Here is a 985,802-nt window from a genome sequence, read left to right as displayed (position 1 = left end):
TTATAAATTATGCTGCTATAAAGACACATGCACACGTATGTTTATTGCGGCACTATTCACAATAGCAAAGACTTGGAATCAACCCAAATGTCCATCAGTGACGGACTGGATTAAGAAAATGTGGCACATATACACCATGGAATACTATGCAGCCATAAAAAAGGATGAGTTTGTGTCCTTTGTAGGGACATGGATGCAGCTGGAAACCATCATTCTTAGCAAACTATCACAAGAACAGAAAACCAAACACCGCATGTTCTCACTCATAGGTGGGAACTGAACAATGAGATCACTTGGACTCGGGAAGGGAAACATCACACACTGGGGCCTATCATGGGGAGAGGGGACGGGGGAGGGATTGCATTGGGAGTTATACCTGATGTAAATGACGAGTTGATGGGTGCTGACGAGTTGATGGGTGCAGCACAGCAACATGGCACAAGTATACATATGTAACAAACCTGCACGTTATGCACATGTACCCTAGAACTTAAAGTATAATAATAATAAATAAATTTTTTAAAAAAAGAGCTCATGAAACTTCTGTAAGATATTTTGCTGTGAATTATTTCTACAAACATCATATAGCATCTTGCCATGCTCCAAGGAAGTTTGCCTGTCTGGACAGGGGTGAGGTGTACATGGGACTCTCCAGTGAACTTAAAATGAGTGTCTCAGTTCAAGGGAGAGCAAACCTGACTGTAAGAAGGAAAGGGGAGAAGGAAGCTCTGAATTCAATCAGTTGCAGGTGCAGAAGGAGGAAAACACTACAGGGCTAAACCAAGAGAAACTTCTTGATTCCACTTACTGCTTACTTACCTCTTCTGTCTCGTCTCCCCTTGTCTACCCTTTGGTTCAAATGCCTTTTCTCCCCAGGGATTCTTTCATGATTAACCCATCTCTTCCCCTCACCTACATGTCCAATTCTTGGGCTCATACATCACACTGTGATTTTATCATATTACATCATTGTTAGAATGCATGTTTTAAAAAGAATCTCTGCATCAAACTAAAATTTATCAAGACAGTTTTTCATCTCTATATCCCCACCACTAAGCACAGTATGGTATATAGAAGGTGCTCAGTATATGTCAAGAAATGAATAAAAGATCCGTCACCTATTACAGTAACATCATCGGAGCATCATGTTAGTAACCTTACCTATAATCCCAAACCTTAAATGACATGGTTATATTCCACTCATTTTGATCATTTTCTGATATCACAAACAAAAATACACCCAAAAACCTCCGATTAAACTTTTTCAAAATGATTTAAAAGAAGAAAAATTAATAGATCATTATATGAAACCACACGACCATCATAAATCCACAAACTTTTTAAAATGTCTATCAAGTTTTTTTTTCCTTTCTCTTTTATTCATGGTAGCTCTATCAAGTTTTTTTGTTGTTGTTTCTCTTTTATTCATGGTAGCTGTTTCTATCAGACCTTCTTCTCCATGATTCACATGGGTGGATAACTTTCCTGCCCAGTAGGTTTACTGTTTTGAAAGACAACTGTGCTTGCACATTAAGATGCAAGTGTTTTTTTCTAGAGCCTAGAAACAGTCTCTAGAAATGTTCCACTGGCATTAAGACAAAGGACAGTGCCATTACTATATTTGGATAGTAATTGGATAGAGGCTATTACTGACCCTCTTCTAGGACAGCCTGAACTCCCACCCAGAGTCTTTAAGAACCAACTGAACAGCAATGAATAGTGCCCTTTGTGCATTTTCTATTTTATATTTCTGATGCTCAAAAATATATTTCATTTAAATAATATTTCTCAGAGTCTCAATGACATCCATAGCAATATACACATATTTTTTCTTATTCAGATTACTTTGCTCTCTTTCTCTTCTCAATTTCATTTCACCTATGAACTGAAAACTCTTTTTTCTTTTCCCAATTTGGATACCTTCTAAGTTTTATTCGACAATTTCCAGAATGTAAAGACAAAAACACAGGTTTAAAAAACCAACTACTGAGGTTGGGGTGTGTGTGTGTGTGTGTGTGTGTGTGTGTGTGTGTATCTCCCCAGCATGTAAAGCCTACTTCAGCACAAGAATCACCCTGAGGCATTCTCAGCTGTGCCATCAATTAGGCCCTGAAAATACGTCAAATGTTGTTGTAACCTCTTATCTTGTTGTGCAGTCTGTACAACCTAGCATTTGAAGTATACTGCCAGAATGACTAGCTCAATACCTCAGAGTTTTCAAGAGAGTGTAGATTGGCATCCCCTCCTAAGCCTCTTGCTCCCCATAAACAAACATCTCTTTCTTTATATAGAACAGTATGGGGCCACATCATCCTGAATGGTTCTTAGAATAAAATAGTCATTGCTTCAGTCCCGATGTCCTGTGTGTGTGTTTGCCTTACTATGTAATGGAGAACTAAAAATCTCATGATTAACATAATGTAGAGAAAAGACTCTAGGAATTTCATTTCCCTATTTATCAAACATTCATTGTGCACTGAATACAAAACAATTGATCCTACTCACTTCAGTCCCATTTTTAAGTAGTTGGAAAATGGGAACATCGGCTCTCAAGAAGGTAGAATTTTTATGTACTTGCTGATAGTTTGTATGTTTTTTCAAGTTTCAACATTTGATCTCAACCACTGATTGATTTTAATGAGTTGTATTGACTTAATACAACTCATTAAAATCAAGATTCCAATTGTTATTTCAGGTTGGTGGTGGAGCAAGGGTGAGGTCAATGATATCTTGTTCCTTCATACCTCACAGCCCAGGAAGCAGAGAAGCCTAGGACTCCCTTCCCTGTTATTTTTCTTCCCAAATTGCCTTGATGTTTGGGGGTGTTTTTCTACTTTTCTTAAGGTCAAAATAAAGTTGAAAATAGTTGGTTTAATAAGTAAGGAGTTCTACATATGTATCTGTCAGGATCCAGTCAGGAGACAAACCACAAGTTACTTTAACAGAGAGATTTTAATATAAAAATTGTGAATTATTGTTAAATAATTTAAAAGGTAACAATGAAATAATAAGGTGTCCTGAGGATGACAAGTGCAGGAAGCAGCTTCCACCCTTAAAGCTGGAAGCACTAAGAGTAGATGTTGGAATAATTAAAATGCAGAAACTTGGAAATGCAGTTCCATATAGCTGGGACTCAAACCTTCTAGAAAAGGTGCTTCTTTGCTGGTGGTGGAGATTCTGGGCCTGCAGTGCTACAGAGCTGTGACTCAGGCTCCTGAGCCAATCATGTGGCTGGCTAGTGTCAATGCCTCTGAGGAGCATAATAAGATGGCCTGTGAGTGTTAGAAACTGCTAGAATCAACTGCTTCTAATGGAACGGAAAGAAAGCAAACAGGAAGAAGCAAGTCCCTTCTTTTTCCCCCACCCAATAGTCTCCATTTACATTCTTTATTGGTAAACCATAATAGAGACCAAGCTGGCAAAGAAGAAATGTGACTTGCAGAGTCTCAGTCTGATATCACCAAAGCAGAGGAGAAAAGGGTGTGTTTGAAGCTGTGAGAAAATAGCTTAATATATGGGAAAATATTATAAATCACCACTATATAAATTTGCTGTCTCTCTTTCTTACTTTCTAAGTTTTTCTTGTTTTTATAAAAACCTATAAACCTTCTTCCCCATCCTAGGCACTTCACTTCACATATGCACACCCACCACTCTTGCATTTTCCTTTCTCTACAAAGTTTGTAAAGTGATTGACTGTGAAAATAAAGTTTGCTTTATTCTTCTGGGTACAGAAAATAAAAGAAACAAAAGTTAGGGTGCCTGTATCACTCGGTGGTGTGCCAAGTGACCAGTTATCTTATAGAAATCCAGCCTTAATTTTTAGAAGTTCATAGCCTTCTTGTTCCTTCCATATTCGCCAGGTGCCAGTATACACTCTGCATTTTACTGTACCTGGACAGGGCTGCCATTAGCAATTGTGTAAGTGTGTCCAGCCAAGAGAATAAGGGGAGTGCTAGACATCACCAAGCCAAACACCCTTATGAAGAACTATAGCTACAGAGGAGAGGAACTTTTCAGTTATTCACATAGAAATGTCATGTTGGCTAGCAGCAGCCCTTCACATTCTTCCCATATCCACTTATTTAAAACCTCAGGCCAGTGTACATATGCCACCTCTTCCATGAAGCCTCTTTATCACTCAAACTGAAAGAAATTACTGTTTCCCTTCTTACAGATGCCAAAACATTTTAGTTTTGCCTCTTTTGTTATTTATAAGACTTTTTCCTTCACTTAAAGCTACTTGTATACTTTGACTTCTCAATAAGACATAACATTTCATTATTCACATTTGAAACTTTTCCTATATGTGTAATCATTTTCCTATATGTATCTCATACTGTTTTACATGTTATTAATAGAAGTTTAATACATATTGTTTCAAAAATAAATAAATGACTGAATAATAGTATGCTACTGGTGATGATTATATAATCTCTAATTTTGAGATAACAAACCGTTTTTGCAATTGCCACTGCATAAATGATGGTCTCAAAAAATTAGTTATTGAATCATGGAATAAAAGTTTTTTAACCAACTTTAAAACAAGCTAAAAATTGGACTATATCCAAATTTTTAAAGTGTTATTATAAATGATTCAAAAAAGTGAAAAGATAACACACAAAATAGGAGAACTTATTCATAAATCATATATCTGATAAGGGACATATCAAAAATAGGTATGGTATACAAAACCTCTCATAAGTCAATTACAAAAAGATAAGTGACCACTTGGAGAATGAACAAAGAATTTCGATAAACATTTCTCCAAAGAAGACATACAGATGGCTAATAGCTACAGGAAAAGATGCTTGGAATTATTAATCATTAGGTAATGCAAATCAAAACCATAATGAGATACATCTTCTTATACCTGGAATATCTACAACAAAATGGCAGAGAGTAACAAGATAGGATAAGGTGAAATTGCAACTTTCATATATTGCTGGTGGGAATGTAAAATCCTACAATTGCTTTGGAAAACAGAAACATTTCTGCATTAGTCCATTCTTACATGCTATAAAGACATGCCTGAGACTGGGAAATGTATAAAGAAAAGAGATTTAATTGGCTCACAGTTCTGCAGGCTGTAGAGGCTTCTGCTTCTAGAGAGGCCTCAGGGAACTTACAATCATGGCAAAAGGTGAAGGGGAAGCAGGTATATCTTCACATGGCTGGCGAGAGAGAGAGAGAGAGAGAGAGAGCAAAGGGTGGTGCTACATACTTTCAAATAATCAGACCTTATGAGAACTCTAACACAAGACAAAACTAGGGTATGGTGCTAAACCATGATCCAATCACCTCTCACCAGGCCCCATCTCCAACATTGGGTGTTACAATTCAAATGAGATTTAGGTAGGGACACACAGCCAAACCATGTCATTCCACCTTGACCCCTCCCAAATCTCATATCCTTCTTACACTTCAAAACACAACCTTGCCTTTCCAATAGTCCTTGAAAGTCTTAACTCATTCTAGTATTAACTCAGAAGTCCAAATCCAGAGCCTCATCTGAGACAAGTCTAGTCCTTTCTGCCTATGAGCCTGTAAAATCAAATTAGTTACTTCCAAGTATAAACAAATTAGTTACTTCCAAGGTACAATGGGGATAAAGGCATTAAGTAAATGCTCCCATTCCAAAAGGGAGAAATTGGTCAAAAAAGGGGACACAGACCTCATGAAAATCCAAACCCAGCAGGGCAGTCATTAAATCTCAAAGCTGCAAAATAATCTCTTTTGACTCCATGTCTCACATCCAGGTTACACTGATAAAAGGGGTGGGCTCTCAAGGCCTTGGGAGGCTCTGCCCCTGTGGCTTTGCAGGACTCAGCTCCCATTGCTGTTTTCAAGGGCTGGCACCGAGTGCATGTGGCTTTTCCAGGCACAGGGTGCAAGCTGGTCTATGCAGCCTCAGGACATGGCACCTATTGGTGGGTCTACCATTCTACAGTCTGGAGGTTGGTGACCCTCTTCTCACATCTCCACTAGGTAGTGCCCCAGTGGGAACACTATGTGGGGGCTCCAACCACACATTTCTCCTCTGCATTGCCCTAGTGTAGGTTCTCCATGAGGACTCCACCCTGCAGCAGACTTCTGCCTGGACATCCAGGTATTTCCATACATACTCTGAATTCCAGGTGGAAGCTCTCAAGCCTTAACTCTTGCACTCTGCACATCTGAAGGCTTAATACCATGTGGAAGCCACCAAGGTTTGGGGGTTGCACCCTCTAAAGCAATGGCCCAAGTTGTACCTTGGCCCTTTTTAGCCATGGCTGGAGCTGGACTGGCTGTGATGCAGGACACTATGTCCTGAGGCTGCACAGAGGAGCAGGGCCCTGGGACTGGCCCATGAAACCATTTTTCCCTCCTAAGCCTCCAGGCCTGAATGGGAGGGGCTGCTGTGAAGGTTTCTGAAATGCCTTGGAGGCATTTTCCCCATTGTCTTTGCTATTAACATTCAGCTCCTCTTTACTTATGTAAATTTACCACAGCCTGCTTGAGTTTCTCCCCACTAAATGGGCTTTTTTCTACCACATGGCTGGGCTGCAAATTTTTCAAACTTTTATGTTATGCTTCCCTTTCAAATATAAGTTACAGTTTCAGTTCTTTACTTTGTCTGTGAAAATGAGCATAGGCTTTTAAAAGCAACGAGACCACATCTTGAAAGCTTTGTTGCTTAGAACTTTCTTCCACCAGATACCCTAAACCATCTCTCTCAAATTCAAAGTTCCACAGATCCTTAAAACAGGGGCACAATCCTGCCAGTCCCTTTGGTAAAGCAAATCAGGAGTGACCTTTACTCCAGTTCTCAATAAGTTCCTCTTTGCCATCTGAGACCTCCTCAGTCTGGACTTCACTGTTCATATCACTATCAGCATTTTGGTAAGAATCATTCAACAAATCTCTATAAAGTTCCAGACTTTCCCTCATCTTCCTGTCTTCCTCTGAACCCCCAAACTGTTCCAACCTCTCATCATTACCCAGTTCCAAAGTTGCTGCCACATTTTCGGGTATCTTTATCGCAATGGCCCACTCCCAGTACCAATTTTCTGTATTAGTCTGTTCTCACACTGCTATAAAGAAATACCTGAGACTGAGTAATTTGTAAAGAAAAGAGGTTTAGTTGACTCATGATTTTGCAGGCTACCCAGGAGGCATGACTGGGGAGGTCCCAGGAAACTTACAATTATGGGGAAAGGAAAAGGGGAAGCAGACATATCTTTACATGGCTGGCAAGAGTGAGAGAGTGAAAGAGGAGGTGCTACACGCTTTTAAACAACCAGATCCTGTGAGAATTCTATCATGAGACAGCACTAGGGGGATGGTGCTAAACCATTTGAAACCACCCCCATGATCCAGTCTCCCCCCACCAGACTCCACCTCTAACACTGAGAATTACAATTCAACATGAGATTTGGGTAGGGACATAGAACCAAACCATATCAGCAATTCCTCAAAATGTTAAACACAGAATTACTGTATGACCCAGCAATTCTAGATATATTCTGAATATAAATTAAAATATATGTGCATGCAATATTTGTCCACAAATATTTATAGTTACATTATTTATAATAGCAAAAAAGTGGAAACAACCAAAATATTCATCAACTGATGAATGGATAAAAAAAATGTGATACATACATACAATGGAACACAAGAAAACAATTAAAAAATGAAGTACTAATACAAGCTAACATGTCAATTAACCTTGAAAACATTATGGTAAATGAAAGAAGCCAGTCACAAAATATTACATACTATTAAATTGTGTTTTTTGCCATGTAAAATAAGGGTAAAAACTGCAATTACTTTTACACCAATCTAATATATGCTATTATTCATATCAAATGTCCAGAATGGGATAATATGTAGAGACAGAAGATTAGTGGTTGCTTAGAGTTTGGGGTAGAGGTGGTCACAACACTGTTAATATGCCAAAAAACTTAGAATTGTCAAATTCAAATGAATGAAGTGTAACACATGTGAATTGTATCTCAATAAAGCTGTTAAAAATAAGCAAACCAACTCTGATTACTAAAATGAAATTCAGGAAAATTTTACTCCCATAATCCTTAACTTGTGGGAAATTAGTAATGGGTTTGTTTGTTCTCTTAATTTTTCTAATAAATACAAGTTGATTCAAATTTTCAATCTCTCAAATATGAGTTCATAAATTTAAAAAATGTGTAACTTATATTCATTTCAACTGTTTTAAATTCTCAATTCCATTTGGTCTTCCATTCACTTACTTTACAAATATTTATTGAGTGCTTATTATGCCCCCCACATGGGAAGACTCTGGAGTCACCATAATGAAACAGATAAGCCCGCTCTCTGCCTTTCATAGAATACAAATCCAAAAAGGCATAAATCTAGTTTAGCATAAATCTGCAGTTAAAAGTATAATTTCAAATGGGAGAAAAGGTTAAAAGAAGTCTGGGAATGAAGTTAGAAGTCTATTGTAGTAAGCCAGGCAACAGATGATGATGGTTTGGCCAAAGTGTGTGAAGATGGAGAGAAGTGGATAAATATGACAGATATTTATGATAAGATATTTGTGCACTTGGGAATAGATTTGGTGGAAGATAATGGAAAAGGAGGCACCACACATGAATTTGATGTAGTTCAGGTTTTCAGAACCAGGTTGATGGTGATACAATTTACTAAAATACGCAATGCTGGAAAAGAGTATGAATTTGAAGGGCCTTTGAGACATCTAACTAAAGGATTCAAGCAGACATTTACATTTTGATATGTGAGAAAAGGTCATAGCTGAGATATAAATGTAAGAGTCAGCTGCATATAGTTGCTATTTAAAACTGTTGGTATGGATGAGGTAACCTAAGGAGAGAATACAAAATGAGAAGTAAAGCAAGACTGGGACTTGAAGAGCTTCAATGTTGAATTAAGAAGTCTAAGCCTATAAAGGAGACCAAAATGAAGCAGTCTGAAACATATGAGTAAAACCAGCAAAGCATCATTTTACGAAGGCCAAAGGAAAAATATTATTTGAAGATTTTCCTGAAGGACAATGATTGAGCTGCTTTTGTGCTACCACAGAGAGCTAAGACATTGAAACAGATATTTTTTAAGCCAGGGAGACATGAGAAGAATTAGGAAAAGTTCCCAAAGGTAGTCTAAAGAGCAACTCCATTAAGACCTAGGCATGTTCAACAAATTCACTGTAAAGGATGAAGATTTTCTTATACAGGGCCTAGCAAGAAAGCCTATCAAGGACAAAGTGTTTAGAGCTAAACACTTTCAGAAGATCGACGGTGATGTGCATTACACAGACCAATGACAGAGCTTAAACATCTTTTAAACATTTTATTTTTTGTGTGGAAAGAACACTGAGCATGAAATGTACCTTCTTAACACATTTTTTTTTTTCAATTTCAACTTTTAGATTCAGGGCGTGCATGTGCAGGTTTGTTACATGGGCATATTTCATGATGCTGAAGTGTGGGATAAGAATGATCCTATCACTCAGGTAGTAAGCATAATACACAATGGGTAGTTTTTCAACCCATGCTCCTCTCCCCACCTCTGCCCTCTAGTAGTCCCCAATGTCTACTGTTTTCATCTTTATGTCCATGTATACCCAATGTTTAGCTCCCACTTAGGACATGTGGCATTTGGTTTTCTGTTTCTGTGCTAACTAGATTAGGATAATGGCCTCCAGCTACATCCATGTTGTTGCAAAGGACAAGATTTTTTTTCCTTTTTTCATGGTTGTGTAGTATTCTATGGTGTACACATACCACACTTTCTTTATCCAGTCCATCACTGATGGGCACCTAGGTTGTGAAACTGGGCCCCCTACTTATCACCAAAAACCAAAATTAACTCAAGATGGATTACTAAATGTGAAACCTCAAACTCTAAAAATGCTAGGAAAAAAACTGGGAAATACCCTTCAGGACATCAGACTGCAAAGAATTTATGCTAAGTCCTCAAAAGCAATTGCAAGAAAGACAAAAATTCACAAGTGGGATCTAATTAAACCAAAAAGTTTCTGCACAGCAAAGGAAACTATCCACAGAGAAAACAGACAACCTACAGAACAAGAGAAAAATTCTGCAAACTATGCATCTGACAAAGGGCTAACATCAAACATCTATGAGGAATTTAAACATGTCAACCTGCCAAAAACAAATAACTCCTTTAAAAAGTGGCCAAAGGAAATGTACAGGCACTTCTCAAAAGAAAACAGATAAATGCCCAACAAACATAGGAAAAATGTTCAATATCACTAATAACCAGAGAAATGCAAATCAAAACCACAAAGAGATACCATCTCACACTGGTGAAAAGTCAGAATGACTTTTATTAAAAAGTCAAAAAATAATAGATGCTGGTGAGGTTATGGAGAAAAGGGAATGCTTACACTCTTGGTGGGAATTTAAATTAGTTCAGCCACTATGGAAAGCAATTTGGAGATTCCTCAAAGAACTAAAAACAGAACTACCATTCAACCCAGCAATCCCATTGCTGTGTACATACCCAAAGGAAAATAAATCATTCTACCAAAAAGACATATATGTACTCATGTGTTCACTGCTGCATTATTAACAATAACAAAGCCATGGAATCTTAACGCATTTTAAGTGTACAATACATTGTTGACTATAGGTACGAGGTGCAGCAGATCTCTAGAACTTATCTTGCTTAGTGAGACTTTATGCTTATCGATTAGCAAGTCTTCATTATACCCTATAAGTAGAATCATGCAAAATTTGTCTTTCTGCAACTGCTCATTTCACGTAACGTAATGTCCTCAAAGTTTATCCATGTTTTCACATATTGCCAAATGTTCTTTTTTAAGATCAAATAGTATTCCATTGTAAGCATAGACCTCATTTTCTTTTTTCTTTTTTTTAATATACTTTAAGTCCTAGGGTACATGTGCACAATGTGCAGGTTTGTTACATAGGTATACATGTGCCATGTTGGTTTGCTTTACCCATTAACTCGTCATTCACATTGGGTATTTCTCCTAATGCCATCCCTCCCCCATTCCACCACCCCATGGTAGGCCCTGGTGTGTAATGTTCCCCTCCCTGTGTCCAAGTGTTCTCGTTGTTCAATTCCTGCCTGTGAGTGAGAACATACGGTGTTTGGTTTTCTGTCCTTGTGATAGTTTGCTCAGAATGATAGTTTCAGCTTCATCCATGTCCCTGCAAAGGACATGAACTCATCCTTTTTATAGCTGCATAGTAATCCATGGTGTAAATGTGCCACATTTTCTTAATCCATTCTATCACTGATTAACATCTGGGTTGGTTCCAAGTCTTTGCTATTGTGAATAGTGCACAATAGACATACGTGTGCATGTGTCTTTATAGTAGCATGATTTATAATCCTCTGGGCATATACCCAGTAATGGGATCACTCAGTCAAATGATATTTCTAGTTCTAGATCTTTGAGGAATCGCCACACTGTCTTCCACAATGGTTGAACTGATGTACACTCCTACCAACAATGAAAAAGCATTTCTATTTCTCCATATCCTCTCCAGCATCTGTTGTTTCCTGACCTTTTAATGATCACCTTTCTGACTGGTGTGAGATGGTATCTCATTGTGGTTTTGATTTGCATTTCTCTGATGACCAGTGATGAGCATTTTTTTATGTGTTTGTTGGCTGCATAAATGTCTCCTTTTGAGAAGTGTCTGTTCGTATACATTGCCCAATTTTTGATGGGGTTGTTTGAATTTTCTTGTAAATTTATTTGAGTTCTTTGTAGATTATGGATATTAGCCCTCTGTCAGATGGGTAGATTGCAAAACTTTTCTCCCATTCTGTAGGTTGCCTCTTCACTCTTATGGTAGTTTCTTTTGCTGCACAGAAGCTCTTTAGTTTAATGAGATCCCATTTGTCTATTTTGACTTTTGTTGCCAATGCTTTTGGTGTCTTAGTTATGAAGTTCTTACCCATGACTATGTACTGAATGGTACTTCTTAGGTTTTCTTCTAGGGTTTTTATGGTTTCAGGTCTAACATTTAAGTCTTTAATCCATCTTGAATTAATTTTTGTAGAAGGTGTAAGGAAGGGATCCAGTATCAGCTTTCTACATATGGCTAGCCAATTTTCCCAGCACCATTTATTAAATAGGGAATCCTTTCCCGATTGCTTGCTTGAAGATTTGTCAAAGATCAGGTGATTGTGGCTGTGTGGTGTTATTTCTGAGGCCTCTGTTCTGTTCCTTTGGTCTATATCTCTGTTTTGGTACCAGTATCATACTGTTTTGGTTATTGTAGCCTCATAGTATAGTTTGAAGTCAGATAGCATGATGCCTCCAACTTTGTTCTTTTGCTTAGGATTGTCTTGGCAATGAGGGCTTTTTTTTTTTTTTTTGGTTCCATATGAACTTCAAAGTAGTTTTTTCCAATTCTGTGAAGAAAGTCATTGGTAGCTTGACGGGGATGGCATTGAATCTATAAATTACCTTGAGCAGTATGGCCATTTTTATGATATTGATTCTTCCTATCCATGAGCATGGAATGTTCTTCCATTTGTTTGTGTCCTCTTTTAATTCATTGAGCAGTGGTTTGTAGTTCTCCTTGAAGAGGTCCTTCACATCCCTTGTAAGTTGGATTCCTAGGTATTTTATTCTCTTTGGAGCAATTGTGAATGGGAATTCACCCATGATTTGGCTCTCTGTTTGTCTGTTATTGGTGTATAGGAATGCTTGTGAGTTTTGCACAAGGATTTTGTATCCTGAGACTTTGCTGCAGTTGCTTATCAACTTAAGGAGATTTTGGGCTGAGACGATGGGTTTTTGTAAATGTACAATTATGTCATTTGCAAACAGGGACAATTTGACTTCCTCTTTTCCTAACTGAATACCCCTTATTTCTTTCTCTTGCCTGATTGTCCTGGCCAGAACCTCCAACATTATGTTGAATAGGAGTGGTGAGAGAGGGCATCCCTGTCTTGTGTCAGTTTTTAAAGGGAATGCTTCTAGTTTTTACCCATTCAGTATGATATTGGCTATGGGTTTGTTATAAATAGCTCTTATTAGTTTGAGATGCATTCCATCAATACCTAGTTTATTAAGAGTTTTTAGCATGAAGGCTGTTGAATTTTGTTGAAGGCCTTTTCTGCATCTATTGAGATAATCATGCGGTTTTTGTCATTGGTTCTGTTTATGTGATGGATTACGTTTATTGATTTGCATATCTTGAACCAGCCTTGCATCCTAGCGATGAAGCCGACTTGATCATGGTAGATAAGCTTTTTGATGTGCTGCTGGATTTGGCTTGCCAGCATTTGATTGAGGATTTTTGCATCGATGTTTATCAGGGATATTGGCCTAAAATTCTTTTTTTGATGTTGTGTTTCTGCCAGGCTTTGATATCAGGATGATGCTGGCCTCATAAAATGAGTTAGGGAGGATTCTCTCTTTTTCTGTTGATTGGAATAGTTTCAGAAGGAATGGTACCAGCTCCTCTTTGTACCTCTGGTAGAATTCGTCTGTGAATCCATCTGGTTCTGGACTTTTTTTAGTTGGTAGGATGTTAATTAATGTCTCAATTTTGGAGCCTGTTATTGGTCTATTCAGAGATTCAACTTCCTCTTGGTTTAGTCAAGGAAGGGTGTATGTGTCCAGGAAGTTATCCATTTCTTCTAGATTTTCTAGTTTACTTGCGTAGAGATGTTTATAGTATTCTCTGATGGTAGTTTGTATTTCTGTGGGGTTGGTGGTGATATCCCCTTTATCAATTATTATTGTGTCTATTTGATTTTTCTCTCTTTTCTTCTTTATTAGTCTTGCTAGTGGTCTATCAATTTTGTTGATCTCTGTCATGAAATATATGTATTGCCCATTCCTATGTCCAGAATGATATTGCCTAGCTTGTCTTCCAGAGTTTTTATAGTTTTGGTTTTACATTTATGTCTTTAATCTATCTTGAGTTGATTTTTATATATGGTGGAAGGAAAGGATCCAGTTTCAATCTTCTGGCACCACTGAATAGGGCGTCCTTTTCCTATTACTTGTTTTTGTGAATTTTGTCTATGATCAGATGGTTGTAAGTGTGTGGCATAATTTCTAGACTCTCCATTCTTTTCCCCTGGTCTATGTGTCTGTTTTGTACCAGTACCATGCTGTTTTGGTTACAGTGGCCCTGTAGTATAGTTTGAAGTCAGGTAGTGTGATTCTTCCTGCTTTGTTCTTTTTGCTTAGAATCACTTTGGCTATTTGGGGTCTTTTTGGTTCCATATAAATTTTATAATAGTTTTTTCTAGTTATGTGAAGAATGTTATTAGTAGTTTGATAGGAATTACATTGAATCTATAGATTGCTTTGGGTGGTATGTCCATTTTAATGATATTGATTCTTTCTATCATGACCATGGATGTTTTTCCATTTGTTTGTGTCATCTTTCATTTCTTTGAGCAGTTTTGTGTAATTCTCATTATAGAGATCTTTTGTCTCTCTGTTTAGCTGTATTCCTGGGTATTTTATTCTTTTTGTGGCAATTGTGAATGGGATTGTGTTCCTAATTTAGCTCTCAGCTTGGCTTTTTCCAGTGCATAGGAATGCTAGTGGTTTTTGTGTGTTCATTTTATATCCTGAAACTTTTCTGGTATCTACAAATTCAACACAATCCCCATCAAAATACCACCATCATTCTTCACAGAATTAGAAAAAATAATTCTAAAATTCATGTGGAATCAAAACAGAGCCCACATAGCTAAAGCAAGACTAAGCAAAAAGAACAAACCTGGAGACATCACACTACCTGATTTTAAACTATACTATAAGGCCATAGTCACCAAAACAACATGGTACTGGTTAAAAAAAAAAAATAGGCGCATAGACCAATGGAACAGAACAGAGAACCCAGAAATAAACCCAAATACATACAGCCAACTGGTCTTTGACAAAGTAAGCGAAGAACATAAAGTGGGGAAAGGACACCTTTTCCAATAAATGGTGCTGGGATAATTGACTAGCCACATGTAGGAGAATGAAACTGGATCCTCATCTCTCACCTTATATAAAAATCAACTCAAGATGGATTAAAGACTTAAACCTAAGACCTGAAACTATAAAAATTCTAGAAGATAATATCAGAAAAACCCTTCTAGACATTGGCTTAGGCAAGGATTTCATGACCAAGAATCCAAAAGCAAATGCAATAAAAACAAAGATAAATAGCTAGGACTTAATTACACTAAAGAGCTTTTGCATGGCAAAAGGAACAGTCAGCAGAGTAAATAGACAACCCACAGAATGGGAGAAAATCTTCACAATCTATACATCTGATAAAGGACTTATATCTAGAATCTACAACGAACTCATATCAGTAAGAAAACAAACAGTCCCATCAAAAAGAGGGCTAAGGACAGGAATAGACAATTATCAAAAGAAGATATACAGATGGCCAATAACATATGAAAAAATGCTCAACATAACTAATGGTCAGGGAAACGCAAATCAAAACTACAATGTGATACCATCTTACTCCTGCAAGAATGGCCATAATCCAAAAACAATAGATGTTGGCATTGATGTGGTGAACAGGTAACACTTCTACACTGCTGGCAGGAATGTAAACTCATACAGCCCCTATGGAAAACAGTGTGGAGATTTCTTAACGCATTAAAAGTAGAACTACAATTTGATTCAGCAATCCCACTACTGGGTATCTACCCAGAGAAAAAGAAGTCATTATTTGAAAAAGACACTTGCACACGCATGTTTATAGCACTACAATTCACAATTGCAAAATTGTGGAAAAAACTCAAATGCCCATCAATCAATGAGTGGATAAAGAAACTGTGGTATATATGTATAATGGAATACTACACAACAATAAAAAGCAATGAATTAATAGCATTCACAGTGACCTGGATGAGATTGGAGACTATTATTCTAAGTGAAGTAATTCAGGAATTGAAAACCAAACATCATATGTTCTCACTGATATGTGGGAGCTAAGCTATGGATATTCAAAGGCATAAGAATGATACAATGGACTTTGGGGACTTGTTGGGGAAGAGTGGGGAGTGAGTAAGGGATAAAAACTATAAATATTGTGTGGTGTATACTGTTTCAGTAATAGGTGCACCAAGATCTCACAAATCACCACTAAAGAACTTACTCATGTAACCAAATACCACCCGTAACCTAATAACTTATGGAAAAATAAATTTAAAAAGGAAACATTTCTGAAGTTGCTTAGGGAACTCTGGGGCCAAGGCTACTGGGTTTCCTAGATATGGAATCATGTCGTTTGCTGACAGGGATGGTTTGACTTCCTCTCTTCTTATTTGGACCCTTTATTTTTTTCTCTTGCCTGATTAGTCTGGCCAGGACTTCCAGTATATGTTGAATAGAGGTAGTAATAGAAGGCATTCTTGTCTTCTCCTGGTTTTCAAGGGAAATACCTGCAGATTTTGCCAATTTGGTATAATGTTGGCTGTGGGTTTGTCATAGATGGCTCTTATTATTTTGAGGTATACTCCTCTGACGGCTAGTTTGATGAGGATTTTTAACAGGAAGTGATGTTGGATTTTACTTAAAGTCTTTTCTGTATCTATTGAGATGATCAGGTGGTTTTGGTCTTTAGTTCTGTTTATTTGACATGATTATTGATTTGAGTATGTTGAACCATACTTGCATTCCAGGGATGAAGCCTACTTGATCATGGTGGATTAGCTTTTTGATGTGCTGCTGTATTCCATTTGCTAGTATTTTTTTGAGGATTTTTGTATCAATGTTCATGAAGGATATTGACCTACAGTTTTATTTTTTTGTTGTGTCTCTGTCAGGTTTTGGTATCATGATGATGCTGGCCTCATAGAATGAGTTAGAGAGGAATTCCTCCTCCTCAGTTTTTTCAAATAATTTCAGTAGGACTGGTACCAGTTCTTTTTTGTACATCTGGTAGAATTTGGATGTAAATCCATCTGTTCCTGGGCTTTTTTTGGTTGGTAGGCTATATATTACTGATTTAATTTTGGAACTCATTATTGGTCTGTTCAGGAAAACAATTTCTTCCTGGTTCAGTCTTAGGAGAGTGTTTGTGCCCAGGAATTTATCCATTTCTTCTGGATTTTCTAGTTTGTGTGCATAGAGGTGTTCATACTACTTTCTGATGTTATCTGTATTTCTATGGGGTCAGCGATAATATCCCCTTTGTTGTCTCTAACTGTGTTTATTTGAATTGTCTCTCTTTTCTGCTTTATTAGTCTAGCTAGTGGTCTATCTCATTAATTTAAAAAAGAAAAACAGTGCCTGGATTCATTGATCTTTAGAATGGTTTTTTGTGTCTCAATATCCTTCAGATCAGCTCTTATTTCTGTTAATGTCTTCTATTAGCTTTGGGGTTTTCTCTTGTGTCTCTAGTTCTTTTAGTTGTAATGTTAGGTAGTTAATTTGAAGTATTTCTAACTTTTTGATGTGGTGTTCAGTGCTATAAATTTTCAACTTAACGCTGCTTTACTGTTTCACAGAGATTCTGGTATGTTATATCTTTGTTCTCATTAGTTTCAAAGAACTTCTTCATTTCTGCCTAAATGTCATTATTTATTTCCAAATCATTTAGGAGCATGTCGTATAATTTCCATGTATTTGTATGGTTTTGAGCAATTTTCTTAGTTTTATTTTTATCATACTGTGGTCTGAGAGAAGGGTTGGTAAAATTTTGGTTCTTTTGCATTTGCTGAGGAAGGGTTTATGTCGGATTATGTGGTCGATTTTAGAGTCTGTGGCATGTGGCAATAAAAATAATGTATACTCTGATATTTTTAGTTGGGCAGTTCTGTAGATGGCTATTAGGTCCATTTGGTCCAGTGTTGAGTCCAGATCCTGATTATCTTTGTTAATTTTTTGCCTTGACAATCTGTCTAATACTGTCAGTGTGGTGTTGAAGTCTGCCACTATTATTGCATAGGAGTCTAAGTCTCATTGAAGATCTTTAAAAACTTGCTTTATGAATCTGAGTACTCCTGTGTTGAGTGAATATATATTTAGGATAGTTTGGTCCTTTTGTTGAATTAAGCTCTTTACCATTATGTAATGGCCTTCTTTGTCTTTTTTGATCTTTGTTGGTTTAGTCTGTTTTATCTGATAGTCTGTTTTATCTGAAATTATAACAGCAACCCTGGCTAGTGCATGTTTTGTTTTCTGTTTGCTTTGTAGATTTTTTTTCCTATTTACCCTGTAGACTTTTCTCCATCCCTTTCATTTGAGCCTATGGGTGTCATTGCATGTGAGATGGGTCTCTTAGAGACAGCATATCATTGACTCTTGCTTCTTTAACCAGCTTGCCATTTTGTGCCTTTTAATTGGGGCATTTTCTCATTTACATTCAAGGTTAGTATTGATATGTATTGATTTGGTCTTGTCATCATGTGGTTAGCTGTTCATTATGCCAACTAGTTTGCGTGACTGCCTTATGGTGTCACTGGTCTGTGAATTTAAGTGTGTTTTGTAAAGGCTTTCCTTTCCGTATGTAGTGCTTCTTTCAGGAGCTCTCATAAAGCAGGCCTAGTGGAAAAAAATTCCTTCCACATTTGCTTGTCTGAAGAAGATTTTATTTCTTATTGGTATATGAAGCTTAGTTTGACTGGATATAAAATTCTTGATTGGATTTTCTTTTTTTAAAGAGTTTTGAAAGAAGGAAGGAAGGAAGAAAGAAGAGGGATGGGAGGGGAGGGGAGGGGGGAAGGGGAGGAGAGGGAAGGGAGAGGAGGGGAGGGGAAAGGAAGGGAGAGATTGGGCCCCCAATCTCTTCTGGCTTGTAGAGTTTCTGTTGAAAAGTTTGCTGTTAGTCTGTTGGGCTTCTCTTTGTAGGTGGCCTGTCCTTTCCCTCTACTATCTTTAACATTTTTTCTTTCATTTTGACTTTGGAGAATCTGATGATTATATTTTTTGCTGATAAAATTCTTTTAATGTGTTTGTGAGGGTTCTCTGCATTTCCTGAATTTGAATGTTGTCCTGTTCCCTGAATTTAAATGTTGGTGTCTCTAGCTAGGTTGGAGAAATTCTCATAGATAATATCATGAAACATGTTTTCCAAGTTGCTTTCATTATCTCCATCTCTTTCAGGGACGCCAGTGAGACATAGATTCAGTCTCTTTACATAATCCCATATTTCTTGAACATTTTGTTCATTCCTTTTCATGCTTTTGTTGTTGTTGTTACTGTTTTCTGACTGTTTTATTTGAGAAAGCCAGTCTTCAAGCTCTGAGATTATTTCCTCAGCTTGGGCTATTCTACTGTTAATACCTGTGACTGAATTATGAAATTCTTGTAGTGTGTTTTTCATTTCTATCAGGTCAGTTACATTATTTTCTATTCTGGATATTTTGGTATTTTCTCTGTCAGATCCTGTATTATTTTATCATGATTCTTAATTTCCTTAGATGGGGTTTTGCCATTCTCTTGAATCTCGGTGATCTTCCTTCCTATCCATATTTGGAATTCTATTTCTGTCATTTCAGACATCTCAGCTCAATTAAGAACCCTTGCTGGAGAACTTGTTTGGTCTTTAGGAGGGAAAAAGATACTATGACTTTTTGAATTGTCAGAGTTACTGATCTGGTTCTTTCTCATCTCTGTGGGTTGATATTCCTTTAATCATTGAAGTTGTTGTCCTTTAGATGAATATTTTTTTCCTTTTATCCTCTTTGATGACTTTGTGGGTTTGACTTGGTACAAGTGGTTTAGGCTGATTGGTTTTGTTTCTGGTAGACTACAGGGGCCTAAGGCTCAGCTCAGGATTCCTGGACTGTGTGCTTTAACTCTGGAGGACTGGTACCAAGCCCCAGCTTTGTTCTCTGGCTCCAAGTAGTTAGAAACTAGCTGTGCTGGAGGAGCTGAGGCCCTCATGGACCACTGGTCACATTCCAATAAGTGGTGCCAGCCAAAGCACTTCACAGGGTGGTGGCACTATAATTCATCCTTGTTCATATGTGCCAGCAGCCATGGGGTGCATGCTTGTCAAGTGGGGTATGAGTGTTCACAGCAGTGGCAGTGACAGCATAGCTTGGGAAGGAGTGGCAACTGTATGTGTTCATACTGGTAGTGGTATTAGCATGGGGGCAGGACGCTGGTGGATGCAGGACTGTGCACACCCTCTGTGCATGTTTACATGGGCAGCTGTGGCTGCTTAGGACTGGTACAAGTCCACTGTTCTCCATGCCTAGCTTTGTGCAGGTGACAGTGTTAGTGCAGGGACATGGTGCTTGAAGGGGGAGGGCTGCCAGCTCCATGCTCACCAATACTCCAATGACAGTAGTGGTGTGGCCAGAAGACAGGGGGGTGGAGTGCACTCATACTGGCAGCAGTGACATGGCAGGATGCACTTGCACACATATGCTGATGGATAAGGGAAGGCAAAGTCTGTCTGCATACACACATGCCAGCAAAGCCATGTAGGTTGTGGGCATGGGTGAGCATACAGGCAAAGCAGCACAGAGGAGGCTGCCATCAGGGGAGGGCACAAGCAGGCTGGTGCTTGTCCGTGGGGGCTGCTTTGCTGGAGCATTCTGCCAGTCAGGGGTAGTCCAGGGCAGGAGCTATGATATACTGGGCAGGCCAGGTTGGGGCCTCAGGAGAGGCCAGCTGATAAAGGGGTGCTCAGGTCAGATCAGCCTTGCTTCTTGCACAAGACCACTCTGCATAGCTCAGGTCCAATAGTTCCCCTAGGGCTAAAGTATCCTATGGGAACAAGTCAAGCCTAGGGGGATGGGTGTCCATGGTCATGCTGCATTATAGATGCTCTCACACCAAACGCTCTGGGCTCCCCACCAGCTGGAGTTCTGCCCCTACCACTTCGCTAAGTAGCTCTCCCTGCCAACTGAAGTGTGTGTGATGGTCAAGGGGTCTCCTCCTGCCAGCATTCCAGAGGCCCATGGCAAGAGTGGGTTGCTCTTTGCTTGTTCAACTCATCCCTTTCACAGGAGTCATTGGGGGCCAGGATTGAGTCCCGGTGCATGGTAGCCCCATGCAGGTTCCCAGCTTCCTCCCGCTTCGGCCCAGCATCTGTGTCTTCCAGGTTTTTATATCAAGGTTATACTGGTGTCATAGAATTTGTTGGAAAATGTTTCTTTCCTTTTTTTTTTTTTTTTTTCTATTTTCCTGAAGAATTCACGTAAAGTAGATGTTATTTTCTCCTCAACTGTTTCATAGAATTCACTGGGAAAGCCATCTGGAAGTTGTTTTACTTGTGGGAAGGTTTTCTTTAATATGTAGAGGGTTATTCATATATTCTTTTCACTCTTGTGCTGATTTAGTGTGCTGTGTTTTTATCTGAATTTATACATTTCATCTATATTTTCATATGCATTGGCAAAAATACTACATGGTATGTCTTTAATGCTTGTGTGGTCTGTAGTGATGTTGCCTATTTCATTCTTAATATTAATGATGTGAATACCTCTTTTCCCTTCATTAGTCTAGCCAGAGGTTTTTCCATTTTATTTGTCTTTACAAAGGAACAGTTTTGGCATTTTAAAGTCTTTCTGTAGTTTGTTTTCTATTTTATTAATTTCTGCTCTTATATTTGTTATTGCCTTCCTTCTGTTTATTTCTATTCACTTTGTTGCTCTTTTTCTAACTTTTTGAGGGAGGTGCTTACATCATTGATTTTTAGCTTTTCTTATTTTCTAATATACTACATTAACAGTATAACTTTCATTTTAAACATGACTTTTGCTAACTTGTACATTTGATTTAATATATCATATTTTAATTACCATTAAATTAAAATAGATCTTTTTATTTCCTTTGTTTTTCTTCTGTGACCCACGGATTAATTTAAAATGTATTGCATAATTTTCAGCTCTATGGTCATATTCTTATCTTTTGTTATTGATTCAGAGGTTAATTACTCTGTAGTCAGAGAATATATTTTGTACTATTTTCATCATTTGAAATGTGTTGAGAATTGTTTCATGATATAACAAATAAAGAATTTTTATAAAAGTTACTTTTGCTCTAGAAAAGCAAAATGCAAAATACTACATGTGTATTTTGCAGATATTGTGTGAAGCATTCAGTGTATGTCAATTAGCTCCAATTGGTTAATATTGTTTTTCCAGTCTTTTATATTCTTATGGATATTTTGCTATTTATTCTTAGATATATTAAACCTTGATACTATGTGGATTTTTCGATTTCTCCTTTTTATTTCTGTCCATTTTGTTGCTTGTATTTTAAAGCTTTTATTAACCACATACAAATTTAAAATTTTTGTGTTTTCTTTATTATACTTTTGTCATTGTAAAATTTCCTTCATTATCTCTAATAATATGTTATTTCTTAAACAGCTACTTTGATTTTAATATATTAATATTGCATTATCAACTTTCTTCATTTTAGGATTAACATATCTTTTCATGCTTTGACTTGTATTGTAAAAAGCTATAGCTTTTAATTTTTAAATTACGTTTGGCAGTTATTATTTTTAATTAGCATAACTATTAATCTACCTGTATTTTAATTATTTTTTTTTAAATTTTGGCATCCCATCTTTATTGTATTACTTATTTTCTATTTGTTTTACAGAATTTGTGTCTTTTTGTCTTTTCAATAATTTTTTTTAATTTGTAGTTTTACTCTGAAATTCTCCACCTTGTCACTTAATTCTCTGAATATCTCAATCATAATTATATTAAAGTCAAAGATGACTGCATAGATTCCTAAGCAGGTAGAAGGGATAAACGCCAAAGCACAGTTGGAGGAGCTGGCCCTAGAAAGGGAGGAAGGCCCCTCTAGTTCAGTGGCTTTTTTCCTGTCTAAACACAATACACAATACACAATAAAAAATACTGTTTCAATTTCTTGTCACAACCCGGGAAAATCATACGTTTATATGTTTAAAAAATGAGTTTAGGTCATTTATCTTTCTGCTGTTCTTTTTCAATTTGTATAAAATTATAAATATATTTGAGTTTGTTAAAACTTGCCTATAAAATCATCTGGGTTTATAACTTTTTCTTAGGAAGACTTTTAACTACCAGTTCAATTTATATATTGATAAGAGGACTATTCAGGTTTTCTTAATCATTTTTTATAAATTACTATTCCTAGGCTTTCCATTTTTGTCTATGTTTTTAAATCTAATCATTCAAAATCATTTATAGTATTCTTTACTGTGTCTGTTATTATGATCTTTTTTCATTCTTATTTGTATGTATGCTCTCTTATTTGTACATGAGAGATCTCAATAGAGGTCTACTTAGTAGTCTTTTACCAAAAAAACAATATTTGGCTTTAACGTTCTATCACTTTTATGTTTATTTCTCTTTCATTCGTTTTTGCTTTACCTTTATTATACTTCTATGCATGCTTTGGGTTTATCTACATATTTTATATGGCTTAAAATTTTTAGTTTCAGCTAATTTTTTTCAGACTTACTTTTTTATATTATAAAATATATGTAATAAAAACTAACAACCTTTTATTTGAGGTCATCAATTTTTCTCTGCTTACTGCATCCCACAAATTTTATAAGGCTTTCATTCAGACATATGTATCTATTTTTATTATAATTTTTTTCTTTGACCCATGAATTATTTAGCAGTGAGTTTTAAAATTCTCTCTATATGGTTATTTATTTATTTATATTTTTGTAATTAAGTTTTAGTTTCAATGTATTTTATTCAGAAAATGTGATCTAATTACATTTTCCTGGAATTTTTTTTGAAAATTGTTTTTTATGACTTATTTTTCTAAATGTTTCAATGTTTTCAATTGTTAGGTGCATACTTCTATATGTAGTGAAAAAAATTCAAACTTGTTTTGTTTATATTTCTTGGATTTTCCATAATCTTTTTTGATTTACCTGCTAGTAATTGAGAATTAGATGTAGAATTATCATTTTTACCTTAAGGTCCATAAAATCTTATGAAAATACTACATTTTAAAATTCTTTTATTGAGCACGTATAAGCATAGAATTGTTTTAAGCTTCTTGGTTATTGAACCTTTTATTGTTATATCATTATATAATAAATCTTAAATGTATATGATATTAAGCTTCTCTAGTGTTCTGTTGGCAGATTTTTCTCTTCCTTTTACTTTCAGTCTTTTCATGTACTTATGTTTTATGGATATCTCTCAAAAATAACTTGTAGCTGAACTGTCCTTAAAATGTATAGTTTCTTTTAACTGTATGTTTTTAGTCTAAATTTATGAATTTTGGTTAACTTGAGCTTCTTTCCACCTTTTTATTTGGTGTTTTCTATTTGTTCCAGTTTTTTAACTTGCTTTTTCTTCTTGCATTTTAAATTGCATTTCTCTTTTTGTTTGATTCCATTTGTTTTATTTTGCTAAACTAAAAGTTCTGCCCTCCATTTCTAATTTTTCAGTTATTATTTAAATTGTACAATGCATAAAGTCTTAAAATTAAATTTTTTATCTTCATTGTGAAAAATGCAGTTCTCTTCCAACTCACATGCCAGTATTTTTCAACATTTTATGTTTTTTTAATCCCCATAATGACATATTATCATTATTATTATATAAACAGTACTAGTCTACATTTACCTGCATATTATCTGACCTCTTTGCTCATTATTCCTTCTTTTATTGTAGACTTTCTTACTGGAATTATCTCTCTGATTCCTGAAGTGCATACTTTTGAGGTTCCTTTAAAGAACATATATGGATAGTAACCTTGCCAGTCCCAGCTACTCAGACTATGAAACAACTTTAGTCCCTTTGTATCCTGGCTTACAATTGGAATCTCAGGCTCAACTCTTTTCCCTTGTTGGTCTAAGATTTAGCTTTCTTTCTGCAGTGTCCTGCACTCAGGTCTCATTACAAGGCTGATATTTGAAGTTTCTTTTAAGATGAAGTCACTTTTTTGTACTTGCTCTTGAAAAAGTTCCTACTAGCTCTTTTTCATCTCACTGTTTTTTGTCACTTAGTTCTTATTTTGTCCTAGCAATTCATTGAAAATTCTACTTTACCCAAATCTAGTTGTTTACAATGGAGGGACCTTCAGAATATTTAATCTACATTACTGCCTGGGGGTGACAGCTGTTGATTGATGGTCCTCTTACGTATACTTTCATGCTATAAATGACATTATTTTTGAGGATGAAACAATTGGTGTATCTCTGCCATCTGGCTGTTTCTGATGAAGCATGACTATAACATGAAGTATCTGTGGTTAAAAAAAAAAAAAGGCAGTGATTTCTATTTATCGTGTTGTACTAACACAAACTCAGACTTCAAGGATTCATTAACCTTCGCTATTCTCTATTTCTCCTGAGTCTTACCTTTATCTGGTAGGCCATGAAGTGTTGTAGTAATTATAATATTTTATGTCTGTAAAACATGTTAGAAATTGAGTAACTCTATAGCTCTTCCTTTGTTTTTGGAGTACTCATATCTTACATTTCTGTGATGAATGTCAGAAGCAGTAATGAAAGAATGTGACACTTTGTGTTCCTATTTGACATTTCTTTTCCTTTCCCAGCCCATGAGCTTCTTCCTCCTTCCTAAGAGCTAATTCACTGCCAGCACCACCTTATTTACTTACAGGGCTCTGGAAGCCATTTTCAAACTACATGAGCTTGGCTGCAAATGTTTGGATTAGGGGTGATATCCTGATCAAATCTGAGCCAATCAAGTTCTTTTTAGGGGAATTGGAATTGGAAGCCAATAGAATTAGAGACTGAAAGGTCAATAAAGTTAAAGGAAGAGATACAGAAACAAAATCTGCAAAATGCTACTACTATAGTCTAAAGTTGCACAGGTTCCTAACCTCTGGAAGACTTGATTATTTTATTTTTTCATGGATCACATAAGATAATGTGGGGAACATGAAGCTGTGCTACCTAGATCCCTCTTTTTTAATTTTTCTTTTTCTTTGTTTAAGACTGGGACTTGCTGTTTCACCCAGGCTAAAGTGCAGTGGTGAGATCCCAGCTCACTGCAACTTTAAACTCCTAGGCTCAAATGATCAGCCCGCCTCAGCCTTCTGAGTAGCTAGGACTCCAGATGTGTGCCATCATGCCTGGCTAATTTTTTATTTTTATTTTTTTGTAGAGATAGGGTCTCACTGTGTTGCCAAGGTTGATCCGTCTTCAAAAAAGTCCTGTTGCCCTAACTACCAAGAATGGTCTCAGCTCAGCCAGAGTTAGCTTGGGCTGCAGGGCTGCCTTACCTCAAAGCTTGCCCTTTTCAGGATGGCCCATATCCATTTCTGATCATAGTCTGGAGTTTAAAAAGTTAGGAAAATTTAGATAAGCTTTATATACTCCACAGTTCCTCATGAGTTTAACCAAAAGTTTGCCAGATCTGTATCACAATTCAGATTCCTCTAATGTTTCCACCTTCTTATTTCCACAGGCATTGACGTCTAAGAAATTTCTTTACACACCAAATTGCATCTCACCATCGGCTTCTGGGGAACCCGACTTGCAACACTCAGTATATGTCCAATAATTTGCTCTTATAGTTTTAATCTACATTGAGTTGTTTCTGTCACTTGCAACCGAGAGTATTAAGACTTTCTAGTATTTACGTAGTGAGTAGCATAGGTGATCAGCAGGGGATGTTTAGCAGCTTTGAGAATATCCTGATTGGATGTTGAAAATATTTAAATGTTTCCCTTAGGACAGGGGGTAACATTTAGAATTACTTGAATCACTCCAATTCATATGAAATTGTATTAGCTCTTATATATAAAATGTTTTACTCTTTGGAGAACACTTTCAAAAATCATGTATATTCTGTTTATCTTTATAAACCTACAATCCAGCACAGTTACCAGAACAAGCTTGAGTATTTATTATTTCTGTGTGTTGAGAACTTTTCAAGTTCTTTTAGCTATATAATTTTTTTTGTATATTTCAATATTTTGATATATTCAATACATTATTGTTAACTGTAGTCACCCTACTCTTCCATCAAACATTAAAATTTATTCCTTCTAACTGTACATTTGGACATATTAACCAGATTTTCTTCATGCCTCCCTCTCCCTGTACACACAACAATCTCAGCCTCTGATATCTATCATTCTATTCTCTACCTTCATGAAATCAACTTTTTGGCTGTCAAACAAGTAAGAACATTTGATACTTATCTTTTTGTGCCTGGTGTATTTCATGTAACATAATGACCTCCAGTTCCAACCATGTTGCTGCAAATGACATGATTTCATACTTTCTCATGGTTGAATAGTATTGCATTGTGTATGTAGACCACATTCTCTTTATCCATTTGTCTGTTGATGGACACTTTAGGTTAATCCCATATCTTCGCTATTGTGAATAAGTAATAAACATGAAGGTGCAGGTAGCCCTTTGATATACTGATCTTTTTTTCGATAGGTAAATACCCAGTATTGGGATTGCCAGATCATATGGTTGTTCTGCTTTTAGCTTTTTTTGAGAAATCTCCATACTGTTTTCCATAGTAGCTGTATTAATTTACATTTCTACTAACAGTATATAAAAGTTCTCTTTGCTCTGCATTCTCACCAGCATCTGTTATTTTTTGTCTTTTTAATATAGCCATTTTTACTGGGGTGAGCTGATATCTCATTGTGGGTTTGATTTGCATTTCCCTGACAATGATTTTGAGCATTTTTATATACTTGACCATTTGTATGTCTTCTTTTGAAAAATGTTTATTCCTGTCCTTTGCTCTCTTTTTAATGGGAATATTTATTGTTTTTACTGTTGAAATGATTGAGTCCTTTGTGTATTCTGGATATTTATCTATCCTTTGATAGACAAATAGCTTGCAAATATTTTCTGCCATTCAACAGGTTGCCTCTTCACTGTGTTAATGGTTTCCTTTGTTGTACAGAGCTTTTTCATTGAATATAGTCCCATTTGGTTTTGTTGCCCATGTTTTCGAGGTCTTAGCCATAAAATCTTTGCCTAAACCAAAGTCCTGAAGTGTTTCCCCTATGTTTTCTTCTAGTTGTTTTATAGTTTCAGGTCTTACGTTCTACTCCATCTTGAGTTAATTTTTCTGTATATTGAGAGATAGGGGTCCAGTTTCATTTTTCTGCATATGGATATCTTACTTTCCCAGCACCATTTGTAGAAAATGGTTCCTTTCCAAAATGTGTATTCTTGGCACCTTAGTGAAAAATCAGTGGGCTGTAAGGATGTGGATTTATTTCTGGGTCCTTTATTCTATTCTATTGGTCTCATGTGTCTGTTTTTATACCAATGCCATACTGATCTGGTTACTATATTCTTGTAATATATTTTGAAGTCAGGAAGTGTGATGCCTCCAGCTTTATTCTTTTTGCTCAGGATTGTTTGGGCTATTTGGGTTCTATTTTGATTAGGTATAAACTTTAGAAGTTTTTTTTTTCTATTTTTGCAAAAAATGCCATTGGTATTTTCATAGGCATTGCATTGAATATATAAATTCCTTTGAGTAGTATAGTCATTTTAACAATATTAATTCTTCCAATCCATGAGCATGAGATGTCTTGCCATTTGTATGTGTGCTCTTCAATTTATTTCTTCAGTGTTTTTAGTTTTCCTTGTGGAGCTCTTTAACCTGTATGGTTAAATGTATTTCTCTTTTTTTGTTTTTGTTTTTATTTTTGTAGCTACTGCAAATGAGATTGCCTTTTTGATTTCTTTTTCAGCTATTTCATTATTTGTCTATAGAAACATTACTGATTTTTTAATGTTGATTGTGGAATTTGTATCTTACAACTTTACTGAATTTATTCATCCAAACTATGGGGTTTGGGGAGCAGTCTTTATGGTGCTCTAGATGTAAGATCATTTTTTCAGTAAAAAGTGACAATGTGACTCCTTCTTTTCCAATTTGGATGACTTTTATTTCTTTCTCTTGCCTGATTGCTCTGGTTAGAACTTCTAGTCCTGTGCTGAATAGGAGTGTTGAACATGAGCATCTTCATCTTGTTCCAGTTCCTAGAAGAAAGGCTTTCAGCTTTTCCCCATTCACTATGAGGCTAGCTGTGGGTTTGTCATGTACTGCCTTTATTATATTAAATGTTTTTCTTCTATGCCTAGTTTATAGAAAGTTTTTCTCCTGAAGGGATGTTAAATTGTATCAAATGCCTTTTCTGCATGTGTTGACACTGTCGTGGATTTTTGTCTTTTATTCTCTTGATGTGATGTATCATGTTTATTGATTTGTGTATGTTGAATTATCCTTTTATCCATAGGATAAATCTCATTTGTTATAATGCATTATCTTTTTAATGTGCTCTTGGATTCAGTTTGCTAGTATTTTGATGAGGATATTTATGTCTATGTTCATCAAAAATATTGGCCTGTAGTTTTCTTTTTTGTTGCATCTTTTACTGGTTGTGGTATTAGGGTAATCCTGAGCTTGTAGAATGAGTTAGGGAGAATTCTTCATCATCCTAAACTTTTTTTTGTTGGGAGACTTTTCAGCACTGATTCAATTTCGCTATTCATTGTTCGTCTGTTCAGGTTTTCAATATATTTCTGATTCAATCTTGGTAGTTTGTATTTATGCAGGAACTTACTTACTTCCTCTAGGTTTTCTAGTTTGTTGGCATGTAGTTGCTCTTAATAGTCTGTGATGATCTTTTCTATTTCTGTAGTATCAGTCATATTGTTTACTTTTTTTATTTCTGATTTTATCTGGGTCCTCTCTCTCTTTTCTTGGTTAGTTAGTGGTTTATCATTTTTGTTTATCTTTTCAAATAACCAATGTATTATTTCGTTGATCCTTTTTTAGTCTCATTTTGTTTAATTCTCCTCTAATCTTTATTATTTGTTTGTTTGTTTCTAATTTGTGGCTTGATTTGTTCTTTCTTTTCCAGATTCTTAAGAACCATCATTAGATTATTTATGTGAAATCTTTGTTTTGTTGATGTAGGTACTTGTTGCTATGAACTTCCCTCTTAGCACTGCTTTTGCTGTATCCCACAGGTTTTGGTATATTGTGTTTCCATTACATTTGTTTTAGAGTATTTTTGATTTCCATCTTAATTTCTTCAGTAACTTAATTCAGGAGCATGTTATTTAATTTCATCTGTTTGTATAGTTTCCAAAATTCCTTTTAGTATTTGTTTCTAGTTTTATTCCTTTGTGGTCTGAGAAGATAACTTGAAATGATTTTGATTTTCCTTTTTTTACTTTTTGAGAGTTGTTTTATGTTAAACATATGGTCAATCCTGGAGAATGTTTTATGTACTGATTAGAAGAATGTGTATTCTGTACCTGTTGGGTGAAATGTTCTGTAAATGTCTTTTTAGGTCCATTTGGTCTAATGTGCAGTTTAAATCCTATGTTTCCTTATTATATTTCTGACTTGATGATCAGTCTAACGCTGAGAGTGGAGCATTGAAGTTTGCAACTATTATTGTTTTGGAGTCTATGAAGTCCCTGAGATCTAATAATATTTGTTTTATTCATCTGGGTGCTCCAGTGTTGGGTGCATATATGTTTAGAATTGTCATATCCTCTTGCTGAATTGATCCCTTTATCATTATATAGCCACATTTTTTTTTAACTGTTTGTTACTTTAAGTCTGTTTTATTTGTTCTAAGTATAGCTACTCTGTTTACATGGAGTATATTTTTCCATCCCTTTATTCAGTCTCTATGTGTCACTACATGTAATATGAGTTTCTTTTAGGTAGGATAAAGTTGGATCCTGTTTCTTAATCCATTCAGCCAGTCTATATATCTTAAGTGGACAATTTAATCCATTTGCTTTCGAGTTTATTAGTGATAATATGAGAGCTTATTTCCATCATTTTATTTATTGACTTCTAGTTGTTTTGTATATCCTTTTTTTTTTCTTTCTTTCTCTCTCATTATCATTGTGGTTTAGTGGTATTCTACAGTGATAATATTTGAAGCTTTCTTTTTCTTGTTTGTGTATTTATTCTACCACTGGTTTCTATATTACCATGTGTTTTCATGATGATAGTTATTGTTCTTTTGCCTCCAGGTGTAGGACTTCCTTAAGCATTTCTTGTAGGACTAGTCCCTCAACTTTTCCTTTTCTGGAAAGATTTTATTTCTTCTTCATTTATGGAGAATAATTTTGCTGGATATTGTATTCTTGGGTGGTAGTTTTTTGTTTGTTTGTTTGTTTTTTCCAGCACTTTGAATACATCATCTCATTCTCTCCTGGTCTATAAAGTTTCTGCTGAGAAATCACTGTTAGTCTGCTGGAGTTTCCTTTATAGCTGAGTGTGCCTGTCTGATGGAGTTTCCTTTATAACTGAGTGTGCCTTTGTGCCCCAGAACAGCATATACTGGCACCAGGGTTAGCAGGTCCAGGTGGGCCCATTCTTGGCCCTGTAAGTGACTTCCTTGGGTGCCAGTAGTGGTAGCAGTAAGCCAGGCAGATAATCAGATCCTCAGGCCCTTGGGCAGCAATGCAAGGTATGGGTGATGGCAATAGCAATGGTGTGACAACCTTCTGGTTCCCAAGCATTCCACACTGGTGTTGATGGTGGCTACAACAGGCTCTGCAGGACAGTCCCCAGGCCTACAGGTGTCATGTGTGGGGGAGTGCCACCTTTGGTGTCAGCTGCAGGTTGGGTCTGCGTGTCCTCAGACTCCCAGAGGAGTGTTTTCAGGTGCCAATGGTAGTGAGTGAGGCAGGGCATCTAACAATGCCTCTTCTCTGAAGCAATGTCATTGCCCAGGCAGCTCCCTGTGTTCGTCTTAGGACCTGTGAAGGTTGAGAAGTTTTCTTGTAGTTAGTTCATGCTACATGACCCTGTCCTCAGACACTCAGTGGTGTGTATGGGTACTGATTGTGGTGGGCAGGGATAGGGTGATCCCAGCCCCTCAGCAGAGTGCTTGGGTTGGGGCAGCAGTAGTTGTACCATAGCCCTGTTTCCAGGTAGGGCATGGTTGCTTTTTGTGGCAGCAGCTGTAAGCACGCAGCTGGGGAGGGCACATTTCAGCCCTAGATGGTGGCAGTAGGCAGGGTAATCTGTCCTTAGGGCACTCATAAATTTGTGGTGGCCCCAATGTTGGGGGCAGCAGGGTTGCTACCAGTGGTTGGCACATCAACCCTGGTGCTGGCAGCCAGAAGTGGCGAAGGCTGTAAGTAGGCAAGCTTGTCCTTGGGGTGCTTGGGAATGTGTGGTGGCTCCACTGCTGGGGAGGCAGGTTTGCTGCCAATGACTCATGCTTCAGCCTTAGTAGCATAGCCAGCAGCATCAGTGGCTGTGGATGGAGGATGTAAACCAAGTTCCACGGATGTGGAATTGTAGGGACTGTTGGCTGCCAGGACAAAATGTAGTCTGGTGGGGGCTGGACTCTCAAAATGGTGCTGTGCTGTAGCTGCTTAAGACTCACAGGGGTAGTGGTGTATGAGACCCAGCATGAACTTCCTCTCAGGAGCAGTGTCATTGCCCAGGCAGCTCCCTGTGTTAGTCTCAGGGCCTGCGAAGGTGGAGAGGTTTTCTTGTAGTTAGGATTGCAGAAGTTCTTGTTGGAAAAGTGGACCACTAGAAGTCTTTCACTTACCCTTTCCCCACATTGGAGAGCCCGCCAGGCTCCCAGGAAATCTTGACCAAGCAGGCTGCCTTGCTCCTGCCTCCTTACTTGCGTTAGGTGTTTCTTGTCACTTCTCTGTTGAATTCTAATGCTCTCTCTTAGATGATCTGTTCAAAGTTTGATTATCTACTCGCCATTTTGGTTCTTCTCTGTGGAGGAAACCAGTACCTAAAGCCTCCAGTTAGCCACTTGGAAGTCTCTCCCTCCCCTTCCTTTTCGCTCTGCACTTTGCCTCTGACCCACATGTTCACTCTTTCTCTCCTATCTTATCTTTTTCCTAACCCTCCACCCCACCACCAGAATCTTGCATGGTAAACATATCTTCCATATCCTCAGTCTTCTTTCTTAGTATTTCCTTGCCTTCACTCTCCCCTGAGTTTACCACTGCTCCTTGCAGCTTTCTCCCTGACTATCAAAAAGAATAAACTGCAATTTTCAGCAAATATATTCATGTGGATTGGTATCATGTAGCAATTATTAATCACAACAAGAGGTGTTACATCATGCTCAGAGTGACCAAGGCAAGAGAGTTAGAAAGAGTCTAGTATTTCTAATTCTAGCTTTGTATCCAAGAGAGTGCACAGCCGTGGATGAGGTATATATCAAAACTGCAAGGACAAGAGATCCGTTCTGATAAATCAATGATGATTCCAACAATGATATTATGTCAGGGGAGTTTGATAAGGAAATAGAAGTAACTCTACGTATTCCAAGTTTGAACGGTTTTGACAAAGGAAATTAAGCTTATCAATAATTGGAAAGCACAGAGGAATTAAGGTCAACGAGTACCAAAGTACCCTCTGATACTTAACCTTGAAGTAAAAGATTCTCAATAGCTCACCTGGAAGCCACTGCAAACCTTAGGAATCTCTAGGAAATTTGAACCAGCTAACCTGCTTGTCTACATGAGTAAAATGGGTGACTTGAAAGGATTCGTTAGATATCTGCTGTGTTCCCACACATTCGCCTGTGGAATATTTGACTTCCTTTTCTAATGTCTTCCAACTCTTATTTACTTGTCTCCTATTGGCCAACTCTCACCTGTAAACAATAAAGGGAAGGAAGGAAATTCTGGGAAATGTAGCTTCCATGCAGTGATGAATTAGAAGGAGCTGGTGGTAACACCAAATTGACAAGGGACTAGTCAGACATTTCCCACTGGGCTTCAGAAAAACTGAACATATTTATAAACCAAAGGAGGCATCAACTAGATCCAGGCCAAAATGTTAATTTCTTCCTTCAGCCAGGTTATATAGCAGAAATAGGTTTGGGGCCCCAGAGAAAAAAATCCAGTTAAATTTCACATTGCCAGAATTAAGCAATTAATGTATGCAATGTGAGACTTGGCAAATAAGCAATTTTTTAAATTTTAAAATATTCCCATTCCTTTTTCAGAACTTTATATAGTATGTGCCTCTCCTCGATCTTTCTACTATTTCTGAATTGCACTAAAACATTAATTAAATGAACTCAGCAATCAATCCTAGCAGGTTTTCCCCTTGGAATAAAGTAAAACTTAATTTATTTCTACTTAATTACCTCATTTCAGCCTTGCCATGTTTATTAATAATGAATATCTGTTCCTTTTTTAAATGGCATTGATCACTAATTTTCACTGATGTTGAGGAGATTTGACATGACAAATGTCCAGAACTGGAAGTTCAGAGTTATTGTTCAACTTGATATACTTACAACATAATCAATTTATAGGCAATCTATACTTACTGCATATGTACGAAACACATTAGCAAAACAGTACAAAAGCACAATTTTTTTTTCAGTATGTTTTGCTAAACCCTGGACTCCAAGTTAACTCTCATAAACTTGGGAAACTAACACATTTACACTCACTGTGTGGGGTTTCTCTCCCCTGTTCCCTCTCTTGGTCCTGTTTTCACACAATGAATGTCACCAAGACTAATTGATTCATTTTTAGTTTAGTAGAAATCACTCCAATTGATGTTTTTAGCCATCTTTTTAATAATGTCAAATGGTTAGACACAGGTGAGGTGAGAGACACTTACTACTTGCTGAGAAGAGTGGTATAAATGGTATTGATTTGCAATTAAGGGTTTACAGTAGAGAAACATTCACCACATTACTTAAAGTGTAATACCTATCTGATTTATTTTTCTCCTATATCCAAACATCTGTAACACAATTTTACTCTTTTGTTTGACTTCCTCCACCTCCTTTTTTTTTTTTTTTTCTTTTATGCTTTGACACAAGCCGAATCTGTTCTATAAAGTTGTTTGGGTTTCACTTTTAAAGACTAAGGTGATAAGAAGAAAAAAGGAATTAAAAAAAAAAAAAAGGAGAAAAAGGCAAGGGAAAGGCAAGGCTTATAGACTTAAAACCTAAATATATCAGTCAGTCATAAGGAATAAAAAAGACTCAGCCCTTCAAAGTCGATGCCCAGAAGCAAAATCAAGGAAGACCTCCTGCTCAGGCTTCCACCACCTCCCTCCACCCCATTATAAAGTGAAAGTGTCCTCTCTAATATGGCTTATCTGGAAATCCTCAGAGAAATAGCAGACAGGTCACACAAATATAGAAGTTAATTATCTCTGCTTAATAAAAGCTTTCTCTGGTCAAGAGAAAAAATCTGGGGTGGGGATCTCTCAGGATATGAGAATATGTATAAGGACTGACTAGACAGAAAAGAGGGTCAAGTTGGTAAACCCGGGAAGACAGGAGGTGGAAGAAGCGTATTTTCCTTTTATTCTGTCAAATCAGTATAAGGTAGAATGCAGTTGCTACATCCCTATTTAGATAAAGAAAAACACTATAAGCACTAATGTTTTTAAGAGAAAACCCTTATAACAGCATCTAATGAATTTATGAAATTAGCACCACTTTTCTAATTAAACAATTCCTCAAGTAATACAAAGGATAATTTATCTTGTTATAAATCATAAAGAATTCAGAGTGAATATCTCCTTCCAACATCCCTTATTAGAGGTGACCCCTGTTAAACTTTTCATAAGGAACCTTTTAGTTCTGTTTTAAATTTAACAAAAATTATAACATTTTACATTTCCTTGTGATTTGCTTTTTTTAAAAAACTTAGAATGTCTAGGAGATGTTTTCTGTGATAGTACATGTATCATTCTTCTAAGGGACTGCGTAGCATTTATAGCATGTGCGTAAAAATTAATTTCAAGTTTCCTTTTTGATTCATGTCTTGGCAATTTTCAAGGTATTTTTACCACTAAAAATAATTATTCAATTAACATTTTGGAACAAAGATTTTCATGCTATATAAGAGTATTATTATATGAGAGATTATTAGAAGTGGAACACCTGGGCAAATGTTTCATGTATTTTAATTTTTGGTCAATGGTGCCAAATTCCTCTAAATAGACTTTAAAACTCTATGCTACCATGAAAATATATCAGAGTGGTGTTCCCATGATTCTTACCAAAACAGAATAGCATTAATTATTAAAATGTTTGCTTATCTGATAGATAAATATCTGATTGTTATTTTAATGTGCATTTTCCTCATTAATAATGAGATTTGATTTTAAAATATACTTATTAGCCGCTTATATATCTTTTACTAAAGATTTTCTGGTCATACACCTAGCACATTTTCTATTTTGTTGGATGCATTTTTTCTCAATTAAAAAGCTATATTCTCCAAATAATTTAATAAATACTCCATCATTTCTCTACTGATTTGAAATGTTACTTTTACATTTACTAGTTCTGAATTCTCATTTTTTTCTATGTATTTACTGTAAGTATTTAAAGATTTTATTGAATTTTTATGTTAACTTTGTATCCAGACACGTAAATGAATTCTCATTATTTTTCAATGGATTATCTTGGATTTTCTAATAAGAAAATCACAAACTACTTACTTTGCAATACTTATACCTCTATTGTTTTATTCTTATTGCATTGATGAAAGTTTTCAGGAAAATATTCAATAGCAGAAATAATGGTGACATCTGTGCCTTTTTCCTGCCTCCTGTAGACATGGTTTCTATATTTGCTTATCGATAGGTAGTTTGCTGGTTTCAGATAGGTAACACTTACTTAGGTGAAGGACCTTTCTTTCTATTCCTAGAAATATGTTTATTTGCTTACTCTCTGAAATATATGTTGATTTTTTTCTTATGATTTTCAGCCTTTGTTGAAATAACTGCATGGATTTTCTTCTTTAAAAGGTTGATGTTGTGATTTCTATGGAAAAGGAAAACTTTTGCATAATGATCTATCGTTGCAATATTTCTCTTTTTTAGTTTTAGATTTTTTAATTGACAATAATCATACATATTCAATGGGGTACATATTGATTTTTTTTGTTTTTTGTTTTTTGAGACGGAGTCTCGCTCTGTTGCCCAGCATGGAGTGCAGTGGCCGGATCTCGGCTCACTGCAAGCTCCGCCTCCCGGGTTCACTCCATTCTCCTGCCTCAGCCTCCCGAGTAGCTGGGACTACAGGCATCCGCCACCTCGCCCGGCTAATTTTTTTTTTTTGTATTTTTGTAGAGACAGGGTTTCACCGTGTTAGCCATGATGGTCTCGCTCTCCTGACCTCGTGATACGCGCACCTCGGCCTCCCAAAGTGCTGGGATTACAGGCACAAGCCACCGCGCCTGGCCCATATTGATGTTTTGATACATACAATGTAGTGATCACATTGGTTAATTAGCATACATATTATCTCAAACATCAATTCTTCAAAGAAAAGTTCTTCTTTACAAAAATAATTTCAACTTTTATTTTAGATTCAGGGGATAAAACTTCTGGTGTGTTCCATGGGTATATTGTGGGATGCTGAGGTTTGGGGTACAGGTAATCCCATCACTCAGGTAGTGAGCATGATATCTGATAGGTAGTTTTTCAGCCCATTCCTCCTTCCCTCCCTCCCGCTAGTAGTTCCCAGTGTCTATTGTTCCCATCTTTATGTCGATTTGTACTGAACGTTTAGCTCCCTCTTATAAGTGAGAACATGTGGTGCTTGGTTTTATGTTTCTGCATTAATTTTCCTCAGGTAATGGCCTCCAGCTGCATCCATGTTGCAGCAAAGGACATAATTTCATTCTTTTTTATGGCTGCATATTATTCCATGGTGTATATATATCACACTTTTAAATCAAATTCACCATTGATGGGTACCCAGGTTGATTCCACATCTTTGCTATTGTGAATAGCGCTGCTATGAACATACAAGTACGTGTGTCTTTTTTGTAGAACAATTTATTTTCCTTTGGGTATATACTCAGTAATGAGATTGCTGGGTTGAATTGTAGTTCTGTTTTAAGTTATTTGAAAAATCCTAAACTGCTCTCCACAGTGGCTTAACTAATTTACATTCCCACCAACCGTGTATAAGTGTTTCCTCTTTGCTACAACCTTGCCAACATCTGTTGATTTTTGACTTTTTAATAAAAGACATTCTGACCAGTGTGATACAATATTTTCTTGTGGTTTTGATTTGCATTTCTCTGATGAGTAGTGATGATAAGCATTCTTTCATCTGTCTGTTGGCTGCTTGTATGTCTTCTTTTGAGAAGTGTCCATGTCATTAGCCAGTTTTTCAATGGAGCTATATGATATTTGCTTGCTGATTTTTTAAAGTTCCTTATAGATGCTGGACATTAGACCTTTGTCAGATGCATAGTTTGCAAATATTTTCTCCCATTCTTTAGGTTGTCTGTTTCCTCTGTTGATAGTTTCTTTTGCTGTACAGAAGCTCTTTAGTTTAATTAGGTCCCACTGGTTGATTTTTTTAATTGTTTTTGGGGGCTTAGCCATAAAGCCTTTCCCAAGGCCAGTGTTCAAAATGGTGTTTCCTACATTTGCTTCCAGGATTCCTGTAGTTTGAGGTCTTACATTTAAATCTTTAATCTGTCTTGAGTTAATTTTTGTATATAGAAAAAGTCAAAGTCCAATTTCATTCTTCTGCATATAGCTTGCCAGCTATCCAAGCATCGTTTATTGAATAGGAGTCTCTTTCCCTATTGCTTGTTATTGTCGACTTTGTTGAGGATCATTTCTGGGTTCTCTAATCTGTTCCATTGGTCTGTGTGTTTGTTTTTGTACCAATACCATGCTGTTTCGGCTACTGTAACCTTACAGTATAGTTTGAAGTCAGGTAATGCGATGACTCCAGCTTTGTTCTGTTTGCTTAGGATTGCTTTGACTATGTGGCCTTTTTTTTAATTCCATATAAATCTTAGAATATATTTTTTTCTAAATCTGTGAAAAATAAGAATTTTTTTTTTGCTTTTTGTTTTGTAGTTGTTGCTTTTTGTTTGTTTGTTTGTTTGTTTGAGACAGGGTCTCACTCTGTTGCCCAGGTTGGAGTGCAGTGGCATGGTAATAACTCATTGCAGCCCCAACCTTCTGGATTGAAGTGATCCTCCCACCTCAGCTTTCTAAGTAGCTAGAATTACAAGCATGTGCTATGACCAGCTAGTTTTTGTATTTTTTGTAGGGATGGGGCCTCCATATGTTGCCCGAGCTGGTCTCAAACTCCTGGGCTCAAGCGAACCTCCTGCCTCAGCCTCCCAAAATGTTAGGATTACAGATGTGAGTCACCATGTCCTGGGTTTTCTAGGTATAGGATAATACCATCAGTGAAGAGAGATAGTTTGACTTCTTCTTTTCCTGCATGCATATCATTTATTTAGTTCTCTTGCCCTATTGCTTGGGCTGAATTCCAGTACTATGTTGAATAGGTGTGGTGAGAGTGGCTATCCTTGTCTTTTTATAGTTCTCAATGGCGGTGTTTCCAGTTTTGGCCCATTCAGTTTGATATTGGCTATGGGTTTGTCACAAATGGCTTATTATTTTGAGGTATGTTCCTTTGATGCCTAGTCTGTCAAGGGTTTTTATTATGAAGTGATGTTGGATTTTATCAAAGGCTTTTTCTTCATCTATTAAGATGTTCATATGGTTTTCATTTTTAATTGTGTGTAAAGTGAATCACATTTACTGACTTGCATATGTTGAACCAAACTTGCATCCCAGGAATAAAACCTACTTGATTGTGGTGGATTATGTTTTTGATGTGCTGCTCGATTTGGTTTGCTAGTATTTTGTTTAGGATTTTACATCTATGTTCATCAGGGATATTGGCCGGAAGTTTTCATTTTTAATTATGTCTTTGTCAGATTTGGGTACCAGGGTAATGCTGATTTAACAGAATGAGTGAGACAGGAGCCTATCCTTCTCAATTTTTTGGAATAGTTTCAGTAGGGTTGGTAATATCTCATTTTTGTAAGTCTAATAGAATTCAGCTGTGAATCCATTTGGTTCAGGGCATTTTTTTGGTTGGTAGGTTTTTTTATTATATTAAATTTTGAAACTTTGTATTGGTCAGTTCAGGCTTTCATTTTCTTCCTAGTTCAATCTTAGGAGGTTATAGGTTTCCAGAAATTTATCCATTTCCTCTTGATACTCTAATTTGTATGCACAGAGGTGTTCATAATAGTCTCTGAGGATCTTTTGTGTTTCTGTGGAGTTGGTTAGTTTCATTTTTGTCATTTCTGATTGTGCTTATTTGGTTCTTCTCTTTTTTTCCTTTGTTAATCTTGTTTAATCTAGCTTATGGTCTATCGATCTTGTTTATTCTTTTGAAGACTCATATCTGGGGTTCATTGATCTTTTATATGGATATTTGTGTCTCAATTTTGTTCAGTTCTTCTCTGATTTTAATTATTTCTTTTCTTTTGCTAGCTTTGTCATTGGTTTATTCTTTATGTTCTAATTCCTTCAGGTAGAATATTACATTCTTAATTTGGTATCTTTCTAACTTTTTGAGGTAGGCATTTAGCACTATAAACTTCCCTCTTAGCATTCCTTTAGCTATATCCCAAAGATGGTAGTGAGCTGTGTCTCTATATTCATTAATTTCAAAGAATTTTTAAATTTCAACCTTCATTTTATTGTTCACCAGAGAGTTGTTCAGGAGCAAGTTGTTTAATTTTCACACCTTTGAATAATTTTGAGCGATCTTGTTGATATCGATCTCTATTTTTATTGCACTGTAGTCCATGAGTGTGCTTGGTATGTTTTTGATTTTTTACCCCCTCAGCAGGTCCACTCTTGGGCCTTGAGGGAGCCCCCTCCTATCACTGGCATTGTGCCAGCATTTCCTTTGTTAGCTGTTCCAGATCTTGGGGCTTCTTTGGGCAGACACTGCAGCTGGCAGACAGGCCACTCACAGACTGGTCCTGCGGAAGGAGGCATGCCCGGCTGCAGCATCTGTCCATGAGCCTGTGATCTCATCCCTCTGTTTTCTGAGAGTGGGTGCTCTTCCCCAACTAGAGCACTGGCCACCTCTGCTTGACACTCTGGTGCTGCACACTTCAGCCCTGGGACACTGGGACTGGACTGCAACTCCATCCTCCAGCCCCTGGGCTTTGGCACTGCTTGCTCTGGGGGATCTAAAGTGCTCCCCGACCACCAGCAAAGCAGTTGCGCTGGGCAGCAGAGGCTGTGCTATGCACAGGCTCCTGCAGGAGGATCCAACAGAGGACTTGGGAGGGGCTGTCAGGCAGGAGGGCCTGTAGAACAGACAGGGCCTATTCCCTTGGGAAAGTAGGCCCTGCTGTCTCTTGGCCCTGCAGTCAGCTGAAGTTAGAGCAACTCAGAGCAACATAGGGAGCCTTGGGAATTGAACCCCTTTTGCTGCTTCCCACTGTATCTGCCCCGTGCGCAGAAACCTCCGGGCTCCACACAGGTCTGGGTTCTCTCTCTGCCTACTCTCTGGGCAGATCTCCCTGTCCGTTTACAAGTTTGGGGGCAGCAGCGGGTGGAGAGGGGAAGCGGGGGTGCTGTAATCTCTTGCCGGCAGGATCCCAGAGGTCCTTGGTGAACGTGGGCTGCCCCACTGTCCCTTCACTCACCTCCTAGGAGTCATTCAGGGGTAGGCACTAGCCCTTGTATCTGGCAACCCTGCACAGGGTTCCCAGCTTCCTCTCTCTTCAGCCTCAGTGTCCGCATTGCCTCTGTATTGACTCTCAGTATTTACTCTCCAAAGATCTGTTCAAAGTCTATTGGTTCACTTGGTATTTTTATCTCTATAGGTAGGAGCAGCCTTTCTTCAGGCTGCATCTCATCTGCTATCTTGTTTCCCTGTACTGCGACTTTTTGAAGACTTCTGACTTAGTCATGATTTATTATTCTTTTATTATAATGTAACATTTAATTTGCCAATATTTAAAGTTTTTGAACCTGTTTCTAATTAAGTTACCTATAGCTTGTTTGTGTGTGTGTGCGCGCGCAAATGTCTTTTTATTTTTGGTAGCAGAGCAGTGCTAACATCATACATTTATTTGTGAAAATGTTCATCTTGTCACATGCCTCAAATTGGTGTTTCACAAATTGGCTGATCATAACCATACTTTTTGCACTTTTTAACAATCTAAATTCCCTGTCATTCCCTTGAATATTCCAATTCAGTGAATCCGAGGTAAAACCCGGGAAATGTGCATTTCAACAAAATCTCTGAAGATTCTTATCCGTTGGCAAATTTGGGAAACATAATTTTGGAAATCTTTAAACCACTTGTATTTATATATCTTGAATTTGGGGCAGTTTATGTCTGTAATTTGGCTGGAATTTATATTAAATATTATAGATTAAAATTGATATTTAGATCTACTCCCTTCTCAAACTCTAGAAACACACCTGTACTGAAAAAGGTTTAGGGTAACAACCCACAGGACAAGGAGAAAGGAAAAGAAGACATGTTAACACAGTTTTGTAGCTATAAAGCAGGATGATGTGTGAGTGATAACAGACTTACTAGTTTTAGGAAAACTAAATCCTAAAGCACCAGCAGGGAAGGCAGAGAAGCTATTGTATCACAGAAATTTCCCAAGGCTAAGGAATAAGCAACAAATTGGCTATGAAAGTGGGAGACAGATATGGCATCAACAAAAAAGATTAAAAGTCTGTTTAAGAAGTAATTATTCCTCGGGACTTTTCCCAGTTTTGAACAATCAGGCAACTTCCTTCCCATCCACATAGAAGATAGAAATTTCATTCCCTGGAATAGTGAAACAAAGACCTTTGGGCAAGAAGAATCAGCAAAGTTGATGATGAGAGTGCCATACTAAAACCAGGAAGATTACATAGATTTTGTTTAACATATATTAAGAAATATATTAAAATATGAAGCCATTTTGCATACTTGGCTCCTAGTGACTCTCCAGGATATATATTGGAAATATCAGTTTGAGAGATCTGACTGACCTAAATAAAATACCTAGATTATAAACTTCAGAAGTTCTCTTCCTACAAAACAGCACAGCCAGATCATCATGTAGTGAAGACCACAGTCAGTGAAACTCTTACATGCAGAAATCTTTTTAATGTGGTACTTTTAAATATGAGTCAACAGCCAGTGATTACCAGACAATGTTAGGAAAACTTCTAATATAAACAGAAGAAGCCAAACAAAGAGAGAAAAATGAAAACAGAGACTATGCAGGGAGAAAAAAACATAGAAAAGACACAAAACAAATGAATCAAACAATTACTAATAATCTTAAAAAGAGGAAATAATACCAGCGTCTAAAAAAGAATAAGTTGCAATAAAAATATCACACCAAAAAATATGAAAAGAAGTTCTTGGAAATTAAAAATACAATACTAAATGAAAATTAAAATAGAAAAGTTAGAAGTTAAAATAAGAAAATTCTCCCAGAAACTAAATTTTAACTAGAATTAAAAGACAAGAGATGGATAATTGGAAAAGCTCTAGATCAAACTTCTGTACTAAGAAATTGTAAGAAGAAAAAACAAAAAAGAGGAAGGGTAATAAAGAAATAATTTAAGAAAATTTAATTTAAAAACGGAATAATTTTCCAGATTGGCAATTAAGGATCCATGACATGGAATAAACATATATTTGTATCAAAGCACAACATTATAAACTTTGACAACAATGAAGATGAAGAAAGTGTCCTACAAGTTGAGAGAAAGAAGAAGAATTAATTATTTTTTGTTTGTTTCCCCCACCAGACTATAAACTCCACATGGTCAAGGATTTTCTCTGCCTTATTTATTTCTGTATCTTCAGGAACTGATGTTGTGCTAGACTGAAATAAGGGTTCAATAAATATTTGATAAGTAGATGAATGGATTAATGAATAGACATTAGGCTTACAATGAGCATTTTTCTCCTCTTATTATGAAATTGAACAAAGTTTAAAGTATTTTAGAAAGGAAAATGAAGTATAAGTGGATGCTCATTTTACCTACCCCTAAAACCTGGTTCCAGAATTTTACTATAGAATGGCTCTATTCTTGGGCTGGAAGAACACAGATGTAGAAAATCTCTAATTGAAAGTATCACAGATCTTCTTTAGTTCAACCTCACTCCAACTGAGAAATCCCCTCTATGGTGTTATTGACAAATAATCAGTTGGGCCAGGTGTAACTGCTTCCAGTGACAGGAACCTCACTACTAGCTGTTTTTGCTAGAGAAGCTGTGCTCATTTCCGTACCTCTCTAAAGGACCAGAGCTGTGTGTGACTCCAATGTAAACTGACAATAAAAGAGACAAATTAGCATAACTGACTGTTTCAGTTATGAAGATTAAATAGCCTTTTATTGCAGATGTTTGCCAAGGAAAATGCTCCCCAGTGGAGGACTCTAAGCAGTTAAGATAGATTTGATGAGGGTTTTAATTGCTGTTATGCAACTGGTAATGGAAAGTTTTTATTAAATGTCATGCAAGAGTCAATCGATAGTTTAGAAGAGAAAAGCTTCTCTCTAATACAGACCTCAGGCTTTTCCAACAGTATTTTATCAGCAGGGGCAATTTCATCAGCAACCACAAATATTTATCAAGTAACCAGTATGCATGTGGCGATATCATAAATGTGTCGAGGACTGATGGGGATTAGGAAAAAAAAAAAAAAAAAAAGCCAATGCTGCAGAGGATCTATGATTTTTTTTTTTTTGGTACGATGTCTCCCTTTTGTCACCCAGGCTGCAGTGCAATGGTGCCATCTTGGCTCACTACAACCTCTGCCTCCCAGGTTCAAGCAATTCTCCTGTCTCAGCCTCCCGAGTAACTGGGACTACAGGCACCCGCCACCATACCTGGCTAATTTTTGTATTTTTAGTAGAGATGGGGTTTCACCATATTGGTAAGGTTGGTCTCGAATTCCTGACCTCAGGTAATCCACCCACCTCAGCCTCCCAAAGTACTGGTATTACAGGGGATCTATGATTTTAAGCAAGCAAATAACTACTGTAAAAACTAAAAATAAAAATAGATGCATACACTTGTATACACGTGTGTGTATTCTACTTAAAATTCGGTAGATAACATCAAGAAGCAGAGTAAGAGATGCATTAAAATTGAACATGTACAAAAATACGATTTTTTTGCAAAATTATTTACCAAAGGATTTTTATCTATTTATTTGTTTTTGATTTTTGTTTGCTTTTGTTCTTAGTAGCACAATGGAAAAATATTTGGCTAGAATGCAGAAGAAAGGGTTCTAGTCTGCCACTTACTACCTGTACCTGGGGTACTTTCTTAATTTTCTGGGTCTCAATGTTCATCTATAAAATGGGGCTTTGCATAAAATTCTGAAGACATTTGCTAGCTTCAAGATTCATTGATACTTATTAAGGAGTAAGCAACCACAGAGTACGCATACAATAATTCATCTTTTTTTTTTTTTTGCAATGGAGTTTCGATATTTTTGCCCAGGCTGTAGTGCAATGGTGCGATCTCAGCTCACTGCAACTTCTGCCTCCCAGGTTCAAGCAATTCTCCTGCCTCAGGCTCCCGAGTGGCTGGGACTACAGGCACCTGCCACCATACCCGGCTAATTTTTTGTATTTTTAGTAGACACCTGGCTTCACCATGTTGGCCAGGATGGTCTCCATCTCTTGACCTCGTGATCAACCTGGGTCGGCCTCCCAAAGTGCTGGGATTACAGGCGTGAGCCACCATGCCCGCCCAATAATTCATCTTATAAAATTATTTTATACAACTTCATTCATTGCATAAAGTACATGCATACTAATATAAGAATCAAATGTCCCTTCAAATGTATGTGTTTTAAAACCAGAGTAGAAACTTGCTCAGCCAATCATATTCCCCAGATCCCCAAACTTGCAAAATTATCTAGAACAGTTTTTGTCAAATTCAGCATACTGTCAGCTTGTCTCTCCCTATTGGCGTCACACTCCCCTAGCTGCTCAATGAGCAATGCTAATAAGTGAAAAGCGTGGTGCTTTATAAAAACAGCTGATCCTTCCTGAAACGGGTGTTGGTAGAGCATGAATCATTCTGTAGTTTTGTGATCTATCAAGACTGAATCAGCAACTTGTCTTCTGAAAAGTAGTGGCTGAAATTACAGGAGGTTATTGGATTTGGAGTGAGAAGACCTGCATTCAAGTCCTGACCCTACCACTCTTGAGTAGTGTGACACTGGGAAATGCCTACCTCTCTGAATCTGTTTGCACAAATTAAAGTTCATGATTGAAATGGGTGCATTATTGGTGTTATTGAACCTGCATTATTGAAAATGAGATAATATACATATTCCTATACTGCAAGTCATCACACACTTGTAGGTTATTGCTTTTATAATTCTAAGCAGGCATTTCAGATTTTTTTCCAGATTCAAAAGGATATCTTTGAGCTCCTACTCCAAGTTAGGCATTATACTGGGCAATTTCACTAGGAAGCAGTATTGAATTTTGCATCCAGATTAAAAAGTGAATTAATGTAGTGAGGATTTGGAGAGAGTGAACATAATGTTTAGCGAGTTACTGCTTTTGAGGAGGGAGCTGCTGTAGCTTCCAACTTTAAGTATTTGCCCATAGGTAGCAACTTTGGAAATGAAAGAAAAACATTGTGCAGGGAATGATTTGCTACTTAATTGGTAGGAATAAAATAAAGGGTCACTGTATTTTTAACCCATTCTCTTTAGTCCTCAAGATCTGGGGTGTACCTGAAGGCCATCTACCAGCAGCTATATTTATAAAGGTTAGAGAGCAGTGTTAGAGCCATTTTCAATGAAAAGACATTCAAATCAACAGGAAATATCTAAGGTAAGTGGAGGAAAGCCCACTGTGTGCTTCTGGACCAATAATTTAACACACATTGTTTGTTTCACCTTTTAAATTTAGGAACATGATAATTCTTGTCTGAAAGGTGAAATATAAATGAAAGGGAAGTTATGGATTTGCCTACTATGTACCAGGCACTTTATTAAAAACAATGCAATTTATGTAGAGTATTTCATTTTGTCTGCTCAGCAAACCTTTAAAAAATGTTATTACTAATTCTTCATTTTACAGGCGAGCGAACTAAGGCTTAAGAGTATTAAGTCATGCAGCTAGCAATAGTGGGATTTAAATCTAACTCTCCATTTATAATCTCAAACCCAAAATTATTCCTGGGAGTGCTTTCAGGTTCCCAGTGGGATGACTCTTCATCTATGAACTCACAATCATTTTCGTTCTACTTTACAAGTGAATAAGGAATTGCATAGGTGGCCCGTTGCAGGGACTCAAATGTTTTCATTTTGAGAATACTGCTGCCTGAAAGTGTACATTTAGAGTTACTTTGGAATTTGGCTTAAAACTGGTTTCCTTTGTTAAAAAAAATTTTCCCATATGAATGCTTTTACACTGTTGGTGGGAGTGCAAATTTGTTCAACCATTGTGGAAGACAATTTGGCAATTCCTCTAGGATCTAGAACCAGAAATACCATTTGACTCAGCAATCCCATTATTGGGTATGTACCCATGGGAATATAAATAATTCTATTATTAAAAGATACATGCACGTGTATGTTTATTGCAACACTGTTTACAATAGCAAAGATATGGAACCAACCCAATGCCCATCAATGATAAACTGGATAAAGAAAATGTGGTACATATATACACCATGGAATACTGTGCAGCCATAAAAAAGGAATGAGATCATGTCCTTTTCAGGGACATGGATGAAGCTGGAAGCCATCATCCTTAGCACACTAACACAGGAACAGAAAGCCAAACACCATATGTTCTCACTCATAAGTGGGAGCTGAACAATGAGAATGCATGGACAGAGGGAGGGAAGCAACACACCCTGGGGCCTGTCAGTGGGGGCGAGGGGAGGGAGAGCATCAGGACAAATAGCTAATACATACAGGGCTTAATATCTCGGTGATGGTTGATAGGTGCAGCAAACCAGCATGGCACACATTTACCTATGCAACAAACCTGCACGTTCTGCACATATATCCCAGAACTTAAAGTAAAATTTAAAAAAAAAAAAATTCCAAAGAAGGACCAAGAGTCTGTTAGCTTCAGGATGTGTGGCAGATTAGGTCATTGTTCCTCGATTCTTCATGCCCTCCCTGTTAGAATTATATACCTGTGCCCTTTGCCATGTGACCTTGCAGTTCTGCCCTTTAGAGGCAGAGCTGCTTTCTTTGGCCAGTGGAATGAGGAAGAAGTGACAGTGGGCCAGTTCTAGGCTGACTTCTTGCCCTGTCATGCTCCTGCTGTCCACTATGAGGAGAACATGATTGGTTGCTCTTCGTTTGTTATTTTGTTACTGTAAAGTAATACCTGAGGCTGAGTAATTTATAAAGAAAAGAGGTTTAATTGTCTCACGGGTCTGCAGGCTGTACAGAAAGCATCTGCTCGGTTTCTGATGAGGCCTCAGGCAATTTTTACTCAAGGCAGAAGGCAAAGCTGGAGCAGGTATGTCACATGGCAGAAGTGGGAGCAAGGTGGTGGGGGAGGTGCCACACTCTTTTTAACAAGAAGGTCTCACATAAACTAAGAGCAAGAACTCACTTATCACCAAGGGGATGGCGCTAAACCATTCATGAGGGATCCGCCTCCATGATCCAATGGCCTCCACTGTGCCCTACCTCCAACTTCAGGAATCACATTTTAATGTGAGATTTGGAAGGGGCAACCATCCAAACCATATCAGGTGTCTGCTGCTCCAAACAGGAGAAGATAATTGTAAAACAGACCTGAACCCAACCTTCAGCCTAAAGCAGAGCCCAGCTCAGCCTAACCTAACCTATGTTAGTTGATCTATCGACCAAGAATAAATAATTTTTATTGGAAACCACTGAGTTTGGGGATATAATAAAGCATTATGGTTGCAACCGGTAAATATTACAGTGTGTATGAATGGGTTTTTTTTCATTGTTATACTTTAAGTTCTAGGGTACATGTGCACAACGTGCAGTTTGATTCATGTGCATAATGTTGGTTTGCTGCACCCATCAACTCGTCATTTATATTCCGTATTTCTCCTAATGCTATCCCTCCCACATCCCTCCACCCACAAAGAGGCTCCAGTGTGTGATGTTCCCCGCCCTGTGTCCAAGTGTTCTCATTGCTCAATTCCTATCTATGAGTGAGAACATGCAGTGTTTGGTTTTCTGTTGTTGTGATAGTTTGCTGAGAATGATAGTATCCAGCTTCATCCATGTCCCTGCAAAGGACATGAACTCATCCTTTCTTATGGCTGCATAGTATTCCACGGTGTATATGTGCCACATTTTCTTAATCCAGTCTATCATTTATGGACATTTGGGTTGGTTCCAAGTCTTTGCTATTGTGAATAGTGCCACAATAAACATACATGTGCATGTGTCTTTATAGCAGCATGGTTTATAATCCTTTGGGTATATACCCAGTAATGGGATCATGGGATCAAATGATATTTCTAGTTCTAGATCCTTGAGGAATAGCCACACTGTCCTCCACAGTGGTTGAACTAATTTACACTCCCACCAGCAGTGGAAAAGCGTTCCTATTTCTCTACATCCTCTCCAGCATCTGTTGTTTCCTGACTTTTTAATGATCGCCATTCTAACTGGCTTGAGATGGTATCTCATTGTGGTTTTGATTTGCATTTCTCTGATGGCCAGTGATGATGAGCATTTTTTGTATGTCTGTTGGCTGCATAAATGCCTTCTTTTGAGCAATGTCTGTTCATACCCTTTGCCCAGTTTTTGATGGAGTTGTTTTGTTGTTGTAAATTTGTTGGAGTTCTTTGTAGATTCTGGATATTAGCCCATTGTCAGATGGGTAGATTGCAAAAATTTTCTCCCATTCTGTAGGTTGCCTATTCACTCTGATGGTAGTTTCTTTTGCCACGCAGAAGCTCTTTAGTTTAATTAGTTCCCATTTGTCTATTTTGGCTTTTGTTGCCATTGCTTTTGGTGTTTTAGTTATGAAGTCCTTGCCCATGCCTATGTCCTGAATAGTATTGCCTAGGTTTTCTTCTAGGGTACTATGATTTTAGGTCTGAGATTTAAGTCTTTAATCCATCTTGAATTAATTTTTGTATAAGGTGTAAGGAGGGGATCCAGTACCAGCTTTCTACATATGGCTAGCCAGTTTTCCCAGTACCACTTATTAAATAGGGAATCCTTTCCCCATTGCTTGTTTTTGTCAGGTTTGTCAAAGATCAGGTGGTTGTGGCTGTGTGGTGTTATTTCTGAGGCCTCGGTTCTGTTCCATTGGTCTATATCTCTGTTTTGGTTACTGTAGCTACGTAGTATAGTTTGAAGTCAGGTAGTGTAATGCCTCCAGCTTTGTTCTTTTTGCTTAGGATTGCCTTGGCAATGTAGGCTCTTTTTGGTTCCATATGAACTTTAAAGTAGCTTTTCCAATTCTGTGAGGAAAGTCATTGGTAGCTTGATGGGGATAGTATTGAATTTATAAATTACCTTGTGCACTATGGTCATTTTCACAATATTGATTCTTCCTATCCATGAGCATGAAATGTTCTTCCATTTATTTGTGTCCTCTTTTATTTCATTGAGCAGTGATTTACAGTCCTCCTTGAAAGGTCCTTCACATTCCTTGTAAGTTGGATTCCTAGGTATTTTCTTCTCTTTGTAGCAGTTGTGAATGGGAGTTTACTCATGATTTGGCTCTCTGTTTGTCTGTTCTTGGTGTATAGGAATGCTTGTAATTTTTGCACATTGATTTTGTGTCCTGAGACTTTGCTGAAGTTGCTTATCAACTTAAGGAGATTTTGGGCTGAGACAATGGGGTTTTCTAAATATACAATCATGTCATCTGCAAACAGGGACAATTTGACTTCCTCTTTTCCTAATTGAATACCCTTTATTTCTTTTTCTTTGTTGATTGCCATGGCCAGAACTTCGAATACTGTGTTGAATAGGAGTGGTGAGAGAAGGCATCCTTGTCTTGTGCCAGTTTTCAAAGGGAATGCTTCCAATTTTTGTCCCTTCAGTATGATATTGGCTGTGGGTTTATCATAAATAGCTCTTATTATTTTGAGATATATTCCATCAATACCTCGTTTATTGAGAGTTATTGGCATGAAGGCTGTTGAATTTTGTTGAATGCCTTTTCTGCATCTATTGAGATAATCATGTGGTTTTTGTCATTGGTTCTGTTTATGTGATGGATTACGTTCATTGATTTGCATATGTTGAACCAGCCTTGCATCCCAGGGATGAAGCCAATTTGATCATGGTGGATAAGCTTTTTGATGTGCTGCTGGATTCGATTTGCCAGTATTGTATTGAGGATTTTCGCATCGATGTTCATCAGGGATATTGGCTTAAGATTATCTTTTTTTGTTTTGCCTCTGCCAGGCTTTGGTATCAAGATGATGCTGGCCTTATGAAATGAGTTAAGAAGGATTCCCACTTTTTCTATTGATTGGAATAGTTTCAGAAGGAATGGTACCGGTTCCTCTTTGTAACTCTGGTAGAATACGGCTGTGAATCCATCTGGTTCTGGACTTTTTTTGGTTGGTAGGATGTTAATTAATGCCTCAATTTTGGAGCCTGTTATTGGTCTATTGAGAGATTCAACTTCCTGTTGGTTTAGTCTAAGGAGGGTGTATGTGTCCAAGAATTTATCCATTTCTTCTAGATTTTCTAGTTTATTTGCGTAGAGATGTTTATAGTATTCTCTGACAGTAGTTTGTATTTCTGTGGGGTTGGTGGTGATATCCCCTTTGTCAATTATTATTGTGCCTATTTGATTCTTCTCTCTTTTCTTCTTTATTAGTCTTGCTAGTGGTCTATCAATTTTGTTGATATTTTCAAAAACCAGCTCCCAGATTCATTGATTTTTTGAAGGTTTTTTTTGTGTCTCTCTCTCTTTCATTCTGCTCTGATCTTATTTATTTCTTGCCTTCTGCTAGCTTTTGAATTTATTTGCTCTTGCTTCTCTAGTTCTTTCAGTTATGATGTTAGGGTGTCGATTTTAGATCTTTCCTGCTTTTTCTTGTGGGCATTTAGTGCTATAAATTTCCCTCTACACACTGCTTTAAATGTGTCCCAGAGATTCCAGTACATTGTACCTTTGTTCTCATTGTTTTCAAGGAACATCTTTATTTCTGCCTTCATTTCATTATGTACCCAGTAGTCATTCAGGAGCAAGTTGTTCAGTTTCCATGTAGTTGTGTGGTTTTGAGTGAGTTTTCCTGAGTTTTAATTTGATTGCACTGTGGTCTGAGAGATAGTTTGTTGTAATTTCTGTTCTTTTACATTTGCTGAGGAGTGCTTTACTTCCAACTATGTGGTCAATTTTAGAGTAAGTGTGATGTGGTGCTGAGAAGAGTGTATATTCTGTTGATTTGGGGTGAAGAGTTCTATAGATGTCTATTAGGTCTGCTTGGTGCCAAGCTGAGTTCAAGTCGTGGATATCCTTCTTAACTTTATGTCTCATTGATCTGTCTAATATTGACAGTGGGGTGTTAAAGTCTCCCATTATTATTGTGTGGGAGTCTAAGTCTCTTTGTAGGTCTCTAAGGACTTGCTTTATAAATCTGAGTGCTCCTGTATTGGGTGCATATATATTTAGGATGGTTAGCTCTTCTTGTTGAATTGATTCCTTTACCATTATGTATGATGGTACATAATTTGTCTGTTTTGATCTTTGTTGGTTTAAAGTCTGTTTTATCAGAGACTAGGATTGCAACCCCTGCTTTTTTTTTTTTTCTTTTTTTTTTTTCTTTTGCTTTCCATTTGCTTAGTAGATCTTCCTCCATCCCTTTATTTTGAGCCTATGTGTGTCTCTGCATGTGAGATGGGTCTTCTGAATACAGCACACTGATGGGTCTTGACTCTTTATCCAGTTTGCCAGTCTGTGTCTTTTAATTCGGGCATGTAGCTTATTTATATTTAAGGTTAACATTGTTATGTGTGAATTTGATCCTGTCATTATGAGGTTACCTGGTTATTTTACCCATTAATTGATACAGTTTCTTCCTAGCATCGATGGTCTTTACAATTTGGCATGTTTTTGCAATGGCTGGTACCTGTTGTTCCTTTCCATGTTTACTGCTTCCTTCAGGAGCTCTTGTAAGGCAGGCCTGGTGGTGACAAAATCCCTCAGCATTTGCTTGTCTGTAAAGGATTTTATTTCTCCTTCACTTACGAAGCCTAGTTTGGCCGGATATGAAATTCTGGGTTGAAAATGCTTTTCTTTAAGAATGTTGAATATTGGCCCCCACTCTCTTCTGGCTTGTAGGGTTTCTGCTGAGAGATCCCCTGTTAATCTGATGGGCTTCCCTTTGTGGGTAGCCCAACCTTTCCTTCTGGTTGCCCTTAACATTTTTTCCTTCATTTCAACCTTGGTTAATCTGCCAATTATGTGTCTGGGGGTTGCTTTTCTCGAGGCATATGTTTGTGGTGTTCTCTATATTTCCTGAATTTGAATGTTGGCCTGCCTTGCTAGGTTGGGGAAGTTCTCCTGGATAATAGCCTGAAGAGTGTTTTCCAACTTGGTTCCATTCTCCCCATCACTTTCAGGTACACCTATCACATGTAGATTTGGTCTTTTCACATAGTCCCATATTTCTTGGAGGCTTTGTTTGTTTCTTTTTACTCTTTTTTCTCTAACCTTGTCTTCTCACTTTATTTCATTAATATGATCTTCAAACACTGCTACCCTTTCTTCCACTTGATTGAATTGGCTATTGAAGCTTATGCATTCATCACGAAGTTCTCGTGCCATGGTTTTCAGCTCCATCAGGTCACTTAGTTCTTCTCTACACTGTTTTTTCTAGTCAGCCATTTGTCTAACCTTTTTTCAAGGTTTTCAGCTTCCTTGCAGTGGGCTAGAATATGCTCCTTTAGCTCAGAGAAGTTTGTTATTACCAACCTTCTAAAGCCTGCTTCTGTCAACTTGTCAAAGTCATTCTCTGCCCAGCTTTGTTCCATTGCTGGCAAGGAGCTGCAGTCCTCTGGAGAAGAGGTGCTCTGGTTTTTAGAATTTTCAGCTTTTCTGCTCTGGTTTCTCCCCATCTTTGTGGTTTTATCTACCTTTGGTCTTTGATGTTGGTGATCTACAGATGGGGTTTTGATGTGGATGTCCCTTTTGTTGATGTTGGTGCTATTCCTTTCTGTTTGTTAGTTTTCCTTCTAACAGTCAGGTCCCTCAGCTGCAGGTCTGTTGGAGTTTGCTGGAGGTCCACTCCAGACCCTGTTTACCTGGTTATCACCAGCAGAGTCTGCAGAACAGCAAATATTGCAGAACAGCAAATATTGCTGCCTGATCCTTCCTCTGGAAGCTTCGACCCAGAGGGGCACCTGCCTATATTAGGTGTCTGTCGGCCCCTAATGGAAGATGACTCCCAGTTATGCTATGCAGGGATCAGGGATCCACTTGAGGAGGCAATATGTCTGTTCTCAGAGCACAAACGCCGTGTTGGGAGAACCACTACTGTCTTCAGAGCTGTCAGACAGGGACGTTTAAGTCTGCAGAAGCTGTCTACTGCTTTTTGTTCAGCTATGCCCTGTCCACATAGGTGGAGTCTACAGAGGCAGTAGGCCTTTCTGAGGTGCAGTGGGCCTCACCCAGTTAGAGCTTCCTGGTCACTTCGTTTACCTACTCCAGCCTCAGCAATGGCGGACACCACTGCCCCTGCCAGGCTGCAGCCTCGCAGTTTGATCTCCGACTGCTGTGCCAGCAGTGAGCAAGACTCCGTGGGTGTGGGACTCACCATGTCAGGCACGGGACAGAGTCTCCTTGTCTGCCAGTTGCTAAGACCTTGGGAAAAGCTCAGTATTTGGGCGGAAGTGTCCCATTTTTCCAGGTACAGTCTGTCACAGCTTTCCTTGGCTAGGAAAGGGAAATCCCTTGACCCCTTGCACTTCCTGGGTGAGGCGATGCCCCACCCTGCTTCGGCTCACCCCCCGTGGGCTGCACCCACTGTCCAGCCAGTCTGAATGAGATGAATGAGGTATCTCAGTTGGAAATGCAGAAATCACCCGTGTTCTATGTTGATCTTGCTGGGAGCTGCAGACCGGAGCTGTTCCTATTTGGCCATCTTGGCACATATCCAAATAGAGTTATTTTTAAGGGAAAGTTTTGGTAGGCAAGAGAGTGAAGAGAGTAGGATGTTAGGCATGCTCTGGTAAGGGAAGTGGAAAAGACATCAGAGAATTTGATTAGTATAGAAAACAGAAGAGGAGGGCCAAAAAAATGACAATATGGACATCAGCACTTTAGATACTGGTGGTTACAAGAGCAGGTACCTATGGTGTGACTTGGTGCTTGTGTGGCTTCCTTGAGGCCCTTAGTGATAGAAGAAGAACCTGCTGTGGTCGGGAAACAATTGAGAGTGCCAGAGCCCTTGAATTATACAGGCAAACGTGTTCTTGCAAACTAGGAAACTGGCAACTCACACTCCAAGTTTAGGGTTAAAAAAGAATTGAATAGGCTAGAGAAACTCCACATTCAATCTCCTGCTCTACAACTAGATGATTATGCTGTTGGGTAAAGCAGTATGTCTGAAAATTATCTGCAATGAGTTTTATGTTTAAAGAGAATGTGCCAAAAATGGAGAAAATGTTTTTTTTTTCCTTCTGAAATAACTTAATTTCTGTAGTGCTCTAATAAGCAGGCTCTGCATGATGGGCTGATGGCCGGTTGCATTATGTGTGTTTGTTTCTGTACTGCTCTTCAGAGCCACAATAGCACTTCAGATAATGGCTGCTGCTTAATTGCCATTACACAGATGTTATTTGGTCAGATGCCTCTCATCATTTCCACTCCCAAACATCTGATCTCCACAGCAACACATTGTCATTCAGGTGGGAAGAAGAAGGATTTTTGAAACTTATCTTCTTTTCCCAAACATACTTCTTAAAATGACCATGAGTGTTGCCTTTTGGTGGGAGTTGGGGGGAAGGTGTTGTATATAGAAAACCCTAATATTCCATTTATAGAGAATTGGTTAAATTAATCATCCTACATATACAAAAAGAACTGTCAGGCCACCATAAAAAATGATAATGTAGGCCGGGCACAGTGGCTCACACCTGTATTCCCACCAGTTTGGGAGGCTGAAGTAGGCGAATCATGAGGTCAGGAGATTGAGACCATCCTGGCCAACATGGTGAAACCCCATCTCTACTAAAAATACAAAAAAATTAGCTGGGTGTGGTGGCCCATGCCTGTAGTCCCAGCTACTTGGGAGGCTGAGGCAGGAGAATCCCTTGAACCTGGGAGGTGGAGGTTGCAGTGAGCCAAGATCGTGATGTTGTACTCCAGCCTGAGCAACAGAGTGAGACTCTGTCTCAAAAATAAATATATATATATGAGATAAAGTAGGCCCATATTTACTGATTTGAACATATATATATATAATATAACTGATTGGTAAAAAAAGTTTATTGATAAACAACACATGTGGTATGATTCTGTTTTAAGTATACAACTGTGTGTGTGTGTGTTTATATACAGAATTGGATATAAATCAATATATATTCAAAGCCAACAGTCTTGAAGATGCCAAGATTTTATTAGTGGTTACTAATAAATCCTGAGTGATAGGATTATATGAAATTTACACTTATGTCTTTGTACTTTTCCTATATTGTTTTTGTAGTAAGCACTGCTTTCTTTAATCAAACAAATGTATTTTATATCCAAACGATAAATGAAGGGCACATCTTTAACTTTTAATGAATTTCATGTGTTTCATCTTATTGAAAATAATGTAAACCTTCCTTCATCTATGACCAGAGTAAAGGTAAATTTTCATAAATGAGCTAAAGTGATTTGTAGAGCTTTGGAGAGACCACTGGACATTTGCAACCTATGCATGATAGTCACTGTAAAATATGCTTTGTCGGGTTAAATTTAAGTGTCTCTCACTGGAAAGGCAACAACACAGTCTTTTATCCAAAAAACAGATATTCAACATGTGGAATAAGACACTATTCCTTGCACTAGAGTGAAAGAGGGGAACCCGAGGAAGAGTAGTACTAACAGTCTACATTTGCTTTCTAATTTTTTTTCTATGCATTATCACTATGATCTTAATGATATGAGGTGAATCAGGCCAAGGCTTCAGATTAATGAATTGAGACTCAGTCAGGTGAAATGACTCATGCACATCTGCACATATCATCTCTCCACAGTCTTAGCAACCATATTCCAGGTCCCTCAGTGCAATGTTCTTGGCAATCTATGCTTCATCAGAACAATGGAAGTCTGTCTATATGTGCATATGTTTGCATGTATGTGTGTATGCATGTATGTATTTATCTAGCTATGGTTACCTGATGAAGCCAGCTTTTCTATTTAAAGGATATTGTCTAAATAACAGCGACCAGTCACCTGGAATTGGATAGCTCTCTAGTTAGGTTATGCTGGCAAAACTTGGCTGGTCATTAATATCATATAAATTAGTTTATAAGAGTGCCTTCAGAGTATGCTGAGAGCCCGTAAGGAAAGGGGGCAGAAATCCAGGACACTTAGGGGATATACCTGAGCAGTACTCTAGCAGCCTGTGGCTGCATGTATGCCTTGGATTCTAAAGTAATCACATTCATTGATTCTCCAGCATCTGGTCCACTGTAGAAATAATTATAAAATGGTCCAAGAACTCCCTTGCCTCTGCCTAGTAATTTGTTTAGGACTTCCTAATAGGCTACTTCTGGTGAGTAAGACATAAAGGGAGCATTTTTAAAAATGTTTACTTCATCTCAAAAAGGACACAAAGAAGAGGGTTTCCCCTTCTTCTCAATGGCACCATGAAGGAAGGTCAAACCTGGAGTGCTACAACCCCCTTCTGAGCATAGGCAACCAGCCTGAGGCCAATGCTCACTGGAGGAACTTGGGTTTGTGATGACATGGAGGGGATGTCTGAATCAACAAGCCTTCACCCCTGAGTTTTGGACTTCCCACTACATGAGATAACTCATTTCCTCATGGCTGAAGCCCATTACACTTAAGGATTTTTGAGATTTGCTGCCAGAAACTTTCAAACTGATATGGGTTCCCAGAAGAGGAAGATAGAATCATGAGAGGAGAAAGAAAGGAGTCTCTGATAATAAAAACTTTCACTTCCATTTTTCCTGGAAATAGCCCTGCCTGGTAATACATTGCAACGTGGAATAGAGTAGATCAGAACTTTTAAAACATTAATGTGGTCTCTCCTGGCAAGCTTGTTAAATTCAGATTCTAATTCAGTAACTAGCTCCCAAGTGATGCTGATGTTGCTAGTTCTTAGGTAACAGCAAGAGTGCAGAGAGCAAGGTAGTGGATATTGAAACCAAGAAGCTTCTCATCACATGAAAGTAATACTTCATAATTTATAAACTACTATATAAAAGCTATTAAGAATGATGATGATAATGATGGTGATAATGATGCTGATGATGAAAATGACTAATGCATGTGCATGCAGGTAATATGCATAGTAAGGTGGTTAAAAGCATGGATTTCAGAATTAGATACATGGATCTAAATTCTGGTTGAACCTCCAACTAGCTATAGTCCTCAAATTATTTAACATCTTTCTACCCAAGTTTCCTCATCCACAATATGGTTGTGTTAATTGTACTAACCTGATATGGTTTAGCTTTGTATCTCCACCCAAATCTCATCTTGAATTGTAATCCTCAGGTGTTAAGGGAGGAACCTGGTGAGAACTGATTGCATTATGGGTTGGTTTCCCCCATGCCGTTCTCGTGATATTAAGTGAGTTCTCACAAGATCTGATGGTTTTATAAACATCTGGTATTTCCCCTGCTCACCTCTTCTCCTTCTGCCATCTTATGAAGAAGGTGCCTTGCTTCCCTTTCCACCATGATGGTAAGTTTCCTGAGGCCCCCCTAGCCATGCTGAACTGTGAGTCAATTAAACTTCTTTCTTTTATAAATTACCCACTCTCGGGCAGTTTTTTATAGCAGTGTGAAAACGGACAAATACACAACCTTATAGATTTATTCTGGTGATGAAGAAAGAATACACATACAAGGTGTTTAGAGGTGCCTGGCAAATAGTAAATGTTCTGGTAGTAGTATCAGTAGCAGCAGTAATAGAAGTAGAAGGAATATTTCACATAGTCATGAAATTTTCCTTTGGTGATCTCTCTTTTGTTGTGGCCAAACCCCTCTCTGCACCGAAACTTTTCCTTGGGTGTCCTCTGCTGCTTCTCCTAAAATGAAATCTGATTTTATGCCTGCAATCCACTTCTACACGCTGATTCCTGAAAGCCAGTGACATTTCCCCGAGCATCTTACTGTTAGCTGTAATATCATCATTTTAAGGCCACATATAAATCTAGACAAAACACAAACACTTATTTATTTGAGGTTACACTGCGTATTACCACCCAGTCTGGGGCCACAGAGGGAAGGAGATTCAGATCCACCCAGAACTCTGCCTGACAACCCTACAGATGAGAGAAAAACTTCCCACCTTGAACTTTCTCTGTCATCTCTCCTTGTGCTGTTCCCACTGTTTTCCTCATCTTCTTTCTCCTTCACCAAGGTCTTTCCTTTGCTTGAGCTCATCCTCTGGAGAGCTGTAGAAACCAAAAAATTCATTTTTGTCTCGTTGTGCTTCTAGATGGGATTTGGCTGGATTCAGCATCCAATCAACAGCCTTTCTCCTTCCACCTCATTCCCTGCCTTTATATTTCATGATTTCAGCTTCCAGGTTGATGGGCAAATTAGAGCCCTAACTTCTCAATTCCTAAGCTCTGTGACTTTTAGCTTCTGAGATTTGCATTTCCATTTTACTTTAGCTACCTGAAGTTGAATAAAATTATTACTCAAAACTGTTCTATCTTTGTGACCTACATCCCAGAACTTCATCCCTTGAAACCAACTTCCATTTCTGTCACTTCACACCTGTCAAGGTTTCTCCTGATTGCCCCCTCCCCAGTGCATCAGCCCCTTCTGTTTTATTGGACTCGCTGATGAACTCCAACTCAGCTCCTTCAATGTTATTGCTTTAGAACTTCTTGCTCCTTTGCTCTTCAATCATGTTCCTGTGTCAGTTCCCAAACTAGGTCACAACTATAATTTTGTTTCTCTACCTCTGGGTTCAGAGCTTCATTAGAGAAACTTAAATAACAACCCAACCAAAATACTGATTGGAATCAGTACTGAAAGAGCCCTTGTCAACTCCCTATCACATTCCCCACAGCAGCAGTTTCGAACATTTTCCCACAGTGTTCAGGCCTCTGATCTCACTCCGTCACAGAGTAATGTTAAAGTACAAACACGTCTTCTGGGAACCATGGTAAAAGGAAATTCCAATCAGTGATCCTGAAGTCATTAGTTTAGAAACCATACTTTTGAGTATGAAGGTCTTAAAGTTCATTCCTTTATGCTTTTTCTGGAACTTGGTCAAATAAACTATATTTTTGTCTTACATCTTTAATTTCTTTTGTTCTGTCTTCTTTCCCTAAGCCCATTGGCATGCTCCATTCTGGTAAATATAACATTTTACTAACTCCACTATTCCATAGAGTAGCATTTCTCAAAATGTGTTTCATGAAACACCAGTCTTTTAAACTATAGTATTCCGTGGAAAAGTTAGATTGTATGATCAAGTACCTTTGAAAGTGCTTCATTAAACATAGCTCAAATTTTATTTATGAAGTTATTTCCTACGTGTTTTCCCAGACACCAACTCTGGAGTTACTTTAGTAAATACCGTTCTAGTAGTTCTAGTAGAACCATAGTTCACATGGACTGCCTCAAATTCATTACCGTCTCTTGAGTCTGTAAACCCTAACATTTCAGATTTTTCTCACTCTACAACTGCAACTGCTCCTCCAAATAAAATTAGCTATTGAACACTTTCCCTTTACCTAACCAATTTTTAAATTATATATTTATGTATGCAGCAAATACATATACAGAAAAGTAAGAATGTAAAGTTACCCATAAACGTGATATACAAATATAACCATGGATAACATTGTTTTTCATATCCTTCCCATCTTCTGTCTACATATTATATGTATATGCATACACACCTACCACATACTTACATGTAGTGTATGTATATGTTTGTATATATCATGGGTATGTGTATGTATGTGTGGGTATCATGCCTGAATAATATATGCTATATGACAAACAATTTTTCTTAATAGCTGATGTCACAAATTCTTTGAGGGACAAAATAATTCTTAGTTTTGAAAATTGCTGTTGTAAGTGCTTGGAGTAGAAGGTGAGCTCCTGAGAGGAAGAAATCTGCCTTCTGTAATAGAGAAGAAAGTGTTCACACCTCCTTGAGACTCTGGGAAGGAGCGTAGTGATGAGAGGAGAGAAGAAAATGCAGGGATAGTGGAAAATTGTGTGGTATGTGTTATCATTTCTTTTTGAGCCTTCAAACATTTAATAATGCTTTGAGAAGCTTCTTTTTGTAATAATTGGTGGAGGAACTGAGATTCTTGTTTAGATTCACATGGTATAGTACCCAGATAGCAAAAAAGGGGATTAGAGCCCAAACACAGGAGAAATTTGAAGACAAAATCTCCCAAGTAATACAGGCATTAGGAGAGATCTGAATATCCATAGATTTTAGAGTTGGAGGTTTAAAGCCAAGAATATCCATATCCTTGGGAAAAAAAAGAAACAGCCAATCTTGACATAGGGAAGATAAGGTATGATTTTGAGTATTATATACTGCTTATTCTATGTTCTTTTGTAAAAACAGAGTGGCATCAAACATTGCAATCTGTTCTGTATTCTGAAAATCAGATTTTCAATTATATTGGATGGACCATCCACTGATTTTCAGTAACAGAGTCTTAATATGTGAGTGCAATTTTATCTAAGTGATTTTAATAAAGCCATTAAAAAGCTGACCATATCATATCATTAAGTTTAAATCTTGGGCTTGAGATCCCTAGTATATTATTCTCAGGTCTTACAGTGGTGCCTCAACCCTATAGTCCAGCAATTTCCACCCCATCCATCTTTCCAGCTTCATTTCTTCCTGTCCATCCCTTCCTCTCCTACCTTCTCTAAACTAAAGAGATTGTAAAACCCATGCCCCATAATCTCCAGGCACTTTTGAGTTCTTGACAATTCCAAAACGGCAAACTCTTTCAACACCTCCCGCATTCTTATTTTCAAGAATGCCCTTCTTCCCAATAGCCAATTCGACCACTGCATGATAAAGGAAGCATTTCTTCAACCCCCCTGGCAGAATGAAAGGTACCATTTCCTGAGTTTTTCCAGCACTTGTATTTCAGCAGTTATCATGTTTTCTTTTATTTATTTGTTCATATGCACTTTTCTGGTCTAGAGGTGGGAGGGGAGATTATTCAATATTGTAAAATATGAACATACATCATGAATCTATGATCACTAATAATCATTATAGCAAAGCTAATGGCATGATTATAGTATGCTATATATGTTGCAATAGTCCTCTGCTCCAACTACTACACCTGTACGAACATGCACGTGTACGTGCTTTTCTTAGTTAATACTTAGATAAGGCTCTAAGAAGGTCTATTACACCATACATTTTCCTCTCATTAAGCCTCTTGCGTGGTGCATCTCAAGTGTCAATGTGAATGTAGCTGGATATTTTGTTAAAATGCAGATTCTGATGTAGCAGATTTAGGGTAGGTCCCAATATTCTCTATTTCTAGCAGGCTCCCAGGAGATGCCAATACTGATTATCTGTAGGCTCTGTAAAACGTATTTACATTGCCATGAATTGAATAAGTGCTAAGGCCTAGCAGGAAATTCATACATGAATAATTTATATATCAGATGAGGTTTGAGTTCTAAAACTAGCCAACACTGCATGTAGTTAAAATTACCTTCAAAAGCATGATAAGAAGATGCCATGGTGGAGAAAAGCACAATTTCTCTCAATTAGTTCCATATGACTTAAGGTTGAGCCTTCAGTATTTGTGTTGATTGATAAATCTTTGGTTGATCGCCAGATCAAGGAGTCAGTTAACATGCAGAGGTCATGTTATACAAAAGTAAATAAATATTTTTAAGTGGGTAAATAAATATCTTTCAACACTAGAATGACAATGTTCACATTCTGAGAGGCATATGGGAAATTAAGACTGCCATGGGAGAAATATCTCTTAACCTCACATCTCATGCCCATTCTTGGACAAAGCATCATTGAGTGGAATTGCAAGCAAAACTCATCCTAAGTTAATTGTTATACTCCTCTATATTTCTTTTTCGACTGAATGGATATAGTTAAATATGCATAAGTTACACAAATGTAGTGTTCTCATAGCATCAATGCCAAACACATGAGAATTTTTAGGTATTCCTGCCATCTGTAGATTAAGAGGAAAAGTTCAGGATTTCTCAAACAAATAGCCTGTAAGTCGAGGCCTGCAAAGCAGTAGAGTGTAATATGGAAAGCCTGTCATAGAATATTAAATAACATAATTAGCATATCTCTGCTGAAATCTGTAAATGTGCCATTTTCAGATTCCAATGATAAGCCAATATAACAATGTCTTTTTTTTCATAATTCCTTATCCTTTTTATGGACTATTTTCTAGTAAAAGAACTAGACAACTTTTCAATCTTTATTGCCATTTGGTTCAGGATCTCTCCTTAGGGAGATTAGCTGATCATGAATATTATATATGTTTGAAATTTTCATTTTATCTTTACAAATAACATTGAAATTGAAAAGATTTTATGCCACTCTGATAGAGTCCAGTGAACTTTTCAGGCATGTGGTTAAAGACTGGGCAATAATTAGGTTTCCTAGAATTTGTTTCCTAGAATTAGCCTCTCTTACCTCCCAATCTCAGAATCAAACCAGACTAACAATCTGCTCTGGATGTCTTTGAACAAGCTAATCCTGCCTCCTGCCTAAGGGTACTCTGGGAGATGATTGAAATTTTAAAGATATAAAAACACACTAAAACTGTAACAAACGACTCAGCAATGTGCCTTCTAAGGTGGACAGATTCTTGGTAGGCAGCCCTAATTGTTGCAATCGTTTTTAGGTATTCTAATGCACTCAGCTGAATTATGCACCACACTGCTTCTGAATGACACAGCCGTTTCTGACTCCATTAATATGGAAGATTTCAGCCAAATGCTCTTAAACGATAGCTTCTCTTTATTTGTAATTTCAGACTCTATTGATTTCCTTCTGTTCCCTTCATTATGATTTCAATTGATTACCTTGGCAACTGCAATAACAATGATTGCACTTGACACTGTCTGAGACTCTTGAGATGGTATTTGAATAGGAATGGTATAATTTGGGGGAAAGTGCCTGCAAGAACCTGTCATTAGCAGTACACTTACACTTTACTTTTATTGACTTTCCTCTCTTTCGAGTAGGCCCTTGTCACAGAGTTGGCTGTTAACAGGGCTACAGTAGTAGTTCAGATTTCTGTGGCTCTTCAAAGAGTAAAAGATTCTTATTATTAAAGAGAATGGAGTGGGCTTGCATATATACACACACGTGCACACATTATACAGTGTCTCTGTGTGTGTGCACGCACACGCGCATGTTTAGCTTTTGCCTTTTTGCCAATGTTGCCAGCTCTGTGATTACCATTCAGGTCAACTTACCAGATGGGGTGCGCATCTGATGATGGTTAAACTCAGGGTATCAGAGCTCAGATGAAAGACTCCAGCCAAGATTCGATAATGAATCCTGTACAATGTCTTTATTAGGCTTTTAAGAAAGAAGAAAACAAACAATCTTGCTTTATGTCATTGTCACAGCACAGAATTTAAAATTCAAAGGCTCAACTGCGAATCGCTAGCTGTGAATACTATGGAAGCTCTTGGGTCACCACTTTGCTCCACTGGCCCTTCCTGAAAGACTGTTTTCTTCATTAGATTTATGGAGAATACTGGCTGTGCAAAACAAGGGCATCTGTGGTCACACTTTCCTAAGTTTTTTCTTCTAGTGATGTTTTAATTAAATGGTCACCCATTTATCCTTTTGATAATAGCACATGTCTTCTGGAACAGAAGCAGGTGTTTGCCATGTTGCAGGGCTTCACAGGAATTTAGAAACACTAAGTTTCAGCCATTTTCTGCTGAGAGGCTTGTGTTCTCTTCATTCTTTGGAAAATATATAACACTCTGTTTCCCACCAAAATGTTTGGCTTCTTTATATAAGATTTACCTAGCAGCCTTAGTACAGTGAGAAGAATCTCAAATTTGAGCTCCATAGACATGCTTTCTAGGCTCATTTCTACCATGCACTATGTGAGCTTCTGCAAGCCAGTCTGTGTCTCTAGACCTCAGTTTATTCATCTGTAAAACAAGGGAATTAGATTCAATGATGTCTAAGGCCCTTTCTACCTCTATATTTTCATAAAATATTTAGCAAAGAAACTTGATGAGCCGGCTTATTATATATAAATGTCAATGAAGTTAAATAGGAGAGAAAGTTCCTGGCATAAAATGTGCTTAGTGTTTGCAAAATCTGCAAATTTGAAAACAAACAAACAAATAAATACCAAAGAGGTTTTCTGAATTCAAGCTATTTTCTTTTTCTCTTCAAAGCCATTCATCCTTGCCCTTGCTTGTGTAGCTCCATTGCTTTTGTTGAACTGAAAGCTAATTAGATTTCATCAACTATTTCCTGTTTGTTTGGCAGACACAAGATTCTAGTTACACCCTCAACATAATTAACTTTTAATTTAATACTTCTTAATTGTGTCCCACTGTAGTGTGTGTATATGTGCATGATGATTGTGCATTGCCCACTCCATATCAGAGAATGGTAACTCTTATACCTGTATCATGTAGTTTCAGAGTCATACAAACTACATCAGTGACTTGCATGACACAAGTCCTCAGGAGACACTTTATTTTGTTTTTATAATTTCAACTTTTTAGATTTAAGGGTACATGTGCAGGTTTGTTACCTGGGCATATTGCATGATGCTGAAGTTTGGGGTATGAATGATTCCATCACCCAGATAATGAGCTTAGTAGCGAAGAGTTTATTTTTCAGCACGTTCCCTGCTTCCTTCCTCCCCACATAGAAGTCACCAATGTCTATCATTGACATCTTTATGTACTTGAGCAGCCAATGTTTAGCTCCCACTTATACATGAGAACATGTGGCATTTGGTTTTCTGTTTCTGTGTTAATGCACTTAAGGTAATGGCCTCCAGCTGCATCCACATGGCTGCAAATAACATGATTTCATTCTTTTTATGGCTGCGTAGTATTCTGTGGTATATACATACTACATTTTCTGTATACAATCCACCATTATGGTCGTCTTGTTTGATTCTGCATCTTTGCCATTGTAAGTAGCTGTATTAGTCTACTCTCATCCTGCTAATAAAGACATACCTGAGACTGGGTAATTTATAAAGGAAAGAGGTTTAATTGACTCACAGTTCAGCATGGCTGGGGAGGCATCAGGAAACTTACAATCATAGCAGAAGGGGAAGCAGGCACATCCTTCATCACCTGGCGGCAGCAAGGAGAAGTACAGAGTGTAGAGGGGGAAAGCCCCTTATAAAACCATCAGATCTCGTGAGAACTCACTATTATGAGAACAGCATAAAGGTAACACCCCATGATTCCATTACCTCCCACTGGGTCCCTCCTGCAACACTTGGGGATTATGGTAACCACAATTCAAGATGAGATTAGGGTGGGGAAATAGCCAAACCATATCAATAGCACTGCAATGATCAATAGCATGCATGTGTCTTTTTGGTAGAATAATTTATTTTATTTTGGAAATACACCCAGCAATGAGATTGCTGTGTCAAATGGTGGTTTTGTTTTAAGATCTATGAGAAATCTCCAAACTTCTTTCCACAGTGGCTGAACTAATTTACATTCCCACCAATAGTGTGTAAGCATTCCTTTTTCTTCACAGCCTCGCCAGCATCTCTTGTTTGTTGACTTTTTCATAATAGCCATTCTGCCTTGTATAAAATGGTATCTCATTGTGGTTTTGATTTGTGTTTCTCTGATGACTAGTGATGTGGAGCATTTTTTCCTGTTTGTTGACCACTTGTCTGTCATCTTTTGGGAAATGTCTGTTCATGTCCCTTGCCCACTTTTTCTTTTTCTTTTTTTTTTTTTAATTTTTGTGGGTACATAGTAGGTGTATATAATTATGGAATACATAACATGTTTTGATACAGGCTTTCAGTGCACAATAATCACATCTTGGAAAATGGGGTATCCATCCCCTCAAGCATTCATCCTTTGTGTTACAAATAATCCAATTACACTCTTTTAATTATTTTTTAATGTACAATTGAATTATTATTGACTATAGTCACCCTGTTGTGCTATCAAATACTAGGTCATATTCATTCTTTCTATTTTTTTGTACTCATTAACCATCCCCACTCCCCTCTTCTTCCCCCCACCCAACTGCCACCATACCCCTAATACCCTTCAAGTCTGTGATAACCATCTTTCTACTCTCTATCTCTGTGAGTTCAATTGTTTTGATTTTGAGTTCTCACAAATAAGTGAGAACATGTGATATTTGTCTTTCTTGCCTGGCTCATTTCCTTAGCGTAATGACCTCTAGTTCCATCCATGTTGTTGCAAATGACAGGATCTCATTCATTTTATGGCTGAATAGTTCTCCTTTATGTACAAGTACCACATTTTCTTTATTCTTTCATCTGTCACTGGACGCTTAGCTTGCATCCAAAATTTTGGCTACTGTGAAAACATCTGCAACAAACATCCTTGCTCACATTTTAATGGAAGTATTTGGTTTTTGCTTGTTAAATTGTTTAAGTTCCTTATATATTCTGGATATTAGATCTTTGTCAGATAATGTAAACATTTCCTCACATTCTATAGGCTGTTTACTTTTTTGGAAGTTTCTTTTGCTGTGCAGAAGCTCTTTAGCTTAATTATGTCCCACTGGTCAATTTTTGATTTTGTTGCAATTGCTTTTGAGGACTTAGTGAAAAATTGTTTCTCAGGGCCGATGTCTAGAGTGGTATTTCCTATATTTTCTTTCAGGATTCATATAGTTTGAGGTCTTACATTTACATCTTTAATCCATCTCGAGTTAATTTTTTGGAAGTTGGGATTCAGTTTCATTCTTCTTCATGTAGCTAGCCAGCTATCTCAATACCATTTATTAAATAGGAAGTCCTTTTCCCATTGCTTGTTACTGCCACCTTTGTAAAAGATCAGATGGCTGTAGGTGTGCAGCTATATTTCTGAATTCTCTATTCTGTTCCGTTGGTCTATGTCTGGTTTTGTACCAGTACCATGCTGTTTTGGTTACCGTAGCGTTATAGCATAGTTTCAAGCAAGGTAATATGATGCCTCTGACTTTCTTTTTGTTTAGAATTGCTTTGGCTATTTGAGCTATTTTTTTGTTTGTTTCATATGAATTTTTAAACAGCTATTTTTCTAATTCTATGAAAAGTAACACTGGTAGTTTGATGGAATAGCATTGAATCTGTTGATTGCTTTAGGCAATTTGGCCATTTTAACAATACTGATTCTTCTAATCCATGAGCATAGAATGACTTTCCATTTGCGCCATCTATGATTTTTTCAGCAGTTTTTCTATTTTTATTTTTATTTTTTATTTTTTGAGACAGAGTCTCACGCTGTCACCCAGGTTGGAGTGTAGTGGCCTGATCTTGGCTCACTGCAAGCTTAGCCCCCCAGGTTCATGCCATTCTCCTGCCTCAGCCTCCCAAGCACCTGGGACTACAGGCGCCCGCCATCACACCAGACTAATTTATTTTTTGTATTTTTAGTAGAAACTGGGTTTCACTACATTAGCCAGGATGGTTTCGATCTCCTGACCTCATGATCTGCCCACCTAGACCTCCCAATGTGCTGAGATTACAGGCATGAGCTACCGTGCCCAGTCTCTTTTCAGCAGCGTTTTATACTTTTCCTTCTACAAATCTTTTATCTCCTTGGTTAGATTTATTCCTACTTTTTTTTTCTTGTGAATATTGTAAATGAGATTGTTTTCTTGATTTGGCTACCAGTTTGAACATTATTGGTGTATAGAAATGCTATTGATTTTTGCACATCAATTTTGTATCCGGAAACTTTACTGAAGTAGTGTATCAGTTCCAAGAGCCTTTTGATGGAGCTTTTAGGGTTTTCTAGGTATAGGATCACATCATCATCCCTGAATAGAGATAGTATGACTTCTTTTCTATTATGGATACCTTTTATTTGAGAGATGGTTTGGCTCCTTTTCTTGTAGAGATGCCTTTTATTTATTTCTCTTGACTTATTGCTTTGGTTAAGACTTCCAATACTATGCTAAAGAGGAGTGGTGAGTAGGCATGTTTATATTTTTCCAGTTCTTCAAGGGGAATGCTTCTGGCTTTTGCCCATTTTGTATGATATTGGCTATGGGTTTGTCATAGATGGTTTTTATTATTTTGCGATATAGTCCTTTGATACCTAGTTTTTTGAGGGTTTTTATTGTGAAGGGATGTTGGATTTTATGGAAGGCTTTTTCTGCAACTATTGAGATGATCATATGGTTTTTGTTTTTAGTTATGTTTATGTGATGAATCATATTTATTGATTTATATATGTTGAGCCAACTATGCATCCCATGGATTAAGCCTACTTGATTACAATGAGTTAACTTTTTGATTTGCTACTGGATTTAGTTTGCTAGAATTTTGTTGAAGATTTGGGGGTTTATGTTCATAAGAGATATTGGCCTATAGTTTTCTTTTTTGTTGTTGTGTCTTTGTCAGGTTTTGTTATCAAGGTGATGCTGGCTTTATAGAACGAGTTAGGGAGGAGTCTCTCCTCCTTTCTTTTTTGGAAAAATTTCAGTAAATTGGTACCAGCTGTTCTTTGTATGTCTGGTGGAATTTATGAATCCATCTGGTCTGGGGCTGTTTTTGGTTGGTAGGTTTTTTATTACTGATTCAATTCTGGAACTTAATATCAGTTTGTTGAGGATTTCAATTTCTTCCTGATTCGATCTTGGGAGGTTGTGTGTTTCCAGGAATTCATCCATTTCCTCTAGATTTACTAGTTTTTTTGCATAAAGGTGTTCATAATAGTCTCCAAGGATCTTTTATTTTTCTGTGGGATGGATTGTAATGTCATCTTTATAGTTTCTGACTGTGCTTATTTAGATCTCTCTTTTTTCTCTTTGTTAATCTAGTTAATCTAGTGCTTTCATTTGTCGTTCCAAAGAAACAGCTGTTGCTTTCGTTGATTCCTTGTATGGACTTTGGGGTCTCACTTCCATTCAGTTCTGCTCTGATTTTATTTATTTCTTTTCTTCTGTTAGTTTGTTCTTGTTTCTCTAACTCCTCTAGTTGTAATATTAGATCATTCATTTGAGATCTTTCTAACTTTTTGAGGTAGTCATTTAGCACTACAAACTTTCCTCTTAACACTGTTTTTGCTGCATCCCACAGATTTTGGTATGTTGTGTCTCTGTCTTTATTTCTGCCTTATTTACCCAAAAGTCATTCAAAAGAAAGTTGTTTAATATCCATGTAATTGTGTGGGTTGGGGGAAACTTGTTGGTATTGACTTCCATGTTTACTCCATTGTGGTCTGAGAGTATGGTTGGTATGATTTCAGTTGTTTTTGAATTCACTGGGACTTGCTTTGTGGCCAAGCATGTGGTTGATCTTGGATTATGTTCCATGTGCAGAGGGGAAGAATGTATATATTCTGTGGTTGATGGGTGGAGTGTTCGGTAGATGTCTTTCAGGTCCAATTGGTCAAGTGTCAAGTTTAAGTCCAGGATTTGTTAGTTTTCTGCCTCAGTCATCTAACACTGTCAGTGTGGTGGTGAAATCCCTCCATATACTTGTGTGACTATCTAAGTCTTTTAATAGGCCTAGAAGTCATTGTTTTATGAATCTGGGTGCTCCAATGTTGGGTGTGATAGTTAAGTCTTCTCGTTGAATTGAACCCTTTATCATTATGTAATACCCCTCTTTGTCCATTTTTACAGTTGTTGGCTTAAAGATTGTTTTAGTTAGTATAAGAATAACAAGTCATACTTTTTGTTTTACATTTGCATGATATATCTTTCTCAGGAGACACTTTATAAGACAGTTAGGACATTATGTGTTGATTATATGTTGTATCTTCTACTACGGAATGTGAGACAAGAGAGGAGAGGAACAGAAAAAAAGCGCAAACTCTAGAGGAAAATCCAAAGGAAGAGAAAACAAGAGAAAGCAGAGTTGGGTAGAAGACTGATTAAGTAAGTTTCAGTATCGAGTTTTCCTTTCTGAGGAATCTGTCTTTTCACAGAACTGTAGATTCTTACTTGGTTTTGACATGGCCCATCCATCAGCACTGCCAGAAGTGAAATCAGCATCTTCTGGATGAAAAATCTTCATGTTTACCATGTTTAAGAATGCCAATCTTTCACCAGCCTCAATATTCGTACTTGCCTGTCAGTCAGTAATCATGCTGCCAGTAGTCCTAAAAAGTACCCAGAGTAAACAGTGGATGGATAACAGCTAAACTACTTAACAATACTGAAGAGTCAAGGCAAGGTATAATTTTAATCACAGAAGGCATATATGGAAGGAGCTTCCCCTTTTCCTTTAACATGCCCTAACAATATCTGATTATCACCTAACACAGAACATACATGGGAATCTCTGTCATTTAAGGGAGGATTAGGGACAACCATTTTATGATGAAACCCTGCTAAAGAATGGGAGGAAAGAAATTACATTTGGGACCCAAACTTCTTGATTCTCCAAAACTCTTTGTAATTACTTCCTTTCTAAACTGAAAGGCCAATTTAAAATGGAGAAAACTGATAAAACAGAAGTAACTAGACTATGTCAACAAAGACTTGGATAGGGTTATAAGTTGTTTTACAAAGAGGCTTCATATGCTATATCCTATTTGATTTTCACAAGAACACCAAAAAGAATTTATTTTTATTGCCTGATGTTAATGGGGGAACAGAATCACAAAATTTTGTTGGGTTTATGAAAATAGTAAGAGGCAAAAGTTAGAAACTGGTAGCAAATATTACATCAAGTTATAATAACCTTTCCATTATAACATAGCTTCCTTCTGGAAAACAGAGCTCTGTATTTAAAAAATAAATCATATCTGGAACATCATGCCAGGGTGGACTGAGATGTGCTTGTCAAGGAGTTGAGGTAATTTTGGCCTTGGTTATGCATTCATTTTTGAAGCTCAGAAGTTATGATTGCTAACAGCAAGGACTTTTCTAGGTATGACCTCAGAGACCATGATATGAATTCTGGAATCTTTTTCCTGCTTCCAGTGACTCCTTGCTGGCATAGCATACCACTCAATGGCTAACAGATCTTGGAGATTGGCAGAGAAATTTGCAATGAGCAGATTTTCTTCGTGTTGGGCCCTGTGTAATGGTTGCTTGCTTCCTCTTTCCACTGCCAGGAAATGAGTCCTTTCATGAGGGCATTTGAAGGAGATGCTTTTTGTTTAGTGATTTTCTGCACCAGCAGTTTCCTCATTTAGAGACTGAAATGGATATACTTCACCTTGGGAAGTGATGTTCTAGAATCTGTTCCTTTTCTGTGAGCAGCCAGGTGGCAGGGACACTGCAAATATGGAATGAGAGAGGACACAGCTTTGCAGAGGAGAAAGGGTCTGTATGAAGAGTGTCAAGTCCAGGGGATGAATCTGGCTGTTCCTTCCAGAACTTCAATAACATAACCAACTTTGCCTGCCAGGACAATGGCAAAGAAACCCTATAGAATGTATAGAGTCAAAAATATGGTTTCTACTGGGGCTTTTTAAAAATATTTGTTAATGGGCATCTTTGATATTTGTGAAAGTAAAACTTGTATGAAAATTTAGTAGAACAACTTAACCAAGGGACCACGATGGATACATTAGTGAAGATTTTGACAATCTGGGCATTGAACCAAAGGGAAACAACCACACATAGAAAAGCACATAAAACTGAATTGAAGTTCACCGCAACACAAAGATCATTGCATTGGATGACAGTCATTTGGCAGCATGGTGTACATACAACAGTATGCTCTCTTGAAGTGCATTGTGCATTAAGAGCTGTTTTGGAGTCGAAAACAGAACTATCTCAGCTTAAGCACAAGATAGCTCTGGATTCAAATCCCAACCCTGCTACTCATAAACTACATGGCCTCAGAAGACTTATTTAACCTTTATGAGCCACAGTTTCCTCACCTGTGAAATGGAAATAATAATACCAATTTGTAAGTATATAAAGCACTTGATAAGTGGCAGTTAACATTGCCACTATTACTTAACTCAATAAAGACTTTATATTGGTTATTAGCATCACTTTTTGTTATTCATGGTATGTATCTTTCAGGCAACTTTTTCTGCATACAATTTTAAAAGGTTAGCACTTTGCTTTTAGATATGCTCTAAGAGGACTGGTAATACAGAAAATGATCAAGAGATGTTCTGTCTTTATTAGGAATAGCAGTAGAGAATCTCAAAGTTATGCCAGATTTTGTAATTACTTCATTGGTGAGGTATGATTTGCAACTAAATTGATAATCCATCATTCACCTACACTGAGTTTAAGCTCCAGACTGCCATGGCACATATGATCTGGTCTATAGTACTGGGTACTTGTTCATAGAGAATCTCCCATTTTTTTTAAAATAGTTTTGAAGAAGAAGACTTGGCCAAACATCTGCACTGACTATATAAGCTCATTCCATCTTATGTCATTTCTTTTCAAATTTATATTTTCTCCTAGATCTATCTCAGACCAGTCACAGCCTTCATGAGTTATTTGCAAAAGCATAGATTTCTGGTTCACTTGCAGTAGGGTTAAATTAATGAAAATATCAAACAAGTGTGTGTGTGTGTGTGTGTAGTTCTTTGCAGTTTCTAGGCATTGTTCTAAGCACTTTAAACATATTAACTTATTCTCATTTCAGTGGATATTCCATTATTATCTTCAATATACTGATGAAGGGTATCACTCTTAGACGAGCGCAAGAGAGGCTCCTGGTCTGAGCCAAGTGCTTTAGTGGGCCCTGTTCTGATCCTTTTCCAGTTATGCCTTTCATCATGGGCAAAGAATCAATGGGGTTAGGGAGACATCCCTAGCTGGAGTCAGAGGCATGGCCAAGGGTTGGCTGCAGGTTGGCTGCTTGTGGGAGTCGCAGACCCCCAAGTACTCATGGGTCAGGATGGTATAATCAAGTGCATTTGAAGCCCTTTGTTGTAAAGAGAGTGTGTAGGGGAGGAAAGGAATGTGTGCCACTCTCCAGCTGTCTGTACCATTATGTGGTACCAGGTAGTCTGATAATGCTAGATATGTACTTTGTCTCTGTTTTTCTAGGATGATAGACAATATAACAGGGTGCTAGCTAGATTTATGACCTTTAAGTGGACATCGACTATGTGAGCCTTCATTGATATTCTTTCTTCAGGATGCACCAATGTTAGAGGTAGGCTAATCAAGGCACATAGAAGTTAAATCATTTGTCCAACATGACAAAGTAAGAAAGTGGTAAAGCTGTGATTTAAAAACAGGCACTCTGGCTGCAGAGTCTGTGCCTTCACGTTATGATATCTTTGTAGCTGCTGAGTTTAAGCAATCTGCAGATAGGATATTGGCATGACCTCTCACCCTCATTCCTCATTACCCTCAAGTAATGATCTTGCAAGAAGATCTAAAATTTCTGTGCTACTGAAGGGGGCACAGCATAGGAACCTGAGCAGTCATTGCCACACTGAGTTCAAGGAGATTCACAATTCCCTGGAGCTGACTCAGGCCAGTGAAGAAGCAAGATGGAGTCAGAGTGGCAGACTCCAAATCATCTGGAGGAAAAACATTTTCAATCATCAGAGAAATCAGCATCCTGGGCAAAATTTAATAGGAGAGAAATAAGGATTCTATTACAAAAAAAGAAAATTTGGTTAAAAGGCACTGGTATGGTGAAATGAACTTGGGTTTGGAGTCGGACTGGGTTGAATCCATTGACTTGCTAAGTGACTTTGATAAGTTACTTAATCTCTCCAGGCCTTTGCTTCCTCATTTTTAAAAATGGAAAGGACAAAAATCCCATGTAAAACTGTTAACACAATACCTGACACATTGAAGGCACTCCATAAATGGAGATCAGAACAATTACAGGAGTAGCAGCAATTATAGAAATAATAATAATGATAATAGTTAATGTTCATATAGTGTTTACTACATGTCAGACACTCTGCCTTTTCACTCTTTTATCCTGAGAAGAAAATAATGAGGGAGTTCCATTATTATTACTTCCTTTTTACAAATGAGGAAACTGAGGGCAGTATATAGATTCAACCCAGGCCTGACTCCAACCCCAAGTTCATTTCACCATACCAGTGCTTTTAACCAAAATTTCTTTTTTTGTAATAGAATCCTATTTCTCTCCTGTTAAATTTTTCCCAGGATGCTGATTTCTCTGATGGTTAAAAATGTTTTTCCTCCAGATGATTTGGAGTCTGCCACTCTGACTCCATCTTGCTTTTTCACTGCTCTGAGTCAGCTCCATTGGGCAGTAAGTAACTTGCCTAAAGTCACTGGAATGACAAAGTGGCAGAGACAAGATTCTAATCCAAGGATCAGCAAACCTTCCCTATAAAAGACAAGATAAGTGTTTTAGGCTTTTCAAGTTTTTAGGATGGTTTCTGTCGCAGCTACTTCACCCAGTTCTTGTTGTGTGAGAGTATCTATCAACAATACATAAACAAATGTACATAGCTATATTCTAACAAAACTTTATTTATGAGCACAGAAGTTGGCATTTCATATATTTTTATGTGTCATAAAATATTTCCTCTTGTTTTGACTTGTTCCCCAGTCATTAGCTTGTAGGTCATACAAAAATGGGCAATGGGCTACATTTGACCAACAGATCATAGGTTACTGTTTCTTGTTATTAAGTGGACCCCAGGGGCCTACAAGGTACAAAAAAATGGCCTTTGAGGGGAATAAGAAGGAATCATATGATAGGAGGAAAATAACCCATTTCTGAGAGAGGAAGCCTTGGAAAGAATGAAGGGACCTAAAGAGAGAGACAGCCAGAAACAATCGCCGTTTTGAAGGAATATGGTGAGGAACTGAGGAAATCAATGCCTGAAAGCCCATTTAAAGCTATTTCTAGTTTTGTGATGTAGTAAGCTTTGCAGCTAAGGTAAGCAACACAACTTAGCCTAACCTTGTTTTGTGGGGGCTGAGTGGCAGAGAGAAGGGACAGTAGGTAGTTTTCAGGCCTGAGTGAGCTGTTTATCAGCAATAAAGAACTGACAAGTAGAAACGTCTGTGAATCCACTACTTGTTTTTATTAATGCACTATCAACATAAACGTCCTGCTTACCGACAAAGAGACATTTGTGAAGTCCTTACATCAGGCAGTAAGTGTTATGATGGGTTTATGCACTGTATGAAGAGAGATTATGTTCTCCAAAAGCTCACAATTTTAGGGATTTTTCTACCTATTAGGTTGGCACTTCCCTTTCTTTAGGGCGTACTGGAACACATATTGAAAATTCTGTTAGTGGATTCTGTGTGTGTCTAAAATTAAGACCTAGACTAGGTAGAGAAGCTTGATTAATTCTATGAGCAGAATCAAGCCTGTTCCACACAGTTAAGAGTGGCTAAGCTGCTGGACCCAGTCTCTCACCTCTTCCCACCCACTTCTTCCTTTTTCAACAGTCAGCTGCTAATTAGTAATTTTAACTATTGTTCTGTCTATATGAGTGCAGTCTCTCTTTTCTTTTTAAGTTGGAAGAATATAAGGATAGCAATAACCAAAAGAAGGAAATAGAAAAGGAATTAAGTAGTGAGATAGCATTTTAAATCACCCCAATCCACTAAGAAGTTTCCTTTAGGCATGGTATGCAGGCTTCAGGGCTAAACTTGCGACCAAGGATCTGGACATTTAGGTGTACGTCTAACTTAGGATCATTTTTAAAACCTCCTTTTTTCTGAGTTTCTTCAATCCCCACTTCTCAATTCAGAAAAGGCACATTACATTTCATATATTGCCCTAAACATATTTTGCAGGAAAACATCGGTGCTTCCTTGGAAAACTACATTATCTAAACTATACCCTTTGGGGCTATGTGATTCTGATTCTGGACTAGCCATGTTACAACTCTGTAGGCTCTCCATACCCGAAAGCAAGGCAAAATCATTCTTGACTGGAGAAAAGCAAATTCTCTTCAGTGGAGGTTGAACTGACTTATCTTCCCCATTGAGAAAGAGGTAGTTTTACCCTCATTTGTACAACATTACATTCAAAATTCCTGATCTATAAATGATCTGGTCTTTGGATTTCCCTTTGAACTGGTGATAATATCTGATGAGTTCTCTAGTTAAAAAGTTAAGTAGAATAATTTACATATGTTCATTTTGTATGTGTGTAAAAATCATGATTTTACCTTCTCTTGAAAATTATCCTTTAAAATTTTCTTCTAGTTTGCAGATTAGGGGTTCATTTCTGGCAAGTAAGTCTGTCACCAGTGTCACTTGTCAAGGTGTAGATAAATGAAATGTATTTGCCTATCTTATTTCTACAGCTTAATCTCATCCTAATAATTATATAAAGTTTTATGTTAACCTGCTTCAGAGCTATGGGGAGTGGAGAATAACAGTGTCTCTCTGGACTGGGGAAATACTTTTAAATAGCCCTGAGGCACAGTGTTCTATATAACAGCATAAAGGCAACAATTACAGCATTTCGATACCTTTCCTTCTCCATTACCTCCAGCTAATAAGCTTTGCAGAATCAAGGTTGATTCTTCCCTAACAGCGTAAAATAAAATATTCTCTTTTTGTGTTATTCTGTCCAACCCTCTTCAAAATTGTCAGATAAATATCAAAACTGTTTTGGGTTTTTACATACCAAAATAATTGACCAAAGAAACAAAGTTTTAAACAGTGAAAACTGTACACTTCTATGAGAATGTTAATGCAAAATGTTCTTTCTGCTTGGCTGGCTAGAATGGAGCCTTATGTAGACAGAGCATAACTCTATTACTCAATGATGGCCCCTCAGTATAATACACTCTCTTGAAATAGGTTTAAGAAGCTAATAGAATCAGTTGATTATAATTAGGAATGATGAGATCAGCAGATGAAGTTGGCACAATAAACCATGCTGTTGAATTAGGCAGACTCTGCTGGATGCTTTTCTGCTCCTACATTGTGTTCACGTGAACCTCGGCCTGGGCATCCCAGTCCACAGTATGGCAGCCCTTCTAAAAGTCACTATGAGTGACCTGAAATATTGGATGAGTTATATGGACTCATTTTATTAGGAAATGGAACCCCCATTCCTAGCTATTCTTGATCAATTTATGAGCATTATGTGACCAGCAATGTGCTTAAAAATGTTGATAGGCATACAGAACTATACCTACCTGGCCTTACAATGCCTATAATCTTATTGGAGAGAGAAATCTAACCAAACTATAGCAATAAGAAAACAATGTACTGTTTACCTGAGATACTGATTTTGAATACAATTATCATGCACAGAGTAGTAATGAGGAATTGTCTCACAGAGAACAAGGCATTTGAGTTAGATGCTGCATGATTTGAAAGTTGGATATTGCAGGTAGAAGATACAGGATGAGCAAAGGCAGAAGGGTGAGAAAAGGATGGCACATATAAAATTTAGGGGGGGATGATACTGGTATGAAAAATGCAGTTTATGGAGTAATAGAAAGTAAACTTAAGTTGGAAAGAGAGAGTAGGAGTCTCAGTTGACCTAGAGGTATGGAAAGAGGAGTCTTCTGGATTTGGCACAAAAACCAATCAAGGTCATTTTGGGATTAGGAGTGGAAAATAACATAAAGTATTGATTTATGCAAGGTAGCTTGAAAGGAAAAGTCAATGAAGATAATAAAAAAGATGGACTGTGACCAGGTCCTCCTTTAGAGGTAGCATTACTCAAATGAAAATATGGAAAATCTAATACATATTTTAAAACAACTAATGGTAAAATTTTAATTCAATAGAATAAACATTTATTGAATATATCTATGTATAAAGCACTATGACAAACACTGAAGGAAACCTTAAGATGAGCAAGGCAGTCATCTGTTTTATGAGTTCGAAGTCTAGAATGGGGAGTTAGTACTGCACTGAGAAAGGCAAGTCCATGCATGCTTCTCATAAATGTATTAAAGCTATGCAGAGAGGATAGGTATTTATTTTGCCTAAGGTAATTAGGCAGAGTTTCATGAAGGCTAACTAAAACTACAAAAAATGAATATTGGAAAAAGCTGGAAACATCATGGGCATAGCATTCTTCAGAAGTAGAGACACAGTTGGAATTTAGGACATAAGATTGGTTCAGGGGGAAGGATGAAGGGGGCATCAATAAGATAAGGAATGTGGAAGGCACAAAATTATGGAAGGTCTAAATATCAATTTAAACTATCCAGACTCCCTTTATGGGGATGTCATAAAACGTTGTGTAGAAAACTTAATCATTTAAATCTCTTCATGATAAAGATAACCCTAATTGTGGATCCAAGATGGATTGTGGGAAGGAATTATAGGAATGATTGGTAATGAGGAGGTCAGTTTGAAGTAAGGTTGACTGGGAACAGTGAAAATAGTCACAATGGAGGAAATAATTTAAGAACCCTTGCAGAGGTAGCATGGTGAAAACCTATTAATTGGACGTAAAATTAAGAAGCAAGAAGGTGCTATCCAGCAAACCAAAATTTTCTTTGTGTAGTAAGTGGGTGGTAACATCAATAACTAAAATCAGGAATATGGAACTAAAGCAGATTTGGGAAGAATGATAATGAATTCTGTTGTAGACATAGTGAGTTTGAGGTACTGATAGGTCATCATTACGGAAATGTCAAAAAGTCAAATAAAATACTTGCTTGGAACCCAGAAGGAAACTCAAGATGATAGATGTAGAATGAGTTTTGTTCACAGAGGGGTGTTAATGTCTGGCATTTAATGAAATTACTCCAGAATTAGAATACGGATGATGTGGGCTAAGGATTGGTCCCTGACCGAGGGAATAAAAAAGGGAATAAAAAAGTGGGCAAAAAAAGGGAAAAACCATTGAAGTTAGACAAAGAATTATCAAGAGAACCATGGGTAGTGGTATTATTAAAGGCAGATGTTGAGAAGTTTTCTGGATAAAGGGGTTGGTTGGTCATATATACTGACAAGTCAGGGTTATGACTGATAAATATCACTGGATTTGGCATCAAGGAAGCCTGTGGTGACTTTAGTGGAGTGTAATTTTAAGTAAACTTGTGGAGGTGAAGGTCAAATTGTACCGGGGACAAAAGAATAGAAAGAGAGTACAAACTACTCTTTCAAAGAGTTTAGCATTGAAAAGGAGAAAGCAGACCATTGTAGCTTGCAGGGGCCACAGAATTGGCAAGAAGAACTAGGGGCAACTTTATATGAGTAGGAAAAAAAATCACTGGAAAAAAGAAATTGAAGCTAGAGAAGAGATGTGGGAATAATTGACAAAAGAGAAATGAGTAAGAATAGTATCAAAGCAAACTAAAGGTGTAGCCTATATGGGGGAAAACACTCTTATTTTTCTTCTCAGACATTGTTGGACTAAGGTCATTTAATTTTTTTGACAAGGTTTTTGGACCTTTAGATAAAGGTATATGAATTGCATATAGTGAGTCAACAGATAGTGCCTCAGCTACATGCTGCCTGTGACCCAGTTTGAACTCACTCAATCCAGTTGTGAATTTTCTGTATTGACTTCATTGTCCCAGACTTGGCTCTTCCCTCAAATACCAGTTCATTAGGCAGTCTTTTGGACTTGGCTTTCAATCTTACTTTAATATCTGGGACCCACCTCTGAGATAACTTTGAATTCCACACATCAAATTGCAGAACATTGCTGTCCCTCTTTGCCCAGCAAAGATCAAACACACTCTGAGCCCACTGCATCCTGGAGGAGATTGCAAGGCCTACATCAACTCAGAAGTGAACTTCTGGAGAACTGAAGAGCTCAAGCCTAGCTGGATGACTCATGGACATAAATCCCCCCCAATTCTGAACTACTGAGGTTGAGAAAAATCTGATTAAAAGGGGATGAGTTTGTTTTCAGTTCTGTTGAGACTGATGTGACCAGAGAACATCTTTAGAGAGTGAGAAATATGGCCTTAGTGTCCAGATAAGAAGCCTCTAGTTCCTTCTCAGTTGTAAAAATGGATTCTACTACTCATCCCTAAAATAAATTCACATATATATTCATACATGCATATATGACTCAAGGATAGTCCCTCTTTCTTTTCTCCTCTCTGTCTGTCTCTCTGGATAGGTAGATATATATTATCTTTAGTTCCATCTACATCTTCCTTAATATATTTTTTTGGTCTGTGTTCCTTTCATACATAACCAAATGAGTTTTAGCAAGAATATTTAGCAAAGAATAGTGAGTGCTCAGTTAATTCTGTCTGGCAATAATGATGAGTTGCTTCCAAAACAATTTTATGTAGGCTCAGAATGACTTTATTCAGTTTAAATAAACAAGTTCTCAAATAGCCCACAACTTCTTAACGTGAGCTGTGGTTGACATGCACAGCCTGGGCCCTGTCTCTAGAAGGCAGGGTGAGGGGAAGCAGAGCCTCCTAAAAGGTTGTGGGAAGCTCGCAGATTATCTTTCAAGGTAACTCAAGTTTTTCATCTCCAGGGGACTACATTTTAAAATAGCCAAAGCCATAAAACATCCTTGGGCTTTCTTTATTGCCTTCGTTTCCACTTATGGCTGTAAGTGTAAGTCATTAGAAAGATTCACTCCACCAAAGGACCATGGAGAGTTGACTAAAATGGAACAAAATCATCGGGTGAACTGAAAGTTTTCTATTTGTACAAGTGTTGAATTAGTACATCTAAGAGGTCTGTGGAAGTGAGTAGATTTGATACACTCCTTTAATGGGTCCATCCAGGAAATCCTCCTAACGTGGGAACTGAAGATTTGGCTCATGTTTTCCTCATAAGGAGTTAGCCTCATGTCAGCTGAATGTAATATAATAAGAACAAAATATGGTCTCTAGCTATGCTAGATTCAGCAATACCACCAAAGTTCTTCCTGTAATACTGACTGCTATGAACTACTGAGTCCCAAAAACAAACCTTCTTATCCTCCTCTAAGTACACATTCTCTCCAGGTCAAGCATCTTCAGCAGCAGTTGTTCAGAGCTCAGCTTCCGTAATGAAACCACTTTTATATTGTATTCGAACCACTCTGCCTCTCATTAGCTGTTTGACCTTGAGCAGGTAGTTTAATCTCAAAGTCTCAATTTCTTCTTCTGTAAAATTATGTGTAGATTTCTTCTATTTCCCCCTGCAGATTCATTAACCAGCCTTGTCGTCCTCTTATCAACTCCGAAAGGCAAACAATTACAGATAGAATGACCACTTAACTCATTGTTCAAAATGGGATGCTTAGGTGTAAAAGGAGACTGCTAGTATTTATGCCAGAAAAAGGGTATAAATTGGTACTGTTCCAGGAGAACCTGGATATATCGTTAACTACTAAATAGGCTATGTCAGTGGCCTCATTTGCCCCCTGGCTTCTGAAGAGCTGGCAGAAGATTGAAGAGGGAAAACATGATGCCACGGTATTGACTGCCCTGATTTCCTCTTTGCAGTATTGCCAAGGCTGGCTACGCCCACAACCTGGGGTCAAAGAACTGCAGGTGGTTTCACCATGTACCTTTCTCCAGGTTCCGATAACTGCTTCCTTTCCTCCTGCTTTCAGGCCTGGGGTGCTACCTCAGTCACCACTACACCTTGCATTAGCAGCCCCAGCGTACTACACTGTCACTTTTGGTTTCCCTACACCATGCCCACAACTTTGTAAATAGCTCCTTTATTAAACCCTCTTCAGATTACCTCTATTTGAGTGTACTCTTTGTTTATTGACAGGATCCTGACAGACACAAATCCAGCAGGATTGTACCTACCTTCCAGAGTTCTGAATTGAGATAATCCATGGAACCTGCATAATGGCAAGTAATCATTAAGAGGTAGTAATTATAGATTATAAATTGCACTTTGTAAAGGAGTTTTGGATACTCCATCCCATTTGGTCCTCAGAACATGTATGACAAGGGAGTAACATCATTGTTCCACTTAATAGTTGAGGAAATTAAAGCTAATTGAGTGAAACGACTTTTCCGAGTTTGTAGCACCAAGTAACAATTTGAGATTTGAACCCAGGCCTCTTGAGCCCAAAGCCATGTTCTTCTCTCACTGAACCACATTATGTTAAGATTTCTAGCCGAGAAAGTCTCATTGGATTTTTTCCCAACCTTCTTAGACATAATTGTGAAACATCACCATCAGTTATCAGTCGTATGGAGTTGCTGTTTATTTTTAACATTGAAAAAAAATTACAATTTGTTGGGATAGTGAAAAGGCAAGATGTAGAGCCAAGGGGAAGAAGAACTATTGTGTAGTAAACTCCAAATGGCCCCTGCTCTCACTAGCTTTTTCCCATAAGTTTAAGTAATGGTTACATTTATGCCGTGACTCTGAGCAATCAACTTACACAGCCCTCAAATGCCTGCCAAATATTTCTGGAAATCCTTAAAGGGGCACCTCTCAAGCTAGTCCATTATCCAGAGTCACTAAAGACCCCTCCCCAGTTTCTTCTCCATCGCTCTCGCTCTCTCTCCTTGATACTGCTGTCTTCAGAGTAGTATAGAGAAGCCTTATTACAGTCTCTGCTGCTGGTGCTATGATAAACAAGCAAAGATTTCTGCCAAGGTCACAGTATCCAACTATTCCTAATACTTTCAATCTTTTCAGAACAGAGAGAAGGACTTCCTCCTTTTTCTAAAACACATTGTCCTGTGGGACCTTGAGGCAATAATATTTGTGCCAACATTTTGCAAGCTCTCAAGAATTCTTCCATCAGTGTCTGGTGCCCATCCCTCAAGCCACAAGGACATAGACTCTGTCCAAGGGGCTAGATAAGAAGTAAACTCTATTCTTTCCCCTTCCCCACCCCCCACTGTCAGTCACACATTTCTTACTCCCAGCAGCTGCCACTCACCTACAAAGTGAAACATTGAAAACCCTAGTCATAACACATGATGGATTCAGACCCAGGGCAGGTGGAGCACACTAGCAACCCCTGCATCCCAACTCAGTAAACCCCAAATGCCCTGTTATGGTGGATGTTATTTCAGGTTTATTGTTTCAGAGCATGCAAAAAGCATCAACTCCTGAAACAGAAGACCTCCCCAAGCAGGCCTTGTTAGCAGAAAAAAATGTCCCAATTACTGTGAGAATGATCTGAGGGGCAACTTGACCATCTTTCTGCAAAGACCAAGTGGCATTTATGAACTAAGCAAAGTAGGAATTTAGAAACTCTGTATTCCCACCGCACTTTTGCTGCTTATTGACTTGATGTTTGCCTTTGAGCAAGTTACTTAACCTCACTATGCCTTTGGTTCCTCATCTGGAATCAAAGAAGAACTAAAAATGCTTTCCTCATGGGGGAGTTGTGTGAATTAACTAACTAATGATGGAAAATTTCCACATAAATGCTAAGTAGCCTTACTGTTCTTGTAGCAGGAGACTACTGATGTGTGCTCAGAGGTGCTTTGTGTGTCCTTTGTTACTCAGTCCTCTCTGAGTGCCTCTATCTATTGCTAACCTCACCTAGATGTCCTGGCTCTCAGACTACTGGGACAGTGTTCAGTTCTTTGCAGCCTCAGGAGCAACGTTGTTCTAAACCTCAGGCCTTTGTTAACCGTTCCCAACTTATCCACCGTCAGAAAGTCAAGTGTCAGCTACACATCTGACAAGGACTACCTCTAGAGAACAGCCCATTGGAACACCATTAGAATTTGTATCCATTCCAAGACATCATTAGTCCTCTGAAATACTGTCAAGGAAATAGGCTGGTTTGCTATTTTTCTCCAAATATATGATATGTGATTGACATGTATATGGTACATACACACAGATTACCCACATCTGACAATACCTGTATGTGCACTTTGGGACCTTAGAAGTCATAGAAACTGTTGTATACACCAATGAAGAAAGTCATAGAGTTGTTAATCCAAAAGATCCCAAACTCCTAACACCATTAATATTGAGACACTGGTTGCAGTACACAATTATTTCAGTGGAGTTATGTTTTGCATAGACTACTGTTAAAATGCATTTGCCTTCTGTGAGCATATATAAGCTGTCAGGTGGTCAGCCTTCCCATGTTTGTACCTGTGTTCAATCTATTCCTTTTGCTTCACATACTGTACTCACTGCATCTCCCTCCACTCCCATCTTATTCTTTCTTAGAGATCTAGCTTCAAGTCCCATATCGTCTACAAGTCTATCCGACTCTCACAGACTTTGATATTTCCCCTTTATTTAACACTACTTACCACTCATTTGAGTTTTAATATTTTCTACCTTACATTGCTATCTGCCATTTGCAAATGTATCCCAGTTGTTAGCAAGGATCTCTTGGTAGTTTTAGATCTAAATAGCATTAATTTAAAACTCAATTTAAACACCTAGTGAAAATTCGAAGTCCTCCCAGAAAGTTCCTCAAAGTCCTCTAAAGTCTTACATTGAATATGGTCACCTCTGACTGTGGGCTTATACCCCTTTTGAAACGTTTCAGATTGTAGATCATCTTATTGCCCAAGACTAATATACCTGTTTTGGATACACCTAGATATAAAACTCACCGCTTCTCAGTTCCCAGAGCCCCCCCTCCCTCATGGGAAGCATTCACAAGGCAGCAGCCATTGCTGAAGAATTAAGGATAACGTAGAGGGCTCCCACTTCACAGCCACACAAACAACTTCAAGTTGAGTATGGATGATCCTTGTTCTATCACTTCTCTCACCTCCAGGGTCTTTGTATCTGTTATATCATGCCTCAGCCTTACATAATTTGTCGGGTATCTTTAGTCTCCTGTCACTCTTTCTCCCATTCTCTTCAAAAAACAGAACAAACTTTCTCTTATTTTCTCATGCAGAGTACCTAAGCCATTTCTTTTGTCATTTGGCTGCTAGATATTTATGCCACCATAGTCTCACCTTGCATCCCAAAGTACGAAGATTCTTTCCCCAGAAGATGGTTTCTTCCCAAGGGGAATTTCATGTCAGCTGTTGAGATAGCATTCTTCCACCCCCACATTTGTGCTCTCCCTATGCAATTATATTTTCAGCTTTTCGAAGCTGGATCACTTCTCATTCTTATATTCTTAATCCTCAGTACAATTTAGGGTCTATTAAGGCTGACTATTGATGGTGATGACTACTGTATGCAAAGCCCTATGCTTGGCATTGTGGGGAGCACAGAAGTCAATGTGATATGGATTCTCCCCTCAGAAAGCTCATGGTCTAATATAAAAGTCAAGAATTTAGGCATGATGATGATGATGATATTGATGGCAACTACGATTAGGGTAGAGGAGATGGGATATAAACCACGTGCTGTTAAGTTGTGAGGAATCAAAGGTTGTCTTGGCTAAATAGTCCATTACATGAATATTTATACATTGATAATTAGGAGCAAATTATACCTGGTCATAAATCTATAGAATTGTCTTGAAAGTTGAAGATTTCACATAATGAACAAATGCTAAGCAATTGATTATTTTCTTCTTTAAAGTTTATCATAGAGTTTGATTAATAGGTACAAACAGACAAAAGAAATAAGATCTAGTGTTCGATAGATTAGTGGTATAGCAATAGTTGACAATAACTTAGGGTACATTTCAAAATAGGTAGAAGAGAATAATTTGAATGCTCCTAGTATAAAGAAAAGATAATTATTTAAGGTGATAGATACCCCAATTACCCTGATTTGACTTTTAGATATATAACTGTATCAAAATATCACATGTACCCTAAAAATATGTACATCTATTTTATATCAACTAAATATCCAAGAAATTACATTTATGTCAATATTTTTGTATCGACTTAATTAACATTTTTAAAATATTTGAAATTCAGAAAGACATGTAAAGAGTAATATGACCAACTCCTAAGTATCACTCTACTTAATAAATAAAACATTAATGACACATTTGAAGGCTTCTGGGTGTCTTTCCCTCATCCTATTATCCTTCCTCCCCATCAGAGATAACTAATCTATAATACTTTAATTTTCTATTTGCACTTTCCCAGATCATACTGTAATAAAAACTTCTTCCACAGGCCTCCTTGGAGACAGACATGTGATCACAAATTTCCAGAGCCTTTATTTACCTTCCATTACCCAGGACAACATGGGATCCTAGTTGTCTTTCTTTCCCATTGGGCAGATTTTTTACCAGTCCACCTTTTAACTGAGATGTAACCCTTCATGGGTTCTGGCTTTTCAATGAGTTATCAATTCCAGCTCCCGCCATAAGTGGGCTGAATGCCCGCCTTATCTCCTAGAGTAGATGAGGCCCTGAAAACATAAACCCCATAGTTACTCACCCTCCCCAACCTCAGCTCCCTTTCTCCCCATACAGGCAGACGGAAGCTTCTCTTTAGTTTATATTTCTAATTTCCAGTTTCCTGCTAACTTCTGGTCTCTGGAAGTTTCCTTTCTTTTCTTGTGAACTTCGTTATAAATTTAAAAGTATGTATTCTATTTTTATTCAGGGTTTTGAGTCTTTCTTATTGTCAGAAATGCAAGTGTCCCTGTAGATATTTCCAGTTCAATGGTCCACCCTATGATTCCCAAGGCGAACAAGTTTGTTTGGTACTCTGGCCCTGTCATTCACCAAGCTGCGGCCGTTTGCCTTCTACAGATTTCTCGGTTGCACCCAGCACTTTGCTGTTCTATCTGGAATACCAGTTCCTAAATACTTTCTTCTTATCATAGTTTAGGTCTCAGCTCAAATGTTTTCTCATTAGATAGACCCTTGCTGATCACTCTATCCGAAGTGATCTATCAATGAGGTATCCCCGGTTGCTTCCATCAGCTTATTTTATTGTTTTTGCAATACATTCCCTTATTTGAAATTATCTTCCCAATTTTTCTGTTTACTTGTTGAATGTTATTTCCACCTTTCATAGTGAGGGGTCATGAGTCTTTCTCATGAAATTAATTTGGAACCCTTCTAGATCATCAAGTCCTGACACCCGCAAAGCAGAAACGTTTGGAACATTCCCAGAAAGTGAATTGTAGGCCAGAGAGAAGTATTGCTGAGTACAGCCATGAAATTTTACACAGGAAAGGAATTCAAATCTTAAATGACAGTAAACCAGAGAGATAGAAGACTGATTCAGGAGCCTCTGCAAACGTTATAGTTGTTAAAGTGCATGAGGACCTAAAGGCATTCCCTTCTGTAAGTGTAGACATCAGTGCATTACTCGATATATTGATTTCAATATAGGTAAAACACAGAAAGCTAGCCATGAATGATTTTATATATATTTCTATGTTTCTTAACATCCTTCTAGAAGATGGAATTTTTGAATAATTATAAACTGACAAGTAAGCAGCAGCACAGCAAACACATATAATCCAACTGAATAAATGAATAACAGAATCATCAGCTTAAGCAGGTTAAAAGGACTTCTACCTTATACTATTCCATAGTGGTTAGACTGATTCACAGTCTTTCTCATGAAATTAATTTGGAACCCTTCTAGATCATCAAGTCCTGATAACCGCAAAGCAGAAAAGTTTGGAACATTCCCAGAAAGTGAATCTCTAAAGGGTGATGAAGTAAAAAACTGATGAATGAGGAAGAAAACATTTCAGTTAGATTAGTTCTTGTCTAGGAGTCAAACAGGAAAGAGAATAAAAAGGACGTTAAGGGTATAAGAAAGGGTTGAGAATCTTTGAACTGCATTCATTTTGCAGTTTTGAGTACCTATAATATGTGCCAGCATTGGGAATATCAACATGATCAAGACGTGCAGAGGCATCTATTTCATCCACTATCCTATCCTTGAACTCATTTAGCCAAGTAGTTTTCAAACTTGATTGCACATTAGAATTACCTGGGGACTTATTTCCTCTCTTCATGCCCAGACTGAATACCAGACCAACTAAATCAGAGTCCGAATTGGGTGGGACCCATAATTAATTTCTTTTTGTAATTGCCTGGATGATTTCATAGTACAGCCAAAGCAAAGAGTACCACATTTTCACCATCTCATTCTCTGAGCTGGAATATTCTCTCACTTTAAGCTCCATTAAGTAAAAAACTGTACCTATTTTTGCATGCATTTTTGTCCCCATTGTATCCCCAGACTTTAGCACAGAGCCTGAGAACTGGTACACACTAAACTATTATTGATTGAATGGATGAAAATCTTTAATGCACTTGAAAAGCAGTACATGGAACCTTGGGGAGTACTAATCAATACAAATTATTTCCTTATCATTAGAGAAGGATTTCTTTTTCACTTCTGATTTCTGTGTAGCTTTCCTAAATACATACCTGGACCCTTACTGCCCCATATACTCACTCATATATGAGGAGGCAGATGGCTTCTCTGATAGATACACTTGGATACATAAAGGGGCATGATTGGGCTCAGCCCTTAATTTCTTCTCTTAGAAACGAAAGCTGATGACACATGAGGATATGCATCCCTCCTTCCTCTGGGAGTGCTGCTTCTGGGAGGAGAAAGCTGCCTGGGATGGGAAATCTGTCCAGTTCTGAGGGTGGCTCTCCTACTACCAGTGTACTTCCGGTCTAACTTCATCATTAGAAAGGATATGCTTTGATCTTTACCTTCCACTCTTTTGTTATTCTTCCTCAAAACTTCAGAACTGAAGTGAGAAAGAGGATATGATTTATTAGGGTGCTGTCAGATTCCCAGATACTTAAAACTAAATATGCCATATAAGACATTATCTCTTATGGTATTTGTGTTACATTTGGGGCATAAAAGAAAAAACTCCCACCGGGGAACATTGGAATATTTAATAATGACTGTCATGCATTAATACTTGAGGGTGTTTCTTTCCTTTATAAAGATATATTATTCCAGATTTTTCAATAACATGTCTTGGAGTGCCTCTCAACATCTGTTCTCCACATAAGACATTTCACTCTATGTGTAATTTTCTTAAACTATGCTGCCCAGCAATGAACCACATGGCCTCCTTTAATATACAAAATGAGAAAGATATACTAACTGGAAAGACTAAGTGTGGACATCTCCACATTTTGTGTCTTTATGTTTACATTATTGTATTTTTTTTTCTAAATACAATGGAAAGGATCAATATATTGTTCCATATATAGCTGATGATTGAAAAGTGGCTTTCTCCATTATAAATTGGGGAATTTATGAATCATTCAATGGAACTTGAAAAAACAAAGATTTAAAAAAAATTTCATGACCAACATTCACTAAAAACAAATTTAAATCAAAAATATGTTTGCAGGATCTTGCTGATTTTTAAAGTAGATAATGACAGAAGATAGATTAGATAGACAGATAGATAGATAGGTAGATAGATAGATAGACAGATAGGAATATTTAGCTATATTATCTCCAATGTTATAAATGCAGATCCTTCTATAAAAATTAAATGCACCTGATTAGACCTTTAAGCAGGTTCACCTATATGAGATGAGTGCATAGAAGCAGAAGAATAAAAAAAACCTTCTCTGCTTAGGAAGAATGCAAAAAAATCCTAAAATAGGCAAATGCTTATGCCCTGCAGCAAAGGATCATGTAAGCAGGATGAGCTTGACTATTTCCTTCTTGAGCACTTATCACTATGAGCCCACAGTTTTGACAGCAGTGCTTGATTAGAATGAGAAAGATTAGCAGAGACAAAAATAAGAAGCTGATGCTATACTATTTATTTCATGAGTCATAGGGAGGGGCTCAAGTAGGAAATATAGTGAAGTTCCCATTAAACGCTGATGCAAACTAAATATTTCTATTTATGAGTGTCCCCCTCTATACCTAAAGGTAGCTGAGACTTACTAAAAAGAATTATCTTACTGAAACGCACAGCAGTTTCCCAACATTGGAATTCAACACAGCCCCACAGAGTGACGAATTGTAGGCCAGAGAGAAGTATTGCTGAGTCCAGCCATGAAATTTTACACAGGAAAGGAATTCAAATCTTAAATGACAGTAAACCAGAAAGATAGAAGACTGATTCAGGAGCCTCTGCAAATGTTATAGTTGTTAAAGTACATGAGGACCTAAAGGCATTTCCTTCTGTAAGTGTAGACATCAGGCTGGTAATCCATTCAGCAGGAAAACAAGCTAACAAGTCATTTATGCCACCAGAATTGTGTTTTCTAAACTTAAAATGAAGGAGCTGAGATTGTAGTGGTGGCTCACATTAAAAGATTCAGAATCTGCTTCCATAAACATCTTTGAGTGTTATGTACCAGGACCTATGTAAGTCATTTGATATCTATTACCTTACTTTATACAATTATAAGCAATTTTTAAAATATCTGTAAGGAAGATGGTTCTTCCTAATGATCTAGTCAGGATAGAGAACACACATGTCATAGTAAACACTAACATGAATAAAAGATTAGATGCAAAAATGAAGATGGAACTCACATTAATCAAATGTGTGGTGAAAAATACTATGGAATAATGATATTATTTTGCCCTATTTAAAGTAAAAATGAAAATCGTGGGCTAAATTCCTTTTCCTCCTGCTTCTGCATTCTCTTTCTTTTCTCACTTCCTCCTTGCTAATCATTCCAGCCTCTACCAAGGGCTATTTCTCCATGGAAGGCACTTTGAGGGATAAATGTCAGCATCCTGTAACAGATTAGGTTTTGAGAGGGGAAATACATCATAGATGAGGAGCCAACTCACTGCCTATAGGAATGAGCAAATCCAGCAAGCACTCACGAAGAAACAAAGAGAAAACACACGAAAAGGAGAAAACAAGTTTCTTGTTTGCTTTGTTCTCTTCTACGTTGCTATTTACTTTTCTCACTGTCTTTCTCCTTTTAATTTTTTCAGCATTATTAAGGTGTAATTGACAAAAATTATATATATTTATGGTATACACCATGATGCTTGACATATGCATACAATGAGAAATGATTTAAACAAGCTAATTGATGTATCCACATCAAATGCATATTATTTTTGTTGTGAGAATATTTAAAGTCTATTTTCTTAGCACTTTTTGGGTGTACAATTATTATTCACTATAGTTACCATGCTGTACAATAGATCTGTAGAACTTACTCATCCTAAGTAAAACTGTATCCTTTGACCAACATCTTCCTATTCCCAGCCCCACCCCTACCCTCACCCTGGCAACCACCCTTCTACTCTCTACTTGTACAAGTTCAACGTTTTAAGATTCCTCATATAAGTGAGATCATGCAGTACATGCCTTTCAGTGCCTGGCTTATTTCACTAAGCATAATGTCCTCCAAGTTCATCCATGTTGTTGCAAATGACAGCATTTCCTTCTTGTTTAAGGCTGAATAGTATTCCATTGCATATATACACCACATTTTCTTTATTCATTCATCCATCAATGGACTTAGGTTAGTGTCTATTGATGGATGAATGAAGAAAATGTGGAATATATGTACAATGGAATGCATATCTTGGCTAGTTTGAATAATGCTTCAATGATACTAATTTCATCTCCTTTGAATGTATACCCAGTAATGGGATTTCTAGATCTTATGATAATCCTATGTTTAATTTTTTGTGGAACCTCTGTGTTGTTTTCCCTAATGACTGTTTTCCCATTCTCACCAGCAGTGTACAGGGCTTTCCTTTCTCCACATCTTCACCAACACTTGTTATCTCTCTTGTCTTTTTGATAATAGTCATTCTAATAAGTGTGTGGTGATATCTCTTTGTGGCTGTAATTTGAATTTCCCTAATGATTAGTGCTGATGAGCATAGTTTTACATACTCGTTAGCCATTTGTATATCTTCTTTTGAGAAATACCTATTCAGGTTCTGTGCCTATTTTTTCATCGGCTGTTTTCTTAACAAGTTGTTTGAGTTCCTATATATTTTGGAGCTTAATACCTTATCAGATATATGGCTTGCAAATATTTTATCCCATTCCATGGGTTGTCTCTTTATTATTATTGATTGTGTCCTTTGTTCTGTAGAAGTTAGTTTGACGTTATTCTACTTAACTATTTTTGCTTTTGTTGTCTCTGCTTTTGGGGTCATATCTGAAAAATTATTGCCCAGATGAATCTCGATTTTTTTTCTATGTTTTCATCTAGAAGTTTACAATTTCATTTTCTACATTTAAGTCTTTGATCAATTTTAAGTTTATTTTGCATATGTTGTGAAATAATGGTCCCATTGTATTCTTTTGTGTAGATTCCACATCTTTGTGATTGTAACTAGTGCTACAGTGAACATAGTGTGCATATGTCTTTTTGGTGGAATTATTTATTTTCTTTTGGGCTTATACCCAGTAATGGGATTGCTGGGTCAAATTCTGTTTTAAGTTCTTTTGGAAATCTCCAAACTGCTTCCCACAGTGGCTGAACTAATGTCATTCCCACCAGCAGTGTATGTGTTCCCTTTTCTCTGCAACCTCCGGCATCTCTTGTTTTTTAACTTTTTAATAATAGCCATTCTGACTGGTATGAGATGGTATCTTATTTTGGTTTTGATTTGCATTTATCTAATGATAAGTGATGATGAACATTGTTTCAGATGCTTGTGAGCCGCATGTATGCTTGCTTTTAAGAGTCTCTGTTCATGTCCTTTGCCCATTTGTAATGGGGTTATTTGCTTTTTGCTTCCTGATTTAAGTTCCTTATAGATTCCAGACATTAGACCTTTATTAAATGCATAGTTTGCAAATATTTTCTCCTATTCTGTAGGTTGTCTGTTTAATCTGTTGATAGTTTTATTTTGCTGTGCAGAAGCTCTGTAATTATCAGTTCCCACCTGTCGTTTTTGTTTTTGTTGCAATCTAGGTTTTCCAGTTTGTTGGTGGAAAATTGTTCATAGTAGTTTCTTTTTGATTCCTTGCATTTCTGTAATATCGGTTGTAACCTTTCTTCTTTCTGATTTATTTCTATCTCTTCTTAGTTTAGCTAAAGCTTCGTTGATTTTGTTATTTGGTCAAAAAACACAACTTTTTGTTTTACTTATCTTTCATATTGTTTTTCTATTCTCTATTTCACTTATTTCTGGTCTGATCTTTCCTTTCTTCTACTAAATTTGGGTGTAACATGTCTTTTTTTTTTTTTTTTTTTTAGTTTCTTAGGGTGTAATATCAGGCTCTTTATTTGAGTTCATGCTGTTTTTAAAATGTGGGCATTCTTTATACATTTCTCTCTTATCACTGCTTATACTGCATGTTACAGTTTTGATATGTTGTTTCACTTTTGTTTATCTAAAGATTTTATCTATCTGTTAAAACATTTATATAGTACAGAGATACAGACTAAAACGCTGGGGGAAGTGACGTAGGAAATTGGGGGACGTAGGTGAGAGGACACAAAGCAGCAAATATAGGGGATGAACAAGTCTAGAGATCCAATATACGACATGAGGACAATAGATATTAAAATTGTACTGTACATGGGAGTCATGCTAAATGAGTAGATTTTAGCAGCTCTTGCCCAAAAACATTGTAACTGTGTGAGATGATGGATTAATTTGTTTCATCATAGTAATCCTTTTGTTATCTATATGTGTCCCATGGCATCATGCTGTTACCTTAAATATACATGGTGAAATGTATTTTAAAACATTTATATTGCTTAATACAATTTTGGAGAGCATTTTTGCATGTAGTCCTATGTGCTAGCCTCTGTAACTTTCTTTACTTGATATTGTACTATACAAATTAAAGTAGAAAGTGTTATTCCAAGCATGAACTGGGCAACACAAATGGAACACACTGATGCAATAACTTTTTGATACTAATATAAGTACATTGTTATTATTTCTATGCATGTTTTACAATTGTTAAATAGCGTCACTTCTTAAAATTTCTCCTCTATCTTTCACACATCATGGCATTAGTTAAATGCCTCTTGGGATTATATTTATTGGTTTAAGACTGTGTTTGAATGTCACAGTCCAGCACTGTCCATTAGAAGTTTCTCTTTTTTTCTTTTTATATATTTAGGAAGTACAAGTGCAAATTTCATACATGCATATATTGCATAGTGGTGATGTCTGGGCTTTTAGTGTACCCATAACCCAAGTAGTGAACATCGTACCCAATGGATCATTTTTCAACCCTGCCCCCCTTTTGTAGTCTCCATTATCTATAATTCCACTCTATAATTTCTATTATTCCAAATACTATATGTTCTCACTTATAAATGGGAGCTAAACAATGGGTATACATGGACATACATGTATAAGTGAGAACATGTAGTGTTTGACGTTCTGTTTCTAAGTTATTTCGCTTAGGATAATGGTTTCCAATTCTATTCATGTTGCTGCAAAAGACATGATTTCATTCTTTATTAGGGCTGAGTAATATTCCATGCTGTGTATATATATATATCACATTTTCTTTATCAAATCCTGGGGTGATGGACACTTAGGTAGAATCTTTGTTACTGTGAATAGTGCTGTGATAAACATATAAGTGCAAGGTATCTTTTTGATATAATTCTTTCTTTCCCTTTGCATAGATAATCAATAATGGTACTGCTGGATCAAATGGTAGTTCTATTTTTAGTTATTTGAGAAGTCCCCATTTTTTTTTCCATAAAAGTTGTACTGATTTACGTTCCTACCCACAGTGTATAAGCGTTCCCCTTTCTCCACATCCTTCCTAACATCTACTGGTTTTTGACTTTTTAGTAATAGCTATTCTGACTGGTGAAAGATGGTATCTCATTGTGGGTTTGATTTGCATTTCTTTAATGATTAGGAATGTTGAGAATTTTTTCATCTTTCTTGGCCGTTTGTATTCCTCTTTTGAAAAATTTATGTTAATGTCCCTTGCCCGCTTTTTAACAGGTTTTTTTTTTCTTCTTGTTGAGGTTTTTTAGTTTCTTGTAGATACCAGATATTAGCCGTTTGTCAGAGGAATCGTTTGCAAATATTTTTTCTCATGCTGTAGGTTGTCTGTTTACTCCGTTGATTGGTTTTTTGCTTTGTAGTTACATTAAGTTCCATTTGTTTATTTTAGGTTTTGTTCCATTTGCTTTTGAAGAGTTCATCCTAAATTCTTTGCCTACACCAAAAATATGTCCGGAGAATTTTTCCTAGGTTTCTCCTAGAATTTTTATAGTTTCTGGTCTTATGCTTAGATCTTTATTCCATAAAGATACTTTAAATTTTCCCTTTACATTTCTACTTTGACCCATTTGCTGTTCTGGAGCATATTGTTTAATTTATATGTATTTGTGAATTTTCTGAAATTTCTCCAGTTATTGACCTCTTGTTTCATACCATTGTAGTCAGAGCAGATACTTGATATGATTTTAATCTTCTTAAATTTGTTAAGACTTATTTTACGGCCTAGCATATGCTTTGTCCTGGAGAATGTTCCATGCACACTTGAGAAGAATGTATGTTCTGCTGTTGTTTGATGGAATGTGCTGTATATGTCTTTTAAGTCATTTGGTCTAAAGTGTAGTTCAAGTTCAATGTTTTCTTATTGAATTTTTTCTCTGGATTTATTGTTGAAAGTGGGATACTGATGTCCCCTACTACAATTGCATTGTTACTTATTTCTCCCTTCAGATCTGTTCACAGTTGCTTTATATATTTAGTGTTCCAATGTTGATTATATATATTTTTACAGTTTTATATCCTCTTAATAAATTAGTCCTTTATCATTATATGATAACCTTGTCTCTTGTGACAGTGTTTTACTTAAGGTTGATTTTGTCTAAGTACAGCTACTCCTGATCTTTTTGGTTTCCATTTGCCTGGAATATAATTTATTATCCCTTTACTTTCATTCTATGTATGTCCTTAAGGTGAAGTGTGTCTCTTGTAGGCTATATATAGTTGGGTGTTGTTTGTTTGTTCATTTTATCATGTTTGTTCATTTTATCCATGTAGCCACTTTATGTATTTTGATTGGCAAACTTAGTCCATTTACATTTAAAATAATTACTGATAGATAAGTATTTACTATTTTTTCTTATGATTGTCTTCTGATGTTTTGGTAGATCCTTTGTTTCTCTCTCTCTCTCTTACTATCTTCCTTTGTGATTTGATTGTTTTCTGTAATGGTATGCTTTGGTTTCTTCCTTTTTATCTTTTGTGTATCTACTAAAGGTATTGTTCTGTGGTTATCACGAAACTTAAATAAAATGGGTTAGAGTTATACCATTCTATTTTTAGCTGATAACAACTTAATTTTGATCAGATGAAAAAGCTCTGTATTTTACCCCTACCCCCAACCTATTTTATGTTTTGGGTGACACAGTTTGGAATTTTTTATAATGTATCTCTATTAACATGTTGGTATAGCTATGGTCCTCTTTAATACTTTTGTTCTTTAGCTTTTATTCTAAAGTTATAAGTGATTTACCCACAACCATTAGTGTATTAGAGTATTCTAAATTTGACAATATATTTACTTTTACCTGTGAATTTTATACGTCATATGTTTGTATGTTACTCCCTAGTAGTCTTTTGGTTTAGCTTGAAGATCTCCCTTTAATATTTCTTGAAAGGCAAGTCTGGAACTGCCTTTCAGTTCTTGATGCATTTCTTCAGGTTTTGTCTGTCTAGAAAAGTCTTGCCTCCTTTTAAATCCTTAAAGTTTTCCCAATTCTCCTCATTTGTTGAAGCAGAAGAAATTCCTAAACTGAACTTATCCTATACAGAGGAATTATAGATATACACCTCTCTAATTGCATTTATAACACAACTATATAAATGTTAATATATCTTTTCTATCACTTGTTCTTAAGTATCTGAAATTGAAATCAATAAAAGGTCATCTACACAATAAAACATAGTTTAGTCAATTAAAATAAAAACACATACACCTTTCACATGACCATGATATAGGTTAAAGTAAAAATACAAGTTACAAAATAGTATATAAAATATGATCTTATTTTATAAATATGTGTTTATACGTAAGTGTACAATTTTTATGCCTAAAAATAATCAAGAATTGTATACACCAAAATGTTCACAGTAATTATATCTAAATAATAGGTGTATGGATAATTTCAGTTTTCTTTTGTGAATTGTTTTCTTTTTCTCAAGGTTTGTGACTTCTGTTTATATATTTTTTTAACACAAAGAAATTGGGTGGGGTAGATCACAAAAAAATTAGACAAAGTCAGAGCAAGAGGTGGAGCTGGGACTTGAATCCAGGCATGCTAACTTTACTCCCTGGTACACTCTACTATAATGCAGGTGCCACTAATCTAATTATGAATACAATCCAGAGGGGGAGAAAACAAGCACAACAATAGAAGACTGGAGAAAGAAGGGATATTAGTAGGAAAAGTAGTCTAGTGGCAGAAACAAAAAATAAATTCTTCAGTCATTTGCATTTCTCCCTTTTGTTGTCATTGCTAGCCAAAAATTAAAGTATTGTCCACAATTGACATAATATTCAGGTTCATTTGACAGCTGTCTAAAATATTACAATGGGATGATGGAAGCACAGAGGGGTGTGTACTTGACATACAGGAAAGGACATACAGCTAGAATAGTTATCAGAACATAAATATCACATACTAGGCCCTGAAATCATTTTTGCCCACATTTCCAAAAGGAACCTTGAAATGAAATTTAATCCATATTAGGGGTAGGGACAGATAGGGATGAAAGTAACTATCAGCAACAGAGGCTTGTGCTCGGAACAGAAATCTGCCCAAAAGAGAATAAACGAGAGCAGGAGTTTGCAACTTTTTTTCTGTAAAGGGCTAGTTAGTAAATATTTAGCCTTTGTAAGCCATAAAATCTCTGTCACAACTGCTCAACTCTGCTGTGGTAGAGCAAAGGCTGCCACAGACAATAAGTAAACAAATAAACAAACATGGCTACATTTCAATAAAACTTCATTTACAAAAACAGGTGGCAGGCCTGATTTGACAGTGGGCTATAGTTTGCCAGCCCCTGAACTAGTGCTGTAGACATGTGCTCAGCTAACAGGAAGTGGGGCCTGGTAGGAGGTGTTTGGGTCATGGAGGTGGATCCCTCATGGCTTGGTGCTATCCTCGCAATAGTGAGTTCTCACGAGATCTGGTTGTTTAAAAGTGTGTGGCACCTCCGCCTCTTGCCATGTAAGATGGCTGCTCCCTCTCTGCCTTCCACCATGAATGAAAGTTTCCTGAGACCCTCACTAGAAGCAATGCCAGCATCATGCTTCCTGTAAAGCCTGCATAACCGTGAACCTCTTTTCTTATAAATTACCCAGCCTGAGGTATTTCTTTATAGCAATGCAAAGAAAAAAAAAATACGCAGCCTAACACACTACCATAGAAAAATTCCTCATGGGGTAACAAGGAGTGATGCTAGGGTTAACTGTATTTCCTGTAATCCCTCTAGATCTTGGTTTCAGAATTCGGCATTAACACTGAAAAGGGAAAGCAATTGAGGACAGCCAATGATAGGAAGCCATGCCAGTCATAATCCTGAAAGACATAAACCCAAATGTTTAAATCCTGAAAGCTGAATTCTGGGAAGGAGATTAGTGTGGTTTGTGTTATACACAGCACAGCTGCATCATATTAGTTGCATCCTGTTAAGCGGAACTATTCTCTTGTTATTGTATTTGTTTGGAATTAAGTATGGTTTAAGAAGATGCATGCGGTTGCCAAGTTGACAAGGGATGGACTTGTGGAGTTAATTTTAGGTGTCAATTTGACCAAATTAAGGAAAACCTAGAAAACTGGAAAAGCATTATTTTGGGTGTGTCTGTGGGGTGTTTCCAAAGAAGATTAGTGTGTGAGTTCAGTGGACTAGGTGGAAAAGATCTGTCCTCAATCTTAGCAGGCACCATCCTCTTGGTCGGGGGCCCAGAGAGAACAAACACAGGAGGTAAATTGCTGTCTCTGAAGGAGATGTACACAGAGGACATCTCTTCATTTTTTGAGGAAGTTTAGACATTTTTATGTACATGCTTTTCTTCTGCTGCCTTGGACATAAGAACTCCAGGCTCGCAGCCTTGGGACTCCAGGACTGACACCAGCGACCTCTCGAGTCTGAGGCTTTCTGCCTTGAACTAAGAGTTACACCATCTGCTTCCCTAGTTCTGAGGTCTTCAGACATAGACTGACCCATGCTACTGGCATCTCACCGTCTTTAGCCTGTAGACAGCCTGTCAAGGGACTTATCAGCCACCATAATTTTGTGAGATAGTTCCCCAAATAAATCACCTCTCACATGTCTATATACATATCCTATTGGTTCAGTGTCTCTGGAGAACCCTGATTACTATAAATTTGGCCTTGGGGAAGCTGAATATCATTTCTTTTTATTGTATTCCTTACAACAGAACAGAAGAGATCTGTAAAATTGTTCCCTCAGAAAAAGGCCATGATAAGTGACAAGGCTACTTGATGGTGAAAGATAAAAGTTTAAAGGCTAATGATATTGGTGCTGCAAAAGCAGAAAATTGCTTAATGGCAATAGCTGAACAATAACCAGGCTTTCTAATGAGCAACGCATATTTATAAAATTTATAGACCACAGTCACTCTCCAAATACAAGTGCAATGAATATTTTGAAGATCACAGATGAGCTGAAAATGCAGATGAAAAATACAAGAAATCTCCCTTACCAAATTAGTCAATCATGCATGACTTCTGCCCCTTCACACATAACACCTATTTGCTCTGCATTTAATTTTCACATCATTTTCAATACTGGAGGTAGAAATTATATAGACCTTTAGAGAGTCCTAATTCATTTTATGCATTGTTTTTTGCAAATTTGACTCCACGAAAGTGCATTATCGCAATGTTGGCTTTGTGTGCAAGCATTGTGCATGTACACAAAAATGTCTAAACTTCCTCAAAAAATGAACAGATGTCCTCTTTATACGTCTGAATTTGTGAAAGATAAAATTTCTCAAGATTTCAACTCTTTGAGTGGCTGCATAAGCAGTGATGTCCCACTGTAGTTTCGGATCAGTATCATCGAAAGACTTAGGTTGTCCATCATGGTATTTCAGATGACCTCTGTTATAAATCTGGGTGCACACAATTACCAAACATAGTGATACTTATTTATAGCTTTCACTTTTGACCTATTTCTCTTTGAATGTGACTCCTCTACTCATAAATGTTATACCCATGTAACTGTCATTCATATACTGAATGTTTATGATTACAAAAATATATATGACATAATTACCTGTTTTGTTGGCTATAGTGGTCAGTGAAGTGTTCTGTCATGTTTTTATGTTTCTCAAATAATCCCTTTAAAAATTTGAATGTTTCTTAAAGAATTAAGAAAAAATTTTAATGCACACATTATGTTTCCTTTGGAATCAGAAAAATGCATATATCTTTATCAAAGATGAATCTCTAACTCATCTTTAATATATTAACCTGGTGATCCTGGGTGTTGCACCAAATTTCCTGAATATGTGTATATATACATATAGATATATGTCTTCTATATATATACACACACACACAGGATTATATGTATGTGTATATGTATGTATTTGTGTATATATATATGTGTGTGTGTGTATAATATATATAATTTTTCCCACCAAGTGATTTAGTCTTATACAGACTAAAGTTGGAAATCAATAGACCAAAAGGTATATGTTTATAGGTTGTGAAGATGACCACAGCTTGGAAAATTTATTTAAACATATCAAATATATCTAATGTGACTTTTTAAAATTGAGTTAATTTATATATGTACAATTGTTTCCAATACACTCCCTTTTTCCTTCTTACACATGTATATAAAAATGAAAGCATTTGGGTTGGGTGCAGGTGGCTCACACCTGAAATCCTAGCACTTTGGGAGGCCGAGGTGAGCGTATCACTGGAGCTCAAGAGTTCAAAACCAGCCTGGCCAACATAGTGAGACCCTGTCTCTACCAAAAACACAGAACATTAGTGGAACATGGTGGTGCACACCTGTAACCCCAGCTACTCGGGAAGCTGCAGCAGGAGAATCAGTTGAACCCAGGAGGCGGAGGTTGCAGTGAGCTGAGATTGCACCACTGCATTCCTGCCTGGGTGACAGAACGATACTCTGCCTCAAAAAAAAAAAAAAAAAAAAAAGTCATTAGATCTATAATGTCAATTGACTGATAAAGATGCAAAGTACTTATGTTTTCTAACAAATTCTTCCTGATTATCTTTTGGATAGGATGTGTAAGATATTCACGAGGAATATTATGATGTTTTGCAATGTTCATGATATATTCACTTTTATATATTAGATGTATATTATATAGAAATATATATTTTAAATAAATATCAATGTATTTGTGGAGTGTGCTTAAGGGTATTCAAGTTTTATAGACCATTGCTTTAAGAAAATAAAATACACACAAAAAAGAAAAAAAATTTAGCCACCTTGGTAGAGTAGGCTTTAAGTAGGTATATAAATTATTTAGGAAATGAAACAAATGAATCACCTGGAAGAAAAGCTGTAGCAATGCAAGACAGAGATTTTCCCAAAATAACTAAGTGAAGAAATGGCAAATTGCAATACTAATAGAACTTTCAAGATGTAGGTAGGGGAATCATTAGTTTACTGATTGACCTATTTTTCTATTTAGAGCAGTTCACAAAACCCTTACCTAAAGAAAATGGAATTGTAAGAAAAAGGTTATGGAGTTTTGTAACAGCAAGTTATGACATACTTGGTGAATTGTTTTGCTTTGCTGTATTGACTGAGAAATTAGGATAGACAGTTCAACAATTGTAAAATTCCCAGTAGGACCTTGCAGACATTGCTTCACCTCACAATGGTGGCTGACTTTAATTGCCCCTCCCTCTTTCTAAAAGAGTAATTTCCTCTCAAAGCAGCACATTTCATATTGTTGAGAAAAGTAGAGGAAGAAACAGCATCTTGCAACCAAAACCAGGTTAAATATGAGCATTACTCTGGTCATATTAAGGGCTCAGAGACGAAAGGAAGAGGAACAGGGACAGTGTGAAGATGCTGTTAGGCATGTGGGGAGCTACAGATGGGCTTGCATCCCTACTCACAGCATCCAGAAAATAGCAAACTCAACAGATGCAGAAAGTTTGCTTGTAAAGCATAAAGTCCCCCAGATAAAGAGAGCTGAGGCAGGCCAGATAACTGGTTAAGGACATTGAGAGGTAGAAGGGCTAATCAATTTGTTAGAAACATAGATGCAATATGTTAACATTGGAAACCCAAGCAATCAGCTTTTGGAAATCTCTTCAGTATACCATGGATGCCCCAAACCCACTGGCCTTCGTAAAGCTGAAAAGTCAAATTCTACTCCTACACGCTGGCAAGCATTTCCCTTTAAGTCAATGTCTTGAGCTTTAACAGCTGAAACCAAGTCTTTTAAAAAAATACAATAAAAGCTGGAGCTATAAAACTGTGGAAACTTACTTAACAGCATGAGCTAAAGATAACCAGGAATTTGCCACTGGGAACTATTTAATGCTTTTGATGGAGCTGCGGCATATAGGGCCTAAGGTAATTGATGTACAGAAAGAACAAGCTAATAAATACTAGTTCTAGAATTTCTATGATTTAAGGGGGATGGGAGTGTTAAGTTGATGGATAAGTCCCACAATGCTTTTCTTTTATAAGGTCTGCTAAGCCTAGTTGGCAATCATATTTCACATCCATTCATAAGGTCTCAATAGAAGAATAAAAAACAAGTGTCATGTGTCTGGACAATCACCAAAAAAATAGAACCGAGGTTGTGTATACATGCTCAGCATTTTAAAATGTGCTAAAATCTTACTTCTGGTGAAGCCATTTAGTATGGTTTTTCTATACCTAGAAATTTAGGCTGTTTCTAACCTGCAACTTTAAAATAGCCTTTAATAAATCCTGACTGATAGAAACTGAACAATAGGAAGGGGATAGGCAGCTAAGAATGAAAGTTCCTAATCTCTTTGGAACTTGTAATTTTTCTAATTTTGTTTTCAGTTTTTTGAATTCTTTTTTTTTTTTTTTTTTAAAGACAGAGTCTCACTCTCTTGCCACGCTGGAGGGCAGTGGTGCAATCTTGGATCGCTGCAATCTCCGCCTCCTGGGTTCAAGTGATTCTCCTGCCTCAGCCTCCTGAGTAGCTGGAACTACAGGCATCTGCCACCATGCCTGGCTAACTTTTTATATTTTTAGTAGAGACGGGATTTCACCATGTTGGCCAGGATGGTCTCGATCTCTTGATCTCATGATCCACCTGCCTCAGCCTCCCAAAGTGAATTCTAGTTTTTGTCTTAAGTTGTGTTTTGTTTTTCAGTGAGGAGGTTGATTAAGAGAGATTTGAACTTACTAGAACTCTGTAATCAAAGGCATAAACACACTAACAAAAATAACTCCAATCAGATCAGCACTGTATTGGCTAGCCCTCTGTATAACAAACCGCCCAAAACTCACTGGCTGAAAACAATAACCCTTCATTATTTCTGGTGGTTTTAGAAGCTAGAAAGGCTGTGCTGCTGAGCTGGGCTGGGCTCAGCTGATCTCTGCTGGGTTTGCTCATGTCTGCAGTCAGGTGGCAGGCCAGCCAGAGCCTGGGGGTTCTGGGAGGTCTGTCAAAGGGATGACTTTCTTCAACATGATTTTTTGTCTTCCAGTGGACTGTCTCAGGCTGGATCTCATGGTGTGGTAAGGATCAGAGGGAAAACTAGAATGGAAGGCTCAATGCTTCTTGAAGTATAGACTGAGAACTGGCCCAGTATTACTTCTTCCACATTGTATTGATCAAAGCAAGTCATAAGCCTAGTCTGGTTTCCAGGAGGGATGAGGGAAAAGATTCCTCATGGGAATATCTGCAAAGTCTTTAATAAGGGATGTGAATATGAGGAAGTGCAGAAAATGTAGGTCAGTTATGCAGTCTACAAAAAAATGCAATAAAGACATGTAAACCTAATCTATACATTCTTACTTGTATTAGCATCTTTGTAACAAAAAGGACTGTACAATGATACTCTTGTCTAAAACATATCTTGGCACAGTGGGGAACTGGTGATTGCAGCAGATATCCTGGACTTGATTTGAATCCTGGCTGTAAAATGTAATATCTGTGAGTCTTATCATTTAATACCTCAGTAGTCTTATCTATAAAATGGGAATGATAATACCTTCATTAAAGTATTGATGAGAGCATTAAATAATATATATATATAAAGCTTTTAGAACAGAGCCTGATACATAGTCATTTGATAAATTTATATTTTATTTTTAGCACTGATAGGAATATATCAACAAATATACAAATTTTAAGAATGTAGAAGTTCAGTGGATTTCCAGCTGGACTTGTGATAAGGCTAAGCATCAATAGTTTATGAAGTAAAACATAGCACCAAGTACATACCTATTATGTAGCCTACGTTTTAACTATCTCTAAATTATTTATTTGAAACCTTGCTGAATCCTTTTAACTAGTAAATGAGCAAAGTATTTAAATGTTCTGTAATTATTTCACTTTTTTTAAAAAAAATGGAATTCTGAATTCACTTCAGTGCATTTTAAAGAAAGACTTTATCAAAGCAATCTATAATTACAGCAGCACTCTCCAGATAGGACCAGAGGGAAATATTCTGAATCAAGTCTTTCATGGAATTAGAAATGTTCCCATTCCTTCTTCCCCCAAACATTATTTCCAAACCTTTCACCCATTACCCAGTAAAGCCATAAAGGAATTGCATCAAAAGGTATGCAACCTCAAATTCATGTATCATAAAAAGAGCATATTCTACCAATGGGTAGAAAAAGAAGGAAAAGCCAGCCAACTAACCATAGGTCACAGCTGGGGCTATGTATCAAGCACCTATTACTTTAAGGAAGAATGGCAGTGCTTCTGTTAGAAGAGAAGAAAGGAGTAATCTGGAAAAAGAAGAGTGCCAAGTCACCAGAGAAACCAATTATCCTGCCAAGCAGCCAAAATATATGCATATGTCTGGGTACCCAGAGCTTAAAAGAAATCAGAGAGGGTTGAAAGAAAATCAGGCTTCAGATCTAAAGAAAATCATCTTCTTTGTATATCCTGCCTGCAGTTTTGATTTTTTTTTTTTAATCTCAATAGGATTTGCATGAGCCGTTTCAATTCATTCTCTTTGCACAAATACAGCACATTTAACAACATGCTGACATCCCAGGGGAAGAGCTGGAATTTGATATACGCCTTTAGGTGTCCTTCAGTATAATGGGCCATTCTCACAGACTTCGCTTTTGAGCTTCCAGGAGGAAGAAACTAATATTTGCAGAGCACTTGATATGCAGCAAGAATCTGCCAATAGAAGGTTAACAGGGCTCACTGTGGTCCGGCATGCTTCCTTTTCATGGGCCCTCCCTACCACAGGGCAGTAAATTATTAATTTCAAATAGGTTTTCACATATGGTCTGTCACTTAATTCTTACCATAACCCTATGAGGCATTAACCCTATTTTACAGATGAGAAGACTTGTTCAAAGGTCATCTGACTTAGCCAAGGCCACAGGGCAAGTTTAGTACTGGAGCGAAACCAGATGTAGTGACTGGCAATTTATAGGAAAAGGTAAATGATAAGCATGCAAGTCACCTCTGCCATCTCCACCAATTTCTGTCCCACTCTGTGCTACTTCCTAAAGACAACTTTGTTCTATCTTGTTCTATCTCTACAGCATTCATCTCCAGCCACACTGGAGAACTGCTTCAGACAGAAAGATTGACACTTTTTTTTTAACTCAATTACCAAACCATCTATCTTCCCTCACCTCTCTCTCTCTCTCTCTCTCTCTCTCACACACACACACACACACACACACACACTCACACACACCCCTACAGTGAAATTCAGGAGTAGGAGAGAAAGGTGTTTAAACGTAAATAACAGATTTGAGCATAAAGGCAACTTGGCTTGCATCTTCTTTGCTTTATCACCCTACGTTTTTCAGAGACCTATTTTAAATTAATGGTTTACTGCCCTGTGCTAGGCAGGGCTCATGAAAAGGAAACATGCTGGACCATAATGAGCCCTGTTAGTCCTTCAATTTCAGGAACAGACCAATTCCAGTGAACTGCCAACAAATAAATGTGAATAACTTGTGGAGTTAAATGGAGAGTAGCCCATGGATTTTAAATTTCCTCTGAGCCACAAGTATCTTGCAAAGTGAGTTTGATGTACTTCTGCCCTTCGAGGAAGTTCTGGTGATTTAATTCTGATAGTCATGTCTGCACCTCCAGAAATGATGCCTTTTCAGAGAAACTGATAATTTTACAAGATTTTCCAGTGCTTAGTTTAGTTAATAGATTATCAGATGGACAAGTGTAGGCTACAGGTGGATGCAAATGTAACCCCACATTCACTGTTAGGGTCAAATGTGTTAATTCTCCAAGAAGTTCTGGGAAGCCTCTAAGCCTCTTGAGTAAAATCTAATCTCTAGGCATAGTACTAACTGTTCAATATAGGTTATCTCATTTAAGTTAATCCTGTCTTTTGTGTTCATTTTCTCATGGAGCTGCTGGCAAGTATGGTTAGGAAAGCAGATGTGCTGATATGTGTCCATTTTACCTTAAGGGAGCTGACAGCGGGGCAAGCAGGGTGGTCCTTGTGGTGAGTTGGATAGGTATGTGCCCCTAATATCATGGCTTGAGTCAATATAAACACTTGAAAGAACAGATACCCTGTGGTCTGGTCTCTTGGTGATTCTTTCTAAACATGGAAAAAGACAAGAAGCCATAAGCTACAGAAGTAGAGGTTATTGATGGAAGCAGAGTTCCGCGATGACCTGGGCTGGGACTGAAGTTAGATAAAATACTTATGGTGCAGGCTTTTGATTTCTTACTGCCCTGAAAAGAGAATAAATGATACTTATATTCGTTGGTCTAAAAACTAATTGAAATTAGTTACTGAAATGAAGACAGAATTGGGGCAAATGTTTTTAAAGACAGACACACTTAAGAGAGCCTACTTATAGAGCAAACCGGAATCCCTTCAGTCCTTTGTGAGACAAAGACCTAGGCTAGCATACTAGCATCGATTCCCCCTTTTTTTTTTTTTTTTTTTTTTGAGATGGAATCGCACTCCATCGCCCAAGCTGGAATGCAGTGGCGCGATCTCGGCGGCTCACTGCAACCTGTGCCTCCCAGGTTCAAGCAATTCTTCTGCCTCAGCCTCCTGAGTAGTGTACCACCACACCTAGCTACTTTTTGTATTTTTAGTAGAGACAAGATTTCACCATATTGGCCAGGCTGGTCTCGAACTCCTGACCTCATGTTCCACCCACCTCGGCCTCCCAAAGTGCTGGGATTACAGATGTAAGCCACCACGCCCGGACGATTTCTGATCTTTGAATTCCCTAGCCACTTATTCAACACTTTTCATGATCTCCAGAAGATCAGATAGTTATGGTAGAGATTGTTCAGCTACAACCTGTATTGGGAGGAAATTCAGATTCACTGCCAACGTGTGCCCAGGAAGACATTGCCATGAACTCATTTCACCAAGCAAACAAAGCCATAGCTCAAATACCACTGTGACTCTTTCTGGCCTCTTCAGTGATGGATAAAAGCCTCATAATCTAAATATTAGGCTCTTCCCAATCAGTCAACATTTGACTTACATTAGCAAAGACCTCTCAGAGCTCAATGCCGTGCTTGTTGACCAGGAAAAAAGTACCTGTATTTATTTAATGGCTGGTCTCTTCAGCTAGTTTTATTTCAAGTGGATTTCATTTTTATATTGCATAAACTGCAGGCAATGGCTATTTGACACATTTATTTTAAATCCTGTTCAGTGTTAGTGGAGGATATCAAATTGACAGACCCAGAGAACAAGCAGAGTTATCAGAGCAAAGTTGCAAATATTCTTTCAGTTTATGGTCCCCAGAGCTGCCAGGTGACCCTGATATTACAGTGGATTGAAAAATATTCAAGCAAGTTAGTTGAGCTACAGGTTGGAGGAATTTTATTTTGGAAGAGGGAATTCTCAGGGCTCTCTGGATGGCCAAGGAATCCTTAGCTTCATCACCATCCTTTGTTTTATAATAGGATGCAATTAAAGATATTTACTGCCCCAAATGTCTTATTTTTCCTTTCCACCTCTCTAAATCCTGGCTATTTTTTAAGGCCTAGATTTTATTTCACCACCTCTGTGAAGACTTGCGCAAGCACCCCAAGACATAGAATTGCATCCTCTTCCAAACTCCTATGGCTCTAGGAGGAAAAACATCATTGTGATTAAATCACGGCATAGGCCTGAGTTCTAGCTGCATGATGTTGGGACACTTACCTCTCCCCTCTGATTCTTGATTTCCTCACCTATCATTCTAGTGTAATAATACTTTACCTCACAGAATAATTAGGATTAAATCAAACGTGTCATGGGTAAGGGCCTGACCCATAAACACTCAAGCAATTTATCATATCCTCTCTTACTCTGTTACTTACTGTATATTTAGTGTGTTCTTTATCCTTATGGAGATTCTAAGTTCCATCAGGATTATGTGTCTTATTTACTTGTGTTTAAACCTTCTACCACCTATGTTAGTACTGTATGGCTCTCAGCTGCCCAGTCAGTATAGACCGATGGTTTGGTGATTTAAATCAATGTAAATGGCTTTGGCAGAAAAAACAGAGCTATATCCTAGAGATAGATGCAGCCTGCAAACATATGTATTCTTTTTTTGCCAGTAAGTGTGGCCATGACATGACACAGACAGCTGAGAGAAGATAAACTCTGCAGCTTGAATGGCTTTTGCCAGAACTCTGGCAGAACGGAGGTTTGTAATGTGAAGAGGCAAATACCACATATGAAAGGATTTAGTATGCCTTAAAGGAATAATTTTATACACGTATTTTTCTCATAGAGTATAAATCTGGGAATTCTGAGATCTCAGGGAGAGTAGAGACCAGTAGGTTCCCTCAGATTCAAATGATGACTGCCAGAGCCCAGAGAGGAGATAGTTCTGTTGGTTTGAAATTATAACAGTCTGTGTGGCAAGTGGTAGGTACTGCTATGGGGGTTGCAAGAGCAGCAAGTTGCAAGGAGTGAGACACCTGACCCTATAACCAGGAGCTAAGGTAGGATCCCTTTGTTCTATCTGGGAATGTGACTAACAAGATCATAGGCATGTAGTTGACTGGCTAAGCAACCTGGTTTGGACATAAACTATTAACCTATGCTGAAATATGGCCAGTCCCAAATTTGACTTGAGTCACCCAGTCTTATATTTGAACTCTTTATGATTTATCTATTACACCCTATCCTCTCACACTGAGCTACTACCTCTCTCTGCTGAATCACTAATGGAGAGATCCCCATAGAATTGGTTACATCACATTCACCCATTCCACAATGTCTGCTATGTGCATTTACTAGGAGCCAAGTATTAAATGAAATAGTAGAGTTACACAGATAAAAACACACAGTGCCTGCTGTCAGGAAATAGGCAGGTCTTCCAGGCAAGGCAGAGAAGCAAAGAGTCTATTGCAATCAGTATAATAAATGTAATGGTAGAGTCATGCATAAAGCACTATGGGAGGAGAAACACCTAATTTACACAGCTGGAGGGAAGGGAGGTCAGAGAAACCTCTTCAAACAAGTCGCTCTGAACTGAGTTTTGTAAGATGAGAAGGTGTTTGCTGGAGGAAGGCAGAAAGAAAGAGCATTCTTCATAGGGGGTGATATACGTAGCAATGCAGAAATGTGTGAGGCACACTGCAGTCTTAAATTCACTGGATATAAGAACAGCTCAGGATATAACAGAGACAAGAGGAAAGCTGAAAAGGTATGCAGGGACAAGACCCTGAGTAGCCATGTGTGCTGTGCTACAGGGAATGGACTTGCTAATCTCAATAATATTAAGGTGAACACATGGACAAAACTTGATTAGATGTGAAGGTAAAAGTTCGCAAAGAAGCTAAGAAGCTAAGTGACAATAATGGCGGAGAAAAGGATCTTGGAGAAAAAATAAATAAATTTTGTTTGGTCATGACAAGATTGTGGTGCTTGGTAAATACCCAGGTAAAGATACCTGGTGGACAGTTGAATATAGTTCAGGGGCCAAAGATGCAACCTGGGAACTTATCAGTAATTAAAACCACGAAAATAGGTTATGTCACTCAAGGAGAGTATGTAGAGTAAGAAGAATACAAACCAAAATTCTGGGATGGTCATTAAAAACATTATTGATAGGTATTTACACAAAAGGGCCAGAGAGGAAGGAAAAAAGTGATGAGAAATACTTATGGAAGCCAAGGGAGCTTTCCAGGAGAAGAAAGTGGTAAACAGAACAAAGGCACTTGGCTGCAATTGACTTTCAGTTTGGCATTTTAATCCTTATCATAATTCTCTAGTAAAATACCCACTTCCTAATTCGATTGTTGACAGTTGCATTGCCTCACCCTGATTATAATTTCAACTCTTCTGTGGCTCAATAAGTGAGGCAGAATTGCCAGAGCATAAGCAGATACTGGTGGAATTGCAGCTTCCTTCTCATATGCAAGAGGCACCAACAATAAAAGTACAGGGTTAGTAATTAGAGACATGGTCTTATGTGAAATGGTCCCCAACTTCGTGTTTATCCTGAGAGTTGACTCAGCACTTCTTACTACTTTTTACTGCAGGTGGGGAGAAATATTCATAGCATTTTTTCAGTCACCCAGACTGCAGGTTCTTCATCTTACCATTTAACTGCCCAACAGCTGCTAACAAAATTCTGTGTCATTCACACTGTGCCCAATTTAGGGAAGTTTAAGTGACCACGGAATGGCACACTAGCAATGTCTCAAAAGGATCAGTTCTTTTAGGAAGACTTTTACCTTAGTCTTGGAAACCTGAGGAAACTGTTCAGTTTATTCCAGAGGAATGTCAAATGTCAGGATCTAAAGTCTAAAAGAAGTAAAATAATAATGAATTATTAGTTTTCATGATTTTATGGATTGGATTGGCATTTTCTATGTTCATTTCACCTGGACTCACTCATGTGACCACATTTAGCCGCTGGGTTGGTTGAGATGGAAGGCCCAGGATAGCCTCACTCACATGTCTGGCAGTTGGTTCTGGCTGGGGCAAGGGCACCTCAATTCTCCTCCACGGGGTCTCCCATCCCCTGGTAGAATAGACCTTCTTCCTTGCATGGCTGCCTCAGGGCAGCATTCCAAGAATGTGGAAGTGGAAGCTGCAAAGTCTCTTGCAGCCTAGCCTGGAAAGTCACACAAAATTCCTTCCACTGCATTTCATTTTCAAAGCAAGTCACAAGGCCACCTTGGATTCTGGGGTGGGGAAATAGACGGCAGCTCTTGATGAAAAACCTGCATGACGGTTTTTTTGTTTTTTGTTTTTTTTTTTACTGCTGTGCATGTGGGTGTGGTCTTGTATTGTTTTTACATAGTTGCTATCATATTGAAGAGGTAGTATCACATAAAAATTAAAAGCAGGTTCTCTGAAATCAGAGTACTCAAGTTCAAATCCCAGCTCCTCCCAGCTCTACAACTACTTAACTCAGTGGCTTATTACTTTATAGTATCTTTTTTGTAAAGTGCTTAGAACAGTACTTGGTATATCAAAAAAAGCACTCAGCATTATTGACTTTTATTTACTAGTATTTTAATGTTTTGTTTTTCTACTCCACTTTATAATATAAACATTTTCCTGTTATTACAGAGTCTTCACATTTATAATTTAAATTTCTACCCAGGAGTAAGATGTAGCTATACCACAATTTTCTTAACCATCTCCCCTATATGACTTTTAGTTTATTCCTATTATTAGTTATTATATATGGAATAATGTGATCATTGTTAGGTAAAAAGTTTTGTGTTTGGGGGGTGTACTTGGGCCTGTGTGTATTTGTCTCTATTTTTGAGTATTTCCATAGGATAGATGCACAGGATTGGAATTCCTGGTGTTGAATTATTTAAGGCTTCTGATACATATTGCCAAATTCCTTCCCAGAAGAGCGCACTGTTTACAGCCCCACCAGCAACACAGGAGAGGACCCGCCCCACTCTGCCCTCAGTTGTGGTACATTCGATGTAGCATTATCTTCACGTAGAGCACACGGGAAATCTGGACTACGTAATTTTTTTCATCCCAGCAAAGGCAGATTAAAACTGAAAGGACAAGCAGCCTCTAGATGCCATCCAAAAAGGCTGGGGAAAATGCGTGAGGGATGAAAGCAAACATGTCTAGTGAAAATAGAAAAATACAGTATTCACATTAAAAAAAGTAGTTGCCATCTGTCCTTTCAACAATAAACTAAAAGATATACGTGTAAAGTAATAGTCAACATTGTTATTTTCATTTGATGGCTAGTTTGATTTTCTTTACGGCAATGTCTAAATAATGGAAAAACAGATAGAGTTGCCAATATTAGAATTTCTGCCACAGCCAAAATGTCTAGTTAAGACCTTCTGCAAGGCAAAACAGGATAATAGGTGGATTGACATTTACAGAGGATTGTAGCTTTCATCATTAGATGGATGACTCCAACACAATGACAATAAGTCCTTATCTTCCAATCATATTTTAATAGAACAAATTTGCTATACTCATGAACATGAGTAGACACTTGGCAGTGCAGGTTATTTTAATGGACGCATCATTTTAAGCTAAACTTTCTCCATCTGTTCTGCTCTCTAATTACCAATGAATAAAGTACATAATTCACAATTACATCATAAATATAAGATCTACATTATATCAACTCATGTCAAAGCTTTTTAATCCACGCTATTTGGCATCTGTTTTGCAGTATTAATATTTTCTTCGTTCTAACAAATCAGGGACAAACACAGCACTTCTTCAGTTAAGAAAATCTGAAATAATTACATGTTTGCAAGAGAAAAAGGAATTCTCTATCATACTACTTTATTTTATAATTGTGTCTTATTGATCAGTATCACTTACCTTCCACTATCATTAGTCCTCTGGGGTTTAATCTCTCTCTGAGTTGGGCCTTCACAACTTTTATCAGAGCGAGTGGAGATGAGTTAAAAGACGCAAAATGTCAGATTTTGCACATGCTACAATGATAGTCAATTTTTAACTCACTTTAGGAATATAAATGATACAATTGAGAATAGAAAAAATATATAAAATGTGTATTTTCATTTTGAAGCTGATTGGATCAATCTGTGTATTTATTAGAAGAAAAGTCATAAGAGGAGAGTAAAGAAAGAGAAAAGAAGAGGAAAATGGTGGATTGGCCAACCCATCCACTTGCCAGCCCCCAAGCTTTCTCCCACCTTAGGCCATGGAGATTGAGTGATGTATAGAATTCCCTTGAAAATTGAAAATCATGTCCTCAGCTGCCTTGCGACTTTGCTCTAGGATCCCATTTTCTTGGCTCTTTCCTTTGCTTAGTTTTGTCCAGGATGCAGTTCTTCAAATTTTTATTTTTATTTTTATTTTTTTATTTTTATTTTTTATTTTTTATTTTTTTATTATACTTTAAGTTCTAGGGTACATGTGGATAACGTTGAAGTTTGTTACATATGCATACCTGTGCCATGTTGGAGTGCTGCACCCATCAACTCGTCAGCACCCATCAACTCGTCATTTATATCAGGTATAACTCCCAATGCAATCCCTCCCCACTCCCCGCTCCCCGTGATAGGCCCCGGTGTGTGATGTTCCCCTTCCCTAGTCCAAGTGATCTCATTGTTCAGTTCCCACCTATGAGTGAGAACATGCGGTGTTTGGTTTTCTGTTCTTGCGATAGTTTGCTGAGAATGATGGTTTCCAGCTGCATCCATGTCCCTACAAAGGACACAAACTCATCCTTTTTTATGGCTGCATAGTATTCCATGGTGTATATGTGCCAAATGGAAGAACATACCATGCTCATGGATAGGAATACTGCCCAAGGTAATTTATAGATTCAATGCCATCCCCATCAAGCTACCAATGAGTTTCTTCACAGAATTGGAAAAAACTGCTTTAAAGTTCATATGGAACCAAAAAAGAGCCCACATTGCCAAGACAATCTTAAGCCAAAAGAACAAATTTTTATAATTACCAGTATCTGTTTTTGCCTATCTGGTTTATTGAAATTTAGAGTACTTTGAGTTCTCTTTGTACAGTGTCACCATGGTGACACACTCACATGGAGGTTTAATGGAAGATTTGTTTCTGGTGCCGATCATATAAAATACCAACAAAGAACTGGTGCTAGGTGCTAAAGATGGCAGACAGGAGAACTTCCAGTTCAAGGAAGCCAGAAGACTTCCCTTTGCTGTAGATTAGAGCAATACCACTCAAGCAAATGAGGCTAGAGAATGTTGACTTACATGCTGGCTTTTACACCAGAGTAAAAATTGTTAGCATTGTTTTCATTAATTATCCTTAATTAATCACTCAGGAAAGAAGAGCATCTTGTAGATGTATTGAGTATCCTGTCAATCAGACAAGCCGCAGTTTAGTTGATCCTTCTTCTGTCTTCCTATATTGCCATATATATATGTATATATATAGACAGAAATGATTTATGTCACCTCAGTGAAAAAGCTTTGAGAATAGGCTTGATTCCCTTTGAGTCCTCTTTGTGTGACACACTCTTGCAGAGGTTCAATGAAGGACTTGTTTCTGGTGACAATTATGTAAAACATCAACAAATAGTTGGAGGGTGCTAAGTGCTTCAAATGACAGATGGGAGAACTTCTAGTTCAAAAAAGCCAGGAGACTTTCCTTTCACTGTAGATGTGTGTGTGTGTATATATATATGATTTTCCTTTCTCTGTATATGTGTGTGTGTATATATACATATATATATATACTATTTATCATCTCGTTATAATTATTTTTTCACATGCCTCTTTCCAAATAGACTAGAGAGACCAACAGTTCAGAATTTTGGGCTGAATTGAGTCTCCCGCCAAAATTTATATGATAAAATCCTCTCTCCAGTACCTCATACTATATTTGAAGACATGATCTTTAAAACAGGTACTTCAGGTTATATGAGTCATTGGGGTGGGCCTTAATCCAACGTGAGTGGTCTCCTCATGAGGAAAGGAGGTAAAGACACAGGCATGAACAGAGAAAAGACTATGTGGAGACACAGCGAGAAGAGGGTGATCCTCAAGCCAAGGAAAGAGGCCTCAGAAGAAACCAATCCTGCCAACTTTCTGATCTCTGACTTCTGGCCTCCAGAACTAAGAGAAAAGATGGTTTTGCTGTTTAAGCCACCCAGTCTGCGGTACTTTGTGATGGCTGCCCTAGAAGACCAATAATCTGGGACAAAATTTTATTCATGTTTCCATCTCTTTCCAGAGTTATGTGTTGGATGAATAACTTAATTAAATTTTATTGATTAAAAATCATAAGCCTCTGTCCTTTGCCTTTCTTAGCTTCAGGAAGCTTACTACTTATATACTTCCAGGGTTTATTGTAAAAGAGAAAGCAATAATATAGAGACTTAATTAGAAGACAGAGTGCTGGAAATTTCAGCAGGGGAGCCAATAGAGGAACATAAAGAGAAATGTATCAGTCAGGATAAGCAGATTATACTGCACCGGCAGAAAACCCACAATTTCTGTAGTTTGCAATATTTTTAGATTATTTCTCATTCACTCCTCCTAGCCGTTTGAGGTCACCACGGAGTCTAGACTTGTACAGCAGTCTTTTTCTGCTTTTCCAGAAGGAGAAGAATAAAGGACATGGTTAACCATCACTGTAATCTACAGCAAAAGGAAAGTCTCCTGGCTTTTTTGAACTAGAAGTTCTCCCATCTGCCATTTGAAGCACTTAGCACCCTCCAACTCTTTGTTAGTGTTTTACATAATTGTCACCAGAAACAAGTCCTTCATTAAACCTCTACAGGAGTGTGTCACACAAAGAGGACTCAAAGGGAATCAAGCCTATTCCCAAAGCTTTTTCATTGAGGTGACATAAATCATTTCTGTCTACATTTCATTGGTCAAACCAAGTCCCATGGCCGCTCTTAAATTTATCATGGATGAGATGTATAATCTTCCCACTGTAAGGGACATCACAGGGTAGTTTGGATATGAATAATATGATCCATCACAAAATATGATATTAAAAGGAAACTGAAAGTTAAAAATGGTTGACAACACTTCAAAAACCACAAACACACACTGTGTTTTTCCCTTCTACAAATAATGAATGTTAATTTACTTAAAATTAAGGCAATGAATAAAAGTATTAATTATTTAAATCTATAATTACCTCATCTTCTAGAGATAATCTCCGTTAACTTGTCAGTGTAAACACATTTATCTCCTCAGTCTTTTGTTTAACAAAATAAGCATTTTTACCCACATAGCCCCTTTCACAGCTCTTTTTGTCCTCAGCTTTTAGAGGAGTGTGGTGATGGTGACAGTCGATCCATTTCTGTCCCTGCTCCCAGGATATTTCCCACATGGATTCAGTTCAGTTCCACCTAGAACTATATCCTGTCTCCATCCAAACACAAGTTGTACACATTTAGAACCCTCTGTTCAGAGTACTTTTTAGTGCCCAGGTCTGTGAAAGCCTGATAAGGAATTGGTGAGGAGAGGGAGAAGAGTGGCCATTGGAAACAGCTTTGAGCTTCTTCCTCTGTGGCCCTTGTTCCTCTGTAATTACCCCACTAGCTCACCCCAACCTTTCACTCATGTTTTTTGTCTGTCCTTCCCACTTCTCTTCTTCCTGCACATCTGTCTTACCTAGTGTCTTGGAGAAGAGAAACTGACCTTGTAGGTATGCCTCCAAGGAATCTGTGTATTACGAATAGAATTTTTTTTTTTTTTTTGATTTGTTGTTCCTGCTTCCTCGTGAACTTGGGAATGTGGAATTGGCTTTTGGGGTGGAAAAATTGCTCTCAGTGTCCAACTAAGAAAGACAAAAATGTGACTTGAACCAAGATAGCCAACTAGATGCATCTATGAAGAGCTTCTCCCACGGAGAGAGGCCAGATCATCAAGTACATTGGCACACTATGAACAGATCTTTTGGAAAGAAGATATTGAGAGTGGACCGAGGGATGGTGCAGAACCTGGACTGAAAGGGAAGGAAGCATGGGGTTGCCAAGGAAGGAGGCATGGGGTTGCCCAGCACCAGGACACATTTCTGGTCCCATGCAGCTCCTGGGGAAGGTATAAATGAAACAGGGGTAAAGTGGCTCACTCTTACTGTGACCCTCTGGAATCCTAGTTGTAGGAGACCCCAAGACCCACATGGACATTTGAGCTGTCAGTGAGAACTTCCCAGAAGGCAGAAAGACACAGAACTCCAGCCAGCATGAAGCCTACAGGATTTGGCATGGGAACCGCTTCAGTAGAGCACAGCCATAGGTGCCCATTCCCCAAGGCTTGCCATGATCCTGTAGGAAGCTTTAGACTTTCTTGGCTGCCAGACCTGGACAGAACAGGGCTATCTTGGCCTGTGGGATGCAGCCAGCCGGATGTGAGTACCCTCCTGTCTGCCAGCCCATCCTCAGTCCCTGCCTGGTCCCACCCATTTGTAGCACAGGCTCAGCTGACCAGCCAAGGTGCTTGCCAACAGCCACCATGATAGGTCTTTCAATGACAAGCTCCATCTAACAGTTGGAGAACTTCTGGAGATGGGCCCCGACTGGCAAGCACCCACCTACAGCCCTCTCCTGCCAGTGCTCACTCACTCAGTCCCCCCCACTGTTTTGCCAGTGCATGTGGAATCTGCCATTCACTGCCACAGGTGCACACACACACATGGTCACCCGAGGCCCTCCACCGCCCACCTCCTTCCCATGGAATTGATTTCATCAGATTCCTCGTCTGAATATTGTTGTCAGCAGATAGGGAACACCTCAGCTCCTCAAGCACAATAGGTGCTTAACCTTGAGGGGCCAGAGAAAAAGGCTGCAAGCCTGATCCTAGCTCTCCAGGGTGAGAGCACAAAACCTAGGAGTGCTAAGCTGAGTGTTTGGCCCCTGAAATCATCCAGAAACAAAACCAGTTGACTAAACCCAACATAAACCACAGTAAAATCCTCAAAGGCATACAAAAGCAAAAAGCTTCATCCAAAGATAGCAACTTCAAAGATTAAAGGAACATTAGAGCACACAGATAAACAAACAAACAAACAGAACAAGAACTCTAGTAACTCTAAAAGCCACAGTGTTGCCTTACCTCCAAGCAACCACACTAGCTTCCCAGCAATGGTTCTTAACCAGACTGAAATGGCGACACAGAATTCAGAATCTGGATGGCCACAAGGATCATTAAGATCCAGGAAAATTTGAAACCTAAGGAATCTAAGAAATCCAATAAAACAATACAACAGCTGAAAGACCAAATAGCCCTTTTAAGAAAGAAACAACCTGATTAAGAGCCGAAAAGCTTATGACAGGATTTTCATAACACAATTAGAAGTATGTTAACAGCAGAATAGACTAAAATGAGGAAAGCATCCCAGAGCTCAAAGACCAGTTCTTCAAATCAACTCAATTAGAAAAAAATATAAAAGAATTTTTTAAAGTGAACAAAACCTCTGAGATATATGGGATTAGACCAAACCTACAACTCATTGGCATCCTAGAAAGAGAAGAAGAGACAGAAAGCAATGTGAAAAACATAATTTGAGGATATTGTCCACAAAAATTTCCCCAACATTGCTAGAGTGGTCAAAATGCAAATTCAGGAAATCCAGAGAACCCCAGTGAAACACTATATAAGACAACCATCTCCAAGACATACAATCGTAAGATTTTCCAAGGTCAGTGTGAAAGAAACAATATTAAAGGCAGTTAGAGAGAAGGGCCAGGTCATGTACAAAGGGAAACTCATCCGGCTAAGAGTGAACATTTCAGCAGAAACCTTAAAAGCCAGAAGACATCAGAGACCTACATTCAGCATCCTTAGAAAAAAGAAATTCCAACCAAGAATTTCTTTTCCAGCCAAACTCAGCTTCATAACAAAGGAGAAATAAAATTATTTTCAACAAGCAAAGGCTAAGGGAATTCATTACCACCAGACCTGCCTTACAAGAGATTCTTAAGGGGGTGCTACACATGGAAACAGAAAAGCCTTAGCTGCTACCACAAAAACATATTTTTAACACTATGTCCTTAAGTACATAGCCCACTGACACTATGAAGCAACTATACAATTAAGTCTATATAACAATCAGCTAACAACAAGATGACAAGATAAAATCCTGACATATCAATATTAACCTTTAATATAAATAAGCTAAATGCCCCATTTAAAAGACATAGAGTGGCATGCTGGATAAAGAAGCAAGACTCTACTGAATGCTGTCTTTAAGATATCCATCTCACATGCAATGACACAAATAACCTAAACTAAAGGAATAGTGATAGATCTATCATGCAAATGGAAAACAAAAGAAAGCAGGGGTTGCTATTCTTATTTCAGATAAAACAGACTTTAAACCAAGAATGATCAAAAAGTACAAAGAAGGGCATTAGGTAATGATAAAGCGTTCAGTTCAACAAGAAAACTGAACTATCCTAAATATATATATGCACACAACAATGGAGCACTAAGATTCATAAAACAAGTTCTTAGATACTTATGAAGAGACGTAGATAACCACATAATAATAGTGAAATACTTCAACACCCCACTAATAGTGTCAGACCATTGAGGAAGTAAACTGACAAAAATATTTAGTACCTAAAAACGCTTGACCAAATAGCTCCAATAGACATCAACAGAACACTCTACTCCACAAAGGAATGTAATTCTTCTCATCTGCACATGGCACATAATCTAATATCAACTGTATGCTCTGCCATAAAGCAATTCTCAACAAATTTAAAAATATATTTGCCAACCACACTCTTGGACCACCACACAGTAAAAATAGAAATTGTTACCAAGAAGATATCTCAAAACCATACAATTACATGGAAATTAAACAACATGCTTTTGAATGACTTTTGGGTAAAGAATGAAACTAAGTCAAAAATCAAGAAATTATTTTAAACAAATGACAACAAAGATACAACATACAAGAATCACTGGGACACAGCTAAAGAAGTGTTAAGAGGAAAGTTTATAGCCCTAAACAACTGCATCAAAAAGTCAGAAAGGAGTCTCAAATTAACAACGTAACATCACACTTATGGGAATTCAAAAGAGCAAACCAATCCCAAAGCTAGCAAGAGAAAAGAAAGAAGGAAAATCAAAGTGGAACTGAATGAAATTGATATGTGAAAATGCCTACAAAAGATCAACAAAACAAAGTTGGTGATGTGGTTTGCCTGTGTCAACACCCAAATCTCATCTTGAATTGTAGTCCTATAATCCCCACATGTCATGGGAGGGACCAGGTGGGAGGTAATTGAATCATGGGGGCGATTACTCCATGCTGCTGTTCTTGTGATAGAGAGTTCTCATGAGATCTGATAGTTTTTTAAAGAGATTTCCCCCTTTTGCCTGGCACTTCTCCTTGCTGCCATCATGTGTAGAAGGACATGTTTGCTTCCCCTTCCACCATGATTGTAAGTTTCCAGAGGCCTCACTGCCCTGTGTAACTGTGAGTCAATTAAACCTCTTTCCTTTATAAATTACCCCGTCTCAGGTATGTCTTTATTAGATACATGAGAACAAACTAATACAGTTGGTTTCTAAAACAATAAATAAGACTGATAGACTACTAGCTAGACTAATAAAGAAAAAGGAGAGAAGATCCAAATCAACACAATCAGAAATGACAAAGGAGACATTACTACAAACCCTACAGAAATGCACCAGAAAAAAAAAACAAAAACAAAAAAAACCCTCAGAGACTGTTATGAATACCTCAATGCACACAAACTTGAAAACCCAGAAGAAATGAGAAAATTCCTGGAAATGTACAATCTTCCAAGGTTGAACCAGGGAGAAACTGAATACCTGCACAGACCAATAATGAGTTCCAAAATAGAATCAGTAATTCTAAAAACCTACCAACAAACTGAAACAAATGGATTCACAGACAAATTCTCCCAGGTATAAAGACATAGTACCAGTCCTACTGAAACTATTCCAAAATATTGAAGAGAAGGAGCTCTTTGCTAACTCATTGTATGAGGCCAGCATTATTCTGATACCAAAACTTGGGAGAGACACACAAAAAAAGAAAACTACAGGCCCATATCCCTTATGAACATAGAAATAAAAATCCTCAACAAAATACTAGCAAATCAAATCCAGCAGCCCATCAAAAAACTAATCAACCATGGTCAAGTAGGCTTTTTCCCAGGAATCCAAGGTTGATTGAACATATGCAAATCAATAAATGTGATTGATCACATAAACAGAACTAAAAACAGGAGCCACATGATTATCTCAACAAATGCAGAAAAGGCTTTCAACAAAATTCAATATCCCTTCATGTTAAAAACCTTCAACAAATTATGCATCATAGGAATGTACCTCAAAATTATAAGAGCCATTTATGACAAACCCACAGTCAACATCATACTGAATGGGCAAATGCTGGAAGCATTGCCTTTAGGAACTGAAAAAAGACAAGGATACCCACTCTCACCACTTCTATTTAACATAGTACTGGAAGTCCTAACCAGAAATAATTAAGCAGGAAAAATAATAAAATGCTCCAAATAGGACAAGAAGAAGTCAAACTATCTCTCTTTGTTGATAATATAATCCTATACATACAAAACCCCAAAGACTCTACCAAAAGGTTCCTAGAACTGATAAATGACATCAGTAAAGTTTCAGGATACAAAATCAATGTGCAAAACTCGGTAGCATTTCTATATACCAACAACATTCTAGCTGAGAGCCAAATCAAGAACACAATCCCATTTTCAATAACCACCAAAAAAATGAAGTAATTAGGAATATAGCTAAACAAGCATATCTCTACAAAGATCTCTAAAAGGAGAACTACAAAACTCCTGAAATAAATCAGAGATATTACAAATAAATAAAAATACATTCCATTCTTATGGATGAAAGAACCAATATTGTTAAAATGGCCATACTGTCCAAAGCAATCTACAGATTCAGCACTATTCTTATTAAACCACCAATGTCATTTTTCACCGAATTATAAATATCTATTCTAAAATTCATATGGAACCAAAAAATAGCCTAAATAGCCAAAGCAATCCTAATCAAAAAGAACAAAGCTGGAGGCATTACACTATCTGACTTCAAACTATACTACAAGGCTACAGTAACCAAAACAGCATGGTATTGCTACAAAAAACAGTTACATAAACTAATGAAGTAGATTAGAGAACCCAGAATTAAAGCCACATACTTACAACCATCAGATCTTCAATGAAGTTAACAATGACAAACAATGGGAAAAGGATTCCCTATTCAATAAATAGTGCTGAAGTAACAGGAAAGCCATATGCAGAAGTTTGAAATTTGACTCCAACATTTTACTGTATGCAAAAATTAACTCAAAATAGATTAAGGATTTAAATACTAGACCTCAAACAATAAGAATCCTGGAAAAAAATGTAGAAAACACCATTCTAGAATGTCTAGAATGGGCCAATGGGCCTTCGGAAAAAATGTATCACTAAATCCTAAAAAGAATTGCAACAAAAATAAAACTTGACAAGTGGGACCTAATTAAACTAAATAGCTGCTGCACAGCAAAAGACACTATCAACAGAATCAACAGACAACATACAGAATGGAAGAAAATATTTGCAAGCTATGCATCTGAAAAAGGTCTAACATCCAGAATTCATAAGGAACTTAAATCAATAAGCAAAAAACAACCCCATTTTTAAAAATGAGCCAATGACATGAAAAGATACTTTCTCAAAGAAGACATACATGCAGCCAACAAGCATTTGAAATATTCTCAACATCATTCTCAATAATCATTAGAGAAATGCAAAACAAAGCCACAATGAGACACCATCTCACACCAGTCAGAATGGCTATTATTAAATAGTCAAAAAGTAAGATTTTGGTGAGGCTGTGGAGGAAAGGGAATACTTATACACTTCTACTGGAAATACAAGTTAGTTGAGTCACCGTGGAAAGCAGTTTGGAGATTTCTCAAAGAACTTAAAACAGAGCTACCATTCAACCCAGCAATCCCATTACTGGGTACGTGCTCAAAGGAATACAAATCATTCTACCGTAAAGACATATACATGCATATGCTCATCATAGCACTTTTCAGGATAGCAAAGATTTGGAATCAACCTAGATGCCCATCAATGATGGACTGGATAAAGATGGTACATATGTACCATGGAATACTACACAGCCTAAAAAAAGAATGAGGTCATGTCCTTTTCAGCTACACGAATGCAGCTAGAGGCCATTATCCTAAGCAAATTAACACAGGAGCAGAAAACCAAATACCACATGTTCTTACTTGTAAGTGGGTGCTAAACAATGAAAACACATGGAGATAAAGAGGGGAACAATAGACACCAGGACATAATTGATGGTGCAGGGTGGGAGGAGAAGGAGGATTGAAAAACTACCTATTGGGTCCTATGCTCAGCTCACTACCTGAGTGACAAAATCATGTGTACACCAAACCCCAGTGACACACAGTTTACCCATGTGACAAGCCTGCACATGTACCCCCAAACCTAAAGTAAAAGTTGTGGGAAAAAAAAAGGGAACTATGCAGAAAAAAAATAGAAAAGGCTACTTGGCAATGTGATCCTGCCATCCAGGCAAAAATGGGATTGTGCTGTATACATTATTTCATCACTTGCTCTGGCACTTGCACCTATGTTCTTTGCCATGGTCAACAGTATTTCCCATTTCAGACTCCTCTATTGGAGCATGTTTAGCATCTTCACCCACTTCCTGTGAGGAAGATGCTTTTCTATCATTAATAAACAAGATGTATCATATGAAATTAGGTGCAATCATTGCTTGTTTGTTGACTTTTAATTTGGAGAAAGGATAGGTGGGCAGGCACCCCAAAAAGAAAGATAGTCATGGCTTCTTTTGGAGGTCAGTTAAGATAAAATATTCATTGTATCCACCCTTCCTTCCCAGTTATCTGGGACCTTCCTTGCCATGCTTTTGCTACTATTATCTTAAGCACTGACCCAAGCAAAGAAAATGGAAGTAGGAATGGTTTCCTGGAAACCATCAGCTGATAGGAAAAATTATTTAACAAAAATCAATATCAATGCTATAGGTAAATTATTAGTCAGTATTTAGGAGAGAATGTTAACTGAGTCAACTGTCAACATTTATCTTTATGAAGTATTATGCTTTACAAGGTAAAGAAATTTTTTTCTAATATTTGTTATATCAGATTCAGTTTAGTTAGTTTCTATAATGTCTGTTCTGAATACTTAAAGTGTTTCATTCTATTTTCTAGAAAAAATTTTGGTAAAACAAAAAACCTGTAATGTTTTGCATGCATTTTGCATTTAACACAGTGATTGGAAAAGGTGTAACCTGAGATTAGGTTTCCTAAGTCCTTTTCTGGGTCCAGACCGCATTCCTGAGCAACTCATTACAAAGTGACTTCAGATTTTCTTCTCCCATGCCATGAAAGAAGTTTTCAGAACTTTCTTTCTGAATCTCAGTTGTAGATATCAAATGTGCTATCAACAATAATTGGGGATGTGACTGAAAGAGGTTATATTTTAAGAAGTTTCTGTTTACATATTTTATATGGATTGCAAAATGCCCTCTATGGTAAGTAGAATGTTGACTCTCACCTTCCATAATTACTGCACACTATTTGATTTACAGGTTATATCAGAGATGACAATCTTGTTTCCAGTTACCCTAAAAAAAACAGAATTTTTTAGCAAATACTATCCCAAATATGTTTTCCTGCCTATGGAAGGATTAATCCAACCTTGTATTAAAAATTTTTATTATAAGCTACAGATTTGATACCTAGCTTGGAAACTTGCTAAATATTCACTCTCCGTGGAAATTCAATTTAGACTGTTTCAGCTGTCCTACCCACTTCCATAACATGGCCCCAACCAAATTTCCTCTATTACCTGCTGTATTTCCAGCCTTTCTGTTTAAACAGAGCTACTTGCCATTCTCTAAGTGAATTCCAGTTTGATTTGCTTGTCTTTGCTCAAACTACTTCCTCTGAACATCTGCATCCTTTACTCCCTGCCTATGCTACTGAAATCCGTCTCTTAGAATCCACCTGTCCTTCCAAGCCCTGTTCAGATATCATCTGCACTCTATGGAGTTATCAGCTATCTCCCTATGGACATAATCTCTCACTTCACTTGTTCTTCGGTGCTGTTTATAATGCAATAATTCTTTCACCCCCTCTATTATTTAGTAAGTCCCTTGACTATAGAGACAATACTGTAACCATTTAAAATGTTTTGCAGCCTCCCAGCACAGGGCCTGGCACATAATATAGGTGCTACAGAAATCTTTACTGAATATACTGAGCCTCTTGAAGGGGAGTGTCACGTTTTGGAGTTCTTTTGCAGCCTCAGCGTCTTGCATCTTGTGTTAACCCAAATTTGGTGCTCAGGTAATATTCGTTGAATTAATTGAAACACAGAGCACTGATGTAGACATTCTACTTGCTCTTTTTCACAAATACCAGAGGAAAAGATCTGCAGATCTGTTAAAAATTGTGTGGTCTCTTTAAAAAGAATCCTCATCTTCCCAGAAGGTTAGCAATGTCATTCAGCACAGAACACAGAGTGATCGTATCAATATTAATAAGCTCAGAGAAGTGCCACTGGCTTCAGTGCAATTTTGACACTCTGCAACCTGACTAATAAAATAAAAACTAATTCTAAAAATAATTTACCTCCTGGAGACCTTAAAATGGATTTTACTAATGAAGGGAAAAAACTAGCATGGATCTTTCCTTTGTGATAGGTGAATCAAACGTTAGAACATAAATCTAAAATGGCATATTCTAAACTGCCAATATCTTTTTTTGAAAAACATTTTGCACATTTTTCACCCAGGTTTGCAATTTGAGCCATTTTAGCAGCCAAATATTGATGGAAGGATGAGGGTGGGGAAATAGGGAATGTTAAATGAATTAGGCTTTGTTTTTATTTAGTCCATTTTGGATTCATTCGTAACTTTAGCTTCAAGTTATCTTCCAATTAGCAGATTGCAGTATGGAAAATTAGAGAATGGCATGTGTATATCAAAAACACGAGATTATTAATACACACAAAGATACATTTTTTTTATTCACAAATTCCTTTACATTAGAATAAAATCAGAATAACAATTGCTGAATGAACAGATCGTGAGAGAAAGGAAGATGTCATTCTTTGGTCCTGTTGGCTAGCAACTGGGCCGGAAAGCATCTCAGAGGCCCTGTACTGCTTTCAATTCCTCTATTGTTTGAAGGTTGGCCCTGAGGATATTTTTGTTGTGGTTTGTGTGTGTGTGTGTGTGGGCACATGTGCGTGTGCATATATGTGTGTGTGTGTGTGTGTGTGAGAGAGAGAAAGAGAGAGGGAGACTTATAGACATGCAGAAAGAGAAAGGATACCACTGGAGCTTTCAAATTCATACCAATCAGTTAAGCAATCCTAGATTCACTCTTTAGTAAATAAATAGGCATAACTGGGAATATTGAAGATGGAAACACTAATAATCCTGCATATTTTCATCATTTATCTTCCTGAAGGCATGGTGTTGGACCAGACACTTTAAAATATTTTCTTTCTGTTCTATTTTCTGAATTGAAATTATTCCTTAGCTCCCACACCTTATGATTCTTTCATCTCATGAAGTTAATAAGTCCCATATCATGCTCTAAAAATACACCTTCTCAATGGAATTATAGAATATTGTCTCTGGAAAGCAGTTGAACATAATAGCACTCCCTTTACCTGTTTTCTTAGCTTTTATGCTGAGGAGGGCGAAAATCCAGAGGGGTAAAATTCTCAAGGTCTCAGAATGTTAGTGAAACTCCAGAAATAAGAGCATAAATCCCTATCTGCCCAGCTTATTGTTTTCTGTTTTGCTTTGCCATATTTATTTATTTATTTATTTCTGCACCACTGTGGCTCTAAGTGAATTCATTCTAGTATACAAGAATATATTCGTTATTGCAATCAAACGAAGAAGACTAAGTAAAAATATGGGCGTGCCTTGTATTTCTGGAAGACTTTCAAGAGCTTGATTCCTTTATTTCATTTATTGAGTAAACATTTATTGAGGACCTACTTGCTAGGTGCTAGGGATAGAGGAGTGGATAAATCAGACTCCACTTTCCCCATGTAGAGTTTATTAACAGATACTTATAATTGTTTACATAAACATATATGTAATGAATATAATCTGACCTCATAGTAAGTGAAAGACTATGGAACATTTTTGCATGCTAGAAAGTTTTAAATTGTCTCTGCTATCCACATCTGACACTTGAATATGCATGCTGTGTCCTGGGGTAGGACTCTTAGACAAGGAAAACCACCACTCTCCCCTCCAGCAAATGCCAGCCCATTAGCATTAAGAAAGCTGGTACGTATCATATATGTGCTTCTTCCTTGCTGTTGTACTTCTTCATTATGTCCTTTGTCTCTTTCACTATAATTGAATCTATTTCCCCACGCTCCTTGCAGCTTTATGCTGATCTGATGTCAATGCATGTAGACTACTTTCAGCTCCTGGTTGAGGAGTCTAATGGAGGCGCTAACACCTGTACAGACTTTGCTTTTCAGAGCCTTGAAAAGACTGCCTTCAAGTCCATGATTAATTTCCTCTGCAACGAAACATGTTAGACTCAGTGAGTGCCCCTGCTGCTAAATTAAGTTCTGACCCTTCTATGTCCTTGCTGATGACTCTTGGAAAGTTTCAGATTTCTTCAATGAAATCAATAGCTTGAGAATGAAATCACATCACCATGGGCCACCTTTGAAAACTCTATTGAAGGCAGTACACAGCTTGGACAATCCAGCCCCTGATGACTGTGCCATTTGAAACCTCGGTGCTGAGCCAGCCTTGGCAGCATTCTGCTTGAGTTCTTTATTGAATATGCTTCTCCTTTGATCTGCTTCTAATTTACCCTGCTCTTTGTGCTGCCTCCTGCTCTACTGGGGATCGATGGGTGTTTATTGTGCCACTGGTTGTATCACTAATTGCTTGACTATGAGCTTCTTGAATGTGATTGGTTTGTTTCTTCTCTACAAAGTGCCTTTTGCTTTCATATATTAATTTCTTCAGAGCCCTCAGAACTGAGTGGAGGAGCTTAAAAACAATTGGATACCTGGGGAAATTTGAGCTACAGTCAGGACAAATATTGGTGACTGGGTTCCCCACTGAAGGCTTCCGAGAGAGGCAGCTGATCCATCCCTAGGAAAAAGAAGGAGGATATGGTCTAATTCTCCTGCAGACTATGAAATTTGACTCACTTTGAGGTTCCTCTGCTAGATATGCAGAAAATCATGGTCTCTTCTCACTGTCCTTTCCTTACCAATGGCTTCTAATCACATTTGTCCCAGATTATCTCCAGAACTCTTGAAAGCTTCCCGAAACAGGTGTTTGTTTTGTAGCCCTTGTGCTATTCCTATGTACCCAGAGATCATCTATAATAATGGATGTCAGTTCATTTATGAATTAATCATATCAGATTGAGGAATATGCTTAGATAAAATCAGATGGCTTCCACATTTCCCTGATGAGATATTCATGACATGATGGTTTCACCTTTATAAATCATGGTTACTCTATTGATTTTTTTTTCTTCCACATTTTTCAAATGAGCTCATAAATTTTTTAAAATGTGGATCAGAGAAAACAACATGAATGAATAGATGAATGTACTTTCAAATTACATGCATTTCTGGTTTTATTGCTGCCTACAGCTTATATTAGAAGAATGAGATACCACATAGCAAGGGAATCTTCCAAACCTAGTAAACATAGAGGCTGATTTCTTAATATAAAAATTATAAATCATGATGGTTTAATTTAAACTGAAAGATTAATTTAAATTGAAAAAGATTGGTTACTTGGGTCTTGACAATAAAAAGTATTACTTATAAATGTGTATGAATTCTTTTATTTTATTTAATTTTATTTATTTGTTTTTGTGAGATGCAGTCTTGCTCTGTTGCCAGGCTATAGCGCAGTGGGGCAATCTCAGCTCACTGCAACCTGTGCCTCCTGGGTTCAAGCAATTCTCCTGTCTCAGCCTCCCAAGTAGCTGGGACTACAGGCATGCACCACCACAGCCCGAAAATTTTTGTATGTTTAGTAGAGATGAGTTTTCACCATGTTGGCCAGAATGGTCTTGATCTCTTGACCTCATGATCCACCCGCCTCAGTATCCCAAAGTGCTGTGATTACAGGTGTGAGTCACTGTGCCCAGCCCATATGCATTCTTAATTATTGGCATGCATGTTTATTTGAATTTCTTTTTAATCCTTGTTGGAAGTGACATATGTGAAATGAGTGGGGAAGGAAAATGTTTCAGCTATATGTTGCTGCATAACAAGCCACTCCAAAACATAATGGCTTAAAGTCACAAAAATCTACTATAGATTTTGAGAGTTGAATAGTTTCAGCCACGTGGTTCTTCTGCTCAACATGGGATCACCTAGAGTGACTTACTAGTATTCACTCACAGGTATGGTCCTTGGTGCTTCTGCATCTGGTCTGTCCATGTGGGACCAGCTACTCAGAGCAAGGTGATCTCTTACATAGTGGCCTGGACCTTTTATGTGGTGCCTGGCTTCCAGGAAAAAGGAAGCATGGTCTGTCAGTTTTCTTAAGGTCTGACCTCAGGAGTCCCAAATATTACTTTCGCCACACTCTTTCAGTCACATAAGTAAGCCTTCCCATTTAGCTTCAAGATGCAGGGGAAATATTACTCTTCATAGATATAGTAAAACACATGAACATAGAAGGAAAAATTGCAAGCTATGAAAACACTTTGCCAGAAAACTATCTTCTTCCAAGAAGAGAGGACCTTGACACGTGATTGAAGTGAAATTGAGGTGTGCGGCCATCAAAGCACATTGATATCTGTGTGTTTTCCCCTACAGTTGCCCAAAACTCTTGTTTGTTCCTTTTCCCCATCACATCCCCATCAATAATCATCTTAAGAACTTGTTATCACTAGAGTATAACTGACTGATAAGAATGAGTAAGTTCTCTCCAATTGTCAATTTTAACAAAAAGTCAATACTTACAATATGAATGCATTTCTTTTGTGTTTGGGTATCATTAAGCAAGTTGCAGAAGTCAACTTAGGAGTTGGGGTTTACAACTTCTAGGAGACGATTCCAGTATATTTCTAGGTCATTTTGCTATGTCTTACCACCACTGTTCTTTGTTACGTTCTCAGATAATGCAAAGTAATGGCATTGACATAAGAAAAATATAATTAGATAAACAATGTTTCAGGGGGAAAAAAAGATAATTCCATCCAAAATGAAGAACTGTACCAGGTAGAGAATTTGGGCACTATCCATTGTTTTAGAAGATCCAAGCCATGGCTCCTCATCATTAGCCCAGATACTGGAAGAAAGTAATTTTAATTTTTTTTGACCCCCAAAAAACTGAACTCTGCACTACCAAATAATGCTGTTTAGAGTTTTCAGTACTTAATAATGTAGTGCTTTGAAATAAATTACAAAGAAGGAGTTGCATATATTATTCCACGTATTACTTATGTTTGTTTGTAAATGATATTTTTTGATATTTTGGATGAGGAAAGAAATAAAAAAAGTCAGGCATCATGAATAAATCAGCAACGAGAGATGATTGAATTGTGTGCTGTCATCTCTGTCTTTCTGGCCTTGATAAGCACAATGTGTAGCTGCTATTACCTTGTCATGGAACCATTTAAACTAAGCACCAGTGAGTTGCAAAAGTAGAATGAGATGATGGGATGATGGTGAACCCACAGTAGTTATACTGACTCTGGGTGGCAAATCAGGAAGCCCCAGGCATGAATTTTGGTTCTGGAAAAATGTGCATGGATATGAGGGAAGACTGGAAGGATCACTGACATAACAAAAACACCAGCAGTGGTAAATATGTTGCTATTCTTGTAAGAATTTGTGATTTTGTTTTTCTTGTTCACTGAAAGTAAATCTATGTCAGGCATTGTGTTAGGCAATTCACATAGATTACTTCACCTAACCTTCATGACAACTCAGTGAGGTACATATTATTGCAATACTTATATTATAAACAATGACTCTAAAATAAGCCTGAATAAGCAAAATAATTTGCCCAAGGTACACAAATAAGAAGTAGCAAAGGAGAGATTTGACTTGAACCTAACAAATCAAATTTCAGAACCAAAAATCATTTTTAGGTATAATTTATATGCAGTAAAAGTCATCCTTTTGGGCACACAGTTCTGAATTTAACACACATATGCAATCATGTAACCACCACCAGGCAGAAGATATAGAACAATTTCATCACCTCCCCAAATTCCCTCATGCTCCTTTACTTGGTTGTCAACTTCTCTCTCCATCAACAGACCTAGCAATCACTGAACTGTCCCCTTTCTTTATAATTTCACTTTTCCAAAATTTCATATAAATGGAATCAACAGAATTTGGCCTTTAGAGATGCTCCTTTCACTTAGCGTAATTCACTGAGATTCATCCATGTTATTGTAGAAATCGGTAGTTCATGTCTATTTATTGCCAAGTACTACTTTATTCTATGGATGTGCCATAGCATGTTTATCCATTCATATACAGGAGGACATTTGGATTATTTCCAGTGTTTTTGATCCCAATATTTTAACCATAATGAAATCCTGCTATCAGCCAGAAACTTTTTTCTAATTAACATAACCAGTGTTCCCAGTTATATCTTGGTTTTAGTGTTCTCTTTTGGGTTCCCTGAGATCTTTTGCCTAGAGGTAGAAAGAAGAACCAAATCTTCTCTGCCTCAAGCATTAATTCCATAGAGTCAGGTTTTCTCTCATGAGGCAATGCCATTAGAATCTTTTTTTTTTTTTTTTTTTTTTTTGAGATGGAGTCTCGCTCTGCCACCCAGGGCAGAGTGGAGCGGTCTGATCTTGGCTCACTGCAAGCTCCTCCTCCTCCTGGGTTCACGCCCTTCTCCTGCCACAGCCTCCTAAGTAGCTGGGACTACAAATGCCTGCCACCATGCCCAGCTAATTTTTTGTATTTTTAGTAGAGACGGGGTTTCACCATGTTAGCCAGGATGGTCTCGATCTCCTGACCTCGTGATCTACCCACCTCGGCCTCCCAAAGTGCTGGGATTACAGGCATGAGCCACCGCGCCTGATTTTTATTATAACAATCATGTGGTACCCATCACCTAGCAAGTGCTTAAAAGTGTATGGAATGAATGAATAAAATAATGAATATCATATTTATTATCCAAATTAATCTTCTAGCACAGGAGGTAGAGAGGAAAGTAGTAAAATCAGGATTTGTAATTCAGTCTTGGGTAGAAACTTACAGAGCTTAATAAATGGAACATGGTGTACTGAGAAACATTATTATCACATTCTAGAAGTCGAGAGTTAATTTTCTTACACTGTACCAACACCATTATTTGAAAAGTGAAAAAAGAAAATGTGATGATTGTTGATCTGATTTCACAACTTCAAATAACTACCTTGCCTGCTACCTTTTCTCAGTTTTAAACTTTTTTCTGATGTAACTAACTGGTAATTTAATTGAATTGACCAAATTAGCCATTGCTTTTTAGAATAACTGATGTTTTTCTAAAAATGTGTTTTCTTATGGTAACAAAGCTTCAGGATAGTCCTATTCAAACAAATTGGATTCAGGTTTTAAAAATCCTCTTGCTTTTAATAAGGTAATTTTCTTACTGAATTCAATCCATTGCAATAGTCAGCATAATGCTTTTGATTAAATTCAACTGTGTGGTATAGTGTTCTTTGCTATACAAAGGTCTCAGAGTCAGAAAAAAAAGATGATTCCATTCTGTGTTCTGTCATTTATGAGGGGTGTGACTTCTGATTAGTTGTAAAACCTCTCTGAGCTTTGTTTCTTTATCAGTCAGATGAAGATAATAACTTCTGTGCTTTCTGCTTTGCGATATTGTGAGAGTTAAAGGAGATCATTTAACCCTTAATGTTAAAGGCAAACACCCTTTGCATTCTGTGTAATGAGTGTGTTACTGGTGTCCAGGGCCACCCAGGTACAAGTGCTACAATTTTCCTTGCGTACAACCTCTTCCCGACCACGAAGTCCACCAACACGCTATTATTCAGGGATTATAAGTGTATCAGGCTGTTTAAAATGAGCAAAGTTTTCTCAAAACTCAGTTGACACAGAGCTTAATAAAGTCTTGGACATGGAGGAACTTTTTCCTCATGACCTGGAAAGAGGCCCTCACCTCAGTGACCACACAAAGTGCTGCCCAGGTAATGAGTGAGACTCCCTGGATGGTGATAAGTTCTGCAAACATTAGAGGGGCTTATATTTTTGGGCTCAGTTTCCAATCAGTTTTCTGCACAGGTCACATTGAGGACTGAACCAGGTAGACCTTACTTCTCACCAAATATCTCACCCTTACCCCTATCAGGCCAGATTCCACTGAAGCTCACACTCAATCCCCCTTATTTGCCAGCCTAGGTTACCTAGCTTTAGTCTCTAAATTCATGGTATGTGTGTCTTTCCATGATTAGACCTTCACTTTCATTTTAAAAAATATGTTTTGAAACAACCTGAATGATATGATTTGGTTCTGTGTCCCCACCCAAATCTCACCTTGAATTGTAGTTCCCATAATCCCCACGTGTCATGGGAGGGACCTGGTAGGAGGTAACCAAATCATGGGGGCTCTCACCCTTGTGCTGTTCTTGTGATAGTGAGTGAGTTCTCGCAAGATCTGATGGTTTTATAAGAGCCTTTTCCCTCTTTTACTGAGCACTTCTTGCTGCCACCATGTGAAGAAGGATGTGTTTGCTTCCCCTTCAGCCATGATTGTAAGTTTCCTGAAGCTTCCCCAACCCTGAGGAACTGTGAGTCAATTAAACCTCTTTCCTTTATAAATTACCCAGTCTCAGGTATGTCTTTATTAGCAGTGTGAGAACCAACTAATACATTGGGTGTCCCTAACTAATGAAGAAAAAAATCCTATACAATGTCATAGAAAAAAAGAGAAGCATAAAGCTGCAGATGTCAAGACCTTATCCTTCCAGAAGTATAAAGTTCTAGACTAATAAAAATACATCTTATTGAATATGTCTTCTCCATCTTTGAAGCTAAGTTGCTGAAAACTCTCATGATAGGGGAATTACAGGTAATAAATTAGAGAACTTATGAGAAAAATGAGGCAAAGGGGACTGAGGTGGTAGGCAAAGCCATGGAAGCCTTTGAAAATATTTTAACCTTGACTGAAATCATAAATATAAAATAAAGAACCATGCAGTGATATTTTACACATCTACAATTAATAAAATTGAGACTCCAACTATTTTCTTACTTCAATTTTTGTTCACTTGTAACTTCGCAGGATCTTCCCTCCACAACAGGTTTTATGAGATGCTTATAAATTTGTGTTGCTTGGTTGCAAATAATATGCATTCTTGTGGCATATGGTAGGTATCGATTGATTCAACTCTGTTCTAATCCCCTTGTGTTATGCCTTATTGCACGGCTGCTTTATAGCTTGGATTTTGCAAGTGTTTGGTTCCTATCAAGCAGATGCATTTATTTAAGAACTGGCAGGCAAAAGTGAGATGGGAGACTTTTGCTAGTGGGCCTCGCCATGGAAGCAGTCGGCTTTTCAGCAACAGCAGAAGCAGGGGCCTAGTAACCAGTCTACTATTTTGTAGGTATTGAGGGTTTAGAGGAACTTTCATTTTGTTGAGATGGCTTGTGGCTGTGATGGTGTGTTTCTGGTGCCAATTGTTTTAGCAGCTGCAGCTTTTTGACCCTCATATGGTGGTAGAAGGAATGTGGTCCACAGTTCACAATTAAGTCAGTGGCTTCCTAGTTATCCCTCACTTTCCTTATTGTGGCTGAGGTAGCCACTTCTTTGTGGGTCATTTCTGCAGTGTTGCTTTTAGATTTATTCTTGGAACTTTTGCTTAGAGCTTACTCCTCCAGATCTTCCATGTGGTTTAAATCAACTAATTCCGTATATTAAACCTTATCTGGAATTGAACTCTGATATACACACATACTAAAGTATATTGGTGTCATTTTTCTCCAGTTTTGATACCTTTCTAATTTATGATTTGAAATAGACTTTCTGCTCTGGAGTTCTGTAACCCATCCCAAGGTCACAAAGTAACTTATGCACCTAAAATGCAAAGAGATTGATGCCATCTTTATTTAATATGTTTACTTTTATTTCTCAGATGCTGTCCTCATGGACAGGGTTACTTATAGTATCTGCTCTGTTCTTTATAACTTCAAGCCAGAACACACTGCAACTTTGCTGAATTGGTCTAATTGTCCATCTGCCTTTCTTTATAAGGTCCAGTCCCCACTGTAAAAGCAAGCAGCTGGAATGAGTTCTAAATGCAAAATCATTCTCAATACTTTCATATTTTCCAAATCTGTATTGCAGAAACCTCACTTTCTACTTTGTCATGCTCTTTTCCTTCTAGTCATCCCCAAATTGAGTGGTTTGAGATTAGAGGATAAGTAAAGCTAAATTGTTACAAATCTGAAAAAAGTAAATATGTGTATACTAAATGTGGTATGAGTAGCAATCTTGTATGGGGAAGAATTATTACCCTTATACTTAGATTTTTGATCAAAGTAATTGGAATACATTTATCTTCATTATTTTAAAATTTATTTTCAATTGACAAGACAAATAAAAATATTTGTTATATAAAGCATGATGTTTTGAAATATGTGTACATTGTAGAATGGACAAATCAAGCTAATTAACATCCTAATTACCTCACATACTTACTTTTTGTGGTGCGCATTTGTCTTTATCATATAGAGAAAAGATCACAGAAGCACCTGTGAGAATAATGTTTATAATTTGAATTTATCTCAAATCTCTGTATTGACTTAACTCCTAAAAATATAACATATCCGTTTTATTTTATATTTTCTTAAATTTATTCCCAATTTTTGTTGGAAAAAAATTGAAGATATATTTTCCTTCATTTTTTTCCTTCAATGTCTTCATATTATTGATAAAATGATCATAATATGTGCTTATGCTTTTACAAAATTCATCTGCCTATATTGTCTCATTTTAAAAAGATCCAATATGAACAAGGAAGAGGAGGAGGGGAAGAGAGAAAAAGAAGTGGAAGTGGGAGGGGAGAAAGAAGGTAAGGAGGAGAAGGAAAGGAAGAAAGGAAGAAGAAGGAGAAGGAGGAAAAAGAGAAGTAAAAGAAGACGAAGAACAAGAGGAGGAGAAAGAAAACAATGACGGCAAAGACCTTTTTTTGAGAGAGAGTAAATAATACTTGCAAGCAATGAAATCAAAAGTTGTCAGCTAAAAACTAGTGAAAACATTACTCCCACAGTCATTGCCCCTGAGAACACACTCTATGTCTGGTGTTTAATAGTCTGGCATTTTAAGTGGTACATTGAAGCCTATAAAATATATTTGAAAGTTTGCTTTGGATTAACTTTACTTTTTTCTATATCTGGATTTGGAAAAGAGAAAAAAGGAGAAAAAGTTGGCTGGAAAAACACTATGAGCAAAAGTTGAAACAAATACAGGCAAAGCAAAGCATTTCCTCAGAGAAACCTTGGTCTGGCTTCAGTCACTAGTTCCTATATGCTAAGCCCATCACAAAGCATGTGTGTAAGTTGACTGCACTAGTTAGGGAGTTGTCTTCATTGCTGAAAGCCTCGTCTCACCCTTGAGTCTCACTGACTAGTACATCAAATGACACCAAGATGCCTCAGATGACTGAGGTAAGAGTATCTTGCCCATGCCTCCTACGTTCTTATCTCTTACAAATGCTGACGGAATTTTAGAGAATGATATTTGCAAAGTATTTTAGGCTTTTTAGAAGAAAGTTCAAATCTCTCTAGTAATAAAAACATCACTGTTATAAATCCCGAACATGACACAGGTATAAAAGTTTCAACTTCTACCAGAATTCAGATTTCAGTGTATTTCAGATCCACTAGATAAAGAAAATACCAGCCCTAGGGGCAACAACTAAATCAAGACAAATGGAAAATATAACCAAAAATAGGATATTATTTAAAATGGGAACAAAATACTTAAAGTTATAAGGATTGAAGAGAAAACAAACTCTCTGTGTGGAAATAAAAGTGTACTTTTATTTTTTAAAAACAAAGGTATCGATTAAAAGGAGAAATTGCATACCCCTGAATGGGACAACCTGATGTCAGATATTCAAATGAATCTGTGAGTTACATATAATTCCAAACAAATTTAAGCTTGATTTTTTTGAGCAATCTAATAGTCTTCTAAATGTGTACGAAAGGCAGAAAAGTTGGCAAAGGGGAAATTTGACCTATCAATTGCTAAAATATATTATGAAATATTAGTAGTAAAAATCATTCATGTACTAGTATAAGGACAGACAAATAGATTTCTGGAACAGAATAAGAGCTTAGTGACAAAATCACATTTATATAGAGAGAAATATAACACATATTTTCATGGCATCACAAACCCATGTGGAAAGATGGACTTTTCAGAAAACTATCTCCCCAACTCCCTCACTTTTTCAGGATTAAGACCGAAATGTGAAAGATAATATAAATATCATAGAAGATAGTGTAGGATGATGTTAAAAGCAAAATAAATTATTTTGTGTTATTACAATGAAAGATGTTTGCTCAATGAAGGATATTAGAGACAAAATTAATATACAAGTAACCAATTTGGAGAAGTTATTTGTAATGTCAAAAGTTTATAAGAAACTTACATATGCCATATATAAAAAACTAAAAGTTAAGAGAAAAATAAGAGCCAGATAGACAAATGTGCAAAAGATATAAACAGGTCATTCATAAAAGAGAAAGGCTAGCAAGTAAAAGAAGGGATAATTAAATTCGTCAGTAATTAGAATTAGAACATTGTCTGTTCCAGAGAATGCTAAGCATTGGTGGGGCTGCGGGAGTATGGAAACCATCATTTACTGTTGGTGGGCTACAGCCTGAGAAAGTCCTTCTGGAAACTCCTCTAGCCAGAATGAATCAAATGCCATGAAGTATGCCTTGGGAACTAACAACCCACCTCCTAGATATATATCAAAGAGAAAAAGCAGACAAATGTATGCAAGGAGTTTTAAATGTGGCATATTTTGAGATAGTGGGAAGTTGGAGGCAATTAAGTTATCCAGTTGGAGGACTGGATAAGTAAACATGGTAGATTCACCCTTTGGAATATTATGGAGTACTTAGAAGCAACCAACTAAATTATGTACAGCAACATACATCTTACAAATCAGTACTGAATCAAGGAAATAAAAATAAGATTTAGAACATACTTACATTTGTGTATGCATTTAAATGCATATAGTTTATATTTCATAAGAATATATATAAATGAAAGAATACAATATGAAATATGCTTGAATAGCTGACTGTTGATGAGGTAGGAGATGGGAGCAAGGATTGGGGACATTAGGGAACAGGAAATGAAGGAAAGAAGGGAGGGGAGAAGCTGGAGGGAGACAGGGAAAAACAGGCAGGGACCTTGCACAGACCAGGATGACCATATGCATGATTTCTTCAACTCTCTCTAGGAAAGTCCAAATCGACACAACACAAAAAACAAAAAACAGCCCTCAAGACATGCCAAGATCTTGGGTATTGGCCTTTGTTCCTTCCCTTAGGCTATTCTTAGCCGTTTTCCCCTAAGTTTACTCCCATCCTCCAGAAGCTCAACCAACCTTCTAACTGATGACAGGGAGGAAAGGACCTTACATTTCACAGATGCTCTCCTTTAATCCTGCCTTTGCAAAAATGGTTCTCCAGGCCATTTCTTATCCACCCTCCTCCTTTATTTAGGGGAGAAATGAGTCAGATGGAGCAGAAGGGTGCAATAAACTGGATGCTTTAGACCATGTGTGTTTTCCCCTGGCAAAGTGGTCATGGAGCCAACCCTAGCTGATCCCAGAGGGATCATGGTTCTAGGGGAGGAAAGCACTTTGATGCCCCATATTCTGCCATAGTAAACACTTCACGTCACCCTTTTATGTTGGTTATGATGAAAAACAGTATACTCTTGTAGAAACAAAGGGAAATGTTGCCACTTGGAGGGTCATCCAAAATGCTGTTTGGAAAGTAAACCTCACAAGCACATTCTCAGATGAGGTTTGTTTACAGCTCTGCAGCTATCAATAACAAAGACAATTAAATTAGCTAGGTCAAAAACCCATTTGAACTGAAGAACTCTATTACAAAATTAAAATTTGGGGAAAGCGTCCCACACCAGACTTTCTTGCTTGAAATTGATGGAGAGGCTTTTGGGGTTTGTTAAAATTCAAAAAGGATTAATAGGCTTTATGTTGTATAATATTACTGAGACAGAGTGTGCAGAGTTTAAAATACTTCCCCTATGTCAATGAAGGTGGGTTTCATGTTTTATTTTAGATATTGTGGTTTTTTACAGAATCAATAGAAAAGTACTTGGGAGTGAGGGAAGTAACTGTACTCAGAGAAGCATATCTGACTGCTCCATGATGGTATGTAATTTGTTCCATCAAAGCCAGAACAGTCAATAACTCAAGATGTGACTTTAGCTGCGTCTCAGAATAAACACTACGTTTCTTCATTAACTGATCAAATACAGAGTTCAAATGGAACAGCAGTGTTCTTTTGTGTGGGGAAAAATAATGGATTGCAGTAAATATTTCAGGGTTTTGGAGGCCACCCTAAGCACAGAGGTTAGCAAGACATTTTCTTTGTCAACCTCAGATCACACTGGCATGATCACAATGGAGCCTGCGTTTCATTATGCTTCTTTTCTGACTCAAAAAAAAAAAAAAACAAAAAACAAAAAAACAAAAAGAAAGAAAGAAAGAAAATGTGTCCCACAGGTCCAGTAGCCCTCAATGTGCTTAAAAAGTGCATTCTAGCCAGGAGTTCTGCTTCTCTGAGGTTGGTGGTCTGGCACCCTTCCCACTAATTTTTTTTCTCGCCTCCCTCCCTCTCTCTCTCTCTTCCTCTCTCTTGCCCTTCTTCCCTCTCTCCCTTTCTTCCTTTCTTTCTTCCTTCCTTCTTCATCTCTCTCAACCCATTTTTCTTTCTTTCTTTCTTTCTTTCTTTCTTTCTTTCTTTCTTTCTTTCTTTCTTTCTTTCTTTCTTTCTTTCTTTCTTCTTTCTCTCAATTAATATAACTGATTTTAATCAGCATTTTCTTTTAGTCATGGTTTAAATGCCCAATAAATTAATCAAACATTTACCTCCAACCCAGACCTCTCACCTTGATGTTAAAGTAGTATTCCACATACCTCTTGGACTCTCTACTCAGATATCTGACATTCAGCAATTCCAATATGGGTTGTATTCTCAGTCTCTTCAATATTTCCCTCTCTTCTATTCGCTATCATTTATTTTCTCTCCACCCAGCATCCCAATCTGCAACTGTGGGTAATCACCTGGGCCTTTCACATTTCTTCACAGTCTTTCACAAGCAGGCCATCTCCACACTCAGCACATAAAATTCGGGAGCCTTCACCACTCTGAGACCTCTGTCAAGTGACATAAAATCCCTACCTTTGTTTTTCTCATCTGTAAAATAGTCATCAGCATGATGCCTACCTCAAGGGGTTTTTAGGAATAAAATAAGATACCCCAAGTGAGGTACATCTCACAGTGCCTTGCCTGTAGTAATGATCTATGAATGTGAGCTAATTTTATTTTTTTGTTGTTTTTTAAATGTTTCATCCACTCTGTTCCTGTGTCCTCTCTGATACCTGGTTTTGATAATCTCTCAGCAAAATGTGGCTTCCTATCTGGCCTCTGCCCACTAGACAAATTCTCATCTTATCATTCACAGTCTGGCTGCCAGTGTTATCTTTCTAAAAGTCTAATATGGCCATGCAATTCCATGGCTTTAAAATATTAGTTGTATTAGCATACTTTAGACTAAAGTGCAGACTTTTTATAAGAGCATGCGAGACACTTCACACTAGCCCCAATTATTATCTGGCTCATCTCCCACTTCTTCCCTAATTAACTCTCAGCTCCAGACACAGAGGATCTAGTCCCATGAACAGGTCACACTCTTTGGTGCTTCCCTGTGGTTATACCTCCTTTTCTTCTTCCTCTTCCTGAAATGCTCTCCCTCTCATTCCCATATAACAATCTTCATAATCCAGCTCCATCATTGCCTCTGCCTTATGAAGGCTTTTTCAGCTTGTAGCAGGGTTAGCCACATCCTTTTCCATGATCCTAAAGCACTTTGCTCTTGCCATGATAGCACTAAGCATACTGTGTTGTAATGATTTATTTCAAAGTGGTTGTAAAAGCATGTTTGTATAAGACAGGAAAGAAGGCATTTGTTCTCTAATTTAATGATCCTTTTTTCCTGACATAGTGTCTCACATAGGCACGTTCTGCCTCTTAGGATCTTTTATTTCTATTTTTCTCAGTGGTATTTAAAGTTTCCCCCCATGATTCCCACCGGAAATTCTAGTAGGTATGCTGGGTACGGTGATGTTCCTGCAGTCATTTGGCACTTGCACTCCATGCCCCACCTTTTCACCAATCATATTATAACTAGGTAAATTCTAGCCTTCATTTGTAGCACTCAAAGTAAGACTATTCACTCACAGTCAAGTCAATTTTTAAAAGCAAATAAAGTTTAAAAAATGTAACTTAGAAATTCTTATATTATTCTCAGATATTGAAATAGTTAACTATCACCCTTTAATAGGAATAGGGTTTATTATCCTATGTTACTTTAAACTTTCCAAAGCATTTCTGTACATATTTCATCTTCTCAACAATTCTCTGTGGTATACAGGGCAAATATTATTATCTCTACTTTACTGATGAAGAAATTGAGGCTTAGAGAGGTTAAATGATTTTTCAAGGTTACAGAGCTAGTGAATAGCAAATCCAAGAAACCACATTATCTGATTTATAATGTACTATTCTTTCTGTATGTTTTTTCTCATAATTCCACTTATATATTTCTTCTGCTGTATGTCATGCCATCATCAGGGCATTCACAAAAATTGCATGTATTAAAGATTTTATTTAAAATTTCAGAGAGCCTTTTAAGCAATATTTATATATTTTATCATTAGGGTTCTATTTCATGACAATAAAAATATATGCTCATTATTACAAATTTGGAAACAAAAGTCCTAACAAAAATTAAAGCATAATTCAACCACCTAGTAATAAAAACTATTTATATTTTGAAGACTTTCCTTCCAGTCTTATTTCCATGATTGATTTTTGTTTGTTTATTTTAAATTATTATGGTTATACTTGTATTCAATATATTATTCTCTTTCCTTGTATGTTTTGAGAAACAGGATTACCAACCATTAATGTGTTAAGAGTATTCCATTTCATGACTCTATCAGAATTTATTTATTTTTGGTCATTCCCCATAATTTTTAGTTATCCTTAATTACTTTATTCCTCTTAACACTGAATACCATATCCCCAGATGAAGACTGAAAATTAAATATACTTTTATTTATTTATAATCTCTGGGTCTGCATTACAAAATCCAAACTTGCAGTCACTAGAAATGATTGGTACTCTATAGAGGTCAAAGAATTTTGCATAAGGGGTATCACATCATCCCAGACAAGGCAAGTTAAAGCGAACATTCAACCTTTACTTGAACCATTTTGAGAAACTAGTCGTATGCATCAGTAGGCCATGCTGTAACCATGGGGTTCTGGCAGGACCTGGAAGATATCATTCATATTTCAGTTCAGATTTCCTAGACTCAGCTTCAAAAATGGCATGTGTCCCATCTATGAATCCCCAGATACTTCATTTTGGCTTTCTGAATATGAATTAAAGCTGTTAAAGTTAATTGCCTTCTTCTCTCTTGTGAGTCTTCCAAGGGTAGAGACATAGTATCAGTATTCCAATGCCTCTTAACAGCACCATGGAAGATAACAGACAGTTGGTCAAAGGGTATAAGACTGGAAGAAACTATAGAGGAGGACATCTAGATCAAAGAAGTAAAAGTACATGGATCTGCAGTTAGACTGTTTGGGTTTGAATCTTAGGTTTTTCAGTTACCAGCTATTTGACTTGAGATAAATTCCTTAATCTCCCTGTGCCTCAGTCTAATCTATAAATTGTTGATAGCAGTAGTACCTACTCCATAGGACTGTTGTGATAATTCCATGTGGAAATCTATTTAAAGCACTTAGAATGGTGCCAGACCCATACTAAGTCCTGAATAAATATTATTACTTTTATCATTCATTTTATGAAAGCAGGTACTGAATCCCAGGTTTAGTAACCCGGGTTCAACCATTTTTCTATTAAACCAGACTTAAAATAAATGTATTGTCCATGCATGTTATAGACATTCTCGGCTTAGACTGGGAGAAAATCATTGTACTATGGCTTGGCAAATTTTGCTTTAGATATTTTAAACCCGATATCTTCAAATTGAACTCTTCTCTGAATTTTTACACCCTTGTGTATTGCAGAGGAAATTGAATCAATAAATTTCTGATTCACTTGCCCTTAACTCATCAAACCTTCATTAGAGTTATTTGACGTCTGGGGAAGCCCTACGTGTTTCTGTGTGTGGAGGTGTGCATGTCTTCTCCTTCTAAACCAGTAAATCTTTTCCAGCCAGCCATAAACAGCAATCAAGTGTCAAAAGACAGAAGAAACAACTCAAAACTCAGCCTGGTTGAAAATCAAGGGAGCCTGTTTTGGGCATTCCACATACCCTTGGTCTGACTTAACAACCTTTGATTTTAATCAATAAGCATTTCCATCCCAGGATGCATGCACTTTCTCCCAAATAGTATTTACTGAGGTCTACTATGTATCAGGTATCACTCCATCACAAAGGGAAACAGAGCAGCATTTTTCTGTTTTAAACTGGTTGTCTGTGGACATCATCTGAGTTGACACTGAGGTTCTTCTGGCTGGGAAATGAGCACTTTCATAGGGCGTTAGAGATAGAAGAGTTTTTCCGCAACCAGCTAATTTTTTTTTTTTTTTTTTTGCTAGTTTTGATCTTGCCAATCACACATCAATTTGGATTCCATCTTTTAGTCATCTACTAGATTTTCTATTTGGGTTTGACCTGCTTTATACCACTGGTTGTGATACCACTGGTACTCGCTTTATACCCCTGGTTCAAAACTGGGACTACTCAGGGATTTTACTTCTCATTTCTCAAGTTCTAACATACACTACTGCCAGCAGAGATACTCCTAGACAGAGTACCCAGACCTCTGCGACAGAGACTAGAAAGAAATAACAGCAAGCATTTTAGGCAGAGAAGCAAGAGAGAAATGACATGGAAGGATCATCTGGTATCCCAGAGGACAATAAGCACGGAAGAACTGGTGGTTAGTGCTTCACTTGAGTCTAAAGTACCTGCAATTCCAAGAATGTCATCAAAATTTAGAGATACATTATTTTTCTGTGGCTGTGAGCAGACTAGTTTACCCCCAGAGTGATGCAGCCCAAGAAATACCAATGTTTTTCATAGATATGCACCTGGGAATCTTTTATATTCATTTGAAACTTTATTTAGCTTTCCTAAATCTCAGTTTCTTCAACTGTGAAATTAGGATCTAACTCATAGGACTTTTGTGAGAATTAAATGATTTTTGCACGTAATTCATTTAGAACTTGTTAAATATTCAATTAATGTTAGCTACTAATATTATATTTTGTTTGCCTTAGAGTAATAAGATGCCTAAATGAATCCCAAACAACAAAGGAGACTCTGGGCAGGAGGGAATGCAGTCAAAAGAGTTGTCTACTGTATGTGTACAGAGAGGAATTTGTTCCTTGTGTCTTTATTTCTTAAGCTGTGGAGATAGAGAAACATGGCCATAGTTGACTTTTAAGCAGGCGAAAAGATAAACAAACATATAAATAAATAAATGAACTAAATTAAAATGCTGGACCAAACCAGGGAGCCTGATTAGTAGCAGCATACAGGCTGATGTCAGCCTTTCAACCTGCATGCTGCTAGAAACGCATCTCTGCTTGCAGTGAATTAGAACATCAAGAAACAGGCAGAACTCAAACAGGCAGTGCCTGGTGGAACTGTGCTGAAAACCTAACATAAATAAATAAGAGCATCTCCCTTTAAAGACTTTGAAATTAGTAGCACAATGTGCCAAGAAAGATAGAAATTCAGTCTCTGCTTACTCTAGATGCAAATATCATCTCTCTGTGACAAGAAGGGCTCTCTTTAATTTGGGAGGGGGACGGGGACTGTCATCTGGGGTTTTAGATTCTTAGGCAACTTATTTCTTTTGAAAAGGTGAAAATTCTAATCAACATTTTGGTAGTATATTGGAGATAACAGGCCAGCCACTGACTAAATGAATTATGGATTTTAAATAACTAGAACTGTGTTATAGGGTTGCAGTAGAGATCAAAGAAAAAGAAAAAGAAAAAGAAGAAAAGAAAAAAGAGAAAACAAGCTGCAAATTTGGTGCAGGACATGGTGGGAGAAACACAGGCATTTGAGCCTTTTTACTGTGAAAATTTTGGGGTTCTTCTGCAGGAACATTTATTTTGTTTCTGAATATGCTGATGTATACAGCATATATGCACATATATTTACCCAATATACGTGTGTGAATATTTACAAATAACACATGTAAAATAGTTTCTTATTTATCAAAGTAATAAGACATTCATTATTAAAAGTACAGAACAGTGGAACAAAAAACAAATTGGAAAGAGTAGAAGCAAAAACCTTTTTTAGTCAGCATTTAGCATCAGATGAGCAAAGTGCTCTAGCTAGTTTCAGCAGGAATCCATGCAACATAAGGAATTAGGTGTTCACAGAAACCTTGGATAGCTTAAAGGAACAGGCTTAAGGCTGAATTTCCAGAATCAGCTTCCAGAATAACACTATGGAACTGGCCAACAGAATAGCAAATATCTCTGTCACCATTAAGAGTCTGAAAGCTGATCCAGAAGCCAAAGAGTTTGAAATCTCCCACCATCTCTTGCCTCTGGGGCCAGTCTACCTCTGCTATAATCTGCTATAATAAATCTGCCACAAATGCCTGAATTCTGCCCTGTGGGTCAACTCCTGGGCTATCCTGCATCCTGCTTCCTTAGAAAACTAAACATCCCCATGACTGTGCTTGCTACAGAAAGAGCAGAAGCAACAGAAGATCAGCCTTATGGGAGTCATTTCTGACTAATAAATCTCATGCATGTGTTTCTGATTAGCCGGTCTTGAGTCAGACAGATCCAGATCTTCAGGTGCAAGGGAGTCTGGGAAATCCTCTAGACTAGCCACACAGGAAGCCACATTAGAAAAATTTTGGAATGGACATGGAAAGAAGCAATCCCCTGAAAGTGCCACAGTACCATTCCAGGCAGAGGGAACAGTAAGAACAAAGACAGTCAGGAAGTTACATACCGTGCTCAGTAACAAAATAACTTCTTGGCTGGCTTGAATATCGAGTGGTTATTGGGGAATTGTGGGATAAGTTACTATGTAGAGGTTTGTTGAGATTATGAGAAAAACTTTATGACCTACTAAGGACTTTAGATTTTATCTAGAAGTCTGACAGCTACCAAACTTCGAACATCTATATACCACTGGCACAAATGTTGTCACCACTATAAACTATTATTTACATACTTGATATTTTTTTTCAGAGTACTTTTAATCGGACTTGAGCAATAACATATTGCTCATTCTCAGCAATGTCTGTGAAATCAAAGATTTGATGTGCTAGCTATATTTTTTCCTAATACAAATTATAATATATGCAAAACTTTTTTAATTAAAAAAATGTACATATCACCAAAATCATATTCTGTGTCACCAAAAGTTATTAGGATCATAGTCTGGGAAATACAGTTTTAGACAATGAGAACCACCAAAAGCATTATGAGCAAGGAAGTGGCCAAATCAGATATGTAGTTTAGAAAAATAACTGACAATGAATAGGTTGAATGAGAAACTTTACAGGCATGAGTGTAGGTAAAAGTGGAATATTGTTTGAACTGGGGCAATGTCCACAAAAATGAAACGGAAAGAATAGTTGAGATTTTAGAGCTAGCGTTCAAGGGACTTGGTGACTGACAAATCTAGAAATTCAGTATTAGGAGGAGTTTATACTGACAATAAAGTGTTAGCTTAGCTGACTGCTGACTGATGAATGCTGTTTTAGTAAGTGGAGATCGTGAACATGAAACTATTTGATTTTTAGAATATGTACATGCGAGCTCCAGTTGGACATGTTGGGTTTTGAAGTACATTTGAGATATCAACTGGAAACAAGTTTCTTGATAATTATAAATGTGTGTCTGGAATTCAGAAAAGCAGTCTGGGGTGGAGTTAAGTTTGTGGAGTCATTGGCCTATTTATAGTTGATTAGTTAGAGTCATGGAGGTGGACCTAGGCCTTAAGGAGAGAGAAGCATGTGGGGTTTAGGAGTAGGGTAGAAGAAGAAGAATCAGCAAAAGAGACTAAAGAAAGACTTGGAGAGCAGTCCTTGTAAGCCATTGAAGAATGGGATTTCAAAGAGAGGAAACCACTGACAAAGTTAAATGTCAAAAAGGTGAGACTGAAACTAGACCACTGGATTTAGCCATTAGAATATTAGTGCTCTGTAATTAAGCAGTTTGCAGAGTTGTCCAAAGCAGAAGTTGTATTGCACTGAACTGAATAGCAATTCGGATGTAAACAAATGGAGATGGTGGTTCTCAACCAGGAATGGTTTTGCCCTCCAGGGAACATTCGGCAATATCTAGAGGTATTTTAGATTGTCACAACTGGGGAAGTGCTACTGAATCTAGTAGGCAGAGACTGCACATGCTGCTAAACATTATACAAGACATAAGACAGCTCCCAAAGCAAAACATTATCTGGCCCAAAATGTGAATAGTGCCAAGACTGAGAAATCCTACTTTAGACAAAGACTTCAAAAATCTAACTATGAAGAGGAGAAAAGAAAGAGGATGGTGGCTTGCTATGGAGGAAAAATCGCATGCTTTTGTGAAGAGGATATTTGAGCATAAGAAAAAGAGGAAGGATAAGGTACGGAGAAAGAAAAACATTAACAAGGATAGTTTGCCAAATAATGTTTCATGGAGACTAAAGAGAGTATTATATTCCAGAGCATAATTGAGGGATAAAACTTGGACAGCAAAAAGGATTTCTACCACTCTCCTACTCTCCTACCTCATCTAAAATAGGAAGAAAGACAAACAACAAGCAAAAATATGGATATGGATAAGAGCATATAAGGAAGTATTAGGGGGATTTATGCCTGGGAAGTAAGAGGCTAAGTTATCTTGCAGAAGGGTGAAAATATAGAAAATGATCAATAAAGCAGACCTTATGGAGGGTAGTAAAATTGAAGCACTAAAAGATTGGGATTGGAAAAGAGAGGTATGTAAATAATTGTTAAACATCACTAAAGAACAGGTTAAATATCAAAATTACAAATTTGGGGGGAAAATTGACTTAAATGGTAATATGATTTTATCAGGTAACACTCAGCAACCCAAGAACAGATCAGAGAAAACAGACATTTATGATTGCCAGAATAAGGGAGTGTTTACCTGAAGACTCTGGTAAACACATGAATTAAAATATGTTTGGAAAAATTGTCCTTGCAATAAGTCACATCTTAAAAGTAGTTATGTACTCCCAAATATCTAGACTCTTAAAAAGACTGTTGATTAATCTAAAATAATGCTGTAGGATCAGTATAATAATATCCCTTGCTAATTACTTTTTATCAAGATACTTCTATCCCCTTTTCTTTTTGTATCTGCATAGATGCTAAATAAACCAGAGGTAGTTGGACGATGAAGCTGATGATCTAAACTGAATTTAGAGTTAAAAGGTCCTTTCACTTATTACTCATCTTTGGTTCTGCATTCATTTTATTGTATTTTAGTTTTGCAAAGTCAGAGCCTCAGATTTTCTTTTTATTTCTACTCTCTTCAATGTGTTATAATTCCATGTGCCTGATTTGCTCATTTCATTTCCAGTGCTTTGTTTGTGCTTTGTCCAGAGTCCCTAAGCTCTTTTTGGCTCTGGGCTTTACACTGCACAACCTATTAATGATATCAGATCATTGTGTGGTGAGTGCTACATCCCTAAGATATTTACAAAAACAGCAAGCAAATTCTCTGTTGTAATTAGGTCAAATAATTCTAGAAAATTTCTTTTGTTGACTGATTGTATAGACTCATCATAGCTTTTTTGTGCTATTTTTTTCTGGCACAAAGATAATTACTTCTATTACCATCCTCAAATAACAATGCTTTTCTTCTCCAGTCTTTGTCTGGAGCTGTCCATTAGCTCACTGACACCAGAGTTTCTAAAACGTTGTTTTTGTCCATTATTTATTTATCCCAGAAATTGCAGCTGAGTTGCAAGCATCTGGTTTTCAGCACAGGTCAGCTATTTTCTAATCCAGATCCCTTATCTTTTCAGTTAAGCATGTTGGACGTTTGGATACATTCTAGATTGTGTACAGAGGAGCCAATTTGCAGGCAGAAGTCCATAAATTCGTTGGGAAATCATCTTTGTTTTTTAATCACTGATTTATGTTGATTTAGTTACTCAATAATCTACTCCTCTTCAGTTTTCTCAAACTGCAACTAGGTATCCACTAGTTTTATTCAAATGTTCATGCTTGCCGTATTATTACAGACCAAAGATTAGTAAATACACCCTTTGAATTTTCTTAAACCAAGGACCAATTATAGGACTACAAGCTCAATTATAGGACAGTTATATAACAACTCCAATTCTAAAGTTCAATCAAGTAAGTCCCTTGGTCTATCTAGCCAGTGTAGTCAATAATCAATGAATTTTAGCTACCATGTAGATAGACTTCCTCTAATCAGGATTATGAAATTATTCAAGAGCTGTTGTACACAAACTAAAATGTGCATTTCTTAGTGAACGGATCTAGGATTACGTTTATTCTTTGAAGTCACAGAAAATTTAGCACCTAGCTGGTCTTAAAATATCTTTTGAGGTTTACCTGTCTCAGTGTCCATTTGCTCTTGTTTGTCTACCAAATAAATCCTCACTCACACTTATGGTAACAGTATCAATAACTATTCTTGGATATGTACCCTGTTCTACTCAGACCATAAGATTTTCACATCACTCCACTCCAGAATTTAGTCCTAATACATTTAAGTCAATCTTAACATTGCTACCACTCGCTACAAGGTGACTGGAATGAGCAGTTAATCTAACCAGACCAATAAAGTGCAAAGAGATATTTGCTTGGTTCTTTTGGGAAGGTTTTTTCTGCTTTATTTTTTGGTATTTAATAATAAAGAAGCTTCATTTCTGTTGTATTGAATGAGGAAGTATAGTGGTTAAGAGCAGAAACTTTGAGATAAAAAGTACCGGAGCTTAAATCATGATTACTTTGTATGATCTTAAGCAAATTATTTAATTTCTCTGGCCCTCAATGTTATTAATATAATATGCAAAATAGGGATAATAATAATTCTTACCCATGGGATTTGTTTGGGGTATTAATAATTAATACTTATTAATCACTGAAAACAGCAGCTGGCACACTGTGAGGACTGTTAAAAATAAATAAATATACTTCTAGGAAGCTGCTAGCAGTCATCTTAAGAGCATGCACTCTTAGGAAGGTGCACAAATTATGGAAGGGAGAGAGAAGCGAGAGAAAGTTGGGACTTCAGTGATACCATTAACCCTTCTGAAGCCTACCTGGCTGTTCCAGTTATGTGAGTCATAAGTTACAATCTTATTGGCTAAGCCAGTTTGAGTTGAACTTTCTATTTATAGTCTAAAAATCCCTGACAAACAAGTGAAATATTACCAACTTTAATAAACACTATAAAACATGTATTGCCTTTAGATATAAAGATAAATAAAGCATAGACACGCTCTTAAATTCAACACACATTTATTCAATTCCTATTATATATAAAACAAAATGCAGTCATTCAGGGCATCTCTCAGAGCCATAGATAGGAGGCTAAGCATTTACATAAATAATTATAATGGAAGATGGAAGAGTTTAAGCTCTCTAAAGTAAACATAGATGAGTTGCCCTGGAAATTTAGAGACGTCATGTGTAGATTGGGTTATTCAGTAAGTCTTGAGGGAATGCCATTTCTAAGACTCAAAATAATAGAACCTAGCCTAAATTGTTGTTTATGTATTCATCGATTCAAGTAGTCATTGAGTACCTATTTTGTACAAGAAACTTACACAAGAAGCTGGAGCTGAAATGTTGAGGAATATTAAACACGATTCCTGCTGTCATAGTGCGTCAATGGAGGAAAATGTTATGAATCAAAGAATCACACAATAATAGTACAAATAAAACCATGATAAGTGCTATAAAGAAAAATTTCAAAGAGCCCCAAAAATTATGAGATAAAGAAGTATGAAGCCTGCAAACAGATTATCCAGTTTTTCTAGAAGAGGAAAGATCAAATCAAAGAGAATGACTTATTCAAGGTCTCTCAACTAGTTAGAGTTGAAACTGAAATCCAGTACCCTTGAACTCTTACCTACTTCTTTCTTCATTACAACAAATATCATGCTTTTAGGTGAAGTTATTCATTTTGGTTTGGAATGATCCTAGGCCAATCAAAGATCCTAGTAGAGATTTTATTCCCAAAAAACACAACATCTCTCTCTCATGACCAATTAAAATAAATGCTTTAAAAATTATTTTATTAAGAGTCTTCTTGCAGTAAGGTGGGAATGTCATTCACTAGAATAAGGAGGAGAAAATCTGTAATACATTTTTAGTACTAAATTAATGTCATTCCCAATTATGCTGGCCATATTCTTTGCCTTTCCTTGACAGACTGACAAAGAATGAAAACCAACCCAAATTATGCCTAGTAGAGGTCACTTGTGCCTTAACCGGACTGTTTGGTTGAAGTGTTGACATGTAGCAATTTTGTAGAAACAAATGATCATTATGGAGAGTATGATAGTCAACACAAATAGCATGCAATTAGCATGTGTCACCACTGGCTTCTGGTAGAGACATCTTAATAGACAATATGTAATAAAGGTTGGTGTATTGAGACCAGTTCAGTTAATTAGTCCCTTGTTCCTTAGAGACCACAGTAAGCTTTTTTCTCTTCTTTTCAACAGATACTACTGTTCTCCATGGGCAGAGTCAGTGTCCCCTGTATTGTGTTTGGCATCTCACTTCCATGAGGCATGCTCTAAAAATGTCTTTATAGTTTTACCACCTTTGCAAAATATATTTGTTTTTTATTGCATTTTTCATGCTCAAGGTATCCCAAAGCAATTTACTATAATGAGTTTCAAATCTGGATTGACGGTGGCTCGGCAGGCAATCATGTTAGCCATTATGCATTCAAGGCTAGCTTATACCCAGCCCTGAAATTAAAATCCAACTTGTCACAAGAGACAATATCTCCTGGGAAACTTAGGTAATTTTCCTCTTATTTTCCTCTTTCTCTCTCTCTCTCTCTCTCTCTCTATCCCCCACCACCTCCTAACTCACCTGCCGAGCACTGACAGTTATAAGATGGATATAAAAGGATATGATATTTATCTCTCTCACAGGGACATTTGATGATTGAAAAGTAAATTTGGAAAGTGCTTAAAGAATATTGAGGAAAATATCAATAGAAAGAACCAGATGAATGCAGCTTACATTGGATCTGCTGTGTCAATGCTACCAATGCCTGCATTGCTGGGCTTGCTCCAAGAGGTTTACAGACTTGATGTTGCTTCCGTCAAACACTCTATGCCCTGGGTTAATAAGCACTCTCTAAATCCCCCTTCATCATCTTTTACAATATGCATTGTATTTACCTTTTTACTTGTCTATATTTCTCATTAGATGGCAAACTCTGTAAAGGCAGCAACCTTGTCTAACTTGCTCATTACTGAACTCACAGTACTTACTATGTTGCCTGACCTAAGGTAGCTGCTAGATGGATTATTAGTGAGAAGGAAGAAGAAGGAAAAGATAAAAGACAAAAGAAGGAGGAAAAAGTGGAAGAGAAGGAAGGAGAAGAAGCAAAGAGATACAGGTAAAATGGGATAGTTTTATGCACACATTGGAGTAAGATATGATTAGTCTTATCAGTGTAGACAATCTGGAATATTCAGGTTTTAGAGGATGACACATTTTTATGGTTTACTTTCTTAGTCTGTTTAGGCTACTATAACCAAACACCATTGACTTATAAAGAACAAAAATGTATTTCTCACAGTTCTGAAAGCTGTTGAGTCCAAGATCCGGATGCCAGTAGACTCAGTATCTGGTGAGGGCCTGCTTTCTTGTCATAGGCGGATTTTCTTCTCACTGTGATCTCACATAGGGGAAGGGGTAAGAGCGCCATCAAGGGTCTCTTTTATTCAGGGTACTAATCTCATTCATAAGGGCTCCACTCTCATTACCTAATCACCTCCCAGAAATCTCACCTCCAAATGCAGTAATATTGAGGATTAGGTTTCAACATATGAATTTAGGAAGAGGGGACATTCTGTCTGTAGTATTTACCTTATTCCTAAGGCAGGAATCTCTTCTATCACAACTCTAATGAAAAATAATTCAGCCTTTGTCCAAATTTCACAAACTTCCCAAAGTAGCCCTTAATATCTTTGAAAATTCTTTATTGTTGGAACATGTATCTCCAAAACTACACAACCGATCTTCTGCAACTTATATGCATTTGCCTCCTTTTGTACATATATCATTCATCAGAGTAACTTAACTTCTTTTTGTACATGAGAGCCTTTGGGTATTTGAAAGGTCTTCCTAGATCTGTCTTCATCATTGGCTTGGTCATTGTCTTTTGGGCATCCTCTGGTTTCTCTTGAATATAATGACACCTGTCATTATAAAGAATGCTGTACCCTCACCCTAGAGAGCATATGGCACTATCCTCTGTTCTAATCAGGCCCCTCTACTTGTATTTATGCAGCATCTCTTCTCTTCTTCAGCTCCTTCCAAACTTGTGGTCCTCTAAAACTTCAGATTATTTTTACATTAGTTTTTGAAAAGCCATGAATCCTACATTTTTATTTGCAACAGAGCATATTTTTGTTTTTGTTTCCATTTTGTATTTATTATTTTTTTAACAAAGTAGAAAATTTACCTTGATACACTTTTATTTTACCTTGCTCATTTGAGTTTATCATTTGTGATTATTGATTTTTTTAAAAAAATATAGTGATTTGGTCTTTTGTTCATTGAGGATACCAACCAACATAAATTAGTCTTAGAAAAAGACAGGGTATAGCCGGGCGCCATGGCTCATGCCTGTAATCCCAGCACTTTGGGAGGCCAAGGTGGGCGGATCACAAGGTCAAGAAATCGAGACCATCCTGGCCAACATGGTGAAACCCTGTCTCTACTAAAAAATGCAAAAATTAGTTGTGCCTGTAGTCCCAGCTACTCAGAAGGCCGAGGCAGGAGAATCACTTGAACCCAGAAGGCAGAGGTTGCAGTGAGACAAGATCACACCACTGCCCTCCAGCCTGGAGACAGAGCGAGACTGCGTCTCAAAAAATGAAAGAAAAGAAAAGAAAAGAAAAGAAAAGAAAAGAAAAGAAAAGAAAAGAAAAGAAAAGAAAAGAAAGAAAGAAAGAAAGAAAGAAAGAAAGAAGGAGGGAGGGAGGGAGGGAGGGAGGGAGGGAGGGAAGGAAGGAAGGAAAGAAAGAAAGGGAAAGAAAAAAAGAAAGAAAGAAGGAAGGAAGGAAGGAAAGGATATAAATAAAATAATCAAAATGCTAGACTTTGAAGATACAGCATTAAATAAGATAGAGTGTCTGCCATAAGAAAACAATTGCAGACTACCAAACCAAAAACAAAAAAAAACAAAAAAACAAAAAAACAAAAAAAAAAACCTCATAAATGTAATCAAAACATGGGGCTATATGTGAGTACAAAAATAGAGACATGCCCAGACACTAAGAAAGTACAGAGAAAATAAATATAAATCAACTACGGGTAGAAGAAGACAAGGCTTCCTAGAGGAAGTGAGAATTTTGAAAGACGTATAGGAATTAACTAGAAGAAAAAAAAAGGACAAGGATATTTGAGGTCAAATATGACATAAGAAATAGATTGGATGCATGAGAGCAAAAGAATTATTCTCTTGTCTGTTGTATTACCTGTCCCTTTCATCCTGGTCTCCGTAGCAACTTTGAAAAACATGCACTCTGTGATGGTTCATTTTAGTTGTTAATTTGATTGGGTTAACGGATATCCAGATAGCTAGGAAACATTACTTCTGAGTATGTCTGTGAGGGTGTTTCCAGAAGAGTTTAGTATTTTAATCAGTAGACTAAGAAGATTACCCTCACCAATGTGGGAGGGCATTATCCAGTCTGTTGTGAACCCAAATGGAGCAAATGGGTAGAAGAAGAGCAAATTTACTCTCTCTTCTGGAACTGTGACATCCATCTTCTCCTGACTAGAACATCAGAATTCCAGGTTCTCTAGCCTGTGGACTCCAGGACTTGCACCAGCAGTCCCTCTTCCCCCATCCATCAGTTGTCAGGCCTTCAGCTTCAGATTGGGAGTCACACCATTGATTCCCTTGGCTTCTCAGGCCTTCAGACTCCAGCTGAATTACACCACCAGCTTCCCTGCTTTTCCAATTTGCAGACATTTTTGTGGGATGTTTCAGCCTCCGTAATCATATCAGGCAATTCACATAATAAACCCTCTCTTATATATCCCTATATAGCCTGTAGGTTCTGTTCTCTGGAGAGCCCTGATTAATATATACTTATCATTCAATTTGTTGATGAAATATTTAATATTTGCCTATGTTGTTTTAATGCTTTTGCATGTCATGATATGGTAAGAAAATGATGTATATGGGAAAAATTGACATTCAAACATTTAATAACCTATATTTTGAGACGCTATCATCCCAAACTCTCTTAGTCAGTATTGAAAATTTTAGCAGAACAGAAAACATGAAATGTGTTTACTCTCCTGATATTCTTGAAGCTGGCAAAATTAAAGAAGAGTTGTCCTGGCCATTTTAACCTTCCAGACCCCAGGTCATCTATTTTTCTAGTGGGTGAGAGAAGAATTGCAGCTGGCCAGAGGTTATCACCAAGAGACCAGTAAGTCTAAAACTCGTGGTGCTGTCAGATTGCCTGACCCATTTTAATGGGCAAACCAATGACTTTTCAGAGTTTTGACCTATGTTACTTAGAGTAACACCAGCTCTAATGAAAACAACACAAAATAAAATTTCAGTGTCTCTATATAACAGAAATTATCTCACATAACAATCTGATAACAGTTCCGGGTCAATGTGTAGTTCTTTACCTAGTGACTCAAATGCCCAGGTCCCATTCATATTCTGGTTCCATTCATAGTGATTATATAGTTTCCAAGTTCTTCATACTCATGTTCACCAACTGGTGGAAACAGAAAGAAAGCATGAAGAAAGAACACTCATTTCTTAACCCCTATGTCCAGGAAGTGAAATATATTACTTCTGCTAACATCCCATTTGATAAAATTAATCATGTGACCATGCTCTACTCCCTTATTCATCAGCTGTTTCCCGGTTCTCTGAAAGGGAAAGCCCAAGATATGGTGTCTTATGTCAGCTGCAAGCCTTGCCAGTGGTGCCATGAGCTAAAGAGGGGTCCAGTCATTTTTATATATTTTAAGCACACTCTCTAAGAACCAATTCAAATACTTTAAAAAATTAAAGAGCTTCAGCTGAAAAGTATATCAACCATCTATCCAGCACCCACTGATTATTACCCTTTTTTGTAATTATTAACCTATTATCATTAATTAGTCGATTCTCACCAATACACAATTACTTCGAAACAATTTGGTAATATTTGTCAATATAACAAAAATCACTTCCTAAAAATCTAACTACCTGAAAGGTATCTGTTTCTTGCCAGAAACAAAAGGTTTTATTTTTTAAAAGAAAGACGAAACAAGAATATTCTAATATAGCTTGGAGATACATAATATACACTAAGCTTTCCTCTAATATAATCAAAATATTTGCTAAAATAATTTAACAATCAATACATACACTAACTGTATTATCATGCAATTGATAATTTTCCATATCATTCTAAAGATGTCAAGGACATCTACTTTGCCAAATGTTTCTGCTGAAGGGAAGCAACTGTATATATAAACTTATCTTGATTGCTTGACTCATAGTCCTATTTCTTTTTTTACAAATGTGTGCCAGGCTTCTGTGGTTTAGTGAGTGGGTTTGTACCTATGCTATTTCCTAGTGAGAATTAAGTGTTTGCCAAATGTTCAGAAATTATTTATTGCTTTCCAAATATTCCTATAGAAAGAAAGGAGCTTTACAAGTCTAAGAGGTCCTGGAGTCCATCAGACACGCAGTTGAAGACCTTTGGGAGCCTCCTGAAAACTATCTTTAAAACCCCCAGTAAATGGGAACAGCCATGGCATTCAGATTTTCCATTTCTCAGAGTTATTAAGGCATAGCAAGAGAAAACAAGTAAGTTATAGTAAAATAAGGAAAAAGGATTTCATACTAAATATCCTAGGGGCAAGGATGTGATACTATAACATCATAATTCCTCAGGTTTTTGTCTCAGAGGGTCTTGAGAAGACAATAGCTTTGCTCACCACCAGAAGAAATGTCTGATTATCTGTTTACAAAGCTGTATTATAAGCAGAGATATATCTGCCCATTTCCTTCTGGGAAACTACCAATGGAACTAACATGATGATTATTGAACAGGCAGTATTTCCATGGTAGCGACAAAATGGAAAAATATACAGCTCTTGAGACTTTGTCAAGGTGCTTCTGTGGTAACTTGCGTGAAGCTGGAGATGGCTTCCATTTCTTGGGCCAATAATAAGTGAATGGAAAACACTTGATAAAAGTTTTTTTTCTTTCAGCTTCTTTATTTTGATGGCTGTTCTTGTCTAGAGCTCTTTGGAGTATTTGCAATTTGGATTATTGATTGATTTGGTCCAGAACTTTTTTTGTCATCAATTCTCCTCTAGAAAGCCATAGAGGCAGAACATTTTAGTTTGAGCCTTCCTGACTTTTAATGACTCTCAGTGGGACAAATGATTTAATTATTGACTTTATTGAACCTCAGATTTCTCAGCTGCAAAATGGAGATGATGATATCAATCTACTTTACAGGGATTGTACCAAACTTAAATAAGCTATTAAAAAGCACATGAGATGTTACCTTTAGGAATATCTCCAAAAATCCGGAAATCTTACTTTTCCATGCAAGCAGTAGGTAAGCAAAAAAACCTTCTCTGTGATCACAAAGGCCAGTATTTAGTTACAGTCATGATAATCATTCTGGTTACATACCTAATTTATTTCGAAAGGATACTTATTTATGTCTTTGTTGTTACTGCTGTTGATCCTCTAAAAATAGGAGCAAATTAGATCAGTGACTGGAGTTTAAAACCTGGTGGCATAGAGGAGCATAAATGACGCAACAGGGGGTGTCCAGCAGCTGTCATTTCTGAATTGATGCATCATTATCAGTGCTGGGGAAAATCACATGGCATCTACTGACACTGATTAAAGCTGATTTTCCCCTGAAATGCTCTCTCACATCTATTGCACGGTAATGAGTCATGCCCAATGTCAGCCTTTCAGTTGCTGACAGTTTAAGTACACATCCTTGGATAGGCTCCAGCCAGGCTGACATCTGAAATATAATGAACAATGCCATTCTAAATTGCCAATGAGCATAGAAGTAAATGTGTGAGGAGCCATATGGAAACTGCTATTGTACTGGATGCTACAATGCATTGTGGAGCATTACTTAGCAGCGGGAAAAGTATACTGTAAAGAAGGGATGACATAACTCTCAGTGTGATGGCAGGTTAGGCAGAAAAGGCAACTTACGAAATAACCATCCTATAAAACTGTCCACATGTACTTTCAGACTATGGTAGTGCCTATCAGTTTCTCTCATCTAGAGCCTATGTTAGATGAAAAGAGGATCATGGCTGGGTATAGTGGCTCATGGTTGTAATTCTAGCACTTTGGAAGACCCAAGGGAGAAGATCACTTGAGGTCAGGAGTTCAGAACCAGCCTGCGCAACAAAGTGAGACCCCCATCTCAAAACAAAGTGTTTTTTATTAGCTGGGCATAGTGGCACGCCCCTGTAGTTTCAGCTACTTGAGAGGCTGAAGTGGGAGAATAGTTTGAGCCCAGAAGTTTGAGACTGCAGTGAACAATGATCACACCATTGCACTCTAGAGCTTGAGTGACAGAGCAGGACCCCAACTCAAAAAAAAAGGCATTTATTCTCCAAAATGGTGGATTAGAGGCTTTTAGTGTGTCTCTGCCACTTGGAAATAGCAAGATAGTACATGATAATTATCTCTGTGAGCTTTAATTCAAGAAGGAAAATGGAAATCCACTATAATCATGAAAGCCACCCCAGATCCGGGGGATGAGAATGTAAGCAAACAGCACCCATGACAGTGTCTGGATAAAAGTGAGTGAAGCCCTAGTGCATGAGAGAGGCAGAGAGCCTCCCTCTGTGACTCACCTTCCCACTGGAGATCTCAACAACCCAGGCCAAACGAGACCACTCTGTTTCTCTGAAGCCCTGGAGCTAACTTGGGAAGAGGCTTAGAGATGCCGTGAGAGAAAGACACCAGGAAATGTTGCAGGCATTTTCACAGACCCAGGATTGAGAGTAGGGTGCCATTTTTAATCTGGGCACATACAAAGTCAGTCATTCTTTGACAACCTGGCAGCATAGCTGTGTAAGCATTTTAGTCTTGGGCCAGAGATTGGAGTATTTTCTCTGGAGTGGGAGAGGGGCCTCCATAGCCAGAATTGTGAAAAGCACTTCAGCAGGAGGCACTGGAATTGTGTTTTCCCCCATCACCAATCTGGGACAGAAGAAGAGCTGGTACAGACACAGTTTTTCCTGGATGATGAAACTTGCAGCCAGACCAGCTTGGTAACCTGCAATCAGTCTGCATATACCATTGATGGGTGTCCCAATCTCTTCCCCTGAGATCGTGCTGCAGCAGGGTCCTTTCTGCCCAGGCAGAATCCCAGGCATTCAGAGTGCCCACTACCATGAACTAGCAACCTGAGCTGCTCCACCCGTCTCTGTGCAGAGAGCCTCGTGCAGAGGGGCCTTCCCCACTTCAAACTCAGGCGGATCCTCAGGCATCCAGAGCACCTGCTTACCTGCTTCAGCAGCCTAAGACATCCCATCCTTCCTGGACATAGATTGTGGTATAATGTAGCCCTCTACACTACATGCCCAGGAAGAGCTCCCTGTATCCAAAGCACCTGCTTGTCTAGATTGTCAGCCTGAGTTGCCCCACTCTTCCTGCGCAGAGATCACGGTGGAGCAGGGTCTTCTCTGCTTCATGCCTAGGCAGATCTCTAGGCATTCAGAGCAGTTGCTTACCTGGATCACCCCACTTCCCTTTTCCTGATAGACTCTGGCGCAGGGGACGCCTTCGCCCCTGGTTCACCTCACCCCACTCTTCCTGAGAAGAGATTCTCGTACAGGGGAGCTCACTCCACTTTATGCTCAGGCAGATCCTCAGGCATTTGGAGTGCCTGCACACCTGATTGAGCAACCTAAGCTGTCTCACCTTCCTGGGTGTAGATCATGGTGCTGTGGGGCCCACTCTGCTCTAACCCATACTGATCTCCAGGCATTCAGAACACCCTGCTCAGCTGAACCAGCTGCCTGAGCTGTCCCTCCCTTCCTGTGCAGAGATTGTAGTGCAGTGGGGACCTATCTGCTCCACTCCCAAGTAGATCTCCAGGCTTCTGGGGCACACACTCTCCAGTTAGGTGTTAGGTTAGGAGTTAGGTCACCAGTTAGGTGTTTAGGTCACCCCCTTCCCTGTGCAGAGAACTTGGGATTGAGGAGGTTTCCCAGCTCCATGCCTAAGCACACATCTCTTCCTTGGCATTGGTGCCTGTGCCTGCCACTGGGGGACCTGCAGGTGGGCCTACCTCACCTGGCCCTGCCCATCTTGCCCCCTCACTCAGGCAGAGCAGTGAGCTTATACCCCTCTGTACTCCATGGATCAGGCCATTGCATGCAGAAATGGAGAGCTTTTCCTAGTAAACAGTGATCAAGTGTATACCCAGTGCTGTATACTAGTAGATGGCTTTAACTCATAAGTGTCATCTACTGGCTTGTGGGTCAGATCTCACATCCCAATATAAAATATGCTGATAGAAGTGCATAGGGCTATAGAAGCAAAGCCAAAAGACCCTACCCCACATGCTCTACAGTCACACCTCCTAGGTAGGGGGTAAAGGAAAAGAGAACAAAAGAAATAATAATACAGAGAAAGAAGGAAAAAATCCTACCTACATGAAAATAAGTACAAAAATTAGAAGGGCCAGCATCTCCAGATGAGAAGGAACAAGTCCAATAATTCTGCTACCATGAGAAACCTGAATACAGCGACACCTCCAAAGAATCACACTAGCTCTCCAGAATGGTTCATAACCAAAATGAAAACTAAGAAATGACAGAAAAAGAATTGAAAGCATGGATTGTAAGAAAGCTCAATGAGATCCAAGACAAGGTTAAAATCAACACAAAGAAACTTCTAAAGCAATGCGGGGAATGAAAGACCATATAAACATCTTAAAAAGAAATCAATAGGAGATTCTCAAATTGAAAAAAGGAATTAAGGAATTTCAAAATACAGTAGAAAGATTTTTCAATAGACTGGACCAAGCAAAATAAAGAATTTCAGAGCTTGAAGACTGGTCTTTCAAACTAATGCAATCAGACAAAAATGAAAAAAAAAATTAAGAAATGAACAGCCTTTAAGAAATATGGGATTATGTAGAGCAACCAAACCTACAAATTGTTGGTATTCCTGAGAGAGAAGAAGAAAATGTAAACAACATGGCAAAGACTTCTCAGGGAATAATTCAGGAAAATTTCCCTAACCTTGCTAGAGAGGTAGACATCCAGATACAAGACCTGCCAGATACTACACAAAATACACATCGCCAAGGCATATGGTTACCAGACTTTCCAAAGTCAACACTAAAGAAAAAGCCTTAAAGGCAGCTAGAGAAAAAAGTCAAATCATGTACACAGGATAACTCATCAGGCTAACAGTGGATCTCACAGCAGAAACCTTATGAGAGATTAGGGATCTATTTTCAGCATTCTTCAAGAAAATAATTTATAACCAAGAATCTCATATCCTGCCAAACTAAGCTTCAGAGGAGAAGGAAAATGAATTCTTTTCCAGACAAGTAAGTACTAAGAGAATTTGTTACCACTTGACCAGCCTTACAAGAGATTATTAAGGAAGTTCTAAACATGAAAATGAAAGAATGATGCCAGTTACCATAAAAACAAACTTCAGTACGTAATAACCCACAGACCCTATAAAGCCACCAAACAATAGAAACTATATAGCAATGAGTTAACTTCATGACGAGATTAAAACCTCACATATCAATATTAAACTCAAGTATAAATGAGCTAAATGCCACCACATAAAAGTACAAAGTGGCAACTTAGCAAATTGAATTATATATTAAAAAAGACCCATCCAACATGGGTCTTCAAGAGAACACTCTCACACGTAGCAACCCCCATAGGCTCAAAGCATAGGGTCAGAGAAAGATCACTCAAAGGGAAGACAAAAAAGAGCTGGGGCTTCTATTCTTACATCAGATAAAACAAACTTTAAACCAACAACAGTACCAAAGAAAAATAAAAGACATTACACAATTTTAAAAAGTTCAATACAACAAGAAGATTTAACTATCCTAAATATATATACACCCAACATTGGAGAACATTAATAAAGCAAGTACTTCCAGACCTATAAAAAGGATTAGACAATTATACAATAATACTGGGGGGCTTCAACCCCCTACTTATGGTGTTAGGACATTGAGGCAGAAAACTAGCAAAAATTTCTAAATTTTGACATGACCAATTGGACCAAATCGATAGTTACAGAACACTCCACCCATCAACCACAAAATATATATTCTTCTCATCTGCACACAGAACATACTCCGAGATCAACCTCATTCTTGGCCATAACCTTAATAATTTTTTAACAAAATCAAAATCACACCAATAATACTCTCAGATCATAGAAGTATAGAAATCAATACCAAGAAGTTATCCCAAAACCCACAATTACATGAATTTAAACAGCTTACACTTGAATGACCTTTGGGTAAACAATGAAATTAAAACAGAAAGAAAAAAAATGAAATAAATGAAAACAGGGACTCTAGATAGTGAAATCTCTGGGATGCAAAAAAGCAGTTAAGACTAATTTATCACAGTGATAAATGTCTACCTCAAAAAGTTAGAAAGACCTCTTATGAATAATCTAACGTCACACCTACAGGAACTAGAAGAAAACAGAACAAACTAACTCCAAAGCTAGCAGAAGGTAATAACTAAAACCACAACAGCACTAAACAAAATGAGACCCCAAAATCCATATAAAGAATTGACAAAACCAAAAGCTGATTATTTGAAAGGATAAACAAGGTATGTGGACTGTTAGCTAGATTAACAAAAAAAAAAAGAAGACCCAAATAACTACAATGAGAAATGTTGGAGACATTACAATTGATCCCACAGAAATGAGAAAGATGCTTAGAAACTATTATAAACGCTTTTGTTGACACACACTAAAAAGTCCAAAGGAAATGGATAAATTCCTGAAAACACACAATCTCCCATGATTGAGTCAGGAAGAAAGTGAAGCCCTGAACAGACCAATATTGAGTTCTGAAATTGAATCAGTAACAGAAAACTGACCAGCCACAAAAAGCCCCAGTCCAGATAGATTTACAGCTGAATTTTACCAGATATACAAAAAAGAGCTGGTACCAATTCTGAAACAATTTCAAAAAATCAAAGAGGAGGAGCTCCTCACTAACTCATTCTACAAAGCCAGCATCACCTGACAATAAAACCTAGGAAAGACACACAAAAAAAGGAAAACTACAGGCCAATATCCCTGGTGAAGATAGATGCAAAAAGCCTGAACAAAACATTAGCAAACCACATCAAGCAGTAGCACATCAAAAAGTTAATCCACCACAATCAAGCAAGCTTCATTCTTGAGATGCAAGGTTGGTTCAATATACGCAAATCATTAAATGTGATTCACCACATAAACAGAATTAAGAGTGAAATCATATAATTATACCAATAGATACAGAAAAGGATTTCAATAAAATTCGACATCCCTTCGGAATAAAAAGCTCAACCAACTAGGCATCAGAGGAAAATTCTTTAAAATAACGAAAGCTGTCTATGACAGACCCACAGCCAACATCATACTGAATGGGGCAAAGCTGGAATAATTCCCCATGAGAACTGCAACAAGACAAGAATATTCACTCTCACCACTCCTATTCATCATGGTACTGGAACTCCCAGTCAAAGCAATCAAGGAAGAAAAAGAAAGAAAATACATCTAAATAGGAAAAGAAAAAGTCAAACTATCTCTCTTAACAGACGATATGATTCAGTACCTAGAAAGCCCATCTAGAAAACACACCAAAATGATCCTGGAACTGATAAATGACTTTAATAAAGTTTCAGGATATAAAATCAATGTACAAAAATAACTAGTATTTCTATACACAAATAATATTCAAGATAAGAATAAAGTTTAAAATGCAGTCTCATTTACAATAGCTAAAGAATTATGTAATATCTAGGAATACAACCAATCAAGGAGATGAAAGATCTCTACAAAGAGAGATTTCCTGGAAAAAAATCATGGATGACAAAATAAATGGAAAAACATTCCATGTGTATTGATTGGATAATCAACATTGATAAAATAGTCATACTGCCCAAATCATTCTATAGATTCCTATCAAACTACGAATGTCATTTTTCACGGAACTAGAAAAAACTATTCTAAAATTCATATGGAACAAAAATAGACAAATAACCAAAGCTATCCTAAGCAAAAAGGACAAAGCTGGAAGCATCACATTATCTGACTTCAAACTATATTCTAATACTATAGTAACCAAAAGAGCATGATACTGGTACAAAAACAGACACATAGAAGAAGGGAACAGAATAGAAAACTCAGAAATAAAGCCACACACCTACATCTATCTGATCTTCCACAAGTCAACAAAAATAAGCAATGGGGAAAGGAGCCTCTATTCACTAAATGGTGCAGAGGAATGAAACTGGATGCTTTTAACCGTATACAAAAATTAACTCAAAATACATTAAAGATTTAAATTTAAGGCTTAAAACTATAGGAATCCTAGAAGAAAACATAGGCAGGAACACAATTCTGGACATTGATCTTAGGAAATAATTTATGACCAAGTTCTCAAAAAAAATTGCAACAAAAATAAATATTGATCAGTGGTACTTAAAGAACTTCTATACAGCAAAAGAATCTGTCAGCAGAGTAAATGGACAACCTACAGAATGGGATACAATATTCATAAACTATGCATCCAACAGAAGTCTGATATCCAGAATCTATAAGGAGCTTAAAGAATTGAACAAGCAAAAAACAAATAATCCTATTAAAAAGTGAGCAAAAGACATGAGAAAACTCATCTCAAGAGAAGATACACAAGTGGCCAACAAACACAGGAAAAAATGCTCAACATCACTAATCATCTGAGAATGCAAATCCAAAACACACTGAGATACGATCTCACACCAGTTAGAAGGGCTATTATTAAAAACTCAAAAATCAACAGATGCTGGTGAGGCTGTGGAGAAAAGGGAATGCTTATGTGCTGTTGGTGGGAATGTAAATTAGTTCAGCCACTGTGGAACGCAGTTTGGAGATTTCTCAAATAACTTAGAACTACCATTCAACACAGCAATCTCATTACTAGATATATATCCAACAGAAAATAAGTTGTTCTACCAAACATACACTTATATCTTCACTGTAGCACTATTCACAATAGCAAAGACATGGAATCAACCTGGATGCCCATCAATGGTAGTATGTATATACCATGGAATACTATGCAGTCATTAAAAAAAAAAAAAATCATGTCCTTTGCAGCCACATGGAGTGGCTGGAGGCCATTATCCTAAGTGAATTAATACAGTAATAGAGAGCCAAATACTGCATATTTTTACTTAGGAATAGAGAGCCAAATACTGCATATTTTTACTTAAAAATAGGAAGTAAATATTGGGTACTCATGGACATAAAAACAGCAGCAATAGACACTGAGACCTCTATTGGGGGAAGCAGGAGAGGGGGGCAAGAATTGAAAAACTATTGGATATTATGTTACTAACCAGGTGATGGGATAAATTGTACCCCAAACCCCAGTATCATGCAACAGACCCATGTAAGAAACCTGCCCATGTACTCCAGAATCTAAAATAAAATTTGGAATTTAATAATAATAACAATAATAAAATATTAATCTCTCCTCCCCACCAAAAAAGAAAAGTGGATCTCTAGGTAGCTTCCCTTTGAGTCAAGTGGGTTAGAGTCACACAATCACCTGATATCTAGGCATCAGTTTCCCTGGGCTACAGACTAGCCCAAACACAATGTAGTACCTGCCCTCGTGAATCCTATTCCCTAGAGAAAAAGTCAGACTTTAAACATATTATTACTGTAGACACAGTGCAATGGAAGTGGGAAGGAGAAAACAGCTATGTTTAGTGGAATGAGACAAGATGAGGAAGAGGAAGAGATTTACAGGGGAAGCAATAAGTAAAGGTTCGGAACATGAAACATTCACTAGAAAGATAAGCAGAAGGCAGGATTTGTGGCACAAACCACACCACATACAGAGGTAAGGTGGGGTGAAGTGTAAGCCTCAGTGCTTAGCGACCAAGTGACTACAGCTTGGTAATCAGGTGGGGAAGGAGTGACAATTGAGGTTGGACAGAAGCCAGATGACGAACCACAGTACTGTGAGAGCTAAAGACAAGATATAATAAATCTAACAGAATTTCGAAGTGTTTCCAAAAATTATCAAGCACACAAAAATGCTAGTTAATGCACAAAAATGTACCTTCATTAAAATCACATTGCTGAATGAGACTTTTCTCATTCACCATTTAACTACTTAGAAAAATGGTTGTAATATCTTCACACCAGTTAGAATGGTGATCATTAAAAAGTCAGGAAACAACAGATGCTGGAGAGGATGTGGAGAAATAGAACAGCTTTTACATTGCTGGTGGGAGTGTAAATTAGTTCAACCATTGTGGAAGACAGTGGCGATTCCTCAAGGATCTGGAACAAGAAATACCATTTGACCCAGTAATCCCATTACTGGGTATATACCCAAAGGATTATAAATCATGCTGCTATAAAGACACCTGGGCACTTACGTTTATTGTGGCACTATTTACAATAGCAAAGACTTGGCAGCAACCCAAATGTCCATCAATGATAGACTGGGTAAAGAAAATATGGCACATATACACCACGGAATACTATGCGGCCATGAAAAAGAATGCGTTCATGTCCTTTGCAGGGACATGGATGAAGCTGGAAACCATCATTTTCATCTAACTAACACAGGAACAAAACAAAACACATATTCTCACTCATAAGTGGGAGCTGGACAATGAGAACACATGGACACAGGACAGGGAACATCACACACCAAGGCCTGTTGGGAGCTGGGGGACAAGGGGAGGGATAGCATTAGGAGAAATACCTAATGTAAATGACAGGTTGATGGATGCAGCAAACCACCATGGCACATGTGTACTTATGTAACAAACCTGCACATTCTGCACATGTATCCCAGAACTTAAAGTATAATAAAAAATAAATAAAATAAATAGTTGTAATATCTATCCCCGGGACCTCCTATTTCTCAAGGATCCAAAGATGTACCCTTGGCAGAGATATTCCAACTTTTCCTCTGATGCAGAAACCCATGAAATAAGTGATTCAGTAGGACTTCATCACAGAAGAGCAGGAAAATGTCCATTGATAAGGAGATTGATTAAATATGTCGGGTATATTTTAAAATGCCATACTCATTACAGTTAAAATGAATGAGAGGCTCTTTACACACTGTTTTGCAAAGATGATCAAAATAACTTGCTAAATAAAGTAGACTGAAGAACAGTAAATGCAGGGTGTTATGGCTTTCTCAAAGGAGTATGATGGAATAAGACAGAAATTTCATTTTTCACTTTATAGATTTTTCTTTTGCTTAGTTGTTTTATAATGAACTTATTTTATAGTTTTTAAAGTCCCCCCCCCAAAAAAAAATACACAACAGACAAATGGAATAGGAAGGAGAAGCAGGAAAGATCAAAGTGAGATATTCACAAAAACCTTCTGCTTGAAATTCTTTTGATGCCATTATCTCAATCAACCATTAAGCAAATTGCTTGGTTGATTATTTTTTATTGACCTGATGTAATGCTTGGCTAAACTGATACAATTGCTTGGTTGTTTTGGATCCAGAGTAATAGAATCCACGTTTTTTGTTCGTTTGTTTTCTTTTGCCCCACCACTTTATTTATTTTTTTCTAGGTTTCTCTTCATCTGTTTTCCTGTCATAGGACTTCACTGATAGAAAGAAAACTGCTCAGCCAGGAGCGGTGGCTCACACCTGTAATCCCAGCACTTTGGGAGGCCAAGGTGGGCGGATCTCCTGAGGTCAGGAGTTCAAGACCAGCCTGACCAACATGGTGAAACCCCATCTCTATTAAAAATACAAAAATTAGCTGGAAGTGGTGGCGGGCTCCTGTAATCCCAGCTACTCTGGAGAGTGAGGCAGGAGAATCTCTTGAACCCGGAAAGTGGAGGTTGGAGTGAGCCGAGATCGTGCCATTGTACTCCAGCCTAGGGGGCAAGAGTGAGACTTCATCTCAAAGAAAAAGAAAAAAAAAAGGAAAAGAAAGAAAGAACTGCTCAGTTTTTGAATTTATGTTTCAAAGAATTAATTGGGGTGGGTATGTGGGGATAGATACCGATGCCCTGTGGATCTCTGAAGTTGTTAAAGGGTAGGATGGGGAAGAACAAAGATTTCCTGAGTATTTAGTGTGAGTTACTATGTTGGTGCAAAAGTAATTGCTGTTTGGAACATTAAAAGTAATGTCCAATAATAAATTACCTTATAAATATTCTCCAAATTAACCTTCCTAGAATACTCTGAGGGACATATTTTTGTTCCTGTTTTAAAAATAAAGAGGGATTAAATAACTAATATGGCACCTAGTAAATGATGGTTTTCAAGATTTTAAAATAGGTCTGTCTAGATAAAAACACATAGGCACACAATTCTGCCAGTATGAAAACTGATTCTAAAGACAGTAATAATATGTATCAGCCAAAGATGTCTCAATGGTTGAATGACTTAGGACAGAAAAGGATATCCTTGGAAATATAGTAAAAAGGCTGCAAAGAATGTGTCCGATCTCATCCTCCACCCAAGTCTGCCCCACCTTTACTCCATCGACTCTTTCAGGTACAACATGAAATGATGTCTCAAACTGCATTAGAATGGACTGTGTAATGCATAGATATTAGTATTTTGGTCTTGGATTTTCAGTACAAGCCTCTCTACCTCCCATAAGCCTCACAGGCATCTGCAGGTTACATCCTTAAGGACCCAAATTAGATGACCATGTCTTTGTTTCTCTGATTCTCATTTCATTTGCCTTCTTTTAATATTTGCGGCCAATTGGCGTTTAAAATGGTTGGATTCACTGCAGAGGTTAAAGAATAATTTTGTTTACTCTTAATTCAAATGAACCCCTTAGCAGAGTTAGTTATCTCAGGCCTCAGGCCTTGCTCCAGGAAAGAAATCAGAGATTGTTTCCAGACTCTGAAAACCATAAAGCCACAGAGATGATGATATCCCTCCACCCTTTTATTTCTCCTTATATCCAACCATCAGTAACTGAGAAAGGCTCCAAACTGTTGTCAGTGGTTAAAACTTTTCAATTAGTTTGGGGGAATTTCTTGGGAGGAAGGGATTTGAATTCACTGGAGTAAAGGAGGCTGGAAACCCTTCAGGACTCTAGGAACAGTAAGTGTGCTGCGATCATATTTGAGTTTCAAGTCTGGTAAGATCCAGTAATTCCAATGTTAGTAATATCTATCAAGTTTCTAAATGTATATATAATTTTTTGAAGCTAGACATAGGGAAGAATCAAGGCAGAATTCCCTCAGATGCTAACGAGATAAAAGAAGCATATGCAACGGGATGTCCCAAGATAATTATCCGTAAATAAAATGGAAAATTATAGTGGCAGGCTGATTTCTCCTCTCTCTCTTGAAAATACAGGGTTTACTCCATTCTCTGTCACTAAAAGAAATGCACAGAAGATAGTTTTTTTTTTTTTCTTCTCTTTATATAAGTCCAATACATAGTATTCCTTTGGAGCTTTGCTGGAGATGTCCACATCTTTGTTTCCATGTTCAGCTGGATAGTTAGTCTTTGACCCAGATGAGTCTTTTCCTCTTTCTAAGTTATTCTAGCCTTCTCATAAACCCAAAGCTACTGAAGAAAGTGAATAGCTTAAGAAGCTAGTAACATATTTTATAGAAAGTATTTTATAAAACCCTGGCAACACAGGACTTGAAATTGAGAACTATTTCAAAATCCTGGTGTGTTCTATTTTCAATAGTCAGGGAGCCTTTCTCTTGCTTTGTTAAGATGCATTTGTGCCCTTTAGATGTTCGATTCCATTCATCTCCGCACTGTACTTTTGTAATTGGAATCTAAGAATTTTCTAAAACGTTTTACATGTGTGTTCTTATTCTATTGAAGTTCTGTTTTGAATGGTTTTAACTGTATTCCCTAAGCAGACAGACAGGGCAGGAGTTCTTTACCAGGAAAAGAAGATGATCATTTCAACCTGATGGCTTTAAGCGAGTAAGAAAAAAAAATCATCATCATAAGAAGGAAATGCACCATGCACTGGTAGGCAACGCATGTAAAAACCATAACCACTTCAGCATTGCTCAATCTGTAAGTTGGTGCAGAATCTCTATACAGATCAATATTGCTGGGCTTATGACACATTGAGAATGGTGATATCCTAGCTCAGTCAGCCATGTGTTCTTTCTATGCAGTAAAGAAAGCAGCCCTTATAGCTGCATGTCCAATGCCTTAAACATTTACTGAAATGGAATGGAAACAGCCAGGCCCAGGGCTTTTAGAGCAGTCAAATCAGAAAGGAAAAACCTTCTGAAGTCTGAAATAATGTAGAAAGTCATCAGAATAGCAAGGTTTGAATGGAACAAGGCACATCATTATCAGAAAGAAAAAACTGTAGAGCGCACAACATCAATATGTGTAAATTTATCTCTAAATCTTAAATGTGCCCTACTAAACCAATAAATTATGTACTATCAAATAAATTCAAGAGGATAACAAAAATATAAATATAAATGCTTACATTTTCTTCCCAGTGGAACACTTTGAGCAACCCCCTGCATGAATGTACTTTAATTTATTGTCCCCTGGTGTAAAGGATCCCTTTCTACTCAATTAGAGCACTTCCTCTGGGTTTCTAGACAGTTCTACCATTAACCATATCATTGAGTTAAGAAGGTATTGAAATCTATGGCTCCATGTAAACATGACTCCTTGAACAGGTAAAAGGTTAAGCTATTATACCATCTTCATGAATTTGTTTGCCAGCTAAAAGCAGCCCCTGAACAAGGTAGATTTATCTTGTTTGGATTTGAATTCAAAATATCCAAAGCCAGAGAGGACAGGTTTGAGGGCCTGATTACTGTATCAGGGAACCTTAGGTGGCTTTTGTCCCTTGGCTCTCAGATAAGAGGGTATAAATGCAGAAGCGTAGAAAGCCCACATGTTGAGGAACATTATCAAACATCTGTGTCTTGCCTGAGCTCAGTCCATCCCTGTCAGTGAAGCTACATGATTTCTCACATGCCTCCCTTCTAGAAAATAGCCAATATGGATTCAAGGAAATCCTGACTTCTCACATCAAAGCTTTTAGCCCTCACCTTTCTAAAACCACCACAACAGTTCCTAATGGCTCCATGTTCTGCCTTCTGTGGAGGAGTGAAGGAGACTAAGTGACAGGGAAGGATTAGAGGATCTCATGTCTTTCACTCTTTAAGAGGATGGATGCATTTTGAGTTTCCTTCTTTCAAAAGGAACTCAGATGTTTGAATTTGAAATCTTATAATAGACGGTGTAATTTTAGCTCACTTCTTTTTTCCATCAGGTTAAAAATAACTTTCAAATAATTTTCTTCTCATTGGATTTTCTCAGTCACAGATTATCTCAAACTCACATTTGGAACCCTTATTAGTTGATAGTGTCTTACTATTATTAATCATGTTCTTTGATATGTATTAAATTTGACTTGATTTATTGGGAGATTGATACTGGTGACCTTAGAATGAACAAAAAATATAATGATATTTAATACTAAATCCTGATCATCATGCTAGCTGCATATTAATAACCTGATAGGTTTGATAATGCATTTGGAACTGAAATGTTACAGAATTTTCTTTTCATTTTCCTGAATTATTATGGAAAAGCTCCATAGAGATACCTATGACAGACCACTAAAACATGTCACCAAAACATCTTAATGTTCCCTGTAGAGTACAAAGGTCAGGGGTATAGGTTGGAAAGGCACTCTGAGACATTCCTGGGAAAGGGATGCCTCTTCATTTTATTGCTTGAGCAATTCCTGTTCAATGAATCAAACATTATTTGAGTACTTAATATGTGCTGAGTACTCTGTCAGGAGCTGGATACATAAATGAATAAGGTTGGTTGCTTGCCCTGGAAGAGCTCACATTCTGGCATGAGAGAGACACATACAAGATAAATTCTGAACAAGTACATGGAGAGTGTTATGAGACACCAGGAAAGCATTGCTCAACCTACCATGGCAAAGAGTGAGGAGTTTATCTGGGAAAAGATAGTCAGTGGGGGAATTGAAACTTACGGGAGAGTGAGGCCGAAGGAAGCATATTAAGGACACAGAACTTGAAACAACCACCACACGTCTCCAAAACATAAGTTCCTTTCTCCTTGGTTCTCCTATTGGCCAGCTATGGAGAAATACAAATGGAGCAGGAGCTTACCTGGAAGTGTGAGGGGTTCCCAGATTCAGGATTAGCTTGTCAGAAGAAGCATTATATTGTAGTCTCCCACGGTCACCAAGAGATCAAGCCCAAGTCAGATCTAATAGTCTGGACTTAACATTACTGAAAAGGTCCAGAGAAGAGAGTGCAATTTCCTTCCTCAAAGTTCACCCTCTACCCCCACTGCAGGCAATGTAGGGTCCTTACCTTAGCTACATGTGCATCCATACCCCAGCTTCAAATGAGGCCCTGAAACATTTTAGTGCTCCTTCCTCCCTTCACTGAATCTTCTACAGGACAGTGTCCTTCACAGAGTACAAAAGCTATGCTTTTCCATTTGCCCATTCTAGTTCCTCTTTCTTTCTCTCTTTACTCCTAAGGACAGATCACTCATTTATCATCTTTATTTAAATGTTCAGGTAGTATGCATGCTAGACCATATTGCTCATTCATTTTCAAATTTTACATTCTGAGATAGGAGGTTTCAAGACCAGGATGGGCCAGGACTTTATAAACATCCTGGTCTTCATTTTAAAATTTAAAATTCCAAATGATTTGGAGTCATATAACTCAGCTTTTTATGTTAGATTTAGATACTCCTTTTTACCCTTAGGAGTGCTGAGACATTTAGTGTTAATTAAAGTGTATTAAGATTCCCTCACTTTGCAGAATTTTTTGACACTCAGTGAGAAAACTAGAGATATTCCATGGTGTTGAAAACCTGAGAAGTCAACCCAACATTGCCTGATAAGTCTTAAAGTTGGGCTGGCAGATTTTGGCAGCTTCTCTATCAGCAAGATTTGTCTGTCAGGGAGAACAGTGAAAGAGACCTGGCAGCATCAGAGGAGTTGGCCTTTTTTTCACAGCATGGCATTCACCTTTAGAACACCTCAGAAGGCCACCAATGGGTTCATGCTATGATTCTCATCTAGAAGCTTGTGACTTAAAGCCTGAGGTATTTTCTCAAAGATAAACAAATATAATCCAATGGGAGAAAAGTGGAAATATCTTGTATTTATTTGTGTAATTTTTAATATTGGCACCTTCATAAAAGCAGTGTTAGATTGTACTTCTAGAAGAAACTTCTTGTATCACTGAGATTGAGTCCACAAAGTACATTCTGTCCTCAAAGATTAGTCCAAGGCAATCATGAGGCTCAGAGTCTCCTTGCCAACAATTGGTTTAGATACAAGAATATTATCTAGTCTTGGCCAATAAGACATGAAGAAATCTCCACAGGAGGCTCTCAGAAACATTTTCTTGCTTCTAACTGGTAAATATGGGGAGAGATGCTCCCCTTTATCCCTGCTGATATTGTAGTATCTGCACATGATGACCAGAATCACTGGAGGCCTCTTTCTGTCAGCCTGAGTTTGAAGCACACACAGGAAAGAAGGAAGAGCTCATAGGGTTGGAGGAGCAGAACCAAAGCACTCTCATTTCTCTTTTGAAGCTGCTCCACATCTGGACTTGTCATGTGAGCTGCTCATTTTCCTTTCTGTTAAAGCTGGAGTAAATGTTAAGTTTCTTGCAATTTTGAGCGCATCTTCTCTGATAAAAACAGACTCAGGATGTTGAATTTGATCCTCAATTAGTGGAAGGTAATCCTCAGTTACCATCACCTGGAAGTAACAAAGGAGAGATGCAAAGAGAGAAGAAAGCCATGCAGACGTATACTAGATGACCCAAGGTGCAGTGTGTGGCATATCCCTTTTGTGTAGGCAGGGAGTATGTATAAACAGCCTCTTTTCCTTTTCTCTCCACACCAGAGGTTTTTATGTGTGTTCTATGACACCTTGGCAGCCTGATGATACCCAAAGATCACTTTTCAGATAAATAATTTTAAATTAGTAAAAGAAAATATATATATAATTGCGAAAATTATATTGCAATAGCTATCAAAATGTTTAAAAAACTAAATTTGTGATGTCTATTAAATGTGTTCTTTCTCTGTTTTACATAAAAGTCATTATATGTCTAAAGGCCACTGTTATTTTAAAGTAATAAATGAAATTATTTTGAGATATTCACAAATATAAAATGAGGTAAAATAACCTGCAGTTTCTGTTGGCCATAGTCAAAGATCTTGTTAATACTTGGTGGATTATTGTCCTAAATTCATAATTGAAGAAAATAGTTAATTTCAGTTATAATTGGTGAACTCACAATACAATGGCTTTTTTATCCAATTTCATAGGTCCTCTGAAACCTATCTAAAGATCACTTGCTGAGGAAGTCCAGTTCTTACCTTTTTAAAAAGTAATATTCTAATCCACCTTGAAGGCAGCCTTTTGTTCTTTGCTGATTGGGCTTGCACATAGAGCATTAGAGCCACAACTGTGTATTTGTGGCAAATGTAAATTAGGACTGCTGCCATCTCTAATCTTGATCACTTATGTTTAGAAATCTCCTTCTAGTTACTTCTTCTTAGCTAATTATGGCAACTATTAGAAAGACAACTACTAGAAAGAATTTCTTGTTTTTATTCAGGGAGGGTAATTCCAATATTTCAAAATTATTTGCTTTTTCTGTATCATCTAGCAACTGAAAGATTGCATGACTCCTGCTTGGAAATAAACTCTTTGGCTAGATTGTATTACTAATCTCAGTTAGGACAAAATTAAGAAGGTGAAATTTGTTAAATGCTAAAATGCCTATCCCAACAATCTCAATTCCTATTTTCTTTGTCCAAACCTCAAATGTAATTTTCTAAAAATCGCTTAAGACTTCACTTTATACTTAATTAACAATCCAGAGAACAAGAAAACATTTTATTTTGTGACTTTGTAGAGCTGTCTCACAAAACTCTATATTATGTTTAAGAAGAAGAAAACATGTTTAAGAAGTTAGCTGCCCCTTGCCCTCCTCTCCAAATTCCTGTGGCCATAATGTTTCATTTAGGACCTTTGTTTTGACTCATTCCAATGAATTTTGCAAAATATTTACATCTTCTCATCTCAAATAGAATTTGATATACAAAAAAATAGTGGCTTCTATTTATTGAATAGCACCAGGTAAATGAATAGAAATATGGAAAGGGTTATGAGCTATAAGAGTATGTAGAAAAAAAATATATATATGTTAAAATATGTGTATGTGTGTGGGTGTATATATATATATATATATAGAGAGAGAGAGAGAGAGAGAGAGAAAGAGAGAGAGAGAGAGAGATGGATTACCCAATTGACCTTGGGCAATCTTGTTGATACAGCAATTTTCTCAGAACCCATTCTTTACAAAAGTGGATATATTTTTAGCAACAGGGTTTATTTAAAATGAGCTGTCTGATGTTTTAATGATGCCCATAGTTGTAACTTTTCCAATAATTGAATTCTCATTGTTAGTGGAGACTGTTACAAACTACTGGAAGATAGTCTCCTTGGGGTTTCCATTTGATCAAGTTTTTATCATTTCCTGAAATGGCTAAGCCTCATTAGTGGCTACTACTTCTACTTTCTAAAGAAACTGCCCTGGGTCTTCACCTGGAGCTTATCAGGCTTCTATAATGAAAGATGTGAAAGAAACCGCTAGGCATTAGCATTAGAGCAATCATTAGAGACAGGAATTATGTCATTAAAAGTTACTGCAGCTATAATGAAGATCAGGATAACAGACAAATAAAAGAGATAGCAGGGTTGGTTAGAAGGAATCATACAAAATTGGGTAAATGGAAGGCTTAAGGTTTTCAATTTACTTTCTCGAGAATCGGAATTCAATTGATTTCTTTTTGGGGGTTCCGGGTGGTATCAGATCTGCTTTGAGAATAAAGCCATGAAATCCAATTTATTCATCAAATATGTATTCATTTGCATACTTATTGTTTAAATAATTTTTCTTACAAAAACAACATGTGCAGCAAATCTCTCAACCTAACAAAGGACATCTATTAAAAATCTACAGCAGCCAAGATCACACTTAATGGTAAAAGACCAAATGCTTTCCCCCTAAGAACAGGAAAAAGACGCTCTTATTGCTGTTTCTATTAAACATTATTCTATAGGTTCTAGTAAAAAAAAAAAAAAAATCATGAAAAGGTTATAAAAGGCATCCAGATAAGAAATGAAAAGGTAAAACTAACTGTGTTCATAGATAACCTGATGTCGTATACAGATAATCGTAAAGAATCCACTAAAGTACTATTAGAACTTATTAGAACTTATAAACAAATTCAGCAAGATTTTAGGATACAAATATTAAAAGGTCATTTATGTTTCTGTACAATAGAAATAATCTGAATGTCAAACTAAGAAAACAATTCCATTTATAATCACATAAAAAAGAATAAAATACTTAGATATGAATTTAACAGAAGACGTATAAAACCAGAATTCTGAAAACTACAAAACATTTTTGAAACAAGTCCAAATAAGTGTAAAGACAACCCATGTTTGTGAATTAGCAGACATAATATTAAGATAGGAATACTGCCCAATGTGTATCTGTAAATTCAATGCAATTCTTTTCAAAATTTCAGCTGGGCATTTTGTAGAAATTAACAAGCTGATCTAAAATTCATATGGAAATGTAAGGGACCAAGGAAAGACAAACAATTTTGAAAAAGAAGAACAAAGTAGGAAGACTCACGCTTCTCAATTTCAAGACTTACTCCAAAGCAAAAGCAATCAAGACATTGTGGCAGCAGAATAAGGTGCCACAGTGGAACAAACTTGAGAGTCCAGATATAAAACTATTTGTGGTCAATTGATTGCAACAAGGCTGCCAACGTTATTCCATGAGGAAAAAACATAGTCTTTTCAACAAATGGTTTTAGGACAACTGGAAATCTACATATCAAATAATAACGTTGGACCACACCATACACAAAAATTAACTTAAAATGAATTATCAATATAAATGTAAGAGCTAAAACTATAAAAGTCTTAGAAGACAACATAAGAGTAAATTTTGATGTACTTGGGCTAGGCATAGTCTTTTTAGACACAACACCAAAAGCACAAAAGAGAAAATAGAAAAAAAAAAGATAAATTAGAGTTCTTTAAAATTAAAATATTTGTGATTCAAATGATACCATCAAGAAAGTGAAACAAACACAATATGAGAGAAAATGTTTACCAATCATGTATCTGATAAGGGACTTATATCCATCATATATAAAGAACTCTTGAAACTCAACAATAAAAAGACAACCAATTTGAAAAGTAAGCAAAGAATCTGAATAGACATTTTTCCAAAGAAGATATACAAATGGTCAACAAGCCCATAAATAGATGCTCATTGTTAGTCATTACTGAAATGCAAATCAAAACTACAGTGAGATACCAATTCATATCCACTACAATAGCTATAGCAAAAAAAAATTTGGAAACAACAAATGGCAAGAATGTAGAACAAGTAGAATCTTCAAATTATGCTGGTAGGAATGGAGGTTGGTGCTGCTGCTTTGGAAAATAGTCTGGCAGCTACTCAAAAGTTGAAACATACGGTGTGGTGTGGTGGCTCACACAGGTAGTCTCAGCACTTTAGGAGGCCAAGGTGGGAGGATTGCTTAACACCAGGAGTTTGAGAAAAGTTTAAACATAGTTACCATATGACCTAGCAATTCTACTCTTGAGAATGAAAACTTAGATTAAAACATACACGTGAATGTTCATAACAGCATTGTTTACAACAGCCAAGAAGTGGAAAAAACTCAAACACCAATAATTGATAATAACCAAATAAAATGTGGCATACTCATTAAATAGAATATTATTGGGTAAATGAATATATTACTGATACATTCTACAACATGGTGAACTTTGAAAACATTATGCTTATTCTTTTTTAAGGATAAATAGTATTCCATTGTGTATGCATACCACATTTTCTTTATTCTTTCATCTGTCAATAAACACTTAGGTTGTTTCCATATCTTGGCTAGTAAAAATAATACTGCAAAAAATGTGGGAGTGCAGATATCTCTTTAATATACCGATTTCATTTTCTCTAGATATATACCCAGTAGTGGAATTACTGGATCATATGTTAGTTCTATTTATAATTTTTTGAGGAACCTCCACACTGGTTTTCATCATATTCATGCTAATTTATATTCCCACCAACAGCATACAAGAGTTTCCTTTTCTTCATATCCTCACTAAGACTTGTTATCTCTTGTGTTTTTGATAATAGCAATTCTAACAGGTCTGACATAATGTCTCTTTCTGGTATTAATTTGCTCATCTGGTGATTAGTGATGTTGAGCATATTTTCATATACCTCTTGGACTTTTTTGTGTCTTCATTTGAGAAATGTCCACTCAGGTCATCTGCTCCTTTTTTAATTGGGTTGCTTTCTTGCTATCGAATCGAGTTCCTTATATATTTTAAATATTAACCCCTTATTGGATGTATGCCTTCAAATATTTTCTTCCATTCTATGACTTGTCTCTTTACTCTGTTGGTTGTTTGCTTTGCTCTGTAGAAGCTTTTTAATTTGATGTAATCCAACTTGTCTATTTTTGCTTTTGTCACCTGTGCTTTGGGGACCATACCTTTTTTAAATTATTTCCCAGACCAATGTCATGGAGCATTTTTACTTTGTTTTCTTCTACTACTTATACAGTTTCACATCTTATGTTTAAGTATTTACTACATTTTGAGTTGATTTTTGCATATGGTGTGAGGTAAGGGTCTCATTTCATTCTTCTGCATGTAAATATACAGTTTTCCCACCTTTTATTGAAGAAACTGTCCTTTTTCCAACATGTGTTCTGGACGTCCTTGTCAAAAATCACTTGACTGTAAATGTGTGGATTTGTTTCTGGGCTCTCCATTCTGTACCATTGGTCTATGTGTTTTTATGCCAGTGTTGTGCTGTTTTAATAATTATAGCTTTGTAGTAGACTTGAAGTCACATAATGTGGTGCCTCAGGCTTTGCTCTTTTTGCTCAAGATTGCTTTGGCCATTTGGGGCCTTTTATAGTTCCACACAAATAAGATTTTAGAGGTTAGAGAAAGACATTGTTGCTCCCATTTTCAAATGGAAAAACTGAGGTTTAAATGATCAAATGTCCAAGATTTCTTAGTGAATAATTAAATTCAGAAACTTGTCTTTATCTTATTCTAGATAGTTTTTAAGCAGCAATTTCAATTAATCTCCCTGAAAAATACAAGACACATTAAACAAGGTCCTTATGTTAATTCTCATCTTCATCCCAGCCTATATTGCTGCTAGGTGACTCTTCCCAAAATAAATGCTAATTGCATCATTTCTTTGTATCCAAGGTTTTTTATGATTCTTTTTTGTTCCCTTAGTTCTTAATCTGCTGTTCAAATTCCCCAGCAACCTGCCTGTAATTTACTTTCCCAAAAGCTTAATCTAAGCTTATATACTTCTGGGCACATTTTCTAAGGCCAAAATCAAAAACAAAACAAAGAAACACTACTATTTACTATTCTTTACACATTTTCTTCACTTTCTTCATTTTATGCCTTTGATCATGTTCTGTTAGCTTGAAGTGCCTTTCTCACCTTTGACTCTATATAGCTAAAACTTAGCTACACCTCAGGTTCTTCTTAAATTCTACCTCTGTCAGGAAGCATTCACAGAGGGTGAGGTTTGGGGTTAGGGGTTGAGGGGTGATCTTTCTCATCTTTGAACTTCCCCATACTTTATTGCAATAAAGTATTTGCTACTTTGTATTATAGTTATTTGTAGTCTGTTTTATCCCATTTATTACTCCTGATTTCCAAAAATTGAAATATTAGCTAAGGGACTTTATTTTGGCCAAAAGTAGCCTGTTGCTTCTAATGTTCTTTTATTGACAGTTCATTTATGTTTAGTCTGTGAAGGAATATCTTGTGTAATTTCATGTATTTATTCGAATTTTCTGTCAGTTGTTCTGCTATACCTTTGATTAATTATTCAGTAGTATGTAAATTAGTCTCATGTTTTAACCTATCAAAAGCAACAGTGGGATGAGCCAGTTAAATTTTCTTTGCGAAGCTGTTATTTTTGTCTTGAGGAATCCTGTTGAGGTTTTCTTGAGGTGAATGATGGAATATCAAAGAGGGACGTGGGACTAGGAGGGAAAAACAGTTCCCCTTGAAGACTAGAATGAGGAATCACAAGCATGGTATTCATTTGCTGCCTTCTGAACTGAGGAATGAGTTTAAAGTATTTGCATATATTAGATAGGAGTAGCAGAATCCAGCTTCTAACAATGCTTCTTCCCAACTAAAATGAATTTATAGAAAATCAGGCTGTCTAAATGGTGACATTCGCATTTCTGATTCACCATCAGGCCTACAGAAACTCCTTTAGCTGGTCATTATTACTGACAGCTTAGTACATCAATACATTCTCAAAGAGGGCTTTTTGTAATTAAACTCCTACCCCATTGCACCTAGATTCATGCTCGTGTTCTGGATTTATACGTGCAGCTTTTGAATAATATGGCTTCAAATAAAATATCTAAGTAACTTAAGAAAAATTTTTATTTCTCTCCGTTTTACAGTAATATAAAGTTTTCATCCAACCCCATAAAACTAAATCCTTGTACTGCTTTGCCAATCCATAGTTCAGAAAACTTGAGTTTTAAGGATTGGAAATGTATTAAGTAAGTTTCCCTGACACTGCAATTGGCTATTTACATGCCCATTAGGTTTACTTCTCAAATGTACTGTGACTTCAAAATTACTTGTACCCTATAAATATAATCAGCAAATGCTGCTAGGGGATGAAAGAGTTTAGGACAACAAAAACTAGCATGTTGTTGGCTAAAGAATTCTGTTTTGCATTTGTCTTTCCTCCCAGTGGAGAATAAACTCCTAGTTAAAAAAGACTAGCATGACAGTTTTGTCTTATTTCCTCATAGGATTCTTAAATCCATTAGATGTATTTAATCATGGCAATTGTTGCTGGAACACCTCTGAGTATAATCAAATGAACTAGTGTTCCAAGATAGTAGGTATTGAGCACAGACACACTGGACCTAAGGGACGAGTTTTCTGTGTTAGAAAACAGAGAGGTGAATGTCACCACTCAGTTTTTGGCATTTCACTATTCAAAGAGTGTAGCAGGCTCCATCGTGGGACCTGTTGCTTTGGGTTTTTTGCTTCTAAAGTTATTCTGAAAAAAAGGCAAATGTTCACAAGATAGATATAATGAAAGATTTCAGTTTTTCTTCATGGATCTAACATAACCTAGGGATTCTTTGTAGTACTGAATTCAAGGTTTAGCATATGGCCATGGAAAAAAAAAAATGGAAGTTCCACATCCAAATGTCCAACCTCCAACCCAAAGCAACCCATTTGGCCACTTTATTCAAATACTTTGTTAGCCTAATAAAAACACATAGGATGTTCAAGTTACTTGCCCAGTGGTTTCCAGGTGAGGCTGACCATCTGAATGCCCTGGCAAAGTTTCTTTAAAACATTGAGATTCCTAGAGTCCATCCCAGCCTTAGAGAATCAGAATCTCCAGAGATTGGGCCAATGAATTTCATCCTCAAAAGATTCTGATTTGCAGCTAGGTCTAAAGACCAATGGAGTAAACCACACTTCCCCAGCTACCGGTCCAAGGACACTGAGGAATTACTTCAATGTATTTTTTTATATTTCCTTAAATTTTGATTACTTAATTCCTTTTATGAGCCTGCACAAGAAAGAGAGTATGGCAAGTAATAAATTGCCTACCTCAATAAATTAACTCCTGTTCCCTACTCCTTAATAATCCACAATACCACCATAATTTTCTGATATCTCAAACATACATGTTTCATCTGGTAATAGTGACATATTTCAACATAATTAAAATATTGAAACCCTTCTCTTCCCTGTTGGTGAGTTGATCAAGATTGGATTATTTTATGCTCCTGGAGCATATTTTATAGTTGAAGAATGTACATTCTATTGAAAAAAAGTTTTTAAAAAGTGATGCAATTTTATGTAATCATAAGTTCAATAATAATAATAAGTTTTAAAAAGGAAGATAAGGGAATAAAAAGTAAGGTAAATGATGACAAGTTTCAGGAAAGGCCTTTCTGAGGAGGAGACATTTTATATGACAATTCCAGTGCTGAAGATACTGCTGCTATATTTTTTGAAACTGAGTAAATATTAGTTGAATGAATGAATGAATGACAAAAGTAAGGCCTCATAAGAATCTATGGGCTGAGCCTATACAATAATACAATCTTGGGATGTTCTAGGAATAGCACTGTCTAGGAACAGCATCGACTAGGAGAGCTGGGCTGGGGCCCAACAAAGTAGTGCCTGGAGGTCTTGATAAAGAGTTGAGACTTTATTCTATGTATAGATGGGGATTTACAGAGTTTCAGTCAGAGAAGTGATATGATTTTGTTTATGTTCTATAATGATTACTTGGGTTGCTGTGAGGAAAATGGAAAGCAGAGAGATGAGACAGGAGGACATTGCCAGGCTTTAGAACAGGGTGGAGGTTGTAGACTTGGAGAGAATGGCTCAGATTCTGCAAATAGTCAAAGGTGAAACAATGAGTCTTGCTATTGGAGTGACTCTAGGAAGTAAGAGAAAGGGAAGAGTCAATGATTAACACATACATTTGGTTGGAGACCCTGGGTTGATGGTACAACGTACCTAATGAGGTCAGGAAGACTAAGAAGCAGGGTCAGAGAGGGTGGAAAATCAAGAGTTCTGTCCTGGAATGGGAAGACTAAGATGCCTATCAGACTTCAAGTGAAGATGTTGACTGAGGAGTTGAATTTTCAAGTCTGAAGCTCAGAGCTCTGGCTGGACAAAGGGATGTGCGAGTCATCAGCATAATGCACACTTGGACTGCCCTTGCGGCCACAGCTTGCCTTTTCTGCTTTCTTTCCTCTCCTCTTCATAACTACTCCCATCTTCCCTCTTCTACTTCCTCCCCACTCTCTTCCTTTGCCCCTTCCTCTGCTGTATTAGATGTACTTTTAGAATCCATTGCCCTCTTATTTTTTTTTCCTATATTTTTTCACCATGGGATATGTTATTTCCAGCTTAGAAATATACAGTCACACAAGAAGATTTGAACTCTACTGTATAAGTCATTAAGTTACTTGCTGCTCTCAATTTTCTCATGTGTGAAACATGCAGTCAGGTTATGTCAGTGGATGAGATGACAGCAGGATGCCCAGATGCTGATCCTGCTTCAAGCCTAGTAGATCCGGGTTTGTTAATACCATCATTGTTGTTGTTAACAATGATGTTTAGATAAAATCCCACTGAACAAAAGTGTCCATGAGCAGAAATGGAAGTTTGGAAACCACTGGCTTAAAATGATAAATGATCTTTAAGTTACTCTCTGTCACTGAATTCAATTTTCCATGTGACTAATGTGGACTGAGGAAATGTAAGCAGAAGTGATTGCGGTTTAGGGTCTAAAATTAAGAATCAGTATTATGCACTGTCCTGACATCTGGTAAAATCAGTAGGGCTTCAAAAGGCTTAATCCCAGCTCCTCTCCGCTCTCTGCTCCCACAGATAAGGTGCTCAAACCAAACAACCCTTCTTATCAAAGGGACCACAGACAGTCCTGTGTTTCCCTGAATAACAGGTTTCATTGCTTGCCACCCTATGAAATTATTCAAACAAGTCAATCACTTCCTCCTGTGTGAATGAAGGGGCACCTCATCCTCTGGACACTACACTATCTGCCTCTTCCTGCCTCTGCTTGTCCACTCCATTCCCAAGTACAACCCCCAGGTGGCCCTCCATCATGTGCAATGTCCTCTACTCCAGGCTGTGAGTATAACCAACAAACTGCTGTCAATCTCATCTGTCCAGTGTCAGGTGTCGTGTATCCTGCCATCTCCATGACCTCAGGGAGGGAAGATTAAAATGAGGTGGGCTGGGCACGGTGGCTCACACCTGTAATCCCAGCACTTTGGGAGGCTGAGACGGAAGGATCACCTGAGGGCAAGAATTTGAGACTAGCCTGGCCAACATGGTGAAACCCCATCTCAACTGAAAATATAAAAATTAGCCAGGCGTGATGGCGGGCGCCTGTAATCCCAGCTACTTGGGAGGCTTATTGGGAGGCTTAGACAGGAAAATCGCTTGAACCTGGGAGGAGGAGGTTGCAGTGAGCCGAAATCACCCATTGCACTCCAGCCTGGGTGACAAGAGCAAAACCACAAGAAAGAGAGAGAGAGAGACAGAAAGAGAAAGGCAGGAAGGGAGGAAAGAAAAGGAAGGAAAGGAAAGGAAAAGGAAAAGGGAAGGGAAGGAAACAAGGGAAGGAAGGAAGGAAGGAAAGAAGGAAGGAAGGAAGGAAGGAAGGAAGGAAGGAAGGAAGGAAGGAAGGAAGGAAGGAAGGAAGGAAGGAAGGAAGGAAGGGAGGGAAAAGAAAGAGGAAAGAATGGAAAGAAAGAGAAAATGAGGTGAATAGGAAGCCATGAAAACAGTGATGAAGGACCCTTTTTTTTCTTTTTTGAGATAGAGTCTTACTCTGTCACCCAGGCTGGAGTGCAGTGGTGTGATCTTGGCTCCCTGCAACCTCTGCCTCCTGGTTCAAGTGATTCTCCTGCCTCAGCTTCCTGAGTAGCTGGAATTACAGGTATGCATTGCCACACCCAGCTAATTTTTGTGGGGAATTTTTTGTTTGTTTTATGGTAGAGACAGACTTTTGCCATGTTGGCCAGGCTGGTCTCAAACTCTGGACCTCAAGTGATCCTCCCACCTCAGCCTCCCAAAGTGCTGGGATTACAGGCGTAAGCCACCACAGGACACATTTGTGTAGAAGTTTTAAAAACCAGCTTGTAGTTTTGCCACTCTCTTTTTTCATGTGACATCACAATGTCTCAGACAAAGGCTACTGTTTTAGCCTGAGCCTGATTGAAGAGCTGGAGCCAACCCTGACAGGCAGTCACAGAAGTGAGAAACCAGCATTGGTTGGTACAAGCCATAAGCCCCCTGAGATTTGGAGGTTTTTTCGTTACCTTGGAATAATTTAGAATAACTTAACATAACTTAGCCTAAGTTAAGTTGAAAACAGATTTGTACTGGGGAGCAGAGGGTGAGTGCGAGTAGAGAGCATGTAGACACTCGGATACCAGGGCAAGATGAAGGGGGAAGGGAACAGGAATTGTCTCAGTCCTGTACCTAGTACAGATATTTTGTACTCATTTTTTTTTACTTTAACTTTTATGACAATTCTATAACTAGGATCAATACTTAGCTCTTATCTTAGAAGAGGCAAAGAAACTAGTATCAACCAGCATGATGGGATGTCCCAACTTCAGCAGTCCTGACCTTCTGAGCCAGATAGTTATTTGTTGCAAGGGGAGAAGGGCTCTCCTGTGCATTGCAGGAGGTTTAATGCTCTTTGGCCTCCCCCTGGTAGCACTTCCCAGGTCATAACAATCACAAATGTCTCTAGACAATGCCAAATGTTTCCTGGGGGACCAAAAGACCCTAGTTGGGAACCACTGCAGTAGAATCCTAAAATCAGACAGAAGTCTACCTTGCTCAAATATCTATGCCATTTCCATGAGGCCCTCCAGACAGCACTGCAGGTATGCAAAGAAGGAAGACGTGGCCCCCTCTTGACCTAGCCGGGGCCCTATCTGGCCTGTTTGGTGGATCAGAATGGAAGACAGATTCTCACTTGCCTCACTGACTTACCGGAGCTGTCATCTGGCCCTAAGCAGCACAGTGCACAGTGTGAGTACGCTCCATATCCTATTACCAAATAGCTGAGCTGTTGTTCCCCACAGAGGATGTTCCTAATAAATTATAGGTCTGAGCAAGTGATGAGCCTGCGGAAGGGTCATGATGAGTCTCTCTTTACTGCTATTAAGAAAAAATAAAACCATGGTTAACCACATGGACCATATGGGGAATAAATCAAGGAAACTTAAATATGTACTAGGAGGAATTTCTGAGGCCAGGAAACGCAGCTCTAGCTTGCTCTCCTGCCAACCTGTGAAGACTCATGCTTGATGCATGGTGAACTGTGTCCTGTGGCTGTCAGCCAGGAGACTTCTGGTGAGGCCATGGGCATGAACAAAACATATGTCCACGGGGCTTCCTACTGCCTCCTCATTAAGGGGCAGAAATAACACTCCAGTTCATTGGGCCTTGGGAAGGCAGGCTAAGACTCCAAACATTAATTACCACAATATCAAAAGGTTACATCTTCCTCACTCTGTGAGAAGGAAAAGCAATAGGAAGCCACTAGTCCGTGGAGCCCCAAAGTGGTGTCCTGTTCTGTTCTATACTTAAAAGGACAGACTCGGTAGGGCACGTTTGGCTCAAGCCTGTAATCCCAGCACTTTAGGAGGCCGAGGCGGGAGGATCATGAGGTCAGGAGATCGACAGCATCCTGGCTAACATAGTGAAACCCTGTCTCTACTAAAAATGCAAAAAATTAGCCAGGCATGGTGGCACACACCTGTAGTCCCAGCTACTTGGGAGACAGGAGAATTGCTTGAACCCGGGAGGCAGAGGTTGCAGTGAGCTGAAATCATGCCTCTGCACTCCAGCCTGAGTGACAGAGTGAAACTCCATTCCCCCCCCCCCCAAAAAAAAAAAAGGACAGACTCCCTTTTTCTGTAGCTATTTGGTGCCAGTTTGCCCTTCTCCTTCTTCAAGATGATGTCAGAGCTGAAGACCCTGCTCCCCACAGGGCAAATGCTTACAAGAAATGAAAACTCCACAGTCCATAAAGCCTGAGAGAAAAGAGCTGCTTTGTGCCATACCAAGCCCCTGCCTCTATCTAGCCCCTCCAAGTGTCCTAGCTCCCATTCCATCTTCCTCCTTCAGCCAACCAAGGGTCCTCAAGCAAAACACCATGGACATATAGACCACAACAGCCACCCATGCTCAATATCTCAACTATGCAGTCATTTAAACATAGATCTTTTTAAGGTTAGCTAGAATTACCCTAGCTATGATGATTAACCCACAGATTAAGAAAATGGGTTAGAACCCAGTGCCTTTCCCCACCTACAGTTACTCGTTTCACTGTAATTCATATAGTTGTAAAGTTAGTGATACAAACATTGCATACAGAGGGACTTGTGTGGTTATGTACTTTGAAGAATAATTCAAACTCATTATGATATGTATGTGGGGAGGGGCATCTCAAAAATGTAAAACTGTAACTCTAACCTATAATCATGCATCATTATTGTGTCGTTCCAAAAGAAAACGGCTAGCATTCTCCTGGGGAATTGCTACTGCCTCGTGAAGGATTTTGGATAAGTAGAGTCAAGACAGGGTGACATGTAATATAAGGTTTCCACTGCAGCCTTGTAGCTGACAGCGAAATCCCTAGGTTGCTCAATGATGTGTTTCTGATAGTTTGCATTTTGGTTAACGGTTATTGCTTAAATGTGTGCAAGCAAATGTACAGAATTTCAGCTGTCTTTAAGCTTTCTAGTTTGAGGATATGTTTAATCCTCTTTAAGGATAAGTAATTTTTATTATTTTAGAGTCAGTCTTCTACAGTGAAATAGCTTCCATTCATTTGTGACACATTTGCTATGGGTGGGCAGCATGAGCTCCAGGCCATTCTTGGTTAGAAGGGGGTTTCTGAAGAGGGTCCTATTGCTGAAGCAGTTTCCTTCCTTGAATAACATAAGTGAAACATTCTTAGGCCTTGGAAAATTATCTATGTTTGATGCAATTGCACCAAACATATGGGTCTTTAAAGGATGCCTAAGGATCTAATGTGTTTTTCTGAATGTTGAATATGGATGTGGTATGTTTCTGTGAGCCCTAGATTTTAGAAGGTTCATAGTGTATCTTTTTCCAATAGCTGTGAAACTTGATTCTTTTACTTTCCTTTGTTTGTTTTTTGTTATTTGTTTTTGTGTGACTTTCTCTCCTACCCTTACATGAGTGTCATTTCTTTGAATTTCCTGCTGCAATAACTGCTTTGATAACAAATGAAAAAGCAAAGAGGACCTTGGGTTTACTCTCCTGGGTTGGACTCAGTGCCAGTAAATTGCAGCCTTTAAATCTACTGATTTATTGCACATTTTTCCATGTCTATATGGCAAAAGTCACTTAATAAAGAGAAGCCAATCCATTGTTCATTGTTTTGGGCCTTTTGTTCATATTTTAGCAATCTTAATGTTCATCTCAGATTGTCTATATCAATAACAAATCAATCACCTGAAAATCAATCATTAAAATAACTTGTAAAAAAAAAAAGTTCTGCATATAAACTGACCTGATTTTTCAATAAATCCCAATTTATTTTATTCAAGATCATTGTTATTATATGAAATGGTTGAAATATATATATTTTAAAGTGTTATTCCCAAATTTCTTCCTTTCTACCTTCCAGTTTCTGGAACCAGTAAATGTGTGACTTTAGGAAAATTATTTACCATGAATTCTTCTTATCCAAATAAGATAATTTCTTCTTTTCTGCTTCAAATTTTGTTGAGTCTTTTCATGAGACAAATCTTCCTTCCAGACAGTTCTGAATGACACGTGATGGCTCTCTACTGAAGCACATGCAATAGCATTCAAATCCAGAGCTTAGAACAGCGTCTAGCACAAAGTAGGTGCTCAATAAATATTTGTTGAATTAATGAGATGTAGTTAACAAAATTATAAAGCTTCTCCAACCACAAGAACAAAATTGAATTTTCTGAAACACCCTTAGATGCACTTCAAAGTATAGAAATGAAGGGGTTTGAGGAAGGATGAACAGTTCAGAAGCCAATCTTTTAATAATCACCTTTTAACATCACCACCTTTCCTCTACTCCTTTCATCATCCTCATTTCAATCTTAACATCAAAATCATCTCAGAAAGCCATCTTAGGATCAAGGACAGGTAGAAATTCATAGTACATTAGCCATTACTTTTCATTTAAATTATATGAAATGTCACCACTCTCTTCTCAGTTTAATATATTCACTATTCACTTTAGTTGCATATGCTAGTATGTACAGGGGGGGAAAACCCTATAAATTGCTTTCGGAGGCTTACTATGACTACATCCCCCTTACCTTATTTTCCCTTTAAGAGCTTAAATTGTACCGCGCTAAATCTTCATATCACAAGCAGGTTACTGAAGCAAACATTAATGACATTGGCATATGATATGGTGTAGAATTGTAGATTTAGTGATTTGCCAGTTGTCAAAATGCAAATGAAAAATCCTCACCAAAAATATTTAAGGATTATGATTTCCACTACCTGAAAAATGTCACAAAATCACCACCAAGCTGAGCAGTTGTTCTAGTGCATAAAAACAGACTAAATTACTAAGTAGAATTTTTTTTTCCTAATTCTAAGTTCAGGCAACCACAATAGGCAGCCTGTGACATAGTACGCCCTTGAACGATTCTTTGAGCTAATATTGATTGCAATAATGATTTTCCTAACAAGTCAAAATTGACTTCACAATACAAGTATTGTTATGCATGTTTTTCAGGAGCAGGACTTGGAACAAAGGTTCATAATGTCATGCTATGTATTGAACACTCTTAGTATGAGTTAACTAACAGGTAATTGTATCCATTGGAACCCATTAGAAGGATCTATTTTGTTTTAAGAGTCAGAGAATACTTTTTTAAATAACACAGCCTCTGATTAGTAGGTGCAGAAATTCATTCAACAAATACTGAGTGTCTATTTTGTGCTGCTGACTTTCCTATGCACTGCAGATAGAGCACATAAAGTAACAGCAAAGTGCCTATCGTCATGGTTGTGCAGGCCTTTGAAAGTCACCATGGGGACTTTTACCAGGGAGGAGGTAGACAGCCATTGGAGAATCTGAGAAAGGAGTAACATAATTTGATTTATGTTTTCAAAAGAATACTCTGCTGTGTCAGAAATAAATATAGTGAGGTGAAGGAGCGAAAAGGGAGACCAGTTAGGAGGCCATTGCACTAATCCAGCCAAAGAAGATAGTGAATTAGACTAGAAGATGTACAGTGGACATGGGGCAATGTGGTTGAATTCTGCATAAACAGAATTTTGAAGATAGAGCCAAATGGCTTTACTGATGAAATGAACTTGTAGTGAGAGAAAAAGAGCGAGGAGTCAAACATGACACAAAGAATTTGGGGCTAAGAAGCCAGAAAACTAAGTTGCCATTTATCAGAATGGAGAAGACTACAGGACAAAAGAGTTTGGAAGGACTGAGACCTCAGTTTTGGATTTGTTATGCTTAGGATGCTTGTTAGTCAGCAAATGTTATGTGCAACAAGACTTTTCTAGTTTATTCATTTATTAAACAAATATCATTTGAGCACACACTATGTGCTATACATGGAGCATACAGTGGAAAACAAAAATAGACATGCACTCTGCCCACACTTTGAGCTAAGGACTAGTCAGAAGCCTACCATTAAATGAAGTCATACAAATAAATGTAAAGTTACAACTATGAAAGGTGATATGAAAGAAAGATACGTTATATAGATAATGGGGTTTTGACCTAAATCAGGAAGTTAGTAAAGGCTTATCCAAAAATGTGAGGACGGAGATGAGACATTAAGAACAACAATCAAAACATACCATGATCTAAACCAGGGGTGTCCAACCTTTTAGCTTTCCTGGACCACATTGGAAGAAGAATTGTCTTGGGCCACACATAAAATATACTAACACTAACAATAGCTGATGAGCTTAAAAAAAAAAAAGAAATCACACATGAAAAAATCTCATAATGTTTTAAGAAAGCTTACAAATGTTTCTTGGGCCACATTCAAAGCCATCCTGGGCTACATGTGGTCCGTGGGCCATGGGTTGGACAAGCTTGTTCTAATCAAAAACATGTTTGTATGATGAATGACCAATGGTTAATTAAAGCCAGTGTCCAAGATGTGGTGAAAATTCAGGAATTTAAACGTTAGGACAATAAAAGTTCCTAGCAAAGAAAATGAAAACAAATGGGGAAAGGAATGGTATGAAAGAAGAACCCATAGAATGAGAAATCTGAGAAAGAGATACTGCAAAGTGAAATTTCAGACTTTTCTTCATTTCCATTTTGCTGAAGAGAAATGGTTGCCCTTAATATAGTACAACAGAAAGAACTAATTAGACCATCCACCAACAACTGAACGCAGAGTGTTGATGTGAGTGGAACTGTAACATCACTAAGTCATAAATTTTGCTCACCATATTTATGACAATTTGTCTTAAATTTCTTCCCCTGTCACCTTTTATTATATAAGATCACATTCATATTTTATTTGAGCCCCACAAATATGAGCCTCTTCACAGGAATTTGTTATTTTTATGCCTAAATCAGCTTGTTTTGTGATTATTATTTTATTGCAACCACATTTTGCTCTCATTTATTGTCTTTGCAAAATTAAATTCTGATAAAAACTGAGAAGGAGAGACTTGGAGGGGAATACCTTTCCTATCTATAAATGTAAGTATCTTGTAATGAGGAGAGTAATCGATCTTGAAGAACTCCAGGCTGAGTCAGAAATTCTTTCAGCCTCTCTATCCTTTTTGGATTTCAATAAAACATTTAAAAAAGATTGAAACAGTATTGGATTGAGTGAAGGCATTTACACTGTTCTCATTATTGTTTATCCACTACCAACACTAATTTCAGATAACTCTAGTGTGTAAGGAAGACATAACTGATTCTGCAGTCACTGATTATCGCTGTGAATTTTGAACATTAAGATGCTATTGATTGCCTGAAGCCTTCCCTTGTATACTCAAGCAGTGGTTTCAATGTTGGCTGAAGGAGAAATGAACCCCATGCTGACAATTAGAATCTTCTGCTGTCTTAGAACTGTTTACCACAATTCTATTTCTTGCCCTTCACCTATTAAAATAATTAAAAGTAATGGCAAAAACTGCAATTACTTTTGCACCAACCTAATCCTTTACTTTGTACCACTGAGAGATTGCCTACTGCCTGTCACAGGGGAGAGATCTCAAGGCTTCCCAGGCCTGCAACGTTTTATAGGGTGCGATCACTCTACAGGTACCTCTGCCTCCCTCCTTCCTCCAAACTCTTGAATCGAATTTAAATAATCAGATATACTAAAATGTGTACAAGCAACATCAAATGTAAGCTAGGCTTAGGCAATTGTTCTGCAGTTTTTCTCCTTTACTTTTGTTGGTACAGAAAACTTTTAAATAAGTCACAGGCCATCTGTTGGCCTTAACCTCAGGGCACCAGGGATAAAAGGGACTCCAAGTTTACATGTCTGAGTACCAGGAAAAACTCACAGTGAGCTGATTTACCAAGGCTCTTGAAAGGAATACCCTGGGAATTTATTTAGCTCAAGACAAAATTCAATTTGAAGTTTTACTTCCTTGGCTTTGAAAATATGCAAAGAAAAAAATATTACTGCCATGACCATTCAATTATCTTCCATGATTCCTTAATTTGCTATTTTCAAAGTACAAATCCATACTATTTACAGAGTTGAAAGTGCCTTCACACATCTCCAACCAATCCTGAAATCAAAGCTCTGATACAACTACAAAATGTCTTCAGTTATTTTTCTAACTAATGGAGGACTTTGTTGTTATGTTTTCCTTAAAAAATACATACAATTTAGAGAAATTTAGGTTTCCATGGAAGCATTTTTGTAAGCTGTGTAGCCATGGCTAAAGACAATTTTGCACTGGCAAGCTTTTCCTTTCAAATTTTTTCATTCACTTATCTACTCCATTGGTATTGTTGGTAAAGTCTCGTCTTTAAAGTCTCATATATGCTGAGCACTTTGGCTTCAGAATTGCAGATAAGTGGCTTCAGAACAGCAGACAACACAGTGGAGGGGGTCTTTGTTGAACAATAGACATAGAAGACATTCAGAAAGCCACGTTTCAAGGAGCAATACTTCCAGAAGTGAGTTGGTGTTTTCTCAAAGGGTTGGATACTTGTGATAGATCTGAGTTCAGACAGCCACAAAAATTCTTTTCTTCAATATCACAAGGACCTTTTGTGATAGGTTTATCAAATTTTCCTATGCTAAGGGATGTATACCTGCTTGTTGTTCGATTATCAGTGGACAGCTTAAATAACCAGTTTGATACTCAATTTTATACAGATAGTTTCACAAATAAAACATCAGGAGTTGATACTAGAAGAAAGAGATCATGTGTGGGTTGGTTCCACAGAAGAGAGTTTCATACCTTCAGTGATGAATTCTAAGCCAAAATTAGTAGACGTGAAAAATATCTTCTGAGAGGCTCCTTTAATATATCAAGTGGTCAGTCTCTACAAATAGAAATACCCATCATAATCAGTGCAAGCATGAAGAAGAAGGTCATTCCGGTTCAAAAGAGAAAAGATTCTAAAAGTTAGGTTCAGAATTTCTATGTTTCTATCCGATGTGTTTCCTGGCTATTTTTGTTTCCCCTGTAACTTACTAAACTATCATGACTTTTTTCAATTCTCCCTCATGGCAGTCACTGGGGGGAAAAAAAAATATATGAATTTAATTACCTTAAGAGTTAAGGTTTATCCGAGGTGACAGTATTTATATGGATACCCGGATACCTGAATTGCAAAGTTGAGCTGATCTCCCTATTCTGCCCTTGGGTGTAGACCATGCATAAGATCTTATGACGTCATCTACAGGCTGATAGAATATCAAAATCCAACATGTCAGCACTGAAAGATATCAAAAACATTAATTTACCTCCACCTTGAAAAGAAACAAATAAATAGTCTGGACTACTACAATAAATGATTAACTTTTCTTCCTCTTCCCTGTATTGTACTTCTCTTGTGTACCTCTCATTTCATGCCTCCAACAACTTACCGGATATTCTTTATCTGTATGCCTCATTTTTCCAGCAACAAAGTAAGTTCTCCCAAGGCCAGAGTTGAATGTTGCCCAAATTCCCAATATTGGATTTTTAAAAGGCTCAACTCTCATTTTCAAAGCTTATACATTTTACCTAGGGCAAGTTACACATGTTACATCTCTGAATTTGATTTCTGCACAGGTAAAAAGGAGATAATAATAATAGCTAGCTCACTGAGTGGCTGCAGAGATTAAATAAGATAACATAAAAGGAAAAGCACGTTACAAAAAATGTACAGATGACAGTTGTTATTACTAATGAATGTTAATTTATAGTTCATTAGTCAAAAGGCTAGAATGGGATAAACAATCTCAAAGGAGGTGTTTGCGACACCAGAAGCAAAGCTTTGGGCATGAGATTGGCAATTTGGCATGTAGCATCTGTGCTGAATGCTACCCCTGCCCTTCAATTTGACCAGTATTTCAACGTGAAACCATGATGGAGTTTTCTGTTGGCAGCAATACTACTCCTGCTGCTACAGCTGGAATGGAAAGAAGTCAATTTCCATTACGTTCATTATTGGCATGAAGAGCTCACTCTGTGATTCCTTCTTATTCATTTTGCCAAAATGACACCAGAACTCAGTGTGGGCCACCAAACCATTAAAGGCATTTCATCATTTCCAGACACTCTTTGGGCCTGGTTGGTGCTATACCGGTAAATTTATTCTCTTTCTTATGGGTTAAATCATATGATTGGCCAAAGTAGCTTGAGAGATTCCCAGTCGTAGTGCTTTTCCATGAGTCTTCCGTGGCTAGTCCAGTCTCCCCACAGACAGAGCTTCTCAGAGGTTGAGAGAGGCTGGGCTATTTCTACTTTTTTAGTATACAGTGACATGATATTAATGTATAAGTAATCAAACAAATGAAAACGATGTAAAACAGAGCTACACATAGTTGTAGTATATTTTTAAAGTTCACATATAATAAATTAATCTTTTTACCACAAGATAATATGGTGCTGTACAATTGCTATTCATTGGCTAATTCTGGGACTCTTTTTTTTTTTTTTTTTTTTTTAGACAGGGTCTCGCTCTGTCACCCAGGCTGGAGTGCAGTGGCGCGATCTCTGCTCACTGCAAGCTCCGCCTCCCGGGTTCACGCCATTCTCCTGCCTCAGCCTCCCGAGTAGTTGGGACTACAGGCTCCCGCCACCACGCCCAGCTAATTTTTTTATATTTTTAGTAGAGACGGGGTTTCACCGTGTTAGCCAGGATGGTCTCGATCTCCTGACCTCGTGATCCGCCCGCCTCGGCCTCCCAAAGTGCTGGGATTACAGGCGGGAGTCACCGTGCCCGGCCTCTGGGACTCATTTTTAACCCTTCCCAGTAATTGGTTTTGGAAAATTTATGTAACATTTTCTAGACAATGACATGGGAGACGAAGTCAGCTAGAGTTTATCATACTTTTTAAAAGGAACATAAGAAAGGGACATTTCTCTCTTCTGCCTTTGAATGGTGTCTTCAACATTGAGCCACTATGAAGTGTTTAAGGAATCCAACCTAAGGAAAAAAAAAAAAAAGGCATCCATCCCTGAGGATGGCAGAGAGGAAAGACAAAAGGACATTTGTCCTTGATGATGTACTGAATTGCTGAATTGTGCAACTTAGCCACTTTCTGCTGGAACTCAGCCCCATTCCAGTCTTTCTGTGCTCTTCCCTTTACTGGGGTAGGCTGGGGTGTGGTCTCCAGTATTACACTGTAGTCTTCCTAAGGACTTACACTCTGTATTTATTCATATTTATTATTCACCTTTCTTTGCACAGTAACTTGCCCAAAGCAGAGGGCAATTTATTCATAGATATTTTGAAACCAAACCGGGTGCATGATGCACACTTTGCTTTCTCCACTGTTTGGAAGGATGGGAGGTTTCCTTTCATATTTTCAGATTCACCAGTAGTGAAAACAAATTAGCAACTCCAATCCTACCTAAGCCCATGTAAAATAGATGTCAGTGAAGTCTTTTATCTGGACGTTGTTGTGCTTTTTGTTTGTTTGTTTGTTTTCTGATGTGCTTTTTTTTTTTGACATAAGCAATGGCGATGTCAATTTTTGAGGCAAAACTGAAAATCTGTTTATAAAATTTTGAATTGCTGAACCAGGCTTAACACAATTGATGGCTCTTTAAACAACCCAGCTTTTCCTTTAATGGGTCTTCATTAAGCACTTTCCATGCTTTCCAAGTGTTCCAAATGAATGCAGTAAAACCAAACTAGTGTAGTGGCCAATTTCTTTTTGGACAGTTTCTCCACCTCTACTGTCCCTACACTCGCCAGATCCCACCATGCAGCCTGCGGTGGTAGAAACCTGCTTACCGGGGAGATGTGGGTGATGGGTTTTAAACAGTTTTAAGTCAGCAGAGGGGAAGTGTTAATGCTTCAGAATATCAGCCATCTGGCCTTGGAATGAGAATGCCAGAAGATTCAGAAGGGAAATCAAGAAAGAAGAGAAGAAAGGCCCTGCTGGGGCTCTGGGGAGAAGGGCACAGGCTGAGGAAGAAGGGATTCTAATGTAATTCCAGATCAGAGATGAAGGGGAGGCAGGCACTGCTGAGTAGAAAGGCTGGGGGTGGGAGGAGCACTCTCAGAGCCGGCTTTATGGCTAAGCTGCTTATGGAGGATGTTAGTGAGGATTTGGACTCTGGGAAGGAACCTCTGCAGGGCAGCTTGAGCTTTACAAGTGCCTTCCGTTGCTACCTGAGAACTGGAGAGATTCAAATAAAAATCTAAATGGAATGTTTATATTTTTCAACTTAATTGTGAAATGAATGCTTATTACAGAAAATGAGAGAAATGCAGAAAATTAGAAAGATGTAAACACTAGTCTCACCATGTAACCTCCTTCATCCTACCTCCTAAACATGGCCACTACCAGCGAAAAGGTGCATGTCTTCTATTGCTTTTCTATGCCAGGATTTGCATTACAAAATGGTGATGATGCTATTTGCACAAATTTGCAGTTCTATGGCTTTAACCTAATGGTATTTGTAAGCATTTCCTCCACTATTTCATATTGCGATATGTATTACTAAAATTATGCATATTACATCAAATATATACAATTCCTAACACATCTATTTACCTATAGTTTTGCTGTTGCCAATGTTTCACTATTATAAATAATGGCACTATGAACATCTAAATATGTAAAGCTTCCTGGGTATTTCAGATTAGGATAGATTCATACTAGTAGATTGATGGAGTAAATACGCATGCATACTTTATTGACACATTAAATAGATATTTAGTCCTGAAAAACTTCTACATGCCTTTAGAAATAAAATACTTTGTTCATTTTCATTCAAGAATACATCACCCCTCTTCCACCCTTTTCTTCCTGGCATAGTATAGAATAACATCACTTAGGTTTACAAAGTTCTAGGTATCTTTGCCCCTGAAAAGTGAAATAGGAATATAGCTTGTAGTCTGTATCACTTGATTATGTTCCTAAAACCACTAAGTTTGTATAGTGAAAAATGACATTTCTGCCCCCAGCACCAACAAATTATTCAATAGAAATGCAGTTCATTGTTGGGGGACTGAACAGTTCATGTCAAATGCACAACAAGAAAGCATGTAATAGGTCAACAATAACACCAGTGCTACACCTGCAGTTAGCAGCCACTAGGTGAACAGAATGCTTTGCAGGTACCTGTAAATAAGTATTATATAGATAAAGAGAAGCAAAATAAATAGATCATATCAATGCATTATAACTTTCAAACTTTCTTAACCACCCAAAGATTTATTTTAGCTTCCAAGTATAACAGTAATTTCACAAGTCAAACCACAATAAGCAACATTTTTAAAAACAAATGTAAACAGGCTTCTTCTACCTTTTACTAAATCTCAATTCCTTCACATCACTTCCCACTAGTAAGCAGTTTAAGCATATCCTTCAAAGTCAATAGCGTATAATGATTTGGCTTATATGTTATTGAAGAGTAGTAAAACATGAAAATTTCCTCTTTTCTGTCTTCCATTTTTGTACTTTTTAAATTCTGAGGTTCTGGCTCCTTTGAAGTGTGTTATAGAGCTGCCGAGTTTTCGTATCAACAAGGCTTAATCTCTCCTTTTACATACAGGGAGATGTGGCCTAGCTAAAGGAAGGAACTTAATGAATTCGGGATTAGAAACTAAAAATTTACCTTTGATTTCCCAACCCACTCTCTTCTGCTTCCCTATCCACACAGAAACATATTACTGATATCAGGTATGTTTCTTGCTCCTTACTCCATTTTTCGCCTGTTGAATGCTGATGTGGTTTGACTGCGAACCCACCCAAATCTCATCTTGAATTGTAGCTCCCATAATTTCCATGTGTTGTGGAAGGGGCCTGGTGGAAGATAACTGAATCACCGGGGTGGCTTCCCCCATCCTATTCTTGTGACAGTGAATAAGTTTCACAAGATCTGATAGTTTTACAAGGGGAAGCCCCTTTCTCTCGGCTCTCCTTCTCTCTGGTGCCTGCTGCCATAACAGATGTGCCTTTCGCCTTCCGCCATGTTCATGAGGCCTCCCCAGCCATGTGGAACTGTGAGTCCATTAAACCTCTTTTTCTTTATAATTTACCCAGTCTCAGTTATGTCTTTATCAGCAGCATGAAAATGGACTAATATGAACACTTATGAAAAAAATCATCATATTTTTTCATACGGAAGTTATGAAAGTTATTAAGTTTGACTTTTTTCATAAGTCAAACACTTATGAAGAAAACATCATATTTTTTTCATAAGGAAGTTACTAATCCCAGAAAGACTACCCCAAATAATTTGTGCTCCTGACATGTGTAATGAAATAGTTCTAATTTATTACCACTGATAAAATACATAAGCAGAAAATGATCACCATCAGTCTATTAATCTTAAATCGAATGTAGCTCTAAGTTGTTGGTGGCAAGTCTTACTGAGACCAGCATTTTACATATCTAAGAAACCAAAATTTGCTTAATATAAAACAATCATTTTAATCAATAAATGCATTAATGATGAGATATTTTCAACCACCACAAAAATTGTAGAATAGGCCAGTTCTTTCTTTAACAATAAAATAATTTTAGTTTCTGTATTGCATTTCTCTGAACAATTTCATGTGAGGAGGAGAATATCTTTGCAAAGTCTCTTATTAACCCAGTTTTAACAAGAAGTACAAAATGGAAGGCAATCAGCCTTTGTACATAGCATTATGATGATGGCAATCGAAACCATGCAATCACATGGATATTTTGTTCTCTATAACTAGCTCTGAATAATCAGTGATTTTCAATGGAAGAAAAGGGACTATTCCAAATTGCAACACTAGCAAAGCATTGTGATGTTTACATTTAACCCAGATATATTCTCTCTTGATGGTATTTATAAAGAACAAAATTCAATGGGAGAGAAGAGAACTAAGGGTTGTTTTTAATATTTCAGATTAGTCGAGTACATGATTCAGAATTGTAAAAACACAGCACTAATTGCATGGTTTTGCCAAAGTACTTTTTTTTTAATTATTATTATACTTTAAGTTCTAGGGTACATGTGCACAACGTGCAGGTTTGTTACATATGTATACATGTGCCATGTTGGCGTGCTGCACCCATTAACTCAACATTTACATTAGGTATGTTTCCTAAGGCTATCCCTCCCCCTCCCCCTCCCCACAATAGGACCCGGTGTATGATGTTCCCCTTCCTGTGTCCAAGTGATCTCATTGTTCAGTTCCCACTTATGAGTGAGAACATGCGGTATTTGGTTTTCTGTTCTTGTGATGGTTTGCTGAGAATGATGGTTTCCAGCTACATCCATGTCCCTACAAAGGGCACGAACTCATCCTTTTCTATGGCTGCATAGTATTCCATGGTGTATATGTACCACATTTTCTTAATCCAGTCTGTCACTGACGGACATTTGGGTTGATTCCAGGTCTTTGCTATTGTGAATAGTGCCACAATAAACATACGTGTGCATGTGTCTTTATAGCAGTATGACTTATAATCCTTTGGGTATATCCCCAGTAATGGAATGACTGGGTCAAATGGTATTTCTAGTTCTAGACCCTTGAGGAATTGCCACACTGTCTTCCACAATGGTTGAACTAGTTTACCATCCCACCAACAGTGTAAAAGTGTTCCTATTTCTCCACATCCTCTCCAGCACCTATTGTTTCCTGATTTTTTAATGACTGCCATTCTAACTGGTGTGACATGGTATCTCATTGTGGTTTTGATTTGCATTTCTCTGGCCAGTGATGATGAGCATTTTTTCATGTGTCTGTTGGCTGTATGAATGTCTTCTTTTGAGAAATGTCTGTTCATATCCTTTGCCCACTTTTTGATGGGGTTGTTTGTTTGTTTTTTCTTGTAAATTTGATTGAGTTCTTTATAGGTTCTGGATATTAGCCCTTTGTCAGATGAGTAGATTGCAAACATTTTCTCCCATTCTGTAGGTTGCCTGTTCACTCTGATGGTAGTTTCTTTTGCTGTGCAGAAGCTCTTTAGTTTAATTAGATCCCATTTGTCGATTTTGGCTTTTGTTGCCATTGCTTTTGGTGTTTTAGACATGAAGTCCTTGCTCATGCCTATGTCCTGAATGGTATTACCTAAGTTTTCTTCTAGGGTTTTTATGGTTTTAGGTCCAACATTTAAGTCTTTAATCCATCTTGAATTAATTTTCATATAAAGAGTAAGGAAAGGATCCAGTTTCAGCTTTCTACTTATGGCTAGCCAATTTTCCCAGAACCATTTATTAAATAGAGAATCTTTTCCCCATTTCTTGTTTTTGTTAGGTTTGTCAAAGATCAGATGGCTGTAGATGTGTGATATTATTTCTGAGGGCTCTGTTCTGTTCCATTGGTCTATATCTCTGTTTTGGTACCAGTACCATGCTCTTTTGGTTACCATAGCCTTGTAGTATAGTTTGAAGTCAGGTAGCGTGATGCCTCCAACTTTGTTCTTTTGGCTTAGGATTGTCTTGGCAATGCGGGGTATTTTTTGGTTCCATATGAACTTTAAAGCAGTTTTTTCTAATTCTGTGAAGAAAGTCATTGGTAGCTTAATGGGGATGGCATTGAATCTATAAATTACCTTGGGCAGTATGGCGATTTTCACAATATTGATTCTTCCTATCCATGAGCATGGTATGTTCTTCCATTTGTTTGTGTCCTCTTTTATTTTACTGAGCAGTGGTTTGTAGTTCTCCTTGAAGAGGTCCTTTAAATCCCTTGTAAGTTGGATTCCTAGGTATTTTATTCTCTTTGAAGCTATTGTGAATGGGAGTTCATTCATGATTTGGCTCTCTGGTTGTCTGTTACTGGTGTATAAGAATGCTTGTGATTTTTGCACATTGATTTTGTATCCTGAGACTTTGAATGGGCAAAAACCGGAAGCATTCTCTTTGAAAATTGGCACAAGACAGGGATGCCCTCTCTCACCACTCCTATTCAACATAGTGTTGGAAGTTCTGGCTAGGGCAATCAGGCAAGAGAAAGAAATAAAGGATATTCAGTTAGGAAAAGAAGAAGTCAAATTGTCCCTGTTTGCAGATGACATGATTGTATATTTAGAAAACCCCATTGTCTCAGCCCAAAATCTCCGTAAGCTGATAAGCAACTTCGGCCAAATTACTTTTTAAAGTGCTATCTTAAGAATAAGATAACCCTCGGACCTTGACTTAGTTCTTTCATGTTCCCCAATATGGCTGGAAATGTTGATTGCCACACACAGATTGGAAGTAACACAAGATTTTCAATCCTTTTCAGTGTAAGGTGATACAGTCTGGCTTCAGTTCACCATTTCAGGAGAACAATATACTGATGGCATTCACATTTCTTTATAACACAATCTGCATGATCCTTCCCTCCCTTATTAAGCATTGTTCACTTAAGGGACCAGAAAACAAACCTCAGGGGTCTAAGAGAAGCAACATTTGGCATGGATGGAGAGAAGAGGAGTTTTATGGAGAAAGATTTGATAATATTCACCAATTTCTCAAAGTCATGTAAAAATTTTAACTGTCCAACTTTGCTAAACTTTGCTAAGGTTTTCCTTCTTCAAATTTCTTCTAGCTCTCTGAGTTCTACATCCAAGACTTTGGAAGTTATGGCTCCTACCTGGGCTATTTCAAAATCCCTTGATATGTCAAAACAGGCAATATTGTTATTCCTAAAGACTATCAACTTTCTAAAGACTAAAGAAACCGTTAGTCTTTTTTACTAGAAAATTACTGAAAGATTACAGACTGTATAAAGTCCATTTCTAAAATTCCCACTACCACCATCAAATTTTTTGAACACCTCTGGCTTTTGGAAAGAGGGAAAACATAGTCCATTAATGATGAGAAATGTGCTTTAAAGGGTTACAACCAGAATATGGAGAAGAAAGTGATAGAAACTTGGAAACTCTGAGTGATCTCAATTAAATAAGCCACAAAAAGAACAGCAATAAGAAAAACTTCTGAAAATCTATGAAGAAAAATAATTGAAAAGAAGATCAGGAAATGTTCTCACTTTTTCTGCATTAGACATCTATCTATACAACAGCATAATAAAAAGAAAAAGGACCTAGAAATTGTGAAGCAGAAGACTATTCTGGAGAATTCTCAACCCAAACAGGAGATACAGATATCCAAGGAGCCAGCAAAACAGAAGATCATACAGGGACGTTGAAGTTCAAATTAACAACAGAGGGATGGAGACAATTACTACTTGTAGGGCCAGAAACAGGGGCATAGAGGTGGAACAAAAAACCTGGGGCCAGAAAGATGAGAATGAGATCAAGTTCAAGCAGAGATCCTAAAGGATCAAACAGATCTTAAAGACATCTAAAAGTTCTGAGATTTTTAAAAATCTGCTTTATTTTACTTAACTTGGTGTTTCATAAACATATTTAATAAGATTTAAATGCATTTTTAGAGTAATGCTAGTTAATATTCCATAAAACTAGCATTTTGTAGAATACACTTGGAGGAATTAGCATCTTTGACCTATGACCTAGCTGAAGCAATTTAATGATTATGAAAGCTGTGGAATCAGAATGCCTGAATACAAGCCTGTTTCACGCTTAATTTTGATATGATCTTGATCTTCTATACTTCAGTTCTCTCTTCTATAAAACAAGGTTTATGATAGTATTTCTCTCATAATGACACTTTAAGTATTAAATGACATAAAACCTATAAAGCACATAGCAGGTAAATGTGGTAAACTCTTGATATATGTTAGTTATTGTTATCATCACCATCACCATCATCATCATCACTATTAGTGAACCCACTCAGCTTAAAGAACTAGGGGAAGAGTAGAATATTGGGTCAGGATAGGCCACAATTTTCCTATGGTAACAACTTCCCAGTTTTAGTGGTTTAGCCATGCATGCTGCAGCAGAGAAAGTCTTCTCACCCTAGTCGCTCATAGGCCAAGGCTGATGGAGCCCCATTTTTTCATGTGCTTCCATAATTGCTGAGCCAGAAAAAGAGGACACAGAGAATTACACTTGATACTTAAAGTTTCTAACCAAAAGTGGCATAAATTCCTTCTGTTCACATTTCATTGGTCAAAGCAAGTCACATTTTTATATTTAACTTCAATTGTATCCAGACACACTACACCATCTTTGCCTTCTTTGTACTTATTGACAACTTAGTGCCTTGATGGCTCTTCCCTTGGCTGCCCACCGTGTTTATATCGTATATCACTTTTGACCAGCTTTTCTGAAATGGTAAGCTTTGATGAATACTGTCCCTCTGACTCTAAAATTAAGACCATATGATCTTTAAAGGCTTTCCAGCCCTAAAATAGTGCAATTATAAATCTTTCCATTGTGTGTTTTAGGCCATCAGGTAGCCCCTTGTTTATCTACAGAATGACCACTGGGGTCCACTCTTATGTTTTAATAGTGATGAGTAAGGAAGAAAGAATATTGAAAAAACAATCCTGGAGTACAAAGGTAAAGAGTGTTAAAAATCAAAAAATAAAATGTTTTCTTATTGGAACAAACAACTAGGCCAGAACAACATGAATAACGCAAAAAACAAACAACAGTTTCTTGTCCCCCATCAAATAGATAAAATCATGGATTTAGAGGGTTTTTTTTTCATCTTTCCACAGTATATAGCAATCTTTCTAGAAGAGTGCTTCACACTGGGGTGCTTGCTGAAAATGCAGATTTCTAGTCTCTACATCAGATCTGCTGAACTGGTTTCTATGCAGGGTTAGTAAAGTGTCTGGAACATATTAGGTGCTCAATAAATAGCAGTTATTTCTATTATTAACAAGTAGAATGATTAAACAAACTAAAATATGTGTGTGTGTGTGTATGTGTGTGTGTGTGTGTGTGTATATATATATATATATATATGAATGCAAAGGAAACAAAGGCAAGATTTTCCTTAGTTGCCAAAGACAGTATCAAGGCCACTTTAACAGAAACCTAGGTGTAAAGGCTCAGATGAGAATGATGATGATGGCAATGAAGAGCAAAAGGGCTGGGCATGGTAGCTCATGCCTGTAATCCCAGCATTTTGGGAGGCTGAGGTGGGTGGATCACTGGAGGTCAGGAATTCAAGACCAGCCTGACCAACATGGTGAAACCTCATCTCTACTAAAAAGACAAAAATTCGCCAGACATGGTGGTGGGCACCTGTAATCTCAGCTACTTGGGAGGCTGAGGTGGGAGAATTGCTTGAACCTGGGAGGTGGAGGCTGGGGTGAGCAGAGACTGTGCCACTGCATTCCAGCCTGAGCAACAGAACGGGACTCTGTCCAAAAAAAAATATAAATAAATAAAAGAACAACAACAACAACAACAACAAAGGACTTTGGGAATTTAAGTCAAAAGAAGGAAGAGTAAAGGAGTAATCCAAAAACAACCCCAAGTTCCCAGCCTGTATCAGTGATAAGCAGGAGGTGACTAAATTTTCAAAAGAATAGTGAAGGCAACAAATGTGGAAAAAAAAAAAAAAAAAAGTAAAGAATTAGCAGAGCCATGTGGCTGACGTAGAGCATTTGAGCCAGCCTTAGGAAAGGGACATATGGGACCCGTGTTTCACAGAAAAAAATGGATGATAATTTGTGACAGACATGATAAGGGAAGGGGTGACCGACAGTGAGGGTAAGCTAAAGGTAACCTTGAGATTTCAAGGCAGTGTGTGACAAAGATGGATGGTGTTTCATGTGCAGGCAAAAAAAGAAAAAAAAAAATTAGCAAGAGGTGGCTAAACTTTGTTTTTCTGGTGGTAGAAATGTGGTTTCAAATCCACTTTAAACTCTGTTATCTCTGGTTTATTCTGTTCTAAAGGGGCAATATAGTTTATTAGTCAAAGCCAAAGGTTTGGTACTGCACAGAAGTCTGGACACACTGCCTAGCTCAAAGTTTCGTGACACTTCTTTTTCATCCTTCTCTGCCTCTTTGACTTAATATGCACCTCCACTCCATGATTCACTTGGGTTTTGCATCAAATCCCTCCTGACAAGCCCACAAATCCTCCCAGACTTAGTGCAAAGTCATGGAGCTGAACTAACTTCCCCAATTCTTGTTTTGACATTTGGGTTGTTATTTCAGGTGTGCAGAAAGAAGGCATCCTAACAACAGGATTAAAAATCTTAAAGACAGACTCCTGGAAGGGTAGTTGGCCCTGCCACAGGACCCGGAGATCTGTTCACACCCACATGAATGACAACTGCAGGTTTCTGAGAGTTCCTGGAGGGAACCGCACAGCAGAAAGCTCCCAGCTTGATCTGCAGATGCCAATTTGAGCTTGCAGCCTGGTATGTGTTTTGATTTCAGGACTCAGCAAATTGGATCAGAAAGCCATAAATGGGTGACGAATATGAAACACAAATATCCTGTTTGTAATAAACTATCACCTATCTTTTGAGAGACACATGTTTTGAGAGGTAAAATGTGGCTGAAGTTGGAAGTTTGAAATTTGCAAAAGTTTGAAAGTAATGCCATGGGGACATTACTGTTTGGGAAAAAAAATAGTCCTAAGGATGGAGGGGTTCTACATCCATCTTATTCTGACTTTGATTCTTTTCTTGAGGAAACTGCTATTGAAATGAAAACCTCACCTCTAGACAAGATTTGGGGTCATGTCAAGCAGCCAGGTGTATCCTTAAGGAAAAAAGAAACTGACAGCTGGAGCACTCTGCTTCAGAAATTCCCAGCAGCGTTAATGAGGAGGTCAGCCTCACACCTGCTGCAAGAAGGCAGGCTTCCTCCCATCAGGTGCATTGTCCATGCCGGCTAGAGAAATGTCTTTGATAGAATTCAAAGGCCTTAAGATTTACAATAAAAAAGGGAGCCCCCGTTGAAAAATTTTCATGAGCCTAAGCCCTGCCATGGGAGCTTATTAAAGGAACAGACTCTCAGCCCCTGAGATTTTTATTCAGCTGATTTGGGAATCTGAATTTTCAATGAGCACCCAGGTGATTCTGAAAGTATGTGCTCCAAGAATTACACTTAGAGAACCACTGAATTAGCAAAAGATATAAAAAAGGGGGTAAGGACTGACCTGGCTTCCTTCCTCCCACAGATACTTTCTTTTAATTTTTATTTCAATCATTTTTGGAGAACAGGTGGTTTTTGGTTACATGGAAAAGTCACTTCCACACATATTTATTGAACCGTTGCTATGCCCAAATACTTTGCTACATAACAGGGATACAATGGTATATTAGTTTCCTGGGGCTGGTGTAACAATTTATCACAAACTGAATGGCTAGAAACAACCAAAATTCATTCTTTCAGAGTTTGGGAGGCCAGAGGTCCAAAATCAAGGTGTCCGCAGGATTGGTTCTTTCTGGAGGCTCTACGGAGAAACTATTTCATGCCTCTCCCCTTGCTTCTGGTGGTCTCTAGGAATCCATTGTGTTCTTTGGTTTATAGATGCACTCTACCAGGTTCTTCCTCCATCTTTACATCACCTTCTCTGTTTCTCTGTATGTCCTTTTCTGTATCTTATAAAGATATTCACATTGGATTTAGTGCCCACTCTAATCCAGTATGATCTCATATTAATTCTTACTTTAAATACATCTGCAAAGACTCTATTTCCAAGTAAGATCACATTCTGAGGTTCCAGATGGAGATGAATTTGGACGGTGGCAGGGAGATGACACTATTCAACCCACAACAGATAATGAACCTAAACTTAGCTGGTCCCTGCCTTCATGGAGCTTATAGTCCAGTTGGGGAGATAGATATTAACCAAGTAATCACACAAGAAATATAAAAATTCAACTGGGAAAGTGCTAAAAAGTGAAGGTGCATCATGCTGAGAGCAACCATGTGTGATCCATCAGTCAAGTGCTATTTTATTTGCCCTTACTCTTCATTTTTCTAAGTATTACTTGATACTAAGGGTGCCAAAGGAAAAAGAAGTATAAGGTCTAATCTCCTGACTTCAGGAGGCTGACAATCCATTTAGGGTGATGTAGCTACTATAATACATATTAACCAAATATAAAGTAATAGCCTATGTTACCCAACAAAGTACCAAACTGCATGGTAATATAAGTGCAATGAGTATTCAAGAAGGAGCAGGTACAGAAAGATGGGTAGTTTTTATTTGGGCAGAAGAGAGAAGATTTTTGTAAAGGTAAATATTTCACCTTCTCCCTGTTGTAATTCATTGCCAGCCTCACGGTTTCTATGAGAGTCATCAAGACACAACAAATGCAGTAAGCCACACAAGGGTTAGGTGCTAGAGCAGTCATTCTAAAAGCTTGGATGGATAGCTTTTGCTGCCACCAAATTCATGGCTTTCTAGGGCAATAATTTCCATGCCCTGCAGCTGTGCTGTTAGTAATATTCCACTTAAGTCAATTAGGGGACTTTAAATATTTGATCTAATTCAATACCAGCCCTCCTTGGTCTATGGGTAGGTCTAAGATCATGCCTCACACATAGTAACAGCATAATAATAAATGCTTGCTGAATTATTTAAGTAAAACAAGTCTACTTAGGCAAAATTTCTCTGTGTGTGTCTCTCTCTCAATAAAAAAAGAAAAAAGAAGAAGAAAGGGCAGGATAAAATTTGGAGAACAGGAAAAGTTCTGCTTTCAATATTCTCTAAGTATATTTATGTTTTATATTCTTTTGTTCACTAATTTAAATCCACCTACCATTTATAGATGATTTAACGTGCCCTAAACACTTTACTAATGCTTTACATCCACTGTCATACAAACATCCTGCTAAGAGATGTTATTATCCCCATTTTACAGAGAGATCATTCTGAAATTGTAAGCCAAGGCCTCCTGATCCTAACATTTATGCTAAGCTCTCTAGACCTCTGTATCTGGGGAGGGGGACAACCTTCAACATATTTAATGTTAATAACTATGTCAAATTTGGGCACAGTAGTTGTGCCCAAAGAGGTCTTATAAACCTACCCACTATTTCAGCTCCACTGTGAGAATCCTATTGTTTCCTCTTGCTTCTGTCTTTTCTATAATGAAACAGATTCCTTTTACATTTCTTAACTTTGACTTCTGGCTTATTTTTCCTCCCTTTTAGGGCTGTCTTCTAAGATTTTTAACTATACACTTTCCTCATTTAGAAGCCTCTTTCAGTTCGGGTTTGTTAGTTGTAGGATAACCCTGGCTCAATCCCCTTCTATCTTGAAGTGGGAATTTATAATCCCCATATTCCTATATCCCTTGGAGATGAATAGTGGGTGGGTCTGAATCCCAAGCACTGAGAACCTTTAAGGAATTGTTTCTTAAGGAGATTTAGGGGCACAAGAACAGACCACATATGTTGAGAGCACTGAATAACCCAAAGACAACAAAGGTCCCATTTTGAGCACTGCTTTTAGAAGTAACAGTATCTTGGTTACCCATGAATTGCTTTTCAGTGAGCCAGACTGACCAGTGTTTTGCCTGAATGTCCCTCAGTAAGTCTGCCTATGGGGAGTTTCTACAGAGAAATCTGCCTCTGAGACGAAACTCACAATTTCTTTCCTGGGCAGTTTAATGTAGCCTGTTATTGCTATGCTAATGTAGCCTCTGTTACTACTGAGTGGACTTTACAGAATGCTAAGATGTGTGGAGCTGCATTCTATAAACCAATTAATAATATTTGCTGGAGTGCAAAAGCCATCAATCTACTTGGCAACTAACCCAACCTTAAGCACACAGTGGACTAAGAAAAGATGAATAGTGTGGGAGGCAGACTTTGGGGAAAGGGGGATGGCATCATTTGAGCATCAAGAGTTACCCACCAATCTTGTAAGGAAATAAACTCTTCTTCAAGAAAATTATACCATCAGCATGTCTCCTTAACTATCCAAAGAAGAGGGATTCTTAACCAGCTGATTCCAGAATTCTTTTTCACTCAGCAGCAGGAATATCCCAATAGGGAAGATGGGTGCAAAGGCAGTTTTAGACTTCATATATCCTACACCTTCATCATTTCAAACATTCCCACATTCTCATTAAGTACATACTTTGAAGGTAAACATTTTTTAAAAGAAATTTATTTGTAATTTTGCTTTCAAAACTATGTGGCTACAGGTCACTCATTTAATTTATCATTGATTATAATGTCTCAGAAATCATCCTACATTCTCTGGAAGACTTGAAAATTATTTTCAACCATAACGAAATATAATAATGAGTAAGGTTGTCATAATGTTTCATTTTGTAAATGTGTAAATATACATGTAAGAATTTTGATTTTGCAATTTTGTTTTTGTATTTGGAGACATTTTGTTTTTAGGATTTAATCATTTTAGTAAGACCTTGAGAAGGTCGTAGCCCTAGGCATTTTATCTGCTGGATGCAATAGACAGAATAGCCCTGGATGGGTGCCCTCTTTTCTCTTCAGTTGATGACTGTAGCCATTACGATTTTCTACTAAATGATCTTGCTCCTATTTAATGTTTTCCAAACAACCTCTTGGTTGTAACTTGACCATCCAAAATCTTTCCTACACAAAGGAAATGTGCTGAGCAATTGAATATGGTACTGTATATAATAAATGTGTGTGCGTATAAGCATTACTATCTATAAAATTTATTGAATGGTAACTATGTCAGGCATGACTTTATTATCTCCCTCTATATGTCTTTGTGCTTTATAGAAACAACTGATTAAAGGGAAAAGAAAAGAAAGAACAGAGATAGAGATTAGAGAATGAGAAAACTAGAGATGGTGGAGTATAATGGTTTAGCATTAGATTTCTAGACAGAGATTCCAAGGTTCCACTACCAGATCCTTCTCTACTAAATTGCAGTACAACCTTGGGCAACTTATTCAACACCACGAACTTTGGTTTCATTATTTATAAAATAGAACTACAAATAGAATCTAGTTCAGACAATTTTTATGAAAATTAAAGGATCCAATATATTAAAAATGGGACCTGACAATAATAAATAGTTAATAAATATTAATCATTATTATGAAATCAACTTGAAAAATTAACCCGAAATTGGAACCCCTTGAACCTTAATTCTAAGCAACATTTTTGGGTCCAGATCCAAATAAATCAAAAACTTTGTCTAGGATGTTATCATGCAGTACACTCAATGAAGAGGAGAATGTTGACAAGTTTAGCATTTGGGCAAAGTCTTTTAATTTTCCATGATTCCAGTACTTCATTTTGTTTCTGTTGCTTTGAAGTTAAAACATTTTAAGGCATTTTTCTTCCCTTACTCTTTTAAAAATGCAAAACATTAAACAAAGGAAGAAAAATACCCTCCATGGCTTAGACATTCTAGAGGTCACAGAATCTTCAAAGTTTCTCAATTGTGGGCCAGCTGCTCTTCCATCTCCCAATACAGAACAGATTTTCAGCCCAGAATTCACAATGTTCCTTTCATGTCCTTCATTAAAGGATTTTTGCATGATAGCAACTCCAGCTTCATTTCTCTTTTTTCTCTTTTGGCCAGTATCTTATCTGGCAGCTTTATCAGTTAAATATTCATTGGTCAAATTAGAATTCAGCCAAATGCCTTCCTATTTAAAATGGCTGGGTGAATATAGTGATCATTTGTCAATGTCCCCTTCTGAATTGTTAGTGAGATAGACCTGAACACATTATTTGAGACAGAAAATGAATAGTTTTCGCTGCTATGGTTACAGCTAGGGTAGGGGTAGTTGTTTACAAGTTATCTTTGTTTTCAGACCCTATACATGCACATACATGCTTGTGTATTGAAGTCCTAGATATTCTAGTAAACTACCCATTTCAAAGATTCTATCCCAATGTCTCTATTCATCCCCTTATCACTGTTAGATTATTTAACATAATTTTCTCTTCAGCAGTTATAATTTCATATAACTTTCAAATGAGATATCACAGATATCATATGGCCACTATCCTCAAGTGGTCTGAGAATTAACAGATTTTTGCTTATGTTGAAAACTCATTTCTCAATATCATAGTTTGTTTCCTTATTCTTAAATAGTATCTGTTTAAACAAAAATAACCTAAGGAGAATAGTTCAGCAGTTTTTCAGTTTCCTAGATGAGCCAGACTCAGTTTCAGTTACTGTTGCTTGCAAGTGAGAACTCCAGAGCTACAGAAACCAAGTTTGGCAGATTAAGCGACAAAAAGCTCATATTAAAATATGTACAGCTCCTCCCCCGCCCCCCCGCCCCCACCTCGAGAGTCACTGGGAGGGCCAGAAAATTTGCCTTAATCCTGTTTCCAGGAATAACATCGTAAATTGCTCTACAGAAGCAGTCTGATAAAAACAAAACAAAACAAAAAACCTGCCTCCATCAAGCTCTAGATGCTACAATTTGTGTCTCTGCTTCTTGAACACCAGGAACTCAACTTTACTGCAACCACATTGTCTGCCACTCCAATGCCAAAGTTCTATACAGGGCATCAGTTTGATAACCAAGGAAGTCACATGGGATGCTGTCTTTGCCAGGAAATGAGTTCTACCCAATATGCTAGTCACTTCTAATTTTAAGTTTCATGGGTGTGTGTTTGATTGGAGGAACCAAGTTACCTAACCACACCCCAGCTGGGAGAAGAGGCTGGGAAATGAGTTGTCTGGCTTTTACAAGGAGGCAACACTCAAAAAAAAAAAGGAAAAAAAAAAAAAAACCTTCCAAAAACACATAGTAAATGACTATTATAAATGCAAACTGACGTGTATATAATGGTCTTTTCAGACAGTCTTTTAGTTAAAATAATTAGTTAAATCAACCAGTTAATCAATTCAAGCAAGGAATAAGTTTTCCTTGCTTCTATCTAAGGCCAATTCTTGTTTTCTACGATATTCAACTTCTCTCAGTTTCTTAAAAGCTTTGCTCCAAAAGCACATCAGAAACCTTACTCATTTTACCAGATTATTTCCAACAGCATACAGGCATGCTGCTATTTCTCTCATCCTAAAAATACACAGTCAAATACTTTCCCATCTTGCTGCCACTTCTCCCTCCAGGTAGTGCCCTCTCACTACTTCCCCACTCTGTTACTCTTTGCAGCAAACTCCCAGATAGAAGTGTCCATATTTGCTATTGTCCATTCATTCCTTTCATCCTATCTGTAATACACTTTTATTGTGCTTTGGCTTCCACTGCTCTATAGAAATTGTTCTTGTCAAGTTCATGACTGACCTTCCATTGCTAACTCCAATTGATGGTCATTTCCTAATTTTTGTTAGAGCTGGACTGTCAGAAGCATTTACCCTCCTCCTTGAACAACATATTAATTTGGCTTTCATCTCATCATACTTTTGCATTTTGTTTTGTTTTGTTTTTTTCCATCATATGGGCCATTTTTTCTCAGTTTTCTTTGCCTTTTCTTTTCAAAACCCTAATGTCTAACCATTAGTGTTCACAGGGCTTTCTCTCTTCTCTGTCTACACATTCTCTTATCCAGGTCTGTAAGATGTATTTGTGTAAATACCATCTACACACCGAAGACTCCAAATTTATAGCTCCAGAATTTTCCCCTCTGAATGCTAGGCTTATATATATGATTCCATGATAGCTCTCTTAGAAGTATAATAGGTATTCAAATGTACACGACCAAAACAGAACTCTTGGTTCTTACCTTCTATAGTCCTTCTTTCTACATCTTAAAAAATGAAACTAACTGCTCAGGCCAAAAATTTTGGAGTCATTTCTCACTCCTCTTTTTTCATACCCTATATCCAATCCATTAATATCTGTTGACTCTAACAGCAACAGATATCCAGAATCCAACCTTTTCTTATCAACTCCACTGCTACTACCAAATTTAAAACACCATCACTCTTCACATTGATCAGTACAGAAGCTTCTTAACTTGCTTTTCTGCTCCTATTCCTGTATCTCTACAGTGTATTTTCCACACAGCAGTGAAAGTAATCTTTTGAATATATAATGATTTTATTACTACTCAAAATCCTCATCACATTTAGAAAAATTACCAAAGTCCTTCCTCTCAAGAGTAAGCCCGAGGTGCTGTGTAATTTTAATCCTCTCAAACCTCATCTCCTAACATTTCTTCTCCCACATTCAGTTTCCTTCAGTCACATTACCTTAAATTATCCTTAAGGGGGGAAACATACAAAAATAAACAACAATTCTTCCAAGAGTAATGACTCAAGCTCAGGATTTAATGAAAATCAAGGTGAGGGGATTCAAGAAAGTGGTCATGGAGAGGTTGACATTTAAGCCATGTTTTAGGAATGGGTATAATGTTGAAAAGCAGAGCTCGGAAGATGGAAGATATGTTTGGATGTGTTATAGCAAGCAAAATAAACTGAGCACCAACTATGTCCCAGAGACTAAGGGGTATAAAAAACTGAGTGCAGGTAGCAGAACCTGTGTACACCTGGGGTATATATGTTCCTGGGTTTCTGGGGAATCCTGAGTATCTTTAATGCAAATAAACAGTTGTCTACAACAGTTAAGGGAGAAGAAACAACATGATATCCAGCGAGTGCACTAGCCAATGGCAATGCATAACTTCTCTTCTTCCACCTTCCTCCACTCTCCCAGCGTGTTTAGTGCTCAGCAAATAAATTCTTAAATGATTGTATTAATGCATGCACACTTAATGTGTGCCAAGTACAATCTAAGCACTGGGTACAAATAATTTTAGAATTATTAAGAAGTAGAAATTGGCTAGGCGTGATAGCTCACCCTTGAAATCCCACCCAGCACTTTGGAAGGCTGAGGTGGGCAGATTATGAGGTCAAGAGACAGAGACCATCTTGGCCAACATGGTGAAACCCCATCTCTACTAAAAATACAAAAAATTAGCTGAGTGTGGTGGTGCACACTTGTAGTCCCAGCTACTCAGGAGGCTGAGGCAGGAGAATCACTTGAACCTGGGAGGCAGAGGTTGTGTTGAGCCGAGATGGTGCCACTGCACTCCAGCCTGGCGACAGAGCAAGACTCCATCTCAAAAAAACAAAAAGTAGAAATTTCTCCAGTATCCTCAATGGGCTTGCTTACTCGGGGTAATAGGCTTAAAATAATTATAGAAATATAGAATGCCGAAGAGAGGGCTTGTTTGGGGTAAAAGAAAGATCCTGTAGCACTACTCACCCTGTGCAAGCACTGCTCACCCATGCTACCATCCAAATCCTATAAAGCACGATTCTTTTGAGCTTCAATTACCTGTCTCCTCACTGAGCTACCATTGCAAGTGTTTCCTTCATGGGATCAATTAAAATACTCACCTCAAAAATGTGTTCTGGCAAAGAGGGTATTTGAAACAATGAAAATAAATTATATGGGTATGGATTGGTGGATGTCAATTATAAAACCAGAAGTTACAGAACATATCATACCCTAAACACACACACACAGATGGAGAGAGAGAGAGAGAGAGAGAGAGAGAGAGAGAGAGAAAGACTTTGGTATGCTTTGATGTTTTCCAAAATTTCAAAAGTGTATACTCAGTTTATAAGGGGACAGTAAATATTATTTGCCTGTCTATTGTAAGAGTGAAAGCCATACTTAGATATAGATATATCTTAGAAAAATATTCTAAAGCACATCATATACAGAAGAGGGAAATAACTGCTTCTTTTTATTCAGTGTTTACTTTCTGCCAGACAGGGCTGAACATTTTATATGTGCAAGCCCAATTAATTTCTCAATGACACAGATTACCAAAAAAAATGATGCTTAAGTTATGATTTGCCATGAAGTAGTCCAAGTAGAGAGTAGCCGACAAAGCAGTCCAGCATGGAGGCCAATGTAGAAAATGTGATTCTTTTGTCCTTCTAGCCCCTCAGCTACTCTCCCACGTCAGGCCTTCACTAGACAAGTTCAGAGAGATTTAGAGGTCTCCCGACAGTGGTCAGGAGGCCTTTACACCTGTGTGCAAAGTGGGGAGTATAGTAGAAACTGGGAGATGACCTGGGGAGAACTGGGAAGTTCTGCTATGCAGACCATCTGGGAGGGGAGGTGGAGAGCCTCCCCAAAGCCAGTCCCATCCCCCAACATCTTCTGTGGCAGCCTGGGTGAGAGGCATGGGGAGAGTGGGGAGAGTGTGGAGAGGCTGGAGCCCAGCTGAGAACGTAATATACTCTTTCCTTTTTATGGATCTGTAGGAAGATATATTAAGGGGTCAAAAAGATCCATCCTACACTATTTAAGGGAAAAAACTCCTTGCTGGAGACAATCTTTAGCAAATAAATTCTTAGAAATTCTTTCACAATTTCATATTCCTTTTCTGATGGGTGAGGAGCAGGGACAGGAATAATCTTCAGTTTATTCTGTCACATTCTAAAATGTCTGTTACTCAGTGCTTCATGTAGAAGGGATGTGGTTGCCTATTTGCCCTGATTGGGAAATACCAAATTAACATGAGATTGACAGTTTAACTCTCCTAGACTTCAAAAAAGCTTTTCTATGCAAAAATGTGGGAAATAAAAAAAAGTATCACCTCAAGTCTTACCAGCAAATGTATTATTGTAATTATAGGAGTAGAATTAGAATAATCTCTCTTTAAATTAAAATCCTGGTTCTCTCTTTTTGCCATCCCTATTATAAATTTGTAGCCTCATTTGTTTCTGGGCTAGGAAATTGTAGCAAATATCAGGTGGGAGAGAAGTACCCTTTTTACTGTGCCCATAGTGAGTGTAATGATGGCTGTACTCTTTGTCGCCAGTGGAAGTCCCTTGATATATATCAATGAAGTGATTTTTTCCTTCCCAGGGAGGAGGTGATACTGTGAACTTGCCACCGTGATCATTAATACTTAACAAGACCTTCTCTTCCTTTACCAAAGACAGCCCTGGGGACCATTCACAATGCTTTGTAGTGAAGAATGAAATTAACCTTTTGTAGAGAAGCTCACAGGTCTATTAGAGAACTCATTATGCAGGGACTGGCTAGAGAAAGGGTCTCTATATAATCTCTTAGGCAAATAAAGTAACTTAATTCAATATTTGAAGTGTTAACAGATCTTCTCACAATTGTAGTTTAATTGAACCTGCCCCTGTCCCAAGTAACACGTGGACAGGAATAACAGAGTCTACAAACCGGTCCATACTGGCCAGTCTCAATTGACAAGTCACATTCAAGGAAACCGACTGAGTACTTCAGTAAAGCATTAGGTGCTTTGGGGAATGCACTGATGAACAATGACTGGCAGGAGTACCCTTGTTCTCCTATGACAGGCCTCATGATAAATACCAGTACTGTGAAAGAACTGCTCCTTCTCAGACACTAAAATATATGGACCATGTATTCCCATGGAAATATCTAATAATGTGGAAAGAAGTATACATTTCCCTCAAACACTATAGACTTGCATAAGCTTAAGTCCTGTCACTTGCATAGCAAATAAATTCTTCTCTAATTCACAAATTCAACTGTGACTCCAATCAGTTCTGGGGAAGAAGGAAGGGAATAAAAGTTAGCAGACATCAAATATCTACCTTATACTGGGATCACACAGAGATATCTAATTTAAGGAGTGCTGGAATCCAATGTGGTTCATATTGTCATCTCCATTTTACAAATAAAGAAATTGAAAGCGTTCAGGGAGGTTAAAGCAGCTTGTTAAAACTCACACCTTAGAAAACTAGACTTGTTAAGTCAGAGATTCACAGCCTTGTGTTTCCATTGTTCTTCAACTTGATTTTCGAAGGTATGGAAAAAAACTTCAAAGATGTCTAATGTAAACAGATGTTTGTATTTCTTTAGAAAAGAAGGGTTCACAAGAAGTTGGATGTTCACAACAGGACTGCAAGTTTGGCTTGGTGTACCTAGAAATTAATCCTACCCTAACAAGCAAACCTGACAACTCTTCTTAGGTTTTTCACTTTTAAAACAACAATGATATGTGTAAGAAATGAAAGCATGGCCGGGCACAGTGGCTCATGCCTGTAATCCCAGCACTTTGGGAGGCCAAGGAGGGCAGATGATGAGGTCAGGAGCCTGTCCAATATGGCGAAACGCCATCCATACTAAAAATACAAAATTAGCTGAGCATGGTGGCATGCGCCTGCAGTCCCACCTACTCAGGAGGCTGAGGCAGGAGAATCACTTGAACCTGGGAGGCAGAGGCTGCAGTGAACCAAGATTGCACCACTGTACTCCAGACTGGGTGACAGAGTGAGAGTCCCTCTCAAAAAAAAAAAAAGGAAAAAAAAAAAGAAATAAAAGCATTAGGTGATCCCTAGTTTGTTTGTTTTTTTTAATTTGTGTTTTTTATCAAAGGAATGCATGTGCCAAGTTTAATGTCAAGCAATGCTTGAAAAAAAAAAAAGCTTCCCCTCCTCCAAACTTCTCACTTCTGCTCTCCACAGAAACCACTTCTACCTCTTTTAGATGTTCTGCTACTCACTATAATATTGCTACATAGCATGGTTTACTGCTGTGTTTTTGATTTATTTTATTTTAGAACATTATTTATTGAGAAGATTGTGAATAAAATTTTAGGTTGCCAACACCACACACACATGCACATGCTTTACCTACCCCATATTTAAATATTATTTCCTTAAGATAAATTTTTGATATATTATATACTCAGCACTACCATAGGCAATTTGGGAATATAGTGGTGGCCATAATAGACCAAGTTCTTGTCCTCATGAAGCTTATATCTTAATGAGAGAGACAGACAAAAACAAACAAACGTATACTATCAGACAGATAACAGCTAGGGTGAAAAAGGCAGGGTAGGGGGATAGAGAATGGCAGACAAGCAATGATGGTTTCAGTAGGATAATTTTTGTTTAAATCAAAGTTCAATATTTAAATTATTTTGACTGTAGATTTATTTTACACTGAGCCATATGCATGATGACTACATTTCTTGTACAGTTTTTGTTTTCTTTGGAATTAATCCTTGCCTTGGCAAAAGAGTTGGGTGGGGTGTTGGTTTGCCTCTCTTTCTATTACTAAATCATCAGCAGAGTCTCTTCCAGGGTATAAAATGCTTCTCACAAGGACCCAGCAAGCAAGAAGCCTACCAGTTCCACATGTTGCCTCCTGTTGGCCCACACTGTCATTTTGCCACTTTCCTCCATCATCATCTTGAGAAATCCTTTTGCCTCTCTCGTGTGCCAGATCCCCTCTTTCTTTGTCTCATCTTCCTCTCTTAGTTTAGTCCCTCCGTTTGATGGGACACATCTCCTCCAGCAGTTTCCTAAGAAAAGGTGCATGGGTGGCAATTTTATTCTGCATATTTTGCTTGAAAACATCTTTATCCTACCTTCACACTTGAGTGTTAATTTGTGTGGGTGAAGTATCTTAAATTGAAAAATATTCTTCTTTAGAATTTTGGAGACATTCCTCTGTTATCGTCTAACTTCTAATGTTGCGCTTGAGAAGTCAAATGCCATTTTGAATTTTTAATCTTTTCTGTGCAGACTTTTTTTTTCCCCTTCACTAAGACTTTTAAGATGGTTTCTTTATTACTGGTTTTGTGATGTTGGAACAGGGTGCCTGGATGTAAATACGTCACCACAAGGTCCTAGCTAGGTACTCAAAATCTGAAATTCATGTCCAATTCTGCAACATTTCCCTTGTATGATTTTTCCTCTTTTCTGTTTTGTCTCTCTTTCTAGAATGCTTATTTGTCAGTCATTGTATCATTTGCTTATTTATCAGCCATTGTATCATTTTTCCCTTTTTTCTTTTTTTTGGTCTCTCTTTCTAGAATGCTTATTTGTCAGCCATTGGTTCTCCTGATTTGATTCCTTAAATTCATTGTCTCTCTCCTTCTTCCTTCTTCTCTGTTCTCTTTTTGGGAAATTTTCTCAACTTTATATTTCCCCTTTTGTATTGAATTTTTCCCATATTTTTAATTTTTGGGGAAAGTTGTAAGATTTGTATAGTAAACACCCTCTTACTTTTGAATTTTAAATGTTCCCATGTTAATTTTTAATTTTCAATATATTTTTATAGTTCTCTGGGTATTTCTACATATAGCATCCTGGTATTCCTTCATGCATGAAACGTTTTCTCTTATCTCTCAGGAATTTGTTTCCAGCTTTCTTCTACTGTTTGTCTCTGCTTCCTCAAGGCTGCTTATGTTTTTCTCCTTGGTTTTCAACTCTTTAGTGTTAGGCACTTTCTTCAAAGGTCTGCCGATCCTTGGCTATTTGTTCATGTTAACAGTAAAGAATGGCTGTACAGATATAGTATTTTCCCATGCTTCTGGAAATCATCCAAAAACAACAAAAAGAACAGGAAATATTGAAAACAACAAATTCAAAATACTGAAATTTTTTGTAAAATTAGGCAGCAGACTCCAAAATATTTTCAAAGGCAGCCAAAAATAGCTGACTTTGCACTGAAACCTCCTAAAGATAAGTAGGAACAAGCAGAGGAGAAATTTCAGTGGAAAGCAGATTCACCAAAATAGGTCCTAAGAACTGGCCACAGAAAATATCATCTCCTGATGGTAGGCAGAACATGCTGAGGGGCCAAAACTACATTCCTTGATTTCCAGAGGGTATGGAAGTTGGGATGAGCAAGATAAGAACAGGATCCTCCCTCCTCAGCCCATTTTTTAAAAAGAGGCAGAGGAGGCAGGACTATCTGAAGTGTCACAGAAAAATCCTATTTGAAGGAATCAAACTATTTCTCTGATAACTGAGAATGTGAGAGGCTTTTGTTAGAAAAACCTGCTAGCCTAGAAAGCTGGAAAGCTGCCTTGGTTCTTCCACACTCCTGCAAATTACTGGTCTGGGAAAGCAAACTCATTCAAAGACAAATATATACGTATATATTTATATCTTTCCAAATTAAATATGTATATATATCTATCTAAACACACAGAGAAAAATATTATATCAAAAAAATAGAAAAAGAAAAGTAAAATTTATTAAGTTTTTAAAATTCCCCCCAAAAAATGGTGCCATGGAGAAGCCGAGAATTCTAAACATCTTTACCCAGTTTCAGACAGCAATCTTGGCTTCATCTGTTTTTTGGAATCAAACTTTCCTACAGGTGATCTGTCCCTAGGACTTGACCGAGAGCCAAAGAATTGGGCAATCAATAGTAAGAAGCTCTTTTGGTCACAGATTTAATTCTGTGATCTCCAATCAGCTTATACAAACTAAAAACTGACATTTTGATGCCCACTTATTTTCTTATGCCTTATTTTTCAGTTAATTTGGATGTAGAAAAATAAAGGTGGCTATTTGTTGTATGTAACTAAATAAGAAAGCTTAATGTGTAATGTAATAATATTGGAGGGCTACCCCAATGAAGAATAGTCTTTCTTGCTTCTTATGACATGAGTAAGACTGAACCCTGTTTAAGTTCCACCACTGCTCTGGTTTGTATCCTGTTTGACAGAATGAGATGCTGAGATCCTAGTTGGCCCTTAGCTGCCCCTCAACCTTGGATATGCAATGTAATGGCATACAGCAGGACACTGATGACAACCAGCCACCTCTGCTGAGACAGACGGTCTGGCCCGGTAGACTCTTCTGCTCTCAAAGGTAGGGGGTTGAGGAGACATGGGCGCTGTGTACTATTTCTTCTCTCTTTGTCCATTGGACCCAAATACATATGTTTGTTTCATTTTTAAAAGTGAAATGCTAAGACTGGTCAATCCCATTGATTCTTGCATGTGAGTATAGAAGGACTGAGATGAGAAGCATTTACCACTACATTCCCAGTATTACCCATAGCATTCCCCAGTAATCAGTCCTGGCACCAGTATGATAGGAGCAACAAGAAAAAGATTTTTGAAAAGAATTTGATATTTACAGAAAAAAGTATTAATATCTTCTTTGTAGGAAAAGACATTTGTTTTATTTTGAGTGACTTATGATTAGAATATCATACTCATTTTAGTGAGTATGGCCTGAAAAGATCGTCATCAAAGTAGCCTATATTTCCCCTTGTCTGTAATTCCTCTAGCTAAACAAGGGAGCCAATTTTAACAGCTTGATAGTTCTGCTTCTCATAACAAATGGGGGGGAAATGGCACTATGATTTATATATTCCAGCCCTATGTAAGTGAATTAGTGTGAGTTAGCCTTCCTAAGTCAAGAAGCACTTTCTGAGTGGATGTCTGAGAGGCAGACCCTATGTAGACAATTGGTGATATCACCAAAGCGAAGGTTCCTGAAGACCCTCCAATCTTGATGCCTAGTTTCTACTCAAACAGGACCTCTTACTGTACAATGGTAGGAAGAATGATTTCATGATTCTCTGTGTAAAAGGGGCTTTGAATACTTATTTTGTCACTGGTGCCCCATGAAGTTACCACGAATGGGTATTAACGGTTGTAATTCTTTTGTTTTAGGAAGGTGGAGGTGATAATTTAGGTCCTGAAAGATTTTGATTCTAGCTAAAAGAATACTGGGCCGTGTACAGGAGAACTGTTTTTACCAAGCTGTGCAACCCTGATTAAATAAGTTTTCTGGGCTGCGGTGATCGCCTTTACAGAATGAGAAAACTAGTAAAGTAGAGGATCATGAACTCTAGGGGTTAGCTCTAAGCTTCATATTCCTTATTATACATTTTACAGGTCATTGCTTATGATCCCACTATTTGTCATTTTATTAAGTCCAGGGAGGAGCCTCTTCCTAGTTCCTGACCAGAAGCTTCTACTTTGTCTCTCTGCAGAGCTTGTACCATTCATATGGTTCCAAGGAAGAAAAAAAAAACAGGCCTAGAGGTAGTTAGACCCTGGGGCTGAGGAAGGAACCAAGTAAGGCAAGGAGGTGTTCCGAGTACGGATACCAGAGGACTAACACCAAACCCCTCCTTGGGAAGGAAAGGGCTAATTTGGCAATTAATCAATGGAAGGCATGAGAGAGCATTGCAGAAAAACAGTGAACAGTGTACTGGGAGAAAAATGGGAACTAGGCTAGGAGAGAGCAGAGAAAGGGGCAGGAGAACACAGTTGGTACCAATGGAGAGGCCTGCATCAGACATTAGGCCTTCCCAGCACGCAGCCTGCTAACAGGTGGATTCACTTCAAGGAGCAAGGACGGAGATGCTACATTGCATGGCTCTGTTTCCTTAGGACAATCCCAAAGGGATAGGATATAAAGAAAATGCCCCAGAGGCTGGGAACAGACAGAGCACCCAGACAAGCAGGCGTAGGGGAAGCGCTGGCCCACATCCCTCCCAACTCAGCTGAGTGCTCTGCCTTTTCACTGCCCTATGGTTAGTGTGAGAAATGCTGACTGTCCCGTGACACTGGAGGAGAGAGGTCTCTACCTCCATGGGGCCCATCCTGATGCAGGCCTTTAAAACAGAATGCATATTCCCTCCGTCCTTCTCATCCTCAATGCTTTGGCTCAGTGGCCCCCAACCGAGATTCTGCCCCTGACTCCCCTTCTTCGAGTTACACCTCACCTGAACTGCCCACCCTGCTCCCACCGGCACAATCTTTCGGGTCAGCTCCTATCAGATCAAATGGATGTGTTTATTTTTATACATATCATCTCTCCACCAACTAGATTATAAATTCCTTGAGTGCAGGAAAACTTGTCTTGTTTACCACAGGATGTCTAGCACCCAGCACAGTGTCTTGCACATATTAGGGAGAAAGCAATGATTTGTGGCATATGGAAAGGCAGCAGACTTCATGCTTTGTGACTCCCCTCTTCTTTCTTGCTCACCAGAATCCTAGGTCCCCAGTATCACTCCAGTACCTGAGTTCCCTTTGCCTGGAAAAATGACCGGCATCTTTCCCATTTTTCTAGAGGAAACTTAAATAAAATTATTCTAGTATATTAAGGAACTTGCACACTGGAAGGGCATCCCATCAATTGGTTAACCTTCCACAGATAAAGGTATAGGCTTTGTCAGACCATTGACCACGGAAGTCAGGTTACAAATCCTCTGGAAAAACCCCAAAGGGTAAGTAAAAGAGTTTTTACAACTTTACAGATGGCTGGGCTCCACTTCCAGAGATCTTCAATTAATTGATTTGAGGAAAGGCCATAGTGTTTCCATTAGCTCCCTGGATTCTAATTAGAGCCATGGTTAAGACCCTCAGGACATAGCAGGCCTCAGGTGTCTGAGCCACGGGGCAATGGAAGAAGCACAATGGATCTCAGGTGAGTCTCCTCAGCCTCCCCATAGCTCCGACCCCATAAGTACACATTGGAGTAGCCTAGGCGCAGCCAAGAAAAGGCACTGACTCTCTGATATCCAAGATCCGTAACCTGAGGTGTGGCTTCAACTCCACTAAGACATGTTCTGATCCAACAATCTCTACAACTTCATCACAACCCTGAGGGGTGAAAATGGAGGCTTCGTCATTTTATTTGTCCAGATTTATTCTACTAAGTGATACAACTGGAACCACCAACCAGGTATGTCTGACTAAAGGCTGTGCTTAGTCTTTTATTAAAGACTGAGCCATATACAAGTTAAACCTTCCTAATATCTTTTTAGAAAACAAACTCGTAACCAACAGGATCTTCTGAGTCACAGCTGGGCCATCAAGTGTGCATGCCAGGGCCACTGCCTCTCAGAGTCAAAGTCAAGTCAGATCTCTCACAAAAAAATCCACATCCCTGGAATTTTCCTTGTGGGCCAGCTCTCCCTGTCTTCAAGCATGGCCCAGAAGGACCTGCCTTGTGATTAAGCTTGGAAGTGCTGGGCTTGAAGAGACTTGGCAACCATTTGTTTCCTTAATGCCCAGCTATAAGCAACAGAGTTTATAGTTGCAGATGAATTTTTTCCCTTATTGCAAATGGCTTTGATTTAATAATAACATTTTCCAAGCCATTGGCCCATAATGAGGATTATTGCCTGTGGGTATTTAATACAGGAAAAAAGAAATGGGCTCACTTCACTGTGCAAATGGCTGCCACAAACCCTGCAGCAGGAGGGCTCATGTAACCTTTTACAACAACACTGTCTGGGACTGTGGAAAGATGCAGGCAGTTAAAGTCTCTTTTCATTGAGTCAAAGCTCAACCAAGTCTTGATGGATAACTTTACCGGGAACTGGCTTTCAAAAGTCAAAGTCCACTTTATTCTGGTGCCCTATGCAAGGTCTGAAAAGAGTTGGTGAGTTTGCAAGCTAACTCAGAAGAGATGGAGCCAAGGCAAGGATGGGTGGTGAAGGAGGCTAGGATGGGCAGGGAGGTGGAGGGGGCCATGCTGAATTTTGAAGATGAGGAAATGATATGCCAGATGCAGAACTAGGGCTTTCTCTGATGTGATCTCATTTAATCCTTCTATCAGCTCTGTGTGGTAGATATGCCTATCTGATGAGGAAACTAATGCCTTTGAGATGCAAAGGAACTTTTCTCAGTGCAAGAAGAGAAAGCAGAGCATGAATTCCAATGCAGGATTGTCTGGCGTGGAAATCTGTGGTCTTCCTGCTCTGCGGTGTGGCCTGCGTGCATCTGGCTGGCTGCTTATGGCAAGGCAGCCTCAGGCACTCATCGGAAGCTTTCTGCTGTTCTACATAAGCACCTCTGCTTTCTGAACCCTGAAGTTCTCAGCACTCAGGGCCAGTTGCTCAGCTGTCCCGTCTCATGCTCCTACTTGGAATGGGCTTCCTAGCAGGCATATGTTCCCTAATAGGAGTTTGCTGGTGGTTTCTGTCACCTGAAGGTACTGACCAGTTAGGCGTTGTCTAATTCTGTGTGAAGAGAGGCCACTCCCCCCTGTACTGGACAGAATAGCAGAGAGGAGTTTGGGGAGACAAGACACATTTCTAAGTTTCTAAGGGAGAGCTGCCAGCTGGTAGAACCTGTCTCCGGTAACTAGCTTTCTCTGTGGAGGAGGTAGTAGGGTGGTAGTAATTAGGAGTGGAGAGGAGGGGGGTAGGAAGTGAGAAAGAGGAAATTGAAAGCCTTGAGGCCTGAGGACACTTCCTCTTTATCTAGCCATCACCTTAGGGACTCTGCCTCAGCCTCCGACTTCCACCCCTTGTGTGTTTCCCAGTTCATATTTACCTTGTGGGCCAACAAGTGTGTCAAGCATGTTACATACATTAACTCACCTGATCCTATGTTAATGCTGGGAGGCTGCCCTTATTATTATCCCCAGTTTGCAGTTGAGGACATTGAGATTGAGTCTGAGTCACTTGCCCCAGGTCATGCAGCTGATCAGTGGCAGAGTCAGGACCCTAGACAGGTGGGCTGACTCTCAGTCAAGCTGTCCCCAGGCTCACAGCACTGCCTCATGATGGCTGGGTTTTCTGCGGCTGAGAAATCCCGCCATTTGACAATGCGTCTGCATTCCCAATATCCCCTCGGTGTTCTACCCAGACCGCGTCCGCCTCCCTCCTCTGTCAGCACTATGAACAGAATCTTTGCCTCAGATTGCTTTTGTCACTGGATCTCAGCATTCTATAGAGTTCTAACCTATTTTGTGGCTCCTGAAGTGGTTTTGAAGTGATTCTTAAAATGTGAAAAGAGAAATTCAAAAGCCCCCAAGTGTTGTCTTAAAAAAGATTACAAAAACTTCTTCTGAGCTTGGTCACAAGAAACTGATGGTAGAGTCTGTGTAATCTGTTTACAACATGGTAGAGCCTTTATTTTAAAAAATTCTTCCCCTATGTTGTGATTCAATTTTATGAATGTTTTCAGATAGTGTCCTTTTTATTTATAGTGGTAATACTATCCTTCCAAATGCAAAGTTTTTTCCATCTGTCCAGTTATCTAATACCCTCCACGGCCCTAACTGACTTTGGCGCGGTGGTCCATGCTGAGGTTTGGAAGAAATATTTGTCCAGTGGCCAGAAGTGTGAGGAGCCAGAGGGAAAGTGTCAAATATGTCCTGTGAGTGTTGAGGACTCATAGCCTAGTAGCCAAAGCAGTCATTAAGTCCAAGAGAGCAAAGGAAAGTGGTAGAAGAAGGTATCTAGAACAGGAGATGAAGGCAAAGAAACTGCTAGATATTGGAACAGAACAGTATATGCAGAACGCAGGCAAGGAGACCCCAGAGCCATTGCCTTGCGTGGAGCATAGAATGCTCTCTCATTTGCGCAAGTCACATGGTGTGTGCATGTGTGCTTATGTGTGACTTAAGTCCAGCTTCACACAACAAAAAATGTGACAAAGTCAAGTTGTTCAGAACTATGTCAGCAACTGGATAGGGAATGGTGTCTGCTGCTCACAGCTGAACCAGGAAGAGGGCGGGCTGTGGGCCAGAAGCAGCGCGTCTTCCACAGCTATGCTGAGGAATTTTCCAGTGTATCCCTACCCAGGGTGTTTACTGCCCAGGAAGAACGGAGGCCTAACAAGTTACAGTTGCTGCAAAGTCCTTCCTAGGCAAGTTTGATCAGAAGAGCCAGGAAGTGTCCATTTCGCTTTGGAGGAAGGTTGAATAAAACTGCCCGGGAGGCATCAGGATCTAAAGCTCACAGGAAAAAAAAAGAGAGGGAGCAGGACTTTGCAATCAGATTGGGAAGGGGTTTGGCAAACAATTACTCAAATGTCCCAAAGGCCAGAGAGGTCTGGAGAAACAAGGGATACATGTCAAAATCTTACTTCTGACCTTCAAATATTTTCCCAAATTTTATTATCTTCTATTTCTGAAACTCCTCTTTATCTATCACGTAGTAGTATTACATTAAATTGTCTGTATTGCTGGTCAATGATTGCAGTTTGCCCTATTTTCTCTTATTCTGCCTCAATGGCCTCTTCTTCTTGCCCCTTAATCTTTTTTTAATGTAACCTACATGTCAGCTGGGGACCTTTCCCCGTAGATTTCTAGACCTCCTTGATTCCATCCCATGATGTAACAGAATCCAAAATCCTCCCATGGGTGTCTAGTGAGTCCTGAGGGCTAGTGCCCCCATTGAAGAGCATTCATGGTAAAATAACAATAATAATAAAATAAATGAATCCTCTCTTCTTGCCAGGCCATAAAATAATTAGTTGGCTCTTAAAGGTGTGAGCAAATGTTTCAGATCTCTAACATATAGACTCGATCAAAGGAGTTTTTCCAACAGTGTTTCTCTTATTTTTCACTCAAGAGAATATCAAGTAATAAGGTATTTCCCATCCTGATTTGTCAAGCCTCTGCTAGACAGACTTCTGTCTTTGCTTCAGAAATTCAAACAGTGGAGGCTTACCTCTCCTGTATCAGGAGGAGCAGACAAAAAGGAGTTAGTTGACATCAAAGCTGAGAGTGCAATATGTGATCGATGCTTTAGACAAAATGGTCTGCTTCCAAGGTGAGCAGACCCCATTTTTGAGTCAAGATGATTAACAGGAGTGACATCCAAGTATAATCCTTCCTTGCTATCTGTGTCTCTGAAATGTTGACTTCATATTTTTTAACAGAAATATTACAAAATAATCAACACAAATAATATTCCAGGACAAATAAAAAGATTTTTAAAAATAAACTCATGGAATATCTTGTGTTTTTCTTCTTTTCCTTTGTTGTAAGGTACGCAAGTTATTGCACTGTTCTAAGCTTCAAAAACACTAGCAATGATTTATGAACACCATATTTTTTCAGATTAAGAAAGGGTTTTTATATGGCTGAGGTTCAAGGGTTTTGGACTTGGAGGCAAGATGTCTTCAGACCCTTCGTTTCTCTGTCTTTGGCTCTGATATCTGTCCATGTTATCTCTAATTCTTTCATTTTCAACCTGGGGTAAGAAATGTAGACCATCCATAAATTTCCACAAGAAATTTTCTCACATAACAGAAAACATAATCTTCTACCACCTGCTAACTCCCTTCAACTCTTTTTCTCTATATGCATTGCTGTCTTGGAATTCTTAATTTTTTCCTCTCTATTCAGTTACTGGAGGGTTTGCCTGGTTCCTGCACCAAGTTTTAATACCCACTCCCTCAAGACCCATAGAAGTAGCAAGAGTCCTGTCCTTAATGTAACCCTTCTCCTAGAGGGTGATCAAGATTATAACTGGCAACATTGTTGTATTGCAGTACGTTTGCTCCTGCATCTTTCAACTTCTTGCTCTTTCATTTCTGCTTTAAATGCAAGTCCTCTTATTGATCTTCAAGTCCTAGAACCTGCCGGGATGGAGAATTGCACATCATCTTGGGTTTTTTATTGAAAAGTCATAGCGAGGGTGCCATTACCTGGAGTAGGAATCTGCCAGAAGGATTTGGTTGCTGCAGAAGTTTCTCTAGCTTGGGCTCAGGGTCTTGATATAATTACATGAATACTTGCTCTGCCAGCAAGGTATAGGAACTGTGTCATTTTTGTCATGCTGTTACTGCATCCTGGGTAGACCAAAAAGCCTCTCAGTTGTCTTTGGAACTAAAGTTTTCTTAATTGAGGGGAAAAAGATTTCTCAATGCTTATCTGACACAGCTAGATGCAAGAGGGTGCTAATGCACCAGCAACTGCCTCAAATACATTTAATAAAGTGACTTCCAAGAAGCCATGTGCAACTGAGATAAGACTATGAAAGAAGTCCAGAAGCTGGAAGGAGGTTAGAGAGACAACAAAAAAGGGTCGATGTGTAGGTCTTATGGGGAGTAATGAAGTCAGGCCTTGAAGGTCAGGTGTCTTTCAAAAAATTCCACCTGGGGCTTGCTTTATCTTTTCTATCCTACTCAATTATGCAAGCAGTAGAGAGTAGCTGCGTACTATGAACCAGGATAATTCATTTATTACAAACCAACATATATTGAGCTATTCTGTGGACAAGTCCTACGTTGGACACTGTTACTTGTGCAAGGATGAATAAGCCCACCCCTAACCTGTAGGAGCTTCCAGTCCAGCAGATAGACAGATAACCAACTAACTATAGTTCAAGACATATTGAAGTAGATAGGAAAATAGATACAGTACTACAGAGCAGGGAATAACCAAATAATCATTATTACCAAGAAAATCGGGGAAACTTAAAAGTGATTTTTTTTTTCAATTCCACTTTAAGGAGTAAATACCTTTCCAAATGCTCGGAGGGGTGAGAAGGTAATTCAAGAGAGAATTGTAAAAGTATGAAAGAAAATAGCTATTGGGGGAGGGCTACGGCATTAAATATACAGAAACCACAGATTGTGCAGAAGAACCTTAGGAGATAAATTTGAAAAGATATTTTGGAACTTGATGAAGGTCTAAGGGGCTTGGACTGTTTCCTTTGAGCAATGGAAGAGCCATCCAAGGTGTTGAGGCTGAACATGATAAGAACTGTATTACAAGAAATCACACTGGCAGCAGCATGGATGGAATGGGATTGTATCAGAGGCAGAGATGCTAGTATGGTGTAGAGGCTCTCATTCTGCAAGTAAAAAATAAATCATTAAGAATTATGAGGATCTGAGCTGAAATTGTGATTGTGGGCATAAAGAGTAAGGGAGCGATTGAAAGTATATTTTTGGAATACATTGGCAGGGCTCAGGAATGTGGTAGAACGAAGAAGATAAAAGAGAATTCTTGCACTCTGGAAAAGCTTTCAGCACAATGATAATGGAGATTAGCTTTCCCTATACTGGATGACCCTCAATAATAACTAAGGTGTTTGAATGTTCTGTCCTTAACACCTGAGCTTGATAAATATTAGGCCCACTTTCAGTTCTTAGATCTGTGTGTAACCCAGCAATGCCTCTCATCCCTAGTGTTCATCCAAGTTTATAGTCTTTGCCAGAGAAAAGAGAGCATCACTAGAGAAACAGGCCACCAGCCTTTCCTCCTGACACTTGGATACTTCACAATGTGAGTTAAATGATTACTTACATGCAGTGATTTTACGTGGTACAAAATTAATTTTACATAGCTCACATAAAAATGGGTGGTGGGCATACAAAGTAGGGAAAGCAGAGATGGGAAGGCAGAGGGGAACATGCTCTCTTGCTTAATGGATCGTTCTGGTAGGCAGAGGAAGTATCCAATTTGGACCATCAGCCAAGCCTAAAATATCCTCCTGCCCAGCACCTGGCCTCTTTGGCTCTTTTCAACTGTTTTAGGAAATTTTGGAAACATAATTTGGCTGGTATGTTTGTTGTAGAGCTCTGCCTGGGGTCAGGTCCCAGCCATCATCACCGGCTGAAACAGAATGTGAAAGGATAATACCCACAGTGAACAATAGCAGCAGGGACTTTCATGACAGGTTTTAGCTGTTTTTTTTCTTTGAGAATAAGTAAAAGCAAGAAATAATAACTTTATGGACTCAACCCATGCAGCACATAATCAGCTAGAGAAAGGCCATCCTTGGAAATGCATAGATGTTATTTAAATTTTGTATTTAATTTAGAGGGATCTCAAGGAAAACTAAGATATGTCAGGATGGAGAACTGCACACCATCTTGGGTCTTTGATTGAAAAGTCATAGCAAGGGTGAGATGACCTGGAGTAGGAATCTGCTAAGGAAGACATTCTATCAAAGGATCACTTTGCCTGAAAAATCTCCTTATTGAGTAAAATTCTTCTTACTCCCTACTTTCTATGTCCTTCTCTAGGCATCACATCTCTAGATGAGTGCCATTTTTCAAATTCAGTGTGCATAAGTGTCATCTGCAGAACTCAATAGAAACCTCAAAGATTCTGACTCGGTTGATGTAGAGTTGGGTCCAGAAGCTTGAATTTTTAACAAGCACACTAAGCGAATCTGCATCCTCTTTGCAGTTCCTTGGCCTCTATTTGGAAGCTCATGGTGGTTACACTACAAATTCCTCTTTTCTGGCGTCTGACTTTCCCTGAGATAGAGGACAGGGAGTCGGAATAGGAAGGCACAGCCTGCCATGAGTACATTTTCAAGCTCCTTACGTCTCATATTCATTTGCGGCAAGGAATGAGAAAAGAAGAGAAAGCAACTAAAGACTGCATGTTTCAAACATGGGTGATCATCATTTCTCCTGGGGTAACAGGCTCCCCTTGGAGAAAGAAATTACAAATTACTAACAGTTCATATGGCAGAAAATTGCAAATTCCAAGCAAAATAAATATGTTCTTCCATTTCTAGGGTTTTAAATTGGCTATAAGATAGGAGGGTGCAGTATTAACAGGCAGCTATCAAATACAACAGTGATGTTAAATTACATAATCAATTTAATGTTCTGGGTCAGCTGACAAATCTGTTCTCTCACTGCCACTAATTTAGAGCTTTCAATATCCCGTTCACAAGTCTTTTTTAAAACTTTTGGGAAAGATTTTGGTATATCAAATTCTTCCATAAACATCTGTAACAGCTGTGTCAGGGATCCCAGACTAGCTGACCTTTCTCCTTTTGCAGTCTGGGGGTGGAAATGAGAACATAATAGCCCATGATGAGCTGGCTGAGCAAAGTTGGGCCAAGCCATCAAATGCAGCTGTTGACTTCCCACAGGATCGATCTCTCTTGCCTCACAGCTCGCTTCAGGAGGAAGGTGTGCAGAATATATGGCCACATGTCCTGTGTGAGTGTGCCTATGTGTGTGAATACAAGCACACATGTTCATATCCACATGCGTCCAGGGTGAGGGGGGTGGCGGATACAGAAATTTTAAGTACACATTTAACTTCGGAGCTAAAGTTTTTTTTTTATTGGAAAGCCTTCTGGCTCTTTTGCTCTAGATAGTGACGAAAATGTGAAGTTTCTTCTCAAGTAGCTCTAGCAAATAAGCTTTATCTCATGTGCCAAATGATTGGTAAGTGGTTCTCTGAAGCCCTGTGTTGAGAAGGATTCTGAGAAGGAATCAGGCTTAGCCAGAAGGATTGATTGTTGGTACATCCTATTACTCCAGAGTGGAACATGGAGGTGTACATTGCAACCTTGGGGAAGGTTGTACCTATGTTCTTCAAGCAAATGCCATCATGTAAAGAGTAGGACTGGATAAGCACAAGTCTTTAGGACATAGTGTTCATTCTGGTGTCCATGCTGAAAATAGCTAAATGTTACTCAGTACATCCATTATTCAACTATTTATTTAGTGTATACTAACTACCAGGCACTGGGCTATCCCCTGGAACTACAGTGGAAAACAGGAGAGCCAAAACTGAATGCTGAACCACAACCAAAAGCTGAGTAAGCCAACAACTGGTGAGGTCACATCAGGTCTCTGATGGGTTTAATGTAGTAAAATCCACCCCCTGAGTAAGCATATAGACAGAAAAAATCTTAATAGCTTGTTAAATACATCTTTGTTTAATGAAAGTCTGCATGTATGTTTGTTAATATACACAAATGAATGAATTAAAATACCTGCAATGGAATCAAAAGTGGGCATGGCTGTGATATCCTCAGATATCCTGTCCAGTTTGGGCTCAGGTCCAATAACGTGAACTAAGAAGATCTTAACCATTGCAATTCATCATTCTGAAAGGCTTAGGGGCAGAAAAATCCATTTGCTGCTTTGATCATATTTTCAATTCCGAAAGTTTCCCAAGTGAAACAAGGCATAGTTGGCTCAACAAGGAGAATGGTATAATGATATTGCAGTTAGCAGCAAGGTTTAGGAAAAAAAAAAAAAAATCAAAAGTTTTTATAAGGGTAAAGACTTCTGAGGGAAAATTCACTCCTGCAATATGCTTGTTTGTTCAGTACCTAATTCTTCACAGTCCTGTTGGCAGGGCATCAAAGGAGTGGCCCCATGGTCTTCTCAGACATTCTAATGGTGCAGGCAATGTTGATTACTTACACATATAGGTGTTCTATTTGAAAGATAGGGCAAATGCGAACACCAAGACCACTCCCTTCTGCTCTTCACCATAAATTGGTATATACACAGAGAGCAGTCATTAATTGGCTGAATCTGACAGATTTAATAATTTAATTCTGCTGCAGAAAAAATTATTCAACTTTTTCTGATTTGTTTTTTCTTTTAGTTTCCTCTGCTTTACATTATCTATGCTTCAGCTCTTCTCTGCTAATGCATATTTAAAAGACTATTTTATTGTGGAGGCTTAAGTGCATAACAATGGTCTTCCAGTCACATACTTAGTTGCCATAGAAATAGCTTCTGTGTGTTGACTGTCTCCATACATCAGGTACTGTGGTAGGCAGGTTTGAAGAAAAGTTGTTTGCAATTTCATCAGAAACTTTTTGCATAATTTAATTCACAGTGTTCTCTGGGAGGAGAATTTTATTCCCAATAAAATGCTTAAGGAATTTGCTCATGTACTTTAAGGGTAATCAGTTGTCTACCCAGTTGACTGTCAGCTGCCCATCAGTTAAGACTCTAGTGATTTTTTTTTTTTTTGAAAGATGTTATTTTTCAGAAAAGTTTAAGTTCACAGCAAAACTGAGGGAAAGATACAGAGATTTTCCATATACTTCCTGACCCTACACATGCACCGCCTCCCCCATTATCAATATCTCTGACCAGAGTATATATTTGTCATAATTGATAAAGCTACACTGACACATTATTACCCGAAGTCCATGTTTACATTAGTGTTCTCTCCTGGTGCTGTACATTCTGTGGGTTGGACAAATGCATAATGACATGTATTTACCTTTGTAGTATCATACAGAATTGTTTCAATACCCTAAAAATCTTCTGTGCCTGCCAAGCCATCTTTCCCTCTCCCCTAGCCCAACCATTACTTTCTAACTGTCTTCATATTTTTGCCTTTTCCAGAATTTCATATAGTTGGAATCACACAGTATGTAGCCTTTTTAGATTGGCTTCTTTAACTTAGTAATATGCATTTATAGGTTCTCTATGTCTTTTCATGGCTTGATACCTCATTTCTTTTTAGCACTAAATAATCTATTGTCTGGACGTACCACAGTCTGTCTATTCCCCTACTGGGAGACATCTTAGTTTCTTCCATGTTTTGGCAATTATGATTAAAGCTGCTGTAAATATCTGTGTACAGGTTTTCATGTAGACATATGTTTTCAACTCCTTGGAGTAAATACCAGGAAATGTGATTACTTGAGCACATGGTAAGGGCATATTTAGTTTTGTAAGAAACCACTAAACTGTCCTCCAAAGTGGCAGTATCATTTTGGATTCCTAGCAGCAATGAATGAGAGTTCCTGTTGCTCTACATGCTCACCATCATTTGGTGTTGTCAGTGGTCTGCATTTTGGTCATTCTAATAGGTGTGTAGCAGCATCTCATTGTTTTTATTTGCCCTGGTGACATAATGAAAAGCATCTTTTCATATACTTATTTGCCATCTTTTATCTTCTTTGGTGAGCTATATGTTAAGGTCTTTGGCTAATTTTTATTATCAGTTTTTTGTTTTGTTCTGTTTTACCATTGATTTTTGAAGGTTCTTGGTATATTTCGGTTAATGGTCTTTTATAGAATGTTTTTCGAAAATATTTTCCCCTAGTCTGTGCCTTTAAAAAGAAATGATCTTGACAATGTCTTTCACAGAGTAGAAAATTTTAATTTTAATAAAATCGTTTATCAATTCTTTCATAGTCCATGCCTTTGGAGCCATATCTAAAAAGTCATTGCCAAACCTAAGGTCATCTAGATTTTCTCCTAGATTTTCTTCTTGGAATTTTACAGTTTTTTATTATTTACATTCTGGCCTATGATGTATTTCTAGTTAATTTTTGTGAGGGGTGTAAGATCTGTATCTAAATGGATTTTTTTTTTTTTTGGATGATGATTTTGTTTGCATGTAAATGCCCGGTTGTTCCAGCACCATTTGGTGAAGAGACTTCATTTTCTTCACTGTATTACCTTTATTCCTTTGACCAAGATCAGTCGACTACATTTATACAGGTCTATTTCTGAACTCTCTATTCTGTTGCATCAATCTATTTTTATACCAATACCACACTGTCTTCATTATTGTGGCTTTATAGTAAGCTTTGAAGTCTAGTTGTGTCAGTTTCCAACTTTGTTCTTCTAGTTTAGTGTTCTATTGGCTATTCTTGAACTTTTGCTTCTACAAATAAACTTTGGAATCAGTTTGTCAATATTCACAAAATAATTTTCCAGGATTTTAATTGGGATTGCATTGAATGTACAGATCAAGTTGGGAAGAACCAACATCTTAAAAATATTGAGTCTTCTGGCCGGGCGAGGTGGCTCACGCCTGTAATCCTCACACTTTGGGAGGCTGAGGTGGGTGGATCACAAGGTCAAGAGATTGAGACCATCCTGGCCAACATGATGAAATCTCGTCTCTACTAAAAATACAAAAATTAGCTGGGCATGGTGGTGTGCACCTGTAGTCCCAGCTACTAGGGAGGCTGAGGCAGGAGAATTGCTTGAACCCAGGAGGCAGAGGTTGCAGTGAGCTGAGATCGTGCCACTGCACTCCAGCCAGGCGACAGCAAGACTCCATCTCAACAAACAAACAAACAAAACAACAACAAAAAATTGAGTCTTCTTATCCATGAACATGGGATATATTTCCATTTATTTTTAAAATTTCTTTCATCAGTTTTGTAGTTTTCTTCATATAGATCTTGTACGTATTATATTAGACATATGAAAGAATTTCAAATTTTTGGTTGCTAATGTAAATAGTATAGTGCTTTAAATTTCAAATTCCTCTTGTTCATTGCTGGTATATTGGAAAACAGTTGACTTTTGTGTATTAACCTTGAATATTTTGCAAGATTGTTTTAATTGCTTATTAGTTCTAGGAGTTTTCTTGTTAATTTTTTTTAGATTTTCTACATATACTGTTATGTCATCTGTAAATAAATATAGTCTTAATTTTTTTCTTCCCAATTGGTATGCCATTTATTTCATTTATTATTGCATTAGCTTAGATTACCAGTGCTATGTAGAAAAGCAGTGAGAGGAGGTATTCTTGCCTTTTCCCTGATCTTAATGGGAAAGTTTCAAGTTTTTCACTATTTAGTATGATGTTGGCTGTGGGTTTTTTGTAGATATTCTTTATCAAGTTGAGGAAGTTGCCCTTTATTCCTATTTACTGAGAGTTTTTACTATGAAGAGGTGTTTGATTTTGTTAAATGGTTTTTCTATATCTATTTATACAATCCTGTGATACTTCCTCTTTAACCTGTTGGTGTAAGTTACATTAATTTATTTTCAGATGCTGAGCCAGCTTTGCATACTGGGATAAATTCCACTTGGCTGTGATATATAATTCTCCTTATACATCATTTGATTTGATTTGCTAATATTTCATTGAGGGTGTTAGCACCTGTCACATGAGAGATATTGGTCTATAGTTTTCTTTCCTTGTGATGGCATTGTCTGCCATTACAAGAATTTCTTTTTAAAGGTGCAGACTAGGGGAAAATATTTTCAAAAAACTTATTCTATAAAATACTATTAACCAAAATATACAAAGAACCTTCGAAACCCACTTCTGGGCCTAGTACTTTCTGTTTTGGAAGGTTATTGATTATTGATTCAATTTTTAAAATAGATACAGGCCTATTTCTTCCTGTGTGAATTTTGACAGATTGTGTCTTTAAAGAAATCAGTCTATTTCATGTAGTTTCAAATGTGTGGGTGTAGTTATTCATAATATACTTTTAATATCCTTCTAATATTTATGGGGTCTCTAGTGAAGTCCCCTCTTTAATTTCTGATATTAGTATTTTGTGTCTTCTCTCATTTTTTCTTAGCCTGGCTACAGGCTTATCAGTATTATTAATCTTTTCAAAGAAGCAGCTTTTGCTTTCATTCAATTTTCCTATTGACTTCCTGTCTTCAATTTCATTGATTTCTGCTCTAATTTTTATTATTTCTCTTCTTCTACTTGCTTTAGGTTTAATTTGCTTTTCTTTTCCTAGTTTTCTAACATGGAAGCTTAGATGATTGATTTTAGATCTTTTTTCTTTTATGATATATGCATTCAATGCTGTAAATTTCTAAGCACTGATTTTGCTGCTTTCCATACAGTTTGACAAGTTTTTTTAATATCATTTAGTCCAAAATATTTTTTAATTTTTCTTGAGGTTTTGTATTTTACCCATGTGTAATTTAGAAGTGTGTTGTTTAATCTCTAAGCGCTTTGAGATTTTCCAGCTCTTTGTTATTGATTTCTAGTTTAATCTTGTTGTAGTTTAAGAGTAGATGCTTTATAATTTCTAATCTTTCAAATTTGTTAAGGTGTGTTTATGGCCCAAAATGTGCTCTACCTTGATGAATGTTTTGTATGAACTTGAGAAGAATGTGTATTTTGTGTTGTTGGATAAAATAGCGTATAGATGTTCATTATATCCAGTTGGTTGATGTTGTTAAGTTCAACTATATTCTTACTGATTTTCTGCCTGCTGGATTTCTCCATTCCTGATAAAAGGGTGCTGAAGTCTCTAACTATATAGTGGTTTCACCTATTTTTCTTTGCAGCTATATCAATTTTGCCTTACATATTTTGGCACGCTGTTGTTAAAGCCTAATGACTGTTAACAAAATATTTTTGTCTCTTTATGTCTTGCTTAACAGTGATTGTATAACATGTTGCTACTATAAGACAACATTCAAATTGTTTTAAGAGGAACCTTTTTCCCCTTGTGTGCAAAAATGTAGTAGAAATGTGCTCTTAATTGACTGAATACTTTAGCTAGACTTTATACACATTTTCTCTTGTCTTCTTAATGTCCTATTCATTATTTTATCTCATTCGCTTATGGGAAAAGTAAGGTCTGGGAAGTTTGCTCAGAAAAACACAGCTAATAAGTAGATGAACTTGGTTGAATTCAAAACCCTATTTATGTGATTCTAAAATAAAATTCAGCTCCATCTCTCTTGGTGGGTTGATGGGTTGTGTATTAGTCTGGTCTGACACTGATAATAAAGACATACCTAAGCCTAGGCAATTTACAAAATAAAGAGGTTTATTGGACTTACAGTTCCATGTGGCTTTGGAGGCCTCATAATCATGGCAGAAGGTGAAAGGCATGTCTTATGTGGCAGCAGACAAGAGAGTTTGTGCAGGGAAATTCCCTTATTTAAAACCATAAATCTCATTAGACTAATCCACTATCAAGAGACAGCACAGGAAAGATTTGCCCCCACGATTCAATTACCTCCCATTGGGTCCCTCCCATAACACATGAGACTTCAAGATGAGATTTCGGTGGAGACACAGACAAACCATATCATTTGGCCCCTGACCCCTCCCAAATCTCATGTTCTCATATTTCAAAATGAGTCATGCCTTCCCAACAAAGTCTTAACTCATTTCAGCATTAATTCAAAAGTCCACAGTCCAAAGTCTCATCTGAGAAAACAAGTTCTTTCCACCTATGAGCCTGTAAAATCAAAAGCAAGTTAGTTATTTCCTAGATACAATGGGAGTACAGGCATTGGGTAAATACAGCCCTTCCAAATGGGAGGAATTGGCTGAAACAATGGGGATACAGACCCCATGCAAGTCTGAAATCCAGCGGGGCAGTCAAATCTTAAAGCTCTAAAATGAACTCCTTTGACTCCATGTCTCACATTCAGGTAACCCTGATGCAAGAGGTGGGTTTTCATGGTCTTGGGCAGCTCCACCCCTGAGGCTTTGCAGGGTACAGCTTCCCTCTGAGCTGCTTTCACAGGCTGGTATTGAGTCTGTAGCTTTTCCAGGCACACAGTGCAAGCTATTGGTGGATCTACCATTCTGGTGTCTGGAGGATGGTGGCCCTCTTCTCATGGCTCCACTAGATGGTGCCCCAGCAGGGACACTGTGTGAGTGCTCCAACCCCACATTTCCCTTCCACACCGCCCTGCCAGAGGTTCTCCATGAGGACCCTGCCCCTATAGCAAACTTCTGCCTGGGCTTTCAGGTGTTTCCGTACATCCAATCTAGGGAAAGGTTTTCAAACTCCAATTCTTGACTGCTGTGCACTCATAGGCTCAATGCCACATGGAAGATGCCAAGGCTTGGGGCTTCCACCCTCTAAAGCAAAAGCCTGAGCTCTACATTGGTCCCTTTCAGTCTGACTGGAGCAGCTAGGATGCAGGGCACCAAGTCCTTAGGCTGTGCACAGCATGGGGATCCTGGGCCTGGCCCAGAAAACCATTTTTTCCTCCTAGACCTCTGGGCCCTCTGATGAGAGGGGCTGCCATGAAGACTTCTGAGATGCCCTGGAGACATTTTCCCCATTGTCTTGGGGATTAACTTTCAGCTCCTTGTTACTTATGCAAATTTCTGCAGCCAGGTTGAATTTCTTCTCAGAAAATGGGATTTTCTTTTCTAATGCATTGTCAGGCTGCAGTTTCCAAACTTTTATGCTCTGCTTCCCTTATAAAATTGAATGTCTTTGACAGCACCCAAGTCACATCTTGAATGCTTTGCTGCTTAGAAATTTCTTTGGCCAGATACCCTACATCATCTCTCTCAAGTTCAAAGTTCCACAAATCTCTAGGGTAGAGGCAAAATGCCACCAGTCTCTTTGCTAAAACATAACAAGAGTCACCTTTGCTCCAGTTCCCAACAAGTTCTTCATCTCCATCTGAGACCACCTCAGCCTGGACCTTATTGTTCATATTACTATCAGCACTTTTGTCAAAGTCATTCAACAAGTCTCTAGGAATTTTCAAACTTTCCCACATTTTTCTGTTTTTTTCTGAGCCCTCCAAACTGTTTCAACTTCTGCCTGTTACCCAGTTCCAAAGTCACTTACACATTTTTGGGTATCTTTTCAGCAGTACCCCACTCCCAGTACCAATTTAATGTATTAGTCTGTTCTCATGCTGCTGATAAAGACATACCTGAGACTGGACAATTTACAAAACAAAGAGGTTTATTGGACTTACAGTTCCACATGGCTGGGGAGGCCTCACTATCATGGCAGAAGGTGAAAGGCACATCTCACATGTCAGCAGACGAGAGAAGAGAGCTTGTGCAGGGAAACTTCACCTTTTAAAACAATGAGATCTCATGAGGCTTATTCCCAACACAAGAACAGCATGGGAAAGACTTATTCAATTACCTCCTACCAGGTCCCTCCCACAACACGTGAGAATTCAAGATGAGATTTGGGTGGGGACACAGCCAAACCATAACAGGTTGTTTATTCTAATTTCCTTGGGCTTTTTGTGCTTTTCAGATGTGCAAAGGCCTGCTTCATGTTCTATAGTCAGTAGGCCTAAATGGTACCATCCATTTCACATGGCAACATGCATCAGTATTTGTGATGTCTGTGTTCTGGGAGGCCACACACAGGTGCTTACCCTAAAACATAGTCTCTTCCTCTCTTTGTATGAGGAACACTTATAGCTACAGTCTATTGAGTAAGGTACTCTATCTAGATTATGTCCTTGAACCCTATTATAGAAGATAATAATGTCTACTATATTGTAAAGTAGATATTATTTCCCCTTTTATACAGTGGAGGAAATTGAATTTCAGAGAATTAGATTAATGTGCCCATGCATACAAAGCTGCTAAAAGCTGAGCCATATGCTTTTCTTCAGTGTATTAGTGAAGAAAAGAAATTCTAGTGTTTTTCCCTTTGTTCCCATTTAACAGCACCTTTACCATTCTGCCTTCTGAATTTACCACAATGATGCCATTTCTTCAACAGGTGAAAGCCTTCTTTGTTTTTGTTTTGTATTGTTGTAATTGTTTTGGATTCATTCAGGTTTGTTGCATGGGTATATTATGCAATCTTGGTGTTCGGGCTTCTGTGGAACCCATCACCCAGATAGAAAACATAGTACCCAACACGTAGTTTTTCAACCCCTTCTCCTCTCCTACCCCACCCCCTTCTAGAGTCCCCAGTATCTATGATTTCCATCTTTATGTCCATGTGTACCTGGATTAATTCATGTTTATAATTTTCCAAGAGAAAATGTGGCTGTCCTTTGAACCACACCTCTTTCATTCCATCTATTTTCTATCTCTTGGAATACAGTATAACCATTTCTGAAAAGTTCTCCCTCACTTTCAAGGAGAAAGGAGATGTATTTCAAGAGTTTCTATACCTGTGAGAGGAATAACAGGGATTCTTAATCAGGTGGCTGCAAAGCTCTGTACAAGATCATTTTTGGTCCATCAAGTTGTCTCTCATGGCTTCTTATGAACATAGTACAGGTGATAGGGTTTGGGGGGGTGGATTCCTGATGGAAAGGGGAACCACCAGCTCAAGGCTGAAAAATGGACAGGCAGCCTGATGGGAAGGCTGACTGATCAAACAGTTCCACTGAGCCATGTTAGCCCCACGCTGGGGACTCTCCTAGGTATGATGCATACTCTGTGCTATACTTCTGCCTGAATTTGAATGACAGCATTGGGCAAGCTTCCAAATCTGTTTCCTCACCAATAAAATGAGGGTCATAATAGCACTTCCCTTACAGGATTGTTAGAAGACATAAATGAGATAAAGCCTCTAAAGCTCTTAACCCAGTGTCAAACACAAAATAAATGCTCAGCAGCAAACAGAGTGATCCTATGCCCTGTGTATGTCCAGGGCTATTGTGGTTTATGCCTATTGTGGCATACTTTTTCACTGTCAGAGCATCATGGCTTAGATAATAAATTATATGGTCATCCAACTGTCAAATGCTATTTATTATGACAGTAAAATATCATCCATTTTCAATATAAGAAACCCAGAGATTGGTGAGAGGGGGAAGCTAGAACAACTGTGGTTAGCTGGATGCTGGCCAGGTCAGAGAAAGTTTCTGTGAAAAGTCATTTCGAGCGGCACAGATGGTCAGTAAATATTCTGAGTTCTAAAGTGTTCTCTCTCTTCCTTGCTTCTGAAGTGAATCTGAAGGACTCCAATCAGTGGACATAAACAGCAACAGAGGCTAAAGGCAGAAGAGGAAAAGAATAATACATGTCTATCTGTCTCTTGCTTCCTGGCCAACAGAGAACGAAGTCTGATTAAGAGGAAAGCTAGGGGAGTTCCCTCAGCTTCCTAAATGATTCTCACTCCCTATCTGCCCCTGTTATTTTGCTCACTTTCTTATTAAATCTCATGTCCACAGGAAATAATAGTAAATTTTATAATCCTGGTTCTTACTTTGTTATATAACCAGTTAACCTATTGACTTTTTGACTTTTAATTCATTCTAACCTTATTCAGTCTTGTTTTTAATCTGTCTGCCTGGGATAAAACTGATCATTTTCCATGAAGTGTAACTATTTTTAAGAATTAGACCACCTTGTTCTTCAAATATTTGGAGGACCTCTTACTAAGACCCTACCAAATGGAACTCTCTGCTCCTGAGGATTCAGCTATACTGCTGTATAATCCATTGGGCCATGACATCATTATACTCTATTCTAGGAGCTGATTCCAAAGCGAAGCTGTGGTGCTGCCCCTCTCATAACCCCTATGCCCTCAGCACTGCTGCCCCTGCCCACACTGCCCTTCCCTGCATAGGAATGGGATTCAAGATGTATCCTCACGCTTCCTTGGCAGTAACCTAAATCCAGCATAGGATACTTAATTGAGAAAGCCGGTCAACCCTTGTCCCAGAACTGATCGAGTGGTGCCATTCTGCTCAAAAAATGAAGGGGATGCCAGGCCACAAGAGGCAGAGGCTCATGAAGTCTTTTTTTTCAGCCTGCACAGTGGTTCAGAATTCAGACCACATGAGCTCAAAGCTTGACTCTACTACTTGCTATTTGTAAGACATTGGGAAAGGTGTTTAAATTCTCTATGCCTTCACTTTCTCATCTATAAATTGATGATAATAATCACATTTACTTTTCTGAAAGGATTATAGGTGACGATGTATGTACTCAGCACAGCACATAATGTTCAAAATATTATTACTGTCACCGTCATGATTAAGTTGGAGTTAGATTTCTTTGGAGTATGCTCAACATACCTTTAATGGTTTTATTACATGACTAATGTTATATTTATATGTATATATGTAAATGTGAATATAGATACCACGAATATATGTATTAGGCATTTGGCTAGGTCCTATTCTGCCCCAGATTTTGAGCAAGTCATTGAATTTTGTTTCTTCTTTCCCTGTCTATGTTTATTAATATAAATGTACAACCCTTAAAACAACTCTATGATACAGAAATTATTCTTTTTTTTTTTTTAAGTGGAGGAAGGACGTTCAGGGGAGTTAAGCAACTTGTCCAAGGTTACATACCAATACATAGCAAGATTTCAACTGAGGTAGTCTTTCTCCAGACATTGTACTGTTAATAAGACCATCAGATTCTTCAAAAGAGGTTTCAACTATATACTAATATGGATAAAACAACAGTAATTTCTTATATCCTTACAAGCAGCTTTCCTTTTTTTACTTTTTTCTTTCTTAAGTTTAAAATACTTTGATTATGAATGTCAGGACTGACATTGTTGGGTTGATTTTAGACATCTGAAATGTAAGAGAGCAAGAGTCAATGACTTGCTCAGGTCCTGGAATATGGGCCTTTTCTACTATCATAGACCACAGAGATGGACTCTTATTTAGAGCTCAGTACTTGTTTGTGGAATACATGAATGAATTGTAACTTTTTTGCATCATTTTCATCTTTTGATCTTCACAGCAGATATTACCATATCCATTTGAGAAGTGAGGAAATTGAGTCTTAAAGAAGGCCAGGGTCTTGCTCAGTCATGAAACTAATTAATAAAAGAAACAGAATTAGACTCCAATCCCACTTACTTCCAATCCTGCACTGACACCCTCTTATCTTCTTGGTCCTGCTACGTACAAACCAGAGCGCAGACAAACCCGGGAAGGAAATCGTTCTCAGAACTGCAATTCCAGCCAGATTGCTCCTCTCTTTGGAGTCTGCTTCCCTCCTCCTTTATGTTATTTTTTTTCTTCTCTGGATGACTGTCCACACCCCATAGCAGGCAAGCCGATGCTCCCCAATAATGTCAGCTGAGGTCTGGTGCTTCCATTATGTTTGGTTAGGTAAGTTTCTTGTTCTGTGACAATCTGCAGAGAACACACATAATAAATCAGAAGTCTATGGAAAGTTTAGGAATGAAAGAAATCTCTTGCAGACCTGAGGAGCTGAGAGCTCATTTTTGAGACCCTGCAGGAAACAAAACAAAACAAAGCTGTGGCCTTAAAAAACACATTTCTTTTGCTTTTTGAGGAACTTGTCTGTACCATTTGTTTGCCACTTAATATATTCTCCTTTTTACTGGCTGAGTTCCAAAAGGGTGGACCTCCATTCATGCCCCAAGCTGAGGAAATAGAAAAAAAACAAGAAGCTGGGATACAAGGAAGCTAACTAAGCTGGACAGTCAGTGTACGATAACAACTGTGTGAATTTCAGCATCATGTGCCTAGGTTCAAATCCTGATTTCTCCATTAGCCAGTATATGAGAAGCTTCACTGTAGAAGATAATAAGTTTGGTTTGACATATCTTATTACCAGCTGGTAAAATCTTAGGTCTTGAGGTCCTGTGGCGGTTGAAAAGGCAGGATGGGTACATGGTATCACAAAACTAATATTCATGCTGTACTTATCTTATTCCAAGCACTTGCTCAGTACCTATGAAGTATTAGATTACAGTACTTTATTCTTTCCATTTACCAGATTCTTAGGAGTCCTCCAAAGGGCCCAAGATTCCTAGACTCAGGGTTCTTCTTTACTCTTTGCCATGACACTTATTTTGCAATAATCTTGTCCTAACTGCCTAAGTTGAATCTCCTGGACTTAAAGTATAGCAACAAAAGGAAAGTTGATTTCTGATGGAACACAAGAACAATTGAGAAAGGAGAAATCTTTTCTCCTAAGGGAAACCATGAATGAAACTGAAAGAAACTTCACCTTTGCTAATTATAATCTTGATATGCCCATGCTTTACTAGCATGTGATAAGAGATGTTATCACATAAATATTACACCTGGATTTTGCTAGCTTGAAGCCTGAACATAATGATCACTTACAAAGTGCCCCAGGATATTTAAGTCCTCACAGAGTCTCTACACCTGCCACAGAAGTGTCTATGTGGACAAAATTGTGCTCAGCCAGCACTGAGTTTGTCTTTGGCAGGTTCAGGTGGCATCCCTGAGTATAGATTCTCGCTAATTACTCTAGTCACTGGCCCTAATTTTTCATAGTGCAGAGGCAGTCGGGGGTTATTCAAAAAGAGGGAGGTTTCAACCTCTAGGTTGTGCTCGGTCATGCAGAGTTGCTTAGTATTTTAGAGTTTACTGAAATCATTCTTCTAAATTACACACACACAGCCAATTTTTTGCCTGAGCACACAAACACCATCCAGGTGATGGTATTGGGCTGAATTCAAGTTCTGTATTACCTGGGACACTACTGGCCTCAAGCCACTGCTAGATTGAGTCTGCTTCAATATATCACAGGTTTTCTCTTCATTATGACTTTTGGGGGGCTTTTAGAAGACTCTGGCATAAATTGGCTTCTAGTACATCCTCTCATTCCAGTCGATTTTCAATGCACAGATGGGATCTGAGAGGGAAACAGTTTTGAAGCAGCCCCAAGTGATGGTGCTCCCAATGGCTGCAGCATTATACAACTGGAATGACACAGGGCACAACTTACACATACCGAGTGCCCCTTTCCCTAATTATTTCTGTCAGACAATGTTATGGACTGAACAGAAGCCCCTCAGAATGCATATGTTGATTCCCCAACTCTCGGTATCTCAGAATGTAATTGTCTTTAGAGACAGGGTCTTTAAATATGTGATTGAGTTTAAATGAGGCAGTTAAGATGGAGTCCTAATTCAATGTGACTGGTGTCCTTGTAAGAAGAGAGTGAAACAGCAGGGGCACATGTGCACAGAAATGCCTTTGTGAAGGCAGTGCAATGAGAAGCCTGCCATCTACAAACCAAGGACACAGGCCTGAAACAGATCCTGCCATTATGGCCCTCAGAATAAAAACAACTCTACTAGCATGTTGATCTTGGATTTGCAACCTCCAGAACTTTAAGGAAATCAATTTATTTTTGTTTAAACCATTCAGTTTTTGCTAATGTCAGACTTGGAGAATGATTACAGGCCACTTTAAGCCACCTCCAATAAACATACCAAGCATGAACAGATTTTGCAAATGAAGCTTCCAAATGAATATATTACATCTCAGGTCTAATCAGATTGCTGCCTAACTCCAGACCCACCTGCCATAATACTCTCCTGTAAGAGACTTTCACAGTCTTTTTAATTACCTCCAGAAATAGCTACCCAGATCATGCCTAGTTACTAGAGGCATAGTGCATGGCTCTGAACAAAAGCTATCTTCCTCCTCCAACTTGGGATGCTCTCTCTCCCCTACGGAGTCATTCTTGTATCCTAAGCCAGTGCCTTTTATTGGGCATCCAAGGTCTATACAGTTCCTCTACTGTAGTGGTACTACACATACCACTAGTTGTGGTATGTGTTCAGGCTCCCAAACCAGACAAATGTGACCCTAGATATTTACTAGTTGCATAATCTTAGGGTTGTTATTTATTCTTTTCAAAACTTAAGTTTTCTCATCTGCAAAGGGCATGATAGTTGTCTTAGTCAGTTTGAGCTAAGTGCCATAGATTGGGTGGCTTAACAACAACATAAATTTATTTCTCACAGTTCTGAAGGCTGGGAAGTCTGAGCAGAGGGTCAGCATGGTCTGTTCTAGTGAGAGTCGTCTTCCAGGTTGCAGACGCAGTCTTATCGCTGCGTCCTCCTTGGTGGAAGAGACATAGCTAGTTCTCAACCTCTTCTTATAAGGACACTAATCCCATTTATGAGAGTTCCACCCTCATGACCTAATTACCCCTTGAAAGCCCCACCTCCTAATATTATCACATTGGGATTAGGGTTTCAACATATGAATTTGGGAGACACAAACATTCATTCCATTGCAATAGTAGACTCTTTGTTGGGCTCTTGTCAAATAATCCATGTAAAATTCTTGACTTAGTGCATGGCTCATGGCAATCACTCAACAGTTGCTCAGGCGGGAAGTTCATCATATTATTGTTAGTGTTGGAAGCTGCTGTTGTCATCTTCTAACATTGTCTGATTCACTTCCATTGACTGCCTCAGCATTCTTTCAGTTCATAAAATAATTCCTCTGTTCTGGGGTATTTTCTCACCAGTCTTTATTATTAGTCTCCATAGAGGTAAAATTGATGTTTTCCACAACACTCTAAATTTATAGGGCTTGGAGAGCCACTTTCCATTCCCTTCAGAAGCCACAGGATGAGGTAGAGTAGGCGTGGGACAAACCTATTTTTCCCTTGGCAATTGCCTCTAGGACACATTCTTTAAGAATAAGAACCTTTAACAATAACCCTGAATCACAAGTATCACACACTGCAGACACTACATTTACAAAAACACATCAGTGAAGGTTGTGCAGAAACCTACAGTTTGTGCATCTCGTATGATCTTTTTTATCAGTTTCATGGCTGACACACGTGAGTTTTCTCTGAGGAGGCGTACGCTTTTCACAGTCACTCAGTATTTTTATAAAAGAAAATTAAAGCATTTAAAGAACATGAACTATGTGCTGTGCTGTGTGCCATTGATTTCTCACAGCAGACTTTTAAGTTAATTATTTTGTTTCCACTCTACATATGAGAAAAATTGAGACTCCGAGGAGCTAAACAACTTAACCAAGGTCATGGAGTGGTTTATTTAATTTTAAATAATCTATTCTGGAATTTTTATGAACACCATGAAATTTACCCTAAATTAAACAGTGATTAGGTAGAGGGAAAGACGGAGTTTTCTTGGTCTACAAAGAGGATATTATCATTTAAAAAAAATGTATCAGCACCATTGAAAAATAAAAATTATATCTAATCCTACCACCTAGAGATCACTTCCCACATTTTCATCAATTAAACAATAATTGTGATTTGTATAGGAAAGCTTCAATCGTTCTTATCAATGCAAGGGAGAGGAAAGGGTGGAGAATCTAAAAATCATTTCTGTCTGCATTGCGTGCTTTTGGGAGTAGAAAATTAACCTTTTTGATCATGTTCTGCATGGGCTAATTACTAAAATTGCTTTTCCTTTCCCAACTGATCCCAATTCAGGGCAGAGTCCCAGAAGCATTTTGGTGACAAGGGATTAAAACATGTACTGTGGCTAATTCAAGAAGTGGAAACTCCACACATGGATAATTAAGACCTGACTGCAGAACAAAAGTTTGCACGTTGTTGTAGAGTGGGGGCTCTCTAGCGTTTCCAACCCTTTATCCTGAGAGCCATCTTGAAAGGTAGATTTGATTCAATTTGCCAGGCATTCATTGTGAGAGTGACTTACTCTGCAGTGTGCTAAAATGTCCAGGAAACAGTATCTGATTGTAAGGGACAGGCAGTCTAGTGAAGGAGGCTGGTATGCATACCACTGACTTTAATAATAGCAACAGTGATCATTTTAGCTAACATTTATTAAGTAATTACTTGCCCTAGGTCCAGCTCTGTTCTAAGCTCCTTAAATGTATTAACTCATTTAATCCTCATATAAAGGATAGTGGAACCAGTGGAAAACACTATTCATTTAGGGAAGAAATGGTTTATCCTGAAGTGGGAGCTTAGAAGGGCTTCAAGGACTATTGTCATAGCTAGAAGCTCATATCCTGACCGTATTTCCAAATCTCATATTAGGGTTCCCTCAACAGCTGAGGCATGTACACAGGTGGTGTGGGCAGGAGTCCTTCTGCTACATCTGTTTATTCCTTTTATTCTCATTAAGAGCGACCGCCTGGTTCACAATAAGTCCCTCTCCTCTAGAAACAGTCTCCCCAATACGTACAGTGGACTCCCCTTGCCATGCCTCTGTGACCACATATGGCACTGCCTCTCTGGACATAGCTAATCCAACCAGGCATTGGCACCAAATCAAGCTGGGCCACTTAGATACTTATACTGGATTATTTCCACTAAAGCTAAGGGAAAAACATCAGTCTTTCTCTGGTAGTAGGAACTGAGGAATGTTGATGCTTGAGAACTGTTGGTAACTGTGGTGGCCATGAGAATAGGCCACTCAGATATCTGCTTAGGGGAGGGTGATGAACCTGACCTACAGCTCCAGCTGCTGGCTATGTGTCCAGTGTCTGTTCACATGGAAGCCACACTGCTCTCAGTCAGTGACTAGGCACAGCATGCGAAGGAAGACAGACTATCTGTGAGACAGGCAACTTTGGCTCCAGGACTCCCCATAGGCACAGCCGAAACTTTCTTAGAATAGCAGGCAGCCCAAACTCTACCCATCCAACACTCCTTCCTTCCTCCTCCCCTTCACAGGGGTCAGGTGCCCTCATTGTGGTACCTCTCCCTGTCTCTTCTGGTTCCCTCCCCTTATTCCCTCCTTCCCCAACAAAAGCCATGCACATCTGATCCCATCCTGGCATCTGCTTCTTTGAAGAAGTGAATTAACGTCAGGACTTTCTCTTTGTGTGGTCTTTCATCCTTAGATACTAGACAGTTTCTTCACAAGGTGATGGTAATATTCCAAGTATGACATTTGCAGATGTCAAATTAGCCACCCAGCCAAGCCCAGAGTCTATGGTGGAGGGGATTACACAAGGTTGTAGATACTCAAAAGTGTGATTCATTGGCCATCATCAGTATAAACATCTACTGCAGCTACTACCAAGGAACAGTTACCTGCATTTCCCATAAACTGTAATTTATAGAAAGGTAATTTTACATCCTGTCTTCTGGAGAAAAACCACATGCAAATAGATACATGGAAATGACAAAGATTATTCTGGAAATTACTATAAGTAGAAGTAATTTTTAGAAAAGAAACTATTTGTATCTAAGTGGCTCATTGAAATATCTCTTTGGAGGTAGGGCTTGCATTTCTAAGTCTTCTCTAATCTTTGAGAACAAAATAGAGAAAGGAGGACAAACTGAGGCTTTGGTAATGCTGAGTTAATTGGTACTCTTTCAATATGAACTATGCTCTGTGGGCAATCCTTCATTCAGCAAATCACCTATGAGGCTATCCCAGAAAAAGACAGTGGACAGAAGTGTAGCTAAGTTCTGTTAGTGGAAGTAAAGGTGGGAAGAATAGGGAGGGCCTTATGTTGTTGTTGGGTAGGAAATTAAGCACATTTAAAAAAATGTTCCTTTTTTGGGATCTTTCCTATGAGTTACATAGTCTTGGTCTCACAGTACTTCATCTTTTAAAACTGGTCTTAGCTTTCATTATGTGGCTTGAGGAATTGAAAGTGAGCCATTATTTAGAGCAATAGATCCCTTTTTCTAAAACCACTATCCTTCTAATCGGGGAATGTTACATAAAAATAGGTGGACTATGCAGTCAGAAAATTTAGTGATGAGTCTGGAGTTTCTCACCTGTCCTCTTGAACACCATTTTAATGACATAGGATCTCCAGTTGAATTAGGTACCATGGCCATCAGTAACATTGAGGTGATTATACAGAGTGTTCTGTAGATTGGGAAGTACTCATTTGTATATTTAATTTTTTTTTTTATTAAGGCCTAAAGCAAGTGAAAAGAGAGAGGTTGATTGATCCTGTGCTGGGTAAGAGAAAAATGACAATTCCTTCACTCTGAGGTCTTTTGAAGAAAGTTGAGAAACAGTGTTATATCTTGAAGCATTTCAATGACTCTTGCATCCTAAGTTCAGAAGTTTATGGACAAGACACCAAGTCCATATTCTAGATTAGCAGAACAAAGGGAGCAGGTTAGACAAGAAATTATTTCTTTCCTCATTTACACTACTTCACATGTGCTCAGCCCCCAGGGTCCATTTCCTGAAGTTCACACTCTCAGAAATGTTCTGTTAACACCTTAAGTAGGCACAATACAACCTCACTTGGCATTAGTATTGATTCTAGCCTCCAGGTAGTTTATCTTGGGGAAAAAAAGTGTTTTAATATTTGCCTGTGTTATGTAACCACATATATCTGAGAAAGTTATAATTTCTGTCTTTGCTGCATCAGCACAGAAAGTAAATTAAATAAAGGCTTTTTTACTGAAAAGAGTCAGTTTCTTTTCTACAAACTGAGTTGATTACCTCGAGGTTTCATAGGGGTGGGCGAGTTGGGGGCAACTCACAAACTCAAGCTCATCTCCTGGGCAGTCACAAAGTTTATACCAGCCATAAAAATCCCAAGGCATTTGTGTTTAATGTTAATGAGGATGTGGATCAGGTGAATCTACAAATCTCAACAGGTGACAAATTAGAAATTAGGCCAAGCTGCTTTTGGCCCCCTGGTGAAGAACAGGGTTGCTGGGAGAAGGTGCTAGCTGATCCTCATGTTTGCTTACAATAAAGTGATAATGAGGTTCAACCTAAGAAAATCAGGTGGAACAGCCCTCTGGGAAGGCTGCCTCCTTCCTCTTTGCTACATTGTCTTTCTGAGACTGTCACCTACAAGTTCTCACACCCCATATTTCAGAGGCCTTCACAATCTGTTCCTAATTTGCATGAAGCCTTTTGCCTTTTTGTTGCCTATAGGGTAATGTGACCCCCCCAATAGTTATGGTATCTAATGCCTTTCTCAGATGGTTCCCAACCCTCTTCTCCTACCTTCTCTCTGACCACTTTACTTGCTCCTCCTCTTCAGATAGGCAAGCGACTGGACTCCACAGTATTCCACCCATGACATTATTCTTGCAATTTCCTCTACCTAGAATATTATCTTGCTGTTTCTCTACCTCATCCACCAATGAATTATTCATTGTACAGTGAAGTCCTCATTTAACATCATCCATAGGTTCTTAGATACTTGGACTTTAAGCAAAACAACATACTTTAAGTTCTTGATGTCATATCATTCAAGGTTGTTTCATTGTAAGATTGATTTTTAAAAATTGGTTTTGTTATATTTTGTTTAGCTTAAAGTCACAATTTCCAAGAACCTATTGATGATGTTGAGAACTTATCGTATTCTTCAAGATACAGCATAATTTCAACTCATAAATTTTCTTTCTTTCACCTTCCAACAGACGGAATTAATACCTCCTCCTCCTACTAATGCCACTCTAGCATTTTGCATTGACCTATCCATTATAAATACTTAGACTTATAATCAAATAAATTTATTCAATGTGATGTTTCTTTACCTAAATCAGAAGTTCCTTCAGGACTGGGTCCAAATCCCTTTCAGATACGCAATGCCAATTTCAGATTGTCTCCCCACTCCCAAACATGACGTTAGGGTGGTAGCTTAAAGATGTGGAACCAGTGTGCAGGACCTGAAAGTCATATCCTAAATTATCACCAAGTTAAAATAAGACTGAATTTAGGATATCAAACTGTGATGGTTAAATTTTATATGTAAATCTGGCTATGGTACCCGATTGTTTGGTCAAACACTAACCTAGATATTGCTATTGGGATATTTTATGGTGATGATGTACATCGACAATCAATGGACTTTAATTAAAAGAGATTACCCTCGATAATGTGGGTGCAACTCATCCAAAAGTGAAAGCTTGAAGAGCAAAAATTGAGATTTCCTGGAGAAGAAAAAAATTCTACTTTCAGACAATAACATAGAATTCTCAGTTTCCAGCTTGCTGCTCTACAAATTTCACACTCGAGACTTTCAAAATCAGTTCCTGCTTGAGTTTCCAGCCTGCCTCTTCACTCTACAGATTTCAGACTTTTCAGCCCCTATAATCACGTGAGCCAATTCCTTAAAGTAAATATCTTTATGTACACACACACGCGCGCACACACACACACACCCCTTCTTGGCTCTATTTCTTTGAAACCCTGACTGAATATACAAACCAACTAGTTAGAAGGAGAGTAGAAGCTGAAGTATGCAGCCAAAGTGGGCACAAGAAACTGGAAAGCTAAGGAATAAAGAATAGCAGAGAAAGTGATAGGCAGAAACATGTAATGTCCAGAGGTAAAGTGCAAATGCTCATCAAGGCTTTTTATGACTCTAAGCCTTGTGCAAGGCAATATGACAATTCTTACAACATAGTAGGTATCTATTAAATGTTGCTAAACAAACCAAAGAATGCATTTATTAATGAATTCGTCAACACTTGCCTCCTCTTCACAAAAACTTGATAGTTGGAAATAACAAGAGTCAGAATGTCTAGGAGAATTTTGACTCCTGGACAAAGTAATCACCAACCAGGCTAACTGTTCCTTATCCCTTTCACAGCCACAAGTTGAACAGTGAAACAAGCAGCCTACACCTGGGTAAGGTAATAATGTTTTCCTGTTTAAAGTTTTACCATGTTAAGTGAGGTAGCTTTGTCAGCACAAGAGTGATGCAGACAAGCAGATAATGGCTGCCCGCTAGTGCCAGCTTCTTTAGTTTGCTGTTGAAACCACCATGGAAGCTATCAAGGGCTGGGGGCACTCCATTGCTACACACATCATCTTTTCAGTAACATCTGCTCACTGGGCTAAGGATCAATTATCTCTATAGAGGAGATACTGCTGCCAGTCCTCAAGGCAAAACCCTGCATGTGAGGCCAGTCTTGGACAACATCCCAGAAGCTTGATTTTACCCTCTGGACATCATTTAATCTCAGTCAAAGGGTTTTGCTCTTTGTCCCCAGGTATATGCAGAATGCACACCTCAGAGGAAGTGACAGAACAGATTATGGCTTTTAAAAGAGTTTTGAATGGCAGGGTTCTGTTGACTACTATGTACCTGTCATCAGGGTAGGTATAGCAGTCCAATCTCTGCTGTTGAGGACTCTATTTTGTTGCCAACTAGCAGCTCCCATTTTATCTTCTATTCTTTCGTTCAACAAACATTTATTGAGCACCTACTCCGTGCAAGGTGTTATTGAGGGAAAGGAGACTACAGGGAGGAATTATATGTAAAACTGCTACAGCTAGCAGAAACACCAAGTTATTACATTGCACAGATAATGTGGCAAGATAAAAAGATACAGATTAATCCATAAGAATTTAGGGGGAGAAAAAAGGCCAAATAACTTCAAATAGGGCAGTTTAACCCAAACCTCTATAAGCATAGAATCATTTTGTAGAGAAATAGCATGCACAGATAAGATTTCAAGAGGCATTCTTTGGGAAATGCTGCAATCAAGCTTTTGGATGTATTCTTTCCCTTGAGAATTTTGTATTTATCAATTATTTCCCAAGCTATATGCCTTAGAGCACTAGACTTCTTCAAGATATTAATCAGAGTTCTATATGGATTCTCAGGTCAAATAAATTTGGAATTAAGAAAAGCTGCATATTTACTCCCTCCTCTGCCCTCTCCAATGGATTTTTAATCAGTTTTTGGTGTCTTGACATTTTTAAGGATGTTGAGAGATAACCTATTAACACGTTAAAAATTTTAAGATATCCAGCAGAAAATAATTCTGATTAGGAAATATTTAAATGGAGACTCAGCATGGCTTTATGGTGGCATCTAAGATGAGCCTTAAGGGGACAGAAAGGATTGTTGTTGAGAACAGGCCTTTTCATTTGGGCAGAGTATGTTGACCTTGCTGTCATATTCTATGGCCACAGGCTTCCTTTCAAAACTGACATGTCTCTGTTATCTTTCTTTGTCATTTCTTCGGGTGAAGAGCCTGAGGAGAGGGACCCCTTTCCCCCTCCACCTCAGCACTGCTGTGTAGTTCCATCACCGAGATTTCTCTAAAATGACTCCCAGGTTCTGGGAGTTAATGCCTGAGAGTTTGAAATGCTTCCTTTGGCACTGCCAGTTATATCTCCAAGCAGTAACTTCTCAGGATTGCTTAGTAAGAGTTCCACCTGAGCTGAGGAATAGTGTGTTTTCTATTGATAGAGTTTTTAAATGGGGAAATTCATTCAAGTGGAGGTTTTTATGGCTTTGCTAGGTTAATTGGGAAATTGGTGACATTGCTCCTAGTGTTCTCGAGGATGAAACGACAAACAGGAAGACTGCAAGCAATCTGAAAGGTTGAAGTCAGCTGCATGAGAAAGCAAGAAAGAGATGAGGTCATCTAGTTTAACAATTGGAGTGCAGGTCTTGAGATGTCTATCCTGTTGGAAAATATAAAGAGATACAGGAGGAAAGGAAGAACATAGAGAATGAGAGAAAGGGAAGGAGATTAAAAAGTTGACTTTATCATATGCTTACCCACTCCAGGAATGGGCAACCTTTACTGCCTGGGTCTGAGAGGTCTCTCTTCTTTCTAGGCTGTCCTGCAGATCTTCATTCTCTCATCTCCACATACACGCACCGCTCATTTATAGTCTAGCTTTTACCCAAGCTTCTAGAAATTTCCCTGTTTAAAAAAAAAAGAAAGTCACCCTTTTGTTATCTAACTCAGCTCTCTGACTTTAAACAGAAGGTCTGACCCTTGCATCATAAGGCTGGAATACAAAAAAAAAAAAAAAAACCCAGCATGGGCGAGGACTTCATGACTAAAACACCAAAAGCAATGGCAACAAAAGCCAACATTGACAAATGGGATCTAATTAAACTAAAAAGTTTAGGCACAGCAAAAGAAACTGTCATCAGCGCGAACAGGCTACCTACAGAATGGGAGAAAATTTTTGCAATCTACCCATCTGACAAAGGGCTAATATCCACAACCTACACTTCTCAAAAGAAGATATTCATGCTGCCAAAAGACACATGAAAAAATGCTGATCATCACTGGCCATCAGAGAAATGCAAATCAAAACCACAATGAGATACCATCTCACACCAGTTAGAATGGCAATCATTAAAAAGTCAGGAAGCAATAGGTGCTGGAGAGGATGTGAAGAAATAGGAATTTTACTGTTTTACATTGTTGGTGGGACTGTAAACTAGTTCAACCATTGTGGAAGACAGTGTGGCGATTCCTCAAGGATCTAGAACTAGAAATACCATTTGACCCAGCCATCCCATTACTGGGTATATACCCAAAGGATTATACATCATGCTACTATAATCATGCACACATGTTTATTGTACACTATTCACAATAGCAAAGACTTGGAACCAACCCAAATGTCCACCAATGATAGACTGGATTAAGAAAATGTGGCACATATACACCATGGAATACTATGCAGCCAGGTTCATGTCCTCTGTAGGGACATGGATGAAGCTGGAAACCATCATTCTCAGCAAACTATTGCAAGGACAGAAAACCAAACACTGCATGTTCTCACTCATAGGCGGGAATTGAACAATGAGAACAGGGCCGGGAACATCACAGACCAGGGTCTGTTGGGGAGTTGGGGGTGGGGGATGGTGGAGGGATAGCATTGGGAGAAATATCTAATGTAAATGATAAGTTAATGGGTGCAGCACACCAACATGGCACATGTAGACATATGTAACCTGCACGTTGTGCACATGTACCCTAGAACTTAAATTATAATGATAATTTTAAATAACAGCATTTGGCCAATTCCTATTTCTTTAATAGTAAAACATTAATTTATTTTACAGTTTCTTTAAGGCTATTCAATAATAACTCAGTTATTTTTGGCTTATGATTTAGTTCCAATCAGTCTCTCCAAACCCAATTCCTCCTCAGAGTGTTGTCATCCAGATTCCCATCCAGATTCCTAAAAGGCGTTGGCAGTGGCCCAGAAATGACTGTAGAGAGGAATTGGTCCACTTCCTGGAGGTCACTGATGCAATATGGTTTTTGCCCCCTTGGAATGCCTAATGCTTGCTCCAGAAGGTAGTGACTGGTTGCAGTTGTTCCTTCGGTAGTCCCTCAACTCCTTGATATTGGCAATCTTTGGTAAACTGCAGCCATGTCCTTCTTCAGTCCCCAGATTGGCAGCTACTCATACGTTTTGATGGAGAGTCCTTCCTGGCCCAGCGAAGACAACCCCCAAGAAGGCCCTCAGGCTGCCTCTCAACAAAAGCCTTTTCTCGTGGTGGTCTTAGCCTTCTCTGATGCCAAGATATGTCTGTCACCATCTCTATTGATCTCTTTCATCACCAAGGCATATTTGCCAACTTCAACTCTTTAAAAAAACACACACACAAAAGTTCCAACATTTCATAAGGGAAGCAGGGCACCAATCTGTTTACTCTAGAGGCACCCACATTTCTTGGTTATTCTCTACCATTCTTCTCAATTTATTCTACTTGTATGAAAAATGAGCAAGACACATTCCTGTACAGCTTCTCCCTCTGTGAGCTCCTCTGGGTCAGAAAGAAAGTGATATTTTCTTGTTAGCATCTCTGGAAAAAAATCACTTCTGACTCATACTATGTTGGTTCTTTTTGAATTTAGATACTTGGTATGTGGCCTTTCTGTGGGGGTTGTCTATAATGCAAATGCGCCTTTGTTTATATGCTATGTGACCAGGGATCTGCAGCTATCATGAGTCAGGCCAAATTACCCTGGCAATGCATACTTTGAAATATTACTTTGCCTCATGTGTACAACTATACATTGATACAGTTATATAGTGTCCCTGCCCAAATCTCATGTCAAATTGTAATCCCCATTTTTGGAGGTGGAGCCTAGTGGGATCATGGGAGCAGATTCCCCCATTTGATGCTGTTCTCGTGATAGAGTTCTTACAAGATCTGGTTGTTTAAAAGTGTATGGCACCTTCTCACTCTCTCCTTCTTCCTCCTCCCCTGGCCATGTAAAACATTCCTGCTTCTCCTTCAACCTTCCACCACGATTGAAAGTTTTCTGAGGCCTCTGCAGAAGCCATTATGCTTCCTGTACAGCCTGTGGAACCATGAGCCAATTAAACCTTTTTTGTTTATAAATTACCCAATCTCAAGTGTTTCTTTACAGCAGCCAGAGAACAGACTAATACAATAACTGAGAGAGCCTAATTTTGCCAACCTTCAGGAGCTACTCTCCTTTAAATTAAGAAATAATTGAGGACCCAGTCAGGTGGCTACAGCTTTTATCATGTGATTATGCCTATGCATTTATGAGAACTTCCCAGGGAATATTTTCATTTGTCACAAATATTTCTTATTTCCATAGACAGCATCTTACTCTGGACTGCTACTGTTTTTCTGAAATTTCCTTCTGTCATCTACCTCAGTTGTTGAAACAAAGTTGAAATGGTTCCCTTGCTATTTCCCCCAAAATATATCTAAGACCAGCTTATAATATTAACAATATAGAAGGTAATTACAAAGCAGAAAAGAACATTTTAAACTGAACACTATAGATCATTGCACCCCAAATCCTCAAGCCATGTTCCTCCACACCATCATTCTGTAAACCATATATCTCCCCAGTCTCTACTATACAATATATAGCAAAAGCCACTCTACTCTGCAAGCTGAGCTAGAAATATATGATGGCTCAAATGTGATGGACTTTTATTTACCGCTCACGTAAGGTTCAAGGTGGATTTTTATATTTGGAAAGTAGATCTTCATGCAGCAATTCAGGGATCCAGACTATTCTACCTTGAGACTCTGCCATCTTCAAAATATTGTTTCCAAGGAGACTGTTCTCATCTGCATCAAGCCATAGGATAATGAAGGAGTACAGAGGGTCGTATTTGGGAGATCTTTATGAATTGGGCCTGGAACATTACTCTTTTTCATCTTCCATTGGCTAGAATTCAGTCACATGACCATACCTAGCTGCAAGGGAATCTGGGAAATGCAGCTTAAGTGCATGCCCAGGAACAAGAGAAAATAGGCTTGGTGGACCTAGCTTAACCAGTTTCAAAGGGAAAAACCAGTTGATCTCCTCTCCATTAAGCAGTCAGTATCAGCACAATAAATCAAAGATAACAACTCTCCTTACAAAGAAGACAATCCTTTTATGTGATTATATTCATCATCCATTATGGAATAGGAACTTTACATTTGGTGACCTGAGAGCCAAACAAAATACATCTTTAAAAGAATCTGCCCTAAAGGTACATTTTGCTTTTGTCTCTAGAATAATAAAAATATGCCAGTTTTTAGAAATAGTGATATCCAATTTTAGGTAACTCCATCATAATTATATCTATATGTATAAATAAGCCTAACTTTTTACTACTTATAATTAGAAAGAAGTACTCCTATTTTCTTGGAATGAAAGAAGCTTTATAAATCCCTCTATAAATAAGTCTTTTAGAACTACAAGCTTAGTCTTCTGAAACTGGGATGCAGGAATAAAGCTGAGACAAGGGTCATAATGCTCTTTTACTAGGGAGTAACTTCAAGGCATTTATGTGTGCATAGTACATAAAGTCAGCACAATCATTTATAACAAAATATCACAGAACTGGTGTGTACATTACAACTTAGATGACTAAATTCAATTTGCTACAACAAACATATTCTAACAAATACAATGTCTTATAAAAACATACAGAGAGTAAATACAATATCCAATAACAAATATATAAAGCGTTTTTGCAGTAATTGTAGCCTCAAGGTTAAGGATTATATTCTATAGGAAATAATAAAACATTGTACTTAAAGAGCAGAATGTTACAGAAGAAGTCTGGTCATTTTTGGCAAATAAACTACTTATAAAATCAATGTCACATTGCCCAGATATAGATTATGTTTAGATGTGCCTTTTTCAGGATATTCACTCAGCCAGTGCTTTGCATTCTCAAAGGTACTTGTGTCATCCATCTTCTTCTTCTTCTCTAAAGATTTCTCACTAACTGCAATTACGATTTCTGGTCAATGATTTCAATACAAATGGTTTTTTATAATTGCTGAATACAAAATTAGGGACTTATAATTTCTATTTTCATACTTTTGTTTTAGAAAATATCTCTGAGGTGTAGCCACTTCAATTATTGAGCAACATGCTAGAAACTTGTCAGAAAGCCAAAATTAGGCTATTTCCTTCACCTATCCCTATGTGTACTGTATAAGTGTGTTAACCCTGCTCAGAGTGTATGTGCAGAGTTCATGTATGTGTGAGTGCACACGTGTGCACGTCTTGGCTAGTAAACTAGTTAGGATTCTTCATTGTAAGCTATAGAAGTTAACTCTGGGGCTGGCTCACGCCTGTAATCCCAGCACTTTGGGAGGCTGAGGTGGGCAGATCACAAGGTCAGGAGATAGAGACCATCTTGGCTAACACGGTAGAACCCCATCTCTACTAAAAATACAAAAACTTAACTGGTTGTGGTGGCAGGTGCCTGTAGTCCCAGCTACTTGGGAGGCTGAGGCAGGAGAGTGGTGTGAACCCAGGAGGCTGAGCTTGAAGTGAGCCGAGATTGCACCACTGCACTCCAACCTGGGGGACAGAGTGAGACTCCATCTCAAAAAAAAAAAAAAAAAAAAAAAAAAGGAAAGAAATTAACTTTGGGCAATAAGCAGAAAAATAAAAAATAATTTGTGGGGATATGTCATTTGGCTCTCAGATGAAAAGCCTGGGGAACCAAACTTACCAAAGAGGCAGAGATTAAGGGAGGCAGGTTCCCAGGCCTATAACCAAGATCATATAGTAAGAAGTTTGTTAGGGCACCAAAGCCACTACTGCTGTTTGCCACTACTTCTATGTTTGCTCCTGGTGACACTGGGCATTGATCATGTTGGATGTACACAGCAGAAATTCTGTATCCTGCTTGACTTAGTTAAGGCTATATATCTACAGGCAAGCTTCCAGGGTCCAGGAAGAGCCAGTGTCTAGGCTATTTGACTCCTGGTCTTTGGAAGGCCAGTACCTATCTGCCAAACCTAAAAGGCTCAATTGTGGGTTAACTAAAAGCAAAGACAGCAAATAGTCACTAAAATGCATTGTAATGTGGAGTCTCACTCAATTTTTGATGTCTGGCTACTGACAGCTTTGAAGCTTCATCCCTCCATTGTCCTTTCGTGCCCCACATTTGGACAAGCAGATAAGAAAGCCTGGGTGCTCCTGCCTTTGATTCAAACCATGAAGCCCCTGCCATGAAAAGCTCTCACCTCAGCGCTATCTTCTAACTATAATAAAAACCCAGGCAGTCACTTTTCCTTGCTCACTTAAGCTATCTCAGACCTGCTTGAGAGGAATGCTGTGCTCTCCCACAGACCTCAATTATGTAAGTAATCAATCTTTTAATACTCTCTTGGGGTGTGTGCTATCATCAGTCACAACATCTGAACAAAACCTGGGTGAAGGTCCTTCTGCCTCTACAGATGACCATAACATGGATTCAAAATACGGTATATTAAAGTGACTTCCTATAATTCTGATGAATTTTTCACAGGATTCCTTTAAATAATAAGCATCCTTAATGCACTCAAAATGTGGTCTACAATTCCAATAGACTTCCCAGAACTTAATTCTCTGCATGATGGAAGCAAAAGCAACTCCAAGGTCAACAAGTCACCTCCCTTCCTCAGCCTTTTCTGTCTTTCCTCTCCCATTTCCTTCTTCTCCTACCCCTGCTAGATACTGGGGTTACAAAGAAAAGCTCGTTGCTCCTGTTTAATGCCCCAGTCACTCACTTTAGTTTACCCTTCATGGTCACTTCCTACTCCTTCCATCCTGCTCTATAACTCCCTCTTCTCCCCAACCCTGGCACCACCCACTACACCCAACCACCTTCCTTACCAGGGAGAAGACAAGATTTAATGCCAGAATCAAACTGTGTACAATGAACCTCTGAGGAGGAAGACGGGGGAGATTGCTGGGCTGAGCCTGCCGTCTCCTTACGATTCTTTCTCCAGGTCCTCAGATGCCATATCATGGTGGGTGTGCTGCCAGGTGGGCATCCCACCTCCAGCCCACAGTGCTCAGTTTTACTTTTTAGTGAGCTGTAATAACTATTTTTCTTTTTTTTCCTTTTTATTTTGTAAATATATACTGAGTTTCATTAAAATAAATTGTATACCCATAAGAAAGAGATGTAGAGAAAGAGAAAAAGAAACCGAAAGAGAAAGAAATAAAGAAAAGAAAGAAAATATTACAAGCTTTTGAGTATGAGAGGAGCTGAAGTGCCCAGCTTTGCCTTATGGATAGATGAGGGAGTTTTGAAGCTATCTGGGGCTTATTTTCCTGAATGAACAGGAGTGAGCTCTTCGTGTGAATTGTAATTTAACTTATACTCTGAAGGAAATTATTTAGAGCATGTGAAGATGGAAGGAGCCTTAAGTGAATATCTAGTCCACCCATTCTTACCCCAACCCCTGTTATAACAGCCTTGGCCAATCTAGCATTCTTGATGAAGTAACCAACCAACTTCTACTGGTACATCTCCAGTGAAGGTTAGTTCTTCTTTGGATGCATCTGGCTTATACGAAATTCTTCCATTTTTGCTTCACTTGAGCTCCTAATTCTATTTGGGTCACCCAAAACAGTCCGATATATCCTTTTATATTTAGAAGCCCTGCTTTGATTTATCCAGTATCTAGTCTGCTCACGTACACCCTCCCCTTTGCCCAGAAATATCAACTGAAGACTGTAAAGACACGTCTGCATGCATCCTGCCCACTGACTGAAAGCATCAAAAAAATATATAGATGACCAAATATTTTTCCCTGTGATGAGCTGTCCATGTGTGTTCTTCTGCTGTAATGATTGTGATAAGGGAAAATCCTTTCTGTGCCATTAAGAACTGACCATGTGATTTATGCTCCAGCTCCAATAAGCATCTTGAGTATATTATGTGCTGCCTTTACTGGCAAGGAAGGCCTGTTTATTTGCTTCTGCTATAATAATAAAGCCTCCTTTCTTACTCTCTGCTGACAAAAGCAGTCTGAATGTGCTTTGGGTTCTAAAGCACCCTATTTATAGCCCCATTGTCAAATGATCTCTATTCGTTACAATTCTGGATTTGTAGGTTATCATTCTGTGTCTGTGAAGGCGGGCACAGATGTACGCATGGCGCATTCCTGGCTGGTGCACGAAAGAGGAGTCTTAAGGCTGTCTAGTTTCTGGGTATCTTCTGAGGATAGGTTGGAAAATATCCTATGAGTTGAAATAAAAGTCCTTAGCCCATAAGGAATGGAACTGACATTGAATCGACCCACAGAAACCAGGTAGGCTGTGGGTTCACGCAGAGGAGTTTTTACAGGTCAAAGCCTCCTTGTTTCATTACAGACTCTGTCTTAATATTAGAGCTTGATATTTATCACAGGTGCACTTCTAAATAACGTGTTTTAAGAACAATCCATGATTTGTTATTTCCTTGATTTTATTTGATTTCTCTAAGGAGACATTTTTCTGGAAGCTTGTAGAAAATACATTTTGCAGGAATCTTTCATTTTGTACACCTTCCAGTGATCTGGTAAGAGAAAGGAAGAACTTGAGAGAAAAGTCCTAACGAATATTTATTTGGAGTTGCAACCCATTCTTGACAACCAGGAGAGGTAAAAAGCAAAGAAGACAATGTATAACGTGTCATCTAGATGCAAACTGGAAAATGCCCGGTGGTATGCTGGCCGGTTGGAGATAGGAGAATTAGAAGAGATATTGAGAACCTTGTGAAGAAGTGAGGGTGGACTGAGAGGAGACAGAGAGGTGACATCTATACTGGGGCTTGATGCTTCTGACTGTAAGGATTCAGGACTTGTTCCTGCCTTTAAACCTTTCTCCTCACTTACTTCCTCCACTAGAATTCCTTCTTCCTAGATTTTTATCTGTTAAAACGCTCTCCTTTCTTCATGGTTCACAGTAATCTGGAATAGAGGGTATTTGTGCACAAGAGAAACATTGACCTGGAGAGATTAAAATCCTGAAGTTGGATATTTACTATGCCAAAAGAACCTTTCTCACCTCACTCTGTGTATCTCCAATACCATATCATATTCTAATTGCATCTCTCTTAAGGTTCTTGTCATATTCAACTATGTATTTGTTATTTCTCTCTTATTACAAAGTTCTTTTAAGGCAAATACCGTATCTAACTCATCTTTTCATCCTCAGTCAAGCAAAAATGTCTGGTATATGGGACCCACCCAATTGGTATCAATTGTCAGACTTACTGGGTTTTTTGAGGCACATCTCTGGGTGCTTTTTACAGAAGATAATCTGAGTATTTGAATGTGGTAATGTTTGCCCTTTTGACAGGCTTTGAAAGGTTAAGTCAATTGCTCAACTATGTAGTTATTAAGCTGAGGAGCTAAGATAAACATCCTGATTGCTCTACTCTAACTCCCCTGTCCCCTGGACAGAACTATCTTTTGAAGGTTAAACAGTTGCCTAGAGTTCCATGTAGCCTTGTTTAACTCAACCTTGCATTTTGTTCCTGTTTGGTGAACTGAGCCCAACATATTTCAGATGGGTGTTGTCTCAACTTATTAATGACAAAAGTATATATTTTAATGATAAAATTATTTATGTTTCCATTTGAAACTTTGAGCTATCCTAGTCCTAGAATCTAGATATCAATGATCTCTTTGAGTCCTTCTGATCTTTTTCACATGAGGAGATGACGCTGAGAAATTATGTGACCTTCCCAGATTACACAGTGATTGCCAGAGCTGAGATTAGATCCTAGACTTCTGGATTTACATTTTGTAGTTCTAACCATTTCAACAAACTAGGTCCCCCATTACTGTGCAGTCTTCACTGTCTTCTTCAGTGAATGTCCTTCAGCAAGTTATATGATCTTTTTGTGTCAGAGTTGTAATTAGTGCACCAAGAAGGTTGCAGTGGTCCACTTCTCAGGGATATTGTAAGCATAATAATTAATAGCTATAAAACATTCTGCAATATGCAGCAGTATACAAACACCAACATGGCACAACCAAGTCTATTTCACAGTAATTAACTTTATATCCAATAAGGAAGAAATCAGTAGAGCAATTCCTACATGACTCGGCAGAAATGCCTATTGTCACTCTATCTTAAGAAAGTGGTCCACAGCCAGAAAAGAGAATCAAACTATGCTTGTGAATTTATCACAAGATGTTGTAGATGAATGTTGTTTTCCTTCTTAAATACGGGTTTTTAAAATGTGTGCCTTTTCAATGGGAAGGAAGTGCTGATATTTATCAACAATGAGCATAAATCCTCCATGAATAGTAACTATTATGCATATTGCATAAATTTCAGTCATTCCTTGGTATGCACAGGGAATTGGTTTTAGGACCCTGCAGATTCCAAAATTTGTGAGTTCTCAAGTCCCTTATATAAAATGGTATAGTATTTGCATATAAGTTATGCAAATACCTCCTATATACTTTAAATAATCCCTGTATTAGTTACAATACCTAATATTATATCAATATTATATAAATTTTTGTTGTACTGTATTCTTTTTCTATTTGCTTTATTTTTTAATGTTATTTTTATTTTTTGGAAAAATACTTTTGATCTGCAGTTTGTTGAATTCTCAAATGTGCAACCTGTGAATATGAAGGGCCAACTGCATTTTTATTATAAAATAAATGCACAGGGAAGATTATTTTATCCCCATTTTACAGATGAAATAATCAAGGCTCAGATTAAGTAACTTTATTATCATCAGTTCAGCTAATAAATGCTGAAGGCAGGATTTGAACCTGCATCTACGACATTCCAAGAAGTTTTTCTCCAGTTTTTAACTGTGGTAAATACACATAACATATAATTTACCATTTTAACCATTTTTAAGTATACACTTCAGTGATATTAAGTACACTTATAATGTTGTGTCACCATCACCACTATCCATATCCAGAACTCTTTGCATCTTATAAAATTGAAACGCTATGCTATTAAACAGAAACTTCCCTTTCCCCTGTCTTCCATACCATCAATCCCTATTCTACTTTCTGTTTCTATGGTATTGACTAAGGACCTAATATAAGTGGAATCACAGTATTTGCCTTTTTGTTACTGGATCATCTCAATTAGAATAATATCTCCAAGATTCATCCATATTGTAGCATATGTCAGAATTTCATTCCTTTTTTGGCTGACTGATATCCTATTGTATGTATATACCACATTTTGCTTACCTATTCGTTCACTGGACAAATAGGTGGACATTTGGGTTATGCTATAATTTGGATGTTTGTCCTCCCAAACTTCATGTTGAAATTTGATCCCCAGTGTTGGAGGTGGGGCCCATTGGGAGGTGTTCTGTTCATGGGGGCAGATCCCCTATAAATAGATTAATGCTCTCCACTGGAAGCAGGTGAGTGAGTTCTCAGTTGGTTCCTGGGATAACTGGTTGTTGAAAACGGCCTGGACCTCCTCCATCTCCCTCTTGCTTCCTCTCTTGCCATGGCATCTCTGCACTTACTGGCTACCCTTCACCTTCTGCCATGAGTAGAAGCAGCCTGAGGCCCTTACCAGATACAGATGCTGGCACTATGCTTTTTTGAACAGCTAGCTAAATTGCGAGCCAAATAAACCTATTTTCTTTGTAAATTACTCAGCCTCAGGTATTCATTTATTGCACCACAAAACAGATTAAGACAGGTTGCTTCTACATGTCAGCTGTTGTGAGTAATGCTTGTATGAAATTGGGTATACATATACTTTTCAAGATCCTGCTTTTAGTTCTTCTGGGTACATACCCAGAAGTGAAACTGTTAGATTGAATAGTAATTCTATTTTTAATTTTTTGAGGAACTTTATGCTCTTTTCCAAAGCACGAGCACCACTTTATTTTCCTACTGATAGTGCAAAAGGTTTTAATTTATCTGCATCCTTGCTAACACTTCTTATTTTCTATTATTTTGATAGTAGCCATCTTAATGGGTGTGAGATGGTATCTTATTGTCGTTTTGACTTCCACCCTAATCATTATTAAGGTTGAGCATCTTTTCAAGGGCTTATTGGTCATTTTTATACACGTTATTTGGAGTAATGTTTATTCAAGTCCTTTGTACATTTTTGAATTGGTTTTTTTTTTGGTAGTTAAGTTTTTAAAGTTCTTTATATATTCTAGATATTAATTACTTATCAGTATATAATTTGTAAATTCGTTCTTCCACTCTATGGGTTACCTTTTTAACTATGTTGATATTGTCCTTTGATGGACACTTTATTTTAATGAAGTCCAAATTGTCCATTTTTGTTGTTTTTGCCAGTGCCTTTACTGTCATATCTAAGAAATTGTTGCCAAATCTGTTGTAGGCATTTTGCCTTGTTTTTCTAAGAGTTTTATAATATTAGGTCTTACGTTTAAGTCTTTGATTAATTTTGAGTTAATTTTTGTTCATTGTGTTACATAAGAGTCTAGTTTTTTTTCTTTTATGTGTGGATATCCAGTTTTCCCAGCATCATTTGTTGAAGACTGTTCTTTTCCCACTGAATGGTCTTGGCACCTTTGTAAAACGTCATTAGACCATATATGTGAGGGTTTATTTCTGGGCTGTCTGTTCTGTTCTATAGTCATATATGTTTGTCTTTATGGCAGTACCATATTGTTTTGATGATTGTAGCTTTGTAGTATATTTTCAAATGAGGACAGATGAGTTCTCTAGCTATGTTCTTTTTCTCTTTTGTCTTCAATACTGCTCTTTTTTCTTTTTCTTTTTTTAATTTAGTTTTTTTTTATTCTACTTTATGTTCTAGAGTACATGTGCACAATGTGCAGGTTTGTTACATATGTATACGTGTGCCATGTTGGTGTGCTGCACCCATTAACTCGTCATTTACATTAGGTATATCTCCTAATGCTATCCCTCCCCCCTCCCCCCACCCCACACCAGGCCCCCATGTGTGATGTTCCCCTTCCTGTGTCCAAGCATTCTCATGGTTCAGTTCCCACCTATGAGTGAGAACATGTTGTGTTTGGTTTTCTGTTTCTGCGATACTTTGCTGAGAATGATGGTTTCCAGCTGCATCCTTGTCCCTACAAAGGACATGAACTCATCCTTTTTTATGGCTGTGTAGTATTCCATGGTGTATATGTGCCACATTTTCTTAATCCAGTCTGTCAATGATGGACATTCGGGTTGGTTCCAAGTCTTTGTTATTGTGAATAGTGCGGCAATCAACATATGTGTGCATGTGTCTTTATAACAGCATAATTAATAATCCTTTGGGTATATACCCAATAATGGGATGGCTGGGTCAAATGGTATTTCTAGTTCTAGATCCTTGAGGAATCACCACACTGTCTTCCACAATGGTTGAACTAGTTTACAGTCCCACCAACGGCGTAAAAGTCTTCGTGTTTCTCCACATCCTGTCCAGCACCTGTTGTTTCCTGACTTTTTAATGATTGCCATTCTAACCGGTGTGAGATGGTATTTCAGTGTGGTTTTGATTTGCATTTCTCTGATGGCTAGTGATGATGAACATTTTTTCATGTGTTTGTTGGCTGCATAAATGTCTTCTTTTGAGAAGTGTTTGTTCATATCCTTTGCCCACTTTTTGATGGGGTTGTTTTTTTCTTGTAAATTTGTTTGAGTTCTTGGTAGGTTCTGGATATTAGCCCTTTGTCAGATGAGTAGATTGCAAACATTTTCTCCCATTCTGTAGGTGGCCTGTTCACTATGATGGTAGTTTCTTTTGCATGCAGAAGTGCTTTAGTTTAATTTGATCCCATTTGTCAATTTTGGCTTTTGTTGCCATTGCTTTTGGTGTTTTAGACATGAAGTCCTTGCCCATGCCTGTGTCCTGAATGGTATTGCCTAGGTTTTGTTCTAGGATTTTTATGGTTTTAGGTCTAACATTTAAGTCTCTAACCCATCTTGAATTAATTTTTGTGTAAGGTGTAAGGAAGGGATCCAGTTTCAACTTTCTACTTATGGCTAGCCAGTTTTCCCAGCACCATTTATTAAATAGGGAATCCTTTCCCCGTTTCTTGTTTTTGTCAGGTTTGTCAAAGATCAGACGGTTGTAGATATGTGGTATTATTTCTGAGGACTCTGTTCTGTTCCATTGGTCTATATCTCTGTTTTAGTACCAGTACTATGCTGTTTTGGTTACTGTAACCTTGTAGTATAGTTTGAAGTGAGGAAGCCTGATATCTCCAGCTTTGTTGTTTTGACTTAGGACTGTCTTGACAATGCAGGCTCTTTTTTGGTTCCATATGAACTTTAAAGTAGTTTTTTCCAATTCTGTGAAGAAAGTCATTGGTAGCTTAATGGAGATATCATTGAATCTATAAATTACCTTGAGCAGTATGGCCATTTTCATGATATTGATTCTTCCTATCCATGAGCATGGTATGTTCTTCCATTTGTTTGTGTCCTCTTTTACTTCATTGAGCAGTGGTTTGTAGTTCTCCTTGAAGAGGTCCTTTACATCCCTTGTAAGTTGGATTCCTAGGTCTTTTATTCTCTTTGAAGCAATTGTGAATGGGAGTTCATTCATGATTTGGCCCTCTGTTTGTCTGTTACTGATGTATAAGAATGCTTGTGATTCTTGCACATCGATTTTGTATCCTGAGACTTTGCTGCAGTTGCTTATCAGCTTAAGGAGATTTTGGGCTGAGACAATGGAGTTTTCTAAATATGCAATCATGTCATCAGACAATTTGACTTCCTCTTTTCCTAACTGAATACGATTTATTTCTTTCTCTTGCCTGATTGCCCTGGCCAGAACTTCCAACACTATGTTGAATAGGAGTGGTGAGAGAGGGCATCCCTGTCTTGTGCCAGTTTTCAAGGGGAATGCTTCCAGTTTTTGCCCATTCAGTATGATATTGACTGTGGGTTTGTCATAAATAGCTCTTATTATTTTGAGATATGTTCCATCAATACCAAATTTATTGAGAGTTTTTAGCATGAAGGGCTGTTGAATTTTATCAAAGGCCTTTTCTGCATCTATTGAGATAGTCATGTGGTTTTTGTTTTTCGTTCTATGTATATGCTGGATTGCGTTTATTGATTTGCATATATTGAACCAGCCTTGCATCCGAGGGATGAAGCCCACTTGATCATGGTGGATAAGCTTTTTGATGTGCTGCTGCATTCAGTTTGCCAGTACTTTATTGAGGATTTTTGCATCGATGTTTATCAGGGATATTGGTCTAAAATTCTCTTTTTTTTTTTTTTGTTATGTCTCTGCCAGGCTTTGGTATCAGGATGATGTTGGCCTTATAAAAAGAGTTAGGGAGGATTCCCTCTTTTTCTATTGATTGGAATAATTTCAGAAGGAATAGTTCCAGCTCCTCCTTGTACCTCTGGTAGAATTTGGCGGTGAATCCATCTGGTCCTGGACTTTTTTTGGTTGAGAGGCTATTAATTATTGCCTCAATTTCAGAGCCTATTATTGGTCTATTCAGGGATTCAACTTCTTCCTGGTTTAGTCTTGGGAGAGTGTATGTGTCCAGGAACTTACCCATTTCTTCTAGATTTCCTAGTTTATTTGCATAGAGGTGTTTATAGTATTCTCTGATGGTAGTTTGTGTTTCTTTGGGGTCAGTGGTGATACCCCTGTATCATTTTTTATTGCGTCTATTTGATTCTTCTCTCTTTTCTTCTTTATTAGTCTTGCTAGCGGTCTGTCAATTTTCTTGTTCTTCTCAAAATACTGGCTGCTGGATTCAATGATTTTTAAAGGATTTTTTGTGTCTCTATCTCCTTCAGTTCTGCTCTGATCTTAGTTATTTCTTGCCCTCTCCTAGCTTTTGAATGTGTTTGCTCTTGCTTCTCTAGTTCTTTTAATTGTGATGTTAGGGTGTCAATTTTAGATCTTTCCTGCTTTCTCTTGTGGGCATTTAGTGCTATAAATTTCCCTCTACACACTGCTTTAAATGTGTCCCAGAGATTCTGGTATGTTGTATCTTTGTTCTCATTGGTTTCAAAGAACATCTTTATTTCTGCCTTCATTTCGTTATGTAACCAGTAGTCATTCAGGAGCGGGTTGTTCAGTTTCCAAGTAGTTGAGTGGTTTTGATTGAGTTTCTTAATCCTGAGTTCTTGTTTGATTGCACTGTGGTCTGAGAGTCAGTTTGTTATAATTTCTGTTATTTTACATTTGCTGAGGAGTGCTTTACTTCCAACTAGGTGGTAAATTTTGGAATAAGTGTGATGTGGTGCTGAGAAGAATGTATATTCTGTTGATTTGTTCTGTAAATGTCTATTAGGTCCACTTGGTGCAGAGTTGAGTTCAATTCCTGGATATCCTTGTTAACTTTCTGTCTCGTTGATCTGTCTAATGTTGACAGTGGGTTGTTAAATTCTCCCATTATTATTGTGTGGAAGTCTAAGTCTCTTTGTAAGTCTCTAAGGACTTGCTTTATGAATCTGGGTCCTCCTGTATTGGGTGCATATATATTTAGGATACTTAGCTCTTCCTGTTGAATTGATCCCTTTATCATTGTATAATGGCCTTCTTTGTCTCTTTTCATCTTTGTTGGTTCAAAGTGTGTTTTATCAGAGACTAGGATTGCAACCCCTGTCTTTTTTTTGTTTTCTGTTTGCTTGGTAGATCTACTTCCATCCCTTTATTTTGAGCCTATGTGTGTCTCTGCATGCGAGATGGGTCTCCTCAATACAGCAAACTGATGGGTCTTGACTCTATCCAATTTGCCAATCTGTGTCTTTTAATTGGAGCATTTAGTCCATTTACATTTAAGGTTAATATTGTTATGTGTGAACTTGATCCCGTCATTATGATGTTAGCTGATTATTTTGCTCATTAGTTGATGCAGTTTCTTCCTAGCATCGATAGTCTTTACATTTTGGCATGGTTTTCCAGTGGCTGGTACAAGTTGTTCCTTTCCATGTTGAGTGCTTCCTTCAGCAGCTCTTGTAGGGCAGGCCTGGTGGTGACAAAATCTCTCAGTATTTTCTTGTCTGTAAAGGATTTTATTTCGCCTTCACTTATGAAACTTAGATGGGTTGGATATGAAATTCTGGGTTGAAAATTGGCTTTCTCTTTGGCTGCCCTTAACATTTTTTCCTTCATTGCAACTTTGGTGAATCTGACAATTATGTGTCTTGGAATTGCTCTTCTTGAGGAGTATCTTTGTGCTGTTCTCTGTATTTCCTGAATTTGAATGCTGGCCTGCCTTGCTAGTTTGGGGAAGTTCTCCTGGATAATATCCTGCAGAGTGTTTTCCAACTTGGTTCCATTCTTCCTGTCACTTTCAGGTACACCAATCAGATGTAGATTTGGTCTTTTCACATAGTCCCATATTTCTTGGAGACTTTGTTCATTTCTTTTCTCTCTTTTTTCTCTTAACTTGTTTTCTTGCTTCATTTCATTCATTTGATCTTTAATCACTGATACCCTTTCTTCCAGTTGATCGAGTTGGTTACTGAAGGTTGTGTATTTGTCACATGGTTCTCGTGTCATGGTTTTCATCTCTATCAGGTTGTTTAAGGACTTCTCTACATTGGTTATTCTAGTTAGCCATTCGTCAAATCTTTTTTCAAGGTTTTTAGTTTCTTTGCACTGGGTTCATAATTCCTCCTTTAGCTCGGAGAAGTTTGATTGTCTGAAGCCTTCTTCTCTCAACTCGTCAAAGTCATTCTCCGTCCAGCTTTGTTCCATTGCTGGCGAGGAGCTGTGTTCCTTTGGAGGGGAGAGGCACTCTGATTTTTAGAATTTCCAGCTTTTCTGCACTGCTTTCCCCCATCTTTGTGGTTTTATCTACCTTTGTTCTTTGACGATGGTGATGTACAGATGGGGTTTTGGTGCGGATGTCCTTTCTGTTTGTTATTTTTCCTTCTAACAGTCAGGACCCTCAGCTGCAGGTCTGTTGGAGTTTGCTCGAGGTCAACTCCAGACCCTTTTTGCCTGGGTATCAGCAGCGGAGGCTGCAGAAGGGTGAATATTGCTGAACAGCAAATGTTGCTGTCTGATTGTTCCTCTGGAAGCTTCGTCTCAGAGGTGTACCAGGCTATGTGAAGTGTGAGGTGTCAGTCTGACCCTAGTGGTGATGTTTCCCAGTTAGGCTACTCAGGGGTCAGGGACCCACTTGAGCAGACAGTCTGTCTGTTCTCAGATCTTAGACTCCATGCTGGGAGAATCACTACTCTCTTCAAAGCTGTCAGACAGGAACATTTAAATCTGCAGAGGTTTCTGCTGCCTTTTGTTTGGCTATGCCCTGTCCCCAGAGGTGGGGTCTACAGAGGCAGGCAGGCCTCCTTGACCTGCAGTGGGCTCCAACCAGTTTGAGCTTCCTGGCCGCTTTGTTTACCTACTTAAGCCTCAGCAATGGCAGGCGCCCCTCCCCCAGCCTCACTGCCACATTGCAGTTAGATCTCAGACTGCTGTGCTAGCAATGAGGGAGGCTCTGTGGGTGTGGGACCCTCCAAGCCAGGCGCGGGATATAATCCTAAGACCCTTGGTAAAGAGCAGTATTAGGGTGGGAGTGACCCGATTTTCCAGGGGTTGTGTGCCATGGTTTCCCTTGGCTAGGAAAGGGAATTCCCTTCCCCTTTGCACTTCCCAGGTAAGGTGATGCCTCACCCTTCTTCAGCTCTTGGTCATTGGGCTCCACCCACTGTCCTGCACCCACTGTCCAACACGCCCCAGTGAGATGAACCCAGTACCTCAGTTGGAAATGCAGAAATCACCTGTCTTCTGTCTGTCACTCACGCTGAGAGCTGGAGGCTGGAGCTGTTCCTATTCTGCCATCTTGGCACCACCTTCAAGTTTGCTCTTTTCTTTGAGATTGTTTTTGTCATTCAGAGTCCCTTGAGATTCCACATAAATGTTAAGATGCGTTTTTCTATTTCTGCAAAAACGTTATTGGAAATGTAGTAAAGATTGGATTAAATCTATAGATTCCTTTGAGTCGTTTTGGTATCTTAACAGTACAGCCATCAAATCTGGGAACATGGAATGTGTTTTATTTATTTATGTCTTTAATTTCTTTCAGCAATGCTTTGTTTGGGGTTTTTGTTTGTTTGTTTTTTGAGATGGAGTCTCACTCTGGCACCAGGCTGGAGTGCAGTGGTGCAATATTGGCTCACTGTAATCTTTGTGGCCTGGGTTCAAGTGATTCTCCTACCTCAGCCTCCCAGGTAACTAAGATTACAGGCATGTGTCACTACGCCCAGCTAATTTTTGTATTTTTATTAGAGTTGGGATTCACCATGCTGGCCAGGAATATCTCCATCTCTTGACCTTGTAATCCACCCACTTCAGCCTCCCAAAGTGCTGGGATTACAGGCGTGAGCCACCATACCTGGCCTCAGCAATGTTTTATAGTTTTCCACAACCAGTCTTTCACAACCCTAGTTAATTCTGAAATATTTTATCCTTTTTGATGCTATTGTAAACGGCTTTGTTTCTATAATTTCCTTTTCACGTTCTTTATTGTTAGCATATAGAAATGCAACTGATTTTTGTGTGTTGATTTTGTATCCTGCTACTTTGCTGAATTCATTTATTAGTTCAAATTTTTTTTTGTGTGTGGAATCTTCAGGGTTTTTCTGCATATAAGAGCATATCATCTGCAAATAAAGATAATATTAGTTTTCCCTTTTCAAGTTGGATGCCTTTTATTTATTTTTCTTGCCTATTTGCTCTGGCTAGAACTTCCAGTGCTTTGTCAAACAGAAGTACCAAGAACAAGCATTCTTTCTTAAGCCGTAGGTCTTTCACCACTGAAAATAATGTTAATTATGGGGTTTTCATATATGGCTTTTATTATGTTGAAGTGGTTTCTTCTATTCCTAGTTTGTTGAGTATTTTTTATTTGAAAGAATGTTGAATTTTGTTAAAAGCTGTTTCTGCATCAATTGAAAGGATCATGTGGCTTTTTCATTTTGTTAATGTGGTGTATCATATTCATAAATTTTCATATGTCAAAGTATTCTTGCATTCAAAGAATGAATGTCACTTTGTCATGGTATATAATTCCTTTAATACACTTCTGAATTCAGTTTGCTAGCATTTGGTTGAGAATTTTTGGATTAATATTCATAGGAAATATTGGTCTGTAGTTTTCTTGTAATGTCTTTATCTGGGTTGGGTATCAGCGTAATGTTAATCTCACAGAATCAGAAAGTGTCCCCTCATCAATTTTTTTGGAAAAATTTGAGAAGGATTATTGTTCTTCATTCACTCATGAAGACAATAGATCTAGGGATTTTCTTTGTTGGGTTTTTTTTTTTCCACCTACTGATTCAATCTGATTCCAAGTTATATAGGTGTACAGTGTAGTCTGGTTAGGTTTTGTGTTTCCAGAAATGTGTTCATTTCATCCAGGTTATTCCATTTATTGGCATAAAATTGTTAATAGTTCCAGGCTGGAGTGCAGTAGCATTATGTCAGCTCACTGCAACCTCCGTCTCCTAGTTTCAAGAGATTCTTATGCCTCGGCTGCTTGGGTTACTGGGATTACAGGCATGCACCACAATGCCTGGCTAATTTTTTGTATTTTTAGTAGAGGTGGGTTTTCACCATGTTGGCCAGGTCAGTCTCAAACTCCTGACCTCAAGTGATCCACCTACCGTGGCCTCCAAAAGTGCTAGGATTACAGACATGAGCCACAGCTCCCAGGCTATTTTTCTATTTTTTATTTCATTTATCTCTGCTCTTTATTGTTTCTTTCCTTCTAGCCTTTTTCAGTTTGTTTTTGTTCTAGTTCATTTCTTAATGTGTTTATAGTCATAAATTTCTCCCTTACCACTGCTTTTCCTGTGTCCTATAAGTTTTAGTATGTTGTATTTTGGTTTTCATTTATCCCTAAGTATTTTCTAGGTTTTTTTTTTTTTTTTCTTGTAATTTCTTTTTTATATACTGGTAGCTTAAGAGAGTGTTATTTAATTTTCACAATTTTGTAAATTTTTTCAGTTTTATTTCTTTAACTTCTGCTGATTTCTAACTTTATCCTATTGTAGTCAGAGAAGGTATCTTGTACAATATATATCATTTAAAATTTACTAAGACTTAATTTATGGCCTAATATATCATCTATCCTGGAAAATATCTAACGGGTACTTTTGATAAATGTGTGTGTGGTATGTTTGGGTAGTGTTATGTACATGTTTGTTAGATCTAATTGATTTACTGTGTCAAGTTTTCTGTTTTCTGACTTATCCTCTCTCTGGTTGTTCTATTCATTATTGGATTACTGAAATCTCCAACTATTAATGTAGAATTATCTACTTCCCTCTTCAGTTTTGTCAAGTTTTCTTTATATATTTTGAGTGTCTATTATTAGATGCATAAATATTTATAATTGTTATTTGTTGTATCTTCTTGCTGTATTGAACCATTTATTAATATATGTTTTTGTTTCTTGTACCTTTTTTGATTTAAAGTCCATTTTGTGAGAAATTAGTGTTTCCCGTGTCCGTGTGAAGAGATCACCAAACAGGCTTTGTGTGAGCAACATGGCTGTTTATTTCACCTGGGTGCAGGCAGGCTGAGTCCAAAAACAGTCAGCAAAGGGTGGTGGAATTATCATTAGTTCTTATAGGTTTTGGGATAGGCGGTGGAGTTAAAAGCAATGTTTTGGGGGCAAGAGGCAGATCTCACAAAGTACATTCTCAAGGGTTGGGAGAATTACAGAGAATCTTCTTGAGGGTGAGGGAGATTATAAAGAAATTTCTTAAGGATGGGGGAGATTACAAAGTACATTGATCAGTTAGGTTGGGACAGAAATAAATCACAATGGTGGAATGTCATCAGTTAAGGCTTTTTTCACTTGTTTTGTGCATCTTTAATTGCTTCAGGCCATCTGGATGTATACGTGCAGGTCACTGGGGATATGATGGCTTAGCTTGGGCTCAGAGGCCTGACAATTAGCATAGCCTATTCTGCTGTCTTTTGTTTAATACTTGCATGAAGTATCATTTTCTGTCCTTTTACTTTTAATATTTTTGGCTCCTTAAATCTCAAGTGAGTCTTACAGACAACACATAATTGGATTATGTTTTTTAAATCCAGTCTGCAAATGTCTATCTTTCGATTGGAGAGCTTAGTTCATTTAAATTTAAAGTAATTACTAATAAATACTTACTTCTGTCATTTTATTATTTGTTTTCTACATGTCTTGCACCTTTTTTGTCCCTCGTTTTCTGCATTACCATCTTCTTTTGTGTTTAGTTGATTATTTTGTATTGAAATGTTTAAATACCTTTCTCATTTCATTTTATCTATATTCTATAGCTATTTTCTTTTAGTTACCATGAAGATTACATTTAATATCCTAAAATTATAGACTCTAATTTAAACTTATGGCATCTTAACTTGAATAACATGTAAAAACTTTACTCCATTAACAGCTCCATCCTCACCGCTTTCGGTTGTTTGTGTCACAAAACTCTGTCCTTATACATTGTGTGCTCCAAAACACAAACTAATAATTATTTTAAATACATTAGTCTCTTAAATTATGTATGAAATATTGATTTACAAACTAAAGTTACAATAATACTAGCTTGTAGAGTAGTAATTGTTTTTAAAATGTATTAGTCTCTTAAATTATGCAGAAACCAAAAAGTGGAGTTACAAACTATTTTTCCAAATAATACAAGATTTTATAATTGCCCATGTATCTACCTTTAGTGAGATCTTTCTAAAGCTTCAAGTTGCTTTTTTACTGCCGTTTCATTTCACCCTTCATGGCCACTTTGGTATTTCTTGCAAGGCAAATCTAATGGTAACAAACTCCTTTAGCTTTGTTTACCTGAGAATATCTTAATTTCTTCCTCACCTTTGAAGGACAGTTTTTTCCTTGGATGTTTTGATGTTTTTTGTTTTGTTTTGTTTTTCTTTTGGCACTTTGAATATATTGGCCCATTGCCTTCAGGCCTTCAGCTTCTTATGAGAAATCTGGATAATCTTATTGTGGATCCTTGTGTGAGACAAGTTCCCTCTTGTTGTTTTCAAGTTTCTTTCTTTTGTCTTTTGAAAGCTTGGTTATGTTTCTTGATGTGGTTCTCTTTTTTGTCTTACTTGGAGTTTATTTGATGTTTATATTTTTATACGTTATGAAAATTGGTTGCGACTATCCTGGACAACAACCCAAGACTCTGTCCCTAACAAAATCATTAAAAAAATATTAGCCGGGTGTGGTGGTAGATGCTTGTAGTCCCAGCACTTTGGGAGACTGAGGTGGGAACATCACTTGAGTTTGACGTTACAGTAAAATATGATTGCACACTGGGTGACAATCATATTCACAATCATATTGCATGGGTGACAGAGCAAGACCCTACCCCTAAAATAAAAAAGACATAATTTAAAATACCAGTGTTGGGAAGTTTTCAACCATTATTTTTTCAAGTATTTTCTGTACCCCAAATATTCCATCTCTCTTCTCTTTCTGAGGCTTCCATAATGTTAATGTTTCTTTGCTTGATGGAGTAACATGGCTCTCTTAGACTCTGTTCACTTTATCTTTTTTATTTTAATTTCTATACTCAATAATTTCCATTGTTCTGTGTTCAATATTGCTGATTTTTTTCTTCCACTTGCTCAACTCAGCCTTTGTACTCCTCCAGAGAATCTTTCAATTAATGTACTTTTTAGCTCCAGAATTTCTTTTTTTTTAGGTTGTCAGTCTCTTTATTTATATTTCCATTTTGTTCATACATTGTTTTGTTCTGTTTCACCTTCTCCACATCTTCTTTAGTTATCTATCTTTAAGAATATTATTTTAAATGTTTTGTGTAGTAGATGCTTGTATGCCTTGTACTTTTAACTCTGGAAATCAGATTCTCCCTCTTCTCCAGGGTTTGCTGCTTTTTGTTATTTTTTATTATTTTTGTTTTCTTGATTGTTGTATGTTTTCTGTGCCAATAATCAGAGTGAGGTATAAACTTAAGGTATTTTTGGATATTTTCTGATCCTACAGTTTTTCCTGGTTATGTATGGTCACTTTCTAATTTTTCCTGTATGTACAGTTGTTTATGAATGTTTTAATTTTTAATATCTGACTCCCAAAAGGGAAAAATAAGAATAAAAAGAGCACTGGCCCTCTCAATGTCTTTGAATTCACTTCAGCTGGAGAGAGAGAGGCTCGCAAACATAGGACAAACAACAACAGCCGCTGGCCTATTTTTCTACACCTCTGTGACTAAATGCAGCAATTGGTGGTCAGAACACAGATCCCAGCTATTTGGAGAATAGGGTCTTCTTTTTTGGCTCATCCTAACTCCTACAAGCTGTCTGCAGATTGCTCCAGGAACACATGCATAGCTGCCATGGGGCTGAGGGTAGGGGATGGGTGTCTGCTACTGTGCAAAGAGCTGAAATGGGCTAAAACTAATTACAATGTACTGTCCAAGCCTTCTCTTTGAAGTTGCAAGCCTTCCGTAGACTCCAGAATTTCAAAATAGTTACATCATACTCTGTCAGTGCAATTTTTTTTCTAGATAGGGAAATTAATAGGGCTTCCTATTCCACCATCTTCCCAGAATCCCCTTTAGGATTTTTGGTTTTTTCCTTCTACATGACATTTTCATAGTCAATAGACTTTGTACTTTTTGTTAATTTTCTCTCAAATGATATAAATCTAGCATTTATCCAGCCATACTGTCATGCTTGTCTATTAGCCAATAGTTCACAGTTTTTAACTTGCTGGATAGGTTAGCACAATGTAGAATCATGACACACACATTTTGTTTCTTTTTTATGCAGTTCAAACCCAATACTTTTAACTTTCATGATCTAACCCAGAGTGAAAAAGTCCCTATGTCTCATCTGTCTCCTTTATTTCCAGTTCTCAGTAGAAAGAAAATGTTTATAATAAATGAGAGACAAAAATTATTTTGGATGCCCCAAAATTTAACAAGAAAAATTTATTTAACAAATGGTAGCATCATTTAATAGCTCACTTAGCTATGAATGAGTAGTCACTACCACATAAACATTACATGTAATTGCTTGTCATTCCCAAGATCCTCTGAGGTCTAACAGCGAGCTGGATCCTGTATATTGACAAACATAGCTGAATGCTTGCTTTTTTTTTTTTTTTTTTTTTTTTTTTTTTACGTTTTCATCAATAATTTTCAGTCGAACCCTATGATTACATGCTTGCCAGCTGTCCCCCAAAATAAGTGGTCTATAGCCTTGTTAGTAGTTCTTTACAATGATACTTATAATCGACTGGACATACTTCTACATTTCAATTTCAAGATCTCTAAGTGGAATTTTAAACATAATTTTTTTTTCATTTTCAGTAATGATACAGAACAGATGTTCACCATCCAAAGTATGGCAGGCTTTTATATTTTTAATACTAACTTATTTTAGCCATGTGTATATATATGCATAGGTAAGAGTCATTACACTTTATTGACATATAAAAATAGGAAAAATGCACAAAAGTAAAGGTACAGCTCCACAGTTTACTAAAAAGCAAACACTTTTGAAATGACATTTAAGTAAAAAAAAATAGCTAGCACAACGGAAATTTGCTTTTTGTTCTCCTAATCAGTACCTACCTTTCTGTTCCCCAAGTCTACCAGGTATACAGTATACATTTTTTGTGTATGGCATTTTTTGCTCAATGTTATGTTTGCCAAACTCATTCACTGCTGTATAGTGTTTCATCGTGTCATTATACCACCATGTATTTATACATTCCATTGTTGACAGACACTTATGTTAGAGTTCTTGGCTCTATGAGTAATGTTGAAATGGATAAACTATTATTTATGTCTCTCATTCACACAGGCATGCATTTCTACTTGTTACATAGCTACAATTGGTATAATACTGAATAAAATGTGCTTATATTCTACTTTAATATGTAATAATATTATTTCAGGGTGCTTGTAAAATTGCACTCTAGCAAGCATTGTGTGTGACAGACGTATTACTCTACATTCTCACCAACACTTGGTATTATTAGTCTTTTTAATATTAGCTGTTCTTGTGAGCATGTAGCTGTGTCACATTGTAGCTTTAATTTGTATTTCCTTGATTACTTGTAAAATTGAGTACTTCACATATTTTTGAGCAATTTAGCTATCCTTTTTCTGTGAAGTATCCTTTCAGGGCTAATGCCTAATTATATTGGGTATTCTGGCTTTTTCTTATTGGTTTATGTGACATGGAACCTTTGTTATAATGGTTAATATTGGTAAGAGCTGAAGCACTATATTCCTTTCAAGTTTCTGATGTGAATGATTTGTCCATTGCTTTTCTTTAAATCATTTTGCTAGGGTTTATCAATTTCATTGTCTTTCAAATAATCAACTTTTACCTTTAATCTTTGTTGCTATTCTCTATTGAATAATTTTTTTCAGTTAATTTTTTTTCTCTTTTATTTCCTTCTTTATTGAGGGGTAATTAGCTGTTGTTTTGTTAATTTGTAAAAAACAAGATCATTAGCTTTTAGCCTTTCTCATTTTCTAACATATGCATTGAAAAGCTATAAATTTCACTGTAAAACCCACACATTTTGATACAATTTCATAATTTTATCATTATAATTTCTTATTTCCATTGTGATTTTTTTCTGTGAGCTACTGGCTATTTAAAAGTTATTTCTTAATTACTACATAGTGGGCTTTTCTAACTATCTTTGTGATTGATGTCTAGATTAACTATTACTGTGGGGCCCAAAGAACATATTCCACATATTACAACTTTTCAAATACTTCGAGACTTGCTTTATGGTCCAATTTCTAGTTAATTTAGGTAAATGTTTTAAATGCTCTTAAAAATAATGTATATTTTTAAGTTATTGAATTTAATAATCTACATAGATCACTTAGGTAAATTTTGTTAATCAGCTTGTTCATATCTTTTATACCCTTACTGAAGTTTTATTCAGTTTGTTCATTTTATACATTAATAAGTGTTTTAAAATCTCCCATGATAGCTGTGAATATGTATGTAACTCCTTTAAGTTCTATTTTTGTTGTCTACATTTTGAGGCCATGTTATGAGGTTCATACACACATAAAATTGTCACATCTTCCTGGTGCATTGAAGTTTTTCATCGGAAATTGACCTTTTTATTATTTGGTAATGGTATGGCTGATATTAATATAACTCAGTATAGCTTTCTTTTAGCTATGTTTGCATGGTATATCTCTTGCATTCTTTTACTTTTGGTAGCCTCATGTTCTTACAAGCATTATATAACTAGGCTAAAAATCTGTATCTTTAAGTTGAATATACTTTATTTACATTTGCAGTAATTCTGTTTTAAATTTTAAATGTCCCATATTATTTACTATTTGCCCCTCCTGTCCTAGATTCTCTTTTCTCTTCATTCTTGCCTTGTAAATTGATTTAAAAAATTATTCTATCTTCCCACATATTTCAAAGCATGCACAATTTGCTATTTTGAAATACTTATTGTAAAAATTTTAGAAAATATACAAAGTGCAGCAAAATTTTATCACAGAGTATCATTTAATAATTATATTTCTTTCCAGTCACTTCTTTAAGGTGTGTACATAATTTTATATCCTTTCTTGAAAAGTATATATAATAATTTTTAATGTAGCTATCTTTTTTCCAAAACACTATTTAATAGTGAAATGCTAATGCATTATAAATGGCATTACAGTGTATATGTAAAATAATATATGTAAAATTATATGTAATATATACATTACATATATACATATTGTATATGTAACTGTAAAACATTTTTACATATATACAATTTTACATATTTTAAGTCTCTTTGTATTATTAAACAAAAGATTTCACAGGTCTTGGCCTATTATATTTCCTCAGAATTTGCAGGAATTATTTTAAACATTATACATTTAAATATTTCTCAGATTCATAATTTTATGAAGTATAATTAAAATTCTCATTATAAAGTTTAATCATGGATACAATTAAGTGAAAGTCCCAAACTTATAATTAGTTATTATTAATTCTGTGCATGTACATGTATACAATCAGATAATATTTTGTCATTCTTGGTATTCTATCAGATATCTGTTTAAACTTATGAATCACAATGTACAAAATATCAAATCTGATACACTTCAAACATTCTATCCTGTTTTTATGCAATCAGCCAATGGGGTGGTCATATCTGCAAAAGTAAAAGCCACCTAGGTGAAGTGGAAAAAGTCTGATTGTTGATTCAATAACAGGATTTCCAAAATAATGTTTGGATAATGGAATTGTTTGATCCGGTCATTATTTCTAACAGGTAGTTTTAACATTACCAAGCATACCTGTGCTTCGCCTTACCTTAACTAATCAGGCTGATCAGCAGCCAGTCGTTCGTCCCACAATATTCATTGCTGTTTGGCAAAATGGGACAGCCACCTTACATCCTTCTGGATGTGATAACTCAATGCACACATTCTCGCCTTTTGTCCATACTTGTGTTCCTGAGATGATCACTTACCCCAAGACCGGTTCAATTAGGATCAAGAAGAATCCACTCCATTCTAGGACTTTTGATTGTGTTGTTGGGGGAAGTAAACTCTTCCACTTGTCTGCTCTGTGGTGTTATGATCCCAAAGCTTCAAGGGACCACAAAAACGGAGTTTAAAACTGAAACTGTGAAAGTAGAAATCAGGCTGGATGATGGGAAGAGACATCATGTCCTGAAGGCATCACCTGAGCCCTGAATCCAGTTATACCTTAAGATGATGTATTCCTACTCTTTTAGTAAATGAGTCCACTCCTAATCTTTTAGTACATGAGTCAGTAAACACTTTTCTTTTCCAGTAGATCAATTTGAGTCAGACTTTCTGTCACTCACAACTGAAAGTCCTAACTTCAAGGATCCTACACTTTCCTTCATAGCACTGGTCCCATGTGATGTTACTATTACTTCAGTGCCAACCTCTGTCGGTAGACTATAGTCTGTATGCAAATAGCACCAGTATCTCATTTGTTCAGAGCTGCATTTCCAATACCTAGAACGATTCTGAGCCATTACTGGTACCTGATAATATTGAATGACTGAATAAATAAACCAAGAATTTTCTTAGCCATGTTCCCAAAGGTATTAATAAATGAACACTATGGAGGTATTTTTATGTGCATGAAAGTTGTTTCGAGATGAAAATACATACATATAGATGTATATATAGTTGTGCGCTTACATTTGTATATAGTAGTCATTTCCACAGAATCAAAGATTGCCCGTGATCTCTGACCTGAATGAAAACAATGCCTCTTTCTTTGCTCTGTGAACTTGGAAAAACTATTTCTTTGAGCCTCTGTTTGCTTACCAGTGAAAAGTGCTTACCTCAAGGTAGATATTTGTAAACAGTAGTCTCTTGGTAAACAGAATTATTACTAGTACAAGGAACTAACTAGATAACCAGAAGAGGAGAGAGAACATATAGTCAGTTGAAAACCAAAGTGCTTGCGTGGACAAAAGCAAAGGCCAGGGCTGCATAACACTGACATTTTTATTAGAATTCATTTGTAACAAATGGAACTTGTGTCAGCAAAGAACTGATTTTCATACAGACTTCTTTCGCCACCAATGTAACGAAGTAAGAAAATAAAAAGCACGCCTTTCATTCTGTAAAACATTTACGCGTACTACTAATTAGAGGTAATTGTATTTTTTTAACAAGCCATTTTACAAGTTATTTTTTTAAATTTTTCAGTCTATGCATCCAAAACGAGAGCAAAGAACACAACTGTTATTATCTTTGTAAAGACACTCCAAGCTGGGATGGCAAAGCCACATAACGGATGGATAGAATGGATCTGTAGCCTTCTGATCTCTGCTGGAGTATCAGGGCACCCATAAACCCAAAAGGAACCAAAACCCAAAAAGAAAAACAAAAAGGGAATTAAAAACAAAAGGAAGGACTTAAACAAAGCAAAACCGAAAATAAACAGGAAAGAAAAAAAAATACGTGCATTACTGCAGACTTTTTTCCCTTCCTGTTTCTATGTTGTGTTATTTACATACACACAAATGAATTTCCGAAGCAGTTTCTTACAGATGGGTTCAAGTAATATCATTATTGGGTGTAGAATCAATAGGGCAGTGCATAGTACAAAGGTATAGAAAGTGCAAAGTTCCCTAGAGGCCCTTCCCTCCCCTGGCTGTCCTCGCCGTTTTCTAACCATGCAAATCATTTTTAAAAAAGAGCTAAAATAAAGTTCTGTACAAATCACTTTTTATATATTTTGATTTTTTTTTTACCATTGTAACTAATTACAAAATTATACATAACTACACGTACATAGGTAAATAATAGCACCGTACTGGTTATGATGATGAAAATAACTGGAAACTCGAAAGCTTGTGGTAATGGCAGATAAAAGATGTTTTACCTGGGAAATTAAAACTTGGATGGTTGTACAGAAAAGCACAGAGTGGAATGCACATCAATGACAGTAAGGGAGTTAGTTCTAGGAACAGCTCCTGAACAGTAAGATTCCCGCAATAGTCTCCGCCTCGTTCGTCTATGGTATGCATCCCATTCATTTTCTTCTTCTGATTATTGTCATCTTTCCCTTTGCCAAATGGGCAGTTTTTGTTTCAGGGAGAGAAGCTGCTCATTGGCCAATCATTCTGGTGTGCAATGCTCCATCGGATTCTACATGTCCAACAAGGCATGTCTGGATGATGCAATGTCTATCTGACCCCCTTTGTTCAACTAAAAGAAAATTATAGCACTGAGTAATCTGGCACTTGGATAGATCTCCAAAAAGATACAAACGAAAAGAAAATGATAACAGACCCACATAGTGCACATTCTTCTCTGGTTCTGATGTAGGTTAGAGAGTCTCATTCTGAGGTAGCCTTCTAGATACTTTTGTTAAGTATTATATATATTTTCTTTTTTTTTCTTTTTCTTTGTTTTTTACAAAAGTGCTCAAATACAATGCTTGCAAGTGTTTGGTCTCTTGGATTTCATTCTGCTAGCAATGGGAAAATGTGGAAAACAAAAATCCTTCCATGCAGAACATCCATGAAGCTAAAATTAAACCAAAGCAGTATACTCATACCAAAACTCTTTAAGAGTTCCTTGGATATTTTGAGGATTATTTAAAATCGTGTAAAATGTGGCAAACTCATGCCATCATCCATGGCTTCCTATAGAATGTTGGAAGAATTGGGGGTTTAATATATATATATTTTATATATATATATTTATTTATATAATATATATATATATTTCCCCTTTTAGAAAAATTCTAATGGAATATCAAATATATTCCAAAGTTGCCAATGATATTTGTTACTAAAATAAGTTTGGTGCAGTTACTGCATGTTCCAGAGCAGATTTGGAAGGGAATATAAATAAAACAAGTAGCTTTTTCTGATGTTGACGATTATAAAAGGAAGAAGGGCCCTGATTATCCAAGTGCTTTGGGCTGGTACAATCACTAACATCCCCGACTTGGCTGAAAACTAGGAATGCATATTATTCAAAGAGTTTTTGTACATGTGGTAAACAGATAATGCTTTAATAGAAAGAGTAACAGATACGAACAGTGAATGGAAATACGAACCAAAAGCTAAAAAGAAATGCTATTAAAATAGGCATCAATTATAAGGCACTCTAAATGCAAAACTAAAACCAAAACGAAACAAGGTACAGCACTTCCCAGGAATGCTGTATGCCACAAAATGTTTCTGACTGAACAGAGTAACATGAATTTGGCTTTGCCCCTGTTACATATCATAAATGCAAATTTCATAGCACATACTATAGACAATATACGATTGAATACACTTTTTTTAAACAACTCGATAGCTGATATATTACAACATTCTCCCCTCCTAAAGGGATATGCACTGACCTTTCCCACATGCACACCTCTTAGCTATTTAATACTTTTTATTGCACTAGAGTGTTAGAAATATTGAACTTTGTTGGAAGCCTGACAAAACAGAATTAGTGAATATGATTGGGTAGGTGGGGGGAGATTGGGTAGGAAATTAGGGGGTGAGGTTTGACAATCACTGATGTGCATTCCTCATTTCCCTTTAAAAAATTAAAGTTTTGTGATATTAAGAAATACCAATATGTCAAAAAATTAAGAATAAATGGAAAGAGATGTTTACAATAGCTTTTCTACATTTAAAAAAACTAAATCATGGAAGAACTGATAGCTATATCTATTTTTTGTGTGGACACACTGTCTATATATACATAGACACCCTTGTAAAATTTGGATATATATGTATATATGTTAGCAGCAACTTTATACTTTGCGCCTCCCTGTTGATTCCAAAATCAAAACAAAATAATAATTATCTTTGATAATTTGAAGAGAATGGGTACTTTCTCACCAATCAAAACTGAACAGAAGTGTAAAATTAATATATCTGACGAGACTGATACTGTAGATTGAGTATTGCACAAAAATGTGCAAATTTTCAAATTATTTGATATTTCTACAGCAAGATATTACAGATAACAGTTCTACAGCTTAAAAAAACCTACGATTTGGAAATAAAAAATGAAGAGTTATGTAACTTTTTTAAAATTCACTTTATCGAATGATACATTTTGTTAAAAAAAAGTTTACACAGTTAGAAATGAAGCACAGGTCAGCAGTATCTTTACAATACTAAAAAACTAAATCAAGGACTTTCTTTTTAAACATTCCCCCCTCCCTTTCCCCCTAAAATGTTATTATGAGCAGTATGGTGGGAAGGGGTGATGTCAAAGCAGAGTCCATTTCGCTGTGAGAAGCCACACCAGCACACATCTTGGGCTGAACTGCAGCATTCTGGCAATTTCTCCTTGCACCTTTCAAACAATCCTGAATAAGATGGTGGTTCTTTGCTGTGATTTCTTCTTCCCTTGATTTTGAATCCTTGAGGTATCTGTAAATAAAATCCTTCAGATGCCTCATCAGTCAGGATTCTCTTCATTATTTTTCAGGTTAGATTATTAAACTGTGAATTCTTGGTCCACCTGGAATAATTTGTTTTTAATTTGTTTTGTGTGTAATAGTCCCACTAAGTAGTTGTTAGCTAGAAGTTAAGAAGGACTTCTCAAGTGCCCTGTATGGCTCAGAAGAGACTCCATGGATATTGAAGGGCCTGTAGTAAAAATCCAGAATGGGTCAGGGGTTTCTACGTTGCATAGTGATCAAAGCTGCCCAGGTACTCTAGTGCGGCTCGATAGCAAAACTGATACTGATCCTGCAGGAGACAACGAATGGGGAGAAACAAAGGAAGGGACCATGAGCATATTTTAATAGAAAAATAAAAATCAATACTGGATAACAAAATTACATCTATATGGGGCGAAATCATACTTTTGGCAATTGATCTAATCCAATGACCAATTGGTTATAGTGAACGAAGAAAAATTAGCCACATGGAGTGTTTATTCACTTTGCCAATCAATTTGACTAAAATGATCTCCCAATTCCAAGCAGTGGCAGGTCAGGTGTACACTGCCTTCCCAGACAAGTGTTTTCCAAGTAGTATCAAACAATTACCACCAATTGAGCACATACACTTCTTACATGCCTTATAAACAGATAATGATGAAAGTCATCCTTTACAATTATCTGCTTATTTGTGATAATGAATTCTCAGTTTAAATATATGAGAGGCTGATACACAAACTGTCCTGAGAAAAATCTGAATTTACTTATCTTCTGAGCTACTGCCAACAAAATTTGAATTTAAAAAAAATTATGTTTGGATAGTAGAGCTTGCAATGAGAATCACTCACAGTCATTTCAGCTACCTTTTGGCTGGCTCTCTCACTTATATATGATGTTCATATACAGCCAGAAGGTAGCTGGTGCGGCACAACAGGCACACAAATCCATTTACACAGGGCACTGGACTTCCAAGCTTTTCATCCCTGAAAATGGCTTCACAAGATTGGCTGCCCACATCAAAAAATACCTGTAAATTCGGCCCAATTCTGTGTGATTGCTAGCTGTCTGTTATAGAAAGGCACACACTAAAATAAAACGGTATGAAACATGGCTTTTTTCAGACAACGAAGAACACTATCATATTGGAATAAATTGAAGCATTGTTGGAGAGATGGAAAAATTACAATTTACAGATCTCTATAGGGATGAGAAAAAGTAGGATTTTCCCCATAAAAGAAATCTATTTTCAGTGGCCAACCAGGCTGAAAGTAGATAGTTTCTATTTTGCTTAAATGTGCATTTTTCTATAATAAAAATGGTAATGCAAAATAAATGGTGTTTACTTTCCTATCTTGTCACAGTCAGTTGCTTGGCTAAGTGTTCACGCTTTTTAAATGTCCAATTTCCCTCTGTAACCCCCAAGACCCATTAAGTTTGTCAGGCTGACAGAATGTTTTGAGTATTGCAAGCCACACACTTGTACTACTTTGAAATCAGTCTGAAAGACACTGTGGATGATGAATTGAGGAACACATGTAAGTTGTATAATTTGGTGGCCTTTTGCAGAACATAAACTATCAGTAATATCATCTTTAGAAATGAATGCTCAATAGACCAGACTGGCTATATCATAAACTCTTATTATTAAGAGAAATATCCAAATTGCCATATTAATTATTGGAATAGGAAATGTGGGGCTAATATAATATCTCTAGGCTTATCCAGAATCAAAATGTTTTGAATGGCCATTGTTAAGACATGAAATATAGAACAACTGATACCTCTGTAGGCACAAAGAGGGAGAATGGAGAAGTTAAATGGGCTGAGATTATTTTATGTACTAAGCATTATGCTTTCTCTCTCTATATAACATATACTATAGGAAAATGAATATAACGAATTTTATGAAATTGCCATTTTATTGGTCAAAAATGGTCCAGTAGTGAAATTTAACATAGCTCAATGTAACATATAATCGCACGTAATTTCTATAGCAACACTAAAACACTGATAATCTCACCCCATTTAAAAAGGGGGAAAATGAGGTTCAAAATTATTAAATGGTTTGGTGCTTTCCCCACAGTATTATGTGTGTGGTGTTGAGAGAGTCTGGACTCCAGGAGGTCCAGGCTAGCAAAACGTAGGCTCTTGAGATGTGAAAAATGCAATGGATTTTCTCACCTCTGTCTGTACCATAGCTGGTCGTTGTGTTCTTAACATTTTGACGGTCTGGAAGATATCTACGACTCCTTCATATCTCATTCTTTCCAAAACAATGCTTAATGTTATGAAGACTCCAGTTCTTCCAACGCCCGCGCTGCCACAATAACAAAGGCAATGTTACTGGGTGAGAGGCTCACAGTCTTGGCACATTTGCTTGGGTGTGGACATACGTCTACCAGCTTCCACACTCCATATTTCTTTACAGCCATGTTCAGGAAAACGTGGTATCGCATTCACCAAATGGTTACTCTTGGGATACTGAGTTGTAACAGCATGTGATAACGAGGGTGAAGTAATTAGGAGTAAGTCTAATAAAAGGTCTTTTCAATGGGGATTTATACCATTTTAGAAAGACCAAGGAAACATAACAAATGAAAAGAAGGGTATAAATAACATATAGGTTTATATTACTCATGGAGATTCTGAGATTTAGAACTTGCCTACTTCATATTTTTAAAGTATGAAATAATTCAGAATAAGGTGAAGTGAATTTGGCATCTTCAACTTTTCTAGTACATTGTTCACATTTTACAGTTACTTAAAATACATATGCAATGCCCCATAACTTAAACGTATTTGTCTATAACTAGTCAAATGTTTACACTGGTTTTATTATGAGAAAAGAGATGCTATAACAGGGTATATATGTGATTTTCACTTAGTCTTCAGGAGGGTTTATGACTATCCTGTAAGTGTATGTACACATGAAGTAAATACTGTGTTGTTTTCTTATTTCTTGAGACTTAGAACTTTCAACAGATTCTCACAGGGGTCTCTAATCTTTAAAAAAAAAATGGTTAAGAGCCACTGATCTCTAAACTTACCTACTATTTTTACATGATCAGCAACTAAAACCCCAGGATCCTTTCTACCACATTAGAAAGTTTTTGAGTTTCTCTCTGTTGTCTTCATTGTTTTAAGATAATTCAAGAATCTTCATGGTAGCAAGAAAGAAAACTAATTCATAGCTCTTCTGCACTTCTTAAGTGGGAAAGCACTGGGAAGTTTAGGTAATGAGGGAAACAGTGAATAATGAAAAATCCGTACATTTTTGGATCCTAATTAAACAGCATGTGTAACACTTGGGCACGGCTGTAGAAAATAGATGGATTCGTTTACTGGAGGATGTAGCTGACAGGCATATGTAAATAGTGTGTCCCTTTATAAATGGGTTTCTACAGTCTAAACAGAAATGTTAAGTGAGGTTTGAAACTCCATGGGGAGTCAGTCTTTAAGAAGTGATTGAAGATGTCTAGCAGCAGTGAAGCCTTCTCTTAAGATGAAGCAGATGACCTTGAAGGTCCCTTTTAACCTTGAAAGTCTCTCTTAGTTGTGAGAAACTGAGATTTATTTTCTTTTTGTTGAATGGTCTAGGTACTCCAGAGTCTCTCTTACCTTGATTTGATAACTTGAATGTAACAAAAACATTGGGTTTCTGTCTTTCTACTAAGTATTTTCAAAAAAAGAACAGACATTGGACTTACAACTTTTACATTTATTGATTTTATCATCTTAGTTTAATAAGTTACAAAAAAGAAAAGTAGTATTTTCAGAACATTCCTAGATAAAATATATAGAAGTCTTCTATGTGTGTGTATATCTATATATAAGATATATGCATCACAATTTCTTTAGCATTATACTAAAGGAATATTAAAATCATTTTGTGACAAAAACACTGAGAACAGGCACACATAACATTTATGTACCTATACATATAAGGATGCTTAAAGCTAAGAAGATGTATTAAATTAAAGATATTCTTTTCCTTAGAGGTTATTTTAGAAAAGTTTAAATTAGCATATGGGCAAATTATGAGTGAAGTTAAACATCCAGGTAATTCAATACCAATATATACCATCTACTTTGTCTAAATACGGGCATACACTGTTTGATTGTGCTATGCTTTATTGAGTTTTGCAGATATTTTGTTTAACAAATTGAATGTCTATGTCAATCTTGCATTGAACAAGTATATTGGTGCCATTTTTCCACCAGCACATATTAGGTTTTTGTCTCTGTGTAGCATTTTGGTTATTTTTGCAATATTTCAAATTTTTTCATACTATTATATGTTAGTGATCTGTGATCGCTGATCTTTGATGTTACTAGTGCAGTTGGTTTGGGGTGCCATGAACCATGACCGTAAGACACTGAACGCTTGATAAATGTGTGTGTTATGACTGCTCCACCAAGCAGCAGTCTCCCCATCTGTCTTTTTCTCCTCAGGCTTCCCTATTTCTTGAGACACAACAATACTGAAATTAGGCTAGTTAATAACCCTACAATGGCCTCTAAGTGTTCAAGTGAAAGGGAGAGTTATCTAAACCACAAGCTAGAAATAATTAAGCTTAAAGCCCAGGTATGCTGAAAGCTAGGCCTCTTGCACCAAACAGCCTAGTTGTGAATGCAAAGTTCCTGAAGGAAATTAAAAGTGCTACTCCAGTGCACACATGAATGATAAGGAAAGTAGAACAGCTTTACTGCTGATAAGAAGAAAGTTTTAAAGGTCTGGATAGAAGATCAAACCATTTACAACATTCCCTTAAATCAAAGCCTAGGCCAGAGCAAGACCCTAACTCTCTTCAAAGGCTGAGAGGTAAGGAGGCTGCAGAAGAAAAGTTTGAAGTTAGCAGAGGTTTGCTTATGAGGTTTAAGGAAGGAAGCCAACCCCATAACATAAAAGTGCAAGGTGAAGCAAAAAGTGCTGTTGCAGAAGCTGTAGCAAGTTATCCAGAAGATCTAGCTAAGATCACTGAATGAAGGTGGCTACATTAAAAAACAGATCTTCAGTGTAGACAAGCATCATTATATTGGAAGAAGTTGTCATCTAAGACTGATAGCTACAGAGGCGTCAATGCCTAACTTCAAAGAACAGGCTGACTTGTTAGGGGCTCATGCAGCTGGTGACATTAAGCTGAAGCCAAAGCTCATTTACCATTTCAAAAATCCTAGGGCTCTGAAGAATTACACTAAATACACTCAAGTGAAAGGAAGAGTTAAACATCTCTCACTTTAAGTCAAAAGCTTGAAATGATAATCAAGTGTTAGTAAGGAAGGCACACCAAACATCAAGACAGGCTGAAAGCTCGACCTCTTGTATAGCCCAGTTCTATAAATGGAACAAGAAAGCATGGATGACAACACATCTGTTTACAGCATGGTTTACTGAATATTTTAAGGCCACTCTTGAGACCTACTGTGCAGAATAAAAGATTCTTTTCAAGATAATACTGCTCATTGACAATATACCTTGTCACCCAAGAGCTCTGATGGAATGTACAAGGAGATTAATGTTTTCATGCCTGTGAATACAATATTCATTCTGCAGCCCAATGGACCAAGGAGGAATTTCAACTTTCAAGTTTTATTATTTAAGAACTACATTTTGTAAGGCTATACATTCTATAGATAGTGATTCTCTGGTAGGTCTGGGCAAAGTAAATCGAACATTTCCTGGAAATAATTCACTATTCTATGCCATTAAAAACATTTGTGATTCATGGGAGAAGATCAAATTATCAACATTAACAGGAGTTTGGAAGAAGTTGACTCTGATCATCATGGATGACTTTGAGGGGTTCAAGACTTCAGTGAAGGAAGAAATTGCAAAAATGGTGGAATAGCAAGATAACTAGAACTAGAAGTGGAGCTGGGAGATGTGACTGAATTGCTGCAATCTCATGATAAAACCTGAATACATAAGGAGTTGCTTCTTATGGATGAGCAAAGAAAATGGTTTCTCAAGATGGAATGTACTCATGAAGATGCTGTGAACACTGTGAAAATGACAAAAGATTTAGAATAGTAGATAAACAAAGTTAATTGAAAAGCAGCAGGGTTGCAGAGGAATGACTCCAATTTTGAAAGAAGTTCTACTGAGAGTAAAATGCTATCAAGCAACATTGCATGGTGCAGAGAAGACACTTGATAAAGAGTCACTTGATGTGCCAAACTTCATTATTATCTTCTTTTAAGAAATTGCTACAGCCACCTCACCTTTCAGAAACCACCACCCCTTGATTAGTCAGCAGCCATCAATGTCGAGGCAAGACCCTCTACCAGCAAAAAGATTACAACTTACCGGAGGCTTAGATGATGGTTAGCATTTTTTTTTTTTTTTTTTTTTTAAATTTAAGTTCTGGGGTAGATGAGAAAAATGTGCTGGTTTGTTACATAGGTATATATGTGCCATAGTGGTTTACTACACCCATGAACCCACCATCTACATTAGGTATTTCTTCTGATGCTATCCCTCCCTCAGCCCCCTACCCCTTGAAAGGCCCTGGTGTGTGATGTTTGTTTCCCTGCATCCATGTGTTCTCACTGTTCAACTCCCACTTATGAGTGAGAACATGTGGTGTTTGGTTTTCTGTTCCTGTGTTAGTTTGCTGAGAATGATGGTTTACCAGTTTCATCCATGTGCCTGCAAAGGACAGGAACTCATCCTTTTTTATGGCTGCATAGTATTCCATGGTATATATGTGCCACATTTACTTTATTATTGATGAGCATTTGGGTTGGCCCCAAGTCTTTACTATTGTGAGCAGTGTTACATTAACATATGTGTGTTATGTGTCTTTATAGTAGAATGATTTATAATCCTTTGGGTATATATTCACTAATGGGATTGCTGGGTCAAATGGTATTTCTGGTTCTAGATCCTTGAGGAATCACCAAACTATCTTCCACAATCGTTGAACTAATTTACACTCCCACTAACAAACAGTGTAAAGTGTTCCTATTTCTCCACATCCTCCCCAGCAACTGTTGTTTTTCTGACATTTTAATGATTGCCATTCTAACTGGCATAAGATAGTATCCCATTGTGGTTTTGATTTGCATTTCTCTAACGACCGATGATGGTGAGCAGTTTTTCATATGTTTGTCAGCCACATAAATGTCTTCTTTTGAGAAGTGTCTGTTCATATCCTTTGCCTACTTGTCGATGGGGTTGTTTTTTTCTTGTAAATATAACTTCTTTGTAGATTCTGGATGTTAGCCCTTTGTCAGATGGATAGATTGCAAAAATTTCCTCCCATTTTGTAGGTTGCCTGTTCACTCTGATGGTAGTTTTTGGCTCTGCAGAAGTTCTTTAATTAGATCCCATTTGTCAATTTTGGCTTTAGTTGCCATTGCTTTTGGTGTTTTAGTCCTCAAATCTTTGTTTATGCCTGTGTCCTGAATGGTACTGCCTAGATTTTCTTCTAGGGTTTTTATGGTTTTAGGTCTTAGGTTTAAGTCTTTAATCCATCTTGAGTTAATTTTTGTATAAGTGGTAAGGAAGGGATCCAGTTTCAGTTTTCTGCATATGGCTAGCCAGTTTTCCCAACACCATTTATTAAATAGAGAAGCCTTTCCCCATTGTTTTTCTTCAGGTTTGTCAAAGATCAGATGGTTGCAGATGTGTGGCGTTATTTATAAGGTCTCTGGTTCTGTTCCATTGGTCTGTATATCTGTTTTGGTAGCAGCACCATGCTGTTTTGGTTACTGTAGCCTTGTAGTGTCCTTTGAAGTCAGGTAGCATGATGCCTCAAGCCTTGTTCTTTTTGCTTAGGATTGTCTTGACTTTGTGGACTCTCTTTTAGCTCCATATCAAATTTAAAGTAGATTTTTCCCATTTTGTGAAGAAAATCATTGATGGCTTGATAGGGTTAGCATTCAATCTATAAATTACCTTGGGTAGGCAGTATGGCCATTTTCACGATATTGATTCTTCCCATCCATGAGCATGGAATGTTCTTCCATTTGTTTGTGTCCTCTTTTATTTCATTGGGCAGTGGTTTGTAGTTCTCCTTGAAGAGGTCCTTCACATCCCTTGTAAGTTGAATTCCTAGGTATTTTATTCTTCTTGTAGCAATTGTGAATGCGAGTACACTCATGATTTTGCTCTCTATTATTGGTGTATAGGAATGCTTGTGATTTTTTGTACATTTATTTTGTATCCTGAGACTCTGCTGAAGTTGCTTATCAGCTTAAGGAGATTTGAGGCTGAGACAATGGGGTTTTCTAAAAATACAATCTTGTCATCTGCAAACAGAGACAATTTGACTTCTACTTTTCCTAATTGAATACCCTTTATTTCTTTCTCTTGCATGATTGCTCTGGCCCGAATTTCCAATGTTATGTTGAATAGGAGTGGTGAGAGAGGGCATCCTTGCCTTTTGCCAGTTTTCAAAGGGAGTGCTTCCAGTTTTTGCCCATTAGTTACGATAGTGGCTGTGGGTTTATCATAAATAGCTCTTCTTATTTTGAGATACGTTCCATCAATACCTAGTTTATTGAGAGTTTTTAGCACGAAGGGCTGTTGAATTTTGCCCAAGGCTTTTTCTGCATCTATTGAGTTAATCATGTGGTTTTTGCCATTGGTTCTGTTTATATGATAGATTACGTTTATCGAGATCTATATGTTGAACCAGCCCTGCATCCCAGGGATGAAGCCAACTTGATCTTGGTGGATAAGCTTTTTGATGTGCTGCTGGATTTGGTTTGCCAGTATTTTATTGAGGATTTTTGCATCGATGTTCATCAGGGATATTGGCCTGAAATTTTTTTTTGCTGTGTCTCTGCCAGGTTTTGGTATCAGGATGATGCTGGCCTCATAACATGAGTTAGGGAGCATTCCCTCTTTTTCTATTGTTTGGAAAAGTTTCAGAAGGAGTGGTACCGGCTCCTGTTTGTACCTCTGGTAGACTTCGGCTGTGAATCCGTCTAGTCCTGCACTTTTTTTGGTTGCTAGGCTATTAATTACTGCCTCAATTTCAGAACTTGTTATTGGTCTATGCAGAGTTTTGACTTCTTCCTGGTTTAGTCTTGGGAGGGTGTATGTGTCCAGGAATTTATCCATTTCTTCTAGATTTTCTTCTTTATTTGCATAGAGGTGTTGATAGTATTCTCTGATGGTAGTTTGTATTTCTGTGGGATTGGTGGTGATTTCCCCTTTATCCTTTTTCACTGTGTCTATTTGATTCTTCTCTATTAGTCTGGCTAGCACTCTTTTTATTTTGTTGATCTTTCCAAAAGCCAGCTCCTGGATTCACTGAATTTTTGAAGGGTTTTTTGTGTCTCTATCTCCTTCAGTTCTATTCTGATCTTAGTTATTTCTTGCCTTTCTGCTAGCTTTTGAATTTGTTTGCTCTTGTTTCTCTAGTTCTTTTAATTGTGATGTTAGGGTGTCAATTTTAGATCTCTCCTGCTTTCTCTTGTGGGCATTTAGTCCTGGAAATTTTTCTCTACACACTGCTTTAAATGTGTCCCACAGATTCTGGCACGTTGTATCTTTGTTCTCATTGGTTCCAAAGAACATCTTTATGTCTGCCTTCATTTCGTTATTTACCCTGTAGTCATTCAAGAGCAGGTTGTTCAGCTTCCATGTCATTGTGTGGTTTTGAGTGAGTTTCTTAATCCTGAGTGAGTTCTAATTTGATTGCACTGTGGTCTGAGAGACCGTTTGTTATGATTTCCGTGTTTTTTGCATTTGCTGAGGAGTGTTTTACTTCCAATTATGTGGTCAATTTTAGAATAAGTACGATGTGGTGCTGAGATGAATGTACATTCTGTTGATTTGTAGATGTCTATTATGTCTGCTTGGTCCAGAGTTGAGTTCAAGTTCTGAACATCCTTGTTAATTTTCTGTCTCGTTGGGCTGTCTAATATTGACAGTAGGGTGTTAAAGTCTCCCACTATTATTGTGTGGGAGTCTAAATCTCTTTATAGGTCTCTAAGAACTTGCTTTATGAATCTGGGTGCTCCTGTATAGGGTTCATATATATTTAGGATAGTTAGCTCTTCTTATTGCTTTGATCCCTTTACCATTATGTAATGCCCTTGTTTGTCTGTTTTATCAGAGTCTAGGATTGCATTCCCTGCTTTTTTTTTTTTTTTTTTTTTTTTGCTTTCCATTTGCTTGGTAAATATTCCTCCATCCCTTTATGTTGAGCCTATGTGTGTCTCTGCATGTGAGATGGGTCTCCTCAATACAGCACACTGATGGGTCTTGACTCTTTGTCCAATTTGCCAATCTGTGTCTTTTAATTGGGGCATTTAGCCTGTTTACATTTAAGGTTAATATTGTTATGTTTGAATTTGATCCTGTCATTATGATGATAGCTGGTTATTTTGCCCATTAATTGATGCAGTTTCTTCATAGCATTGATGGTCTTTACAATTTGGTATGTTTTTGCGGTGGCTGGTACCAGTGTTTCCTTTCCATATTTAGTGCTTCCTTCAGGAGCTCTTGTAAGGCAGGCCTGGTGGTGACAAAAATCTCTCAGCATTTGCTTGTCTGTAAAGGATTTTATTTCTCCTTCACTTATGAAGCTTAGTTTGGCTGGATATGAAATTCTGGGTTGAAAATTCTTCTCTTTAAGAATGTTGAATATTGGCCCCCACTCTTGTCTGGCCTGTAGGGTTGCTGCTGAGAGATCTACTGTTAGTCTGATATGCTTCCTTTGTGGGCAAGCCGACCTTTCTCTCGGGCTGCCCTTAACATTTTTTCTTTCATTTCAACCTTGGTGAATCTGATGATTATGTGGCTTGGGGTTGCTCTTCTTGAGGAATATCTTAGTGAAGGGGAGAATGGAACGAAGTTGGAGAAAACTCTTCAGGATATTATCCAGAAGAACTTCCCCAACCTAGCAAGACAGGCCAACATTCAAATTAAGGAAATACTGTGAACACTACTTTCAGGTACACGAATGAAACGTAAATATGGTCTTTTCACATAGTCCCGTATTTCCTGGAGGCTTTGTTCATTTCTTTTCACTCTTTTTTCTCTAATCTTGTCTTCATACTTTATTTCATTGAGTTGACCTTCAATCTCTGATATCCTTTCTTCCACTTGATTGATTCAGCTATTGATACCTGTGTATGCTTTGCAAAGTTCTCGTGCTGTGTTTTTCAGCTCCATCAGGTCATTCTCTAAACTGGTTACTCTAGTTAGCAATTCCTCTAACTTTTTTTCAAAGTTCTTAGCTTCCTTGCATTGGGTTAGAACATGCTCCTTTAGCTTGGAGGAGTTTGTTTTTACCCTACATCTGTCAATTTGTCAAACTCATTCTCTGTGCAATTCTGTTCCCTTGCTGGCGAGGAGTTGTGATCCTTTGGCGGAGGAGAGGTGTTCTGGTTTTTGGAATTTTCAGCCTTTTTGTGCTGGTTTTTCCCCATCTTCGTGGATTTATCTACCTTTGGCCTTTGATGTTGGTGACCTTCAGGTTGGGGGGTTCTCTGGGTGGACGTGCTATTCCTTTCTGTTAGTTTTCTTCTAACAGGACTCTCTGCTGCAGTTTTGCTGGAGGTCCACTCCAGACCCTGTTTGCCTGGGTATCACCAGCAGAGGCTGCAAAACAGCAAAGATTGCTGCCTGTTTTTTCCTCTGGAAGCTTCGTCCCAGAGGGGCACTTGCCAGGTGCCAGCCAGTGCTCTCCTGTATGAGGTATCTGTCAGCCCCTACTGGGAAGTGTCTCCCAGTCAAGATACATGGGGGTCAGGGACCCACTTGAGTAGAGAGTCTGTGCCTTATCAATTAGAGCTGGAACACTGCAGCGGGAGAAGAGATGCTCTCTTCAGAGCTGCCAGGTGGGGACTGCTAAGCAAGTCTGCTGAAGCTGCGCCCACAACTGCCCCTTCCCCTAGGTGCTCTGTCCCAGTGAGATGGGGGTTTTATCTGTAAGTCCCTGACTGGGGCTGCTGTCTTTTTTTCAGAGATGCCCCACCCAGAGAGGAGTAATCTAATCTAGAGGGGCAGTTGGCCTTGCTGAGCTGTGGTGGACTCAGCCCATTTCAAACTTCCTGGCGGCTTTGTTTACCCTGTGAGGGGAAAACAGCCTACTCAAGCCTCAGCAATGGCACATGCCCCTCCCTTCACCCAGCTGAGTGTCCCAGGTAGACCTCAGACTGCTTGCTGTGCTAGCGGTGAGATTTTCAAGCCAGTGGATCTCAGCTTGTTGGGCTCTGTAGGGGTAGGACCTGCCAAGCCAGGCACCACTGGAGGGAATCTCCTGGCTTGCCAGTTGCAAAGACTGTGGGAGAAGCGCAGTATCTGGGCCTGAGTGTATGGTTGCGGTACAGTCTCTCACGGCTTCCCTTGGTTGGGAAAGGGAAATCCCTTGACCCCTTGTGCTTCGGCTCACCTTCTGTGGGCTGCACCCACTGTCCAACCAGTCTCAGTGAGATGAAATGGGAAATGCAGAAATCACCTGCGTTCTGTGTCAATCTCACTGGGAGCAGCAGACCAGAGCTGTTCCTATTTGGCCGTCTTTCCAGCTCTCCTTGACGGTTAGTATTATTTCCTACGTGCTCTTTGGTTGGTATGCAAAGGATGTTTAATGACTCATTAGAAAGAAAATGTACATAAAGGTTTGCTTCTCATAACATGCCTGAGAAACAAAGGATGCTAGAAAGGACTTCTGTAAACATCAACTAAGATAACTGAGGTCTAGAGAAACTAATAGAATTGAGACTGGAACACAGAGGTATCTTGGCCCAAGTCTAATATTTGGCCCGTTTTGAGATCCTGCTTTCTATGTCATTAAGAACTATAGTTTTCTTTGATGTGCTGAAGCAAAATATATTTTTTAATAAACTCTCTCAAGAGTTTCACCATAAAAAGATTAGCAATTTAGATGTCAAGTTGCTAGAATCCTAAAATATATTAGTTTAAATAAAATTAGGTGGTGAATTCCTTTTGTTAGAAGGTTTTTGCACAGCAACTTCCAAAAACACTAAATTTACGGTGAATGTCTGAACCATTTACTTGCTGTTTCTATTAACTTCAATGACTTGAGTTATAAAATGCTCTAGAAACTATTGAAAATAATTAACTTGAAGGTACTTCATTATCTGATATAGCAACAATTTTCAAGCAAACTGCATTTTTAACTGAGGTACCATACTAAGCACTTATTGACTGGCAGGAATTAGTATTGTCATTAAGGTTTGATAGCTATTCATGAGTTTTTCACAAAGACAAACACAGGAGAAAGATTGTTATCAATGCATTGCTATGAAAGCAAAAGCAAATATGAAATGATTAACACAACAAATTATTACTAGGGGAGGTACCAATGATTCCTATTAAGGTAAAATTGGTAATCTGGTTTGTCTAACAGGAAGCAAATTTTGGGGATAAACGTTTTCCTCTGATTATTTTCACTTTATGAAAAGAGAAATCAAACCTGCTTTGTTTCATAATACATTTCCAAGAATAAGCAAACTTATACAAAAAGTGTGTACAATGAAGAACCACCAACACTTATTTTCACAGTTATCATCACTGCTTTAATCACAAATGGAAACTTACCCTTCTTGAATTGTAACTTACCTGCAATGGACCGAAATGGGTCCATCTTGGCCAAACTGTTCTTTTGTTTTATGGACTTGGCCGATGAAGTCAATAAATCCTTCTCCGGACTTTGGCACTCCTTGTTCTGGCCAGTCAGTGAACTGGAACTGCCTTACTGTTCGGGACTGGCCGTCCTTTAGAAGGAAAGCCACATACCCGGCCACAAGGGAAGACGCCAGGAGGATTCCGCAAGCGCACAGACCACAAGAGCAGTCATTTTTATTTCCCAAAAACAAAAAGGGTAGAAAAAGTTAGGAACATGTTTAACTAGAAACTTAGTGCATATGCTATGAATATTGTCCATACGCACATACCTTTAAATCACAGCTTTATTTACTCTCGCAGTGCCCAGTTAAAAACCTGGTTCTCGTTAGTAAATAGCCACATAGTTCCCCCATTAGCAAATGCTTCTGAGACCCAAAGTTTGGGTTCGTAACCATTGATCATGTCTGCGTTCTTTCCAAAATGGAACATACATACTCCATTTTAAAAATTTCAGAAACTTGTCACTTTGTAATATTGAAACAAGCACCCAGGCATGGCATCCAGACCAGAGCTTTTGCAGTTGTCATGATAACTTCACATCTGCTGTGCTGGCGTATTTCTAACATTGTCAAATGACAAATGGTGACATTTAAAGGATCTGACACAAACCCAGTAGTTGCTGTTAACCTGGATGCCCCCCACGTCGCAGAGGAATACGATTTCTAGCCATGGCAGGGGACATAGCATGAACCATGTGACTGTGCTGTTAAGTGGGAAATAAAGCATCCCTCAAGGATACCAAGGACCACTAGCAAACAAATGCCCCTTTCTGAAAAAGAGTTCTCCCTGGCTGACCACAGGAATTAACAGTCTGTGAGGGACTTTAACATAGATAAACCAAAAGGTAGAAAAAAAAGCCAGATGCAAGAGCAGTTTTTCTTTTTCAGAGTGATTAGGTAAAACTGCTCTGACTCATGAAGTACATCTGGGTTGAAAAGAAGACACTAAGGCATTTCTGATTCCTTGTGGAATTTTAAGGTGTTTCTAGAAGCACAAGAAAAGTGGAAAGGAACCTCTGTTTATAGAAGCAGGAATGATACACTGCCCATCAACCTTCTCCCCTGACTCATTAGCGGACAGAAATAATCCAAGCTTAGAGAGACTGAACTCACTTGAAGAGGTCCCACTCCTAAATGGTCTCTTCTCATTAGAGAGGCTTCAACTTGTTCCTCCTTTCCATCTTTGTTAACACATATTTCCCCATCAAAGTTGTTTTAGATACATGTGTGCATGTTCCCAAGGTTCTGGGTAAGTGAACAGGGACTCAATATTTATCATTACTCATATTGAGAAGAGAAAGGACCTCAACGTGAGATGAGCACTCATCACCTTGCTTGGTGGTTTTCACAGGTACATGCCAGATTCCTGACTGACGTTATTTGGGGATGGAGGTAAAACAGGAAGATGACACCAAGTGTGTGGGAATCCTGAGAAACAGAGAAAACTATTTGGACCCACAAGTACCTTATGGATGGTTACCATGGAAGCATGATTTACTCCCCTCTGTCTCTGGAAAAGATTTGGAAAGCACAGGACGGAGACTCAGAGGCTAGGTAATACAGATTTATTCTCCTCTGAATGTCCTGGGGATTTCATTTCTGACTCATGTGTACGAATTCCTTCTATTTGGAGGAAAGACTGCCTGACTTTCTTTAAAGGTTATCTGTTTAACAATACTGTAATTTCCAACCCGGAACTGCATATCCAGCCAAACTAAGCTTCATAAGCAAGGGAGAGACAGACAAGCAAATGCTGAGGGATTTTTGTCACCACCAGGCCTGCCTTACAAGAGCTCCCGAAGGAAGCACTAAATATGGAAAGGAAAAACTGGTACTAGCCACTGCAAAAACATACCAAATTGTAAAGAGCATTGACACTATAAGGAAAATGCATCAAATTAACAGGCAAAGGAACCAGCTAGCATCATAATGACAGGATCAAATTCACACATAACAATATTAACCTTCAATGTAAATGGGATAAATGCCCCCAATTAAAAGACACAGACTGGCAAGATAGAGTCAAGACACATCAGCATGCTGTATTGAGGAGACCCATCTCACATGCAGAGACACACATAGGCTCAACATAAAAGGATGGAGGAAGATCTACCAATCAAATGGAAAGCAAACCTAGTCTTTGATAAAACTGACTTTAAACCAACAACAAAGAAGGCCATTACAAAGCAGCAAAGAGATCAATGAAACAAGAAGAGTTAACTATCCTAAATATATGTGACCCCAATACAGGAGCACCCAGATTCATAAAGCAAGTCCTTAGAGCCCTACAAAGAGACTTAGACGCCCACACAATAATAGTGGGAGACTTTAACATCCCACTGTCAAAGATCAATGAGACAGAAAATTAGCAAGGACATTCAGGACTTGAATTCAGCTCTGGACTAAGCAGACCTAATAGGCATCTACAGAACTCTCCACCCCAAATCAACAGAATATACATTCTTCTCAGCACCACACTGCACCTACTCTAAAGTTGACCACATAATTGCAAGTAAAACACTCCTCAGCAAATGCAATAAAACGGAAATCATAACGAATGGTCTCTCAGACCACAGTGCAATCAAATTAGAACTCACTCATAGAACTCACTCAAAACCACAAAACTACATGGAAGCTGAACAAGCTGCTCCTGAATGACTACTGGGTAAATAATGAAATTAAGGCAGAAATAAAGATGTTCTTTGAAACCAATGAGAACAAAGACACAATGTACCAGAATCTCTGGGACACATTTAAAGCAGTGTGTAGAGAGAAATTTATAGCACTAAATGCCCACAAGGGAAAGCAGGAGAGCTCTAAAGTTGACACCCTAACAAACATTATAATTAAAAGAACTAGAGAAACAAGAGCAAACAAATTCGAAAGCTAGCAGAAGACAAGAAATAACTAAGAACAGAACAGAACTGAAGGAGATAGAGACACGAAAAACCCTTCAAAAACTCAATGAATCCAGGAGTTGGCTTTTGGAAAAGATCAACAAAATAGATAGAAAAGACAGAAGACTCAAATAGACACAATAAAAAAAGACAAAGGGGAAATCACCTCTGACCCCACAGAAATACAAACTACCATCAGAGAATACTATCAACACCTCTATGTAAATGAAGTAGAAAATCTAGATGAAATGGATAAATTCCTGGACACATACGCCCTCCCAAGACTAAACCAGGAAGAAGTCAAAACTCTGCATAGACCAATAACAAGTTCTGAAATTGAGGCAGTAATTAATAGCCTAGCAACCAAAAAAAGTGCAGGACCAGATGGATTCACAGCCGAAGTCTACCAGAGGTACAAACAGGAGCCGGTACCACTCCTTCTGAAACTTTTCCAAACAATAGAAACAGAGGGAATGCTCCTAACTCATGTTATGAGGCCAGCATCATCCTGATACCAAAACCTGGCAGAGATGTAACAAAAAAAAATTTCAGGCCAATATCCTGATGAACATCGATGCAGAATACTGGCAAACCAAATCCAGCAGCACATCAAAAAGCTTATCCACCATGATCAAGTCGGCATCATCCCTGGGATGCAAGGCTGGTTCAACATATCATATAGATCTCGATAAACGTAATCTATCATATAAACAGAACCAATGGCAAAAACCACATGATTAACTCAATAGATGCAGAAAAAGCCTTGGACAAAATTCAACAGCCCTTCGTGCTAAAAACTCTATTCAATAAACTAGGTATTGATGGAACGTATCTCAAAATAAGAAGAGCTATTTATGATAAACCCACAGCCACTATCGTAACTAATGGGCAAAAACTGGAAGCACTCCCTTTGAAAACTGGCACAAGGCAAGGATGCCCTCTCTCACCACTCCTATTCAACATAACATTGGAAGTTCTGGCCAGGGCAATCATGCAAGAGAAAGAAATAAAGGACATTCAAATAGGAAGAGAGAAAGTCAAATTGTCCCTGATGGTAGATGACAGAATTGTATATTTAGAAAACCCCATCGTCTCAGCCCAAAATCTCCTCAGGCTGATAAGCAACTTCAGTGAAATCTCAGGATACAAAATGAATGTGCAAAAATCACAAGCATCCCTATACACAAATAATAGCAAAATCATGAGTGTACTCCCATTCACAATTGCTACAAAGAGAATAAGATACCTGGGAATACAACTTACAAGGGATGTGAAGGACCTCTTCAAGAACTACAAACCACTGCTCAAGGAAATAAGAGGAGATACAAACAAATGGAAAACTATCCCATGCTCATGGATAGGAAGAATCAATATTATGAAAATGGCTACTGTGCCCAAAGTAACTTATAGATTCAATGCTATCCCTATCGAGCTACCATTGACTTTCTTCACAGAATGGGAAAAATCTACTTTAAATTTGATGTGGAACCAATAAGCCCCCATAGCCAAGACAATCCTAAGCAAAAAGAACAAGGCTTGAGGCATCATGCTACCTGACTTCAAAGGACACTACAAGGCTACAGTAACCAAAACAGCATGGTGCTGCTACCAAAACAGATATACAGACCAATGGAACAGAACCAGAGACCTTATAAATAACGCCACACATCTGCAACCATCTGATCTTTGACAAACCTGAGGAAAAACAATGGGGAAAGGCTTCTCTATTTAATAAATGGTGTTGGGAAAACTGGCTAGCCATATGCAGAAAACTGAAACTGGATCCCTTCCTTACCCCCTTATACAAAAATTAACTCAAGATGGATTAAAGACTTAAACCTAAGACCTAAAACCATAAAAACCCTAGAAGAAAACCCAGGCAGTACCATTGAGGACACAGTCATAGACAAAGACTTCAGGACTAAAACACCAAAAGCAATGGCAACTAAAGCCAAAATTGACAAATGGGATCTAATTAAAGAGCTTCTGCACAGCAAAAGAAACTACCATCAAAGTGGACAGGTAACCTATAGAATGGGAGAAAATTTTCATAATCTATCCATCTGACAAAGGGCTAACATCCAGAATCTACAAAAAAGTTATATTTACAAGAAAAAAACAACCCCATCGACAAGTAGGCAAAGGATATGAACAGACACTTCTCAAAAGAAGACATTTATGCGGCTGACAAACATGAAAAACTGCTCACCATCATCGGTCGTTAGAGAAATGCAAATCAAAACCACAATGAGATACCATCTTACACCAATTAGAATGGTGATCATTAAAATGTCAGGAAACAACAGATGCTGGAAAGGATGTGGAGACATACGAACACTTTTACACTGTTGGTGGGAGTGTAAATTAGTTAACCATTGTGGAAGACAGTTTGGTGATTCCTCAAGGATCTAGAACCAGAAATATCATTTGACTGAGCAATCCCATTACTGAGTATATACCCAAAGGATTATAAATCATTCTACTATAAAAACACATGCACACATATGTTAATATACCATTGCTCACAATAGCAAAGACTTGGGATCAACCCAAATGTCCATCAATGATGGACTGGATAAAGAAAATGTGGCACATATACACCATAGAATACTATGGTGAGTATTCTATAAAAAAGGATGAGTTCATGTCCTTTGCAGGGACATGGATGAAGCTGGAAACCAGCATTCTTAGCAAAGTAACACAGGCACAGAAAACCAAATGCTGCACTCAAAAGTGGGAGTTGAACAATGAGAACACATAGACACAGGCAGGGGAACATCACACGCTGGGGCCTTTTGTGGGGTTGGGGGCTTGGGGAATGACAGCATTAGGAGAAATACCTAATGTAGATGATGGCTGATGGTATACCAAACCACCATGGCACGTATATACTTATGTAAAAACCTGCACATTCTGTACATGTATCCCATAAGTTAAAGTATATATTTTTTTTTTTAAAAAAAAGGAAGGGACAAAAAAAAAATACTCTATTCTCAAGTTCCAAATTGCTTCCTAAACTGGGAAGTTGAGATGACAATCACAGGGAGACTTAACAAAAACGGTGAGCAATTTCTGGTTTCAATCTTCTTGTGTTTATTCCAATCAGATTTAAGTTGGGCATGTGTGGAGTAGGAAAGGCGTCTCTGCCATTGGTGGGGTCTGGTCTCTTTTTATCACCAGGAATAGTTGGTGAGTTTACTCAGAATGCACTTTCTATTTTCACTCACATACCTAGATTCAAATTCTGAAAGAGTACTGTTTTTTTGTTTTTTTAAACAATGGGGCGGGTCACACTCAAGACCTAGAGATTTAACTGCTGCCTTGAATACAGTCACCTTCAGAATAGTTAATACAACTTTCTGGGATTAACAGGTCAGTCACCGAGGCCAACCCTCCTGCTAACCAATTTCTCTCTCACTTAAGGTCAACAGCCAGGGCCAGGCTTTGGTGATTAGCAGACAATCTCCAAACATAAATTTGGAGAAAGCTGCTTTCCAGAAAAAACAATGGATCAACTAGATAGATCTACCCTAGAGTTTTATTCAACCCACCCACTATGACAGTTCCAAACACAAGGCAGGTTTTGAACTGACCTGTTCTCCCTTAAGATGTGTTTGTAATTATGGGTTGAAAGTGGTCAAAGGCAAAGATATTAGAGTTTATGCATAGAACATCTTACATCAGGGCTGAACCTTGGACTCAACAATCCAGATAAGAAATGCAGAATGAAAATTAGCCAACAAGGGTCACGGGATCACAGCTCTCATGGACAGACACATTAGCACACTGAGGAATAAGCCATGCCAGGAATCAAATTAGAATGTGCAAAGCTTGTCAGATTTTTCTAAAGAATGCCATTTGCTCTGCAGTTTTAAAATCATACCAAATTAACCTCTGGGTCCATATGACCTAAAGGGCTTTGCAAAACAACAACATATTTACAGCCTCAAGTAATGAAGAAGTCAAAAAAGCTCCAAAGAGAATGAGCTGAGAAGGTGAATGTAAGCACAGCCAACCAATCAGTAAAAACTTCCCAGCACAAACACTCACCAAGTGCATCCCCAAGGTTGAGCTGCCAGATGTTATGTTTGAATGACAGCCAAACTAAGGTTTGGGAGAAAGCTTGCCAGACAGAGGAAAAGTTACTCTTACATATTAAAAAAAAAAAAAATGTTCTCCAGAATGAGTGATTTCTCTTTGGGACGACAGTCAAATGCTTCTCCCAGAGAGAGGTATCTTAGACTACTTTTCAGCTAATGGTTAAGAGTTGAAGACTGTGCCAACTTACCCTGGCATCTGTGACCTTGAATTCCCTTAGGATGTACTGTGGCATGTTGTACTCAGCCATGGGATCTACAACAAAGTACTGGTATCTTGCAGACCGTTCTGCTGGCCAGTATTGGTGACATTTCTCCTAAAAGGAGAGAAGATTAATGTTAAACTATGCAAAGTATAAAGAACATTTTGTCTGTCTGTCTATCTATCTAATTTCCTTATCCCATTAATAAAATTTCAAAATTCAAGGCAATTCTAATTGTATATGACTCATTTTGTCTTTGAAACCATGAGCTCCCTTCATAGGGAAACCCTTTGGTTCAGTATTTGCCCATGGGATCCAGCACAGTACCTGGCAGATAGTAGCTGCTTAATATACACGAGTTGAATTGAATACTTTGATAGGGTAAGCATCTTCACACCTACAAGTTATCCAAATAATTACATCAGTCCTTGGACAATGCTGGCCATGACAACAATACATTGCACCACTATGGTTTGGAATGAAGAGAACCATCAGTATGGGCATAGAAATGTCTGAATTGATTTGTTCCAATCTTACTTGTCAAGGAAACAGGGGGGCCCAGGCCATTTTAATGACTTGGCTAAACCCTGCAGAGTCAGTGACCACATCAGAGTAAGTCAGTTACTTTCCTAGTCTGATATTCTTTTTGTTCTCTCTGTGGGCTCTAAAAGTTGGGCTTTAGCTGCACTTCTATTTAATTGACACAAAGAAGACAGAAAGAAAATATCTGAGGCAAATATGAAAAAATGCTTACATGAAGTCAATCTAAGAGGTATCTCTAAATAATATTAGGTCATAATAGTAGAGTAATATTAATAAATAGTAGAAACCTTAAGTATTTCTAATACTATTTCATGTGTATTTCCCCCCAAAAACCCACATTTTTTAAAAAGTGGATCTGGGACTACTGGGTTATATCCTTAGAATAATTACATCACTTTCCAACACTTTATTCAATGGGGGTGAAAGGTAGGCAAGTAAGAATTTGCCACAGGAAGAAAAGAAAGTCAAGTTCCTTCATACAGAGAAATGATGGCACATCAAACTCTAGCATGTCCAGAACAAAAGGCAGTAAGAAAATGCTGAGAGTCAGACATAAGTCAAACAGGGTCACCTGCTACTCATTTGTCTCTATGTTTGTGCTTCACTGGAAACAAACCACTAGATCTTTCTTTAAAACACGGAAATTTTAAAACTTGATGTGGCTTTACAAATTTAGAAACTAACAAGGAACGATGGTCTGGATCGTGTCCAGAGTCCACTGCATTTCCAAAAAAATGACACTAGCACAAGAGTTATTAAAACAAAGTCTTCATTTCTCCATAGAGTACATGTCTTATGAGGAGAGACACAAGGGCCACACACTTACTCTGCCCATTTCACGCAGCTTGGTGAGCATCACAACGATGGTGGAATTGTGTTCCCAGAGCATCCGCCAGAAGTCTTCAGTGGTCTCTGCCAAGGGCCCCTGGGTAGCGATGTAGGCTTTCTGTTGTCTGAATTACAGAGAATGAAAAGAATGTGTTACAGTATTTAGAGAACATGCAAAAGCTCACACTTGATATATAAACATCAACCTGGTAATAAAAAATGAAAACATATTATTAATGCAATTGCGGTAAATTCCTGCTAAGATTACACAATCAAATGAGAGCATTTAATACATTTAATAATAGGGACCTTGCAAAATAAATTGCTTGTTAATATTATGATGTATGTCTTTATCATTATTATTTGAATTTTAGTGCAATGCTAATAGCTCAATTTCATGTGTCATACAAATCACTTAAGAAACACTTAGATGTGCAGCTTCATTTTCTAGAAATTAGTCTCACACAATCTATTACATTTATGAAATATGGTACAAAACAGATTCTTTAACTCCTTACAAATCCAATTGGCTTCTGAAAGAAGAGTGCAGAAGGCCAGATTAAACACTTCATAATTACTGCTTCTTACTCCTATCCAAAATAATAAAAAAATATCAAGGGACTAAATGATGACCTATGCAGAAAGAAAATGCTCTGAATGAAGATGAAATTTATTCCGGTTATGAAACTAGGGCACATAGTCAGGGGAGCAAAAGTAGATACCTGTAGCCATCAATAAAACTGGCATTGATGTAATCAGATCCTTCTACTCCACGGATCGGCTGCAGGCATACCCTTGTGGATTCATATGGCATAATATTAACAAGGCGATTTTTGAATTTATTACATGGAAGATTGGCACTGATAAATCTTGAGGTGTGAGCTTTTGAGCTGGCTAGACGCTGTTGAATAGAAAAAAAAGGAAAAACCCACCAGTCAATTTCACCTATGGTTTGAATGCAATGTACCCCACCTTTCTCTTTTCGATAGAAATCTTTTGTTTACTTAAAATAAATGACTATTCAAATTGTACTGCTTTTCATATCTAGCTAATTACTCTCTACAGCCTAGTGGATGTCTATATATTTTCTGAAAGTATAATCTCTCAAATTAGCAGACGTAAGGGCTCAAGATATTATTAGGAAGCAAAGAATAGAAGAGGAAAAGGGGAGGAATACATTTTAGAATCATACACCTGAGGGAAAGGTCAAATGAATCTTGTACTTCACAAATTTGAAAGGTTAAAGTAAAGCCCCGACTCAAAGACAAACCCAGAATGACTCGCTCCTGAATAACCACATCACATCCAATACCATACCTTAAATTCGAGCTCCATTCCTGTGACATTCTCTCCTGTTTCTATTTGTGTCAGCTTCTGAATGTAGGCATACAAGTTTCTAGCTGGCACTTCGGTATTTCCACAAGTCACTGCTTCTAACAGTGCATCATGGATAAAGATGTATTGGTCTTCTGTTTGAACCATGTAGTTCCTCTGGGCTCTCATTAAAGTTACATGGCCATAAATATCTACAGTTTTTTCATGCTTTATTCTTTCTAACATCGCATCTATGACGATGAAACAACCAGTCCGGCCAACTCCCGCACTATGAGGAAAATAAAGAGAAAAGAAGAGCCCAAATAAACCTATCAGAAAATCAACACATAATACAAGTATTTTTATTATTCTTATTAACTAGATCTTACATCCATTACTTCTACTCAAACAGTTATTGGGATGACTTTGTAATATTCTAAAGTCAAAAGTATTATCTAGGCACAATAATCAGAGGGCAGGGAACAAAAGACTGAGTAAAATTAGTTTAGTTTTAAAATGTAAAAAATATTAAATCCATAATCACTATGTTCCTTGATCACGCAATACAAAGTGGACATTGTTTTGAACTCTTTTGAAGTCATGAAAAAAATACAAACATTTAGTCTGTCCATATTTGGTCCAGGTCTGACTAGGCAATAGTTTTTGCAAACTCTGTCTATTTTCATTCAATGTACAAAATATAAAGATTGTTTTTGCAATCTCAAGCTAAACTTTGCATGCTTCCTATTTATCAAACCCTTCAGGCTGAGGACATTTATGTGTCAAGTATGGTTCAATCACAAATACTTTCTCTTCCTGACATGCGTGTTTACCAGGCTGGTAAACACGTAATAAACAGGAATAGGTCAATATTACCATCTTAGATAACAGGCAACAGACAGCCTCCTTCATTTGCTACATGCCATGTTTCCTGTCATCTGTGTATCTATGTATTCATTTATTTGTCAATCATTGATCTATCCGTTTCTTCATTCAATAAACAATGAAGTACTCTGCTAAGTGAAATAGGGGATACAACATAAAGATGACTTAGATGCTATCTCTAAAGAGCTCAGTGTGTATCAAAGGGACATAATACTTTATATACAGCTATTTCTAAACAAGAAAGAAAAAGGATGTATTAGTTTGGTATATGATGTGGCATTTGAAGTATGACTTGAAGGACAGGAAGGATGAGGAATTAAAGATATTATAGCATGAAAAAAAGACGGATGGCTTTGGTAATCACACTGCTGGCTCTGGGAGCTACATGTAAAATTTTCATAGGTTTGGCAAGGCACCTGTGCAACGAAGATATCAGAACTCCAAAACGAATGAGTTGATGCTCACCAGGGTGCCTGTCTCAACTGAAAAGGCAGTTTCTGTTTGGTATCAAGTGGCTGCAAGCAGTTAGAGAGCTTTTTTAAAAAACAAAATAATACCTTTATTTAACTGCTGAACAGTGTATATCAAAGCTAGCTTCCATACAGGAGCTCTGTGGTTTGCAGACTGGGCTAAGTGGGAATTTGATATAACCACTATTTTAAACTAGGTTACTTTCCTATGTCCTATGCCAGAGGGCTCCTGAATACTGATGCTAAGACTCCAATACCAAGTATAAACCCACAAATTGACTTGGCATTGATACATCATGCAAAAGCCTTCTGCGACAGAGTCTTACAAATGATAGCACATACCTCAGCACAGACCAATTGGAAACCTGATGCAAACATTAATATAGAGCGAAGTCAGCCTGATGGTTCCAGTTCCTTGAGATCCACGAAGTCTCATTTTATTTAGTTGGTTCTAAACAAGCCTATTAGATGGCAAGTTTTCCCTGACATTCCCCATTCCTACCCTCCCAGGTGGTTTTAATCACCCTCTGCCTCAGATCCCTAGTTGCCTTCAAATACCCCTCTTCACTACAATTCTAACCAAATTATATTATTAATTCAGGGCAGCCATCCATAAACCATATCATACATCTTGAGAGCAGGAACTGCATTAAAAAAAAAAATCTTTGTGTGCCCTACACAAAGCATGCAGTAAGTGTTCAACAGTGTTCGTGAAATAAGTAAACACATTAGTGACTGGCTTGAGAGGCCTCCAGTAATGAGCAGCCAGTCCCGGTAAGGTAGGTCTACTTAGGAAACAGGACTCTTCAGTCCGTGCAAAATCCTACATTTGACAAGCGTTTGGAACTATGTAAGGAGTATCCGAGGCCTGCTCTGCATAGTGTTTGATCGGGAATAAAGAGACAGGAAAATCACCTTAAGTAGTCTCTTCGCTGGTCTCCTGATAAGCCATCAGATTGCAGTTAAAGGAATGTAAGTCAGACTCAACCTGGAAAAGATTTGTCTTTCTGTGTTTCTTTCAAATCCTGTGTTTGGCAGGTCCTGAGACTCCAAGTAACATCTTTCATTCTTTCTGTGTTGTCTTACTAAATTGTCTTCATTGCAGCTGTGAATCGTTTCTAATTGGACACAGTTTTATGCAGTTCCTTCCAGTGGAAACCACACTGTAAACCTTAAAACTGAGCCCTATATATCAAGTCAATTCTAGATAATGGCAGGACTATTTTCTCAAAATATGCATCAGGGACCATTCAAATGTCTGGATGATGCATGGTTCTATATTCTGGCAGAAAGATACTACAGAATCTTGAAAAATTGGTAGGAATAACTCCAACTCCAAACAGTATCAACCTTTTCATAATGGTGATGATATATTTTTTTTCCAAAAAATAAGGAAGGGAAAAAATCAAATATGTGTGGGTTCAAATCATGAATTGTGGGATGAAAAGAAATAACAGAGGCTCTGACTTGAACAAAACCTGTTTTTTCCTCAAAATTCAAAATATTGTTAACTGCCCAATCTTGCCATTCATATGCAAGACAGGGAAGGAGCTGACTTTGGAACTTAATGTGTTACCTTTTTCTAGGGTGAAGAATTGAGGGATTTAAATATTAAATATGTGTTTTAGCTTGAAGCAAGACCTTGAGGCTTAACATACCTCCTCAGATATCAATGGCTGTGTATCCTTGAGAAAGAAACTTTAACCCCTTCCTTATATTCCTGTATTTCTTAAATCATGATAGTGACAATTAACTCTTATTAATGTGAATTTTCTAGTGAGTCTAATTATCCAGTAAGTCTTAAGGCTACATTAAATATACCAAGTGTTTTGCAAACATAATGGAAAAGGCAGTTACTTTCTAGGTACAAACTCCATTTTAACATTCAGTCTCTAAAGCTGACAACGAGAAACAGGCAATGTAATACTGGGAAAATTATGACAGAATTACTTCAGCAACACTTGAGATTTGGCTTTTAAAATCTTGCCTTCACCAACAGACACATGAAAAAATGCTCGTCATCACTGGCCATCAGAGAAATGCAAATCAAAACCACAATGAGATACCATCTCACACCAGTTAGAATGGCGATCATTAAAAAGTCAGGAAACAACAGGTGCTGGAGAGGATGTGGAGAAATAGGAACACTTTTACACTGTTGGTGGGATTGTAAACTAGTTCCACCATTATGGAAAACAGTATGGCGATTCCTCAAGGATCTAGAACTAGAAGTACCATATGACCCAGCCATCCCATTACTGGGTATATACCCAAAGGAGTATAAATCATGCTGCTATAAAGACACATGCACATGTATGTTCATTGGGGCACTATTAACAATAGCAAAGACTTGGAATCAACCCAAACGTCCATCAGTGACAGACTGGATTAAGAAAATGTGGCACATATACACCATGGAATACTATGCAGCCATAAAAAAGGATGAGTTTGTGTCCTTTCTAGGGACAAGGATGCAGCTGAAAACCATCATTCTCAGCAAACTATCTCAAGAACAGAAAACCAAACACCACATGTTCTCACTCATAGGTGGGAACTGAACAATGAGATCACTTGGACTCGGAAGGGGAACATCACACACTGGGGCCTATTATGGGGAGGGGGGAGGGGGAGGGATTGCATTGGGAGTTATACCTGATGTAAAGGATGAGTTGATGGGTGCTGACGAGTTGATGGGTGCAGCACACCAACATGGCACAAGTATACTTATGTAACAAACCTGCACGTTATGCACATGTACCCTAGAACTTAAAGTATAATAATAATAATAATAATAAAAAATCTTGCTTTCATCTACTCTCTCAAGCTGCTCTTCCTTTTCTCTGCCTTCTTTCCAATAAATGTGCCTTATATCTGAGGAGCTTTCTGCTTTCACATTTATTGTCACGGCAAATGAGATGGCAGGCAAGGGCCTTCCTACCACAGTGTTTGACACGTAAGAAGCATTCGGTAAAAGCTGGTTTCCTTTCCCCTTCTCTGACAACACTTGGGAACTGCCCTGAAGTCCTACAGCCATTCATGCCATACTTGGATAGCAGAGAAGACTCAAATGCAGGTTCTGAGGTGTTAAAATTTAACACCCTGTTCCCAGGACCCCCAGTGCTTCACAATGCTTTCCACCATTTAGATCAGCAGTCATTGCCAAATATAGTGACTTTCCTGTAGCCCGCTTGTCTGTAATACTCCATTAGCAGCATTTGACTATGCCTAATGCAGGTTCCTAGAAAAGCCTTTTATCCTTGGTTTTAAGGACACTAGTCAAGGGAGTATGGGAAACATCAGATACTCCCTTGGGGTTAATGGTAGCAAGAGTGGAGATTGTGTCATTACTCCAAACACAAAACAATCCAAAACAGGTAGTACAGAAATCAGCCCAAAATAATTGTATCATGATCCTGTATCATGGTAACACTGATTCTGTAACAGGGTAGAATTCCTGCCATGTTTGAAATCGAAATCAAAGATGAACTCTAAATGTCATCTTCAGAAATCTACTGGCATCCATTCAGACTGTGCCTCAGTATGTTTCATTTTGTTTTTTTTATTTGACTCCAGTGCTAATTCTCTACCTGCCTCTCTGTATTCTTCCATCTGTATCAATTTCCCAGATTACATATCTCTGCCAGTCCCCAAAATGTAGATAATGCTCCAAAAGTTGTCCTCCTTTCTCTCAGTAGTAGTCTCCAAAGGATTCCTAAAGTGATGGCTCTCTTTTTCAGCACAAGTGGAGATCTGTATTTCAAACCATCTTCAAGTATATCAAAAATAAAGATTCTAAGCTTAATCAGCATCTTTCCCTTTCAAATCTGCTCCTCCCACACTCGGGCTCTCCTTGACACTCAGGTTTAAAATTGAAAAATCATTTTAGACTGTTTTTGCCTCTTACCCTGCACAATAATAAATTATAAATTGCTATGTATTCAAACTCCACGATTTTCTTCAACTCCCCACCAGTGGTATGCTAGCTAGCAAAAGCCAATCCTTACATTTTCCTTAATATTTCTATATTTCCTTAATATATTTATTATTTGCTGAAATAAATATATTAAAAATAAAGGTAATATTCAAAACTCATTGTTTCTTAATTGTTTCAAATTATTTTATGCTCTTGAGGTGAAATCATCATACACAGTAATCCCCTTTTATCTGTGGTTTCGACTTTCCGCAATCTCAGTTACTTGCGGTTAACCACGGTCTGAAAATATTAAATGGAAAATTCCAGAAATAAACAATTAAGTTTTCAATGGCATACCTTTCTGAATAGTGTGGTGAAATCTCATGCCCTCCCTCTCTCTCCACCCAGCCCAGGGTGTGAATCAATCCCTTTGTCCAGTGTACCCATGCTGTACAGGCTGCCTGTCTGTTAGTCACTTAGTTGCCATCTCAGTTATCAGATGGACTGCCCTAGTATTGTAGTGCTTGTCTTCAAGTAACCCTTATTTTACTTAATGGCTCCAAAGTGCAAGAGTAGTGATCCTGGCAATTTGGATATGTAAAAAAGCAGCTGCAAAGTGCTTCCTTTAAGTGAAAAGGTGAAAGTTCTGAATTTAATAAGGAAAGAAAGAAAAATCGTATACTGAGGTTGTTAAGATCTATGGTAAAAATGAATCTCCTATATGTAAAATTGTGAAGAAGGAAGAAGAAATTCATGATTGTTCTGCTGTTGCACCTCAAACTGCAAAAGTTACTGCCACAGTATGTGATAAGTACTTAGTTAAGATGAAAAAGGCATTAATTTTTGGGTGAAAGACATGAACAGAAACATGTCATGACTGATGGCAAGTGGGCTTGGTACTCTCTGGGGATTCAGGCATCCACTGGGGATCTTGGATCACATGCCCTGCAGATAAGGGGGGACTGCACTAATGATGGGCTGGTGATCATCTCTCTCTAGTGACCTCATGTTTGTAGTCCGAAATCATCCATGGGAATATTTACACCAAACAAATCAGCAAATACTACTTTTTTTTTCTCCCCAGAGAGCAGGTTTTTACATGTTTACCAGTACATATGACTATGCTAAAGCATCCATTCCCACCATCCAGGGACAAACAGGAAAGTGTTCCTTACTTTGTTCTTCCATCCACATTTGTTGTATTGTCATAAGACTCTCTCGCCTACTATTCCACAAATATTTACTGAGTGCCTACCATGTGCTGAGACATCGAAGAAGCAATGAGCAAAACAAACGTGATCTTTCCTGTTGGAGCTTACAGTTTAGTGGGGGAATTCGACATTATATAATCACACGAATAAACATCTAATTACAAACCTCAAGTGGCGCTGTGAGGCAAATGTGGAGGATGCTGGTACAGCACCTTTGAGGAAGTGCCACTGAAATGGAAATCTGTTATGGGCTGAATTGTGTCTTTCTTCTCAAAATTCATATGTTGAAACGCTAACCCCCAGTGTGACTGTATTGGACACAGGGCTTTTAGGGAGATAATTAAGGTTACATGAAGTCACAAGGTGGGAGCTCTAATCAAATAGGATTGATGTCCTTGTAAGAGGAAGAGACACCAAAGATCTTTTACCCTATGCATACACAGAGGAAGGGCCATGTGAGGGCACAGTGAGAAAGTAGTCATCTAAAAGCCAGGAAGAGGCCTCTCCTGAAACCAACTCTGCCAGCACCTTCATCTTCGGACTTCCAGCCTCCTGGGTGGTGAGAAAGTAAGTTTCTGTTGTTTAAGCCACTCAGTTTCGAGTATTTTGTCGTGGCAGCCCCAGCAGACTAATGCAATACCTAAAGGTCAAGTAACTGTTTGCTAAATAAAGAGGGTGGAAAAGCTTTTGAAAAGATATCCTAAAAAAAAAATTGCTAGAATAGACAATAGCACATTTGAAAAACTAATAGAAAGCCATCAGCTGAAAGGCAGTGAGGGAAAAAGAGGGCATGTTCCACATAGTTATTTTCCATTTTAGGGACTGGTTATAACATTTTTATTAAACTTATAACCACATCAGCAGCATTTATTTAGAATAATTCTGCCTTACATGTTTCACAGTTTATCTTTCTGACATGGCTCATCGAGTTTTGAGTTTATTTTGATGCATCTATTGGTTGGCTAGAATATGTCTTTCAATAATGTTTTATATAACATATGCATGGATGCTACTTTTTCTAATGCCTTATATATCTGAGAAACCCTTTGTGGGTTTCTTTTTTTTTCTTTACACATGACCAACAACTTGGTTTTGTGCAGGATTACTGGGCTCCAATATTATCTCTTCAAACTCTAAATATATTGCTTCATGGTCTTTCTTTGTCCTTTGAAAAAGTCATAGGTCAGTCTGGTTTCTGGTCTTTTAATAGTAATTTTTGCCCTAAGTAATTGAGGGTTGTTTCTTTAACTTAGAGGTTCAAAAATTTCATCTAGATATGCTTTAGGCACTGGTCTCACTATTAAAACCGCAGGGCCCTCAGGTAATATTTTTATTATAAGATTCCTGGCTGTCCCTCAACACTAGTTCAAATTAAACATGTTTTATGCTTTCCCACCTCTGGGCATTTGTGATGCTGGACCTTCTACCTCCTTCTCATCTGCTGACATGTACTTTCCTTCAAGATTCACCTCAACTGCTGCATCCTGGATCAACATTTCCTTTTGATTTATTCCTCCTTGGACTCTTTTGACAATTTATAACTATTTTTTCAGCAACTGCCTTACTTTAGTTTTGTTTTCTGGTTATTATCCTTATGCCAGTTGATGCTCTCCTCCAGGGAAAAGAAAATAGCTTCGTTGTCTACTGTTTGGCAATTTCCATGCCAGGGAAATTGAAGGTGCTCAACTCAAGTGACAAAATTAAAAAAAAAAAAATTAAAAAAAAGTTTACAAATAGAAAGCCCTCTCCCAGATCAGTAACACATAGGGAAACATTCCCCAAAGCCCCCAGCAGGGGAAAATTCCTTTGATACATGTTTACAAAAATAAAGTAATACTTATAATTCGATGAGATGCAAACAACCTGTGCTTATGCTTCACTCCAATTGCTGAGAAATCACAAACCTCAGGCACTTTTTTTTTCCTTAAGAAATTGAATGTTGAAAATTCAGAGCTTTTAAAAGTATGCCAGCCTACTTTTGTTTGAATTTCCAAGTTCCCACAGCAGCATATATTTTTTTCCTTCTCCAATGTATTCTTTTTTTGTTCACCCATCAGTATCTGAGTGCAGTGCACCTCTCAAAATGAAGGATTGTAGTTCTAAAAGCAAATGCATTTTTCTTTGATCCTGAAAAACTCAGCTCCCCATTGCAGTGATAATGACGGAACCCTATTTAGTGCTGTTTGTTTTTCATCATTTCAACAGCCTTCAACTTGAAACATGATAAGAACAGCAAAACTGATAAACCACCCTTATTTTTATCTGTTTTCTGTCAGAGTAGTTGCCAAGCACTGAGACAGATTTTTCTAAATATCTTTTTTAAAAAAAGGAGTGCATAACCCTGTGCTTCAGGCTGAGGCCAGCACAATTTGGTACATTTATTATGTTACAGAAAATTCCAGCAAAAAGAGAAAGACGGCACTTTTAAATCGAGTCTAGCTTATGTTGGTCTCTGTTATCCCTAAAGTAAAATCAGCTTTTTAAGTTATTTTCCAGTGAGGACAACGATTCCACTAATGAGAATCAGAACACAAATAAACTCTATATTTGTTTTGACTTCAGCAGCAAACCAAATTATTGCTAAACTGTAGTGTTTTTTTAAAAAAAGTTTCAGTGAGTGGTAGACGTTCCAGTGTTTACAAGCTGAAAGACTATACAATCCATTAAACAAGTATGCCTACTAGGAAATTGTTATTACTTCAATATTATCATTCATCCAGTTACAACATTTGTTTTCAATTTCTAAAAACATGATTGAGTTAGTCCCACGAGTTGAAACATGCTTAATGTCCCGTGATGTGATACAGTAGTAATGTGCAAAAAGAAAAAATTAAGAGGCATACAGGGACTGTTTTATGCTAACAAAATTCTGGAGATGTGTTTAAAAGTTGGTTTTTCTGATTAATGTGGTGGAATTTTAATGCTGACCTGACCCTTTACTGGTACTTCACTGATCTGGCAAAGAAAGACAATAGAACTAGGATATTTCACACATCATTTAGTTGGGTGCAAAGACAGTAAAATATGGACTAAAAAAATCATTGTGAGCATTTTGTACATATGACAGCTTATAATTTGATTGGATATAGTTCACCTATCAGAATGGTATATGAACTACAAGTACCTGACATCTATGAGAAGAGACGGAGTTTTATGACTCAGGTTTACAAGATTAATTAGGTGACTCTTTTAATAAAACTGTGATGTGACTCTGATGAGGATGCCATTTTGAAACTCTTCTTTCAGAAATTCTTTGCTAAAAATCAACATTTAACTTTATAAGCAGATACTGGCCATCTCTACAATATTTGGGGTTCGCTACAAAAAACAGACCCATAGATAGTTTAGTTTCTTCTAGCATCTCTTACCTAGGATAACCAGAGAAATTATAGCAATTTCTTTGACAAAAATATTCACCTAATTAACTTTTATATATTACAAAATTAAAATTAAAAAAATTTGAATTGTCACTGAAATGCAGTGAAATTTATCCATGCTATTCAACCTACACTACATGCCTATCATAATTAATATATAGTAGTTATAGCAATTTTAAGGGGCAGTTTTGCAATATTCATTACAAAAGAGTATCTTTGACACAGCACCTCCAATTCTAGAAATCTAGCATGGAGGTCTGTGTACACATATGCGCAAAGAGAGTGGAAAGAGATTTTATTGTAGCATTGTTGACATAGCAAATTAACTTGGTAAAACAATCATGGCTAAGGAAATAGTTGAATAAACTATGGTATATCAATACCATGGATGCAATGTAATATTAAAAAGAGGTGAATCCATGTATTGACCCCCTCCAAAAAAGTGTCTAAGACATTGTCAACCCCACTTAAATATATTGCAGAACTATATATATATATATATAACACTACTTATATTTTGTTTAAAGTCCATTCAAGATTACATATCTCTATTTGTACACATGTTAATTCACAGAACATGATCTGAAAAGATACACAAATCAGAACAATAGTTCTGAGAAGAATCGGTAATGGTAGCAGTACAGATAAACTTTCACTTTAGTTGAAGTGTTTTTTTTTTGTTGTTGTTGTTTGTTTTTTTTTAACAAGGACAACATAATAATCTAATAATGGAATTAAAAAGAAATATAAAGCAATGGGTAAAAAGTTACTATAAGAAATATCATAATTACAGTTCAATAAAGAGTTGAGGCTCCAAAGACACAGAGAGAAAAGATGGAAGCTAATTAACTCTAGCTCAGGTATACTGCCTTGCCCAGTGATGGATTCTCAGAAGTCTGGGTGATGTTGGCAGCTCCTGTGGAGCCCAGACTTAGTCCTGCCATCTGTTGCTGGCTTTTAAAGAGTGGATTTCAGAAAGTAAGGGGATACAGGAGTCATCGTAGAGAGGAGAATGCTTGGCAAAGAGTAAAAAAAAATACACACACACACACACACACACACACACACACACACACACATATATATATATATATAGAGAGAGAGAGAGAGAGACAGCACGCGAGTGAGTGAGTTAGGGAGATGACCCAGAGCCATTATCACTCTAGAAAGGTAAAATATAGTACACTTGGGTGTGTCTTCTGAGGATCAAAGGAACTTCACATTTCATCAACAGAGAAGAGGCAGAGACTAAGCACAAAGTTCCCAAACTGCCTGATAAGGATCCTTGTATAGAATACTGAAAGGTCAGGGATGAGCTACCAGGTTATATCCCATTGGGCATTTTATTTTTCCATGCTGAGTGAAAAGGTAATTTCCGTGTCGAAAGAGAAAAAAAAATCCACATGGGCCTCATCTGATTTTTTTTTTTTCCAAGTACGTAGACTCAAACTAAAATCTTCCAAAGACTTCTGCATGATCTTGGCTTTGTCCCGTCATTATCTGCTGAACACACTCCCTATTATTCTTAAAATGTGATTCTCATGATAAATTAGACGGCTAATATGTTCGCGTAAAGAACACCTGAATATGCCGCAGCAGGTCTCATTTTACAGATGGATAGAACAGGCCATTAGGCATGGATAGAGCAGACTCAGCTGGCTCTGATAATTGGTAGTTGACTTGAATCTGAATAGAGGTCAATCAAATGATGCTACGGAAGTTTAGAGAACTATATCATTCACACAGAGATTTTCCTTTTAAACCGTATCAGCTCACTCCGTATTCTAAATTCTGTTTAGAATGATACAAAATTGCCCACTTTTTGAAAGAGGAGACAACCATTTACCAGGCCTGCCAAGTAAAGCTGCGTGGGTTGTATACTGCTCAACCCAAAGGAAGTTACAATCACATGGACTACATCAATGTGTGCAAACTGCTCAGTCCACACAGCAGGCTTGTCATTACCAATGTAAATGCTATTACTCCTGATTCAGGTTAAGCAAGATTCAAAGAGACAAGCCACTGGAAGGTACTTGGAGGGAAGGTACTTGGAGGGCATTTGAACTTCAGTAACTTTGATTATTTTGTAAGGCATACCATTTTCCCACATGGACAAGATTTTAGTATGTACACAAATGCAAGGAGTTTTTTGGTTTTTCTTTTTTTAAAATGCTACTATTGCCCAGACGCAGTGGCTCATGCCTGTAATCCCAGCACTTTGGGAGCACGAGGCGCACAGATCACGAGGTCAGAAGATCGAGACCATCCTGGCCAACAAGGTGAAACCTCATCTCTACTAAAACTACAAAAATTAGCTGGGCGTGGTGGTGCATGCCCACAGTCCCAGCTACTAGGGAAACTGAGACAGAAGAATTGCTTGAACCCAGAAGGTGGAGGCTGCAGTGAGCCGAGATCACACCACTGCACTCCAACCTGGTGACAGAGCAAGACTCCGTCTCAAAAAAAAAAAAAAAAGGCTATTATTTAAACGGAAATAGTCCAATAGTTTGAAAGGCTCTAAATCTCTGGTTCTTTGTTTCATTTGGTCCTTTTGTTTGACTTCTGCAGGCTTTTATAAGGCAGTGAAAATCTCACTCTCAATACAATCAATTTACCTACTGCCTTAAAAAGGGGCCTGCTTTGATTGTTTGCAACACCCTACCAACCTCCAGCAGGCCTTTGTGTTGGTTTTGCAGAGGCCTGTTGCTATGGCATCTGATCTGGCTTCTTAAACTTGCGGGTTTCTTAATTATGAATCAGTATGCCTATTTATTTATGAATGAATAAATGAATGAATGAGATGGAGTCTCACTCTGCCGCCCGGGAGGCTGGAGTGCGGTGGTGTCATCTCAGCTCATCATAAACTCTGCTTCCCAGGTTCAAGTGATTCTCCTGCCTCAGCCTCCTGACTAGCTGGGATTACTGGCACATGTCACCACACCCGGCTAATTTTCTTTATTTTTAGTAGAGATGGGGTTTCACTATGTTGGCCAGGCTGGTCTTGAACTCCTGACTTCAGATGATCTGCGCGCCTTAGCCTCCGAAAGAGGTGGGATTACAGGAATGAGCCACTGCACCCAGCCAGTACTGCCCATTGCCTCTTCTAACCCTTTTCCCTACTCACATCCATATTTTCTTTTTTTTTTTTTTGAGACGGAGTCCCACTCTGTCGCCAGGCTGGAGTGCAGTGGTGCAATCTTGGCCCCCTACAACCTCCACCTCTTGAGTTCAAGCGATCATAGTTTTTAAATATGTCTTTTATTTATTAAATAACAAATTGAAAATTTTAGTACCTTATTTATATTTATCCAAAACGTAGAAGTTTAGGATCATTGCTAAGTACTCCTTATTCTTTTTTTCGCTTTTTCATAACCTTTCTATTGTAATTATAAGGTGCTAGAATTCATAGTTTATCAATGCAAAATGTAAAATGGGATTCACTTCCACAAAGTCAAACACATGAAGTCATAGCAAAATAAACAGAAAAACTTTATGTAATACATTTATCCAATGAAATAACTATATACCATGACTGGTAATGGTCATCCTACAAGATGGATGAAAATTTCATGAAATAACACTAATACGAAAAAATTAAATAATAGTAATGTTTCTAATTTTCAATTATAAATGGCTATCCACATAACTGAATTGTATTCTAATCTGCTTCAAGACTTAAAAGAATTTTCTTTTTCTTTTCTGTACTAATTACTGAACCTTAGTTTCTAACAAATTTTGGAGCATCTGGGCCTTCAAACTCCTTGAATAAAGGTACTGTTAAAATACTAAGGTTGTCTTGTTTCTTGGTTGGTTTGACTCAAGTAGTTGCATGTGTTTACAGGCTTACGAATTTGATGAAGATCACGTGGCTGTCACTAGGTAGCTAAGACTTGGGCCCATGTCTCCCCTTCCACCAGACTCTCACTCCCACCAATGGGAGTTTTACTATGAACAGATGACAGTTGTCCTTGGAGCTCCCCAGATGGACTCAAGGTCCATGATTCTATCAATTTAGACTGTAAGAATGTTGGTTCAAGACAGAAATGCTGTTCTCTCTTGATTGTCTTTTATTCATGAAACATTAGCTCTCCCACTCTACTCCACTACTGAAAAATAAATGAATTAAATGGCTTTTAAAGCACTGCCAAAATAGATCTTTTGTGTACCTGGTGATATAGTTTGGATATGTGTACCCTCCAAATCTCATGTTGAGATATGATCCTCAATGTTGGAAGTGGGGCCTGGTGGGAAGTGTTTGGAGCATGGAAGTGGATCCTTCATGAATGGCTTGGTGCCCTCCTTGTGGTAATGAGGGATATTGAGTTTACATGAGACCTGATTGTTTAAGAGAGTGTGGCACCTCTCCTGTCTCTCTCTTGCTCCCTCTTTTGCCATCTGATACACTGGCTGCCCCTTTCCTTTCCACCAAACTTCCCGGGGCCCTCAACAGAAGCAAATGTCAGCATCATGCTTGCTGTATAGCCTGCCAGAACAGGTTGTAGGCCAAATAAACCTCTTTTCTTCAGACTAACATACCTGGTTATGTACCAGCTAGTTACATTTATGTCAGCTCTATCTCTTTTAGAATACTTTGGTCTATGGTTTACTTTTAGTTAGTGTGGCATGCATACATAATGATGAATAAATAAGAACTAGTATTAAGTGTATTTAGAAAAACCTACTGGTCATGTTTAAGAATGACAGTAGAGAGGACAGAGTTTGCCTCTCATGTACAATAATACTAGAAGATGGAAAACAGTAAAGAGACTGTGACACCAAAGAGCTGAAGGTTAATATCCAATAATTCAACTCAATAGATGCAAAATGAGAGATGCCTCTTCTAAGTATCAATCACCATGCAATGTACCCCAGGCATATATGCATTATATGCTCAAGTAGTCTGAACATGCTGCTAGGGACTGTGAGAGCACAGAGACCTGGGCTCTGTCCCAGAGGTTCTTATTCAGTAAGTCTGGGGTGGGACCAAAGATTGTGCATTTCCAACAGGTTCTAAAGTGATGCTGATATGGCTGGTCCCTGGGCCACACTTTGGGTAGTGAGGATACAGGTACATTCCTAACATTTTTAAATGTAAATAAGACAAAAAGATGCATGGAATACACTCATAATAATGTACATATGTGTGTGTTTACATACATATACATAAAATTTAAAAAATTGTAATCTCTCATTCATATGGATTTTTTGTCCTTAGCAATATAAAGTTCAATGGAAAGGAGAGACTGCAAAGGGCTGCTTTGAAAAAGGTAAAGTTTGTTCTTCCTGTTTTTTTTTTTTTAGACCAAATACTTACTATCTCCAGATACCTGAAAATATATGGAATTATCTTGTAATAAAACTCAGATGCCTGAAGCCCAACTTGTGAGTTTTCTCTGCAAGAAACAACCCCAAATGTGAACAAATCAGATACCATGTAATAAGACCTAAAAGTATTTTTCCAAAGACAGAAAGAAAAATATCCAAGTAACAGAAGCCTGATTGGAAAGACACAAAACAAAGATAGCAGAATTATTTTTAAGCCTCATTTTATGACCAAGGGGCACAGCAAAATAGTTTGAAATAGGAAGTTTTCATGCTGATTACATGAAATCAAAATACACGCTCTTCAAAGGCAGCCAACATTATTTTTTTAAATGCAGTCTAGTTCATGCAATAAGTTTCAGTGTTCTTTCAGTCTGGGAATATTTCAAAATACATTGCAGGTACAGCTGGGAAAACTCAGTGATACCCCTGTCCAGATCTCAGCTATTAGGTTATAAAAATATTTTCACATTTCCTGCAGATGTCTAGATTCCTTTCTTTGGTAGTAATTTTAATTCAGACCTCATTATTGACAGCTGTTTGTTCTGATAGAACTTAATTGCTCTTCTACCAGACTCAGCTGCACGCAGGCTGATTTCCTTTCCCTTATAGAGTATATTACATATAAACACAGGCGGGGAAAAAATAACCAATTAACTAAATACGTGTGCATAAAGTGATTCATTGAGAGCTCTGATCAAGTAATGTATCCAACTGCAACATAGGTCAAAGGAAATTACAGCACTTATAGTTTATAGTATTAAATATAATTATATAGAAATACTCAAAAGCACTAAAATATATAGATGATGAGTGGCAGCATCTGAAAATCTACTCTTTTATTAAAGAAACTTAGAAAATTACTATATTTGAGTAACTGGAAGGGTATTTTAATCTGCTGATGAATTAACTCATGGATATCTATTTTATATAAGCTATACGCTACAAAGAACCTGAGATGCTGTCCATAACTGACGGTCATGAGGAATCCAGCATGCTGTGGGATCATACTGCAATTCCAACAATTCTTCTTTGAAGGGCAGAGTTTCTGGGGACACACCAACTCTTTTCCTCATTCTCCAGTCACTGCTGTGGATGAGCTGCTTTTCCTAACTTTACCAGAAAATGAATACAAATTCTTTGAAGTTAAAGCTATTCCCTCTGTTTGAAGACAATGCCTCATTTTAGCAGCTCACCAAGAGATGTAGGAACAGCTTGACAATGTTCATTCTATCAAATGCCTTGGCAGCCTCACTCATGGAGGCTAGGCCAATTTGGAGACCCCAAGCTGCCTTCCTTACTGGACTGGAACCCCTGAAGAGGGATAAACCGAGGGCTGAATTCATCAAAGAACATATAAGCAGCAAATATACTGCATTTGAGACAAGCAATAGTTCCTTTTATTGGTTCTCTCTCTGTTTTGGAAATGGAGAGAATGTGGTGAGCAGGGATGAACAAACTGCTCCTTAGTAAGGAACCCATTCAAGGAAAATGAAATTTTTTCTTAATACTAGGGACGCTATATGGTGCATCCCTTTTCGGTGCCACTAAATGCTTCTCTTTGCAGACTTAATCTACCTCATATAGGGAGGAAGATATTGGGAATAGAATGCTTATTACCCTGATAATTATCAGGGATGCAGCATACATTTCCATTAATACTAGGCATAATGCTAATTAGAAGACAAGCCCCAGACTCAACATTTAAAAACCCTGACAAAATGAATGTAAGTATCCTACAGGGTTTGGTACCCACAAAATCTGGTCGACAGCCTACCCCCAGTCCCTCCCTCTTTCCCCTAAGTAACAAAGGAAACCATTACTTCTTGGTCTTTGAGAGTAATTCTAACTCCCGTATTTTTTAGTCTATACATACAGATCATTATACCCTTCAGATTCTTGCATGGTATGACTCCTGGCATCGTTTTGGATTGTGACACTTCTACTCTAATGTTCACTTTATTTAGTGTCTGTTTCATGAGTGTCATAGTTCTAAGGGAGGAGGATGCAATGTGACCTCAAAGACACCATCTCTAACCACATATCTCTAATGGTTGAAAGTTATAGCCTGAGGAAGAAATTCAGTTTTGGCTCATGGAATTAAAGACTTGCTACACTTTAAAATTCTCCCCACCATTTTTTTTCTTGAAGGTTCACTTCTTACTGATTAAAATAGTTTAAACATAAAGTCCTGACTGAGTTGATGAAACTGATTATTTTCTTTTCAAGTAAGCATGACAGAGCAAATGGTCTTTGATGTGAGGTACATATTTTATGAAAGAACCAGGCTGGCAAACAAAAATTTTATGGAATTTAGAGATATAAACTCTGGTTCTTCCACCTGCAGCTTGTGTCTTAAATACATCATTTATTTATTCTTCCTGAGCCTCTGTTTTCTCACCTGTAAAATGTAAACCCATTTCCTAAGTTTTCTATGATACTGTCAGCAAAATACATTTTAAATAATAGCTTCTTGATCAGTGTTAATTTCAGTACTTTCTTTTTTTCTATGAATTGAGGGCCTAGAATTGGATATTTTAATTCAGTTAGCCTAATCGTAGAGTAGATATGCAACCTTTCTATTCTGGCATAGTTTATAGACTTGCATAGTTTATTAGACTTCTACTAATAAATTTTATGAAACCAATATTTAACTTTATTTTCTGGTTTAAATCCTCTCAGGAAAAAAAAAATGTAATATACAATTGAATCAGATTTTAGATTCAGCAGGGTCTTAAGAGATCTGGTGGTTCTCAAAGTGTGGCCCCATGACCAGCAGCAGCAGCAGCAGCAGCAGCATGTGGGGATTTGTTAGAAATGCAATTTTTCAGGCCCCACCCCAATCTAGAGAATCAGAAAATCAAGGGGTGGGGCCAAGCAATTTGATTTTTATTATTTTTGAGACTGAGTCTCACTCTGTCACCCAGGCTGGAGTGCAGTGGTACAATCTCAGCTCACTGCAATTTACACCTCCCAGGTTCACGCAATTCTCCTGCTTCAGGCTCCCGGGTAGCTGGGATTACAGACATGCGCCACCATGCCCAGCTCAATTTTATAGTTTTAGAAGAGACGGGGTTTCACTGTGTTGCCCAGGCTGGTCTGGAATTCCTGGTCTCAACTAATCCACTTGCCTCAGTGCCCCAAAGTGCCAGGATTACAGGCGTGAGCCACCCCGCCCAGCCAGCTATTTGAATTTAGAAAGCCCCTAGGTGATTCTGGTGCTTGCTAAGTTTAAGAGCTACCCATCAAGCCATTCTCTTGCATTTTACAGGTGGAGAGATTCAGGAACAAAGACTAAAATACAATCTCTGCATTTCAGTTGCATTGCTTTGTTTGTGTCAAAGTTCTGTTTTCCTCCCCTTATCTCAAGTACCTCTTACTGTTTGTTCCATCATTTGTTCCTTTCCATAGGCATATGGCTATCAATATGCATGTTCTTATCTGACTTCCATTTAACCAATTTAACTCAAGCTTTCCTGTTCCTCCAAAAATCTCCTCCCATTGCTCACTGCACTAGGTTAGCTGAGTGTTAGGAGGCTACTCTATAGGATGTCTGTGGTTCTAGGATGTTTGTGGTGTCATCATGTTTATTCCAAAAATAATCAGTCATTTTATTTAAGTAATGTAATTCTTACTGTAAATGTAAAATAAAATTTAAGAATTACATTACTTAAAATGACCAGATATAGTTACAAATAGTTACAAAATAAATGAGTTGTTTCTGTAGAAACCAAGTTAACTACTTTGGAAAGATTGAAGTAAAACTAATTTGTCCCATTACAGCCAAGAAAGTATCATTGAATTAGGTAAGGGTGACACAACTGCAGGTAAATGGAAAAATATTTATAAACATCTAGATGGATTCTAAACTTCAGTTGGTTAACTTTAGAAACAAAATACTGTTTGCTGTTGATATTAAAAACACGAAATCTCCTAAACATTGGTCATACTCAAATACGAGTTCTTAGTCCCAAATTTTAAAAACTAGTGAATCTAATATACAGTTATGCATTTGAGGTTAACGTCAACTGTATACATACATTTTAGGGTTCTCTGCTTCACTTGAGGTTTTATCTAAATGATCAAGTCTGAACTGAACATACAGATCAAGGTTTCTTCTGAAAGGTCTTGATTGCTTTAGATCTCTTCATATATGATGATTAAGCTTTTTGAAGGAGATACATACTGTATAACCCAGAGTTTTGCACAGTGCAGTTGTAATAAATATTTACTGGTTATATTTATATATACATTTTATTGAATGTTGCTAATTCATTAGCCAATTACACTTAATAGTTCATCACCCTGTTTTATTACTGTGAGCCAAATTATCCAGGCTATGAAACATTTCTTTTATGATAGCACTTCCTGGAGTCTTTAGAGAAATTCCAAGGGGGGAAAAAAGAGTTCTATAAATTTCCTCTTGAAGGCTCACAATGCATAAGGTTGAGAAAGCCTACTGTAAAGAAACTAATTTAACTTATTTTTGCCCATACTTACTAGACTACAGAAATTCACCCCCCCCACATCAATTAATAATCCATGATTCAATGTGCACATATATTGATGAGGTATCCCAAATTTTCGGAGTGATTTTTATTCTTATGTTCAAACCTTTTTTTTTTCTGTTTCTGTAGATTTGCTTATACTTCTTATAACCCAGAATAGGTGTGAATTATGTATGCCAAATATGAATGGGTCAGAATCAATGGTCAACAGATGGATTTGTAAAACTTAGATTTGTAAAACTGCTATTTTTTTTTTATTTTCTTCTTTCTTCTCAATGAAGTAGAACATTTTAAATCTAGCTCTGCTTTCACAGATTAAAAGAAAAGTTTTAGCAGGGGAACGTGAAACTTAGGATGTCAAATAACAGGCAGTGGTGGAGCCTTTGAGGAACTGAGCCTAATTAAAAGTAAAAGTGCTGAATAAAAATTGTAAAAGACTGCAAGCCAAATGTTGCTAAGGACAATTTGGGGTACAAGCTCTCCAAAGAGGATGAGGAAGGTGGTTTCAATACTCTGTAATCATTTTGAAACTTCATGCTGTAAGACTTCAGATGCAGAAAAGGAGTCTAAGTATCAGATTATAACAGCATAGGACACCCAGTCTAGGAGCACTCAACCTAGAGCCGAGAAAGCAGTAATAACTGCCTTTTACACTGCCTCTGTCCATGGAAATTGAATATTTACCTGAGATAAGGCTGCCCAGGCTATTAAAATCTCAAATGTTGAATGGCAGTTATGTAATGAGTTTCTTTGAAAAATAGAAAATGAATTGCCATTTAACAAATACTGCCTGGAATGTTGCTAATTGAAGTTATGTGATGCGTGCTTGGGGGTTCATTATATCTCCTCTCCACTTTGGGGTATGTTTGAAAATGACCAAACTAAAAAAAAAAAAAAATCTGAAAAAACAGCCTCCTTTGTTTCTCCTTAAGGTAAAGCACTTTCTAAATGTAAAGTACCCCACAGGGCAGAAATAACAAAGAGGATGGTGTTCAGACCCACTCACCTTCTTCCAAAAACTAGAATTGGACTATTGGTTTTTTAGGCCATAGCCAAACTGTGATATGATGACGCTTTAGCAGAAAATTCTGTGACTTGATAAGATTGCCCATGTAGAAATGCAGGCAAAGAATTCAGCAAGAGATATGAAGACCACCTTAGGAATTTGTACCTTTGTACATTATGAAGGCCACAAAGATTCACTCTAAAAATGAGTTACATGTAGATTATCTCAGATTTTTAAAATGTGTTTATTCCTAAGCCTTTAGAAAATATAAACACAACAACAAAGGCATACATACCTATCTCTTGTAACTGGACTACATTCACAGAGCTCCTTACTAAATTCTGGAAGAGGTTTTGCTAAGCTTGTAGCTTTACTATTGTACCCTACAAACCAATAAGTTTGAGCTTAATTGAACCAAGATAGCAAATGGATTTCAGACTATAGTACTTCAGAGAAAATAGTCTGAAACCGGGTCAATCATTTTCCGACACACAAAAGAGGGATGAAATATTAACCATACATTGTAGAGGATTTCTGTGGTTTGTAACATGATTGGTTATGGTTTTTCAAATATAAGTAGTGAGCATGAGTCCAGACTGAGAAAGCCTCTGCCCAGTTGATTAGAATTGGAGTTGGTTCAGGTTGACAAAGTGAGAGTTTAGGATATGAAGAATGTCTGACCACCTATAAACCAAAATTTGGACTGAGGTTGTTTCTTCAAAGAAACCGATTTCTAGAAAACCATCATAATCGTGATCATCATCAAAGTAAACAAGCATTTAATCTGTCAGATTTTATCCAGTTTTCCTCTGAGAAGATGTCACTGGCAAATGACCAGACTGTTCTCTACCCTTCTACAGAAATACAACTTAAGTCAAGTGAGTGACTTGCACAAGACCATACAGTTTTATCCAATATCTCTTATTTTTCTACATTTCTACAATTATCATTTTTTTATCTTGAAAGCCAAGTATGTAGTGAATGCCATGGAATTCAGAGTTGTTTTTCTTAGGACACACTTAAAATGAAGATTTAAAGATCCAGGAGCTTGATTTATCAGTTTACATTTTAAAATTGCCTACTATAGATGCGATTGCTTATATAGGAAGTACTTGATTTTTACTAGGGTTTTAGAGCATGTATAAAACACAGTTTATATTTGGAGACCATTCGTGGTCTCTGTTTGTCCATACAAAAATCCAACAACCCTAGCTCTTGATAAAATTTGGAGGCTTAAAGCCATTGTGACCAATTAAGGTTGCATCTTACATACATTTATCTTCTATATTCATTTACGTACTCACTCTGAGCTTGGAGGACAGTCTAATTAAAAAAACCAAGCATCATCAAATAATCTGTACTTAGGCAACACACAGGTCAAATCTCAATTCAAGCTCTGCTTCAGTGACAAGGAGGAGCCTTACCTCAGTGAAGGGAAAAATCAGATAGAAAAAGGCACTCCAATTCACAACTCTTATATACACATCTAGGGGTAGTTATGGATCCAAGAGGAAAAAGCAAATCAATCAGGTGAAAATGGCAACAACAACAAAAAAGATCAGGTGGCTGTTTTGAAAAAAATTAAAAGGTCCCTTTTCCTCCTCTCTTACCTATTTTATAGATTGACCAAAAAACCCTTAGTTTGGGCCGTACTTGGGGGTTTTGCTCTTCTCATTCAGTCCTGTGAAGGACATTCACGTTGCACTTAACTGGGTGATGAGAATAGAGCGGTGAGAAAGAGATTAATAAGACTTTGCAGGCTCATCAATGTCATATTGGGGCTCAAAAGTTGGTAAGATAACTTGGAAAGTCCAGCTACTTAGGAGAGTTTGAAGACAGCCCCCACCCCCAGCTATGTTTTGTATCCAAAAAGAACCTTTTGCTCGCTGAGTTCATCATCATTTACGTTGTCTTCAGCACAGAGACTGCTTGCATATGCAGGCTTTTATTTCAAAAGGGATTCTCTTCTGATTTTGGTGTCACTTCATACATTTCTCTAACAAGAAATTCTCTCTGCAGCTGTACTTACGTTAGAGACACAAATGTACCTTATTAATGCTAGTTATCAAGGCAAAGGGTTTGAAAATACTTGCTAAACATTTGTTTATTTATATAAAATATTTCAGAGTTTTACACAGCTAAATATAGGCATATAACAAACACTTTGAGTGTGTGAAAGAAATATAAATGATTCCAGCAGATGGTATGGTCAGAAGCAAAGGGTTTGCAAGGGCAAGAAATAGCACCAATCCAAATTGAGAAATCTGAATGGCTATAATTGTAACACATCTACAGTGGAATCAAGAAGGTCATTTATATTACGTTAAGAAACACAGAAGCAGAGTCTTATATAAGCATGTTACACAAAATGGAGATTTGGCACATGGGTTATCATTGGACAACGTACCACACACAGTTTTTATTTCGGTTCCAGCAGAAAAAAAATGTTGGCAAATTTCTTTCTCTCTTTGCTTCCTACTTTATTCAATAGAATAGGTAACAATAGCATCTGCTGCAGTTGGCTGGAGCCTGAGATGAGGAAATTGTAGATGATGGGCCTCCCAGGCATATCGACACTAAAAAGCTCATGCTACAGCCACGGCACAGTCAGGCTAGCACTCCAACGGGAGCGGCAGATACACAAGGCAGCCACTGTGAACCACAGCAGGGCCCGCCAAGACAGCATGGAAAGTAATTTTTACTGGCCTTGAAGTGGTTTCCACCGTCTTGGCTCCAGGAACTGCCACAAGGCAGGACAGGTTTATCTCTGACATATTCTCCATCTCCCTTTGGCATCACTGTATGATTATCTGCTGCTGTAGCCTCACTGACCAAATGGGTACCCAGTGCATTCAGGGTGCTCCCTGGCTACCCATCAGCCTTTGTTTCCATTAGTCATGGGCTTGAAGATCTGGGATGCTTAATTGGGTCTAATGTGTCAAAATTACCTACTCCAATAATCTTGGTGCCAAACACAACACTTCCTCTCATTATATAGGTGCTTTCTGGTTATTTTCCTAATGCATCTAGAAAATGTTAAGGGACCCTTTAATCAAATTAATTTGAACAAAATTTTAAGGACCATACCACAGTGGAAAACATACTAGACTAGCAGTCTGAAGACCTGAGTCCAGCAGAAGTCTATGGGAAAGCTGTCAACCTCATTGGCCTAATTTTGTTTTCTCGACACTGAAATTTAAAAAAAAAAAAAAAAAAAGGGAAGGCTGCAGAGGGGGAAGTGGTCTGAGAGGCTGGAAATATCCCTTCCACGTCTATGATTCATTGTGAATGAATCATAGTCTTGTTTCGGAGTTCAAAAAGAGGCCCACTAACCCCAGTAAATCTTGAATTACAGAAAGATGTAAAGGAAATATTTTTGAGTTAGGATGTAAGGAGAGTTAAGAGCACAAGTTTCTGCTACGCACAAGCTGATATTTTACCAGAAGTAATCAGGTAGCAGTTATGAAATACATTTTGAGAATGGACTTTTTTCCTACTTTCTTACCTATTTCATATACTATTCATAAACCCTGTATTTTGGGGTCATCTTAGGGGTCTTGGCTCCTCTCATCCAGCCTGGGGAGGGAAATTCACATTGTATTTAGCCAGGCTGATGAGCATGAAGAGCAGAGTTCCACCAATCCAGTAAATAAGGTTCAGCAATGTCACACTCAGAGGTAGAATAAATGAGGTCATAAATGAGTTGTTTTCCCATCAAAAGGTGGAGTATACTTCCCCATTCCTTGAATCTGGAATGGACCTTGACTTGTTTCAAACCAAGGAATGTAGTAAAAGCAACTGTCTCAAAAGGCCTCGTAGCTTCCCTTGTGATGTCCTCAGAACCCTGAGTCCACTGGACGAGGATGAAAAGCCTTGGGGAGAAAGAGAGACCCCATTTGGCTTTCCTAGCCCTTCAAGCTGACTGAGAAAAAGCGCTCAGGAGACATCGGCAGAAGATCCACGTCCTGCCCCAAGTCAACCCACAGATTTGTGAGAAATAACAGATTACTGTGGTTTTAAGCCACTGTGTTTTGGGTTGGTATTTGTAGATAGCAATGCTAACTGATAGACACACCCTCTGCTCTGCCAACTCCTATGGCACATAGGTGTACCGGAAACAGAAATCCAGTTAGAGTATTTTAAAACATGATTCAATGCTCAACACCAAAAACAATGAACACACATTCCATAAGCAAGTATTTCTTAAACAACTTACCTTTGGTAAATTTCTATGATTTAAAAATGAAGTGTGCTGTCCCAGAAATCTGTACCCTCAAAAATCAAAGGGCAAATAATTTCAGGAACCTGCAAGCTTGGGCAGGCGGTCTGACATTATGACTCACTTTCCTTCCATTCATCTCATCTGTTATCTTTGGCCTCCATTAAACAATGAAAAAGGGACAGTCACTAAGTCATATGCCACTTGAGGGCACTCCTGGGGCTTATTGTTTGGAACTGCCAAAATGCTGGACGTCATATCAAGTGTGAATACGAAGCAATGTGACTGATATCGTAGCACAAAAGACTAGCATTTATCAACTCCAAAGAGCATGGCCCTTAAAAGTAGCCACTTTGAGAGGACGAAGATTTATTGCAATGCTGCCATGGTGCAAAAAATATTTTTGGAACTCCTTTTTGGCAGTAGAGTTAAACGCCTACGGCCTGTTCTTTTGAATCCAGTAATGGTGGCACATCTTTGTCCTTGAAGGTGGATTTATTTATTTATTTTTCTAGTGCCAAGAGATACCTGGAGCCAAGCGTATGGTTTGTATGGTTGCTGACCAAGGTAAGAAACACTATTAGATTTCTTTTCTTTCCAAGTAATGAGCCTAGTTCTCTGTATGCTTTAAAAGTTTATAATTAAAATAAGTCTCACAAAGAAGTTCTTCAAATATGTAAAATAAGAGTGGCACTCAAATTAGCTTTTTGTTTTTGTTGTTGTTAAAGCTAAAACTTTGAGGTGGGTTATTGTTTGGACACAATAATTCTGCCAACGTTAAAAATCAGTTTTATTACCATAAGCAGTGGTTTTCACCTAGGGGTGATTTTATACCCAAGGGAACATCTGGCTATGCCTAGAACTTTTTTTATTGTAACAATGTGGGGAAGGGAGGTGAGGGTGGGGCGAGTTACTGGCATCTGGTGAGCAAAGCCCAGGATACTGATAAACATCCTACAATGTATACGACGGCTCTCATAGCAAAAACTCTATGATCTAAAATGTCCAAACTGCTGAGGTTGAGAAACCCTGCTTATAGAAACAATTGGTTCTAATAAGAGAAGCATTTATTTTAGTGCAATGAAATAATTATAACAGTACTTAACACATTTTTCCGTGTTACATATTCCAGTTGCCACCCATCTTCTATGTTAATGTATACATGCACATGTTTTCTACTCTTCTGAATCGACAATTACATAGAACTCAAACTCACAGTTCAGAAAATATCATAGTATTCTTTGTTGACATTACTAGAGTCAATTGAAATAACTATGTGAGGTAAAACAATTTTTAAAAGTCAGTAACTGTAAAAATTTGTTGACTTATTTCTATATAACAGGCTAATTAATCACTTTACATAGCTCTTATTCAATCTTTAAAACCAATACTATGAAAGAAATACCACTATATCCCCACGTTACTGATCAGGAAATTGAGTCTTAGAAAGACTGTTTAATGTGCTCAAGGTCACAGATGCAGTAAACAGTACAGCTAAGATTTGAACTCTGTTAGAACAACTTCAATTGCAGAGTTTTCACTACCATGCATTGCTGGCCCCTAAGAGCAGCTCTGTGTGCTAGGAGCCATCTCATTTGCAGGTTAGGGACAGTTCTACTCTCATTTGTAAGATATAAATTGAGCAAAATGGAAAATGGCAGTATAATATACACAGAGATCAGAAAGGGGGTTCTCCTGACTCAGCTTACTAGTAAAGTACGTGTTCTTCAGCAAATCACTTAACTTCTCAGAGTCTCAGTTTCCTTAGCTGGAGAGTGAGGAAAGTAATAATGCACATCTGCTACTCTTACCATAAACATCAAATAAAATAAGCGATGAGGACATGCTCTGTAAACAGTCACTTACAACACAAAAGTAAGTTGGTTGCTATACTTAGGCACGCAATGGGAACAGGATTGGTGATAGGTTCTCAGTTGCCCTTGAAGGAACCTTCATCATACAGACCTGATATATGATTTTGAAGTTAGATAGTATGGTATTACTTTTGGCCTCACCTCTCCTCCACTGCCTTTATATCTATCATGCTTCTTTTCAAATAAATTCTCCATTTCATCAGGCAGCCAGAGTGCTCTTCCTAGCACCTCAGATTCTCCATTTTCAGTTTTACACTTTATACCTACTGGGGACACTATGCAATTCCTTTTAATGCTTTTTTTGTGTGTGCCATTACTTTTAAACTATTTTAGCGGAAGGAAGGTATTTTTCTCTTATAGGACTGTGCCATCAATAGACTGAAAACCCAGCCTCCTGTTTTGTATCACTATGTTGTCTCATAAACCAAGCATTTGCTTCTTATACAGAATTACTGATATATAAAAACAGAATCTGGCATAATGGGTTCCACATGGCATAATTATTTTTCCTCACCTTAAAATGTTTCCATAAATAAGGACATAATTTGTACACTCCACCCATTCTTATCGAGAGATGTTGGCATTTTTAACAATCCCACCTTTCATCTACAGAAGGCTAGCATCTCCTATTACCTAATTTACACATAAAAATACACCCCAGGTTTAAGGAAAATATGGGTCTATGGTTCACATTTGTCAGCATCTCAAAACTATCACATGCTTTGGAAATACTCGTGGTCTTTGATCTGAAGAGACATTTGAATGGAACATTAGAAGAAATAAAAATGGAATTTAGAATGAATGGTTAAAAATGCATTAAACAATTTTCCACACACTCTTAGCTTCTTTGGATCACAAGGTCTTTTGTTTTTATGCTCTTATGAAATGCTTTCCAAAATCTTTTGACTTTGAACAGGCCATTTTCATCACTATTGGGTTGGGCTTAGGGGTACATGGTTATGTTATGAATATGGCCTACATAGTTTCCTGGTTGTGCTTCCATATGCAAAGTCAGAAAGCATTATGAAGATTGGAACTTAGGAGTTTTTACACCCCAAACTGGCATCTGATTTTTTATTGGGCCACATTAGTGGCCTGTTGGTGCTTCTAGGACATTATTGATCTATATCTGGTATGCAGTTCCTATTCCTTCCAGTTCTGAAGGGCGGTTTGATTCTATGATTGTGATAGATTTAAGTGACACTCAGGAAGCTTATTTTATTTTCCTTGAGATTGTTTCATTTAGAAGATCAACTCAGGAGTTGTGATCTATCCCCTTTTCAATTTTTTTTTCATAAATAAATGTTTCTCTTATGAAGAAAAAGTCTTCCCTTTGTCTTAAAAAGAGTTAATGTGACACAAGATTTAGTATCATGGGTCAGGGTTTTATAACTGATTCACTGAAATTATAGCTTTTCCCCAATGTATTCATTCTTAACAAATGCAAATACTTAGAGCAAATCAGTTGTCATGTCCCTTTGGTACTAGAATATAGACTTTATAGAATATGTGGTTTAGAATATAAGCCACAAATTATTCTATAAAACAACATAAGGAACAAGGCTCAAAAGGTGAACAAAATGGCCTTAGTTTCTAAGGGGAAGACTAAGATGATATAGGAAAATGTAACGCATGACCTCTAAGGAAATCTCAGTTTAATAAATAGAAAGTTCTGCTCCCAAATCACATTTTACAAATAAGATAAAAACAATACTATATGTCTCTATTCACGCACTCATATATATATATATGCACTGCACGATTATATATATAGTGTGTGTATATATATACACACACACACATATATATGTGCTGTGAAGAGATAATGGCAAATACCTGACAACATGTGCAGTAAAGAGCTAAGTGAAAGGGACTAGGTGGTCTCTGCAATACGAAGAGTAAGAACTGGATATAATGATGGGTAAACAGACCATGGACTTTGAAATCAGGACGAAATGTATATGCTGTATGATCTTGAACAAATCACTTACTACCTCCCTGTGCTTAATGCTCTTTGCAAGCAAAATATATTATTTTCTGGGTTAAATGAATGCTCAGTAATATTTGGAAAACAGTAATGGTGCCATGATTGGTAGCTATTGTGATTATTTATGTTCAAGTGATTAAGGAATGGAAGAGACTCACATGCTAGCAATTGCCTTTGATTTAGAAGGAGTGAAAGAAAGGCCAGAATAGAGCAATGTGGTATGGAATCAGAAAGGAAGGAGTGGCTCATTCTGACCAGGTCACCAGGGAAGGCTTGAAGGAGAAAGGCCCCCAAAGGGACAGCAGAAAGGGGAGCTAAAATCCATCATGGGACCTAAAGTCTGGAGAATCTGCCTGATTTATAGGGCCATGCAACGTGGGGAACATTGCCACCACTAGTAGTGTGAGCTCAGGCAAGTAAGCTGGTCTTACTCAGCCTCTGCTGTTTTTTCTTCTGTGAAATGGGAAACTAACATTACTCCTTGTAAATACCATGGGAAGGGAAAAGCAGTAACACATATAAAGCACTTACAACAGGGCCTCTTCAGTTGACAAGAGATACCTGGAGCCAAGCGTATGGTTTGTATGCTTGATGACCAAGGTTGAATAAGGGCTCAACTATCTTGAACTATTAGTATGGCTACAAAATGGGGAGCTATGTCTATATTTAATCATGGAATAGACGGTATGTGGGAAAGAACATGAAATAGTTATAAGGCAAAGGCAATTTAAAAATTAAGCTCTCATAAAGAAATATCCCAATACATCCCAATATAAAGGGAAAAAAATACAGTCTCTTAGGTGAAAAAACAAAACAAAAAAATCAGTTCAGCCTTGAAACTCTTACTATATTTGTAAAAATTATTAAAATGCCATATGGAATTCAACAAACTTGGACAAGCAATTACTGAGTGCTTACTAAGGTGTAAGAGCTGGGGTAAAAATGTACATAAGCCATTACTCATGCCTTCTAAGATCTCAAGGCACATATGATCTGCACACATTTAGCTAAACATGCAAAGTGTGAACCTATTCTATGAGAATTTGGAGAATATTTAATTCTTCCTGTGGGAAGAGAATTGGGGAATAAGCTTAAAATATTTCTCCAGAGTTACAACTCAAATGTCTACAAGATGAAGCAATCTCATAAATGTGTATAAAATAATAGGGAGTGGAAAGGGTTTGGAAAACTGGATAGTGCATTCCAGCTTAAAGAAATTCATGCTCAAATTTTAAAAAAATTATCATATATATCAACAAAACCATCTGAAGCCAGTTTGCAACCTCTGCAATACAAATAGGAAGTGCTATTTAAGTTGGATTATGCGTCAAGGTTGAACATCATCAAGTAGAGAAGGGGAATTGTTGAAATTCTAGACCAGATAAATATCTTTTGCTGAGAGCCAAAGATGAAGATACTTGAAATGTGTAGCTATCAGAAGATGGCCCAAGGAGTCAACAATGAGGTGCGAAGGGTGAGATCAGCCTACATTACAAAGGGTCATGAATGCAATGATAAGCAGTTCAGACCTCATCTTGAAGGCATTAAGGACCACAATATTAAGTTCCTTTAACAGCATCATTTTAAGAGTTGAAAGGTTTCTCAGGTCTTTATACAAACAGATGTATTATTATAAATGATTCTCTCTAACACGTAGCATCAACGTGTTCTCTCTCGCTGAGAAGTCTTATGGGATTACCATAGTAGAAACATGTACATTTGAAAAAAATCCATTCATTTAATGATTTGGATATTTATAAACATTTGTGATTTAATAAAATGGATGGCTCAGGTTACACAGATGACATCCAAGTTCATGTTGAATTTTTCTTCTCAGAGTTCTAAATATACATACAGCTTTTAAAAGGTACTCAGTAATGAATAATTATTAATAATTTAAAATTACTGCATACTTCTATATGCTATGCACTATCTCAAGTGCTTTATATCTATCTATTTTATGTCATTTTACTTGATTTTTATAAAATTCTCATTGCTATTTACAGTGCTATCCCATGTTACAGGTGAAGAAACAGAGATTAAATAACCTGTCCAAAGGCACACAGCCAGTAAGTAAACAAGCTGACATTTTACTTGGGCAGTCTAGCTCTCCAGAGTGCGTACCCTCAATGTTGAGATTCTATGCTCTGTATGAACTGATGGATAACTAGAGTTGGCCTTTCCTTGCTTGCTGTTGAACCAGACCTTCTTTCTTTTAGGAATCTGGTAGACTCTGTCCTCCCTGACCTTCCAAGGTCTTGTCTGCGCATGTTGCCCTAGGCTATCCCTAAAATTCTTTCTTGTTGTTGACTGTTAGAATTTCTTTTACTTAATGGCTCATTTTTGTTCTACTCCAATTACGTCCCAGAACCACTGGAGGACCATGATATCCTTTTTCTGCACTGCACCGCCAGCCCACCTTTTTTGGGCTACTACCTGACCTCTTTAAAACCTCCACCATTCTCACCATAGGCTATATTGGGCAGAAGGCTTGGATCTACTTTGTCACTACTTCTTTAATATAGAAAAAAAAAAGTTTAGTACATGATAAAAGAAATCACAACACAAAATACAGCATTTACCTTCTAGACTATTTTTTGTGATTATCTGTAACACGATCATGGTTAACCGTGATCAGTATCCCTTTGTAAACATGGTTATTGTGGCTTTTTGCATAGTTTCTTTCTGCTTAGAAATGGTTTCTAAACTAGAATTGCTGGGATGCTACATGAATAACTGTCATTTAAGAATGACTTTAATCTGCTGCTTTGTCACAAAACATTATACTGTCAAGTTTTAACTTGGCTCTATTCAACTCAAAAATTCATGATAATATGGATGTTGACAATGTAGACATGACCCTCCTAAATAAAGAGGCCAAAACCTCTTACCAGACATGTAAAATTACCTATGGGTAATTATGTCACAGAGCTCGGTTTATGCAGTTCCTTTCCCTCATTGTTTTGAAGTTGCTAACAAATTTCTTCCACCAATATACCTACTCTTCTGTTGTTTGTTTCAATAAGCAGCTTCTCCAGAGCCTCAGGCACAGCACTTCCAAATGTCAGCAGCTATTAGCTCAGTACATTCATCTTTGTTTCCTTATTTCTCCTGAGTAGCCTGTCTCTCTCTGAGGTGAGTCCAGGTGGCTTAACGTAACACGGATGTGGGGGGGGGGGGGGGGTGTGCGTGTGTGTGTGTGTGTGTATTTTCTCAAAATAAGGCATTACAGCTATTTATCTTATCTCTCATACTTGCTATTTGCTTGCAAACATTTTTGTGTCCGTCACGGTGCCCAGCATGAACCCTATACCTTGCTTATAATCTACCCTACAGAGGGTGAAATGTATTTTAAAAATTATGTATGTATGTATGTATATATGTATGTATGTATGTATGTATGTATCTATCTATCTATCTATCTATCTATCTATCTATCTCAGTTTTCTAGTGCCTCCACTTTAATTCTAGTGCCTCCACTTTAATTTACGGAAATGGGAGGAAAATTTGGAGAAAGGACAGATTCTGTATTTTGAAATGCAATGTGAAAAAAATCATCATGCTGTTTTTCAGTGAAAACTTCCAAATTATGTGTCTATAATTTTTGTTCCTATTAAACATATAATTACATATGTGTGTGCAGGCATGTGTGTGTGTGCAGCACGTGTGTGTGTTTGCAGGCACGTGTGTGTGTGTGTGTGTACCGTATTTTTGCCATGAGGCATACAAGGGCAACATTTCTTCTGCTAGCCCAAATTTTCTGTTTCTCTATTCTTTGGCCAAACTCTATCTGAAAACACTTCATGTGTTTCATTTGTGATTTTTATAATCAAGTTCAGCTTTTACCAAACAGAGGCACCATATAATCAGGTACATTGGCTCTCCGAGGCCTGCAAAGAACTGTGTGTAACAGAGTGTACAGACTGATCAAACTAGCACCTGAATTAAAACCAAAAGGCAGGAGAACCAAAAATCTACTTTCATGATGTAAAAGCACTTGCTGAAATTAAAAACAATTTTTAATGTTTTACAATCATGCAGAAAACTGCAGCTGGAGTGGCCAGTCCTCAAAGGACCCTGTCTCAGATATAGGGAAACAAGAATCTAGATAAGACTTGAGGCCGATTATGCTATCATCTTCTTAGTTATCAGTACTTGAAGCAACCTGTGTAGCCTCTCACTTCTCTTGACCCAACATAATTCTCTTAACCCGACGTACTGTTGTTATGAACATCAAAGAAAATAAAGCATAGGGGAGTGCTTTGAAATTAGTAAAATACTCTACATAAATACAAGGTAATGTTATTACTGGTTTTATCTAGGAAAACATTTGCTGGAAAAGAGAAACTTTATCCTGTTTGGAATTTGCCAGCCCATTGTTTAACAATGAGCATTGTAGCATGGTTTGGCCATGTGAATTTCATTGCTTTTATTCTGATCAATCCATTGACCCCATTTCTAAAAAACTAGCCCCTTTTCTAAGGTCTACTGTATTATATTATAGTATAATATGGGGTATGAAAGAGACCTATGGAATTAAGTCATGATAGAACTGATTTACGATAGATGCTTTCTTGTGTTTTTCCTATTTTACTTACCTGTGGAAGAAGCAATATTTCTTCATCTTCGAATTTCTCATGTTATAAAGAACTATCATGAAATTATATATGTACTATACATTTATATAGTAATAAATAGACTCTGACCAGATCGCTTGAGTAGTCTGTTAGTAATGACACTTAAGAGGAACTCAAGCAACTGGAAGAAATCAGTTTAATATTTAAAAATCTATAAACATTTATATATATTGCAATCTCAGTGGTGGTATAGCTGTTAGACTTAAGCAAAAAATACAAACTATACATTTCAAGAGAAAAATACAAGCTTATTATCTTTGAGTACATAAAATAACTCCTTCCAAACTACAGATCTTATATTCTATTAAATACATCTTTAAAAAATCAAATTAGTGATGTTATGAGACTTGATATTACTAATGTACAGAAGGCATCTTTAAGCAATAAGATATTCTCCCTAAAGCTTGTATGATATTATTTTGTTAATTTTTTCCCTATAAATAGTAAAAAGGTTGTATCAGTTCAGCCCACGAGAACTTGTCAAACAATATAAATTTGTGTTTAAGAATAGTTCCCCACATATTATTTTTTGTTTTACATATTTACAGCCATGTGCCCACTTAACTTTGTGTTTATTTATTTCTCTTCACTGGGGAAAGACAGTAGCAATGGACCACAGCTACATCTATGTCAAATCCAACCTATTGATGTTAGCGTAGGCCTCATTTGACCAAAGGAGAGCTGTGTTATTTATGAAGGCATTTAGTATCCCAGAATGTCAAAAAGTTGCAAACACATCCAATGAGAAACAATTTAGCTTTCTGTTTCCTCAGAAACCTCCTGACTGCAAGTGAAACAAATGCTTCTTACCTGCAGTGCACAACCATCGGACCAGCATCCGGAGGGTTACAGGTTTTGACTCTACGTAAGAAAGCTAGAAAAGGTGTAGGGTGTTCTGGAACACCATGATCAGGCCAGGCGGTGAACTGGAATTGTCTCACTTCTCTCTTCTCACTTGAACCATTCTGTGAAATAGGAGTATCAGCTGAAATGCTGTTTTCCCAGCCTCAGGTGGTAATGATGAATAACAGGGAAGAGGTAATGCTAAAATGTGCTATTTTAATTCCTTTCTCCCACCCTATATCCTTTGGGAAGACACACTCTTTGGCGATATAAACCCCAAGCTATTTGTAAATGACAAATATTTGCGCAGGAAGACAAAATTCTTAGGTGAGAAGCATTACATTTTTCAGGTTTAACTACCAGGAGAGCTCCTATCACATTTTCCAGGAAGAACTAGTTCTTCTTCATCTATTCGTCATTGGCTGAAACTTTCACTCGGAGCAAGAGTTTTATATTTACTGATAAATCGCCAGACAAGAAAAATGGCCGAGTGATAGTGGAAGATTTATTTCATTCTTCACTGTTGCCATTGGGATCAAGATTTCAGTAAAGCCTTAAGAGATTTGATTTCTCAAAAGAAGCTTTCTTTAAACAATAGAGAGGGTAAAGGGAGGAGAACAAGATGAAAAGCAAACCTTGTAAAGTGCAAATGTTCGAACACAGTATGTGGCCAGCTCCACAGTATCGAGCAGCGTTACTTGAACCAGTCCGTGGGTTTCTGTGCCTCTGCTAGGCCAATACTGGTCACACTTCACCTACAAGAAACAAGTGACGCATTCAGGGCAAATGCTCATCCATTTCTCTATTAACGCTGCTTTGAGTCGCTGTTGAAGGAAAACAGCTTTTCTGCATTTCGTTTTATGTTGATCTTTTACTGGCATGCATTTTTGTTATCCCAATATATGTAAATTACTGCTCTGATGCCAATATAAACCACATTTTTCAAACTGGTAGGAATACTAAACAGTAACAGATTCAATTTTCCTGGAGAAAAAATAAGCTGCAGATTGTTGTTGGGTAAAATACAGAGAGAGGGATTTGAAACTTCAGTGTGCTTGAAAAGAAAACAAATTTGTCCTGGGATAGACGTTATGAATCGCATCGGGAGGATGACACTTTGGCATTTAAACTACATGGTAAGATAGTTAGTGTTAATTCATCAAGATATAAAAGGCATAAGGTTTTTCATCTTGAGCTATCACAACTTCCAAATATGCTTGTTTAAAGAAAAGTAGAAATAATTGGAAAATCTATCAAAGTATAATAAACAACATAAGTATGCGCTTTTTTCTTTTTAACACAAGATAAATGTTATTTGTATCCAAGGCAAATTAAACCTATAATGTCTACAGGAAAAAGAGCTGTCTGTTCTTTAAAAAGAGTCTCAGACGGTCATACACCAACAGCGCAAAGTTTAAATAAATTAAAATTCATTCAAGATGAATAATCTACAATTTCTATGTGGAGTGGAACAAAAGCACATAAAACGTATTCAACCCAATTAGTTTAACACACAACAAAGAATAATTCCAAGTCTGCAGTAAGCCTCAAATTTACTGAATGAGTCTGTTGGGCATTAAAAAGCATAATGAAAAATAACGAACACAGCACAATATTTTTGTAGTAATGCCATAGATCTCACTATATTTACCCTTTCTATCTCAGACACTTTTTTTAAATGGGAGTAATTCTTAGGAGAACCTAACTGAATTACATTTCTCTAGGTAAAGAAAGCTCCTAGCAGTAGTTTAAAATAGGGAATACACCTTTCTATTTGAAAAAGAAAGAACAGAAAATCACAATCTTGGATTTAAACAAAGGCAATAAAGCATTATTATTAGAGACACTAGAAATTTTTTGGTCCAATAGAATTATTGCATAATGATTTGCTTTTATGTTTAATATGAGTATTTGTAACATTCTGTGAATAATACTGTAATTTTCTCTTTCACAGAGATAGCATCTGCTCCTCTGAGAATTCGGGTTCTTTCCATTAAACAATTGGCCCTTCTAAGAAAGGGAGAGGTTTTATCCTGTACAGAATTTCCTAGACAAGACAAAAAAGAAAAGCACTTTACAGCTGTATACTAAGCTAGATATTAAATTCACAAGGTTTCATTTCTATGCCTTGATTTTAACTTTGAGACCACGCAAACAACACCTTTTTGATGAAAACAAACAAAAATTGTCCACAATAAGACAAAAATTTTACCTTAGTGAGATTTAAAAAATACTTTGTGTGTTTCCTAGTTGTACAAAATAGCCTTCTGTGTTTTTATTTCTATCATTTGCCCTAACTCAAAGAGATAACAAGACAGGGAAATGAGAATTCTTGAAGGAGAATACTGATGTAGAGTGACCAGGCATGGGCATCTCTACATGTTCTTTCACCATAAGCTAAAACCCAGGTCACAGATGACATATTTAGCAAAAACTACCATCTGAATAGAACCAACACTACTTAAGCAGTCATGATTTAGATGAGAAAAAAAAAATCACAAAAATTATGCCAAAGGCTTTGTTTTAAACCATGAAATAGATGTCAAGTGGATGTCTCCCAGCAGAGGACGAAAGGAACTCTGGAGGCCTCATACTGTGGTATTCAAGAGGATGCCAACAATGTGTTGAGTTGAAGATTCAAGAAAGAAATTAAAATTCATCATTTAACAGTTTCAGCTGGACAGCAACCCTTTCAGTTAAAATAAACTAATGAAATCCCTGAGGACAAATATCACTATGATATGCACAAAACAGCACATTAATGCAACAAAATCATCTATACAGTCAGTTCAATGCACTGAACCAAATTCAATATAAATATATTTTAAAACTGGGACTTGATTACATTTAGACCTTCTCGTGAGGTAAGAAAAGGAGACGAAGGAAAGAATGAGAAGGCAACCTTCATACAACTTTTGGAAAAATGACTCTCCATCTACAAATCTTCTCCATTCCTAAGATGCAGGAAAAACTAAAATTATACTAATCCTCACATTTCTAGTAATAAGTTTGAAACTGCAGCTATTATTGGCTTAGACTTTGACCCCTTTACAAAAAAAAATACCACGGAGCATTACTATAAGGGGTAAACGCTGTGAAAATTTCTAGCTAAAAGAGGAAAAAAGTTGTTTTTGTACTCAATTTGAATAATGCACTTTAATCTTATTATTTACCAAAAGAAAAATAAATGTTTCAACTGCAAAAATCAGAAGCAATTTTTTAAAGCGGATATATTTAAATATTACCATTTTCTCTCAGGAAATACATCTCAAAAGGACCTTATGAAAAATAAATATCCTAACGTATGTGGAAATGCACACACGTGGCCTCAGCAGTGGGATCAGAAGCTTTCCCTGGGCTTATCTGAATAGCGACAGCAATACATTTTCCCCTTTGCTGGTGAGAACCTCAGCACTTCCTTTCTCCACGTCATTCTCTGAGTAGCCTGCACACCTTCATCTGATTTTGGAGGGCTGAATTTAAGGGCTCAGAGTTACTGACAAATATGATTTTAAGTCTCATTTTTTTGCCATATGCTAAACATATGATTTCTGATTTCAGCATTAGGAAGCAAGTATGAAGTGTAGCGAGAAAAAAAAAAGGACGACAATGGAAATATTTTTTCTTTCCTCATTAGCTAGTATAAAGGAACTGTCTCCATTTTCCTCTCTTAAAATGTTTTCCTTTGACAACAGCCCTTCCCCTACTCGATTTTCTTAAGAGAAAATCTCATAAGGTATTTCTAGAGAGAGTTACTATTTGTTAGGCTTCACACATAAAGCTGATTGTGAGACGAGAAATGAAGGCAGCTCCCTTTGAGTACCTAAGAACTAGAAGGCAGGAGTTACTGAATACAAATACTGTGTTTTGCCTTTTTCTATTGATTTAGAATGGATACAAGCGGCCTTCAGCACTGATTCATGGAAGGTCAGGCAGAGGTCTCCCTGGATGCCTCGAAAATTGCTTCTCTGTTTCCAGGACCAAAGCCTAGTCGCCTCATCTGTAAAATGGGAAGAGTGTCTCCAGCATTATGGAGCTATTGTGGGGACTAAAATGATGCCCCTAAAACATTTAACCATAATGGCTGGCACAAACAGGCATTCAACAAACACTAGCTATTATTGGTTATCAGTTCGATGACATTCTGGATTTTTGTGTATGTCTGGTTGTTGTTATAAATTAACTAAATCAGTCTAAGCGTGAAAAAAAGAACATGTTATTAATTTCAGCAGATAGTGGCTTAGGATTTTCTAGGTGCAAAGCAAGGTGTTAGCAGTTGTGGGGCACTGAGGTGACATAAGACTCAGACCCTGCCCTCAACCCATCAGCCTTATTGACTTAAGTGGGGGTGATTTTAAACCTCCTAGTTCTTCAAATAGGTGGTTCTGAGATACCAAACAATTCTCTTAATCTATGTGGGCCCCAATCTCTTCTGAGAAGAGTATGTGTTCAACTCTGAGGTGGAAAAGAAGAACAGCAGAACTTGTCACTCAAGCTGTGGTTTAGAAACATCACCCAGTAACTTTACTTGAAGCTTCAACTGAGACAGTTCAGAGTTTTGGCTAAATTTGGGGGAGGCATTTCTTTTTATTATCACAAAGTTATTACCCTTAAGTGAAGCTTTCATTTTTCTATAATTATGGAAAGAACAGGGTGACCACTGCTAAATTTATGCTATGGAATTCATTTATTTTACCTTTTTCATTACAAACTATCAAAATCAAGTTGATGGAATAATGAAACATATTTAAATGTATTTTTAAAACTCTTGTCATTGCAAATATTTGGTAGGAGCTGATCCATTAGGTCTGGTGACCATACTTGGGGAGAAGGGCTCTCGTTCTAGGCTATTTTTACTCCCATAGAGCTTTTCTTGGGAGTGCTCGGCATATTGTAGGCACTCAATGAGTGGTAGCCAACTTTATAATCAATTAACTGTGGTCTACATTGGCTTATTTTTAAATTGTCTAAAACTTTCTGAAAACAAAACCTCCTCATCTCAATTTAATAATGACTTACTGAGCATGGCAACATGGCAAGGCATCAGAATTCCAACTGTAACAAACTGATACCTCCAAAGAGTTGTAGCATTGCTAATCCAAAACGTATTTGCCACATGGTACTTTGAAAAGTCTGCTTTGGACCAGATTATTTAGCCAAAGAAAGACTTAGAATAGGCAATAAACGATACGTGGGGCACCATAACTGTTGCTAAAAGTGACTATAAATTCGTACCTGGTAAGTTTGGGCAGAGTGGTTGTTCAAGCATTAGTATGCTGTAACGAATGGACAAGCAGGCTAACTTTAGATAACACAAGTCAAAGTTATTTTTGGGAGTAAGGAAATGTTGGTACCCTTTTGCCAATACCCATTGAATGAGGGAGACTATAATAAAGGAAAGTTTTAGATAAATATCAGAAATTTTAGTGGGCAGAAAAATTAAATGCTGAACTATTTATTTCTACAGGTTATAGTAACGATTCTGGAAATTTTTAAGACCAGATTGAATACTTGATTTTCCATAATAAGGACAGAGAGCATCTCAGTGATTCTCTTTTAACAACAGTGTAGTTCTCTGCACTCAATCAATATTTGGCTATATCTATTCCCAACTGGCAGTTAGTCTGGTTTGTGTATTCCCCCATTTTATTATATCTTTACTAACACTAATTAGTGGAGGACAAAGAGGCAGTACAATATTTGAAATGAGAGTGATATTAAAGCATTTGACCACCAGTGCAGCTTTTCATATATACAGCCATAAAGTTGAAAAATACTATTCTCAAAATAAACCAAATTACATATCATAAAATTGCTTACCAGTTCATTGAACCATTCGCACACTTTCCTAACTGCTTATTAATTTTTAAAAAGTTATTCCCTTTTGTTTGATGTGTCTGCCAGAAGTTGACATAGGGAGCTGCCGTAAACTTTTCCAATGACTTTCCCCATTAAATTGAAAGTCATTAAGTCTCAAGTTTCTGGCACCTTGTCCTAACCAGAGCAGAACTGTGTGAGGTGCCTCTTTCTCATGGCCAAGTAGCACTTTGATATCAGCTCTTCCCACATGAGGTGAGTCCTCAGAGTACCCACCTCAGACATAATCACTCCTGAGGAGCACCTGGGTGCCCCACATAGCCCTACAGCCACCTCTGCTTCTGCCTTCGTCTGCGCAGCAGTTGCTTTTCACTCCAGTGTCACCTCTTCCAAACAATATCACTGGATGACTCAGTGTTTCAATAAAAATATAATTCATAGGTACAAGTCAGTATTAATGAAGTTCAATATTTTAACAACCAGTACAACTATGTTGGGTATTTACCAGTTGAACATCAGCCTTTCCAGACATTCTGCTGATAAAGAATAGAGAAAAACCAAACATTGGATCCTAAAAACTAGTAAACAGAGATTAATACATACTTCTGAAAACCTTAGAAATGAGACCTAATCCAGCACAGAAGAACCACAGACATGAATGCAGAGAATGAGAGAGGCTTTGTACAAAGTCATCAGGAGCAAAGTTGCATCTCCTTCCCCCATTCCAGCTCTTTACTCAGGCCATGAGGACTCTAACTGGCTTTAAGAGGAATGCTTTGAGCCAGAATCTGTCGGTTGCCTTTCTAAGTAGAGCAGTTGGGGTGGGGAAAGAAGGTAGATAGTCCAGAAAGCTAACAAACAGCAAGAAATTGGTGGGATTCTTTCTCTTTTATCTGACACTGTGTCTGCTGACAAGAGAAAACCAAGAGTGTGGAACTTGCTAGATAAGGACCCCAACATCCTTTAGATTGCCAACACGAGCATCATTCTTTTTGTTGCCAGCGTCCTATTTACATTAAGTATCCACCACTTTCAAAACAATCCCATACATCATGCAGACTCCAAAGGCAATGTTTGTGCTGCTGGTCCTAAAGTTGCTTAAAGAAAAAAGCCGTTTCTGTTGCCCTAGATAGGCAGCGCTTTAGGCTACAGTTTGAGAAATTAAATGTTCACGGCCTTTGGCGCTTCCAGTTCCATTTGGAAAAGGACACAGACCTGGCATTTGGAAAGCACTTGCTCTCCATTAAACTAACCGAACCTTGACAAACCCGAAGGGCCAAGAATTAGTCTGCCACTGGCCAAGGCTGGGCTTTCCAAAACTGATAACAGCAATGAAAACAATAGCACTGCCATTTATAATCTTCAATGGGATTTTGTCAAATTTTAACCCAAAAGGATCTCACAATCTGAAAAGAATCTCAAGCTTTGTTTTATAGGAAAAGAAAAAATGTTTGAGCACAATCTCTTTTTTCTGCTGCTTCATGCTCAGAATTGCCCTCTTAGCCACAGAACAAAATGTGAATATGTCTCCATCTCACCTTCACTTTGTGCTAGAGGAAGTTTACTAAGGTGACATTCAAGGACTGGGGAAGACATAGGAGGAGGAGTGAGTGGTCATTAGGTCAGAAGTGTTCGTTCCACCAGCCAAATGTCAAGTTCTCTAAACTGTTAACAAAATGAAGTTAACACCAGCCCAGTCCCTTTGGCCCTGACAGCATCTAACCTCCATTCTTTGGCACAAACCACAAAATTTAGTAGGGCAGGAATTTTCCCATTTTTTGGCCTAAGATACAAGTAAAGTCACGATGCACAAAACATTTGATCTGCTTTACTAATGTATGGCATCATCTGGTTTGTATGATTCCCTATTTGGAAACAGAAAATGGGACTTAAGATAGCTTGGAAACCAAGAATAGAATTTTTCACTTCTAGCCCTATATTTTCACTACTAATTGACACAACTCACACTGGATTACAATCAAAATCATGACCCATTTGTTAAGTGTCAAAATTTCACTCCCCACCTCCAACATTTATAATATTAAGTACATTTACAAACCTCTCTAAGTGAATCAACCCCCACTATAAAGCTTGCAAGGCAAGATAAATAATAAGTCTCTACTATGGGCAAAGAATGAAGGCAGACTGTAGAGGTGAAATGAAAGTCAGATATACTCTAACCCTGAGTAAGCCTTTCAACTTCTAACACTAATCAGGGTTACTCAAGAACTTTCTAAGCATGAGGTTGATACATTTCCCTCTGTGTTCTGTATTTCAAGATGGCAGACAGAGTAAGAGAGAAACAGTCAAGAGGTGATAGATGAAGGGAAAAAGGTGAACGATCACACACTAAATAATAATTTAATATACACCTTAAAAAGCAGACAAATCCTACCTCATAGATGCCAATTCTGCAAGCAAGGCTGCCAATCATGTGCCCCAGTCATCCACAAATAATATCCTTGTAGTGGAAATCCCAGCTGTATACATTTTACTTTCCCTACAAAGTGCTTCATTTTTTCCAAACATTTTCCTCCTTCCATGTGGTTGCCCAGACCAATTCATGTGCTTATTGGCATGTTATGAAACATGGAAACAATTAGAAACCACATTCTAGGGCACTAGAATGACTTGCTACAGAATCAATGGACTACGCAAAACTTGAGAGGATTTGGCAATAAAGATGGAAACTGTGGGGGAAAAAAACCCACTAACAGTATTTCATATTACACAGTACATTCTACAACAGCTTTAAACTGATCTGTGTGTTTCAGGCAGCAGTCATGCTTTCCCTTCAGAATCTCCAGCTTCTATCATTGTTTTTCGTTTTAGTTTTTGTCGTTGTTTTGAGATGGAGTTTCACTCTTGTTGCCCAGGCTAGAGTACAATGGTGCAATCTTGGCCCACCACAACCTCTGCCTCCCAGGTTCAAGCGATTCTCCTGCTTCAGCCTCCAGAGTAGCTGGGATTCCAGGCGTGTGACACTATGCCTGGCCAATTTTGTATTTTTAGTAGAGATGGGGTTTCTCCATGTTGGTCAGGTTGGTCTCGAACTCCTGACCTCAGGTGATCTGCCCCCCTTGGCCTCCCAAAATGCTGAGATTACAGGCGTGAGCCGCTGCACCCGGCCCATTGTTTTTTTACTTCTTTATATACCCTAATGAAACTCATATGAAATATTCAACTTATACTTTTCCTTCAGGGTTGATAGCTGAACGTATACAACAGGCAAAAAGTCTTCTCAGTTAAGTCTGGAATTCTTTAAAGGCCACATTTGAAGGGAAGTAATAACATTTGAAAATCAAAGAACTCTTGTTTTCAAATAATCAACTTAAGTCCTAAGTCATACTTCACACTTACAAGGGTTTCTTTAGCCATGCAAATACTAAGAATGATCAGTGCTCAAAACAGATGCTAGTGAAACTTCTAACACCTGCTAAGGAACCCAGCAGCCTTTTGTCTCAGTCAGCTGTTCTAACCCACCAAAGGTATTAATACAAGCGCGGTTGATAAACCTCAGACCCGAGTGACAACTTAAGAATGAGCCAGTCAGGCATGGGATGGCTCAAGCCTGTAATCCAAACACTTTGGGGGGCCAAGGTGGAAGGACTGCTTCAGGCCAGGAGTTTGAGACCAGCCTAGGCAAAAAAGTGAGAGTCTGTCTCTACAAAAGAATTAAAAATTAGCTGGGGGTGGTGCTGTGCACCTGTAGTCCCTGCTGTTCAGGCAGGATTGCTTGAGTCCAGAAATTTTAGATTACAATAAGCTATGATCACACCACTGCACTGTAGCCTGGACAACAGAGTAAGACTCTATCTCTAAAAGAAAAACAAAAACAAGTGAACCAGGCTGTGGCAAAACAGAAAGCTTGAAAAGAGAGATGGGCTCTAAGGCAGGAGAATTCTCTAGCACCATAAAATAACCAAAAAAGAGTAGAGGGAATGTAAAACTGAACCATAAGGAAACGTATCTTCAGTGGCACTTATCACTACATGTAACCCATGTCTATATCACTTATGATTTTCATGTTGTGTTATTGTCAATGCAGCAGCCAGAATGTTCTATTTTGGTCTGTTCCCTGGCTGATCACTACTCTGGAGATCCTGTTCTAGGGGAAAGCAAGTGGAAAAGAATCCAGTGGTCTGAGCTCCACTCTCCTCTTGACTAAAATGCATGGGTGTGCCACAATGGGAAACGTGGGCACAATTAACCATATTCAGTGACATGGAGAGGTTGGTCAGGATTCATCGTCAACCACAGAGAAACAAACTCTTTTCATTTGGGAACAAAGAGTGAATTATTTGGAGGCTATCTTTTGGGGAAACTGAAGTTGTCACTGTAAAGCCCCCAACTGCTTTACCAAACAATACCATTTAAGAATCACTGAGCCACTTGGCCAGATCCTTTATCTCAGTCAATACCCACAATAACCCTTCCACATGATCCAAAAAAGGAAAAATGAGAATTTGAGGAGTCAAGTAAACTCGCTCATTGTCACACAGCTAGGGGCAAGAGTTGGTATTTGAACTCAGACATCTGACTGCAAAGTGCCCTACTTGGAATTGTCCTGTAGCTGTCCTGTCTCATGGTGGTATCCCCATGCGGTCTTGTGTAATATCAAGCTATCTTCTCTTTCCTTTTCTCCTCTCTTCCTTGCTGCAAATCTATGGTCAGCGGCAGTCTAGCATACTTCTAATTCACAGAAGCATTTACAACACACACACATATTTTCTTCATGTACCATGGGAATGAATATTATTTTAAGAACCTGAGCCTTAATCTAAATAATGACATTTCAAGCTTCAGCTCTTGGAGAGGTAATTTGTTTACAGTACCTGGACCACCTCCCTTTATGAGGAAGACTGGTGCCACTTCCCTTCATAGGGCCAGGCTAGTTCCAATGTTTGCTTTGAAGTTGGCTGCTGGGAATTGAGAATTCAATGAGTCCCAAGGTCAGCCCACAGAACCCACCACGTTCCTAAAGTCTGGAGGTATAGATTTCACTAACAGCTCACCCCTATTTATAACACTGTTTTTATAGTGAAAGCCAATTCAAGCTCTTGTTTGGGAATCCAGGAATGCCTTTTCCCCTTTCTTCCTGCTACTTTAGGTAAAAGAGCAACTGGATAGGGAAAGGGTGAGATCGGACTGATGGGAGGGAGGCAGATGGAAAAGCAGATGAGATAATAGTAAGCTCCATTGCTTTGTTAAATCTCTCCAGGACATTTGGTCAGTTAGTCCCAAGTGTTCTAGACTGGAGAACAAAGGACTTTTGGGCCTTGGGGGCCAGGGCTCATACGTATTGTCAGATTGATGGCGGCTGAGACTACCCAACCGCCTATTGGCTTATGCAGGTCATCACAAATCTGGGTACAGGCTGAACCACCACAGAATAAAAATCACAAGACAGCATTTTAATTGGCCTCCTTAGGCCATTTAACAAAGGAGAAAGCTAACTTCCAAGAGCAAAGAGTAATTAATGAAGGGAGCAAACAGAGGTTCATTTAGTAACTTCCAAATAAGTTCCTCTGGCTGAAGGGGGTTGCGGGAGAAGGTAGCCTGCAACAGAAAGATAAACTGTAGGTATTTAAGTCACAATGCCTTCGCCAAGAACTGCTCATTACCATCAGATGTTGCAGTGGCAGTGGGGCCAGTTAGAACTAACTTTATTATTAGAAGCAATTAGGGAGAAAAGGGGCAGAATTTCATTTGGTTATTTCAAAACAAGTTTCTGTGCACAGTTTAATGAAGGCCTGCAGTGTCAAGATAAAATGTGTGTTTTACTGAAAACAGCTTTTGCAAATGACTGCTTGTTACCAGCAGTTATCTCCAGGCAGAACAGACTGGGTAGGTTGGATTTACATGCATGCTGTAATATAATAGTTCAGCTGTCTCAGCTTCACAGAAGTGTCAACAGGCAGTATGGCTTGATGGTGAAGCACGTGTGTTCTGGAGCCAGACGGTCTGTCTTCAATTCCTATCCCCGACCTTGGTAACTGGATGACCTTGGGCAAAGCTTCTGTAATTTTCTGGGCCCCAGTGTACTCATATGGAAACTGGAGGTCATAGTAGTGTTTCTTGAAAAGGGCTGTTTTGAAATATCAATGCACCTAATATGTTAGACATTATTATAGTTATTAACTATGATATCCAAGATCGCTTGGAGGGGGAGCTGTTTTTAAGGAAACTGCTTGCTACATAGGAGTTACCTTAAGTACAAATCGGTAACAGATCCATTTACATCTTTTGAATGGGGTTTGCATGTAAAGTATGACAGATATTTATCTTCAGCATCATTTTTATCTTAATTCCCATTTTAGACAATATGTCAACATCTCTATACAATTCAGATGTTTTGAAAAGATCTAATTGCTTTTCAATTTTGCTAAACCAACCATTTATCACTGCTTTTGATTTCCCACCTTTGAGGTTACAGTTGTGGCTTTTTAGTATTTTTCTGTCTGAGCTTTTCCCTTATAAATCTCTTGGGCAGCTTTTAAATTGTCCCTCATATACATACCCAGGCTTAGAGAAACCGCCATGTGTTGAGCTTAGAAGAACATTTACAGAACCTCAACTCTCACACAGTAAATGGGGAATCAGGCTCTCTTCCTTATAAATATCCTTTTTGAGACTACTATAACCACAGTAAAAGAGACCTCTCATTTGTGGTTTACAAATTCTGTCTTGAATGTCCCCATTCTTCAATGAAAGTATCTGCTATCTTCAATGAAGTTTCAGAGATCCCTTCATTAATTTCTCAAGGTTAAAGGTTGATTTTCTTCAGATGCTACAATATGTACACATGTCCTCAGGGATATGGTACACGGCTTACCCAGTATTTTTTAGTCCTTCAAACCAACAGCATTTAACTAATGTGCCATGCACCATAATACTGGATCCATATGATGAATAAAACTCTTTTCTTGGACCTTACCAAGCAATGACTCCATTATTAAAATCTACTCATTTTGGAGAAGTTTAAACTAGCAAAACGCCCTCTATGCATTTATGTGTTTTCTCAGCCGTGTATTCAGCCACATCATTTTTCCAGCTGCCCTGACTTAATTTCTACTAATGTGAAAAATTTAAGCAAGAGCCTCTTTCACAGAATTTAAGTCTTATGTTGCAGATTATAAGAAAGAAAAAGTTGAAAACAGTGGAAGTACATATTGGTGGGATTCTCCCCAAAGCCCGTGCGTTCTTGTTCAATGGTGTTTTTGAAAGAGGTTCAAGTTAATATTTATTTTATCTAACGAAGTTGTCTATTCCCGTGAATATTCCTTTTTTTTTTTTTTCTCTTTTAGCAACCACACACATCATAACATGGGAGAATTTCTTTTTTGAAAAGACCCAGAGGAGTTTTAAAGAATGGTTTAATTAGAGTTGTTGATGCCCATTCATAGTTAGTATCTGTTAGAAAGTTAAGCCTTAGGGAAAGGTTAGATTCTGAACAGAATAAAATATGCAACATACGGACTCTGAGGGAAAAGTTTTAAAATGAAAGAGGTGGATACTTATTCTTACCCTTGATCTTTCTTCTAGTTTCGTCATCATGACAACTGTGGCACTCCGTTGTTCCCATATCATTCTCCAAAAGTCCCCAAATGTTTCGGGGAGAGATCCCTGTGTTGCAATATAGGCATTTTGTTTCCTATAGCCATCTATGTAGTTGGCATTCACATAGTCACTTCCTGGGATCCCTGGAAAACAAGGAGTGTTATTCAACCAGGTGAGCACATCACAAGAGGAAATAGCCTGGGACATGACCTAAGGGCAGTGTTATCTTATTGTTCCACCTTACACTAGAGGAGTCGCAATATATATGGAAGGTCGGGTTTTAATCAAGATTAAAAAAAAAGGTCCTATTAGAACCATCATGTAAAAAAATGTATTGAAAAAAAGTGTCAGGTCTTCATAATATGACAAAGAAAAAATACAATAGATGGTCCATAGAATGACTTTTCTTTCACTGGTTGTTGGTTTTCTCTGTTGCACTGGCAAGGAAGTAGTTTGCAAAGAATAATAAACAATCTGGTAACATTCCTCATCCATGTGCTTCCCAGACAAAAACTAGATAAAAGAATGCCTGAGTCTGAAAATACAAAATAGGGTGGAACACACCAGAATAGTGAAAAATTTTTGTAGATTTAGTTAACAGGAAACTTATATATAAAGTCATTTAATATTTACAACAACTCTGCAGTAAGTCCTGTCATGAGTCCTGTCAGGAGAAAACTGAGGTGCAAAGAAGTTAAAGAAACTTGAGCAAGCTGCTCAAACTGGTGGAGTCAGGTTTAATCATAGGCTACTCGTATGTGTCTTGACCTCTGTAAAGTATTGCTTCTCATTTAAAACTCATGATTTGTTGTAAGCAGCACATGAACTTCTTGGATTACGAAAACTGCCTCCTAATTGGATGTCGAACTTCTACTTTTGTCCTCTCCAGTTTGTTCTCTACCTAACATGAGAGCAATTTTAAAAAATTTATTTCAGACACTGTAACTTCTTCAAACCCAACAATGGCTTCCCCTTATACTTCAAATAAAATCCAAACTCTGAACATCGCTTACAAAGCTCTGCCACTTCCCAGACTCATCTCATTCCACTCACCTGCTTGCCTTTAAAACTCTAGACGCTGGCCTGCTTCAATGATTAGAAAACATTTATTTCCCCCCTTAGTGCAATCCACATTCTAGAATATACTCTGTCTCCTTCCCATCATAAAACACCCAGCCTCCATCCCAGAAGACCTGCCCTGGAGTATCCTGAGACATCAGAACTCCCTTGACAGCCCTTTTATACTACTGATTACAGGTTGTAATTATATATTTACTTGTTTGTTAATTTACTTATTGCCTGTTTTGACCACGTCTCTTTTATTCACCTTTGCTACCCTAGTGACAAAAAAAGGGTAAATAATTTGCCCCAGTTCCAACATGTAATCAGTAGCAGAAATGTAATTTAATGTAGATATTATGATTTAAACCCTAGTTTTCCATCAGCACATGCCTTTAAGAAAGATAGAGGCAAATTTGAGCTTCTTCCAAGTAGAGTAGCCACAGTTATTAAGGGAATCAAAGCTACTCCATATGAGAAAGAATGTATATTATAGCCTAGCAAAGGAAAGGGTAGGAATTGGGATGAGAGCTGCCTGTGAGAAGAAGAGAGGTTTAGATTTACTCTGTTGAGTTCCAAGTTTTAAATTCTGAAAGATGTAACTACAGAAACAATAAAGCATTTTCAAGTGGTCAGAATCAAAAAGAGAGTTAAGTTTCCCTGGAAGGTCATGAGCTGGTTATCTGTAGGGGGGAATAAGCACTTTAGAGGAATATCAGCATGATATGGGAGGTACACTAGAACTTGTGCATGATCCCTTCTACCCTGGGAAATATGAGTCTTGGAATCATAGGGTAACCATTTTTTTTTTCCTTATAATGAAACATATGTTCCCAAGCTAAAATTGTTATATTTCACTGATTGCCACTTGCAATGACTTTGACTGCTTTTCTGATTCCAGTTGTAAAGTTGATCCTCTCAAGAAAGGTAATAAAAGTCAGATGGAAACTACTGCACTCTGAGATGAACACATAGATATGAAATACCACTAGCATTAGCTGAAAAGCCTTTTGAGCAAAACTTGAAATGCATGGTTGGTTGTAACATTATTCATCTATTACAGCTACTCAAGAAGCAGTTGGGGTTTTGGCAGCCCTTTGTTGATAAAGATCCTATTCCTCCCCAACACCAGATTACTGTAGATTCAAATGACGGGTTAAATAAAATTCTCAGGTTACAAACACTGGGACGTACACACATCTTACATATCCATAGGATTTGGTTCTGAGCCAAGAATGAATCCATCTAACAGGAAAAACCCACTTCCAAAATTTTAATTTAGCAGTTAGCAACATTAAAGAATTGATTAAAAGGATTCTGGCTAAGGGCCTCACTCAGCTGCCAATATACAGAAAACTTTTTTCCAAGAAAAATCAGAATGGAGAAATCTGGGCTAAATGACGCAGAAGATTCATCAACTGGGCCCTGCGCCACATCCCCCCTTATCAAGGAAAGCAAATGTGTCTGAACAATGCATCTGAGGACGGAGAAGATGCACACGAGAATCATTCCTAAAGACAGGGAATCAGACCCATCCAATTCTCTTTGCGAAAAAATGTTAATCAGTTAATATGTAATGAATTGGGTTTTTTTGGCATACTGCTCAATTTTGAATAATAAATTCTTTTTTGTTTTACAAGAAGGGGGTAGGCTGCTACTGAATAATGATTGCACTTCCCAGGATAAGAATACAAAAATGTTGCCTTAAGACTACTAGGCACCAGGAATCAATACTATCACTAAATGCTTTAAGAATTTAGGAATTGGGCAAAGTATGGTAGTTCATGCCTGTAATCCCCACACTTTGAGAGGCTGAGGCAGAAGGATCACTTGAGCCCAGGAGTTTGAGCCAGCCTGAGCAACATGGTGAGACCCTGTCTCTACAAAAAATAAAAATAAAAAATTAGGCTGGCGTGGTGGCTCATGTCTATAATTCCAACACTTTGGGGAGGCTGAGGCAGGAAGATTTCTTGAGAACAGGACATGACAAGCCTGGGCAACATGGTAAAGAGACCCTGTCTCTACAAAAAACTAAAAACTTGGCTGGATGTGGTGATGCATGCCTGTAGTCCCAGCTACCTGGGAGCCTGAGGTGGGAGGATCATTTGAGTCCAGGAAGTCAAGGCTGCAGTGAGCCATGACTGCACCACCACACTTCAGCCTGGGCGACAGAGAAAGAATGAATATTTTGAAAAAGAGGTAATTGAAAACAAAATCAAATACCTGGTAGAGCTATCAAGCCAATATTTTATATCCTGAAAATAATGCTGAGGTTCCTCTTATATTTTGATACCTATTTGTAAGAAGGTAGTACATGGAATGAAAGTCTCCTTCTGGCAAATCTCTTTACCCACTCTGGTAAAAAGACATTTCAGGTAAGTTCTCTCTCACAAGTCCTCTGCAATGTGGAGACATGAGAGATGGCTATGTTCTCCAGAAGCTCTAAGATATAATGAGTACTGTATTTATACAACCCAATATAACGCACTGTGCAGAAAGATGAAAGAGAAAAAATTTTAGAAAGGATGGTGGCTTGTCCTAAAAATATTAACCCCAGATTGGAAGCTAAAGTTAATCAGCAGTCCATTTCAAGTAGATGAGACTCTGGTTTTTAATGTGACATATTTAGAAAGACTTTTCAACCAACACTGTGAAAATAAACAATATGCTTCTTTCCAAATGTTTTGGTGCCATGAAACGCTTCTTCAGTAGTTCTTGATTAGGATGTTTCTGCTGGGAGGCCGGATCTAACATTATTTCACTTTTTGGGGGTGACTTTCTCTAAGTAGTGCATATTTGTTTATTTAATTTTCAATTCCCTGCCTTTTCCAAAAAATGATTTGCTTCTGCTAATGCAACATTAATCACAGTGCACTTATAATCCAAGAGAAGGGTGTGAGAATTAATTTAATTCCTTTGGGGTTACGAAGGATGGAAATATAACTTGAAATGTAGTACTGGAAAAAAGAAAAAAAGAAAAAGAAATGTAGTACAGAAAGAGTATAGAATTATTACAAATTAGGTGATTGCTTTTCATTCTTGGAGTCACGGAGACCTTCCTCCAATACTAGAATAACAGTGTTTGATTTGCTTTTTGGGTTTTCTGTTTGTTTTTTGGTTGGGGAATGAGTTTTTAAAACAACAGGACCATGCAAAGATGTTTGCCTTCTGCTCGTCATAGGCAAAATCTTAGAACACACTGGCCCTGCTGCAGGAACTCTCTTGGAGTCAGTTGGTCCTAGTGTCTTTGTTTAAGAACAGCTTACCTCCAAGACTGGTTCTTTCCTAGGAGTCCATGGCTCTACTGCATTTATAAAACGGAGTGGGTTTTCATGATTTCTCATGCACTGTTTCATGCACATTCTCTAATTAATAACAGTGATGTCAATAGTTCTAACACCATAAATAAGTGCTTAGTCTTCTAATCTTACACACGAGAAACCTAAGGCTAGATCCTCTAACTTCATATTACACCAATATGCTCCATTCCTGTGTTAAAGTGTATTTCCTCAGTTAACGAACTGTTCTTTCTTGTGGAATTTAAAAATATTACTTACATGCTTTATACTGGGTCCTTGTGTTCTGGACTAACTAGACCTGGCTGTAAGTGCAAGCCTGTAAAAGTGACAGAAGTTGTGATGAAGGGAATGATTGGTAGAGCTGTGCTTCTGTTGTTCTTCATGCACAACAAGCCATAGCATACAGCTATTTGAACAGAATCAGGCAAGTTTTAGGCTCTCATTTTATTTGCTGTTGATTGCTAGTTACGGTTTTCAGTGGAAAAATGAGCCTGGATATAAACTTTGAATAATGGGGTCTTGTGGATTTTTTAAAACCACCAAGAAGGAAAAAAAGAAACAACCTAACAAACACCCAACTTGCTATGGATTTGATTTTTGGGGTCAGAAGATAATTTGATTTGAAAAGATGTCTCTTGTCTCTTGTTGAAGCAGTGTTTATAACGATGAGGGGTTTATAATAAAGCCTTAAGCCCTGACATTAAGTGAAAAGGCAGGATGCAAAATAGTACATGAATTATTTTGTGAAATCAAGTAATCCTGAGGGGAATGTTCGCAATTTTGCATCACATTGCACTGTAGGTAAAGTCGTGTGTGCATTTTAAAGTCTTGGGACGATACCAAGCACTTGCTAAGATTTAGAGAAACTGACCAGGAAACCTGGACTCCTGTCTAGGGCTGCTGGTCGTTTACTCTGTGATCTTTGGCCAGTTACTCAACTTGTTCAGACCTGTAATTGTTTATTTGCTAAACAAGATGTGTTGGACAAATTGATTCCCTCCAGTCCTTTTGAGTTCTAAAATAAGGTGTCTCTCTGTGCTATTCTCAACCTTCTTGGACTCAGAAATCTCTGTGAAGTTATTTTAAGATAAATAGAGGCTTTGTGTCTCTCAGATTAGGTAGGAACGCACTCTGATGCTCTTTCAAGCTGATTCCTATTGCTTCTACCTTTGATGTGCTGAGATGAGATTTTTCAGTGAGGCTGCTGCTTCACATCTTGATTGGAACCTGATGGGGCAAAAAATAAACAAAAAACAAGAGGAAGTAGTGGTACTAGGTGGTCTGTCCATGGAAAGAAGCTCTCCTTGGACTTTAGGGGGTGAGAATAACTAAGAGGCAGCCTCGGAAGGAAGGCAGAATCCCACCGTGGCTCCAGTGGATGCTGCTGCACTACAGAGATGGAGATGAATGTTCAGCTGAGCGTCTTACTCTGCTCCAACTCACAATTTGGCTTCAAATCCCAGGTACTTTTATTTTCTTTAAGTTCTACAAATCCCTAATGAAGTAACGACTGTGTCAAAAAGAAATTGCTTTTTGGCAAACAAGTTTGTTCTTTGTTGTAAGACAGAAGTACTCAAGACCCAATAGAGAACAAAATCTACCTTTTATTTGATAAATAATGTCCCCTCCTGTACTCCAACACACAAACAAAAAAGCATAACAACACTATATTGTTGGTTAAGACCTAGATTGAAATTTTTACAACTAACAATGTGGCAAAAAATGTTTACTTTGCCATCTCCAGCAAAACTAGAAAACAGAAAATAGAAAAACAAAATCTAATAAAAATTTACAAGTAAATTGATTACATTCTAAAGGACACAGGCCTTTCCCCCGACCCTTCGCCTGTATAATGACTGCCACACATAGCTGCATCAGACCTGGTGACATGAAGGATTCTTTTTTCAACACACCAAATAAAGCAAACATTTATTGCAAAGACACAGTCTATTACTTGCCAGGGTATCCCCTGATATAGCTGCAGTTTTTCCACGTTTCTAGAAAACATACAAAATTTTTTTATAAAGCATGCCTGTTCTGTAGGCATCGTAGCTCAATCCCACAGTGAGCTAATGGAGAAACAGATGATATTCAGAGTATGTGAACCCAACCAGAAACTCCTCATTAATGTATGTCTTCCTCTACTTGATTTTCCATACCCTCACACTGCTGAGGAGGCTGGGTTTTGAGAATGGATGCAGGAAAGTAGATGGGTGATTGAACCATCTTTGAATACATTGCAAGATCAGCAACATGAGTTGGGGAATTATCAGCACCTGTGATAGAGGGGCATGCTTTTTGGTTAGACAGCAACTTGCTTTAAAATACAGTAGACCTTAGGCCACTGAAGCTTAACTTTTCAGCCACATCATGGAGTTGTGGTCCAATTAGCTTTATACTAATAAGGAGGCAATTACTATAGAGGTTTATCAAGCAATGAAGTAGTCAACAATCAAGCATGAGACATGACTACAGAAGCTCTATGTGTAGGAAACACTCCGACGCTCAGTCTCATCATCATTAATATGAATATCATGACCAAAAAGTCCTGGAACCAACACCTCTGTGAGAATTAAATGAATCAATACATCTGAAATTTCCAAAATGTCATGTGGATTGTAGTTATTATTATGATTGATGTAAAAATTGAAAAAAGCCTGCTGATTCTTAAATACCCTACTGATAAAAAGCAATTCCAAATCTGGAAGGCCCCTTTCTAGCTTCTCCATTTAAAAAAATTATCAGACAGGATGAAAATAATTCTTTTACAATTTCCCAGCAATCTACTACCTGTATCTATATTCTAACAACAGAACCATAGATGATGCAGGTATATCTACAGCCTCAGAGTAAAGAAGGGTAGATTCATTAGAGTAAGCTGCATAGATGTACAATAAAAATTAAAAAAAGAAACAAAAACTCCAATGAACTAAAGACAATAGAGATAAAAATAAACTCAGTCCCAGAGCTTTCTGATTTTACTCTTCGATTAGCTTTCTGAGAACAAGAGTAAAGTGAAAAACAACACAGCCAGCCGGCCCTTAACAATGCTTTTTCTCTTTTCCGGGTAAGAAACATCAGCAGGTATAGTCTAAGGTAGGAGTTAGAGAGTAAGAGATATAACAGCACTTGCTTGGCTACATGTAAGAGAAAGATGCCATTTACACAGCTGTAATTAGATAGCTCTTAGAAAGACTGCAAGCATCCTGTGAAACTGTTCCAGGTTTCCCAGGCCAAGTGCTATCTAGCTTTCTATTTAAAACAAATTAAGCTATAAAAACTTGTCTATTCACTGCTCCTCAAAAAAAAAAAAAAAAAAAAAAAAAAAGAAAAAGAAATGCTTTTATGTATTTTTTTTAAAGTACCCTGAAATAAAATGATTAAACTTCATCACAGTTGTAAACAACTAACTTGAGAACAGAAAAAGTGAAAATGCTACAGAAACCATGCCATCAGCCTAAATCAATGATTGATGAAGAGTGTGAGAAAAATGAACTCAACCAATAATTGGATGGGATTTTTTTTTTTTAAATGAGTTTCTTAAGGGATAGGGTATACATTCTAATAAATTTCCTTTAGTACCTTAAATAGAATTTCAGGAGCAAGATAAAACAAACATGAGGTGCCAATAAACTATTCACTAGTGTCAGGGAAGAGGGGGAGAGAAATCCAGAGGGAGAAAAAGAGATCATATTTATTGAGGTAATATGGGGAGGAGCACACAGCAGCTATCAAAGGACTTCCTTATTGGGTGAAATAATTGTAATTGTTTTGATGTTAGAACTTCAAATGGAACATTTATATTCACTATAACTAACATTCCATTAGAAAATGTTGGATAGATTGTATTAACATATTTTCCTAGGTTTATTTGGTTTTGTTTTACTTGTTGAAAATACATCCGGTTACCAGATAGGCCCCCTGCCCAAAAAAATAAAAGAAAAAGATATTTTACAGCATGGGTACAATGTGACATTGGAGAATATGCTAACATGTGCTGACTGCTGTTTTAAATGAATTGCTATAGACTTATCCACAGAACACTCTGCAGAAGAGGCTAAGGCACAACTGAAATACAGAGCACTAGTGTGGTGGCAAATGGTGGATAACATTACAGAAGGAATAGCAGTAGTTTCTTGTCTTTATTTATTTATTTTTCACTGGATTTATCTTATGAGCTATGATTCCATGTTAGCAGCTTTCTCATCTCAAAGGTAAAATTGCCCATCTCACAAATAATCAAGTTATTGTAACATCATCTATATTATTTATGCTTGGATTTTTTTGAATTGTTCCTGTTTTGCAAATCAAACAGCAGATGATATATATTTGAATTTCCATTTAAAAGAATAGATTCTTGCCCCTGTTGAAATTTATAATGCTATTATGGATCTGGTTTCCATTTATCAAGCACCAGTGTTTTCTTTTGCATCACAGAAAACTTCAAATATATGCAGTTTTCTCATTTGGATATTATTAATTTTTCCATAGATCACACACCAAAGAAATTTCATCTGCAGTTAAAAGGGCCTATCTGTAGTAGTAATAAAATGCATAACACTAAAGATAATCTTAACAATTCCCAATATTTATTATACATTTTCTTGGTGCCAGGCACTCTTCCAGGTGCTTTACATATGTTAGTTTATTTAATCCTCCTAGTAATTGTAGGAAGTAGGTACTATTAATAATCTCATTATAAAGATGAGGAAACCAAGGCTCAGCAACTTGTCCAAGCAAGCTCTGCAGAAGCAAGCAGACCTTAGGATGCGTTATTAGGAAAGAGGTTCTTGAGCAGCATATAGGCCCTCCTAAGAAGGTACTTATTAAAGAGATGAAGTGAATAAATATATTTATGTTTTGAAACTTTAAATATATGACCCTTTCTATAAGAAAAAATTAATGCACTGCTCTGATCAGAATGTGTTCCCATAAATCCATATGTTAAACTTAATCACCAATGTGATAGTACTGAGAGATGGGGACTTAGGAAATGCTTAAGTTGTCAGGGCAGAGCCCTCATGGGTGGGATTAGGATCCTTATAAAAAAGCTTGAAAGATTAAGTTTGCCCTTTTTCTATCTTTTTGGCAATGTAAGGACACAGCATTCTTTCCCTCAGGGGATGCAGCAAAACAGGGCACCATCTCGGAAGCAGACAGACCGGGCCCTCACCAGAAAGCGAGCCTGCTGACACCTTGATCTTAGACTTCCCAGACCCTAGAACTATGAGGAATAAATTTCTATCGTTTATAAATTACCCAGTCTGTGGTATTTTGTTATAGCAGCACAAATGGACTAAGACATGGATCCCTATTTTACTAAGCTTTTTTAAAAAAAATCAGATTAATAAGCACTAGTGTTAAAGAATGCATATTACATACTAGGTTTATTCTTCATCACTTCTAACCTTCTCATGGATAAAACCATTTAAATCTGTTATGGCGAAAGTCACATAGTAGGCAATAATCCTATTTAGAATAAGCCCACTAGCTTTTTTTCTTTCTTGAAGAAGATAATCTTATATTGTCTAAGATTTTTTTGCCTACTTATATTATCTTTTGATCTCAGGATTTAGAATCAATGTTCAGAATTTTGGAGATGGCAGAAATGGTCTTACACATCCTTGTTTTATAAGAAAACAACGAAAGACACTAAGTCATAGGTTCTTCCTAAACTGGAGAATGGACTTGCAAAGAGATTGTATATCCATGAACTTTCTGAAATTAGCATACAAATAAGGTATGTAAGTGCTCTATGTTTTCAAGTGGGGTTTAAAATGTTCATGAAATTGTCAAAAGGATCCAGCTTCCCCAAAGAGTTAATGTTAACTGCATTAACTGAAAAGCTTAAGGTCACATTGCTGTTTAAACCGAAATTTAGTTTTCAGTTTTCTGTCTCTTTATTCAGAATTCTTCCCAATATACCTTAAAAAGTGAGATTAAACAAACAAAAACAAAAAAACACACCTGAAAATCATTTCTATGTCATTCTTTGGAAAAATTCATCTTGACTGGAGTCTATGAACACAACTGAAGACCTCTAGTTCTAAGATTTCTATCATGTGTTTCAAAATGTGTATTTCAAAATTCTTACACAATCTTCCCAGCCAAAAAGGCATCAGTTTTGAATTAGGTTTGATGTACATAGGCAGGGTTATAATGATTTCAAAAGCCGCTCTGGGCCTGCATGGACTAATGGGAAGAACAGCTGCCTTGAGACTGACATATATTAGTATTTTGAATTTATCACTTATTATCTATTGATCACACTTAAGTTTGCTGACTTTTTAAATGCTTCCATTTCCTCATCCGTAAATTCAGATCATGACAACTAGCTTTTGGGGTTGGGCCTCCATAACATGGTGCTTGACATGTAATCGATAACCAGATAATCATATCTATTATAATGTCTTGTCTTTGTTGCTGAATTGAAAAGCAGTATTTTAATTTTGCTTTATATTTAGACTTGGCTAACACTTTTCTAAAAATCCATGTCAATATGGCTTTTAAAACAAAATGCTAATTATAACCCTACTAATGGAAACATAGTCTTGCAGCAGTGAAGATTAATTATACTTTAGAACAACAACCTCTTTTTTATACAGGACTGCAATAATTAATTTTTGCTAATTACAAGGCATTATAATAACCTGCCACTAATTGATACTCCTTGGTTAATAAGAAATTAAAGATACATAAAACAATATTTGAGGTAAGCAGATCACCTGTATTATCGTTAGGATTACATGTACTTAACATTTGTTCTGCAATCTTATGACTCTGATCCATTTGAATGATGCATTTGATGATTCCCATATTGTGTCCCCGTCTCAGGTTAGTCATGTCATAAAATAGGAAATGAGATAGGAAATAGGAAATGAAGTTCTAAAACCTAATATTTGTGTTATCCGTAACGCTAACGCCAAAAGATAAAATAGATTTTTAGGCAAAAAGATAAGATTAAGCTTTTTCACCCATGCTAAGTAACTTAAGACACTGTCACATCCTGCATCAGTAGGAAAGTATTATGAGTGATGTGGGCAAGTGGAAGCCCCAGACCAGGAATCAGAAGAGCTGGATTCTAGTGAGTTATATTATTTATATACTGTGTGACTCTGGGCCAATCCTGTCTGAGCTTCAGTTTTCTCATCTATAAATGTGAATACCTATATATCTAGCAAAATGCTTATACTGCTGCTTCATTAGACTCTTGTGTACAGCAAATAAAACAACTGATAAGGAAACTACATAGAGATAACTCTTAGAAGTCAGAAATGAAAGAGATTACCGCTGAGAAAACTGATATTCAAAGAAGTCAGGGTTACCTAGGTGGTTAGTGACCCAACCTCAGATTTCCTTGTTCTACATCTTGTGGTTTGTCCATTTTCTTTTCCTAATAAAAATATACTTTCTGGGGCCAGATGCGGTGGCTCACACCTGTAATCCCAGCACTTTGGGAGGCTGAGGCGGGAGGATCATGATGTCAGGAGATCGAGACCACGGTGAAACCCCATCTCTACTAAAAACACAAAAAATTAGCCAGGCGCAGTGGTGGGCGCCTGTAGTCCCAGCTACTTGGGAGGCTGAGGCAGGAGAATGGCGTGAACCCGGGAGGCGGAGCTTGCAGTGAACCCAGATCGCGCCACTGCACTTCAGCCTGGGCAACAGAGCAAGGTTCTGTCTCAAAAAAAAAAATATATATATATATATATATACACACACACATATATATATATACACACACACACATATATATATACACACACACACATATATATATATTTCAATTCAACAACAAAGACAACAACAAAGACTATATATATATATAGTTCACCCTGTGAACAACTTTGGACTCTACAAGTTTAAGCATATATTATACATTCTGCTTATGCATATCCAAGTATTAGCTTCCATTTGGTCTTTATTTGAAAATATTTACTTTTTTTTTTTTTTTCCCCAGATGGGGTCTGGTTCTGTCATCCAAGCTGGAGTGCAGTGGGATGATCTCAGCTCACTGCAGCTTCTACCTCCCAGGCTCAAGCAACCCTCCTACCTCAGCCTCCTGAGCAGCTGGGACCATAGGAACACACCATCATACTAGCTAGTTTTTTGTAGAAAATATTTATCTTAACTCATTAAAATAAATCCTATTGCCTTCTTCTTCAGGAATTACTATTTTCTCTTAAGAACTGCTTAAACATAGAGGGGATGCCAATGGTAATTGGATTTGTCAAAAATTCAATTCTGTTTCCATACTGCTTACCCTATAATTAAACAATTGAAACCATTTTGTAATTAGGACTCCTTTGTATTTATTCTGTGTTTTTCCTAGCCTAAATAAAATGACTGTGATTTGGAAAGATGTCACCAAGAACCACTATTTTCAAAAAGTTCAGTAAGCACATTAGTGCCCACACACAATTCCTGATTCTTTTAATTTTACCCCGTTATTCTCTCAGTGGAAGTAGGGTATACACTTGCTCTATTAAACAAATATAAAGACAACATCAATCACTGTGGCCACTTCCAGTTTTTGTTGTTCTAATGTCTGTCAGATCACTTTGCAAAATAATGTAAGGAGTAAGTAGCACCACTGAGAATAGAACAAAAACACCCAAATTAAAACTCTCAACCAAAGTCACTTAAGTTAGTAACATTGGTTGGAACGCAAAACAAGCACATTAAGTTTTATAAATTGTGCATGAAATCACTTAATATTTCAATATACTAAAAGCTGGCCCTGTATTATCAAAGCCATCTTTAGAGGAGAAGCCTCAATTAGTGCTTCTGTCGTTCCAGTTGCCAGTATTTTCTCTTCTGTGTTTAAGATACAGGATGATTGACTGCCCTCATGAATACCTGCTCGTTAGCACTTAGTTTAAGATAAAATGCTGTTCACGGTTGTAATTTAGATGAAAGCTCTCTATAGTTCATAAACTTCAATTAAATGCTTCTAACCTTTTGCATAACACTTAACATTGAAAGACGTTTGGTTTTTAGGTCAGCTCTAGATTTAGGATGTATTTGTGAACACAGGCTATAAAAAGGCAGGTTTTCGTGTGACTCAAGTGCCTTTGCTTTTATAATATAAAACCAGCATAGGAATGAAATGTGCTTAGTTTCCAACCATCAGAATAAAGATACAAGGAGGTATATTTTTTATCCCTCAACAAACTTTACTGTTAAGATGTGGAAAATAACAGGTTAAGAAAAATAATGACAAAGTGAGTAAAAGTACAGGGAAGTGGTAGTGACTGAATGACCTAATTCTTAGTGGAAACAATGCTACAATACAGCAAAGGCAGACTGGCAAGTTCTCCAGGCAAGATCATGCCAAACAGATTCTCAACTTACATTCCTTTATTTTATTTCAATAATTTACCTTGCTTTTGCTAATGGAAAAAGGATTTCTCTCTGCTATTTGTGACTTGGTTTAGTTTTTTAATTTATTATGGAGATGATTTAAGAGACTTGAGACCCCCCACAAAAACTCTATATTTTTTCACATTTTAAAATGGAAAACATAGAGATAAATGTAAGGTAATCATTCATATATATTAATTACAGTTTTTAAACAGAATTTGAAAAGAAGCAATTACCCACTTGACAATACTATGCCTGATCTAGTATTGGTAAAATTTTAATAAATTTAAATCATTGTTTTCAGTGTGGAAAAAAGCTAACTCTTGCACACCTAGTATTTTTGGGTGCCTAAAAAAGGGATTATAGTATTTTCCACCATCCAAAGTAAATTTATTATGAGAATTCTACAAAATATATCTATGCAAAACAATGCCATGTTGAGGTAAGGAGGGCCACAGGTATAGGATTGTTCAAATGTTGAAAGATAGTTTTTCTTCCCAAAAAACTGGAAACAAATGTCTGAATAGCATATGGTGCTTCCTGAGAAGGCTTTCAAGCAGTTTCACTTTCATATAAATTTTGGACATAGAGGAAGCAGGTAGGAGATGTGGTCAGAGTTAAAAAATAAAGCGGTGGTCATCAGAGATTTCGGAAGCAGAAAAAAGGGAAAGGTACTCGAACAACTACAGATGAACATCTTTCAACTGTAAAGTCCTTAAAATAACTGGGTCTGAAGCTAGTATAATTTATTTGTTTTCTACAATATCTTCAAGAAAGTAAACAGTGAACCTTCAAGTATGAAGAGGCCATAAAACTCTTCTGGGCACTAACGAGGGTGAACATGGCATGTACCAAGGGTGATCCAGGTTGACTGTTAGAGGGAAAGATTTAAGTGGCCTCTTAAACTATTTTCTAAGGACTTTCCAATCCAATGTGCTACTGTAGCCACAATAACTAATGAAAATACTATGTGTTGAAGATGAACTTCTAGTTGTTTTAATATGCCACACAAAAGGGATTTATCACTGGAAAAATGATCCCTCATGAATCCTTAATGAAGCTGGATAGATTTGAGGAGTAACCCTCACCTTTTAGGAACAACCGTTCCCTCTGGAAAGTACTCCTTACTGAAATTCTAAGAGACAGATTACCAAGCAGTCCACAAATTAGAGAAATTAGACATTTCCAACGTACTTAATTTATATTAATCACCACATTATCAACTCTGAACTTGTAGACAGTCCCCATCGGATATCCAGATTTATTTACAAACAAACAATTCCCTCTGCCCTTTTAAAATAACTACTTTATGGGCCTCTCTGACAATCACCTGTTCATGCATAACAACCAAAAACCATCAGTAAAGTGGGCAACCTCAATTTGCTTCCCATATAAAACATCAACTACATTATCAATCTTTAGGGTAAAGGCAAGAAGGTAATGAGAGATGCACTTCTGTCATATGGTATCAGGGATATTGTGTGCCTATGTATAATTTATTTGTGTGAGAAAGAAAAAGTGGGAAAAAGCTATGTTTGAATCTTAATTACTTTCTTTTTTCCTTTTTTTTTTTTTTTTTTTTTTTTTTTTGAGACAGTCTTGCTCTGTTGCCCAGGCTGGGGCTGGAGTAAAGTGACATGACCTTGGCTCACTGCAACCCCCGCCTCCTGGGTTCAAGCAATTCTTCTGCCTCAGCGTCCTGAGTAGCTGGGATGACAGGCACCCGCCATTATGCCCGGTTAGTTTATGTATTTTTAGTAGAGACGGGGTTTCACCATGTTGGCCAGGCTGGTCTCGAACTCCTGACTTCAGGCGATCCACCCGCCTCAGCCTCCCAAAGTGCTGGGATTTCAGGCATGAGCCACCAGGCACAGCCATCTTAATTACTTTCATAGATGGTTAATAACCTCACTAAAACAATATTCTCATGCACATACTCATATCCATGAAAATAAAAGTATCAGTGATGTCTGCATTTCCTTACCTTCTATAGCTGATAGGAGAACCCGGGAATGATCGTATGCGATTACATTCGCATATCTATTCTTTGGTTTGTTTACTTCCAAGTTTGAATGTTCCCATGTGAACTGCTGGCCAGGGTCAATTGACTTTAAAAGAAAAACAACACATATACATAAAATCAATACTGAAAACCACCAGATTATAGGCATTTATCACTAGCAATAAACATGATTTAACAGGAAAATTCTAAAGCCATACTTCATCAAGATGATCCTAACTGTGAAGCTGAACACTAATATAACCAGCATAACAAAAAAATGATTAATCATTGCAGAAACAGTGATAGTCACCAACATTGATTCAAATGAAAAATGAAATCAATATAGATGTTCTGTTAATATTGGAAAGGCAGGTTCTTATTTTTCACTTTTCCATTTCCCTCTCTGCTGCTGTAGTTTACCAGTTATCTTGGTTCAATATTCCTTCCGGTTCTGTAAACTTTATTTTATATTGATTATTCTTCCCTATTCTTTCCTATCTGGACCTAAGCTGAGTCTTTAAGTTGACTGGTCTTTCACTGGCTTCAATGGACACAGGCTTTACTGTTCATTCTTTACGTAATGTTTACAACTTAATGGCACCTTAACGTTTTGTCTGTTTCTCTGTAACACACTACGACCAAGGCAAATTGTACAATTCAAATAGCTAGCACGAACAGTAAAGAAGGGAGGTCAGTTAAAGTTAATACTCATCTTAGATTAATAACATATAACCCACTGCAGATAAATTGTTTTTCTATTCATCATTATATCTTTTCTATGTATTATTATATGTTACTATGTTTATAGTTTGCTTCTTTTTATTCCTGATTTTAATATTAGTTTTTTTTTTTCTGATTTTATCCATTTCTTTGATGGTGCATTTCAACCAAAATTATTCAACAATCTAAAATAAATATCAAACAGATATAAAGTACGTAATTTAAAAATATTTAAGTAGAATCATCATTTCAAGACCAAATTCAGATTTGATCATAAAACTCTAGGGGAATTTATTTCCTGAAATGTTATAGAAATCAAAATAGTTTTTCTTTCATCCTAGGATGCTGATAATATTTAAGATTTATAATTTCATTGGTATATGGAAACACAAGTTTATTAATTACACAAACATGATTTTAAATGATAAAAATCAAGTTTTCAAGAATGATAAAACAGGTTTATACCCAGGTAATATTTTTTTTTTAAAAAGATACTATATTATGTTAACAGAATTTTTAGCAGTTATTTTTGATGCTGGATATTTTTCATGCCTTTATGTGTATATCTAGAATTTGGGAGTAAAACATATCCCCAACAGCTATCAAAATATTAAAGATGTGCAAACTTTCTGTCAAAAGGCACAGAATTCAGCAATTCAGCACAACATTAAAACCAGAAGTGTAAAGAGTCAAGTCTGTTAATAGTCTTGAACAGCCTCCAAGCATTCTAAAATTCTCAGCGGTATAGATTTCAGCCTCGAATTTACTAAGGATTATTAAACTGTTTTCCTTTCTTAGCCTGTGTTAATCTATACATAAAATAGTCAATCACTGAGCAGTATTCAGGAAAATATTAATAATTATCCATACCTTAGAGCCTGAAAACTAATGTAATTAAGGGACTTTCTAGTTTGCTCTTCCAGGGAAATTTTTCATCTCCCTTGCAGAAATTAATTCTCCCCAAGCATTGCTATGAGCCGAAGATACTGAAGCATTCAGATGCCCTGGTGGAAGCCTTCAAGTCAACCTTGAACCATGTCCATCCACACAGAGCAGCTCCACTAGGTGGTGAGGGCCTGCCTTAAAAATCTCTCAAATTTGCAATCTCACTGCTACTTCCTACATCCAGAACATTGGTATCTGTTGTCTGATTGAAATCCCTTCTCTAATCTCTTATTCCAATCCACTCTTCATACTGCTGCCAAAGTTGTCTTTCTAAAGCATAGCTCTGGACAGGTTGGCTCCCTATTTAATAACTTCCACTGGCTCTGTGTGACCTACAGCCTAAATTCTAAATTCCTACCTATGCAGTTTTAGTCATCTTTGCATCGACACTATACCTGGCTCAGTAAATGGTTCTACAGATGTTATTTAGGCAAACGAATAGAACTGATGAATAAATGTTTTTGAGAAGTTCATAAAGAGAAATCACAGAGTAATTCCTATATATAACATGGGAGTTAGAGAACAAATTATGGAAACTTCATTGTACAGTATACCAAAATTATAATACTTAACACTCATTATCATATGGCTTAGTGATTAAGTATGTGATCATGGAATTATAACTACCACTGCTATTCCACTTTACACTGATGAACATTATTGGATACATAAGCTTCTTGCACATGATTTAAACATCCCAAGAAGTGACTAAGCTCACTGATATATGTACAGTGCTTTTGGTAGAAGATATCACTCCCTCTGATATCCTTGTTTTACTTAGACTAAGATCACTCACAGATGTATTAGATGGCACGCATTTACTTATAGCAATGAAATTGCATCTATTAACTGAAAGACACTGTTAACTCCTATCCATTTCCACTCTTGACATGTTTTCAGCCTTCTGAAGAACTTATTTGATACCTACGTTGAAGACTTTAAAAATTAGTAATAGAAACATGCGTTGTGTGCCACATATGTTAGATAATATGCTTAGGTTTAAAGTGTGGCCCATGAGCTGAAGACCAACAAATAACAGGATAATTATAATAATACGTGCTAGGTCATTATGCTTTACATGAAGAATTATGCTTGATTTTCACAACTGTTGTAAGGTAGGTATTGCTTTTTCCATTTGGCATGTGATAAAATTGAAGTAAAGAAAGATTAATTTAATTATTCTTACTGAGGGTCTTCTTTGTGACAGGCTCTGTGCTACCTGGTACTTAAGTAATTTGGCTAAGCTCACACAGTTAGATTCATACAGTTACCCTCAAACCTGGTCTGTGGGATTCCAAAGCTCAACTGACAATTAACAGCCGGTAATGACTAAGCCATGATGCTATTTAACTATCCAGAATGCCACTGCAAAAGGAAGAAGCCCAACTTAAGAAACACACCTACACATCACTATCCTTTATCTCACCAGCCCAAATGATATTTCTTCCCAACTTATCATCCTGTGTCATTCTGGGGCAATTACATAAGAAATCAAGTTTTAAAAATGAGGTTGGCTTCACATGGGTGATAAAACAGATGGGATGCAGCTTACATTTATACTCGTTTTACACGGATCAAACAAACATTGATTAAATAATGCTGACTTGTCTTTGTGCAACACAGCACTCATCCATCTGTATCTATCTGTCTGACTGAACGCTTAACAAAACACCACACAGGTCATTATTTTTGGAGCCTGTCAGAATGCTGAGAGCAGTAAACTCAGTAAAGAAGAATAACAACTGAAAGTTGGTGAGATATACTAAGATCTTTTGTATTTCAAGAAACACACAAAACTGGTTGAGGAAAATCAAATTTCAATTATCCATCTTAATAAGGCAAAGGTATCATGAATGAGTAAGACCCTTATTGCTGGTGACAGACACAGTTGCTTTGCCTCTCTGTTCTCAGGCTTCTGTTGCTGCTGTCCTCTTAAGGAAGAGTGAAATGGCCAAAATGGAGAAAAAGCAATGTAGACGCTGAGGAATGTAAAAGTTGACTTTCACTTCAACCCTTTATTTTCGGTCAGTCCACCCTGACCATGCATCTTTTTTACTATAAAGCTAAGCTGAGGTTACCCAAATATTAATTATTCAAAACAATTTGAAATAAGCTCCTTTGTTCTTAATGGACTCAATTACTTCTTCTGGGTCTGTTGTTGTTAGTGTCTGGTTTTCCTGAGCTTGACTCATAGTTATGTCTACTTAGCTCTGTCCACCCAAATTATCTTCTGTGGGATACCCTTGCCTTCCCAGCACTCAATTTGAAGTTTTACCTTCCCAAGCTGAAATCCTAGCCAGGCTTTCTTCAGTCTCCATTGTGGAGAATTTTGCAAGTTAGAAATAAAGCAAGCCAGATTTATTCAACTAAAAGTTGATTAATACGCTTTTATACATGATACGAAATTCATAAATTATCACAGAATTCACAGACAGAAATGCTACTTCATCATACTTTTTGTGTCTCCAGCCAATCAAAAAGCCCCTTGAAAGAAAGATATTGGATGAACCCTATAGAGCATCTAAAATTTTACCAAGATGCCGAACCATTTTACATTGCCTCCCAGCCTGCACACTGAGCACTTGACTCCTCCTTCCGACCTCAGCTTGTGACTAAACCTTTCTAATGCTAACAACAGATCTTCAACTCAAAGGCTTTGCTTACTCAGAAAAAGTGACCCAATAGAAGAAAAAAAATCCTATTGTGAGTGATTTAAAGAACAATGGGAAAGTCTCAAGCAGATACTTACTAATATAAAACACTTTGCATTTATTTAGTCTTTAACTGGATGGTTTGAAAGCTCTAATCTTTTGTATTTAATCAACTAGAACTTTATCTCAAACTAGGTAACTGAAAAAATAAGCTATATGTAGCAGACGGATTAGAGGTTCACATTGTATTCTCGATAAAAATTCAGAATTAAAATATAAATATATCCAGTAGTTACAACTAATACTTAGATAACATTTACTATGTTTTCTTTGTGCTTGGTACTTACTAACTCATTTATCTTCGCATAGACCCTAGAAGTAGTTGCCATTATGATTACAGTTCCGTAGATGAGGAAACTGAGGTATAGAGAAGTCAAATAACTTTCTCAGGGTCAAACAGGTAGCAGGGAGAGAGGACAGCCTCGGGGTCCACACATTCTGGACCTGGAGGCTGAGGGCCCATCCACCATAAGATGCTTTCTCTCTACTTAAGCTGGAGAAGATTCCTTGAAGGTTTCACACTTGCCTTTCAACTATTCTCTTGAAACACAATGCACGGAAGTCTGGGAACAATCTGTGTAGTACTGTTGAACTCTATTTGTAATTCTAAACTCCAAACAAGAGAGTGATCATCAATTTGAACATCAGATTACAGTCATCGAGTAAAATTATATCCTGATATGGGAGTAACCTTTTTCAATAATGCTGAAGTCATTATCTTAAAGCAAAGTCCTTTAATCATTCTGCAAAATTCAACCTTTTTACCCAGAAGAAAAATATAAATCAAATATGCAAAACACCACACAATACTAGTTGCTCTGTGTTTCACTTTCCCTCATCCCACCAAAAGAAAAACCTCAAAATATTCCCTTTAGAAACTCATCAAAGAGAAACCACACAAAAAAAGATTCATCCTGGTTTTGTGTGTTTTTAAAACAACTAACAAAAATTTAATTATATAGAAGGAATAGACCAGTTACTTCACTAGTCAAACCATGGGTCAGACTAACCATTCTTTTTACAGGGAATTGAACTTTCAATGACCTTAACTTCCAAAGAAACACTATCTTTTCACAAATCTCCCCTTCAGTAGGCTCATTTGGTTCCTAGTGTGGTTGGCTCTGAGATATTCTCAAGTCCTTTCTGAGGTTTAGAAGAACAATCTACAATTCACTGTGTATTCTGCAATTATGCCTTTTAAAATTCTCATTCATTGTCTCTCTCTTCTCTGTTTGAAAATGGTAAATTAATATATGCCCATTTGGAAAAGACCATGTTTGCATAGATGGGAAGGGCTATATTTTGCACAATTAGTAAAAGCCTGCAATTGGCATAATGAATACTTTCTTCAAAGAGAAGAGCATGAGTTCAGTTGAATCCTATGATGTTTCAGAAATTGAAATGTGAGGAAGGAGTGGAAAGTCTAGTGGTGAACAAAATATGGAAGTCAGAGAACAGGGTGTTAGCTTTCTGGCTGCCCCTGGTTAGCTCCAGCCAGTCAGGCAACTTGGGTCTGTTTGCTCTGTGTTCCCTTTCCCTATTAATGTCAACCCAGTGTCAGGTTTGTGTCCTCATTTTCTCTTATCTCTCTTTATCCAATTAGTTATCAACTTGTATTGAGTTTCTCTCTATAAGAGCACCTCTGATCTAGGCGAATGTTAGAGTGTGAAGGATTGAAATAAAGACTTTTCAAGACTCTCAGTATTAACAAATGAATGGATGTGGGAGTGCCCCACCTTTAGTAGTAGAAAAGACATAGAAAATGTATAAACATACCACACTCATTGAAGGCATCAAAAAGTGTTTCAGTCACATATTTTTGTACAAAGTTAAAATTCTGGCTTCAGATAAGTGATAAAATGCATCAGCTTTACCTGTTGTCTAATGGTTTCATTTGAAATTTTGACTCTAACATACTATATAACAAATACAGAAAATTACTTAAAGTGATAATATATATTATTAGAACTGATATGTAGGGAAGCAAAAAGGATAAACTATGCTCATAGTAAATCATTAATTCATGGGAAATGGGTAAATATTTGAGGTAAAATTTTGATAACTTACTCTCAATTATATCACAGTACTAAAGATGAATTAGTTTATTTCACTGAGGAAACCGTTTACTCCCAGAAGTATATTAGAATTATCCTAATCTAACGTGGATTAAAAATGACGAAAAACAACAACAAAACCAAAAATACTTAATTCTTTTTTTAACTCAGTAGGGCAACATGATGTACTCTCTAGAATTCAGATAAGCTGTTTTACTATTTTAGTGTGTGACTATAGAAAAGATTATTTTTGAGAGATCGTTCCAAATAAGAGTTCAAAAAAGAACATACAACTTTAAGATTGAAAATTTAAATAACTAGATTTTTTTAACTATGTACTTCCTTTTTTAAATTTTATATTAATTTTTCATTGTTATTTTTACTTTTTTTGTGGCAGGGTCATGGCTCTGTCGTCCAGGCTGAAGTGCAGTGGCATGATCTTGGCTCACTGCAACCTCTGTCTCCCAGGTTCAAGCAATTCTCCTGCCTCAGCCTCCTAAGTAGCTGGGATTACAGGCATGTGTCACCATGCTTGGTTAATTTTTGTATTTTTAGTAGAGGCAGGGTTTCGCCATGCTGGCCAGGCTGGTCTCGAACTCATGACTTTAAGTGATCCACCTGCCTTAGCTTCCCAAAGTGCTGAGATTACAGGCGTGAGTCACCACACCCAATACTATACACTGCTTTTTAATATGCCAAACATTTTCCTGAATATTACTCAACGCAGAAGAAAGACCTTTCTAGTTTCCAAAGACAATGTTCTAGAGGAATAAGATCAGTGATATGTCTTAATCCTAATATTTTCATTTTTAGCTATTTATCTCCTACATCAGATAAAGTGAATAATAAAGAGATGGACAGATTTATACGTGATGTTCTTTTTTATTTCCTCACATCTCTGAATTCTATATAGTTAATGTTCTTAAGTATAGAGTGTGTGATTGGAAATCACTTTACAAATACAATTCACAGATTAGAATTTCTGATGTTATTTGAAAAAGCAAAGAGTGTTAAATAATTTCCAGGCAGTCTGGGGCAAGAAAATGTTATTAGAAATTTATTAAACTGCTTTGTTTAAATAGACAATGTTGACTGAATTGGTAAAATGTAATTACAATGATTTATAAGAAATCACTTGATCTGCAAATCACTTATGGACTATGATATTTAATAATTAAAGAGGATCCTGGTGAGGTGGCATGTGCCTGTAATGCCACCTACTCTACTCAGAAGGCTGAGGCTGGAAGACGTCTTGAGTCCTGGAGTTTGAGTCTAGTCTGGGCAACATAGCAAGACCCCATCTCATTAAACAAAATATTAAAATAGGTTGTGCACACCTAGAAACATTAAAGAGTATGGCAACATTAAAGAGTATATTATTGAGTATAGGTAACAGACAAAATTATCTAGCAAATACAATCAATGTGCAGCATTAAACACTAATTTACAGTGTTAATAAATTAGTGTTTTAGTTAATTAGTTAGGAATAATTAATTCACAGCTGCATCCTTTCTATGGATAACAAGGTAACAGTTTTTGGCACCAAATTAACTAGATGAATGCATTAATTCCTCATTGCCCTTTGAAAATGCTGACACATCTGTATAGATCCCAAAGTATTAAGCGTAAAGCACCGGATGCACAGTTATCACTAAAAGAATGCTAGATGTTTTGCCTTCTCTTGCCTCTACTTTGTGACTTGTATAGGAACATCCCAGATCGAAGACAATCTTAGCCTCCAAAGAATATCTGCATTCTCCTTGATGCTAACTGTGCCTTTTTTGATAGTGAAGTACAAAACTGAAGCAACTGTCCAATTTATACAAATAAATCTATTTCTGCTCTCCTATTTACTATATAACATGTCCATCTATGCAATTTGAAACCTGATTTACTTTTCTGGCAGAGATAACAAAAAAGAGCATAGCTGCATATGTTTCTCCCTTTTTGCATTTCATATAATAGAAACTTGACCATTCAGAAAACCCAGTATATAAGTAGATTCGAAAGAAAAAACAAATTATGAATGAATAGCTTAGTTTCACAATTGTTGTGTGACTGATATTACAACATCATTTAAGAAACACTATAAGGGAAATTGTTAAGATAAATCATCTTCATTTTAAGAAGTCAGATTAGTTGAGTTTCAGTGATAACAGTAATTCTTTTAATCAAATATGACAATGTCTAACCTAATTTTAAACACACTATATTTCTTCCTATTATTTTTACTTTGCATCCTAAACATAGACGTATTTTAGACTTTCATCATTGCTTTGCTTGTCATTTAACAGAAAGTTTGTTTATTAAGTCTGTTTCTTTTTCCATATTTAGTTTCAGATGCAGGTGGAGGGAACAGATGAATTTCTAAATTGAAACATAAATAAACTTTTGCTAATGTTCAGTCAATGCGTTTCAAATCTGATCTTCTGATTCAGAAAGAGATAAAAATTCTACATCCAAAATGAAATAAGAAAGAGTAATGTTTTCTCCCAGTCTTTGTCGGAACTCAGAAAATCCCAAATAATCAGTTAAAAAACTCCTGTACTCCATTTCATATCAAATGTATTTAGTACAACTATCTCACTAAAAAACACGACTATCCACATGTGCCTTTTAGGCACAGTATATATACCAACAACCCCTTGCCATTAATATCATTAGTCCTTGCAGGTAAGGTAGCAATGTACCATACTAAATATAGGTGTCTAATTAAAGAAGACACACAGGATGATCATTACTACTTATACCCATGGTGCTCAGGTGTCTTAGAAAGTATTTACAATCTAAAGTGTCACTTGTATTTGTCTCTCACATGTGATAAAATTAGAAAGACTAGAACAAATAAACACAATCTAGAATTTTAGAGTTTAGTATCTTTCTAAACTAAAAGATTACTTTCAAAGATTAGTATTTTTAAATGTATATTAGTTTTATCTTGTAAAAGTAGAGACTATTCTAAGTTAAATATTAGAAAAAAATCATTGCATTGATGATCTTACATATTAGACCTCTAGAAAAAAATGGAATCACTTGAGAACACTGCTATGGGGTTGTGATTTATCTGATGTTGTATGTTCTGTGTTTAGCATATAGTGAATTTTAAAATGTATTTGTGGAATGAATAGCTAAGATACATTACAGGTAGGATATACAGCAACAATTACTTTTACCCTAGAACCTCAGAACTAGTTAAATAAATTTCTCCTCCAAAGGTGTGATAAAACAAATATATACTGGAATAGGCCAGAGATATAAAAACAAAATTTAAAGAAATAGAATGCCTCCCAGCTCACAAGTGGCTGCAACCCAATTCATAAAAGCCATCTTTGACTTTTGTGTATTTGAAATTCATTCTAAGCTATCCTGTGACAGCCTTTTGTACTGTGTTTTCCAACTCTTACATATGTACTTACTATTTGGAAGTAACACATAATGGCTACTTGCCAATGACAGTTCTGTATAGACCATATTACCCAATTTTGTGCACAGCAGTATGGGTTTATACAATTAGTTGGCTATTTTAATATAATAGTTGTTTTCATTTTTTGGTTTGTTTGAACAGTTGTGCTCCCCAAAGATCTCAAGGCCACTTATGTTGGGAGTTATAGGGAGAATGGAGGAATGTGATCAGATGGAAGGATAAATATTCCAGAATGGAGCTCTAAAATAGGCTGAGTTTGAGTTAGGTAGTCCCTACATCCCCGTTCACACCTACCGTCCCAGAGTAGTTATTAATAGGACCCTTTCTCACTCTCAAAGTGTCCCAGTTTGGGCAAGCAATTATATGGCCATCCCAAGGTAGAGCTGGCTCTACCTCACTTCCTCATATTTACATCTATATCTAGGCAAGCTTCATGACAGTGTCATTACCATCAGTTAGGCGTGTACATGTATGGGGAGGGAAGGCATGCAGGGGCGGGGGGTGGTGGGAGAGAGGAAGAGAGGGAGGGAGGGAGAGAGAGGGAGAGGGGGAGAGAGAGAGAGAGAGAGACAGAGACTGTCTGTTGATGGCAGAGATGGCAGTCTCTGCTAAAACCTAAGTACACTTACAAACTATCACATGGATAGGTGGGTGGGAAAAAGTAAAAAGAAATTTCTGCAATGCAATACCTATCTCTAATTATCTAACACTATTGATGCAGCAATGAGATATTGAATCCAGAATGACAGAAAGTAGCTGACCTTACCATAATTCACCCTTGTTCACCTTACCTATGGTGCTGCACAGAAGAGAGAAAAAGGGAGAAAGCAGAGAATCTGTTTCTCGGCACACATTTACTGTGCTCTCTAACAAACCAACAGTTTAGCCCACTCAGATAATCACTTTTTCCTCCTTCTAAGACAGCATTGGACATGGAAGGAATGTGCAGTACATAAGCTGGCTGGATATGTATTCAATTGTAATTGGATATGTATTCAATTATGATCAAAGTAAATGAACTAATTTTACAAACTGATAATTCATTCTATAGACATGATTTTTAATCTTGCATATCACATATAATATTTTATAATATTTAAAACTGTGATTGGAATATTAAATGTAATTATGCCATAATTTCCTTTTTTTATTTTTAGCGCTTTGGAAATAAAACCGTAGACTTATTCTATTATTTGAGTATTACACAATTCAACCATGACACATGTCTTCAAATGTAATATATTCTAAACATTATAACATAAATTAACATGTCTTTTAAAAACTTGTGCATTAACATATCTAAAAAAATGCTATGTCGGTCAGTAGGAGAGAAAACAAGTAGGAGAGAAGACAGGCAGACAATGGAGGGCCAGGGAGGACGATGACTATGAAAACCTGGTCCTCTCAGAATGATGGTAGCATTTAGTTGTCACATCTTAATTACATGACCACCAAGATCACACCACTAATGAAAGTGAGGTTTTCAGAAAACAGATCTCTCTCAAGTTTCAGAACTAAGAAGCAAGTTGTAAAGTGACCATATCAAGGTATTCTCAAGGTCTGGAAGCCTGCCTTGGGATCACTTTGCCTTCTCTACCTGGCTCAATTCACCCCACTGTGCACCTTCTTCAAAAATTAAGTCAGTCTTTGATTCATCCATTTCCTGGTGTTAGACTTCAGATACTAAATTCTGTCAGAAAGCCTTTGAAGTGAAAGAAAAAATCTTTCCCCTGAACACATGTATAGGACATGTATACAATCATTTAAAATAACTTTGAAAAACTTGGAAATAGCCTTAATATATAATAGCAGATTGTATGAAAAAGTATGAAGCTATTAAAATTGTTATGCATCTAGTGACATGGAAAGTAAAAACATAAAACAGTACTTTTGTTAAAATATATACATATGTATACATATGCACTGAATTCATATATGAATACACACACATACAAAAACCTAGAATGTTATACACCAATGCTATCGGCAGTTATCTCTGAGCTGTGATAAATGACAATTATTTTAACTTACTTCCTTATGTTTACTATCCATGTTCTTTAATTTTTCCATTTGTGAACATTGTACTACTTTCCAGGAAGAGGGAAAAAAAGAGAGTTGCAGAATACTTTTCACAACTGCACATGTGACTGCCTTTTGTCATGTCAGAGGCAGAAGCAGCAGACTGTAGGATTCAACACTCTGGAGGGGATTTTGTGAAATCCATAGAAAAATTTTCAGCTAGCTTTTGGGGTCCATGAAGGTAAGTTCGGTGTAGATTTATGATCAGGAAAGAATACTGAAGGGCCAACACAAGACTAGACTGTCTTACTCTAAACACACCAAAGAATGGTGGTGAGAAGTAATCAGGTTAAATCACTTCTGATTTTGAGGATGATGATGACAATGAGGGGTGGATTATCACTACTTAAAGAATCTCAAGTAATTCTTAAATTTAGAGGTACCTTAGATATTGTTATCTCCATATTACAGATAAAGAAATTGAGACGTAGAGGGGTTAAGATACTTTCCACGAGTCACTCTTGGTGGTCCATAAATTAGGAGAGCTGGGATGTAAATGCAGGGATTCCTGACCTTGAAGACAGAGCTCTCAACTACTACACTCTAATAAATGCATAAATTATAAATTTATTTTCATAGAGCATAATTCCTTATTTAAAAACTGTGGACAGTAAGGAAAATGGATTAAACACCAGATAACTCTGTCAATTTTGGCTTAATGATGCATTCATCCTACAGTTTTTATTTCCAAATTTTTTTGATAATGAAAGACAAGTCACAGCTTTCTATAATATATAGTTAGATTCTAACATGATTCCTATCAAATCCAAAAGAGTGGGATCTTAAGTATAATCTTTACTTTAATAATTGGGAACAAAAAGACACATCTCAAGTTCTCCCTTGTTTCTACACACCCAACAGTGCCACCCCAAAACCCTCACACACCATAAATTTTGCAGGAAAAGAGAGAAAGCCAATGCACATTCTTGGAACTGAATAGCCATAATGCAGCAAAGGGTAGAGCTGTATTGGCAGAAACTACTAAGAATGGTGAGAGACCAATAACTCATGAAAAACAAGTCTACACTAACAGTTTTAATGACTACTCTAATGGTTTAATGGATAGCACTTTAATAGGATTTCTAGTAGAATCTGAAAGCTTCTGAAAGCTTGTCTTCAATAAATCTGTCATTAACAAAGAACTGCATTGCTTAACTACATAACCATAGTTTACTGAGTCTGAACACAGAAAAAGTATAGCAGTTGTCATCCTGTATTACCATCACCTTTTCAAGTATTCTATTAACTATTGTGAGAGAGACAGCTACAAGATCAAATTATAGGTTGCCAGTGAAAGGCATATTTATACTAAGGGGATGCAGTAGACATTAAATAAAAAACACAAGAGAAAGCTCACAATTATAGCTTGTGTGCAAAGACAAAGCTGAAACAGTAACTGTAATCTAAATACATAGGTATACTAATGCTGAAATTTCAAAAACTAGCTTTAGTTCTCTTTGAAAGATTATTAAATGTTTTGGGGTGATTTGTTTTTGAATGCCTATTGCACTCTCTGTCTACATTTGACTTATTTTATATTATGTTGCTTCCTGTACTGACTTAATGTTCTTTAAAGCCAGGAATTGCCATGTTGTGGTCCTCAGGGTACACACCAACTCAATAATCAGTCCTACTGAATATTTCTAAATTCCAGCCTTTGGCTCTGTTTTCATCCGTCCATGTCAGAGGTTCTCATTTCTGACTTCTTCGCACTGGAATATTTCTTGCTTGGAGAGCACTTTCTTATCCTTTTTTTTTTTTTTCTCTCTAAATCCTACCTTCCATTCAACAAGGTTCAGCTTAAATCTCACTCTCCCAATTCTTTATTGCCTGGAGCTCTCTCTTACATGCTTCCACGTGTGCCACTATCATGTTACAGACTGGAGCATCCATTTGGCAGCTAGCTACATTTAGCCTTGCAGCATTTCTTCTTGTAAAGTTGTTTGAATTCATAACTTATCTTTTCATTTGACAATTCTTTATTTCCCCAACTCTAAGTTCCTGAACAGAAATACTGTCTGGTATACATCTGTGTAGTCTATAAAATGGCTAGCCCAGTGCATGCAAAATGTATGTAAAATACATTTTTTAAAAAAATTTTAATCATTTCTTGTCTTAATTTCTGTGAAAGTCTTTTGAGGTTGGGAAATGTATTTCTTTTGGAATTACATGTAGTCTTATCATACATACCAGGATTACAAACCTGAGGATAACAGATTGATGCATTCTTCGAGTATGTTCTATCAATGCTGATAGCTGTAAATGCATAGACTTTATAGCAATTATATTGATTATCAAAATTACTGAAAATAATCCATTGGCTAAGCTATAGACCATTCAAGTTGTACAAATTGAACAAGGCCTAGAGTATATTGGAAGAATAAAAATACCTTCTCAGATCCAATAACGGCAAATTTGAGTAACCATACTCACGCTAGGATATTTATACATGTCTGTCTGCTGATGTCCCTGTAAAAATAGCTGCTTCTTTCAAAATCAAAAGTATTATCACTTGAGGCCAGGAGTTCGAGACTGGCCTTAGCAACATAGTGAGATACCGTTTCTAAAAAAATTTTAAAAAGTAGCCACAAAAGGTGGTAATGCACACCTGTAGTCCCAGCTACTTGGGAGCCTGAGGCAGGAGGATAGTTTGAGCCCAGGAGTTCAACGTCACAGTGAACTGACATGAGATCACGTCACTGCACTCCAGTCTGGGCAACAAAGCATGACTCTCTCTCCACAACATTAAAAAAGAAAGAAAAAAAAAATTTTTTTTTTTTTTTTTGAGACAGAGTCTCGCTCTATCGTCCAGGCTGGAGTGCAGTGGTGCGATCTCAGCTCATTGCAAGCTCCGCCTCCCGGGTTCATGCCATTCTCCCGCCTCAGCCTCCTGAGTAGCTGGGACTATAGGCGCCCACCACCTCGCCCGGCTAATTTTTTGTATTTTTAGTAGAGACGCGATTTCACCGTGTTAGCCAGGATGGTCTCAATCTCCTGACTTCATGATCCGCCTACCTCGGCCTCCCAAAGTGCTGGGATTTCAGGCGTGAGCCACCGTGCCTGGCCAGAAAAACAATATTATTAATCAAGCTATCCAATAAAAGTAAACAGAATTTTATTCTGGAAAAGACAGTATGTTTGAGGTCATTTAAAACACCTATTGTTTATTAAGAAAAAAATATTAAGTGATAGATTCAGTCTTTACATGGAGTGAGTCTTATTTACTCCATTTCAAGGGTATGCTTTGAAAACCGAACAATATAGCAAACAAAAAACCAAAAAGCCTAAACAATTTCATAAATAACAATATGGGTAAAGTAACAAACATAAATGGCATGCTCCACAAGACAGAGCCTCTTTTACCAATATAAATATTAAAATATAAGCAGGTCTCCTTGACCAATGATTTATAATAAGGGAAGAACAGAAAAATATCTACATGATTCTTTGGCATCTCATATTTCTTTCTCGGTGTGGGGGCATATATTTCATCCATCTAGGGGAATTTTGGATAAAATTATAAAACAAAATACTATGCCTGTTAACTGCTCCCACAGCTTAGAGAAACCCTAAGAAGTTCTGCCAGGGAAGCATAATAGAGAACAAATGCTATTCCCTAATCTTATTTTACATACATTCAAGTAACAGAATATGAGAAAGAGAAACATGAGTTTTCCCTACAATGGGTCAAAAAATCTGAGTCTGAAGGATTAATTTTTCTGTTTAAAAAACTAGGAAACACTTTGATATACAGATTTTAGACAGTTGCTAAGACACTAACTGCCCTGACCTATTAAATTTCCAAATCTTTGAATGTATTGAGTGTCAGAAAATGAAAAAATCCCATCACCCCACACATGGTACATGTAACAAATGTAGACAAAAACACCAGTCCCATTACCCGTGGAGTAAAACTCATAGCTGCATACCAAAATCCTGACAAATTCTAGTAATTGTGACTTTGGTTAAGTTTGGGTAAGAAAAACTAAAGGAACTCTCGGATTCAGAATTCAAGGGCAAAATGTATGCATCATTTATTTTTGTACTCTGGAATCTAGCAAAGTACCTGGCACATTGTAACTGCTTAGTAAATGTCTGTTTTACGAGATGAGTTGAATATAAAGCTGGAAAATTACATAGACTTTTAAAGAAGGAGCATTCATGTTCTTGAAAATTATTTCTTGGGTAGCTAAAATTTTTATTTTTATTTATTTTTAAATTTTTTGTAGCTAAAAGTTTTAGAATTGGTCTTCTTGTTCTCAGGGTCATTTGGGAGAAATGAGCAGCTTTATTTCAAAGTTCATTTGCTTATTCTCTAGCAAAAAATTTTAATCCTTGGTCTGTGGCATCACAATTGGTTGCTGTGGAAACGATTATAGACCAAAAACAAAAAGATTATATCATCCCTTTTCAAGAGCAAATGAGTACCAAGAGCAGATGAAGACTTAAGGAAACAAAGATGTTCTTTTCATGCAAATATTTTTACAACACAACTGTGGAGAGATAAATACTGAAGCTGGTAGTCTTTATGAAATTTATAGGCAGATTTTTAGCTCTGGGGAAAGACAGCTCCATTTGCCCTCAGAGTTGGCTTTGAGACATGAATACTACAGATTATTTTTCTTTACAGACACTGAGAGCATAGGAAAAGTGAGTTCTGTGATCAGTATTCCCCTGTTGTTTTATTTCAGGCAGAAGAATGTATTCCCCATCTGTGTACACAATCACTGTCAGGGAGCTTGATGTCCTGCACTGTCCTGGCAATATGTTGCCCAAGGGAGGTCCACCAAGGAAAGCCAAAGGTGAATTCTCCACCTAGAAAGAGGACCATGCCCATAAAGTTGCTGTTCCTCTGTCTCCACAAGACCCTGTTGCAGCACAGTAGTAGTGAAGAGTTGTAATCTAATGAAGCATGCTTATTCATGACTCGATAAATGAAAGCGGGAGATGCAAAGAGAAAACCAAGCTCCTCCTTCTGTCTCTCTTTCTTTTGCGGGAGACGCAGAGAAAACCAAGCTCCTCCCTCTTTCTCTTTCTCTCTTTCTCTTCTTCCTTCCCTCCCCCCCCCCTCCCCTCTCTTTCTTCCTTCCCCTCCCTCCCTCCCTCCCTCCCTCCCTTCTCTCTCTCTCTCTTCCTCTTCTCTCCTCTCTTCTCTCTCTTTCTTTCTCTAAACTCATGTGTGTATCAATTCCAGAAAATTTTACCATGCTAGTCACAGGGATATCCTGATAAACAAGACACCATGAAGAAGCTTTCATACTAGCGGAAGACATACAAGTAAAACTGAAGACCTTGTAATTCCTTGTAATGTCATGGATTCAACACAGCAAACAGCAAATCAAATCTGCCATATACACAGTGACAGGCACCTACATCACCCTAATCTTGGTCTTGTACTCAAGCCTCGAGCTGGAATTTGGCTTAAACTGACACTGGCATTTTCAAACAACTCCTCAGTGCCCTTAGTTTCCCTCCATCAAATGTTTAAAAGCAATACAAACAAAACAAACATAAATATTCACCAAAAGTAGAAAAAAAGCCCAGTGGTCTTCTTGATTCTTTACAATATACCCACTTAATGTTTAAATATAAAGTACATTCACTGAACTTTTTTTTTTCTAAGGGTGAATTTGGCCAGGCGTGATGGCCCACACCTCTAATCCCAGCACTTTGGGAGGCCAAGGCAGGTAGATAGCCTGAGCCCAGTAGTTTGAGACCAACCTGTGCAACATGACGAAACCTCATCTCTGTAAAAAATAAAAAATTAGCCAGTGTGGCGGTGTGTGTTTGTAATTCCAGTTACTCAGATGGGAGGATCATCTGAGTCTGTGGAGGTAGAGGCTGCAGTGAACCTGATGGTGTCTGCACTCCAGCCTGAGTGAAAGAGTCAGACCCTGACTAAAAAAATAAAATAAAATAAAATAAAATAAAAAGGCAAATTTTATATGTGAACTATATTGCAGTAATAAAATGATGAAGAAAAATACATAAAATATATCACACAAGTTTATTTTTCCCTAAAACTGCCTTATTTCTTCCCATAAGTAAAATTCTTATTTTATCACAATCCTTGTACTGTTTATAATTTGAGTTCTCACACAGAAAGACAAACATCCTTAACGTTTCAAGTTAACATGACTTTAAGAGGTAATACGATGGTTGTTTATTTTTCAGAAAACATTTTTATGCATTTGCTATTTTGCTTTTATCTAGGGAGTCTACTTAGAAAATGTCATCTGTTGCATAATGTTAGATGTAAACTTGCAGGGACTTCAGTCACATCCCTTAACTGCCCTGAAAATGTCTTCTCTACAGTAAAATGACAGCAATGAATGAGGTTAGAAGATTCTAGAAATCCTCAAATATAACTGCACAGTAGAAACTTTGTGACACTGAATTTAAACCTCTAAAATTTTATGAAGGATTTTTTTAAAGATAATAGGATGATTCCTTGAGCTGTGACAACAAGGATCAATAGAGAAGGAATAGAAAAAGAACAAAAATGGAAATCAATGCCCAGTTGCATGGCAACATCCACCAACTCTAACACTTAGACTGAAAATTTTTATTCTCCTTATGTCTCAACAGATGACAAGGAGGTCAATTAATTACTGGTAGTGGGGGGTAAAGTCTTCTACTTTCCCTAATGCAGCACCCTTACTGCTCTTAATAAAAAGGGAGACAGCATTTCATTGTTCATTAACCATACCAATTATAGCTTCTCAATCACTGCAGCCACATAGGCACTCCCGAGTTACAGAACAGCAAGAGAAGAGGCTCGACCTAAGCCTGCAGGGATGGGGGTAGGGGCAACACAGCATTGAGAAAACAAAAAGGGAAATCTGGCATCAGAATGTGAACTTTATTACATTTGCTTTAAATCTTGTTTCATAATAATCGGAGAAACAGAATCTCAGCATGAGAGAAAGACAGAATCTAAAAAGATGGTCCAGTCCAATCACCTAAATTATGTTTGAGCTTCTACCTCGTTAATCCGGCTTAGTAAGTTATATGCTACCTAACATACTGTTCATTTTAACATAACTAAAAGCTGGAGAAAAAGCAAACAAAACAATAACAATAAATTCTTAAGAGAATGGAAATAAATGTAGGTAGGCAGTGGTTTTGTATCCTCCTGCCATCTTGAAATATGGCATCTTCTGATTGTATAGTAACAGCTCCTATCTTTTCAAATCATTTAGCAGTTTTTGTATGAAATTAAATTACAGAAACATGAAAGGATTTTGCGTATATGAAAAGGTATTTTTAGAATCTTAAAGGTGAATATTACTATATATCATATTAATAGATTTATGAAGCATAATTTATTGTAGTGAGCAAGTTTCCCCTTCTTCACTGGTCTTATCTAAAGGAAACTGGAATCTGACTCATGATATGTAGTGAGGAGGGCACCTTGCCAGTATAGGTCTCACCTTTTTTTAATCTTCAGGGTTAGACAAGTAGGCAGACCCTGGTCTATAATTTAAAACATCAAAACAAGAAACAAGTCAATACCAACTATTCCCTGTGAGAGTTAAGGCTGAGTCTTTACATCTTTAAACCCCATCAACCATCTGCTTTTTTTTCCCCTTGATTTTATTTTCCTAAACCAAGATCAGAAGTCAAAGGCAGTCACTATTATATAGGTAGTTATAGAATCAATCTGGTGAATTATTTCTAACCCAAGTAATCAAATATATTTTTCTGTTTGATAAGGTTAGGATGGAATGCTATTTGTTTTCAGATATAAATTATAATCCCTTCATCATCTTCAAACTTACTAATTTTTAATAAAAACTAAACAAGAGCATGAAGAGGGAGGCTGAGTTTAAAGGTTCCTATCCAATTCATTTACAACTAAATCACTTTGTTGTTGCTGAAAAACTGTCTGATGTTGAAAAACAAAAATAAAATATAATTATAACAAGAAATTGGGCCAATATTCTTCTTTGAGGTCACCTGAATACTATGTGATCACCTTAACAGATAAGTTAATGACAACAAATTTTCCATGGTGAAAACTGTGGTGAAAGGAAATCAACTCTCAGATGCAACTATTTATGGTGGTCCGAACATTACCCAGACCTCAGACTACATGGGTTCATATCCTAGCTTTGCCATTTACCAGCTGTGTGACCTTGAGTAGGTTACTTAACTTTCACGTGGTTCAATATACCGTCTGTGACATGGGGATACTAACAGTAACTACCTGGAAGGACTGAATGGGTTAATGTTTACAGTAATGCATTCCGAAGAATGTCTGGCATATGGTAAGTGCTATACAAATGTTTGCTATCATCATCCTTGTAAAGCACTGTCTAGACTCTGAAACTCTATTGAAAGACTATTATGATATTAAGATATTGTGCAGTTTAATACTAAAAAAAGATATAAAAATGCTCTGTTAAACTGGCAGAAAAACAAAGAAAGGGGACTGAGAAGGAAAAAGGAAGGAAAGAGGAAGAGAAGGGGAATAAAAGAAGGAGTGAAGGCAGGAGGGGTCATGAGAGAAAGAATGAATTAAATCAGGGGTCTCTGTGAGCCATTGGTTGAAGTTTAGAGGACTGATGAGTGCCTGCTGTTAAGGAAATTTTTTTTAGCAAGTGAGAAATAATAAAGTTCTGATTATGCTTCATGCATGAACTTTTAAGCTAAAGCCAAATACTCTGATTGCTGCATCTGTGACGATGGAAAGACTAATGTTTCCCAAGGCCTAGCCAACACTGCAAATTCATGTAATGTCTTAATGCTTATATCCTTCACTTTAATCCCCTCTATACTCCCAAAGCATGGTGGTGTGCCCAACAATTGTTTTTTCAAAAAGAATGACAAACTGTTTAGCCACAGTAGAAAAACCATGACAAATAATACTGCCACTAACATTTTGTAATTTTAAACTTAAATACATAAATAAGGAAAGGCATCTCTGTGATGCTGGGTTATATCAGGCTCTAGGCAGCCATGCTCCAATCTCTTGTTGCAGCATTGTTAAAATTCTCCCCGAAAGCTGTTCCCAGCAGTGACATAAACACAGATGTACTCATTTGGTCCCTCAGGTACTTGGAGCTTCAGGAGGAATCATAGGAAGTGATTTCCATGACTTTTCTGAACACTTTTGAAATCACTTGGTTGCAGACTCTTTCCTATGTTGTTATGACCTTTCAAGGGTGTAATCACCTTTTGCACCTCACCTCTCAGCAGTATGACCCTGATGCTGCAACGACAGTCACAGAATACGTTGGGGTCCCCTGAGCAAGCCACGCTTCTTCTCATCTCCATGCCTTTGCATGCACAGATACCTCAGCCTGGAGGCTTACATTTCTGGCAAATTTCAGTGACCCTCCAAGTCAGGGGTACTCTGGGAAGACTCTCACCAATATTGTCCCACTCCCAAGATGAACTTAACAATTATCGTTTTGTTGTTGTTGTTGTTTTTTGTTTTCCCCCTGTTTCTCCTAGAAGATTCATTCAGGACAGCTTATTTCTTGATTATTTTTGGTTCTCCACTAAATGTTAAACAGATGAAGGCATTCAAACTACTCCTCTTATAAACAAAGAAACTGAGATCAGGAGAGTTAAATAATGTGTTTAGGGGCATTAAAATTTATAGCAGAGACACCAGGACAGTTTCCACCCATCAGTGAAATTACCTTTTTTTGATATTTTAATGTGGATATAACTTCCAGAAATGACATTATGTACAAAACATGAAAAGAACTCTGTAGTTCTTCATAATTACCCTCCATCCTTGTCACCCTTTACCTTCCCCTACTTGCTTTCATAGAGCTCCTTTTTGGAAGAATGAGAAGATAATATTATGGAAGATAAAAATCACTTGAGAAAAAAGTCATGTTAAGTGACTGACAGATACCGTCATGCATAGTGAAGTTCACAATAACAAGAGCTACTTCTGTTTACTAAGCATAGAGGGCAATGGGCCAGGTGCCTAACATACATTCATCTTTATAACAGTCTCATGAGTAGATACTAATATTCTCATCTTAAATAAGAGAACCAAGGTTCTGAGAGGTAAAGTAACTGGCTCAGGATCAAGCAGCACAGCTACTAATTGGCCCAGTCAAAATATGAACCTTGTTTTCCCTGATTTCAAGGACCTCCCCAGCATCCACTACAGCACTCCTCTACATACACACTTTTACCACTCAGGTGCTAAAATCCCAACTTCATTTTTAAATAAAAATACAATTCAATAAAGAGTGTCTTTTTCAGTCCCTGCTATGGTCTCTTTGAAATTGAAAGCTTGTTTTGGAAGCAGAGACAGAATTAATTGTTTCCTGAGAGCCTTCGGCTCCACATGGGAGCAGGTGAAAACACATTTTGGACAATGTCCAGTGATGGTCAAGGGCCAATTAGTTATAGTGAACTTGTATGAGAACAAGGACTGAGAAAAAACAAAAGTTGAAATTGTATGAGAATAAGGACTGGGAAACAGAAAACGAGAGTTATGTGAGAGTCCCTTAAGATGGGTAGGACTCCCACAAGAAAAAAAACAATAGGCTCTACTATGAAAGATACGGAGTTTAATGTTAGTAAAGAAAATGTCTGAGGGGTTTTTTTTTTTTTTTTTTTTTTTTTTTTTAAGTGGGTGAAAGAACAAACATTTTAAAAGTCTAAGTAGAAATAAGCTTTGGAACTTGAGAAATTACTTGCACTTTGAGTTCTCACAACTATAGAAGACCAGTAAGAATAAAAGACGATAAGCACATAGACATACATCCTGTTTTGGATGCAATGTTTCTTCTAAGGTAAGCTGCTGTCTTTGTGTCCTACTAGATTTGTTTATAAGATGCAGAAAGCAGCCTGCTGGGAGGGGACTCTCTGTACTTTTACATTTTACTTGGTGAGACTGGTCCTTAACTACAGAACAAAGACAGCATCTTCTCAGATGGCCAACTGGCAGGCCAACCTTTGCTATAAAATCTTTGCTATAAAAGGCTCAGGGAGTTTAAATGGTAGGTACTTTTGAGTTAAATCTGAGGGGTCTGCATTAAAATGTAATCACTTCTGTACTGTCTAGAGATAGTAATAGCCTATTTTCTGAGAGAAAAGAGCCTGAAAATAAGGCTTCACTGCTGATAGATCAGGTGGGGATGTCAACTGGAAAAAGAAGCTCTTTACAGCAGGATACTCTTTGTTCTGTTTGCTCGTGTTGTTGGTACTAGCAATTTTGATCACAATAAAGAGTTTCTGTGAACCGTAAATTTAGTTAGAAATTGATCCAGACACACACTTTTGTTAATCACCTGCTGTGTGCCGAGCAGTGAGCTTGTTATCATGTGGCCAACAGCATACCCAGAGGCCAGACACCTGATCAAAACACCTGACCCAGAGAGGCTTGATCACAGCAAATGACTGGAGGGTAAGAAAGTGCAACATAACAAGTGCTAATTGCACTGGTTTAAACTAGCAATTTTTCATTCTTTCTTTTATTATTATTATTATTTTTTTACTGACATCAGCAAATCCCTAAGGGTTTGGCCTGGGATAGGAAAAGGTAGGGTTTCACTGATTCTAAGACATGCATTTTTTTTCCACATTCTAACATCTCTGAAATTGATGTGCATCTTAAAATTGATGGCATCTTGCAATTGTACTGGCGATATCTTTTATTCCTTAGTGGTACATGCAATGATGGGGTATCTTAAAATTGATGGCACCTAGATGAGATAAAATAAGTAATAGCTACTAAGACTACTGAGTACTGGTGTCAGGAAACCTGAAAAGCACTTACATGTTTAATTTGTTTTTAATGATTGTTTGAAGTAAGTACTATGGTTGCTTCTTTATATAGAGATGAATAAATTAAAATACAGAGAGGTTCAGTAATTTGCTTAAGGTCACACAGCTTGAGCTAGCAGCCAAACTGGCAACCTGAGCCAAGGGCCTGTGTCCTTAGCGACTGTGTCATAGTATTTATTTCCACTGTTGGCTCAACAAGTAGAAAGTCCTGTGTGGCAGGCAGAGAGATTTGGCCCCAATCTGAGAAGCAGAAAAACTGCTATGTTCGTAAGGAAGTGGGCAAAGACTCTGCCATCCCCACCTCCAATCCCAGAGTATTAGGAGATTCTGATTTGGAATAGTAAATTTAGCCATTCATCTTCCTCAACTTCATCCATCCCAGGTACAAAAATGTTACTGCTTTTTATTTCACGAAATTGCTAATTTTTCTCGTTCCATTACTAAACCACCATAATTTGTTCTCAACTTTTTCAAAAAACAACCTTTTATCTCTTGTGATTCATATGTCAAAAATACTTAGAAATGGAGGCCTTTCCCTTAGAAATGGAAGAGTCTGTTCCACTCTTCTACTTTCCATAAAAGATGAAAACAGATCTCTGTCATCCAGCACTTTCTTCCTTCAAGAAAATGGGGGAACCACCTTTAAGAAAAAATCTAGTGCATTCTAATTTGGCCAAAAAAAAAAAAAAAAAAATTGTGTGTGTGGGTACATATGTGTGTGTGTTTGGTTTCTTGTTTTTGTATGATTCTTGAATACATGTCTCCCCTCATGAGCTTACACATAAATGATAAACTAATTGAAAGCAGATATGACAAGTAGTTTTGCATTATAAGTGCTCAGAGGTTTACAAAACCTAATAATGATGATGGTTTTACTAATGATGGTTTTGCGCCTGTGAATATACTGTGCCACATGTGGTCAAATATACCAAGAGTCTTTTCCAAGGGAAAATAGAAATGTTTTCTTTTGTGGTCATTGCTTAGATGACAGATAATTTTTGTCCCCTCTGTGGAGAAATACAATGTTTACCATCAGGAGTGAACAAATTATCTATGGAGAAAAGAAACGTGTCCTTAGCATGTCATAGAAAACCACTGGGTTTTTCCAGGAATAGTCATGCAATGGAAATTGGTAACTATGACAATTTCACAGAAATTTTAAATATAAATATTTTGATCTAGTTAGATACTAAGCTTTCTGAACTCTATCATCAGGGCATAGTAAGAAACAAAGAGCGAAACATTTAGGTGTTTACATCAGGTAAGTTGAGGTGCAGTGAAGAACAAAACAAGATGAATTTGTGAGCTGGTTTTACCACACATAGTAGGTGTGTGACCTTGGGTAAGTCACTTCTTTCTCAGTCTCATGCTCCTAAACTCTACGGAGAGTTAAGGGAGAGTGAAAGCACATGATCTCTGAGGTTTAGACAACTTTAAATATTAAAATATTTATATTTCATATATTTTATAATATTTAAATATTTAAAAATATGACCTAAGCAATGTTTTTAAATGTCTCTATATGTCTCAACACTGTCTTGATGTATTTCATTATTCATCAAGGAAATATGTTTTTCCTTTATCTGTCTTACTAAGTGATGGGAAGATTTTAATTTCTTCTACAAAGGTGTAATATATACTGTTATAAAAACAGAAAGACAGGGCTCTGATATCTGAAATATTTCATATAAAAGGCTCATTATCATCATCACAGACAGGAGATGTGAGAGTACTGCCATAAGAACAGGAAGAAACTCAGCACATGTGGATGCTGAATGGCGGGAGACATGTGAGCACTGAGATTGGAGACAGTCCACCTCCAGAGACGGCAGCAAAGGCATTGGGACTGGGCTTTGTGATGAGAACAAAACGATCAAAGAGGGCTTCTTCAGGGAGCACTTCTGTGAACCACAAAGTTTCTTGCCCCTCTCCAATAGCAACAGAAAGATTGCTCCGAGTTAATACATAGCTTTAAGGTAGTATTACTAACAGAGCTAATGCTGACTAACTTGAAACTAGATGTTTGATGACTGTTCATCTCTGTGTAACTACCATGACAGTATGGACTGTGGTCTAAAATGTGACTTGTAAGTGAGCTGATAGGAACTCAGAAGAAATGTTGTTGTTGTAACTATTCAATCCACACCACAAAATGTATAAAATCTAGAATGTACCTGAAGTAGAGTACGTGATTTGGGACAGTATTTCTATTAGAAAACTGTACCTTGAAGACCACATCAGGAACTAGTTTCACATTTTCTCTAACTTTAAAGCTTTTCTTGATAGTGACCACTGAGATGCCCATTCATTTTTTTTTTTAACTTTTTTTGAGACAGGATCTCCCTCTGTTACCCAGGCTGGAGTGCAGTGACATGATCTCAGCTCACTGCAGCCTCAACCCCTTGGGGGTCAGGTGATCCTCCCACCTCAGCCTCCCGAGTAGCTGGGACTACAGGTACATACCATCATGCCTGGCTAATTTTATTTTGTAGTTTTGTAGAGACAGTTTCACCATGTTGCCTAGGCTGGTCTCAAACTCCTGGACTCAAGCAATCTGCCTGCAGTGGCTTCCCAAAATGCCGGGATTACAGGTGTGAGCCACCGTGCCCAGCCGGGGTGCCAATTTATTACACAAAGACATCATCGATATATTTTAAAATGGAAATTCTGAATCAGTAGCATTGGGGTAGTGCCTAAAACTCTGCATTTCTAAAAAGTCCCCAGGTGACGCCAATGCTGTTGGTCTGTAGTCCACACTGACTATGAGACTACCAGAATGTGCATTTCCCATGTGCCCTTCCCTTGACAAAATGCACTTCAATCCTCTTCTTCCTAGTTCCATGAAGAGTGCCATCTTCTCTTCAAAATCTTTCTCAATTCTCCAGATCATTATGACCTTTACTGAATCCCAATAACATTCCAATAGCACTTTAGATTACCTCCTTGGTGTAATTCTTATTTGTTGTATATATTTGTCTTTGACAACTACGAACTCCAGAAGTATAAGTTTCTTACAACTTCTATGTTTTCTCAGCACTGAGCAAAATGCTTTGTATTGTCGTGGATAATTATTGGTTCCTCCTCCCAGCTCACAAGCCCCCTTACACAGAAATTTCCCTCTCCTCCATCCAAGATCTGTATAAGTGGACTGTTAGCAGTTACGTCCCAACGTGTGTCCCCACAACAAACCATCAATTAGCTAGAGTTCAGACTTTGTTCTCTGGCATTTAAAATGTGACTGCCAAGAACAACTCAGTCTCTTTATGGGGCCTGTATGTAAATGAAAAAATGATTAAAGACCATGTTTTCTGTGTGTGGGCGAGAAAAAAAGAAGACGCTGGCTTGTATCAGGGGAAGAATGAAGCCACCCCAGAGAAAGCATAAAGATGAAAGCTCCAGAGAAGATATCAGGAAATTGCCACAGCCTTTCAGTTCTAGATGACCGTTCTTAGTGTGTACCTTTACTGTTAGCCTTGGCTCTATAATACATCAGAAATGCTCTTCTGTCTTTCCTTGAGAATTTCCAGGGGCTATAGTTTCTTACAATCTATCTAGTCTAAATAAGATTTGTACATACATCACTGTGATGATGCCTTCTGATTAAATCTTAAATATACTAGTCTATATGCTATCTCAGCAAATGGTGAAATGAAGACTGGGGATCATGTTCTGTAATACATTACCCTAAACCGATGACATTCCTCAAATTGAAGTCTTTGAAGTACCTGCATCAAAGTCAGCTGAAGAGCTCTTTTAAAATGCAGATTCGTGGATACCACAGCTGACCTATTAAACTAGCATTTCTGGGGTTGGAACCAGGAATTTCAATTTTATTGTGTCTCTGCCAGGTTTTCGTATCAGGATGATGCTGGCCTCATAAAATGAGTTAGGGAGGAGTCCCTCTTTTTCTACTGTTTGTAATAGTTTTAGAAGGAATGGTACCAGTTCCTCTTTGTACCTCTGGTAGAATTTGGCTGTAAATCCATCTGGTCCTGGGCTTTTTTTGATTGGTAGGCTATTAATTACTGCCTCAATTTCAGAACTTGTTATTGGTCTATTCAGGGATTTGACTTCTTCCTTGGAATTTCAATTTTAAATAGGCAACCAAATGATCTGTAGGCGACAGCCCAAGATTTTGTTTGGCAAGACCTACACATATTATTCTGATTTAAAGATTCACCAGCCTAATAAATGGACTTTAACAGCCACACCAACTTTAAGGAGGACTTTATTCCCTGCATTCCAGATACCATTCTCAAATTGAGATTACTTAAATTCCAGTAGGACTTTTTAGTTTCATCTCAGAAAATGGACATCTAAAGTGTTTATAAAGACCTGCAGAGATGGGGTTACACTAATTTCTCAGGTCCATTCTTCTAGCTTTCACTAAATACAGTATTGGAGTTCAAGGCCTTTATAGTACAGGAAGTGTCTCATAGGATCTAATAATACTGTGCTACAATCTAACCTACTTCCTCCTATTCTGACCTCAGGATCAGTGCAAACAGCTCTCATGCCTTTAACCTGTTTTAGTCTTAGAATCACAGTAAAAAATTTAGCTTCATGTATGTTACAAGTTCTAAGTAAACATTTACTCACAGTGATTATGCTAAAATAATCAGGTGTTTGAAAGCAATGTGAGTTTTCTTTCCTCTATTTTCTTTGCTGAAAGCCAGTAAAAATCTATTCAAGTTTATGTAGAATAAACAATTTTTCCCCACAAAGTGTTGCTCTAAGCCTAAATTTTTATGTTGAGGTCTTAATGCTATTATCACTGTTGAATACAACACTTAAACATCTCCTTCATGCTTGTTAAGGCACAGTAGAGTCAATTCATGCCCAGGGAGCTTTAATCACAGATTATCATCATGAACATCAGTGAAGAGTCTATGTGGGCTATCATGTCCAAGGCTAAGCCTACTGGGGAAGCTGTGCATAGCAGCATTGCCAGCATGCAGTTCATAACTATTTTCAAGGAGCACTTCTGATCTAATGGCTAAATGAGGATCATTAAAGTATCTTTACATGTAGCATTTCTTGAAAATTCCATATTTAAAGGAGGCCAGTTATTATATGCAATGGATGCAACTGAGATTGCTTGAGTGATGCTTTTATAGCCATGTGCTGCATAATGACATTTCAGTCCACAACAAACCACAAATAAGAGATTGATCCATAAAACTATAATAGATCTGAAGAAATTCCCATCACCTAGGGATGTGGTAGCTGTCGTAACGTCCCAGCATGGTGCATTACTCATGTGGTTGTAGAGATGTTGGTGTAATTCAACTTACTCTGCTACCACTCAAGCACATACAATTATGTACAGTACATAATATTTAATAAAAAGTGAATATGTTACTAGTTTATGTGTTTACTAAAGTACGCATTTCATTGTTATTTTAAAGTGCACTCCTTTTATTTATTTAAAAAAAGAGAACTTTAAAACAGCCCTAGGTAGGTCCTTCAAGAGGTATCCAGAAGAAGGGATTATCATTATAGGAGATGACAGCTCCATGCTGTCACCCTGAAGATGTTCCAGTGGACAAAATGTGAAGGCAGAAGACAGTGATACTGATGATTCTGACTCTGTGTAGGCCTAGATTAATGCATGTCTTTGCATCTTAGTTTTTAACCAAAAATTTTAAAAAGTTAAAATAATTTAAATAGAAAAACGCTTACAAAATAAGGATAAAAGAAAAAATGTTTTTGTATAGCTGTATGATGTGTTTGTGTTTTAAGCTAAGTGATGTCAAAAAGTTTAAAAATTTTATAAAGTAGTTACAGTAAGCTAAGGTTAATCTACTATTGAAATAAAGTTTTAAAATAAATTTGTTGTAGCCTAAGTTTATAGTGTTTATAAAGTCTACAGTAGTATACAGTAATGTCCTAGGCCTCTACATTCACTCACTACTCTCACTGACAGCCACAGCAACTACCAGTCTTGCAAGCGCCATTCATGCTAAGTGTCCTACATAGGGGTACCATTTAATTTTTTTGTTGTTTGTTTCACTCTTGTCGCCCAGGCTGGAGTGCAATGGTGTGATCTTAGATCACTGCAACCTCCACCTCCGGGTTCAAGCGATTTTCCTGTCTCAGCCTCCCGAGTGGCTGGGATTACAGGCACCTGCCACCAGGCCTGGCTAATTTTGTATTTTTAGTAGAGACGGGGTTTCACCGTGTTGCCCAGGCTGGTCCTGAACTCCTGAACTCAGGTGATCCACCTGCCTCGGACTCCAAAATGCTGGGATTACATGTGTGAGTCACCGTGCCTGGCCTAAAACTCTTTGTACAGTATTTTTACCTTACCTTTTCTTTGTTTAAACACACAAACAGTTACCGTTGGGTATAGCAACCTGCTGTACAGGATTGTAGCCTAGGAGCAGTGGGCTAGACCACATAGCTTAAGTGTATAATAGACTATACTATCTAGTTTGCTATACTCCATGAAGTTTGCACAATGACAAAAATCACCTAAGAACACATTTCTCTGAAAGCATTCCTGTCATCAAGTGATGCATGACTATATTATTGCCTGTGGTTTAAAGTTATATTGGTGGAGAGTGAATTAATGGCTTATTCACAGGTCGAGTTATTGTATTTCCATAATTTGTGACCCATTATGTAACCCATAATCAAAAATAAATAATTAAAGCAGGTCCGTGAAAAAATATCACATGGCAAAATAATAAGAATCACATAACAATAAAAAGTAGGTCGGAGTGATGAAGGATTTCTGGTTCATAAACATTGACATAACTAAGGGTTTTTTATGTTGCCCCAGGTGCTATTTATGATTTGCCTTATTTTCTCTTCTAAAACTCACTCTGGAGCCTTAAGCCCTAAATCAGAAACTCTAGAAGGTGTTTTAAAGGATACTGCATATTTTTAAAAGAGCTATTCTGATCAACAGGAAGAGCACGAAAGAAATAAGCTGCTGACCATTTGAGAAAAGAAGATAACGTGCGTTCCAGTGTGAATTTTCCCAACATTGAAAATGTTCTCCTGAATGCTTGGTGCAGAATAAAGGAAAATGTAACTTAATCAAAAGGTGAGGAAACAAACAAAATTTTTGTGTACTATCAAATATACGACAAAGATGCTGGAGTATGCAAATTGAATAAAAGGCGGTCTGGCTCTTGAGGGTGGAGGTGAATGAGACTACAGATATGTTTTGGTTTTCCAGCACAGTAACTTAAAATAATGAACATTTGAATATTTGAAGATTATGGGAAGGCCATGAGGATATTTAGACTGCCACAGGCCTCACTGCTCCATGTTCTCTTATATGGAGCGTCTTCTTATTTTTGTGACCCCTCTAAGCCACTTGAGGTTGGGGGTCCTCTTAGAGTGTTTTGCTACAGAATATGATAGGGTAGAATGTTAGAGCTGGTAGGTCCAGTGCAACTGCCCCAATTAAGGCTGATACAACAGATACCAAGAGGTAACAGGAATGTGTTAACAACTCCCAGTAAGTAAATCAGTAGAAACCCCTGATGGTGAAATTTGGGCTGCCCAGGTACCCAATAACCTTTTATTATTTGGTACAACTACAAGATTTTAGCTGTACATTTTAATATTATGTTAAAACTGGTCTAGGAAAAATAATTATGGTCTGGTTATCAACAATTCATTAATTGGCTTCATTAAGGGTCCTTGTTGCTGGAGAATACCAGAAATATCCAGTTTCATAAATTTTTGCTTGATATATACCACAATATCCAAATACACACCCACATACATGTGCATTCACACAGGCTTTTAATTTACCTTCATCGATAATTCACATAGACTTTTAAAGGATTCCGGAATTTTAAGATAGCATTCAGTGCACCATTCCTTCAAAAACAAGCAACTCTCTGAAAATATATTTCTATGTTAATATTAGCTCTAACTAATTGAAGGCTAAGGTAATATATACGTACTCAATAATTACAGAGTTTTCATGGCTTATGAAACCAAGAGTCTTGAGAAATGTACTTAATCTCTGTAATCTTTCTTTTTTAGATGAGGATTCTTATCACAAATCAGTGTATTTGGCACCTATTTGGTATGCTGGAAACCTTATCAATTTAGTATATTCTAGGAACTGAAAAACCAGAAGACAAATACTGCATGATCTCATTTATATGTGAAATCTAAAGAAGTCAAACTCATAGGAGTAGATAGTAGAACGGTGATTACCAACCAATGGCTGGAGAAAGGGGAGATGTTGATCAGATTTAGCTAGACAGCAGGAATAAGCTTTAGTGATCTATTACACAGAATGGTGACTATAATTAATAATAATCCATATATATAAATATATACAATTATTGCCAATTAAAAATAAAATAAAAGTTAGAAAATTCATAATCTCAGCAAGTAATAATGAACAAATGTAAAATTAACACTTTAAAATTGTAATTACTATATTGCTTGTGCAGACACTTTTAAGTTGGCAATTCGTTATACATTTTTATATCATATTTGAGTCATATTTAAAGGGAAAAGCACTGATGAGGTTAATTTTCAAGAATATGGTCAAAAAAAGAGAAGAGCAACTCTTAAAATCACTATAAAGAATAAACACAGTGAATTACCTCATATTCCTGGGAAAACTTCAAGTTGTCATTTGCTTTCAATCTTTCAATGTGGTCCGCAAGTTCCAAGATGGGTATTGGAGGATGGCTAGCCATACCTATTGAAAAAAGGAAAGAAGAAAAACATTTGAAAACAAATGAAAATGATGCTAGCCATTCCAAAATATAGAGAATACTATAGTTAGAAATGGCCTGAAAATATGTGAGTAGTAAAGATGTTTTAGGTGAGGAAGCAGGCAAATAGTTTGGTTACTCAAAGCAGGACATGCTCTGGGAAGATGAATTTTGTAGCCAAATGAAAAGTCACCAAGCAAAATCTCCAAACTAACACTCCTAGTGTAAAAGAAAGCGTTATTGTGCTATGAATCAATGAGGTTAGCTAGCGGAGGAAACTGACAGTCAGGCTTGATGTCAACTTCTGCTTTGAGTAATGACTTTTATGCCATTTCAAACTCCTTCTCCTGCACTGTGTGAAATGGAAATTGTGTGGAATTAAATGGTGTAAAGTGAACTAAGAAAACAGACACTGAGAAAGGCCTAAAAGGGAAAGAGTAGTAGCTTGATAGTAAACATAAAATGACTTATGCATAATCAAGGAAAACTAACTTGAAGAATGAAGGTTACCAGGGTAACCGGAATCATCTGAACCTGCAAAGGAAATGATGGTGTAAATAAAATAAAATAGAACAAATTCTTTAAAAAAAATGAAATGGAAAGCCTGATATATTTTTTCAAAGGACTAATCAAAATGCTGCAAGTTTTTGCAGGATTCACTATACATTGTGGCTAGTACAATGTGACTACTACATTAAGATCGCTAATATTTCACAAACCTGTAGGTGACTGACATTCACATGCAAACATAGACACAAAGAATGACGTGCACCACGGCTCATTGACGATAATCACTGAAGGCACAATCAGACACCAAACTGAGCTTCAAAAATGTTTCCACTAGTAGCAGATTGTAGAGGTTGGGGTTGCAGCCTTCTTCTGGACATTTATAAATGGCCACACTAACAACTCTGTGATATTTTGCCCCAGGTCCCCATTATTCAACCCCCAGCAAACCTACAATCTACTTTAGGTGTAAACATCTTTGTCCACTAATGAGAAATGAATTCAGGAAAGTGATCAAATGATGAAAAGACAGGAGGGAAAGAGGGTGAAGAAAGAAGGAAAGCAGAGACGGGGGCTGACACATTCTAGTTCATTCAGCCAGTGGAAGATATATTAATTTCATAGATTCCATGAAAAATAATCCACTATTAATTTTGGTGACTCCTGTGTCTTTCTGATGTTTTCTCACTTTTCATATGATTTGTCTTTTTTTTTTTCCTATTAATTTTACAGAAGTATCATGAAAGAGCATTGCTGACTCTTATCTCACAGACACAAATTCCAGCTGGCTAGAAAAACCTGAACTAGCATGTCCCCAGAGAAGCCACTGAAGCAGAAAAAGAATGAGGGAGGAGCTCAAACTGGAAGCCATGTGTTGACATTCTGCTGTCACTGTGGCTCTCTGGAGGGAGGCTACAGAATGATGGCCATAGAGTCAACATGACATGTGACTACTTTAAGAGCATTTTAGGAATTATACCATTGTTAAAAGTCACCCAGTAAGTTCCTTTATCTCAAATGCCAAATTGTCAATGGTTCTGTAAGTTAAGTAAAAGCTACCCCGCTCTTTGAAGACTACCACTTTAGCAAGTGTTGTGAATTCTGGTGGTTTAGTTTTTATGGCTATGAAGGTCTGCTTCCAGTCAGCTAAAATTTTAGTGGAGAGCCAATAAAACTGAATTGCTTGCAAGTAGAAATTCTTTGTTGGTGATATAATAATGCCTTTGGAACAAAATTTTGGAACCCTTTCTGAAACTTTTCAGTATTAATGGTAGAACTGAAATAATTTACATTCTGTGGAGGAAGTGAGAGGGTGACAGTGATCTGATAATTACATTATCTTATCCAGATGAGGCACCCCCAATGAAAAGAATGGAAATGCAAAGGCATAGGTGACTTTAGGCTTATCTGGAAATGGAAATGGACTGATATGGACATCATTACAGTACTTTAACAGAGAAAATAATAGAGACAAAGATGTTTAGACCTTTTCGAGCGAATCGTGGGAGAGAGTTATTATCATATATGGACTGAGTGGTGGTTTGGCTAGAGAGGGAGGACACAGAGCCAATCAGGGAGGCGTAGGGGACTGAATTACTGCTCAAAGCTGCAAAAAGTAAAGCCAGTTGGAGATGGGAAAAGTATTAGTATTACAGCAGTAGAAGACCATAATAATAACCAAAGATGTGATCAACATATTTACTTGAGGCATGCACTGGCACATGATCTGGAATTATTATATTGGAAGCTTATTAAAGAAAAATTCAAGCAGACCTACATTGGCTCATTATATTCCACATCAGAATATATATACGTATATCTATTACATGCAAGATATCATAGCATTAAAGAATCGCTACATAAAACTTATCATTGGATACCATATTGCACTCAATTTCTAAGTAAAAATGGCAGATGGATGTTTCACAGAAAAGGGAGGAGAATTTGTGTGAATCCAATGGTACGGGAGAAAGAATCCTGGCTTAGCATACTGGACTTGGGTTCTACTTCTGGTTTTGTCATCTACTAATAGGGACAAGTCACCATTTGTGAAGTGCCTTTGATTTCTTTAACTGTTAAAATCAGAGTATAGAACTAGATAAATTCAAGAGCCATTCTCTTCTTCATAACTTTCATTCTTCCCACACACAGATAGAACTTCTGAACAGAGAAGGGTCTATTGGACATGGTGCAAATGTAAGGGTTCTAAAAGTTATTGTACCTCTTCTTTGAGGGGGGGTGGAGAGTACTTAATTTTTACAAAATAGAAAAGTAGTATGCAGTTGAATTGTTTATTTTTTCAACTATTTAAGTTTGCTGCTATTTTCTCTCATTAGTCAAAGTGTATACACAGTCTATTATGATGTTATATCATATATCAGAAAAGACTGAATGTCAGCATAAAAATAATCCTCCAGAGTAAAACTCCTCTAAGTTGAAACTGTTTAGCTCATATCAGAAAACAATGACCAAGGATCTACTTCAAAATATTGTTACAAAATTCTGCAGAAACATCTCCACTGCCCAATATTGAAAGAAAGTTATATGATATAAACAAGTATGTTAGATTTTAAATGAAAAGATAGACACTAAGAAAACTATGAAGTTGACCTCACTGTGGTATCCTTTCAATGTTTTGTCTGGCAACATGACCGCTGCTCACAGTCTATAAACCAAAGTCTTTACTACATCAGAGTTTTCACATTTAAATTACTTGATGTGCTTTAAATTTTTTTTTTTTTTTTTTTTTTTTTTTGCAGGCTGTACACCAGACCAATTCAGGTCTCTGGATGTGGAAGCTATATATTGATATTTTTAAAGTTCCCCAGCGCTGGCTCTTAGTCCTATGTGATTCATGAGGCGGGGCCTATAACTCCATTTATTCCTTTTTTTTCCATTTAGAAGTCATATCAGGATTTAAGAGAATGAGAAGAGCTTTCTCTTGGTGATATTCTTGAATCCCCTCTAACATCCCATTAGCAAGCTTTGGTACTTCAGCTATTATTAGCAGCCAAGAACTTGAAGGAGAGCTAACAAATACGGAGGGCTTGCCAGTGTCATGATCTCATCAGTTCAAAGCTACAAATGTACAACAGAAGTGCTTTTTTTTTTTTTTTTAAATTTTTTGAGATGGAGTCTCACTCTGTTGCCCAGTTGCCCAGGCTGGAGTGTAGTGGTGCAACCTCAGCTCACTGCAAGCTCCACTTCCCGGGTTCAAGCGGTTCTCCTGCTTCAGCCTCCTGAGTAGCTGGGATTACAGGGACGTACCACCACACCCGGCTAATATTTATATTTTTAGTAGAGACGGGGTTTCACCATGTTGGTCAGGCTGGTCTCAAACTCCTGACCTCGTGATCCACCTGCCTTGGCCTTCCAAAGTGCTAGAATTACAGGCATGAGCCACTGTCCCCAGCCCATAAATGCATTTTAAAGGCACGCATCAAATCTGGTAAGACTTTTCATTTTGAAGCTATGATCTCCACAGTATAGTGTCAACGTGAAAAATGACAGATGCAGTCACTGAAATCTGCCTTAGGTTGGAGGAAAAAACAGGATGGCTCCCTTTAATAGGGTACATATTTGTAAGACTAATGTCATGGTGACTTCCTTATAAGAAGTAAACTTGGGCCGGGCGCGGTGGCTCAAGCCTGTAATCCCAGCACTTTGGGAGGCCGAGACGGGCGGATCACGAGGTCAGGAGATCGAGACCATCCTGGCGAACACCGTGAAACCCCGTCTCTACTAAAACATACAAAAAAAAAAAAAAACTAGCCGGGTGAGGTGGCGGGCGCCTGTAGTCCCAGCTACTCGGGAGGCTGAGGCAGGAGAATGGCGTAAACCTGGGAGGCAGAGCTTGCAGTGAGCTGAGATCCGGCCACTGCACTCCAGCCCGGGCTACCGAGCGAGACTCCGTCTCAAAAAAAAAAAAAAAAAAAAGTAAACTTTAAAATCATGGCATCTTAACCTGAGAGGCACCTTAGAGACGACTTAGTCCAGCACTTTCATTTTATACAAGAGGACTCAAATCCAGAAAAGTTAGATGATTTCTCTACATAAGCCCAGACAGTAAATAACATCTCAACATGCAGCTTGGGCATCTTTCTACTGTAGTATTTCTAGAATGGCATTTGCGATCTTCTAAATAAAGTGGGGGGCAAAGTCTCCATGGATGAAAGGGGCTAGACTGGTAAGATAAATGACTGAAGGTGGCTAAGTATTATACAGTCAACATTTTCACACACACACACAAAATGCAGTAATTCCCATTTCCTCACAATGAGCAGGTTTCCAGGGCTGGCTTTTGTTTCTCTACTTTGAACAGAGACTCCAGAAAAAACAATAATTCTTTACTATGTGAAAAATAGCCATAAGCGTGACATAAATGGCAACTAACGCTCAGTCTCAATGTCACTCATCTTTAGGGCTAGTGTACATGTGGGGGGCTTCTGAAAAGGGTGAAACTATTCAGCTCCAGGACTTGCTCTGCCAAGTGAGAATGCAAGGCCAATCGGTTCAGACTGTTCAGGTTTTCAATAGCCACTAAAAATCCAGAGTTTCCTGTGGCATTTCCTCAGTTTTCAATTTGACTCAAAATTTTGTTGAAACTCAGTCCATGTCAAAAGAAGCTCTTCTGCAGTCCACATATGGCTAACTAGATTATGGCCTTTGTTTTAAAAGAACAAAACCTTCTTTCATCTGTGTGTATGTGAATTAGAATCAAGGAGTGTTGGGAGTGACAGATTGCAAGCTTGTATCCACAAGACAATGGACTAGATACTGCTTTGTGCTGGGGATATAAAGAAGTATGCTTCTTGCATGGTTCATCCCCTATGGGTTCATCTACCTCCCCTCTCTCTAACCTGATCCCTGAAAAATGAAGCCCAGGAGAGTTAAAGAACTCGATCAAGGTCATCATTATCAGCAGAACTGTAGCTGCATGAGGATTTGATCCCATACCATGTCCACTCTCATTTAGCACATTTCACATTACGCCATGCTGTCTCCCAAATCATTTAACATCCCTGGACAAGTGGTGACAGGTACATAAAGCTGGGTCTTTAAGACTGTTTGGGCTGTCTATGCAGCAAGACAGAGATCATAAACCATCCTCAGTTTGAGAAAAAGTGTCAATATAGGGACTTCACCTACGTCATCTGTTTCAATGATGGGGAAGAGGAAAAGAGGATGCAAAAGCACATCTGTATTTTCCAGGTACTTCTTGCCAAAATATCCTAAGTTTCCATTAAAACATGAACTAACGGTATGAATTTAAAATGTTAAAAACTGGAATGCCATTTGGCAGAATACTTTTTAGAACCTAATTTATGGTATTTTTGCTTTTCAAATGTCCTGCTCTAGTTTACTAAGTCAGTAAGGCTACTGAATGCTTCAAATGATTTTATTATCCATAGAAAAATATTTATGAAACACTTGCTCTATTTTCATACTTTTAAACTTTACATTAAATGCCAATAGGCACTATATAACTATTCTGCTAAGTAGAGTTTTTGAAGTCATTAATAACGATGGTATATCATTTAGATGATTTTTTTCTGTCACTATATATGTGTGTTTGTAATGACTCAGTAATAGTCTCTTCATGACTTTCCTTACTGACAAACTGTGATAAAGTATGGAGAATAGTTTGTGCTTATGGACCAAAGAGAAGCTAATTTTTTCATCAAATCAATTACCACAGTCTTAACAAAAGTAGACTTCTATGAGCTAACAGTCAGAAAGAGAAAATTAGTTCATTAAATATTTGTCATATTTTTAACATAATTTATGCACTATTTAGAATTCCCTGAATGAAATACAAATACTCTGCTATGTTTATTATTTGTATCACAAACTAATGATAAATTAAAGATAAAGAGAACATTGATTTGTAAGCTTCCTGATACAACGATAATGACAATTAGACTTGATTTGTGACTGGGGATCATTATTAAATGAGAGTCACCAAAAGTGCTCTTCTAGGTAAGTACTGAATGGCATAATTAAAATTCAAAATTTTTACTTGATTGCAGGAGTTTCTGTCCAGCCTGGGCAACCGAGGAAGACCCCATTTCTGCAAAAAAAAAAATTATTTAAATGAACTGGGCATGGTGGCACATGCCTGTGGTCCCGTTACTTGGGAGGTTGAGGTTGGAGGATTACTTGAGTGGGGAATGTTGAGGCTACAGTGAGCTATGATTGTGCCACTGCACTCAAGCCTGGGCAACAGAGCAAGATCCTGCCTCAAAACATTTAAAAAATTTTTTGTAAAATTCAATCCTAATGTAGACTTTCTCAAAATACAGAATTTGAACAAGCTGTTTCTTTGTATCAGAAATCTGGCACTTAGATTTAATGAATCATCGTTTTCAGAAAATAAAACAGAAAGAACACATTCGGTATTCTTAACCTAGGTCATATGCCTAAATTCCTTACGGTATAAAATAAAATATTTATGTATGAAGAAAGTATACATAAAAATGGATCTTGTTAGCATTGATCCAATTAATAGTATTAATAGATCAGAAGAGAGAGCTGAAGAGCTTTTTAAAGCTTATTCAGTTGCTGTGCAGACATTTCTGCTGCTGACACCATATTTCTGACTCGTTAACTTTTTATGAGTTTGTTTTTGTTTTTCACAGCCCATCAATCACCTACCATCCATGTATGCTTTAGGGCAAAACATACTAAGGTCATCCACGGAATGAAAACGAGGTCTTTATGTTGTAATATCTGATCATTGAGTTTTAAATCTCTTTTCCTAAAAGGTGCAAGCATAAACACTATAATTTTGGTTTTGTTTGCAGGTATTTTTGGGCCAGGGAGGAGGTATGAACAGGGACAGCAGACATTTTAACATTGAATGTGCAGGCACAGGGAAAGGTCGATGATTGGTGCACCACCAGTACTACCAGTAGCTCTTCCCTTACAACTTTCTTTGTACTGAAAAGAAAGTGAATTTCTCTAAGATCCTCAACCTCTAAATTTTCTTTGCTGGGAAAAAGAAGAAAAATGAACACATATTAGTGATTTGTTTTTTTTTAAAATATATATCAGCATCTTTTAATAATATTATATTTATCTTCATCATTTTGTCCAATTCTAGAGGCCATGGGCCAGAGGGGGTCAAACCTTCAGTAAAGGATTTTTACAATATTTCGAAAAGTCTGTAATTGGGTCTCTCTATCAAAATGGTAAATGTGCCTGCCCTAGGACCCTGCTATTATATTTCCAGGTGTCTGCCATGCAGAAATAGCAATGATGGTGTCAAAATATATGGGTTCAATACAGTAGTATCTGTAATAGCAAAAATGAGAAATAACTTAGCCTCCACTAATAGGGAACGAGTCAATACATTTTTATATCTACAGAACTGACTACCATCATTGCCATGGGCTGTTAAAAAGAAGATAAGACGTATTAATACACTCACTTGAAAAAGGTCAATTTTTATATAGTTAAATGTCACAACAGCAAATTGTGTGTGTATACATATACGACACACATACACACACACACTCCTCCCTACCTACTCTATATCATTTAAATAACTACATATACAAATTAAGTCTGGAACGATATACATGAAACTGTATATGGCAGATATTTCTGGAGACTACATTGGAGTAATGACAAAATATTTTAATGTTTATTTTAAATATGTCAAATAACAAAAGAAAAAAAGAAGTGGTGGGACGAAGAGTAATTTTTCTTCTCTAAAAGTGCTTTTATTGGCCCCTTTCCCACCATACAATTATAAAAATTTTCAAATGTACAAAAAGTTAAAGAGTAGTATAATGAACACCTAAATGGCCACAATCTATATGCAATAACTGTTAACAAACTTATTTTCTATTTTCCAAAATTTTCCCAATAAACGTGTTGCCTTTGAAATTAAAGAGAAGATGCTCTGGGAGGGACAGACTAAAATAATTTGGAAATTGTTTATAAAAGAAAGAAAGGGAAACCTTTCCTTCCAAATGAGGCTAACACAGTTCATTTTTGTTTAACAAGCAATATATCTATTAACCCATCCTAGTGCACACCCAGTTACTGCTGCTTACAGAGATGTATGGAGCTTAATGGACGTTTCCTTTAAATGCATCTTTTATAAGTGAGTATTTTCTTCCCTTCTTCCACAGACCTTAAAGACTTGTAAAACTTGATCAGCAGTTAATAATTCCAGTAAATTCCTCTACTACATCACCTCTCCCTTTTACTTATCTTGCCCATCTTATTCCATTATCTGTTAGAACTAATAAGTCAAACGTCAGCTAAATGATACCTTCCTATATACTTAAGTCCCCATTTTAATTTGGTAGTTATTGGTGAAACAACTGATGTTACTTAAATTGCCTGTTCCACACTAATTCTGGCTGACCTTGTATACTAGTAATCAATGATTTATTATTTAAATCATTATTCTCTGAAATGATGAGGTAGCTCATGCTGTCTCAAATATAACTTGGCTATACAATGCCATCTGAACTACAATAAGACAGATATTTACAATCGTGCAAAATACTTACAAGCTGAGGTGCCTGCTTTCAATTGTGAAAGCATGAGCTTCCCCAGCCTGTTCAGGTGCTTACATACAGTGCTTCACAGACTGACATGATTTTTTTTCATTGTAAAGGATACTTTAATAATGAAAGTGTGCAAGCACAAAAAATGATAAATATTCCTGTATATTTGTCCAGACTTACCATGTGAACCCATCACTTAAGTAACAGATTAGTCCTAACACTACACAGCATCCTGGAATCCTATCAGACTGTTTATCCTAAATCTAGTCCTAGTCCTAGAAAAACTACCATTTAGGGGGAGAAAAAAAATTTATTCAACAATTCCATATTGTCTCTGATGCAGCAATGGGTTAAGTCACAATTACATTATGCTCAATAAGAGAAAAATAAAATGGTTTTTCAGAACGGGCTGGGTTGGTGATTCTTTTTTCACTCATCTTAATGCTAAAAAGACCAAGAACTTTGTTGCCAATAATGGACTAGTGGGCTTCAGCCCTGAACTACCTCTAGCTGCCAGCAGCATCAGAGACTTCAGAATGAGAAGATACAGCAACTCCTTAAAGTGCTCCGTACAGATTCAAGTCCAAGCTACTTCTTTGGAAGGCTCTCAGCAGTGTCAGACAGTGACTTGATTCTCGTCTAAAAGTTTGAAAATGTGCTAAAGCAATGTTCCTCCCCACACTCTCCAACCTCACAAGGATGGTTATACTGACAAAAAAGCACGTTTCTCTGTCTTCTCTTTGTGCCTTAGCTGAGCAACAGTGGACGGAAATCTTAACTTTCTGACCCAACTGTGTTTGTGGTACTGCATTTAAGGGCACAGTTCTTTGACGTACTTAGATTGTTGGAATGCTATATTTATATGAAATTGGGAATAACAGGCAGAATTAAGGAAAAAAGGATCTGACTCCTTAAATCTAGATTCTCCAAAAGAATAAATAACTTAGAATATAAATGAATCTATCACTCACAAAATGATTTTTTTGAGAAAGTAGAATTTATGAAATCACTGAATGAAGCAATGTGCTTTCTTTACCTTCTGAAAGGCCTACTGAATTTCAAATTGTAATGTTTGTTTGCTATTTTATCCTTCACAATAAACCCATCAGAAGTGGAAATCAATTTGCCTTCGGGAACAAACTCTGTACTAGGTATTGGTTATATAAATCACAGCCATCTTATTTCGTTGAAAGACTTTTTTTTTTAACAGAAGATGTGGATTATTAATTCTCTACTTATGTATATTATTAGTAAGTATTTTCAAGTGTTATAATGTTTGGGGATAAGCAATTATACATTCATAGTAGATATAATATACTAAAAAGCCACATTTCAGATAGTGAAATGTAAATAATTTAAAAACCTAAAAATTAAGCATCATAGCACCTGTTATGCAACACCTAATAAAGGATTATTTTATTTCATTTTCCAAGAAAACCCTTGCTTCTTCGTGAAAAAGAGGAGACGAACAAGCACAAAAGGGTTATTGGGTTAATAACCCCACATTTTGCTCTCATCCTATTGACAAGTAATTAAGGTAATTCACAGCCACTGGCTAAAATCTATGCAGCCTGAAGCAAATGGTCACATCTCTATGAATTTCACATTAACAGCAGAGTCTATTTCCTTTGTAAAATGGTATAAATTTTCCAGACAGCAGGCCACACCATAGAGCTTGGATGGCAAATAAACAATTTCAACAAATCAAGCTTAAGTGAATTGCTTACCTGAGCTAAAGGGCATAATGTACTGCTTCCTGAGTGAACAGATGTGCCAGGATCTTAGGACAATTTCTCCTTTTCTAGTCTCCTCCTCTACTACAGCTCCTCTCTTATCTCATTTTGTCCACTTTATTCCCTCATCCATTTGAGATGATAAGTCTAACTTTAGTTAAATGACACCTTCCTTTATACTCAGGTCCCCATTTTAATTTCGTAAAGTCATTGGTGATACAAGAGATGTTACAACTGTAACATTCATTTTTCTTTCTGCTAGCTTATATAAAATTTAACAGATTCTCTCTATAAATGGATATAATCTTCCCAAATACATTGGGAAAATTAAATGGCCAATAGAATTCTTGAGTTTGGCCATATTTGCAAAATTACATCTGAAAGTGAAAAGTACTTGCAGCCAGAGGTCTCCTGGTTGAAGACATTCCTATTCTCTTAGCTGCAGTCACCAGCACCTGCTAATCACTCTCTCTACATAGTTCCCATTCTTGCTTTGTATTTATTTCTGGCAACATTTTCTGTTGGTGCTAGAGGAGGTGAGGCATAGCACTTTCATTGGCTCTCTTCTTTTGGGGTACCTTTGCCTTTCTGCTCAACCTTATACTGTATTTCTGCCTCTGGTGGAAGACCAACGTTGGTTCCAGCACAAATGACATTTATGTGAAAAACAGAGGAAGGAGGGGCAGTGCAGAGATAGTCGCAAGGTACTGAGAAATCTGATCCATTTTTCTATTTCCACAATATGTTGCTCTTTTAAAGGGTGATGAGGTAAGAAATGCAAAGAATCATGTAGCACATCATTTCTTCAGCTTTTGGGTCCTCTATACATTGAATTTGCCAAATTGAAAGGAATATAAATTCCTGGGTCCATTATTAAGAAGTTGCCTGTAGGCCAGGAGTGGTGGCTAATGCCTCTAATCCCAGCACTTTGGGAGGCTGAGGCAGATGAATTGCTGGAGCCCAGGAGTTGGAGCCCAGCTTGTGCAACACGGCCAAGCTCCATCTCCACAAAAAAACGAAAAAATTGGCTGGGTGTGGTGGCATGCCCTAGTATTCCCAGCTACCTGGGAAGCGGAGGTAGGGGGATCACCTGAGCCTGGGAGGTTGAGGCTGCAGTGAGCCATGATTTTGCTACTGCACTCCAGCCTGAACAATCAAGTGAGACCCTCTCTCAAAAAATCCATCAATCAAACAAACAATGAAAAACAAAAAGAAGTTGCCTATAGCCTGAAGTAGTCAGTATCCACCTATTTCAAAAAGCGCTGAACCAATGAAATTTACTACAGTAACTTAATTTATATGAAGTTGCCTTAATAAAGTACTGAGTAGGTGACTCAATATGATGCATCCAGAGGGCTACAATCTATCCTGGAAGATGACACAAGTTTGTTCAATCATCATGCACACGTTCCCGGTGCATGATGAAATAATTTTTTTTTAAGTCTAACCTCATATGAGTTAGAATTTTTTTTGAATACCAACATTATGATGATTGTATAGCCACACTGAAAATGCTAAACATTTCTTTCAATTGAAGAGTTACTAGTTACTATGGTATAGCTACATGTAAAAGAGAAAATATGCTGAACATAATAAACCACGTTCAAAATAATTCACTGTAAAATGTGTACTGTAATACATTTGCAGTGTATCATACTGTGAATCAGAACATCCATACGACACAAAGAAACTTGTCTACAATTTGTGGGACAACACTACAACCACATTTTAATCCCAAAGACTTCTTAGATTAGCTCTTCACTTTGTTCAGTATCATAACGTATTAAGATAGGGTCACTCGGTTTTATATTTTCAGCTCCCTCTGCCATTCATAATTTGCCATTCATTTGGTATACACATGCTTTAGTTGAATGAAAGCAAAAGAGATCTAGGCCTGAATAAACAATATTGTACTGAAGGCCCCTCAGCAGGAATAGTAGTGTTCCTCTGTTGAGGCACTTAATGTTCTTTATTTTAAGAAACAAGTATAATTTTTGTTATCCTCAGTCACTTTATGTTTCTCTCTAGTAAGAAGTGATCAGTGACATTTAGTAGAGGTAATATTTAAAAATATTTACCTCATTTTCCTACCTCCCTCCCTCCCTTTCTTCCTTCCTCTTTCAGAGTGCCATAAACACAAACAAAAAGGAAAATACAGAACAAATCTATGCTTTCCCATGGGGTGAAAGATGTGTACAGTCATCCATCCATTTACTCATTTATTCACTTGATAAGATAAGAAACTGAATTCTTTCCAGATTGGTGTCATTGGAAATAATATAAACAATACTCACGCCCATAAAAATGATAGATATTATTATAAAGACTACAGTTCTTCCAAAATTTGAAGGAGAACCACATTTCTTTTTCTTCCCCACCCCATTTTAGGTTTGCATAAAGAACTTAATTTTCTTTCAGACTTTTGCTTGGGCAAGCCTCCATAATAGTAAAATAAAAGAGCAGGATGAACAAAATGGTTCAAAATAAAGTGATACCTTCAACTCTTTTTTTTTTTTTTTTAAGACAGAGTCTTACTCTGTCACTCAGGCTGGAGTGCAGTGGCGAGATCTCTGCTCACTGCAAGCTCCGCCTCCCGGGTTCACGACATTCTCCTGCATCAGCCTCCGGAGTAGCTGGGACTACAGGCGCCCGCCGCCACGCCCGGTTAATTTTTTGTATTTTTATTACAGACGGGGTTTCACCATGTTAGCCAGGGTGGTCTCGATCTCCTGATCTCGTGATCCGCCCCCTTCGGCCTCCCAAACTGCTGGCATTACAGGCGTGAGCCATCGCGCTGGGCCTCAACTCTTAATATCAATTGAGCTATACAAACTTCTGGTAAAGACTGTGTGTGGATTAGATGTGTGGCGGTTCTTACCTGGTGTTTGAAAGTTAAGGCGCCTCAGTTCTACGGGGTCTGTTGGGTGGTGTGAAGGGATCTCCTTACTGTTCGGTATGCTGCTTTTTCTAGAGTCGGACTCTGCCCTCTTCCTATAGGGGGGAAATAGAAGTTTAAGAAGAAAACAAAAATCAATGGAAACAGATAAAAAAGCAGAGAGCTGCACCTGCACTCCCCCCCACCTCCCAAGTTTTCGGGTTTACAACATTTTAACCCAGCTGACTTGTGACCCAGTTCAGGTTGCTTTTCTTCCCTTGGCCTAATTGTTCTCTCAGGTCTAAAATTTTTGTTTAAGTGGATGATCTCGAAGTCCTGCTTCAACTGTATGATTAAATAATTCAGCAACTCTGCCTTTTGGCTTCAAGGGGATCTTGGTGAGATACACATGGACCCTTATCGAGCAATTCTCTTATCTACTAGCTCTATTTGTGAGGAACAGGAGAGGATACCCCTGAGTCGCCAATACTAAGACTGTTGTTACCGCAGAGAAACTACCTGAGCTTAAGCTGAAGAGCTAAATCTGTCCACCTTTGCCCTAAGTATATATAAGTGGTGACTACAGCGAGGAGATGCCTTAGATTTTCCCATACGGTAGGTAAATACAAGTGCATTTTTAAGATGCCAAGTTATCCTAATACCTAGGAGAATCGGGACCAGGTTAAACAAACCTCCCCTTTCTCTTTCAAATGTGAAGGAAAAAAAATAGTGTTAGCTGTTAACAGTACTAAGCTGTGATTAATATTTTGTTAATGAAAGGTTCATAGAAAGATGAGAGAAAAAGTAATTTCACCTGGTGGGTAGATCAGCTCTCCTGATAATCATTCAAGGTGCCATTGACAGTGCCTTGTTATAAATGTGATTCTTCACACAATACATTTTAACTTTGTTTTAAAAGCTATCTACTAGCTTTATTATCCCCATTTAAGCTCTCATTATGTAATTTTAACTAATTTCTAAGCAAGAAATGTCAGATCTGTATATAAGATTTCTTTATCCAATAAAAAAAATTAATCACAGAGTCATAACTACCTTCTTCCAGCTTGAATTAGATTAAAAACCCATTTAATCAACAGAAGCCATTTTCAAATAGTGCTTTTTTTCCCAAATACTAATGCCTGCAATCTCTATGCCGGAGTCACAATCCCAGTATCTCACCGCTGCTCAAAGCAAAGGCATTTTCATTTGGGGGAAACAGGTACTGCACAGTTTAGGAACTTTCCTCTGTTCGATGTGACTGTGGTACAGCTCATTAGTGTTGCTGTGGCAATGGGCTCTCATTCAATGCCACCCAGGTCGTTCTATGGTTAGCCATAGGACTCCTGCTAAATAGCCTTTCTTCCCATTTCTGCTCATCTGTATGAAATAAAACTAACCAGGTGATGAAGAGAAGACTGATACAAAGGGAAAGTGCACATGATTTGCTCAAGTGCAACGCCTTTGACGAAACATCCTTGATGGAATACATTTTCATGGCTCAGTCCTATTAGACATGTTGCTTTCTCGGTACCTTAGAGTAACCTGCCTCAGGATTTCCTCTTTCTATCTAAAAGTGTCAGATACAGCCTTGGGACAAAATGTACTGCCAAACCATTCCACCAATCAGAGGTGAGCAGTATTCTGAGACCTGCCAAGGCACTGGCAGCTCCAGTTCTATGGAGTAGAAAAGAAGAAAAGAAAGAGAAGAGACAAAAGGCTAGTGAAAAAGATATGAGGAGGAAGAAAAAGACAGGCTCAGAAGATCATGTGAAAGGAGGACATGATGACCAGTTTCAGAGTAGGCAATGTCACTGTGTCTATGCTATGAGTCTTCACCTCACCACACTAAGAGATTCCTTTTACCACTGAAGATGCAAAATCAAAATGGGTTAATGAAACATGACTGGGAGCAGCCAGCCAGTCAATTCGACGTGAAACATGTGGTTGGTCTTCTCATTTCAAATAATACCAATGGCCCTTCTCATCTTTTGATCATTTTGCGTTAAGCTGGCACAGATGCATTTCTTTACTAATGTGTCAGGCACTATGACAAAAATTTAGATTTTTCTCTCTTCCCAACGTGGCTCTGCCATTCTTGCAAGATTATGGAAACCAGAATTAGAAATATCTATCCGGGCAAGAAAATTACTTTACTCTTACAGGTATTGTAGGGTAACCTCCTTATCTTCTTTTTCCCTGCGGCTGGGGTGAGTGACACTGAGCTGGAGGGATAGAAAAGAAAACTCTCTAAAGTAATTTAGTCAATTTCTCTGGTTCCAGGAAAGTTAGGAATTACATCTTGTTGCAAAGATGTTGAGTCTCAGAAAACTCAAGACATAGGACTAAAATTACAATTCACAATTTTAATGAACAGGGAGGGATTTACTGACATTTAATAACTAACTTCTCTTTCATTGTCTATTCAAATGAAATTATTTCCAAGACCTCAGTCTCCTGAAATCCAAGCCAAATAGAAAACCAGTTGCTTAAATGTATTTTGCTTAGTTTTGTTTCAATGATCACAACATGGACAATTCTGGCTGTCCACATTCTTATCACATTATTTTTAAACACCTATTATGTGAGGTGCTAGAATGATTGTTTTCTAACACAGAACACATTTCTAGGAAAGATGAGGAAGATGAAGAGTTTGGTCATCATTGCTAATAATACCAAAGAGTTTTAAAACATTCTCACAAAATATTAAAAGACATATAATGGTCTAAATTAGGCCCAACATGAATGTAAGTAGTAACATTTTTCCTGATAAATTTCAGAGGTCTCATCATTCTCATTTTCAGTTTGAAAAATGGAAAGAATAATGACTACAAACAGATTCTAAATTTTGCCTTGCTATACTATGTATTTTTTCTATTAAGACTATAAAATGTTAGTGTAAGTTTATTTCTTGCAATGAGAAGTATCTACTATGTGGAGGAGTTATGTAGGTGAAAAGGAAATGGAAGATCACTTGAAATTTTGGATCTATCAGAAACTGCTAATACTATACAAGCATGCAGTTGTTTGGCATGTGGGTAATACACAACACAAATGCCACTCTGGTCTATGGGGCATTTGCTTTCTCCTAGGGTCCCATCTAACGGGGAAGAAAAAATTAGGCTCCCAGCCAGGGGGGAAGAAATAACAGGCAAGTTGAGTGAAAGATCATATTTATGGTCCTGAAACAAAGATATACAGAGATGTGAGCAGAGCTTTTTGAAAGAAAGGTATACTTGTTAGAAATATCTACTATCAATATTCAAGTAAATCAATCCAAATACTTGTTTCTGATAACATGAAGAATGTAATCCCAACTCTGCCACTATTGGTATGTGTCAACTACAAATTTTCTTTTCAGTTTCTTTATGTATAAAACAGAGGGAGATTAGAAGATGATGTCTAAATTTTGGCTCAACTCTCTCATTTTAATAGAGAAAGGAAGCGTTGATTAAGTTGTAAAATGGGAAAAGTGTTATGATGAAAGGTACAGAGTCTCTCGCTCTGTCGCCCAGGCTGGAGTGCAGTGGCATGATCTTGGCTCACTGCAAGCTATGCCTCCCGGGTTCATGCCACTCTCCTGCCTCAGCCTCCCAAGTAGCTGGGACTACAGGCGCCCGCCACCATCCCTGGCTAATTTTTTGTATTTTTTAGTAGAGATGGGGTTTCACCATGTTAGCCAGGATGGTCTTGCTCTCCTGACCTCGTGATCTGCCCACCTCGGCCTCCCAAAGTGCTGGGATTACAGGCATGAGCCACCACACCCGGCCGATGAAAGGTAGTATTTTAAGTGAGTTTAAAGTGTTTCGTCTTTTGGCTGAATAACAAAAACAAAAACAAAAACAAAACAAAAAAACACACACTATTCTGCATGGGTTTTTCTGCTGGATAAATGGACGCTAGAGATGTCCACACAAAAAAGACACCCTCATAGAGGTTTAAAAATTCTTATCATTGAACATGAGGCTTGCTGACCAATGTAAAGTGATTTTAGTGTAAATAATGCAGCAATAGTTCTCAAACTTCAGTATGCATCAGGATCACCTGGGGAGACTTGTTAAAATACAGCCTGGTGGGTCAATGCCTAGACTTTCTGATTTTGTAGGTCTGAGGTGGGGCCCGAGGATGTGTATTTCTATCAAGTTCCCTGGTGATGCTGGTGCTATGGCTGCTGGTCCAGAGGCCACTCAATGGAATCCACTGGAATATGGCACCGGGAGAAAGGTAGGTGATCTTTGAGATGTTTTTTGTAGTTTGATTTTTATCAGGAATTTATATATATGTTATATGCATATTTATACATAAGTGTATATGAATATATAGATATGAGTTAGAAAGCTAGAAGGTTAGTTTGGATTAATCATTCAATAACCACATAGCATATTTTAGCTATTATTATTGCTATTATTATTCCAGACTGGGAGACATGGATAATAATTTTGAATTAGGGAAGAGTTCTCACTAAGGCACTGTCATCAATATTTGCAGGGTGTGAAAATGCTAATATCATTAGGTGATCTGTAGTCAAACTTGAAAACTAATCTTTGGTAAAAACAAAACAAAACAAAACAAAACAGTTTATGAGACACCTCACATTTCTGCCCTGTAAACACATCAACACACACAAATGCCCATTTTAATCTTGACCACAAACAAAACTCAGATATTGGTTTGTGTACTATCTTTTAAACTTCGCCTTTAATCTGTTTTTTTCTTCTTTTATAAACAAAATATTTATCTTCCCCAGAATCATTTTAATGAAGTCACTGTGTATATGTAGGCTTTGCCCGTCTTCCACGTGCCAGGTATCATCTTTTGTATGCAGCCCCGCCCTCCCCTCTTCAACAACTCCGAAGTCTACCAGTTTATTTTTTTTCTTACTGAACATGAAAGGGGTTTGTTCTCTATTCCTCACCTGTCGGGTTTACTGCTCCATTTTAATGCAGCAAAAAAAGGAAAAAGAAAGGCTAAATGTTAGTTGGCCAATGGTAACAAGGATAACCATGACAACCAAGATTTAAGAAATAGTGTTCACAAGTAAAGACACACAACTGACATACATTCGGAAGCGACAGCGAATCAAAATATTTATGGACCTCTGATTATGAACTAAACAGAGCTCTGACATGAAGTTACATCACTGAATACACAGTGTGTGTGTGCGTGTGTGTGTGTGTGTGAACGACACATGCACTTTTATCCATCACCTATAAAATAATGCCACAATTAATTATATTCCAGGAAGTGTTTGATAGTGGAGAGATAATTTGATTTTTTAAAAACATGCTATGAGAAAACTAGTAATGTATTCAATGGGAATACAGCATCATTCCGCAAAAGAAATTCATTCATTTAAAATAAAAAGCCTTCAATTAAGAGGTATGTCATTCCTTTCATATTAAATATATACAAACTGTATTGAACTATACAGAAATTTGCACAATTGAATACTATACCAAAAGGTAATAAGGTGGCAGAAATTATTTCTTCAAATACCTCTCGCCACATCTTTTTTCCAATGAAGGATTAACCGCATCTTCAGTTTAGGAAAATATAATACTCATCATTATAAATCTATTCATGGCCCATTTATACGGTTGGGCTCATCCAGAAAAACATTTTATTACCAGCCATTGACAGAATATGTATTTTCCTAGTCTGTGGTGCTGTCTGTGAACACAACTAGTTCATGCTTATAGCTCCTTTCACCTGTGATATTATGCTGATTGTTTAAATAACCGTATTATTTCTGCAGCATATAACCTTTTCCTGAAAACAATTAATCTAAAAATCTTCACTTTGAGGCAAATTGCAAAGTTTTCAGTGAGTTCCCAATTGCAAAATAAAGGTACTAAGTTCTTCTTGATGCAATGAAATATATACCCAAGTGGCTGGAATATCTGGCCCTGTGAGACAATTCAATCCATCTCTTTTCAAAAATAAAACATCCACATTTAAATTGCACAAACACACACATACAAAGTAAATGATGAAAATGATATCAAACACATTGGTTAATTCTTCTTATTCTTAATTTTAAAGTGATTTACTTAGTGTGCCAGGTTAAAAAAAAATTCTACATAAATGTTTCCAATTTGCTCACTTTTTTAAATCAATGACTTTATCAGGGAATCAGCTGTAGAAAAATCTATGCCTCAGGATGGAAAACCACCTAGTGAATTATCAGTTCTGTGGATTAAAAGGCTGCTTGAGTATTCATATGCACAAATGCATAGTTCTAGATAAAGGTCAGCCTCACCATACACCTGGGTACATATGTGGTACAAATATCTAAGTTTGAAAGCTTTCACAATTGGTAAATTTAAATTACAGGCCAAGGATTTTATTGCAACTCTTGCCAGCCAAAATAAAGGTGATACTGAGTGATGGAGTCAACACATAGAAGGAATTGAGTTTGTTTAATACTGTTTGACTTGTATACATTTAATTATTCAATATTTTTGTGTGCCAGGCACTCTACTAGGCAGTAGGAACACAATAATGAATGAGACAGAGTCCTTGACCCGCAGTTTACTGGAGGCAGAGTGCCAAGAAAAGGGGAATTGACAGTAATGCAGTAGGTTCTATAATAGACAGGTAGAAAGTAGTTTAAGAGTCTCGGAAAAGCGATCCTAAGGTAGCCCGAACTGCTAGAGGGGAGGAGAAGAGAGGATAGAAGATGAGGCAAGCACCCAGAAAGCCTTGATTAAGTAGGTAGCATCCTAGCTTACTTCCAAAAGAAGAGTTGGAGTTATCCAAGCCAAAAGGAGTGGCAGGGGAGTGACAGGAAAGGCATTCCTAACCTAAGGAGGGCCTACTCAGAAGCCAGAAAGCAGAGTCAACCAGCAGCTTCCGGTATGGTTGGGTGTGGCCACACATTTCTTCATAGCATCTCAAAATATTCTGGACTGCATTTCTTTCTTTGATGAGGGCTTGGAACAGTATGGAGGGTTGATACAGAAAGAGAAGACTAAAGACACAAAGCTTGCAGAGAGACAGTGTTGGAGCTGGAAAAGGCTGGAGAAACTGAAGCCTATATTTTAGTCTCCTCTAGCTCATGGTTTCCACATCCTGAGATGGGGAAGAAAAAACAGTGTGCAAGCAGGCTAGATTATTACCATTCAAGGATGTTAATTTTGCCTAAAGTATGTCTCAGACTTCTAAGACCACCTGATCTACACTTTATTTGATTCCATAGTAGGTAATAAACACTTTTCATCCATCTTGAAATGCTTTTCCATAGAGGTAAGGTTAACAGTTTATTTTTAAATGTTTATTTTCTATATAAATAATTCTTGGACAGTTCTGGAAAAAAGTCTGAAAAGCCTTACATATGTAACAGATATACAGAATACGAACTTTCAATTGCCTTGTGGATTTTTTGTCGGAGTAGATGGACATGCAATACCAATAGTATTACCTGGTGTTTAATGTTTTCAGATTATAGAACATTATATTAAAAAGGTCTAATTATCTGGTCCACCCACTAACTTTGTAATGAAGGCTAGGTTCAGAGTGTTGGCATGAATTTCTACCCCATGCAACCAGCTAGTCACAGAACTGGGACTTGGAAACTCAGGTTTCCTGGCTCTTCAGTCCAGTACTGGTCCGAACATTGCTACTACCTTATCTCTGTAATGTGTACTTTAAGCCATGGCCCATATCATATTTTCTAAAAATTACAGTACAAGAAAATTTATAACATTAAAGATATATCAAATATATTTTAATTTTCTGATGATTCAGAGGGCATTTTAGGGATCTTACAAAGCCCTGGTGATATTTTTTGTTACTGATGATCAATGTAGTATAGGTGTACAGATTACTAGATTAAAAACAAAAGTTAAATGAACAGAATGCCAGATCAAATAGTGTGCCATTTCCACATGAATAGATCTAATAGGAATAAGTCTCAAAGTCTCCTCAGACATCTGGGTAAAATATACTTCTTTATATGATAAAACTATCTGTAGCTACAGACCTATTGCTAATGCAAGCATCTTAGAAGCAGAGATACATGATAAAGTGGATGATCAATATAATGTGAGTTAACAACGTTTTATTCTTATTCTCTTCTCAAAGCATTATTTGCATATGGGAAGTAAACTATTCTGACAATAATAATAATAATGATACTTTCAATTCTGAGTCATTACCAATGACCTGTATATAAACTGAAAGGCACCTAAAAAGAGGGAATGGAGTATTTATTACGTAATTAACTTTGCTCAGGATCCAAGCTATAAAAGACACTATTCATTGGGTACAGAAGATTTCCTTTTGAACTGCCTCATGATAATCAAGAAGGACATTGTTGGGTCTACTTGAATTTCAAGTCAGGAATGTTCTTTACTGCTGAAGCAAGCATTTCTATTTCAGAAACGCTTCATGGGCCTTCAGATGGTTAGCTAAATATACTTAGCATTCGAGGATGTGTGCATTTCCCAACAATTGCATTAGACGATGCTTACATAGGCCCACACTAAAATGCTACTCTATTTTAACAGAGTCATAAAACCTTTAAATACGATACTTCTTTTTGTGGGATTAGGAAAAATAATAAGTGAGTTGATTTTTTGTCACTTGCAGATGAAGAAAGAAAATAATTATCTTTTAAAAATTATTAGGGTTACAATCATATTTCGTCAAATTTACATAACTGATTCACAAATACCACATACATCTGTTACTATATGACTTAATGATAGCTATGTATATCCAAATAAAACATAACTTAAAAAATAAGGCATTAATTTTTCCCATTTCAAATCATCACAAAATGGCATGTGATATGGTCTAGAAATACACCTGTCAACAAGCATTTGTTTTTTGACCCGACTCCCATAGTAGTATGTGACCACCTAAGTAAATATTTCCCAGAAAACAATTAGAATTATACTACTGCTTTTTATTATTGAATTCTCTTCCGGAAAAAAGTGCAGCGTACAGACAGCAAAGGGCACCAGTTCCTGCTTGGACTCAAACAGAGTCTGTGATTACTCACGGGGCAGGTGGGTGCCTCAGGCTTCCTGCCCTTATCTCTTACATGGAGAGAGGTGATAAAATACAACGAGTTCCTTAAGATACATGCTTATAGATACAGATTGGAATGGAAGATTCAAATCATCAAATGAGAGGAGATTTTGGCTTTCTATCACTTGCTTTATCAGCTATTTTACAGCATGGATAATTGAATGATGGCAGTGTTCACACACAAAAAAATAATGATGGATATTTCTTTCATTCTTTATAACTCTAAAATAGGATAGGCAATTTAATGGGTTATGGTTATGAACTTCTTTCATTTGTCCTTTATTTTCTCAACCCTCTCTTAATGCTGGAATAAAATGAAATGGAGCCTTTTAAAAACAAGTTTTTCAAAGGAGAAGTGTTCTGAAGGAGTTTCTTTTTTTAAGAGTCAAGATAAGAGGTTATGGGGGAAAAACGCTATTCCAGGGACAGAAGAGCAAGGGAGTGAGGGTGAAAATAATTAATATAAACCCCCAAAAGGGAGCTAGATGGGTAGGAAAAAGAGTGAATGGAAATGAGATTATCAGATTAAGCATGTAAGCAAGAATCAAAATGAAGATACTCTTTTTAGATTTTGAAGGCCAAGGTTATAGGGACAGGGAGAGAGAAGCTATCTTGCAGTAGAGGCATGAGATCACCTTCACAGTAGCATTTCAAAATATAACACACCACAAGGAAAATGAGAACATGGATTAAAGTTTTATGAAAATAAAATTTGGACTGGAAAAAAGTAAAAATCTATATAAAGGGAAGTAATTTTGAATTTAGTCATTTTAAATGTTTAAGAAAGGATATTATATGCTACTTTTTATAAGTTCATATTTATATTATAATTATAATCTGAAGACAGAAAGAATTTATAAGAACAATTACTAATGTTCTCTAACTGATCGGCCAGTGACCTAGGGGAAAAAATCTTATTAGAGATTAGATGTTAGAGGTAGAAATAAAATGGAAAAAGAGTGGCATATCAGAAAAATGTGGGTAGATATAGATTTGCATTCTAATTGTAGTCAAAGACACTACTCAAATCAACACATGGGCATAGTAAGACTCAGATTATATTTTTTAAAAAAGGAATATGGTACCTTGGCATCCCTTTTTGGATACATACACGAATTCACCAGTGAAGATGTGGAATAAGAGTTAGAAGAAAAATTGGGAGACGATTCATTCTCCACCCCTCTCTTTTTGTTTCCCTTCCTTAATCCTTAATTTTCATGTGCTTTTGCCAAATTTTGAGAAATAGCCACAGGGAGCTATCTCAACGCTTGTGCAAATTAGATTTATGATATGTACAAATTGTAAAATCATGATAATGTTTCAAAAAACATGTTGAAATTGAGCAATTATCTAAAACAATCAAATGAAAGCTTGCATGGAATTATTTACTTGTGAATGCACTAATGCCTCAATTGTTATGAAAAGTGCTTATCTGCATAAAGCAGCTCAGAAGATTGGAGGCCGGAATAGATGCATGTTGGACAACAGAAGTCTATACCAAAACTGAATAAGATTCCAAATAGTACAGTCTTTACATTTTGATCTTACTGTAATGTAAACACTTTTCCAAAAATAACTGAAATGGCACTGAAGTATTTCTACTAAAATCAACCACCAAAGGACCATAGAACAATGATCAAGTCTTCAAAAATAAGGCAGCCTCTAAAATTGCAACAGAAATATTGGGTAAACCTACCTTTTATAAAGAAGAATAGCAATGACAATGCAGATGATAAAGACCACTGCAAGGACAGGGCCTACAACCCAGATCAAGCCTTCTTCTTCATCCGTGATTGGCTGTGGATCCAGATCCATTGACACCACGGGGTCGGAGTAAGGGCTGGTTGCATACATCTTCTGAGGAAAAGCAGAGTCTATTTCAGTGATAAAATAATGACTTTCTACAGAGTACCTTTAACATCAGAAGAAGCAAAAAATCGAGGAAATAGTGAATTTAATGAAAAGTGTGTGAAGCAACATCAGCAAAATAGAGGGGAGGGGAGAGGAGAATAAAGAAAAGAAAGGAAGGAAGAGGTTTTGTAAATACAAATTTCCTTATAGAGTGAAATACTTTATAATAAAGTAATTTTGATAGTACAAATTACTTCATAGACACTTTTTCATTGGGCTCTCTATATGGCGTATTAAATGATCCTATGAAGCGTAAAGTACCAGTAATTAACCAGTTGCAAAATGTTTACTGAACATTTACATTGGGCCAAAGTGTTAGATGCTATGTGAAAATCAAGAGAAAAATTAGAGTTCCAGCCCGCAAGGCATTATCATACAGTTAAGGAGACCAAAGTACATATTTACGTTCAAAAATAAGTCAGTATTTAATTAAATGTGAATGTCGGTAGTCGTTAGTACTACTGTGCTTCTTAGTGCTTGGTACTACTTAATACTACTGCATATTAGTTAGGAAATGGAAACCAAACAATGAACAAATAAAGTCTACAATTTCAAAAGGGAATTCCATAGTTCAAATTACAGATGTGAGATATACAAAATTGATGACATGGCTTTATAAAATATAGAATTTTTAGAACTTAAAAGAATTTAGCAGTTCTCATTTAATTTTATTACAGTTATTGCTCAGAGACTGGTATGTCTGTTCTCAACAGACAATTGATAATATATGTTTCAAAAATACAGTTACTTGGAGAAAAAATGGACTAAATATCGATGATTTTTATTTCTATGATATCCTATCCCATTTAGTTCTGTCCTATTTTAGCCTATATTAGGAAAACATCTTGACTCTACCTGCCCCCTTCAAGTCCTTATCTTCTACTTTCCAATCCAACAGAAACTAATCCATATCCACTAACTGCTCTGCTTCTACTACTCACTCCTCATCTCTTCTCACTCCAACAACACCACTGGTCCTTTTTTTTTTTTTTCATTTGCCAAATCTAATTGCCTTTATTTACTCTTTACCTTTCCAGACAACTTTTCCAGATTTGCCACAGTGGATCAAGCCTTTTTTAAAATTTTTATCTCTGGCTCTCTTAATTTTGTACTAAACCAGTCCTGTCCTCATCTTTCCAACTGCTCATGCCCTGCTGAGTTAATTGCCTCTGACTCCATCCTATAGACCAACATTCTTTAAAAAAAAAAAAAAATTATAGAGATGGGGTCTCACCATGTTTCCCAGGCTGGTCTCGAACTCCTGGTCTCAAACAATCCTCCAGCCTTGGCCTCCCAAAGTTCTGAGATTATAGGTGTGAGACACTGTGGCTGGCCCTGAACACAAGTTCTTAAGTTCTATTCTCTACTAGCATCTCTTATCCTCTCTTATCTGGCAAGGTTAGCCCAAGCTTTAACTCTCAACTTCCATGCAGAATATGTCTCTTCATTAATGTTCCTAAACTCAGATACTCTCTGAAATCCCAGATCTTCATTTCCAATCATTTCTAGAGACCCCCTACATATATGTTCAAATTAAGTATGAATTTAATTTTTTCCAGATACTACTTCCCTTCCTCTTGACTTCCCAAATTCTCTCATCCTCTCAGTATCTAGGAATGGATACTGATTTTACCTTATAGAAACAGGAATAGACTGGAAACACTGATTTTAGCTTATCAGTGACCCCCAGGTCCATCTGCTCTCCTTCTAGTCTCACTTTTCTTTAGGACCTTACTTATGTGCTCCTAACCATACCAAGTTTCTTCCTTCCTCTAATAGTCTCCACTGCTGCTAGAGGTATCATCCTAAACTGCAACTATAAAGCCTTCAAGAGGCTCTCTTGTGATTCCCAAATAAAACATAGATAACTTAGCACGATTCTCAAGGGCATCCACAATTTTACTGTAAACTTGCTTACAACACACAACACATTCCATCACAGTGGGCTTCTTGCTACTACTCCCTAAATGCTCTATTCTTGCTCCTCAACTCCCTCACAAGTTCCACAACATTTAGCTCCTGAAATTGAACAACAACTCTCCAGGCCCCCACTTGAATACTGCCTCCAGTGAAACCACCCCTTTTTAAATGACTGGCAGTGATCGGTCATTCCCCTCTAAAAAAAAAAAAAAAAAAAAGGTACAAATAATACAGTTAAATTTTTATTTAGTCCTTATTTTTTTTGTGTGTTTGTTTTTAATGGCACTTACCAAACTCTATTTTGGCTTTTTATTTGTATACATACTTCATTTTCTTTGGTGAAACTACAAACTCCTAGAAGGCAGGGATTTATATATTTTTTGTGTTTATATGCTTAAAGCAGCTAGCACTGAACCTTGTACTTAGTGGGTTCTCAACAAATCTTGGCTGAATAAGACAAAAAATGTTCATCTTTTCAAATGACTGAAACTGTCAAGACATCAGTATATATGCTCATTTTTCATGATCAGTACATATTTTTAAATGTTTTAACCTGCATCTTTAAAAAATTTAGTTTATGGCATCTATTCTGAATTTAAGTACAATGAGCTCGGCCATCAAGCAGGAGAACAGATGTCCCACTGAATGCTTGTATACTACTCTTCTTTCTCATTTTCGTCATTCTGCCCAGGAAACAGACTGACTAGATTTTCAGATTTTCTAATGCATTAAAAGAAGATGGAATCCCAGTATGTATGTCCAAGCCTCTCAGAGGCAGCAAAAAAAAAAAAAAAAAAGGATGTATATGGTATAAGGATTGACACAAAGGACTTGGCAAAGAACTATGTATTTAAGTAACATGATTCTTTATATCATTGTTTTGGTTTATACGATACCCACTCCATTTTGTAGGCAATGCTAAAATAGTTTGGTAGACAGAACTAGGCAAAACTGCCCGATTTGAAATTCTTTACCAAGAACCTTTAAGATAATAATCATGGTCCATTGAGATGGAAGTCTAAGCACAGGTTTTCCCAAAGAACATAGATTTCCAACCCATTCAAGAAACAGAGATGTATGAAAATGAAAAGAAAACGAAGTCATAAAATGATACCAGCCTCATGAAAAATATAATTTCTTATGTATGGGAGTAAGAGAAGAGATTAAATTTTGGATCATTCCAAACCAGTAATCTGACATTCTTAATGTGAGACAATAGATTAGGGGATAGCTTGTGTCTTTGAGAGGGAGGGAAAAGCGTTTTCTCTTTGCAAATTACCAGTCTACCCTTGGAACATTGTTATAATCTGTTACGGAAATTTGAGGCTTACAAAAAGGCTTTATTGTTGCAAAACAACTCTAGCTGGATACAAGTCTCTTCCAGGCCTGAAAATATTTATGATATATAAAGGAAATAAATATCATATATATTTGGAAGCAATACTGAGAAAGATGACAGAATAAAGGGGCAACTTCATTAACACATGTAAAAAAAATCTTAATTCTATAATTAATAAGCAGATGACATACTAAAGAAAGGGGCAGACTCTTTATCAGTTGTGACATATTTAGACACTAGCGGAAGACATCAGAAACCAGAGTGTGTAGTTCAGTGGTTCAGTCTGCAAGATCGAATGAGATTCCTCTCCTTTGCTAGATTCTCTGATCTACCTCAATGCTCTAAGTGTGCTTTTTGAAACATTCCTAGAGCTATTAAAAGAAAATTCCTCTCAAATATTTAAAAGTCATTTTTGAATAAAAGAAAAAGATGATTTCTTAACATTTCATTCCCTTGATGTTCTGCCTTAAAACTTTCAACTAGAAAGAGAAAGCATATCTGTACATTAAAATTCCAGGAAGGCCATCACTTTGTTTTCAAATGACATTCTGAGCACAAAGGTAAACCAGGCAGAGGGGCTGCCTTTGTGTTTTGATTTTCCACGGGATAATTCTTTCAGTCACTCGAAGAGAGGCCCCACTGTATACCCTAACACCTGATGTGGAGAAATCTTTGATACATCATGAGCTGCTTCTATTCAGGAAATGACTGGCTCAGAGTTATCACACCTGTCATATATAGACACCGATTACATAAATGAAGTTTAGAATATGTATATTAAATGTTCATGTGAACTGCCACTTCAAAATTCACCCCCTTCCTATCTACAATATCTCTCCCCCGCCTTTTTTTTAAATATTCAAAGCAACTGAAACATAAAATGACATATAAGCAAGATGGATTACATAACAGAAGAAAATTCATTATTTAGAATACCTTAAGAATGCTCTCTTTTATTAAATTATTTTATAACTTTCTCAGCTGTTCACTGATAAAGTCACTCATAAATCTCTAGAATTAAAGAAGCTGTTGTATTTGCCTCTTTCTAGATAGACCTTCCTCATGAATCTAGGTAGAGGCACTGTAGTCTCACTTGGCAAATATAGGAGAATAAATACAATCACCCCCAAAGCCAATATTTTCAGAAATATGCCATGTTGAATGGCTGAGCTTGTGAGTTCCCATTGCAATCACAGGGGCTAATGTAAATCAGGTATTATGCAAGATGAGAGCAGTCTCCTTTTCTTGACAGCAGTCATTTTGAAAGGATGAGGGAAGGAGATTGTGAGCAATGCTGGTTCTAACACGATAATATTTGTGTTACATCAAAAGGTATCAGGAACTATGTCCTATTGGTCTGGAACTTCACAAAGTAGAGGGCCACGTAAATTTCCTTCATCAGAGACACAGTCTCATTTGTAATTCAGTCTTGGGGAGTATATTCAGCAATGTCCAAAGAGTCGGCAGCCTGTTATTACACTTAAGTTAATAACAGTTCATGAGAAATAGAGGATGGATATACCTACAAATCCCTAAATAACCACATTCCAGTGAAAATGTATAAGCATACCATAGGAAAGAGATGCCATCATAATTAACTTACAGACTCTGCATGTTCCATTACTGCTAACACAAAGAAGACATATTCTTGACCACTTTGGAGTTGCTTGTTTGTAAATCCACCATAATGCTTGTCATCCCCCAGGGTGAACTCAGTGGGAAGGACATCAAAGTGAGCGGCTATATATGGCTTTAATTCAACTTCTCTCCCATAACGGATGCTTCTGCGCTTCCTAGATATCTCCTTAAGCAGCTTAAGGAAAAAAGGGAGAAACAGAAAAAGAACTGTAAATAATAACCCAACTTATTGATAATTTAATGAGAGAAATTAATTCAGCACTGGGAACAACTCAAATGCAATTTGTTCACATTTCATATAGCACATCAGCGTCACTAAATCTCAGTTCTCTCAATATTTCAAATGCTTCTCTTCCTGTTAAGGTAAGATACTGGACTGCTATTATAAGGTCTAGGCTATAAACACGGGGCAATTAGATCCTTTACTGTAGCTCATTTCATTTCCTACACTAATGAAATTCTCTCGAAGGGCAATAGTGCATCATAACTTGTCTAAGGAAAAAAGTCAGCTTGATTCATAAAAGCCTTGCCTTGTAGGAGATTTATTAAACAAGTAGTAACCTCAGACAAAGACATCTAAATCTTTAAATATAGCCGCATTTTAGAAGAGGTTAGTGCCAGTTTAGATTGCTTTTAGTAATTAGATAATTCATATGACACAAATTCCCTCAAATCAGCAGAAGCAGAATCCAACAAACAATTTTTAATATACACATATTAAATAGACATTGTTACTCATTTACCAATTTCTGGCTTGACTTAGCTCCCTGGTTAGGCAATTGGAGTGCACTTCCTTATACTTGATCATGGAGTCAACTTTTTCTAGAATCGACCTTTCTTGGGAGTGTGTATATCTTGTCAGATAATATAGGCAAGGTAGATGAAAATTAATTTTAGTACTACCTTGAAGAAAACACACATGCACATGTATATACAGATCCTTCATGTATTTCTAAAGAAAAGAGGTAGAATTTATTTTTGGATAATCTATTGTTTTTCACTGACTCCTTTATTACAAGAAAATCATACTAACAGTGGTTATGAACACTGATTTCAAAGTTACCTTGACATCCAATTAAAATTGGTATTTCACAGGGCTTAACAAAGGAAAGATCTATATTAGTCTGGGATGCCTGTTGATGTAAGCAGCAATCTTTTTGCCAGTTTCTCGGAAATAATTTTTTATTTTATTTATTTTAGTATCTATGTATTAAATAGAAAAGTCTACATATTTGAGGACGAACTGGAAAATGGAATGAACCCTGTCTTCATCTTGATAAACAAAATTAAGATACTGATGGAAACGGTGCAGCAAAACTAACTACTATTCCTGTTTTTGTAAATAGAAATGATCTAGTGAAAGCCAAAGTAGTGATCTCTACTTAGTAGAATGAGAGCCTGGCATGATCAAGGCTAAGCTTCTGTGATAAAATGGCTTCAGACTGTTTATAGGATAAACACTGAATCCTTCTGTTAGGAATCTGATGGTACGTTACAGTCCCTTCTACACTGGGAGTAGTAAATGTGTTCAGCTGGTTCAAAATTGTATCCTAAAAATGTTAAAAAACGGTCTTTCAGTTATAGGAAAATTTTTGCCGACATTATTTTTCAATAATATTTAATTTATAACGTGCTAAAATTTTCTGTTAATTTGAGTTTACTGATGCAATTAAAATTACATGAAATGTGAGCTGTTTTCGGAAAACCACGGTAGATTGAACATCACTTGATTAGCAAATTTGGACCATCCCATAATAAATTCAGTTATGCTGATCAATTATGCACCAACTGGCCAGTAAAAACACAAGGCCAGAAAGTTAGCACTGTCTTTCAATCTTGTTGTCAAATTTAGCTTTACTTATAATAAGGATAATTATAACAATAACAGTTTTCATTTATTAAGCAATTACTGAGTGCCAGACACTGTTCTAGGGATCCTAAACATGCATCAGCTCCAATTTACTCCTCATAATAACCCTATAAGCATGGCTACTATAATCCTCATTTTATAAATGAAGAAACTGGGGCACAATAGAAAGTCTCAATATATAATTAGACTCAATTAGTGAAATAAAATGAAATTCCATGCTAGAGATTTTTTCAACGATAATTTAATTTACTTAATTATTATACAATATCATAAGGAAATATAATGTTTAAGTTCTGATACTCTAAATTGTTCTAACTCTGTGTATTTATACATATAATTTTTATGTATCTGCTTATATCAAGATAGATGATTGTGTTATTTCTTTTTTCTTGATTCTTTTCATATGCTAATTTAAAAAAATCTGATGCCAAATATTTAATGCAATATTATAATTGAAGTGTCATTACACAGGTTATTATTGATATGTAGTAAAGGATAGTAGCCTATTACACCAAGAAGGAAAATGCACTGCAGATGTGCCAAACAGGTTTTTAAAGTTGGGTAATCAAAAACATTTATCACCAGTTGTTTATGTGACTGCGTCCCCTCTTCTACTTCACTGATCAAACCCTACCTTGATTTTATTCATATTGCAGATGCAGTTAATAGTCATAATTCATCCATATCATTGTCATTCCCACAATCACTTTCTGCTAGGATTTCTTTAGAAGACTTATAGGAAGTAATTCAGAATAAAATATTTGAGCTTTTGGGTATTCTTAGATCCAGTGCCGTCATTCATTAAAGTCAAACCTGGAACATCACTCTGCCCCTTTAGGTTGCTCTAATCTCTGTAGGGTGCCCCTCCTATGTCACAGGTCAAATGGTTCAAATGGGCTCAGATGACACCAAAGTTAGCCAGCATGTTACAGTTACAACCACAAATGACCACATTATTTTACGACAAGCCTTTGAAGTACAATGCAATGAAAAACTCATGATATATTACATGACCTGCTCTGAATTAAATATCACTAACATTTTGGGAGTCATTCTGCTCCAAATTCATTTTGACTATCAATGTCTGCTCTGCCCAGTTTGACCTTGACAATAGGAGTTTCAGTTTATAAATTTATCATGTGGAGAGCATCCCCGTAACAAAGGATAAATGAACTCAGAAGATAATTTTGAGAGTAATACTGTTTGGAAAGCCTCTTTCAATTTTTTATGGGCCTAGGTATGAGGCATATGTGTGGAAATTCCCTTAGGCCACTATTCTATTCAATGATATGGTTCCAACAATTTGAATTATAGGCCTTTCTGAAAAATTACTTGATCAAATACATTTAAGAGAGGAACACTGCTTTGTCAAACCTGGCAGTACCAAGTTATAGATAAAATTACTACAATGCTTTTATTATCCATGGTAGAAAAAAAAAAAGCAGCAAAAAACTGTCTGTAGGGATCAAAAACTGGATGAGTAAGCATAAAGTGAGGCCATAGCCTACTTTCATTTGTTCCCCTCCACAATGGTTACAAGATTATTGAGGTAATTCCAGAAGATATATCAAGGACTTTACTTATCAGAAATAATTTTCATTTTCCAGTCAATGCATATCTTATTTCTTCCACCATTAATTCTACAATGTGGTCTCAATTATATCAGTAAGAAAAGTGGGAAACAACCCATCCCAACCCCAAAATTTTGAATTAATAAAATGTTCTTTATCAAACTATTATACAGATTAATGCACCACAACTTGGATGATTAAAATGACCCTTTGTTATGGGAATCAGCAGCAGAGACCCATAGAATTTAATTGCAAGAAAGTTCAAAGTCATATAGCCCTATACTTTAATCCATTAGTGTTGCTGTGCATTTTGGAGGTTAAAATGTGGCTATAAAAGAGAACCACTTTCTATTACTTACTACCAAATGGTTTTACTTCTAAGGAAAGCTTATTATTTAAAAGTATCTGATGTCATTTTGGCTTGGCTCTCAATGTCTTAAAAACTTTTTTTTAATAGGTAGAACAATTCATAGATCTACAAGTTGCCTTTGCACTTTAAATCCCATTCCAACTTAAACGGAATGATGACACTTCTGTAATTCAGCTGAGAACCAATTAAAATAGTAAAGAATGTATCAAGATTAACTGATTAGTCAGTTGCAAGTAAAATCATGTTTGGCTTCAAAATGCTTAGAAAAGACCAGCTGATCATTCTGCATTTTCAGTTAAAGGATTACTATTTTCTCAATATCGCAGAATAATGATTTTGTTCCTTTACCATCAACACAAAACAATTAAATTAATAACATATCTAAATTACTTGATGACATTATTGAAATAATGTCTCATTTTACACAGCCCCAATGCTCATCTAATCACTAGTGACAGAAAAGCATAGGCCTAACCTTGAACTCATCTCCTCATCTGAACTTGATCAAATTTAATTCAGATAAATGAAGCCAGTGATAACATAAATTCCACTTCTAGAGATGACATATGTCTGCCAAAGAAAGCTAACAACCTTTCTGGTCAGATCACAGTCTCCTTTGTACAGACATAGATATGAAATAAACATCACCTCTCTGTAATGTAGATAGGGAATTTATTTTTTTCCTTGCTCTGTTTGTACTAATTTGAGGTAGAAGAGATACCTAGAAATAAAAGGTTGTACTACAAGATGTGGCCTATGCTATAAATAAACCCAATAAATTAAAATCTCATGTTTTCCAAATGGGGGCGTTATGGTTATTTGCCTTATGAACTGATTGAAAACAGCATCATGTTAAAATAACAAAGGCTCTTTCGTATTTTAAAATGTGAATTCTACTCATTAACTTGCTGTGGTCCTCTGGGCATCTGGTTCAACACTTCTGGATCATATTTTCTTATCTAAATAGAAGTATGTAATAATTATGCCTTGTTCTTCATGTTATGCATTACCTTTCAAAAATGTCCTTACACAAGAAGAGTACCAATTATAACGCACCTGCTGTTGCAAGATTTTGGAAATCCACATTATATGTTTAGTATTTGTTGTTTCTTGTTCTATATATGTTGCTTTGCTCACAATTTTGTGATTTGTTTTGTTTTCTCTATTGTTAAATACATTTTTGACCCTGAAAACCTACAGAATATAGAATAAGGCAAACACTTGGTAATCAACAGAATTCTGCAAGGAACTGGTCAAGACCATATATAGTAGGTCAGATGAACTCTGCTGCAAATTGCAATTTGGTGTTCGTAACAGCCTCAGCAACTGTTGCACTAATGAAGGGGACCTTGGGATTTATATCAATGGTGATTAAGTCTTTGCTGACAATTCACTTCACCTTCCACACCTCTGCATCATGTTTTACAAGGGGCAAGGGGCAAAATATTAAGGCCAACAAATATTAGACAGGTTGTAAGCTTTATTGCAGCTTAATGTTTTTTAATTAAAGCCAAAGGATCTTTGTTGGGATCCCCAGGGGTTAGCATGCCCACAATACTGAACCATCCAAACAGCTAGGTATGGAGAAGCCAGCACCAAGATTAGATCCTGAAAGGCCTCAAAGGGAGGGGGTGGATATGCAGAAAATTAAATAACTAAAGAAAGACATAGCCAACAATAACATAGTTACCTCATCTAATTCCATTTCATCTGGACTCTCCCATGGCTTGATAAATTTCCCACGAGATTTCTTCAAAGGCACGATTATTATGTAGTAACCTCTGCACAAGAATGAATAGATAAAAGTTAGGTTAGTTCAAAAGAGGAAAACGTGGATATACCCTTAAATCTTCCACAGAACAGTGAGGCTGAAGGCAAATTATGGATATGGGGTGACTTGTCCATTTTTTACATCAATGACAAATAACCACCTGTTTGTTCAATTTTAAAAACAACATGGGAAGACGTTTATGTGTGATTGCAATGATCTTGTATGGTAATATCATCATGGTTGACTGCTCTTTATTAGGTATCATAAACAGAGAAGGCACAGTTTGTTAGGGCCCTGGTGCTGGACACATACAAAGCTGGAATATTGCAATCTACCACCATGAGCTGCTGAACCAAATATTTTCTATGACATTAATTTATAAGAAGATGTTTTTAAAAGGGGGGTGTATAAGAAAAATTCTACTCCTAGCTCACATAAATACCTATTAGTACTGTTGTTTATACAAACCTAAAATGCTTCTTTATTTGAATTAAAATTTTTTAAGTAACAAAAATTAGGTATAATTGCATAGAGTAAGACATTAAAAATTCCCTTCTTTTTCTACCCATCAAACTGCAAACCTCAAGGTAAGTACCTCAGAAAACTGGAGAAAATCACAACTTAAGGGCCTTCGAAATAGCTATCAATATAATGACATCTATACGAAAAGACAAAAGTAACTGAATCCTTACACTGAGAATGGTCAACTAAAATTTAAGGAATGTATAAAGGCACCCATCCACAAATAGGTATGGGTTATTTGCAAAGCTGTTCTGTCACTTCAGTATAGAATATACTCTGCTTTCATATTGCTGTTTAGGGATTCTGCTCATACTGATCTTTAGTAGTAACTATACAAGGACTTTGAACATATTGTATAATAATAACATATTAATCACTTCCTACTTCTCAGGTACTATATTAAATGCATAATCTGGTTTTGTCCTCCTATAGAGAAATTCTTTAGCAAAGCCTAGGTATAGCCTATAAAGCTACAAGGATTGGTCACAGGCAAAAAAGACAGATCTGTAGCAATTAAATAATTGCCAAATTAAAACAGATAGTAATGGGACGCAAAGCTACATTTATCTTAATGGTGGCAGCGATCTGTTTCTTTTCCTTATTTACTCTATGTATCATAATGTATTTTCTAAGGACTCCATACACTTCATGGAGATTTACTGTGAAAATGAACACACACACGGACTCAAACATATCCACATACCTTTAAAAGAGGAGGCCACCACACAGGACAAAGAAACAAGAGGAAGGACACTCCCAACCCTATGTCACACTGAATCAGAGACCAGTCACAGAGACCACAGAGGCCAGGAAGGCCTCTTTCTACTCATCTCAAAGCAAAACCTGTAACAAATTCAGCAAACTCTCTGTGATTAAAAACTCTGTTTCCATTAAGGGTCTAGAGCAGAGCTGTCCAGTACGGTATCCACTGGCCCCTGGGGGCCATCAAGCATTGCCAATGTGACTAGCCCAAACTGAGACCCTCTGCAAATGTAAAAGATACATTGCATTTCAAAGACGTAGCATTAAAAGAAAGTGTGAAGTATCTCAGTAATAATTTTTAAACTAATGATGACATGATAAAATAATAATCTGGATATATTAGGTTAAATAAATTATTAAAATTAATTTCACCCACTTTTTATTTTTTCACTGTTGCTACTAGAAAACTTAAAATGTCACACGTGGCTTTCATTATATTTGTTGGACGGCACTGCTCTAGAGCGTTCTAGAGAAGAATATGGCACTTGGAGATATGTCTGGCTGAGAGTTTGGGTTGATCTTGGGCTTAGACCCAAGAATCTCAGTTATACATTCTGAAATATGTGAGTAAAAAATACCAGGCTGTGATATGGGGGAAAAATACACCGAATGTGCTCAGCACAGTGTGTATATAGCAGTAAATAGATGCCAGCTGCTACTGGCTAGTATGAACATCACAGTTGGAGAGATGCATCTGAACTATCTTGTTCAGTAAGACTTCATGAAATTCCGTGAGCTGCAGGTTAAAGAACTTGTCAAACTTCTTTTCCCCCTAATCGAGAATTCAAGTCAAACCAGACAAGTACACCACAATCCTTTCTCCATGGTGCCCTGAGCAACTAATCAACAGATACACAGGATTATACCACCTAGCCATTCATTTTCTTTACTACAAATAATCATATTGATCAAGGAGGATGAGGAGAAGGCAGAGTTGGAGTGTGTGACAGAGACCAATATCTTTTATTTTATGATCCAGAGTAAGCTTCCCCCCTTCCTGTCCTCCCACTACCTGACGGATTTGCCAAACAAGTCCATCATGTTAAATGAGTATGGAGGAGAATGACACAGCTGCAACTGAGCGTACAAAATCACACTGCAGATGTGCTTGATAAACACACTTGTCAAGGAACCTCTTGCTTTTCACTACCAACTGCTTGAAGTCAGAAGAGCTCTACACATAAACCAAAGATATTGCATATTATCAGAGCGCTACCATTGTCCTCCTTCAGAATCCTGTAAATCAAGGTTAAGCTGATGAGTTTCATTAATTTTTTTCTTCTGCTTTCATACTTTGATTTGCCATTCTTGCACATGAAAAAAAAATCCATTCTTTCTTCGGCACCACTCCCCAACTACTCATTTTACTTGTGGCTGGGATAAGAATTGAACAGCCTCCCCCACAGCAATTAATTAACGGTACGGCCAGATATCCCTAACCTTTTTTCTCCAGTGATCTCTAAAGCATTCATCTAGGGCAAAGTGAAGCTTGCTTCAAAGCAGCTCTCGCACATTGAAAGAAATAGGGCAGGGGCAATTTGAAATTCTGTATTATACAAAGCTTCGCCTCAGTCTAAATCCACACATTTCAACTGTGCTCGCTGCAACTATGGCTTTGTAAACATCAACTTCCTTGCGTTACCTGCAACCTGTCTCTCCCCTGAGGGTCCTGCTTCCTTTGCAGCTTTCTCATATGGCAGCTGTGGATTTATCCCTCCTCCCCTACCCATGAACCTCAGAGTCAGGGTTTGGGATTTCTTTCCTGGCTTCCCATAGCTTCCTGCAGGTATTTTTCTTCCACCTTCTTGCTTTGGTAGTAACAAACCCCTTCTTTTTTGAAGTTCATGCAATCCAGCTATATTATGATCTTCTCTGGCTGAGTTTTGCCATCTAGTACCTCCCCCAGCATCTCCTTTCTCTCAGGGAAGATTCTTTTGCAGGGTTCACGGCCTTCTTTTTTCTCCAAACTCTGCCATCATCCTGGGTGATTTCAACCCTCATAGGTCTGGCCCATGTGCCACTGAAGCTCTCAGATTCTTCAATTCTCCCTTTCCAAAGCCCGTCTCCTCCACCCTACCTTAGCTGAAATCTATGCTTGCCATTCTCTCTGCCAGAATCCAGGGAGCTGAACACAACTTGAGAAATAAAGCACAGGGCAGAATAATGCCATAAATTGAGAATCAGCAAAGCCAGTTAGGCCTTCAACACAGCCTGGCAATCTTACCACTACCTAGTTTCCCAATAACTTCTCCAATTTCCTAGTCCTTCCATTTTCCACAGTAACGTTCTCACTTTCTCCACTACTTTGAAACCGTGGACGTTCAAACCTCCCCATTAGAAGATGGCCTCATCTCTTATGTACAGAGAAAATGCAAAGATTCAGACAATTATTCCCTCATGATCTGTCACCAAACTACAAGCCTATCTAGATCTGTAAACAAACCATAAATTTTCTTTTGGTAAAGTAGAAGGGCTGGCCCTACTTTTGAAGGCCATTAACTATCTCTTGAATTGTTTTCCATCTTCTCACTTTCTTAGGAAGTTTACCATACATTGTACTCCTTCTCTCTCATATAGCTCAACTTCTCCTTCCTCATTTGATCCCATCCTTTAGCTTTCAACCATGTATAAATATGTGCAATACAGAGAACAAAACAAACCACATCCCACTCTAGTCACCTCTCTCTCTCCCACCCCTGACTGCCAAAATTCTGCAAATAGCTGTGTGTTCCTGCTGCTCCCACTGCCTCCCTTTCGCCTCACTTCCCGGCTGACTAGGCTTTAGCGCCTGCCTCCTCACTCCACCTCACTGCCATTGCCAGGGTGCTCAGTCATCTCCAGAGTGTTATATCAAAAGAGTAGTTTTTGATACTTTTCTGTCCTTCTTGACCTCTTAGCAAACGTTTTAAGATGTTAACACTCTCGATGAAACATTCTGAGCCCTTTCTCTGTGATATTCTTCTGTTATTTCTATGTATACCTCTTTCCACACTAACCTTATTTCCGTAGCAGAATTTATCATCTGTGGCCCAGCCACAATGGTGACATTCCTCAAGGTTCTGGCCAAGAACTTCTATCCAGACCCTATTTTCATCCTAGATCTCATTCCAGCTCAGGGCATCATTTCTTAGCTATATGCAAATGATTTCCAGATTCATATCTTTAGCCAAGAATGTTCTTCTGAATTCCACTGGTTTATCTGACTTTAACTTAATGTCTCCATTTGAAGTTCAAAAGCACCCAAAATTTACTGTGGTTAAAATAAAATAATATGCCTTGCAAAATAAATCCTCCCTAATATTGCATTACAATCCATTTCAGTGCACAAGCCAGAAACCTAGGTGTTATCATTGACAATCTGCCTTTATTCTCTTCCTGTGTCATACTCAATCTATTGCCAAGTTCTATCACTTCCAAACCCTATCTCCAGTGCATGTGCTTCTCTCCATCTCTACTGCCACTCTTCTGGCCTCATTCCATGTCGTATGCCCAGACTGTGATCTTACTCTCTCAACTCTCTCTATTGACTTTAGCCCCTTCTAGTGCAGTCTCTGAAATTTTCAATTCACAGTACAAAATTTGTTGTGCCATTTCCACTTTTTAAAACATTTCAATGGATCCTCATTTCTCTTAGGATAAAGACTAAAAGGTATCAGAAGGCCAGCAGGATATTGCCTGAATCCCTCTGACTGTGCCCTCTCAGCTATATATAGCTCGATAGGCTTTCAGTTTCTTGCATTTACCTTAGTCCAGCGGTTCCTAACCATTTTGGCACCAAGGACTGGTTTTATGGAAGAAAATTTTTCCATGGACAGGGCGGAGGTTGGGGGGATGGTTTCAAGATGAAACTGTACTACCTCAGATCATCAGGCATTAGATTCTCATAAACAGCCAGCAACCTAAATCCCTCATATGTGCAGTTCACAATAGGGTTCATGTTCCTGAGAGATTCTAATGGCACCACTGATCTGACAGGAGGCGGGGCTCGCTCCAGTGGTAATGCTCCCTCCCCACTGCTTATCTCCTGCTCTGTGGTCAGGTACCTAACAAGGTTAGGAACTGGTACTTGTCCATGGCCCAGGGGTTGAAGATCCTTGCCTTAGTCCATTCTGTCATTAAACCATTGATCATTCTGTTCCACCTGCCTAGAACTTTGTCACTTCCACCTAGTTAACTATTCTTTTTCCTTAAATATCTATTAACCGATTATTTTCTAAGCGAAATCTTCCCTGATTTTTATTTACACCAATTACCCCCATTATATGGTCTCTGTGGACAATTTTTAATCTATAAATTTTCTTATACAACAAATTTATATATTTATAAGCACATTACTAAAGCAGACATACATATAATACCCCCCAAATTTGCTTAACGTTGCCATTTTATCATGGAATTATTCTTCCACTGCAAAGAAAGTGGGTACAATAGGTGGCTCTCAGGAATTAACATCTCTCCTAAGTCAGGCAGTCAAAAATATTTGGCAGTTCTTCTCCATCAGAATGTTCAACTCTCAGTCTCTTCAAGCTTTTTCTCCTTTCTTCAAATCAGCAGTGGCATGCCCAAATAGAGTTTCTAGAAAATATAACTGCTTATTGCAAACATTCTTTTCTTTACTGGCCTACTCGTGACCCTTGTTCTAATCTCACAGGACATTAAGGAAGATAAAATGATTCAGATATGAGAAGTGAAATGGGTAGCTAATATGTGCCCTATAAATTCGTATCAACCAAATCATATGAGCTGAAAGAACTTGCTTGAAATGAAAAAAAAAAAAAAAAAAAAAAAAAAAAAAGAAAGAAATTGCTTTTGGAGCTAGCTTTATTTTTGGGTAAAATTAAACTCAACATTCTGCTTTGCCTGTCTGCCTCAAGCCTGGAGTTTAGACTCAAAACAGCTTTTCAACATAGACTTTAACTATTAAAGTAATAGAAAAATAAATAACTTCAGAATCAATATATCTGGAAAGCCCTTGACTACTTATAAAGTAAGCTGTGTTTTCCCAGTCTATTAGATTTAATTAGATAAGTTAAATCTAACCTTCAGAGTTTTAATTATATTAAGTAAAGTTTTACTAATTTCATTTAACATGTTATCATCAAGGGGCTCAGTTCCCCATAATTATATGGGAAGGCAAGCTCTGGTCTTTGTGGCAGTCCCACGTCGAATTCAGTCAGGCTTTTTGTATTAGTCTGTATTAGCATTCTCAAACATGTTAATTAACTGGGAGGTGAAAAATCCATCTAGGAGTTTAATGATGAATGTCATTCCTTGCATAAGCCTCCTGCTTTACCTCTCCTTAAATTCTCATGGTAACCCACTGACTATTGCTTCATGACACTAAACACACACTTCCGTGATCTGTACCCAAGCATATATGCCTGGTCACTCCTAGTTCTCAGGTTTCTCTGGGGCAGTCCTGTTTATGTCTACTTCTTTTGGAGTTTTAATAAGTTATCAATTGACCTAGAAAAAAAAAAGTTCTATTTTGACCAATAAACTTAGGGTCACAGAGGCAGGGCCTGTGGTTCAGAATGTGGGCTCTGGAGTCAGGCTGCCTGAATTCAAGTCTTTCCTCTCTGGTTTTGTGTTGTGGGCTGGGGCAAGTCAGTCTATATTGTGTGTTCCTCGGCTATAAAATGAGGGGCACCCTTCCTGTGACGATTACATCAGTTAATGTGTGTAACGTCCTTTGCATGGCACCTAGTTTGCCCTCTGTTCCTATTAACTACTACCAGTATCAGCTGTATGATCTTGGCCAGGACACTTAGTACCATTGGGCCTCATTTTACTCATATGTAAATTAGAGGAAGAATACCTACCTCACAGGCTTATTGTGAGTCTTAAATGAAACCTAATATCCTCAGTAAATTGCAAAGTACTATACAAATTTAAGCCTTTACTACTTTAACTCACAAACACATGATTAATTACTCTTCATTAAGCTGCTAATAGTGGAACACAAATCTTATGAAGCAACACTGTAAGCCATGCTTCCATAAAAATCTTCTTGTATAAAAGAAAAAGTTGAGAACAAATTAGTAAGACCAAAGAAATTTAAAATTTCATAAAATACCCTTATTCTTCATTTCCACTTTTTATAAACATAAAATGGTTGTTATAAAATTAATTTACACTGAGTACCTTCTGGTAGTTTTTTCTCTTAGGATAATCTATGTTGTGCATTTTTTTAAATACCCAGGGTAAAATTCTGCTCTATGAAGTCACAGAAGTTCCCTATGTCATTACAACTTGCTTCTGATCTGCTAGATCTGACTGGCATTCTGCTCCCCAAATCTATTTAAATAGAAGGTTTAAGCACCACAGAATTCCTGATACCAGAACTTGCAGCATCCTTAAGGATGTTACAAAAGAAATTTAGCCTTTCTGTGAGGGAACTCTCCTAATTTGGCACACAAAAAATATAAAAACCAAGTATGAAAGTAAAGAGATATTAAATTAATTAGAAATCATTGAACACTTTTGTTTTTAGGTGGTGAGGAGTTAAGGAGTAGGGGCCAAGATCTCCTGATTAACTTGGCCAGAAATGAAAGCACGGTTTCTGTTGGTCAACAAAACAGGTGTCAACAAAACTGCATTTTGCTTGAAAACAAATAGGAAGCATTTTTCTGGATAGCTTTCATCTAAATAAAAGTTAGCAACCTGCCCACAGTTCTGGAATGAGTTCTGTTTCTTCCTCACATTTTTCTCACAGAATACTGAATAAAAAGCTACAACCTTTCCTAATTTCTAAACTTGCCAACCACTGCAAGTGACACAACCCGGCACGGAGCTTCTTGTAATACCTGACCGCGCTACATTAACCAATCTAGAAAACAGGAACAGTAACCTTACAATATTATCCCTTTAAGAATTCTACTAAATAGAAATCATCTAAGGCTTTTCACTAAAAGATTTGCTTTTCATTTTCCATTTATTTGATACTTTTCCCACTCAAGTACTTTCCTGGTTTAGTCTTTCACTCATTTCTTCCCCTAAGTGGCTGTAATATATTTCTGAGAATCTTTAATTCATTTCTAGAAAACAAAAAATGTCCATAATAGTTTGCTTTCTTTTTCTGTTTCATAATGGTCTCATTTCTGTGATGTCAAAGTTACCTTTTTCCTGACTCCCATTTCAAATATAGAAGGGGAAAGTGCATAAATAAAACAAACAAACAAAAAAAACTGAACAAGCTAAAAAAGAAAAAAAATCTGACAAAGGTAGAAAACATTCTGCAATATTCGCAACTCCTTCAGAAACTGGAAAATGAAACTAAAGTTTGCCACCAATGGGCTAAAAGTGCCAATTTCCAGTAATAGCTAACACATTTTCTCAAGACAATTTGGTGAACAGCCTCTTAAAGGTCATTTTTTATATAAATAAAAGAAAGTATTGAAAACTAAATTAATAGTAAATGCTGAAGAATATACTATACTATTTTCCTCTCTCAACTGCTCTTATCTTGAAGAGACATGCATGATTTTTAATGGAATGAATTTATAGTCTATCTTTTCCCTGTTCTTTCATTATTTGTAACTTTTTCACCTTTATTAAATCTTTCTTATGCTATCAGACTCAGATTAGATATGATCACCTTCAGGAGGCCTCCCCTGACACCCAAGTTGGGCTAAAACTTGATATTTGTGTTTCCACAACACCTGGCAGTACTCACCCTATTATATTCACATTATCTAGTTTCTGAATCTATTCTCTTACTATCAGGTAGGACTTAATCTCAGTCATTTCTCTATTCCCAAAAATAGCACTGACAAAATAGTGTGTATAGAATATATATTTGTTGGATGCCAGCAGGAAAGTCTTAAGAGGCAGACAAGTACAATGTGGCCAAATAACAATTGCTAGTCTTTCTCTTGCCTCTGCACCATCAAAGACGCTCTATCCTCTGAGTGAACGGCTGTCTTTCTACTCCTACTCCCATGGCCCAGCTAACTTCCTGTCACTTTTTAAGCCTCAGCTTAAAAAGCCTCAGTTGTCACTTTCTCTAGGATTGCTGAACTAATAAGCCGGAGTTAGGAGCCTCATCTACAGCCTCCCTTATCTATCTAATTTTCTCTATTATAGGACTCTGCTTCAGTGAACTCTTTGCTTGTCCAAATTTTCCAATCAACTATGTTGTATGAGAACAGTGAGAAAGAACACACCGTCACTACTGAATCCCTGAAACATTAACATTGACTGCTACTAGGGTGGGTGATCAAGAATTAACTGATATTTCTATGGACTTGATGGTTTTATAGGTAAATACTTATCCCCAAACTCATTGAGTTGTACACATTAAATATGTACAGCTTCTTACATATCAATTATATTTCAATAAAGTGGTTTTAAAAATTCATAAATATCCTTTATCTGTCAAGATCAATTAATAAACATTCAGAATGAATACACAAATCGATGAATATAATCCCACTGTCATACTGAAATTTGTTGGGATAAAAATTACGCAAATACTCAATTCTCATTTTCAGATTTCTGGATTATAGAAAAAGAAGGGCCGGGCGCCGTGGCTCATGCCTGTAATCCCAGCACTTTGGGAGGCTGAGGTGGGTGGATCATGAGGTCAGGAGATCAAGACCAACCTGGCTAACATGGTGAAATCACATTTCTACTAAAAATACAAAAAAATTAGCCAGGCATGGTGGTGGGCTCCTGTAGTTGCAGCTACTCGAGAGGCTGAGTCAGGAGAATGACATGAACCCAGGAGGCGGAGCTTGCAGTGAGCAGAGATGGGGCCACTGCACTCCAGACTGGGCGACAGAATGAGACTCCATCTCAAACAAACAAAAAAAAAACAGAAAGAAAGAAAAATAAGAGTAGACAAATGTGAAGACCTTATTTTACACTGAATTTATTTTAGGAATAATCTTTTAGAAATTCTTTTCACTGAATTTATTTTAGTAATAATCTTTTAGAAATGCTTTTCACTGATTTTAGTAATAATATTTTTGAAATTCTGTCACCTAGTTGAAATTCATCAATTATTTTATCAAATAAACAATAAGTGAAAGTTTACTCAGGAAAGGTTGTTTTAGGATGTGTATCATGTCTGAATTTATTAATTATACCTAAATTACACAAATTATACTATTTTAAAACTTCTTATTTCTTATTTTTTAATACCTGATTTTCTCAGCCATCTGCTTTAAGTTTTCTGGAGTTTGGGGAGTTTTTGACCACTTTTTGAATTTTTCTCCTTCTAGAAAATCCCTTTGCCATCCTGCTCTGGCTCAGTTCTCCTCTTAGATTTCCAATAATCCCTCCCCGTGTCCTCTACTGGCTCTCTTCTTCCTGTTAACTGAGACCTTTCTTTTAGTCTTTTGCTTCACATTTTCCCCTCATTGCTTCAATAATTCTGTCTTCTTCCATGAAACCATTGCTACTTAGTTAACAACTCCTAAATGTATATCTATAATCGATTTCTTTTTTCTTTTGAGATGGAGTATAGCTCTGTCGCCCAGGCCGAAGTGCAGTGGAACAATCTTGGCTCACTGTAACCTCCACCTCCCAGGTTCAAGCGATTCTCTTGCCTCAGCCTCCTGAGCAGCTGGGATTACAGGCGTGTGCCACCATGCCGGGCTAATTTTTGTATTTTTAGTAGAGACGGGGTTTCGCCATTTTGGTCAGGCTGGTCTCAAACTCCTGACTTTGTGATCTGCCCGCCTCAGCCTCCCAAAGTGCTGGGATTACGGGCATGAGCCACCATGCCTGGCCATCTTTAATCTTAATAACTTCTCTAAGCCCACATTTCTAACTAGGTATTTCACTGATATTTCATATTAATACACCCAACATTAAACTCATTTACTTCTGAATGTTTTTATCCTTTAGGATGACAGCATCATTCATTGTCATCCAAGCTCAGACCTCAGAGCCATATTTTACTGTCTTGATCTCATCATTAAAACAATTTATGCTGTACTACTACTCTAGTGTATCTCATGTCTGCCTCTGCATCCTATTTCCATCATCATCACCTTCCTTTAGAATCTTGTTATTTGCCTAGAGTCAACTAACTATGTGACCACCTCCCAACAATTTTCTCTACCACTATCTCTATGGTGCTCCAAGTCTATCCAACTTCCAACAATGCATGAGCTATGGATAAATGCCTCTCTGCTTGACCTTCAAACCTGGCATAGCAAGTTTCATCTAAACTTGAGGGTGTGAGATGCAAGAAATGAGAAAGGATTTATTCTTATTCCAAACAGGTAGCACAACAGATACTCAACAAATATTTCCTAAAATGGAATTTTATTATGTATTACAGAAATGGTATCATGCCACTCTCCTGTATAAAGAGCTTTAATGGTTTCCCATTGTCTAGAGGATATAGTTTTCACTTCAGGGTTTACCCTTGGCTCTTGTATGCCTCCTTTTTCCTTCTCTTGTCACTTGTGGCCAGGCACTCTGGGATCCAGCCGTATGGCACCATTGGGTGCCTTTAGTAATGGGCCTATGCACATACCACTCCCTTTGCAAATAGTCTCTCTTTTATTACTTGTATGACTCCTATTTATCCCTTAAGATTAAGGGATCAGAAACTTCCTTGACCCATTCTGAATCAGCTGCTCTTAAGATAAAGCATAATTCTGTCATTAACGCTTACTACATCTGTCTGTTTTTCTGTATCTCTCTCACGCTATGGTAAGGTCTTTGAAGTCAGGAATCCATCTTTTAATTCCCTGGGGTCCACCACAGTACTTGTAGTTCATACATTTTGGTGAAAATACTTTTTTCTTCTACTAGTTATGCAACCAACTAGCTATATGTCTTTGGACAAACTATTTAATTGACTAGATTTAATTTTCCACTTCAGGCCTATTGGCCTCTATGCTGCACTACATTCGAACCAGACCACTTGAATTTTCTAATGTTTATATTTTTTTCCAATGTCATTTTTAACTTTAACTTGTTGGAATTTTTCCTATTTGTAATACATCAGTGTCACACACCATCATCTAATTTCACCCAATGTTTTTTTCAATCTTAGAGTACTTTGTAAGACGTCTTCATAATTAGAAAAATATTTTGTCAAATATTAGAGTTAATCACCTATTTACCTTATTCCATAAACTATGACATAAAATGCTTTGCAGTAGCCAGGCGCGGTAGCTCACGCCTGTAATCCTAGCACTTTGGGAAGCCGAGGGGGGCAGATGACGAGGTCAGGAGATTGAGACCATCCTAGCTAACACAGTGAAACCCTGTCTCTACTAAAAATACAAAAAATTAGCTGGGCATGGTGGCAGGCGCCTGTAATCCCTGCTACTCGGGAGGCTGAGGCAGGGGAATCACTTGAACCCAGGAGGCGGAGCTTGCAGTGAGCTGAGATTGCACCACTGCACTCCAGCCTGGTTGACAGGGTGAGACTCTGTCTCAAAAAAAAAACCAACCAAACAAACAAACAAAAAGCTTTGTAGTAAGAATCACGTTCTATATGTTTTGTGTTTCTCCTAAAAAACACTGTCCCTGCAACACAGATTAAAAACTCAGTGTTAAATTAACAAAAATCTGTGTTACAATGAATACTAGGACATGTTGTAACAGACCTCGGATAGCAAAACTGGGAGTCTGAGCAGAAGAATCTTTCACTACATTAAGCAATATCTTCTTTTATGACCTCTGTAATTTTGAGACATAACGTTCTTATTTACCAATAATTCTTTCCTTCAGCCCTAACCCTTCAATCAACTTACTTTATATTCTCATTTGCAGGTACTTCAGGCAGTTGCACAGTAATCATGCCATCCAAGTTGGTCTTCCCAATGAAGGCAGGCTTGGTACGTAACACATCCGGAGCAGTCTTTGCTGTGACCCTGTGCTGCAGTCCACCAGCACTGTTCCCACGATTTGTCAGCACAAATGAATATGACTTCTCAGGCTTCAGGTTGACAATTAACTTCTGTGTGGCTCGGCCATCTACTTCTTCTACCATTTTCCCATCATCATAAAGAATCTAAAGAGATAAAACCAATCAAAAAAATCTGATTGTCAGAGAGGCAAAATATATTTTCTAAACCAATGTGCCCTTGCTTATGGAAAATGTCTATATAGTCAATTCTACTTTTAGGTGACTTCTAAGCCCATGAGTGGTCATAATTCTGGAGATCAAATCAATTTTCCTGTCATTTCCTACTGTGTCATGATAAAATGTTTCCAAGTCTATCAAAAATATACAAAGATATATATATATACACACACACACACACACACACACATATATTTACCAATATTAGACCTCTCAGTTGTATGTGCTCTCAATGGAATATGTGCAGAAAAGCTCTACGTTTCAATGTATTATCAATATTGCTAATTTTCTAAAGGTTTTGGTTCCTCTTTCTAAATATATTTTTACTTTCAAAAATGTTTATTTCTTATTTCATAAATATGTACTTACTAACATCTCTTAATGGCAAGTCAGAGTTTAAAATGTGCCAACAATACAGGCCAGCGAGTAAATTCAGAAACCCCCAGGGTATTTTAATATAAATAGGTAGAAACCACGTACATTTCATTCTCTGGCTGAAAAACAAAAGCACCAGCTTAGATGTAAAAAGTTCAAGTTCAAAGTAGTAGGTAACTTATAAGTGATGCCAGCCCTGGGTTTGAGCTCCTGCTCCCTCTTCAGAGTGAAAAGAACACACTTGCAAAGCACCCAACGATCTCCCATGTGAAAGTCACAAATGAGAACAGCAAGGACATGTGGCCAAAATGAAGTGGTCTGCTTGCAGTGCAAATAACTTACCCAGATAAACGGTCCCCTCTACTTTTATCTGTGATTTCTTACTAATGAGAAAACAACTTACTTTGAAAGGCATGGCAGAGTTATAATTCTCTGGAATCTCCCAAGACAGCAACACGGAAGTCTTCATTACTGCTTTGACATGAAAATTTTTTGCAAACACTGCTGGAAAAGGAAAAACAGTGTATTTAAACTATTCTTAAAACAGATGACCTGTCCTTTCCACCATGGACCACAGGGCTTATGCTAGATGCTGTCTACTTTGACCAGAGAGAGAGAAGTATGATTTTCCTACCTGTTTAGAGCATTCATTTTAATACCCCAGTCTCATAAAGATCTTTCCTTTCTCTCCAATTCAGCCAACTATATTGTGTTTTCCTTACCTGAGGACATTGGGGAGCTGTCAGCCAGACTTGCTTGACATTCTATAACTGAAATCTAAGGCATCCAAGACGTAGTAAGTTTTACATACTTTACCTTTTTGTTTTTGCTGAACCTATTAATATGAATGGGCTGATCAGTTATTATAGCTTCAAAATACTGATTTCCAAAGACTGATATTCCTTTAAAGGAGGAAGGCCGTAAGCAGACAAATCCTACCTTGATCCACAGGCAGTGTCCTGAACTGGACACTGGGACTATATGGCCCGGGCCCTTTGCTCGTATGAGCACGTACTTTTACATCGTATGTGGTATCTGGTTTTAAGCCAGTGAGTGTCATAGTGGTGTCAGCTGGAACAATAAGCTGCTCCATTGGGAGAAGGGGGATGTTGATGTCCCTATAAAGAAGGGTATACTTGGTGATAATGCCATTTCTCTCTGCCAGGACAGGTGGTTGCCAAGATAACTGGACGGAGGTTGAAGTAGCGCTTTCTGAGTGAAGGTTTTGAGGGAATCCAGTTGGTACTTCTTCTGGAATGGAAATCTCCTTCACCATCTCCTCCCCAAAGCCCACTTTGTTTCTGGCTGAGAGCCTAAAGACATATGATGCTCCTTTGTGGATGTCTGTAGCTGTAAAGTGATCTTCTTTTTCAGAGAACTCGAGAGTAGTAAGTGGCTCCATATCCTTGCGGCCAAATTTTAGACGGTAGCCCTGAAGAGGTCCGAATGTGTCCACAGGAGGGTGCCACTGAATGAGAGCAGTATTCATCTGAGTGTGGTTAATCACAAGCCGAGGTTTCCCTGGAACTGGAGCACATGGGATGGTGTGGTAAGATCAACCAATCTGAATGTCCACATTTCAGTCATTGCCAAATGAGGGAGTTCCACTCTACTGGTATCCCCATTTTCTTACTTACCCAAACAAAACAAAAAAGGCAATGTTTGACCTACATACCTTTGTGGAAACATGCTATTTGTCTTACTTTATTAAAGTAGGCTGAGATACTAGAATTTGATAATGGACACAAACAGAAATTATCATTGAAACAACAGCTTAAGGGAATTTTTTTGACACCTGCACATTTTAAACCTTCACACATAAAGGTTCATATCAAAGATAAATTAATTCGAGCAAAGATCAGCCAATTAGATATCACTAATAATAATAACTATAATGATTATTTATTCATTGAGTATGTGCAATGCACCGGCGCCATGCTAAGTGCATTGCATATAGTGTTCACAATTGGTTTACATTCCTGACTCCTCACTACATTCTTGGATTAGTTATTATTATCTCTATCTTCTATAATGAGAAAATGAGGCCCAGAGAGGTAGAAAATTGTCCGAGGCCAGCGTGTAACAAGTGAGAAAGCTATAAGGCAAACCCAACTCTGTCTGAGTCAATTGCTTAAATGCTTAATTGTGCTGTTATGTTGCTTAAACTTAAAAAAAAAAAAAATATCAAACTGACTTACTATGAATCTAATTTGCATTTTCTGTCTAACTTTACTATCCACATCATTCATCTTCATCAAGTTCTTCATCTGTAAAATGGGAATTATATTAAGATCTACTTTATATTGTTCTTGTGAATAATAAATGAGGAAATTCATGTAAAGTCTTAGCATGAGGTTCTGCATTCTATTAATATTAATCAATTATTCATAATCCAAATATTAAACTTTTTATGGTGAAGGGCTAGCTTCCAATGAGTACAGAATTTATTTACCTTTTAAGTTAGAAATGTGAAAAGTTCTAATCTACTCATTCAATGCATTATCATATCTGTATTTATTTTTAATGGAGAGCAATTATTCCTGGAATCCACAAGAAAAGACATTGAGGGAGGATCATCAGAATCAAAACTAAACCAAGTTAACAGAAAGAAGAAGAAAGGCCAAGTACGGTGGCTCATGTCTGTAAACCCAGTAGTTCGGGAGCTGAGGTGGCAGGATTGCTTGAGACGAAGAGTTCAAAACCAGCGGCTGGGCACAGTGGCTCATGCCTGTAGTCTCAGCACTTTGGGAGGCAGAGGCGGGTGGATCACCTGAGGTTGGGAGTTTGAGACCAGCCTGACCAACATGGAGAAACCTCATCTCTACTAAAAACATAAAAATAGCCGGACATGGTGGCGCATGCCTGTCATCCCAGCTACTCAGGAGGCTGAGGCAGGAGCATCACTTGAACCTGGGAGGCAGAGGCTGCAGTGAGCCGAGATTGTGCCACTGCACTCCAGTCTGGGCAACAAGAGCAAAACTCCATCTCAAAAACAAACAAACAAACAAACAAACAAACAGCCTGAAAACAGCTTGGCAACATAGCAAGACTCATCTCTATGGGGAAAAAAAAAAAGGCATGGCGTCACATGTCTGTAGTCTTAGCTACTCAGGGGGCTGAGGTGGGAGAACTGCTTGAGCCAAGAGTTTGAGGCTACAGTGAGCTATTGATCACACCACTGCTATCCAGCCTAAGTGACAGTGAAACTATGTCTCAAAATTATGAACGTGAAGAAAAAGAAAGATGGTAGGAAAGGAGGAAAGCTTACAGTAATGGGAGACAGGTGATAAAAAATCATACCATGGGGACATAGATTAAGGTAAAAAAAAATCACTAAAAAGATTATGAGACAATATATAGAATATTAACCTCAGAGATGGACTGATTAGCCTCTTCATTTTGTATTTCAGAAAGTGAGACCAGGTGGAGATGTGCTCTGCTCTCAGAAATATCATTAAGATATTTACTTCCTTAACCAATGGAGTAACAGTTTTGTTTCACATGCTGGGAAGATTCATAGCACGCTTATGTAACTCAGCTAACCCACAATGTATGAAAATAATACTCTCTAAAGTTTTTAGATAAATAATTACTCAATAACGTGTGTTGTGTTATATATGTAAAACATGTGTGTTGCGTTGTATATATAAAACATGTGTGTTGAAGGTAGGCCCAGGAACCATATCATTGTGTACTCACTGTGTTCCTCAGGAACAATGCATCCAGAGATCTTAGCAATCAACTAACCCTCTCAGAACACAATCCATCCATAAGTTGGAGACTGTGTGAACTATTTCATTTGCTTTTAATGTATTTACAATTATCTTAATTTTAAAATAGTACTTTAAGGCAGAGACACTGGCAGACATCAATTCCCCTTTGTATATACATAGCATTTACATGATTTGTCCATGAAAATGTCAGTGATGGTCTCAAGGATTAAACACCTGAGTCTCTGCTGTGAAAAATCCATGGTGAAATAGAGCTTTCAGCAGAGAATACAGCCTTTAATATATGAAACTCAGTTGAAACAAGTGGGTGGAAACACAACTATTAATTCTCAACATTCTCCAGGACAACAGATTAAAGATATTTATTAAAATTTTCTGAAATTCTAGTTCCAATGAACTGCATAATAATATATACACTGTGTATCCTGTTTCTGTAAGATGCATGTAAAGCTAGGATAAATAAAAATAATTTCTTGATATACCACAAATATAGATTGCATTCTAATATTTGTCATTTATGAGCATGTTCTTATTAACTGATGTTTCACTTTATAATATTGCTATGGTACACATTTGGAGAAATATAATGGGCTGGCAAAGTCTAGGAAAAAACTCACTGACTTTGTAAATGTATATATTTATTCTTCTGTGGGAGTCAAAGCTTAGGATGGAGTAATCTCTTTCGTTTTCGATGTTGGCATGACCTTTCTTATTCTGGGACAGAAAGGCTTGTTGGCTTGGAATCACAAGATCAAAGTAATGATCTAGAAAAAAAGCGTTAGCTGTAACCTACTGGCTTCCCCTGCTGTACACAAGGATCTTAGTCTGCTCTCCATTGCCAAACCCACAACAGTCATTCCTTCCCTGGGCAGAAGTTTTACTAAGCCTGAAAACTATGAGACAACCAGCCTGGAAGTGCCACGAAGCATAAAGGAAGGGCTCAGTAAAGAAATGAATGCTTGTGCAGCTTGGGGAAGAACTCCCAATTTTCACCTCAGGAGAGGCTGACCCCATGAAGGGTCACACGAAGGGATGCCCAAAATTTCCACAAGCATGTGAATAATAGAACTAGTAAATGAAGTTTAAATAGGCTGGAGTAAGGGTTTGGGACAGTTGTGGTATTTCATCCAGGGAATCACTGATAAGATAAAAAGCGGAAAAGGAATGAGGAGAGTTCTACATCATTGAATACGTAGTTAAAAAGAATTCTCCCAAACTCCACAGATTGGCAATGGAACTCACTGCATTCCTGGCTTCCAGAAACACTATAGGTATCAAACATTTACCAATAATTCACTTTGTGCAAATACTTGTACACTGGCACACAGGTATTTGAGTGAGGAAATAAAGACAGATACAGCAGGGTCCACGTTCTCTAATACAGGCATATTCTAGTTGGGAAAATAATGAGGTGGAATAGATTGTGCGATCTGTGGAGTCTGGCTCAGGTTTCTAATGCCTTAGGGTTATTCTGTAGGCTACTTTTATAGGTCATGCCAGCTGTTGGTTCAATGGTTCTGCTCACTCCAGCACTGGAGCTTGAGGGTTGGTAAGATGAAAGGGTCTTAAATAATTACTCAGGGGAGTCAGAAGGTCACTTTTTGGCCAGGTCTTAGTGAACATATTGGAAGAAGCAGAGAAGGTCCAGCTACAAAGTAAATAACTCTAATTTATATCACGACATATAAACTCTTCTCCCTTTTACATTTTCTTATTCTCTTACATTCTTTAAAAAATCTCTTAGGACTTCTGAATTGGTATATATGTGTGGTTTCCCTTTACTTTTTAGCAACTGCAATCATTGGCGATAAATTGAGGTACTTACTTGCAGTGGTTCTAAACTTAGCCCCAATTTAACCTAGTACCAAAGCAATAACAATCATAATTGACTAGACTTGGGCTAAGATTTCCAAATTCTCCCTGTCACAGTCATCTTTTGATTACCCTTAACATAGCTGTTCAATATAGTACTGAAATTCACGTAAAAATACACAGAAAATGTCAAACCAATGAATTTTCTGTTTGTTTTAACCTCAAGGCCTCAGGCAGTAAACAAATTACTACAATACAGAATAATGGGAGTATTAACAAAGAAAATACAGATATTTCATAATCACTGAAACATAAAAGCCAACATTTTCTTCAGAAGCATCCTTCAGGTTATATGAATATCCTGTAGATGATACTTAAACTATGATCAGTACTCTTGTTTCAAAGATATGATTATTTACAGGTTCTAGAAACAAGGTATAATAAACAAACACCCCACAATCAGGAAGTTTACTATTAAAATAAAATTTCACGAGAATTCCTGAATTCTTTGTGGGAGCTGTAACTAAATACCTTTACAATTATGATTATTAGGAGCTCAACGTCTGTGAGATAAATTCAGTAATTCTTCACAGTCACATAAATATCCGAGGATTTTTAATACAGTATGCAAAACAAAACAAATTGATATATTCACTAATTGCCTAGGGATAAACCATGAATAGGGGCTGCTTATGCAAAGGAAAACTAGAGGTTCGCTCTTAAAGGAATTAAATTTGGATTCTTCTACTTTCTTCCCAGGTGCAGTGGGGAGGTCTTACAAAAGTAAATGTGTAGGCATCTAAATTGCAAGCATTTTCTATCTCAGTACCGAAGCCTCTATTGATTAAGAAGGATCTAAAATAGTGAATGAAAATGCCAAAAGAATTCTATATATGAATAAGTTCTAAAATTCTAAAATGTCTACTGTATGGTAACTAAAAAGGGATGAGATGGCGTTAGTGATGTTAAAATAGACAAAATCATCCCTTTCTCTAAAATTCATATCCCTTGGCTATAAATCCTCTACTTTCTTGTCATCATAACATGACCCCATTTAATGGGCAATAGGTGAGTGGTGCTTAATATAAGACATTTCAGAGTTATTATGACATATTTATAAATGTAGGCGAAGGAAATACACGTTGTTCAATTTGAGATTCAACTCTTGGTTGTTGATGTTGTAATAGAGACTGGTTCCATAGCCAGATAGTGATCATGCCATCATGCCCCTCACTGAATACGTGTCTGCTCTGCAGGGCATTACATTAGCTTGATGTAATGGTATTTAAAAAAAAAGCCCAGAAGATTCAGCCTTGAAGGAGTTTTGCCATCTGTAATCCTGCTGCTTGAGGCAATTCCAGGTGGTAGGATGCGAGCGAGGCAAATCTTATGACATTTAGACAAAGCTGGCAGTGAGCATGGCACCTAGGAGGGCACTCAGCATCACAGCTGTTCTCTCCTTTATGCCTTTACATAGAGGTATGTTCCTAAAAAGTTGTTTGAGAAGTGATTCGGGCGGAGTAAGTCAAATCATGGTTTCCATGTCCACGGGAGATTGCTATACATGAGGACTGGATTTATTTGCAATTATCTCTTAATTTCCTCATTCTACAATGCTTGCTCTTCCTTCATGCTGGCTTTTCCTAATGTGGCTGCCCACAGTAACCCTAAAAAGCACTGAAGAAGCCTTATTCTTTAGAAGGGAGTAATTTTATACTGTTTAGCCTTCTTACTTTTCTTCTTTTTCTTTTTTGTTTTCTATCTTTTGTTCAATTTGGCTTCTTAAGAATCCCCACAGCAGGGGGTGGGGAAGACAAAATGACAAAAGGTAGAACTGTAAGTCATGAACCCAGTTTAAGATGGGAGCTCTTCTAAGGAGATTTATTGTCCAGGGAAGTTGAAATTGTTGTTTGACTTCCCTGCCCAGACCCCTTCCCTCCAGACCTTCATGGGACTTGATCCTTCACATCATTTGAGTCTCAACTTAAATAATCCTTCCTCTACAAGAACTTCTCAGCCCCTAGAGGCTGCCTGATCCTTAATTGCCTATACACTTTTACTTTTCATCTTACCACTTTCTGACATTTTATTTTATACTCCTTTCGTCACTTGTTAATTATCTAGTCCTATTCAGAAAGTAAATTTCGTAAGTGCAGATTTTTATTCTGTTTTGTTGATTGCTTCATCCCCAGTGCTGATTACAATGCCTGACACACAGAAGGTGCTCAAAGAAATAATTGTTGAATGACTGATTGAATAGTTTGGACAAATTATGCACTTGGACTATTTTTTCCCTGATCTATTTTTTTTTTTTTTTTTTGCCCCTGAACTAAAAACACAAAAGTTGACCATAGTCCATTTATTTCCTCTGATTTTATAATAATAAAAGCCTGCTAGAAGCTACCCATACCATTTAGAAAGTTAGCAGTACTATTCAAGGCACATACATGCACAGACATGATTACCTGCCCCAGTGGTGGACACCAGTTTGGGCTTGCTGCGAGCACCATCTCCTTTGGTTGTGTAGGCTGTGACCGTAAGGGAGTAGGAAGTTTCAGGCTGGAGCCCAGAAATGATCATGTCCTGAAATGACAAAACAGAATGTCACTGATTCAAAACATGCTACTAATGCCCTGGGTGAAAAACAAGGCCAGACGTCTGCCTTCATTCTGCAAATGCTCACACATCCCTTGCAGCCATGCTAAGCCCTGGAAATTTCATGCCTGAGCTCATGCTAGGAAATCTGTTTTCATGCTGATATCGAAGGGGTGTCTTCAGGCATCTTAGGAGGTAGCTCTTAGGGTATTAGTCAAAGACATGAAATCTGGAGCCAGACTTCCTGAATTCTTCAACTTTCATATCCTTACTAGCTTGGACAGACCAAGTACGTTTACCTATCTGTGCCTCCATTTCCCAAGGGAATGTTGGAATTATAATAGGACCCCATAGGATTTTATGAGTTATATCAGGTAAACTCACAGAACTATGCCTGACTTCTAGGAAGCATTCCATGAAAGAGTGATTATTTTATGCCAACAGCTCTCCACACACATCCACTGTAACGAACAGACTGCAGATGCGGCTGATGCCAGCAGTCTGTTTGATCACTATGGAAGAATTTTACCAAATGGTTGTTGTTGGACCTAGATACCCTGAGAGAGAATTTGCTTAGGGCTCTCTTATTGATTGATTGTATTATCATGTTTATTGGTTATTTGTATAGGCTATGAGCAGAAATCATTATCCACTGAGGAGAATTTTCACACACATTAAAAAGCAGCCATAAAAGCAAAGAAGACAACCGGACTTCAGTTTTACCGCATCACCAGTATGTGCTCAATTTATTTGGACTTTCTAAAAAGTTAAATACCACATACTATTTACCAAAATTCTTAGTTTTCTCTTAGTCAGGGCCCAAAGCGGTGGTGGTTATAAGACCAGATGGTCTTTGATATTCCTTTAAACTACAGGTTATGGGATTCTTTAGAGATTCTGGCTATTAACTTATTCTAGTATTTTAAGAACAAATACCAGAGCTGCATGTACACATGCGCATGCACACACACAGACACACACACAGAGCAATATAAAAACCCTTTCAGATTTTTGGCACAGCTGTGTTTTCAAATTGAATATGGATAAATTTAGGAAAATACACAATGTCATTGTCTTTCAAATCTAAAGATATTGTGACTGACGAGTGAATGAATTATATTGTATGAAATACAGTAGGTTTTTTTTTAGCAAGGCTGTAACAGATACCATAGAGCTCAATTGTTGAAGATGACTCCAAATATGACAGCTTCTGACAACAAGCTTTCTCAAAAGAGTAGGAATATCTCATTGTGGAAATTCAAGAAGTTCAGATATCATCCTGAAGAGTCACTGGAAATTTTATTATGCCAGATAAATGGGCTATTTGGGAGAGATGTTGTATTTCCAGGACCTTGGAATGGTTTCCCTAATGTTACAGAGGATAGAAAAACCAAGTAAACTACCCAAGAGCAGTATTTTAAATGACAGCAGACACACTGACTATCCCGAAAACTATGATGATTAAATGCCAACATTATTGTTTCCAAGGTTGCCCTCACATGCCACTGGAGTACTGCTGAAAAGCAGGCATGGCTAACTAGAAAAAGCAGCAAGGCTTGCTTTCATCACCAAATTTTGCAGCAAGAAATTATGCACTCTGAGCCTTATATGTTTCTTATCACGAAATTAGAGTTAACCACACACATCCATTCTCTTGCCCAGGTTGTTAGAGGATAACAGACGTAACGCAATTTGAAATGCGTCAAGTCCCCTGCGGTGGTATAATCTCAACTGGACACACCTCTATCTGCCATGATCATACCCTTTCTTGGATTACATTTTATTTCTTTAAGAGGTGGGTACACTTCCCTCCTTGGTTGTTTCAGTATGCTCTGTGAGGTGATGTGCCCAGTACTATGGCTATAATTCCTTATTCTCTTTGTTTCCTCCTGTCCTGTCTCCACTTTGCTTTTGTCCCTGACTGTTAAAAGTTGGCATACCTGAGGTTCTGTCACAGTTACTGGTCTACTGTTTCTCTCTAATCTTAAAAAACAAAAAACAAAAAACAAAAAACAAAAAAAAACTGCATTCATTTCTAAACCTTAAGTAATTATTTCTGCCCATACTCCTGATTTATTTCAGCTGTGACTTCCAATCTGCGCTCCAGTGGCATATACATTGTAAATATCTGCTGGATGTTTTCCTGTGACTACCCAGTGTTACTTCAAGTTCAAATGAACTAAAACTTAAAAATCATTCCTGGAAGTAGACTCCCCCTCCTTACTTCCGTATTTTAATGAATGGTAACACATTTGCAAAACGTATGAGCTATCTTTGACCTCTTTCTCTTCTTCAATTCTTAGCAAGTTTTTTGCCAGTTCTTCCTTTTATTGATCCTAAGTATCACTTTTTCATTTCTACTGCCTCAACTCTGTTGCATTTTTATCACTTCATGACTAAATTAGCAAAATAACTCTTTTTACCTATTTTTCTATCTGCCACCTTTTTACTCTCTAATCTATCCACTAAGTCACTGGTTTTTAAACTGCAGGTAATGACCCATTTAGTAGGTTGTGAAATCACTTTAGTCAGTCATGACCAGAATTTAAACAAACAGAAATGAAATGGAATAAACTTGAATACTTAATGTTAGTGTTTATTATACAAAATATGGTTCCATAAAATTTGTATTTTAGTTAAACATATGTGTGCATTGAATCATGACATATAAGGTATTTCTTACTGTGAGTTATAGTCAAAGAAGTTTATGGTCAAAAACGCTGCTGCACTGGCAAAGCCACAAGAACTGATACCTTGGACACAGTTACAAGATTCCCAATAAGAGTCCTGTGCATTGGCAGTAAATATTCAGTCAGTGAATGGAAGAATACCTTCCTGTCAGCCTTTAACTCATTTTTAAAAATTTCTCCTATATCGCTCTAATATTGAAGAGTTAAAGACTGACTGGCCAGCTTTTTGGCTTGACTCTTCTTTTTTTTTTTTTTTTTTTTTTTCCCAGTATTATATTACAGTTGACCTCTTAGCTCTATTTACCACTGAGTTACTTACAGAAAGCCTTCATTTATATCAAACTGTCAGGCTCACTGTCATGTGACTATACCACATGCTCAACTGTCTCAATGACTGGTTTTGCTGTGCTCAACTTAAAAAAATATATATGTTCCACCTCTAGCTCCCCAACACACACACACACACACAACTTTTTCGCTTATTCAGTCTTTAATCATCCCTTAAATTCTCAACTGAGCTTCAGGACTTCTTTTACTATCTTGGACCACTGTCTCTGAATTCATAGCTCTTATTGACACTGTCCACTAATTTATTAATGCATGGTACACTGCTGTAGGCCATATATTTTGCTGCATTATATGAAACTTTTCAGAACTTTACTCTTCCTTAGCCACTTAGAATAGAAACACTAGAAAGCAGGTGTCACATCATGTGTCCGTTGCAGTGGCACATACATAACAGTCCCTCAATAAATAACATAGAGCTTTCATTCAAATATTTTAAAAACATTCCTCCCTCAGCAAGATACTTTCTACTTCTTGGCATAATCCATTCATCATTCAAATATGTATGGGTAAAAGTGAAGAACAGCCACTTCTAGTTAGAGTTAATCAGTGCCAGATCTGTATCTTGTTATCCACTGGATATGTGACCCTGGAGTAGGATTTATGAGCAGCCTACACCAAACAATCTGACATCTCCAGTCTGCAATGCCTTCACTTAAAGCAAGCTTGTCCCACATGCAGCCCAACACAAACTTGTAAACTTTCTTAAAACATTACAAGATTGTTTTCTTTTTTAGCTCATCAGCTGTCGTTAATGTTAGTGGATTTTATGTGTGGTCCAAGACAATTCTTCTTCTTCCAATGTGGCCCAGAGAAGCCAAAAGATTGGATGACACCCCTGTATTTTAAAGCATGCTTCCTCTGACTGTCACAAAGCAGAGTTAGTAGCAGCCATCAAAATAAATATCACAAGCCCATGACATTTCTTATGTAGTCAATAGCACCATGCTGATTTCACAAAACAGAAACCAAAATAAAAAGTGCACCACATAGTGAAGATAACTTAAAAATAATTTGTTAGTTCATGCATCCAAGCAAACTGTGATGACAGATCACAAATAAGTGAAAGGATATCAGAGAAAACAAGCATATATAGTCTGCTTTTGACAAAACAGTCAAAAATTACTCACATGTTCAGTAGTATCATCAAATTCCCACTGATTGAGAATAAGAAGGTTGGAAGGAAAACAAAATAAAAAGAAAAAAATTTAAGCCTTATACAGGCAGTGTTGCCCTTCTTAGACTAAAAAAATTGAAAAAATAAACAAAGCAGTGCGTACAATAAAATTCCAGAGAATGTGTGTTTTGCTGCCACCTCCACCTCTGATTGGGAAGTCAAATTAAATAATCTTTGTTACTGTTATTGCTAAAACCAGCTAATATACTTTAAATGTATGGTTCACTGAAACATAGCAATGAAGCACAGAAAAAGTGAATATTTCTACTCATATCCTACTCATTTATTTTGACTTCTATCTTAAGTTACACAATTAAAAGTCAATATTTAGATTAATATCTTTCATTATATTTAACACTTATAGCTTCAAAGAAGTCCTGTGAGATGTAATGAAATTTCAGTGAAGAGTCAAGGAAAATAAATGAGATGGGAAAGAAAGAAAATAAACAAGAAAAATCAGCAATTAATAAAGAAAAGACAAAGAAGAAGAGGAAAAAAAGACAGAGTTGACGTTTAATGCATTTGGTATTACATAATTCCGTTAACTACCAGATTTTACAATGGAAATGGGACAGAATTACTGTTCTATAACGTAAAATATCTAAGAACCAAAGGAGAACATCAAAGCACGATGGTCATATTGTTTTCTTTTCCATAATTGTAGACTTATATGATAAAACATAGCGATGGTTTTATTAATTTTATAACTTTCTTTTTATAGGCACTACATAATAATTATTTACAAAAATCAAGTCAGTGGCCCCTTTCCAGTGTTGAAGCGGTATTATGAAGCTCTACTGCATTTATGGAAGTGGCCTTGGGGTAGATAAGTGAGCCGTGAATCCAGATCCCTTTGCTTAGAATGTTTCAAAACTGAAGAAAACATAAAGGCTTTTGAGAGTTGACTTGTATTAAGACTTGGGGGGTAAGTATTTTCCTTAGAGGCACAGGGATATTTATTGCTCTCTTTTTATTTATTCATTTATTTATTTATTTATTTATTTTGAAACGAAGTCTTGCTCTGTTGCCAGGCTGGAGTGCAGTGGTGCGATCTTGGCTCACTGCAAACTCCACCTCCCGGGTTCAAGCAATTCTCCTGCCTCAGCCTCCCTAGTAGCTGGGACTACACGGGCGTGTGCCGCCACACCCGGCTAATTTTTCTATTTTTAGTAGAGACGGGGTTTCACCATGTTGAGCAGGATGGTCTCGATCTCTTGACCAGGGGATACGTCCACCTTTACAGACAAGAATGTAGAACTGCGCAACTTGGTGCCGCAGTTTTCAACTTGCTTCATAATCTTTCTGACTTTCACACAAAGAAAGGCATTTTCATTTGAAATAAATTTCAAATATTTTACAAACTCCATCCTTTTCCCTGCCAAGTCACTAATTTCTTGGATAATGAAAGTATTCCAATGATCATAATATCCCATCCCCATGATATCTCATCACCATTTGACACAGCAAAGGTAAGCCAGTACATGAGTCATGTACAATTTTCAGGATGGTAGTTACAAGTTGAAATCTTCATCTTCCTTTAAGGAAAATATGTAAAACCCAAGTGAATTTATTATGGGACTATCTCTGAATCACCTCTAATTTTTGAAAAATTGTGAAAATTTTCAATGCTCTGTTTTAAACAACTAATTATAAAACCAGGTTGTGATACCATAGTTGCAAACCACTGCCCTAAGATCAATACAATTTCTCATATACTCAACTATTCATTTTCAGTACTTTTTTTTTTAACCTTAGTTCAACATAAGGATCCCGTTTATTCTCTAGGAAATTCTGATTTAATTTTTAATATAATTGTCACCATCTTCACTTTCTGGGACATGAAACAATGAGTTTCATCAAATATGTAATTTGATGAAGAAATACTAAATATAATACTGAGTAACTGTACCTGAATAAAAATGTCTATTCTTCAATGGAAGAAGACATACATTTAGAAATTAGAACAACTAAGTTCCAAGTTGTTTTAGCACAGAAGAAAATAGATTCCATCAGCCAAATTGCAGTTTAGAAATCTTCTCTTTGACTCATTACTAAGACAACCATTTTTTGAAATCAGAAACGCAAACTCAAATATGGTTGTAAAGGGTTGAATATCTGTATTTTAAGGAAAAAGTAACACGTTTTTAATCAGACTTGAGTGTCATTTCATTACAATTCCCTTCCTCACTTGATAGTAACTCTGATTGAAAAGATCAATATACATCAATGTGTAATGAAAACTAGAATTTTGTACAAGATTTTTTAAATGTCGAAAAACTAAAATAAGGCCAATTGCAAGATATGAACTAAGACACACTTATATAAAAATCGAGGTACATAATTTCAGAGGCTTACCTGTGCATCAGCCAGCATGACATCTTTCAGCATGGGCTGGCCCTTGGGCTCACCATTTTCCATCCTCACATAATGTACCTGGTATCCTCTTATCTGGCCATGCTGTTTATTGGGCACAGGTGAGCGCCATGAGACTTTAACAGATGTTGAGTTGACAGCCTCCACCTCGACTTTGCGAGGAGGACCACTAGGAACTGGAACAACATCATTGGATAAAAGAAATTATAGGCACTTGTCCCACCCAATCAGAGCATTTTCTGCATTTTCTTTACTTAGGTTTCTCTTTTTCAAAAAATGGGTAAACCCACTATGTTTCCTTTGAAGAATACGAACATTTTCAACCAATGAAAATGCTTAACCAATCTGCTCTACCTTTTAAGAAAAGATCAAAAAACATGACCAATGCAAAAAAAAATGGAAGAAAAAAAGAGTATCAGAGAAATAGAAAAACATGTAAAAAATGTACAAAAGCCAAGGAAGATGCTTTGAGGTTCAAAGCATTAAAGCACAAAGAGGTATAGCATTGAAATAATAACAAAAACTGGCTGTTGATTGTTGTGTGTTTTTTAAAGGTTTCTTTTTAAACAGCAGAATAAAAAGATTCTTGATTATATGGATTATCTTCTCTTTTTTCTCATATCAAAGGTATTCCATACAAAAGATGCCAAAAATTGAATGTTGAGCATCAATGTTTCTGAAATATGTAAGACAAAAAGGCAACAAAAAGAAGGGAGTTTTGAAAAGTTAACTTCAAAATGTAAAAGAAGTGACTATAAAAAGCCAAGAAAAACACAGAAGACTTTAGATGGAGGTACAGAGACGGGCTGGATTGCAAGACCATAGGAGCCAACAGTCCTTTTAAAGAGAAGCAAATTACTGCATTGAGATTTAAAAAAAGAAAGAAAGAAAAAAAGGCCAGGCCGCAGCAAAGACAAGTCTTTGGCAAAAATACTAAAGCAACCGCAATCCTGGGTAAAAAGATGAGCAGAGAAAAAAGATTACTGTTAGCCTATTGAAAGACAGCAGACCAAGACTGTGTCAGAAGGGTGCAAACTGACGTAGCGGAGGCAACATACCATCTTCATCGGTTCGAATCAACACGGACAAGCTCTCAGGGCCAGGGCCGACATCTGTATGGGCCGTCACAGTGATCCGGTATTCAGTCCATTTTTCCAGTTGTTCCAAAAGGTATTTGGTAGTGTCCGAAGGAATTCCCAAAATCTCGTGAGGCTTGTCATCTTCCCCATCCACTGCAGTATACTTGATGGAGTATTCAGTGATAATGCCATTCTGTTTTTCCACTGGTGGAGGTTGCCAACTTACCAAAATACTAGTGGAACTTGGGCTGGTGCAACTAATGTCTTGAGGAGGAGCTGACGGCTCTTATTTTGGTAGTGAGTTAAAGGAGGATTTAAGTGAAAGGACAGGAGTGGTTGAAAAAGAAAATGATAAAACAAAAGAAAAGGCAAAAATAAATAAACGAACAATAAGGACAAAACAAAAATAAGGCTATGAAACTTAAATTCTAATGACAAATTATGTACCTTGGCTTAGTAATATGAATAAACCAAAAAAATGAATTAATGACCAAAAATAATTGTTAAATAATGGGGTGGGGGGAATATGTGAAAATGAGACCTCAAGATAATGGAGCCTCAAATAAAATTACCTACCTGCGATATAAATTCTTCTTCTAAACCAATCCCTCAGTATCTCCCACCCCTACTATACTGACTACCCAGCTTCAAAAAAGTTGCAAACAGTGCTAGCATTTACTTGAGGGTCTGATGGTGCTTCACAGATGTTGTTTCCAAGCTTTCCCTTCTACATTCTAGAATGAGGATGGTTTACATACAGTACTCATTTGCGAAAGGCTTAAGTATGAAAAGTTACAGTAACTGCTAATGCCCTTCTACCAGTTCCAATTAAAAATAAGTAAGTCAACAACAAACCTAAGAGGGTTCACTCTATCTGGAAAACTGAGTTTGCCTGACCAGTTTTAATAATAATAAAAAAATGTTAACTTAACATTGATCGTAGCCCATATACAGTGAGCATGCAGAATCAATAAAGGATGAAAATGCAGAGTCCAAGGTTTACCTACCCGAGGGTAATGTCAGGCTTGTTGATTCTGACTGTAACTTGTACTTACCCTACGTCAGCTTTCAGCTTTTTAATTAAAACTCTTCTTGAGACACCATTGCTAGTGAAGAATTAGACCCCACCAGCAAAATTTGGTAAAATCAATAATAATCATTTGTCCCTTACAAAATGTCAATAAGACAATCATTAAAAAGAACTGTTTTTTTCAAACCCAAGTATCAACTGGAAAAGATATAACTTACGTGCAAAATTTCTTTCATTTTGTACATATTCATACAACATAGGGTTTATATTAGAGTTAAAAGATATACTTTCTTACTGCCCATTCTAAATTAAACTAGTCACTTTCTGAGCAATTATTTTCCATCAAATTAACCAAATATTATGATTTAAAAAAATTAAAAACCAATAAAAGACAGCACAATTACTACTATTATTTAAAACTTAATAACGTATGTTCCTAAAGAAGAACAAACAAGTGGGCAAAGATAATACAAATCCATATACACACACATATATTTTTAAAGTAATGTATATGGTACAGTGAATAAAGCAATTCTATGTTTTATATTTGAATGTGTAGTTTGGGGATTTCCCTAGACTTTGTAAATCTTAATATTTTGGAGTGCCAGGTGTATCCAATTGTTCAGGGGATTATCAGTCTTTCTTAATTTACGTGCCTTGTGTTCATTATCACAGTCAATCAAAATAAAAGCTCTCCGTATTGACAAAAAAGGAATCCTCATAGGACAGCCTTGTAAATTTGGAATAAGATTTGCAAAACCACTAGAATCTCATTTTTATTGATTCTGACTAGGGGTTCTTATACCTCAAATTATAAATCTATTTTATATGCATTATCATTATTCATAATAAATTGAGTTGTTCATGTAACAGCAAGGACTCATTTGTAATTCTTTTTAAAAAGCTGATTTGGTTTTCACTAGGGCTATCTTCAGACCTCCTATTTTGTGAGAATATATTAAACACCATTTGAAAATTTTACTTTAATAAAATAAGGAATAGATAAGTGTTTGATGTGCTTATAAAAAGTCTATTCAATTTGTATGTACATATGTTAAAAAGTGAGGTTTGTAAACCATGTGAAATACAGTACTGAAGCATGTAACATTTCTCTTAACTAAATGCTTGGTTTTAAGAAATTATCTTCCACAATACTATTTATTAGCCTGCCTGGAATTCAAAGCAGACATACAGGGAATGCATTAATTTACATGCTTATGCCTTTAAATGAAAGAAAATTTTACGGGAATAAACGATAATCACTAACAGATTAAACAGGATCCTAATCATTTTCATGTGAATAATCATGCTTTAAGAGGGAAAAACATACATTTTATTATCAAAAAACCCTGAGAGTTTTCAAGTTTCTATAGAAAATGAAATGGTGGAAAACTTGCTCATTTATATGGAAGGAAATTAATCTTTTAAAACATAAATATCAGGTTTGCTGATAGGTCTAAATATAAGGTCAACAGAGCATCTTCTTGACACAATTCAATGTATTTCTATTATAGATATCTATTGTATAATTCACTATGTCAAAAAGCAAAGACAAAATGTCATACAAAGAAATCAAAAATAACTCAACAAAACTCTTCAATTCAAGGTAAATAGTATTTTTATCAATGAATTGTAGACACTTACTAATAAAAAGCAATTAATAGTATTATAAGCCACCAAACTTGCCATCAAAAACAATCTCCTGTATAATACTTTATGCAAAACAATCTGCCCTGGGCACAATTAACCCCCATTGTGATAAACACAGCTATGCTTAAGGGTAACAGTTCCAAAAAGAAATTGAACCAGAGGAAACAAAATACAATTTAGAATTGCAAATATGTTTGCCATTATTCCATTGTTTCTAAATTTGTCCAGATACAGATTTTCTGTTAATGTTCCAAATTTCCACATGTACTACACACAGAGTTAATAAGAAACAAGTCATCAGAGCTGAGCTTTTCTTAGTAGAAACAAATACATGAAATAAGGACTTGTTTGTTTACAAAGCTAAAGCCTGTGTGCTTAAAAAAATAAAGGGTTTTTTTTTTTTTTTTTTTTTTGTCTTTTGCAATCTCTTTCATTTGCCAAGCCCTCCTATGATTATTTTGCAGGGTTCTCAATGTGAATTTTGCTTTAAAGCCTTATAATTCATTAAACAGGGCTTGATCTAACTCCTTTTACCCACTTTTCACCCATGGAGGTCTACCATCTTCTTTAAAAGTCTTTCAATGTGGGAAAGTGGGATCTGTTATTTGGAACAATTGTGAGACCAAAATAAGTCACAGTTACACTTTCATCTGTGAAGTGTGATGCATACTAACCTAGAGACTACTAACTATTAATCATATTAGCAGGTTTGCCTGTTGGTGAAGGTGAAAGCTAGCAACATCTATCAGAGGAAATAAAAAGGCAGAGAGTAAGCAAAGAGAGACACCTACTTGACTGCATGGTTCTAGCTGATATTTCTGCAGTAGAAGCACCCAGGCCTTGAGGGGAGCGTGCAGCCAGACGGAAATAGTATAAGCTATTTGGTTTCAGTCCTTGCAGCCTATATGATGTCCCTGGCTCAATGGTAATTCGTTGCTGGAAGCAATAAGAGAATGTGGTCATCTTCAGTAAGATTCGTGCAAATACTTTTTAATCACACTGTCTGGACTATCAGATTTGTATCATCAGGATTATAATCTCATCAAAATATCACCAAAGGAATCAATAGTGAGTATTATCCAGGGCTATACTAAGGAAATTACATAATGAAAATATCAGTTTAAAAGGCAAGTTTCTACAAAGGTAACTGGAAGAAGGGAAGTCAGAGATATTTTTAATGTTGACACAGTTAGCCAGACACATCAGATAAGAGGAAGACTGAGAGTCCAACACCCATGAGTATGTTCTGCCCTTAAATGCATGTATGTTGCTGTGACACAGATCACAACAGAAACTGACACCTGCCCCTAGTAGTGGAATCTGCCCAACATGTGCAATTTTAATTGAACAGATATCTACTCATCTCCCATGACCTTCTGAAATCTCAATTGGAGGCAAAGAAAATATGACCAGAAGTAGCAACAGTAACCAGTATACAATTTACAAGAGGTTGCTATAAAAGAAATTTGAAATTGCCTAGTTTTGATGGGATAAAAATCATGTTAGTCACTAAAGAAAGTTGAACAATTTATCGGAAACCACATTACTACCCTAGGTTGATCTAAAATAACTGAAAACCTTCCTTTCTTTGTGAATATAGAAACCTACAGCCAGAAAAAAAAATAAATAAATTCACAAACTTTTGTGGACTTTTGAAATACGATTTTGTTAATCAAATGCCGCTGTTAATCAAATGCCACCGTTAATCAAATGCCATCCTGGCTAACTCAGTGAAATCCCGTCTCTACTAAAAAACAAAAAATTAGCCAGGTGTGGTGGCGGGCGCCTATAGTCCCAGCTACTGGGGAGGCTGAGGCAGGAGAATGGCATGAACCCGGGAGATGGAGCTTGCAGTGAGCACAGATTGCACTCCAGCCTGGACGAGAGAGCCAGACTCCATCTCAAAAAAAAAAAAAAAAAAAAAAAAGAAGAAGAAGAAGAAGAAGAATTCAAATATAAAACTAGAGAAACCATCCCTAGGGTATTGTGGCTTACAAATACAAAAGTTTTCAGAAATTTCAGATCCACCAAATAAGAAATAACAGAATTCCCTCAATAAGCAATTGTAGAGCATAGTAGCTGAGCTAACATTCAAGCATCACAATTCTCCTTTACTCTTTGTATGTATGTGTGTATGTATGCATGTATTTTAGTTTGGTGGTGGTAATGAAGGTTTAAAATAATTCAAAGCTGATTTAAGCCTTATAGAAAACACCAATTGCTCAAGTTGTTATCATGAACACTTTAAGTCATACCGGCATTTCAACTATATAACTTTTTAAGTGTATTTTTTATTGGCTTTGTTAGCTAAATCTAAATTTATATTGGCTTTGTTAGCTAAATCTAAAAGCACTGCATTTAAAACCTATTCTTTTGAGATTCTGCTCAATTCAAACAGATGGAATAAAATAGTTTACAAGAACATATTAATTTATTACAATATCCAAATATAGTACCATTAACCCCTTTTGTACTAATGTTCCCCATTGGACTTCACAATAATAAAAGAAACATATTTATTACTATTATGTATTCTCATTTTGAAAATGTTAGATGTATCTTAATATTGATTTCTATAATGTATTCAAGCTGCACTCAAGAAGCAGTAGACCCTAACCATTAACAACACAGACTCTGGAACTTGATTGCCTAGACTCAAATCCCAGCTCTGCCATCCACTAGAGTGTGAGACTTTGAGCAAATTATTTAACTTTTTTCCATGCCTCCATTTCATTATATGTGAAACAGATTAATAAGAAAGGCTAGCTCCAGTGCTACTATAAAAATTAGATGCTTTAGAACAGCGCTATTAATGAGTTAGTTATATTGGTTTTCATTTCTCTTTTCAATGACGATCAATAATTGCCATGCCTTCTACAATCTGTTATTTTATTTGCACAGCATACTCAAATGTTATATACACTTACCTTCATACCAAATACTTTATAGCAAACAAATTAACATTTGCTATGGGAAATCTTCATAGCAAGATTCATCTAGCCAAGGACTAGTTCATCTAGCCAAGGAGTTTCATTAACATATAGACCTAATGTAGTCACCTGTCCCCACAATGAATTAAATACTTTCATGCAGAAGAGAAAGACAGTCCCCAAGTCTCACTGAGTATTTATTCTTCTATAACCTGATACATCTATGGAACTTGGAGCTCTGTCAGAAGCACATTCCAATAGGAGCAAGAATTATTTTGTTTTGTTTTTCCCCAAAGCCTCCAGATAACCACTCTGCTGTTTTTGTTGCTGTTGTTTTGGATTGGGGAGGGGGGCGGTCAAGTTCCTCTTTTCAGTAGTAAATCTTTTCCATCAAGGTCCTCAATAGCTATCTGACCAAGAATGTGGGTAAATACATAAAAATAAAGAAGTGACCCAACGTAAGGAATAATTCCCAGGGTGAGAAGCACTATAGTCTTACCTCCTCTCCATGCTCCCCATCTTTGTAGACCAGCTCATAGTTGGCAATGGTATCTGAGCGTGGAGGTGTCCAAGAGAGCAAAATACTTGTTTCAGACTCAGGTTCTGCTTTGAAGTTTAGTGGCTGCCCTGGTACTAAAAACAGGGAGGCAAAGGATTGAACTCACAATCACCAGGAGTATTCACAAAGTTCTTTCATAGTGTACCTGTTTAAACCTTTCGAAATCTGTACATATGTACCAGCTTAGTGGAAAACAAGCTCCTTTACATTGTCCAAGTTAACCTCTTTGTACACAGGGCAAGTACAATGTTATAAATCCTGCTCCAGAGTAGTAGAACGTCTACACAAGATATAGTAGAACTAACAAGTATAAAGTCTATTGGCCTCTGAATTTAATTTTAAGGAAAAAATTCTTTACTTCATGATATGGTTGTTAGTAATAAATAATATAATTTAAATAAAACTCTTGCAATATTGCCAAAAGCATAAGTGCTAAATACCTAAAAGTATTGTTATTTACAACTGAGTAGGAACTTACTCTCTAGCACTACATGTAACATTAAAAATTATTTCCAATTAAACTTATAAGATCCTACCTTTACTCCAATAACAAAACCTACAGGCAAACAGAATCACTTAGCATTTTGTCTTACCAGCCCATATTTTGAAAAAGAGGTGTAAAAAAGGAAAAACAAAACAAAACAAAACTCTATCACTTACAAATAATTACTTCTAATCTCTAAACTATGTTAAATTATTTAATGCACTACACCTAATACAAACAAAATATCCCCCCTAGTGCTACGAAGCTGAACTACTACTAAAATTAAGACGTTTATAGAATACTACTTATCAGAAATATGGTAACTTAAAGAGATCATCTATAATTCTGTTAGCCACGTAATCTATTTGATAGACAATCTGGAAGAGCTGTTTATCAGCTGTAATAAAGAACGGAAAGTCTATTCGGTTTAAAACATCTTACTCAAATATACTAGAATAATTACTAACCTAAACGTCCTAGTCCACACCTGAGCCTATCAGTTCCCCTCTATCCCTTACACACAAGGCTGAGTCAGGGTGTCACTGGCACATCTAACAGTACATTGTTCTTGGCCACTGTCTGCTCTGATTGGTGAGTGTCCATGCTTTCCCAATTGTAAAATATTTTGATCATTACCCTTGATATTATGGCATGTCTCACTGCTCTGTGGCTGAACATATGTTCAGTCCCTCAAGTTTAAATGAGAATTCCATTTATATTTAAAGAAAAAAAGAAAACAATAATACTCCACAGCTGAGGAGTTAAAAAAACATCTAAAGTGTACTTTAAAACATCTAAAGTGGCAACTTCAGCAAAAACATTTTAAAACACATACAATACAGTATAATTTGTAGTTGAAAAGAAGCCTTTGGAGAAAATGTATTGCTTTCCTTTTCTGTTATAGTTATATCTCTGTAGTATAGCTTTTAAAAATGCCCTCTGTTAAAGCAGTCTTCAAGAATGATTTGTAGAATCCCTAATGATAATTTTATTGCTCTGGTAAGTCAGCCTGTGTGTGTGTGTGTGTGTGTGTGTGTGTGTGTGTGTGTACAGGAATACATGTTTGGACTGATGCTTAAGGTCACAAATAATCAGTGCTTCCTATTTCTAGTTGCCTTCATCATCTTTTCTCTCTCTCTTTTTAAAAATCACAGGCCTTGAAAGTCTCATTGATTTGATGTCTCTGGGAACTTACTTTCTGAACAGAGTATCATATTTTTTTCCCCAGTACCTGCCCAGTGGGTGACCTAACACAATCATTTAGATTGAAAGGCAAAAGAATATAAAACATCGAGAAGCAAGAGGCAGAGGGACAGAGGGGAACAAAACACAAATAGGCAAATTGCAAAGCAAATGGAAAATGCATTATTTCTAAAAGGGAAATACCGAAAGCACTGGCAGGGGCAACAATGGAAACAAGAGTGATCAGATAGATGGGAAAATTATGATAGGATCTAATATTCACATGATGAAAGGGTTTCTCAGGCTAAACATGCACACATATGCCTATGTATGCAGTCACTGATTTTTTTTCCTAGTTGTATCTGCTTCTTTCTCTCTCTCGATTTCCTGGGAAACAAGAAAGTCTGTGTTAGCTCCTGACTCAAACCAAACCGGAGTACAGTATGGTCAAGAATCAGAAACACAGAAAACATTGAAGGGCTGCTCTCAGGATAATAATTGCCTGTTATGCATTTCCTCCCTGCCTAATGCTAATAATAAATTGACATTGATTGAAAACATCTTGGAAACCTAATTAACTTTTTCTTACTTAAACTGTTTACTTTTTGCTTTTAATTTGTCTTGAGGAAATTCCCAATTGGTCTCAATATTTTATTCTTGTTTAGTGACACAAGCTTCGTCTGATCATGTAATTCTGTTTGTTTCTATTAAGAGCCCCTTCCCTCTAAATAATGACTTAAGTAGACACATCAGCATCTCAGAGAGTACACTGTCCTTTTTATTCTTGCACAAAGCTAAGAGTTGGCTAGACAACTTGATGCAAAGTGTCTTCATCTAATGTACAGGGGGTTCTCTCCTGTTCTTTCCTTATCCTTCTTTTGAAATGGTTCGGAGGGTAACTTCATGTATTAGATTTTAAACTTGTGGTACAGGCTTAGGCATGGTAACTCACATCTGTAATCCCAGCACTTTGGGAGGCCAAGTTGGGAGGATGGCTTGAAGGCAGGGTTTTGAGACCAGTCTAGGCAACACAGCAAAACCCTGTCTCTACAAAATAGTAAAACTTAAAAAAATTAGTTGGGCATGGTGGAGCATGCCTGTAGTCCCAGCTGCTTGGGAGGCTGAGGTTAGAGGATCACTTGAGGCCGGGAGGATGAGGCTACAGTGAGCAATGACTGAGCCACTGCAAACAACCCTGGATGACAGAGTGAGAACCTGTCTCTAAAATAAATAAATAAATAATGTATAAAATAAACATGTGATGCGAACACAAATGCTTGGAGGTGTCAGGTAATTTAGAAGAGTGAGAAGGCCATACGGGGTCCGGGGCCCAGTGGCGCGTGCCCCCCACCTGAAGAGGAAGCGCAGGCCATGCTCAGTGACAGCAGGCTGCTGCCTTGTGAAATGTGGGCCCACTCTTGTCCCAGCCTCAGATTTTCTTCACAGAAGTTGATCGTGAACCTTCCAGGTAAAACCTTTACATTCTTAATTACTGAAAATTAATTGAATTTTAAAAGCACTGTATGGGGCAAAAATGTGTCTACAGGCTAGATTCAGCATATGGGCCAGGGTTCTAAACTAACCTTTCATGATCTCAGGCTCCAGACTCATCAATGGCTTAAGGGTTTACTACCCACACTTCCTCGGGAATTGAGGGTGTACCTGATGATATCACTTCCTCAGGGCATTTCGTCATATTTGAACCCACCACCATGAAGCGGAGGACGCAAAGGAATTTTTAAAAAAGGTATAAAATGAATGTATTTTTAAATTCCCAACATATTGGTCCTAATAAGCATAATATATGTATATAAGAAAACACTTTAGGGGCTACAGACTGTCATATTTGTTTTCTCTGTAACACTTGAGACACGGGAGTACTTTCATTATCTGTCAATTGAATTTTTATACCAAATATTGTGTCTACAGAGGTCCCATTTCACATTACTATTAATGTTTTCTCTCTATATATGTTTATATGTATTTATATATACAAATGTATAAATGTAAATATTTACGTACATTTTACTGATTTATTTAGTTAGTTTTGAGACAAGGTCTTACTGTATCACCCAGGCTGGAGTGCAATGGTACAATCATGGTTCACTACAGCTTTGACCTCCAAGTCTCATGTGCTCCTTCTGCCTCAGCCCCCTGAGTAGCTGAGACTACAGGCATGTGCCATAATACCCGGCTAATTTTTTAATTTTTTTGTAGAGACAAGGTCTCAATATGCTGCCTCAGGTTGTCTGAAGTCCCCGGGCTCAAGAAATCCTTACACCTCGGCCACCCAAAGCACTGAGAGTATGGGTGTGAGCCACTGTGCCTCGCCTTCTTACACATAGATATTTTACGCTCTTGTAATCATTACACACCACACTTTCTCACTGGTATCTTTTTTTTACCTTCACTTACCAATCCTTTGTCTATATACATCTTATTTTATTTTTATTTTATTCAAGAGCTTTTCTGTGTTGTAACATTTCATTCGCTGATTAACTGAACATAAATTTTATAAGAAAATGTGAGATTCTGGGAAAATGATGGGCAAATAAAAACAACATATCCAGACCTTCAAGCAGTTACTTCATATTCAAAGGAGAGAGATGATACTGACCACAAACCAAATTTATAATAGGACATGGAAAGAAGAAATAAACTAAGCAAAAGTTTTTCTTTAATATTATATTTAAGAAGTCATTATATAGTGTAAAGGTATGTCCTTCCTCTTGATTACTTATTTAATGTTCACAAGGAAATAGAAATGTGAGCTATCAAGTCCCTAAAATAAGATTATAATCCCACTAATACATATTAAGTACTTGAGCATTATTATAATTATACACTATATAAATATGTGAAAGCAACACAAAGAAAAGGGATAAAAAAAAGAGACTAACAAAAGAGAAACCTTCACATTATCTGAAATGCTGATATCTTAGAAGAGATTAATATTTGAATAAAATTTAGAGATTATCTCTAAAGAAAGGTTGACACATATTACACTGCTAAAGAACAGTTTCATCTTGCTATAGTATAAATATGAAATATGACCAAAGATACTAGAAAACCCATGATTGCTAAAATATCTAGTATTTTAATAAGGTACATGTTTTAAAATGTGTGTATCTAGCATGTTGATAAATGATAACAACAATAAAACCGACAGCCAGAATTATAATGGTAGTAAAACAAAACAAAATTCAAAACAAAGAGTCTGATGTGTAAATGCCACAAATATATCATTGACAAAATAAGTACTTAATACACAAGCATCAGCACAAATCTTACTCTCAACAGTCATTAAATATAAATGAGAAAAAGTTAAATTTTATTATAGTTGTATTTATATCCAGTGCTCCTTTAATCACTGCTAAAACTATTCAGAAAAAGGATTTAAATTGGACTCATAACTTTGGTTATTAGAAAGCAGTCTTTTTCTAGTTTGCTTGTATAGGACTGTTGACATACACTAATGAAATGATTTATAAAGCTCTGGAAACCTAAGAGACTTTGTCTCTAAATGTCATAGCTTATATTTTAACACTTTTGCAATGCCCAGAATTTGTAATAGCATTAACATCCCTAAAATGTTTAAAGTTGATACTAGTCATTAGTATTTGATAAATATATATATAGAATTCTTTATCTTTTGAAGGCATATATCCATATAAGTCAGATGATTTTCAAGAATCTATTAAATGAATAGAACTAAAGGTCAGACATGCTTTCTAAAGAAAGTTCAGAAAAAAAGACACATATTAGGATTTAAGATTTATAATGCCTCTAATTAGCATGAACATCAAGCAACATTTAATGCATTAGGTTTGAGATTTAACTTACTTTTTTATCAGAGTTTTATTTGCACTTCTTCTATAAAATATAGTTACCCTATGCTTTTAGTATAATTACCTTTATAAGAAAACTACAGGATGTTCTTTTTTCCTTCCTCAATGTGTTTTCTAATAATTAAAATATTTTTCTAGCTTAATATAAATACTTCCCTTGTCAATGGCCATATATTTCCCATATTTTCAAGGTAAACTAGTTGCAAGTGACTTTGTAATGCCAGAAGTCAGAGCTATGGAGAACTGGGAAGACTGACCCGTATTTCAGAAAATAATCATCACAACGAAAGTCTTTTCATATTTAAAACCATTTAAAGATTACTCAACACAGAGAACTGTACTAATATTCACAATCAAGGAGAAAAACTCTCTCACTATAAAACAGATCATATTCTCATTTTCTGTTTTACCAGAAATATACAAATTTACATCAATCCTTCACTTATATCCATCTGTGTGACTCATATTAGATAAAATCAAAAGTGAGACTTCTCTCTTAACCTCACTTTGATCCTAAATACTGTTCTTTTGGAATCCAGTTTCAAAAAAAAAATAGGAATGTGAATGTCACAGAATTAAAGATAATAAAACTAAATGAGTACCTTTCAGACACAGAAGACATCAAAATGTACATATCTGTGTATTTGTAATTAAAATGTACTTCAATGCCTACATATTACTGATCACTAAATTTTCATAAGGTTGGAGGAGAAAAATTGCAGTGCAAATAATCATATCCTTAAATTTTGTATTTCATAGTGGTTACTGTCCTAGCATAAATCCTAAGAATTCTTTAGTCAGTAACAAGAAAAAGGAGCAGCTCAGTATTAATTACATCAGAACAAACATCACTGTTTTTGGCAGGTGTCCACTAATATCCACTGGCCTTTTTAATGAAGCCTATAGAACAGATCAAATCATTGTGCTATTTTGGAGTGGTTTTTTTTAGCTTATTGATCTTGGCAGGCAGTCATTATATCACTAGGTATCTTCTCAATCAACAGGTATTAAAAGTAAAACTATTATGGAAGATTCTTGGAAACATCTTCATGTAAAAAAGTTAGTCAAACAGAGTGGGAATAACTATTCTAATACATCCATGTCCCATTCATCTAGATTTTCTGAGTTCTGTCACTAAATTAAATCAGAGCTTTTGAAAGTGGAGTCCCCAGCTCACAGTAACTCAATTGCCCCTCTGATAATATTACCTTCACTGAGTAATGATTCAATGTCATATTCTGTCCACTGGTAATATAAAAAAATAAAGATATGGTCTGTCTACTTAAACATTGCTTCTATATTTTTCCATAAATTGCAACTGAAGGCATCAGTGTTTTTCTTTTCTTTTTTTTTTTTTTTTTGAGACGGAGTCTCGCTCTGTCACCCGGGCTGGAGTGCAGTGGTCGGATCTCAGCTCACTGCAAGCTCCGCCTCCCGGGTTCACGCCATTCTCCTGCCTCAGCCTCTCGAGTAGCTGGGACTACAGGCGCCCGCCACCTCGCCCGGCTAGTTTTTTGTATTTTTTTAGTAGAGACGGGGTTTCACCGTGTTAGCCAGGATGGTCTCGATCTCCTGACCTCGTGATCCGCCCCTCTCGGCCTCCCAAAGTGCTGGGATTACAGGCTTGAGCCACCGCGCCCGGCCGGCATCAGTGTTTTTCATTTAGCATTCTAAATACAAGGATTCTCACAATTGTCAAAGATTCACATTTTGGTTGAATTAGGTTTAGAAAAAAATTTTGTTTCTTAGATAGTTTAATCTTCCTGCCATTAGAAAATAAAAATATGAAACACTATAGGTTTCTATCTTTAAACTGGTGCTTACAAAACTTAGAGCCAAATTTAGCCAAATTTATTTAAATTGAGTTAAATTTCAGCCAAATTTAGTGCTTGAGTGTAATGATCTTTCATAAAAAAGTTCTTCCTTCCACTTCTTTTAGATAAACTTAGTTTTTTTTTTTTTTTTTTTTTTTCATTTCTAAATGTTTTCATGTGCTTCTGCACTGGAATAATCTAATAGCTACTTCAGTATTTCAGAAGTAAGCTATGTATAATTCTTAAATATATGAACAAATGAAACAATTGCGTTTTTTTCTCCTGCCTCTTTTCATTTAATTGCATACCTAGGTGGGCATAAAAACGCAAAAACTATCACATTAAGCATATTATTAATTTAAAAGGTAATGGTAGTTGATAATGATTTGGCTCTGTGTCCCCATCCAAATCTCATCTCAAACTGTAATCCTCATGTGTCAAAGGAGGGACCTGGTGGGAGGTGACTGAATGATGGGGTGGTTTCTCCTATGCTGTTGTTGTGATAGTGAGTGAGTTCTCACGAGATCTAATGGTTTTACAAGGGGCTCTTCCCGCTTTGCTCTTGTCCCTCCTGCCACCATGTGAAGAAGGTCCTTGCCTCCCCTTCATCTTCTGCCATGACTCTAAGTTTCCTGAGCTCTCCCCAGCTATGTGAAATTGTGAGTCAATTAAATCTCTTTCCTTTGTACTCAGTCTTGGGTATTTCTTTATAGCAGTAACTAGCACAGTAGTTAAAAGTATCCAGAATCCCCGGATTTAAATTCTGCTTTTCCACTTAGTAACCTTATGACCTAAGGCAAGTTTCTGAACCACTTTTTATCCTCTTTGATCTTCAATTTACTCATTGGCAAATGGAATAATTCCACATCTGCCTAATTGGTTTGTGAGAATAAACACATGTAAAGTTCATAGTATAGTGTCCTGCATATGTTAGCTACTATTATGATGATTACATATTAATAATTTAATGTTTTACATATTAAGTTACAGAATGTTTCTCTCCATTATCTAATCTATATCCTCTTATGAATTTTATTGCATCCTATGAAAATCCATATATTGACATCCTCATCCATAGTACCTCAGAGAATAACCTTATTTCAATATAGGATCTTACCCATGGAATTAGTTAAGATGAGGCCATAAGAGTGGCCCCAAGTCCGTTATGACTGGTGTACTAGTAAAAAGGGAAATTTGGGCACAGAAATGCTTACGGAAATAATATAATGTAAAGATGAAGGTAGTGATCAGATGATGCTTCTACATGCCACGGTACAGCAAAGATTGCCAGCAAACCAACCAACAGAAGTTAGGGCAGCAGCATGAAGTATATTTTCCCTCACAGCCTTCACAAGGAACCAATCCTGCCATCACCTTGATCTCAGACTCCTAGGCCCCAGAAATGTGAGACAATAGATTCCCATTGTTTAAACCACCTAGTATGTGGTTCTTTTTTACAGGAGCACTAGAAAACAAATAGAACCGCTACACTCTATAAGGTGGTTATTATTGTAGACTAGAAAACTGAAGTTCAGAGAGAGATGAAATAAATCACTTAAGGTGACAGCTAATAAATGAAAGCTTGGGATTCAAACCCTGGTTACGTTACTCCAAGACCAAGGATTGAAAAAATATCACCGCTGAGAAATTTAAAAAGCTGAAAGTGGAATGTAAGTCCCCATATAATTTCTTATAATTTTTTAATAGTTATGTAGCTGCTAAAACAGTATAACAAAAAGCAATCTCATAATAGTTGACCACTTTTAGTCAAGAAAAAGCAGAACAAGATTTACAGATATCTATATTTTCCAATGAGAAGCTTTTTTGATAAGAACAGCCTACAGTATTTTTTTTTCTGCATATTACTACAGCATATAAATACAGAAGTACTGCAAATGGCACATAGAGAAGATATATGGACAGTTTTTAATACAACTGTGCTGAAACATATTTTTATAGCTGGCTTTCCTACAATGTCGTACGGAAAAGAGTAAATCCATGAACAAGCCAATGAGAACCAAATAATGGTATGAAAATAAAGCCAGACAAACTATTAATATAAATGTGTTCTGAGATTCCTAGAAGCAAGGACAAACAGTTAAGCATACTTCATATAAAGACCATGACGTGAAAACAAGTCAGTGATTCACAGGTATCAGTGAAATAGATGATAGATACATTATCTAGTACAGGCATCTGAGAAAATTTATTAATTACCAGGATTAGCAGTGAGTTACGTCTACAGATTATACTGTCGCCAATAATATGATTATTATGTCGATTTCAGAATAAGACAACAGCATGCTGCCAAAACATTTGTAGATTAATGCAGGTTTAAAAGATGCCAACTCAACAAGGAGTCAAAGAAGTAGCTCTCAGATGCTCAAGAATAAACATTTGTTTGTTTGTTTGTTTGTTTTGAGATGGAGTCTTGTCTGTCACCCAGGCTAGAGTATAGTAGTACAATCTTAGCTCCTTGAGAACTCGCAAACTCCACCTCCCAGGTTCAAGTGATTCTCCTGCCTCAGCCTCTCGAGTAGCAGGAATTACAGGCGCCTGCTACCATGCCCAGCTAATTTTTGTATTTTTAATAGAGATAAGGTTTTGCCATATTGGCCAGGCTGGTCTCGAAGTCCTGACCTCAAGTGATCCACCCACCTCGGCCTCCCAAAAGTGTTGGGATTACAGGCGTGAGCCACTGCGCCTGGCTCAAGAATAAACTTTACAAGAGGTCTCTTATTTTATATTAGCCCAAAGCAAAACTGATCACCTTGAATTAAAGACCAAAGAGGTTTAATATCCTCTTAGGAAAATAAAACCACTGGGAGGACCAAGTATTCCTTCATAAAATAGTTTAATGTCTGCTGTAGCTCTTAGCAAAGTTAATGAATCAGGCCCCAAAGTTCTATCTGAGATCTCAGTAACTGTCTTTCTTTGTCCACTGAGGCCATACAAAGAAATACAGAAATTAAAGCCACTCAGAGAATATTTATTTTTAAGCCAGTAGCTTCCGGCAAATATAAGCCATTCAAATACCCAAGGCCCTGGAACAGTTTTATTTTTTAGCTTTGTTTTGAACCATCCAATCTTACACAAATTAAACACTCTTTTGAGACCACTCTACCATACTAGCTATTACAAAGAAGTGTAGTTTTCCTATTCTCAAAACTGGGCATAGGGGAGACATTTTTCTATCTCATGCAGAGAAGTCTTCAAGTCATTCCCATACAAATTAAAAAGAAGGGGTGCTAAATGCATTGTTCTGCTCAAAATGATTAGTTTTTCAGATGTCCATGCTTGTTCCTTTTCCGATATCTATCATCTCCTGCTTTGAAGCCCTAAATCTCAAAAATTAAAATTTATACCATCTTTGTTCTTTCTTTGTTTTGGTCCTCCTCCCCTCTCTGCACAAGCCCTTCCCGCCTGCCATACTTCCCATCCTGAACCAAACTTACCTCCTGTCTGAGTGATGACTTGTATGTCACCTGAAAGTGGACCATCTCCAATTGAGGTAAAAGCCAGGACTTTGACAGAATATGTTTTCTGGGGCACTAAGTTGCCAATAGTAGTGATTTGGCTGTCAGCTACATTGTGTTTCATCCAGTTGTTCACATGTTGAGTGGGATCCATTGTATAATAAACTCTATATCCTTGGATCTGTCCATTCGGCTCTTCAGGTTCCTTCCACTGTACCAAAATGGTGGTAGAACTCAACATTCTTGCCTGGACATCCCTTGGGGCACTGGATGGCGCTTGCTCTGAGGTCTGCGTCAGCACAGGTTCGCTGGGAGGCCCCCGCCCAATGTTATTGACAGCAACAACCCTGAATTCATAATCCGAGTAGGGACTTAGTCCAGCGACACTGTAGCGTGTGGTCGCCACTCCATCAATTTCTTTGTAAGGTTCCTCAGAGTTTTTAGGTTTATGCTGAATTATGTAATAAGAAACAGGCTCAGGGTTCCCAGAGTCCCACGTCAGTGTGATGCTTGTAGCTGTGCTCTCAGTCACTACAGGAGTTCCTGGAGGTTTGGGTAAGGCTTGGATGGGGGAAGATAAAAGACAATGACTACCCATCATCCCTAGAATGTTTCAAGAATCTATAAACTCTACTATGAAAATGACAGGATTATGTGTCTACTGAAGATTTAATTAAATGAAACTACAGCAAAGAGTAGTTTTCTGAGTGGCCAGGAAGTACAGTAAAACATACATAGGTGACACAAATACTGCTTCACTAGAAGGGCTTGATAGCATATTTTTAGGCTTGTATCCAAATCCTCTACTCATTAGCTAAGTGATCCTGCCTGCATTCCTTAACCTCTCTTTGCTTTAATTTCCGCATGTGAAAATGGGAAAAACATTATTATTTAAGTTATATTCTACAGCTGTATGTAACTGTATTTCATGGGTTTGCTGTGAAGATTAATGAGCCAATCCACTAAGATTCTTAGAATGTATCTGGAACTCACACAAAACCTTAGTATTAGCTGCAGTTATTACTATTATTATACCAAAAGCTTGGCCAATTAGCCCCTTGCCCCAGTAAATAAACGGTAAAACTGAAATACCAATAAACATTGAAAAGAACAAAATGTGGAATACACTAAAAGGAAATTAAATTGCTATGAAAGAATAGCATCTATATTGTTGTAAGACATAGTTCCATTACTAAAAATTTTCTTGTAAATAAACGAACCAAAAATTTTAAGGTGCAAAAGAATAGAGATTCCAAATCAATGTTTTATTCTTAATATTTAAAATTGCTGAAGGAACTAAATTAAGGCACATTCATGAACCACTTTTTAAGGTATTTTATTGTCATATTAATATGCATTCTATATTCCACATCAGAAATATCTGATGTAGCTACGCAACAAATATTTGCAATAAAATCCATCTTTTTAGAGGTCTAATTGTTTCTTTTTGGCAGAAGAATACAAATAAAAATACTACTAATTAAAAATACAAACTGTCTGCCTTGCTGACCTCATATTCAAGTGCCTTATTCTAAACAATGATTCTGAAAGGCAGTGATATTAGGGTAGGAAGGGGCATTCTAATAGTTGTCTCTTTAGAGAAATCCCAAAGGGTAACATTCATATAATCAGCCCTTTAGTGTCCCTGTTTCCTTGTTAACAGAAAGGCAAGAAGTATAACACCCTCTAGAATGGCAGCTGTTCAAGAGCAGCAAACTCGTACTTCTGACTTGCTGTAAAATCGTGAATGCCTAGAATGCTGCCTGGCACTCGGTAAGCTTTTAATGAGAATTGTTAAACAGTTAACTGAATAAATGAGTCGGCACCTATTCTTCTCACTCTCTTCAACCCGTTCTTTTGTTTTGATTTATTTTAATTTGCCATTAAGATTCACCCTTATGTTTTATTTGTTTATTTTTGAGGTGGAAATCACAGGGAAGTGACACGAGTCAGGAAAACAAAGACAAGAAGGTGAACAAAATATTAGTTGAAAGTGGCCCCTGCTTTTGAATTCTTAAAGGTCTTCAGCAAACCTTCAAATATTTAAAGCTGAAATGGTAATTATAAAAAAGGTGATTCAATATTTACACACTACTCAAAGAACTACAGAATGATAATATTTTGCCAAGGGAATTTACTGAAAATAATAATAAAATTAAATTTGTTTAAATATTCTGGCCTGGCATTTTTCAAGGCTCTGTGTGATCCAGATTTCCCCTACATGTCTTTCTGAACTTTCAAAGCAAATACAAATATTGCTAATTAAAGTTGTGCTCACTGATATTTAGCTGACATTATCAGTTTCACTAAGTCACATTTATTGTACAGTACAGGTTTTATATCTGTAACGTACAGATAAATACATGTGTGCTTATTATGTTAAGTTTATACAACACAACATTATTTCACACAATTATAAATATTGACAATGTGTACCTTTGTTCTCATGTCATTAGTTTTATATAGCACATATTTGATATATATGCTTGGTTAGAGATACGACACCAGTTATAACATGTGTATTGCATTTTCTAAGATCACATCTAAGAATGGCAGCTTTTTAAGAGTAGCAAACTCATACTTCTCTGACTTGCTGCTGAATTCCGAATGCCTACAACTTTGCCTAGGAAAGGAAGATAATTTGTGTTCATTTTGCAATAGTTCTAGCCATTTGCAGAAAACTTAAGTTGCCCTATGTTTGATTCAATTTGCAAACACTTTCTCAAATTCTATAAATACTGGGAAAAAAACAAACAAACTGGTATCCTCACATGCTTGTACTCTTTTTCTCTTTGGTTCAAAAATATTCATGTAATACGGTACTTGGGTGATATTTAGTCTGTTTTCTAAAGGAAAGAATATTTCTTGAGCACTCATCTATGCAAGGTGAAAGATAAAACTAAAACAGAATATACTACTACTTGCCTCTTGATTTCTAACAGTAGGGCCTGCCAAAAAGTTAAATCATCTATTATTAGACTATGTTGATTTCAACTTTTTTCTTCTTTTTCCTTTGTATTTAGAAATTTTAAGCATTTATTAATGCTCATATTGACTTTTCTTGGGGTTCTTATCAAGGTTCTGTTCTAGTATGTAGACTGTACACATCAGTCCCACCATAATGGTTGACCATGTCTAAAATTCCTAGTTCTGTCTGGTTAGTGCCTGGGCCTCCATGAACTGTCTTTTAATATTTTGATGATTATCTCTACATAGGCTGCCAGATACTTCCAAGAAAAAATCCGCCTATCTAAGCTTATGCATCTTATATAATACCACAGATATGATTAGGTTATACACACATTTAAAACTCTGAATAATGAATTATTTTAGATTTTCAAGGATGGGCTTCCTAGAGGCATTAATCACTTGGCTTAAGCGTACCCAGATCCTCAAAGCATGATCCATTGAGCATACCTTTGACAGTGATCTGTGCTATTGCTTCAATGACACCCAGTGTCGACATAGCAACACAGGTGTAATTTGCTGACTGTCTTACATCATTCAGTTCTAGCACATTTCTTCCTATTGGCATATCATCTTCAGGTGTCAGATCTTCTGCCCCCAACATCCACTTTACATAAGGCATTGGTGACCCCACGGCCACACAGGTGATATTAACGCTTCCACCTGGCATGATTTCATGATTAGTGGGTGGGATAGAGAATCTTGGTGGGACACGGCGAACTGGAACAAAACACAAGGGAAATGATAACATATACAAGGCAAGAAAAAGTGGATTATTAAACACATGACATGCACCGTACAGACACGATTCAACAATTGAAACATATTGTGGATTGTCCAAAAACAAAACATAAAGAAAAACTGTGGATAATACAGACCATACAAGTATGGTGTGTGTATACACAGAATTATTTAGTTTAGTCATTGATATCTTAGACACACTCATACAAAAGTTGATTCAGACCTACAAGGGCCCCACAAAAAACTATCTACAAACTAACAATACACAAACATCATGCATAAGATAAACACAAAAACATATACATGCAGGCATATAACAATGATTCTATGCAGGCATGTATATGCAGAAAAGGGAGCTGGAAGGTCACCAGCATGTTTAAGTTGAGTATCAAAACCAACTTCAGTGCTGTGCACTTCCAGTTGATGTGAATGTAGGTGTGGGACCACACTGTCACATCCCAGCCCTGGAAAACATCACCTACAGTACACTGAAAGTGCACTTTATGTTTTCAGATTCATAGTGGATGCAGCCTCAAGACCTCACACTAACACTGGAACAAACACAGAAATGTATATACATATTGATTTGCAGTCACAGAAGAAGAAACAGGCTAACACCAGTAGAGATACTGGATTGGGTCATGCAAGGCATGCACAAGATGGAATCTCAAGGCCCGTGCTAAGGATATTGAAAGAATGGCTGGAATCCAAGACAGCAATGACAGCAGAAGAAGTAATGGGGCAATAGAAATAAACACGAAAGGGGGAGGTAAAGTATAATGATTGAAATACAGAGATGTAGGGGATGACAGGGTTGAAAGATAGATTAGGCTCAAGTTGTTAAAGGTAAAGATTTCAAATTCAGAAAAAGAGATGGGTGTTTCACATACAGGATTCCATTCAATTCATATCTAAGGTAAAACAACATAAATGACAACAAAATCTTTTAAAAGGCTTTTTATGCCCACATTCAAATTGAGAGACATTGGGAAAACATACAGCAGGACATGACATTAAGAGAAGAGATCATATTAAAGCAACATAACACAGAAAAATTACCAAGCAATTAAAGTTCAGTGTTCCTGCTTCAGATAATTTGCAGGTTTATGTGTGTTTAAGTAAATGCGTTTTGGATGTGATACAAGGAGAAGGTGAGAGAGAAATTGGTTTCAGCTGGGGCTTTCACTGGCAAAACGTCATACCATAAGAATTTGAGCTCTAGAGGGTAATCTTTAGGAGCACACCTTAAATACATTTAATAAAGTGATTTTAAAAATTATAAATAAACTGATAAATAACCTCATAACCCCAAGAAGAAGATAAGTAATTCTGTCTGAAAACTTTTTGGCTGCACTTAAAGTCAAGATAAACCTCCGCTGATTTGAGATGGCTCACTGCAATGGCCTCATGGGTGAATGACAGTCATGGGAGAAGAAGAGAAAGCTAAGCATGCCTCCTGCAGTCAATTCACAGAAGTTACACAAAGCAAGCAGGAGCCAGTGTAGACTCTGAGGTATCAAAGAACATATCAAGAAAAATGGAGGAGAGTTTAGTCTTCATGCTTGGGATTAGGGGAGAAACTAGAAAAAGTCATTCTATGGGCAGCAGGCATCCTTATAAGACAGAAATTAAAGGCGGGGTGGGAGACGGGGAGAGTGGAGCAGGAAGGAAAGCAGGAACACTGACCAAGTTAACTGGACTTTAGAGAGTTAAGTGTTACCAGTTACCATGCACCCAGGTACATTCTGTCCCATCATGCACCACAGTTAGATACCACCAGCAAGCACCAGAAGCCATGGCCAGGGCATTCTCTGCTAAAACATACCATTAACCAAAAGAAGAACACAATGCAGCTACATTCATTTCATTTGTATTCTTTGTTATTGGTTTAATTAATAGTTTTGTAAGGTGGGTAAAAAGTAAAAAACACACCAACCTTCTCGCAGCTCTGAGGGATGTAGGGGGTTTGATGCAGAACACAATGAAATGAGGAAAGGAGAAAAACAAGGGAAACACAGAGAGAGTAAAAAGGCCATATCAAGGCTTTCAACTGCTACTTGAACATCTTTATTCGCTCTAGTTCATCCTTTCTACCTCAGCTGGAAAAGTTAGCAATATCTCACAGACTACCATGGTATTAGAAACAATAGCTAGCATCATTTTGAAATTTTCCATGGAAGAAGGTACACATGCCTCATGCAGCAAGGGAGGTCACTATTGTGGAAAAAGGATCAAGGGACTTTCAAAGAATTTAGAGAAGAAACGGCTTTCTTCATATTTCCCCACCCCAGACTCCATAAAAAGAAAGGAGAGAAAAACATCCCCAGGGAAACAAAATTACCTCTAACAAAAATTTCAAAATCAAGCTAGGTATTTCCTTAAGGGAACCCATCCTATTATAACTTAAAGCCCTCTCAGTCTTTAATTTAATCCCACCCCCACCCATGCCTTCGTGGTTATTCACAGATATGTAGACCAAGAATAAGAACACTTCCACTAGACAAAAATAACTACAGGAACTGGCTTTGAGAACTCTCGGGAAGTGGAAGTACTTCATTCTAGTTGAGTGGAAAGGCATAGCCATTCATAAGCTCAAAATTTAATCATTTCTATTACTTCATGAGAACATATGAATGTATCCTTATAATTCATTCTTGTCTCAAGGACAACTCACGTTACTATTTAAAATACAGTTTTCCATGGCAATCAAAACACTAAACATTTCGGTAAGTCTTAACAATTCAAAAAAGGTGTACGTATGTGCACATATATGAATACACATGTGTGTATATATATATATAATACTATGTGTTTATAATTAAGAAAGTATACAAAGAAAGAAATACAACTGTGCTATTTGCATGTAGCATTTATAGAGTTAGCAGCTTTATCCTTACAGTTTCAGCAGCAGGGGTCATGAAGACATAAACACCTTTATGCTTGGAATTGCACAGAGAACTGATTAGTAGCACACCAAGCAATTATTTCAGGGGTTTAATAAGGAAACAGAAGAGAAACAACAGAAAAAAAAGAGAAAGAAAAAGAAGAAAACCTCAAACAAATGCAAAGCACAGTTCAATCAATGCAGCAAAAATAGAAACCAAGATGTAAAAATGCAAATATACTTACAAACTTCAAGCCTCGGGATAGGTTATACTCAAGAGTTGTCTTTTGGAGTTAAACAACATATTTTAAATTTTTAACTTTTCTATTTACTAACTTGTTTCCGCTACTGTCACTATTACCAAATCAGCTTGTTAACGACTAATATAACGACACGGACCCTGCGGCGTCTCAACTCCCCCTGAGCCTGAATGAAGAAGCGATGCCAGGGTTATGTCATTCCTACCTCTGACATATAAATTGGCAGGAGCGGAATAGCGAGTGCCCGCGCTGTTGGTGGCAACACACTCATATTTTCCTTGGTCAGACTCTTCACTCTGCTCAATCTGAAGAGCTCCTGTAAGGATATAAAATATATTGCCAAAGAGATGATCAGAGAAGGCTTTCTCAGTTCAGAAAGCTAAACCTCTTAACAATATGAAAAGCCCTGCAAAGCGAAGGTCCACTCAACGTCGATTCAATCTCTTGCTAAGTTGCACAGACAGAAAATGATGCGATGAGAAAAACATACAGAGATTATTTTTTTTACATCATCAATGCTAGCATTAGAAAACAATATCTCTTTTCCCAAGCAAGACTTCTAGTCATAATTAACACTCTTATTTCCTAGACTAATAAAATGAAGATGGGTGAGACTGCTTCAAGGAAGTATGGCTTTTAAATAAAACAAAAGATTAATTTTTGGTTTTGTTTTGTTTCATTTTGGTACCAAAAGTGGCGCAAAAGATAGGTACGCACAAAAAAAACCAGGCTGGGTTTTCAAGAAAGTCTTCTGCTGAAGAAAGCCAAAAATACGCAGCGAGCACAAAAAGGCTGCACAAAGCAAAAAATTAAAATTAGTCATTATAAATTATCAAAATATCACTTAAAGAAACAAAACTCCCTTAAGACATGCAGATTTTTAAGAAAAGAAAGACAGTTTTCCACGACTTACAATCATTTATTACGTTTGCTGAAAAACAAAGAGCAGTTGAATTAGAAGATTTTTAAAAAGTTAAAAGGCATGGCCTGTGCCACAAGGAAGAGCCAACCAACCACTGCTTGAGGACCCTGAGATGGATCCCCTAAGACACCCATCAAAATCCACCAGTGGGATTAGCAGTGTGGTGTCACAAAACCCCGAGAAAAATACAAAACAAGAATTACAAAAGAAATGCACACTGAGTCAAAGTATGAAAAACCAGCAATACCACATACCACCAAGAATACTGAGCACCTTTTGTTTCCATAGCCTGAAGGACGGAAGATCCAAAAATCCGGAGACGAGTAATCCAAGAAAAAAAGAAGTGGGGAAAAAAGCATTGCTGTCAGATTGGAGACGAGTGGGATCAGGTGGAAAGGGGAGTCATTCTTTGACTTTTAAGACATTAAGAGAAAAAAGAATTGAAGAACAAAAGCAAAAACCTTTTGAAAGATAAAGACAAAAAGCAGATGCTCCAGGGTGTCCTCTGCATGTCTGCCACTGTTCCCCAGACCACCTTGGCTTTGGTCCAGAACAAGAACAGCTAAGGAAGAAAAAAAATGATCTTTTTTTTTCTCCGGTTGGACAAAAAAAAAGGAAAAAGAAGAAAAAAAAAAGAAAAAGGAAAAAGGAAGAAGAAGAAAAGGAAAAAAAGAGGGACAGATGGTACGCTGTGACTGGTCTGTGGTCTAAAGACCTGGATATGCTTTCTTTGAAGCATATCACAACTTAAATAATCATTTTCATAAAGAAAGAAATGAACAAAACAAAGAGAGAAAGAAAAAGGAAAGGAAAGTTCACAATATGAGAGTCACTGATCATAACCAAACAGTACAAAGGAAAAAAAAAAAAAAGTTGATGGACATTATCGGAATGATACTGAAAACAGGACAAAGATGAGAGGGATGAAAGGACAGAAAGAATGAGTAAGATCATTCTGTGAACGTTAGTTCAGCACTCTTACCTCTTATTGGTGTACCACCTGGGTGGATAATATGAATGCAAATAAGATTAGAAAGAAGAAGCATTAGTACGAGAAGAAGGAGGCTAGGGCTGGGGAGAAGAATTAAATTAGATTTACAGAATTAAATAAGGTCTTAAAAGAAACTTGAATTACTATATTGGTAAAACAGGAATATATTAGATAGTATTATTAGATCATAAAAAACAAGTTGCATTATACCACAGAGGGTAAAGACCGCAATAGGCAGCATTGCCTTTCTCAGAGAAGCAACTGAGTTCTCAGGTCTGGGGTCATATAGGGTTAGAATTGTATCTTATATGCCTCATATCTCTTAAAAAACACTAGACAATATTTTTCAAGACATAGTTTAGGGAAACACTGGCTAATCTATTTAAGTATATATATAGATATGCATATATATATATACTGTGATAGGAAACGCTAGAGACTAACTAGAAACAAACACTATTGATTGGATATCTTATACTACTTGCTATGCTACATTGGTGTGCCATAACTTGTGTACTATTTAATTTTTCTACACAGTGTTCTTACGATAACAGTTCTGTGGAGGTGTGTGTGGGCGCCACTACAGAGATCTGGTGTCTACACTGACAGTTAGTAAAATGCATGCCATGCATTTTATTAATAATAATAATAATATTCTGGATATGGAAATTAGTGGGGTTGAAGTGCGCTTCAGAACTAAGCACTTACCAATAGATTCTGGAGATTTAAATACGGAGAGAAGAAAGACAGCATAAAAATATTATTATATTCCTTATAATTTGGTACAAATTTTTCAGAGTTAAAGCTTTATATACTAAATCATCTATGTTACATGTGAATAATTAATTCTTTATTTACAATAACAGAATGCTAATCTACACAATTCTGCTGACAACAAGCAAAAGAGGCAGTTAACAAGACGCTTTAACATCACAGGACAGGTCAAAAGCTGAGAATTCTGGGAAGACAGGCAGTTAAACAACTTAGAATTCTATACCAATATTACTACCAATGTCAAAGTAAACAGCTTATTATTATATGTCCCTGTGAAATTACCTAGGGACAGGCTCTAAAATTTAAGAAATTTAGAATTATCTCTACTTTTAATCTAAGAGAGCAAAGGCATAAACTTGGGATGGGAATGGGAAAAGGAGAAAAGGGTAAAGAGAGAGAGAAAACAGCAAAAGCTGGAGTCTACACCAAAAGCAGACTTCTGTAGATCCAGTCACTGGAGGGTTCAAAAACCTTGATGGGCGCACACTACTGTGGCTAATGTGTAGAAAATGTTCACTCACAATGACATTATCATAGTATTAATAAAAATCCCCTCCTTTTACTGGTAAAGACTTAAAAAAAATACATCTGGTTACTCATGAGATAACGTTTCTGTGTTTGATGTATTAGTGAAAAGAAAGCAGATGTGCCCAGACTTACTAAACTTTGGTACTTTGATGAGTTCAAATGTAGAAAAGACAGCAGAAAACATACTTTAATAAAATTGAATCATTTTAGGGTTTAACATGAACATTTTGTTTTTTAATGGATACAACCATTGGAACTCCTTGCAAGTTCTGAATGAAGTCCAATGTTGAAATAAATTTGTTTCAAAAGAAAACAGAGAAAGAAGAAAGAGAGAGGAGAAAATGGATCCATCAAATACTGCGAAAAAGCAGTAAATTAAAAAATTATCAAAAATACAGTCACAGCAGTGAGCAATGTGGATTAAACAGAAGCTGCAAAACACACAGAGAAAAGGAGAAAGACAGACTCTGAAACAGGCTATGACATCACAAACATGGACCACCCATTAAGTAACAGAGAAAGAGAAGAGGGAGAAAAATCAGTACCTAGAAATAAAAAATAAATAAAATTAAAATTAAAAATAAAGAGAGAGAAAAATTAAAAAAAAATTCTCTAGGAGTTAGTAGAAACAGTAACAAGACCCTACCTGATCGTAACTGCTTAATACGACCATTGTTGTTGCTTGTGTCCACGGGTAAGAAATCTTTAAACCAAGTGATTTCTGGATCCGGATTACCACTGGCTGCACAAAGCATGGTGGCCGTGCGAGTACGCTCAACCACCTTCAACTGTGGGCCCATGTCAATGGTAGGGAAGCCCCTGGGAATTTGATCTTCTGCAAGACAAAAGGTGATAGAAACATTCAGTTAGTAAGTCAGATGCTCCAAATTCAAGAGATTCCCCAGAAATGTCTCTTTACCTTATTCAGTGCTTGTTGAGAACCTAACACAAACCAGGCACTAATAAATTAGAACGCAGTCACAATGCTGTTACTGATCAGAAGAGTAAACAGTCTACGTAAGAGGCGAACAGACTAACACAGAACTCAGATGGGGCTGACTACGATGAAGGGATGCAGTGAGAGCAAAGAGGGAGAAATAGTTATAACATTTGTGCTTGAGATCAGTGAGTAGAGGAAGCTTTGATTTAAAGTTGGCATTTAGGAAAGAGCACAATCGGCCAAGTCACAAAAAGGGGAGAAGGAGATTTTAGAAAGATCCGGGAATGTCACAAGTGTAAGCATCGAGGTAGGAAAGGTTTTGCTGAGAGAAGCATGGAAGCCAGCAGTGCCAGCGTGGAGAGTGCATGGGGAACAAGCGGAAGCTGGATCATGCTATATCTTTCAAAGCTGGTATGTTTTTCTTGTAACTCTATTTTCCCACACAAGCATAAGGTTCAACCCAAATTGATTACTTTGTAAGAGTTTCAATTAACCGGAAAATTGTCTGAGGTTGCTTTACAAAAGAAGAGCAAAAGCAACTCCTTTGAATGGCACAAAAGCACATGTTCCTTACAGGGATAAGAGAATGCTTTCTTCCATCCCAAAGACCTGCACCATTTTCAGTAATTAAAAAGTTGCAATTCCTAAATTTTGAATCTCCAACTCACGCAAAATTCACTTCTTGCTACCCACATCAAAACTGTTCCAGATCCTAGCTCTTGAGAAATTAAAGTCGCTTAAATCCCACAATCATGCTCCGCACTGATAACTGACATCGCCGGCTCTTCTAGCCAGGATTAGAAAGGTGTGTTCTATCTAAGCATTGAAGGAATTTTACTTAGATGGGTGGCAATTATCCAAATTAGAACATGGCCATTTGTTTGAAGATCATGAATGTTTTAAATTATACTTTAAGTTCTAGGGTACATGTGCACAATGTGCAGGTTTGTTACATATGTACACATGTGCCATGTTGGTGTCCTTCACTCATTAACTCGTGATGATGAAATATTTTTACTTCCAATTGAGTCTGGCATTGATTTAATCAATACCCCCTCACAGCCACTGATAAATTTTCATAAGCCACCAATTCTAAAATGACTGGAAAGCATAAACAGCAGCGAGGAAAACATCAGATATCATCAGATCTGGCATATCGCTTCTCCCTGGATGCCTCCTACAAGCTCCAGTATAATCCCTGAATCCACAGTTGATGGTGAATCTTACCGAGGTTATGTTACAATTTCTAATGAAGAAGCTCCATTTTGATGCCTCCACCGTGTTGTCAGTCAACAGTACATGTTCTCCAATTCTTTCCCTCTGGAGCCGAGCGGTAAACGCAGTCTCTCAAACCTCACTAGCAAAGTCCTTTTCAATCAGGTCTCATTTTCCTCAGCCTCTTAGGGATTGCCTCTCTCATAGGAAATTTTTCTTCCGCCCACATTGAAATTCTCACCACTTCCCAGACAAATCATGTCTGCTGGGTACTCTATGCCTCTAGGAAGCCATGCAGCCAAAGTCACCTTCTTTGTAAATCTTTTCCAAATCCTCTCAAACATATTTCATTCTTTCCTCCTCAGAGCTACCATAGCAGCGGCTACTCAAATCCACTGTCTTGTACTTATTAACTCGCAATTTTATCCCTCCACACCAGGAGTTCCTCCATGTCTCATCTGTATTCTGCTCCTTCGCCATCACGCTAGCCTGGGTTTCCAGATTTTAAGAGAAACTCCAGTGATTCCCGAGCCTAAGTATGAATATATATCAGTGACTGTTTAAAAATATATATATATCCTACTATGCAGAACTTCTGGTAGAGAGACAACCAGAAAAATAGTTAAGGACCGGAGAGATTTTGAATGCGAATGGTGAAAGAATGTAAGATGCTACCAAAGATTAAAGCTCCCAAGAAAGAGAAATTTCACTGAACAACAGGTGCAGTTATTGTAAGATAAAATTGATGGACTATTAAGGAAAAGTGTAGACTCTGGCTCTCCTGCTGGGTAGGGTAGAAAGTATATATTTTTCACTAACACAGTCTGTGAAAGACCAAAGGAAGCTGAGGCAAGTTTGATTTGCCACCTGATTCATGACAGAATACCTTCCTATCAGACCAGGTAGTTAGGACTGGGTACTAAAGACACTTATAAAAATAATTAACTGCAATGAGCTAAACTTCACTTAAGTTGAAAGATGTGGCTCATTTGTGGAAGCAGTAATATGTTGTTTTTGTGAATGTTTACACATCATCAGCCAAGCAGAGGTCTACAGTAGATAAGTGTCAGGAACAGTAGTTAAAAATTGAATTTCAAGGCTCCAAGAGAAAGTTAAAAATTAAAAGTGGGATGCAAATCAGGCTATGCTGGTTTTAATAATCTATTCCACTTGAATTTCATCAGGCTGTTCTTTATGTCTTTAAAGGTTTTGCCAATATATTTACATCAACAACATAGTTCTGATGTTGTATGGGGGAAAAAACAGCAGAAAGATCAATAGCTGTTATACCACACACATTATATTATTAAATAGCTCACTTGGCAGCTATTGACACAAAGTGCTTCAAAGGATAAAAGTAATTTACCTCAAGTGCTCCAAAGCCAACTATACCGCCTTCATAGAAATGAGTTTCTGAAAAAGCTCTTAGATTTTGTTGTTGTTATGTTCCATTTTTAAAGCAACCAACTTAGGTTAATCAAAAATTATCATGGGATTCCTGAGTGGTTTCTGTATGTCCTAGGACACTGTATCTCTCCCATGGTGTTTAAGCACCAGTTACATTTGCCTGCATAAATATTGCTCTGCTAGTCATTACTTTTCTTCTACAAGTTCATCTCTCAGAAGAACTGAGCCAATATTCAGTGCTGATCAGTGGCAAGTACCAAAGGCTTAAGAATTGTTGAGCCACTTACTAAAGGCTCTTACCAAAGAAATCTAGATTTAATAACCGTTTATAAGAAATAAAGTCCTCACCTTGGGGATAGCCAACAAAATTGACTTATGCCCTCCTGAAAAGCGGTCTAATACATTTTCATGACCTTTCTTTTCCTTCCTGGCTCATAAAGAACACTCCAGAGCCCCCTTTTCATATACACGAGTGCACAACAAAGATAATCTTTGTTGCATACTAATGGGACAGAAAATGTAAAGAGCGTTCCTTTCTTATTTTTAATAAGGGTAATTAAATTCTATCCATCCCCCCTTTGCACAGAATCTCTTTGAATGCACTTTCTTCATTAAATTTTCATGAGAAACATCACAATGTAACAGATTCAAATAGCGAGAGCCGTTACACGTTGACAGTTGTGGCTTGTTTCCAATTTGACTGTCAGGTATTTGGCAATAAAACTCAGTATTCAACATAAAACAAACTGTAGAAATAATGAAATTTCTAATTGGAATGCTTATCTCCGTGGGTGTAGTTTAGAAGATGTTAATTGCTTTTTTCTTCATCCTCTACATTTATTAGTGATTTATATAAAACTGCCTTGACCATTTGATAACATCAATTTTGACAGCTCCTCAAATGTGTGGTACCAGAAACTTGGGAATCAAATCAATATCCTTAATACCTTAACCACACAAACTTTCACAGGAAAAAGCAGCTAGCAAAAATTAACAAACTGTCAATATGCTAGTAGCTTTAAACTTTTACATGAGGTGAAAAGAAAAACATTTTGTCCTATTCATTAATGTGCTCATTAAGCTTTAAAGTGCCTTACTTATCACTGTTCCATATTAATATTCAATCATGCAGAATTAGCTACTAATTCATCAACAATTTAAATCAGACTTGACCTTCACAAAGCCATTTGGTCTGTCATTTTGAGAGGCCATTAAAGGGCAGATTACTACATACTTGTGCTTAGTGAATCATAGAGTCATACATATTTTGTTTGGAATGGCAGCTATAATAGACCTGGAAATATAGCACATTCTTTGAATCTGTTGGTGTCTTAATGAAATATGCTGATACGAAACTTTCAGTTCCATTAAGGAAAGAGAAAAAGGAATGTGAGCATTTTTCAGAGTTAACTTCCCATTGTTGTAGAACTTGTTAACAACCCTGACCTACCCAGGACTTGAAAGGAACGAATTTATGAGGAAAACAGTCTGACATTGTTTTGTAGGTAGTCATGCCTTACATATCTGTGAATGATCAAGTAATAGGTTTTGCATAATTTCCTCAGTTAAACTGTTTTCATTGTTCATGCATAAACAATATTAATGATGCTCTTACTTTCACTCCACTTTCACAAACACTGAATCTCTTCTTTGAAAGGAAGCCAGGAAATTCTAAATTGCCTGCTAAGGCTACAGGCCCCTTCCAAGGTGGTCCTAAGTAGCCCTTCTTGCCTAATCTTGCTAGGGCTCTTGCTGCGTGAATTCAACCAGACTAGTCCTTTGACTCTAATCCCAACTGATTTAAATAAGTCTTTAATAAAGAACTGTTTGCCATGGTCTTTGGAAAAATCCCAATTTTTAAGATTAACACAAATATGTTTATGAAGAAAAAGCATGTCAATTACATCAACGGTATGCTTCAAGTGCAGTATTTAAAAATTTGGCACGTATACTTGAACACTTAGATATCATTGACAATACAGAGGTTTTGGCAGTAATGGCAGTACAATAAAACAAAAACACAATGTGGATGAAGAGACAAGCAGCTGTTATCATGAAGCATTCATCCCCTGGAATTACTTTTCTAAGTTTCAAACAGTTCAGAGTAGCTCGTCTTTAAAAGTCCCCAACTACTGTTATCAATAAACCCTAATAATAGTCAATATATAAGTGTGAACTCTTACAAGCTCACAGGAGGGGGTGGAGCTATTTGTTATTTCCTTTGTAACCTTTTCAATGTTCAACAAATACTCACAATTAGACATTTTTATGATGCTCTGACAATTACTTTCTCAGCACTCACTCATGAAACATCTCTCAATCCTCCTGGAATGCCATTCATTGAAATACCATTCCTCAATGCCATTCATTGAAACAGCCATTCTTCAACTATTTGTGACTACACATTTGGCCTCCTTGATTTGAGTATCAGTCTATTAAGAGGCAAAACCATCTTATAGTCTCTCTCTCTTTTTTTTTTTTAGTGTCATAAGGAGTATTAGACTTAAAGACTTATAAAAATGGCTGTTTGTGACTTTGTTTTCAAAATCTTTAGTTTTATCTGTCAGCAAGTGATTTTCCTCCCATTGAGAATACACAATTTATGCTTTCCTTCCTTAATTTATCACAGTTGCCATGTAAGAAGCACACAATTTAGTTCTTGCTTTCTTCATTTTACAGGAGTGTTTCCCTCATATATTGGTTGTAAGTTCCTATGTGTCAAAAGCATGACATGACAAAACCACAGGTATAAACACAATGAACCTGAAAAGAACACAATAGAATATTATCTATATTCTACTGTTATTCTATCTATAGAATAATGGTGGAATTCTTCGTGTTCAAACTAATGGCTGAAAAATAAAAAGCCCAGGAGTGAACTACTCAGTTTTTTGTTGAGGCAAACACTGTGGGTCTTCCTTCACTGACAGGAATAAAGATTTCTAAGTCACTGGGTATCTTACGGTCTGAGGCATTTATATACTCTCACAGAACAAGAGTGATTTCTTTTCTTTGAAGGGTGGAAAGACTGAGTGAGAAAAGTTTTCAATAACATAAGAAAACAAGGAAAATGATAGACTAAATATGCAGCATATTTTTAAAATGAAAGTCCTAGCCGATCATATATATACATATATATGAAGCCTATATCTATGATATATATGAAGATATATATGATATATACATGAAGATATATATGGGCTTCATATATATGTATGTGCTTACATATATATAAACATGTATGGGCATATATATATATATATATATATATATGGACTTTTTCACCTGTCAGAGAATCAGTACTGTTCTATGCAGCAGAAAGTCAGTGGATTTTTATACTTAAGAAAAAGTACAAACTTTCTTGGAAAATTAAAATACATATTGGTCTTAAGGTGGTCAAATAAGGTAGATAAGATACTATAAAATATTTTATGAACGTTACACTATATATTGAAACAAGAAGATAATTTGAACTATTAGTTCTAAAAATCTACTGGATAGTCAATAGAAGGCATCATTCATTCTACAAATATTTATCGAAGGCCTCCTTTGTGCTGGACTGGGCCAGGCACTGGGTATGAAGTAACCTAGAGAATCTCTATATTGTTGTGATTTAATTGTATCTGCAGGATAATTAGCTTCTTTGAAAGTAATAATAGTACCAAGCACATACACAGGAGGATTGAATTAGATACTGCATTAAATATGCCTAGTGCTGCCTGGCACTAGTGTCTGGCATCTAGTAAAATACTAGCATATATGTACTTGCTTTATCCCAAGCTCCAGCAATAGATCTAAAGGGATCAGAGGCATGAGACTCTAAGGCTTGATAAAACAAGAAGTGCAGCATAAACTGCAAATGAGAAAATATTCTATGCAAATCATAAAAAAAACAGGGATTATCTAGACATGCAACTAAATTTAAAGGGTAGTGTTCGTGCCAAGTAACCTCCTTAAAGCTAATAAATGCCTTTCCCTTTGAACAAGATTTTAGGCTCTTTGATTAATCAACAGTACAAACATATAAAATTCATATTGTCAGAGGATTTGTTCCTAAAAATGAATTTTAAAAATAGCTCTAAATATTTGGGATGTCAAAGGTTGTTGTGAACGACTGAAAAGAGTGGAACCAACTGCTTTTCCCTGTATCATGGCAGACATTTTTCTTTTAATTATTCAGGGAAGGGGAATTAAGTATTCCTCATCCTGGGGAGTAGGTCATGTTAAGAAGCCTATATGGTTTTCTTAAAGAAAATAATTTTTTAAAAGATGATACCAAGAAGTCAGAGTTTTGTTTTTTCATCTCAAAAGTTTCTTAACATTCAGAAAATAACTGGGGAAAATTATATAAATCAAGAAACACCTCTGTACAAGTCTCCATAAGCTAGTTCTAATAGCTCCATTCATTTTTCAGCTCTGGAGATGGAAATTCTCTCAATGAGATTTGTCTAATGTGATGTTCTTACTAAACCCCACCTTTAACAGAATGGAATTTAATAAGAACATATTAAACAAATTTAAAATTGTACATACTACAAAGCACTATAATGACCAGTATCTCTAAAATGCAAATATTTGAACGTTATTAGAGTTCCTTGAGGTAAATAAGGATGGTATCATTATCATTTTTTGTGGCTACAAAACAAAGACTCAGTAATATTGTTATTTTTTTCATATCCTACATGTAGTAAAAAAAAAAAAATTAAAGTCTTTCAGCTCTAGATTTGGTGTCTTTTTATTGTGTCATGTTTCCTCTACGCAAATTGCTATTCTTCAAATAAATCTTCATCACATAGTGATGAAACTCTTAATCAGAGTCAACTCATGATGAATGAGACAACAAAAAAGTTTGAATACTTGGTCATTCTTTACTTTTATGCTTTAAGCAGCATGGACTAGATACGCAAGTTCCATAGGATGTAATAACACTTTAAAAATAGATCTACATTTAAAAATCCACACATATACATATATACATGCATATATATGTATATGCACACACACATATATACATATACACACACATATATACGTATGTATATGTATATATACTTACATATGTGTGTATATATAGGCTTCTCATTCCCTCAGGATTGGTACTAGAAGCGACAGAATTCTGCCGTGTCTGTTAGCCAGTACAAGGTAGATGAGAAATGGAAGAGCATGAAAAGGCTGATAAATGTCAAGTAATTTTCCTAGAGAGCTGAGATTCAGTACTGTGCCCATACCTTTAGCCCTTCTGTAATTTCTATTTAATTATCTAGGAAGGGCTGTCAATGGTGGGCCTTCTGCCATAAGCAGATACCAAAAATCAGTAGGGAGACCAGAAAAGCAGATATAAATAGACCTAACATATCTACCCTACGAATTTGGGCCACAAGGTCCCTCTTCTGTTATATAGGACTAATAATGACTACTCCAAAGCTTTCTCTGGACAGGGAGACAGATCAGTGTCTCAGAGGCCGGAAGGCAGAAGATTATCATTGGTGTATTTGCTACTTTGTTGAACAATGAGTTTTCAAGTCATTATATTTCAAAATGAATCACAGTATCAGGCTACAAACAAGAACCACCATTTTCTTCCCAGAATACAGTCCTTGAAGAAGAGAAAAAAACATTCTTTTCTTAAAGGAAACAGTGTAAATAAAGCTTTTATTTTCACCATTCCAGATGGCAGCAGGGTATAATTTGTACTGTGTTAACATCATGACCATTATTATTCAAAGTCAATTTTCCTGTAAGTGAATTGAATAAGGGACTGAAAACAGAAAAATAAAGAGCAAAGAAATAAAAGCCAAATCGATGTTTCCTAGCAAAGTTGGGCTCTTGGGCTATTATCAAAATGTTATGCATAGGAATAAAATTGAAAAAATCATATAAATAAAGTAGTTTCTAATTACAAATCAAATGCTAGTCCAGTCAGAAAGAAACTATATAAAGCAGGAAAAAAACTGCCAGTTAATACATGACATTCCAAATGGAATATGTAATAAATATAAGATCTGTTCCCAAAAAAGTAATTATGAACAAGATACAATAATTTTTTTCCACGGTCCTCTTTGCAAGTTATTACATACAGATAATATGCTTGTCTTAATATGGCTATAAATCAATCAGCTAAGCTTTTATTTCAGAGTAGATTTAGGTATCTCTTAAAGGCAGTCACTGGATACAAGAGTCTCGAAAGATTTCTCATAGAATTATGCCATGCAGGAATAGAAAATTGGACATTGATAAGCTAAGAGCCTCATTAGCAGCTACTAAAGATTCAGCATACCAACCAGCTACCCACAGAGCATTCCAGAGCAAAGCTCCATTTTATGAAATATTCCTCACATTTTGAGGAGTTTGCAAGGCACTCCTGGCAGAGAATAAAACAAACTGTTTAGAAGCAATGTATGCAATTATCCTACAAATTACGAAGTAATGTCTACATAGCAGAACATAAACCCCAGTTAGATTTAATTACGATTTGTCTAAATGTGGTAGCTCCAATATTACATTCCATTAAGTTAAGGCATACTGTTATTAGTACTTGGCCTTAGCAAATGATTACCCTTTTTGTGATTCATAATCAAATAAATTCATTGAGAAAAAAAGAAGCACCTTCTCCTCCTACCTAGCAACATTATTAATACCTGAACATTTAAGTAAATACTTAGGAATTAGGGAAACACATTTATTCCCTTCTTTGGGCTTCATTTAGATAAAATCCAATATCCATCCACCTTCACAAATCTCATTATTCCCTGTCAATTTATATTTAGCAACAAGCAGGTGTCATTATACTCACCCTTTACATCCATATAAATGTTTACCTTACTTTGAATATTCAAATAATTAACCACTTTACAGAAATGTATATTTAAATCATACAGTGAATTTTATTATTTTTAGAAAATAATTTTTTTATTCTTGTTTTTTAGAAAAAGAGGCACAAAGACAAAAATAGTAAACATGGAAAGAGACTTGGGTTTGGATCCTGCATCCATTATTTGTTAGCTTTGTAGAAAGTTACAAACCAACAAGCTCAATCAAAAGAGACTACAAAAAACATTCAATGTGGTTGCTTCACTATATTTTGGGAAATGCAAAGTTTCTAAGCCATCAAATGTTATAAAAAAAGAAAATCAGAATCAATTGTGTAGTGCTGGATTGGAACTAATAGTATTGGTGTGAATACCTAGTTTTAAATATATATATGTACATTTGTATATATATATGACATACACATACTATACTATATATATCATTTTAAATATATGTATACATTAATATATATATGACTTGTAAATGAGTATGCATACACAAATACACATTCTTTATATAAACTTACCAAACATATCTTCCCTAGCTGAGCCAAGAGAGGCTGGGAGAAGTAATACCCAAGAGCAATGGTCACACCTTGTATTCAGATCTTGGTTTCTAAATACCATTCTCCAGTGAAAGGAAACACTTTCCTTTTGGAAAGCTTCCCTTCAGAAAACTCCTTAGAGAAATCACTGATTCCAGTTAGGACTGGGACAAGGAAAGAATGAGACACACCTGGAATTATTCTGTTGTATAAGAAAATACTCAAAGAATGAAAGGTATATACTAAATGTACACAGAAGCCAGCGTAAAGGGCTCTTATTGACCAAATATGGGACAATTTGAACAACAAAATTTAAAAAGACAATATTAATAAGTTGTAACACACTAAATAAAATAAAGGCATGCATCCATACTGATATAAATAACTGAGTAAATTAAAAGTTTCAGGGGAAATAGTATCTTTACATAGTATCAAAGGGACTCCCTACATAAATTTATTAAATACAAAGAAAGCACTCTGTGAGAGATTAAATGATGGGGAAAGTCTTAAGCATCTCCTAAATTTACAGTATGCAATTAGAAACCAAAAATGATGCTCCTTATGCTGCTGAGGATGCCAATTGTAATAATTTTAAAAATAGTGCTCCCATTTACATGATTTTGCTGTATTCTAAGCACTGTCATAGTCCTAAAAATACCATTAAAGACAAATAATTTTGAAGTTTTTAATTTAAAAATATTTAAAATAATAAAATATGTAAAGAAAAATTAGTAACTTTACATTGGAGAAGGCTCACAGAAACAACCTTGATTAAAAAATCAAAGTTAATGACATCAGCAATAGGATAATTCAAACTCATGTGCTGAGAAAAATATAACGTCACTTCGACAATATTCCTGGAAAAGAGTCATAACCTAAATATGACCACCAGTAAACATCAGCAAAACCCCAAACAAGAACATTTTGTTAAATAACAGCCTTCTTATCTTCAAAACTATCATGGTCAGAAATGTCCAAGAAAGACTGAGAAACTCTTCCAGGCTGACAAGTACAAAATATAATTCTGAACTGGAGTCTCTGTGGAAAATTAGAAAAACTTGAACAGGGATAATTGGTGAAATGCAAGTAAGAACAACTGGTGAAATGCAAGTAAGAACAACTGGCAAAATGTGATTGAAAGTGAATGGGGAATCCAAGAATTAGATGGCTATGATGCATCAATATTTACTCCCTGATTTTGTTAGTTCCATTGTAGTTAGGTAGGAGAATGCCTTGTTTGTATAAACCTGAGTATTTGGGAATGATAGGCAAGGCATCATGTCAGCAATTAACTCTCAAATAGTTCAGGAAAAATAAGTTCTTTGTACTGTAGTTTCTATTTTTCTACAAGATTGGGATCATTTCAAAATTTTAAACTATAAAGAAGTAAACTGTTATAATTAATTCATATTATCAGAAATACATAGACTTATTCCCATAGAAAGCTTCTGGGTAGCTAGATATACTCAAGCATTGTTTTCCCAACTCTGACAAACATTCTTAATATTTTACTTTATTTGAGGCGCTCTTGAACACCATGACTATTTAAATGACATTCCAATTGTTATTACCAATTTTACACAAATGATGACACTATCTGAAAAAAGTTAGCTCTAAAAATACGTGAATTCATATAAAATTAAGACATAAGTATTTAATTACAATGAACAAAACTGAGTGATACTCAAGAGCAAGGTGCAAGCTCATGAAAAGAAAATGTGAAAAATCAATATTCTAATAACATAATGGACATTTATGATTTTATTTAGAGTAATGATAAAGTCTGATAAAAGTTTAAGATAGAAGACAAACTTTTTGAGGGTCTTCCTTCCAATTAAAACATAGTTAACTTAAGACTCAGAATAGCTTCTGAAATGCAAATATTTTTTTTTAAGCCAAACTTTCAAAAATTTTACAAACAATCCACCCTCCCCTCAGCTCATCACAGCTCTCTCCTCCTGGAACAAGAACACATTCAAGAAAATGCTTGTGACCCTCTAGTCTTTAATAATGTAAGGGAATGGGAGCAAGAGGAACAAAATAAAGTGACTCAGATATGTCTAAAGAACTTTTCTGAAAAGAGCATTTCACTATTTTACCATATTCAGTAACAGTTTTTATCATTTTAAAGGCAAACTGTGGTAGGTATTTGTTTTATCTGACGGAATAAAATAGATTCTGAAAACAGAGGTAATGGTAGTTTTCTTCAGGGGGTGTCTTGAAAGATAAAAAGATCAAAATCTTTAAACATCAAACATCACATATAAAATGTTTCACTGAAAAAAAATGAAAACTACAGGAACACATGAATAAGCAGTTAAAAATAACTTATATGTCTCAGAATGTATTATAGATCTATGGAGAAACATTTCCCATAAATGCAAACAATTTTCTATATTTATATGGCAAAATTCAGCCTGAATTTAACACCAAAGAAAAACCAAATGGAACTAGGTTTTTTGTTTTGTTTTTTCATAGACAGGGTCTCACTCTGTCACTCAGGCTGGACTGCAATGGTGCAATCATAGTTCACTGCAGCGCCAACCTCCCAGGCTGAAGTGATCCTTCCACCTCAGCCTCCAGAGTAGCTGGGACTATAGGGATGTGCCACAATGCCTGGCTAAATTCTTTTTATTTTTCATAGAGATGGTTCTCACTAAGCTGCCCAGGCTAGCCTCAAATTCCTGAGTTCAAGTGACTCTCTATCAAAAGAATATCATATATAAAAGCAAACACAGGATAGAAATGTATTCACTATGCTTTGAAATATCAGAAATATTAAGAAGCTATTCAACAGGAGTTCAGACATCTGGAAAATAACCCAATCGAAGTAAAACTACCCCAAAATGGCCAAAACCACTACCAAAAGTTCCATGAATGAAATCCCTTATCTTTTACAACTAGATAGAAGAGTTGTCAAGCATCCACATAAATTCTAAAACCTTGACTTTCTTCTTCAAAGCAGCAAATTAGAAGAAGGGTTTCAGGCAAAACCTGAGGGCATACATAAAGGATTGCGATCTTTTTCCTAAAAGCAAATGAAAGGAAAGAAAGGTTTTAAAGCTAGATACAAGTGTACGGGCACTTCAGTGCTTGCAGGCATGTGCATTGGGAGGGTATGTCACTTATCACAAAATTAGCATTTTAAAAAAATGCCTTTTTAACTGCAGTATGAAAAATGCATTGGGGCAAAGCAAAAAATAAGAATAAAGTGATGTAGGCATGTTGGCATGTTATTTAGGATAGTACTGAGATGGCCCAGTGGCAACATAAACTTACATCAGGAAGTAGTAGAGGAAATAGGGAGAAGTGGAAAAAGTTCAGAATAATTTGAATGTCAATTTTACAAGGGTTGGTAATATTCTGAAGATAAGGAATGAAGGAGAATTATCAGGGATGGCTTTCTAAACTGTTATGATTTTTTGCATATGTTTTCAGTCATGTCTTCCCTTGGGGAACAATGTCATGTATTCGATGCACTCGTGAAGCAGACAGTATATGCCTCAATGAAGGACTCTCACCAACAGAGCTGCCTCTGGATGGAGCACAGCACTAAGTACAAAGCAAGTATCTGTCAATTGAACACTGATGCACCTTTTCCTTCAGGAACTAGCAAAAGAGGCTGGGTATAGTAAGCCATTTGCTTCCTTATCTGCTTTGTCTCAGGATGAAGGCAAGAAATGTCGGCTTCAGCCTACATACGTGAGCTCAGCATCCTCACTACAGATGTGCCAGAAGTTTCCTGGGAGCCAGTCTAGAATGGGTTGTAAATACCACGGATTTGCATCAATTTTCTCCACTAATAGCTCAATTCCCACAATTTGAAGACAGTTGAGCATGCCAGGGTAGTTTCTCTCTAGCCAGAAAAGAAACTCACAAAATATGAAGAGTATGACAGCCAATGGTCTCCTAAATAAGAGGAAGAATAATCTGAGTTGTTGTCCTATGAAGACATGAAATTAAGAATCTCCTTATAGATAACTCATGGCTGTCACATTTTAATATACAACATGCCAATTAAATAGATACAAGTTTCCAATGATAAGATGATACTCAGAATCGATGTAATAAAACCTTTTTCTTACATAGTGAAAACAACCCGGAGTTGCTTATTTTCATTTAGTTGTAATAGACTGACATTGTTATAAATTTGGGAAATATACGTAATCTCTAATTCTTAACAAAGTGACAGCAAATTGACAAGAAAAAAAGTTATCTCAGCCTTGAATTCACTGACATGGCAAGGCGACAACCCACCAATCCCCCCACAGCCATGAGTGGATGGTTTTGATGCTTACCACAAAATTAATGCCCCTTCAAGTGCTCAGCGATGATGGCTATGAGGCTATTGAGTAAACAATGTGTGTGCATCCACTAAAGGAAGGAAGAACATGTATTTCAGCCACTGATCCCTAATATAACCAATGCTATTTAAGTGTTTGTTGCTATAAAGATAAAATATTATGCAGTACAGCTTTGTAAATTATACATGACAGGTTTTGTGAGTAAATTATAGTTACATGAGCACACGTTGTCATTTTTCAGGAATTAACTCAGAGGAAGATAAAATATAATCAAGAATGTTTCCCCAGTGAGAAAAAGGCACTTTCTTCTTTTCTTTTTGAGACAGAGTCTTGTTCTGTTATCCAGGCTAGAGCGCAATGGCATGGTCTAGGCTCACTGCAACCTCTGCCTCCTGGGTTCAAGTGATTCTTCTGCCTCAGCCTCCCGAGTAGCTAGACTACAGGTGCGTATCACCATACCAGGCTAACTTTTCTATTTTTAGTAGAGACGGGGTTTCACCATGTTGGCCAGGCTGGTCTCAAACCCCTGACTTCATGATCTGCCCACCTAGGCCTCCCAAAATGCTGGAGTTACAGGCATGAGCCACCACACCTGGCCAAAACATTTTTAATTTAGTTTTATTTTAATGGATATCATAGTCCACCATAGTACTGGTTTTTGGGGGTTGAAGGCTCATAGACTTCCATTTGCTGGGAACCTACTGGGCATATCACATGCATTAGGTTGGTGCAAAAGTAAGGTTTTGCCATTACTTTTTTTAGTTTTTTGAGACAGAGTCCTGTTTTGTTGCACAGTTTGGAGGGCAGTGGTGCCATCTTGGCTCACTGCAACTTCCACCTCCCAGGTTCAAGCAATTCTTCTGCCTCAGCCTCCCGAGTGATCTCAAACTCCCAACCCGCAGTGATCTGCCTGTATTGGCCTCCCAAAATGCTGGGATTACAGGCATGAACCACTGTACCCGGTCACCACTACTTTTCAATGGTAAAACAGCAATTGCTTTTGCCATTGATAAGAGCAGGAATTACCTTGCAGGAAAAAACAAACAAACAAAAAAACAAACCAAAAAACCAAATTATTTATTTATTTATTTATCTATCTATCTATCTATCTATCTATCTATCTATCTATCTATCTATCTTTTGAGACNTATCTATCTATCTATCTATCTATCTATCTATCTATCTATCTATCTATCTTTTGAGACAGAGTCTCACTTTGTTGCCCAGGCTGAAGTGCAGGTGCGTGATCTCGGTTCACTGCAACCTCCACCTCCTGGGTTCCAGTGATCCTCTTGCCTCAGTCTCCCCAGTAGCTAGGATTACAGGTGCCAGCCACTGTGCCTGGCCAATTTTTGTATTTTCAGTAGAGACGGGGTTTCACCATGCTGGCCAGGCTGATCTCAAACTCCTGACCTTCAGTGATCCGCCCATATCAGCCTCGCAAAGTGCTGGGATTACAGGCGTGAGCCACCGTGCCCGGTCGCCATCACTTTGAATGGTAAAACAGCAGTTCCTTTTGTACCAACTTATACATAAGTTGTATGCTTTCTCACAGATGTAATTCTTTAAAAATAACAGCTGGGTCATACTAAAAAGCCAGCCCTTTTTTTTTTTTTTTAATTGTCAGGAAGCACTTCTGTAGGTCCTTTCCTTCAAAGCTTAATTCACTTTCCTAAAACACGATGAGCAGGGTTTCAAAACAAAACTTTCTGGGATGTTCACTTTCCTGGTGCTTCTTAACACGATAGAGGCTTAAAAATATTCTAGCACACACAACCATAGTTTTTAAATGTTTATCTCGGTTGTGAGGAAAAAATGCAGCTAGTGATAGATACAACAAACAGTACATTGCTCCACTCTCATCTCTCACTCTCCAGAAATAACTGTTGTTGATTTTTGAATTGATTTTCTGACAGCATGGATATTATTTGTTTTAACACTTATATTTCGTCCTTGACAAAGATAATACTGTTTGTTCATACACACAGGGACACATTTCTGATCATTCAGTTTTTCATGATTCCAAATGTAACATGTAGCAGAGTTAATCAGGGGTACCTGGACTCCAGGATCCCTAAGTTCATAAGACAAGCTGTTTTCTGGATTATTCTTCGAAAAAGTAGATCAAATGGAAAAGTTCTCAACAAAATTATTTATGAATTGTAGGATATGAGATAGTTGTGAGGAAAACCATGTCATCCTGATAAAATGTATAACATTTCCTAGAACAGTCAACTATCACAGATTTCATCACAGTGATTTTCAGAAGGCAAGGACTATACAGACCAACTGTTTTACAGTCAAAGTCATGCTCTTTGGTAAATATTCTGAAGTGTTTGACTATTTTCAATAACTGAGTGTACAGAGACATTATCTCGTTCGGTTATTAAAGTACATTATTTCTACTGATTGATTACCATTAAAAGTTCAAATGGTGTTTAAAAGAGGCCTTTTAGCTTTAAGTTGAATGAATGACATGGATACTTGTTCATAATTTTGTAATCGTTTTTCAAGTTTGAATCACTATAGCCATACTTTATGGTATAAAGTAGTCATTCCTTAATTTCCCATTAAGCCTGCTCAAGAAGAAATCCAACATACTTTATACAAACTCTAGCTAAACGTAGAAGTGCTCACTTTGTCTACCTCAGTTTATCAGGTGGCTAGCCTATCCAAGCACATAATATCACTAACCTCTTTAGTTTTCATAAGAAGATGTACCTATTTAGCCTTAACACAGATCAGTGGTAACATCTGAGATGCTTCACTTAACCCACCACATAGCGCTGCTTTAATCTGTACTTATCAGGGATCTCAATCTTAAAATGACAGTCAAAACAACTTGGCCAGAGGAGTAATAATCATGAAGAATTACCTGAAATTATGCAATTCCATCCACTCCTCCACATAATATAAAAACCGATTTTGGTTAAAGGATGAGAGAGCTAGAAACCAGGACCGTTTTCTCTCATCTGCTGAAGAACAGATTAAACTAACATGCGTTTTGTTATAATTCGACAGATTAACCTGAGGGACTTCAGCAAGCAACTGCCCTATAATGTTGTGAAGTTACACATGCATATGATGCAGAGAATAGCCTTTACTATTTGACTATATCCTTGTTCTCAAGAACTATGGGAGAGAACTGTTCCTCTGGTTTCAGGGGAATATTATGGTCTTTCTTTTTTTTGAGACAGTCTCTCTCTGTGTAGCCCAGGCTGGAGTGCAGTGGCACAATCCTGGCTCACTGCAACCTCCACCTCCCACTTTCAAGAGATTCTCCTGCCTCGGTCTCCCCAGTAGCTGAGATTACAGGCGTGTACCACGCAAAAATGCCTGGCTATTTTTTTGTATTTTTAGTAGTGACAGGGTTTCACCATGTTGGCCAGGCTGGTCTTGAACTCCTGACCTCAAGTGATCTGCCTGCCTGCAGCCTCCTAAAGTCCTAGGATTATGGGCATGAGCCGCCGCACCTGGCCATACTATGGTTTTTCTGAAGAACTGATTTGTTTTTATGTTATGGACATGGTGCATCTGTGTCACAGGTTCCCTCTTTCTCACTTCTGGAGCTGTTAGGAGATTTGGAGCTAAAATTGTGGCTTATTTAGCAAAGGCACAGAAGTCCATGGCATGGACCGTATGCGCATTCCAACTGTACTCCTAACATTAACCTGTCTTACTACAATATTTTCCTGCTCCACTGTCATACCATTTTATCTTGGTATGTGAAACATTCTTCCATAAACCGTATCTCTTTAAAATACAGTTATAATAGATACAGGCATAAATATTGTAGACATGACCTTTTAAAAATATATAATGTACAAAAGCGATGATCTAAAAGATGTCAGTACAGGTCCAAATGAATCCACATTTCCCATAATAGTCCGAGAAATCTTAAAGTTACCTGAATTTATGATAAACTAAAAACAATAAACTTATTAAAGTGAGCTTATCAGAAAGGATATAAAAAACTTAATTTAATAAACACTAACTTAAAGGAAAAAATAAAGGAATAAAGAAATAAAGATAGGGTTAAATAGACATAGCGGGCCAGGCATGGTCCCAGCACTTTGGGAGGCCAAGGTGGGCAGATTGCCTGAGCTCAGGAGTTTAAGACCAGCCTGGGCAACATGGTGAAAACCAGTCTCTACAAAATATATAAAAACTAGCTGGGTGTGGTGGCATGTGCCTGTAGTACCAACTACTCTGGGGGCTGAGGCAAGAAAATTGCTTGGGCCCAGGAGGTTGAGGCTACAGCGAGCCATGTTCACACCACTGCACTCCAGCCTGCGTGATGAGGTGAGATCCTATCTCAAAAAAAAAAAAAAAAAAAAAAGAGTGACTATTATTTCTATTTTAGAAAAGTCATAGGCATTGGATTTAATTCCATTATCAGCCCATGATAAAATTGATAAATATCATAAAGATATATACCCACACAAAAATACATATATAATTATGTGTGGATATGTATGTTTGTACAAAGCACATTTTTACATTACTTGCAGAAAATTAAAATCACGTTTAATAAACATTAAATAGCACTGTATTATTTGTTAAACTTAACAAATACTTACTGAACACCTCTCAGACTCTCTGTGTAAAACATTGCTCAGTACCTGACAGCTCCAAAAACAGTCCCTCGAAAGTTGTACCATGTAAGGTGAAAACGTGCATGTGAACACAGAAAATGTGTCAACTAATCAAACCTTAAGGGAGCACAGGGGTCAATAATGATTTTGCTGGAGATCAAAGAAGGTAAGTCTAAGAGCGTGAATATAATTTTGATAGAAATGTAGTAAAGGGCCTTGAAGGCACAGGGAAAAGTATAATCTAAAGTCCAGGAAAAATTAAATAAATGAGAGGTGGATTCAGGGTGAAATGTGGCTACTGCTTGAATGTTTTTGTTTGGGGAAAGGGGTAGGAAGACAGTGTGCAAAGTCTGTGGAAGGATGATGCAAAGATGGCTGGCCAGGTCCAACTGTTAGAAGCTGGAAAGAATCTGGGGTTCATTTGTTAGGTTGTATGTACACGGAGCTGGATTTTTTTTTTTTTGAGAGAGAGATTTTCACTCTGTCACACAGGCTGTACTGCCACGGCACAATCTCAGCTCACTGTAACCTCACCCTCCCAGGTTCAAGCGATTCTTGCGCTTCAGCCTACCAAGTATATGGGACTCCAGGCACGCACCACCAAACCCGGCTAATTTGGGTATTTTTAGTAGAGATGGGGTTTCGCCATGTTGGCTAGGCTGTTCTCAAACTCCTGACCTCAAGTGGTCTGCCTGTCTCGTACTCCCAAAAGTGCTGGCATTACAGGTGTGAGCCATTGCGCTCAGCTGGAGCTGGATTCTTTTTTTTCAGACGGAGTTTCGCTCTTGTTGCCCAGGCTGGCGCACAACCGCGCGATCTCGGCTCACCGCAACCTCCGCCTCCCAGGTTCAAGCAATTCTCCTGCCTCAGCCTCCCAAGTAGCTGGGATGACAGGCATGCGCCACCATGCCCGGCTATTTTTGTATTTTTAGTAGAGATGAGGTTTCTCCATGTTGAGGCTGGTCTCGAATTCCTGACCTCATGTGATCCGCCCGCCTCGGCCTCCCAAAGTGCTGGGATTACAGGCATGAGCCACCGCGCCTGGCCAGAGCTGGATATGTTTGAACCAAGAAAATAAAAGAAAGATCTTCACATTCTAAAAAGCAATCTGTCAATGGAGTGCAGTGATGGGGGACAAAGAGAAAGCCCAGTTAGGTAGTTACTCTATTCGTTTAAATGTGAGATGATGAAGTCTATGTGTAGATATAACATGTAATTATAATTATGATCACTGGAAGAGAAAAGAAGAGATGAGTTAGACACATATTGGAGAACCATTCCACCAGTTTTAGGAAGTATTCATTTTACTTAAGGAAAAATGGGGTAAGAGTCAGTGTCAAGTTTCTAGTCTCTCAGTTCCTTCGTGAATGACGGTAGGTCGGCAGGCAGGGATGATGTCACTAATATAAAAGACACAAGAAGAGACACAGAAAGGTCAAGATTTGTGTTTCTTTCATATGAAAGTGACAGCTGGAATCATGTAGATGGATGAGATGACCCAGCAAAGAATTTACAGTGAGCAGAGTATGGGAAATAGCCATATTTAGGGGGTTTTGCAATGTTCCAAGTATGTTTTTCACATAGTAACATTTTTGCATATTCCTATTAAATAACCAAAAGGGATAAGAGGAATTATACTATTTTACATTGTAGATTTTAAACATAGAGAAAAATACGTGTGGATATTTGCCTTGTGAGGAGGGGCATATGAGAAAGTAATGCAACTTTGAGAGGGGAGATGAAGTAAAAAAAGTAAATGCAAGATATAAACCCCAAGGGAAATTATTTAAATAGGAAATATAAAATTATTCAAATTGTAAATTATCCAGGAAAAACACCCAATAATTCTAACGGTAGCTTAGGATATTGAGCCAATTTTTAAAAAATCATTACAAAAGAAGACACTATTCTTAACTCTTGCTTCAAGCCATGCAATCAGACAAAAAGGGTGCCATTTCAGGCTCTTTCATTTAGAGTATCTATATTCAGATCTCCATTCACATAGTTCCTGGCATGAAGCATCTGAAAGAAGATTAAAATTAATGTAGAAGTGCAACATTAACACAAACATCACTGATTAACTTGAACTGAACCAAGCTCAAAGCAAAAGCCATAACAGGGAATCAGTCAGGATTGAAAAGAACAAATAGAAGACTTCTTCAGTTTTCACTGTATTCCCCAAGAATTTGAAAAATTTTAAGGCCCAATTTACATTATTAGGAAAACAAAAAAGTTGTTTTTCATTTTCTATTGGTTTATGATTGCTCTAGCATTTTAAATAGGCCTACATTCCAACATAAATATTGTCCTGTTCCTAAGATTAGTACAGGTATCTTACATGTATATGGTACCTCCCAAATTTGAAGTGTCATATTAAATGATTTAATGCACGTATGGCACTCAAAAGTAGATTTGTCATATAGTAAATACTTTAAAATTTTACTATTATTGCCACTACTGCTGCAGCTACTGCTACTACTAGAATGTCTGAAATTAATAGTAAAATCAAAACTATATTCTGCATTATTTATTGTAATTAGTTGCCCTGAAATATCTTCAGGCTCTCAAAATCTCAGTTGTTTAAATGACCTACTGGATAATGTATCTACCATACACACAAACGTATGTGCCTATGTGCACACATATGCTCCAACATAATTTGTGGAAAGAGTTGCATCAAATTGAAGAGATCATGATTTTCAATCACCTAAATAAATCTAAATCCATATCCAAGAGAAACCTAGAAATAGGGTATAATGTAACTGATAGTATAAAAGCTCAGTCCTAAGATTTCTTAATAAATCCATTGGCCCTATAGTCTACAGCTTTCACTTCGAGAACTCCTGACAAGAACACCCAAGCAGATCCAGTGTTCAACTGTTCTTTTGTACAGGCTCTTTAGACTAGAGAAATAAGAACGCAATAGTACCAAGGCCAGGTATGAAAAGAATATTCTCTTCATGGGCCTGTCTTCGACAGTGAGCTTATGCTATAGCTCTCATAGCAATTATTCATCACCAACAACAGCATCCCAGTTCTGCATTAACAGTGCGATTGAATAGATTTCACTCCTGGCATTCCCATGATCTCATAATGGCAAATCCCTATGAAAACAAATGGTAAGACTATCACTTAGGGGTGGTTTTTGCTCAACAGCTATTTTATTCCCTTGGAGCATTTTATCTTTCTTCATAATTATATCAAAGGATACATTTCTAATAACTGGTAAGCCCTTCCTTAAGTGACTTTAACCTCTGTAGGCATTGGGTCCCATGACCCATAGCACAAACATATTTTGTAATTAAAATTTTTTTCAATTTCAGAAGCCACTGAGGAAATGTTCTGTTTTATATAATTGTTTTCCATTAAGTGACATTTAATATGAAAATGTTCATAATTTAAACCCATTTAATCTCATCCTTATATGCTTCATACCTCATTTTTCTTTTCCTCTTTTCAACAATCAAAACCCTATTACAGATACGAGAGTATATGGCAGGTCTTTTTTCTTTCTCTTTTCCTTTTTTTAAATAAAGACTAATAGTTCTTAAATTTAGAAGACTAACAAGGATGCAAGAGTGATACAATTTTTCAGCAGCCTGAAGTACCAGTCATTTTAAGTAGCTTCAGATCACAACCTGTGAGGGAAATAGCATGATCGTTTTCAATCACTTCATCATGAAGGAGAACCATTAACTAGTTTTAATTGGAAATTGCTAACAACACTTTTAAAAGTTTATAGGTATAATAATTCAATTTTCCAAACATAATGAAGCAAGTCCACAAAATGTTGACTATGAGGACCAAAGCAACCTCTTTTTGCCTAGAATAAACCTTCACAGACTTTATCAACATATAATCAGCAGAATCAAGCCTGGAATAGATCAAACCAGAAATGTGATCCAGTCATCCTGTTCCAATTAAAGAGAGGACCATGTGTTGAACTAAGCAAATAAGTGTAGATAAAATAATCTATGTTGGGATTTGAGAACAACTTTTCTGGTTGTACTTCAATTGTAGCTAAGATTCAAGTTGAAAACAATGACTGGCAATACATTCCCCCTCCCATCATTTATTTTAAAGGAAGCTATCAATGACCTGGACCAGGGGCCTGTAACTATCACCTTGCTTTTGCCAGGCGATGGTCACAGGCACCTCCTTGCAGGGTTTCTAACGGAAGACAGAACTGACCTATTACTAATAACCACAACCCTAGCAAAATCCAAATCCAAACCCCATCTACACACAAAACTGAGAATAGGAAAAGTCAGCAGATCTTTGGAAAGTACAGGGTTCTTTCTCTCTGGGAAAAATCATTGTATGGTTTGGGGGTGCCTGTCAAAAACGCAAAGTATTAGCAGGTTTCTCTTCTTGCTGTGTCAGAGCTGACCAGCATGGGAGAGTTTTTGACAGAGTATGACATGTGTTTTTGGATTTGGTATCCACTTTTCTCCCAGAGCGCTGTATAAAGAAGCCTCAGTGAGGTGCATGGAAAGAGGACAGAGGCATTCACACCAATCACCTTCACTGTACTCTTCAGAGGATGAAGAAGCAGCCCTGGGAGACTTCCTGCAGCTTCAGGAGAAGATTAATGATGAAGGGAGGCCAAGCAAATAGGCAATCCAGCCAGCGACCAGATCAGGTAGGTAGCACAATGGCTAGGACTGAATATGGATGATGACCCTTCTCTGAGGTGTTCATGAGCAATGCCGGAGGCAGGAGGAAGCCAAATACAGCCCCGAGAATACCTACCCTCGCTTCACTCTCTGTGGTGGACTGAAAATGGTCATGAACTTAATTCTGAGTTGGCTATATGACTTGCTTTTGACAATGAGGCATTAGTAAATGTGTCACAAGCAGATACTTGGCAAGTCACTGAGCACTGGGGTTGCTTGTGAGCCCCATGACTACCACTGTGTGACCAACACTTCCGGAGACCAATTGCCTCTGTTGCTAGAGCCAATAGCATGCCACATCCCAGACACATTCCACATTACGCAGCCATAGTTACCCTGCCACATGACCACAGATCCATGAGAGAGACAGTGTAAATCACTTGAACTGGCCCAGACTGGAATAACTGCCCAGCTAAACCACAGAATATGAAGAATCACTAGAATGGCTGCTGGGTTAAATTTGTTATAACCAAGAGTTTTGAGCAAAACACCAGTGACCTGCTTTGCAAAGTATATTATGGCACCCTACAGATTACAACTAAACTCAGATCCCGAATCAACTTAAAAATGCTATGACACATATTTTGTTAAACTGTGCCTTTATAGAAATATTAGAGAAAGACAAAAAGGAAAACACAAAGAGTAGAAAGCCCTGTAGGGAAGCAGAAAATAGTCAGTGTAGAGTTGCTCTGACCTCAAGCAGTTTGAAAGAGCTCACATAATGGGCCTGAGTCCCCTGGCGTGGCATGAAAAAAAGGAGCAAATAGCTTTACTTTCATGTATCTTCTGATATGTTGAAGTAGTTGAATGCATTAATTCCATTATAAATTAATTAAGTCAATCTTTATCAATCGTTTATTGGACACTTACCCTATGCAATCAACTATACCATCTAATAGGAGACAGTAATAATAAATAAGAAAGCTATAGAAAAGAAATGAGAGAGGGGAACTGGAGTGTACCTTTATGACAGGTACACAACTGGACATTCTAAAATGCATGTTCTCATCGCTTCTCAGCCTTTTGGCTAAGATCAAGTGTCTAAAATGTATGTTCTCTTTTTCTAACCATAAATCCCTATAAGAACTTTCTTCTTATGCTCAGAGAAACTATATAACCCGATTTTAATAAGCTATGACCTTTTTGTTTGCCTGTAAATTCTATCCTAACTTACGGAGATGTACCACCTACAGTATGGCACAAGAAAGAAGGCGGCCAGTCTCCTGCGAAATTCAGAGAGAAAAAGACCACAGGTTGGCCGGGCGTGGTGGCTCACACCTGTAATCCCAGGATTTTGGGAGGCTGAGGTGGGCAGATCATGAGGTCTGGAGTTCGAGACCAACCTGGTCAACACGGTGAAACCCCCTCTCTACTAAAGATACAAAAACTTAGCCGGGCGTGGTATCACACGCCTGTAATTCCAGCTACTTGGAAGGCTGAGGCAGTAGAATCACTTGAAGCCAGGAGGCAGAGGTTGCAGTGAGCCAAAATCACGCCATTGTATTCCAGCCTGGGCGACAGGGCAAGACTGTCTCAAACAAAACAAAACAAAACAACCCACAGATTATAGTTGGGGAAGGAAGGACTTAAAAAAATAAATAAAAGCTTTGTTAACAAGGAGGATTCTGAGTTATGAAGAAGAGAAATAAATCTGATATTGCTAGAAATAGAAAAAATGATTATTCTCATGTTTTGATATCACAGAAATGGATTTTAATATAGAAATATTTTAAATATGGGAAAGTAAAAAGTAGGGAAAAAGTCCTTGTTCTTCCTCTAAATGAGCTATAAATAAATATCCTTTGGGTCAAGGAACTCAAACTTGGAGTGTGGCATGTACTGGGAACACAGAGCGGTATATGACCAGTCTAGAAAAAGAAGAAAAGTGGTTTGACTGACAAAGAGGCCATCCTAAGTCCAATTGTGACACATTAATAGGCTAAGAAATGGACTTTGAGTGCCAGGCTATTGAAGCAGATTTAGATGGCTAGGTATAAACAGAAATACAATTTTATAACGGTTCTGCTAAAAAACGGAAAGCTAATCCTGGGATAGGAATTCATTCACTGTCCAACACATTTGTTTATTTTGACCTGTTGGTCCAAGCACTGTAGGGGTGTCAGAGAAATATATGAAGCCGCACACTGAGGACCGCAAACCCCATAAAACACTAACACATTTGTGTTTTTATATGCTTTCTATCATTTTTACAGGCTTTGGTGTGGTAAGAGTAAGGTGATCCAGGATCAGAGTCCATCAAGTTGAAACTTAAGTCTCTTTGTACCTATGAGTATATACAACTTACCTATTGAAAATCCAATTATGTATATATACACTATATATATAAAATTGTTCCTCCAGATGCTTGCTTCTAATTTGCTAAATGTTACTTTATCAAGAGAATAACGTTTCTCCTACTATTATTTACTAATTTCCCAGAATAAGTCAGATGCCTCCTCAAATATTTAAGACTCAAAGGGGCCAGGTGTGTTGGCTCATGTCTGTAATCACAGCAATTTGGGAGGCTGAGGTGGGAGGATCACTTGAACCTAGGAGCTTGAGACCAGCCTGCGCAACGTGGTGAGACCCCATCTGTATAAAAAGACTTTTAAAAATTAGCCAAGCATGACAGTGTGCACCTGTGGTCCCAGCTACTCAGGAGACTGAGGTGGGAGGATCGTGTGAGCACAGGAGGACGAGGCTGCAGTGAGCTGTAATTGCGCCACTGCACTCCAGCCTGGCCAACAGAGAAAAAAAAAAAAAGACTAAACAGGAGTAACAGCAAACAAACTCTTACTTGGTGATGACCCACATGTTAGCTTTGGGAAGCTGAGAGTGAATGCAGAAGATTTTTATGTGAGTCCATGTGTATTTCCCCTTGGATAATCTGATGTTAAACACTAAATCCACATTTCTCAGAGAAACACTGGCTTTAAACGGCAGCAATATCATCATGCCGCCTTCTGGCCTTCTATCAACTTCCTTTGGACATCTCTCCAAAATGGGATATTGTTTTTATTTTAGACACAACTTAGAATGCAGTTTCCTATAGTCAGGCAGGGACAATGAGGATGTCAATGAAATCTGAAGTAAGGGGAAGGATGGTTTGTCTACATCTAGAAAGAGAGTCTACACGTGTAGGGGAAGCACTGGAACACAGATTGCAGATGGACTGAAAGTGGGCAACAAATAAGAAGACTGATCAACGTTCCACTGGACCACAGGTCAAGGTCTATCCTGGACTTTATATTGCACCCTTGGGGAAGCATGGGAGTACAGAAATGGGTCAGGGCAGATGCAGATCTGTGAAGACATCTTCATTTCTCTGATGTGGAACAAGGATAGATGGATGTAAAAAATACGTCTTGGCAGATCTGGAAAGAGCATGCTACCCTTTGGGAAAACATCTGGGCTGTTATATTGTTTTACAGCACAGAAGGCAAGAATTTCAAGCTCTCCTGCCCAGCTTAAGACTTCTGTCATTCTTACACTACTCTGTCACTGAGAAAGCTAAAAATTTATTCAAAGGTCTCTTCAATGAAATGCAGATTAAAGGCATTTTGTGCATCTAAGTCTGGTCTCTTAGGCGGCATTTAACTTTACCATGTCCAGAGCATATGTCAGAACTAATTTGGGTCATGTTTGATTACTCACCATGGGTCAAAGTCGAAATTCTGTTGCAAAACACCAGAATAAACTTAACCATGAATGTTTTTCTAACAGTCTGTGACGAAATGTGTAATATACACTAACAACAACAAAAATCTGTGGCCAATCATGGACTTTCTAATCCTTGGAAATGGCTGAAAGTATATAAAGGATATTTAAAGGCTACCAAAATATACTGTGTTGAAAGCATTTAATTAGCAAAGGCTAAATGTACATCTGCATGTATACATATTTGTGTATTTTATATTTCTTTGTATATCTGTTAGAATAAATATGCATTTAATTAATATAACCATGCATTTCTTTCCTATCCAAGGAATCCACTTTCATATATACAAGGGTTCACTATAAGAGGTCACTTTCACTATATGTGTATATATACACTATATGTGTACACTATACATATACGTATATATATATATATAAATTTATTAATTTGTAGGTATACATATCAAGAAATAAGGAAATAAACATAGAAGTAAAGATCATTTTCTGCTTACTTAAGTTTACTATAATTTTTTTGTTTCCTTTATGCCACCATTATAAATTTGGAGAACGTTTTACTAATTGTGAAGCCTGAAAAAAAAATTATGTAACTAATTAATCTATTATTTCTGCTACAATAAGTGAGCCTTTGATTCTTTTCCCAATATAGAAATAATGATGTGTGTCAGACAATTTTAAAAAATGAGAGGTGCAGAGAGACAGACAAAGCAAGCCTTGCCTTCCTACCTAGGTTTGACTGTTTTGAACTTTAAATACTCAAGCATTTCCTCCAGGATTGGTAATTAGCTATTTCCTCATGCAAACAGAGACAATTAAAGATGCTTTATTTTCTTCCTCTATATCGTCTCTCCTTTTTGTTTTTCATTCGGCCTTGCCAGGCAGAATAAACATGAGCTGAGTCACCTGTACTATTTCCTAATAGTGATTCATCACCAAGAAGCAGTAACACAGTCTCTCCCTCCTTTCTTCCCTCTCAGGATGTGGTGCCAACAAGGCAAGTCTCACAGAGCCACGCCACATGCCACATCCTAACCTTGGATTCGCCATCTAGCACCTCCCAGAGAGCTGAAATAGCCTGGACATCTTTCAGGCCTGCTCTGATGGAGAGCTCAGAAATAGCCTTTTCACATGTGTCAGATTTTCATCTCTCTGAAATGTATAGTTAAACAGTTTTCATGGCAGACTAGATTAAGCCTAGAACCCAGCCAGTCAACTGGCTTGGGCTATTGTACAAAACTTTGTCTAATAAAAGATGTCTATTATTTTAGGACAGCTGTCATCATTACCCATTTAGTTTATAGTATGTGAGTGTTCATATTAATGTTACCAAAATAGGGTGAATTTCCTTTATAACACCTTATCTTACAGGTAATCATGATTTGACTTACATGCAATGGCGAACTGAAACAAAATGGCAATTGCCACAAAATGGTGCTTGGCGTTCTAAAAAAATTCAAATTTACTCGAAATTCCTTTAGAGGCAATATATATTCATCAGAACTTATCAATTGAGTAAATATGAAACACTCAAAATACATTTAATGATTTAATAATAATATTCACAAGAAGTACAACTATGTTTAAAATCTGAATGACTGGCCCACATTTACATATAATCTAATAGTTAACTGAAGTTTTACTTGTTTCTATTTCTTTTAAGCCAAATTGTTTTTATTCTGACTGAGATGACATAATATTTTAATTTTCCCAGAAAAGAAAAAATTAATGAAGAAAAAAATAAACAAAAATACCTTAGAAGAAATAAGTTCTAGTATTCAATAGTACAGTAGAAAAATTATACTTAGCAGTAATTCGTTGTTTAACAGTGTGAGAAGAAATGAATTATAATGGTCTCAACACAAAGATAAATGTTTGCAGTGATAAATATCCCAGTTATCCTAATTTGATTGTACACTGTATACAGATATCGAAATATCACATATACCCCTCAAATATGAACTATTATATATCAATTTAAAAATTCGAATGTTCATATTGTGTCATGTGCAATCAAATTTTACTTAATGCAATGCACTATCACTTTAAAACCTGCTCTTGAGCTAGGTTTATGCTTATTTCACCTGAATAGAGAAACCAGAAGTTATCATCCTTAAACACCATCCTTTGTGGATGTTCCCACCAGAAGGACAAAGTAATAAATTTCAGTTCTCAAGGATGAGAAATCCAACAGATTCACTCCTTTTCTGTACCCAAAACCATGCTGGCAATAGTCCCAAAGCCTAAGCTTCAGTCACAACTTTAAGAAACGTGCTATAAAGTGGGACTGCAAAAGAATCCCTCTATCACCTTTGAAACTGATACCTGTGTTGATTGCTTGAGCCCATCAGTTTAGCTCTCACAGCTTTCATTTACTAGCCCATGAGAAGTCACCTTCAAAGAACACCATGTCGACTCTCAAAGAACATTATCAATGTACATGGATAGCTTCTAACTTCATAAGGTGTTTCTCTCTACCTAGAGCAATTAACATTAATTTGCAGAATAGTGTCTATTGAAAACCAATGTGTATCTCCAACAAAGTAATAGTGTATTGATTTCATTCCTACTATCTTCAACTGTATCATTAACAAGAATGTCTTAGGAAAGTCTATATGCAGTAAGCAAGTAAGATAGCAGAATGTCAAGGGAGATGTAAATCCAAAACTGATTTTACTTCTTTTCTTAGTGATGAAAGAAATATGTTTTAAGCTTGCCTCAATTCATATAACCTTAAAAGTAATCATTCAGCTTTTTGTGGGTTTATTATTATTTGAACAATGTAATCTCTCAATTCAAAAAATTATAATCTGTACATGTAGATCAACCAAGTTATAAAAATGAGATGAATTTTTAAACTCCATGCAAATCATTAAGAGATAACATTATCTATCTGGCCATAACCAAGTTTAAAACTTTGTTGATAACAAGGCCAAATGCAAAATGGGGGGAGTGGAAGAAAACAACACAGGTAATTTAGACAGGGGCAAGTCAAATGATCAGTACCAACTTAAAATATATGTATTATATATCTATACACACACACACACACACACACACACACACCCTGTTTCACTGTCAAGGCTCTTTCATATTAAGAGTAATCAACATATAATTAAATTTTTAAAAATGTATGTATAGATGAGTATCCAGCTATATAACCCTGCAGAGGAGCTGAACAAAGTCATTCAGTAAATTGCAGATGATATAGCAATGGAAAGGATGAATTATCTTTGCAGTTATCTTCCCACACCCAACCATCAAACAAACAGGACCCTTTAAAGACTTCATGTAAACTGTGGTTTCTCAAAGTGATGCACTTATCAAGCTGTGCCTGTATAAGGAGCATAAAATGTTCCTCACAACAGGGGTTACCCAGTGTTTAGAAGGAAATCTCTACTGGTAAATGCATCTGTCTTTCTGACGTTACAGTTTATAGGCTGGATTCAAATGACAAATTCTTCAGCACTCTTTAGCATAAGTGTAAATAAAGATGCAGAAAGGTATTCCTTAAAACAAAACAAAACAAAACAAAACACAACTAAAAAAACAAACACTCCCTAGCCGTGGTGATGATAGTGAAAGGAGGCAGTCCAATGCCAAATCAGATGGGGGAGGATCCCCATTTAAATCCCACCTCCAAGCTGAAGACAGTTTAAAGCCTGAAAGCCAAGCTAAAAATTAAATCCCTGGACCAGACTGAGAACCCGTCTTCCCATTTGTTGCACTTTCCTCTGATTGATCCCCACCCTTCATCTATTTTACTTACCCCTACCCTTTCCTAATTGGTTTTCTATACCGTCCTGCCCACCTTTGAGTGGTGTCTTTGATTTAATCTTTTTTGAATATTCACATACCAATCAGCACGTACTCCTCATTCTGAGTTCATAAAAAGCCCCAGACCCAGCCACACTGAGAAAAAACTGAAAGGGCAGGGAATCCTCCCACCCCAGCCCTGTCCCCCACTGAGAGCTGTTTCATTGTTCAATAAAATTCTTCTCCGCCCATCCTCACCCTTCAACTGTCAGCCTACCCTCATTTTTCTTGGACACAGGATAAGAGCTCAGGAACCCCCAAATGTGTGTACAAGCTATAATACAGGTGGGCTAGGGCGCACCCAGCTCAGCCATGGGCCTGGTGGGTGTGCAAGCCAGACTCAGCGGACCGACTGCCTCCAGCAGCATTCCCAGGGCTGAGCGAGGTTGGGGTGAGGGTGGGGGTGGACAGTGGGGGGCACATCACCAGCTGGAACATCGCAAATGGACTCAGAAAATTCCTGCATCAGTGATATATAAATTCAAATTTCAAAAATTCATTATTTTAACAAAGTCTTTAGGAAAGGATCCTTGGATGTTTTTTTCCCCCATTCAGGAGTGGTGTTGGCACCACTGAAAAGGGTAAGGGTAACGCTTGAGATGTCTAAATATAGATACATATTTATATATATTTAGTGATCTAAATGTTTCCAGTGCCAAAGTTAGATGCTTTGCAAAACTACAACTCCTTTAAAAGCCATTCATCTTGAAAAAAATGCACGTCACATCACCAGAATGTTACTTATAGCCCTACTAGAGTTTTAAAAGATAAGTTTCTTAAAGACCTATCATTGAACCACAAACTGGGAATAACCGAATATCAATTGGAAATGCTGTTAAATGGAAACAAATGTAACTGATACATTTGAAGCAAGAGGAGATTGAAGATGAAGGTATATACACCAAATGGTGACAGTGACAGATTCTGATTTTCCCATTTTAATAGAATTTCCTATAGGCATCAATAAGCTATAAGGTTGATAAAATAGTTCTGTTGTAAAAGTACTGAGGACTCATTATCTGGGCTCTCAATTCTCATTCTTCAGTGTACTTAGCTTCATAAAACTTGAAGCTAAATCTATATTCTATAAAACACATATGACAATATTACTTACACTGTTTGTCACCTTTCTCTGTAAGATTAAAAATTAAGTATTTTTTGAAAACTTCTCAGTTCATGGCTTGATTTTTCATTCTCATAATAATTTATTTTTATTTTTTTGAGACAAGGTCTCATTTTGTCATGCAGACTGGAGTGCAATGGTGCAATCTCAGCTCCTCGCAACCTTGACCTCTCAGGTTTGAGTGATCTTCCCACCTCAGTCTCCCAAGTAGGTGGGACTACAGGTATGTGCCGCCACGCCTGGCTAATTTTTTATATTTTTTGTAGAGACGGGGTTTCACTATGTTGCCCAGGCTAGTTTCGAACTCCTGAGCTCAAGTGATCCACCTGCCTCAGCCTCCTAAAGTGCTAGGATTACAGGCCAGAGCCACTGTGCCTGGCCAATAATATGTTTTGAGGAGAAAATTTTAATGCAATGTAGGTCATCATTAGGATTCATAGTTTTGGTGTTGTAGCTGAAAAATATTTCCTAATCCAATTTGCAAATATTTTCTTTCCTCTTTTTTTTTTTTATTTTGCAGAGGTTTTATGGTATTATGATTCACATTTAGATCCGTGAGTTAATTTTTGTATCTGGTGCAAAGTATGAGTCAAATTTAGTGTTTTTTGCATATGGGCACCCACTTTTTCTAGCGCCAATTGTTGAAAAGGCAGATGAGTAGATAAATAAACTGATCTATCCATGTAATGGAATACCATTTGGCAATAAATAATAAACTACTGATATGTTAAACAACATGAGTGAATATAGAAATAATTAGTCTGAGTGTCAGCTTGGCACAAGAGTATACACATTGTAGGATACCATTTATATAAAATTCTACAATAAAAATTAATGTATAGTGACAGGGTGATGACTGTTTGCCTGCGAAGTATATTGGTGAGGCTACAGAAGAGACAGCCAAGAGGGAGGAATTACAAGTGTGGTGAGGTTTCGCAGGTCTATGCATATGTCAAAACTATCAGACTATGGTTTTAGATATGTGCAGTTGATCACATATCAATTATATGTCAATAAATATCTATACATATATACACACATATGCATATACAGATTGTCTCCCACTTACTAAGTTTTGATGTAGAATTTTCTTTTTCTTTCTTTTTTTTTTTTGAGACAGATTCTTGCACTGTCACCCAGGCTGGAGTGCAGTGGTGCGATCTCAGCTCACTGCAACCTCTGCTCACGGGTTCAAGCAATTCTCCTGCCTCAGCCTCCCAAGTAGCTGGGACTACAGACGCGTGCCACCACACCTGGTTAATTTTGTATTTTTAGTAGAGATGGGGTTTCACCATATTGGCCAGGCTGGTCTTGAAGTCCTGACCTTGTTATCCACCCGCCTTGACCTCCGTCACCAGGCTGGAATGCAGTGGCACAATCTTGGCTCATTGCAACCTCTACCCTCTGGGTTCAAGTGATTCTTGTGCCTCAGCCTCCAGAGTAGCTGGGACTACAGGCATGTGCCATCACACCCAACTAAGTTTTTGTATTTTTAGTAGAGATTGGGTTTCACCATGTTAGACAGGCCAGTCTTGAACTCCTGACCTCAAGTGATGTGCCTCGCACACACACAATCAGCACACGCGCACACAAACACACACACACACAATCAGGAGTGTTTCAATAATCTTTTCAAAATAATAGTTGACATTCAGGCCGGGCACGGTAGCTTACGCATGTAATCCCAGCACTTTGGCAAGCTGGAGGTGGGCAGATCACCTGAGGAGTCTGAGTTTGAGACCAGCCTGGTCAACATGGTGAAACTCCATCTCTACTAAAAATATAAAAAAATTAGCCAGATGTGGTAGCGCATGCCTCTAATCCCACTACTCAGGGGCTGAAGCAGGAGTATTGCTTGAACTCAGGAGGCAGAAGTCGCAATGAGCTGAGATCGTGCCACTGCACTACAGCCTGGGCGACAGAACCAGACTCTCTCTCAAAAAAATAAAAAGTTGACATTCACGATCAAGTCACGTTACATTGATCTTGATTGGACAAGAATCTCCGGAAATTTTTGTTTATCCAAATGCATATGTAGGTATGGTGGTTGGTGTGCATTTGCTTATGCGGGGGAAGAGTCTAAGAAAGTTTTTTTAAAGGGCCTAAATAATCTAAACAAAATAAATATTCATCTATGCTAGCCACATTGTAAGTGTTAAAATGGAAAGAAATCATGAGATTAGCAAAATGTAGCCACTGGCTGGATAAAAATCCTCCGCAAAATTTGCCTCTAGAAATACAAAAGCTCCTTCACTGAAAAATGTCCTCAAATGTAATTATGAAGCTACTCACAAAATTAGAATTAAAAACTCAATGACGGGGAGAAACAAAATGTGGCCATGTAATCTGCTCCCCACTCATGGAGTTTTGAGCTAACCGCAGTGGTTCTGAGTATAAGAAATCACGGTCACAGGAATAGGGAGGAAGTGTGGGAAGGGTTGGGCTGGGGAACTTAAGAGCTTACACTGCCAGATATGACAACTCTTTGCACAATAAAGTTTGATATGTAATCAACTGCTATTTTAAATTTGACCTTTTTTCCCCTAGAATAGTAATTTCCTATACCACTATTTTCATGTGAGAACCATATTTGGTTGCTTAAGAAATAAACTATTAATTCACTACCCACAGAAAGGATAACATTCATTTGTTATCAAATACTAAGTGCCGCACATTGCATTAGACTTGAATTTGAAATGTAATTCCTGTGCATGACTAGTGTTTCAGGAAACACTTGCCTCCCATATTTTCTCCCCTTGATACTTCACATTTTAAATCTATGTTACTACCATAGGTACATTTGGCTTTTAAATACTGGAAATACCATACTTGACATAAACATTCTAGAAACAAGAGCACATCTAGAATGGTCATCAAGAGGAAGAAAAAAAGAAAAAAATACAACAAACAATTCAGTTTCTTCCATTAATTATAAATTTAAACTGCTAAACACATCCTAAAATATTCCATCTTTCTGGCTAATTGTTCTGCATGGTTTATGAGATGCTTATCATAAATAACTGGGGTAGGTTACTCATCAAAGTTTTATTATTAATAGCATTAATAGCAAAAGCATACCTTTTGGAACCATGGTATATTATAGAAATAGAAAGTTGCAGTTCAAATGCTTTTTGTATATAGAGAAAAAACAAGCAGACAAATTTTATGAGATTTCAGGTACCTTAGGACTGGTTTTGAAGTATTATAGATCAAATACGTGAAGGTTATAAACTAGGGCTCCCAGGTAAGCTGGTATAGAACAAAATCACCAGTGGAAGAGAAACTGAAAATACTTCCACTGAAAAGATATACACTGAATGTAAAATGTGTGTGTGTGTGTGTGTGTGTGTGTGTGCATATATATATATATATGTATGGCAAGTTTCATTTATAGACCAATGCATTCTCTTTGGCAGGGGTAGTTTTTTAAGCTACTGTTACAAACATATGAAGAGGGGTGTATGCAGGAGAACTGTTTGCTCTAGGGTTAGGTGTATTTCTACTTCAAAAAGCCAGCCAGCCAAAGAATTGCTGTTTCAAAATCTGTACGAATAGCTGAGCCTCTCTGTTTTCTTTACTCATGTTCCCAAGAAACACAGAGACTAGGATACTTGGGAGTTATATCTCTTATTTGGCTGTTTGAACTGTAAGCCTAACAGCATATCAAAATCTGATCATTAAACCCTCCTATTTTGATAATATCCTCAGTATGAAACAGCTTAGTGAAAGACCGAGGTTGGCCCTGATGGCATGTTCATGACAGCCATAACTTCACCTCTGAGTAGGGCAAGAGTTGAAGGAACAGATCTGAGTAGCTCACCAGTAGCTCTCACTAACTGAAGCTTCTTGAGGGCAGGACTATTCAATTTATATTTGATCCTCAGTGCCTAGCACTGAGACTGAAATATGTGGACACTCAGGATTATTCACCAAATAAAAAAGGAATCAAATTCATATCCATTGTGAATTACCCAGAAACTACACATTTTAAGATAAAAAGTGATTCTAAACGTAGTTCCAGCCAGTTCCTGTTAAAAACTCTAGACAAGGTATACCAGTGGCCAAATGTTGTAGCTCTCAAAACGTCTCCAGCCTGGACACTGCCTTGGGTAGATGTGGTCATCAGTTCTGGTTGCTGCTCCCAGTAAAAACTTCATTCCTGATTTGGGGTTTTCTTATCACCTGAAATACCCTTTTGCAAGGTATGTTTCTTACATCTCTCCTCACGTAAACTCCGTAAAACCACCCCTCTTGAATGCTCCCCTCTCCAATGATTCTCTCCTCTTTACCTTATTTGTAAGTAATTTTCTCCCTTTCCAAATGACACAGTATTTTATCAGTACTTTATAAACAATGTTTCACATTGATTGCAATGAAAAACTACCAGAAATGCAAAAAAAACCAAACAATGCAGATGGGTTCCATGATGAATTTAGTGGTACCTGCCTTTTCCAGGCTTCAAGGCTGCTCGTATTTTTCATTCATTCTATCGCTTCTGCCTCAAATATCATAACTTGCCTGTAATCCTGTCTCCTCCTCTCAGATAAATGTTATTTAAGGCATAGCTCAGGAGTAACTTTCTCCAAAATAATCTTCCCTGACCCCCTCCTCATCTCCAATTCCAGATGAGTAAGGTGTCGTAAGGTGTCCTACTCACCTACTTCCATACTACCATGGGCACATGTCCTTCTTCACTAAGAATACCACATCACAGTGATCTGGGAAAGCACTGCCTCTCGCTGACCTGAGTTCTTTGAGGAATGGAGTGGCACAGTCATCATGGTATTTCCAGCATTCTGCTAGGCATCAGTGCCATAGTGCTTGCTCAATATTTTATGAATAAATGAATTTAGTTGTATTTGCGTGTAATCTCCTCTTCTACACTGTGTGCTGTTTGAGCTCAGTAATTCAGTATTTTTTGGTACTCAGTAGGTATTTTTAAATGCCTGAACAATGAATGAATGAATCATATAACCTTCAGGCTGGAAGTAATTACAGATATTTTTAATCTTCTTTCTCTCTTTTACAAATAACATATAATGACTAAGCTAGGTTCTATACATTTATTAATACAACCAGGATCAAAGGATAAGTCTTCAGATTCCAAAGCACACAATTTATTCTTATATACTGTGACATTTTTAAATGAATGAATGAATTAATCCTATTTGAAGACTAAAATATTAAAGTCATCACTACGAATATATATTTAGAAATGAGACCTTATTTTAATGGAATTTTAACAAAACAGGCTGTCAACCATTTTTAATGGTTTCTCCTAGTATGTATCAGAGGCTGATAGTTATAAGCAATCCATTATAATGGAAAGAGAAGCATGCTATATTCTAAATACTGCAAATTAATCATTAATAATAATTTACAAATCCAATAGATTTTTGCTTAGTCAGCAAAATCTTTTAAATACATGTGTTCTATACACTGCAGAGATGCTAAGTTACAATTAATACCATTTATCAAAACCTTAGGGAGTTATTCTTTGGGTCTTCAAATCTCAAAGACATTAAACCAGGACCAAGAATTTCATGAATTCTGAGGCGGATTCCTCCCTCCCTCTCTACTAACCGTGATTTCAAGGCAATGTGACAGCAACTTACACATTACCTGTCAATAGCAAAGACTTAGCCATCATCTCCCTGGAACCTTTCATTCCTATCACTCCTAAATCACCTATAAAGAAATTGGTAATTAAGCTGCTAGAGACATCTGGGCTAAATGGATTTTGAGCCAAGCGGTTTTGAAAGGCTGATTAGTAACCTTCGGTAAAACACAAATAAGAGAACACACCAGACTCATTCTCAGCTTCAGCAGGAGAGAAAGGTCAGGGCTATCTGTGTCTGGTAGATTTAATTTTCTATATCAGTATTAGATAGCCTAGATTCTTTTTAATCTGGTTACTACAACAAATTCTAATGATTTTTGAATCAAAATCTCCAATATAAACCTGAGTTTTCTGCAAGTGTTTTCTTTTAAAGGCATGACAGTCTCTATTTTCTATAGAATAAATATTAATATTTTAGAAAATGTCTATAAATGTTGGTCTTCTAAATTCTACGTACTGCCTAAAGTAAATATGGTAATACTCACTTGCTCCCCTATGAGCTTTTGTGTGTCATTAGCACAAATCAAATGCTACATATGCAGCAATACAAACACTAACATCATTTTTTTATATAGAAATATGCTTCCCAAGTTTATGTTCAAAAACATATCTGACTTTAAACAAAATCATGTTTGTTGGCAATGTTTTACTCTCTCCCAAAAACTTTCCTTCTTACCTCCAGAGGCTTCCTCTCCCAAACTAACGCATCCTTCTTCAGCCTAGGGAGTTCATTTTAACCCACGTAGGTGAAACTCTTCTTCAGGTACCCTTTAACAAGGGTACGACTCCTCACACCCCAAGAACTGCTATCTCTTCCAGCCTTAAAACTTCCAGAGGAAAAGATTATGCTAGTGAAGTTACTGAAAGCGAGACCAATATTTTGCAGAAGGAAGCCCACTCTATCCAATGTTACCCAAATCATATCAGGCAGGCAATCATCCACCAACCTGCTTGAAATTGTGAATGCAGGAACTTATGTTAAAATGAAAATGCCTATAGTCCTCTGCTACAGACAGGCAGAGAGGGCAAGACCTTTACTAACCTCTCTCTCAGAAAAGCTGTTTCTCTTTAAAGGAGGAACATCTTCCATAAAAACTGGAGAAAAAATTGGGCCTTCCAATTATTACACATCTCCGTTCCCCTCAACAATTGGGATGTCTACAGTCCCCTCCATCTGGTAGTGATTTATTTTCAAAGGAAGAAAATTTATTAAAAAGAATCACATCTTGCAATTTGGCTTATCGATTCCTTTTCATTTATCTAAACTGAGCAGTCATATAAGATCCTTAAGAAAAGAGACTTTAAAACTTCCACTGCTTAAAAACATCCCTAAAAGAAAGGACTTAAGAATCACCTCTATCAAACAAAGTTTGTTTACTACTTTAAGGAAGATATAAATTGGAAAAAATTCTACTAATTAGAAACTTGTAAAATTTCCATTTCAATTATAAATTCATGATGAAAACTAATAAAACAGAATATGTGGATATTTTATTATATATAATGAAAGTTCCAGATTTGGGAAACTGAAAAATACAGAGCAGATATTTTCTAATTTTATCATGATGTTTTATTTAAAAAAATAAAATAGATTATGGCCAAGCACAGGGATTCATACCTGTAATCCCAGCACTTTGGGAGGCCGAGGTGGGCGGATCACAGGTCAGGAGATGGAGACCATCCTGGCCAACATGGTGAAACCTTGTCTCTACTAAAAATACAAAAATTAGCTGGGCGTGGTGGCACATGCCTGTAATCTCAGCTACTCAGGAGGCTGAGGGAGGAGAATAGCTTGAACCGGGGAGTAGGGAGTCGGAGGTTGCTGTGAGCAGAGATTGCACCACTGCACTCCAGCCAACTCAAAAAAAAAAAAAAAAAAAAAAAAGATTCCATCTACTATGCTTTTCAGGAAAAAGAAAAAGTAAGAAATGATGTACACTCTGCTCTTCCTTTATTTTATCCTCCCTTCCCTCCTTGCACTGCTAATTTTCTCCCTACTTATATCTTTACATGGTTGAGTCTCAAGAACTAAAGGAGGTCTATCTCCAAGCAAATGAGTTTTGATAATAAATGCTACACTGTGTTGTCCTTCCTGAGGAAACAAAATCCGGTGAATACACACAGGAGAGATCCTTGCTCCTACACACTACCTCACTTGTGCGAGACATTTCTCCATTATAATAATACCAACTGTCACACAGCTTTTCTGCACCATTCATAAGGGCTTCCTTACATCCAAATACAAATACTAACTGTAACATATTCTGCAGACTCACTCTTTTTTGCACAACATTCTATGTGTAATTACTTGAAACTTTTATTACATTTCCCCCTTATTGTTTTATAAAAATAAGCAAAAATAGATAAAAGTACAAATACAAATGATAAAAGGCACATAGGTCAATATTATTCATAAAATTAAGATTTAGGAAAAAAAATTAGGCCTGTTATGAGACTAAATCATTTTCTCTAATAGGATGACTATTAGACATAATTAAAGAATAAATAAAGTATGACAGAAATACATTACACAAAATGATTTCTAAAAGATAAGTCTGGAAATTTTATAATATTTTTCAGTAAGCTGACATCGTCAAACTTTGGACATTTGACTAGTGCATATTTACAACAATATATCATGTAGAAGCCCAGAGGGCTTCTCGCACACAATTTCAGATAACAAATATGCTCACGTGCAATTTGAGATAACAAAGTCAGTAATAGTTTTGTTCTCCCTTTTTTCTTATCTTGCTTTTTTGCTTTTTGTTATATTCTTAACAAATTATAAAACCATAGCTTAACAATGGTCTAACCAGGTACCTCTGTAATAAAACACCATCCTCATGTCTGCATTGTTATTTTGCAAGAGATATTGTATTAGTCTGTTCTCACATTGCTCTAAAGAACTACCTGAGACTAGGTAATTTATAAAGTAAAGAGGTTTAACTGACAGTTCCACAGGCTGTACAGGAGGCATGGCTAGAGAGGCCTCAGGAAACTTACAATAATGGTAGAAGGGGAAGCAGGCAGGTCTTACACAGCCAGAGGAGGAGGAAGAGGGCACAGGAGAAGCTACTACACACTTTTATACAACTGGATCTCATGAGAACCCACTCACTATCATGAGAATAGCAAGAGGGAAATCCACCCCCAAGATCCAATCACCTCCCACTAGGCCCCTCCTCCAAATTTGGGGATTACAATTTGACATGATATTTGGGTGGGGACATAAAGCCAAATCACATCAGATATCCCTGGATTAGAGAAGCAACTCTGTGAGGTTGAAGCCCAACTGGAGAGCGGAGCTCCCAGCATAGTGTTAAATGTTCACATCGTGGAAAGAAAACGAATAGAACAGAAGGCTCATTTGTCTCTATCCAAAGATTTAGAATACCCTCCTGTGTGCCATATATCAGGAATTTTAAAAGTGCCTCAGAAAAAGTAACTCATTTCCTAACTTCTCAGTCTCTAAAGTACTTAATTGATCTTGGCGCTTCAACTATAGTGCTATAGACAATATTCATATTTTAACAAAAGTTACAGACATCTCACTTTTGTGACATCCCATGACTTGAGCTTAGACACTTGTCATCTCACGCTAAAATCAAGCCTGCTATATACTTAAATTTTATCTGTTACTGGTGTGTATTATCTTAAAGAATTTTAACCCAAATATTTTCTTGGTTTATTCTACAAAATATTCATTATTTTCAATCTAGAAAAAACAGAAAATAAATGTTAATTACGAGACAGATTTTATTTAAATTATATTTAGATTTTTAATTTTATATCTTTTCTTCATCAGTGTTTGAAAGATAAATGTTAATAGTACCAACACAGAAGAAACATTTTGCTTATTAATAGGAAACAATATTGACAATATTGAAGATTTAAAAGACTTTGTAGTGTACCTTACTTTTTAAATGAACGAGAGTAAAACAAGAACAACTAACAAAGTTGTCTTTGTCAACACTAAATCCTGTAAACAAAATTTAAGCCTGTAAACAAAATGTTAACTTACCAATATTAAACAAAACAGTTTATGATTATTAATTTTTTGGCCCACAATACAACTGTCCACTTAACTAACATTACAATAAATTAGCCTTAAAGAGTTGATGTGTATATAAGTGGCGAGTTTTTTGTCAACTAAAATATGAACATTTTGAAGTCATGTTCTGCAAATGATTCATAGTGCACTTGACCCTGTGCTTTGTAAGTAACAGCTAACCAAGCATGAGGGTTGTGGCTGGAAGGTATGTAGACAGGTTGGGAAAAGAGAAAATGGAAGAAGTAGTGGCCACCCTTTACTGAGCAGCTGTTATATTTCAAATACTGTACTAGGCCCTTTTCCTACATTATTGTTTAATTCACAGCTTGATCCAGGGTGATAGTTAGTTTATATATAGGAAAAAGAGGAGAAAGTATATGGAGAGAGAAAGAAAAGAAAGGAAGGAAGGAGGAAATGATTTGGGTCAATCGTGAATTTTATCTGTGAGGATCTTGTCTCCAGCTAATAACAAATCCAGTACAAGAAGTAAACTTTTCTGACTTGCAGTCCATTACTGACCTCACCTATTCAGTCCATTACCGATCTTACCCATTAATATAGTTTTTTTAAAAAAAAAAAAAAAAAAAACAGGAAAAGTCTAGAAAGCAAGTCACTGATTAGCACCTTTAGTTAACAATCCCATGCTGAACATAGAGGAGAGACTGTGATTACAAAAACATAACCAGAAGTCCAGAGGATAATTATCAATACAGAATCATATTCAGTATTGCTCTGAAAAATGTGTACTAGATACAAATGTAACTGCACACTTTAAGTCATATTAAACACGTAAATGGCAGGTGTGGTGGCTCATGCCTGTAATCCTAGCACTTTGGGAGGCCAAGGCATGAGGACTGCTTGAGCTCAGGAGTTTGAGACCAGTCTGGGGAACATAATGAGACCTCATCTCTACAAAAAAAAAAAAACAAATAAAATTAGCTGGATGTACTTGGGAGGTTCAGGTGGTTGGATCACCTGATCTCAGGAGGTACAAGCTTCAGTGAGCCAAGATAGTACCACCGTACTCCAGACCAGTTGACAAAATGAGACCTTGTCTCAAACGCATACACACAAAAACAGTCACAAACACACACAAAGGAAGTCTGGTGCACACATTCTTGCCACCATAATCCTGACAGTAGTAGACAGAAATATTAGGTGCAATTTTCAAAAATATGTTGTCAATACTGCAAATTTTTAAGCAACAATAGTTCAATTGTTTTCATTATAAAATATTCTAAAGGTAATATTTCAGTGTTGGGAAAATAAACTTTACATTTTGTACTTTTCTATCTCTCAGAAAAATAGTTTTCTCCTTTTGTCCTTTCAAAATGTTCAAAAATACACATCATGGGCCGGGCGCGGTGGCTCACGCCTGTAATCCCAGCACTTTGGGAGGCCGAGGTGGGCAGATCACGAGGACAGGAAATCAAGACCATGGTGAAACCCCATCTCTACTAAAAATACCAAAAATGTTAGCTGGGTGTAGTGGCAGGCGCCTGTAGTCCCAGCTACTCAGGTGGCTGAGGCAGGAGAATGGCGTGAACCCAGGAGGCGGAGCTTGCAGTGAGCCAAGATCACACCACTGGACTCCAGCTTGGGAGAGAGAGAGCAAGACTCCATCTCAAAAAAAAAAATATATATATACACACACACACACACACACACACACACACACACACACATATATACCTGCATCTATGGTGCAGCTATCTGTTGTTATTTCAGATATAAAAACATGTGGGTACATAATGCAGTGAACTGTTAGAAAGAAAAACCACAGTTTCCCTAATGAAGTTGTAGTGAAAGTACAATCACCATCGCATAAGCAGATATCAACATCATACTGTGCATCCTCTTATAACAGCCAGAATGACTGTTCCTATAGCAGAGATGGAGTCCATTAGAATTTCAACCACTGAAAAATTGGTTGAGACCACATAATTTGGTAGTATATGTGACTTTATTATATTAAATAGCGAGATTTTGATATGTAAATTGAGATTATTAACAGTAATGGTCATAATAAATACACTAATCATAATTTACTGGGCTTCAGTAACATACTATTTGCCACAATACAAATACTTTCAAAATCCTAACAAGATGTGCTCAAAACTAAATTGCAAAACAAATAAGCCACCACCTACTGTTAAAGGTTAGTTTAAATATTTCAAAAGCAACAATTTAATAAAAATTAAGGAATTTAATAAGCTTCCCTTTTCTTTTAACAAAAAAGCTTTCAAGAGTCAATGAGTGACAACAAGAAAAGGAAAACACTATTACATTAAAATGTGGTGTGTAAAGTATGGTAATAAAGACACTTAAGAGAGGTACATTTTAATAATAACAAATATATATTTTTTTAAACCAATGACTGCCCGTTAGGCACATTCTTAAGTCAGCTTGCATGGTTATGGCTATTTGTCAAAACTTACTTCATCATTTACAGTCTCAGAGTTCTTTTCCTTTTAGCTCAATGTTGTGATGGAATCAATACAAATCTGCTCTTAAAATATCTGTCTCTGACCTGTGTTTGTTTTAAGCTGTATCATTCATAATGGTGATGGATTGGTAATGCTATTCCTCTTTGTCTGCACAAAGCACCATGGCATAAAAAGCACATATATTTTATGCCCAAGGTCAGGAGAAAATTAATGGATAAAGAGTTAGATAAAATGGAGTTCAAGCTGAATGGGCTGAGAGAGCTCTACAGGGTACAGACCAGGCAGGCAGTACAAAGTCCATTATACTTAAACACTCCTGAAGCATTTCAGAAGTGAAATCGTTTCTGCAGGCTAACACATAAAAGCACCAAGCTCTCACATGGCTTCCACTGAGTGCCCACAGGTATGGGCAAAGTACTCCTGTTCAGGAGCTTCCATGGCATATTCCATTTATCAATCTTTACCTTGAGCAATAAGCCCATTTGGTGTTTATCACCAGAGTTGAACAAGTTATGCTTTGTTGTCATTAGAAAAACTTCTCTTTTAACGCTTTCCTACTAATTCTATTTCTATTGTTCACTCTCTTACTGTGCCTTGTGAATACTTAAGAGTTTAGGGTCTCACTTAAGAGGCAGGTTCAGCTGATTCCAACACAAAGAAAGCTTCATAGCTAACAATTACACTTTTCTCCATTACATCCCTCCAGACATCTAAACGGCAGCAAACGAAGTAGAAATTTAAAACAAAAACAAAAACAGAGACCAGTAACTGAGAATTCTAAAGTTTGGCACACAGAACCCCATCAAAATCATCCATGACAATTTGGCTGATAATATCTACGCATAAACATAAGGAAATAAGCATTTTGCCTAGTTAAGCAGTCCAAAAAATCAATGGTTTTCTTCACAAACCTTGCTGAGAAAAGCAATATTATTACTTTGTTGAATATAAAACAACTGAGCAAAGCCATATTCGAATTTATCCTAAATATCTCACTTTCAGATTTAGAAAAACAATATTTAATAAATAGATATTATAAGAGGGTTCTTCCATTTGTTCATTTTAAGGGGAATGCACAGTAACAGTTGTGATTCGTCCTTATAGTTGAGGCTTCAACTCTGTGACACTATAAATAAACTGCTCCTGGAGCTGCGGAAATTGCCCATTATCTCCAAGAGCATGTTCTGATAAGAGACTATCAACACGAAGCCAAAACTCCTTCAGAGCATCAAGAGAGGAAAGCTTCTAGTGATGGTTTGGTCACGGTCTCTTTCAGGATGATTACATGGCAGAGGAAGGAATAAAACTGTGGAAGAATTAAAGTTGGTGGATGCGAAAGAAATGTGTACAGTGGTGATATAGATATTAAAGCCAAAATGTGGCAACTCTGTTTGACTCTGTAATGTAAAATGCATTTTTCACGTAATGTAGAAATAGATTCAGGTAGTACTCAATGAACTCATTTAATATTAAATATAATAGGCAAGTTCTGAGTGTCAGTTAAACTGGATTGAATGCTTGAGTTTGTCAGAAATCAGGTGTGGCTTCACCCAAAAGCATAATCTTTCCTTTTAAGTTTCTTTATTTGTAAATTTAAGAGTCAGAAGATAGTCTCCAAGGACTCTTCTACCTAACCAAAAAGCAAAACCAAACCCTTCCAAATATCTTCCATGATATTCTCCTAACATAAAAAGTCCCAGGTTTATGATCCAAAGACAGAGATCTTGGCATTTGAACAGCAGTGCAGAGACAAGACTTTCTGATCGGGGTCCACAGGGCAGTTACACACATAAAATGACTTCAGGGAAACTCTTCATTTAGGGAAAAAAGCAATTATGAGGAATTCGTAAGTACTATGAAGCTATTTTTAAAATAGTAACAGAAAGCTGAAATGAAGAGTAATGGTCTAAAGCTAAAAAAGGAAGAAATTAAGATTAGACAACACAAAAATTCTTCAAGGGAAATTAGGCACTAGAATAACTGCTTAGAGGGACACTTGAGTCAACCTCATTGGAGGCATTCAGAAATAGATTATATCAAAACCTAGTAGGAAGTCTAGTGTTACTCCCTGACTTGAAAAAAATAAAAAACAACATAGCACATCTCCACTACCTAAGTTTCCATATTTTGCATATCATTTTCCATATTTTGCATATTATTTTCCATATTTTACATATATTTCATATTACTGTATATACTTACTGCTCTGATTATACTGGTTTGCATGATTCTATTTTCACATATATCCTAAATATTTCAAAAGTTTCAACACAGTTATTATAAGCTTAACATTTTAAAAGTTGGTTAAATATTCAAGGTTGTTGATATATTTTAACTTCTTATTCTAGTAAAGTACATTTACATTATAACTTATTGCCATCATAGCAACTCCTGTGCTACATATTTTTGTTCATGGATCTGTTGCTTTCTATCGAATTGCATCCTCAATTTAAACTCCTATGACTCAAATGAGTATTTTACGCCTCTTGGTATTTCTAAAGCCCTAGGTATGAATGAATGCATGGCAACTCAGTGCTGCCATTTTAACATGTGCTGATAATACGTTCCAGAAATTCTAAAAAAATGATGTATAAATTTTGTTATTCTCTTATGTAACTAAATAAAGGTATTGGTGCTACTAGAGATATACATATTTATTTCTAGTATATATTTAATATACTTACACCTGAAATGAAAAGATAGGCAAAACAGTTTTTAAATAATCTATAATAGAACACTGCTTTAACAGAATGAAGATAGACTTAAATTTCTAGAGGGTTAGGAAATTGGGGACACCCTGGATCATCTCAAACAGAACTGAAGATACTCTTCACAAGTCAGTTCACTCTGGGTCAGTGGCATTCAGCCAGATAAATCTTGTTAATATTAAAACTGGCTTAAAGCCAGACAGAATTCATTCTTTTCTCAATTAAAATAGATGGAGCCATCTTTCTTGACTATTAAGCATATCTCTAATGTTCACAAGCCTGCCTTTGTTTCAGTTCCTCTCCCTATAGCATGAAAATGATAAAAATTCTTCTATCCACAAAGTTGCATAATTTTTATCACATTAGAAAAAAAGCATCAGTAGGAGTATTTATGGAACATTACTCTTAATTCTACATTTTTACCTATGCAGAACATTTTGTAACCAGTGTTCAATATTATGATTAAAACCTAAATGAGGTTAATATTTACATTTTGTTTATATTTCAATTATAACAGAACAATTTTAGAATTCATGTGTGCATAAATTTGGCAGAAAATAATTTCTCTAAGGCAAATTTTAACTTCATTTAGGGCTGACTACGGTAATACTAAGTGTTCATCCTTGTATTTTCAGATACTTGGAAGAAATGGCAGTTCCAGGGGCCTTCTATGTTCCTCCTTGGTACAAAACCATCTATGTGATGTTCTATTAATGCTCCATCTCAACTCCTGTGCAAACCTGTTGATACCCATAGATCTGCAGGGAACATGCTATGCTATTCACAATTTAGTCCTTCAGATTCAGACATGTCTTAATTCATCTCAAGAAAAGACTAGAAGAAAATGGTAGCTGCTTCTTAAAATTACCAAAATCATGATCATCACTATTAACAACTGATAATAAGCGATAATGAATACTCTTTGGCACTGTCAATCAAGAAATATTATTTTAATTTAAACTATTCATTTTGGACATCATCTACTATTGGAGTTGTTACAATATTGTCCTCTGAAAGAAATATCTGAACATCTTAATTCATGAGGATGGTATTTGCGGGGCCTTAAAAATTGGTCCAACATTTTAAAATAATGGATAATAAATTAAACACCAAAAGGCATTAAGCAATAAAATGTCCATTAAAACACTTTATCTCAGCATCTGGAAAATACCTAGGTGGTATATATAGCAAAATACAAATACCAAATATTAGGTGGTATATACAGCAAAATAAAGGCTAATCACTGAGAAGGGAAATATTTTTTTGAACTTTCCAGATACATTATTACTTTTAAAGCTCAAGGCATAGTTTCCTGTGGGTTCTTTCCATTTTTCTTCATTCAGTAAAATAAATATCCATCTTCAGCCAGACATTCATTCCTCCCCGAGCTATTAAAACTCAATTAATTGCTTAGTTAATTGCCAATCCCATTTAAATGACTCACTGCTGAATGCCAAACAAACTTATAAAATGAAGTGATATGCTAAGATTCATAAGCAGTCACAAATTTAAAAATAAATTTAAAAAGGAAGAATATGCATGCCCAAGAAGAAATGGTTTCATTAATTAAAAAATCAGTATCATATAAATAAACATAGGTAAAAGCAAATTAATTCAACCTTGGCAATAAAGGCACAAGATAATCTTGTCATCTATTTCATTAAGGCGTTGCAAATAGATCACACTTCATCAGAGGGCTTATAGAACTGTCCTCGTATTCTAAGAATAGCTGTTCAAGTAGTTCAGGCTGCAAACAGGTACAAGACTTCTGATTTTCTACTTAAACAGAAGTTTTTAAAGTTAGTGATTATATCTCATTTACCAAGAGTAAGCTAAATTGTTCCTGAAATTAACTCAAATCACTTGTGTTCATGAGCAAGGGAAGGAGGCGATTATATATTTATATATTTCAAGCAGGGTCTGAGTGAATTGAGTACCCAGTACCAACACACTCAAGTATTCTTTTTACTCCCTAACCGCTTACTTCAAATTTTCATAGAAAAAGCAGCAATTCTAAGAATATAGCAAATGCATTAAATAGCCCTGTATGGAGTGGCCAATGTACTAATTCATATGTGCTGGTGAACTCTTTTTGTCTGTTGCTCTCTTAATTCTTGAAAATAAACTACAGGCTAGTAAGTATCTTCTGTTACTGTGTCCTCCCTCACCCTATCAGCCTTTACCAGATGATAATCTAGACCAATGTCTCTGCAAAACCAAGGCTGCAGAAGAGATACATACATTTATTTTGTAAGCAACAATGAAGTACTGAAGTCCATAAATTTTCCATTACAATGTCAGAAAATCAAGAAGGCTCACTTTTTGCTCAAGAATAATTCAGAACGGAAAAAAGCAACTGCTCAGTTTTTCAAAATAGTTTAAGTTGCAAAAACAAATGAGAAATTGTGCAACAAATGTAGTGACTCTAAGTCATAAACGCACATTAACTTCAACTTATTAACTACAGTACCTACCATGTGCTAAACATTGCACAGGGTCCCAAAGATGCAAAGACCAGCTTTGGGATGCTTCCTCAGAGGGCTGAACTCCATAATCAACTCTGCTAAACAAGAGATGTACTACAAAGATTTCAGCAGAGAAATAACTTAGGTCAGTTTACATTTACAAATGAGATAGTCCTAACAGCCTTTAAATCCCCACATGCTGTAATGGATGATATTTAGCATGCATGAAAGCTTGGAAGCAAATAATGTTTGCACAAACTGTTTATCTATCCTTATAACACCAAACCCTGAAGTGTTGGAAGATTGCTGAAGGCTTTTTTTTTTCCTTTTAAATATTAATATGCACACTTTTCAACCAATGGTTGGCATATAATACCTGCAGCGATTCTTGATTCTATCACATTTATAAAAAAATAATGTCAATACCTATAATAACTATAAACACATGATATTAAGTTTTGTTTTATGGCCATTTCGAACTTGCTGAAATAATGCTGCATTTAAGGCAGACTTCCAAGACAGAATGAAAGACTCTTACTACTATTTGTAGGGAGAAATAATGGTTCTTTTATGGTCCTGATTTGCATTTTTACAGATTATCTATCATACCTTATGTTTTTTCCAATGTTTCCTAAAGCTTCAGATTTTGGTTGTATTGTAAAACCAAAGTAAACAAAATTTCTATAGGTTAATGCCATAATAATTAGTTATGTGTAGTTCTATTTTTGTGTGCATATATATACCCACATACATGTATATAGATACTTAATCTTGTCTTTGATCTATAGCAAGGCTAATGCAGCAAAAAAAATCCATATTTGCATATCCATGTCTCTTTCCTGAGTACCTCTAGTTGCATGTTTCCTGAAAAGAGTAAAATTCAAGAGAGTCAGAGTAAATTATTCCCTACCACCAAACCTTCACAAATATGTTCTGTTCCCTGTAAGCCTGATCTCAGTGTATGCCATCTATACCAAACCAATGCCAACCCAGAAAGCATCTTTGGTGACTCTCTTCCTTAGTGGCAATATTCAACTGCTATTGATGCTACCTTTTGAGTTACTCTGCATCTCTCTTCTTGTCATTCCCACTGTCAGCAGAGACATCTGGACCTTTATCATTTGTCTATTTTAACTTCAGTACTAAAACCCTCCAATCTGTTCTCCTTCCACAATGCAGCTAGAGCCAAGTTTCAAAACAGCAAATACATTACTAAGGTTTTCCTGATTCAAGTCTTTTTGCTTCAAAGACTACCCAAACTCTCTAGCTTCCTTTCTTCCACTCTCTCCACCATGACCTGTGCTCCAGAATCTGAGCTAAATTAAGAGTTCTGTGAATACACATCACCTGAGCATAGGCCACTCTTGCTGCCTGAAATACCTTTAACTTTTATTTTTATTTATTTATTATTTATTTATTTATTTATTTATTTATTTATTTTTGAGACAGAGTTTCACTCTTGTTGACCAGGCTGGAGTGCCATTGGCACGATCTCGGCTCACTGTAACCTCTGTCTCCTGGGTTCAAGTGATTCTCCTGCCTCAGCCTCCCGAGTAGCTGGGATCACAGGCATGCACCACCACACCCGGAAAGTTTTGTATTTTTAGTAGAGACGGGGTTTCTCCATGTTGGTCAGGCTGGTCTTGAACTCCCAACCTCAGGTGATCCACCAGCCTTGGCCTCCCAAAGTGCTGGGATTACAGATGTGAGCCACCGTGCCCAGCCTACTTTTAACTCTTATTAAGGATTTCTCTCACCAAGAGATCCTTCAAGACTTCAATCAAATTCTGCCTTCTTTTGAAAGCCTTGCCCAACTACTCTAATATATTGAGCATTGCCGTCTCTATTCTGGAAGCGACTTTAATACATCTTTGTTATTCCATTTATACTCAACTATAAACGATGGTGCCCGAGCAGCAGCCTCTGCATCACCTGGGAACTTACTAAAAATGCAAAATGTCGGGCCCTACTCCAGACCTGCTGAATCAGAAACTCTAGGGGTGTGAGACTCAGAAATTTGTGTTTCAACATGGTTCAACAAGCCTTCCAGGTGATTCTGATGCATACTGATGTTTAAGGACCCCTCTTCTATTCAAATCCTGCATGTCCATCAGTCTCTACACATAACTGAGAAGGACCTTGATGGTTTTCATCTTCCTTCCTTTCTTCGGAATATACAATACACATTTGTTGAATACAGAGCAAATAAACTGGTAACTAAAATTAGAATTTTACAGTTAATTCCAATGCGCTTTATACAGATACAGATTCTTAGCACACTATAGGTCTGTACACAGGATACACACTTGAAATTTAAAGATGATCATGTCAAGACAATAGTAGACATGATGCATTGCCAACAGTTTTCTTACGATAATATTCATCATGAAAAATGAATATGATCATATGAAGTTATTTTCATGTTAGACAACAGGGAAACTTAAAAGATGCTACTATGAGTCAAGGGCCATTTACAACTTTTATAAGTAATCAACTAGGGACACTGTTGATCAAACAGAGCCCCCACCCTCCAACCCCCATATATAGTCTGTTTATTAAACATAGTTTAATACTTGTCCTTCGTAAAACCTTATTGTATATATAACTGATAATAAAAACTGTAATAATTATTAATTATTTGATTCATAACTTAATTTAGTGGTTGCAAACACGCCAAACAAAAACTCAGAAAAATTCTCTAGGCTGTCCATACAACAAATGCTCTACCTATATGTTAAGAGACTGCAGAGGCATGGATACCAGCCAGCTAAGACATAGATACGGGCTGAGAAGTGGAAAGGCAACGGGATCCGCCCACACTAGCTTAAAGTATGTAGACACATATATCTAAATGGCAAAGTGTTTGAAATCAGGACTGGGTGTAACATGTTGTACTTTATTCCCCATCCACAAGTGTTAATTACAGGATCTCTGAATATAATTGTTATTTAACATATTGACTTAAACAGAATTTCTATGTAATTCTTCTTTGCTTACCATTTTGAGTAAAAAGCACAGGTGTTAAACTTCGTATTAGACGAAATTAATAATTTAAGTTATTTGAAAGTCAATTCATCTCAGGCATTGTATTCTGTTCCTACTATCGTGTAGTACTTCTGTCACTCATCTCCATTTATAAATGTACTAAGCTGGATTTACAAAGATTTCAGAGGTGCTCTAGGACTGAGATGATACATTTTTACCTCTGTATATGCAACACTTACAAGTCTAGAATCTGGGCTTTTTATGCTCCAAATCTGTAAAGTAGTTGATTTTAAAACTTAATAATAATTTGATTAATAAATCACAGAAAAGAAATAAGGAAAATAAGGATATTGCTATAGTATGGTATCATCTAAAATCATTTGATAGAAACAACACAGCATTTTCTCTGTAAATGTGAAAGCACTGCTTCAAGTTTTGACCAATTGTCCATCTAATCTTTTCCATAGCTTATTTTTTATAATACAAAAGCTTATTTTCTCTTGGATCTAACACTACTGTTCTCCTGGTATATAATCCTCAGTAAGAAACAATTTTTTTAAAAAAGATATAATAAAACTAATATCCATGAAGTTTTAAAACTGGAACTTTGATAAATGTATTATCCTTATTAGCTTTAAATACCTTGTGTCAAAATATGCCCAAGAAAAACTGGTGACTGTTCATTCAGTCCACGTTCATTGGTTCACACTGACATTTATTGATAACCTGCTCATGCCAAGCATTTTAATAAGTCCTGGGCAATAAAAGTATAAAAAACCCACAGTGCCTGTCATAAAAGAAGTCACATTCTAGAGCAACAAAGGATACATAAATAGTTGCAAACCAAAGTATTTTAATGGAATAAGAGACATGTATATAAAGGTATTATCAGATCAAAGTAGGATATTGACCAGATCTGCTAAAGGAATTGGGAAAAGCTTCATAGAGTTAGGTTGCAGTAGATGAGAAAGATTAATCAGGTGTTGAAAAGGGAGACCAGGAAATTAAGCTGAAGGAACATCATGCAGACATACCTTGGAAAGAATGTAGTACGTTAGATGGAAACTAAACCAGAAGTGTTCATGATGGGAAGAAGACCTGTGAGGCAAGTGGAAGCCTAGTGGCCAGGCTAAACAGTTCCCTCTTTTTGCCACTGGCAAAGGTGAATCATCAGAGGTGTGAAACAGGGCAGTGGCATGATCAGATTTCACTCCTGGGTGGCAGCTATGAACATTCATCAGGGTTTGCAGGGATTACAAGTTTCCAGCCATTCCACACATTTTTGACCAAAAAAAAATTATATTAAAGGGGAAATATATTTCTATTAATAACAAATGTGTCATGATAATGTCAAGTATTAAGACAGAATATATGAAACAAATGTTTATGGAAAGTGTTAGCAGCAGCAGTAGACGTGAAAAAAGACTAGCTTGCCTTTGGAAAGATAAAGGAACAAGGTAATATGCAAAGAAAGCAATAAGCACTAGAGTGAGATAACTGACAAACCAAGACAGATTTGAAATGATACATGACTCTAAAACACTGAAGCAATAATAAGAAAATAGCTTAGAACACAACAGCCTAATCACCTGAAGTAACAGACCTAAAAAGTGCAGTGACGATAGCAATTAAGTTTCTCTTGTACAATATAGACCCAAGATATGAGAATTTTCTTTCTTTGGTTTTAAATATATGTTATATATGCTGCAGTTTGCAGACCCTGATGGACTTTTGATTCTTGAAAGTGAACACAGTACCTGAATGTAAAGATAACAAAGTCTTTGACAGGTTAATTAAAAAGACTTAAACTTGAGGTGTTGTATTTCTTATTATGCCATTTTTAGCACTATTCTAAGTAGTGAGTGATGAGCTATTCTAATTATTGGAATAGGTAATTGGTGGTAGGACCACTTGTAAATACAACAAAATAGGTATTAGTCAGTCAGACAAAAGCAGCTATATGTATGTGCGTGCACGCACACATACATACACACACAGACACAACTTTTATAAATAGCAAATAGCAAACCTGGGCACAATATTTCGCAATGATAGAAACTACTGTTTTGCAGTGATCCTGCAGAAGTAGGAAGCCAAAGAGTAGATCACATATCACTGACATCCTGTTTCCCAATAGGTTTGGTGAACAATGAAAAGCAGATTTGTTGTTGCTAATTGTAAATGCCCTAATTTTCAATAATGTAAAAATCAGAACTTGCACATATTCATATTTATCGTGACACACACACACTCTGCAAAAAAGAATGTTATTTAGCTCAATTAATTGGTTGGTACTGGGAACGGTCCTAAGAATAAACTCCAGAGTGAGTTCTACCTGGAAGCTTGATACGGAGTCAAGTTAAAGTAACTGTAAGACAGACACTGTAGATGCCTTAGGAATATATTATTAAAAAAATCAAACCAAAAATTAATGAGTTAATATTTCAAGTCCTTAAAATGGAAAACAAGACTCATTAATTCTTTAAAAAAAAAAAAAAGCAGAAAGTAGCAACAGGTAAAAACAGAAATTGGTGAAATACAAAAACAAACAATAGAAAGGACTGACAGAACTAAATTCTCATTGTTTGAACACAGTAATTAAAAACCTAAACTTCCAGTGAGTCTGATTACAGAAAAGAGAGAAAAGGGACATATAAACATCATAAAGAAATCTCCTCTATGATTCAATTATCTCCCACTGGTTCCCTCTCATGACATATGGGGATTATGGGAACTACAATTCAAGATGAGATTTGGGAGGGGACACAGACAAACCATATAAAGTACTTTAAGGCTCAAATGAATACAGTGCCTGCCATGTGGAATTTTCAATGTAGATCTTCAAATATGAAATTGAGTTAGTCAACTCTAGAGTACTACATTTTTTTAAAGTTTAGCTGCAGAGTTACAAAAGGAGAAAAATTACGAGGGACGAGTGGACAGATGCTTGAAGATAGATGGAAACAAATTTATTATATATTTAACTTTATAAAAGGAACAGGAAATTGTAAGGCTCTGAACTCTCCTGAGTCAGTTTCCTGATGCCCTGGTTCTGTCAAGGTTTAATCACTAAACTACATCAACTATAGTTACTACTTTGTTTTTAAGCCACTTTGAGATTTTCACTATGGACTGGAAAGTCTGGGATATGAAAGCCTAAGCATGAAGAAAGGCTGGACGCCATAAAAACGTGTATGAATTGGTGGGATTTAATTTCATTTGGGTCATATTAATGGCCACGAGCATGACAACTCTGTACCATACCAACCACCATACATTGCAAAGAAGTACTAACTCTATATGTAGATAAGTCAGATTTATTAGTATTCTTTACTTGCTCAGATGAAATGCATTTATTTATAAATTCTGGTAAAACTATATGAATGTCTGCCACGTGTGAAAGTTATTTTAGTGAGTGAGATTTACAAATGCATTGAAAAAATGCTTGCATTTTGCCAGGCACTTCTGAGTTCTCTGCCTGCACTATTTCATTACACCTTAAAAAGCTCTATGAGGTAGACTATATTCTTATGTTAGAGATTTAAAAATTGTTATGGATTCAGTCATCTCATAAATCCACTTGTCCTCTCTCTGCCATGATTTTGTCATCAAAGATTAAAATTTTATTATAACCAATTAAACTCATAAACAATTTGTTGATTTAACATTAACAGGCATTAATTTTAAAAAAATAATTTATAGGCCGGGCGCGGTGGCTCACGCCTGTAATCCCAAAACTTTAGGGGGCTGAGGTGGGCAGATAATGAGGTCAGGAGATAGAGACCAGTCTGGCCAACATGGTGAAACCCCGTCTCTACTAAAAATACAAAAATTGGCTGGGCGTGGTAGTGTGTGCCTGTAATCTCAGCTACTTGGGAAGTTGAAGCAAGATAATTGCTTGAACCCCGGAAGCGGAGGTTGCGGTGAGCGGAGATTGCGCCACTGCACTCCAGCCTGGTGACAGAGCTAGATTCTGTCTCAAAAAATAATAATTTATAACATCTTGTGTATTATAAATACACTCTATAACCAGCATTGATTCTTCTTTATTAAGTCTTCACCAGCTCATGTTTCTTCCCTTCTTCACCATAGCAGTGTCAGTCTCTACCACTCATTCCATATTGGAATCTTTCATTGTTCTTTGTGTTGTCCTTATTTCATCCACTTCTACTAGGCTGCGATCAAAGATAATTACCAAAAAAAAAGGGAACCTAACAGGCTGACTTAGTTAAATCATTCCATTTTAAATATTCAAAAGTTGAGACCCCCCCCCAGACACAGTATGACTTTTCATATGGGCAAATCACCATGAGAATCCATACCCCTAGCTCTGCCTCACTACAACAAGCTGCCTATCTTCCCACTCCCAATCACTCTCTATGCTTTTGGTTTTCTATTGCTTCCCACACGCTTGCCAACGCTATTGTTAGACCAAATATGTTCTTACATATTTTATATTAACACTAGATTTTAAAATATAAAGTGGTAAATAATAAAGTCAGTGAGGTTATCTTGCTCTAACTCCTCACTTAATAAAGAAACTGAAGCCAGCCGGCCACAGTGGCTCACAACTGTAATCCCAGAACTTTGGGAGGCCGAGGCGGGCAGATCATGAGGTCAGGAGATCTAGACCATTCTGGCTAACACGGTGAAACCCCATCTCTAGTAAAAATACAAAAAATTAGCCAGGCGTGGTGGTGGGCGCCTGTAGTCCCAGCTACTCGGGAGGCTGAGGCAAGAGAATGGCATGAACCCGGGAGGCAGAGCTTGCAGTGAGCCAAGTTCTCTCCACTGCACTGCAGCCTGGGAGACAGAGCCAGACTCCGTCTCAAAAAAAAAAAAAAAAAGAAATGGAAGCCTAGAAATATTAAGAGACCAGGGTTACACATTTTAGTTTTATTTCAGGTTATTCAACTACTTGCAAATAATAAAAATCTGTAGAGGCACTAGTGACATGTTATGACAACTGTTTTGATCATTATTTAGATTTTGGATTTATTTAGATTTTAGATTTTAATAATTTTATTCACCTCTATAACAGTACAAAAATCAGCAGCTTTTACAGTAATGCAAGGTTTCTTCTAATTTCACTGACCTTTTCCTAATACTTCAAGAAAATAATAAATACATATTGGCTTTTGACACCATTGTAGTTAAACAAACTTGTAGAATTCGAAAATATTTAATTAAAACATTTTGAGTAAAATGAGTGAAGTATGACCCTTCTATATAATATTCCTTAAAGTTTCCTAATCATATAAAACGGAAAGTTGAATTTGGAAAAAAGTCAAATTAAGTTCAACAGACTAAAAGTGCTCTTATATCCCAAAAGGAAAATAAAGATATGCTTAGGTATGAAATAGCTGACCTCAACGGCCCTAGAAAGCTGTACATGGTCTTTACAAGCAAATAACAAAGAAATCTGAAACGTGTGTTACAAGAAAGGAAAAAGGAAAACACTTAGTAGGAAAAGACAAAACATAAAGATCCATAAACATAAATCCCCACTGTAGCTAATAATTTTCTGAATGTATGTTTCCAGTGATTAGATGAAAATCATAAATCCTCAAAGATGCCAACAGGTACTTGAAATAATCAAGTCACAAGAATTAAGGAGTAAATAATAGCTCTGTGCATCTCAGGCTAAGAAGCCAAGAGCCTTCAACAATCTACCAGCCAATGGGCAATCCTCCTCAGAACACATGCAGCTCCCCTGTGACAATTTTAGGTAAACCTGATCTTTGACTATATGGTGTAATTGGTTTTAATTTAAGGATTTTCTTTTACTCTGTGACTTCTACCCATGAGAGCTAAAGCCAGCAAAGCTAGGCTAATCTGCATTCTGAAATTTCATTCTGTGTTTTTATTTTCCTTTGGAGGGTTCTTGTTTCAGAAGAGCTTCATTAACTTAATTAGGCATGATCCAGTGGGCCCATACAAATTAGGCTAGCCACAGTATCTTTAGAATGGACAAAAATAAGAAGCCAGCTGTAGTCTTTATATTTTGAAGAAATTCTTACCAGCTGACATTTCTTTGTGTCACAGTCATATTAAGCTCATGACAACTGCAATAACCGAAATGTGTTTTGGAAGTTCGAGTCTCCAACACTATGAGATATAGAAGACACAACAGTGGATAGGGAATGAACTTTTTTTTTTTAACCACAATTCTTTTTGTAGGCATCTAGTTCTTTGCTTTATTATAGAATGAATAATCCTTTGGCAAAAGTATGTTTATAAGTCAATTTATAACTACGAGCACTGTAATAACTGTATCAGAAAACATTTAGGAGAAAAGATATTTTCATTTTCTTCCTAGAACTCACAGGCCTGTGTACACCTGTGCATACATGTACCAAGATAATATAATACAAGATAATACATGTATCAGATAATGCAAAGAAAACCAGACATTACCTGACCTGCAATCTTAGGAAGTTATTGATTTTGCCTCAATTTCTTCATCAACCAGTAGAAATAATAATAACCCTCATTCTTGTTCAGAGAAGTCTTCAGGCAACTTACCTGTTTCAAAATAATAATCTGGGTAATTGTTAAAATAGAGATTCCTGGACCATTATTTCAGACATACTGAATCAGGCTTTCCACCGAGGAGCCAAGGAATTTGTATTTAATAAAAGTTATTCTTAGTGGGTCGCTATAAACTAAAATATAAATAATGTGAAATCCCTACAGATTCTTACTGGGTTACTATAAACTAAAAATAAATAGGAAAGCTCTATAGAAAATCTTGAGTGATATATAAGTATATACCATCAACATTATTCAGAATTTCTAGCGCAAAGGAAAATGTTGCAAAGAAAGTATACTTACAGGAATTTATTCTGGCTAACCTTTACACTGTGAAGAATTGCTGTACTGATGAAATCAATCAACCCACCAACCAAACAAGCACCAACCAAACAAGCACCAGGAAGCTCAACATATAACCTTCTGGTTCTCAGATAAGTACAAATTTTAACTGATAAAGATGAAAAGTCACATCTCATACAATAACATTTAATGCAGCAAAATACTCTAGCTATGGTTCTCATAAGTCCTGGAATTCTGGAACTAAATCATACACAAACATAATCACAGCGACTTTCTGACTTGTCGCTTGATTCTTTATAAATGTATTCTTAAGAAATACAATAAGAAAACATGGAAGAAAAAATATGAAAACCTTCCAACCTAATGCTAATTATGTGAATTAACCATGTTGAAAACAAGATAGGCCGGGCGCGGTGGCTCACGCCTGTAATCCCAGCACTTTGGGAGGCCGAGGCGGGCGGATCACAAGGTCAGGAGATCGAGTCCACAGTGAAACCCCGTCTCTACTAAAAATACAAAAAATTAGCCGGGCGCGGTGGTGGGCGCCTGTAGTCCCAGCTACTCCGGAGGCTGAGGCAGGAGAATGGCGTAAACCCGGGAGGCGGAGCTTGCAGTGAGCTGAGATCCGGCCACAGCACTCCAGCCTGGGCGACAGAGCCAGACTCCGTCTCAAAAAAAAAAAAGAAAACAAGATAGTGCTTGGAGTAGGGATTTACTGTCACCATAAGCTATTTGTGACTTAAAAACTAGAACATGGAGTTCAGAACACAATCCAATTTCTGTAGATGACAGTGAGTTCCCAGCAGGGGTTGTTCCTCCCCAGAAACCTGTCTTGGATAGTATCCTGGTACTTGGTTGCGTTGGCACGTCTGCCACCTCAGAAATCAACCAAGTCATGTTTCCGTTTGAATAAGAAACTCAACACATTCCTCTGATTCCTAAACTGTGCCTACACAACCTGTTATAACGTTTTGTAGATTGCAGGGAATACTGTTGAAGTCTCACAGTGGCTAGCTTCAATTTCAAATGTACGTTTGCAAATTTGGAAAATGTAAATTGAGAAATCTTCTGGAAGAAAATCATGCTGGAAATAACAGAAATTGCTTGCGTTCACTTGGTCAACTAATAACGACTGATCCTCGGTAACAAAGATTTCTAGGGTTATGAATGTTGGTTTTTGCAATGTTCACAAGGTTCCAAGGATTAGGACCTAGGCCATACTTAAGGGTATATAGATATTATATCTATACAATCTGGATAGATATAGTACAGTCATAGTATGAGTTGGAATTGATTTTATTAAAGCTGATAATAAAACCAGATGGTCCAAGTATCTGAATCAAATATAGACTTCCTTAAGCTAGGGTTGAAAATAGCTCCAGAAAAAAAGAATGAAGTTCTAAATATGACATAACAGATCTGCAGAGGTAACATAAGTGTGGATATTTAAGAATAATAATGACTCGTTCTGGACTAAGCTAATTATGTCTTCCAAGGTATTTTATTTGGAGAACACTACATGGTTGTGCGCTATATCCTAAAATTCAAGTGTGCAGCAGACTTATCAGAGGGTGGGTAGAAAGTTGCAACCAATCAAGTTTTACATGCCTCAGTCTCTTTCACTTATGGATGATAAGCTTATCAAGTTTCCTGTCCTTCTCTTCCTAGAGATTATATTTTTGTACTTGAAGCCTGTAGCTACTTTCCCATCTTGAAACCCAAAAACCAAAAAGACACTGTGTTCACTAACTGGCCCTAGGTATGAACACAATGGATGTTTTCAAACAAATGAATGACTCAAAGGAGTTTTTAAAATGTTTCTTTGGTGCGAAGAGCAGGGGTCACAAAGGCATATGGACAGTAAATACAGAAATATTACTAGAGATTTGCATCCAAGCTTAACCAGCTATAAACCAAACAGAATAGTTCTGTCTAAAACGAAGGTAGGTAATTAGTTTCCTACTGCTGTTATAATTAGCTGTCACAAACTCAATGGCTTAAAACAAAAACATTTATTATTTTTCAGTTCTGGAGGTCAGAAGTCCCATATGAGTCTCACTGGGTTAGATCGAGGTGTTAGCAGGACTGATGTTAGCAGCCCTTTATGGAGGCTATAGGGGAGAATCTTCCTTCTTGCATTTTCCAGTTTCTATAGTCTGCCCACATTCCTTGGCTTGCGATCCTTTTTCATCTTCAAAGCCAACAAAAGCCAGTTAACTCTTTCTCATTTTGCATAATTCTGACACTGACTCCTCTGCCTCCAATTTAAAGACCCTTATTATTATATTAGGCTCACTTGGATAATCCAGAATAACCTCCCTCTCTTAAGGACAAATGAATAGTAACATCAATTGCATTTGCAACCTTAATTTCTCTTTGCCTTGTAGGGTAACATAGTCATCACAAGGTTCCAAAGAATAGGAACCAGTCGTGATAGAGAGTGGGATGGTCAGGGCCATTATTTAGTCTACCCACAACCAAGAATAATGGAAATCATATTTTTCTCCTGCCTGTGGATGGTGAAAACGTCAAAGGAAGACACATCTGACACTCTTCTGTTGGGAGAGTTTATTCAACTTCATTTTGACTTCACTGACTTCTATACACTGATCTGAGGTGGGTTTTTTCGGCACGTCTGATTTAATTTTCAAAAGTTAACTGCTTGATTGCAAACAAAATCAAACAGAATAATTTATGAAAAATTGAAGCAAGAGGAGAAAGAACGTGGGAGGAAGTGGACATTTTCCAAGTGACTTAATTGAATATTATCTTAAGAATTTCTAAAGCTCAAATTCAGAAGGACACGTCTAGTTGGCTAAAGTACCAAGTCTGAGAGTAACAAAATAGTTGCCATTCCATAAGCCTAGAAAGCAAACCAAACTAGTAATAGCAATCTCATGTATATATCACAGAATTTCAGTTTAAGCATAGGACACAAGTCTAAATCAAGCTTTAAATGTGAACTATATAAACCTTCTAACAGAATAGCCTTCAGTGTAAAGAGCTAGTTGGCCATAAATAAGTTTAATTCCCTTCCTTTAAATTTAGATTTGACTCAAGCTGCATGAATTTCTGGACAAAGAAAAAATGAATTTGAGGCAGCGAGCTGTTGGTTTTACAGAATTAATTTCAGTCCAGTCTTGTAATAGCATATATGTATTAAAAGAACTTTGAAATAAAATGTATGGGGTCAAAGGGTATCAAAATATGGTGACTTTAACATGGAAATTTAAATTTTAAAAGAACTATTTGGAACAATTAAAAATAAGACATATTGACCATACAAACGTTTAATGACAGATTTGTCTTGATATTAAACCATTTCAGCTAAAATCAATGCCCTCCTTCTCACTCTTCTTAAAGTTTCACTCCTCAAACAACTACTCAGACTCAAAGTACACCCCCAAATTCAACCCACTAACACAAACCTGACTTGGTCATGTAAAATATCCCTTCTGCTTTAGCTGACTAAACTTTAAAACCAGTCTAAGCACCTTGTGTGTCAGTGAAAATAAACAATAGTGCATATGGCCTGTAGGGAGGCAGAGTTGACTCCTAAGTGAGTAACTGCTTGTCACTGGCATACAAGGACTTGAATAGCTCTGGGATGTATACAGCTCTTTACTTGTAGAGGAGAAATTCCAAGGATTGCACATCTTTAATTTTGATTACAGTTGACACCAATGGCATTCACACTTGAGATACTGACTGTCCTGATTCCACAGTTCTTTAATGTGTCTCACCAAAATAATAAGCAGGCTTCCTGATGTCTTTTCTTTATTCACATAACAAAGGTTGAATATTGTGGTTACTGAGTGGCAGATATTGAGATAATTGGTGTCTTGAAGTACACAAAGGTTGCTGTGCTTGAAGATCTTCACTAAATTAGTGCCTAAAAGATAACAAATAATTGTAATATAACATGCTATGTGTTAATGGAGCTATTATATAATATAGACTCAAGGAGAAGATAACTAACTTTACTGAACAAAGTCAAAAACAGGTGGTAGGTAGCACCTAAGTTGAACCATGAAGGATAGGTAGAGGTTTGACAGAGAGAACAAAGAAGGACAATATAGACAAACATCAAGGCAATTTCCAACAGGCATAAATGATGGCAGTATATTTGAGAAGTTCAGGATGTTTTTATGTGGCTGGTATGAAAGGAGGAAATGGGGGAATAGCAAAACACCAGACTGGAAAGGAAGGCTGAGGAGAAACTAGGACGAGTTTACCTAGTGTCACTGAGGAAGACTTCTTTGGAAAGTCACATTCTCAGAAGTATTAGAAAATCATACAAGAAACAAAATGTTCAACTGAAAGCATCTGACTGAAAAAGGACCTTGCTTGAAGGCCTTTGTCTTTATCTTTGTGAGGTCAAATTTTGCTAAGGACGGTAAGACGGTAGTCAGCACCTGATATAGAAGATGCTTGACTACAAATTCATAATGTATCTTTGGTCTCCCTGGACCATTCAGTTTTAATGCCTACAGAACCAGTGTGGAACAAAAGGTACACAGACTTGGTGAAAGGTCACACTCGTTTATTATAAGCTTGCCTTTGTTGTTGCTATTTCTAATTTCAAGTAAGAAACAAGTTTCCAGACTTCAAATAAGTAGATATAACTAGTAAATCTTCTCCAAATGACATTTTTTTTTTTTGTAAACTCCTACTTTCTCATAGTATAGCTGGAGAAACATCTTATCAACAGTGGAGGAGACAGTGATATCTTAATAGCAGAAATGTCTCACAATTTGATTCTTCACTGGTGTGAAACACTGTATCAAAGAAGGTTTTGAGGCCATATCCTTAAGAGGAGTGGTAGATTTTCAATGAAAGAGCTGTTTAGCACTTTGGAAAATGCAACTTCTAAAACCAGCAAACATGTATCACGAATGCTCATGGTAACCATAGCACCCTTGGCAAATGGCCTCCAGAAAACTATCATAGCTGGTGAAATGGATACAACATGATTAAAAAGAACTTCTATCTTTTCTTTCTGAGGAATTCATTAAACCACTGATTCTCAAAGAGCTGGCCCTGGGAATCTAGGGAGGTCTTTCCCAGTACAATACACATATATGCATATCTCATATATTCACATATAGTAGTTATGCATATACTACTGATACGAGTGACAGGGACCTCTCTAGATCTCAAGTTACCTTCCTAATAGTAGAAAAGGCACTATATTGATGTAATATGTAGTATGCAGTAATTTCCATTAATTCTAGTATTTGCTTTTTTTCCTGGATTGGTTTGACATGTGAAATCATATGGAATAAATCTAATCTCCAATCTCCAGTTTACAAACCCCACTCCACGATACTCAATTACTTTAAACGTTTTATCCTCTACTCCAAAGTCTGCTGTTTTTTAAAGACAAAATCAAACCAAATAAACATAAATCCTAATTATCTCAAACACTTCTTTATAATAGAAAACTTACAAAGAAATTTCAACCAAATGGAAAAGTTTACTTCATCAAAGATCTCCTGGCTAAGAATCTGTAATCATTCTCTAATATTAAAATGTTTGGCACAAATATCAGAACTCAAATACATATTATCAATCCTGGCAAACAACTCCACGATATATTGAAAAATCCACCTAATCATTTGATATGGTTTGGCTGTGTCCCCACCCAACTCTCATCTTGAATTGTAATCCCCACATGTCGAGAGAGGGACCTGGTGGGAGGTGATGGGATCATGGGGGCAGTTTCCCCGATGCTATTCTCATGATAGTTAGTCCTCACAAGATCTGATGGTTTCATATGTGTTTGACTGTTCCTCCTTCCCATGCTCACACTCTCTCTTGCCTGTGGCCATGTAAAATGTGCCTGCTTCCCTTTTTGCCATGATTCTAAGTTTCTTGGGACCTCCCCACCATGAAGAACTGTGAGTCGATTAAGCCTCTTTTCTTATAAATTACCCAGTCCTGAGTATTTCTTTATGGCAGTATGAGAATTAAATCATGTACGTTTAAACCTGTTTTTTTTTATTATTATTATTTTTGAGACAGAGTCTCACTCTGTCGCCCAGGCTGGAGTGCAGTAGTGCGAACTCAGCTCACTGTAAGCTCCACCTCCCGGGTTCACGCCATTCTCCTGCCTCAGCCTCCTGAGCAGCTGGGACTACAGGTGGCCGCCACCATGTCCGGCTAATTTTTTTATATTTTCAGTAGAGACAGGGTTTCACCGTGTTAGCCAAAATGGTCTCGATCTCCTGGCCTAATGATCTGCCCGCCTCGGCCTCCCAAAGTGCTGGGATTACAGGCGTGAGCTACCACACCCGGCCCCTAAACCTGATTTTTTTTTTTTTTAATATGGCAAATTAAACAAAAAACTTTAAGTCAAAATGTGTGAAAAGATTGCAGACAACCAAGCTATGGCAGAAGAGATTGATCACATGATAAGCTTAATCTGAAAAACAGATTTTTAAAAAGAATAGAAGGATCAGCCAGGTGTTGACATATGAAACCATATTGCCAATCAAAGCTTATTTGAACTGTAAATCTATGTTCAGAGAGACAGTTTAGTATTTAAATGCCATATAGGGGCATTCGGTGCTTACAGGGAAAAAAAAATAGTACTGCTTTTATCTGGATATAAGCCAGGAGTAGAGAAAAACAATGTACACACACATACACTTTATATATGTACGTATAGATAGTCACATAATCTTTCATATATATGTAATATAACAAACCAATGTCTGGGAAGGTTAATGGCAACAGTTTAAGAGCATCAAGATAAACTCTTTGTGCGTAGAAAGTTTAGTTTTGTCTTAATGCTATTCATGAAGTGCATTGAAAAGTTAATTTAGGCCGGGCGCGGTGGCTCACGCCTGTAATCCCAGCACTTTGGGAGGCCGAGGCGGGCGGATCACAAGGTCAGGAGATCGAGACCACGGTGAAACCCCGTCTCTACTAAAAATACAAAAAATTAGCCGGGCGCGGTTGTGGGCGCCTGTAGTCCCAGCTACTCGGGAGGCTGAGGCAGGAGAATGGCATGAACCCGGGAGGCGGAGCTTGCAGTGAGCCGAGATCGCGCCACTGCACTCCAGCCTGGGCGACAGAGCGAGACTCTGTCTCAAAAAAAAAAAAAAAAAAAAAAAAGAAAAGTTAATTTAATTCAATAGACACCTCTTCTTTAGATTATTTACTATGTTTACTGTACTGGAGGTCATAATGATGAATCAGAAGGTGCTCTTGTCTTCATTGAGCTTACAGCCTAATTAATAAGAAAAAATAATGCTGTCTAATCCACGTGTGTTGATATTTTAAAAATTCCTGCTCTATGTGTCTCTCTTTAAAAGCGTAAGTTAGTATGTCTTCAGCAGGCTAGACACTTACCTTAGTTACCCACAACAGATGCAATTCTATGTTGTGCCTACGCCATTGTATATCACTACTAATCATAGGTTTAGTTCCTGGAAGGAAATAAGAGGCTGATCAAGGATTTTCTTAAAAGCTTCAATATGTCTTAAAGGCACCGGTATCAGAGATTCTAAACATATTTATTTTTTTCACAAAAGTAATATATCCTATTTGATAAAACTGTAGAACTCATAGTAATGCAGGATAATGTGAGGGTCACCAATCTTTACAAGATATAAAATATAAGAAAAAATAATATAGTATTTTGCATATCATGAATTACCTTAATATGAAAATAATACTCCATCACATAAAATATATGGACAGACAATATGTATGTATAATATAGTCTCAAAAATAAATTAGCAGGCGGACAAATACAATAATTACTTTTAAAGCACTCTAGGCAAGATCTGAAAATAAAAAGATGCATAATACACTACATTATTTAAACAAATGTAAATTACATTGAGTTTATGGTTCTAGTTATGAACTTAGAATAAGCACCATTAACATAAAAAGAAAAAAATATATGACAAGAGGCCTGCAGAGGAGCAGAAACAATGCAGAAAGTGAGAAAGAAAAGTCCAGTTATTTTGAAAAAGAAGATTGGTTTCAATATTATCATTTGGCCATCTTAAGGAACTGCAGGTTAATCAATACATTATAATTGATTAAAAGGAAGTATTTACAATATATATAATAGTACTAATATATTTAGACCCATAAACTACATTTAATAAAATATGTGTTAAGAGTCCTAAACAACGCTATAATATTTAATCCTTATCTAAGCTAGGCAATACAAATAAAACAACAATATTATTGATAAACAGCTTCGCTACATAAGATATTGGGAAACTAAGTAAACTTGTGATAGCTTTGGTTTTTAATGTGCTATGGTTGGACTCCATTTGACACATTTAATAAATGGTGCATACAATTTTTAGCTAAATATCTAACAGGATGTCATCCTAAAACCTCATGTTCCTATATTACTGTGCTGTTAACAGAAACAGCTTGCAAAGATTTATGGCTTCTATTAATTACACTAAAAATATGGTAGATTTGCTCAAAGAAATCAATTGTAACAGAAAAAAGTAAGCGCATTTTTAAAATTACAATCATACATTACAAATGACTGCCATTATCAATTCTGTCTTTTCATTTATTCCCCAAGTGAGGGGTTAAAGGGGGATCTTTCTGTTTTCCTAGATTTAACTCTGGAAGAACAGTCTTTGAGTTAGTCCTTTAAATGGCTTACTGGGATTCTAGTTAATAGCCTCAAAAATTGGAAAGAAATAAGACAAAATATCAAGACAAGAATAAGATTGAAATATATAAATTTCTGCCTATCCCTGTTTTTATAAAGTAAGTTTTCTCCCCTTACCAATTAGGTTTCAGCCCTATATTTCCATTCCGTACTACTTTGGTTTGTTTGTTTAGTGATTTATCTACCTGCGAATACACCCTCCTTGTTCCACAAAGAATTTACCAATCTTTGCATGTACAACAATAAAAGCCAAGATATCAAAATAAAACCGGAAGAAAAAAAGCACAACAGTGAAAATAAAAAGGAGGAGGAAAGATCAAATAAAAAACAGAATGCATTCAAGTTTACATTTAGAACTACATTTCAGATTTCTGAACACTTTTTGTTGGGCTCTAAATCAATATCAATTTCATGCTCACTGATGTTCCCAAGTAGCTGTGTTTCTTTATCCAATGTGGTCCTGAACACTGTGAGCCCTAGATGTAACCTATATTCTCAAATACGTTTGTGGCATTCATATAGAATCTATCTGAGTTGGCAAAAATACACAGATTATTCTTTTCACTCTTCATTAACCTCCTGTGATAAGTATAATCCAATGTCCCAAATATTTCTTATTATTTAAAAGAAAAATGTCCCCATTTTTCTTGGACAACATGTTTAAAGACACAAAGGACTCATCATCCTGAAGAAAATTGCAAATGTATTAATAACTTTTAATGCCACCTATAAACATCTCTCATTGTGGTACTAAAGAAGATAGGGGTCTTTTTATCCCCTTATTAGTTAGAGAAGAGCCAAACATATAAATATGCATGGAGAAAAGCCTGAGAGAACATCTACCAATATGTTTACAGTATTTATCTGAGTCACTGGATCATGATTAGACTTTTATACATTCTCCAAATTTTCTACAATGAGGTTATTGTTTGAAAATAACCAGTGCACTTTGGGAGGCCAAGGCAGGTAAATCACCTGAGGTCAGGAGTTTGAGACCAGCTTGGCCAATGTGGTCAAACACTGTCTCTATTAAAACTATGAAAATTAGCCCAACATGGTGGCATGCTCCTTTGGTCCCAGCTATCCCAGGTACTCGGAAGGTTGAGGCAGGAGAACTACTTGTACCCAGGAGGCAGAGGCTGCAGTGAGCCGAGATCATGCCACTGTACTCCAGCCTAGGCAATAGAACAAGACTCTGTCTCAAAAAAAAAAACAAAAAAACAAAAAAAACAAAACAATAAAACAGCATCTGACAAGTATCAAAGTACCGAAACAATATAGGACATATAATCAACCAATATGGAAGCATAATTTTTTTGACTCTTAGGTAACAGGCTAGGAAAATGGCCTTTCTATGAGATCGTGCATTTTAACCTATGCAATTATTTTCAAAAGTCAATCAAATGTACAACGCAGCTCATTCTTCATAGCACCAAAAAGTATCCTTCATCATGAATGGGAGAGGATCTTTCACTGGAAGAGCCATTTGTAAAGGAAACCACTGTCTGACCTTCTCAGAGAAATGCTGCCTTCCAATGAGTTAAAATGCTTGGGTTATCAATCTATGAGCCAAGTTGGAATCATTAATCCCACGTCTAGACATTTCTAGACGTAGAAGCAAAATAGCAAAAGATATAGGGTGTATAGCGTTCTGCTCCTTTGCTGGAAAAGGAGACAAAGATTGAACTTTAACTGAAAAATGATATGGTTTGTCTATGTCCCCATCCAAATCTCACCTTGAACTGTAGCTCCCATAATTCTCATGTGTCCTGGGAAGGACCTGGTGGGAGGTAATTGAATCATGTCGGCAGGTCTTTTCCATGCTGTTTTCATGATACTTAGTAAGTCTCATGTGATGTTACGAAGATGGTTTTATGAAAGGGAGTTCCCCTGCATACATTCTCTTGCCTTCCACCATGTAAAACATGACTTTGCTTCTCATTTGCCTTCTGCCATGATTTTGAGACCTACCCAGCCGTGTGGAACTGGTGAGCCCATTAAACCTCTTTCCTTTATAAATTACCCAGTCTCGGGTATTATTATTTATTAGCAGCGTGGGAACAAACTTATACAAAAATTAAAACTGTCTATGGCCATACCACCCTGAATGAACCCCATCTCTTCTGAAAAGTAAAAACAAAACAAAAACCATTCAAGCATCAGTTACCTATGCAACATTTTGTGTTTGCAAAACTGATGTAAACAATAACTCTGGAGTGATGAATTTTTTTGATACTTTTCTTCTTAATTCAAAACTAGAAAGTTACAAAACACAAAATTCACAGAAAACAAAAGGGGGAAACCAAGATAGATGAGGGCTCTACCGATGGCCCCTCCCGACCCACCTTTTCTTTCTTGAGACAGAGTTTCCCTCTTGTTGCCCAGGCTGGAGTGAAATGGCCTGATCTCAGCTCACTGCAACCTTCACCTCCCCGGTTGAAGCGATTCTCCTACTTCAGCCTTCCTAAGTAGCTGGGATTACAGGCATGCGCCACCATGCCTGGTTAATTTTGTATTTTTAACAGAGACACAGTTTCTCCATGTTGGTCAGGCTGGTCTCAAACTCCTGACCTCAGATGATCCACCTGCCTCGGCCTCCCAAAGTGTTGGGATTTACAGGCATAAGCCACGATGCCCAGCCGGCCCCTCCCCTTTGGTAGAAACCAAAAATCAAGTGAGCACTCACAGTGCCTAATTGTGATTTCATATTGCTGAAAGAGGCACTGAAGAAGGTAGAAAACAGTTGTGAATTGCCCATGTTGTCCCTCCCCCATCCCCTGGCTGCAGCCTGGTGGTGTAAGGAATCTCTGTGATTGAGATGGGTGGAGCACGGTGATTGTGAGGCTTTCACCCAACTCAATGCTTCCCTCTCACAGTGGAAAGAAGAACCAGGCTGTATTCAGCCGACACCTCCCCGTGGAGGGGGCATTTGGACTGGCCTAGCCAGACAGAAGGGATCGCCCATCCCAGCAGTCCGAGCTTGAGTTCCCATAAGCTTTGTCATCACAGGCTGGAGTGCTCTGAGGCCCTAAGTGAACTCGAGGGGGCAATCTAGGCCACAAGTATTGAAATTCCTAGGCAAGTCCTTTTGCTGCACTGGGCTCAGGGCCAGTGGACTGGAGGGGCATGTAACCTACTGAGACTCCAGCCTGGGTAGTTAAGGGAGTGCTTGGATCACCCCTCCACCAACATCAGGCAGCACAGCTCACAGCTCTAAAAGACACCCTTACCTTCTGCTTGAGAAGAGAAGAGGAAATAGTAAAGAGGACTTTGTCTTACGTCTTGATGCCAGCACAGCCACAGTAGGATGGGGCACTGGTCAGGTCATGAGATCCCCATTAGAGGCCCTGGGTCCCCGATGATATTTCTAGACACATCCTTGACCAGACGGGAACCTGCTGCCTTGTAGGGAAGGACTCAGTCCAGGCAGAATCCATCCCCTGCTGACTAAAGAGTCCTTAGTCCCTGAAGAACCAGCATAATACCCAGGTAATATACCACAGGCCTTGGGTAAGACTCAAACACATGCTGGTTTCAGGTGAGAACCATCATATTACCAACTGCGGTGGTTATGGAGAGAGACTGCTTCTGCTTGAGAAAAGCAGGGAAAATTTGTCTTGCACCTTAGGTACCAGCTCAGCCACAGTGGGGTAAAGCACCAGGTAGGCTCTCCAGGTCCCCAGTTCAAGGCCTTGGATCTTGGATGGCATTTCTGGACCTGCCCTGGGCCAAAGAGCTGATCGCCCTGAAGGGTGAGTCCCAGTCCTGGCAGCCACAAGCTAACTGAAGAGCCTTTAGTCCTTAAGCAAACATTGGCAGGAGCTTGGCAGTACTCCCTATGGGCCCGTGGTGGTGGCCATGACGTGATGTTCCTCTATCTGTGGAAAGGGGATTGAAGAGTGGGAATGACTATGTCATATGGTTTTATTGCCAGCCCAGCCACAGCAGACTAGAAGACCAGGTAGACTTCTAAAGTTTTTGACTCCAGTCCCTGGCTTCCAGATGGCATCTCTGAATCTGCCCCAAGCCTGGCAGAACTCATCACCCTTAAAAGAAAGCCTGGGTGGCTTTGCCACCTGCAGACTGTAGAGCCCTGGGGCCTTGAGCAAACATAGGTGGTAGCCAGGTAATGGTTACAGCAAGCCTTGGGCAAGATTCAGTGCTTCAGCTATGACACAGCATAGTCCCAGTGGTGATGGCCACCGGGTTTCTTGTATGACCTCAGCCTCAGCTCCAGGCAGCTCAGCACACAGAGAGAGACTCCATTTGTTTGGGAGAAAGGGAAGAGAACAACAGTTTCTATCTGGTAATGCACAAAACTTTTCTGGAGCTTATCCAAGACCAAAATGGCAAAACATCTACAAGTCTCCAAGAACCACTGTGCTGTTGGGGTTGGGGTGCTCCTGAATGCAGATATGGCTTAGATCACAACACCCAAGTCCCTTCAAATATCTTGAAAGCCTTCCCAAACAGGAGAGGTACAAACAAGCTCAGACAGCAAAGACTGAAATAAATACCTAACTTTTCAATGCCCAGACACAGAAAAATATCCACAAGCATAAAGACCTTCCAATGAACTCACTAAACAAACTATTATTAAATAAGGCACCATTGATTAATTCTGGAGAGGCAGAGATATGTGACCCTTCAGACAGAGAATTCAAAATGGCTGTTTTGAGGAACATTTAAGATAACACAAAGAAGAAATTCAGAATTTTATCAGATAACTAAAACAAAGAGATTAAAATAAATAAAAAGGATCAAGCAGAAATTCTAGAGTTGAAAAATGAAACTGACATACTGAAGAACACATCAAATTATCTTAATAGCAAAACCGATCAAGCAGAAGAATTAGTGAGCTTGAAGACAAGCTATTTGAACATACAGTCAGAAAAGACAAAATAAAAAGGAATAAAAAAGAATGAAGCATGCCTCCAAAATGTAGAAAATAGCATCAGAACAGCAAATATAGGCTGGGTACGGTGGCTCACGCCTATAATCCCAGCACTTTGTGAGGCCAAGGCGGGTGGATCACGAGGTCAGGAGTTCAAGACCACCCTAGCCAACATGGTAAAACCCCGTCTCTACTAAAAATACAAAAATTAGCTGGGCATAGTGGAAGGCACCTATAATTTCAGCTACTCAGGAGGCTGAGGCAGGAGAGTCACTTGAACCTGCAAGGCGGAGGTTGGGGAACTGGCAACAGCCTAGGCGACAGAGCAACATTCTGTCTCAAAATAATAATAATAATAAATAAAAATAAATAATAAAAAGACTAAAGATAAGAGTTATTGGCCTTAAAGGAAGGTAGAGAAAGACATGAGAAAGACATAGGGGTAAGGAAGTTTATTCAAAGGTATAATTATGGAGCACTTTCCAAATCTAAAGAAAAGATATCAATATCCAAGCACAAGGAGGTTATAGAACACCAAGCAGATTTACCACATAGAAGATCACCTCAAGGCACTTAATAATCAAACTCCTGAAGGTCAAGGTCTTAAAAAAGGATCCTAAAAGAAGCAAGACAAAGGAAACAAATAATATACAATGGAACTCCAATGAATCCAGCAGCAGACTTTTCAGCGGAAACCTTACAGGAAAGGAGAGAATAGTATGACATATTTAAAGTGATGAAGAAAAAAAAAAACAGCCTAGAATAGTATATACTCTATGAAAATAACATTCAAACATGAAGGAGAAACAAAGACTTTCCCAGATAAACAAAATCTGGGGGATTTCATCAACACCAGAACTGTCCTACAAGAAATGCTAAAGGGAGTACTTCATTCAGAAAGAAAATGACATTAATGAGCAAGAAGAAATCACTTGAAGGTATAAACTCACTGGTAATAGTAACTACCCAGAAAAGCACAAAATACATAACACTATGTGTTGTGTAACTACTATTAAGTAGAAAGATTAAATGATTAACTAATGAAAAATAATAACTACAACAACTTTTCATGACATAGACTTTACAATAAGATATAAATAGAAACAAGGAAACATTAAAGACGCGGGAGGATAAAAGTAGAGGGTTTTTATTAGTTTTCTTTTTGCTTGTTTGTTTATGCAAGCAGTGTTAAGTTGTTATCAGCTCAAAATAATGGGTTATAAAATAGTATTTGCATGCCTCATGGTAACTTCAAATCAAAAAACATACAAAAGATACAGAAAAAATGAAAAGCAAGAAATTAAATCATATCACCAGAGAAAATCACCTTCAATATAAGGAAGAGAGGAAGGAAGGAAGAAAGAGAAGACCACAAAACAACCAGACAACAGATAACAAAATGGCAGAAGTAAGTCCTTACTTATGAAAAATAACATTGAATGTAAATGGACTAAACTAATCAAAATTCAGGGAGTGGCTGAATGGATGAAAAACAAGACATGATGATGACATACAAATGGGGAACAGGTATATGAAAGGCTGCTCAACATCACTGATTATCACAAAAATGCAAATCAAAACAACAATGGGATGCCGTCTCACACCAGTTAAAATGGCTATATCCAAAAGACAGACAATAACAAATGTTGGCGAGGATGTGGAGAAAAGGGAATCCTCGTACACTACTGGTGGGAATGTAAATTAGCACAATCGCTATGGAGGGTAGTGTGGATAGCATGGAGGCTCCTCAAAAAACTAAAAATAGAGTTACTCTATGATCCAACAATCCCACTCCTAGGCATATACCCAAAATAATGAAAATCAGTATATCAAAGAGATACCTGCAGTCCCATGTTTATTGCAGCACAATTCACCGTAGCCAAGATTTGTAAGTGTCTCCATCAATATACGTAGTACATATACGCAATGGAGTATTCAGCCATAAAAAAGAATGAGATCTTATTACTTGCAACAACATGGATGGAATTGGAGGACATTATGCTAAATAAAATAAGCTAGGCACAGAAAGACGAACTTAGCATATTCTCATTTATTTGTGGGAAGTAAAAATTAAAACAATCAAAGTCAGGGAGATAGTGAGTAGAAGGATGGTTGCCAGAGGCTGGGAAGGGTATAGGGGAGGGGGTGAGAAATAGGGATGGTTAATGGGTACAAAAACTGGTTTGCCTGAACAATACCTAATATTTGCTAGCACAACAGGGTGACTATAGTCAAAAATAATTTAATTGTACATTTTAAAATAACTAAAACAGAATAATTGGATTGTCTGTAATGCAAAGGATAAATGCTTGAGAGAATGAAGGTCCCATTTGCCTTGTATTGAAATATCTCATTTAACCTGGAAATATACCTACTATGTATCCACAAAAAACACAAAAGATTAAAAATAAATAAAATTTTAAAATTTTAAAAAGTCACAGGACACTAAAGATGTTGAATGGTTTACACTTTCTCAGCTTTGGAACTCTGTTTATGATGAAAGCTATAACATTTACATTTAATTGAATCATTCAGCAAATTTTTGTTTGCTGAACAAAACAGATTAATAAATATTGACTTTAATACTGCTAAACTTTAAAGATACCTGAGATATGTAAAAACAAAAACAGTACTACCTGACATATATTTTCCTGAGCATTCATATTCAATTATTCCTCCAAATGAACAGGCTCATCCTAAATCCATGCAAATTTCACGAGTTGTACAGTTTACCTACCCATGGGGACCATTATGAATTATATTCCTTTCACCCTACTGACGGCAGTATTGTCTTTCCTATTGATTGACAGTGTTGTCACAGAGTAAAGTCTTAAATGAATAACAGAGAATTCAAATGATCGAAAGCACATATTATCAGGGTTGGAAAAGGAAAATTAGAAAATCACACATTTATTAATTTAGTCAGTTAAGAATAAGTTAAGAATCATGTATCAAGCACCTAGTCATTGTGCTAGATTTGGAAATCTAGAGACAAAAGGTACATAACAAGCCTGGAATGGACCTCAGTGAAGAGATGAAAAGAATTATAGGTAGTGACAATGGTGACCCAATGTAGTGCACTGCAAGGACAGAAAAGGGTAGAAGATACCAGATCTCCATCTCTACACTCAGTCACTTACACTTAGCAATGTGCTACCAAACAGAAGATGAAAAGCAGGGAAAAACGGAACATGAGAGGAACTCCCTCTACATATATTTAGAGGCACAATATCCAATAAACTGGTGAAAGAAAAGTGTTTCTATAAATGACCTTGGCATTCTATCTTTCACCGGAGCCAATAGTTCTAAATAGAAAACTGTTAACATGTTTTCACAATTAAGGTGTTAAAAATTACATCTATCTGTAAAGATCCCTAGATATTGTTGGCATGCACCTTCCTCATTGCCCAGGACTTCTGAGACTTCACACTACCTTGTCTGTATAAGCCTTTGGTGGTGCTTCTTCTCTCCACTTATAAACAGGATGACAATAGCAACTGTGACTCTTGCCACATGATATAACCTCACTATGAGCCTTACTAGGAATGAGAATACCAGAGATCATTCTTTCATGAGACGATGAATTCCCTGAACATGTGTAAAGAGACAATATACAAACAAATATTTAATTTTTAAAATTGTTTTTCAAAAGTACAGCAGGAATCAGCATGTTTTCATCTGACATAAAAACAAAACAGCCTTCAACATCTCTTTGTATTCAGTCTCATGTGTTCAGACACTACAGACAATTGTCAATAGAAAAGACTGTCAACTTGAATGAACTCAACCTGCATCAAGATTTTACCAAAGTCAGCACCATGCCCAAACTAAGAGAAACATGCAGTTACATAAATAAATGAATATGGATGCATGTGCATATATATGCATTTATATATACACAAAATGAATGTGTGAATACCTTTCTACATCTGTATCCTAGCTTTAATTCCATCTCTATCTCTATGCATCTGCATATACTCATTCAACTAACTCATTCATCTGCATAAACTCATTGGACATAATCCCCTTTAGTCAAACCCACCACGGAATTCGTCTTCCTTAGACTGCTGCCACTGGAAGATGAAGAGATTGCAACAACGCTGCAACAAAATACAGCAACTGAACCTGTCTTAATCAATTTGTAGCTTTCAAACAGAGGTTCTTAATCATAAATAGTATTCTACTACCTGCAAGTTTATTTGTATTCATGGAGGTATATTACAATCCTTACCAGAAACTAATAATGATTTTAATAAAATTGCATTGACTTCAGAGGTTTCACCACTTGTAAGTTACTTAATTCAGTCTTCGTAAAACCATTCATTACTCTTTAGAGACATCAGCTGGGGAACTACACAGGCAATTATTAGATTAAACTGGATTTACGGGTTGCTTTTATTGTAATTGCAAAAGAAAAAATCTAAGTTTTCTTAAATATTTTATGGTACTTAGACGACAGTTTAAACTCTTGGTGTGAGTAGAAAGGCTGGGCCTTTGACCCTATAGACAGCTCTCACCAGTCAGTGGTTTCAAAAGGATTTACTTTGTAACACTGGAGCTACTTCTCCTTAATGTGTTTGCTTTCTCACTTATTTGAGAACTGTTTTCCTACAATGTGAATAAAAAGAAGAACCTTAGCACCCCAAGCACTATTTTTTAAATTAAATACTTCCTTTATATGAGAAGCAGATGCTGTCAAGAAAAGTTACCCGAATTCAGCAAGCAGTTAGATGATTAACCCACTTAGAATATAAATCCAACTATAGTTGTTACTCATAAGGGAAGTTGATACAAAGTACATGTCCTAACTCTCCTATCCATTGATATAATCAATCTATCAAAAAAAATTTTTTTAATTAGAAATATTCTCAGGAATTTGGAGGAAACAACAATTACACATTGTTTCCAAACGCAAATATTTTACTATTTAGTTATAAGGAAATCCCGTAATGGGAAAGCCCAACTAATTAGAAGAAAGGTTACAATGAAAACATGTACTTTGTATTAAAAAGTATCAGACACTAAAAGGTGTTTCCTATCAATCACGCCTCAAAGTTTCTACAACCTGTCCTGGAAACACAATATAGCTATTCTCACCACTACATACATCAAAATTAAACACTTATGCTGAGAGTGTTTAATTCTTCACTTCAGCATCCAGCATATCCATTAACATTCATTGACAATCTACTATGTGCCAAGTACTGTTGTGGTAAAGTAAGGAACTCAAAAACAAGACATAGTCTCTAACCCCGAGATCCTCCCAGGAGAGGAGGGGATGCCCATGCATGAAGTTAAAACACATTGCTTTAAGGCATAGTCAAGGAAAGAGCAAAGTGCCACAGTGGCACACAAGAGAGAACCATTAGATCTCGCAGAATAGCCAGGGAAGTAATATATGAGCTAGATGTTTTTTTAGAGGAATAGATTTCCCAGTAAACATTAACTGGATGAATCACAGATAGGGTGGGAAAGGAAGAAGACATGCTAAGGCAGAGAAATACAGAGCACAGCATGATATTTTTTGAGTGAGTTCAGCCTGACAAGGGCATGAAGTACATTACATCAGGTAAGGGTAAGTCCAAGATGAGGCCAGCAAGGGACCCTGGCCATACTGACACAGGGTTTTCTCCTATAGCCAATGGGGAATGATACCAAAGTGGGCAGTCAAGGAACAGATGTCAAAACCCTTGCAAAAATCCCCAAAGCAATAAGGGGGACTCAAGCTAAATCAGTCAAATAAAGGATGAAAAGAGGAGATCAAATTCAAGATGCATTTCTGAAGTAATCAATTATTTCCTAAGCTATTGCCTACTGAGTTTGGCAGAATATGGAGGAAAAGAGAAATTAAGTAAGTCTATGAGTTTTCAGGATTTCATAAACAGGGGTATGATGATGTCATTAACTGAGATGGAAAATATAGAAAATGGGAGACAATAACATCATGCCTTAACATGTATAGCTTGAGATTACTGCAGTATATTTAGGTGCAAATATCCAGTAAGGAGATAAGGAAAAGTAAGCAAGTTATTTTCCATGCAACTTATTTAGGAACAATAGCAATTTGATTTCTGGGTTTTCCATTTATTTAAGTAAAAAATGAAAATAAACTGCCATCTTTTTTAATCTATTAGTTGAATCACTCTAGGTAACCTTTGGCCTATCAAACTGTGCAGTTGCCCATGGTCCCAACCCAAGTGCCACAAATAAACTCTTCTTCTATCAACCTCTTCAGCAAGAAAGCATTTTGCCAACATAATATGCCTCAGCAGACCTGAAAATAATGAAGTTGGAAAAACGCGGGTGAGCAAATTTTGAAGTATATTAAACCTGACAATTTAATATTTATGTAAGCTGCAAGTGCTAAGCATAATTGGACTTAACTATTGGCTTAGGTTTAATGGGTTGTGAATTTAACTTCATTATCATAGTTTTGCCTGCTCTTTGAGCTCATTCAACTGACGTAGAGAAAAAAACTGAGAGCTATTTTCTACCTCACCAAAACAATTTTTGAGATGACCTGAAACCACTGGGTCAAAAAAGGTGGATTCTTTCATTTCAAAGAAGAGAAGAGCTTCAGTGAAGACTCATCAGTCTTTGCAGTCAGAAAACGTGGGTTTTTATTCCAGATCGGCTAGTTACTGTGAGTCTTTGGGCAAGTTACTAAGACTCTGGAAGCCTCAGTTTCCTCATAAATAGGGATAATATAAATCATTCAAGATACTGTGAGGATGACAGGAGAATGGACGTGAATCACCTGGCAGAATGCTTTTGCACATGATGTGACATCTGTGCACATTGGTTCTCTTCAGCACTCATGCCATTACTTTGTGCTTCAACAGACTTACACCACTTTCAGGCCTTTCTGCCCATCTCCACGGAAGTTGGCAACATAAGCATACTGTACTTACTAAGGATTGATTATCCTACCAGCTATTACAGCCACCTCTTTGATACAATTTGTAGCATGTAAATCAGAAGCATAGATGTGCCATAGCATGGATGAGTCCTCTGGGTTTCTTGGTTTCTGTTTTTTTTTTTTTGGGGGGGGGGGGGGGGGGGGGGAGCAGGGGTGGTGATGTACATAGTATACTATACCATCCTCAAGAACCTAAACTAAAAGGATCCTTATTTCATTCCATTTGATGCTTTATAAGCACAAAACAATGAATGGATCCACATAGAATTGTGGACAAAATATCTCTGAAGGGATGTCTGCAGAATTCCTTTGTGGAATGTGGTGGTGAGGAAAGGAGGAAGGAGGTTCCAAGGGAAGGAAAAGAAAGGAGGGAGAAGTGTCGAAATAACAGTTTTTACATGCATTCACAAACACATACACATACACACACTCAAGAAACACTCTCATGGTAGCCAATAGGCATGATTCTACAATTAGAGAATGTTAATGTAATGCCAGTAGTGCTTTGAGGAAGATACCAGTCTAGTCCTTTCATTTGGGGATGAGGGGAAGAGAAGCCAAGAGAAGGAAAATCACTTACCTGTGAATAGCATCTTATAGGGGCCTCTCAATCTAACAAGTGAAGAGACATGAAGCATATGCAGAGACATATGTTTTCTATGTGCAGGCATCAAGAATCCAGACCATATGATGTATAAAAGCAATGAAATGAGTTTTCAATTTACTTCCAGGGAGTAAATAAGTAACTCTAGGAGGAGGGAAACCAACCCAGATGCTATTTAGAGCACCAAGCTTTACTTCACTACATGATGCTTGATATTCTGAAATCCATTCTGCCTTTTTCCCTTTCTCCTGAACAACTTCACCCCTTCTGCACAAGAAAACAATGCTAAACAGTCTTTTCATATTTTATTTTTATTATTGTATTTATCTTTTATGCTAGAGGAAGGTTATTTTTATATCTACGCAATAATCTCTCTCACCTCCTTAAGGTTAAGTTAAGAAACCTTATTCAAAATATTCACAAAGCACATTGCTTAGATTATAACTGAATCCAGGATCTGTCACATTGGTTTTTTTTTTTTTTTTGTTTTGTTTTGTTTTGTTTTGTTTTTTTTGACCAATTTTGGGCATCTCTCTCTGTAGAAGCAGACAATAGTCTCAGGTAAAGAAAACCTTACTTGAATGTTTAATTTCAACAGAAGCCCAATGGGGGTTGGAGCAGTCACATAAATCAATGGCAGAATGGTGACTACCTGGGGCTGCAGGATTTGGAATAGTTGGGAAGATGTTGGTCAAAGGATACAAAATTTCAGTTAGGAGAAACAAGTTCAAGAGATCCAGTGTGGAACATGGTAAGTGCAGTTAATATTATACTCTCGAAAAATGCTAAGAGGACGGATATAAAGAGTTCTCACCACAAAAATATAACTAGGTGAGTTAATGCAAAAGTAAATTAGCTGGGTTTAGTCATTCCACAGTGTATATATACTTAAAAACATCATGTTGTACATGGTAAATACATACAATTTTGTCTGCCAATTAAAATCTATAAGCATATGAACAGCAAAGAAAAACATTCATAAAATTAATAATAGGGTGGGTGCGGTGCCGCATGCCTGTAATCCCAACACTTTGGGAGGCTGAGGTGGGCAGATCACAAGGTCAGGAGTTCGAGATCAGTCCGGCCAACATGGTGAAACCCGGCCTCCACAGAAAATACAAAAATTAGCCGAGCGTGGTGGCACACGCCTGTAATACCAGCTGCTCAGGAGGCTGAGGCAAGAAAATTGCTTGAACCCAGGAGGCAGAGGTTGCAGTGAGCCAAGATTGTACCACTGCACTTCAGCCTGGGTGACTGAGACTCTGTCTCAAAAAAAATAAAAATAAAAATAAATTAATTAATTAAAAACGAATGGGAGTGGCCCCTGATTATAAAGCAATTTGCAATGGAGAATGACCAACTCCTACTAGAGCTGCCATGCCAAAGCTCGTGGAGATTAACAGAATAGTCACTTAATAAAATAAACACAAATATTTATTTTATTACAGTTCATTGCAAATCTAGGATATATAATTTTAAGGCAACCTAACAAGTTTAAGGGATGGTTTTACATTATGGTGAACTTTATAGGAAACAAGTATTATTATTGTGTCACAGGTTTACATGTCAAGTATAACTCTATTGAAGTTAACACAGAGGCTGCCTGCCATACTTGAGCTGCAAATATCTGTGATTACAGGATGTCAGCTTTTACGATGCATTGCATTGTAACCATATATCCCAGCACACTGCTTTTCCATTATTCAATTCCACATACAGCTGAGAATAAGACACAACATTTCTAAACCATTTTTTAAAAAATCTAGACTTTCATGTAGGATATATCTAAACATTACATATTGAAGTGAAGATATTACTGTTACCCTGGTTAGCCTGGATAATACAAATAGTTGAACTAATTCAAGTCCCAAAGTAAAATTTCATGATTTGGATGATCCAGTTCAGCTGTCATTAAATGGGGATGAAAACCTGCACATTATGAAATTTTAGTGAAGTATTTTGCTTATACTACAAAAGGGCCAGCATAAGGTATTCCTAATAAAAAGATTAGATGGGAAGTATAAGAGGTATTTCTGAACTCTAAAACGCCACTTAGCGAAGCATCACTGTGGTACATTTTAGCGCTTCCTGTTCACACAACAGAGTGCCCACATCTAAAGCAACTGGCATATTCCAAGAGAGTCACTTAGAACCACTCAGAGACTCTCAGTGTCTCTCCCATATCTTCTTGTGGCTTGACCCATTCCCTGCTCCATGGCAGGAGGGAATCTGAATGAACTGTCCACATTTATCAAATCAGCCAGAATACTGGAAAATCACTGTGTTTAGTATATGAATAGCAGTTGCCATTAGAGTACTGATGGCAAATGGATGATGTAAATAGAACTTTGAAAATGCACCTGAAAAAATAAAAAAGAAAAAAGGGAAGTGCTCCTTTAATTTTCTTAATTCTGGAGGGGTTTATGGAAATTTCAGGGATTTCATGAATTGGACCATATGTACTTTATCTCTACAATTGGGAACGGATAAGTGGTTCAAAGAGAGTGAATCAGCACAAGCAAGTGGTTGAGGTATTTTGCATAGTGATGAGACTCAGACATGACTTCACAAAGAAGCAACCAGGTGAAAAACAGGCTTCTCAATGTTCCCCACACATCACCTCTATAATTCAGAGTACCAGAGTCATCTGTGGGCAAAGTCCAAGACAACCATCAACAAAAACAAAACTCTGATATCTTGTTTCATCTTAAAAGTGAATGGGAATTTTACATTTGTCTCCTCAATGAATCTAATTTTAATATTAACATAATCCTTGTTTTCCTTCCGTCTCTGAGTAAAGCTGATATTCCTGGAAGATGAGACACATTAACTTGATCATTTCACATATGCTTGGCTGTGTCCCAGGACTTGAGTGTGTTCACGTGGCAGCACTGGACAGGGTGTCGAGGAGGTAACTTCATTAAGGTCAGCAGCACAGAGCATAGGAAGGACATGGGATGTGAAGTCAGTTTCCTCAAGGTCAGGCTCTGTTCCATGTTTTGTGGTTTTGTCATTTTGTCTTACCTTTATTTCTAGATTGATGAGTTGTGAAAAGTATTGCCCTTCTGGTAAGAGTATCATGAAAATAAAGTAAATTAATATGTGACAAGTATGTAACTGGACGCCTAAATCAGGTGGATGTGCACTCCATGGAAGCTCATGTTACCATATGAAGATCTCTGATCATCCATACACAGAAACCACAGAACAGGAGCAACTTAGCACCACTCACGAAACAGGGTACTTAAAAAGTATAATTAAATAAAAACTTTCAATCAACACAAAATCCACATTTGAACATCACTATTTAATTCAATTTTATTTTTACTAATAGCCAGTTGTAGGTACTAAATTAACCTACAATAAATGATTTGCGCATCACTCATAAAAATGGAAGGAATACCTGAGTATTTTAAGGTTTTCTCTTAATCATTTGACTTTTTCCTTCTTTTTAACCATATTTTTTCCTTATACAAATAATATAAAGGAGAAAAAATTAAGTATATTTCCTACATTAAAAATCCCAACACAAATGTTGAGTAAGACAAGATTAGATTCATATGAAGTTCTGATTATTAGCTGAGCTGCTAAGGCTCACTGTACCTCAGGCTCCCTATTAGTAAAATGGGAGAACTCATTTTCTACCTATTACTCAGAACTGATATTGAGATTAAGTGGGCTAACCTATACACTAAAGTGGTTTAACAGTAGTATGCATTTTAAGTATTTTGGCATAGTAGCACACTTTTTGTTAAGTGATCTTTATCATTATTATTATTATTATTATTATTTGTTGTTGTGCAAACATCGGACTTTCTGAACTACAGTGTACCCATCCATTTCAAAGAGATAATACTTCACAGGATTGCTATGAAAAGTAAAAAAAATATATATATATATAGTAAAGCACTTAGTATGTTTGGCCATATTAAGCACTCCATAAATGGTGGCTATTATCAATTTCAGAATTGAGAGGAAAAAATCTGAGGCACTGGAAAGCCTAGGGTTTCTGGTCAACATTACATTGCTATTTAGTGTCGATTCTGGAATGGGATCCTAGGTTTCCTGGTGCTCAGCCCAGTGTCCCAGTCACACCACACGGTCTCTTTTGATACCTGAATCCAAACTAAAAAAACAAGGGCTGATGCTTCTTCCTCTCTGTTACACAAATGAAAACTAAAACCATTCTATTTGAACAGTAAAAAAGCTGTGAAAGCCAAGGAGTGGGCATGCTAAGCACCACAGACTGACATGTAAAGTATTTACTCATAAATATTTAGTTTAATAGCCAAATGCCAAGTTAGAGCTTGGTGCACCACTGTGGCTTCATTCACTGTTTGAAGTCACAGGGACATTATTTCATCCAGTCTAGTTCTGCTGTGTTATTCTATTTAGTTTTTAGAAGAGCTTTAATTTCCTGGCACTTTTTATTTTCCATATAATCATTTCATTAAACTATATAACAGGAAGTGATCTGGTTTAGATGAAAGGGCAACAACAAGCCCCAGAAAAATAACTTTACTAGCCAGCTGCTAACATGCTGAAAGTAAGTTTTTCTAAGCCTAGCTAATTACATTAACATTTTCCACATCAACAACCATGATGGTTTTATATTTTCATGTTGAACTATTATATGGCCCTCCATCTAAATTTATGGTTTATTCTTTTTTTAAATACTGGGATACTCAAACATGTGATGAAAATATCAAAAGATTACATTTCTTATAATCACTAAAATAGATTTAATTCCTTACTTTTCACAACTGAGAATGTTTTTCTTAATGGTATCCCCTATAAAGTAAGAAAATAACCAAAAAGCTGATTGTCCATTTGTTAAACAAAAATCTCAAAGTTAAATGAGCCTGACTGTGTTCTAGTCAGATGATATATATTTTTTTAACTATCACAAATATTGGTAGGACTTGCCACTTGGGCAAAGCTATCCTTATGAAGATGTCACTAAAAGATGAGGAAAATGGAAGTGACTAACCAGAACATGGGGTAAACGATGGAAAGAAAGAGAAAATAAATAAAAATAAATTTTAAAAAATGAAAAACAGAGCAGGGCCAGGCCTAGTGGCTCACACCTGTAATCCCAGCACTTTGGGAGCCTGAGGCAGGGGAATTGCTTGAGCCCAGGAGTTCGAGACCAGCCTGGGCAACATGACAAAACCCTGTCTCTACAAAAAAATACAAAAATTAGCTGAGCACGGTGGTGTGTGCCTGTATTCCCAGCTACTAGTAGAGCTCAGGTGGGAGGATCACCTGACCCCAGAAGGTCTGGGCTGCAATGTCCTGTGATCCAGCCACTGCACTCCAGCCTGAGTGACAGGGCAAGACCCTGTCAAAAGAAAAAAGGAAAAGAAGAGGAGAAGAGGAGAGGGGAGGGGGAGGAGGAGGAGGAGGAGGAGGGAGAAGAGAAGAGAGATGAAAGGAAAGGAAAGGAAAGGAAAGGAAAGGAAAGGAAAGGAAAGGAAGAAAAGCAAAGAAAGGAGGGGAGGAGAGGGGAGAGGAGGGGAGGGGAGGGGAGGGGAGGAGAGGAGAGGAAAGAGGAAAGAGGAAAGAAAGAGAGCAGGAATAGCATTTATTATAACTTTCAGAAAGATGATGTTTCAATGTTAACTACTCCTTTTTGTACCTAAATATCAAGACCTTGTGAAATGAAACAAAAAGAAAAGAAAAGAAAAGGAGAGCAGGAATAGCATTCATTATAACTTCCAGAAAGATGATATTTCAATGTTAACTACTCCTTTTCATACCTATATATCCTACAAAACATATCTCCTTTACAAAATTCATCCAGTAAGTACATTTATATTTCATATTCTATTGTTTGCTTTTGTATGTTTTGCCATAGCAATTTAAAAGCACTGAAAAATATTCATTTCATTTAAAGGCCAAAATTAAATGTATGAATTTGCATCTATAGGCAAAGGATACAACTGGCAGCTGTACCTGAATTAAGTGCAGGGGTTTGAGCAAAACTGTAGATAGATCATTTGAGAGGCTGTACAATGGAGAAAGGAAGCTGTTCAATTAAGTTGTTAGAAGCAAATCAGAAGACAAGGAAAAACACAAGGGTCACTTGTCAGTTATTACATGGGAATGCACTGGTCAGAAGAGGTAAGAGAGGAATAAGTTAATGAAAATCCACATGCTTCAGACTTGGACACAGGTAGAAGGATGGTGGTACTAGTGACTGGTATAAGAATGCGGTCTTTTGGAGGGACACTCACTGGGATGAGAAGAGGATGACAACTTCTGGGGGACCCTGAGGCTGGTGGGACCACCCACATACAAGTGGTACTTGCCTTAACTTTTCTCCAGTAGAGAACAATGAAGACATTTCACATTCTTTTTCATGTAAGACTATTAGCATGTCTTAAACAATTGTCGCTAGTGTGGTTATTTAAAATTATAATCGGTTAGTTTGAATCATAAGGTGTTCTGTGATTGGCTATGGCATTGTTATGTACTACTGTGCCTTCAGAAGGATTAGGTATTAAAATTTACAAGAAGGAAAGGATTATTAATAACACACCTGTAGTTAATACTTTCATGTGTTTATATTCAACATTCCGTCAATAACAAAACCCTAACATTTATTCATTAGTAAAAAAAAGACTTACATTTTACTTATATTGGTGTGCGTGCTGGGCAAAGGGTGGGATGTCTTAGCTCTCTATTACTTCCAACACATAATACGTATTCAAAGAATATTACTTTTGAAAAGACTGCATAACAAATATAAAAACGCACATGTGGGTTAAGACTAAGTTACTCTGTAAATGTTTTAAAAGAGAAGTGGCACTCTTTCATCTCAGTGGCGTCTTCCATTTCTAGAAGAGAGAGCAGGAAGAGGAAGGGAAAGGTACTATCCCTGACATTAATGCTAAGGGTATAAACATTATAATATCTTACTTTGCCTTCCTTCTGCGGAATGGGGTACTTCAACCATACCTAGAAATAGTTGACAGACTATTCTGCTACTTTTTTTTTTTTAACTAAAAATAAATCCAAGTGGAAAAAAACGGCAGATTAAAATATAGCATCACAGACTCTCTGACATCATCATGCTGTGTTTTTTACCCGAAGTTTGAATCTCCTGCCTCTCTAGCACCCCCAGAAAATGATCACTCACTTCTACCTCCTAAAGTTGCCCTGGTAATTTTCAGGAAGCTGAGATCATTCCAGCGTTCTTCCTGGGACCAGTCCAAAAATCTGCCACTCTCTGAGCCTGATTTGGCTGTCTGCATGAACACAAAATGAGTCTAATCCCTCTTCTACATGACAGTCCACAGAGGCCACCACCAGTTTCATAACTGGTTTAGTTATTTTTCTTACACCCTGAGGGACCAGGAGAATTACATTTTCACATTCTCAGCCCAACTGTCTTTTCTGCAAGAACTTTCTTAAATGAATAAATAGTCTGTCATTTTAGAAGCAGCTCTTATCAAAGAAGAGTATCGCTATTCCTGCACTGTTTTTTTTTTTTTCTTTCTTTCTTTTTCTATAAAATAGTAAAGCTGAAGCCTTTCATATTATGGTAAGTCTGGAAGGCTATTAGTTAGAATATGGGTTTCTCTAGTTTTGTTCTGTTATTTGATATAGTGTTATTTTTAATATACTGTCCTTCAGATGTTAATATGACATGATTAATCCTTTATTGGTAAATGTGATTAAAGATATGCTTCCAGAAGAGGCAATGGTATTACACTGAACTTTTTGACCCTCATTCTTCATATATGTGAATTCGCCTACTTGCTAAAATTTATTTGTAACCTCCAAGTCAATACTTATGGTGATTTCAGTCATTTCATACAGTGGCAAAATATTTGAGTTGCCTAACACATGCAGTCACAGCTAAGGTCAAACAAGGCAACCAGTTTATGCATTTGTGGCAAATGAGACTAATGAGTTCAGAGGTTTGATCATCCCACGACCAGGTATAGTTTTCTTCACAATAAAAGACCTCCCTGTCTGTATTCAGTTTGATAAAATACCACACAGATTAATGCTGAATGTTGTAAGGAAGGCCAGGACAAATGAGGGTAGACTGAAATAGAGAAGATAATCACTTAAATACTCTTTAGGACTGAGTCAATTTCATCTTCCTTTTATGTAGAGCCCTACAATGTAGAATCCTACAGCTTCTCATATCTTTGCAAAGATAACTACTACAAAGGAGTTTATGCAAGAAATAAGAGGGCATATAAGGGATCTGACACATTGGGATCTTGGACCTTTAGACATGAGACAAAATGACAAAATGAGACAAAAGACATGAGACACAAGACAAAATGACAGACATCCGGTCACTTCCAGGAAGAAGTATCTGTTAGTCAAAATCTACGAGAGAGGTGGATAATATTTAGCCCTGACTAGTCCTCATATTTCACAAAAAGTCATCCACATATGGCAAGCAACTCCACCAGGGAAGAGGGCTTCTTCTTTTCCCACTTTCTGAACTAAATTAGCTCAAGCTACTTTTAAAGAAAGGAGTGCCCATTCTTGAGACTTCTTTGCTCCTTCTTTTGTTTGGCCTGCTAATTCTTTCTCCATTTGAAGGGTGAGAAAGACTTCTTTTTAGCTGTCTCTTTCACTGCCAACCTGCTTTGATAATGTTCTGGGGGCTTTACCAGAATGACATTTTAGACCACTCTAACTCAGCTTAGCCACTGAAGCTGAGCACAGCTGAAGAAAGCACTCAATTAGCAACTCCAACTTCAAAGGCTAAATTATTCTCTCCTCAATACACATGTGTAACTCCCATTAGCATTAATGGGAGCTGCGGGAGCCCACGGCTCAGAGAATATACCTCCAAGCCTGTTTGCTTGATGAGCATGCAATTAAACCTTATGGCCCAAATTTTTCAAGGAGGGCATAGTAAGTACACCAAGCACTCATGCAAAATCAAGTGTGCTCACTTTGAGAAAAAGTAAGCTATCACCACTATTTAAACATGAAGAAAGAGCAGTCTAAATTAGGTCTATTTTAATTTCATTTATCCTCTTAGGTATAGACAATGGCCTTTCATGGTGTTTTGAGAAAAGTCACTCCTCTGTTTTAAAAAGTGAATTGTAAGTTTTTAGAAGCATTAGTTCACATTGCTTAAAAGACCAGCAAGACTCAAGGGTAAAAATGTCTAATAAGAACAAAACCATTCTAAGTGAATTTCCCACACATAAAATCTAGCATGGCATCTATACAGACTCAGTGGCTTTTCCTGTCTTCTATTTAACAGCTGTATTCTAACTTAAAATTAGGAAAAAAAAAAATTGATTTGACATTAAAAAAAAAAAAAAAGAAAATTTGAGAGGAAAATGCATGCCCCAGTAATAAATTTATCCTTATCAGGAAGTAACAATTCCCATCCCTTTCTCACATTCTAAAGAGATTTGTCCATATATTTTCAACATGAAATCAATACATATTTCAGCTTCAATGAAATATCAACGTATGTCAGCTAGTCTGTGCTACAGCCACACTTCTGAGCAACATCTTCATGGAGAAAATAATCTTGATAATTTAGGATCATTTAAAACCATCTGTTTTCTATTATTCAGACATTTTCCCCAAAATTTAAAAAGAAATTTATGAAAGTTTTCACATTTTATAAAGGAGAGTTAGCTAATCACTTTTAAAGTTATACAAGTGAATCGTTGATCTACTATTGACGCATAATTCACTTTACCACCAAACCTCATATCCTGACTTTCTAACCACATGAGGCTATTTTAGGTACTGGACCATCAGTACAAATCAACTAAAGTGCAATGGGCCAATGAACTTACCAGAAAGACAAAAGCATCCCCACTAAGCTTATGGGAATGTTGAGATGTCAGGAGACTTTTCAAATTATAACATGGCAGATGAGCTAGAGGAAAATTCCACCTTTAAAATTTCATCTAGTACATGGTCTTCATAACTTCATTTTGCACTAAATATTTAACACCTTGCTTTACAAGTTTGATAACTACCATGTCTTCAGAAAATTTCAAAGTCCATATGTTAAAGAAGTATTTCAAAACTGAACACAGGGATCCCTTACTTCAGACTCTAGGCAGACTGAATAAAGAATGATAACCATAGATTAGGTAATAAACCGTGGTCTGTGGTTAACAGAATTTTTAATGATGACAAATGTGAGAAAAATTCACCATTTCTTATCAAAAAAATATTGTGGGTTTTCTCTCATATCTGCAACTTATTCATAAAGTTGAAAGCTACTAAAATAGATACCCTACTTTCGGAGCATATCTCACATACAAAACTACCTTTAAGATGAGAGATAGACTGCTGATGTTATTACGGAGGGGCTAGACAGTTTTATTCTTCAATGTTTTGGATGTGATTTACTCTGGCTAAAAATACTAATAATTTAACTATGCTATTAATCTTGCTGAAGTGATTATGTTCTCCATGAGAGGCTAAGCTGAAATTCACCCAGACTTTCAGGTGGCACAGAACACAGTGATTTTCTCAATATAGAAGTTCAGTTGGTAGTAGTTTAATCGGGGATTACTGGTGTATAAAATGGCATTTATTCGAACACCCCCATGAGTACAACCATACTCTACTTTCTATAACTGTTATCCAAAATACTTATTTACAAATTCTTTTTTTCCCAATCTGGCTCTTCTATAAGAGATAAAAATATATTTTCATTTCATATAAACCAAAATACACTGAGAGTTCATGAACCTTAGATGGGTCAAGGGATGAAGTAAATCGATGGGTAATAAGAGCGATTACCTAAAACACTTGTAGAAAGAAGGAAAAGAAAGAAAGAAGGGAAAGAAGGCTGGGAGAATGAAGATGTCTACTCAGTGCCTCTGATAAGGGTTGGTCGATAAAGCACCCATGTTATGATCTGAGATTTGTACACTTCTCAGGAGAGAGAACTGATGTCTCATTTTGGAGAAATGTTTATAACTCTTATCAAGTGGATGTGCAAACCTTGATATACATAAGTAATTTATTCCTATTCCTGATTACTAAGCTACAATCAACATCAGATATGTCACTTAGATGTCCCAACTTTTAAAATTTACTGACATGTATTATTTCAGCAAAATATTTGAGTCCCTTCTCTGTAGCACCCCTTGTCTAAGTAATGGGATAAGCAATACTGGTTTCATTCCTACTTAAAAGAACAAACAAAACCACTTGGATTTTAAGTCTTACAGTCTTGATTTTAAAAATCCAAAAGGCTTGAATTAAAAGAGTCTAAAATCATTAAAATAATAAAACTTGAGTAGATAAACTTTCTTAAAAATAAGTATTTCTATAAGTGTATTTATATATGTGCATAAAAGGGTGAATTCAACTTCTTTTTATCTTTAGACTTTTGCAAAAGTTGCCATTAAAAGGCACATCTGATATGGCAATTTCAGCACAGAACATAATAGGAAACAACTAACTAGAGAACTAAAGATGTATCATCTTTGAGTCTTGCTAATTTTTTTTTTTTTAAAATCACTAACTTTGAAACTGGTAAGTTGTCCCACTTAAAGCTCTTGATTTTTAATTGCCATTTCTTTTTACACCCAATTAAATTGTCAGAGTAGTGAAGAATTGCCCAACTGAGTAGAACTGTGAGGATCTTCTCACTGCTGCTTTCTGCAGTCTTAATTTGCAGATGCTTTTGCCTAAAATAAAAATTTAAAGTCACTTCCTCAACAATAAGACCTGTAAAGCTTCCACCAACTGCTGTTTAAGAAAGACGCTAAAAGAAAATTTGCTGCACGAGTTTGGGGCCATAGAAAAAAGAACATTTTCCCATATTGGTAAGATATTTGGGTTCTGAATAAGAGATTACCATATCCCTTAATCTGATACACATTAAATGAAGACCACATAGGTAAAGCGCTAGGTACATTTCCATTAGCTCAGCAAGTCTATCAACTGATAATATTCAGAAAGAACAAACAAAACTCAGGCTGGACTTTTCATTTTCATGAAAACATATTGTGTATAAAGCCATGAATGGTGATCAAAGATTCCTGTGAATAATTTTCTTAATAAAAGAAGACTAATTACTTGTTAGATTCTCGGACCAATGGTACGGTATCTTGATAATCTCCATCTACCAGAGGTTTCAAAGAGAAAGTCACGGAGTCATAAAACACTAAGACAACTCAGTTCCAACATATCTGAAATGACTTGCCCTCACCTTTTAACTTCCTGTGGTTGCCTCAAACATTTAAGAAATATCTTTCTTAACTTACTTATTTTTTTTTGTAGACAGAGTATTGCTCTGTTGCACAGGCTGGAGTGCGGTGGTGCGATCTTGACTCACTGTAACTTCCACCTCCCGGGTTCAAGCGATTTTCCTGCCTCAGTCTCCTAGGAGCTGGGACTACAAGTGCATGCCACCACACTCGGCTAATTTTTTTTTTTTTTTTTAAACTGGAGACAGGATTTCACCATGTTGATCAGGTTAGTCTTGAAATCGTGACCTCAAGTGATCTGCCAGCCTCAGCCTCCCAAAATGCTGGGATTACAGGTGTGAGCCACTGTGCCCAGCCATAAATTTATTTTTTAATTGAGAGACAGAAGTGTATGTATTTACCACATACAAAATGATGGTACTATATTTACATTGTGAAATAGTTAAATCTTGCTCAGTAACATATGCATTATCTTACACAGCTACCACTTTTGTGTTTGAGAATACTTTGTATCCATTCTCTTAGCATCTTTCAAGAATACAAAATATTATGAACGATAGTCACCATGTTCTACAATAGTTCTCTTAAACTTACTCCTCCTAACTGAAATGTTCTATCCTTTGACCACCATCTCCCCAATCCCCACCCCTCAACCTGCTCAGCCTCTGGTAACCATCACTCTACTCTCTACTTCTGAGATCAATTTTTTTTTAGATTCCACAAATCAGTGAGATCCCATAGCATTTGTCTTTCTGTGAATGGCTTATTTCAATTACCATAATATTTTAAAAGATAATAAACAGGTATAACAATCAAATGCATTAAAAAAAAAAGAAGTACCCTCTTAACTAGCCTTTCAATAATAACTATGTCTTCTTTAACGTCTTTTAAATGCATTTTATATTTCACAACCATTCAGCTCTTATATCCCAATCCACCCCATCTTTTTGTGCTCTCAGAGCTCTTTTTCTACCCAGGTTACAAAGAAACTCAAGGACAATGACTAAATAAATGTCCATTACACAACCAACTCAGTAGCCCCTCTGGCTGGAGTTAGGATATCTTTTACACATCTTCATCCTTTTCCTAGAGACCCCCAACACACACAAAAATCGATCCTTACACTTTTCTATGTCACATTACACTCGATTGCATCCTTTGCAAGATAGCATTAAAGGGCGATATATGAAGTAGTAAATACAGAATAAACTTTAGAGTCAGAAAATCTGGTAATCACCACATTTGCCAGCATGTTTGGTCAAGCCACCACTGAACCTCAGCCGCTCCTAACTCATAGCTTCTCCAGATAATGCACACAGACCCCCTTTAGTAGTTAGTAAAGTACTTAGCAGACCTCTCTTCTAAGGCTAAGAATCTATCTGACCATCAGATGGAACACCTATATATTAAAATTCACACATTCCAAAACTGCACTGAATGCTTGGTTATTACTAATTCTCTAGGATTTTTTTCCTGTTTGATCTTTGCTTTTCTAATCGCCAATAAAACCTGAACAAGCAAACAGAGGTTCTGTATCGTTTGCTCATTGAGAAAAGAAATCTGAAGATCTTTTAATATTTATTTTACAGACAAACGCTTTAAAGAAGAAGCTTCAACCATTCCTGCCTTCTACCTGTCTCTTCTCCTTTAATACAGCATGTCGCTCACGGAGAATCAGCTCAGAAATTCATTTGTTGAATTTTAGTAAATAATGCCACTAAACTTTAGAACTAGTTTACATAAAAATAAAAATTAAGAATTTACAGTGTCTTGATGAAAAGATTATTTTGCATCAGTGATTGTGGTGGTGGTACTGTTCAAATGCAATGAGAGGAGACAGAAACCTTGACCTTTCAGAATGGAGAAATTTTAACCAGGTACAGTCCAGTTAACGGCTGGGGCCGGAGGTGGCGGGGAATCCTGTGTTGTGTGAAAAACCATCCTGCTACAGGAGAGAGCAGTTGATGTGTACTGCCTGTGTAGCATTGTATGTTAAACAGAAAAGGAAGAAAATAGTACCAAGCCGTTCTCCACAAATTTAGAATCAGAATTATAAACACTGGGCAAGGTCCTCTGATAGTACCAAGACGTTCTCCACAAATTTAGAATCAGAATTATAAACACTGGGCAAGGTCCTTTGATAGTACCAAGACGTTCTCCACAAATTTAGAATCAGAATTATAAACACTGGGCAAGGTCCTTTGAAGTCTATACTGAACCATGGAGGGTGATAGAGGAAAGACATTCACCCCTCTACGTGATACTCACGTTCGAGTGTTGATGTACCACAAGTAATTTTTTTAATCCTGTGTAAAGTATAATGCGGTTCCTAGGTCCCTTGGCCCCATCCCAGCGGCAGACCTAGATATTATAAAGTCTAAAGCCTATGAAACTTTAAAGGACTACTTTATGAAAACAAATGCAAAAACAGTATTTTTATAAATTTTAGAAAAATTTATAATCAACTGGAGATACAGGTAAGTCTTCCTGGACCTTCGGAAGGCATCGTATAAGGGAGGGCCCTAATTCCAAAGATTCCTCAACTGCAGGGTAAGCATGTCTCTACTTCAGCTCCACACCAATTACTTCCCCTCCACCATTCTGACAGAGATTTGCTGGCACCTGAGTACGGCAAGAGTTCGGTGGGGGTCTTTGAACAAGAATTCATCTCCCTGGAGGGCACAGGAAGCGTGGTCCCTGAGCTTAATCAATGCTGTTAGCATGTAGTTAACCAGGCTTGTGTAAAACCCATCCCATCAACATTTCACCACTATGCTGTAAAGTAATTTTAATTTTAAAAATATTTGTTTGTTTTTAAATAATCACAATCATATTTTAAACATGTTGATAGGGAATTAAGAAAAGGTCGGTTCAAACCCCAGTCCCACTGGGCAGCACTGAGTGTCCTCCTTGGCTCTTTGCAGGAGGTTTATAGCAAATCCCTGAGAATAATCATTTAAGTCAGAGTGAATTCCTCCTCCCAGATGATGATTTATCTGTTTGTAAGCTGAGATGAGGGGATTCCATTTACTATTGAGCCAGTGAGTGTTAACTTTATTAATGCATCTTTACAACTAAGATTAATGGGACCCATAGTAAGTCAGCTGTAGCACTTGATGTCAGTTTATAACGAGCTTGGCAATACCTGGAAATTCAGATCTATCATCATAAGTTATAATGACATGCATAAAAACCTGAGTGTAAATAAAAGGCTCTTTGGGATACAGGGCTCTATTCCAAGTTGTCAAAGCCTTAAAAAGTAACTTACCTAACAGTGTTCCTGTACTGGAGTACAGTGTATGCTAATGGTTTTTCCTCAAGGGTTAAAATGCCTAAACTACCATTTTTTAATAAATAAATATTTTATTATAAAAATCAATTTTGCTTAATGAAGTCCTCTGAGGGAGATGTTTTAAGATATTTTACTAGTACACTTTAAAATCATTTTGTATTTAGGTATGCTCTGTCATCTCCACCTAGAGCAAAAAAAGAATCATAAAAAATGGTAAGTGCAGCAATAAAAACTCCTTTTACTATTAGTTGGGAGAGAAACAAATGGGAATATTACTTTGAAGGTAATTACTTAAGTTTTTTTATTGCACCATATTTTCTCAAAACCCAACCAAAGTATATCCCGAATCTTCCTACAAATGAAACACAATTTTTCTCTCAGAACATTGTTACTCATCAGGAAAAAAAGGTGAGTTTAATTTTTCTGTCAGTTGAGGCTTCATATGTCAAACACATCTTGCATTTCAACAAACTTTACTGTCATATTGATTCAAGGAGACATTAGTTCTTACTGCAAGTACTAGCTTGAAAAGGTGTAAGCTGCATTACTGTGAAAGCACTTTTCTTCTAAAAATAGACTTTATTATCTCCAGCCACAGTATACATGTATCGCTGCCTTGTCATTTTAACCAAATGTATGGCTTCCCATCAAACAGAGATTGCAGCTTCCTTGAAGGCAAGTGGGGGAAGTGTCTTTCCATCTTTTTATTCCTAATACTTAGCACACTTCCTGGAATACAGAGGAACAGAGATGATCAAATGAATAAATTCATGAATTAACACAAATTTCTTCTCATATATTGTATGCCTCTCCGAGACATGGAAGCAACATCTCCTGACATTTCTAATTTTTATAAATAAACCTTAAATCCAGCAGTCTGCAAGAAAATAATATTTAGAAACTTTTTCCTTAAACTTGTCATTCATTCATTCCATCAACAAATTTTGGCTGGTAGCAGTGGCTTATGCCTGTAATCCCACAACTTTGGGAAGCTGAGGTGGGAGGATTGCTTAAGCCAAGAGTTCAAGACCAGCCTGGGCAATATAGCAAGACCTATTCTCTACCAAAAATTTACAAAATAAAAAAAAAAAATTAGCTGGGCAAGGTGACTCATACTATAGTCCCAGCAACTCAGGAGACTGAGGTGGGAAGATCCCTTGAACACAGGAGTGAGAGGTTACAGTGAGCTATGATCTCACCACTACATTCCAGCCTGGATGACAAAGTGGTACCCTGTCTCTAAAAAACAAAACAAAAAACACAAATGTTTACCGAAAATGTCAGGCACTGTGCTTACTGCCATGTGTACAGTCTGGAGCAAAACAAAGCCATGCCCTTATGGAACTTCTAGTCTAAGCATGCAACTAACTCTGTTTTTTAGGATAAAAGGAAAATTTCATCTAATTTTCTCTTAAGTATACTCCCCTATCACTTATGACAGAATGACGTTCAAATTTCAAATATTTCGTGGATCCTATAATGGCCAAATGGTGGCATCTGGACCACATGATTATTTAGTGGACAAGGTAGCCTGACTTAAGGATTAAAAAATTTGTATATTCCCAGCCTTAGAAAGATAATTCTGCCTGTGCCAAAAAATTCTGCTTCACAAATGGGGCAGTGCCCTTTAATCAAATAATTTGAAATTAACTCTTAATAATAATCGTACTGGGCCGGGCGCGGTGGCTCACGCCTGTAATCCCAGCACTTTGGGAGGCCGAGGCGGGCGGATCACGAGGTCAGGAGATCGAGACCATCCTGGCTAACACGGTGAAACCCCGTCTCTACTAAAAATGCAAAAAATTAGCCGGGCGAGGCGGCGGGCGCCTGTAGTCCCAGCTACTCGGGAGGCTGAGGCAGGAGAATGGTGTGAACCCGGGAGGCGGAGCTTGCAGTGAGCCGAGATCGCGCCACTGCACTCCAGCCTGGGCGACTAAGCGAGACTCTGTCTCAAAAAAAAAAAAAAAAAAAAATAATAATAATAATAATAATAATCATACTGATCGTAGTAATACTAGTGATAATAATGATAATCACAACAACAACTCACATTTCCTGAGTGCTTAGAACTTTGCTAAAAGCTTTACATGGATTATCTCCTGTAATCATCCTCTTAAGTTTAGGCAATAGGTCTTCTTATCTCCACTTGACAGACAGAGAGTGAAGCTTAGAGAGGTTAGGACATGTGCACATTGCCACAGAGCAAATAGGGGAGTTAGGATTTGAACTCGGGTCTGTCTGTTTGCTGAACCTACACCCATAACTACACCTTCTGTCACTTCCTATACCAAGGTTGGTAACAGAAATAATTGAAAAAACAAAACAAACAAATAAAAAAACAAGCAAGAAAACATTTTCTATTACCTCTTTCAATGTTTCAAGGATATTTGAAATTCTTCTGCTTCTTCTAAAATATATATCTAATGCTACATTTTCACAGAAATCATAAAACAGTTATAGATTTTTATGTACTCTGTGACCTAGATGGCATAGAACAGTATGACAGTATCACTGTAGTTTGACTAGGCCGTTGAAGCAATTGACTACCTGGACCTACCTAATGTATAAGCATTATGAAGAATATGGAAATGTGTGTTAACATAACAATAAGCACAAATGTAAGGCGGAAGAAAAGGATCTAAAATTCTTGGGATTGTATACTAGCATAGCACTAATAAATGATCTTCAGTCTTTCAGAATAAATTGGTAATACTGTATGTTTTCAGATTGTTGTATCATCTTATTTCCATGTGAAAAGCTGTTTTTCAGTCCTTTGGATTAAGGACTATTTGAGAAGACACAAAAACTCATTTTCCAGTGTTCTTCAGCCTCCCTTCCCTTCACCATAGCCATGTATACATATAACGAACACTTACCGAATTACTATGTGCCTAGCACTATTCTAGATGCTGGGGATTCAGTAGTGATGCGAGAGCCAAACCAGCTAGCTCAGCTTCAAAGAGATAATAAAGGGAGAAGGAAGGAAATTAACATTCTTTGGCAAGTTTATTGTTAGTTACTCCACCAGATGATTGAATATACATCATTAACTTCCCCACAAACAGCCCTAAAAGATAGCCAGGATCACCTCCAATCCTACAGATAGGAATTTAACATTCAGACTTGAGTAATATGTCTAAACCCATACAGTTAGGAAGCACTGGAAAGTTTATACAAATTCATGTTTATGTAGCTATAAAGAGCATCTCTCTTCATTCCCTGTTTCACTGTCTTTGTAGTTCTCTTTCCCTTTGCCTCGACTTCTTGGCGCTCAATCACACTCTTCATCTTACAGTGGCCACTGAAATAATTATTATTTACTTTGTTCATTATATGTAAAGTAAGACTCATTCCTACCCAAATGGTCTCTTAATGCATTGTGCCTACAACCATATCTATAGATCCCTCTACATATGTACCTGTTCATGCCACAAATATCTCTTGGGTGCCCAATAAATGCCAGGAACATTTTTGGCCATGGAAAACTGTAATGGAGCTTATACACAAAGGAAGAGGTATACAGGATAAAAGTCTCAAGAAATAAAGAGTATAATATCACATAGTAAAAAGTGCTACGAAGCAAATTAAACAGGTCATACACAAACACACTATATACACACTACACGTACAAAACATACATATATGCAAATATACCTCCCCAACCAGTTTTTGTATAAATATTGATAGTTGATAACTAGCTTTATTAAAAGCCATCATGATTTTATGAGCACACACTTTTCTCCCGTACTTAATTTTCTAGTTGACTGGTAAATGATAGAACTATAGTTACTCACATAGTTAAACAAATACATAAACAACAGAAAGAACTATGTATGCCAATACTTAGAAAGGTAGAAAATATCTAAAAACTTTTCATATTGATTTTCTGGTCTCACAATTTACAGCTTCATTTTTTAAACAGCTCTTTTGGTATTTATGCTCTAAGAAATACAGGATATCTTCTGGGAAAATACAAACTATGATCAAATTTTAAACCTGAACACAGACATCATCAGACATGTGAGAAAAATCTCAAAAGCGCTACACTTATGACCAAAAATCTATCAATTAAAAAAATCTACTGTTAAAGGGTGGAAATAACATTTATTTAAAGAATGGATAAAGTTTAATAATCAAAGGTAAAGTTCTAAGAAACAAAAAAGAAAGGCACGGAAAGTTTTTACATATAAATTAAAATATAGCTCATTTTGGAAGATGACAGATAAAGAGAGTCTTGAAATGCTCTATTCCCCGGTTGCCTAGTAGTTAAAAAAGAAAAATCTTGCTATCTTTAATAAAATATATTAAGAATATGGGATGTGTGTCATCATAGTTGTGTTTAATGTGGCATTAATTCACAAGTCATTGTTTTTTTAATAAGATATAATAAGTTACTTGCTCTTCTAAGGAGATATGTAATTAGGGCTTTGATAATTAAACCCTAGATGAGGCATTTGGTATATCTGTGCCCTAAATACCAATAAATTATGCATGCACAACTTTTAAAACAACATCTTAATTAGTAGCTTAAAATAAAACTAATTTGGAAAACCAGGAGACTGAATTTTTAAAAATTGTTCAAATTTTATCAATGAAAGCCAACCAACTACCTAGTTTTAAAGTATAAACATCAATTATGAATGACTGTGATTGTTTGATAGACTAAGTGAAGTATTTTAGTAAACTCCTTTGTAATTTTCAGCTCACATAAAGATGGTCTAGGTTAAATTAATCACACATTTTCTCACTTATTAGCTTTATCTCCTTAGCCAATGAGTCATGTTCCAACCTCATTTTCTTTTACTACTATTTTACTTCTACTCAATTCCGACCTACCATTGTTCATACCCACCTGTAATTGCTAATTTTACGTGTCACTTGATTAGGCGAAATATCTGGGGTGCCCAAATATTTGGTCAAATGTTATTTTGAGGGTACTGTCAGGGTGTTTTTGGATGAGACTAACATTTAATTTAGTCACCAAGCAAAGCAGATTGTCCTCCCTAATGTGGACAACCCCTACTCAATCAGGTAAAAGACTAAGGAGAACAATAAGCTTGAGCCTCACCTGAGGAAGGAAGAACTCCTCCTACCTTCAAACTGGGACCTCAGCTTTTTTCCTGCCTTTGGACTCAATGTGAAACATCAGCTCTTCCTAGGTCTTCAGCTTGCCAGCCTTTGGACTAGAACTGACATCAGCTCTCCTGGGCCTCCAGCTGACAGCCCTGGCAAATCTTGAAACTTCTCAGCCTCATTACTAATGTCAGCCAATTTGTTAAAATAAGGCTCTTCCTATATATGTACATATTCTGTTGGTTCCCTTTCTCCAGAGAACGCTAATACACTGCACACACCTACCATCAATACTCAGGGATTTCCTCCCTAAGCCACTTTGCTCATGAAGCTTCTAGTTTCTACTTCTCTCTCAAGTTAGCTCTATCTCATAGACTCCTAAATATTCTTCATGCCTCAACCCACCAGTGTCCTCACACTCACCGTGCATCATCCATGTGGTATTCTGCACACTTTGCACCCATGGCACTTCGGCACCTTTTATTTCAAATCATACTTGTCTGTCAACTTGTCAGCTGGAAGAACATTGTCCTTCCAAGACAATATCTTGTATATAAAGTAAATATCTCAAGGGCTGAAATCCACTGTCACACGTAATGCAGCAGGGATAATTTCAAACTTGGCAAAACTCAATGAAAATCTTAGTTGTACGACCAAGAACAAATCATTTCAAACTCTCTGGACCTTGGCTTCTTACATCCAAAATAAGTAGTAAACACCAAATTCCCTTCTAGCTCAACATTTCTATGGTTCGGTTAACAAGTTAAGCAGCAAACACTCACATGAGTTGATGTTCATTTCAAAATTATTAAAAATAATATTTTAATAGGAAGTCACAAGAAGAAAATTGTTCTTACTTAAATGCAGTGATTTACAAGTGTGCTTGTTTTTTCTGAGCCCTTTTTACACATGCTCTCAGTGTGGCAAAACAAGTAATGGTTCCAAGGAAGGAGCATGCATCACCAACATAACAGCCCTCAAAAGACAGATCAGAAGGAAAATGAATAGCCTCTCCTCACAGGTACACTTTCTCTCCCAAATTTTCAATTTTAATGTCTCCCCTTACTAGGGTCTCTCATAGACTATCCATATGGGCTTCTGCCTTTGTGACCACTGATACCCAAAGAATCACTGTTTTTAAATTCTAAAGATTACACCAATGAAAGTCAGGAGTGTCTGTTCACTTAAAGTGGCTCTGCCCACCACCACCTTTTTCCAGCATGGAAATGCGGTACACAGGAAGGCTTTATCGTGTTGGTATCAATGTATTCCAAGTACTCAACTATTTTGTAAGCCTTTTCCAGTAATCTTCAGTCAGTACCATAATTGTCAGCACGTTTGTTCTGCGGTGGCCACCCTTCCTTTTGTTTCAGTCTTTCATAAAAATCCTTTTGTGTGACACTCAAGCAGCTGTGCTTTGTTCTTTAATGTTCCTAGCCTGGATCTCCAGCCGAGACCACTTTATAACATAAACGGCAAAGTGCCATTTTCACAGCGGGGACAACTGTGTTCATCTTCAAAAAGAGGCATTAATAAAATGAGACTGTAATGAACATGCTAATTCTGATCACAGGGTACTGCACAATGGCAGAGATAGTTGACTGCCTTCTCCCTGAAAGATTGTAAAAGTTGTATTTTTTTTTTTTTTAACAACTGCTATAATGGCTTAGGTTTTTTGAAACAGACATATTATGCAAACACTTCTCTCTATTTCCCATTGCAGCGCCTTCTCTGTCTCATCCAACTGCTCACTGTGTGTTTTACTATCTCAGTAACAGTCACCTTCAGGGAGCAAATTTCTTCCATCTTGCAAGAACTGACTTGCTGAAATAGGCATGTCAGTGAATCATGGAAAGCTGGAGAGGGGTGATCTGAGTGATCTGATCGCTAATCTGAGGCCTTCCCAATGCATATGAGGCAAAAAAATAAAAAAAGAAAAAAGAAAGAAAAACAGAACAGGGAAGTTAACAGATTTGCTTAAGATGCCACAGCTATTTTGTGACACAGCTAAAGCTGGAATTCAATTTCCTGTCCTAGACTTGGGTACTTCACATGTTATCTTTTGTCCTAATGGTGATAATTCACAAATGATATATTTATATGTAAGAGTAGATACTCACACGTAAGTATCACTTGATGAAATATATTTGCTAAACGAGGTAACTAAAATGCCTCATATCTGGTAAACTAGCATTTTTAGATAATAATTGTACTGTAGATATGTTCTATGAACAAAGCTAGTTCCCCATAAATAGATAAGAGCAGCAGTGTTATATACCATACCCTGTTCTGTTGTGCTCGTGGTGGTGGTGGTCTGGGGCAGTGCTATTTGAGAATGGTCCAGTCTAAAAATAATCTACTAAGATTTTTTAAATGACCCATTACATGCTGTTTGAGATAAGAGCAAAATGTGTATTTTCTGATCACTTTCCTAAAACAAAAACAAAAACAAAAAAAACCGTCTAAGTTCAAGAAACATGATGACATTTAGTCAGATGCTTAGATTCAAAGTTGATTAAATGATTCTAGAACTTTGTCTTAGAGAAGAGAGGTTACGTAAGCAAGAAGAAATAATTGTTGATGTCTTTCCTCTTGCCCAAATGAAACAGGTACCCCTGGACTCTTACTAGAAAGAAAAGTCTATGGATGGTCATATCTCATTTTCCCTGCCTAGTGATTGATAACATCTACCAGAGAGAATATTTTCATCCTCAGTTATCACTGCATAAATTTGTATTACATGGTTTCCCGCTGATATCTTTAGTCAGGAAGAAATTGTGACCAGCAAACTAAAGAAACAGACAGAACCAATTCCATTTGGATGATAATCCCTGTTCTTACAAACACTCTCTGTGGTCGTATGCTTGCTCTTCACTGAAAGCCTGTTAAGTCACTGTCCTTAGCAGCATTCCACAATTAGTTAAGGCACAGCCCTTAATAGCCTCAGTACAACCTAAGGCCTTCACTTAAAGTTCTGCTTAGGATGGGAAAACACAAGTATAACAGATATACTAAGCCTCCTAAAGTGTTATATCATTAGGGAGTCAGTATTTTCTTGTGTCTCCATAACCAAGACAACTAAAAAATCAAAATGACTTGGAAGACACAAGCCCTACATTCACCTCCCCCTTCTCCTATTTCTTCTTCCATGAACCACACTCTATGGTACAGTTAATTGCCCAAATATCTTATTTCGGGGCACATTCAGCCTGAGCTTGTGGTTATCCTTCCTTATTGAAACACAGTTTTTAAGAGTAAGGGTAATTTGAAACAAGCTACAAAGGGAAACTTGTTCCGGAAATGCTCCCTTCAAGGCACCTGGGTGGTCAGGGTATTAGTTCGATGTCTTCTTGATTAACCATACGGGTCAGATGTTTGAATCTCCAATTAATTAGTTTCTCTAGTAGCTTGTGTGACATAAATGAGTGATCGTCATCCCGTTCACGTAGACAAAACCCATCATGAGAATTGGCACATTTTTGGCATTTGTCAGTAAAGCAGGGAAAAAGTAAATGATCCATGTGGACGAAATGGGAATCTAATGAGGGCCACTGGATGAAAAGTGTAAAGTGGTCTCCATCTATTGCAGAACAGAGTGCCTGAGTGTCCGCCAACATGATTTGCAAGAGAAAGCGAACCTAAAATGTCACAAAGCTCCTCAACTGCGGTATAAACCTCTTCATACACATTTACTTAGGTGTTCATGATGTTCAAAGTCTATGAAAGTCAGATTACACTGGAATATTATTAAAGACTACTATTAATAGAAATAACAATATTTAGAAGTTTTAAGCAGTGACTCTAAGAAATAAAAATAATTTCCATCCATATTTATTTTATCCTAAAAGGATATATAAAAGTATTCTATTTTAAGATTATGTTTAGACTACTTTTCTCTCATCCAAAATACTTTTGAGTTTTTCTCATGAAAGTTCTTTTTTTTTGAGCCGGAGTCTCGCTCTGTTGCCCAGGCTGGAGTGCAGTGGCGCGATCTCGGCTCACTGCAAGTTCTGCCTCCCGGGTTCACGCCATTCTCCTGCCTCAGCCTCCCGAGTAGCTGGGAGTACAGGCGCCCGCCACCTCGCCCAGCTAGTTTTTTGTATTTTTTAGTAGAGACGGGGTTTCACCGTGTTAGCCAGGATGGTCCCGATCTCCTGACCTCATGATCCGCCCGTCTCGGCCTCCCAAAGTGCTGGGATTACAGGCTTGAGCCACCGCGCCCGGCCCTCATGAAAGTTCTAAAACTGCTAAATGTAGTCTTCAAAAAAAATAGAAAGGGTTAACTACTCAAATCATAAATTTTCATACAAATGTACTTACACATGACAGATGTTCACATAGAAACTTGAGACCATTTTAAACATTTTTGATGCATTTGTTCTATATGGGGACTAGCTGTATAAAAGCAGAGGAGATGATGAAACTCCAGCCAGCTGACAGGCAGGAAAACATTAATCCATGTGAATTTCTCAGTAAAGTGATATTTTCCTCCAACTTGTTGTTAATGTCTTCATCGGATGCATAAAGATAAGTCAAGCACGTGACTGCCACTAACTCCTTTTAAGAAGTTCAAGGGATTTAGAAAGTGAAAAAACTCAAAAACGCTTCTGAAAAGTTTTATCTTATCGTACCTTTTTAATATACCTTCTATACGATGGCACTGATTCTAAACCAGGTAAATAAACGGAGATTAAAATTTTTAAAGCAGATGAACAAATGAGCTAGATTTTGCTTCAAATACGAACACCTGAAAAATGACCACAATTTTCAGACAAGCTGATGTGAACTATATATGTATATTCAGCAATATGTATACGTTCCATAGTGCATATTATAACACATATAAACATAGTCTCTAAGATTCGTGCCAGTTCTAAAGTCTAATTTCTAACTCCTATTCTTTTTTTCCCTAATGTCTCATTAGACCATTCGTTCCCTTGCCTTTTTAAATATTGTAAACATGTTATTTTTAAAACCCATTCATACAGTTCAATTACCTGTAGGTCACAGACTGTGATTTCCACCCTCGACGTTTGGGCTTACTGTTGCTCGCTGGTGGTAGCTGACTCGACTGCTTCAGAACTGGTGCTTATTAACCCATCTGGGTATAAACAACCTTCTCTAGGGTTGTGTATCTGGATTATCGAATGTCTCTGTGGGGTGACTGCTATCATGGGTGTCTGTTGTACACTCTATGGGATTCACAGTTTCTGACCAGCTTTTGTGTTAAACTATTTGGTCCTGAGAATTGCACAGTAGGAATAGTACTAGAAATCTCACTTGTAGGCAGAAAGCTGATCTTAGTCTCTGTTACTCCCAACTTATTTTATATAAGTATGTATCTTGCTGGAGTGTTACAACTCCAGCACTAAAGCATATGGTCCATTATGTTATTATCTTGGGTTATTATATTACAATTATCTTTTGTCTAGGAAATCCCTCCTTGTTTTTAGTAACTGGAAATTTCTATTTCTTGTTTGCAAGCCTAATTATGTTTTTAATTTTATTTTCAGATACTTTCTCAACATTTCTAGGTGGTGGTCAGGGAATGGGAAACTTCCTGCACCAACTTAGCTTGTCATAACAGCCAGAAACGTAGCTCAAATCTGACTTGTCTGTTTTAAAGCAGCATCTGTTACATGCATTTAAAAGATATATACATCCAATTGTCAATATTTTCCCTGCAACTTAATAAGGTGTTTATATTATTTCAAACATATTTTGTATATGTAAATAATCTCATTTTCTCAGCCTCTTGAATTGCTTCTTTGTGTGTGTGTGTGGGGGGGGGGTGTGTGTGTGGGGTGGGGGGGTGTGTGTGTGTGTGTGTGTGTGTGTGTTTAGTTTCAAAACCACCAGGTAAATTTGGCCTACATTACTAATTACTGCTAACCTCCAAATAAACAAGTTCTTGACAATATCAATAGGGTTTACCTCCTTGGAAGAAACCAAGATGTTTATAAAATCAAACTTTTTTATTTTATAAAAGATATAATGTAAATCCGTCCCTCCATGGGAAAAAAAAAACGAAACAGAAGAGAAATGTAGTTAATCTATGTAAGTTCCTCTATGATTCTGATCCTTTCCTTTCCAATTTCCTTCATCTGAGGAAGGTCTATTCTCCTCAATTTTAGAATAGAGCAAAATACAACAAAACAAAACAAAACAAAACAAATGAGTTGTGTGCAGGAAAGAAAGAGATAAAGGCACAGAATAGTTAATCTGGAAATGTCAACTGTGAGGTGCCTAATCGGGAATGTTCGTATCTCTATACAAAAGCCTGAATTAGAGACATACAACACAGTCTTCATCACTAGCTTTATTTTCCAGCACTCCCATTGTAAAGGAAGTCTACAAACTGAACACACTGTACTGGAGATTTGGCAACTCACCCTGTGCTTTGTCAAATTGTGTAAGCAACATTGTCGGAGACAAAGAAAGGGATTTGTCAGCCCAGTTATTTAGATCAATACATGTTGGTTTAAGAAAGATAACAGACAAACAAAAAACGTATTTTTTTTTTTCACATAAGACAGGTATATTTCTTATACTTGGTTCTGACCCATTGCTTAAGGAAAGTTCATCTTTAGGCTGAGGTTGTTTCTTTACTTTGCAAATATCAATGTCAGCTATGGTAGCTGTAAAAACGTAGCTGCTGAATGCGGTATGAAAAATCCATGCACGAGAAATGCCAACATACAAAAGAGTACCATATCCTGTTTCCTTTCTAGATGCTCTGCCAAAAATCAAAATGGTATCTGGCATTTGAAATCAATACCTTTTTCAGCTTTTTTACCCCTGATTCTCCCCCTGAACTCTAGTTCTATTAAGACCCGTAACTAGAGAAGGTATTCACTGTCTAATGAAAGTTCAACTCTTATAAACATTTTTTTTTTTTTTTTTTGAGACGGAGTCTCGCTCTGTCGCCCAGGCCGGAGCGCAGTGGCCAGATCTCAGCTCACTGCAAGCTCCGCCTCCCGGGTTCAAGCTATTCTCCTGCCTCAGCCTCCCGAGTAGCCGGGACTACAGGCCCCCGCCACCGCGCCCAGCTAGTTTTTTGTATTTTTTAGTAGAGACGGGGTTTCACCATGTTAGCCAGGATGGTCTCGATCTCCTGACCTCGTGATCCGCCCGTCTCGGCCTCCCAAAGTGCAGGGATTACAGGCTCCAGCCACCGCCCCGGCCTATAAACATTTTATTGAACTGCAATTCCCATTTAAGCATCATCACAATGCTAGTCTTTTTAATGATGCTATAAAAGAGATACAGAATTGTAACAATGACACAAACAACAACCTTCACTCACGCACTTACCCCGTAAAACTGTGAGTCTGGTGGATACACTTATTTCTCCCACATTATTTGAGGCCACACATTCATAAATGGCCTCATCCCTCGGAGTCCGTAAGGGTTGTATTCTGAGAACTGATCCAGACCCATCGTCAAACTCTATTACCTATTAGAGGAAACAATAGCTGTCACAGGTGTTGTTACAGTTGTCTACCTCTCAGCTAAAGCTCTCAATGCAGTGGTGGATCTGCCATCAGGCTCATAATAAACTAGACATCATTCTGAAACTGAATTTTGATACAGTGGTGAAAAAATATTTGGTTTAACTTAGTGAATCTTCTACTGAACAAGGAGAAAGATATGTAACTACATATACAAAGTATGGAGATTTCTAGTCCCTACTAAAAACCATGAGGGTTTACTCATTAAAATATTTCAGTATGTGCATCTAGGGCAATTTTATTCTATTAATTTTGCAAGGGGCTTGCAGCTATGATCGATAAACTTCTCAAATTATTCTTTCTCTGACAGCACATACACAAATGTGGATTCATTCAATAATGAGCCTGTAAGGTGAAGAATTAATGCACACCACCACAGATAGCTCTGCTGGTTTAAATTGTCTCATCCTGAACAGTATAGATGGGCAAACCATAAAGAAAAACTGCATAAATCTAGTACTTAGGCAGCCAACGAGACAGCTTTCACAACCCAAAAGCCTGATGGCGTGCATTAATTTTGCCATAAATCATTTCAGTATTTGTTCTAGCTTAGCATTTTCTGCATTTTTAGAGCATTCTTGCTATAAAATGGAGGCTTGCTTCACCAGACAGAAAATTAATGTCCTAAACACTAAGCCTGAATTCACCATCATTAGGAACTTTTCTGTGAAACAGTTTAGTGACACTGATAATCCTAGGTACTTGTTAGCTAATTCAAGTACCACTTAAAAAAAAAAAAAACAAACGATGATACTAACAAATATGTATACAATACTAAGGCGTCCTCTGTCTTTTCTGTAACTATGCTGCATTCCTTCAGCTGTTCACTGAGAAGCTGTGCCTTTTTTTTCTTGTATTTCACTGTGAATATTCCCATGTGCCTAAATTATGAATAAACTCAGATTGCCTTATAAATATATTTATGGGATGCTTAATTTCAGATTTTGTGTGTGTGTGTGTGTATATTAACATACAGAGAAAGGACATCAACAGTTTCAAAATATGTCCACTTCAATCTTTGTGCATTCCACTTTTGTTCAAAATTCACGTAAATATCCAAAATGGCCCATTTCTCAGTGCACTACAGTTTATTTTCAACTCTATAAAGCATACATTTTAAAATAAATCTATTATGCATCTTAGGAAAGAAAAGTTTCATGGTTTCATATTGGAAGCTTTGTTAAGCATTCCATAATTTTAAAAAAGTCATGATCATTTTATGATTTAGTGTAGGAAAAGGTTAAAGCAACTACAAAACCACTTTAAATGTTGACTAATTTATTAATAAATGTCACTGTATGTTTACATTTGTGAACTATTTCCTAGATTTAGACCTATCCTCTTACAACATACAATATACCACACATTACAAGCCAGTGATGTAATTTCCAGTTTGAAAATATCCAGTATTGATTGCATGCCTGTCATGGACCAGACACCATACTTAGCACTGGGGATAGAAGAGGGAGCAAAAACATTCACCATGTACTGCTCTCATGGGCCATACAGACTAGTGAAACCATATATATATATATACACACACACACACACACACAAATTATATTATAATATAATATATATAACATATTAGTGTTAAATATAGTAAAGATTTTCAACCCAGGACTTGATACAATTTGATGAAGCTGCTTTGTGTAAAAATAATTCATTTACCCCCAAGGTGTTTATATGACTCTTATGGGGAATTATGTACTGAGCAGAGACCATACTTTGAAATATTTAGTATTATAATTTAATTTTTGTTACATGATTTTGTCAGGAGTCATTGTCATTAGCAGGCGTGATGTCAAACTTCTCTTTGACAAAAAATTAACTTCATTTAAAATTGTTTAAATGTGCAGCAAAGATGAATACATACATCATTTTCTACATGACATAGGAAACATTTTCCAAATATTACTGAAGATACTATTTTTGTATTTAAATAAATTATATTTCAATAATAATGAAGTATTTGATTTTCAGACATAATTTTAAACTTCTCACTTGTAAACTACAATCCAATTTCCATGGTGAAACGTAATTAATTAGGTTCTGTATACACTGGAACCCCTGATCACCCTGTAAGTTCCTATGAAAATAAGTAAAATAAAATTGTTCTGAATTTTGTAGTTGTTATATTTCTTTTAACTAGAAATTGCCTTTAATCTGCCAAATTGTAAATTAGGTCATGAAGGAGATTAGAAACTCAGATAAAAGGGAGATGAGTTTCACAATTTCAGGCAGTTTGGGGGTACTGGTAGCCCCTAAAATTAAAGCTACCCTTCTCATGTCTTAAATTATGGGCATGCTATTGTGTGCCTCTCTGGGTAGCTTTCTGTATATCTTCTTGCCTATATTTCTCCTCCATAATGAGCAAATTTCTAAACTATAAGCCTTCTCACAACACTCAAAAAAGAATCTCTGATTTATGTTTCACCATCTTCGGTGCACTGAGCTCTCTTGAATAAAGAAAACCAACTTCTTCAACAGGCTTCTCTGTAGTATGAACCTGTTTGGGTATGTTTCTTACAGAATAGTACTTTAAAACACTAGAACAAATTTCTCATTCTAGTTCACACTACTTGTAAAACATAGGTGCGAGGGGCAGTGGACCACTTCATCTGCTGCTCAGCATCCATTCCCATTCTTCCTGGGAACAAGGATTTAAATTTCCTTTGGGAAAACACTGCTCTTTCATTCTAAGCCTGGAATTGGATGGGACAGTTCTCATTCCCAGGACAGAGGCAGATTCTGATTGGCTTAAATTAAGTAGGCTACACTGTACGCCTATCCACACAAATTTTCTCTGGGATGAACAAGTAACGTAATAGAAGCCAATGGGATGAGAGGTTTCTGGAAGAGACAAGCTTTCCTACATCCTACAAATGTGGTCCTGTGAGGATGCAGAGTTCTATCTTGCAACCTGGGGATGAAACTGACAGATTGATCCTAGGAATACTATTGAGCCCTGGCACAAGTGGGAACAAAAAATTAGCCCTTGAACCCTCAAATGTCCTTTTTTAAAAAGCCATTTAGAGTTACATTTTCCATCACTTGCAATGTAAGGAATACCATATATCAGTGACATCTTTTATCAGAGTAAAGCAAGCCAAATAACATAGAAACCAAAGACAGAGCAGATGCATTCTTCCCCCAGAGAAACAGAACAATGGACCTAATACCTCAAATCTCTGATTGCTGACTTTCTTTCCTTTTTTGTTCCAGACAATTTTAGGTCTTGGGTCTCCCGTAGCTTGGCAGATGAAAGAGGCAACTCCGCCAGAGACCCCTGTCTGATCAACGGGTGTTCGTGTAAACCTTGGAGGTGCTGAAATAAAAAATAAACACCACAGTTAAATTGAAAACTGAAACACAGACTATTATCCTACTACCACTGCTCTCCCCACCATCCTCAACCACACCGCCATCAAGACACACATTTTTAAAATGCACTATAGGATTACAAAATTAGAAAAGCAACTTTTACTTTTGGGGGTAGTTTAAAGGGGAAGGAGGTAACTTCCTGGTCAAGTTATCTGTTAGTGCTTTTATTGCTGAAATCTGTATTAAGGTAGAGATCCAATAACATCCAAAAAGCAACATCACACATTAATTTTTATTACCGGTATAAAAAAAAATCCAATTTGTCCTCTGTAACAAAATGAGCTCATCAATCAAAGTGAGTAAAATTTTAGCGCTTGCTTTGATGCCACTATCAGGACACTGCCAGAAAGCAGCAATGCCACTGCTGAGCTATTAAAATTAGTGACATTTAAGAGAAATGCTAGGAAATTTTAAAGAGACAAGAAATATAGCCCTGAATTAGAAGGTTTGGCAAGAAACAGAAATAGGGGAAAATGGTAAAGTGACTCTCTAACCCAGATATGGTAAGCTGTCTTACTTGAAACTTAGCTCAACAATTTGGATAAAAGATGAGTCAAGAAGCCTCCAAAGTCACAGCAAACCCAAGGATATTTTTATAGAAAGATGTAGACTTAAAGATTACCAAGGCTAGAAGGACAGACATTGGAAGCTTGTTCAACATCCTCCAGCTCTTTAAATGTTCCTAACATTCTTCCTCTTTCCTTAAAACACTTACTTATTTTTCATCTTGCATTGCAAGATCTAGATAGCTATCATGCAAGAATGATATAAAATGTAAATGAATATTTATGCACAAAGATATTCATCATATCATTTGCTTAGCAAAAGAGTATAAGTAGTTGAAACAAACATTATGGGAATTCTGTCAGTGAAATAAACTATGGCATGAAGAAGAAACATCATACAAGTAGTATTATAAAGTCTGTATCATATCACATGAGAAATGCTGATGATGCAATAATCAGCCACAAAAGCATACTACAGAGTTATATGTGGGGATAGCAGATAATGAAAAATGCACACACACACAAAGACAGAACAAAGTAAATGAAAACACTAATAATGGTGTTCAGGAGGAGGTATTTTAATTATTTTTCCGACTGCTTCCATCTTTTATACTTCCTTGAATTCTTACAATTATGTCCTGGTTGAAAATGTTTCAAAGCCCCAAAACATTCTGCTGTTTCTTTTTTTTTTTTTTTAATTTAAAAAAAAAAAATCCCTGTTACAGATTTTCTCTTCTCTCCTACTGTGTTCTAGTTACATGTCATTGAAAAGTGGCTTTAAATAACCATAGCTAAAATTGATTTTGAAAACAATCCTCGGATTATAAAAAAGAAAAAAGTCATAACAAAGTTCGTTCTTCTTGGCTCATCACCAGTATTTTCTCTGTATTGATTTCACACATGGTGTTCCCATTGGCTTGATGGTGTGTTCTAACTCTGTTTGGTTTTCTTGGAGTCAAGGAAGCTGGATTCCTATCTAAGCTCCACCATTATGTATATGGATAATCTTGGAGGAAAAAAAAAATCACTCAACTTTACCGTTTCTTGGTATGACATATGAAACACATTAATTTACAAAAATTGCAAAACTATGACATATGAAATAAATTAATTTGCAGAAATTGCTTCCAGTTTCAAGGTTTCCTAGTTTTATATATTATTTCCAAAGGAGGAAAGCTTAGGAGAGGCATATTTGCAATGCTGCTCCTAGAGAATGAATTTCCACCTCATCAGCAAATTCAGCTTGTTGGTGATCCTGGAACTGGGGGCCTGCTTATGATAAAAAATATTAGGAAAGCCAAACAGGCTCTAACAACCCTGCTAGATATCACAACCTGTAGCAACTCAGTGTAGCAACAGAGACTAGATGATTACTAGGAGCTGTGGGAAGTACTTAATTTTTTTTTTTTTTTTTTTTCCTTAAGATGGAGTCTTACTCTGTTGCCAGGCTGGAGTGCAGTGGCACAATCTTGGCTCACTGCAACCTCCACTTCCTGGGTTCAAGTGATTCTCCTGCCTCAGCCTCCCAAATAGCTGGGACTACAGGTGCACGCCACCACACCCAGCTAATTTTTGTATTTTTAGTAGAGACAGGGTTTCACCACCTTGGCCAGAATGCTCTCGATCTCTTCACCTCGTCATCCACCCGCCTCGGCCTCCCAAAGTGCTGGGATTATAGGCATGAACCACCATGCCTGGCCTCGAAATAATTTATTTTTCTTTCTTTTTTTTTTTTTTTTGAGATGGAGTTTCATTCTTTTTGCCCAGGCTGGAGTGCAATGGCACGATCTCGGCTCACCGCAACCTCCGCCTCCCGGGTTCAAGCAGTTCTCCTGCCTCAGCCTCCCGAGTAGCTGGGATTACAGGCATGCACCACCATGCCTGGCTAATTTTGTATTTTTTGTAGAGACGGGTTTTCTCCATGTTGGTCAGGCTGCTCTTGAACTCCCGACCTCAGGTGATCCACCCGCCTCGACCTCCCAAAGTGCTGGGATTACAGGCATGAGCCACAGTGCCTGGCCAAAGTAATTTAAAATTGACTAACAGTGAGAGGATTACAAAATACTATACATTGATGTCACTTTTCTGGAAACAAACAAATGAAAAATATATTACAAGTTTTTTAATTTATCTTTCTGCTGTTTCAAACAATGCAAATTGATAATAACTACTTGCTTGTCAGTATCCAATGGAGAAATTATAATTATGCAATGAAAATTTCTAGGGAATTTCCCTAGAAAAACAAAATGCACAGCTGTATTAAATGGTACAATACTGTCATTTTTAGCTACCTTCCTTTTCCTGTCCATAGCCTAAAAACTGTCAACCTTGAAGGGAAATCCATTGTAAGAGCCCAGCTTCCCATTTAAGTTCTGTTTTGAAATTTCTTGCAAGAGCATGTGAATACAGCGAAGGGCTGTTGCATAAAATGAGTGTGTACTATTAGAAATTAAAGAAAACTAGAAGTAGGATACCCTTTTCCCTGTAACTGGATATTTTTTAAAGGATTCCATCACATTTCTTATCCCAAAGAATGAAGAAAAGTTGGCAATTCTGACAATCTGCAAGTAGGCAACGGATGCTTGGGTAAGTGCTTCCTCTTGCCATGTAAGGACCTGGGTTAGAAAGCTCATCTGGAAACCACCATGGGTGAGGGCATTAAACAAGTCAAATTAAACACAGAAATCTTATTTCTAAATGGAATGCAGAGAGACAAAATTCCTGTACACTTGGAGAACAGGTATGAGTGTCATCTCAATGTTTTCCAGGTATGTTTCTCGTTTATCTTCATTTTCTGGTCAGGCATTGAAGTTTTTTGTTCGTTTTTTGAGACAGGGTCTTGCTGTGTCATTCAGGCTTCAGCGCAGTGGCACAATCAAAGCTAACTGCAGCCTCAATCTCCCAGGCTGTCAGTCCTCCCACCTTAGCATCCAGAGTAGCTGCGACCACAACCACACACCACCATGCTAGGGTAATGTTTTCATCATTTGTAGACATGAGGTCCCCCTATGTTGCCCAGCATGTCTTGAACTCCAGGGCTCAAGGATCCTCCCACCTCGGCCTTACAAAGTGCTGGAACTACAGGTGTGAGCCATCATCACACTCAGAGAAGTTTTCTTGTAATATTGACAAGTATAAAAATATGTCACCCAGGAGGGAGAGGTTGCAGTGAGCTGAGATCGCGCCACTTCACTCCAACCTGGGTGACAAGAGTGAAACTCTATCTCAAAAATAAAAAATTTAAAGAAAAGCCAAAGAAATGACCACTGGATGTTACTGTAGGATTTTATTTCCGGAGATCAAGTCAAGTAATGAAATTAACCTATTGAACTGTGGAAAATTTATTAAAATAACCAGTTAGAATGTTTTAGGATCTGGAACTATTTTTCTAATTTCTACCACTGTAATGACTTGATACTCTTTCAAAAAAAAAAAAAAAAAAATCCTGAAAAGGGTCCTTAAATTTATTCTTTGAAAACAAGAAAATAAAATTGATCACACTACAGTTAAAAACAAATAATTTCAGGGGCTTGTACACAGAAATTTTGTAAAAAAATACACACACACACACACACACACACATATATATATGAAAAGACATTGGTCTCACTGACAAGAAAATCATGACTTTCCCATGGGACCCAATGTCAATTTTTCTAGATTTGCCCACGAGATCCAAACTACAAAAAGGATATATGTCATTATCCTATGATACAAAGTAAGACTCCAGATAATACAGTAAAATCCTTTCACTAAGCATGGGTGGTGCATATATAATCATTTTTGCTGGTCAAACTCTCAGACGGAGTCTGTCAATGTTAGGCAGCCAGCCAAAGGAAAGATATGAGGTAGAGAGAAGGCTAAACTTAATAACCCCAACAAATGCTTGAGGCAAGTAAAAATCTTTATTCTCAGAGGGATGTAACAATACACATCACCCACTTCCCTTCTCCATATCTCAGTTTAATAAAAGGAATGAGATGAATCGTCTGCCTTATTGTGTCATGGATGTTGTCCAAATTTAAGCCAAGCTCTGAAGATGAGAAGAAAAGGAAGAGAATTCAAGTAAAGCATAAAACAAGGGTGTCTACTAAAAAGTCACAATATAGGACAGACTAAGATTCAAATCATGAAAATCTCCATTTTTATTCCATGAGATACAACCATCAGTATTATAGGTAGTCTACAAAAAACAGAAATGCCAAGTGCATAAAGATGGGGAGAAAGGCATTAGAACTTTCCAGTCACCATTACTTAGAGAGGCATCCTTCCATTACTGCTGTAGCTAATCACCATTGCCATCTACGTGAAGCTGCCAATGCTGCACTGCAAAATGCATTTGTGCTCAAGTTGGTTTTGACAAGTGAGGAGTATGATCTTTTATTAAACTAATGCCAGGTACTGCACAGCTCAAATTACTGTTCAACCCAGAAAGTCTATTTTCTAAATGGAAAGCAGAGAAGCTATGCATGTATATGCGTCAAAACAGAGGCATGGCTGATATTCTAGAATGTGTCTGCCAGGCTCGCTTGCCATTTTCAAAGACTATACATTCTCAGGATGCATTCACACCACAGACTATAGCTCCTGGAATTTAGTAGAATATTATTTGCTACACAGCTCAGGAGGAGCCACAAACTACACACTGATTTTTACTTTTAAGAAGTTAGATTGCTTCTTAAAGTCTAACAATGCACAGTGTCTTTGAACCTAATGGTTCTAATATTTGGATGCCATATCATGTTTCAAGTTGCTAGGCACTCTGAAGACAAGGTGATGAGCTCAACGTACACTTACAGCTATTAAACGTAGGGAAGAGAACCAACCAAGACCAGCAAACTGCTTTTGTCTGTCCTTAGCAAACTGCTGTACTGAGGGCAAAATCCTCCCTTTAGTACACTATACTAAGTAGTGCTAGATGTTAATGGGGGAGAGCCATTGAAGTCCACCAGTAACATCCATAGATGAATGGAATTTATGAGAAATTCTTAAAGGTTAAGTAGATAACTCAGGGTTGAGGTATATGATTGGCCAACTGAGAATCACTTAAAACAGATTCACAGAAAGGATCACATGCTACAAAAGTGAAGAGACAAAATGAGGGTGCCATTTGTCTAATTTAATTCTAATTAATAAGCTGCTTCTGTGGACATCAAGAAAATATGTCGCATAGGGAACAAAACTAACAGCATGTAACTAATTGGCTGTTTCTTTTAACTGATTAACATTTCCTTAAATAGAGTGTTTTGTTTTTAAAGGGCTATTTGTCATAACAATGTACTTAAAATTTTTAAAGGGGAAGGTTTCTATTGCTGTTAAATGAGACAGGGAGAGAATGAGAGAATGTTCAATGGGAACATGCAGGTACCCCTGTCTTTAGGAATCTGCTTCCTCCCTATAAAGTGCCTGTAGAATTTATGAGGTGGTCAGCTGAAGTCATCTCTGATCTTTCTTTCTCTGTAATTGTCAGGATGAAAGCTCTGAAGGAGAGCTCAAAAACAGCGCCTTTGGGGTCCCGTGGGAAATGCAGCACACAGCAGAAGAGTGAGGGCTGGTTGTAAAGGTAATGGCCTGGTCTGAGGGTTTGAGGGGAAGGAGTTACCATGGGGCTTTACATTCCCTTCGAGCCACAGCAAATCCTATTGCCACTTTCGCAAACATGGGGCAGCCAGAGTTTGCGTGGATGATAGATCTTTGTTATAATTAGCTTCATTTTCACTGGGACACAGGTAGTGACAGACAACCTGCCTAAGTCAACAGCACAACTATACCAACACACGACAAAAGGGAAGGAGGTCCCAGAGTTGACGTATCACTGCTTAGGAGGGCGAAAGCATGGCACAGATACCATCTGGGGTAGCTTCCACAGCAGAGGCTGTATATGTACCAGGGCCTGTGGGGACACTGAATCTGTCACATGAAATTTGAACAGAGTCACCTGTTGACATCTGTGGTCAGGATAGATCTTCAAAATCAAAAAGACTTTTTAAAAAAATTGTTTATGGTATTTCTTTTTGAATACAACTCCCAAAACAACCTGACAGTCTTAAAATTTGATTTAAGAACCATTACACTTTAGAATGGAATAAAGAAATAACTGCTCCTTGCGTTCCATGCACTAGACTAAATGTTTCATATATCTTATATACGGTGTTTTCAAAAAGTGTTGCAAGATGTTATCATTACTCCTATTTTATAGATATATAGAAAGATTTACAGTAATATAGGTATTAGGGAGGAAGGGAGGGAGGGAGGAAAAAGTATGAAAAGACAGCAAGAAGGAGTCACTGAGGTTAAGAGTGAGTTATGAACTTCTGATCTAATTGTGAACCCCTCATGAAGGCAGCAGCGACAGGCCATGTGGAGCAGTCACTGCCATCATACTGGCTGCAGGTGGGCTGCCTCGGGGACGCGGGACATAGGGGACGTGGGGCATAGGGGTCCCACCGCCACCACTGCTGCCTCTGCAGCCGCTCCTGCCACCACTGCTCACAGCTCTGATCTCAGAGCAGAGCTGAGGCCGAGCCCAGGTACTGTCAGCCTGACTGAGTGTGCCCATGTTGGGGCAGCACTGACACACCGGCCCCTTGCCGCCTCAGCCTCCTCCAGACTGTAGGCACTGACAAGGGTGGAGGGGAAGCCAAGCGGGAGCCGAGGGCAGCTTGGGGCCTGCAGATTTCCCTTGGCATGAGCAGCCTGGGTGCCATGGTTGGTGGCAGGAGGCAGACAGGCTCCTGGGCGGAAGAGGATGGATCCGGTGAGGCCCCACCTTCAGGCCAGGGAGGGCCTGAAGTCTGAGTGCTGGGCTGTCAGCCCCACAGACCAGAGTGGGAACTGGTGGGGCCTTTTCTGGGACCACCCATGGCTGCCCATGGACCAGCTGGCAGGCACTTCCTCCCCTGTGAAGCCCATAAAAGTTCCAGGCTCAGCCACAGCAAAGCAGATGATGGGACAACCGGTTGCAAAAAGGTGCGACCCTCAATGTTGTTAGCTGAACACTTGCTGGGATGACCAGCTGCAGAGAGGAGCTACCCTCTCTGATGAGAACTGAACACTTGTTGGGAGGACCTACTTAGCAGAGAGGAGCTACCCTCTCTGCTGGGAGGTGAACATTCACCAGAACACCCTGAGACGGAGAGAAGATGCCCACTATGGGTCTCCTCCTATTGCTCAATAAAGCTCTCCTTCGTCTTGCTCATCCTTCACTTGTTTGCATATCTCATTCTTCCTGGCCACAGGACAAGAACGCAGGACCAGCCAACTGGCGAGGCTAAAAGAGCTGTAACACAAACAGGGCGGAAACACGTCCCTTGCTCGCCACGTTGCAGGCGAAGAGAAGGAGAGAAGAGCTGTGGCCCTTTGAGGACCTCAGACCTGGAAGCTCCCCAAGCCAGGGCTGTGACTCACTCTTTGGGGCCTTGTGGTTCCTATTATCTCCATGTTTCCAGGTGTCACTGCATCCCCCAGTGCCAGCCAGGGAAGCTGCCTGTGGTGCACCTGGTCCAGCCTCTGCCTCACGGAGAATGGAGAACCAGCAGCCATACTGGCACCTGGAACTGCCCATCCCATGGCAGTGGCCAACATGTCTGATTGTGCAGTGGCCAGATCCCATGCTCACTCACACACCCCCTGCCATTCCATGCCTGACTCGCAGTCTCCCTTGAAGACATGGCATCCAGGCCGGTAGTGTGAGCTGAGTGTAGCCTGCCAGGCCAAGTGGGCAGAACAAGCTCAGCGGGCCTGAGCAAAACTTGGGCAAAGGTGCCACTGGCCATAGAGGTTTCCGGCCAGGAAAGCAACACCCCAAAGATCTTGTAACACTCATATTTTCGCTGTGCCAAATTGCAAGCTAGAAAATGATAAAGACTGCACAGATAACATATCTCAACTTATTAAATATTTTGAAATATCTTTTCTGTAACTATAAAATGTATACTGATTGCTTTCTCAAGGGATTGGCAAGTACTTTGTGCCATACTACAGCAATTATTTTTCACTAGTTAAGTGAGAAACTTCACCCAGAATATGCTGTGTATAAAAGTTCTCTTAAAGTGTAATATCATTCCAGGATCCAACTGAAATCAGAGATTATGATGTCTGATCAACAGACAAAAATCAATGTCAGAAAATTCACAAACAAATCACCCAAATTTCAAGTTTAGCAGGGTAGGCTACGTTAGTATTATTTTACTTATGCATTCACTTTGCTCATGATTTAAAAAGACAAATACCTCAATACAGTTCTCGACATTGATTAGCCCTCTTCCCTTTCAAGACACAATGACATATTTCTATGCATGTCTATACCATTAATTTCATTTAGGCCTCAACTCTCAATTCCTTTGGAATGACTATTAAAGCATTTCCCATTTGGTAGATAGATATCTATGTCTCTGTATAACTACCAATATTTAATTTGTCAAAGGGCTGATAGGCACACTGACAGACAGGAACAGAAAAGGAGAGAGAAGAAGAAAGGGAAGGAAGAAATGAAGAGAGGAAGAATAGATTTAATTTAGTGAAAAGATTATCTCCCACTTGAACTTTCTATCAGTGTTAGGTTCTTATTTCTAACTGCTTGAAAGATTACCTTCCAGCATCTCAAAATTGTTGTGTTGAAGATATACCACGACATTTGCCTTCCCAGTCCTTCTCCTCCTACTGAGTGTTCATTTCTGTTTTTGGCATATTCACTCTCCCATATACCCCACCTAACAGCCTCAGCCTCCTCTTCTGCCTTCTCCTTTGCCCCCATATTACCAATCAATTATTAAGTTCTATTGATTTATCACTAATATTTCTTGTCCCTCTTTTTTCGTACCCAAAAACAATGGCCATGGTTCTGTCTTAAACTGGACATTAGAATCATCTGAGAGTCAAGAAAGAAAAGAAAAGAAAAGAAAAGAAAAGAAAAGAAAAGAAAAGAAAAGAAAAAAAGAAAGAAAGCTAGCTAGCTGCAGGTGCCTGAACCCCACCCTAAATCAGTTAAAACAGAAAACAGTGCATAGGACTGGGTAAGTAATTTCCAGAAAATTCCAACATGCAGTCAGGATTGAGCATTACTGAATGATGCCATGCTATCTGCAGCTTCCCATCTGGTCACTCTCACTTCAGGGATTTCATCTCGATAATTAATATTACACTTTATTATATGGATCCTTCTTTTGTTTTCCCTTTTCATTCTTTGAGTTTTGTTTCCTAACGCATCTGTGAGTACAGCTCTTTTCTACTCAAAAAATAATAAACAAACTTTAATAGCTTACTTCTGCAAACTAACACCAGAAATTCTGTTTAGCCTTTAAGATATTTCAGAGCTGCTATCAATCTATTTTCCCAAATACATTTCCAACATTGCCCACGGAGATCCCAAAATTCTCCCATCTCGATGCCTCAGTACAGGCTGTTCCCTCATATAAAATGCCTTCTTTCCCCCTTTTGAATTTACAGAATTTACCCACATTTTTCAATTCTAAATTAAGTCCGTGGAAGCCTTCTTTGACCCTCCCCATCTAGATGAAACGTACCATCCTTTTGACTCCCCTATCATACTTTCTGCATCTTTTATGAATCGCAATAGTCTATATTTCATTATAGTTATTTTAACCACACGTGTTTTCTCCCTTTCATATTCATAGAACCTTGAGAAAATGACACATGCCCCTGGTCATCTGTTAAGTCTTATAATTCTCAACCATACTCAGCACATAGTTTCAATGCATACATGAGCTTGGTAAAGGCTCTCCCAGGTGCTATCCCCTAATCCTTGAATACACACTTTTGAGTATTTAGAACAGATAATAATAATGTAAATGTGATTTTTGCACCTCTATTAAAGGCACATTTGCTTACAGCTTGGCAAATTAGCTATGGAATACAAATTCTATGTGAAATACACTGTCATTGCAATACACTGATATGACATAGTAGGAGACGAATAGATCCATACCAAGTCCTAAGCTGGCAAAATGTGGCACAGCCAGATTACAGATTCATGTGTCCCATCATAGGACTGAAGTTTGGATGAAGCATAATATAATGCAATGAGTCTTTTCTGTTTGATGAATATCATTCCTCCTCACTGTCATCACAGAGCTCTCCTCCCCTCTACTACCTTTTGTGTTTTTAATTTTTAAGTAAAATGACTTTACTGTTGTCATTGTACATATTTATGTTAAATTAGAAAATACATATAAGTTGAAAGGAGGTATCACTCTAATGGTGATCACCTTATGAATAACTTTTAAGAATTTTCCATGCTTATTTTACATATTTTTTAACAAGAAAGAGGTTATACCATACCATTATTTTGTAACCAACATTTCATTTAGAATATACTGTGAATATCTTTTATGACCACAAATAAATTCAACATGTTTATATTATAAAGAGTAAAGATTACATTTAAATTTATTGTTAAACATTTAGGTTGTTTCTGATATTTCAATCGGAAAAAGGCTTCAAACTGTTCTTTGTAATCATATCTTTGCACATATATGTAATTCCTATATGTGAATTATTTCTATATGTAAAATTACTGAATCCAAAAAGTATATTTTTAAGGCTTTTGATATATTTAACAAATTATACTTTAAAAATAATGCATATGTTCATAGCAGCAATGTATCAGAATGTCCAATTACCTAGACCACTGCTAAAGCTATAACTTAATACTTTACCATTGGCCATATTTTTATCCACTGCCAAAATAATGAATTGCAAACATTTGGCACAATGTCTAATACATACTAAGCAACCAGTAAATGTTCATAGACCATTAGCACAGCTGACCAACCTTCTAGCTCTAGCATCATCCCCATTCCTCCATCCCAGTTGCCACCATGGGACTTCCCTATCAGTTGCCTTCAACATCTCTGATCTCACCTGGGATTACTTCACATTCCAGAACAGTATGCAAGCCCAGTTTCTGCTATTCACAACACAGGCACGCATATTACAAAAGGACAACACACATGGATGAAGACCACAGCATGGGTCAGAGCAGCAGTGGAAATGGTATGTTCCAATGTTTGAAGGAAATTTGTCCTATTTCAAGGTATAATAATACCTGGATCATAAACACGTGTTTTACAGCAGTGAAAAATTCTACAATCTCACCATCATAACTTTTTATTTAACAAACAGTCATGGTATATTACGACAAAAACAAACAATCACCTATGTTCTGTGTGCCTGGGCAATAAAATTTCCTGAACTATTGATGTGCTTAGTAAGGCTGGCCATCTGTTTTGGTGTAAGACACTAAAAATAACCACTGGTTTAGAGACATAAATTTCAGGAAGATGGCCTAAGTGGTCCTGAATCACTCGTAGACAAAATCTGTGAAGTCATTCTTACCATTCCTTATGCCATAGTCATGCATTCTTAACGAAAACATGGTATCAGCAACACCATGTAGACATTCACTCAACATCTTCCACATTAAGCCTCTGGGTTTGCTAACTACCTATTTATGCATTCAAAATACTCAGACTGTGCATCCGTTTTGTTCAATAGAGTGATAAAGGCCCTTATACTGAAATAGATGAGAAAGTTATGCATTACATACAATCTCCCAGGCTCATTCAGCAAAGATGTAGGCAAATGACACAATACTTACCAGCTTTTTTCATATTTCCTCTATGTGGTAACACACTCAGGAAGCCATTTAACACAGACACACTATTCGACCAAAAAGAACCTCTACCAATGCTTGAGCATCTTTTTGTAGAGTTAGTTTTCAAAGCAGATTCATTTACATCATTCACTGCTAATTTACTTGTTAATCATAATTTATCACATCAGATGTGCTGATCATCATTAAAAATAATCATTTATTCTCTATTCTAACCTGCTGCTTATCATGTACCTGCAAATTGGATCACACAGGAAAAGTAACTGGCTTATTTAAAAAGAAACATGAAAGCGGATATAACTGAAGTGGGAAAGAAAGACAAAAAGAAAGACCAATGCCATCTTTCCCAATTTTATGTTAACAAACTCCAGAATATCCTGCCACTTCTTCTATACAACATTTCCAGTGTATCAACTATATGAATTTTAAGAGGAACTAGTGTGATGAACTGTACTAACTTCACTTTAGAAACCAGTAGTAAGCCAGTTCCACAAAGAGAAGATCTACTGGTGTCACTGTATGAGCTGAAAGGCTTTGAGCCAATATGAATTTTTATAACTCTTGCCTTCCAACCAAAGTGAGGTATTACCACAACTGACAAAAACACAGACCATTTCTTTTAAGATAGATCCATCTTACAGGAATAAACTGACCACAACTTTTCATCTATCAATTGCACGCTGGTTAAGTTGGCAAGATACTTTGGGAAATGAAAGTAGCTACTATATCTCCAAAGTAACTAAAACACTGAAGGGAGGTGTGTGTGTACACATGCAGACACTTTCAATAAGCAATAAAACAGATTTAAAATGATATTTGATTGTATTTACTGGAGAAATATAGAAGTGTATTATAAGAAATCTTTGTAGACAAAAAACCTTTTTATAGATACACAATTTTGATACATTACAAAAATGTTTTGTGTAGCACAAAATACAATGGAAAGTGATTTGCCTGAGTTTTTATTACAAAGATTATATTAATTATAGAATACAGTTTTATAATACATGTCATATTTCCTAAAGAAAGTCTATAATTAATATTATCTTCTAAAAATTATGACCTTTAAAACATTAGATGATTCCAATGATAAGATGCTTAATTATTTGGCTATTTAAAAATATTTTCTTGGTACACAATATTTTACTTTAAGGGCTTTTTTAAAAAAATGTTTTAATTTTTTTTGTTGTTGAGACAGGGTTTTACTCTGTTGCCCAGGCTGGACTGCAGTTTTACAATTATGGTTCACTGCAGCCTCATCCTCCTGGACTCAAGCCATCCTCCCAGTTCAACCTCCTGAGTAGTGAGGACTACGGGCGCATGCCACAACACCATGCTAATTTTAAAATGTTTTGTAGAGATGGGGTCTTGCTATGTTGCCCAGACTGGTCTCCAATTCCTGGGCTCAAGTGATCCTCTGGCCTCAGTCTCCTAAACTGCTGGCATTAGAGGCATGAGCCACCACCTCAGCAAGGACTACCTATTAATAAGAATGTGGATATGGCCGGGCACGGTGGCTAATGCCTGTAATCCCAATGCTTTGGGAGGCTGAGGTGGGTAGATCACCTGAGGTCAGGAGTTCGAGACCAGCCTGACCAACATGGAGAAACCCCGTCTCTACTAAAAATACAAAATTAGCCGGGCACAGTGGTGCATGCCTGTAATCCCAGCTACTCGGGAGGCTGAGGCAGGAGAACCGCTTGAATCTGGGAGGCGGAGGTTGTGGTGAGCCGAGATCGTGCCATTGCACTCCAGCCTGGGCAACAAGAGCGAAAAATTCCACCTCAAAAAGAAAAAAAAAAGAAAAAGAAAAAGAAAAAGAAAAAAAAAGTGGATACATGATGGATAAACAGTGGAAAAGGTAAAAGGCAAAGTAAAAAATAAAGTTGACTTGCCTATACACCAGTGTTTTTTCAAATGAAATAGTGACTTAAAAAACATACTGAAAAATGCCCAGCATATTCACATTTAGACCAATACCCTGACAGAGATCATATTCTAAGTTTATAAGGTTCATGTCAGTTTTATTTTGTGCAATACCTAACATGTTGTAGGCATTCAATACCTTTCAAAGCAAGTATAATTATTTTGGATCCTATGGAAATTTTAGGTATGTGTCTATGTCCCTTCCAGATATTTTTCACTAAATTTAGCATTCTTTTTTTTTTTTTAATTCATTTCTCTGCAGACCCAAAACTCTAAGCTGAAAAGTATTTGGCAATGATTTGCAGACTTCCAAACATTCTCATTCAGTATTAGGTAACCATTAGAACCAATAACATTTTGTAGGATATTAAAATTCTTATTTTCTGGTATACTTCCAATTCAGCACATGTAGCAAGCAACCAAATGGCATTTATTTTACATATTAAGTCCATCTTTTCTACAAAAATATCCAAATTCTTTCTTAGAGTGAAGAGAAAGAATTTATATTCATATATGCAAGTTGGTTATGAGAAAAGCGTTCTGCAGATGTCTCCCTAAGTTTAATCTTGCTAACCACGATGGATCTCTGCATTTTCACGCAGTGGCCCCGCCCATTCACAAATTCTACTGAGAGAGCTATTTGGGGGTACAAAAGATGGAAAGCATGACAACTGGTTCTATGCTCGGGCTGTGAAGGCATGTACAAGCAAGCAGTGATAATAATAGATGATCACCCAAGGCCACGAACTAACCCTGCCCACACAGAGAACTCAAATTGATGTTAATTGGAACCTGGCACACGGATAGAGACTAGGGTACAATTCCTTGGTTTGTAGATGGAAATAAACCTATAAAGAACTTTAATAAAATGAGCTCTAGATGGAACACTGTGTAATGCAATAATGTAGTTCTTTTGCTTTTTTTTTTTTTTCCTAGCTACATCTCTGTAAAATAACTCTATCAACATTGCCATGACAGCATTTTAAATCTGAGGAGAAAATGTTTCATTCTTGCCTTCTGTGAACTGAAACACATACACACTACAAATTTAGAAAATCAACACAAGGAGGGGGAAGGGCCGTTTTTTCTCCCTCACTGAAATCTGTTATGTTTTGGCCAATCTTTTTGTTACCATTTTCCAAATGGCATTACATTTATGAACATAAATATGCCTTTCACCTCTCCTGGTAAGAGAACTTGGATAACACTTGGCTCTGTAGACACAAGGTAACACTACACGAATATTCTTGAAACACTTTTTAGTTGGATTACTTTTCAAATATCAAGTCCCTAATTTGTATCCCCAGGCAGTGCAGACCCTGGTAGCAGCTCATTTCAGTGCAGATTATGCATGCTTTTCTAGAGAAACACATTATCTGAGCCCCAGGAATATGGGAGGCTTTCCAAAGAACCACAGACAGTAAGGACCTTTATTTGCCAACTAACTTTTTCCCCCATCCTCTAATTTGCAGCTCAGGGTATTAGGTAAGAAAACAAAGGATTTTCCCACACAGAAATAAACTTTTTGAAAAACCTGCAAATGAGATTTTAATGACACTATTTACCAATATAGAATGCATGCCGAAATAAACTGACACACTACTGGCGGTGGATTTTTCTTTTTTTTTTTCTCTTTTTCCCCTAATTTAACTGTTGCAGGCAACATCATAGCAATTTAAGTTGGTTTTGTGACAAATTATTAGGACACTTATTTTAGAAGGAAAATCAACCAATAATTACTGCCCTGGCACACGGCTATTGTTCACAGCATAAACAGAAGCTGTGGCTGACAGCTGATGGGCCCAGCCCCCTGCTATCCTTAGAACACATTTGCAGATACCCAAGGCCTCTTGCCAGACTAAGACATGCTGTAATGACGCTTTTCATCCAACAGAGCTGCACTGACCAGGTTATGCTGGGTACAATAGAATGACACCATTTTAGGACTTCCTCCCAGGTTGACTTAGCTTTAGAAGCTAAAAATACTGTTATAAATACTAGGGATTCCATTTGTATAATGACATTGGCCTTTTTGCACCACTCTAAAATATTAATGTGTAATCCCAAGTACTTGAGTTTTAGATACAAGATCCTGAGTGTTTTTGTTAGTGTCCACAGATCATGACGATAAGAAGAAAATGCTTTCTTGTATTTGAGTAACAGAGGCACTTGGGAATGTATGCCAGGTCACACACATGAGATTCTAGATGAACTCAATCTTAGAGAATTAGAAAAGGGGTCTGCAGGTTATCATGAGATAAGCCTTTATTCCATACCAAATGTAAAGATAAAGCCTCTGGGATCTCAAAAGTTGAGTGATATATGCTGCTTCTTTCCCTCCATCTTTATATAACCGAGTCATAGTAACTAATTTAATGAAAGGAAAGGTGCTTTAAAGTTCTCTGTAGCACCTTTGTTCAATTTTACTGTCTGAAGTTTTTTGGTAACCTAGAGAGAGTAAAAGCTGCCTTTTGAGATGGATCTAAAAATGCCATGAAAGTAGATCTTCTTTCAGGGCTGTTGTTACAGAGTGAAAAAGACAAAAGAGAAATCTAAAAGGATGGGCTCCAGTTAATAATTAAATATCTATTAGTTACTCCAATTCGCTACATAAATGGCCTCTGAGGGTCGCCAGAGCATCTTTCGAAGTCAAAGTAAACTACAGAGAAAGACAAAAACAGTGTTTAGAAATTGCAAAGAAACCCAGTAACTTAGACTGGATTATATACAAAGCATTTGGTAATATAGTCATTATTTTTTAAAGGGTCAATATAAAGGTTCTGCCATCCTTCACTACCCATCCCATGTTCCAAACAGTCAAAGGGCTCCCACCAGTGGTCCTGAACCCTCTAGTATATTTCCACACAGTTCCTTTCTCCTAAGAATCCCCAGTCTATTCTGCATTATGCCTTTCTCCTTTCCTATGCTAAATGGCTAAGCTTTGCCTGAGAAATCACAACACTGTAAGGGCTAGTACCATTGCGAATTCATGATCTACAGTCTCAACTAGACCCCTATGTCATCTATCAATCAACCTCCCACCCTTCACTACCCTCCAGCAGTCAGCTCTGCACTGACCTCTCACCTCCAAGAGATAGATGCTTTTGCCTCCCACATCAACAGATAAAATAATGCCATCAAGCATGAACTTGATGGCAAGTCACATCCTATTCACTGTATAAGAATTTCTAACTTAGAAATCATTTTTCCCTTTATCTTATTCAAAACCAATTGCTTCATTTGTGCTCTTGATTCACTCTTCGCCATGCCCTAGGAATCTTGGTGCATCAATTGTCCCATCTCCCTGCATAATCAGCACCTTCACTCTCTTCTTCTTGAATAGCTACTTCCCCTTTAAAAAGGGCCTTTCACTACTGACATTTTGGGTCGGACTATTCTTTGTTGTAAAGCCTGTCCTGTGCATTGCAAGAGATTGAGCAACGTCCCCAGCTTCTACCCAACAGATGGCACTAACATCCTCACCACCAGTTGTGACAATCTAACATTATCAAATGTCTCCGGGGAAGACATCCTAAGTTTTAGCACCAAAAGTACTGACACTATCTCAGGAAACCACAGGATGGTTGGTCTCCTAGCTCAGACACCTCCAAACATAGTCAACTACCTCCTACTTTGTACTGCTCTGTTCCATTTAAATATTTTAATTTCTGCATATTTCACCTAGCTTATAATTGTTCATCTTCTCTCTCTTCTGCTAGACTGTGAGCCAACAAAAGGCATGATACGTAGTGGGCACTCCTCCGGTATTATAACGCTCACCAAGGATCATGCTTCTACTAAAGTTTATGGAGTAAACAATGAGTTCATAAGATTTAAGCATATACCCTGTATATATGAGCATACTTGGCTAAAGCCAAAATACAGGAAAAAGAAAACTAAAATACAGGAAAAAGAATTAAGCACCTACATATGCTTTTATTGACAAATTTATATAATCATTATATACTCTATGTATGCAAGCCAGTGTAAAAAAGATATATACAAAGATTGTATTCCCTCTGTCCAATTCAAATTGCCAGAAATTTAAATGTATTTTCAATTATTTGTAAGCACTAAGGGTTATAACAAAGAAAAAGTACCTAAGCGAAACAACCAATAATCATTTTTGGTACAAAATACACTTAATACATGACTACAGTAATTGGTTTCCCTTCCTAGGTATTTATTTATCCTTGGATTTTAGCCATTAGGAAGGTAATATTGTTCAAGACCATTAACTTGCGAGAACTGTACTAGCTTCTCAAGTTGACCCTAATATGTGATATTATTAGCTCTTTTCTTTTGTTAGACTTTCCCTGTAGTATCTTCATCAATCTTTCCAGCAAGATTGTTTTTTCGTAAGAAAAACAATTTCACATACTCAAACATAGGACAATAGGAATTCATTCAAGATTCCTCAACATAACTTGTAAATGTAATTTGTATTAGATTAATAACAAGCAACCAATGATTTAAAAAAATTAAATAGTTAAAAAAAATAGTAAGGAAAGATGAGAGGATATTCTTCACCAAGTGGCAATCCAGCCTAGTTAACAAAGTACTTAACTCTCCGGTTATCCAAAAAGACATGGAAAGTTTTCTATGTAAGCAGGCTTCCCATGTGATATTTCTCTAAAGCACCTAAATAATCAAGAAATACAACTTCTGCTTTCCTCCCCTGCCTCTTTGGGGAAATGTATTTTATTTAAAAGTAAAATTCATAGTTTGATGGCAGAAAGGCCGATGTGTCTTGGTTTTTGGCCAGAATTTATTGTAATTTAGGGGTTAAACATAGCAAAGCTGCAACAACATAATTTGTTTTTAAATTCACAGTCATCCTTCATCCCTGAATAATAAAAAGCATTTTCTGGAAATAGTGTGCCTCATTTTACTAACTTTAGATCTTTAACGTCTGAACTTCAAATTGTAAACAACAATATGAATATGAAGGTGTGTAGAGAAAAACATAAAGGAGATTTAAACATAAAGCTTTGAAAAAGTCAGTAATGAGTGAACAAATATATTTCAATCACCACCAGAGCCCCAGGAAATGCCACATACATGAACTTTTTCCACCATCTTTGCATTTTTTATATTCCTTGGAGCATGACTCTCTCAGCCATTCTCACCTCCTTGATTTTTTTTTTCTTTTTTTTAATATCTCCTTCACCCTATTCTTTTATATTATTATATCTTTAGCAGGGCTTGCTTATTTTTACTTCTGGTCTTCCCAAACTTACCCAAACCATTAAATAGACAGTGCTATCCAAGAAACGTGCAGTTGCAATCAGGCCATGACCGTGTTCAAGAATCTTCAATGGTTCCCTACTATTGCCTACTTAGCGCAGAGGAGAAAGTCCTGTTGAAAGAATTCACTAAACCTATCAGACAAGACCTTTTACGTTACATCTCTAAATTACCTGAGATAGCATCAGCTCTCACTGTTCACAAACAAATCAGACTCACAGCCTTTTATGAAAAAAAATATTTTTTAACATTTTTATTTCAAAATACTGCCCAACAGCCACCCACAACCAAATTACCTGTTGTTACTTGTTAAAGATGCATATTCTCTGAGTCCAGATCCTGAATCAGAATGGCCCAGTAAGGCCTGGGAATTCATGTCACTAATGTCTCCTCCAGATGATCTTTTAGCATACTAAAATTTTACAACCTTTTTGTGTATTTGCTAAGACTCTTCCATTATTCAAAAATATTTTCACTAAAACACCTGCTTCTTGAAAGCTGATTCCACTTTCAGAGCCATCTCGAATGCCTTCTCCTAGGTGAAATCTTTTCTAATCCCCAATCAAATATCATTTCTAAGGACTATGAACTCACGTATCACTGGCCTCTCTCATGGCCAGAAATAGATTTACCTTGACCTTAGGAACCTTCAGTTTCAGGACCCTTTTCTTGCATAGGTACCACACGTCACACTGGCATGGTCAAATACGTTATACAATTTGTAATAGTGAGATATTTCCCTCCCAGTCATGTGAAGGCCACTCTTATTTACTTTCACACACAGTAGTGTTAGAAAGCTGCAGGCAATGTTGCAGGATCCAACTAGGGAAGTTGAATTGAAATATATTTATTTTGGATTTAGTAGAATATCTTTATGTGGTTCACAGTTAAATTATTGCCCACTTCTGGTATAGGAAAGGTTTCTGGAAATACTCCTACTGCTCACTTTTTTAACTCATCCAGTTCCTTAGATGAGGATGTCAGTGACAAACTAGCTGATATATGTCATAAATTCAAAGAGTGTTATAACCTGTCACTGTACAAGAAAACTGGAATGCCCTGAAATCACACAGCTTTACATCACAGAAATTATCACATTGCCAATAGTACTTATAAAGCTGACTGAAAGTTTATGGATTATTAATTTTAAGAAATATAAACTTAATAATTGCCAGCCTGACTGGCGAGGGATGGTATCTCATTGTGGTTTGGATTTGCATTTCTCTAATCATCAGCGATGTAGAGCTTTTCTTTCATATGTTTGTTGGTCACATGTATGTCTTCTTTTGAGAAGTGTCTGTTCATGTCTTTTGCCCATTTTTTTTTTTTTTTTGAAACAGAATTTCGCTCTTGTTGCCCAGGCTGGAGTGCAATGGTGCAATCTCAGCTCACTGCAACCTCTGCCACCCGGGTTCAAGAGATTCTCCTGCCTCAGCCTCCCGAGTAGCTGGAATCACAGGCACCTGCCAGCACACCCAGCTAATTTTTTGTATTTTTAGTAGAGATGGGGTTTCACTATGTTGGCCACGCTGGTCTCAAACTCTTGACCTCAGGCTATCCACCCACCTCGGTTCCCCAAAGTGCTGGGATTACAGGTGTGAGCCACCATGCACAGCCTGCCCACTTTTTAATAGTGTTTTTTTTTTTTCTTGTAAATTTTTTAATTTCTTTGTAGAGTCTGGATATTAGATATTTGTCAATGAATAAATTGAAAAAAATTTCTCCCATTCTGTAGGTTGTCTGTTCACTCTGATAATAGTTTTTTTTTGCTGTGCTCTTTAGTTTAATTAGATCCCATTTGTCAATGTTTGCTTTTGTTGCAATTGTTTTTGGTGTTTTCATCATGAAATCTTTGATGAAACCTATGTCCGGAATGGTACTAAGGAGAGCATACATTTTACTAAGTTTTATATCCTCTGCAGAAATTGGTACATGGTTTTGTTTTTTTTTTTTTTAAACCACACAGTGCCCTCTCACTAAAAGTCTATCTAAATAAACTGACTTATTTCCATGATCATAACAATTTAGATTTCATTTCAAATTATTTCTTATAATAATGTTTTATATCCTTGTGTAATACTTAATAATAAATTATCAAATTATTTTTTCTGAATTTAACAGATTTATTTCCACTTGCCCCAAAATCTTAGCAGCAAAATATTGCTTATCTTTTTAATTAATGATGTATAGAGAATACACTTTGTTTTTTTCTCTCTCCCCTAAATAACTGAATTAAGAGAATAATGCAGAAAATGTAGAAGTTAAACTGATTGTTTTCAGCTTATTTGGACCCTAACATGTTGCCTAATTACAACAGTAGCGAACATCCACAGATAATATGTATAACAGATTTTATGGGAATTAAAGGAGGTCTATAAAGGACTGATGTTTTCTTAAGCCTATTATTATGGAAGTTTATATGTAAATAGCAATTTAAGTTTTAAAATCCTTACTACTAGTTGCAATAAATGTTCATTATTTGGTAAATTAACAAGTGCTATATGAGAACCAGTGTGAGTCCCTCTCAGCAGAACTCACATTGTGTCCTATTAAATTGTTCCGACCTTTCCAATTAAGGCAATTTTTCCCACAAAGGACATATTGAGAGATTCAATGAGTAGTTTTTAATAAGTTAACTATCAAGAAATATATTTTTCTATTAGTACCAGTAGCCAATATGTCTATTTTTTAAAAATGATTTCAGTATTTCCTCCAAGAGGACTAGATTCTCTTGTATGTATCCTCAGAGATCCACAAAACAATATGAATTTGGCCCCATAATTACTTTTGCAATTTTGTGTAGCATCTAGATAAAAGCATATTTGGGAAAAAAAAAAAACAGAAAAAAGGTGAATACAAGTCAGAAATTCTCCTTGTTTTGTATCTAGATGGAAACACTACCCTAGTTACAAAGGATGACGTGGTGTCTAATGCTACCACTGTAGAGTATTTCCTTCAAGAAGGCTGGAATACTACATTTCCTTGACACTGAATCCCTGGTATACAAAATGACCAACATAAGTAAGTAAAATTGCAATGGATATCTAGACAATTAACTAAAATGCTAATTAGGCTCCAAAATCCAGTTTTAGTGCCAATTTTTACACAGCGTCTGCTCTAATTGTTCATGATTATTTTTTTGCTGCAGGCCCTTTGCTTCCTTCATCCTTAGGAAGCCTTGAACTTAATCTCATCCTTCAGCAGTTTCAAAAGAAGTAACTGGAAAAAAAAAAAAAAGTGACAAAATTAAGAAGGACACTGTGCCATTCCTTTGAAACGGAACACTGCCGAATGAGAGGGGTATGATAATTATGCCATTCAGATGTATATCCACATTTTTGTCATGGTCCTTGAGGACTTGGAGAAATTTTAAAAATGAATTTCTTCAAGCGAATGCTGAGACATTTTGGCTGCAAGAATCTTAGGAGACTGTGCTGGCCAGATGGTGGCTACCATGCCAGAGAAGTCATGAAATGTTCCAGCTCGAAACTGATTTAAGACAGGGCAACAATTACATATTTTATGACCCAAAATATTACACTATCCCATCAAAAGTCCTCCAGATTCCAACCTGTTGCTATCACCATGACCATCAATATTTTCAAATAATACTACTAAATAAAAACCAGTCAAGAGGAAAGGTTTCTAATCCTCTCCATCCAGGAATATATCTTTGAAGGTTTCTATCACTTCTAACTTATTTCACACCATGTTCTGAAGCAGCGAGCTATCTAAAGTTTAAATACCAGTAGAGTGGATTTCCATCTGTGGGGTCTTGGACCAAGAAGAGTGTGCAGAAGTAATTGGTTGGGGCAAATAGAAAAGGAAGGAAATCTTTAAAGCAAATATGGGGCTGTTCACAGCCATTTCATTTTACGGGATTTGTCTGAGAATAAAGAAGGATTTCAAATTTAAAAATTTTCTACCTACGGTTTTAGATGTCACTATAATTAATATCAATGTTCTCTAAATTATTAGAATCATTACTCTTCAATGATGATATTTGAGCTAGAGAAAGAGTATTATCATGGCAGTGTAAAGGAATTATTCACCAATGAAGAATAAATGTAGAGAGAGAGAGACTGCTTCAAAAGATAATGCAATATCATACCTATTATAAGAAAAAGAATTGTTCAAAACAACTTCATCCAAATTGGTGGAGACACCTTCTGTTCCTCAGGTACAAAAATGTGCAATGTAGTCATTACCATTTCCTAATGAATTGCAAATTTGTTTTTCAGAAATGATTTTCCCAAAAAGCAAACATACCCGCATCAGTTTCCTCAAATGTTAACCATATTTGGTTGAAATGTTTCTAAATATAATATGTACATGCTCTTGTCTTACACAGGGGTATATCCTATAAAAGAATCAATAATCTAAGCCAAGCAATAAAAACTATACAAGTAACAGGATTTATTTTTACGATCACAAATATTTAAAGGTTATAGGATTTGCATGTATTATTTGTTTTCTTTTTCTGCTTTTGATTCTGTGTGGCTCTGTTTGTAACAGTGCTTTGAGGGTTAAGTCCACTGGTGGCAGATGCCTGGATCAGATGCATTCAAAAAGATAACATTCATCCAAATTAGCTGGAGTCCATAAAAAACTGTTTCTCACATTCCTGTCTCCTATTACCGAGTCTGCTTTATTGGTTACTGATCTTTGGCTCCCATTTTCAGCTTTGCCTCCAGGATCTTCCCCAGCTGGCTCCCAGCCCCTTAGTGAACTTCTCTTTTTGACCCTGGCAGACTGCCATGATTCCACCTCTGAAACCACAAACTAAACTGGACTTGTTCTTTCTTCTGCAGTGACTTCACATACTCCGGATTTGGTCCTGCTAAGCCCTGTATTGTATCAGGCACAGCAATCAAAAAGCAAACCTCAAAGAAGTAAGGTTTTATATACAAGGACTCTTGACTTTCCATTTACTCTTTACCTTTTTTAATTTAATTCTTTTCATCAACTTACAAGACTTTCCACAATCTGACAGTGGTCCTGGATAGTAGTAACAGTGAGCAATATGACTCCCTAAAAATTAATCTTCATATGGCATCTCAGACCTCAGAGAATCACACGAAATTTATCATTTAATTGAGACACACACACAAACACTTGCACTCACTCTGGCTATGAAAGAGCTTGTATCATTTCCCTTTGGCAGATGATGAATCTGAGGCTTATCGTTCTCAAAATCACACATTTTTGTGGTTATAGAATATTCCCAAGGTCAGATATTTTATCTATAAATACCCTGCTCTTTGTCATAAGCCAGACCCTTACAAGCTGAAGAGACAAAAATGCTCTGGACATAAAGATCTACCTGGCCTGAGGACACTAAAAAGAATCACACCTTATTATAATGCTCAGAGAAAATCCTAAAGGAGAAATCCCCTCTTCATCATGATCAATACATAGTTCAGCCCAGGAATATGAATCACTGTTCTAAATTGCGTTGTCAACTCTTCAAAATCAGTCCCTTATTTCTCATTACCAATTATAGCAGAAGGTTGTATTTATAATGTAGGCATTTCCACATTTGGTATCAAGGCAGTACTAAGCCTGATATACAGAAAAAATAAATTTGTATTCTAAAGGGAAATTTTAATGTCTAGGAACAATAAAAGTGTTAGAATGTAAAATGTTTACAAAGAAATAAAAAGTTCACTTCAAAAGTTTCACAAAAGAAAGAATAGCTGTAATTTTACAACACTTGTTCCTTTTCTCTAACCTTTAAAAATTTTGTGCATTAAAGCAGAAAGCAAAAAATTGAAACACCATCATCAATTATATTCTACTATTACTCTGCCATATGTTGAGAAAAGCAAGACAAGAATGTTGATTCATATTTTCACAGTTATTTCTGTGTTTATGTTGTATTTCTCCAACCATTGCCACTTACTGAGTGCTTGTGACCTATGCAGTTACAGTAAAGTAAAAATGAAAAATCTCCTCCTGGTTAATTCTAAAACTTCATAGAATTTTGTATGTTTCACTAAATATTGAAAGGGACAGCTAATTAAGTATTTGGTCTACAACATGGATTTATTTATTTATTTATTCATTCATTCATTCACTCATTGGTAAATCCTTGCTATATTGCCTAGGCTGGCCTTAAACTTCTGGGTTCAAGTGATCCTCTAGCCTCAGCCTCCTCAGTAGCTAGGACTCCACAGGCATACCACCAGAGCCAACATTTTGTTATTGTTGTTTTTCACAGATCTATTCAAAACCTAAAGAACAATAACTTATAAGGATTTGATGTATTTTACGTGAGAGACAACCAAGTCACAACTGCATGTTTAATTATATAAATGTATACCAACAGCACCGATGTTCAAACTCTCAAAAGGAAAATAAAAATCAGTCCCTACATTTGTTACTGGGGAAAAGGGGTCACTGCTATGTTGGAAAAAACAAAAACAAACAAACACAAAAAAGGTCAGACTCCAAGAATAGGATGACAAGAGAATGCTTGAGGAAGAATGCCAATCTTGGGATCAAGAGACAAGGAAGCCTCTCTGCAGCTGGTTATGTTTATGGCACAGTCTGGGTACAACAGGGAAGAGATGACACACAATCACACTCTTTCTGTAGTCCACACCTGTTGTCTCATTGTAGACAACTCTTCAGGGCTCTGATACAGCCTGGGAAAAATAGAAAATTTTCATTCTCTGGCTTTTTTCCAACCCCCAAACCTAACCCTCACTAGGGTTTCACTTCCTACTTGTTTATCCCAGTAGCATAGAGTCACCAATGTCACCACAGGCCCCAACACTCCCTACTGCCTTTCCCTCAAATCAGCACTCTTTTTCCACTTTTGTCTGGACCCTGTAAGCATTTGAATTTGTGATTCTCAAACTTTCATCCCATACTAAAATGGATATTGGTTTTCCATTTTGCAAACTCATTTCTGAAAACAACCATTTTAAATTTTGGTTCTGTGGCACACACATTTACCTTTTTCTGATAATTACCTTAAAGGAAACCACTTTCTACATAAGTATATAAGAGTTAAATGCTAAGCATATTATCTAAAGTCAGCAGAGACACAGCAGGGAAGGAATTCCTGGTGCCTGGAATACCCAAATAAAAAGGTTTTGTTTTCATACATTTGCATAACTCTAAACTTCTCAGAATAATTAGTCTGTTAGCAATGATAAAACCTGGTATAAAAAGTCAAATAATTTTTATTTCATCAAATAAAAACTATTTAGAATTGAGCTTTTGAAACTGACTCTTCCAACTGGTCTTTTGATTGAAAGCTAATTTTTTAAATAATATACTTCTTATAATGAGGAGAATATTTTTCAAACACGTTTGAGGAATGGAACACCCAAAAATCTTGTTTTTTTCTTTCTAAAACGAAACTAGTACTGAGATCACTGGCTTTTTTTTTTTTTTTTTTAATTCTAGATCCAGAAGGTAAAAGACTCACAAGGAAAAAGCTAATATTAAGAAAATTAAAATCTTGGTTAACTTTTTATTTAACAAACTAAAAAAAAAAATCACTGTCACTGAATGTTAGATGGGAAATTTTGTTCTACATGTGATTGTAAAAGCATAGCTGTGATTGAGGATTTTATTTTAATAGTATATTTTTTGTTGTTGTTTTTATTTATTTATTTATTTATTTATTTATTTATTTATTTATTTATTTATTTTTGAGAGGCAGTCTCACTCTGTTGCCCAGGCTGGACTGCAGTGGTATGATCTCGGCTCACTGCAACTTATGTCTTTTGGGTTCAAGTGATTCTCCTGCCTCAGCCTCCCCAGGTAGCGGGGATTACAGACACCTGCCACCACACCCGGCTAATTTTTGTATTTTAGTAGAGATGGGGTTTTACCATGTTGGTCAGGCTTATCTCGAACTCCTGACCTCAAATGATCTGCCCGCCTCGGCCTCCCAAAGTGTTGGGATTACAGGTGTGAACCACTGTGCCCAGGCTTTAACAGTATATTTGAAACATGATGGTACTATATTTGCTTAAACGAAATCAAAAAACAGATTAAAGTGTAGATATTACCAATTAAGTCTTCAAAGTGTATATTTTAAAAAGCAAGCTTAAATAATTGGGGGAAAATGTTTTTTAAATCATTGCGTCTTCCCAAGCCGATCTCTGATATGTCACACTGCTTACAGATCTTTCCGGATGTCATGGAAAAATATTTCCTGCAGTCTTTTCATTATCTCTACCATGTTGAGAGGATATTAACTTTTATTTTAACCAACATCATTTGGAGACTGAACCCTAAAACATAGTCCAAAACCAGTTGGCTCTTCATCCTCTCCAAACTTTCTCTAGAAACTTAAAGAGATGCAAATGTCTACACCAATCATTAAATAAATCCATTCAAGATTCATATCAGAATCTTCTCTTAATAAGCCTTTAAAAAATGACCAAGCATCATATTCCTTCTCATTTCTCATTACCATGTATGTATCTATCAACTCTTCTGAACCATATTAACCATGACTATCGAAGTTCAAAATTTTCTTAGTGAATGTGGACATTTTCCTATAGAGAACACAATTGTGTAGATGCTGCCAATCCTTTTTCTTCAATAAAGGCAAATTACTGTGTTAAGCACTATGGGTACAAACACAAGGCAGGCACCCATCCCTGATACCACACTGCACACCAAGAAGCATGGAAAAACAAGCCTTTATATAGTACTTGTTCCTCCAATGTGACAGATCAACCAAGCGTCATGAAAGCTACACCTGCCAGTCAATCTATACTTTCCCAGTGAGCAGACCAGGTCATATACCTCCAGATAGTTCTGGTGTTTATGGTATATAATCCTCTTAAATGTATATTTGCTGAGACACAGTAATGACTCACATTGTATATATCCCCACACTACACTATTCCTGCATACAGCCAGAAGCTGCTTTAAAATATTTCCCCAGTCATATTCATACACAAAGATAAATAAATTTTTCTGTTTTTCACCAAATTTTACATGAAGTCTCAAGTCCCATGGTTTTATCACAAAAAGGTACGCTTCAGCTTAAGAAGGGAAGAATTAACCGTTCAATTTCTAACAGTAACGGTACACTGAAGACCTAATTCAAAAGGCACAGTCTGGGAAATGTTCACCAACTGCACACAACTGAGTGATAGGTAGAATGCAAAATACTTCATGCTTTCTTAGTAGAACACTAATATCTACCAGAGAATGCACCTTGATTTTGTTCAACTACAGCAGTAAAAGTAAAGCAGCAAAAACAAATATGTTCACTCATTCTCAAAAACAGTTTGAATTTTTTTGGAGGGAGGGGGTAGTTCTTTCACAAGTAGTTTTTAACTGAAAGTAAGATTTTTGTTTACTTGTTTCAAATGCATCAAATTACTACGGAAAGCAGAAACAAATGTTAAGCTAGCCACTGTGTCCCCACCAAAATGCAGCAGGTCTTAATATTCTCCCAGCCGTTCTGACAACCACCTTAGGCAGTCCCTCCCCTCTGGAGACTTGGCTGCATTGCACTGGGGAGTTGCATGATGTCCACATGAAACTGTATCATCTGGAGCTTGCTTTTAATATAATTACTTCAAAACAGAGAAAAGAATTAAAAGGCAGGGTTGTTTTTGTTTTGTTTTGTTTTTGTTTTTGCACGAACTGATCCTTTGAAAAGCTACTGAGAGGTGGATAGCTTACCAGAATTAGAAAGAAAAGCTGAACTGTTAAGTCACTTACCCTAATTAAAGATCAATACAGACATTATTAGACATTCATTCTACCCATCTAATCCAGAGTTGTGATGTTACTTTTCATGATACCTGTATGTGCTTAATGCCAAATCTGTTTTCCTGCTTTTCCTATTGTTTTTTCTCTATTATTTCCCTTCACCCCACTTTTATTTCTCTTCACAGAAATGTCCCTGCATTACACATAGTAACAAAAGCCACAGTCCCTTTGCAAGAAGGAAGAAACTTGAATTTAAGCAGTTCTTTTAAAAATTCAACATCCGAAGAAATACTTTATTGTTACCGTGTCATTACTACTCCTTAGACTTGTTATTATGTTTGTGAAAGTTAATTATCTAATAAGATACACTGTGGTTATTACTGTCACAAAAAAAAATGCATGGGTATGTTCATTACTTCAAAGTGTTCCATTAAAATAAAGTGTGTTAACTAAAGAACTGAACAATTATTTCCCCGTAATTATTACCGCACAGTCATTTAGGCAATTCATAACTGTTTTTTTTTTTCCTGAATGAAAACCACTTTATATTTAAAACTATCAGCATTTACAGCTTTGTACTGTAAAAGAATATGCTATTTTGCCCATATTTTTGTACTGAAGGCCCTGGTTGAAAATCCAATGTTTTAAATTGAAATTTTTTTCCCCTGTTGTAGAAAAGTGTCAACATTTGAGCAAATCATTAAACATACTAGAACAAGAACCTACAACTCAAATGCTGATTATGATTCACTTCAAATATCTTAAGTGTTAAGTCAACATTCAATGGAGGATAAAATTAAATGGTTTGTTCAGAAGGAAGAGCAAGAGATTTGCTTACTACTCTCCATTTGTCGTTTTTCTGGGATAATCCATACAAATCTTATGTGAAAGGGAAAAAAAAGAGAAGATAGTTTAAAAATGAAAGCCATAATCTGAATGGGATTCATGTGGCTTCATATCACAAAGCCCTTATAGGTGTCACTGTCTCATAAAATTCTAGCAATAAAATTGAAGCCAAATACTCTCCTTTCACAGAAACTGCCTTTTTCTGAATACCTAAAAATGTGTTCTTAGACAATTGGAAGAGAAAATACATGCACCCCTCTAGCCAAGAGATCTGCAAACTTCTAGGTGACTCATTTGATAACAGGAGACAAAATTGTACAACACGCTAAACTCTATTATTTCTAAATCCCAGTAGTTTCCAGTATAATGAATGTCCTGTGAGTTCTCTGCAGACATCCAGCAGAACACACTGCCCCCTTTGAGTGAAGCTACACCACCTGGATTCAACAATGCATATCACTTTGGCCATCCGTGACCTCCGCCTTCTCAAACTGATGTACTACTAAAAACTCGTATTTTCACACTAGCACAAGCATTGTGTCTTGTGTACATACATTACCTATAACAAGACACAAGCATTGTGGCTTGTGTATACACATCATCTATAATAATGTTACTTAACGTAATTATACCCAAAAATAAAGGGAATTTGGAGGGCCAGTTTGAAACAAAACCAGAAGGCCAGGTGCCATGGCTCACGCCTATAATCCCAGCACTTTAGGAGGCCAAGGCAGGCGGATCACCTGAAGTCAGGAGTTCAAGACCAGCCTGGCCAGCATGGCGAAACCCCATCTCTACTAAAAATACAAAAATTAGCCGGGCGTGGTGGTGCACGCCTGTAATCCCAGCTACTTGGGAGGTTGAGGCAGGAGAATTGCTTGAACATGGGACGCAGAGGTTGCAGTGAGCCAAGATCATGCCATTGCACTCCAGCCTGGGCAACAAGAGCAAAACTTCATCTCTAAATAAATAAATAAAACAAAACCAGAAAATTCAATTTTTTTCCATCTTGTTTCTTAAATCCAACCAGTTTCAACATATCCTCATGTACTGGTTAAGCTTCCCTAAACCGAAAATCTGAAATCCAAAATGTTTCATAATCCAAAACTTTTTGAGCACTGACACGAAACCAAAAGTGAAAAATTCCACATATAAGTACTTAACAGAAACTTCATTTCATGCACAAACTTATTTAAAAGATTGCATAAAATTACCTCTGTGCAATAAATATAAGACATATAAAATATAAATGAATTTTATATGAAATTTCACATACATGAAATATAAATGAAAGGTAAATATAAAATATAAATGAATTTTGTGTTTAGACTTGGGTCCCATCTCCAAGATATCTCATTATGTATATGAAATATTCCAAAATCAAAAAAAAAAAAAAATGAAAATCCAAAATCTGAAACCCTTTTGGTCCCAATCATTTCAGATAAGAAATACTCAACCTGTATCATAATAACCCTGATTCTACAGGCAATTAATGCAGTTTCAATATGCAAATTAAGAAAATAGGGAGTCTCTCTGAGCCAATTCTGGCTCTAGAGGTTGTCTGATAAAAAATAAAAATAAAATAAAATAAAAATTAAGAAGGAAGAAAATATACAGATCACTAATTAGAAAACAAGCTATAAATCATGGGGTTAAGTTGGTTACTTTTAATTTTTTGCAGATGTGAAGATACCCAATGACCACTGGCTACCATGTTGCTAGTGTAAAAATATATCACCTTGGAAAGAAATTCCAGTGGTAACTGGCTCTTTCAGCACTATTTCGCTCAATGTAAACAACACAAAGAACAGTGTCATGTTACCTAAAGAGGTAGTAGGTCTGAAGAAAGCCACATGCTCGTTTATTCTTTGTAGTAAAATCTATTCTTTATGATCATAACTATTCTTCTAACCTAAAAGAGGTTTTAATTAGATGTTCAAAAAGTAGATCAAATTAGGTGAATATTCAATTTGCAAACTCAGCCAAACTAGACAGGTTTCATTCTAATTACATGCAGATAAATACATGGAGACACATATGTTCACCACAGTTTTCCATGTGCTTCCTTTTTCAGGCAACTGCAAGATTAAGCCAAACTGTTTTGCAAAGCATTCCAGAAAGAACCATCTTACATAAAATAAAATAATTTCTGATTTTTAATCTTAACTGTAATACTAAGAGACTGCATCAAAGACCAGACGATTTACCTGTTTAAAATGTCAACTATATAAAGAGATAGTATAATTATTACTAGAAGAGAAAATACAGGCAGAAAATAATAAAAAGAGTGAAAAATACTTGGAAAATTGCAATGTGCATGCACTGTGTTAAGTGATTCATAACTGTCTTTCAATTCAAACTCGAATCTTTACTATAATAGAATTCCAAGAGGGATTTTCTTACTCTCAAAATTGTGTTTACAATCTGAAATTGAGAACAAAAAGTGCAAAGTATTCCAAAAGTTAGAGATAGCTTGCAGTGAGCAAGCCAGAAGCTTGTGGGAACAATTACATACCTGAGCTCAGACCAAAATATACCAGAGCAGATCCTGCTACAAGTACCTACCCTCAGCCTGTCCACCCCTTCCCCAGCTGTCACAGAAGGAGGATCAAAGAGGAGCACTGAGCAGCTTTGTGGGGAGTTCAGTGGAGAGAGAGAAGACTCAATTATCTCTCCTCTCCACGGGAAAGGGGAAGGAGGTACTCCTTGTACCAAAGTGATGAGGTTTCAAAATCAGCACTCAAAAGATTAGGGGTGCATGTAAGCAGACAGTGGCCTCTTATTCCTTGGTTGGATGCACACAGCCCCACTCTGGTACTGTTACCAGAGGGTAGTGGGGTGAATTTTAAGGAGAGCTTCCAGAGAGTTCGGGAATATGGCATCTTATTTGTTTTATTCCCCCTCCACTATGGAGAAAAGAAGTTTCTTAGCATGTATCCCCTGCAGGTTGGGGTAGACCTGAGCAGACAGACTGGCACTCACTTCTGCTATAGAGATTTCTGAGGGTATAAGACCTGATGTGCTAGTCCATAGCAGCCAGACAGACAGATTGTGGTGAGGTATACCAGGGAGAAGCATGCGGGAAATCTCATCCCTAGAGTTCGGGGCGGTGGCTGGAAGAAGCCCCTAGTATTTTCCATTCTCCCACATAAAGAGACACAACGGTTGGTGGAAGGAAATAGGCTGCTGTGTCATTCAAGTCACCTAAAGGAGAAGTAGTGGAAACCCCAACTCATGCGAATCTGGAAGTTTCAAAGAGAGACAAGGACCTTTTAGGATATAGTGAATTAGAAGAGTAAGAGTAGAGCAATAGATTTGTCCAAGAAACAAGTGAATGATAATCCAGAAAAAGTAGGCTGGAGTCAGAATGGGTCACCTGGAATGCCAGTTTAAAGAAATCATAGAGGTTATGAAGCATGTGGAGCCTGTCAAGGTTTGAAGCTAGGGAGTGAGCAGTGCTATAGGAAGGAGGAATGGGAAGTTAATCAAATCTCAAACAAGAACTTGGCAAGTCCCTATGAAATGATGGTCTTGCTTTCTCTCTCCTCTCCTACTTGTGCCAAAGAAGTTCAGATTGCTAAAGAGAAAGATTACAGCGGTCAGTGTCTTCTGCCTTTAAAAAAAAAAATCATCAAGTAAGAGATGTGAGTAAATGATCAAAAATCACTCAGCTCACTAACAGAGGGACAGTTCACTATTTGAACCCATGGTTTTCTTCTCTAACCCCTTGATTTGGACAGGAAGAAAAGGCATCAGAAAAAGATGGAAGCAGCTAAAATCTACTTATTTAACAAAAATTCCTAACATGTCACAATTGTATTAACTTTAGACCATATGTTGTACATTAGATAGACTTGTTCATCCTACATATCTGCTATTTTGTATCCTCTTGACCTACATCTCCCATTTCCTTTCCCTCCCCGGACCTGTAGCAACCACTGTTTCATTCTCTATCTCTGTGTATTATACCCATTACACAGAGAATGAAGCAGTGGTTACTACAGCTATATCAGCTTAAATGTATGGATTATAGTCTACATGTAAGTGAGATCATGCAATATTTTGCTTCCTGTGTCTGGCTTATAAGTAGATTTTACCTGCTCTTGTCAGCTAAAATATGTGAGATGACAGATGTTAATCTGCTTCACAACAGTAACCCCTACACTATCTATATGTTTCTATAATATCTATATGTATCCCATACTTTCGTGTTGTAAACTTCAAATATGCATAATAAAATTTGTTTTTTTTTTTTAAATCTATTCAGTTGATAGAAATGGATGTCATTTATAGTGTTCAAAAAGAAAGGAAAACAAAAAAAGATTCAGTGCCCCAGTAGCAAGAAGACAACAGGTCACCTGCCAAAGCACTGAAGAACTAAGACTAGGGTGGGGATGACCAGTGGGTATATGAAATGCTACAGACAGGCGACAGAGAATGAGGCCCAGGAAAAGTGCATTTCTTTCGGTAGTTAGAGAGGATCACTGGTACATTTGAGAGTGCAGCTGAGTTTCTCTGGAGGAAGACAGATTGAAGGGAAGTAGGTGGTGAAGAATTAAGGCAAAAATTTCTTGAAAGTGTGAGGACAAACACAGCCTGTGTGTGGATGTGGGGGTGGGGAGAGGATGTTTCCTTCACTTAATACTGTGGCAATGCAGACATTCTTATATATTCCATTTCTACCTATACAGTGTGCTTGGAGAGTATCAGCTTGAAAAAGGAAAGTGAAGAATACAATTAAAATAAAGACAAAATAGAAAATAAACGTATCCTAAATGAATAACCTCAAATTTGAACAACTTAATTTTGCAGAAAAATGATACAGTACTTCTCATTTAAAGTTTTGTTTCTTTTTTAGACAGAATATCCCTCTGTCGCCCAGGCTGGAGTTTATTCTTCTGCCTCAGCCTCCCGAGTAGCTGGGATTACAAGCGCCCACCACCACACCCGGCTAATTTTTGTGTTTTTAGTAGAGACAGGGTTTCACCATATTGGCCAGGCTGGCCTCAAACTCCTGACCTTGTGATCCGCCCACCTCAACCTCCCGAAGTGCTGGGATTACAGGCATGAACCACCGTGTCTGGCCGCTTCTCATTTAATTTTCGAAAAATATATGCAAGGTATCATCCCTAAACTAATATTCACTAAATGAATTTAAAATACAACGAAAGTAAAATGAGAGTGGAAGGCATATAAATTAGTAAGTCTTGAAAAAGTGTTTTGGAAAAGGTGAAAAATAACAATGGTAGGAAATACGTATTATGTAAATTAAAAGAAGCAAAGGGAATAAAAGTTCACCCAGGATACAGAACATATTAAAGATACTTTTAAAAATTTACTGCTGTAAGCATACTTTTAAAACTTATTGCTATAATTTTCCTGAATCCATTTTCTAAACTGTAAAGCAGTTTAGAAAAAATTCCACTTTTTGAAAATGTACCTATCCAAATATTTTGTCTACAGGAATTAGAGAAATGCCTACATTGAATATGGAAATATATTCACTTCCAGTAATCTAAAAGTGCACATTTAAAGAGGCATAGACCTAAAAAGAAATCTCCAGAAATCATTTTTTACACACCTATTGCTTGAAGAGACTGCTGCATCAAAAGCTGCAACTTACAACTTTTGAAAAACATGCCACGTGCCTTTCTTGTGGTTCCATATGAAAGAACTGTATCTATAAAGGACTCTATTTTTATACTTTGCACTATTTGTCCTGAATCCTTTGAAAACTCTCTTGGACAATTTCAAATATACTGGAGTAACTAAACGTTGGAAAATACATTATTTACATAAATACTCAAATATTCATCAGGAAAGGTAAACATCTCATAAGCCCATAAACATTCATGGGTAGAAAATGTCACAAGTTTTCATTCGAACTAAATTACGATTTAAGGCTATTAACTCCTTATACATCTGTTAAATTATCTATTCATGTTGTATCACCTTCTTGTTTGTTAACTGTTCATGTTCGTGACAATTTGAAGTCAGTCTAACACTAATAAAACCTTTCATGTAACCTTCTTGGTTTAAGTTACTGCTAGATCTTCTTACATCCATTTCTTTGCTGAGACTTGAAAATAATTTTATTACTACAGAAGCTCTCTAATTAAACAGAATGAGATTCAAGTAGTTTATGCAAATGGTTTTCATCATATGATACCAAATGCAAATTAAAGGGAAAAGTCACCTGAGACAGACATTAATTTTCCCCAGAAGAATTTGACACTACATATATTTGCAAAACATATTGACTAAAATCCACTCCTTCAACTTTGTCTAAATGTAATATTTCACGCTTTATTAGGGTTGGGCAGGATGTTACACATATTAATAGTGACATGCTGGGGTTCCTTGTAATACACATTTAAATTTACCTTCTTATAATAACTCATCAATTTGCTATTTTACTTCTTAAAATATCAAAAAGGGTGTAAAGTTAGACACTGAATATCCTCTAACGAACAAATCTCCAATTATTAAACACTCTTAGGAAAGCTACGTTTCACAACTAAATGATGTCACATACTGTCCCTGAAATAGTATTCCTTTCAGATGAACAGATAAAAATGGCAACTGATTATGAAATTTTTAGTGAAGGACCTAAATATAATGTCCCCAGTTAGCAGGGAACATGTAACATACCTTCATTTTCCAACATTTTACTTTTTGTACTCTGTGTGTGGGGGTGGGTATGTGGGAGTGTATTTTTAGAGGCCTAAATCCTCTCAATCTTTCTGTTTCAATTCTGCCAATTAAAAACAGTAGATACAGCAAATAAACGTAATTGGAAAATTTATATGGAAAAGAATCAGAAACCTCCTATCCATTTCCTATATTAAAATGAGCTTATCAAACCTGCAAAACTTAAGTATTTCATAAAACACTTGATATTTTTTTCCTACTAAGATTTTCTTACACATCTTACCACAGACATTTCAAGCTAATTTGTATTAGCTGATTTTTTTGAATTTTTCTCTTTGGTAGTAATCAAATAATCTCTCAGAGTATTTTTCTCTATGAAACACAGTGGCTGTCTCCATTTAAAGAAACACACACACACAACTAAAGGTTAACTGAAACTTAAGTAGAAATTGTACAGAAGAAGATTTGAAGCAAGTTATGACCTCTTTCTCATGTCGTCACCTATTTTCCCCATCCTAAGCTTGAGTTGGCTCCATCTGCCTAATTATAAGCTTAAAACCCTCTGGGTGGTGACTGAGTCTATATTCTGCACTGCACTTAACACATTTTTCATGCTCTATAAATTATTAATAATAACAGTAGTAACAGCTATACTTTTCTTAATATAACAGAAAATATGAACCTCACAACTGCCACTTATTTACACTCTCGTAAGTCTTCTAAATAACAGACAGCTGGAGTAATGGTTACTAAGATGACTTTGCCTCTCCCTTCTATTCCATTTTTAATTCTCTGTAATGTTATCTCATTTATGTTTTTTCTATGTTTTTAATTTATTCCTCTAATTTCCTAACCTCATATATTTATTCTCTTATTCTGCATGCAAAGCAGCACCAGTATTTTTAATTTAGTTGCTAAGAGAAATATCTCTATTTGTGTATGTTTAATTGGCATAACTAGTGCACTGAAGTAGTGTTTCTCAACTTTGGTGCCATTGACATTTGGGGCTGCATAACTTTTTATGAGTGCTATTGACATTTGGTGCTGTCCTGTGGCTTGTAGGATGTTTAGCAGCATCTCTGAAACCTACCCAGTAAATGCCAGTAGCACATCCTGCCCCCTATTCTGACAACCAAAAATGTCTCCAAATGTTACCAAATATTCCCTGGGAAACAACTGGCCCACCAGGTGGAGACCCATTGCAATATGGTAAAACTATTCCCTTCACTGTGTCACATTGCTGGAGCCAACGCAGAATAAAAATGTGATAAATATGAAATGGGAATCACAAAAACACACAGAGAGAGAGACACACACACACACACACACACAGTATTTTGAATGTGCAATTCAAGCATTTAAAAAGCCTGAAGTTTGGTTCACACTTGTAATCCCAGCACTTTGGCAGGCCGAGGCAGGCAGATCACAAAGTCATGAGATCGAGACCATCCTGGCCAACATGGTGAAACCCTGACTCTACTAAAAATGCAAAAATTAGCCGGGCGTGGTGGTACATGCCTGTCATCCCAGCCACTTGGGAGACTGAGGCAGGAAAATTGCTTGAACCCGGGAGGAGGAGGTTGCAGTGAGCTGGGATCGTGCCACTGCACTCCAGCCTGGTGGCAGAGCAAGACTCTGTCTCAAAAAAAAAAAAAAAAAAAAGCCTGAAGTTAATACAAGCAAAAATAAGTGAAACTCCAATACTAAGGATTATTTGATGGCCAAAAAATTAGTTCTGCTACTTTACTTATGAAAGCTAACCTGGAAAAGAGCTCTAAGTAAGGCACTAGCTGTGATTTAAGACCAGTATGTTTTAACATCCAATTAAAATAAATCCTTCTAACAGCACTTTTATAAAATCACTTAGCTTGTTAAAACATATAAAATGTTTGGCTCCCTTGGGCTAGATTATGATTAAGGTACATTCAGAGAGGAAAAAATGCTTCTCATTTCACAAGGTCACAGTCCATTTCCAAATGAGTTTATATGTCATTATTTTCCAAAATGGGTTTTGTGTGTGTGTTTTTTGTTGTTTGTTTGTTTGTGTGGGGATTTTTTGCTTCCTTCACTAAACTAGCCAAGGTCCTCCTACTTCTGAGCGTTACTATAAATCTAGATACTGTCAAATAGCATTTAATCTCCAATGCATTTTAAAAGCCTTGTAAATTACAAAAGAAATAACCAGGGTACATTTTTTTTCCCTTTAAGTTTTCTCTCCTGTGGTCAGTAAACACATGTCAACATCCACCTTCTTTATTTTAAGCACCAATACAGAGAACATTAAGTGGATGTCACATACACTTGGGACGTATGGGAAGCCTCATGTGATAATGTTTACACGCTTGAGATCCGTAGTCGATTCCACCTGGGTTTGAAATCTGGCTCCCAACCTTTCTCTCCTACGTGGCTTTGAGCATGTTGCCCTCTCTAAGCCTCTAGTTCCTCAAGTGTGAAGGGTGGAAATTTTTGTACCTATTTTATGGAATTGCTGTGAAATGGAAATACAAAGGTTTTCTCACATATCCTGCACAGAGTGAGTTGTATAATAAATGTTAACTATTACAGATTCATTAATCAATAGATGAGCTTCAAAGTAAGTACTGTCTCACGCAAAAACCCCACTCCTTCCCCTCCTAAATATATGTAATCCTGTATTTCTTTATGTCATACCCCTAACTCCAGGTACACACTACACACACACACACACACATACGCACACACACACATGTCTGGCAATCCTATTCCCTCCATCACACTCAACACCTCAAGTTCCTATCCAAGAAATAATGAAGCCCTGTGCCTCCTTCAACATCATCAAAACATTTCAGATACTATGCTTGTGGACCAATCATCTCATGTCACCTTCAACATCATAGACAGATCTTATCACCATCACCTTGTCTCCATTCCTACTGTCCCCACTCTGATTCAGTCTCTTGCCTTCCATGTTCTGGGCAATTTTAGAAGCATTCCAACTTATCTATACTTACAGTAGCACCCCTACTCGGATCCACTCTTCACAGTGAAGTCAGAGTATGTTTTCTAAAGCACATATCCCATCATTACTTCCCTCTGTAACATACTGCAATGTGCTCCTGGTCGCTGACCTTCAGGATCAGCTCCAACCCTCAGAATCTAATAGCTAAGGCTCTTCATCACCTGAGCCCCGTCGTTCTAGCCCATTTTGACCAATGGTGAGTGTTTTTCATAAAACCAATACACTAACCATAGCAAACTACCTCCAGGTCCCTATTGAATAAGTGACATTACTCCTAATACTTTTTTGTATATTAGGACTGATGCCTGGCATGTAAATCTCCATGTATTTGTTGTCTAGCTCACTTTCTAGATCTCCTTTAAGCATTACCTTCTTCATGAAGCAGTTTCAGAACCCTCTGAGGTTGAGAGATACTCCTTCATATGAATTCCCTTCTAATAACTCCCTAAACCCAACTTAAGGAGCTTACACTGCATTATAATAGCTTTCTCATCTATCAAACCCACCAAAATTTACTGCCAAACATCAGCATCATTTTCATCTTTTATTTTATTTTATTTTATTTTTTGAGATGGAGTTTTGTTCTGTCGTCCAGGCTGTGGTGCAATGGCATGATCTCAGCTCACTGCAACCTCTGCCTCCCAGTTTCAAGCGATTCTCCTGCCTCAGCCTCCCGAGTAGCTGGGATTATAGGCATGCACCACCATACCCAACTAATTTTTATATTTTCAGTAGAGATGGGGTTTCTCTGTTTTGGTCAGGCTCGTCTCGAACTCCTGACCTCAGGTGATTCACCTGCCTCGGCCTCCCAAAGTGCTGGGATTACAGGCGTGAGCCACCGTGCCTGGCCCATTTTCATCTATTTTGTTGCTGTTGTTCAAAAAATGGAGTGCTTGGCACACAGTAGGCACCCAAAGTAAGTCTGTAAAAAAGAATGCCTAATGAATGAAATGAATGAATAAAGTGAATATTAAGGAAATTATTTCATTTTGCTATAAAAACCCATAATGGACAAAGACATAATCAAATGGCATTTTTAAATGGCTTGCATACATAATATAGCCATAAAGGATGTTGCACTTTAATAAAAAATTAAAGATTTAAAACACAGAACTGATTTTCAGGTTCCACCTAATAATTTCTAAACTGGAAATCTCAACAATCAAAACGTATGAGCCATAAGGACACATGCACACATACATTCATCACAGCGCTATTCATAAGAGCAAAGACATGGAATCAACCTAAATGTCCATCAATAGTAGGCTGGATAAAGAAACTGTAGTATATATACATGATGGAATACTACCCAACTATGAAAAAGAATGAGATAATGTCCTTTGTCGTAACACGGATGGAGTGGGAGGCCATTATCTCAAGTGAATTAACATGCAGGAATGGAAAACCAAACACCCTATGTTCTCACTTATAAGTGGGAGCTAAACATTGAGTACAGACACAAAGAAGGAAACAAGAGACACCACGGGAGGGTGGAGGCTGAGAAGGAGGGTGAGGATCAAACAACTACCAATCAGGTATTACGTACTACCTGAGTGATGAAATAGTAAGTACACCAAACTCCTGTGCCACACAATTTATCTATATAGAACCAATCTGCACATGTACCCCTGAAACTAAAATAAAAGTTTTAAAAAATGTGGTAGCCAGATTATCAGACACCAGCAAGGCATAAAGTGGAATGTCAAGTACCACTTTCATTGCAAAATGTCTGACTTCCCCATGACAATTTGTAGTACTCCCTAAATTATTAACAGACCCTGGCACCACAAGCAGTGGGGACTCACTTGGGAAGTGAGCAACACATTTATTTAGTTCTAAGGTTGATGAATCAGAGGAAGGGGAAAGAAGCAGCAGTTATTTTGACGTGTTGGGGGTCTCGGTGCCTTTTGTATCTCAGCCTCTGCTGGTCTTGAGGCTCTTTATGGGTGCAGGCTCGCAGGCTGCTTGTGTCTCTCTCTCTTGCTATCTCTGCTGACAGATTTTCTGTGTGACGGCTTGGAATCCCAGCAGTGAAGTGTGAAAATAAAACACAGGCAAAACTTCACATGGGAATTTAAAATTGGAGTTATATTTTTGAAAGTTTTGAAGGCATTAAACATTCAGAAAACTGCTTCCTTGTTAGAGCACACAGGGAAGGAAGAGTAAACAAGGTCAAATCCAATTCAGACATCATCTCACACGAGGCTCTACACCACCCTCACTGTCCTTACGACCCCGGGAGTCCTAGATTAACTGTTCTGACTCAAGTTAATGTCAACTATTTGACCTTTTCAAAACCACGGTTTTCCAAAAGTTAACATCTACCACATCAAACTTATGTTCCTTCTGTTACATGGTTTGCTCTTTTAACAGAAGTTTTAAAAAAAAAAAACTTTGTCATAATCTAAGGAGATGAGAGAACCTATACTCTCTTGATTCAGTCTTCTCTCCCTTGACCCTCTTCACTTTCAGGGCATTCCAGAATTCAAGTTCAAGGAGGGTAAAAGAGGCCGGGCGCGGTGGCTCAAGCCTGTAATCCCAGCACTTTGGGAGGCCGAGATGGGCGGATCACGAGGTCAGGAGATCGAGACCATCCTGGCTAACACGGTGAAACCCCGTCTCTACTAAAAAATACAAAAAACTAGCCGGGCGAGGTGGCGGGCGCCTGTACTCCCAGCTACTCGGGAGGCTGAGGCAGGAGAATGGCATAAACCCGGGAGGCGGAGCTTGCAGTGAGCTGAGATCCGGCCACTGTACTCCAGCCTGGGTGACAGAGCGAGACTCCGTCTCAAAAAAAAAAAAAGGAGGGTAAAAGAAAGCCCTGCCAAAGTCACCAATCAATACTTTTCAATAATAAAGGAAATAGAGTATTTTGGCCCATATTTGCTTTCTGTAGGAAAGGATTCCAAAAGTGAAGAGGAGTATAATTATTGACTCCAATTCCCCAAAACCTTTCTAGTATAAATGTTTCTGAAAGGCACTGTGTTTTGCAGTGGTTTGATAGAACGGATTCCTTTATGTATAAAATGAAGTATTTTTGGCCATAGATACATAAAAACACACAGCACATTTATATCCAGTCCAATAACATAAAATTGATGGCATGGTTTGGAACCTATTCTCTGGATTAAAAGTGAGGTCTAGTAGTAGCAAGGGTGATTTAAACAACCTAAAATAAAATGCTTTGGTAAAGAATAAAACATTTCATGCCAATATCTATTAACAATACTGTGCCAATAATATCGAGAGCAATTCATGTCACAATGCACACCAGAAAAACAATCTCAGGAATTTCTGAGTTAAACAGATGACCCTGTAGGAAGTACATAGAGGGTTGGGATGGAAACTGATAAGAAATGGAAGATGGTAGTACAGGAATAGCAACCATTAGCCTCAACAGCCTATAAAAAGGATTCCATCTTTAGAGGCAGAAACTGGTCGCTTCCTACTGAATTTATGGAATCCTAAAATGATGCACTCTCATCTAGCATCATCCCACAACTTCAAAGCAGTTTGTTCATTATCATGCAATTTCAGCAAATCACATTCTCTTGATGTGATTTCTGATCTGGAAATTCAGATATTTAAATAACTGTTCTCCAAGTTCCTATTTCTAAAACTGCTTCAAAATTCCTAAACTTTCCCACAATTATGAGAAAAATGTGTGAGGCTTGATGGTCATCACTTCATATTCACTGTGATTATCTTTGCTCTCTTAGAGAATGATGTCAGCAAAAGTTTCCTTTCACCACTTGCGGATATCTATGAAACTACAATTTTATACAGGAGGCACTGTCAGACAGCATAGGATGCCTTCAACTCCTGAGGCAAAGTTGCTTTCAAACTGCTAAATTATCTTTTAAAAGATTCACCAATTATGTTGCAGGAAAAACACATGTGGTTTAGAATATAAATATTTACAACAGATACTGAGATTCAGAGGTGAAAGAATGAATAGTGATATGCTGTTTTCTCCCAAGAGACATTTGCCATGACTGAGACCATTGCCACAGAAAGCTTTGTTCTCCGTTCCCTCTGTGTGCCTGCCTGCTGAGCACTTCTTCCACTACAGTCATTACAACTACTTCTTTGGACAGGTTATGATTGTTGAGCAAATATGGCATAATATGTGCCTTATAAAGCTTTCAATTTAACAGAAACTTCTCAAAAGTACAAATGTACTAATTCTAATTACCAATATCTTACGTTTCACACTGCATGTCTACTAGACAGAAGATCAATTGGCCAGAAAGCAAATTAATCTCATTAAAATCCTTGATGTAATCCAGTACAGTAACAAGGAGATTAAATGCAATATTGAAACGTTTCTTATAAACCATATTTTATATATTTGATACTATGATTTCTTTTGTTTCTACTGCATAATTACAAATACATCATTTTGAATAATTTATATTATCTATTTAAAATCTACTTAATCAAAAGAGAAATTAAGAAAAGAAAGAAATTGAAAAGAAAAATTTATCTAAAAGCCATATGTAAGAAGCAAAAGCGCTAACACTGGAAAACCAGTGTTGAAAAGAATCCACAGTTTTCAATGATACCACCTGTTCCTCCTCGAAAGCTAATTAAAATACACCTTTGGAAACATAATTGCCTACAACTTTAATTACATCTCTTCCAAGAATAAAGGACTACCACTCCGAGGATATGTTTTCTCACTCAGCTACTGGTGTGGCTTCTCTCGTGTTGAATCTCTTTCTGACATCATAAGTGACTGCCCACCTTTCCATATATGTGCAATCATGAGATTCAAAGCCTGTATCATTTCAGAAACTAGTAAATTCAATAGCAATTTTATATTTATACCTACCTATCTCTACACTGACTATATAAACACACAAACATAATGTATGTACATCTATATACTAGATGATATTAAATATACACACATAGATATAGCTACAATTATACTACTTAGCAAAATACAGATGCTATATAAAAACATATACACACACGTATAAATACACACAAATATGCCTATACTTCTATATCTATGTCTTTCCATTACCAGAACAAATTATGATATGCATCTGTTTGCAAATACATTGTTTGACATTCAGAACTAATTTTCCACTGGAAACAATGTCCCAGACTAGCCCATCGCAGGCTTACAAATCCTCCATATAGTCGAACGATGGACCTCATGGGACTGATGTGAGTTTCAGGGCCCTGGAAGAAGATATGCCTTGAAAGCAGCAGCAGCAGCACAATGGAGGAAAGGAAAGGGAAGAGGAGAAAAAACACGTTGCTCCATTTCCTAGGTTCCAAAATTGGAAACACTTTTTGGTATTCCTCCTCTCCCTTCCTCCACCTATCTCCTGACTTTGTTAGTGCCCTCAAGTGCCCTCCACGTTCAGCCTGTGGACCTCCACCAAGGTCATGTCATTCCCAGTCATGCCTCATGCCAACACATCCACAGCTTCCCTGATCAATCATCCATAGACGCAGACACCCAGTATAGATGAACTCATTTAGACGTTAGAAATTAGTATTTTAGTTATTGGTAAAGTCCCTAAACCACAGCAAACACATTTCATTTATGTTTGTTTCTTAAAGAACATGCTTGCTAATGCAAACAAAAAATTGAGAGAACTGTAGCTAGCGAACAAAAAAAAAAAAAAAGAAAAGAGAGAGGGCGTAGATGCTGTGGGTTACAGTTTTATATATTTTGGAACAGCTAGTTTGAAGAAACAGTTTACCCAAGAAGCTGCTAACTTAAGATAATTCAGTTGTTCCCAGCCTTCTCTTTTTCCACTGAGAGAAGAGCCATGTCTTTAAAAGCTTTTTTCCCTCAATCTGTACCTCCTCCCCATCTCCATACACACACGCATCTAGACTGCTTAGGAAAAGCTTCTCCAACCAAGACCAGGTTAGCAGCAAAAGAAAGTGGTGGTGCAAAGCCCCCAGCCCTGAAGGATGTGCGTGGGTCATAGATAAGTTGCCTTTGTAGAGATACCCCACTGCAAACACTCTTTTAAAGATGACCTGAAAATTCCCATCCTTGAATATAAATTCATTTCTCCACTGTTATTATTGTTTCTAGCAAACTACTTAATATAAAAAGCAACAACAGCAATATGAATTCAGAGATTGCCCTTCTGCCACTTAAAATACATAATATCTACCATTTTCATTATTATATTCTTGGAAACTGGTACATTATTTCGGCTCTAAAAGGTGCTGAACAACCGACCACGGTAGGACGAGACAATGAAAATCTCTAAAAAGCTCTAAAAACATTTTCCACAAAACATGCAAGGATTTAAAAAAAAAAATCCTTAAATATGAAAAATCACCACTTCATAGCCCATATTTATGAACATATGTAGGTATAATATTCAATGAGACAGAAATAGCGGTATAGACACCTTTGTCATTCAGTACAAGCTAACCGCACAATGTGCAGAATGTATGTGACTCATCAAAACATAATAAAAATGCATTATGCATTGGGCAAACAACAAATAGTGTTTTCGCACGAGAGAAGCCTAAATAAGAATGTAAATTTATTTATTAAACCTCTTCAACGAGACTTTGACTCCTGCCGGGATATACACACTCTTAGCATGACAAACAAAAACTAACAACAGGAGTTCCCAGGGAGGAAGCCTGAACTTGGGCTTTAAATAATTAACACCTTTCAAAGAAAACATAAATGTTTGGGGGGACAGATATCCCAATTACACCAATTTGATTATTCCAGATTGTATAAAAGTATCAAAATATTACACGTACCCCAAAAATATGTACTATGTCAATAAGAAATAAATTTAAAACCCCTGTGGTACACAACATATACATTTTTGTAATTAAAAAGAAAACTATATTAAATTACAAAAATCATTTAAAAATAATTAACACATTTTTTTCCCTTAACTTATACCTATAGCAATTTGTTAGTAGTTAAGCCAAAATGTTATCCTAGTATAGCAGTTGATGTGTAAAGCTCTTTCTTTATTAAAACATTGGACAGAACATCACATTTACGGAAAATTAAGGAGGCTGAAATGGGAGAGGTCTGAGTTTATTTTCATTAAATGTCAAAGATTTAGTAATACTAATCACGTTTTCTTTCCACTCAGTTAAGTGTATAAAACAGATACTCATTATTTTAGCTCTTCTAACGTAGGCCTATCATGGGTTTGCTGCTCCTTTCTGAGTCGTTACTTTTTTGTAAGCGAGTTTTTGCTGTTGCTATTTTGTTTTCAGTATTTGTTTTTAGCATTCAAGACTATGACTTGCAAGATTCCCCCCACCCCAAAAAAAGTGTCTAAAGGCTTTTAAACCTGGGTTGTAGACAGATGAGTTTTCACCATAACTCCACCAGCAGCATTTCAAATCATTGCCTTAATAGGTTCACATGATTTTCCACATCTTAACTTTTGTAAGAGGCATATAAAGAAAGAGTAGCAGGCTTGGAAGAAGAGGCAGATCTGGCTTAAGAGGGCATACCACTTTTGAGTGACACACACGAAGTTGCATTTTCTGCATGTGCTATAGTGTCTTCCCGGAGGAATTCTCTTCAAATCTGACTTTGCATTCATGATTTGATTGCCAGGTTTGAAAGCCAAATTTATGAAAACATAGGGAGAATACAAGACACTGTAAGTTAAGTTTCTTTGAAAAGCAGTAATTCATAACTTGGATAAGCCTCTCTCTTTCATGGAGACACTACTTTCTCAAAAAAATAAATAAAATCTTTAAAAAGTATATATATAAGTGAGAGAGAGAGAAAAGAAAAGTAAATTCCAGAGGACTTCAGTCATTTGCAAACAGTTCACTTTTTTCAGCCTGGTTTTAATAACCCTCCAATTCAGCTCCAACCTGACTCTCAGAACCCACCTCCTCTACATGTCATCAAGGAAGAGAAAAAAGAAATAAAATTTAAAAATCCTTCTTGCTAGTCCTATGGCAGGTCGTATTTTCCAAAGATGCACATATCTCACACCATAAGCTTTCCTTCCACTGGCAGTGGGGACTCCATTCCCTCCATTTGAATCTGGGTATAGGCTTGTGATAGCACTGGCCATAGAGTATGCTGGAAGTGATGCTATATGACTTCCCAGGCTAAACAGCAAAGAGATACAGCTTCTGCCAACTCTCCTTCCGGCGGTCTTCATTCTACCTTCTTCCCTTTTCTTCCCCCACCAGAACATGTGCTTCAGGAGTCCTGGGCTAAGATGTAAGGGTTCCAACTACTCTGAAGCTGCCGTGCCAGAGAGAACTCATCAGGAGGCCAAATACAGACAGAAAGGGAGGTATCTGAGGAGTCCTAACTGTACGAGCCCCCAGTGTTTGAGACGTCCCAACATCAACCAGGGGGCTTGTGAATAGGTAAGGGTTCAGAGGACTAGAGCTACTCACCCCTCCTTAAAGTCTTCGCGTTGCAGCCTGAGATATGGTGGAGCAGAGAAAAGTCATCTCTGCTGTGCTCTATCTGAATTCCTAACCTATAGAAATCCATGACTGTAACAGATGTCTTTTTATAAGCTACCAACATTTTGTGTCATATATTATACACATACAGAAACTCAAACACTCCCAATGTGATTGCCAGCAAACCCAATTCTCTGCAAAATAAAAACAAGTATTATGTCCCAAGAACTGTATTTTGTGTATCATCACTTCTCCTCACAATGATTTTGTAAGCCATCTCTATTTTACAAATGAGCAATACCAGGCTTAGAGAAGCTAATAAGGTGCTCAATGTCACACAGCTGACAAGTGAACCAAGCTTGGACCCACGTCCCTCTTACGGCAAAGACTATGATACTCCTCTTTCCTTCACAGATACTCCTCTTTCCTTTCCCTACAAGTTCACACTGCAGAGGAAATAATGTGACTAAGGTCTCAGTTATAGTACCGGGTTCAGTAAAACTAGCCTCACTCATTTCTTCCTTTTCAACTAACCTACACTGAATCCTATCATTTACAGACTAATACATAAATTATAGTAATTTCTAGATACGTTGAAAAATAATAAAAGAATGAGGGAGCTATGTTAAAATTGATTAATAGGAAACTATTTAAAAGAAGACACCTATTTAGAACAATATTAAGGGTGCCTGCTGCGTTTTGATTTTAAGGGTTACAAATTACACTTTGACAAAAGTGCTTCTATGAATTATAATTACATTCATTTATTTCCCAATGAATGTTTTCATTCAAAGAATTTTACCGCTCTCTGTGGGCATATGATTAATATGCATGTGCTCAAACAATATTCACAAACTTCACAATCCTAGAGAGAGAAAAAAAAAGTGATCAGCCTTCCCCAGTCTGAGTGAATTGTTTTGAGTAAATTTCTACACCTGTAAAGACGCTCTTCTGGGGATGGGCTCTGTTTGCATCCGGGGCTAGATGTCAAGATGCCCTTCTGTCCTCATATTTTCAAGGGCAACAGCATTGCATTGTTATTCCAATGGACAGAGCTCATGAAAAGCCATCCTTATATTCTGGAGCCTTTAGGAGAAAGCTTTCCTTTGGCAGTGAATGAAAACAAAGGCAGAAGATGAAAGGAACCATCTTTTAAAGGAAACAAAAAGGCCTCTACAAAGAAGTGCATAAATGTAGAAAGCAGAAAAAAAAAAAAAAAAGGTACATTATATTTGGCGTGAGAGTAGAGACAAAGCAAGGCCCAATGGAGCAACACTCTTTCTTTACAAATACTGTCAGAATTTTGGGGGAAAAAAAAATTCATTTTTGAAGGTTCCAGGAACAAAACCGACAGACAAGAGCTTAAAATATACACAGCCACAATGTTTCCATTTTGTTGGGGTTTCAGAAGAACTCCTGTGGGCAAACTCTGCATGTAAAACAGACTGGGTGTGATGTATCTATATCAAGGCAACAAACACATCAGGAACAGTTGGAAACCAGCCAACACTTTGGTTTTATATAATGTCAATCAACTGGTTGGGCTGATTTTTTACCATAAATGGCCTATTTTTAAACTGACTGAACAGTGGACTTGAATAAACAGTGTACCAAGCTAACACCATAGAGAAATATACAGAATCAAAAGTGTTCAAGAACGTCAAGCAACAGCACAGCCACACAAGAGGTATAGGCCAATATAAACAAACCAAATCTAATCACATTTCCACTTTCTGACTGAAATCTTTCCCAAAGCAGTACCTTTACATACATTGGGTTTTGTTTAAAAAAAAAAAAAAAAAAAAAGTCAAAGGGGCACTAGGCTCCTCTTTATTGTGCCTTTAAAAATAAAAGACTTAAGCCAGATTGGACAGTTTTCTTTTAAATTCTAGTTTCAGCTGTTTCAGCAGCTCATTTTGAGAAACATCTGTCCAGTCTGGCTCTTGGGGAGATGTTCAAAGACAAGTGTTCTCATCTGAATGCTAAGGGACTCTCCTAAGGGAGTCAGTAGTCCTCTGAAAGGAAGCAGAAACTATCAAAACATCTATAACCCTTGAACTTCTTTATCAAGTTCAGTGCACAGTGTACAATATGACTCAATTTCATCTTCAGTAAAAAATAAAGTTTGTCTGCTTCACTGCTACCTTTAAGACATCATGTTGTTTCATATTAAAAACTTAAAATATTCAGTGACCAATTAGTTTGGAGGCAAAATCGGCCAAGTATAAACTTATGCAGGAGATAATTCACATTTGAACACAGCTAACTTGGAATCTGAGTTCATGTACAACATATGCATATACAAACCCACATGTTGCATTTGTGAACATAGGTACAGAGTGAAAATTCTCCACGATTAGGTCCACAACACAGAGTCATGTCATGAAGAATTAACACAAGTCTAATTCTCACCAGAAATGATCCAAATAGGTTAATGAACACCTCCTATATTTCAGATATAATAATATACACTGTCACAATTTCATAAAGTAGGTAACAGCTCCATTTTAGAAATAAGTAAAGGGGGGATCAAGCAAGCCAAAAATGTGTCTATGTTCACATAGTTGCAACTGGCAAAGCTAGGATCAGAACCACAGTTATTTTGACTAAGAGGTCCAGAAACTTGGCTTTAGCAAGCAACCATCCAAGTAGAAGGTTACCAAATACCAAAATGAGGAAATGGTAAAATATTATCCATGAGTTACTGAAACTACATAATAAAAAGGAAGCCAAAATAAGTTTTGATGCATTTCAAGCTACCTCTCTAAGGCATGGGTTAAAAGTTGAAAGCTAGCTATCAGAAGTTTAATTTTATATTCTCTCAAGTAAGAGAACCAAACAAAAGTAGATCAACCAAACCAAACTTTTAAAACACTAACTTCTCTATGAAGCTAATGTATAAGATATGGTATCTCCTCTGGGAGAGAAGAGCCTGTGTAAGATTGTTTTATCACTCTCATGATTGAAAGAAAAATCAATTAAAGTTATCCTGGGAGACCTTCCATACCATTCCAAAGAGCCAAGAAAACGCTAGATGCATTCTGAATGCAGCAAACATTAGACTCTCCTAAAAAATATTCCACATATATTGTTTACTAAATCAAATTCAGTCCTTAGATTTTACAGATTTAAGAGAATATCTGGAATATCTGGCAGAAAACAGAAAAAACAAGCTTATCCTACATTTGGTTTTAAAGCGCTTTCTTTCAAGATTTCCCTATTTTTTATATTAAACTTTGTGATGGCCTGTCTCAAAGCTCTGCCAGAAATTTATGAGGAGTGAAAAAAAACTCTTCTAATAGATTCAGAAATAAAGCTATGGCATTTTCAAAGGAAAACCAATATGAATGCCCTTTAAGGAAAGTTCGGCAAGGACAACGCAAACCGTATGTTCCAGGTATGTGATGTGAACCACATGGTCTGTGAGGCTTCTTGCACTTGATATGCTCCTCCTGAGGTGCCAACATCAACAAACAACAATGTGTACTGTGACTGCAATTACGGCCAAGGTCGGATGGAAGTGCGGGCTCTGTTAGTCTTGGTCTAATTTTTTAATATCAAGCAAGAAAACTGACATTTTGGGGTACAATATTGCTATCCAAAGCAAATATGTGGGATGGGAAAAAGGCAAATATTAAAATCTGAAGTAAACAAAGTAAGAGGTCCTTAAGTAAAATAAGAGATTTTTGTTTTTTTTTCTTTTTCCCAACTACTCTCCTCTTCTCAGAGTGAGTTTCACATTTTATACACTACCCATATTCCCTGAGAACTTTATATATATCAGTGTCTACATTTGGAGATGATGAGGTTATTTGATTTTAAATTGAGAACCCTTGGTTCAAATCTTTGCCTTTGATAATCTGTATGTATAATGTCCCAAATAATCAGAAAAATAAGCAATTGAGTTATATCACTTTTATAGCTTTTTAAAATTCTGAATGCCTACAAAATTATTCTTTATTACAATAAAAAGTTCGCTATATAATAACAATATGAGAATTATGTGGCATAAAACAACTGTCATTTGCATAAATAGTCATTCTAGTCCACTTACTTGGCCAGTGATCAGTAATTTACAATGTTGAATAAATGTATCATTTTCATAAGGGACGGATGTATTTTTATTTTTCCTTTATTTCCTTCTTATCCTTCTCATTTCCCTTACCCCATTATTCTTTCAGTACGTAAGATCACATGATGAATACACTGAGTTGTCTAGATGTGGTTTAAAAAGGAAAAATATACATAAGATGGTATCTGGATAGCAATAAGTTATTTAAAAAAGAAAGTTAATTATTTAAGAAGAAAAACACTTAGTAAACACGTACTCTTCAGGTTTCTTATTCATAACACACAGGCCATAATAAGCCTTGCAATGGACACATTTTTTTTGTAGAATCCCAAGCTATCCATCCATACTCAAATGAGGTTATGGGAGATTTGCCAAAAAATATACATCAAACTACATTCAGGCTCAATTTTCTCATCCATGAAAATGAATGGTTTTATCCAAATAATCTCTAAAGTCCCTTGCAGGCCTACTATGACTTTATCACTCTAAACATCTATGCCTATATTCATATCATTAGTACCATCAACACACATGAATGCATTTGAAGAATGTCCCAAATTTTATAAGTCAGGGCATGACCAACTAACACAGGGGCAAAAAAGAGGCTCTTCAAAATTATGGATTAGAAGCAGGATGAATTCATTCATGTTTTTAATTTCACTCCTCCTGAAAAATGGAGATGTCTAAATCAGGCTAGGCAATTGTTAAAGTGACTCTGAGAATCATCCTTACAAAAAAACTTTCTTGTTAAAATGCAGCAACATGATTCCAGCTCTAATTGATACCCATATTATTATTAAAAAACAAAACAAAACAAAAAAAACTGTGTGGATAGAAAGATGAAAACAAAACCAGAGTAAGAGTATATGACTGCAGAGAAGAGAATTTTTTCCCTCTGTACTAATTAGTTCAATTTTGCTACCTGAAGACTTAGTGGGTTAATCTGTGAAACCACAGTGTATTAGTGTTTTTACTGCTGATAAAGACATACCCAATACTGGAAGAAAGAGAGGTTTAACTGGACTTATAGTTCCACATGGCTGGGAAGGCCTCAGAATCATGGTGGGAGCTAAAAGGCACTTCTTACATGGTGGCAGCAAAAGAAAATGAGGAAGATGCAACAGCGGGAATCCCTGATAAAACTGTAAGATCTCGTGACACATATTCATGTTTTCATGTATTCCTACATGAAAACAGCATGTAGGAAACTGCCCGCATGATTCAAATTATCTCCCATTGAGTCCCTCCCTCAACACCTGGGAATTATAGGAATACAATTCAAGATGAGATTTGGGTGGGGATCCAGCCAAACCATATCACACAGGATGTAATATCCTACTTGGTACATCTCTGCTTTAGAATATTACTGTTTTCCTACACTTTGAGTGAAGAGGGAATACTTATTTGGATAGAATATTTAAAATTTGGGCTGGGCACTGTGGCTCATGCCCATAATCTCAGCACTTTGGGAGGCCAAAAGCTGGTGGATCAACTGAGGTTAGGAGTTCGAGATCAGCCTGGCCAACATGATGAAACCGCCATCTCTACTAAAAATAAAAAATTAGCTGGGCACAGTGGCATGCGCCTGTAGTCCCAGCTACTGAGAACGCTGAGGCGGGAGAATTGCTTAAGGGCAGGAGGGGGAGGCTGCAGTAAGCTGGGATCGCATCACTACACTTCAGCCTAAGAGTTACAGCGAGACTCCGTCTTTAAAAAAAAAAAAAAAAGAATGTAAAAAATTCCTCTCCTAACAATTCTAACTCCTTCTGTAACAAAGTCATGAAGGTAGGATATTTTTTCACATATATAACTTCACATAATTTTCTTTTTTAAAATATTTAGATTTGGCTGGGCACGGTGGCTCACACCTGTAATCCCAGCACTTTGGGAGGCTGAGGCGGGTGGATCACTAGGTCAGGAGATCGAGACCATCCTGCCTAATTCAGTGAAACCCTGTCTCTACTAAAAATACAAAAAATTAGCCGGGCGTAGTGGCGGGCACCTGTAGTCCCAGCTACTTGGCAGGCTGAAGCAGGAGAATGGCATGAACCCAGGAGGCAGAGCTTGCAGTGAACCGAGATTGTGCCACTGCACTCCAGCCTGGGTGAGAGAGCGAGACTCTGTCTCAAAAATAAATAAATAAATAAATAAATAAATAAATAATTTTGATTTAATCATAGGGTCAGTAATTTATCCATAGGGGCTAATTTTATTCAAGAGAACACAATGTATTTCTCATAAAATTGAACAAAATGCCCAAAAGGATGTTAAAATCAAGAAAGAAGATAGTAGGTAACTGATAGAGGGGGGAGGAAAAAAACAAAAGATATAGAGAAAAGAAATAAAAATACTAATTTCACAATAGTACTAAGAATCTACTCTTTTAGCAACTTAAAAATATACAGTATGTTACTTAATTTAAATATTCAAAATATGCTGAAGGACTTTGAATATTCAAGTACCTAGACCTCCTTTTTAACAGACAATTTTAATCTTGAATATTTAGCAGACTTAATAATTAAGTAGAAAAATGGATTTGACTGGGGCATTTCTTCCTCTCTTTTCCTTCGTCAAGGGAGGTATTAGCAAATTTCACAACAGTAAGTCTTTGAAAACATGTGAAAGAAAAAGTTATCTTTCTCTCCTAAGAGTTCAGAATGGAAAATAATTTGGAAACTAAGAGTAGGAAGGAAAGAGTTTAAGAAAATAATGAAATGGCTTTTGACACAAGTATTCCTCATGGCCACAGCCCCAAATATTCCCCATGGCCACTGCTCTAAAATATGAACTATCTCATTTGATTTGAGAAGGACCTAAGGGAGAAGAGAAAAAAAAAAGAAATGACATTTTCTAAAGAGGTCGTTTATCCAAACATATGCATATCCACTACTGTTTTCTTCCTCTCCATCCTACTCTGCTGCCTCCAAGGGAAACAATTTCTGAGGAGAGTGTCTAGAGTACCATGTTCAGAAAGATTCTGAGGCTGTTTTTCTCTAGAGAAAAAAAAAAAAAATAGGAGAGTCCTATTATCAAATAATTAGTAATGTCTGCTCTGAACAAGGGATAAAGAGAGTAGCATCAACATACAAAGGAGAAGAAAAATGAACAAACCTCTTCTCATTTGTCAGAATCTCCATAAATCTCGAAATTTCACAAGTCTTTTGAAATTTACATTACACAAGAATTCTACTGAATTTGAAGGTGCTTTGCCTGAATATACTTATTGGTACCAACAGTATTCTGAATTATCCTTTGAGGCTGTAAAATAGTAACCAGATTCCAAGAGGCCAAACAATTTTCACCTCAGTACTTGCCAGCTTTCTTAAAATACATTGGTTATGACTTCCTTTCACAATTTCAATGTGATGTGATCAAATACTCCTGTAATCTAAACTAACTTTATACCAAAAGCAACTTTATGCAACTTTATTCCTTCATATTAGTCCTATCTCATGCCAAGTATATAATGGCTTGCATTTCAAAAATAAGTCTTGAAATAGTGCCATTCAACTCATAATCATGTTGGTTTTTCCTTCATACCTCCTATTTCTATCATTCTATTGCATACCCCCTGGGTTCAGAACTGAGGGCATCTACGTCCTGGATTATTTTACTGTTCTCCTTTTGGAAAATTCAGACTCTGATGGTCTCTAAAATTCCTCCTTCTTCTCTTTTTGATCATATTTCCTTGTTCAGACTCTCAAACAGCTTTGCATTAATTTATAAATACAAGATTTTCACTTATATAGATTCGTAATAAAAAGTAATGAAAATAGACTAAACTAAGTAAGAAGCCAGCAGGTGGGTTAGAGAAGGCAGCTGTAATAACCAGTCTACCATCTCAGTAGCTGAACACAATAACATTTATTTTTTCATTCATGTCACAATTTAATATGAATTGTACAGACACTTTGCTCCATGTAGATATTTAAGAGATTCCGTTTCTTTCATCTAGTGGTTCTAACATCTCTTCCTGGAATCTTCCATTGGACCTAATGTCTTCAGAAGCCACCTCCCTTCTTAAAACAGCTTAGCCTAGAGGTAGCACCACTCACTTCCACATCATTTCCAATCATATCCCATTAACCACTGCCTCATCTATAACAAATTCTCAGCTAGGAAAGCTGAGAATTTGATTTAATGATGTGCCATGAAAATAAAGAATGTATTAGTGAACACTAGCAATCTCTACCACAGGATTTTTACTTTCATTTCCAAGAAAATGGCATATTGACATTAGCCCTATCTGTCTCAAAAAGCTGTCATGAAAATCAAGTAAATCAGGAATGTGAAATACTTTAAAATTGTTAAGTGCTGTGTAATGATATGGCACACTGGCCTACGCCTCCTTTTGATACCTTCACCTCTATATCTGCACAAAAGATTATTTTCCAGACTCTTAAGAATCCCCAAATTCATAAATTTTCAAAAAGAAACAGTTTTTAACATGTGTCAAGAGTTACTGTCAACGTAATCCACAAGACAAAAGAATAAAGCTAAATCAATATGTAAATGTTTGGCAGGAAACTAGATTCACTACTCAGTTTTGGGTTCCATTCATCACACCAGGCTTAACGCCAATGTGACTCAAATCCAAGCTCCAAAGATTAGCAAAATGTATACAGATTGCATGTCCTGACACTCTGAGGTAGGTTATAAAAAATAGTTGAAATTGAAAATGGTAACTCTATGATCGTCAGGCCTATTTGGTATTATGCACCGGGAGTTTTGGGGATACTTGCTCGTGTCCTTTGCATCTGAAGGTTGAACCTAAGTTTCACAGTTTTTTCCACTGTCTCGCAGTCTAGCACCACAACTCCCACCTATGCTTTTCAAGCGGCTCTGTAAATCCTGTCTACTTCCCGAAACTTTACTCAGTCGAGTAGTGGAACACCTCATCTTCTTCTTGTCTCCTATGGACTTGAAAGAAACTCCCACACAGGATCATTCACTGTCCTCTCATGACAAACACGCCTTCTTCTCCATGTTGACCTCTGCCCATGAAAATAAACTGGGACATCAGAGAAAACAGGGAAAGAAACTGTATCGTAGTAGCTCATGGCCAAATATAGGCATGAACGTACTTAAATTATCAGCATTCACTATGTTTTTTCATTTCCCTAAAGTCTTATTCTTCACAAGCAGAATAAAACTTTATATCGGTACTTAGAAAATAAGGTGGTTAAGCTTCCTCCAGGAGCTCATATTCTACAAGGGGCACACATCAATCAACTGTCTATATTCGACGTAAGTGATAGAAGTCTGAGAAATCGCTCTCTGGTTACAAGGAAATATAGTGTGTTAATCAAGGTAAGTGAGCTGTTTCCACACAGCAAGTCCTGAAACTGTTTTGCATACATTTGCATGTTCATTGCTCTGAGAAGTCCCATAGTAAAAGCAAAGCTGAGAAAACAACACCTACACACACAAAACACCTCCACAACAACAACAAAAAAGCCAACAGAACAACTTGCATTGCTTGAATGTATTTTTGTAGGGTGACTTTTTTCTCTACAGACCTGTTAATAGCGCTCAGATTTTCCTAAATGCTAGATTGACAAGCACTGAAGGATGCAGATGTTTTGATAATTTAAAATAAATAATTTTTACTTTACAATAGCATTGGAAATCTCAAAAGAAAAGTCTGTGTCATTAATATTCAAATGCTTATACTTTTAAGTCTTCTTGTAAATAATCAGGTAAATCTCTGAATATCCTACATAGATGTGAAAACATGATTTAACAATAGATAGTGATGGAATGTATTTTAAGTAAAAGAATACACTTAAACGCATAGCTAATAAATTTTTAAATCTGAATGAAATAAATAATTTTCTGGGAATTATATATATTACTTATTTTGCCTCAAGAAGGGATGGGAGATATGACTAGGAAATAGCCATGGGAGAGAAATTGTAAAAGTTCTATTTTTTTTCATGTTTAGGAAAAGGAAGCAAAACCCATAGAGGTATCCAATTTAGAGAAGCCTCTAACCCCAAAACAAATTCATACTGATAACATTCACACAAACAGCACTTCTACAATAAAAGTCTGATGGGAAATTGGTTTTGTAGTCAGTCCCACTGAAATAGAAATGTTCAGGGATTTGGTATTCTCCATAGAAAAGTTAAATGTACAGGAAAAACAGCTTTAGGTAGGATCTAAACATGCTCACCAGCAAAAGATAAAAATGACAAACAACAATACATTTTATTCAGGATTAAAAACAGTTGTTTTCTGCATATGCCAAGGAAACTTACTTGCATGTGCTTAGAATTTTTACCCGCATTCAGAAAACGAAGCAAAATTCACAAATTTAATTCATAATTTCTTTTTAAGCTGCATATAATAAATATCTATTATTCATGGGGGCTGGCAAGTCCGTACACTACATTTTTTTTTTTCTATGTTTAGCCTTGAGAGCTGCTTAAATCTTAAAATATGTAGCTTCTTTGCTGTTCTCTTTCTTACTGTGGAACCTAGTGGCCTGGAACTGTAAGCTCTGCTACAGTCCCAAACATTTCTTTACTTGACCCAGCAAACATATCTGTCAAAATATTTGGGGCTGTAGATAACAGAACATCCTACTAAAAGTGGTTTAAAAAATAAGGACATGATTCTGTCCCATAAAACTTGAGGCAGGGTGATTCATTCAGCTACTCAATAGCAGCTCAAGCGCTCAGTCTTTTCCCATCATCTGTGCCCTCTGCTTTTCTCAATGTGCTGGTTTGTCGCCTTAGATTGGTTCCTCTCACGGTCCCCAGATGCCTGCAGCAGCTCCAACCACCACATACAGAGGAAACATTCAGGAACAGAAAAGGAAACATCTTTGTCTTGGTGCCCATCTTGTGAGTAAATAAACCCTTCTCAAAAACTCCCCAGTATATTTGCTCCAAATTTTCATTCACCAGGATTGAATCACATGGCCAGGTTTAAGTGCATCACTTAGCAGGAAACTGAGACCACTTTACTTTTTTCAACCAATAAGATTCGCCACTTAGGAGCCACCCCACCACCCCCACCCCCTGGCATACACAGCCTGTTAGTACAGAATGAGAGTGAATAAAATCTGGGTCAATGTTATAGGCAAACAAGAAGGAAGTGTCTAACAGGCAAACAACAATGTCTGTCAATAGTCTGTTTATATGCCCAGACACTATCAAATACCAATTTATATTCCAAGGAGTCATTCTCATTGGTAGGTACATTGCATAAATGATTGTATGTAATTTCTGAGTAAGTGATATACATTTTATTCTATTTTCTCATCTATGAATCAAAGCTACTATAGCTGAACCTCATAGAATCATAAAATTCTAAGACAGAAGATCCTAAAAAATTAATAAACTGATCTATGATAAATCAAATTATATTTTAAATTTCCTAGGGATGCTCCCTACTTAAGAAAGCCTTCAACTGAAGTTTACTTTTGCTTTGCTTTAGCATATCCAGTTTTCTTAAGTTGGAAATTACTGTAAGTAAATGTGAGAGTGGTGCATGCACAGTCATTTGCTTTCTCTCTATTCTCAGATTATCTTGTTGGACTTGTAACCCAACCACCTGCTCCGAACCAAAATCTAGATCAAAATACATGTTACTGACTCCTTACCCTATATGGGTTTTCTATTTGATTGCTCAGAAACTCCAGTATGACACCTGACATAAGAGAGTAAAAGCACAACCCAAGAGGCGCTCCAGAAACTGGATCAGCAGATACTTCACAGGCAGCAGACCTCAGCTGGGTTGAGGACCAAACGCCACCTTCACATTTTATGTTTTTCAAGGTAACAACACAACAGAGAGAAGAAGACACAGATGGGAAACCAAGAGTGCTTTGCAACAGATTTTCTGTGGCAAGGCTCTTTCCCTCATCTGACAGATGAAGGAGTAAACCATCTTCAGTGCAATTCAGCTCCTTCCCATTAATTCATTGATTCATTCACTTAACTATCAAATGTTTATTGAACACCTACTTGCACCAAACCCTACATTAAATTCTAGGTGTGTGGAGGAAAAGAGCTAAAGTCCCTCCAGTCTTGGGGTAGGGGGACAAGCAATCATTGAGCAATCCAGACAGGACGTGTTATGAATCAGATAAACTTGGTGATTAGCAGAAGGAAGTAGAGGAGAGAGGTTCATTTAGAGTGGTCAGGAAAGGCATCACAGAAGAGGGGGCAGGGGAGAAAGATGAGTTAGGTTAGGCAGAGAAAGAATTCCAAGAACAGGGAAGACCATGGATGAAGATGTCAAGAGAATTAAAATGTGGTGAGCTAACAGGGTCTGATATAGGATGAAGGCAGAGAGGAACACAGAAGCTAGCTCAACCAAGGGCCTTGTAGGCCAAGATAAGGAGTTTTTACTTCATTCCAAGTTAAATTGATACCTTTTAATGATTCTATGAATCCACATAAATTGCTATGCTGCAGAAGGTTCTGAGAACTGTAAAAACTGTTCCCCCCCCTTTTTTTTTTTTGGAGACGGAGTCTCGCTCTGTTGCCCGGGCTGGAGTGCAGTGGCGCGATCTCGGCTCACTGCAAGCTCCGCCTCCCGGGTTCACGCCATTCTCCTGCCTCAGCCCCCAGAGTAGCTAGGACTGCAGGCGCCCACCACCTTGCCCAGCTAATTTTTTTGTATTTTTTAGTAGAGACGGGGTTTCACCGTGTTAGCCAGGATGGTCTCGATCTCCTGACCTCGTGATCCGCCCGTCTCGGCCTCCCAAAGTGCTGGGATTACAGGCTTGAGCCACCGCGCCCAGCCTGTTCCCTTTCTTAGTATCAACTGTTCCCTTTCTTAGTATCGCCAAAATTGCCGACAAACATCACAGCTACACAGAGGTGCACAGAAGAAAGAGACGATCCCTTGAACTTTCCAATAACGGTTGCTTCATTTTGGTTTTCTCTCTCTTTTAAAAATCAAATGGGTTACAAAATGCTTGTGGAAGCATGAGAACAACAATAACAGTTTCTGCCTAGAAGAATCCTATTTTTGCTTCTACTAAATAAGCACAGGTCTATTTTATAGTATTTGCCTTTTGGATAAAATGTAAGAGTCAGCAAGTCACAACCATGGAACTAGGTTCAAAATTAAGTAGTTGATTGAAAATGAAAGAATAAATCTAATTTCTGAGGACTGACTACATGTAACAGGGAAAGGAAAAGGGAGAAAAGGGCTTTTACATTCCCTTCATGTACCATTTTCAGCTTAATAGCCAGAGAAATCTGGCGGCCCGATGAGACGGGTCATGCGGCTTGTTAAATATATTTTAAAGCATTCTTTACCTGGCAGAATTTTCAGATTGTAAGTTTGTTGTTGATTTTGGATTATTATTTATTTATTTTTATGTATTCATTTTGGTTTTGAGACAGAATTTCACTCTGTTGCCTAGGCTGGAGTGCAGTGGTGTGATCTCAGCTCACTGTAATCCCCGCCTCCCAGGTTCAAGGGATGCTCCTGCCTTAGTCTCCCGAGTAGCTGGAATTACAGGTGCCCGCCACCACACCCGGCTAATTTTTGTATTTGTAGTAGAGATGGGTTTTCACCATGTTGGCCAGGCTGGTCTCGAACTCCTGACCTCAAGTAATCCATCTGCCTTGGCCTCCCAAAGCGCTGGGATTACAGGCATGAGCCAATGCACATGGCTAGATATTTTTTAAAGGTAGGGGTGTGTGTGTGTGCGTGCATGGGTGTTTGGGGAGGAGCACACACAATTGTATGCAACGACATTATTGGTGGGAAGAATAAATAACTGAAATTACCAAAACTTTCTACCAGAGCACCGGTAAATATGGGTTATCATTTAAATAACATCCCTAATTTTCCATCCATCGCCATAGTGCAGAAACAATTGAATTACAAGTGTCCATGGGAGGCTCTAAACTTCTGAGGTCATGGAAAGTGTCATTCACACTCCTCTGTAGTCCCCGATAGAAGTAGATTATCACCATGTCCACAGTAAGCATTCAGTATAAATTTGTGAAATTTTATTTTATACAAACATAAAGCTTTATATCATTTTTCATTTAAGGCAAGCAGTTTTTTGTTTTTGTTTTTGTTTTTGAGATGGAGTCTCTCTCTGCCGCCCAGGCTAGAATGTAGTGGCACGATCTCAGCTCACTGCAATCACCACCTTCCAGGTTCAAGTGATTCTCCTGCCTCAGCCTCCCAAGTAGCTTGGATTATAGGCGCTTAAGGCAAGCAGTTTTAAATACAGTACTCAAGAAATGAGGATCAAAGCTGATCATTTAGATATTGTAAAATGTAGAGTACCAGCACACTGAATGCATACTATGCACTGAATACCTACTGTGTGACAGATGTTTATTCAGTGCTTTACTTACACTGTCTCTAACTGCTACAGCTTTTAAAACTGTGTCCATTTTTGAAAATACTGGTGAAAATCAAGAATCAAGGAGAGCGATGAGAGAGAGTCAGTGATATAGTGTAAAAAACTGTCGCTGTAGGCATAGTTTTAAATGTTGAGAAAGGATCGCTGTAACTGCTGAAATGTAACAAGTATATCTCCTATGAATCATGTTACAAATGTAAAGACGGTGTACATTTATTAACAAATACCTGGATTTTAAAATTCTTCAGTCATTTTCTGTTGAAAGTTTTATTTACCTTTGTACTTTATCAAGGTCTATTTAGTTTCTTAGAAAACAACAAAGGATACTTTTTATCTCTAAACACAGGAAGGCTGTATGAGCATAGGTTCAAAATGCATCCTGAGGGGATTGTACACCTGTGGCCTCATGGTGAAACTGCCTGAAAACTGTCTCCAGGGAGAGCATGCAGAAATATTCAGGAATAATACAGAAATAGCCTTTTTGCAGGAAACTAGATAGCTTGTTACAAATCTGTTTGGTTGGGGATAATGCATAGCAATCCTATCCTTTGGTTTTCCTGATTTTTACTGTTCTCAACATGCCCAATAAATACCTTCTCACTGCTCAAGAACAGGAGGGCTGATAAACATCACTTCAAAACTGGCATCTGCACCCATAATATTAGAAGCACTCTCCAGCCACTGGGCGAATCCTTCAGGAGAAAACAGCATCCATTTGAAGTTGTGAATTCTTTTCTCCTTTGATTAAAGGATGGATTTCTCATACCCTACCAGAATTTTTGTTACCACAAAATGCACACTTTTTTCAGAATTCCTGAATAATGAAAAATACAGAATTTATGATCCTTTGAGTAAATTTCTAACAAGTAATGAAATTCTGATGAACTATATAATGATTCCTCATTTTCTTTATGAAACCTATCAGTTCAACTCTTTGCCTTGAGGACAGATGCTAAACAGTTGCTCTGGCAAGTTATTAAATCAAGTTTCTGGTTTCTTGCAGGGCCTTTCAACACATCCCCACAGAAAGACGAGGCAGACAAAGAAACTCTATCAATACACCTCATATCATTAAAAGTAAAAAACATTAATTCCTGAAATAATCTAAATACATGGTCAGTGTTCTTCTCAATTAACCAGTATTTTTCAAGATAAGCATTTGAGGACATTTTTCCCCCATATCCCTTAACAACTAGAATTAAATCCTTCTATAATGAGTCATTTAGAATACATTTATTTAACAAACAAAAACAGAAAGTAAACTGACTCCATTGGACAAGTTTGAAAATAATTTTCTGAAAACACGTTGAAATTAAAACCAAGTGTTTCTGATTTGTAATTCTACTCGGTTGAGCCAGTAACTTTCATGAATATAATTTCATATACCAATGTGAATGTTTAGTGTACTAAATAACCAAGTTGTAAAAAAATTCTTTTCTGAAATGGTATCTATCACATTGCCTCAGTACAAACTTTACTGAAAATAAAGGCCAGTGCAATGCCCAAAAGAAAACACATATACACACATTCATGCTCTGCGGTAATATTTTGCACAATTAGGTAGCATTTTACATTAAAATCTACAGAAAGCCTATCCAAAGTTTCCTATTGTGATAAGGACAAAAACTAAACATGGCCATTTAGTAGGCCCTGATTGATTTAACCATTAATAAAAGTCTACCAATGAGGTTCTCTGGGTATTTTCAAATATCAGTAATGTTGAGAACCCAATTGCAACATTTATGATGGCTGCATTCTTAAAATGTGGGACATACAATAAAAGATCAGCAATTTCTGAACAGTGGTACAACTGCCAGTAATCAATGGTTTTTTAAATTCCTTATTACCCAATGGGCTATTTCAAAGAGTTTGTATTTTCCAAATTTCACTCCCTTTTTAATCAATGCATGTGGCATTCTACTGCTGTATATCTTAATGGAAACTATGTAATTTGATCATCATACTACAATATTACTTTCATTTAAGAAACTATGCTGCTATCAGTAAAAATGCATCTAAATTATTATTTACTGAATTGTAGTAAAACCATCCAATTCCATTTAGAAGAGTAGTCAGCACAGAGGAATCAAAGCAGCTTTTCCATTTCAGAACTTTCACAATTGTCAATCGCTTTATCATTATGATGTACTTAAATTCATTTCCACTATTGAATATCACCCTCTACAAAAAGTGTTATTCAATTACGTGGTTCCACAGCACACTGGAGGTCAGCTGTTAATAGCAAAGATATATTATGATGTGCTTTTATTATTATTTCTAAGGAGTGAGAAAAATAATACCCTGTATTACAGAACCTCAGTCACAGTCAATGTTTTCATTCATTTGTAAAAACAGGCAATTGAATCCAGAAGCACATAAAAGAGAAAAAAAATCTTTTCATGGAGAGTAATTAAAGAAAACTCTTGACTTTACCATCACTAAGCAGTGAACAAATCCACACACACACAAATCTGAAGTTGCATTAATGCAGACATACAACTTTCAAATACCCTTTAGCCAATGTTTGAGTTGCTAAAACACTAGTAATATTTATTCAAGGTGTTTTGTCCTTTAAATATCATTGCTCACCAACAATTTAAATTAAAAAGAGAAAACATAAAGTTTGGGAATTTTTTCATGAAAGTAAAAATTTTCCTGTAATCCCAGCACTTTGGGAGGCTGAGGCGGGCAGATCACGAGGTCAAGAGTATGAGACCAGCCTGACCAACATGGTGAAACCCCGTCTCTACTAAAAATACAAAAAGTAGCCAGGTGTGGTGGTGCGTGCCTGTAATCCCAGCTACTCAGGAGGCTGAGGCAAGAGAATCACCTGAACCTGGGAGGTGGAGGTTACAGTGAGCCGAGATCGCACCACTGCACTCCAGCTTGGACAACAAAGCAAGACTCCATCTCAAAAAAAAAAAGGAAGTTAAATTTTCATTTTAGTGTCATAATTCGGGGCGGGGGGAATAAGAATCTTTTCCATTGCTCTTGGGAGAAACAAAGTATCCAACCATGGAAAGGTAAAAAAGTACATTTAACATTTTAACTCAAGTATTATAATGACAGAAAGTAAATTTCTCTATGTTAATGCATAATAATTTCCCAAAGGTTTTGTGCCATTTGCTACATACAGTTCTTCCTTTCTCACCCTTGAATGCCTAATTCTTATACAATGCATTCCCAGCCCCAAATTATTTTAATCTCCCTGAATACTCTGATGTGTTTACCACAATACTATCTCAATTACTGCCACCATTAAAAATAGAGTATTCCATATAAAAGTGAGTGTTTTTTTCTATAAACTATACCTATTTTCATACTTTACTGTAATCTTGATTCTTTTCTCAATGTATTAAATGCCATTCTGCTTTTTTGAACAACAGAATGATCAAATCATTTCCTGATAAATCAGGGTTTATTTATACTGTTCAAGTAAATTCATTTATACATTTGGCTTTAGATCTGATAGAAGGCCTTGGCAGACCACTTTGTTGTTTTTAACGTGAATACTCTCAATTACTTTGGGTCTCAATTACTTTGGGTCCTACTTTTTGTAACTTTTTTTCTCATCCACTTTCATAGGTTTTTATTTCCCTGTCAGTGGGTTGCTTGGATTTTTCTGGAATTTATCAGTGGGTCAGCAGTTAGTCTACGTTTATATAGGACAGCATGGCTGCCAGATAAATAAGCATTTTAGTGGGTAGAGTTAAAAAAAAAAATGCTCTGAGTGAGGTTTCTGGGCTTTTACTTGGAATAAAGTATTGTGCTTATTTGGTATGCCTTATCCTCTGTGGTCTTTTTTTATACTTCTTGCTTCTCAGTTGGATCACCATAGTTGAGGTTCATGGATTCATTTAACAAACATTTACTGATGACCTACTACGTAAGGTCATGAGAACAAAGAAATAGTATCCCTGTCTTCAGGAGATTCCAGTTTAGAAGAGATAAAAATAAAGCCAACAAGGACAGTTGGCAGTTTTTGGATAGAAATCTGTAAAGGAGAGCCGCACAAGAGGTTCTCCCTGGGTCTTTAAGAAAAGCCGTAATATAAAAGGTACATTTTTTTTTTTTTTTTTTAAGATGGAGTCTCACTCTGTCGCCCAGGCTGGAGTGGTGCAATGGTGCAATCTCCGCTCACTACAACCTCCCGTGTTCAAGTGATTCTCCTGCCTCAGCCTCTGGAGCAGCTGGGATTACAGATGCCCACCACTACGACCAGCAAATTTTTTTAGTTTTAGTAAAGACCGGGTTTTACCATGTTGGCCAGGCCAGTCTCGAACTCCTGACCTTGTGATTCGCCTGCCTTGGCCTCCCAAAGTGTTGGGATTACAAGCGTGAGCCACTGCGCGTGACCATAAGAGGTACAATTTAGCCTAAAATCAAGAGGGCGGAGGACATTTTGGGGAGAGTTAGCACTACTGAATCAACTCGACTGACTGGAGAAGTTTGTATTATTTATAAATATAATTTCAAATTATTTAAAGAATTTTAAGCAGTTCAGCATAAAAGGGTTCAATCGAATCAGCAGAAGAGCTGGTCAGCTACCAAATTATGAGAAAGTACTTGCAGATTAAACCAATAGTGAATCTGGAATACTATTTAGACTTCCTCTCCAGACCAAATATGCAGAATGGTAACACTGACTATTCTTTGAGATCAGCAGGAAAGTGAAGAAAGATGATAAAGTCTAGAAGCCTAAAAGCTTAAAGTGATCTTTTTTGTTAAATGAGTACTTATGATATTACATAAAAAATATTCTACTTTGAATTGTCTGCATTAAATAAATACTCCCAGATTCAAAATTCTCTGTTCCACTTCTCCCTTAAAAAATATTCCTCTCTACCATTTCAGTTCCACCATTCCACCACCTCAGTCTCCCTGATGTCAATAATGTCCCTGATATTACCAAGTCCAATGGACATGTTCAGACCCCATCAATAGCATTTGAGAGCAGCTTTCCTCCAAACCTCTATGCATTTGGCCTCTAGGACACCACTTTCCCTGGATTTTCCTCCAACTCTATTGTTTTTCTTTCTCCTCTTTTCTCTTTTTTCCCCTCAACTTCTCATCCTAACCTCTATTAATTCTATTAACTGGGGAACCCAAAGGTTGGATCTTGAACCCTGTGGCATTGTTATTCTCTCTTTTGTTGATTTTGTCTAATCCCGTGGTTCTGTGACCATTTATATGCTGGTGATTTCCAAGAGAATATCCCCAGCCCACACTTTTCTGAGTTCTGCATTCATGTATCCCATTGCTTATTTGGCATTTCCAGAAGGTTATTTAACAGACGGATAAAATTCAGTATGTCCCAACCCAGCTCATGATTATCCATTCAACCCAAACAATTCTACCCTCCTCCAAGTGTTTCTTATCAATAAATACTGCAATCTCCCCAACAGGTGCTCTTAACAGAAATCTGGGAGCCATCCTTGACACTTCCTTATATACTCACCCTCAATATGTGAGGAAATAATTTACTTCCTCTGGTTTATTCCACCTGCCTACATATTTCTGGTATCCATCCACTTCTCTCCAATTCCACAGCCACCATAAGAGTAGGGGCCAGCATTCTCTCTCATCTGATCAACCACTCTTCCCTTGATGAACACTGAGTTTACACAGCAGACAAAGTTCACACTCCACACCAAAGCCAACGATATCGTGCAGGGTTGGCTGCCTTCCCCCCTCCCACTCCATCCTCTGCATCTCCCTACACACTTCCTAAACTCCAGCCAAATTGGTTTTCTCTCAGTAATATAATCTCAACAGGCATTTCTGTATGTATGACTAAAGAAAGGAAGGAAGGAATTACAGGGAAGCAGTAAAGCAGAGCAGGAAGGAGGGTGGGAAGAAGGAAAGAAAGCAATAGGCTTAAGGTCATTAAGAAGAGGATCTGCTTTTGGAATCAGAAAATCTGAGTTCTAGCTATTATTTAGAGTATCATGAACTTGAAAATGTACATAATGTCTCCCTTACAGAGGAGGCATTAAAGGTTAAGTGAGGTAATGTGTATGAAAGTTGTCCGTACACTATGAAAGCACTGTACAAACAGAATATGGAAGCTTAAGACATGTAAAATGCACAAGGAGCCTATCATAGAGATAATTCAATTTAGATGGTAAAAGGAATGAGGCGGGTGGATCACGAGGTCAGGAGTTCAAGACTACTCTGGCCAAGTCTCTACTAAAAATACACACAAAAAAATTAGCCGGGTGTGGTGGTGTACGCCTGTAATCCTAGCTACTTGGGAGGCTGAGGCAGGAGAATCACGTGAACCCGGGAGGTGGAGGATGCAGTGAGCCGAGATCATGCCATTGCACTCTAGCCCAGGCGATAGAGCAATACTCCTTCAAAAAAAAAAAAAAAAAAAAAGAAAGAAAGAAAGAAAAGGGAAAAGAAAAGCTCAATAGCTCTCAATCTTTTTCTTCCTCTCTATTGTTCACAAGTCGTAACTGTATAAATTCACCATATCGATGTAAAACAGGTTATAACACACTTCTATCAGTGTCTCTCCTTATACTACTGCAATTTTCAGTAAGTTTAAAAGAAGGGCTCAGCCTCTACCACTTCCTGATCGGAGGATTATCAAATGTGTGTAATTCTCACAAGTAAAATATATTATTCCCTTACTGAGTATGATCACTTTCCTAAATTTGTTTTGTTGTTGTTGTTGTTGTTGTTGTTCTGTTTTTTGAGATGGTCTCGCTTCTGTTGCCCAGGCTGGAGTGCAGTGGCACCATCTTGGCTCACTGCAACCTCCGCCTCCAGGGTTCTGCGATTCTCCTGCCTCAGCCTCCTAAGTAGCTGGGATTACAGGCGTTCGCCACCACGCCCAGCTAATTTCTGTACCTAAATTTGTTTTGAAACAAAAGTATTCTATAATTTTAACAAATGCAGAGGAGCACATACAGGAAACAAATTCTCAGAAGTTAAGGTATCAAGTAATACTACTTTTGAATTTTGAATTATTTCCTGATTACTTGGGAACATCACTTTCTATTTCTAAACCAACATTTCCTTGTCTCTTACAATTCATAAGAAGCAACAGCAAAGAGGATATAAAAGATATATCTGCTTCTTAAGTTAGAGAGCAATTAAACACATAACAAATTGAGAATACAAAATAATTTATCATATTCACATAAAATAGTTTTAAAGGAAGCATATGTATGCCTTGTTAGAAAATGTCTTTATAATTACACCTCACATGTTTATTACTTATTAGATAAAAACAGTAGCGATAATAAACTACTGTTGACATAGAAAAGGCAATTCCCTAGGTGTTTTATATTTGCTGGTATTTATATTTGCTAAGTGTATTTTTTCACGAGCAGAGTTCTCTGAAAGCTCTATCCATAGTAATAAAAATGGCAAACTGTGATTCGGAGCATTCAGTCAGCACTGTATCCGTATGTGTAAATTCCAAGCCAGGCATTCATTTCAACTCAATTCTGCTGCTTCACTACTGCTATCTTGTCGACCAGAAAAGTACAGGGCTCAAATTCTCCCAAGGAACTGCCAGACTCACTTAGTCCAAGCAAAGGAGAAAAGAAGCCAATTATGAATTTTATTACTTCCACAATTCTCCTCAAGAGAAACATAATAAGAAAGAACACTGAATTAAAAAAAAAGAAAACCGCCTCATTTCCAAGGGATCTTGATCAAACCAAGCTTACTACAGAAGTTCTTCTGAAATTAGATATAATAGGATTTTCAGGGAGGTTTGATATCTATCCCAAGGTAAAACAACTTCTTACTGCTTTACCTTTCCTTTATTTAGTCTGACTCGAGTATTATTGTAGTTATTGGATTAGAGATTCATTTTAAAAAGCAACTTTCCAGACTTCAAATAGCTTTATGAAAACATCTGACATTTGAGCAACTAAAGACAAATGTTCATGGTTTTGCCAATTCAATTCACTACAAGCCACCTAAGTCTGTATGGTCTCTCTTTTTTTTCCTGCCCCTACCGTGGCTTTGAAGTTTTAAAAGAACTTCATATATTTAGGAAACAGAGTGATTATCCCAAGGCTCTGAACTTCAGCTTAAGGGGAAAAAAGCACTCATCTCAGGAGTAGAGATGCGTGAGCATATGCCAGGCAGGAATGCATGTCAGAGTCCTTTGATGGAAATTCACAGTCTCAGAGATGTACCCAAGCAAAGCACAACAGACAATGAAAGCTAACTGCCAGAGTCAGGGTTGTCTTCATAATGGATTGCATCTGCATGGCTTGGCGTCCAGTGTTAATTAACCACAGCCAGGTTGGGACTGCTTCCTGATTTCACTGCAGCATGCCTCCGAAGCAACAGCAATGTCCACAGTTAGCATCATCCTCCCGTGCCGCTGTCCCCACTGGACAGCATAGAACACCACAAATGAAGAGGCGAATGAAGAACTGAAATGGCAGTTCTTATGGGATCAAACAGAAAAGCACTGAGTTTTTCTATTTTATTACTTCCTTTAGCAAGGGATCAGCTCCAATCAATTAATGATTTAATTACCTAGACTAATTAAGATAATGAACAACAGCAAGCCTACAATCAATTAGCTTTATCCAAACTTTCTATTTTGAGTATAGGGCCTTAAGGACTACACTCTATGTCTTTGTTGCAGCAATAAAATATGTGGGTATATTACGGAACTGTCAGGGATGTGGTTCCTCCTAAACTTAAGCAAACATACAAGGTCACTTGAATGATTCTTTTTGTGAAAGGATGTTACCTGGATGGGCAATGGATATTTCTCTATCCGAAATGCAGATCTTATATTGAATTATGTCTCTCAAAAGCAAGTAATGGACCAAAGACAGGAACGTGCCCTTTTGGTCAGTCCGCTTCCGTGATTTGAGTCACTTCAGAGTAACCAGGTAAAAATAAAATAAAAAAAAAACCCTTCCAAAATCCAGCAGAAAGTAGCAGTGTCTCTTGATTACATTGTTCTTGGGACAAAGTGTTCCTTAAATTACTTAGCATAGGCGAAGAAATTCATAGATTTCCTAAGAAAGCAGTACAGACAAGAAGCAGGCAGTTAGGGAGGTCGGTAGTCTAAGTTTTAGTCCTTCCTTTCCGTCTGTTATATCTACTTTGAAATTTAAGGCTTAATGATCTGATTCCCTAATTATATTGGGTGTTCCTCACAGAGAGAAAAGGTCTCCTACTATTGTGTTTAACCATGGACACTACTAAAGTATAATCTATTATTATCTACAGTAAATATTTTTCAATAACCTTTTCCTCAAGCAAGAAACCATATAATGCCTACCACAGTGTTCACACCTGTCATCTCCCAGGTACCACATCTCTCAGCTTATCTATACTGGTTGAGTATTTTCTCTCTCAGAATACAATTTATCATAGTGCAGGTTTCCTTGTATGTGCCAGCAGTATGGCACTACGCTTATACGGGAACTTCAAACTTGCCCATGGATAAAAGGCATTAAGATTTTATACCTCACAGGCTAAGCCAGCTCTGCACCATGCAAGAAAACTGACTCACTTTCCAAATGCCTTCTAAGGCACCTCTGAAACAAAGGGGAAATCTCAATCCAACAAAATGAATGCCTTGTATAAAATCTGTATCTGTTCTTTGTTCAGCCAACCAGTTATTAAGTTATTCCCTTAATGAGTATGATCACTTTCCTAAATTTGTTTTGTTGTTGTTTTGCTTTTGAGATGGTCTCGCTTGCCATGTCTCAGGCAATGTGCAAATGGAACACAGAGAAGGTTATTTAATATCACCTCATGCCTGTTAAGAGTGTTTATTATCAAAATAACAAAAGGTAGGTGTTGGTGAGGATGTGGAGAAAAGGGAACCCATACACTCTACTGGTGGAAATGTAAATTAGCACAGCCACTGTAGAAAACAGTATGGAAGTTCCTTAAAAATTAAAAATGAAGCCACGGGCTGGGTACAGTGGTTCACGCCTATAATCCCAGCACTTTGGGAGGCCGAGGCGGGTGGATCACGAGGTCAGGAGATCAAGACCATCCTGGCTAACACGATGAAATCCCGTCTCTACCGAAAAAAAGAAAAAATTAGCCCGGCGTGGTGGCGGGCGCCTGTAGTCCCAGCTACTCAGGAGGCTGAGGCAGGAGAATGGCATGAACCTGGGAGGCGGAGCTTGCAGTGAGCCGAGATCATGCTACTGCACTCCAGCCTGGGTGACAGAGCAAGACTCCATCTCAAAGAAAAAGAAAAAGAAAAAGAAAAAGAAAAACGCTAACAGAATGGATGTAAAGTGTTCTCATAACAAAAATGATAATTACATGAGGTAATACATAGGATAATTAGCCAAATTTAGTCATTCTACAACATATAAATACATTAAAATATCCAGTTATATTCAGTAAATACATATAATTTTATCTGTCAATGTAAAAACTAAAAATAAAAAATCATTTATATCCTAATGGAAGGGTCTGTCTACATAACCAAATACAGGAATCAAAGAGAAAAAAAAGTGACTAGAGTTATAAAATAAGTTCAGTGTGCTAAGGGAGAGGTACATAGGGCATCTTTAAGTGCAATGAAGATGGGCAAATGAGGATAACACAGAGTGCCTCAGGAATTAAGCATGTGGTCTCCGAAGTCAGAAAACCTGGGTATGAATCACAGCTTATTATTTATTATGAACAAACAGCAAACAACTAAGGACAAATTACTCAACCTCTCCAAACTACAATTTACCCTATCTTAAAGTCTAGGCTAATAAGGGTTCCTAAAACATAGGACTGTTATTAATTTAATAATCCACATGAAGCATAGTGCATGCACATCATAAGTGCCCAATAAATATTAGCTCTTTGTTACTAATATTAGAAGCTTTTTTCCTGGCAATAGTGGACAATATATGCCTCTGGTAATGAGCTACAACGCTTTGCAAGAAAGCAAATCTCTGAAAGACTTGGCTCTCTCAAACGTCCCAGGGTCAAGTACATTCAGCTCATGTTGATTAGCTAATAACATTCAAAAGGTAAATCAAGAGGATATTAAAAAATAAGCCCGTGTGGGGTGGCTTATGCCTATAATCCTAGCACTTTGGGAATCCAAGGCGGGGTGGATCACTTGAGCTCATGAGTTTGAGACCAGCCAGGGCAACATGGCAAAACCCATCTCTACAAAAAATACAAAAATTAGCAGGGAATGGTGGCAGGCACCTATACTCCTAGCTACTCAGGAGGCTGAGGTGGGAGGATTACCTGAGCCCAAAATGTCGAGGCTGAGGTTAGCAGTGATTGTGCCACTGCACTCTAGCCTGGGTGACAGAGTGAGACCGTGTCTCAAATAATAATAATAATAATAATAATAACAACAACAACAACAATAGTAACAGTAATAGGATATCAAAAATGTGCCCTTTGATAATTATAAATGAATTATGTCAGAATTAACATTTAATGATTTTATATCAGAAATAACAATAGTATACTCTAAATACTTTAGGTATGTCTTGTTAAAAAATACTTTACTTCTAAGGCCGGGCGCGGTGGCTCAAGCCTGTAATCCCAGCACTTTAGGAGGCCGAGACGGGCGGATCACGAGGTCAGGAGATCGAGACCATCCTGGCTAACACGGTGAAACCCTGTCTCTATTAAGAAATACAAAAAACTAGCCGGGCGAGGTGGCGGGCGCCTGTAGTCCCAGCTACTCGGGAGGCTGAGACCGGAGAATGGCGTGAACCTGGGAGGCGGAGCTTGCAGTGAGCTGAGATCCGGCCACTGCACTCCAGCCTGGGTAACAGAGCGAGACTCCGTCTCAAAAAAAAAAAAAAAAAAAAAAACTTTACTTCTGAGAACTTTACATATGAACGGCCTTCAAACGTTTAGTGTTCACAGAATTATTCTCAGGATCACCATCAAACAAATAAAACTAGCCTTAAACTTTCGGCTGAAATAAAAATTCCTCTTGGTAAGCACTTTGATTATCAAAATACATTGCTTTCAAGTAACATTTCTACTACGTTTGGGAAATTATTATAAACTCCATGTGTTCTTATGTAATTAATGCTAGATGTGAAAATATCTTACTTTAATGTCAGATATCTAAAATGTCCAATTTATAGTTACATTTAATGTTATTTCATGCCTTAACTCAACGTAATTAATTAACTAGTTGTTAAATATCATTATAAAACACTATAAAAACTCACTACCAATATATATGTAAGATAATAATATATTTCATCAGCAATATAAAATAATTGTCTTAGTAATTAAGGAAGCTCATTTAGTTCTAGTAATACTTTATTCAAACATATAATTATACTATATAGCTAACAAGTACTCCTTTTAATCAAATATATAATTATCAAAATATTCTTGAGGGATATAATTGGCATATTATAAATATATTTCTATCATGACTACTTAAACCTCAATAAATGTACCTTTAAAAAGGCCTTGATTTAATTAGCATACAGTAACTCTCTCCTTGAAATGAAATTAAGTCCTTAAGAGAAACAACTAATACGAAGCATAATCTTATATTACTCAAATATAATTACTAAACCTTGACAAGTAAAAATAATAATAAAAACCGTTTGAGAGCTCATTTACCAAAAATACAAAGATCACATGTCTCCAAGCAATAATTCTCAGCCTGACTACACAGCAGGACCGTGTAGGGAGTTTTTATGAAATCTATTAGCCCAGACCCCAGCTACAGAGATTCTGATTTAGTTGGCTGGGAGCCGGGCCCAGGTATCTGTGGTTTTTGCTATTTAGAAAGTCCCCAAATCACCACACCAGAGATTGATAAAATGTATTTTTCCCAGCCCATAAATGTTTATTGTAGCTTCATTCATAATCACCAAATATTTGAAACAACCCAAATGAATAAATAAAACCGTGATACAGATACAATGCTACGCAGGCAATGATCTATTGATTTATGCAACAACATGGATGAATCTTAAATGCATTTTGCTCAGTGAGAAGCCAGACCCAAAAGGCTACATATTTGGCAGTGTGAGGGAAATTCTGAAGTGAAGGAACTGCTATATGTAATTGCAGTAATGAATACATAACTATGCATCTGTCAAAACTTGTACAACAGTACACCACAAAGAGTAGATTTTCCTCTATATAAAGTTTTTAAAATCGACCAACTTGGGGAGGGAGGGAGATGGAATGCAGACTGTGACAAATGAAATAACCACCTTACAAATGTATCACATAACTATATTGAAGGAGATAGGGATGGAGTTGTCCTTAGTAATTTTGGTAAACAGTCTTTTGGCTGGATATTGTAAGACTAAAGACAGCCTATATCAACGGTATTTTCTTGTTCTGAACGAAAAAAGTCATTATTTATTACAAATGTTTAGTTTACTGTTTACCAATTGTGTGACTGTCTTTAATAATGAACAACATTAAACTATCTTATAATCTGAAAGGTTTTGTAAAAACTTTTTACTGGTGTTATTTTAGTCACTGTGTGCTTTTTTTTTTTTTTTCTTTTTGGACAGAAGCTGGGCAGGATGAGCATGTAAAGGCCTCTTTAAAGTGTGAAAGTGGACAGATATTGCCTTGAGGATCCCGAACAACGGTCATTTACAAAGCTAAGACAGGATGCACTGAAAATACAGCAGTTTTAGAGGTAGTCCCAGCAGGGAGTAGTTAATTTATCTAATCAAACAGCTGATCTCCTACATATTCTACTGTATTCAGTCTTTTCATATTAATAAAATTTGAATATGCAAAGAGAGTATTGTGGTTTTGTTTTGTTTTGTTTTGTTTTTTGCGGGGGATGGGCGGAGATGGAGTTTTGCTCTTGTTGCCCAGGCTAGAGTGCAGTGGCGTGATCTTGGCTCACTGCAATCTCCGCCTCCCGGGTTCAAGTGATTCTCCTGTCTCAGCCTCCCAAGTAGCTGGGGCCACAGGCACCTGCCACCACACCTGACTAATTTTTGTATTTTTAGTAGAGACTGGGTTTCACTATGTTGGCCAGGCTGGTCTCAAACTCCTGACCTCAAGTGATCCCCCACCTCCATCTCCCAAAGTGCTAGAATTACAGGTGTGAGCCACCGCGCCCAACCTGATTCTTCAATATGTTACAAATCTCATAATAAAAATCTTAGGAACCTAGGTATGTGTGTGTGCTTTTTATTTATAAAACGGAATTTGAGAGGATTAAAAAGACTTAACAGCAACAACAACAATAACAAAACACAACTTCTCCTGCATAACTGTTAGTGCCAGCATTTCAGGGTCAAACATTTGATCTGAAATTTGGTATCCAGTTTGCTCCTCAACTGAGTCTCCAATGGTCCACTTAAAATCTTTATCCACTACACATAACTTGGAGGACTATGGTGAGAATGAGTGAGGCCTGACCTGTCTGGTACACAGTGACTCAATTTCAGGCTTTGAATCAATTAATCCTATCAGAATGCTACAAGTCAGAGTATCCTGGTAGGAAATTTACTATTGGCCATATCAATGAATAACAGCCCTACGTTTAAAGCCTAAGGTGGATCAGATGAGAAGTGGGCCACAAACTTAAAGAGATGATGTAAATGATCTACTTGTTCTTGGACTTCCACCACTTCAGGAGAAAATTTTTGTGTCTCAGTTATCAGTGCCATCAAGAGCAATGATTATTTTCCACATTGTAATCAGAGTAATCCTAACAAAGCACAAATATAATCATATTTACCTTTCCCCTTTAACAGCTTATTGGGTTTTTTTTTTTTTTTCTTCCCTCACAGCCTCCTTTATTCTGCCCTTTGCAGACACTATATTCCTTTGAGCCTTGGTACAAGCTGTTTTTTCTGCCTGTTGGATCTTAAATCCCAATATCACTAGCAAACTCCTAAATATTCCCGTTGCTTCCAGGAAGCCTGACCTCCAGAGGGGCTTGTTGCGCAGTAGAATACCTCCCCATTATAGGATCTCTGTACAAGAGTTTTTTTCCTAATCCTTTATATTTCCTCCATTCATTCCCCTTGGTATTCCTAGAATCTGCCAGGCAAGGTCGTGCCCTAGGGTCTTTGGACTGGCTGTTTTCCTGGCCTGGAATACTCCTCCCCATGGCTAACTTCCCCACCTCTTTCAAATCTTTGCTTAAATGTCACCTTCTCACTGACCTGACTACCCAATTTTAAATCACATCTGAACCCCTACCCACCCCCAACACACACTATCCTGATTTCCCTGACTCTGGTCTTTTTCCATCCATAATACTTAGGTCACCTTTGAACACATAATATACTTTCCTATTTATCATTCGGATTGTTTGTTATATTTATTGTTCTATTTCATAATTTAGAGCCCCCTAGAATGTGACCTTCATGGTGGAAGATTTTTTTTTTTTTTTTTTTTTTTGTCTGTCTTGGTCACTGTTGTATCTCAAAAGCCTAGAATAAAAAGAATATCTCTGAAATGAGTGAATTGCTTAAGGACCACATATATAAAACATTCAAGAAGAAAGAGAGGAAGCTCACACTTTCAGGACCTGAACAGTATCTGTGAGTTAAAATGTGAATGCAGAAAAGATCTATGGGAAAAAAAAAAATAGCTGGTGTAAATTTAAGGTAGCAAATTAGAAGGTGTTATCAACTAAGCTCAGTAGAAAAAGCAAATCCTACAGCTACATTGACCAATTATGAGCCTCCAATCACTGCCAGGACCTCACACACATTATCACAGTTAATTCTCACACAACAACTGCAGGATGGGGTTCTCGCACCCATTTCACAGATAAGCAATCTAAGATTAGCCTGGAAGCTACAGACCCTACCTGTTCCCATCTTGACATCATACCACCAGCACCCAGCGATATGCTGGCAGGCAGTAGGTACAGAATATATAGAAGCTGTATAAAATTTAAAAATACATATGCTCAGAGAGGTTAACAAACTTGCCCAAGAACACTTATCCAGTAAATAGCAAAATACAGGATGTGAACTCAGATCATTTTATTTAAAAACCAATGTTCTTCCCACCATACCATATTTCTTCTAACTAAAATTAAAAAACATATACGGACCTACAAAAAATGCAACAGGGAGGCCAACTACCTACCACAGTCTTTCCACAGGGCATCTTAACATGAGAGAAAAACATAAACTGATATTCCTAATTAGTGTCACCCCAATGATCAAGCAACAATCATGTTTCATTTGATCTCTATAATATTGAGACAGGAAAGGTACAGTCTAGAGAGAATTACGGCAAGATAGATGAGTTTACAGTTTTAGCACCAAATGTTTAACCTTCAGACAATTCAAAAGTCATTTTCACAGAAATAGTACACAGACATTACAGTATCAGTAAATTCCTGCTTCTACTTAGCCACTCACATGGGCAGTGCCCTTCGGAGCACTGGCCTTTGAAATGCTAATTCACTGGCTGAACTACTGTTCACCTGCTCTTCAGCCTTAACAGGGCTGTGGCTTCACATTGGGCAGCCACAGCAGTCTCTAAGATAAAAAAGGAGCTCCGGCAACCAAGCTATTTAATTGCAAAAACCGCGATTACTTTTGCACCAACCTAATAATCTAATAACTTGACTCCAGAGGATGGATGAAACCAGAAGAAGAGGGAGGGAACTTCTCTCCCAGCCTTGGGCTAGGAGGAGCTACCTAAGGTAGCTGGCATTGTTAGCACCTACAAGGAGAACCAAAGGATTTAAAAGAATAATTCATCATCCCAAATTCACATTCACTAGAAGTATCTATGTAATTGTGGTTAAAGTACTTCAAATTTGTCCTTCTGCTTTACATTTTAGTGTAAGATACCAGGTAATAGAATCCATTCTCTAATTCACTTTACACAAACAGAATCAGCCCAAATGTTGGCTGCCAGTTCCTTCTTACATTTCCTATTGTTAAGCACAGAAATGGCTGGAAACGGCTGGTATTGAGAAATTTTATTCATTTCAATTCTACAAATTTCTAGAGGCCCTACACAGAGATTGAAAGCCTGTGGTCGCAGATAAGATCCATCTCAAAGATGTACTTCCTTTAGCCTCAGTATTATTGTTACTTAATGATTTCTAATTCAAGCCAATACGTCACATATAAACCTAGATTTTAAGCTTCACTAGGAAAATCAAAAGATCTGGAGCATGCACTCCCAAATGAGAAGAGGATGGGTGGCTGCTTCCCTCAAGAGATACACCACAAACTTTCCAAACAGCTGAAATGGCCTACCTCAATCATGAATTTTATTTTCCTGGTCACGGTGGGCATCTAACTGTGTTACCCCTGGCTGTATGGAAGGCTCAGTATTGGAATGTGAGGGGTTGGGGTTGAGGTGGAATCTGAGATGAATAAATAAACTTGTCTGAGAATTGAAAATTTTAGGCTGGGCACTCTGAGAGGCTGAGGGGAGCAAACAGTTTAAGTCCAAGGGTTCAAGACCAGCCTAGACAACATGGCAAAACCCCATGTCTACAAAAAAAATACAAAAAACTAACCAGGCATGGTGGCATGTGCCTGCAATCCCAGCTACTGGGGAGGCTGATGGGGTGGCAGGACTGCTTGAACCCAGAAGGCAGAGGTTGCAGTGAGCTGAGATTGTACCTGTACCCCATCCTGGGTGACAAAGTGTGTCCCTGTCTCAAAAAAGAATGAAAGAAAGTAAGTTTAGACAAATACATCTAAAAGTAACATATGAAAACTAGGATATCTTCCAAAAACCATAACAATGCGCATTAGGTGTGTTGTGGGGAGAAGCAGGGATGGAAGAGAAATACACAAACTGTATCACCTCCAACCTACTTCTCATCCTCCCTGGCTGTCTCTTCTATGACTCATCAAGTACTTATAAAGTCAACTCATCATAACATCCTGCAAATTCTACCACTTGAATACGTTTTGTATAGGGTCCTTTGGTATCCTATATTCAAAAACACAGTTCAAACCCTCAGGACCCTCATTCTATTTCATTTCACAGCAGTCTCCTAACCGGTCTTCCAATGCATCCTCCACATAGCTGCCAGTGCCTACTGAAAATCCAAGTCAGGCCACAACACTTCCCAGTTTAAAACTTTCACTGGCTTCCCTAGTAATTTGTAATACTCAGCCTCACCTGAGAATAAACTGAGGGGCATTTTTTAAATTACCTATGGCTGATCGTAACTTTCATATGTTTTTATTAATTTAGTTGGTGTGGGGACTACATATCTACATTCTATTCCAAGTGATTCTGATGTGTTATCAAGTTGAGAATCACTGTTTTACCAGGCAAGTTCCAAGATCATTAGCTTTGCCTTAATGCCCTCCACAATTTCTCTGTCTCCAGCACACCTATGAACATTCCCTATAAATTCCAGTAAGGAACTTCCTCCTTGTAGCATCCTGTGTATGTATCTACTTCCTGCACTGAATTCCCTTTATTGTGATTATCTTTTTATTACCTTTGCCACTAGTCTGACAGCAGTGACTTGGCTGTATCTTCCTTACACCTCAAATGCCTGCAACAGAGAGCACTAAATAAGAGTGGATGAAGATAGCAGAAAAAGGTGGACCTGGAAGAGGAGGTGAGGCCTGAAAGGCAAAGCTATGAAGTGAGAAAGGGAGAAGGGGAGAATGTTTGTAAAGCTGGAAAATCAGAAAGCACTTTTTGGGCTAGCAAAATGTTGGTGATCATAATTTGTTAAAGCTTTCTTTAGGCTATAAAAAGGAATCTAGTGGCCTGAGTAAATACACCAAAGGGATTTAAGCCAATGATTCCCTGCCCAATAGGGGTGTCAGATTCATTTGTTAAACTATAAGCTCTCCAGAGAACATAGATCCCAGAATACAAGTAATTGTTTTATTACAATTATCATAATACCCCTTCTGTTTCCCTCTCACTGCAAATCAGAACAATTGAAATGAAAAAGAATTATGTGTTGTTCAGCTGCTAAATAGTCTTTTTATATCCCTTTTCTGATGTAGTTTTGATTATTTCAGAAACAGTAGTTCCCCACAGTGCTTTCTGCTGCTTACATCAAATGAGTCACACTGTGGGGCTCTCACTCTTTCCCTTGAGATTTTACTCCATAGTTGAAGAGACTTCACTATAGTCATTTTCCTTCATATTAAGGCAAGAGTTTTGTTTAATCTAATTAGTCTGCCTTCTCCACACAATTCTAAACAACCTCAGTCCTTACAAGAATATAGGTATGCCCTTCCTACATCTGCAGAAACGTGTGCCTCCTATTTACTGCCAGGACAAACCAATCAGTCGGTTCTTAAATTTTCCCATGTGAGCCAGGGATTCCAATTCCAAACCTTCTCCTTCCCACCTCCCACAAAAGCTTTCCAGTTTGCTGGCATGATGGAGCGTAGTGTTATTTCTGGGCATTTGCTGCTGGATCAATGGTGTTTTCTCATTAGTTTTATTTTGCTTTTGATTTATAAGCACCAAAATGGTACACAGTATATCTATACCAGAAGTACTTATAATGTGATCAAATTCACCATGACTTTTGTGCTTTCATTTGCCTTTATGAAACCCAAGCTCAGGCTTCGATATCCATGATTACAAACTGTTTCTTCACAGACCCCTTACAACTTTCCCAGCAAAGGTAACACTTTCCGGCCCTTTTTTCCTCTTATTTAAGATTTTCATAGCTCCAAGTGTCAGGCACACTGTGCAATGAAAACTACCCCTCAGCTGATAAATTATTCATTTTTCAGGACTTCGTAATTTGAAATGGCACTAACAGCTGAATACCTGAAGCACCCCCAAAAGACATAAAGAGCAATAACATGCAAAGCTTTCTCTGCATAAATTTTAAAGGTTAAGTGCCATTAGACATCTATGTTTATCAAGAGATGTGCTCCTTGAACTTATTTCTTCTAATTAATCTGATCCCAATAAACATTACTAACAAAACAAAGTGATAAAGGAGGCTAATCAAACTAATTTCTTCCCTTTAACTAACCTCATCAGGTTAAAACAAGGTCCTCTGCTGATATTCTTTACCTTCCCCTGTTTGATGAGGAGTTGTAGGTGAGTAAAGTCAAAAGTAGGGGTGGTCAAACTAGGATTCTTGAACAATCTGGCCCATTGCACGTATTTTTAAATAAAGTTTTATTGGAACACTGTTTTACCCATTTATTTTGAATTGGCTGTGGCTACTTTCTTGTTACAGTGGCAGAGTTGAACAGCTGTGATAGAGACCCACAAAACCAACAATAATTAGCATATAGCTCTTTACAGAAAGCATTTGCTGAACTCTGATCAAAAGGTACGCAAAGTATAAGCCTTTTAAAATGTTAGCCCCAAGTAGGGCTTTAGCTAATGTGTATCAAAGTGTTCATTTACTCTTAAAAAAAAAAAAGAAAAGAAAGAAAGAAACAAAACCTTGCATTTAAAACACCATCTGTGTTACAGTTCCAGAGGAAACTGCAGGTCTAAGATTGTTCCTCAAGCTGGTAGGTGCTTCATTTTGATAATAATCACTATGTGTTTAGGTTATTTATTGCTGTGTTATAAACCCCTTCAAAAATGGCTTAAGGCAAAAATTTCTTTGTGCATGATTCTTCCCTCCAGGCCTCAGCTAGAAATTTCTAAACTCCATCTCCCATGTGGTCACTCACATGGCTTACAGTCATGAAGAGGAGGATGGACTCTGGCTGGAATGCCAAGATGGCTTGGCTCGTGTATCTGGCTCCTCACCTGGGACAGCTGCAACAGGTGTGGGCTGGTTGAGTATTTCTCTCTTTCCGTGGGGTCCATTCAGCAGGGCGGCTGGGCATCTTGCTATGATGACTCAATATGCCAGAGAGTTCAAGTAGAAGCTTCCAGGCTGCTGAAGGGCCAGGCCCAGAGCTGGTACACTATCATTCCTGCACCCTTCTATTACTGATCAAAGCCAGTCAGGGGACTAACCCACATTCAAGGAGTGGGGAAACGGACTACACCTTGACTAGAGTAGAACTGTAAAATATTTTGGCCATGATTTCCAATTTACCATACCATGATGATGAGTAGAGTGACAGCACGATTACAATGACAAAATCTTGAAAGCACACCTTACTGCTGACAATTTATAATCAAACTGACAAATAAGAATAAGAAAGCCTAATTAAAAAAATGGAAATCATTTTACAATGAAACGCTAGTCACACAGAAATCAAAATTTTCCAAATTGATGTTTTTTTTTTTTAATTGAAATTGGACAGAAGCCATTCTAAAAGCCATTAGGTGCTTCTCAATTCTTACACAGTGTGTAAGTTGTGACTATGACATAACTTTCCTCCATGACTCTAGGGCCTCAAGATAACTATCATTGAGGGGCGTAGGAATTACAATGAACCTGGGTGACTCTGGGCCTGATGCTCAATGGCATCGCTTGGGCCCTCTGGCTGCTGTGCATTTTGAGCTCTTTTCAGCTGTTCTGCCTCTTCTCTGGACAGGGAATCATGAGAGTGTGTTCTAGGTCCTTCCCCATCACCTATTCACCTTTTTGCTCTAGGCAGGTCATCTACTCTGACCCTTTGATTTTTTTTTTAATCTGAGAAGTGAGGAGGATAAAAGTTATGTTGCCTACTCTTAGAATTTTCAGGAACAGGCCGGGCGCGGTGGCTCAAGCCTGTAATCCCAGCACTTTGGGAGGCCGAGGCGGGTGGATCACGAGGTCAGGAGATCGAGACCATACTGGCTAACACAGTGAAACCCCGTCTCTACTAAAAATACAAAAACTTAGCCGGGCGAGGTGGCAGGCGCCTGTAGTCCCAGCTACTCGGGAGGCTGAGGCAGGAGAATGGCGTAAACCCAGGAGGCGGAGCTTGCAGTCAGCTGAGATCCGGCCACTGCACTCCAGCCCGGGCGACAGAGCGAGACTCCGTCTCAAAAAAAAAAAAAAAAAAAAAAAAAAAAAAAAAAAAAAAAAAAAAAAGAATTTTCAGGAACAAATGAGATTAAGAAGATAAAGTGTTTAAATTGGCTGGGCGTGGTGGCTCACGCCTGTTATCCCAAAACTTTGGGAAGCCGAGGCAGGGGGATCACCTGAAGTCAGGAGTTCGAGACTAGCTTCCTCAACGTGGCAAAATCCCGTCCTTACTAATAATACAAAAATTAGCCAGGCATGTTGGCACATGCCTGTAATCCTAGCTACTCGAGAGGCTGAGGCACAAGAATCGCTTGAACCCGGGAGCCAGAGGTTTGCAGTGAGCCAGGATCGTGCCACTGCACTCCAGTCTGGACGACTGAGATTCCGTTTCAAAAAAAAAAAAGATAAAGTGTTTAAATCATCATTCAAGTATTCAAGTGAGAGGTATCACAATCACTGTGTAAGATAAAATTCATTTTATTGATAGAAAATAAAATATTAACAAAAGTAATATATCATCAAATAGTTAATATCATCATAATGGCTAATGTTTATTTAGCGTTTACTATGTGCCAGGCATAGTACTAAACACCTTACATTGGTTAACCTGCTTTCATCTTTACAGCAATCCTAGAGTTATCATCTAGTACTCCAGACAACAAAAACGGAGACATAAAGTGATAAGGCAATCTGCTTCTGGTTTTACAGATACACACAGAACTACGATTTCTCTTTCCCAATTCTCACAGCTGATTTCAAGAGCTTGTGAAAGGTCTATCACATTTCTAATAACATTTCTCCCTTCTAAATCCCATATTAATTAGAAGGGCAGCGCCTATCTCTCCTAACCTCTGCTCCAACCTTCTGTTCCAAAGCTTTCACAAGCAACATCAGCACTTCCCAACTGGGTGATTTTGCCCCCAGGGGACAGTTCTCAATGTTGACAGATCATCTGGTTGTCACAACTGGGCTGTAAGCTCCTTTCTGGATAGAATTCCTTGATATGAAAAATCATCTCAATAGGTCAAAAATGTTAAACAGCTGATTTCTCCATATATTGAGTATTACTCCGTGTGTGTGCGTGTGTGTGTGTGTGTGCGTGTGCGTGCGCGTGTGCGTGTGGAGAGAGACAGAAAGGAATGAAAACTGAACCTCACAGGACTTCACATTCAAGATCTTATTTAAACATCATAGGAACCTGTGAGAGCTATGAGCATCGCCAAAGGGTCAGAATTCTCCTACCTATTCTCAATTCTCCTAGGAGGAGAATCGCTCCTGGTAGGCAAGGGAGCCATTATTTAAGGCAAATCTGGCTTACACCATCTACTATTTTAGATAAAACATTTAAGTTATGGTTTCATAATCATTTTATGTATTACCTTATACTCCCACTGGTCTTAAAACAAATCCAAATATGTTAAATCATATAAACAATAAAGGGGTTTTTTTTTCCTTAAACGGAAGAAGTTTACCAGGAAATATTTTATTTAAAAGCTTTAATCTATATAGGGACTCCAACCTACAAATCACTTAGGAATCCTATTGCTGTAATTTTGACAAAATGGAAGCATACAGGGAAAAGCCCTATTGAAGTTCCTCTCTTCCCTGCAATTCTATGTCGACCATCACCCTCCAATTACAGCCTTACTTTACAAATGTACCCTCCTTCACTATCTTGCAGCTATGGATATTGATGAAGGAAAGTGTAGACTTAATCACAGCTTTCCAATGTAAAACTATCATCTGCTTTAAAGAAAAGAAAAAAAAAAAAACTGGCCAGAGATAACGAGCTAAAAGCAGACATTTGTGCTTTTATTTACCAAAGTCTTTGGTGTTCTAAGTCTATATTGGCTGGTGCAAAGAAAATTTCAGTTAAGCTGTTTAGACAGTGAGTTTATAACTTGATCAGGAGGTTGTACCAAACTTTCAATGCACTATTTGTAGAAAAATATATATACATTTTGTTCTAGTAGAGAACAGTAGTACCCAACTCAAGGTTCATAAATAGATGTCCCAATAATATATCTGTTTCCCTACACAGATTCTTAATACCTAGCCCAGCAATACAAACTCTTTATAAGACCTCCAGGGCCCCATGATCTGTCTCCTGGACCTTACTTTGTCCTTTGAACACACTAGGCTCCTCCTTGCACTAAGGTCTTTACAGTCACTCCCCATCTGCCTGGATACTCTGAACTCAATTTTTTTCATAGCTGGACCCTTCGCATTCTTCGGCCCAAGTGTTGTATCTCACTCAGCAACACCTTCCTTGACATTTGACAAACGAAGGCGAGTCCTATCCTCTTCCTTCATATTCTCTTTCACTCTCATATTACATTGTGCTGTTTTAAGATCTTTGCAGCATTTATCACTCTCCAAAGTCACACCGTTCAGTGACTTGTTGCCCACAGCCATGTCTTGCTGTACTTCTCCTTTCTCCACAACATCCCAACTAGAATATAAATTCTGTGGCAACAGGAATCTGGATCTGGCTTATTGGAGGTAGTGGTCATGTGTTAAATGTTAAAAGTATAACACAGTAGTCATGTGTTAAATGAAAAGTATTATTACTTTTAAATGAAATGTTATTTAAATTTGTTTTAAAAGATAAATATAGATATTAGAGGAGTTTGCATCAACCTAAAATCACTGTAGGTTAAAGGTTTAAATGACTTTTTTTAGTGACAAACAATGGCATTTTATTTTTCTCTCCCTCCTTTATAAGCATCTTAAAAAGGTTTAAGTATATGTTTCCTTATATATTTGTCTTAACACACAAAAAAAAAACTAAGAAAGAAAAAGTCTGGCCGGGCGCGGTGGCTCAAGCCTGTAATCCCAGCACTTTGGGAGGCCGAGACGGGCGGATCACGAGGTCAGGAGATCGAGACCATCCTGGCTAACACGGTGAAACCCCGTCTCTACTAAAAAAATACAAAAAAAAAAAAACTAGCCGGGCGAGGTGGCGGGCGCCTGTAGTCCCAGCTACTCCGGAGGCTGAGGCAGGAGAATGGCGTGAACCCGGGAGGCGGAGCTTGCAGTGAGCTGAGATCCGGCCACTGCACTCCAGCCTGGGCGACAGAGTGAGACTCCGTCTCAAAAAAAAAAAAAAAAAAAAAAAAAGAAAGAAAAAGTCCTTGGTTTAGTAGATTTGTTATACTTTGTGTACTTTTAGCTTAAAAGTAATAGACTGTGTGCTATTTTTTAACCTGAAGATATAAGTACTTAGTATATCTTAAAGTCAGATTTAATAACTGTAGTGATTATAAATAACTGCCACAGTACTATGTTGACTTTTGCAAACCTATTACTAATTGTGCAGTGAATTTAAAACTTTTGTGAGAGAACAAAGCTAAATTGTAATGTCTTTTGTAGTGAGGCACTGAACTTCATTTAGTTTTAAACTGATTCTGGATTCCACATTTTTAACAGATATTAACCAAAAGATAAGTTTAAATAAAACTGTCTGAACTTCACGATTAAAAAGTGAAATTACAAGAATGAGTAAAGATAAATTTGGGGGCAATTTGTAAAATGCCATGTTAAAAACAAAGGATTACTTACAAGGTATTGAATACACTTTAGCTCCCTTAACTTGGTTTTCTCCTTCACTCGAAATTTTAACAATCTGTTGGTGTTTCAAGTTTTAGAACAATCCTTCTTCACAAAAGTCAATTTAAAAAAATGTTTTTAAAGGTCAGGCAGGCTAGCCTCCTTAACCTCTATCACCCCAGTCCCTTGTAGCAAATCTTCTCCGTAACTTCCAACCAGCCTCTTAACAGATCTCAAGGCCACTCTGGCTGGCCTCCCTCCAAGCATTTTTCCACCATGCAGCCTCATTGATTTTTAACAATGTAAATGTCTTCCTATAGCAGCTTAAAAATAACTCAGTGATTCCTGCAGTTCATAGAATAAAAACCAAGACTCTGAACAAGGTTTAGGAAGCCTTGTCTTAGCCAGTCTCCATCACTTAGCCAGGTGCACTTATTTTTATCATGCCTGTAATTCCAGCACTTTGGGAGGCCAAGGTGGGTGGAGAGCTTGAGCCCAGGATTCTGAGACCAGCCTGGGCAACTTGAGGAAACCCTGTCTCTAAAACAAATACAAAAATTAGCTGGATGTGATGGCATGTGCCAGTAATCCCAGCTACTAGTGATGCTGAAGTGGGAGAATCACCCAAGCCCAGGAGGCAGAGGCTGCAGTGAGCCAAGATCGCATCACTGCACTCCAGCCTGGATAAGAGAGTGAGACCCTGTCTCCAAAATAAATAATAATAGCTAAAAATAAGTGCATGTAAAAACTGGTAAAATCCAAATAACACATATAGTTAACAGTATTGTGCAAAAGTTAACTTCCTGGTTTTGATAATGTACTGTGATTATGTAATATGTTAATATTAGGAAAACTGAATGAAAGCTACACGGGAAATTCTTGTACAATTTTCGTAATGTCTTTTAAGCGTAAAAATTATTTCAAAATAGAAAAACTAAATCACTCCCTCAGAAAAGCTGTGTATTACTTTTCAGAACAGATGAGCCACTTGGCTGCCTATTTTCTTCCCTTATACTTGTTACTGTTAGAAAATGTAAATTTTAAAAATTAATGTGAAATATTTGGCTATGCAACTAGAGTTTAAGCTTTTCAGGGGCAGGGATCATACTGTTTTCTCTCCACATTTTATCCTCAGTAGTTAACTCAATGCTTGGCACAGGAAACGTGTCCAATAAACATTTATAAACGAAAGACATGAATGAACCCATCAGTCAATGTCCTTTGAAATTATAAATGTATGTAAATATACATACTTTCATTTTTAAAAGATTCTGCTCAAATTGTGAAGTTAATGGGATAATATATGCCAACAGAGATCTAAACATAGATGCTTCTAATTTGGAAATGATACAAGCTAGTGAGAAAAAAAGGCATGATAGCAACTAATAACATTTAGTGAATATTTAATCCTATTATTCAAAATGCTTTACAGTTATTTCCTTAGTCCTTATGATAACTATATCAAGTATGTGCTATATTTATCTTCATTTTACAGATGAGAGACACACAGAGATTTGTACCCTGCCCGTGGTCAGAGTAATTATGCAGCAGAGGCAGGATTTGAACGCAAGCACTCTACTATAGGGTCCACATTCTTTATGCATTACTTATGCATTACTTACTGCCTGGAGAGAAAGTCTGAGAAGATTGCTTGAGAGCATCCTAAACACTAGCTATGAATTCTGAAGATAGATTACAGGCTGGTATAGGTCCACACTGTTTAAAATTTTTATATTCCAACCACTTCACACAGAGCTTTCCATATAGCAGAGACACACACACACACACACACACACACATATTCACACATACGTTTGGTGAAGAAATAAGTGAAGCTAAAGCAAACTGAAGAAAAAATAAAATATTAATTACAGGTTAAAGAACTGGTTCTAAAGGGGCATCTCCATCCAATCACAGGACTTTTACCTTTAATTCTTCACTTCAAAATAGAGGCTGGCTTGGAGTTTCTGAATTAACAAGAAACACATCTATGTGGGCAGGAGGGGATGGGGCTCCCAAGTAAGTCAAGGTTACTTGAAATGGGTCAGGTACAGCTGGGTGTGCTGGCTCAAGACTATAATCCCAGCACTTTGAGAAGCTGAGGCTGGCAGAACACTTGAGTTCAGGAGTTCGAGACCAGCCTGGGCAAGATGGTAAAACCCATCTCTACAAAAAAATACAAAAATTAGCCAAGAAGGCCGGGCACGGTGGCTCACGCCTATAATCCCAGCACTTTGGGAGGCTGAGGCGGGTGGATCACCTGAAGTCAGGAGTTCGAGACCAGACTGGCCAACATGGAGAAACTCGGTCTCTACTAAATATATATATGTATATGTGTGTGTGTGTGTGTATGTATATATGTATATACATACACACACATATACACATATATGTATACACACACACACACATATATATACATATAAACTAGCTAGGTGTGGTGGTGGGCACCTGTAATCCCAGCTACTTTGGAGGCTGAAGCAGGAGAATTGCTTGAACCCAGGAGATGGAGGTTGCAGTGAGCCGACACGGTACCACTGCACCCCAGCCTCAGTGACAGAGTGAGACTCCATCTCAAAAAAAAAAAAAAAGATTAGCCAAGCATGGTGGTGCGTGCCTATAGTCCCAGCTACTAAGGAAGCTGAGGTGAGAGGATGACTTGAGCCCAGGAAGTGGAGGCTGCAGTGAGCAGAGATTGTGCCACTGCACTAATCCAGCCTGGGCAGTAGAGCCAGACCCTGTCTCAAAAAAGAAAGGGAAAAGAAAAAAGCAATAGATCAGGTACGCAGTAACTGAATGAGAGGAAAATGAAAGAAGTTAAGAATGTTAAGGGGAAAAAAACCAGGAGATCACACAACAGTAGACTCAAAGACCACCAGACTATTACAAAGAATAAGAATTAGTTCACAAATACTTTTGATATTGTTCCATCCTTAGAGTTTAGGGCCTATTCCCAAATAGAGATAACAAACAGGTCATACTTTGGAATTGTTTTAAAAAGCAAGTCCTGCCGGGCGCGGTGGCTCACGCCTGTAATCCCAGCACTTTGGGAGGCCGAGGCGGGTGGATCACAAGGTCAGGAGATCGAGACCACGGTGAAACCCCGTCTCTACTAAAAATACAAAAAATTAGCCGGGCGCGGTTGTGGGCGCCTGTAGTCCCAGCTACTCGGGAGGCTGAGGCAGGAGAATGGCGTGAACCCGGGAGGCGGAGCTTGCAGTGAGCCGAGATCGCGCCACTGCACTCCAGCCTGGGCGACAGAGCGAGACTCTGTCTCAAAAAAAAAAAAAAAAAAAAAAGCAAGTCCTACTACACTCAATAAAAAATGCTTTGAAGTGTACACATGTGTTGATTTTGTGACATATTCTTAATCTTACTAGGTAGCTACAGCTCTGCTGGGAGCAATTAATTCAAAATGCCACAGAAACTCCACAATGAGGCTACAGGATCGGTAAAATAGCTGGAATACTTTCCTTGCTGCAGGCAGCTGGGTGTTGCTAATTTAGCTACTTTAAAGTGAGGGGAGGAAGGAAGAAGGAGTAATTTTGCTACACCTCTATTAATTTAGAAGGCACTGATAAACATGGTTACATGTTTATCATGTAAACATACAGGTTACTTTCAGGTTACATATACTAAAGGGACTCTAACCAAAGAATTTGGATAAGCAGAAATTGCTTTTTGTTTTGGTTTAGGTATGTTTGTTTGTTTTGAGACAGGGTCTCTCCCTGTCACACAGGCTGCAGTGCAGTGATGTCATCCTAGGTCGCTACAGCCTTAAACTGGGCTCCAGCAGTCCTCTCTCTTCAACCTCCCAAGTAGCTAGGACTACAAGTATGTGCCACTACAACCGGCTATTTTTTTCCCTTGTTTTAACAACTTTAGTGAGATATAATTCAAATACCATACAGTTTTCCCATTTAAAGCATACAATTCAATGGTATTTAGTATATTATGTTTATACTCAGTACCATCACCCTAATCTAACTTAAGAACATTTTGGGGGCCGGGCATGGTGGCTCATGCCTCTAATCCCAGCACTTTGGGAGGCTGAGGTGGGCAGATCAACTGAGGTTGCGAGTTCGAGACCAGCCTGACCAATATGGAGAAACCCCATCTCTACTAAAAATACAGAAAAAATAGCCAGGCATGGTGGCACATGCCTGTAATCCCAGCTACTAGGGAGGCTGAGGCAGGAGAATCGTTTGAACCCAGGAGGCGGAAGTTGCGGTGAGCCGAGATCACACCATTGCACTCCAGCCTGAGACTGTCTCAAAAAAAATTTTTTTTTAATTTTTTTCCTGCAAGATAATTCCTGGTCACATCAATGGCCACTCACTCTCTTTCTCAACAAGCTCACCCCCTACCTTCAGCTTTCTGAAGAGGCACTGTATTACTGTGTTTACCTACGGTAAATTTCTATAGTTCCTTCCTGTGAACCGCTCAATAAAATGTATATAAGAGGCAACCGTACAAACAGCGGAAACACCTTCTACTATCCATTCTACCCAAGCCAAATTAATTTTAAATGTGTAATTCTAAGAAGCTTTTTTTAAACCACTTGACTAAAGCAGATATGCTTTATATTTCCCCTCTTGATCTTCAATTTAATGCCCGGAAGCAAGGGTTTATAAGAACTCCTACATATAGGACTTTGCAGAGAAGCAAGCTGGAGACTTTAACTTGCTACAAGAAAACCTGGCTTATCCACTATCCAAATTTTGATAATCTCTAGGTCAAATTAAAAAAAAACAAAAACAAACAAAAAAAAAACCACTTTAGCACAGTGCTTCACACATGTGCTCAATAAAACCGTTTGCTAAATCTTGTTGAATAATGATATAATAACAGCTAACATTCATGAAACACCTACCTTGTGGTATCTACTGATGTATGAGTTTTATTTATCTACTGATGTATGAGTTTATTCAGTAAATCCTCGCAAAACCCAGGAGTACTATGTCATGACCATCACCTTCATCAACATTTTAAAAATAGGAAAACTGAATCAAAGAGCACGATTGATCAAAATGACAAAGATGGGAAACTGAGGCTGAGCATGATTTACCAAATGACAGCCAGACTTCAAAACCAGACTATGGCTTCAGAGTTCACACTCTAAACCATCACTCTGTGCTGCCCATCAGGAAATACTTAAGGTAACAAATGATTACCTTGCAACACAGATGTCAGTCTCTGCTCTAATGTCAAAGAAATAAAGAAACTCCATGGGCTACAGTGATATAATACCAAAGGGGGTAGAGGAGGGACTCACTGCTTCCATAAAGGACAGATATATTGCGAGTATATAGTGACTACAGCAAGGCTCTTTAACAATAAGGAAGGAGAATGAGGAAGTATTCACAATCTGAAGTGGAACAATGACAAAAAGCAACAAGTAAATGGATGAACTAAACCATCTGAGGAATTAAATTATCAACGGTGTGTCTCTATAATTTAAAAAAAGTTTTATTTCTGAGATCACGTAAACACTCAGGTCTAATTATAATGACCACAGCGTAAACTCAGGTCTAGAATGTAAGAGTATGCTACAAATGATTTCGTTAGAGTGAAACTGGTCTGACAAAGAAGATGCTAACAGCCGGTTCTTGGGCTGTATTTAGCTTTTCTTTTCTAAAGACTGGTAAATTGCAAACTAACAGAAGCTATTATGAAAACTCCTCCAGAAGAAAAACATTCACCTGAGGATTACATTACTATAATCCACATGAATCTTTAATTTGCATGCATGTTATAGTTGAATAGTTCTCGAAGCACTACCTAAACCACAAAACTGGTTGGCCAGCTCTGAAGAGGAGCTACTCGTGCTGCTCGAACAGAAGTAGCATATGCCTCTCCCTGAGATCACAGGTCTACTGTCCAGACATGCATTCAAGAAACAACAAGCAAAATCATCTGAGCCATTCAAGACACCAGAATGAACAGAAATCAGATACAAACACACGTCTAGCTTTTTAAAATAATAGTGGATAGATATATAGGGCATTTTAAACTGGCAATGGCAAAGACTATAATTTTCTGCTGAGGGATATTATCACAATTTTCCAACCTAGGTTTGAACCAAGGCTCATAAGAGCTCTCCTCCTTAATGCAACATCACACCCAGTACTTTGCTAGGACATTCTATACAGCAGATTATAACCCTGACTCCCAGGCTTTTTGGAGTTAATCATTTCCAAAGAGAGTGAGTTGGGCACATTAGATTAACCTGGCAAACTACAGTGGCTTCTTTCCATTCCCACCCCCATAGAGTCTTCTTTTTCAAAGGAGGACAAACATTTGAAAAAATTATTTCAGAGTTCCAAAATGGCTCTGACAAGCTACTGTTAATAACTCTTGATCCTTTGGATTAGTACAAAACACAGTTAGGTAAAAGGGAAAACAAAGAAGGGCAGATGTGCTAATGAAGACATAAGGAAATATATCAGTACTTCTGGTAGTATTTTATTGCCTGGGTAGGCAATAAAAGCCTGAAAAATATTATCTTTATATGATAGTGAATAAATCAAATTTTTCTTTAGTGTTACTTATAACTTTATCTTTGAGTGTTTGAAGAAAAGGTAATGACAGTATTTGATAAGTTATAATCTGGATCCTATTTTACCAATTGTTTTTAAACATTTTTAGTGACTGAAATATCTCCAACTCTACCATGTGCTTTCACAAACCACAAATATCCTCTGGTAGACTGCAAATGGATATTCCTTTTTCTTTTAAAATGTACCTTAAAAGATATGGTTAAATTTTCCTCTTTCGTCAATAACTTTCAGAATACACATGCTATTCAAGAGTGCCAAATGAATCTGTGAAAAGGAAAATATACTACATGGAGGCTGATTAGACAAGGACAAAGCTAATCAAAATTGATTTGGCAAAGTTGAAGCCTGTTTCCTCTTTTTAGCTATAATGGGAAGGGTGAGAGGGAGTAGATTCTTTTTCAAGTGACATCTTAAGGTTGAAAGCTCATATCACAAAACATATAGCATGATAAATATCTTAACTAAAAATTGCTAACAAGGGCCTTTGTGATTTCTTTTGCAAGACTACACAGCGTAAGAAGTGTGATGAAGAAGAGGAAGACGGAGGAGAAAACCAGTAAGATGACGGTTATCTGCATAAAAGATTGTTTTTTCAAACATAATTTTAAAAGTCTTCCTTTCTCAACTCCACATCTGTCTGCCACTTTTCACCAGAGAATTAAGCAAAGGCAGCACTGCTCAGTAGAAGAACGTTTTTGCTTATCTGGAAAGGTAACTTCATGGACATACAATAATTATATCTAGTAACTTTAAGAAACCCTGTAGCTATGATCTGACATTAGAGTAGGCTCCCAGGGTCTAAATGGACTTCTGCCAAAAATTAACAATGGTGAAACAACTTACTTTTGCACTGTAGCCAAACAAAAATAATAAAACCATAGTCTCAATTTCTCTTTAATAAACTAAATTTAGATTTCACCTTTAAAATAAGCTTTGATATAAAAGGCTTTAAAACAACAAGAACATCTTACATTTGGGTCTTTTCCCAGTTAATTATTTGCTGGCATTAGAATCGAAATTCCTTGGCTTCACCTTAAATTGACACTCCCAAGTGCTAATTAGGAAACTATATACATTATTAACCAGAGAATGTTGTGCTTAAAACATGCATGTTACATATGTATCTTATTATTAATGTTATTCCTTTCACTTTTCAAAATACCTCTGTAGAAAATAGAGCTCCTATTTCAAGCAATTGGTGGCTCGTGAGGGATTTCTTGTCAAAATGCAATTAATAGGAAGGGGCCAAGATGACACAGGATCCTTGTGTTGGAAACATCCTTAACATGAATCAAATTTAATCTCACTGAAATAGTCAGTGGAGAGAAACGTTAATGACTGCAGATGTTACACATTTTGCTGATACTAGGGGATTCCCAAAGAGAATGGCCAACTCACGTATGAACTAAACCACTACCGGGGAACCCCACACGTCAGGGAGTACAAGGCCGAGACATGCCTTTCTCCAGTACTTTCTCTTCCAAAAAGCCGCGGGACAGATGGGAAAATAAATGCATGTAAACAAGGTAGACCTAATGATTTCCTAATTAGGAAGGAGACGTGATCTTCTCATTAATTGTCAAGCTAACTGACCACAATAGCAGTTTCATAAATTGAGTTCATTAATCCAAACTTTGGTGTCTCTAGTCCACAGAATTCTCCTCATACTTCCAGACCCTTCATCCAGCCACAAAGTTGTCAGTTCTGCTTGATTTGTTTGAATACTGTACTCGACGACAGCTGTCGGAAACAGTACATTAGAACAGCTGCTATGACAGCTACAAGGGGCTTGGAAGTTTAATTAGGCTCAATGTGACATTGTGCATTTTTCTAAACAAGGAACGATCCACAAAAATAAAGAAATTTTGAGTGAGTCTGAACAATGTTTACTTATTGGCACCACCAACTGGTTAACCTGTTTGAGTTATATTCTTGGTCTCATAATATCTTTGCTACCAGGCTGATAAGAGGTATAAAAAAAAATAAACAAACAGGAGGAGCAGTTAGATGCACAAGAAAAGGGGTATTAAAAGGGAGAGGAAATGGTGAGGAAGTCACGTCAATAATCTCTTTCAAAGGCTGGCTGGTAGCCAAGGAGGATCCCACAGTGTCTCAGGATTTACTTCCAAAGGAAATGTATTCAGAGGCCCCGAGCCTGGTGCCAACAGCAAACAAAACCACTCATTATGGTCACAGCCCCCTAGAGAAGGGGAGAATGGCTTACTCTCAGCATCCGTGCGGAGGAAGAAAGTGAGGAGCAGCAGCAGCAGCCGGGCTACGTGCACCATCCTGCAGCTTGGCAGCAGCGCGCACGAGCAGCTTGGAATCACTGCCTCCGGAGCCGCAGCGAGTCTGTCCGATCTGAAATTTCAGCTGGAACACTTTCAGAGCCTGAAAGGGGGGAGGCAGAGAAAAGAAAAGGAAGAAAACACAAAGATGTTTAGATTTCTTACTCCTCCCCCCCGATTCCATCACAATCACCATGACAGACACAATCCATTGACAATACACAATAAATTGTAATGGTCGTGCTTTGTATTAGGAAGGAAATAACTTGGTTTGTAAAATGTAGGAGTCTTAGGATATCTGGGTTTGTGTTATGTGGGAGCTCTCGCAATCCCAATTTTAGGCCCAATCACCTTGAATTTCATTCTTTGCTTATGCCACCTTTTGGGCAAAGAACCTGAAAAAGAACTGACACTTCTTATGAAACATTACGTAAATACATCAGTGGAAAGAAGCACACCAATGCTATGAGAAAGATTTAAGAGAAGTTCCTCCGTGCAGGATAAAAGTCTATTACTGACACAATAATGGAAGCTGCTTTCTTGGCATCAGGTGAAATGACAGGGCTAATTCAACTTCTCCAGGTAAACAGTAGAGGTTAGAATTTTTTACACCAGCATATTTGGCTTCTTCCCTGAAGACACATCAACGTTCAAATCTAGTTTGGCATCAATAAGTCAAAACAATAGTTAGAATGAGCCTCTTTCATTTAACAGGATTTTTATATGTCTCCTGGGCAATGGTTTAATTTCCTCAATCTTCTCCATAAAATCAAGAAGCCATAAACTATTTTTAGAGCACCTACTGTGTGCAAGGCATCAAGAGTGACAGCACAAGGAGTCTCAAGGTAGAAAGATGAGTCAGGTTCTATTATTTTTGTTTCCAGATTAGTAGGGAAAATAAAGCAAGTATACCAGATGACTAGTATAATTTAATAAGTGATTAGTTCCAGGAAGGAAAACCAGATAATGCTGTAAAAGATAGGATCAAGACTGACATCATGGAAATAGTGTCTCAAACTAGGCCTTGAAATTTAAGCAGGATTTTAACAAGATGACGAAAAGGCATTCCAGGAATTCTATGCAAAGGCAGGGCAGTGGGAAAGGACCTTTGGAAAACGTGAGTTTCCTGGTTTGGTTGGAACAGGGCCTCCCAAAGGTCAGCATGCATCGGGTCCCCTGGAAGGCTTCTTAGAACAGATGGGTGAGTACCACCGTCACAGTTTGTGGGTCACTAGGTCTGTGGTGGGGATCCAATAATTCAACAATTTGCTTTTTTTTGTTGTTGAGACAGTCTCACTCTGTCACCCAGGTTGTAGTGCAGTGGTACAATCACAGCTCACTGCAAACACTGCTTCCCAGGTTCAAGTGATTCTCCTGTCTCAGCCTCCCAAGTAGCTGGAATTACAGGTGCCCACCACCATGCCTGGCTAATTTTTGTACTTTTAGTAGAGACAAGGTTTCACCATGTTGGCCAGGCTGGTCTCAAACTCCTGGCCTCAAGTGATCTGCCTGCCTCAGCCTCCCAAAGTGCTAGGATCACAGGGATGAGCCACCACTCCTGGCCTCCCAAAGTGCTAGAATTACAGGCCTGAGTCACACATTTGCATAAATTTGCACTTCTACATGTTCCTGGGAGATGCTAATGTTGCTAGTCCAGAGACCACACTTTGAGAACTTTCTGGTTGAAGTCATAGGAAACTATCTTCTATTAGGAAAACCAGAAGATGAAAGAAAATGGTTCAGAGTCAGGCACGGTGGCTCACGCCTGTAATTCCAGCACTTTGGGAAGCCGAGGCAGGAGGATCACCTGAGGCCAGGAGTTCAAGACCAGCCTGGCCAACGTGGTGAAACTCCATCTCTACTAAAAATACAAAAAAAAATTAGCCAGGCTTGGTGGTGTACACCTGTAATCCCAGCAACTCGGGATGCTGAGGCAGGAGAATCACTTGAACCCAGGAGATGGAGGTTTTGGTGAGCCAAGGTCCTGCCACTGCATTCCAGCCTGGGTGACAAGTGAGACTTCTTCTCAAAAAAAAAAAAAAAAAAAGGATTCAGACTTTTTAAAAAAAAAAAAAAGTGGGTCACAGAGAGCCTTGGATGGTGATCTAAGTCAAATGGCCTTTACTCGGCAAACTACAAAAAGAGCTATTTAATGTTTCAGAGCAGAGGAACAACATGGAACTAGGCTTTGGAAAGATTAACTGACAACTGGACCACGGATGATTTAGAGAATGCTATTAGGCCACAGCAAGAGTTCCAGGTGAGAAGTGATACAAGATTTAAGAGTAATGGTGGTCCTGGTAGGAATTAAGAAGGAAGCCAGTGACTGACTGGCTCCAAGCAATCATTTGAAGTATGATTCTTCACGTGTTAAATAATTGTACCTATAGAACCCTCAATGAATCTAGCATAGACTCTTATACAGAGTACACTCTTAATGAAAAATTTAAAAAGAGAGAGTAGATCACATCCTATTGCATCCTCTATCACTGCAGAAAAAATTTGAAAATGACTATCAGCATTCATTTGCAAAATGAAACTGCATACCTTTAATTTTTTTATACTGAAATATTTGAAACATATACAAAATTTTTGACAGGAAATACTAGAGATATCCAGAAATAACCTAATCCACTAAAATAACTTGTACTTTAAAAATAACTGTAATACAGATACCATGGTATGTCTTTTCTGAAACTGAGCTTCAGCGTGAGAACAAAAAATTTTTTAAAGGTATTATCTTTTGTATTACTATTCATTAGCAGTTTGAATGCAGGAAAGATAAAACTAAAAAGAAAGAGAGGAATCTTCTATTATTAGCCTCTTTAAAAAAAAAAAAAAAATGGGTGACAGGTGACATGAAGAAGCAAGTTGTACATTGGAAAATTTCTTGAATCCAGAAGTTGGCCAGCTGTTCCAAATCAGCTATTGTTATCAATTTCCTCTGAAAAACAACTTCTCAAGCAGTTCACAGCTATCAAATGTTAAAAATCTCAAAAGTTCCTAGGAAAAGTGCTAAAGGAATCAGCTCTCCCCTCCCCATCCCCCTCCTCCCGCTTTCACTGCTCCCATCCTCATGCCAGCATTTCAAATGACAGCAGAGTCCAGAAGACATCAGTCCTGTCGGACTCAATTTGTGTCTGTGCAAGCGTATCAGAGCCAACTGCTACATAATGACTCCGTGTGATCACAGAGATGGAGACCTATGAATGCTCGCTCAGGGAAGAAGTGATTTGGCTTTTCCTCCTACTCAGCTGAAGTGCATAAGAAGAGCAAATTTTTTCAAATGAACCTTCAACTGTTACTCCTGGACTTGCTACAGTGACAGGATCTAGCACTCTAGAAACGAAAGCAGCTATAAACATACATATTTATACTTAAATGGGTTGTGCCCAAAGGAGATCAGAGGTGTGAAGATAAAATCTATTCTAAATGTTCATTCCAGCTAATCTCCATTCCTTATCTTGTTTATGACACAGCAACATTGCCAAAAGGGAATGCTGGCTGCCTATCAGTCAGGTGGAATTTAAATTTAGGTACAAAAATTGAAAATGGATTCTTAAGAAAATAATTAAACCAAAAATAAAGAGGATAAAAGAATATTATAAGTAGCTTCCATTAATCTATAGTAAGGGTTGCTAAGTACTCTGGAAAAAAAAAAAAAAAAGAGCAAGGAGATTCAGTGATATGCAAAGTACCATGTTTTACCTAACTTACATCACACATTATTCAGTATTTGTCCAAAAGCCTCAGTAGAAGCCAACCCTTTGATTTTCATATATTTTGCTCCTTCTTTCTTGAGATGGAGTCTCATTCTCTGTCATGCAGGCTGGAGTACAATGGCACAATCTCAGCTCACTGCTACCTCCACCTCCTCGGCTCAAGCAATTCTCCTGCCTCAGCCTCCTGAGTAGCTGGGATTACAGGCATGCACCGCCACGCCTGGCTAATTTTTGTATTTTTAGTAGAGGCAGGGTTTCACCATGTTGGTCAGGCTGGTCTTGAACTCCTGACCTCGTGATCCACCCACCTAGGCCTCCCAAAGTGCTGGGATTATAGATGTGAGCCACTGCACCCGGCTCTCTGTCTTTCATCAGCAGGGACATGCAGATAGAACTCAACCATCTATATGAATTTAAAATAAAATTTCAAAAAATTTAAAACTCTCTGGTTTCTTATTTCTCATACCACAAAGATCTTATGAAACAATAATTTTGCAGATTTCCAATTAACTGAATATTTGCTTTTGTATGTATGTACGTGGGTGGTTGGAGAAACTAACAGTTCAGAGGGCAATACGATGCATGTAATATAATTTGAAACGAACAACAAAGAGTGCACTTGCCTAAAAGCCTTAACAAATCACGGTTTCAAGCATTCACATAAGCTGACACCTATCCAACTCTTTTTCTTCAACTTACCATTGTAACACTTTTCTGTAATAAGTATATTCATATTCAAACCAATATGAATGTTAAAGGATTTGTACTATTTTTTTCAGCTTTCTATACTGTTGATATTTGTTTCTAAATACTGTATTAAAATTTTCTTTAAAAAAAAGACAAACTGGGGCCTAGTCTCTCAGAAAAGTTTTATATGGGAAATGTAGAAAATTAGCCAACATCTTGCCATACCAGAAGCAAGGAAGTTTTCAGAACTACTAGGCTATATTAAAAAAAAAAAAAAAAAATCCAAGATGATGAGGTACCTATCAGCTAAACGGAAAATCTGAATGACAAAAAGAATAATAACTGCAAAGAACTACAACAAATTACATTATAATCTATGAGTTCATAATTTTAAAAATTTCACTGGTTACTCTAGGAGAAAGTTAGAGAACCAAATCATTTCTCTGAAAACGGGAACAGAAAAGGAAAGAATTAACCAAAACAAACAAACAAACAAAACTGCTGTCACTTAAAATTAGGTATCATTATTTATTTCTGAACATTTTTCATTTTTCTATCATAACAAACCCATCCTCTCAAGTCTAGACATCTCAGAAGCAATAATATCATAATGATATTTAACCTGAACATACATGCATAAAATATATGCATTAAGTTGGGAGATGGTATGGGAAGGATGATGTCCCCAAATCACTTCTTTTTATCTACCTCCCAAACCAGGCCTCTGTAAATCAACTGAATGTGGCTTCTAATTATTTATGAGAAGGATCCATTTGTACAAACGATGTGCTGGTAGGAATCTCCAATTTGTAAAACAGACAAAAGCAGGGCTGCTCTGGCTGAAGTGTGAAGAAGAGTAGGGGTCTGGAGCCTACAGCACACCTGGCAGAGGTTTCAGGGGGCACCCCAGGAATTCTCTAGGCCCTTAGTGTCCAGCTACAACACAAGTACCTGAAAAGAGAAGAGAACCCAAAAGCAAATTTTCAACATTTCACTGACTTGTGGATTTTCCAAGAGAAGGGAGCCATCTAAATATTTTAATGTGATATAAAACAACAATCGTCCAGTGCTGATGGATATAACTTTCTGTAGGATAGAAATCTTTTTATCTGCATTGACTAATAAGTGACCACTTTAAACACAGCTAGTGCAACTGAGGAAGTAAAGTTTTTATTTTATTAAAGTTCAATTTAAATTTAAACAGCCACATGTGGCGAGTGGCTACCCCACTGGACAGCACAGACTACAACTACACGTTTACAGCACTGAACAGAAAAAAGTCAGTATTTTTTCAGAGGTATAGGGTATAGACTGAAACAATGAGGTGAGAATTTCTTAGTTCTTGTAGTCCTTGGCTTTCCGATAATCAGACACTAAAGATTCACTGTGTTATGTGAGGATACCCATTTAACCTTTGGATCACTCACTCACTGATACAGTTTGGCTGTGTCCCCACCCAAATCTCGTCTTGAGTTCTCATGTGTTGTGGGAGGGACCCAGTGGGAGATAACTGAATCATAGGGGCAGGTCTTTCCTGTGCTGTTCTCATGATAGTGAATAAGTCTCACAAGATCTGATTATTATGCACAAGCTCTTTTCTCTTGTCTGCTGCCATGTGAGACATGATTTTCACCTTCCGCCATGATTGTGAGGCATCCCCAGCCATGTGGAAAAGGTCCATTAAACCTTTTTTTCTTCCCAGTGTCTTTATCAGCAGTGTCAAAGCAGACTACTACACTAACCCATCCGTGTCCCTTATCCTGCCAAATAAAAAAAGGATTTCATTTTTTTTTTAAACTACTTCATAGAGTGTAAAGGGAAGATCAGTCTACGACCATACTACCCTGAACACGCCCAATCTCATCTGATCAAGAATGCAAAGGGAAGATCAATAAGTGGTTGACTATAAAACTGGAAAATATCCAAATAGAAATAGTGTTAATGAATGTTCCTTTAATATCAAAGGAAAGATTACGTTAAAGACGGGGTGTCATACTTTATTGTATTTCTCCTTACTGAACAGGAACTTCTGGCAGCAAAGGATTGCCACGTTCTATAGACATAAAAGACAAGCATACGTCTAAGCAGCCTCATGAAATAATTTGTATAGTTGTATAGTTTTAATGAAATGGCCGCATTCGATTAATATTAGTGAGGGATATGGAAAACACATTCTTAAATACATGCAGGGCACCAAAAGCCTGAATGTAAATTATGGAAAATATTACTGAGAAAAGGGGCAATTGAAGAAGGTTATTGAATTTAATAAAACTATGAAAAACCACCACAAACCAGACACCTCTGAATAAAACAGTCAAACCTAAAAATATAAGAAATTATTTGTAAGAAACTCATAACACCTCAAAATTATACTCCACAAAATTGGCATATCAAATCAAAAACTCCAAATTTTTCTGTTTTGCCCTAAACATGTTTTTATGACAATCAGGAAAAAAAACAAGAGGTAGTTTAAGAGCTATTGCATATAAATACAAAGTGATAATTCAATCATGTAATTTTTGGCTTAGACTATGACTTAATATGAAGACTCCAGGTGACTATCAGCACACAATGATTCTTTGAAGAAATCAACTGAATTTTAAGACTACCTGAAGAGTAAAACAACTCCTATCAATATAGACACTTAAAAGATCCCTTATATGCCTAACTCTGACAGAGAAAAAAAGTCAATAGCTATTATTCTGAGCTTTCTATAGTTTATGATTCACTTTCCAAGTTATTATTGATGCATCTCTGTAAGACTTCAAGTGGCTTTACATTGGAAGCACATATAAATATTAGTTATTTTCAAGGATGGCAAAATGACATTATTAACCTTCATTGTTTCTTTCTCCTTTGGGAAGGAAAAAAAGAGGCATGCCGTGAGAAATGAACAAATAGAAAGGAAAAAAACCTCATCTCCCTTTGTATCTATTTGTTCCCCTGCAAACAGAACTGTAATTCTGATTTGCAAAGAAGGATAGCTTTAGAAAAAGAATCTAAAGTTTCTTTCAGTCATTACTGCATTCATAGCTTCTATCTAGTTTTATGTGATGCCAGTAGAAACTGGCAATGAGACGATTAAAATACAAGTCTATTCAGCATGCTGCTGGAACTCTAGTATTTGTTCCTTTCACCCAAAAAGACACTGTAAAAGTGAGAAACTGATCTTTCTCGCAAAGTGTAGACAGATATGCAACCTAGTCACTTTCCACTGAAACTCAGGCATTTCTTTTTTTTTTTTTTTTTTTGAGACAAAGTCTCACTCTGTTGCCTAAGTTGAAGTGCAGTGGCATGATCTTGGCTCACTGCAACCTCCACTTCTTGAGTTCAAGCAATTCTCCTGCCTCAGCCTCCTGAGTCGCTGGGACTACAGGCACACGTCACCATGCCCAGCTAATTGTTGTATTTTTTGTAGAGACAGGGTTTCACTATACTGGCCAAGCTGGTCTTGAACTCCTGACATCGTGATCCGCCCATCTCAGTCTCCCAAAAGTGCTGGGATTACAGGTGTGAGCCACTGCGCCTGGCCGGGTATTTCTTTTTTATGTTAAATAATGTATTAGGATATTTTGTTCAATCAATCAAAAGAAGTAATTAATATGGCCTTGATTAAAAGGTTTAGACAAGACGTTTTCATGCCAGGAGTATCATCATAAGCCTAATTTATCACGAAGCGATTATGCACCTGTTACAAAATCTCATATTATTCCCTATATTTCACTTTTAATAACCTACATTCATCAAGCTCTAAAGACATTAGTTATGACCAATAAACTAATATGTAAGTATAGCCTTAAAATTTCCTTGATGACACACTGCACACATTACAATAGGATCTTATCCTAAATAATAATGTATAATTTGTTGTTTTATTTTAAATTGACTTACAAAACTGTATGTATTTATTATACACAACACGATGCTTTGAAGTATATATAGTATACATTGTGGAATGACTAAATTTAGCTAATTGACATATGCATTACCTCATACAGTTATTTTTATAATGAGAACATTTTACATGATCTGTGTTGGCATTTTTCAAGAATACATGGATATGAAACTATCATTTCTACATCAATGTAACTGATCTTGTCATTATCTTAAAAATCAAAGCAGGGTTTTTTAATGAATATAAAATATTTTTGTTTAAAATACATCTTTTTAAATGTTATGGGTAATAGGTTTTATTTATTATTCTATCTATTTTATTTGTTTTAGCCCTATCAATACATAGTATGGAAAAGTCTGGCAATACATATTTTACTTCTTTACTATGAAAAGCAATTTTAAAAATTCACTTTGAGGAGAATTTACCACCCTCTAAAGGGAATAATCTACATTGATCTTTTTTCCTTAAGATTAGTTTAAGAATAAAGTGAGGACCTTTTAATTGTTTTTAAATAGTTCATTACAATGGCTCAAAGAAAACTAATTTAGCCTCCTCACAGGTGTAATATTTATCTGTAGCTCCACCCTCAGGGTGATCAAACCTCTGGGCCAGCTGCGAAAGTGACTTTGCCCTCTCCCCACAGGGAATGCCCAGACACTTTTTGTTGTCACAGCACAAGGAGGGTAACCCATGGCACCTAAGGGTAGAGGCCAGGGATGCTGCCAAATACCCTATAACACACAGAACAGCTAGCTGCTCCCCAACAAAAAATTATCCCATGCAGAATGTCAGGAGTGCTGAGGGTGGGAAACCCTGTCCTAGAACAGCTCATTGGTATGGAGGGAAAATTCCAAAAAAAAAAAAAGGAACTTTTAAGAGATATCTAATACATTGCTTTCTAAACCCACCAATTTTAGGTGTTTCCAGTACAGTTTTCGTACATCAACTCAAAACAGATTTGAATTTCTGGGCATGGGAATATGGATGACACCCAAATTTCCCTTTTTGTCCTAAGTTAGAACCAAAGTTGGCTTGCCTTAAAAGTTTAGTTCACAGGCTTAGGCAGCATAAATATTGTCACCAATTAAAAGAATGAAGCTGTTAAATGGAACAGACATTGCACTGATGCCTGTCAGTGAGTAGATATGGCTCCCATGTCTCATGATGGGAGCTTAGCTCTTCTCTAAGGGAACAGTCTCAGGAAAGAAATATTCAGTTTCGAGGATTGTCTTCTCATATCACTGCTAGCAACAGAGATTGATAGTGGAATGGTGAAAGGCCGTCACAAATGGCTAAGGAAAGTGGAATTAGAGAATATTCTCTTCATACATCTCTCACCTTATACACAAATCGACTGAAGATAAATCAAAGAGTTACATCTATGACCTGAAATCATAACAATTCTAGAAGATAACATCAGAAAAACCCTTCTAGACATTGGTTTAGGCAAAGACTTCATGACCAAGAACCCAACAGCAAACGCAACAAAAACAAAGATTAAATGGATAGGACTTAATTAAAGTAAAAATCTTCTGCACAGCAAAAAATAATAATAATATCAGCAGAGTTAACAGACAACCCACAGAGTGGGAGAAAATCTTCACAATCCATACATCGACACAGGACTAACATCCAGAATCTACAAAGAACTCAAACTCAAATCAGCAAGAAAAAAACAATCACATTCAAAAGTGGGCTACGGATATGAACAGACAATTCTCAAAAAGAGATATACAAATGGCCAACAATCATATGGAAAAATGCTCACAAAATGCTCCCTGATCACTAACAATCAGAGAAATGCAAATCAAAACCACAATGCAATACCACCTTGCTCCTGCAAGAATGGTCATAATCAAAAAAATAAAATAAAAAATAGATGTTGGTGTAGATGTGGTGAAAAGGGAACACTTCTACACTGTTGGTGAGAATGTAAACTAGTAAAATCGCTATGGAAAACGGTGTGGAGATTCCTTAAAGAACTAAAAGTAGATCTACCATTTGATCCAGCAATCCCACTACTAGGCAACTACCTAGAAGAAAAGAAGTCATTATAGGAAAAGATACATGCACATGCATGTATACAGCAGCACAATTCACAACTGCAAAAATATGGAACCAGCCCAAATGCCCATCAATCAAAGAGTGGATAAAGAAAATGTGGTGTATTTATACCATGGAATACGACTAAGCCACAAAAAGGAATGAAATAATGGCATTTGCAGCAACCTAGATGGAATTGGAGACTATTATCTAAGTGAAGTAGCTCAGGAATGGAAAACCAAACATTGCATAGTTCTCCCTCATAAGCAGGAGCTAAGCTATGAGGATGCAAAGGCATAAGAATGACAAAATGGCCTTTGGGGACTCAAGGGAAAGGCTGGCAGCAGCGTGAGGGATAAAAGATTACACATTGGGTACAGTGTGCACTGCTTGGGCGATGGGTACACCAAAATCTCAGATATCACCACTAAAGAACTTATTCATGTAACCAAACACCATCTGTTCCTCAAAAACCTGTTGAAATAAAAAATAAATTTTAAAAGCAGAACATTTTCTTTATAATCCCAATGTTGTCCTCATGACTATTCTGACATCTCTCTAAGACACTATTAACAATTTACAGGCCGGGCCCGGTGGCTCACGCCTGTAATCCTGGCACTTTGAGAGGCTGAGGTGGGCAGATCATGAGGTCAGGAGATCGAGACCATCCTGGCTAACATGGTGAAATCCCGTCTCTACTAAAAATACAAAAAATTAGCCAGGCATGGCGGCGGGTGCCTGTAGTCCCAGCTACTTGGGAGGCTGAGGCAGGAGAATGGCGTGAACCCGGGAGGCAGGGCTTGCAGTGAGCCGAAATCGCGTCACTGCACTCCAGCCTGGGAGACAGCGAGACTCCGTCTCAAAACAAAAACAAAAACAAACAAACAAAAAATTTACATAGTAGAGGAAATAGGTTGTGTGGGGAAACTAAATAAATGACTATCAAACCAAACAGAAACATAAAATCTAAAGAAAGGTAGACAGGACAAATATTAACCATATATATCCAAAATACACTCTTCACCTCTCTCACCCTGTCCATATAGTTCATTCAGTTATATTGCACTCATCTTTACTGTTACTGCCCTCTTCACATCTACTCCCTCCTTCAATGAAACCATAGATTGATAAAAATCAGAAGAAAAAAATAACAGAACATTTTGGGCAACCCTCTCATTTAACAGACACTGCATGAAGTACAAGGACATAATGGAATTAATAACCTCAGAATGCACAAGTTGAGTCGTCTCAGAAGAGGGCTTAGAACCAGTTTTCTTTCTTCTACAGCATGGTATCTACTTTTACTATCTCTGACTTACTGAAACCGAAATAGATAGCTGAAGCGATGTCATGATTAATTCTAAAGTGATCAACATAAAGAAAAAGTCCCTCCTTTAATTAGCAAAGAGACAATATTACAATGGGCATAAATGAAAGGGGAAGGCAGCCTTAAAGGCGGGGTATAGGAAGGCAGTATGAAAGAATCTCATTGAATGAAGGTATTTGGCAGTCACTGTCCTAGACCAATAAATAATTCACAAATGAAAGTTTATCCCATGAGTCAAAAATTCTCTAAAGAATCAATCTTTAACCTAGTACCTGTTATTATGTACTTGTGTATCTTAGAATAAAAGTTTATAGATGTGCTTGGAAGGAAAAATAATTAACCAGAAATAGATTTTCCAAATTCTCACATTTGTAATTTAATGAATAACATGCAGACACTATTAATAAGGTGGTATTAATAATACCACCTTAAGGCATACCTATTTTGTATATTACTATCAAGTTCCATTTTACGGAGTTTTTCTCTCTCTATCCTCCTCTCACTCTCGCTCTCGCTCTCTCTTTTAGATAGGGTCTTGTTCTGCCGCCCAGGTTGGAATGCAGTGGCACAATCACAGGTAACTGCAGCCTAGAAATCCTGGGCTCAAGCTATTCTCCTGCCTCTGCCCCCCAGAGTATCTGGGACTACTGGCGAGTGCCACCACACTTGGTTTTTCAGTTTTTATTGGGAAGTGGTCTTGCTACGTTGCCCAGACCGGTCTTGAACTTCTGGACTCAAGCAATCCTCCCACATTGGCCTCCCAAAGTGTTGGAATTACAGGCATGAGCCACCATTTTTTTTTTCTCTATAAAATTTAAATGTTAGCAAGGATATATGTTGAGTAATTGTGACAAGGTGGGAATGGGTTAGATTCTGAATTCACAGGGTTATAGTGTCTAGTTATCTCAGTGGAGAGACATCAGCCTGAGTGCACTTTTTTATAAAGTTGCTGAGGGCAACACGGCCATATTGAAAGAAGAAATAAAGATACACAATGGTTATTTTTCAAAAGAAGTTGGCATTATAAAGTGATTTGATAATAAAGTACGAAAATTTCCTGCAGCAATAAAGGCACTATGCGTTTCCCATACCAAGATGTATCTGAGTGGCAGTGAAAAAAATATTTTTCCCATACTCACTCTTTTAGAAAATATATTTGAGACCTCCGGAAAAAGACTTTTTAAAGTACTGTCATTTTTATTGTACTTCTATAAAATACTCAAACAAAATATACAATATGGATATCAAAAAAGGAGTTTAAAGTCGTTAAAAGCCTACTAGCAAACTAGATGTAGTAACTTTCTCAACATCAAACTTTCTAGAAACCAAATGTAATCTTAAATGAACGGCCCACCAAACTAAAAGAAAAGGAAATGCTGAACAAAAACTTCAATCAAACTTCTCTGCTGGGCCAGGCACAGTGCCTCATGCCTGTAATCCCAGTGCTTTCAGAGGCTGAGGCGGAGGATCACTTGAGGTCAAGAGTTCAAGACCAGCCTGGGCAACATAATAAGAGCCCACGTCTATTTTTTTTTTATTTTTATTTTTGAGACGGAGTCTCGCTGTTGTCACCCAAGCCGGAGTGCAGTGGAGCAATCTCGGCTCACTGCAACCTCCGCCTCCCGAGTTCAAGAGATTCTCCTGCCTCAGCCTCCTGAGTAGCTGGGATTACAGGCGCCTGGCACCACATTCTGCTAATTTTTATACTTTTAGGAGTGACGGGATTTCACCATGTTGGCCAGGCTGGTCTCGATCTCCTGACCTCAGGTGATCCACCCGCCTCGGCCTCCCGAAGTGCTGGGATTACAGACATGGGCCACCGCACTCAGTAAGATCCCATGTCTAGAAACAAACAAACAGAGTAGGCGCGGTGGCTCACGTCTGTAATCCCAGCACTTTGGAGGCCAAGGCAAGCGGATCACGAGGTCAGGAGACGGAGACCATCCTGGCTAACGCAGTGAAATCCGTCTCTACTAAAAATAGAAAAAAATTAGCCAGGTCAGGTGGCGGGCACCTGTAGTCCCAGCTACTCGGGAGGCTGAGGCAGGAGAATGGCGTGAACCCGGGAGGCAGAGCTTGCAGTGAGCCGAGATTGTGCGGCTGCACTCCAGCCTGGGCGACAGAGCGAGACTCCGTCTCAAAAACAACAACAACAACAAAATTTCTCTGCTGGATGTGGGTCTCACATAGGCCTTTTGAAACACAGATATTTATATTTCAAAGTAGAGGACTAATCATTTTAAAATGAGAAGGAATAGGTTCAAGAAGCAAGCCAGGAATGTGGCTGGCACAGACGTGAAAGTATGGGTGGAAGAGAAGTGCAGGGAATGCCTAATTGTTATCTGGTGGGGGATCAAGTCTCAAATTAAAATGCCATCTTTTTAAGAATTTCTGTATCTTTTGTGGTCTACCTAATGATGTTTCCATCACAAACTGAATATAGACTGACCCTTTCCTTTATTATATTTCCTTTAATATTTTTAAATCACAGGTTTAACCATGAATATTTATCATATTACCTTGTTTAAAAACAAACAAAAAAAAACTGAACAGCCATGCATTAGAAAATGTGCTTATTTCATCCCATAATTGTCACTAAGGTCAAAACTATTCATTGCATACATCTTCATCGTTGGCCAGGTGCAGTGGCTCGTGCCTGTAACCCCAACATTTTGAGAGGCCGAGGAGGATGGATCACCTGAGGTCAGGAGTTCGAGACCAGCCTGACCAACATGGAGAAATCCCGTTTCTACTAAAAATACAAGATTAGCTGGGCGTGGTGGTGCATGCCTGTAATCCCAGCTACTCAGGAGGCTGAGGCAGGAGAATCGCTTGAACCCAGGAGGCAGAGATTGTAGTGAGCCAAGATTGTACCACTGCACTCCAGCCTGAGCAACGAGAGTGAAACTCCATCTCCAAAACAAAAACAAAAACAAAACTTCATCATTTCCTAATTTGTACTTTAGATTGGTGCATACATTTCATCACACAAATATAGTGCATATTTCAACACACATGTGAAAATATGTATTTATATATTATATACATTTACTATGCTACTAATGAACAATACATTTTCAAACACAAAATTAGAAATTTTAAAAATAAGATTAAAAAATAGAAGTTCTATAATTCTATTCCTAGGCCATATAAATAATTAGGGGCCCATTGCCCTAGATATAGTTGGGATTTTTTGTTTTTTATTCTTTGTTTTGAGACGGAGTCTCCTTCTGTCGCCCAGGCTGGAGCGCAGTGGCACCATCTCAGCTCCCTGCAATCTCCACCTCCCAGGTCCAAGTGATTCTCGATTCTCGTGTCTCATCCTCCTGAGCAGCTGGGATTAAAAGCAGGTACCACCATGCCCAGCTAATTTTTGTATTTTTAGTAGAGATGGGGTTTCGCCATGTTGGCCAGGCTGGTCTCAAACTCCTGGCCTCAAGTGATCCGCCCCGCTTGGCCTCCGAAAGTGCTAGGATTACAGGCGTGAGCCACCATGCCCAGGGGTAGTTTGGATTTTTTTAAACCTATATATTAAGTGACCACAGACAAAAATGAGATATTTTACTAGTCTGTCCACCAATCTCTATGTGACAGCTGATGTCAACAAGATGTATTATAACACATAGAGAAGACACTGTTGTTTGGGATTTTCAGACAATGTCCTCATTTTATCATTGTAAATCATCTACATTAAACTAGAATAACTTTACACATGAACAGTGTTTTTGCTTTAAAAATGAATTCCTTCATTCTTTTATTCCATGAATATTTCTGAATACCAGGCAAGGTGATAGGGACAAGAGACTTATAATAAATGTACAAGACAGCAAGGTCCAGCCAGGTGTGGTGGTTCACACCTGCCATCATAGCACTTTGGGAGGCCAAGGCAGGTGGATCATCTGAGGCCAGGAGTTCAAGACTAGCCTGACCAACATGGTGAAAACCTGTCTCTCATAAAAATACAAAAAATGAGCCGGCCATGGTGGCAGGTACCTGTAGTTCCAGCTACTTGGGAAGCTGAGGCGGAAGAATTGCTTGAACCCAGAGGCGGAGGTTATAGTGAGCCAAGATCACACCACTGCACTCCAGCGTGAGCAACAGGGTAAGACTCTGTCTCAATAAAAAAAGACAGCAAGTTCCCTAATACATTCTGGTGCTAGGAGACAGAAAAATAAGAGAAATTTTTCTTTTTTTTTTTTTTTTGAGACAGAGTCTCACTCTGTCTCCCAGGCTGGAGTGCTGACTCGGCAGGATCACAGCTCACTGTAACCTCTGTCTCCCAGGTTCAAGCGATTCTTTTGCCTCAGCCTCCCAAGTAGCTGGGACTACAGGTGTGTGCCACCACATTCGGCTAATTTTTGTATTTTTAGCAGAGATGGGTTTTCACCATGTTGGCCAGGAAGGTCTCACACTCCTGACCTCAGGTAATCCACCCACCTCAGCCACCCAAAGTGCTGGGATTATAGGCATGAGCCACCACGCCTGGCCAAGTAATTTTTTTAAAGGTACCTGGTAAGTGCTCCAAAGAAAATTCAGCAAGTTAACAGGGGTAGAGAAATAACTGGTATGTGGGAAAGGAAGTGGGGGGCATGTGAGTCTGAACCTGAATGACAACAAGAAATGGAGAAAAGCTTCACAAGTGAAGGGACAGACTGCCCAGGGCAGAGGCTAGGATGCAGGAATGAGCTCGGTTGTGGCTGCAGTCCAGAGATTCCCAGCAAAGAATGATACCAGGCGGGCTGGGAAAACAAAGTGGGTCCAGGTTGCACAGGGCCTGTAAGCAACAGTGGAGAGATTGGATTGCATCTGAAATGCAATGGAAGACACTGGAGGGCTTTATGCTATGGAGTGACATGGTCTGATTTATATTTAGATGACTTCTCCAGTGGCTGTGTGCCAATGGTCTAAAAAATGCAACCTCCCCCGACTGCCCTCCCCGCTCCCAAGTCTCTGTAGAGACTTCCAATCCATTTATTTGGACATAGCCATTAAGCTCTATTGTGAAGTCTTTTGACCCTTTATAAAAGCCTCACCAGTTTCACTTTTCAGTGATCCTATGCAGTCTCCTCTTCCCAATTCAGAAAATAATCAGAAATAATGTGTCGTTTTTTAATGTTTTCAGCTGCCCTTCTCTGTTCCTATGCAGCAACCTGCCCTAGAAAATCCAATGATCTTTTTTCTCCCATTTCTCTCCCGTAGAGCAGTTTAACACACTTTAGAATTTTTACTTAAAAAGTAAAGTACCTGACATTAGTTCTCATTTGCATTCCTGAAAAACGCAAATGGAAAAAATCTGCTTTCATGTACAAAGAAACGGTCAGCATTAAGGATCTCCATGGTCACACTTTTCGATCTGTGATTCCGGAACACTTTCTACACTCACTTTAAAATTAAAATATATATATATATTTTTTTTTTTTTAAATTTCTGAAGTTTTGTAGACCAAAGCCTTTTTTGTTTGACCATTTTAAATCCTGTAATGTTAGCAGTGACACTAATACCCAATAGTACACTGGAATTCGGGCTATTAGAAAACAGGGCCTTTCCAATAATTCAAAAATTCTTTCTTTCAGGATTTAGAAGCCAAGGCCTGCTGTGAGTCAATTGCTGGCTATCTTCCCAAATTAGCTTTTCAGTCTTAGTTATCTTTTACATTCATCCCTTAGTCTTCACTCCAGGATTTCCTCCATTATTGAAGCAAGGCTTTTAACACCCCAACATGAAGTCATTTAACTCCTTAGTTTTTCTTATTAGTTACCTAAGTAGATTTGAGACTGCCAGTATTTAACCTTCTGTCTTAAAAATGCATTATAAAATGGGATAGTTTGTTATATGGAGCATGTAGAACCTGACACACACAATAATGCCTATTCTACTTCTCAAGTAGAGGACTCTAGTCCCTTCCTGAGCTGACCTTTCCACATGCTGTGGCCAAAAGAATGGGACAGAAGCAACGTTGTGTGCGTCTGACCCTGAGCCTCAAGAAACTCATCAGGAAGAAGCTCTGCATGGTCCCTTCCACCTGCTGACCTGGGGTCCCCTGTCACCACTGTCAGAGGTGTGTGACCCAGAGCAACTTTATCTTGAAAAGGGGCTGGGTAAAATGAGGCTGAGACCTACTAGGCGGCATGCCCAGATGGTTAGGGCATTCTAAGTCAAAGGATGAGACAGGAGGTACGCACAAGATACAGGTCATAAAGATCCTGCTGATAAAACAGCTTGCAGTAAAGAAGTCAGCGAAATTCCACCAAAACCAAGATGGCCATGAGAGTGACCTCTGGTCGTCCTCACTGCTACACTTCCAGTAGTGCCATGGCAGTTTACAGATGCCATGGCAACATCAGGAAGTTATCCTACATGGTCTAAAAAGGGGAGGCATGAATAACCCACTCCTTGTTCAGCATACCATCAAGAAATAACCATAAAAATGGGCAACCAGCTGCCCTCAGGGCTGCTCTGTCTATGGAGTTTGCCATTCTTTTATTCCTTTACTTTCTTAATAAACTTGCTTTCACTTTACTCTATGGACTCACCCTCAATTCTTTGTTGTGTGAGACTCAAGAACCCTCCCTTGGGGTCTGGATCGGGATCCCTTTCCTGTAACACCACCACGCAAACAAGCCCAGACTAGCCTGGGGGAGGATGAAAGACCATGGGGAGCAGAGATGAACTAGCTAACTGACCCACTGTAGACCAATCATTCCCCAGAAGACCTGACAGCTGGCTGCAGACTCAGTCACGATCAGCTGAACCGGGTCACCAGCAGCAGAACCACCAAGTTGAGCCCAGCTCAAACTGCTGATCCAGAGAATTGAGATAATTAAATGGGTGTTGGGTTAAGCTACTAGGTTTGGGGATGGTTTGGTATACAGCAAAAGCTAACAATACAAAAGCGTTAAATATTTACCTCATGCACTATAAAACAAAGATAAATCAGCGTATGTTTTCTTCAGTACATTTACTCTACTTTAAATACTCCGGTAGGCAATCTGGCTTCTTATGGTTACATCTAAATTAATTTGGTCCTCTTCTGGCAGCAACCAATTAGTAAAATCACTAGCTTTCAGATCTTTAAAGTAGGGTACGTTATTCTGTGATTTAGAATACAGGAACTTATTTGTGCCTCTTGGCCCCTTTTTCCGATAATAAATATTTTCTGCCACACAGCTCAGGGACAGCAAAATTGTCCTAAAATGTCCTTAACCACTGACTAAAACCATGAAGCATGATGTTCCTTTCTGGTGATATAATTGAAATGACGTATGTATCTGAGATTTCAACTGATTTCACCAAGTACACTGACAGGTAGTAGTTAGCAAAATTTTAGATGCTGTTTTCCTTAAGCAGGTTCTGCCAGGAGAGAAATTCCACAATTCAAGTAGGGTTGATACTTTAAAAGCAGGAAAGTTTTCACTCAAATTTTTTAAAGGAATGATATTTTGAACAGTCTGTTTGTCCTTCTCTGGCCAGTTTCTAACAGCATGCTATATCTGCCTCTCCTTAAATAGGAGCTAGTCAATTTGACTAGTTACTAGAAAGTGTGAAAAAGTGAGGAGACATAACTACTGAAATAAATAAATGAATTTTGCAAGGCTGCTAAATACAAGATCAACATGAGAAACCAACTGTATTCAGAATAGGTATTTCTTAAATGTGCTATTTATAGCAGCATCAAAAATATAAAACAGTAAAGAAATAAATGTAACAAAAGTTCACAAGATTTCTATGCAGAAAATTAGATAGCATTATTAATAAATTAAAGAAGACTTAAATAAATGTATGATTATAGTATGTTCACAGCTTAAAAGGCGTATTATTGTAGGACAGGCATGGTGGCTCACACCTGTAATCCCAGCACTTTAGGAGGCTGAGGTGTGTGGATCACCTGAGGTCAGGAGTTCAGACTAGCCCAGCCAACATGGAAAAACCCGGTCTCTACTAAAGATACAAAAATTAACCAGGTATGGTGGCACATGCCTGTAATTCCAGCTAGTCAGGAGGCTGAGGCAGGAGAATCACTTGAAATCGGGAGGCAGAGGGTGCAGTGAGCTGAGATCGCACCACTACACTCCAGCCTGGGTTGACAGAGAGAGACTCCATCTCAAGAAAAGACTCATTCTTATAAAGATGTCAATATTTCCCAAGTTTATCTATGAATTCACTGTAATCCCAATATAAATTTCAGCATACTACTCTTGTGAAATAGAAAAACTAATTTTATAATTTATAAGAAAATGCAGAAACAAGAATAGCCAAGACAATCTCATAGAAAAACAAATGTTAAAGAATTTACACTACCAGTTACCAAGACTTATTATAAAGCCACAGAAATTAAGATGGTGAAGTGTTAGCTCAAGGACAAGCAAACTAGTGGAACAGAAAAAGAAGTCTAGAAACAGATCCACCCGTATGCTCTCTCAGTTGATTTATACACAGCTGAGTCCCTGTATTGCAATGGAAAAAGAATAATCTTTTCAATCATTGGTGCTGGGTTAAATGAGTATCTGTATGAAGAAAAACATACACTAACCCTCTACCTCACACCATATACAAAATAACATATTAGAGATCTAGATGTGGAAGATAAATAATGCAGCTTATATAAAATGGCACAAAAGAATATCTTTGTAGCTTTTCTCAAAGCGTGTTTCAAAAATAAGGTAATGACAATAAAGACTGATAAATTTGAATTAATTAAAATTTAAAATATCCGTTCATCCAAAGATATTATTAAGAAAGGACAATCTACAGAGTGGAAAAAGCCATTTGCAAGAAGTATGTCCACAACAGCCCTGAAACTATCCATTTCTATTGTATTGTCTATCCTTTGGGGGAAATGGGATGGAGATAAAAGCCTTAAACAGGCAATTCACAAGAGAGATAACCCAGATGGTCACTGAACATATGAAAAGGGACTGAACAATGTTAGCCACTAAAGAAATGCAAATTAATATCAAAATGAGAAACCACTCCACACTCACCACAATAATTAAAATCAGAAACTTGACACCACTGCATGTTGGGAAGGTTGCAGAGCAAATTAAAACTCATATATTGCTGGTTAGAGTGCCAACTGGTAAAAACTCCTTTGAAAAACTGTTTTGCTAAATGTATACCTACCGTATCACCCAGCAGTTTCATTAGGTTACACTCAACAATAAGTTAGACATTATTAAAACAAAAACAAACAAAAAAAAAACAGGCCAGGTGTGGTGGCTCATGCCTGTAATCCCAGCACTTTGGGAGGCCAAGGCAGGTGGATCACCTGAGGTCAGGAGTTCGAGGCCAGCCTGGCCAACATGGTGAAACCCTGTCTCTACTAAAAATACAAAATTAGCCGAGTGTGGTGGCGCATGCCTGTAATCCCAGCTACTCAGGAGGCTGAAGGAGGAGAATCACTTGAACTTGGTTGCAGTGAGCCCAAGACATGCCACTGCACTCTAGCCTGGGCGACAAGAGTGAAACTCTGTCTCAAAATAAAGAAAGCAGCAGCACAAATTAGAAATAACTTACACATTTATCCAAACTGGAGTGAATAAACTGTGGCATATTCATAAAATGAAATACTTGCTTACAGCAATCAAAATTTAAAATTTCTTCTGAGAAAATATAGCTTTTCTAGAAACAGTTTATTAATGCATAGTTTGTCTTAGTTACCTTCTAACCATTTTGAAGAAACTAAATTGATCACTAAGAATAATAAAAGTCAAAGTTATACACAAAGTAGAATTGAACTCAAATTCTCTTGGAAACATATATAGAAAGGAGAATAGTAAACGACCAGCCCAAAGCACTGAGACTCTAAAGCCTGATTTCAGTAACTAGCCTCTAATAAATTTGCTTATCTGAAAATATAGTAATATGTAATATTAGTAAAGCATGATAATATGTGTTAAGACCCAAATAAATGGTTTGAATGATAAACATTAGTATGTGTGTAGAAGAGGAAAATACGATCTCAGACTTTTAGTTCATACTGGTGGAGGAAAAGGTATTGAAACTTGAAGTATCCAAGTGGGTAGAGGGAAGCCCCTGGGGCCAAGACAATCAGGGTAGTGCAAACAAAGGAACAGAGACTGTCGAAGAACCAGATTCTAGACCAGCTTCAGCACTGACTTTCTTATTTGCCTTGGCCAAATCACTCCCTTTCTGTCTCTAGTTTCCCTGTTACCCTCAACATATTAATATAATTTATTTGCTAGGTTTTGTTGTCATTGTCCCCATCCCCAGTAGACTGCAGTTCCACAACGACAAAGACTTCGTTTAAATATTGTTAAACATGCAAGATTTGTGTGAAAGTACATATATGCAATATGTATGGAATAATCTTATTTTGCAAGATACATAAAAAACAATACAGCTAACCCATCTGCAATTTCTTCTAACTCACAGGTCAGTGGAGATGGTGGTATCCATGTTAAAGCTGTATCAGTTGGCAGCAGTGTTTACTTCTTGTAGGAAACAATACTGGGCTATTTCAGAGTGGGTTTTATAAAGCTCTGGCGTTCTAACTTTGTTAAGGAATTAGGGTCCAATCACCAGGCCTACTCCATGCTTAGGAATTTCCTAGGTACTTATATAGGCAAGGAAAACGAGGTAAAAATCCTCAAAATAATAACCTAATTTCAAAAGCATGTATTTTCTTTCTTTAACTATTAATAGGGAAAAAAATAATTTAAAAAAATTTTTAAGTAGTCAGAAAGAAATTGTTTAATGATAAAGCCAGAGTTGAAATATGGCTCCAAAGAATCTATAAACCAGGCCAGGCATGTGGCTCACGCAGGTAATCCCAGCACCGTGGGAGGCCAAGGTGGGTGGATCACTTGAGGTTAGGAGTTCAAGACCACCCTGGCCAACATGGTGAAACCCCGCCTCTACTAAAAATACAAAAAAAATTAGCAGGGTATGGTGGTGGACACCTGTAATTCTAGCTACTCAGGAGGCTGAGGGAGGAGAATCACATGAACCTGGGAAGCAGAGGTTGCAGTAAGTCAAGACTGTGCCAATGCACTCCAGCGTGGGCGACAGAGTGAGACTCCATCTCAAAATAATAATAATCTATGAACAAATATTTATTGAATGTCAAATCTATTTCTCATATCATGCTAATACATGTCAGACACACAAAAAAAGATCAAACAAGGGCAATGCCTCTAATAAATTTGCTTATCTGAAAATATAGGGAATGTGAACAATTACAAAAGCATGATAATATGTGTTGAGACCCAAATACATGGTTTGAATGAGAACATGTAGAATTTTGACTGGAGTAAAAAGCATATCAATAATCAGCATAAGATTTAGATGTTGATATATTCAAAACATTATCAGAAACTAATAAATTAGCTATTTTACAAACACCATATACCATACAGTTTGGGTATAAGAAGGAATTAAGATGTGAGTAAAGCCAATTTGTGGGAGACCTTCAACACAAGCTGAGTATCCCAGGGAACAATAAATCTCAAACTATCAACAGGAAAAGCAGTGATAGAGTTGGAGTTAGAATTCTGCATATATACAAATTCTGCATATATATATACACATATATATACACACACACACACACACACACATAAACATTGAATGTCTTAAAGGACAAAGATTAGAACTACAGTGATAGCAATGACCTGTCATTTGGATATTGGTCAGTTAGATAATAACAACTCACAATATTGCATTCCAAAAAACTTATTCAAATTAGACCACTGCCATCGAAATATAATCCCAATTTTGACCTGTATGGCATGAGACATTTCTGATTTCCTTGGGATCTCTATCTATATAAAACACATGACATTCATTTTATAATTTGAAATCTAGATCTCACAGAAGCAGACTGGTGGTTGGGCTGAATGGGTGTTACATTCTCTACTTTCTCATTATCTTATTTCAAGAAGGCTCTGGAGACAATTCCTGACATCTCCGTGCTTCAACTTCCATCTGTGTGAAATGAAATAATGGCTGCCTCCAGCCTACCTCATCAAAATCAGTGAGCCACAAAAGCACATTAAAATCAGAGATGCAGGAAGGATGATTTTGAGGAAACAAGCTTCTGTCCATTATCATTACAAACAAAACAAAACGTAGTCAGCCTTTCTCAACCGTGGTTCCACAAGATAATCATGCCCTACAGAATATAATTTGAGTGACTCCTCAATTCTCCTGAGATGGTACAAACATAGTACCACTCTAGATACATAGGACAGAAGTTAATTCACTACATACAATAGATCCCTTAAGGCATTAGGGCTGAACTTCCTGAGTTCAGGATGGGAAAAGCTGATACCATGTGTTATATACAAATTATGGTGTGATATTTGATGTCATTTTTTGTTTTTTTAAAAAAAAAAAAGCTATGAGTTTACGGACCTATAAATCCAAAGCCTCACCACATTCCAGAATAAAAATAAAACAGCCTGGAGAAGTGCTAGAATGAAAGGCTCATAAATTTTGGGTTTGTCACACAGAAGCAACAAAGAAGCAAGAAAAGCGTGACCACTGTCATACTTTACAGTTTACAAAATGTTTTTAAAAAAGAATATCTGACTTAATTGTCAGTATTTATGCAGCTCATTTGAAATTCTACGCAATATGCTACCACATTTCTTGTTTGAGAGGAGGGAAGAATGAGATATTAGAAAATGATCTTTCCTTTTTTTTTTTTTTTTTGTTTAAAGATGGAGTCTCGCTCTGTCGCCCAGGTTAGAGTGCAGTGGTGCGATTACAGGCGTGTGCCACCACGCTTGGCTAATTTTTCATATTTTTAGTAGAGACGGGGTTTCACCATGTAAGGAAGGATGGTCTCGATCTTCTGACCTCGTGATCCGCCTGCCTCGGCCTCCCAAAGTGCTGGGATTACAGGCGTACGCCACCGCACCCGGCCTAAATCGGGTCATTTTTTAAGCTCACAAAGGTGTTCTTCAATTTTTTTTTTTTTTTTTTTTTTTTTTGGAGAGAGAGAGCATCTCGCTGTGTCACCCAGGCTGCAGTACAGTGACATGATCATCAAGGCTCACTGCAGCCTCAGTCTCCTGAGGTCAAGCGATTCTCCTGCCTCTGCCTCCTAAGTAGCTAGGATGACAGACATGCACCACCTTACTTGATTTTTTCATTTTTTGTAGACATAAGGTTTAACTTTTTTATTTTTCATAGAGATGGGGTTCTACTACGTTGATCAGGCTGATCTTCAACTCCTGGCCTCAAGTGATCCTCCAGCCTTCGCTTCCCAAAGTGCTGAGATTACAGGTGTGAACCACTGTGCCAGGCCTAATGTTATTTAATTGTAATTTTGATCTCTCTTATGTCTTGGAGGAGGCAACTAATATTTTAAAGCTTCTGTTCTCTGCCCTCTCTCGTTTTCATCTCTTTCATCTTTTTCAAGGTATTGTCTGGTCTTCTGAATCCTGTGAGACCTGACAATACATTGACTTTACATAATAATTTTTCAAATGTTTTATACTGTCAATCTTACTCCATTCTGGCTCCCAGTAGTTTAATCTGCTGTTGGTATTTTTTGTTCCTGTTAAATTTCTTTTTTTTTTTCCCTCATCAATCTTCTTTTACTATTCATTTCACTATGTTTTCTTTTCACTCCATCCTGCTGCTCATGACTTTCTGCTCTTTCATGAAGACTGTACCTTCTCACTTTCTGCTGAGGGAGTAAAACATTCACTTGAAAGTCTCTCCTGGTCCTATAATATTGAGAAAAGTGGTTCTTTTCTTCCTCTGAGGTCTCCAGAGAAGCATCCTTTCCCTTGTGCCGGAACATTATTTCATGGACTCGTGTTTGTTTGGATCCTTCAATTTGCTATCCTCTAACTCTGACAGGAACTATCCAGACACTGTTCAAAGATCCCATGACAGAGTTTGTCTGTGTCCCTTCTCCTTACTAATCAGGAGGAGATTATGGTAATCTCTTCCTCAGATATGGGACTCAGCGGTGCTTGTAGCTGGAATCTAAGGTACCTGGGATTACAGGCATGCGCCACCATGCCCAGCTAATTTTCGTATTTTTAGGAGAGACAGGGTTTCACCATGTTGGCCAGGCTGTTCTCAAACTCCTGACCTCAGGTGATCCACCCGCCTCGGCCTCCACCACGCCCAGCCAGCCTAACACCTTTTTAAAGGATAAAGCTTAGTCAGAATTTTAAATACACACAGATAACACACACACACACAAACACACACACACAAATAATTTTATTTCAATCATTAGTTTTTTTCCTTATGATAGTAACTAAACAGATAAACATAAGTGAGATCAATATTCATGTTTGCAGTTTTGTCTGGTTATTTTTATTTACTTACTTTTGCTGCTAATCTCTATTTTAAAACAATTTAATTATTTGTTATGAATTCACTATTCTCGTTAAAAATAACAGATATGTTATTTCATTGCTGAGCTAGTAAGATCCCCACCTACTTTTTTTTCTATTTCCTCAAAATTTTTTTGAATGTTACATTCCAGAATGTTGAAATGGAGAACTCAGTGTGCATTTTCTCCCTCCCTCGCTCCCTCTGTGTGTGTGTGTGTGTGTGTGTGTGTGTGTGTGTGTGGCAGTGGGGGGATGTGTGTATGTTTTATGGAGGTGCCTAGTCTGGCTACCAGAGCTATCACTTTGATTCTTAATGGGAATGTATATCTCCCTTTGATGTTTCTCTGGGTCTGAAGAATGCAATGGCCTTTGGTGATTATCCTAGGAGATCTGACTTCCCACAAGGAAAAAACAGAAGGTTTTATCTCGTACAAGTAAAGTAGAAAGTAAATTGAGGTAGGAAACTGTACTACGGTTCCTTGCTGAAATAATTTTGAGATTAGTGAAGATGTGACTAGTTCCTTTCTATTTCTAGTGCCTACTACATAATAGGAATAACATTTTTAGAATATATTATTTCATGAATGAATCATTTAATCTTTAGTCCCTTTTTTCACTAAAAGGTTTATAATTTGGGGCAAGAAGGACCTCAAGCTTTTTTGTGTTTTGTTTTGTTTCTTTGAGACAGAGTCTCACTCTGTTGCCAGGTTGGAGTGCAGTGGCGCAATCTCGGCTCATTGCAACCTCCACCTCACGGGTTCAAGCGATTCTCCTGCCTCAGCCTCTCGAGTAGCTGGGATTACAGGCACCTGCCACTACGCCCAGCTAATTTTTTGTAATTTTAGTAGAGACGGGGTTTCACCATGTTGGCCAGGCTGGTCCCGAACTCGTGACCTCGTGATTCGCCCACCTCGGCCTTCCAAAGTGCTGGGATTACAGGCATTCAGCCACCACGCCCAGCCGACATCAAGCTTTTCACATCTCATGTGTCAGCAGATGATTGTGGGATGAAGATATAGGTAGAAAAATTTAAAAAGACAGAAGCTGATTTCATTTATTTGCCTAAATATAAATGATCTAAAAGATAAGCCAAAAACATTTTACAAATAGAGACAAATGTGGTTGTCCTTGCATCCTAATAAGGCAAAGAGGCAATTATCAAGTAAGGTGGGGACAGAAAATAGAACTTTTAACATGGTAACTATAAAAACAGACTAGGACACTCTAGCAGAAGAAAAAAGGTGGTTAAATAAAGAATAATTTGGTAAAGTGATAACATATATTATAACTAACAAAATTGAAAGACTTGTCTTTTTCACAATTATACCATTTCTTTGTGTGTTTCTTTTCATAACGTGACATACCACACAATATGGTTACTGTTTATGACCGTGGATGGAGAGAGCAAGCAAGCTAAATTAGAATTGGAGGATAGATGCTTTTTCCTGAGATTTTAAAACCCAAGGTTGCAGCACAGAAAGCGGAGCTGCAAAGGTTAGTAGAAAGAACTAAAATACATCCAATGTGTCTCCTAAGGAGTTACAATCCTAAGAACATACAGCTAATCACTAACTGTAAAGCTCATCTACACAGATAATGTTATAGACATTTAATAATACTGTTAATAATAACCATGGTCAAGGAATATAAATGAAAAGATGTAGGGTCTATTAAAGAAAATGGAAAAGAGATGAATCCTAAGAAGAAAATCATTTGAAAGGTCACTAAATTCTGCCACGGTAGTGGACAAAGGAAGATGAGATTACAGCTTTAGTTTGAAATATATTTGCAAAGTGGCTTACATGTGGAAACAGTCTCTTATCCCTAGCTTCTCCGGTTAGCTATACATGCAAGGTCCCTAAGGCACCATTAACACATGAACCACAGAGGGTCAAATAAACTCAGATGCCCAATTTAGGTACATTAAAATATACCAACTGATGGGAAAAGTGAGTAGGGAGATTGAGACTGAAGACTAAATCTAACCTTTCAAACGTCCAAACTATAGCAGTTTAGGGGATGTGTGTGTGTGTGTGTGTGTGTGTACAAAGGTTCTGTCTTTCTAGGAGAACTTTTCCCACTAAATTCAATATATTAGTATAATTCTCAATAATTTTTCCTCTGCATTCAATACAACTCTATCATAACTAATTTCATGGAGGCAAGAGAGATCAAGTTTGAACATCAAAACGAGATTGACTTGTGAGTTTGTTTTGTTTTGTTTCCTACTGAGAGTACAAAAAGAAGCACCCTTATGGTTAGGACTATACCAATAAAACTTTATATATCACTTGAATGAAAATAAAGCATGCAGAAGTCAGCTATGTTAACAGAATACAGATTTATAAATCAAATAATAATGAGCATAAATCTTTTATTATTTTCTTAATTTAATTCAATTTCAGGCATTTTTATATAATAAAATAAATAATTTGCTTCTTTAACACATCTCTCTGGCACGGAAGAGAGAAAGCAATACAAACTAACCTATCATGTCACCAGATGAACAGGCTCCTTCAATAGAAAACCTCTTTTAAAATTAATGGCCTGCTGCAGCATGATGAGTGCTCAGCAAAAGAAATATTTATGGGTTTTCTCCTAACTTCTGACCCTTGAAATTAAAGGCACTTTCTCCACCTCCTCTGTTCCAGTTAACCCATAGGAAAAACGTCTCTCTTTATGGCAGGGAGAAATTTTTATGATACCCAGAGATACAGCTATATAGATAAGTGAGCCAATACACAGCTTCCCCCAAAAGCTTGCCTCCCAGCGGTGAGAAAAAACATTGAATGCCTTGGGACAGAGGGTAACTGGAAAATGCATCGCCTACTCATCTCCCAGCATGGGATGGAGCCGCCTTCCAGCATGACACTGAAATGCCCTGGCCATTCTGCAGGCTATCCAACGAGCCTCTGTAGTTAAGAACCAACCTGAGCATTCAGGTAGGCTCAGGATCCTGGCTCAGATATAAACCCAGATTCCAGCAGAAGTAGCCACTGAAGAATCAAGTTTTCTGGATGCTCTGCCAAAGATGGTTTCAAGCTACTGAAGATCTCAAAAAGAAAACACTCTTTCTCTGTTCTCACTTGGTAGCTTGAGACAGTAGAGCAGACTATAAGACTCCAGTCATAAATAATGGCAGGCCAAGGGTAGTGGCTCATGTCTGTGATCCCAGCACTTTGGGAGGCCGAGTTGGATGGATCACCTGAAGCCAGGAGTTCAAGACCAGCCTGGCCACTATAGTGAAACCCTATCTCTAATAAAAATACAAAACATTAGCTGGGCATGGTGGCACATGCCTGTAATCCTAGGTACTTGGGAGGCTGAGGCATGAGAACTGCTTATATCCAGGAGGCCGAGATCACGCCACTGCACTCCAGCCTGGGCGACAGACTGAAACTCTGTCTCAAAAAAAAAATAATAATAAAGGCAATAATTATGTATTAATGTAACATATATACATTATATATGACATATAGTATAACATAATACTATAATGCATTGCTATACATATCATTTTTGTTTTGAAAAATAGGAAAGAAATAGCCCACCTAAGAGAAAGTGGTGTTCCCTAAGGTAAAAAGGTCACAATCTTCTTTTGGAATTTTGCTATTTTTGAGAGAAGTTTTTTATTTTCTAGAAGAGAATGATCATAAGTTGCCACTGTCTTATATCAAATAAAAATGCCCCACATCAAAATGAGACCATGAGTGCGAAGACAGCTAATCATACACACTTCATAAAAAGCCACAAAATGTGTTTCCTTTTGTAAAATTCCCTCTCATTAGCTTACTAAATATGGTAAATTCAAGACTGAACTATTCTCTTGATAATTTATTTTCAGAAAATTAATGCTTTTTAAATATCACAGTTTCAAGGGTTCATTAAAAATTATTGAGGGATTGTTTCTTAATAATGAAATGCAAATATTAAAAGTGAAGGGAGTGTTAATTACTTGAACATGTGAAAGCATTTGCAGTATTTAAAACAAATTAAGGACACTCTCACTCTAATTATTCCAGGACTGCAGTTAAGTCTTAGTCCTCTATGGTTGCTGTACATATGGCGTTACATTAGATATGACACGTATGTGAAACATGCTTTTTCTTCTTCCTACTCTACATATTTTACTGTGATGTGAGCCATATGTTTCATTACAAAAGATGGTATGAAAAGGCTATTGCAAGAGAGGAAAACTCTTGATTCAGATTTCAGCAACACAGAAAGGCCTCTTCATTAAAAACACATTATTGTTTTGCTTCAAGGCATTTACCTTATGTTCCCAGTAACACCCTGACAGTTTAGAGATTTAAAACATCTGGAATTTAGGCATTAAGATTTTAGGGATCATGGATCTGACACTAAAAATACAGACCATTATGGGACCCTCTAAAGAATGGGTTATTTCAGCTAGGCACGGTGGCTCACTCCTGCAATCCCAGCACTTCCGGGCACCAACGCGGGTGGATCACAAGGTCAGGAGTTCAAGACCAGCCTGGCTAACATGGTGAAGCCCCATCTCTACTAAAATACAAAAATTAGCCAGGCGCGGTGGTGCGTGCCTGTAATCCCAGCTACTCAGGAGGCTGAGGCAGGAGAATTGTTTGAACCCGGGAGGTGGAGGATGCAGTGAGCCGAGATTGCCTTACTGCACTTCAGCGTGGGCAATCGAGTGAGACTATCTCAAAATAATAATAATAATAATAATAATAATGGGTTATTTGATGGAAATAGAGATCATATGATGCATACATTAATATGTAATCATTTAATAATTAAACACACCTCATGATTGGGCATGAGGATACATTTGATGAGTTAAAATTCTGGGTCCCAACATTATCTCCCATTTATTAGCCAGACAACCTTTAAAATACTGTTCTGCCCTATTAATTTCAGAAGTTTATTTCAGTTGTGTGGTTATGATAAAATGATTCTCTAGATTCTCCAGCTTCCCTTTAGGGCCAGGAAGTGAAATAAAATGCCCTTTGAGCTGAAAGTATGAATTTTGCAATTACCAAATGCTAAATATGATTTAAACATACGTGTAGTAGTTTAAAGATACGTCCACAAATTACCTGATACTCTTCCCCTCAAAAGATGGAGCATAATTCCACTCCCCTTGACTGTAGGCTAGACTTAGTGACTGCTTCCAGCAAACAGAGAATGCCAGAGGTGATGCAATAACAATAACGCAGTAAGTTACATAAAAACCATGACTTCCATCTTGGGTACAATCTCCCGCCATCTTCATTCTGTCTGACATAAGCCAGCTTCCATATTCTAAAGACACTTAGACAACCTGTGGACAGCCCTACATGGTGAGAAAAACCAATCCCTGCCAGCAACCATGTGAATAAGTTGAGAAGCGGGTATTATCAGTCCTGCCAATGGCCATGTAGCAGAGCCTAGAAGCCAGTATTACCCCAGCCCAGCCTTGAGATGACTACATCTCTGGCCGACATCTTAACTGCAACCTCATAACAGATCCTAAGCCAGAACGTCCTGGTTAAGCTACTCCCATATTCCTGACTCACAGAAGCTGTGAGATAATAAATGCTGTTTTAAGTTGTTAAACTTGGCAGCAGAGTAGCTAACTACTACAGAACTAGTAGGCAGAAATGGCTAACTACTACAATATGTAATCAGATTAAGCTACAGTGGGTCAAGAATGAGTCCTGTTCTCCAAACCCAGCGTTATGATTTTTCAGTTGTGTGATATTGGACAGGGTATCCACAGCTTCAGGCCCTCATGTCTTCATCTATACAACAAATATTTTAACCAGAATGATTTCTAAGACTTCTCTGGTCAACAAAATGCAGTGCTCAAAGGTATAAACAGGTAGTTCTAACCCTGATATAGGAAAAAATGACAATTGGAATCGCCCCGCATCAGGGACTGCCTTTAAGGCCCTCTTGGTGGATAGTCATTGGTAGTGCCCACACCAAGAGTTTCCTTACACTAGGTGGGAAATGTAGGCAGAAAACATAACAGCAGGTCCTCAGATAACATCATTTGGTTCAACCTCATTTCATTTTACCATTGATGAAAAAAAAAAAAAAAAAGAAAAAAAAATCAATCCCCAGCCGAGGCCACTGTCTTTGTGGAGTGTATGCATTCTCCCCAAGTATGCATGGGTTTCCTCTGGGTACTTGGTTTCCTCCCACATCCCAAACATGTGCACTGTAGGTGAGTCAGTGTATCTCAAGTGTCCCAGTGTCAGTGAGTAAGTATGTGTGAGTGTACCCTGAGATGGGATGGCATATTCTGCAGGGTCAGGTCCCCGCTTTGCACCCTGAACTGCCAGGATAGGATCCAGCCTCCTGTAATTCCGAACTTGAATAAGTACATTGGAAAATGAATAAATGAATGATTAAAAATTACTATCAGGTCAAGAGATCGAGACTATCCTGGCTAACACAGTGAAACTCCCGCTCTAATAAAAATACAAAAAAATTAGCCGGGCGTGGCGGCAGGCGCCTGTAGTCCCAGCTACTCGGGAGGCTGAGGCAGGAGAATGGCATGAACCTGGGAGGCGGAGTTTGCAGTGAGCCGAGATCGCACCACTGTACTCCAGCCTGGGTGACAGAGCGAGACTCCGCCTCAAAAAAAAAAAAAAAAATTACTATCAAATAGAAAATTAATACGTTATATATAATCATACAAATACACGACAATAAACATTGCGGCACAAAAGCACTCACCTATATTTGTAATTGATTGCTTTTGAATTGCATGGTGGGACACTTCTTACAATTTTCACTTTGCGAACATTTATTCCTTGATTTAACCCACCACCACTGGGACCATCATCACTCAAGGATTCACCAAAAGTTGGGTAAATAATTGTCTTACTTGTTCTTATTAATCCTTCTTAAATATATACACAGCTCACACTAATTTCAATGTTTAATATTACAAGTGTTTATCTAGAAGTTTCATGATGTGTTTGTAACCAGACATATGCCATAGGAACTTAACTCTTGTTTATATCAATTAGCCTATGGTAAAATTGGCTGCATAGGTTTTGCATAAGGTCACAGTTTTCAAGAATCTATCAACAATGTTAAGTGAGGACTTACTGTATGTTTCCTTTCAACTCTGGTAATGCTATATTTCTGACCCTAAGTTTAAGAAAAAGAGAAATAGATAACGCCCCCCAAATCAAACAAAATCAAAATGAACAACCACATATGAAGAGATTTAGATAAAATATTTCCCCACTTTTTTTTGTTTGTTTGTTTGAGATGGAGTTTTGCTCTTGTTGCCCAGGCTGGAGTGCAGTGGCACGATCTTGGCTCATTGCAACCTCCGCCTCCCAGGTTCAAGTGATACTCCTGCCTCAGCCTCCCGAGTAGCTGGAATTATAGGCATGCACCACCACACCCAGCTAATTTTTGTATTTTTAGTAGAGATGGGGTTCACCATGTTGGCCAGGCTGGTCTCGAACTCCTGATCTCAAGTGATCTACCCACCTTGGCCTCCCAAAGTGCTGGGATTATAGGTTTGAGCCACCACACCCGGCTCCTCACATTTTTTGAACCAGTATTTCCCCTTGTACGACTCTACCCAAAGATCATTTACATAGGAACTCAAAGATACATGTACATTTATTGCAGCATTTTTTTTGTAATGGCAAAAAAATACCTGAGTGACCATCAGTGAGGGTGTACCATACGTGGAGTCATAACAGATGGGTGGCCATGATCAAACTTCAACGAAGAAAACAAACGGTAAAAGTTTTGTTAGGGATCTCAAACTTGACCATACAATAGAATTATCAGGGAGTTAAAAATTTTGTGTTTGTTTTTTAATTCTGATGCTCAGGTCATACTCCAGACTAAATAAGTCAGAATCTTTCAAGGGGAGACCCAGGCATCTGTGTATTTTTGAAGCTTACTAGGTGATTCCAATGTGTAACTTAAGTTGAGAACCACTCAGTGTGGTCTCATTTAAGTTACAGAAAAAAGAAAAAAGACCCACCACTGTGTATGCGAAAGATGAAAAAGAAAACACATATAACTAAACACGGTGAGAATTAGGATAAAGAGGAAGTTTTACTCCTTACAAATTTTTTACAACAAATATACTACTGTAATTAAAAAGGTCAGAGGAAAAGAAAATATTTCACAAATTTCTCAAATACAATAGGGTGTGGAAAAACAGAGTTAGTTGTAACTATTTGGCCTGAATTTGCATCTTTAAAAGACATTAAGTGTGGGCGTGATAGCTCACATCTATAATACCAACACTTTGAGATGCCAAGACAGGAGGCTTGCTTGAGCTGAGGAGTTTGAAAACGGTCTGGGTAACATAGTGAGACACCCATCCTGAAAAAAAAAAAAAAAAAAAAAAAAAAGGGCATAATGGTATGTGCCTATAGTACTGCCTGTAATCCCAACACTTTTGGGAGGCTGACACAAGTGGATCCCTTGAGCCTGTAAGTTCAGGACCAGTCTGAGCAACATGGCAAAACCTTGTCGCCACAAAAACTACAAAACAATTAGCTGGGTGTGGTGGCACACACCTGTAGTCCCAGCTACTCAGGAGGCTGAGAGGTGAGAGAATCTCTTGAGCCCAGAGGAGGAGGCTGCAGTGAGTGGAGACTGAACCACTGCACTTCAGCCCGGATGACGGAGCAAGATCCTGTCTCAAAATAAATAAATAAATAACTTTTAAAAAACAAGAAATAAAAGTCAGTAAAACTTTAGCTATAAAATGACACCCAGTTAAAAAGTAAAAAATTTAACTAAATAGATTAAACACTACAGAAGACTACTGTTGCTACTGTTTTTTTTTTTCCCCCATAAAAACTTATTTTCCTTCTAATGATGATTCCATAAAGATGTAGTCCAAAACCCTTCATTGGAAGAAAAAGAAATCAAATATTCATAGAATTTATAATCTGGAATTAATATTAGAAATGAAGTAATCCAGCTCTTCTTTTAAGATACAAGAAAAATGAAACTCACTGAATAAAATAATTATTAAACTGTTTGCAAGGGACTAATACACTGACTTACTAATAGTCTAATGCTGTTCTTACCATATTATAGCACTATATAATAATGACAGATTTCCCATGTTTCACAGGTGTTTGTGTACATGGCAAGGAGGCACAAGGGAGGTGTTTAGCCAAAAGCAACCCACCAAATTCTTTGTGTTAGCATAATGCCAACTTTTGTCAATGATTTATGAATCATCCAAGGAAAATGTTTTACGTAAGAGTGGAAATATTTTTGTATATTTAAATGTGCAACATGAAGAAAAACTAATAAAGGTAGCAAATGGTTTACGTTATAATGTTTACTAGGCATTGTATTAGGAAACATTGGTGTCTAGTATTTGAGTTCATTCGGATTTCTTTATTTACTAACTCACTATTTATATATCTTCGTTTAGTTTCCTCACAATGCTACAGTTTTGTAAACACTAGTACTGAGAACTAAATGAAAATAGCAAAAACGTGATTACAGCTGGATGAGAATGTCAAGCACTCACTCCAAGTTTTAACCTGAGAGTGTTTTGAGTGAAGAGCATCATCAATCAATATTTATTGAACATCCACGGAGTGTGTGATTTGGCCGAGGCAGTAGACAACAAAGGCATCTGTAGTTGTGTGGATCTCCCTCCTTCTTGAAAGCAGTGGAAAACTGCCAAAAACTTACTGTGATAGATGAAAAAACGTGTCCCCCACCACTCATTTGAATACCAATTGCACAGAAACAGGTTTCTCTCTAAAAATCAGCCCTCAATGTAAAAATGAAATGTTCTACTGTGAGAATACTGATGTCAGAAGAAAAGCAACTCTGTTCAACAGTTTTCTATCTCTTAAAAATCTTCATTGTTTTATATTTCTAAAACAAAGGGGGGAGGGAGAGTTTCTGCTTATAAATGGTTCAAAATTCACAATTAGAAAAAAAAAAAAAAATACATAGAAATCTGACCGCACTCCCCTACTCCCAACCCAAGGACGCCAGTAATTGCAAGCTGGTAATATACAATCGGTTTTAAAAAATGGACATTCAGAAAAATAGGAATAAGAAATGGTCTGCCAAATATTACTGTGCTAAGACATCTATGAGTGAAAACTGTCTGATTGAAAGTACCGGCCAGGCAGGGTGGCTCATGCCTGTAATCCCAGCACTTTGGGAGGCCAAGGCCGGCGGATCACCTGAGGTCAGGATTTCAAGACCAGCCTAGCCAACATGGGGAAACCTTGTCTCTACTAAAAAACACAAAATTAGCCAGGCGTGGTGGTGCATGCCTGTAATCTCAGCTAGTCGGGAGGCTGAGGCAGAGAGAATTGCTTGAACCAGGAGAAGTGGAGGTTGCAGTAAGCCGAGACCAAGCCCACTGTATTCCAGCGTGGATGACCGAGCTAGATTCTGTATCTAATAAATAAATAAATAGAAAGAAAGAAAGTACCTTCTCAATTTGATATGACAGTGTAATTAAAACACACACACACACACACACACGATCCACTGTCTATTCTAATACAATGAAATAATTAGAAAATATAAGAAAATTTATTCAAAGAATGAAAAAGTACGTTCTATGAGCTTTGTCCATTTTCTGTTCAACAGCAATTCATTTTTCTCTCATTAAATATACTCTCTAAACTGTGTAATATGGAAGATTTAATTATTACTGGACAATGGTGTAGTCAATCCCTCTAGGAAACTGACTGAGAAGCTTTCACTATATCCAGAATCTTACACTTCAGACCAAACTCAAAGAAGATCCAAAATGAGATCTACTTGACACTTGCTTGACCTTTTTTAAAATTACATATTTTCGTGGAAATATATATTGTACGTTTCAAGTAACGTATGTTCCACTAATTATCTGGTCCTTTCCAAAAAATGTTCATATATTAATGGGCAAAAACGTCAAATATTCAAACTCAATTGAAAGGCAAAACACAACAGAAACCTGAAAACTTTAAGATGTAATCGACATTCGCTGAACTGAACAAAACACTTCCCCCATTGCACACTTTCTTTGATTATAGTCTTTATGCCGGGCGCGGTGGCTCACGCCTGTAATCCCAACACTTTAGGGGGTCGAGGCAGGCGGATCACGAAGTCTGGAGATCGAGACCATCCTGGTTAACATGGTGAAACCCCGTCTCTACTGAAAATACAAAAAACATTAGCCACGCGTGGTGGCAGGCACCTGTACTCCCAGCCACTCGGGAGGCTGAGGCAGGAGAATGGCGTGACCCCGGGAGGCCAGAGCTTGCAGTGAGCCAAGATCGTGCCACTGCACTCCAGCCTAGGTGACAGCAAGACTCTGTCTCAAAAAAAAAAAAAAAAAGAAAAGAAAAAGATAATAGTCTTTATTCTTTATTTAAAACTCTTTGTATTCCAACTGAATACACTGATTTGTAAAATATTTTCCTAGTTATTTACAAAAGCTTTTCCAGTGTGGAGGAAAACCAGGCATGTATACGAGTCTGTGTACACAAAATACTAAGACTATCACTGTACTTCCAAAACTTCTTAGAATTTAGAATCAAGGAAAGTGTTTTATTCCTTAATATATCAAATGGTAGTGCTTTGCCTGTCATGGTAAAACAGGAAATCTCTTTTTCCCACCAAAAACAGGTGACAAGTCTAAATCAGTGTGGCATAGTGACACACGGACTTTAAATAAGTATTTAGTAAAAGCTAAAAGACCTCATAAATTTCCAATGTAAATTTTTCCTTTGGTTTGTCACTTGGAGATCTGTGGAGTGGAAATAGGTACTGGATGTTTGTTTTATGCATAAAAAATGTACTCAAAGTTCCAAAGTCATCCAAAAGGAAGAACTGAACGCTTAACGGATAATTATAAGAGAACACTGTTTTCAAATTGCATGCACACATACACATGCTCAATTATAAGCATTCAACCCTTGTTTTAGATGACCAAACTAGTAGCCAAAGCTGTCAGCTGTGAAAGGCTTTAAAAAAACAAAACAAAACAAAAACTAATTCAGCCATCAGTCATTTCCTAACATCATCTCATAAACCAGCGCAACGCGGCGTACCTCACGCAGAAAAGATGGATCGTAAACCAAATGCTTTATCAACTAATCAGTATTAGCAAATATCAGACTGTAAGAGTAACTACTGAAAAAAGAATAAATGCTTGAGATAGATACCCCATCTACCCTGATGTGATTATTATGCATTATATGCCTGTAAAAACTATCTCATGAACTTCATAAATATATATATCTACTATGTGTCTACAAAAATTAAAAATTAAAAAAAAAATCTCTTTCTGAAAAAAATAACACAGATTTTGAGGCCAGAACTCTTCTAAATTCTTTTTCTATTTATGTTTACATAATTTATATTGTGATGGTTTCAAGTTCATTAACCTTTTCTTCTGTAACACCTTGTTGGCTATTAACTCACCTTCTCTAATTTTCACCTGAGACATTGTAGTTTTTTTATCTCAAGAGCTCCAATCTGGGTTTTTAAATATTTGCATGTCACTGCTTACTTTTTAAAACATAAAGGAGCACAGGACTTTTTTAAACATAAAGAAGTATAGTTAAAAACCTCAAGCAGAAGAATTGCTTGAGGCCAAGAGTTCAAGACCAGACTGGGCAAGATAGTGAGACCCCATCTCTACAAAAAATTGAAAAATTAGCTTGGTGTAGTGGTGCATGCCTGTGGTCCCAGCTACTTGGGAGGCTGAGGCAGGAGGATCACTGGAGCCCAGGAGTTTGAGGATGTAGTTAGCTATGATTACGCCACTGCAATCCAGCCTGGGCAATAGAGCGAGATCTTGTCTCTAAAAAAAAGTAATAATAAAAATAGTTTTTAAGAAACTTATTTAATGTTCTTGTCTGCTAACTCTAACATCTGTGTCAATTCTGAGTCAGTTTCAATTGGTTGATTTGTTTTCTCATAATTATGAGTATAATTTTTCTGCTTCCTTCTATATCTGGTAATTTTTTATTAGATACTAGACACTGTTAATTTTATTTTGGGGGTGCTAGATATTTTTGTGTCCCTATAAATATTCTTGCTTTTTGTTCTGGGATTCAGTTAAGATTCTTGGAAACATTTTGATAACTTTAGGCCTTGTATTTAAGATTCTTTAGTTAGGACTCAGCTTAGGGTTTAACCTAACGTCAATTTTTCCCCATTTCTGAAGCAAAACCCTTCTGAGTACTCTACTGAATGGCCTATGAATTATAGCTCTATGAATTATGGAGCTTTCCTCTCTGGTGGGTGGGAGTACGTAGTATTCCCAGCCTTGTGCAAGCTCCAGAGATTGTTTCCTTCAGTCTTTTTGAGTGGTTCTTTCCCCAGCCTTGGGTAGTTTGTTCACATGAATTTGCTGGTCAGCACTCTCTTGAGTATCAACCAGACAGGAAGCCTCTGTAGATCTCCAGAGCTCTTTCTGTTAGTTATCTGTCCTGGTACTATGTCCTGCAGACTCCAGCTGCCTTAGCCTCCCCAGACACTCGGCCCCATCTTCCCAACTCAGGGGTCTGCCAAGTTTCAACTGATCTCCTCTCTTTAAACCCTAGAAACTCTTTCCAGGCAGTAAGCTGAGGCAATCATGGCCCTCACTTGTGGGTTTCTCATCACTCAGAGGGCACTGTACTTCAGGACCTGAAGTCCCATGTCTTGAGGACCATTGTTTCATGTGTTTTATCCGTTTTATGACTTGTTTCAGGCAGGAGAATAAATTGGTCCCTATCCCACTTGCTCAAGGCTGAAGTCAGAATTATCTTTTCATAACAAAAATCTGATAATGTAAATCCCCTGCTTAAAACACTTCATTGAATTCCCATCATTAAAATAAATTCCAAGCTCTTTACATTGATTTAGAAATTGACTTCATAATTTAAATCTTGTCTACTTTGCTAGCTAATCTTGTCACTTGTTTACAATAACTATGATTCAAAATAAAATAATTGCAGTTTCAAATATACAAAATATTATTTCATTATACTTGCATATGCTGTTTGCTTTGTCTAGAACTCTCTTTCCTGCCCTGGCTACTGAGAAACTTTTATTCGTTCATGAGTGATCAACACAAATGTAATGTCTGTGAAGCTTTCCTTACATGACACGCTTCCAGCTACCTTCTCCCTCTCTCCTGACTCCTATCCAAAGAGGAGTTAGGCAGCCCTCCTCAAGGCGCAAAGGAGCCATCTATTATCCAGTCTCCTGTTATGGCACCCATTACTTTGTACCACGGCTATTTATGTAAACATCTATTTCCCCACCTTGGACAAGCTCCTCATATATGTATTCTCATTTGTAAAATGGGGATAATACAGGGTGTCAAAAAGTTGGGGTGCACAGGATAAATGTATCTTAACTGGCATGATAGTTGCATTTTCAGCCAATATGCTCAATTTGGTTTCCTTCAACTTACTGGATACCATTTTTAGATAGCATACAAGAAATTGGATTCAATTGCTAATTTGAATAACATATTATTTAATAAAAACACTACAGAGAAAATCCTAAAACATGAAAGAACTCAGTGCCTTCAGAAAGGCAGAAGATTACAGATTCCAGGATAGAGCTGACAAGATGAAGATGAAGAAAAAACAGGGAGCTTTGGAGACTTTGTAAAGGATTTTATAACCTAACATAAATGCAACAATGTTGCACACGCATAACCAAAATGTATGTGAAAATTAACTTTTTTCTTTTTCTTTTTTTTTTTTTTCTGAGACGGAGTTTTGCTCTTGTTGCACAGGCTGGAGTGCAATGGTGCGATCTCAGCCCACTGCAAACTCCGCCTTCCAGGTTCAAGCAATTCTCCTGCCTCAGCCTCCTGAGTAGCTGGGATTACAGGCATGTGCCACCAGGCCCAGCTAATTTTGTATTTTTAGTAGAGATGGGTTTCTCCATGTTGGTCAGGCTGGTCTCAAACTCCTCACCTCAGGTGATCCCCCCACCTTGGCCTCCCAAAGTGCTGGGATTACAGGCGTGAGCCACTGCACCCAGCCCTGAAAAGTAACTTTAAAGGGAGAAAACATATTAGAGGTTAGCAATAATTCAAATACTGATTACGAAGATACTTCATTATATGGTGGCATATTTTCAATTGAAAATATAGTGAATGTAAAGGAAAAATTAAAGTCTCTACCACCCTGTACTAAGGATGGTGAATAGAAGGGAACAATTTTTGATTCTGTGTCACTGCCAAATAACAACCCACAAATCTCCATTAATTGCTATGTCCAGTGATGCCTTAAGTGAAGCAGATACATCTTTGGAACGAATTTTGAATCAATTAATTGTATTGGTATTTAAAATACATCATTTAAAAAAAGTCTCATACTTCAGAGCAAACAGCAGAAGGTGAAGCATAATTTTTAAAAACAACGTTTCAGGGGGGCCTTTTTTTCTGATACAGTCTGTTTAAGCTTTGTTTACTTTCTCAGCAAGAATAAAGGCCCGGGGCAGCATTTAATTAAAATGTTGCCTACGCTTTCATGCTTCCTGAGGCAGTAAGACTGGGGACACTGCTGTAGTCTTCTTGCAGTGGACTAGGAAATAAACAAGGATGGATAAGTTTGAACTCTCTGCATAATATGTAGAGCAAAGTCATATCCCTGGAAAGGCCAAAATTAGGTGAGATGTGATACATAACAGGTATGGAATATACTAATGCTTTGGATTGGGAGCAAAAAAATTGGACAGGCCTTAGCCACATGTACTTTCTATTATCTCAAATATTATTTTTTATAATTTCAACTTTTATTTTAGAGTCAAGGGGTGCAGGTGCAGGTTTACTGCATGGGCATTTTGCATGATGTTGTGTTATCTCAATTATAAACCACTAATTTCTAAGATCCAATAACCCAGCTGGGTATGGTGGCTCACACCTGTAATCCCAGCACTTTGGGAGGCCAAGGCAGGAGGATTACTTGAGCTCAGGAGTTCAAGACCAGCCTGGGCAACATAGTGAGGCCAAGTCTCTATAAACAATAAAATTTAAAAATGGAAAAAAATAAAAAATAAAAAAGATGCAATAATCTGCAGGAATGAAGAATAATGGTATCAGTGATGTAAACTACTATTCACACGAACAGCTTGATGTTTCATTTAGGCTGGGCGAGTCCTAAATCCTAGCAGTAGGTAAAGTTCATGCAGAGTAAATCAAAAAATGCTTTGAAACCATGAGTTAAAATAAAAAAGAAATGAAGATTTTATTTGGTGGTGCTTCATTTTCTTTGATTTTTAAAAGCAGACAGTAACAAACGTTCACAGGGACTATCACAGATTTTCCTTGGTTCAATAACTGGAAATAATTATAGGTCCCAGGATGGAAGAATAGAAGGACTGCACCGATTTTGGGACAGTGAAAAAGTGAGATTGAACCCTGCACAAGGCGTACAACCGTACTAAGGCTCAGTTTGCCGTGGGTAAAACGGGATGTTGCCAAAGTTAAACTAGACACCTCAAGAGTAGGCATTTTTGTTTTCATTTTTGAGACAGTGTCTTACTTACATGGCCCAGGCTGGAGTGCAGTGGTGCGATCTGGGCTCACTGCAGTCTCAATCTTCCAAGGTCAGGTGATCCTGATACTTAGCCTCCCAAGTAGCTGGGACTACAGGTGCACACCACAATGCCCAGTTAAGTTTTTGTTAGTAAAGATGAGATTTTGTCAAGTTGCCCAGGCCAGTCTCGAACTCCTGGACTCAAGTGATCTGCTGGCCTCCCAAAGTGCTATGATTACAGGAATGAGCCACTGCACCCAGCCTAAGAACAAGCATTTACTAAAATGAAAGCAATGATGGGGGTGATCCAATGGGCTCTGTAAGATTATTTTAGCAGCAGTATGAGTGATAGCCACAAAACAGGACATTTGAGAGGCAGGGATTCCATTTAGAAACAAATACATTTAAATTTTTAGAATAAGCTTTTCTCTTTAAGTCCTACCCTTTAAAAATATATATATAATATATATTACATGTGTATGATATATAAATATAATATATATAATATATAATAATACATTTGTATAATATATAAATATATTCTGCTTATACATATTTTTTTCTTTTTTTGACATGGTCTTACTCTGTCACCCAGGCTGGAGTGCAGTGGCAGGATCACGGCTCACTGCTGCCTCGACCTCCTAGAGCCTCAAGAGATCTTCCACCTCAGCCTCCCTGGAACTATAGATGCATGCCACTGCGCCTAAGTTTTTGTTGTTGTTTTTTAGAGATGGGGGTCTTACTATGTTGCCCAGGCTGATCTTGAACTCCTGGGCTCAAGTGATACTCCCGCTTCCACCTCCCAAAGAGTAAATTATCATTTAAGCTTTTTTGTTAAACTAGTATGCCTAAGAATGAAATTTAAACAGAGATATTACCCAACTGGTTGACAAATTAACATATGTCTTTTATATTTCCTTCTGGAAAAAAGAATCAGCATAAAGAAAAATGACATCAATGTAAACAGTAGTAGTTAAGAGCAAGACATTTTTTACATAATTTTGAAAGTAGTTGCCATACCTCCTTCCTCAAAATATAAAGACAATTTTGTGGATTATGTTTTCTGTGAAAGGAAATTTCACAATCCAGGAAAGACTTTAGAGCTAGTGCATTTGTTTTTTAAGAAACCTAAAACTGTCCTGAGAATGTGTATCCCATTTTGAGTGAGTCAGACATTAACTTTTGTAAGTCAATCCAACACTTAGCAATCTTAAATAAATGACACATCTATAAACACGCAGTGGTATGAAGGTCAGTGGTAAAAGAGAGCTGGTCATACATTAAATTGTATTGAAATCCTTATTTACGGCACTTCCTGATTTATGTAGTCCTATATTCATTTTACCAAAGATATGATCCTATGGGACCCAATTTTAATGACTGGAGTAAAGCATAGTGTTTACCTGTCCTTTTTTTTTTTTTTTTTTTTTTTTGAGACGGAGTCTCGCTCTGTCGCCCAGACTGGAGTGCAGTGGCGCGATCTCGGCTCACTGCAACCTCCGCTACCTCTCATTTTTTATCAAACTGTAGTTTCACATAAAATCCTTCCTACAACCCACCATGAAAAAAATCCTCCATACAACAGAAGAAATTTTGGGGTCCATCCTGAGGTATTTATTAACAGATCCACAGACGGTCTTCCAGAACAACGCTTTCAAAACAAAATACAATGTCTAGGATTGGTTACTTGCTTACTCAGTAGTAGTTCAGATGTGGGCTCTCAGATTTGAAACTACTGTTGTTCTGTGGTAATATATTACATTTCCATCTGAAAGGTTCATGCTGCTTTTTACTGTTTAGGTGATTTTGTGTCATATATATGTATGTATGCATTCTAATTTAAAGCCAGCGTGATAGCCCTAGGCTAGACAATTTAAACTAATTGGCAAATTGTAACATTTCACTACAATGAGCCAAAATTAGTAATAAAGATTATTCCCTTCTTAAAACTTGAGATAATTTGCCTTTTTATCATATTTTTGAGACATCAAAGTTCCTTTCTTCTTTGATTTATCTTAGGCCTCAAGTCTTGTCTTTTGCCCGGCCAATATCTGTTGTATTCCTGATGGCTCAGCCTCTTCTGACTTCTGAGAAGTTCTCGCTACCTCTGGATAACAGAGCGACAGTGTCTGGACAGATTACTAGCTGCAAATCTGCCCAACACTGAAACTGACTTCATGTTGCAAGACTACTGGTGTCTTTTTGCTCTCATTCTTGTGCTAGGTCCTGGGCCATGACTTCCAAGCTCCATAGGACCAATTCTGCTTTGTTCAGGAAAGCACCTTCTACTGCCTAAGAGATGTGGGATTCCACTGTTTACTTAAGCCCTTTTCTACTGGAAGCAGAAAGGAGATCTGCTTAGAAAGATCAGTAATACTGAAACTAGGTGGCCATGGAGTGTTTTCCAGTTGTCTATTCTGAGACTGTGGCTACAATACTCAAATGCTCTGAGCTTCAGTTTTATCGCATAAAAATGGAAATAATATAATACAGAGCCCATAGGGTTGGTCAATGGAATCAATGAAGTAACACAGGTAAATAATTTACCACACTGCTCAACACATGGTAAAAGGTGTTTTATCACCACCAACAAGAAAATTACTTTTCAAGAGCAGTGTAAAAAGCAACACAATGATTCTTTATGATATTTTTACTCTAAATTATGTAAAAGCGTATTTAAGATCCACTCTGAAAAGTAAAGGTCAAGGAGAAAAAGAAGGTGGAGGAAATGTTGAGGCAAGGCTTGGGCTAAAGACAGGAGATGAGAGGAGAACTAGTCCCTTTATACCCTGATGGAAAGACAGTACACCCCCAGCAGAAGGCTGACAGAAACATAACAGCAGGGAGACAGACAGACAGAGCGAATAATGTAAAGAACAACAAGAATCTCTTAAGCAAAACACAATATGAAGCCATTTTAATTCATTCTCCCTTTCCAGTTCTTTTCTTTTTGGAACCTCTTCTACTATTAACCAAGGCAATCAAGTACTTACCCAGCCGCTCCTTTGGAGACAAAAACATCTCTCAGTTATCCGTCAGCCTTTTCAACTTTACATGTCATGGGTTGGGCGGGGTGGGGGGGCGGGGCTTCAAAGAAAAGTAATGTGTCTTCCCAGGATTGAGTTTCCATCTTATTTTTATCCCTCCAATCATTAGAAATAATGTAAAGCTAGCATTCACTACCAAAGACTGTCATACATACTATTACAACTACGAATAATATTACCAAGGCCCACTCTCTCTAATTCTCCTATCCCCCCTCCTCTCTCCCTCACACACACAGAGCCAGAGATGCCACTATCTCCTCAGCCATTTCGAGCTTTCCTTTTAATCAGCACAGTAAACAAGCTTCTATGCCTCAGGCTGGCGTTCCACAAACTCAGCCAAATCGTGGGGTTTTGTGAATGCTGCAGTCAGCAGGGCCCAAGAAGGCATATTTGCTCACACATTATGTCGAGGTTTTCTTTTTCGGTCCTAAGGATACTCCTTGGACTATGGGTATGATCAACAAGAGAAGTCATTTATCTCACAAAGACTCTAATTCCATTGGATTTTGATTAGCTGTGGTAACCAGGTGAACTGAATAATTACTGTTACTAACTATAATATTCTCTACATCTTACTGTACAATGTAACATCAAAATTCTAGTGAGAGAAAAGTTAAAGTGTCAAACGTTCAAAGTCATAAGCCCTCAGTGCTCCAGTTCTGAGAATATCTGTAAAATATCTCCCTTCTGGGGAAAAACTAAGAATAGCATTTTCCAAATAAATGGAAATAAAACTACTCTAAATTCACCAGACAGATCATAATTATTGACACAAAATTATAAAGTATAATACTTGGTGTTCAGTAAAAATTCTAGATAATTATTCCACCACACAGGATTAGGCCATTTATTCAAGAGGTTCTCATTTGATAAATTTAGGAACTCTTACCAATCCATCCCGTTTCCCCGAGAGCAGGTGTAAACATGTAAAAATATTCCTTAAATACCAATTCTGAGCTCAACCTTGTGCTAGGCACGGTACACACAATAGCCAAGAATTTGAACATTGTTCCTAGACTCAGGTTTCTAATCTAATCAGGAGCCTCCTGAGTGGTTTGAGACAACATAATGTTTTCCTCAGACACGGAGGGATTAATTTTGCAACACTGGGAGAAGGAGGTACTGGAGAAGTCTAACAAAAAACGTCCATGGTAGTTTCTGCCAAGCCAAGGCACTTTTATTCTCTCTGTGAGGTACTTAAAGCAACCCCAGAACCAGGCTCTCAGTGTGTGGCGTGTGTCAGTCAGCAGGATGAAAAACTAGACTCAGGCAAGGCCTGAGAATCGACCTCATGTGAACATGAATTATCATGCATGACCTTCAAGGCCAAGAAATATTCTATCCTCAAAATCCTGAGATAAGTAAAGAAACAAATAAGTCATCCTTAAACCCCAGTTTATAGATGCCAGAAAAGGAAGGAGATCGTGCCAAAAATAATCTCGGAAGTGGTTGGATGTGTATCAATTATGGAGGTACGTTTGCTTACAGTATCACCAGTGCTTCCTTCTGCACATCACAGATTTGCTATTGATCAGCTGTGGTCAGATATTGTAAGTATAAATTAACCTGCTCCAGTGAAAAATACCCAGGGGAGCTATTACAGTCTGAAGAAATCTTCTCTTTAGGTTTAACTGTAATTACAAGTAGAATTCAATAGGAGGATGGGAGATGGTTAGCTCCAATTACACCAACCACTTCCCCCCCCCCCCAATCCCTGATTAAAAGATTCTGCGGTTTATGACCAGCAAAAGGCTTTGCCTTGGTACAACTCAAGACTGAAGGAATGATACAAGAAAGAGAATTTATCATCGGCAGGGGGCAATCAGCAGTCCAGAGGTGCACTGTTTATCTATAGAATCTTAAGAGTCAGGGGGCTGCTCTTAAAATGACTTTGGCAACTCCTCCAGAAGGCTTAAAAGCTGTCTCTGAAGCCTGTGGGGTGGTATCCATTTTAATCCATTTGAGTTAAAATTACCAGTTCCAAGGAACATACCCTTAAGAGATAAAAGGTAGTAAGGGAAAGAAGAAAGACACAGTCAGGGGACCTGTGTCCTAGCTAAGGAAAAGATATGTCAAAAGATTTACTGTAAACAGAAGGCAAGTTTTAAAGTAAGAGTACAACTCATTAGTATAGGAAAACAGGAAAAAAGCATTATCCAAAGCACTAAAATAAAGAAATAGTCAAACTCTATCATTTTCTAAGCTTTTAAAGGTCACATGGAGCACTATGTTAATATTTTGCAATAATGGACTCTGGGGCAGTGCTTTAATGAAATGAATTCCAAGGCTCTCTGAATCTTAATCAGACTGTGCAGGGGATGCGGGAAGGTCAGGCTGACAAGCAAATGAGGCAAACTATACTTCCATATTACAATGAGTACCTTTTCCCAAAACAAGTGTAGTGTCTTGCCTATATTTAAGATCCTAGTAACTTCTCACATTGCGAAAGGCCCTTCCACGCCACTCCATATGCCTAACAGGCCAGCAAGCGGGTCAGCTCACGGTTCATCCGTAAGACATTCTAGTAAGTCAGTTTAAAAGTGTGGTGCTTGCACTGGACATCCTCCATTTCCTTTTTTTATTTTTAAAATGGACAAAAATTGTATATATGTTATGTATATTATATATGTATATTATGTATACATAACATTTTATGTTTATGGTATAAAACATACCATTATGTTTATGGTATAAAATTGCATATGTGTACATATACAAAATACATATGTAAATATTGTGGAATGGATCAAGCTAATAAAATATCTATGCTTCACTTTTTTGCAGTGAAAATATTTAAAATCTACTCTTTTAGCAATTTTCAAGTTTATAATAGATTGTTATTAACTGTAGTCAACTTTTTTATATTGAAAATATTCAAAATTGACTCTTTTAGCAATTTTCAAGTTTACAATACCTTGTTATTAACTGTAGTCACCATGTTGTGCAATACATCTCCTGAGCTTATTCCTCCTATCTGTCATTTTATATCCTCAATTTCTTTTCATCATATGGCTAAAACAAATGCAAAATACCCTTTTCAAGGTAAATGGAAAGGCAACCCTCAACCTATTTCAGTGCTGAGACACTCATGAAAACAGAAACACTTTACACTTCTTTTTTTTTTTTTTTTTGAGACAGTCTTGCCCTGTTGCCCAGGCTAGAGTACAGTGGCACTATCTCGGCTCAATGCAACCTCCACCTCCCAGGTTCAAGCGATTCTCCTGCCTCAGTCTCCAGAGTAGCTGGGATTACAGGTGCACACCACCACACCTAATTTTTGTATTTTTAGTAGAGACAGGGTTTCACCATGTTAGTGAGGCTGGTCTTGAACTCCTGACCTCGCGATCTGCCCATCTTGGCCCCCACAAAGTGCTGGGATTACAGGCGTGAGCCACCACGCCCGGCCTACACTTCTTTTTCATGTGAAATTCCATAGTCTAAGCAGCCAGAAAAGCACCAAATAGATAAGCAATGATATTTTATCTTAAAATAGGTTTCTTCTCTACCCTTGCAGTTTTTCTCCATCCAACTAAATGTTACCCATTCCTCAAGACTCAATTTCAGTTTTTTTTTTTTTTTTTTTTTTTTGAGATGGAGTCTGGCTCTGTCGCCCAGGCTGGAGTGCAGTGGCTGGATCTCAGCTCACTGCAAGCTCCGCCTCCCGGGTTTACGCCATTCTCCTGCCTCAGCCTCCCAAGTAGCTGGGACTACAGGCGCCTGCCACCTCGCCCGGCTAGTTTTTTGTATTTTTTAGTAGAGACGGGGTTTCACCATGTTAGCCAGGATGGTCTCGATCTCCTGGCCTCGTGATCCGCCCGCCTCAGCCTCCCAAAGTGCTGGGATTACAGGCTTGAGCCATCACGCCTGGCCTAATTTCAGTTTTAAATTCAACAACCCACCACAAGAAGGTCAAGCAAATTACAGCATATCAACATGACCAGAGTATTAAACATGAAAATGCCATATATGAATCATAACGAAGAATGGAAATTTTCATAAAGAAATCCATTTTCAAGTCAGAACAAAAACAAGTTCAAAATGATTGTAATTATATCAAAAAGTTGTACATTGACATTCACAAGTGAATGAATAATGACATAATAGAGCAGAATGTTTGAGTTATTAATTCCCCACAAAGTTAAAGACTTTCCCTAGTATTAGTAACTTTCTGTATATCATAAGGTAACTGGCGTTTCTTACTCAAATTCAACTGAAAAGTATGAAGTCATTACTGTTTATTTTGCTACATGATGGATGTTGTATTAAAGTTTTATATGTATTCTTTCATTTTATCCCCAAGTGATTCTCTGGAGTAAATACTATTACTTAACACCGTTTGCAGATAAAAAAGCCCAGGCCTGCTTAAGTTACATAACTTGTCTATGGTGACACTGTGACAGAAGTAGGAATTTAGTCTCACCGTACCCTAGACATTTGAACACACTACCTCAAGGTGAAGCCCATTGGTGCTTGGGAGTGGCCACTGCTTTGGTTTCCTAGATTGTTAAGATGACTAATGGCTCAGTTCCATTTCAATATTGTGGTACTGGTCTGATGGCTGGATTCTACTGTCATAGGACTTTCAACTGCATTTTATTCCTCTACAAATTCCCAGATAGAGCAGGAGGGCAGGTAAAGAAGACATATTACCCTCCAAAAAGGAAAAATAAAAAAACTTCAGCATCAAGACACTCAATATTTATGTTACCCCTTCAGTGCTATGCATCCTAACACAAAGTTTTTATTTTACTCACACATCCTGCTGCCTTGGTAATTCACAAAAGGGTTGCATGCCTGACCTCTAATGATAATTCGCCATATATCCTAACGCTTTCTTATTAGAGCTGTGAAACAATGAATTAGCAACAAATCCCCCACTCTTTGCCCCTTCAGCCCTTGGAGTTTAACTCCTCTCACATTACAGTATTTATTGAATTTCCCAGCCAAACGGTGTTCTGCTCCATAAAATTCTGACAAGTGGACTCTGCCAAGCTAATAATGGCTTCATTCTGCTGAAATAAACTTATTTCACTGCGGCAAACAAAACGACATGACCTGGAAAGGTTATTTTTAACTGGGTAATGACTCAGTCCCAACCAAGCATTTCTCTCAAGGTTCCCAGTTTTAAATAAATTTCATTTCTTAAATATAAATGCGTGCTATTATTTGTGTTCTTGTCTGTCAATCTTTCACAATGAAGTAAACGCAGATATTTTCATTGCTTAAGGTGTATGATTCTCTTTATTCAATAACTTGGATGGCTTATCAAACTATTCCCAAGGATCCTGGCATAGAGAAGCCACCCAGAGAACTTGAAAGACAAGACTGCATCAAGAAGCAAAATCCCTGTAAACAGAATCTGGTTTTTATTGCATTTTTCTTTTAATTAAACAGCATCAGAACCTTTTCAATTCGGCAAAACTTTTAAGAGTATGCCTCTGAGAAAGGGCTCTTATCTTGTGTTTTTAAAGCGTGAATAAATTTTGCTAAGTTCGCTTAGCCCGCTTACCAAATAAAGATATGCCAAGACAAATTTCTCTACATCCACATTAGTTAACATCCCCCCTATATCTTAAACTCTCCATACCAAAAATGTCTGCTACTAAAAAGTTCCATATCTTACAGTTATCATTCACATCTCTTTATCTTGCACTGCAAGCCCCTCAAAAACAAACAAATGAACAAACAGAAACAACTGCCATGATCAGGTCAAATTTTTCTTCAAGTTTCAAACAATCAGGGACTCCGAGAGCACCATTACAACAGCTGGGATCTTGTATCAACATGCTGCACCCTGCCAGTCCTGCCTTCTGAGACTAATAAAAGAGAAAACCCTTGACAGCTAACAGCTGGGCTCCTTATGAAGCTGTTCAATAGAAACAACAAGGCCTCCCACAGCCCACCAAAAATCAGGACTTGGTGTATAGACACAAATATGCACAAGAAAAGAAATTTGGTAAGAGGGAACACGTATTTAAAAGAGACTGAAACAAGGAGATGATGAAGAGTAACAGGGGAAGAAAACACTAATCAATGAAAGAGAAACCCAATCACACCGGCATAACTATTGAAGATGTTAAGAGTTAGTGCAAAAGGAATTACGCATGGTTTTAATCTGGCTGGAGTAGGTGACTTGTATTACACACGATTAGCTATAAAGGCAAGAGAACAAGAACATTTTCTGTAAATACACATAGTCATGGTTCTGTCCAAACCACAATAAGAAATCCTGAATATCCTTCTGATGACCTATACTGCATATTCACACTTGCAGTAAAAGAAACTGATGTGAATCTCCTTACTATTGCTTCCTGCGAAGCCCTCTGCCTCCATATTAAAGACCATCAGCTGGGCTGTGGCTACCAGCTACAACTCCCCAGTCGAAGCCATGTCACAGAATTATGGCCAATCGGCTTAACAAAGTGCAAAAATAAAAGCACACTGAAGTTACATAAAACTACCGTGGATAAACAAGGAGTGGTTATGCTGGCCACTGAGTAAAAATATCTGTAATTCCTTCAAGTTCAGTAAGTTAAAGTAAAGCTTCAAACTACGGTAGTTGAGGTTATCGTCAATATAGAGACAATACAAACAGAAACTAGCAAAAGCATAAGGAACACAAAAACTCTCCTATAATGTATTACAGATGGTTTTTTAAAGTTTCTATGGCTACTAGTAAGGAAACAAAAGCAAAATCTTTTTCTTGCACAACGTGTATTTCAGATGGCACAACAGAATCACTTCTAATTGCTACAGATAGGTCACAAACACCAGACAGGCAGTCTGAGAAGCCGCTAATTTGTAGAGTGTGTGTGTGTGTGTGTGTGTCTGTGTGTGTGCGTGTGTACCTCATACACATTGTTCACCACTAGTGGCAATTCAGATACTGACCCAGAATATGAACAAGGTAGGGTGGGAGGGACTCAGCATTACTCTGGCAAATGGCCATGGCACCATTCATAAATTAACGACTCAGAGATAATTGAACTGGTTCCTGTGTTAAGTATGAGTTTCATTTTGTTAAATAGTCAACACTGAAATAGTTTTAATCCCGTAAATTCAACTTAACAATTACTGAAGTGTGTTCAATGCCACGGTTATTTCTATTTTTGCAGGTATTAGGTACTATGTTTTGAAATTTGTTCCAGGCAGACAAAAAAGGAAAAGTTTGGAGTTCTTTTTTTTTTTTTTTTTTTTTTGGAGACGAGTCTCGCTCTGTCACCCAGCCTGGAGTGCAGTGGCTCCACCCCACTTCACTGCAACCTCCGCTTCCCGGGTTCAAAAGATTCTCCCACCTCAGTCTCCTGAGTAGCTGGGATTACAGGCGCCCACCACCACGCCCGGCTAATTTTTATATTTTTAGTAGAAACGGGGTTTCACCGTGCTGGCGAGGGTGGTCTGGAACTCCTGACCTCAGGTGATCCACCTGTCTCAGCATCCTAAAGTGCTGAGATGCTGAGATTACAGGCGTAAGCCACCGCACCCAGGCAAAAAGTTTGGAGTTCTATACCTGAATCCTCAGGAAAAAAAGGGGAGGGGGGCAGAGGTGAGGGGTGTATTTTCATTAATAAAAAGAAAATGATTCCCAGAGCGTGAACCCATAATCTATTTTACGTATCTCCACCTAAGGAAATGTTTATTTCAACTATGATACCTAGGTATCTACTGAGGAAATACAAAGCATGGTGAGAAAACTATTTATTTAGAGACAGGGTCTCACTCTGCTGCCCAGGCTGCAGTGCAGTGGCAGCTGGGACTACAGGTGCGCACCACCACACTGTGTTTTTTTGTAGACACAGTCTCACGATGTTGCCCAGGTTGGTCTCAAACTCCTGAGCTCAAGCAATCCTCCTGTCTCAGCTTCCCAAAGTGCTAGAATTATAGACATGAGCCACCACACTTGACCTATATTAAACAGCCCAGAACTTACACATTCCTATTGCTATTGTATCCTTTTCCATAGTTACCTTGGGAAGCTAGATACTCAGGCTGCTTAAGTAGAATTTTCTAGCAACACTTTCAACACACAACTTTTAGCTTTACTCAGCTTATAGTTACTCTACTTGAGCAACAGCAATATGGAGTCAAAGTAATATTATTTCTCCAATATTAAAAATGGGTACTAACCCCCTAAACATCCCTTATTTTTGAAGATGACAATTTATTCCCTGCCCTTCATCTTAAAATTTTTTACCTTCTCATTTTCCCCCAGTTGACATGTATAATTTGTGCCTTTTTCTAGTCTATTAATGTCTAGGACAGGGGTGTAAACAATAATCTATATTGGTTTAAAAAAAAAAGATATTGAATAAAGCCTAGATCCATCTGGATCTCTCTCAATCCCCCTGGAAAGATATCTGAAATATCTAAAGTTGAAGATGGTAGAGAAGAGGAGCAGGAGAGACTGGAGGGGAGTGGTGTGGAGATGACAGGAGGGGAAAGAAGGAGAGATGGGACAGGACAGGAAGACAGGAGAGAGGTCCCTATTAGGTCTCATAAGGAAAGAAACATGTCTTTCCCGACATCTTTGCAAGTATGTCTACTTACTCACCCTTTATGTCATGACTGCCCCAGCAGCACAACTCATGCTGCCTCCACCCCAGTCATCTTCCAACTGAATGATGGATACTCTTGCTTATTATAACTTCAACCTCTAGAAAGGAAGCATTTTGCATCCTAGTTATCACAACCCCCCCTTTTTTTTTTACTCATTGTTAACCCTATCTGCAAGTGGTATTTACATTTAAAAGGTGTTTTTTGCTAACTTTGAGAAGTAAAAGATTTGCTAACTTTGAGAAATAAATGAATCCAGTTCAGTTACTGTCTTTCGTGAAAATCTTCCATTACATCAAAATAAGGGAGAATTTTTTTTTCTTAATAACAGGATGTATCGAAAACATTCTGTGCTTGATCACATCTGTTATTCTGCATTCAAAATTCAAAATTCATTTAGGACAACTAAATTAAGAAAGCAAAAAAATGGTTATGAGTAGCCATGGCCATAATGGAAAAACATAGCCAAATGTTTTTGGTTCATACAAGATGATTTTTTTCTTTTCTTTTTTTTTGAGATGGAGTTTCGCTCTTGTTGCCCAGGCTGGAGTGCAACGGCGCAATCTCGGCTCACCGCAACCTCCGCCTCTCAGGTTCAAGCCATTCTCCTGCCTCAGCCTCCCAAGTAGCTGGGATTACAGGTGCTCACCACCACACCCAGCTAATTTTGTATTTTTAGTAGAGACAGGGTTTCTCCATGTTGGTCAGGCTGGTCTCAAATTCCCGACCTCTGTTGATCTGCCCACCTCAGCCTCCCAAAGTGCTGGGATTACAGGCGTGAGCCACTGCGCCCGGCCAAGATGATGTTTTTTAACTTAGCCTAAAAATGTTTCCCTTAAAATCAGCAAAGGAAAAGTCATGGAGGAAAATCAAAACAAACACCTACACCGATGGCATTTCTTATCATTCAAATTAACCATAACTCTTTTCAAGTGCAAAATCAAATTTCGAATATCAGGAAAAATAGCCCAAGTCAATCCCATTGCTTCCAATCCACTTTTGGAGAATAGAATTCATTTATCGACCAATTGTTTAATTGTTTACTCAGGAATTGATGCAATGTGCAGTACAACTTTGGAAGTTTATGCAAATTTAATCCAGTAGAGGCAAGATGTCTTATATATTATGATGTTCTTATATCACCAATTTAATGTTTACTGGACCTTATCAATGTCACATTACTTTACATAAAAATAACTTTAGCTATATATGCATCACAGTTCACAGCTAAAACAGACACAGGACTGAGTCATTTCAATTATTATAAGAAGCAGTACTGTAAGAGGCCACTAAGAAGCATTTGCATAGAGGAAGCCAATTGACTTCCTGAAGGATGACTCCAAAGGCGTCACCAAAGATGCCATTTTATGGGCTCAGTTAGAGGTTATATGAGTAAAGGCACCCTGAGACACCGATTATACCTAACGCTTCTGTTAATGAATTGTTTTTTCAGCATTTGGCCCAAAAGTTCTCTCTTCTCATCTGCCACATTTTGCAGCAGAAGCCACCATAGCTGATTGGCACAGAGGTGGTTTTCTGACCCTAAATGTGTCAATGAAAATGTGGGACACAAATGGAAACAGATTTCCTTCAGTAGTTGGATATATGATATGTAAAGCTCCGGAACTATTAGTAGCCATAATTCCCACTGACCTGCTCTGAAGAAAAATGTATGAATTGATGTACACATAGCAGTAGAATTTCAATGTATTCCTAAGGCTGCATCCTGCCTTAACGTTCTGTGACCCATATTAGCACTCCTGTCTTCTTTGATGTTTGTTTGTTTTTAGCTAGTTCAAGTTTTAATTCCGTTATTGTCAATGTAAATGCCGCTGGGCATTTAAGACGTGGTTTAGAAACACTAGAGCAATTTTTTAAACTGCTGGTAGCTTATTATTGAGGGGTAAAAGAATCAATTTAATGAGTTACAATCAGAAACATCTTTAAAAAAAAAAAACAGAATAGCATAGAATTGGCATCCCATATCGGGTGGGGGTGGAATTCAACCCCTGTCTTACACTATACCCAAAAATAAATTTCAGGTGGATTAAAGACTTAAATGTGAAAATTAACACTATACAACATTTAGAAAAGACTACAGCATATCTTTGAATCTGGAGGGTAGAAAGCAGTTCTTAAACAAGACACAAAAAGAACCATATGGAAATGATAAATTCCACCATACCTTCTAATACACTACACAATACTATACAGCTTACTTTCATTGTGTTTATTATTTATTTACTTGCTTTTTTTTTTTTTTTTTTTTGAGACAGGGTCTCACTGGGTCACTCAGGCTGAACTGCAATGGTGCCATCATCATTCACGGCAGCCTCAAACTCTTGGGCTCACGCAATCCTCCCGCCTTGGCCTCCTGAATAGCTGGGACCATAGGCACGTGCCACCACACCTAATTTTTTTTTTTATTTTTTGTAGAGACAGGATCTCACTACATTGCCCAGACTGGTCTCCAACTCCTGACCTGAAGTGATCCTTCTGCCTCTGCCTTCCAATGCATTAGGATTACAGGTGTGAGCCACTGCACTTGGCTTCATTTCTAAAAAACAAAATAAATTTATTATTTATCGTACATTGTCTTTCTTGTCCAATAAAGTGTTAGCCTCAGGAGAGTAGGGAATCTTGTCTGTTTTTTGTTTTATTTTGTGTTTTTGAAACGGAGTCTCGCTCGGTTGTCCAGGCTGGAGTGCAGGGTGCGATCTTAGCTCACTGTAACCGCTGCCTCCCAGGTTCAAGCAATTCTCCTGCCTCAGCCTCCCGAGTAGCTGGGACAACAGGTGCCTGCATCTGTTTTATTCATAGATACATCTACAATGCTCTGTACATAATAGATGATCAATTAATACTTGTTAAGCATGTATGAATATCTAAGCATACTTTAGTCACAAGAGAAAACATATTTTTTAGTGTGGATTGAGGTTAAAAGGTTGCAAAATATTACAATGGATACCTACAATTTGTATATTTGGTTAGTACGTAGGGAAAGGGAAAAAAGGGGGTAGTAGCAAAATAGAAATGTTATACTTTATTCTATAGACCTACACTATCCAAAGCTATTTAAATTAATTTAAAATTAAAAGCAAAAATTCAGTCCCTCAGTCTCACTATCCACATTTAAAGTACTCAGTCCAGCTACTATACTGGACAAAACAGAAGATACAGAATGCTTTTTTTATTGAGGAAAGTGCTAGTGGGCAGTGCTGCTATAGCCAATAAAAGACTCACACCATATTTGAAGCTGGCGAATATTGAGATTACATCAGGGTTTTTAAGGCAACTGGCATCTATGGAGAGAGTGAACTAAAGGCAGAAGAAAGTAGAATCCTCAAAGAGGCCAATTACATGGAAATTAAAATGGTAAACATGAGAAAGAGTGACAAAGGATGTAGAAAGAATAGAATGCAGAGGAGAAGACAATCTTTTTTTTCTTTTTTCTTTTTCTTTTTGAGATGGAGTCTCACTCTGTTGCTCAGGCTGGAGTACAGTGGCGTGATCTCGGCTCACTGCAACCTCCACCTCCCGGGTTCAAGCGATTCTCCTGCCTCAGTCTTCTGAGTAGCCAGGATTACAGGCACGCACCATCACACCCAGTTAATTTTTGTATTTTTAGTAGAGACACGGTTTCACCACGTTGGTCAGGCTGGTCTCAAATTCCTGACCTCGTGATCTGTCTGCCTTGGCCTCCCAAAGTGCTGGGATTACAGGCGTGAGCCACTGCGCTGCCCAGCCTTCTTCTTTTATTTTATTTTATTTTATTTTTTTATTTTATTTTGAGACAGAGTCCTGCTCTGTCTCCCAGCCTATAGTTCAATAGGGCCATCTCGGCTCACTGCAACCTCTGTCTCCCAGGTTCAAGCGATTCTGGAGGAGAGAAATTTAAAGGAATTTCAGAGTTATATCATCAGGGTTTGTGGACTGAACATGAGATTTGAGGGGAAAGAAAGGAATGTGAGATGACTGAGGATGCTGACTGGCTAACTAGGTGACTGGTGAAGAGAAGTCATTTTCAGTGGATGGATACTAGACAGGCTAAAAGCTCTTTTGACCCAGGTGTTTTAACTTAGGGAACATTTCAAAATGATCAAGTCAAAATGCGGAAAAAAAATGTGTTTTAAGGCCAGGGAATGCCTGCAATGGACAGCCAGACCTTCATCCCTTCCCTGACACAAGTCTCAGATAAAAGGTAGAGTGAAGGTCAGGGGCTGAGTAGGTAATGAAGCAAGAAATATGTGAGAATTATGACGGAATGTGTGAAATTATCTGTCACAATCATTTCTTAAGGGTAGAAACAAAGCTGAAATTGTTCGTTTTTAGACAACATCAAAATGACCTCGTCGAGTAACTATCAATATAGCATGTATATGCAGAGGGTAGATTGAGGGGAATGCATTTGGCCTTGGACACATGAATTTGAAGTACTTACGACTCCACTTGGTAAATTGTCTCCAGTCACCTATTGTACTACAGAGATTGTTACTTTGATTCTAAAAGTAAGAAGATGGCTCCACAAATTGGATGCTACAAAATGAAACTGAAAGTCATGCATAGGGGAAATGAGTTCCAGAACATACGCATTAAAAATGATAATAAATGCAGTCACTTTCTAGATTCTAGTTTATACTGAACCAAGGTCAGTGGCTTATGGAAATACTAATGGCTACCTTAGCTGTCCTTTTCTAATGGGAGGCAGAAGCATTTATAATGGAGGTGAGCATTCAGTTCCATTTTTGAGGAAGACAATGAGGAAGTATCAGTGCTGAAGACTGAAATCTAGCTTTTGGACTACTGACTTAAATTCTTTGGATTTTACTCAAATCTGCCCCAGCTGAGAAGAGGGGCGTGTTACAGCCTTTTCATTGTTGTTTAATCCTTTAAAAATGAAATTATAGATCTTGAAGATATATTTAAGCACACATTTTGTGAGCAATTAAATTTAACCATTGATAAAAGGAGGCGCAAAATCCTCTGCTACAGGTAGAGACCTGTAGTCTTTGCTCATAAAGGACACACTTTCCTTTTCTGCCCCCTCTTTTTTCCTTTTCTCCATTTCTCTCCCTCTTTTTTCTTTCCCCTTATTAACGCTAAAAAGTAATATGTTTTTAAATCAACCCCCACAGGTAGAGCCATTTCACATTTACAAAATGTTCTCACATCCATCATTTAAGATATTTACATTTCAAGGGATCAGTAGGAAAAGTGGTACAATGCCCCTGCTGTCAATGAGAAAACTCAAGCTCAAGAAGCTGGCAACCTATGTAAGGACCTGTGGTGCTTTAGCGGCAAACAGATGACTCCTACCTGGGTAGCCAGCCTCCTGGCTGGCCCTCAATTATCCCTGCTTCCAACCATGCACATATTGTCTGTAGCCCTGTCATTGTAACAGGGTTACTGCATACCATACGATGATGGTATGTTACTTCTACAATTAGGTTATCAGCAGCTTCTATCTTTGGCTCTTATTGTCTCTTTCTTTGATCACTCATTGTGGAATAAGCCAGCTACCATGTGAGCAGTCCAATGGTGGAACTCAACTGATAAGGAATTGAAGGTTCCTTGGTCTAAAATGAAAATAGGAATGCTGGTCAACACACTTCCATCTTGGAAAAAGATCCTCCAGCCCGTCAAACCTTCAGATGACTACAGACCCATCTAACATTCTGATTGCAGCTTCATGAGAGACTGAGCCAGAACCACACAGATTCCTGACCCTCAGAAACTATGAGATAATAAGTATACACTGTTGTAAGCTGCCAGATTTGGGATAATTTGTCATAAAGCAATAAATATGACACCTCTCACTCTGAGTCCAGTGCTCTTCCTACTCTACACAGTTTCACCTGCATTCAGAACAGTTTTGTTTGCAGAGGTTTGCCAAATAACCACAATATTCTGTTAGACATCATTTTTAAAAAGACAGACAAGATTGACAACATTTGTGCATGTAATTTAAAATAATGCAGGTGCTTTATTTGGATATTAGAACAGGAAAAAAAAAAAACCTATACTGAAAGTGTGCTATAGATACACTACGTATCTAGGTTTGTATTTTTGAATTCATTTATAAATCCATAACCACCTGTCTAAAATCAGTCTCAAAATTGAAGACTATCAGAGGAAGAGGTCTGACTGGATTCACTTTTACCCAAAGGAGAATTACCACAAGCTGAAGAAGTTCTTCAATTCCCTGCAGCACAGCTGTGATATTAATATAGAGTACTAGGAAACTAAAGAAACGTCTTACTTGACTGCAGTTGTCACATTATCATGCATTACAGTGCAGCAGCCTGAATCAAAGAGATATGCAAAATTCACCAAGGACAGCAGCAATGCATTTTTCCCCCCTGTATTTGTGGAAAGACATCAGGAAAAGGAAGGCAAGTATGAATGCAAAAACATCTGCTCCCTAAACTCATTTAAAAAATATCACTGCAAAAAATAAATGTGAATCATCTATAGTGTATAGCAGATGGAAGTGCAATATGTTTAACTTAAGGCAAAAAGGGGATGCAACTGAAGAACCAGAGGATACGGAAATAAAATAATACTTAAGCCCATTTTACATAATGCTGCCCATTAGGTTACACTCTGGTAAAATGTGTAGAAAATCATCTTTTATCTATATCACACTACTTTGAAAGAATTCCAAATAATTACAGTAGACTCTCTAGTGGCATTTACAATCACACTCTCTAGTGACATTTACATTCACAGAAGCCAATTTTCTTTTTTTAGACAGGGTCTCATTATGGTACCAAGGCTGGACTTGAACTCCTGGGCTCAGGTGATCCTCCTGCCTTAGCCTCCCAAGTAGCAGGAGCTACAGGCATGTGTCATGGCCCCCAGCAGAAGTCAAATTTGAGGGCAGCAACGTAACCCTAAAATGAGAAATAAATTATAGAGTTGTCTTGGTTTCAAAGCGATTTTAACTTCACTGACTTGCCTTAGAGGAACTTAACAAGAAAGAGCAAACCGAGGAACAAGTTATTTTAGATAACTGCAGCAACAATGCAATGACTCAGGATTTGGGGAAAAATTACATATGAACTTATGATCATGAAAAAAAAAATCATCAAATAGTCTGAATGCCTTTGGATAAATGGTCAATGAGTGACAGTATACAAAGGAACATAAGTCAATTTTTTGTACTGCTGATTAATTATTTGAAACCCAATTTTAAAACAAAGTTGTTTATCTTCTTGGCATGCACTTACGTTTCGTGAATTCATAACATCTCTTAGCCTCAAAAATGGAACCTTTTCAAATCTTCAGCATTCATTTAAAGGTTTCATTTTAATTTATTGGGCACTACCAAAATGGGAAAACATTAGTATCATCCATCCCTATGTTTATTTTATATGAAGAAAAAAAAATTTTTTTGAGATGAGTCTCACTCTGTCACCCAGGCTGGAGTGCAATGGCACAATCTCGGCTCATTGCAACCTCCGCCTCCCAGGTTCAAACAATTCTCCTGCCTCAGCCTCCTGAGTAGCTGGGATCACAGGCACCTACTACCACTCCCAGCTTTTTCTATTTTTAGTAGAGACAGGGTTTCACCATGTTGGCCAGGCTGATCTCGAACTCCTGACCTCAGGCGATTCGCCCACCTCGGCCTCCCAAAGTGGTGGGATTACAAGTGTGACCCAGCACGCCCAGCCAATGAAAAAATGAAATAGCCTACTTAGGCATTACACAACAGAAAGTATGATGGATTTTTAATTTCACACACTGGATACCACAAGCAATACCAGGGTCACTGGACTGATAGATGAAAACTTTTGGGTTGTGGAGACGGAGTAACAGCAATCAATGTATCATTTAACAGTATCTCAGTAATATTTTAATCATAGCCCATGTAAGAATAGATTGCAACGTCCTTTTAGGACAGTCCAAAAATTGTAGAGTTAGAAAATTACTACAAAGTCTCATTTATGAAGGGGAAATGCATAAAATTCTAAAGTCAAAGTTATCTAAAGCAATCTATGCTACTATTCACTATGTAACATATAAGATCTAGAGGAGGTTATTTGTTAATGTACTCTCATTTTGAAAAATAAGCTCAAACAAAACGCATAAAAGTATGTACCAAGTCGCATGTTTAAAAAAAAATAAATAAAAGGCCCTTTTTACCTTGTATAGTTACATTACAGAGCAAAGTTCTTTTGACTTCAGTGAGAAAACATTTCTGAAGAAATTAAGTGCCAAATGATAAAACATGATGACCACAAAGGCAGGTTTAGGTTTATAATAAAAACATATCAAGTTAAGCCTTTCCAAATAATCTATGCATACTGTCGGTAGCCAAAGCAGAAAATGCCATAGGCCAACAGATGTTTAGGAATATATATGTTTATCTATATCTGTATGTTTAAAAACTTACAGATGAAGGGATAGAGATGAACTGCCCTGATTCTTAATTGCCAAGTTTTAAGTACATTTTCATTATATTGGAATCTAATATTTCAAATTTCCTTGGGGGGGGTTAAATATTTAAATATATAAAACTGAACAGTATTCTCTAATAGGGGCTAGTGGAAGCCTGTGAAACATTTGACCTTCGCCATTAATACAAAATGTTCTTCAGTGGGCTGACATTGGGATGTAAGAACAGTCCCACTAAATTACGTTTATCAGCAGCTTAGAGTAAGTGAGTATTGCACAGCCTATGATACTTATCAGTCATCAGAGTACTTGTGACTATCAAGTAGAAATATGGAATTTAACTGTCTCTCTCCTCCCAGTATTTAATTTCTTAAAAACTCTGCAGTTATCTATGGCTTTTTGATTTGGATGACAGTAACTTAACAGCCATAACTTATCACATCAAATCATCACGTGCCTGATAATCATGGCTTTGAAAATGAGTACAATTTCTATTTTATTCGCGTAATAGATTTATGTAGGAGACCAAACACAGAAGCTGTGATCTTCTGGTTGAGAAATTCAAATTTCCTTAATCCAGAATTATGCCAAGTGCCCATATTTATTTTCTAGAAAATAAAGGATAACAAACACTTTCATTGGTAAACTCAAACATCGCTGGAACTTGAAAGAGCTTTCTAAATAATTAAATATAAAATTCAATTCAAATTACATTCAGAGTATTTTCTGTGTTAAAATTTTTGGTTTTTTTTTTAGTTTATGGAATTGAATAACCCAAGTAAAATATTTCTGTAATCTCTTAGCTACTATAATGTTAGATTAATTGGAACAGTCCATTCCCCAACCATTTGGGATAAACTGAAAATTGCCATAACGTGATACGCCTTACTATTAGTATATACTCAAAAGACTTAGAGCACACAAGATTTGATCATGTTATAAAATAAATTCAAGCTACAGTGTTACAGTTCTTTTCGAATTTGTCTAGCAGGCTTTCTAGTTTTTGCCAGAAAGCCCCCCACCCAATGAAAAATAAATAAAATAAAGTAAAATCAAGCTACAAATGAACGTAAATCCTCATAAGATTGTCTTATGGTTAAGAGATTTACTCCCAGTTCTTCTCACCATAACTATAATGTACAATAATATGAAAAGCTCATTTAAAGTCATGAATTCCAAACTCTTCCACCATCAATTCATTTTCCAAAGCTATCAAATAAATACATCGCTTAACTTTGATTTGTTTATTCGGTGCCAACACACAGAATCTTGATGATATGCAAAAAGGATGGCTAAGCTATATATGATGCAGTTAGGAAAAGTCCTTTCTGCACCATCACACACTATGAAGATTGCCTCGTCCTTGAGATCCCTTACCACAGGGTTCTATCTTGCTTATCAAACGTCCCACTACCCAGCAAAATCTCTCTGAAACTATCTCAAACACTACCATATCTGTGAAGCTCTATCTCATCCACCAACTACATGTGATTTTCCTCTCACTGACCTCACAAGAAGCAAAAGCTGAACCATTTATCCCACTATGCTTTGTATGGAAGATATTTGCATATTTGTCTTTGGCTCTCTGTTGGACTCCGAGGTCCTCGAGGTTAGAGAATGTGTCTTCTCATATTTATATTTATTCACTTTAGTGTCTAGAACAGTACAGACTCTCAGAAAATAAATCTAGCAGAATCTTTTTTTTTTTTCCATTTTTAGAGAGTCTTGATATGTCACCCAAGCTCTCTGCAGCCTCGAAGTCCTGGACTCAAGCAATCCTTTGACCTGAACCTTAACAGAATCTATCTTACAAGACAAATGGCAACTTGACTCAAAGCTCCAAGTCTCATGCTGGTCTTACATGGAATTCTACCCTTTATGCTTTATAGAATGGAATTCTCTCCTCTTTTACTTCATTACATGATAATTAGAATATTTTATGTGACTAAGTATAGATCTATGAATCAAATTTTCATTTTTCTTCTTTGGTGTCTCTTTTCCCAATCAAATCTTAATACATTAGAATTTTAAATAAAATAACTAAACAACCTAATCATGTAGGGTAAATCCTAGGATCATTAAGTCCAGTTCTCCAGAAACTCTTTAAGAAATAATCAAGATAAAAAATCACTTGAAAAATTTTTCACGGTTTAAATCATACCAAAGTGCCATCCTACCATTCCCTGTGCCAAGAATGCAGATAATACTGTTTTCAAACAGGGATTATTTAGAGAATGGAAAACCAAACAATTCTGGGTTTGCTGGCCTAAGCATAGTAAATCAGCAGAGAAGTTCTGATATTTACTAACAGGAAAAATATTATAAATGGAAGATGTTTAAATCTAACAAAATCATTCTGAATCATCTTTAATAAAGAATAGCTTCCTGTTGCATTCGAAAGCTAGCATAGCATATCGTCTAAAAGCTGTGACTTTTTTACTCATCCATTCATTTAACAAATGTTTATTAAGCACCTACTCTATGTTAAGTGTTGATCATGGGAGTTGTAATTCTGCAGTTCATACAAGAAAGCTGTGCTTTCTTAAAGTTTACAGGTAGTTAAATACATTTAATCTGCAATACTGGCTCCTACTAGTGCTTCAGTGATCATATATAATAAATACAGTTATTTTAGTCACAGACTTCTCATTGATATAAATTTACAATGAACTATAAGTCAAAGTATCTAGGTCCTAGTCTCATTTCTGTAGTTCTGTAGTTTACTTCTCACAGAAGTCACAACAACAACTCAGAGCCTCGCTTTCACACGTACAGCTTGAATGCGTAAGTCCAGCCTGCTTTCCTTACAGGGTTATTACGAGGATTAATAAAAAGATCCAATAAAAAGTGAAAATGCACTGGGCATATTTTTAGATACTATATTAATTTCACATGCATGGCTTTATTTAATAGTAATTATAGTCCTATGGTACTATAATAAAATACTCCTTATCTACATGTCAGAGTCCACAGTTATCTGTAAGAAACATCTCTTTCAAATTTGTCTGTTTTAAAATAAATGCACATATTTATTTACACAGATAATTATCACCAGTACTCTGGTAGCAATCACGTCCCAGTTCATTGTCCTTAAAGGTTTCCTCAAGGAACCCTAGTGCAGATAATGCTAGAAAGTGTTTCAGTTTTGTTGTAGTTGGTATAAGAATGAATTCCTGGAGGCAGCTCAGAATTCATTAAAGAGAACTGCCTCAGGGTGACCCCTGAGGTTCTTTAAAGTTTCCCTGCTGGAAGAGACCTGGAATTGTCCAGTTTGGAAGATATAAGTACTAAATACATCAGCGTAATAAAAAAGAAAAAAAAAGGAATGCATTTGGTTGACAGGAAGTAGGGGAGAGGGAGGAAGTGTTACCTTGCAGACTCCTAGCATCTGTAATGTTAGCAAAGAAGTTTGTTGTTATTTCTTTCCAGAAATCAAGCTCAAAGTCTTAGCAACCAACTGAAAACTCCAGCTGCCCTCTCAACTTCTGCCTTCCTTAATAAAGATGGTATAGCAGATGTAGCCAGCTTCAATTAACTTTTATGAAAAGAATTATTCTTTTATGTTTAGATACATTCTGTAATGAATCTCTGTCACTCTTATTTACTCTACCAATTCTCCAGAGAAATCCCTCTTCCTTAATTACACTTTTAATGTTTTGATCCCCCAACCCTCACACGCATTTTTTTTTTTTTTTTTTTTTTTTTTTTTTTAAAGTTGGTATGTGACCTCAGTCAATCTAGGGCAGATTTTCCCAGACACAAAATAATTTTTGTTTTCAAGCAGTATCAGTAAGATTCTGTTAGAAATAATAAAAATAGTGCTGCCACTGTAATTTTTTAATGAGGATACACATTCATATCCATCAGTTACACAAAGTATACAAGCACAGGACGGCACTACCATTATTTTTCAAGGACACAAAGGTGTGATAAATAGTAATCATCACTTCATCATTTCCCTGCCTTCCACATATAAGTACATATGAATGTATGTGTGCATGCATCATGCCTTTCTGATGACTGCTCAACACCAAAATTTTAATGACTTTTTTTGGCTCCTTTTTTTAATGTATGTATATTTTTAAAAAACTGATTCTATTTGACATCATGGCAGCCATTCTGTCAGAGGCATGTGAGCCAGAGCAACTCCATCTTGAATGGGGTAAAATGGATAAAATGAGGCTGAGACCTACTGGGCTAAATTCCCAGACAGTTAAGGCATTCTAAGTCACAGGATGAGATAGGAGGTCTGCACAAAATACAGGTCATAAAGACCTTGCTGATAAAATAGCTTGCAGTAAAGAAGCCAGCAAAATCCCACCAAAACCAAGATGGCCACAAGAGTGACTTCTGGTTGTCCTCACTGCTACACTCCCACCAGCGCCATGACAGTTTCCAAATACCATGGCAAAGTCAGGAAGTTACCCTAGATGGTCTAAAAGGGGGAGGCATGAATAATCCACCCCTTGTTTAGCATATCATCAAGAAATAACCATAAAAATGGGCAATCAGCTGCCCTTCACTTGCCTAATAAACTTGTTTTCACTTTACTCTATGGACTTGTCCCGAATTCTTTCTTGCAGGAGATCTAAGAACCCTCTCATGGGGTCTGGATTGGGACCCCTTTCCTGTAACAATTCCATTTTTTCTCTGAAATGGTCAAAGATATTTCTCAGAAAATAATATTAGTAAAAACTGTATGAATGATATTATAAATATATGAGCTGGGAATTCTAGACAGGCAGTTCTGGATTTGAACATCAATGCTGTGGGCTATGACACAAATACTTAATCTCTCTGAGCCTTAGTTTCTTCATCTAAAAAGTGGGTTTATTTTTGCAAGGAATAATATATGCAAAAACTAACACCTAGCTTTCAGACGCATAATTTGCTCCTTTCCCAATTTCTCTCTTGTTGGAGACACAAGATCATGAAGATGGTAGTTCAGGAACGAACTTTCCAAAGGGTCACAAAAGTCAGGATAAACTCAGAAATAAAAATGCACTGGCAGTTATTATTGACTCACATAGTAATTATGGTCCTCAAATCTTGCTATAGTTAATAAACTTCCCTTTGTCTCATACTGATCATTTTGGCATCATCTCATGGAATTAAAAGTGGAGCTTAGGTATTTGTTTCACCGATCTTTAGGAAAAATTTGAGTCATTCGGAACACATTTTAATGATTTTGATGATAATGTGAAGTAAGGGTTGCCCATTAAACCTGGCCGGGTGCAGTGGCTCACGCCTGTAATCCCAACAATCTGGTAGGCTGAGGCGGGCGGACCACCTGAGGTTGGGAGTTCGAGACCAGCCTGACCAACATGGAGAAATCCCGTCTCTACTAAAAGTACAAAATTAGCCAGGCATGGTGACACATGCCTGTAATCCCAGCTCCTCAGGAGGCTGAGTCAGGAGAATCACTTGAGCCTGGGAAGCAGAGGTTGCAGTGAGCAGAGATGGACCCACTGCACTCCAGCCTGGGCGACAGAGCAAGACTGTCTCAATTTAAAATAAATAAATAAATAAATAAATAAATAAATAAATAAATAAATAAATAAATAAATAAATAAATAAATAAATAATTTTTTAAAAAGCATGGGGGGCTGTTACCCATTAAACCTGGCTCCTAGGTTACTTCTTTCACTGTGTGTCATGTGCCCTGACCTCTCTTTAGTCTCAATGTTAACCCTCAATGGTATTACCACAGTTCTTTGCATACTGTAGAAACTGAAAAGCAGTTTTTAAAAAAGAAAGGAAGAGAAGGAGAGGAGATGGGAGAGGAGAGAAATGTGAACTGAGATAATTCACACTTACTTTACCTCTCAATGAGATAAGGGTAAAGATTTTGAAAATCCTAAAATATTATTTATTATCGCCAATCTGAAACTTTTATAGCATCACATAACTGGAGTCAGACTGCATCAATGATTAAATTACTTTCTTAATATACTCTTTAAATTTAGGCTCTTTCAGAGCCCTGCTCGTTCCATCCACCAATAGTCACAGATTCATAAACTCTAACTAGAAAAAGAAATACAGGGATTATCTCAGTAATGCTTCCCCACACCCTGTTATAGATGCATCCATTAAAGTGAATTGGTGAAAGGTTTTTCGGTACAAGTCTGAGTGTAGAAAACAGTACAGAAATCTCTACTTCAGATACCATGTGTCACAGGGATCCTGAGGTTGCTTCCCTGACTCTCACGCCATTAATACGCTTCATAAGCTATCCAGCCACACCTAAAAGCCCTCAAGTAGAACATTCACAATCGCCTTCCTTAATGACACTCCCTGCCCCAAAGGCAAAGAAAGGAATCACAAAAGAAAGTGAAAGGAGATGCACAAATAAACTGATGAGTAATTGCAAAGCCTGTGCCTAAGGGAAATCAGGATTTTCCTGAAAACTGGCCACACTCAGCCTGCAGGAAGTTCTCAAAAGTGGTAATATCTCCAGTTACAAATTCTAGTTCCTTCCTTCTAGGTCAATTTGCAGATCCTAAGGTCATATGTTTTTATTCAGAAAAGGCCCTGGCAAGCCACAACTAACATTCAGGAGATATGTGGTCTTGGAGAAATTGCTTAAATTATTTCAATTGCCTCATCTTGAAAGTGGAGATAGGCTAGGAGTGGTGGCTTAAACCTGTAATCTCAGTGCTTTGGGAGGCCACGGTGGGAAGACAGCTTGAGCTCAGGAGTTCCAGAGCAGCCTGGGCAACATAGCAAGATCACATCTCTACAAAAAATTTGAAAATTAGCTGAATGTGGTGGCACACACCTGTAGTCTCAGCTACTTGGGAGGCTGAGGTAGGAGGATTACTTGAACCCAGGAGTCTGAAGTTATAGTGAGCCATGACAGCACCACTGCATTCTGGCCTGGGCAACAGAGCAAGACCTCAGCTCTAAAATTAAATAAATAAAATGGACTTAATAATTACATTTACCTCCTAGGGCAGTTAAAAGAACTACACAAAGCTGGGCATGGTGGCTCATGCCTGTAATCTCAGCACTTTGAGAGGCCGAGGTGGGCAGATCACGAGGTCAGGAGATCAAGACCATCCTGGCTAACACCGTGAAACCCCGTCTCTACTAAAAATACAAAAAAAATTAGCTGGGCGTGATGGCAGGCACCTGTAGTCCCAGCCACTCGGGAGGCTGAGGCAGAAGAATGGTGCGAACCCGGGAGGCAGAGTTTGCAGTGAGTGGAGACAGTGCCACCGCACTCCAGCCTGGGCAACAGAGTGAGACTCTGTCTTAAAAAAAAGAAAAAAAAAAAAGGAACTACGCAAGATAACAGATGTAAAGCAATTGACATACAGTCATCTTACAGCCAATGTTAGTTATTATTTTTATTTATGAATGAGTACACACGTCTGAAAGTGTTTCTGAAAAAAAGTCCCCTTTTCTCTCTGATCTGAACAAACGTACACCTTAGATAATATGAATAATAATATATACCATAATTATTAGGCTTCCCTATAATGTAATTACCTGAGGGAATAAATAGCTATGATTACTAAAATCAATGGAATTAGTTTTGCCAATGAGAAAATCAAACTCAGTTGGAAGTTCTTTGACACTCCCTTTAGTAATCTACTCTTTTCAGATCCTTTTAGCAATGATATCTTTTAGCATTATTATCTCTAACCTTTGAGTTCTTTATACTTGTATTTATATTATAAAAATTATAATGCCTGAGCAACATAGTGAAACCCCAGCTCTACAAAAAATTAAAAAATTACTCGGGCATGGTGAAACATGCCTATAGTCCCGGAGGCTGAAGTGGGGGGACAGCTTGAACCTAAAAGGTGAAGCCTACAGTACTGTGATCGGCTCACTTGTAACCACTGCACTCCAGCCTGGGGGACAGAGTGACACCCTGTATCAAATTTTAAAAAAAAGAAAAAGTATGAAATCATGTTTGGTAGTCCTATGCATAATAATACCTTTTTTTTTGGCAGAAAAATAAGAAAAAAGAGCCTATTACCAAAAAGTCATGTCCAAAACCTATTTATTGATAAACAATATTCTAAAACTTACACTAAAAGTGTTTGTTCTTTTAATATCCATTACATTTTTTCTTATGTTTGAAGTCCCTCATTTCTCTTTTTTCCCCCCTCAGACAGAGTCTTACTCTGTTGCCCAGGCTGGAGTGTAATGGTGCCATCTTGGCTCACTGCAACCTCCGCCCCCTGGGTTCAAGCAATTCTCCTGCCTCAGCCTCCTTAGTAACTGGGATTAGAGGCTTGCACTACCACGCCTGGCTAATTTTTGTATTTTTACTAGAGACAGGGTTTCGTCATGTTGGTCAGTCTGGTCTCAAACTCCTGAACTCAAGTGATCCACCTGCCTCAGCCTCCCAAAGTGCAGGAATTATAGGCATGTGCCACTGTGCCCAGTCTCTCATTTCTCTTAATAATACAAATCTATAGTCACTTTAAAACAAACTATCCTTACTTATATTGGCCAGGCACAGTGGCTCACACCTGCAATCCCAGCATTTTGGGAGCCCAGAGGAGGAGGATCACTAGAACCCACAAGTTTGAGACCAGCCTGAGCAACATAAGAAGACTCCATCTCTACAAAAAAAATAAAAATAAAACTAGCTAGGCATGGTGGTGCATGCCTGTGGTCCCAGTTACTTGGGAGGCTGGGATGGGAAGATTGCAGGGCCCTCGAGGTCAAGGTTGCAGCGAGCTGTGATCATGCCAATGCACTGCAGTCCCGTGTGACAGAGACACTCTGTCTCCAAAAAACAAACACATCCCCCCTCCCGTCCCCACCTTCCCCCGCCAAAAAAACTATCCTAACTGGAGAAACGTGTGGCATGAACTTTTTCTTACAGAATACTCTAAAACTCTTACTTCTTTCTAGTTCCACAGACTTTGATGAGTGGCCACCTTTTAGTGCACTGGATGGAGAAATAAGAGTAACTGCAACATGATCCCTAGCCACAGGACTTTAGCTCAAAGTCCGGAGAGAAGACAGGTACATCCATAAAAATAGCTTGTGTTGACTAATGTGATGCTTTAACACCTTCCAGATCTCATAACATCCTGGGCTTTCTATATTTGAAAGAGAATCCTGGTGACTATACTCAATTAGAAAGCTTTTTCTGTTTCTGCTGTAACAGAGGAAGAAGAAGGGGAGGCTCAGAAGGGATTACAGCACGCTGTTGGTAGAAACTTCCATGGAACTTCATTTCATGAGACCTGTGCTTATCAGATCAAAGCCATTGGATCAGAACCTATACCTCACAGACAGTATCTGGAAAAATAAGAAAAATGAAAGTAGAACGAACCAAGATCCCCTTCCTTTTGTGGGCCTAGCCCCACTTAATTTCCTAACAATTCTATGAGGTTGGTATTACCCAAATTACAGTAGGAAAACTAAAGTTCTGAAAATTTCAGGAGCTCAAGTCCACAAAGCAAGTTAGAGCTGCAACTAGAATTCTTGTTTTCCCCACTTGAAAGTTCTGACCAGGTGATCTCTCTCTAAAAACTACATATCCTTGAAGGCAACATTAACATCAGAGTAATCCAATCCCGTCATCAGAAATGAAAATATTATGCACATCATCTTTATACAATAATCATAGTAAGAAAGCCGGTGGCTTGTCAATTTTGGGAAATCATTATAAACCTCAACTGCAATAGAAAAAAAAAAACAAACAGAAAAATATAGACAGAATAGGAAAATCTTTTTGATATCAATGATATAATTTACAGCTTACAATTTTTTATTTATTTATTTATTTATTTTGTATTTTTAAGGAGCTAATTTAATGTGCACATCTTAATGTGCACATAAATATCACACTTCCATTTCCCAAGAGTTATAAAATGCTGACATCACCAGTAAATTGATTTCAAAATTCAAACTGCAATCATATAATTTTTTTAAAAAACACAGAACCAATATTCATATGTAATGAACAGATTCAAACCTATCTCTTATCAGAACACTTCCAGAGATGTAAATAGTGCCTGCTACACTCAAACAAAACCATTTTACCCCCTTTTACATTGACTTCTATGAGTCATGTAGCTTTAAAAAGTGTATGCCATTAGATTATCTGTAAATATCCAGCAAGTATTGACAGAGCCTTCCTGAAATTAATTGTATGTTTAAGGCTAGCCAATATTTTAATTTCACACCTTGGTTGGCTTAAGAGTTGACTTGATCACTCTACTGTAACTACCTGAGATTCTGTTCTGATTTTTTAATGTGTTCCATCTGATTAAAGGGGCTTCAATAGAAGACATTTAGAACATATTTTAAAAACCACTTTGCCCAAATTAAGTACTCAAACACACTCCCTCCATTTGGCTGCTGTACTAAGATCTACTATAATGGTGCCAGAAATATATTTGTACTGATATAACTTATTCGATGGAAATAAAAACCTAATTCTGTCATAGGAGTAAGTAGGACGACTAAAATGTAGGAAGACCCAGGAACTGCCTTTGTTCTATCACAATTACAGTGACAAAAATATTTATGTTAAGAGAATAGCTGCTGACACTGAAAGAAGTGGGAAGCAGGCCAAGCACGGTGGCTCACGCCTGTAATCCTAGCACTTTGGGAGGCCCACACACGTGGATTGCCTGAGCTCAGGAGTTCGAGACCAGCCTGGGCAACACAGTGAAACCCTATTTCTAATAAAATACCAAAAAATTACACAGGCATGGTGGTGTATGCCTGTAATCTCAGTTACTTGTGAGGCTGAGGCAGGAGAATCACTCAAACCCAGGAGACAGAGGTTGCAGTGAGCGGAGATCCTGCCATTGCACTCCGTGACAGACAGAGAAAGACTCCATCTCAACAACAACAAAAAAGTGAGAAGTAAGGCTTTAAAAAGATGAAAATAGAAGCTGGGAGTTTTCACAGACTCCAGCTTATTTGGAGATACGAACCACTGCACCTACCTACCCAATCAATACTAATGAACACTATAATCACTATAATCAAACAAAGCAACTACACATTAGGAGAAAATTAAACTATTATTTAGAAAGTTTCACTAGTTTTCTGTGTGGGTAATTTTATTTGTGAATGGTTAAAGAACTTAGAACGGTGGCATTTTTTTTTTAAAGGATTTTGCTTTCTTTAATATGGATTTGGTTAGAGCTTACTTCATATCTTAATCATCACCCTTTTATATATAAGTTTATGAAACAAAACCCAAAAAGCCTTTCATGGTTATTCAGAACTTGATTTTACTAACAATTCCAACAAGTGTGGTCTGCTCTTTGCTGAATTTTGTTTCTTATCCACAGTCCTTCCATTTCACCTTAGGGGTGAACCCTTAATAAAATATATAGTGAAGGTAGGCAACAGTGGTATGTATGACAAGACAGGGCAAAATGGGTCTAAAGAGAATCTATATTCCACTGAATACATTAATTCAGTCTAGTGTATTCACTCTAGTATGTACAGTTCTACATAAGTTAGAAAACTAAATTTCAAACACTGCTTGGGGACACGTGTGCTCTACAATATGAAAATGCTATATGCATTTTGCACAAGGTTGTGAAAGTCCTCAATTGATTTCCTCCTGCTCTTCATCCTTGGCATCACTTTAAACTCAAAAGTATCATCGTGTTTTGTCTTTTTCTTTCATCAACATCCTGTTCGCACGTCTAACTGATTTAGGATTTAGAAGCACAAATGAGTCAAGGATGCCACCATACAGCTAGAATAGAGGTTTCTTTAGTTAAATGGAAAGTGTGAGAGGTGAACAACAGCAACCACAGTGCTGTTCCCATTTGCTCCCTTCACCACAATCCTACTCTGTGCAGACAGTCTCCAGTGTTTTTCATGGTAAGCACTTTTGGGAAAGCACTAAGCTAACCCCACATTCACTAACTCTAAAATGACTGTAATGAAACTCCAAATACAAAATTTGTGTGCCAGTAGAATTTTAGAGGGCTTTTTTTTTTTTTTTTGGCTTTCATGGATAAAACCATAAAGAATATGACTTACATATGCAAAACCATAGTACACTACAGTAAAGCCCAGAAACACTCAATAATCCTGGTTAATCCTGGCCCACTGTATTTATGCAAAGCCAATTTGGTAGTGGAAGTAAAGCAGGAGACTCAATACAAAATAACAAACAATCAAAATAATATCTTTTTGATCTTGTAAATTATTAATAAATATTAATAAAACATGAAATGTAGATATGCTCTACACCGATGGTTTTCAAAGACCACCTGCATTAGATTTAAATGGGATGTTGGTAATAGTTATTCCTAGGACCCAGACTGGACTCAATGAATCAAACTCTCTGGATATGGAGTCTTGAAATACCCATTTTCAAAACGCTCCCCAGATGCTTTATATGCAATTAAGTACCACTGACTGAAGTATGAACAGTGTTTATACTTCCTGATCACAAAGATGAAATAACACTGCGAGATGGAACACACATGCTCAAGCAAATAAAAGTAGCCACTATTCATAGAACAAAAGAATGGAATGGAAGGAAAGTCAGAGACCACTGTCCAGTGAGACTAACCAAGACCAAAGCTTGGTGTTCAAGGTCACCAAGCTAGTTGTTACATCATTTAGACTTGAAAACAGATCTCCTAACTCTGCTTGGTGCCAGTTCCAGCATCCTATACTTCATCTATCTCCACAAAACAAAAGCTTGAAAATACTAGTTGTTAAAATGTCACACTTTAATGTTTTATAATATCTATATATTCAGAGACTGAAACAATACCACCGTTGTATGTTTATAGAGTTCTTTGCCAACAAAAAAAAAGTGTTTCCAAGTTTCTTATAATCTCTGACATACAGTGTAAGGTAGCCAGGGTAGAAATTGGCATCTGCATCTTACAAGTGGAAAAACAAGATTTCCAGAGATTGACTGACTCCTCCAACGTCTCATAGGCCTAATAGCGGAGCCAATAACCCAATATCCACCATCTTCCCATTTTCCAAAGAAGCTGTCTTCTTTCTATTTACACCTCCCTGAAATCTGTAAAACTCTCAGCTCAACCACTATTTTCCACTTCTTAGGTTTAAAGATTTAGTCCTCAAAGATATCATTATGAAATAGATGTTACTGTCTACAACCAGAGTCTCTGAGCACATACCTCAAAAACTCCAGGTGTTAACTACATCTTATCTCCATGGATTTCTATGATATAGCTGGCAGAAGGTTTATTCTGCGTACAAATCCAGCAGATATAACACTGCTGTCGAGAGCCAGTGTTCATTGTATTATCAGTTTCAGCCTGATAATTTGATATGACGGGTATGAGGCAGAAGCTACAAGTCTCTCCTTCTAAAAACAATAATTGTGAGCCTTTATTCTTCACCAGGAATATCAAGGTCATTGTGTGGATCAAACCTAAAAGGAAGCTTCCATCAACAGATGTCATAAGAGATAAGCACCAATTTGACATGCTCTTGCAGAATGATTACCTGCTATCAGAGAAGTTATGACAGCTGTGTAGTAAGACAATGCAGGCCAATTCATCAGTCCTCTGGGCCCCAAGTGCTCCCCTAATGGATATGACAAACGTATGCCTCACTGCCACACACTGGGTGTTTACTACTACAGGGCTGTTTGTATAGCGATCCAACTAATCAATGGTGATAGTCATGTTTTTTGTAATTGATGTAAAGCCAGAATTGCATAACTCTATTGAATGACTCCATCTTTTGCCATAGTATGACAGACTTTGGAAAGAAAAAGGTAGACTATTGCACACACAGAAAATCCTGGGGAGATATAAACAACATGCCCATTTCCTTGGCTTTGAGATGATGTTACCGTTGCCACACAGAGCCTTCTCCCTCCTGCTTGGTTACCTTCTTCAAAGGTTATCCTCCTTTACCTTTGAAAGTCTCAACTCAAACATTACCCTAGATCTCAAGATCCCCTGCTTTTAAAGTCTGTGTGGGTATTTTGAAGGAAGATTCAGACTGCATGGGCATTAAGATGTCCTAAAAAGTTCAGATCACCTCATTTTAAGAATCAGCCACTCTTCAGCATCAGCTGACTATTGCTCTAAAGGAACATATTCTGACAGTTATCACGTCTTTAGTGTTTCAAGAGAAGTAGAGATCTGAATTTTTAATTGCCATTCTCCAGGTTTTAAATGTCGGCAACTGTTTGAATTTTGGTTACCCTGAAAGTGGAGCCTGAGATACAAGGACTTCCAAGTAGTTTTTTTTCAGAACTAACTCCAAGAATCAGGAGAGAGAAAACTGGGGCAAAGAAAGAATAAAAATCAACCACGGGGTCTTCGTGAGGTCTCAGAGGCTCACAGAATCTTCCCTGTGGATAAGGGAAGGCATGGGCATTTATCCTCCAAGCCCCTTTCCCTTGTTGGTTATGAGTTCTTCTTAGGGGCATTAATTCCACTACACTTTGCAACTGTACCTGCTGAAGTGCTGACTAAGCTTCCTCAGTTTGGGAGAAAGCCCTGAACAGAAAGGAAACAACTGTGCCCCAGGCGGGATGCAGTCAGTATTCAGAGAATCACAGCTGTGAGTGAAATCGAAGGTGACCAAGGGGATCTGACTTAGGGCACAAAAAGCAACTACTCCAGCAACTAATAAAAACTATAAACATAGTGCAGGTCAAACAATTAATGGGCACAGTCTTGATCTCACTCATGGACTCCATCTCCTTTCTGGCTTGAGAGAATCCTTCCCCGACAACTTCCCAGTACCAATCCTTTACAGTGACGCTCAACATTCTACCACCATGATGCTGGCATCTACACCCCTGAATTTCATCATTTATACTCAAGTCCACTGACCCCCTAGGCTATGAGCACAAAGAGGAGAGATTCTGCAACCTGTTTATGATCTCCAGCACCTGGGTGAAGGTAGGAGTACAGTAAAAATCGGCCAACTGAATTTGTTCATGGAAAAGGTCCATTAGTATTTGTGGAACTGAATAAATGAATATAATTTTTAACAAAGCTCTATTAGCTACAACCATAACCCAAGCCCAATCAGGAGAAAGAGTCCTGAGGTCACTAAGGAACAGAACAATCATCTCAATTCCTGCTCTAAAGAGCCTTATAACTCAAAGACATTAATCACTGACAAAGACAACTTGTTTTCTGAAAGGCTATACTGCCTCAACTATTAAAATTATGTATTCTCAACATATGTGCTTTTTCATATTACTGAAAAAGTCTACAAAAGTATCTTTGCCCTCAGAAAAACAACACAGTTGTAATTCAATTTCATCATCTGCTGTTACTGAAACTGGATTTTTCTTACATGCAACCTAGAAATTCACCTTGTTTCCCATGCAAACTCTTCTTGATATTTCCACCTTTTGCTAAGGATCTCAGAGCATTTCCCATCTGAAAGACATCCACTTGGGCGGGGTGAGGCCTGAGTGAAGATCTGAACAGAGAAGCTTCGGGAGAGATCAACACAGATGGGGGAATTCTGGAATTATGAAACATTCCATAAAGATCAAGGTTCTCCTTATACCAGCTGAGTGGATACCTGAACATAAATAGCAGAGGAGCAGGCTGCATGTTCCTATCCTACATACGGCACAAACAAAAGAGAAAAAATAAGTACTCATTAGGGAAAGCTAAATGTAGAATGGCAAGATCCCCAACAGACTTCCATTCTTTAAAAAAGTAAAGAAAGGTCTCCTGTGTTAAGAAGCTGCCACATTATTTCTAGCAATATACATGCACAGATAGATATACATATATATTTATGTCTACACATGTATACATATATATTTTAAAGCATAAGAACTTACATAAATGGGTTCTTACAGAAAATAATGTCAGTCATTCCTTGATAATAACATTACTTGTAGACCTAGGAATAGTTGGGTAGTGTTTCCATGTATTTGCTAATTAAGAATTCCCTGCTTTGGTAAACTTACATCCATCAATTCCCACTTACTTTTTACTCTCAAAGGAAGAAATAATTTCCATAGATGATAAAGCTATTTAATACATTCTGAAAGTACATGTGCAACAACTTAAGAAAGATCAGCTAAGAGAGGCAGGAAATGGAGAAAATTTGATAAGAGTTCAATAACGTGACTTCGTTCCAACCTTCCAATCTTTAGTCCATGTTGACCTTCAACCCAGTGTATCAAAGGAATTAGCCAATGCCATAGCAAGGTGACAAACATTATAAACTCTTGAGAGGAGGACTGGGTGGGGCTTGAAGGCTAATAAAATATGCAAACTTTTTTTTTAAAGGACAGTAATGATCGTGGACTTACCTCAGAAACATTGTTTAGAAAACGATCTAGCTGCCCACATCTTAAGGAAGACAGTCTTGAGTAATAAGTAACATACCCTGATGCAGACTCAATCCTGTCAAAATAATCTAATCTCTCCCGATGGAGTGACTGGCCCAGTAGATCAAAGGAAGAAGCAAGACACAATTTATATTCGGATTTTTACAAAGCTTTTGATTCTGCTCCTCATAACATAATCATCAATAAACTGAGAAAACAGGATCTACACTGCATAGCTATGAAATGCCAGGAAGGTCATGCCCAGTAGGGAGCTATTGATGGAAAAGTGTCAGCCTTAGAGGGAGTATAATAAATGGGGCTCCAATGTGTTCAATTCTGGGCAGTGCTCCAGTGGACATTTTTCATTAATGACCTGGAGGGTAGAATAATTATCACTGTCATTAATTCTGCATATGAGACCAGACAAGGAGGAAGCATTGAGGAAAGGGGAGTGATGGGGTGGGGGGAGGGAGAGGAAGAGACCAGAGGGAGTCACCAGCCACAAAGGAATAGCTTATCAGAATTCAAAAGAACCTCAAAAGTTTGAAGAAGAAGCCACAAACACAATGCATCTTAGGGAACAAGTACAATGCATGCTATTCCTTTTCCTTCTCCTAACCTTTACCACAGCTCACTGTTGCAGCCTTGACCTCCTAGGCTCAAGCAATCCTCCTGCCTCAGCCTCCTGGGTACTTGTGACTGTAATGCACATGCCACCATGCCCAGCCAATTTAAAAAGTTTCTGTTAGAGACAAGGTCTTGCTTTGTTATCCATGCTGAACTCAACTGTGCTAAAGTGATCCTTCCTGCCTCCGCCTCCTGTAGTGCTGGGATTACAGGTATGAGTCACCGCACCAGGCCTTCCTCCCCTCTTTTGTCAAGAGCTGTGAGGCTTGCTTCTCTTAAAAAGGGCCACATTTACTCATTTGATAAATATACAAGAGATGCTTTGCTGAGCTGCAGAGCTACTTTGTTAAGTAATACAGTTCTGCTGTCTAATATCACAGAAAGAATTGGCTTACTGAGGAAGAAATTTAAAAGAAAATGACGATATCATCTGAGAAGTCTTCTTTGGTCCTGGTCCACCTTTTCCCCCCTCCGAGTCTGAGTTAGTTATTTCTCTTAGGTGCTTTCACGTTTCTTTTGGCCTTCCTCTGTCACACAACACTGAAGTGTAATCAGGTTTATTTATTTTTCTCCCCTCTAAATTTCCAGGCATGGGCCATGGATTCTGCACCTTGGTATCTCCCCAGAGCACAGTACCTGATACATAATGGATGCTCAATAAAACTTTATTGATTTAGAACTAAATACAAATTATATACATAGTAAGTGGCTTTATGCAAGTATTTTTTTTAAGAGCCTAGGGATGCCATCCTGAAACTCAAAAGCGGATATCCTTCATATAGCCAGAAAGTCAAGGCTAAAAATATATAGCAGGGCATCTTCTGCATATATGGTAATTTCATATGCAGCTATGAATGAAGTGCCCTCATTCATATCTACAGAATGAGTGAGGGCAGAGGGCAAGACTACGCAAGAATGTCTTCACGGAGAACTGCTTTAAGTGAAGGAAACAGAGGAGGGTGGGAGGAAGGGGAAGAACCCACAGAAGGAATGCTCAGGAAACCAGGGGCGGCTGTAGACCCATAGGAACACCCCAGAAAGGGTGAGGTCAACAGCACCAAAGACGGCAAAGACATTAAGGAAGAAGAAATACCTGAGGAGGAAACCCTAGGTGACACGAGTAAGTCAAAATGTGTTGAAATTGTGAGTGAAAACAGAAGACAGCCATCCAAGGGCAGAGACAAAAACAAGGGCTGAGGTTAGAGAGCACAAACCAGCTGTGACACAGATTACGCAACCATCCAAGTTAAGCATAACAAAGGATGAGGAAGAAGTGAGGTCCTTCACTGGAAAAGGGGTGCCATACATACATATACACATAGTATAGATTATACAACTGGTATGAGATAGACAAAGGCTACAAAAATCATAAAGTTAACTTAGAAGAACACTTAACCTTAATAAGAGGGGAGGACTTCCATGATTGAAACTTAAGTTTTATTTATAATGTGCATTCACATAACTTCCTGGAGAAGAGCGTTCATTTCAATAGACAGTAACTTTGAACAAACGTGCAAATTGTGTCTGAAACTATCTCTTCTTATTCAATAAATGCTCTTCTCAGCTATGGCCAAATCTGTCTTAGCTTTATTGTGGCTCCAATCCTGGCAGTGGACAAGAATTGTCATATCTCATATTTAAAGGTGACATCACTTTACATAATTTAGCTTTTCCTTTTTTTTTTTTTTCATTTTCTCTTCATTTTTATTGAGAAAAGGGACAGTGAGAGAGAAATGTGGAAGGAAGATATAGAGTAGAACCAGGCATTTGAAAATTCCACATCTGATACAAGCTGTTTCCTGGTCTTCAACTCATGCCTCTGCTGCTGCTCCTGTCATAAATTTAACTGGCTTACTTTAATCACAGGGAATGGTAGGCTACTGAAACATACATCTTCCAAAATAATCCACAAAATCCCAAATACACAAATACAAATACTGAGGTGAGTTAGGCTCAAAATGTGATCCAGTCTTACCCAATAGTTTGTTTAACCAGCAGGGTCATTTCAGGCAACTCAGATGAAAGGATTCCTTTAGGAATTGAAAATGAGCATCCATAAGCAGTTACAAAAATTTAAATTCTAACGTTTACTCATCAAAATAAAACAAAAACTCCAATATAATCATGTCATATTATTATATATAAATTTTGTTACCAATCATGGGGTCAAAAGTTAGAAGCTATGTGTTGCAATCTTTAAAATATTCCCATCGGTTTGAGATTATGGGTTTTTGTTTTTCCCTCATCTCCTGCACAAAATTATTCCCAGGCAACTTTTATTTTTATTTTTTTTTTTTTTTTGAGACGGAGTCTCGCTCTGTCACCCAGGCTGGAGTGCAGTGGCCGGATCTCAGCTCACTGCAAGCTCCGCCTCCCGGGTTCACGCCATTCTCCTGCCTCAGCCTCCCGAGTAGCTGGGACTACAGGCGCCTGCCACCTCGCCCGGCTAAGTTTTTGTATTTTTAGTAGAGACGGGGTTTCACCGTGTTAGCCAGGATGGTCTCGATCTCCTGACCTCGTGATCCGCCCGTCTCGGCCTCCCAAAGTGCTGGGATTACAGGCTTGAGCCACCGCGCCCGGCCCCCAGGCAACTTTTAAGTCACTGTATAACTGGTACCAACAGTGTTGATACAATTCTTTAGTTAAAGCCATTAAGTCTGTTTTGGAGTATCTGATTCCAAGGACTTAAATCAAGGAGTGAAAATGAAAAAATGCAAACATGCAGCTGATTAGAAAAATAGTTATAATAGGCCTTACTGCTGTTATTATTGAATGTACAAGTGAAATAACCATTAGCCTGCTTTAACCACTGAAAAACACCCTATGGTGGTACTTGAGTGATTTGATGCATTTTTGTACACAATTGCTGTGCTAATGGACCAGACATTTACCCCATAACAAAGGAAATCTCAAATGTATGCCTCAGGGTTTACAGCAATTCCAGAATACCAAACCACCACTAAGGATTTTAAATGAAGCCCCTGCTGATCTATTTACTGGTTAAACCCTTTGTCTCCTCAAAACAGTAACATCACTCACAAGACAAATTATTGATAAATTGCAGAATTTCAAACAAAGATAAGCAGGAAATTAAAAATCCATAACAGACATTAGCTTTAGGAAATGCACTTAACAGAATATGATCATTGGTCTAGATTCACTTTTTTCTTTGTGTATTTTAAGATATAAAGGTCTGCGAGAGGCTCCTGTTATCACTGTATACAGAAGAACAGAACTGGTTCAGCTATGGAAAGAATGAGATGAGCCAAGCAGTCTTTTGATTGCTAAGGATAATCTATAAACACAAGATACAAAGTTGACCCTGAAAGTGATCTCCTCTCACCTCCTCACAAGGGATGGCAAGCTAGCAATATCGTTATAGGGCACAAAACAGCTTTTAGGAAAGGTTCCTAAAGGAAATCATTCTTCCATGCAACCATGTTGCCATGGTAACCAAACCAATCAAGCTTCTTCACAAAGGCTTTTATGTCAAGTTCTGTTAGCAAACTCATATAGAAAGTATAACTCAACTAAATTAACACTCCATTTGTTACCCTGTTAGAGATGGAAGAAAGGTACAAATCCTTTAAAAATTGGAGAAATAGGTACTCTTTCCATATCAACATCTTAGATTACTCAAGTTCAGTCTTTTTACATAAACAAAAGCCTCTTGAAGTCTCTTCTTTAGAAACAGAAGAAAGGGAATTTCACCTACCAGTACAAGCCCTTTCTAAAAACAGATTCTTTCCCCACCTTCTAAGGAATACATCAAAAGAATTCTTGTATCTTGCTGAATCTTTTATTGCCATTTCTTTGCAAACCTGTGCTTCAGATACATCTGTGTTATAAGTGTAACGGAAGAAATTCTAGCATTTACCACTCAGCATTTTTTAAGGTAAGTAGAACAAGTGAATGAACAATATGAACCCCTTTGATTAAAGAATATTTTTCCTTCGGTATAACATGATGAACCTGTAATATCGATCACAGCCTTAAATTTGAAGGCCATTTGATGTTAGTAACATAGTTTCACACTAGGGCAACTCCATTTCTAAAAGACATTTCTCATGCTAGTTACATTCACTTCTTAAAAGCAAAACAAAAGCTATGAGCAAGAACTTTAATAAACTTTAATAATCTGACACTCGGCTCCAGAGCCAATGGATTTTATAAGAAATGGACACTGTATCGTGTTGAATAAATCTTTAATATTCCTATCTTTAGTTGTATTTAGAAATAGTAAAAGAAGTTCTATGTTCTCGAGTAAAAGTTTTATATTTTAGACGTAGAGAAAACACACCCAGCCTGGACAACATAGTGACACCCTGTCATTACAAAACAAATTGTTTTTCTTTTTTTAATTAGCTGAATATAGTAGTGTGCACCTGTAGTGCCAGCCAGCTCCTTGTAAGGCTGAGGTAGAAACACTGCTTGAGCTCAGGAGTTCAAGAATGCAGTGAGCTGTGATCACACCACTGTCCTCCACCCTCGGTGACAGAGTGAGCCCCTGTCTCTAAAGTAAAATAAAATAAAATAAAACAAAACAAAATAAAATAAGGTACACCTTCTATCAATTCCATAGAATGATAAAATCCATAAAATACCTAATAAACAAACTGATTCTGGGAGTTGGTAGTGTGTCTAGCCTCTGTCCTAACAACCATCTTAAATTTCAAATAGGTTTCTTCTTCTTGGACTCAGGGGTAGAATTTCAAGATTTCTGACAACCAGATTTTGCTCCAAAACATTAGACAACTAACACCAGGTTGGAAATAATAACCAAGATAAATTTGGATCACATAAAACTACAGTTAGTTGCTCGGGGTTTTTAAAAGGCAAAGTGTCATCAATACCATTAGACATAAATTTTATAACCTGAGCTTCCAAATTGCCTGGTTATAACTCACAGCTTAGCGGGAATATTTTCAGGGCATTTTAGATACAGTTAAATTGTAACTCTTGAATTACAATTGAACTACAATTAAGAACCTCTGAAACACTGTATAAATCAAGATTATCCATTTTAACTTCTAGGTGTTTGATATATCAATAAGCCAAAAGTTAAAGCTTTGGAAAATATCACTTTAATCGACTTTAAACATAAAATTGTATACCTCATCCTAATTAAATGATAGCATTTTACATTTGTGTGGCCACTGGAAAATTTACAACATATATTCTCTGCCTCACCACCTTTGATTCTCTCTACAGTTTTAGTGGATAGGCAGAGAGGTAAGAGAAGAAAATAGGGTTAATTTGGTTTAATAACTTATTTATAATACTGCCTTTAACAATAATAGTAAGATTTTTTAATCATTTAGAAACACTTATAGGCCAGGTATTGTCCTACGAGCTTTCTTCCTCATTGCTAATGTCATAGATTATATACAAATGTCTTCAATTCTCACAGTAATTAAGGTATGGTTATTCTCATTTTACAGACTAAAACACTGAGACTCAGAAAGATTAAACAATCTGGCAAAAGCCACACAGTCAAAAAGTTAAGTCTCCAAAATGCAAAATCAGATCTACTGAATTAGCATTATATTCATTTGCCTAAGAACAGACCAAATACTTAGATGTGCTTCTTACAAGAGCACTGTTTCTTAAGCACATGATATTTAATTGTTGCTAATTAACATTTATTGCATTTATAAAATTTCAGACAAATAATTTGGCTTTGGTAATTACGATTTTGCCTTTCAAATCATTTGGCCATTTTTGATATCAATATAAATTCAGCCATTCTGAACACATAGCTGTTTATTTGTACAACAGATTTAAACAATTACTCCTGAAGAGTTCCCTGGTAACATCTGGAAGAACAGAGAATCTGGTAACTAACCAGGAAAAGGACATAGCACACTAGCCCACTTCTAGTTGCAATATTTGACTACTGGGTTAAATACAAAATATTGCCACGCCAGAAAAAGGCATAAAATGCTAGAAAGTGATGGTTTAACAAGAGTTGAACTTTCAAAATTAAAAACATAAAAATGTATCCTTAACCTTGTTAGGATTAAAGGAAATCACTATCTTTGATGATAAATGAAACACTAAGCACTTTGTGTCGTGAGTATTCCATTATTAACTGGAAACAATTACTATTATCAAAGTTTGTCACTTACTTGACATGCTTGAATAAATAAAACATATGAAATATATAAAAGCTCATTCTAATACAAAATATGTGATGTAGACTGATAAATTTCATATTAATATATTAACTTATATTTTATATTATTATAGTTCTCTAACATAAAAGCTCTTTGGGGCCTGGAACAGTGGCTCACACCTGTAATCAGAGCACTTCAGGAGGCCGAGGTCGGCAGATCACCTGAGGTCACGATTCAAGATCAGCCTGGCCAACATGGTGAAACCCGTCTCTAATACAAATACAAAAATTAGCCAGGTGTGGTGGCACGTGCCTGTAGTCCCAGCTACTTGGGAGGCTGAGGCAAGAGAATCGCTTGAACCTGGGAGGCGGAGGTTGCAGCAAGCCAAGGCTGAGCCACTGCACTCCAGCCTGGGCAACAAAGCAAGATTCTGTCTCAAAAAAAGTTCTTTGTGAAATTTGGGGCAATATTAACTTTCTACATTACATGTTAAGCACTTTCAATAAAATTATGCGTGAGATTCTTAAAGTCAGATTCCTTTGTGACACAGCATTGTGAAATTGTTGATAGCTGGAATTAACCAGATAATTCCTTCAACTGACATACAACCAGAGAGCACAAAACGAGCTGAAAGATCACACTAGGGCTCTCCTGTGTCTTGTACTCCTTGTCCACACAATCATACGCTCAGGAAGCTGGCTTATTATAAAAGTATGACATCCCATGACAACTGATTTGAGTGCCCTCGTTTCAAGATTCTTAAAGCAGATTCACAGCAGATGGCATCACTTTTGAGGCAACATTTCAGACATTCTGAAATTTCATTCTCTGTTTGTAACAACAGAGAAAAAGATATAAATCAGAATATGTAACAATAAAATAGGAAACTATTTGCTAACACTTTCTATATATACATATGTTATATGTTTATATTCTTAAAATATATGCATATCCATATATTTAATATAACCACATATAATACAGGTGCAATTCTGATGTCTACTGCACAGATGTGAAAACTGAGGCACAAATTAAGTAATTTAATCAAAGGTCACGCTAGTTAAGTGGCAAAGCTACTTCCTGTACTAGGCAATCTAGCTCCATAAGTCATCTTTTCAACTAAATTTAATACAAGGAAGAGAGTCTCTGCTCTAATAATAGCTTTTTATTGAAGACAGAGGGCTAAACAGAATATATTTATAATTATAATAAAGCATGATCATATTCATTAGTTAATTATAAAATGTCAGAAAAAATACTAAGAAAGTGCTTGGTGTTTCATTTATCATCAAAGACAGTGATTTCCTTTAATCCTAACAAGGTTAAGGATATATTTTTATGTTTTTAGTTTTAAAAGTTCAACTCTTGTTAAGCCATCATTTTCTAGCGTTTTACACCTTTTTCTGGCATGGTAATATTTTGTATTTAAAGAAATCAATTTCTCAGTGAATGCTTCCTTGAAACTAAAATATATACATACTACACACCACACACACACACACTTTTTGTGTATGTATATATGTCTCTGGACTCACACAAGACTCAAAGAGTAGAGTCACAGAATACCTTTATATTACCTTCCACTATCCCTTTACAATTACTTAATGGTGAAAGTTCTTTTCTACCCTCTACATGACGATTCAAAGAGTCCACTTACTTTTATAACTCTTAAATAATATGCCATACAATCATTTTAAGTTATCAAACACAGTCCCAGTTCAGAAATTAGAGTGCCCAGTTTGGCATATTAGTCACACTTGAAACTTTCAAGTTATAGACACCTCCCTCTCCCAGCTAGGGTGGGCTACAGACCAGCATCAGAAAAAAGGGGAAAAAAGGTGTGATCGAGTGAAAAAAGGTATGATATGATCAGCCCCTTCTTCTCCTTTTTCACCTCCTCTGATCCTTCTGCTCCTCTTGACAGCTGTTTTCTGGAACTACGGGGTTTAAGTAGTGAGAAAAAGGAAACAATGGGAATAAGAAAATTCTTTCATGATCACAGTTGGTAGCTGGACACATAGATGCTCTCTGGGTCTGGTCCATGTTTACAGCCACCTCTCTCTCTCACATGGTAGGCTCATGGCTTCTTCAGAAGGCACTCACTCCTGGACTGCTGTCACCTGCTGTGCTGAATGTGGGTGCTACAGTCTCCCCCACCCATCACTCACTCCTTCTACAACCCCTAGGAATTCAAGGTAACTTCCATTGGGGTTTGTTTCTTTCTCTTAGCAGCTCTCTGGATAGGGCCCAAGAGGGCATCGACTCTCTCGCGCAGGTGGCTCGTATCTTGTCTGCAAGAAACATTTAGAAATCCCCCTTGCCTCTAAGAGTGGAGGCCAATTCCAGTGCAATCACCTCTTCTTTCCTCCACTTTGTGAGAAACAACTAACTGGCCTGGCTCTTGACCGTTTTAGACTTTCTAAGTAGAAATAAAGACATCCATCCAATAAGTTCCTTCAACTTCAGGAAACACGCGAAGCTCTAAAGGTGCTTGGTACCCTGAGTGCACCAAAATCTCACAAATCACCACTAGAACTTACTCATGTAACAAAATGCCACCTGTTCCCCAAAAACCTATGGGGGAAAAAACAAGTTCTCCCTTGAAAGTTTCTTTCCCCAATTGGCTTAGTCAGGATGGTGGGAGAAAGGCACTCACAGGACAGCTCCTGCCAAAAAATCTGTCTTCATGATCCTCTCCTTCAATCCCAGGCCCTGACACAACTTTCTAAAATATTCTTTGAAAATTTGTCCCTTGGTTTGGAATCTGAATTTGGTATCTCGTGTCTACCATTTTAGGGTCAAAGTCAAAGCTTCTATTTAATATCTTTACCTATATACTTATCATTAGTCCCATGAGCAATTGAAAAGTTATCTGCATTGTTGTAAATGATGGGTTCCTGTTGAATAAAATTTTTTTAGATACTGATATTGTTGCTTTAAGAACTTAAGTAGCAATTATAAATGTCATTATAAAAATAAATTTCTCTTTATGACTGTTTCTATTTTATTGATTGATTGATTGATTGATTAAGATGGAGTTTTTGCTCTTGTTGCTCAGGCTGGAGTGCAGTGGCATGATCTTGGCTCACCGCAAACTTCCACTAAATAGAGATATAGGTATATGGTCTTAGGTATGAGTGTCTTTGTAAATTTTGCCGATGAGATGATAGCCCTTTCAATCTGTATAATCGGGGTTTTTTTGTTGTTTTTTGTTTTTTGTTTTTGAGATGGAGTCTCCCTCTGTCACCCAGGCTGGAGTGCAGCGGCACAATCTTGGCTCACTGCAACCTCCGCCTCCCAGGTTGAAGCGATTCTCTTGCCTCAGTCTCCCAAGTAGCTGGGATTACAAGCACGTGCCACCACACCTGGCTAATTTTTTGTATTTTCAGTAGAGACAGGGTTTCTCCGTGTTGGTCAGGCTGGTCTCGAACTCCCAACCTCAGCTGATCTGCCCCCCCTCAGCCTCCCAAAGTGCTGGGATTACACTGTGAGCCGCTGGGCCCCGGCCACTGCTTCTGTTTTTGTAGTTTATGTCTATTACTATATTTCCATGAATAAAGCTGTGACTCTTAGTGGATGTGTCAGCTATTTAACAATAGGTACTTTGGGATAGTTCTAATGAGTATCAGAGAATGAGTATTTTCATCATTAGTCCCAGAATAAGACAGATTTCTTTTACATGACTCATTATTATTGACAAATCATTAACAAATAAATTATTGCATGGATATATATCATCCTCAACCATGTGCTACTTTTCCCCGAATATCCTTAAAAAAACTAACTCTTTCTTCTTTTTCTTTTTTTTTTGAGATGGAGTCTCGCTCTGTTGCCCAGGCTGGAGTGCAGTAGCACAATCTCAGCTCACTGCAAGCTTCGCCTCCCAGGTTCATGCCATTCTCCTGCCTCAGTCTCCCAAGTAGCTGGGACTACAGGTGCCTGCCACCATGCCCCACTAATTTTTGTATTTTTAGTAGAGACGGGGTTTCACCATCTTGGCCAGGCTGGCATTGAACTCCTGACCTCATGATCCACCCGCCTCAGTCTCCCAAAGTGCTGGGATTACAGGCGTGAACCACCCATCTGGCCTGGAAACTAACTCTTTAACAAGGCAAAAGCCTTTAAATATTCTGTGATCATAGACAGTTACAGGATTTGTTGCCACCACTTTGGCAAACATGAAAGTCGCTGTGAAAGCAGAAAACACATTTTTAGTGGTTTTGGTTTTGTTTTTGTTTTGCTTAGTAAGCATTTTTCAGTCTCCATTATTTCAGAAATGCGCAAGGGGCTACACCCTTCTTATGTTTCTTACTCTGCACCAAGTTGAGTCACTGAAAGTTTCCCCCAGTGATTCAGTACATCTAGTCTCTTTGATTTTTGCCCCTGGAACATTCATCCATGCCCAGGTAATGTCTGCCTTAGCAAGGGCTCTAGTACGCTAACTGCTATCAAAGCAAACTTAGATCGAGAAATAAAAGGCTGTAAGAACTGGAAACAAAATGTTAAAGTACAAACCAATATAATCATGTGTTCTGACAAAGAAAGTGTACTTTAAATTGTGCACAGCCAGGCGCTCACTACAACTTGGAAATTCTCCCAGAGAGAGTAGAGCTGTTACATTTATACTTTGGTTGGAAAGTTAAGGACATGGTTGTTGAACGCTAATGTTAAAATGCTACCACAGGAGAAGGGGGAAGTGCAATGATTCACGAGATAAAGTAATTATGAAAGGCAAACACATGCTTATAAGTACAGTATCAATAACAGTATTATTGAGGACTTATTTGTATTATGCATTATACCTCACAGTCTTCGGTTGGGGCTACTATTTCTATACCCAAATTACACTTAGGAAACCAAAGCTAAAAGAGGTTAAGCAATTTGCCCAAGGTCCTGCAGCTGAAAATGGAACAGAACTGGAATCCAATTCTGTTAAACTTCAACCCCCTCCCATCCCCCAAAACCACCAGTGCTGCAGTCATTTACTTTAAGCTATGGCAATTTAACAGGTTAGAAAGCAGAAAGGATTAACAGATTTCCATTCCTCCAATCTAAGCCCAGTGTTCACACAGCCCACACTGGAATCTTTCGAAAATAACATTTCTGGTCAAGTCAGTCCTCGGTATGAAATCTTTCAATGCTTTCCCATCTACAGCTGAAGAAAGTACAGAGGCTCTAGTAAAACATTTAATACTCAGGGTTCTGTTTCCATTTTACTCAACAGCCCACACCCCATAGCCTCTTCTTGAAGCCCTCTTCTCCCTGGTATTCTACTCTACTGTAATATCCTAGTTTTCTTCTTACCACTTGGGCCTGTTCTTTCTCAGGCTCCTCAGAAGTTTCACCCCTTTTGCCCGACATCTAAATGTTCAGTGTTCCACTGAACCCCTTCTTAAAATTCCTGGATGATTTCATCCCTTCCCATAAAGCTTTAATTGCCATCTTTGGTTTCAATGATTCACAAACTTTTAACTCAATGGCAATGGTACCTTTGAGCTACAGAATCATGTCATACATAGCCCTTCCCTACCTTGCAAGCTTCATGGAAACCTTAAACCAATAGTTCCCAAACTGATTTCCTCATCCGCCAGCAAGTTTATATGCCAGCCTTCCCCATCTCAAGAAATCACACCTTAACTGGGCATGGTGGTGGCGCATGCCTGTAAGTCCCAGCAGCTCAAGAGGCTAAGGCGGGAAGACCACTTGGGCCAAGGGAGGTCGGGGCTGCAGTGAGCTGTGATCACACCACTGCAGTCCAGCCTGGGCAACAGAGTGAGACCCTGTTTCAAAAAAGGGAAGGGAAAGGGAAAGGGGAAAGGAAAGGGAAAGGAAAGGGGGAAGGAAGGAAACCATTTTGTTACAGGAAAGGAGTCTTGATCCAGACCCTAAGGGAGGGTTATTGGATTTCATGCAAGAAAAGATTAACGGTGAGTTTGCACTGCAAAGTGAAAACAAGTTCATTAAAAAAGTAAAGGAATAAAAGAATGGCTACTTTATAGACAGAGCAGCCCCGAGGACTGCTGGTTGCCCATGTTTATGGTTATTTCTTGAAGAAATGCTAAACAAGGGGTGGATTATTCATGTCTTCCCTTTTTAGATTATATAGGGTAACTTCCTGATGTTGCCATGGCATTTGTAAACTGTCATGGCACTGGTGGGAGTGTAGCAGTGAAGACAAGCAGAGGTCACTCTTGTCGCCATTTTGGTGTTGGTGGGTTTTGGCCAGCTCCTTTACTGTAAACTTTTATTAGCAAGGTTTTTATGCCTGTATTTTGTGCTGACCTTTTATCTTATCCTGAGACGTAGAATGCCTTAATCGTCTGGGAATGCAGCCCAGTGGGTCTTAGCCTCATTTTACCCAGCTTTTATTTAAGATGGAGTTGCTGTGGTTAGCACACCTTTGACATTCCCCCTCTCCCTTTTATAAGAGAATCTTTAATCCTAAAGGTTGCCCAGGGACAAAGTTCTATTTTTTGTAATGTTTTTAGGCCAATTAGAGGTGATGATATTTTGGCCTAACTATGGGGGTCTCTTGCATTCAGGGTAGAGAAGAGCTTAGTTAGAAAGTATTAATATGGTAAGGCTTATAAATAACTTTTGAGTTTTGACAAAAGGTGATATCTGAAAGATTAATAAGTGTTTAATAAAACATTCAGTAAGCTTGTTTTATATTCTTATGCAAAGAGTATAACAGCAATATATTTCACAAGACTAAAGCAAAATAAGCTATTTTAAGTAAACTAAATTAGAAGGCTTTTTATGAACTGGGCAATTGTTGGAACTAAGCTGATACCGGGTTGTTAGCTGACTGTAATGTGCCCAGAATTAGAATACTGATCCAGATTTTTATATTACTTATTCCTTTGGTTTTTTATTTTTATTTTATTTTATTTTATTTATTTTTTGAGCAGCAGTTAGAGATCACTGGTTGGTTCACGGGAATAAGCAGGGTTTGCTGAAATTGCAGAAATAAACTTAAAAACAACTAATGAGACTAGAATTTAATAAGTGTAGTATAGTTCTTGAAACATAGTATTTTTTCCAATTTTCCATTTTCACTAAAGATAAATTATGGTAAGACTGCTTTGCTTTATTATACTTGGCCTGATTATTTGTATAAAGTGCAGTAAGAATAATTATTTTTTACATAGGCTTTTTAAAAATTGGCTTTGATGGAACTTTTTTCCATAGAAGGAATTTTAGATAAGACTTTTTTAAAGCTGAGCCCTGCCATGAGTTTGTACCTTTAAATATTTATGAGTTGGATAAATTTCTTTCTTTTTGAGGTCCCAAGATAACTTGGGGCTTCTGGACCTGTTAGAAAGTGATATTTTTTATTTGGCACAGGTTAGAAACCCTGTATAGGGACTGTTTTAGGCAAGGTATGAGGCCAGTTTTCTAAAGGGTTTTTAGTGACTTTACGAGTTAAGCTTGATTTCTTAAAGGAAAGCAAACCATTTTAGTTAAAGCCTTGGTAAAATAACCAATTTTTAAAATTGTGTCCTGTAACAAAAGAAAACAGATTTTTATTGCACTCATGTAAATAACTATATTGTCATAAGAATGCTTACAACTAGTTTTTAAAATTCTGAAAAAAGTCAGGTAGAGAGAAATAAATATGCTCTAAAATTTCATATTGGAATACACTTAACTGTTAAAAACTGTAATAGCCTAAGAGAAAAGTTTCCTTGACTAAATGATTAGCAACGTTTTTAGCAAAGTTAAAAAGAAAGGGTTCTTGGATTTCGTGCAAGAAAGAATTCATGGTGAGTTCACAGTGCAAAGTGAAAGCAAATTTATTAAGAAAGTAAAGAAATAAAAGAATGGCTACTATATAGACAGAGCAGCCCTGAGGGCTGCTGGTTGCCCATTGTTATGGTTATTTCTTGATGATACACTAAACAAGGGGTGTATTATTCATGCCTCCCCTTTCTAGACCATATAAGGTAACTTCCTGACATTCCCATGGCATTTGTAAACTGTCATGGCGATGGTGAAAGCATAGCAGTGAGGACGACCGGAGGTCACTCTTGTCGCCATTTTCGTGTTGGTGGGTTTTGGCCAGCTCCTTTACCATAACCTGTTTTATTAGCAAGGTTTTTATGGCCTGTATTTTGTGTTGACCTTTTATCTTATCCTGTGACTTAGAATGCCTTAATTGTCTGGGAATGCAGCGTAGTAGGTCTTAGCCTCATTTTATTCAGCTTTTAAGATGGAGTTGCTCTGGTTCACAGGTCTCTGACAATTTCCAGACAAAAGCCCGTATCTATCCTCAATTTCTTCCTGATCTTCCTCTTCCACACTCTTAACTCAATCAATTGGAAATCCTGTCGTCATTGCCATCACCATCTCTCATCCAGACTACCTACAATAGCTTCCTAAATGGCCTTCCTATTTCTACTCTTGTTACCTCCCAATCTATTCTTCACACAGCAGCCAGAGTAATCTTTTTAAAACAAAATTCATTGTTTCATCCCTCAGCCTACAACCCCTCCCATGGTTTCCCATTGTGCCTTAAATCAAATCCAATCTCATTACCAAATCCTTGAGCCATCAGACCTCCTGACCATTTTTCTCCAATCTTAATCACTTTTGACTCACCCAGTCCACCACCCTCCAGCCCTGCTGGCCTCCCTTCAGTTCACCACACAGGTATTTCCTGCCTTTTATCCTTCATACATGATGATACCAGCTATCCATATCCAACTGATTACTTCTCATCCTTCAGGTCTACTTAAATGTACAAGACCAAGATTCCAAGATGGCAGGCACCATCTTTTTTTTTTTTTTTTTTTTTTCCTATTATAGTGCTTATCCAATTTGTAATTGTGTATTCAACCATTATTTGACTCTCCTGCTGTATGGTAAGCCCCCCAATGGCAAGCATAGTATCTCTTCTGATCACCAGTAAATGCCCAGTGCTTAGCATAGTGCCTGGCATATAGAAGAAATTCTACAAATATTAAAATTTAGAGCCTTGCACGCTCTGATCTCTGACTTCTCCCAACTCTCTAACCCCACCCACTGGTTCTCATCATACCTTTAAAAAAGCTTACAGGATACCCAATGAGCATGATTCCTTGACACACGTTTCTCCTTCTGCCTGGGGTGCTCTTTCTCCCCTTGTTTAAACTGGCAGATTTCTTCTCACTCTTTCAGTCAAACTCTAGTGTCTTTCTACCCCTACATACACACATACAACACACACACATACTACACATGCACTCAGGGTTCAGGATAGACTTGATTAATTCCTCTTCTCTAGGCTTACTATACTTCTGATAAAATATTATCATACTAAATTGCTAAAAAATCTGTCCTCCTATCAATCTCCTTTAATAGACTAAGCTCACTAAGGGTAAGGATAATTTCTAATTCATATTTTAGTCCCCAAAACCTAGGGAAATCTATGGTAAATGGATATATGACTCAACCCATCAATCTACTTAGTATTCAAAAAATGTTAGTTTTAGACCAGGCGCAGTGACTCATGCCTGTAATCCCAGCACTTTGGGAAGCCAAGACGGGTGGATCACCTGAGGTCAAGGGTTCAAGACCAGCCCGGGTAACATGATGAAACCCCGTCTCTACTAAAAATACAAAAATTAGCTGGGTGTGGTGGCGTTCACCTATAATTTCAGCTACTCAAGAGGCTGAGGCACAAGAATCACTTGAACCCAGAAGGCAGAGGCTGCAGTGAGCCAAGATTAGGTCACTACACTACAGCCTGGGCAATAGAGTGAGACTCTGTCTCAAACAAACAAAAAATATCAGATTTTCCTGCCACAAAAAGTAACCAAATTCCTATTTTTTCCCTCGTAAAGTAAATCATCTCATTTATATTTCAAAGGAGAGCATGCCTTTAACCTATAGGGTATTTATCATGTCTCATCACTCAAAGATTATTGTTTACTAGTGATTACTAAAATTTATGAATTAAACTAAATATGGATGTAATCCAATTAAGCCATAGCTAAATGAACTTGAATAGGATCTATTTAAAATAATAAGCCTGAAATTATGTGGATGAGTATCTTCTTTGAAAAATCTACATTTTTATATTAATACAATATCTCAAAGCACATTTAATAAGTACTTATTACCATCCCCCAAACAATAAGATAATAATATATTCAATACTGTGTTGGGCACTGTTTAATCTATTTGGCTTATATGTATATTATTTTAAAAAGGAAGTAAATCCCATAAAAGTCTACTGGTTATACAATCCACAGATGAAGAGCTAGATGCAATGATTATGAAGTACACAGAGCTTGATGGAAAGAGAATCATTTCTGTCTTCCAATGGCTAATTTGAAACTGGTGATACTTAAAGACTTGTGTTTAAACATGACTACGCACCATGGACTAAATGTCTGTAACCCCCTAAATTCATATGCTGAAGCTCTAAGACTCAATGTGATGGGTTTAGAAGGTGAGCCTTTGGGAGGTAATTAGGTCATGAGGGTGGATCCCTTGTGAATGGGAATAGTGCTCTTATAAGAAACATCACAGAAATGACTTCTCTCTGCCATGTGAAGACAAAGCAAGAAGGCATCTGTCTGTGAACCTGGAAAAAAGGCCCCCAACAGGAACCAAATCACCTGGCACCTTGAGCTTGGACTTCTAGCTTCCAGAACTGTGAGAAATAACGTTTGTTGTTTAAGCCACCTGATCTAGGATATTTTGTTGCAGCAGCTCAAAGAGACTAAGACAGTATGCTTGTTAGTAGTACTCTAAGGCAGTCAGACACCCAAATTAGAGTTGCTGTTGAATTGATATCAGGTTCTGTAGCAGTTGAAGAACTAGTTATCAAAAAGTGAGAAGGTAACTGAGATTAATATTATCTACACATCTCTAAAAAACATACAGAATAAATTGTCAAGTCCATCTTTTGTCTGGATTCATTATAAAGCTTTAACCTTTGCAACAGAATAAAATTAAATACTCCCTATAAAATTTGTGAAATTCTCCTCTCCGTGTAAACTCAGACAATTCAAGCCATGGCAGATTTGTTATTATTGTAAAATAACTTAGGGTGTGTTCATCTTCACAGCATATGTGGACAAGAGTGTTCCATAAAATGCAGTACTTGAAAAAGAAACACATATTCTTGGAAATACTCTATCACACTGTGCCAGCAATGCCATCTATCATATGCATCCATTTTAGATTTACTGTTGAGAGCTTTCCAAGTTACACAGATAATCACTGCTAATGTTTCCTTAATTGTCCATGTAAATTATTTTATTTTTATAATAGAAGTGTAACTTATATAAGTGAATTGCCCAGGTTTTAGGTGCAGTTGGATGACATTTAACAAATGTTAGGTCTACATAACCAACATCCTTATCAAGATATACAACACTTCCATCACCCCAGAAAGCTTCTTCATGTCCTTATCCAGTCATCCTCTTCTTCCCTCACCCCCAGCTCCCTTCCATCCTATACCAAGGCAACCACTGTCATGATTTTTGTCACTATAGATCAGTTTACCTAAAAAAATCACAGAGGAATCACAGTTTGTACCCTTTTGTTTCTGGCTTCTTTCACACAATATACTGTCCTCAAGATTTATCATTTTCTGCATGTATCAGTTCATTACTTTTGTATTGTTGAGTAGCTGCATGGTCAGAGTGACCTTTTTTTTGGAAGGTTATTATAATCCTATGGAAATCTTTATCATAACACACTTCACGTTGGGTTATAATTTCTCGGTGAACTGGACTTTGCCCCCTGACTTGCCCACAGCTTGTTGCCCAGCATTTGACAGAGCATCAACTACCTTCTGGGAGCTCAGTTACTAGGAATAGAATAAGCATTACTCTTAATGCATCGTCCTCTAGAAATATACTCACTTATAATATATTTTGACAGCATAGAATAATGAAACAACCATGGAATCAGCTGACTGGGGACAAACAGCTCAGCCTCCCACTAATAACCACAACCTTCAGCAGGTCACTTACCCTTCCTGACCTTCACTTTTATAATCTGTAAAATGGAAATAACTATAATATCTCAGAAAACTAGTACGAAGATTAAATGATATTACTTGTATGAAACCTCTTCATAAACTATGTAATTCTATAAAAGGTTATTATAATGTAGCTGAGATAACAGACCTTTCAGAAAATATTTACTGGGTAATACCAGTAAACAAAATTTGAAGATTAAACACCAATGTTTGAATTTGAGTCTTTACTGTGTTGGAATCAGGCATTGTTCTAGTATCCTTACATTTATTAACTCTTTTAATGTTTAAAGCACCAGTATAGCGTAGGTACTGTTATTATGTCCATTTTACAGATGAGAAAACGAGGCAAAACTCATAAAATGACCTGCTCAAGGTTGCACAGCTTACAAGGGGAGAGCCTGAAATATGAACTCAAGCACTTTGTTTCCACAGTCCAAACTCTTAAGTGTTTTGTTTTACCCTTTTTCTATAGTTTGCTTAGTATAAATTTGCAAAGATTATTTTGAATCCTAGTACTTGAGGGAAAATAATCAAAGAATAAAAAGATATGAGATAAATTTTATGGAACTCGTAAAAGACTTCTGGGCACTTTCAGAAGTCCACAAGAAACAAAAAATCTTGAAATGAAGACCCAAGAGGGTAAACAAGAAAGGAAAGTGGAGAATGGGCTTTCAGTCATCGAACCATGGACAGATGAGAGGTTTCAAGCACAATTAAGTGCTCTGTGACCAAATAGAAAAGCGAGGACCATGATCATCTCAAACACTCCTTCAACTCCCCGCAGTGAAGAGTGTGCAGCGACAGTGTCCGCACTATCCTGAGGAGGTCATGTTCCTCCCAGTCAGCGGCTGCTGGAGTCCCCTGCAAACCGGAAGCAGACGCTACTTCGCTGAAAGGAAGACTTTTTAAAAAGGGAAAACAAGTGCGAATGGTCATTCACACGCAAGGATATTCACAATCCAATCCATCATTTGGGGAAAGAGCGCCCATGGCGGTGAAATCATTGCTTAAAGAAATCCCAAAACCCTACGAGGGTGTAAACTGTTGCTTCATTTTTCTAACAATTCTCTTCAATTGATTAATTATTAGTGAAACCTTGTTAAGGTTTAATCAGCAAGTGATATATTAGCATTTAGTGTAAAGTGTATATTTTTAATAACAAATATGCTTTAGAATACTCAAGGACTAGTTTTTCTGAGGAATTTTGATGATCCAGTTTCACAGTTAGATACGCACTTGGAAAATCTGTGGACTTAGAAGGGACATTTGGTATCACTGAATCCAGCTCCTACACTTCGCAGACAAGATGACTGAGGCTCAGGAAAAGGGTTTTGTTTTTCTGAGACTTGACAGTGAGAAGGAGGGTTGGGGAATGGTTTTTATTAAAGACTCCCCTCCAAAACTGTCATGAATGCATTCCCGCACTTGTTTCAGACGTTCTCTTTTCTGATGATTGTCTTTGTTAGGTCTACCTTTTGAGTCCAAGGAGAATGTCAAGAAATGTTTAAAGCTGAGTTGGTTAAAAATTTAAAACAATCTCGCTTACTTTGTATCAAAATACAGTTGGCTTGCTTCCATTACACCATTATGAAATTGTATTAGGAGTCTGTTATGAAAACATGCTCAGAGACCGGACTACAGATTAGACAGTCTACATACAATTAAAAAGCAAATCCCAATCTAATTCAATAAAACCAGTCATTTCAAATAGAAAGAGAAACAACCGGGTAAGCAATATTGCTTGTTAAACTTTCCTACAAACACATAATAAATCCTTTAAAATGTAATGTCCTGAATGAAACATATAATCTACAAATATTAAAAAAGAACTCACATAAAATCTGCCTCTTTCAGCCACAGTTAGAATGAATTTTATCATTCCGAAAATGCTTTGCTATTGGTTTCAATACTGTATCACTTTTGTGAGTCAACTGCATTGTAAACACTGCAAAACCTCAGAGAAAGTTTCACAAAACAAAGACCATTTACATACACTAATTTGGCAAAAATTGCTTCCAAATCACAACATTTTACGAAGTCCATATTCTATTTCTCCTTTAGTGCTTTTTTGACAGTCGGAAATGGGTACGAGTTGTAATTTACTTGTATCCATTTCCTACTTTAGTAGTGTCCAGGAAAATCATTTGAAAAGCATGACAGATAAAAGGCAATAATAAAAAGTGTTTGCAATCTTCTGAGAGCTATAATGTGCACTGAATGCAAACAGTAGCTGGTGATTTAAATGTGTATGTGTGTGTGCATATATATGATCTATACATATGTCTGATGACTACCAAGATAGTACCTAAATATATTTAAGAATCCTGCAATAAAACGTTATGCAAAATGGTGTGCATTGATACAGTAATCCCCAAAGCTCCTAGTCTCAACCTTTAATTTATCCTAACAGAGAACTGCTTTGAGAAAAACAATGAAAGACAGTGAAATCTGACAGTGGGTAACAGTGTATTTTTGTAATCATGAAAGCAGAACAACAAAAAGATGTCAGATGTAAGGCGAGTGGCAGCTAAAGCCATCATTTTTTTTGTCAAATAACACTTCGCAATGTGAAAATGATGGGGAAAATAGGCAATGAATTACAAGGAAGAGAAAAAGTCAATTATGGCAATTACCAAAACAGCCACACAACATTTCAGACATGCCCAACTGAACGAGGTCACAATATACTTCAAGTTATGAGAAAGAGAAAATTAACCAGTGTTTGCACCCACTATGTGTGTTTTGTTAGCAAAGTGATTTTGATTAAGTTTGTGGTCACACTGCAGGATCACAAGACTTTACAAAGAGGATTGCTTTAAATATGAAATCTTTCAACTGTAAAACTAATCATTTCTGAAGGAGGCTGGATATTCAATATTTCTCTAAATTGGAGTTCCCTCTCTCTCTGGCTCTTGCTCCCTCTGTATTTCTCTTTTTCGGATTGCATGAGGCTTCACTTTTTCATAAACGCATACCCCCAAAGAACAAAAAATAATCTCTTAAATAAAAAGAAATGTAACTTTTCACTTCATGTTAGTTGTCTCATAAATTTATTATCTACTCTTCATTACCTAGAAAGCTGTAACATAAAAGACATTTTCTTTCCTATTCTTACTTTGCAGATGAAAAAAAAAATCAGTAATACAACTGACTTGATATCTTCTCTGTGCAACCCAGAAATCATAGTAACAGCACTGGCATATCCAGTTCATTTACAGGCCACAGCAACAGTGCTTACAGAGAGACAGAAAGAAAAAAAATGAGGTTTAGAGGTTGAGCTGGGAAGTTTACAGCTTTTCTCTTTTGACTCACTCTACAGAAGACCATGCTAAAGAAATAACGGTGTTGGATGGTATTCTACTATCCCTTAGTTCCCAAGAGGTTATTAGCATTGATTTGAGCATGCGACTTTTGAAACTTTTTCAGGATGTTTAGGCACAGCTACTTTTGATAAGCCTGATATATAAAAAGTAACAGGCAGAGAAATGAGAAACAATAGGGTCCAGTAAGTAGAGATGTATATTTTAAACCATAACATTTAACTATGTAAGTTTATTCATCACTTTAGTAGATGTTACATATATATTCTTTTCTTTTTTTTTTTTTTGAGACGGAGTCTCGCTCTGTCGCCCAGGCTGGAGTGCAGTGGCCGGATCTCAGCTCACTGCAAGCTCCGCCTCCCGGGTTTACGCCATTCTCCTGCCTCAGCCTCCCGAGTAGCTAGGACTACAGGCGCCCGCCACCTCGCCCGGCTAGTTTTTTGTATTTTTTAGTAGAGACGGGGTTTCACTGTGTTAGCCAGGATGGTCTCGATTTCCTGACCTCGTGATCCGCCAGTCTCGGCCTCCCAAAGTGCTGGGATTACAGGCTTGAGCCACCGCGCCCGGCCGATGTTACATATATATTCTAATTACCTTCTAGATTTCAAAGCAAATATTCAGGCTGTAACATACTTTCCAATTTTCTTTTTTTCATTTATTTTTTTTCTCACTTGTTAGGGCTGGATCTATGTATGACCCGGTCCATTTTTCATATTGAAAAAAATTAAAGCTCTACTCAGTGAATGACACAATCTTAATAACAGGCACCATTCACAATATTATAAAGTTGAATGAAAACTATCTTCTCTCTCTCTCTCTCTATATATATATATATATATATACACACACACATATATATGTATACATACACACACATAATGATTCTATATATATCATATATACGTGTGATTTAATAACTGTTAAAATTTAGGCTTTGAAAAACAACTGTATTTCCAGACCGCTTGCTTGGTTTCCACCTCTCTTTAAAGAGAAATGACAGCTATCTTCTGTACCATTTACAAAAATTAACCAACTTATAGATAAATCTATTAAAAACACAGGGCATTTTAAGAATTTACTTCAGATTTTAAAAAATTCACCTAAGAGGTGAATATTTCATAGAATTCTAAATTTTTATAATTTCTCATATAATCACACAAACCGTTCAGAAAGCACAATAATGTCTAGTCTTTCTCACTCTCATTTCCAGAAGGAACCCTGGTAGAAATATAATGAATTTTTTCTCTTCATATTCACCTACTTTCATTTATTTACTATTACGCTTGAATGATTCACAGTAGTTGAATTCAATAGTTCAAGGGAAAAGCCTGTTTTTTTCCATGACATTAAATAAATATAACAGATAAGGAAGCTTTCTTAGGTATATTTATTTTTAGACAGATTTTTTAAACCTAGGTATTAAAAACTAACTGGTTTTATTTTGAAATTGTTCATATATCATAAAAAGTGTAAAAATTTGATGATTCACATGATAGTGTTTCTTTTTCATAGATAAAATGTTTTAAAAATTCAGTACCTAGGCAAAAATATTTTGGTCAAACATCTTTTATAATTTGCCTGTTTTTATGTACTTCATAATGTTATTAGTAACTATTCTGTTCATACATTTAATTCCCAAAATGTTTCTATAAAGGGAGGAATTATGGCAAAGGTATTAATACTAACAGCAATCATACTAATAAAAATTGATTTTTTGAATATCCCATGTGTCAGGCATACTACTCTTTAAATGCATTATCTCATTTAATGTTCATAGCATAGTATGAGGTACATAGGTACTCATATTATTCCTATTTCAGAGATAAAGAAAGTGAAGATCAAGGAGGTCACACATCAGGAATTAAAAAACTCGGTTTAACCCAGAGACCAAAACAATGAGCTAGAATATGTAAAGACAAGGATTTGTAACAAACACCCCAATGGGTTCTCCCTCTGTGGCTCTGGACAAAATACATAAACTTGCCATTTCCCAGATTTTTCCTATATACAGTCAGAGCAGAAAAGCAAGTGAAAAAAGAGTTTTATGAAGGCAGCTTAGTGAGTAACTCCTGGGGTTATTCAGAGCAAATAATAACTCACAGCATGGCTGGCGCTTTTGCCTAAAGAGGTTGGCGCTTTTGCCTAAAGAGGTTGGCATGACTGAACTAAGGAATCTAACTGCATGAAAAGAGTACCCACCATCTAGGTCAGGCAAGGACCCCAGGTTAAAGTCAATAATCAGTAAAGACAGTGGCATGGACTCACCTGGGCCCCAGAATCAGAGAGTCTGCAAAGCAAAGCATGGGGTGGATGAAGAAACTAAATGACCCCGGCTCCTGGCATGGTTAGACATCACCTGGGTTTATGGGTACCAGCTATAGTCAAGATAAGACCAAAGATCACGAAGGTTCTGGCTCTGCATTTCAGGTGCGTGGGCAGAGAATGGGATATGTCTAGAAAGGTAATCTCTACAAATAGAGCTGAGAAGAAAATTTGCTTTTCGAAAGGGTTGAATAATGCACCCAAGCATACTTCTGAACAGGTTTCTGCTGAACTCTTCTTTCCCAGAGAGTCGGCTCCTTAAGTCTCCCTTAACCACATTAATTAAAGCAACAGTGATTCAACCTCACCCCATACACTGACAGACTGATCACCTTACAGCCTTTTGTCCTGACAAGTTTTCTTTTTGTTTTGTTTTGTTGTTGTTGTTGTTGAGACAGGCCTCACTCTGTCACTCAGGCCGGAGTGCAATGGCACGATCATGGCTCACTGCAGCCTCAAACTCCCAGGCTCAAGTGATCCTCCCACCTCAGCCTCCTGAGTAGCTGGAACCACAGGTGTGTGCCACACATCCAGCTAATTTATTTTTATTTTTTGTAGAGATAAGGGTCTCTCTATGCTGCCCAGGCTGGTCTTGAACTCCTGGGCTCAAGCGATCCTCCCTCCTCAGACTCCCAAAGTGCTGGGACCATAGGCATGAGCCACTTCACCCAGCAATTTTATTCTTCATAATACTTACCATTATGGATTCATTTTACATATTACTATATATCTCTTTAACAACACTCTCCCAGTAGAATGGAAGCTCCCTAAGGAAGTAACTTTATCTATGGATGGCCTGCTGCATCCTCAGCACCTGGATCCATGTCTGAGATACAGTAGGAACTTAATAAATATTGGTTTAATTAATGCATAAATATATATTGGTTCAATTAATGCATAAATAAACTTCAGAGCAACATCATCCAAATGCCACTTTTTATTTCCTAGAGTTTTGCATTTTATGCTCTATTATAAAAATAAAGAGATGGTTAAATTGGTAAATAATAATATAATCAAAGTTAGTGACCTTGAAACTTGTGAATTAACTCAGGCGTAAATACTACTCAAAATGTAAAATTTGAATGTTTTGATAGTCTAATAGAACACTGACAAAGCAAACTACAAGATATGCTCTATTTCACAAAGGAAGAGAGCCCTTGGCACATCTCTAAAATACCAGCGATACTGGTTAATAACTGAAAAAACAATACTCTTCTTGGATTGTTTTCTCCTGCCTAAAAATAAAAAAGTTTTTAATATTAGGACATCTACTCGACAACTGATTATATTCTAAGTATAGCAATAAAATCTATCCTAATGAAAAATAGTGGGGTTAATTTTAAAACTCTGACCTTCAATACACATTTTTAGAAGTAATTTTAGGTCTTAAGTTCAGAGCATTAATAAAAACTTTTTTTTTTTTTTTGAGACAGAGTCTCGCTCTGTTGCCAGGCTGGAGTGCAGTGGCACGATCTTGGCTCACTGCAGCCTCTGCCTCCCGGGTTCAAGTAATTGTCCTGCCTCAGCCCCCTGAGTAGCTGGGACTACAAGCGTGTGCCACCACGTCCAGCTAATTTTTTGTATTTTTAGTAGAGACGGGGTTTCACCATGTCAACCAGAATGGTCTTGATCTCCTGACCCTGTGATCCACCCAAGAGCTGATTAGACTATTAGCAGACTCCTCCCTAGAAAAGAAAACAACCTTTAGAACTAGCTGTCTTCTAAGACCAAGTCCCATCTCAAGCTAAACCCCCCATACCTCCCATTAATAACCCACCCATCCCCCTACCATTCAGGGAAGAGTCTAGACTACAGGCATGAGCCACCACGCCCAGCCCTTTTGTTTTTTATTTTTATTTTTATTTTTTTTTTTTTTTGAGACGGAGTCTCACTCTGTCGCCCAGGCTGGAGTGCAGTGGCCGGATCTCAGCTCACTGCAAGCTCCGCCTCCCGGGTTCACGCCATTCTCCCGCCTCAGCCTCCAGAGTAGCTGGGACTACAGGCGCCCGCCACCTCGCCCGGCTAGTTTTTTTTTGTATTTTTTAGTAGAGACGGGGTTTCACCGGGTTAGCCAGGATGGTCTCGATCTCCTGACCTTGTGATCCGCCCGTCTCGGCCTCCCAAAGTGCTGGGATTACAGGCTTGAGCCACCGTGCCCGGCCCCTTTTGTTTTTTAGATGAAGTCTCTGTCACCCAGGCTGGAGTGCAGTGGTGCGATCTCAGCTCACTTCAACCTCCACCTTCCAGGTTCAAGCGATTCTCATGCCTCAGCCTCCCTAGTATATGGGATTACACCCATGACTGGCTAATTTTTGTATTTTCAGTAGAGACAGGATTTCATCATGTTGCCCAGGCTGGTCTCAAACTCCTGGTCTCAAGTGATCTGCCTGCCTTGGCCTCCCAAAGTGCTGGGATTAGAGGTGTGAGCCACTGCGCCTGGCAAAAACTTATTTTAAAAACAAGAGATAGAAAGAAAAGATACAGGAAATATGAGGCATATAAAGATTGTTTTTCTCCCAGCTAGAAAATAAATTGAGACAATATTTTGGAATTATAAAAACTAAATTTTAGTTAAAGTCAAAATATACGTTCTCACATCAAAAGACTACTCTCCTTTTCTCTTGGTTGTTTTGTTTTGTTTTGTTTTGAGAAGAAGTCTCATTGTGTTGCCCAGACTGGAGTGCAGTAGCACAATCGTGGTGAGCCTCAACCGCCCAAGCTCAAGTGATTCTTCCACCTTAGCCTCCCAAGTAGCTGGTACTACAGGAGCATACCACCATGCCTCGCTAAATTTTTATTTTTATTTTTTGTAAAGGTGAGATCTTGCTGTGTTGCCCAGGCTGGTCTCAAACTTCTAGACTCAAGTGATCCTCCTGTCTCAGCCTCCCAAAGTGCTGGGATCACAAGTGTGAGTCACCGCAGCCAGCCTGATATCCCCTTTAAAACAAATTGAAACTGTGCCATTTAAAACAAAGTGGTTTCCTTTGTTTGCCTGTTTTATAAGAGATTTCCCAGTATAATAATAAGTTGACTACAATTAAATTATATATAATATGCCCACTTGTTAGAACACGAGTAAGCTCCATGTTTTGTGAAAATCTGAATTAAGGCTTCTTGGTTTCTCATTGAAAATATAAGAGTCAAATGAAGTTCATGTCAATGAATAAACAGAATAAAGTACCAAAGAAAAATCTCTAAGAAAATCTTTGGAGAGAGGGGTTCAGTTCAATAAGCTGTTACAGCATAATAAAACTCCAATAATTGAAAGATTATGATGACTGACAGATGTATAGAAAAACTAAAAAGAGCAGGGAAACGAGATACCCATGAACAGAAACCAGAAACAGATCTTAAACCATATAATGATTTCAATTTTTTTTTTTTTTTTAAAAAAGGAGTACTGCAAATACTTGGGGGAAGGAAGGACAGGTTGGTGCATTGTTTGGGGATAAGGAACTGACAAATTTGGAAAAAAAAATTATTTAGAACCTTGTCTTATACTACAACCCTGTATCATTAGATGATCTAAACGGAAAAAATTCACAATACATTCCTCTTCTTCGAATCATTCATCTGCTTGGAAGTGTTTCAATTATAAAATCAACTAATATACTTTTTAAATTAAACTCAAAATTAACTTATTGGAGGTATCTCACTGAACTTTGTACTATTTTCTAATAAACTGCTTGAAACTGGAAAAATTTAAAAAAGACAAAGAGAAAACAACTTATTGATTAAATAACAGGTTATTTCGTTTGACAGATTTTTTTTTTAATTCCATGTGTATATAACTCTTGGTTGTGAATTTATTATATGCTTTAGTTGGACTTTTTTTTTTTTTTGAGACAGAGTCTCGCTCTGTCGCCTAGGCTGGAGTGCAGTGGCGCGATCTCGCCTCACTGCAAGCTCCGCCAAGACTACAGGCACCCACCACCGCGCCCGGCTAATTTTTTGTATTTTTAGTAGAGATGGGTTTCACCCTGGTCTCGATCTCCTGACCTCATGATCTGCCCTCCTCCACCTCCCAAAGTGCTGGGATTACAGGCGTGAGCCACCGCACCTGGCCCAAAATTCCTTAGTTCAACTTTCTTCTGGCAAAAGAGTAGGTGGTATGCAGGATAAAAATAAATATAATGATATTTCATGGTCAGTGAATACTTCACCTAAATAAGTTTGAGGATCATGTGACTAAAGAATGGATATAAAACAGTAATGAGAGAAACAGAACGCCAAAAACAAAATCAGATTGAAATCTGAGGAAAGAAAATAACCTTCTAATTCTAAATATAAAATGAATAGTAAGAGAGAAAAAAGATCAACAGATCTGACTATATAAAATTATGAATAAAGATCCTGTATGTTAAAAAATCATTAAAGTAAGACTCATAAATGTACCAAGATATTTTCAGCACCTTGTAACGAAGTGGAAAATCTGTTACATTTGTTATCAGTATGACACAGAGTCAATATGCCTAATATATAAAGAACAGGAACTAGTGAATAAAAACCCTTAGGCAAAGGAAATGTAGAGGTAATTCATACAACAGAAATTATTACTTCAAGCAAACATAAGGGAAAAATTATCACTTTAGTAATTAAAGAAATTCATATTAAAACAATAATAAGGCAGTGTTTTGCTTATTAAATGAACAAAACCTAGATGATAATTTTCAGATTGACCAAGGGGAAATTATTTATTTATTTATTTATTTGAGACGGAGTCTCGCTCTGTCGCCCAGATGGAATGCTGTGGCACAGTCTTGGCTCACTGCAGCCTCTGCCTTCAGGTTCAAGCAATTCTCCTGCCTCAGCCACCTGAACAGCTGGGACTACAGGTGTGCACCACCATGCCCAGCTAATTTTTGTATTTTTAGTAAAGATGAGGTTTCATTATGTTGGCCAGGATAGTCTCGAATTCCTGACCTCAAGTGATCCACCCACCTTGGCCTCCCAAAGTGCTGGGATTACAGGAATGAGCCACCACGCCCGGCTGAAACTAGTATTCTCAATCATTACTGGTAGCACTATCAGCATACTTCTATATAACAATCTTATAAAGAAATAATGCAAAATATAGAAAAAGCTATCTCTATTAAACTGTTCCTCAAAGCTCTGTATTGACAACAGTGGGAGAAATGGGAAGAAGGGAACAATGCCTAACAACAGACAAATAGACACATCTAGTTCATAAAATATTGGGCAGCCACTAAAAACAGCAGTTATGAGGAGGCCAGGTTGTCAAATATACATTTATGGTTAAATGATAACTGATGTACTGAATAGCAAATTCACCATACAGTATAAAGGACCAGAAAAATTACTCAAGTCAGAACAGTGGATTGTTTTCAGATAAAAGGATTATGAGCAAAGGGATTATGAGCAACACATTTTTCCTGTTTCTAAATATTCTATAATGAGATATTACTTTTATGGTTTTGAAACAGATGAATAAAAGTGAGGGTATAGAAGGGTAGTATCAGTATCCCTTTACAATTGTATTAGATCAGTACATTAGTAGAATTAGCTTTGGTTTATATTTGACATGGTTTGGCTATGTCCCCACCCAAATCTCATCTTGAATTCCACATGTCGTAGGAGATACCTGGTGGGAGGTAACTGAATCATGAGGACAGATTTTTTCCCATGCTGTTTTCACGACAGCAAATACATGTCACAAGATTTGATGGTTTTAAAAAGAGGAGTTCTGCAGGACAAACTCTTTGCCTGCTGCCATCCATATTAGAAGTGACTTGCTCCTCCTTGCCTTCTGCCATGATTGTGAGGCCTTCCCAACCACACGGAATTGAAAGTCCATTAAACCTTTTTCCTGTATAAATTACCCAGTCTCAGGTATTTCTTTATTAGCAGCGTGAAAACAGACTAATAGAATATTTTCTTTCAAATGACCCCATTGTTAATGCAAGCTATCTCTTCTTACTCTGCCACCTGCTGAACATATTCAAATAGGATGCATTGTATTTTTATGCCTTTCCAGTTTCTCATCAGAATGTGAACTACCACTGGGGCTCAGTATGTAATTTGGTGGGCCTACGGTTACATAAATTTCAAACATCACATCTCTCTGAAAAAATATGCCCATTCTTTTTTTCTAACACATAATTAAATGATTGAAAATGACTGATCGCCCTTTCAGTGGGATTTAGCAAGGTTTTGGCACCAATTCTATCAATTAACTACAATACTGTACTGGTTCTGATACTGTATCTTCTACAGTGCATGTAACAATATGTACAAGGGACTTCTATCAACCAAGATCAGTGTCATGTGTGAATCACCAGGTTTCCTTAACTGAGAGTCCCCAGCCTCTTTTCTATGATGACAATTTCAAGTTCTGTGTTATGACCTGGAGTGCTGTAAGCCATAGCTACAGAGTGGTGAGGATGAGGAGATGGACTATTAAATCTTTCTGGGGTAAAATGTTTGGCTGTTTTTTTGGTTTTTTTTTTGAGACGGAGTCTCGCTCTGTCGCCCAGGCTGGAGTGCAGTGGCCAGATCTCAGCTCACTGCAAGCTCCGCCTCCCGGGTTCCCGCCATTCTCCTGCCTCAGCCTCCCAAGTAGCTGGGACCACAGGCGCCGCCACCTCGCCCGGCTAATTTTTTGTGTTTTTAGTAGAGACGGGGTTTCGCCGTGTTAGCCAGGATGGTCTCGATCTCCTGACCTCGTGATCCGCCCGTCTCGGCCTCCCAAAGTGCTGGGATTACAGGCTTGAGCCACCGCGCCCGGCCGTTTGGCTGTTTTATTACAGCCCCTGCCCTATGATAATATTCCTGTAACCATCAACATTTAGATCTGTAATTACAAAAAGGAACTTGATTTTCACCCTGATTACCAATGGAACTGGTATACATAATCACAATTTAAAAACCAAGACTTGTAAAATGAATGTCTTCAAGAGGTGAATGTTCCAGGCTTTTGTGGATCAACTGGTTCAAAGTAAACCCTCCACTTCTCCACTTTGATACAAGGTGCTGAAAATGTCACCAAAGCATAGGCACTTCTGTCCTTGCAATCAATCGTCTTTGGTAAGAAAATAAATAAATTTGTCATAAAGAAATAGAAACAAGCTTTATTTTTTTAATTAAAAAAAGTTGTGTGGGAGAAGAGTAGACACAGTTCATGATTCTGAGCAAACATGAGATTATTATGTGCCAAAATGCCCTCAGCATTGTATAAATACAATCCCCTACCCCAACAGAGATCTTTTGTTAAAGCTATAAACATTCCTTAATACATAAATGTACCGCATTCTTAATCAACTGCCTTTAAAAACCCTTACCTTTCAGAAACCTGTTTTTGTTCATTTTGATTATAAAACTGGATGTACATACTGACAGAGTCTCAGAAGTGACTTAAAAAAAAAAAAAAAAAAGACATCGGCCTGGTGCGGTGGCTCACTCCTGGAAACCTAGCACTTTGGGAGGCCAAGGCGGGTGGATCATTTGAGGTCAGGAGTTTGAGACCAGCCTGGCCAATATGGTGAACCCCATCTCTACTAAAAATACAAAAATTAGCCAGGCATGGTGGCGGGCGCCTGTAATCCCAGCTACGTAAGAGGCTGAGGCAGGAGAATCAGATGAGCCCAGGAAGCAGAGGTTGCAGTGAGCAGAGATGGCCCCACTGCACTCCAGCCTGGGCAACAAAGTGAGACACAGTCTCAAAAAAAAAAGAAAAAAAAAAAAAAAAAAAAGACATCCAACTATTGCTGCATACTTTCTAAAGTAGTTTTTTAAACCAAAAATAACTTATTGTATAACAATGAGAATGAAAAAACAACAACAAAACACAAAAACCTACCTGAAACAAAATGCAAAAAAGCTGCAATAAAAAAATACCAGAACCTTGACTCCCTGTAGGAAGCGACAGAAACTTACAATATGAAAGAAAAGAAAAAGGCATTTGGAAACAATTTTCTCATGTTCTGTGACCAAATGAGAGACCAGGTAGGATAAAGGGAGACTATTTTCCAGGAAGTGTAAACAGTTGCTCAGCTTATATCCTCCTCGTTTCCATGGCTGTTCCATTACAGCTCTCTAGAAACCTTATACTGAGCCATTAACTCTCGCCTAGTGGTAGGAAGACTGTGGAGAGGTAGGGAGTTAAAGTGTTAGGCTCAGTACTGTCTCTACTACTCTGTCTCTCACTCCCACCAAACTGTCAGGGGTGGAGACTGGAAGTCACTCATCTGCCCCTAGATTTCTTTCAATGACTTCTAGCAGGTTGTTCTGATATGTGCTTGTCAGCATTAATTACATGTGACATTGGATTGGCTTGATCTGTGACAAAATTCAGATGCACTATAATAAAGCAAAAGAGCAGGAGGAAAGATGCCAAGGGGAGACTTTGACAGTGCTCTCACATCCCCAGGATGGATACCCTTCACATCTCCCTCCTGCCCCGTCGGCCATCCTAACAAAGACACACTTGCTCTGCGCTGCATATAGAGCTTTCAGACAGATCTATCAGCTTTGGACAGCCCAGTCTACACTTGTTGTCCCATTAAGAACATCCCCATTCACTCTCACAGCATCCTATTTATTTGTTAAATTACATAATCACCCTACTGAGCCCCCTCTTCCAACTATATTGCCACTCCTTAATTCCTCCCATACAGCTGTGCAGTCACAATGGCTGAAGACAAAAATCACTCGGAAAGCAACAGAAAAGACTCCCTGGGAAATCTGAGAGGAAAGGTGGAACTGATAGTACTACATTTGTTCCTTTATTTGATTTCCATGGAAGTGTACTTCACATCAGGCTGGTACAAAATCAAAGAGTGTGTCTGTCATTAGACAAAATGCACAGAATCTGTCATCAATTCACTTTCCTTGAGAATGTCTTTCTGAAACACAGTATCTTTCGCTTACATCTTTCCTGCTGGAGTCAACGAGTATTCTAAGTACATAAATGGCGTACACCTTGATTTTATTACATCTGTAACCTTGAAAAAGATCAAATGATGTTTCAGGATGATCTGGTAGACTAGTGCTGCCTAATACAACTTAGTGCAACGCGGGAAGTGTTCTATGTCAGCACTGGTTCTATATCATGGCCACTAGCTACATGTGGTTATTAACTACTTGAAATGTATATAGCATGAATGTGGTCTTAATTACATTTAATTTTAATTAAATAATAAGGAGAACTGGTTTCTTAAGTTGGAATATTGGGATAAAAAAGATCTGCCTCCCATTCTCATCTCCTGAGTTTTGATGAGAACTCTCACTAGAATCCTCATCAAGGCAGATACTGCCTACTATGGAACCTTCCTCCCTCAAAGAGCAAGCAATGGGTTGGCAGGGACCCCATTTCTGGCAGTATAACAAGGACAATGTCAAGCCCAGAAAGGACTGACCTTAGGTTCCAAAGACCAAGATAGAGAGGTCAGCTGGAGTAAGAAAGCCTCTTCAATTTTGGGGATCTTAGGTTCCTCAGCAAAACAACATGAGGTTTACTCTCATGTCCTTTCCAGCACCTTTTGAAAATTTCTAATTGGTATCTGAAAAATGCTCATCACCCATAATGAAGAAGCCAACATCGCACATTTTACAATCAGAAATGTGTTTGGTTCTCTCTCATCCAGACGTACGGAAACATAATGTAATCTGTCACTCTAGTACCTACATATTCCAAAAGAATAGTTTTATGCTTAAAACATCTAAAAGGTCATTTATTCCCCCTTTATCTACATTAGACATAATACCATATTCGTATAGGCTTGTGGATACAATCTTTTACCTATGGATTTGCTTACATCATTATTTCTCTCAACATTAGTCGCAAAGAACATTATTACTGTAAAGCCCTACCACATCCATGGTGTGTCTTTCCTTCTGTAAAATGAAAAGATTATTTTGAAAGATTTTCACAATCGGAAAAGGTAACAGGCCTTTTAAGACATTTGTAAAAAAAAATTGTTAATCACATTTACATTCCTCTTACTAAGCATATTTTTTATTTAATATGAACAATCGTCACTGAGTAGTTTGGTATACTTTTTAAAGGTTTCTATCATTTTTAAATGCCTTGAAATAAAATATCATTCAAAATGAGGCCAAGATTATGCATATTTTAAAAAATTTCTCATAGAAACTAACCATCTGTACAATAATCCATTGTCTGCTCTACCAAGGTGATTTATTAAGGATAATGAAGCATATGATTTAATAGCTGCTGCAAATCCTTTTTCAAGTAAGATGGGTATAAATAATACAAAAAGATGGTCCAATAATAGCCAAATCCCAAGCTAAGAACTATTCTATATGCTAGGTCACAGGAAATTACATGAGCTCAATTAACTGTGGAGCAAAGTGAAGTGTGGCTAAGCAGCTAAGGCTCTAACCCCCCTTCTCCTATTTTATTGGTATTATTGTTTAGTGAAACCAGTAAGCTCTAATACCATGGTGGAATTTGAGTAGCTTTTTTCCACATGACAACATAAAGCTCTCCAATTAAAAATGGACATTACCAGCACAAGTTTTCTAAAATCTTAAAAATCAAGATCTCTAAAATTTGTCAGTGCAAATCATACTTGCACTGACAAGTACAATAGTGCTTTACTCAGTCTTATATTCCCACAGTACTTTGCATTTCACAGAGTTTAACGTCTGGTGCTTTAAAGAATGGATGTATAAATGAGAAAGCAGGTGAGTGAATGAATAAAATGAGGTCTCTAAAATCCTTGCAGAAAAGAAACAAAACAAACAAAACAAAAAAATGCGATTCTGTGTTCCTCTGAGGCCTGGTCCTAAGATTTAACATCACTTATGCTTTTGAAAACGTCTGCAAGGTCAGTTGTCAAGAAGTTATCTCCTTTGATGGCAAAGCTTTCCTTCGGCCAGTGTCCTATAAAGAAAAAAAGTCGCCAAATCGTACATGCCATTTGAATACAGTATTTAAATATTAGCTCTTGGTTGCAACCTGACATACTCCTCTCCTGGCTAGCTCTGGCAATATTCAAGACCTCACAAGGCCCTATGAAATCAGTGAGGCAAATTTCTCACAATAGGAAATACAAGCCATCTAACATGCCAGCTGCTTGGCATGAAAGACAGCCTGGCTGTGCCTTACAGGCATGGCACAGCCATTCATTGATAAGCTGGCACAGCCAATCCTGTCCCCATGCCACCCAGCAAGTCCATCTAAAACAAGATTAGACACTGCAAATCCTAGCGCTTAAGTAACACTGGGTTTCAGAAAATGTTCACAGCTCAACATAAACAAAGAGGCCTATGTGTGAGACATATGTCACTTTACCCTCAAAAAGCGCATGCTTCACCAGGCACATTTACCACCAGCATATTTTCATACTGCAGTTCCTATGGCTCTTGCTCTTGTGAATCTGGCTTGCCAGAACCGAGATCAATTTTATTAGATACCATTAGTCTCTGTTAGTGCGGTCATTTGAATAACAACAGATTGGCAAGTATAAAACTAAGGCACCTGTTGTACATTTGGCAGCCTGGATGAGGCCCCTTAAAACGAAAACAAATAAGAGCTATAATCATGCCAGGCAATTGCTTTTGGTTCAATAATGGCCATGTGTCAGAATTAAGTGCATCTGGGAATTGCTACCGCAGCCAGATGTAAAGGCAGATTTGTCTTGTCTAGTGGCATATGAGTAGATACACACACTCTACTGAGATTTGGCTTTGTCCTGGTTTGGTAAGGAATTAGGTAAGTGGAACTTCACTCAAAATAATATAAAATCACAATTAATTACAGAGGAGCAATAGACAATATTATCATAAACTGCAGAACCTAAACATATGGGTTGTAAGATTTGGGCCATGAACTAATTCACCTCCGAGTTTTCTGCTCACACTAATTTGTTCATAGAATACTCAACAATAACATCCAATATTACTATTACACTGAGCCAGGCCATGTAGTAGGAGCTGGAGATGTCACTGGATATAAGACATGGACATTGGCTTCCAGGTACTCATTAATAAAACAGAGTATAAATAAGCAATTACAATGCATTATGATAGATACTACACGTAGGATGTATTCAGTATTCTTTTAGCACCCCAAGAAAGCTACCCAGACTTGGGAGGAGGGAAATTTTCTGGGAAGAGTTGTGAGCTAAGCTATGCCCTGAAGGAAGAAAAAAATCGGTCAAAAATGGAAGGGGTGGGGACATTCCACATGGAAGAGAGACAGCACGCTCAAAATTACAGTAGAAAGAGTCAACGTGGTACATCTGGAAAACAGCAAATACTTTAGTATGGTTCCAGTGTGTGTGTGTTAGGGATGGAAGGAGTGGGGAAGAGAAAACGAATATGAGGATGGCAAGGTGGCAAGAGACAAAGCAGAGGAAAAGACATCAAAGGCCAGGTGCCTTTTGGTAAGGAATATTTCAAGCTTTTTACAGAAGGAACAGGGAGCCACTGAAATATTTGAAAGCAAGGAATGACTTGATCAGATTTGAGGTTTTTTTTTTTTTTTTTTTTGAGACGGAGTCTTGCTCAGTTGCCCAGGCTGGAGTGCAGTGGCCCGATCTCAGCTCACTGCAAGCTCCGCCTCCTGGGTTCTCGCCATTCTCCTGCCTCAGCCTCCCAAGTAGCTGGAACTACAGGCGCCCGCCACCACACCCGGCTAGTTTTTTGTATTTTTAGTAGAGACGGGGTTTCACCATGTTAGCCAGGATGGTCTCGATCTCCTGACCTCGAGATCCGCCCGTCTCGGCCTCCCAAAGTGCTGGGATTACAGGCGTGAGCCACCGCGCCCAGCCTTGAGTTTCTTAAAGATCATGTTGGCTGCAGAGCAGAGAAGCAATTGTGGTTAGGTCAAAACCAAACACAAGGACACTGCAACCCAAGCATGAGAAGATGGGGACCTTTCAACAGATGATACCTAGTAACATGAAAAGACAGTGAATAATTTAGTGGAAAGGAAGTTAGTATGTATTTTGGTATCCTTGATATAACACAAGTGTAACTCAGAGAAAACAGATTTTGAATGATAAAATTCAAAATTTAAATTAATATTTTCCTAAAATTGTTTTTTTTTTTTTTTGGTACATATAAATCAAATTCAGGTCGAGTCTGTTAAATAGTAAAAGTCGGATTAAAATAAACTTAAGCAATCCTTTCTTAAATCAGTAACAGAATATACATAACAGTATTTATTAAAGTTGCCATTCTTAATTTATAAGTATTATTTTAAAATGTGTATTGACAACCTAACTATAAAAAAACCCTTGCTACATATCACCTAAAAAAGTATACCCTGCTTCATGCTTCTAGGAAGTTATGTTTATAGATTAACTGGTAGAAAAACATGGCTAAATAGGCCAGTGTGTGCATGTGAGAAGCATTTTAGAAACCTGGGCAAAGAAGACTTAATTGTTCAGATATTACGAAAGACATAAAAGACCAAATAATTTTCCATGTAACTTTATTTATGTGCCATGTCTGATTTAAAACTTCAGGGTGCCTTCTTGTCAGAGAAAAAACAATTTTCCAAATCATCAAACAAATATAAGATCCTGTATTTTATTATTTATAAAACCATAATTAATCAGAAATAGTTCTCTGAGGACTTACAGAAAAGGAGAAAGGCTAAACTATTATAAAATAGGTTAAATGGAAAAAATAATCAAATCACCCATCCTTATTGATAATGAAACTCACGGGTGAAGTGAAAACAAGAGTATTTTAGAAGACATTATAATTGACAAAAGTTTCTCAGATAAAATGGTATAGGGTAGGCTGCCAATAAGCGGAATGCATATGTAACAGTCACTTGGCATAATTCCATTTCTTTGATGGGTGGCTGCTCTTCAGATATCCCTGCTGGATCTATATTTCTCTTTATAAAAATGCTTCTGATTTCTTACCTGTTGGGCAGCTATGAAAATGGCAGCCTTTGTGATTTTAAAAACTATTCTTGGTGGAAATATTTCATTTAAACACTTCTGCTCCAGGACTGACCCCAGAGCTCAGGCAGTTGTATCACTGCCTGAAAAGCATAAAATTTTAGAGCTGGAGGCCATCTGCAGAAAAAAAAAGGTCATCAAATCAAAACCCCTTTGGTAAAAACACATTTTTTCAATGCCTCCAGTACCAAGCAGAGAAAGGAACAGAAGATACTCTTCAGAAATGGTAGAGAGACAATGTGCATAATGCTTAAGATTTTTCTTTTTCTTTTTTTTTTTTTTTTTTTTTAGTTTTTTGCTTTCTGAGACAGAATCTTGCTCTGTTATACAGACTAGAATGCAGTGCCATGATCCCAGCTCACTGCAGCCTTGATCTCCTGGACTTAAGCGATCCTCCCATCTCAGCTTCCCAAACAGCTGACACCACAAGTGCACACCACCATATCTGGTTAATTTTTTTTTTTTTTTTTTTGGAAGAGACAGGGTCTTGCTATGTTGCCCAAGCTGGTCTTAAACTCCTGGGCTCAAGTAATCCTCCTGTCTCAGGCTCCAAACATAGATTTTTCTTGAATTTGAGTCAAGAAAGCACCATGCCATTGGGCGTACTTGCCTGGACGATGTGAGATAAATATTTTTTAAAATCATGTCATATACGAAAGTGAGGAGGCTAAGAGTGAGTGAAACAGATAAAAGTTGGTATGCTTGACTTAAAATCTTGACTCTATGTCCCATCTTTATTACCTTTATCTATGCAACCTTGGGCAAATTACTTAATCTCTCCATGGAACAACGCTCTTCCATGAAATGATGATAATAAAACCAGCTGACTTACACAGAATGTTATTTTAGAGATTAAACATAATACTGAAGGTGAGATACTAAGTGGAATGCCTCGCGCATAATAAATGCTCAGTAAATTTTAGCAATAGTCACTATTACAAGTATTACATATCAACCACTAACGCTATACCTGTAAACTTGAGAAAATTAATGAAATTTTTCCCCATAAAGAAATTTTAATTTTTACCTATCTCAGGGTCCTGAGCATTGTGAGAGGTTCCTAATGAATAATTATTCTTCACATTTTATGGTTTCAATTATATTCAACTCAAAAAAAGCTTTTTTTTTTTTTTTGATACGAAGTGTCGCTCTGTTGCCCAGGTTGGAGTATAGTGGTTCCATCTCGTCTTACTGCAACCTCTGCCTCCCTGGTTCATGCCATTCTCCTGCTTCAGTCTCCTGAGTAGCCGGCATTACAGGTGCCCACCACCATGCTCGGCTAATTTTTTGTATTTTTAGTAGAGACGGGGTTTCACCATGTTAGCCAGGATGGTCTCGATCTCCTGACCTCGTGATCCAACCATGTTGGCCTCCCAAAGTGCTGGGATTACAGGCGTGAGCCACCGCGCCTGGCCCAAAATTCTTTAGTTCAACTCAATTCAAATAAAAGGAATACCACTTGAGCTGAGCATTAGAAAATGAGAGAATAATAGGATATCAGTGGATACAATTGAGGACGGCTGGTAAGAGAAAGAAGCTTCCAGGAACAGTATTGGTAGAACCAAAGAGGTGCCCGAAAGCACAGCCTCCTCAATGACTGCAGGGAATGTGATACTGCACAAGGGCAGAGTGTCACAGAGCTATGGCGAGGGGGAAGGCTGGACATGGAATTTGGGAGCAGACTGCAAAGGGCTCTGATGGCTGTGTTGAGTACTGAGCACTTGATCAAGTAGACTTGAGTAAATTTGCCTTTCATAAAGCAAAAATTAGGAAGACTCAAACAGGAGAAATGAGAAAACACAAAAACCACATAAGAAGCTGTCTATGGAGTGCAGAACACATAGGAAAGGTAGAAATGGAAAGGAAATAAAGTGAAAAGGTTACAGGAACAGAATCTACAAAATTTCCTGAGTACAAGAATAAAAGGAAGAAAAGAGATAGGGATAATACCAAGGTTTCTAATCAAGGGATAACTCAGATGAAGTATGAAGAAAAGGGAAGTAGATATGGATGGAAGATAATATTTTGGGTTTACAAAATACAATGTTTGGGATACAGGAGAGCCTCCCATTTCCCAATCATGTAACAAGCAGATAGAAATGCAAGTCTGGAACTCCAGAGACAAGTGAGGAAATTTATTCTGAAGGTTATCTATGTAGAAATTATTGTTTCTATGAGAAGTGGATGGAGATATGGCAGGAGACAGTACAGACAGCCGCCTGAAAGGGGATATAGATAAAATGAAAATAAAAGAGTTTAGAATGGAGATGGAGACATAGATGCCAAACATCAAATGGAGATAGAGTTCCATGTTGATGAAGAGAGTGTCAAAGAAGTAACTCACAAAGAACAACTTCCATCCATGGCATATTTCCAATGGAAGATGCTTCCAATATTTTATTCCTCTGGAAAAACATAGTTGCCTCTTTTCTTCCCCCTCCCCAAGAAAAGCAAAAATGGTTACCTGGCCAGTAAGTAGATTTAGAATATTTAAGATACATCCAACAAACTACTCTTATTTCTAGCTAGCCAAATAATCTTGATAGATCTTTTTAAAATAAGACATTAATCAATGTATCTACAAAATCATAATGAGCTATTTTGACCAGAGAAGTCTGAATTGGTTTTTCTCTTAAAATTCTCTAATAATATTTAAGTTACTACTACAAGTAGTTGGAATGTGTTTTCACAGGGAGGCCAGTATCTACTCACGTAGTAAGAAATCATTAGAGCATACTCAAAATGTCCCTTTAGTTGGGATGGGCCAGTAGGTAGAAAGACAGAGAAAATTTTTATTTTAAACATTGAAAACAAATGTCTTGTTGACCTATAAGCAGACACTGGATCAGCATTTGATGTGTCTAGTCTAATTTCTCCCTGTAAAATTGTACTGGTGAATCTTAGGGAGACAGAAGGCAGTAAATTCCTTGCCTCCATCAATACATTTGACCTCAGAGCAAACCCCACAACTGGCTACAGGCACCCACCATCCATCATTGCTCTTGAAACCTGATATTTCAGGGAAGGACAGCTGCACTGGGCAAAAGTCTAAGCAGCTTTCTAAGATGTACTACCATTAAAGAAAAAAAAAAGGCACTTATTCTGCTTCAGTATTTTAATTAACTGCTTTTCTAAACATTTCTTCCCCCAAACTGAAACTCCAAATCAAATATCTTCAGGAATATATCAGTAAAATTTAGACTTAAAGAGAAATGTTCTCTTTGTGCATTCTAGGTAAAATTATTTCTAGCTTTTGCTTTAAAGGCTAAGATAAGCATACCATGCCACGCTAATATGTACAGCCTTCAATAAATGTGCTAAGCAGAAAAAGATAGCTCTAGCAACTACACTAATTATAGTAGTACACACAGAATGCCAACAGGATAAATGTAGACAAAACATCCATATCCCACAGATCTTAATTTTTAAGTCAGGTGGCAATAACTTTTAACAAATAGCTGAAGACAACAGAACTGTATCATAGGAACTAGTGTTCTTGAATATAGTATGTTCATTACATGACTCCTACATTCAAGAATTATCTAAATTTAAAATAGAAAATAAGATAAATATGTATAACCAAACTGGATATTCATTACATGTATGGTTATACCCTCCATTTTACAGACGATGAAACTAAGATTCTGAAATGTTTTATCATTGCCTCCAAGATCTCACAGATAATAAGTGGCAGAACTGAGGCATAAATTTAGTTCTTCCTGTAAGAAGAACTGAATGTTCTTTTCACTGTAGCCTAAAAAGAAAGGAAACTGGTCAAGATTTTGCAATTCTTTAGCATCATCTTAATATGTATTATATGCATGCATGGTTAAATGAGAATTAACAATAACTGATTTCCAACCATTTATAAAATCATTACTAATATAACCTTTTTAGTTAATAAATGAAATCCATCTACTGATGGCTTAAAAAAAAAAAAAAAAAGATGTCTCTTGTTACTTGTGATCCAATCATTATAGAGGATCATTTTACGTATTTGAAAGTACAATTTCTCCAAACCCCAAAGCAGTACTGAGAAATGCTGTTGCCTAAATACAATTCCCAAATCTCAATTTAGTTAGCTACTGCTACATTAAAGAACATAGCTGAAGGGATGTTAATAATAATAAAAAAAAAAGACAATTGAGAATTTATAAATTTAATCAATCTCATGCAACTGAGTTACAAGAGTTAAATCTAGTAAATAGCCATGTGGCAAAGGTCACAATGCTCCTGACATTGTTATCTGAATGTCAAGGAAGAAGCAAACTTAGCCTTTCTAATCAATGAGTTCAAAGAACTAAGAGAAAGCCTTGACTCAGATGGCTGCTTTGGCTCTTACATTTTGTTGTAAATGCTGGAGGAGCCAAAGTGGGGACCCGCCACCTAAAAGCAGCCATCTACAAAGGACAGCAAGGCTTGCTTGTCGCAGGTGAAGAGGGAAGGACATAAGTTGTCTCAATACTATTTGCCTGCCGGTATACATGACCTACTAGCTTACAGACAGAATGAGCTGTCTTAGCTTTCCAAATTGTCATCTTTTTCATGTAGTTTACTCATCTATGACACAAAGGGATTTGATTTGAAGGACAGCAGAGGTTAAAAAGCCATGAAAAAGCTCAGTTTTGCTGTCTCTCTCTTTTTTCCCCCTTTTGGTAATTTTCGAAATGTCACAGGCAAACTGAGTAGTATTAATATGGTCCTATTAAATGTATTAGCATCAAACTAAAAATCATGAACAGGAAGACACAGAATTAATCATTTTGTGAGGGAGGAAGGAGGCATTGCAGGCATTGTTTTAGTCCATTTTTTTTCCTGTGAGTCGCTTCGAGGAGTGTGGCAGTACACACAGATGTAATACGTAAAGTACGTAATGTCTAAGTCTTAAAAATATTTTATAAATAAAATGTTGAGAAAAAAATGCAAACTGTTGATTTCTTGAAAGCAAATGGGTAATATATTAAGGGGGAAATGAGAGACACAGGTCTTAAGTGTAATTTTGTGAACTATGTTTTGTAAGAATTCTATTTCATTAATTCTCCAGTCTAGCGCCATTGTGATGACATTATTATTTAGGTTACATTAGGTCAGAGACTGTTGTAACATATAAGCACTTGCTCTTTGACCTTCCCAAGACTTATGACGCAAAGAAAATGCTGAACTTTTACATCTGAGGCTATAATTTCATATAATGAACAATCAGGAAGCACAAGTCATATACTCTTTTAGCTATCTTAAGGGCTTAATTGTGGAAAGCTGAAATGCATTTTTATTTTTTTTAAAAAGGGAGAGAATTTGGACACTTTATGGAAATAAATGTAAGCCAAGCATGGCATTTTAATAAGTGTTACCAACTACTAATTAGAAGCAAATGAGATTACCCATATAGAAAATGTATCCCAAACAAACCTATCCTTTGGTAGAAATGTCACTATGCCATGAAATTACAGAAGCTTAAACAAGTGATGCTTGTTCGAATGAAATTTACTAACAAATCCCTTCTAAGCAATCTTCTTCCACATTATCAGATTTCTTCAGTTGATGTGTTATATAGGAATTCTCAATCTTGTAGTTCACAGAGAGAATAACTCTTCTCTTTGCTCTTTCTTGGCAAATCACTGATAATACAAAAAAGAATGTTTTAAAACACTGGTTTTGCTTGAGGCAGCAAGCTGCCTCTTTGCCGTCACAAGTAAGTAGCTTTCCTACAAGATTTTTTCAAAGAAACTGAACAGTAAGAAGATGAAATAACAACAAAAAAAGGTAAATAACTCTATAAAACCAAAAGAGATTCAGAATAAATTTGGCTTAAATCACAAGTAACTGTTGTCACTTTAAGAACATAGGAAAAAGTAAAGCATTCTTTGAATACTCTGGGAAAACTGGATAATTATAACTATATTTAGCACTTCTTATATCTGGGCATGTAACACAAATCCTGTATATTTTGTGACCACTAAGTTGAGTACACTACATAAAACGTAAAGTTCATTTTCGAGATTCCCAGAAACTTTTGGGAATTAAAAAGGTACCACCATTAAAGGTTATCTGCATAGATATTTTAAGTGTAAACCTAAGCCTGATGCTCCTAGGATCACAAGTTAGAGCACACGAGCACACACACACACTTGACTCTTATACTATCTGCAAATACACAGTGAAACTAAAGAAGGTTTTAAAATAAAAGGTAAACTAAGGAAGGATAGTTTTAAAATGAAATCATCTTTGAAATATTCACCTTTCTTGAAACGACACTTTTCATATGTGATTGTGTTAGTGAATTCTTATTTTGCATAGAATCCTTTTAAAAATAGAATTGTCCAATGGTTTGATAAATCAAGTTTGGTCTGAAGGAAATCTAATATGCAAATACTTACAGGGTACTCTTTTACAAATAGTCACCCTTGTCACTTTGAAAAACTGAAAATCAACGAAAGAACAGTTTAAGTATACTTGACCTTACTGCCTAATGTCTCTCAAGATTGCCATGGCTGGTCGATTTCAAATCTGTGAAACTGACACTTAAAAATGTATAGTGCGTCTTCAGTCCAGGTCCCTCAAGTGCTGACTAAACTGTGGTCACAGTCTCAGATTCTCTTTCCATACAAACTTGTACAGCGCTTACAAAGCTAGTTTAATCACATCATCAATCTATGCCTATACTTCCCTTAAAGTAATTCTGCTTCATTTATCTTTTAACCCTACATTATGCAAATGACATCCTTATCAGTCCAATAAAGAAAAGTTATTAATGTTCCTTCTTGTTTATCTTTGCCATACACTGAGAACTGGAATCACATATGAATTTGCACCAATACCTTTTCTCTTTTCTATTTTTCACACTCTATATGAAAATCATAGTGTCAGAGAAGCCCTAAATAAAATTCTTGAAATAGTCTTCAATCATTGTCTATAACTAGTATCAGAGTGTGAGTTAATGTATTAAAAAGGAAAAAACAAAAACTTGGGGGGAATGCCTACGTGATTTTTTTTTTTTTTAAATGTCTCTCTAGGAAGGCTTTGCATATGCCATACCAGGATACCTCCTGGATATAAGAACAGTTATACAGGCCCCTAGTGGCTTAGCAAATAGCAGCAGATGAGGGGATTCCAATTCTTAGTTTCAGACTTTGAGATATTCTGGATTTAAATAAGAGTCCATCTTAAAAGGCAAATCAAATCACTGTATTTAATACTTTAAGCAGTTTTACATCTATGGTTATCTACTCTAATGCACATATATTAAAATAAATTGCTGCATTTCATTACTTGAGTAACTGCACAACTGCTCTGGCCCAAGAAGAATCTGTGTTACATAACCTACACAATGAAACGTTTAATTCATCCACCTCTTTACATGTCATGCAAAAGTAATACATTACTTAACTATATTAAAATATATTTGAGAGAGACACTGTTCCTCTTTGAATCTTATTCCTATTATATATTACTAAGGGCTATAAGAACAGATGATTTCTGTGTAAAGTACTATTTAAAATAAGATACAGATAAAAATTGAATGCCACTTTTACAGGAGTAAAAATCTAAACGTATTTCCCAATAACAGCCAGTGATACAACTCACATTGGAGTGCACCTATTTTAAAAGATCTACAATTAATAACACCCATTAATCCCCCATCCCCTTGCTGTCCTTCCTTCACAAAAGAAAATTCCAGGCAGGCACATTTACAGCTTTTAGCAATTTTTAACTGGACACAATCTGACAGCTGAATTCATGAAACTGACCAGCTTGTCAATTTCACACTTTGAAAGTACAATAATAGCTGATAGCATGAGGGTGAATTTAAGAAATCTGCCACAGAATTGCTAGCTCCATTGAAAAGCAAAGTACAGTACATAATTATGGAATGTGGGAGGTAGGGAAAATTTTACTGTCCATTTAGGATGTCTGTTTCCGTAAGTCAGACACGGAGCACTGAAAATGTGTTCTCTTTTTGCTATAGTGTCTGTAGCATAAAACAGAATATATATTCAAAGTAAGAAAGATACTAAGCCTTTTACTGGATATTATTATATTACATACACAACTTAAGTTATTATCATCTACAGATCCCTTTACATCAGAATGTTTCAAGTCTTGGTATATCATCCTTGTTTTACTCAAGTTGAGTGGTTGGTGTGTGCACTTTGAAACAGAGAAAAAATACTCAAAATGGTCAGAAGTATCTGTGGTTGAACTAACTCCCCACAGACGTGCTACAGGATGGTTAGAAAAGAACACACCAAAGGGTAAAGTCCACATTTGTAGCTCAGTAAATCTAACAGCAAATCTATCTCAAGTCATAAGCAGTTACTAGCCTTTCAGAGGTTCAAAATGTGTTAGCTACACTCTGTTAAGTCACTGGCACTGTGTCTTTGGGCATGTAAATACATATATATATATAACTTTAATAGGAAATACAAGGAGAACGATCCCTCAGGAATCTTCCTAGATACTTAAGGTGCAAACTGTAGATGAGGCTGGGGGATTACTCTGAGAATTTTAGAAAACAAGAGACATTTGGCAAGTAGCGTACTGGGAGGCGAACTGGAAACAATACAAGTGGATTGTGATAGTCCTGGTTTTGGAGAATGGAACTACTATCTGGAATTCTGAAACACCCAATTAGTGAAAGCCAAGCTCACACTTGGTGTTCGAGATTTTAAGCATAAGACTTAAAAACTGACTTCACTTGTTTGTGTTTTTAAATGAAAATCAACGTCCAGAGAAGCAATGCAAGTTTTCTACACACCTACATAAAAGCTACAATAAATCTATAGGAAAGCAAAGAATCTTTGGTTTGTTCGTGGCTTTCTTCTTAAATTGTTTCCTACAACTTTGCCTCTTCATTATAAATGATGCGTCCCCTTCCCTACGGAATGAATGTGTGTGTTAAGTGCACCAGATTCCCGCAGCTGAACTACGAGCTTTGATTCTGCCACGGAAAGGTCTCCCAAACAATCCCCCTCCTCTATGGCAGCTGCGTAGACTTTGATTCCTGCTATTTCTCCTTCTCCCCACTAGTTCAGAGGAAAGAAAGAAAAAGAAATCGCCCCCTCACCGTAATCAGCCCTCCTTAAAACAGTAATCCCTGCCTTTAAAAAAGGCGGTGGCAGGATCCCTGGGTAAGGGTGCATTGCCCCACCGCTCCACCATTCCCCCCCAATACTACGCCCACCCTAGGAGGAGAAAGCGGGGGTCGCACAAATACACATACCCAGACACCCCCATTCTCTAGAGTCGCCTCTCTCCCGGGTCTAAGGTTTCAGGCGAGAAGTGAACCCTGCAGGGGAGGACCTCTGCCCGAGGAGGTTCAGAGGAGCAAACTGTGCGCTCCGCTGCCCGGGCGCCGGGCTCGCGGAAGCGGGAGCGTGTCGCTCTGGCCGGGGAGGCGCCGGCAGCCGGAGCTGGGCGCAGGGCGATTCCCGAGCAGCCAGAGGGGAGAACACAGCGGGGCGGACGGGGTCAGTTCCAGGGACTTACCTGGTCATGTTGGCTCTGGGCAGCAGCCGCCACCGCCTCCCGCGCCGCCACCAGCACTTTCCTCCAGCGCCTTCGCGCCCTGCCACGGCCGCGCAGCCGGCGCCGGCCTGCGCCGCCGCCTCCGGGCGGCCAATTTAATCCCGCGGAGCAGCGGCCGCTGCCGCGGAAGCCCCCCTGGTCGCCGCCGCCGCCCAGCCCTCGTGCGGCCAGCCCAGTCCAGAGCGAGGAAGTGGAAGAGAGTCAGCGAGTGAGTCCAAAAACCCGAAATCCAGCATCCAAGGGAGCGCGTCCCCCCGCCCTCCCTCCACCCCTACCCCCTTTTCCTCCTCCTCCGCCTCCTCCTCCTCTTCTCGGGCCGTCCTCTTGGCCCTTCTGAGCCCGCGGCTTCCGCGGCGGTTTCTCCTCCTCTCGCTCCTCCTGCTCGCCCGGCGCCCGTTTCTCTCGCTGCCGCTGCCGCCGCCGCCGCCGCCGTTTGTCTCCTCTCCCTCCTCCTCCTCCTTTTCCTCCTCCTCCCGCTCCTCGATGCTCCGCCGCTCGCGGCTGGGGGGTCCGGGGCCGCGTCTCCTCTCCTCCCTCCGCCTCTCCTGTTTCCTCCTTCCTGCTGCCTCTTCTTTTAAAGCGGATTCTTTGGCCACAAATAGCAACTCGGCTGCCCCCCTCGGTGCCTCCCTCCCGTTCTTCTCTTCTTCCCCCCAAAAGTGAAGCGCACGCGAGGTAACCAGAAAGTGAGGCTCGTGGGGGGAGAGGGGTGCGAGGCGACGCCTGGGAAAGGGCCCGAACAGAGTCAAGGGCCGGGAGGTGGGGTGGCCAGCCCAACCCAGTCTTTGGACCTGGCGTGAACCTGGTAGTTACGGCTGCAGACGAGGTGGTTTGGTGGGGGGAATTAAACAAAAAAGCCCAGGAAAGTAATTGGAAAGGCTTCTCTCTTTGTTTCCTTGTCTGGGTGATTTCTAAAATCCTCGTAACGTGCTGGGGATCCCACGGAATTGCTGTGCTCCAGCGCTGGGGGATTGTGTGTGCGCGTTGCCTGCGCGTGAGTGTGAGTGTGGGTGCGCCCGGACGCGGGGAGAGCTGGGCCCGCTGCGCCTGCTGGCGAATCCCTGAATCTGGACCACTGACCCACTGAAAGGGCCAGAGAACTGGATGAAGGAGGGGAAGGCAGGAGTGGTGGGTGAAGGAGGCAACACAAACACACACACACACACACACCAGAGGAGGGGGCGGGGTGACGTCACTCCCCAGCATTCATCCACCAGGCCAGAAAAGACCCTCTCCAACAGATTCACTCATCTCCTAAGAGATGCACACCCGGGCGCTTCCTGCTCTGCGTCCCAGCGCAAAGGAGGAAAAAATGCTGGTCGCGCCCTCTTCACAGCAGTGATAATAATATAAGGAACGTGCTTTAATGAAACACAGTTTGTGTCCGCCCCAGTTCACCTTGGCAGCCTCCTTCGGGGATGCTTGTAGGATCCACTTTGAAGGCAACGAGGAAGGCAGGGAAGTATTGAACCAAAATCTTAGTGTGATAACTTGTTTTGCTATCATGCCACTTGCTTTTATGATGTTGGAAATGCAGTGCTCCTCAGCTTCTCTGAAGGACACTATAACACCCTCTTCCCTAGACAAGCACCCAGTTGTTGGGCTATGCACTCTTCATCCACACAACCCAAGGTGACTAAGGTGCACTGTGTGTGTTGTTAGCTAAGAGATGGATTTTAACCTTCTTCACTACTCACAGGATCTCCAACATGTGGAAAAAGTCAGCAGCTGGAAGCCACCATTGGCAGTTGGCCCATCAAAATTTATTAGAAACTTGGTCAGAAAGGTTAAATAAAGTAAAGCTAGAGCTCACCAGCCACCTCGATTGCTCATTCTATGTTCAGGCCAGCACATACACACAATACTTATTCCTGCAGACTCCAGGCTGTCTTTGAAAGAGCAAACGTAAACAGACCCCCTTAGATTTGACTTAATGATCCAGCATCCTGACTGTTTTCTCAAGCTGCCCATTTATTTCCACCATCTGCATGCTGTGCTGCTGAAAGCCACCAAAGGATTGGTCAGTAATCCTCTGCCCCCTATGTACTCCAAAAATAAGTCACATATTTTTGAAAAGAATCTCGCTAAACGAAGTTCAGTTTTCTAGCAATTTGGGGGTGGGGGAGGAGCATCCTGGCATGATTGTCTCTTGGTTTTTTGTTTTTGTTTTTTTATGGTTAGCGTCATAGTGAAAATCAGGAAGAAATCAATTCCTGTGCAAGCCTCCAAGCTAGGTTTACCCTCCAATCATTCTGATTTCACAGCAGCCGAAAAGCTGTGCAGGGATGATGGACACCTGCCCCCTGTGACCTAAGGATGGATCCAGGAATCTCAGCCTCCCCACAGGTGATTCCACCCAAGATGTAAACTCCAACTTGGCTTTCTCATTTCCACATGCGCCCTCATAAACTGGCAATCCCACTTTCATCATCCAAAGTTGCATGTTAGAGAAACAGAAAGTTTTAAAACCCCTAATATTCCTTTGCTGTTACTTTTGTGGGAAAGAAATGTATCCCTCTGCCTGCGGATCTGACCTCATTTAAGAAGAACCCAGCTGGTAAATCTGCTATCTGGGAACATAGTTGAGGAAATATCATCTTACACCACTGGTAGCGACTTAAACTAGCTCGAAAACTCAGTGATGATTGTTACCAAGGAGAGCAACAAGCAAGCAGAAAAGGGACCCAGAAATCAGGGGATATGCAGAGGACAGTACAAGTAAATGGCATAAGCACAACTTTTCTGACACTGTAAAGTCCTAGATGTTCTTGTCCCTACTGCAACCAAACATCTTAGAGAAAGAAGTAGGGATGGCTTAAGGTGACTGCAGAGTCTGAGTTATTATTATACGAATGAGACTGAGAATTATTCAGGGTGATGCTGCTGAGGAACGGGAGGTACAGCAAATGGAGAAGCCAAAGTTTCTCTGCTCATCTGAGCAGTAATGGAAGTGAGACTGCAGCCTGCTACACACGTGTTAATATATTCAGAGCTGATTTACAACAAAAGAGTGTCCTAATGCTGCAGCATCTATTAAACTTCTGGACTGGTTTGCCATTTGGAAATTTTAAGTCAAAGAACATCAGAAGCAGGCTAATCTTTTGTTGAAATTACCTCATTTTTGCAGGTAAAGAAACGAAGACCCTGAGAATTTAAAATCATCCAACTATTTGGTGCCAGAAGCAGGACAAGAACTCAGACATCATGATCCAGTGCCCTCCATCCCACCAACTGTTCATCATCACCTCCACGTTCTGGATCAAAGAAGCCAGTTTTCCAACTTATCAGTGAGCAATACATATAGAATATTTAAAAACTCCAAATACTTACATGAAGGAAAAATGAAGCAATAGGACAAGACATTTTCTTAGTTCCCTTCCAGCTCTAACATTCTGTGATAAATAGCACACAGGAGCTTTGCTATAGCACACCCCCCTCTAGTGCATAATTCAGCATACGATGAGTATGAGTCTGTTTTGGACCCCATCCAAAGGAGTTAGTTCCTAGAAGTACTTGGAAGATTTATTCTCATTTATCATGAGGCATCCTAACAGGAGACTAAAAATAATCATGATGACAATAATAGTAATCAGTTGTTACACTTGTATTATGTACTAAGCATCGTGCGAAGCATGTTATAGTTCACCCGTTTTTGAAAAGGCACATCATGACCTTGTGTGGGTTGCAAATCTAGTGGGTCATAAACAATTTCTGAAATGAAAGAAAAGTAGGAAAAAACACAGAGTACATTATATGTACTAAGTTTTTTTGGGTTTTTTGGGGTTTTTTTTTTTTTTTGCAAAACTTCCTTTTTGATCATGTGGCTAGTGATTAAAAGATTGAAAGTCACTGCCTCATTTCCAATCTTAACTGCCTTGCCAGTTAAGTATTATTAGCCCCATTATGTAAGTGAGGAAACAGGACAAGAGAGGATAACTCATTTGGCCAAGCTGACATAGTGAGTGGCCAAGCTAGAATTTTGAACCTAGATCTGTTTGACTTCAAATCCAATATTTTCACTTGTATAGTGATGATAAATTATTAACCAAGGTATGGAATAAATTGTTGCTAATCATATTTTCTTTGTGAGGACTACCGTGGTTTTTATTAAATGCAGCTAAATGGAGAAACACAGCATAGATTCAAGTGACATGTTCTGAAGGTAGTGAGAAACTTCATAAAACACTAAAACTAATATCTGAGACCCTTTCCTATAGGTGTTAGCTTATGTCTGACATACTTTATTAACTTACTACTAAATACATAAATGAAACAATAATTAATAATTTTAGTCCTCAAATAACTTAAATATTCACTTCTACAAGTATTACTATTTTTATTTCAGAGAGTGTTTTTCAAATTTAAGTTATACAGCATTTCTCAGTAGCTTGCTATGGCCAAACACAGAACTGGCACATAAGAAAGATAAAAGGCCAGGTGCTGTGGCTCACGCCTGTAATCCCAGCACTTTGGGAGGCCAAGACAGGCAGATCACCTGAGGTCAGGAGTTCGAGACCAGCCTGGCCAACATGGTGAAACCCCATCTCTACTAAAAATACAAAAATTATCTGGGCGTGGTGGCACATGCCTGTCATCCCAGCTACTCAGGAGGCTGAGGCAGGAGAATTGCTTGAACCCAGGAGGTGGAGGTTGCAGTGAGCTGAGATCACACCACAGCACTCCAGCCTGGGCAACAGAGCCAGACTCTCTCAAAAATAAAAAATAAAGCAGTCACACAACCCTATCATTCAAATTCAATTATAAAGAAGAAAAGATAATAATTCAGGTGCCATGCTAAATTTTTTCACCCATGTAGTTCTATAGATTCTACCAGTAACATTGCATGCTTAGGTGTTATTACTCCCATTCTGCAGATTTGAAAGCTCAAACTCAGAACTAGTTGATGATTGAAATCACCTGTTCTAATTCTACTACTCAAAGGTTCTTTACAAACAGGTGGGCTTCCCGTATACAAGGAGGCAGCTAAAGATTTTGAGACATGCTGTGCAATCATTTATGCTTTCTTTTCCCATGTGAAAAAAATGTACTTTCCTTTTCTTCAAGGCAGCATCTCTTGTTGCTGTTAGGCAGCACTGTCCTCTTTAAGTAAAGAACCCCACATCTTTCATAAAGAAAGGCCTAGAAAAGCCAGACCTCCTCCACTGACTGCTCTGTTCAGCTGCTGCATTTCACCCTCACCTGCAGTGTGTAGAGGACGTTATGGTACGATGCTATTTTCTATTGGCTCTGCTACTGGAGATTACAGCATGCGACTGTGACAAATGGATATTCCCATTAAATTCTTTAGTAGACTGGGGCATTCCATTAACCATTGGCACTATCCCAACCCAAGTGAAACACTGGGTCATTTTTTTCTTGTGAGCAAGAAGTGAAGGGAGAAAACAAAGGATATACTCTAATTACCTTTCCTGGGTTTTTTTGTTGCATGCATTATGATAGCCATATATTACAATTATTTATAATTAATATATGACAAGCTGTCAGCTAAAATTTAACAGGTGATTTGTCAAGAAGCCCCATTAATGCATACATTAAGCAGTGGATTTCAGTGTTTCCTAACAATAAAATTGTGTATGAGTTTTGTTTTTTCATTCTATTTAGTATAAACATTTAGAGGCCACCTATCTGTACATTTTGCAGCCTTTTTTAAAAATAAAACTATTGCTAACATAAATGGGTGCATTATTAGTTATGTGAGGTCTAAACACATTTCTGTCACCTTAACCTCTAAATTTGTTTCACTGAGGAAACAAATTGCCTGGTGTTTGTTTTGAAGTTTTCACTTTTATGGGTTTTGATACATTTTTAAAATTATATCTTCAGTAGGAAAGGCAAAGCCAATTAGGGAGGAAAGCAACTGCAGTTACTTATGTTCCACTTAGTGTTTGTATCTTAGGTAAGAAAATTCTGAAGTGAAAGAATATTTTAAAATACAGGAAAAGATTAAGAAGTCACCAGAAAGCTAGTAATTAATCACTGAATAAAGGAACACTCTACAGAGACCAAAAACTGATGAAGCAGGCTTCATTTTGCTGAATGGCACAAGAATGGGGAACACAATGAAATGAATCAGAGATAGTTCTTAGGAGGGGTAACAGGATTCTTTGAAAGAAGGAAAACTCTGTTTCTGTATCTGTAGAATGTCAAATTATGAGACATCACCTGTGAAGGAAGTTAAATTGTAAGCTTCAATATTATTATTTCCATAGTCAACCAAAATTTGTACTGTTTAAGAGAAAGATACAAAAGTACTGCAGCATTTGTTTAAAATTTCATTTGTACAAGCCTGACTCTTATCTCTCAAGACTCGGACATGCTTCAGGCTGTTAATGACTCACAGTCCACTACTCTAGAGGGTGCTGAATCTCCTTAATGAAAGAATGTGCTTTAAGATTCAATGGTTAGGAAGAGAGAAATAAATGAGAGTAAAACACAAAGCACAGCAGGTTTTCAAAGCTAGTAAGACTTCTGCGTCCACCAACCAACTTTAGCTTTCACATTTTTAGCAAGAAAGCGCTAACACAGAACCATGAAATTATTTTTAAAGGTTCTTTCTAACAGGGTTTCAGAGGACGATTTCCAGAAACTCACTGAGAAGTGAAATACCACAAGTTGATTTTCATGTTGCAGGGAGTGTATTCCTGTGCAGTTCAGGGATTATAAATGACCAGTGGCAAGTTGGTGGTTGTATCCTGAGCCAGGATCTCACTGTCTCCAGATCTCGCTTTGTTTCCCATATGCAGCAGTGTCCCCATGAGTAACTGGGGGTGTTTCCTTGTGCATTCAGTAACAGTTTTCAAACAGTGAATACAGCAAGTCATCAAGACTACTATATTTCAGCTACTTTTCTAACGTTTTCTCTTTGTCTTATACCTCTGTGCTTGTCTTACACTTGTATTAAAAACACAATAAGGAAAACAGCTTTGTACAAGCTAGTATTTTAGCCATAATTATACTTTTCTCTGTCTTCTCAATGAATAAGAAAATTTTGGGCCAGGTATCTGCACAAAGCATGATAGAAGTAGGATAAAATAGCACATCATCTAGCATGTAGCCTATATTTATGTAAATCCGGTTGATGTAAAGTCTGTTCTGTTATCACTTCTTAAAAATAAATCTATAATTCTTTCTTTAATCATAATAAAAACCATCCAGGGACAGTCCAAATTTTTCAGAAAGAACAATTTCTTCAGTACAGGAGGCAGCATTTGCCAGTACAACAAGAAACCAGAAAACAAGAATCTGTGTTGGATCATTTAATTTCTACTTGGTGTACATACTCAATGTAATGTTTTCACAGTTGTTTGAGAGCAGGATTCATGTCTGATTGGAACCCAGAGCTCCTATCATAGAGCTTTAAGCACAATAGGCACTTCATAAGTATTTCAGAAAGTGAAGGAAGGGAAGGATAGAAATAGGAAGAGAGAAAGAGGAAATGAACTGGTTGTCATTTGCACATTTTACATGATACATTACTGTCTTTATAAAGCTTCCTGTATAGACCACTAAACAGAATGAATTTCCCCTGCTGCTGGCCTCTCGTTCTTTTATTTTTCTTCTTTCTGCCTATCTCTCTGTATTTTTATTGTGTATAATTGCACCTTATTAAATTGTGAGTGTCTTCACACTCTTCTCGTCACCACCAAGCCCAGAACCTGCACTATAAGCAGATCTCAAAAAATGCCTGCTGCAATATATGATAGCATGTGCTTAGACACCACTGTGGCCTGGTTAGATGTCACATTAATAATGCCTCTTACTGAGACTCTGCTGAAAGGTACAATGACCTAGAGTTTGGTCAGAGTTAAGTCTCACTCATCACAACACACACCAAAATGTCCCAGACAAAGAATAATAATAGAGTCTAACAGGAGTGAATGGATTCGTAGTTCCACAGAACTTTTGATGAGAATGATTATAAAGTTTCATGCTTTCCTACAAGAAGTCAAAATAATTTGATCAGTTCAGTGGACAAAAAATCCTTTGTACTTCTAACTGGTGCTGACATTTTCATTTTTAACTTGGTATATTCTTAGATGAACAGAGCATTCATTTGCCTGTAAACATTATTTCCTGTAGGAACATATATTACTGAAAGTCATCCTGATTTTCAAAACTCATTGGCCACATCTCTAAAATCACTGGTAACACTGAACAAGTCTTGGAGAGATTTAAAAGGCAAACCAAAACTATTCTTTCCCAACTGTATGATTACTTTACATAGTCTGTTCATGTTCGTGCTTGTTTTATACATGTAGAAGCACCATTCCTGCTTGATTACTTATTTGTGCTCAGTTCTTTAAAATCATGTTTTCTTTCCTTTGCTTACCACCAAAAGCCCATCTTTCCAACACAAATATCTCTACTCTTCTCTGGACTAATACAATAATCTTTTGCGTATTCTTCTACTCCCAATGTTTTCCTGATTGTCCCCAATCTATGCCCCAACGTGCTGCCCAATTAACCTTAATAAAACACAAGTTGATTATGTATGTACCTCCCATGCTAAAAAAACTGCAGTGGTTCATGATTAAGTACATGCTTCATAACTAAGTGCAAATGTTTTACCAACATTCAAGATCTACCACAAATTGAATGCTGCCTGAGCCCATTTTTCCATTCTAATCTTTACCTCTTTTCTACCAATATCCAGCATTGTCTAGATAAGACTATCCATGTTTATTAGCCAGAAAGTTTTCTTATGATCACCTACATCTTGAATACTTACCTATCCCTTAAGAATCATCACATCAACTCATCTTTTTTTTCCTGATTCCTCTACCACATATGAATATTACTTCCTTTAGAATATCTGATTCTTTGAATCTCTCTTGTACTGAATATTCTACCGAAATTGGGTAAAAGATAATAGAAAGCACTAACCTCCGAGATATATTTAATGACTAGTTTATTGGTATTGATCGATTAATTGGAACGGCAAAATGTTATAAGCAGGGAGTAGATGGAGTTAGTGGGAATTTATGCAAACTTATGTTTAATCACATATTGAAAGACCTCTTTATTTAATCGCATCTTGCAAGTTCTCGTATCAGATAATTGTGTTTGGGAAGGGAACAAAAACGTTCCAAAGATTCTGAGTTAAGACCAATATGAAGAACAACAGATGACGGAAACTTTTAACAATCTCTCTCCTTCCTTCCCTCCCTTCTTCCCTTTCTTCCTTCTTCCTTGCTTCTCTCCTTTTCTTCTTCTCCCTTTCTTTCCTTCTCTCAGCTTTGTTCATTACCCATGCAAGGAGATGAAATCACCTTGACTATTAAGTCTTTGTCCTAGAGAAGCACAAAAGCAAATCAAGTGAGGCAGATGTTCTGCTCTACCCTCCCCCTTGGCAAAGACACAAGGGTTCAGCAGTCTAGAAGCAGTCCTGAAAAGAACAGTCGGCACTCATACTTTTTACTTTTTCTCCCTGAGAGAAACCTCCTGCTAGCTGAGTCCCAGGCTTTAAGAAATATCCTACCTTAAATCAAGTGGCGGTAAGAAGGAACAGGACAACTGTTTTATTTTTTCTTTTCCTTTTTAGTCCTTGCACCCGCCGCTCCCTTAAAAAACAGGTCATGTTCTAAGACGATGGATATCAAAACTGCTCAGTTTTCGGATATGTGCTTGGTAGAGTAGTGATGAGAAATTAGAGAAAATGCTGAAAGCAATAATATTTCATCTGTGATTCAATCTTACCTGTGCCATTCATAGCACACCTGCCTTTTATTAAAGTTATATTTATACTTGTTTTTCTCTTTTCCTTTCTACGCTTCTGCCATAGGCCAACCTTGTAAAATCTTTATGGAAAACATTGGGCCTTAATCTTCTGTGTATCCCTTGTACACCTGCAGAATGTCCTATCATAAGAGTGTATAATAGAACCCTGTATAATTGAATTTTTCTAGATTACATTGTTGTTGTTGAACTTAATGAAAACTCTATAGGGCACAAGCACATCCCATTTTTTTTCCAATTTAATATAGTCTATCATATTGTCTCCAGGGAGCATACTTGTATTTATCAGATCAGGAGTCCAAATGTTTGGACTTGCAGACCCCTAGAATGATGGTTCCCCACCCTGGTTGTGCACTAGAATCTGTACCAACTTTTACAGCATATGTGCCCAGCCCACACATACTAGCTGAACTGGATTCTCTGGGAGTAAAACTCTAGCATCTATATTTTAATTTATTTGTTTATATTTTGAGACAGAGTCTCCTCTGTAGCTTAGGCTGGAGTACAGTGACACGATCTCAGCTACTGCAACCTCTGTCTCCCAGGTTCTAGCGATTCTCGTGCCTCAGCCTCCCGAGTAGCTGGGATTAGGGGCATGTACCACCACACCTAACTAATTTTTTTGTATTTTTAGTAGAGAAGGGGTTTCACTATGTTGGCCAGGCTGGTCTCGAACTCTTGGCCTCAAGTGATCCACCAGCCTTGGCCTCCCAAAGTGCTGGGATTACAAGCATGAGCCACTGTGCCCAGCCTAGCATCTGTATTTTAAAAATCCTCCCAGTGATTCAAATGTTTAGCCAAAGTTGGAGCAACTCTGCTTTATAGCTCTGGAAAGCACAATTTAAAATCACTAGACTAGATTATCTTTAAAGTTGTTTCCTTTTTTCTCCAGCTCTAGGATTCTTTGTGAAAGTGCTTTTATTTTATAGGTGAAAAAGAAATGATCCTTTGGCTGAATTCCATTTTTAAGTAGTAACTACAAATGAAATGCAGTCCAAATTTTATATATGCCTGTGGTGTTTTCAGCATATCTTATTGCTTAGTTTTCATGTATGCCCATTCATCCCGCTGCTCATTCAATCAAACCTCCACTGTGTGTGAGGTATGTGAACTATGCACTATCAAGTCATTCTAAGAATGTAGGCTATGAGCAAGGCACGCATATTAAGGAAAACCCTTTTTATCCAAACACAATACAAACATCCTCTAATGATTTTTATTCTTTGCAGACCAATTAAAAGAGGAAGCCATGCCATCAAACTAGCCTAAATTCCTACCACCCTACCCCCAAATAAATCTGTGATTAAAACAAGAAGAGAAAGAAAAAAAGAAAGAATTGCAAAGATTAAAACTCCTCCTTGGAAGCAAATTGAAACTAGTCTTGATTCTTGATGCTTGTGTGTTATTTTCAGAATTAAATCAGGAACAACAAAACTACTGCTTCTGAGAGAGAAAGATATGGCTTGTAATTTTTGGCTTAAGGAATTCATTTTCTTGAGAAGAAAGTATTCTTGGTGAACTCTGAGAATAGAAAACTATCAATTTACAACCAGGACACATGGATTTCTCCAAGAGTTAACATAATGCCTAACAAATAAGAGGTACAGTATCCACACTATATTAGTTAAATATTAACATTTATATGGTACTTTATAAGTCACGGAGAACCTTAAGAGATATCTTTTAAGGCTCCTAATAATTTTGTAAGTGGCAAAACACCGATTTTATGGCTGACCCAGACTCATTGATTGATCCAGACCCCGAATCAGAAACTCTGGGCTAGCTTCTGGGAGTCCAAATTGTTGGCAAGCTTCTCAGGTAATTCTGAAAACCACCATGATAACTCAATTCAAATTTATTGATTTGTTTTATTGCTCCCAGGAAAATGATCCCGTGAGCAGATTCTGGCATTTCCTAAGAAGCTAGCTGCCTTTTTCTGGGATTTGCCTTTTTCTTTCTTCTGTAGTTCTTAAAAGAAAAAAAAAAAAAAAATTCACAGGTGGCACTATTTTACCTAAATCTACAAGCTATATAATTCTGCTCTGCACAGCTGGTTTCTTCTTACAGTCAGTTGTCCCTGCTCTGAAGAAAGTTTCTAGCTGCTGGCACTGGTAGGAGGTTTGAATCCTACCCACTACCCTTCTGGCCATAACTAAGGTCCTAACAGCCGGCAGAGAACACAGGCTTCCTTCAGCAGTCAGCTGTAATTACGTGAAATTTATACCGGGCATTGTAGAACAAACCCAGCAACCTGCTGGGACATTTCAGGGGGTTTTAGCATTTTAGTTGGGAACCACTAGTTCTAGCTGTTATACTCAGGGAGAGAATTGGTCATGAGCTATTTGTGTTGGTATATGTCTCTTTCCATCAGTTAAAAAAAAAAAAAAAGGGCTTAAATGTAAAAGACAGTCTTAGGTAGCTATCTCCTGCCCTTTAAATTATATTAGAACAGCATAATAGCTACTTTGGAAATGCCATCTCATATATAACATGATAAAAAGACAGTTAAAGAGACCCCTCAAAAAAACCTTCTGTAGAATAAAACTACAGATTTTAAGGGAGGAGACAATGTTATTTTAACCTTGTAATTACTCCTAATCCACACAGAGACTGGAGAGAAGAGGATTTTGATTTTATGTCTGGAATGAAATACACTTGACTAGAATTGAAGATGCAAGAGGGAAAAAACCCTCAAAATTAAAGGAAAAGAAAGTGTGTGTCAACCACCCCATCTTGCCGTTTCTCAAACTTTCCAAATTCTTTTGGTTCACCACCCCAACCTTAGTAATGCCGTCATGTGTAACAACCCTCCAACTATTCTGGTTACAGTTGCTGGGAAATTTGTCTGTCAAAAGAGAGGTTCCAAAGAGTTGGGCACTTTTCCTCTCAGACAATAGAAAACAGGGTTGGCCGGGCGCGGTGGCTCAAGCCTGTAATCCCAGCACTTTGGGAGGCCGAGACGGGCGGATCACGAGGTCAGGAGATCGAGACCATCCTGGATAACACGGTGAAACCCCGTCTCTACTAAAAAATACAAAAAACTAGCCGGGCGAAGTGGCGGGCGCCTGTGGTCCCAGCTACTCGGGAGGCTGAGGCAGGAGAATGGCGTAAACCCAGGAGGCGGAGCTTGCAGTGAGCTGAGATCTGGCCACTGCACTCCAGCCGGGGCGACAGAGCCAGACTCAGTCTCAAAAAAAAAAAAAAAAAAAAAAAAAAAAGAAAACAGGGTTATACGACACAGACATGAACACACACACACACAAACACACACACACACACACGAGTTCAGCACCCCATGATGTGCTGGCTCTTTTGGCCTTAAGGAAGCATTGCAGGAGGAGGAAGGGTGGAACCCTCAGATCACCTGACCTAAATGACCCCTCTGGCTCTCTCAGAACTTTACCCCCTGTCCTGATAGCGCTTCGAAGCGAGAGGGATATTGGGAAAAGGACACAGGCAGTTTGCCATATCCTTGGGCATCCAAAAGGGTAGAAAGACTTTATGCCTTTTCTACCCTGGCTGCTAAGAAGAAAAAGCAGACATCCTGTTTGAGACCACCAAGTGCCCCCACCTTTCCCTGTTTTCTGTCTTATACTCTTTAAACCCTCAAATAAGTACACGTGTTGCTCGGTTCATAATTAAAGCGTTGGCAATGCCCGCTCCCTTGCTTTCAATTTCATTTGTACAAATGTTCCCATCATTCTTTTTAAAAGCCCTGGGCATATGTTCAAAACATACAACCCAAACAAATAAACTGCATAACCTAAGCCAAACCCACCAACAACTGGAACATCCTTCCTATTTGGGAAGGCTACTCTAAAAAGCTACTTAATTGCAGTATATTCTGTGAATGAAAGTTCACGGAGCTGAAAAATGGAAGCTTTTATGTTAGCATCTGAGCACGAAGGAAATGTGGGGCATACACATAGGCCCTAGAATCAGCTACTTAAGATTCAACGGAGTAAATTTTACCTTGAATAACATCTTTAGAGAATGAAATATTTAGGAAGGAACAGAGTTCCTGTGGGAAATTTTATGGTAGTGTTAGACTTTAGCAGACTTTATTATTTGTGTGTGCTGAGGAAGAGTTTATATTTAGAACTAAGTTCCTGATCTTATCCAGTGATTGACTTTTCATGACCTTTGAAAGTAACTTTGATAGCAAAATTCCTCTCTGTCATTTACCCCTAAAGCTGACATGATCATAGCAGTGGGAGCTGCTGTGTAAAAGGCCATGACAACAGTGAAAACTTTACCAATGAGAAAGACTCCAACATGTAGGCAAAAGACAAAATTTATGACAAATTGATTTTACCTTGGTACAGCAATAATAATAATAATAGCTTAACTTAATTCAAAATTTCATGTGACATTTCTCCAAAACGGAATAAAAAGAACTGCCCAAATCCACTGTTTGAAGCAGAAAGGAAACGAAGATATTTGGCTGCAGCCAGTATGTAATTCAGGTTGGCACCATTGTACTGGGGCCCCACTGAGAAGAAATGTGTCCTCTGCAAGATGGCAGCCTGTGGAAACCAGCCGCAATGCAATCAATCAACAGTGAGGGCCAAAAGCTCTTGCTTCCCTTTCTCTGATAGAACAAACAGCTCACGACCCCTATAAAGTAGGCTTATAGCGCCAACAAAAACTGAAAAGTTTATAACAAGTGGTACCACCTGTGCTTATATCTCAGCGTAGTCAAAATAATTTCCTCTCCTGGGTCCCCTATGGCAAAGGGTGAGGAATTTGACAGTGAGAATGCAAAGAGGAAGAGGTGCCAACAAGGAGCCTGTAGAGTGAGTGGATTATCTTTGTCTGTGCTAGCAGAGAGATCAGCAAGTCTGTCTCCTTTACTCTGGAGCAACTGTGTGTGATATGATCTCCCATCCCCTATCAAAAAGGCTCTGTCTTCAGAAAAACAAAAGACTTCTCTGCTCAATGTTGTTCTCTCACATGATTTTTGTTGTTGTTGTTGTTAACAATGTTGTATTATTACAAACCTGTGTAAAACTGGGGATATGGAGCTTGTATTAAAAGCACAATAAAGAAAACAGCTTTGTACAAGCTAGTATTTTGGCCATAATTATACTTTTCTCTGTCTTCTCCATGAATAAAAATATTTTGGGCCAGGTATCTGCACAAAGCATGATAGAAATAGGATAAAATAGCACATCATCTAGCATGTAGCCTACATTTGTGTAAATCTGGTTGATGTAAAGTCTGTTCTGTTACCACTTTTTAAAAGTAAATCTATAATTCTTTCTTTCTTATCTTTAATCACAATAAAAACCATCCAGGGACAGTCCAAATTTTTCAGAAAGAACAAATTTTTCAGTACAGGAGGCAGCATTTGCCAGTACAACAAGAAACCAGCCAAGTTGCTTTGGAGGAGTTAAGCAAGTACATTTCAATAAGGACCCAAACAATCCCTGGCAACCAATTAGAAAAACAAGTCGTCATTGCATTAAGAAAGCCCTCAAATATGAGTGCTGTCGGTGGAAAATAGAGTTACTCACCAACTGAAAATGTTTACTTGAAGTGAGAATTATTTTATGGAAACCACTGTGAGTTTTGGAATACTTACAATCTGTTCAAATTGGTCACTGTGTACAATGTTACTGCAGCAATATGCCCTGAGACTTCTAATCTGTCTGCCTAATGGAGCAGGTGGTGAGACTCTCCACTGAGCTGTCGGCTCCTGGAGGGCAGGGACCATGTCTTATTCATCTTACATCTTGCACAGTACCCAGCTCTTCAAAGGCAGTCAATAAATATTGAATGAAGGAATCTTTTTATATATGGCCTTACTCCCTCACCCCATGGCATGAAATATCACTACCCCTTCATCTCTATCCTATTGCCCTGCTTAATTTCTCTTCTGAGTGATTATTACCAGCTGTCTTGTTGTATGTGGTTGTTTTAATTATTTGTTTAATATCTTCTTTTTCTCCAATCAGAATATAAGCTCCCCAAGGGTAGGGATTGAAGAGGATTGATTTCTCGTATACCCCTAGTTTCTAGGATGATACCTGTCACATAACAGTTCAATTATAAATATGGGTTAACTTTATTTTTTTTAACCAAGTTCCCTAAGAGCTGGAAGCTTTTGACTTTTGAATGAGTGCTAAATAAATGGTTTTCTCTGTCTCTTTATTTTTTTTAATTTACTTTTCACTCTCATCTATTTCATCTTAATGAAGGCTGGAAATTATACTCAGAGCTTCAATCAATAGTGGCAAAAATAGAGTTTCTTTATTATGTAAGTGGTTGATTTTAAAGAATGAAAGCATCAGGGGACTAGGTCTTGTTGATGTCAGGCACATAGGTCTACAACCCTGCAGAGAAATATGAGTGACAGGAAATGAAGAGGTAGGACACCAAATAGTCTCCTGGAGGCCACTGGGGGTAGACTCCGTATTAACTGACAGGCTACCCCATGTGAATAGTAATGGTGCATTTGTGTACCATTTTCTAGACTATGTGCACCTGGTCATTAAAACATAATACGGAGTCTTTATCGTACTGGACAGAATACTAGTGTCCTTCCAGGCTTTGAGGAGCAAAACTACACCTAAAAGATTAATACATAACTTTTGAACTTAGGGTAAAAATGTAATAAAACAATCTAACACTTGTTTGCCTTGGGCATTTCTACATTGTCCCCATATGTGAATGAATAACAATTCCCAGCCATTAAGAATAGTTTCTTTTTACCACCCGCATTTAACGGTGATAAAACTGATGGCCCATGGTTCACTGACTTGCCCATAACTTGCATCGTGACCCTGCCAAATATACACCCTTCAACTGTAAACTCAGATTTTATTTTTCTTTTCAAACCGAGATAGACCAGGACATTCTTTGTTCCTTGTAGATGTTCATCAAGTGTGATTACAGTTGAAAGGACTTGTTTTTGCAATTTCCCAACGTGGGTATCACCAAATGACCCTGGGATAGACAGGGAAGTGGCCTAGTTGCAGAGTCTAATTCTGGGAAAAACAAATGCCTGGGAAAGGTCTGTCATTGGCCTTCCCAATATTGTTCCTTGTCTTCACTCTGCACCTCCCCTGAGCATCTCATACTCTTCACTCTCATCTCAATGCCCTCAGTGCCTCTGGTCAGCCAAGAACTTGGTTACCTTGTTCTCCTAATGACTCATCTCTTCCCTAATTTATCACAATGGAAATTGCATTGGAGTTGAGAGAATATAATCCCTAATTCTGTTAATAGCTGCATGTCATGGAATGAGCTGTTAAAACCCCCAGAGTCCTGTGTCTTTATCTGCAAAAGAGAGATAATTATATTTGTTTCAGAGTGATTGTGTAGACCATGGCAAATCACGTACTTGAAACCACCATGCGGAGCCTGGCTCCTAGGAAATGTTTGATAAATGTTTGAGACAACGTCTAGATATTTGTTCTGACCTAAGTTGGTGATTCCAGTGAAACTTTCAAGACAGAAAATGAACAACATTTTTCTAGTGGATGCAGAGGAGATTCACTCAGGTGGAGCGAGGGAGGCATAGGAGAGAAGTGGAAAATATAGGGCTGTGCTCATCAGTGGCAGAGTCTTCAACCTGCACAGCCGTACATGGATGCATTAAAGAGGGTCACCCATTTGTAAAACGGAGATAAAAATAATCCCCCTTTAAAGTTTTGGGGATGATTAAATGAAAGAGTAGACTGACAATCACTGATGTGTTGAAGTTAATTATGATAAATAACATAATGGCTTATCACTCTAGCTCTCTCTCATGGTGATGAGAAAGCTCTCTGTAAGTTTTAGGAGAGGAGTGGTAGCCCATGCCTGTAATTTCAGCACTTTGGGAGGCCGAGGTAGGAGGATCCCTTGAACCCAGGAGTTCGAGAGCCTGGGCAACAGAATGAGACTGATCTCTACAAAAATATGTTTTTAAATTAGCCAGACATAGTGGCACATTCCTGTAGTCCCAGCTACAAACCAGGAAATTCTAGTATAATCACAATACACTTAAGACTAGCAGAATAACATTAGGAATTCTTTGTTTGGTTCCTTTGTGCTTCAGTTCATTCGATACCTAAGAAATTATAAGTATTTGTAACCTTATTTCAAGCATAAGGTAAACATCTCAATGAGTATTTACAAAAAAATATAGCAGAAACAGGGAGTTGACAGTTATAAGATAAGCAGATTTATTTGTATGGATGCTTATGTATATTATTATGCTCAATAATAAGCATCACCTCATGTCCTTTGATAATGCTAAACATCTACAATGTGTAATATTTCCTGATTTTAGAGTGGTTAGAGGAACAAGCTTTGGACTTAGCCAGAATGGGCTGAAATCCTGGCTCAGCTGCTTAACTGAGTAGCTTTGTGCATGTGTCTTAACTTCCCTGAGCCCTGCTTTCCTCATGAAGGAGGAAAAACAGATCCACTTCTTACAGTTGTGTGACATGGAAAGACGGAAAAACACACATACAAACATTCTTTATAATGCTGAGCCACTGAATTCACCAATCCTGTAGCCCTATGCCTGAATTTCTTATAACATAGTGTCTGTATTAAGTAACATTTTTGTTGAATTTTTGTCTTACCTTGTCGTATCCTAACTGATAAATCTCTGCTTTTCAATACATCAGTAAATGAGCATATAATTAAGATAATAGAGCACACAATTGGCCTGATTTTATGTTTCCATCAGTTTTGTTCTAATATTCTGTACCAGGTTAACCCAAACCAAGACAGTCTATCTGAGTGTGTGTGTGTGTGTGTGTGTGTGTGTGTGGTGGTGGTGGTGGTGGTGTTATGTAAACAGCTCATAAGACATAGCTGAAAAAAATTCATTCAGACTGTTTTTTTTTTTTTAAATACTACACTTGAGGTATATGTTAGGAATAGTCATCAAACCAAATGAAAAGCCTGTAATCTACTAAATGTCAGTTCACCTTTCCTTTTAAACACTGGAAATAGACCAGGAATCTGATTTTCTGTGGGAAAAAATGTCATGAGTTCTGAAAACTCCACGTGCCTTTAAACCTCTTTTGTAATGCTCATGAACTATAATATTCCAGGATAATCACTTTACTACAGTCTCCTCAAAAGAATTTGGAGCTTTGTCATTTCCTGGTTAAAGGTTTCATTATTCGCTCCTGGCAGAAATCTATTCAAGAAGAATTCATAGGTTTGTTAAGTCTAAGTTAATATACTCTGATCATTTAAATCTGGGAAATTTACTTGCAAAAATAATTCAGCACATTTAATGTTCTTTATGACTGCAGTAAAACTTTAGCAAGTGACCAGGTACCCTTTGCAAATAAGAACTTGTTTTCCATATGTGAATTAAAAATGCAAGGATGTTTGCAAATGTCTTTAAAAATTACACAGTTCAAGACCATGGTCTGATATTAGCGAAAGTAAATTGTATTTCAAACGTGTCCTTTAAAATGCATCCTTCTTGGCCCTTTCCTTTATCACCCTGTTTTACCTTTTTTTTTTTGTTTTTTTGTTTTTTTTTTCTTTGAGACAAAGTCTCTCTCTGTCCCCAGGCTGGAGTGCAGTGGCACGGATCTCAGCTCACAGCAACCTCTGACTCCCAGGTTCAAGCGCTTCTCCTGCCTCAGCCTTCCAAGTAGTTGGGACTATAGGCAAGTGCCACCACATCCAGCTAAGTTTTGTATTTTTTAGTAGAGACGGAGTTTCGCTATGTTGGCCAGGATGGTCTCGATCTCTTGACCTCATGATCTACCCATCTCGGCCTCCCAAAATGTTGGGATTACAGGCGTGAGCCACCGCGCCCAGCCTGTTTTACGTTTTAAATCATTTATATGAGCCAAATTGGAAGAAGATAAATAATCTGGCCTTTATTCCAAAAATTCCAACATGAATAACCCAGGGTAATGTCTATGGTCTATGTCAAATTAATATTTATTAAACATTGTTTAATCTACCTAAATAGGTAAACACCTCATTTTCAGCTGTGCTTAGAATTTTATGAGATACTAACATCTAGGGGACTTTTATAGTGATGGTTTACTTTTCCTACTGTAAAGGAATTCAGAGCAATAATAACTTATTGAAAATAAATAGATTCTAATATTTTAGTGAGCATATTATCTTTTTGTTATTTTGGTCTTTTGATATTTCTTATTTTCTGGCAATAGGTCAACTTATAAAAGTTCACATTTGCTTCTATTTACAAAATTATAGAAGTTTATCAGGAAAAAAATGCAAAAGAAGTTTCAGATCTCAGTTTAACTTGACACATTTTTCAGCAACATTTTCTAAGAATGATAACCCTCAGTGACATTTTATACTCGTAAATGAGAAAGGCCAGTAGACAAAGTTACCAGGGTCATGACTTCGTCCTTTGCCCCTATCCCATTTAAACACTACAAACAAGTGTCTGTGGCTCTTCTCAGACAATCCAATTATTCCTTTCTTAAACATGAAGCCCATGAAGGATGCTGGGTAGAAATCAAGGTGTCTACGGACATAACCCTAGGAAAGCGTTGCTCATGACCCACTTGAAATAGCACGAAAAGAAAGAGGGTTGACTCTTTCTTTGGCTGTTGACAATCCTAGTCTTAAGGAGGTTGTCATGCTACCCTCAAGTATACACTTTATCTAATTGGGTTTGAAGATAAAGTGCTTTACAGCCTTTAGAAGTGGTTTGTATTAATCCTACTGGAAGATAATAGTTTACATTGCCAGATATTACTTATTTCTCAGGAAGTCATCTGAAGGAACTGTATGAAACACTATGTCTTAGTGTTCCCAGTAGCTGGATCATTTGTAGGAGATTGGAAAGCAGGTGAATTGGTCCACAACATGTCCTTCTGTGTAATTCTTCATTCCGGGCACAGACAATACTTGGAGGGAAATAAAATGACTACTGTACCCATTGTGCTCTCAGCTGTCTCTGTAACTAGCCAGACAAATTAAAGAGACAGAACCAGTAAGTGGGGATAAGGTGGGGGATGGTGGGAAACAAAGATAGAAGAAGAAAAGTAAATAAGAAGGGGTGGTGTATGCTTAAGGAGAAAAGAGAAGTGCTCTGCCGATTATTATCAACGGAAGTGCTCTGATTCTTCTTTCTTTCTTTTATTTTGCTTTCTTTTGAGACAGAGTCTCACTGTGTAGCCCAGCCTGGAGTGCAGTAGTATGATCAATAGCTCACTGTGGTCTCGAACTCCCAGGCTCAAGCAGTCCTCCCACCTCAGCCTCCTGAGTAGCTGGAACTATAGGCCCATGCTACCATGCCCGGATAACTTATTTTTTATTTTTATTTTTAGAAGAGATGAGGTCTCACCCTGCTGTTCTTGAATGCCTGGACTCAAGCAATTCTCCCACCTTGGCCTCCCAAAGTTATTGGGAAGAGATTATAGGCATGAGTTATCACACCCAGCCTCTGCTAATTTAATTATCTCTGCTTTATAATCCCTTTTGGGGTGCATAGCATAAGAAAGAATGGCCATAGCTATACCCCGGTAACCCTGGTTAGATGTCAATCCTACCCCTCACCCAAGCTATAGTTGATTGCATTTCTGTGTTCACCAGGCTTTCCTGGGCAGTAACATGAACTTTGTTGACACTGTGGAAAACTTATTTTACTCTGAGTGCAAATGGAATAGCAGGCCTAAGTTACATGCATTCAGACTTCCTTTAAATAGTACATCTTTCGGTATTCCAGAGAGAGGCCTGGGTCCCCAAGTATCTACAGGCATATGTTGTCTTTTCTTGGGCCCGCATGAGCTCAGGTAAATAAGATCTGTTAGCCGAGAGATGGGTGATCAAGAAACTGATGGGAAATCTCCTTCAAAGCTATCTTATTGTTCCTGTTATCCTGGTTTCACAGAAAATAAATGTGCTGGGCATTAGTGGAGAGGGTCAGTAATGAGTACTGATTGGACCCAATAGGCTTGGCTCTACATTCATTTTTTTCATTCATTCATTCATACTTTTCTTCATGCATTTACTCAAATGTCCACTGAGCTTGGCAGGCACTGCAAAACACTAGAAGCACAATGATGAGAAAACAAAGACACAGTCAGTTTGCTGGTCCATTATCATGGAGCTCACTGGCCTGTGGCAGAGAGCCCTGGTTGTTATTTTAGTGTTGGAGGTCCCTTTATGATTAATGTCTACTCCCTATCCCAATTGTGAATTATAGACTTATCAAAATATCTTAAATGTTTGAAGGGAAGAATACTATTTAATTTTAATGATTTGAAACAGAATCCTGGATCTTAGAGTTCCTGCTAACTGCTTGTAATTTGGCATGACAACCTTGCACTGTGAAAGCTCATTAGAGTTTGCCTCAACTTTACTCATAGAAACACAGAGAGAGGTTGGACCCAATCTGGAAGTCAAGTGTCCAGTCATCCATTTCCTGAGACTGCTCTAAGCACCCCGCACATGTTTCTAGGCACAGTCAAATGTGTAAGGAGAGAAGAGTGATCCTTCCAGTTCACAGAAGAGGAGGAACCTCTTGACAGAAAGTGAGCCTTTTTGGTCTCCCTGCCTCACTCCTTAAGTCAGCGTTTTCAATTTAAACATTTCAACCATCTACTTGTTACCCTGTTTACAGAAAAACATACACCCTATGTTTGCTGTGGGGTCTGAAATGCAGCCTTTCAAATAACAGCTCAGGGATTCCTGGGTGAAAAGTAGCTAAACCATAAGAAACAAAGGTGGCATTTTTTTCTCAGTCATAGCCCAGAGAAAACCCATGGTATATTCTGCCAATAATTTACTTGGTGATATTTGATATAAGATGGGATGGCAGCCATGTTTATAATCAATGAATAAACAGTATATAAATGGCAACTGTCTGAGAGATAGGGGATTTTAGATCCTTTCTCAAGTTGGTTTTTCTGAGGAAGCCTTCAATTCTAGGTCTGGCACATCCTCCCTTGGTGTTATCTGTGGAAATCTACAGGCACCTGCTTCTACCTTTTCTCTTGCTTTCATGAAGATGATGATGAAGCACAGCATACAATCAACTCCTGCTTACTGATTTTAATGCCATTATTTTTATTGAGTAAAATTCTAAATGTTCAGAGCTATTACTGTTTAATCCGAGGGTGCCAACTGGGAGTAATGTAATAACATTACATTACTGCAAAGACAAGCAGACAAGCAAATAGACCAGTTACACTACACTTTCTTTTTTCCCTTTGCCAACTCATGCTGTTATTCCTCATCCTAGAGCACTAGCAAGAAGTGATTATTCATATGTATAACAATACATTTATCTAAGCAAAAATAAAGAGAATTAAAATATTTTAATGTATTTGATTTCATTTGCCTACAATATGATCTCTACGGTATTTTCTTTTTTATTTCTTGAGCCAGGGTCTGACTCCGTCATCCAGGCTGGAGTGCAGTGGTGCAATCTTGGCTCACAGCAGCCTCAACTTCCCGGACTCAAGCCATCCTCCCACCTGCACACTACCATGCCTGGCTAATTAAAAATTTATGTATATATTTTTTGTAGAGACGGGGTTTCGCCATGTTCCTCAAGCTGGTCTCGAACTCCTGAGCTTAAGCAATCCACCCACATCGGCCTCCCAAAGTGCTAGAATTATAGGTATGAGCCACTGTGCCTGGCCTCAAAGGTAATTTCTGATATGCAGCAGGGATTTTTATACATTTCTTCTGTCATTTATACATTTCTTCTGTCATTTATACATTCTGTCTATAATATTTATTAGGCACTTACTGTATTCCAGGCACTGTGGATAGAATGGAAAGGAAATCAAATGTGTTTATTCCCTGGTCTCACAGAGCTAACAGTCTAGTGACAGATATTACTCCTAAAAAGTTGTGTATCAGTCAGATCTTTATAAATTCCCATTAACAACCAATAGGAAAATTTAGTCTTAAAAGAAGTTTTCCATGAATATTTTTGTAAAGAACTCACTTCTAATATATCCATTTGGTTAGGTCAGAGATATCAGGCTTTATTCAAGTTACGTACATTTTTCCTCTCAAACATGAGACTATCTTCCTTCTACGAGATTTCTATAAATGATTACAATGTAGTATACAGTTCTTTCTGTACAAGACAATGGAAGGGCTTTACTATACATCACAATGTACTGATATATTTACAGTGGTATAAGTTTAAGTAAAAGACAGGCATACAGACAACTAACCATAATCCAATATACCTGCTTTTCCAAAAGTGTGGAAGCCTAGTACAGTGGAAAGAGTGAGAAGTGCGGCCACTGGGGACAGAGTTTTTAAAAGCTTCTAAGACCTGCATTTTAAGGATTGACCAGAATTGACCAGAGAATGGAAGAAACAACAGAGAAAAAAAAATTACTGTCACAGAGATCTAAAGACTTATTCAGCCATAATTTTCTCTGTAGCCGTTTTGCCATTCCTCTAATGGAGAGAGAGCCTCAGTTACATTTCTAGACATTCTTCTAGATTCTTAATGAGCCTCTTCCTGTCTTCTTACTCAGAGGAAGAAAAGGAGAAGGAAGGTGCCATTTAGCTTTCTCACCAAGAACCATGTTTTATCCTGCTGGATGGGATTGGGCTGACTGTTGTGAAACAGGCTAGTAGAAAAATAAATGGAGAAGAGATGAGCTCTGGAGTCCTGAGGATCATGCCTCAGAAGTCAACCAGAGTGCAGATAAAAGCAGTCTGGAAAAAGTATGTTAGAGCAAGAACCAACAGAATCTTCTCTTTTTTCTTTTTTCCCTTTATAGCATCTAGAAGAATGAACACCCAAAAAAATATTGTTGACTCATTGACTAAAAACAGAGTGGCATCCCTTTCATTGCATTTCTCCTGGATTAGATTTATTTTTATATTTATTTTATAGTATCTCACCTTAAACTTACAGCTTTGGAAAGGATCTTAAAAATAGTCCAATCCAATCTTCTTGTTTTATAGATTGCAAAATTACAGATCCAAATGACAAAGTAATTTGTTGTAGACCACAATTTTGTAGGCGGGGAAAGCTGAGACCAGAAGCCAGGTCTTCTGATCCCCACAAAAGTAGAAAGAGAATTGGAATTATTTAGACCTCATTTGAATCTGTTATTTCAATAATACTTGTGTCTGCTTCCTCTGAATAATAAAAATAATAATACTTTATAGGGAAATTATGAGAAATAGATGAGAAAATGTGTGAAAAGTACCTAGCAGAGAACAGAATCTTTATAGGTTCAGAACCTTTATAGCTACTCACATTTGTAGCATCTTTCTCCTCCTATGGCCAACAGAAATCAAACTGAGGGGCTGTGATTAAGATATTTTAGAGGGCCATGCATGGTGGCTGATGCCTGCAATCCCAGCACTTTGGGAGGCTGAGGTGGGTGGATCATTGAGTCCAGGAGTTTGAGATCAGCCTGGCCAACATAGTGAAACCCCGCCTCTACTAAAAATATAAAAATTAGCAGAGTATGGTGGTGGGTGCCTGTTGTCCCAGCTACTCTGGAGGCTGAGGCAGGAGAATCACTTGAAGCCAGGAGGTGGAGGTTGCAGTGAGCCAAGATCACACCACTGCACTCCAGGCTGGGTGACAGAGCAAGGCTGTCTCAAAGAAAAAAAAAAAAATGGTATTTTAGAGCATGACTTCTGAAGTCAATCTAAAATAATAGGCACTATTAATGGAAGATACATATGAAAATTGGTCAAAATCTTACATCCACACCTGCATATACATGCGTACCCACACACACGTTTCCCCTCCACAGTGAATGCTGGTCTGATGTTTGAAATTCCTGTCAAATGCCTTAATAATACCAATTTATTAATAATCAATACCACTAATTGAGCATCTACTATGTGTCAGGTATTGTGCCAATTGGATTACATATATTAATTCTAATTCTGACCACAATCTTGCAGAGCACTGCACAAACAATTATACAAAGGGTCACGGTGGTTAAATAACGTTAACCAAGGGCTAACAACTATGATAGCAACTATCATAGGGGTCTAGATGAAAGCTATAGAATATTTTCAACTTCTAGATTTGTTCTATGTAGAGTAAACAGACAGAAGTGATTTCTTTCTTAAAATCCTTTTCAGCACAAATGCCTAGACACTTAAGCCAGCAGCTGTTCTCCTTGGACATTCATTGGCCAGTGTTGTTAGACTTAATCAGTCAGGACCATAAACTTGGGTAATTTGAAAATTGAACAAAGGGCACAGATGACAATTTCTTCCAAACACACACCTGCTGGGAACTATGAGTAACTATCCCTAAGGTCAAACTTAATTGGATTTAGATCTAAATGCACTCTGACATGTTGATTATTCACTGCTTGAAAGTGGAAGGAAGAAAAATGCTGAGGTGAGAGGTCAGGAGTATAAGCTTTCCTCTTTCTCCCCTGAGCTTCCGAAGAGTCTGCATCAAGGACTTTCTTTTATATAGGTCTTGTATTTTCATTTTTAAAATCACTTGCACCACCTGAATGCTTTGGTCCTAATCCCATTCCCAACCCAGATCTAACAGAGTGGTCCTCTGTATCCCTTCTCGAGTTGGTCCAGTAATGGATATTAGAGCCTACCAAAGGCAGAGCAAAATAGTTGGGGATACACATTCAAGAATCATCACAATTATTTTCTCCCATAGAATTTTAAGAAAATGAAAATAGACACTCTTAGAAATGATAAGAGTACCGGGACGAATGGGAGTGAATGAATTTTCAAGGGCAAGCTGTATGTTACCTCATTTATTTTCCATAATTCTTATTCCCATTTTATCACAAGTACAATTCTTATCCCCATTTTATCAAAGGAGCAATTGAGGTTCAGGAATATGAAAACACTCATTTAATGTCATGCTGCAGTAAATACAGTACTTATTCAAAACCTAGCTCTATCTGATTCCATCAGCCAGCACTGAGAGAACGGCTATGCTGAGACCGTCATGGCAGGTTAAACATTGGATGAGACCTATTAGGGAAAACTGGGAAAAGGTGGGTCCTGAGTTGCAAGACAGAGAAGGAAAAGGATGATGCTCGATTGCCTGTTGCTATTTAGTCTAACTTCTGAGACTGAAGGCATTGGGAAGCCTGGAAGCAGGAATACAACTTGGTTGAAGTGGAAGGCAAAGGAAAATGAGTAACCCAGAAGGTAGAATAAGGCAAAGATTAAAATCTAAATAATTCAAGAGAGAATGTTCTTTGAGTTTGGAGCTGGACTAAGTGATGAGACTAGACATGGCTGGTGGAGCCTTCAACATAGCAGAAGAGCAATCCGGGACTTGAGAACCAAAAGGCACTATGGAATCAGAGAGTGGGAGGGAGCAGACTAGACTAACTATTCTGAAAGTTTTTGTTCTGGAAAGGAAATATAGCTAGTTGACTTCTGAAAGATAGGAAGCAATGTTTCTGCAGCAGGTAAATTGAAATCCATGACAGAAAAATGAGTTTGTGGCAAAGAGAAGGGCTACAATTTGATGTTTACTTGATTGATTTGCCATAACTCCCCTGTAGTTTTCTATTCTTTGTTTATGATTCATTTCACAAGTATCTGTGGAGGGCCCACTATGTGTTGGGCTTGCTGTGGGCACCGCAGGTTCCATACCGCACATCTGGATTATAGAAACATATCAAGTCTCCATGGTAGGAAACAAAAAGTTATCTCCTAGATTCCAGTGAGGATGATGTAAAGCTCATGACCATCAGTGAGGGGGAATACAATGTAGAAATGTAGTGCTTTTGAGAATGAGATGGAATCAATTAGCATGACTATGATAGTGCAAGTGAAGTGCTGATTGTGTTGAATAAAATGGAAACAGACAAGCCTGTGCTCTGAGAGGAAACAGAATAGGAAATGTGCATGAGATTGATAATGATGATAATAGTTCCCATTTGGAGACCCTACTCTTCTTGGCTGTGCTAGGTCCTTTACTTATTCACCATTCTGCAGTAAAATTCTGCGAGGAAGTTATTATTACCCTCGTTTTATAGATGAGGATTAGGGTGACAAATCATCCATTTTCCTGGGACTGAGGGGTTTCTCAGGGCATGGAACGTTTAGGGATAAAACTGGGAGAGTCCCTGACAAACTAAGATGGTTGGTTACCTTAGAGGAAATTAAGGCTCACAATGCCACAAGTAAATGACAGAATCTGAACTCATGTCCAAGACTTTCTGATGCCAATACACATGTCTTTCCATTATACCACACAGCCTCTGCCAATTTTTTTTTTTTTTTTTTTTTTTTTTTGAGACCAAGTCTCACTCTTGTCACCCAGGCTGGAGTGCAATGGTGGGATCTCGGCTCATTGAAACCTCTGCCTTCCAGGTTCAAGCAATTCTCATGCCTCAGCCTCCCGAGTAGCTGGGATTATAGGCGCCTGCCACAACACTCGGCTAATTTTTGTATTTTTAGTAGAGATGGGGTTTCACCATGTTGGCCAGGTTGGTCTCGAACTCCTGACCTCAGGTGATCCGCCTGTCTTGGCCTCCCAAAGTGCTGGGATTACTGGCATGAGCCACCGAGCCTGGCCTGCCTCTGTCTTTAGAAAACCTGAATGTACCCGTATCAGATCACGTGCTTTCTATAAATACGAACATAGGGAACATTTCATTTCTAGAGCCAAATTACTTCCATGCTCTTAATCGTGTTAAGTTTTTCACTGCCACATTCTTAACAACTTGCATCCATGTATGACCTAGCAGATTTTTGGTGAATTGCATCGTTCAACAGGAGAAAAATATTTATTATGACACACCTTTTTGGTTTTTGGTAATTTGGTTATAATCCCAAAGGTTATTGGTAGGAAAGAACTGAAAAAAAGATTGGTGTCTACAAGAGACCAACATCTGGAAGAAAATGAAATGAAAAACTAAAGTCCAACTGCTTTGTTCATAAGCCAGACATATTGATATTTGGGGACATCTGGAGGGTTGATTGAAATTTTTGATTTTCCTACAGATGTTTAGTGTCATATAGACACAGCCATAACTACACATGAAAAGATATGCTTAATGGTATTTCACTAACTATGTAATTGCCATAGTTATGAAAGGAAACCCTTTCATAATGCTAATGTCTGTGAACAGCATGAAGACTCACTTTGTTGGCCTATGCTGTTATATAAATTATATTTTATAGCATATGGTTATTATGTTCCAGGACATAGATTTTGACCCAGATAGCAATGTCATGATGTAGATGTTATGGATTTTGAAATTAATTACCTTATAGCCCTTTTTGTTTTAAGTTCTAGTTGGTTAAATGCAGTTAGGAAGAACGGGGACATTTACTTGATTTCTCAGGTTTTCTTAAATAACAAACATTTAAAATGGATGGTTTAAATAATTCAAGTTTTAAAATGATGTCACATTCTAACTAAATATAGTCCTACGGCTGAATTTTTTCTGCAATCAGCACCCCCTACCCCTTGACTGTTGTGTGAAGCAGCTGCATTATCTACATTTTGCCAAGTAAACAAACTCTGCACCGTGCAATAGTGTTTGTTGTTTGCTAATGTGCTGGTGGTTAAAAAATGCTTAAAAACTCTAATTATACATTTCCATATAATACAGAGGCGGCGTCAGGCCATGCTTCATTCCTGGAAGATGTACACACACAAACTGCATTTCTGTTTTGTTCAGTTCATGGTAGATACTCAATAAATATTTTGTAAATGACTAAAAAATAATATTAAGCTTAACTGATTACTTCCTAGGCACTGGACACTGGGCTAAGCATTTAAAGCATATGGCATTACTCAAGCCACAAAACCATCTTCTGAAGTGGCTTTATTATCCCCATTTTACATGTGAGTTAACTGAGGTACAGAAAAATTAAGTAAATGACTTGCCCAAGGCTATGTAAATCTAGAAAATATAAGGCAAAAGTGGCTTTTGAACCCAGATTTGTCAGACTCCGTAACGCATGCTATTAACTATTATTTTCTGTTGCCTCTTCTTAAAGTGAGTATCTCACGGCAGAGACCTAGGTGGTTGAGGCCCCCAAGACTGGTTTAAGGCCACTGTCAAACACAGACATGCACAGATCATTTTATTCCTGTTTCATTAAAAAACATCTTGGCAGTGAGATGCTGGCTCCTCTGCACAGATGGAAGAAGTAACAATTGTTACAGAAACCCCACTTGTACAGATCCAAAATGATTCAGTCACTGGGTGAGCAAAGGTTGTTTTAAGCCAAATGACACCTGTAAAGGAAAGTTATGTCACCACTCTTTCCTTTTAAATCTGAACTTCTTACTTACTGGCCTGGTCTGTTGCAAACATCAATGTGTCATAAAAAATACGTTGCCCTATAAATCACATCTCTTCTGTAGGAGATTACAACATTTTTTTATTGCCCATCTAAAGCTCTTAAAGTTTTGTTTCTTCAAAACCTATCCTAGTTACAAAGAGATGAGATTTTTACTTCAAAGGAAGCAGTAATGAAATCTACACTTGCAGAACACAAAACTACCTCTTTAAGAGTTTTCAATTGTTGATATGTCGCTCAATTTTGCAATTGCCATTTAAAACTTTACAATACACAAAAGTGTCCGCCTTCTATGATTATTTTCCCACTACTTTCAGTAATGTATGCAAACACATCAGCGCTTTGATGTCAAGTCTTATCTTTCCTCCCTAGACCTTACTGGAAGAACCATCTCAATTCTTGGAAAACCACAGCTTCCAGTGTATTTAACATGAAACACATTAGGAAATTGATTATACATGCCCACAAACGTTGGGATTTTAAATCAAATAGCTGCATTTTTGAATGTCAAAATTTAAAAGGAAGAATAATTATTCTCACTCTTTAACAGAATAATCAAGTGGTATTAGTTTGTTTTTGCTTTCTTTAAAGAGTGCTCATCACTCCATGACATACACAAATGACAAGCATACAATGGAACTTACAAGTGATATCATCTTACTTCTGAAAAGTGGAAAAACAACAACAAAACAAGAGTGCTCGTCAAATACTATGTGAAAGTCTATGTTTATGTACCAACATAGTAATACTCTTCATTTACATGGCTATTTAGAGTTTTAAAAGTGCTTTTACATTTATTATATAATTGAGTGATATAATCTGGATACTTGAAAGCATACCCGATATGCCATCACCTCATGGTTTTCTTACCACTAAATTCAAGGTAGATATGCTTTTCAGGCATTGCCTTGACTAAAAAGGTAACATAAAATAATACTCCTCTAGTCCCAAAGAGATTTTAGACAAAGAAAATGAAAAGATGACAAACATTGTCTCCCTCATGTGAAACCAAAATTCATAAGAGGGGCTTTTATGAAAGGTTTCCCAACAGTACCAGACTACGACCTAACAATTCACTCTTCCAAGATTAAGTGCTTCACCTTGAGGGTTATTTTTATGGCTGCTTCTAACTGTGGTGCTTCACCTTAGCCATAAAATATCACCTCAGAGGGATGAGCTAATGGTGTGTGTCAAGAGGTCTCTCCTGGGAACCATCATGAGTGAGAAACACAATCAGGGAATAGCATGTTGCATGCAAAGCATGTGACAAAGTGGAGAGAACACAGACTTTGGAGTCCAGCTATCTTGCATCCAAACCAAGGTTATTGTACTTGTTAACCTGAAGGCCCAGAGCAGCTCATGTAACCACCCTGAGCTTTATTTTCCTTATCTGTATAATGGAGGCAGTAATATCCTTTCCTTATAAGGTTATTGGGAAGATGAACTGTAATATTGAATGTAAAACGTTTATTTGTCGCTCAAGATATTAAATTATAAGGATATTCATTGCCCATCTATTATTAGACCTGTGTCCTGCCTATTGCAGTTTTCCAGGCAGAAACCCAAGAGGGTATGAACCAAGGAATTCATTGCAGGGAAATGAAGAGGAGGAGAAAGCTTTAGTCTAGGATAGCTTTCCAGATTCTGACTTGGGCATCTGGATGATTTTGAAGATGATATTTAATAAAACCAAAAGTACAGAGACATGGTAGAATAAGAGTGAGGAAGAGAATGAGAGAGAGTAGAGAGAGAAAGAAGAGAGAAATTGCATAATATGTATGTCTTGTTCACCCTTGAATTCTCAGCTCCTAGCAAAGTTCCTGGCACATAGTAGGCAATAGAATAGATACGTGTTGAATTAATAAATAAATGAATAATGAGCAAATCATATACTGAGATCACCCAGCCTAATTCAGTGCCCATATATATTTAAACATTTTTATTTTATTTCAGTAGTTGTTGGGGAACAGGTGGTTTTTGGCTACATGGGTAAGTTCGTTAGTGGTGATTTCAGAGACTTTGGTGAACCCATCACCTGAGCAGTGTACACTGTGCTCAATGTGTAGTCTTTTATCCTTTATCCCCCACCCACCCTTCCCCCAAGTCCCCAAAGTTCATTGTATCATTCTTATGCCTTTGCATCCTCATAGCTTAGCTCCCACTTATGAGTGAGAATATAAGATATTTGTTTTCCCATTCCTGAGTTACTTCACTTAGAATAATGGTCTCTAACTCAATTCAGGTTGCTGTGAATGTCATTATTTCATTTGTTTTATGGCTGAGTAGTATTCCATGGTGTACATATACCACAGTTTCTTTATCCACTTGTTGGCTGATAGGCATTTAGGTTGGTTCCATATTTTTGCATTTGCAATTGTGCTGCTATAAACATGCATGTGCGTGTTTCTTTCATATAATGACTCCTTTTCTTCTGGATAGATACCCAGTAGTGGGATTGCTGGATCAAATGGTAATTCTGCTTTCAGTTATTGAAGGTTTTCCATAGTGGTTGTACTAGTTTACATTCCCTCCAGTAGTGTAAAAGTGTTCCCTTTTCACAGTGTCCATATTTAAATTGGATATATGAACAAAATAAATATATCTCAGAGAATATTCTCATCAAAAATATATAAATATCTAACTTAGCATGTATGCCCTTTATCAAGGGCTACAATAAAAGACTTGCATAGCAATTCAAATGAAATGGATTGTGAATGAAAAATACAGAAGGGTAACATTACCTAGATACATCAGGAAACGCTTTCTTTTCCAGGCTTAATATGCTAGAAAGTAAGAGACACTACTGTTTTCCATCTCATATTTCTATCTGGATGTATACAAGTCTAAGAAGCTATTGGCCTCAGGCAAGAATCTTGTCAGCTTTCATAAATTCATAGTGCTTCCCTTGTCTCCACCCGAAGACTCACAAGTGACACAGAGTCAGTCACAAGCTAGACTTCATTTTTTGGGTCAGGGCTGAATCAATGTGGTTAGAAAAAGTGTATGTTAAACAAAAGGTAGCCTGGACCTTTGCACAGAAATATCTTTATTTTAATGTACTTATTAGACAGCTATTTTCAGATTCCCTTAAATATCTCCATTCCTAGAACAAATTTTCTCCCTATTTTGTGCTATGTTTTACTTTTCTCTCCTTTAAGGGAGTCTTGTCTTCCATACCACTGTAGGCAAGCAGATAATCTAATCTATCTGCTATTTATACAGTGCAGCCATTTTTCCAGAAGCATTGGGATCTAGGAAGCAAGGTGCTATTATAATTGCCTATTTCATTTGTTATTTCACCGTGAAAGCAGGCTAAAATGAGGGCGTGAGAAGGCCATGTTTAGCAGCTGCCTGTCTCAAAGAGGAAATGGGCAAAAGAGGCCTTTTCAGTCATAGACCAGGTTCAGCCTGCTTTTAGGATTACTGATGAGGTGAGCTTTATCATTTCAAAGTGTAAATAAGTCATGGGGTTTTTGAAGTGAATTGCATCACTTTAAAAATAAGGATCAAGTTCTTTGGGAAATCAATTAGCCCCTGTATTTGAACAGATGGGATGCATACACCTCTCTCAGAACCTCTGTGCTTTGAATCAATCTATTTTTTTTTTTTTTTTGAGACAGAGTCTTGCTCTGTCGCCCAGGCTGGAGTGCAGTGGTGAGATCTCGGCTCACTGCAAACTCCGCCTCCCGTGTTCACACCATTCTCGTGCCTCAGCCTCCCAAGTAGCTGGGACTGCAGGCACCCGCCACCACACCTAGCTATATTTTGTATTTTTAGTAGGGACAGGGTTTCACCGTGTTAGCCAGGATGGTCTCGATCTCCTGACCTCGTGATCTGCCCGCCTAGGCCTCCCAAAGTGCTGGGATTACAGGCATGAGGCACCATGCCCGGCCAACCTAAATTTTTTTTAAAGTAAGCATTCTTTAACATACATGGAAAAGAGTGATCTTTAAAAAACAATGCTAATATATTAAAGAGCTGTTTGTTATATGCACAAGTTAGCAGCGTACAATTTGATACAAAATTAGCAACTGATAATTCTGAAAAACAGCAATTTCTTCTTACTAGGAAAGCCACACAATGGCCTGAATTCTCAATGGCCTGAATTCTTCTCCCTGCAATGGACACAGCGGTGGAGGCAGGATGTACTCATACACCTGACATGGCAAAATTGGGCCAAGTAGTATGTTAATGGTGCCCTTTGCCATGAGTAAATTCATCGAAAACATTTATTAGGAATTGCTGCAGAGTTCTAGGAACCACTTGAAGCAAAATAAAGTCATTCTGTGACAGCTTAAAACCACCTTGGGAATCCCAGCAGTCGTGGAGTTGGGCAGATTTAGGTGATCTAAATAAAAGCCTATGTCTCTTGTATAAGACTTAATTTTATCTCTGCTCTTCTGAGTGGGCTAAAAATCCTTGTGATTATCTTCCCCGTCTTAACATCCCCTTGTGAACGCTTGTTTTCTTCTTCTTCATTCACATACTCTCCCCTTTCTACTCCCTCACTTCCTGCTTTTCTTTTCTCCGTGTTTGAGGTTTGGGAGATGAAAGGAAAGAAACAGAATTCCACTCTGGGCTTCATCTGATCCTCTGCTGACCCCAGCCCTAACAGCATGGGAGAGTTCAGTATGACTAACTCCTCCGTCCACACTGCTTTTCCTCAGCTTGTGACAGAAATTTTGTTCAGACCAGTGTAGAACTCCTTGGATTCTGGCACATGACTTCTCTAGGAGGGAGGAGGCCATTTGTGTAGATGGATAAGGGGAGTCAGTGCAGGAAGAAAGAGGACCTTTCTTCATCATCACAGACTCTGAACCACTATGTTAGAACTGGAAGGGACTCCACAGAACTCCTTGCCCAATTTATTTATTCATGCCACAAACATTTCCCAAGAATCCGTGTTAAGCACTGGGGATGCAGAAATATAAATCCTTTAGAATCTCTCTTATTATGGATAAATATAATAATAGCACAAAGTTGAAAATATATATGTATATATATAGACAAAGTTCTATGGAAGCTCAGAAGAAAGAACCACTAGTTCCAAGGTTGAGAGGAGGGAAGATTTTACCAAGTAGTGGACATGCAAAGACCCAGAGAAATAAAAGCACACAGATAATTCACTGAAGGAAGGAAGGGTGAGAGTATATGCAGGAAGTCTATGGAAGTGAAATAAGATGAAGACAATAAAGTGAGTCATGAAATTAGGATGTCATTGATAATCTTGATGTCCATGTCAGTGGAATAGTTGAATCCAACTATAGTGAGACATGAGGATATGAGAACAAAAACTAAGTTTTCTAAGAAGTTTGATGGTGGCTAAGAGATGAGCAGTTTAGACATTTAATTAGGATGCTGAATAAAGGAAAAAAATATACAGGATAGAAGACACTTGAAGGATTTTGTTTTGTTTTGCAAACAGGAAAGGACCAAGAGAGAAAAAAAGCTGATGGGACAAGAGAGGTTAAAGCAGAAGCACGTTCCTGGAGATAATGAAGAAAAGATGTGAACAGATTATCATTTAATGGATTAGCATTGTATTGGGCAGCAGCCTCCTTTCATTATCAGGAGACAGAAAGAGATAAAAATCTGTGTTGCCACCTGCAAAATCTGAATGGAGAGTAGAGAAAGGAGCTGAGTGTGGAAAACAAAAGGTTTGTAGAGAAACAGAAAGCGAAGTGACCAAGATAGGACCATGATGCTCAACATTTCCAGTAATCAGAGAAACACCATTTCACTCTCAGAAAATTGACAAAACCCAACAATCCACAAGCAAACAAATGGCAATCTGACAATTCCAAGTGTTGGCAAGTGTGTGGAGCACTGAGAGCTCCTATGGCTTTTTGCTAAACCTGCTTTGAGAGCACTTTGGCACAATGTGCTAAAGATGCAATCATACTTCCAGGTATGCAGTGGGGGACCTCTTATGCATGTGCACAAGGAAGATATAACCTAAGTGGCCGTCAATAATATACACATTTGAAAATGTGGTATATTAATTGGGCCACTCTTCAGAAGTTAAAAGGGACTAGGTATGCATCTATCAAAGTGGAAACACATTTATGACACAATGTTGAGGGAAGAAAAGCTCGCTGTAGAATGGTATGAATGGTAAGGAACTATTTAAGAAAAATTCAAATCCCACAGAGCAATTTTATATATCATTAATGAATACATCTTCATATGTAGAAGTAAAAAAAAAAAGAAAAGATATACAGCTCAAACGTACTGTATCTCTCACATTGCATTGTGTAAAACGTATCTGAAGATATGCACACAATGGAATAGCAGACAGCAATAAGAATAACCAATCTAGGCCAGACGCAGTGGCTCATGCCTGTAATCCCAGCACTTTGGGAGGCCGAGGCAGGTGGATCACCTGAGGTCAGGAGTTTGAGACTAGTCTGGCTAATGTGGTAAAACCCTGTTTCTACTAAAAATACAAAAATTAAACAGGCATGGTAATATGTGCCTGTAATCCCAGCTACTCAGGAGGCTGAGGCAGGATTATTGCTTGAATCTGGGAGGCAGAGGTTGCAGTGAGCCAATATCACCCCATTGCACTCCAGCATGGGCAACAAGAGCAAAACTCCTTCTCAAAAAAAAAAAAAAAAAAAAAAAAAGAAAGAAAATCTACAACTGCATGCAACTGTATGGATAAACCTTGCAAACATAAGGTTGGGCAAACGAAACCAGACACCAACAAGTATATATTGCATGATTTACCTGATTTATATAAAAACAAAAGTCTGTGTATCCTGATAGGAGTCAGAATGTGGGGGTTGGGGGGTACTTAGAAACTGTAAGTGGGTATAGATGTGGTCATACATGATGCTTGTGATATCCTATTATTTTTGTCTAATTTTTGGTTGCACAGGTGTTTTCAGCTTATGAAAAGTCCTTAAACTGTACACTTAGTAAATATTTAGTAATCTGAACATATGCTATATTGCAACAAAATGTGTAAAAATGCCATTTGAAAAAGGAAAGTCGTTTTGGAGTAAAATGGCATATTAACATTTATTTACTCTTGGTTGATGGGCTCATGGTTGTTTTTATGATATGCTCTTGTTGTTAATTTATATGTCATCACAAAAAAAGGAACACAGCAACCAACTTAAATTAGGAATTCCAAATAGTAGATGGCACCAATCAACAGAGAGAGACAAGAAACAATTTGGAGCCCAGAGAGCAAAAGAGATCTGCTTGTGGCAAAACCAAAATAGGAATCAAGTCTCCTCATTTCTCACTCCAATGCAGTGCTGTCTTTTGCATATATATTGTCACAAGTTTTATATTTTCACTTTTAACTTTGGAAACGGATTCAACTTCTGCCTTTAAGTCTTGTGCAGTACTCTTACTCTATGTTAGTAACTATATTAATCACCAATTAAAGAACTTTGCAACCCTTCTAGCAGCTGTTGATATTTTTAAACATGGGGATTTGAGCTAGGTGAAATAATGACCATGTTTCCTTTTCTGCTTTTCAGACTTTCCCCAAAGCTTCTATGCGGCTATTTTGTAAAGATACACCAGGATGAGATCAAAGTCCTTCCAAGAGGGTCTGGCATTCTCTATCTTTGTGGTTGCCAAAATAAAAACGTAAGTCAAGTTCAACACTATTAATGGATAATATGTTCCCACCGTCTCTGTCCTTTTGAAAAAGAGACTGAGAGTTTTACTTTGGAAATTCAGTGATAGTGAGCTTGATTTTAAATATACCAAAGAGTTGGAAACTATCTCTTAGATGATAGAACCTTCCAACAGTGTGGAAGATTTTTCAGGAGAGTCCAACAGACTTCCACTCACTATGAATAAATAAAATGGAGAATAAAATGTCCTTTGCAGTATGCTTTCTCCTCTCCTCGATATGTGTGCAATTCCCGTGCCCTGCATTCACTTTAACGCTCAGATAATCCCAGGTTTTTAATCCATGTCACTTCAGCACATCACACTTGATTGCAGAATTTGAGGAAGACAATGAGTGCTGCTGAAATGTGAGACGCTCCGCCAGACTTTAGTTTACCGTGTAAAGACAGGTAGGAAAAGCCTTCTAGATTTAACTCTCATATATCATAAAGCTAAAGCAATGAAAACACTATACATTTCACATTAAAGTTGGGCATTTCTCTTCAGAGAGAAGTTGAGCCGACTAGCACTTGCTAATTCCAAGGTTCAGCACACTCCTATGAGCCTGTTAATATTTGCTGCCCCCTGTAGTTTGCTCTTGTAAAAATCCTTAAAAAATCCAGAGAGCTATTTCAAACTCCAGTTGCTCTTTTAAATCTGACACACTTGTGGAATTTCATTTCCTATCTTGTTTCAGTCCAACTCCACACATCAGAGTGTTGACATGGGGCAAGACAAGGGAATACTTCTGTGGGCAGTAGTGATTTCATTTAAGTGAATAAACTGGGGGAAATGATTGCCTTTTAAACATGCAGACTATATTATGTGGAGAAAGCCTGCTCACATAAATATAATTTTCTTTAAAAAGGCAGAGGAAGCATCTGTTTATTGAACTACTTTCTCAATTTCCTATTGCCTTCAGAATTGGTTGTGGACATGATTTCCATTGTCTCCAAGCACAATAACTTCTAATAACATTAAGCTTAAAATAATACAGTAGAACAGGACAGACTTGTGGTTTGTTCATCTGCTGAAACTAATATAGATGGCAGAAATTCTACCCAAGCTTAAAATAGCATAAAATAGCATATAGAACACAAAAGTCAACACTGGCTCAGTGATGAATGAAATTTCATTATAAAGAATCACAACCTAACATCTAATTTTAGTAAAAATTTTGGAACTAGTTATTGCCACAAACAAATACTGGGGCAGAAGATAATAAAACGGTTTACTTTATCAATAGATTAATGAAGAGGAGTAGGTAACTCGGAGATAATATCATCCCATAGTCTGTGTGACTTGAATAGTTTCAGGTTTAATTTCATGATTCAATTGGCTTGCATATATGTAACTCCCAGAAAGATTATAGATGAGTGCAATTAATTTGTACAGTGCTAAAGCTTCCCACAGGCACATAAAACATTCCCTTTAGTTCCTTTGGAGTTAGTATTACAGATTCAGGTTCTTTTTCATCAGAAATGAATCCCAAAGTTGATAATTACAATCAAGTTGGTAAAAATAAAAGCATACCTATGGTTGCTTTGAGATCAAGAAAGAGAACTGTAGATTAGCTCTAATTTTATATAGGTAACCGAAGTGAATGAATGCCTCTTTCTAAAATGATAAAAACAAATTAAAAGAAAGGCTTTTGACAGGAGAAACTTTAATATATCTACACTACTGTGAAATACATCAGGATAAAATATATTTGGTGATGATCACTTTTATTATGAAACTCTTATACAATATAGCCATAATATTTCATTTTGTTGAGGTAGAGACAGAGGCCAAAATCTTGCAATCAAGGAATATTTATTAAATGCCTGTGGGTTCCCTGCTGAAGGGAATATCAAACGAGGATAAGTCGTAGACACTCATCTCAAGGTGTATGCAGACTGACTCATAGCTAACTGAGTGAAAAGACAATAAGCATAAGAGAAGTTTACAAAAGAGATGTTTTTTTGGTAGCATGGCCAGGAAGGTATGGATTGAGCTGGGCCAGGATTTAGATAAGAAGACAGATGTACAGGTTGAAGGGATCAGAAAGTGCTTCTGAGGGTTGATACAGTAAGTGAAGCTTTGAGGTAAGCTATCATATACTGATGGTGTCTATCTAAAAGCAGACACAGAGAATGTATGGAAGATTTTGAACCTGGACCTAGAGAGTTTTGATATCCCCAAAGAGAGCCTTAGCCATGAGCTGTCTGCACCAGTAAAACAACCAAGACAAGGATTTCTTTGTGGGACATTCCTCCAGGGGAATCCAGGACTCAGTATCAACCTGAACCATGCTTTCAGGGGGCCCTGATGGAAAGACCTGGCCAGAACTAAAGAGACTTCTCTGGGAATCTGGTAAAGATGTTGGCAACCTGAGACATGGGGGTACACATTGCTGGAAAGAATGCTGAGTTGGATAAATATTTGATTCCCTGTCACTTTCTCGCTGTGTGAACTTTTAGGATTGGCACCAAACTTCTCTGGCACTCCAATTCTTTATTTACAGAGTGAGGATTAGTAACACCCCATCTGCCTATATCATGAAACCTTAATGAAAAGCAAATGAGAAAATATGGCAAAAGTACTTTGTAAACTGTAAGATGCTACATAAATTAAAGATTTGCATCAACATTCATGACACATTGTCTCTGATTCATTAGCTGAAATATGGTCACCATTAACCTTCTTCCACTCTTCCCTATTAATTCATTTCCATTTCTCACTTCTCTGCCCTAGACACACTCTTTTTTGAAAGTTTCCCCTCCTCGTCCCTTGTCAGTCTTACTTCTCATTCCTCAACTTTTATGCATGATTTGTAGGATATTATAGATTTTTACTCATATTCTCTTTTATATAAGGATGTGTGCCTCTCAGGGGCATTATCAACTCTGAGAGAAAAGGAGCTTTTATTTTTCTTTTAAAATAACTATCTGAGAACCCCAGGAATCTCCAGTACTTGGAAGCAAAGAGTTGGGGATCGAGGGGAAGAAGAAGAAAACTGAAAGTTTGGTGATGGTGGCAGAGGAAAACCTAAGTACAAACTGACCCCATCGCAGGTAGCCTGACTGTTCTCTGGTTCTACTCTTGGCGATTATTTATACAATGTAGATGGCAATCCAGATTTACATTTTATATGGATTGAGTTGAATAACTACAAAACAATAAATAATGAGTTAATAAAAGTATTGCATTACATTTTACACATATAAAATGGCATTCAAAAACTAAATTAAAATACAGAGGTTGAGTGAGATTTTATATTTTCTACATCAACTACTTTAATTGAGTATCTAATCCATAAGACTTGGCATGAATAAGATCTCAATGCAATTTTTTTCAAACCTCAGGAAACAGCTTAATTTTTTCCCCTACTGATGACAAATATTGTTCAATTATTGCTAACACTGGTATGATGAGACAGAATTTGGAAAACCATGCATATCAGACAGACAAGTCATCTGTGAAAGGTCATATTAAGTAGAGGAAATAAAGTGGTAGATTTTATTTTTTAACAAGATACATTTGTTTTATATATAAAAAACTATTTTCATGTTCTAATCATCTCACTGACGAAAGCAAAAATATAACTAGGAAGGCAAATAGGCAATAATGGAATACAAGAGGAGTATTTTAATAAAAGTGACTTCATGAAAATTTGTCATTTTGGATTATCTGCATCAGTGATCCACCTATCAAATGTCTCCCTTCATAAATTTCTGTATCAGATAATTTTTTTCTCTCTTTAAGAGAGCTGCAGAGCTAATGGAGAACCAGGCAAGATAAAAAAGATTGTTTATCTGCTGGGCAGGGTTTATAAAGCCATCTCGCATTTGCTTCAAAGAGGTCTAATCCAAGAGCACCATAATTATCATTTCTGAACCTGGGTCCCCCAAGTGGCATTTCTCCTTTACTTACAACACTTTAAAACTAAAGGTAGCATGCTCTCTTTAGCAAAAGTGAGTTGAACATAATGGACTCTGTTTCCGTATTTTTAAAATTGACGGTGTTTTGAAAGTGTTCTCAAACATTAATTCAAGCAGTTACACAATTCAAAGGCTGGGATTGTGTTTCCGCATTTTTGTTGTTCAAACAGAGATCGGCACATCTCCCACCTCTGAGTATGCATAAACAGCAACTGCAGGTGATACTTGGATGGTGTCATTAAGGTCTCAAAGCAGAAATTTGCTGGAAAAGTGCTGTTAAACAGATTGTTTCCATTTTTGCTCCCCCCATCCTGCAAGTGGTAGCTGTTTCATGGCAAGGAGCAGTTGTGGGAAGGTTGTTGAGGGTGGTTTTAAAGGAAACAGCCTGTGTTTAGACTGGAGTAGTTGCCTGGAACCCACAAAAGTGAACGTTTCTCCTTTCACTTGCATTTGCAATGTGTCACAATGGGGATTGCTAAATTTCGCCCAGATGCTAGTATATGCATGTTTTAGGTATCCTTGTGGGTGAGTGCTTGGCAGTCGGCATGTTGCCTTTGAGAGTAAAATGAGAGAAGTTCATCCTGTTAAAATCTAGACATTTAAAAAGCAACAAGTATTCGTTAAAGTTTTTAGAATGGGAGCAAATAAACGATTTGGAAACTTGAATCTTTGTGGAAAAACAAATCCAAATTATTCCAGACATGCTTGAACACATCTTCTTTTTGAGCACTTTTTTCTTTCTTAAATTTTTTACTGAAATCTTTGGTCAATGTAGATGTGTATCAAAACTGCATTGTCAAGCTGAGTAATGGAGTATTTTATTCAATGACCGTTGGTCATTTCTAAGGCAGTGAGCGGACTTATGTGACATTACTATATAAATAATTGGTTAAAATGATATTTCATAAAATAATTAGGTTCAAAAGTATTACCTTGGTGAAAAAGCGCCATTAGAAGGTAATATCTCTTTTAATGTATCAAAATGTATTTTTAAAGGAGGCAACAAGTTATCATACCATTAAAATATTTGGGCACAAGAATGAAGATACTGACATTTAACGAACATAATGGCAAAAGAATGTTTTGGATTTTGCTAGAGTTTTCAAGAGTTTGTTTTAAATTATTATTATTATTATTATTATTATTATTATTATACTTTAAGTTCTAGGGTACATGTGCATAATGTGCAGGTTTGTTACATATGTATACTTGTGCCATGTTGCTGTGCTGCACCCATCAACTCGTCAGCACTCATCAACTCGTCATTTACATCAGGTATAACTCCCAATGCAATCCCTCCCCCCCCCGCCCCCATGATTCAAGAGTTTTAATTGCTCGTCTAAAAACAGTGTAATCAAATAGCACAATCATAAACAATGAAGAGCAAACCCAAATTTTGCATTGTAAATGGAGTGAGTGGTCCAAACTGTTCATTTTCAGAATTACACTATTATTACTTTTAAAATAATCAGTCCTTGGATCAGGTCACTGTTTGCCCAGAATTTGACCCTGCATGGTGGTGCTCCACCAATTCTCCTTTTGGATTATATTGCTATATTTAAGTAGGTTGGGGATGGTCATGATGCTGTGGTAATGATAGCATAGCAGTATGAATGACGTAAGGTCTTTCTGTAGAATCTTCAAAATGTTGAGAAAGAGTTATATTTGTAGCCAATAAACCAAATTAGCACTGAATACACATCAAATGTGGGGGGAAATGGTCCCAAAGAATTTATCATTGAATAGGATTGCAGTTGTAAAACAAATGCTTGGTTTAGCATAATATTTCAGCGAAGCTTTTTAGTATCCATATTGATATAACATTTTTGGTTTTTGAAAGCCAAAACTGACCGCTTTATAGAATTCCATGCAACTTTAATTTTCATTTTTCAAAAGTAAAAAACGTCTTCTGACCTAAGTACAAGTAAGTACGTGATGATAGCATTGATATCAGCAGGCTTTATCAGATTGGAAAAGGGGATATAGAAAAAAGGAGGTAAAGGACAGCATCAGGCCACATGCAAGGAAGGCATTTGAACAGTTACTAAGAAAGGGCAAAACATAAGGAACAGGAAAAGGAGAAGCCAAAGAGTTTTCAGTGAGCTTCATGGGTTCATTGGAGCTCAACAGCTCTGCACATATCCTGCAGTGTATACCATGACATGAATCTAACATTTCTGTACTCTGATTGTTTCTAATGGGTAAGAGTCTGAGCTCAGAAAGCCACCTAAACTGGCTGGGAAAAGTTCCAGAAGAGAAAGAAACAAGCCGATGGCAAAATTCCCTTTCCTCAATGATGACAGTGAACTATTCATCAATATGAATGACTAGTCATAAATATTAATGATAATGGTAAAAATGATACATTTGTAGAGCACTGTTAATTTTGCACATTTGTTTACATCTATTGCCTCACAACAGCAGTATGCGATAAGTAGGGCAACACTTCTTATCTCCATTTCACAGATGAAAAACAAATGCAAAATGCTTCATGAAGTTTAAGTAACTTATCCAAGCTCTCAGCAGTAAAGTGGCGACAGAGCAGAGGCTGGAACGTAGGTCTCCTGATTGCCAGCACTTAGCTGTTTCCCTTCTTTCTCTGGCTACTCCCAATTTACAAGCCATGCTAGTGTATCTTAAATCAGAAAATAAATTACTTGAAATAAGTGTAATTGCATCATATTATTCATTGTTTCAGATCAGCATATTCTCTTGCTAGATCTCACTGCTGTCCTTGGTATGACTTTATAATTTCCCTTTGTTCTCTACCAAAAATAGTCATACTAATGATTTTCATACATACAAGATTATGAAATCCTTCTCTGAAATAGGAACACGTACCAGCTCTCTGGCTTTATGTCAACAATTCTGGATAAGTCTATGAAATTCTCTGAATCTTAATTTTCTTACTTGAAAAATAAGGGATTCAGATCTAGTGTTCCATTCAGCCGTTTTCTACACAATCGCACATACACACACAGATATCTCATATGCATAATCTCCATTCAGTTATTTAATTCAAGAATCTATTATTATATTATCATATACTATGCACATATTGACATATTATTAATATTAATCTCATTTAGGCTTCCACCAGAGTTTCTAGGTATATGTGTGTTTATGACACTGACATGTGACAGAAACCGTTGCTATTCAAAGTGTTGTTGGTAGACCAGCAACATCATGGTGACCTAAGAGATGGTTAGCAATGCACAGCTCATGACCTGACCCAGATTTATTCAACTGGAATTGGCATTTTTCTTTTCTTTTTTCTTTCTTTTTATTTTTGAGACTGAGTCTTACTCTGTTGCCCAGGCTGCAGTGCAGAGGAATGATCTTGGCTAACTGTAACCTCCGTCTCCCAGGTTCAAGTGATTCTCCTGCCTCAGCCTGCCAATTAGCTGGGACTACAGGCGTGTGCCACCATACCTGGCTAATTTTTTGTATTTTTAGTACAGTCAGGGTTTCACCATGTTGGCCAGGCTGGTCTTGAATTCCTGATCTCAAGTGATTCACCTCCCTCAGCCTCCCAAATTGCTGGGATTACAGGCGTGAGCCACCATGCCCAGCCTGGAATCCGCATTTTTAACAAGATGTTTGATATCTGTATGTACTTTAAAGTTTAAGAAACAGCACCATAGATCATAAGCTTGTAGAAAAAAGAAAAATAAGGCTTGGCAAATCTGTCCAACACATGGTATATGGTGGTTAAAAAATCTATTTGAATTTTCAAAATGCCATTTGAAATCTTTACAATTTAAGTCTTCAAAATTATCATTCGAAGGTAAGTATAATTTCTATTTCTGTTAAGATTTTTCAGAAGGTTAATAGTAGTAATGAAGGGCTTAGGTGCTTTATTGTTTGATTTTGTTGTTTAGTGAAGGTTTCACAAGTGTTTGGGAAGTAAGGAAAATGAATTTAGAATGAAGGTAAAAATCTTATCTTGTTCAAATTATCTTGAATAATGAAACATCAAATAGTGAAAATCTCACCATGTTTAGGAATCCAAATCTGTTGTGAAGCTTGCCTAAGGACATGTAATAAATAAGTGTTTTAGGGATCTATCTGATTCTTTTTTTTTTTTTTTTCAAATTTTATTTTAGGTTCAGGGGTACATGTGGATGTTTGTTACCTGAGTATACTGCATGATGCCGAGGTTTGGGATATAAATCATTTCATCTCCCAGGTACTGAGCATGGTACTCGACAGTTAGTTTTTCAACCTAGCCACATTCTATTATACTAGGCAACTGACTGACTTGGGAACATGTTCAAAGAAAAGGTGCATGACAGGTAGAAAAAGTGTGAAACCAACTTTTAGTCATCCGTTAGCATTATTATCCTTTCTTTAAAGTATTACCATTCATTCTAATGTTTATTTTTCCAGGTGTACATCCTCCTAGAGGAGGTATGCATTCGGATTACATCAATCACTTTCAAAGGCTTCAAATCAGTAGGTTTGACAAAAATTTTCAACAACAAAGATGAATGTTGTTGCACTGTAAGTAACGATTTTGACGTGAAGTATCCCCAAACTATTTTGTAAACCTCCTTAAAATAAAAACAAATAAAACAGATTTCAATGCTACCTATTAATGAATTATAGTAAGTAATTATCTTCTGTGGGCTTTAGTATCATTATCAGTAAAACTAACGAACTGTTCTGATTCTCTACCTTTAAAAAATTCTGGGAAATTTGATTACTATTTAATAGACTACTCTGTAAAGCAGTATCCTACAAGTGAATTGCATAAAGTTTATGGTAATAATGGTTGACTTAAATCTTGTTTTATGTTCCACATATTTACATATTTATATCCCTCCAATTTATTTTTAAAAATGGCTCAAGGCACTGTGTAGTAGTAGAGTTGTAAAGCAAGAAGTCTAAACGTGTTCACTTATGTGTGGAATATATTATGATTCGATTATTTATTTTTTCCTCAACTTTTTATTCTGAAAAATTTCAAATTTACAAAAAAGTTGCAATAATGCTATAGTGAACACTGATATTTTCTTCATGAATTGTGAATAGTTTGCAACAAGTGGTTTATTGCTGTTTATTTTATTTCTTTCCTAAAATGTTTGTGAGTTAGTTTTAGTCATCATGGCACTTTTTAAAGTAAGTTAGCATTTATCTCCTAAGAACTAGGACATGCTTTCCTATAACCACAAAAATGTTTTAGAACTCAGTAAATTTAAGATTGATATGATGCTATTATGTAATATATATCCATATTCAGATTTCCTATAAAACTTGTATAGCTGCTTATTTCTCAATCTTGGATCCAATCAAAAGTCACACATTAGGTCAGACGCAGTGGCTCATACCTTTAATTCAAGCATTTTGAGAGGCTGAGGTGGGCAGATCACCTAAGGTCAGGAGTTCAAGACCAGCCTGGCCAAAATAGTAAAACCGTGTCTCTACTAAAAACACAAAAATTAGCCAGCTATGGTGGCGCACACCTGTAGTCCCAGCTACTAAGGAGGCTGAGGCATGAGAATCACTTGAACCAGGGAGGCAAAAGTTGCAGTGAGCCGAGATCACACCACTGCACTCCAGCTTGGGTGGCAGAGTGAGACTCTGTCTTTAAAAAAAAAAAAAAAAGTTACACATTACATTTAGTTGGTCATGTTAAATATTATTTGCAAAACATGTAATCATATATTACTGTGGTCTGTAGATATTTTTCTAAAATAACAAATGTACTTGGGAATATCTTATATTTGATTGTACACTCATAATGCATGTTTTCATATAATTGAGGTAAAAACTCAAGTAAATTTCGTATTTCTGATATATAAACACACACACATTTTTCCACTGAAATGAGCATGTTTGGACATTTTTGGTTTGCATACACATTAAAATTGGCTGAAGATGCAAACTTGAAACTTGGCAAGACTGTAAGAAAATAAGGCCAGAGTTAGAAGAAAAACTCTTCAAGATTTAAATGACACAAATTATTAGAATTATGAGTATACAAAAATGAAAGAGAACATTGTCTACCTTTAAGGTCATTCTCACCAGTCATCTCTGATTGGGTGGCTAAAAGTCAAGATGAAGCTAAAGGGCTTATATAACATGCAAATCAATCCAATGTTTATGTTTCAGAAAAATCAAGCACTTCCAAAGTAAAGCATTCTGTGATGATTTTAATTTGGCCATAGTTTGCATTTCTGTTCCTGTTTTCATTGATATGTATAAACTTGGCCTTTCCCTTGGCCTTCCTCCCGTGGGCTCTCAGTGGTTGCCCTCGGAAGCGCTATTTTCTTTCTGTGTACATTATGGCCCTCCAGATGCACTGCATTTCCTTTGAATGTGCAAAGAAGATGAGGACTGTAAGCACACATTAGAGGATAAAGAATTAGCCAGCTGGACGCCGTGGCTCACATACGTAATCCCAGTACATTGGGAGGTTGAGGCGGGCGGATCACCTGACGTCAGGCATTCAAGACCAGCCTGGCCAACATGGTGAAACCCCGTCTCTACTAAAAATACAAAAATTAGCTGGGCATAGTGGCGAGGGCCTGTAATCCCAACTACTCAAGAGGCTGAGTCAGGAGAATCACTTGAACCAGGGAGGCAGAGGTTGCAGTGAGCTGGAATCATGTCACTGCATTCCAGCCTGGCAGAGAGAGACTCCATCACACACAAAAAGAATTAGCCGACCCTTCTTCCATCGTAGGCTAGCTTGGAATAATTTGTCTTGACACAGGATATTTCCCAATCCAAAGAGTTTATTCACAATGATCCTAAGGAAACAAATCAAGTCTGTGTTGCTAACTTATACTACACATTACCAAATGCAAAAATAAATATCACCATAGACCAGCTTCATTTGGAATGCCAAAGTCTTAAGTTTTCCAAGTTTAGTGTTAAGTGAGCATAGTTTAGGTTTACATTTCATTTTCATATGTGTAGATAAATCTGTATGTCCAAAGCTCAGACAGACACATGGCAAACATTTCTTGAATGCAATGAATGCAACACAAACATAATGAATTAAATATTTGTAAGGACCTATGCCCTGAGTTTGGAAATTTTCCTGAGTAGATGATGATTTTATCCTTTCGAGTGCCATTAAAACAAACATCTTTTTTTCCTCCTTATAGTCATGGTTTATAGAAGTTTAAAACTTTGATAGCAAGGAACTAAGCACTGTTTTTTTAAGCCCTTGTTTGAGCAAATTAACTCTACCTTGTTCCAAATTCTTTTACAATTAGTTTGAGTGACTTAAGAAGAGGGTGCACTGTAGATAGATTCTGACTTTGTCAGTTTTCATCAGTGTAACTTCGGGGAAGTTACTTTGTCTTGATATAGTTCAGTTTTTTCATCTGTAAAATAGAAATAAATTATCTACCTCAAGAGGTGATCAAATAAGTAAATGAGATAATGCTATGATACACTGACGTAGTACATTGTAAGAAATATTTAAAAATTAAGACATCATCCTATATAAAAATGTAAAACATAACCACTTGCAAAGCATTTATTTGTAAAAAGTGCTGAAATTCCAGTAATAGTGGGAATATGTGGCTTTAACGCCTGGGGTTCCTCCCATTTGTCCCTGCTCCCTTCCACTTTCCTCTGCTTGTCACTAAGACAATTCTATTATGTTGGGGAGCTCTCCCAACAGCAGCTCTCCTAGCCCAAGTTGTGGTCTTTTTAGCAGACGATATGACTATCCAGACATTTAACAGGGAGATCCGAAAAATGAGAGCACTATGGAAGGGCTTGCTAAACTCTACACATCCCTAGCCGACTGCAAGGTCACACAAAGGCAGAGGAGACCTGAGAGGGCCCAGACTTTCCATCCACCATTGACTGCCTGGAAGGCTGTGCATATGCAGGGGTGACCTGGAAGGGCCCAGAGGAAAGTAAAAGTTAGGACAGAATTGAAAACTGCCTGAATTTTGCCTATGTTTCTCAACCCATATATGTATCCATCAGCAGATGACATCATCAGGCATGACAGCAGCTGCATACTACAATAGAGATAGATTCTGCAAATTAAATCCAGGAAAAATACTTATAAACAAACCAAATAACAATGAAAAATAATAGAATCAATAATAGCTCTCAGGAAAAAAAAAATCCAATCCAGAGCTGCCACAATATATTATCTAAAATGTGAATTTGTCAACATAAAATTAGGGATAGGCAAAGAAACAAGAAAATATGAATTCTATTCAGGAAAAAAAGCATTCATTATAAACATGTTCAAGGAATAAAACAGTATTTAAAGAAACAGAAATTAGCTAGGCATGGTGGTGGGCACCTGTAATCCCAGCTACTTGGGAGGCTGAGACAGGAGAATGATGTGAACCCGGGAGGCGGAGGTTGCAGTGAGCCAAGATTGCACTACTGCACTCCAGCTGGGGTAACAGAGTGAGACTCCATCTCAAAAAAATAAAAATAAAAATAAAAAAGAAGAAAAATACATAGCATTGAATCAACAAATGGGGAATACAGATAAAGCAACTATTAAAAATGACCAGATGGAAATTTTTGTGTTTAAAGGTACAATAACAAAGATGAGAAATTTACTACATGGACTTAATGTATAATAACAGGTGTAAGAAGGAAGAGTCAGTGATTCAAAAGAGAGATCAACAGAAAATATTCAATCTTAAGAGCAGAGAATAAAAGACTGAATATAAATGAACATAGCTCCAGGGACCTGTGAGATAAAGCAAGTGTATTAACATACATGTAATATGAGTCCCAGAAGAAAAATACATAAAAGGAGCAGAAAATATTGAAGAAGTAATAGCTGAAACTTTATGATTTTGATGAAAACTATCAACAGATCCAGGAAGCTGAAGTACCCACAAGTAGAACAAGCACAAAGAGGGTCTCATCTAGAATAGGATGGTCACACAGTTGAAATCTTAAAAATAAAGAGAAAATCTTGAAAGCAGGAAGAGAAAAATGACTCACCACATAAAAGGAAGCAACAGCACAATTAATAGCTGACTTTTTATTACGAACAATGGGAGCCAGAAGACAGTAGAATGATGTAACGAAATGGCTGAAAAAATGTCTACCAAGACTTCAATATTCAGCAAAACTATCTTTCAAAAATGAAGGCAAAATAAAGACATTCTAAAATAAGGAAAGACTAAGATGTTTATTGCTAGCAGACTTGCATTGTAAGAAATACTAAAGGAATTTCATCAGACTGAAAGAAAATTACATTAATGAGTAGCTAAAATTCACAGGAAAAAATAAAGGTATTAAATTCAAAAGAATTGAAACCATTCAAAGTATGTTGTTCTATTACAATTAAATGAGAAATCAACAACAGAAAAAAATTGGGAGATACCCAAATATGCAGAAATTAAACAGCACATTTTAAAATAACCCGTGCGGTAAAGAAGAAATTTTAAAAAGAAATTAGAAAATATTTTGAACTGAATGAAAATAACAACACAACACACAAAACACTTAGGAGGAAGCCAAAGTAATGGTGGAGGCTGATTTATAGCTATAAACATCTATGTTAGAAAAGGAGAAAGGTCTCAAATCAATAACCTAAGTCTCCATCTTAAGAAACTAGAAAAAGAAGAACAAATTAAACTCCAAAACAAGCATAAGAAAGTAAATTGTAAAGATCAGCTTGGAAATTAAAGAAATATGAAAATAATAAAGAAAATTAATGAAACCAAAGTTGTTTCTTTGGAAGCAATAAGAAAACTGATAAACCTTTAACTAGATTATCCAAGAACAAAAGGGAGAAAGTAATTACTAAAATCAATACAGAAAGAAGACCTATCATTATTAATGCTACAGCCTCATAATTAAAAGGCTCATAATTTGACATAAACATGGAAATAATAAATTATATATAATTATGTATAATTACATATGATATAAAATATGTAATTATGGAAAACTTTAAAACAAATTATGCAACTTAGATGAAAAAGACAAACTTCAAGCAAGATACACATTAGCAAAACCGACTCAAAAAGAAAAACTTGAATAGACCTACAAAAAGAAAATAAATTTAGCTGGGAATTAAAAATCTTCTCATAAAGATAAGCCCAAGATCACATTGTTTCCCTAGTGAATTATGTCAATTCGCCATTTTTACATAAACTCCTTCAGAAAATAGAAGACAGAACACTCCCAAACTCATTCTATGATGCTGGCATTACACTGATACCAGAACCAAGCAAATACTTCACATAAAAATAAAACTTTAAAGCAATATTGCTTGTGGACATAGACACAACAATTTTTCACAAAATATTAGCAACCTAAATCTACCCACATAAATGAATTATATATTGAAATCTACCCACAAAAATGAATTATATATTGATCAAGTGAAATTTAACATACAAGGTTGGTTTAATTTTCTATATTCAATTAATGTGATAAGCCTTAACAGACAAAAGGGCAAAGCTATATGATCATTTCAATAAGTGTGAAAGAAGTTTTGACAAATCAAACACCCATTCCAGATACAAACATTCAACAAACTAAGCAAATAAGGATTTCATCACCACTGAAATATTTTCTGGGGTTACAGGCATGAGCCACTGCGCCCAGCCTTTATGTAGAAATTTAATCCCCAATGTGGCAGTATTGAGAGGTGGGGCCTTTAAGAGGTGATTGGGTCATGAAAGATCTGTACTCATAAATGGATTAATCTACTAATTAAAATTGGGTTAATGGATTAATGAGTTATCACCATGTGGAACTGGTGGCTTTACAAAAGAGGAAGAAGGCCGGGCGCGGTGACTCATACCTGTAATCCCAGCACTTTGGGAGGCCGAGGTGGGCGGATCACGAGGTCAGCAGACAGAGAATATCCTGGCTAACACGGTGAAACCCTATCTCTACTAAAAATACAAAAAAATTAGCTGGGCGTGGTGGCGGGCGCCTGTAGTCCCAGCTACTCGGAAGGCTGAGGCAGGAGAATGGTGTGAACCAGGGAGGTGGAGCTTGCAATGAGTCGAGATGGCGCCACTGCACTCCAGCCTGGGCGACAGAGCGAGACTCCGTTTCGGGAGGTGGGGGGGAAACAAGAGAGGGAGAGAGACCTGAGCTAGCATGTGATGCCCAGCACTGCCTTGGGACTCTACAGGAGGTCCCCACTAGCAAGAAGGCTTTCAGCAAATATACTCCCTCAACCTTGAACTTCCCAGCCTCCAGAACTGTAAGAAATAAATTTCATTTCTTATCAATTACCCAGTTTCAGATATTCTGTTACAAGCAAAAGAAAATGGACTAAGATAATCTACTAGAACTAGAAAATAAATTTATCAAGATTACATAATATAAAATCAAGATACAAAAATTAATTTTGTTTCTACGCATTAGCAATGAACAATCCAAAAGTGAAATTATGTAAAAATTATGTTCATAATAGGATAAAAACACTCAGAAATAAATTGAACAAAAGAAGTGCAAGCCTTGTACACAGAAGACTACAAAATATTGCTGAAAGATATTAAGAACATATAAATTAATGGAGAGACAGTCCATATTTGTGAATTAAAGACACTATTATTAAGATGGTCATTCTCCTTCAAACTCATCTGTGGATTCAACACAATCTGTCAAAATCCTGGCAGGCATGTTTTTGTACAATTTTTAAATTTATATGAATTCAAAGGATCTAGAATAGACAAAAAAATTGAAAAAGAACAACCAAGTTGAAGGATTTTCATTATTGATTTAAGAACTTGCTATAAACAATGTAGTATTGTCCTGAGAAGAGACATGTAGGCAATTAGAACCGAAGTGAGACTCCAGAGATAAACCCTTGCATTTAAGGTCAATTGATTTTTGACAAAAGTGCCAAGGCAATTCAGTTGGGAAAAGACGGTCCTTTCAACAAACGGGTTGGGAGAATTGGATGCCCATATGTGTGTGTGTGTGCATGCATGTGTGCGTGTGTGCGTGTGTGTGTGTGAGAGAGAGAGAGAGAGAATGAATGATGGCACTTTTGATATTTATCTCAAACTCCACACAAAAATTAACTCAAAATAAATCATAGACCCAAATGCAAGAGCTAAATTTATACTATTTTTAGAAGGAAACACAAGAGAAAATGTTTGTGATCATAGATTAGGTAAAGATTTCTTACATATGATACCAAAAACATGATCCAGAAAATTTTTTTAAAAACAATAGTTGAACTTGAGCAAAATTTAATTTTTTTCTGTTTAAAGGGTGGCATCAAGAAAGTGAAAAATGACCCACAAATGGAGAAAATATTTGCAAATTATATTTCTGATAGAGGAATTATATCCAAAAGATACAAATAACTCATAAACTTCAATAATAAGATAAACAACTCAATTAAAAATGAGCAAAAGGCTTGACTAGACATTTTATCAAAGAAGATATATGAATGAGCAATAAAAAAAGATGCTCACTTCATTAGTCATTAGATAAGTGCCAATTAAAACTACAATGAGATACAACCCTAGTCCCACTAGGATGACTATATTCAAAAAGACTAACAATAGCAAGTACTGGTAAGGATGTGGAGAGAGTGGAATACTCATACATTACTAGCGGTAATGAAAAATAACATACCACTTCAGAAAAACATTTTGGCAATTCTGCAAAATGTTAAACATAGACTTGCCAGATGACCCAGGAATTCCACTCTTAGGTGTTTACCCAAGAGAAACAAAAATATATGTCCATATAAAAATATGTATGTAAATTTTCATAGTAGCATTATTCTTTATAGACCCAATGGGAAACAAACCAAATGTCGATCAATTGGTGAATGGAGAAACAATACGTTATATATACTTGGAATAGAATAATATCGAGCAACGAAAAGAAACAAACCATTGATAAACCCTAAAATATGGATGAACTTCAGCGACATGAGAAGTGAAAGAAGCCAGACACAAACACAAAAATACTACACATTGTATGATTCAGTTTATATGAACTTTACAGAAAGGACAAACCTATAGAGACAGAAAGCAGATCTGAGGTTGTCTGGGACCAGGTTGAGAATGGGAACTGACTGAAAACAGGAACTTTTGGGCTGATAGGAATGCTACAAAATCTGATTGTGGTAATAGATACAGAAAACATTGAATTGTACACTTACAACGGTTAGATTGTATGGTATGTGAATTATACTCCTATAAAGCTATTAAAATTAGAGAAAAGGTTTTACTAAAAATAAAGACAATGGATTAATTCAGGAAATGTATATTTTTTTAAAAATGTATTCATTGTTTAGTTAAATAAAATGGAATTTAAATGTGGAGCTAAATTATCTGAGTTGAACTCATGGCTTGTTGAATTTCTGTAGAACCCTGGTAAAGTTGCCACAGTGAAATCTCAGGTTCCTAAATGGTAGAAACAGAGGTTTAAATACCTATATCCCTATCTGAAGTCACTGTTGTACAGTTCAAATGAGATATGAAAGTGCTTTGTGAGGCATAAAAAAACTACACAAATGTTAATTATGATGATGATGATTTTTCCCATTAATCTATTTTGAAAAGTCTTTTAGCTTCTTAAGCTTAACGATTTATGATTTTACACCCCGCCATTTCGAGAAGCTGAATAATATCACCTTTGTAATCCTCTTTTCTTCTCTTCAAAATAAATACCACAGAATTTTCTTTAAAAAAATTATGAACGTGAGTTGAACATTACATAGCACATGTAGTATAACTTTACTGTGTGTGTTTGCAATAATTGGCAATAGGATAAAAAAGAAAATACCATGTATTTCATAAATATTTGAAAGGTAAAATGTGAATATTCCTTGTTATAAGATAAAATGTGAGTATTCCTTGTTGTAAGATAAAATGTGAGTATTCCTTGTTGTAAGATATAATGTGAGTATTCCTTGCCTTTGGAGTTACTATTTTTAGAATCTACCTTTGTAAGGCATATTACTGAAGACATCTCTCTGTTGGATATTCACAAATATATCAAAGGTGAAAACCTACATAAGAAATAAATAAAGCATTTTGCAACATCAATTTGTTTATATCAAGCCTCAAAAATCAAGCAAAGTATATTATTTACACATGAGGGGTTCTATTCTGAGTCTGCATACATCTGGCATAGCTCATATTTTTTCTTAATTTAAATAAAAAAGTATTATAATGAGTGACTTCCATTTAATTGCTATACATTGGTATTCTGCCCTAAATTTAGGAATGTGTTTTGCAAGGATGAGCTTCTTATTAAGGCAAACTTTCCCTACCCCATTCCCCATACTTCACCTTACCTTTCCTGTCTTCCAAATGAAGAGTGACTAGAAAGAGTGAAGAAATTCATGCTATCAATATTCTGCAAATAAATGTATACTTATTAGTGGACAATGAAGAGGAGACTGGAAGTCAGTGAGGTATTGTGATGATGACCTGTTTTGGGGGTAGATAGGCTTGGATTAAATCCTGGCCCATCTAAGTATTACCTGTTCATTTATTTGTCTATTCAACAAATATTTACTAAGTGCTCACTTTTTGCTAGCATTGTGCTAGCTAGATTCTGCCAATGCAATGGTGAGTTAAAAGATAGATGGTGCTGTTATTCTTAGAGAAGGGTCAGTTTGGTCAGGGATTCAGAGATTAATTATACAATCAGACTAATGAATACAGACTAAAATTGAAAGTCAATGCTCTGAAGAAAAGAAGCATGATTCGTGTAGTGGCATGTCTAAGGATATGACATGTAGAGTGGATCATTTTAACACGTCTCTTCCATATGACAAAAGTGTTTTCAATACTTTTAATGTAATAATGATTAGCAATTACTATTTTAATTATTCTTTAATTTTAAAATAAGGAAAAATGCATTTGAATTGTGAAGATATTACTCAAATTAAGCAAAATATTTAGTGTGAACTAAAAGTTGTTCTTACCAAATAACAATATTACACTTTGCCATTTGTTCTGTTTTGCCATTTGAACTTTTAAACAGAAATAAAAACTCCAGGTGCTCATAAAGGATTGTAGAACTGAAGCAACTCAAATTATTTCTTTCACTTACAACTCTGCATTATGACTGTTTATTTAAAACTTACTCTTTAAGCTCAGAAATATGTAGAGTGATAGGGGTTGAGATAAATCTAGACCTGAAGCAAGCTGTAATGATTGTTAACTGTTATAGAATTATAACAGTTTGAACATATTTGAACAAATATGTGTAGGTGAGTCCATGTTGAGGGCTGACAATATAACTAGGAGTTCTACAAATTAACTTCCACATAGAATATAATGCTTATGAAAGCATAATTTTAAACAATGTGAAGTGTACAGGAATATTGAAACTCAATAGTTTAGGATTTAGACCAACAAAAGATTTATTCAGAAGAGACACCATTTAGAATTGATGATTTAAGGTACCAATAAATAGCAGACTAACATTTACTGGATTTTATTATTGTTTTTAGATCCTCTGCAGACAACGCACCCCTTTATTGCTTTACACCCTGGCAGACTACTTCTGCCATCCTGTCCTTAGTATACCAGATATATGATGAAAGCATATGAATAACGAAAGGAACTGAATCACAAAACATGTGCCCGAACGCTGAACGAGAAAACATGTTCAAGGAACTATAAAACATTTAGTGTGGTCAGTGCTAAGAAAGCTCTCTAAGAAAGGAAAATATGAAAGCAGTTTGAAGACATATATACACAAAACTATCCAGAGCCTCACATGTCATGTTCAGGATTTTCATTTTTATCCTAAAAACAATAGCCTTTGCAAGTTTTATGATGAAGAAAAAGGTGTGTGTGATGAGGAGGCATCATAGTGAGGTCGACGTTTTGAAGAATCCACTTCAACTAGCCACAGAGAATAGTTTAGATGAAAACCAGTGTCAATGAAGGTCAAAGATGCTACAACGTTAGTGTAAGTAAAAGATAGAACTCTGGTGGTGACCATTGAGTTGAGGTGATGTGATTTACAACAAGAGGCATGTATAGAAAGTAAGATCAACGGGGATTGTGGACCACTGCATGTATTAGTGGGGGTTCTCCAGAAGATTGGAACAGTAGGATATGTGTGTGTGTGCACATTCATGTGTGCGTGTATATACAAACGTATTTACAAGTATACACACACACACACATACATGTACATATATGTATATATTTCAAGATCTACAGCTGGCAAGCTAGAGACCTAGGTGAGCTGATGTGGCAACTGTAGTCTGAATGTCAGCAGGATTGAGACCAAGGAAGAAACGATGTTTCAGTTCAAGTCCGAAGGCAGAAAAAACCCAATGTTCCAGCTCCAGGCAATCAGGCAGGAAAAAATTTCCTCTTAGATGAGAAAGGGTCCACTTAGGCTTTCAAATGCTTGGATGAGGCACATCCACATTAGGAAGGGCAAGCTGCCAATTCAAATGTTAGCGTCATCTAATAAAAACAGCCTTAGATATTCACCCTGAATAATGCTTGACCCAATATCTGGGCATCTGGTGGCCAACTGGACATATATAATTAGTCATCACTTTGGACGCAGGAATGAAAGAGAAGAAGGTGTTTAGAAAGATCTCTATCTTTCTGATGTGAACAATTCGATAGCTGGTGGTTACATTCACTAAGCTGGAAAACACTAAGAAAGCACAAGGTTTTATATCAAAGATCAGAAATTTTATCCTGGATTTTCTGAGTTTGTGATGACTTAGTGACATCTAAGTGGAATTATCAGTGGATATACAGTCTGGGACTCAGAAGAGAAATTTGGTTTAGAAAGAATAATGTGGGAGTCAATAGCATGTAGATGTTAATGGAAGCCATCAGCACAGGTAGAGAGGGAAGGAAGAAGAGGGTTACAGCAGAGGAGAGACAGAGAGAGAAGTCCTAAAATCAATCATTGGACAATTATGACATTTACTAACTGGATCAGAAACATGACCCTGCCAACAAGTCTGAAAATCACAGTCAGAAAGTAGTGGATACACTGTGAGAATATTGTATAATAGAGCCTAAGGAGCGGATGGGGTGAATGGGGGCACTGAGGTAAGGGGTGTTCCCTAGAATATGGAATATGCGGAAGAGTAAATTAGTGATGATGAGCTGGAGGTAGTGTGTAGAGAGACCTTTTAGAAAAATTTGACTATGAAATAGAACAGAGAATTAGAGCTGCAGATTATAAAATTCTCAGTGATATAGTTGTAAAATTATCCTTCTTTACAAAACCCAGTGAAATCTACTGCATAATATAATCAAAAGTAGCAAGGTAGCTCACATAGTGCTCAAAAAATGCATTTGAATGAATAGTTCCTTGAGTGCCTGACATCATTCCCTCTAGAAAACCATTCACAACTCATGACTTTACTTTTTTTGTTTCAAATTGGAAACAATGAGCTATAAAATGAATTCTATTAAATGTAATGAATTACAAGAAATATTTACATATATCAATGCATGTAGCACATGATTAAATCTTTCTCATAAAACCTCCTGTGGTATCAAATATCCAAAGCAAACAGTGCACATAAACCACAGGGTTCAAGCAGCAAATTCTGCATATAATCGTGTTTTCTTTATGAGGCCTCATGGGATAAATGCCTCTCTTTTCTCTCTGCACAAAGACTTGTTTTTGACTTTTTTTTTTTTTTTTTTTTTTTACAATTCCCACTGTATAGGCAATGAGAATCACATAATAGATTGTTTCTTCTTCTTCTTCTTCTTTTTTTTTTTTTTTTTTTTTTGATAAAAAGTCTCACTGTGTCGCCCAGGCTGGAGTGCAGTGGCACGATCTCGGCTTGCTGCAACTTCTGCTTCCCAGGTTCAAGCGATTCTCCTGCCTCAGCCTCCCAAGTAGCTGGGATTACAGGTGCCCACCACCAGCCCAGCTAATTTTTTTTTTTTTTTTTTTTTTGGTATTTTTAGTTGAGACAGCATTTCACCATTTTGGCCAGGCTGGTCTCCAACTCCTGACCTCAGGTGATTCCCCCACCTCGGCCTTCCAAAGTGCTGGGATTACAAGTGTGAGCCACCGCACCCGGTCTACATAACAGATTATTTCTATTTTCCTCTTTGCTTTGGGGCAAGGAAGCACAGGTCTAAGCTGTGGTCTACTTGTAACAATCAGAAACAGGAAACTCAGAGCATGGTTTGTCTATATATCTCATCCCTGGTTTCTTTTTATTTTTCTCTCCTTTCTTTTTAATCACCCCAGTTTTCTTAGCCAATCTGGATTACTCTATGTATTTTTGTAATATGCCTTAATTTTTATGAATATAATGGAGTATAAATAGAAACAAATAATCCTAGCAGTCTATACCATTCTGAAGGACACACCTACAAATGTGTTGCACTGCTTTATTCCAGAACATAATTAAATGGAACATTTGCTAAAATGGCATGATTCAGACCTCAAGGTTTATTGCTAGAGACGATCTGATGGAAAGACAGTAAAGGACTTGCAGTTTCACTTTAAAAGTTTATTTTTCATGTGTTTGCATGTGCATGCCCACTCTCCCACCACACCTGTGTAACTGTTAAGCAAGTTTCTCTCTTCAAGGACAGGAGGTGTATTTTTAACAAGCAAGAGACATTAAGGGGAATTTGGGGCCTCAGAATCTACAGCGTCACAACAAGCTTTCAATTAAGGGGACATCTATTGAGAATACAGGGGAATCTCTACCCAAAGTCAGTTGCTAATCACATTCACCTGCTCGAGCAGCCAGACAGCCCTATGCACTGAGAAAGGTTGCTTATTTCCTCCATGCTCAATCACACTGCATTAAGTGGCCACCTGGGTAATGTGTTAGTGCACACCTGCTGACCTGCCCAGTCTAACAAAACGTACTGAAATCAAACTCTTAAAAGAGACAGAAAGCAGATCCTCCCTCGGCCTAGAAAGGGAGACAGAACAAGCAAATTAGAAAAGGCCCAAGACTGGAAGTACGCAATAAATTGTCAGGAAATTAGCAGTACCTTTGGAATTTTTTGTTAGCATGTTGCACTGTTTTTTAAACAGTGGATTTGAGGGATTTTTACCAGTAAAAAAATTCAACCCTTTCACTTTTAGAACATCAGCATTTAAATAACAGACCAAATAACAGCCTCGTCTGTAGAGAGTGATACTGAGCAGCACTGAATATGTGTGTGTGTGTGTGTGTGCACGCACGTGTGTGTATGTATGCATATATATTTAGTGATTACTTGTAGCCTATGTTAGAAAACATATTGCACACTTTCCTTCTCTGGATGCATAAAAGGTACTTTTCCTAAAAGGTACAATTTTTCTCAACTAAATACCAACTGTTGGGAAGACATGTTGTATATTTCAGATATTTCTATTCGGATACTTTAAATGAATCACCCAAAGGCTAGTTTATAACACAATATTGTGGACCAAACTTTCTCTAACAAGATGGATTGTATGACTATGGCCACTTGCATGGGCTATTTTTCTATCTAGTACAAGTCATATTTATTGCTTTTTGTTTGCTTGGTTTTTGTTTTTAATTAGGGATGGTCTGTTAACAAACCTCAGAACACCTGCAAAGTTCGACTGAAAAAGACCACACATTGTAGGGAACATAAGTTTATTTCTGAGGATTTCTAAACCCACAGGTGGATGTATGCAGATCCTTTTCATCACTTTATTATGCTCTTCTCTATAATACTGCAAAGTCAAGAAAGGATGAGAGCTGTTATCTAACTGCAGTTTAATAAATTTCAACATGTCATCCCAACACTTTGGGAGGATAAGGTGGGTGGATCACCTGAGGTCAGGAGTTCAAGGCCAGCCTGGTCAACATGGTGAAATCCTGTCTCTAGTAAAAATACAAAAATTAGTTGGGTGTGGTGGCGCACACCTGTAGTCCCAGCGGTTGGGAAGGCTGAGGCAGGAGAATTGCTTGAACCTAGGGGATGGAGGTTGCAGTGAGCCGAGAAGATGCCACTGGATTCCAGCCTGGGTGACAGAGTGAGACCCTGTCTCAAAAAAAAAAAAAAAGAAAAAGAAAAAAGAAATTTCAACCCGAATTATCCAATTTCTGTTGGCCAAACTCCATGTAGTATTTTTTTCTCTAGTTTATTTTGCTTGTTTAGATATAGACTTGCTGTATTATTATAGTTTTCATTCTAAAAATTAGCTTAGCAAAACCTGCTGATTAATGAGGGCATTGTGTGCACTGAGAATGCTGTGTCATGTAGAAATATCTCACTTTTCCTATTTTTTCCATACACAGATGTTCGTCTTAGGCATAATCACATTTATAGTGTTTTGGAATCATGAATGTGTACATATCTATACATGCATGTATACACGTATCCAACTGCAGTCATGCATGCATACGCACATGTATCCATATATGCATACATACATGCATCCATGTACAAATGCATATAGGCACACATGCATGCACACAAGTACACACACGACCCGTACATGCATGCAACATGCATACATACATGTATATATGCACACATGTATGTATACATGGATGCACATACATGCATATATAGATGCATGTATGTTTGCATGTACATGCATGCATGTATTGTTACAATCAGGAGTATATATATAATGTTAACAAAGCAACACATATGTATATACTTATATATTTTTAAAACGAGGCTGGGTGCAGTGACTCACACCTGTAATCCTAGCACTTTGGGAGACCGCAGTGGTCAGATTGCCTGAGCTGAGGAGTTTGAGACCACTCCAGGCAACATGGCAAATCCCCATCTCTACTAAACTACCAAAAATTAGCCAGGTGTGGTGGCAAACACCTGTAGTCCCAGCTACTTGGGAGGCTGGGGCAGGAGAATTGCTTGAACCCAGGAGGCAGAGGTCGCAGTGAGCCAAGATCGCACCACTGCACTTCAGCCTGGGCGACAGAGTGAGACTCCAAAAAAAAAATGTCAAGACAATATTTGTTCTTAAATATTAAGGAGGCAATGTATTTAGAATGAGGAAAAACATTGAAAATATCTATCGTGGTCATATTTTTATAGTTTGATCAAAATGATTAATAAACAAACCCAGCCCTTCCTCTAAGCCAGGAGTGTCCAATCTTTTGGCTTCCCTGGGCCACACTGGAAGAAGAAGAATTGTCTTGGGTCACACATAAAATACACTAACACTAATGACAGCTGATAAGCTAAAACAAAAAGTTGCAAAAAAATCTCACAATGTTTTAAGAGAGTTTACAAATTTGTGTTGGCCCACATTTAAAGCCATCCTGGACCACATGTGGCCCACGGGCCGTGGGTTGGACAAGCTTGTTCTAAGTATTTACAGGCAATTGATAGAATACTAAAACATGACACAACAGAGTCTGTTATTCCCAAGAAGCATCTCCATTTTCTATTATTTTATTTTATTTATTTTATTTTGAGACAGAGTCTCCCTCTGTTGCCCAGGCTATGGTGCAGTGACACAATCTCAGCTCACCACAACCTCCACCACCTGGGTTCAAGTGATTCTCCTGTCTCAGCCTCCTGGGTAGCTGGGATTACAGATGCACGCCACCATGCCAGGCTTACTTTGTATTTTTAGTCAAGACGGGGTATCGCCATGTTGGCCAGGCTGGTCTTGAACTCCTGACCTCAGGGCGATTCGCGTGCCTGGGCCTCCCAAAGTGTTGGGATTACAGGCGTGCCCTGCATCTGGCCAAAGTTACTCTTTTCTGTCTCAAACCAGGAAGGTTTAGAAAACCTGCCACTGGAATCTGTGAGGCTATTCACTGGCACATTAGAAGATAGTTGTACATCCAAAGTAGGAACAGAACTATCATCTACACCAGAAACATGAACTTGATTCTATTTTATGCAGTGATTCTTCCTGTGTTAAAGCTTCCTGAACTTGCTCTCACTCCTTCTCTCTCACAGACAGACATACCTCACATAGACGACTATCCAATGATTATTGTGCATATCTGCTCATCAGACTCACTTGGGAGGCTAAATGCTAATTCCCAGTACCTCTTTCTGGATTTACTAAATCTGAGCAGTTGGCTGTAGTGTTTTTTCAAAAGTTTTCCCGTGATTTTTTTTTCTTTCTTTTTTGAGACAGAGTCTCATTCTGTCACCCAGGCTGGAGCGCTGTGGCACAATCTTGGCTCACTGCAACCTCTGCCTCCCTGGTTAAAGTGATTCTCCCGACTTAACCTCCTGAGTAGCTGGGATTCCAGGTGTGTGCTACCACACTCAGCTAATTTTTGTATTTTTAGTAGAGACGGGGTTTCACCATGTTGGCCAGGCTAGTCTCGAACTCCCGACCTCAAGTGATCCACCCACCTCGACCTCCCAAAGTGTTGGGATTACAGGGGTGAGCCACCAGAGCTGGCCTCTCATGAAATTTTGATGTGGTGAGTCCAGCATAGTCTTAGGGAAGCCACTGCAATCAATATATCAGCTTCAGCAAATTTAAATAAACAGTCCAAAGTGCATTGGAATGGATGAGTGAGATCTAAAACTGGACAGAGAGGAAGAGGAGGCAAAATAAGAACAATAAAAGGGAAAGTTGGCCAGGAGCAAAGATAGAATCCTAGTCTCTCTTTACCCTGAAGAAGTTATTTTGCTAGTGAGAAGGGATTAGTGGTTAACATCAAATTCATACTGTTAACAGGCAGATAATTCACGTGTAGTTTACTCTTTTCAATCTTCATGTTAATACTTATTAAAAGGATGTATTTTGTGCCATTGTGTTTTTCTCAGCAAATTCTCTTGACTTTGTTTTTTTTCTCTATTAAGTCCAGTGTTAATATATATTTTTGTTGTTACAGAAATTTTTCTGAAATGGGTGAACCCAATTGATAATTTTCATCAATACCAGGACTTTCAGAAGAGAGCTCACTAGCATATTACTTACACAATTGCTCCTTATGAGGAATAGGCATTATTTTTATGCCAAATATCTACACATGCACATATACACACATCATGCTAAATGAACCATTACTCCATGGTTGTATCACTTACTTTCTATGAATATGAGAATACAAAGGTCATTAGGGAAGTTCTTACTTCCTTAACAATAGTCAAAATAACATTCCATGTCCTAGATGGCTCTTGTTTGTTGTCTTTGCCATCCATCTGCATAGGAACTGATTCAGAGGCCTAATAGGCAGGGATGCAGTTTGATTTAGAATGACCACTTCCATGTAGCTTTTTAATTTCTTCTAATTTTCTTTCCTTTTTTTTTTTTTTTTTGAGACGGAGTCTCGCTCTGTGTCGCTCTGATGCTCTGTCTGCACTGGAGTGCAGTGGCGCCATCTCAGCTCACCACAACCTCTGTCTCCTGGGTTCAAGCGATTCTCCTGTCTCAGCCTCCTGAGTAGCTGGGACTACAGGTGCGTGCCATCACGCCTGGCTATTTTTTTTTTTTTTTTTGTATTTTTAGCAGAGATGGGGTTTCACTGTTTTAGCCAGGATGGTCTCAATCTCCTGACCTTGTGATCCACTGCCTCGGCCTCCCAAAGTGTTGGGATTACCGGCGTGAGCCACTGCCCCGACCCAAAGATTTTTCTTTTTTTCTCTTTTCTTTTTTTTCTCTTCTCTTCTCTTCTCTTTTCTCTCTTTTTTCTTTTCTTCTCTTTTCTTTTCTTTTCTTTCTTTTTCTTTCTGTCTGTTTTCTTTTGTTGTTTTTGAGACTGAGTCTTGCTCTGTCATCTAGGCTGTAGCGCAATGGCGCGGTCTCAGCTCACTGAAACTTCCACTTCCTGGGTTCAAGTGATTCTCCTGCCTCAGCCTCCCAAGTAGCTGGGATTACAGGTGCCTGCCACCACACCCAGCTAATTTTTTTATTTTTAGTAGAGACAGGGTTTCACTATGTTGACCAGGCTGGTCTCGGACTCCTGACCTCAGGTGATCCGCCCACTTCGGCCTCCCAAAGTGCTGGGATTATAGACGTGAACCACCGCACCTGGCCAACTTCTACATACTTTTTTATTTTAGAAGTTACTCAGAGCCGAGAGCGAGCAATAAAACGAGTCACACTAAAAAGCTACATTGCTGTCTCCTAAGCCCCAACCACACTCCACTCCTGTGGCTAGTAGTCCAAACAGAAAATAACTGGAGAAGACGAGGAGGTCAAAGGATCAGGGAACCAAGTAAGCATGTGAAGTCACCAGCAAGATGTACAGAATGCTTGTGTTTACATTGTTTTTATGAAACTAGCAGAATAAAACTGATCTATTTTTAAAATGCAAAGTTAGAGCCTTTTAAATAATAAGTTAACAACCTTAAATATCTTTAAAAAATAACACAACTTAGGTAAATTATCCAAGTATTGTCCATTTCTTTGATATTCCGTTTATAAACACATACTACTTACCAAACAGCAATGAACACCAGGACATGTGACTCTACGTGCCAGATGGGGGTAACACACCTCCAATGTAATGACTTTGAAACAATGCAGTGAGTCGTATGTGATTTTAAGCCCTGCATTTTTGAGCAAAGCATTGTAAAAATTGGAAAATGCAGTCTATATTTGAAGCTTCCAATTGTTTTAATTTAAAAATCCTTTAAACTGTATTATACCATTTACATAGCTAAAAAGATTGAACTGCTTTACAAGCCATTATCATTTACAAAAAGAAGGCAGTCATTTTCTAAATTTAGAACAGTAGAAATATTTTAATTTTATTATTATGTCTACTATTTGTCTTCATAAGGCGCAGTCCCAGGGGCCGAAGCTACAATTTAATCCAGCACTCTCCTGCCACTCCTGTGATTCAGTGCTTCTGAGAAAGGGAGTTTAAATAAGTCTACAGTACTGAAAAAGGATCAGCTTGGCAAACTATCAACCCAAAATTTTTAATTCTTTATCTAATGCAAAAATATGGTTGATATTTTTTCCCTAACAAGCACTATTTCAATCAGGTATTTATTGAATTCTCAATAGTTCCTCAGCTCTCTACTTGGTACAAGAGAAGGTAGGAAGAAAAATACAAAACCTAGTCCTTGGTGGGACAGAAAGAGAAACCACTGAGTACTTGCAACATGTCAAATTTAAGCCTAGGTGCTCTTGGCATGTTGCATCAATTTGCAGAATTTAGAGTTTATTTGGGGAGGCAAATACTCTTCTTGTAACAATCAGGGAATCAAAGTGGTACTTGAATTTCACAGAAGCTGTCAACTCCTTTGTCTTGTCTTAGCATCTCCCCACCTCACCTCCCTAGACAAATGAGTCCATGGAGGCCTCCCCATCATTAGCAAACTCGCTAACTCCTCACTTCTACTCGCAGAACTGATCTTGTCTGTGGAAGGAAACTGTTAATGACTCTGCAGCGCTGTCTCATCATCCCTACCCCCATCAATTTCTGGCCATTCAGTAGGGCTTGGCATGAGTCAGCCACCCAGATGTGAACTAGGCTAGAACATATATTTCTTGGAATGTTTCTCTGATTTGCTTTTCTTGAAATGTGACAGTGCTTAGAATTCATGCAATTTCAAAGAGCTGCGTAATCAGAACAGGCCTATGAAGCCATCATTTACAACATGGTTGCCATTTGCTTATGCTGCTGCTGATTGTGGTGAAAATGAACATCATGACTTGCTTGGTCCCATATATTATATTCCCTAAATACTTTGAGAAGTCCTGAGAGCTCACGCAATAAAACTAAAGCAATTCTTCCTGCTCTTTTTACAACCATGTAAATGTTGGTACTCTCCCAGGTTTCTGTCCTTTGTCCGATTCTCTTCTTACACTACATTTCCTCTGTGTAATCCCATCTACTCCCTGACTCTAATTACTCCCTAAGTGACGACGCAGCCAACGTCTTGACTCCAGCCTGAGCATTTTTCTGGGTACTTGTGCCATTATATGCAGCTACTTTTTGGTCGCTTTCCTACATAAAAGGGTGCTCTTATAGGCAGGGATGGTGTAGGATGGCTCTGAGGCAGGGGATGTGGGGGAAGGTACATTCTCCTCTATATGGTCTCCCAGGTTTAAAATAATGCAGCTATAAGAAAGGTGGAAAATGTCAAAGGCGAGTAAGTTCACCTACATAATTTTAAAACATCAGACACAGCTGATTTGTTCTGACAGGACAAAGATTTCAATTCCCCGAAACAGAAAAATAAAACAAAGAAAACAAACAAAAAGCCACTACAAGTTGTTAAGCTGTGCCCTACGCCCGACCAAGATATTTTTCATCTTATAAGGATGGTTACTGCTACATGGAGATCCTCAAAAGACTAGATCAACATGATATAGTCTAAGCCAATATCTTGGATGCCATCCTCAACTTTTCCTTTACACCACACCTTTAGGCACTGAGTACTGTTCTTTTCAGCTATAAACACCTCTTGTCTCCTTTCTCCCCCGGCCCGCCCCCCCACCCAGCCATCACTATTAGAGAACTACTATACTTAGTTCAAGAAGAACTTATTTCAATGCTTCTCAATTTGTCAGCTGGACTATAGCAAACATTTTTTTTTTTTTTTTTTTTTTTTTACTGATCTCTTGCTTTCAAGTTTGTCCTTATTAATTAAGTACATTTTCCTTTGTATAGAGTTAATATTTCTCTTGTTAACCATCTTTCATCAATTCTCTCCTTTTCAAACCAGAACCCAAACTATTTAAAATAACATGAAATGGTCTTTAGGTCTAGCCCTGGTATTTATAGAAAGTACCACCTGTTGCCATGCCTCATCACACAATTTCTAGTCATTCCCAAGCTTCTTGTAGGCCCTTAACATGGTGTGCCCTCTTCCATCATACTCCATTTGCCCAAACTGCATCCTTTGACTGGAATACCTTTTCTTTTTCCTGCTGCTAAGGTTTTAACAACTCAGCTTTTACTTATCCTTCAAAACTTATTTCAGATGTTACCTCCTCTCAGAAGCTTTCCTTGATCAACACAATCTGTATGGGTTGCCCATTACACAATATGCTGTAGTATCTTATGCTTACCTCAATAAAAATGACAATAGGAGCAAAACATAATAATGTTTATTAGGTAAATACTAGGTCCTAGGCACTGTGATAGCATTTTAATAAATTTTACCTTGTAGAGTTTTCTAATACTTTATGATAAGCATCTGTCCACTTGATGGTTTCTCCTACGTGATCCTGAACTCTAGAAAGGAAAGTTCTGTGTTTTAACTGAAAAGTTCTTATTCACAGAGCCCGGTTCACTGAATGGTTTAAAGTCTGGAAAAGCTGTGACTGTGTGTTCTCCATGGAAAATTTCCTAATTCTTTCCACGGGAAATAATCAATCCCATGTCTCAATTCCACTCTGTCAGGATTTGTATTTCTTCCTTGCTCATTTTAAATATTTTTATGTCTATAACTTGGCTGCCCTTCAGGCAGTCTATGCAGTTACTAAGTGACCTCTTCTTGATAATTCTTTTTTTTTTTTTTTTTTTTTTTTTTTTTTGAGACGGAGTCTCGCTCTGCCGCCCAGGCTGGAGTGCAGTGGCCGGATCTCGGCTCACTGCAAGCTCCGCCTCCCGGGTTCACGCCATTCTCCTGCCTCAGCCTCCGGAGTAGCTGGGACTACAGGCGCCCGCCACCTCGCCCGGCTAGATTTTTGTATTTTTTTTTAGTAGAGACGGGGTTTCACCGTGTTAGCCAGGATGGTCTTGATCTCCTGACCTCGTGATCCACCCGCCTCAGCCTCCCAAAGTGCTGGGATTACAGGCTTGAGCCACCGCGCCCGGCCTGATAATTCTTTCTAAAAACATCTCTAAACATCTTCTAAAACATTTGAAATTCAATTTGTAAAAATTCAAATCTTCCCATTCTTATATTTAAATTTTTTAAGTATCAGGACAATCTAAGGCAGAAAACATCATTTGAGCCCAGGGAATAATGATGAGTCAGTTTACATTTCTTTCTTTTAGCGTGTGGAATTTTTGAGCTCAAAGGTAACTACAAAATCATGCCATCCAATTGCAACCTTTTGACAGAGGAGGAGACTGAGGTCCAGACACTGAATGATTTGTTTAAGGTCACAGAGCAAGTTCGTAGTTACATTTTCACTAGCTCTTAAGAACACACCCACAAAGGCAAAATTCTAATTTAACAGCTTGAAATAAGAGTCCTACCTGTACACCTTCTCTTTTCTAAGACATGCTTAAATATTGACTATTTTTTTTCCTATTTATTTATTTATTTTTATTATACTTTGAGTTCTGGGATACATGTGCAGAATGTGCAGGTTTGTAACATAGGTATACATGTGCGATGGTGGTTTGCTGCACCCATCAACCCATCATCTACATTAGGTATTTCTCCTAATGCTATTCCCTCCTACACCCCCACCCCACGACAGACCCTGGTGTGTGTTGTTCCCCTCCCTGTGTCCATGTGTTTTCATTGTTCAACTCCCACTTATGAGTGAGAACATGCGGTGTTTGGTTTTCTGTTCTCGTGTTAGTTTGCTGAGAATGATGGTTTCCAGCTTCTTCCATGTCCTTGCAAAGGACATGAACTGATTCCTTTTTTATGACTGCATAGTATCCCATGGTGTAGATATGCCACATTTTCTTTATCAAGTCTATCACTGATGGGCACTTGGGTTGGTTCCAAGTCTTTGCATTTGTGAACAGTGCTGCAATAAACATATGTGCACATGTGTCTTTATAGTAGAATGATTTATAATCCTTTGGATATATACCCAGTAATGGGATTGCTGGGTCAAATGGTATTTCTGGTTCTAGATCCTTGAGGAATTGCCAGATTGTCTTCCACAATGGTTGAACTAATTTACACTCCCACCAACAGTGTAAAAGCATTCCTATTTCTCTACATCCTCTCAGGCATCTGTTGTTTCTTGACTTTTTAATGATAGCCATTCTAACTGGCATGAGGTGGTATCTCATTGTGGTTTTGATTTGCATTTCTCTAATGACTAGTGATGATGAGCTTTTTTTCATATGTTTGTTGGCCACATAAGTGTCTTCTTTTGAGGATTGTCTGTTCATGTCCCTTGCCCACATTTTGATGAGGTTGTTTGTTTTTTCCTTATAAATTTGTTAAAGTTCTTTGTAGCTTCTACATATTAGCCCTTTGTCAGATGGATAGATTGCAAAAATTTTCTCCCATTCTGTAGGTTTCCTGTTTACTCTGATGATAGTTCCTTTTGCTGTTCAGCAGCTCTTTAGTTTAATTAAATCCCATTTGTCAATTCTGGCTTTTGTTGCCATTGTTTTTGATATTTTAGTCAAGTCTTTGCCTATGCCTGTGTCCTGAATGGGATTGCCTAGGTTTTGTTCTAGGGTTTTTATGGTTTTAGGTCTTAACATTTAAGTCTTTAATCCATCTTTCGTTAATTTTTGCATAAGGTGTAAGGAAGGGGTCCAGTTTCAGTTTTTTGCATATGGCTAGCCAGTTTTCCAAACACCATTTATTAAATAGGGAATCCTTTCTCCATTGCTTATTTTTGTCAGCTTTGTCAAAGATCAGATGGTTGTAGATGTGTAGCATTATTTCTGAGGCCTCTGTTCTGTTCCATTGTTCTATATATCTGTTTTGGTACCAGTACCATGCTGTTTTGGTTACTCTAGCCTTGTAGTACAGTTTGAAGTCAGGTAGCATGATGCCTCCGGCTTTGTTCTTTTTGCTTAGGATTATCTTGGCTATACGGGCTCTTTTTTGGTTTCATATGAAACTTAAAGTAGCTTTTTCTAATTCTGTGAAGAGAGTCAATGGTAGCTTCAAGAGGATAGCATTGAATCTATAAATTACTTTAGGCAATATGGCCATTTTCATGATATTGATTCTTCCTATCCATGAGGATGGAATGTTTTTCAATTTGTTTGTGTCCTCACTTATTTCCTTGAGCAGTGGTCTGTAGTTCTCCTTGAAGAGGTCCTTCACATCCCTTGTAAGTTGGATTACTAGGTATTTTATTCTCTTTGTAGCAATTGTGAATGAGAGTTCACTCATGATTTGACTCTCTGTTTGTCTATTATTGCTGTATAGGAATGCTTGTGATTTTTGCATGTTGATTTTGTATCCTGAGACTTTGCTGAAGTTGCTTATCAGCTTGAGGAGATTTTGGGCTGAGACAATGGGGTTTTCTAAATATACAACCATGTCATCTGCAAACAGAGACAATTTGACTTCCTCTTTTCCTAAATGAATACGCTTTATTTCTTTCTCTTGCCTGATTGCCCTGGGCAGAACTTTCAATACTATGTTGAATAGGAGTAGTGAGAGAGGGCATCCTTGTCTTGTGCCGGTTTTCAAAGGGAATGCTTTCAGCTTTTGCCAATTCAGTATGATATTGGCTGTGGGTTTGTCATAAATACCTTTTATTATTTTGAGATACATTCCATCAATACCTAGGTTATTGAGAGTTTTTAGCATGAAGGTGTATTGAATTTTATCACAGGCCTTTTTTGCATCTATTGAGATAATCATGTGGTTTTTGTCATTGGCTCTGTTTATGTGATGGATTACCTTTATTGATTTGCATATGTTGAACCCGCCTTGCATCCCAGGTATGAAGCCAACTTGATCATCGTGGATAAGTTTTTTGATGTGCTGCTGGATTCTGTTTGCCAGTATTTTATTGAGGAGTCTTGTATTAATGTTCATCAGGGATATTGGGCTGAAATTTTCTTTTCTGTGTGTGTCTCTGCCAGGTTTTCATATCATGATGATGCTGGTCTCATAAAATGAGTTAGGGAGGAGTCCCTCTTTTTCTATTGTTTGGAATAGTTTCAGAAGGAATGGTACCAGCTCCTCTTTGTACCTGTGGTAAAATTCGGCTGTGAATTTGTCTGGTCCTGGGCTTTTTATGGTTGACAGGCTATTAATTGCTGCCTTTATTTCAGAACTTGTTATTGGTTTGTTCAGGGATTCTACTTCTTCCTGGTTTAGCCTTAGGAGGGTGTATGTGTCCCAATTTATCCATTTCTTCTAGATTTTCTAGTTTATTTGCATAGTTGTGTTTACAGTAGGCCGGGTACGGTGGCTCACGCCTGTAATCCCAGCACTTTGGGAGGCCAAGGTGGGCGGATCATGAGGTCAGGAGATTGAGACCATCCTGGCTAACACAGTGAAACCCCACCTCTAATAAAAATACAAAAAAATTAGCCAGACGTGGTGGTGGGCGCCTGTAGTCCCAGCTACTCGGGAGGCTGAAGCAGGAAAATGTCATGAACCTGGGGGGCGGAGCTTGCAGTGAGCGGAGATCGCGCCACTGCACTCCAGCCTGGGTGACATAGTGAGACTCTGCCTCAAAAAAAGAAACAGTGTTTATAGTATTCTCTGATGGTAGTTTGTATTTCTTTGGGATCAGTGGTGATATCCCCTTTACCATTTTTTAGTGTGCTCATTTGATTCTTCTCTGTTTTCTTCGTTAGTAGTCTATTTTGTTAATCTTTCCAGAAAACCAGCTCCCGGATTCATTGATTTTTTGAAGAGTTTTTCGTGTCTCTGTCTTCTTCAGTTCTGCTCTGATCTTAATTATTTCTTGTCTTCTGCGAGGTTTTGAATTTGTTTGCTCTTGCTCTCTGGTCCTTTTAATTGTGATGTTAGGGTGTCGATTTAAGATCTTTCCTGCTTTTTCCTGTGGGCATTTAGTGCAATAATTTTTCCTCTAAACCCTGCTTTAGCTGTGTCCCAGAGATTCTGGTAGGTTGTGTCTTTGTTCTCATTGGTTTCAAAGAATATCTTTATTTTTCCCTTCATTTCATTATTTACCAGTAGTCATTCAGGAGCAGATTGTTCAGTTTCCATGTAGTTGTGCTCCCACAGCTACCCTTTCCCCAGGTGCTCTGCTGCAGGGAGATGGAAGTTTGATCTATAAGTCCCCGACTGGGGCTGCTGCCTTTCTTTTAGAGATGTCATTCCCAGAGAGGAGGAATCTGGAGATACAGTCTGACTACAGCAGCTTTGCCAAGTTGCAGTGGGCTCTGCCCAGTCCGAACTTCCTGGTGGCTTTGTTTACTGTGAGGGGAAAACCACCTACTCAAGCCTCAGTAATGACAGACTCCCCTCCCCCAATTAAGTTCGAGCATCCCAGGTCGACTTCAGATTGCTGTGCTGGCAGCGAGAATTTCAAGCCCATGGATCTTAGCCTGCTGGGCTCCGTGGGGGTGGGATCAGCTGAGCTAGACCACTTGGCTCCCTGGCTTCAGCCACCTTTCCAGGGGAGTGAAAGGTTCTGTCTTGCTGGCATTCCAGGCACCACTGAGGTATGAAAAAACTCCTGCAGCTAGCTCGGTGTCTGCCTAAATGGCTGTCCAATTTTGTGCTTAAAACCCAAGGCCCTGGTGGTGTAGGCACCAGAGAGAATCTCCTGGTCTGCGGGTTGCAAAGATGATGGGAAAAGCATAATATCTGGGCCAGAGTGCACCATTCCTCACTGCACAGTCTTTCATGGCTCCCCTTAGCTAGCAGAGGGAATTCCCTAACCCCTTGTGCTTTCCGGGTGAGGCAAGGCCCCACCCTGCTTCTGCTCACCCTTCATGGGCTATCCCCCCTGTCTAACCAGTCCCAGTGAGATAAGCAAGGTACCTCGGTTGGAAATGCAGAAATCACCTGTTTTCTTCATTGGTATAGCTGGGAGTTGCAGACCAGAGCTGTTCCTATTTGTCCATCTTGCCATCCACAACCTTGACTGTTTCTTTGTTTTTTTTGTTTTTAACGTAAAAGGACTCTAGTATAACAAACAGATGATAATTTATCCCTTTGTTATACCAAGTTTAAGCATTTGTTCTGAATGATTTTAAAGGGATTGGCTGTAGCTTACATGAGTACATTTTATCATGGATGCCAATAACATGCTTCTTAAGTCCACAGCCAAAGAATGAATTGAATCAATTTTCTAATGCATGTGACTGATTTTCATTCAGTGAGCTAATGGATACTTGATATATTTATTCTAACCTAATATGGTTTTTCCAGTGAATATAAAGTATTTTAATGCTTCTAACTGTAGAAATATTTGACTCAGTGCCATCACCTGATGTACTACTTCTTAGTCTTTCAGCCAAGTCTATTTTGGGGTTCAGTTGACATCAGAAAATTTCAGAGGTATACAGAGGGACAAGAACATGTTTGGTAGCATTTTGACCAACTTTAATAGTAAAAATTATGATGCAAGATTATATCTTAATCTTTCCTACTATTAATGGTCAAAAGTTTAACAGACTTTAATAAATCACAAATCTAGGATTCCTTCTGGCAAGTTCTCGATATAGAACTCCTTTCCCAGCACCAAAACATAATTACCAACCCTAAAATATATTTCATTTTGGGGCTGGGAAAGGAGATGAAAGATTGGGCCCTAAAACTTCAAATGCTTAAGGAAGGTGACTGATTCTACTCCTCAGGACTCCTTTGGCCTCAGTCACCATCTAGCTTCCTTCTCTCAACTCCAGATGTGCAAATGACTAGTGCCTAACTGATAAGAGAGGAAGAGAGAACTGGTAACAAATAAATGCTTGTTGATTGAGAAGATGTGATAATATGGAAAAAAGAATGGAAAGGTAGGAAGTGGTTTGGTACCTAAACAATTTACATGAAAATAACCTAAAATTAAGTGAAGGCCCATCCTCCTAAATTCAGTTCCAACTTGAACTACCCACATCAAGCCCTGCAGACACCAGGTTTAGCTGGTACCTACATTCTCCTTTCCAGCTTTATTGAAGTGTAATTGACAAATACTAATTATATATATATATATTTAAGGAAATATATATATTTAAGGAAATATACATATATTTAAGGAAATATATATATATTTATGGAAAAATATATATATATTTAAGGAAAACCATACGATGTTTTGATAAACATTGTGAAATGATTACCAGCATCAAGCTAATTAATATATCCATCACCTCACATTGTTTGTGGTAACAATGCTTAAGATCTACCTTCTTATTTCTGGTATACCCTAGAGTATTATTATAGTCACCATGCTATACATGAGATATTCAGAATGTATTCATCCTGCATAACTGAAACATTTTATCATTCTTCTAACATCTCACCATTTCTCCCACTCTCTAGCCCCTGGCAATCACCATCCTACTCTCTGCATCTGTAAGTTCAACTTTTTAGATTCCATACATAAGTGAGATCAAGTAGTATTTGTCTTTCTGTACCTGCTTATTTCCCTTAGCATAACATCCTCCAGTTTCATCCACGTAGTCGTACATGACAGGATTTTCTTCCCTTTTTAAAGCTGAATAATATTCCATTGTGTGTATAAATATGTCTCTCTGTGTATATATATTTATATATACACACACATGGAGACATATGTATCACATTTTCTTTATCCATTTATCTGTTGATAAACACATACTGATTTCATATATTGGCTATTGTGAATAATGCTGCAGTGAACATAGGTACACAGATACCTTGAAAAGGAAGAAGTAAAATTGCCTCTGTTGCATATGACACAATCTTACATATAGAATACCCTAAAGACTTCACCAAAAAACTGTTAGAAGTAATAAACAAATTCAATAAAGTTGCAGAATACAAAATCAACATTAAAAATCAATTACATTTCTATATACTAACAATTATAAAAAAAAGAAATTAGGAAAGTGATCTATTTACAATAGCATCTCAAGAACAAAGAAACAAACACTATAACCTTAAGGATAAATTTAACCAGTGAGTCAAAAGTACATTGGAAAACTAGTACACTGAAAACTAGAAAACACTGTGGTGCCTACCTTTAAAGTAATGTGCTTTGGGGATTTAAAATAACAGCAAACAAGAGATTCTTAAAATATCATCCAAAGAGAAAGTCTACTTACTACTTTTTTTTCATGCCTTCACAAACATACTGAATAGATCCTGAGGAAGCCTAAAGAATGAATGCTTCATTCACGTAACTAGTTTTATCTTTACTGGAAGCCCTGGAGGAGAAGGCATCTGAAAGTGTGCAGTTTGCTTCACTGGGGAAAGTCCCCCACAGTGGGAAATTACATGAGGCTTAATGCTGTATGAAATGAGAAAGCAGAAAAAGATATTTTTCAAAAGGCATGACAAAGAACAGGATAGTAAGTCTTACTATGAGTAATTACATTCTCTTCTCATAATCGCTCTTTCCCTTTCCATCCAAGAGTGGATATACAATTTCCTTTTGGGGTTACATCACCAATTTGAAAAATGATTCACAATCCCTGTGTCTCCAAATATTGCTGGAAGTCCCTATGCATGAAGTGAATCTTGAACCTTTCCCCTCAGTTTTAATACAGCTTTGGTGGGGACTAGGGTGCTCTTGGCTACATGGCTTGACATTTGTTCCATCAACCTCCAGAGAGGTGTTTATTTCCTCTGCTCTGACACATTATCTCGGATGATGGAAGACATCTTCAAATCAATTGATGGAAGATTGAGAGAAAGAGAACTTCAGGGCCGGGTGCTGTGACTCATGCCTGTAATCCCAGCACTTTGAGAGGCCAAGGTGAGTGGATCGCTTGAGCTCAGGGGTTTGAGACCAGCCTGGGCAATGTAGCAACACCCCATCTCTACAAAAAAATACAAAAATTAGCCAGGTGCAGTGGCATATGCCTGTAGTCCCAGCTACTGGTGGCGGAGGGGGAGGGGTGCGGTGGGAGGATTGCTTGAGCCTGGGAGGCAGAGGTTATACAGTGACCTTAGATTGCACCACTGCACTCTAGCCTAGGTGACAGAGCAAGACCCTGCCTCAAAAAAAAAAAAAAAAAAAAAAAAAAAAAAAAAGGAAAGGAAAGAAAAGAATTTTGAGCTACCCAATCCTTATTGTGAAAGACAAGCAATTTAGTGTTTAGTATATGTGGCAACTGTAATTGGTTTAGTTTTCAGTAGTTCATCTCTAAGGCAGTCTTGCTTTGAGGAACTGGAAACTTCAACTGACTATTTACAGGGAATAGAAACAATCACTAGGTAGGAATGAAAATGTTAAGCTTAGTTTGCCTGTGGTAAAACACTCATAATCATTTGATTTCACGGGCTTAATTTTATAAGCCTGTTCTACCACTGAGTGATTCTGTTTTCTTACTGGATTTCGGCTATCATAAATGTATTGCTAGATATTCAGAGGATAAAGGTTTATATGTTGAACATGGAATAATTCAGAATGGTTTCTTATACAGAATTCACTCTGAGATTTACATTAATTGAATGCAATAGAAACATAATAATATTTCTGAGTAATTTGGATTTTGCTTACTAATCCATTCTTATCAACTCATCTAGTAAGAGGAGCACATTTTTTGGTTTACTTGTTTTTGGTAACAAGTAAGAAATAAAGTATTTGGATACATGTTACAGACATTAAAATAAAGTATTTGGATACATGTTACAGACATTACCACTTTCTGATGGCATATATTCCTTCTAATATTAAAGAATAGAAATGGTAGTTTTTTTTACTGCATCATAATGTATTGACTATCTGAGAAAAATGTTGATTAGCTATATTGTGTTGAGTAACGTTTTCTTAAAAAGTCTCCAAACAGTTTGAGACAGTCACAGTAACATTACTATTATCACCTGATGAGCATCACAGGAGGCATGAAAAAATAGATAAGACAGTCAGGAATCAAAGAACGTGCATGGGATTTACAGTTAGTCACACACAGAGAAATGTTTAATTTCACATCAGTTCACATCTGACTCCCTTTCTTATAAAGCCACATTTTCAGAATCACAGTTGAGTATGGTGAAAATAAGCAGAGATTAGGTTTTCAAATTACCTATAATCTGCATTCATAAGTACTCTAGTTCACCCAGAAAGAAAACACTTGGATGACTGTCATAAATCAGTTCCAATGTTGTTCATCATGCCTCTCCATTCTCTCCTCTGTGCACCCCATAGTCTAGCATGTTAGCAATCTTCGTCCTTCAGAGAGGCCCTGTTCCTTTTCAGCTCTACAGCTTTGTACTGCAGCTTGGAATGTTTTTCTCTAACCTTGACTTTTTCACCCTTGCTCATCATTCAAGATTCAAAGTGCAATATATAAATGCTTGAACTTTGGAGCCTTCCTCCTCCTTCTTACAAAAGCTTACAATTAAGCAACTGTGTGGTTTTCTTTAATCTTTGGCATTTTATTCTATCCATTATTGTTTTAGAACACTCAGAGAGGAGAATTAAAGGGTCAAGAATCTTGTGGCTACATTTTGTTAACCGATTCCCTGATTCAAAGTATAAACTGAAATATGTATTTTCACTGAAAATTAGGTCAATATGCAATCTGTTTTTTATTCATTTATTCCTGAGTACCCACTATGTGCCAATTTCTGTGATGGCACTAGAAAATAAACACAATTTAGTCTTACTAAACAGACCTAGTTTTATATGGTTCTCAACAAGTTTACAGTTTAGAAAAGGGACACAGACAAATGAACAATTTTAATAATATGAAGTATTGCGAAAGGAACTACTGTAGGCAAGTAGAGGTTTTGTAATAATTTACAAAGTACAGGGTAACCAATTTATTGATGGCAAGATGCTTGAAGTATGTGGATGGTAGAGCTATTAAAAGTGCATTATCTATAGGAGTTGGCAATTGATTGGATTTTAGGGGAGAGAAACAGAGAGGTGAGAAGAAGAGATGAGAAGAGAGGAGGGAGAAGAGAGAAGAGGAGAGAACACAAGATGACACAAATGAATTCAAAACACAGCCAGGATTGCTGAGCTGAGTGAAAATGCCATTTAATATAAGAGATGTGACATATAATCACATAATAAATATAGCAATCATATGACCAAAATATACCGCATTAATTCACCTTGTTGGCTCTTGAGTATGTTTGAGCTTGTCAGGGTATGTCTTGATTTCTGGTTTGGGAATACATTTACCATAATACTTAGTATAGCACAGAGAGTATTTAGGTTCACACCTCCTCATAATTGCAGGTTGGTAAAATGCCACTGTTCAATCTGATAGCATTTAAGAGAAGGACACAAATGAAGATTCCTGATGACCCTTCTTAGGGGACAAATTCTTTTAGTACAAAGGGTCCACTAAAAGGCCAAAAAAAAAAAAAAAAAAAAAAGTCATTACCATTACTCTGAAGATTCTAACCTCTCCCTAAGACACTGTCTTTGTGGACACATTTTCTACAAAGCAAATTTGAGTTAAGCTTCTCTAAGCTTTCAGTAAAGACATTAGCTTAGTTAGCATATTAATTAAGACAAGTTCAAATGCCCTCTTCCCTTCATTGCCATGTAATAATTATATGCTCAGCATTTGTCCAGCACAGTTCCATTATGTAAAAGCTGTCTGTCTGAGCTTGCTGGCACTCATAGTCCTGCCCTAAAATTACTGAAGTATGTTAAAGATTCCTGGCCATTGGATGTTTTATTTATTTTTTATACTATGTAATTGAATTTTGAATGTACATTATGTGATTAAGGATTTAGAATACTGCAAGGTCTGTCAGAATCTCTTAATGTGAATGATAATGTTGTACCATTCATGCTGATAATTTAAGTCTATTGTTTATTGCCACTGAAACTCTTTCTCATCCCCTTAGAATGGAGATACTTTCCATTACAACCACTGATGTTTATTTGAACAGCTCATTTAAGTTCTGTGTTCTGAATTGCTTGCAAGGAAGAAAATATCTAGAATATTTTTAAAGACTCTGGAGTCATTCTAAAGTCTTTTTAGATTGAGATGGGGAATAAGTACATAAAGCATACAGACAGATGCATACTCTTAACTTCGTTTTGAAAGATACAAAGTTCTGTAATATTTACTGTGACTTTATCGTTTATTAGAATAAAGTAACTTTTTTCTCCACCAAAGAGCTATGTAAATAAAATGCATAGCATTGCCGCAGACAGTATTTATTTCAGCTTTTCATGTATGTGTATGTTGATATATACATAACACACACACACACATCAGCTTATTTCTAAATGTGCTCTGCACTGCAAATCTTTCCAAAACTAATTTAAAAGGCAATCCGAAAAAGAATATCTTTAACTATTTCTTTCCTTTTATAAAGAGTTCTGGGAGAGAGCTAAGGATATTTTTATCTTTCCTTCTAAAGTATTCAACTATTTGAACAGGTTAAATAGAAACTAAAGCAAATCAATGTAATAAATACTGATGATAATACAGACATGGAGGGTCACTTAGTGGTAAACTCGGTGATAGTTTTCTTAAACTCTTTATTTATCCTTTATTTATTTATTTTAAAACTAAAGTTTTCTTGAGAAAAACATATAAATTAACATGTATATTTTTGGTCTTTTTAAACTCAGTTATTCTTTTTTTAACCACAGTAGCAAGGCATAAAATTAGAATAGGTTCAAATATTAGCATTTTTATTGTAGGTTATTTCTGTATTTAATTACAAATAAATTTGAAAAAAAAAAAAAAGAAGACTTATATGCTTGTGAAGGCAAAGGTTTTCAGACTATAGAATGTCCTATATTTCATTCCGTCAAGACCTGAGGCTCTGAACTCAGACTTCAGGCTACATGGTTCTATCCCTGATACCTTGTTTGCACCTGCTAAATTCTTTCCCCAGAAGACTAAACTGACTAAGGCATTTTGCACATCTCTCTCTCTCTCTCTCTTTCTCTCTCTCCTTTTTTTTTTTTTTTTTTAGATGGAGTCTTCCTCTGTTGCCGAGGCTGGAGTGCAGTGGCGCAATCTCGGCTCACTACAACCTCCGCTTCCTGGGTTCAAGCAATTCTCCTGCCTCAGCCTCCCGAGAAGCTGGGATTACAGGCACCTATCACCATGCCCAGATTTTTTTTGTATTTTTAGTAGAGATGGGGTTTCACCAAGTTGGCCAGGCCGGTCTTGAACTTCTGACCTCAGGTGATCCACCTGCCTCGGCCTCCCAAAGTGCTGGGATTACATGTGTGAGCCACCGCGCCTGGCCTGCACATCTCTTTAACAGGTTATACCTAGTACATCAATATTTGACCCTAAATTAGGAATTTTTACCTCCCACCTGGGAACTTTCTAATGTAATGGCTGACCTGCTGGTTGGAGACACTCTCCATCTTTCCCAGGCCAGTAATTCTCTGAGATACATTTGACTTCATTACCCCTTTCAGTACTGTTCCTTGGGTAGATCCTATTCTCTTCTCAAAACTACCATTGCAAAACATTAGTGATGATGATGATGACGATGATGATGTCCACAAGGTCAACCATACCTTTCAGACTTATTTTATGCCTAGATTTATCATGCCTTGAGCCCAAGTTGCACCACTTAAAATACTTAGTTCAAAGCAATAACTGAAATGAATGCTTATAGACTAAAGGCATGGCTTCCAGCTTGAAGATTTAGACATTATCATGGCACAGCAGTAATAACGCATCAGGAACTCCTGATAAACCCATCTCAAGAAGTCATTTGTGATATTTTTCCTGACCCTCTCACCAAGTCAGGTAAATGAACTTTATGCTCTCTTTGCTCATAAACACCTCTATTATTCTAAAATCAAGTTTAAAAAGTAAAATAAAATGAAAAGATTGGGTAAATTTATCTCCTCAACCTTGCCAAATCAATAAGGAAGTATTTACTAAAATACTAAAGCAAAAGCTTTACTAAACAAGAGGAGTGTATTTGCAACTACTTTCAGGCAGTTTATGAACAAAATTACATACATATGTGAAATACACACATATACATATATATAATTTTGAATTGTATATATATAATTTTATAATATATGTGTGTGTATATATATAATGATTTTAAAAATATTTCTTAGAAAAAGAGCAGTATTTGGGTCCTGGCTCCGCTAATCCTAGCTGTGAGACCTTGGGTAAGTAACTTAACCTCACTTAATAGCCTAGTTTCCTTTTTTATAAGATGAGGAAATAATTCCTTGGAGTATTATTGGGTGGAGTTTAAATAAGCACATGTAAATTTAAAGTACTACATCCATGAAAAGTCAAAATATTATATTACACAAAGTAAAGTTAAAACAATTTTGAGAGAAAGCTGTCAGTGAGTTAAAGTGGCTGAAACAGATTTGACAAAAATCCAGCAAAAATATGACTTTCATAAAGGGCTTTAAGTAGTTGGTTAATGTAAAACAGATAATAAAGATCTTGCGGGGTTTTTTTTGTTTTTTTTTTTGTTTTTTGACAGAGTTTTGCTCTTGTTGCCCAGGCTGGAGTGCAATGGCACTGTCTTGGCTCAGTGTTACCTCCACCTCCTGGGTTCAAGCGATTCTCCTGCCTTAGCCTCCCAAGTAGCTGGGACTACAGGTGCCCACCACCACGCCCAGCTAATTTTTGTATTTTTAGTAGCGACAGAGTTTCACCATGTTGTCCAGGCTGGTCTCCAATTCATGATCTCAGGTGATCCATCTGCCTCAGCTTTCCAAAGTACTGGGATTACAGGTGTGAGCCACTGTGCCTGGCCTATAATAAAGGTCTTAATGCAACCTACTGGCATAATTTTGATCATTTGCTGAAATTAGAGTTTGCTGTATACTTTACCCATTGCCAGCAACTATTTTTTTTCTTTTTTTCCCCCCTCTCTATCATCTTGTAACTAGCAAGCATTTTAACGATATATTTTTTTTTCTGGTGCAATTGCTAGGTTTAAATTCTTTTATTAAGCTGGTCTAAAATAAAAAAGATGCAAGTTATCACTTCTGGCCAGTTTTACTGCCTCCCGTTTTATGTGATGAGGTGTACTGTTTCACCGTGTAGTTGACATGGCCATTACAATTAGATCCAGTGCACAGGAGAGAGGAAAACAAGACAAACTTCATCAGCAACTGGACTTGCAGTTAGTGAGGAGATCAAACACTTCACTGAGTGTGGCCAGGGAAAAAATCCTACTCAAAGATAAATTAAAATAACAGCAGTTAAGGGTTAACAGTGGGGGAAGGCAAGGCAAGAAATTCCACTGCAGTTATTAAAAGACTTCCAATTTGATTAAACATGACAACACTACACAAGGGTCAAAGCTAATATTTTTTTTTAAAGGGAAGAATAAAACACCAGAATGCAATGGACTTGGATGACTGATTTCCTTTCTATGCTTGTTCTTGATCAGCTTGTGTATTTGAATTCTGGTCTTCAGCTTTATTATAAATAATTCCTCAGTCACAATTTTTTAAAAAAATTCTTTGCAGAAGAAGCCAAATTATCCTTGTTTGCAGATGGTATTATCTTATATTTGGAAAAACCTAAAGACTCCACCAAAAAATTATTGGATAAGTTTAGATTGATAAACAAATTCAGTAAGGTTGCAGGATACAAAATCAACATACAGAAATTAGTAGCACTTCTATATGCCAATAGCAAATAATCTGAAAAAGAAATCAAGAAAGTAACCCTATTTACAACGTTACAAATAAAATTTGTAGGAATTAACCAAAGAAACGAAAAATCACTACAAGGAAAACTATAAAATACTGATGCAAGAAACTGAAGAGGGCACAAAAGATGGAAAGATATTCTATGTTAACAGATTGAAAGTATCAATGTTCTTAAACTGTCCATACTACCCAAAGCAATCTAAAGATTCAATCTCTATCAAAATACCAATGATATTCTTCATAGAAATATAAAAATAATCCTAAAATTTTTATGGAAAACAAAAGACTCAGAATAGCCAAAGCTACCCTGAGCAAAAAGAAGAAAATTAGAAGAATCACATAACCTGATTTAAAATTATACTATAGAGCTATATTACCCAAAACAGCATGGTTCTGGGATAAAAAGAGACAAATAGGTCAATGGATCAGAACAGAGAACCCAGAAATAAATCCATACATCTACAGTGAACTTTTTGACAAAGGTGCCAAGAACATACATCGGGGAAAGGACAGTTTCTTCAATAAATAATAAATCGTTTTAATAATTTTATTTATTTATTTTTATTTTTATTATTTTTAACCAATTTTATTTAATAATTTATTTTCATAATTTATCCTGGGAAATAATTTATTATTTATATTTATGATTCTGGGAAAACTAGATAACTACATGTAGAAGAATGAAACTAGACCCCCATCTCTTGACATAAAAAAAAATCAAATCTAAATTGGTTAAAAACTTAAATCTAAGACTTCAAACTATGAAACCACTAAAAAACAATGGGAGAAACTCAAAGTCTTTGGACTAAGTAAAGATTTCTTAATACTCCAAAGCACAAGCAACCGAAACAAAAAGGGGCAACAAAAAGGATCACATCAAATTAAAAAGCTTCTGCACAGCAAAGGGACCAATCAACAAAGTGAAGAGACAACACATGGAATGGGAGAAAATATTTGCAAACTGTTCATCTGACAAGGGATTAATAACCAGAATATGTAAGGAGCTCAAACAACTAAGTAGGAAAAAAAATCTAATAATCTGATTTAAAAATGGGCAAAAGATCTTAATAGGTGGTTCTCAAAAAAAGATACACAAATGGCAAGAAGGAATATGGAAAGATGCTCAACATCACTGATCATCAGAGAAATGTAAATCAACACTACAATGAGATATCATCTCACTCCCGTTAAAATGGCTTTTATCCAAAATACAGGAAATAGTGAATGCTGGCAAAGAGATGGAGACAGGGGAATGCTCATACACTGTTGGTGTGATTGTAAATTAGTACACTCACTATGGACAACAGTAGGGGGACTCCGAAAAAATTAAACATAGAACTATCATATGATCCAGCAATTCCAGTGCTAAGTATGTACCCCAAATAAAGGAAATCAGTATATCAAAGAAATATCTGCACTTCCATGTTTACTGCAGCACTATGAACAATAGCCAAGATTTGGAAGCAACCTGTGTCCATCCACAGATGAATGGATAAAGAAAATGTGGTACATATACACCTTGAAGTACTATTCAGCTATAAAAGAGCATGAGATCCTGTCATTTGCAACAACAAGGATGAAACTAAACAACATTATATTACTTGAAATAAGCCTGCCACAGAAAGATAAATTTTGTATGTTCTCATTCAATTGTAGAGGTAAAAATTAAAACAATTAAATTCATAGAGATAGGATGATGGTTACCATAGGCTGGGAAGAGTCATGGGGTTGGGGTGAAATGGGGAAGATTAATGGGTACAAAAATACAGTTAGATAGAATGAATAAGATCTAGGATTTGATAGCACACCAGAATGACTACAGTCAGCGATAATTTGTTGTACATTTTAGAATACATGAGGGAGTATAATACAACTGGAATGTTCATAACACAAAGAAATGATAAATGCTTGAGGTGGTAGATACCCCATTTACCCTGATGTGATTATAACACATTGTATGCCTCTATCAAAATATCTTATACCCCCATAAACATATGTACTTACTATGTACTCATGAAAATTTAAAAATCCTTAAAAAAGAAAATTACAAAAAGGGAAAGAAAACCATAGCAATCTGAAATCAGGCAAACAATTTACTTTGCTAAATTAAATTTTAAGATTGAACTCTGGATCAGTTTGTATTGCTGTAGTCTCTCTTGAATTTATCAAACAGAAAATCATTCATGGTAATTTAATTATGATGGAGATGGAAGGCATAGATACTTGTGAATCTCCTACTTAAGACCTAAATTATTAATATGTTCCTTTATTTAGAATAAAATATATATTTGGGAAAAAAAATCTCTTTCCTTCATTGACTCTCACCTCCTGCCTGTATCAGAGCAGTCACCAAGACTTGTCTTTTCATTTCCTTCTTTTCTGTTTTTACTGTATTTCAAATTCTTTTCTTCCTCTTCACTTCTACTGCTGTCATTACTTTATTAATTTGCACCTGACCATCCACTGCAATTCATCTTGCTCACTAGAATCTTCCTAAAGCATCTATAAAGATACTCTGCTCTCACTCAATTGTAGAGGTAAAAATTAAAACAATTAAATTCATGGAGATAGGATGATGGTTACCATAGGCTGGGAAGAGTCATGGGGTTGGGGTGAAATGGGGATGATACTCTCTCGAAAAAAGACACAATAAACTCTTCACTGGCAATTGATTCAGATTCATGCTCTACACCCTGGTGTTCAAGGCCTCTCTCAGTTTACCTCACTGTCTTTTTCCTGTTTTATCATCGATTATTTGGCAATGGATTCCACAATCCCATCTGCACTAGTATCTATGCATACCACACTCATCTTTGCCTGTGTACCTTTGGACATAGTGTCCCATCCACCTAAGATGCATCTTGCTTTTCATCAGCTAAACCAAATTCTATACTTCAAGTCTCTGTTTAAAATCCAATTCCTTCATGAAACCTTCCTTAAATAAGCCAGTGAACAACTACAGGTTTTCAGTAAAGTCATATTCCAGTTCTTAATTCCTGTAATATATTCTCCTCACCTCGAAACACTTCAGGGATTCTCAAACTTGTTCCCCTAGAAAAGTTCTCCTAAGCCATGTTACTCTTGTAGAAAGAGCATGAGATATTGATTTAATTCACTCATACAAAACTAGAAACATCCTTGCTAGCAAAATGTAAATACACACATGTCTATTACACAATATAAAATGGTAACCAAGAGCATTTGTGTTCAAGAAAAAGATAACCAGTTATTAACATCACTTGATAGCTATTCCTAAATTTTTACATTGACAATTACTTGTTTTTTGTTCCTTCATCTTAGTGTCAGTTTGTATTCTATGAGAAAACTGATAGTAGCCATCATGGCTTGAGATAAAATTAATAAAATAAAAGTCTGATCACGAGGTCAGGAGATCGAAACCATCCTGGTGAACACGGTGAAACCCCATCTCTACTAAACATACAAAAAATTAGCCAGGTGTGGTGGCGGGCGCCTGTAGTACCAGCTACTTGGGATGTTGAGGCAGGAAAATGGCATGAACCTGAGAGACAGAGCTTGCAGTGAGCGGAGATCGCGCCACTGTGCTCCAGTCTGGGCGACAGAGTGAGACTCCGCCTCAAAAAAAAAAAAAAAAAAAAAAGAAAAAAAAATATGGAGACCGCCTGCCACCACCCCAAGCAGACAGCAGTATATAGGTTTGGAGGGTTTTGTTGGAGTGCTGGCTCCTCTTTGTGTGCTTGGAAATTTACTTTACCTCTACGAGCCTCATTTTATTTATGGGAGTAATAGGAGGTTAATAATACTGGACTTGGGAAAGGATTAAGTGATATATGAAAATCCCTTATTAGTTAGCATAGCCTTGGTGGCTGTAGCTGATGGGCTTTAGTAGAAGTGCACAGGTCTCTGTTCACCACTCTTGCATTCTTCTATCCCCAAGGAAGTGGAGTGCTGCTAATGGGGGATGTTTCTTTGTCTGATGTAAATGCCAAGGATCAGGGAGTGCAGTCTCTTTGTTTTCTTTTATCTTCCTTCAGAGTCAAATGTTAACAGATCCTCAGGTTGCTCTCTTCCAGGAGCCTGGAGAAGGAAAGTATCATCCAGGGTCTTCTCAGCCCTGTCTCTTGCTCAATTACTATGACCCTTTGTCCCTGTTTTTCCCCCCCATAATTTCTATTTTTATAATTTTCTCTTTGTCTCCATCCTACTTCTTAAGTCTCTCTCTTTTTCTGTTGGGCTCTTTATTTCTGTCTCTAACTCTGTCTCTTTATGTCTGTCTCCCTCTGCATCTCTCTTCCTATTTCTGACTTTTTTGTTTGTTTTTCTTTCGCTAGCTTTCTATCTCTGTCTCTCTCTATTTTTTCCTTTTTTGTGTGTTTGTCTCTATCTTCCTCCAGTTTTATGTATCTCTTACTCCTTTAAATGTTCTTTATTATATTATTTGTTATTCTCTTCTACTCTTTCCTAATTTCAATGCAGCTTTATTTTATTTTTTAAAATTACTATGGTAGGCTGGGCGTGGTGGCTCATGCCTGTAATCCCAGCACTTTGGGAGGCTGAGGTGGGTGGATCACGAGGTCAGGAGATTGAGACCATCCTGGCTAACATGGTGAAACCCTGTCTCTACTAAAAATACAAAAAATTAGCTGGGCATGGTGGTGTGTGCCTGTAGTCCCAGCTATTCAGGAGACTGAGGCAGGAGAATCACTTGAACCCAGGAGGAGGAGGTTGCTGTGAGCCAAGATTGTGCCACTGAACTCCAGCCTGGGCAACAGAGCGAGCCTCTGTCTAATAAATAAATAAATAAATAAATAAATAAATAAATAAATAACTATGGTAAGGTCTGAGTGTTAGGTTCAGCCTTAGAAAAAGTAACCAATACTGATGTTCATCCTCCTGTGTTTCAAGGACATTCACTCTGCCCTTGGATAGGAAATAAATTCTTCTTAGGGACCAGATGAACTCCTAGAGTTCTGTGCTTTTGTTTTGTTTTGTTTCTGTTGATGGGTAGGTGGTACAATATCTCAGCAAATACTTCATGTTTAGTTTGCTTTATGTACATGTTCTATATTCCTTCTATGGATCTCAAGGAAAGATTACTGTGACAGGATACAACAGATGTGTTTTTGGCAAAATAATGGTGATAGCTTATATTTATGAAACAAAATGTGCCAGACACTTTTTAAGTATTTTCCTTTTATCAACTCATGTAATCCTCACAAATACACCATGAATTGGTATTACTAGGACCATTGCATCGAGGTTCAGTGTGTTGCCTAAGATCATACACTAGTAAGTTATGTCCAGACCTTATATCCAGAGTCTGGCTCTTTTTTTTTGAGATGGAGTCTTGCTCTGTTACCAGGCTGAAATGCAGTGGTGTGATCTCTGCTCAGTGCAATCTGTGCCTTCCGGGTTCGAGTGATTCTCCTGCCTCAGCTTCCTGAGTAGCTGGGACTACAGGCATGTGCCACCACACCCAGCTAATGTTTGTATTTTTAGTAGGGACGGGGTTTCACCATGTTGGCCAGGATGGTCTCCATCTCTTGACCTTGTGATCCGCCTGCCTCAGCCTCTCAAAGTGCTGGGATTACAGGTGTGAGTCACCACGCCCGGCCGAGTCTGGGCTCTTAACCACTATGCCCATGCATCTTCAACGGTATTTATTGGTGGTTATTGGTATGTCCAGTATTTGTTGGTATGATTATTGGTGTATATATATATATATACACACACACACAATGAAATGACATAGCTGTTATTCAATTTTAGGAGTGGGACATTTTCAGATATACTTTATAGAATACCTCTGTAGTGATACAAATTAAGTTATAAAATATGATTTTATTAATAGGACACATAATTTTTTTATCCATCACAATTCCTGCTAGATTAGATGCTCCCTGCTTATGGAGTGAGTGACTCAAGAAACACAAAAGGATGGGTAAAGCCATAATTCTGGAATATTTGGAAGGTAACAGATGATGTGATAGAAGTAATTTAGGCCACAGAAGATTGACTAGACAGGGGTTTCCAGTTATTTTTTTCTCAGCCTGAACAGTAGTGAGAGTTGTTTCTATTGGCTGGGTGAGGTGGCTCACGCCTGTAATCCCAGCACTTTGGGATCCCAGCACTGAGGCAGGTGGATCACCTGAGGATAGGAGTTTGAGACCAGCCTGCCTAACATGGTGAAACCCCGTCTATTCTAAAAATACAAATATTAGCTGGGCATAGTGGCAGGCACCTGTAATCCCAGCTACTCAGGAGGCTGAGGCAGGAGAATCGCTTGAACCCAGGAGGTGGAGGTTGCAGTGAGCCAAGATTGTGCCATTGCACTCCAGCCTGGGCAACAGAGCAAGACTTTATCTCAAAAAAAAAAAAAAAAAAAAGGACTTGTTTCTCTCATGAAATAAAACTAATTGGTAGATAAAACATGTGAAGAGTGGTAAAAATAATTTATGATAATGTCTTATTATTTTTAAAGACAACATTTTACCTAAAAATCACTTCCTTTCACTTACATGAACACAGTATCATTGCTACTGCTTGGTTCGTAGCTTAATCTGCATGAAAACCCTTAGTAGGAAAAACAGTAAAAATGCAGCTGCATTAGTCATAAATAATAATCACTTCCATTTACATAACGCCTTTGGAAAGGTCTCTAGAAACTAGCTAACTTTTGAAGTCATGCATCAGATTACAAAAGCAAAACATTCTGCTAATGTGATGTTGAGGTTATAAATTTAAATACATTGAGGTCACCAAATGCAAGAGGTATGGTTCTCATTATGACATCTCGCCCACATAAGCATGCTATTTTTCTTAATATTCTTTATTTAAGAATTCAACTGCTACTGAAAATATTTTGTCTTTCTAAGTATTTAGCACAACAAAATGTAAACATTGTGGGATTGTTGTTTTCTATGTGTTGCGTTTTAAAATTATAGCATAAAATTGGTCCAATTTGAATTTTGATTGTTGCCTAGAGTCATGAACGAAATGAAAATGCTGATTCAGAAGACAAATAGAAATTTTATCTGTTCACTTCAGTTACTTTTATTTGCCTATTCCCTGCATTCAAGAATGAAGGAGGCACAGAAGGGAGAGTAGTATAGGAGGATTGTCTATCATGTTTGAAATACTGTGTTAGGTGCTTTGCCCATGTTAATTCATCAATTGTGCTGCAATTCAACAAAATAGGTATTGGAATGTCTATTTTACAAGTGAGAAAATGGAGGCTTAGATTAAGTGACTTGGCCAACATGAAAATACTAAGGGAATGCAAATCTAAATTTGTTAGTTTCTAATGTTGTCTCCCACTCCTCTCACTAGATGGGGTAGGGGGAACAACCTACTAAGTATCTCTACCTACTACCTGCCAATTTCTCAAATCAGGGTTGTAATTTAGAAATTAGGCATGGTTGTGAGATAGGTCATAGGAAAAATGCAAGGGCAAAATTTTAAGCACAAAGTTAAAATTTTCCAACATATTCCTCACAATTGACATCCAACATTTTAATTTAGGAACATATGGAGAAGGGTATGTGAGTCCAGTTGAGAAGAAAGCTGTGGGGTAAGACCATCTGCTTATGTGCACCAATTCAGTCACCTTCTGAAAAAATAATAAGCATGATGCAGTTTATCCAACAAGTTCACATAGCACTGGGTTAAGAAGGTTTCTCAAATAACACAGCACTCTATAATGAAAACATATTTTCAGATGTTATAACATTGTATACAATGATATATAGGACTCTGTATATAATAGAGCAAGTATCCATTTTTTCCAATAGATAGAACTTCCCGGAATCCTATATACCCATTTTATGCTATTAAGACTTAGAATTATGTCTCTCTCTCTTTTTTTTTTAATAGAGCTTGAAAGAATCTAATAACAATTCCTTTCCCACTCTGAATCTTTCAGAAATGTGAACACTAAGGTCAGAGAGCTTAGTTGAATGGTTAAGCTACTACGTGTCAGAGCCAAGACTAGAACCTGGGTCCACCTACTCTACTTGTTCAGATTTTATTGCCAGTTTCTGACCACTGCAAATATACTTTGCAAGGCCATTTCAGAGTTCCAGCATGCTTTACAACAGAAAAGTATTTCAGAAAAGTTTTGATAGTTGAATCCTACTTGGGATAGGCTGGAAGAGTTCATTATTTAAAGATATGTTTTTGGAATCCTTTCAGTAAGTAAAGAGTCTTACATAACGTGAATATTATCTTTCTTATTTTAAGGCTAAAAGTTTATGTGGTTGTGTTAAGCCATTTGTTTAGGAAAAAGACGAGAGAGAGAGAGAGTGTGTGTGTGTGTGTGTGTGTGTGTGTGTGAGAGAGAGAGAGAGAGAGAGAGAGGAAGAGGAGAAACAGAAAGCAAGTGTTGGTAGACATCAACTACTTGAAACTGTTTTTCCACAGTCTTTCTTGTATACTACACTTCTCTAGTTTTTTTCTTACCATATGGGCCACTCCTTCTTAACTATTTCTCTGCTGGATCCTCTTTTTTTTTTTTTTTTTCAGTCCCCTAAACATAGGAATATGCCAGGACTCAGACTTCAGTCTTTCTTCTTTTTCCTCCTTAACATGTAGGTTATCTGATTGAACCCAGTATAATCTGTAGGCTGTTAACTTCAAGCACTGAACTTTCTACTGAAATCTCGATTCATGTAGCTGACAATATACTTGATATTTCTACTTTGTTACCTAGTAGCTGTTTCACATTCAGCATATCACAACCAAATTCTTGATCTTCCATCTCCCATCTCCTGTGTCTAATGTTCTTTATTGCACTGCTAGTCACCCAGTTGCTCAGGCCAGAAACCTTGAAATTATTCTTGACTCCATTCTTTCATTCAGGCAATTAAGGAATCTTGTCTGATTTACTTTCAGATACAATACATCTAGGGTCTAACTTCCCAACACTATCACCACAGCACCCAAGTTCACCCCAAGTTCTTGTGTGGAAAATGACAAGAATCATTTTGTTTCTCTAATTCCACGTTTGTCCTGTATTCTCCATTCACACAGCAGTGAAAATTGTCTCCTGCTCAAAATTCTCCAATGAGTTTCTAATCACACTTGAAATGAATTCCAAAGAACTTACTATGGTGTACAACGCTGCTTCCCTAATTCATTCGTTGGTCTCTGCTCAATTGATTTCTGAAAGGCCATTCATGAATATATATATATATTTTATATATATATATTTACACACATATACAACAATATATATGAAAGAGTAGTCTTCCCTTACTTGACTGTAACTATTTACCTTATTTCTCTCTGATTAATGTTCTCTCTCTATAATTCTGAATTGCCTCCCCCACTAAAATAATGTGAGCTTCATGAGGGCAGGGACTTTATTTTGCTCACTTCTTTGTTTTGTTTTGTTCACTTCTACACATTAAGTACCAACCTCTAATAGATACTTGTTGAAGAAACAAACTGATAATTAATGCATGTTCTTATATGTCAAATCTCATGGACCTTGGAACACACAGCTAAAAATTCAGCATATTAATATAAGTAATTGTCATCAAAGTGCTGCATTTTATTTGCAGTATTCTAAAAAGGAACGCACAGGGCAACTTTTCTTGAATTAACCATATAATCAATATGTTTTACCTCTACTCTTAAACCATATCAACTAAACATAACTATAAATGTTGGGCTGATGTTTAACATGTGCATACATACACATAGTCACACATTATCCCAAATCAATAAGCATGGGGAAATGAAGCTTTCTTTGATCCCAGTGGTTTCTGATTAACTTTAAATGGTAATGATGGAGATTCTATAATCCAGGAGCTTCAAGAAAATTAATTCAACAGGTTGTAGGTAACCAGTCAAGCAGGGGGCAGAGGTATCTTTACAGAAAGAAAAAAATATTTATTTGGTTCTTAAAGGTATTGAAAAATTAAGATTTTCATGAAAGATTGAATTCTAGGTAGAAGTGGTCATGTGGCAAAAAATAATAAAAAGGTGAAAGAAAATAAAGGAATTTAAACAGTTTATGATTTTTTTTTTTGCTCACTCTTAATATGATATAACCTGAAGTCCCAAGATTCATATAAGCAATAAAAGCATAACAAAGAAGAATCAATTGATCTTTCACTGACTTCTGTTTCAAAACAACTTTTAGTATATGTTAGGTTGTACCTACTGCAATAAAATGTTTGCAGACCCAGAAATCTGTGGCTGTTTTTTGTTCCTCCATTCCAACAATTTTATAATATAAAGCAATGAATTATATTTTAGAATAGTTTTTTTCAGATAAAATATATGCTTTTGGTTACTGTAGGAGATGTGCAGGATGCTATGGGAGCTCATAACAAGGGTGACTATGCAGTTTCCTGTGGCACATTTGTACAAAAGTGTGAGTGAAACGTGGGAGTTTCAGAAAGGTACATCCCAGGAGAAGGGCTGTTACAGCTGAGAAATGAGAAACGCCCAGATAGATAACTGGCTATCCATATGCAGAAGAATGAAACTGGATCTCTACCTATCACCATATGCAAAAATTAACTAAGGATGGATTAAAGACCTCACACTATAAACATCTTCACACAAAACCTAGGAATAAATACCCTTCTTGATGTCAGTCTTGGCAAAGAATTTATAGCTAAGCCCTCAAAAGCAACTGCAACAAAAACAAAAATTGATAAGTGGGGACCTAATTAAAGAGCTTCAGCACAGCAAGAGAAATCATCAAGGGAGTAAACAGACAACCTACAGAGTGGGAGAAAAAGTTCACAAACTAGGCATCTCTCAAAGGTCTAATATCCAGAATGTATAAGGAACTTAAATACATCAAAAAGTCAAAAACAAATAACTCAATTAAAATGTAGGCAAAGGACATGGACACTTCTTAACAGAAGACATACAAGCAACCCACAAACATATGAAAAAATGTTCCACATCACCAATCATCAGAGAAATGCAACTCAAAACCACAATGACATGCCATCTCATACCAATCAGAATGGCTTTTATTAAAAAATCAGAAATTACAGATATTGGCAAGGCTGCAAAGAGAAGGGGACACTTATACACTGGTGGGAATGTAATTAGTCCTGCCACTGTGGAAAGCAGTTTGGGGACTTCTTAGAGAACTTTAAACATTGCTATAATTCGACCCAGCAATCCCATTACTAGTTATATACCCGAAGTAAAAGAAATCATTCTACCAAAAGGACACATGCACTCACATGTTCATTGCAGTGCTGTTCACAATAGGAAAAACTTGGAATCAATCCAGGCGCTCATTCATGATGGAATGGCTAAAGAAAATGCAGTACTTATATACCATGGAATACAATGCAGCCATTAAAAAGAACAAAATCATGTTCTTCACAGCAACATAAATGCAGCTGAAGGCCATTATCCTAAATGAACTAATGCAGAAACAGAAAACCAAATACTACATGTTCTCACCTATAGGTGGGAGTTAAACACTAAGTACACATGGACATAAAAAAAAAGGAGCAGAAGACACCGGGGACTACTACATGGGAGAAAGGGAGGAGGCAAGGGCTGAAAAACTACCTATTGGGTACTATGCTTACTACCTGGGTTACAATTTCAATCATATCCCAAACTTCAGCATCACAAAATATACCTTTGTAACAAACCTGCACATATTCCTCACAATTCTAAGGTAAAAGTCAAAAAAGAGAGAAAGAAGAAAGTGGTAAACATGGGGAAAAAGAATCATAGTACAATAATGCAAAACAGCAAAAACAAAAAACCACCCAGCTAAAGAGGCTGACTAGTGGGCTTGCGCTTTGGAGAGCTGTTCCAGTGAGAAGTAACAGGATGAGTTTCAAAACCAACATATTAGTATGCAAAGAAGTCCTTGGGTCCAGTTTTGATTCCATTGCTTTCTGTTTTCTTGGGCATTTAGATAAATGATAATGGTTTTCTCTTTAGGTATACAACGTAGATAAAAACAATGGACTCAAGGTCTCAATGTAAAGATTGCATTGAAGAAAAATGAACAATATGAGTAAATAATGAAAATAATCTGTGCAAAAACTGTAACTTATTTTAAAGAAACCTACCAAAGTTGATTATCACTACAGATGCAGAATATAGACAACCATGTTCTTTCTCAGATTCATCTTCTGTAGTCTTGTGAAACATTTGTGTTCACTCCAGGCTATTGTACTTTTAAAACAATATTGAAAAATTAGGCAGCATCTAAGAAAAAAGCAATAAATTGATGGAGAGGAAACTTGATAGAAGACGAAAGAGTTGACATTATTTGGTCTGGAAGAGAGATAGCTGAAGTGGGCTATAATAATACTCTTAAAAAATATGAAGAGCTATTATTAGGAAAATGTAGGCCAGCTGTTCTTTAGCTCCAGTGAGGTCAGAATATGAAAAAGTTGGCTAGGTTTGTTAAAACATTTGAGAGAAAGCCTTGAAAGTAAAGGATACTTATGGATTCCCGGAGACAGGAGATCTTGAGATACCATCTGCTTGGATGGATAGAGATAGTCCTACTCAGGGGTGTCCCTTTGTGCTCAGACTATAAGCTCTTAGACTCAATTATTCCGGTATCACAGCTATCAGTAATGGGGAAAGGACAGGGGCAGAGCTCATTTGAAAGACAATCACCAGCATAAATGCTCCGCTCTCAGGGAAATGGAAGTGCCCCTTCCTAAGTTGCTCTTCCTTATAAGCTTCCCTTGAGCCTTGAACAGAATGACGCTTCCTCTGATAGGCTATTTCTGTTTTTTTTTGTTTTTTGTTTTTTGTTTTAAAATTATCTTCCATAGAAGCTTATTTTCAAAACACAAGGCAAAAAGACAGAAGTCTTTAAAATTCTTTATCACATTTTGAAACATCAGAATTTGAAATCTAAAATGTATGCCTTTTAATTAAAAAAAGTATTTCACACACAACTAACTCCTGTAACATATATAGTGCTAACTCATTAAATCATCTTAAATGTAACTGTCCTTTGCTAAAGAAGAAAAGAAACTCATGCCTTAGACCTACATATAGCATTCATTTGCATATCTATGCATATACACACACCTTATTTTACATTAAATCTGTCTCCATACTATTTATATTTATACCCATTTGCTGAGTCCAAATATATCTGGCCGTTTTTGAATTCCATCAAGTATCCTTTAGAAAGTATTCTTAAGAAGTTATACTTGGTAAGACTTTGCAACAAAGCTGAATTATGGTGGAAATCCTATACAAATGCTCAATCTTTCCAGCAGCAATAAATTACAATGTCAGAAACATAAGGTGCTGACCTCCCAGCGTGAACAAAGAGTGTGAGGAGAGTAAAAGGGATAAAGCTCTTGATTATAAATGTTTTTCTTGAAGAATACAGCATTTATGCAGAGAAACAGCCATGAATAAAGTCTATCACCTCCTGATGTTTATCCATATAAAGCACAAGATGATTTTTCTTCAAAGAAAGAAAAAAGAAAAATAAAAACCATACACTTTGGACTAATACTTAACGTTATTCATGTTTAATACACCTGATGACTATAATTTTACATTTTCTTTTTTCCTGTAAACAAATGAATACATAATCTGTTTTTCTTTTTCCTTCTTTCTTTCTTTTTTTTTTTTTTTTTAACAAAGAAGAAGCAAATGAACAATCCTCTGAGTGAGAAACTGTTCTGTAAGTTTAGAATATAGAAGTGACTAGTGGGCTATATGCAAATTTCTTTGAAAAACAACAGCACACTGCTTGTGCTGGATTGTATTTTTAAAAGTCAGGATCAAGGATTGGAGCTATGTAACATGCTTCACAATAGGGGAGCAGTTATCAAGCTCCTGAACTCCACCAACCATGACAGAAGCAGAATATTTCTTTCCTTCTGTTCCTGCCTCCCTACCTCTAAAAAATCCCGATAAAATATATCTGCAATAGGAGAGGATTTTCACAGAAACTGAACCCACCCTCATCTGTCTCAGTGTATCTTAACCCTTGATGCAGTTTGCTTTTATAAACTACCAATTACCCAGGCCCCACTCAAGACTAATTATTTGGGAGGCCTAAACATTGCTATCTTTCAAAACTCTGCAGATGATTCTAATGTGAAGCCAGGCTTGGGAATTCCTTTGACACCCACTTTCATGTCCCTGCATTAATGACAATAAGGATAACTCGGTGATGTAAGCTAACTATTTAAATCCTGTTGTGAGATTCTTTTCTTTCTTTACCACTGACTAGTCCCTTTACTACATCAATAGTCAAATCCTTTCCTTGACAAAGCTGCACTATGACAATAGATGAATCTTGACTCTCTCCCAGCTAGGTTTCATCACAAACAGGGATTTTCCTTTCATATAACTTTCACGTAACTTTCATCCTTTTATTATCTAAATATAGTCCCCATATTTTCTGGGGCTCCCTACTCCTCCAGGAAAACATTCAAATTTTTAAAATAGAGTGTTCTAGGCCCTCTGTAATCTGGTTTAGAGTTTCTTTCCAAGTTGAGAATGCTTTATTCCACAGCAGGGATCTTCATTTTTTTTCTAGCCTTTCTACATTCAGTATTTCCTTACTGAATACCTTACTCAAGCCTACTTTCTTTAATGTTTCCTTCTGTTCTGTTTTTGAAATGCTGACTCTGCTCAGCCAAAATCAAACCCTGTCCACTATAAGTCCTAGTTCAAGTATTCTGTCCTGAAGCACTTCTCAACCATGCAAGCAACCTCTCATCAAATCACTGTCTTTAGTACTTATTTTGGGGCACCATACGATTTGCATTTATTGCACAATTCCTTGTATCTTTAGTCAGTTTTGCTCCTGATGCTATTATAAGCTCTTCAAAGACAAGATGTATATCTCATCTGCAGCTCAAAGCACCTGGCACAGTGTCTCACACATAGTAGGCACTCAATACTCATTTGTTAAAGGAATATAAAGTGATTAAATGGCACAGAGCTTACATGATCTCATATCTTAGTGGCCTAATGCTGAGTATGCAAGTGCTGGGAAGTGCTGTCTGAATTCCAGTGCCAGAATTATATTTATGAGGACATATGGAGGACAAAACAGAAAGGAAAGCTATAGTCCCAAATGAAAAAAATATATATATATCATTCTCAGAAAAAGAAGACCATTCTTTACCTTAGAGTGCATTTAGATCTTCAGAAGATCACAAAAAGAAGTGATGAAAAGTAATACCTTAGCAGGGGAAGAACCATTCATTATATGCTCCTTCAAATGTAATGCTAATCATTTGTTCTGTAAATGAAACTTTAAATATCTTTATTTTAATTCCAGTACCCCAAGTGACTGGTCAAGATCCCTCCATCTTGCAGGTGCTAAATGTGTGCTTTTAAATATGAGACGGGTGCCAGAATTTGCTCTCAAAACAGAAGTTATGTATCTGGAGACTCATAATGCCTCATTTGCTTCCTTGTGTCCTGCTTGCCACTTCTCTCTCTGCCTGAACACGGAAGATGTGGGGATACAAATGTTCCATACACTTCTCCCTCATAAGAATAATTTCTACTTTCCTCCCAGAATGAATTTTGATTTTGATATAGCATCTGACTGAACTTTGATGTTTAGCCTTTTCAAAAAAAAAATCAAAGTGATGAGCATAATATTGGTACAGTTTTGAGAAGATGATAGTAGTAGACATTTTGCCCTAATCTCTAGCCATTTAGAATTCAGCAATGTGATGGCCCAAGAGCAGACCAAGGAAACCAATCATGGTAAACCCATTATCCATGTCGATGACTGACTCAGAAACCAAGGCCTGAGCCACTGAGCCTTCCTAAATGATAGTAAATATTTGAGAAACAGACACGTAGCTGGATTTGAGCCAATAAGGTACAGAAGGAATGGAGCCTAGTTATTTCTCAAACAAGTGTTTTTCTTTTTTTCCAAACTTTTATAAGAGATTCAGAAGAGAAAGTGTCTCTCAGCGTCTCTCACTGGACATGCCTGAAGAAGCATGCAGTCTTAACTGCTACTGACATCATCACACAACCACAATGGAAAAGGACTGGAGATATTGTCTGAGAGGTAAGATCATAGGGATCAGCCACTTGATCAAATTCCCTGAAAGTCCACACCTCCTTCTAGTCTTCCTACTATGTGAGCCAATGAATTTTGTTTTAAGTTAGTTAGAGTTGAGTTTCTTATCACTTTCAGCCCAATGTACCTTATATGATCACGGCAACTGAGACAGGTCCTCAAGGAAGCACATATCTGATTCCAAATGCCCAATACACTCACTAAGTCAAGACATACTTGCTTTCATATTATCTTGTTGTGACAATGGCTATTGACACAACACCTGCTTTAGCACAGGAATGCCTTCATTCATTCATTTATCAAATATTCATTGAGCAGCCATCACATGCAAGACATGGTGAAAGATGCCAGAAGATGAACCCCGGAAAAGTTTTTATGGGTGCTATGAGTGTTTAGAAGAACAGCAGATGCTACGGAAACATGTAACGGGGAAAAAACTTACAGTGAGGGCTCAGGAGAAGGGATCCCTGAGAAATGGACTTTTACTTCAAGATTTGATATATGAGTCGAGGAGAGCAAGGAAAATAGTGGGGGAAGAAGAAACAATACATGTAAGTCCTGGGCAAAACATGGAGTGTAACATTTTGGAGAATTTGAAGAGCTCAAATGGAGAAAGAGGGAGAGGAGGAGAGCAGCGATCAGAAATCAAAAGCCTTGAGAATCACCATGGTAGGCATTTTGGGCTTCATCCAAAGTCTTGAAACATCACAAGTACAAGTATCAGATGCTATGTTAGAAGATTAACATGATTTTAACCATTTGCGTTTAGTAGTTGTTTAAAATAAAGTCTATATTTAGGTGCAGTAAGTTGGGAATTAATTTTAATGAAAGAATCATTGAGTATTTCCTTTGGAAAGCAGCTATATTTCTTATCAAATCCTCCACTAAGCCAAATGGATAAAGTTTCATGATCTTGAAAACTTTTGAGTGCTTTAGAATATTTAAAAACAAATATTTTCCTCCAGGGCATGTAGATGGAGCTGCTAAAACATTCTCAGTTTTATAACATTAACTAAATTAGAGCTTGGGCATGAAAATGTTATTCCAGCAGTATTTATCGAGTACCTCACCTATCAGGTGACAAGTGTACAACATCATCTTTCTTTCCCCAGTCACATTATGCACACGTTCATTTATTTACCCAGTATAATGGTTGATTTTACAGAAATTTACCAATATTGTAGGGTTAAAAGGAATGCTTTCAGAAATTAGATGCCTTTTAGTTCATATTTCCTTGGAAATTTACTAGCTGTGTCACCTGGGGCATGTCACATAACTTCTCTAAGCCTCAATTTCCTTCTTTGTACAATGGTGATAGTATTAGTTCTAGGTCATGAGTTTTGTCCTCAGGAACAGATAAGGTAGTACGTATTGAACACTGTGTGTGGAACAAGGCAAACACTGAGAAATATTAGTTATTATCATTAGTTATCATGATTGCTAATTCATGATACAGTTAGAAATGTGTGGAGCTGCAGTGTAATGGTAGGATCACTGGGCTGCCATACTTAGGAACCTCTGGTATATTCACAGAGAGAGGTGGTCCCAGTAACAGGGATGTGTACTAGGACACTGGGCTTTGCATAGGCAGCAGGATCAGTAAAAGAAATCCAGGCCACATTCTGACATGGGTACCCAGAAATCTGATATCCAAGGTTCAAAGTGCAGTTGGAAGATAGAAGAAGATGTTGTGTATTAAAAACAGAGCTGAAGATCACATATTGAAGTATTGAAGAAAGCATTCTAGCTGCCCTAGCTCCATTTTAAAGATCTGTTAGCCCTGAGGCAGTGACTCTTTAGTCTGTGGGAAAACTAAAGGCTCAACATAGACTCTGGCTGAAGCCAGAGACCTGCTTTCTAGCTTAATTTTGACATTCATAAACTATTGAAGCTAGCAAATTATGTGTCATTTTGATGATTCAGTTTCCTAATCAGTAAAATGGTGATAATTATATGTGATTTGTGTATCACACAGCATTGTTGAGTTATTAAATGAGGTACTGGATAAGAAAGCACTTGGAAAACTCCAAGGTACTATATGAAATCATTAATAAATCTATTCAGTAATATTTATAAAGTTTTATCTTGTTCCTGGGATTGCAGTACAAAGACGAAAAGAAAAATTCTATTGCTTTAAGGCACTCATTGTCCACTAGAGAGTCAAATATCAACAATCAATTACAATTAATATATAATAAGTAGTATATAATATAATGAAATACCAGCTGCCAAAAAGACATGCATAAGGTTCAGTAAAATCCAGAGTGGAAGGAACACCTAAGTTGCCTAGCGTGACGGGGAAAGACTTCAGAGAGGAGATACATTGCAAGCTTATATTTGATATATGACTGCGAGCTTTCCAGGTGGACAATGAAAAGAAAGGCTGTTTCAGGGACAAAGGGCAGATGTACATAAAACACAACAGTATCTTTGTGGATTGAATTAGAAACAAAAGTTGCAAGAAAATCAAGCCAAAGGCCACTTGAGGTCTTACATTCTTTTCCAGTGTCATCACGGTCATTTCAGTTGCAGAACATGTTGGGAAATGACTGACCTTGATCCTGGAATACTCCTCCCATTTGGCCTAGTTCTGTAATTCTTTCAACTAGGTCAGAATCAGCCTTGCACCTGCAAGTATCACTGTCTCTAGTAGTCAACAGTAAGCATGCCCTGTGCTCTGACTTCCACCAGGCACATGTTTTACATTCATCAAGGCAGCCCTTCTGCATCAAGGTTGAGGACATTAACTAAGCAACCACTGTGGCTGATTTCATCATTTGTGCCCCATAGCTGAACAGAAGGTTTTAGTTTCCACTGCCTGCTAGGCTACTTAACCCTTCTAAGCAGAAATATTCAGACAAAGAAGCCCAACTGTTACTATAATTTTGTCGATATAAAGACATCTGCATATGACTTCACAGCATCTGGCACTGTTTGAAACACAGAATCCAGGACTGCAGTTTCCATTTCTCTAAGTACCCCATGTGACAGTTTAGAAAACATTCACTCACCATGACAGCATGAAAACCCTGCTTCCAAACAAAGCAAAATAAGAAAAAGTATGTATTCTGCAGCAATAATTATATAGTAATATATATGAAATTTACTGTATGTGGAAAAATCCAGTCAATGCGATGTCATTTTATGTATTTTTAAATCATCTCCCCTTTATGTCAACATCGGTTCTCATAAAGTATCTTTTACATTGGAGTATGTAAAAAGAGCCATTTCTTCTTTCTAATTCATTTAACAAACTTTTATTTAGCTCCTTTTATGTGCTAACCATCCTGTTGGACAATGGGAACAAAGATATGAAAGACTCCTTCAAGGAAGGTAAGATATAAGTGAACAAATAATTACTTGGTGAGAACAAGTCATATACACACATGGGCATCATTTCCTTTGCAGAACCACTCTGTGTGGTTTTGATGAGGTGGTCAGTCTAGGTGCTCTGCCCTCTGAACAACCCTGACAGAGAAGGCACATGATTCAGCGAGGCTAATATGTGCCACCTTGGGACTTTCCTATGAAAACATGCAGGACAGATTGTCTCTTTTCACATGGATTGGAAGGTGGGAAGATGGTACTTTGGATGTCATCTTCCCTACCAAATGACTAAAGATAAGACATGGGGGAGGGAATAAAAACAGGAGGAAGAGAAGAAGAGAGAAAGAAAGAGAGAGAGAGAGAGAGCTCTTAGGACATCATTTAAGCTCTGTATCAAGGGTGCCCATTTTAAAAGTTGATTTGTCACTTAATTAGAAATTTGTTTCTTTAACTGATATCTGAATGTGGGGTTCTAAAATTACCATATTCTAAAATAACAAATTAGCTGAGTCAAGGAGGGCTGAAGAGAAAATTTATCTCTTCTACGGGGAATTTGATTAGGATGAAGAAAAGAAACTGGTTAATCCACATGCATTACATTTTAGGACTCAAGCTACCAAAGGTAAAGCTTTGAAAAACTGTTACAAGCATTTCTTGAAAGCAGTATGGAATCATCTGGTAACACTGAAGTGATATGAATACTCCATTAACCAGCAATGCAGCTCTTAGGAAATGATGGACATACACATCAGGATATACACAAAAGATTTCCCAGCAGCACTGTTTGTAATAGACTTGAGCTAGAGACAATAAATGTCCACCAAGAGTAAAATATGTAAAATATACAATGGAATACTAGACATCAATGAAAATGAATAAACTATAACTACATTTACATGGTAATCTTACTGTCATAATGTCGAATGATAGAAGCTAGATATAGGAAATGCATAAAATATGATTCCATTCATTTACAGTATAAAAAAGAAAACTGAGATATGTAATTTGTGAATACTTGATGAAAGTGAAGAGAAACAAGGAAATGATTATCAGAAAAGCTAGGATATAGTTACTTTTCGGAGGACATTAGTGGTTTGGAATCAGGAAGTAATACATGGGAGGCTTTTAGGTATTATTATAGTAAGGTTTAATTTTCAACTGGGTGGTGATATGGGTGTTCACATACAGTTATTCATGGAATTACATTTACACATGTTTTATGCATTTTGTATGTGTTATATTTCACAGAAAAAAACATATAAACAAAACATGAAGGGATGTTGGATTCTATCGAAAACTTTTTCCATGTCTACTGAGATGATCATATGGTTTTTGTTTTTTAATTCTGTTTATGTAGTGAATCACATTTATTGATTTGAATATGTTGAACAAACTTGAATCCCAGAAATAAAGCCTACATGATCACAATTAACTTTTTTTTTTTTTGAGACGTGGTCTTGCACTGTTGCCCAGACTGAAGTGCAGTGGTATGATCATGGCTCACTGCAGCCTCAGCCTCCTGGGCTCAAACCATCCTCCCACCTCAGCCTTCTGAGTAGGTGGGACTACAGGCACACACCACTATACCTGGCTAATTATTTTTTGGAGAGATGGGGTCTCCCTATGTTGCCCAGGCTGGTCCCAAACTCCTGGGTTCAATGGGTCCTCCTGCCTCAGTCTTCCAAAGTGCTGGGATTACAGGCATGAGCCACTGCACCCAGCCTAAATTAAGTTTTTGATGTGCTGTTGAATTTGGTTTGCTTGTGTTTTGTTGAGGATTTTTGTGTTTATGTTTATCAGGGATATTGGCTTGTAGTTTTCTTTTTCGTTGTTTCTTTGCCATGTTTTCATATCAGAGTGATGCTGGCTTCATAGAATGAGTCACAGAGGAGTCCCTCCTCCTTGATTTTATTTTTTGGAATTGTTTCAGTAGAATTGGTACTAGCTCTTCTTTGTACATCTGGTAGAATTTGGCTGTGAATCTATCTGGTTCAGGGCTGTTTTTGGTTGATAGGTTTTTTTAATTACTGATTCAATTTTGGAACTTGATATTGGTCTGTTCAGTGTTTCAACTTCTTTCTAATTCAATCTTGGGAGATTGTGTACTTCCAGGAATTTATAAATTTCCTCCCTATTTTCTACTGGATGTCCACAGAGGTGTTCATAATAGTTTCTGAGGATATTTTCTATTTCTGTGGGATCAGTTGTAATGTCACTGTTGTTGTTTCTGATCATGCTTATTTAGACCTTCTCTCTTTTTGTCTTTGTTAATCTAGTTAGTGACCTATCGATCTTGTTTATCCTTTTAATGAACCAATTTTTGGTTTCATTGATTCTTTGTATGTATTTTTGGTCTCAATTTTATTCAGTTTAGCTCTGATTTTAGTTATTTCTTTTATTCTGCTAGTTTGGAGTTAGTTTTGTCTTGTTTTTCTAGTTCCTCCAGATGTGATGCTAAATCATTAATTTAAGATCTCTCTGACTTTTTGAAGTAGACATTTAGTGCTATAAACTTTCCTCTTGACACTGCTTTTGCTGCATCCCAGAGATCTTGTTTTGTTGTGCCTCTGTTTTCACTTACTTCAAATAATTTTATTTTATTTCTACCTTGATTTCATTGTTTATCCAAAAGTCATTCGGGAGAAATTCATTTGCATACAATTGTGTGGTTTTGAGAAAACTTCTTGGTATTGATTTCTATTCTTATTCCACTGTTGTCCAAGAGTATGGATGGTATAGTTTTGATTTTTAAAAAAGTTTATTGAGACTTACTTTACAACCAAGCATGTGGTTGATCTTGGGGTATGTTCCTTGTGAAGATGAGAATATATATTCTGTGGTTGGTGGGTGCATATAGGTGTCTATAAGTCCAGTTGGTCAAGTGTCAAGTTTAAGTTCAGGATTTCTTTGTTAGGCTGGGCACAGTAGTTCATGTCTGTAATCCCAGCAGTTTGAGAGGCCGAGGCAGGCAGATCACCTGAGGTCAGGAGTTCGAGACCAGCCTGGCTAACATGGTGAAAGCCCTTATCTACTAAAAATAATGAAAAAAAAAAAATAGCCAGTTGTGGTGGCACATGCCTATAATCTCAGCTTCTAGAGAGGCTGAGGCAGGAGAATCACTTGAACCCGGGAGGTGGAGGTTACAGTGAGCCGAGATCATGCTACTGCACTCCAGCCTGGGTGACAGAGCAATACTCTGTTTCAGGGAAAAAAAAAAAAGAATTTGTTAGTTTTCTGCCTCAGTGATCTGTCAGTGAAGTGCTGAAGTCCTCCACTCTTATTGTGTGGCTGTCTAAATCTTCTTGTATTTCTAGAAATACTTATTTTATGAATCTGGGAGCTCCAATGTTAGATGTGTATATATTTAGGATGGTTAAGTCTTCTTGTTGATATGAATCCTTTACCATTATGTAATGCCCTTCTTTGTCTTCTTTACTGTTGTTGGTTTAAAGTAAGGAAGATTCCTTAAAATAGTAATTGTCATCTATGACAAGCCTACAGCTAACATTACACCAAATGGGCAAACACTGGAAGCATTCCCCTTGAGAACTGGAACAAAACAAGGATGTCCATTCTCACCATCTCTATCTAACAAAGCATTAGAAGTTCTAGCCAGAGCAATTAGGCAAGAGAAAGAAATAAAAGGCATCCAAATAGGAAAAGAAGTCAAATTATTTCTCTTCACTGACAATATGATCCTATAGTTAGAAAACCCTAAGGACTCTGACAAAAGACTATGAGAACTGATAAAAAATTTTAGCAAGGTTTCAGAATACAAAATCAATGTACAGAAATCAGCAACATTTCTTTTTTATTATTACACTTTAAGTTCTAGGGTACATGTGCACAACATGCAGGTTTGTTACATATGTACACATGTGCCATATTGGTGTGCTGCACCCATTAACTCGTCATTTACATTAGGTATATCTCCCAACGCTATCCCTCCACCCTCCCCCCACCCTACAACAGGCCCCAGTGTGTGATGTTCCCCTTCCTGTGTCCAAGTGTTCTTATTGTTCAATTCCCACCTATGAGTGAGAACATGCGGTATTTGGTTTTTTTGTCCTTGCAATAGTTTGCTAAGAATGATGGTTTCCAGCTTCATCCATGTCCCTACAAAGGACATGAACTCATCCTTTTTTATGGCTGCATAGTATTCCATGGTGTATATGTGCCACATTTTCTTAATCCAGTCTATCATTGATGGACATTTGGGTTGGTTCCAACTCCTTGCTATTGTGAATAGTGCCACAATAAACATATGTGTGCATGTGTCTTTATAGCAGCATGATTTATAATCCTTTGGGTATATACCCAGTAATGGGATGGCTGGGTCAAATGGTATTTCTAGTTCTAGATCCTTGAGGAATTGCCACACTGTCTTCCACAATGGTTGAACTAGTTTACAGTCCCACCAACAGTGTAAAAGCATTCCTAGTTCTCCACATCGTCTCCAGCACCTGTTGTTTCCTGACTTTTTAATGATTGCCATTCTAACTGGTGTGAGATGGTATCTTATTATGGTTTTGATTTGCATTTCTCAATCAGCAACATTTCTATATGCCAGTAGTGCTCAAGCTAAGATAAATCAAGAATACAATCCCATTTACAATAGCTGCACATACACAAAAATACCTAAGGATACATATAACCAAGGAGGTGAAAGATCTTTTGAAGAACTTCAAAATACTGCTAAAAGACATCATAAATGACACAAATAACAGTCCATGCATATGGATTGGAAGAATCAATATCATTAAAAGCAATCTACAGATTCTATGCTATTCCTATCAAATTTCCAACATCATTTTTCACAGAATTGGAAAAAAAGGGACTGCTAATTTTCATACTGAAAAACAAAGATCCCAAATAGCCAAAGCAATCCTAAGCAAAAAGAACCAAACCAGAGGCATCACATTACCTGACTTCAAACTACACTATAAGTCTACAGTAACCAAAACAACATGGTACTGGCACAAAAACAGACACATAGAGCAATGGAAGAGAAAAAACAAACAAACAAACAAAAAACAGAAATAAAGCCACATACCTACATCCATCTGATATTCAACAAAGTTGTCAAAAAATGAGCAATGGGGAAAGGACTCCTTCTTTAATAAATGGTACTAAGACAACTGGCCAGCCATATCCAGAAGAATGAAACTAGACTCCTACCTTTCACTGTATACAAAAATTAACTCAAGATGGATTAATGATTTAAATGTAAGACCTCAAACTATAAGAATCCTAGAAAAAAAAACAGGAAATACCCTTCTCAATATCAGCCTTGGAAAAGAATTTATTACTAAGTCCTTAAAAACAATTGCAACAAAACCAAAACATGACAAATTAGACCTATTAAACTAAAGAGCTTCTACACAGCAAAAGAAACTATCAATAGGGTAAACAGACAACCTGCAGAACGGGAGAAAATATTCACAAACTGTGCATCTGACAAAGATCTAATATCCGAATCTATAAGGAACTTAAATAATTGAACAAGCAAAACAAAATAAAACAAACAAACAAGAAACAAATAACCCCATTAAAAAATGGACAAAAGATATGAACAGACACTTCTTAAAAGAAGACATACAGATGGCCAATAAACACACGAAAAAATGCTATTATCACTAACATAAGAGAAAGGCAAATCAAAACCACAGTGAGATACCATCTCACACTAGTCAGAATGGCAATTATTAAAGTAAAAAAAACAATAGATGTTGGTTAGGCAGTGGAGAAAAGGGAATGCTTATACACTGTTGGTGGGAATGTAAATTCATCTTGCCACTATGGAAAGCAGTTTGGAGATTTCTCAAAGAACTTGAAGCAGAACTGCTATATGACTCAGCAATCCCATTATTTGATTGGATATGAAATGAAAACAAATCATCCTACTAAATGGAAACACATCATCCTACCAAAAAGACACATGCACTTCCATATCCACTGTGGCACTATCCACAACGGCAAAAACATGGGATCAGCACAGATGCCCCATTAACAGTGGATTGGATAAAGAAAAAGTGGTACATATATACCATGGAATACTACATAGCCATAAAAAATGAAAAACCATGTCCTTTGCAATAACACAGATGAAGCTGGAGGCCATTATCCTAAGCAAATTAACACACCAAACCAATCTTGGAGGTCAATAACTAAGAACCTGGTATCAAAAAGCAATAGGAAATGAATGAGTCACTTAGTATATGGTATTGAAAATGATTCATAACATGCAAAAAATAAAACTGAATTCTTACTGAAATATACATATGTTATTTATTATAACAGCAACATTTACACAATGCTCAGTATGTACAGGCAGGCACTTAGTTCTAAGTGTTTTTTACGTATTAGCTCATTCAGTTCTTACCATAATCCTATTGCATTAATTAGTACTACCAACCCCATTTTACAGACAAAGGAAAAGTTATTTAAATATTAAGTTATCCAAATTCACTGGATTAGTAAGTGAAGGAGCCAAGACTGTAAATCTAAATAGTGTGATTTCAGTATCCCTTGTCTTAATTACTATACTGTCAATGCAAAACTATAAATGAAACAGTAAGTTTGTGTGATATAGATATAAGAAAATACCTTCCAAACAAAATCCAAAAAGCAAAATTATTGAGACAAAGAAAGAATGGATTTTGTAAAATAAGAATTAAAGATTTTTATTCACTGAAGATTGAATGGAAAAAGTTCACAAAAATCAGATGATAGCTTGGTAGAGAAAATTTAATTTGTAGTGTCTAAAACTGACAAGAGATTTATAATTAGATTATTAAGCAAGTCCTATTAATTAACAAGAAGATAGCAACTCGATTAAAAAAATAAGCAAAAGATAAAGGACATTCAATAAATGAAAGGAACCACTCCTCCTCCTCAACCCATTCCTCCCTCTAAAACCATTTATAATGAAATCATGCCCAAATCCATATCATTAGAGAAACAGAAACTAAAACACTGACATCACTTTTCACTCATGGTACTAACAAAAATGAAAACGCTGAATCGTGCCAAGTGTTGGCAGGGTTACAGGTGCCCTCATCAAATTCCTGAAGATGTTATAGACTGAGACAACCATCATGGAGAATGATCTGGCAAATTCAGAACATGCACAGACTATGACCATCAAAGCCACTCCTGAGCATATATGCCATATAAACTTTTCCTCAAATATGAAAGGATTCATATGCACAGAAGTTCATTAGTAGATTGTTTGTGTTATTGAAGAGTTAGAGGTTGCTAGGTAAATGTAATAGTTTCATATTATATAAGACTGTAAATCAGATAGAAGCAAAGATAATAGACATCCAGCAACATGGACGAAATTTTAAAACAATGCTGAATAAAAATAAGATACAGAATGAGTTATATGTTTTATAAAAAGGTATGCAAATAAAACATATTGGAATATTGTCTATTAGGGGAGAGAAATGGGAATGGGGAATGAAGAAAAAAGAGAATAAATAAATGGATGGATGGATGGGTAAATAAAATTGACCAACATTGATAGTGAGCCATCAGAATAAGGAGTCTGATGTCATACTTTTGCCCCTGAGGTCAAGAAAAGTATAGAAAATTAATAAGAAAGCAAAACCAACAAAGATCCAGACTTTATAATAGAGTTTACATTCTAAAGCAGGAGAAAGATATCCAACTACTAATTACAACATTGCCTTTTAAATTACTATTTTGATTAGTGTCATGATAGATAAAAGCATGGTGTGTTATGAGAATGTAATAAGATGTAAAAGAAAATCAGTATTTCTCTCAAGTAGAAACCACTAGATGAGTGTTTGTGAGATACAAGAAATTGGACTAGGAGTTAGGTACTTATTCTATCCAATTTTAAAACTGAAGGGTATGTGGAGTTGCCATGTGTTCAGTTCTTAACTAGAAATTCTAGACTCATTTATTATTTTTGTCTAGAAACTTAATATATATTATGCAAATTTGAGCATGAGTGTTCTTGCTCATTCTCCAGGCTAGTGCTATGGGCTTATCACCATAATTTACATATTAAATAAAAGAGCATAAGCCTTATCATCTGTATATCTGCAGAAACACTATGACAGCCCTTCACAGTAGAGCTGAAAATAGCATCTTTTCAAAAATAGTGGGTTCTAAATAACCTCTGTTTAAAGATGAATAACCAGAAAGAAACTTGGTCTTGACTTGTGAAAAAATTCTGCAAAACCAAAGAAAGAGTCCATCATCCAAAAGATTATAAAAAAAAATCAACCATCTAAAACTTATTTATTTAACGAAACAGTAGAAAATTACTTCTAAAAGTGATAATCTAATACAAGAATTCATGAATTCTATGAGACAGCAAAAAGGAGACAAGGAAACAATAGGCTATTAAAAAAGACATAGAAGTGGAGATGTAAACAACAACAACAACAACAACAACAAACCACTAAAAACCCCAAATTACAACAACTAAAAATCTGCTTCAGAGGACATAAAATTAACATTACAAAAGCTCAAATCAGTGAAGTCAACACCTTAGAAACTCTTTCAAAATCACCCTAACAAACAGAAAACCTAAGTTCAAGGAAAATTTTCAGTTGTTTTTGATAAAGTAGGGCAAAATAAAACCATAACACATGGAAGAAAACTAAAAGATGCAATAATGTAGCTCATCTGAAGACATATTTCTGAGTTGAAGAGAGCTTTGAGTATGCATTTTACAAAAAATAAAACAACAACAAACAAAAAAACAAACACACAGAATCAATCAGAGATAAGTTCTAATAAAATTTTTAAGTTATCAAAGTTTTTAAAAAGCCTAAAAGCGTTTTCATAGAAATTCAGGATATCAACAAAGAAACAAATATCAAACTGTCAAAATTCTTTTCTTCTATAACTTTAAAATGTTAGAAGACAATGCTTCAAATGTGTCATATTATTTGCAAATATATGTAATTTTCAATGAATATTTTAACCCAAGTACTTTATATTGAGTCAAATTGTTATTATGTATAAAAACAAGAAATACTTTATTAGATATAAGTTAACTTAGAATTTACGTCTTTACTGAAGGTCATGAGTCAAAGACATACTTCAGCTGGCCAAGATTCAGACACATATAATCCACAATTGAGAAAAATGATAAATTTTTAAAAACCCCAAACCTCCCTGCCTGTTCAAAGTCAATATAATACAGTGGTTAAGTACTGGCTTGAGCTTGAGTTCACAGCCTGACTCCTGTAATTACTTGATTTCTTTGTATTTCATTTTCTTTATCTGTGAGGTGGGAAGGACAGTTATGCCTAATTCACAAAGTTACTGTGAATATTAAATGAACTGATATAGGTAAGTGTTTAGGATGGGGTCTGCTACATAGTAAAAGTTCAATGAATATGATCTATAATTACATGTTTAGATTCTAGGGAAAAACTATAGAAGTTTCCTGCTTTGTCAAATTTGTATGGGGGAATCATCTTATCTAACGAGGTGACAGAAAATGAAGTCAAACAATCATAATATTAATAATAATTAAATATTTATTGAACATTTAATATGTGGCAAGAATTATATTACTTTATTTAATCTTCATAATAAATCTGAAAACTGCTGTTATTATTCCCATTTTATAAATAAGAAAAATAAGGACAGAAGAATAAGCCATTTCTAAAGTCACACAGCTTGCAAGTGGCAGAGCTAGGATAATTCATCAAAGTATATTATTCCTATTTTCCTACACGAGATTTGAATCAAGCTATCCTATCTCATTGCATACCTCTTTTTCTTTAAATACTCTTATCACAAAATTGAAATTATTTAAAATAGCATACAATTCTGTGGCAGGTTAGCTCAGAGGGAAAAAGATATTTAAATGGCCTAACATGGAAGAACTCAATCCAGGAGACAGTTCTGATAGCATTATCTCACCCAATGACCAACTAACCTCACATATGCATCTACGATATTATACCTTATCATACGCATTCTTGATATGTCTCTCTCTTTCAGTGGACTAATACAGGACTGGTGTTCAATAAATGCACGTTAAAATTTTAGCTGAGAGCCACTGATAACATTTCCTAAAGAAACTTGTCAATAACTCTATTAGACATGAATAAAATACAAAAGAATGACAAAAATATCACAAAGAAGAAGTTAACACATTCTGATTCAAAGGACTTTTCCCCAAAAGTCACATTTAACATTTCCCCAAAAGTGACATTTAAATGAAGTCAAACATACATACTAATTGTCTTAGAATACATTTACAATTAGGAAGAATTAATGTAGAAGAAAGAAAAGGAAGAAAGGGAAGAGGAGAGGGAAGGAGGGAAGGAAAGGAGATAGGAAGGGAAGAATGAAGGAAAAGAACAAATGAAATGGAAGTGAATATTTACTGAGGACTGTTAGTCAATAACCTTGATATTAATATGCATTATCTCATTTTATTCTTATAAAAACACTTCATGGATCCAAAGGATTTCCTTTTTTCAGTAAGAAAACTGAAAACCAAGACAAGTTGAAAACTTCCTAGTGATTTTTATAACCAAGTACAGACTTTGGTTTTAATCTACGTATTTCCCAAGAGCATTTAATGAATGGAAATCTACCAAGGTTTGCAGACTGACCTGAGAAATAAATATGTGCCGTAGATAAATGGTGACGACGTTCAACTAGGAAACACATTCCTATTCTAGTTAACTTGTTTTTGGGTGGATCAATGTTTTAGAGATGTTTAATAGACTAGTAGATAAAATTTAAGTTTCTTTCTGCTTTCATTTGCAGGCATATTATTCTTCATTGACTACCCCTAGGGAGAAAAAAAAAAAAAACTTTGATAGTTGAAAGATATTGAGAAGTATGTGCATCATTATTCAAATTAAAGAAATTGCCTTTTAAAAATATTCAGCTTTGATTTTAGACACAGGGGGCAAATGTTTAGATTTATTACATGAATATATTGGACCCGGGGGTGAGCAGAGTACCTAATAGGTAGTTTTTCAACCCACTCCCTCCTCTTTCCCTCCTCCCTCTAATCATCTGCTATGTCTATTTTTTTCCATGTTTATGTCCCTGCATGCTCAATGTTTAGCTCCCACTTATAAACGAACACACAGGATTTAGTTTTCTGTTCCTCCATTAATTTGCTTAGGATAATGATCTCTAGCTTTAACCACGTTGCTGCAAAGGACATGATTTCATTCTTTTTTATGGCTGTTTAATATTTCACAGTATATATGTATCACAATTTCTTTATCCAATTCATGGTTGATAGGTACTATGTCTTTGCCATTATGAATTGTGTTGTGATGAACGTATGAGTGCATGTGTCTTTTTGGTATAATGATCTATATTCCTTTGGGTGTATACCAGTAATGGGTTTGCTGGGTTGAATGGTAGCTCTGTTTTAAGTTCTTTGAGAAATCTCCGAAATGCTTTCTACAGTGGCTGAACTAATTAACATTCCCACCAACAGTGTATAAGCATTCCCATTTCTCCATAGCCTCACCAGCATTTGGTGTTTTTTGACTTTTAATAATCACCATTCTGAGTGATGTGAAATGGTATCTCATTGTGGTTTTGATTTGCATTTCTCTGATGATTAGTGAAGTAGAGCATTTTTTCATGTTTGTTGGCTGCTTGTATGTCTTCTTTTAAGAAACACTTGTTTGTGTCTTTTGCCCATTTATAATGGGGTTATTTGGTTTTTTTTTTGTCTTTTGTTTAATTGTTTATGTTCCATATAGATTCTAGACATTAGACCTTTGTGAGATTCATTGTTTGTAAGTATTTTCTCCCATACTGTGCTTACTCTGTCCATAGTTTCTTTTGTTGTGCAGAAGTTCTTTAGGTCCCATTTGCCAACTTTTGTTTTTGTTGCAATTACTTTTGGGGACTTGGCCATACATTCTTTGCCAAGGCTGATGTTGAGAAGGGTATTTCCTAGGTTTTCCTTTAGAATTTTTATAGTTTGAGGTATTACATTTAAATCTTACACCCACTCTGAGTTAATTTTTGTACATAGTGAAAGGTAAAGATCTAATTTCATTCTTCTGCATATGGCTAGCCAGTTATCCTAGTACCTTTTATTGAATAGGGAATCTTTTCCTTATTGTTTGTTTTTGTCAGAAATTGCCTTTAAAAAAATTACAGTTCTACTAGCATACTAACTCTTGGGTATACTCCTTTATTTTATTTTATTTATGATACTTTAAGTTCTGGGATACATGCATAGAACGTGCAGCTTTGTTACATAGGTATATATGTGCCATGGCGGTTTGCTGCACCCATCAACCTGTCATCTAGGACATCTAGGATATACTCCTTTTAATGTGCTACTTTTCGAAGACCAGAGGAGTTATTTTCAGGATGGCATCTGTTGCCATCAGTAGAGGAATGGCCATTTCCCTTCACTGGATTACCTGAATTGACCATGTACACTGCTTACGTGTATTAATCCTCTTTAAGCCTTTGCTTTATAGATGGCATACATCTATAACCAACTTTAGAATCACATTAAAAGAATAAAGATGTAAACAGCATACATAACAGATATATGTTAATATACAATAACATACCCTATGTACCAAGAAAGATTTTTGGGCAAGGAGTGGTGGCTAATACCTTTAATCCTAGCACTTTGGGAGGCTGAGTGGGGTGGATCACCTGAAGTCAGGAGTTTGAGATCAGCCTGGCCAACATGGTGAAACCCCGGCTCTACTAAAAATATAAAAATTACCCAGTCGTGGTGGTGAGTGACTGTATTCCTAGCTACTTGGGAGGCTGAGGCAGGAGAATCACTTGAACCGAGGAGGTGGAGATTACGGTGAGCCAAGTTCATGCCATTGCACTCCAGCCTGGGTGACAAGAGCAAAACTCTGTCTCAAAAAAATAAAATAAAATAAAAATAAGATTTTCAGAGGCTATTCATCAAAACAGTTGGAAGGAAAACATGATGAAGGGAATGAATACATACTGAATATATTCTTGTGTATAAATAAACTTCTACTTTACCCATGTAAACAATTTTAGTCATTAGGAGATACCAAAAAGTAAAACTACTGATGGTATTACTGATTCCTAATAATCATTAAACAATCACTTTGTTTCAAGAACAGTTCTATGTACTCCTAACTCTACTTTTCAGTTGAAAAAACTGAGGCCTAGGGAGATTAGGTAACTTGTGTAAAGCTGGTAATATATTATTCCATTGAAAAGAAATAATTGATTCATTTTATCTCTATGTACATATAATTCCAAAAGAAAGATCTACCTTGTCTATTTAATTACATGGTATATAGTAAAAATATTCAAAATGTTTAGATATATTTTTTGAAATCTGAAATTAATGTTATATTAATGACAATTTCAGAAAAGGAGTGAGTTTTTCCCTACCTGCAAAGAATAAACATTGAACTATGAGTAAGCCTCATAAAATGACTTATCTTGATGTATGTATTTATTCAGTGTAATAAACATTTTGGATAAATGTGTAACTCTGATACTTTTTAGATATATTAAGACATTTTAAATCTCACATATTTCCTGAAGAAAAGATGGAAATTACAGAAGCGTATATTGAGAAGACATACATATATTTATATATATACACATTCAAAATTGATATTAAATGATAAATTTTCTCTATACTAACTTTCTTTACTTAGCATTATATCATGACAACATTTGTACTTCAAAAACATGAGTTTCATTCATTGTTTAATAATACATAGATATGTTGTAATCAATTTAAGTAATCCCTTATAGTTGTACGTTTAATTTGCTTCCACTTTGCCGTTACTGTAAAACATTTGTAAGATGATACGTTTTTGCCTTCACTTCGAATTATTTCCTCAGGATACAACTTAAGTATTTTTCTGGGGAGTCCTCATAAATGCAGGATTTACGTGGATGTCATTATATCTCACTTCACTTCCCTTCTTTTTCTGCACCCTTGCTATCTTTTGCCCTATCTGGGGAAAGTTCACCGTATTGTTTGTGTTTAAGTTCTTTGATAGTTACGGTAATTACTACTATTAGTTTTGAATCTTTCTCTTGTAATTAGTACAGTGTTTTGCACATAGTTATTAAGAAATGTTTGTGGAATAAGTGACCTATTTCATGATAGAACTAGGACCTAATTCATACTTCCAGATATGACTTAGTAATCACTATCAAACACTAGGCTTCATATGTTCTTTTGCTGTGCCAAGTTAATAAGCAAAAGGATTATTTGAGCGATAATAATTAGGAGTGCATTTTAGCAACTCTTCTAGTAAATAAAATGGAAAAACATATATATAAAGTTTGTGCTTCCACAGCCAGTGCAAGTATTTGTTTAATCTGGACTACATCAAGTATTTCCTAGACTTAAAACAATTGCATAAGATTGTCGGTGTGAAGAAAAGTTTTGTCTAATTCAATTTTGGCCTTGTGTTCTTTCTTCTTCTCTACTGGGAAATCTAACCATTGATAACATTTGATTAATATTTTGCTTACATCCTCTCTACAGTCTGATTTTTAAGAGCCAAATATGAATTTTGAATATTTTCCTCTCAGAGTAATGGAATTGGAGAGTATTCCTAAATGGAAGTGGATATTGTTGATTTTTTGGAGTGGTTAAAGCAGTACACTGTACTTACCTGTTAAGGTGAAGGAAAAGATGCTGTTTTTACTATGAGAATGATGTTCCCATTTTTATCTCTAACCCTGACTTTTCTTCAAAGCTTTAATTCTACTTCTCCATTTGTCTGTTGGACATTTCTACCAAGATGGCCATTTGACTCTGCAAAAAAGAGCCATCCAAAAATGAACTCTTTAAATCACTTCCCAAACTTGCTTCTCCTGAGATATCTTCTGTTACGTGTCCTCTTAACCATCCATCAATGATCAGTTACCAAGTCCTGTTGATTCTGTATTGGCAATATCTCTGATAACTATTCTCTCTTCTCCATTTTCCCAGCAACTTCAAAAACTCTGGCCTCGATTACCCTCTGCTGGTTTAACTGACTAGTTTACCCTCTTCAAATTTTAACCTTTTGCAAAACTTATCCCACTAACTCTTGTCAGACTCACAGTTTCAAAGCATAACTTGGATCCTATCACTCCCTAATCAAAATACTTTAAAGGCTTCCAAGATCTCTTAAAGTCCTGACCTGAGATATTCTGCCCTCTGTGATCTGGTTCTATTTGGTATTTCTAAATGATCTTGTTCTAGTCTCTTCATATGTTAGTTAACCTATGCCCCATTTAAACTAAATTATTGGCTGTTTCCCATAAGGGCTTTATGTGCTGTTGCTGAAACTATCAATTCTTTACGAAAAGTTCTCTTTCATTCTATCTTGTCATACAGTCATCGTCTTGAACCCTTGAAGTTCTGTTGAAATGTCATCCCAAGTAAATTTTACTCTCTATTTTAATAATTCATAAAAATTTATTTATACTATTCTGTAACAAGGAGAATTTTTTTAAATTTTTATTTATTTATTTATTTATTTTTGCTAGTCCTCAATTGTCTCTTTGTTTAGAAGAATGCCCTGGTACACAACTTAGAGATAGATAGAAAGTGAGGCACCAAGGGCATATCTTGGAAGGAGACAGTAAAAAGAGGTTTAAATTAACTTATCAAAGAAATGAGGAGAAATTTAGGGCTGGGAAATACTGAGGGAGGTAGACAATGAGATGGAAAAACGTAATATAGCAGGTCTTACAGAGAAAAGTGGCCAGTAAAATACTCTCAGTTACAAATATCCAATATTCAATTTTAAATTGTTTACACTGTTGTCTTTCACATGCATAAATGCCTTGGGGTGTTTCATTTTGTTTGGATTTAAAGTAATCCAAGCAAAGTGTTGGCATGGAGAAGAAAGAAGAAAAGCATTCTAGGAGATGAGATAAGTAGGAGATGAAATTCCAAGGAAGCAGAAACTGGGAGCCAGAGTGAATTTGAATCCATAAGCCTTGAGTAATTAACTTAAATTTTGGGGAAGGGAGATCCTTGCCATTTCCACACAATGTGGAATAAGAAGCCTAAGCTGGATTTGTCTCAGTCTCAAAGGGTAGCAAGGCCTTAGCTGACACATGGACAACATTCTTCTTCACCAACTTACTTTCTGCTGGCATTAGGATCGTTCCTGTGTAAGTCCCTTATCAGTTCTGCTAGAGCACAAATGCTCTGCACTAAGTACTCACCTTTGTACTTTGTAAAGCTTAGCCTGGTAGTTTTCATATATTAGGCTCTCAATAAATATCCACGGAATGAACTATTGGGAAACTATGAGGGAGATTAAGGTATATGGAGCCAGCTTCATTAGGGTGCCTCTATGAAAAATTGAGAAAGGCGCCCTCTTTAGGCAGACCCAGACCTATCAGCGTTAGCTGGTGAAATGACCAAGTGCACATAGCCTTGAATCAGGGTAAGGGTTTCGTGGATGCAGCATAAGCTGGAGCTGAAGCTTACTCCCCACCACCCCACCTCTCCATCTTGGCTTGTGCCAGGCACAAGTATAACCTACACAGCCTTAGATGGCAGTACTGCTTTGGAGGGAGAGACAAAAGGAACAATGGAGGAAATAGTAGTTGCCACATGGAGGCTGAAGTAATGCTGCTAAGTGAGGCTCAGAAAATGAAAAGGACCTGCTTTTAGAGAAGCCAAAGCTACTATATCTTACCTGCTTCACTTTACTGCTAATGATTCCTGAAAATGTCACTTTGCAAGGCAATGCACATGTAGTTATTTAGAGTTGACTTTGAAAGACATTCATTTGAATCCAATGAGGCTGCCATCTTTTTTATTTTTCTATCCTTTACAGTCATGGTTACTTTAAAGATTCTTGTGAAGTTAAAAAATCTCAACTTTGGCAACAAACCCAGACTTGTAATTCATTTCCTGTATGTTTCTTTTTAAAGGTTAAAAGCAGTTCAGTTGCTTATGTACAGGCACACACCAGGCAAGCCTGAAGTTGTTTAAATTCAAAAGATTATTGTTCAGATTTAGATAATTTTAGAGAATTCTTAAAAGCACTTATTGCTAACAAAATTATTATGAAATATTCAGAGGTTTTCTGAAGTATTCCTAAAAAACTGAACAAGAAACCTAACAGATAATATCATGATATAAAAGTCTATTGGACATTGGGCTTGGCAATAATTTTTTTTGGATATCACACCAAAGGCTTAGTCTACAAAAGCAAAAATAAATGAAACTACTTCAAACTGAGAAGTTTCTTCATAGCAAAGAAAATAATCAACAAATGAAAAGGTAACCTTTGGACTGGAAAAAAGTATTTTTAAACCACATATCTGATAAGGGACTACTATCCAAAATTTATAAAGAACTCTTCAACGCAATAGAATAAGAACAAATAACTCCACTTAAAAATGGGCAAAGGACCTGAACAGACATTTCTCCAAAGGAGACATAAAACTGGCCAACAATTATATGAAAAGGTGCTCAACATCACTAATTATCAGGGAAGTGCAAATTAAAACCACTATCAGATATCACCTCACAACCATAAGGATGGCTTTTATCAATAAGACAAGAGATAACAGATGTTGGTGACTGGAGAAAAAGGAACATTAGTACACTGTTGGTGGGAACAGAGATTGGATACAGCCATTATGGAAAAAAGTATGAACCTTCCTAAAGAAATTACAGCAATTCCTCTTTTGGATATATACCCAAAGAAGATGCAATCACCACTTTGAAAAGATATCTGCGTTCCCATCACTGCAGTAATATTCATAGTAGCCAAAGTATGGAAACAACCTAAATGTCTGTTGATGAGCAAATGGATACAGAAAATGTAGTGTGTGTTCACACACACACACACACACACGCATAGGAATGTCATTCAACCTTAAAAAAAGAAGGAAATCCTGCCATTTGCCATAACTTGGATGGACCTGAAGGACATTGCATTAAGTGAAATAAGCCAGACACAGAAATAAAAATATTGCATGATCTCATGATCTCACATATGTGATTTCTTTTTTAAAGGAAGTCAAATACACAGAGATAGAGAACGAAACCATGTTTACCATCAGTGGGGTTAGGGGCAAGGAAATGAGGAGATGTGGGTCAAAGGATACAAAGTAGCAGTTATGTGGATGAACAAGTTTAGAGATTTAATTTACAACATGTGGCCTAAAGTTAATAAAATTGTATTATATTAGGGATTTTAAAAACTAAGTAGATTTTAGCTGCTTTTGTCATAAAAACAGAAACTATGTAAGATGATAGATATGTTAATCTGCTTCACTATAGTAACCATTTTACTATCTATACGTATCCATAATATTGTATTGTAAACCTTAAATAAACACAATAAAATTTATTTTTAAAAAGTCTATTGGAAAATAACGTTAGGTTTCTAGAAATTTTATCAACATTCTCAAGGATATTAAAGTTATCTCAGAAAATTCCCCATGGACAAACTGAGAATTATGTTTTCCTAAACAAATGGAATTTTTTCCATTAGAGAAATGGCTCTGACATTCCATTAGGAAGAGACTGAACAATGTGATCATAAATATATGTAGCTCCAAATCCCTACCTTGAATGATAGAGGCTAAACTTTCCAAAAGTGAATTCTGTGCTTATAGTATATTTCTCAGAGCCAATCCCTGGGGACGCATGGTGTAGATTTATGAATCATGTAGGGCAAAGGGTGGTTCCAGACAGGAAATAAAAGAGACCATGAACGGATAACATATGCATTTTTTCAGGCCAAAATTCCATTGTTTAGATTTGCATGAACATAATGGGTATAAAACTGACATTGACATCAACCTCAGCATTATGAGCATGGGCCTCCCAGGAGTAGAAGCTGAAAGCTCCCCATAATCTTTGAGCAGCATGCGGAATTACTTGTCTCCGGCACCTTGCTAAAGGAATTTCTTATCTTTCTTTTATTTTCAAGAGCTCAGTGCTTTCAGGATGCTGATCTAATATTGGGGTTATTTGTCACCAAAATCAGTTTATAAAATGTATCTTGTTCTTCAATGAAAACACATCTGCTGGATACTTAATAAAGAGCTCAGCATTAGAGATTAAAAAAAGAAGCTAGTACTACTTATTTCACTGCTTTCATTAGTGGGATCATAATTATTTTTAGGAAAAGTTTTTAATTTAAGGGGATGTCTACACACTAAATAAAGACTTGTTAGTGTGCTAGAAATTATTCTAAAACATATGTTGCCATTTGATTCAGTTCTTTAGTCTGATTTTTTTTTTTTTTTAAAGCAGGTATTGTTTAGTAAAGTCAAGTGTTGATACTGAAGGGAGTTCCACGGAGCCACTGGATTTAGATTTTCAATAAGTTGAAAAGAATCATTAAAACACTTGCAAATCATCCACTTGGCTGGGAATCTTTGTGGAGTGAAAGTGGTGCAACTATATGTGGCAACCCAGTGCTTATTTTTTCTATTAATACAATAAATAATAGCTAATCTAGAAAAACAAATGTATGAGCAAAAAAGGAGACTGGGCTGGGCACACAGAATTCCATTTCTGAACTTCAGTTTCTTTTTCTCTCCCTTATAGGATTTTTTTTGAAGATTAAATGAGATAATATATGTGACTATACACAATATAATTGCAAAATACTATGCCAAAAGGCAATGTGATTATTTGGCTTTCTAATTTTCTACAGATTTGAAAAACAAAATTCTCTTGCTAGAAGGAAGAAATGGGAATGGCAAACTAATGTTAAAAATCATTTGTCTTTTTGTTGTTTGGAATCTCTTTTTCTGTTGATTTTCTGCTGACTCTCTAGGATGATTTATCTCGTCAGAGCAAAGGGTAGAGCACTTTTTAAAAGACTTAATATAAATGAAAGTTAAGGTATGGGTAAGAAAATTTGTAACTTAATAGGGACAAAAATAAGAAAAAGTTCAAGAAGTGAATGGCAGTGAAAATAGAGTTATTTCAAAGTGAAATTAATATGCTGAATTTAATAATTTCACATTGTTAAGAGGAGAAAATATTACTACATAATTATCAAATTACACATGTGATCTGATTGGCTTAGTATTGAATAGTATTTCATTGAAATGCATGTATTCCAATGGCTTATTGTAGAAATTATATAAACTTTCTTTCCATTGTATGTTCTGGGTTTGTTCCAAAGACCATGCGTTAGCTTCTTTTAGGGCATAAACTATACAGATTTTAAACTTCATTTATTTCCCTCTATCAGTCTCATAAGGGAAGTCCTTCGCTCTGTTTTCCTGACAAGAATAACTTTTTATCTTAAGTGAATACTTCCCCAGCAATTCAATACTGAACTCAGCATTTTTATCATTGTAAATGGATTCTTCCACATTTGTACCATAGTTTTCAAATATGACATTTAAGTATGAATCTTACTTAAAAAAAAGAGAATGAAAATATGACCTAAAGGGAAAGGTCAGAAAAAAATAAACAAAAAACTACACAATCATCATCTTATTATAAATTCATTTTTATAACTTCTGGGATAAAGTGTTTCTAAAATACTTCTATCTCACCTATCTAGTTCATTCCTATCTGCGAGTTCACTATTTTCTTTTTCTAGATTATCAATTCATATTTAGCAGCCTCCATGTCTTTGGACTATAAATATAGCAAATATTATTTATTTTCCTTATTTTTACAATATTCAGAACTGCTTATATTCAGAAGCTCCTTTTTGGGACTATTCACATGCAAATCACTACCCAGCAAACATTATGTTTCTGGCTAATAATGTAGCTTCCAGAGAGAATGTGATATCTCTGTATAGGGATACACTCTAGGGCTGACATTTGAGATTGTTGAAGTGGATCATCAATTAACCTCACTTAGAATGAATTGAATCATACCATGTTCTATTACTCTATAATGTACTGTGGAAAAAAATTTATTTGATGTGATACAATTTTTCTTTTTTTCATAAATTATTTTTTTCTTTTCTCTAGTCTGTTTTCATCATGAGTTATTTAATATTTTAGTGGCTTTTCATCACACTAGTAATATTGTGATTAGCAATAATTAGAATGGCCAAAATTAACCTACCTGGCTGTGAATGAAATCAACCTTCTTTATATCATGAAAATTTCATTGAGTTATTCTAGCCTGGAGAGATACTGATGAATATAAAATGCATCATTAGAAATTATAATAAATGACAATGTCAAATAAGTAGGGGAAAAAAAACCTCTGATGCCAGTCGAAAACATACTCAATTTATAATTTTCTACCCTTACCTCTTATGTTTTCCTGTAGTAATATTAAGAGTCTCAACCCGAGTTGTTACTGTTCAATATGTTTTCTCTTAAGTGACTCTTTTGTGTTTAGGAAATGTGTTATTTATTTTATACATTTTCTTCCCCCCCCGACCCCCCCTTTTTTTTTGGAGAAAGCGTCTCACTCTCTCACCTAGGTGGGAGTGTAATCACATGTCACTGCAACCTTGAACTTCTGGGCTCAAGCAATCCTCCTGCCTCAGCCTCCAGGGAAGCTAGGACTGCATGTGTGCTCCACCATGACTGGCTAATTTTTTTATTTTTTACTTTCTGTAGAGACAGGGTTTCATTATGTTGCCAAGGCTGAGCTCAAACTCCTGACCTCAAAGATCCTCCCACCTTAGCCTCCCAAAGCACTGGGATTACAGGCATGAGACACTGTGTCTAGCTAATTTTATATACTTTCTTAATTTCATCTTGACCATAACTATCTAATCTAGGTATTATCATTGCTTTTTTACATGTGAAAAAGAGGTTCAAAGAAATTAATTCATATTATTCGTAAGTCTTATATCTGAGTCACACACTCAGATCCAAAGACCAATATTTTACAATTCCAAATGAACTTCTTACACTGCAAATATATTTTTTAAATAGTGGCAATTTCTATACTATAACATATATTTAGTATATGTCTGTCCTACTTAATATAGAATATCGTTTAAAAACTGCATGTGTATATGGGAAGAGCCTATTTTTTTAAGTACTAATTGCAGCAACATCATAAAAACAATACAAAGAAATGCAATTTTTATTGAATGAGATATTAAATGTATTCAATACAGTTTTTATTTAAGTTAAAATTTTAATTTACTGATCTGCTTTCAAACATTTTATAAATTTTTACTACAATTACTGATATTTAATGAGACCTGGATCATAAAATGTGCCCTAAGTGGAAAGGTAAAGAACAGAAATGAATTGTTTTTTTAAAAAAATAAATAAGTACAATGAATCTTTAACAACAAGAACCTCCAATTTTGATAGCTATGCTTCCTCTCCACATATATCAATATAAAAAAATCATTTAAGTTATTTGAAGTTTAACACAAAATGATAAATCATCATACTGATGGAAATTGAAACCTAAATTATGAGCTGTTCTGAAACATACAATAAATTCCTTGGGATGAGAAGACTTCTAGAAGCATAAGCAAGGAAGCAGTGGTAAAATCTATTTTTCTTCTGACTTCTCAGGCACATTAGGCTAATTCCAGAAATAAATTCAGTCAGTTGGCAAGTTAACCTCTCACTCTTGTCTCGGAAGTCATTTGCAGCCTGGAGTTTAACTGTTTTCTTTCTCCTTGGTCTTGGTCCTTTATGTAGTAGCCCTGTATTTATGGTGCCACTTGGGAAATTTATCTATGATAAGAATGTACCTCTGAAGAGCATTTATTTTACAAAAGCTTGGATGAGGGAATCATATATTACATAAAATCTCTTTAATTCTTTTAACATGGATTCTTTTTTTCTGCTGTGGAGTACACTAAGTCACTCATTTGATGGTTTTGTGTTTTCAGTCTTATTTGCTCAGGACTCATTTTATTTGGGCTTTGGAAATGATTGAATCAAGTTGGATGAAAATTTACTTTTGATCCATTTAATTCTAACCTTTCTTGCAAGCTCAATTTTTAGAATCTTGTTCAATGGGCTGAAAGAAAAACATCTTGCAATAGAGAGTTTATTTCTTGTGCCATCAGAAATGCTAATAGTAAATATGAGCATATTTGCTTTAAAAATTTAGATTTGAAATACATTTTGCTTAGACTTTCAGAAGTTTTTAGAAGAACAACTATCTTACATACCAAAAATATACTAGGCATATATACGCATTTATAAATGTTGTTGATAAATACTATTTTGTGGCAGAACTAGATGATTGGATGCTTTATTCAATATAAAAAATTTTATGTCTTATATACTGCAGTGAAGCTACAACTTATTTAAAACACATTCTGATACTTAACCTTTAGCAAATTATTGAATAACCATGACCAACATAGATCGGTTAATACAGGTTATAATAGCTAAAAGCAATGACAGGTAACATTCATGTGGAATTTACTGTGGGTCCTACTTCATTCTAAGAACCTGACTAATTTAAATAGCTTAATCTTCCAACAATTCTAAATACAGCATGGTTGAGCAATTTGTTCAAGATTATACATGCAGGGATAATCACTCAGTGGTTCCTTCCTTGGACATGTAAATAAAATTTGTATGCCTTTTACCAAAGAAAAAAATAAATAAATAAAAAATAGATTCTGCAGGTGTTAGGTGGTAAAGCTGGGATACATTTCCTGCTGTGTCCAGAACTCAACAACTATAAGAAGTTATATATGCTTTGATTAAATTTCCTATTCAACAATATATTGTGCACCTATAGCCTGAGGTTAATGAAGTTATTGAATGCCTATTCTAAATAAAATACTGGTTAGAACATTATGTTCATGCACACCTAATTAAAGCAAACTCTCATGAAAATATCCACTGAAAAACAAAATTACTTTTCTTCCTTTCCATTAGCTAAAATATGCATTTTTGCTGTATCATTTCTATTATTTCTTTCACTCTACTGTGTTCATCAAATATTAGCTATAAAAGCTTTTTTATGGTAGTTGATTTAAATTATAAAACTAACTTTTTGAGTCTGCTGGTAGAAGCTTGGAAGGGCCTTGATAATTCAGTTGCACATGGATTAGTGTGCAGTAATACCAACCTTCAGAGCGAGCTCTGCACTTAAACTAGATTTTCCAGCATGGGTTGGGTGCAGAACAGTTTTTGATTTTGCTACAGATATCTGTTTCTCAACTTTCTATGAAGTCTCCAAAAGAAATCCAAACGTTATTATTTTTTGATGGTTCATATCCACACTTTGACTTCAGTTCCAATCTAAATAGATATTATTTTTAATTTATGTAAGTGATATAGAATCATTGCGGAAGAGTTAAAAATATAGAGAAGAAAACAGAACCACTAAAATACAAATCAAGAGTTAATAGTTGTTTTCATTTTGTATAATTTTTTTGTGTTTAAAAAATATACATTATATGCATATATATGTCATATACTTTTTTCTTATTTTATATACCTCATAAACAGTTTAATATCTTCATTTATCATTCAGCAGTTTATCATAAAAATCTACCTTTAATTAAAAATATATAGAGTTATATAATATCCCTTGTTATGTTTTGACAGTTTTTAATACTTAGAAGCATTCCTATATTTAGCCCTCATAAATAATTGCGGGGAACATCATAGAACACAAATTTTGTAAAAACTTTAAAAACTATATGCTCACTTTTTAGCCTGAATAACTAGATTGGGAAGTGCCAGATACAAATGTGTAAGCATTTTAAATGTTTTTGCATGCTAATATCAAATGAATATTTCTACTGGCAGAGTTTCAGAATGCCCATCTCAAGTCACTCTTGCAGTTATTGAAGTTTTTTTCAGTTGTCATTATTTGATGTTTGAAAGTGACATACTACTTTAAAAATTGTCTGTCTCTGAGGACTAAAGAGGCTGATTATTTTTACATATTAATATTTCGTTTCCTGTGACTTGCTTGCTTCCTGGTTTATATTTGTTATTTGCAACCCAAAAATGATCACTAATAAATAAACCATAAACACATTCTCTTAGAAGTTTAAGACATCACTGGAATTCATCCAACTCTAGCATGTTGTCAAAATAACCTAAGCTCGAAGTTTATTCCCCATTTACTAAAAGGACTATCACAGGAAAGATATTTATTAGATATTTATTTGTCATTAGTAGCATTAGGTTTCTGCTGACCTGTTTCACCGGATGTGAGATGACTGGCCATGGTGAAAGGTATGTGTGAGGGTGTGGGTGGGTATGTGTGGTGGGTAGAGAATGAACCTCATTAGGGTTCAGGATTTTGGGTTTCTTAACAGCTTCCTTTAACACAAATATTTCCAGCAGGAGTATGCATTTCAATACATTAACACAATGATTACTATACTAATGCAGCTCCATCTTAGCTTTCCTCATTCCTTTTAGCAGTTTTAAAACAGGCATAAAGACATTAGGTGGTGGTAATCATTTGGAGAGAAGAGAAAGAAAAGTGTTGTGTTCGTGTGTGTTTTACCCAATCACCAAAATTTTTGATCATGTGATGTGGGCCAAGTGAAATATTAAGTGCTAATGTGTGAACGCATATGTGGGTCTTTATGTATGTGTTTGTTTATGTGAACTATCGGTTTAGATTTGGGGTGATATATACAATAAGACAATGATTGCGGAGGTCATTTAACACAGGTAGCACCAAATCAGCCTTTAAGAAGGAAGTTGAATGAATTTGAAATTGTGCAACAGAGAGAAGTTGCAAGGAAGAAGATAAAATTTAAATAGCTCTGATAAATATATTTAATTGGAAATGTCTAATAGAAAGGAGAGATATCTTAGGTAAATCAGGCCTGAAGGTCTAATTTGGGAATCCTCAGTTTGGAGGCAATAGTTAAAGCCATATGGCTGAATGACCCTTGTAAAGAGTACTGTGGAGAGGGACAGGCAGCTGAAGATGGAGCAATAATGGTAGAAATATGAGGGGGGTGGAGTGAAAGCAAAAGGGAGAGAGAGGCAGGAGGAGGGGGTGAGGAGAAAGGCGGAGGGGGTGAAGAGGAAGGCGGGGAGAGAGAGAGATTAGAAATGTAGATGCTTTCCAAAAATAGTACAGGTATATGACAGCTAAGATAAGAAGACATTTCAATGAGGTAGTTGTAGTTCATATTATAAAATAAAAATCAAAGGTACCACCCACACCCTCCTCCTGGACTGAAGAAAGTGTGACTATTGGTGGCTGAGTAAAGGGATAAAAAACTCAATTTCAGGTCATTTAATATTGAAATAAGATGATTAACCTACCACTGGCCCTGCATAATTATATTTAAGATGTTTAAATAGAGAAATATGGAGTCCAATTAATCTGTTTCTTTAACTCTCATCGATTCTTGCAGTGACATCTATTAGGGCTATTTTTCTTTAAGAAAAACCGTAAGAAATCTTGGCTTTAACAATCAAAGCTATGGGTGGTATCTTTGATTAGCGTTCATTATTTAGGGTCAGATAATAAAATGCTTGATTTAATGACTTTATTTGTTGGTGTGACCTGAAATGTTATGTTACTGGAGATAAAAACAGGTTTTAGCAGTTCCTCTGATGATGGGCTTTATTTCCAGAAAGAAATCCGTTCTATTAATTTACATAGAAATGATTTAACAGTGTAATCCCTCCATTTTCATTAACATTACAATTTTTTAGGCCCTTCTTCAACACATTGTTTTATGGGAAGAATTAAATTTTGCTCCCATGTCTCTTTCATTACACGAAGTTTGTTTTCATTTGTTTGTGTTGTGGTCTTAATTGGAAATTTAATGTGTTTTTCTCTTGAAAACAAGGAGAAACCAATCTTTTCTTCTACACAGAATTGTTCCAGAGAAGTAATGTCAGTCCTTAGAGATATAAATTCAGAAGAAAATTGGCATGAATGAATGGAAATTGCTGCATTCAGAATTGGGAAAGCTAGATTCAGTTTATTCTTTACTATACAAATATTTACATAAGTTCTTTTCATAATATTCTGATGAATTTCATAATTAATATTAGTAGTTGTTTTGATTCACAATTAGGATTTCAACTAGCTACATCTCAGTTTTTTTTATTATTGCTATATGATAGTTGTATATATTTTGTGGGGGCACATATGATATTTTAATACATATACACAATGTGTAATGATCAAATCAGGGTAGGGATATTCATTACCTCAAACATTTATCTTTTCTTTATGTTGGAATCATTGTCATTCTCTTCTACTTGTTTTGAAATATACAATACATTACTTTAACTATAACTTCCCTACTCTACTATTGAATACTAGAACTGATCCCCTCTAACTGTATTTTCATACCCCTTAACCAATTTCTCTTCATTCCTCCTTCCCCTTTTGCTTCTCAGCCTCTAGTAATCACCATTCTATTCTCTATCTCTATGAAGTCTATTTTAGCTCCCACATACAAGTAAGAATATGTGATATTTGTTTTACTGTGCCTGGTTTATTTCACTTACTATAATGACATCCAGTTCCATCAATGTTGCTGGAAATGACAGGATTTAATTCCTCTTATGGCTGAATAATATTCCATTGTGTATATATCCAACATTTCCTTATACATTCATCCATTGATAGTTACTGAATCTCAGTTTTTTCATCTGTAAAGTTATGTGACTAAATCCCACCCTATGATTTTAAAGGGTTCGGAAAGGCATGACCAATATTTAAGATATAGAAAGTTCACTCTTTAAAAAAAATTATAAGCAATTCTTACTTATATTATGTCTTTATTTGTTTTATGCTCAAAAGATAGATAAAGTGCTCCTGAGAATTAAGAGGCACAGTGCCAGCAACCGTGAAGGTTTGCAAAAGAAACATTAAGGAAATTAAAAAGAAATCATGATTTAATCTTAAAGTGAAATAAAAGTGCCAATATAAGTTTATGTCTGCATTTTAAATTACAATATTTACTCAGACACTTCTCTGTATAAGGGCCATAAAGAAACTTATTTGGAAATGAACTACAATAAAACCACAATAATCTAGACCTCATTTAATCAGAATTTGGGATAACATGGATAAGTTTGGACTTGTCTTTTCCCATTATTTGTAAAGAAGGTATTTGTTAAGCAAACTTAACAGTGCCACAAAACTTTAACATCTCCAAGTACTTTCATGCACACTAAGGGTACAAGATTACATGGAAAACCTGTGTCCAAATTCAGCTGGCCTCTGCACTTAAAGATCTATTGAAAGAAGAGAGATTGCAACACGCTACAGGAGCAAGGTCCCACTTAGAAATAGTCATTGTTAAATGATTCTGCATCAGTTATATGGAATATGGTGAGATATTATCCATTTGATGAAAAAGGTCACAGGTTTACAGAATATGTGCATCTGCTTGTACCTAACATGTAATTCACAGAGAGCACGGGCTGAACTTATCAACCGTGTAGGTGGCACATAGTAGGTTGTTGGGGCTCAGAAAACAAAATCCCAAAGTGAAAGCCTCAGAAGTGGCCTCAGAAGCTCTTTCTCTCTGACCTTCCCCAGCCCTCCTGTCCCTGGCCTCTCATTCTGCCCCATGGCAAGTCACGGAAACGAGAATACCTCTTCCGTCAGCTGAGTCATAGAAACCAGAACCCCTTTTTCCCAAAGCCAGCCAAAAAAACTAAAAATATTGTTCTCGCCTTCCCCTGCCTGTTGTGTAGGAGCTGGCCAAAAAGAAATTCTCTGTTCTACCTTGTTTGATAGTAGTCATAAGACCCCCACTCCAGAGAGAGGCTGCCCCATATCCAGAAGGAAGGAATGCTTCAGAGAAAGGACAGGAAGGAGCTGAACAGACAAGCCTTTCTGGGTTTCCTCACTCAGTCTACTGACATAAGATTATACTCTTTTGGTCCAAGCACATTGCTACATGGCTCTCTATACTTCATTGAACCTAAGCATAAAAATTGACTGATAGTCCAGGCACAGTGACTCCCATCTACAGTCCCAGCCCTTTGGGAGGTCAAGGCGGGAGGATCACTTGAAGCTAGAAGTTTGCGACCAGCCTGGCCAACATGGTGAAACCTCATCTCCACTAAAAATAAAAAAATTAGCCAGGCATGGTGGTGCATACCTGTAGTCCCAGCTACTCGGGAGGCTGAGGCAGGAGAATCACTTGAATCCAGGAGGCAGAGGCTGCAGTGAGCTGAGACTGTGCCACTGCACTCCAGCCTGGGTGACAGAGTGAGACTCTGTCTCAAAAAAAAGAAAAAAGAAAAAAAACAAAGTTGGTTGATAGTTCTCCCTGGGTCATTTGGTCTTCATCCTGAAAGCTCCCATGTCATATAAAACTATGATTAAATCAATTTGTTGTGCTTTTCTCTTGTTAACCTGTCTTTTGTTATAGGAGTATCAGCTGTGACCCTTATAATGGGTAAGATTTTCTTTTCAATCCCTACAAGGCGCTCAGTAAATATTTTTATGAATAAATCCCTTGCTTTATGTAATTTCCCTTAACTCTAATCTATTAATGCTTATTGAGGACTTGATTAGCACCAGATACCCTCAGTCCTGTATGAAGGACTTGTGTACCTACACATTTCTAGTTCATTTGTGTGAGAGTAAGATGAAAAACACAGGTAAATAGAGGCTTAGATTTTCCTCAAAATGGATCAGGAAAACTATTTTCCTTAATTTTTTTTCTAATTGAAAGGCTTTGAGTAACACATTAGTTCTGTGCAATTTGCTTCTTAGGGTAATTTTAATTAGAAGGTAAGTTTGCCCTGTCCATCAGATCAACAGTATTTTTAAATAGCTAATTATATATTTACTAGTTTATAATTAAGATTTGGAAATCTGCCTATATGTCTTAATTCAGAGAAATGCTAAATTAAATACATCCCTCAATGCCTAATTTGTTAGAATACTTCTAAAGAAATAGCAATTAGCTAGGACTGAAAAGTAAATTTTAAAGTTATTTTATAAAAGACATTTGCAATAGTAATATAGAATTGTGGTCTTCAGAATGGAAACATGAAGTAAGAAAAAATGTTCTAGAAAGAGTTTGAGAGAGAGAAGGATGGTGAATTTATAGCCCAAATTATCCTATATTCCACATTTACCTTCCTCTAATAGTCTTCTGTTTGGTGGCCCAAACAAGGAATCTGATGTCTGATGATACTATTATGACAGACAAATTTACTGGTGTAAATAACTATTTAACCCTGAATGGCTATAGAAGGAAAGAAATATTCTAAAATGTCAAGTATCAACATATCAAACTGTAATAGTGACACCCCAAATTGACACCCTTCTTTCTAAGGAAAGACTTTTTCACACTGGTTTCTCCATACTTTTACTTGTAATCTTGTTGATAACTTACATTATACTACTAAAATAAAGAGTGTGATAAACCTTTGTCAAAAGTTAATTTGTACCCTGGTGCGCAGACTGGAGGCAAGGAATAGGGGTTAGCTAACATTTGAAGTACTCTAATTGGGACTATTCCCACCAGGACGGTTGCTCAGAAGCTCTCACTCTAGAGACAGTGTTACTATAAGACCTCCAGCTATTCTATTTTACTTCTCATTAATACTAGAGGTTTGGTTATTTAGCACAATGAATATTAGGCATGATTTTTTATGGTGAGATAGGGTTCAAGATACATGGATTACTGTAAATTAATATACGGCTATTTTCAGTCTTGAACAAACTGGGCTCAGTAATCTAGTGATCCCAAGAACCTACACCTTTCAAAATATTGCCCTGGATTTAGGATTTTGTACCAGTCCTTTGCTTAAATATTTATCAGAGGATTCTGTTAGCTGGTTCTGACTAGAAATAAATTAAGCCATGCCTTAAGTGAAACTTAACTGCAAGGTGCAGTTAGAGGGCCTAAAGGGACAGAAATTGAAGACCTCATCAAGCTTACAGGTAATGTGGCTGTTTCCATGCCAGCATTCCTATAAATATTTGTTGGTGAGGCTGATTTTGGTTTGCAATTTGCTTTCAAATTATAACACACTCTATAAGATTACAGAAGACGGGACATACAGTTTAGATAATCTTATCTCAGAAATCAATCAGAGGAAGAATAATTATATATTATGCCTTATATGTTTTATACACAGATAGGGACTTATTTAAAATCTCATAGGTATGGAACAGTGACTATTCCTTTGGTCTAGAGAACCTGGCTCTAAGGTTAGAACCATTGTCCTCTGTTTACAAGCTGTGAGCCTTAGGACAGGTTGCTTAACTATTTCCTCATTTGTAGAATGAGTTTAGTAACAGTATCTACCTCTTACTGTTGTTTTGGAAATTTAAAGGATTAAAATATGTGAAAAATTTGGCTTATAAGGATGTATATAACAAACTATAGCTATTACTATCACAAAATGGACACATAATGTCTTGGGCTCTCCCTACTTTTGTAGTGCTTTTCCCACTAACCATTCTGTTGAAAATTTATTCGTTTCTACTTGTCTGTCTATAATGTATGCATAGTTTGAGCAATATGAACCATATAATAAAGTAACTAATAAAATGCAATGATATATTTGGATCAAAATTTTCGTAAAATTTTCAGGGAAAATCAACCAAGATAATTCTATTTTTTCCTGAGCTTAAATGGAAGAAAATCTTACGTATCTTAGAATCTTTGAGCTCAGTTCTGTTAAACACATTCTACTAATTCTACTGCTTTGCTTTATTCATGCAAGCCCTGATGAAGGAAGAGTTTCTCAGACTTTTCAGCAAAGAAATTTTTCTTTCTTTATGAAATGTTTATTAAGCACCTGTTATTACACAGTGGGGAACACAAAGAGGTATACAACAGCTTATTTATAAGACCTAGCAGAAGGAACACAATACAAACATGAGCAAATGACAATAAAAATTCCATTTGAAATAAATGTAATATTTGATAAGTGTTCAAGAAATTTAGAGGAGGGAGTCATCATTGCATCCCAATAATTTTGTGAACAAGCACTGAATCGGTACATGTGGAAGGATTCAGGAAACTTTTATCCACAAAGTAGGATTTAAGCAACACTTTGAAGAATACATAAGATTCAGAAAGATGCTGAGTAGAACTAGATGGAATGGGAGTTCAATGAACTTAAGAATCTCTGTTCTAGAAACACCTTCCGCTCTTTCTGTCTCAGTCTCCCTCCTTCAACCAACTTACTTATTGCTTTAAATAACTTGCTTAATTTCACTTTGCATTCATACTGAAATTCTACCAAATAGGGATGCACTTGAAAGGAATGACATGGTCAGCATCTTGTACTATGATGTGATTTAGTTAGTTCTTTAATGACAATTGCCAGGTCTGTTTGTAGATAGTTCCTTCAACAATGCCTAGCACCCTAGCATAATGCTTAGTAAGCAGTACATGTCAATGAAAACAGGTTTCTTTTATTTGGTTTATTTAATCAAATAATTTTTTACTCTAACAGGTTACTGAGATCAACAGGACAATTATTCAAATAAAAGAGGGAAACAAAGAGCAATAAATTTGAGGGTATGAAATAATTAAGTGGCTAGAAAGCTTGGAGGGGGAAGTAAAGGGCAGTGGGAAAGGATTTTGCCAAGAATGGAAGATCAGGATAGATATGATGGTGAGCAGAAATTAAGACAATTATAATTACAGTTTTAGGGGGGTTGTTTGTTTTTGTAATGAGTGACACAATGAGGGAAGGCAAGGGAAAAAGCATGAATAAAGAAGAGTGAAGAATTCGTGTTGGGTAATATTGGGAGATAAATTTGGAAAGGTAGCACAAGCCTGTGCTGAACTGTGGAGGATCACGCTAAAGAATTTGGATTTCATCTTATATGCAACCAAAAATAGTCTTAGTTGTTCTACTTATATCCTACTGCTCAAAATTAAGCTAAAGGAAACTTTGCAGATATTCTGCAGCATTTGGGAAAAAATGGCAGTGATTGGTGTAATTTTCAAATCTCCCCAAATCTGCCCTCCTTCCATAGCTAAAGCAAGTATAATACACAGGAGCAAGTAAAGGAGACATAGGAGACATGGGGGTAGAGAAACCTATTCAAGACCATAAGAAGGCAATGAGAAAAGCTCTACATGTAAATTTACAAATTTCTTTGATAAATAACTGGCATTTTTTAAAGGGAGAAGAAACTTAATAGATGTAACAACCAAATGCAATATTTTAGACAGTGAAATTTGGACCTGTACTAGGAATTAGGTAACATTAAATAATTACTTTATTGGTTGTGATAATGGCATTATGTTATGTTTTTAAAATCCCTATCTGTTAGAGACACTCACTGACATATTCACAAGTAAAGTGATATGATGTCTGAAATATACTGTAAAAGGATCACATTTTCCTCATCCTCCAAGTTGATATTAAGAATATAATATTGCAATATATTGATAACATTGAAACTCGCTGCTGGGACGCTGACTTTCATTATTCTCTCTTCTTATGGGGGTGTTTGAAAATCTCCACAGTGGGTCAGTATTTTACAGTTTAACACACGAAGGTGTATGGGGCTCTTATAGAATTTTAGGATTTGACAACTCTCTCTACACGCTCTTGAATGAGCATTATTCAAGAGACTATTTCCATATCAATGAACATCCAGAACATTCATACAGAGAGTTGAAATCAGACTTCTCTATCACAGAGAGTGCCACTGGCTTCTCCTTTCCTACCAGAGAATCAGAGCAGAGCTAATACACAGAAGTTTCTGGTTTCACAGTGATATATGCTGGTTCCTAAAAATTCTATTTAGGATACACAATACTAGTTTATATTTTACCATGTCATGAAGTATAAAAGGCTATTTCCATGAGCTGAGGGGTAAACTGACACAACGTGACATTATAGACAAAGTTCAAAGAGCAAAGTCTCTTCCTTTTATTAAACATGTACTTCTAGTCATTAATTCACTGTATCTGTAGTAATTAATAAAGGATCATAAGGAGTTACAATTGTCACAATGGAATGACTAAACCATAAAATATTGCTGATATTAATTCAAAATAGGAATGCTATTTTGAAAAACAGTTTGGCAGTTTCTTATAAAGGTAAACATACACTTTATATACAACTTAAATATGCCACTCCCAAAACGCCAAGGTGTTTACCCAGGAGAGAAGAAAACTTAGGTTCTCACAAAAACCTATATTCAAATGACTATAGCAACTTTAATTCATAATCACTCCAAACTGAAAACAATCCAGAAGTCCTTCCACTGGTGAATGGATGAATGAATTGTGGTACATCCATACCTGGAATACTATTCAGTTAAAAAATAAAAACAAAAATAAACTACTGACACACACAACAACACGGTAGGATCTCAAATGCAATACGCTAAATGAAAGCAGCCAGAGTCAAGGGTTACATAATGGACGGTTACATTTATATGATGTTCTGGAAAAAGAAAAATGTAGGGGCGGCAAACAGAGCAGTTGCTGCCTAAGGATAGAGGTGGAGAAAGGCATTGGCTGCAAAGAGGAATGAAGGGATCTGCGGGGTGCCTTACTCCATTTGGGCTGCTATAACAAAATACCTTAGACTGGGTGGTTTATAAACAGAAATTTATTCCTCACAGTAAGGATGGGACGTCCAAGACCAAGGCACCAGCAGATTCAGTGTCTGGTGAGGGCCTGTTCCTCTCAGACAGCACCTTCTGGCCACGTCCTCACATGGCAGAAGGGGTAAACAAGTTCCTTCAAGCCTCTTTTGTAAGGATAGTAATTCCTTTAGCCAAACAGGCTGAGCCTTGTGGCATAATCACCTCTCCAAGGCTCTACCTCTTAATACTTTTACTTAATACTTTTGGGGTTAGATTTCAATATATGAATTTCGGGAGATATGACATTTGGACCATAGCAGAGGGTGATGGAATTGTTCTATATCTTGATTGTGATATTGGTTGCTTGATTCTATGTGTTTGTCAATACTCAGAATTACATACTAAAAAGAATAGATTTTATGTATATAACTTATACCGATGAACCTGACCAAAAATAGTGATAAACAATCTAAAAGAATTCTTCCTCATTTTCTTGCACTGGATTCTCATTTCTTTCCTTGTTTCTTTATTTGTGAAAAAGCTCAATGGCTGCATAATATTCTATCATTTGGACAAACTGTGACTTGCAAACATGTTTTCTATTTGAACATTTAAGCTATCTTTTAACTTTTCCCTATTATAAATAAAAGTCAAATATACAGGTGCACCTTGTATTACAGTGCTTTGCTGTTTCTGCTTCACAAATATTGTGTATTTTACAAATTGAAGGTTTGTGGCAGTCCTTCATCAAGCAAGTCTATCAACACCATTTTCCCAAAAGTATGTGCTCACTTCGTGTCTCTGTGTCACATTTAGGTAATTTTCACAATATTTCAAACTCTTTCATTATTAGCATATCTTTTATAGTAATCTGTGATCAGTGATCTTTGATGTTACTCTTTTTATCTAGTTGTTGTAGGGCACCACAAACCAAGTTCATATGAGACAGTGAGCTTAACTGACAAATGTGAGTGTGCATTCTGAATGTTCCACCAACTGGCCATTCTCCCATCTCCCTGCCTCTCCTTGCACCTCCCTGTTCCCTGAAACACAACAATATTGAAATTATGCCCCTTAATAACCTATAGTGGCCTCAAAGTGTTCAAGTGAAAGGGAGAGTCACACATCTTTCACTTTAAATCAAAAGCTAGAAAAAATTAGGCTTGATGAGGACGGAAAATGAAACACCCAGATAGGCTGAAAGCTAGGCCTCTTGTGCCAAAAAACTAGCCAAACTGTCAATGCAAAGGAAGCATTCTTGAAGGAAATTAAAAGTCTACTCCAGTGAACACACAAATGATAAGAAAGTGAAACAGCCTTATTGCTGATATGAAGAAAGTTTGAATAGTCTGGATAGAAGATCCAACCAGCCACATTTCCTTAATACTAATCCAGACCACATTTCCTTAATACTAATCTAACTCTCTTTAATTCTATGAAGTCTGAGAGAGGCACAGAAGCTGCAGAAGAAAAGTGGGAATCTTGCAGACGTTGATTCATGAGTTTTAAAAGAAGAAGCTGTCTCCATAACATAAAAGTGCAAGGTAAAGCAGCAAGTGCTGATGTAGAAGTCGCAGCAAGTTAGCTGGAAGATTTAGCTAAAATAATTGATGAAGGTGGCTGCATTACACAACAGATTCAATGTAGACAAACAGGCTTCTGTTGGAAGAAGATACATCTAGGGCTTTCACAGCTAGAGAGAAGTCAATGCCTGGCTTCAATTCTTCAAAGGATAGACTGACTATCTTGTTAAGGACTAATGCAGGTGGTGACTTTTAGTTGAAGACAATACTCATTTACCATTCCAAAAATCTCAGGGCCCTTAAGAATTATGCTATATCTACCCTGCCTGTGTTCTATGAATCGAACAACAAAGCCTGGATGACAGCACATCTATTAGCATGACTTACCATGAATATTTTAAGCCCATTGTTGAGACCTACTACTTGGAAAAGAAAAATTTCTTTTAAAATGTTGCTGCTCAATGACAAGCACCTACTTACCCAAGAGCTCTGAAGGAAATATGTAAGGAGATTAACACTGTTTTCATGACTGCTAATACAACATTCATTCTCTAGCCTATGGATCAAGAAGTAATATCAACACTTAAGTCTTATTATTTAATAAACACATTTTGTAAGACTAGAGCTGCTATAGATAGTGATTCCTCTGATGGATCTGAGCAAAGCAAATCTAAAACCTTCTGGAAAGTATTCACTAGTTTACATGCCATTAAGAACATTTGGGATTCATGGGTTGAGGTCAAAATATCAACATTAATAGTTTGAAAGTTAATGGAATTTGGAAGAAGTTGATTCCAATCCTCACGGATGACTTTGAGAGGTCGAAGACTTCAGTGGAGGAAGTAACTGCAGACGTGGTGAAAACAGCAAGAGAACTAGAATTAGAAGTGGAGCCCGAAGATGTGACTGAATTGCTACAATCCCATGATAAAGTTTAATGGATGAGCAGTTGTATTTTATGCATGAACCAAGAAAATGGTTGCTTGAGATGGAATCTACTCCTGGGAAAGATGCTGTGAACATTGTTGAAATGAAAGAAAGGATGTAAAATATTACACAAAGTTAGTTGGTAAAGTAGTGGCAGGATTTAAGAAGATTGACTCTAGTTTTGAAAGATATTCTACTACGGATAAAATGCTATCAAACACCATCACACACAACAGAGAAATCTTTCATGAAAGGAATAGTAAATTGATGTGCAATTGATGAAGCAAACTTCACTGTTGTCTTGTTTTAAAAAATTGCAGCAGCCACCCCAACCTTCTGCAGCCCCCAGCCTGATCAGTCAGTAGCCATAAGCATGGAGGAACAACCCTCCACTAGCAAAAAGATTATGACTTGCTGAAGGCTCAGATGATTGTTAGCATATTTTAGCAATAAACTATTTTTAATTAAGATATGTACATTGTTTTTTAAGACATAATGCTATCAAACACTTAACATACTACAATAGACTGTGAACATAACTTTTATACGCACTAGGAAACCAAAAAATTCATGTGACTTGCTCTTTTGTGATATTGCTTTATTGCCGTGGTCTGGAACTGAACCTGTAATATCTCCAAGGTATGGTTGTAAAAATAAATAATCAGTATTATTTCCTCTACAGATGTGTTAACATGGCTGGGAATATTTTGATAGTCCTTTGTAACTGATATTGCTACTTTGTTTTTCCACCAGATCCAGGTCTGGTGGATTCTACAGAAACATGAAAAATATGCTCAAAACAATGTTAATTTTCAGAAATGTACAATTCTATTTTGATGACCAAAGTCTGTAGATTGAGCTTTGTGGAACAGGGGGATGGGGTGTTGACAGATAAAGAAAAATAAATCCTCCCAACAATTTTCTAAAAGCCTGGCTAAACTAGGGTCAAAATATCTGAGAAGCAGCATAAATATTCCAATGAGTTTTATTTCCTGATCAGATATATTAGTTTCCATATGCCAGAGTCCTGCTGGCAAATTTACACTCTATCCAAATGCTGCTTTTATGGGTAACCGGAGGCTCTGTGTGCAGCTTCAGGATCTGTAATAATGGCTTTGTACAAGAGATATGTCGAATAAAGTTGAAAGTATAGATAATTTCATTGATTGCTTTAAATTCCACCATTGGCGCTGCATGTGGAGCTGCGTTCGGAATCACTCCAGATGCACATCCTTTTAGAACAGCAGTCCTGCCACCATCCTAGTACCCATAAAGGTCTTTAATTAGGTAATCTCCAAATAGCAACAGCACCATCCTCTGACTTTATTAACATGAAATCTCTCTTTTGCAAAGCTCTTTCAATGTGCAATAGGGGAGAATCCCTGGATGAAGACAGGCAGGTAAGAGGAAAGAGAGAAGACACAGAAATGGAAATGATAAAACAGATAAAAGCGGAGTCATATCGTGGTTCATCTTGAGGTGCTTGTTATAACTTCACTTTAAGAAACTTTAACCTATTAACCTTTTTAAAAAACTCAGCCTCTGCTAAGGATCTGCATCACTAACAAGAACATTTCTTTATTAAGACTCCTTGTGTGTCTAAACATTTTTAATGACCCACATTGCCATGGCACCATCTGGACACCTGACATTTTAAAAACAAACATTTCAGCATAATTGATGAATTCTACCTTAGATGGCTATTATGCAGGTCTGACTGCTAAAAAACAGGCAACTGTCATTGCACCAAATTAAATCCTGCCAAGCAGAAATATCACATTGAGCAATTTAGTATGGGCGTATTATGAAGAAAGCTTAACTTGAAGAGACCCTCTATAACAATAAAGCTGATGGACTCACAGAAAACAAACCACAAGAAATAACCAGGTGGATTTTGGCCAGAGTATACTCACAATGGAGAGGTAGCAGGGAGATGTCAGTATTGCACCTGAGTCATATCTTAACCATACAAACAGCTACAGCAGAGCACGCACAGCCAGCAAATGACCCATCCATTGAACAGCCATGATTATCCTGCCTTCCACTATAAGAGGACATACCCTTTGCTAATACCCTCTCAAATTTCTGTAGATTGTGGAGAAAGGTGGGGGAATTAATTCAAAAAGGCACTGGTTACTAATGAAGCACTTTTGATTGATGCATCTGTTTATTTAACATAATCAACAGACATGGATTTATATGTGAAGTACTATTTGAGGTCCTGGGGTTGCAGCAATAAACAAGACAATTTCCCCACATCTTTACACTTAAGATCCCCTTGGGGCCTGGGGAAGGTTTAGCAGAAGCCTTTGAGCTATCTGTGCATTTGTGAATTAAATATTGCTTTTCGTTTTGCATGGATCAGGGAACCAAGACTCTGACAGATTGAGTTACCTGTACAAGTTTACATAACTAGTAGGTTACAGAAATAGCCCTAGGATCTAGGACCCCAACATAGCTCATTTTTGCACAATCAGGAAGCTTTGCTTCAGGTAAACACCGTCTGCCTCGTTTGCTTCAGGCACCTCTAGATAAATGGCACCATAGGCTTCTTTAGGTTCAATACTTAAAGCTCTGGATCTGGTTCAAAAATCGGAGCTTTAGGAGAAGTTGGTGGAATTCAGGGTTCGGACCTTCTTCATTTAATTTCAGCTAGGTTAGGACTTTGAGAGGTTTTTTTGTACTACTATTGTGAGCTACATTGCTGCTCTAGGAAAAACACATCCAGAGTCCTAAATGAGTGACTTACAAATCAACTTTTGGAGCCTACTAACCGGCTCTTTTGACTTTTAACTCTCTGATTTCTAACATCTACTTTTCCATATAAGTTTCCAGCTCATGCCATCCTAAATAAAGTAGAAACTAGGCACATATTTTTCTTCTTTGATTCTTCCTATTCCTTTCAGGTTGTCCTCATGCAATAAGCACCTGTCTAGTTTCTGTCCACTTGGCTTACAATATGCAATAATTGATTACTACCGCTACCTCCCTGTGCATGTGTGTGGATGTGGGTGTGTGTGGGGGGGAGGGAGTTCAAGTCCTTATATTACAACATTCTGAAACTCTAATCAAATCACTCTAATCATCATAACAAAAGTTTTTTCCCCTGTTTTACAAGAAGTTTTAACATAGCCTGATTCATAATATTGTATACCATATATTGTCTAGAAGATAGGATCTCTAGGGAAATGGTAAGGTAAAGGGAGAAACAAAATATTCAGTATAGGAAAGCATTTACCCAAGATTTTTCAGAAAAACCACATTTGTAGATCTTAATATCAATGAGGCACTAAAATATATTAAGAATTGTAATGTACAAATTAACATAATGAAAAGAATTAAAAGAAAGCTAAGTAATGATCAAGTCATAAGGCAGCCCATACTAAAGACGAATTTGCAGAATCAAAGTTCAACAGGATATACCACTATTAGTGAAAAAATTAATTATTCTATTATATAAACTTACTTTTGCCATTTTTAGAAGTTATGCCTGTTTCTTTTATAATTAATTATGTGCCTATAGTGGTAGAGAATTTATAGTTCAGACATACATATACAAATAGAATTTGCCACACCAACAATAAGGCCTTTTATGATGTCTAATTTATATTACTTAATATTTTATATGTAACTAGATTTCTTTTTTCCAGTCTTAACAACTTATGTTTTGGCCTCAATCTGGTTACTGGACATCCGCCTACCTCTTTGTACCCAAATCTGTGTCTTAGAAACTGCTTAATATCCTAATCCCTCTAGCACTTGAGGAAGTTGTTCTTGCTTGACCAGCTCTTTCCAGGAGATTGGAGCCCTGCTCACTGCACCCATCAAGTAAGGGTCACCACAATGTACCAAGGCTTCCTTGTGCTATCTCCCTCCTTAGATTTTTAATGTTACTTTCAGTGGTATGTTGAAACAAGCTCTTACTGGCTGTTAAATATTCAAGAAGTTTGTGAGCGGGACTATTGCCGGAAATCAGTCACCATAGAAGTATTTAAACCAAAGAAATCATGAAATGCTTTTTACTCCTGGAGAGCTGGCTTATCAACAGACACACCACTGGATCATTGCCCCTTTCAGAATACATTAGGTAACTCTGTTTGGATCCCCTGACCATTAACTATTATTGAAATGTTTATTTTGTATAGTATTCTACTGGACGTGGTCTCAGTACTTTCAGCTGGCCTTAGTTGAAAGTAACTGCCTTACTTGAAAGTAACTGCCTCACCCTAGTAAGACAGTGAGGTTCTGAATTCTGGTTCCTTCAGTTTTTTGCCCCCATTGTTCTATGAGGAACTAAGACGCGAACAGCTGAATCTAAATCCCTAACCCTCTGAATACTCTAGGCAGTCTGACTCTTGCATCTGAGGCTGTCCTTTTGTTACCCAAAGCCTCCCTCTGCTGGCCCCAACTATTAAAATATACCTATTTGTGTTCTGTCCTCGCAAATGCCTACTCTCCTTTAGTATGGACACATTTTGACTATGGTTTTGGAAATACAGACTCTAACAGAGGTGAGCTAAGACATGACTGGTCTATGATGGTGATTGTTGGCTGGATCTCAGTGTTCATTTTGGATGTCCTAATTTAATGCCAGTTAAACAGTCATCTAACTCAACTGTAGCATGAAGTCTTTTTAGCAATAGGCAGTAAGTAAATTGTGAATGACAGGCTTAGCTGGGCTTTGTTATCATTAGTAAGAATGTCAGTTGCTTACTTGCTGCTTCAAATCGATTCTCCCTAATGCCCATTCTGTGTTTTCGAACTGGCCTATGATAGCTGGAAAAAGGCTCTTCTCTTCTTACTAAGACTTAGCTCTATTAGTAAAATCAGAAAACTCACAATCTGTAAATGCCTGATAACATTACTACACATAGGAATATGACAATGCATCAACTTTCTTGGGATTTGTTGTCTTTCAAACTACTTCTTAGTTTTATGGCCATTGCATTCCTAAACCAACTCAACCTCTGGACTAGGTCTCATCTCACTATAAATCATTTGCTGCATTGCAAAGGCCAATATTGAGTATCCTTGTGCTTATATTTCTCCTTTAGATGAATCTTTCTGTGTTCTCACAGACTCTAACCCCTTATAGATAACAGTTTTGTTGTTTGAAAGAATTTAAGGTAAACAGCTTTTGTCAATCAGAACTCTTCAAATTATTATATGTTTTGATATTCAGTATCATTTTTAGTGGTATAATCTATAATTTAGGAAGCATCCACATTATTTCAATTCATTTTGAATTTTAAGAATATGCCACAAAAAGATTTGAAATATCTCCAGGCTATATATAAAATATTTTAAACAAATTATCATATAAAATAAAAACCTCATACCCTTATTCTCTTCCTACATTTCAGCCATCTCAACACAATAATTTTTGGAGCTATATAATCATGTCAATTTAAAATCACCTATATAGTATAATTCCCTGGAATTAGAAACTTTTGGCACATAACACTCTGTGGCTGCTTTTTTTTACTTGGCTCTTGTTGGCTAAGATGATCAAGATCCGGAATGACTGCATCCCATTTAATTCTTCCCAAATGTTCCTCTTCCTGACATTCTTTAGCCATATGGATCACTCCCATTTTCAAAAGGTGAAAAAGTACCAGGAAAAATTAATTTATGTTTGGATGATATAACCACCCTGAAAATTAAGAGAACGAGGGCAAAACTGCCTTTGTACCAGAGGTAGGAGTGAAAATCAAAACTCCCCTGGAGCCCATAAAACTCATGTCTTTTGGTGTAGCAAGAACAGAGGAACTAGTAAGTGTACAGCACTGAGCCACAGCTCAGATTCAAAACACGTGTGTATAGGAAAAACAAACAAAACAAAACAAAACTCCAAACTGGGCTTATTTTCAATGTAAGTTTTGTTCAATTGCACAGGGCATGGGGAAGCCAAAAATGAGCTAATTTTCAGTGCCATTTGCATTATCTGCCAGGTGTTAAACTCATTATAGGCCATAGCATCATTTGCTGGAACCAGCCATTCCTTCATTAGCCATGCTCTCTTTATGCCCTCTAGTGCATATATTTTGAATGGACCTTCAGGGGAAAGATCCAAGTAGTTTTTCCACAGTCTGTTTCCACTGGTTGAAATGGAAGCAAGTTCAACTAGCTTAGAGGAGCTTAATAATAAGCCAGGCAACAACAGGTATTGACAACTTTCTATCTGCTCAGTTCATTGCTAGACATTTTAAATGATACAGAAGAAATGCAAAACTCCATCTGGGTGCCAATTTGCTCCTCAATAAAATGCAGATAAAATGTCAACCACCTTGCCTGAATGTTATGAAAACAAGAAATAGCATGTGTAAGTGGAAGTAGCATGGTGAATGCTACATATGAGGTGCCTAATAAATAATGACTGTTATTAATGATAATTTATAATTCTCATGAGAGAGGAACATCATCATGAAATAATTGATGTGCAAAACAAGGAAGTATGAAATTAATCTGCATCCTGAATGAACCACCCAACTTTCACAGATCATTTAAAAAGAGGCCTGCAATTACACTTTCCTGATCCTTTTGGTGAAAAGGCATCTTATAAAAACCTAAGTATAAGAAGACTAAAATTCTGCTGCTCTCAGCTGTACAGGATGATGAAATTGCACCCAAGGGTGCCTTTTAATAAAGTTCACTTTATTATTCTCTAATGCATTTTAGCAAGCTTCAGTGGCTATAACCATGGCTTTCTTAAATGAGAGATCCTTTTTCTTTTCAGAGGAGGAAATCAAGATTTCTTATCATAATTGGAGATGTCTGGAAGGCAGACTTATACTCTGATTGTTCAGTGGCTGGGCTAGTATTCTAGACCAGTTAACTGGCTTCACTAACCTGTAGGACTTGCTATAGAAAAATAAAGCCATACATGTGATGATTATTTGGAAAATGTAGAACTCTAGAATTTCCTTTACCAGAGAGCTTCTGGGGCTCCTGTCTGAATAGCCGGGATTTTTTTTTTTTTAATTTTCTTATCGTAAATTAAATAACTTTTAATCTTCATAGAACAAAATACATCAATGAACCCATAAGATGGCTGCTGTCTGGTTTGGAATGAAGCACAGTGCAACTGATTCATTGAAGACTTCCTTCACTTTTGTGTCTGAAGCACATGAATTTAGCTGTTAAAAGAAAGATTAGAGGTGTATCCAAATGATGATGTAATGTGATTTTCAACATTAAAGTCTGACTCTATTATTCTAGGTCCTCCTACGTTAGACAGGCTATGACAGCAAATATAATGGTGCATAATTTATAAATTTGGATTCTCCTCCTCTTTTCTTTTTGTTCTTCTTCTTGTTCTCAAGAATGAACAAAACATATACTTTTAAAAGGAAAGTCTATTTATGTTAAGGAATAGACAAGGCACAAATCATTCATTCCCTTGGTATTTACAAATTTAATTTTAAAGACTAACGTTATTATGAATAGTCACTGATCCCCAGAGTTTTATCTCTGTAAGTGACTTCTTGTTAAAATGGAGATTGAACTCTAAATTTGCAATTCCCATTGGGCTGCAATTACCATATTTATTCACATAATCTACCTGTTATTTTTACTTTGAAACTGGGAAATGATACCATGTAAGCATCTGCCTGCTGGTCTAACCACACTTTTAGGGAGTATTACTGATATTATAAATTAGTTTCCCTGATATTTAAAAATAAGTTTCATACTTTGGCATAGTAAGAAATCAAGGATAAGGATTAATTGGAGTTCAAATGACTTCACAGACATTTTTCAATACGTTTTTTCTTTTTTTATAGCATGGAAAAAAAACCCCTCTATTTAATGAAGCACTACTTGTCTATTAAAGAAGTGATTTTAAAAAATATTGGGGGGTCATATTTACATTTAATATAGCTAGATAAAGGTAGACAGTAAATCTAATAGCTCTTTCTTCCTCTATCCCAACCTATAGCAAGATAGGGCAGAGCAAATGGACTATTTGCAACATTTAATAATTTGCCTATTTATAGCAAGCAAAAGTAAGTTCAACTTATCTTAACTTCTGACTGCTTGATTATTTTAAAGTATAAAATTAAAAGACTGTGTGTGCTCCCATCCACATGTTTTAAGGAAATCAAAATGAAAAGATACATTAAATTTCATTTCAAACTGTGGATGAGGTTATGAGTAGAGGTATATGTAGAAACATACGGTATGTGTTTTAGGAAAATATAAAAATTTAATTTCGATAGACTTCTTCACTCTACCCTTCAACTCTGAATCACTTGATTTTGTTTTCCACACTAGATGACTTTGTGCTAACTGGTATCCCAAAGATGGCTAAGGGTGACAGAGGAACAAGGAAGGTGTAGTCTCCATTACCCTCCAAAGCCTCTAAAATTAATACAATCCAAGAAAAACTAATGTGTTTTTGTACAACTATACCTTCAATATAAGTCCCTGATGAATTTTAAAAATATACTTAGTTGTTTTATGTGCTTGGCCCTATTACTTTTTTCTAAAATACTCCAATAGACCGAATACAAACCTATCAATATTTCTTTCTAATCATTCCAAAACAGCTACAAACTTTCCATCAATTCCAGTCCCTTCTAAGAGACCACCATGCCTTTACCTTCCTACATCAATCCGGACCTGTTGCTTTAGATGCCTATGAATAGTTATTTTTCTGGGAATACCCTTTTCTCTCTTCTAGCATGTAGGTATTTAATGCTATTTTGAGAACTACAATGTCATTCTTATTCTCATCTCCCAGTATATGACCTGGTATTACCACTACCCTCCCTGCTGTCTGCACCCCTCAGGTTTAGAATGTTTAGCTTGGTTATTCTGTAATTTTACCATGACATGCTTCACAGTGGGTCTTTTAAAAAAATCCATATGTTGAGAAAACATTGGATCCGTTCAACTTGATGAATCATGTCCTTCAGTTCTAGGAAGATTTTCTTCTCCTGTGTTTGACCTCCTGTTACTTGGATCCTTTTTTTTTTTCATGGTGGTTTACACCCCCCAAACATTGCTTAAGCATATCTTGCAGTTCTTTCTTATGATAGATTAGATGGGAAGTGATTTTAAAAATACTTTGCCTGTCTGAAATTACCTGATTATCCCTTCATGCTTTACTGACAGTTTGGATGGATATAGAATTCTAAGTTGAAAATCCTTTTTCCCCTAGAACTTTGGAGGTTTCTCTCTTCTAGCATGCAGGTATTCAATGCTATTTTGAGAAATACAACGTCATTCTTGTTCTCATCTCCTAGTGTATGACCTGGGATTACCACTGCCCTTCCTGCTGTCTATACCCCTTGGGTTTAGAACATTTAGCTTGGTTATTCTATAATTTTACCATGACATGCTTCACAATAGGTCTTTTAAAAAATTCATATGTTGAGAAAACACTGGATCCTTCCAACTTGATGAATCATGTCCTTCAGTTCTAGGAAGATTTTCTCTTGTTATATCTATGTTATTTTAATTCCTTAGATTTTAAAAAAGTGTCTCTCTTGTCTTTTTTAAAGAAGTAATTTTAGTGAAATACTCTATATCTTGGATTAATTCTTTCATTAAAAAATTTTTTCTTATTATCACTTTTTTTTGGTTCCGTTTTCTGTGGTTTTTCAACTTTATCCTTCATCCCTCCTCTTGCATTTTGTCTAGCTGCTATATTTTAAATGTCCAGGATCTTTATACTTTCTCTGCATATTCTATTTTTGAAATAACATCCTGTTGTAATTTCATAAATCTAATATTTTAAAATTCTGCTCTCTGGTTTGTATCTTTTTTGTTTTGTTCTTTGCTTTTTGTTGATGCAACTGTTCCTTGCATGTCTGGTCATTCTTGACTATCTGAGTTGTGCTATAAGAAGCTCTTATGGGCAGTCCTGTGTCAGTATGTGTGCAGTGGAGGTGCTAGTTGGTTCAGGAGCTTCATGACAGGATGATAGGGTGATTGGATAATGAGATAGCTGTATTTTGGAATGACAACCTCCATATATCATTATATGTGGGTATTTTCTCAAGCACCATTATGTTTCTCCAAAGCAGAATACTTGAAATTTAGTCTTTGTTCTTGTACCCTTGAAGTAGGAAGTTTGTGTCTAGGAAAGATAGATCTGAGTCCCTTTTCTCATAATTTCTTACCAGTGCCTCATGTCAGCACTCCTTTCTTTTGATATTCTTGATTTTTAGTTCAATTTCTCCAAAGTTTTATACCTCTAATGTCTTGTAAGAATGGGGGAAAGGTGGTCCCATAGCTATATATGAACATGGAAAGCGATTTGGTGACCTAAGCATATCTTAGAGACTTTCTAACAATCCCCCTATTTTCAGTGTTAAGCTTTCTTTTTTTTTTTTTTTTTTTTTTGGTTGTGTATACTGGTACATCCAAGTCCTGAGCCTTTTGAGGTTTTCAGAGGGGTGGGGGTGAATTGGCATATTTGTCACTGCCATCTAAGCTGTTGGCACATGATCTTCAGATTTCTCCACTTTGTCAACTTATCTACTTTCCATCTTTCAAAACTTTGTTGACATCTCTCAACCAATTTTACCTTTTCCTGTTCAATGTGTCTTCATACTATTGTGTTCTAAAAATTTCTTAACTGTTATTTTAGAAGTGTTTTTGAAGGCAGCGGCGATACACTCTGAGTTCCATATGCCATATTTTTCCTGAAGACTATGCTATATTTAAACACATGTTGACAATGAGATTTGTGTTAATATGAAAGTTGGTGTTATAATTAACTTCTTTTTTTTTTTTTTTTTTTTTTTTTTTTTTTTTTTTTTTTTTTTTTTTTTTTTTTTTTTTTTTCGGGGTTT

At 37.4% G+C, this 985,802-nt stretch overlaps 1 protein-coding gene and 1 non-coding gene across 2 annotated transcripts; one reads left to right on the top strand and one right to left on the bottom strand.

The window, feature by feature from the left end:
- Nucleotides 1-285,207: 285,207 nt before the first annotated feature.
- Nucleotides 285,208-835,298, bottom strand: PTPRD (protein tyrosine phosphatase, receptor type D). The gene is made up of 37 exons (XM_025359514.1): nt 835,141-835,298; nt 708,612-708,778; nt 611,986-612,131; nt 608,607-608,748; nt 500,119-500,307; nt 498,879-498,887; nt 496,463-496,573; nt 495,050-495,061; nt 492,823-493,092; nt 489,385-489,966; nt 478,542-478,675; nt 475,904-476,048; nt 472,412-472,717; nt 471,336-471,529; nt 468,934-468,960; nt 464,639-464,756; nt 457,570-458,157; nt 457,034-457,131; nt 455,924-456,183; nt 442,839-442,929; nt 437,303-437,512; nt 432,226-432,383; nt 426,412-426,423; nt 421,503-421,615; nt 408,355-408,396; nt 407,749-407,846; nt 375,456-375,579; nt 359,718-359,893; nt 347,009-347,128; nt 346,341-346,495; nt 312,125-312,410; nt 311,530-311,708; nt 310,806-310,932; nt 309,425-309,550; nt 302,175-302,329; nt 290,813-290,948; nt 285,208-288,938 (listed from the first exon to the last, which is right to left on the bottom strand). Exons 2-37 carry the CDS (start codon nt 708,673-708,675, stop codon nt 288,870-288,872), a joined length of 5,772 nt encoding a protein of 1,923 aa, XP_025215299.1. The 5' UTR covers nt 708,676-708,778; nt 835,141-835,298; the 3' UTR covers nt 285,208-288,869.
- On the top strand, nt 772,097-772,158 carry LOC112608772. The gene has a single exon (XR_003116063.1). It is a non-coding gene; the product is annotated as a U7 small nuclear RNA (small nuclear RNA).
- Nucleotides 835,299-985,802: the final 150,504 nt, after the last annotated feature.

This window comes from Theropithecus gelada, chromosome 15 (genome assembly GCF_003255815.1).
Source record: "Theropithecus gelada isolate Dixy chromosome 15, Tgel_1.0, whole genome shotgun sequence".
In the NCBI taxonomy this organism is placed as follows: Eukaryota; Metazoa; Chordata; class Mammalia; order Primates; family Cercopithecidae; genus Theropithecus; species Theropithecus gelada.
This window is presented reverse-complemented; position numbering and strand designations above follow the sequence as displayed.

Excerpts from the sequence above, each read along its gene's own strand:
- PTPRD (XM_025359514.1), bottom strand. The coding sequence starts at position 708,675 with ATGGTGCACGTAGCCCGGCTGCTGCTGCTGCTCCTCACTTTCTTCCTC. Across the intron at positions 359,894-375,455 it reads TCTCCTATCAGCTATAGAAG|GGATCCCAGGAAGTGACTAT; the intron begins GTAAGGAAATGC and ends CTTGTTTTCCAG. Across the intron at positions 302,330-309,424 it reads TCAAGGTCACAGATGCCAGG|GACGGCCAGTCCCGAACAGT; the intron begins GTAAGTTGGCAC and ends TTCCTTCTAAAG.